The sequence below is a fragment of the Mauremys reevesii genome, unplaced genomic scaffold, assembly GCF_016161935.1.
Source record: "Mauremys reevesii isolate NIE-2019 unplaced genomic scaffold, ASM1616193v1 Contig2, whole genome shotgun sequence".
NCBI lineage: Eukaryota > Metazoa > Chordata > Testudines > Geoemydidae > Mauremys > Mauremys reevesii.
The window spans coordinates 2,564,961-3,718,393 of NW_024100826.1; the positions used below are offsets into that span (position 1 = coordinate 2,564,961).

At 47.5% G+C, this 1,153,433-nt stretch overlaps 7 protein-coding genes, 3 long non-coding RNA genes and 1 pseudogene across 29 annotated transcripts; 4 read left to right on the forward strand and 7 right to left on the reverse strand.

Annotated features, from left to right (window-relative positions):
- Positions 1 to 76,333: 76,333 nt before the first annotated feature.
- LOC120393449 (homeobox protein SIX6-like) lies at positions 76,334 to 90,142 on the forward strand. 2 transcript variants are annotated; one of them, XM_039518009.1, is made up of 4 exons: positions 76,334 to 76,401; positions 86,468 to 87,142; positions 87,563 to 87,726; positions 88,985 to 90,142. In XM_039518009.1, exons 2-4 carry the CDS (start codon positions 86,807 to 86,809, stop codon positions 89,136 to 89,138), a joined length of 654 nt encoding a protein of 217 aa, XP_039373943.1. In that variant the 5' UTR covers positions 76,334 to 76,401; positions 86,468 to 86,806; the 3' UTR covers positions 89,139 to 90,142. The 2 variants fall into 2 exon arrangements, with proteins under 2 accessions (XP_039373943.1, XP_039373942.1); XM_039518008.1 differs by lacking the exon at positions 76,334 to 76,401 and adding an exon at positions 81,277 to 81,668.
- Positions 90,143 to 100,582: 10,440 nt separating this feature from the next.
- On the forward strand, positions 100,583 to 103,507 carry LOC120393438 (sperm acrosome membrane-associated protein 3-like). 2 transcript variants are annotated; one of them, XM_039517994.1, is made up of 5 exons: positions 100,583 to 100,660; positions 100,985 to 101,206; positions 101,932 to 102,090; positions 102,400 to 102,478; positions 103,197 to 103,507. In XM_039517994.1, the coding sequence occupies exons 2-5, from the start codon at positions 101,068 to 101,070 to the stop codon at positions 103,270 to 103,272; spliced, it is 453 nt and encodes a 150-aa protein (XP_039373928.1). In that variant the 5' UTR covers positions 100,583 to 100,660; positions 100,985 to 101,067; the 3' UTR covers positions 103,273 to 103,507. The 2 variants fall into 2 exon arrangements, with proteins under 2 accessions (XP_039373928.1, XP_039373929.1); XM_039517995.1 differs by lacking the exon at positions 102,400 to 102,478 and having other exon boundaries at positions 100,588 to 101,206.
- Positions 103,508 to 117,437: 13,930 nt separating this feature from the next.
- On the reverse strand, positions 117,438 to 388,988 carry LZTR1 (leucine zipper like transcription regulator 1). Of its 9 annotated transcripts, XM_039517965.1 has the most exons (23): positions 388,648 to 388,721; positions 387,983 to 388,045; positions 372,131 to 372,229; positions 370,875 to 370,968; positions 361,880 to 361,936; positions 360,944 to 361,023; positions 350,091 to 350,199; positions 330,448 to 330,531; positions 314,953 to 315,010; positions 276,349 to 276,488; positions 273,862 to 274,063; positions 256,555 to 256,707; positions 237,263 to 237,373; positions 235,898 to 235,990; positions 207,181 to 207,276; positions 193,212 to 193,395; positions 192,313 to 192,482; positions 179,529 to 179,685; positions 169,768 to 169,894; positions 165,373 to 165,522; positions 159,739 to 159,844; positions 153,666 to 153,746; positions 132,310 to 133,775 (listed from the first exon to the last, which is right to left on the reverse strand). In XM_039517965.1, the coding sequence occupies exons 5-23, from the start codon at positions 361,927 to 361,929 to the stop codon at positions 133,659 to 133,661; spliced, it is 2,268 nt and encodes a 755-aa protein (XP_039373899.1). In that variant the 5' UTR covers positions 361,930 to 361,936; positions 370,875 to 370,968; positions 372,131 to 372,229; positions 387,983 to 388,045; positions 388,648 to 388,721; the 3' UTR covers positions 132,310 to 133,658. The 9 variants fall into 9 exon arrangements, 7 of the variants coding, with proteins under 7 accessions (XP_039373896.1, XP_039373899.1, XP_039373900.1 ...); XR_005592029.1 differs by lacking the exons at positions 132,310 to 133,775; positions 370,875 to 370,968; positions 372,131 to 372,229 and adding exons at positions 117,438 to 117,494; positions 118,764 to 118,962 and having other exon boundaries at positions 388,648 to 388,912; XR_005592030.1 differs by lacking the exons at positions 132,310 to 133,775; positions 370,875 to 370,968; positions 372,131 to 372,229 and adding exons at positions 117,879 to 118,209; positions 118,764 to 118,962 and having other exon boundaries at positions 388,648 to 388,912.
- A 12-nt stretch (positions 388,989 to 389,000) lies between these two features.
- LOC120393424 lies at positions 389,001 to 418,506 on the forward strand. 4 transcript variants are annotated; one of them, XR_005592032.1, is made up of 3 exons: positions 389,001 to 389,368; positions 415,037 to 415,176; positions 417,378 to 418,506. It is a non-coding gene; the product is annotated as an uncharacterized LOC120393424 (long non-coding RNA). The 4 variants fall into 4 exon arrangements; XR_005592034.1 differs by having other exon boundaries at positions 389,004 to 389,368; positions 415,074 to 415,176; XR_005592031.1 differs by having other exon boundaries at positions 389,005 to 389,364.
- A 1,119-nt stretch (positions 418,507 to 419,625) lies between these two features.
- IPO9 (importin 9) lies at positions 419,626 to 603,505 on the reverse strand. 3 transcript variants are annotated; one of them, XM_039517959.1, is made up of 25 exons: positions 603,283 to 603,505; positions 576,868 to 576,929; positions 565,530 to 565,622; positions 561,029 to 561,115; positions 559,663 to 559,864; positions 553,804 to 553,892; positions 553,236 to 553,322; positions 551,414 to 551,533; positions 523,308 to 523,408; positions 516,898 to 516,956; positions 515,968 to 516,119; positions 512,489 to 512,587; positions 512,193 to 512,299; positions 500,262 to 500,401; positions 485,617 to 485,776; positions 478,742 to 478,968; positions 469,590 to 469,738; positions 459,863 to 459,991; positions 457,817 to 457,990; positions 456,309 to 456,475; positions 446,376 to 446,509; positions 434,443 to 434,562; positions 428,991 to 429,092; positions 427,477 to 427,553; positions 419,626 to 420,749 (listed from the first exon to the last, which is right to left on the reverse strand). In XM_039517959.1, exons 1-25 carry the CDS (start codon positions 603,413 to 603,415, stop codon positions 420,639 to 420,641), a joined length of 3,081 nt encoding a protein of 1,026 aa, XP_039373893.1. In that variant the 5' UTR covers positions 603,416 to 603,505; the 3' UTR covers positions 419,626 to 420,638. The 3 variants fall into 3 exon arrangements, with proteins under 3 accessions (XP_039373893.1, XP_039373891.1, XP_039373892.1); XM_039517957.1 differs by having other exon boundaries at positions 420,546 to 420,749; positions 457,817 to 458,092; positions 603,283 to 603,504; XM_039517958.1 differs by lacking the exon at positions 565,530 to 565,622 and having other exon boundaries at positions 420,546 to 420,749; positions 457,817 to 458,092; positions 603,283 to 603,503.
- Positions 603,506 to 621,248: 17,743 nt separating this feature from the next.
- Positions 621,249 to 814,104, reverse strand: KDM5B (lysine demethylase 5B). 4 transcript variants are annotated; one of them, XM_039518029.1, is made up of 28 exons: positions 813,877 to 814,104; positions 777,105 to 777,182; positions 770,245 to 770,367; positions 767,480 to 767,650; positions 765,815 to 765,871; positions 753,883 to 754,017; positions 736,133 to 736,220; positions 731,639 to 731,745; positions 729,971 to 730,129; positions 729,195 to 729,314; positions 728,223 to 728,381; positions 721,816 to 721,997; positions 709,191 to 709,353; positions 707,061 to 707,180; positions 703,538 to 703,732; positions 702,978 to 703,159; positions 693,727 to 693,851; positions 693,015 to 693,165; positions 682,938 to 683,052; positions 681,925 to 682,280; positions 679,140 to 679,278; positions 666,603 to 666,782; positions 665,233 to 665,391; positions 646,736 to 647,221; positions 644,035 to 644,146; positions 626,520 to 626,674; positions 625,663 to 625,989; positions 621,249 to 622,124 (listed from the first exon to the last, which is right to left on the reverse strand). In XM_039518029.1, exons 1-28 carry the CDS (start codon positions 813,997 to 813,999, stop codon positions 621,993 to 621,995), a joined length of 4,599 nt encoding a protein of 1,532 aa, XP_039373963.1. In that variant the 5' UTR covers positions 814,000 to 814,104; the 3' UTR covers positions 621,249 to 621,992. The 4 variants fall into 4 exon arrangements, with proteins under 4 accessions (XP_039373963.1, XP_039373962.1, XP_039373965.1 ...); XM_039518028.1 differs by having other exon boundaries at positions 813,862 to 814,103; XM_039518031.1 differs by lacking the exon at positions 729,971 to 730,129 and having other exon boundaries at positions 813,862 to 814,103.
- Positions 814,105 to 862,961: 48,857 nt separating this feature from the next.
- LOC120393414 (tubulin alpha-8 chain) lies at positions 862,962 to 880,693 on the reverse strand. 2 transcript variants are annotated; one of them, XM_039517923.1, is made up of 5 exons: positions 880,578 to 880,693; positions 870,086 to 870,308; positions 866,991 to 867,139; positions 864,607 to 865,287; positions 862,962 to 863,398 (listed from the first exon to the last, which is right to left on the reverse strand). In XM_039517923.1, exons 1-5 carry the CDS (start codon positions 880,578 to 880,580, stop codon positions 863,105 to 863,107), a joined length of 1,350 nt encoding a protein of 449 aa, XP_039373857.1. In that variant the 5' UTR covers positions 880,581 to 880,693; the 3' UTR covers positions 862,962 to 863,104. The 2 variants fall into 2 exon arrangements, with proteins under 2 accessions (XP_039373857.1, XP_039373858.1); XM_039517924.1 differs by lacking the exon at positions 880,578 to 880,693 and adding an exon at positions 868,768 to 868,829 and having other exon boundaries at positions 870,086 to 870,217.
- Positions 880,694 to 947,475: 66,782 nt separating this feature from the next.
- LOC120393457 lies at positions 947,476 to 951,335 on the reverse strand. Its single transcript, XR_005592044.1, has 3 exons — positions 951,270 to 951,335; positions 949,115 to 949,285; positions 947,476 to 947,766 (listed from the first exon to the last, which is right to left on the reverse strand). It is a non-coding gene; the product is annotated as an uncharacterized LOC120393457 (long non-coding RNA).
- A 67,238-nt stretch (positions 951,336 to 1,018,573) lies between these two features.
- On the reverse strand, positions 1,018,574 to 1,068,528 carry LOC120393401 (NACHT, LRR and PYD domains-containing protein 3-like). The gene is given in 7 exon segments (XM_039517897.1): positions 1,018,574 to 1,018,751; positions 1,036,384 to 1,036,554; positions 1,051,036 to 1,051,206; positions 1,057,415 to 1,058,663; positions 1,058,666 to 1,059,130; positions 1,062,032 to 1,062,070; positions 1,068,141 to 1,068,528. Coding segments are annotated over 7 exon segments (2,565 nt in total). The 5' UTR covers positions 1,068,433 to 1,068,528.
- A 22,054-nt stretch (positions 1,068,529 to 1,090,582) lies between these two features.
- On the reverse strand, positions 1,090,583 to 1,097,491 carry LOC120393465. The gene is made up of 4 exons (XR_005592047.1): positions 1,097,096 to 1,097,491; positions 1,094,975 to 1,095,050; positions 1,093,172 to 1,093,334; positions 1,090,583 to 1,090,735 (listed from the first exon to the last, which is right to left on the reverse strand). It is a non-coding gene; the product is annotated as an uncharacterized LOC120393465 (long non-coding RNA).
- Positions 1,097,492 to 1,123,235: 25,744 nt separating this feature from the next.
- Positions 1,123,236 to 1,139,375, forward strand: LOC120393402 (annotated as a pseudogene).
- Positions 1,139,376 to 1,153,433: the final 14,058 nt, after the last annotated feature.

Genomic DNA, 1,153,433 nt, shown 5'->3' on the forward strand with positions numbered 1-1,153,433 from the left:
TGGGGCGATCGGGGAAGGGAACAGTTTGGAGGAGGCTGAAGGGGAGATGGGGGAACGGGACATTTGGGGGGGAACTAAAGCGGGCAATGGGGGCAGTTGGGGGAGGCTAAAGGGGGCAATGGGGTGAAGGAGGCCGGGGCAGAGAGGCAGTTGGGGGGCTGCTCATCCCCACGGGAGGGGAGGAGGAAGAGGAGCTGCCCTTCTTTCTGAAGCTGTTTCCTGTTAGAACTTGCAACTTCACTGTTCCTGAGCAGGGTCCTGTGATGAAAAGGGAACTAGAGAGATTCGTGGTCCTGCTTTCAGCAGGGGGTTAGGCTGGATGATCTCCTGAGGTCTCTTCCAACCCTACTTGTCTATGATTCTGTGTTTCTGTGGAGGACGGGTCCATCAGTGGCTATGGGCCAGGGTGGGCAGGGATGGTGCCCCTAACCTCTGTCTGTCAGAAGCTGGGAATTGGGCGACGGGGGTGGCTCACTCGATGTTCCTGTCTGTTCATTCCCTCTGGGGCACCAGGCACCGGCGGCTGTTGGTCGACAGGACACTGGGCTAGATGGAGCTTTGGTGTGACCCAGTCTGGCTGTTCTTCTCTTCCAATGCTCTTCTCACATGCTCAGTAAGAGCTGCAAGCTGCTGCCCTCACGCACCATCAGAATCTGCTCCCTGCAATCAAAGGCCGGAAAATCCCCCTGAAGGGGGGAAATCGGAGGGGCGGGATGGGCAGAGGGACAAAACTGGGACAGGATCAGGGGTTCAGACAGGGGCTGCCCTGCCAGGTAGGTGCAGAAGGGAAACCCCCCCAGCTAGAGGGAGGCAGAGGGAGTAAACGTCCCCACAGATGGGGTGAGCCGGCAGCAGCTGTTCCAAACTAGGGTGTGGTGGATGGTAGAAGGACTCGTGTTCCTCGCAGGATGGTCCCTCTCAGCCCCCCCCTCCCCATGTCTGTGGTGTTAAAGGCCCCGCGTGGCCCAGTGCCCAGGCACCACAGCAGTGCTCTATCTAAAATGGCGACTGAGCTGCCAAGGGAGCAGGAGCAGCTCCAGGCCCCAGCACGCCAAGCACGTGCTTGGGGAAGCAAGTCAGGGGGATCTCTGCTGGTCCCGCAGCTTCAGTGGACCCTCCACAGGCAAGCCGCTGAAGGCAGCCTGCCTGCCGTGCTTGGGGCGACAAAATCCCTAGAGCCGCCCCTGCAAGGGAGACGTGATTCAGGGAAATAGTTTAAACCACTACCCCCCATCATAAAACAAACTGATGATCATCAGTTCATCCCTTCCCCTCTGAACTGCCCAGTGCCTGGCTCGGAGGTAGAGACAGGAGGAGAGCGACAAGGGTTAGATTTCAGCATCTCCAGGTAGGTCCCACGGCTCCAGTTGCCCCAACAAACACTGCGGAGTTTTAATTTGTAGCTGCAGGCCAGCTTTAGGGCTATTCCACTTCCCCCGAATTGGGACCCACGCCTAAGAGGGCCCCGTACCCAGTAAGAATCCCTTCCCTGGCTAGAGGCGCCTTTTTAATTTTTACTCACCCGGCGGCGCTCTGGGTCTTCAGGGGCATGTCAGCGGCGGGTCCTTCACCCGCTCCGAGTCTTCGGCGGCACTTTGGCGGCGGGTCCTTCAGTGCCGCCGAAGACCTGGAGTGAGTGAAGAACCCACCACCAAAGTGCCACCAAAGACTCGGAGCACCGCCCGGTGAGTACAAGCCCCATGTGTTTTTTGAACGTGTTTTTTTTTTCATTCATCCCTGCCGGGGCCCCATCGAAACTGTTCGAATTGGGCCCCGCACTTCCTAAAGCCGGCCCTGTGTCCTACCCTTCCTCCCCGAGCCAGCTCCAGTCTCCCCAACTCCCTCCAGTCCCTCCTCTCTGCTCAGCCCCTTTCCCCGGCCAGGAGGTCACCTGATCTCTTTGTCTCCAACACCTTCAGTTGGCACCTTTGCAGAGGAGGGGCCCAGGCCAGCCGTTGCTAGGAGACAGACTGTCGGGCATTTATGTGCACTGGCCTCTTGATTTGCTAGATACTTAAGAACTGCATAGGGGACACTGAGGCACCAACACAGCATTCACAGACCCCAGTAGGAACAGTCCACCTTTGTCACAAGGGTTGCGGAGCCCTAGCAAGGGTGATGCCGGGAGAGCAGGACCGCGGGGTTGGGGGAGTCTGTCCGGGGTAGCGGGGCTCTCTCCGGGGTGTCCGGGCACCGGGGCGCCAGAGTTGTGGGGCTCCTGCCGGGAGAGCGGGACCACAGGGTGACGGGATCTGGCTGGGATTTCGGGGCCCTGGGGCTCCAGCGAGGAGAGTGGGCCTGCGGAGTTGCGTGGGTTCTGGCGGGGGAGCGGGACCGCGGGCTTGCGGGGTTCTGGCCGTGGGAGCGGATACGCGGGCCTTGCCGCGCTCAGCTGGGACAGCCGGATCGCTGGGATGCGGAGCTCCGGCCGGGGGATCGGGACCAAGGAGTTGCGGAGCTGCTGCCAGGAGAGCGGGGCTCCATGGTTGCGGGCTCCTGCCAGAAGAGTGGGGGTGCGGGGTTGCCGGGGGATCGCGGTTTTGCGGGGCTCCGGTCCGGCGAGTGGGGCTGCAGGGTTGTGGGGCTCTGAGTGGCGAGAGTGGTTGCTGCACTTGGTCTGGGGAGTGGGACCGCGGGGTTGCAGGGCTCCTGCCGGGAGAACAGGACCCAGTGTTGCGGGGCTCGGTCTGCGTTAGCCGGGCTCTGTCCGAGTTGGCGGGGCTCTTTCCAGCGTGTCGGTGCCCTGGGTCTGGGGAGTTGCGGACTCCAGCCGGGTGAGCGGGACTACGGGGTGGCAGGGATCTGGCCGGGAGAGCGGGGCTGCGGGGTTGCCATGCTCCGGTCGGGGAAATGGAGCCGCGGGACTTGCCGCGCTCGGCCGGGACAGCGGGATCGCGGGGATGCGGAGTTCCGGCCGGAGATGCGGGACCAAGGGGTTGCGGAGATCCGGCCGGGAGAATGGGTATGCTGGGTTGCGGGGCTCCAGCCTGGGTAGCGGGACGCGGTGTTGCGGGGCTCTGGTCGGGAGAGCAGGGCTGCGGACTTACGGGGCTCCTGCCGGGAGAGCGGGGCTGCGGGGTTACGGGGTTCCGGCCAGAGAGGGGGGCTGCGGGGTTGTGAGCCTCTGCACGGGAGTTCTGGGGTTGCGAGGTTCTGGCGGGGACGCGAATCTCCGCCCGGTGGGAGCGGGACGAAGGGGTGGCCGTGCTCCGGTCGGGGAAACGGAGCCGCAGCACTTGCCGCGCATGGCCGGGACAACGGGATCGCGGGGATGCGGAGGTCCGGCCGGGGATGCGGAACCAAGGGGTTGGGGGCTCCGGCCGGGAGCACAGGTCTGCTAGGTTGCGGGGCTCCTGCCGGGAGAGCGGGGCTGCCGGGTTACGGGTTCCAGACCGAAATACATATCAAGGTTTTCAGAAGGTCTCTTTCTTTATGTCTACAATGTATAACTAAACTAATTGCCTCCGAAGAAATGGGTGTTCACCCACGAAAGCTCATGCTGCAAAACGTCTGTGAGTCTATAAGGTGCCACAGGATTCTTTGCTGCTTTTACAGAACCAGACTAACACGGCTACCCCTCTGATATTAAACGTTGTTTGTATGTATAGTAAATAAGGTTTCTTAAATGATGAAGACCCTTCATCTATATTGATATTAAAATGGAGAGCGCCCCCTCCCCATAATCCTCTGCCTCGAATTGGTGGCGAGGACCGGGCAGTGTGAGTGCCACTGAAAATCAGCTTCTGTGCAGCCTTCGACACACGTGCCATAGGTTTTCTAGCCCAGGTTAAGAGGAACATGCATTCCAATTTTACTTCATACAGTTCCAAATTGCATAGTTTACTGCGTTTACAGTCAGGATTTCACTTAGTCTCCACTACCTAGGTGTCTTGAGTTTGAGCTGTAACAGCAATCTATGTGTATGCCTACACAGCTGTAGAGCCATTTTAATCTAGTTATGGCTAAGCTGCTGCTTGTAATATTAGCCTCTCTATCCAGGCCCTTGGAGCTTTGGAAAGAGTTAGTCTCTGGAATGAAGTTTCCTAGGCTCATTCTCGTTCCTGACTTTTTAATGCCTTTATTGGAAAAGTCGTCCGTCTTTTTGAGTTCCCCCTTCCTAGTTTCAAAATACGGCTTATTACATTCTTTCTGTTTCTCGAATTCTTTAAAAACAACTAGAGGTATGGAATCTCAGTCGGGACAGGAGTCTTTGAGCAAATCTGCTGTAGAACTGAAGAGTTAGTCGGCCAGTAATTTGGAAGACACCCACGATCGAATCATAGGGCAGCTGCAGACTAGAGCAATGTCCAGGTACGAGGGGACAATTTGAAATGTACGCTCTTTCAGAAAAGGACCTAGAAATGGTTTCAAAGCCTGCAGATACCATCAGCCACAGGTATTGGCGCAGGGTTTTCGTTTTTGCCGTTCTGGAGACAGAGCTCCTCTGCAACTACCTAAAGTTTAGTGTGTGCAGATGCAATAGCTATCTATCTAGCTAATCACGAACACTAATAAGCATCTTTAATTTTTCTTGTTTAAGCGTTTCCATTTGAGCTCCCAGTGTTCTACTTACAACTTTATTCACTTTTAACAACGTAGCGATCTAATTGTCTATCTAATCACAAACACTAATGAGCAACTTTTATTTTTCTTGTGTACGGTTTACAATTACAAATGGAACTTCCCCTGTTTCACTGACAGCATTTCTCAAGATTTATACAGTTACACTGTCTGTCTCTCGCTCTAGCTCGATCGATGGAGCTAACTAATCACGAACGGTGATAAGAAGCTTTACTTTTTCTCTTTGTAAGAGTCCCTGTTTTCCTGATAGCTTTACTCAAGCGTTATTCAGTTACTCGATCTAGCAATCTAGTTAGCTAGCTATCGGATCAGACAGGCACCTGAATATATAAGACATTATTAAATATAAAAAATGCTCATTAACCTAAGACTTACACGGCTACCCCTCTGATACTTGTCAGTGAAACAGGGGAAGTTCCGCTGGAAATGCGTAAACAAGAAAAATAAAATCTCATTAGTTTTAGTGATTAGATAGCTGTCTAGGTCGCTGGACAGCTAGCTAGATCGCTAGGTAGATCAATGTGAAGAAAAGTTGTAAGTATACCAAGAGGAGTTCACATGGAAATTCTTAAGCCAGAAAAATTAAAGATGCTCATTAGTGTTTATGGATCGCTAGATATGTAGATAGATAAGGTAACTGTAGAACTTTTCAGTAATGTTGTCAGTAAAACTACCGCAGTTCCAATGGCATTGCTTAAACAAGAAAAATTAAAGATGCTTATTAGTGTTCGTGATAGATAGATAGATAGATCCGTGCATCTGAACACCCTAAACTTTAGATAGTTGGCTAATCGCTGTCTCTAGAACGGCCCAAAACCAACCCCCTGAGCCAAATACCTGTGAGCTGTGGGTAGCTGTAGGCTTTGAACCCTTTTCTAGTTCCTCATCTGAAGCAGCGTATATTTCAAATGGACTGGGTCCCCTTGTAGCTAGACATTGCTCTTGTCTGTAGCTGCACTATGATTCGAGCGTCTTTAAAATCAATGGCCCACTACCAGTTTATTTCCACAGCAGATTTGCTCACCTATATCAAAGACTTCTGTCTCGACTTTACGTCCGTGAAGAGTAAACATTAGCAGATTAGGTTGTTTTTAAAGAAGTCAAGTATAGAGAGTACCTGAAAGCCGTAGTTTTCTGCTAGGAAGTGGGAACTCAAAAAGGCAGACGATTATTAGGAGAGAAAAATCTATTAGTTATGTAGCACTGCCAAATTCTCAGCAGTGCATCAGAATTGCAGAAGGAGGACGAGTCCATTAGACTTTCCTCGCTCGCAGAGATAAGGCTCGAAAGGGTCATGTTTTGCTATATTCACGGAAGGAGCTCTAACAAAGGGCTTAACAGTGCAACCGAATGCTATTTTGTGGCTATTTCAAAGAGAAATTCGTACCTATCAGTGAGCTGCAATGACTGGCTCATGTTTAGCAATGTTCACGAAAGGAATCTCTACCAAATGTCCAGCAGGGGATGCTATTGGCTTGTGAAAGACGATTCTCAGAGAAATCGGTGCCTAGCAATGATCCTGAACGAATTTCTCATAATTTCTCATATTTTCTCATATTCTCCTATTTTCCTTTCCTGAAACAGCGTACATTTCAAATGGACTGGGTCCCCTTGTAGCTAGACATTGCTCTTGTCTGTAGCTGCACTATGATTCGAATTTCTCATATTTTCCCTTTTCACACACGCAGATTGGTCTTATGGCCAGCAATGCAACCGAATAGCATTTGTAAAATGGTTCCAGGAGAAAGTGTTGCCTAGCAGTGCTTTGCACTCTTTAGCAATTTTCACGAAAGGAACTCTGCCAAATAGCCACCAGTGCTTTCGAATAGCAATTGGAGGTTGGTTCAAGGGGAAAGTCGTGTCTAGCACTGATGAGGGCTTAATAAGTCTTCATTAGCTCTTTTCACGTGCCTAGCTTACATTTTGACTGAATTTCTGATGTTTAGCTATTTTCACAAACGGATCTCTGCCAAACGGGCAGAAGTGTAATCGAATTGCATTTTTAGGGTGGTTCCAGGAGCAATTCGTGCCTATGAGTGATTTGGAATGAATTGCTCACGTGTAGCTGTTTTCACAGGATGGGAGCAGGAGGAATTCGTGCTTCCCAATAATCAGCAGTGCAAACGAATGCTATTTTCTGGGGTTCAAGCTGGTCTGGGGTCTTCTCCCCGCGTTCTAGTCTGGGGTGGCTGTGATTTGGGCTCTCTTGGTTCAGAGCCCTTTCGTAAAGCAGAGTTGCACTGTTAAGCACTTTGTTAGAGCTCCTTCCGTGAGCGAGGAAAGTCTAATGGAATAGTCTTCCTTCTGCAATTCTGATACACTGCTGAGAATTTGGCAGTTCTACGTTGTGAAAACAGCGAAACATGAGAAATTCACTGCGGATTATTGGGAAGCAAGAATTCCTCCTGCTCCCATCCTAAAATTGCTTTTCGGATGCACAGCTAGCAACTTTACCGAGCTACGCTGTGAAAACAGCTACACATGCACAATTCATTCCAAATCACTCGTAGGCACGAATTGCTCCTGGAACCACCCTAAAAATGCTATTCGATTACACTCCTGCCCGTTTGGCAGCGATCCGTGTGTGAAATAGCTAAACAACAGAAATTCAGTCAAAATGTAAGCTAGGCACTTGAAAAGAGCTAATGAAGAATTATTAAGCCCACATCAGTGCTAGACACGACTTTCCCCTTGAACCAACCTCCAATTGCTATTCGAAAGCACTAGTGGCTATTTGGCAGAGTTCCTTTCGTGAAATTGCTAAAGAGGAGACGTTCAATGCAAAGCACTGCTAGGCAACACTTTCTCCTGGAACCATTTTACAAATGCTATTCGGTTGCATTGCAGGCCATAAAACTAATCTGCGAGTGTGAATATTGAAACATATGAGAAATTCATTCAGGTTCATTGCTAGGCACAGATTTCTCTGAGAATCGTCTTTCACAAGCCAATAGCATCCCCTGCTGGACATTTGGTAGAGATTCCTTTCGTGAACATTGCTAAACATGAGCCAGTCATTGCAGCTCACTGATAGGTAAGACTTTCTCTTTGAAATAGCCACAAAATAGCATTCGGGTGCACTGTTAAGCCCTTTGTTAGAGATCCTTCCGTGAAAATAGCAAAACATGACCCTTTCGAGCCTTATCTCTGCGAGCGAGGAAAGTCTAATGGACTCGTCCTCCTTCTGCAATTCTGATGCACTGCTGAGAATTTGGCAGTGCTACATAACTAATAGATTTTTCTATTTATTTTTCTTGTTCACGCATTTCCAGCGGAACTTCCCCTGTTTCACTGACAAGTATCAGAGGGGTAGCCGTGTAAGTCTTAGGTTAATGCGCCTTTTTATATTTAATAATGTCTTATGTATTCAGGTGCCAGTCTGATCCGATAGCTAGCTAGCTAGATTGCTAGATCGAATAACTAAATAACGCTTGAGTACAGCTATCAGGAAAACAGGGACGCTTACAAAGAGAAAAAGTAAAGCTTCTTATCACTGTTCGTGATTAGTTAGCTCCATCGATCGAGCTAGAGCGAGAGACAGACAGTGTAACTGTATAAATCTTGAGAAATGCTGTCAGTGAAACAGGAGACGTTCCATTTGTAATTGTAAACCGTACACAAGAAAAATAAAAGGTGCTCCTTAGTGTTTGTGATTAGATAGACAAATAGATCGCTAAGTAGCTAGCTAGATCGCTACGTTGTTAAAAGTGAATAAAGTTGTAAGTAGAACAGAGGGAGCGCAAATGGAAACGCTTAAACAAGAAAAATTAAAGATGCTTATTAGTGTTCGTGATTAGCTAGATAGATAGGTATTGCATCTGCACACACTAAACTTTAGGTAGTTGCAGAGGAGCTGTCTCCAGAACGGCAAAAACAAAAACCCTGCGCCAATACCTGTGGCTGATGGTATCTGCAGGCTTTGAAACCATTTCTAGGTCCTTTTCTGAAAGAGCGTACATTTCAAATTGTCCCCTCGTACCTGGACATTGCTCTAGTCTGCAGCTGCCCTATGATTGGAGCGTGGTGTATTTCAAATCACTGGCCGACTAACTCTTCATTTCTACAGCAGATTTGCTCAAAGACTCCTGTCCCGACTGAGATTCCATACCTCAAGTTGTTATTAAAGAATTCGAGAAACAGAAAGAATGTAATAAGCCGTATTTTGAAACTAGGAAGGAGGAACTCAAAAAGACAGACGACTTTTCCAAAAAAGGCATTAAAAAGTCAGGAACGAGAATGAGCCTAGGAAACTTCATTCCAGAGACTAATTCTTTCCAAAGCTCCAAGGGCCTGGATAGAGAGGCTAATATTACAAGCAGCAGCTTAGCCATAGCTAGATTAAAATGGCTCTATAGCTGTGTAGGCATACACATAGATTGCTGTTACAGCTCAAACTCAAGACACCTAGGTAGTGGAGACTAAGTGAAATCCTGACTGTAAACGCAGTAAACTATGCAATTTGGAACTGTATGAAGTAAAATTGGAATGCATGTTCCTCTTAACCTGGGCTAGAAAACCTATGGCACGTGTGCCGAAGGCTGCACAGAAGCTGATTTTCAGTGGCACTCACACTGCCCGGTCCTCGCCACCAATTCGAGGCAGAGGATTATGGGGAGGGGGGCGCTCTCCATTTTAATTTCAATATAGATGAAGCGTCTTCATCATATAAGAAACCTTATTTACTATACATACAAACAAAGTTTAGTATCAGAGGGGTAGCCGTGTTAGTCTGGTTCTGTAAAAGCAGCAAAGAATCCTGTGGCACCTTATAGACTAACAGACATTTTGCAGCATGAGCTTTCGTGGGTGAACACCCACTTCCTCGGATGCAATTAGTTTAGTTATACATTTTAGACATAAAGAAAGAGACCTTCTGAAAACCTTGATATGTATGTCGGTCACGCGAAACCTCAAAAATGAGTGACTAAATGAAGTCTGGGCACACCTCTTCTGAAACGGTGCCGAGCCCTGCTGTAGCCAGTCTTATTGCACGACAGAGAGAGTTTTTCCTAGAAACCAGCAGAGGGTGCTGTTGCCTTGTCAAGGCTCTTTCCTTGAGGCTTTTGAAAAAGCTCCGGTGAAGTAGTTTATTTTTCAAAAGCGCTATGCTAAATGGACTAGAAAAATGCCACGAAATGAGCTGCCCGGGGAGCAGGCGCGTACGGAGGGTCGCGCGCCGGCCGGAGGAGCGTGGATCCAGCTCCCTCGGTGGGTCCGCGGGGTCCAGAACATAGAAAAGACTTTACAAAAGAGGTGATCCATTCTAATTCTCTCCGAAGTAACAGAGCAGGCTATAAACACTACTATAGCGACTCATTGAAATAGTCACTGCCACACATGGACTTCTTGTCCTCAGGCGCTCTCTGAACTCTTCCCGGCTACGTTCTCAGCCATACCCTATTTTGGTGACAAAACGCTCTTAGTTGTCTCTCTTCAGAAGCACATCTATTTCGTGCATCTCCACAATAAATGTCGCAGAGACCCTCTTCTCGGGCTGTCCCACATGAGTAAGACTTCACCATAGGCGACAGGTACAGTATTGTCTCGGTCTCCGGGACCAAGCTCCGCAAGCCCTTTCTCCCTCTCCTCCGGCTGTAGCTCCACATCCCCGCGGCCCTCTCCCCCGGCCAGAACCTCGCAACTTCAGAGCTCCCAGCCGGAGCCCCACAACCCCGCGGTCCCGCTCCCCCGCCCAAGTACAGAAACCCCGCAGCCCCACTCTCTTGTCCCGGAGCCCCGCAACCCTCCACCCCCAGTCGCCGGACCGCAGCCCGGTAAACCTGCAGCCCCGTTCTCTCGGTCAGAGGCTCGCAACCCCGCACTCTGGCCGGAACCCGTAACCCGGCAGCCCCGCTCTCCCGGCAGGAGCCCCGCAACCTAGCAGACCTGTGCTCCCGGCCGGAGCCCCCAACCCCTTGGTTCCGCATCCCCGGCCGGACCTCCGCACCCCGCGATCCCTTTGTCGCGGCCAATCGCGGCAAGTCCTGCGGCTCCGTTTCCCCGACCGGAGCACGGCCACCCCTTCGTCCCGCTCCCACCGGCCGGAGCTCCGCATCCCCGCCAGAACCTCGCAACCCCAGAGCTCCCGGTCAGAGGCTCACAACCCCGCAGCCACCCTCTCTGGCCGGAACCCCGTAACCCCGCAGCCCCACTCTCCCGGCAGGAGCCCCGTAAGTCCGCAGCCCCGCTATCCCGACCAGAGCCCCGCAACACCGCGTCCCACTACCCAGGCCGGATCTCCCCACCCCTTGGTCCCGCATCTCCGGCCTGAACTCCGCATCCCCGCGATCCCGCTGTCCCGGCCGAGCACGGCAAGTCTCGCGGCTCCATTTCCCCGACCGGAGCACCGCAACTTCGCAGCCCCGCTCTCCCGGCCAGAGCCCTGCCACCCCGTAGTCCCGCTCACCAGGCTGGAGTCCGCAACTCCCCAGACCTACTCTCGCCGCCGGAGCCCCGGGGCACCGACACGCTGGACAAAGCCCCGCCCACCCGGACAGAGCCCGGCTAACGCAGACCGAGCCACGCAACACTGGGTCCTGCTCTCCCGGCAGGAGCCCTGCAACCCCGCGGTCCCACTCCCGAGACCAAGTGCAGCAACCACTCTCTCCACTCAGAGCCCCACAACCCTGCAGCCCCACTCGCCGGACCGGAGCCCCGCAAAACCGCGATCCCCCGGCAACCCCGCACCCCCGCTCTGCTGGCTGGAGCCCGCAACCATGGAGCCCCGCTCTCCTGGCAGCAGCCCCACAACTCCTTGGTCCCGCTCCCCGGGCCGGAGGTCCGCATCCCAGCGATCCGGCTGTCCCAGCTGAGCGCGGCAAGTCCCGAGGATCCGCTCCCACGGCCAGAATCCCGCAAGCCCGCGGTCCCGCTCCCCCGCCAGAACCACGCAACTCCGCAGGCCCACTCTCCTCGCTGGAGCCCCAGGGCCCCGACACCCCAGCCAGATCCCGTCACCCTGTGGTCCCGCTCTCCCGTCAGGAGCCCCACAACTCCGGCGCCCCGGTTCCCGGACACCCCGCAGAGAGCCCCGCCACCCCGGACAGAGCCCCCCCCAACCCCGCGGTCCTGCTCTCCCGGCATCACCCCTGCTAGGGCTCCGCAACCCTTGTGACAAAGGTGGACTGTTCCTACTGGGGTCTGTGAATGCTGTGTTGGTGCCTCAGTGTCCCCTATGCAGTTCTTAAGTATCTAGCAAAGCAAGAGGCCAGTGCACCTAAATGCCCGACACTCTGTCTCCTAGCAACGGCTGGCCTGGGCCCCTCCTCTGCAAAGGTGCCAACTGAAGGTGTTGGAGACAAAGAGATCAGGTGACCTCCTGGCCGGGGAAAGGGGCTGAGCAGAGAGGAGGGACTGGAGGGAGTTGGGGAAACTGGAGCTGGCTCGGGGAGGAAGGGTAGGACACAGTGCCGGCTTTAGGAAGTGCGGGGCCTATTTCGAACAGTTTCGATGGGGCCCCGGCAGGGATGACTAAACAAAAAAAAACACGTTAAAAAAAAACACGTTGGGCTTGTACTCACCGGGCGGTGCTCCGAGTCTTTGGTGGCACTTTGGTGGTGGGGTCTTCACTCACTCCAGGTCTTCGGCGGCACTGAAGGACCCGCTGCCAGAGTGCCGCCGAAGACTCGGAGCGGGTGAAGGACCCGCCGCTGACATGCCCCTGAAGACCCAGAGTGCCGCCGGGTGAGTAAAAATTAAAAGGCGCCTCTAGCCAGGGAAGGGATTCTTACTGGGTACGGGGCCCTCTTAGGCGTGGGTCCCAATTCGGGGAAAGCGGAATAGCTCTAAAGCTGGCCTGCAGCTACAAATTAAAACTCCGCAGTGTTTGTTGGGGCAACTGGAGCCGTGGGACCTACCTGGAGATGCTGAAATCTAACCCTTGTCGCTCTCCTCCTGTCTCTACCTCCGAGCCAGGCACTGGGCAGTTCAGAGGGGAAGGGATGAACTGATGATCATCAGTTTGTTTTATGATGGGGGGTAGTGGTTTAAACTATTTCCCTGAATCACGTCTCCCTTGCAGGGGCGGCTCTAGGGATTTTGTCGCCCCAAGCACGGCAGGCAGGCTGCCTTCAGCGGCTTGCCTGTGGAGGGTCCACTGAAGCTGCGGGACCAGCAGAGATCCCCCTGGCTTGCTTCCCCAAGCACGTGCTTGGCGTGCTGGGGCCTGGAGCTGCTCCTGCTCCCTTGGCAGCTCAGTCACCATTTTAGATAGAGCACTGCTGTGGTGCCTGGGCACTGGGCCACGCGGGGCCTTTAACACCACAGACATGGGGAGGGGGGGCTGAGAGGGACCATCCTGCGAGGAACACGAGTCCTTCTACCATCCACCACACCCTAGTTTGGAACAGCTGCTGCCGGCTCACCCCATCTGTGGGGACGTTTACTCCCTCTGCCTCCCTCTAGCTGGGGGGGTTTCCCTTCTGCACCTACCTGGCAGGGCAGCCCCTGTCTGAACCCCTGATCCTGTCCCAGTTTTGTCCCTCTGCCCATCCCGCCCCTCCGATTTCCCCCCTTCAGGGGGATTTTCCGGCCTTTGATTGCAGGGAGCAGATTCTGATGGTGCGTGAGGGCAGAAGCTTGCAGCTCTTACTGAGCATGTGAGAAGAGCATTGGAAGAGAAGAACAGCCAGACTGGGTCACACCAAAGCTCCATCTAGCCCAGTGTCCTGTCGACCAACAGCCGCCAGTGCCTGGTGCCCCAGAGGGAATTAACAGACAGGAACATCGAGTGAGCCACCCCCGTCGCCCAATTCCCAGCTTCTGACAGACAGAGTTTAGGGGCACCATCCCTGCCCACCCTGGCCCATAGCCACTGATGGACCCGTCCTCCACAGAAACACAGACTCATAGACAAGTAGAGTTGGAAGAGACCTCAGGAGATCATCCAGCCTAAACCCCTGCTGAAAGCAGGACCACGAATCTCTCTAGTTCCCTTTTCATCACAGGACCCTGCTCAGGAACAGTGAAGTTGCAAGTTCTAACAGGAAACAGCTTCAGAAAGAAGGGCAGCTCCTCTTCCTCCTCCCCTCCCGTGGGGATGAGCAGCCCCCCAACTGCCTCTCTGCCCCGGCCTCCTTCACCCCATTGCCCCCTTTAGCCTCCCCCAACTGCCCCCATTGCCCGCTTTAGTCCCCCCCAAATGTCCCGTTCCCCCATCTCCCCCTTCAGCCTCCTCCAAACTGTTCCCTTCCCCCGATCGCCCCAGTCACCTCCAGCCCCCAGTTGCCCTCTTCAGCCTCCCCCAACTGCCCCGGCTCCACCACTCTCAGGTTCCCTGCCACAGCCCTCAAATCCATCCCCCCACACCCCCGATTCCCTTCTACACCGCTCAAACCCATCACCCACAGCCCCCCATACCCTGCCAGAGCGCTCAAACCCATCCCCCAGAGCCCCATCACACCCGTCTCGTTCCCTGCCACAGCTCTCAAACCCATCCCCCAACCCACCATTCTCCGCCACAGCTCTCAAAGCCATACCCCGCAGCCCCCCATTCCCAGACCTCAAACCCATCCCCCACAGCCACAACACAACCGCCTCGTTCCCTGCCACAGCACTCAAACCCATACGCCACAGCTCTCCATTCCCTAGGACAGACAGGGCTCTGATCTCGCAATGGGGCTGTGGGGCTCCTGGGGCCCCAAGATGGGCCTAACAGCGGGGATCTGGTTCTCTGTGCCTGCAAGACCTGTGTTGCACTGTGTTCCTGGCATCTGAATAAACCACCTGCTTTACTGGCTGCGCCCGTGTCCCAGTACCCAGTGACCTTCCTTACATCTACGTCCAGGGGAACAAGGCACTCTATCCGGAGGGGCAGCCCCGTGCCCATCCTGTAAACCCAAACTTCGGAGCCTGGAGCATCCAGCCCCCCAAGAGGAACTGACCTGGGGCCCTCCTCCCTCCTTCCCAGGTGGAACGCTGCCAGCCCCCCTTTCCTGGGAATGTTGACCCTCATCCAACTGGGTCTTTGCAGTCAACCCTCTGCGGGTTGGGTCTGCTCAGTCTGTACCTGAGAGTCCTGGTGACTCGCAGGAAGATGGGGGTGCAGGACGCTGACTCCCCCACACTCCGTGACAGCTGGTGGCAGGGGCGGAATGTACTGCACCCCGTGGACGGCGCTTCCTGCAGTAAGTGACTAGGGAGCAGTAAAACGAAGGGGCGATTTCAGGAGGCAATTAACGCCGGGAGTGTGTGACCAGCGCAAAGGACTTTGCAGTAAGAGGGTCCCTGGGGGGATTGCAGGAGCAGTCCCAGGGGCGGAGGACTCTGCAGCATGACCCTGGCAGAGAGGAATGACCTGAAGAAGGGCTGGTGCACGAGGGGTCTCCCTGGAACCGGTGGGAAGCTGAGCGCACACGCCGGCGAGTGGCCAGCAGGAAGATATATGCTAAGCACCTTAAGAAAGACCTGGTGGAACTGTGCAGGCAGAGGGGGCTGTGCATTGGGAGGTCCACCAAAGACCAGCTAATTGCCCAGCCGGAGGAGAAGGATCGCTTGGGTGAACCGAGCCCTGTCCCAGAGGGAAGCCGCCCAACAGATACAGTGTGGGCCGCGGGGCCTGACATGGCTGGGAGGGACCAGACTGCTGCCGAGGACACCCCGAGACCCCGGGAGTGGTCTCGGGGTGTCCTCGGGGAGGTGTCCTAGGGGAGGGGTTGGCGGAAGCCCAGTGAATACTGAGGGCACCCTGAGCCCGGCGGCCAGCAGGGGATCGTCCCGGCAGAGCTCCCGTCCCTGGAACAGATGCGGTTGGAATATGACAGAGGAGTTGAGGAGGCAAGAACTGAAGGAGCGGGAGAACCAGCATAAACACGAGGAGAACCAGCGCCAGCATGAGCTGGAACTGGCCCGGCTGAGGAGCAGCGGGGCCCCGGCTACGGTGAGCGAGGTGGGACCCAAGCCTACAAAAATCTTTGCTAAAGGCTTCCTGGCCCGGCGTAAGGAATGGGAGGACATAGATACCTTCCTGACGGCCTTTGAGAATATCTGTGAGCTGCACAGGGTTGACCCTGCAGACAGGATCCCGTTTCTAACCCCCTTATTGGACTCCACAGCCGTGGAGGTGTACAGCCGAATGAAAGGGGCGGAGTCAGGGGACTATGAACTGTTCAAACAGGCCCTGCTCCACGAGTTTGGGCTGACTCCTGCGATGTACAGGAAGAGGTTCCGGAACAACATAAAACCCGTGAGGTCCCATACCTACAACTGGTCAACCGGGCGAAGGGGTATGCCCACAAGTGAACAGCTGGGGCCCAAACTAAAGAGGACATGCTTGACCTATACATACTGGAGCACCTGTATGAGCAGTGCCCGTCTGACCTGAGGCTGTGGTTGATGGACCAGGAGCCTGAGAACCCGCAGCACGCAGGCCAGCTGGTCGACCAATTAGTGGACAGTCGGGCAGGGAATAGCAGGGAGAAGTCTCGAAGGAGCAGGCCTGCCTCAACGCAGCAAGAAAGTCACCATGGGACCTCCCAGCAGGGGCCTATGGAGAACCCGCACCAAACGGGAACATCCAGCGTCAGGTCCATCCGACCCACTCGAGGGGACCCACGAGACATGGGCTGCTATCAATGTGGCCAACGAGGCCACATATGGGCCCAATACCCCAAGCTCAGGGACAGACCGAGCAGACTCAACCCACAGAGGGTTGACTGGGTAAAGACCCAGTCGGATGAGAGCCAACATTCCCAGGAAAGGGGGGCTGGCAGCGTTCCACCTGGGAGGAGGGAGGAGGGCCCCAGGTCAGCTCCTCTGAGGGTCTGGATGCTCCAGGCTCCGAGTTTTGGGTTTACAGGGTGGGCACGGGGCTGCCCCTCCGGAGAGAGTGCCTTGTTCCCCTGGAGGTAGGTGGGATGAAGGTCACTGGGTACTGGGACACGGGCGCAGAGGTGACGCTGGCCCGGCCCGGGGTGGTGGCCCCAGATTGGATGGTGCCCAACACCTACCTGCCCCTGAGGGGTGTGAGCGGGACCCCATTCAAGGTGCCTGTGGTGAGGGTACACCTGAAGTGGGGGGCCAAGGAGGGCCCCAAGGACGTGGGGGTACACCAACATTTGCCCACAGAGGTGTTAATGGGGGGGAACCTCGAGGACTGGCCAAGTAACACCCGGGGTGCCCTGGTCGTGACCCGGAATCAGAGTCGGTGCAGGACACTGCGTTCTGACAATGGGGATGGTACTCTGCCCAAGGCTCAGGCCCCAACCTGGTGGGGAGGGAACACCCAGAGACACGGCTCAGAGAGGCTGCGGCCTCAGACCCAGCCGGTGTGAGAGAGCAAATCCCCATCCCTGTCCCAGCTGCTGAGTTCCAGGACGAGGTGCAGAAAGATCCCTCCTTGCGGAAAATAAGGGACCTGGCCAACCATGTGGAGAGGTTGCCGGAAAAGGTTCCTGTGGGAGAAGGGGTTCCTGTACCGAGAATGGGCTCACCCAGGGAAAATGGAGTCAGGAGGGATCAGGAGGCAGCTGGCGGTACCTTGGAAGTATCGCCGCCAACTGCTGTGCTGGGCCCATGACATCCTCCTCTCAGGGCACCAGGGAACCTGGCGTACCCAGCAGAGGCTGCTACTGAACTTTTACTGGCCTGGGGTCTTTACCCATCTAGGACCCTTGCCCAGCACAGAGGAGCCTTTCCAGAGGGGGGCAAGGGTCAAAAGGTGGGCTCTGAACCAAGAGAGCCCAAATCACAGCCCCCCAGACTGGAACGCGGGGAGAAGACCCCAGCCCAGCTTGAACCCCAGGGGTATTGGAGTGACGAAAAGCCCTGAGCTGCATAAGCCTTTCCACCTGCCAACTGCGAGTGCCCTTGAGTCCCCCCGACCTAAAGGGGGGCAGGAAACTGGAATGGCCTGGGGTAACTCTTCCCCCATAACTGGGGGGATCCTGGGGCATCCATGGGAATGTAGGTGGGTTCGAACTTCCCCAGGTCACTGGCTGAAGTGACCCCACTCAGTTCGGTCTCGAAGGGGTAGAGATGTGACGAAGGGGGACTGTTCTTACTGGGGGTCTGTGAATGCTGTGTTGGTGCCTCAGTGTCCCCTATGCAGTTCTTAAGTATCTAGCAAAGCAAGAGACCAGTGCACCTAAATGCCTGACACTCTGTCTCCTAGCAACTGATGGCCTGGGCCCCTCCTCTGCAAAGGTGCCAACTGAAGGTGTTGGAGACTGTCCCTGCACCCCTCTTCCTGGGACTCACAGGGACTCTCAGCCAGCCTGTAAAACAGAAGGTTTATTGAACAACAGGAGCACAGGCTACAGCAGAGCTAGTGTTCACAGCCAGGACCTCTCAATCTGGCCCTTCTGGGGTTCAGGGCGCTTGGATCCCAGTGGAGGATTCCCTGAACTCCCACCAGCCAGCCCCAAACCGAAACTGACTCCCCCTCTCCACTCGGCTCTCTCCTTTGTCTAGCTCCCCGGGCAGAGGTGTTGACCTCTCCTCACCCGTGCCTAGCTCAGGTTACAGGCCGAATACCTGTCCCTCACCTAAAGTCCTCCCCGTCTCTCCCAACCCCCACACAGACAGCCCCTACTCCAGCACATCTCTCCCCCCTTCGAGACTGAACTGAGCGGGGTCACTCTGACCAGTGACCCGGGGAAGTTCAGGGCCCCCTCTCCGGGACAGCGCGTCCGCTATCAGGTTGGCACTTCCCTTCACATGGACCACGTCCATGTCATAGTCCTGCAGGAGCAGGCTCCACCTCAGGAGCTTGGCGTTGGCTCCTTTCATCTGGTGCGGCCAGGTCAGGGGAGAGTGGTAGGTGTACACGGTGAAGTGGCGCCCAAAGAGATATGGCTCTAGTTTCTTAAGGGCCCACACCATGGCCAGGCATTCCTTCTCGATGGCCACGTAGTTCTGCTCCCGGGGTAGCAACTTCTTGCTCAGGTACACGAAGGGGTGTCTCTCCCCCTTTTCCTCCTCCTGCATCAACACCTCCCCCAGTCTCGTGTCTGAGGCATCAGTGAACACCATAAAGGGCATGTCAAAATCTGGGTTTGCCAGTATTGGGCCACTAACCAGAGCCTCCTTCAGCGCCCGGAGAGCCTGCTGGCACTCCTCGGTCCAGACCACCTTGTCTGGCTTCCCCTTCTTGCACAGCTCAGTGATGGGGATGGCTATGGCGCTAAAGTGGGGGCACAAACCTTCGATAGTACCCCGCCATCCCAATAAAGGCTTGGACCTGCTTCTTGGTTTGGGGAGCGGGCCAGTCTCTGATCACCTCCACCTTGGCTGGTTCCGGCTCTAGGCAGTCGCTCCCCACCCGATGGCCCAGGTAAGATACTTCTGCCATCCCCAGCCTCTCAGAGTCCGTCCAGCACCTGTTTAACCTGGGACACGTGTTCCTCCCAGGTCTGGCTGAAGACGCAGATGTCGTCAATATATGCCACGGCAAAACTTTCCATCCCCCTCAGTAGCTGATCCACCAGGTGCTGGAAGGTGGCCGGCGCTCCCTTGAGGCCGAAGGGCAGGGTCAGAAACTCGTAGAGCCCCAGAGGGGTGATAAAGGCCGATTTCAGCCTGGCATCTGCGTCCAGCGGCACTTGCCAGTAGCCCTTAGTGAGATCAATGGTGGTGAGGTACCGAGCTCTCCTGGGCATGGGGTAGGCATCCAATACAGTGATGGCATTGAGCTTTCGATAGTCCACAGAGAACCGGATCGACCCGTCCTTCTTGGGAACCAGCACCACTGGCAAGGCCCAAGGCCAGCATGTCCCTGACCTCTCTTTCTAGGTCCTGGGCAGTTTTTCCGGTGACCTGAAAAGGGGGGCATCTTATAGGGGGGTGTGACCCGGTCTCCACCCGGTGGACAGTCAAATTAGTGCATCCAGGCTGCTTGGAAAACAGCTGTCGGTACAGATGCAGCACACCTCTAATCTCAGCCTGCTGGGCCAGGGTCAGCTGATCAGAGAGGGGAATCGCCTCCAGGGGGGAACCAGCTTTTGTCCCCGGGAACAGATCCACTAAAGGTCCTCTCCCTGCTCCTCCCAATGTCCACACACGGCCAACACCATATTTCCCCTGTCATCGTATGGCTTCATCAGATTCACATGGTACACCGGGCGGTGATGAGCCCGGTTAGACAGCTCCACCACATAGTTTACCTCATTTAGTTGCTTGACAACCTTGAAGGGCCCTTCCCAGGCAGCCTGGAGTTTGTTTTTCCTTACGGGGATGAGAACCATCACTTGATCCCCAGTGGCAAAGGCGCGGGCCCACGCCGTGCGGTCGTACCAGACCTTCTGCTTCCTCTGGGCTCGGACCAGATTCTCCATGGGCAGGCCCATGAACTCGGCAAATCTTTCCCATCAGGGGCGGCCTTCCCCTCCCATTCATCTCGCATCAGGTCCAGGGGCCTCCTTACCGGCCTTCCATATAGCAGTTTGAAAGGCGAAAACCCAGTAGATTCCTGGGGTACCTCCATGTATGCAAACAGCAGGTGAGGTAGGTACTTGTCCCAGTCCTGTGGGTGCTGGTTCATAAATGTTTTTAGCATCATCTTTAGCGTCCCCTTGAACCTTTCCACCAGCCCATTGGACTGGGGGTGATACGCTGAGGCCCAGTTGTGCCGGACCCCACATTACTCCCACAGGGACTGGAGCAGGGTCGACATGAAGTTGGAGCCCTGGTCCGTTAAGACTTCCTTGGGGAACCCCACCCGGCTGAAAATGGTCAGCAGCTCCTCTGGCACGGTATCTGCTTCAATAGAGGACAAGGCCACCACCTTGGGGTAGCGAGTGGCGAAATCTACCACCACCAGGAGGTATTTCTTCCCTGACCGGGTTGCCTTGCTGAGAGGTCCATGGCCACCTTCTGGAAAGGTTCTTCTATGATGGGCAAAGGCCTCAGAGCTGCTTTCCCCTTGTCCCGGGCCTTCCCCACCCGCTGGCAGGGGTCACAGGATTGGCAATACTGTCGAACATGGGTAAAGAACCCAGGCTAGTAAAAGTTCTGTAGCAGCCTCTGCCTGGTATGCCGGATTCCCTGGTGCCCGGCGAGGGGGATGTCATGGGCCAGGTACAGTAGCTTGTGGCAAAACTTCTGGGGAAACACCAGCTGCCTCCTGATCCCCCATGACTCCACTTCCCCGGGGGGAGCCCATTCTCGGTACAGGAACCCCTTCTCCCACCGGAACCTCTCCTCATGGTCTGTCCCCCACTGAGGTCAGCCAGGTCCCCTGGCTTCCGCAAGGAGGGATCTTTCTGCAACTTGGCCTGGAACTCAGCAGCTGGGACAGGGATGGGGACCTGCTCTCTCAACCTCTCTGGGCCGTGTCTCTGGGCGTTCCCTCCCCACCAGGTTAGGGTCCTGCGCCTCGGGCAGAGTACCTTCCCCGTTGTCAGAGCGCAGTGTCCTGCGTCGACTCTGACTATGGGTCACGAACCAGGGCACCCCGGGCGTTGCTTGGCCAGCCCTCGAGGTCGCCCCCCATTAACACCTCCGTGGGCAAATGGGGGTGTACCCCCACGTCCTTGGGGCCCTCCTTGGCCCCCCACTTCAGGTGTACCCTTGCCACAGGCACCTTGAATGGGGTGCCGCTCACACCCCTCATGGTCAGGTAGGTGTTGGGCACCATCCAATCTGGGGCCACCACCCCGGGCCGGGCCAGCATCACCTCTGCGCCCGTGTCCCAGTACCCAGTGACCTTCCTCCCATCTACCTCCAGGGAAACAAGGTACTCTTTCCGGAGGGGTAGCCCCGTACACCACACTGTAAACCCAAAACTCGGAGCCTGGAGCATCCAGCCCCTCAGAGGAGCTGACCTGGGGCCCTCCTCCCTCCTTTGCAGGTGGCGTGTGGCCAGCCCCCGCTTTCCTGCGAACGCTGCCCCTCATCCGACTCGGTCTCTACCAAGTTAACCCGGTGTGGGGTCGGTCTGCTCAGTCTGTCTTTGAGCCTGGGGCACTGGGACCAGATGTGGCCCCCTCTGGCCAGATTGATAGCAGCTCATGTCCCGTTGGTCCCCTCGAGTCGGGTGGTTGTCCCTGACGCTGGGCGTTCCCCTTGGGAGGGGGGTTCTCCCTATTCCCCCTTTGGGAGGTCCCAGGATGACTCTCTCGCTGCATCGTGGCGAGCCTGTTCATTTGGGACTCCTCCCTGCCACCCGCGACCGGCTCTTCACAAAGTCATCAGCCAGCCGCCCTGCATGTCGTGGGTTCTCTGGCTTTTGGTCCCTCAACCACAGCCTCAGGTCGGATGGGCACCCCTCATACAGTTGCTCCAGTACCAGCAGTTTAATCACGTCTCCCTTCGTCTGGGCCCCGCGGACAGCTAGTTGCAGATATGAGACCTCCGGGGTTTTATACTGACTCCGGAACCTCTCCCGGTACATCTCAGGAGTCACCCCAAACTCGCGCAGCAGGGCCTGTTTGAACAGTTCATAGTCCCCTGCCTCCGCCTGTGATGGAGTAGGGGCTGTCTGTGTGGGAGATGGGTGTCTGTGTGGGAGATGGGAGAGCCAGGGAGGATTTTAGGTGAGGGACAAGTATTCAGCCTGTAACATGAGCTAGGCAGGGGGGAGGGGAGGTCAACACCGCTGCCCGGGGAGCTAGACAAAGGAAAAGGAGCTGAGTGGAGAGGGTTGGGTCAGTTTTCGGTTTGGGGCTGGGGGGTGGGATTTCAGGGGGATCTTATGCTGGAATCCAAACACCCTGAACCCCCAGAAAGGCCAGATTGAGGGGTCCTGGCTCTGAACACGAGCCCCGCTGTATCCTGTGTTCCTGTTGTCCAATAAACCCTCTCTTTTACTGGCTGGCTGAGAGTCACTGTGAGTCCCAGGAAGAGGGGTGAAGGGTCGGACTCCCCCACACTCCGTGACACCGCCCCTTTCATTCGGCTGTGCACGTCCACGGCTGTGGAGTCCCATAAGGGGGTGAGAAACGGGATCCTGTCTGCAGGGTCAACCCTGTGCAGCTCGCTGGGCCAGGAAGCCCTTAGCAAAGCTTTTTGTAGGCTTGGGTCCTCCCTCACTCACCGTAGCCGGGGCCTCGCTGCTCCTCAGCCGGGCTCAGGTGGATGGATTTGAGCGCTGTGGCAGGGAATGGGGGGCGGTTAAGGGGCTGAGAGGGATGGGTTTCAGGTCCGTGGCAGGGAATGGAGGGCTGTGGGGGATGGCTTTGAGCTCTGGTAGGGTTTGGTGTGCTGTGGGGTATTGGTTTGAGTGCTGTGGCAGGGAATCAGGGGCTATGGTGGTCGGGTTTGAGGGCTGTGGAACGGAATGGGGGTCTGTGGGGGATGGCGTTGAGTGCTTTTGCAGGGAATGGTGTCCTGTGGGGGATGAGTTTGAGGTCTATGGCAGGGAATGGGGGGCTGTGCGGGATGGGTTTGAGCGCAGTGGCAGGGAATGGGCGGCTGTGGGGGTGGGTTTCAGTGCTGTGGCAGGGAATGGGGGGCTGTGCGGGTCGGATTTGAGTGCTCTGGCAGGAATGGGGGACTATTGGGACTGGGTTTGAGGGCTGTGGAACGGAATGGGGGGCTGTGGGGGATGGGTTTCATCGCTGTGGAAGGGAATGGGGGGCTGTGGGGGATGGGTTTGAGCGCTGTGGCAGGGAACAAGGCGGCTGAGATGGGGCTGTGGGGTTCGGGTTTGAGGGCTGTGGCAAGGAATGCGGGGCTGTGGGGGATGGGTTTCGGCGCTGTGGCAGGGAATGTTGGGTTGTGGGGGATGGGATTGAGGGCTGTGGCAGGGAATGGGGGGCTGCGGGGGATGGGTTTTAGCGCTGTGGCAGGAAATGAGGGGCTGTGGGGGATGGGTTTGAGGGCCATAGCAGGGAATGGGGGGGCTGTGCGGGATGCATTTGAGCACTGTGGCAGGGAGCGAGGCGGCTGTGATGTGGCTGTGGGGATTGGTTTCGTGCTGTTGCTGTGAATGGGGCTCTGCGGAATGGCTTTGAGAGCTGTGGCAGAGTATGGGGATGTGGGGGATGGGTTGAGCGCTGTGGCAGAGAACGAAGCCGCTGTGATGGGTCTGTGGGGGATGGGTTTGAGGGCTGTGGCAGAGTATGGGGGATGTGTGGGATGGTTTGAACGCTGTGGCAGGGAATGGGAGCTGTGGGGATGGCTTTCAGCGCTGTGGCAGGAACGAAGTGGCTGTGATGGGGCTGTGGGGATGGGTTTGAGGGCTGGGGCAGGTATGGGGGCCTGTGGGGTATGGGTTTGAGCGCTGTTGCATTGAATGTGGGGCTATGGGGGATGGGTTTGAGCGGTGTGGCAGGGAGCGAGGCGGCTGTGATGGGGCTGTGGGGATGGATTTCAGCGCTGTTGCAGTGAATGGGGGGCTGTGCGGAATGGGTTTGAGCGCTGTGGGAGGGAATGGGGGGCTGTGGGGGATGGGTTTGGGGGCTGTGGAGGGGTCAGTGGCTGTGGTGGAGCACACTGGGTCAGCGCATTCAGCTGTTAACCCAAAGGATGGTGATTTGAGCCCACCCAGGGACAGTACTGACCCTAAACTACCTCCTCGGACCCTCAAAGGAACCCTTTTACCGCTTCAGAGCTGTCCCTGCTGGCCTCAGTGTGTTTAGCTGGTGGCCTGAAGAGTGCACTGGCTGCGACACAAAAATCCATCTCCCAGCAGCCATGCCGGGGGCTCGGGCTTAATCCTCAAGGCCGAGCGCAAAACCCTTCAGCCGGGCATCTTTTGCTCCCTTTCCGCTTCTTCAGCAAGGGAGAAACAGAGGGGACATGCCGGCTCTAAGGGTATGTCTACGGGTAGCGATCGGTTTATCAGGGATCGATAGATCGCTTCCCATCTAGACGCGATCTTTCGATCCCCGAACGCGCTCCCGTCAACTCCAGAACTCCACCAGGGCGAGCGGCGGTAGCGGAGTCGACAGGGGGAGCCTCGGTCATCGACGGGGGAGCCACGCAAGGACGGGAGGTAAGTCGAAATAAGAGACTTCGACTTCAGGCAAGCTATTCCCCTAGCTGAAGTTGTGTATCTTACATCGACCTCCCCCACCCACCCAGTGTAGGCCGGGCCTAGGAGTGCCTCCCTCCCACTTCCCTCTTGGCTGCTGTGAGAAATGTGGGTTGGGGGGTAGCTCCATTTTGTGGACACCCAGCCAGCCAGTTAGCTATATAGTCCCTCTTGGTGGCTGTTCTCTGTTTGGTTTACCTGTAAAGGGTTAAAAAAGCCTCCCTGCATACGTAAAAGAAAGGGAGTGGGCCTCTGATCAAAAGAGCCAATGGGAGGGCTTATTAAAAATGGAAATAAAAACCTACCACTCTGATTTGGGAGCAATTTCCACCCCTTTTGCGTCTGTGCAGGTGAGGTACTGAATTGGGCCCGCTGGTTTTTCTCTCGGACTGACCCACCTTGCCCCATCCCAAGATAATCATGGAAAAACAGTGTCTGGGGAGGCAAAGGGCCTGATTCTGATCTCATGTTTGGTGTAAAACAGGAGTAACTCGATGGATGCCAATGTTGGGACATTAGTGTAAATGAGACCAGCATCTATATCTGTGGTTGCCTGGTAAATTTAATTCCCCATTCAGGGCAATTGCTTCCTCCTCCTATTCGCGTAAGGGATTTGCTCCTTAAAATAGGACAAAAGGAAAGGGGAAAGAAATGGTGACTAACAGAATAAGAAGCTTAAGCCTGCAAAGCAGGAAGGTCACATCTAGCCTGGGATGATAATAGCCAAGGTCAGCGAAGAGCAGGGCGCTTGGTGCCAAGGTCACTCAGAGACAGAAAATGAGAGTGTGACGCACTGGGACTGTTCTTACTTGGGGCGGCCGCATTCCTAGAGACGCCCCTGCTTACTGTGGTCTGTGAATGCTGCGTGGGGGGTGTTGGCCTGGGAGAAAGGTCTGCACTGGGAGATGGGAGACTGGCCTTGAGGAAAGATGCTTGAGCATGTAATGTGAGAACCCAGGAAGGTGTTAGAGGCCAGGTGACACCTCTGCCTGGGAAGCTGAACAAAGGCCTGGCGGAGGAGACACTGGGGAGTGAGGGGGTTTTCAGGAGCTGGCTGGGGAATGGAGGGAAGCACAGACAGGGGTCTGACCCCCCCAAGGCGGCAGTGGTGCTCCTGGGACCCCAAGATGGATCTAATTGGGGAGGATCCTGTTGGCTGTGCCTGCAAAAACCTGTCTTGGACTGTGTTCCTGTCGTCTAAATAAACCTGCTTTACCGGCTGGCTGAGAGTCATGGTGGGGGTGCAGGGCCTTGACTCCCCCACACTCCGTGACAGAGATTGACACTCATCTCTTGCTGTTCTGCTTACATATTACTATCTCTCCTTTCAGTTTCCCCTTTTCTCCACCCCCCACACTGTCTCTTTAAGAAACAGCTCATCTGCATGGGTCAAGTTTCCTCTCATTCAGACTGCTGCAACTCCACTGAGTTAATACTGATCTTCAACAGTGTGAGTGTGGAAAATCATGCCCCAAATCTCCTGCTAGCAAGAAGAGGCAACCCCTCAGCTGGTGCCATAGCTCCATCAGATCTGCCCCCTAATAGCTTTTCTGGAGGAACGGGAAAGGCCGTTCAATATAGAATAGCAGATCCACAGTCATTTTTGTTAAGGTTAGCACTGCTGTCATGGCAGCCACCAGGGAGGGATGGAAAACAACAGAAGCTTCTGTCTCAGATGCTGCAGGCAGGACACAAGGCCAGCTAGCGCTTTCGGCCCCTGGATCCTGACTCATGCAATGGACTTGGGAGAACATCTCACTGTAGCTTTCTCATTCCCAGAGAGATGCTGCTCACGCTGCTTCAGCCTGTGGTGCCGAGTACAGCGTATAACAGAGCTGAGTCATTTTTATGGCCGGCCAGACTTGGAACAGACTAGAGAGAAAGAAAAAAAGATAAGCTAGTATAGAGAAGTGGGGTGAAATGATGTACCAAGACAGAGACAGCAGGAATCTAAAGCGTCAGTGTGACAAAGTGGGGATTTTCCCTTGTTATGGTGTATGTGTGTCTTACTGTTGAGCCTATGCTCTGGAGTGGGACTAGGGATGAGGGTCTCAGCATTGGAGCAGAGGGTAGGGGCGCAGTGGTGTGAGGGCTCCGGCTGGGAGTGCAGTCTCTGGGGTGGGGCTGGGGATAAGGGAGTCAGGGCTGGAGCAGAGGGTTGGGGTGCACAGGGTGAGGGCTCTGGGGTGGGGCTGGGAATGAGGAGATTGGGGAGCAGGTTGCCCCAGGGAGAGAGGACTCCCCCCTCCAGCCCTCTCTCCCCACAGCAGCTCAGGGCCAGGTGAGAGGGCACCTGTCTCCAAGGCGCAGCAGCGCCAGTGGGGCTGGGTTGGGACTGGGGGAGGGGACAGAATTTATTTTTCCAAAGTCAAAAGGAGGAAGGGACGGAGTTATGCTTCAGTTTTTATCTCATAAACTTAAGTCCTGTCTAACCCACAGGACACTATGAGAATAAGACACCATGTCATATGGTGACATCACAAGAGCAGAGGATGTGAGAACTACAGCAACTGAGAGGGCAGGGGATTGTTTCAAATGCTGCATTCGTTGGCTGACATTTAACAGCAACGCTTAGCTAACACCATGGAGAAAGGAATTCTCTGCTAAAGATTCAACTTGCCCCTTTGGCCAACTCCGCCCCTTCCCTGACCGGAGTGTGCTCAGAACAGCCTCCCCCCCCCCCACACAAGCCCACAGCTGGGCACCCAGTACAAAGCCAGGGAGGGGGTTGCTTGGCTTGTTTTACTTTTTACTTTGCAGAAGATTTTTTCAAAAGCATTTTCTGCTCCTGTTCCCCATGGTGAGGAAGCAGATGGTTGTGGTGAAGGGAACCTGAGAGTGGTGGAGCCGGGGCAGTGGGGGGGGGGAGTTGGGGGAGGATGAAGAGGGCAACGGGGGGCTGGAGGTGACTGGGGCGATCGGGGGAAAGGAACAGTTTGGAGGAGGCTGAAGGGGGAGATGGGGGAACGGGACATTTGGGGGGGGCTAAAGCGGGCATTGGGGGCAGTTGGGGAAGGCTGAAGGGGGCGATGGGGGAAGTTGTGGGAGGCTAAAGGGGCAATGGGGTGATGGAGGCTGGGGCAGAGAGGCAGTTGGGGGGCTGCTCATCCCCACGGGAGGGGAGGAGGAAGAGGAGCTGCCCTTCTTTCTGAAGCTGTTTCCTGTTAGAACTTGCAACTTCACTGTTCCTGAGCAGGGTCCTGTGATGAAAAGGGAACTAGAGAGATTCGTGGTCCTGCTTTCAGCAGGGGGTTAGGCTGGATGATCTCCTGAGGTCTCTTCCAACCCTAATTGTCTATGATTCTGTGTTTCTGTGGAGGACAGGTCCATCAGTGGCTATGGGCCAGGGTGGGCAGGGATGGTGCCCCTAACCTCTGTCTGTCAGAAGCTGGGAATTGGGCGACAGGGGGTGGCTCACTCGATGTTCCTGTCTGTTCATTCCCTCTGGGGCACCTGGCACCGGCCGCTGTTGGTCGACAGGACACTGGGCTAGATGGAGCTTTGGTGTGACCCAGTCTGGCTGTTCTTCTCTTCCAATGCTCTTCTCACATGCTCAGTAAGAGCTGCAAGCTGCTGCCCTCACGCACCATCAGAATCTGCTCCCTGCAATCAAAGGCCGGAAAATCCCCCTGAAGGGGGGAAATCGGAGGGGCGGGATGGGCAGAGGGACAAAACTGGGACAGGATCAGGGGTTCAGACAGGGGCTGCCCTGCCAGGTAGGTGCAGAAGGGAAACCCCCCAGCTAGAGGGAGGCAGAGGGAGTAAACGTCCCCACAGATGGGGTGAGCCGGCAGCAGCTGTTCCAAACTAGGGTGTGGTGGATGGTAGAAGGACTCGTGTTCCTCGCAGGATGGTCCCTCTCAGCCCCCCCTCCCCATGGCTGTGGTGTTAAAGGCCCCGCGTGGCCCAGTGCCCAGGCACCACAGCAGTGCTCTATCTAAAATGGTGACTGAGCTGCCAAGGGAGCAGGAGCAGCTCCAGGCCCCAGCACGCCAAGCACGTGCTTGGGGAAGCAAGCCAGGGGGATCTCTGCTGGTCCCGCAGCTTCAGTGGACCCTCCACAGGCAAGCCGCTGAAGGCAGCCTGCCTGCCGTGCTTGGGGCGACAAAATCCCTAGAGCCGCCCCTGCAAGGGAGACGTGATTCAGGGAAATAGTTTAAACCACTACCCCCCATCATAAAACAAACTGATGATCATCAGTTCATCCCTTCCCCTCTGAACTGCCCAGTGCCTGGCTCGGAGGTAGAGACAGGAGGAGAGCGACAAGGGTTAGATTTCAGCATCTCCAGGTAGGTCCCACGGCTCCAGTTGCCCCAACAAACACTGCGGAGTTTTAATTTGTAGCTGCAGGCCAGCTTTAGGGCTATTCCACTTCCCCCGAATTGGGACCCACGCCTAAGAGGGCCCCGTACCCAGTAAGAATCCCTTCCCTGGCTAGAGGCGCCTTTTTAATTTTTACTCACCCGGCGGCGCTCTGGGTCTTCAGGGGCATGTCAGCGGCGGGTCCTTCACCCGCTCCGAGTCTTCGGCGGCACTCTGGCAGCGGGTCCTTCAGTGCCGCCGAAGACCTGGAGTGAGTGAAGACCCCACCACCAAAGTGCCACCAAAGACTCGGAGCACCGCCCGGTGAGTACAAGCCCAACGTGTTTTTTTTTAACGTGTTTTTTTTTGTTTAGTCATCCCTGCCGGGGCCCCATCGAAACTGTTCGAAATAGGCCCCGCACTTCCTAAAGCCGGCACTGTGTCCTACCCTTCCTCCCCGAGCCAGCTCCAGTTTCCCCAACTCCCTCCAGTCCCTCCTCTCTGCTCAGCCCCTTTCCCCGGCCAGGAGGTCACCTGATCTCTTTGTCTCCAACACCTTCAGTTGGCACCTTTGCAGAGGAGGGGCCCAGGCCAGCCGTTGCTAGGAGACAGAGTGTCGGGCATTTAGGTGCACTGGCCTCTTGCTTTGCTAGATACTTAAGAACTGCATAGGGGACACTGAGGCACCAACACAGCATTCACAGACCCCAGTAGGAACAGTCCACCTTTGTCACAAGGGTTGCGGAGCCCTAGCAGGGGTGATGCCGGGAGAGCAGGACCGCGGGGTTGGGGGGGGCTCTGTCCGGGGTGGCGGGGCTCTCTGCGGGGTGTCCGGGAACCGGGGCGCCGGAGTTGTGGGGCTCCTGACGGGAGAGCGGGACCACAGGGTGACGGGATCTGGCTGGGGTGTCGGGGCCCTGGGGCTCCAGCGAGGAGAGTGGGCCTGCGGAGTTGCGTGGTTCTGGCGGGGGAGCGGGACCGCGGGCTTGCGGGATTCTGGCCGTGGGAGCGGATCCTCGGGACTTGCCGCGCTCAGCTGGGACAGCCGGATCGCTGGGATGCGGACCTCCGGCCCGGGGAGCGGGACCAAGGAGTTGTGGGGCTGCTGCCAGGAGAGCGGGGCTCCATGGTTGCGGGCTCCAGCCAGCAGAGCGGGGGTGCGGGGTTGCCGGGGGATCGCGGTTTTGCGGGGCTCCGGTCCGGCGAGTGGGGCTGCAGGATTGTGGGGCTCTGAGTGGAGAGAGTGGTTGCTGCACCGGGCTGCGGTCCGGCGACTGGGGGTGGAGGGTTGCGGGGCTCCGGGACAAGAGAGTGGGGCTGCGGGGTTTCTGTACTTGGGCGGGGGAGCGGGACCGCGGGGTTGTGGGGCTCCGGCTGGGAGCTCTGAAGTTGCGAGGTTCTGGCCGGGGGAGAGGGCCGCGGGGATGTGGAGCTACAGCCGGAGGAGAGGGAGAAAGGGCTTGCGGAGCTTGGTCCCGGAGACCGAGACAATACTGTACCTGTCGCCTATGGTGAAGTCTTACTCATGTGGGACAGCCCGAGAAGAGGGTCTCTGCGACATTTATTGTGGAGATGCACGAAATAGATGTGCTTCTGAAGAGAGACAACTAAGAGCGTTTTGTCACCAAAATAGGGTATGGCTGAGAACGTAGCCGGGAAGAGTTCAGAGAGCGCCTGAGGACAAGAAGTCCATGTGTGGCAGTGACTATTTCAATGAGTCGCTATAGTAGTGTTTATAGCCTGCTCTGTTACTTCGGAGAGAATTAGAATGGATCACCTCTTTTGTAAAGTCTTTTCTATGTTCTGGACCCCGCGGACCCACCGAGGGAGCGGGATCCACGCTCCTCCGGCCGGCGCGCGACCCTCCGTACGCGCCCGCTCCCCGGGCAGCTCATTTCGTGGCATTTTTCTAGTCCATTTAGCATAGCGCTTTTGAAAAATAAACTACTTCACCGGAGCTTTTTCAAAAGCCTCAAGGAAAGAGCCTTGACAAGGCAACAGCACCCTCTGCTGGTTTCTAGGAAAAACTCTCTCTGTCGTGCAATAAGACTGGCTACAGCAGGGCTCGGCACCGTTTCAGAAGAGGTGTGCCCAGACTTCATTTAGTCACTCATTTTTGAGGTTTCGCGTGACCGACATACATATCAAGGTTTTCAGAAGGTCTCTTTCTTTATGTCTAAAATGTATAACTAAACTAATTGCATCCGAGGAAGTGGGTGTTCACCCACGAAAGCTCATGCTGCAAAATGTCTGTTAGTCTATAAGGTGCCACAGGATTCTTTGCTGCTTTTACAGAACCAGACTAACACGGCTACCCCTCTGATACTAAACTTTGTTTGTATGTATAGTAAATAAGGTTTCTTATATGATGAAGACGCTTCATCTATATTGAAATTAAAATGGAGAGCGCCCCCCTCCCCATAATCCTCTGCCTCGAATTGGTGGCGAGGACCGGGCAGTGTGAGTGCCACTGAAAATCAGCTTCTGTGCAGCCTTCGGCACACGTGCCATAGGTTTTCTAGCCCAGGTTAAGAGGAACATGCATTCCAATTTTACTTCATACAGTTCCAAATTGCATAGTTTACTGCGTTTACAGTCAGGATTTCACTTAGTCTCCACTACCTAGGTGTCTTGAGTTTGAGCTGTAACAGCAATCTATGTGTATGCCTACACAGCTATAGAGCCATTTTAATCTAGCTATGGCTAAGCTGCTGCTTGTAATATTAGCCTCTCTATCCAGGCCCTTGGAGCTTTGGAAAGAATTAGTCTCTGGAATGAAGTTTCCTAGGCTCATTCTCGTTCCTGACTTTTTAATGCCTTTTTTGGAAAAGTCGTCTGTCTTTTTGAGTTCCTCCTTCCTAGTTTCAAAATACGGCTTATTACATTCTTTCTGTTTCTCGAATTCTTTAATAACAACTTGAGGTATGGAATCTCAGTCGGGACAGGAGTCTTTGAGCAAATCTGCTGTAGAAATGAAGAGTTAGTCGGCCAGTGATTTGAAATACACCACGCTCCAATCATAGGGCAGCTGCAGACTAGAGCAATGTCCAGGTACGAGGGGACAATTTGAAATGTGCGCTCTTTCAGAAAAGGACCTAGAAATGGTTTCAAAGCCTGCAGATACCATCAGCCACAGGTATTGGCGCAGGGTTTTTGTTTTTGCCGTTCTGGAGACAGCTCCTCTGCAACTACCTAAAGTTTAGTGTGTGCAGATGCAATACCTATCTATCTAGCTAATCACGAACACTAATAAGCATCTTTAATTTTTCTTGTTTAAGCGTTTCCATTTGCGCTCCCTCTGTTCTACTTACAACTTTATTCACTTTTAACAACGTAGCGATCTAGCTAGCTACTTAGCGATCTATTTGTCTATCTAATCACAAACACTAAGGAGCACCTTTTATTTTTCTTGTGTACGGTTTACAATTACAAATGGAACGTCCCCTGTTTCACTGACAGCATTTCTCAAGATTTATACAGTTACACTGTCTGTCTCTCGCTCTAGCTCGATCGATGGAGCTAACTAATCACGAACAGTGATAAGAAGCTTTACTTTTTCTCTTTGTAAGCGTCCCTGTTTTCCTGATAGCTGTACTCAAGCGTTATTTAGTTATTCGATCTAGCAATCTAGCTAGCTAGCTATCGGATCAGACTGGCACCTGAATACATAAGACATTATTAAATATAAAAAGGCTCATTAACCTAAGACTTACACGGCTACCCCTCTGATACTTGTCAGTGAAACAGGGGAAGTTCCGCTGGAAATGCGTGAACAAGAAAAATAAATAGAAAAATCTATTAGTTATGTAGCACTGCCAAATTCTCAGCAGTGCATCAGAATTGCAGAAGGAGGACGAGTCCATTAGACTTTCCTCGCTCGCAGAGATAAGGCTCGAAAGGGTCATGTTTTGCTATTTTCACGGAAGGATCTCTAACAAAGGGCTTAACAGTGCACCCGAATGCTATTTTGTGGCTATTTCAAAGAGAAAGTCTTACCTATCAGTGAGCTGCAATGACTGGCTCATGTTTAGCAATGTTCACGAAAGGAATCTCTACCAAATGTCCAGCAGGGGATGCTATTGGCTTGTGAAAGACGATTCTCAGAGAAATCTGTGCCTAGCAATGAACCTGAATGAATTTCTCATATGTTTCAATATTCACACTCGCAGATTAGTTTTATGGCCTGCAATGCAACCGAATAGCATTTGTAAAATGGTTCCAGGAGAAAGTGTTGCCTAGCAGTGCTTTGCATTGAACGTCTCCTCTTTAGCAATTTCACGAAAGGAACTCTGCCAAATAGCCACTAGTGCTTTCGAATAGCAATTGGAGGTTGGTTCAAGGGGAAGTCGTGTCTAGCACTGATGTGGGCTTAATAATTCTTCATTAGCTCTTTTCAAGTGCCTAGCTTACATTTTGACTGAATTTCTGTTGTTTAGCTATTTCACACACGGATCGCTGCCAAACGGGCAGGAGTGTAATCGAATAGCATTTTTAGGGTGGTTCCAGGAGCAATTCGTGCCTACGAGTGATTTGGAATGAATTGTGCATGTGTAGCTGTTTTCACAGCGTAGCTCGGTAAAGTTGCTAGCTGTGCATCCGAAAAGCAATTTTAGGATGGGAGCAGGAGGAATTCTTGCTTCCCAATAATCCGCAGTGAATTTCTCATGTTTCGCTGTTTTCACAACGTAGAACTGCCAAATTCTCAGCAGTGTATCAGAATTGCAGAAGGAAGACTATTCCATTAGACTTTCCTCGCTCACGGAAGGAGCTCTAACAAAGTGCTTAACAGTGCAACTCTGCTTTACGAAAGGGCTCTGAACCAAGAGAGCCCAAATCACAGCCACCCCAGACTAGAACGCGGGGAGAAGACCCCAGACCAGCTTGAACCCCAGAAAATAGCATTCGTTTGCACTGCTGATTATTGGGAAGCACGAATTCCTCCTGCTCCCATCCTGTGAAAACAGCTACACGTGAGCAATTCATTCCAAATCACTCATAGGCACGAATTGCTCCTGGAACCACCCTAAAAATGCTATTCGATTACACTTCTGCCCGTTTGGCAGAGATCCGTTTGTGAAAATAGCTAAACATCAGAAATTCAGTCAAAATGTAAGCTAGGCACGTGAAAAGAGCTAATGAAGACTTATTAAGCCCACATCAGTGCTAGACACGACTTTCCCCTTGAACCAACCTCCAATTGCTATTCGAAAGCACTGGTGGCTATTTGGCAGAGTTCCTTTCGTGAAAATTGCTAAAGAGTGCAAAGCACTGCTAGGCAACACTTTCTCCTGGAACCATTTTACAAATGCTATTCGGTTGCATTGCTGGCCATAAGACTAATCTGCGTGTGTGAAAAGGGAAAATATGAGAAATTCGAATCATAGTGCAGCTACAGACAAGAGCAATGTCTAGCTACAAGGGGACCCAGTCCATTTGAAATGTACGCTGTTTCAGGAAAGGAAAATAGGAGAATATGAGAAAATATGAGAAATTATGAGAAATTCGTTCAGGATCATTGCTAGGCACCGATTTCTCTGAGAATCGTCTTTCACAAGCCAATAGCATCCCCTGCTGGACATTTGGTAGAGATTCCTTTCGTGAACATTGCTAAACATGAGCCAGTCATTGCAGCTCACTGATAGGTACGAATTTCTCTTTGAAATAGCCACAAAATAGCATTCGGTTGCACTGTTAAGCCCTTTGTTAGAGCTCCTTCCGTGAATATAGCAAAACATGACCCTTTCGAGCCTTATCTCTGCGAGCGAGGAAAGTCTAATGGACTCGTCCTCCTTCTGCAATTCTGATGCACTGCTGAGAATTTGGCAGTGCTACATAACTAATAGATTTTTCTCTCCTAATAATCGTCTGCCTTTTTGAGTTCCCACTTCCTAGCAGAAAACTACGGCTTTCAGGTACTCTCTATACTTGAATTCTTTAAAAACAACCTAATCTGCTAATGTTTACTCTTCACAGACGTAAAGTCGAGACAGAAGTCTTTGATATAGGTGAGCAAATCTGCTGTGGAAATAAACTGGTAATGGGCCATTGATTTTAAAGACGCTCGAATCATAGTGCAGCTACAGACAAGAGCAATGTCTAGCTACAAGGGGACCCAGTCCATTTGAAATGTACGCTGCTTCAGATGAGGAACTAGAAAAGGGTTCAAAGCCTACAGCTACCCACAGCTCACAGGTATTTGGCTCAGGGGGTTGGTTTTGGGCCGCTCTAGAGACAGCGATTAGCCAACTATCTAAAGTTTAGGGTGTTCAGATGCACGGATCTATCTATCTATCTATCACGAACACTAATAAGCATCTTTAATTTTTCTTGTTTAAGCAATGCCATTGGAACTGCGGTAGTTTTACTGACAACATTACTGAAAAGTTCTACAGTTACCTTATCTATCTACATATCTAGCTATCCATAAACACTAATGAGCATCTTTAATTTTTCTGGCTTAAGAATTTCCATGTGAACTCCTCTTGGTATACTTACAACTTTTCTCCACATTGATCTATCTAGCGATCTAGCTAGCTGTCCAGCGACCTAGACAGCTATCTAATCACTAAAACTAATGAGATTTTATTTTTCTTGTTTACGCATTTCCAGCGGAACTTCCCCTGTTTCACTGACAAGTATCAGAGGGGTAGCCGTGTAAGTCTTAGGTTAATGAGCATTTTTTATATTTAATAATGTCTTATATATTCAGGTGCCTGTCTGATCCGATAGCTAGCTAACTAGATTGCTAGATCGAGTAACTGAATAACGCTTGAGTAAAGCTATCAGGAAAACAGGGACTCTTACAAAGAGAAAAAGTAAAGCTTCTTATCACCGTTCGTGATTAGTTAGCTCCATCGATCGAGCTAGAGCGAGAGACAGACAGTGTAACTGTATAAATCTTGAGAAATGCTGTCAGTGAAACAGGGGAAGTTCCATTTGTAATTGTAAACCGTACACAAGAAAATAAAAGTTGCTCATTAGTGTTTGTGATTAGATAGACAATTAGATCGCTACGTTGTTAAAAGTGAATAAAGTTGTAAGTAGAACACTGGGAGCTCAAATGGAAACGCTTAAACAAGAAAAATTAAAGATGCTTATTAGTGTTCGTGATTAGCTAGATAGATAGCTATTGCATCTGCACACACTAAACTTTAGGTAGTTGCAGAGGAGCTCTGTCTCCAGAACGGCAAAAACGAAAACTCTGCGCCAATACCTGTGGCTGATGGTATCTGCAGGCTTTGAAACCATTTCTAGGTCCTTTTCTGAAAGAGCGTACATTTCAAATTGTCCCCTCGTACCTGGACATTGCTCTAGTCTGCAGCTGCCCTATGATTCGATCGTGGGTGTCTTCCAAATTACTGGCCGACTAACTCTTCAGTTCTACAGCAGATTTGCTCAAAGACTCCTGTCCCGACTGAGATTCCATACCTCTAGTTGTTTTTAAAGAATTCGAGAAACAGAAAGAATGTAATAAGCCGTATTTTGAAACTAGGAAGGGGGAACTCAAAAAGACGGACGACTTTTCCAATAAAGGCATTAAAAAGTCAGGAACGAGAATGAGCCTAGGAAACTTCATTCCAGAGACTAACTCTTTCCAAAGCTCCAAGGGCCTGGATAGAGAGGCTAATATTACAAGCAGCAGCTTAGCCATAACTAGATTAAAATGGCTCTATAGCTGTGTAGGCATACACATAGATTGCTGTTACAGCTCAAACTCAAGACACCTAGGTAGTGGAGACTAAGTGAAATCCTGACTGTAAACGCAGTAAACTATGCAATTTGGAACTGTATGAAGTAAAATTGGAATGCATGTTCCTCTTAACCTGGGCTAGAAAACCTATGGCACGTGTGTGGAAGGCTGCACAGAAGCTGATTTTCAGTGGCACTCACACTGCCCGGTCCTCGCCACCAATTCGAGGCAGAGGATTATGGGGAGGGGGCGCTCTCCATTTTAATTTCAATATAGATGAAGGGTCTTCATCATTTAAGAAACCTTATTTACTATACATACAAACAACGTTTAGTATCAGAGGGGTAGCCGTGTTAGTCTGGTTCTGTAAAAGCAGCAAAGAATCCTGTGGCACCTTATAGACTAACAGACGTTTTGCAGCATGAGCTTTCGTGGGTGAACACCCATTTCTTCGGAGGCAATTAGTTTAGTTATACATTTTAGACATAAAGAAAGAGACCTTCTGAAAACCTTGATATGTATTTCGGTCTGGAACCCGAAACCCGGCAGCCCCGCTCTCCCGGCAGGAGCCCCGCAACCTAGCAGACCTGTGCTCCCGGCCGGAGCCCCCAACCCCTTGGTTCCGCATCCCCGGCCGGACCTCCGCACCCCGCGATCCCGTTGTCCCGGCCATGCGCGGCAAGTGCTGCGGCTCCGTTTCCCCGACCGGAGCACGGCCACCCCTTCGTCCCGCTCCCACCGGGCGGAGCTTCGCGTCCCCGCCAGAACCTCGCAACCCCAGAGATCCCGTGCAGAGGCTCACCACCCCGCAGCCCCCCTCTCTGGCCGGAACCCCGTAACCCCGCAACCCCGCTCTCCCGGCAGGAGCCCCGTAAGTCCGCAGCCCTGCTCTCCCGACCAGAGCCCCGCAACACCGCGTCCCGCTACCCAGGCTGGAGCCCCGCAACCCAGCATACCCATTCTCCCTGCCGGATCACCGCAACCCCTTGGTCCCGCATCTCCGGCCGGAACTCCGCATCCCCGCGATCCCGCTGTCCCGGCCGAGCGCGGCAAGTCCCGCGGCTCCATTTCCCCGACCGGAGCATGGCAATCCCGCAGCCCCGCTCTCCCGGCCAGATCCCTGCCACCCCGTAGTCCCGCTCACCCGGCTGGAGTCCGCAACGCCCCAGACCCAGGGCACCGACACGCTGGAAAGAGCCCCGCCAACCCGGACAGAGCCCGGCTAACGCAGACCGAGCCCCGCAACACTGGGTCCTGTTCTCCCGGCAGGAGCCCTGCAACCCCGCGGTCCCACTCCCCAGACCAAGTGCAGCAACCACTCTCTCCACTCAGAGCCCCACAACCCTGCAGCCCCACTCGCCGGACCGGAGCCCCGCAAAACCGCGATCCCCCGGCAACCCCGCACCCCCCCCTCTTCTGGCAGGAGCCCGCAACCATGGAGCCCCGCTCTCCTGGCAGCAGCTCCGCAACTCCTTGGTCCCGATCCCCCGGCCGGAGCTCCGCATCCCAGCGATCCGGCTGTCCCAGCTGAGCGCGGCAAGGCCCGCGTATCCGCTCCCACGGCCAGAATCCCGCAAGCCCGCGGTCCCGCTCCCCCGCCAGAACCCACGCAACTCCGCAGGCCCACTCTCCTCGCTGGAGCCCCAAGGCCCCGAAATCCCAGCCAGATCCCGTCACCCTGTGGTCCCGCTCTCCCGGCAGGAGCCCCACAACTCCGGCGCCCCGGTGCCCGGACACCCCGGAGAGAGCCCCGCTACCCCGGACAGACTCCCCCAACCCCGCGGTCCTGCTCTCCCGGCATCACCCTTGCTAGGGCTCCGCAACCCTTGTGACAAAGGTGGACTGTTCCTACTGGGGTCTGTGAATGCTGTGTTGGTGCCTCAGTGTCCCCTATGCAGTTCTTAAGTATCTAGCAAATCAAGAGGCCAGTGCACATAAATGCCCGACAGTCTGTCTCCTAGCAACGGCTGGCCTGGGCCCCACCTCTGCAAAGGTGCCAAATGAAGGTGTTGGAGACAAAGAGATCAGGTGACCTCCTGGCCGGGGAAAGGGGCTGAGCAGAGAGGAGGGACTGGAGGGAGTTGGGGAGACTGGAGCTGGCTCGGGGAGGAAGGGTAGGACACAGGGCCGGCTTTAGGAAGTGCGGGGCCCAATTCGAACAGTTTCGATGGGGCCCCGGCAGGGATGAATGAAAAAAAAAAGTTAAAAAAAAACACGTTGGGCTTGTACTCACCGGGCGGTGCTCCGAGTCTTTGGTGGCACTTTGGTGGTGGGTTCTTCACTCACTCCAGGTCTTCGGCGGCACTGAAGGACCCGCTGCCAGAGTGCCGCCGAAGACTCGGAGCGGGTGAAGGACCCGCCGCCGACATGCCCCTGAAGACCCAGAGTGCCGCCGGGTGAGTAAAAATTAAAAGGCGCCTCTAGCCAGGGAAGGGATTCTTACTGGGTACAGGGCCCTCTTAGGCATGGGTCCCAATTCGGGGGAATTGGTGGAATAGCCCTAAAGCTGGCCTGCAGCTACAAATTAAAATTCCGCAGTGTTTGTTGGGGCAACTGGAGCCGTGGGACCTCCCTGGAGATGCTGAAATCTAACCCTTGTCTCTCTCCTCCTGTCTCTACCTCCGAGCCAGGCACTGGGCAGTTCAGTGGGGAAGGGAGGAACTGATGATCATCAGTTTGTTTTATGATGGGGGGGAGTGGTTTAAACTATTTCCCTGAATCACGTCTCCCTTGCAGGGCGGCTCTAGGGATTTTGTCGCCCCAAGCACAGCAGGCAGGCTGCCTTCAGCGGCTTGCCTGTGGAGGGTCCACTGAAGCTGCGGGACCAGCAGAGATCCCCCTGGCTTGCTTCCCCAAGCACGTGCTTGGCGTGCTGGGGCCTGGAGCTGCTCCGGCTCCCTTGGCAGCTCAGTCACCATTTTAGATAGAGCACTGCTGTGGTGCCTGGGCATTGGGCCACGCGGGGCCTTTAACACCACAGACATGGGGAGGGGGGGCTGAGAGGGACCATCCTGCGAGGAACACGAGTCCTTCTATCATCCACCACACCCTAGTTTGGAACTGCTGCTGCCGGCTCACCCCATCTGTGGGGAAGTCTATTCCCTCTGCCTCCCTCTAGCTGGGGGGGTTTCCCTTCTGCACCTACCTGGCAGGGCAGCCCCTGTCTGAACCCCTGATCCTGTCCCAGTTTTGTCCCTCTGCCCATCCCACCCCTCCGATTTCCCACCTTCAGGGGGATTTTCCGGCCTTTGATTGCAGGGAGCAGATTCTGATGGTGCGTGAGGGCAGCAGCTTGCAGCTCTTACTGAGCATGTGAGAAGAGCATTGGAAGAGAAGAACAGCCAGACTGGGTCACACCAAAGCTCCATCTAGCCCAGTGTCCTGTCGACCAACAGCGGCCGGTGCCAGGTGCCCCAGAGGGAATGAACAGACAGGAACATCCAGTGAGCCACCCCCTGTCGCCCAATTCCCAGCTTCTGACAGACAGAGGTTAGGGGCACCATCCCTGCCCACCCTGGCCCATAGCCACTGATGGACCTGTCCTCCACAGAAACACAGAATCATAGACAATTAGGGTTGGAAGAGACCTCAGGAGATCATCCAGCCTAACCCCCTGCTGAAAGCAGGACCACGAATCTCTCTAGTTCCCTTTTCATCACAGGACCCTGCTCAGGAACAGTGAAGTTGCAAGTTCTAACAGGAAACAGCTTCAGAAAGAAGGGCAGCTCCTCTTCCTCCTCCCCTCCCGTGGGGATGAGCAGCCCCCCAACTGCCTCTCTGCCCCAGCCTCCTTCACCCCATTGCCCCCTTTAGCCTCCCACAACTTCCCCCATCGCCCCCTTCAGCCTTCCCCAACTGCCCCCATTGCCCGCTTTAGCCCCCCCCAAATGTCCCGTTCCCCCATCTCCCCCTTCAGCCTCCTCCAAACTGTTCCCTTCCCCCGATCGCCCCAGTCACCTCCAGCCCCCCGTTGCCCTCTTCATCCTCCCCCAACTCCCCCCCCCACTGCCCCGGCTCCACCACTCTCAGGTTCCCTTCACCACAACCATCTGCTTCCTCACCATGGGGAACAGGAGCAGAAAATGCTTTTGAAAAAATCTTCTGCAAAGTAAAAAGTAAAACAAGCCAAGCAACCCCCTCCCTGGCTTTGTACTGGGTGCCCAGCTGTGGGCTTGTGTGTGTGTGGGGGGGGGGGAGGCTGTTCTGAGCACACTCCGGTCAGGGAAGGGGCGGAGTTGGCCAAAGGGGCAAGTTGAATCTTTAGCAGATGATTCCTTTCTCCATGGTGTTAGCTAAGCGTTGCTGTTAAATGTCAGCCAACGAATGCAGCATTTGAAACAATCCCCTGCCCTCTCAGTTGCTGTAGTTCTCACATCCTCTGCTCTTGTGATGTCACCACATGACATGGTGTCTTATTCTCATAGTGTCCTGTGGGTTAGACAGGACTTAAGTTTATGAGATAAAAACTGAAGCATAACTCCGTCCCTTCCTCCTTTTGACTTTGGAAAAATAAATTCTGTCCCCTCCCCCAGTCCCAACCCAGCCCCACTGGCGCTGCTGCGCCTTGGAGACAGGTGCCCTCTCACCTGGCCCTGAGCTGCTGTGGGGAGAGAGGGCTGGAGGGGGGAGTCCTCTCTCCCTGGGGCAACCTGCTCCCCAATCTCCTCATTCCCAGCCCCACCCCAGAGCCCTCACCCCCTGCACCCCAACCCTCTGCTCCAGCCCTGACTCCCTTATCCCCAGCCCCACCCCAGAGACTGCACTCCCAGCCGGAGCCCTCACACCACTGCGCCCCTACCCTCTGCTCCAATGCTGAGACCCTCATCCCTAGTCCCACTCCAGAGCGTGCACCCCCAGCCGGATCCTCACCCCCCCTGCACCCCAACCTCACCCCGAGCCCCTCCCACACTCCAAACCCTTCAGCCTCACCCCTGCCACACACCATCCATGTGCAGAATGAATTTTGTAAGGAGCGCAATATGCAGGTGATGTGTCACACCTCACCTCCATATTTGTGCCCAAAACAAAATTCATTCCGCACATGGACATAACAAATTAGAGGAAACACTGCTCTCAGTGTTCAGCCTCTCTCTCACATCTTGAATTTCATACATTGAGTGATCAGAATAAAGTGCCCTCAAGTGAGCTAGAGACCAACAGTGGTTCATAGTAATTATTCAGCAAGTATTTTAGAAGACCTAGAACATTAGAGGAAATCATGACCTGCCAAGAGACAATTAATGGAGAGAAGCAGCCAGATTAATTCTATGATTCTATGATCTTCTTGGATCTGAGCATCCCCTTCCACACTGTGCGCTTCCTGCAGCGAGTCCACCCGGACGGGGCCCTGCACCCCAACTCGGCAGTCAGCAGTGACTCTCAGCCAGCTAGTAAAACAGAAGGTTTATTAGTTGACTGGAATGCAGCGGGTAGAATAGAACTTGTTAGCAGAGAAATCAGTGACTTTCAGCCAAGTCCATCCAGAAGCTCTGGACACACCCTCTACCACACCTCCCAAGCAGACTGCCTAGCTTCCAACAACCCGACCTCCGGCACCCCCCATTGCTCTGCCTCCTTGGCTTTGTCCTGCTTGCCAAGCAAGTTACCTGGGCATCACTTGGGTGTAGTCCCCATCCTGGGTATCAGGTTACAAAGAGCACCAGTCATAGCATATGTGCAGGCAGCTGGAGCAGCCCCACCTGCCCCAGAGGTCTCAACTAAAGTCACACACCCCTATTCCCACCACCGAGGTATTAGTGCAGCATGCAGGGAAACTGAGGCACACACAGTATTCATGCAAAACAGTAAAATTCACATAGGCTCAACAGTAAGACACACATACACCATAACAAGGGAAAATCCCCACTTTGTCACACTGATGCTTTAGATTCCTGCTGTCTCTGTCTTGGTACATCATTTCACCCCACTTCTCTATACTAGCTTATCTTTTTTTCTTTCTCTCTAGTCTGTTCCAAGTCTGGCCGGCCATAAAAATGACTCAGCTCTGTTATACGCTGTACTCGGCACCACAGGCTGAAGCAGCGTGAGCAGCATCTCTCTGGGAATGAGAAAGCTACAGTGAGATGTTCTCCCAAGTCCATTGCATGAGTCAGGATCCAGGGGCCGAAAGCGCTAGCTGGCCTTGTGTCCTGCCTGCAGCATCTGAGACAGAAGCTTCTGTTGTTTTCCATCCCTCCTGGGTGGCTGCCATGACAGCAGTGCTAACCTTAACAAAAATGACTGTGGATCTGCTATTCCATATTGAACGGCCTTTCCCGTTCCTCCAGAAAAGCTATTAGGGGGCAGATCTGATGGAGCTATGGCACCAGCTGAGGGGTTGCCTCTTCTTGCTAGCAGGAGATTTGGGGCATGATTTTCCACACTCACACTGTTGAAGATCAGTATTAACTCAGTGGAGTTGCAGCAGTCTGAATGAGAGGAAACTTGACCCATGCAGATGAGCTGTTTCTTAAAGAGACAGTGTGGGGGGTGGAGAAAAGGGGAAACTGAAAGGAGAGATAGTAATATGTAAGCAGAACAGCAAGAGATGAGTGTCAATCTCTGTCACGGAGTGTGGGGGAGTCAAGGCCCTGCACCCCCACCATGACTCTCAGCCAGCCGGTAAAGCAGGTTTATTTAGACGACAGGAACACAGTCCAAGACAGGTTTTTGCAGGCACAGCCAACAGGATCCTCCCCAATTAGATCCATCTTGGGGTCCCAGGAGCACCACTGCCGCCTTGGGGGGGTCAGACCCCTGTCTGTGCTTCCCTCCATTCCCCAGCCAGCTCCTGAAAACCCCCTCACTCCCCAGTGTCTCCTCCGCCAGGCCTTTGTTCAGCTTCCCAGGCAGAGGTGTCACCTGGCCTCTAACACCTTCCTGGGTTCTCACATTACATGCTCAAGCATCTTTCCTCAAGGCCAGTCTCCCATCTCCCAGTGCAGACCTTTCTCCCAGGCCAACACCCCCCACGCAGCATTCACAGACCACAGTAAGCAGGGGCGTCTCTAGGAATGCGGCCGCCCCAAGTAAGAACAGTCCCAGTGCGTCACACTCTCATTTTCTGTCTCTGAGTGACCTTGGCACCAAGCGCCCTGCTCTTCGCTGACCTTGGCTATTATCGTCCCAGGCTAGATGTGACCTTCCTGCTTTGCAGGCTTAAGCTTCTTATTCTGTTAGTCACCATTTCTTTCCCCTTTCCTTTTGTCCTATTTTAAGGAGCAAATCCCTTACGCGAATAGGAGGAGGAAGCAATTGCCCTGAATGGGGAATTAAATTTACCAGGCAACCACAGATATAGATGCTGGTCTCATTTACACTAATGTCCCAACATTGGCATCCATCGAGTTACTCCTGTTTTACACCAAACATGAGATCAGAATCAGGCCCTTTGCCTCCCCAGACACTGTTTTTCCATGATTATCTTGGGATGGGGCAAGGTGGGTCAGTCCGAGAGAAAAACCAGCGGGCCCAATTCAGTACCTCACCTGCACAGACGCAAAAGGGGTGGAAATTGCTCCCAAATCAGAGTGGTAGGTTTTTATTTCCATTTTTAATAAGCCCTCCCATTGGCTCTTTTGATCAGAGGCCCACTCCCTTTCTTTTACGTATGCAGGGAGGCTTTTTTAACCCTTTACAGGTAAACCAAACAGAGAACAGCCACCAAGAGGGACTATATAGCTAACTGGCTGGCTGGGTGTCCACAAAATGGAGCTACCCCCCAACCCACATTTCTCACAGCAGCCAAGAGGGAAGTGGGAGGGAGGCACTCCTAGGCCCGGCCTACACTGGGTGGGTGGGGGAGGTCGATGTAAGATACACAACTTCAGCTAGGGGAATAGCTTGCCTGAAGTCGAAGTCTCTTATTTCGACTTACCTCCCGTCCTTGCGTGGCTCCCCCGTCGATGACCGAGGCTCCCCCTGTCGACTCCGCTACCGCCGCTCGCCCTGGTGGAGTTCTGGAGTTGACGGGAGCGCGTTCGGGGATCGAAAGATCGCGTCTAGATGGGAAGCGATCTATCGATCCCTGATAAACCGATCGCTACCCGTAGACATACCCTTAGAGCCGGCATGTCCCCTCTGTTTCTCCCTTGCTGAAGAAGCGGAAAGGGAGCAAAAGATGCCCGGCTGAAGGGTTTTGCGCTCGGCCTTGAGGATTAAGCCCGAGCCCCCGGCATGGCTGCTGGGAGATGGATTTTTGTGTCGCAGCCAGTGCACTCTTCAGGCCACCAGCTAAACACACTGAGGCCAGCAGGGACAGCTCTGAAGCGGTAAAAGGGTTCCTTTGAGGGTCCGAGGAGGTAGTTTAGGGTCAGTACTGTCCCTGGGTGGGCTCAAATCACCATCCTTTGGGTTAACAGCTGAATGCGCTGACCCAGTGTGCTCCACCACAGCCACTGACCCCTCCACAGCCCCCAAACCCATTCCCCACAGCCCCCCATTCCCTCCCACAGCGCTCAAACCCATTCCGCACAGCCCCCCATTCACTGCAACAGCGCTGAAATCCATCCCCCACAGCCCCATCACAGCCGCCTCGCTCCCTGCCACACCGCTCAAACCCATCCCCCATAGCCCCACATTCACTGCAACAGCGCTCAAACCCATACCCCACAGTCCCCCATTCCCTGCCACAGCCCTCAAACCCATCCCCCACAGCCCCATCACAGCCACTTCGTTCCCTGCCACAGCGCTGAAAGCCATCCCCCACAGCTCCCATTCCCTGCCACAGCGTTCAAACCATCCCACACATCCCCCATACTCTGCCACAGCCCTCAAACCCATCCCCCACAGACCCATCACAGCGGCTTCGTTCTCTGCCACAGCGCTCAACCCATCCCCCACATCCCCCATACTCTGCCACAGCTCTCAAAGCCATTCCGCAGAGCCCCCCATTCACAGCAACAGCACGGAAACCAATCCCCCACAGCCACATCACAGCCGCCTCGCTCCCTGCCACAGTGCTCAAATGCATCCCGCACAGCCCCCCCATTCCCTGCTATGGCCCTCAAACCCATCCCCCACAGCCCCTCATTTCCTGCCACAGTGCTAAAACCCATCCCCCACAGCCCCCCATTCCCTGCCACAGCCCTCAATCCCATCCCCCACAACCCAACATTCCCTGCCACAGCGCCGAAACCCAGCCCCCACAGCCCCGCATTCCTTGCCACAGCCCTCAAACCCGAACCCCACAGCCCCATCTCAGCCGCCTTGTTCCCTGCCACAGCGCTCAAACCCATCCCCCACAGCCCCCCATTCCCTTCCACAGCGATGAAACCCATCCCCCACAGCCCCCCATTCCGTTCCACAGCCCTCAAACCCATTCCCAATAGTCCCCCATTCCCTGCCAGAGCACTCAAATCCGACCCGCACAGCCCCCCATTCCCTGCCACAGCACTGAAACCCACCCCCACAGCCGTCCATTCCCTGCCACAGACCTGAAACCCATCCCCCACAACCCGCCATTCCCTGCCATAGACCTCAAACTCATCCCCCACAGGACACCATTCCCTGCAAAAGCACTCAACGCCATCCCCCACAGACCCCCATTCCGTTCCACAGCCCTCAAACCCGACCACCATAGCCCCTGATTCCCTGCCACAGCACTCAAACCAATACCCCACAGCACACCAAACCCTACCAGAGCTCAAAGCCATCCCCCACAGCCCTCCATTCCCTGCCACGGACCTGAAACCCATCCCTCTCAGCCCCTTAACCGCCCCCCATTCCCTGCCACAGCGCTCAAATCCATCCACCTGAGCCCGGCTGAGGAGCAGCGAGGCCCCGGCTACGGTGAGTGAGGGAGGACCCAAGCCTACAAAAAGCTTTGCTAAGGGCTTCCTGGCCCAGCGAGCTGCACAGGGTTGACCCTGCAGACAGGATCCCGTTTCTCACCCCCTTATGGGACTCCACAGCCGTGGACGTGCACAGCCGAATGAAAGGGGCGGTGTCACGGAGTGTGGGGGAGTCCGACCCTTCACCCCTCTTCCTGGGACTCACAGTGACTCTCAGCCAGCCAGTAAAAGAGAGGGTTTATTGGACAACAGGAACACAGGATACAGCGGGGCTCGTGTTCAGAGCCAGGACCCCTCAATCTGGCCTTTCTGGGGGTTCAGGGTGTTTGGATTCCAGCATAAGATCCCCCTGAAATCCCACCCCCCAGCCCCAAACCGAAAACTGACCGAACCCTCTCCACTCAGCTCCTTTTCCTTTGTCTAGCTCCCCGGGCAGCGGTGTTGACCTCCCCTCCCCCCTGCCTAGCTCATGTTACAGGCTGAATACTTGTCCCTCACCTAAAATCCTCCCTGGCTCTCCCATCTCCCACACAGACACCCATCTCCCACACAGACAGCCCCTACTCCATCACAGGCGGAGGCAGGGGACTATGAACTGTTCAAACAGGCCCTGCTGCACGAGTTTCGGCTGACTCCCGAGATGTACCGGGAGAGGTTCCGGAGTCAGTATAAAACCCCGGAGGTCTCATATCTGCAACTAGCCGTCCGCGGGGCCCAGATGAAGGGAGACGTGATTAAACTGCTGGTACTGGAGCAACTGTATGAGGGGTGCCCATCCAAAAGCCAGAGAACCCACGACATGCAGGGCGGCTGGCTGATGACTTTGTGAAGAGCCGGTCGCGGGTGGCAGGGAGGAGTCCCAAATGAACAGGCTCGCCACGATGCAGCGAGAGAGTCATCCTGGGACCTCCCAAAGGGGGAATAGGGAGAACCCCCCTCCCAAGGGGAACGCCCAGCGTCAGGGACAACCACCCGACTCGAGGGGACCAACGGGACATGAGCTGCTATCAGTCTAGCCAGAGGGGTCCACATCTGGTCCCAGTGCCCCAGGCTCAAAGACAGACTGAGCAGACCGACCCCACACCGGGTTAACTTGGTAGAGACTGAGTCGGATGAGGGGCAGTGTTCGCAGGAAAGCAGGGGCTGGCCACACGCCACCTGCAAAGGAGGGAGGAGGGCCCCAAGTCAGCTCCTCTGAGGGGCTGGATGCTCCAGGCTCCGAGTTTTGGGTTTACAGTGTGGTGTACGGGGCTACCCTTCCGGAAAGAGTACCTTGTTTCCCTGGAGGTAGATGGGAGGAAGGTCACTGGGTACTGGGACACGGGCACAGAGGTGATGCTGGCCCGGCCCGGGGTGGTGGCCCCAGATCGGATGGTGCCCAACACCTACCTGACCGTGAGGGGTGTGAGCGGCACCCCATTCAAGGTGCCTGTGGCAAGGGTACACCTGAAGTGGGGGGCCAAGGAGGGCCCCAAGGACGTGGGGGTACACCCCCATTTGCCCACGGAGGTGTTAATGGGGGGTGACCTTGAGGGCTGGCCAAGCAACGCCCGGGGTGCCCTGGTTCGTGACCCGTAGTCAGAGTCGACGCAGGACACTGCGCTCTGACAACGGGGAAGGTACTCTGCCCGAGGCGCAGGACCCTAACCTGGTGGGGAGGGAACGCCCAGAGACACGGCCCAGAGAGGTTGAGAGAGCAGGTCCCCATCCCTGTCCCAGCTGCTGAGTTCCAGGCCAAGTTGCAGAAAGATCCCTCCTTGCGGAAGCCAGGGGACCTGGCTGACCTCAGTGGGGGACAGACCATGAGGAGAGGTTGCAAGGAGAGGTTCCGGTGGGAGAAGGGGTTCCTGTACCGAGAATGGGCTCCCCCCGGGGAAGTGGAGTCATGGGGGATCAGGAGGCAGCTGGTGTTTCCCCAGAAGTTTTGCCACAAGCTACTGTACCTGGCCCATGACATCCCCCTCGCCGGGCACCAGGGAATCCGGCATACCAGGCAGAGGCTGCTACAGAACTTTTACTAGCCTGGGTTCTTTACCCATGTTCGACAGTATTGCCAATCCTGTGACCCCTGCCAGCGGGTGGGGAAGGCCCGGGACAAGGGGAAAGCAGCTCTGAGGCCTTTGCCCATCATAGAAGAACCTTTCCAGAAGGTGGCCATGGACCTCTCAGCAAGGCAACCCGGTCAGGGAAGAAATACCTCCTGGTGGTGGTAGATTTCGCCACTCGCTACCCCAAGGTGGTGGCCTTGTCCTCTATTGAAGCAGATACCGTGCCAGAGGAGCTGCTGACCATTTTCAGCCGGGTGGGGTTCCCCAAGGAAGTCTTAACGGACCAGGGCTCCAACTTCATGTCGACCCTGCTCCAGTCCCTGTGGGAGAAATGTGGGGTCCGGCACAACTGGGCCTCAGCGTATCACCCCCAGTCCAATGGGCTGGTGGAAAGGTTCAAGGGGACGCTAAAGATGATGCTAAAAACATTTATGAACCAGCACCCACAGGACTGGGACAAGTACCTACCTCACCTGCTGTTTGCATACATGGAGGTACCCCAGGAATCTACTGGGTTTTCGCCTTTCAAACTGCTATATGGAAGGCCGGTAAGGAGGCCCCTGGACCTGATGCGAGATGAATGGGAGGGGAAGGCCGCCCCTGACGGGAAAGATTTGCCGAGTTCATGGGCCTGCCCATGGAGAATCTGGTCCGAGCCCAGAGGAAGCAGAAGGTCTGGTACGACCGCACGGCGTGGGCCCGCGCCTTTGCCACTGGGGATCAAGTGATGGTTCTCATCCCCGTAAGGAAAAACAAACTCCAGGCTGCCTGGGAAGGGCCCTTCAAGGTTGTCAAGCAACTAAATGAGGTAAACTATGTGGTGGAGCTGTCTAACCGGGCTCATCACCGCCCGGTGTACCATGTGAATCTGATGAAGCCATACGATGACAGGGGAAATATGGTGTTGGCCGTGTGTGGCCATTGGGAGGAGCAGGGAGAGGACCTTTAGTGGATCTGTTCCCGGGGACAAAAGCTGGTTCCCCCCTGGAGGCGATTCCCCTCTCTGATCAGCTGACCCTGGCCCAGCAGGCTGAGATTAGAGGTGTGCTGCATCTGTACCGACAGCTGTTTTCCAAGCAGCCTGGATGCACTAATTTGACTGTCCACCGGGTGGAGACCGGGTCACACCCCCCTATAAGATGCCCCCCTTTTCAGGTCACCGGAAAAACTGCCCAGGACCTAGAAAGAGAGGTCAGGGACATGCTGGCCTTGGGCCTTGCCAGTGGTGCTGGTTCCCAAGAAGGACGGGTCGATCCGGTTCTCTGTGGACTATCGAAAGCTCAATGCCATCACTGTATTGGATGCCTACCCCATGCCCAGGAGAGCTCGGTACCTCACCACCATTGATCTCACTAAGGGCTACTGGCAAGTGCCGCTGGACGCAGATGCCAGGCTGAAATCGGCCTTTATCACCCCTCTGGGGCTCTACGAGTTTCTGACCCTGCCCTTCGGCCTCAAGGGAGCGCCGGCCACCTTCCAGCACCTGGTGGATCAGCTACTGAGGGGGATGGAAAGTTTTGCCGTGGCATATATTGACGACATCTGCGTCTTCAGCCAGACCTGGGAGGAACACGTGTCCCAGGTTAAACAGGTGCTGGACTGACTCTGAGAGGCTGGGGATGGCAGAAGTATCTTACCTGGGCCATCGGGTGGGGAGCGACTGCCTAGAGCCGGAACCAGCCAAGGTGGAGGTGATCAGAGACTGGCCCGCTCCCCAAACCAAGAAGCAGGTCCAAGCCTTTATTGGGATGGCGGGGTACTATCGAAGGTTTGTGCCCCCACTTTAGCACCATAGCCATCCCCATCACTGAGCTGTGCAAGAAGGGGAAGCCAGACAAGGTGGTCTGGACCGAGGAGTGCCAGCAGGCTCTCCGGGCGCTGAAGGAGGCTCTGGTTAGTGGCCCAATACTGGCAAACCCAGATTTTGACATGCCCTTTATGGTGTTCACTGATGCCTCAGACACGAGACTGGGGGAGGTGTTGATGCAGGAGGAGGAAAAGGGAGAGACACCCTTCGTGTACCTGAGCAAGAAGTTGCTACCCCGGGAGCAGAACTACGTGGCCATCGAGAAGGAATGCCTGGCCATGGTGTGGGCCCTTAAGAAACTAGAGCCATATCTCTTTGGGCGCCACTTCACCGTGTACACCTACCACTCTCCCCTGACCTGGCCGCACCAGATGAAAGGAGCCAACGCCAAGCTCCTGAGGTGGAGCCTGCTCCTGCAGGACTATGACATGGACGTGGTCCATGTGAAGGGAAGTGCCAACCTGATAGCGGACGCGCTGTCCCGGAGAGGGGGCCCTGAACTTCCCCGGGTCACTGGTCAGAGTGACCCCGCTCAGTTCAGTCTCGAAGGGGGGAGAGATGTGCTGGAGTAGGGGCTGTCTGTGTGGGGGTTGGGAGAGACGGGGAGGACTTTAGGTGAGGGACAGGTATTCGGCCTGTAACCTGAGCTAGGCACGGGTGAGGAGAGGTCAACACCTCTGCCCGGGGAGCTAGACAAAGGAGAGAGCCGAGTGGAGAGGGGGAGTCAGTTTCGGTTTGGGGCTGGCTGGTGGGAGTTCAGGGAATCCTCCACTGGGATCCAAGCGCCCTGAACCCCAGAAGGGCCAGATTGAGAGGTCCTGGCTGTGAACACTAGCTCTGCTGTAGCCTGTGCTCCTGTTGTTCAATAAACCTTCTGTTTTACAGGCTGGCTGAGAGTCCCTGTGAGTCCCAGGAAGAGGGGTGCAGGGCCGGACTCCCCCACACTCCGTGACAGTCTCCAACACCTTCAGTTGGCACCTTTGCAGAGGAGGGGCCCAGGCCATCAGTTGCTAGGAGACAGAGTGTCAGGCATTTAGGTGCACTGGTCTCTTGCTTTGCTAGATACTTAAGAACTGCATAGGGGACACTGAGGCACCAACACAGCATTCACAGACCCCCAGTAAGAACAGTCCCCCTTCGTCACATCTCTCCCCCCTTCGAGACCGAACTGAGTGGGGTCACTTCAGCCAGTGACCTGGGGAAGTTCGAACCCACCTACATTCCCATGGATGCCCCAGGATCCCCCCAGTTATGGGGGAAGAGTTACCCCAGGCCATTCCAGTTTCCTGCCCCCCTTTAGGTCGGGGGGACTCAAGGGCACTCGCAGTTGCCAGGTGGAAAGGCTTATGCAGCCCAGGGCTTTTCGTCACTCCAATACCCCTGGGGTTCAAGCTGGGCTGGGGTCTTCTCCCCGCGTTCCAGTCTGGGGGGCTGTGATTTGGGCTCTCTTGGTTCAGAGCCCACCTTTTGACCCTTGCCCCCCTCTGGAAAGGCTCCTCTGTGCTGGGCAAGGGTCCTAGATGGGTAAAGACCCCAGGCCAGTAAAAGTTCAGTAGCAGCCTCTGCTGGGTACGCCAGGTTCCCTGGTGCCCTGAGAGGAGGATGTCATGGGCCCAGCACAGCAGTTGGCGGCGATACTTCCAAGGTACCGCCAGCTGCCTCCTGATCCCTCCTGACTCCATTTTCCCTGGGTGAGCCCATTCTCGGTACAGGAACCCCTTCTCCCACAGGAACCTTTTCCGGCAACCTCTCCACATGGTTGGCCAGGTCCCTTATTTTCCGCAAGGAGGGATCTTTCTGCACCTCGGCCTGGAACTCAGCAGCTGGGACAGGGATGGGGATTTGCTCTCTCACACCGGCTGGGTCTGAGGCCGCAGCCTCTCTGAGCCGTGTCTCTGGGTGTTCCCTCCCCACCAGGTTGGGGCCTGAGCCTTGGGCAGAGTACCATCCCCATTGTCAGAACGCAGTGTCCTGCACCGACTCTGATTCCGGGTCACGACCAGGGCACCCCGGGTGTTACTTGGCCAGTCCTCGAGGTTCCCCCCCCATTAACACCTCTGTGGGCAAATGTTGGTGTACCCCCACGTCCTTGGGGCCCTCCTTGGCCCCCCACTTCAGGTGTACCCTCACCACAGGCACCTTGAATGGGGTCCCGCTCACACCCCTCAGGGGCAGGTAGGTGTTGGGCACCATCCAATCTGGGGCCACCACCCCGGGCCGGGCCAGCGTCACCTCTGCGCCCGTGTCCCAGTACCCAGTGACCTTCATCCCACCTACCTCCAGGGGAACAAGGCACTCTCTCCGGAGGGGCAGCCCCGTGCCCACCCTGTAAACCCAAAACTCGGAGCCTGGAGCATCCAGCCCCTCAGAGGAGCTGACCTGGGGCCCTCCTCCCTCCTTCCCAGGTGGAATGCTGCCATCCCCCTTTCCTGGGAATGTTGGCTCTCATCCGACTGGGTCTTTACCCAGTCAACCCTCTGTGGGTTGAGTCTGCTCGGTCTGTCCCTGAGCTTGGGGTATTGGGCCCATATGTGGCCTCGTTGGCCACATTGATAGCAGCCCATGTCTCGTGGGTCCCCTCGAGTGGGTCGGATGGACCTGACGCTGGATGTTCCCGTTTGGTGCGGGTTCTCCATAGGCCCCTGCTGGGAGGTCCCATGGTGACTTTCTTGCTGCGTTGAGGCAGGCCTGCTCCTTCGAGACTTCTCCCTGCTATTCCCTGCCCGACTGTCCACTAATTGGTCGACCAGCTGGCCTGCGTGCTGCGGGTTCTCAGGCTCCTGGTCCATCAACCACAGCCTCAGGTCAGACGGGCACTGCTCATACAGGTGCTCCAGTATGTATAGGTCAAGCATGTCCTCTTTAGTTTGGGCCCCAGCTGTTCACTTGTGGGCATACCCCTTCGCCCGGTTGACCAGTTGTAGGTATGGGACCTCACGGGTTTTATGTTGTTCCGGAACCTCTTCCTGTACATCGCAGGAGTCAGCCCAAACTCGTGGAGCAGGGCCTGTTTGAACAGTTCATAGTCCCCTGACTCCGCCCCTTTCATTCGGCTGTACACCTCCACGGCTGTGGAGTCCAATAAGGGGGTTAGAAACGGGATCCTGTCTGCAGGGTCAACCCTGTGCAGCTCACAGATATTCTCAAAGGCCGTCAGGAAGGTATCTATGTCCTCCCATTCCTTACGCCGGGCCAGGAAGCCTTTAGCAAAGATTTTTGTAGGCTTGGGTCCCACCTCGCTCACCGTAGCCGGGGCCCCGCTGCTCCTCAGCCGGGCCAGTTCCAGCTCATGCTGGCGCTGGTTCTCCTCGTGTTTATGCTGGTTCTCCCGCTCCTTCAGTTCTTGCCTCCTCAACTCCTCTGTCATATTCCAACCGCATCTGTTCCAGGGACGGGGAGCTCTGCCGGGACGATCCCCTGCTGGCCGCCGGGCTCAGGGTGCCCTCAGTATTCACTGGGCTTCCGCCAACCCCTCCCCTAGGACACCTCCCCGAGGACACCCCGAGACCACTCCCGGGGTCTCGGGGTGTCCTCGGCAGCAGTCTGGTCCCTCCCAGCCATGTCAGGCCCCGCGGCCCACACTGTATCTGTTGGGCGGCTTCCCTCTGGGACAGGGCTCGGTTCACCCAAGCGATCCTTCTCCTCCGGCTGGGCAATTAGCTGGTCTTTGGTGGACCTCCCAATGCACAGCCCCCTCTGCCTGCACAGTTCCACCAGGTCTTTCTTAAGGTGCTTAGCATATATCTTCCTGCTGGCCACTCGCCGGCGTGTGCGCTCAGCTTCCCACCGGTTCCAGGGAGACCCCTCGTGCACCAGCCCTTCTTCAGGTCATTCCCTCTCTGCCAGGGTCATGCTGCAGAGTCCTCCGCCCCTGGGACTGCTCCTGCAATCCCCCCAGGGACCCTCTTACTGCAAAGTCCTTTGCGCTGGTCACACACTCCCGGGGTTAATTGCCTCCTGAAATCGCCCCTTCGTTTTACTGCTCCCTAGTCACTTACTGCAGGAAGCGCCGTCCACGGGGTGCAGTACATTCCGCCCCTGCCACCAGCTGTCACGGAGTGTGGGGGAGTCAGCGTCCTGCACCCCCATCTTCCTGCGAGTCACCAGGACTCTCAGGTACAGACCGAGCAGACCCAACCCGCAGAGGGTTGACTGGGTAAAGACCCAGTTGGATGAGGGTCAACATTCCCAGGAAAGGGGGGCTGGCAGCGTTCCACCTGGGAAGGAGGGAGGAGGGCCCCAGGTCAGTTCCTCTTGGGGGGCTGGATGCTCCAGGCTCCGAAGTTTGGGTTTACAGGATGGGCACGGGGCTGCCCCTCCGGATAGAGTGCCTTGTTCCCCTGGACGTAGATGTAAGGAAGGTCACTGGGTACTGGGACACGGGCGCAGCCAGTAAAGCAGGTGGTTTATTCAGATGCCAGGAACACAGTGCAACACAGGTCTTGCAGGCACAGAGAACCAGATCCCCGCTGTTAGGCCCATCTTGGGGTTCAGGAGCCCCACAGCCCCATTGCGAGATCAGAGCCCTGTCTGTCCTAGGGAATGGAGAGCTGTGGCGTATGGGTTTGAGTGCTGTGGCAGGGAACGAGGCGGTTGTGTTGTGGCTGTGGGGGATGGGTTTGAGGTCTGGGAATGGGGGGCTGCGGGGTATGGCTTTGAGAGCTGTGGCGGAGAATGGTGGGTTGGGGGATGGGTTTGAGAGCTGTGGCAGGGAACGAGACGGGTGTGATGGGGCTCTGGGGGATGGGTTTGAGCGCTCTGGCAGGGTATGGGGGGCTGTGGGTGATGGGTTTGAGCGGTGTAGAAGGGAATCGGGGGTGTGGGGGATGGATTTGAGGGCTGTGGCAGGGAACCTGAGAGTGGTGGAGCCGGGGCAGTTGGGGGAGGCTGAAGAGGGCAACTGGGGGCTGGAGGTGACTGGGGCGATCGGGGGAAGGGAACAGTTTGGAGGAGGCTGAAGGGGGAGATGGGGGAACGGGACATTTGGGGGGGACTAAAGCGGGCAATGGGGGCAGTTGGGGGAGGCTAAAGGGGGCAATGGGGTGAAGGAGGCCGGGGCAGAGAGGCAGTTGGGGGGCTGCTCATCCCCACGGGAGGGGAGGAGGAAGAGGAGCTGCCCTTCTTTCTGAAGCTGTTTCCTGTTAGAACTTGCAACTTCACTGTTCCTGAGCAGGGTCCTGTGATGAAAAGGGAACTAGAGAGATTCGTGGTCCTGCTTTCAGCAGGGGGTTAGGCTGGATGATCTCCTGAGGTCTCTTCCAACCCTACTTGTCTATGATTCTGTGTTTCTGTGGAGGACGGGTCCATCAGTGGCTATGGGCCAGGGTGGGCAGGGATGGTGCCCCTAACCTCTGTCTGTCAGAAGCTGGGAATTGGGCGACGGGGGTGGCTCACTCGATGTTCCTGTCTGTTCATTCCCTCTGGGGCACCAGGCACCGGCGGCTGTTGGTCGACAGGACACTGGGCTAGATGGAGCTTTGGTGTGACCCAGTCTGGCTGTTCTTCTCTTCCAATGCTCTTCTCACATGCTCAGTAAGAGCTGCAAGCTGCTGCCCTCACGCACCATCAGAATCTGCTCCCTGCAATCAAAGGCCGGAAAATCCCCCTGAAGGGGGGAAATCGGAGGGGCGGGATGGGCAGAGGGACAAAACTGGGACAGGATCAGGGGTTCAGACAGGGGCTGCCCTGCCAGGTAGGTGCAGAAGGGAAACCCCCCCAGCTAGAGGGAGGCAGAGGGAGTAAACGTCCCCACAGATGGGGTGAGCCGGCAGCAGCTGTTCCAAACTAGGTTGTGGTGGATGGTAGAAGGACTCGTGTTCCTCGCAGGATGGTCCCTCTCAGCCCCCCCCTCCCCATGTCTGTGGTGTTAAAGGCCCCGCGTGGCCCAGTGCCCAGGCACCACAGCAGTGCTCTATCTAAAATGGCGACTGAGCTGCCAAGGGAGCAGGAGCAGCTCCAGGCCCCAGCACGCCAAGCACGTGCTTGGGGAAGCAAGTCAGGGGGATCTCTGCTGGTCCCGCAGCTTCAGTGGACCCTCCACAGGCAAGCCGCTGAAGGCAGCCTGCCTGCCGTGCTTGGGGCGACAAAATCCCTAGAGCCGCCCCTGCAAGGGAGACGTGATTCAGGGAAATAGTTTAAACCACTACCCCCCATCATAAAACAAACTGATGATCATCAGTTCATCCCTTCCCCTCTGAACTGCCCAGTGCCTGGCTCGGAGGTAGAGACAGGAGGAGAGCGACAAGGGTTAGATTTCAGCATCTCCAGGTAGGTCCCACGGCTCCAGTTGCCCCAACAAACACTGCGGAGTTTTAATTTGTAGCTGCAGGCCAGCTTTAGGGCTATTCCACTTCCCCCGAATTGGGACCCACGCCTAAGAGGGCCCCGTACCCAGTAAGAATCCCTTCCCTGGCTAGAGGCGCCTTTTTAATTTTTACTCACCCGGCGGCGCTCTGGGTCTTCAGGGGCATGTCAGCGGCGGGTCCTTCACCCGCTCCGAGTCTTCGGCGGCACTCTGGCAGCGGGTCCTTCAGTGCCGCCGAAGACCTGGAGTGAGTGAAGACCCCACCACCAAAGTGCCACCAAAGACTCGGAGCACCGCCCGGTGAGTACAAGCCCCACGTGTTTTTTTAACGTGTTTTTTTTGTTTAGTCATCCCTGCCGGGGCCCCATCGAAACTGTTCGAAATAGGCCCCGCACTTCCTAAAGCCGGCACTGTGTCCTACCCTTCCTCCCCGAGCCAGCTCCAGTTTCCCCAACTCCCTCCAGTCCCTCCTCTCTGCTCAGCCCCTTTCCCCGGCCAGGAGGTCACCTGATCTCTTTGTCTCCAACACCTTCAGTTGGCACCTTTGCAGAGGAGGGGCCCAGGCCAGCCGTTGCTAGGAGACAGAGTGTCGGGCATTTAGGTGCACTGGCCTCTTGCTTTGCTAGATACTTAAGAACTGCATAGGGGACACTGAGGCACCAACACAGAATTCACAGACCCCAGTAGGAACAGTCCACCTTTGTCACAAGGGTTGCGGAGCCCTAGCAGGGGTGATGCCGGGAGAGCAGGACCGCGGGGTTGGGGGGGCTCTGTCCGGGGTGGCGGGGCTCTCTGCGGGGTGTCCGGGAACCGGGGCGCCGGAGTTGTGGGGCTCCTGACGGGAGAGCGGGACCACAGGGTGACGGGATCTGGCTGGGGTGTCGGGGCCCTGGGGCTCCAGCGAGGAGAGTGGGCCTGCGGAGTTGCGTGGTTCTGGCGGGGGAGCGGCACCCCGGGCTTGCGGGGTTCTGGCCGTGGGAGCGGATCCGCGGAACTTGCCGCGCTCAGCTGGGACAGCCGGATCGCTGGGATGCGGAGCTCCGGCCGGGGGATCGGGACCAAGGATTTGCGGGGCTGCTGCCAGGAGAGCGGGGCTCCATGGTTGCGGGCTCCTGCCAGAAGAGCGGGGGTGCGGGGTTTCCGGGGGATCGCGGTTTTGCGGGGCTCCGGTCTGGCGAGTGGGGCTGCAGGGTTGTGGGGCTCTGAGTGGAGAGAGTGGTTGCTGCACTTGGTCTGGGGAGTGGGACCGCGGGGTTGCAGGGCTCTGCCGGGAGAGGCAGGCCCCAGTTTGGGGGCTCGGTCTGCGTTAGCCGGGGGTCCGGCGACTGGGGGTGGAGGGTTGCAGGCTCCGGGACAAGAGAGTGGGGCTGCGGGGTTTCTGTACTTGGGCGGGGGAGCGGGACCGCGGGGTTGTGGGGCTCCGGCTGGGAGCTCTGAAGTTGCGAGGTTCTGGCCGGGGGAGAGGGCCGCGGGGATGTGGAGCTACAGCCGGAGGAGAGGGAGAAAGGGCTTGCGGAGCTTGGTCCCGGAGACCGAGACAATACTGTACCTGTCGCCTATGGTGAAGTCTTACTCATGTGGGACAGCCCGAGAAGAGGGTCTCTGCGACATTTATTGTGGAGATGCACGAAATAGATGTGCTTCTGAAGAGAGACAACTAAGAGCGTTTTGTCACCAAAATAGGGTATGGCTGAGAACGTAGCCGGGAAGAGTACAGAGAGCGCCTGAGGACAAGAAGTCCATGTGTGGCAGTGACTATTTCAATGAGTCGCTATAGTAGTGTTTATAGCCTGCTCTGTTACTTCGGAGAGAATTAGAATGGATCACCTCTTTTGTAAAGTCTTTTCTATGTTCTGGACCCCGCGGACCCACCGAGGGAGCGGGATCCACGCTCCTCCGGCCGGCGCGCGACCCTCCGTACGCGCCCGCTCCCCGGGCAGCTCATTTCGTGGCATTTTTCTAGTCCATTTAGCATAGCGCTTTTGAAAAATAAACTACTTCACCGGAGCTTTTTCAAAAGCCTCAAGGAAAGAGCCTTGACAAGGCAACAGCACCCTCTGCTGGTTTCTAGGAAAAACTCTCTCTGTCGTGCAATAAGACTGGCTACAGCAGGGCTCGGCACCGTTTCAGAAGAGGTGTGCCCAGACTTCATTTAGTCACACATTTTTTAGGTTTCGCGTGACCGACATACATATCAACGTTTTCAGAAGGTCTCTTTCTTTATGTCTAAAATGTATAACTAAACTAATTGCATCCGAGGAAGTGGGTGTTCACCCACGAAAGCTCATGCTGCAAAATGTCTGTTAGTCTATAAGGTGCCACAGGATTCTTTGCTGCTTTTACAGAACCAGACTAACACGGCTACCCCTCTGATACTAAACTTTGTTTGTATGTATAGTAAATAAGGTTTCTTATATGATGAAGACGCTTCATCTATATTGAAATTAAAATGGAGAGCGCCCCCCTCCCCATAATCCTCTGCCTCGAATTGGTGGCGAGGACCGGGCAGTGTGAGTGCCACTGAAAATCAGCTTCTGTGCAGCCTTCGGCACACGTGCCATAGGTTTTCTAGCCCAGGTTAAGAGGAACATGCATTCCAATTTTACTTCATACAGTTCCAAATTGCATAGTTTACTGCGTTTACAGTCAGGATTTCACTTAGTCTCCACTACCTAGGTGTCTTGAGTTTGAGCTGTAACAGCAATCTATGTGTATGCCTACACAGCTATAGAGCCATTTTAATCTAGCTATGGCTAAGCTGCTGCTTGTAATATTAGCCTCTCTATCCAGGCCCTTGGAGCTTTGGAAAGAATTAGTCTCTGGAATGAAGTTTCCTAGGCTCATTCTCGTTCCTGACTTTTTAATGCCTTTTTTGGAAAAGTCGTCTGTCTTTTTGAGTTCCCCTTCCTAGTTTCAAAATACGGCTTATTACATTCTTTCTGTTTCTCGAAGTCTTTAATAACAACTTGAGGTATGGAATCTCAGTCGGGACAGGAGTCTTTGAGCAAATCTGCTGTAGAAATGAAGAGTTAGTCGGCCAGTGATTTGAAATACACCACGCTCCAATCATAGGGCAGCTGCAGACTAGAGCAATGTCCAGGTACGAGGGGACAATTTGAAATGTACGCTCTTTCAGAAAAGGACCTAGAAATGCAGATACCTTCAGCCACAGGTATTGGCGCAGGCTTTTCGTTTCTGCCGTTCTGGAGACAGAGCTCCTCTGCAACTACCTAAAGTTTAGTGTCTGCAGATGCAATAGCTATCTATCTAGCTATTCACGAACACTAATAAGCATCTTTAATTTTTCTTGTTTAAGCGTTTCCATTTGAGCTCCCTCTGTTCTACTTACAACTTTATTCACTTTTAACAACGTAGCGATCTATCTAGCTGTCTAGCGATCTAATTATCTATCTAATCACAAACACTAATGAGCACCTTTATTTTTCTTGTGTACGGTTTACAATTACAAATGGAACTTCACCTGTGTCACTGACAGCATTTGTCAAGGCTTTGGAAGCAAGTTTTTTGTACTATAGTAATTAAAATTAAAATGTTTATTTTACATAAGAGTTGTCTTTTGAAGGATTTATTTTAAAAAAATGTATGTCTGAAGATCCAAGCATGTAAGGCTAAAGATGAATACTCAAATAATTATTCTAAAAATCTATGCAAGGATTTTTTTAGAGATGTGGTTTTATAATCTTCCGCAGGAGTCAGCGCCTATGCTGAGGGGTGCCCCAAATTTTCAGGTGCCCTGATCAGCCGTGTATACTGCATATGCCTAAGGATGGCCCAGCATGGACAAAGTGAAGAAAGAGCCAGGAACGCAAAAACATGGCTGGGAATGTCAGGAGCAGAAGAAACCAAAATTTCTAAGGATTTATGTGATTGAAGCAGAAAGTTATGCAGTAAGCCATATTCAGGAAGCTTGATTCAGCAAAGCACTTCTCTCCCCAAGTCCGTGGCCGCCGTAGCCCAATCGGGGCTGGGGGAGAGGTATCTCTCACCAGCCACTGCAGCCCTGGAGCTGGAAGCGAGGAGCATCACTCCCTGGCCACCGCAGCCCTGCATGCCCAAACTCCCCACCCCACCTCACCCCACAGCCCCCCACCTATCTCTAGTCCCCCCACAACCTCCTCACCTTCTTACATGTGCATCCTCTCCAGGGTCCAGGAACCTAATTAGTGGAGCAACACCCGCGCGGCTCCACTAATTAGGTGCACGGCCCTTGATGCCCTCTTGTGTGGCCGCCCAGGCACACAACTTTGGCAGTTTGACTGTGTGCTTGATTGTTTGATTGCTTGTTTGACCAGTTTGATTTGGGAGTGCTTTGTTCCAGCTGGGCCTGACTGTTATAAAAAGTCAGTCAGCTGCGAACCAGCTGAGCAGCGAACAGCAGAGGCAAACAGAAGGAGTTTGCCTGGAGAGAGCTCTTAGAAGGAAGAGACCATGGATGCTGAGCGATCTGCCGTTGTGACCTGCACAGGATGTGCCATGTTTGTCTTCCTTCCACAGGATAGAAGCGACTTTGTCTGTACAAAGTGCAAGCTGATCTCCATCTTGGAAGAGAAGATTCAAGGTCTGGAGAAACGAATAACAACCCTGTGTTCCATAAAAGAAAATGAGGATTTCCTGGATAGACGTCAGGATCAGCTTCAGCGGGCACAATGTTCTGAAGATTCAGAGCAGGCTACACAGCGGGGACAGAAGGCCAGCGAGGATAATTGGCGGCATGTGACTTCCAGAAGGGGAAAGAGTACCAGAAACATCCATGTACCAGAAACACAGATGCAGGTGAGCAACCGTTTTCATGTTCTCTCCGCAGGTACTAGTGCAGAGAGTGGAGTGGATGATACACCTGAGGGAACAGAGCAGGAGGAGACTCCACTGATTGGAAGGCATGAGATGCACCGTCTTAGGGATGGGGGTTCCACGACCACCACTCCCAAGAGGAGGAGGAGGAGGGTGGTGGTGGTCGGGGACTCTCTCCTCGGGGGACTGAGTCATCTATCTGCCGCCCTGACCGGGAAAACCGAGAGGTGTGCTGCTTGCCAGGGGCTAGGATTCACGATGTGACGGAGAGACTGCCGAGACTCATCAACCCCTCGGATCGCTACCCCTTCCTGCTTCTCCACGTGGACACCAATGATACTGCCAAGAATGACCTTGAGAGTATCACTGCAGACTACGTGGCTCTGGGAAGGATAAAGGAGTTTGAGGCGCAAGTGGTGTTCTCGTCTATCCTCCCTGTGGCAGGAAAAGGCCAGGGTAGAGACCGTCGAATCGTGGAAATCAACGAATGGCTACGCAGATGGTGTCGGAGAGAAGGCTTTGGATTCTTTGACCATGGGATGGTCTTCCAAGAAGAAGGATTGCTAGGCAGAGACGGGCTCCACCTCATGAAGAGAGGGAAGAGCATCTTTGCAAACAGGCTGGCTAACCTAGTGAGGAGGGCTTTAAACTAGGTTCACCGGGGGAAGGAGACCAAAGCCCCGAGGTAAGTGGGGAAGTGGGATTCCAGGAGGAAGCACAAGCAGGAGACTGCAAGAGGGGAGGACTCCTGTCTCAGACCGAGAAAGCGGGACAATCAGCGAGTTATCTTAAGTGCCTATACACAAATGTAAGAAGCCTGGGGAACAAGCAGGGAGAACTAGAAGTCCTGGCACAGTCAAGGAATTATGATGTAATTGGAATAACAGAGACTTGGTGGGATAACTCACACGATTGGAGTACTGTCATGGACGGATATAAACTGTTCAGGAAGGATAGGCAGGGCAGAAAAGGTGGGGGAGTTGTGCTGTATGTAAGAGAGCAGTATGACTGCTCAGAGCTCCAGTATGAAACTGCAGAAAAACCTGAGAGTCTCTGGATTAAATTTAGAAGTATGAACAACAAAGGTAATGTCGTGGTGGGAGTCTGCTACAGACCACCGGACATGGGGGATGAGGTGGACGAGGCTTTCTTCCAGCAACTAACAGAAGTTGCTAGATCACAGGCCCTGGTTCTCATGGGTGACTTTAATCACCCCGATATCTGCTGGGAGAGCAATACAGCGGTGCACAGACAATCCAGGAAGTTTCTGGAACCTGGGAGGCAGTGACCATGAGATGGTAGAGTTCAGGATCCTGATACAAGGAAGAAAGGAGAGCAGTAGAACAGAGACCCTGGACTTCAGAAAAGCAGACTTCGACTCCTTTCGGGGAACTGATGGGCAAGGTCCCCTGGGAGAATAACATGACGGGGAAAGGAGTCGAGGAAAGCTGGCTGTATTTTAAAGAAATCTTATTGAGGTTGCAGGAACAAACCATCCCGATGTGTAGGAAGAAAAGTAAATATGGCAGGCGACCAGCTTGGCTCAACAGTGAAATCCTTGCTCGTCTTAAACACAAAAAAACAGCTTATAAGAAGTGGAAGATTGGACAAATAACCAGGGAGGAGTATAAAAGTATTGCTCAGGCATGCAGGAGTGTAATTAGGAAGGCCAAATCACACTTGGAGTTGCAGCTAGCCGGAGATGTTAGGAGTAACAAGAAGGGTTTCTTCAGATATGTTGGCAACAAGAAGAAAGTCAAGGAAAGTGTGGGCCCCTTGCTGAATGAGGGAGGGAACCTAGTGACAGAGGATGTGGAGAAAGCTAGTGTACTCAATGCTTTTTTTGCCTCTGTCTTCACAGACAAGGTCAGCTCCCAGACAGCTGCACTCTGCAGCACGGTATGGGGAGGAGGTGAACAGCTCTCTGTGGAGAAAGAAGTAGTTCGGGACTATTTAGAAAAGCTGGACGAGCACAAGTCCATGGGGCCGGATGCACTGCATCCGATGGTGCTAAAGGAGTTGGCCGATGAGATTGCAGAGCCATTGGCCATTATCTTTGAAAAATCATGGCGATCGGGGGATGTCCCGGCTGACTGGAAAAAGGCTAATGTAATGCCCATCTTTAAAAAAGGGAAGAAGGAAGATCCAGGGAACTACAGGCCAGTCAGTCTCATCTCAGTCCCTGGAAAAATCATGGAACAGGTCCTCAAGGAATCAATTCTGAACCACTTAAAGGAGGGGAAAGTGATCAGGAACAGTCAGCATGTATTCACCAAGGGCAAGTCATGCCTGACTAATCTAATTGCCTTCTATGATGAGATAACCGGCTCTGTGGATGAGGGGAAAGCAGTGGATGTGCTATTTCTGGACTTTAGCAAAACTTTTGATACAGTTTCCCACAGTATTCTTGCCAGCAAGTTAACGAAGTCTGGGCTGGATGAATGGACGGTAAGGTGGATAGAAAACTGGCTAGATGGTCGGGCTCAACGGGTAGTGATCAATGGTTCCATGTCTAGTTGGCAGCCAGCAGCGCCTCGCCCTCTCTGGCCCCGCTGCCGCTGCTTCTGGCCGCTCTGCCGCAGTCCCCGGGGGGCTCGGGCTGCCGCACTGGGGGGTGGTCACCCTGTGGCACCTGCAGGTGGCTCCATGTGCCGCACGGGGCGGCCCCCAACCCGAGTGTCCCCCGCTTGGAGCCTGCAAGGCCCAGCCACAAGGTGTGGGTGCTGCTCCCCCTTGGCGCCGCCGGTGCACGACGTGGTGCTGCTGCTGCCATGGCTGGCTCTAGGCTTTTGCTGCTGGAGCAAAAAAAACAGATGGCCAGAATGCTGCCTCTGAAAATGTGCCGCCTCAAGCACGTGCTTGGTTTTCTGGTGACTAGAGCCGGCCCTGGCCATTAGGCTGCAGTGCTGGTCATTACATTCAGTCCGTTTGGCTTGTGAAAATTAACAAAAATAAATGTGTCATTTCTGACCTGTACCAGAAAAAAAAGTTCTATGGCATCTTCATCAAAAAGCTATTAGGATGCGCTCTTGATGGTTTGGAAGAGCTCGGTTAGTAAGAAATACTAAAAATAAGAAAGTCATTCCTGATCAGTGCGTGTGACAAATTTCTCATGGACTCTTCCACCAAAACCCATTAACATTCTCGCCTGGTGATGTGAAAGAACTCATTTAGTGTACCTTACTGAAAATGAGAATTTCAGTCCTGGTCTGTGCTGGTGATAAATTCCAAAAGGAATCTACGTCTGAAACAGGGGCGGCTCTAGAAAGTAGGCTGCCCCAAGCAGCGCGGAGCGCTGCGCTGCCCTTCCCCGGTCCCGCGGCGGGTCCCCTCTTCCCGCGGCTCCGGTTGAGCTCCTGCCGGCATGCCTGCTGCAGGTCCACCGGAGCCCGGGACGAGCGGACCTGCCGCAGGCATGCCGGCGGGAGCTCCACCGGAGCCAAATGCCGCCTCCCCGGGAAACGGCCGCCCCACGCGCCTGCTTGGCGCGCTGGGGTCTAGAGCCGCCCCTGGTCTGAAAGATAATAGGATTGTCACTTGTCGGTTTGGAAGATAGCCGGTCAACAGATAGACCACAAAAAAGAGTAATTCATCTGTAATAGTGATAAATTCTGTGAGGATTCGTCATCTAAAAGACATTAGGATGGACTGTTAATAGTTGCTCAAGGTTCTCCCCTGGCGGTTTGGAAAATATCGGTTTGTGATTAAGACGAAAAAGGAGAAAGTCATTCCTGATATTTGCTAGGGACAAATCTCTCATGGAATGTTCCTTCGAAAGCCATTAGGATTCTCTCCTGGTGTTTTGGTAGAGCTCAGTTCAGATTCCTGACTAGTGCTAATGAAAAGCAATTCATCGCATCTTCTTCTAAAAGCTATTCCAGATCTATACTAGTGACAAATTCCGTAACCTTATTTCATGTGCTCGCTCTGCAGCGTGGCTCCTCCTTTTGACTTTGTTTCCACCTCTCGCCGAGCTTGAGTTCAGCATTATATGGTGGCGTGATCCTGTCTACACTGATTGATCACACAATGCCACATCACCAGACCAGACACTGATCTCACTGACAATGACAGCTGCTCCGCTTCCAGCTGGACGACATCACCATAGCCTGGTATCAACAAGGTTCACTGTTTCATGTCTCTTGCGCGCTTTCCCTCTCACAAGAGGGGTGGGCACTTATGCTTGACTTCTTTCCCCTTGGTACCAAGCACCAGACAAGAGGGAAAACCAAAAGTTATCATCGGAATCTGCAATGTTCTTCTCTAATCTCCCATTACACCTTTATAACTACAATTAAAAAGCACACAGTGAACACTAAATCTGTGGACTTGCTGGCCAGAGAATGTTGTGAAACCCAAGGCTATAATAGGGTTCAAAAAGAACTAGGTACATTCATGGAGGATAGGTCCATCAATGGCTATTAGTCAGGATAGGCAGGGTGGGCGTCCTTATCCTTTGTTTGCCAGAAACTGGGAATGGGCGAACGAGGATAGATCTCTTCTCAGTTACCTGTTCTAGTCATTTCCTCTGTAGCACCTGGCATTAGTCACTGTCGGAAGATAGGATACTGGGCTAGGTGGCCTTTCCTGTGCTCCAGTATTGCCATTCTTACATTCGTCTGTTAAGCAGCCCGTTGCACCTGCACCCATTAGAGTCACTGCGCAGAGGAGACTGGTAATCCCCCAGCTGCTCCCAAAATACGGAAATTCTCCTCCCACATCGAGAACACGGAGGAAAACTTTTATGAGAAACCTAGCCACACCTAAAGGGAAGCAGCCGTTTGTACGCAGCTTCTACCATGCATTTATATTAGGCTTCAGCCATGCCGCTAAAAGTCGTGAAGTGTAGCCGCTGTTTGTCGGCTCCCTTGCTGACAAAAAACTTCCGCTCTCAATGAGCTGCATTTGCATTGTCAGCGGGAGAGCGTTCCTGCCAACAACACGCCATTCACGCTTGCACGTGTAGTGGCAAAACTTTTGTCTTTCGGAAGGCTAACATCTCTGAAAGACAAAAGATTTGTTGTTCGTTGCCCGTATAGACATATCCTTAGAGGCAACTCAGGGTGCAGCTGCCCTACAGCAACAGTAACACCCGGTGGAAGGGTGGGGTTATGCCCAGAGGATTTGCCCCATAGAGCAATAGTGACACTGGGTGGCCACCATCACAGAAGGTTTCCTTAAAAAGGAACTCGGACTCTGGGCAGCTACTCGGGGAATGTCCAAAGCAATTCCCTCATAGAGCAACAGTGACACTGGGTGGCCGGTCAGGGGAATGCATACACCATTTCTTTCGTGGAGCGTGGACCAGGCCACTTGGGGAATACGCACAGCATTTATTAGAAGCAGGGGCGGCTCTAGAAAGTAGGCTGCCCCAAGCAGCCCGGAGCGCTGCGCCGCCCTTCCCCGGTCCCGCGGCGGGTCCCCTCTTCCCGCGGCTCCGGTTGAGCTCCTGCCGGCATGCCTGCGGCAGGTCCACCGGAGCCCGGGACGAGCGGACCTGCCGCAGGCATGCCGGCGGGAGCTCCACCGGAGCCAAATGCCGCCCCCCCGGGAAACGGCCGCCCCACGCGCCTGCTTGGCGCGCTGGGGTCTAGAGCCGCCCCTGATTAGAAGCAACAGTGACACGGGGTGGCTAGTCGGGGAATGCACAAAGCATTTATCTCATGGAGCAACAGTGACACTGGGTGGCCACTTCAGCAACTGCACAAAGCATTTCCTTCATGGAGCAAGTGTGTCTTACCACGGGTGACCACCCAGTGTCACTGTTGCTCCATGAAGGAAATGCTGTGTGCAGTACCCCAGTAGCCAACTGGTGTCCCTCATGGAGCAACAGTGAAACCGGGTGGCCGCTCCAGTAATCCACAAACCAGGTCCCTTATGAAGGAGGACACAGCACTCCTGGCCAGAGACATGAGTAGCTTTTGATAATAGGGACCTTGTCTCCTTCTTAGCCACAGCTAGTCAGGAACCGTTTCTTACAAACACAGACCTAGGTACTGGAGTGTCCCTGCCTGGAGCCAGGTGGGCCGTGACCAGACTCCTCACTGTAGGGGATTTCTTTTATTCCGGACAATTTAGGTTTTGTTGTTCGACCGCAAAAAGACAGGCAACGACCAGCAAAGATCCAACTATTAAGCTTTTTATTGTCTCACGCAATACAACAGAGAGCTGTCCGTCTTCATACAGAACCAGCCCCCGCTCCCGCAGACTCAGACTGCCTTTATTACACACTTTGTCACGTCATTACTGTACTTTTTTAGCGATACTTTTTATTGTACAAAAGAGGAACAAAGAACAACTGTTGTGTCTTGATAAGCTTCATGGTTGATGCGATGAAATGAGGTGGCTTGCTGCATAATGGCATGGATGTCAGTTTCCACTTGTCGATGTTGGTTTACAAACACACAACAACTGGAGATAATTTAGGGCCAATCGATTTTGCATTGCTGTGCGAGATAACTGAGTAACCTCAGTTTTGGAGGGCTGACAGGGCATCTGCAGTGGCATTAGCCAAAACTTCCAAAGCTGCTGATACGTTTACTATACTTTTTTTTAAACCCCTAACCAAGGCAAAAACCAGCGTACAAAAGAACGCTCAGTAAGGGGATTTAAAGGAACACTTTGTTGGTTCCGCCATACAAGGTTGCAATTTTTTTTCTGGGTTAAGGTTTGATATACTGTGACAGCAGGGACAATAGCCCCTAAGGTACATGTGCCACACCAACCTGCTGGAAGGATTTTATAAGATGTATGATTACGTAGCCAATACCAACCAGATCCTGTAGGGACGTGCCAAGAGGAGCTGGAATAAGTTTGACTGGTGACATTACAGTTTGTAAAATTATCCACAAAACTGCTTTTGTCTGAGGAGTGCCGGGTTATGCATTAAGCATAGGAACCCTGGAGTATCATATTAATGAACCAAATCTGGTTCCACGAAACAGACAAGCCGGTGAAAGCACCATCCCGAGACGTGACATTTATTTATGAACTGAGGGAGCTAGGTCCCCCAGCAATGGGACACCTTGACCAGAGTGCCTGGGGGTATGAATACAAAGCCAGCATTGTGTTTGATTTACACTTTGCACTATAACACGTGTTAAATCCAGGAAACTATTACCTGTCCACCCTTGCTCGGAAGTTATAACCACCACAAAAGAAAAACAACAAACAATACACAAATGAGTTTACCAACTCTCCAGGCGACCATTAGTGGCCATCCCTTGGGGAATGGGCACCAGTCTTCTTTTTCTTGAGTTTGAGTCATAGGTTGCTCAAAGGGGTAGCAGTCCATTTGTCCTGGGCAAGGAGGTTGTTTACTTCTGGCTCATCCAGTTCGCGGTGGGGTGAAGGCGCGTGGCTCCCTTGAAGTCCGACGCGGTCTGCTTCTGGGGAACCCTTTACCAAGTCGGGCTCCCTAGCGAGCTCTGTTTGACTCTGGTGTAATGAATTCAAGTGGGAAGTTCTTTGACCCGAAGAGCAGTGGGGCTTACCAGGATAGTCTTGAATGGTCCTAGCTACTGGGGTTGAAGTGGACTTTTTCGATAAGTTTTGAGTCACACCGGGTCACCTGGTGAAACAGAATGAAGAGCTTCCCACAATGGTAAAGCTTGAGACTGTGCTGGTGTAATGTTGTTAAATGTTGCTGCAATGCTTTTACATAAACTTTTGTTTCACAAGTCAGTTCGGTGTCACTAGGTATTGAGCCCAAAGAAGTAAAGGAAGGGGGTACATGTTCAAAAAGTATTTCAAATGGTGCTAGCTTAGTCCTAGAATTCGGGGTAGTCTGGACAATATACAAAGCCAAAGGAAGAACTTTAGTCCATTTCATTTTTAAGTTCCTTACACAACTTAGTTAGGGTGGCTTTTAGAGTTCCATTTATATGCTTTACCTGGCCTGAACTCTGAGGGTGCCAAGGGGCATGAAAAACCCATTTTGTCCCAACCGCTTCAGTGAATTCTTTGCAAATTTTTGCTGTAAAATGCGTTCCCTGGTCAGAATCAATTTTTCCAGGAGGGCCAAATTTTGGCATGCTTTCATTAAGCAGTATTTTGCAAACTGCCTTGGCAGTGGCTGGGGCAGTGGGAAAGGCCTTTACTCATCCTGAAAGTTGATTTACGATTACTAACACTTACAAAAACTTGCCCTCATTCCTGCCTCCCTTTGCCATGCCATCTACATCGGCCCCACTGACAGTCACTGCTCCACTCTCGCACCCACTGCCCTGCATGATTTTTGTCCCCTCCTACTTCTTCATGGCTCCCGAGACCTCGCCTGTGGGGATGCACACCTACCACACCTGCCCACATCATGTGAAGAGAGACGGTACACTGAGAGACAATGATAGGAGAGAGAGAGAGAGGGAGAGAGAAACATGGGAGGAAGGCAAGCAACTCGCTACCTGGAGTCATCCTACTGGACCCAACCTTCTGCTGCCAAGGACACACCGCTCCTGGCCAGAGAAATGAGCAGCCCCTCAAAATGGGGACCTTGTCTCCCTCATTGCCCCAGGTGGTTGAAGGCTGCTATCAAATTCCCCCTCACTCTTCTTTTCTGCAGACTAAATAACCCCAGTTCCCTCAGCCTCTCCTTGTAAGACATGTGCCCCGGCACCCTAATCATGGTTGTTGCCTTCCGCTGGACCTCCTGAGGTCCCTTCCAACCCTGATATTCTATGATTCTTATTTGTACTGTGATAGCACCTCGAGGCATTGGCTCCATTGTGGTCAGCACTCTACAAAGAGCCAGTCCCTACTCTGAAAAGCTTACAGTGTAAGTGTAAGAGCCCATACCACAGGTGGATATGCCAGTCAGATGGGGGCACACCAGGAAATGATACTGATCAGCCATGCTTACAGCACATTGGCTGGCTAAGCAGTGTCACTTTTTGTGTTTTAGGCAGCAAGCCGGGAAAAGTTTGGAGAAGAACAGTGAGGTAGTTTTGCAGATAGTTCCTCTTCTGAGTAAAGTTATATATGTGCTTAGGATCTTTGAGGCTTTGGTCTTTTTCTCCTAGTCGCCTCCACCACCATATGAGGAGAGATTAAAAAGAGTAGGACTGTTCATCTTAGAAATGAGATGATTAAGTGGGGATATGATAGAGGTCTATACAATAACAAATGGTGTGTGCAGAAAGTGAACAAGGAAGAGTTATTTACCCCTTCACATAACAGCAGAACCAGGGGACACCCAATGAAATTAACACGCAGCAGGTTTAAAGCAAACAAAGGAAGCATTTCTTCAGAGTCAACCCGTGGAACTCATTGCCAGCCAATATTGTGAAAGCCAAAAGTGTAACTGGGCTTAAAAAAGCATGAGAGAAGTTAATGGAGAATAGGTCCATCAATGGCTATTAACTAAGATGGTTAAGCACACAACCCCATGCTCTGTGTGTCCCTAAACTGCTGACTGTCGAAAGCGGGGACTGGCTGACTGATAAATTACCCTGTTCTGGTCATTCCCTCCGGAGCTTCGGGCACCGGCCACTGTCAGAAGACAGGGTACTGGCCTAGATGGCCCATTGGTCTGACTCAGCATGGCCATTCTCTTTTTCTGTCCTGAGATTTTTTTTTAAATGTACATTCTATCCGTCTCCCCCACGCTGTGTCTATATCTCTTGAATGGTTGATTGCTATATGATAACTCTAAGTCTGAGGGGACTGGCTGGCTCAAGGAATGGGATATGGAGGCTTTCCTGTCTAGGGGGCCCCAACTCTGATCCGGCCCAGGGGGCTCAGAGGGTCAGGAAATGAAATCTGTGTCCTTTCCCCTCTAGAGGATGCCAGCTCCCATCCAGCCCCGGGGCGGGGACTGGCTGGCTCAGGGGGGTGGGGAATGGTGGGGAATGGGACACGAGGCCTGTCCAATATAGGGGGTGCTGGCTCAGGGGGCTGGGGAATGGGACATGGGGCCTTTTCCCTTCTGACGTTATTGACATGAACTGTGACCGTATAGATCACTGTTGCAACCAAGGTCCTATAGTTGCACATCAAATCTTGTACAAAGGAGATCCAGTAAGGTGCTTATGGAAAGGTTGTGATTTACTGGTTAGGATTATGCAATCTCTATGCGTGTATCATTTTTGTAGTTGAAGTTATTAATATTGGTTATGTACTTGTAGCTCAATGTGTTTTGATTCTAAGTATCCTCAGTGAAGCATTTGGTCAGCTTCTTGAGAAAGGACTATTCTCAGTAAGTGCCCAATCAAGAAACACTTAGCTGACAATGAGCTTTGGGAGATGCCAATCCACATCTGAGTTTCCAGGGAACGTTCCAACTAACATGTAAACAATGGCATCAGCCTGTAAAGAACTGAGTCATGCATGGTCTTGAGACTTGCCTATGTGACTCCAAATTCCATCTTGTTGCTGTGATTTTGCATACGAGAACCAAGGGCTTTCCGCCCGCAAGAGAGAGAATATAAAAGGCCCTGGAAACCCCTCCATTTTTGTCTTCAATCCTGCTTCTAATCTCTGGAGAAACCTTGCTACAAACTGAAGCTCTGAACAAAGGACTGAATGACCAATCCCAGCTGTGGATATACTCCAGAGACTTGATTTAAACCTGCAGTTTAGTCCATCACTGCTACAAGCCTGAACCAAGAACTTTGCCATTACTTACAGTTAACCATTTTAGCTCTCATCTATAGTTACTTCTTTTAGGAATAAACTTTTAGATTCTAATGGCTTGGCAACAGCGTGATTTGTGGATAAGATGTCATTTGTATATTGACCTGGGTCTGGGGCTTGGTCCCTTGGGATTGGGAGAATCTTTTTTCTTTTACTGGGGCATTGGTTTTCATAACCATTCATCCCTGTAGGGAGCCAGGGTGGCTTCCCTCCGAACCTGAGGGTAAAGAGCCACTCTCTCAGCCTGAGGGGGTGGGGCCAGACCAAGCTTACTCCACACACACACACCCCGGAAGGGGAGGGGTGGAACAGGAAGTACAAAGGGTGGGGCCCTTAGCCCAGTCAGGGCAGCACCAGGGAGGGAGGCAGATGCAGACTGCTCCCTTCAGACACTGCTGCTGGTCCCGCAGAGGCCCTGGACCAGGAGAAACCTGACCTGGAGGAAGGACAGGGGCTGCCAGGGCTGCCCACCACCGAGTACCTGGAGGAGCTGGAGGAACCTGAGGGGGAGGGGGAGGGGGAGCTGGAGCTGCCAGCAGCGGAATATCCAGATGAGCTGGAAGGACCGGAGGGACTCGCTCAAGGGACCGGGTTGGAAGGAGCCCAGGGACAGAACTGCACAGTGTGGTGAGTCTATTTGGTCAGCGTGTTGCGGAAGGACCCCCGCTGACCCAGTGGCGAGACCCTCGCCCCACCACTGTCAGGGCCCTGGGTTGGAACGCAGTGTAGTTGGGTGGGCCTGCGTTCCCCTAGCCCGGCCTACCCACCTTGGGTAGCAAAATCCCGATAGCATGCTATAGGCCTTTGCTGGAGCTTCCCTGCCTGAGGGGCACGCTAGAGACTCTTGCCTGCGCCCCTCCCTCCGCTAATTCCCCAGTGACAGAGGTGTGACCCAGGGCAGCCAGTGGGGCAGTAGCTTCCCACCGCCCCCAGCGGCTCGGTGGGCCAACCGACACGGATCACAAGTGGTGGAGAACGTGGGCCGCGACCCTTATCCCTTATTCTGAGTCTTGGCTCTACATTCTGCTGGAAGTGACTTCTCCATCCTCCATTTGGAAACCTCTCAGCACTGGTGCTTGCCAATGATTTGCTCCTGGTAGGTGATATGTGGCATGAACAAGGCTATTGGGACCCCTTGGCCTCTGGAGCCAAATCTGGAAATTCCATATCCCTCCTAACACCTGCCCAGGGTCTGGACACAGGAAGCACCTGCAGACCAAGGAAGAAGATATTCTTTGGGTCATGGTGGACTCTGGCCTGACCTTGCCAGCCAGCCCTGGAAGGGATAGAGCAATATGAAAAGAGGCTCAAACACCAATTAGGCCAACGCAGTGCGATTCCCAGCCTGAATTAGCTGGCAGACCACCCAGACTGTGCCAGCATTGGGGCTCACATCTGCAAACAGCCTGAGCTTCAACGGAACAATTCAGGAATTGCTCTGCTTACCCATAAGCCCCTGTTATTACTTGTTTTCCTCCAGGGAGATGAATCAGGTGATGGTGGTGAGGCTGACTCCATCCATCCCTGCTTGCTGCCTGCAATGACTTACCAGCTCCCCTGCCAGCCCCGGGAGATACGCAGCCAAGAGCAGGGATGGGCAGTAGGGGGTCACTGCAGGAGGCCCCAGAAACAAAACCTCAAAGATTCTCAGTGATGATTGACATGAAAGAGACTGAGACCTGGTGATCCTGTCCCTGGGGATGGGGTGTTTGAGCTGCGAGGTGAGTGGATAATTCCATCCCTAAGGAAGTGGGGGAGGGGTTGGGAGCCCATCTCCAGGAAGGAGGGTGGGGGATGCTGGGCCTGTCCCAAGAAAGTGAATGATAGATGGGTTGTGGAGGTGGGGAGGGTTGGGCTGAAGGGACAGCAATCCCATCCCCAGTATGGGGAAGGGGGATGGGTTGGGGGGGAATCCGATCCCATCCCCAGTAGGAGGGAACAGTGGGGGATGGATGGTGATTCTGTCCCTGGTATGTGGGAGGGATGGTGTGGCTGGGTGGCTGGAATCCCATCCCTGGCAGGGTGTGCATTGGGGGCAGGTAGAGCTGGGCATGGGGATTCCAGGGAATGGGGCAGGGGATGGGCTGGGGAGTGATTCCATTCTAGGGAAGAGGGAGGGCTGTGGGGGAGTGATCCTGCAGAAAGCCATTCACAGGGTCACTAAGATCAGTCACTGGGGCTCCCATGTCCCCTTCCGCCACTCACTGCCCCTCCCAGCTCTGCCATGGCCCCTCTGGGCACCCCAGATCCCCATCAGTGCTGCAGAGGCATTGCAGCAGGTGCCAGTCTATTTCAGGGAGCTCCTGGATTGGCCCAATCCAGCTTATGGCTCCAGGCGGGTGTCTGAGGAGTTAAGCTCCGGATCCCGGGGCTTACTGACAAAGGCAATTAGTCTCTGCTCTTTGTATGCACTAACACAACATGCTACCTCCAAGGCTATTAGCACCAGCAGAAGGCTGCAAAGTCGAGGGTAATTCCAATTGATACATCGAGGACAGTGGCCCTCAGCCTGGCACCTATGCTTGCCCCATCAGAGACACCCCCAATGGCACATCTGGGCCTGACACGGATGGGGCAGGGGGAACTCTGGCATTCCCCACATGGTGGATTGCAAAGCTGATGTGAGAGAGGCACTCTGCAGTTCAAGCAGTGGGAGCCAGGATTCCTGGGTCTATCCCCAGATCTGGGAGGAGAGTGGTGTCTAGTGGCTAGCATGGGGCTAAGAGTCATAGTTATAGGCCAGAAAGGACCAGGGTGATCATCTAAGCTGACCTCTTGTATAACACAACCCTTAATGAATTCCCATTTAAACTATCCAATCTGAATTTTAAAAATTGCCAATGATGGAGAATGCTCCACGACCCATGGTAAATTTTTCTAGCAGATCTGTTCTAGGAATTATTGTGGGGCAGTTCTCTGGTCTATGTTATACAGGAGGTCAGACTAGATGATCACCATGGTCCCTTTTGGCCTCAGAATCTATGAACCTATACATTATGCTGTTAACAAATTTTGCCTTATTTTCACTCTCCATTTGTCTAGATTTAACTTCCAACCACTGGATCTTGTTATACCTCTGTCTGCTAAATTAAAGAGATCACTACCAAATTTCTTTTCCCCATATAGGTAGTTATAGACCCTTAACCTTCTCTTTGTTAAACAATACTGATTTTGCTCCTTGAGACTATCACTATAAGGCATGTTTTCCAATCCTGTAGTCATTCTCATGGCTCTTCTCTGATCTCTCTCCAATTTATCAACATCCTTTTTGAATCATGGACCCCAGAAATGAACACAAGATTCCAGCAGCAGTCATATGGCTTGGCTCAGCCCAGCCAACAGCATCACCATTTTCTAGTGCAGGTGACTGCTGAGGCCTTTCGCTCATTTTGCTAATGTTGACCTGCTGAAATAGCATGTCATGTGCGTCAATGGTAGGAAAAGCGGTGAGTACAGATCAGCATGAGGCAGCACATGGTGAATCTCAGGCTGAACTCCCAGTAACCAACCAGCCAACAACCCCCTGTAATCAATCAACTCACCCCCACAGTAATCAACCAACTCACCTGTGATGAGCAAACAACCGTCTCTCAGCCACTAATAACCAACCAATCTATCCTCCAGTAACCAACCAACTCACTCAAGGTCCATTAATAAACTAACCAACTCAACCCCTGTTAACCAATCAACCAATTCACCCTCCTGTGAACAAATTACCATCTCAAATGCTACTAATCAACCAACCCACCCACACACCAGTAACCAACCAACCAACTCAGCCCACTCTGAATAACCTGCCAACTGAAATGTAATTAACTGAGTGTTTGAGCACTCAAGGCTAGCAATGCCATCAGCTGAATTTCTTCATTTTGAAGACACTTAACCCAAAGACTCCTACTCCTGTGAAATGACCAGAAGTAAATTAATAAAAAAAATACGAATTTCTGAAGTGGAATTCAGGGAGAGGGGGGCAAATGTCCTGACTATTCCATTTGGATTCATTACCTGGTCCCAAGCCAGCCTCAATCCAGTCTAAAACTGCCAGTCCCCATCATCTCTCAAGATACACACACCACTTCCCCATGAGCAGCTAGAATCAGCTGGAGCCCAATTAGCTCAACCTGCTTTCCTACTTCCCCAGGTGCTCACAGGAGAAAACCCCACAAAATTCAGTTACTGCCAAACTCTTAAGACTTTTTAACACAAAAGACCCTCCTAAGGTTCAGCGCAAGCACTAACTAGCCCAAAATTGCTTTACAAACCCCTATAGATTATTTCAAATGCCACAAAAATGCAATGGTTTCTGGGGTGGGTCACAGCAGCTGTTTAGTCAGGGATCCTTTGCCCCATGCTGAGATTCAGCTGTCTCTGGGATGGGGCATGAGGGCTGTTTATACAGACATCCCTCACCTGGCACTGAGATGCAGCCACCTCTGGGGTGGAATGCTAGATCTGTTTGTATGAACTCTTAGTCCTGCTCAGCAGCACCCTCAGGCCATTCCCATACATGGGCCAAGTTCCTGACAAGGTAAGAGGCCACTGTACACTCTCATCAGCTCCTTCAGGCAATCTCAGTGCTGACTGTGACACAGAAGTCCATTGATGATTCACTACTCTATGTCAGCAAGTCCAGTCAGGCCTGGCATACTCACTACACCTAACAGTGCTTTCATAGTATTTATTTGTAAAGAACATCTTGTAAGGTATTGAATAAAAACCCATGACATACTGGTCATTCATGTCATGGTGAAATGTCTGTATTAACACTATATGACCAAACACAGGGAGAAACAGGTTTTGCCCTAGACAGGAGGGAAGGCAGTTATCAACCTGTCTCCAATGTAAATTAAGCATTGTGGAACCAACACAAGGAAGCCGTATTTGCATATTAAGCCAACAGGAAAACAGGTTGAATGGAGGCAAGGCCAGGATTTGAAGACACAGGAGACTAAAACTTGTCTCTGGGGTCAGAACAATGAATTGAGGGGAAATATAAGGGGAGGCAAAAAGACATGTTGCTATCCATCACTGAGGGAACAAAAAAGACAGCTCTTTTTGTATCCATGAAAGTTGTATCCTAGCCCTTGGGGTTGGTGATCCTATTGGGATCCTGGAAGTGGGTGGGCAGAAGCCCGTCCACTGCTAAACAACCGTCCCGCAGCCTATTAGAAGTGAGTTATACTCTTGTTTAATCTTTAACCATATCTGTTTCTACCACCCTTACTCAATATGACTTGAATCTCTATCTTTATTAATAAACGTCTCTTTGTTTTTTCATAAGTAGAGCTCAGTGCCGTAATATTAAGCGAAGTGTGAATTCTTAGTTGAATCAAGTAAGCTGGTGTGTATGCTGTCTCTTTGGAGGCAGCGGACTTAGTATTTATTGAGTGCCCAGTGACAGAAGCTGAATACTACAGAGAAATGCTCTTCAAGGGGGCTCAGGAACTGGGATGCACCAAGTGTTACCTGCTGTGATAAATGAAAAGCTGGGGGGGAGCTCCCTTTTATGGACAGCCAGCCAGCCAGTTAGCTATAAATCCCTCTTGGTAGTTGTTCTCTGCTTACTTTACCTGTAAAGTGTTAAAAAGTCTCCCTTCATAAGTAAACGGAAGGGAGTGGGCACCTGAACAAAAGGGCCAATGGGAAGGCTAGAACTTTTTAAAATTTGGAGAAAAAAAACTTCCCCTTTGTCTGTCTGTGTTGTTCTCCTGGAGAGTAGAGACTGGGTTGGAATTATGCTGTAAAAAGCTTTGGGCCAGGTATGTAAAATCACTGCATCATATCTAGAAACTACTCATTTGAAATCCTAGATATGTAAGTAGATCAGGAAATGTCTAGGAAGATGCAATTAGGTTTAGCTCTTTTATTTCTTTAAAAGAACTGGGCCATGTCTGCTCCAAGAACACCACTTACACACCACAGGAACGGTGGTGTTTCACACTCATGTGGCACTATGTATTCACCTACATGGCATAGGGAAGCACAGAACCTGCCCTGGGGGCTGCAGATCTAAAGATAGGAGGCCCTGCCTGAGTCTTCAACTACCTAAAGCAACAACTGGGAGAAGTGCAAACTGGCTTGTTTCCTCAATGGAACATTAGTTCTTAACCCTAATGATAACAAACTGCTTTGTCACGAGGGTGTAATATGTACTGATGCTAGAGCCCAGTCAATGCTGCAGGCTGGTGCCCAATTCAGCAGAACCCCCATTTTTTCAAATTGATCTTACGTGTCTGTGAACTCCCACCATTTGCTATGGGTCACAGGCCCACTCTGCAAATGGCTCACCCCATAGCTCCCACCATGGCCTTTCAGTCTCTGATGGTCCTGTTTTCAATAAAGAACCCTGGCTGCACCTGGCTTTCCTAGAGTCACTGTGCTCTAAGAGCCAGTTCAGCTAAAGGGCACTAAGGGGGTAGCTGGAGCACCTCATTCCTCACACCACAGGCACATACTTCTGGTTACCGCAGGTTACTAGAAACCCAGCAACTGTAGACCAGGCCCCTTGGCCTAACATGAGAAGTTGTGCTAATGCTATATAACAGGGGTCGGCAACCTTTCGGAAATGGTGTGCCGAGTCTTCATTTATTCACTCTAATTTAAGGTTTTGCATGCCAGTAATATATTTTAACATTTTAGAAGGTCTTTTTCTATAAGTCTATAATATATAACTAAACTATTGTTGTATGTAAAGTAAATAAGGTTTTTAAAATGTTTAAGAAGCTTCATTTAAAATTAAATTAAAAGGCAGAGCCCCCTGGACCGGTGGCCAGGACCCGGGCAGTGTGAGTGCCACTGAAAATCAGCTTGCATGTGGCTTTTGGCACATGTGCCATAGGTTGCCTACCTCTGGCATATAACATGGACTGTTTTGTTAGAACAGAAGCCTGGGAATCACAACTCTGGGGTTCTATCCCCAGCATTGAGAGGGGAGTGGGTTCTATGAGTTAAACAGGGTGGGGAGCTGGTGAATTCCTTTTCTGTTTGGGGGAGAGGTGGGATGGGGCTGCTCTCAGCCAGGCCTGGCAGCTCAGCTGGGTGAACAGGTGTTACTTATTTAACACAGTGCAGGAATGCTAAGTGGTTGATCAGCGAGGCTGTTGTCACCCTAATCCCTTAAGGCTCATCAATTCCTGCTTGGCTGCAAGCAGCTTGTGGCTCTGATCCTGAGAAAGGCTATTTAACACAGCTGCTGTTTTGGCTCTGACTCCTAACAGTACTGGCCAGCAAAGCCACACCACACACACAGCTCTGCCACTCCCCTTATTGCCACAGTTGCCCCCACCCCGCAGCCAGGGAAGTGTCCCTCACAACAAATCCCTCTGGAACTGAGAGAACAAAAAGTGGGGATGTAACCAGGACAGCGCGACATGCTTAAACTGCAGGGCACAGCCCTAGGGGCAGACTGTAAGGCCAGAGGGACTACTGTGATCATCCAGTCTGACCTCCTGCATAGCACAGGCCATGGGACTTCCCTGAATTAATTCCTATTTGAACTACAGCAGATAATTTAAAAAACAGCCAATCTGGACTTAAAAATTGCCAGTGATGGAAATCCACCATGAGCCTAGTTAATTACCTTCACTGTTACAAATTTGTACCTTATTTCTAGTCTGAATTTGTCTAGTTTCAGTTTCATCCGTTGGAGCGGGTTATACCTTTTTCTGCTAGACTGAAGAGACCTAGATAAATTTCTGTTCTCCATGTAGGTACTGTGAGCAAGTCACCCCTAACCTTCTTTCTGTTATGCTCCTTGAGTCCATCACTGTAAGGCATGTTTTCTAATCATTCTCATGGCTCTTCTCCAGTGGTGAGCTAGAGCAGGTTCCCACAGGTTCTCAAGAACCGGTTGCTAAAATTAGACCTTCATGGAGAACCGGTTGTTAAAGGGCCAGGGGATGGGCAAAGAACTCTGGTCCGCAGGCCGGACTATCCTGTTGCTCCCAGGATTCCCAGCTGGGGAGGCTGAGGCTCCCCCGGCCCTTCCCCCGCTTCCCCCCAGCTGCAGCGTGGCCAGCCGCTCAGCTGAGCTCTGGAGTCATCCTGCTGCCACTTTTTGAATGGCCCAGCAAGGTGGGGGGGGGGGCTGCTGCAAGCTCCAGGGCTGGTCAGAGGGGAGGGGAAGGGGCAAGTGGGGCAATTGGCCCAGGCCCTGCAGGGGCCCCCGGCCCAACGAGGATCTCGCCCCTGGCCCCTCCCCCGCTCCCCCCCTTAAATCAGAACTTTTTATAGGGAACCGGTTGTTAAGATTTTGGCAGTTCATCACTGCTCTTCTCTGAACCCTCTCCAGTTTACCAACATCCTTCTGGAATTGTGGGCACCAGAACTGGACACAGGATTCCAGCAACAAACATAAGGACAACCACGGGTCAGACCAATGGTTAATCCTACCCAGTAGTATCCTGCCTTCCAACAGTGGCTGGTGCCAGGTGCTTCAGAGAGAGTGAACAGAACAGGGCAATTTATCGAGTGATCCATCCCTTGTCAACCAGTCTCAGATCCCTGCAGTCAGAGGCTTAGGGATACCCAGAGCATGGGGTTGTGTCCCTGATTATCTTGGCTAATAGCCATTGATGGACCTAGCCTCCATGAACTTTCTAATTTGTTTAACCCAGTTATACTTTTGGCTAGTGGTTGCATCAGTGCCAAACACGAGCAAACATAACATCCATTTTCTTGTTTTGGACTGGGGGTGCAGTGATGGGAAAGGGAGATGTGACTGATTTAGTTGGGGATTGGTCCTGCTTTGAGCAGGGGGGTTGGACTAGATGACCTCCTGAGGTCCCTTCCAACCCTGATATTTTATGATTCTATGAATGGTGGGTTTGTGATTTGTGGTGGGGGCTGGTATTGCAAGGATGAAGGGGACCAGGGACAGGAGTGTGGTGAGGGGGTTGTGTGGTGGGGGGCAGAGTGTAGTGGGGTTATGGGTGCAGGGGTAGATAAGTGTGGCAGAGTGGGGGCTGGGGACAGGGGTATATAAGTGTGGTGGGGTGGTGGCATGGAGTAGATGAGTGTGTCTGTGGAGTAGAGTGGGTGGCAGGGGTAGATAAACATAGTGTGTGTGGGGAGGAGGTGGAGTTGGAGGCTGGGAGTCCATAAGCTGCGAGGTGGAGGATGGGGGATAGATGATCATGGCAAGGGGGGTAGATGAGTGTGGTGGGGGACAGGGGTAAATGAGTGGGATAGATAAGTGTGGTGGGGGTCATGGTGGCTGGGGTAAATAAGCAGGTAGTAGATGAGCATGGTGGGGAAGGGATGGGATGGGATGGGTGCAGAGGATAGATGAGCATGGTGGGGTGGAGGGCAGGGGGGAGCATTTAGGTCACACATACTAATTAGAGAGGAGCAAAAGAAGGTGAGGGCACTGCTCTTCGGATTATCCCTCCCTTCATCGCAGGCCCCACATCCCACTGCCAGATGTGGGTTTCCACCCCCCACCAGCCTCACTCTGCACCCAATGGCCACCCGAAGTGCCTGAAATCTGGCCCTCCCCCCAGGCCAGGGGTGGATTGATCCCGGAGAAACTGAGCTCCCGCCCTGTTCATTCAGCTGCCTCCCCCGCCAGCCCCGCATTCGCACTCGCCTTCCCGTCCTCAGCCAGCCAACGAGACGCCCGGTCTGCGCGAAACTCCCGGGCAGAGCGATTAGCCGCCGCCGCCGCAGGACACAGAGCATAGAAACCTCCGGGCTTCCGCGCATCGCGGAGCATCGCGGGGGCTCGGTGGGGGAGTGCAGAGTTCTCCAGCTTTTACCCCTGAGCTTCCACCTGGAGAAACTCGGCAGCTGCCGCAGGTAACTCCCGGATTTACTGACGCGCTCTTCCAGCTTTTAGTAGTGGGGGTGCTGAAAGCAGCCCCGAGCCCTGTCCGTGTCTTGCCCCCCCTCAGCTGGGGTTGGGCGCACAGTCGTGTCTTCCGGAGGGGAGACCCGGACAGGGGTAAGGGCCGGGGGCCCAGGCGTGGGCCACAGCCGGGACTCCGGGCGCGGAGCCGGGAGCGGAGCCCCTTGTGAAACCTGCGGGGTGCTGCAGCACCCCCAGTTCTCGCGTGTATCCCTCCAGCGGAAGGGAGCCATCGAGTGTGTGTATTCAGGGGCGCAGGTTCATCTCACCCCTTCACTGCTGCCGTCCTCGCCCCCTCCCCAGCTCCATGAGCTCCGTTCCCTGCCAGGTTTTGACCTTCGCAACTCTCAGTTCAGTCTATTTCACATCCGAAGAAGTGAGCTTTAGCTCACGAAAGCTCATGCTAAAATAAATTTGTTAGTCTTTAAGGTGCCACAAATACTCCTGTTTTTTTTGCAGTCTATTTCGGGACATTTTCCTTCAACCCCAATCACTTTTTCAGCTAAAAGATTCTTAAGGGGGAATTTTTGTTCTGAAAGAACCCGACAATTGAACAAATCAACAACTAATGAATTTCCTTCATACTGAGTTATTTGTAAATCTCTGCAGTGGAGCTCAGCCCACCTCTCCGGGTAGCGTAACTCCAGTGCTCAGTAATACTCGAATAACGTCGTCATTATTCCAGCGCTTTGGGGATGGAAGGGATTTTGTCATTCCATGGCTATTACCCCTTCCATGGGTTTGTGATACATTGCGGGAAAGCTGACATGCATGTATTATTTTATTAATGAAATACATCCATGATGTTATTTTTTAATGTAAAGGCATTTATTATTTTTTGATTTGGATGAAAGTTTACAATTCCTAGTGCACTTTGAATCCTCTGAGAAAGTTCAGCTCTCTTTACTAGCAACTGGTGAGCCAGATTTCTAAAATTTATTAGCAAAATGCAAATATTTTATCAGATACGGGAGGGACAGGAATAATCTTAGATTGACAGGGGCCTAGAAAGACAAAGGAAATAGATAGGGGAAAAGACAGAAAGCAGTCAGAGACACAAGACAGTGTCATCCACAATTGGATAAACAAATAGCTTAGATTGGGGATATCCTTTTAAAGTTGCTAACTATTTTATCTTGTGTGAATTTTCCCAGCAAAGATCTTCCTACATCCTTTAAAAAGATGTTATATCTGATCTGAATGTAGAGGGGCTATTGGTTTGATAAAGTCTCCAGCTGATACCAGGGACCCAAACACACCAATCTTTTGCTTTCTTGCTCTCTATCACCATTCTTTTTTCTAATTTTCAGAAACGAGTTTGACAACTGATAGGCCCCCGCATTATTAGTAATAAATCCCATGTTTTTTCTGCAATATAATTAGAATTTTTTTAAGTTAAATATTTGCCAAAGCAATCCATAGCCCTGGATCCATAATAAATAAAGCAATAATAAAGTAACAAATTGCAGCCCAGATTGTTACTTTGTTCTGATCTAAAAGTGCCCCTGATAGACAGATAGATGCTCTCATGTTAGCCACAGTCTGGTCACCCTGCTTGCATCCCATCATGTGTTTGGTCTCTTGCCTTTACTCGTCTTGGGGTGGGAATCTCACAATTCTCCCACACTTAACCTGAGATCTGGGTACAACCCCTGTCTGTGTCAAACCCTTCTTACTGTGCAGGTCCACCTGGCTGTCACCAGTACATCCTCTTAAATCCAGCTACCATATTCAGCATCAGAAACAAAACTTTGGGGAAAATTTAGGAACTCACATATCCAGTCTCTTCTAATCTCAACCAGTGTGCCAGGCTTCCCTTCCGAGCTACAGTTGTTGTTACCCAAGTTAGCTAGATTGAAGCTGGCATGTTAAGCCTACCTGTGCCATAATCACACCTTTCTGGACGTGTAGCCATAACCTCAGTGCGCCTTGCACATTGGTCTCCCATTTCTCAGGGAAGTTGGGTCTTTGGTCTCAATCATCACATTGTTCAGTGCAATCATTGTGCCAAGACTTGCCTTTTCTTTAGGCCTTGTCTGTATGGGGAAATAGGGAGCAGAGCAATGATTCTGGAATTCAGTGACATTTATTCTGGAACAGTATCCACCCAGAGAACTGGCTCGTTCTGCCTGTCCCATTTCCCAGTAGAGACAATCAGACTGGCAGTGGATCAGCTGGACCATCTAGAACAGTAGTTCTCAACCAGGTTACATGCAGTGATGAGCTCCCAAAATCATAAGAACCGGTTACCTACCGGTAACTTCAGTGGTGGCAACGGGGTCTTCACATACTCTGGGTTTTTGGCAGTGGGTCCTTCACCTGGAGCGAGTGAAGGACCCGCTGCTGAAGACCCAGTAGGGAACCATGCAGTGAGTACAAGCCTCACGTGCCTGTCTCCCCCCAACCCATCTGACCCCAAACCACGTCCTGCCCCTGACTGCCCCCCCTCAGAACCCACAACTCATCAACCCCCCAGTCTGTCAGGACTCAGTGGGGGCTGGATAGGGGTCGGGGCAGTCAGGGGATGGGGGGTTGTCCCGGGGTGGTGGCTGGGGAGGTCTTGGAGGGGCAGTCAGGGGACAAGGAACAGGGTGGGTTGGGGATTCTGAGGGGGGCAGTCAGGGGGCAGGAAAGTGGGTGGGGGTCAGATAGGGGGCAGGGCCAGGCTGTTTGGGGAGGCACAGCCTTCCCTTCCCTAAAGCTCATTCAGCAGTTTGAGGCTTGCAGACAGCTATTTAACACAAAGAGCCAAGCTGTTATCTTTTCCCTTAGGGTTACCATCCCTTTCACTTCTCAAATGCCAAATTATAGTCTACATTTCATTTCAGTGCCATAGGGAGATTCACGTCAGGGGAGGGTAGCTTCATTAAAATTAGCCACTTTAGATTAACAGTGATAGAGCCAAGAGAGCCATGGGGGGGATCACATGAGAAGAGCAATATCCTACACCACCTACCTCCTTCCCAATGCTACCAGGGAAGACCCCCCTCCCCTGCATTCCCTGAGGCTCCAGATGGGTTAATTCAGTGGTTCTCAAACTTTTGAATTGGTGACCCCTTTCACATAGCAAACCTCTGAGTGCGACCCCCCCTGCTTATAAATTAAAACCACTTTTTTATATATTTAACACTATTATAAATGCTGGAGGCAAATCAGGGTTTGAGGTGGAGGCTGATAGCTTGCAACCCCCAGTAATAGCCTCGTGACCCCATGAGGGATCCCGACACCCAATTTGAGAACCCCTGAGTTAATTTAATTTTAGCACCCTGTGTCCATTTACATGCATGTGCTATTTTGAGCATTTCAGTTTTCACAACATAGGCTCATCCCAAATTCTGGAACAAGCTCAAATGCTCAGTTCATGGAGTATGTACATAAGTTATACTAAAGATAAACCCACAGTAACTGTCTCCAGTTTGTGAGGGACCCCATGGAGCCAGTCTCTAGGAAACAGATTAAATTCATGGCGGTTAAGTCCATTAATGGCTATTAGCCAGGATGGGTAAGGAATGATGTCCCTAGCCTCTGTTTGTCAGAGAGTGGAGATGGATGGCAGGAGAGAGATCACTTGATCATTACCTGTTAGGTTCACTCCCTCTGGGGCATTTGGCATTGGCCACTGTCGATAGACAGGATACTGGGCTGGATGTACCTTAGGTCTGACCCAGTATGGCCATTCTTATGTTCTAACCTAAATGAACTCAAAGTTATGGAGACAGATATGAGTCAAGGAAGCCAGCAGAGTATCAGAAACCTGGAAAAATCTCTGACTGGATGGGCTCAGGTATTTGGTCACAAGCTGAGGTGGTTCAAAAGTTTTGGATTTTTTTAAGCAGAATTTTTTTATTGTTTCTTTAAACAAACAGAGCAAGCAGCAAATATTTGGCTACACACTTCTGAAACCACAAACCATGTTCAGGTTTTGGTAGACTAATTTCAGCTTTTCAATTAAAAAAAACACAACAAATTTTGAAGGAAAGTGGACATTGTCCGTGATTTTTTTCTGCTTTTTAAAAACCCCTAGTTTTCAATAAAAAAAAAAGTTTTGATGGAAAATATTTGTCCAACCCTTTTAATGAGCTTTAGTGCCTTTTAGCACTAATTGATGCTGAGAACCAGTGATACCTTGTAAAGGTGACTTGAAAAGAAGTTTTCTCAAAACTGGGTTTGTGCCAAGATGCGGAAGGCTTTTAAATGTTTATTTTTCCCAGGGCCGCCAGGGGGTGGGGGTAGGGGAGAAGTGGGGCAATTTGCCCTGGGCCCTGCAGGGGCCCCCACAAGAATATAGTATTCTATAGTATTGCAACTTTTTTTTATGGAAGGAGCCCCCAAAATTGTTTTGCCCCAGGCCCCCTGAATCCTCTGGGCAGCCTTGGGCAGGGGTCTGGTTCCAGCCTCCTTGGGGAGTTAGGGTGGGCATAGATCACATCAACAACTTTCGGGGGCGGCAAGAGTTTGAGTCTCCAGCCTTAAGGGGAGGTGGGGGTCATGTCCCCAGCCTTCTCTCCACAACCAGAAAGGCTAGAGAGTGCCTTTTCCCTCCATGAGGCTGTGATTCTCCCACAGTCCGAGAAGCTGAGACTTTAAGGGAATCAGCAAAGCTGGTGAGTCTGGAGGTCAAACCCCAGGGCTGCCATCTCATCTGACTGAGCCCAGGGAGGGGGAGGCGGGGTGGGACTGATGCAAAACTCTGCCTGGTTATTGAGTAGTGGCACTAACGTCATTTCTATTATTTCTCTCCCCTCCTCAGTTTGTCTAGTTCCCTCTGGCTGCCTCCTATAGGCCTCTCCCAACCCCCTGCCCTGTCCCACACTCCCCCCAATCCTCTGTCCTGTCCCTCTCTGTTCCTCACACCCCAATCCCAGACCCATAGCCCTTTGTCCCATACTTGGATTGCTTGTCCCATTCCTCTCATTCCAGCCCTATACAAACCTGCCTCATCCCCCCTCTATCCCATACTCCCATCCCGATCTCCTGCCCTGTTCCCCCATTCTTGCTCTATACACCCCTGCCTCCTGCCCTTTACCTCCCCATCCCATATTCAACCCTACACCATTCTCCACCCTGGTCCCATCCCCCCACTGGCCCAATGCCACTACCACCACCTCGTCTGTCATTCTTCCCCTCAGGGCAGGTGGCCCGAGTCTGTGAGGCCCTGCAGGAGAATGGGGAGTTTGAGCGTCTGGCACGGTTCCTTTGGGCTTTGCCACCTACCCTTGCCAACAGATGCCACCAGGCCCCTCCATGGGTGCCGGCCTGCCCTGAGCTGGAGCTGCTGGGCCCCCACACCTCAGCCCTGCTGGCACCCTATTGCAGCCAGGCCTCACCTTGTGGGGCCCCAGGGACCTTGGGGGGCCTGGACCAGTACCCATGCAGGAGACTATCCTTCTCAGCCTTCCCCAACAGCAACATCAGCAGCTTCAAGGTGAGCAGGGCATCGGGTGGTAGGATAGGAGAGGAAGAGGGTCATGAGCAGCAGATTGACAGCCCCTTGGTGAGAGAATAGACTGTAGGGGACAATCCCCCATCCCCAGGGAATAGACTGTGGGCGATGATTAAATAGACTGTTGGGGACAACTCTACCCTCCTCACCCCCAAGAGGAATGCTCTGTAGGGCAATCCCACCTCCTCCTCAGGTGGGACAGACTGGAAGAGATGATCCTGTCTCCCACAACCACCACCCAGTGAAAGATTGCAGTGGATGATGCTGTCCACCGGGATGGTGAATGCTTTATATGGGACTGTGTATGGCTGGGAAGGCTTATCAGGGTGGGGTATAAGGGTCTCCCTGCTGACCCCATCCCCATGTTGATATCTGTCCCACTGCCTTTCTTTCTGTCCCCAGGAGAAGACACGGAACCTGCTGCGGGAATGGTACCTGCAGGACCCCTACCCCAACCTCTCCCGCAAGCGCCACCTGGCCCATGCCACTGGCCTTACCCCCACCCAGGTGGGGAACTGGTTCAAGAACCGCCGACAGCGGGATCGTGCTGCCTCAGCCAAGAACAGGTGAGGGGCCTGAACCTCCTCAGGATCCAAGATGGTGCCTGCCCCATTCTGCAGCACACAGGCCAAGTGGGACTGGATGGGATAGGAGACATAAATGGAATATGCAAGAGTGGGGCGGGGGCAGTAAGGGGTCCTGTCCTGAAGAGAGTGGGTTGGGGTGCTCAGTAGAAGGCACCATGCTGCTGGAAGTGAGTGGGCCACTAGAGTGTGCTGTGCTGCAAGGATTATGGTGGAGGCTCAGTATGGGTTGCTGTTCTTCAGAGATTGGGATGGGGCATCAGTAGGGGGCGCCATGGTTCAGGAAGAGGGGCAGGGGCTGAATAGGGGGCATCATGCTGCATGGAGTCAGGTGGCAGGGGTGCAGTAGAACAGGGATTATCAACATTTTTCTTTCTGAGGCCCCTCTCAACATGGTATAAAAACTCCAGGGCCCAATGGGGGGGAGGGTGGAATTGGGGCTCTGGGCCAAGGGTGGGCCCCCAGGCATAGGCATAGTTTGACTTCTGTTGTGGTGGGGGCAGGGGCTGGCGGGGCTTAAGCCAGCTCCCGCACAGTGGGGTCCGGGAAGGCAGCGCCACCTCCACCCTCTGACTCACCACAGCAGGCCACCCAGCCTGTCTGGTTGTGGGTGATGTGGGTTCAGCTCAAAAAGTTTGAAAACTGCTCAGGGTACAGGGATGGGACAGCTCAGGGCTGTGTGTGTGGGTCGGCTCTTACTGGCTGTATGAGCTGAGGAGCCGCTGCAACCTCAGGCACCAGCAGCAGACAGGAGAATGCTGTGGCTGCCTGCTCCATGAAACCAGCCAGAGCAGCAGCTGCCCCTTGCTTATTGGAGAAAATGTTTTCAACCCATTTCCCATGAGGGCTGATCTAGGAGCATCTCATGTCTGGCACATGGGATCAGGACACTTGGGTTCTATTCCTTCCTCTGCCAGAGACCTTGTGCAACTCCCTACATCTCTCAGTGCCTGTTTGTTATCTGTGCAGGGTCCGGAACAATGGGGGCCTGATCTCAGTCAGGGTGTACAATCTAGGTTGAGGGTCTGTGCAGCATCCAGCACAATGAGTCCTTGATCTTGGATAGGGTCTGGACAATATCTGGCACAAAAAGAGGCCCTGATCTTGGACAGGGTCTCTTTGCATGGCCATAGCATGGTACTAATAACTTGCAGGGAGGGTTTGTGCTGGGACAGGGATTACTATAATTGAATGGGGCTTTTAATTCTCTAGTTGCATTATTAATTGCCCCCCAACCCAGACTCCAGAAAGATTCATCATCCCAGCCTCCCAGGGCTGAGAGTCAAGACATCGTAGGCCTGAGTGACACCCCATCTCTGCAGGAGCACAGCAGCGCCCTCAGCAGGCAGACGTATCCCACCTCAACCATCAGTGACAGCAAGAGCAGCCTATGAACAGCAGAGACCTGCACCTGGCCATGGGTGGGCAGTAGTCATTGATTTCCCCACCCCTACCTTACTCCTTGGATGACATGGAAGGATGTGACCTGCAGGGGGATCCAGCCAGAAGCCACAGGACAAGGATTACTTGTGTAAGCAGAGGCTGAATGAGCTCTCCTCTGACATCTAGCAATGAGCCAAGATGAAAAGATTTCAGGAACAGACTGTATTTGCATAAACATACCTACTCTTTCTAGGTGCACAGCATGATGGAGCTGCTTTGCCAAAGCAATCAGTTTTTGCTGGTGTTGGATCACAAATCACTTTTTTGAATATGTTGTTATCCTTATTACCGGTATATGAGTAAATGGCAGCAGAACTGTACTTAGCCTGCCCTGATTGAGAGGCTCACCCTAAACTGAATCTCACTCGCTATACAGGGATGCCAAAGCCTAGGGCAGAAAAGAGAGGGTAAGAGTGAGTGTTCATGTCTCGGGGTGTGGGTTCGCACTAGTGAGTCCTAGGCATTATTTGCTACTCTTCTTTGTAGTGTTTAAAAATAGAGCTGATTAGACTTTTTTGTGTGTGTTCAGTAATCATTAGAGCTGAAATCACTGATAACTAGGTGTTGAGCGTTAGAGCTGGGGTATGGCAGTGGGGCACTGAAAGAAACTGCAAAGCCTGCACTAGAAGCGAGGTTCCTCCCACCTCTTAAAATCACTGAGAGCTGTCTTAAGTGGTAGAACCTCAGAATGTGATATTACAGCAGAGAAATGGCAGTTGAAGTGGGTAGTCCTGGTGCAGTGAACACTAGCAACTATGAGCCACTTGCAATGGTGCACACAAACAGAGGCAGTGCTCAACACTTTTGGGGTGAACTCATGTGAACACACCTCTGAACTATGGGTCTTTGCTGATCAAGGACAGTAACTGTGAATAGAGTGCACTGGGGAAAGTGGTGTGTTTTTACACTGCAAGATGAGAAACTGGAGCAAAGAGCACTACCCAGTGTACTCTGAGCTGAGTGTTTGTTCATGGTCATATGCTTTTGAATTGTGGCATTTTCCCAAATTAATGCTGGGTTCCTTTTCCCGTTTTACTAAAAATTTTCTTTGTTGTATACAGACTCAATGCTTGCGAGTCTGCCTCTTAGAGATGCCTAGGGGTGATGTCTAATTTTCCCAGATTACTGGGTGGGAGTGTGACGGGTTGGATCACAGAAATTCTCTTGGGAGCTGCCACCCAATGTGCTAAGACTACTTTTACCCCTGCCTTCCCTGCCAGCTTGGGGCCCCAGCACCCTGTCTTGCTGAGCCAGACACTTCCATCTGCTTCAACACAGACCCAGGGTCTGAATTACTTGCCCCAAAGCTGCAGGTTTACCTGAAAGCAGCTATCAGAAGCATTCCTGTTTTTAACACTCAGATGCCCAACTTCCAATAGGGTCTAAACCCAAATAAATCCATTTTACCCTGTATAAAGCTTATACAGGGTAAACTCATAAATTGTTCGCCCTCTATAACACTGATAGAGAGAGATGCACAGTTGTTTGCTCCCCCAGGTATTAATACATACTCTGAGTTAATTAATAAGTAAAAAGTGATTTTATTAAATACAGAAAGTAGGATTTAAGTGGTTCCAAGCAGTAACAGACAGAACAAAATAAGTTACCAAGCAAAATAAAATAAAATGCGCAAATCTATGTCTAATCAAACTGAATACAGGTAAGATCCTCACCAGTTCCAGAATGCTTCCTTTTACAGACTATTCTACTTTTAGGGTCCAGCAATCACTCACACCCCTTGCAGTCACTGCCCTTTGTTCCAGTTTTTTCAAGTATCCTGGGGGGTGGAGAGGCTCTCGCTTTAGCCAGCTGAAGACAAAATGGAGGGGTCTTCCAGGGGTTTAAATAGACTTTCTCTTGTGGGTGGAGACCCCCTCCTCCTTCCTATGCAAAGTCCACCTCCAAGATGGAGTTTAGGAGTCACCTGGGCAAGTCACATATCCATGCATGACGCTCAGTTTTACAGGTAGCATCCATTGTTTACATGCTACCTTGAACATCCTCAAGTAGACTTTTTATGTGGATTGGAGCATTCCAAGATCCATTGTCCTTTAAGTGTTTCTTGATTAGGTACTTAATTTCAACATTTCTCCAGCAACTGACCAAATGCTCTACTAAGGTTATTTAGAAATTAAGCCAGTACACAGCCAACATTCATAACATTCACAACTTCAAATACAAAAATGATACATGCATACAAATAGGATTAATACATTCAGTAGATTAACCTTTGTGATATGGCACAGGTAGCATAAAACACATTCTAAGCATATTTCCATAAAGCCTTATGGAAGGTACTGTCATGGGGGGTTCAAGCTATTTGTTTTGTATTATTAAGAGGCACCCCTAGATATTGAACCTAGGCCTTGTTGCTGCTGACTCCACCTGACAGAAGGGTTAATTCTGAGTGAGAAAGATATGATTTTTACCCCCATCTGAGGGGTGGTTGAGGGTAAGGCAGCAGTGCTGAGCTACCGAGCAGGCCTCTCTCCATTGCCCTCTCCCAGCATGCACTGGGTTCCAGAGAAACCTACCCCACAGGGAGTCTGCACTGTCCTGTCCCAGCATGCATTGGGGCTCAGCAGGGGGTGCAGATGTAGAGGCACTGGGGCTCACCAGGACCTGATTCAGGAATCTAACCTGCTATCCCCACAATCTGAACAGCTGGTGCTACAGGGAACTAAGTTAATGGGGAAGGAAAATATTTGTTATGAGAGACCTGGACTTGACATGACCACAGCCATCTTGTGTATGACTTTAGCATAACTTGGTATGCTCAGCCACCATAAGTTGGAAACAAAAACCATAGAGTCAGGACAATTTGGCCTTGTATTGCAGTGTATGTACACCCCGTCATGGGGTGTCAGCTCATGAACTGTCAAACAGAAGGGATATACTGCTGCCTGCTAGATTTTATAATGGTGACTCTGACAACTAAGTGAGTTAGTAGGGTCTAGTAGTTGAAATCCCTTGGATTGCCCTCACTCTTAGGGCAGCATGGGATCCAGACTTCCAAAAAAGATAGGAAACAAAGGGTAGGAATAAATGGTTAGTTTTCAGAATGGAGGGAGGTAAATAGCCAGGTTCCCCTATGGACCTGCACTGCACCAATGCTGTTCGACATATTCAGAAATGCTCTAGAAAAGGGGATAAACAGTGAGATAGTGAAATTTGCGGACAATACAACATTTACTCAAGATAGTTATGTTCAAAGCTGACTGGGAAGAGTTACAGAGGGATCTCACTAAACTCGGCAACAAAATGGCAGATGAAATGCAATGTAAACAAATGCAAAATGATACACATTAGTTGGGATTGTGTTTTCCATACATAAAAATTGATGGGTCTAAATTAGCTGTTATCACTTGGGAAAGAACTTGGAGTCATTGTGCATAGTTCTCTGGAAACATCCACTCAATGTGCTGCAGCAGTCAAACTAGCTAACAGAATGTTAGGCACCATTAGGAAAGGGATAGACAATAAGACAGAAAATATCATAATGCCACTATATAAATCCATGTTACACCCACATCTTGAATCCTGAATGCAGATCTGGTCAACTGTAACAGATCGCTGACTCACCAGCCCGGTGAATCTGGGAATTAGCTCAATTCCAGCGCTCAGAGTTCCCCCTGCTGGCCAGCATCTCTCCTACCTCAGGCCCCATGTCCTTCCCTCCCTTACCTTGGGGTTCTGCCTCACAGCAGTCCCCATGCTCTAGGTCTCCCCAGGCAAAGGGGTTGGACCTGCTGCCTTTCTTGGCCCAGCTGTCTCCCTGCAGCCCCAGTACCTCCTTTGGTCTTCAGCAAGGCCTCAGCCTGGGGACTCGCCAGGCCAGAGCTCCCCAGCTCTGCCTGCCCTTCCCCAGCACCGCTCTGCTATGCTCTGCTTCAGGTATCCTATACTCCCAAGCAGCTAGGTCCTTCCCACTCCAAGGCTGGAGTGAGACTCCCTGTCTCCTGGCTCACAGCCTCTCTTATCAGGGCCACCTGCGGCCAGCTACTCAGCCAGCCTCCCTCAGCTGCTCTTAATCCCTTTTCTTATTGGGTCCCAGTCACAGCCCTCTCTAAGGGCTGCTTTCAATCCCTGCTCTCCTGGAGTGTGGCAGCTGCCCCACTACATCAACCCACAGGAGGAGGATGCTGGATGAGGGGGTGCTCTGTGACTGTGGGGCCTATTTCCGTTCCTCCCTAGTTTCACGTATCCGGGCAGAGTTCCACTGGGCAGTGTCCACTGGCTCCCTTGACAACTTTGAGGAGCAGCGGGCGCTGTCCAGGGTTCTCTGCTCAGTGTCCCCATCCGGTACCCTCGTTTTGAACCTTCACCTCAGTCCCTGTTTTTCTCATTTGTTGTTCCCCATACTCATTTGGTCCCTGGGTCCAGTGGTCCCTCCCGCTAGGCTGGGGGAGGGGCCTTTAGAAGTGGGCAGGCTTGCACCCACCCACCTCCTGGGTTTCCAATAAGACTACATCAACCCATTACAAAAAAGATATTAGAATTGGAAAAAGTGCAGAGAAGGGCAACAAATATAATTAAGGGTATAGAATAGCTTTCATATGAGGAGAGATTAAAAAGGATGGAACTGTTAATCTTAGAAAAGAGATGACTAAGGGGTGGGGGAATGTGATGGAGGCTTATAAAATCAGGAATGACATGGAGAAAGTGAATAGATAAGTGTTATTTACCTCTTCATATCACAAGAACCAGTTTAGCATTAAGAAGTGTGAATGCTATTTTCTAACAGGAGGTGTTATCTCCTGCCCAACAAAAGAAGGCCAACAGACACCAGACAAACCATTGTGGCACATCAGAGGACTTTGTTGATTTCTTCCCCCTCCTCCCCCCACAAAGAGAAGACATGTAACTGAATTCCTCCCAAAGCTGAATTTGTGACTTTGAAGTAGAATAGGGAAGGGAATAAAAAGTTTTAACAAGGAAGAACTATATTTTCCTTGTCCCTCAGAGACCAAGCAGCATAGATTACTAAGCATAAGCAAAAGATCCCCAGTGCTCGACCTGAGTTAGCCCTAAAGGACATATAGAGTTTCTTTTGAAATATGACTGCAACCTGTGTGTGTGTGTATGTTTACCTGCTTTAATCTTGTCAATTTTAACTTTTATTTCCTTTTCCTAGTTAATAGAGCTTTAGTTTATTATAGGATTGGCTACAAGCATTGGCTTTGGTATGAGATCTAAGCTGCAATTGACCTGGGGTAAGTGACTGGTCCTTTGGGACTGTGAGTAACCTGAATATTATTGTGATTTTTGGTATAAGGGACCATCAAAGGCAAGCTTACCTGAGTGTTCAGATATATTGGAGTACCCAAGGGGATGGTCTCTGACACTACGGTTAGACTGCTATAGTATCGAGTTCACTTGATACTTGGTTAATGAAATCTAAGTATAGAACTCACAACCAATTTAGGGTTTGTGCCCTGCTGCTTAACAGTCTGTCCAGAGGTGGGTACTCTTGACCCACGTCAGGACAGCTTGACAGCCACCAATGCCCGAGGACCCTGCAATGGTAGAGAATTGATTAGGTGGGATATGCCCAGACAATCCCAGCAAGGGATCCACACCCTTGTCGGAGAAAAACTCAGTTCTCGCTTTTTCTTTGGGTGCAGCAAAATCAAATACTTTATTATTTCTCTAGTAATTACAATAGAGGGAGGGAGTCGCCCCAGTCCCGGATGGGTCTCTCAACTGGTACAGCAAGCATTTATACCTTTGTTACAAACAATAACTAGCAACAATACAGACAACAATGAGCAACAACTTCATTTTGTTTATACATAAGCCATCCTGTTATCTTATTTTTCTCACTTCCAGGAGACACCAGTCTACATATTTGGTTATCAGTTGCAAGGTCGTAATAACTTTTTACACAGTTCTTTCCCTCTCGCCTCACTCTATCCTCGCTTCTACAAGTCTCACGTCATTAGGGTTACAGCTGGCCTAACTCTTGCTAACTATTAGCTTGACTCTTGCTAACTGACTGACATGCATTAAAATCCCCTTCAAATCCTTGTTAATTCTTTCCCTACTTCCACACCCTCGACCACAGAGAAAGGGGAAAATCATCACAATCCTGTCAATCTGAGTGGGCAGAAATTCCTTCCTAACCCCAAATCTGGCAAGCAGTGTGACCCTAAAAATGTGGCTTTGTGAACAGGGGCCGCTAACAGGGATTTTTGAGAGGTAGTTCTCCAGGTGAAGGAGGAGCAAATATGGAACCTTTCGGGTAAGTGGCTGTCTGTAGTGTGTTTTTGTGTTTGGGGGTTACTTGCTGTGTGCTGAGCTTGTGTTTGTCTGTCGGTCTGTTTGTTTGTCTGCTGTGGCCGGCAGTTGGAAGCTGTGAGCTTCTAAACAAGGTTTGAAATCTAGAAGCCTCTTTTAACTGGCTGAGCCTTAGTCAGGTGGTGGGGCTATCAGGAAGGCCAGGGCTTTATAAAGCCGTGAGCAAGCGACCGGGGCTGCTAACAGGGAGTTTCGAGAAGGAGTTGGGAAGGCGGCGAGGTACACTTGCCATTCTTTAAAACCTTTAAACTACACTATAATCAAAACTTCTTGATTTAAAGACAAACCCTTTCATTAACCTAGGTAGCTGTAGGAGAGAATGCAGGCAGAAGCCCAGCAGCAAAGTGGGGGCTATCCTGTTTATTGCACTCAATGTAGCATGTATGATTCCCTGCCCTGTGGGCGGGTGGCGTATGTGTGCATTGGTGCAAGTTGCTCCTGGCCCTCAGAGACTGCGTACGGGAGGAGCTAAGGGAGGCAGAGAGGAATGTTGATGAGGCTTTCCAGGACACTGTAGATTTTGTCCCACCTCCAGTCAGACAGCTCCTGCGCTGTTGAGAAGGATGAAAGGCTCAGGGAAGGAGAGCAGTCAAGGGGAGCAGTTGGGATCCTCCTTCCAGATGATGTTGGGGTATCCTCTCACACTGAGGTACCTCTCAGGGGAGGGAACTCCAGTCATTAGGAAAAGGCAGGTGTTAGTAACGGGACATTCGATCATTAGAAACATAGATAGTTGGGTTTGTGATGACCGAGAGAACTGCATGGTGACTTGCCTGCCTGGTGCGAAGGTTGCAGAGCTCTAGAGGCATCTAGACTTATGTGTAGTGCTGGGGAGGAGCTGGTGGTCGTGGTACATGTAGATACCAATGACATAGGGAAGGGTAGGAGAGAGGTCCTGGGGGCCAAATTTAGGCTGCTAGGAAAGAGACTGAAATCCCTCTATGGTAGCATTCTCAGAAATGCTTCCAGTTCCACTCACAAGGCCAGGTAGGCAGGCAGAGCTTCAGAGTGTCAATGCATGGATAGGACGATGATGTAGAAAGGAGGGGTTTAGATTTATTAGGACGTAGCAGGGCCCCCTTGATCCTGCCTCTGCTCTGCTCTGCTCCAAAAATCACTCAGAGACCTTCTGGCTCAGCAGTCACCAGTGCAGCTTATTTACACAGTGCAAACCCACCCCCTCTCATCACATATCACTGGGGGTTCCAGCCTCAGAGGCTTCTCTTTCTTGCAGCTAGGAGGGAAGTGCTGTCCCTCTTCTTCCACTCTCTGGCTTCTCTGCCCTTTCTTCCTTCCTCTGAGCCTGTATATTGCAGCCCCAGGCGGGCAGCTGTTCCGCCTCTGCCAATCAGGCTCAGGTTCCTCTAGTTAGCTCCAATTTACCTCCCTTAATTGGAACTGGAGTGACAGAGGGCTGGCTCAGCAGTTCCTGGTCAGCACCCTGTCACACCATCCCTACAGGCAAAGGTCAATGACGCTATTAGTGCTTTGCTGTGTGCGGATCACCACTCTTTTCATACTCTCTGAAGAGTGCTTCTGTCTATGGCTGCTAGCAAGGAGTATAGACTTTGCAATAGTCCTGAGGAATAGGTTTCATGGCAAATTTGACAAGAAAGTGAACAAAGTGGTCATAATTTTCTGGGATTGGGTTGATATGCTGTATCCCATCTTCAACTTCTGTGATATATGCAACCCAGTTTGCTTTGTGGAAATTCCCAACATCAAAGCAATGTGCAGAATAGTGGGACAGTGTTGACTACAAGGCAAGGTTCCAAATGCTGTTTGTAAAGCTGTGATGAAGTGGGAATGTTTAATAATATTGTTATGATGCCTGTGTGTGTCTCATTTTCCCCTGTGTGTGGCATTATTACTTAGGTCGAGGAAAAGTGATGTTTCCTCTCAGGGGTGGTGAAGAGACATAGATATGGATGTCACCTAGCTGTCTGCGCCTCAATCTCCATATCAGTGCAGCATCTGAGAAGACAATGGCAAATTCAATTGCCTGGACACTGATAGCTAGCAATCAATGATCCAGAGACAGATAGATTTCCCCACCTCTCAACAGCCGGACTGAGCCGCATCTCCCCATCTTGGGAACAAAGGACTGGAGAGGTGTGAGGTAGGCGATAAGAGTTGGCTTCTGGAGGGATTTGGACAAAGGAGGTCGGATGGACAGAGAGACAGAGCTTGAACGATGGGGTTCACTACAGCTTGGCTGGGCTTTGCACTAACCAGAGTAGACTATGCTTTAACCTTCATTCCTATGTGCTAACCTAAGGATTGCCTGTGCTGTATTCCAGATGATTAATAAACCTGACTCTTTTGACAAGGCTGTGTGAGTGACACTGCAAACGTTTGGCAAGGTGCCTTAGTCCTTGAAATGTGTAAGTCTTCATCAGGGGTCTGTCGCAGTTGGACTTGCTGAACAGGGCTCATGGAGTGAAGCACAAATGCTGCAGACCCAGAGGTCTGGTCTAAGAAGGCGGTGAAGCTGCGTGGTTTCCCCTGGGGGAAGTGTGAGACCCTTTGGGTGTTTGGCACACTGAATGGGTTCCTCCTAGAGACTGTTCCAAAGTTGGGCCACAGCACTGATTGTGTGGATCCATGACAAAAGTTTTCAGAGGAACACCACTATTGTCGTTCATCAGAAAGGTCTGGATTTGTTCAGTGTTTCTTCTGAGTGATGGAAGTTGGTTCGGGTTGAAAAGATGATGGACTTCTGCAAGCAAAGCTCAGTCTATGAGTTGCTCACCAGCTGCATTATTTCTACTATAGCCCCATTGTCAGTGGTGGCTATTAAGGTCACTAGAGTATGCAGCAGGGTAGGAAAAAGACAGAAGTGAGAGCTTTGGCCATTCATTATTTGGAGGTTTGTTATGGTCAGTTGTCCGACTCTTATTGCAGCAATAGAGACACAATGGTCTTGGATTACTCCAGAACTGAAATGTACTGATGCACAAGATGAAGCCAGTGAACCATTTTAGAACATTGCATGGCAGATGCTGTCATCTCATGCACCTTTGGAAGATGAGTGTCAACACACAATGTGACTGTGGACACCAGTCAGAAAATTAGTGTACCAGCGGGTAGCTTCGGAAGTGGCTTGATGCAAATCTGATATGCCAGTAGCAAACAATCAAAGTGAGCACTGACAGTGATTGTGACTTTGATTGTTTGCTACTGGCATATCAGATTTGCATCATCACTTCCGAAGCTGCCCACTGGCTCACTAATCTGGAGTAGGTTATTTGAATATCACTAATCACCTTTCTTGCCATACAAAAGATGACTACATTCTCAGAGAAGGGTATATGCTTGCTGTGTGAACCACACAGTTGAGCATTCCAAGTTTTTCCTAATATCCAACCTAGACCTCCCTGACTTCAACTTGAGACCATTACTCCTTGTTCTGTCATCTGCCACCACTGAGAACAGCCGAGCTCCATCCTCTATGTAACCTCCCATTCAGGTAGCTGAAGGCTGCTATCAAATCCCCCCTCACTCTTTTTTTCTGCAAGCTAAATAAGCCCAGTTCCCTCAGCCGCTCCTCATAAGTCATGTGCTCCAGCCCCCTAATTATTTCCATTGCCCTCTGCTGGACTCTCTCCAATTTGTACACATCCCTTCTGTAGTGAGGGGACCAAAACTGGACACAGTACTCCAGATGTGGCCAAGGCCATCCCTAGCTTTTTTGGGGGGAAGGGTGGGCTCAGGCCTCCATGGGGAGGGGGGGCTGGCTTGGGGATTGGGGAGAACTGGGGTGAGGCTGGGTCAGAGCAGGGGCCATAGGGAAGAGGCGGGGCTGGGGCTGGGGCTGGAGCAGCATGCAGCTGCGCAGGACACCCTACTTAGCTACATACTTTGCGTATGGGTAAGGACGGCCCTGGATGTGGCCTCATCAGTGCCGAATAGAGGGGAATAATCACTTCCCTCAGTCTGCTAGTAACGCTCCTACTAATGTAGCCCAATATGCCTTCTTGGCAACAAGGGCACACTGTTGACTCATATCCAGCTTCTCATCCACTGTAATTCCCAGGACCTTTTCTGTTGTTTTTCTTTCTGTTTTTTGTACCCTAGATGTGATATGAATTGTCTGTCACCACAAGGAGAAAGATAGACTGTAACCTAGAACTTTTGATGTATCTATACTTGATTGTCTTTAACACAGTAGACTGTCGGAGAAAAACTCAGTTCTCGCTTTTTCTTTGGGTGCAGCAAAATCAAATACTTTATTATTTCTCCAGTAATTACAATGGAGGGAGAGAGTGTCCTAGGACACAGGGTCGCCCCAGTCCCAGACAGGTCTCTCAACAGGTAAACAAACAGCAAGCATTTATACCTTTGTTATAGACAATAACAAGCAATAATACAGACAATAATGCGCAACAGCTGCATTTTGTTTATACATAAGCCATCCTGCTATCTTATTTTTCTCACTCCTAGAAGACACCAGTCTGCATATTTGGTTACAAGTTGCAAGGTCGTAATAACTTTTTACACAGTTTCTTTCCCTCTCGCCTCACACCATCCTCGCTTCTGCAAGTCTCACGTCATTAGGGTTACAGTGTGGCCTGACTCTTGCTAACTGACTGACATGCATTAAGATCCCCTTCAAATCCTTGTTAATTCTTTTCCTACTTCCACAAGACCAACACTCCCCCGCTCCACCCCCAAAGCTGGGGCTAGACCAGGAGTTGGCCACCTTTCAGAAGTGGTGTGCCAAGTCTTCATTTATTCATGCTAATTTAAGGTTTTGCATGCTAGTAATACATTTTAGCATTTCTAGAAGGTCTTTTTCTATAAGTCTATAATCTATAACGAAACTATTGTTGTATGTAAAGTAAATAAGGTTTTTAAAATGTTTAAGAAGCTTCATTTAAAATTAAATTAAAATGCAGAGCCCCCTGGACCGGTGGCCAGGACCCGGGCAGTGTGAGTGCCACTGAAAATCAGTTTGTGTGCCACTTTCGGCACACATTCCATAGGTTGCCTACCCCTGGGCTAGACCATACTTTTATCTTGGAATTCACAGTAAGGGTGACAACAGACCCATACCTCAGACAGGGAAGGTTCTAGAAGCTGTGAAGCCATGACATCACAAGCTCCCATGGGGTTCTGGAACACCAGCCCTGACTTTGGCACTCAGGGACTTTCTGCTACTCTCCACTCCACTCCGGTGAGCAGCTATCTGGATTGGGATCCAAGAAGCCAGGCAGGGGCCAAATCCCACAATTCCTATTCCAACTAGGCCCACAAAGGGGGCAGGACAGCTATCAGCACCCCTGCAGCCCTGACAACACTCCATGATCTCCGGGGCCATCAGCTTCTGCACTGTGCCAGTCCCCTGAGCCCTCTTGGCTGGCCTAGCCATGGCCCCTAGTCTGAGGGCTGCCCAGCAGAGCGGGGAGACAGACTCCATGCTCTCATTACTGCGGTTGCCTTGCTAAGGGTAAGGTCCCACGACAGGCACTAACCCCACTGCTCGCCACCTCCTTCACAGTGCACCTTGTGTAAGCAGCTTGTGCTGGGCCTGGGTCAGACATCACCTAGAGTGCAGCCTCCAGTTCCAGCCACACTGCAGGAATGGCAGCTCTCGTGCTGCTGTCCATCTTGGCCTGTGTCCTTGTGGGGAACATGGGGAAGATCTTCCGGCGCTGCGAGCTAGCCCAGGTGCTGCACCAGGCAGGGATGGATGGGTTCCGAGGCTACAGCCTGGCTGATTGTGAGTGATCCCCATGCCTCCTCATGGGTCTGTACATATATTCCCTTACGCTTCCCCTTGGGGCTCTGTGTGTATCCTCCCAGCCCCACCCATGGGGCCCTGTGCGTATCCCCACCCAACCTCCCCATGGGACTCTATGTGTATCCATCCCCCAGCCACACACCTGTGGGGCTCTTTGCATATCCCTCCCCATGGGGATTTGTGCATATCCCACCCCCTAGGGTGACCAGACAGCAAGTGTGAAAAATTGGGATGGGGTGGGAGGTAACAGATGCCTACATAAGACAAAGCCCCAAATATCAGGACTGTCCCTATAAAATCGGGATATCTAGTCACCTTACTCCCCCCTGCCTCATCTCCCATAGGGCTCTGTGTGTATCCCTCCCCCAGCCCTCCCCATGGGGCTCTGTGCATATCCCTCTCCCAGCCCTCCACATGGGGGTCTGTGCGTATCCCTCCTCCCTGCCCTACCCGTGGGGCTCTGTGAGTATCCCTAGCCCCACCCCTCCATGGGGCTCTGTGCAGCTCCCTCCCCTACCCCCACTCCCCCCCCATGGAGCTGTGTGCATACCCCTCGCCATGGAGCTCTGTGTATATCCCTCCTCCCGCCCTCCCTGTGGGCTCTGTGTGTATCCCTCCCCCTGCCCCACCCCCGTGGGGCTGTGTGCGTATCCCTCCTCCCACCCTCCCTGCGGGGCTCTGTGCATTACTAAATCCTGCACCAGGGCTGTGCATGGCGTTCCATGAAAGTCGGTTCAACACGGACACGGTGGACCACGAAGCTGATGGCAGCACTGACAACGGCATCTTCCAGATCAACAGCCGCCAGTGGTGCGATGACTACAGGAGCTCCACCCGGAACCTCTGTCACATGCACTGCAGTGGTGAGTAACCCTCTCCGGCCCCAGTGCTGACCCTTGGGCCATGGCACAGTGCTAGAGACCTGTGTGGCAGGGAGCAGGGTGGGGGCGATCCCTCCTGGTAGTCAGGGGAACCAGCATCAGGCCCGAGACATTTTGGAATGGAAGGCCACCCTTGCCTTCAGTGGACAGCAGAGGGCAGCATAATGGGGGTCTGGGTTGGTTGGCTTAATGATAGTCTCTCCTGCTAGGAGGACCAGGGCTCCCAGGCTATGGTGTTGAGCTACCAAGGGATATGCCCTATCCTCACTCTCTTCTCCTCCCCCACCCCAGATTTGCTGACCAGTAACATCAACGATGACATCGTGTGTGCCATGCAGATTGTGCAAAAGCCAAGGGGCATGGGGGCCTGGTAAGGGGGAGCTGGTGGAAGGGTGTGGGTGGAGTGCCAGTGTAGCAGTGCGTGGCAAACTATGCAGCACAGTGTAATGTGGCACTATACTGCCAACCCAGCTCTACAGCATGCAACATGGAACTGCACAACACAGAGCTGCACAGCACTACACAAATTGATACATGTACTGCTACAACATGGAACTACATATTGCAACATAATAAATGCAATGAAACACAATGCTATTACAGCAGTATTTAGTGCAACAAGGCGCTACACAATGCAGTACACCAGACAACCCCACAAAACAATGCAGTGTAAAGAAAACATACAATGTAGCTCAGTACTCTTTATACAACTCAACTCTGTGGAGCAACAAGGCTGTTACCATGCTGCCCTGCCCATAGGCCGCTGCATCTCAGCACTGGACAAGTAATCCTTGTGCAGTGCTGCTGTTACCCAAATGCTCCACCCCAGAGGTAACTACTGCTCAGCACCATGTGAGCTATCCCCCCACATTTTCACTGTGTGGTGTAACCTGCTGCCCCACCCTAAAGGCAGCTCTGCATCTCAGCGCTTGGTGAATGAGCCCTGCATAGTGTCTCTGTAGCTGTTACCCAGCTGCCCTGCCCAGAAGCAGCTGCATCTCAGCACTGGATGACCCATCCCCATGCGGCAGCACTTCTCTCAATGCCAGTTGATCTCGCTGACCTTGCTCTCTGTTTATCTTTCTCAGGCTGGCCTGGAGGAAACACTGTGAGGGCCATGACCTCTCACAGTGGGTGGAAGGATGCAATGTGGGAAGTCGATGAAGGAGCGCCTTGGGATGCCCTGGACCTGCTAGATGGGGTGTACTGCAGTCGCATCAGTCTCCTGCAGATTTAGCACCTCATTGAAATCCTCTGTGAGCACCTACTTCTCCTTCTTAACTAGCTCCAAAGTGGGTCATTAACTGTGGGGGAGTGTTGTCCCCTTATTGGGACTGCACCTTAAGGCACTGGGAGCAGGTTTTCCTGAATAAAGCTGTCTGACGGTCTAATGACAAAAGGGTCACAAATTTTATTTAGAGAAGACAGAGAAGGTGGGGGGGGCAGGGGTGCCTGAGAGAGTCAGGACTCCTGGGTTCTATCCCTCGCTCTGGGATGTTAGTGGGGATTCTAGTGATAAGGGGAGGGGGGAGGTCTGAGTGTCAGGGCTCTTGGATTCCATTCCCAACTCTGGGAGGGGCTGGGAGTCAGGATGCCTGGGTTCTATTCCTGATCATGGGAAGGGCTGGAAGTCAGGGATCCTGGATTCTGTTCCCATTTCTGTTCATCCATCTCCCTGGAGCCTGTTTCTATCTATTGTGGCCCCCTTGTCACATTAACTCTGAAGCAGCTACTATCCACAATGAGACCCTGGGGGAAGATGGAGTCATCCTGGCCATCTCAGGGAGGGCAGGCTCATAAGGAACTGTAAAATACAATACACTTCTTGGTTTAGCATGGTGAAGGGCCCCTTTGCCTTTCCTGAGCCTCAACTGCGCCCATGTGACTGCTTCATTGTGTTTACATAAATCCCCAGTTGCTTACTGGGAAATGTTTTCAAATTCCCCAGTTAAGACCACACACATTCCAGTATCAGTCACTAAACTGAGGTCAATTCATCTGTCGGCCTCTATGGAGAGAGGTGTGTACGGGGATAGATAAATATATAGCCAGGTGTTTATGGGGATAGACTGACAGATGCATACGGCAATAGAAGAACAGACAGAGGTGAAGCTGGGTGTGAGAGAAGAAGCCTAGTGGTATTTGAGGTGATCAGAGGGCAGGCCAGAGGAGCTTAGGGTGACCGGATGTCCCGATTTTATAGGGACAGTCCCAATTTTTGGGTCTTTTTCTTATATAGGCTCTTATTACCCCCTACCCCCTGTCTTGATTTTTCACATTTGCTGTCTGGTCACCCTGTGTGGGGCTGTGAGAACTGGCACAGCCTGGCGGCTCCCATATGCTGGTCAGATTTCCCTGTTCCCAGGATCCTAGCCCCACTGCCTGTATGACCAGCATGGGAGCAGGGACCTATGCACTCCTCTGGCTCCAGCTGGGAACCGGCTGAAGGGACAATCCTGAACATGTTCAGTGCTCCCCATCTTCAGAGTGTCCTGCACAACCTAGATAGGTGGTTAAAATGCCAGAACAAACCACTCTTGGATACATTACTGCACAAAGCCCTGTGGCTGGGGTTTGATTAAATAAAAATAAGCAGTGAAGCTGCAGCACTGCCAAATAGTGCAATCCCCTCCTGCTTTGGTATAAATAATTCAGTCAGCACAGAACCCAGCAGTCCTGATTGCCGCACTAAGCACTGGTGAATGGGGAAACGCCACATCTCTTTGCTAGCAGGTTATTTTCCTGCATGTTACAAAGCAGCAACCAGGCAATATACTGGGCCTGAAGCCTTCAGCACCTACGAAACTCCAGCTAGTACAAAATGCTTCAGTGTGTCGCCTCAGAAACAGGCTACCATGAACACATCAAACCCTGTCCTGCACGCCCTACACTAGCTCCCTATAGACCAACTATAGGTTCTCAAACTATAGTACTGGTGACCCCTTTCACATAACAAGCCTCTGAGTGCAACCCCACTTATAAATTAAAAACACTTGTTTATATATTTAACACCATTATAAATGCTGGAGGCAAAGTGGGGTTTGGGGTGGAGGCTGACAGCTCATGACCCCCTATGTAATAACCTCGCGACCAACTGAGGGATCCCGATCCCAAGTTTGAGAACCCCTGCTATAGAATTTAAACAAGTTCAAGGTCTCAGTCCCTGTCTTCAGCATGCCCCATGGCCTTGGCTGAGGGTATTGAAAAGACTGATTAAAGAGACTTTAGGTGAAGAAACTGATTATTTGTGTCATAATTTCCTTGGTGCAATCCCATTCATTTACAAAGAATGGCCACACAGGCCTGTCTCCATGAACACAGCAGAAACAAACAACAGCAGGCAGTTTCCTTATTCTGAAATCAAACGCCATGTCTACACTAGCACTTTTGTCAGTATAACTTACGTAGCTCAGGGTTGTGAAAAAAAACCACCCCGAGCAACACCGACAGAAACACTGGTATGGAGAGTGCTATGGTGGTGGGAGTGCTTCTTTCACTGCCCTAGCTACTGCTGTTTGTTGGAGGTGGTTTAATTATGTTGACAGTACAGATCTCTCCTGGTACAGCTGTGCTGCTGTAAGGTCTTTAGTGTAGACATGGCCTGTCTCTCCACCAAGTACTGCATCCAAAAGAAAGCCCTGCCTCTTGCTTCCTGCCAAGATCATGCTCACAACTAGAGCTGGCTGAAACTTTGGGGTTTCACAAGACAGTTAGGTATTTTGAAATTTGCTTTTGTTCCAATTCTGAATGAAAGCAAATTTTACTGAAATTCCTCACAAACCGAAGGTGATGACAGCCCTTTACACCTTCCCGTGTAGCACCAGCAGTATTCTCAGCTCTGCCAAATGATCAACTTGGTGGAGTTTTAAATGGTGATACACTGAAAGATGACATCACACACATACAATTAAGAAATTACAACCTATATAATTGTAACTGTTTCAATATGTTGTGCCTCTGTCATGACTGGAGCTGGTCTGAAATTATCTGACTAAACAGTTTTGTCAGAAAATGCTGATTCAGTGGAATCAGAACATTCCACCAAATGTTTGCCAGTCTACTTGCCTGCTTTCCTGCCAGCTGAGTTTTCTCACTTTATGTTTCTCCTGCAGCTTTTGTGCTAAATTCAGTTGAGATTTTGGTTGTCAGGATCCAAGAAATATCTGTAGTGGCAAATGTGTTGGCAGTATTTGGAGAAAACTCCAGTATTTTCAGTGTGTTACGGAATGATTCTACGTTTTCCATAATGAAATTACCTTGGTGAGCAGAATCTGGCAGTCATTTCGGTTATTTGCCAGTCTCTTCAGAGTTTCTGCTTTAGAACCAACTCAGCATGATCTAAGACAGTGGTTCTCAACCAGGGGTCTGTGGTGCCCCTGGCGTCCCCTGAAGGGCTGAACCTGGAAGCTGAGGGACTGAAACTTGAGCCCATGGGTGGAGTAGGGGAGGTGTTGAGCCTCCAAACTGCAGTGCCTTATCCAGAGCTGAGCAGTCCTGGGGTCAGCTCCACATCCTTCTACCTCCTTCTCTCCCCCAGCCCCTGACTAGGTCGGAAGTGGGCAGGGGGGCTGGAACAATTTCTATAGTGGGGGTGCTGAGAGCCATTGAACCAAATTGTAAACTATGTATATAATGGAATTCACTTCAACACCTAGTTCCAGCACCCGTGGAGGTGGGAAGTCAAAGCTGGGCACTGTGGGGTAGCTGCTGCTCTGGCTGGTGCCCTGAAGCAGGCAGCAGCGGCGCTCTGGTTGCCTGCTGCTGCCTGGGATTGCAGCTGCTCCTCAGCTACCAGCCCCCTTTGAGTGGTCATGCAGCCAGTAAGAGCTGCCCAGGCTCAGGGGCTGCAGAGCCTTGGGGAGCAGTGATCACAGAGAAGGTCTCTCCCAAGCTACCCCTCTCCCTGAGCTACCCCTCTGCCCACACACAGTCCGTAGCTATCCCCTGCTTGCACACAGCCCCTAGCTATCCCCACCCTGAGCTACCCCCTGCCCACACACAGCCCCTAGCTACTCCCTCCCTGCTCCCTGATCTCTCCCCTGCCTGCACACAGCCCCAGATACACCCTCCCTGCACCCTGAGCTACCCCCTGCCTGCACACAGCCCTTAGCAACCCCCTCCCTGCACCCTGAGCTACCCCTCTGCCCACACACAGCCTGTAGCTACCCCCTGCCTGCACACAGCCCCTAGCTACCCCCTCCCTGCACCCTGAGATACACCTCTGCCCACACACAGCCCATAGCTACCCCTGCCCACACACAGCCCATAGCTATGCCCCCGCACCCTGAGCTACCCCCTGCCTGCACACAGCCCCCAGCTACCTCCCTCCCTGCACCCTGAGCTACCCCCTGCCTGCACACAGCCCCTAGCTACCCCCTGCCTGCACAGCCCTTAGCTACCCCTTCCCTGCACCCTGAGATACACCTCTGCCCACACACAGCCCGTAGCTACCCCCTGCCTGCACACAGCCCCTAGCTATTCCCTCCCTGCAGCCTGAGCTACCCCCTGCCCACACACATCTCCTAGCTACCCCTCACTGCACCCTGAGCTACCCCCCTGCCCGCACACAGCCCATAGCTACCCCTGCCCACACACAGCCCCCAGCTACCTCCCTCCCTGCACCCTGAGCTACCCCCTGCCTGCACACAGCCCCTAGCTACCCCCTCCCTGCCCCCGGAGATACCCCCCTGCCTGAACACAGCCCCTAGCTAATCCCTCCCTGCACCCTGAATTACCCTCTGCCTGCACTGAGTTTCCCTCTGCCCACACACAGCCCCTAGCCTGCACCGAGCTACCCTCTGCCCACACACAGCCCCTAACTACCAGGGGCGGCTCCAGGCCCCAGCACGCCAAGCGCGTGCTTGAGGTGGCATGCCGCGGGGGGCGCTCTGCTAGTCACCGGGAGGGCGGCAGGCGGCTCCGGTGGACCTCCCACAGGCGTCCCTGTGGAGGGTCTGTTGGTCCCGCGGCTTCGGTGGCGCATCCGCAGGCACATCTGTGGGAGGTCCACTGGAGCCGCGGGACTGGCGGGCCGCCGTGCTTGGACGGCGAAATGGCTAACTACCCCCTCCCTGCACTAAGCTACCCCCTGCCTGCACACAGCCCCTAGCTATCCCCTCCCTGCACCCTGAGCTACCCCTTTGCCTGCATATAGCACCCCATCTACCCCTTTCCCTTCATCCTGAGCTACACGTCTCAATGCACACAGCCCCTAGCTCCCCCCGCACGCATCCTGAGCAATTTTCAAACTTTTTGAGCTGAGCCCTGCCCCTTGAGTTATAATTTTTCATTGCTCCACCATGACCCAGACAGGTGAGTTAGGGGGTGGAGGTTGTGCTCCCTCCCTGGATCCTGCCATGCAGAGATGGCCTGAGCCCCACCAGCCTCTGCCCCCTCAAATATAGAAGTTAAACTATGCCTATGCCTGAGGCCCCCTCCTGGCCCAGAGCCCCTAATCCCCTCTCCCCAGACCCTGCAGTTTTTATAGCATGTTTAGGGGATCTTCAGAAAGAAAAAGGTGGAGAACCCCTGATGAAGGAGATGCATTAGCACAGGCTACACATTATTTACATGACAGGCGGAAAAGTACAAGCTCATCCACTGATGTGGCACAACAGGGGTAGGTAAGCAGCAGTTGTCTCTGCATTCTTCTCGCACTGTGTAAAACAAAGCCTTCAACTTGTTTGCATGCTCGAAAATGGCCCCGAATCCAATGATGCAAGATTTCATGTCTTTCATTTCTTCTTGGTGGTGTTGGTCCTGCTTTGAGCAGGGGATTGGACTAGCTGGCCTCCTGAGGTCTCTTCCAACACTAATATTCTATGATTCTGTAGCAGTAGCTGCTGACAGCGCAATATTAATCAGATAAGCAGGACAGGTATTATGTAGCAGCTGCGGTTTCTGATTGAGTTTAATCTCCATGCCCACTTACCTATGTAGGAAGCAGAATCTGTTAGTTGTGGCCACATTTTCCCAAGTTTGTTGGTACATCTTGTAACCCAGTGTGCCCTCACTGGAAATGCCAAGGTCATGGCAACCTGCAAAAGGGAGTGGTTAAATGGTAAAGCAGTCGCATACATACAAAGACTTCAAGATCCATATGTCAGGTTCTTAGCAGTATTGGTAAATTTGCTGTCTTGAAAGTCTCTCTGGAATACATTCACAGCTCGGATCAGTCATTCAGTCCTTTGTTCAGAGCTTCAGTTTGTAGAAAAGTTACTCCAGAGGTAAGACGCAGGACTGAATACAAAATGGATGTGATGCAGCTGCCTTTTACAGTCCTTTTGCCATGGTACTTCCTTTGTTCCAAACACAAACTTCACAGCACTTGAGTTCTCAGTCCATCCTTGCTGAGCCATTTATCCCCTGGCTCCTTTCACAGAATCATACAAGATTAGGGTTGGAAGAGACCTCAGGAGGTCATCTAGTCCAACCCCCTGCTCAAAGCAGGACCAACCTCAACTAAATCATCTCAGCCACAGCTTTGTCAAGCTGGGCCTTAAAAACCTCTAAGGATGGAGAGTCCACCACCTCCCTAGGTAACCTATTCCAGTGCTTCACCATCCTCCTAGTTAAATAGTTTTTCCTAATATCCAACCTAGACCTTCCCCACTGTAACTTGAGACCATTGCTTCGTGTTCTGTCATCTGCAACCACTCTTTGGAACCCCCTTTCAGGTAGTTGAAAGCAGCTATGAAAGCAGCCTCATTCTTCTCTTCTGCAGACTAAACAATCCCAGTTCCCTCAGCCTCTCCTCATAAGTCATGTGCTCCAGCCCCCTAATCATTTTTGTTGCCCTCCACTGGACTTTCTCCAATTTATCCACATCCTTCTTTTAGTGTGGGGCCCAAAACTGGACACAGTACTCCAAATGAGGCCTCACCAATGCCAAATAGAGGGGAATGATCACATCCCTCGATCTGCTGGAAATGCCCCTATTTATACAACCCAAAATGCCATTAGCCTTCTTGGCAACAAGGGCACACTGTTGGCTCATATCCAGCTTCTCGTTCATTGTAACCCCTAGGTCCTTTTCTGCAGAACTGCTGCCTAGCTACACAGTCCCTAGTCTATAGCAATGCATGGGATTCTTCCATCCTAACTGCAGGACTCTGCAAGTACAGTCTGCTCCAGAGGCCCTGTCCCTCAGTGCTTGTGTTCATGTTGATTTCCTTTAGTTTAAGTAACAAAATGAAGAAGTAAGACTAATGTTTGCAATCAAGCAGGCTTATGCTATCAACGCATCCGACGAAGTGGGTATTCACCCACAAAAGCTCATGCTCCAATACGTCTGTTAGTCTATAAGGTGCCACAGAACTCTTTGCTGCTTTTATGCTATCAAGTTAGTGACATACACCTGGGCTGAAAGAGGCAATAAACACAATGAACAGATAACAGGTATAAGGACATGACCCCAGAATGGCATAATCAAATCTGTATCTGTTTGATCAATAATGTAGCGCCTCAGTTTACACATCACTTATCAATCACATATACCAAGGTTCCATCATTGTTAAAACAAGGAGAACAGGAATGGAAGATTTACACACCTGTTCCAGCCTGCTGGCAAACAACAATTCTTGAAATGACTGCATTGTATAATCACTGTTAAAACAACTATAAAGATCATGGAGGGACTTTGTATAAATTATATGAACTTTAAACTGGACATTTCAGCAGCTAGAAAAGTGTTGATGGACAAACTGCTACTTGAGAAGCATAACTAGAAAGTTGGCCAAGGGATGCATTGTAAAGGAGCCCACAAAAAGCAACTTCTGGAGGTAAGTTGCTGAATGAAGCAAACCAGCTGGTCTTCAAGGTCTGTACCAATAGCTGTGGCCTAATCTTAGCTGGTGTGATGGATGTGTTGCACAAAAGAACTGAAAAATTCCAGTACCGGTTGCAAGAACTCAAAAGGTCTCATTCTCTGATTGGAAGGGTGGAAAGGACATAGTAGAGCAGTGACACTGCCTGTCCAACTGCCCCTGTGCTGTTAAGGAGGATGAGGGAGGCATGAGGTAGGACAGGAAAGCATGAAGCTGGAACAGGAAGAAACAATCCCATAGTTGGGACCCTCCTTCCAGATGATGTCATGATATCCTCTCCCACTGAGGATACCCACCTGGGGGAGGGGACCCCAATTATTAGGAAAAGCTGGGTAATAGTACTGGGGGATTTGGTATTAGAACTATATATAGTTGGGTTTGCGATGACTTGGAGAATTGCATGATAAATTGCCTGCCGAGCATGAAGGTAGTGGATCTCAGGAGACATCCAGATAGCCTGGTAGGCAGTGCTGCAGAGGAGTCAGTGGTTGTGGTACATGTAGGTACCAATGATAGAGGGAAAGTTAGGAGCGTGTCTCAAGATGCCAAATTTAGGGTTTAAGAGATTAGGAACTGAAATGAAAAGGACCCTAAGAAAGGTGGCATGGGAAATCAGTTAAGCAGTTACTTAACTAAGGTTTGTTTAATACCCTCTTTTTCTTACACAGAAATCCAGGATGGGGACAAATGCACTGTGGGACAGTCCAGGGTACAGGAGGGGCACCAAGGATAGCACAGGGGACATCCAGGACATTGTTGGAGGCATTTCCTGGGGCACTTGCCATGGTGCCAGATGCAGCACAAGGAGTATCTGGAACAGCATCTAAGATGTCAGTGGGGGTGTCCAGAATGTCTCCTGGGGCACAGGCTGGGACAGTGCCAGTGCAGAGAGGTGGGCATCCAGCATGTCTCCAGGGATGTCCCCTGGGAGATGCAGTATTTTCGCAGGTCCAATGCCAGAGGTATCCATGATGCCACAGGCACCTAGGATGGCACTGAGGTGTCATCAGGGCATGGAGGATGGTGCTGTAAATGTCATCAGTGTCACCTGTGAAGGTGCTGGAGTATCACCAGGGGCACTCAGAACAGCACTAGACCATCTTCATGCTCTGGGGTCATCGCTGGAACAGCACTGGGGTGATGGTAAGGGTTCCCAGAACTGTGCACTTGGGGTACCTGGGAATGATGTACATTGATATGAGTACCCAGGATGGGGTATGGCTGCTGTAATAAATGGTTCCATTAATTAGTGAGACATCAAGTAGTAAGTTTATTAAATCAGGTTGCCCTGATTAAAGAAATGACAGCGCATTACAGGAAAGGGGTAACTCACCACAAGTCATAGAATCATAGAACTTAAGATCAGAAGGGACCATTATGATCATCTAGTCTGACCTCCCGCAAGATGCAGGCCACAAAAGCTGACCCACCCACTCCTGAAATAATTCTCTCCCTTGACTCAGCTGTTGAAGTCCTCAAATCCTGATTTAAAGACTTCAAGTAGCAGATAATCCTCCAGCAAGCAACCCCTGGCCCCATGCTGCGGAGGAAGGCGAAAAAACCTCCAGGGCCACTGCCAATCTACCCTGGAGGAAAATTCCTTCCCGACCCCAAATATGGCGATCAGCTGAACCCCGAGCATGCAGGCAAGACTCTCCAGCCAGCCACTCAGGAAAAAGACTTTCAATATCCCAACATTGACCCTCGGTACTAATTACCAGTGGTCGCACGTTATTGACCTATTGACTAAATCACATTATCCTATCAAACCATTCCCTCCATAAACTTATCAAGCTTAATCTTAAAGCCAGAGAGGTCCTTCGCCCCCACTGTTTCCCTCGGTAGGCTGTTCCAGAATTTCACTCCCCTGATGGTTAGAAACCTTTGTCTAATTGCAAGCCTAAACTTCCAGACTGCCAATTTATATCCATTTGTTCTCGTGTCCACATTAGTACTGAGCTGAAATAATTCCTCTCCCTCCCTGGTATTTATCCCTCTGATATATTTAAAGAGAGCAATCATATCTCCTCTCAACCTTCTTTTGGTTAAGGAAAACAAACCGAGCTCCTCAAGTCTCCTTTCATACGACAGGCTTTCCATTCCTCGGATCATTCTAGTGGCCCTTCTTTGTACCCGTTCCAGTTTGAATTCATCCTTCTTAAACATGGGAGACCAAAACTGCACACAGTACTCCAAATGAGGTCTCACCAATGCCTTGTATAACGGGACTAGCACCTCCTTATCTCTACTAGAAATACCTCGCCTAATGCATCCCAAGACCGCATTAGCTTTTTTAACGGCCACATCACATTGCCGACTCATAGTCATCCTGCGATCAACCAGGACTCCGAGGTCCTTCTCCTCTTCCGTTACTTCCAACTGGTGCGTCCCCAGCTTATAACTAAAATTCCTGTTAGTCATCCCTAAATGCATAACCTTACACTTCTCACTATTGAATTTCATCCTATTACTAATATTCCAGTCATCCAAATCTCCCTGGAGGATATCCCAATCCTTCTCCGAATTGGCAATACCTCCCAACTTCATGTCATCCGCAAACTTTATCAGCCCACTCCTACTTTTGGTTCCGAGGTCAGTGATAAATAGATTGAATAAGATCGGACCCAAAACCGAACCTTGAGGAACTCCACTGGTAACCTCCCTCCAACCCGACAGATCACCTTTCAATACGACCTGCTGCAGTCTCCCCTTTAACCAGTTCCTTATCCACCTCTGGATTTTCATTTCGATCCCCATCTTTTCCAATTTAACCAGTAATTCTTCATGCGGTACCGTATCAAACGCCTTACTGAAATCAAGATATATTAGATCCACCGCATTTCCCTTGTCTAAAAAATCTGTTACTTTCTCAAAGAAGGAGATCAGGTTGGTTTGGCACAATCTACCTTTCGTAAAACCATTTTGTAATTTGTCCCAATTGCCATTGACCTCAAGGTCCGTAACTACTCTCTCCTTTAATATTTTTTCCATGACTTTACATACTACATGGGGGTTTCTTTGCAATCATGAGTGGGCTTGTTTATGAGGGAGGGATAGCTCAGTGGTTTGAGCATTGGCCTGCTAAACCCAGGATTGTGAGTTCAATCCTTGAGAGGGCCACTTAAAGATCTGGGGCAATAATTGGTCCTGCTAGTGAAGGCAGGGGGCTGGACTAGATGACCTTTCAAGGTCCCTTCCAGTTCTAGGAGATTGGTATATCTCCAATTATTACCTATTACAGATGTTAAACTAACAGGCCTGTAGTTACCCAGGTCACTTTTTTTCCCCTTCTTGAAAATAGGAACTATATTAGCTAATCTCCAGTCAAACGGTACAACCCCCGAGTTTAGAGATTCATTAAAAATTATCGCTAACGGGCTTGCAATTTCACTCTCCAATTCCTTTAATATTCTAGGATGAAGATTATCCGGGCCGCCGGATTTACTACCGTTAAGCTGTTCAAGTTTGGCTTCTACCTCGGATACTGTAATTTCCAACCCCGCAACTTCATTCCCATCAGTCACTCTGCCACTATTCCTAAGCCCTTCATTAGCCTCATTAAAGACCGAGGCAAAATATTCGTTTAGATATTGTGCCATGCCTAGCTTATCCTTAATCTCCACTCCGTTTACAGTTTTAAGCGGTCCCACTTCTTCTTTCTTGGTTTTCTTCCTATTTATATGGCTAAAAAACCTTTTACTATTGGTTTTAATTCCCTTCGCAAGGTCCATCTCTACCCGGCTTTTGGCCTTTCTCACTGCATCCCTACACCCTCTGACCTCAATAAGGTAGGTTTCTTTGCTGATCCCTCCCATCTTCCACTCGTACGCTTTCTGGTTTTTCTTAATCACCCCTCTGAGATGCTTGCTCATCCAGCTCGGTCTAAAACTGCTACCGAAGGACCGTTTTCCCTTTCTTGGGATACAGGCCTCTGACAGCTCCTGCAACTTCAACTTGAAATAATCCCAGGCGGCTTCCACCTTTAGATCCCTAAATATGTTAGTCCAATCCACTTCCCTAACTAGTCGCCTTAATTTAGTAAAGTTAGCCCTTTTGAAATCGTAAACCTTAGTCTCAGATGCAATTTTGTTTATCCTTCCATTTATTTTGAACCGAATTACCTCATGATCACTCGAGCCAAGGTTGTCCCCTACAACCATTTCCTCAACAAGGTCCTCACTATTCACCAAAACCAAATCTAAAATGGCATCCCCCCTCGTCGGTTCAGCTACTACTTGATGAAGGAATTCATCAGCTATCACGTCTAGGAAAAGCTGAGCCCTATTATTATTACTAGCATTTGTTCCCCAATCTATATCTGGGAAGTTAAAGTCTCCCATGATCATACAGTTCCTATTAGTATTTACCTCCTTAAAAACATTAAAGAGTTCTCTATCCATATCCAGGCTAGATCCCGGCGGTCTATAGCACACCCCAATCACTATCCCAGGGGAGGCTCTAGTAGTTTTCTTCCCTAATGTGACCATTGCCCAAACAGACTCCGTATTATCCATTCCATTACTAGTTATTTCATTACAGTTTACCTCATTATTGACATACAATGCTACTCCCCCACCTTTACCTTTGTTTCGGTCTTTCCTAAACAGCACATACCCTTCCATACCTGTACTCCAGTCATGACTACCGTTCCACCATGTTTCGGTTATTCCTACGATATCCGGTTTCAATTCTCGGACCAGGAGCTCCAATTCCTCCATTTTGTTACCTAGGCTTCTTGCAGTGGGGAACAAACAGGGCGGGAGGGATAGCTCAGTGGTTTGAGCATTGGCCTGCTAAACCCAGGGTTGTAAGTTCAATCCTTGAGGAGGCCACTTAGGGATCTGGGGCAAAAATTGGCCCTGCTAGTGAAGGCAGGGGGCTGGACTTAATGACCTTTTAAGGTCCCTTCCAGTTCTAGGAGATTGGTATATCTCCAATTATTACCTAACATCCTAATTTTTGCTGTTTGGCTTCTCTCACCTTTGTTACCCAATTTGGTAGGGACACAGTACCACCAGTATGACCTATTGGTCGAGTATCCATCTTCCTTATGTCCAAACCCCTCCCTCTGGCTATATCCGTTCTTATCCTGTTGTCCTCCCTCTCAATGTTTAAATTTGGCAAGGAGAGTGCCTGGACATCTCCCAACCGTCTCCCCCCAATACCTAGTTTAAAGCTCTTTTGATCAGATGAGCCAGCCTCCCTCCTAGAAGTCTATTTCCCTCCCTACTCAGGTGGAGCCCATCCCGTGAGAACAGTTCTCTGTCCCCAAAAGCCTCCCAGCGCCTAGTCTTGGGTCCAGTCCACAGCCCACCTGGTTCCAAAGCTGGGTAACAATTTATAGGTTTTTTTATAACCCCTTGTTTATTTCATATTAAAATTTGCAGCTAGTTATGCAGCTTAACATCAATCATAATTAAATGTCATATTCTGTTATGTCTACCTTTCCATTGTAACAAGTTTAACTTACTTTAGCCTGAGCTGAAAATATGTTTTTAACAGATTATTTCATGTTGTCTTTTGCAGTTGGGTATAGTTTAATACTTAACGTTTTCCACAAGATGATTCCTGTACCCAATAATAAAATTAATTTGCTATTAACAATGTTCTTTTACTTTGGCCTTTTCTTGTGGTTTCTATTACTGCATTATAATTTCGGTTGGTCAAATACAAGATTTCAAGTTCTGTGTGGCTCAAAAGGTTGTCTCTCTCACCAACAGAAGTTGGTCCAATAAAAGATATTACCTCACCCACCTTGTCTCTCTACACTATAACTTGTCATTCAAGGATTCAGAGCTAATTACAGGTACAAACCAATCTCAAACAGGCTGCAAACAGGCCTCAGAAAGTATTCAGGCTTGTCTTCACTACCGTGCTAAATTGGCCACCGCTGCATCTGGTGAAGACGTGCTAAGTCGATAGGAGTGCGCTCTCCCATTGATGTAATTACACCCATTGACATAGCACAGTGCTTTAAGTCGATATAAATTACATTGCTACATTTTTTCACACCCCTGAGTGACATAACTTATGGCGACTTAAGTGGTAGTGTAGACCAGCCTTTGTTCTCTTTTTAGTTCCTTGACATAATTGTGAGGAATGTTGAGAACTTTGGGCAACACTGGCAATGCTTGGGATGGTACAGAGTTGTCACCCGGGGCAGCTGTGATTGAAGGACATAAATCCACACCATGTAGAGGTCAAGCATAGGAGTTTATTACACACAGCACTGGCAGATTGTCACCTGGCTTATTAGGCTCAGAGACACTGTCAATCAATTGATTACAATAGAATATATAGATTTTCCATGGGCGGGGGAAAGTGACGGGGTACGCAGTTCCATACCCTAGGATAGGTTTTGCAGCAAGACAAGATAGCACATTAGCCAATGGTTAAAAGGTTACATAATGTCTCCGCCCATGGTCTCAAGTTAGCAAGCTAACATTTAATTAATACTTTGATAAAATGTTATTAGTATAAAATATATATGTTGAATTCTGATTTGGGGTCCATAGGAATGGAGCAACTCCTTTGATTGTCCAACAGGTACATTCCTAGGGGCTAAAGCAAAGAAACAGTGAAAGTATATGACAATAAAGATTGTCCCCTTTATGTCTTAAGGCAGGGCATTGGTCTCTGGGAAGGGAGGTGGAAGGATGCCATATCTTATACTGACATGTGCCAACTTTTCATAAACTCAAAGTTGGATCTGTGGGAAGAACGTTCCCTACAGAAGAGGCTGGCACAATAGGAACAGGGATCCTTTGTTCAATTTGCAATTCTGAATAAGACACAATTATTTAGTTCTTAGCTCCAAAACCTGGCAATTTGCTGACCAGGCCTATCTTAGCAAGCAAGGCTTTCTGTTTACCCCAACTTTCTCTTAGTTAATCACTATTTGCTAGGCCTCTGGTGTCTTGACCAAACTCTGGACTTTGGGTCTAAAAAAGAGCTGGCACAATCCATATACCAGGTTGTTATATAAAATGCACATGGATTTTAACCCTTCAGTGATGCTGTTAGGGCTCCATGCATTGGCAGTGGGACATAAATCCACACCATGTAGAGGTCAAGCATAGGAGTTTATTACACACAGCGCTGGCTGAGTGTCACCTGGCTTATGGTGCCAGAAGCATTGCTGTGGTTGCCCAGTACATCATCTGCACTGTCTCTGGGGGATTCTGTCATGCTCTGAGGGCCTCACCTGGGGTGCCTGAGCTAGTGCTGGGAGCACTCAGGATGGAACTTGGGGCATTTGAGGTGCTGCTGGGGGTATCTGGAATGGTGAAAGAACCATGGTAAAGGTCTTCAAGTATGCAAAAAGTTGTTATAAAGAGAAGGGTAATAAATTGTTGTTCTTATCCACTGAGGACAGGACAAGTAACAATTGGAGTAAATTGGTTTAGGTTAGACATTAAGAAAAACTTCCTGTCAGGGAACAAATTACCTAGCGAGGTTGTGGAATCTCTGTAATTGGAGATGTTTAAAACCAGGTTAGACGAACACTGGCAGGGATGGTTGATAATACTTAGCTCTGCTTCAGTGCAGGAGACTGAACTGGATGATTTCACGAGGGCCCTTCCAGTCCTACATTATTATGATGAGGATTATGTAATCGGACTGTCATAGTACTGTTCCAGAATTTGTTTTGAATTGACTTTTTAACTTTCTCACAGTACACCAGTAAAACATTGAAAAGTTGATATCTTTCTCTTGTAAATGTGGGGATGGGATGGGTGCCATCTTTAAATGGCAGGAGGGGAGGGGCAGGGAGAGAGGAAGGAAAAGTAAATAAAACATTGTAAGGAAAAAATGAAGGCACACACTTACCCAAGCTCATCTGCACTCTCCTGATGGGACTAGCAATTCTCCTGCAGTTTCAAACAGGTCCTGTTTTATGGCATGGTTGGAGTCTCCTCCTGTGTTTCCCCACTCCTCTTCCCCCTCACTATTCATGGCAGGGGTCTCCATTTCAGGCTCCTCTGATGCCTGCACAGTGGTCTCTGGGGTGCTGGTGGGGTCACTGCAACTATGACATGCAGTTCATTGTAAAAGAAGGTCTGTGGGGCAGCACCACATTTTTTGGTGTTCTCTCTCACCTTGTGGTATCCCTGGTGAAGTTCCTTCACTTTCATGTGGTGCTGCTGCTAATCACTGTCCTAGCCCCTTATGCCTGCAGCTCTTGTGCAAACTGCTCATAAATGTCCACATTACTATGGCTGATCTGTAGCTGTGCTTGCACAACCTCTTCTTCCCACAGTCCCAGAAGATCCAATACTTCTTGCCTGCTCCAGGCAGGAGTGCGTCTACTACCCCCCTGTGTGTGTGGAGCCAGCATGGTTGACTGGATGAAAAACAACAAAGATGAGCTGCTAGATGTGCTTGCCAAGGAGGACAATCAGGAAAAGAAATTTAAAAAATGTGGGGTTTGTAAAAGGTGTGTGTGTGTCTGTATGTCTTCCAGTCTCTGGGCAGTGGAGTTTAGAATTGTAAGCAGAGTGATCAGGATTGTGAGACAGTGGATGGAAGACTGTTGGGGTCAACACAGGCCATGTAATATCTACACTCTGTGTTGACCAAAGTAGGTTGAACATGGCTCTACACTGTTTGGGGAGGTGGTTTTACCGCATTACGTAAGCTGGAGACAAATTTGAGTATAGACACATGCACAAATAGGTTGACTTAACTTATAGTTGCAGAGCAGGCCTGTACTTCCTTGGGGCATAATGGAGCTGATGAAGCAGTGTTATAAGGAAGCCCAAATTAGTATGGAGACCTGGAATCTTGACTTGGCCAGCTGTCACTTGCTCTTTACTAGTGAGAGTGCTTGACATGTGTGCTATCTCCCCTATACCACTGAGTCACAACCAACAGAATTGCTGCGTGCAAATTAGCAGTAGAAGAAGGGTAGTGACTGGATGAGTGACCTGTGATGTCACAATGTCCCCATTTGAGAGTTACCTGAACTGTTGACAAGAGTCTGTCTGTAGTATATATAATCATAACAATTGGATACAATAATCATTAATAATGTAGCTTAATTACAATCTAATCTATGCACAAGATTTCAAATAACTTAAACTATATGCAAAGTGTGAAGGGTCTGTGCCATTTTATTGTTAAGATCATTTGTAAAAGTTCTGTTATTCAATTAATTATACCTTGTAAACTCATTAGGTGAGTTACTTGTAAATGCTCAGAAAAATTATCCTGTACTCCAAAAGCAAGTATTATAAGTTGGAGGGGGGATACTCTGTATTTTTCACAGTAAACAAAGATTAAATCCCTGCTTTAAGTGCAAAATGGAACTAACTCTGAACTATGGTACCTCCAGGGCCGGCTCCAGGCACCAGCTTATCAAGCAGGTGCTTGGGGTGGCAACTCAGGAGTGGGGCGGCACTTCCAGGGATTTGGCAGCAATTCGGTGGAGGGTCCCTCACTCCTGCTGGGAGCGAAGGACCTCCTGCTGAATTGCCGCAGATTGCAATCACAATCGCGCCTTTTTTTTTTTTTTTGGCTGCTTGGGGCAGCAAAACCCCTGGAGCCGGCCCTGGGTACCTCCATAATAAAATAACAGACAAAATGAAAACAACTGAACTTCATGTTTATTAAGGTTGTCATTTCTATGAGGGAAAGATTTGTACTTTAATCAGGACATATTGTAATGACTACATCTTGAAAGAAAAAGTATACAGTGATCATAAGAGGGAACACACAGCTATCACTGGAATGGCCTTCAGAGATCCACTGAATAACACAATCTGATCAGTTTAACATTTCTAGATCGCACAAGAAGTGTGAATGGTGCTGTAACAATAGAACACACACAAGGTCCCTGCCCTGAGAAACATACAGTTCAGGGTCCCAATCCTGCAGTGTACAAGACGTGGGTAGTCTGCTGCACTTGCATAGAGCCCCAATGGCTTCCCCAGGACCTGGTGCAGGTGCCACAGTCCACTTGCACATCATGCATTGCAGGAGCAGAGCCTAGGTTCAATCCAACTGACACAGTGACACTGAGAGGAGAGACTTAAGTAGTTGGCATGGGATTGTTGTTGGGAGATCGCAGACAGGAGTGGCCTGTGAGGTAAGATCTGAAGGGTGATTATAGAGTGAGTGCAATGAGGGAGGACATTTTAGTCACAGGGGCAGAATGGGACACTGCATGGAGGTGGAGGAAGGATGCAAAGGGATGTGTGAATTGCAAGGCTGTGTGGGGAGTGCAGGAAACAAGAGACAGAGCTGGTTAGGGGCTTGAAGACAAGGACTGTGAGTCTGAGGTAGAAGAGAATGCAGAGGGGTTGGATGTGGGGTGAGCAGCAGCAGAGACAGATGTGTTGCACCTACATAATGGACAGACTGGAGGGGAGTCAGAGTCATGTAGGCCACCGTAAGGAGGTGGCAATAGTCTGGTTGGAAGATCACCAAGGAAAGGTTTGGACTGGCGATCTGGAGAAGAAAGGATGGATTCTGGAGATACTATAAAGGCAGAAGCACCAAGACTTAGCAAGAGCTTGAATGGGAATGGTAAAGGAGGGAGAGAGAGGAGGAATAACATTCAGGTGTCAGACCTGGAAGGGAAAAAGCAGATTCCTGACCCTCACTGCCACATTGATTCTGGCACATTCACTGGTCTCCTAGTTTGATATATGCATGTGTTTTAAAACGTGTAAACTGCATCTATCTTCAGCTTTAGGCACCACCACAACCCACAAATTATATACATTAGAGCACAACAAAATTAAAAAAAAGTCAACAGAAATCATTCAAAGCCCTGCCGCAGTTCTGAGCAAAACAAGAAACTTGCACACACATTATTCTCCTACCTCAGCCATGAGAACATTCTGCCCCCTTTACTAATGTTCAAATCTGGGGCTTGTTAGAGAGCCTCTCAGCTAATCTCAGATGTCAGGGTGGTGCATGAAGAAACAGTCGATGTATACAGGAGTTAGAACTAAAACATATAGACTTTATAGATCCAAATCAACATCTTCAGTTGCATCTGGACCAAACTGGCAGCAGGTGGAATATGCTCCATGTGAGCAGCAGGCACCTTCTGCCTTAAATGAAGCGATCTTTGAGTGATCTTCAAGAGTAGACCAGGCCCTGCACATTGCAACATGACAAACCACCTCGGGGACTGCAGCAGGACCCTGACAGACAACCTGTGCAAAGCACCTACAGACCCTGAAGAACCTGTACATAACTGAGCCCAGAAAGGGGAACTGCTGGCTTCAGGGGGAAGGTTACAGCAGCTGGAGGAGAAGCAGCTCAGAGTTTCTCCCTGAAGGAAGCACAGTTGCCAACTTTCACATGGTAAATAAGCACCCCGAATTTCACAAAAAAGCCAAAAATCAAGCGAATCCCATTTCAAAACAAGGCCAAAACAAGCCCTAAGAACCCCAACACTCTATGGGACTAGAAACCCTGGTGTTCAGTCTGGGACTGTGGTGGGCCCTCTGTGAACTCCTGACTCTCGCACCCCTTGCCCCTATTTGCTGGGAGCCTATCAAAAAAAGAAGAAACAAACTACAAGCCAAACAAGCAACAATACAAGCCAAAACTATCCAACAAGAAACTCGTAAGCCAATTAAGACAAAACCAAGCCCAATTTCTTCATTTTTTCACGGCTTTGGCATGTCTGGAAGGAAGGTGCCATTTTTGTCTCTTTTAGAGGGCTTGATCTGCAGCCCTCAGCTTTATGAGAGAAAGACTGACCCCCAATGGTGAGTCACTGAGCCCCAAAAGGGAGGAATAATGAGTTTTAGTACCACTGGGGCGGTACTAAGAGAGGGTTACATAGATCATCTCTGTCCATCCACCCATCAATAGCTCTGTCTTGTCCAGATTGAGACTAAGCCAGCTAGCTTTCATCTAAGCCCACTCTTGGCCAGACAATAGGAAAACAGAGACTACTGCTCCAGATCTGCTGTAAAGACACAGAGCTGAAAAAACTGATATGTTGGCAGCATTGCAACCCAGACTGCTTTACCAGCTCCCTCAAAACTGCACAAGATCCATGAGCACTGTGCAGTGCACAGCATGACATGGCTCTTAAGGTACCAGCATCTGAGACCTTGGAGAGAGAACCAGTCACACCATCAGTTACCCAGAGGTCTGTATAGTCATCTTCAGTGCCTCATGGCCAGTGATATCAAAGGAGCTTGTCCTAAAAGAATCAGCATCAACACCTGGCCTCTCCAATTTGTCCACATCCTTTCCGTAGTGGGGCCCCCAAAACTGGATGCAATACTCCAGATGTGGCCTCATCAGTGCCAAATAGAGGGGAATAGTAACTTCTCTCAATCTGCTGTCAATGCTCCTACTAATGCAGCCCAATATGCCGTTAGTCTTCTTGGCAACAAGGGCACACTGTTGACTCATATTGTGGCAGAGCTCCAACCTTGTCCCCATGGGTCCCGCGCTTCCAGGCAGTTTATGCTAGCCTCAGAGGCTCACTGCGACCCTACACGTAGCCTTTCTCTCTCTAGGGCCAGGGTACAGTCTACTGAGCCCTTTCCATCATAAGCCAGCAAGGAGATTGATGAGAGAACTCCCACAGTCTCTGTTGTCCCTATGGGCTTATTCATGAACAGTTGAGCTTCCTGTCCTGACAGGGGCCTGTCTTCCCCTCCCAGGAGGTGTTTCTGTAGTGGTGGGTTGGGGGGAACCCGGGCTCACCCTCTACTCTGGGTTCCGGCTCAGGGACCCTAATGGCAGCAGCTGTTGGCAGCCGACTTTTCACTGCCAGAGTTGCTACATTTCCCTGGGCCACTTCCCCACAGCTCTCCCGCTTCTCTCTCTTAACACTTTCTTCACCCTTACCTTAGGGCTCCCTTTCCAGTGGTTTGAGGATGTCTTTATTACCCAGCCCTTCAGCTGCACTTCCTCTCCTCTGGCTCCCTTCAGCCTGACTGGAGTGAGCCCTTATCAGGGGGGCCTTAATTAGAGTCAGGAGTTCACATTAGCTTAACAGCCTCACCTGACTCTTTTCAGGCTAATTGGAGTCATGTGTCCACCCTAGCCTGGAGCTGCCCCTGCTCTAGTCAGTCAGGGAACAGAAAACTGCTTATCCAGTGGCCAGTATATCTGCCTTCTACTACTCTGCTGTACCCCACTGGCCTGTTCCAGTTTCTCATCCACTGTAATCCCCAGATACTTTTCTGCAGAACTGCCGCTTAACCAGTTGGTCCCCAGTCTGTAGCAGTGCATGGGATTCTTCTGTCCTTAACTGCAGGACTCCGCACTTTTCCTTGTTGAACCTCATTAGATTTCTTTTGGCAAAATCCTCCAATTTGTCTAGGTCACTCTGGACCGATCCCAAAACTCCAGTGTATCTACCTCTCTCCACAGCTTAATTTCATCCACAAACTTACTGAGGGTGCAATCCATCCCATCATCCAGATCATTAATGAAGATATTGAACAAAACTGGCCCCAGAACCAACTCTGGGGCACTCTGTTTGATACCGGCTGCCAACTAGACATCGAGCTGTTGATCACTACCTGTTAAGTCTGATGATCTAACCAACTTTCTATCTACCTTATAGTCCATTCATCCAATCCATACTTCTTTAACTGGCTGGCAAGAATACTGTGGAAGACCGTATCAAAAGCTTTGCTAAAGTCCACCACTTTCCCCATATCCACAGAGCCAGTTATCTCATCATAGAAGGCAATCAGGTTGGTCAGGCATGACTTGCCCTTGGTGAATCTATGTTGACTGTTCCTGATCACCTTCCTCTCCTCCAAGTACTTTAAAATGGATTCCATCATAATTGAGTATAGTTGACATTTTTTTGAAAAGATCTCTGGTTTTCAGATTAACTTCTATAAATCACAAGCAATGGATGTGTCCAAAAGATCACATCCTTCTTAGTTTCAGCACTTTCCTTTTCAAATATGCAATGAAATGACTTACTTAAATGGATTGCACCCTCAGCAAGTTTGCAGATGACACTAAACTGGGAGGAGTGGTAGATATGCTGGAGGGTACGGATAGGATACAGAGGGACCTAGACAAATTAGACGATTGTGCCAAAAGAAATCTGATCAGATTCAACAAGGACAAGTGCAGAGTTCTGCACTTAGGACAGAAGACTCCCATGCACTGCTACAGACTAGGGACTAGGCAGCAGTTCTGCAGAAAAGGATCTAGGAGTTATGGTGGACAAGAAGCTGGATATGAGTCAACAGTGTGCCCTTGTTGCCAAGAAGGCTAATGCCATTTTGGGCTGTATAAATAGGAGCATTGCCAGTAGATCAAGGGATGTGATCATTCCCCTCTACTCGGCATTGGTGAGGCCTCATCTGGAGTAGTATGTCCAGTTTTGGGCCCCACACTACAAGAAGGATGTGAAAAAATTGGAAAGAGTCCAGCGGAGGGCAACAAAAATGATTAGGGGACTGAAGTACATGACTTATGAGGAGAAGCTGAGGGAACTGAGATTGTTTAGTCTGCAGAAGAGAAGAATGAGGGGGGATTTAATAGCTGCTTTCAACTACCTGAAAGGGGGTTCCCAAGAGGATGGATCTAGACTTTTCTCAGTGGCAGCAGATGACAGAACAAGTTGCAGTGGGGGAGGTTTAGGTTGGATATTAGGAAAAACTTTTTCACTAGGAGGTAGGTGAAGCACTGGAATGGGTTACCTAGGGAGCTGGTGGAATCTCCTTCCTTAGGAGTTTTTAAGGCCCAGCTTGACAAAGCCCTGGCTGGGATGATTTAGTTGGGAACTGGTCCTGCTTTGAGCAGGGGGTTGAACCAGATGACCTCCTGAGGTCTCTTCCAACCCTGATATTCTATGATTCTAAGATTTTTCCTAAACACCCCATAATTGTTTCTATAAAAATGGACAATTTATTTTAAAAAGTTTCTGAGCATGTAGAGATGGCATCTCCTTCCTCTGTTCTTACTTGGGAGAACAGAAGTAGCCAAAATGAATATCTGCCCAAGATTAATTTATATCATTAGCCTATTGTCTTTCAAAGTCTCTCCCATGCTCCTTCCTTGAGTAAATAGGTGTATTGTGGAATTTATATGGAATAATAATAATAAAAAAACCCAGCCTCGTTTGTTATACATGACCCTTAAAAATCCTGGGCAACTGGAGGTATGGAATTGCCAGATCTGTATCTATATTACCTAGCATTTCAAATGCATCCTACTGTAAGTTGGTTCCCCTCCAGTGGCTTGGAATACATACTGGCTTGGTTTGAGATTGAAAAAAGCTTAGCTATGCCATTTGATTCCCTCTCTTTTTTTTTATACCTCAAGAGGCTACCCACACTCTTAAAGAAAAATCCAATCTTGGCATTTATGTGGGGTATACTACAATGTGTTAAGATGATTATAGCATCTGATCTTACTAATTCTCCTCTCATACCACTATGGGGTAATCTATGCCTCAGGATCAAGGCCAGTTCCAGGTTTAAGACAATTTGGATAGAAAAAGGGTTAACAAACATTAAAGATATAACACAAGCCGCTAGACTGGCCTCCTTCAATTAAATGTGTAACAAATACCAGCTACTGCTGTCTCACAGTTCCTTCTTTCAAGGATTATGCTCAAGTATTCATGCACAGATAGGAGACAACTGGTCTGTTTAACTTTTTCTTCTCTAGCAGAACATGTTGAGAAATATGGAAACAACAGTCATTTTGTAGGAATTACTTAAAGGTGGCTTAATGCTTTTCAGCACCCTCTCAATTTCAGTTTAAAAGAAAATGGAAAAAAGAACTTAGCCTTACTGTCTCAACAGAAACCTGGGAGGATGTCTGGCTTAATGTGAAAGACACTTCTAGTTCTTTATCCTTGTGATTCTTCCAGAACAAGATATTAAACAGGTACTATTGGACTCCAGAGCGTTTGTTTAAGACTAGATTGGCAATGGACAATGAGTGTTGGAGATGCAAACAGCCACATGCCAACCTTTTTCACATCCTTTGTATCTGTCAAAAATTCCAGATGTGTTCTGGAATACTATATCCAGTGCCTCTCAAAATCTGTGTGTCACTATTTTCTCTTCTCCAAGCATGTGTATTTTAGGGGTCTGGTGAGTTGGAATTACATTTACAATTAAGAAATGGACTGCAAACTATTCTAGTGGCCAAAAGAGTATTTTGAGAAAATGGAACTCTGCAATTCCTACCTCATACACAGACTGACTGAGTGAGCTCTCCACTACTGCATTAATGGAAAAAATGACTCTGGCTAACGGAAACACATGGAAAAAATACAAGGAGGCCTGGTCACACATTAAACTCTTTAATACAATCACAATTTAGTCTGTATTAATCCCTGATACTTGTAAACTATGTTCTCACTTATTTATCTATTGAGCCACTTTTAATGCCCTGCATGACCTTGATGGGTTCTGTTTTTTTTTTAGGTTTTGCAAATAATGAACTTTGTTATTTATATGCTATTTCCGCTCTGTGCATGCATTTATATTTATATTTTATATATATATATATACATATATATATATATATATATATATATGTATATATATATATGTATATATATATATATATATGTATATATATATATGTATATATATATATATATATATATATATATATATATATAACATGAAAACAATAAAGTTAAAAAAAAAGAAAGGGACAAAGGAAATCTGAGGACTTCCAGTAATACTAAGACAGCTACATCACAGTTTTCTCAATAAACCTTTCTTAAAAAGGCCAGGGCATTAAGTTGTTAGGGAAGATTATTTGGACATGGACTTAACCAGCACTAGACAAATGGGGAGCACAATGGTAATTCCATGCTCACAAATGCAAAGTAATGCACATTGGAAAGAATTATTTAGACTACTCATATACTCACTACTCCTGGGATTTAAATTAATGTAACCAAAAATGTCCCAGGTATCACCATAAACAACTCAATGGCAGTCATGGCTCAATGGCAATAGTGATCAAAAAAGCAAACAAGATGTTTGGATGGATCAGCAATGAGATAGAAAACAGTACTGAAAACATCATAATGCCATTCTATAGATCATTGGTACGCCCGCATCTGGAATGCTGCCTTCAGTACTGATCATCCTATCTCAAAAAGGATACAACCTGCAGAAAACCCAGGGATTCTGTGACAGAAGATAAAATTCTTAGAGGGATGGAAAGATCTTGAAAAGATCAGGACAAGTTACTTTAGAGAAGAGATGTCTCAGAGGGTACATTACAAAGGTACACAGAATGATGAATGTTATAGAGATTTATATTCCTATTTATCCTTTTTCAAATACAAGAACAGGAAGACATTTATGGAACTGAAAACTGATCAAAGGAAATATCCTTGAACACAACACATAATCAATCTTTGGAAATTGCTGCCAAGATATCACTGATATCTACAGCTCAACGGGATTTTTAAAAGAGTTGAGAATTATATGGATAATTAGAATAACCACAGTGAGAGGAGAAAAAAAAGGAGGTAACCCTTCACCAATCTCTGATTGGTGGGAGTTAGGGAGAAACAACTCATAAGGGCTGCTTATCCCACAGCATCCACTATAGAATTCTTGCATCTTCCTCTGAGGCAGAGACAACATACTACTAGACGAGATGCACAACTGGTCTGATCTGGTATGGCAATTCTTACGTTCCTAGCACTCAAATAGGGTATTGCTAATGTTTATTAACAACGGTGCTTCATTTTACCCGAGAGGAGGTTCAAATAAGAGCTCCCAGACCTAACTCACCTAGCAGGTCTAAAATCTCAGTGAGACCGGATTAAACCCAACCTGAAAATTTCACCTTTGTTGCTGTGCTGCCGGAATGTGGGCAGTCTTGTGCACACTGCAGATCAATAGCTCCTCCATGTGAGACAAATTTGACTGTTTGCATGTAAAGGCAGCTGTAGTCAGTGTCAGACTCCCATCCAGAACAGTTCTGCTGACTGATGCTCCAGACTATATGGTTCCATTTTGCTATAAAGTAAGTTTTACTTTGCAATTGAGATAACTAGGTCATACGGTTCATTGTAAAAAAACATGGGTTTGCATGTGCCTCTGAGTTCTGAGAATATAGACTCTATGCAATGCTGACAGCCTTGGGTGTGAACCACAGGTTCCAGCTTTAAATTGCCCTGAGATTCTCAGAAAGTGGAGTCGATAGGGTTAGTGGTAGTGGCACATACGTGCTATTTACTGGTACACTATTTACTGGTCAGTTTAATTTCCAAATGAAATACAGAGCATATACCAGAGGACTGGGTGTACATATTTGGAGAAGTGGTGTTCTCATCTATCCTCCCTGTGGCAGGAAAAGGCCAGGGTAGAGACCGTCGAATCGTGGAAATCAACGAATGGCTACGCAGATGGTGTCGGAGAGAAGGCTTTGGATTCTTTGACAATGGGATGGTCTTCCAAGAAGAAGGATTGCTAGGCAGAGACGGGCTCCACCTCACGAAGAGAGGGAAGAGCATCTTTGCAAGCAGGCTGGCTAACCTAGTGAGGAGGGCTTTAAACTAGGTTCACCGGGGGAAGGAGACCAAAGCCCCGAGGTAAGTGGGGAAGTAGGATATCGGGAGAAAGTTCACGTAGGTGAGTGCAAGAGGGGAGGGCTCCAGCCCCACACTGGGACACCAGGACGATCAGTGAGTTATCTTACATGCCTATACACAAATGCAAGAAGCCTGGGGAACAAGCAGGGAGAACTAGAAGTCCTGGCACAGTCAAGGAATTATGATGTAATTGGAATAACAGAGACTTGGTGGGATAACTCACACGATTGGAGTACTGTCATGGATGGATATAAACTGTTCAGGAAGGATAGGCAGGGCAGAAAAGGTGGGGGAGTTGCATTGTATGTAAGAGAGCAGTATGACTGCTCAGAGCTCCAGTATGAAACTGCAGAAAAACCTGAGAGTCTCTGGATTAAATTTAGAAGTATGAACAACAAGGGTGATGTCATGGTGGGAGTCTGCTACAGACCACCAGACCAGGGGGATGAGGTGGACGAGGCTTTCTTCTGGCAACTAACAGAAGTTACAAGATCGCAGGCTGTGGTTCTCATGGGGGACTTCAATCACTCTGATATCTGCTGGGAGAGGAATATAGCAGTGCACAGGCAATCCAGGAAGTTTCTGGAAAATGTAGGGGACAATTTCCTGGTGCAAGCGCTGGAGGAACCAACTAGGGGAAAAGCTCTTCTTGACCTGCTGCTCACAAACAGGGAAGAAATAGTAGAGGAAGCAATAGTGGATGGGAACCTGGGAGGTAGTGACCATGAGATGGTCGAGTTCAGGATCCTGACACAAGGAAGAAAGGAGAGCAGTAGAACAGAGACCCTGGACTTCAGAAAAGCAGACTTCGACTCCCTCAGGGAACTGATGGGCAAGGTCCCCTGGGAGAATAACATGACGGGGAAAGGAGTCGAGGAAAACTGGCTGTATTTTAAAGAATCCTTATTGAGGTTGCAGGAACAAACCATCCCGATGTGTAGGAAGAAAAGTAAATATGGCAGGCGACCAGCTTGGCTTAACAGTGAAATCCTTGCTCGTCTTAAACACAAAAAAACAGCTTACAAGAAGTGGAAGATTGGACAAATAACCAGGGAGGAGTATAAAAGTATTGCTCAGGCATGCAGGAGTGAAATTAGGAAGGCCAAATCACGCTTGGAGTTGCAGCTAGCCGGAGATGTTAGGAGTAACAAGAAGGGTTTCTTCAGATATGTTAGCAACAAGAAGAAAGTCAAGGAAAGTGTGGGCCCCTTGCTGAATGAGGGAGGGAACCTAGTGACAGAGGATGTGGAGAAAGCTAGTGTACTCAATGCTTTTTTTGCCTCTGTCTTCACAGACAAGGTCAGCTCCCAGACAGCTGCACTCTGCAGCACGGTATGGGGAGGAGGTGACCAGCTCTCTGTGGAGAAAGAAGTAGTTCGGGACTATTTAGAAAAGCTCGACGAGCACAAGTCCATGGGGCCGGATGCGCTGCATCCGAGGGTGCTAAAGGAGTTGGCCGATGAGATTGCAGAGCCATTGGCCATTATCTTTGAAAAATCATGGCGATCGGGGGAGGTCCCGGATGACTGGAAAAAAGCTAATGTAGTGCCCATCTATAAAAAAGGGAAGAAAGAAGATCCAGGGAACTACAGACCAGTCAGTCTCACCTCAGTCCCTGGAAAAATCATGGAACAGGTCCTCAAGGAATCAATTCTGAACCACTTAAAGGAGGGGAAAGTGATCAAGAACAGTCAGCATGGATTCACCAAGGGCAACTCATGCCTGACTAACCTAATTGCCTTCTATGATGAGATAACCGGTTCTGTGGATGAGGGGAAAGCAGTGGATGTGCTATTTCTGGACTTTAGCAAAGCTTTTGATACAGTCTCCCACAGTATTCTTGCCAGCAAGTTAAAGAAGTATGGGCTGGATGAATGGACAGTAAGGTGGATAGAAAACTGGCTAGATGGTAGGGCTCAACGGGTAGTGATCAATGGTTCCATGTCTAGTTGGCAGCCGGTATCAAGTGGAGTGCCCCAAGGGTCGGTGCTGGGGCCGGTTTTGTTCAATATCTTCATTAACGATCTGGAGGATGGTGTGGACTGCACCCTTAGCAAGTTTGCAGATGACACTAAACTGGGAGGAGTGGTTGATACGCTGGAGGGTAGGGATAGGTACAGAGGGACCTAGACAAATTAGAGGATTGGGCCAAAAGAAATATGATGAGGTTCAACAAGGACAAGTGCGGAGTCCTGCACTTAGGACGGAAGAATCCCATGCACTGCTACAGACTAGGGACCGAATGGCTGGGCAGCAGTTCTGCAGAAAAGGACCTAGGGGTTATGGTGGACCAAAAGCTGAATCTGAGTCAACAGTGTGCCCTTGTTGCCAAGAAGGCTAATGGCATTTTGGGTTGTATAAGTAGGGGCATTTCCAGCAGATCGAGGGATGTGATCATTCCCCTCTATTCAGCACTGGTGAGGCCTCATTTGGAGTACTGTGTCCAGTTTTGGGCCCCACACTACAAGAAGGATGTGGATACATTGGAGAGAGTCCAGCGGAGGGCAACAAAAATGATTAGGGGGCTGGAGCACATGACTTATGAGGAGAGGCTGAGAGAACTGGGATTGTTTAGCCTGCAGAAGAGAAGAATGAGGGGGGATTTGATAGCTGCTTTCAACTACCTGAAAGGGGGTTCCAAAGATCTAGATTGTTCTCAGTGGTAGACGATGACAGAACAAGGAGTAATGGTCTCAAGTTGCAGAGGGGGAGGTTTAGGTTGGACATTAGGAAAAACTTTTTCACTAGTAGGGTGGTGAAGAACTGGAATGGGTTACCTAGGGAGGTGGTGGAATCTCCTTCCTTAGAGGTTTTTAAGGTCAGGCTTGACAAAGCCCTGGCTGGGATGATTTAGTTGGGTTAGATCCTGCTTTGAGCAGGGGGTTGGACTAGATGACCTCCTGAGGTCCCTTCCAACCCTGAGATTCTATGATTCTATGAAGGGGTGCATCTACTAGAATTCAGTTCAATGGGCATGTCCTGCTGTCAGGTGTCACTCTGCCTTCTCCAGTCAGATCCACCTGCACATGCAGCTAGCACAAGTCCTTAACTGGGAGGACAATCTATCATTCCATAAAGCATATCCCTTGAATTAACTGAAGGGACAACAGCATGTAACACCCTGCTACTCAGCACCAAGGAGCTGGTGAATAGCAACTGGACATCACAATAACAACCACCTTTTCAGACACACATATGAAATAGTGAAGCTAATGGTACAGCACAGGTGTGTAGCTCTGGTATCTGCTGGAAACAGACTTTTACTGCCGTTAATTAGAAGAGATCCAAGAATCACAGAACTATGATTCATTCACCTTCCTGTAGTGACTACAGCTGATGAAAACACATCAGTTACGGGGGGGGGGGGGGCGGTAGGGAGGGGGAAGGTCACAGGATGTGGCTGGAGCATACCTTCAATTCATAATAAAATAGGGACTTTCCTAACATAGTCACCTTAAAAGGCCACAGTTTGGACACCCTTGTTCCAGTGCTTCCTTTTGCTTCATTTCCCCCAAGCTAAAACAAAGTGATTCCTGCCATGCAGGCAGAAAAGCGTAGCTATTTACTAATACATTATTTCAGGAAGGCTTGACTGGATAGGGTTAATAAATTTTAAAAGTCAGAAGGGGCCATTATGATGATCTTAATCTGGCCTCCTGCAAAACACTGGCCCGAGAATTTCACGCTTCCGGTATCCAGCACAATAAGGTGGTTGAATAAAAGCTTATCTTTTAGAAAGACACCCAATATAGATTTAAAGACTCCAAGTGATGGAAAATATAGAAAGCCTTTGTATTCTGGGCTGTTAAAATTGTGCATTTTATTTCCAATTTAATTATTGCTGACTTCAACTTCCAGCCACTGGATATTTGTGTTTCATAATATTAATGATCCTTTTATCCATTACTGTTTATATTTTACAAAATAAAAGCAATAGGCCAGATTCTGAACTCAGTTACACTAAGGTAAATCTGGAATAAACCCATTGCTCCCAGTTATTTCAATTTTACGTTGGTATGGCTGAGACCAGCTTCTGCCCCAAATACATGCAGATCCACAAGAGAGCAATAGTTCAGATTTTCATGCTCTTCACAGGTCTTCTGCTTTATTGTGTTGATATTCTGAGCAGCTCAGTATAGAGGGATTCAGCTGTAAAGTGCAGCCCTTTGAGGAACAAATGAAAGAGGTCTGGAAGTGTTTTATATGTCTGAACCCAGCTCTGCACATTGCTTGTCTGATATGTGATTGGCTAATGATTCAATGATGTCAAGAAGGAGTGGCTGACTGAGGGATCGCAGATTTGGCAACTTGGAGACCTTCAGGGAAAACAAAAACAAACAGAAAAACACACAAAAAAGGAAAAAATTAAAACCACAGTTTAAATATCACTGTTTAATCCCAACCGACCCATACTAGACATATACAGGTTAGTGAAATCCAGTGATATTCCATTGTGCCTATATTGTTATGTTACTAGTAAAATGACAAGCACACAGAACCAGGCTGCAAAGCTCCATGAAAATAACCATAACTGTGGTTTCTATGTAAAATAATAATTCTCCTTTCTTGTCTTCTGGTTTTAGACCGCTTTTGCAATGGGATGGAATTGAAGGTATGTCAGGAAATCTGACACAAGAATGACAATAATTATTCATAATAATGATTCCATAATTAATATACAGGATGCAAATTAGTGCAGGCTAAAACATACCTTAGGCACCTAAACAGCTTTGAAATTCATGCCCTTTGTATTTCTGCTGACATTCAGATCCACTGGAACTGGCAGCTCAGGATTTGTGCAAATAATCTATCGATTCTGTTCTGCTGTGCCCTGAGAAGTAGCTCAAAGTACTGCTCTATTTAGCGCACATGATATTTTTGCCTGGATATTTCAAGCAGTTAAAGAATGCCATGAGAACCAATAATCAACATATGCATTGAAGGTTTTAGCTAACCAATTGCTCTATAACAATGTTTATTTTCTGACAGCATCAGACTGAATGGAAACGTCACACAAACCCACGTTTTTTCTGAAGAGCCATTTTCTGAGCTTGAGAAACATCCCTATTTTACCTTATATTTTAGCCCAATTGTGATAGAGCATGGCCAGAGGGCATCAGGAGAGGATTAGAAGGGAGCCTTATTCCCTGTAAGGGGAAGAAAGTTTGCTACAGATTAACTAGAGCACCTGACGCCAATTAGACCACCTGAAGCCAATTAGAGCACCTGCAGTCAGTCACATGATAAAAACCCATGCTTCAATCAGACAGTGTGGGAGTAGGAGCAGAAAGGATTGGTGTTGGAGCAGAGAACCATTTGGAGGAGTTGGAGCAGAAAGGATTGGTGTTGGAGCAGAGAACAGTTTGAAGGGAAGCAGAGGACAGTTTGGAGAAGTGCTGCAGTGGGCTAAGAAGTCCTAGACCCTAGGTAAGGTGCACCTGGCTTGTGCAGAGGGAGGGCAGGAAGCCCCCCACAAACTGAAGGGCAGGAGAGGGAAGTAGCCCAGAGGAAGGAACTGTCAGTTCAAGTGGTTCACCACTATCCTCAGGACCCCTGGGCTGGGACCTGGAGTAGAGGGTGGGCCCAGGTCCCTCCCTCTCCACTCCCCTCCTCTAGGACACTAGTGGGGCAATTAATATTCCAATTTAGGGGCAAGAAATGGCACCCTGACCCCCCCCCACAAAGAAGAGAAAGCGCGAGACCCATCATAATAGTGCTGGCAATTTGCCACACATGGTGTAAAGAGTGGGATTTGCACGCTAGGGACTTAAACCAGGGTTAGCTAAAACCCTCCCATCCTTAAGATGGATGACGTGGTCAAGGCTCTAATACAAGCCACCGTGGCCCAGCAGGAGGCTACCTGGGTCCAAGCAACCGCCCAACAGGAGGCGACTCGGATGCAGCAGGAGACTAATCATCTGTTGATGAGTCAGGCTGCCCAGGACCGGACCCTGCTGAAAGACCTGGTGAACCAGATGAAGGCCCTTATGGAACTGAACCGCAACTGTGAAGGGACCCGGACCATACGGGCCAGCCATTGCCTACAGAAAATGACACGGGAGGATGATGTGGAGGCATACCTCCTGGCTTCTGAAAGAGCAGCCCTGCTGGAGGCCTGGCCCCAAGATCAGTGGTCTGGTATCCTCGCCCCATTCCTGTGTGGGGAGGCCCAGAAGGTCTACTACGATACGGCCGCAGAGACTGCGGCAGATTACCCCCAGCTGAAGGCAGAGATCCTGGCCAGATCCGGAGTAACGACGGCATTGCGAGCCCAGAGGACAAGACACCCCAATCACAATTGTTTGACCTGATCCACCTGACCCGGAAATGGCTGCGCCCTGAGGCCCTCATCTCTGAGAAGATGATGGAGGTCCTGGTAATGGACTGGTATATTAGGGGGCTACCACCAGGCCTCCGGGCTTGGGTTGGCCAGAATGACCCCTCCACCTATGATGAGTTGGTCTCCCTCGTGGAAAGACAGCTGGCAGCCCGTGGACTGTTCCAGACCCCAGGTAGGGAGACATGGCAATCCAGGAAGCCAACCCCAAACCCAAGGCCCCGGACTGTTGAGAACTACAGGAGAACCGTAACAGGGAGGAAAGAAACCGAGGAATGGTCTGAGGCCAAGAAGGGACCTGGGGGTTTGGGAAGAGAGGTGGGGGGCCGGCCAAATTGCCCCAGGCAGAGGGTGACAACCGGAATAAGGGGGCGGTGTTATGAGTGTGAGGAACTGGGGCATATAGCAGCCCAATGCCCCAACAGGGAAGAACCTATGCAGTGTAATCTGGGGAATTACGGGGAGCAATGTGGCCTAATCGGCCTGGTAGGGGTCACAATGACCTCACATGGGTATTCAAGATCAGTAAAAATGAATGATATTAAGACCATAGCATTAATAGATTCTGGGAGTGCTGTCATGCTGGTCTCAGGGAAGTTGGTGGGGCGAGACAAATTAACCCGGGCCAAAAACACAGGGGTAACGTGCGTTCATGGCACTATGAATTTCTACCCCACAATCCCGGTACGGATTGAGATCAGAGGAATACTACCAGTGTGACTGCAGGGGTGGTCCCCAAGCTCCCCTACCCTGTCTTAATTGGTAGGGACTTCCCCGGGTTTGAGAGCTTACTTACCCCAATAGAGCCAAGGGAGGGTAGCAACCCCCAGGCTGAGACAGAGGCACCTACAAATAGCCTCACCCCAATGTTTGCCGAATTTGCTCCAGAGTTATTCTCATCCCCCGGGAAAGCCCGAAAGTCTAGGCGGGAAAGGAGGGCAGATAAAAGATTAGGGGCCAGGATTCTAGCAGAGAATCAAAAAACTTCCCTTGTGGGTAGGCGAACCCGTTCAGGAGGCCAGGAGATAATTCAGACCAGGGAGGACTCGGAGGCGGTTCCTAGCCCAAGTAGGAGCAACCCAGGGGGAAGAGTAGAAATAGGCCCCCTAGAATTAGGTCAGATCGGTACTGCACGTGAGAATTTCGGGCAGGACCAGGCCAATGATCCGCTATATACAAATGTGAGGGAGGAGGTAGTGCAAGTAAATGGCGTACCCGCGGAAGGAAAGATCAAAGGCCCAAGGCCATATTATGTGCTCAAACGCGATCTCTTGTACAGGATAGAGCAAATACGAGGGGAAGAAGTAGAGCAACTCTTAGTCCCACGGAAACACACAAGGGCAGTATTAGAGTTAGCTCACACTCATCTATTTGGGGGACATCTAGGAGTAGACAAGACACTGGATAGAGTCCTAAGAAGGTTTTATTGGCCAGGGATACGCGCAGAAGTCCAGCGCTATTGTGCCTCCTGCCCTGAATGCCAGTTGCATAGCCCCTGACCTTACTTGCAGGCCCCATTAGTACCTTTGCCTATTATTGAAGTCCCTTTCGAGAGGATAGCCATGGACATAGTGGGCCCACTGGAAAGATCAGCACGGGGCCACCAAAACGTACTAGTCATCCTTGACTACGCCACGCGATATCCAGAAGCCATTCCTTTAAGAAACCCCACATCCAAGGCAATAGCAAAAGAACTACTACAGGTTTTTGCCAGAGTGGGCATCCCTAAGGAGATCCTGACAGACCAAGGAACCCCTTTCATGTCAAAATTAATGAAGGACTTATGTGCCCTACTCTGCATCCAGGCCATACGGACCTCAGTCTACCATCCACAAACAGATGGACTGGTCGAGCAGTTTAATCGTACCCTTAAAAGTATGATCCGGAAGGTGGTAGCACAGGACGGAAAAGACTGGGATATCCTTCTACCGTATCTAATGTTTGCTATATGGGAAGTCCCCCAGGCGTTCACTGGTTTCTCTCCCTTTGAACTACTATACGGATGCCACCCACGCGGGATATTAGATATCGCCAAGGAAGATTGGGAAGAACAACGCAACCCAGGAAAGAATGTCATTGAGTACGTGACACAGATGAGAGAGCGAATAACTCGAGTAACCCTTATAGTACAAAAACATTTGGAAAAGGCACAAGAGGCCCAGCGGACATATTACAACCGTCGGGCGAAAGTATGGATTTCAGCTGGGGGAACGGGTGATGGTGAAAGCAAACTCCTAGCCAGCTGGCATGGACCATATGAGACAGTGGAAGCCATTGGGGAGGTGGACTATAAGGTCAGACAACCAGACCGCCGAAAGCCAGAGCAAATCTACCACGTCAACTTACTGAAGCCCTGGCATGACCGAGAGACGTGTCTGGTCATTCGAGGAGCTCCACCCCAGACAGACGACCCACAGCGGCAGGTAGCCTCAGAACAACGAACAGAGGTCATTGAGATGATTCACCAGAACCAGGACGTGTTCTGTACACAACTGGGCCATACGACACTGGTCCAACATCATATTGTCACCAGCCCCGGAGTAAGAGTGATGATAAGACTGTACCGAATACCGGAAGCTAAAAGGGAAGAAATTAGGACGGAAGTGAAGAAGATGCTGGAACTCGGGGTTATTGAAGAATCCCACAGTCAGTGGTCCAGCCCTATCGTCCTAGTCCCCAAGCCTGATGGCACCCTGAGGTTTTGCAACAACTTCCAGAAATTGAATGAAGTATCCTAATTCGATGCCTATCCGATACCACGCACTGACGAGCTAGTTGATCAGTTAGGCAAGGCCCGATACCTAACCACTCTGGATCTGACCAAAGGATATTGGCAAATTCCCCTGGCCAAGAAAAAGACTGCTTTCTCTACACCCGATGGCCTGTTTCAATACACTGTCCTCCCTTTCGGACTCCATGGGGCCCCTGCAACATTCCAACGACTTATGGATAAGTTACTGCGACCCCATGCCAAATATGCCGCCGCCTATCTAGACGACATAGTCATCCATAGCCCTGACTGGGAAACGCACCTAGGAAAAGTAGAAGTAGTGCTAGACGCCCTGCAGAAGGCCAGCCTCACTGCTAACCCTCTCAAGTGCGTGATAGGACTAGCTGAGGCCAGATACCCTGGGTATGTAGTAGGGAGAGGTTTGGTGAAACATCAGTGGAACAAAGTGGAGGCAACACAAGGTTGGCCTCGACCAGTCCGCAAAAAGCAAGTCAGAGCATTTCTAGGGATAGTAGGATACTATCGGAGATTCATCCCTCATTTCGCCACAAGAGCAGGGCCACTGACGGATCTGATAAAAGCTCGGGGCCCCAAGATAGTAAAATGGACTGATAAGACAGAAGAAGCATTTGCAGATTTAAGGACAGCCCTATGCTGCCATCCAGTAGTCATAGCCCCAGACTTCGAGAAGGAATTCATCCTACAAACAGACGCCTCAGAGGTAGGGCTAGGAGCCGTCCTTTCACAGATGGTAGGGGAGGAGGAACACCCAATCTTGTACCTCAGCTGGAAACTCCTCCCCAGGGAACAAAAGTACGCTGTCGTTGAAAAGGAATGTCTGGCGGTAAAATGGGCTATGAAGACTCTCTGCTACTATCTGCTGGGGCGGCGGTTTACCCTTGTGACAGACCACGCCCCGCTCCAGTGGATGCACAGAAACAAGGAGAAGAACGCAAAAGTGACTAGGTGGTTCCTATCCCTGCAGCCCTTCCATTTCCGGGTACAGCATAGGGCTGGAAGCCAACATGGCAACGCTGATGGCCTATCACGACAACACTGCCTCTCGTCCCAAGTAGCCCAACCCCATGGTGTTGAGCGGGGGGGGGGGGTAAGGGGGGATATGTGATACAGCATGGCCAAACAATAAATGGAGAATATTTGGATATCTTTTTTTAACTGCTTAATAATACTTCCTCCTATCTTTGTAGGACCAGTGTCTGTAATGAAGAAACAAAAGCATTTTGTGCATCTAGTATAACAGTGAAATGAAGCAGATGAGTCAGGCCACTTCTGGAAATAAATCAGTACACAACATTATATGTCCAAAATAAGGGGCAGTAGACAATGTGCAGGGGATGGAGGGATAGATCCCATTAACATTAGTGGGAATTAGGCACCTGCACTGAGGAGCATATTGCATTGAGATAGGATTAAGACCAAGGGCAAAGACACAGAACTATGTCAGAGTATAAACAAAAAAGAGTTTTATTGGGCATTTGTATAAACCTGACATACACTGGGAGACTAATGTATAACCTTGCCCAAAGTATTACAACAATATAGTCAGCTCTCCAGTTAATATTATTTTTCTCTGATATTCTGAATAGGGAACAGCAATCCTTAACCTGTCAACAGAGCTGAAGGAGACTGTAATGGCTACATGTTCATATCATGCTGGCAAAAAGTTACAAACCAAAATCTCCAAAACACAGCATAAACAACACAGCATTTGGACTTCTTGAAAGCTGCAGGTATTCTCCTTCCCTAGCACTCAGTCTTTCAATGATAATTTGATGAACCTGTCCCTAGAATCAGGCAGTTTTTAATTTACAAAACCAGAATTAAAAGAAAAAAATTAGCAACAATGACAGAAATTTAACAAAATGTCAGAACTCAAACATTTTCTGAAATGATGCATTTTGTTCATTTTTCTGGCCACAGTGCAAAATTAGTTTCAAGTTACTTGTTACTGATCAGGTCTACCACAAGGAAGTCAAGACTGGAGCCCTGCAAATCTGTGGATATCCACTCAAGACCATGACATTGCATTAAAATAAGACATTTTGCACAGCAGTAAACGCAACCAGACAAACACTCTATGACTGCCAGAACCTATCTGTATAATCTCATTTCCAGATGGAAATGCAGAACATGGAATGCTGAATCCATTAGGTTAATTCTAGCATAGACTACGTCTTTCCAGATTCTTCAGTATTTCTGTATTCTTTTCAGAGACCATACATTTTAAATATTACTTGTATGCAGTGGTCAATTGTGTCATTTTGGTCTTTTGTTTTTCCCTGATGCAGTTCAGTTTTTTGAATGGAAAGAATGCAAAGATGATAGAAACAAACCTTTTTTATTTTGGGCCTGACAGTACCTAGGTAGGTGTGCAAGCGAGGTGCACTTAGTGGACAGAAGGGACAGCCCAAGTGTTAGGGTGCCAGACTCATGTTCAGCTCCGTTTGGTTACAGATCCATATGTGACTGTGGGTAAGTCCCTCAGGGCCAGATTTCCAAAGACATTTACGTACCTAAAGATGCATGTAGGCATCTAGGGCTAGATCCACAAAGGGACTTCAGTGCCTAACTGCCATTCTAGGGACTTAAATAAAAAATGTGAGTGCCCTTGAGATTCTTACCCGCTACTCAGCTGCTGCCCAAAGTCCATAGGTACCTATGTTTTTGCTAATAAAATTTCCCATGTGCCTAAGTTTCTGCCAGTGGCATTTTCAAAAGCACCTAAATAGATTTGATGCCATTCACTTCAATGGGAGCTAGATGCCTAACATGCTCAGGCACATCTGAAAATCCCATTCTGTGTTTATCTGCACCTTAGGTACCTAAATACCTTTATATATCTGGTCCTTAGTCTCTCGGGGATAGATTGACAAAGGGACTTTTAGGCACACTGTCTCCCAGTAGAATCCTTAGTCTTAAGTCAGGTGCCCAGGCTCCCTATACAATGCCTGGGGAGCGATACAGCTGAGTGAGGAGCCTTGCTAAGCCAGTAAGCAGAAAAAGCCAAGTGCCTAGCTTTGGGCCTGAGGGGGGCGCCTAGCTGCATTTGGGATTCTCAGCTGTGAACCCTCTCTTGCAGCTACGTGTCTTAGCTAGGCCAGCCCCTTCTCAGGAAAAAGGCGCAAGAGAAACTAACCATAGCTGCCCACTGGCTGTAGCACTCAGCCCTGATGCAGGAGACCAGTTTTCAAACTGCCCTTATGCCTGATTCAGAGCAGGTTTCTGATCTTGATTTTTCCACATGCCAGGTGAGTGATTTTCCCACATGCCAGGTGAGGTTATTCTGGAATGAGTGTGCTACAGCCTCTCCTGTTGGACATGTCCACTTCATATAAATAATGAAATATTCATTGGAACAGGGACTTGTCCTAGGTCAGTGCCTTAGTCACTGAGTTACTGTCAAGCTCTTCCCTGCTCTCTCTGCTCCAATGAATCATTAATTATTTAATACAAAGTAGAACAGCTTTAACAGGAGACACTAAGCAAGCCCCATCCAAGAGCAGGCAATAACTGAATGATTACGACATGTCCCTTGCATGTGTGGGGCCTGGGTACAATTCCGTGATCCCGATCAGGCAGCGCAAGGATTTGAAAACAAGTCTCCTCTATCCCAACCGAGAGCTCCCAACTCTGGGCATTGGGTACATGCCCAGAGAGTTACAAATGTCCTTTGTGCTGCTTAGACATGCTCAGAGTCTGCCTACCAGATTGGGGAACGCCTCATTTGTGAATCCACCAGGGTTTAAGTGTGAGAGAGGGCTCTGAGCAGCTTGGTGATTTCAGTGGTTTTGTGCATGCCTTCTGGCAGAAACTTAAGTGCCTACAGTGTTAGGAAGTAGCTGAGTGGGGTTGATGATCTCACTAGTATGTAAAAGTTGGACATCGCCATCTGCAGTGGGAGTTACATACTTAATTCCCTTTGTGGATCTAGCTCCCTGTGCCCTTGTTTCCCATCTATGAACTGGAGTTTACTGTGCTTCCTTACCTCAGGGGAATGTTGGAAGGATAAATATAGTAAAGACTATAGGAGCTCAGATACTAACATGACAGGAGCCATATAAATGTACCAGATTAGACATGTTGGCAATTTTTCATCTGCAAGAGATGGTGGGAATTACAGCCTATGATGTAGATGATTTGCAATGTCTCATGTGACTGAATAGTCCAATCTGAGATTTGCATAATATTTGGCAGTTATTGCAAATGTCTGTATCTTGGTTGGGATCTGCTTCCTTCCTAAAGGCTCTTTTCTCTTCAAGCTGTAGGAGCCAGCTTCTGTCATGGACTTTGATACCCTGATGGAGACGATGGCGCCACTTGTTACCATCACTTGGCAAGACTTTCCGTTGGTCAGGATCAATTCCAAATTCCTTCATATCTTGCTTGCATGTGTCTTTATAGTGAAGCTTGGGGCATCCTGTTGTTCTTGTTCCCTCCAACAGCTCCCTGTATAGCATGTCCTTGGGTATGCATCTGTTTTCCAACCTACTCAGATGGCCCAACCAGCGCAGTTGTCTTTGCTTGAGCAGGGCTGTTACACTTGGTAACTTTTCCCTTTGAAGAACCTCTGCATTGGAGACTTTATCTTGCCATTTGGTGCTGAGTATGCAGCTCCTGATGAGCATAAGTTGTCCATGTTTCCCCACCATACATGAGAGTGCTGAGGATGCAGGCTTGGTACACTAGCATTTTGGTCTTGACGGCAAGCTTTGAGTTGTTTCATGCTCTTTTAGTTAGTCTGCTAAAGGTGGTGGCTGCCTTTCCAATGCGAACATTTCGTTCTTCATCCAGTGAGAGGTTGGTGGTCACTGAAGAAGCTAAATAGCTGAACTTTTGGACTACTTCTAGCTGATTTGCATTTAAGGTAATTGAAGGATCTTGTGGAACCCCTGTCCTAATACAACCATTTTCTTGATGCTGATAGTGAGAGCAAATGCCTGACAGGCACTTGAACGGAGGTCCATGAGTTCTTATAGTAGATCTTCATTGTGGGCTATGAGGGCATCATCATCAGTGAATAGAAGTTCTTTGATTAGCACCTTTTTGACTTTGGTCTTCGATTTAAGTTGGGACAGGTTGAAGAGTTTGACATCTGATCTTGTGTGGAGATGCACTCTATCTTTCATGTCCTTAAACACACAGTTCAAGAGTACTGAGAAAAAGAGTCCAAAGAATGTAGGGACAAGAACACATCCTTGCTTCACTCCACTTTTCATCTCAAAACTGTCTGAAGTGGACCCATCAAACTGGACAGCTGCTCTCATTTTGTTGTGGAATCAATGTATAAGACTTAACAGGGTTTTCTAGTATTGCAAATAGACCTATTCTGCTGACTGTGTCAAATGCTTTGGTTAGGTCCACAAAGGTTATGTACAATGCTAGGTTTTGCTCTCTGTACTTTTCTTGGAGTTATTGCAGAGAAAATATCTTGTCTATAGTTGATCTCCCAGCCCTGAATCCACACTGTGATTCAGGGTAGACACAATTTGCCAGCTGCTGTAGGCACAGTAAGATGACTTTTGTGAAGGCTTTTCCTGCTACACTTAGTAGCGAGATACCTCTGTAGTTGTTGCATCACCCTTTTTGCCTTTATTTTTATACAAAGTGATGATGTTTGTGTCGCACCTCTCTTGTGGTACCTCACCCTCTTTCCAGCATTTAAGTAGCAGCTGATGAAGATATGGTAATAGGCTGTCTTTCCCATACTTGAGGATTTCCACTGGGATGCCATCTTTTCCAGGAGCCTTGCCACTTGACAGCAAATCAATGGCCCTGCTTAGTTCTTCTACAGTGGGCTCTACATCTAGCTATGGCATGATCTGTATTTGGTACAGTGATTTGCTGGTGATGTTTCTTTCTTGTGCATATAGCTCTGAATAGTGTACAACCCAACGAGACAAGTGCTTGCTTTTATCTGTAATGATTTCACCGCTGTGCAATTTGAGAGGGGCAATCTTGTTGACAGTAGGACCTAGAACTTTCTTCAGGCTGTCATACATGACTTTGAGGTTTCCTGTGTCTGAGGCTGTCTGTATTTCTTCACAGAGCTTGATCCAGTAATGATCTGCACAGTGTCTTCTTGCTTGCTGCACCTCAATTTTTGCATGTTGAAGTCTCACTTTGGTACTCTCTATTGGCTTCCTGTTGTGTTCCAGATAGGCTGTGTTCTTAATGTTGATGAGAGGTAATAATTCCACTTCATTTTCTTCAAACCAGTCCTTTTTTGATGGTCTCTTCCTCACAAATGTAGCTCAAGCTGTTTCATGGATTGTTGTTCTTAAATCTTCCCCAAATTCCTCTGCATTCTCTGGTAATGACTTCCCATGCATGCTAAGTTAAAAAGCATTCACAAACTCCTGGCATTTCCTCTGTTTTTTGGTGTTAATAGCATTAACTTTGGGCTTGCTCTTAGGTTTTGCTCTATGTAGTTTCTTGGCTGCAATCTTCACTTTGCTAATAATCAAGGAGTGGTCAATGTCACAATCAGCGCTGCGGAACGTGTGAGTATTCTGCACAAACGGTAAGTCTTTCCTCCTGACGATAACAAGGTCTAATTGGTGCCAGTGGCCTGATTGCTGATGTCACCATGATGCTTTGTGGCAATCTTTTCCTGTAAAATATGAACTGGAAATGCAGATTTGGTTTTGGGATCAGAATTCAAGAAGTTGTTAGCCGTTCTCATTCATTTTGCCAATGCCAAAATGTCCTAGGCAATCTGGCCATGAGTTGTTGTCTGCACCGACTCTTGCATTAAAGTTACCAAGGAGGAAAAGTTGCTCAGTTGATGGTATTCTTTTGACGACTTGATCCAAACAGTTGTAAAATGTATCCTTCTCCTTGGGGCTAGATTTGAGTGCTGGTGCAAAGGCACTAATGATGTTCACAGAGCCGATGGTCTTCTGAAGTTTAAGTGAGAGGATATGCTCTGACTTCCCAATCGGTGTCTCTAGGAGCTTTACCCGCTTGTTTTTCACAGCAAAACTGACACTGTGAAGACTATTTTCTTTGCTTGCTTTTACCTTGCCAAAATAAGGTGTAATTGGCCTCTTGGACAGAACCAGCATCTGCAAGTCTTGTTTCCTGAAATGCTGCAATGTCAACACTGAGTTTGTACAGTTCACGGTCTAGCAAAGCTGACTTCCGTATGCTGCTTGTGTATTGTAGGTTGTCATTGTCTGTCAATCCCAGACACACAATCCTGACATTCCAGCTTCCAAGCCAGAAAGTTCTTGGTTTCTTATTTTTGCCAGGTGCCAGATTTCCGTCTGCCTTTCAACTTTTGGTCTAGTCCCATGCACCGTGGCAGGTCAGCACCTAACTTTCTGGGGGCTGCCTGGGTTTGTGGTAGGTGGTGGCTGACCAATGGAACCAATGTGATTCTTCCCACAGTCGAAGATGACCCATGGCGCCCTCCTCTATGAGAGCTTATAACCCGTAACTGCTACCTTCCATGCTGTGTCCATGTTGCCAGCAAGGATGGAGTGTCCTCTCCATGTGATGTGGCTACAATAACCTGGGTAGTTGATATGGAGGCGCTGCTTTGCCCATGTGTCAGCATCCCCCTCTTGACTTCACTGGTTTGAACCAAAGGAAGGATGGGAGTCAATACATTTGGAATCAGCTATGCTCCAGGAGTTGCCAGTGCAGAAGAGATCATCCATCTGCCTGCCTTTCAGGGCTTCACTCCTAGATTGGTTATCATCCACAGCTGAAGGGCCCATCTGTCTTGGGTGGGTATCATTGGCAAAAACACTGAGTGAATTTGCTCATCTGCCTTTTGATGGCATTTCCTCCATCAAGGATTCCACTACTCTCCTCAGGAGCTCATCAGCCCAAAGCGGTTGGTGCTTCCTGAGGTTTCTTGGTTTATTAACCACCGCCCAGCACTTGGCGTTGACCAGTACAGGTTGTACTGCTTATGGTCATAGCGGTCAGGGCCGGCTCCAGGCACTAGCGCAGCAAGCAGGTGCTTGGGGCGGCCAACGGAAAGCAGCAGCATATCTGGGTCTTCAGCGGCAATTCAGTGGCGGGTCCCTCAGTCCCTCTTGGAGGGAAGGATCTGCCGCCGAATTGCCACCGAAGAATGAAGTGCCACCGATCGCGGCTTTTTTTTTTTCCCCCATCGCTTGGGGCGGCAAAAACGCTGGATAGCGGTAGCAGGTTTTCAATTCTGACCTGACCTCAGGTCATGAGTCCTACATGAGACACAAGCCCTGCAATTTGCATGTGGTATGTAGCTAAAGTATGCTTACCTAGCCACAGGCAAGTCAAACATGGGGGGAGGGGTGTGTAAGCTTATGCTTGTTTGTATATGGAAAAATACGTATATGTTTAATGCTCATCTAGGTACTGAAAATCAGGCCTTTCTATCTAGTGTTATCAACCACAGCACCCATACTATCCTAGCTGAAAAACCTGCATTCCCGGAACTCTTCCCTCAGACAAAGTTTGGCTAAGGCAATGGCAAGATGCAGTATCTGAGTGGAAATGGGAGTTAAGCATTGTGATGCGGAGCATTGCCATGCCTAACTTTTGGGCACCTAGACAACCACAGGGATTCAGGTGTCGATATGAGACATGGGGAGAGCTAGGTGCCTAAGAGCAGGATCCAAAAGCCAGCAAGGTGATCCAGGAGCTGCTTCAGTTAGCCAATGGGAGATCATGAGGAGAAAGGTGTGTTTTAATCCACGCCCCTCTTACAAAGTTAGGCACTTAAGTCTATACTGCAGGGAGGTGCCTATCTCTGCTAATGATTCACAGGCAGGAACATTCTTCTGGACTCAAGAACCTAAGCTGTTTTTTTTGCAAGAAACACAGGAGGAGGGGCCCACCATGTAACTTTTAGCCCAGTGACTAGCATGCTCATCTGGGATGTGGGAAACACAGGGTCAATTCCCCCTTCATGCAGACGATGATCTCCCACCTCTCAGGTGCAGGCTCTAACTCAGGGGTCGGCAACCTTTCGGAAGTGGTGCTGAGTCTTCATTTATCACTCTGATTTAACATGTATTACGTGTGCCAGTAATACATTTGAATGTTTTTAGAAGGTCTCTTTTTATAAGTCTATAACAGGGGTCGGCAACCTTTCAGGAGTGGTGTGCCGAGTCTTCATTTATTCACTCTAATTTAAGGTTTTGCATGCCGGTAATACATTTTAATGTTTTTTAGAAGGTCTTGCTCTACAAGTCTATATATTATATAACTAAACTAGTGTTGTATTGTAAAATAAACAAGCTTTTCAAAATGTTTAAGAAGCTTCATTTAAAATTAAATTAAAATGTTGATCTTACGCCGCCGGCCCGCTCAGCCCACTGCTGGTCTGGGGTTCTGTTAATCTAGGCCGGCAGTGGGCTGAGTGGGGCCTGCAGCCGGGACTCCAGCTGGGAAGGGTCTGGCAGCCAGAACCCCAGACTGGCAGCGGGCTGTGCGGGGCTAGCAGCAGGGACCCCAGACTGGCAGTGGGCTGAGAGCTCAGGGGTTCCATCCGCCGGCTCCTGCCAGCTGGGATCCCAGCTGCCGGACCCGCTCAGCTCGCTGCCAGTCTGGGGTCCTGGCCCTGCCCACATACAATGGGTACCTACCTTCTCCCTGGTTCTGGCCCATTCTCTTCCTCTCTCTGCACTGAACTGAGGCTGGGAGTGGACCGATCACAGGGCTGGGGGTGAAGGGTCAGGCCAGGAGCTAGAATGAGGGAGGGGGCTCAGGGTTGGGGTGTGGGGGCACTTACCTGGGCAGCTCCCATTTGGTGTGAGGGGTGCAGGAGCTCCCGTTTGGTGCTCAGGGTGGGGATGGGGATGTGCAAGGTGCATGGGATGTGGGGGAGGGGCTGGAGATGTGGGGGGTGCAAGAGTCAGGGCAGAGGGCTAGGCACATGTGAGGGGGGTGCAGGTGTCAGGGTAGGGGGGCTGGGTATGTGTGGGGGTGCCAGAGTCAGGGCTGGGGTCATGCGGGGGGGTGAAGGAGTCAGCAGAGGGCTGGGTGGTACAGGGCTCAGGGCAGGGGTCTGGGTGTGTGTGGGGGTGCAGGGCTCAGGGCAGAGGGCTGGGTGTGTGTGGGGGGGTCAGGGCTCAGGGCAGAGGGCTGGGTGACTGCCCCCCCAGAACCCCCAACCCCCCTCGCTCCTTGTCCTGACTACCCCCTCCTGGGACCCCACCCCCTATCTAAGCCTCTCTGCCCCTTGTCCCCTGACTGCCCCCCTGCCCCAACCCTTATCCACACCCCCGCACCCAGACAGAACCCCCTGGACTCCCATGCCTATCTAACCACTCCCCGCCCCATGACAGGACCCCCAGAACTCTGGACCAATACAACGCCCCCCTGCTCCCTGCTTGCCCAACCCCTCTCCACACCCCTATCTCCTGACAGCCCCCCCAAACTCCCAACCCCCCCAGCTCCTTGTCCCTTGACCATCCCCTCCAGAGACCCCCCCCTCCCTAACTGCCTCCCCAGGACCCTCCTTGCTCCCTGTCTCCTGACTGCCCTGACCCCTATCCACCCCCACCCCTAACAGACCCGGGACTCCCATGCCCCATCCAACCCCCTGCTCCCTGACTGCCCCCTCCAGAGACCCCTGCCCCAACCACCGCCCTGGGATCCCACCCCCATCCAACCCACCCTGCTCCCTGTCCCCTGACTGCTCCCGCCCCTTATCCAACCCCCCCCCGGGCCCCTTACCATGAGGTCCCCCGCTGAGCCGGAGCTCTGCCGCTGCGTGCGCAGCGCTCAGAGGGGTGGGGTGGGGCTGTGCGAGGTGGCGGGGCTCCGGATGAGTGGGGAGCATCTTTCCCTCCCCATAGAGCCAAATGCTGCCCCGCGGGAGTGCACAGCCCCAGCCCCCAGAGCGCTGTATGCGGCGGCATGGCTCATGGGGAACGGGGGGGAAGGCGGGGGAGGGGCCGGCGGCTTGCTGCGCTTGGCCTGGCGCTCCAGCCCGGGAGTGTAGACCCTGCAGCTTGCCGCGTCGGCAGGATTTTTAATGGCACACTGGGGTCCCGGCAGGCCCCAGCATGCCATTAAAAATTGGCTCGCGTGCCATCTTTGGCACGCATGCCATAGGTTGCCGACCCCTGGTCTATAATATATAACTAAACTATTGTTGTATGTAAAGTAAATAAGGTTTTTAAAATATTTAATAATCTTCATTTAAAATTAAATTAAAATGCAGAGCCCCCCCCGGACAGGTGGCCAGGACCTGGGCAGTGTGAGTGCCACTGAAAATCAGCTCGCGTGCCGTCTTCAGCATGCATGCTATAGGTTGCCTACCCCTGCTCTAACTACTGGGCTATGGGACATTTTGATGTGGGCCTTCCTCAGTCTCTCCTGATAAAGCTATTCCACTCTGGATAAACAATTAAAGAATCACTAAAGCATGGGTCACCTCACCAGTGAGTGCCCTCCCACTAAGCTATACTCCCTGGCCAATAACTCTTACATCCAGGTAACTCACAATCCTTTCAGAACTCCTGTATTGCTGCACACTCCCCTCCGGGCTGTGCATCACCCATTAGCAGATGCAGCATACTCCTCCCATTGTGTCCAGCCATCTCTGCTGCCCCTGCTCTTTCCCCTGTGCTCAGACTCAAGATCTAGGTAGGTACTGCATGACTGTGCATGGGCTGGGGCCTTATGCTCCCTTACTCCGCCAGTAGTGCCAACTCTCAGGATGTTATTATAAAGTCTGTAAGGGGTGAAGAGGTGAGGTAACAAGCAGCAAGAATGTGCATTGAAGAATAGCATGCTTGTTATCTCCATGAGTTCTTTACCCAGGAAATGTGACCACTCCTCTGTAGGGAGGACTAGGGTTTGCAGGCTTGTTGGAAATAGTCTGTTTTAACGGAGGGACTCGAAGGAGGAGAAGGTGGAGGTCCTGCAGGTCAGGGAGGGGCCTGTGTGTGTAGGGAGCCACCTGGGGAAAGCCAGGGAGGTGGGAGTGGGAAAGGATGCCAAGGACTTAGTGAATCAGGCAGTTTGAGCACAGTAACGATGGGGAGCAGAAAGATCTGTGGGCATATGTGGGAATCAGGCCTTAACGAGAAGACAAGGAGCTTGGTTTTGCTGTAGAAATGGAGAGGAAAGCCAGCCAAAGGATGAGGAGGGGCTTGATGCAATCAGAATGGCAGGCAAGGAAGGCATTTTGGATGGACGTGGGCGTCAGGCAGGCCAGACAGGATGCTGTTGCAGAAGTTAAGGTGAGAGATGACAACAGCAAGAATGGAACCCTGTGGAATTCAAGGTGAGAATGGAGAGGGATGAGCAGGTTTTAGGCCTGTGAGGCAATCTAGCAGGATTTAGTGATAGCTTCAATTTGGGGTGGAGTGGAGGGACAGAGAAGAAGAATCCAAAGTAATATGAGGGATGAGATACTGCAATAGAAAGAGAAAAGAGAAAGCAACCTTGACAGCAAAGGGAGGAAGGTTTCAGGAGAAAGGGAAGGAGCTCAGTTTTAGTCATGCTGATTTTGCTGACACCTGGAAATTCAGGAAGGCAATCAGAAATAATGGACTGGGTAGAGCTTGGGAGTGGAGAAATGAATTTGTGAATCTTCACCAGAGAGGCAACTGCTAAAGTTGTGTAACCAGATGAAGTTGTACAGAGACAGGGAGCAAGAAGAGAAGAGGAAGGGGCCAAGAATGTAGCTCTGATAGACCCTGAAAGAGAGACAGAGTCCACAAAGTACCTACTGAAAAAGTGGTTGGGGGTGTAAGATGAGAACCAGAAGAGCACCAAGTCCAAGGCATTGTCTACATGGGTAAATTGCATTGGTTTAAGTTAAATTAGTGCAACCCCCTATGTGGACACTCTTGTTCCAGTTTAATAGTGTCTCATTTTGGTTGAACTAAGAGCTTGGCTACACTTGCTAGTTACAGCACAATAAAGGAGCCCCGGGCGCACTAGCTCACTACCCGTTCACACTGGCAAGGCACGTAGAGCACTCTGACTCTACGGCTACAGCGCTGCTGGTACTCCACCTCGGCGAGTGGAATAATGTTTGCTGCGCCCCCGCTGGAGGACCGCGGCACCAGTGTGAACGAGGTGTTGCTTTACTGCGCTCTGATTGACCTCCAGAAATGTCCCATAATTCCCTTAAGTCAAGTGGCCACTCTTGTCATTGTTTTGAACTCGCTGTAGGAATGTGGATATGCCCTTTCAAAGCTCTGTTTCTGACAGCTGGCTGCTTATCTGCTCCGGGACAAAGGAACCATTACTGAGGAATGCTGCTTGCTTTGAGTGAGTAGAGGGGGGGGAGGGGGAGGGGGAGGGAGGTCTGCTGCTGTCTGAACTCACAAGACAGCATGCTGACATGCTCTCAGCCCCCCCAAAACCCACTCGCTCTCCCTCCACATACACACAACACACTCCCTGTCATGCTCCACCCCACCCCACACATTTGAAAAGCATGGTGCAGCCACTTGCATGCTGGGATAGCTATCACAATGCACTGCTCTTTGTGGCGTTGCAAGAACTACTAATGTGGCCATGCCAGTGCGCTTCCAGCTGAGAGTGTAAACACTCAGCAGCATTTTCCCTGCTGCGGTCTCTGAAGGCTGGTTTAACTCCCAGCACTCTACAATTGCAAGTGTAGCCATGCCCTAAGCCTGTTCCTATTCAGTTTATTAGCATAAAAAGTCACTCTTAAACTGAATAGTGTCCATATCAGGTTAACTGAATCTATTGAAATTCATACCATCAGTTAAACTGAGGAAACTTTATCATGTAAACTAGCCCTATAAAGCCAAGGAAGGAGAATCACTAGGAGGAGGGACTGGATCAACTGAGTTAATGGTGGTGTAAGACTAAGGAGGATGAGAGAGGCAGAGTGGTCTTGGGATTTGGCCAGGAAGAGGTCATCAGTGACTTTGTTGAGGGCATCCAGTGGAGGTACAGATGCCAGATTGTAGGGGATTACGAATGAAGATGGAGATGATGAGACAAAAGAAGTAAACTACGTGCTTCAGCAGCAAAAGTAAGGAGTGAGATGGGTCAGCAGTTGGAGAAGAAGTGCAGGAGGGAATCAAGGATGTTTTTTAACAATAAAGAAGATGGTATGTTGGAGACAGAGTGGTTGAGGGGGAGGTGGAAGGATGAGGTCAGTGAGGGAGATCTACCTTTGAGAAAAGAGTAGGTCAAAGGTGCTGGGTGCAGGGTTAGAGAAAGAAAGCAGGAGACATATTGCTGAATTGAAGACTGGGATGTAGGGAGAGATGGTACAGGATGGGAACAAATGAGGGGGAGGGGTAGAAGTGGAAGCTTGTGCTGAATAGCATCTGGTCTCCTTAAAAAAAAAAAAAAAGAGAGACGATCTTCAGTGGAGAAGGGAAGTCAGTGCAAGACTAGAATCAAAGGTAGAGAAGAATTAGTGTGGTTTTCCATTCTAACTCCTTTTTTCATTTGCTCATAACTTTCTAAACTGTTCACCTTTCAGGTCAAGGTCTGCTCTGCCTCTGGGTGGTTGGGGTTCTTTGTTTGGACAGACAATGAATTGGATAACAATATTCCCATCAATAAGGGACCACATATCATATGACACAAACTAACAGGGGGATCTGAATTTCAGTCTTTTGACATTTTATCACTATTTTATACAATAATCCATATTTAAGTTTCACAAATATGGAGGCTGCAGAAGATCCAGCCCAGAACATAATTATATATTTTATGAAATCATGTAATATTACCATTACCACTACCACATAGGCAGTACTTCCTTCACCAGAAAACTGAGCATCACATTTATGATTGCCAGAGAGAGAGAGAAGCTTGTACATTCAATACATGTTAAACATATCTTGTCATACATATCAGAACCCAGCACTGATGTGACACAGAATGGCTAATATCTCAGAAAGAAAAGGATAAGAAAATGGTGGGAGTTCTGAATATCTGCTCTGTTTTGGTACATTTTCATGTCTCCAAAAAGCTGTTCTTTCAGATAAAAAAAGAAAAGAAAAGCAGGTATTGTCCCCAGTATGCCTGTCAGTAACAATGTTCAGTTATAAGCATAGCAAGCTGTCCTGTGGAGCAAGAAGAATTAAATGAAGGACCAGATTAAGCTGCTCTCAGCCATGGTAGTTACAGAGGACAGCAGATTCCCAGAAACCCAGAGAAGATCCAACCAACCTTGGTGAATTGGTGAACAATGATATGTAGGCAGTGCTTCTTCATGTCCAGAGCCTGTGTCTTGTCAGCTGCCTCTAAAATCTAGAGAAGAACAAAGTTAAAACTCTCTTCTCTTTCTTCTTCTGATAAAAGTACAACTCACAGACAGGTGCTGATTTTATGCAGAGAAGATCATTTCCCTATACTTGAGGTTGCCACCAGCTTTCCATTCTGAACTGGATTTTGGATGTTGTGTGTGGTTCTTGTCAGAAGATAATTTTTATGGAAATCTGGAGATGACTCAGGCTATGCATGGAGCCAGATTGTCTCAGGTGCCAGAATGACACTGGTGCAGGCAAAGGGAAAGCTATACCCTAGGCTGTAGGTTGGGAGCAATCAATGTAGGAGGGGGCACTGCTAACTTTATACCAACTGAGGATTCCCTCTATCAGGGAAATTCTTAGTTGTCTGGATTTTGGCTCTTTTGCACCACCTGGGCAGCAAAAAATGAGCAGGACCACAGCAGAGGATCTGGTCCATGATCTTTAGGAAAAAAAAGTTTATTTATGGTTGCCTCTATGCATTCACATTTGTGGGTTTGACACCCCCAATGATCTGCTGATGGAACCTCTACCAAATTGGGTCTGCATGAGCACCACCTACTGACACTGATGTTCAATGTCTAAGCCTATACAAGGAAGTCCCGTACCCAATCACCTTGGCTTCTTCTCCTATACCAAAGTGCCAAAGTATGATGAGAACTCTGAATGGAATGGGGACAGGAAGTGTGAATGCAGAAAGATAACTCTCAAAGAATAACTGTTATCAGTTTCTTCTTCCAGGTCCTCTGTGCATTCCCATTTGCAGGAGATTAGCGAGCAGAACCCCCCAACCGCACTAGACCCTTGCAGATGGAGTTGGCATACAGAATTTGCATTCTGATGGACTTTTGGGGATGCATTGAACAGACTGGTCTCCTTTTGGTAATGGTCTAGAATGAAGGGGAGCACTCTAGAACAATCCTTCAGACATTGCCCAAATGGAGCATATCTTCCACTTTGAACACAGCACATGTGTGTCACACGTTTTCTAGACTGAAGAATCTTTCTCACACTTGCAGAACAAGACAGGTCAGAATTGGTTAAGAATCTGTCAACCCGGCAGTCAGATGCAGGGATACTAGATCTGGATGGAGAATTCTCTTCCAGCCTGAGATAGCAGGTCAGGAGATAGTGGAACGTGACATGGTAGCTCAAGGGAGGATGCAACAGCTTGGCATACCAGCGCTCTGAGACACTCTGGAGCAATGACAAGAGTTTTTACCCGCTCTCAGGGTACGAGGTACTGGCAGAAATGTATAAAGTTCTTGCTCCAATCCAGGAGGAATGTGACCCTGAGAGACTGCTTCTTCCTGACCATTGTTGAATAGAAAAGGTGACCCTTTCTGCCTTGATAGCAAAGTATTTTAGCACAGATGTTTACGTGCAGAAGAGATGGCAAGACAATGATGTTTTCAGAGATCACTCATGTTGGTCTAGTCGCCTTGGCCTGAATGCATGAAAGGAATTAGGTGCCCAAGTCCCTATTTTAGGCACCTAAGTCCCACTTTCAGCACCACGGTGATGCCCAACCCCCTGCAAACCCTGCAAGTTCCCTAGATGCCTATCTTACTGTCTGTGGTCAGACACACTGCTGCGTCACCAGGGGTGTCCAGATGCCTAACTCCTGCTTACGTCCCATGAGACTCAGAAAGAACCAGATAATTTGGCAAAGCTGATACTGCAAGGTTTGCAGAGTTTGACTGGTACTGTGAAATCTGTCCTCTGGCAGCAACATCTTGTCCACAGGTTAGTCTCAGACTATGCCAATAAAAGTGAGGCTCTTACAAGTGCACAATTCAACATGCCCCACTTGATTTTGAGCCCCAAAATCTTGCAGGTCAGGACCAAAGAGCAGAAGAGCTCCTGCCATGATCTGGCTTTGAGAGTTTAGTTGTATAGATATGGCAAAACATATATTCCTCTTTTCCTTGGGTGGGTTGCCACCACATCAGGTGGTCAGTAAACACTCTTAGTGCTGTATTGTAAAAACTTTTCTCCTATGCAAAACTTCATGCATTTCCTATGTGATTGTTTTATGTCTGTGAAAGTAGGTGTCCTTCAAATCAAGAATCATGTATCAGGACTTGTCTGAGCACTAATTTGCAGGAAGCTGGGGTGAAAACAGTGTGCGGCATGCTAGTATGGAGTAAGTATCTGTAGGGATCCTGCTGACACACACTAAAATTTCCCTAATGCACTTTAATCTACTCTTGTTTCAAAGTGGGGTAGATCAAAGTGTACCAGGGAACTTTCAGTGCACAGCAGCAGGGTCCACATGAATACTTAGTGAGTGGTACACTAGTGCAGGGTAGATTTTCACCCCAGCTTGCTGAGAACTCAATGTTCATGTAGATATGCCTTCAGTCTCTTTGGAATAGGGAGGGGGATGACGAACCAGCAGGGGTTTTCAACCTTTTTCTTTCTGAGGCCCCCCCAACATGCTAAAAAAACTCCATGGTCCACCTGTGCCACAATTGTTTTTCTGCATATAAAAGCCAGGACCAGCATTAGGGGGTAGAAAGCATAAGAGGTCCCACAAAGCTTAGTTGCTCAGGCTTCGGCATCAGCCCCAGGCGGTGGGGCTTGGGGCCCTGGATGGTAGAGCTTGGGGCCCCGGACTTCCGTCCCATACAGTGGGGCTTTTTCTTTCTGCCTAGGGCCTCAGCAAGTCAAATGCTGGGCCTGCTTGACGGACCCCCTGAAACCAGTTCGTGGCACCCCAGTGGGCCCCGGACCTTTGGTTGAGAACCACTGCCATAGTGATCATCCTCATTTTGAAGGTTCTGATCTGTCTCTTCAGTCTTCCGAGGTCTTGTATCAGGCAGAGGCCATCCATCTTCCTGGAGATCAAGGAGTACCTCAAGTAGAAACCCAGAACTCCTGGGGGGCCTCTTCTGTGGCTCATTTGGTCAGCGTAGGTTGACTTCCTCCCAGAATGAACTCTTGTGAGAAGGATCTGTGAAGGGGGGCCCGGTGAAGAACTGTATGGAGTAACCTTGATGCGTAGTCTTCAGTACCCAGCAGTCTGATGTGATTTCAGACTTGGCTTTGTAAAATCTCTAAAAGATGTGGAGGTGGTAGATGAAGAGAATGCAAGAAACTGGAATATGGCTCCCAACTGGGGTGTCAAACTTGAGATCTGGAGACCAATGATACAAGCACCACACCACTGTCTTCAGATGTCACTGGTGTGGTGCTCTGCTCTGTTCAATGTTGATAACAGTCGGATGCATGCGTATGTTCCCTCTGAGTGCTGCCCCGGCTCTGCGCTGATAGCTGACACAGCAGACCCTGAGAGAACCTCCAAAGACCAAAGACTCCGATAAGGTACAAAGGCACCCAGCTAGGTTTATTGTCAAACGAAGCATAGTAATAGTTTCCCACAGACTCTACAGGACATACTACGAATATGTGCCCCCTGACAATGGACCAGCTCAGTCAGTGGCGGGACTTACCACAGACCCCTAGACCAGACAAGACAACCCTTCACTCCTGACGTACAGAGGTGCAACCCCTCTATGTGTTAGGGTGCCACCTCTCACTTTGTACATGTTGGTTCAAACAAAACAACTCTATCCTTCATGTTACCCTCCTGCCCTGTCTTTAGGATGGGTCAGCATGTTCCTTGTTATCTATGTGGAATGCGCTAGTACCAGAATGTTCTGGTACCATCCAGGCACATGTTTATATTACTAGTGCTTAGTACCTTTTAGGTATGTGTATATTTGCAACATCAGCCTTCTTCTTGCCAGCTCCTGTGAGCAGGGCCTGCCTCTGGCTCATAGCTTAGCTTTGCTTTATGTTAGCAAAGTCTTGACCATTACTTTAGTTCAAGCCTTAGGTCTCATACCAGGCCTCTGATACCAGGGTTTATGTTTCAGGGCCTCATCTTACCACAAAAGCCTCTAAGGTTTTGTTGATTTTTTCAGTAAAATGGCCTTAACTTTCATATTCTGTATTCACACTTGTGATTCTGGGGTAAGGTCTGAGGAATTAATTCATGAATATCTCTGTGGCTGTGGCTCTGTTGCAAGGGGCAGAGGTGTCACAGGCTGCATGGGGGGGAATGACAGGCCATACTTCTGCTTCAGTGGCAAGATCCTTTGCTGCCTTACTCTGATCTTTAGGAATCAAATCCAGAACAATAGCATCCCAGAGGGTATACTGTTAGTGTCTTGTCGCTGCCTGGTAACTGGCAATACACATGGATCCCAACAAATATGATTTCCTACTGGGCGAGGAAATTCTGTGTCCAGGGAGCAGATTTAGTACCCTTTGGTACCAGTTCAAGTACCACCGAGTAGTGCCCTTAAAGCTTTGTGAAGGGAAGGCCACAGCAACATCTGTGAACTCCTGATATCATGGAAGACAGAATGCTCTCTGGAACTGAAGAGGTGCATGAAGGCTGATGGTGATGGTTCACTCAAAGGGGGCCTGAATGAAGCCAAAGGGAGATCCTGGGCATCACTGATCAGGAATTCCAGAGATGAATCAGGAGAAAGTTCCAAAGCCAAACCGTGCACCAGTGAAGCAAAAATCTTGTATGGGAATTAATTGACTAGCCTTGGGAAAAGTTGACAGATTACCAGGAACATGAACTGGGGAAGTCTGCAGCTGTTGCAGGGCCAGTGACAACTAAAGAGCTGAGACCTTCTTCAAAATCAGCCCTGGGGAATTTCCATGAGATTGGTTATGATGCTTTCTTCTTTCCTTCCTCACTTCCCCAGAACCAGACCTATGCTTTCCTTCCTTTGTTTCTTCTGTGCAGATGGTGTATATCCTTAGGATGGTGCAGCCGGTGCCACAGAAGGATCTTCAATAGCTGAGGATGTTCTCTCAATAAAAGGGTCCAGAAACTAATACCATTTGGGGAGTCAAACTTATCTGCATCATCAGTGTCAATGCAGATGAGAACGCCTGAGAATGCTTCACAGGGGAGGTCAGTGCTGCCTGAGGCACAAACCCGGCACTGGAACCCTTGTTAGAAGCCCAAGTTGAGGCAGGTGAAGAGGCTGGAGCCAGGTTCCAAGTCTTCACTCATTTAATAGTAGTGGGTTTTTGTGCCAAGGAGGGTCATTGTGGGCCCAGATTTTATTGCCTTGACAGCCTGATAGCATGGCCTGTGCTGTCACTGGTTTGAAAGACAGATAGGCCTTTAGACTCAATTGCTGATCATGGCATACTTTGGGGATGAATGTGATGGAGTGTGAGCTTCACCTGAGCACACCAGACATAAAATATACATGTCTGATTTCAGATAGACTGTCAGATAGACTTACAGCCTTTCTAGGGCTCTACTCCTGCCATCTTTGCATGTACCAACACCAGATCAATCTCCTACACTACTCTCTCTTTCTTTTAATTAAAGTGAATAAAAGAAAATTCAGATGGTAAAGATGGTCTACTAAATAATTAGGCAGAAAGTCACAGACAGCAAGGATCCTAATGCTTTGCACAGCAGAGAAGGAAATGAAGACACTGGGGTCTGCACTGCCTTATATAGATTCAGACATTGAGCACTGACATCGCTAGGAGGGCTTATGCAGCCCCACTGGATACAATTGTAGTAGAGGTTCCATGACCTTGAAGCCAGAGGATGTCAGACCTGCAAGTAGGGATGCACAGAAGCCTCTGAAGAACAACACTGGTAATACTTTGTAAACATTTTAATACACTTTCCCCAGTCACATCTGTATAACAGCTTGGCCTAGAAACATCAAATGTTTTATCCCACAACTCATCCCCATACTTTCAAATTTTGAATATTCTTGTTTACAAATTCTGTTTCAATTCCAATGCATTCTAATGCTTTTCCACCCAAAAATTATAGTATCCCTACAATCTTAACTGCAGTTTAGCCAATTATTTTTGTCTGAGAATGTGAATAAATCACAGACCCTTCTGGCTGGTATTGCTGGACCCTTTGAATTTCTTGAATATTTACTGTATTTAAGACTACCGTTGACAAATTAAAATGAATCAGTGATAATTACCTGGAGCACATTTTCCACTGTAACATTCATTTCCAGGTTCTGCTTGCAGTATGCTTGAAGTCTGTTGTTGTAGAAACCATAATAATAAGGGGCAGCGAAGAGATAGCTATAAAGCTAGTCAAGGAGAACAAATTTGGTCATAATTAGGGCTCCGTGTCTGTCACAGGGGTTGCAGAAGTCATGGATTCCGTGACTTCTGCAGCGGCCAGCGTGGCTGACCCCAGGGTCAGGGGCCAGCTGCTCAGATAGAACAAGAAGTAATGGACTTAATCTGCAGCAAGGGAGATTTACATTAAATATTAGGAAACACTTTCTAACTATAAGGGTAGTTCACCCTCTGCAATAGGCTTCCAAGAGAGGTTGTAGAATTCCCATCATTGGTGGTTTTTAGGAACATGTTGGACAAATACCAATCAGTGGTTTCCTTGGTCCTGCCTCAGAGCAGGGATTGGACTTGATGACTTCTCCAAGTCCCCCAGCCCTACATTTCTATGACTCTATGGTGGAAATAAAAGCCCTCAAATCCCTGCACCAGGACAAAACAGCATTTCTCTGGCCTGGTCTACACTATGAGTTTATATCGAATTTAGCAGTGTTAAATCGAATTAACCCTGCACCCATCCACACAATGAAGCCCTGTATATCGATATAAAGGGCTGTTAATACCGATATCTGTACTCCTCCCCGACGAGGGGAGTAGCGCTGAAATCGGTATTGCCATTTCGGATTAGGGTTAATGTGGCTGCAATTCGACAGTATTGGCCTTCAGGAGCTATCCCATAGTGCACCCTTGTGACCACTCTGGACAGCAATCTGAACTCGGATGCACTGGCCAGGTAGACAGGAAAAACCCCGCGAACTTTTGAATTTGATTTCCTGTTTGCCCAGCGTGGAGCGCCAATCAGCACAGGTGACCATGCAGTCCCAGAATCAAAAAAGAGCTCCAGCATGAACCGTACAGGAGATACTGAAGCTGATCTCTGTATGGGGAGATGAATCTGTTCTATCAGAACTCCGTTCCAAAAGACGAAATGCCAAAGCATTTGAAAAAATCTCCAAGGCTATGATAGACAGAGGCCACAGCAGGAACTCAATACAGTGCTGCATGACAAGCATAACGGAAAGCCAAAGAATCAAATGGACGCTCACGGAGGGAGGGAGGGGGGACTAAGGACTAGCTATCCCACAGTTCCCGCAGTCTCCGAAAACCATTTGCATTCTTGGCTGAGCTCCCAATGCCTGAAGTGTCAAATACATTGTCGCGGGTGGTTCAGGGTATATGTCGTCAATCCCCTCCCCTCCCCCCACCGAAAGAAAAGGGAAAAAAATTGTTTCTCACCTTTTTTCAATGTCACCGTATGTCTACTGGATGCTGCTGGCAGACACAGTGCTGCAACGCTACACAGCAGCATCCCCTTGCCTTGCCTTGCGGATGGCAGATGGTACAATAGGATTGGTATCCATTGTCATCATCCCGTGAGTGCTCCTGGCTGGCCTGAGTGAGGTCGGCCGGGGGCGCCTGGGCAAAAATGGGAATGACTCCCGGTCATTCCCTTCTTTAAGCTTTCTCTCCTGGAGATTCAGTCCTGCCTGGAATATCATAGCAGCTGGAGGCTGCCTCGCCCCCGTTTTATCTCAATAAAGTCAGTGTTGTTTCTTATTCATGCATTCTTTATTATTTCATCACACAAATGGGGGGATAACTGCCACGGTAGCCCAGGAGGAGTGTGGGAGGAGGGAAACAGGTGGGGTTGTTGCAGGGGCACCCCCTAGAATGGCATGCAGCTCATCATTTCGGCGGGATGTCTGGGGCTCTGACCCGGAGCGGCTGTTTGCCTCTCTGGTTCTTTAGTAGACTTGCCTGATATTCTAGGCAGGACTGACTCTACCTTTAGACAAAACGTAAAGAAGGGAATGACCTGGGGAGTCATTCCCATTTTTGTCCATGCGCCCCTGGCCAACCTCACCGAGGCCAGCCAGGAGCACCCATGACAGCAGCAGACGGTACAATATGACTGGTAACCGTCATTGCCAACTTGCAAAGCAGCAGATGGTACAATATGACTGGTAACCGTCTCTGCTAACTTGCAAAGGCAAGGGGATACTGCTGTGTAGCACTGCAGTACTGCGTCTGTCAGCAGCATCCAGTAGACATATGATGACAGTGAAAAAAGGCTGAACGGGCTCCATGGTTGCCATGCTATGGCAACTGCCAGGGCAGAGGGGGAGGGATAACTCAGTGGTTTGAGCATTGGCCTGCTATACCAAGGGTTATGAGCTCAATCCTTGAGGAGGCCACTTAGGGATCTGGGGCAAAAATCAGTACTTGGTCCTGCTAGTGAAGGCAGGGGGCTGGACTCAATGACCTTTCAAGGTCCCTTCCAGTTCTAGGAGATAGGTATATCTCCAAATATTATTTTTTAATCCAGGGAAAAGGGTACAAAATGATTGTCTGCCGTTGCTTTCACAGAGGGAAGATTGACTGACGACATTTACCCAGAATCACCCGCAACACTGTTTTTGCCCCATCATGCATTGTGATCTCAACCCAGAATTCCAATGGGCGGGGGAGACTGCGGGAACTATGGGATAGCTATGGGATAGCTACCCACAGTGCAAAGGTCCAGAAATCGACACTAGCCTCGGTACATGGACGCACACTGACGAATTAATGTGCTTAGTGTGGCCGCGTGCACTCGACTTTATACAGTCTGTTTCCAAATACCGGTTTCTGTAAAATTGGAATAATCCCGTAGTGTAGAAATACCCTCCATGTGCTTTGTAGTATGTGATACTGAAGCTGGCATTCTCCAAAGAACCCTTGCAGGCTCTAGGAGTGCATCATCAGTAAGAGGAGCCACTCTCCCAGGAGCAGACAACTGCAGGATATGCAGCAACATAATGGCGTTCTCCTGCAGGAACTATGCCTTAATGCCCAGGGAAGCAGCCATGCACTGCCAAATGTCCTGTTAGGCCTTGAAATCCTCAGGTATTGAAGGCAAGGAAGAGCCAAGCACTGCCAAATTGTTCCTGATGCGGGGAGCAGTGCTGACCCCAAAGTCAGTGGTGGCACTGAAGTAGCTGACAGTTCCAAAGTGAAGGGCAATGAGAGCTGCCACAGTAACATTAGTGGTGTGAATACAATGGTGCCAAGGAGTTTTCCACTGCCAAAGGGGTCTCTTGCACCAAGCCCATACCAGCCCTGCTTCCATAGACTGTGGAAGGGGAACATCGGAGTGTGGTGCCAATGGACCAAAAGGTTCAGCAGCCTGTCCATGCAAGGGGGCTATAAATGACACAGCCCTGGCAAAATCATGGATCAATGGAGGGGTCAGGATGGAAAGGCAAAGGAGGTCTGTTGCCACCTGATATGCTGCTGACATGGAAACAACTGGTCCCGGTGCCAACATCACTCTTGTCAATACTGGATTCAAGAATCAGAGTCGATGGTAGAATCTGACCTCTCTGCACAGTATCAGGAAGTGATTAGAGGCACTCTCATATGCTGGCATTAACACAATGCTGGTCCACACTCTTTTTGGAGGACGCAGAAGAGTTTTCATGAGACCTGGAGTGATCTTATGTGGCCTTTCCCTCAGTGCATTTGATGGGGAACAACTCCTCCATCCCTTTGGAGAGGCACTGGCTCCACAGCATGAAATGGCAGCACTCTCAGAACCTGAGGGTGACACCTCCACTCTGATGAGGTCCTCAGTGCTGAAGCAGGCCACATGGCCTGTTCAAACAGGTGCTGCTTTAGGCAAAGGTCCCTAGTCAGCTGAGTCCCTTTCATGAATGACCTAGAAATTGCACACTGCTCCATGACATAGACATCACAGTAAGCAGTGTGTGGGGATTGTTGTTGGGGAATCACTCCCCCCACATAACAATGTTTAAACCATGGTGAGGGCGTCACCAGGGAATACTTAGAATATGAGGGTTGGAAGGGACCTCAGGAGATCATCTAGTCCAACCCCCTGCTCAAAGCAGAACTAATCCCCAGACAGATTTTTGCCCCAGATCCCTAAATGGTCCCCTCAAGGACTGAACTCACAACCCCGGATTTAGCAGGCCAATGCTCAAACCACTGAGCTATCCCTCCCCTTAACACTATATTTAACTAACACTATGTACTAACTATATATGACTAGAACAAACACTAGAAAAAGATAGTGAGAGATTGCATGATTAAGAACCACACAGAGCTTTGACTCCAGCCACATGAAGTAAGAAGGAAATGAAAGGGGTCAGGGTGGTGGCACCTCATATAGCCAGAGGCTATGGCAAAGAGGTGTGAGCGCTTCCCCTTTACAGACATTGCTAAGCAAAGTTCTCTGGCTCCAGAGCCCTAGGCACGCACACACCTAAGTGGAATACATGGCTGCATCTACTCAAAGCAGCAGGTTAGGCTCTGAATGCCTTGTTAGCTGTGAGGGCAGTGTTAGGATTTAGTCAGCTTTGGGCATGCCCACCAGCAGAAATGCAGGTGCCTTTAGGGATTTAGGTGCCTACATGGCTCAGTGGCAGCTGAACAGTGATTTTGTGAAAGTCAGTGATGTCTAGGAGACAGTTAAGTACCTCAGTGTTTTTGTGCATCTTACCCTAGCTGCCTAAGACACGCCAGTCCTTTCACACAAACAACCCAAAACAGAGTCTGCCCCCTATTACAGCACATAGCCCAATGGTTAGCATACTCACCTAGACTGGAAGAGACCCAGATTCATAACCCTCCTCTAGATTAGGGACTTGAACCCCAGTCTCCTACATTCCAGGTGAATACCTTAAGTGCCAGGCTATTGGATATTTTGGGGTAGGTATTTCTCAAGCTGTCCTGTTGGAGCTGTTCCACTTTGAATAATTAAATATTCATTAGGTGAGGAAAAGAGAGAAATTGACTGCATAGATCAGTGGTCTTGGCACTCACATGGGAAAGCCAGGTTCAAGTCCCTGGCTAGTTATAATTAAAGCTATGATTTTGTCATGATGGTCACAGAAAATGTGAATTTGCATTAAGTCCATCAAATACCATCCAAACCAAATGAAATGTGCTCAAACCAAGTGGTGTTGCAAACTTGTGCATGGGGTCACAGCATCACTCCATCTGCTCCACCATCTCCATCTATAGCAGCATGGACTCTTCAAACCTATGCAACATTGTGACCCCATGTGCTAGGTCGCAATATTTAGAGTGGGTAGCTGGGCCCAGTTCCACAGGACAGGAGTTGCCATTGTGGGGTGAGTGTGGGGTGGGCTCACCTCCCTCCTTCTGTGACATATTGTTGTTTTCAAGCACCTCTGCCATTAAATGTATTTTAAAATGTCCTGAAAAAATCATAACACTAGTTATAGTTTAACTCAGCTGAACTGTTTCATTGTCCAGTAGAAGGGCCTGAGTCTCCACTGCCTCACAATGAAGGCATTTACAGCAGTGCAGAGTAGGTGTAATATGCTACTCTTCTGATCTGGCAGATTTTTTTTCACTCACTTTGCACAGGTGTAAATGATGACACCAGGTGCATGACATGACAGAATCAGGCCCAACATATCAAATTAAAGTATCCATAGCAAAAGAAATCCAGAGTGTCTGTTTCAATTGCATCTACAGACTTTAGACTTCAGTAGATTTAAGGATACAGGGAATCTTCAGGAGGCATGTTCACTTCACCATAGTAAATATATCTCAGCATAGATTCAAATGCTTGTTTACTGGGAACCATTTCACCTATAGAAATATTTACTTGTCCATCTTCTGGCATGAAGGAACGGAACATGGCTTCAAAGTAACTGGAAAAGGAAAGGTGACCAACGTAACACAGGGGGATTTTACATAATCACAAGAAAGGTTCTGCAGATGGTTTCACTCAGTACTGTTCAAAGGGGGCTACAAAACATTGAAGCTTTCACACAAGTTACTTCCTAGCTACTATGGGGAGGGAAAAACTGCCTCTAAATGCCTCCTCAAATATAGTATGCAGTGGTGTTGTAATCATGTTGGTCCCAGGATATTAGAGAGACAAGGTGGGTGAGGTAATATCTTTTATTGGACCAGCTTCTGCTGGTGAAAGAGACAAGCTCTCGAGCTACACAGAGCTCTTCTTCAGGTCTCTTCCCAAAGGGGATTTGCTAGTGTTTCCCTCTATATAGTTCATGAGTGGCTTAAAGAACATTCAAATAATTTAGCTGAGTGTATCTCTGTATGCTGGTGGCTGAGTGATCACAGCACCTGGAGCGGTTTACTGCTTATCACTAGCAAAGTATTGTGAGAGACAGCCCAGGTGGGAGAGCTAAGGGGGAACCCACAGTTCCAGGCTGCACCCCAGAGATCCCGTCACACCCAACCACCTTGTCTCTCAAATGTTGTATTGTCATGTTTCAGATAAATCTGTGTGTGAGGCAACGAAGCATCACAATCCCAACAATGCTATAGGATACTATATAGGAAACAATGCCATGTGGATTTTCTTTATGGCAATTAATTTTCAAAAATATAAAAATTAGGATATAATACACTGTAATAATTCATTTACCTACTTTGCATATGAAGTGCTGGTAAACATCAAACATTATGGGTCTCCTGCTTTTTTAGGGGCTAGACACTAATATAAATGGTTATCTGCCTACTGTACAAGGATATTGTGATGGTTTGTTAGATACTGTTTGTAAAGTACTAAAGTATGTAAATGCTAAGGATTATTACGGCTGGCTTAAAATTTTCCATCAAAACTTTTTTTAATGGAAAATTGGATTTTAACTAAATGAAAATGTTTGCAGAAAGTATTACCAAAAAACTAAACAAAAAAATCAAGGATTTTTCCCACAAAAAGTCAAATTTTTCTGTTAACCCCCTCCATTTTCCAATTAGTTCTAATTATTATTGGATACTGAATGGAAGGAACCCATTTTCACTGGCTATAGGCATTAGTAGGTTTGCCTGTGATAGTATTAGATTGTGCTCATCTACTAACCTTGTTCCATCATTAATAGATAGCTACAAGCTAGATCAGGGGCGGGCAAACTTTTTGGCCTGAGGGCTGCATCGGATTTGGGAAATTGTATGGAGGACCAGTTAAAGGAGGGGAGCATGGCCCGGCCCCCATCCCCTATCTACTCCCCCCTCCGCTTCTCGCCCCCTGACAGCCCACCTCCAGGACTCCTGTCCCATCCAACCCTCCGTTCCCTGATGGCCCCCCAGGACCCCTGCCCCATCCACCCCTGCTCTCTGTCCCCTGAACGCCCCCCGGAACCTCCGCCCTGAATGCCCCCCACTGCCCCATCCAACCTCCCCTCCTTCATGACTGCCCCCTCGGACTCCTGCCCCTTCCAACCACCCCTTTTTGGTGTCCCCTGACTGCTCCCGGAACCCCTGCCCCTGACTGTCCCTGCCGCCCCATCCAACCCCGCCCTTCCTCTCTGACTGCCCCCCGGGGCCCCTGCCCCCAATCAACTCCCCTGTTCCCCGCCCTCTGACCGCCCTGATCCCTATCCACACCCCCGCACCCTGATCACCACCCCAAACTCTCCTGCCCTCTATCCAACCCCTCCTGCTTTCTGCCCCCTTACTGCGCTGCCTGGAGCACCGTTGGCTGGTGGCGCTACAGCTATGCACCATGCAGCACAGAGCACCGAGTCAGGCCAGGCTCTGCAGTGGCGTTGCCCCAGGAGCTTGCAGCCCCACTGCCCAGAGCATTGCACCAGCGGCAGGGCGAGCTGCAGAGGAGGGGGAACAGCAAGGGAGGGGCCGGGGGCTAGCCTCAGGGGCCAGGAGCTCAGGGGCTGGGCAGGAAGGTTCCACGGGCTGGATGTGGCCCGCAGGCCATAGTTTGCCCACCTCTGAGCTAGATCCTACTCTGCTTTCCCTCCTTTTCTACTCTTTCTCTCCATATAACTTAACTTGCATCTACTAGCGTGGCAAAGTGTTTTTCTTCACCCCACCAGCTGTACTCCTCACTCTGGACAATTGATCCTGCTCTCCCTTCCTTTTTTGAATATGTAAGAGTCAGTTTTTTCAGGTGCCTGAATCTGAATGACACGGTCACAATTTCTGGATAAGAGCTGCTGAGTGCACGTTCTTGTCACAGGTTACTGTAGACTCCTAATGGCATTCAGTCTTATATTCTCTTCAACTTGTATACCTGATTAAAGCCCTTCACAATTTTTCCCTTGCAAATTCTTCATGTCACAACCAATCAGGCTTGGCCTGAGATTTCTGCCAATGGCATTCTAGCTGTCTTCCTGTCTAGCTTCCTCTCCTGCTTCATCTGTCCCAGGCCATCTGTAAACCATGCTGAACAGTGAGGATGAAGCTGTATAGGGTCACCCTATCAAACCCTGAACTGAGGAGAGTTAGATGCCTTAAAAAGGGATTCTCAAAAGCCAGCATGCTGAGGGGAAAGTTGTCTAAGCCAGTCAATAGGAAATGCTGAGGAAAGGGGTGCACCCTCCTCTTAAAGGGAGGGAGGTGCCTAACTTTGGTCTGAGGGAGGTACCTCCCTCTAGCTGGGGGTCACAGCCATGAGCCCTCTGGAGTCAGTCACCTAAGCTGGGTCAGCACTTTCTCAACAAAAACTGAGAAGTAGGAGGTGATGACCCTTTACCAACAGTCCCGTGGCTAAAGAAGTCATCCACAATTTGGGAGACTCAGGTTCAAATCCCCACTGTGCTTGATGAGGAGCAGTGTTTTGAACCCAGGTCTCCCACATCCCACACAAGTGCCCTAACCACTGGGTTTGAAGATTCAAAGGTGATTTAATTACCATGTCCCTTGTATTTTCTTCACAGGTACTAAAGGGCTCTTTAATGAGGAAGTCAGAATAAGAACCTGTGGCTGGAAGTTAAAGCCAAATGCAAATTAGAAATAATACACACAGTGAAGGTGATTAGCCATTGGAACAAACTATCAAGGCAGGCGGTGGCTTCTCCATCTCTTTAAATCAAGATTGCACATCTTCTCTGGAAGACATACTTTAGTCAACCACAAGTTACTGGTGCAGTGTAAAAGGGCAAGATTCTATGGCCTGTGATATACATGTCAGACTAAATGATGTAATGGTCCCTTCCGGCCTTGGAATCTACGAACCATTTATCTCACCAACAATCCCCTTATCCTTTTCAATTACTCCCTTTACATGGTTTAGCAGGCCTGCTGATTCTCCATTGGCTTCTTACTTTGATGTACTAATATAGGACTAGATCATGCCTAGCTTTAACATAGCCGTACATAGAGTAGAGTCCCAGCTCTCTTGCTCAGCCAGGTTAAGGCAGTCTAGATTGCAGCTCTATGCACTGCAGAACCCAATGCCATGTACCCAATGCTCCCCCTACGACTGAGTGAAGAGGGTACAGGGAAGGGCAGAACCAATATAGACCTCTCCCCACTACATGCACCAGCCAAGGAAGCTGGTAGGCTGTGCCAGGGAGGAGACGTATGATACACCCTTAAATGGGTAAATTATTTACACCTGCAACCAAGTGGGAACCCAGAGAGACTAATCTACCCCCTAATGTATTGATATTTTTATATGTTTGTTCAATGGATTCTTAAATCTCTACCTCATAGCTTACATACCAAAGTTTAGGCCTCATTCTATTAGCATCGCTTGAGCTGCAGTTCCATTTTTTAGAACATCCTTTTTATTCTTTTTGAACACTTGTTCCTTTCCAGTTAATGACAGTAGTTTTATGCATGAATATTTGCTTCTTTTTAAAATTGTGGTAGGATATAGACCTTCTGTTATTCAACTAAGGTTTTGATTTCCTAACTTTTCCCTGCTGGGATGGCAAATTCATTCACATTTTAGTCTCTGTTGCTTAATGGCTCTATTATGTTTAATTTATAGGGGGAAAATCCTATGTATTACTCAGATCTCAGTGAATAGAAGCCTATTCTCTTGTGAGCTTCAAAACAAGCTGATCCAAGAAGCAGTACTAAGAAATCATGTCTACACATGACATTTGTTACTGCTCTAGTAAAGGACGACTCTTTAAAAAAGTTTCTAAGTTTCAGTAATTGGTTGATCAGAGTGCACACACCTGGAGCGGGCTGCCAGAATTGCCTTATGTGCTGGTCTTGGGTGGCCATCTAACAGGAGGATGATATCACAAAACTCGATCCCAGCTCCTTCTAGATAAGCCTTCATATCCTGAATCAAAGATGTTCCTGACAGAGGCAACATGGTGAAATGATTAAAAAGAAGACATTTCCAGATAATCAGCTGCTATAAAGTTAATACACAGTTGAGCCACATCTACATATAGGTTTTCCCATGGGATCAAGGGAGTTGTTAGTAGGCAGGCACTTCATCACATTCTCAGAGCTATAGGAGGCCCCTTCTTGTATGCCATGGATAGGGCCAGGACGTGATGCCTGGAAATTTGTTCTGTATGTAAGGCTGATACCCTTGGTGAGGTTCTACACTCGCATCCTTTTCCTCACCTCAGGTACATTTGCCTCAGTCCACCTCCTCACCCACCCCCAGCCCCTCTTGTGCCAACATTACTAACCTCACACCCATTCCCTCTCCACTTCTCTTGCTGTCTCTGGAACGCCATGACATATCTACAAAGATCTCAGCCACCCGCGACCTCTTCTTATCTTGCTCCCTCCAGCTCCTGGCTCTTCAAGAGACCTGGATCCCTCTGCAGCTGCCGTCTCTTATAGAGGCCTCTCCTTCTCTCACACCCCTGCCCTGGATCAGACTGTAGTGGGGTACGGACCTTCTCCTGTCCCCTTGCTACTGTTTCCAATACCTCCCTCCTCTCTTCTTTTGAACAGCGCTGCATCTGACTTCTCTCATCTCCTTCTCAATATTGCTGTCACCTACCATCCATCCAGCTCCTCCCCATCAGCATTCCTCTCTGATTTCAACTCCTCACTCTTTCTCTCTCTTCCTCTCCTCACAATCTCCCACACTCAGCATCAGAGACTCCAGCTTCCATGGTAACAACCCATCCAACCCCTTAGCTGCACATTTTCTTTTCCTCTCCTCTTCATTCAATCTGCAGCCCTCGGTCAACTCTCATAGAATTTGGTCTCAACAAGCATTGCTTTCTTTGATCTCTGTTGCTGAGTTCCCTCCCTTTTCAGCATCACCCATTTCCTCTCAACTCCCTCATGCCCTGTCACTTGGTCTTTCTGCAACTTCGTCCTTCAACATCAGTGACTTCTTATCTGCTCTCAGCCTTCTCATCCTTTCTTCCATTGATATAGTTGTTGATTCACTTCCACCTTCCACCTTTGCCTCTTTTGCCTCCCTCTCTCACTGCAAGATCTGCCCTGCCAACCCCCAGCCCTAGCTCACCCCCAGCATGAGGAAGTTACTTACCTTATAGCAACTGGAGGGTCTTCGAGATGTGTGGTCCCTATCTGTATTCCATTAGGGATACGCATGACTCCATGCTCCCAGAGTCAGAGAATTTTGAAAGCAGTGTCCGCTGGCTTGCACATGCACCCTTACTTTCCTTGGGTCTCCACTCAAGGAGATAAAAGATGGAGCACACCAACCACCTCTCCCGTTCCTTCTCTACCATGAATCTAATCAAGGTCCGAAGCAGAGGGGAAGGAGAGTGGGTAGTATGTATGATAGGGATCACAAATCTCAAATAACCTGTAAGGTAAATAACTTCTTCTTCTTCTTCTTCTTCTTCAAGTGCTGGTCCCTATGTGTATTCCATTGTGGGTGACTGACAACTAGTACTCAAGAAAGAAGAGAGTGCAAAGAGGCAGGTGGCAGAGTTCCATGAAGGACCATTGCCCCATAGCATGCCCCATAGCAGAGTCTTCTACTAAAGCATAATGACTCGCGACCATATGGTTGGAAGTCCACGTAGCTGTTTTACAAATGTTAACCAAAGACACTTCCTCAAGCAATGCTATAGACATTGCTTGTGCTCATCCTGTGTCGGGGAAGGAAGGCAAGACAATTGATAGCAGAGTAAGATATAACCTGAGATCCACCCAGAGATCCTCAGAGGAGATAGCTTGACCTTGGACACTTTTCACTGTGACTCAAACATTGGGGGGGGGGGGGAAGAATTGCATCAGGAATGTTGATTGGAAAGTTATCTAGATGTGTCCCTAAAAAGGATAATGTTATTCGGTGGTTGGATCATCAGTTTCCCTGGTATGAACCAGACACTCATGGTGTGTGCAATGAGAACACTGATCCACTAACCCCTGACACCCAGTGGCTGCTAACAGGCACCAGAACTAGAAGTTGAATTCCGACAGAGCAGAGAACTCCAATCCTGGAATCTGCTAGGTTGAATTCTGGGGTCCTGAATGTCCCTGATTGTATTTAAACCCAAGCACAGGAACAAGAAGTTGTCCACGTAACTGGGTTGCCCCTGCTCAGGACTGTTTCCCTTGCACTACCTGCTCCTACTACCTGACTCTGATCTCCTGGTAACCTGATCCTGCCTGCCTCCTTACACCTGACTCTTGATCTGCCCTCTGGCATATCTCAGAATCTAATCTCCTGGTATCTGACCCAGCGTGGCTCCTGACTCCTGGTCTGACCACTAGGTCAGATTTCCCATGTCAGTTTGCATGGACCACTTAAGCCACAGGAGTGGGCTTGGTGCCAGTAAAATGGAGCTGGCTAAACCTCTGGAAGCACTGGGCACTCCCAAGTGGGTCTGCCTGACTTCAGGCTGACAATTAAGCCTTGCAGGCCTAGGTCATTCAGCTGACCTCGGAGAAAAAACGGTCACCTACCTTTCGTAACTGTTGTTCTTCGAGATGTGTTGCTCATGTCGATTCCATTCAAGGTGTGCGCGCACCCATGGGCAGAGTTGTCGGAGATTTCTGCCTTAGCGGTATGCATAGGGCAAGCTGTGGCGCCCCCTGGAGTGGCACCTCCATGCGGTGGTATATCAGGCGCCACCATCCCGGCGCCCTCTCAGTTCCTTCTTGCCAGCAACTCCAACAGAGGGGCAAGAGGGCGGGAAGTGGAATGGACATGTGCAACACATCTTGAAGAACAACAGTTATGAAAGATAGGTAACTGGTTTTTCTTCTTCGAGAGCTTGCTCATGTCAATTCCATTTTAGGTGACTCACAAACAGTATCAATGGAGGTGGGCTCAGAGTTCACAGTTTAGCAGCTTGCAGTACTGCCCTACTGAAACCAGCATTGTCCAACGGCTGCTGGGTCAGCGTGTAGTGGGACATAAAAGTGTGGACAGATGACCATGTGGCCGCTCTACAGATGCCCTGGATAGGCACATGGGCCAGAAAGGCTGCAGAAGAGTGGGTGGTGACGATCGCCAGGGGTGGCACTTTCACTTGGTCATAGCAAAAGTGAATGCAGGCAGTGATCCAAGAAGAAATTCTTTGAGTGGATATCGGGCGACCTTTCACCCTGTCAGCCACTGCGACGAACAATTGCATTGTCTTACGGAATGACTTGGTCCTATCCACATAGAAGACCAGAGCCCTCCTAATGTCCAGGGCATGTAGCCTGCGCTCCTCTTCTGACTTATGCGGCTTTGGAAAGAAGACCGGTAAATAAATGTTCTGGCTCCAATGAAACTGAGAGACTACTTTAGGAAGAAAAGCTGGGTGCAGCATTAGCTGGACCTTGTCCCTGTAGAAGACGGTTTATGGCGGCACCAAGATGAACACCTGAATCTCGGATACACAGCAGGCCGACATCACTGCAACCAGGAACATGACCTTCCAGGAGAGGAGGAGAGAGCAGGAAGCCAAGGGCTCTCTAAGGGAGGACCCATGAGTTGAGACAGCACCAGATTCAAGTCTCATGGAGGGATGGGGTCTCTGACTTGTGGGTAGAGGTGCTCCAGGCCTTAAAGGAATCTGGCCATGATATTCTGAGCAAAAACAGACGTACCCTGTAACAGCAGGTGGAAGGCCGAGATGGCCGCTAGATGGACAAGTCCTGGAGCTTGAGATGCAGGAGGTAGTGCAGAATAAGCTGCAGTGAAGCCCGCTCAGGACGAACACCTTTGTCCGCAATCCAACAGATGAACTGTCTCCACTTGGCCATGTAGGTCGCGCTGGTGGAGGGCTTCCTACTTCCCAACAGAATGTGCAGATCCTCTGCCGAACACTGCTGCTGCTGCACGTTTAACCACGCAGAGGTAGTGCTGCCAGGTTGGGGTGCAGAAGACTGCTGTGGTTCCGGGACAACAGGTCCGACCTGAACGGTAGCTGGAACGGGGTTGCTCCCGAGAGATCCAGAAGGGTGCTGAACCAGTGCTGGCCTGGCTACACCGATGCCATGGGGATGATCCTCACCCTGTCCTGTTTGATCTTCATGAGGACCCTCGGCAGCAACGGTACCAGAGGGAAGGTGTACATCAGGTCTCCTGACCACGGGAGCAGAAAGGTGTCAGACAGGGCTGCTCTGTCCATGCTCCCAATCAAGCAGAAGACGTGGCACTTCCTGTTCTGCGTGGAAGCGAACAAGTCCACCTGGGGAGTTCCCCACCTGTGGAAAATGGAGCTGACCACCTCCGGACGAATTTGTGGCGAGACAAGAATGTCCTGCTGAGGCAATCTGCCAACGAGTTCTTGGACCCCGGAAGGTGAGTGGCTACGAGATGGATATTGTACTGTAGACAGAAGTCCCAGAGCCAGAGGGTTTCCTAGCAAAGGGCTCTGCCCTGCCTGTTGATATAGAAAACTGTAGCCATGTTGTCCATCAGGACCCTGTACCACCCTGTCTTGTATACAAGGTAGAAAGGCCTAGCAGGCCAGTCAGACCGCCCTGAGTTCCCTGACATTGATATGAAGGGAACGATCTTGACTTGACCAACGGCCTTGAGTGTTGAGATTGCCAAGGTGGGCTCCTCAGCCCAGGTCCGAGGTGTCAGAGACAAGGAGCACCAATGAGGATGGGGCCACAAAGGGAGCATCTTCCAACAACAACGTGGGATCCTGCCACCAGACGCCAGGACGCTGTCCGGAATCCTGACCACCCAGTTCATGTTGTGCCGGCTGGGGACATAGACTGATGCCAGCTATGCCTGAAGAGGTCTGAGGCGGAGTCATGCATGCCAGACCATGTAAGTACACACTGCCATGTGGCCCAGCAGCCTAAAGCACATGTGGGTGGTGATGAGTGGGTGGGCCTGCAGGTCCATGATAAGGTCTGACATGGCCTGGAACCGAGTCTCGGGGAGGAAAGCCCTGGCCCAAGTGGAGTCGAGGACTGATTCAATTAAATCTATGCGTTGTACCGGGGTTAAGGTTTACTTTGTCTCATTTATTATAAACCCCAGGTCACGACAGGTGGAACAGACCAGGTCAAGATGTTTCCACACCTGACCCGGAGACCAGCCCTTTATCAACCAGCTGTCGAGGTATGGGTATATTTGGACTTTCCAACGTCTCAGGTAAGCAGCCACTGGCGCTATACATTTTGTGAATACTCTCGGGGCCAACGAAAGACCAAAGGGCATCGCCGTAAACTGGAAATGGCGCCTCTCGCCGAGCTGGAGTACAGGAGTCGACGGGAGAGCACTCAGGGATCGATTTATTGTGTTTAGTCTAGACACGATAAATCGATCCCCGCTGGATCAATAGCTGCCCGCTGATCCGGCCGGTAGTGAAGACATACCCTGAGTCTGTGGGCAAAAGTTCTTACAGATGCAGCACCTGTCCTTGCGATGGCCTTCTCCCAGACACTTAAGACAGCTATCGTGCAGATGGCTGATTGGCATCGGCCTGCTGCATGATGCACATGGCTTAAAGCCGGAGTAGTGGGGCAAAGACCTAACAGGGGACTCTGTTGACTAACTAACACTATCAGCTAGCTAACTATGAAACTATGTACAACCACAACTAGCAAGTCAATGGATACACCGCTATTGTTCTTGAGAAGCAAGACAAGGCACTCCAACCAGCCGTCACGGGTGGTAAGAAGGAACTGAGAGGGTGCAGGGCCAGCGGTGCCTGATATGCTGCTGCATGGGAGAGCCACTCGAGGGGGTACCACAGCCAGCCCTACGGATACCGCTAAGGCAGAAATCTCCAACAACTGTGCATGTGAGCGCACGCACACCAAAAATGGAATTGACATGAGCAAGCGTTCAAAGAAGAACTAGGTATTGCAAGAGCGAGTCACACAGTTGCATGCTGAAAACACTGTACTCCAGACATGGCTCACAGTGCCCTGTTCCCTGATATGTCTGCCAGAACGGTTTGATGGTAACCACCAGTGATTCCATAGTTTTATAAACCAGTGCTGCCTCCTGTGCATAATGCATCCTCAGTCCTACCCTACTGATTGTGTAAAGGTGAGCTTGGTTATCAGCCTGCTGTTTGGGGAAGCCTCTCCCCTCTTGGAGTGTGACATTTTGGTACTGTCAACCTGGGAGGTCTTCCTGCAAGTCAGTTCAGTGCTGTTTGGTGATCTGCACCAAGCTCCAACAGCAGAGGCTGCTCTAAGAAACATCCAACAAAGGCAGGGTACTATAGGCTCATATGCAGTACAATTCTGCCACCTCATGGCTGATACAGATTGGAATGAGGTGGCACAGCTATACCAGTTCTGGTGGGATCCGTGAGAAGAAATTAAAGATGAATTGCCCTGAGTGGAAACTTCCACAAGTCTGGATGCCCTCATGGATCTCACCATCCATACAGACAATTGGTTACAGGAACAAATGGAGGAAATAATGGGGGTCTTGCAACTATCTTATCATTTTCTGTTACTTCTTTATCAATGCTTCCTGCCAAGTTGATGCAGGTGGACATGGGCTATTGACAGCTCACCCCCGCAGAAAAGGAGTGACACTGCCAGCACCATCTCTTCTTCTACTCTGGTGAGTCAGGTCACTCCATCTCTGCCTGCCATGTACGACTCCAAGGTATCAGGAAAAAGAGTTCTCTCACACTTCGGTCTTGACTGGAACACACCCTGAACTCTGTTCCAGGGCTTCCCACTTGCAGGTGCCGGTCCAGTTGCTCATACCCAGGGTGACCCTGTAAACTCCTGTCTCACTAGTCCTCATCGAGTCAGGTGTACCCGACTGCTTCGCAGACACAGGTGAGGCTTGGGTCCTGCATATTCCCCTGCAAAGCAAGATCACTCCCAACCTCATAGAGACTACTGATAGTTCCCCTTAATCTCCTGGTCCAGTAATAGAGGAAAAAACTCCCCTGGAGGCTGTGATTAAGGGGCATCAAGAAATGTTACAATTTGGCATGACCCTTTCTCCACACTTTCCCCGATCCTTGGTATATCCTGGCTGGCTCTCCAAAATCCACTCATGTGGTGGCAAGCACAGGAAGTCTATCTTCCATTGGAGTTTTGTCAGCAGCACTGTTGGGGACCAATAGATCCTGTTGCAGCACCTAAACTCAAAAGGCTCAGGTGGGGGTGGCTATCCAGGCAGAACCCTCTGTTGAAGCTACATTGGAATGTCCCTTGAAATACCAAGACTAGGCTGATGTTTTTGAAAAGAGGAGTGCAGAAACCCTGCCTCCACACCAAGACTATGACTGCCCAATAGAGTGCAACCAGGAGCAAAAATACCACTATCTGGAAGGAGCTCACCACCCAGTCCAGGTATTCACTGATCATAAACATCTGGAGTACCTACATAGGGCAAAAACCTTAAACCAAGAGCAGCTTCGATGGGCCCTATTTTTCTCCCAATTTGATTTCATCATCACGTATCATCCTAGGTCCAAAAATGGCAAGGTGGATGCCCTGTTCTTTCAAACTCTGCTTACCCAAATCCCTCAAATTGTACCCAGTCTTCCATATTTCCCTCTTGAAAGCATCCACAGAAAATCTCTTCCCTGACTGAACACAGCCATCACCCTACTAGTTCCAGTTCAGGGCCACGAGAAGTCTGAGGACTGAGCTATACTGGGCACCAGATTATTGTGGTACCTCATAGACTAGGAAGGCTATGGCCCCAAAGAGCAGTACTGGGAGCCTGTCGGTAACATTCATGCCCCTGAACTTATAAAAGACACACAAATGTCACCCACAAAAGCCTGGCATGACAATGCCCCAGGGCACACCTGAAGAGGGGCAATGTGAGGATTCATGGGATTTGAAATTACATCTGCTGGAGGCCAAGCAGGTGGCCCTTCCACACTGCCAGAAGCCAGCCTTGGCAGTGCCTGAGGCAATAAACATGCATCCCAAGAGACCAGTCACTGTGGGGAGTGCCACCCACGGTAGTGATGACTGGCAGCCCCACCTCATATCTCCCAGACCTACTATTTAAGCCTGAAGGGAATACCAGGAAGTTGTATGTGCACCACGCCAGATCCCTGAACTGCTGCTGAGACAGACCCCTAATCATTCTTGCTTCCTTGCTTCATTCCTGGTTCCTAGCTATTGACTCCAGCTTAACCCTTGGCTACAGCTCCTGGCTATTGACTCCAGCCTGACTCCAGATTGACCCTAGGCTCCAGACCCCAGCTACCAACTCAGCTCCCTCAGGCTTGACCACCTAAAGCTCTAACCACTGGCCTTTACTGCCCATGCCCTGATTCTGGACACAGGCTACCCTGTTACATACGGGCTACTGACACACATGCCATTGGTATAAGGGCCTCAACAGCAGGCTTATTATGCCCTATCACTCTCTTCAATCTGGTAGCAGTGATTAGTGTGCACTGACATTCCTATCCTGAAGCCTGCAGCAGGGCATAGGTCAAACCCATGACTCTTCTTAGCCCCAAAGTAGGGTTCAACCTACCACCGTGCCTCATCAGACCTTCAGCAGGGATTACCCATCCTCCTCTCCCCTCTGACTTGCAGGCTGACTTAGCTCACCCTCCTTTTCACAGTGCTAAGCCCTGGCCTTCCTCCCACCACCCTAATATTCATAGGTGTCAAGATGAGAAACATTCTCCAAGTGATAGTTCGTCAAATAAGCTGAATGGTCTGGTCCACATCATGGAGCATGTTCCTCTAGACAGCCCTTCAGGGACACTTCAGCTAATGGAGTGCAGGGGAATAATGGGGCAAAAAATGTTTTAGCAGAGGGCTCCCAGCTGTGGAACACCATGTCACTAGGGATCAGGAGGAGTCTATCTAGGGACCTGAATGGCTTTCCATTGTAAGTATTTAAAAACAGAAGAAACTATAGCAATATCTCTCTTCTCCCTTCCTTCCTTTCCAGCCCTTATGAGAAATAGCTGGAGTGTGTGCGTACATATGAGCATGGGTGAATTTAAACCTTACTGAGGGAAGGATAATGCAAAGAGATGAATTTGCATTTCTTTCTTAATTCAGTGAGGCCTGTCGTCATTCTTATCTATTGGGGGAATTAGTTCCACAGCCTAGGTCTTGCTCCTGTGACAGTTCTGTTTTCTGCATTCAGGAGCTTCCTACTATTTATTGGTTGATGGTTTCACTGTCCCCACAGAACACACCTTTTGCAGGAGGTTGTGGCTGTGGAAGGGGAGGTGATCTCTCTGGTACCTAGGGACAATCCAATGGAGGACTTTCATTACCTTGTGCTGACCTTAAATGGGCAGCCAGGTTGTATTGCTAAATAGGTGAGACCAGCTGGAGCTTTTTCAGGGCTTATTACCAGAGACAGTGAGTCAAAACAATTGAGCCCAAAGGTCACAAATGAGAATCACTGTGATCAGGTCTGTTTCTGATAGAGTGTCAGCAATCCTGAAGCTTAGTCGGTGCAAATATTGGCATGTCGTTGTATGCACCTAGGAGGCAGTATAGGTGCCACTAGACTGACTGAGCAATCCATGTCCAGCAATCAGCTATTCCTGAGTGTAGAAAAGGCCCAAGTCTCAAAAAAACAAATAGTGTGATTATTAGTTCAGGAAGGAAAATACATTACCAATATCCACAGGCTGATCGGAATGTGTTCGAACAGGAGGCTGCTGTTTTCTTCGTACTATCTCCACTATCAGGGATGAGGAAAGATGCTCAAATTCCTTCATCATTATTACCTGATTAAAATGTGACTCTTTAACCACAAAGTTCAGGCAGTGTTCCTTAAAAAGTGAAAAACAGTCTCATCTGAGGAAACTCTATAATTTTATACAGAATAGAGGAAAAACCATTACAAAGCATCCATTCCAAACTACCCACTGAAGGTTTCCGGTGGTATTAACCACGAGACGAGAACTAGATGGCTTTGCACCAGAATCCTGAAAAATCAGTATCTCGTGATAGCATAATCTTTGTTGTTCTTTCTGATATTAAATACAAAAAGCTTTGTCAATGCAACATTATTTATGCATAAAATTAAGCACTCAAAATGGAATGCCCAAGTTAAGGTTGGGGCAAGTTAAGGTTAAGTATCAGAGGGGTATCCCTGTTAGTCTGGATCTGTAAAAAGCAACGAAGAGTCCTGTGGCACCTTATAGACTAACAGACGTATTGGAGCATAAACTTTCGTGGGTGAATACCCACTTCGTCAGATGAATGTGACAACCTTGAATGCATAACCTTGCCTCCACCCACATAAGTGTATGTGTTATGACACAATGTACTTATACAATCATGTAATCTCTCAAATAATGTTAAATGACATCACACATTTTTATTCTAAACCTTTAGATCAGATGCGTAGCATCTTGTAACATATTCATTCATGTATAAAGAATCATATCATACAGTAAATGTAGTTCTTAAAGATGTGTTGTCTACCTAGATTTCATTTCTGGGGCACATGCACCCTGTATGTGTGAAATTTGATTCTTTTTGGCCAACAGTATCCATTGGGGCTGCGTCTGTGACCTGGATACTCTCATGCCTCACACCTGAGGACATACACTGCAATGATAAACCCACAGAATTAAGTCTCAGAGCCTGGATCAACTGACTCAGGCTTATGGGGACTAAAAGTGGCAGTGCAGACATTCAGGCCCAAGCTAGAGCCCAGGCCTCCCCTCTTACAGAGTCTCAGAGCGTAGGCTCTAGCCCAGGCCCAAACTTCTACGCTGCAATTTTATAGCCCCACAGCCCGAGCCCCTGAGCCTAATTCAGGGATCTTTTATTGCAGTGTAAATGCACCCATAAAGGCCAGAGTAGACCTAACAATCCCGCAGTTCCTTTGTCAATATACAATCCCAGAAGAGTAGGAAATAGTAGATACAGGAAAGGAAGTGGATCGTGTAAGCCATGTGAATAACACACCTGGAAGGTGTGTTACAAGGTAAATAATTGTTCCTTTTTCTTTAAGTGACTGTCCACACAGATTCCACTTCTGATGACTATCAAACAGTGACCTGACAGTGGGTTCTTGGAGTCCTATTTAAATAATGAATGCAAGGCAGTTCTACCAAAGTGGGTGTCTGATCTTGAAGTTTCAACTAAGGAAGAGTGATGGTAAAAGTGTGGACTGATCCCCATGTCGCTGACCTGCAAATTTTGAAAAAGGGATGTTTCGTAGAGAAGCTGAAGAAACTGCCTGAGCTCTGGTGGAATGAGCTCTCATGAGCACGGGTGAATGTGACCCAAGGCACATCTGTATTCACATCCTACGAAGGCTTGCAATAATATTTGTACAAAATATGCCTTGAAAGCTAACACCACTTTGGTCAATAATATAATTGTGAACATAGCCCGAACCCCTCCTGCACCCCACCCCCCAACTCCCTGCGCTGAGCCCCCTGCCTGCACTTCACACCCTTACTGCACCCCAACTCTTCTCCCTGAGCACCCATAGGGAAAAATTAGCTGGTGTTCCGCACCCACCGGCAGCCAAGCTCCCCCCTCCTCACCTCCTTCTCCTCCTTCCTCGAGCGCAACAGTTCCCCGCTCCTCCTTCTCCTTCCCAGTGCTTCCAGCCACCCACTGCCTAACAGCTGTTTGGTGGCACTTAGGACTTTCTGGGAGGGACGGGGAGGAGTGGGGACGCAGCGTGCTTCGGGGAGGAGGCTGAGAAGAGGCAGGGCAGGGGCGGGGACTTGGGGGAAGGGGGTGGAATGGGGGTGGGAATGGGGCAGGGCTGGGGTGGGAAAAGGTGGGGTGGGGCAGGGACTTTGGGGATGGGGTGGAATGGGGGTGGGGCAAGGGCAGTGCAGGGGCGGGAAGAAGCGGGGCCAGGGGGGTCGAGGGGAAGTCGGCACCTATGATTATGAAACATATGTAACGTTATATATGAAATTATAAATGCTCTCTATGTTATTAGAGCATGTTTAAGACCAGATTGCCTAGCCTAGGTAAAGCCGATAAACAAATTTGTCTTAGACAAAGGAATTTGTTTAGTCCTAATTTACATATTAGCACTAAACAAAACCATCAAGCTAAATCAAGTGGGGGTTAACCTGAGACTGAACTCAGGAGACAGAATTAACATAGTTCTTGCATCCCTGAGAGACACAGGAGACTGAATCTCCAGGAGGCCATCCTAACTTTTAGAACAAAAATAATTTTGGGAATATAAGGGACAGAGACTTCATCTTGATCAGGGGTGGGCAAACTACTGCCCGCAGGCTGGATCTGGCCCTCAGAGCTTTGGATCTGGCCAGCGGGATTGCCCCCCGTGGTGCCGCGGGCCCCATGCTGCTCCCAGAAGCAGCTATCACCACGTCCCTGCAACCCCTGGGTGGGGGGGCAGAGGGCTCCGTGCATTGCCCTTGCCTCCAGGCACTGCTCCCTGCAGCTCTGATTGGCAGGGAATGGGGAACCAATGGGAGCTTCGGGGGTGGTACCTGGAGGCATGCAGAGCCCCCCCCCCCCACAGACCGCAGCGCTTCCTGGAGCGGCGTGGGGCCGGGGACAGGGCAGGCATGCAGGTCCTGGCCCCCGTGCATGCCGCTGCCACCCCGGAGCTGCTTTAGGTAAGTGGCATCAGGCCAGAGCCCGAACCCCCAACTCCCTGCACTGAGCCCCCTGCCTGCACCCTGCACACTTACTGCACCCCAACTCCTTGTACTGAGCCCCCTCGTACAGCCCGCACCCCTCCTGCACCCCAACCCCCTGCCCTGAGTGCCCTGCCGCACCCCACACCCCAACCCCCTGCCCTGAGCCCCCTGCCACACCCTGCACCCCTCCTGCACCCCAGCCCCCTGCCCTGAGCCCCCTCATACACCCCACACCCCTCCTCTGCCCCAATCCCTTGCCCTGAGCCCCTTCCTGCACACTGCACCCCCTCCCACACACCCACCCCCTGCCCTGCATACAATTTCCCCACCCAGATGTTGCCCTCAGTCCAAGAAGTTTGCCCACCCTGATCTTGATGCTTCACTTTAAAGACTCAAAGAAACCAAGCAATTTGAGCTGTGAGATGTGTCCTGGCCAGGTCAGCCTGTGAAAAGCTTGAAAGAAGACTGGAGGTGAGAGAGATCATCTTGAATAAAGACTGTACTTTGGTAGATTCAGTTTTAGACTTTTAAATGCATGTTTTCACTTTTATTTGCTTATAACCATCTCTACCTTTATTTCTTTTACTTGGTATCACTTAATCCAGGCTCTTTGGTTAAACTCATTTTGCTTTCATCAGCCCTGGGTAAGTGCAGTGAGTGTGTGCCTCTAGAAAGCTGACAGGCTGGAGTGTTGCACTGTCTCTGGAGAGGCAGGGAACCTAATACTCTTTCTGAGGGCTCAGTGAGAGGGAATGGACCCTGAAGGATGATGACTTTGAGGTGGATTCAGGGTTGGAAGGGTCCTAAACGCAGCCTGCAAGAAGTAACCAAGTTGGGCAAAGCCAGAGTGAGCCTTGTGGGCTGCTGGCTGGCTGTTGGGGTCAGAGCTCTGGACCAAAGCTGCAGAGTCACAAGACACCCAGGGTTAAAAGGCAGATATTGACTGAACCCCTGACTGGCCTGGGTGAACCCCAAAACATCCCAGTGAAATCTACCCCTAGCTACTTCATAACAGGATCTAATATAGTTAGATATCAATTTGGACAACCTTTAGGTGGAAATGGCTTGACCCTTAACCCTATCTGCAAAGACTATACACACTCTGTTGGACCTCGTGAAGGATGTTGTCCTGTCCAGGTAGTATGTTACAGCCCTACTATGTCAAAGGGTGTGCCATTTGGCTTCCCCCCTGGTTTGAGAGTAGAGATTGAGGGAGAAAACTGGGCAGGGAAGCAACTGATTTAAATGAAAATCAGAAACAATATTAGGCAGGAATTTGGGGTGAGGCCTATCTTTATGGAAGATCATGTCAGGTGGACCAGCCATAAGGGCTTGTATGTCCCCTACACTATGAGTTGATGTAAGCAGTCTTCATAGACAGTTGATAAAAAGAGCAGGTTGCTTGTGGCTAAAAAGGAGGTCCCATTAAACGGTTAACACTGTGTTGAGGTCCCAGGAAGGAGGAGGCCCTTGGTCTGGGGGGAAAAATATGAATGAGACCCTTACAGAATCTAGCAACTGTAGGATGGGAAGATACAGTATAACCCTGAACGGAAGATGATGTGCAGCTATTACTGCTAAATGTACTCTTATGGATCTGATGGATGGTCCCAAATGTGTTAGAGCTAGCAGACAGTCCTGAGTAGCAGAAACAGGAACTAACAAGGGAAATGTTCTGGTGCCTAAATAGAAAACCTTTTCCATTTTGCCGCATAATTCAGTATAGTAGAGGTTTTTCTGCTATGTCAGAGGTGGGCAAACTATGGCCTGCAGGACCATCCTGCCTGGCCCCTGAGCTTCTGGTCTGGCAGCTAGCCCCCGGCTCCTCCCCCACTGTCCTCCCTCCTCTGCAGCTATGCCGCCGCGCAGGCAGCACTCTGGCCAGCGGGGCTGCGCACTCATGCCGGGCAGCACAGCAGTATGCGCGGCATGGTAAGGGGACCAGGGCCAGGGGGTTGGATATGGGGCAGCGGGTCCTAGGGGGCAGTCAGGGGACAGGGAACAGGGGGGGATTGGATAGGGAGTGGGGTCCCGTGCGGCCTGTCAGGGGGTGGGGGTGTGGATAGGGTCGGGGCAGTCAGGGGACAGGGAGCGGGGAGGGTTGGATAGGGGGTGGGGTCTGGGGGAGGCAGGGGTCCCGGGAGGGGGCGGTCAGGGCACAAGGAGTGTGGGGGGGTTGGATGGGTGCGGGCTTCTGAGGGGGCAGTCAGGGGCAGAAAGTGGGAGGGGGCACATAGGGGGCGGGGGCCAGGCTGTTTGGGGGGCACAGACTTCCCTACCCGGACCTCCATATAGTTTCGCACCCAGATGTGGCCCTCGGGCCAAAAAGTTTGGCCACCCCTGTGCTCTGTACCAAACTGTTCTGGACTTCATTTGAACAGCTCCTTTCAATGGCAGTTAATCAGCCAACAACCACACTGTCAGATGTAATGATGAAAGAAGTGAAAGATCTCACTTCTGTTTTGCAAAATCATGTGAGATAGACAGAGGCTGTGTTGACAGGTTCATCAGCTCAGAGTATCAGAACTGTCTGGGCCAAGCTGGGTCTAGTATAATAACTGAGGCTGAACCTTGTCTGAGTTTCCTCAGGATCCCTGGTCTTAAATGGATTGGCAGAAGGCATACATGAGCCCCTGTGCCTATGAGACTACAGAAAGCCTGGACTCAAAACCCCTCTGGAGTAGAAGACATGGAATTTCTTGTTCTGATCTGTGGCATACAGGTCTATTTCTGGATATCATATTGCAAGGGACCATTAAAGGTTAATTGGCCTGTTAACAACCCTTCAATCATGGGGGGAATGGCTGGGGGGAAGGCAACTTGTTGGAGGGGTTGTTAGTGGGTTGTTAGTGGGATTGTTGTAATAAGCCATAAATCTAGAGTCCTATTTAGTCCATGATTTTTAGGGTCTAGCAAAGTTATAAATTTAAGCTCCTAGGAGTCTCTTTTGAAGATGTGCAGATTTCCTGAGAAGTCAGATAGAGTGATCATTTTCTGAAAAGTGTTCACCCATGTGGTGTTTTTCTCTTTTATGATTTTTCTGTTAGCTCATTCGAGAGCATAGTGCCTCGTTTCACTCACATAGTTGTTATTGGGGCATTTAGTGAATCGGATGAGGTATGCCACATGTTGCAGGACTCTCAGATCTTTAAAGTTGTGTTGGGGAGGGGGTGTCATTCATTGTAGCCATGGAGATATGTCTACAGGTTTTGCATCTATTGTTCTGACAGGGGTCGGGTAAAGATTTGAGTTGATGTGTTCTGGTCTGTGGGGATCTTGCTTCTAATGATGAGTTTGGAGAAGCTGCGCGGTTGTTTGAAGGCCAGAAGAGGGGTTCAGAAAATATTTCTTTCAGGATGTGGTCCCCATAGAGTATGGGTTTAATGCTATCTCATATGTCCAGTGCGGGATGGTAGGTGACAACTACGGCTGTGTAGTCAGAGGGGGTTTTATTTCTGTTTTGAAGCAGGTTCTCTTGGGGTATTTGGGTAGTCCGTTCCATGATGCAATCTACTTCTCTAGTGGAGTGTCCTTGTTTGGTGAAAGCGGTTTTAAGCGTGTTAAGGTTTTCATCCCACTGTAGCACTTAGTGAAGAGCTTCTCCCATCAATGTAGGTACTCCACCTCCCGAGAGGGGTAGCTATGTTGACAGGAGAAGCCCTCCCATCAACATAGTACTGTTTACACTGGGGGTGAGGTTGGGATAACTACGTTAGGTATAAATTGATAGTGTAGTCCAAGCCTCAGTATCCAGAGTCTCCACAATTCAGGTCAGGAGGTCCAGGAAGGCTTTAGAATCATCTAGCCAGGGTGGGGGCTGGTGTCTCTTCCTTCTCTGGTGGTGAGGAGGATTCCTTGGGGGATGACGGGGCTCACTGTTGTCTCTCTATCATCTCCTGTTCCTGTGGGCCCAGCTCTCATTCCACTGTGGATGGACTAGTCAGCGAAGCCATCAACAAGCATGATCCATTCCTTTTTCTGCATGTAGGAGAGGCTAAACTACTCCTTCACATGTGGGAGGATGGTCCACAGTAAGGTCAATACAGACAAACAAGGTGGCATATTTATGGGTATTGACCAGGTTGGGGCTGGTTGGCCCATGCCACTCCAGAGCTGGTTGAGGTGGTGCTCTGAATTTGGGCTCCCCAATATCCTCCTTGAGGTCACTCTCCAATGGCAGGGAAGAAAGATATCTGTTCAATGTCAGAGAGAAGGGATACATCGGCAACAGTGAGGAGGAATATATCTCCTCACTGAAAGACAGTACTGAAGGACTGAATGGTATAGAATCATAGAATCTCAGGGTTGGAAGGGACCTCAGGAGGTCATCTAGTCCAACCCCCTGCTCAAAGCAGGACCAAACCCAACTAAATCATCCCAGCCAGGGCTTTGTCAAGCCTGACCTTATAAACCTCTAAGGAAGGAGATTCCACTACCTCCCTAGGTAACCCATTCCAGTTCTTCACCACCCTACTAGTGAAAAAGTTTTTCCTAATATCCAACCTAAACCTCCCCCTCTGCAACTTGAGACCATTACTCCTTGTTCTGTCATCTTCTACCACTGAGAACAGTCTAGATCCATCCTCTTTGGAACCCCCTTTCAGGTAGTTGGAAGCAGCTATCAAATCCCCCCTCATTCTTCTCTTCTGCAGACTAAACAATCCCAGTTCCCTCAGCCTCTCCTCATAAGTCATGTGCTCCAGCCCCCTAATCATTTTTGTTGCCCTCCGCTGGACTCTCTCCCATTTGTCCACATCCTTCTTGTAGTGTGGGGCCCAAAATTGGACACAGTACTCCAAATGAGGCTTCACCAGTGCTGAGTAGAGGGGAATGATCACATCCCTCGATCTGCTGGAAATGCCCCTACTTATACAACCCAAAATGCCATTAGCCTTCTTGGCAACAAGGGCACACTGTTGACTCATATTCAGCTTTTCGTCCACCGTAACCCCTAGGTCCTTTTCTGCAGAACTGCTGCCCAGCCATTCGGTCCCTAGTCTGTTGCAGTGCATGGGATTCTTCCATCCTCAGTGCAGGACTCTGCACTTGTCCTTGTTGAACCTCATCATATTTCTTTTGGCCCAATCCTCTAATTTGTCTAGGTCCCTCTGTATCCTATCCCTACCCTCCAGCGTATCAACCACTCCTCCCAGTTTAGTGTCATCTGCAAACTTGCTAAGGGTGCAGTCCACACCATCCTCCAGATCGTTAATGAAGATATTGAATAAAACTGGCCCCAGTACCGACCCTTGGGGCACTCCACTTGATACTGGCTGCCAACTAGACATGGAACCATTGATCACTACCCGTTGAGCCCAACCATCTAGCCAGTTTTCTATCCACCTTACCGTCAATTCATCCAGCCCAGACTTCTTTAACTTGCTGGCAAGAATACTGTGGGAGACTGTATCAAAAGCTTTGCTAAAGTCCAGAAATAGCACATCCACTGCTTTCCCCTCATCCACAGAGCCGGTTATCTCATCATAGTAAGATGAGGCCCTGAAATATAAACTCTTGTGTCAGAGGCCTAGTCTGAGGCCTGAAGCCTGAACCAAAGTACTTCCAGGCACTGCTAAGAAAAAGCTGGGCTGTGAGCCAGAGGCAGGCCTCACTCACAGAAATTGGCGAGAAGAGGGTTGTTAGAAGCAGGTGTGTTCACACATAAGGGCTAATAAGAGGAACTTGTGCCAAGATGGCACCTGGACAGCCTGATACAAGGACACTCCATAGACATAACAAGGAACAGGATGTAGTGTACTTAGATTTCCAGAAAGCCTTTGACAAGGTCCCTCACCAAAGGCTCTTACGTAAATTAAGCTGTCATGGGATAAAAGGAAAGGTCCTTTCATGGATTGAGAACTGGTTAAAAGACAGGGAACAAAGGGTAGGAATTAATGGGAAATTCTCAGAATGGAGAGGGATAACTAGTGGTGTTCCCAAAGGGTCAGTCCTCGGACCAATCCTATTCAACTTATTCATAAATGATCTGGAGAAAGGGGTAAAGAGTGAGGTGGCAAAGTTTGCAGATGATACTAAACTGCTCAAGATAGTTAAGACCTAAGCATACTGTGAAGAACTTCAAAAAGATCTCACAAAACTAAGTGATTGGGCAACAAAATGGCAAATGAAATTTAATGTGGATAAATGTAAAGTAATGCACATTGGAAAAAATAACCCCAACTATACATACAATATGATGGGGGCTAATTTAGCTACAATGAATCAGGAAAAAGATCTTGGAGTCATCGTGGATAGTTCTCTGAAGATGCCCACGCAGTGTGCAGAGGCGGTTAAAAAAGCAACCAGGATGTTAGGAATCGTTAAAAAGGGGATAGAGAATAAGACTGAGAATATATTATTGCCCTTATATAAATCGATGGTACACCCACATCTCGAATACTGCGTACAGATGTGGTTTCCTCATCTCAAAAAAGATATACTGGCATTAGAAAAGGTTCAGAAAAGGGCAACTAAAATGTTTAGGGGTTTGGAGAGGGTCCCATATGAGGAAAGATTAAAGAGGCTAGGACTCTTCAGCTTGGAAAAGAGGAGACTAAGGGGGGATATGATAGAGGTATATAAAATCATGAGTGATGTGGAGAAAGTGGATAAGGAAAAGTTATTTACTTATTCCCATAATATAAGAACTAGGGGTCACCAAATGAAATTAATAGGCAGCAGGTTTAAAACGAAAAAAAGGAAGTTCTTCTTCACGCAGCGCACAGTCAGCTTGTGGAACTCCTTACCTGAGGAGGTTGTGAAGGCTAGGACTATAACAATGTTTAAAAGGGGACTGGATAAATTCATGGTGGCTAAGTCCATAAATGGCTATTAGCCAGGATGGGTAAGAATGGTGTCCCTAGCCTCTGTTTGTCAGAGGATGGAGATGGATGGCAGGAGAGAGATCACTTGATCATTGCCTGTTAGGTTCACTCCCTCTGGGGCACCTGGCATTGGCCACTGTTGGTAGACAGGATACTGGGCTAGATGGATCTTTAGTCTGACCCGGTACGGCCGTTCTTATGTTCTTAACAGACAGGTGCATCTTAAAGACTGGACAGCACGATGGATAGATCTGTATGTCTGGAACAACATGATCAAAAGGGAGACAGCACCCTAATGAGCTAAGAGGCTGTACCTCAATACGTCAGGAGGGATGAGTAATCTGTCCTGTAACTGTATAAAAGTAGGTCCCGGAGCGCCCAGCCTAGGAGGCAGTGGAAAGTCCCGCCACTGACTGAGCTGTGTCCATTGCCAGGGGGCACATATTTGTAGTTTTGCATATTTGCATATTACTGTGCTTCGTTTGACAATAAACCTGGCTCGGGTTCCTTCGTACCTTACTAGAGTCTATGGTCTTTGGGGGTTCTCTCGGGGTTTGCTGTGTCAGCTATCTGCGCAGAGCCGGGGCAGCACACAGAGGGAACATGCACGCAGCCGACTGTTATAATCATCGAACAAGAGCAGAGCACCACACCGGTAGCTACTGACAACAAATGGGGCCAACTGATTAACTTTCTTGGCTTCATCACAGGCATTGGTACTGGGATCGTGGCAGGTCCATTGTTTTGCCCAACTGTTTAAGGGTTTTTTCCTTGGAGAAACATCCCATGTCTTCCCCCTGGGAGTTCCTCTCAGTCTTGGAGCTAGGTGTATGCTTGGACAGGCTACATCAGTGGGCGTCCAGTTTATAAGTGGATGCAGTGCCAGCTTTACTCGCTGAGTTGGGGCAGTCAGTAAGAAAGCCAAAGTTCTCAGCACCAGATTTACCAATGCCAAGTCTGTCAATGCCAAGGTGCATAGCGCCAAGCTCTTAAGAGGCAGTTGACATCCTCAGTGTCAATTCTGCCCGTGTCCTCTTTGCCTTATTTCCACTGCCTGATCCTGGAGTTCGAAGAGTACTCAAGGGATCACTGGTCGATGTTAATTTAACCATCCTCATTCTGGTCATAATCATCACATCTGGGGCCAAAGTGACCTGTATGGACTGCTCAAGTAGATGTAGCTTGAGCCATGCATTCCTAGACTTGCAGGTCCTAGTGGAGAAGTTCTTGCACACAAAGGAATTATTCAGGATGTGACTCTCTCCTAAGCAAGAGAGGCATTGGCTTGTCTGTCCATGATAGGGATTAGTTTATTGCAGGACAGGCAGGGTTTGAACTCTGTCACAAGGCATGGGAGCTGGCAAGAAGCACTTTACTTTGGAGAACACATTTGATTATAAGAATTCTTCACTAAGCACCTTAAAAGATCTGTCTTAAAGTGTCTGAAGAGAGTTGCAGGTCAGAGATTTGCTAAAGCAGTAGGGGGAACTGAGGGGGGTTGTGGCTGCTCCGCCCTTTACGCCATTGTGTGGGAGCTATTCAAAATATTTGATCTTCTGCACATGAGGCCTGTGCACACCTACAGTGGGACTACACTGACACATACTTGAAGAGCTAGTAACAGAGAAAAAGAAATGAGCTTAAGAAACCAGACAAACTTTAGTAAAGAGAGAGAAATTCCTGTGACAAATGTGTGAATTTTCTGTAATATTTCTGTAAACTATATGCATCTCCTCACTGCACTGGAGGCAGAGGGTTAACATGCTTCTCCTGGAACAGAGCAGGACGCATGAGAGGTTTGGATCCTGTAGCTGTCTGGGGTGATAAGAATGAGCCATCATGAGCTGGCTGGAATTGGGACAAAGCAATGAAGGGTCCAGAAAAAAAAATGGGAACCTCAATGACCAAACATGAATCCTTGACAGGAGGCTAGAGCTCAGATGAAGCCCTGGTTCCACCAATATGGACTCTATCATAAGTCTGCCACTCTCATACTAACCCAAGGACTTTCTGTGCTCCAGGCGACAAATAAAAGTTACCTTGCTGGGGAAAGGCTGCCTGGTGTTGCTGCAGTTACTTAAAAGCATTGCACTCTGAAAGGAGAAATATCTCTTGCAGGAGTCTGGCTCAGCTAGACTCCCTGAAGGGAGCCACAGAGAAAGAGAGGTGAAGTCGTGGAAGCCATGGTCCTGCACCTGGAAAACACTGGGGATCCAAGGGGTCCAGCACAGTAAAGGGGTACTCCCAAGAGACTGGTTAAAGGCTAAGACACAGATCAGACTCTGGGAATCCATGACAGCCACCTAAGAACTGTAGAGGGATTTCAGGTAAAGAAATGTCTTTAGGGCAGTAGCTGTTCCAGCTGCTGCATTAGGGCATGTCTACACTACAAAATTAAATCGATGTACAGCCACCACAGTAATTAAAGTGGTGGTTCATGTCCACCTTCTGTCAGCTGTGCGCATTCTCACCAGGAGTGCTTCCACCAATTTAACTGTGTGGGGCACTGAGGGGCACTGACACCTGGAACTCCCCAGGGCTGACAGCCAACAGAAGATGTAAGTAACGCATGTCCACACGGGCACTGTGTCACTCTAATTACATCTACCTACACCTCTCGCAGAGGTGGAGTTATTAGGTCGCTGTAGTGGGTGACTTATATTGGTGGGAGCTACATTTTAGTGTAGACGCTTACAGAGTTAGGTCAACATATGCTGCCCTAGGTCAACCAAACTCTGTAATGTAGACCAAGCCTTAAAGGCATAGGAAGAGGGAGGAAGGGAATCTAATTTAATGCTGGTGCTGAGCCCCAGGTGGAAGTTTAAGTTGCTACCTCCAATTTCAATGTCAACTTCAAAGCCTTAAAACCCACAAAACAACATGATAATATGTTTAGTCCATGAGTCAATGTCTACATTGACTATACTGAGCTTTAATTCTTAATTTTTTATCAGTAACCTTGTTAGTGAAATTCAGTGTTTACCTTTAGTTGATCCAGTTGAAGCTTGTTAGCATTTTCACACACAATGAGCACATTCTGTAGATCTACAGATGCTTCAATATACTGGAGGCAGAGCTGTTCCAGTCGCGAGAGCTTGAAATTCAGAGCTAGTTTGTACACATCCATGATAAGCAGTACATCCTGCACATGACCTGTACATCACAAAGGGAAACAGTGTCATTCCACAGCTCTAGAGAGCTTCTAATATAAGGTTCTTCAGAGATGTCCAGTGAGGTCAGAAATTTACTCAACCCAATTTCTGATGCCATCTCGAGTAATTAGGATAGCAGAACTAAGGGAGATTACCATTATGATCATCTACTCTGATCTCCTGTTTAACACAGTCACAGAGCTTCCCCAGAATAGTTCCTAAGGGAGATTTTTAGGAAACCATCCCATCTTGATTTTAAAATGGTCAGTGATTAATGGTTAATTACTCGGTTAAATATGTATGCCTTATTCCTGTCTGACTTTGTCTAGCTCAACTTGCAGCCATTGCACTGTGTTATACCTTTCTCTGGTAGACTGAAAAGTCCATTATTAAACATTTTTCTCTATGTAATTCTTATAGACTGTAATCAAGGCACTCCTTAACCTTCCCTTTGTTAAGATAAATAGAATGAGCTCCTTGACTCTGACTACATATCATGTTTTCAAATCCTTTAAGAATTCTTGTGGCTCTTCTCTGAACCCTCTTTGATTTTTCAATATCTTTCTTGAGCTGTGGACAACAGAACTGGACACAGAATTCCAGCAGCGGGTGCATCAGTGATAAATATAAAGATTTGCTCACAAATTGCTAATATTCAATTTTCATATTTTTTAAAAAAAGCCCCTGTGGGCCAGGTTTGGTTTGCAGAGTCCTCCTCCTGCTGTCCTACCTTTGCGTGGGTATTTTATTTTATCTGTGTACAGGAACTGCATGAGCACCTCAAAGGGCTGAGCTTCAGCTTCTCGGATTGTCACTTCCAGCAGGGGTTGCAGGCAGCACAGCTTGACATTGCCACAAATCCCCTCGTTCTGGGACAGTGCTTGTCCCTCTTCTTCAATCTCTTGCTTAGATTTCTAATGGGATAGAAAAACAGTAAACAAAGAAGCAAAGGTCTGGGTGTGTCCCTGGGACTGGGGTTGAGAAGGGCTGGTTTGCCAGGAACAAACTGTGTTTGTTGGTGTGCATTTGTGAGACTATGATGTGATACATGGGGGTTTGCATTGTACTTCCTGGAGATGTGCTGTGGAGTTGGGTCCCTTCATGCCCTGAACTGGTTTTGTGACATTTATCTTGAATTTCCCTGCATTTCAAAATAAAGAGAGCCTCAGCCATGGAGCTCAGCAATGAAGTATACCATTTTCCCTCCAAAGAGGTCCATAGGGTGCTGGAAAGTCTCCTCTGCGCTCTGTACACAACTGCATGTACACTGGGCAAAGTGGCTGCAAGGCCTCCAAGTAAACTGCTCTGGTACAGCAGGCCCCCATGACAGACACAGAGACAGCACCACAGCTTTGGATCCTCTGGCACAGGAGGCATCTCAGAGATCAGAGGCAGGGGAAGGCGTGGTTGAGACAGTCCTGCACCCTGATGATTCCCAGCTACCACAATGTCCATTAGGGCTAAGGCAGCAGGGGGTGCAAGTTAGTGCAGCCCTGGGATTGCTTTAACCAGCTTGCCTGGCCAATCTGTCCCTTATCAATCTCAGCATAACAGACATACAAAGCCTACCCTCTCATCCTGGTGCTGACCTGGGAACCCAAAGCGCTACAGACAATCCAGACATTCTCAGACTGATCGTTTCACTTCCCTGCAGAAGCACTGGTCACACCAGAAGTGAGCGCCTGGCTGAAGCTACTGGAAGCTCGTGGAATCTCCTTCACCAGAGGTGTCCAAAAGGAGGCTGGATAGCCATCTGTCTTGGATGGTTTAGACAGAACAAATCCTGCATCTTAGCAATGGGTTGGACTAGATGACCCTTGCGCTCCTTTCTAACCCTATTGTTTTATGATCTATGAAGCTCCTTGTGACAGGGCATACCTATCCCGCACCAGCTCTGTCATAAATATAAAGAAAAGGGTAGCATAAGATCCCTCCTTGGCAGCGCTCCTTTCTAACCCTATTGTTTTATGATCTATGAAGCTCCTTGTGACAGGGCATACCTATCCCGCACCAGCTCTGTCATAAATATAAAGAAAAGGGTAGCATAAGATCCCTCCTTGGCAGCTGTACTGAATCGCTTTACCTGTAAGGGGTTAAGTAGCTCAAATCACCTAGTTGGCACCTGACCAGAAGGACCAATGAGGAAAGACGATATTTTCAAATCTGGAGACGGGGAAAGTGGGGGAGAGAATTTGTTTGTGGCTCTCTTTGTTTGTTCCGTTTCCGGATGGATGGAGAGACCAAGCAGGTACATCTCCTGAAAACAAACCTGGAATGATACGATTTCTGAAATTTTAGATGCAAGTAAGGCAAGGAAATGCGTTAGGTTATCTTTTGTTTTGGCTTGTGAATTTTCCTATGCTACAAAGGTAGTTTTATTTCTGTTTTTGTAACTGTGAAGCTGAGGCCAGAGGGGAGTCCTCTGTGTTTTAGATATTTTTATTACCCAGTAAAGTTACCTTCCATCCTGATTTTGCAGGTGTGATTCTTTTACTTTTTTCTTTATAATAAAGTTCTTTTTTAATAACCTGATTGATTTTAGTGTCCTAAAAAAATAGTTACCTACCTTTTGTAATTGTTGTTCTTCGAGACATGTTGTTCACGTCCATTCCACATTAGGAGTGCACGCACTGCGTGCATGGACCTCAGAAACGTTTCCCTTAGTGGTTCCCATCAGGTCAGCAGGGGCGCCTCTACAGTGGCGCCTCTATGCTGGTGCATATATACCCCTGCCAACCTGACCCCCCTTCAGTTCCTTCTTGCCAGAGACTCCGACAGAGGGGAAGAAGGGTGGGAAGTGTAATGGACATGAACAACACATCTTGAAGAACAACAGTTACGAAAGATAGGCAACCATTTTTTCTTCTTTGAGTGCTTGTTCACGTCCATTCCACATTAGGTGACTCATAAGCTTACCATAGGAGGAGGGTAGGAGTCATGGAGCAATTGATTGAAGAACAGCCCTGCTGGTTGACTGTGTAGTAGGCTGTGAATGTGTGCACTAATGACCAGGTGGCTGCTTTACAGATCTCCTGGATTGGGACGTGAGCCAGGAAAGCTGTTGAGGACGCTTGTGCCCTCGTCGAGTGAGCCGTGATCGCTGGGGCTGGAACCTTGGCGAGTTCGTAGCACGTGCGGATGCAGTCCGCAATCCACGATGATATATGTGGCGCTGAGACCAGAAGCCCTTTCATTCTATCGACTATGGTGACAAACAACTGCGTTGACTTGCGGAAAGGTTTAGTTTCCTCCAAATACAACGCCAGGGCCCTTCGGACATCCAGAGTGTGCAGGCTACGGTGACTCGGGTCCGTGTGTGGTTTAGGAAAGAGTACTGGCAAACAAATGTCCTGTCCCATATGAAATTGTGGGAAATCTTAGGAAGGAATTTAGGGCGTGGCCTGAGATGCACTTTGTCCTTATAAAAAATTGCATAAGGAGGTTCCGAGGTTAGGGCCCTCAACTCGGACACCCTCCTTGCCGACGTAATGGCCACCAGGACCGCCATCTTCCAGGAGAGGTGAAGGAGAGAGCAAGAGACCAGGGGCTTTCCATAAGCTTGGAAAGGACCAGATTAAGGTTCCAGGGAGGGACTGGCAGGCATGAGAGTGCGCTCCTAGAACACTGAGGCCAAATTGTCTGTCAGGATTCACACCACAGGTGTGGCAGGAAAACCCCGCAGGCCAGCCAGACCACTCTGAGCAACTTGACATTTATGTGTAACATTGTTTCCTCCAGGGTCCACATCCCCTGGGTCCGGAGATGTCCGAGGTGCATCCCCCAACTGAGGTCTGAAGCATCCGACATTAGCGCAACAGATGGAGTGGGACTGTCAAACGGGACTCCTTCCAGGACCTTCTTGCAATCAGTCCACCAACACAGCAAGGTGAGAACCACCAGAGGAATGGTTATGGTGTTTTCCAGGTGGCCCCTGGATTGGGAATAGGTCTACGCCAGCCATTGCTGCAGGGGCCGCATGCGGAGCCTGGCATGGTAGACCATGTATGTGCAAGCTGCCATGTGGCCTAGTAGGTACAGGCACACTCTGGCCATTGTCAGGGGAAATACAGACACTTCCACGATGAGGTCCGTCAGGTCCTGAAACCTGTCTAATGGCAGGAACACTGTTGCCCGGGTTGAGTCGAGCACAGCCCGGATGAATTCTATCATTTGAACTGGAAATAACGTGGACTTTTTGTGGCTGACCAGTAGTCCCAAGGAGCAGCACATGGCTTGTAGTGTAGTGACATCGCGTTCAACCTGAGCCTTGGAGCTGCCTTTGACCAACCAGTCATCGAGGTACGTGTAAATCTGGATACCCCGATGCCTGAGGTAGGCCACAACTACCGCCATACACTTGGTGAACACCCCTGGTGCTGTAGCCAGGCCAAATGGAAGGCCGCAAACTGGTAGTGGGCTGAGCCAACCGTAAAACAGAGAAAGCGTCTGTGTCCTGGGATGATCGCTAGGTAAACGTATGAGTCTTTCAGGTCGAGGGTGGCATACCAGTCTCCCAGATCCAGGGAGGGGATAATGGAGGCCAGGGAGAACATGCAAAACTTTAGCTTCCTTAGGTATCTGTTGAGGTCTCGCAGATCCAGGATGGGACGGAGACCACCCTTGGCCTTTGAGATCAGAAAATACTGGGAACAGAAACCTGTGTTCCAGTAAGGAGGCGGGACCTCCTCCACCGCCCCCTGCTGTGAGAGCTTCTGAACATCCTGCTTGAGAAGATTCTCATGAGAAGGGTCCCTGAAAAGGGGTGGGGAGGGGTGGAAATAAATTGGAGGGTGTAGCTGTGAGTCACTGTACTGAGGACCCAGCGGTCCGAAGTTATCACTGACCATGCTGAGAGGAAAGGCGATTGCAAAAAATTGGGAAAATAGGATCCAGGAAACAGACTGGTAGGTTGCCCCTGGGTGCACCCTCAAAACGACTTTTTAGTTCCTTGGTTGGAGCAGGTCAAGTCTGACTAGGCAGAGAGTGGGGGTGGGTGGCTCGTGCACCATCTGTAGCCCTTAGGCTTTTTGTATGGTGGGTGCTGCCGGGGCTGGCTCTCTTGCCCCTGAGGAAGTTGCGGTTTGAACCATTTACCGTATTTTTCTGTGTATAAGACACCCCCATGTATAAGACACCCCCACTTTTCTAACCCAAAATTCAGAAATCAATATTTTAAACATAGAACACATTTTTATTTAGTAATTAGGCAACATTTACATACCAGTACTATGATATTATGCATCACACTTAGCTTTGAGCAAATCACTTTATTCAACCTCTATTGCATCACTGCTTCTTCTTCATCACTATTAGTTTCGAACATATCAGTTTCTTCAACTTCTATTGCATCACTGCTGTCTACTGAGTCACTGTCTATATATATGAGATCATCCTCAGTTCCGTCCATGGCATTGCTGATTCCACATTTCTTGAAGCACTTCACAATCACCTTTTGTTTGACGCCATACCATGAGTTTAGAACCCAATTGCTAACCTCAGTAATGGTTGGTTTTTTCACTCTTCCTGTCGGTGTCAAGTTACCACCTGCTTTTTGAATCCATCTACTCCATTCTTCTCTCATCAGGGCTTTAAATGGCTTGTTGATTGAAACATCTAGTGGCTGTAGCTGACCTGTAAGTCCACCAGGAATAACTGCTAGCTGTGTTCGCAAATCCGATGCAACCCTTTTTGTCTTTTCTGTTAAATGTGCTCGGAACTGATCAAAGACAAGTAGAGCTGGCTTCTTTAAGAGCCCTCCAGGTCTTCTGGACCAAACCTTTGCAAACCAAATGGCCATAATGTCTTCATTCATCCATCCCTTCTCATGAACTTGCACAATAATGTCAGGTGGTATGGTCTCTTTAGGATATGTTTTCCTCTTAAAAATAAGCATAGGAGGCAGTTTAGTACCATCTGCACAGCATGAAAGCACAGCAGTATAGTGTGTCTTTTCATGGCCACTTGTTTTGATTGCCACTGTTTTGATTCCTTTCACATCAACAGTTCTATTGGAAGGCACATCAAAATTGAGAGGCACCTCATCCATGTTTGCAATCTGACTTGGTTCAAAATCATATTTTTTCCGAAGTTGTATGACATAGGACTGAAACTGTTGGATTTTATCCTCATAAACTGGTGGCATTTTCTGTGCTAACTTTGTTCGTGCTCTCACGGCCAACCCTTCTCTCCTCATGAAATTGAAGCACCATTTTGCCTTTCCTGTAAAATCAACAATCTTCATTTCGCTTGCAAACATTCTTGCCTGATATTGAATAAGCTTGGTTGACACACATAAGCCACTCTGGCGCTGCTCCATAATCCAAGTCTTAAGCCTCTGCTCCAAGTTTGGCCATTTTGCTGGTTTTCCTCTTAAGGCCTTCTTCTTTTTTGGCATCTTAAGGAGTTGTTCTTCCTGTTTTCTCCACTGTCTGATCATACACTCAGTGGGAGGAGGTCCAAACTGTCTCTCTGCAGCTCTATTTCCGTGCTCTTTTGCATAACTGATTACATTCAGTTTGAATTTTGTAGAGTAAGACATTCGCTTATTTATTTTTTTATTTTCTGACATCTTTATGGGCTCAGAACGCTCCGACATTACCGGTCTCTGTCACATCTACGCACTGCCTACGCGCTCTCCACCTCCAACGGGATGTGTTCCAATTGGTTTGTTCAGCATCAGCTGACCTCAGTTACATAAGGCTCCTGATTGGAGGAAGCCTGTTTGCAGAGACAAGCTACCAGTTTCCCTCCTGATTGGAGGTTAGTGATTGTCAGGGCCAGCTCCAGGCACCAGCTGAGCAAGCTGGTGCTTGGGGCGGCATATTCTATGGGGTGGCATTCCACCCAATCCTAGGGCAGCACGGCCATTTTTTTTTTTTGGTTTGCCGCTCCGGCCGTGCTGCAGGTGTCCCCCCCTGACTTTGCTGCTCAGGCCCAGGAAGAGGACGCCGAGGTAGGGGAAGAGGGAACGAGGAGGGCCGGGCGCCCCGGCTGGTCTCCGGCCCCGGCCCTGCCCGGCTCCTGCCACGTCCCTCCCCGGCCGCCCAGGTCCGGCCCCGCGTCCCCGGCCGCATTACTCCTGCCCCGGCCCTGCGTCCCCGGCCGCCCGACTCCTGCCCCACGTCCCCGGCCACCCGGCACGGCCGCCCATTCCCGCGTCCCCAGCCGCCCGGCTCCAGCCCCGGCCCCGCGTCCCCGGCCGCCCGGCCCCGTGACTCCTCCTCTGGGTCCCCGGCCCTGCGTCCCCGCGTCCCCGGCGGCCTGGCTCCGGCCCCGGCCCCGCTTCCCCGGCCGCCTGGCTCTGGCCCCAGCCCCAGCCCCAGCCCCAGCCCCGCGTCCCCGGCCGCCTGGCTCCGGCCCCAGCCCCACGTCCCCAGCCACCTGGCCCGGCCCCGGGACTCCTGCCCGCGTCCCGGCTGTCTAGCTCCGGCCCGGCCCCGCGTCCCGGCTGCCCAGCTCCCGGCCCGCGTCCCGGCCGCCCGGCTCCAGCCCCGCCCCGCTTCCGGCCGCCCGGCTCCAGCCCGGCCGCGTCCCGGCCACCCGGCACAGCTGCCCGGCCCCACGTCCCGGTCGCCCGGCTCCGGGTCCCCGGCCCCACGTCCCCGGCCGCCCGGCTCCGCGTCCCCGGCCCCGCTTCCCCGGCCGCCCGGCTCTGGGTCCCTGGCCCCGCGTCCCCGGCTGCCCAACTCCTGCCCCGGGCCCGCGTCCCCGGCTCCGGTAGTGCGGGTCCGGGCACTGCGGCGGCTGTGACCCCACCTACCCGGCTGCCCGGCTCCGGACACTGCCTGGCCCCGTTGCTCCAGCCGCCCGGCTCCTGCTCTTTTGCCACGCGGCCGGGCTCTGGCAGTGCGGGTCCGGGCGTGGGGGCAGCCCCGGCTGCCCGGCTCCAGCTCTGGCTGCGTGGCTCTGGCCGCGGCCCTTCGGCTCCCGCCACATCCTCCGGCTCCGGGCTCCGGCCGCGCAACTCCTGCCCCGGCCCCGCGTCCCGGGCTCCCAGCTCCAGCCGCGGCCGGACTGTAGCGCCGCCAGCCACGTCCAGGCGGTAAGGGGGCAGGGAGGGGGTGTTGGAGAGAGGGCAGGGGAGTTCGGGGGTGGGGGGGTGGATAGGGGTTGGGATTTTGGCAGCTCATCACTGGGTATGGGCAGTTTCGCAACCGCGCGGTTCTCTCCTCAGCTTACTTCCGTGTATAAGACGACCCTCAATTTTTAGTCTAACGATTTTAGGAAAAAGTATAGTCTTATACATGGAAAAATACGGTATGTGCTGGGCCCGGAACGTAGAGCCCCAGGGTTTTTAGGGTGGTTCGGGAGTCCTTCAGCCCATGTAACTTGTTGTCCATCTGCACCACAAACAGGGCCTGGCTTGAATCAACTGCTGAGCCTCAGAGGACAACCTAGAGAGGATCAGGTGACTGAGGCTATGTAAAAAGAGATGGAACCTGAATCTTTCCCTCCACCCAGACCTCCTCCCTTCTCTTTTCCCTCTACTAGCTCCAATACTCAGCCTCACTGTCTTCCTGCTCTGCAGTCCCTATCTCTCTATCCCTCTTTGGATGTACGAACTCTTCCCTCCCTTCTGTGTCTCCTAGGCTCTTTCCCTACTTCCTGCAGCCTCTGCCTGCAGGCCAAGCTTGGGTGCGTCCCTCTTTAACAACTCCTGGTGTGCCTTAGTGTCATCTGGAGGAACTAGGTGAGGGGGCTCCGTGATGGTCTTGTTCGGTGACAACGAGGAAGCGGCCGGTACCACGGGTTCCACAACCACCACTGGTTGCCATTCCCCTTGGTCTACATGGACTTGCGGGGTCTTATCCCCCGGGGCCTCAGGCACCGGAGGGGGTTGGGTCATTGATGCCACAGGCCTGTCTGAGGCTCCTGATGCCGAGCGGGCAGGCTGAGAGGGCTGGGTGAACCCCCATGGGTGCCGGGGGTACCACAGGCCCGTCCATGGGGCCTGGGGCCACGGGGCAGGTTTCACTAGCGATGATGCAGGCAGCACTGAGGGTCTGGGAGGCTGCCCCGCCAATTTGGAGCCTTGCTCCATACCAGAGCCATATGTGGAGCGATTGCTACCCAGTGACCCAGACCCACTGGAGCGGCGACTCTGTGCTTGGTGATAATCACGTTCACATCTAGAGGAGGACCGGTCCATGCAGGACATGCACTTTCGTGGGGATCTTGGTGCCTGGCGGCGCTCATCAGATCCGCCACAAGGAAACTGGCAATCCACGCCTCGTGCTTCGAGACCAGTACCGGGACAGGAACCAGGACCTGCAGATATCATAGGTCAGGCACCTGGGGGATCTCCCCCCATATGGTGACACCTGTCTTGGGGAACGTTGGCAGTGCCCACAGCTGCGGTCTTCCGATTGTTCACGGGATCTGTTACGGCTTTCCAGTGATGCAAAGGGCCAGTCCCAACATTCCTGTTAAGGCGCGCGTACCTCCGTAGGTCTGCGCCAGATAACCGGCGAAGTCCGCCTCAAATCCCTCTGCTGGTGCCCAAGGTCCAGTGACTGTAGCGGGCTCCAAAGCATTTGCCTCCCTAAATCCAAGGCATGATGGCTTCAAGCAGGTGAACGGTGGCGGGATGTCCCCCACGATGGGGAGCAGTACCGCTGAGGCGAGGATGGACAGAAAGGTCCCAAGGCAGGCTTACCCTGAGGTCTGGGCATGCCAGGGCCAGTGTGGGCGGTACCGGGAGCATCAGGATTTCCTGCGCAGCTTGGAGCCCTTCAGACGTCAAAGGCACCTGAAGCTGATGAAGGCTCACCTCTGGCTTCCAGGCAAGGAACGGGGTGGGCTGCATCGCTCGACGTGAGCTGAGGCCTGACTTCCTGACAGGGGTGATGAGCCACCCATTGCGGGTCTTAGCTCGCCCCCAGCCCTGTCTTTCCCCTTGCAGGGAGTAGGAGACAGTTCCCTACCAGCTTTCTTCAACTTCTTGGCTGGGGCCATGGATGGGGATCAGTGCTGGCTCATTGACGGCACCAGTGGGGTACTACACACCAATGCCATGGTGCTGGGTGCCAAGTTTGACCTTTGTTCCAGAGCTGGAGTGAGCGCCGACTCCATCAAGAGTGAGTCTGATCTCAAGCTCTTTCTTGGTCCTAGGTTTAAAGGACTTGCAGATTTGGCACTTATCACTTATGTGTCCTTCACCAAGGTACCTGAGACAGCTACTATGCTGCTCGCTCATGGGCATGGGCCATTTGCAGTGATCGCAGGGCTTATAGCCTGGGGATCGGGGCATGCCCTGTCCCCTGGCTAAGTCCCCAATGGGACTAACAAAACTCTAACTACTGCTGGGCTAACTAACTCAATTACTAATTATGTACACTAACTTTACAAGAACTCTAGTTCATACAAATGAAGACTAAGCAACACTAGTAAGAGCAGCGAACATTTCGTGCACCATTGCCAGCGGCGCCCCTTACACCATGCCATACAGGCGCCAGTCCAAAGAGTGCCAGAGCCTCTCTCCTACAGATACTGCTGAGGGAAAAACTTCCGGCATCAATGCATGTGGCGAGCACACACACCTAATGTGGAATGATATGAGTAAGCACTCAAAGAAGAACTAGCTCTTGTTTTCTCCATACCCTGTCCCTTCTTCATGAGGAGTGTGTCAGATTTACCAGACTTTAAAGCAGAAGCCTTAGCTAATGGGGCTTGTAATGCACTAGATCCCAAGCTAGGAGTGCTTCTAGAGCCAGGCAGGTCATGTAGGGAGGTCTGAAGCCGGTCTCATGGATCTGTCCATTAGAAACAGCTGAAGACAGGTGTCCCTAGATCTCAATGTCCTCTTGGAAGTGGACATACAAACATTCCCAATGATTGTGAAATTCTCTCAAGCAAAACAAACATCTTGTGTGCCCATCATTAACAGGCAGAGCATCCTCGAACAAGGGGAAGTATTTAAATCTGGGGAGCTTACCATTAGCCGTCCCCGTACCAGGGAAGGAAAATACATTTTCCTGGTGAAAGGAAACTTATCAGAATTTCACTAACAGTGCCAACGGGCAAACTACCTAATTAACTATACTAACTTAACTAACTGGGAAATAGCTGGGAAGTGGGAACACATACACACACACTGTAAGAAAGACAGCACTGCCTAATAGAATGGACAATGAGCAGCTCTGCCTTGAAGATGGTGAGAGGAACCAAGTGGTGGTTGCCCTGCTCCACCTTTTTGTGCCCTTGGTGCAGGCTACAAAGTCACCCAGGGTATATGTATTGTGATAGACCCAGGCTAGTTGGGAACCCCAGAGTAGTAGAAGGGAGATATACTGGCCACTGGATAAGCAGTTTTCTGTTCCTTGCGTGACCAGAGCAGGGGCTGCTCCAGGCTAATGAGAACACCTGACTCCAATTAACCTGCTAAGAGTCAGGTGAGGCAGTTAAGCACCTGACTCTAATTAAGGTCCCTCTGATGCTATAAAAGGGATCACTCCAGTCAGGCCAGGGGGAGCCAGAGGAGAGGAAGTGTGTGAGGGGAACTGGGAGTAAGAGGCATACTGCTGGAGGACTGAGAAGTACAAATGTTATCAGACATCAGGAGGAAGGTCTGGTGGTGAGGACAAAGAAGGTGTTGGGAAGAGGCCATGGGGAAGTAGTCCAGGGAGTTGTAGCTGTCAAGCAACTGTACCAGAAGGCACTCTAGACAGCTGCAGTCCACAGGGCCCTGGGCTGGAACCCAGAGTAGAGGGCAGGCCTGGGTTCCCCCCAAACCTCCCAACTCCTGATCAAACACAGGAGGAATTGACCTGAACTGTGGCTTCTACCAGAGGGGAAGGTCTCTGGACTGTTTCCTGACCCACAGGGTAAAACTGTGAGGCGAGCAAATCCACCAATAAGCACAGGACCCATCAAGGTAGAGGAGGAACTTTGTCACAGTATGGTCATAATGGATGCTGCTGGCCAAAAGACTCCAAACTCAGGTGCATGTGCCCCATAAATAGGAATATGGACAAGCATTCAAAAGAGAACTTGTGCTTGAACTAGGGCATCTCTCTTAAAAAAAAGACATCCAATCTAGATTTTAAAACTTCATGTGACAGATACTCTATCACATCTCTAAATAAGTTGTTCCAATGATTGTTTCACCTTACTGATAAACAAGTGCACCTTATTTCCAGTCTGAATTTGTCTAGCATCAGCTTCCAGCTATTGGATCTTGTTTTGTCTTTTTCTGCTAGATTACAGAGCCATCTCCCTGTACAGGGAGATTTCTGATGATACTGTGATCAAGTTGCCTCTTAAAATAATAAATAAAAGATGAATAGATTGAGCTTCTTCAGCCTTTTATGTTGCACAAATCATAGCTGTAGCTCCATTCTGAGTCCTTTTCCCCCTTCCAAGATCCTTTTTGAGTTTTGGACACCAGAACTTGACATTATATTTCAGTAATGATCTCACCAACACAGTACACAGAGATTATAACTCCTCCTTACTCAGTATTTCCTTTGTTTACACATCCAAAGATTGCATTAGCCCTCAGAGCCACAGCATTATGCTGGGAACTCATGTTCAACTGATTATCCACCATGACTCCTAAGTAATTTTCTGAGTTACTGCTTTCCAAAAGACAGGGTCTATAATTGTGTGACCTATTAAAATGCACACTGTTTGACTGTACCCAGTTTACTAAGCAATCCAGGTCTCTCTGTAGAACTGACCTGTCCCTATCATTACCATTTCACCAGTCTGTCTCTTTACTAGCAATTTTATATTTTCATACAGATCATTGATAAAGATATTGAATAGTATTTGCCACAAAAACGATCCCTGAGGGACCACACTAGAAACAACCCTAATGGTGATTCCTCATTAACAACTACTTTGAGATCTATCAGTTAGCCATTTTGTAATCTACTTAACATGTGATACGTTGACTGTGTATCAAGCTTACTCCTACACCTCTTGTGCATATATCTCCCTTCTCCTGCCTCATATACCCTGGGGGACCTTGCCATGGGCAGAGAGGAGAGGACTGCTGCTCCTTGGCATCTCTTTTCCTGCCCCCACTTCATAGTGTAATGGGCAGCCAGCAGGAGTAGAACAGACTAGAATTTGCTACTAGCTGCAGAGTTAGTGCAGCAGGTCAGCTTTCTGCCAGTACTGGGCTTCAGAGGAAAGAACCATACAGAGTGGTCGGAGCTGGTTTGTGGAAACTGTGTGAAAGGGAGTTGGTCCTCCCCAGATATACTTAGTGATGACCTTGCAGACAGGATGATTTTAAATGCCTGGGAGGTGATTAGGTACAAGGTGACTGAGGCTATGTAAAAAGAGATGGAACCTGAATCTCTCCCTCCACCCAGACCTCCTCCCTTCTCTTTTCCCTCTACTAGCTCCAATACTCAGCCTCACTGTCTTCCTGCTCTGCAGTCCCTATCTTTCTATCCCTCTTTGGATGTACGAACTCTCTCCTCCCTTCTGTGTCTCCTAGGCTCTTTCCCTACTTCCTGCAGTCTCTTATCCCAACTCTCCTGGGAACCCTCTTCTCTTCCCTCGAGTAATCCCCACTATTGTGTCTCCCTTTGTTGAAATCCCAACATCACTACCCTGCAGGTCCTCCTCTTCTCTCTGTCTTCCCTGGAGTCACTCCCAACAGTTCTGGGATCCTCAGGGTCTTTCCAACCTCTCACTGGAATCTCTCCCCAAATTACAAGGGGTTACCCTCCTCGTTCCTATGGTATCCCCTCCCAACCCAGGGACCCAGCCTTTGGTCTCCCTTCCTTTTTTCTCCTTCTCCCTTCTGATCTTCCATCTCCTTTGGGCTCTCTTTGACTTTAACCCTAATGAAGTCAATGTATCAACTCTCACCCCCTCATCCATGATCACAGCCTTCCCCTTCTTTCCCCATTACTCTGCTTTCAGCCCACTGCACCCCTATCATCTTTCTTCCCCCACTGCTTGCAGGTCCTTATGCCCCTTGAGCATCAGCTCCTTCTGCTCCCTTACCTCTGCCCTACCTCCCTTTGTCCCCCTCCAGATGCTTCTTTAGCTCCTTTCCCCATGCTCCCCAGACTCCTCCTGCAGTTCTGCCCCTGGTGGACCCCTTCTCTGCATCTGGTTCTCCCTGGTGATGTCTCCAGCAGACAGCAGTGGCAGAAATTGAGTGGAGACTGCTGCCTTGCAAGGGACACAGCCTCACAGCAGCCACTGCTGGCAGGATGGCAGATGTGCCGAGATTTTCCCTCAACACCCTGTTCAGTGCTGGGAGCTCTGGCTGAGACAGTTATAAATAGCAAGTGAGAAGGCAGCATCCCTTAGTTCCTCCTCTTGGCAACAGGCCTGCTCTAAGCCAGCTTTACACCTTCCTTAAGCCTGGGTTGTCTGGGGGCCACTTCGGCTCCTCCCAAGTTAAAGCAGCCCCAGGGATGTTCCAACTTGCACCAGCTAAAAAGCCTGATAGGAACCACTCAGACAGTACAGGATCAGTGGAGTGCATCACACATCAGCCCCTTTCCATCATGCCCATTGCCTGCCTCAACACACCCCCAATGCCCTTTGTTGAGGGAATCCTGCAGACTGGTTAAGCCCAGTCTAAAACTCCTTGCACTGCTCCATTGGCCCTACAAGTCTATATCACAGATAGGAAATCTCAGTCTATTTTCAATTTTTTTTATCATTCTTTGTCTGCTAATTGTTTTCAAATTTGGCCAGTTTAAGTAAGACTATTTCTGTGAAATACTTGCCTGTTTCAATCTCTCCCTTGCCTGTATAATTTTCTTCCTTAGCCACTTACAGCGAGCTGTGACAATGGCTGCATGTCCCCGGACTCGGTCTTCCTTCTGTCAGTAATGAGTGTGAAAGCACAACATGTTATAAGTGGACTCACAAATAGCATAATCCTGGAAGACAGTGGGAGTGGAGGGTCCTTCACTCCTTCCAGGTTTGGGTCCAGGGTATGATAATTTTACTGTAACTATTAGAACATACTGTGATAGCAAACAAAGGGACCATTAGTGTCTACTGTACACACCGTGGGCAAAATTCCACCCTCTCTTCCTACAAAACACTTAGTAAAATTGCTTGAGGAGATTCTTTCATCATAAGCCCCGAGGAGAAGGGTGATAACTATGTTAAGTGACCATGGGATCTGTTGCCTGTAGTTATATGTGATGTTTAGAGTCTTTTTCTTTTCAAAATAAGAGTAACATTTGTTTGCTGCTGCTCTTAATATTTGGACCAATTTAACAGCATTCTGTGAATCCTCTGCAAAGGCTTTTATAGGAATGCAGTTTGTGGCCTTTTCAAGTGCTTTTAGCTTTCTGAAAAAGTTATTCTTGAGCTCAGATTTCTCATGCTTGTTCTCGGCCAAAAAGTGAAGTTTTTTTCTTTCATGTTTGGTCTTTGTTTTAATTATTGGAGAAGAAACAAAATTGCTTTTTCCATCATTAAAAAATCTGAAAAATGTTTTAATTTCAATAATTAAAAAATGGCTTTTAGGAAACTTGAGGCATGATACTGAAAACTGTTGACCATTATCTTTCAGAAGGTATTCACTAGGTTGGAAGTTGGAGTTCTTAAATATCACTTTTCACAATATAGCTACAGTTATCATATCTATCTTAAGTTGTTACATAGCACTTTCTCTCTCAAAATGGCTTAGTGGGATTCCATATTCGTGTCTCAATGACTTACAGATTCTAAGTTTACAGGTTCTCTTCTCCTGACAGTCTGCAAATTTACCGGAATACTGTACACTTACTGAAGCAGAATCACATTATCTTCCCCATTGATGACCCCTTGTGCTCTAGTTTTGTGGGTTGGCTGGCATAGCCACTGTACAGTTATTTCTTTTTCAACAAATATGCTGTGAAAATGCAAATATCTCTTCTGTGCTGGTCACTGTGGCTATGTCTACATTGCACACCACTTTCGGCAGTGTGTAGTGAGGTGAAGAGCAACACTGCATCCATCCTGTGGTGTGTAGCTAAACGTATCAGTGAAAGACTCAGGCAAGGCAGCGGAGAAAGGCTCAGCCTCTTCCCACTACCTCTCCTCTGCCAGAGCCTTTCCCTGCTACTGGAGCCTTTGTCATGGCCAGGTTGTGGGCAGCCAGACCGCAATCATGAGACAGGAGGCAAGAGTTTGCTGGGCCAGGATACTGGGAGGTCAGAAGCAGGAGACAAAATGGAGATCAGAAACCCATGTCAGGAACCAGACTCAGGCTGGGTCAGAATACCCAGGGGATCAGAGGCAGGAGACAAACTTGAGGAAGAGAATCACAAGTCAGATGACAGGACGGATCAGGATGCCAGGAAATCAAACCATGGAAACAGAATCGGATAGCAGGTAGCTGGAATGGGTAGCAGAGCAGGAAGCACAAGGTGCACAGTCCAGAATAGGGTGCATCCCAGTTCTTCAGACAGCTTCCTGTTCCTGCTTCTGGTTTAAGTAGCACCAATCATCCACTCTGGGACTCCACCAATCAGACCTCAAGGGCAGAGCCTCACACTGTGGCTGGGCTTTGAGTCCCAGATAAGCTATTACTAGCCAGCTGCCAGATGGAAGGTTGGAGCATGGCTGCTCCCATGAATCTTGCAGGCCTGGGTTTGAGACCTGCGGGTCATAACAGCCTTTCCCTGTGGCAGGGAAGTGTTGCAGAAACAGAGAGCTGCCAGAGTCCTTCTCTGTGGTGGGGGAAGGGCTCCAGTAGCAGGGAGCTACTGGAGCCTTCCCCTAATGCCTCCCCCTGTTGGAGCCTTTCCCTGCTGCTGGACTCCTAGCAGTGGGACACTACACTGCTAAAAACTGCATTGTAGATGGGGAGACACAGCTTGGGTGAGTAAAGTACCATCTAGGTATGTCTTTACTCTGCACACCAGCTACACTTCTATTTAGACCCATGCTGGGGTGGTGGTGGTGGTGGGGGGGGGGCTACACGGGTATGTGCACTACACGTCACTGAAGGAAAAATGTGGTGTGGATGCACCCTTTCAGAGACAGGTTATCGGATTACATGGACCACCAATCTAATCTAAAATGGCAATTCTTATGTTCCCATGGCCTCATCTCATTCTGAACTAAATACAGAACTCATCTCTTTGACCTGGCTTTCCCTCAGTAAGCATTCTCTCTCCCCGTTTTACACACACACACACACACACACACACACACACACACACACACACACACACACACACACACACACACACACACCAAGCTAATTCTCTAAAGGCTGGAAAGGAAGCCAAAAGATGGACTGATTATTATTTATTTTTTAATACTTGGGTGTAGGCCACAAGGTATAGCTAATATAACATAACTAGAGTACATGGTACAACACTACATTGGCTCCAATCGTTCCTCTCTAGCACAACCCAGAGATGAAATGAGATGAAAACTGCTCCTCTTCCCCAGCAGGGACCCATACCATCTCCCTCTCTCTTCAGAAAGTGAGATATCCTGGGCTCGACTGTCAGCAATATGATAACCCCAACTTTAGATCTACTCTCCACTGAGGAAACCACTGCCACTACTGAGATGTCAGAGTACTTACAAGAGGTCAGCTCTTGGATGAAGAGCAGCTGGATCAAACACAACCCAGGCAAGCCTGAAATGATGCTGGTTAAAAGGGGGAACTGCTTTGAAGAACAAGCCTGGACAATGATCTTTCCCGTCCATTGAAAGCATATGGGGAAAAAGACTGTTGCTTACTTGTACTGTAACTTGTTCTTCAAGATGTGGGCGCAGACATATATTCCACACAGGTGTGCGCACACCCAGTTCACTGAAGCTGGAGAATTTTGCCTAGCAGTATATGGGGGGAAGGGATGTTCATGCCCTGTGGCTCTATCTCCTCCCCTGGCTATATAAGGGCAGCGTCACCCTGACCACCCTCAGTTCCTTTGCACCAAACATCAAAAATAGAGACCCCAATACAGAGGGGATGGAGAGTGGTCCAGGGAATACACGTCTGCTCTGTGATGCTCTGTACTTGGGGGAAGTACCCAGCACCCCCATGTTCATCCTTGTAAAATGATTGTGTGGTATCCAATGCAAAGTTAGTCATGTTGGGTATCTTCAGAAAGCTCATGATGCACTGAGCATTGTTGTTACAGTGATGTTATAGTAAAGTTGTTACAATAATGGTATAGTAATGTTATAGGTTATAATTTCATGTATATAGTTATGAGGCTGAAAATGTGTCTTCATGGCTTAAAATAAGCCCAGGCAAAAATTCTCCAAGAGCAGAGTGGCAGTTAACACCTCATCAGGGCATGTATGGGACAAAACCAGCCCAGCCTCACAGGAACAAAGGATGCAGGTTTAGGCAAAAAAAAAAAGGATCTGTTGGACTCTCGAGTGAGTCACTGCCCTTCCTTTGGTCAGTTTGTGACTGCAATGAGGTAATGCTCACCTGAGTCTGGGGGGGCAAAGCCAAGGGGGAAGAAAGAACATGATAAAAGGGAGAGATGTTTGCCATGCTCCTGCTCTTTCTTCTGCCTCTATCTACAGACATCACCACCAAGTGACTGAAGTGCTGATCAAAGGGGACAGCCTGGCTGAAGGGAAACCAGGAAGCCTGTGGTGAGAAGCATCTATGTTTGTAAAATCACGGAAAGTGTTAAGATCAGCTTAAAATGCGTTTTGCTTTTATTTCATTTGACTAATTGACTAAATTTGACTTGTTATGCTTTGATTTATAATCACTTAAATTCTATCTTTATAGTTAATATAGCTGTTTGTTTATTCTACCTGAAGCAGTGTGTTTGGTTTGAAGCATGTCAGAGAGTCCCCTTGGGATAACAGCCTGGTACACATCAATTTCTTTGTTAAATTGACGAACTCATATAAGCTTGCAGCGTCCAGCGGGCATAACTGGACACTGCAAGATGGAAGTTCCTAGGGTTGTGTCTGTGACCAGAGATATTGGCTACTGTCATTTGGTTGCACAATCCAAGGAGCAGCTTACATGCCAGAGGCTGTGTGAACAGCCCAGGAGTGGGGGTTCTCACAGCAGTGGAAGGTAAGGCTGGCTCCCAGAATCAAGGATTGGAGTGACCTAGCAGATCACTGATCCAGATAACACTAGAGGGGAACATCATACCCACATCTTGAAGAACAACAGTTAAAATACAGGTAAGTACCTATCTTTCCTTCTTTCCTTCTTCAAGAGGCTGCAGATGTGTATTCCACTTAGATGACTCACAAGCAGTATTCGTAGGAAGTGGGGCTTAGAGTCTACTTAAACAATGTCTGCAGGACTGCCTTCCCAAAGTTTGTCTCTGACCTAGACACAATAGTAATCATATAGGGCCTGGTTAAATGTATGTATAAAAGACCAGGTAACAACCCTGCAAATGTCCAATACTGAAAATTGAGGAATGCTAATGATGTTGCTTGGGCCCTCATTGAAAGAGCCTGCAATCTCTGTGGAGGCATGGTCTGAGCTGATGTGCTGATGTAATGCAGGAAGTTATTCATCTGGAAATCATTTGCACCGAGACTGCCTGACCCTTCATTCGATCTGCTAGGAGACAAACAGGCGATGCTCGAAAACGCTTAGTTCTGTCCAGGTCGAACACCCAGCACTGTTTCACATCCAATATGGGAAGTCACTGTTCATTCGCATTCAACTGCAGTTCAGCAAAGAACACTGGTAAATAAACTATCAATGGTTTGAGCACTGGCCTGCTAAACCCAGGGTTATGAGTTCAATCCTTAAGGGGGCCACTTAGGGATCTGGGGCAAAAATCATTACTTGGTCCTGCTAGTGAAGGCAAGGAGCTGAACTCAATGACCTTTCAGGGTCCCTTCCAGTTCTATGAGATAGGTATATTTCCATATATTATTTCAGGTGAAACTGTGAAAACCCTTTTGGCAAGAATTTTGGATATGGCTGTAGAGCCACTTTGTCTTTGAAAACGTGCATGTGCAGAGACTCCGCTATTAAGCCTGTAGCTCACATACCCTTCTTGCAGATGTTATTGTCACAAGGTAGACTATACTGCTAAGTTAGTTGGTTGGGATGAAGAGGAAGAGATATGGGAGGCTGAACCAATACATTGAGTAGGTTGGAGAACCTGAGGCAATGACAATCATTTTGGTCTGATCCAACTTCAGCTTGTGGGATCACTGGGATCAGAGCCTGTAGGATCACTAGGATCACAGCCAATCCTCAACTGAGGTGGAAGGCATCGATTAAGGAGCCTGGACTTAAACCCATTCAAGAGCAAAACTGATGGTACTTCTTGTTGTGTCTCATTGAAAACAAGTTGATAGCCAGGATGCCCCATTCTGTGAAGATGGACCTCAGCACCCTGGATTTCAGAGACCACTCGTGATCCTGGGAGAAATTCCTGCTGAGGTGATTTCCCAAATGATTCTGGACCACAGAATAAGTGAGCTGCTGAGGGAATGATGTTCTCCCTGATGCAGAAATGCCATAAATGTATTGGCTCCTGATGTAGCTGGTTGGAGCAGGCTCCTCCCTACTTGTTCACATAATATATTGCAGTCATATTGTTGGCGACCATATGGATTGCTGTGCCCTAATGTGATCCTATTACAACCACAAGCCTTGAACTTTCAATGCTCCCAAATGCACTCACCAACTTATTGTAGAGGAATCAATGACTACTCTTCTAGCCAGTGGAGAACAAGTAAAGCTAACACCCTGGCACACATTGTTCTGTTCACCTCTGTAATGAGTCTACTATCTCTGGAGACACTTGAACAAGCCTGTCCAATGACTGGCAACTTGGGCAATAGACAAACCTCAACCATGACTGAAAAGGACAAGATGCAGTCTTGCTTCAAACATTTGCATGGGAGAAAGGCCCTCAAACTTGTAGGATCCCAATGAACTGGTTTTTTTAGTTGGATTCAAGGTCAACATTGGTGTGTTCAAAATCAATCCCAATCAATTGAAGTGGTCCAATGTGACCTGAACATGACTGAAGACTTGTTCCTTGGATCTGCCTCTCACCAGCCAATTGCCGAAGTACAATAAGACGTGAACTCCAAAAGACTGCTGTCATTGTCATGCATTTGGTAAAGATGTACGGGGCTGATGACAGGCTAAAGAAGAGAACCATGTACTGACAGTGTTGACCAGTAAAGAGAAATCTGCTGAACTTTTTGTGGCCTGGGAAGATAGCCACTTGAAAATAATCATCCTAGAGATCGGAAGCAGCAAATCACTCATCGCAATTCAGTGGAGGAAGAATAGTAGCAAAGGTAACCACATTAAATTTGATGTATTTGATGTACATGGTGAAATAGCGGAGATTGGACTTGGGGATCAGGAAGTACCAGCAGAAGAAACTCTTTCCAACAAACCTCCTGTAGAGTACCCAGAGCACACAGAGTTTGGACCTACTGCAAAAATAGTGACTCATGAGAGGGGTCCCTGAAAAAGGATGCGGTAGAGAGGTGGGAGGGTGGCGATGGACAGAAATTGCATGGCATCACCTGATCCTACAGTTCTTAGGACCCATCTTTCTAACATTATTGCTTCCCAAACACTGTAGAAGCAAGACAGCCTGTCCTTGAATCGATGGGGATGAGATGTTCACAAGTGATCTGCTGCTCTGTAGCCCATAGAGCTAATGTTAGTATTTATTTTATTTAGCAGTAACACAAGGAACCTATAGGCCTGTCTCTTGTAAAACACTTGCTTCAGCAGTTAGCATAAGATTTGAGGCCTATGAAATTTGGCACAGATAAATGGTCACCCCTAAGTTTTGGAGAACTGGGAATATTTAAGGGAGAAGTTTGTACATAACAATGCCAGGCAGTCACAGGAATATGAACTAATACCGGATTTTGGATATTTTAGGATAGGAACATCTGCAGATGTCTGACCACAGGAGTGCCAAGCAATGAACTGACATCTATGATAATAAGTTGAGATTGTTAATATACTAACATACAGGAGCAGGGCAACCCAACTTTAGTAGGGTGAGGAAATACAAATAATAAAGAGGGGAGAAACCCCTACTGAATATGCATTAGGCATACTGGCATCAGCATAACATATCATAAAAATTGTATTCCAGCCTGTGTGCTTGAGGAGGAAACAGGGCCCAGGGCCAGCTCCAGGGACCAGCGGAGGAAGCACGTGCCTGGGGCAGCACATGCTAAGGGGCGGCATTCCATCCATTCTTGGGGCGGCACAGTCCGGGCGGCCTTTTTTTTTTTTTTTTTTGCTTTGGCAGTTCAGGCACTTGGGGGCAGCAAAAATGGTAAAGCCGGCCCTGGGAGGGAAAGATGTAACCCTTGGGCGGTGCCGGGATGATGGCCACTGGCGATGGTGATGAGGAAGATGATGGTGAGGAAGAAGACAATGGCTAACATTTCAGGTTGTGCTGCAAGGGATGATGTAAGTGTGCGGATGTTTAGATGTACATTCTGTATCTCTACCTACCTTGCTGGGTAAGAGTGTTTGTGACTTGCTAAATGTATTAATAAAACTATTGCAAATACAGAAAGGTTCCTAAAGTGTGACCATGCACACTGGGGTTCCCACTGAACAGTGATTTTAATAATACTGGGCCTGATCTTGGGACAAGAACCTGTCAAACCTCAAAGTGACAACTGGGAATTCTTAAGTAATCAATATAATTAATACACACTCATAGATTAGGTAACAGCCCTTGATAAGCAAGTCAAACAGATTGCCTGCCCAAAGGTAGAGGACAGGCTGGTTGGGTAAAACTAGATCCAGATCTTCTCTTTCTGGAATAATCTTAATGATGTGGCTGATACGGTGTCTGTCTGAAGTGACCTTATGGGCCCTTTAATGCCTGCTGGCTGTCAGGGCCAAGTCACAGGCAGCCTGCGTTCACTGGTCAGCTGCTAAATTGCAGTTAGGAGATGAGTTGGACATGAGCCAGGTCAGAATGCCAGGAAATCAGGGTCAGGAACCAACTTGCAGGCAGATTGCAGGATCAGGGTCAAGCTGGGTCAGAATATCAGAAAGTCGGAGTCAGGCACAAGTTGCAGATGGCAGGCGAATAGCAGAGTTGGGGTTAGAAACATAGAACCATAGGGTTAGAAGGGACCACAAAGATCATCTGTAATCCCTACCAAGATGCAGGATATACGGCGTCTAAACCATCCAAGACAGATGGCTATCCAGCCTCTTTTTGAAAACCTCCAGTGAAGGAGATTCCACAACCTCCCTAGGCAGTCTGTTCCATTGTCCTACTGTTCTTAGAGGTAGGAACAGAGGTGAAAGTAAGCTGGTACGCCCCGGTATGGCACCTCAGCTTCCCCAGGTGGCAATTTAAAGGCCCTGGGGCTCCCAGCAGCAGCTGGAGCCCTTTAAATTGCCACCAGAGCCTCGCTGCCTCTACTGCCCTGGGCCCTTTAAATAGCCGCTGGAGCCCAGCTGCTGCTGCTACCCCAGGGCTCCAGCAGCTATTTAAAGGGCCCGGGATGGTAGAGGCAGGGGAGGTAGCAGCAGCAGCTGGGGCTCCGGCAGCGGTTTAAAGCCCGGGGTGGTAGCAGCGGCCGAGCCCTGGGCCCTTTAAACTGCTGCCGGAGCCCCTTACCGGTACAGGTCGGGCCAGAGCTGGCTTTGACCCCCGCATCCCTGCCCCTTCCGCCCGAGGCCCCGCCCCTTCTGGGGGCCAGAGCCGGCCCCAGCCCAGCCCCTACTTTCACCCTGGGTAGGAAGTTTTCCCTGACATTCAATCTAAATCATAGAATCATAGAATCTCAGGGTTGGAAGGGACCTCAGGAGGTCATCTAGTCCAGCCCCCTGCTCAAAGCAGGACCAAACCCAACTAAATCATCCCAGCCAGGGCTTTGTCAAGCCTGACCTTAAAAACCTCTAAGGAAGGAGATTCCACCACCTCCCTAGGTAACCCATTCCAGTTCTTTACCACCCTACTAGTGAAAAAGTTTTTCCTAATGTCCAACCTAAACCTCCCCCTCTGCAATTTGAGACCATTACTCCTTGTTCTATCATCTTCTACCACTGAGAACAGTCTAGATCCATCCTCTTTGGAACCCCCTTTCAGGTAGTTGAAAGCAGCTATCAAATCCCACCTCATTCTTCTCTTCTGCAGGCTAAACAATCTCAGTTCCCTCAGCCTCTCCTCATAAGTCATGTGCTCCCAGCCCCCTAATCATTTTTGTTGCCCTCCGCTGGACTCTCTCCAATTTATCCACATCCTTCTTGTAGTGTGGGGCCCAAAACTGGACACAGTACTCCAAATGAGGCCTCACCAGTGCTGAATAGAGGGGAATGATCACGTCCCTCGATCTGCTGGCAATGCCCCTACTTATACAACCCAAAATGCCATTAGCCTTCTTGGCAACAAGGGCACACTGTTGACTCATATTCAGCTTTTTGTCCACCATAACCCCTAGGTCCTTTTCTGCAGAACTGCTGCCCAGCCATTCGGTCCCTAGTCTGTAGCAGTGCATGGGATTCTTCCGTCCTAAGTGCAGGACTCTGCACTTGTCCTTGTTGAACCTCATCATATTTCTTTTGGCCCAATCCTCTAATTTGTCTAGGTCCCTCTGTATCCTATCCCTACCCTCCAGTGTATCAACCACTCCTCCCAGTTTAGTGTCATCTGCAAACTTGCTAAGGGTGCAGTCCACACCATCCTCCAGATTGTTAATGAAGATATTGAACAAAACTGGCCCCAGCACCGACCCTTGGGGCACTCCACTTGATACCGGCTGCCAACTAGACATGGAACCATTGATCACTACCCGTTGAGCCCGACCATCTAGCCAGTTTTCTATCCACCTTACCGTCCATTCATCCAGCCCAGACTTCTTTAACTTGCTGGCAAGAATACTGTGGGAGACTGTATCAAAAGCTTTGCTAAAGTCCAGAAATAGCACATCCACTGCTTTCCCCTCATCCACAGAGCCGGTTATCTCATCATAGAAGGCAATTAGGTTAGTCAGGCATGACTTGCCCTTGGTGAATCCATGCTGACTGTTCCTGATCACTTTCCCCTCCTTTAAGTGGTTCAGAATTGATTCCTTGAGGACCTGTTCCATGATTTTTCCAGGGACTGAGGTGAGACTGACTGGCCTGTAGTTCCCTGGATCTTCCTTTTTCCCTTTTTTAAAGATGGGCACTACATTAGCTTTTTTCCAGTCATCCGGGACCTCCCCCGATCGCCATGATTTTTCCGCTATGCTCTAGTTTGAACCCATTGCTTCTTGTCTGCTGTCTATGGCAAGAAAGAATAATTTTTCTCCATCTTTTTAATGGCAGTATTTGAAGACTGGTATGCTGTCCCCCCTCAATCTGCTCTTTTCCAAACTAAACATGCGCCCAGTTCCTTCAGCCTTTGCTGATATGGCTTGCATTTCATTCCTTTGATCATTCTTGTCGATTGCCTCTGGGTCCTTTCCAGTTTCTCTACATCCTTTCTGTGCAGTGGTGAACTACATTGGGCACAGTACTCCAGCTGAGGTCTAATCAGTGCCAAGTAGAGAGGTACTATCACCTCCCAGGACTTGCATGCTATGCCTCTGTTAATGCAACAGTGCATTTACTTTTTTTGCAACAGTATTGTGGTGTATATGTTTTAAAACACTATAGGTCATATGAGCCTAGTATAAATGCTGTATGTTTGACACGAGCACGTGAATTGCGTGCTGGCAGCTAAAGCAAGAATTCAAGGATATGAGTGATCAAGAATTGTCTGTGCGAAAACAAATTTTAAGTCCATGGGGAATATGAAGAATTAGCAGAGAAGGGAATAACACCAGATGTGCAGTTACGCAAGAATTGGGGGAAATGGAACGTCTTAGATTATGGTGGCCTGCCCAGAAATGTTTGCCTGGAGTGACAGGTGAAAAGCTTTATAAACAGAAACAAAGTTGATGACGTGACAAACTGGTCTATAAATAATTGCCTAACATATCTGAAATTTGGAGTCAGACATCGATCCAGAACTCTGAAAAAGAAGAGATTTGTAATGCAGGCTCCCCACACCTTGTGATCGGACTGAATTTTGACTGGCCATTGGGATTTCATTCTGACCTATGTAGAACTCTGGTGTAGTATGAAAGGGGTGTGAATGTGGAGTGAGTGGGGTTTATATTGTAATCAATAAAAATGCATTTAGAGTATTATATATCAACACTGTGTCCGGTATCTGTCTGCTCCCCAATCCCGTAGGGAGACCTCTATCAGACTCTTACAACAGCATTGCATTGTTGACTTATGTTGAGCTTGTGATCCATGATAAATCCCAGATCCTTCCCAGCAGTACTGCTGCCAAGCTAGTTATCTCCCATTCTGTATTTGTGCATTTGATTTTTCTTCCCTAAGTGTAGCACCTTGCATTTGTCTTTGCTGAATTTCATTTAGTTGTCTAGCCCAGTTCTCCAATTTATCAAGATCCCTTTGAATTTTATTCTATCCTCCAAAGTGTTTGCAATCCCCCCACTAGCATTGTGTCATCTGCAAATTTGATTAGTATGCCCTACATCCAGATCATTAATAAAGATGTTAAACAGCAGAGCCAGAACAGATCCCAGTGGAACCTCACTTGAGACCACCTTCTAATCTAACATCATGCCATTAATAGTTTCTCTTTGTTTGCAATTGTTTAACCAATTATGTATCCACTTAATGGTAGCCTGCATTTCTGCGGCTTACCCATCAGAATGTTATGTGGGACTGTATAAAACACCTTGCTGAAGTCCAGGTATATTATGTCCACCGCAATCCCACTATCCACCAAACCAGTTACCTCACCAAAAGAAGAAAATCAAGCTGGTTTGGCATGATTTGTTCTTAATAAATCCAGGCTGGCTGCTAGTGATCACCCTTTCATCCTCCAGGTATTTGTGAACTCAATGTGGGTCAGCTGGGTCAGGATATCAGGAAGTTGGGTCAGATGCCAGGTCACAGACAGCTATCAAATTGCAAAGTTGTGGACAAACCAGGGCGCGAAACTAGAGTTTAGGGTGTACAACAAACAGGGTCTGGAATGGAAACAGACAGGCAGTCTGCATTGTTGCTCAGACAGTTACTCATGATGGGTTCCAAGTTTAAATACTAGCATCAGCCAATGAGTGGGCTGAGGGGCCGCCACACAGGCCCTGCTGGACAGTACTTCCTGCCAAGCCTAACTTCACAGGGTCCTCCAGTGGAAACCTAACCTAAGCTTCAAGTGGTGATGTAGAACCCTTGTGATCATGTGGTCTAGTCCTGCAGGGTTGTACACTGGAAAAAGATTCACTGTCTGTAACTATATAACTGTTACCATGCCTGACAAATCTATGACATAACACATGGTTGTCATAATATTTATCCAAAGAAGGTACCAAATGAAAACTGATGAAATTCTAGTTATTAATATTCTTGTGTGATGTATGTATGGTTAGCATGTAAAGAGTTATGTTGGTGTGCTGGAAATATGTTATTAAAATATGTATAGCCCAAGCAATCCAAGTAGAGCTGATAAGCAGGTTAGTACTACAAAACGAAATGTATATTGGCTGGTCTGCTGGGTTCAAGACAAAGACAATGCATAATACATTTGCATCTGTAGGAAACAAAGTGATCAAGCTAACAGGCGAAGTAGGGTTGCCAATGTCAGGCTTTTGACAAAAAGTCCGGTTACCGTGGGGGGGAGGGGGGCGCAGGGTCATCAACTTGCACCTGCCCCTCCTCAGCTGAGGCCACCTTCTAACTGCAGGCATGCAGGTTCCGAGTCAGGCTGGGGCTATGGGGAAGAGGCGGAGCAGGGGTCCTGTTTTTAGCCAGTAAAAAGTTGGCAACCCTAAGCTGAAGGCAGGCAGGTTTGGGGAAATTTGGCACTGGGAATGTGCTGGGGTCACTTGGCCAATAGTAATCAAGGCTGGTGGAGACCAGATTGCTACTATGGTATAACAAGCAGGCTGCTGGAGTCGAAGTTGCTGAACCAGACACTCAGTGCATGTTTGTAAGCTGGCAGAGAGCATCCAGAGAGGGAGCTACAGCAAGAGAGCACTTTAAGGCATCCAGGATTACAGGGTAGGCAGTGCCACAACCCCTTACCAGTCTGAATTGCATTTCAAAACATGATAGTTTCCATAAAGAGACTTTATCTGATCGTGGGTCAAATTTCATGTTTCAGTTATGCAGTGAATTGTGTAGGATAAAACAACTGAGGGGTGCCCCCTATTACCCAGAAACAAATGGTTTGGTTGAAAGGTTCATTGGGACACTAAAGCCTACGCTGGAAATGTATGCAAACAAGAGGGTAAGTGACTGGGATGAAATGTTACGCTACCTGTTTTTTTGCCTATAGGCAAGTGTGACATGCTGTACCTCAAAGTAGCACCTTGTAATCCCCATATTCATCATTCATATATGATTGTGATAGTCCATAAAAAGCATGCCATATAAGATACCATATGAAACATTATGATCTGCTGAAATTCATTGTTCTGTCAAAATATGTATATCACTATTTTGTATGAAATTATGAGATTTTGCTATATGGTTATTATTGAAATATGTTCTGAGTCTGGGAGTCGCCCCTGCTAGTTCTCCAGTAACAACAAAGGACACACTCAGCCAGGTGTTAAACGACCATTGACCAGCAGCAGAATTGTAAACAAAAGATCTACAACTCAATAAGAGAGAGTTGCGCAAGCATCACACAATGGGGACTGCTCAACTCTGTGACTCAGCAAGGCCCACCAAGATATGCCTGGGCCAGTACCTTTCTAGGGACATGGATTAAGAGTATAAAATAAGGGACAGTGGCATCATGAGACAACCTCTCTCTTCCCCCACCTATGTTGAAGGCAAGAACACTGGAAAGACAAAGACTTGAACTGAGGAGACTGGTCCCAGGCTGAGAAGGAAATTCAGCCTGTTTATTAAAAACTGTAACTTATCTGCAACATCCAGTGGGGTGAGAAAAGCTGTTTGATTCAACTCCTGCTTAGTCTAAAAGTTTAGGATTTAGAACGTGTATTTACTTTTTACTGTCTTTCTATTTTCTTTCTCTAATCTTCATGCTTACCACTTACAATCACTTAAAATCTACCTTTCTGTAGTTAATAAACTTATTTTAATGTTTTATCCTTACCAGTGAGTTTGTCTAAAGTGCTTGGGAAATTTGCTCAGGTTACAAAGGCTGGTACATGTCTACTTTCCTTTGACGAAGTGGCAAACCAATTAATAAGCTTGCACTGTTCAAGAGAAGTATAAGACGGTATATGTCTGAGGTGCAAGTCTGGTGGCTTGGGAGATTTGCTGGTGTTTCCCTGTGTATAGTTCATGAGTGACTTGGAGAGTATTCATGCAATTTAGCCAGGTGTGCATCTGTTTGCTGGTGGCTGAGTGATCAAAGCACCTGTAGAGGTTTGCTGCTTGTCACTGGCAAAGCACTATGAGAGACAGCCCAGGCTGGAGAGTTAAGGGGGCACAGCATAGTTCCAGGTTGTTCCCCTGGGATCCCGTCACTGGTGGAATCCTCAAGATTCTCCTCATTTGATTTCCTGGATGGGAGAAAGGTAAGGGGGACCCTGGTTCTCATCAGAGATTCCTGAGAGGGTGGCACTGAAACAGAGGGGGAATCAGTGACTGAATGTATACAAGTATCAGAGGGGTAGCCGTGTTAGTCTGGATCTGTAAAAGCAGCAAAGAGTCCTGTGGCACCCACGAAAGCTCATGCTCCAATACGTCTGTTAGTCTATAAAGTGCCACAGGACTCTTTGCTGAATGTATACAAAGGTTCAGAAAGGAGAGAAGGGATGTGATAGAAGTGTTTCAAACTAACCTCACTGATAGCCAGGCCACACAGAAGGCATGGTATGACCAGAATGTTTGTTAGTGCTCTTTTGAGGTTGAGGACCTGGTACTAAAGAAACACAAAATGCAAAACTCATGGGAGGGACCTTTTGAGACTGTGGAAAAAGAAAATTTGGTTGTATATCAGATACAGAAACCCCACAGCAAGGGCTGACCTACAGACAGCACATATAAATAGACTTAATGCCTATCACAATAGAGAAGCCACTGAGCATATGGTTTGTTCTGCTGAGAGATGACACTTCATGGGTCTGATGGTAGAATGCTAGGATGACTCATCACAAAGAGTTGAGACAGCCTGAAAGGGCAGAAATTCTAGTTGTACGAAGGTATTTTTTCCAGCATGTCATGAATCACTTATAAGATGATTCATAAGAGCAACACTGCAGGACCCCGATATGAACATACCGAACCCCTGGAAAAATGCAGATGCAAATTCATAAATAAATACAGAATATACTAGATATGGGGATAAATAGAGTATGACAGTTCCTGGACTTCACCTTTTGTGTTGGTTCCTAAGAAAGATAAGACTGGAGGGTTTTGTACTGACTATAGAAAACTTCATGCTGTCACAGACCCTGATGCATATCCTATGCCCAGAACTGATGACTTTGTTAGATACTTTGTGTTATGCAAAATATCTGAGCATGACAGACCTGGTTAACAGGTAGTGACAGATTCCATGGGATAATGAAGCACAGAAAATATCTGCTTTTATTCTAATATTGGATTTTATGAATTCAAAATGTTATCTTTTGGATTGATTAATGCAGGAGCCACTTTTCAGAGGCTCATCAAGCAACTGTTATACAGATTACAAGAACTGCTCAAGTTTATATTGATGATAAAGCAATATTTACCAACAAGAGACATTTGGAGACTGTATTGTCAAAACTCAGAGATGCACGCCTTACTGTAAAGGCATCTAAATATAAAATAGGCGCAGCCAAGTTTCATTATTTGAGACATTGGGTAGAGAGTGGGGAAATCTCTTCTAATCCCTAGAAAGTGGAAGCTATTGTTAATTGGCCTACACCCCAGACCAAAAGCAGGTTCTTTCACAAGCAGGAATCAGAAACAGAGAGGAAAACAAGTCCAATGCTGCCTGGTACGCCAGTGCTGTGGAAACATTTGTGCCAATGTGATTGGTACCAGACTCAATGAGGGTCCCATGGACAGTGCCAGAGCCAATGGTACAGTGCCAAACTGATGATGCCTTGGTACTGGAGAGCAGGTAGGTGGCCCTGCTCCATCTCGCATAACCGAGGGATCATGGTGCCAGTCTGCACTCGTCCTGGAAGAGGAGGATAACTCTACCCAAGGTCTGGAGGTGCTGCATTCCATTTTGAAAGATCTTTTTCTCAGAGGACCCAAGGAAGGAAAGCAATTTCTTCCTCCTGGGCGAGCCATCAGACTCTGGCCAAGCAACATCAGGTCACTCTGGCTCTGAAGTTCTCTGAGCCAGCCAGACATTCTGTGGAGGTCCCTGATGCCAATGCAGACCTCATGACCTGTTCCATAAGGTGCTGCTTGAATCTCAAGTACCTTGACACCTGTGTTCTTTTCTTAAAAGACTTGTAGATTGAGCACTTTTCTTTAACATGCCCTTCTCCTAAGCACAATAGCCACCATGTACGGGGATCGCTATTGGGAACAGCCACCCCACACTAAGGATAGGGTTTAAACCCTGGGGAGGGTATCCCACCAGGATCACTAATTAACCTAACTAACCACTCCTGACTTATATGAACAGTACTAACTACGAACAATTTGCAACAAAATCTCTGAAGACTGAGGTAAGAAACAGTGTGAGGAAGTTATCTTCAGATAAGCTCCGACTCTAGCTGTGGGTGGTGAGAATGAAGGGGGCAGGGGGCAGCATGGCCCTTAAATAGCTCAGGGTAGAGGCTAGAGGCACAGAGAAAGAGGGCCACCCCTACCTTTACCATTAGGCAAAGTTCGCCAGCTTCAGTGCACAGGGCATGCACACACTTGAATCGAATACACTTCTGCAACCACTTGAAGAAGAGTAAGTCACCTAGTTTGTAAACTTTTAACAACATAACTTACAGCAGCTTCACAACTTAATTATTTTTACCATTTTCACTTTCTTTTACAGGTACATTGATGTTTTTTGTACTTCAGCTCAATGCCATGAGAAGATGAGATGTTATTGGTAAACAATTTGAATAAAAGAGTCAATCCGAGTAGAGAGATTTACATATTCACCCTATGGGCATTGAGAAATAACTGTACAAGAAATATGAACATAAGAGTGGACATACTTGGTCAGACCAAAGGACCATCTAGCCCAGTATTCTGTCTTCCAACAGTGGCCAATGCCAGGTGCCCCAGAGGGATTGAACAGAACAGGTAATCATCAAGTGATCCATCCCCTGTCGCCCATTCCCATCTTCTGGCAAACAGAGGCTAGGGACAATATCCCTGCCCATTCTGGCTAATAGCCATTGATGAACCTATCCTCCATGAACTTATCTAGTTATTTTTTAAACCCTGTTATAGTCTTGGCCTTCACAACATCCTCTGGCAAAGAGTTCCACAGACTGACTGTGAATTGAGTGAAAAAAAATCCTTGCTTTTGTTTGTTTTAAACCTGCTGCCTATTAATTTCATTTAGTGAACCCCAGTTCTTGTGTTATGAGAAGGAGTAAATAACACTTCTTTATTTGCTTTCTCCACACCAGTCATGATTTTATAGGTTTCTATCATATCGCCCCTTAGTCGTCTCTTTCCCAAGCTGAAAAGTCCCAGTCTTATTAATCATGTGGAAGCTGTTCCATATCCCTAATCATTTTTGTTGCCCTTTTCTGAACCTTTTCCAATTCCAATATATCTTTTTTGAGATGGAGCAACCTAATCCGCCTGATTAGGGGGCGGAGCTAGGCGGAGGAGGGGGGCCTATAAAAGCGGCCGCCCAGCCAGGCAGCGGCACAGCTGATCGCAGCGGCCCAGGAGCCGGCCAACAGGGCTGCTAACAGGGGAGTTTGAGTGGGAGTTTACAGGGGGAGGCGGAAGGGGTTGGCACCGTGCTTCCTGTGTTCCCCAGGTAGGAACGCCGAGCGAGGCTGAGACAGCAGCAGCCATGAGCCAAGCAGCGGAGGATACACCGAGGATGAGAGCATGCAGCATCTGCGGTATGTACATGGTTCTAGCGGGGGACCCAGAACAGTACTATGTATGCATGAAGTGTGTGACCGTGAGAAGCAGGCCGAGAAAAAGGAGAGCCAGTGAGGGAGAAATAGAGCTAAGGAACAGGTTCGAAGGTCTGGAGAATGAGGAAGGGGTAAAGCAGGTGGTAGCTGACGGTGGGAGGCCAAAGAAAAAGAGAAGAGCGGCTAGTCCGATAGAAAGAGGGGAGGAGTCTATGGAGGCAGCACCAAGTGTGGGCCAAGGGAGGATACAGGATGGCTTAACGGGAACCACAAGGAATAATAGGAATGGAAGGAGCTTGCAACCAGGGGGGACGGAGGATAGGTTAGAGGACCGCACTGTCCCCAGGCAAAGGCAGGTCTACGTGATTGGGGATTCCATACTGAGAAGGTTGGACAGGCCTGTGACCAGGGCCGATCCGGAGAACAGAAGGGTGTGCTGTCTACCGGGCGCTAAAATACGGGATGTGGACCTGAGGTTGAAAAGGATCCTAAGAGGAGCAGGTAAGAACCCATTGATCATCCTTCATGTAGGAACGAATGACACGGCTAGATTCCCGCTAAAGAGGATCAAGGGAGACTATGCCAGGTTGGGTAAGACGTTCAAGGAAATTGAGGCTCAGGTGATCTTCAATGGGATCCTACCTGTCCCTAGGGAAGGGCGCCAAAGGGGTGACAGGATCGTGACGATTAATAGTTGGCTGAGGGAGTGGTGTTACAAGGAGGGATTTGGGATGTATGGGCACTGGGAGGCTTTTGGGGACAGACAACTGTTCTCACGGGATGGGCTCCACCTAAGTAGGGAAGGAAGTAGACTTCTAGGAGGGAGGCTGGCTCATCTGATTAAAAGAGCTTTAAACTAGACACTGGGGGGAGACGGTTGGGAGAGGTCCAGGTGCTCTCCATGCCAAATTTATACATTGGGAGTGAGAACAACAGGATAACAACAGATATAGCCAGAGGGGGACGGTTAGGTGTAAGGAAGAGGGGGGGGACGGATACTAGATCGACAGGTCATACTTGTAGTACTGTGTCCCTACCAAGTTGGGTGAAAAGGGTGAGAGGAGCCAAACAGCAAAAATTAGGATGTTTGTTCACCAATGCGAGAAGCTTAGGTAACAAAATGGAGGAACTGGAGCTCCTGGTCCGGGAATTGAAACCGGATATCGTAGGAATAACCGAAACATGGTGGAATGGTAGCCATGACTGGAGTACAGGTATGGAAGGGTATGTGCTGTTTAGGAAAGACCGATGCAAAGGTAAAGGTGGGGGAGTAGCATTGTATATCAATAATGAGGTGAAATGTAATGAAATAACTAGCAATGCAATGGATAATACGGAGTCTGTTTGGGCAATGGTCACATTGGGGAAGAAAACTACTAGAGCCTCCCTTGGGATAGTGATTGGGGTGTGCTATAGACCGCCGGGATCTAGCCTGGATATGGATAGAGAGCTCTTTAATGTTTTTAAGGAGGTAAATACTAATAGGAACTGTTTGATCATGGGGGACTTTAACTTCCCGGATATAGATTGGGAAACAAATGCTAGTAATAATAATAGGGCTCAGCTTTTCCTAGACGTGATAACTGATGAATTCCTTCATCAAGTAGTTGCTGAACTGACGAGGGGGAATGCCATTTTAGATCTGATTTTGGTGAGTAACGAGGACCTTGTTGAGGAAATAGTTGTAGGGGACAACCTTGGCTCGAGTGATCATGAGCTAATTCGTTTCAAAATAAATGGGAGGATAATCAAAATTGCATCTGAGACTAAGGCCTGTTAGTTTAACATCTGTAGTATGCAAAGTCATGGAAAATTTTTTAAAGGAGAGAGTGGTTACGGACCTTGAGGCCGATGGCAACTGGGACAAATTACAGCATGGATTTACGAAAGGCAGATCGTGCCAAACCAACCTGATCTCCTTCTTTGAGAAAGTAACAGTTTTTTTAGACAAGGGAAATGCGGTGGATCTAATATATCTTGATTTCAGTAAGGCGTTTGATACGGTACCGCATGAGGAATTACTGGTTAAATTGGAAAAGATGGGGATCGAAATGAAAATCCAGAGGTGGATAAGGAGCTGGTTAAAGGGGAGACTGCAGAGGGTCGTATTGAAGGGGGAACTGTCGGGTTGGAGGGGGGTTACCAGTGGAGTTCCTCAAGGTTCGGTTTTGGGTCCGATTTTATTCAATCTATTTATCGCTGACCTGGGAACCAAGAGTAGGAGTGGGCTGATAAAGTTTGCGGATGACACCAAGTTGGGAGGTATTGCAAATTCGGAAAAGGATCGGGATATCCTCCAGGGAGATTTGGATGACCTTGTAAACTGGAGTATTAGTAACAGGATGAAATTCAATAGTGAGAAGTGTAAGGTTATGCATTTAGGGATGACTAACAAGAACTTTAGTTATAAGCTGGGGACGCACCAGTTGGAAGTAACGGAGGAGGAGAAGGACCTAGGAGTCCTGGTTGATCATAGGATGACTATGAGTAGGCAATGTGATGTGGCCGTTAAAAAAGCTAATGCAGTCTTGGGATGCATTAGGCGAGGTATTTCTAGTAGGGATAAGGAAGTGCTAGTCCCGTTATATAAGGCGTTGGTGAGACCTCATTTGGAGTATTGTGTGCAGTTTTGGTCTCCCATGTTTAAGAAGGATGAATTCAAACTGGAACGGGTACAAAGAAGGGCCACTAGAATGATCCGAGGAATGGAAAGCCTGTCGTATGAAAGGAGACTTGAGGAGCTCGGTTTGTTTTCCTTAACCAAAAGAAGGATAAGAGGAGATATGATTGCACTCTTTAAATATATCAGAGGGATAAATACCAGGGAAGGAGAGGAATTATTTCAGCTCAGTGCTAATGTGGACACGAGGACAAACGGATATAAATTGTCAGTCAGGAAATTTAGGCTTGAAATTAGATGAAGGTTTCTAACCATCAGAGGAGTGCAATTCTGGAACAGCCTACCGAGGGAAACAGTGGGGGCGAAGGACCTCCATGACTTTAAGATTAAGCTGGATAAGTTTATGGAGGGGATGGTATGATAGGATAACGGGTTTAGTCAATAGGTCAATAACGTGCCATACTGGTAATTAGTACAAAGGGTCAATGTTGGGATATTGTTAACCTTTTCCAGAGGGTCTGGCTGGAGAGTCTTGCCCGCATGCTCGGGGTTCAGCTGATCGCCATATTTGGGGTCGGGAAGGAATTTTCCTCCAGGGTAGATTGGCAGTGGCCCTGGAGGTTTTTCGCCTTCCTCCGAAGCATGGGGCAGGGGTCGCTTGCTTAAGGAGTGGGTGGATCGGCTTATGTGGCCTGCATCTTGCAGGAGGTCAGACTAGATGATCATAATGGTCCCTTCTGATCTTGAATTCTATGATTCTATGATGTCTGCACACAGTATTCAAGACATGGGTGTACCATGGATTTATATAGAGGCAATATGATATTTTCTATCTTACTATCTATCTCTTTCTTAATTATTCCAAACATTCTGTTTGCTTTTTTGACTGCTGCTGCACATTGAGAGGATGTTTTCAGAGAACTACCCACAATGACTCCAAGATCTCTTTCTTGAGTGGTAGCAGCTAATTTAGACCCCATCATTTTATATGTATACAGTAACTCCTCGCTTAACATTGTAGTTATGTTCCTGAAAAATGCTACTTTAAGTGAAACAATGTTACGCGAATCCAATTTCACCATAAGAATTAATGTAAATAGGGGGTGTTATGTTTCAGGGAACTTTTTTTCACCAGACAAAAGACATTATTTACATATATAGTATAAGTTTTAAACAAACAGTGTAATACTGTACACAGCAATAATGATTGTCAAGCTTGGTCAGAGGGTGGAAGAGGGTGGGATATTTTCCAGGGAATGCCTTGCTGCTAAATGATGAACTAGCACTCGGCTGAGCCCTCAAGGGTTAACACGTCGTTAATATAGCCTCACATGCTACAAGGCAGCATAGACTGAGGCAGGAGGGTGGAAACACAACAGACACACTGCAGTGGCTGGAAACACTTCCCTGCAAAAACTGAATGTGATGATGAACCCACACTATCCCACTGGAGCGCACCATTCCCTCCTCTGGACGATGCATGCACAGCTGCACAGGCACCAATTTTCCAAAGCCAGAGAGTGTCAGAGATGAGCATTGCCCCTTTAAGTACACAGACCCCACTTAAAGTATGCTGCCCTTTTAAGTAGATCAACAAGTTCAGACACAGCAGCAGCTTCTAGCAAGCTCCCTCCGTCCTCAGCCCTGTTGTGTGTCCCCCACTCTGTAGAGATGTGGTACAGGAGCAGAGGGGAGGGGGACACCCTGACATCAGCAACCCTCTTCTCCCCACCCCCAGCACAGCAAGCAGGGGGCTCCTGGGAGCAGCTCCAAGGCAGAGGGCAGGAGCAGCACAGCAGTAGGAGGAGGGACACCTGAACTGCTCAGCAATTGATAGCCTGCTGGGTGCCTGCCCAGTCTCACACCTACTTACAGGGAACTTAGGGGAGCTGATAGGGGGGCTGCCGGCCCACCCTGGTTCCAAGCCCTCATGAGGACAGGCTGCTCTTCCAGAGAATCCTGCAAGCAGTGGACAAAGCAGGAGGCCAAGATGTTAGAAGGGAGCATTGCACAACTTTAAACAAGCATGTTCTCTAATAGATCAGTGATGTAACAACTAAACAACATTAACTGGGATGACGTTAAGTGAGGAGTTACTGTAGTTGGGATTATGTTGTCCAATGTGCATTACTTTGCATTTATCAACATTGAATTTCATCTGCCATTTTATTGTCCAGTTACCCAGTTTTGAGAGATCCTTTTGTAGCTCTTCAAAGTCTGCCTGGGACTTAAGTATCTTGAGCATCATAGAATCATAGAAGATTAGGGTTGGAAGAGACTTCAGGAGGTCATCTAGTCCAAACCCCTGCTCAAAGCAAGACGAACCCCAACTAAATCATCCCAGCCAGAGCTTTGTTAAGCTGGGCCTTAAAAACCTCTAAGGATGCAGATTCCACCACCTCCCTAGATAACCCATTCCAGTGCTTCACCACCCTCCTAGTGAAATAATTTATTCTAATATCCAACCTAGACCTCCCCCACTGCAACTTGAAACCATTGCTCCTTGTTTTGTCATCTGCCACCACTGAGAACAGCCAAGCTCCATAGGTTTTGTATCATCAAGAGTAGTTTTGTATCATCTGCAAATTTTGCCACCTCACTGTTTACCCCTTTTTCCAGATCATTTATGAATGTATTAAATAGGACTGGGCCCAGTACAGAGCCCTGGGGAATACCACTATTTACCTCTCTCCATTCTGAAAACCGACCATTTATTCTTATCCTGTGTTTCCTATCTTTTAACCAGTTACCAATCCATGAGAGGACCTTCTCTCTTATTCCATGACAATTTAATTTGCTTAAGAGCCTTTGGTGAGGGACCTTGTCAAAGGGTTTCTGAAAATCTAAGTACACTATATTCACTGGATCCCCCTTGACCACATGCTTGTTTACTCCCTCAAAGAATCTTAGTAGATTGGTCGGGCATGATTTCCCTTTACAAAAACCATATTGACTTTTCCCCAACAAATTATGTTAATCTATGTGTCTGACAATTTTGTTTTTTACTATAGTTTCAACCAGTTTGCCTAGTACCAACGTCAGGCATACTGGCCTGTAATTGCCAGGATCACCTCTGGAGCCCTGTTTAAAAATTGGCCTCACATTAGCTATCCTCCAGTCATTTGGTACAAAACCTGGTTTAAATAATAGGTTAGAGACTACAGTAGTAGTTCTGCACTTTCATATTCGAGTTCCTTCAGAACTCTTGGGTGAATACCATCTGGTCCTGGTTATTTATTACTGTTTAGTTTACCAATTTGTTCAAAAACCTCCTCTAATGACACCTCAATCTGGGACAGTTACTCAGATTTGTCACCTAAAAAGAATGGCTCAGGTTTGGGAATCTCCCTCACATCCTCAGCTGTGAAGACCTATGCAAAAAATTCATTTAGTTTCTCCGCAATGGCCTTATCGCCCTTGAGTGCTGCTTTAGCATCTCGATCATCCAGTGGCCCCACTGGTTGTTTAGAAGGCTTCCTGTTTCTGACATACTAACAAAAATTTTTGCTATTACTTTTTGAGTCTTTGGCTAGCTGTTCTTCAAATTCTTTTTTGGCCTTCCTAATTATATTTTCACACTTCACTTGACAGACTTTATACTCCTTTCTATTTTCCTCACTAGGATTTAACTTCACTGTTTAAAGGATGCCTTTTTGCCTCTCACTGCTTCTTTTACTTTGTTGTTTAGCCATGGTGGCACTTTTTTGGTTCTCTTACTATGTTTTTTAATTTGGGGTATGCATTTAAGTTGAGCCTCAATTATGGTGTCCTGAAAAAGCTTCTATGCAGCTTGCAGAAATTTCACTTTTTGCGCTGTACTTTTTAATTTCTGTTTAACTAACTTCCTCATTTTTGTGTAGTCCCCCTTTCTGAAATTTAATACTACAGTGTTGGGCGGCTGTGGAGTTTTCCCCACCAAAGGGATGTTAAACTTAATTATATTATGGTCACCAAGTGGTCCACCTATATTTACCTCTTGGACCAGATCCTGTGTTCCACTTAGGAATAAATCAAGAATTGCCTCTCCTCTGGTGGATTCCAGGACTAGATGCTCCAAGAAGCAGTAAGTTAAGTTGTCAAGAAACTTTATCTCTTTATCCTGTCCTGAGGTGACATGTACCCAGTCAATATTGGGATAACTGAAATCCTCTATTAGTACTGAGTTTTTTATTTTAAAAGCTTCTTTAATCTCCCTGAGCATTTCACAGTCACTATCACCATCCTGGTCAGGTCATCGGTAATATATCCCTACTGCTATATTCGTATTATCAGAGCATGGAATTTCTATCCATAGAGATTCTACAGTACAGTTTGGTTCATTTAAGATTTTTACTTCATTTGATTCTATGCTTTCTTTCACATATAGTGCCACTCCCCCACCAGCACGACCTGTTCTGTCCTTGCGATATATTTTGTACTCTGGTATTACTGTGTCCCATTGATTATCCTCATTCCACCAAGTTTCTGTGATGCCTATTATATCAATATCCTCATTTAATATGAAGCACTCTAGTTCACCCATCTTATTATTTAGACCTCTAGCATTTGTATATAAGCACTTTAAAAACTTGGCACCTTTTAGCTGTCTGCTATTACATGATGTAATTAAATGGGACTCTTTTTTATTGGACTGTTTCTCATCAGATCCTACATGTATTTTATCATCTTCCATGCTCTCCTCCTTACTAGGACATAGAGGATCTCCATTAATCGATCCTCCCCTAAGGGATGTCTCTGTCTCAACCACATTCTCCTCTGTACCTCTTTCCCCTAGCCCTTAGTTTAAAAAACTGCTTTATGACCTTTTTAATTTTAAGTGCCAGCAATCTGGTTCCAGTCTGGTTTAGGTGGAGCCCATCCTTCCTGCATAGGCTCCCCCTTTCCCAAAAGTTTCCCCAGTTCCTAATAAATCAAACCCCCTCCTTCCTACACTTCACTGTCTGTCTACCTGGCCCTGCGCGTGGAACTGGAAGCATTTCAGAGAATGTGACCATGGAGGTCTTGGACTTCAATCTCTTACTTAGCAGCCTAAATTTGGCCTCCACGACCTCTTTCCTATCCTCCCCTATGTCATTGGTACCTACATGTACCACAAACATCGGCTTCTCCCCAGCATTACACATAAGTCTATCTAGATGTCTCGAGAGATCTGCAACCTTCGCACCAGGCAGGCAAGTCACCATGCAGTTCTCCCGGTCATCGCATACCCAGCTATCTATGTTTCTAATGATCGAATCGCCTATTACTAATACCTGTGTCTTTCTAATAACTGCAGTTCCTGCTCCCGGAGAAATATCCTCAGTGTGAGAGGATACCACAACATCATCTGGAAGGAGAGTCCCAACAATGTGATCATTTCCCTCTGCTCCAGTTGGATGTTCTCCTTCCCTGAGACTTTCATCCTCCTCAACAGCACAGAGGCTGTCAGACCGGAGTGGGACCATTCCACTGTGTCCTGGAAAGTCTCATCTATGTACCTCTCTGTCTCCCTTAGTCCTGCCCCCTGGTTAAGGGTTGATGGGTGCTAAAGGGTTCAGGGATCAAAGCCTCATTAAGAAGCTCTCAGCCTTACCTAACAGGCCGCAAGGCTCAGCACACGGTCCCCCAAACAAACAAACACACCACACGGTATATTTCAGTCAAGCAGCAAGCACACCACAAACAAAAACACACACACTAGAGACAACAAACTTACCCCAAGGGTCACATAATCGCTCCTCCTTCACCTCGAGAACTCCCTCACAAAACTCCCCTGTTAGCTGCTCCTGTTCACTAGCCAATTATGCAGATACATTCATTCTGGCTAAAACTGGGCTGACAGCTGGCGTTACAATGTTTCACATGCTTTATAGTTAAGAAATAACTGTGCAGTGATTATGCAAATAAGACATAATCACTCAGAGAAATACATCATTTGGAAAAACCTGTACACTTACACATCAGTAACTATATAGCATCTTGGCATTTTGACTGGTTGAGAAAACTATGTCAGTGTAATGGCTGGTACACGTAACAGAAATGAAATATTTCCTCATAGGCAATGTTCCCTCTAATTCTTTCCATCCATGTGCAGAATTAATTTTGTTATGTGTAGCACCAATATGGGGTCATGTGCAGATGTGCGCCACCAATAAAAACAAATAAACTCTGGAAATTTACACCACATGCATCTGACGAAGTGGTTATTCACCCACGAAAGCTCATGCTCCAATATGTCTGTTAGTCTATAAGGTGCCACAGGACTCTTTGTCACTTTTTAAATAATCTAGATATATCACACCAAAATGTGGCATACTGAAAACAACTATATAAATAAAACAAAGTCATGGCCATTAAGTGAAAGTATAAAAAATATGCACCAGAGGCCCAATATAATAACCTACTTCACTGGACCACTAAATCTTCAGGGAAAGCTGCTCTCAAAAAATAAGCATCTACCAATACACTAGCATGTTATGGACTTTTGCAGGTCACAAAACTATCTCTCTTATCTACACACATAGCTTACTCAGCTTTAAGATGCTAAACAAATCTATGAGTCAACAAGAAATAGTCATGCTCTCATCACAAATATTAATACAATATTTACTGATACTGGAAAGGAGAGTAAAAGGCATTCACTCAGACTTATACAATTTCTCTGGGATGTCAGTACTCTGAAGAGCCAGAACTATACCAAATAGCAAAGATCTGGCTTCCAAAGATCTGGTTTCCAATACCTCTCCACACACAAATTCTAAAACTTAATGGAAATCACTTGTCTGGACAAGTGATTTCCATTAAAGTTTTAGAATTTGTTTGGGGAGAGCAGTCTCTGCCCTGCCACTGCAGCCACCGCTGGGGCTGGGAAGGACGGAGTCTCTCTCCTGCCGCAGTAGCCCGAGCTGGGGCTGGGAAAAAGGGCCATCTCTCTGCGGCAGCCACAGCCCCCGAGCTGGGGAGAGGCGCATCTCTCTCCGTCCACCACAGCCCTGCATGCTCCAAACTCCCCCGACCTCATCCCACTGCCCCCACACCTATCCCCCTATTTCCCGCAAGGCCATCACCTCACCTTACATGTGCGCCCTCTCCAGGGTCCAGGCATCTAATTAGTGGAGTCATGCCTGAGCGGCTCCACTAATTAGGTGCGCAGCCCTTGATGCCCTCTTGTGTGGCCACCCAGTGTGTTCCCACCTTAGAGGGAACACAGCTCACAGGACCCTTGAACCCCTATATTGTAGCTGGATTTTAAAAGGATTAGATAATTTTATAATCAATAACATATAGTGATGTGCCAATTACAGCTAATCATCCTAGCACTTGCTTTCACAGGTGTCAGGGAGGAATCTCCCATCAGTGTCCAGCCTGGTTCAAATATCCACATACTTTACGAAAATTCCTTAATTCTCCATGTCTCATTATCAAGCACCGCAAGTGACAAATATAGCTGAAGTACAGAAGTCCCCCTACAGATTCTTGAAAGTGTTACAGAAATAATTGTCTTAGCATACAGCTGTGGGAACACCTAAAGCAGGGGCAGCTCCAGGCACCAGCACGCCAAGCGCGTGCCTGGGGCGGCAAGCCACGGGGGGCGCTCTTCTGGTTGCTGCGAGGGTGGCAGGCAGGTTGCCTTCGGCGGCATGCCTGTGGATGGTCTGCTGGTCCCACGGCTTCGTCGGACCTCCCGCAAGCGTGCCGCCAAATCCGCAGGACCAGGGACCTCCCACAGGCATGCCACCGAAGGTAGCCTGCCTGCCGTGCTTGGGGCGGCAAAATACCTAGAGCCACCCCTGACCTAAAGTGGAAGATGGTTCACCTTCATCTTTATGGCCAGGAATGACAGACTGCTTCTCTAAAACTCAAGTATCATTTTCACTGGAATATATACCTACCTCTCCCAGAACAAACTCCAAGTCGCTGAACTGCCTGTTTTCCCACAGTCTTCCATAATCTTCATGTAAAGTGCATTTTGGGTAACAAGAAAACTGAAATAAAAAAGATTTTAAACCTGTAATGGTTTATATTAGTTTATCATTGGGGCACGCCAATAGCACCATGGCCAAGGTTGCCACTGGATTTCCATGTTGATGACATCTTAACTACAGCTACAAAAACAAACTACAGAATGTCCTGATCAATCATACACACCAATGTACCCTCCTGCATGGTAGTGACTTTGTGAAGGAGGGAGTGGGTGGGGATTTGTTGTAGGAGGCAGGAATTATATGCCCCCAAAACCCACAGGTTTCAAAATTTCAGTGCCAGGAGTATCTCCTGTTTTCAGAACCTCCTTGTAGGGAACATAGACAGTGTCAGTGCCAGTAATCAGTGCCAGTAACCACTCTGGTGCAGAACACTTCTGGAAATGTCCCTACTTTAAAAATCCCAAGAATGAGGGTTTTTTTATAGTAACAAGATGCCGCTCTGCCAACTTGTGCATGCAGACTCCTAGATATACAACATACACATGCTTTTTCTGCCAGGAGGGACCACAATATATCACATACATACTCACGCAGAAGAGAGTAACACTGAGGGAACTGGCTACCTTCTGGGGCTTGCTGGCATGACGGGTAATACCAGGGAACACCAGAAGACAACAGGGAAGCTGGGAGGGCCACATTCCAGAATGGGGAGGCTTCTCTATAGCCCCCTGCAGCCGTGGTGCTGCCTGCCTGCCTTCCTCCATGCTCCCTGTTGTGGCTTTAATTTTAACCCTACCATATAGATGGCTGTGAGGGGTCTAGGAGCATGCTCTGTGCAGTTGGCATGTAGGAATTCCATGGGGATGGAGCATGCTCAGCAGCTGGGCCGAAGCATGCCTAATGCACATGGATGATCAGTGGGGTCAGACTATGCTTAATAGAGGTGGAATGGTTTGGAGATTTTAGCAACAAACCTCTAACAAAGCTGAGCATGTGAAAATAATAATCTTTAGAGGCTTATAACCCAGCCAAACCATCCCCCTGCCAAATTTCAAGTGCCTGCTCCAAAGCATGGAGGTGCTAGAGATCCTAGAAGAAATGGTTATAAAAATGTTTAATATTGAAAAAGTGTTTGAACTGCTTTTGCTGAAACTTTTTTAAAAAATCAGCCTGAGGCAGAGACTAAGCATAGAAAACATCAGCCTGAACAGTTGAAGTTTAGGAACAATTAAGCAACTGAAAACAAGGGCTTATAATGGAAAATAGTAGGCAACCTTAACTATAGGCACTGCTGCCTGCTCCATAACCCTATGAATCAGGTTAACAAATTACCTGGAATCTGTACATTTCGCCACTTCTAATGTTATTGTCCACTGTCCCACCAAAGATGTACATGGCGTCTGAGATGACAGCTGCAGCATGGAAGAGTCTCCCACTTGGCAGCTGGGAAAACAAGCACAAAAAAGCTGAGGACTATTTAAGAGGTACCTTTTCAAACATGAATTTGTCTGGGAAAAAGCAAAAATGAGAAAGGAAAAACAATATAATGTAAATGAATTAGCAACAAGTGGCAGGCCCATCTGACAGATTCTAGGATTGTCTTGTTACTCTACAGTCTCCCTTCCTGCCACTTTTAATGACACACCTTTTGTTAAACTTTTTAAATTATTAGTATTCTACATATGCAGGGATGTATGTATTCTGTAGGTAAGAATACCAAAGTTCTTGCCAAAGAATTGAGCCTCAGAGCTAAGCTTCATTTTAAAAAACAAAGTACATTTCTATCCCTTATAGATACAGATAACTCTTCCAAATGTGAACAAAATATGAACTGTTTATTCTGCAAACTGACAGCTTGAAATAAAGGTGTAAATCAGTGGCTCTCAAACTTTTTTACTGGTGACCCCTTTCACATAGCAAGTCTCTGAGCCCCCCCCCCCCTTATAAATTAAAAAACCTTTTTAATATATTTAACACCATTATAAATGCTGGAGGCAAAGCGAGGTTTAGGATGGAGGTTGACAGCTCACGACCCCCCAAGTAATAACCTTGCAACCCCCTGAGGGGTCTCGACCCCCAGTTTGAGAATCCCTGGTGTAAACTGACCTGTTTATGTCAGTGGGTGTTAACGATGAACCCTAATTGTGACAATTTAAATGCAAACACTAACTCTCTCAAGTTGGTCATTGTAGCAGAATCATTCCACTAATGTGCCTGATCAAGTGATGCTGGATGCAAAGATGGATACTGTAAATAGGAGACAGTGGAGCAGCTGGTTGCTGTGAAGGCGAGTGATGGGAGAAGAAGCCCACCTTCCCCCTTCTCCAAAATGTCCAAGAGAATGACTGTGTCCAAGAGAATGTATCTATTCCTCACTGACTGTTGGTCAAATCACATCCTATAGCTCCTGGGTTTCAACAGCATCCTGCTGCCCCCCAAACTTCTATAATTCATAGGCTTTATGGACAGAAGGGATCACTATGGTCATCTAGTGAGTCTGATCTTCTGTATAGCAAAGCTACAGAATTACATCCAGAGATTCCTGCATTAAGCCCAGAACTTCTGGTTGAACAAATATGTAGCACTGTGAAACAGACATCCAATTTAAAACTTTGAGTGATGGAGAACTTACCACATCCCTCGGTAATTTGTTCCAATGGTTAATTCCCTTCATTTTAAACATTTGCTTCTTGTTTCCAGTTTGAATTAATCTAACTTCAGCTTCTAGACACCAGATCTTGTTATATCTGTTAGATTAAAAAGCCCTCTGCCATCAGAAATCTTCTCCTCATGTAGAGTCTGACAGACTGTGATCAAGTCACCTCTTAGCCTTCTCTTTGATAAACTTAATAGATTGAATTTCTTAAGTCTCTCACTGTAGGTAGGTTTTCCAGACCTCAAATTATATTTGTAGCTCTTTTCTCATCGCTTTCCAATTTCTTAACTTCCTTTTTGAAATGCAGACATCAGAACTGGACACCAGTAATGGCATCATTAATGCTGAGTAAATTAATACCAAAGATAGTTCTACCTCCTCACTTCTGCTTGATATTCCCCTACACATACATCAAAGAACTGAATGAGACCTTTCGCCACAGCACTGTACTGAGAACTCATGTTCAGCTGGTTATTCACCATGATCCTTAAATCCTTTTAAGAGTAATTGCTTTTGAAGATATTGTCTCTCATCCTATAATCGTGACTTACATTCTTTCTTCCTAGACATACAATCTTGCATTTGAATGAATTAAAAAAGTATGTTGATTGTTTGCCTGCTTACCAAGTGTTCCAGAGCACTCTGTATATATGACCTATCCTCAACATTATTTATCACTCCACTAAACACCGTTTTCTGCAAACTTTGCAAGCAGTAATTTTAAATTTTCTTCCAGATCACTGATGAAGATCTATGAAACATACTGATAAAGATAATTGAATAACACTGGTCCAAGACAAATTCTTCTTGGATCCTACTTGAAACACCCTCAATGAACAGATGAGGATTCTCCATTAACAATTTTGAGAACTATCTACAAATCAGTTTTTAATCCATTTAACATCTATTATATTAATTTTACATGGTACTCTTATTTTTCAATCAGTATGTCATGTGGAATTAAGTCAAACATCGTACAGAAGTCCACACACTTACCTGTATATGTTATCAAAACATAACAAGCTTGTTTGATAAGACCCATTTTTCAGGAAACCCTGTTGATTGACTCTATTTAGGTTCCCATCCTTTACTGACTGACTCCTGTGTCAGCTGTTTCATTATGTTGTCTGGATGCAAAGTCAGGCTAACCAGCATATAGTTACCCAGGTCTTTGCATTCACTCTTTTCAAATATAGGCACATTAGCTCCCCCTCCCCTCTCAGTTCTAGAACTTCCCCAGTATTGCAAGATTTATTGCTCAAATTGATTGAATGCAGTAGCAATCTCACTTAGAAGCTGTTTTCTCTTAATTCTCTAGTTTAATTCCTTCCTGCATTGCCAGGTAACAAGGCTAATACTTGAACACTCAATAGCTTTGTGTCCATTGGGGCCAATGCCCAGATCCTCGGCCAATTTACACCAGCTAAGAATGGGACCTCTTTCAATAACTGGGCCTACAAATTTACCTTAATTGTGAGCTCAATTGAGAGAATTGAATGAAAGTTCATAAAATGTTACAGTAGCCTATAACAACAAATGATAATGGGAAAAGGTGCAAAAGAGAGACAGTAAGGCAGAATTAGTCCAAACAAAAAGGCCTCCTGATATAATTCAAGGACTGAGTTAAGAACATGCCTGGTAAACAAGAGATGTTTGGAACCAAAAATCAATGGACCAAAATTGGTGTGTTGGAAATTAGGCCTAAATGATAAACAAAATAATAAGGGGATGGGCTATTCCACTCATCACTCCCTTTTGGGGTCCTTAAAAGAGAAGACTTTTGGGAGGAAAGGGGGGCTATCTAACAACAACTGCTGACTGAGAGATGGGAGGATAGGAAAGGTGTGAGTTTCATCAACATGGCTGTCACGCCCACTATCGCCTGGGACCACTGTGACACTGTTGGGCCTTCATCATCCTACTTCTGAGAGATGTCCTGACCAGGCCAGGCCAGGCAGAGGGAAGCAGATGACATCACCACCTCCACCAGCTCCAGCTAAATCCCTAATGCCATTTGGGATGTGCGACCTTCTCAACATCACCTCTTGTGTGTCCTTTTCTTTCCCCACTTTATTTCTTCTCTTTCCTATCCTTGTCCTTTTGTCTTCTGTCTAATGAGAGGCTGTATACTCTGCAGCACTGCTGTAAGCCTGTGACCAGAAAGAAGCAGATAAAAGCAATGCCCTAAACAGCCTGATGCTGGTACAAGTTGCCAGGTCTTGGAGTGTCCGATCAGACTGTGTGCTGGACCTCTGTTTCTCCAGCACTGGGGTTGTAAATGTGAGTCAACCCAAGACACAGAAGCTACATTTTCTATCTTTCTTGTTCTTTTCTCTCCCCTTTTGTGTGTGTTTGTCTTGTTTTGTCTTCAAGGAAAATGGAATCAGACTTTAAAAACAACACCTCTAGCCCATCTCAATTAACTTTCCTCTTCCCCCCCCCAAAAGAACAGTTATTGTCATCTTTAATATCTCTAAAACAGAGGGTTTGTCCTTCTAAAGACTCTGGAGCTAAAGCGAAAGGGAATAAGGGATATTGATAAAATAAAAGCCTTGCTGACATTGCCCTGTTTATTACAGAATTAAGATAAACTTCACTGAATTAGGTTTAATATCTTTGGAGTACATCGGATTAAAAATGCAATTGTGCTATGTGTTACTGTGGGATTGTAAGTAATGCCTCTAAGGGGAGACAGATGCTAATGTAATTCTTCTGGTTATCAACTCTTCCAAGCTACCCTCAGGAGAGGTTTGCATATACTAGTTCAAACTGAATTCTCCTGGGACAAACAGACAAAGAAAGGAATGTGGATCAACAGCCTGATATTAAAGAGGCTCAGAGCATTCTTTCTGATCTAGGAAATGGGCAGGACCTCTGGTCCACACAAAGCCCCAATCCTTAGGGAACGCTTGGAAGGAGTGTTAAGAGAATGTAAATATAAATAGGGTAAAGAGTAAACAATAATAATCTTGCTTCTGGCCTTGCTTTTAATTTAAACAGGCTGAATAAGCAAGCAAAAAAATGTAAGTAAAGGCACAAGGCTGCACCACCACCACCACCACCATCCCCTCTCCCCCGCAAGCCCCTGCAAGCTAATAGTCTTGCCTTTCAGTAACAAGAGAAGATAAGGGGACAGAATCAAGCAAGGGGTTGCTATGGTAACCAAGCAGCTGGAAGGTGTAAGAAAAAGACACAAAGTCTACAAAAAAGTAACCATGGTCACAAGTAACCCCGCTCCTTACCCCTCCCATCAAGAACAAAAGAGGTGGTCTTAACCCGTAGACAATTGGTACCCTAGATCTTACACCAAAGACCACATCTGTGGCCAATCCTTTAATAAACGATCTGATTTTTTACAGGTTAAAGCAAGCTAACATATACACACAAATGAGTTACCATCTAAATCCTAAGAAGAGCAACAGAGTTGTTTTGATCTGTCAATTCAAAGTGTCTTTCAGAGCAGACTCATGAGGTAACCCTTGGGAACTCTGTCTTCAGTTTGGTTTCTCTGGCCCTGTAAGAGTTCAAACAGCAAATAGATGAAAAATCCCAAACCCAAGACCCCCAAAAACAAAACATGACCATATATTGGAAGGGGTGGTACCAGGGAAGGGGAACTACAAGTATAATTAAGTTTGCCAAAAAGAGGGAGGGAGTGCATCAGTGTGCGGAGCTAGAGGTTAGGAGAAGATGGGGGTTCTATTGGCATATAAGTAGTTGGGGGAGGGGAAAAAACCCTCTATCAGTGTATAGAAATAGCCCAACTGGTGTAAAAGGCTTCAAAATATGCTTGCTTGTTTAGCCCCAATAAACCCATCAAATTGCCTGCAAACTGGACTCTGAACTGTTATTTTCCAGCAAACTGTGTCTGAAAATTAAAAAAAAAAAAAAAAAAGAAAGCTGAACCCCAGCCAAAAAAAGACGGTTACTCACCATAGTAACTGTTGTTCTTCGAGATGTGTTGCTCCTATCCATTCCAGTTAGGTGTGCGCGCCGCGCGTGCACGGCTCTCCGGAACTTTTTTACCCTAGCAACTCCGGCGGGCCGGCTGGGCGCCCCCTGGAGTGGCGCCGCTATGGCGCTGAATATATACCCCAGCCGGCCCGTCCGCTCCTCAGTTCCTTCTTGCCGGCTACTCCGACAGTGGGGAAGGAGGGCGGGTCTGGAATGGATAGGAGCAACACATCTCGAAGAACAACAGTTACTATGGTGAGTAAACGTCTTTTCTTCTTCGAGTGATTGCTCCTATGCATTCCAGTTAGGTGATTCCCAAGCCTTACCTAGGCGGTGGGGTCGGAGTGAGACGTGGCGGAGTGTAATACCGCGGAGCCGAAGGCTGCGTCGTCTCGAGACTGTTGTACCAACGCGTAGTGGGAGGCGAAGGTATGGACCGAAGACCAGGTGGCCGCTCGACAGATGTCCTGGATGGGAACGTGAGCCAGGAAGGCGGCCGATGAGGCGTGCGCCCTCGTCGAGTGCGCGGTGAGGCGGCATGGCGGCACACGCGCAAGCTCGTAGCAGGTCCGGATAGACGCAGTGACCCAGGAGGAAATCCGTTGGGAGGATATCGGCTCGCCTTTCATGCGGTCAGCAACCGCTACGAACAGCTGGGGCGAGCGCCGGAAGGGCTTAGTCCGCTCGATGTAGAAAGCGAGCGCCCTGCGGACGTCGAGGGTGTGCAGCTGTTGCTCCTGAGGCGAGGCATGCGGCTTCGGGAAGAACACCGGGAGGAAGATCTCCTGGTTGAGGTGGAAGGCTGACACCACCTTTGGGAGGAAGGCCGGATGCGGTCGAAGCTGCACCTTGTCCCCGTGGAAGACGGTGTATGGTGGACTAACCATCAGAGCGCGGAGCTCAGAGACTCGCCTCGCTGATGTAATGGCGACGAGGAAGGCCGTCTTCCAGGAGAGGTAGAGCAGGGAGCACGTGGCTAAGGGCTCGAAAGGAGGACCCATCAGCTTGGCCAGCACGAGGTTCAAATCCCAGGTCGGGGCAGGACGCCGCACCGGCGGATACAAGCGGTCCAGGCCTTTAAGGAAGCGGGAAACCATCTGGTTGGAGAAGATGGACCGACCTTCCACGGATGGACGAAAGGCGGACACTGCTGCCAGGTGAACTCTCAAGGAGGAGACCGCAAGACCTTGCTCCTTAAAGTACCAGAGGTAGTCCAGGATGGTAGGGACAGGGACTACGAAGGGATTGAGGCCTCGCTGGTCACACCAGAGCGCGAACCGCTTCCATTTCGCCAGATAGGTGGAGCGAGTGGAAGGCTTTCTGCTCTCTAGCAGGACTTGCTGAACTGCCGCGGAACAGTCCCTCTCTGCGTGGGTCAACCACTCAGGTACCAAGATGTAAGATGGAGGGACTGTAGGCTCGGATGGCGGAGTCTGCTGAAGTCCTGAGTAATGAGGTCCGGCCACAACGGAAGGGGGATGGGATCCCGAACGGAGAGCTCGAGCAGCAGGGAGTACCAATGTTGCCTCGGCCAGGCCGGAGCTACGAGAATGACGGTGGCTCTGTCCCTCCGAAGCTTCTGTAACACTCGATGGACGAGCGGGAACGGAGGGAAGGCATAGAGGAGGTGATCCTTCCAGGAATACAGGAAGGCGTCCGACAGGGATCCCGGTGCGTGACCCCAGAACGAGCAGAACAGGTGGCACTTCCTGTTCGCCTTGGATGCGAATAGGTCTACTCGGGGAAACCCCCACCTGCGGAAGATTGTGTGTGCGACGTCGGGATGGAGAGACCACTCGTGGGAGAAGAAAGACCTGCTGAGATGGTCGGCCAGCATGTTCTGTACTCCCGGAAGAAAGGACGCTTCTAGGTGAATGGAGTGGGTCACGCAGAAGTCCCACAGGAGCATCGCCTCCTTGCAGAGGAGGGAAGAGCGGGCTCCGCCCTGCTTGTTCACGTAGAACATTGCTGATGTATTGTCCGTGAACACTGTCACACAGCGGCCTTGCAGGTGGGTGCAGAAGGTGCGACAGGCCAGACGGATCGCTCGCAGCTCGCGGACATTGATGTGCAGAGCGAGCTCCTGGGGCGACCACAGGCCTTGGGTGTGAAGATCGCCCAGGTGAGCTCCCCAACCGAGCGCTGAGGCATCCGTGGTCAGAGTGGCGGACGGGCGACGAGGATGGAACGGTACTCCCGCACAGACACTCTCCGGGTTTAGCCACCAGTTGAGGGACTCGAGGGTTGGCCTGGAGACTGTGACCACCATATTGATGGGATCTCGATGCGGCCGGTACACCGACGCGAGCCAAGTCCGGAATGGGCGGAGGTGAAGCCGCGCGTGGGCGGTGACGTACGTGCATGATGCCATATGGCCCAGGAGGCGGAGGCAGGAGCGCACCATCGTGGTTGGGAAGGAGACGAGGTCCCGGATGAGGGAGACCATCGTCTGATGTCGAGATCGCGGTAGGCAAGCCCGGGCCAACGAGGAGTCGAGGACTGCTCCAATGAACTCCACCCGCTGCGACGGGATCAAGGTGGACTTCTCGGTGTTGATGAGAAGACCGAGCCGTCGGAAGAGGGACAGTATGTCTGTCAACTGGCCCATCACCAGCTGTCGAGACTGTCCGCGAACCAGCCAGTCGTTGAGATACGGGTAGACATGTATCCGACGACGGCGGAGGGCTGCGGCAACCACCGCCATGCATTTGGTAAATACCCTCGGTGCGGTGGAGAGCCCGAACGGCAACATGGCGAACTGGTAGTGGGCGTTGTTGACCACAAACCGGAGGTAACGTCGATGGGGAGGATAGATCGCGACGTGGAAGTAAGCGTCCTTCATGTCGAGGGCGGCAAACCAGTCTCCCAGATCCAGAGAGGGAATGATGGTCCCCAAGGTGACCATGCGAAACTTGGGCTTGAGCAGGTACTTGTTCAGCTCGCGAAGGTCCAGGATAGGACGTAGCCCCCCTTTCGCTTTGGGGATGAGAAAATAACGGGAGTAGAATCCCCTGCCCCGCCTGTCTTGAGGCACTGCTTCTATGGCACCCACGCTCAACAGAGTCTGAACCTCTTGTAAGAGGACTTGCTCGTGAGAGGGGTCCCTGAAGAGGGACAGGGAGGGTGGGTGGGAAGGCGGGGGTGAAACAAACTGAAGGTGGTATCCCGACTGGACTGTTTGAAGCACCCAGTTGTCCGTTGTTAATTGGGACCACGCGGAAAAGAAATGGGAAAGGCGGTTGTAAAATAAAGGGGAAGGATCTGGTAGGGAGAGTGATGGGCCGTCCTCGAGCGTCCCATCAAAAGGCCTGCTTGGCCCCCTGAGGGGCCTTGGAAGAGGCCTGGCCCTGGCTACGCCTATTGCCGGAAGGACGACGGCGGTTTGTAGCCGGTCGCCGGCTATTATATGGGCGGTAGCGTTGTTGGTTGAAGGACCGGGGGGGTTGCTGCCGGAAGGACCTGCGCTGTGTTGCCGGCGTGTGCATCCCAAGGGTGCGGATGGCAATGCGGCCGTCTTTCAGGGTCTGGATCCGGGAATCAGTCTTCTCGGAGAAGAGACCCTGCGTGTCAAACGGCAGGTCCTGCAGTGTATATTGCACCTCCGGCGGTAGGGTGGAGGACTGCAGCCAGGCAATGCGCCGCATCGTCACGCCGGAGGCTAAGGTCCGAGCTCCGGAGTTTGCAGCGTCGAGGGCGGCCGTGATGGAGGACCTAGATGATCTCCTTCCCTCGTCCAACATCGCCGCGAACTCCTGGCGGGAGGCTGTTGGCAGGAGCTCTGTAAATTTCGCCAGGGACGCCATGATGTCGAAGACGTACCTGGCGAGGAGGACCATCTGGTTGGCGATGCGCATTTGCAGTCCGCCAGCGGAATAGACCTTGCGGCCTAGCAGGTCCATACGTCGCGCGTCCTTCGATTTGGGCGCAGGGGCAGGTTGGCCGTGCCTCTCCCTGTCGTTGACCGACTGCACGACCAACGAGTCCGGGGTCGGGTGAGTATATAGATACTCGTAGCCCGTGGGGGGGACAGAGTATTTGTGCTCAACTCCACGGGCCGTAGGAGGGATGGACGCAGGCGTCTGCCAGAGTGTGGTGGCATTCTTTTGAATCGTCCGCACGAATGGCAATGCCACGCGCACTGGAGCCTCTGCCCCAACGACATTCGTTATGGGGTCCTCGTCCTCCTGGACCTCCGCCACCGGGAAAGCCATAGCCGTCGCCACGCGGCGAAGTAGGTCCTGGTGCGCCTTCAAGTCTATCGGCGGAGGCTCCTTGGTCGACGCTCCGGCCACCGCTTCGTCAGGTGAGGACGAGGAGGATAAGCCCTGGACGACCGCCTCCGACGATGGATCTGCTGACTGCTCGTCAGGAGGGTCGGGCTGCGTGTGCCCCTGGGGTTCAGGCGGTATGGAACCCGCGCCTGGTGGTGAAGGGGCCGGTCGGCTGACGGTCGCCTCTGGTACCCTGCGCCCAGACGCCAGGGCTCTCGGGGGGAATGGCACCCCCTGAGTCTCATACTGGGCCCAGGGAACCCAGAAGCCCCACGGCTGTGCCCCCTGAGGATGGCCCTGTGGGGTAGGTGGCAGGTGGCCGTAGCCGTCTGTCCCGGAAGCGACCGACGCGGGGCGGGATGGCCATGGAGGTGCCGAGGCGCTGACGGAGTGCGCCGCCGAATAAGGCAGTCTGTCTCCGGACGGTAGCGAGGATCGGTGCTGGTCCGCTCGGTACCGGGATGGCGACTGGGAGCGACGTCCGTCGCGGTGCCGGGAGCTCGACCGGTACCGGGAGCTCGACTGGTGCCGGGAGCTCGACCTGGATCCGGATCTGCGGTGCCGGGAGCGGCTGCGCGAGTCGCGGTGCCGGGAACGGTGCCGGGACGGAGACCTCCGCCGGTGCCAACGCGACGGCGATCTGGACCTGGTGCGACGCCGGGAGTGCGACCGGTACCGCGATGATGAGTGGTACCGGGACTGCGACCGACGTCGCGATGGCGATCGGTACCGCGATGGCGAGCGGTGCCGAGATCGCGAGCGACGGGACGGAGACCTGCCATGGGACCGGGAACGTGACCGGGACCGGGACCGTCGTCCGTGCCGTCTGTCCAGAGAGGGCAGCCGGGTCATTCTGGCCGGCTTTCCCGCCGACACGACAGCCCGCACCGGCGGTGCCGGGGGCCGGAGGCTCTATGAGCTGTATAAGCTCACGCGCCGAGGAGAACGTCTCCGGCGTAGATGGCAGCCAGGGCTCAACCACGGTCGGTACCGGGGAGCGTGGCGGCGCCGGACTCGACGGCCCTTGCGGCGCTGGAGTCAATGGCCCGGTGCACGACTTGTGCACGGCCACCGCGGGGGCCGCAGGTGGCGCAATCGTCTTCGCTGAGTCCTCAGCGCGGCCCTTAGCAAGTGCCTTCGCCAGCTTGTGCCTTTTTGAAGGCGAGAGCGAGCGGTGCCGGGTCTTCGGAGCCGCCGTCTGAGGCTGTGGGGCCGCGGTGCCGGAGCGGCTTGATGCCGCCGGTGCGCTCTGCACCGATGAAGCTCTCGGTGCCAGCGCAGACGGTGCCGGGGGCTGGAGGGACGCCTCCATCAGGAGTTGCTTCAAGCGAATGTCCCGCTCCTTCCGAGTTCGCGGCTTGAAGGCGGAACAGAACGAACACTTATCTGTCCGGTGTCCTTCGCCCAGGCAACGGAGGCAGGCATCGTGCGGGTCTCCGACCGGCATAGGCCTCTGGCACGATGCGCAGGGCTTAAAGCCCAGTGCTTTGGGCATGAGCCCGCACCGGGGGAGGCAAAGGGGGGGGGGAAAACCCCTTAACCTTATCTAAACACTAACTATCTAACTAACAGAACTATAAAAACTAATCACTAAACTAACTATGTACAAAACCAGTAGCGAGAGCTAGGGTTGTGGAGGACAGAGAGCACTCCACAGTTCCAACTGGCCGTCACGGGCGGTAAGAAGGAACTGAGGAGCGGACGGGCCGGCTGGGGTATATATTCAGCGCCATAGCGGCGCCACTCCAGGGGGCGCCCAGCCGGCCTGCCGGAGTTGCTAGGGTAAAAAAGTTCTGGAGAGCCGTGCACGCACGGCGCGCACACCTAACTGGAATGCATAGGAGCAATCACTCGAAGAAGAAGGAATTGTTCTGCTGAAGCCCCATGGACTGATGCTAGATCTAAGATGAGGCTATTATGAACTTGTGATCACAAAACGGATTTCTTTTCTTTGGCAATCACTCTGTTATTAGTCTCTGAAAAGAAGGCCAGAGAAGCTTGCTTAGGCAGCCTGTCTTTTGCTGTGTATTCAGGGCAGACCTTGTCTTTCAGGGCAGACCCAGTGAAGGCAGGGAACTGTTCAGCTTGGAAATACCCCTGTCAGAAACAGTGCACTCTCTTTTTAAGAAAGGCACTCAGCCTCTCACCATTCAGACCTCAGACCTCAGAGGTGAAAGTAAGCCGGTACAAGTTGGTACGGACTGCACCGGCTTTCGTTGCGGGGATTTAAAGGGCTCTGGGCTTCCCGCCACAGCTGGAAGCCCAGAGCCCTTTAACCCTCCCCGCCCGTGGCTCCGGCGGCCGGCTGGGGCTGGATTTAAAGGGCTCTGGGCTGCCGCCGTGGCAGTCAGCCCAGAGCTGTTTAAATCCCCTGCCCGTGGCTCCGGTGGCCAGGCTGGGGCTGGATTTAAAGTCAGCCCAGAGCCCTTTAAACCTCCCGCCCGCGGCTCCGGCGGCCGGGCTGGGGCCAGATTTAAAGGGCTCTGGGCTGCCGCGGCAGCGGTCAGCCCAGAGCCCTTTAACCCCCCCGCCACAGCTGAGATTTAAAGGGCTCAGAGCTCCCCGCCGCTGCGGGCAGCCCAGAGCCCTTTGAATCCCAGCCTCGGCTCCGGTGGCCGGGCTGGGGCCAGGATTTAAAGGGCTTGGAGATCCCCTCAGCAGCAGGAGCTCTTGACCCTTTAAATACCTGCCCCAGCCTCGCAAAGCTCAGGGTTCCCCACGGCAGCCGGAGCCCCGGGCCCTTTAATTTGCCCCTGAGCTCTGGGGGCCTCTCAGCTACCTCTGCAGCTGGGAGGCCCTGGTTGATTTAAAGGCCCTGGGTCTCCCAGCCACAGCTGGTGCCCCAGGGCCTTTAAATCTTGAGAGGCCACGCCCCTTCTGGATGAGGCCACGCCCCCCTCAGGACTCCAGCAGTACTGGTAAATCCTGTAAGTCTGTGATGACCGGGAGAACCGTATGGTGACTTGCCTGCCTGGTGCGAAGGTTGCGGATCTCTCGAGGCATCTAGATAGACTTATGTGTAGTGCTGGGGAGGAGCCGGTGGTCGTGGTAAATGTAGGTACCAATGACATAGGGAAGGGTAGGAGAGATGTCCTGGAAGCCAAATTTAGGCTGCTAGGGAAGAGACTGAAATCCAGGACCTCTATGGTGGCATTTTCAGAAATGCTCCCAGTTCCACGCGCAGGGCCAGGTAGGCAGGCAGAGCTTCAGAGTCTCAATGCGTGGATGAGACGATGGTGTAGAGAGGAGGGGTTCACGTTCATTAGGAACTGGGGAAACTTCTGGGATGGGAGGAGCCTATACAGGAGAGATGGGCTCCACCTAAACCAAAGTGGAACCAGACTGCTGGCGCTAAACATTAAAAAGGTTGTAGAGCAGTTTTTAAACTAGGTGATGGGGGAAAGCCGACTGCTGCAGAGAAGCGTGTGGATCGGACACAGACTTCTCTTAGGGGAGAGTCTGATGGTAGAGAATCTCCAGGTTATAGTCAGGAGCAGAGGAATGAGAAATATAATGTAAGGGCCGGATCAGATGATGAACAGTCACATAAAAAAGAATCTGGCACATCAGAAAAGGCAGGCTAATAAACAGGGACAAGTTTTTAAAGTGCTTGTACACAAATGCCAGAAGTCTAAATAATAAGATGGGTGAACTAGAGTGCCTTGTGATAAAGGAGGATATTGATATAATAGGCATCACAGAAACCTGGTGGACTGAGAGCAATCAATGGGACACAATCATTCCGGGTACAAAATATATCGGAAGGACAGAACAGGCCGTGCAGGGGGAGGAGTGGCACTATATGTTAAAGAAAGTGTAGATTCAAATGAAGTAAAAATCTTAAGCGAATCCACAGGTTCCATAGAGTCTCTATGGATAGAAATTTCATGCTCTAGTAAAAATATAACATTAGGGATCTATTATTGACCACCTGACCAGGACAGTAATAGTGATGATGAAATGCTAAGGGAAATTAGAGAGGCTATCAAAATTAAGAACCCAATAATAGTGGGGGATTTCAATTATCCCCATATTGACTGGGAACATTTCACTTCAGGACGAAATGCAGAGATAAAATTTCTCGATACTTTAAATGACTGCTTCATGGAGCAGCTGGTACGGGAACCCACAAGGGGCGAGGCGACTCTAGATTTAATCCTGAGTGGAGCGCAGGAGCTGGTCCAAGAGGTAACTATAGCAGGACCGCTTGGAAATAGTGACCATAATACAATAGCATTCAACATCCCTGTGGTGGGAAGAACATCCCAACTGCCCAACACTGTGGCCTTTAATTTCAAAAGGGGGGAACTATACAAAAATGAGGGGGTTAGTTAGACAAAAGTTAAAAGGTACATTGACTAAAGTGAAATCCCTGCAAGTTGCGTGGGCCCTTTTTAAAGACACCATAATAGAGGCCCAACTTCAATGTATACCCCAAATTAAGAAAAACTGTAAAAGAACTAAAAAAGAGCCACCGTGGCTTAACCACCATGTAAAAGAAGCAGTGAAAGATAAAAGACTTCCTTTAAAAAGTGGAAGTCAAATCCTAGTGAGGCAAATAGAAAGGAGCACAAACGCTGCCAACTTAAGTGCAAGAGTGTAATAAGAAAAGCCAAAGAGGAGTTTGAAGAACGGCTAGCCAAAAACTCCAAAGGTAATAACAAAATGTTTTTTAAGTACATCAGAAGCAGGAAGCCTGCTAAACAACCAGTGGGGCCCCTTGACGATGAAAATACAAAAGGAGCGCTTAAAGATGATAAAGTCATTGCAGAGAAACTAAATGGATTCTTTGCCTCAGTCTTCACGGCTGAGGATGTTAGGGAGATTCCCAAACCTGAGCTGGCTTTTGTAGGTGACAAATCTGAGGAACTGTCACAGATTGAAGTGTCAGTAGAGGAGGTTTTGGAATTAATTGATAAACTCAACATTAACAAGTCACCGGGACCAGATGGCATTCACCCAAGAGTTCTGAAAGAACTCAAATGTGAAGTTGCGGAACTATTAACTAAGGTTTGTAACCTGTCCTTTAAATCGGCTTCGGTATCCAATGACTGGAAGTTAGCTAATGTAACGCCAATATTTTAAAAGGGCTCTAGGGGTGATCCCGGCAATTACAGACCGGTAAGTCTAATGTCGGTACCGGGCAAATTAGTTGAAACAATAGTAAAGAATAAAATTGTCAGACACATAGAAAAACATAAACTCTTGAGCAATAGTCAACATGGTTTCTGTAAAGGGAAATCGTGTCTTACTAATCTATTAGAGTTCTTTGAAGGGGTCAACAAACATGTGGACAAGGGGGATCCGTGGACATAGTGTACTTAGATTTCCAGAAAGCCTTTGACAAGGTCCTCACCAAAGGCTCTTACGTAAATTAAGCTGTCATGGGATAAAAGGAAAGGTCCTTTCATGGATTGAGAACTGGTTAAAGGACAGGGAACAAAGGGTAGGAATTAATGGTAAATTCTCAGAATGGAGAGGGGTAACTAGTGGTGTTCCCCAAGGGTCAGTCCTAGGACCAAGCCTATTCAATTTATTCATAAATGATCTGGAGAAAGGGGTAAACAGTGAGGTGGCAAAGTTTGCAGATGATACTAAACTACTCAAGATAGTTAAGACCAAAGCAGATTGTGAAGAACTTCAAAAAGATCTCACAAAACTAAGTGATTGGGCAACAAAATGGCAAATGAAATTTAATGTGGATAAATGTAAAGTAATGCACATTGGAAAAAATAACCCCAACTATACATACAACATGATGGGGGCTAATTTAGCTACAACGAGTCAGGCAAAAGATCTTGGAGTTATCGTGGATAGTTCTCTGAAGATGTCACGCAGTGTGCAGAGGCGGTCAAAAAAGCAAACAGGATGTTAGGAATCATTAAAAAGGGGATAAAGAATAAGACTGAGAATATATTATTGCCCTTATATAAATCCATGGTACGCCCACATCTCGAATACTGTGTACAGATGTGGTCTCCTCACCTCAAAAAAGATATTCTAGCACTAGAAAAGGTTCAGAAAAGAGCAACTAAAATGATTAGGGGTTTAGAGAAGGTCCCATATGAGGAAAGATTAAAGAGGCTAGGACTCTTCAGTTTGGAAAAGAGAAGACTAAGGGGGGACATGATAGAGGTATATAAAATCATGAGTGATGTTGAGAAAGTGGATAAGGAAAAGTTATTTACTTATTCACATAATACAAGAACTAGGGGTCACCAAATGAAATTAATAGGCAGCAGGTTTAAAACAAATAAAAGGAAGTTCTTCTTCACGCAGCGCACAGTCAACTTGTGGAACTCCTTACCTGAGGAGGTTGTGAAGGCTAGGACTATAACAATGTTTAAAAGGGGACTGGATAAATTCATGGTGGCTAAGTCCATAAATGGCTATTAGCCAGGATGGGTAAGAATGGTGTCCCTAGCCTCTGTTCGTCAGAGGATGGAGATGGATGGCAGGAGAGAGATCATTTGATCATTGCCTGTTAGGTTCACTCCCTCAGGGGCACCTGGCATTGGCCACTGTCGGTAGACAGATACTGGGCTAGATGGACCTTTGGTCTGACCCGGTACGGCCTTTCTTATGTTCTTATGTTCTTAAGTTACTTTCACCCCTGCCTCAGACCACAGCATCTCCGAGTCCTTGTGAGCCAGGCTGTCCCCTCTGTCCTGCTCTATGGAGATAGGGTATGGTGGGAGGGGGGACACCGTGACATCAGCACCCTCCTCCGCCCTGCTTTGCACAGACATCAGGAGGGTCCCGGGAGTAGCTGCAGGACAGAGCAACATGGTGGGAGGGGCACCTGAACACATGCTGCTGGCTGTGCATGCTCTGCTAATCTTGAACCTCTCCTGCACTGCCACCCAAGTGCACAGTTTATAGGGAACACAGGTGCTGGGGCACCTAACTCCCAGAACATCCACAAACAGATCTTTGTCCTCCTGCTGCTACCACCCACCCTTAGAACAAGAAATGATGCACTACCCTGGGAACTGGAAACCATCTGTTCTATATTCACTTCTTCTGTTAATTGATGTTAACTTTGTGCCCTTCACATTGAAAAACAGCTTCATAGTTTACACAAGCTGGGAATAGAACTCTGCTCTCCATTCTCCACCATTTAGCCACCCCTCTTAGAAAGACTCTGCCAGATCCTACCATGAGAATTGAGCTCAGACACTACAGTGATAAGCAGCAGTGTAACCAGGTGCCAGCTCTCGACAAAATTGCAGGCATTAGCTAAGAACTGACAGATTCATAACTGGAGACCAGACCCGTTCACCTGTATGTTAGTTTTTGCTCAAAACAGGTGTTAGTCTTATAAGAATGTATTTTGTGTTTAGACTCTAGGAAATGCTTGTATGTTGCTGCATGCATTAATCTCACTTGCTGTCTGTATTGCATGCTTTAAGAAAATATGTAAGTTTTGCTTTATAACTTTGAAAATGTTTGCTCTGAACTTGTGAACCCAGGCATGGGAATTGTCGCCAATCCATCCAGGAGCACTATAAAAATTTAAGTGAGCCATTATAAGACAAAAGCTTTGTTAACTGCCCTATCTACCCATGGAGAAGTATGTGCAAAAGGCCTGGTCTCATCTATCTGAATTCTGGAAGAGGAAATAAAAATTGTTGATGTGAGTGATGGGGTCAGGGGGGTTAGCTCAGTGGTTTGAGCATTAGCCTGCTAAACCCAGGGTTGTGAGTTCAATCCTTGAGGGAGCCATTTAGGGAACTGGGGTTTAAAAAAAAAAAAAAGCTAGGGATTTGTCCTGCTTTGAGCAGGGGGTTGGACTAGATGATCTTTCCAACCCTGATATTCTATGAAGATTTTTCATCTATTTGCTGTTTGAACTCTTACAGGGCCAGAGAAACCAAACTGAAGACAGAGTTCCCAAGGGTTACCTCATGAGTCTGCTCTGAAAGACACTTTGAATTGACAGATCAAAACAACTCTGTTGCTCTTCTTAGGATTTAGATGGTAACTCATTTGTGTGTATATGTTAGCTTGCTTTAACCTGTAAAAAATCAGATCATTTATTAAAGGATTGGCCACAGATGTGGTCTTTGGTGTAAGATCTAGGGTACCAATTGTCTAGGGTAAGTGACTGGTCTCTTGGGACTGTAAGCAACATGCATATGGTGTGATTTTGGTGTAAATGTTATCACGAAGTCCAGTTTGTCTGGGTGGCAAGACAGCCTGGAGAGTCTAAGGGGACTGCCTATGACTCCATGGTAAGACTGTTATAATGATCGTGGACAGCAGACTCCAGAGAGAATACGGATGAACCCAGGAAGCTGAGTAGCAAATACCGCCTCCTCAGCCACCCCGGAACCTGCATGGGGCATATGAAAAGCTTCTTCAGACAAGAGTGAGACGCTTTTCCCCATAGCAGCTTAGGGTCTGGGAAGAGGAGGCATGGGTGCAGCTGACCTGGAGCTCCTCCAGGCAAGTTTGGGGGAGGCTTGTATGGAAAACCTTAATTCTGACATTGCCAAACTTTTGAGTCTTGATTTTGCAGCTGAGTAAAATCCTATTAGCATAATATTTTGTGTGCAATGGCACAGAAAACACATTTGCCTTGTTGGCAGATGATTTATCAAATCTGTCAGCAGCCTTTGGTACCATTAGCCATGGAATGTTTGGAACGTTGTTGACTTGATCTGACCATGATGGATGGATTCCCATTTGAATGTCTCCATCTTTCCTCTAGGAAAATCCCAGAGGGTAGTTTTCTTGACTGTTCACCCACCTCAATGGCCCTCCTGTGTGGGATATTGCAGGGTTCTATTGTCACTCCTCTCATTCAAAGTGCACAGGAGCAGTGAAGTTGCAGCACCATCAGCATGATGGCACCTGTCAGCTCTAGGTCTCATTTTCACCCAATCTAATCAGTGTGATCTTCCCCACTTAGTGCCTGAGCCTGACCGAGATAGGGATCTAGATGAAACAGTGACTGAAGTTCCATCCAGGCACAGAATGTTGATCTTGGTAGTTCAGGAGAACCCTCTAGAGCAGAGGGCTGCTGTAATCCTTCCTCCATCTGTTGAAGTTGTTTGCCTGCTTAATGTCAATCAGATTTACAATCTGGAGTTCCTTTAGCTCTTGGTTGTGACTTTTGCTCTCAGATGCGGACTTCCACAGTCATCTTTGCCTTTTTATCTCCAGGATGGATTATTGCTATACCCTGCTGTGGCTACCCTGAACATCACCTGCATAATTCAGCTACTGTAGAATGCAGCAATACTTTTAGGTGCTTCTTGTGAACAGAACATGTGCTGTCTAGACTATACTAGTTACCAATTCTCTCCATGATGCTGATCAAGGCACTGATTTGATGTATAAAGCCCTATACAGATTTGGGTTCTGCCTACATTCAATATAGCCTCTCTCTCCATGAGCCATCCACGCAGTTGAGATTACAGTCATGTTGTGACAACTATAAAAATAATGTAAACATTCAAGTATTTAAAGTGGACCAATATAAATCAGGATTAAATTCAATTGAGAGCATCCATGCAGGAGTTTGCACTGGTTTCACTAAACTGATTTAAAACATGTGCAGAGAAAAGCCCTTTAAGCTTCTAAATTAATTGTTTAGAACTGAGAAGCAAAGTAGATCAAGTTAGTTTTCAAGGAAAGAAGGAAAAAGCTGAAAAGAGAAAATGGAAAGGCCTAGTTCTCTCTCTACTGGAGTAGAATTTAGTTTGCAGTATTTTGTTTTTCACATGCACTCTAGTTACCTCAGAGTCTGCTGTGGGCTGTTGTTTAACTGTTGTTATGCCGAAATCTAAACCAAATACATCTCGAGATTTTTTTAAACCACGTTCTTCTGAGGAGAAGGAAGGAGCTTCTTCTGGGGCAGCTACCCTCTCAGCAACTTCTGGATGGGCCACCTGGTTACAAGATTTAAAAATAACAATGTGTAAAAGAATAGATGGGATGCATGAAAAGCTGGACGAAGACCAGGAGTCCTTCTATGGCTGAGGGTCTGAAACGTCAGGCTCATACATACAAAACTTTTAAAATCAGCCCATTGACAACAATATAGTCCTGTTTGTAGCCCTGAGGATTAATCTGTTGGTCTGTATAAAATGTCTTTTTGATAAAAGTGTGTAGGCTGCATAGATTAATAGAATTTGCAATAAGCTGTAATGCAAGATACCTAGAAGCTTCTAGGCCAGACATCCTGGCCTATTTCCTCTGTGATGCTGAAAGCAACCTTTAAGACCCTTACTCAGAAAAGTAATAATAGGAGACAAACCTACGCAAATTGTCTAGGGACTTTTTGAATATCTGCTAACCTTTCACCTAGTTAGGTGCAAAAGGAGAGTATTTCTGCCCACAAAATCTAACAAGTACACCACAAGATACGTAGATAGTTGTCATTTAATACGTACACAAAGGTCAGCCTATGAAAACAGGTACCCTCACCTTTCCATGGGGGAAAGACAAATTTGGGCATAGGAGGAAGGATTTCTCCCTATAAAAAGGGTGGTAATCCTCCATTACCCATCTATTTCCCATCGTCTCACCCCGTCTCCCCTTTGAAGGCTGTCAACTACTGATGGTATTTCTTTTCACAGCTGTAAGTATGAACTTATTTCTGTTTTACTCTAAAGCATCTATACTAAGAAGGGTTTAACTCATAGCCAGTTTCTTTGTAACTTCCTCTAGCAAAGATGTGAAATTCACTCTAGTACTACTGTTGCAAAGTGCATTAAGAACTGTGATATTTTGTAACTTTGTAATCTCATACTGCTTTTAACATTTTACATTTACTTCTTGTTTCATTGATTTTAAATAAAAGGTCTTGTTTGACTAATTCTGTCTCAGTATAGTTTTTCTGTCACATTCCCCAATCTCCTTGTATAAATTCTGTGAAGCCTGATTCAAGACGAACTTTATCTTCTGATCACACATATTGGCGAGCCATATCCATATTATTAATATTTATCAATTATTATTAACATTCTTAATTAATTAGAAAATTAATTATTAAATACAACTAAATTAAGTGGATAAATTCCACTGTCCCTACTAACCCTCCCCAAATCAGGCTACATGTTCCAGGCCTATTAGCTTTTTATCAACAAATAATACTTATTCTTCATTTGCTCTCTGCGATGACAGAGCTACCTCATGATTAGAATTTCAAACATTTAACGCCAGATCCACAAAGGTATTTAGGCTCCTTTCTGCATCTTTAGGCACAATTTAGGCATCACTGTGACATTCTCAAAACACCGTGCAGTTGTCACCAAACACCAAGGTGTCTAACAGCTTGTCTACACTACTGCTAAAGTCAATGCAACTTACTTGCTCAGGCGTGTGAAAAAGCCACCCTCCTGAGTGACGCAAGTTACATCGACTTAAAGTGGTGTCCACACCACGCTATGTCAGCAGGTGATGCTCTCCCACCGACATAGCTTCCGCCTCTTGTTGAGGTGGAGTAATTACATTGCCAGGAGAGGGCTCTCCTGCAGACATAGCGCATCTTCATCAGGCACACTATATCGGCGCAGCTGCATTGATGCAGCAGCGCTGATGTAGCGCTACCAGTAGTGAAGACATGCCCTAAGTTTCTGCCAGGCAGCACTGACAAAGCTCCAGCTGGAGCCCTAGGGGCCCCAAAGTAGGATTCCCAACTAGACAGGGGAGTGTATATCTCCCCAGTGGAGCCCATTCCCATTGGTGTGCTCTGAGCACACCAACAACCTAAGAAAAAGTCAACTAGGTCTGAGCAAGTCAAGAATTTTTCTACAGATGTATGTTTGTGTCTTCCCTGCTGGTTAGGGAGCTGATGCAGGATCTGGGAGACCCAAGTTCAAATCTCTCTTTGCCTCATTTGGAGCAGGTTGCCCACATCAGTGCCTAACCACCATGCTGCTGGATATTCTGAGACAGGTGTCTCTCATTCTCTCCAGTTGGAGCTGCTACACTTTCTGTACATAATTAAATATGCATTGGGACACAGAGAGAAAGACTGTTCCTGGGGCAGGAGCCTTCTTTGTGTTATTGATCCAGTGCCTGGCCTAATGATGTCCTGGTCCATGACCAGGGCTCCTCAGGTGCTACAGTAATGCAATAACAACAACACAGCCTAATGAGTAGGGCACTCACAAAACAAGTGAGCCAGGTTCACCTCCCTACTCTATAAAAGTGGAACAGCATCGATAGGAGTGATTGAGAGAAACCTCCCAAGACTACCCAATAGCCTGGTAGTTATGGCACTCACCAGCTATGTGGGTTTAATCCCGATGCATACAAGACAGAGCAGGGATTTGAACTTCGGCCTCCCACATCCTATGTGCCCTACTAAGCAGGCTATTGGCTAGTCAGGGTACACCTGTGTATGCTCCTTCTCTCTTCTCCTGCCCCTGAAAGAAAGAGCTGTGTTTTGGACGTCAGGACATGGGCTGCCATAGCAGCTGATCTGTTTAGCTGTCTAACTTCAGTAAAGGGCTCACAGTGGAGGGATGGCCCAGATCCTCAAAGATATTTAGATGCCTAACTCCCACTGAAATTAATGAGAGGTAAGCACCTAAACACCTCTGAGGAGTTGGCCTAAAGTGCCTGCCTCTGACCTATCAGTATGGGGCCTAAAAACCCTTGAGGCTCTGGGCCTAAGCCCTGCCCTTCTCCTCTGCATTTCACTCCTGGGTAGCTTAGGCTGCTCCCTGCCTGGTATGCTGGCTTCTGAGGATCCCTATCTTAGGCACATAACTCTCCCTGTCTGTTGTTTGGGGAGCTTGGGAACCTAATTCGAGGCTGAGGACTCCACTAGAGCAGCGATTCTCAAACTACGGGACTGGGCCCCTAGGGAGGCACAGGCATGTGTTAAGGGAGGTGCGAGCTGTGTGCATTTTTTGTTGTTGTTGAAGAGCTCTGGCTGTCAGCCGTGGGTGCCTGGGGCTTGTGTAGAAGGGCTGTGCACACCTGGGAAGTGGGGATCAGGGGCGGCTCCAGGCACCAGCGCTCCAAGCGCGTGCCTGGGGCAGCAAGCCGTGGGGGGCGCTCTGCCGGTCGCCGCTTGGGCGGCAGGCAGGTTGCCTTCGGCGGCATGCCTGCGGAGGGTCCGCTGGTCCCGCGGCTTCCCGTGGGACCAGCGGACCCTCCGTGCTTGGGGCGGCAAAATGTCTAGAGCCACCCCTGGTGGGGATAAAGCAGCAGCTGGAGTCCTGCCACCCGGGCTTGGGTTCTCCTTCTCTCATCTCCAATCTCTCTCCCGGAGGCAGTGGGGCTCCAGCTATCAGCCTCTCAGTGGCGGCAGCAGTGCAGAAGTAAGGCTGTCTCAAGTATTGTCTGCTGATATTGACAAATATCACTTTTCACATTGCCACCCTTACTTCTGTGCTGCTGCTGGTGCAATGCTGCCTTCAGAGCTGGGCGCCCAGCCAGCAGCCACTGCTCTCTGCTCTGCCTTCAGAGCAGGGTGGCGGTATATGTATGGAGGGGTGTGGGGGGGAAGCATGTAAACAACTACAGACACAAAGAAGGGAGGCTCTATCAAATCTATTTAAGAACCACTGCACTAGCCAGCCTAGGGGTTAGGTGTTGTAACTCCTAAGTACCTCTGTGGATCGGAGCCTTAGATTATGTTGCCTTACATCCTCTGCCCATTGTTCTGCATGACCAAACTGAGGGCTTCATTTAAAGTATGCAGCAGTAACCTGGAGAATAAACAGAGTGGGTGGGAAGGTGATATTTGTCAGACATTTTGATTGTTTGGGCCAGATTCTCCCCTGCACCATGATCTGCTTAGTGTTTTTGAGAGTGGGAGCAGGCCATCAAGGAAATGGTAGTAGTATTGTCCTGCTTTGAGCAGGGGATTGGACTAGATGGCCTCCTGAGGTCTCTTCCAATCCTAATATTCTATGATTCCTGATATACACGGTGGCTTGGAGCAGGTGGAAGTGTTCTAACTTTAGTCCCGCTGGTTATGTTTGCAGATGACACTAAACTGGGAGGAGTGGTAGATACGCTGGAAGGTAGCCAGTGCCCAAGCTGGAAGGTAGGGATAGGATACATAGGGACCTAGACAAATTAGAGGATTGGGCCAAAAGAAATCTGATCAGGTTCAACAAGGACAAGTGCAGAGTCCTGCACTTAGGACAGAAGAATCCCATGCACTGCTACAGGCTGGGGACCAAGTGGCTAGGCAGCAGTTCTGCAGAAAAGGACCTAGGGGTTTCCGTGGACGAGAAGTTGGATATGAGTCAACAGTGTGCCCTTGTTGCCAAGAAGGCTAATGCCATTTTGGGCTGTATAAGTAGGGTCATTGCCAGCAGACTGAGGGACATGATCATTCCCCTCTATTCAGCATTGGTGAGGCCTCATCTGGAGTACTGTGTCCAGTTTTGGGCCCCACACTACAAGAAGGATGTGGAAAAATTGGAAAGAGTCCAACGGGACTGGAGCACATGATTTATGAGGAGAGGCTGAGGAAACTGGGATTGTTTAGTCTGCAGAAGAGAAGAATGAGGGGGGATTGGATAGTTGCTTTCACCTCCCTGAAAGGGGGTTCCAAAGAGGATGGATCTAGACTTTCTCAGTGGTACCAGATGACAGAACAAGGAGTAACAGTCTCAAGTTGCAGTGGGGGAGGTTTAGGTTGGATATTAGGAAAAACTTTTTCACTAGGAGGGTGGTGAAGCACTGGAATGGGTTACCTAGGGAAGTGGTGGAATCTCCTTCCTTAGAGGTTTTTAAGGTCAGGCTTGAGGAAGCCCTGGCTGAGATGATTTAGTTGGGGATTGGTCCTGCTTTGAGCAGGGGGTTGGACTAGATGACCTCCTGAGGTCCCTTCCAACCCTGATAGTCTATGTTCCCCCAAGAGAACATTCTGTAGTTGAAAACTGGTGAAGAGCAGCAGACTTCCACCCAATGTGCCCCTAAACCACATCTTATGCCATGGTACGTGGCGGGGTAGTTGATGCAGCAGCTGATTATGCCAGCTTTCTGCCAGATGACAATCACCCTCCTTCACCCCAAGCCAACTCTCAGCTGGCCCCAGCAACGGCCAGATTGCAACTCCTTTGCACTTTTTGCAAAAGCTCTGATTCCAGGAAGAGTATAGGGCTATTTGACTGTCTTCTCATTTCTATTTTTCAGCAACCTTTTAGAGTGAGATTATATTTTCTATGAAGAACTGGTATAAGTTAGACTATTATCTCATGCTTTGCCTGGCTGTTATGTTGGTTTCAATATTTTTATATTATACATATAAGAACATAAGGACAGCCATACTGGGTCAGACCAAAGGATCATCTAGCCCAGCATTCTGTCTTCTGACAGTGGCCAATGCCAGGTGCCCCAGACAGAATGAACAGAACAGGTAATCATCCCTTGTCGTTCACTCCCAGCTTCTGGCAAACAGAGGCTAGGGATACCATCCGTGCCCATTGATGGACCTATCCTCCATTAACTTAACTAGCTCTTTTTGTAGCCCTGTTATAGTCTTGGCCTTCACAACATCCTCTGGCAATGAGTACCACAGGTTGACACTGCATTGTGTGAAAAAATACTTCCTTTTGTTTGTTTTAAACCTGCTGCCTATTAATTTCATTTGGTGACCCCGAATTCGTGTGTTATAAGGAGTAAATAACACGTCCTTACTTACTTTCTCCACTAGATACTGAAATTATTTCATTTAGCAATGAAACTGCCCTCGGTGGACTGTAGCAACTACACTCAGTATCCGACCATAAGAGTTAAGGACAGGAAGAGAAAAATCCTGCACCTCAAAGGAACCAGCCAATGGCAGAATAGAGTTAGTGTTCCTGCATTCTCTTGCCTCATTCAATATAGATCTTACATTAAGTAAGAATAAGAATGGTATACTGCATTCTTTCCTATAAATTACTTCTACGGATGGTAGCCCTGAACCAGATCATTTGAAGCTGTAATCTGGCTAAAACTGGCCATCTAAGAATTCCCTTGCTGACAATGCCAACATACCCAACTCTCATGCCAACTGCCCATCCTAGTGCAGGGTGTATAATATTGCATCTGCACAAGGACACAGAGCTATGTCTGGCCCCCAGCAGAAATCAGAGTAGCCCTTACACTCAGGAACACTTCCCTTGCCCCAAGGGTATTCCTCAGCGGATGTTTCTGCATCCTTTATACCACCATCCCAGTGTCAAGTGCAAGAAGCCTTCTGTCTGCAGGAGATCTCAAACTTACAAAAGCCACTAAAAACCCAGTCACTATGCTGTACTCATTGGGAAAAATGAAGTTTAATTCCCAGAAGTTTCTGGAGAAAATGCAAAGATTTGAAAATGTTCCCAAGGAAAATATGAGACATCAATAACTCATCAAACAAGGGTCCTAATGACATCTCTGGACGTTTTAATTTCTGTTTGACATAATTCAATGGAATATACTGTATGTCAAGAAAAAAACGTGTCAGGTTAATGCTTTAAAAAAAGGTGAAGTATTAACAGTTATCATTGCAAAGATCTAAATCAATTTTGATATTATCTACTGATGAGTAATTTAAAAAAGATGCATTAGGAACAGTGTGCTCTCTTAACATTCTTCATTAAAGCAGTTGCAAGAACAAATTCAGGAAAAATATTAATAACACAACTTATAAGTACAATTATTTTTTCTACCCATGCTTAGGATGCTCATGTATTGCTACCCAAAAGCAGAATTTAAAATGAGGTGGCCAATTCCCCACCCCTTGGAACTGCGGCTTTATAATCTCTGAAAATGCACTGTAAGTGATCACTGCAGTAGAAAGAGAGAGCCTGAGACATGAGGCCAGCTATAAGGGGCCTGGTGTAAGGCCTAAGCCCTGAACTAAAATCAAGCCCTGCTGAGGCAAAGCAAAGTTAGCAACAGTCAAGATATGATCAAAAGTCAGGCCCCGCTTCAGCATACGCCTATTTACAAGTTCACAGAACCTGGCAAAAACAGGACTGGTATTGCAAAAACACAAGCACTCCTAGGCACTAAAAGTAGTCACATAAACACATTCCAGAAGGTTAATGCCAGAACACCCCGATACCAAGATATGGTGTAAGCACATTCACTGAAGATGGTACAGAGACACACTGGTCCCTCTTAAAGATAAGGTCAGGATGACAGCGTAATGGATAGAGATGTTTTGATCGCACCAACATATACATTGTAAAGGGTGGTAACCACATCAGAAGGGCAATACGTAACTTGTTTGTATCAGTGCATAAAGAAGGGGTGTCTTTGTCTGGCCAAGGGGGAGATGGAAAGTCCCGCTGTTCACTGGGCTGGTATACATGTGTTAGTGGTCCTGTAGAGTCTATGGGATACTAGGACCATGCTTCATCAACAATAAACCTGGCCGAGTACCTTCGCTACTGAAATGAGTCTGTGGTCTTCTTGGGCAATTCAATCAAGGTCTGTTGCGTCAGCTATCTGCGCAGTGCTGGCACAGCACACATCAAGAACAAACACGCAGCCAACAACTGACAACAATCATTTTGATCATGTAGTCTGACCTCCTGTTTAACACAAGTCACAGGAATTCCTTGAATTAATTCCTGTTTGAACTAGAGGATATCTTTAAGACAACCCTCCAACCTTGATTTAAAAATGGTCAGTGATGGACAACCAACCGTGAAACCTGGTAAATTGTTCCAATAGTTGATTACTTTCACTGCTAAAAAAAATGTGCTCCTTATTTCCATTCTGAAATTGTCTAGCTTCAACTTTCAGCCACTGGATCTTGTTATACCTTTTGTGTGCTCGGCTGAAGAGTCCATTATTATCAATTTTTGTTTCACATGTAGGTACTTAGAGACCATGATCCAGTCACTCTTAACCTTCTTTTTTGTTAAATTAAACAGAGCAAGCTCCTTGAGGCTCTCGCCATAAGGCATGTTTTCTAATACTTTAATCATTCTTGTGGCTCTTTTCTGACCTCTCTCCAATTTACCAACATCCTTCTTGAACTGTTGACACCAGTACTGAACACAGTATTTCAGCAGTGGTTGCACCAGTGATAAATACAAGGGTAATATATCTTCCCTACTCAATATTCTCCTAGTTTATGTATATGTAATGTTTATTCACATCGGTTCTCTTTGCCACAGAATCACACTGGAACTCATGTTCACTGAACCCAACCTAAACCTAAAGATAAGCCCCCTGATATTCTTGTGCACTTTCCCTACTGTCCTCCACATGCTTAAGGAGGATACAGTCCCTCTCACAGGGATAAGTTGGAGGCATTGCTCAATGGGCGCAAAGTTCGGGCTTTTTGGGGTGTGGTGTGCTGTTGCCATAACAGATTTAATAATTACACTTTGTGGTTTATTAATTTTTGGACCTATATTTTATTGCTTATTAGGCATTATTTTAATATCATGTTTTATTTATATTAATAGGTTTTTAGACTAATTTTTTTAAGATTATAGTTTAATAAGTACAGATTTACAAAAACAAAATAACTATTAAAAATCAACAAAAATTTAAGTTATCTTTACATCAGTCTAAAGTTATTAAAAACCCTAAATTAATTTTAAAAACCATAAAACAAATAACCCTGTAATAATAACACAAACACTAAACAAATGCAATTCCAAATAAAAAATATTTAATTCAAATAAAAATAATCCAACTAGTACAAATACTCTATTATTTAAAAAAGTAAAAATTAAGACAAAAATTTAATTCTCAAACATTTAAATAAAACAGTTATTAAAATAAATGTCTACAACAATTACAAAATAAATAACATTTTTATCAACAAAATATCAGCAAAATCTTAAAAGAATATTTATTACTTTAAAAAAATACAGTACCTTTAAAAACTCCATAACAGCTCAGCAAAAATCTAAATATTAAAATATTAACCCCCCCCCAAAATATTTCTAAATATTATTTAAAAATGTAAACAAATCAAACACAGGCCAAACACATCCTCAATATAAAAAGCATAATTTTAAGATGATTTTTATCAAAAAATAAAATTCTCAAATACAAAGCCCTCTACTTAAACAAATAAACCCTAAAACAAACTCAATAAGTAAAATCCTAAAACAAGATAAAAAGCTATAAAACAACCCAAGTCACAGCACCAGCAAATATTGTATTGATTTTACAGGCCAAAGGAGTTAAGGTTTGGGGGATTGAGGTTTTTGTTTTGTTTTGTTTTTTAAACAGAGACTGTTTTCTTTTTCTTTTCTTTTTTTTTTTTGACAAAGAACTCTCAAAAGCATTTATTTTAAATTTGGAAGATTATAGATTAAACATAAAAAAACAAGAAATTACAATAAGCATTTCAACTGAACCTGAAACTGAGTAATTATGCAAAATAAACAATTAAAATCCATTAAAAAAATGTTGAGGTAAAATATTAGTGTCTTATTTTTACCAACAACCATTCTTTGATGGAAAGAAAAGGGTTAATTTTACTCTCAGTCCTGTTGTGTAAAGGGTATTCACTTCTGTTTTTAACAGACAGACAGACACACAAAGTGGAAAAGAGACAGGATAGAAAAGGTGGAGGTTTTGGTTTATATTTTTGGAGCACTGGACGGCTGGTCAGTCTTGAATAGATGCTTTAGGCTGGCAGGTCAGCCATGACACTTGTTGCGTGGACCCTGGCTCACATTCCACTTAGGGATCATTTTTTTCCGGACAGGGCAGGGCTGGAGAGGCCTTTTATTTTGCTGTGGTGGTGTTTGCAGTACAGTGGGTTTGAGGATTCGATGAAAAAGCTGAATGAGTGAGAGAGAGGATAGGAGGAAACATGGGCGGTGGGTACAATAGGCATGGGGAGGCTAATACTCCCCTAAACCAAGCTCTGGCCCCACCCATGCTTCGCCCTCTCCCCCATGCAGTGCCCAAGCTGGCGGGAGCTCAGCTCTGCTGCCGGCCAGAGGTCAGCGGGCTGGCACTGGGGGCCGGCGCTGGGGGCGACCCAGCACTGAGTCTGGCCGGCAGCCCAGTGCTGGGGCAGACACTGAGGCCGACTGGTGGTCTGGTACTGGGGGCGACCCGGCGCTGGGGGTGGCTTGGCAGCCCGGTGCTGGGGGCCGGCACTGAGGCCAGGCCAGCACTGGGGGCTGATGCTGAGGCCGGCCAGCGGCTTGGCACTGGGGGCAGCTGGTGGCTTGGCACTGGTGCTGTCTGGGGGCCCACGGTGGTTCAGCTGGGGGTCTTCTGGCTGTGGGGGGCGGGGAGAGAGACGGGCACTCAGGGCTCCAGCAGACAGGGGGTAGGGGTGGGGTCTCGGGCACCAGGGGTGGGGTCTTGGGCGCCAGGGGCGGAGCTGCGTAGCTACCCTCCCCGAAGGGGGCCTCACGTGACGCCCATGGAAGGAAATATCATTGGGCAGAAAGTAACATACAAAAAGTGAAAGGAGACAGAATAGGGTCTTATGTGCCTCTGATTGGAGCCCTTGACAATTAGGTAAGAAAGTCCTTCAGTCTTGTCTATTCTTTCTTTCTCGGGGTCAGGGAAGATGAGATGAGCTGGGCTGAGCTGAGATGCCATGATGCTTTTTTTTTAAAGTCTTTTATTTTTTTTTTTTAAAGAAGGAGAGGAAGGTACATGGCATAGTCCACCCCCTCATTATTTTCTTTACTGATTAGGCCTACACCACTACACCAGTTTTGGTCTATTAATCTTTTATTCACATCTCTTAACACAGTCCTTGTGTTATATTAGAACGCCTTTTTGTTTAGACTAATTTAGTCTCTTGTTTGATTTTCCTGCACCTTTTTAAAACATTTGTATTGAAAATAGCTTGACCTATTTTTCATGGTTAATTCCCAAGCAGGCAAAATGTTGTAGGCCAAATTGTCACACCAGACCAATGTCAACTAGTCTCCAGAGTTTCAGTTTTCATTTTTAAAAAGTTAGTCTGTAGCTGCTATTGTTGCAGAAGAAACCTTCAAAATGTAATCCAAGTGTAACTAATACATAGGTGTCTGCCCGAGTTTGCAGAGCCTGAAAAAATAGCTCTGAGGTATGCACCACCCATTCATTTCTTTTCAAATATCAACATTATTAACTACCCGCTCATCAAATCTTGTAAAAAAGGAGAGAAGTATATTTTGAGATCTAAAATATAAGTAGGCCTTTAACATCACAGGATGCAGTTGGAGGGAAGCACAATGAGTTTTGTTTTCCTGAACAGGGTCTCAGCTTTAAGCAGCTTGGGAATACTGTTGTATTACATTTTAGGTGTCATGAATCAGGAATTGGTTCAAACAGGAATTATTTCAGGAAGTTCTATGATCTGTGTTATGCAGAAGTAGGGTGACCAGATGTCCCGTTTTTATAGGAACAGTCCCATTTTTTAAGACTTTTTCTTATATAGATGCCTATTACCCCCCACCCCCCTGTCTCTTTTTTTTCAGTTGCTATCTGGTAACCCTATGTAGAAGGTCTGACTGGATGATCACTACGGTCACTTCTGGCCTTAAAATCTATGAACACTGGCAATAACTTAAGTGAAATGTGAGAACTGGTGTCTTACGTGACAGATTTGTTCAAGGTGAGGACTGTATGAGTGTGTACATAAGATGCTAGATGAAGTATCAATAGTGCTCTACGCTAATGTTTTTACAACAAAGTTTAGTTGTCAAATGCCTCATTGTATACCTGCCGCAATATGTTTTGGCTCATTGTCTACAAAGATATGACCACCTTGTTAGTAAAACCAGTAAGTATTAGTAACAGTAATACTAATTATACTACTTGTAGCAGGGTGGCCCCCTGCTCCTGCCCTGAAGGGGTTAAAAACTGCCCTGGGAAGGGGCTGTGGCTGGAGAAAGCAGCCTTTAGGCTGGGCTGATTGGGGGAAGTGGCTGCAGCTGGGGCCACGCCCCAAACTGAGCAACAGGGCCTTTATAAGAAGGCCAGGGAAGCCAGAAGCCCAAGGTGGTCTCTCTCTGGCTGTAGAGGGAGATGGGCCTGGCTGCAGGGAGCTAGCCGCAAGGTACCTGAGTGGAGCAGGGCTGGGGAAAGGCTGGGGAGCTCTAGCCTGGAAAGCCCCAGGCTGCGGCCTAGCATTGGGCTAATAGGTACTGGGGGTTGCAGAGGGCAGCCCAGGGGTAGGCCAAGGCAGCAGGCCCAAACCCAACCTTGCCAGTGATGAGTAGGCTGATACTGCAGTCTGCCCCAGGGCATGGAGCTAGACAATGACTGACAGTAGCCATATACTGAGGCAAGGTGGGGATAGAGGGTGGGCGTTCCCTGGGGAGGGGAGACCCTGAGAGAAAGGGGTTACTGCCAGGGGGCAGCACCCCATGTAAAAGGGACATGGGGACATGAGAGGGACATGGGGCCAGAGGACAGACGGATCACCGGCCTGCAGAGGGCGCTCTGGAGCTGGAACCGAGCTAATTCCTGAAGTCACCAGCAGGAGGTGCCGCAGCAGTGAGTCCGCCCGTCTACACTACTCAAAATAAAAATTGATGTAGGAATCTCCACTTTAAAAAAATATTAAATCAAATTTTGCAGTTCTCTATATTGCACGCTAACATTAAACCCTTTCTGCTTCACAGATCAACTAATAAAAATGCTACAGAACTGCTATTGCATCAACTGAAACATTACATTCAATTCAAGGCAAAAGCTATAAAGAAAGAGGAACTAATATGTCTAATGACACTGTTCTGAACCCAGGGAATAAATGAAAAGTAACATGCTGGGAGATCACTGCTATTTTCTGTATTCTGAGCACAAAATGATCAAGGGTCACCGAAGCCTCAGTTAAAAAATGTCATGTCAGACCCAATTCCTTTAAATTGTGCAATACAAGGTCATCTTTCACATAGGTGTATCTAAGGGTATGTCTTCACTACTGGCCGGATCGGCAGGCAGCGATTGATCCAGCAGGGATCGATTTATCACATCCAGTCTAGACACGATAAATCAATCACAAACTCACAAACAGGGAAGAAATAGTAGAGGAAGCAATAGTGGATGGGAACCTGGGAGGCAGTGACCATGAGATGGTCGAGTTCAGGATCCTGACACAAGGAAGAAAGGAGAGCAGTAGAACAGAGACCCTGGACTTCAGAAAAGCAGATTTCGACTCCCTCAGGGAACTAATGGGCAAGGTCCCCTGGGAGAATAACATGACGGGGAAAGGAGTCGAAGAAAGCTGGCTGTATTTTAAAGAATCCTTATTGAGGTTGCAGGAACAAACCATCCCGATGTGTAGGAAGAAAAGTAAATATGGCAGGCGACCAGCTTGGCTTAACAGTGAAATCCTTGCTCATCTTAAACACAAAAAAACAGCTTACAAGAAGTGGAAGATTGGACAAATAACCAGGGAGGAGTATAAAAGTGTTGCTCAGGCATGCAGGTGTGAAATTAGGAAGGCCAAATCACACTTGGAGTTGCAGCTAGCTGGAGATGTTAGGAGTAACAAGAAGGGTTTCTTCAGGCATGTTAGCAACAAGAAGAAAGTCAAGGAAAGTGTGGGCCCCTTGCTGAATGAGGGACGGAACCTAGTGACAGAGGATGTGGAGAAAGCTAGTGTACTCAATGCTTTTTTTGCCTCTGTCTTCACAGACAAGGTCAGCTCCCAGACAGCTGCACTCTGCAGCACGGTATGGGGAGGAGGTGACCAGCTCTCTGTGGAGAAAGAAGTAATTCAGGACTATTTAGAAAAGCTGGACGAGCACAAGTCCATGGGGCCGGATGCACTGCATCCGAGGGTGCTAAAGGAGTTGGCCGATGAGATTGCAGAGCCATTGGCCATTATCTTTGAAAAATCATGGCGATCGGGGGAGGTCCCGGATGACTGGAAAAAAGCTAATGTAGTGCCCATCTTTAAAAAAGGGAAGAAGGAAGATCCAGGGAACTACAGGCCAGTCAGTCTCACCTCAGTCCCTGGAAAAATCATGGAACAGGTCCTCAAGGAATCAATTCTGAACCACTTAAAGGAGGGGAAAGTGATCAGGAACAGTCAGCATGGATTCACCAAGGGCAAGTCATGCCTGACTAACCTAATTGCCTTCTATGATGAGATAACCGGCTCTGTGGATGAGGGGAAAGCAGTGGATGTGCTATTTCTGGACTTTAGCAAAGCTTTTGATACAGTCTCTCATGGTATTCTTGCCAGCAAGTTAAAGAAGTATGGGCTTGATGAATGGACGATAAGGTGGATAGAAAACTGGCTAGATAGTTGGGCTCAACGGGTAGTGATCAATGGTTCCATGTCTAGTTGGCAGCCGGTATCAAGTGGAGTGCCCCAAGGGTCGGTGCTGGGGCCGGTTTTGTTCAATATCTTCATTAACGATCTGGAGGATGGTGTGGACTTCACCCTTAGCAAGTTTGCAGATGACACTAAACTGGGAGGAGTGGTTGATATGCTGGAGGGTAGGGATAGGATACAGAGGGACCTAGACAAATTAGAGGATTGGGCCAAAAGAAATATGATGAGGTTCAACAAGGACAAGTGCAGAGTCCTGCACTTAGGACGGAAGAATCCCATGCACTGCTACAGTCTAGGGACCGAATGGCTGGGCAGCAGTTCTGCAGAAAAGGACCTAAGGGTTACGGTGGATGAAAAGCTGAATATGAGTCAACAGTGTGCCCTTGTTGCCAAGAAGGCTAATGGCATTTTGGGTTGTATAAGTAGGGGCATTTCCAGCAGATCGAGGGATGTGATCATTCCCCTCTATTCAGCACTGGTGAGGCCTCATTTGGAGTACTGTGTCCAGTTTTGGGCCCCACACTACAAGAAGGATGTGGATAAATTGGAGAGAGTCCAGCGGAGGGCAACAAAAATGATTAGGGGGCTGGAGCACATGACTTATGAGGAGAGGCTGAGGGAACTGAAATTGTTTAGCCTGCAGAAGAGAAGAATGAGGGGGGATTTGATAGCTGCTTTCAACTACCTGAAAGGGGATTCCAAAGAGGATGGATCTAGACTGTTCTCAGTGGCAGAAGATGACAGAACAAGGAGTAATGGTCTCAAGTTGCAGAGGGGGGAGGTTTAGGTTGGATATTAGGAAAAACTTTTTCACTAGTAGGGTGGTGAAGAACTGGAATGGGTTACCTAGGGAGGTGATGGAATCTCCTTCCTTAGAGGTTTTTAAGGTCAGGCTTGACAAAGCCCTGGCTGGGATGATTTAGTTGGGTTTGGTCCTGCTTTGAGCAGGGGGTTGGACTAGATGACCTCCTGAGGTCCCTTCCAACCCTGAGATTCTATGATTCCCCGAGCGCTCTCCCGTCGACTCTTGTACTCCAGTTCAGCGAGAGGCACAGGCAAAGTCGATGGGGGAGCGGCAGCAGTTGACTCACCGTAGTGAAGACACCACGGTAAGTAGATCTAAGTATGTCAATTTCAGCCGTTAGTCACATAGCTGAAGTTGCGTAACTTAGATTGATCCCCCCCTCCAGTGTAGACCAGGCCTAAGGATGTATTATAGAATGAGAAATAGCATGTAGTTGTATAATTACAATACCATAATGCCTACAAACAAGAGAAAAGTTAATGTGTTTTCAATCTTTACTTTTACGTTTTCTGACTTTGTGTTTAATTGGGCACCTTTAATATTCTGACATTGCTTTTTGTATGAATATAGACAACTCAATAGTTTTACACTAAGCTGGGTGGGAGAGGTAGATATGGTAGACAGTAGGTTTAGGGTCCAGAGTGACCTAGACAAATTGGAGGATTGGGCCAAAAGAAATCTGATGAGGTTCAACAAGGACAAGTGCAAAGTCCTGCACTTAGGATGGAAGAATCCCATGCACCGCTACAGGCTGGGGACCGACTGGCCAAACAGCAGTTCTGCAAAAAAGGACCTGGGGATTATGGTGGAGCTGGATATGAGTCAGCAGTGTGCCCTTGTTGCCAAGAAGGCTAACGGCATATTGGGCTGCATTAGTAGGAGCATTGCCAGTAGATCGAGGGAAGTGATTATTCCCCTCTATTCAGCAATGGTGAGGCCACATCTGGAGTATTGCGTCCAGTTTTGGGCCTCCCACCACAAAGGATGTGGACAAACTGGAGAGAGTCCAGTGGAGGGCAATGATCCGGGGGCTGGGGCACATGATTTAAGATGAGAGGCTGAGGGAACTAGGCTTATTTAGTCTGCAGAAAAGTAAAGGGGGATTTGATAACAGCCTACAACTACCTGAAGGGGGGTTCCAAAGAGGATGGAGCTCAGCTGTTCTCAGTGGTGGCAGATGACAGAACAAGGAGCAATGGTCTCAAGTTGCAGTGAGGGAGGTCTAGATTGGCTATTAGGAAACACTATTTCACTAGGAGGGTGGTGAAGCACTGGAATGGGTTACCTAGGGAAGTGGTGGAATCTCCATCCTTAGGGGTTTTTAAGGCCCAGTTTGACAAAGCCCTGGCTGGGATGATTTAGTTGGGATTGGTTCTGCTTAGAGCAGGGGGTTGGACTAGATGTGCTCATGAGGTCTCTTCCAACACTAATCTTCCATGATTCTACTGCTTAATGAATCCAAATATCTTCAACAGTAGCTAATCTTTCCAAGCTCCCCTATTATTCTCAAATTCACAGCCAGTTCTTCTTTGCTAGTAAGTACTGCACATAGGAACATATAAACAGCAGAATTGCCTTCTAAGAAGAAGTTTATAGGACTTCTCACAGTGGATCAGACTAGTGGTCCATCTAGTCCAGTATCTTCTCTCAGAGGGGCGTACACCAGAGGCTTCAGGAGAACGTGTAAGAAACCCCATTTGCTAATCATGGAATAACATCCCCACAGGGGAAGTTTCTTCCTAACCCTTGTCAGTTAGTGGATGGCTCATGCCATGGAACATGAGGATTTATGATTTTCTATGTCAAGTGTTAGCTCCTATAAACATCTTTTTTGAATCTTTTAAAAAAAGTGCCAGTGAAGAAAGTTTGAGTTTTACAAGTATCAATGATGACAGTGCCTTCAAAGGAAATGTTGTTCACTCTGTACTGACAGTATAACACATTGTTGGGGAAGGAGCTATAAAGGTATAACTCAATATTAATGTTATTAATTTAAATAAAGATTCTCTGTTCTGTACCATGGAAGCAAAAGGTAGATTGAAAGGAGAAAGAGGTGTAATTAAACAGTGCACTCTTTACCTCACTATCTGGACTAGGCTGGATAACTTCCCAGGTCTGAGAGTCCACATCATAGCAGTGTAGTTCATTTGGCAATGTGTTATCTGCAGCACCACCAAACACATAGAGGTGGCGATCAAAGGCAACCATGGTGTGACCATATCTTCGCTGTGGAGGAGGAGGGGAGCCCCGAAGTAAGTGTTCAGTAGGAATTCGTGTCCAACTGAGACACAAGACATGAAACAAAGAGTAAATCTTTTACAACTTCTTTCTTCAAAATTAGTTTTGAAAATTAACTGTCTCAAAATCCCCAAAGGATTCTATCAATTAGAGATGGAAAACACCTATTACAATATACCCTAATCAAACCCTACCCCCACAGTTTAAATAAAATCAGTATTTTGGTAAGGGATCATCGTTTCTTAACATAATATGATGATTATTATTTGCAGCCACCAATTCAGCTTTTTATTACATTTGTAGTCAACCAGAGCCTAACTCTGGCAGATGTCAGGACAAAATACAAGACTTGCACACTTTGTTCAATGTTTGGGTGACTGGTTGGTTTATGTTGTACTGTGTTTCATTACTGTGGTGGTTTTCATAGATTCCTAGATTTTATATCTCATTATGATCATGTAGTCTGACCTCCTGCATAATACAGGCCTGAGAACCTCACCCAATAATTTCTGCATCAGATCCATAACTTCTATTTGAGCGATAGCATTCCTAGCTAGTGTGTCTTCCCTACATGCTCAGGGCCAAACAGGTCATCATGTTTGGGGCTAGGAAGGAACTGTACCCCAGGTGAGATTGGCAGGAACCTTGGGGTTTTTTTGACCTCTGCAGCATGGAATGTGGATTCATTGCAGGGATCATCTGAGCTTATCTCACCTAATCAATTCCCTGCCATTGCAGGGGCTCTGGGCACTGGTGACACCTGGGTATCTCTTGCTCTCTGTCTGTGGCACATAGTAGTTTAGACTCCAGAGGACTGAAATGTTTAAGCCTAATTAAAGTCTTTGGGCTTAATATAGGGGTCTCTAGGTGAAACTGAACAGCGTGTGATATTCAGGAGGTCACAATAGATGATTTAATTATTTTTTCTGGCCTTAAACTCTCCGAAACTATGAAATTAAAACAATATCCAGTCCTTTCTCCCACCAACAAAAAGGCCATCAGTAACTGTGGCAACAGTTGTAGTAGCAGTAGTTAAGCTACAGTAGCTGCTTTTTTGTTCCCCACTTTTATCTCTTTCAGAAGAACAAAGTTTTCAAAACTGAGTAGTGGTTTTGGGTGCCTCAGTTTTTGGGTGCCAAACCTGACCTTTCTGAAAGGGCCAGGTTTTCAGAGGGCAGGTGCTCAGCACTGGCTGATAAACAGAACCCTCAAAGATGTCTCAAGTTGGGAATCCAAAAACTGGGGCACCCAATCGCTAGTCAGATTTCAAAATTATGGCTTGGCCTACTGCCTCTCTATTGTGGTTCCACACCAGTGCTTTTAAAACTTCTTTCATTATACCACACTCAGATTTTTAATATTTAATAATTATCCAACTCCCAACCTAACTAGTTGGACTGGGAGATCAAAAGTTTGAAATAAAAATCTTCCCACAAAAGCTAGACTCCACTGTTTGAAAGTGCATATGTGTGTACATGGGCAGGGATTCAGAGTCAGACTGCTTCCCCCCCAAAGCTGACTAGACATTTGCTTTTCACAGTTATCTCATTTCCTTGAACTGTAGGTTCATGCTGTTCCCCTTATCAGACACATATGGTATGAAATTCCTATGAGGGCTCCACATGGTGACAATGTCTAAGAACACAGACATCTGACGGAGTGGGTATTCACGCACGAAAGCTCATGCTCCAATACATCTGTTAGTCTATAAGGTGCCACAGGACTCTTTCTCGCTAAGAACACAGGAGCTTTCAAGTGCTGAATGAGGAAACCATGTGCACTCTTGATATTTCCCTTTTGTTTGGGGACAAATGTAACAACATCTGAAAAGATTTTCTAAATTGGTAGCTTGAAGTTACATTCCTAAATCCTTATATAGACAATTAAATTATCTGATGTTCAAAGATGCTGAGCATCTACAACTCCCAGTGGGAATTGAGGCTGCTCAGCGCCTCTGAAAATCAGACCCTTTCTAATTAGACACCTAGGTATGGATTGAGGTGCCTATTATTACACACCCAGATCTGAAAATTGTGCCCACTGGCTATTATTTCAAATGAATCAATATGAGTTTCTGTTCTTCTATAGAAAAATTTTTCTCTATCTAGCTAAAGCATATTGTCAAGCTATTGTATTATTGCTGACATATTATCCAAATATCAGCCTAATTAGTCCCCAACTAAAAATCAAAGAAATTAGAAAGAACTGCCTTTCTTAGTTATGAAATATAAACTGTTCCGTCTTCAATATCTTTCATTGTGTACTTTCTTCACCCTGAACAGCAGAATTATTACATGTATTTTACTTGAATCAAATGTTGGAACTTACATTTTTTCCTTGAATTCAAACTGAAAGAGATTATTGGTGATCTTTGCTCCACTCTGGCCAGAAAACACAAACATCTTGTCTTTGCAAACAGCCACAGGAAAATTACAGCAGGAAGGAGGGATCTCACCACTCTGTTCAATCTAAAAAGTAGCAAAATCCACACTAAATTATATATTTTTCAAATTCCATTGTAAGACTGTCTGAACATGCACACTGAAGGATTAACACAACCCTGCTGATCTCCTTTGGTGAAGAGGAACCATGTAGTGTGTGAACATAAATCATGTTTCCAGCTGACGATGACACACACAGATTATAAATTTGGTTGAAGTATGTAGATACGGCCTCATTAACTTAATAGTGTAGTGTTGACTTAAACAAAGCACCTTGCCAAACAATAGTTAAAGATGCTAAAAACAATTCAAGAGATCAAAGAATCATAGAATCTTAGGGTTCAAAGGGACCGTGAGAATTGTCTAGTCTAACCCCCTGCCAAGATGCAGGATTTTTTTGTGTCTAAAGATGTACCCTGAACATGCACTTATTTAAAAAAAACAAAAACCTATTGACATCACAAGTTTAACTTACATCATGATTCTATGATAAAGAATTCTGATACCAGCCTTAACACCCAAACTATGCACAAATACTGCAGAACAGAAACTGTCAGCCCCACAGAGATACCCTGAAGAGGTAATACAATTTTTAAGTGGAACCCTGAGGGTAGTGTCACAAGGGGGAGGCCATGGTAGCTTGGTTCCATCAAAACACAAGCATTCTCCATACTAAATTCAGAAACCTCCAGACTGTTGAAGTTGTGCACATGGTTCCTTGTGAAACCAAGTATTTGTTGTAAGGTTTTATGAGAAGCTGTGGTCTCATTTCCTTAAGCAGATTCAAAGTCACTGACAAAAGTCACACAGGATACCCCACTACCTGGTCTAAAAGAAAGTGGGTCTGAGAAGTAATTAGCTGAAAAGAGCAGAATTGTTCTGCCAAATTGAGCATTAGACCTTGCTAGCAAAACATGACAGTAATGCTGGATAAAAATACAAATAAAATGCCAGAAAAACAACCACACAACTATAAAAGAAACATTTTAAAGATGTGCTACATGGGCTGCTTTACATTTTACTAAATATGTTTTAAGACCTTCAGAAACTCATCAAGTCATGACAGATTTGTATGCAAATCCACTTGAATCTCGGAGAAGAGTGACTCTGCTCTGGGTTTGTCTGCAAACATCACAAAAAATCTAGGGGACTTACAATGGGTTTAGTTATAGTTTAATAACAGTCCCAGCTTATTTAAGATTGAAAATTCTTTGGGACAAGATGGACAAAATGTGGGAGACTAAAAATATCCCCATTTTACAGATGGGAAATCCAGGCACAAAGGTTTGCTCAAGGGTAACACAAAGTCTGTAGGAAAGGTGGGAACTGAACCCACATTTAAGCTCTAGCTCAGGACCTTAACCCTAAAAACTTCCTCACTCTCATATAACAGCATAGTTTCCTCTGGTAAAGAGTGTAGTTTAGGAAAAAATACTAATTAGGTGATGGTGATTGTAAGAGTAATTATTTTATGAATAAGATAAGATTAAAAACAATTAAGATATCAAGTACCCATGTGTATAACAGGACAACTGGCTAGTAAGAGCTCTAGTTCAGAGAGACCACTCCGTTCTCAGGAAAGCATGCAACTTTTTTCAGTTCTTGGGACTAAGATAAGTTTTTTGTTTTTTGTTTTTTTAAATAGTCTATTTTTGCCCCAGCACAAAAGGTGGAGTTCACAGGGGCTCTTTTCCAAGCCTGTGAAAAATTAACAACTAGATGACAGGTTTCAAGCAAATCAGAAGGTGATACTTTCTGTAAGATTTAAACCTCATGCAAGCACAATTGTAGTTGTGACACCATTTGCCAAACGTCAGTTGGGACCTTTACAGGGATGGCTAAGAAAAATGACAACTGTGCACTGTGCACAGAAATATAATAATTCCACCTCCAGATAAGATTCCTTAAAACAAGATGGACAAATGTGAAGAATGCCTGACATTCATTCCTCCACTCCTCTGATAACTTTCTTTACATTAAAAATTGAAGTTCCCATTTAATTAAATTTGAAAACGAATACAATTATTACAATAGTCTGTTATTTATTTTGATACTGAAGACAATTTACACCATACATTAAGCCACAGCTCACTTTGAGGGGAACAGATATGCTCATGAGACAGAGAACCAATGAAGGAGGAAAGAAAGGGTACAACAGTCCAGCCAACAACTATGTCTCCTCCAAGATAACACCTGTCACTTTTGTGGGAAAATCTGCAGGGCACAAACTGGGCTCCTCAGCCACTTAAAAACCACCCTTGGCAGACATCATCCTTGCATCGAGGGATAGCCGAAGAATGTCAATTTATCTTATGCTGTCTCCACATTCCCCAGCTTTCAGTGTGCTGCAGATTTTGTACTTGGCAACACAATTAATAGAAGTTATCAGAAAAATATGGATGTTTTGGCAAGTGAGTAGAGGGAACTGGGGCTTTTAGCATCTGAAGAAATATGTGAGACTGTTTGGAATTATGAGATCAAATTCACACTGTGCCACAGTGACAGACACATTTGTAATTTCTAGATTGGTTATGGTAAAAAACGGTTACTCACCTTTTAGTAACTGTTGTTCTTCGAGATGTGTTGTTCATGTCCATTCTAAGCAAGTGTGTGCACGCCGCATGCAAGCAAGCCGGAAGATTTTCCCCTAGCAGCATCCGTAGGGTTGACCTCAGCGCTCCCTGGAGTGGCGCCTCCATGGCGCCCTATATAGGGGCCCGCCGACCCTCCACCCCCTCAGTTCCTTTTTGCCAACAGTCCAACAGAGGGGCAAGAGGGTGGGTATTGGAACGGACATGAACACATCTCGAAGAACAACAATTACTAAAAGGTGGGTAACCATTTTTTCTTCTTCGAGTGATTGTTCATGTCCATTCCAAGCAGGTGACTCACAAGCCTGAACCTAGGCGGTGGGGTTGGAGTTCACTGCTGATTGAAGCACTGCACGGCCGAAGGCTGCGTCATCTCTGGCCTGGTGCGTGATGGCATAGTGCGACGTAAACGTATGGATGGAGGACCACGTGGTGGCTCTACATATTTCCTGAGTTGGGATCTGGGCCAGGAACGCCACGGAGGAGGCCTGCGCCCTTGTAGAGTGGGCCGTGATCGGAGGAGTAGGGACCTTAGCCCGACGGTAACATTCCCGGATGCAGGCCGCGATCCATGAGGAGATCCGCTGAGACGAGACTGGGAGTTCCCTCATCCTATCTGCCACAGCAACGAAGAGCTGGGTTGATTTCCTAAACGGTTTGGTCCGTTCAATATAGAAAGCTAGGGCCCTGCGGACATCCAGGGAATGCAGTCTATGCTCCGTACCTGAAGACTGTAGTTTTGGATAGAACACCGGGAAAAAAATATCCTGACCCATGTGGAATTGGGAGACTACCTTCGGAAGGAATGCTGGGTGTGGCCTGAGTTGGACCTTGTCTTTATGGAAGACAGTGTATGGAGGCTCGGATGTCAGCGCTCTGAGTTCCGAGATCCTCCCGGCCGAGGTGATAGTGACAAGGAATGCAACCTTGTATGAGAGGTATAGCAGAGAGCACAAAGCCAGGGGCTCGAAGGGAGGCCCTGTGAGGGCAGAAAGGACCCAATTGAGGTTCCAGGCCAGGGCTGGTTGTCGAGTATGTGGAAACAGCCTGTCCAGGCCCTTGAGGAAGCGAACAACCAGTGGGTTCGCGAAAACCGAAGTACCCTGCTCTCCTGGATGGAATGCCAAGATGGCCGCTAAATGAACCCGAACTGAAGAGAGGGAAAGCCCTAGCTGTCTCAGATGAAGCAAGTAGTCCAGGATAAGAGAGATTGGGGCCAGCAATGGTGCCTGTCCCCGCTGTTCGGCCCAGATGGAGAAGCGTTTCCACTTAGCCAGGTAAGTGGCCCTGGTAGACAGTTTTCTGCTACCAAGCAGGACTTGCCTGACCTGTTGAGAGCATTGCATCTCCACAGAGTTCATCCATGGAGCATCCAGGCTGTGAGGTGGAGCGATTCCAGATTCGGGTGGTGGAGGAGGCCCTGATCCTCTGTGATCAGGTCCGGGAGCAGGGGCAGCGTGAGGGGCACTCGAGTGGACATTTGCAGGAGTGACGTGTACTAGTGTGGGCGCGGCCACGCCGGTGCTATCAGGATCACGCAGGCGCGATCCCTGTGGATATTACCAAGGAAAGGGAGGGCTGGGGGCTGACAAAGGGAACTCCCACGCACACTTCTTGCAGGTCGAGCCACCACTGAAGGGAGTCCAGCACCATACAGGGGAGTGTCACCACCGAGTCTAGGGTGTCCCTGGTCGGGCGGTATACGGTCGCCAACCAAGACTGGAGAGGATGCAACCTGAGCCTGGCGTGGCTCACCACATAGGTACACGCCACCATGTGGCCCAGCAACTTGAGGCAGTTTCTTGCTGTGGTGGTCAGGGTGCATTGGAGACCGAGAATGATTTCGGACATGGACCGGAACCTGGACTCTGGTAGGTAAGCCCTGGCGTGGGTCGAGTCCAGAACTGACCCTATAAACTCTATCCTCTGAGTGGGAGACAGTGCGGACTTGGCCTCGTTCAGCAGGAGGCCGCTGTCTGATGAGGAGCACCTGAGCCTCCACCTGTGCCCTGGTACAGCTCTTTATGAGCCAATCGTCCAGGTAGGGTAATATCTGAATCCCCTGCTTGCGCAGGAAGGCTGCCACAACTGCCATGCACTTTGTGAAAACCCTCGGGGCTGCTGACAGGCCGAAAGGCAGCACTGTGGACTGAAGATGGGCGTCGGCTACGACGAACCTGAGGTAACGCCTGTGTTGGGGGATTATGGCAATATGGAAATACGCGTCCTTCAAGTCGAGGGCGGCATACCAGTCCCCTGGATCCATGGAGGGAATGATAGAGGACAGGGAGACCATGCGGAACTTGAGCTTCTTTACGAACTTGTTCAGATGCTGCAAGTCCAGAATAGGTCTGAGGCCTCCTTTCACTTTCGGTATTAGGAAATAATGAGAGTAGAAACCCCTGCCCCTGAATTCCTGAGGAACTTCCTCCACTGCCCCTGCTGCAAGGAGGGACTGCACTTCCTGAGTTAGAAGTTGCTTGTGAGAGGGGTCCCTGAAGAGGGATGGGGAGGGGGGCTGGTGGGGCGGGAGGGAGGAGAACTGGATAGAATATCCCTTCTCTACTGTGCGAAACACCCAACTGTCTGATGTGATTCGGGACCAGGCACAATAGATGGGGGACAGACGTGACCCAAAGGTAGGGATGGGAGGATCCAGAGTTTTGACTACGCACGGGACAGTTGCTGAGCGGTGATCAGCGTCGGGAACATTCCCTCGACCGTGACTGGTACCAAGTTGGGGGCGACTGTGGAGATCCCAGCGGCAGCTTGCCCCAGACCGTGGGGCCAACATTGGCAGTGCCCCTGGTACCGGCATGGACATAACATCCCAGGCCGCTTGCAGGGCCTCTGGTGTGGAGGGCATCCGGACATCCAGGGAAGCCTGCTCTGAATGGGCCTGGCTACTCCACTCAACCTGAGTTGGAGGCCTAGAGGCCAATGGGGACCGAGGACTGCCCAACATGGGTCTAGCCTCTCCCCCAGTCTTGCTCCAATGCTGCGGTGGAAAAGGCCTCTTCTTAGCCTTCTTGGCATGCCCCGCGGACGGGGAGTGGTGCCGACTGATAGATGGCACCGGGGGGGTCGCCATGCACTGACACTGAGGTACCCGGCGCTGACTCGGAGCGGTGCGCCAGAGTTGAGGTCAACGCCAACTCCATCAGGATGGCCCGGAGCCAAACATCTCTCTCTCTCTTGGTCCGAGGCTTGAACGACTTGCAAATCTTGCAGTGATCGCTGAAATGGGTGTCACCTAAACAGCATAAACAGTCCGCATGCAGATCACTCACTGGCAATGGTCGTCTACCAGTGTCGCACGACTTAAAAGCCAGGGCATGCCCCGGCCCAGGCACACTAAACTAAACTAATCAAACTACTTAACTACAGGTACTACTACACTGAACGAACAAGAGTTCTGGAGGAGAGCTGCAGCAAAGCTGGAGCAGAGCAATTCCGAAGCGCCTTCACTGGCGGCAAGAAGGAACTGAAGGTGGGGGGAGCGCACAGCACCCCTTATACCACGACTTGGAGGCACCACTCTAGGAGTGCTAGGGGAAAAGCTTTCAGCACTGGTGCACATGGTGAGCACGCACACCTATTGTGGAATACACATGAGCAATCACTCGAAGAAGAACCTCAGTCCCTGTGGGTGCTCCACTTTAGGTGACTGACAGTGCCCCTCAGATGGAAGGAGGGATTCAGAGTGAATTCTGAATGGACGATAGTACTGTGTGTCCCAGCCAAGTGTCAGATGCTAAGACCTGGTCAATGACATAGTGTTGTATGAATGTGTGGGGCAATGTCCAAGTAGCTCTTGGATATGATGGCTACTTTCATGGAAAGGTGTGGCAGTGAACATGTAGCTAAAGCTTCAAACAGGGCAGCTGTCAGAGATCAAAGCACTAGGGTGAGGTCCCAGGGAGGAGTTGAGGCTATGGGTTCTGGGTAGAGGTTTCCAATGCCATACAGGAATCTTTTAATAGTTGGGTGTGCAAAGACTGAAACGCTATCCACCTTGTGGAGGAAGGTTGTAACTGCTGCCAGGTGTACTTGTAATTAATTCATTGAGAAACTCAATTTCTGGGGGGAGGGATAGCTCAGTGGCTTGAGCATTGGCCTGCTAAACTTAAAGTTGTGAGCTCAATCCTTGAGGGGGCCATTTAGGGACCTGGGACAAAAATCTGTGTGGGGATTGGTCCTGCTTCAAGCAGGGGGTTGGACTATACAACCTCCTGAGGTCCCTTCCAACCCTGGTATTCTATGATTCTTATGGTAAAGTACCAGGACTACAGGCAGGGTAGAATTGGTGGCTTCAATTTGTTTGTTTAGACACCATGTGTGGAATCTCTTCTATTTGTGGAGGTATGACAAGCATGTAGTTGGTAAGAAGTCTTTAACTTCCTCAGAGCAGATCATCTCCTCGACTTGGAACCATTGAGGAGCCAGGCTCTCAGGTGGAGTGTCTCCATAGATTCATGGACTTAAGGTCAGAAGGGACCATTATGGTCATCTAGTCTGACCTCTTGCACAATGCAGGCCACAGAATCTCACCCACCCACTCCTGGAACAAGCCCCTAACCTATGTCTGAGTTATTGAAGTCCTCAAATCATCGTTTAAAGACCTCAAGGTGCAGAGAATCCTCCAGCAAGTGACCCATGCCCCATGCTGCAGAGGAAGGCAAAAACCTCCAGGGCCTCTGCCAATCTTCCCTGGAGGAAAATTCCTTTCCGACCCCAAATATGGAGATCAGTTAAACCCTGAGCATGTGGGCAAGACTCACCAGCCAGCACCCAGGAAAGAATTCTCTGTAGTAACTCAGATCCCAACCCCATCTAACATCCCATCACAGACCATTGGGCATATTTACCTGCTAATAATCAAAGATCAATTAATTACCAAAATTAGGCTATCCCATCATACTATCCCCTCCATAAACTTATCAAGCTTAGTCTTAAAGCCAGATATGTCTTTTGCCCCCACTACTCCCCTTGGAAGGCTGTTCCAGAACTTCACTCCTCTAATGGTTAGAAACCTTCATCTAATTTCAACTCTAAACTTCCTAGTGTCCAGTTTATATCCATTTGTTCTTGTGTCCACATTGGTACTAAGCTTAAATAATTCCTCTCCCTCCCTGATATTTATCCCTCTGATATATTTATAAAAAGCAATCATATCTCCCCTCAACCATCTTTTGGTTAGGCTAAACAAGCCAAGCTCTTTCAGTCTCCTTTCATAAGACAGGTTTTTCCACTCCTCGGATCATCCTAGTAGCCCTTCTCTGTACCTGTTCCAGTTTGAATTCATCCTTCTTAAACATGGGAGACCAGAACTGCACGCAGTATTCCAGATGAGGCCTCACCAGTACCTTGTATAACAGTACTAACACCTCCTTATCTTTACTGGAAATACCTCGCCTGATGCATCCTAAAACCGCATTAGCTTTTTTAACAGCGCTATCACACTGGCGGCTCATAGTCATCCTGTGATCAACCAATACTCCAAGGTCCTTCTCCTCCTCTGTTACTTCCAACTGATGTGTCCCCCATTTATAACCAGAATTCTTGTTATTCATCCCTAAATGCATGACCTTGCACTTTTCACTATTAAATTTCATCCTATTACTATTACTCCAGTTTACAAGTTTCAGAGTAGCAGCCGTGTTAGTCTGTATCCGCAAAAAAAAACAGGAGTACTTGTGGCACCTTAAAGACTAACAAATTTATTTAAGCATGAGCTTTCGTGAGCTACAGCTCACTTCTAAGGTCATCCAGATCTTCCTGTATGATATCCCGGTCCTTCTCTGTGTTAGCAATACCTCCCAGCTTTGTCTCATCTGCAAACTTTATTAGCACATTCCCACTTTTTGTGCCAAAGTCAGTAATAAAAAGATTAAACAAGATTGGTCCCAAAACCGATCCCTGAGGAACTCCACTAGTAACCTCCTTCCAGCCTGACAGTTCACCTTTCAGTATGATCCGTTGTAGTCTCCCCTTTAACCAGTTCCTTATCCACCTTTCAATTTTCATATTGATCCCCATCTTTTCCAATTTAACTAATAATTCCCCATCTGGAACCTTATCAAATGCCTTACTGAAATCGAGGTAAATTAGATCCACGGCATTTCCTTTGTCTAAAAAAATCTGTTACCTTCTCAAGTTGGTTTGGCACGATCTACCTTTTGTAAAACCATGTTGTATTTTGTCCCAATTACTATTGACCTCAATGTCCTTAACTGCTTTCTCCTTCAAAATTTTTTCCAAGACCTTGCATACTACAGATGTCAAACTAACAGGCCTATAGTTACTCGGATCACTTTTTTTTCCCTTTCTTAAAAATAGGAACTATGTTTACCAATTCTCCAGTCGTATAGTACAACCCCTGAGTTTACTGGTTCATTAAAAATTCTTGCTAATGGGCTTGCAATTTCATGTGCCAGTTCCTTTAATATTCTTGGATGAAGATTATCTGAGCCCTCCGATTTCATCCCATTAAGCTGTTCGAGTTTGGCTTCTACCTCGGATGTGGTAATATCTGCCTCCATATCCTCATTCCCATTTGTCATCCTACCATTATCCCTAAGCTCCTCATTAGCCTCATTAAAGACTGAGGCAAAGTATTTCTTTAGATATTGGGCCATCCTTAACCTCCACTCCATACTCAGTGTTTAGCGGTCCCACTTCTTCTTTCTTTGTTTTCTTCTTATTTATATGGCTAGAGAACCTTTTACTATTGGTTTTAATTCCCTTTGCAAGGTCCAACTCTACATGGCTTTTGGCCTTTCTCACTTTATCCCTACATGTTCTGACCTCAATAAAATAGCTTTCCTTGCTAATCCCTCCCATCTTCCACTCCTTGTAGGCTTTCTGCTTTTTCTTAATCACCTCTCTGAGATGCTTGCTCATCCAGCTTGGTCTACAATATCTGCCTATGAATTTTTTCCCCTTTCTTGGGATGCAGGCTTCTGATAGTTTCTGCAACTTTGATTTGAAGTAATTCCGGGCCTCCTCTGCCTTTAGATCCACAAGTTCTTCAGTCCAATCCACTTCCCTAACTAATTTCCTTAATTCTTTAAAGTTAGCCCTTTTGAAATAAAAAATCCTAGTCCCAGATCTATTTTTGTTTATCCTTCCATCTAGTTTGAACTGAATTAGCTCATGATCACTCGAACCAAGGTTGTCCCCTACAACCATTTCTTCTATGAGGTCCTCACTACTCACCAAAACCAAATCTAAAATGGCATCCCCTCTTGTTGGTTCTTCAACTACTTGGTGAAGGAATCCATCAGCTAGCACATCCAGAAAAATCTGAGCCCTATTATTATTACTAGCATTTGTCCTCCAGTCTATATCTGGGAAGTTAAAGTCTTCCATGATCACACAATTCCCATTAGTGTTTACTTGATTAAAAACATTAAAGAGGTCTCTATCCATATCCAAATCAGATCCCGGCGGTCTGTAGCACACCCCAAGCACTATCTCAGGGGAGGCTCTAGTAGCTTTCTTTCCCAATGTGATTTTTGCCCAGACAAACTGTCTTATCCATTCCATCACTTCCTATTTCTTTACACTTTACCTCATCATTGATATACAATGCTATTCCACCACCTTTGCCTTTATTTCTCTTTCCTAAACAGCACATAGCCTTCAATACCTGTACTCCAGTCATGACTACTATTCCACCATGTTTCTGTTATCCCTATAATATCCGGTTTCACTTCCTGCACAAGTAGCTCTAGTTCCTCCATTTTGTTACCTAGGCTCCTCGCATTAGTGTACAAACATCTTAATTTTTGCCATTTGGCTTCACTGACATTCTTTACCCGATTAGGCACAGACATTCTACCACCAGTATCACCTATTAGACTGGTATCTACAATACCCTTCCTCCTTATGTCCATTCTCCTACCCACGGCTGTATCCTTTCTTACTTTGTTTTCTTCCCTCTCAATGTTAAATTCCGGTGTGGAGATTACCTGGACATCTCCCAACCATCTCCCCCAAAGTCCTAGTTTAAAGCTCTCTTAATCAGTTGTGTCAGCCTCCATCCTAGAAGTCTATTTCCCTCCTTACTCAGGTGAAGTCCATCCCTAGAAAACAGTCCTGTATCCATGAATGCTTCCCAGTGGCCATACATCCCAAAGCCCTCCTTATAGCACCACTGTCTGAGCCATCTGTTGATCGCCATAATCTTGTCACACCTTAGTTGCCCTTCTCTAGGAACAGGCAGAATCCCACTGAAGATCACTTGAGCCTCAATTTCCTTAAGCGTCTTCCCCAGTCTTGCATAGTCTCCCTTGATACGTTCCAGCAAGAATCTAGCTGTATCGTTTGTTCCCACAAGAAGGACAATAAGCGGATTCTTTCCCACTCCCATTAGGATCCTTTTCAGCCTCAGGTCCATATCTTAGCACCCGGCAGACAGCACACCCTTCTGTTCTCCGGATCAGCTCTAGTTACAGGCCTGTCTATTCTTCTCAGTAAGGAGTCCCCAATCACGTAGACCTGCCTTTTCCTGGTGACAGTGCGATTCTCCGGTCTATCCCCTGTTCCCTCTGGCTGCAAGTCCTCTCAATTTATATTGTCCCTTGCAATCCTCCACAACCCATCCTGTATCTTCCTGGGGCTCATATTTGGTGTTGTCTCCATTGACTCTTTCTATAGGACTAGCTGCTTTTCTCTTCTTCCTTGCCTTCTCACTTTCAGCGACCACCTGCTGTGCCCCTTCTCCATTTTCCAACTCTGCAAACCTGTTCCTGACCTCTATCTTTCACTGGCCCATCTTTTCCTCTGCCTGGTTCTCTTAGTCACATGCTTCCACCATCCACTTTCCTCACCCAGGAGTCTCCTCTCAGAATTCTTTCGTCCTGCTTCCATCTGCAAGTCTGAGCTTTTCCCTTCAGCCTCCACATGTCTTTGCTCCATCATCCGCTCGAACCCCCTTCTAAACTCAATCAGAGTTTCCACCTGCATCTCCAGTCCTCGGATCTTTTCTTCTATCAGCTCTATCAGGCGGCACTCTATGCAGATGAAACTCTTTTCAGGTACCCCCTCCAGGATCATGTACATACCGCAGCTTCCACATCCAGTCATCCTCACTGTGTCTTTCACTGCTGCCTCTGTATCGGTCATAGCCTTCCCACCTAAAACCTGTTAGTCCAGGAAATACAAACCAAAGCAAATCACCACCACCTACAGCAAAACAAACCCCCAACAGGCACCAGAACACCACCCCAACCCTTCACTAGCCTGTCAATTCCTCTGCCTAGGTCTCTTAGTCTCCCCCGCAACCTCCCCAAGAACTCCCACTGAAACTCCCCTGTTTACAACTCTGTTTGCTGGCTCCTGTGCCGCTGCAGCTGTCTATGCCGCTGCCTGACTGGCTCTGACCCCTAAGCAGAGAAGCCCTGCCCCCTAAGCAGGGCTCAGCTTCTCTCCCAGCACACTGCCCCTACCAGCCTCCACACATATAACTACAAAATACAATACACAAAATACAAAAACCTTCTCCTCCAACACAACTCCCACTGAAACTCCCCTGTTTACAGCTCTGTTTGCTGGCTCCTGTGCCGCTGCAGCTGTCTAGGTTCAAGTGCAGAGTGTGAACTTTGTACTGAGAGAGGTGATTTGGAAAAAGTGGAAGGATTTGTGGAGGGTATACTGACATCTGTTTTAAGTATGGATACCATGTTTGCCTGGGCCACGCTGGGACTACCAGGATGACTTTGGCTTTATAGGTCTTCATTTTGTTTATGACTCTGGGCAGTAGAGGGATGGGTAGGGAAGGCATACAGGAGAGGTCTCCCATCAGATAAAAAATGCTTCTCCTCTGGATTCTGGTCCCAGACCTGCTCTGGAGCAAAACATTGGACATTTGCTGTTCCAGCTCATGGCAAATAGGTCTATTGAGGGGAACCCCCATTGTTGGAGTATGCTCTGGATCACGGAGGTGTTTATTTCCCACTCGTGGTCGTGCAAGAACTTTTGGCTTAGCATGTCCACCGTGATGTTCTGAGATCCTGGTACGTATGTGGCTGATATGTTGATGTTGTGTTGGATATACCATGTCCACAACTTTATGGCATCTGTGCATAGGGACCGTGACCTCACTCCTCCTTGTCTGTTTATATGGAACATGCAGGCCACATTGTCCGTCATGATCTGCATGGTTTCGTTTTCAATTAGAGTCATGAAATGTTCACAGTTCCAAAATGTTGATGTGAACTGTTGATTCTGAAGAAGACCATCTACCCTATACTGTGAGGCTGTCTAAATGGGCACCCCATCCCAGTAGGGAGGCGTCCATTGTAATTATCATTTCAGGGGAAGGCCATAGGAAGGGGACGCCTGCGCACACGTTTTGCAGGTGAGTCCACCATTGTAGAGAGTCCTTGACCTTCACTGGCATGCTTAGGAGTTTGTTCAGTCTGTGTTTGTGTGGGATGTACACTACCCTGAGCCAAGCTTGCAGGCAGTGCATGCATAGTTTGGCATGATTTACGACATATGTGGTCGCTGCCATGTGTCCTAGATGAAGGCAGATCCTGACAGATACCTGTGGACTGTGTATTGTGGTATTGATCAGGTTTGTCAGGGTGAAGAATCTCTGAGGTGGCAGTGATGCTTTCGCTTCTATAAAGTTTAGGTGGATTGGTGTTAGGGTTGACTTTTGACGGTTTATTTGTAAACTGAGATGGGATGAAATTATAAAGAAAAAATGTTTTGTTTTGTTTTTTTTACAGGGAGAAGAAAAATAGAAAGGTCTTAACTAACTAATCTAACTATAGTAATAACACTAATCTAACTATTATATACAAATACTGCTAATGATCACTTCTGAGGTAAATCAAGTGAAGGCACTACTGGAGCTCTGACTCAGACCAAGGGCAGTTGAGAAGGAATCTAATAAACTGCTGCTACAGGCGCGAGATGGGGAGAGTACGTGTGCAACCCAGCCAGCTATTGCTGTCGAAATTCTCCGACTAGAGGTGCATAGGCGTGCAGTCACCTAAAGTGGAGCACTAACAGGGACATCACTCAAAGAAGAAATTGGCCATCTTTGCTAAGGGCAGCCAGTTGCCTCAGTCCCAATGAAAACAATAGGTGATGGCAGCCATTTTGAAGGAGGAAAGTTTTTTACAGAATTCTCTGAAGAATATTATACTCCAGCCTCTGCTAGAAATACTTTCAGTTATGAAGAATAAAAATACTCACTACTCCTAAAAATGTATGCAAGTGTTGCCTATGCACGAGATTTATGTACATTTTAACAATATGGAGAAGTCAGAAGAGTCTGTTCTTTTGTTTCTGAGATCAATTCAGGTTAAAAAAAAAGTCTGATACCAAGTGCTTAATTTCTTACAGGAGCCTTTTTAAAATTAATTTTAACTCAAACTAACAGATTTATTTGTTTCAGAGTGGTAGTCGTGTTAATCTGTATCAGCAAAAACAATGAGGAGTCCTTGTGGCACCTTAGAGACTAACACATTTATCTGGGCACAAGCTTTTGTGGGCTAAAACCCACTTCATCGGATGCACAGAGTGGAAAATATAGTGGGTAGGTATAAATACAGAGCACATGAAAAGATGAGAGTTGCCTTACCAAGTGAGGGGTCAGTGCTAACAAGCCAATAAAATTAAGGTGGAAGTGGGCTATTCTCAACAGTTGACAAGAAGGAGTGAATACCCGGGGAGGAAAAATCACTTTTGTATGCTAATGAGGCTAATGTAAACAAGGTGTCCCATTTCAAACAGTTGACAAGAAGGTGTGCGTATCAGCAGGGGGAAATTAGTTTTTGTAGTGACCCATCCACTCCCAGTCTTTATTCAAGCCTAATTTGATGGTGTCCAGTTTGCAAATAAATTCCAGTTCTGCAGAGTCTTGCTGGAGTCTGTTTTTGAAGTTTTTTTTGTTGAAGAATTGCCACTTTTAAGTCTGTTATTGAGTGTCCAGGGAGACTGAAGTGTTCTCCTATCGGTTTTTGATTGTTATAATTCTTGATGTCTGATTTATGTCCATTTATTCTTTTGTGTAGAGACTGTCCGGTTTGGCCAATGTACATGGCAGAGGGGTGTGGAAGCAGGGAAAGAATTAATAAGGATTTGAAGGGGATCTTAATGCATGTCAGTCAGTTAGCAAGAGTTAGCCCAGCTGTAACCCTAATGACGTGAGACTTCTAGAAGCAAGGATAGTGTGAGGCAGAGGGAAAGAACTGTGTAAAAAGTTATTACGACCTTGCAACTTGATAACCAAATATGCAGGCTGGCGTCTTCTAGGAGTGAGACAAATAAGATAGCAGAAAGGCTTATGTATAAAGAAAATGTATTTGTTGCTTTTTACCGTCTGTATTATTGCTAGAAATTGTCTGTAACAAAGGTATAAAGGCTTGCTGTAATTGTTTACCAGTTGAGAGACCTGTCCGGGACTGGGGCGACCTTGTGTCCTATGGCACTCTTTCCCTCCATTGTAATTACTGGAGAAATAATAAAGTATTTGATTTTGCTGCACCCAAACGAAAAAGCGAGAACTGAGTTTTTCTCCGACAGGGGCATTGCTGGCACATGATGGCATATATCAGGTGAACGAGCCCCTGATGGTGTGGCTGATGTGGTTAGGTCCTATGATGGTGTCCCTTGAATAGATACGCGGACAGATTTGGCAACAGGGTTAGTTGCAGGGATTGGTTCCTGGGTTAGTGTTTTTGTTGTGTGGTGTGTAGTTGCTGGTGAATATTTGCTTCAGGTTGGGGGGATGTCTGTAAGCAAGAATTGGCCTTTATTTGTAAATTCCTGGAAAATGCATTCTATACTGAAAGTATTGTACTATTGGTCTCACCAATGCCGTATTGAGAGGTAAAATCACATTTCTACTCAGTTACCTCCATAACAAAAATACAGAATCAAAGAAATAAATACAGGAAAATAAATACAGGAAAAGATGTAACAGTGTTTGATCATCTAATCCTGTCTCCTTCTGGCCACTTCAGTATTGAAATACATTCTCTGTTTTTTTTCCAGCACATTTTTAAATAGCCAAAGTGAGGAGGCTTCCACCACTTCCCTTGGAGAATATGGAAAGTGTAGGGGACAATTTCCTGGTGCAAGTGCTGGAGGAACCAACTAGGGGAAAAGCTCTTCTTGACCTGCTGCTCACAAACAGGGAAGAAATAGTAGAGGAAGCAATAGTGGATGGGAACCTGGGAGGCAGTGACCATGAGATGGTCGAGTTCAAGATCCTGACACAAGGAAGAAAGGAGAGCAGTAGAACAGAGACCGTGGACTTCAGAAAAGCAGACTTCGACTCCCTCAGGGAACTGATGGGCATTTTGGGTTGTATAAGTAGGGGCATTTCCAGCAGATCGAGGGATGTGATCATTCCCCTCTACTCAGCACTGGTGAGGCCTCATTTGGAGTACTGTGTCCAGTTTTGGGCCCCACACTACAAGAAGGATGTGGATAAATTGGAGAGAGTCCAGCGGAGGGCAACAAAATGATTAGGGGGCTGGAGCACATGACTTATGAAGAGAGGCTGAGGGAACTGGGATTGTTTAGTCTGCAGAAGAGAAGAATGAGGGGGGATTTGATAGCTGCTTTCAACTACCTGAAAGTGGGTTCCAAAGAGGATGGATCTAGACTGTTCTCAGTGGTAGAAGATGACAGAACAAGGAGTAATGGTCTCAAGTTGCAGAGGGGGAGGTTTAGGTTGGATATTAGGAAAAACGTTTTCACTAGTAGGGTGGTGAAGAACTGGAATGGGTTACCTAGGGAGGTGGTGGAATCTCCTTCCTTAGAGGTTTTTAAGGTCAGGCTTGACAAAGCCCTGGCTGGGATGATTTAGTTGGGTTTGGTCTTGCTTTGAGCGGGGGGTTGGACTAGTTGACCTCCTGAGGTCCCTTCCAACCCTGAGATCCTATGATTCTATAATTCTATGAAGCATTCTAACATCTATCATCATAACCTGATTTTCAGCATACATTTTTCTTTGCTTAATTTAATTTCATTGCCCACAATTCTAACTGTTGTATCTTATATCCTTATATCCCTTGGAGAAGCAGTAAATAATTATAAGAAAATGGCAGCTTCCAGCCACTGGACCTTCTTATGCCTTTGTCTGATAAATTAATGAATATTCTACAACTGAAATCTTTCCCTCTTGTACATACTTCTAGACTGTGATTGAGTCACCTTTTAACATTCTCTTAGTATTCTCTCTGTGTTAGAGAATCTATGTGGCCTCCTAGAATATCAGATGCAGTACCGGTCACCCCATCTCAAAAGAGATCTTGCAGAATTACAGGGGGTTCTGATGAGACTGATGAGGGTGATGAGACTAAGTGAGAGATTGAAAAAACTAGTATTGTTTATCTTAGAAAGGAGACAAATAAGATGGAACATGATGGAAATACACAAAATAATGAACGGAATTTCTGTTCTCCCTGTCTCATAACACAGAAAGAAGGGTTTAAGTAAAAGAAAATTAAAAGGTAGCAAATTCATAACCCATAAGAGGAAGAGCTTTTTCACACATCTCATGGAACAAAGCTGCAGAGCAGAACATTGTTGAGGCTAAGAACTTAGCAACATTAAAAAAGGAAAGGGACTTTTATAGGGATAACAGGAATATAATATGAATTAATAATAAGCCATTAATCATACTACATACTAAATGTAAATGCTAGCAAATTTTGGAAATATCGACAGATTTCACGGATTCCAAGTCCAGAAGAGACTACTCTGGTCATATAGTCTGATCACCTGTATAAAACAGATATAGAATTTCCCCAAAATAATCTGACAGCATATCTTTTAGAAAAACATCCAATCTTGATTTAAAAATTGTCAGTGATGGAGAATCCACCATGACCCTTGGTAAATTGCTTCAATTACACTGGTCTACAATTTTTGAGAAGTCGTCTGCTTCAGAGATAAAATGTGCTATTTATTATGTATTTTGATGTGCTGAATTCAAATATGACAATTAAAACAACTGATTGGCTACTGTTTCTAAGATATTTAAGTTTTTACATTTTATGTCTATGTATATTGTGTAGATAGTAGAGTTTTAATCATAAATTGTAAACCTAGGTCTTTTCATGTGTTTATGGTTGCTTTACATGATAATATTTCACCTGTCCTGTTTATGTAACACTTTAAAAATCAGCAAAAGGGTTATCTAACTAAAAATTATTATGAAACAAAAGGCAAAAAACTATTATGTACATAGTTTAGTCCTATTCAGTGTCTACTCGGCGCTTCTTGGCTTGTCTCTTGTATTCATTAAATGGAGCATCTCTTGTCACTGTCCAGCAATAGTCTGCAAGCATTGATGGGCTCCATTTGCCCTGATAGCGTTTCTCCATTGTTGCAATGTCCTGGTGAAATCGCCACAGATTTGTCGCTCACTGCTCCGCAGTTCGGTGGAAAAAAATCTAGATGAGGGTGCAAAAAATGTATCTTTAGTGACATGTTGCAACCAAGGCTTTTGTATGCCTTGAGGAGGTTTTCCACCAACAACCTGTAGTTGTCTGCCTTGTTGTTTCCGAGAAAATTTATTGCCACTAACTGGAAGGCTTTCCATGCCGTCTTTTCCTTGCCACGCAGTGCATGGTCAAATGCATCATCTCGAAGAAGTTCACGAATCTGAGGACCAACAAAGACACCTTCCTTTATCTTAGCTTCACTTAACCTTGGAAATTTTCCACGGAGGTACTTGAAAGCTGCTTGTGTTTTGTCAATGGCCTTGACAAAGTTCTTCATCAGACCCAGCTTGATGTGGAAGGGTGGTAACAAAATCTTCCTTGATTCAACAAGTGGTGGATGCTGAACACTTTTCCTCCCAGGCTCCAATGACTGTTGGAGTGGCCAATCTTTTTTGATGTAGTGGGAATCTCTTGCACGACTATCCCATTAACACAGAAAACAGCAGTACTTTTCTGTATCCAGTCTGCAGACCAAGCAAGAGAGCAACAACCTTCAAATCGCCACAAAGCTGCCACTGATGTTGGTCATAGTTTATGCACCTCAAAAGTTGTTTCATGTTGTCATAGATTTCCTTCATATGGACTGCATGACCAACTGGAATTTATGGCAAAACATTGCCATTATGCAGTAAAACAGCTTTAAGACTCGTCTTCGATGAATCAATGAACAGTCTCCACTCATCTGGATCGTGAACGATGTTGAGGGCTGCCATCACCCCATCGATGTTGTTGCAGGCTACAAGATCACCTTCCATGAAGAAGAATGGGACAAGATCCTTTTGACGGTCACGGAACATGGAAACCCTAACATCACCTGCCAGGAGATTCCACTGCTGTAGTCTGGAGCCCAACAGCTCTGCCTTACTCTTGGGTAGTTCCAAATCCCTGACAAGGTCATTCAGTTCACCTTGTGTTATGAGGTGTGGTTCAGAGGAGGAGGATGGGAGAAAATGTGGGTCCTGTGACATTGATGGTTCAGGACCAGAAGTTTCATCCTCTTCCTCTTCTGACTCAAGTGAGAATGATTCTGGTGCATCAGGAACCGACAGTCCTTCTCCGTGGGGTACTGGGCGTATAGCTGATGGAATGTTTGGATAATGCACAGTCCACTTTTTCTTCTTTGACACATCTTTCCCAACTGGAGGCACCATGCAGAAGTAACAATTGCTGGTATGATCTGTTGGCTCTCTCCAAATCACTGGCACTGCAAAAGGCATAGATTTCCTTTTCCTGTTCAACCACTGGCGAAGATTTATTGCACAAGTGTTGCAGCATATGTGTGGGGCCCACCTCTTGTCCTGATCTCCAATTTTGCAGCCAAAATAAAGGTGATAGGCTTTCTTAACCATAGTGGTTATACTGCGCTTTTGTGATGCAAAAGTCACTTCACCACAAACATAGCAGAAGTTATCTGCACTGTTCACACAAGTACAAGGCATCTCTGCTCACTTTGGCTAAACAGAAATGTGTCCCTTTGCAAAATCAAACACTGACAAATAAGAGAGCACGACACTGTATGATTTCTAGAGCTGATATAGGGCAATTTGTTCAGCAGAGTGATGTAAGCTTCGTTATGATTGCATCATCCATGACTTCTAGGAATAACATGATGCAATTCATATCATGTATGACGCAATACCAGCTTCAGATTGCATCATTCATTGTTTTGCCTAAAAAGCAAGTACTGTCCAAACCCAGTCATAGATTTATTCATAGATCCAGTCAAAGATGTATTTTAGTCATTTCTGGTTTAAATTGAGATCCCTTCCCTTTATAACTCACTTATCCTTCGCTATTCCCAAGTCAAGGGTCGTATATACTGACCCAATAGCATATCTTGAAAACTAGAGCCAATCAACAATTTTAAGCATCATTTTCGTTCTCAGTGACCCAGAATTAGTAAAATTTGACTACATTTATTTCAGAAGCATTTTGGCTGTAGAGCAGTGTTATTAATTACACTATTAAAAATTTACACTGTATTTCCAGATTTATCTAGCTTCAACTTCCAGCCAAAGCATTGTGTTATATCTTCTCTACTAGACTGAAGAGCCCATTATCAAATACTTGTTCTCCATGTAGGTACTTTTAGACTGTAATCAAGTCACTCCTTTGCCTCCTTTTTTTAAATAAAGCTCCTTTTATAATACCACTATACAGCATATTTTCTAATTCTTTAATCATTCTTGTGGCTCTTCTCTGAACTCTCTCCAATTTATCAACATCCATCTTGAATCATGGGCACCGGCACTGGACACTGTACTCCTGCAGTGGTAACACCAGTGCAAATACAGAGGTAAAATAAACTCTTTATTCCTACCAGAGTTCATGTGTCTAAAGATCACACTAGCCCTTTTGGAAGCTCACCTTCAGCGGATTATTTATCATGACCCCTCAGTCTTATTCAGAGTCACTGCTTCCCAGGACAGTCTCCTATCCCGTAAGCATTGCCTACATTCTTTGTTTCTAGATGGATGCATTTACATTTAGCTATATTAAAATGCATATTGTTTGCTTGTCCTCAGTTTACCAAGCAATCCAGATTGCTCTGTATTAGTGACTTGTCCTCTTCATTATTTACCATTCCCCCAATTATGGTGTCATCTGCAAACTTTATCAGTGACAATTTTATATTTTCTTCCAGGTCACTGATAAAAATGTTAAATAGTCTAGGGCAAAGTACTGCTCCCTGCGGGACGCCACTAGAAACACACTTATTGACGATGATTCTCTGTTTACAATTACATTTTGAGACCTATTGGTTAGCCATCTTATAATTCATTTAATGTGTGCCATGTTAATTTTATATCTAATTTTGTCATCAAAATATTGTTCAGTATTAAATCAAAAATATTATTTGATGATTACCTGTTCTATTAATTCCCTCTGAAGCACCTGGCATTGGCCACTATCAGAAGACAGGATACTAGGTTAGATGGACATTTGGTCTCACTCAGTATGGCCATTCTCACGTTCCTATGTTCTAAGTTAAACATCTTATAGAAGTCTAAGTATATTACATCATCACTATTACCTTTATCAACCAAACTTTTAATCGCATCAAAAAAAAATCTAGTGTGACAGGATCTATTTCCCATAAACCCATGTTGATTAGCATTAATTATTTTACTCTTCTTTAATTCTTGATTAATCAAGTCCCATTTCAGCCACTCCATTATCTTTCCTGGCATCTGTGTCAGACTGACAGGCCTATAATTACTTGGGTTAACACCCAGGTTTTCACCCTTTTTAAATACTGGCACAATATTAGCTTTCTCTCAGTCGTCTGGAACTTCCCCAGTGTTCCAAGATTTATTGAAAAACAACATTAGCGGTCCAGCAAACTCCTCAGCCAGCTCCTTTAAAACTCTTGGATGCAAGTTACCTGAATCTGCTGATTTAAAAGTATCTAATTTTAGTAGCTGCTCTTTAACATTCTCCTGAGATGTTAGTGGAATGGAGAAAGTATTATTATATGACATGACTACATCATAGAAGATTAGAGTGGGAAGAGACCTCAGGAGGTCATCTAGTCCAACCCCCTGCTCAAAGCAGGACCAACTCCAACTAAATCATCCCAGCCAGGGCTTTGTCAAGCCAGGCCTTAAAAACCTCTAAGGATTGAGATTCCACCACCTCCCTAGGTAACCCATTCCAGTACTTCACCACCCTCCTAGTGAAATAGTGTTTCCTAATATCCAACATCAACCTCCCGCACTGCAACTTGAGACCATTGCTCCTTGTTCTGTCATCTGCCACCACTGAGAACAGCCTAGCTCCATCCTCTTTGGAACCCCTCTTCAGGTAGTTGAAGGTTGTTTTTTCTCCATGTACAGAACAGAAATAGTTATTGAACACTTCTGCTTTTTCTGCAATATTATTGATAATTCTGTCATTTCCATCTAATAATAGACCAAAACCATGGTTAGGATTCTTTTTGTTCCTTGTAAACTTCTCAGCTTCTTATCTTGTCTTTAACTCTGCTGACCATAGATTTCTCCTTGTGTCCCTTTGCTTCCCTCCTCAATTTTCTATAATGCCTAGCTTCTGATTTATATTCACTATCAATTCCCCCTTTATTCCATTTGGGGATGTGGGTGCTTTTGAGAGAGAGAGAGAGAGAGAGACAGACATGCCTTCACTTCCCCTCTAAACCAAGCCAGCATTTTAACTAATAAGGCCTTCCTTGATACTGAGATTGTGGCTTTTTGGACTTCTAGTAAATTGTTCTTAAACAATTCCCAATTATCAGTCACATTTTAAAATTCTTAAATTCTTCCTGCCAGCTGATCTGGCTCATAATTCTTTTAAGCTTTGTGAAGTTTGCCTTTCAAAACACCAAGTATGTACATTACTGGTCTAGACTTTATTTTGTTTGCACATTATGAATGTGATCAACTATAATATCAAGAAATTCCAAGGATGTCTTAGTACCTGCAGCATGAGACCTCCAGCATATGCCACTGAACTTGAGGATACCCATGATCACACAGCATTTTTCCTACACATTATAGATAGGAGGCAGTAATCCTGTTCTCCAATGTTACTTGGGGGTATGTAGCAGGCACCAACTAATAACCCATCGTGTGCTTTATCTTTTAGGACATTGATCCACAAAGCATTCAAAATGATCTTCTTCTGAGTTATCAGTGACTCAGAAATAGGTAATGCCATTTTTGACAGAGCGCCTCTCCCCTTTTGTCCACTCAATCCTTCTTAAATGGATTATAACCATTGAATTTAGCATTCCAATTGTGCAAATCATCCCAATAACTTTCAGTAATACCCACTAGATTGAATTTATACTCATAAATTCCCTGTTAACCAGGCATGAGCAGCGCGTGAACCGCCGTTCGTTGAGTCTAGCCCCCAGCCCCTTCTCTCCCCCGTTGCTTCCGGCCTCCCACCCCTATGAGAGCCCAGAGGGCCCCCCCACATGGTCGCCCCCTCCCCGCCTCAGCCTCGAGCCGCCCCAATGCCCCAGAGTGCCGGGTGGGCGGTGTGGCCCCCAGTGCACAGTCCTGGTGGCATGGCCCCAGCATCCTCAGCCCCGGGCAGTGCGAGCACCGGCTCCAGCCACTCCAAGTCCCTGGTCACAGGCCAGCCCTAGCCCCAGCCTGCGCCACAGGAGAAGAGCAGGAAGCAGGAGGGATCCTGGGGGCGAAACATAGGCGGGGCCATGCCTGGCTGTTTGGGGAGGCTCAGCCTCCCCTGGCCTGTGATACCCGCTGCCCATGAACCCAGGTTCCTAGTATTGGTGTACAGGCAATTATACAATTTCTTTTCTTCATGCCCTTTGGTTCCTTGATTAATTTGTTCTCAACATCTTGATTCTGTGTTACATAAGAGCTCATATCTTCCCTCTTTTTACCCTCCCCTTCTGCTATACATTTAACACCCTCCTGACTACTCTAACCAGCCTGTCCCCCAAGGAGATTGGTTCCCCTTCTATTGAGGTGGAGGCCATCCAAACAATACATCCCCCTTTCCCCACAGAAGGTGCACCAATGTTTCACAAAACCAAAACCCTCCACACTACAACACTCTCCTAGCCAGCACTCATTTTTATTGTACCATGAGTAGGGCTACGACTTTGTCATGGAGGTCATGGAAGTCACTGAATCCGTAACTTCCAGAGACCTCTGTGACTTGAACCCCCGGTGCCTGGGAGCTGTATCGTCCCAGCTACCGCCACCCCGGCGGCTGGGAACTGCCGGGCCGAGCTCCTAGCTGCAGAGGGTGGCAGGGGTGCCATGCAGCTCTCAGCAGCCGTGGGCAGCAGGGCCACTCTGCAGCTCCCAGCTACTGCGGGTAGCAGGGCCGCTGGGAGCTCCAGGCCACTGCAGGCAGTGGGGCCCCGGGAGCTCCTGGCTGCCATGGGTGGCATGGGTGCTCCGCAGCTCCTGGTCCTGCGGTTGCTCCGGAGCAGGGAGACACTGTGTCCAGCGGGGGTGCTCCAGAGCTTCGAGCCAGAGCCACCAAAGGTGATGGGGGTGCCTCAACCTTGGAGCCACCAATGGTGTGGGAAGCCTGCAGCTCCCTATTTAGTCACACATATTTTTAGTAAAAATCACAGATAGGTTACAGAATCATGCCAGCCGGGGTCCCACCACCAGTCCCACTCAGCGCCTGCTGCTGGCCTGGTGAAGGAACCCCAGGCTGGCAGCGGGCTGAGACCCTGGCTGGCAGGAGCCAGCGGCCGGAACCCCAGAGCGGCGGCGGGCTGAGCCGCTCAATTGCTGCTCTGGGGTTCCCGCTGCTGGCTCCTTGCCAGCCGGGGTCCCCGCCGCAGCCCCACTCACCTTGCTTCCGGTTGGAGTTCCAGCGCAGGCCCCCTGCCAGACAGGGTCCAAGCCTCTGGCCCTGCTCAGCCCTACCAGCCGCTAGCTCCACTCACCTCAGCTGCTGATCTGGGGTTCCAGGCTGGATCGCCAGCCTTGCTCAGCCTGCTTTCCGGCCTGGAGTCCCAGCAGGCCACCCTGGGCTCTACTCCTGGCCTTGGATCACTGCTCTGCAGCCTCCCCGCTGTGGCCCACTGTCCCTAGCCTGGGACAGTGAGGGTTGCACACAAGGCAAGAGGGGGTGCAGCCAGGGCTGGCTCCAGGTTTTTTGCCACCCCAAGCAAAAAATTAAATTAAAAAATAAATTAAAAAAGGAGGGCCAGAGTGCCACTGCCAAAGCAAACAAACAAACAAAAAGCTGGAGCGCCACCCCTTGAAAAGTGCCGCCCCAGGCACATACTTGGAACGCTGGTGCCTAGAGCCGGCCCTGGGTGCAGCTCAGCACCCCCATCTTAAAATTGCTTATGTCAGACCATGCTGTGTTTGACCTTGTGCCTGCCTTCTATTGCCATTTTTTTTCCCACTGAGAGTTGAAGGGAACATTTGATAAAATGGCATCTCTTAAGAAAGCGAAGCTAGATGTCCGATCATTTCAGCCTGCTTGGACAGACACATTAGGATTTATTGAAAAGAAGGACTGTGCTATTTCTGCTTTCTGTTATGAAAGTGTTGTTTGTCGACATCAAGTGTTCGACGACATTTTGAAACGAAGCACAAGAAAACCTTTCTTGACGAAGCAGACAAGACTGAATCGATCAAAAAGGCAGTAGCAGCCTATGAGAAACAAAGCAGTGTTTTTAAAAGCTTAAGTGTAAGTAAAAAGCAAGCTACAGAAGGAAGTTACAAGATTGCACAGTGCATTGAAAAGAACGGAAAGCTGTTTACAGATGGGGAATATATAAAAAGATTTTCTCAGCAGTTCGGAGATTTTGTTCAATGATTTGCCAAATAAAGATACAATCATATCTAGAATAAACCAGAACAGTTGAGAGACGCATAAGTGAAATGGCAGAAAACATTAAGGAAAAGCAGATGACTGTATTGAAAGACATAGCAGTGTTTAGTGTTGCAGTTGATGGGAGCGTGGATATAAACAATGTTCCACGTCTGGCAGTTGTTGCAAGATATTGTGCTTCCGATAAAATCCAAGGGGAACTTTGTTGCCTAAAACCCCTGCATGGCACAACAAAGGGGGAAGATATACTGAAAACTTTTGTAAACCATTTTGAAAAACAAGGAGTTGACATCAGAAAAATATTTTGTGTGACAACAGATGGTGCTCCTGCCATAGTTGGAAAACAGAAGGGATTTGTAAAGTTACTTGAAGATCAAATTCGCCGTCTGACAGTTAAATTTCACTGTATCATCCATCAAGAAAACCTGTGTGCTAAACTTTCTAATTCAGAGCTTAATAATGTGATGAATACAGTGGTGCGAATTGTGAATTTCCTTGTTGCTTGATCTGCTTTGACTCAGACAATTTCAAGCACTGCTAGAAGAGATGGACAGTGCTTATGACATCCCACTTCACAGCAACATTCGGTGGCTAAGTCGTGGCAAGGTTTTGGTGCACTTTGCAAACTGTTTTGATGCAATCAAGGCCTTTTTGTCAGAAAAAGAACAAAATTACCCCAAACTGGATGATGACAAACGGCTGTGTAAGTTCATGTTTCTAACTGATATCACTGCTCACCTAAACAAACTCAACCTCTATCTCCAGGGCAAACAGTTCTGGATCTTTATGAAGCCTGGAAAGCATTTGTTGTGAAACTAGCAGGTTTTTTCCATAGAATCATAGATTATTAGGGTTGGAAGGGACCTTGGGAGATCATCTAGTCCAACTCCCTGCTCAAAGCAGGACCAATCCCCAAATGGCCCCCTCAAAGATTGAACTCACAACCCTGGGTTTAGCAGGCCAATGCTCAAACCACTGAGCTATCCCTTCCAGGGATATTCAAACGTCTACTTTCTGCTACTTCCAACTCATAAAAGAGCTATCGACACGTTGCACTGTCAATGTCGATGACATTGGAAAGTACATGGAATCAGAATTTTCTCACAGATTTCAAGATTTCCAGTGATTTGGCCCAATGCTTTCTTTTCTAATTAAACCTGAAAAGTTCAATGAAAGTGACTTGGATTTGTCTTTATTTCAGTGGATGGGTGTTGAAGATTTCAAAATGCAACTCATTCAGTTAAAAAGCTCAGAATTGTGGACATCAAAGTTTGTGGATCTGCGGAGCGCACTTGAAGCTGCCGAGAGAGATCACGGGGCCTCTATTCTGACCTGCTGGACATCCCTGCCAGTGAAATTTAACTGTTTGAAGAAAATTGCATTTGCAATGCTTTCAGCATTTGGATCCACATACCTGTGTGAACAGGTATTTTCACACATGAAATCTGTCCTCTGTCCCTCTCAGAACTGGTTAACAACTGATCACTCAGAAGCCTGTGTGCAGCTTAAAGTATCCAAATACGTGCCAGACACTGGAAAACTCAGCAAGGGCAAGGATCACACTAAACTGATAAGATCTGCATTTTAATTTAATTTTAAATAAAGCTTCTGAAACATTTTGAAAACCTTGTTTACTTTACATATAACAGTAGCTTGGTTATATAATATATATAAGACTTATAGAGAGACCTTCTAAAAAACGTTAAAATGTATTACTGGCACGTGAAGCCTTAAATTAGAGTGTATAAATGAAGACTCGGCACATCACTTCTGAAAGGTTGCTGACCCTGGTCATGTGCTCCAGCCCCCTAATCATTTTTGTTGCCCTCTGCTGGACTCTTTCCAATTTTTCCACATCTTTCTTGTAGTGTGGGGCCCAAAACTGGCACAGTACTCCAGATGAGGTCTCTCCAATGCCAAAAAGAGGGGAATGATCACATCCCTTGATCTGCTGGCAATGCTCCCACTTATACAGCCCAAAATGCCGTTAGCCTTCTTGGCAACAAGGGCACACTATTGACTCATATCCAGCTTCTTGTCCACTGTAACCCCTAGGTCCTTTTATGCAAGTTCATGGGCAATAAAGAAAAATTAACGGAAGCCTGTGACCTATCTGTGACTTTTACTAAAAATATGCGTGACCAAATCTTAGCTTTACACATGAGTGAAGGAAACCAGAAGATTGCTTCTTCTTCAGCATGCTTCCAAGTTACCTGAACTCATATATTATCTGCCAGATATCCCACAATGCAGTGTCATTAGTGCCAATATGACCCAACACCAATGGATCTTTGCCCATCAACTTCAGAAATCTATTCAATCTTAGAGTGATGTCTCATGTCTTTGCTCCAGGAAGGCAGCATACTGTAGAACGTTCTTTCTATTCATGTAAGCATTGAATCCCCAACAAGGATCATCTGTCTTCCGTGAACAGTTGGAGAACTATTTGTGGACAAGCTTGCTTTTCTTACAGGTCGGGCTGAGCTGCCATCCACAGGGATGTCCCATACATTTCTCCATTCCCTTGGACTATCTGTATCTTGAGAGGTATCTTCCACAATTTCCACACTGAGGACCTGGTATCGACAGCAAACTTCTAGATGTATGGAATTCCTCCGGTGCTCTTTTCTCTGGTAGTTATAGCCTGCTCATCCTCGTCTGTCTCCACCCATGAAGAATGCTGACATGATCTTTTGCCTCTGGTGGTTATGAACTACCAGACCTCTTGTCTAATTTTCTCTCTTTCAAACTTTTTGGTGGCCAGCTCCTTTCTTCTTTGATCCTGGGGTACTAATGTTTCCTGAACCAGGCTGCCTAGAAACTCCTCAGCTTCTCTAATTCTCAGTAGCATCTACTTCCCCCTCCAATCCAAGAATTTTTTCCTCCAGCACAGCCACTAACTTACTCTCCATGCATAGGAAGTCCCTTCTGATGTCAGGAAGAAAAAAAAACATGGCACATCTGTTTCAAATCATGATCACTGTTCCATCGCTCACAATCCTGAAATCACATGTAGAGCTGAACCTTGAAGGAGAGCCTCTCTAAACTGACCTCAAAACTCTTCTGATAGTTGCCTCTGTTTGTGTCTCTCAAGTTCACCTAGCAAATGACTTTTTATACCAAGTCTCTTTGTTTAGCTCAGCTCAGTTCTGCTCCTCACCACCAAGGAGAGATTAACCACTCAGAAAGGTTAAACAGTGAGGCTGAACAAAGCTCCAAGGGTCAGAGCCTCATGGCTTTACCAAGGCACCAACACACAGATCTGTCTCAGCTGCTTATTCAGGGGCAGCTATGCAGCCCATACTCAGAGAGCAGACAGACAACCCACAGACTGACCAAATGCGCCACTCACCAAGTCCCATTACCTCCAAGTATGGAGTCTGCAGCTACACCCTCCAAAACTCTCATCTTAGCAGTATCTGTTAAAACTCATATTTCAGGGCTTAAGCCAATATCTACGTAAAGGGTTTGGAGGAGACATAAGAACTGCAAGCTGGATCAGACCTATAGACTTAAGTATCTGGATATAAAAAGACCTACTCTTAAGTATCTGGATATAAAAAAGACCACAGTAGGCGGATATGAGCTAGTCAGCCCCCCACATTAGGTCTCATCTTGATCTCTAATAGTTGGAGATCTGAATCAAGTTGTCTGGAGTGGCTCACAACCGTGAGTGCCAACCTCAGAGCAGACTGTTAAGAAGCAGGGCACAAGACCCAAATTGTTTGTGTGTTCCATAATTATATTTCACCAACCAAGTATCAAGTGTGAACTCCTCAAGCACTATAACAATCTTAACATGGAGTTACAAACAGTTCCCTTGGTTTACTTCAGTCTATCTTGCCACTGAAGCAAACTTTCCTTTTTGACAGATAGTCCCTGATACCAAAAAGCACAATAATATTCAGGTTACTCCCAGTCTCAAAGGACCAGTCACTTACCCCAGTCAAGTGCATAGTAGACCTCTCACCAAAGACAACACTTGTAGCCAATGCTATAATAAACTAACTAAATATTTATTAATTAGGGGGAAAACCAAAAAAGAGTTATTTACAAGGTTAAAGCAAGTTAACTAACACACACACAACTGAGTTACAGTCTTAGGTTCCAAAAAGTAATAGAAGCTGCTGTAATGTGCAAGCTTTATACATCCTTTAGGACTAACTAACCAAAGCTAAGCAGCTTAGAGATCCTTTGTTTATGCTTAGAAATGTCACCCTCTCCAAATTCCAGGCAGCATAGTGATACAGCTCCTTCTGGTCAAAGATTTTTATTCCCTTCCCCCAGAGTTCAAAGTGTGATGGGATGAGGGTTTGTGCACATCCCCTCTTCATGGGGGGGAGCAACAAATAAAGTATTTTTCCACTGATGTTTCACAATGGTTTATCTGTTGTCTATAGGTCTTCTTTTGCTGGGCAGGAAGTGACACCTCTTATGGTAAACTAGAATTTCACACTCGGTAATGCTGCTCTGCTGACTGGGGGGCTTCCAGTTTCACAGCAAACACTTTTATAGTTACAAAGCACACACTTAAATATTACCTTATAACGTGGGATACAGCTATTATAAGTGAGATTAACACAGGCAGCAACACACTAGCATTTCATAAAGTCCAAACACTAAGCACAGTCTTATAAACTTAGTATCTATTTTAACAATGCTAACACACAGGGGAGCCAGACTGATTTCCAGCTATGCATGTGTCAGTGTCAGTGAGACCTAGGCATGAGCTGCAACCTGGTCTGCCAGCGTCACAATCTTAAACACATGATTTAACATAGCTTCCAAGATATTTTATTAACAAGCTTGGAAGGACTATCTTTTGACAGCACGCATACCAGAGCTGGAGAGAGTATCCAGTAATGCCATCATACGATAGTAATAACACTTCACTTACTTCTAGTCAATACACTCTTCTATTCAACATACCCTTGTTTATACATCAAAATATTGCATGTTGACACATAAGGCCTAAAGCTTAAGCATATATTACAACTACACTAAAGAACTCCCATAAAGCCTTGCAAGTAACGTTAAGAGAGAGAGAGAGAGACAGAGAGAGACACAGTGGAAATTTACTAGTTTGATTGTTTTAAAGTAAAAGACCATAATATACTCTCATAACCTATTTTAAGTTGTTTTTCTACTATGCTAAAAACCACAAGGGATAAGTGTTGTAGGTGAATAGAAGTTCCAACTGCAAAAGGGCAAAATGAAGTAATTAGCAAAAACATGTTTTCAGCTTATATTCAGTTGTATTGGTCAAAGTTGTTTTCATGGAAATATAATGCACAACAGAATGTTTAAACCACAGTTCCTCTTTGCTAGTGATTGGATAATAAGTTACACAGTTAGTTGTAAATTGTAATATAAGAAAAATAAGTAATGTATAAAAAAACCTACAGATTGCAAACCAAATCAGACCAGAGCAAATGGACAGGCTTGGTAACCCCAGTTTGGTAAGTTTTGCCTTTCCGTGTGCCTACTTACACATTTTTAGGTAAGGCAAGTTGACGTCATAAACCAAGTTGAGCTGGCTATTCAACAATTTATCATTCAGTGCATAAACCAAAGCTTAAACAGATTGGCTCTCTTAGGTGCCTCATCAAAATGAGAGGTCATGATAATTATCCACCTGACCACTAACTCATTTTCTGAGTCACTGCTTTCCAAAATATGGGCCCAGCCCCCAATTCCTATAAGAGTGATCTTCATTATTGGTTCCTAGATATACAACCTTGCATTTAGCTGTATAAAAAACACATGTTGTTCAGGTGAATCCAGATTAACCAGGCAATCCAGATCACTCAGTAGAACTGATCTTCTTTACCAGCATTTTTTTATTTTCTTCTGGGACATTCTAATCTATTAGAGTTCTTTGAAGGGGTAAACAAACATGTGGACAAGGGGGATCCAGTGGACATAGTGTACTTAGATTTCCAGAAAGCCTTTGACAAGGTCCCTCACCAAAGGCTCTTATGTAAATTAAGCTGTCATGGGATAAAAGGGAAGGTCCTTTCATGGACTGAGAACTGGTTAAAAGACAGGGAACAAAGGGTAGGAATTAATGGTAAATTCTCAAAATAGAAAGGGGTAACTAGTGGTGTTCCCCAAGGGTCAGTCCTAGGACCAATCCTATTCAACTTATTCATAAATGATCTGGAGAAAGGGGTAAACAGTGAGGTGGCAAAGTTTGCAGATGATATTAAACTGCTCAAGATAGTTAAGACCAAAGCAGACTGTGAAGAACTTCAAAAAGATCTCACAAAACTAAGTGATTGGGCAACAAAATGGCAAATGAAATTTAATGTGGATAAATCTAAAGTAATGCACACTGGAAAAAATAACCCCAACTATACATACAATATGTATGTATAATTTACATACATACAATATGTATGTATAATTTACATACATATGGCTAATTTAGCTACGAGTCAGGAAAAAGATCTTGGAGTCATCGTGGATAGTTCTCTGAAGATGTCCATGCAGTGTGCAGAGGCGGTCAAAAAGCAAACAGGATGTTAGGAACCATTAAAAAGGGGACAGAGAATATATTATTGCCCTTATATAAATCAATGGTACGCCCACATCTTGAATACTGCGTAAAGATGTGGTCTCCTCATCTCAAAAAAGATATACTGGCACTAGAAAAGGTTCAGAAAAGGGCAACTAAAATGTTTAGGGGTTTGGAGAGGGTCCCATATGAAGAAAGATTAAAGAGGCTAGGACTCTTCAGCTTGGAAAAGAGGAGACTAAGGGGGGATATGACAGAGTATATAAAATCATGAGTGATGTGGAGAAAGTGGATAAGGAAAAGTTATTTACTTATTCCCATAATACAAGAATTAGGGGTCACCAAATGAAATTAATAGGCAGCAGGTTTAAAACGAAAAAAAGGAAGTTCTTCTTCATGCAGCGCACAGTCAGCTTGTGGAACTCCTTACCTGAGGAGGTTGTGAAGGCTAGGACTATAACAGCGTTTAAAAGAGAACTGGATAAATTCATGGTGGTTAAGTCCATAAATGGCTATTAGCCAGGAAGGAATGGTGTCCCTAGCCTCTGTTTGTCAGAGGATGGAGATGGATGGCATGAGAGAGATCACTTGATCATTGCCTGTTAGGTTCACTCCCTCTGGGGCACCTGGCATTGGCCACTGTCAGTAGACAGGATACTGGGCTAGATGGACCGTTGATCTGACCCGGTACGGCCGTTCTTATGTTCTTATGTTATGTTCTTATTGTGATTATATGTACAAACTCCACACTGGGCAACAAGGGGTTAAGGGATCATTTTGGGCTCACTCAGCCTTGCCCCAACACACCTACAACAAATGCTCCATCTGCTGGAGGAATTAAAAGGCAGGGAATTAGCTCATTTGGGTGGCAGAGCTGGAGGTCAGCAGACCTGCAGCCCACAGCTCCTGCAGAGCAGAGCAGAGGGAAGCCTAAGTGTCTGACACAGCTGCCCAAAAGGGCCCTCCCTGAGTGAAGAGAGGACCCACCCCATAGACAACCAGCAAGGGAAGTATCCTCTGGACACTGGACTTTGGTAAACCCCTTTACTTATTGTGGTTTGGGTTCCCCCACCATAGGAAAGCCTTGGACTAAGCTGACCCTGAGGGGATGGACAAGAGGAAGAAGCCCAGGGAAGACAGTCTTAAGCAGCCTTGATTGCCAGACTACTGGTAGCCCAAAGGGCTCTGGGTTGGAGCCCAGTGGAGTAGGAGGGCTTGGGCTCCCCTCCCCACAACCCTCTTGGCAGTCAGGAGTGGCAGCCATGACCACTAGGCCATGCTTCCCAAGAGAGGTCCGTTACAAATTGGTGGAGAATGTAGGAAACACCCCACCCCTGAGAGAAGGGGAAACTGACTGACCTCGGCAGCCAAACCACCTGAATGTAGAATACCATGGGCTGGTAGGCCATCAGAGATGGAGTCAGAATGGTTGCTAAAATGGATGACTGAGAACTAGCAGCAGCAGGCAGAGCAACAGCAACAGCTCCTGCAGCAAATGGCTGCCCAGCAACAGCAACTGGTTCAGGACTTAGGGGCCCAGAAACAGGAACAGCAGCAAAGGTTAGTACAAGTTGTGGCGTTAATGAAGCCCCAAGGGTCCCCCGGAACTTCTCCATTGGGGGGCCTGGGACCAAGCCCAGGAACCCCACCAGTACCCATGAAGCTCACAAAGATGGGCCCTGAGGATGATCCCGAGATTTTTCTGATGACATTTGAGCAGGTGGCGACAGCTGTCCAATGGCCCCTGACCAGCACGGCCCGTAAACCAAGGACTGGATGCAGAGACCACCCAAGACTGCCCTTAAGTCAGAGTGGCCATCTTGGACTACCTCAACATTACCAAGGAAACCTTCTGCCAGAGGTTCCACAGGGAGAGGTACCCCCTTGGGGCTCAACCCTGGGTTGTCACCCAGAAACTGCGAGATCTATGTTGGAGGTGACTAAAGCCAGAAGGGCGGCCTGGAGTAGAGGTGGCCGAACTCATCCTGGTGGAGCAGTTTGAACAAATCCTCCCAAACGGGGGCAGGGACTGGGTGCCCAGACATCGACCAGAATCACTTACCTATGCTGTTTGACTGATGGAAAACTATCTGGCAGCTGAGACAGCTCTAACTCCCGCATTTGAGACGTTGCTTGACACCAGAGATACCGCTTGACAGAAGGGGGAAGCCAACCAGGGAAGACAGAAGCTACACAGAGTGCCGCAGCCTATCAGGGGCCCAGCCAGCCCTCAAGCCCGGGGCTGGGAACCCAGGAGAAACCCCAGTCCCTCCAACCTCAGCCCAAACATAAAGCCTGGGGTCCCTAAGGGACTTCCCCACCCAAAAGCCAGGAAGGGTGAGGGGACCAAGCATCTGGGGGAAGACATTCCGAAAGGCCCAGTTCCCAACCAGCAGTCCTGGGGCTAAACATGGGGGCCTGTTTCTCCTGTGGGCATCAGGGACACCATTATCAGGAATGCCCCTATATGGAGTGCAACTCTGGGCAAGTATGGATGCCAGAGAGCTGTGCCTGGAAGCGCACCCCAGCAAAGGTAACAGTTCCTGTACAAATAAATGGGACCGAGGTAGTAGGTCTAGGCCTAAACTCTGTGTGTGAGAAAACTCTGGTCTGGGATGACTTGGTCCCCTACCCTGAAGCCCCCAGGAAGACCATCTCCCTGCAGTGCATTTATGGGGATATTAAACCCTATCCCAGTGCCCTAGGTAGAGGCCACCACAGGGGAGAATACTAAGCTCCCCTCATAGTGGGGCTAGCCCCAACCCTAGCCTACCACGTTATTTTGGGTCAGGATTGGGAACACTTCTCCGACATATTGAGGGGATGTAGACCTACTCCCGGGAACCTGGAGGAAGCGCCCAAGGGAACCAGAGTAGGCAGGGAACCCCAGCACATGACACTGGCTGGAGTAGATTGGGAGCGGGACCCCAGGGCAGGGGGTTCCAGCCAAGAGGAAGTGCTGCCGGAAGATCCTCCTAATGAGGAGACATTACCAACCCCACTCTAGGAAGGGGACTTACTGACCCAAGAGACTGATTTCATGAAGGACCAGAGGGAAGATGAGACCTTGAGTCATGCATATGAACAACTTCCAGTGGTTAAAAGTGAGGTTGTAGATCCCCACCAGGCTGCGCAATACCCTCAAAGTCCATCGGATGGGAAAAATTCGGTCACAACTCCTCATCCCTCAGTCGCATCGATGAGAAGTCATGCGACTGGCCCATGCCATCTTCTCTACAGGTCACCTTGGACAGAAGAAAACTTTGGCCCAGATCTTAGACCGCTTCTTCTGACTTGGCGTACATCAAGAAGTTAAAAACTTCTGCAACTCCTGCCCTGAACATCAGCTAGTTGAGCCAAAAGGTGAGGTAAAAGCCCCTCTCATCCCTCTCTCATCATCGATGTCCCCTTCAAATGCATTGGTATAGACCTTGTCGGCCCCCTAGAAAAAAGTGCCGCCAGATACAAACACCTATTGGTGATAGTCGATTATGCTACTCGCTATCCTGAGGCAATCCCACTACATAACACCAATGCAAAGACTATTGCCATGGAACTACTGAAAGTCTTTGCTCAAGTAAGCATTCCCAAGGAAGTTGTCACCGACCAAAACACAAACTTCATGTCCTGCTTGATGAAACAAGTCTGTGTCAGTTTATCATCTGCAAATGGATGGCCTGGTTGAACACTTAAACTGAACCCTGAAGCAGATGCTAAAAATCTTTATGTCAGAAGACCTGCATCATTGGAATCAACTGATCCCCCCTCCTGTTTGCCATTCAGGAAGTCTCACAAACCCCCTTGGCAGTCAGGAGTTGCATCCGTGACCACTAGGCCATGCTCCCCAAGAAAGGACCATTACAGTAATTGATAAAGACATTGAATAGCATTGGGCCAAGAAGAGATTCTTAGGGAACTCCACTAGAAATGCCAGCACAGAATGGTGATTCTCCATTTATAATTACTTTCTGAGGTCTACCAGTCAGCCAGTACTTAACCCATCTAGTGTGCTTTCTTCATTTTGTGTATTGCTATTTTTTTATATCAGAATATGGAGTAGTCCAAAGTCACTTCCCTTACAGAAATCTAAATATGTCAATAGAATTGCCTTTGCCAATGAAACTTGTAATCTCATAAAAAAATCATGTTTGTTTGACACAACTTAATTTCTATCAAACCATGTGGATTGGCATTAATTACACTGCCATCCTTTAAATCTTTAGTGACTGCATCTTCTATCGGCTTTTCCATTATTTGACCCAGGATCAATGTCAAGCTAAGTGGCCTATAATTACCTAGGCCATCCTCTTTATACCTTTAAATACTAATCCTCTTGAACTTTCCCAGCATTCCAAGGATTTGTTGTCCAGTTCTGGTGTCCTCACTTAATTAAAAAAAAAAAAAAGAGTCTGACAAATTCAGCTGGGGTCAGAAAATACTACAAGAATGAGTAGAGGTCTGGAAAACTGCCTTAGGCCTGGTCTACACTACAGGGTTAGGTCGAATTTAACCGTGTTAGGTCAATTTAAAAATGAATGTGTCCACACAACCAACCCCGTTCCATTGACCTAAAGGGCTCTTAAAATTGACTGCTGTACTCCTTCCCGGCAAGGGGAGTAGCACTAAAATTGACTTTGCTAGATCGAATTTGGGGTAGTGTGGCCGCAAATCGATGGTATTGGCCTCCGGGAGCTATCCCAGAGTGCTCCATTGTGACCGCTCTGGACAGCACTTTGAACTCCAATGCACTAGCCAGGTACACAGGAAAAGCCCCAGGAACTTTTGAATTTCATTTCCTGTTTGGTCAGCGTGGTGAACTCAGCAGCACAGGTGACCCTGCAGTACCCCCAGAATCGTAGAGTGTAGAATGTTTCTACGCTCCCCGTATCTTCTCTGTCCCTGAGGTTATTGCAGATTAGAAGGCGAAAAAAACACACTCGCAATGAGATGTTTTCCGAGCTCATGCAGTCCTCCCACACTGATAGGGCACAGCTAAATGCATGGAGGCATTCAGTGACAGAGGACAGCAAAGAATTACGTGAGTGCGAAGAGCGGAGACAGGACGCGATGCTGAGGCTAATAGGGGAGCGAACAGATATGATCAAGCGTCTGTTGGAGCTGCAGAAAAGCCAGCAAAAGCACAGACCCCCACTGCATCCACTGTATAACCGCCTACCCTCCTCCCCATGTTCAATAGCCTCCTCAGCCAAATGCCCAAGAATGCGCGGGGAAGAAGGAAAGGGAGGCTCTGGGCACCCAGCCACTCCACTCCAGAGGATGGCCCAAGCAACAGAAGGCTGTCATTCAAACAATTTGATTTGTAGTGTGGCTACAATAAGCAATGTGCCCTTGTCCTTCCCTCCTCCCCCACCCCACCCGGGCTACCTTGTCCGTTATCTCTTTTTTTTTAATTAATAAAGAAAGAATGGTTTCAAAACAATGATTACTTTATTCTGAAGGGGGGAGGGTGGTTGGCATACAGGGAATTAAAATCAACAAAGGGGGCAGGTTTGCATCAAAGAGAAACACATGCAACTGTCGCACTGAAGCCTGGCCAGTCATGAAACTGATTTCAAAGCCTCTCTGATGTGTAGTGCGCCTTGCTGTGCTCTTCTAATCACCCTGGTGTCTGGCGTGAAACGATTGTCTGCTGTTGCTTTCACAGAGGGAGGGGCGACTGACGACATGTACCCAAAACCACCTGCGACAATGTTTTTGTCCCATCAGGCATTGGGAGCTTAACCCAGAATTCCAATGGGCAGCGGAGACTGTGGGAACTGTGGGATAGCTACCCACAGTGCACCGCTCCATAAGTCAATGCTAGCCATGGTAGTGAGGACACACTCTGCCGACTTAATGCGCTTAGTGTGGACATACGCAATCGACTATATAAAATTGATTTCTAAAAATCAACTTCTATAGAATCAACATAATTTTGTAGTGTAGACATACCCTTAGAGTTAGATATTACAGAAGCTCAGTGAATTTAGTTTATCCAAGAAAGGATTAAGAGGTGACTTGTTCACAGTCTATAAATATCCACATGGAAAGAAGGGCTGTAATCTAGCAGACAAAAGCATAACAAGATCCAACAGCTGGAAGCTAAATCTAGACAAATTCAGGCTAAAAAGAAGACGTTCATTTTTACTAGTAACAATAATTAACCATTGGAACAATATATCTACAGATGTCATGGATTCTCCATCACCTGAAGTTTTAAAACTAGGACAGGACTGTGTGTCTTATAGCACAGGCCAGAGAATTTCACCAAGTGATTCCTGCATATCTTTGAGAAAATCTGATCTAGGCTCAACCAGAAGTTATGAGCTGGATGCAGGAATCACTTGGTGAAACTCTCTGCTCTGTGCTATACAGATGATCAGACTAGATGTACACAAAGGTTCAAACCAGACCTGGTTTTCCCAACTGAAAGGAAAAACTGAAGCTGAAATCAAATCTGCACACAGCAGAAACAAAGAAATATTCAGTTTCCTGCTAAGTATGTATGAAATTACACTCTGAGGAAACAACAATACAATCTGAAATAGAAAATGTAAAATTATGTAAAAACATCAAGAGGAAGTGCTGTATTGTTGTGATTCAGAGCTTACCTCTTCCCAGCAGGTTAGCTCTCTGTCCTGTAGGCCAATCGTCCACATATCATTTAACCTAGATTATATGAAAACAATATCAAATTTAAGTTTCTTTAGGTTGGTTATTTTTAGTTTGTGAAGTTGTAATGAACAAAGACATCAGTCAGCAGTGACAACACTCTAAACCTCAGACGCATTCCCCGTTCTCAAATCAGCAGGAATTCCTTAGCCTAGAGACTGTTGTTTTAGCCAGTGCCACAAAAGCTACTAATAGACTCAAGATTTTAGCACCTTCCACGATCATCACATGTAAACCCAGAACAGTATTACAGCATCAGTCTTGTTGCTTTTGTGCTACAATGAACAACTTCATAACAGTTTTGCTCAGAGGATTTGGGCTGCTAACCCTGTAAGATTTAACTGAAATCCTCCCTTTTACTGTTCTGCTCCCTCCTTCCTTTCCATCCCCCACTGGCAACTCCAGACCCTGACCACAGGGATTAGTGATGTGGCAGAACTCTACCTCAAGGACATTTTAGATGAAGAACCCACTACCCCATCACTCTATTGGCGTGCCCAAATCTGACTATGCTGCTCTCTATACCAGTAAGCCCCAGCCTCTCAGGAATGTTCCCTTCCCTGATGTTTGTCTGCCTAGGGACTCATGTTCCTCAGTGAGATGGTCACATTAAGATGTTAGAGAGCCCTCATTCCTAGTTCTTCTGCCCAGTAAATCTTCTTGCAGCCATCCTGGAAACTCCTGGGAATAGGTCTCCTACCTATGAATTGAGTAACTCCTCAAAATGATCTGTTCTTCTCACCACCTCACCCAGAAAAAAGGCTCCCATTAGAGTTAAGAAAGCCTCCAGAGACACCTCCTCCTTTACCTGACTCAATTCCTAAGAAGAGACAGTGGCTGCTGAATGGCTTAGTGGCAACGAAAAAATCTGTTCTTATTCTGAGCTGTACCAAATCATTAAGGAAAAACATAGTACCTTTGATTGGGTCCCTAAGGGTATGTCTACACTGCAGTTAATCATTTGTGGCTGGCTTGTGTCAGCTGACTCAGGCTCGCAGGACTGTAAAATTGTGGTGTAGACATTCGGGCTCGGGCTGGAGCCGTTCCCTCTTTGGGGGGACTCGGAGCTTGGGCAAGCCCAAGTCAGCTAACATGGGCAAGCCATAGGGGTTTAACTGCTATGTCTACACTGCAATGTAAGCCCAGGATTATGGGATTCAAGTCAGATGACGCTGGGTTGGAGAATCCAGGGCTTGAACATCTACACTGATTGTTAACCCTACGTTAAGAATTTTCAAACCTGAGCTCAAGCCTAGGGTTCTGGGGTCCACACTACAGCATGCAGACTCAAGTCAAACCAACCATATCCCAGACTTAAAATCACAGAATCATAGAAGATTCCTAGTGCCGTCCCAAAATGTGGCTGCTCTAGCCTTTGACCTTGGTGCACTGTGGGAAAACTTGACTGCCCACCCTGCACATTACAAGAAGTTTGAACAGCTGGTCAACAAATCCTGATGTGGTGTCATTTTGGTCTGTGTGCTCCCAACTGCCGGAGCTAGAAACATGGAGGAGGCACCTTCTGAAGAAATTCTCTTGCTTGCACTTTCATGCCTATGTCAGGAAATGTGCAGCGCTTCCATGAGACACTGGAGGACATTTCAATGGTATTTTCTGACTCACCAGAGGCACCAGACAGAGCTTATGTTGGAGCAAGGAGGACGCAGACATGGCATGATGTTGCTCATGACACTAATTACAGCCACTGATAATCCCTATGTAAATCAGCACTTCTGAAGCAGGGCTATATGCACAGACTACTGGGATCACATTGTCATGCAGACCTGGGATGAGCAGCAGCAGGTCCAGAACTTTTGCACAAAGAAAGCTACATTTCTGGAGCTTTGTGAGCAGCTTGCCCCAACCCTCCAGCATAAAGACACACACATGACAGCAGTCACCTCAGTCCAGAAGTAGATTGCTATACCTATCTGGAAGTTGGCTACCGCAGACTGCTACAGGTCCGTTGCCACCCAGTTTTGGTGTTGGAAAGTCAACTATGAATAAAGTGGTTGCAGAGGTTTCTGAGGCAATCAGGTATGTGGTTTATCCCATGGTGGCAGGCATAAAAGATACTCCTGGCTTTGAGAGAATGGGGCTGGCTTTGAGAGAATGGGGTTTCCAAACTGCACCTGGGCCACTGATGGACTCATGTACTCACAGTTTGCTCTCCTCAAGGAGCACGAGCAGCCCATAAACTGTAATACTCTATAGTTATGCAGGCTCTCGTTGAACACAGATTTATGAATGTCAACGTAGGTTGCACTGGGAAAGTTCATGATGACAGGTTTTTTTGCCAATCGGGGGTCTACATTCATGGACAGGCTGGGACACTATTCCCACCAAATGACAGTATCATAAACGGAGTTACTACTCCCACAGTTATTCTGGAGAGCCCTGCATACCCTCCTTTGCTTTGGCTTATGAACCTGTATCCAGATTTAAGAGATTCTGGCAAAAGACAGTTTAATTACACTCTTAGTGGGTGTAGAATGGTTGTTTTTGGCAGACTGAAATCCCGTCAGAGACGTTTACAGACCCATTTGGATGCCACATCACTGTGGCTTGTTGAAGGCGTAGGTGAGTCATTTACCCCTGAATGGACTTATGACAGTGAGTAGTCACTGAATTGCTACACTCAGCCAGAAAGTGCACCCACTACAGCTAGAGCTGGATGCACCTGGGCAACAGAAGTCCAGGATGCTTTGTACTCTCACTTTTATGGAGGTGCATGGGCCAATGGCAGAGGGGAAATAGTACCTTTTTTGAATATTCCTTGGGGGGGGATGGGGCTCATTGATTTGGGGTCGGGGGGGGGGGTTATTGCCATGCAATGTATTTATGCATGATATAACCACTTGTGAAATGGTGGGAGGGGGGTTCACAGTATGGATTGGTGTAAGGAAGTGATTATAGAATCATAGAATATCAGGGTTGGAAGGGACCTCAGGAGGTCATCTAGTCCAACTCCCTGCTCAAAGCAGGACCAATCCCCAACTAAATCATCCCAGACAGGGCTTTGTCAAGCCTGACCTTAAAAACCTCTAAGGAAGGAGATTCCACCACCTCCCTAGAGAACCCATTCCAGTGCTTCACCACCCTCCTAGTGAAAAAGCTTTTCCTAATATCCAACCTAAACCTCCCCCACTGCAACTTGAGACCATTACTCCTTGTTCTGTCATCTGCTACCACTGAGAACAGTCTAGATCCATCCCCTTTGGAGCCCCCTTTCAGGTAGCCGAAAGCAGCTATCAAATACCTTCTCATTCTTCTCTTCTGCAGACTAAATAATCCCAGTTCACTCAGCCTCTCCAGCCCCCTAATCATTTTTGTTGCCCTCCAGTGGACTCTTTCCAATTTTTCCACATCCTTCTTGTAGTGTGGGGCCCAAAACTGGACAGTACTCCAGATGAGGCCTCACCAATGCCAAATAGAGGGGAATGATCACATCTCTCAACTGATTGAAGTATTGCTTGATGTAGATAACTGTATGGAGGAATAGGGTTTGTATACTAATTCCTAATTATCCCTGATCATGTGTTTACCTCTATTATTTTAAATACACATTGTATGATGTGATGCAGTGACAGCAATAAACTTTCTTGATGACATAAATTTTTTTATTTATAAACATATATTAGAAAAATACAACATTCACGCATTGCCAGGCAGGCCAGCTGCCATTACCAGACCAAAGCACCGGTAAAACAGAACCTTAAAGGAAAAAACAAAAACAAAAAAATAAGTGTGTGAACAATTGGAAACAATGAAACCATATACAAGACAGAAACTCCTTACCGTTGCATGTCCCTTAACTCCCCATTCTCCTTTCCCCAATAACCACACACTTGGCCCGAGGGGAAGAGGGTGGAGGCAACCATGTGAGAGGCAGTCAATATGGAGGGTTCTATGGTGCAAAGTTGCTTTGCCCAGCCACTCATGGGTCCCAATTACATAGGCCACCTAGCCATAGAGTTTTCCAAGCTGTTTCTGGACTGCATCACAGGATACCGTGCAGGCAACTCAGGCCATGGTATGGGTGATGCAGCAGGAGCCTCTACTCTTGTGGCTATTAGTGATTTTAGCCTCTCAAACAGCTTTTCCTGCTGAGCTCTGTCTGCCTCCCTTAGCTACTGTTCCTTTTCCAGGAACTGCAAAGCAAGTCCCTGCTTCCACACTGAAACTCTCTCCTCAAGCTGTGTAGCCAGCATGAGCCTTCCCCATTGCCTCTTGTCATGCCTTGCCTCTAGTCGTAAGTCCCACTGTCTTTGGTACTGGACCTGCTTGTTGGCCCTGTCCAGAACTTCAACCACAAGTTCATCACAGAAACACTTCTTCTTGGAACAGTCTGTGAAGGCACATTAGCCCAGGCTTCTGCTAGTGTGGACAAACTGGGGAGGTATGGCAACCAGTAGAGGTTGGCATACAGCCAACATATAGAGCTCCACAGCCATCCTCCTTACCCTCCATTTCTGGACAAAATTTCAAACCCCACACAAATCTGGCACAAATGATCTTGTCACCTATGGACTACCTGCACCACTATTAACTGAAATGGACTAGATATGTAAATGCAACATATTTCCACCTTCCCCCTCCCCACCCACCCCCCAGCTCACTGTTTCCAGGTGGCTCATTACACCATTGAATGGTTACCGAGTTCTGTACTTACAGGCATGGCAATGTATTATTTTAAGCAAAAATCTGTGCCGTCTCAAATAAAAGTTCACTTTCAAGGTGTTTTTAATGTTTGGATTTCCTGGTCACCAATTTGAATTCCATGTGGTGCAGAGGGGGGCGTAACCAAGCCACTGGTGGGATACAATCTGCCATTAGCAGACACATGCTGCTAGCTGGGCCTTTAACAACTTTTGCATTAGCTCATAAAACAAAAATCCTTCCCATTACTGTATTAAACATTAAAATGGAGTCAGAAACTTACTGGGCTCAGGTACAGCTTCTGTCCTTCCGTGTCTGCTGCAGGCTGCTCCTCACGGGAGTGAGGGAGATATCAAGCAGCTCCTCTGACTACAGCCCCAGGATCTGCTGCTGCTGCTCCAAAGCCTCCTTTGGGACTAGTTTCAGCAACCAAGTCACTTCAACTGTGCTTATTTGGCACCTGCTACTGGCTCTCATCAATCCCACGCTGGATTCTGGGGCCAGAAGAGCCCCATCCCAGCTGCACCATGCAGCACCATTGCCAAACTCATCATAAAACAGGCGTGTCAGCAAGTTGCCCAAGGTGCAGTTTTGGTCCCTGGTCTTCTTGTACTCAGTCCTGAGCCACTTAATCCACTCTTTGCACTGGTCACCAGTCCAGTAAATTTGCAATGCTGCGAGATTCTTCGCTATTTGCTGGTATGCAGGGTCATTCCTAGTAATTTTAGTAAAGTCAACTGTTTTCTGGCCTCACACCAGAGATTTACCAAAATCGGTCTGTGCTCCCATGATCATGAAGCAGCACACTCTGCAGAAGACTTCTGTTCAGTCTCGACTGCAAACATAGAAGGCTCTCTGAAGCTGTGTTTGCAGCTTGGTGTTAAGAAGACAATGGAGGGGTTAAACACTGACTGACCGAGCTGCTGCATTACATCAAGGTGGGCTGCTTCCGTCTTCCTGGAGTTGATGGCCTATGGGACTGTGGGATACTTTTGGCAGATACTCAGGACCTGAGTCAGGCGGGTTTCATCTAGCCTGCAAAGCAACAGGCCTTGAACCCTGGGTCTCAGCTTGATTCTGACCTGAACCATCCAGTCCCACAGGGTCCTAGGACCAAGCCCAAGTCTGTGAGATATGTGTATAGACGGAAGAGGGGGTTGGGCTCATGCCTAAATCTGAGCCTGGGCTTACATTGCAATGTAGATGTATCCTATGTGGCTCTGTTTGCTACAACATCCTGTGCTTCCCTGTTATGACTTCAGGCATAACCATCACGTACATAAATGAAATCACACTGTTTTAAAGCTATATTTGGATTTTTTTTTATTTGGTCATAGAAATGTCATGTTTGATTTGTTTTTAATTAAATCACAAGGGAACTACCCCCACACTAATGAATCCTAGCTTCACTCTATAGCATCCAGGTAAACACAGAAGTTCTCCAAGAGGTCTCGCATTGGACTGCTTCAGTTCACCACTGTCTGCTCTGCACAGGTCTGCTGCAGCCTTAACAACTCCACTCAGTCTGCCACTGTCACGCTATTCTGTCACGCTTCCTTAGAACTGCTTCAGTCTTCTACTGTCTGCTCAGGACAAGATGCTCAAAGCAGTTTAAGTTTCTGGGTTGAGATGTCTCCTCTATTTCCTACATTTGGTTACTGAGGGCCGATTAAGACTCTGAATAACTGCTTCCCCTTAACCACCGCGGGCTCAACTGAGTCCACTATTTTTTAAAATAGGAATACCACAACATCCAGTGCAAACAGATACAGTGTGACAGGATCCCTGGGGTCCAACCTGGAAATAAGGTATCGCTGTGCCCCCTTAATTCTCCAACCTGGGCTGTCTCTCACAATGCTTTGCCAGTGACAAGCAGTAAACTCATCCAGGAGCTGTTATCACTCAGCACAACAGCATGTGGAGCCTCACACCCAGACAGATTGCAAGAATGCTCCCAGAGCCACTCGCAAATCACACAAAGAAAGGCACCAGCCAATTCCCCTCAGCTCCCCAGCCTTACACCCCAGAGCTGTACCGTCTTGCCCTGGTCATAAACCTGGCCAGTGTAAGTTTATTACCCAATCTGTCCCTCCCTTAATGTGGAGAGTTCATGCACTAGCCTTTGTAACCTGAGCTGAGATTTCCCAAGCACTTTACCTAAAACAGTATAAAATCATAGAATTATAGAATATCAGGGTTGGAAGGGACCTCAGGAGGTCATCTAGTCCAACCCCCTGCTCAATCCGCAACTAAATCATCCCAGCCAGGGCTTTGTCAAGCCTGACCTTAAAAACCTCTAAGGAAGGAGATTCCACCACCTCCCTAGGTAACCCATTCCAGTGTTTCACCACCCTCCTAGTGAAAAAGTTTTTTCTAATATCCAACCTAAACCTCCCCCACTGCAACTTGAGACTGTTACTCCTTGTTCTGTCATGTGGTACCAGCCCAAGATCGATAACCGTTCTGTCCGTTCACAAACATGGTAGTCAGGTTTCTCAAGGGCCTACAGAGGGTATACCTCCAGGTCAGGAATCCCATCCCTCCATGGGACCTAAACTTGGCCCAGTCAAAGCTTATGGGAGCCCTGTTCAAACCACTGGCAACCTGCTTGCTACTTACATCTCTCTTGGAAAGTAGCCTTCCTGGTGACCATCACGGCCGGACAAGTTTCAGAGATCTGAGCTCTCACTTTGGAACCACCATACATGGTCTTTTTCAAAGACAAGGTCCAGTAGCGACGGTTGAAGTATAAAACAGATTTATTAACTACAGAAATATAGATTTAAGTGATTATATAAGTGATAGGCATAAAAGGTCAGAGATAGTTACCAAAGAATATAAGAGATAAGTGCACAATCTAAATCTTAAACCTTATTACAGTATTTAGATCAAGCAATTTTCTCACCCACTGGATGTTACAGTTCTTAACACACAGACCTCTCCCTCGACCCTGGACCACTCTTCTGAGTTGAAGTTGTCATCTTGTCAGTGTTCTTGTTGCTTCCAGCATAGGTGGGGGAGGAGAAAGGCAAAAGCATGATGCCATTGTCTCTATTTTATATCTTTAGTCCATGTGCCTAGAAGACACTTGGCCAGAGTCACTGGGTTGAGCAATCCCCCTGGCGTAATCTTGTGCTACTGAGTATGGGGTTGAGCAGTCCCCATTGTGTGGTGCTTGCACAGCTGTCATTGAATTGTAAATCCCTTGATTACAAATCCCCTGCTGATTAATGGTTGTTGAATGCCCTCCTCGGGGGAGGATCACCTCCTTCATATGTCACTAGCAAACATACAGCATATTTCGGTAACAATCATACAGCAAAATCTCAAAAATTCATACACAGTAATGATATACATACTTGGAGAGAACAATAAATTTCAGCAGATTATGACCTTTCATATGGTATCTTACATGGCATGCTTTGTATGGAATATCACAACAATATATGAATGATGAATACGGGGGTTACAGGGTGCTATTTTGAGGTACAGTGTGTCACATATGGACAGGAGTATTTAGTGAAAGCATGAACTGAACTCAGAGCTTTACCCATGCAGGCTTCTCCACTCACAACCCAGGAAATGGCCATGGTCCTGACATAAATGAGATTAGGCAGAGGAGGCTGCTGGACCCAGGAAAACCAGATGCAAAAATCAATAGGAAAGGGCAGGCAAGGAGGCTTTAAGCCCCTCGCAGAGACCATTGAAGAGGATGATGTAGTAAAGGCATTATAAGCTGACAGTGTTTGTCTAAACACCCTACCCTGATAGCAGATTCTGCTGGCAAAGTGGGTTCTACTGCCTCACTAAGACAGGTGACTATTACCCCATCTACATCAAGGAACTGCAAGTGATTGTGCAAGCACCACAGAATGAGGATTGCTCAACTCTGTGACTCAGCAAGGCACACCAGGACATGTTTGGGCTAGTGTCTTCTAGGCACATGGACTAAGGATATAAAATAGGGGACAGTGGCATCATGCTTTTGCCTTTCTCCTCCCCCACCTATGCCGGAGCAACAAGAACACTGAGAAGATGACAACTTTAACAGAGGAGACTGGTCCAGGCCTGTGAATTAAGAACTGTAACCAGAGCCGGCTCTAGACCCCAGCGCAGCAAGCACGCGCGTGGGGCGGCAGGCTGGGCCGGCGGACCTGCCGCAGTCATGCCTGCGGGAGGTCCACCGGAGCTCCGGGACGACTGGACCTGCCGCAGGCACGACTGCGGAGGGGGCGCTCGTCCCGCGGCTCCAGTGGACCTCCCGCAGGCATGACTGCGGACGGTTCGCTGGTCCTGCGGATCAGCTGGACCTCCCGCTGGCATGCCTGCGGCAGCTCCAGCAGAGCCACGGGACCTGCGAACCGTCCGGAGGTCCAGCCGAGCCGCGCGACCAGCGGACCCTCCGCAGTCATGCCCGCGGGAGGTCCGCTGCTCCCGCGGCTCTGGGGCGCCTCCCGGGCATGACTGCTTGGGGCGGTCAAAAACGTAGAGCCGCCCCTGACTGTAACCTACCTGCAACATCCAGTGAGATGAGAAAAGTTGTTTGATTCAAATCTTGCTCAGTCTGAAAGTTTAGGATTTAGAATGCATGTTTACTTTTTCTTTCTTAGGTAACTATCTCTGACCTTAACTCCTACCAATTATAATCACTTAAAATCTACCTTTCTGTAATTAATAAACTTATTTTAATGTTTTATCTTTACCAGTGAGTTTGTCTAAAGTGCTTGGGGAATCTGCTCAGATTACAAATGCTGGTGCAAATGTTCACTTTCCTTTGATGAAGCATCAAACTAATTCATTCTGAGAGAATTCTGTGCCAAAATATTTAAAATTCTGCGCAAAATATTTTAAAATTCTGCAAATTTTGTCAATAAAGAAATGTGGAGGCTCCAGCATGGCAGTGGGGAGCACAGGCCACTGGCAGCACAGATGTGGGAGATCACCCTGCACCCTTCCCCCCCCCCCCCGGGGGACAGATTCGGCAGTGAAGCTGCATTCAACCTTGCCACAGAACAGAAGTTGGGGCTTGCCCCAGAAACACCCTCTTCTCCACAGCAGGTGCACCAAGTTAGCGAGCAAGAGGAACAAAATCTAACACACACACCCAGCCCTGGCCCCCGATCCAAGTCTGGGGCAAGCATGCTCAGCCTGCCAGGATCCAAGTGTAGAGGGGTTAGTATGGGGGGATCCAGATGTGAGATGAGACAGTTCTGTGTGGGGCAATCTGGGTGCAGGACAGCTGGGTGTGGGATCCCGGTGTGGGGAGATCTGGATGAACAGGAGCTCGTTGCGGAGGGTTCTGCAGAGAGGTCCAGGTGAAGGTAGTTGAGGCTCAGCAGGGAGGGGTCTGGGTGTTGGGGGATGGGGCTTGGCTGGGCTGGGGGGCGGGGGTATGGGTGTGTGGAGCTCTGCAGGGGAATCTTGGTGCTGGGGGAGTGGGGCTTGGTAGGGTGGAAGTTTGGGGGCAGCTGATTGGGGCTCACTGGGGTGGTGGTCAGCGTGCAGGGAGCTCTTTGGGGTGGTCCAAGTGCAGGGGGACTTGTAAGAGTCAGGGTTCAAGTGCAGGGGGGCTCAGCAGGGAGTGGTCTGAGTGCAGGGCTGAGGGTCTGGGTCCAGGGGGAGGGGCTCAAGGGGGACCTGGATGTGGGAGAGTGGGCTCGGTGAGGGTTTGGGTGGGGGGGGGGGGGGCTCAGTGGAGATTCGGAGGGGGCCTGAGGCTCAGCAAGAGAGCCCAGGTGGGGGAGGGGTGCTCTGGATGCACAGAGGTTGGATGGACAGGGGAGCAGCTCCCTGTACAATGACCCCCTCCCTCCGTGTCTGAGGAGCGATGGGGACAGGAAGCAGGGGAACGATGAGTGCAGAGCTTCCTGCATTGGAGGAGGTTTCTGGAGGTGGGTTGACCTGGCCTCAGCTGCTCCTTGCAGGGTGTGACAGGGTGCTGACCAGGAAAGGCTAAGCAAGCCCCTCCACTCCAGCTGCAATTAAAGGAGGTGAATTGGAGCTGACTAGAGGAACCTGAGCCTGATTGGCAGAGGCGGAACAGCTGCTAGCCTGGGGTTGTATACAAGCTCAGAGGAAAGAAGAAAGGGTGGAGAAGCCAGAGAGTGGAAGGAGAAGGGTAGCTCTCCCCTCCTGGCTGCAAGAAAGAGAAGCCTCTAAGGCTGGAACCCCCAGTGATATGTGATGAGAAGTGGTGGGTTTGCATCATGTAAACAAACTGCACGGGTGACTGCTCAGCCAGAAGGTCTCTGAGTGATTTTTGGAGCAGAGCAGAAACAGGACCAAGGGGGGGTCCTTCTATGCCCTGTTACACAGGGGAACAGAAAGTCCTCTCCTCCCCCACCGTCAGCCCAGCAGGACTAGCAGCCAAGCCCGGCACAGGGTAGGAGTCATCCCCAGCCCTGCCACCCCCTGGGTGATTTACCTCTCCAATGACTGCTCTGGGCACCAAAAACGACACACCTGCGCTGCTGAGGAGGGGTGTGTGACTGCTCTTGTGGCTTTCCTTTGCTTCCCCATCATTTTCTGCAGCGAAGCAAAGAAATCTGCGTGGGACATGAATTGTGCACACGCACAGTGGTGCTGAATTCCCCCAGGAGTAGCTAATTAAGGAGCTTGCATTGTTCAAGTGAAAGTCTTGAGCAGTGTAAGACTGGAGTGATTGGCTGGTGTTTCCCTCTGTATTAGTTCATGTGTGCCTTAGAGAGCATTCGTGCAACTTAGCTGGGTATCTCTGTATCCTGATGGCTGAGTGATGATAGCACCTGGAGCGGTTTGCTGCTTGTCACTAGCAAAGCATTGTGAGAGACTGTCCAGGCTGGAGAGTTAAGGGGCACAGCTGTCCCACAATTCCAGGTCGTACCCTGGGGATCCCATCACAATAGGACCCTACTAAAAAACATACCCGCTCAATAATGATTTCCCATTTGAGATCTGTCAGTTAACCAGTCTTTAATCCATTTAATGTCTGCTATGTTCAGTTTATATTGTTCTAGTTTCTTAATCAGAATGTCATGTGCTACAAAGTTAAATGCTTTACAGAAGGCTAAGTTATCTGGACCCCTAATTTAAAAATGTTGAACTTTGAGAAATACTATTGAACATCCTCAGTTATTGTTCAGATAGAAAGTATTTCTTCATCAGTAGCAGCCTTTTCCCCAAATTCAGAGCAGAAAAGTTTTGGACACTTCTGCCTTTTCTGCATTATTATTAGGATTGGAAGGATTAAATTTGTATTAGTAAATGTTGGCAAATGTCAATTTCACAGTACAAACACAATCTTACAAAGAAATATTTCCATCAATAATAATCAAAATTTACAGATGGGAAAAGTAAGAAAAACGCTGCATGAGAATTTCATTAGAGTTTGATTTAAGGATATTTACTTTCTATATTTGGACATGCAATGTTGACAATTTGTGTTTTAGCTGTCAAAAAGATTTAATTTTTTGAATCTCAACATCTACTGTTATCAAATAATTACTGTCTGACATGGCCCCTAATTTCCCACAACTGAGAAAATGTAAATCAATACAAATACATTTTAAAATGTTTAAAACTCATAATTTTGTGCAACTGTGAACATTAAAAAAAATTTAGATGCTTAAAAATAAACTAATTATCTGTCAAAATTATTTAAAAAAAATAATTCTGCCAAGGCTAATTATTATTGACAATTCCTAACCTAATTTCCATCTACTAAAGAACCAATACAATTATGAGGCTTCCTTTTGTTCCTAATATATTTTACAAACTCTTTATTGTCCGTAACGCTGATGGCCTTGTGTCCTTTTGCTTTCCTTATCAATTTTCTACAATTCCTAGTTTTTTATTTATATTTATTGTTATCAATTTCCCCTTGTGTGTGCATCTTCTTTTATTTCCCGTCTAAACCGGGCTGTTTTTTAACTAGTGTAGCTGGTGGCATTGAGAGGATCTAGAAAAATGTTCTGAAACAATTCCCAATTATCGTTCACATTTTTCTGTTTAAATTCTCTCCCCTAACTGATTTGCCTCATGATTGTTTTCACCTTTGTGAAACTGGCCCTTTCAAAGCACCAACTGTATATTACTGTTTGCCAGAAGCTGGGAATGGGCAACAGGCGATAAATCACTTGATGTTTACCTGTTCTGTTCATTCCCTCTGAAGCACCTGGCATTGGCCACTGTCAGAAGACAGTATACTGGGCTAGATGGACCTTTGGTCTGACCCAATATGGCCATTCTTATGTTCTGATGGTTTGCACTTTGCACTTAACAAATACAATCAATACTAACTTTCTCCCATCCTTTGTATGTTTTATTTACAAAGTTCTTTGTGGCGAGCAATAGTTGTTACTATGTGTATGTATAACACCCAGCACAATGGGGCCTCAGTCTCCACTGAACCATGTAGGGGCTTCCTGCAGTAACAAATGAGGGCTGCCAAAGCCAGGATTTAGAAGGCACTGCGGATTTCACTGAAGGCTGACCTGACCAAGTGAGCAGAAGGACAGTCCATGCGCCCAGTGGATGATAGGTAAGAAGCAAGTTTTCTCTTTTCTGCAGTTCTAAGGGATGGCAGGGTTGAGAGTAGGCCTTGAAATTTTATAAAGTACCCCCTATCTCAGTGATGGAGAGAACAGAAAAGTCCAAGGTGACTCTGGACCACTGATTCAGGAACAGGGAAGTGGTCCATCCCAGCACTGTGGAGACTGAGAAGGGGGAGAGAGTCAGGCAGGACTCAGTCTGGCCTTGGTTTGGAGGCCAGATTCCTGAAAGGGCTACTGGTGGGACCTTCATGGATTGGCCCAGTAGCTGGCTGGGGATTTCTTGACAGAAAAGTGGAATCTACTACCACAGAATCCAAGATGTCAACAACAGCCTGGTTCCCCTGAGGGAAAGTACCAAGAACCTCAATTTGAAAGTACTAGTTGGCTCCCCAGGACTGGACTGATGAGAAATCATTGCTGAGTTGACCTTGGGCTGAAAAATCCAGAGATCCTGGAACTTGGGGTCTTAGCTTGTGTTTTAGTAAATTTTAAGGAAAGGTGAGGCTGTACCCAGAGCAGCATGTCCCAAGTCCACTGTTTTTCAAATGAAAAGGTGTACCAGGACGAGGTATGTCAGATGTATGAGGAGTCTCTCATTATGTAAATAACTGCAAAAAGATCCTTGGAGATAATGAAAGCAGGGAAACCTCAGAGCACGAGCTCACATAGGAAGCTCTCTGAAGAAAGAAAGAGAGATCTTGAACCTTCAGAGGGGAGAGCAGAAAGACTTCAGACTGAGGCAGTGACCCCAGAAAGAAGGTGCTCTCTCTCAGAAAAGAGGGAGTTCCTTAAGGCAGTGTGTGTGTGTGTGGGGGGGGGAGGGGGTTGTACTTCCTCTTTCTTTCTGCTGTCCAGAACTCGATATAGCAGAAGAGCTCCAAAACATTTCAGGCACTCTGGTCACTAGCAGGGGTCCCACTAAGCCACCAAAGGACTAGTGGGAGCCCAACACTCAAGGCACCTTGCAGTTTGTGCTTAGTTCTAAATCCTGTGACTGAGGCCTAAAGATGGCCTGGACATTTCATCTTCACCAAGACAGAGACAGAGGGTGAGGAGACAGAGTGCTTAAAAGGAGTGGGGCTGAGCAACAAATTTCATACTCCCTTGCTGTGTGACTGACACCAGCAGGGAAGGACCACCTACCATAAAATACCTCTAAAACCTACTAGTTCTGCTCCCTCACTCAGCATTTCATCTGCCTTATAAACAAGCAGCTCCAGAATTTTCAGTTAGGCCCCTACCAATAGTAACAAGTGCCACCAAGGCATAAGACTGAACATACTGTTCCCCCTTTTATCTTGTCAGGGATGCCCCCAGAAAATTCTTGTTCTGTTCAGTGAGTTTTCAACAGCATCAGATGCTCTTGTTGCCTCTTAGCATGGCAAGGAATGTTCCTTTCCCTCACTTCAGGGAATTTCAGCTGTCCCCAAACATTACACTGGGAATATAAAGCCCATCACAGGCATATTGTCAGATAGCAGCTTTTTTTTTTTAAACATATTTATCTATTTGAACAAGGTATTGATGAATAAAAACATGCTTACTCCATTTGAAACAAAAGACCAAACCTGGGGAAGCTCCCATTACTGTTTATCATAGAAGATTAGGGTTGGAAGATACCTCAGGAGGTCATCTAGTCCAACCCCCTGCTCAAAGCAAGACCAACCCCAACTAAATCATCCCAGCCAGGGCTTTGTCAAGCCAGGCCTTAAAAACATCTAAGGATGGAGATTCCACCACTTCCCTAGAGAACCCATTCCAGTGCTTCACCACCCTCCTAATATCCAACCTAGACCTCCCCCACTGCAACTTGAGACCCTTGCTCCTTGCTCTGTCATCTGCCACCACTGAGAACAGCCTAGCTCCATCCTCTTTGGAACCCCCCTTCAGGTAGTTGAAGGCTGCTATCAAATCCCCCCTCACTCTTCTTTTCTGCAGACTAAATAAGCCCAGTTCCCACAGCCTCTCCTCATAAGTCATGTGCCTCAGCCCCCTAATCATTTTCATTGCCTTCCGATGGACTCTCTCCAATATGTTCACATCCTTTCTGTCGTGGGGGGCCAGAAACTGGATGCAATACTCCAGATGTGGCCTCACCAGTGCCGAATAGAGGAAAATAATCACTTCCCTCAATCTGCTGGCAATACTCCCTCACAGTGAGAAATGATGTGTACAGAGATGCAATTGAATGATTGGAAAGATATTACAAAACAAAAGTATTAGGAGAGCGATTTTGCTACATACCGTGCATTTCCATCATATCCTGCGAAGATCCACAGTTTGTCACTATACACTGTTGCACCATGAGCTGACCTTGCAACTGGCAATCTGCAATAAAAGATAATACTTAGCATTTAGCCTGCACAACATGTGGTATTACAGAGTCTGGTTAGTACATATCTGCATTTCAGACCAACTACTACCCTCATAACATAGATGCATGCCCCGCAAGGACTTCCTGAAAGGTGATTTTCAGAATATAGTGAACAGTTACAGCAGAACCTCAGAATTATGAATGCCTCTGGAATGGAGGATGTTTGTAACTATGAACAAAATGTTATGATTCTTGTTTCAAAAGTTTACAACTGAACATTGACTTAATGCAGCTGTGAAACTTTACTATGCAGAAGAAAAATGCTGCTTTTAACCATCTTAATTTAAGTGAATCATAGAATATCAGGGTTGGAAGGGACCTCAGGAGATCCTCTAGTCCAACCCTCTGCTCAGAGCAGGACCAATCTCTAAAAAGATTTTTGCCTCAGATCCCTAAATGCCTGCCTCAAGGATTGAGCTCACAACCCAGGGTTTAGCAGACCAATGCTCAAACCACTGAGCTATCCCCTCCTCCCAAAACAAGCACAGAAACAGTTTCCTTACCTTGTCAAATCTTTTTTTTAACTGTGCCTTTTTAACCTTTCCTCTGTAGTTAAGATTGAGTAGCGCTTTCTGTTTCAAAATCAATTTTTGAAATTGCTGTAAAACCCATGTCCATATTCAGATTGTCTAGAAAATTGCTATGTCTCATTGAGACCCAAGGTAGGGTTAGTGATGCAAATTTCAGGACATTTTGTTAAGGAGTTCCTAAGATCAAGCTTGCCCACAAAGACTTCTCCAACTGTTCACAAAAGATAGACAATAGTTGCTAGGGATTCAATGCTCAGAAGAATTGAAAGAACACTCTACAAATCAAAAGCAGACAACAGAATGCCAGATTGATTTCCTGGAGCCAAGACACAAGACATCACTCAAGATTTGATAAACTTCTGAAGTTGACGGGCAAGGATCCATTGGTGATGGTTCATACTGGCATTAAGGACACTATGTCGCAGGATATCTTGCAGATAATAGATGAGTTCAGAGGACTCGGAAGTGTGCCGAACAAGTATGTCTAAACAGTCTTCTCTGAGAGACTTCCTGCCCCACCAGTGAAGGAAGACAGAAAGCAGAAGATTCTGGAAGTTAGCTCGCTTGTTGAAGGGTGAAGGATTATGGTTTATGGAACACAAGTCTCCTTATTTTGGGAGAGGGGGCTGTGATGTTGCAGTCCATATGATTTTATGAAAATATGCTAATGAGTATGAATATAATGTAACTGGAATATGCTTCATGCAAAAGGTCTCTTGTAAGGTATCATTACAAAGCTTATAATCTACTGAGTGTGATCATCCTATTTGTATAAATGTATCATTCTTGTATCTGAAACTAGAAACACGAAATATAACTGTGAGGGCCTATTGTAATTATGCAAAGTGTGGGCCATTAATGGTGGTTTGGAATCTTGATGGCTCCCATCAACTAGGACAATTTGTTGTAAATGGCTCTGTTTACTTGCAAGCCTTCCTGTGAGTCAGGCCAGGAAGAATGAAGGCTTGGGGTCTCACAGGACATGTGACCATGTGACCTGGTATTAGAATCCATCTTAAACCTGGTGCTTTTCCACTTAGATGGAGGGGTGGAGACGCAGAGAGACAAAAGATTCCCACCTTGTACCAAAGCTATAGAAAGGGGTGGAACAGAACAAACGAGGCTCCAGTCATGAGAAATCCCCTAGCTACCACCTGAGCTAGAACAAGGACTGTACCAGGAGAAAGGATTGGGCCCGGACTAGAAAGGAGTCTAGTCTGTGAAAGAAGCTTATTGGAACATCTCAGAGTGAGATTTATCCGTAATCAGTTTCTTAATGTATTAGGCTTAGACTTGTGTGTTTTTGTTTTATTTTGCTTGGTAACTTATTTTGTTCTGTCTGTTATTACTTGGAACCACTTAAATCCTACTTGTTATACTTAATAAAATCACTTTTATTACAGTAACGCCTCACTTAAAGTCGTCCCAGTTAACATTGTTACATTGCTGATCAATTTGCGAACCTGCTCATTTAATGTTGTGCAATGTTCCCTTATAACATTGTTTGGCAGCTGCCTGCTTTGTCCACTGCTTGCAGAAAGAGCAGCCCGTTGGAGCTAGCTGGTGGAGGCTTGGAACCAGGGTGGACTGACAGCCCGCCTATCAGCTCTCTGCTCCCCTAAGTTCCCTGTGAGGCAGCCACCAGCAGGCTATCAATTGCCAGCAGTTCAGCTGTCCCTCCCCCCATTACCATGTACAGCTCCTGCCCTCTGTCTTGGAGCTGCTCCCAGGACTCTCCTGCTTGCTGTGGGGGCAGGGGGGAGAAGTGGGGGGCTAATGTCAGGGTGTACCCCTCCTCCCTGCTCACCCCATCTCCATAGAGCGGGGGGGGGGACACAACAGGGCTCAGGACAGAGGGAGCTTGCTGGCAGCTGCTGCTGTCTCAACTTGCTGATCTACTTAAAAAGGCAATGTACTTAGAGTGAGGTCAGCATACTTAAAGGGGCAATGCGCATCTCTCTCTCTCTCTCACACATACACACACACAGGGTGTGTCTCTCTGTCTGCCATGCTGTCTTCCCTCCCTCCATTTGTGCTGCCTTGTAGAGTGTGAGGCTACATTAACAACATGTTAACCCTGGAGGGCTCAGCTGCGTGCTATTTCATCATTTAGCAGTAATACATTCCCTGGGAAATATCTCACCCTCTCACTTCATCACCTCAACCAACCTTCACAATCATCATTGCTGTGTGTAGTATTAAATTGTTTGTTTAAAACTTATACTCTGTGTGTGTGTGTGTATATATATATATAGTGACAAAAGTACTGTCCTTGACTCTGTGGGTCCTGTGTTTCCTCGCAGATCTTGCTAGCCTCAGAGGAGCACTGTGACCCTCCACGTAGCCCTTCTCTCTCTAGAGGCAAGGGTCACAGCTTACTGAGCCATTTTCATCATAAGCCAACAAGGCAGGTGAGGAGAAGCAACCCTCCCAAGCGCAGTCCCTGTTATCTCCCAGTCTCAGTGATTAATCAGGGAGCGGGGGGGGAGCCCAGGCCCACCCTCTACTCCAGGCTTCAGCCCAGGGACCCTAAAATTAGCAGCTATTGTAGCTGACTTTTTGGAAATAGGACATGTACAATTCCCTGGGCCACTTCCCCACAGCAGCCCCCACTCAATATCTCCTTCACCGTTACCTCAAGGCCTCCTTCCTTGCACCTGATATGGATTTGTACTGCTTTATTCCTCCAACAGCACAGCTCCCTTTATAGCTCCTAACACCCACACCTCACTGAATAACTGGGAGGCTTTTAACTAGTTCAAACCAGCCTTTGATTGGCTTCAGGTGTCCCAATCAATCTAGCTATCTCCACTGCCTTCTAGAAGGATCTTAATTTGCCCCAGGTATCTTGATTAACCTGGAGCAACTGTCATTTGGTTACCATAGTACCAGGAATTTGTTTAGCCTGGGGCTAACATACCTGTTCCTCACTACTTTACTGTATATATATATATATATATATATATATATATGTCTTTTGTCTGGTGAAAAAAATTTCCCTGGAACCTAACCCCCCCTTGTTTACATTAATTCTTATGGGGAAACTGGATTCGCTTAAAGCCGCATTTTTCAGGAACATAACTACAACGTTAAGTGAGGAGTTACTGTAATTAACCCAGAGCAATTGCAATTAATATCTGGGGGAATAAACAGCTGTGCATATCTCTCTAACAGTGTTATAGAGGGTGGACAATTTATGAGTTTACCCTGTATAAGCTTTATACAGAATAAAATGGATTTATTTGGGGTTCAGATTCTATTGGGAACTGGGTGTCTGGGTGTTAAGAGTCAGGAGCACTTCTTAGTTGTTTTCAGTTAAGTCTGCAGCTTTGGGGACGTGGTTCAGACCTGGGACTGTGTTGGAGCAGACTAGCATGTCTGGAGTCCCAAGCTGGCAGCGAAAACGGGCTCGGAGGTAGTCTCAGCACACCAGGTGACAGTTCCAAGGCAGTCTCTGTGATCGAACCCGTCACAGGGGTGTAGTCAAAGACGATCTGTGCACAGCTGATTGCTTTGAAATGCTGGTAGTGATTTTAAGTGAGTTTTAAGTGTGCTGGCTGGATCGCAGACAAAGTGGTTGCTGGTTTGTTATTTTCTGTTTGCTTATTTCGGGTAAGGTTGCAAATTGCCCAGAAAGGCTAAACACTGGGCACTGGGAAAGTCTCTGTTAACTAAGAAACCCCTGAGCTGAGTGGATCTCAGTTTCAGTGAACGGCAGAGAGGTGCGGCCCAACCTCTGGGTCTGTGCTGAAGTTGACTGAAGTGTCTAACTCAGCAAGACAGGAGTGGAGGGGTGCCTGTTCTGGCAGAAGGGGGTTCTCTGTGGTATCCCAGCTCATCAACTGACAGTCTCAAGGGAAGACAAATGGAAATTGATGCACAATTTGCCAGGAAAAGGCTGCCCTGGAAAAAGAAAAGGCTGCCCACCAGCAAACCCTGGACTTAAAAGACAAAGAAATTGAGGCCCAGAGACAAGCAAATTGAGACCCAGAAGCATGAACTGGTTGTAATGGAGTGGAAGAGGTGCACAGAGACATGTATCCTGGAGGTGAAATTTGGGGTCTTGGTGACTGCTGCAGTGGGAACAGACCCCAAGGCCTCTGCAGTTGGAAGCAAGCCCAACCTGAGTGAAAAAAGGGGGGGAGTATTTTGCTGGCCAGTGAAGGGTCTGTCATAGCTGGTAGCTGTGAGTCCACAGCTGGATCAGGGTCACCTTCCCTTTTGGGGGACACAGGAGTGTCTGCCCCAGAGGGGAGCCCAAAGGGATATTTTAGGTATACTGCCTCTGCCCTGGAGAGCATCCAAGTCTCTGGCAGTAAGTTCAGTAGGAGGATGTGACATTGCTCTCCATATGATTTTATGAAAATATGCTAATGAGTGTGAATATAATGTAACTGGAATATGCTTCATGCAAAAGGTCTCTTGTAAGGTATCATTATAAAGTTTATAATCTACTGAGTGTAGTCATCCTATTTGTATAAATGTATCATTCTTGTATCTGAAACTAGAAATATGAAATATAACTGAGGTCCTATTGTAATTATGCAAAGTGTGGGCCATTAATGGTGGTTTGGAATCTTGATGGCTCCCATCAACTAGGACAATTTGTTGTAAATGGCTGTTTACTTGCAAGCCTTCTTGTGTGTCAGGCCCGAAACAATGAAGGCATTTCTTAAGCTGTTTTCAGTTAAGTGTGTAGCTTTGGAGATGTGGTTCAGACCTGAGTCTGTGTTTGCAGCAGGCTAGGATGTCTGGCTCAACAAGGCAGGGTTCTGAAGTCCCAAGCTGGCATGGAAAACACATCAGGTCTAAACACATCAGGTGACAGTCCCAAGGGGGCCTCTGTGACCGAACCCGTCACAGGGGCCATATTGTTTGCATGGCCTCCACCTCCGTAGAGGAGAAATCAATCTCTTTGAGGATAGGATGGCTAGAGTAGGCAGGAGGGCATTAAACAAAAGGGGAGGGTAAAAAGAGGGGAGATATGACCAATCATTTAGCACAAAATCAGTATGTTGAGAACAAAATGAATCACGAAACCAAGGGCCATGAAGAGAAGAAATTCTTTAATTGCCTATAAACCAATGCTAGGTAACAAACCAGAAGAACTAGAATTGCTAGTTTATGAGCATAAATTCAATCTAGTTGGTATTTCTGAAAACTGCTGGGATGACTCACACAATTAGAATGTTATATTCAGTCGTTATAATTAGACTTGGAAGGATGAAGTCTGTACTGCTAAATGTCAGTAATGGTCAATTTCACAGTACAAACACAACACCACAAAAATATTTCCATCAATAATAATCAAAATTTACATCAGCAAAGTAGGAAAAAAAGCTGCTTGAGAGTTTATTAGTGTTTGAGTGAAGAATATTTACTTTGTATATTTTGGCATGTGATGTTGACAATAAAGTTATAAAACTTTTTAAAGGTTTAACTTTAATTTCAACATCTACTATCATTAAATAATTATTGTCTGACCCTTCCTATGGGGCTACTCCTCCCATAATTTCCCACAACTGTGAAAAGAAATTGATTAAAAAAAAAACTCTAAACCCATAATTTTGCACAACTGGGAACATTTATATTAATAAAAACTGGAAAATTCTATTAATTTCATTAGGTGACCCCTAGTTATTGTGTTATGTGAATGAATAAATAACACTTCCTTATTCACTTATTCACAGTCAAGATTTTATAGACCTCTATCATATTCCCCCCTTAGTCATTTCTTTTCTAAGTTGAAAAGTCCTAGGCTTTTTAATCTCTCCCTACACAGAAGCTGTTCATTACCCCTAAGACTTTTTGTTGCCCTTTATGTACTTTTTCTAATGTATTTTTTTGAGATGGGGTGACCACATCTGCACGCAGTATTCAAGATGTGAGCATGCCATGGATTTATATAGAGGCATTATGATATTTTCTTTCTTATTATCTATCCATTTCCTAATGGTTCCTAACATTTGGTTAGTTTTTTGACTGCCGCTGCACATTGAGTGGATGTTTTCTGAAAACTATCCGCAATGACTTCAAGATTCATTCTTGAGTGTTAACAGCTAGCTTAGACCCCATTATTTTATATATATAGTTGGGACTGTTTTCTAATTTGCATTTATAAACACTGAATTTCATCTGCCATTTTGTCACCCAGTTTTGTGAGACCCTTTTGTAACTCTTCAGTCTCTGCCTGGAACTTAACTGTCTTGAGTAGTTTTGTGTTATCTGCAAAATTTTGCCACCGCACAGTTTACCCCTTTTTCCAGAACATTTATGAATATGTTGAACAGCACTGGTCCCCGTACAGACCCCTGGGGCACACCACTATTTATCTGGTTTCAGAGTAGCAGACATGTTAGTCTGAATCAAAAAAAGGAAAGCAGTACTTGTGGCAACTTAGAGACTAACAAATTTATTTGAGCATAAGCTTTTGTGGGCTAAAACCCACTTTATCGGATGCATGCAGTGGAAAATACAGTAGGAAGATTGTGTGTGTGTGTGTGTGTATACACACACACACACAGAACATGAAACAATGGCTGTTATCATACACACTATAACAAGAGTCATCTGTTAAGGTGAGCTATTACCAGCAGGAGAGAAAAAAAAACTTTTTGTAGCGGTAATCAAAATAGCCCATTTCCAGCAGTTGACAAGAAGGTGTGAGGAGCAGTAGGGGGTGAAATAAACATGGGGAAATAGTTTTACTTTGTGTAATGACCCATCCACTCCCAGTTTTTATTCAAGCCTAATTTAATGGTGTCCAGTTTGCAACTTGATTCCAATTCAGCAGTCTCTCCTTGGAGTTTGGTTTTGAAGTTTTTTGCAACTTTTAGGTCTGTAATCAAGTGACCAGGGAGACTGAAGTGGGAGCAGAGGAAAGGCGTACTTCAGACTCCCGCTCCAGGGGATCGTGAATGCGTCTGCGACTGAGCCTGGACTGTGGTTCTGGAAAGAGCAAAACTGTGGACATTGGCTGTTGTCCTTAGTGGCAAAGAGGTCCATTTGGGGGAACCTCCACTTCTGGAAGACTGATTGCAAGATGTCCAATCTCATCAACCACTTGTGCATGCGGTATGACCTGCTGAGGCTGTCCGCTAGCTTGTTTTGCTCCCCCAGGTGGTATGACGCTACGAGATGGATGGAGCGGGCTATACAAAAGTCCCACAGGAGAAGGACCTCTCAGCAGAAGGGAGAGGAGGGGCTCCACCCTGCTTGTTTATATAGAACATGGTGGTGGTGTTCTCTGTCAGAACTGTCAAGCTGTGACCTTCCAGAATAGTGTAAAAGGTTTGGCAGGCTAGACGAACCGCCCTGAGCTCCTTCACATTGATGTGGAGCAACACCTCGGCCTTGGACCACAAGCCCTGTGTCCTCAGGCCCCCTAAGTGAGCTCCCCAGCTGAGGTCTGACGCGTCTGTCACCAGCGTCAGAGCAGGCTGCAGTGCAGCAAAGGGGATACCCTCGCATACTACCGGCTGACTGAGCCACCAGCGCAGGGAGTCCAACACCTGGGCCAGAACCATCACGACAAGGTCTAGAGGTCTCTGCCTGGGCGATATGATCAGGCAAGCCACGATTATAAAGTCCTGAGCCATAGTGGAGCTACGTGAGTGCACACCGCCATGTGCCCTAGGAGCTGCAGGCAGCATCTGGTTATGGTAGTGGGGAACCTTAGCATTGAGTCTATGACACGCTGGATGGCCAGGAATCTGGATTCCGGGAGGCTTGCTGCACCGAGTCCAGCACTGCCCCAATGAACTCCAGCCTTTGCATTGATATCAGGGAAGACTTGGGCACGCTGACGAGAAGACCCAGCCTGCAAAATGCGTCCAGGGCCACCATCACATGGGATCAGACCTCCTCTTTGGACCGACCCGCAAGGAGCCAATCGTCGAGGTATGGGTATGCCTGTATTCTCCTTTCACAGAAAGGCTGCCACTACTGACATGTATTTTGTGAATATGTGGGGGGCTGCCGCCAGGCCGAACAGGAGGACCGTAAACTGGTAATGGTGCTGGTTTATGGCGAACCGCAGGAACCGCCGGTGAGCGGGGTGAAAGTACATCTCTTTCATGTCGAGGGCAGCATACCAATCCCCCGGATGTAGGGACAGGATAATAGTGCCTAGGGAGACCATGCGGAAGCGGACCTTGACTAAGAACTTGTTGAGCACGCAAAGGTCTAAAATGGGCCGAAGGCCCCCCTTTGCCTTTGAGATGAGAAAATAACGGGAGTAAAACCCCTTCCCTCTTAGTTCCCGAGGGACTTCCTCCACCGCCCCCGCCTCCAGGAGCAACTGTACTTCCTGCATAAGGAGTTGCTCATGAGAAGGGTCCCTGAAGAGGGACGGGGAAGGGGGGTGGGTAGGAGGGAAGGAGGAGAACAGCAGCATGTAACCCACTTGTACCGTGCATAAGAGAGCACTGGCTCTCTCCCAACGGTCCGTTATACAGGACCACGCCTGGTAGCAGTGGGACCAGCCGTCCAAGAAACATGGGGAAGGATCCGGGAGCTGGGTTGGTACGCTGTCCTCGAGCACACCTTCAAAACCCCTGCTGGTTGCCAGGCTGGGGCTTGCCCTGGCCCTGGCCTTGATTAGGCATGTTATTCCGCCTGCGTCTGTTGTCTCTGCCCCTCCTGCAATAAGGTTCCTGCCTAGGCTGAGGCTGGTACTGCATTGCTGTGACGGCTGGGGCTTGAATGGCTTCCTCTGAGTCGCCGGGGTGTGCATTCCTAACGACTTGAGGGTTGCCCGGGAGTCTTTCAGGCTATGCAGCCTGGCATCCGTCAGGTCAGAAAAGAGGCCAGACCCTTTGAAGGGGAGGTCCTGGATGGTATTCTAGACCTCTGGCAGAAGGCCTGAAGCCATGCCGAGCACCTCATCACCACACCTGAGGCTATTGTTCTGGCTGCTGCATCTGCTGATTCCAAAGAGGCCTGTAAAGAGGTCTTGGCAACTGCCTTTCCCTCTTCCACAAGGGCCATGAACTGAGGTTGAGAGCCCTGGGGCAAGGAGTCTTTAAATTTGGAAACTGCTGCCCAGGAATTAAAATTGTGCCTGGTTCGTGATCCGTAATTGGAGGCCCCCAGAGGAGTAGACCTTCCTTCCGAAGAGGTCCAGATGTGTAGCCTCCTTGGCCTTGGGGGCCGGGGCTTGCTGGCCACGACGCTCCCGTTCACTCACGACTGAGATGACCAATGAACAGGGGGCCGGATCACAAAATAGGAAGTCGTATCCCTTGGAAGGGGCGAAGTACTTCCTCTCCACCCCCCTTGTCACCGGTGCACTGGAGGCTGGGATTTGCCAGACCGTCTTGTAGTTAGACTGAATTGTCTTTATGAGTAGGAGCGCAATTCTGGAGGGGCCTTCAAGGCTTAGGATGTCCACCATAGGATCTTCTCCTGCTCCACCACTTCCTCTGCCTGTAGGCCCAAGTTCTGGGCGACCCTGCAGAGCAGCTCCTGATGTGCCCTGTGGTCAATCGGAGGAGGCCCCGACACTGCCGTGCCTGCCACAGCTTCATCTGGGGAGGATGAGGAGGTGAGGGCCTGCTGTGCCTCCTCTACCTGCTCTTCTTGCCCCTCATTATAGACCAGGGCACATATGAGCCCTGCCTGGTTGATTGTCCCTGGGACGGCCCCGGGCTCGGTGCCACTTCCGCTCGCCGGTGTTCCGGAGAAGCGTCTGGCAGCCTGGATACCGTAGCCTCCTTGGGTGTGGAGGGGTGCCTGCGTGGGGACCAGGACCGATGCACCAAATAGCTGGACCTCGAAGCTCTGGAGGAGGTCCCTTGCTGATGATGATAGGCCCACGGTGTCCAAAAGGGCCATTGTCCTGGCAGGCCCCATTGGGGATGACACGTGGTTTAGGGCTCCCTTCCGGCACCCTGCGGGCATAGCTGGAGCGGCCTGAGTCAACCTCGGATTCTGAGGACGCCAACCTCGAAGGCCAAGGCAGTGCTGTGGCACGGTACCATTGGGAGGCTGGAGAGCGGCTGCTCACTGACTGGGACCAGGATCGGTACCAATGCCCTCGGGACCGGGATCGCAATCGCTGCCTTCTGCCCGGGACCAGGGACTGCGGCCTTACGTCCCCTCAGTGCTGGCTTAGTGACAGTGCTGGGGAGCGGTCCACCAGTGGAGCTGGTGCCATATGCTGGCTCGGTTCCGGTGCCATCGAGTCCCGCTGAGTCAAAGGTAACTGCGAGTCCACGGAGACTGAGCTCGACCGGGGCTGGTGCCAAGAGCGGTGCCAGGGTGGTGACCTCAAGCGGCACACCATTGCCAGCTTGCCTCTGGACGGCACCCTTGGTTTGATGGTGCTGTGTGGAAGCAGGGAAAGAATTAATAAGGATTTGAAGGGGATCTTAATACATGGCAGTCAGTTAGCAAGAGTTAGCCCAGCTGTAACCCTAATGACGTGAGACTTCTAGAAGCAAGGATAGTGTGAGACATAGGGAAAGAACTGTGTACAAAGTTATTACGACCTTGTAACTGATAACCAAATATGCAGGCTTGCTTTTCTTAGGAGTGAGACAAACAAGATAGCAGAATGGCTTATGTATAAACAAAATGTAGTTGTTGCTCTCTATTGTCTGTATTATTGCTAGTTATTGTCTGTAACAAAAGTATAAAGGCTTGTTGTAATTGTTTACCAGTTGAGAGACCTGTCCAGGACTGGGGCGACCCTGTGTCCTATGGCACTCTCTCCCTCCATTGTAATTACTGGAGAAATAATAAAGTATTTGATTTTGCTGCACCCAAACGAAAAAGCGAGAACTGAGTTTTTCTCCGACAGCTGGAAGCTTCTCCTTGCCAGGGAGGGGGCTTGCCACCGACAGCTCGATGAGGTCTTTTGTCGCCTCAAAGGTGTCTAGCATGGAGGGCTGTTCTAGGATATCCTCCAGCCCTTCTTCTGCACTCAACCCACATAGCCCGGGGTTTGACGGGCCCTGCGGCACCAGAGCCACAGGTGCCAGTGTATGTCCTGGGGCCGCACTGCCCCTCTGCGCCGCTTTCTTATGCGGGAAGCACCCTCTATAGTCTTTAGGCTGCCCCTTTGACCGTACTGGAGAGGTCGGGCAGTGCCGCATGCTTATGGTGCCCCACCAGCGCCGAATCACAGACTGATGCCGGGGCACTCCGCACCAAGGACCCCAGCACCGAAGCCAGATGGTTCAAGGCCGCAGGTTGCAGCGTGGCCTCCATGAGTAACTGCTTGAGGCAAAAGTTTCTTTCTTTCTTGGTTCTTGGCTTAAAAGCCTTACAGATCTTGCAGCACTCAATCTGGTACGACTCCCCCAAACAGGGGAGACACGAGTCGTGGGGATCACTGATCGGCATAGGTTTGCAGCACGTGGCACAAGCCTTAAACCCTTGGGCCTGTGGCATGCCCCACAGCCCAGGGCTGGTGCTGGAAACAACTTCCAGACACCTAAAACAAAGTAAGCTTAACTATCTACTATTAAGAAGTGCTAACTACTGATAACTACTAACTACTGATAACTGCAACAACTGTGCTAAGGGATCACTCGCAAGGGAGAGAAAGAGTTGTTCCAACACCGCCACGGACGGTAAGAAGGAACTGAAGGGGGGGTCGGGTCGGCAGGGGTATATATGCACCAGCATAGAGGCGCCACTCTAGGGGGCTCCCCTGCTGACCCAACGGGAGCCACTAAGGGAAAAAGTTTCTGACATCCGTGCACACGGCGTGCACACATCTAATGTGGAATGGTCATGAACAAGGACTCGAAGTAGTAGTGTTGGATTTGGTATGTGCCTCACCAAACTGAGATGACCCAATCTTTAGGAACAAATTGATAAATTGAACAGTAATAAGTCACCAGAACCAGATGGTATTCACCCAAGAGTTCTGAAGGAACTCAGATAGGAAATTGCTGAACTACTAACTCTGGTATGTAACCTATCATTTAAATCAGCTTCTGTACCAGCTGACTGGAGCACAGTTTATGTGATGCCAATTTTTAAAAAAGGGTTCAGCTGCAATCCTAGTAATTAGAGGCTGGTACGCCTAACTTCAATACCAAGCAATTTAGTTGAAACTACAGTAACAAACAGAATGAGCAGGCACATCGATGAACACGATATGTTGGGAAGAGTCAACATAGGTTTTATAAAGGGAAATCATGCCTCACTAATCGATACAATTCTTTGGGGGTGTTAACAAGCACATGGACAAGGGTGATCTAGCTGATAAAGTGTACTTGGCCTTTCACAAAACCATTGACAAGGTCCCACACCAAAGGCTCTGAAGCAAACTAAACAACCATGGGAGAAGTGAGAAGGTCCTCTCATGGGTCAGCAACTGGTTCAAAGATAGGAAACTATAGTAGAAATAAACAGTTTTCACAGGGAAGAGAAGTAAATAATGGGATCCCCCAAGGATCTGTACTGAGACCAGTGCTGTTCAATATATTCAAAAATTATCTGGAAAAGGGAGTAAAGAGTGAGGTGATAAAGTTTGTAGATTATTCAAAATTACTTAAGATAATTAAGTCCAAAGTAGTCTGCGAAGAGTTACAAAGGGATCTCACAAGAACTGGACGACTGTGCAACAAAATGGCAGATGAAACTCAGTGTTGATAAGTACAAAGTAATGCACACTGAAAAAAAAATCCCAAACATACATACAAAATGATGGGGTCTAAATTAGCTGCCACCAATCAATAAAGTGCTCTTGGACTCACTGTGGATAGTTCTCTGAAAACTAGGGCTGTCAATTAATCGCAGTTAACTCAAGCGATTAACGCAAAACAAATTAACTAATTTTTTTTTAAAAGTCATGATTAATCACCGTTTTAATTGCACTGTTAAACAATAAGAGACTACCAATTTAAATTTATTATAAATATTTTTGGATGTTGACCATGTGCTTGTTGACACCCTTAAATAATTGTATAGATTAGTGAGGCATGATTTCCCTTTACAAAAGAAATAGTATTTTTCAATTCATTTTCAGACAAGTTCTGTAATGCAATCTCTTTACTGTGAAAGACTGCACTCAAAAACAAAACAATGTAAAACTTTAGAACCTACAAGTCCACTCAGTCCTACTTCTTGTTCAGCCAATCACTAAGACAAACAAATTTACATTTACGGGAGATAATGCTGCCCGCTTCTTATTTACAATGTCACCTGAAAGTGAGAACAGGCATTCGCAAAGCACTGTTGTAGCTAGCTTTGCAAAGGTATTCATGTGCCAGATATACTAAACATTCGTATGCCCTTTCATGCTTCAACTTGTACATTTTTTAACATCTTTTTTACAGTGCAAATATTTGTAATAAAAAAATAATAATATAAAGTGATCATAGTACACAAGTTGTACCACTTTTATTAAAACACAGGAATTAAACTGCCCTTGCTTGTCCACACTGTGCTCCTTGTGACGCTGGAGCACATCCACATTACCAGCTCTGGCAAAGACAGCAGTGCATTGTGATATCTATCCTACTGTGCAACTGGCACAGGGTGCTTTGGGAAGGGTTTGCAATGCCTCATGGGGCAAGCACAGCATCACATGATACAGGTTTCCCAATTCCACTCTTCCATGGGCATCCTACTACTTTGTCAGCTGCTAGTCAACTGAAGGGGGTGGGGGGATGATAGGGAGTGTGTGTGTGGAGGAGGGAGAGAGACTGTGGTTTGGGGTCAGAGAATGCATGAGCATGCTGTCTTCTAAGTTCAGACAGTGGCAGGAAGCAACCACACACACACACACACACACACACACACACACTCTGTTCAGCAGCACAAACATTCCACATTAATGGTTTGCTTTGTGTCCCAGAGCAGATCAGCACAGCATGCAATGGCTATCAGAAACAGTGCTTTGAAAGGGGAGGGCAGCCAAGTTCAAAACAATGAGCAGAGCAATCACTTGAGGCATTATGGGACACTTCCAGAGGCCAATTACAGGGCAGAAAGCAATCAAGTGTCCACACTGGCAATCGAGCACTGGAGCCTCTGCACAAATAGCCTTTACGACTCTCATTGAGGTGTTTTTTTTTGCAACACTGCAACTGAGGAGTTTTTGCGCAAAAAGTGGCTTGGCAGTGTGTACACGTCTGCAGTTTGAATGCAAAAAGCTGCTTTACTGTGCAGAAACTTGCCAATGTAGACAAACCCTGAGTAAGGAGAGTTAGGAGAACAAGCACTCCCCTTAAACACATGCAGTTTGAGTTCCAATCCACTCCTTGGGAGATATGTGCTGTGCACCTTAGGGCTTTCAACTAGCCTTTCCCTCAGTATCTGGGGCACTGTAGCGGGGTGGCTACCCGCTCCTGCCCTTCGGGGCTTTAAAACAGCCCTGGGAAGGGGCTTTTTGGCTGGGCTGATTGGGGAAGTGGCTGCAGCTGGAGGCCACACCCCAAACTGAACAGGGCTTATAAGAAGGCAGGGAAGCCAGGAGCAGTCAGTCTCTCTCTGCTTCCAGAGGGAGAGGGGCCTGGCTGCTTAGAGGTTGAAAAGGTACCTATGGTGAAGCAGGGCTGGGGAAGGGCTGAGGAGCCAGGGAAGCTCCAGCCTGGAAAGCCCCAGGCTGCGGCCTAGGAAAGGGCAAGAGGTACTGGGGGTTGCAAGGGACAACCCAGGAGTAGGTAAAGCAGCAGGTCCAAACCCCTTTTGCCTGTGATGAGTGGGCCGATGCTGCAGTCTGCTCCAGGGTGTGGAGCTAGACCATGACTGTCAGTGGCCACTACTGAGGCAAAGTGGGGATAGCAGGGTGGGGGCTCCCCTGGGAGGAGGAGACCCAGTTATAGTTAAAGGGGCACTGGGTCCAGGGAGGGACACGGGGCCGAGAGCAAAACAGGTGGATCACCAGCCTGCAGGGGGCGCTCCGGACTGGAAGTAGAGCTAATTCCCGGAGTAACCAGTAGGAGGCGCCGAAGGGGTGAATACCACCCTGTTACAGGCACAATGAAGCTCCTTTTGGAAGTGTGAGTGGTGTGTGAAGTTTAGAGATGTTCAGCTCCCCACAAGCCTGATGCCATCTACCCACCTCCCTGGATTTTGCTCTGAGACAGTTTTGGTAGTACTTACTCCATCTAGGATGTGAAATCTGGTATGGTGGTATGGGCCAGGTTGAAGTGGGAGGAACTAGCTGCCACACTGAAAATAACACCAGGTTGGCCAGTGCAAAAGTCTCAGTCAGGATGAAGTGGTTCTGAGCCAGGAAAGACTCACTGAACTCCTGGCAGGCAGCACTAAGCTTGATGGACTGGGTCTGGAATTGAGGATGGGAACAATGTATGCCACAGAAACACAATGCTGAGACTGGAGAGCATTTAAAACCGGCAAGCTCTGTCCAACAGCACTGAGACCCAAAAAGGAGACCCACACTGATATGGACATGAGCCATTTCTAACTCATGCAAGCCTCCTACGTACAGGTGGGTGTGCAGAGTTGTTTTCCCCACAATAGTCCCTGATGTGGGCTAGGGATTCTGCACCTCCTCTCCCCTTGCTGTCTCCAGCTGCTAAATACACTCTTCACAACCCTTTAGCTACAACCTTCCCTCCTGATCACGGCCTTTACAGCATTACTAGGGGCATGGTAGCTCATTAATGGTGAGATGTGCCTAGAAAGACCTCATGAGGTTCTCCTCCCATGTGTTCCTATCAACTATGCCCCCCTCGCTTCCACAGATTTCTCAAAAAGAAGGGAAATTCACAGCCAAAAAACTTCTTTAATGTAGATGTAAGGCTACCTAGTGCTGCCTTGTGCCCTTCCAGAATCTGGAGATGGGCTAAACTGAACATTTCCAAACCAGGACATGCAGAATTAAGACAATGCCTCCCACAGCATTACTTCAACTCTATTTCCTACTGTTCAGAGTTTTACATTTAGCTAACCTCCACATTACAATTTAAGTTTAGCCACAATCCCACATTATAATTACAATGTAATAGTAAACAGGGATCATCACTGAGTGGGTGTTTCTAGTGAGGTCCCACAGGAATTGGTTCATGGCCCTACTCTATTTAACATATTTATTAAGGACCTGGAAGAATAAATAAAATCATCACTGAAAGTTTGCAGATCACTAAGACGGGGGTAATGATAAATAATGAAGAAGGCAAGTCACTGATTCAGAGCAATCTAGATCACTTGGTAAAGTGGACACAACAAAATGCATTTCAATACAGCAAAACATAAAGTTATACCTCTAGGAACAAAGAATGCAGGCCATACTTACAGGATGCAGGACTCTATCTTAGGAAAAAGTGACTCTGAAAAAGCCTTGGGGACTGTGGTAGATAATCAGCTAAAAATGAGCTCCCAATGTCACACTGGCCAAAAGGTCTTGGATGTATCAAACAGCAGATAACTGAGGAGTGGGAAGATTATTTTACCTCTCTTTGGCAATGATGCAACTGCTGCAGAACTGGACACAGGATTCTAGGTGTCCCCAATTCATAAAGGATGTTGATAAATAGCAGAGGGTTCAGAGAAGAGCCACAAGAATGATTAAAGGATTGGAAAACATCCCCTATAGTGATGGACTCAAGGAGCTCAATCTGTTTAGTTTAACAAAGAGAAGATCAAGGGGAGACTTGATTCCAGTTTATAAGTACCTATGCAGAGATTAACAGAAATTTGATAATAGAGGGCTCTCCAACTAGCAGAAAAAAGTATAAGATCCAATTACTAGAAGTTGAAACTAGACAAATTCAGACTGGAAATAAGGTCAAATTTTTAGCCATGGAAACAACTTACACAGGGCTGTGATGGATTCTTCAACGCTGTCAATTTTTAACTCAAGATTGGATGTTTTTCTCAAAAAGATCTACTCTAATTCAACCAGGAATTAATTCAAGGAAATTCTATGACCTATGTTATATGAGAGGGCAGACTAGATGATCACAGCGGTCACTTCAGGCTTTATTATCTATTAAAATGGCGACTATTTTTTCAGGCAGACTAAGATGGTCGTCATTTCATTGCTTACATTCTGATTAAGTGTTCAATGTTATCTGCACAACCAATAGGCCTAGAAATGTAATTTTTTAGAACAAAAGTTGAGATTCTGGAGCACAACTCTGCAGCAAGGATAAAATCCACAGCAAATCCCATAGCTGCAGAATACACAAGGCTTTGATTATAAGGCAAATTTTACAGATGAGTGAGGTACAGATACTGAGGCCTAGATTTTCAAGTCCCCAATAATAAATGATCAGTCTTCACCATGGCCTCAAGGTTCTGTACCAGGCCCAATGTTGTCAAATATGTTAATTAAAGAGTGGTGAGGTAGTGAAATTTGCTGACTCAAATTCAAGTTATTTAGGTTATTCAAGTCCTGAGAAGACAGAGGAATTCAGAGGGACTTAACTGAGCTAGGGGAATGGGCAACATGATGGAAAATGAAGTTCAGGGTCCATAAATGCAAAATAACGCACATTGGAAGGATAAAATGCAACTACTCATACACTTTACAAGTTCTGAATTAACTATAACAACTTATGCAGGCATCACTGTGGAGTTTGCACAAAGACATATGCTCAAAGTGCAACAGTGGTCGAAAAAAGCAAATAAGATGCTAAGAATATGTCTACACTACAAAATTAGGCTGATTTTATTTAAGTCAACATTGAGCCTCCGATTTAAGCAAGTCAATTCTGCATGTCCCCAATATGCACATTGTGTCAGCGGAGCGCATCCTCACTAGCGGGGCCTGCATCAACTCATGGAGCGCTGCACTGTGGGTAACTATCCCACAGTGCATGGAGCCAAGTGGACTGTTGGGTTAGGCTTGCAATTCTTCATGGGACCAAAACATTTGTGCGGGTGGTTATGGGAACATGGCATTAGCCTCCCATGATGCACGTACTGTGACATTCTATACCTTGGGGGAGTGCCCTGTAACCCCCATATTCCTCATCTGTATATAATTGGGATATTGCATATAAAGCAGGTCATGTGAAGTATTGGGGGAAAGGTTATGATCTGCTGAAAGTCATTTCTCTATCCATATACGTATATTATTAATGCATATGAAGTTATGAGAATTGTGTTGCATGGTTGTCACTAAAACATGCTGTAAATTGAGGGATCAACCAGATATTAGCTTCCCAGAGGCAACAGCAAGAAAAGTAACCAACACCCGTGCAGGGTGTGAAACAACCCATCAACATCCATTGTCCAGCAAGGGAGCTACAATTCAATGACTCACCTGCATGAGGCCACACCAGGGGAATTTCTCAACCTTGCCTGGAGACACAGCAATGCCCCCTAGACATGCCTGGACTTGTGTTCCCCAAACAGAACATAGAGGCCCATGCTTCACCTTTTTCCTGCTTCCACCTATGCTGCAAGCAACAAAGACACTCACAGAAGACTCCAACAGAGGAGGCTGGCCCATGTTTCGAGGGTGAAATCTCTATACTATGAACTGCAATAGTCAGTGGGGTGAGAAAAAACTTCTTAATCTAGATGTTGCCCAGTCTAATGGGGTTGAGAGTTTAGACTGCGAGCTTATATTTTATTTTATTTTATTTTGGTGACTAACTCTGACTTTTTGCCGATCACTTACAATAACTTAAAATCTATCTTCAGTGGCTTTGTATGAAGTGTGTGGCAAAACTGCTCAGGGTACAAAGGCTGGTGTATATCCACTTTCCATTGATGAAATGGTAAACCAATTAATAAATTTGCACTGACTCCTGGAAAGATCACACAACAATTCTTTTTTAAAATACAAAACAAAAAACAACCAAACAAACACAAACGTATTTTCCCCCACTGTCATAGAACTGCAAATAGATTAAGGAATTTTTGGCAAAACTTTCCAAGAGCATTTACTCTGGGACATAGTCCCTGCTTGATAACCGCAGCCCAAAAGATGAAAGTTTTTGAGGCTATAATAGAACCTGATGTGCAAACTTAGCAATAGCATTGCCTACCGCTGCCACTACAACTATTTCCTAATTGATGCTCATCTTCCATGACACCCAGCCCCTTACCTTCCTTCTGTCTTCCACTCTGTCCACTGGCCAGTTGCAAACTTATACTCAAAAAGATCATTTTTATTCTTCAAATTGGAATTGGAATATATATCTCCAGTGTAGCCACCTGGATAACAACAATTTCATTAGACAAAGTTTCACATTTGGCACAATGTATACTCAGTTATTATGAACATTAGCAAATAGCTGATTGAAAATGACATAACTCCACTCAACAGTTCATCATATAGAATAATACAGCTGTATTAAGGTTATCTCCTGTATCTTTACATTTAAAAAAAAAATCTTGAGACTTTTTTTTGTAAAGCTCTAGGGATGTTTGGATCTGAACTGCTGCATTTCCTTACAAACCCTGTCTGGAAGTGTCAACATCCTAGACTGTGATCTCCAAGCCCCCAGACAGCCAAGTACATGTCATACATTATAAGTCCAGAAGGGATCATTGTGATCATGTCGTCTGACCTCCTGTATAGCACAGGCCACAGAACATTCTGTCTATCCTCTTCATCTTGGAGACTCTCTCCAGAAGAGTTAGCATTGTCAGCCACTATATCATGATGACTGGAAGGCCCTGGATGTGATGCTGCCCAATTCCTTCTAGAACAGACACGTCTTTTGATAATTCAAGGAATTTTATTATGGTCCTTTATATCTAGACACTGCCTCGGATCTTTTGCCTTCTGCTGGCACAGGTCCTTGTGTTTGATACCTAGTGTGGAGAGTTGCTCACACATCCACTAGTATACTATTTCTGGTGACATTCCTAGCTAGCTCTGCACATACTGCTCACCCCACAAAAATATGAAGGTACGGATGGTAGCACACTGTCATATCGCTTAACAAAAAAGTTTGTCTCTGAAAATAGCTTGCAAGTGAGCTCCACAGGGCTACATGAAGGGCTAGGAGGCTCCTGGACAACTTGACCTATGAACAATGGAATGCAGAAAGGAGATCACACAGGCCACCTCTGTAGTGACTGGTGTTGGTGCCACTAGGCCTAAGTAAACCAAAGTTGTGACTTTGGGCCTGAAGTGAACCAAAGTTCTTACATGCTGTGAACTTTAACCAGCCTAAGATGCTAACAGACTGTAAGCAAAATGTGTAGCTGTCAGCAATCTCCGCTTGCAAATGTAGGAGTTTGAAACAGCAGAAGCGGCGGGGAGGAGGGGGAGAGGGGGAAGGAAAATCTGTATGTGTTTGTTCTGTGAAGGCCAAAAGATAAGCCTGTGGATGAGAACTTTTCTAACACGCTGAAATGTAATGCCTAATGTAGCTGTTGCTGGGAAGGGAGGGGTGAGGGGGAAAACCGAACAAAAGGCTTACACAAACAAGGGGGGTATAAATGTTGGGACCCCGCCTGTGAGCGGGCGTGCAGGATTTGAGAATGCTATTCTCCCTGACACCTTATTTGGGACTCAAATAAACCTGGTTTTGCTTCTCCACCCTGGTGTGATAATTAGTGCGACGCACACCGGGCAACGAACCCTGCTGTTGCTCCGCCTTGGGCTCTTTGAGCTGGCAACAGTTTTGGCGTCCCTGGGTGGGCTCGAGGCAAAATTGTGCCTTGCCCGGACTCCTCCAATGGCCAGTGGACGAAGGTCACAGCCAATGCCCAGCGCGCACCGGTGCCTTTACCGGGGGCCTTGGCAGAGACGCGTCAGGCTGACCTTGGAGGACACAATGGTGCAACGCACTCAGATAGTGGAGAAGCAGTTGCGGGCGACGGTGAGGAACCGGTCCTGTGGTAAGGTAGGAACAGTCCAGTGCTGTTAACCTTTTGTTTGCCTGTTAAGACCTGGGGACGCCCAGTGTCTTCCCATGGTATGGGGCAGGAACAGAGTACAGGCAGTGTATGGTGTACACCCTTAGAATGCATTCTGATGAATTGGAGAGTGTTTGAATCAGATCCAATGACTAAAAGTGAACTGAAAAGATTTTGTACAGTAGACTGGCCTCAGTATCAGCTAGAGAGCCAGGAAAGGTGGCCACCGGAAGGATCACTTAATTACAACATGATCCTTCAATTATTTCTGTTTTGTCAGTGAATGGGTAGCTTCTGAAGCTGTTTGTAAGTAGAGCTCTTGTAAAAATCCCTCATCATATGCCCCAGAGCTGCACTGGGAGGAGAACTGTCCGTGAGAATATCTGTCTCTGCTGGGCTCATGCCATTTGAATTTATTGACTGTGCAGCAAGATAAGATGCATCGTGGCAATAGGAAACAATGGCCTTGGTGTGTGTGTGTGTGTGTGTGTATATCTGTGTGAGTGTTCGTTGCTGGAAGACGCCCAGATTACTCTGTGAAGCGATTGCTAATGATCAGGAGTAGTCTAACGCAAGCCCAGTAACTAGTGGATCTTTAGGAGATCCGACCCACGGTGGGCTGACTCAGCCTGGCATCGTCCGGCGAGGAAGCTGCCTGGGTCTAGGAATGTGTGAACCCATCTTCCCTCCCCCCCCTTCCTTTCCGTGTGGGCTACTGACAGTCTGATCATCTCATTGAATGCAATTAGAGTATACGGCGCTGTGTCTCCCAGAGACTAGCCGGCGCTCTTTGCTGAAAGGGGATGTAGGAAAGTCAGTCATCCTCGTTAGTCTCCCCTGTGTGAATGTTCTGTAGGGAGAGATTCTTAGTTTATGAGCCGCTAGTGCGGACAGGGTACCCTCTCTGTGTGTGCATGTGGAAAGTGGGTAAAGGGACAGTCTAAAAATTCTACCTCACCCCCTAAGGGTACCCCAGCATAGTACATGTACGTACATTATGGTCCTAAAACCTGCAGGTATTTAGAGAATTGGAATCTTCACATGTGTGAAAATCCATCTAAACAGTGCCCATTAGAAGGTATCTTCAATCTAGATAAGATCATATATCTCAGAGGAGCTTTTAATCACAAAGAAAAGCCTCTGACACAGTGTGAGCAATTTGTCTAGGAACGGGTTAATTTGAAACTCGGCTAACCCCAGAGATAAAGAGAGAGAGCTGCTCTGCATACAAGGTCAAGAGCCAGCACACAGACTATGATAAGTAAAATTGCTTTCAGCCCCAGCTGGTTGTGGAAAATAAAGAGAGGCAAACAAAAAGCAGTATAAGTTACAAAACTGAGATTGCATTTGCAAAGCTTAACGGTTCAGTGAGATCCAACAGTTTTTGCAACCCTGAAGCCGGACAGGCAGCTGACCTGAACTGGAATCTCTGAAAGAGACGCCGCAGGAGATTCCAGGGTGTAAAAGAACAGCCATCCCAAGAGTGGAAGCATGTTGGAAATGCTGGACAAGCTGTATACAGGATAATCTCCCGTCCACCTATTTCCCTTCTCTGAACATTATACACAGACATGCCAGTCTGGATATGTGTAAGTATTAAAGTGGCTTAAGGCTTGGGGCATTCATATTTTTCCTGAGTGATGTGGGAGTGTTCCCAATACTCTCCATTGTTGTTTTATTATTTTTAATGAAGCTTTAAAATTTGGATATATGGTGTGATTTCTCTATCTACCCCCCCCCCCTCCCCCCGTCCTGCAATGTCAGTTTGATCACCTGACATAAGGGATAATTGGTAACAGAAATTTGTCACAGTTTGGTGAGCAATAGAGAATTGGGGAGCCCTGTAGAATTTACACCATCTGTTTTACCCTTGTTATTTTATGTTTGCAGTGTTTGGTATTGTTTGGTATTATATGATAAGGATTGTATGGTTAAAGGTGAGCCCTAATAGAATAAGGAGACACTATCTGGTTTTGGTGCACTATCTAGTTTTAGCTCTGTTTTGTTTAACCGGTTACTGTTGGTTTTTCTGCTCTGTTTATTTGGGCGTTGGGGGTGTGGGCGGAACTGAACTTCTCGTTCGTAATTCCTCAGGGTGGAAGCCATGTGTGCGATGAAGCTCTGAGGTTGTATTGAGATCCTTCTGTCCCCCCACCCGTAACGGACAATGTACTAGAAGTGGAAAAATCTGGCTTAGACTGTAATTTTCTCTGCTCTCTGTGTAATTTTCTTTTCTGTTTAAGTGTCAGCAGACAAATGGGTGGGTCTCTGGGTAGACCCCCTTTAGGAGTTTGGATTGTGTGTTAAGTAAATGGCCTTTACCCAATGGCCGTGTATTTTTGCCAGGTGGCAAGCCTTACTAGGGAGGACTTGAGTAGTTTTGGGAGTAAAATGTTTTAGGGAAAAGACCAGAAGGGTGGGGGCTAGCTGTGAAGCCCACCCTCCTAGCTAAACTGGTAATGGAATAAGTTTGTGTCCAGAATAGAGACGATTCAGCGAGAAAAGCAGGATTAGGCCCAGGCAGGCAGGCAACAGAGAGATGGGAAAACAGGTTGGAAACTTTTGAGGGTGTAGTGAGAAGGACTAAGTGAGTATAAGCATAAAAATTTCAAATACTCAGGAGGATATTTGAAATGGTGATTTGAATTGGTAAGTGGCTGCTGAAGGAAAAAGCAAGTGATTTAAGGGAAGAGCATGTGATTTTTAAGGGAAAGTGAAAAGTTAACTCTTTAGTTGCTGGAGGGAACAGCAGTTGTACTTTGTAAAAATGCTAAAGAGAAAAGTTTTTGGTGTCTTTGAAATGTTTGTAAATAAATTCAGGCAAAGAAAATATGGGGTAATTCTCCTGAATTAACCAGAGTATTCGTATATTTTAAGTAATGATTGACTGCCCAGAAGGGGTAGACTTCTGTTTTGTCTTTCAGATAATCAAAGAAAACTAATGCCAGCTGAACAGCATTCAACATATCATGCATTTACTGACAGAGTAACAATTATGTTTTGTGTTCTGTGTTCTGTCTTGTGGTGTCTGTCTCAAGTGGCCAGAATTGTTGTTTAATATTTTTATGGGATGGTCTAATTTAAAATCAAGTGGCAGTGTTAAATTGAAATGCAGATACTTGTTTTGTTCAATTTAGCATACAAAGTGTTTGGATATATCAGGAAAATGTGATATACTAAAGTCTAATACATTTTCCTAAGTAAGAGAAAGAAATTTTATTAGCCAAATCTTTTAATTAAGAATTGTTATTAAAATTTTCATACTAACAGTCTTTAAAATCAAGGACATGGAAAGTTAACCCACTCCCCATATTATACATGGGATCCTTCTGGCTACCTCAGACTTCTAGCTAGAGGGCTGGGGATGGTGGAAAGCTATTGGACTAGAGGTTGTATTAAGTGAACTCATCAAAGTGGGTGTGCTTGTCCTGGCCTGTTGTTCTAAAGCTCTGTAATAAGGTTATTTTAGTAAAAGAGTATATGTGGCATACATTAAATAAGACTAATGTACTGTGTATGTATTTATTGTTAACAAAAGGTGTATAAGTAAAAGTTTCCTTTATAGGTTAAAGAAAAAAATGGGAAAAGGAAAAAGAATGAGTTAACATGCTAAAAATGAACTGGCCAAGATTTGTGCTGAGACAAACTTAAAGTGGCCAGATGCCCTTCCTTTGGCACTAATAAGTATAAGAACCATTACTTGGCTAAAAACCAGAAAAGGGGGGACTTAAATTTGTCCATGCAACTATAAAATTTGTAAAATCTGCAAAGACACTAATGCAATGTGTTAGGTTTGTTTTTTTTTCACAGGTGAAGAAGAAACAACCCAAAGATCCTAGCAGCCCTACCATTCCTAGGAACCAGAAGACTGGGTCTACATAAAGATCCATCAATGAAAGACTGCCTTGGCTCCACGCTGGAAAGGCCCTTTCCAAGTCCTCCTGTCTACCAACACTGCTGTGAAGTGCCAAAGACTGACTGCTTGGATCCAGGATTCTCACTGCAAAAAGACCCCTCCACATCAGGAAAATTTTCCTATTGATGATTAGCCTATTCTTTCTTCTAGTTCTACTGTGCTTCTGGACAGCTTCTGGACAACCTCTCCCTTGTCCACTGAGAGACCAACTGTGCCTTTAGACTTTTCTAGAAAAAGCAAAGCTATTACAGGGTGATATGTGCTGGAAACCTCTCCCCTGTAGGATGCTAAACCACAATTGTTTTGGGAAAGAAGAAGAAACACTCACTCCACTGACATTGCCAAAGTCCAGGAATTCCTGACTAAAAGGACATTGAGAACTGACCCTGGTGAAGAAACAAAGAATTGTACACTGGCAAGGAAGAAATTTATGGGACCCATGATTGGGAATGTGGTATTAATTGACTTTTGGGGTTTAATCTACAGGCTGTGCCCTGTGTTTTGGATAAATCCTTCAGTATGTATTGCCCTCCCTAATTAGATTTTAAATGACATTGCCCTTATCAAGTTTTCAAATCACTTCTACATACCCAGATTGCTCACAAGGGGATGCCATTAGATTAGCACAACAGAAGGCCTGGGTTATTTCCTCTGGAAAGAAAGAGAATTGAGCAGATCCCTGTGGGCTAGGGCCAATATCTAAAAGCAAAGAACATGATCAGAAATTGGGCCAACTAGAAAAGGCTACTAGCCTTATTCTTGAAACTCAGCTATCTTAAGTACAGGCTGGAGTTGGTGAGTTACATGTCATTTCAGCCCTTAGTTCTATGACCCAGAAGTTACTGACAGAGATGGTATTAAATATCACTGAGGCTGGGAAGGTATTGCAGTGGGATCTAGACCAGACTTGGCCCACTGCCCTTACAGATGCATCAGGAGTACCATCTGATCTGTGGTCATGAAGACATACTTGGACACTTTCTGGATGGAAGTGGGGACATTCAGAGTGCTCCTTCCAAGCATATAGACCGGTTAGGGTGGGTGTGGGCTCCCACATACCGAATCCTGCTGGGTCCATGGGGAGCATGCATATGGGACTGAATTATTCACCGAGACATCTGGGAAAATTAAACCACTTGGTATACCTACCTGATTTATAGTCAGTGCCCCAATCCCTTAGTTGTTAAATGAACATTCCACTCTTTTGTCCATGCATTCATTCCTGGGTTGGGGGTAACTAAGCTCAAAAGAGCAGTTGTACATATATCTGTAAAGCTTCATTGTTTTTTTGTTTTTAAAGTTTGAGAAAACTCGCCAAAAGTTTGTTGAGTATTCTCAAAGGGGGGAATTGTTGGTGCCACTAGGCCTAAGTAAACCAAAGTTGTGACTTTGGGCCTGAAGTGAACCAAAGTTCTTACATGCTGTGAACTTTAACCAGCCTAAGATGCTAACAGACTGTAAGCAAAATGTGTAGCTGTCAGCAATCTCCGCTTGCAAATGTAGGAGTTTGAAACAGCAGAAGCGGCGGGGAGGAGGGGGAGAGGGGGAAGGAAAATCTGTATGTGTTTGTTCTGTGAAGGCCAAAAGATAAGCCTGTGGATGAGAACTTTTCTAACACGCTGAAATGTAATGCCTAATGTAGCTGTTGCTGGGAAGGGAGGGGTGAGGGGGAAAACCGAACAAAAGGCTTACACAAACAAGGGGGGTATAAATGTTGGGACCCCGCCTGTGAGCGGGCGTGCAGGATTTGAGAATGCTATTCTCCCTGACACCTTATTTGGGACTCAAATAAACCTGGTTTTGCTTCTCCACCCTGGTGTGATAATTAGTGCGACGCACACCGGGCAACGAACCCTGCTGTTGCTCCACCTTGGGCTCTTTGAGCTGGCAACACTGGTACTCTGCAAAACAGTGATGGGAGGACTATTTGCACCAATTGCATTACCATGGTGGTCAGACATGTCCAAACTGGCACACTACTAGCTGAACTAACACTGATTAGGACTTATCCCCCATGGGGAATCAGGATAACTTAAACCAATGGCTAGCAAACAAATAGTTGCCTTTAGCAAGTTTGTATGTGCGTAAAAGAGCACTTTCCAATAATGGAAGGACACAGCCACAAGTTTCTCTACTGTAGAAAAGGCCTGTACCTCCAACACTACAGTCCCCTAGGCACAACACTAATGGCACAGGCTCAGTGGAGAAAACCTCACCTACTGAATCATCAGCAATACTACAAACCCTTTATCCCATGCAAATCAGTTTTTTGAGGTAAGGTAAGTCACAATACTTTGATCATTCATCAAATCAAAAGAACTGGTGTTTCCTCTCATATTAGAAAAGTGAATTAGCATTGGAAGGAGCCCAAGTAGACCCCTGCTAAGTGCAGCTAAAATCACACTGAAAACAGAGCTCGTGATATTAGGTGGATAGTTAAGGCAACAGGATCTTCATAGTCAATTTTGAGAAGGGCTCATTTTCACAGCTTTACTTGTACTAGAGGATCATTTTTAAGCCCTGGTTTAAAAACTATTTCTGCTAACACAAGTTAAACATTGTTTGCCTGGTCAGTGTGGATCAGGCCCAACTATTCTAAGGCACCATTAACAATTAGGCCTAATAGATTACTGATTAGGCACAACACATTTCATCGGTGTTAGCACAAACCATCTTTAAGAACAGGTTTAAAAACTATTCCCTACCATGGGTAAAACCTTAAACTAGATAAAGCAGGGTGAAGAAAAGGGACAACCCAAAGTCTCCGACAAGTAGGTGATTTCATTATTCAGCTGTCCAGGACGCCTTCTCTTTAATGCATTGGAAGGAAGTCACCTGACACCTGGGCTATGAATGAGAAGCTCCTATTTGTTTAAAGGATAACAATTTAAGTAGCGGGCTTCAGTAGTTGTTTGTTATTTTATACAATAGGCATCCTTCAGCCTCGAGAGACCATGGGTATGTACCCGAGAGGTAAAGAATTTACTCAATTGATTTTATGGCAGCTGTGGCTGTGACTGAAAGGACCCACTTGAGAGAGACAATCTCTGCTGCATCAGACACATTTAAAGGTGGTGTTTTGACACTTTGGGCTCTGGCTTGTGCAAGCTCTTTTCTTCTCTTCTAAGCTGAACTGCTTCCTCTCATAACTCTAGAGGCCTTTGTTAAGCTCTTGTTTCCAAAGGCTGCAGTCTAGAGAATGATCTTCCCAGTTATCCACATCCATTTCTTTTGAGGTCTCGCTTGCACACATCCTTGAAATGCAATTTGGGGCATCCTTTGGGTCCTTTTCCAGACTCCAGTTCACAATAGAGGATATCCTTTGAGATGCGCCCATCATTCATTCGGCACACATGCCCAAGCCAGCGGAGGCATCTTTGTTTGAGGAATGTTTGGTCCTGGGTATACTGGCCCTCTTGAGCACCTCAGCTCAGCAACAGCTCCAGGAGATTCCAAAAGTCCAACAAAGGCAACACATAGGTAAGCTATTGAGCCTCTTTTCCTGATGACAGTATAAGGTCCATGTCTCGCTCCCATACAAAAGTATGCTGATAACACATGCACAATACACACAGATCTTTGTGTTTTCTGTCAGTTTGTTGTTTTGCCATACCCTCTTGCTCAGTAATAGACATTGTTGTGGCTTTTCCAATGTGGAGGTTGAGTTCTGTTTCAAGTGAAAGATTGACTGCAACAGTGGACCCCAGGTATGTGAACTTGTTCATCACTTCAAGTTCATAGTTGTCAAGTATCAGAGGGGTAGCCGTGTTAGTCTGGATCTGTAAAAGCAACAAAGAATCCTGTGGCACCTTATAGACTAACAGACGTTCTGCAGCATGAGCTTTCGTGGGTGAAAATTTCGTATTCACCCACGAAAGCTCATGCTGCAGAACGTCTGTTAGTCTATAAGGTGCCACAAGTTCATAGTTGTTGATCTTGAAGGAGGATGCTTCTTCAACTCCTGGGCACATTATGTTCGTCTTTTTTAGGCTTATGGTAAGCCCAAAGTCTTGACAGGCACTGGAAAAACTGTTCATGAGGTTTTGGAGATGGGATTCTGTGTGGGTTGTCACAGCTGCATCATCAGCGAAGAGGAGGTGTTAGATGAAGGCCCTCCGAGTCTTGGTTTTAGATCTGAGTCTTGCAAGATTGAACAAAAACAACAAGGAGTCCAGTGGCACCTTAAAGACTAACAGATTTATTTGGGCCTTGCACGGAGGCATCTGAAGAAGAGAGTTTTTTACCCATGAAAGCTTATGTCCAAATAAATCTATTAATCTTTAAGGTGCCACCGGACTCCTCGTTGTTTTTATAGATACAGACTAACACGGCTACCCCTCTGAAGATTGAACAGCTTTCCATCAGATCTTGTGTGCAAGTAGATTCCCTCAGTTGAGGAACCAAAAGCTTGTTTCAGTAGTAAGAAGAAGATCCAAAAGAGAGTTGAGACAAGTACACAGCCTTGCTTGACCCTGCTACAAATCTGGAAACCCTCTGAGACTGAGCAGTCATATTGGACTGTACCATACATGTTTTTATGGAAGGACCAAATCATGCTCAAGAGCTTGGGGGGACAGCTAATCTTTTCTAGAAGCAAAAATAGTCCACTTCTAAAGACTATGTAAAGGGGATTTGTTTTCTGCATTTCTCTTGTAGTTGTCTCAGTGAGAAGATTATGTCAAAAGTAGACCTTTCAGCACTGACGCCGCACTGTGATTCAGGATAGATTCTGTCTGCAAGGGTCTGAAGTCTGTTCAGGACAACTCACGCAAAGCCTTTTCCCATGATGCTAAGAAAGGAAATGCCACGATAGTTGTTACAGTCGCTCCTGTCACCCTTGTTTTTAAGAGAGTGATGATGCTGGTGTCTCTCATTTTTTGTGGTACTTCGTCTTCTTTCCAGCAGAGCAACTCGTGAAGGTGTTGCAGTAAGGTAGTTTTTCTGCATTTTATCATCTCTGATGGTATGCAGTTTTTTCTGGGACAAAAGAAAGGAAATTCAAACCTGAAGTCCTGGCTATAAATCAGCCACAGGGAGGGACTGAACTGGAGATCTTTGACTCGTGACTACACACCTCCTAAACTTAACACTCCCTTTTAAAAAGTAGCCTGATAAATTCTCAAAACATTCATCATTCATAGTACACAAAGCCTAAGTTTGTCAATGGCTTACCAAACACAAACATGCTGCTCCCATAGACTACTGCTGAATGGTGATACCGGGGCGCTGGAGGGGTCCCTGTGGTAAAAGCCCTGGGGGATAACACAAACATAGGGTTGACTGCTGCTTCCTTTGTATGTTTCAAATACACAAAGAAATTATTTAAGTTGGGTATGAAGATATTTGTTTTGGGAAGGCAATTAACCAAAGTAGTTATTTCAGTGTTAATAAACGAGCATTTTCATTTATTCTATATTTTCTAATCATGCTGACCATGGTTTTATGGTAAATTAAGTGTTTTATTAAGCTTAATTCTTTTCTAAAATATATCATGCAAAGTTTAAATATGAATGTTGAAATAAATTCTGCAACACTATTATACAGCTATGTGGTAAGATAACACACTGCTCACAGCCCAGACTGGAGTGGGGCAAAATTGGCTTTAACCCTTCCCAATCCTGGGCTGCTCTGGGAGCTGGATGAGTTCTCTCTGTAATGAAGACAGCCTTCAGAGGGTGTCTAAACTACAGCAGCCTCCCTAGGCTGCTCTATAGACAGCAGTGCTGTCCCAAATTCCAGCAGCACCACTGACACAGCCCCTGGCATGCCCCCTACACCAGAAATTGTGAGGGGATTCCAAGAAGTCAGGTTTACAACCATCTTCCACAGTGCTTGCTGTAACTGAAGCTCTTAAAGACTCTTTACACAACTCCCAACTGTTTAACTGGTGTAAAGGGGCTGAAACAGAGGTGAGGATCTTACCCACCGTCAACAAATACATGAGTGAGGTGGAAATTAAAATAATCTTGACACCAGGCAAAAAAAGTAAAAAAATCTCCTGCTTTCAAAGATTTTACTTAAATTAACCCATTTTGGACAGCTGTCAAGTCCAAAAGACTTCTATGGCAGGAATTAAATCAGTAATAAACATGAGAAATATTCTCATACCTGCACCAAGAGCAATCCTTTACGTCAAATCTCAATAGGTCATTCAACATCGTTTTTCTGCAATGGAAAGGGATGGAAAAGATGTAATGAATGTTTAGCTACATATGTAGAACAAAGACAAACTACAACAGCAGTAAAACCTTGTAGGAATAGGAATTGCCAGAGCAGAGCACATCAAGGATCCAGCTAGTTCAGTATGCTGTCTCTCACTTAGCCAGTACCAGATACTCCAGAGGAAGGTGCAAGGAACCCCATTGTTGGCACTTACAGAATACCCTGCCCATAAGGAAGTTCTCTTATCCCTGTCAGCTAACTTGTGGTATCATTCAGAAGAGTTTATAGCCCTTGGAAAAAAACATTTCTTCAGTCCAATACCTCTGTGAATGTTCTTAATACCCATATAAATAGATAATTCTAACATCCTACTAAGTGTTTGGCATCTGGGATGCATTGTGGCAGGAACTTCCACAGCAAGTTATGTGCCAAAAGAAAAGTGTGCCTTTTTATCAGTTTTAGTGTCAACATAAATTCTCAAGACTTTCATCATCTGGCCCTGGGGAGCTCTCACTCCTGCAGCGAAGACATGCAGCAGAGGGTAAGGAAGCGGCCCGTCTAAGGCCAACAAGTTGAACTCTTCTGCTATGTGGCAGCAGCCTCATCATGCTGCCACAGAGAACAATGAATGCCCAAAGCTGCACTGAACTGCCAACGTAACAAACACCCATAAAAGATAGAAAAACTAATAATTGGAGATATACCAATCTCCTAGAATTGGAAGGGACTTTGAAAGGTCATTGAGTCCAGCCCCCTGCCTTCACTAGCAGGACCAATTTTTGCCCCAGATCCCCAAGTGGCCCCCTCAAGGATTGAACTCAAACCCTGGGTTTAGCAGGCCAATGCTCAAACCACTGAGCTATCCCTCCCCACACCTAAGGACCCTGCTCATCATTCTTACATAGAAAGGAATGAATCATGTATATGTGACAGTCTGTATCCTCATGTTCACCCTTTTTACAAAGCTAAAATGGATTTTGTACAAAGCTATCATTTGAAAACTCACAATGTACTGATCATTATTGTCCTGGTAAAATATGCATGGCGACATTGTATGTAAAGTTATAAGATTCTACTATATAACATTGCTGTAACATGCTCCAAATACAGAAAATCAGGCACAAACCAATTCCTCGGAGACAAAAGGCAAACTGATGCCTCAGCCAGGTGTCTAAAAAATCCGATGGACTATCACCACATGAAGGAAAAAGAAGGCATTATTGGACTGGGGAGGGATCCTGGCTGAAAGATTCAGCCATTAAGACTACTAGAACATATAGTGAGAGAGTTTTTTGCTTTAAGTTCACTTAGCCCTTTCTACACTACGAGGTTAGGTCAAATTTAACCGTGTTAGGTCGATTTTACAAGCAATGTGTCTACACACCCAACCCCATTCTATCGACCTAAAGGGCTCTTAAAATCAACTGCTGTACTCCTCCCCGGCAAGGGGAGTAGCGCTAAAATCAACCTTGCTGGGTCGAATTTGGGGTAGCACAGACGCAATTCAACGGTATTGGCCTCTGGGAGTTATCCCAGAGTGCTCCAATGTGACTGCTCTGGACAGCACTTTGAACTCCGATGCACTAGCCAGGTACACAAGAAAAGCCCCGGGAAATTTTGAATTTCATTTCCTGTTTGGTCAGCATGGGGAACTCAGCAGCACAGGTGACCTTGCAGTCCTAGAATCGCAAACAAGCTCCAGCATGGACCAAACGGGAGACACTGGATCTGACTGCTGTATGGGGAGAAGAATCTCTGCAGGCCAAACTCCGATCAAAAAGAAGAAATGCTTATATGCCACAATTGCACAGGGCATAGTGGAGAGAGGCTACAACAGGGACACACAGCAGTGCCATGTGAATGTTAAGGAGCTCAAGCAAGCCTACCAAAAGATAGAGGCGGCAAACAGGCATTCCGGGTCAGAACTTCTATGATCAGTTGAATGGCATTCTGCGGGGGACCCTACCACTACCCCACCACTGTCCATGGACACCTGCAAGGGGGGAGTCTCATGCAACAGAGAGGAGGATTTTGTGGATGAGGAAGAGGAGGAGGAGTATGTGCAAAGAATTAGTTCTCCCCAGCAGAAAGGACCTTTTCATCACCCTGGAGCCAATACCCACCCAACGTGGGTTCCCGGACCCTGAAGCCAGAGAAGGCACCTCTGGTGAGTGCACATTTGTAACTACACTACAGGGGTTAAAAGCAATTGTGTTTAATGCTAATGTTGGGGGTTGTAAGCTCAATCCTTGAGGGGGCACTTAGGGAGCTGGGGCAAAATCAGTATTTGGTCCTGCTAGTGAAGGCAGGGGGCTGGACTTGATGACCTTTCAGGGTCCCCTCCAGCTCTCTCTCTCTCTCTCTCTATATATATATATGGAGATATACCTATTTGCCCTGAAGACTTGGGATGCATTCACAGCCAGTACAACTATTGGAAAAGTCTGTTAACATGTCTGGGGATGGAGCAGGAATCCTCCAGGGACATCTCCATGAAGCTCTCCTGGAGGTACTCTGAAAGCCTTTGCAGAAGGTTTCTGGGGAGGGCTGCCTTATTTTGTCCTCCACAGTAACAAGTAGTCTGGAATCATTGCAGCACAAAGCATGGCAGCAAATAGTCTTGATCTTTGGTCGCATTCAAGCAACATTCAGTCTATATCTTTCTGGGTTAGCCTCAGGAGAGTGATATCATTCATGGTCACCTGGTTGAAATAGGAGAATTTTTGTAAGGGAACAGTAAAAGGACCCCATTCATGCTGGGCTATTTAAGTTTGGCTAAAAGGGATCATCCTTGAGAATAGCCATGCGGTGGGGGGAGGGGTGAAGGGATCATCCCAGAGACTAGCCACACAGTGGGGTGGGGGAGGGGTGTGCAGCACATCCACCCAAAAACCACAGCCCCTCCTTTTAAATGGCAAGCCCAACCAGCATTGCTTGCTATGGGAAAGGAGGGCACTGCAGTTTGAAACCATTCCCATGTTATGAAGGCAGAAGAAGCCAACCCTGTGTACCCTTTGGCTTACCATGGCTGCCTGGAAACCAAATTCTGTTGCCCAGCCATGTCTGATGTGTTACCATTCCGGCAGGCCCTCAATATAAAAGGCAAAATGCAACCTTGTACCTAAAGCACATGTGCTGTCTGCTGTGAATTGCTTCATTCACTGTGAATCTCAGAAATGTATCTTCTTAAATTCAACTTTCCCTTTTTATCCCCTCCCCCACAGGTGCGAATGTTCCTATGCTCTCCCTATCATCTCCATCCCAGAAGTTATCGCAGATTAGAAGGCGGGGAAAAAACGCACTTGTGATGACATGTTTTCCGAGCTCCCACACTGATAAGGCACAGCTGAATGCATGGAGGCATTCAGTGACAGAGGCCAGGAAAGCATTAAGTGAGTGCAGGAGGCAATGCAGAGGCTAATGGGGGAGCAAACAGACATGATGAGGCATCTGGTAGAGCTGCAGGAAAGGCAACAAGAGCACAGACTGCTGCTGCATGTACTGTATAACCGCCTGGCCTCCTCCTCACCCAGATGCCCAAGAATGGGGGGCGGGACAGGACAGACACTGGGCACCCAGCCACTCTACTCCACAGGATGGCCCAAGCAACAAAAGGCTGTCATTCAAACAGTTCTGATTTGTAGTGTGGCTACAATAAGCAACGTGGCCTTGTCCTTCCCTCCTCTCCCACCCCACCCAGGCTACCTTGTCAGTTATCTCACTTTTTTTTAATTAACAAAGAAAGAATGCATGGTTTCAAAACAATAGTGACTTTATTTCCTTTGACAGCTGTGATCGAAGGGGGGTGGGTGGTTGGCTTACAGGGAATTAAAATCAACAAAGGGGGCAGGTTTGCATCAAGGAGAAACACACACAACTGTCACACCATAGCCTGGCCAGTCATGAAACTGGTTTTCAAAGCCTCTCTGATGCACAGTGTGCCTCTCTGATACACAGTGTGCCTAGCTGTGCACTTCTAATTGCCCTGGTGTGTGGCTGCTCAAAATCAGCCGCCAGGTGATTTGCCTCAACCTCCCACCCCACCATAAACGTCTCCCCCTTACTCTCACAGATATTATGGAGCAAGAAGCAATAACAATGGGAATACTGGTTGCGCTGAGGTCAGCAAACCTTGTCAGTAAACAGCACCAGTGAGGTTTTAAACGTCCAAAGGCACATTCTACCACCATTCTGCACTTGCTCAGCCTATAGTTGAACTGCTCCTTACTACTGTCCAGGCTGCCTGTGTATGCCTTCATGAGCCATGGGAGCAAGAGATAGGCTGGGTCTCCAAGGAGTACTATTGGCATTTCAACATCCCCAATGGTCATTTTCTGGTCTGGGAAGTAAGTCCCTTCTTGCAGCTGCTCGAACAGCCCGAAGTCCCTAAAGATGCAAGGGTCATGCACGTTTCCCAGCCATTCCATGTTGATGTTGGTGGAACGTCCCTTGTGACCCACCAGTGCTTACAGCACCATTGAGAAGTACACCTTGCGGTTTGCATACTGGTTGGCAAGGTGATCCAGTGACAAAATAGGGATATGCATTCCGTCTATCGCCCCACCACAGTTAGGGAACCACATTGCAGCAAAGCCATCCACTATGACCTGCACATTTCCCAGAGTCACTACCCTTGTTAGCAGGTCAGTGATTGCACTGGCTACTTGGATCACAGCAGCCCCTACAGTAGATTTGCGCACTCCAAATTGATTCCCGACAGACCAGTAGCAGTCAGGCGTTGCAAGTTTCCACAGGACTATCGCCACTCACTTCTCAACTGTCAGGGCAGCTCTCATCTTGGTATTCCTGCGCTTCAGGGCAGGGAAAAGCAACTCACAGAGTTCCAGGAAAGTGGCCTTACACATGCAAAAGTTTTGCAGCCACTGGGAACCATCCCATACCTGCAACACTATGCGGTCCCACCAGTCTGTGCTTGTTTGCCAGGCCCAGAATCGGCGTTCCACTGTATTAACCTGCCCCACTTGCTACATCCCATGCTTTCAGGAATGTCTGTGTCCATGTCCTCCTCGCTATCGTCCTCATGCACAATCGTCCTCCTAGCCAGTTTCTGCACATAGTCCAGGATAACGCGCGAGGTGTTTACCATGCTCACAACAGCAGTGGTGAGCTGGGCGGGCTCCATGCTTCCCTTGCTATGGCGTCTGCATGGGTAACCCACGAAAAAAGGCACAAAATGACTACCTGCCGTTGCTTTCACGGAGGGAGGGAGGGAGGAAGGAAGGGGAGACGGACGACATGTACCCAAAACCACCTGCAACAATGTTTTTGCCCCATCAGGCATTGGGAGCTTAACCCAGAATACCAATGGGCAGCGGAGACTGTGGGATAGCTACCCACAGTGCACCGCTCCGTGAGTCAATACCGTGAGGATGCACTCCGACGAATTAATGTGCTTAGTGGGGACATACACAATAGACTGTATAAAATGGCTTTCTAAAGATCAACTTCTATAAAATTGACCTAATTTCGTAATGTAGATATATCCTTAGCTTGTTAAGTTAGGTATTAGTTGCATTTTACCTTTTATTTCCTTGTAACCAATTCTGACTTATGTCTCATTACTTGCAATCACTTAAAAATCTATCTTTAAAACAAGTTTAACATCTACAGTGTTATCTAAACCGGTGTGTGTTTGGATTGAAGTGTTGGGGAAACTCCATTTGAGATAAGATTTGTGCATATCATTTTCTATTAATGAAATGACAGACTTACTATGAGTTTGTATTGTCCAGAAGAGACTGGGCAGTACAAGATGCACATTACTTGGGGAAAGTCTGGCACTGGGAGTTTTGCTCTTGTTGCCCTGCTGGTGTAATTCATGGGTGGCTGGCTACAGCACTCATACAGTATAGCTGGGAGCACTTTATATGATGAAGGCTGGGTGAGAGCAGACCAGGGCTGGTTGTTCTCACAGCAAAGCAGTGTAAAAAGTATCACAAATTGGAGAGTTGAGGACACATAACTGTCCATCAGTCCAAATTGTACCCTGGAGAATGTCACAGTATGTTAAAAGTGAAACCCTACCTACAGTTAGATCATTCAGACCATTTACCTGCAGGAGCCTTCCTTATAGCACCCATTCTAGAGTTCTGTCCAGTTCAAGAAATGGTGATGCCCTCGTTTCTCTTTGCAGGAGACTATTCCACAGTCAAATAGATTTCAGTGTTAGGACATTTTTCCTGATATCCAGCATAAGTGTTTCCTTTCCTACTTTACTCTTCAGAGTTATAGTTCCTCCTAGTTACACCTCCCTGTGCATCAAACTAAAAATTCCTCTCCCTTCTTGGTGTCAACATCTTTTAAATATTTGTATTATTTTATCAGCCCCTGCATTAGTTGGCACTTACACAAGCTAGACATATTTAGTTTTGTAAACCTTTCCCTGATCAACAAGGTCTTTTGTTTTTTTGGGTTTACTGGTTTTTAATCAAAAAAAATCCCACTGTGATGAGATCCCGTGACAAGGTCCCCCAGGTGCAACCTGGACTGTGGGAGCGCTGAGCCCTCCAAACCCACCAGCCTGGGCTGTCCCTCACACTGTGATGCTGATGTCAAACTACAAACATCTGACCGGCATTGCAATTACATCACCATCCACACGCAGGGACACACCCAAATGAGTTACATCAATGATCTCCCAGACACACACGAATCATCAATTGAGACGCTCCAGCCTTGCACCCCAGAAATATATCATCTTGCACTGCTCAAGGTTCCCTTGGGCAGTGCAAAGTCATTAATAAGTTTGTCGCTTCTTCATAGGAAAGTGGAAATGCACCAGCCTTTGTAATCTGAGCTGAGACTCCAAGCATTTCAACCAAAAATACATTGTTTTAGTAAAATATAGAACAGATTTATTTAATACAAAAAAATAGATTGAGTGATAAGTAACACACAGAGCTCAAAGCTGGTCAACTTAGAATTTAGACTGCAAATTTATTTCTAACTTAAACAGACGGTAGACAGCTTACAGCCTGGAACCAATCTCCCTAGTTCAAAGTCTGTCTTCCAGATGATTTTCCAGGTGTTGAGATGGGGGAAGAGACCAAGTGATGATGTCACTGCCACACTTGTATACTTTCTTCCATCTGCTAGAAAGCTCCTTGCTGTGATATGGGTTAGGCCACCCCACTGTATACGTGCCTTTTCTGAGAAGCCTCCGGGATAGTGGATTCATCTTGATGAGCCATTGACACCTATCTGGCCATTGATGACTGCTCCTTTGTCCCTACTGAAAGGCTGGTTGTGGGCATTTCCAACCTCACAACATATTTCAGTAACATAAGAACTTAAGAATGGCCCTACTGGGTCAGACCAAAGGTCCATCTAGCCCAGTATCCTGTCTTCCGACAGTGGCCAGGTGTCCTAGGGGGAAATGAACAGAACAGGGAATCATCAAATGATCCATCCCCTGTCGCTCATTCCCAGCTTCTGTCAAACAGAGACTAGGGACACCATTCCTTCCCATCCTGGCTAATAGCCATTGATGGACCTATCCTCCATTAATTTATCTAGGGTTTTTTTTTGTTTGTTTTTGTTTTTGTTTTTTTAAACCCTGTTATGGTCTTGGCCTTCACAACATCCTCTGGCAAGGAGTTCCGGTTGACTGTGCATTGTGTGAAGAAATACTTCCTTTTATTTATTTTAAACATGCTGCATATTAATTTTGTGACTCCTAGTTCTTGTGTTATGAGTAATAGTAAACAACACTTCCTTATCTATTTTCTCTATACCAGTCATGATTTTATAGACATCAATCATATCTCCCCTTAGCCATCTTTTTTCCAAGATGAAAAGTCCCAGTCTTATTAATCTCTCCTCAAACAGAAGCCATTCCATACTCCTAATCATTTTTGTTGCCATTTTCTGAACCTTTTCCAATTCCAATATATCTTTTTTTGAGATGGGGTGACCACATCTACATACAGTATTCAAGATGTGGGCGTATCATGGATTTATATAGAGGCAACATGATGTTTTCTGTCTTATTATCTATCCCTTTCTTAATTATTCCCAGAATTCTGTTCGCTTTTTTGACTGCCTCCGCACATCAAGTAGAGAACTATCCACAATGACTCCAAGATCTCTTTCTTGAGTGGTAACAGCTAATTTAGACCCCATCATTTTATATGTATACTTGGAATTATACTTTCCAGTGGCCCCACTGGTTGTTTAGCAGGCTTCCTGCTTCTGCTGTACTTAAAAAAAAAAGTTGCTATTACTTTTTGGGTCTTTGGCTAACTATTCCTCAAATTGTTTTTTGGCCTTCCTAATTGTAATTTTACACTTCATTTGCCAGTGTTTATGCTCCTTTATATTTTCCTCAGTAGGATTTAACTTTTTAAAGGATGCCTTTTTGCCTCTCACTGCTTCTTTTACTTTGTTGTTTAGCATATAAAGCAATACTTCATAACTTCACATAATGATAGTACATACAATCCAACAGGATACTAATGTTCAGTAGATCAAGACTTTTAAAATGATACATCACAAGGCATATTTTGTACAAAACATATAATCAGATGGCAATGGTGGATATAGGATTCCAGGGTGCTACTATGAGGTACAGAATGTCACACCCATGTTTTACAAAAGCTATTATTCAGTTTTTACTGCTATTAACCTGAATTTTGGCCCACCCAAATACATGAAAATACTGATTACGTTAAGAAAATTCAGTATATTATATTAGACCAATTTATTAACAACATAAACACCTAAGTGTATATACAAGCCTGTCTGTTCAAGTAAGGCAAAGTAGTGGAAGACAAACACATGAGCATGCACATGTATATGTGTACATCAGTACTCAAGTTCTAAAAAATCAAGTGCTAGAATTCTCGGGACTAAGCTCCCTGTTCCCAAAGGAGAGATGGCAGCTCTGTAACCTGTGCAGCCTAAGTAACCAAGCAGTCATCACCTTCCAGAGCAGATCCAGAAGCAGTATTGGTGGAGGATGTAATGCAAATGGATGGCATCCTCTATCTGTTGAGTTTTTTCTGTCCTCCCATTGCCTAAAATTAACGCCCAGAAAACAGTGAAGTTAATTGTTTGTGCCAAATTTCACTCCCCCACACCACCCTTTTTTTTGGGGGGGGGGGGTGGGTAATAAACGCCAATAAATTCCCAGGAAATCTGAAACAAAATAAAAACCAAAAACAAATGGCCTATCTCCAATCCCCTGATCATCCTTGTAGTTTTTTTCTGAATTTCCTCCCATTTGTCAACATTCTTTTGCTAATGGATACACAAAATTAAATGCAGTCATCCAGGTGTATGAAAAGTCATCCAGGCTCTGTGATGTCTTTGCTTATGCAGATCAAAGTTAAGCAAGTCTTCTAGCATCTCATTGCAAATACATGTCTAATTTCCTGTCCGCTATTGCCCTTAGATCTTTCACCATCACTGCTTCCCAAGTTTCTCTCTTCTCTTGACTCTTATGCTTTGAATTATTATTCCCCAGGCATATTGGATAGATTTTTCCAAGATGAATATCATTCTTTGCTCATTTCCTTCCAGTCACTGTGTATTTCATTAACATGCTACTTACTCTCTATCAGATCATTAATAAAGATGCCAAATAAGAGCTCTACTCACTAAGAAAAACCTTTGGGAAGAGGATCTGGGGGGGAAATAATTAGTTTTCCATTGTGGAACTGCATGGGAATTTTTTCATTCTAGGCAAGATTTGTCCTGTTGCAGAAGCTAGAGGTTCAACCCCCAAATCCAGCAGCTCTGGAAGCCATCAATATGGGGCCCTGCTATACCTTGCAGGAGGCCTCAGAGCCATTGCATCAGGTATTATGGTTCTGTTACCCCCACATTTGACCAAAATTCAGAATGGCGTGGGGTTGTTTCGTTTAGGAGGAGAAAATAATGATGGACCCAGGTATCTTTGAAGAAATCATGTTTATTTACAAAGAATGTACAAAGTCCTGTTCCCCTAAACACTGCAGAACTCAAACAGCAGAAGACAAGTTTCTTTGCACACAGTTCCAAGCCCCTTCCTAGCCAACAATCAGTCTGAAAGCACTCTCTCAGCTTTTTCTCAGGGCCCTGCTACTAGTGCTTCTGTGGCTGTGTCTTGTACTTCTTTGCTGCCTTTTCTCTCTGCTTCTCTTTCACAGACACACAAACCTTAATAAAATACTCAGTGAAGCCCCTCCACTCACATACCTGTGTTTTTAGCAGAGACTGCTATTGTTTCAGCTACCTGGTTCCATAAAGGAGTTTAACGGCTTCTTACATGAACATCATCAGATCTCTGAGCAGTCCCTGTGAAGCAGCAAATAGATAATTCTCTTTTGCATTTTTTCAGAGAGATTATGGTCTATTGCGCTGTAGTGTGCTCTTAAGAAATCCTAAACACTTCTGGATTTTAATATTTCTTCTCACTGCACCTTATACATTTGATATCTTAATTCCCCCAGATGGACTTTTCATAAGTCTAATGCCCTTGGACAGCTGTATTCTGTGATTCCATCTTACTACGATGGTAACTCATGGTCCAATCATCCCTATCAGGGGTATCACTACATTTGGCTATCAGGGGTATCACTACATCCGGCCACTAGGCCATACTCTTCTCTCAAAACCAGGAATGGAACCCAAGAAACCTGATTAGAGGTTTGCTATGACCTCATTTAAAGCCCAAACCAAACACAACTAGCCCACAGCCAACCCAAATCTGACACTTCCCTCCAAACCTGGGTCAGCACTGCTGCCTCATCCATGGGGCTCAGACTGATGAGGGCTTCCTGCTCCCTGTGCCCAAGATCTGTCTCTGACCACCTCCTGCTATGGGATCAGCATGGCATGTGCGCCTGCTCCTAAAAACCACTGCCACCTTCCTGCGCTGTCAGGGCCGGCTCTAACATTTTTGGCGCCCCAAGCAAAAACAAGGCGCGCCGCCCGAGTGTCGCGTCGCCCAAGGCCCCGCCCCCCCAAGTGTTGCATCGTGCTGCCCAAGTCCCCGCCCCAGCCGAGCACCGCCCAAGTCCCCGCCCCCCCAACATGGCACCACGCCTCCTAAGCCCCGCCTCCCCCCAGCGCCGCCTGGCCAAACAAAAAAAAAAAACCAAAAACAAACTCCAAGTGCCGCCCCCTCCCAAGGTGCCGCCCCAAGCACGTGCTTGGTAGGCTGGTGCCTGGAGCCGGCCCTGTGCGCTGTGTGTACTGCTGAATGAGATGCACCACAACTCATCAGCACACTCACTCCACAGCACACAGAGCAGTGGCCAGCAGGAGTACAACATGCAGTCATCACTGTGCTGACTCCACAGGCAGGAGGAGGTGTTCAGAGTCTACCTGAGCAAGCCCGAGGGAGTTGGGCTGTTTTCACACTTGACCACGACACTTGTAGTCAGGTTGCAAGATTCTAATCCTGATACCAAGCATTCTAGTGCTAATTCACATAGCAGTATAACCAGTGATAAAGTCTGTGTTATGTCTCCATCTGTGGTCTGCTGTCCATAGAAGAAAACAGCAAACCATTCCCACGATTTTCTCCTACAGCTGAGTGAAAGAGAGGTGTGCTACAGATATAAAGATCATGGGTTCAAAGTCAGCTGATGAGCCAAGGGGGGCTGGAAACTATGTAAGTCAGTGTGAAAGCCCTGCAATGATTGCTGAAATGACTGAGTATTACGAAACACTGTATTTAGGGATCAAACTGAATATTGTGTTAATATTTCCTTTATTAAGGTATTTACAGTCTGTGTATTTTGATTTCAATGCCCGAGTCGGGGCTGACAGCGAGAACTGGAAAGGAGTAACCGGGCCACATGGTGTAGGCAAAATGAACAGCAATGGACTACTCCTTTTGAGCCTTTGTTCTGAAAATGACCTGACCATTACCAACACTCTTTTCCGACAAGCGGACAAATACAAAACGACGTGGATGCACCCTAGGTCCAAACAGTAGCATCTGATAGATTATGCCATTGTCAGAAGGCGAGACATCCGAGACGTACTGATCACCAGAGTAATGCGAGGCGCAGAGTGCTGGACAGATCACAGATTAGTCAGGATGTCTCTTCAACTTCACATCGCTCCCTCTCGGCACAAACGCCCTAAGCATGTGCGACCTGCTTTCAACATAGCCAAACTGAAGGATGCTCAGTGTTTCAACAATTTCCAGAGGAGTCTTGATGACAAACTGACATCCCACGGACAATTGATCGGTACTGTAACCGAAAAGTGGGACCAGTTCAAGCAGATAGTGACTGACACAGCAATAACATCTCTTGGACCAAAGAAAAGAACACATCAGGATTGGTTTGATGAGAACCAAGAAGAAATATGCTCAGCACTGGAAGTAAAGAGAAAAGCCTTTATCGAATTGCAGAATGACCCCTCCTAGTCTCTAAATGGGACCATTTCAAGTACCTTCAGAGCAAAACACAAAAAGATCTCCGTCAGATACAAGACAACTGGTGGGAGAGCAAAGCTAAAGAAATTGAGCGCTATGCTGAGACTCACAACTCAAAGATGTTCTTCAGTGCTATTAAGACTGTCTATGGACCTTCTAAACCAAGGACCACCCCATTGCTCTCATCAGACAACACAACGCTGATTAAAGATAAAGAAGGCATCAACGAAAGATGGCGAGAACACTTTAGCAACCTTCTCAACAGACCATCAACCGTGAATAATAATGTCCTCAATGAAATTCCACAACAACCTGCTCTGACAGATCTTGACTTTCCGCCAACTATAGATGAGATTAATAAAGCTGTTAGCCAGATGAGTTCAGGAAAAGCTCCTGGAAAAGATGGGATACCAGCAGAGATATACAAAGCAGCAGGTCCAGCAGCACTAGCAGCATTCCACAGCGTGATCATCAGCATCTGGGAGGATGAAAACATACCACAGGACCTCCGCGATGCTATTATTGTCTCTCTTTTCAAGAACAAAGGCAGCAAAGCAGAATGTGGAAACTATAGAGGCATATCCCTCCTCTCCGTTGGTGGGAAGATCATCGCCCGCATCATCTTGAACCGCCTAATAGCCAGTATTTCCGAGGCAAATCTACCTGAAAGTCAATGTGGTTTCCGACCTGGCCGGAGCACAGTTGACATGGTGTTTGCTGTCAGACAAATACAAGAGAAGCGCATTGAACAGAATATGCACCTGTATGCTATCTTCATAGATCTGACAAAGGTGTTTAATACCATCAACAGAGAAGCCCTTTGGACCATTCTAACACGACTTGGCTGCCCAAGAAAATTTGTCCAGATTATACGCCTTTTTCATGACAGCATGACAGGCGAAGTATTGTCTGCTGGAGCCACATCAGCCCCCTTCAACATCACCAATGGCGTGAAACAAGGATGTGTTCTCGCTCCTGTCCTATTTAACCTGTTCTTTGCATGCGTCCTTAACCATGCAATGAAAAATCTGGACCGAGGTACATACTTGAAATACTGGCACGATGGTTCACTTTTTGACCTCTGTTGCCTGAATGCAAAGACTAAGACAGTGCAGAAACTCCTTCTTGAGGCACTCTTTGCCGACGACTGTGCCCTCATGGCTCACACTGAAAATGATCTTCAGCACACTGTCAACAAGTTTGCTGAGGCCTCGCAACTCTTCGGACTAACTATCAGTCTCGGAAAGACAGAAGTTCTTCATCAACCTGCACCTGGATCAAATGCTTCTGTCCCGAGTATCTCCATTGACAGCACTCAGCTTAAAGTAGTGGAGAACTTTAAATACCTGGGTAGTGTCATATCTAGTGATGGATCACTGGATAATGAGATCAACGCACGAATATCCAAAGCAAGCCAGGCACTTGGCTGTCTGCATGTCAAAGTTTTAAACCACCACAACATTCGGATGTCAACAAAACTGCTTGTGTACAGAGCTGTTGTTCTCTCATCTCTTTTGTACGGGTGCGAAACATGGACACTATATAGCATCAAGCAGCTCGAAGCATTCCACATGCGCTGCCTCCGCAACATCATGAAGATCTGCTAGCAAGACAAAGTGCCCAATTTCGAGGTCCTCAAGAGAGCCCAGATGACAAGCATCGAAATGATGATCATGAAGTTACAGCTACGTTGGACCGGTCATGTCAGCCGCATGGATTCCAACAGAATCCCCCGCCAGCTTCTGTATGGTGAGCTCTCCCAGGGCATCCGGCATATAGGTCGTCCACGGAAACATTACAAGGACACCATCAAAGCCAATCTGCAGTACAGCAGTATCAAACCTAGGGACCTTGAGGACACCGCCAGCGACAGAACACAGTGGCATGCAACAGTTAGAAATACCTGCATCGCCTTCAAGGAAGACCACTGCCGGCGTCTACAAGAGGCACGCGAACGACGTCACAGAGCATCAGCAGCGCACAATCCACTGACCGCAAACTTCCCATGCACCATCTGCAGCAAAATGTGCACCTCTAGAATTGGCTTGTACAGTCATCAGAGGGCACACCATGAGACCAACAATAGATGATCTGCACAGATTTGTCATCATCGGATCGATGGACTACCAAGATTTTGATTACTGGGAGCTATCCCTTTAAGAACTGGGTGGGTCACTTATTAGAGGGTTTGTCTGAAGAAGCCCGAGAGCAGTGTGTTGGAAATGCTGCTTCTGTGAGCGCCAAAAAGGTCAGAACTTGACTTAATCTTATCTTTCAAGGATTGATAGGGGAACCTACCAACTCAGAACTTTGCTTTATCTTCAGAGCGTTTTGCCCATATGTCCCAGTAGGAATCCAGCTCCACTCAGTAGGGATTAGATTGATTAGGGTTTATATTTATTAAGAACTGGGGAAACTTTTGGGGAAGGGGGAGCCTATACAGGAAGGATGGGCGCCACCTAAACCAAAATGGAATCAGATTGCTGGCTCTTAAAATTAAAAATATCACAGAGCAGTTTTTAAACTAAGGGCTGGGGAAAAGCCAACAGGTGTGAAGGAGCATGTGGTTCAGACAGACATTCCCTGAGGGAGGATCTATTAATGGGGATTCTCTATGTTCTAGTAAAGAGGAGAGGATGGAAGATAAGATACAGGTAAGATTTGATGAGAAACAGTCAAATGAAAAAGAGGCCCATTCAATTACACATGTAATGGCAGACAGCTAAAAAGTGACAATTTTTTAAGTGCTTATATACAAATGCTAGAAGTCTAAATAATAAGATGGGTGAATTAGAGTGCCTTGTATTAAATTAGGATATTGATATAATAGAAACTTGGTGGAATGAGGATAATCAGTGGGACACAGTAATACCAGGGAACAAAATATATCGGCAGGACAGAACAGGTCATGCTGGTTGGGGAGTAGAAAGCGTGGAATCAAATGAAGTAAAAATCTCAAATGAACCAAACTGTTCCACAGAATCTCTATAGATAGTAATTACATCTCAAATAATAACAATATTGCAGTAAGGATATACTACCGACCACCAGACTAGGATGTTAATGGTGACTATAAAAATAAAAAACCCAATAATAATGGGGAATTTCAACTATCCCCATATTGACTGGATACATGTCACCTCAGGATGGGATGCAGAGATAAAGTTTCTTGACACCTTAAATGACTGCTTCTTGGAGCAGCTAATCCTGGAACATTTAATGGCATCCTTTAAAAAGTGGAAGTTAAATCTTAGTGAGGAAAATAGAAAGGAGCATAAACTCTGGCAAGGAAAATGTAAAAACATAATTAGGAAGGCTGAAAAAGAATTTAAAGAACAGCTACCCAAAGACTCAAAAATTAATAGCTAAAAGAATTTTAAGTACATCCGAAGCAGGAAGCCTGCTAAATAACCAGTGGCGCCATTGGATGATCGGGATGCTAAAGGAGCACTCAAAGATAAGGCCATCGCAGAGAAACTAAATTAATTCTTTACATCGGTCTTCATGGAGGAGAATGTGCGGGAGCCATTCTTTCTAGTGACAAATCTGAGGAACTGTCTCAGATTGAGGTGTCAGTAGAGGAAGTTTTGGAACAAATTGATAAACTAAACAGTAATAAATCACTAGGACCAGATGGTATTCACCCCAGAGTTCTTAAGGAACTCAAATGTGAAATTGCAGAACTACTAACTGTAGTCTGTATCCTATCATTTAAATCAAACTTCTGTACCAAATGACTGGAGGATAGCTAATGTGACTCCAATTTTTAAAAAGAGCTCCAGAGGTGATCCTGGCAATTACAGGCCTGTAAACCTGACTTCAGTACCAGGCAAACTGGCTGAAATTATAATAAAGAACAATATCATCAGACACATAGAGGAACATAATTTGTTGAGGAAGTGTCAACATGGTTTTAGTAAAGGGAAATCATGCTTCACCAATCTCCTAGAATTCTTTGAGGGGGTCAACACGCATGTGAACTAAGGGGAATCCAATGGATATAGGGTACTTAGATTTTCAGAAAGCCTTTGACAGGTCCCTCACCAAAGGCTCTTACGCAAAATAAACTGCAAGAGGGAAAGTCTTTCAATGGATCAATAACTGGTTAAAAGATAGGAAACAAAAAGGTAGGTATAAATGGTCAGTTTTCAGAATGGAGAGAGGTAAACAGTGGTGTCCTTCAGGGGTCTGTATTGGGACCAGTACTATTCAACATATTCATAAATGATCTGGAAAAAAAAAAAAGGGTAAACAGTGAGGTGGCAACATTTGCAGATGATGCAAAACTACTCAAGACAGTTAAGTCTAAAGCAGAGTGCAAAGAGCTACAAAGGGATCTCACAAAACTGGGCAACAAAATAGTATATAAAATTCAATATTGATAAATGCAAAGTAATGTACATTAGAAAACATAATCCCAACTGTACATATAAAATGATGGGGTCTAAATTAGCTGTTATCACCCAAGAAAGAGATCTTGGCGTCATCGTTGCTAGTTCTCTGGAAACATCCACTCGATATGCAGCAGCAGTCAAAAAAGCTAACAGAATGTTGGGAATCATTAAAAAAAGGGACAGACAAGACAGAAAATATCATATTGCCTCTATATAAATCCATGGTACACCCACATCTTGAATACTGCATTCAGATGCGGTCACCCCATCTCAGAAAAGATATATTGGAATTGGAAAAGTTTCAGAAAACAGCAACAAAAATTATTAGGAGCATGGAACAGCTTCCATATGAAGAGATAAATTGATTGGGGCTGTTTATTTTAGCAAAGAGAAGACTAAGGAAGGATATGATAGAGGTTTATAAAATCATGACTGGTGTGGAAAAAGTAAATGAGGAAGTGTTATTTACCCCTTCTCATAACACAAGAACTAGAGGTCACCAAATGGAATTAATAGGCAGCAGGTTTAAAACAAACAAAAAGGAAGCATTTCTTCACACAATGCACAGTCAATTTGTGGAACTCTTTGCCAGAAGATGTTGCAAAGGCCAATACTATAACAGGGTTCAAAAATGAACTCGATAAGTTCATGGAAGATAGGTCCTACTAGCCAGGATGGGCAGAGATGGTGTCCCTAGCCTCTGTTTACCAGAAGCTGGGAATAAGTGACAGGGAATGGATCACTTGATGATTCCCTGTTCTGTTCATTCCCTCTGAAGCACCTGGCACTGGCCATTGTCAGAAGACAGGATACTGGGCTAGATGGATCATTGGCCATATTGGGTCAGACCATTCTTATTATAAATTGTTCCCATCTAATAGCTCTTTTGTGGCTCCTGTACAAGATGACTTTGGTGGGTCTCAATTCCAGTTCCCACATCACCAAGCTTTGCACTAATTGCAGACTCAGTAGAGAGGACAAGAAGTGCCTGAAGCAGGGCAGTGTGGGGGAAGCTTGTCCTGTTCCTGCCCGGGATGAACAGAGGGATTCATTTGCCAGCACTGCACAAGCACTAAATCCACAAAGTTTTTTAAAGCTACAGTTTACAGTTCTAAGCAAGTTAGTTGCAAACATGCAAATTAACTCATTAAATAATTCCTATTCTTATTAGGCGTGTTCCTGTGCAAGCAACCTCTGTGCTTCATTTACCCAACCTGTAAAACGGGAAGAAGTGAAGAGAATTACGGCCAATAGGGGAAGGGGTGGGAACAGAACTCAGGATCTTCTGTCTCCAAGCCCAATCTGCATTCAATACCATAGGCCAGTAAGGCCAGAAAAGACAGAGGAGGAGGAGGGAGATCAAAACTAAGTTTCTATGAAATATTTATAGAGCGCCCAGTCTGGAGCAATTCAGGGGCCTTGGCATTTCGCTAGAAACTAGCTTTATGATCACGTGCAGCACATCCAAGTTTACCTCCATAGTTTAAAATTTCACAGTGTTCCAACTACACATGCACTCAGGAAAGCTTTTGATTTACTTCCCATCCTTTTCAGAAATTTAGCAAAACACCTACTGTACACTAGAGACTAGGCACATAATTAAGCCCCTTTGTTTTCAGTTTAAACAGATTTTTACCAAAAAAAATTCCTGGGTTTTACAAGTATTATTCATTTTTTTCTGATTTTCATCCTATTTTTGTATCATTCAAATATATAAAACATAACTTGTTTTATTAGGAAAAATACATAGCATGAGACACATGATCAAAGACAAAGATCTGGCCCGCTCCTTTATTTCATCTGGCCTGTGGCAAGCCAGAAGCCCCAAGCCTCAGCACCCTCCCACCCACGTACGGGGCTGGAGCTGTGAGCATCAGCACACGCCATGCAGGGGGAGGGGGGTGCGCTAAGGTCGCCAGGCCATTAAAAGTGCAGTGCTCTACGCAGCTCCCGGAAACAACCAGCATGTCCCTGTATCCCCTAGGAGCTGGGGCAATCAGGGAAGCTCCCCGCGCTGCCCCAGCCCCCAGCGTCACCTCTGAAGCTACTCTGGGAGCTGCCGGGGTGGCACCTGCGGGTGCAGGCAGCGTGCACTGCGCAGAACCCCTGACCCCTCCACCTAGGGGCCGGAGATGCCAGCCACTTCCAGAAGCAGCTCAGAGCTAGGGCAAGCAGGGAGCTTGCCTTAGCCCCGCTGCACCACCAACCAGGAGCCACCTGAGGTAAGCGATGCCCAGCCAGAGCCCACACCCAGAACCTCCTGCCCCAGCCCTTAGCCCCCTCCCACACACAAACTCCCTCCTGCAGCCTGCATTCCAAACATTCCTCCTGCACCCCAACGGCCTGCCCCAGCCCTGAGCCCCATCCTGCACCTCAAGCCCCTCATCCCCAGCCCCACCCCCGAGCTTGCACCGCCAGCCAGAGCCCTCACCCCCTCCTGCCCCAACCCAGAGCCCCTTCCTGCACCCTGAACCCCTCACTTCTCACCCCACCTCAGAGTCTAGGGGAAGCCCCGAGCCTCCGCACCTCCCCGTGGGGCTGTGTGTGGCCTGTGATTGATTTTTTCTGTGGGTTAATGGCCTCTGATAGAAAAAAAGATTTCCCACCCCTGGTCTAGAAGATACACACAACAAACAGGCACGCATGCAAGCTCTGAAGTGCCTGCGCATCTGAAGGTATTGTTGAATCTCACACTCACCAATACACATTTCAAGCTGTTAGCAGATAACGGTTTAAAGATTTGATGCAGATATTCATTTTCTTCCTGATTTAGTGTATCAGAATACATTTCAGAACAAGGAAATATTCGAAAGTTTTTAAAAAAAAACAGGAGAAAAGGATGAAGTTGAGTGTGTGCGCTGCAAATGGTGTGGACAAATTATTAAATGAAAATACTTACAGGCTAATAGTTCTAAGTTTACAATAGTAAACTGTTTAATCAAATGTAGAGTTTTATTTGGTGATTAGGGATACATTGTTTTCTTAAACTCAGAGGTGGCATTGTGTATAGAGTTCTGTTTTAGTTCTGCAGCAAACCACATGGATGAGCGGAATTCAGAGTATTGATCTACTGAATACTTTTTTCGTCCATCAAAATAAACCGTGATATTTACTCAGAAAAATATTAATAATTTTTTGCACTGATTTTTCATCTGTTTTTGTTGTTGTAGTAATAAACACTGATAAATTCCTGGGAAAAAATAAAATAAAAACTGAAAATGAAGGACCCTACACACAGTATACGTCAAAAGCAAGACCTCGCCATCTTTATGCCATTCCCAGCCCAACCATCCCAACACTCACTGGAACAATTTATAAAATGTGAAAACTGTTTCTCACTCAAAAATGTCCGAGGGGGTTTTGCTTAAACTTTCACCTTTGGATGGACTCCAGGGAAGTTTTAATCCAAAAGGTGAACGCTTTAGAACACTATGAGGATCTGAAAATGGGATTACAATATAAACTGTTTTGTAACTTGCAAATTCTGTTATTGGAAAATTAGTATATCATCATCAGATAATCAAGAATTGTATTGTAATTCACATGCACAAGGAGGTAGGTAGGGTTGCATGCTCAGGCTTACCTTCTATATTTCCTGACTTCTTAGTGCTCAACTATGCAACCTTAGCACTTGTCTACACGGGATGTTACTGCATGTGACACCAGAGTGTCACTCTACAGCACGCTAGCTTGCTGCATAGTAACATCTTGTGTGGACCCTGCCACAGCGTACTAAAAGTTCCATAGTGCTTTGACATACTCCCATTTCAAACAGAACATCAAAGCACACAATAGAACTCTTAGCTCACTATAACACTGTCCACTGCACAATAAATTAGAGTGCTGTGGCTTTACATCCTGATTTTCCACACAGTAACTTCCCATGTAGACAAGCCTTTAGACACTGAATTTTGTAGGTTTTTGTGCTTTGTTTTTAAAAGAGCAAAAGAATGGGAAAATAAATGGAACTTCAGTCTCCCAGCCTACTACTGGCTTGTAAAAAAGCTGCCAATGGAGTTTGCAAATTTCATAACATGAAAAGACTTTGTTTGAAGCCTCCTGAGTGCTGCCACTCTTGACTAAGTGTCCCAGAGCCCCACCATTCTCACCACACCTCTCCATAGCACTCAGGAAAATAAGTCACAATAAAGGGGAAGGGTTGTATGCATTCAGAATTTAGAATGTCATCCCTATTAAACAACTGGATAAAGAACCATTAGCAACTAGCTCAATACTTCCCTGTGAAACAGAATTAGCACTAATGTTGCTCTAATTAAGCAACAGTTCACCATTCACTAAACTAAGTAAATTTTCTGGGAGATGTCGTAATAAAGCAGCCTTCCAGACTTAGGGTGTCCCAGGTTAGAAACAACATACTGTAATATTTTACATTTACACAGTACCTTCCAATCAAAACCACTTTGCATTGTACTGCATGGAACTGTCCAATACATAAGCACCAATGAACTGCAGTAGCTTCTGGAGTGGGAAAGGTAACAGCCAATTGGTATACAAAGATGCCACATAACAGTGTGGAGAAGGGAAATTTTGTGCAATGGCACCAGGGCAGACCATAACTCTTAATGTTAAGGACAATGCACACACCAGACTTCAAGGTTATGGGTTTAGCTATTATTTTAAATCTATGGATGTGATAAATGAAGGTGGGGGGCAGATCCCTTTTGTGGACACCCAGAAGCTATAAAATCCCTCTTCGTAGCTGTTCTCTATTTGCTCTACCTCTAAAAGGGTTAAAACGTCTCATTGCTATGCATAGGTAAAAGGAAGTGAGTGGACACCCGGCCAAAAGAGCCAATGGGAAAGCTAGAACTTTTTTAAATGGAGAAAAAAAACTCTCCTTTTTTCTGTCTGTGGTCGTTCTCCCGGGGAGAGGTGGACAGGGCAAGAGCTATGCTGTAAGAAGCTTGGGCCAGGCATGAAAAATCATCAGCATCATACCTAGAAACTACTAATTTAAAACCACAGATATGTAAGTAGATCAGGAAATGTCTAGAAAGACACTATTAGGTTTATCCCTTTGATTTCTTTATGGCTTGTGGATTCCTCTGTGCTAACCCCAGGTACTTTTGTTTTGCTTGTAACCTTTAAGACTTCAAGAAAGCTACTCTTGGTGCTTAATCCTTGTAGTTGCTCTTAAAATCTAGCAACAGTCTGAGTCACCAGATGTATTTTCTATTTTTTTTTTAAATAAAATTTACCTTTTTTAAGAACAAAATTGGATTTTTGTGTTTTAAGAGGTTTGTGCACGTTTAATTAGCTGGTGGCAACAGCTGATTTCCCCCTTTTTTCTCAGCTCTTTCCGGGGCAGGGAGGGGGGCAGGCTCTGAAAGGGCTTGAGGGCTCTCAAAGGGGTTCTGCACTTGGGTGATGGCAGCATCTACCAATCCAAGGTCAGAGAAAAGCTTTAACCTTGGGAGTTTAATATAAGCCTGGAGTGGCCAGTATTAATTTTTAGAATCCTTGTGGGCCCCCACTTTCTAAACTCGAAGTGCCAGAGTGGGGAATTAGTCCTGACATGGTGGCAGAGCGGTGGGATCATTTTGAACCAGAGGCAGAGAGCTCAGGATTTTAAAAAGGACACATTTTTCCTTTTGGCAGCCTGCAAAGCCAAGGAGGTTTTTTTTTCCCCCTTTCTTTTCTTTTGCACACAAAGGGTTCAGCCTGCAAAGCCAGGGAGTTCAACAAGCAGTTTGTTTTTTTTTTTTTTAACTTTGTGGCAATGAAATAGCTAGGCTAGAGTAGGGCAGCACTGTGCATGAGGTTGTGGTCGGGCACCGAAACCCTAGAGCAGTGGATCTTAACTTTTACTGCAGCCTGCACCCCTTTGGTTCTCAAAAATATGTTCTTGTGCCCCTTATCAAAAATCGTTGAAGTACGTCAGTTCTTTAAACCTAGATATATCATAATTATAGAATGAAAGAGATACAATTTTATATTTATTTTAATTTTGCTGTTAAAATTTAACGCAGTAATTGTTAAAAAAATTTATAATATTAAAAAATACATAGGTTTGATGAAACAAAGTAGTTGTACTTACGTGCCTGTGCTTAGTTTGTGTTTTTGATGATTTACCTTCTAAAAAATCTGGCATGTCTTGCACTTCCAGAAAGGGCATCTCGCACCCCCAGGGAGCGCGTGCACCCCAGGTTAAGAACCACTGCCCTAGAGCACCAGCCTTCCCAAAGCAGCACGCCACAGAGAAGACAGACCCAGATCAAGCCCAGACATCCAGCTCCACAACAGAAATGCAGGGCGGGGATGGGGGACCAGAGATTTCCCCAGAGGGAATGGCTAGCCCTCCTCAACCCGAGATCCAGGTGCCAAGATGGAGGGATTCCCTTAACCCAGACCGAGTTCTAACTGCTGAAGACAGGAATTTCTTCCTACAGATGAAGTACTTGGAGGCGGAAGCAGAGGAGAAGCACTTGGAGGCAGAGGAGAGGAGAGAGTCGAAGCGCTTGGAGGCCGAAATGGAGCTGAAGCGCTTAGAGCTGGAAAGGGCTAAGCTGGGTCAGCCAGGTAGCCCTAACAGTCGTCCTCCAGGTACCGCTCCCCATTCCAAGTAATTCCCCACATACAAGGTAGGCGATGATACAGAGGCCTTCTTAGAAAATTTTGAAAGGGCTTGGCTTGGGCACAACATTCCTGCAGACCAGCATACGGTGGAGCTGAGGCCACAACTCAGTGGACCCTTAGCAGAGGTGTCTGCTAAAATGCCTAAAGAACACATGAACAAGTACGAACTTTTTAAATAAAAGGCCAGAATTAGGATGGGGCTAACACCCAACCATGGGGCTAACACCCAACCAGTGGTTCAGAGCCCTAAGGTGGAAACATACTGTAATATTTTACATTTACACAGTACCTTCCAATCGAAAACACTTTGCATTGTGCTGCATGAAACTGTCCAATACATATGCACCAATGAATTGCAGTAGCTTCTGAGGTATACAAAGATGCCACATAACAGTGTGGAGAAGGGAAATTGTGTGCAATGGCACCAGGGCAGACTCTTAATGTTAAGGACAATGCACACACCAGACTTCAAGTTTAAGGGTTCAGCTATTATTTTAAATCCACAGACAACAGAGCTTCAATATTAAGATTGTCTGTCTGAATACAGCCTCAGTAAACCCCATGGAACCCAATTTCTTTACCTTGAAAATCAAGGTCAGAGTCAACTTTGCTTCGATTTGCACCTGTCTCTTCAGGGAGAGAACATTTCAACTCTGTAGTCTGCACAACTAGAAAATTCTTTCAGCAGCACCCATAAGCAGAAGCAGAGTCTTCCAGACAACCCCTCCCGATAACCACAAAGGGCAGTAACAAAGAAATTAAGGGTAGACATTTTTCTCCCTCTGTGGTGCAGCACTCTGTTCTCTCAACATGCAAGAAGCACAAAAGCTGACATAACACCAGCAAAGTCCTTTGATTGTGACTCGATAATTGTACCGATTGCTGTGTTGGTAGGTACATTATTACAGTACTAGCTCCTCTGTCTTGTAGATTGCACAGCAATAGCCAGAAGGAGAGTGGAGCAGCTTGCGGCGGGAAGTGTAAGACCCCCTGCTGGGGCTGAGCTGTGCTGTCAGTGTGGTGCACCCGGCATGCTCCTCGGAGAGTGGGCTGCAGGTTTTCCAGGGCAGAGGCTCTGCTCCCTGGGGAGAGAAGGGAGGGAGGCCACGGCTGGCAGCTCTGCGGGCTCTCTTGCATGGAGGGGCAGCTAAGCCGCTTTAACCCACCTCCCTGAGCCCCAGCTTTCTATCCTCCTGACCCTGCTTTGGCATGAGGGCCACACACTCTCTGCCTTCACAGTCCTGCCTGTCCCACGCCCCCCTGCTGGAGCAAGAGCCCAGCATTCAACTCCCCAGCCCGGATGCAGGATGGACTCGTGAAGGCAAAGCACGCCACACGCTCCCATTGCCCTGTTGCAAGTGCATTTGGCCCGCTGCTGCTGCATGCCAGGGACTGGAGAGGATAGTGCCCATTTTACCTTGCAGCTCTTTGAATCCTACCCCGCCTGCCGCCCCCCTCCACACCCAAACCTAGTCTGCTTCCCTTCCCCTCCCGAGTCAAACCCGATCCTCCCAGTGACCGAACCCGGTCTGCTTCCCTTCCGCTCCCCAGACAAACCCAATCCCCCAAGGACCTGAACCCAGTCTGCTTCCCTTCCCCTCCCCAGCCAAACCCAATCCTCCCAGTGACCAAACCCGGTCTGCTCCCCTTGCCCACCAAACCCGATACTCCACTGACTTGGTCTGTTTCCCTTCCCCACCAAACCTGATACCCCACTGACACAACCTGGTCTGCTTCCCTTCCACTCCTCAGACAACCCAGTCCCCCACTGACCAGAACCCAGTCTGCTTCCTTCTCCTCCAGGCCAAACTCGAACCGTCACTGACCGAACCCGGTCTGCTTCCCTTCCCCGCGGAAAAATAAATACTAAATGATAACGTGTTACTCTGTGACAGTGTATTGTGTATAATGTATGCGATTTATTTTAAGATCCATGCTATATTGTGCAAAGTGAAAACAATAACAATGTCAGCACTGTCAGGTTATTCATTTATTTTCATTAAATGTGTAGACTAAATAATTAAATTAATAAAATTTCAAGCCAAACGTGTATTAATTCTAACGAACAATGCCACATTATGCAGTATTCATTTTTGAAAGTTTTTAATAAGCGATGCTGGGGTGGGCGCAAAACATCCTTGCACCGGCCCTGCTAATAACCAATAGAATAATAGAATATCAGGGTTGGAAAGGACCTCAGGAAGTGATCTAGTCCAACCCCCTGCTATAGAGTTATAGGTTGTCAATACAAATAGTGTCTCCACACTACAGCATGCTAAGTCTAAAGCTGGGTGGCTGTGTAACATATACCCAGGGCTGGCTTTAGGTCAATTCCCCTGATCCCCCCGAATCGGGCCCCGTGCCCTAAAGAAAAGCACTTAACTTAGGCGCCTTTTTAATTTTTACTCACCCAGTGGCGCTCCAGGTCTTTGACAGCAGGTCCTTCACTCGCTCTGGGTCTTCGGCGTGGAAGACCCGGAGCGAGAACCCGGAGCGCCACCAGGTGAGTCATCCCTGCTGGGGCCCCGTCAAAACTATTCAAATCGGGGCCCACACTTCCTAAAGCCAGCCCTGCATTCACCTAATATTAATGGACATAGCAAAAGACAAGGCTAGTAGGGAAGCTGCCTGGCAACACCACGGGCCAGGCAAGACAGTAGAACTTACCCATTGTCACCACCAAACACGTAGATGGCATCCCGATAGGCAACCACGGTGTGTTTGCTGCGCCTGAGAGAGAGTCTGTCAGACACTGGCAAGGGGAGTCCTGGCCCCGCCCCCAAACCCTGACCCGATCACTAGGTGCCACCCCCTCTCCAGCCCCACCCCACGCACACTCTGACCCACCTCCTCCCCACACAACACCCTGACCCACCCCCTCTCAGCCCCTCGCCAGCCCCACCCCACACACTCTGACCCACCTCCTCGCCACACAACACCCTGACCCACCCCCTCTCAGCCCCTCTCCACCCCACCCCACACACACTCTGACCCACCTCCTCACCACACAACACCCTGACCCACCCCTCTCAGCCCCTCGCCAGCCCCACCCCACACACTCTGACCCACCTCCTCGCCACACAACACCCTGACCCACCCCCTCTCAGCCCCTCTCCACCCCCACCCCACACACACTCTGACCCACCTCCTCGCCACACAACACCCTGACCCACCCCCTCTCAGCCCCTCTCCCCCCCGTGAGCTGCCTACTCGGCATCGCCCCACCCCCGCGCGGCCCCGCCCACTCGGCTCTGCCCTCTCACAGCCCCACCCCCACCTCGGCCACCCACTTAATTCCGTCCCCAAGCTGGCGCGGTTTCTCATCGCCTCACCTGGCCCCTACGAACTCGTCACAGGGCGGCAGGCGGCGCCACCGATGCACTGTCTCGAAAGGCCCGAAGTTGAGGGTCAGGTACTCCACGCTGTCGGAGCAGCTGTGATCGAAATCCACGCTGGGCGCCACCTTGGAGCTCCCGGCCCCTCCGCCCGATGGGGCGCCGGCTGCTGCCATGGCCCAGCCAGTACGGACAGGATAGGCCGCCGCCGCCGCCCAGGCATATGCGCAGGGCACCGGGCGCTGGGCTTGACAGCGGAAGCACCGCCCCCTGAGGCCAATGGCTCCCGGCGTGCCCCGCGCCGTGAGGGGACTACAACTCCCGGCGTACCCCGCGCTGAGCGGGCCTGAGGCTCTCGCTTTGTCTCGTCTTCCCAACTCTGTAGAAAGTTCTTTGGTTGCGCCCGACCGGGCGCGCTCCCGCTTCCCTTGGGACCCAGCGGGCCCAGCCGCCGCGGTGCAAGGAGAGCGGGAGCGGGGGTCGGTCGATGCTCGGCCCCTGAGACTGCCCCACGCCGGTGATGCTGGGCGGGGAAAACCCCAAGCGGGTCACGTGAGGGACCCTCAGGACCTGAGCTCACCTGGAGAGGCCCACACTTGGCTGTTAAGCTCATGGGGCAGGACCCTTGCTCTGGTTGGGCTGGCTCAGTCTGGGGCGCCTCGGGGCTATGGTAACAAAGAACAAGCATGAGGACCAGTCATGGTGGCTAATTAGGTGGGTGAGTAGAGTTTCACTTATTAGGTGGGGGCGATGGGCTCCCAGGTGAACCTAACTGCACAGAGTTAGTGTGGAATGTAAGTGCTGAAGAGGAGAGGTGCGCTGCTCCCAGCTTGTGCCCTTGGGGCAGGGAGTCAGTGTTTTGTTTACAAACAGAAGCAGAGTGATTAAGATAAAGGGCTGATGATTAAATTAAGGAGCTGCAAGTTTAATAGACTCAGGCTATGGCTACACTTAGTGCTGCACAGTGCTGCTGCGGGAGCACTCCCGCAGCAGCACTTTGAAGCGCGAGTGTGGTCGGAGCACCAGCGCTGGGAGAGCTCTCTCCCAGCGCTGTCCGTACTCCACCTCCCTATGGGGATTAACATACAGCGCTGGGGCTCTGATCACACTGGTGCTTTGCAGCGCCACAACTTGCAGCGCTGGAGGGGGTGTTTTTTCACATCCTGCTGCAGCGCTGCAAATCTGCAAGTGTAGCCAAGACCTCATGCTACACTTGAGAATTGCAGCGCTGGTGGAGGCTTTCTAGCGCTGCAACTTAGTAACTGTCCACACCTGCAAGGCACATCCAGTGCTGCAACTCCCTGGCTGCAGCGCAGGCTGTACACCTGGTCTGCTTGGGGGATAACGAGTGCAGCGCTGGTGATGCAGCGCTGCTCATCAGGTGTGGTCACACACCAGCGCTGTTATTGGCCTCCAGGGTATTAGGAGATATCCCAGAATGCTTTTAACTAAATTACTCTCTTTGTTTTGTTATGCTGCCTCTCTTTGTTTTGTTGTGAACTCAGGGCTCCGGGAACTGCTTATCTAAAAAACAAACACAGCTCATGTTTGCTGTGATCAATCTGTAACTGACTGTGAACAATCAAATGAGATAACCCACTACCTTGCTGTGAATGAGGCAGGCAGGGGGATGAGTGTTTGCTTGAGGATAGAAACAGCGTGGGCAAGGGGGAGAAAGGGAGTCCGTTGGAGCAGCTGCTTATCTGGTCTGCAGGCTGTTTGCAGTTAAGAGTAAGGGGTAGGGAAAATTTTCTGATTTTGCAAGGCAGGGAGCTGATACACAGTGTCGGCTCCAAAAATCCACTCTCTCTCTCTTCCCCGGTCCCTGTCACACTCCACCCACCCCCCTCTTTTGAAAAGCACGTTGCTGCCACTTGAACGCTGGGATAGCTGCCCATAATGCATCACTCCCACCAGCGCTGCAAATGCTGCCACACTGCAGCGCTGGTAGCTGTGAGTGTGGCCACACACCAGTGCTTTCCCTACACAGCTGTACGACCAGCGCTGTAACTCCCAGCGCTGCAACTCTCAAGTGTAGCCATACCCATAGACTTTAAGGTCAGAAGGGACCATTATGATCATCTAGTCTGACCTCCTGCACAACGCAGGCTACACAATCTCACCCATCCACTCCTGTAGCAAACCCTTAGCCTATGTCTGAATTATTGAAGTCCTCAAATTGTAGTTTGAAGACCTCAAGCTGCAGAGACTCCTCCAGCAAGTGACCAGTGCCCCATGCTGCAGAGGAAGGTGAAAAACCTTCAGGGCCTCTGCCAATCTGCCCTGGAGGAAAAATCCTTCCCAACCCCAAATATGGCGATCAGTTAAACCCTGAGCATGTGGGCAAGACTCACCAGTCAGCACCCAGGAAAGAATTCTCTGTAGTAACTCAGATCCCACCCCATCTAACATCCCATCACAGACCACTGGGCATACTTACCTGCTGATAATCAAATATCAATTGCCAAATGAATTGCCAAAATTAGGCTATCCCATCATACCATCCCCTCCATAAACTTATCAAGCTTAGTCTTAAAGCCAGATATGTCTTTTGCCCCCACTACTCCCCTTGGAAGGCTGTTCCACAACTTCACTCCTCTAATGGTTAGAAACCTTCATGTAATTTCAAGTCTAAACTTCCTAGTGTCCAGTTTATATCCATTTGTTCTTGTGTCCACATTGGTACTAAGCTTAAATAATTCCTCTCCCTCCCTAATATTTATCCCTCTGATATATTTATAAAGAACAATTATATCCCCCCTCAGCCTTCTTTTGGTTAGGCTAAACAAGCCAAACTCTTTGAGTCTCCTTTCATAAGACAGGTTTTCCACTCCTCGGATCATCCTAGTAGCCCTTCTCTGTACTTGTTCCAGTTTGAATTCATCCTTCTTAAACATAGGAGACCAGAACTGCACACAGTACTCCAGATGAGGCCTCACCAGTGCCTTGTATAATGGTACTAACACCTCCTTATCTTTGCTGGAAATACCTCGCCTGATGCATCCTAAAACTGCATTAGCTTTTTTAACGGACATATCACATTGGTGGCTCATAGTCATCCTATGATCAACCAATACTCCGAGGTCTTTCTCCTCTGTTACTTCTAACTGATGTGTTCCCAATTTATAACTAACATTCTTGTTGTTAATCCCTAAATGCATGACCTTGCACTTTTCACTATTAAATTTCATCCTATTACTATTACTCCAATTTACAAGGTCATCCAGATCTTCCTGTATGATATCCCGGTCCTTCTCTGTGTTAGCAATACCTCCCAGCTTTGTGTCATCTGCAAACTTTATTAGCACATTCCCACTTTTTGTGCCAAGGTCAGTAATAAAGAGATTAAATAAAATTGGTCCCAAAACCGATCCCTGAGGAACTCCACTAGTAACCTCCTTCCAGCCTGACAGTTCATCTTTCAGTACGACCCGTTGTAGTCTCCCCTTTAACCAGTTCCTTATCCACTTTCAATTTTCATATTGATCCCCATCTTTTCCAATTTAACTAGTAATTCCCCATGTGGAACCGTATCAAATGCCTTACTGAAATCAAGGTAAATTAGATCCACTGCGTTTCCTTTGTCTACAAAATCTGTTACCTTCTCAAAGAAGGAGATCAGGTTGGTTTGGCACGATCTACCTTTCGTAAAACCATGCTGTAATTTGTCCCAGTTGCCATCGGCCTCAAGGTCCGTAACCACTCTCTCCTTTAAAAATTTTTCCATGACTTTTCATACTACAGATGTTAAACTAACAGGCCTGTAGTTACCTGGGTCACTTTTTTTCCCCTTCTTGAATATAGGAACTATATTAGCTAATCTCCAGTTAAACGGTACAACCCCCGAGTTTAGAGATTTATTAAAAATCATCGCTAACGGGCTTGCAATTTCACTCGCCAATTCCCTTAATATTCTAGGATGAAGATTATCCGGGCCCCCTGATTTACTTCCGTTAAGCTGTTCAAATTTGGCTTCTACCTCAGATACCGTAATGTCTACCCCCATATCTTTCTTTCCCGTCGGTCCCTCTACCACTATTCCTTAGCCCTTCATTAGCCTCATTAAAGACCGAGGCAAAATATTCGTTTAGATATTGTGCCATGCCAAGATTATCCCTAATCTCCACCCCGTTTAAAGTTTTAAGCGGTCCCACTTCTTCCTTCTTGGTTTTCTTCCTATTTATATGGCTAAAAAACCTTTTGCTATTGGTTTTAATCCCCTTCGCTAGGTCCATCTCCACCCGGCTCTTTGCCTTTCTCACTGCTTCCCTACACCCTCTGACCTCAATAAGGTAGGTTTCTTTGCTGATCCCTCCCATTTTCCAGTCCTTGTACGCTTTCTGTTTTTTCTTAATCACCCCTCTCAGACGCTTGCTCATCCAGCTCGGTCTAAAACTGCTACCTACGAACCGTTTTCCCTTTCTCGGGATACAGGTCTCTGACAGCTCCTGCAACTTCAACCTGAAGTAACCCCAGGCGTCTTCCGCCTTTAGATCCCTAAATATGTTAGTCCAATCCACTTCCCTAACTAGTCGCCTTAATTTAGTAAAGTTAGCCCTTTTGAAATCATAAACCTTAGTCTCAGATGCAATTTTGTTTATCCTTCCATTTATTTTGAAACGAATTAGCTCATGATCACTAGAGCCAAGGTTGTCCCCTACAACTATTTCCTCAACAAGGTCCTCGTTACTCACCAAAATCAGATCTAAAATGGCATCCCCCCTCATCGGTTCAGCAACTACTTGATGAAGGAATTCATCAGCTATCACGTCTAGGAAAAGCTGAGCCCTATTATTATTACTAGCATTTGTTTCCCAATCTATATCCGGGAAGTTAAAGTCTCCCATGATCATATAGTTCCTATTAGTATTTACCTCCTTAAAAACATTAAAGAGCTCTCTATCCATATCCAGGCTAGATCCCGGCGGTCTATAGCACACCCCAATCACTATCCCAGGGGACGCTCTAGTAGTTTTCTTCCCCAATGTCACCATTGCCCAAACAGACTCCGTATTATCCATTGCATTGCTAGTTACCTCATTATTGACATACAATGCTACTCCCCCACCTTTACCTTTGTTTCGGTCTTTCCTAAACAGCACATACCCTTCCATACCTGTACTCCAGTCATGGCTACCGTTCCACCATGTTTCGGTTATTCCTACGATATCCGGTTTCAATTCTCGGACCAGGAGCTCCAGTTCCTCCATTTTGTTACCTAAGCTTCTCGCATTGGTGAACAAACATCCTAATTTTTGCTGTTTGGCTCCTCTCACCCTTTTCACCCAACTTGGTAGGGACACAGTACTACCAGTATGACCTGTCGGTCTAGTATCCGCCCCCCCTTCCTTATACCTAACCCTCCCCCTCTGGCTATATCTGTTGTTATCCTGTTGTTCTCACTCTCAATGTATAAATTTGGCGTGGAGAGTACCTGGACCTCTCCCAACCATCTCCCCCCAATGTCTAGTTTAAAGCTCTTTTAATCAGATGAGCCAGCCTCCCTCCTAGAATTCTACTTCCTTCCCTACTTAGGTGGAGCCCATGCCGTGAGAACAGTTCTCTGTCCCCGAAAGCCTCCCAGTGCCCATACATCCCAAAGCCCTCCTTGTAACACCACTCCCTCAGCCAACTATTTATCGTCACGATCTTGTCACCCCTTTGGCGCCCTTCCCTAGGGACAGGTAGAATCCCACTGAAGATCACCTGACCCTCAATTTCCTTGAGCGTCTTACCCAACCTGGCATAGTCTCCCTTGATCCTCTCTAGCGAGAATCTAGCCGTGTCATTCGTTCCTACATGAAGGATGATCAACGGGTTCTTACCTGCTCCTCTTAGGATCCTTTTCAACCTCAGGTCCACATCCCGTATTTTAGCGCCCGGTAGACAGCACACCCTTCTGTTCTCTGGATCGGCCCTGGTCACAGGCCTGTCCAACCTTCTCAGTATGGAATCCCCAATCAGATAGACCTGCCTTTGCCTGGGGACAGTGCGGTCCTCTAACCTATCCTCCGTCCCCCCTGGTTGCAAGCTCCTTCCATTCCTATCATCCCTTGTGGTTCCCCTTAAGCCATCCTGCATACTCCCTGGGCCCAAACTTGGTGCTGCCTCCATCGACTCCTCCCCTCTTTCTATCGGACTAGCCGGACTCTTCTCTTTTTCCTTGCCCTCCCACCATCAGCTGCCACCTGCTGTACCCCTTCCTCATTCTCCAAACCTTCAAACCTGTTCCTTAGCTCTATTTCTCCTTCACTGGCCCTCCTTTTCCCCTTCCTGCTTCTCACGGTCACATGCTTCCACTGCCCATATTCCTCATCTGGCAGTCCCCCCTCACTGGCCTTAGCCCCTGCTTCCCCCTGTACTCCTGGGCATTCCCCTTCAGCCACTGCTTGCCATTGCTCCATCAGCTGCTCGAACCCCCTTCTATGCTCTACCAGGGTTTCTACCTGCAGCTCTAGACCCTGGATCTTTTCCTCCAGCAGCTCTATTAGGCGGCACTTCATGCACACATAGTACTGTTCTGGGTCCCCCGCTAGGACCATGTACATACCGCAGCTGCTGCATGCTATCATCCTCAGTGTATCCTCTGCTGCTTGGCTCATGGCTGCTGCTGTCTCGGCCTCGCTCGGCGTTCCTACCTGGGGAACACAGGAAACACGGTGCCGCCCCCTTCCGCCTCCCCCTGTAAACTCCCACTCAAACTCCCCTGTTAGCAGCCCTGTTCTCTGGCTGCTCGCAGCTGTGCCGCTGCCTGGCTGGGCGGCCGCTTTTATAGGCCCCTCCTCAGCCTAGCTCCGCCCCCTACTCAGGGCTCGGCTGCCCGCTCGGCAGTCTGCCCTGACTGGCCTCTACAGATAGATACAAGCACTACAAAGACAGATGCAAATCCAAATACCTGCTCCTCCAATGGGAACTCTCCCACTCAAACTCCCCTGTTAGCAACCCTGTTCGCCAGCTCCCGTGCCGCTGCTCCTTAATTTCCTTAATTCTTTAAAGTTAGCCCTTTTGAAATAAAAAACCCTAGTCCCAGATCTATTTTTGTTTATCCTTCCATTTAGTTTGAACTGAATTAGCTCATGATCGCTTGAACCAAGGTTGTCCCCTACAACGATTTCTTCTATGAGGTCCTCACTACTCACCAAAACCAAATCTAAAATGGCATCCCCTCTTGTTGGGTCTTCAACTACTTGGTGAAGAAATCCATCAGCTATCACATCCAGAAAAATCTGAGCCCTATTATTACTACTAGCACTTGTCCTCCAGTCTATATCTGGGAAGTTAAAGTCTTCCATGATCACACAATTCCCATTAGTGTTTACTTCATTAAAAAAATTAAAGAGGTCTCTATCCATATCCAAATCAGATCCCGGCGGTCTGTAGCACACCCCAAGCACTATCTCAGGGGAGGCTCTAGTAGCTTTCTTTCCCAATATGATTTTTGCCCAGACAGACTCTGTCTTATCTATTCCATCACTTCTTATTTCTTTACAGTTAACCTCATCATTGATATACAATGCTACTCCACCACCTTTGCCTTTATTTCTGTCTTTCCTAAACAGCACATAACCTTCAATACCTGTACTCCAGTCATGACTACTATTCCACCATGTTTCTGTTATCCCTATAATATCTGGTTTCACCTACTTCACCAGTAGCTCTAGTTCCTCCATTTTGTTACCTAGGCTCCTCGCATTAGTGTACAGACATCTTAATGTTTGCCTTTTGGCTTCATTGACATTCTTTACCCGGTTAGGCACAGAGATTCTACCACCAGTATCACCAGTTAGACTGGTATCTACACTATACTTCCTCCTTATGTCCATTCTTCTGCCCACGGTTGTATCCTCTCTTACTTTGTTTTCTTCCCTTTCAATGTTAAATTCTGGCGTGGAGATTACCTGGACATCTCCCAACCATCTCCTCTAAATTCCTAGTTTAAAGCTTTCTTAATCAGTTGTGCCAGCCTCCATCCTAGAAGTCTATTTCCCTCCTTACTCAGGTGAAGTCCATCCTGAGAGAACAGTCCTCTATTCATGAATGCTTTCCAGTGGCCGTACATCCCAAAGCCCTCTTTATAGCACCACTGCCTGAGCCATCTGTTGATTGCCATAATCTTGTCACGCCTTTGTTGACCTTCTCTAGGAACAGGCAGAATCCCACTGAAGATCACCTGAGCCTCAATTTCCTTAAGCGTCTTCCCCAGTCTGGCATAGTCTACCTTGATACATTCCAGCGAGAATCTAGCTGTATCGTTCGTTCCTACATGAAGGACAATCAGCGGATTCTTTTCCGCTCCTGTTAGGATCCTTTTCAGGCTCAGGTCCACATCCTGTATCTTAGCACCCAGCAGACAGCACACCCTTCTGTTCTCCGGATCAGCTCTAGTTACAGGCCTGTCTATTCTTCTCAGTAAGGAGTCCCCAATCACGTAGACCTGCCTTTTCCTGTTGACAATGTGGTTCTCCGGTCTATCCCCTGCTCCCACGGGCTGCAGGTCCTCTCAATTTCTATTGTCCCTTGCAATCCTCCGCAACCTATCCCATATCCTCCTGGGGTTCATACTTGGTGTTGTCTCCATTGACTCTTCCCCTCTTCCTATAGGACTAGCTGCTCTTCTCTTCTTCCTTGCCCTCTCACCTTCAGCGACCACCTGCTGTGCCCCTTCTCCATTTTCCAACTCTGCAAACCTGTTCCTGAGCTCTATTTCTCCTTCACTGGCTCGTCTTTTCCTCTGCCTGGTTCTCTTAGTCACATGCTTCTACCGACCACTTTCCTCACCCAGCAGTCTCTCCTCAGAATTCTTTGGTCTTGCTTCCATCTTCAAGTCTGAGCTTATCCCTTCAGCCTCCACATGTCTTTGCTCCATCATCTGCTCGGACCCCCTTCTAAACTCTACCAGAGTTTCTACCTGCATCTCCAGTCCTCGGATCTTTTCTTCCATCAGCTCTCAGGTGGCACTTCATGCAGACAAAACTCTTTTCTGGTACCCCCTCCAGGATCATATACATGCCGCAGCTTCCACATCCAGTCATCCTCATTTTGTCTTTCACTGCTGCCTCTGTGTCAGTCATAGCCTTCCCACCTGCTCCTCCAACAGAACTCCCTCTGAAACTCCCCTGTTTACAGCTCTGTTTGCTGGCTGCTGTGCCACTGCAGCTGTCTATGCCGCTGCATGACTGGCTGGCTACTTTTATAGGTCCCCTAAGCAGACAAGTCATTAGATGAACCTGTAAAACAGGAATCCACCTGGGGGTTGAAGAAAGAACACAGGGGACTCAGGCTACACTGGCGCTTTACAGCGCTGCAACTTTCTAGCTCAGGGGTGTGAAAAAACACTCCCCTGAGCGCAGCAAGTTACAGCGCTGCAAAGCGCCAGTGTAAACACAGCCCAGCACTGTAAGCTAATCCCCCCTGGGCGGTGGAGTATGTGCAGTGCTGGGAGAGCTCTCTCCCAGCGCTGGCGCTGCGACCACACTCACACTTCAAAGTGCTGCCGTGGGAGCGCTCCCACAGCAGCGCTGTGCAGCTCTAAGTGTAGCCATACCCTCAGAAGAAATACCACCAAGTCCTCTGAGCCAAGTTTACATTCAGAAAATAGGAAGATGTGAGGGGTTAGGTGAAAACAAGGGGCCAAAATCCAGGGAAGGGATAGCAGTGAAACTACAGTACCCACCTGGTGAAGTGAAGAAACAGATTGACAAAGCAAGAAGGGTACCCAAAAGTCACCTACTACAAGACAGGCTCAACAAAGAAAGTAACAGAATGCCACTAGCTGTCACTGACAGCCCCCAACTAAAACCTCTCCAGCGCATCATCAAGGATCTACAACCTATCCTGAAGGACGATCCTTCACTCTCACAGACCTTGGGAGACAGGCCAGTCCTCGCTTACAGAGAGCCCCCTAACCTGAAGCAAATCCTCACCAGCAACTGCACACCACACAACAAAAACACTAACCCAGGAACAAACCTCATTGCCAGTTCTGTCCGCATATCTATTCAAGGGAAACCATCATAGGACCTAACCACATCGGCCACACCATCAGGGGCTCGTTCACCTGCATGTCTACCAATGTGATATATGCCATCATGTGCCAGCAATGCCCCTCTGCCACGTACATTGGCCAAACCAGACAGTCTCTACACAAAAGAATAAATGGACACAAATCTGACATCAAGAATTATAACATTCAAAAATCAGTAAGAGAACACTTCAGTCTCCCTGGACACTCAATAACAGACTTAAAAGTGGCAATTCTTCAACAAAAAAAACTTCAAAAACAGACTTCAATGAGAAACTGCAGAATTGGAATTAATTTGCAAACTGGACACCATCAAATTAGGCCTGAATAAAGACTGGGAGTGGATGGGTCACTACAAAAAGTAATTTTCCTCTGCTGATACTCACACCTTCTTGTCAGCTGTTGGAAATGGGCCACCTTGATTGTATTGGCCTTATTAGCACTACAAAAGTAATTTTCCCTCCCTTGGTATTCACCCCATCTTGTCCGCTGTTGAGAATAGGCCACTTCCACCTTAATTGAATTGGCTCATTAGCACTGACCCCCCCACTTGGTAAGGCAACTCCCATCTTTTTATGTGCTGTAATATATATTCTGCTTACTGTAGTTTTCACTCCATGCATCTGATGAAGTGGGTTTTAGCTCACGAAAGTTTATGCCCAAATACATTTGTTAGTCTCTAAGGTGCCAAAAGGATTCCTCGTTGTTCTTGCTGATACAGACTAACACAGCTACCACTCTGAAACCAGTGATATAGAGAAGTTCCCACTCTATCTGTGATACTTTTGACAAGGTCCCTCACTAAAGGCTCTTACGCAGAGTAAGCTGCCATGGGATAAGAGGGAAGGTGCTCTCATGGATTAGTAACTGTTTAAAAGATAGAAACAAAGGATAGATATAAATGGTCAGTTTTTAGAATGGAGAGAGGTAAGTAGTGGTGTCACCCAGGGGTCTGTTCTGGGACCAGTCCTATTCAACATATTCATAAACGATCTGGAAAAAAGGGGTAAACAGTGAGGTGGTAAAATTTGCAGATGATATAAAATTACTAAAGATAAGACCCAGGCAGACTGCAAAGAGCTACAAAAGGATCTCTCAAAACTGGGTGACAGGGCAACAAAATGGCAGATGAAATTTAATGTTGATAAATGCAAAGTAATACACATTGGAAAGCATAATCCCAACTATACATATTGTGACAGACCCAGGTGAGTGGGGTACAGGAGTCTGGTAGAGGGCAAATATACTGGTCACTGGGTGAGTAGTTTTCTGTTCCCTGAGTGACCAGAGCAGGGGCTGCACTAGAGTAATCAGGAACCTGCTAGAACCAATTAAGGCAGACAGGCTGATTAGAACACCTGCAGCCAATCAAGGCAGGCTAATCAGGGCATCTGGGTTTAAAAAGGAGCTCACTCCAGTCAGGGAGGGGGGAGCCAGAGGAGAGGAAGTGTGTGTGTGAGGAGCTGGGAGCAAGAAGTGCAAGGAGCTGAGAGTGAGAGGGTGTGCTGCTGGAGGATTGAGGAGTACAAGCATTATCAGACACCAGGAGGAAGGTCCTGTGGTGAGGATAAAGAAGATGTTTGGAGAAGGCCATGGGGAAGTAGCCCAGGGAGTTGTAGCTGTCATGCAGCTGTTACAGGAGGCACTCTAGACAGCTGCAATCCACAGGGCCCTGGGCTGGAACCCGGAGTAGAGGGTGGGCCCGGGTTCCCCCCAAACCTCCGAGACACAGGAGAAGTTGACCCAGACTGTGGGGAAGATCACTGAGGTGAGCAAATCTGCCAAATAAGCGCAGGTACCACCAAGGTAGAGGAGGAACTTTGTCACAACTGGTGTCAGAAATGGGATCTGGTGTGCACAGCGCGGCAGAAGAAGGAGGGTGATTTAAATTAAAAAAAAAAAAGGAGAGGGTTTATTTTTTTTTTTCACCACAATGGATGACTTAGTGTGGGCATTGATACAAGCTACGGCGGCCCAGCAGGAGGCTACCCATGTCCAGGCAGCCGCCCAACAGGAGGCAGTGCGGCTGCAGCAAGAGACTAATAGCCTGCTGATGGACCAGGCTTCTCAAGACCAAGCTATGTTGCGGGAACTGGTAAACCAGGTAAAGACCCTTACAGAGCTGAACCGCGGCCATGATGGGACGCAGCTCATAGAGGCCAGCCATTGGCTGCAGAAAATGATGCGGGAGGATGATGTAGAGGCATACCTTCTGGCCTTTGAGAGGACAGCCCTACGGGAGGCCTGGCCTCGAGCTCAGTGGTCTGGCATCATGTAATACAGATGCAAGACCGGATAGCCCGGGTCACCCCTATTGTACGGGAACATTTGGAAAAGGCACAGGAGGCCCAGATAACCTATTACAATTACCAGGCAAAAGTCCAACAGTTCCAACCAGGGGATCGGGTGATGGTGTTGGTACCCACGGCAGAAAGCAAGCTTCTGGCCCAATGGCAGGGGCCCTATGAGGTGGTTGAACCCGTGGGGGAAGTAACCTACAAGGTATGGCAGCCAGGATGCCAAAAACAAGAACAGATTTATCACATCAACCTTCTAAAACCCTGGCATGCACAAGAGGCATGCATAACTGTCCAAAAAGACCTAACCCAGGAAAACAAGCCTTCCAAACAGGTGAGAGTATCTCCCGATTTAACACCAGACCAGAAGAATGAGGTGTCTGAGATGATCTTCCGGAACCAAGATGTGTTCTTGACAAAACCGGGTCAAACAACTGAGACATATCACCACATCGTCACAAACCCTGGGGCCAGAATAACAATGAGGCCCTATTGGGTGCCAGCGGCCAAAAGGGAGGAAATAAAAGAAGTAAAAAAAATGCTGGAGTTGGGGATCATCGAAGAATCCCACAGTCAGTGGTCCAGCCCAATCGTGCTGGTGCCCAAACCTGATGGCACCACAAGGTTTTGCAACGACTTCCGGCGACTAAACGAAGTATCCCAGTTCGACGCATACCTCGCAGAGATGAGCTAGTGGACCATCTGGGGAATGCCCAGTACTTGACTACCCTAGACTTGACAAAGGGGTACTGGCAGATTCCCCTTGCAGAAGAAGCAAAGGAAAAGACTGCGTTCTCTACACCAGAGGGTCTTTTTCAATATACTGTCCTCTCTTTTGGACTACATGGGGCCCCAGCTACTTTCCAGTGCCTCATGGACAAGCTATTACGCCCGCATAACAGTTATGTTGCTGCCTACTTGGACGATGTGGTCATTCATACCCCAGACTGGGAAACCCACCTAGAGAAGGTGGAGGCAGTCCTTGATACCTTCAGGCGAGCTGGCCTTACAGCAAACCCTGCAAAGTGCACTGTAGGGTTTACAGAGGCCAAATATCTTGGCTACATTGTGGGAAAAGGTCTGGTAAAACCCCAAGTGAACAAGTTGGAGGCCATCCAAAATTGGCCCTGACCACGTCGCAAGAAACAAGTCCGGGCATTCCTAGGTGTAGTGGGGTATTGCCGACGGTTTATCCCCCACTTTGCCACAAGGGAAAGCCCCCTGACAGACCTAGTGAAAGCCTGTGGACCTGATCTGGTAAGATGGTCTGACGCAGCAGAGGAAGCATTCACAGACCTAAGGATTGCCCTCTGCAGTAACCCCGTACTGATAGCCCCTGATTTCTCCAAGGCATTTATCCTGCAGACAGATGCATCGGAAGTAGGGTTGGGGGCCATTCTATCACAGATGGTCGGGGAGGAGGAACACCCAATTCTCTACCTCAGTAGGAAACTCCTTCAGAGGGAACAAAAATATGCAGTGGTGGAGAGAGAGAGAGTGCCTCGCTGTAAAATGGGCCATTGAAGCATTGCGCTACTACTTGCTCGGGCGCAGATTTGTCCTCGTGACCGACCATGCCCCTCTTCAATGGATGCAGCGGAACAAGGAGAAGAACACAAGGGTGACCAGGTGGTTCTTATCCCTCCAACCTTTTCAGTGCCGTGTGCAACACAGGGCAGGGAGCCATCACGGTAATGCCGATGGCCTGTCACGTGTGCACTGTCTGGCATCCCAAGCTGCCCAACCCCTTGGTGTTGAGCAGGGGGGAGGGATATGTGACAGACCCAGGCGAGTGGGGTACAGGAGTCTGGTAGAGGGCAAATATACTGGTCACTGGGTGAGTAGTTTTCTGTTCCCTGAGTGACCAGAGCAGGGGCTGCACTAGAGTAATTAGGAACCTGCTAGAACCAATTAAGGCAGACAGGCTGATTAGAACACCTGCAGCCAATCAAGGCAGGTTAATCAGGGCACCTGGGTTTAAAAAGGAGCTCACTCCAGTCAGGGAAGGGGGAGCCAGAGGAGAGGAAGTGCGTGTGAGGAACTGGGAGCAAGAGGTGCAAGAGTGAGAGTGAGAGGGTGTGCTGCTGGAGGACTAAGGAGTACAAGCATTATCAGTCACCAGGAGGAAGGTCCTGTGGTGAGGATAAAGAAGGTGTTTGGAGGAGGCCATGGGGAAGTAGCCCAGGGAGTTGTAGCTGTCATGCAGCTATTACAGGAGGCACTCTAGACAGCTGCAATCCACAGGGCCGTGGGCTGGAACCCGGAGTAGAGGGTGGGCCCGGGTTCCCCCCAAACCTCCCAATGCCTGATCAGACACAGGAGAAGTTGACCCAGACTGTGGGGAAGATCACTGAGGTGAGCAAATCTGCCAAATAAGCGCAGGACCCACAAAGGTAGAGGAGGAACTTTGTCACAATATAAATGATGTGGTCTAAATTAGCTGTTACCACTCAAGAAAGAAATCCCAGAGTCATTGTGAATAGTTCTCTGAAAACATCCACTCAATGTGCAGCAGCAGTTAAAAAAGCAAACAGAATGCTGGGAATAATTAAGAAAGGGATAGATAATAAGACAGAAAACATCATGTTGCCTCTGTATAAATCCATGGTACGCCCACATCTTGAATACTGTGTGCAGATGTGATCACCCCATCTCAAAAAAGATATATTGGAATTGGAAAAGGTTCAGAAAAGGGCAACAAAAATGATTAGGGGTATGCAACGGCTTCCGTATGAGGAGTGATTAATAAGACTGGGACTTTTCATCTTGGAAAAGAGACGGCTAAGGGGAGATATGATTGATGTCTATAAACTCTTGACTGGTGTAAAGAAAGTAGATAAGGAAGTGCTGTTTACTACTTCTCATAACACCAAATGAAATTAATAGGCAGCAGGTTTAAAACAAATAAAAGGAAGTATTTCTTCATACAATGCACAGTCAACCTGTGGAACTCCTTGCCAGAGCATGTTCTGATGTCCAAGACCATAACAGGGTTAAAAAAGAACTAGATAAATTTATGGAGGATAGGTCCATCAATAGCTATTAGCCAGGATGGGAAGGAATGGTGTCCCTAGCCTCTGTTTGCCAGAAGCTGGGAACGAGCAACAGGGGATGGATCACTTGATTCTGTTCATTCCCTCTGGGGCACCTGGTCCTGGCCACTGTCAGAAGACAGGATACTGAGCTAGATGGACCTTTGGTTTGACCCAGTAGGGCCATTATTATATGTCCTGATTAGTGTAGAACTGTGATACCACCTTCAGTAAGAAGGCTTGGTGGGGTCACAGCTGGACCTTGTCCTTGTAGAACACTGCATAGGGGGGTTCCCAATGTCAGTGCTCTAATCTCTGAAATCCTTCATGCCAAAGTAATTGCCACTGGGAAGGAGACCTTCCACAAGAGAAGCAGCAGCAAACAAGAATCTAATGGCTTGGGGGGAGGGGAGGGGCATGAGTCTTGGCAGCACCAGGTTCAGATCACAAGGAGGGATAGGGTCACAAACCTGGAGTAAAGACACTCTAGACCTTTCAGGAACCTGATTGTCATCTCATGGGGGAAAAGTGGTTTACCGTGGACCGGAGGGTGGAAGGCCAAGATGGCCACCAGATGAACCTTGATGAGAAGGCCAGACCTTGTTGCTTGAGACAGGTAGTCTAAGATGGACTGTGGTGAGGCCCAGTGAGGAGAAAGATTCTGGTTGGAGGTCCAATGTGCAAAGCACTTCCATTTAGCCAGGGTAGGTTGCCTTGGTGGAGGGCTTTCTACAACCTATTAGGACCTGCTCCAAACATGCACGCTCCTCCGCATTCAGCCACGCAGCAGCCATGCCATCAGGTGCAGAAATGCTAGGTTCGAGTGCAGCAGATGGCCGTGGTTCTGGGAGAGCAAGTCTGTCCGGAGCAGAAGTGATGCTAATGGTGATGCTATAGAAAGTTCTAACAAAGTGCTGAATCAGTGCTGGTGTGGCCGCTCCAGAGCTATCAGGATCACCTTTGCTCTGTCCCACTTGACTTTCAAGAGGACCTTGTGGACCAGTGGTATTGGCAGGAAGCTGTACAGCAAAGCCCCTGACCATGGAGAGAGGAAGCCATCTGACAGGGAACTTTTGGTGAGCCCGCAAATCAAGCAGAGCCGGCAACACTTCCTGTTCTGTCTGGATGCAAACAGGTCCACCTGAGGAGTTCTCCACCTCTGGAAGATGATGTCAACCACCTCTGGAGAAGAGGACAAGGACCTGCTTAGGAGATCTGCTAACATATACCTGGTCCATGGGAGTTGTGAGTCCACGGGATGAATGGCATGCTGCACACTGAAGACCAATAACTGGAAAGCATCTTGGCACAGGGCTGTCGAGTGTGCTCCGTCTTGCTTGTTGATATAGAACATCGCTGTGGTATTGTCCATCACGATTTGGACCACTCTGCCCTTCAGGAAGGGAAGAAATACTTGGGAAACCACTATTAACACTCTCTGTTGCAAGAGAAGGTTGCATTCCAGCGACCATCATGGGCAGTAAGGGCCTGAGAGGGCACAGGGCTGGCGGTGACTAATATATTGGTGCATGAATGTTGGGCTCCAGAGGGTGCCAGAGCCAGCCCTCTAGATACCACTAAGGCAAAAATCTCTGGCAGCCATGCACGTGGATGCGCACACACCTAACATGGAATTGACAGGAGCAAGCACTTGAAGAAGAACTAGGAACTACTGGGAATAGAACCCATCCCTAATGTTGCGGAGGGACCTCCTCTTACAACCCCCCAGGCCAGTAAAGACTGAACCTGCCTGAGGAGCAGTGTCTCATGAGAGGAGTCCACGAAGAAAGCTGGGGTAGGGGTAGGGGTCAGGGAGGAGGAATGGAGAAGAACTGTATGGCATAACCTGATCTGACTGTGCTTAGGACCCAGATGTTCATGGTAATCAAGTCTCAGACGCCATAAAAATTAGTCAGCCTGTTTCCAAACAAGGAAGATGGCGAAGGAGAGAACACCATTGAATCACTGTCCTAGACATGTATCAAAATAGGTGCTTGCTGGATCTCAGGATGGGCGGGGGTGGAATCAGACAGCTGGTTAAATCCAGAACCAGAGAACCTTCTCCTCTGTGATGAGTGGCCTTTCTGGTAGTAATCCTGCTGTCTAACAGGAAGGGAGGACTATTCAAAAAAACACTGTGAGCAGTAGTGCAACTGACCATTATTGTGACTCTGCCAGCTCATGCCAAGGCCCCGGGTCTCACTGACAAATGCATAGCTGGAAACCAGTCTGGCTTACCTGTGGGTTAATATTATTAAAATAGATATTAGTGTTATAAGAATGTGTTTAGGTGCGCACCAAACCATTCTGTCCAGTTCTAAGATGGCCTCATTAATTGGGAGGGCCTCCCTGGTCAGTCCTTGGAGTTGCAAAATGTCCAAGAGCTGGTGTTGAAGGTCCTGGATCTCCTTTAATGGGATCTGTAGATCATTAGTGACCCATTATAACAGCTCCTGATACTGACAGTAATCGTCTGGTGGAAAAGGTGACAAAGGAGTCTGGAGAAGAAGCTGCCCCTGTTGGAACCATCAGTACCAGCAGAACTGGTTCTGGATCTTCCTTCTTATACACCAATGGTTCTGGCTGATGAAAGAGGGAGACGCAGTACAACTCCTGAGGGGTCTGGATGCCTGCCACAGAGGCCCAAAAGGCAAAAAGGAGGGATTCATCAGTTGCAGTGGGCCCCATGGGTATCTGCACCAACAGATCCTGGGGGAGCTGTAAGCGGAGGTTTGGTAATTGTAGCCTCTCAACTGCCTGTCAGGGGCCCTGTGCCTCCACGGAGATACTGGTGCAGCTACCTCCTCTGACTCCAAAGATGGTTCCATTGGTAGTGGCAGTACTATCAGTATTTGGTCGCTCCTCCCCAATGGCTGGAGATGGCACTGCTCCTGAGACATCTCTAACAATTCCTCTGCTAGAATAAAGATGGCCCTTAGGAGGGTAGGTCCAGAAAGGAATGGAGACTGTGGCGTAGGGGAGGAATCTATCCTCTGGTGTTAGAAAGGTCTCCATACAGCCAGCAGAAATACCTGATGGACCCAGCTTTTCTGTTGCAGCCAAATGGTCTCTAGGTTAATGAGGCAGTACTAACAATGATCTCGGACCTGCACTTGTAGATGGGACTGGCAAATGTTCATCTTTTTGCTTCAGTACCACAGCCACTGTTGGAATCAGTAGATCTCTCTTTTTGCATGCGTTGACCTACAATCTGAGGCTTTTCAGCAGCACCAGTTCCATGGATTCTGTACATGACATCTCACCTGACCAGGACCAGCTTGGGGCGGGAACTAATTTCTTCTGGATGGTGCTGTGACAGGCATCCGCAGCATGCAACCTGGAACCGGGGTACTGCTGAGCCCTCTGACATACCAATCCCACCCCCCCACACACACACTGTGCAGCTGTGACAAGCTGTAGACTGCTGCCAGTCCTTCACTCCCCCAGACACTTATACAGGAAGGGTGTGACATTATATGATTAAAATAGGACCATGTTGATCATTGTTGTTACCACTGTTATACAATTGCACCAAATCTTGTATGAAGTATTGCATGTAAGCAGTCAATGGAAAAGTTATGATTTCCTGAATGTGATTATCCTATTTGTATGCATGTATCATTTTGTATCTGAAGTTATGAATATTGACCAATATGCCTGTATTTGAAATGTGTTTGCTCCTGTGGTAACACCCACAAAGTATTTACATCCAGTCTAGCCAGAACATTGTGAAGGGAATGTTTAAATTGATGGCCCATCAATGAACACAATGGGCCATGAAAGAAGCTCATCCTACCTGAGGGACTTTCCTGAGGACATTCTAGGTAGAGTATAAAAACAGCAAGGAGTCCAATGACATCTAGACTGGACTATAAGGTGGATAGAAAGCTGGCTAGATCATCGGGCTCAACGGGTAGTGATCAATGGTTCCATGTCTAGTTGGCAGCCCGTTTCAAGTGGAGTGCCCCAAGGGTCGGTCCTGGGGCCGGTTTTGTTCAATATCTTCATAAATGATCTGGAAGATGGTGTGGACTGCACTCTCAGCAAATTTGCAGATGACACTAAACTTGGAGGAGTGGTAGATACGCTGGAGGGTAGGGATAGGATACAGAGGGACCTAGACAAATTAGAGGACTGGGCCAAAAGAAACCTGATGAGGTTCAACAAGGACAAGTGCAGAGTCCTGCACTTAGGACGGAAGAATCCCATTCACTGTTACAGACTAGGGACCGAATGGCTAGGAAGCAGTTCTGCAGAAAAAGACCTAGGGGTTATAGTGGACGACAAGTTGGTTATGAGTCAACAGTGTGCCCTTGTTGCCAAGAAGGCTAATGGCATTTTGGGCTGTATAAGTAGGGGCATTGCCAGCAGATCAAGGGATGTGATCATTCCCCTCTATTCGACATTGGTGAGGCCTCATCTGGAGTACTGTGTCCAGTTTTGGACCCCACACTACAAGGAGGATGTGGAAAAATTGGAAAGAGTCCAGCGGAGGGCAACAAAAATGATTAGGGGGCTGGAGCACATGACTTATGAGGAGAGGCTGAGGGAACTGGGATTGTTTAGTCTGCAGAAGAGAAGAATGAGGGGGGATTTGATAGCTGCTTTCAACTACCTGAAAGGGGGTTCCAAGGAGGATGGATCTAGACTGTTCTCAGTGGTACCTGATGACAGAACAAGGAGTAATGGTCTCAAGTTGCAGAGGGGGAGGTTTAGGTTGGATATTAGGAAAAACTTTTTCACTAGTAGGGTGGTGAAGAACTGGAATGGGTTACCTAGGGAGGTGGTGGAATCTCCTTCCTTAGAGGTTTTTAAGGTCAGGCTTGACAAAGCCCTGGCTGGGATGATTTAGTTGGGAATTGGTCCTGCTTTGAGCAGGGGGTTGGACTAGATGACCTCCTGAGGTCCCTTCCAACCCTGATATTCTATGATTCTATGATCTTAAAGGCTAACAGATTTATTTGAGCATAAGCTTTTGTGGGTTAAAAAAAACACTTCAGATGCATGGAGTGAAAATTGCAGATACAGGCATACATATATATTAGCACATGAAGAGAAGGGAGTTACCTTACAAGTGAAGAACCAGTAATGACAAGTTCAATTCAGTCAGGGTGGCTGTGGTCCACTCCTAATAATTGATGAGGAGGTGTCAATACCAAGAGAGGGAAAATTGCTTTTGTAGAGAGCCAGCCACGCCCAGTCCCTATTCAAGCCCAAATTGATGGTGTTAAGTTTGCAAATGAATTGTACATAAGAACATAAGAACATAAGAAAGGCCGTACCGGGTCAGACCAAAGGTCCATCTAGCCCAGTATCTGTCTACCGACAGTGGCCAATGCCAGGTGCCCCTGAGGGAGTGAACCTAACAGGCAATGATCAAATGATCTCTCTCCTGCCATCCATCTCCATCCTCTGACGAACAGAGGCTAGGGACACCATTCTTACCCATCCTGGCTAATAGCCATTTATGGACTTAGCCACCATGAATTTATCCAGTCCCCCTTTAAACATTGTTATAGTCCTAGCCTTCACAACCTCCTCAGGTAAGGAGTTCCACAAGTTGACTGTGTGCTGCGTGAAGAAGAACTTCCTTTTATTTGTTTTAAACCTGCTGCCTATTAATTTCATTTGGTGACCCCTAGTTCTTGTATTATGTGAATAAGTAAATAACTTTTCCTTATCCACTTTCTCAACATCACTCATGATTTTATATACCTCTATCATGTCCCCTTAGTCTTCTCTTTTCCAAACTGAAGAGTCCTAGCCTCTTTAATCTTTCCTCATATGGGACCTTCTCTAAACCCCTAATCATTTTAGTTGCTCTTTTCTGAACCTTTTCTAGTGCTAGAATATCTTTTTTGAGGTGAGGAGACCACATCTGTACACAGTATTCGAGATGTGGGCGTACCATGGATTTATATAAGGGCAATAATATATTCTCAGTCTTATTCTCTATCCCCTTTTAATGATTCCTAACCTCCTGTTTGCTTTTTGACCGCCTCTGCACACTGCGTGGACATCTTCAGAGAACTATCCACGATAACTCCAAGATCTTTTTCCTGACTCGTTGTAGCTAAATTAGCCCCCATCATGTTGTATGTATAGTTGGGGTTATTTTTTCCAATGTGCATTACTTTACATTTATCCACATTAAATTTCATTTGCCATTTTGTTGCCCAATCACTTAGTTTTGTGAGATCTTTTTGAAGTTCTTCACAATCTGCTTTGGTCTTAACTATCTTGAGTAGTTTAGTATCATCTGCAAACTTTGCCACCTCACTGTTTACCCCTTTCTCCAGATCATTTATGAATAAATTGAATAGGATTGGTCCTAGGACTGACCCTTCTCCATTCTGAGAATTTACCATTAATTCCTACCCTTTGTTCCCTGTCCTTTAACCAGTTCTCAATCCATGAAAGGACCTTTCCTTTTATCCCATGACAGCTTAATTTACGTAAGAGCCTTTGGTGAGGGACCTTGTCAAAGGCTTTCTGGAAATCTAAGTACACTATGTCCACCGGATCCCCCTTGTCCACATGTTTGTTGACCCCTTCAAAGAACTCTAATAGATTAGTAAGACACGATTTCCCTTTACAGAAACCATGTTGACTATTGCTCAAGAGTTTATGTTTTTCTATGTGTCTGACAATTTTATTCTTTACTATTGTTTCAACTAATTTGCCCGGTACCGACGTTAGACTTACCGGTCTGTAATTGCCGGGATCACCCCTAGAGCCCTTTTAAAATATTGGCGTTACATTAGCTAACTTCCAGTCATTGGATACCGAAGCCGATTTAAAGGACAGGTTACAAACCTTAGTTAATAGTTCCGCAACTTCACATTTGAGTTCTTTCAGAACTCTTGGGTGAATGCCATCTGGTCCCGGTGACTTGTTAATGTTGAGTTTATCAATTAATTCCAAAACCTCCTCTACTGACACTTCAATCTGTGACAGTTCCTCAGATTTGTCACCTACAAAAGCCAGCTCAGGTTTGGGAATCTCCCTAACATCCTCAGCCGTGAAGACTGAGGCAAAGAATCCATTTAGTTTCTCCGCAATGACTTTATCATCTTTAAGCGCTCCTTTTGTATTTTCATCGTCAAGGGGCCCCACTGGTTGTTTAGCAGGCTTCCTGCTTCTGATGTACTTAAAAAACATTTTGTTATTACCTTTGGAGTTTTTGGCTAGCCGTTCTTCAAACTCCTCTTTGGCTTTTCTTATTACACTCTTGCACTTAAGTTGGCAGCGTTTGTGCTCCTTTCTATTTGCCTCACTAGGATTTGACTTCCACTTTTTAAAGGAAGTCTTTTTATCTTTCACTGCTTCTTTTACATGGTGGTTAAGCCACGGTGGCTCTTTTTTAGTTCTTTTACAGTTTTTCTTAATTTGGGGTATACATTGAAGTTGGGCCTCTATTATGGTGTCTTTAAAAAGGGCCCACTTGCAGGGATTTCACTTTAGTCAATGTACCTTTTAACTTTTGTCTAACTAACCCCCTCATTTTTGTATAGTTCCCCCTTTTGAAATTAAAGGCCACAGTGTTGGGCAGTTGGGATGTTCTTCCCATCACAGGGATGTTGAATGCTATTGTATTATGGTCACTATTTCCAAGCGGTCCTGCTATAGTTACCTCTTGGACCAGCTCCTGCGCTCCACTCAGGATTAAATCTAGAGTCGCCGCCCTTGTGGGTTCCTCGTACCAGCTGCTCCATGAAGCAGTCATTTAAAGTATCGAGAAATTTTATCTCTGCATTTCGTCCTGAAGTGAAATGTTCCCAGTCAATATGGGGATAATTGAAATCCCCACTATTATTGGGTTCTTAATTTTGATAGCCTCTCTAATTTCCCTTAGCATTTCATCATCACTATTACTGTCCTGGTCAGGTGGTCGATAATAGATCCCTAATGTTATATTTTTACTAGAGCATGAAATTTCTATCCATAGAGACTCTATGGAACCTGTGGATTCGCTTAAGATTTTTACTTCATTTGAATCTACACTTTCTTTAACATATAGTGCCACTCCTCCCCCTGCACGGCCTGTTCTGTCCTTCCGATATATTTTGTACCCCGGAATGATTGTGTCCCATTGATTGCTCTCAGTCCACCAGGTTTCTGTGATGCCTATTATATCAATATCCTCCTTTATCACAAGGCACTCTAGTTCACCCATCTTATTATTTAGACTTCTGGCATTTGTGTACAAGCACTTTAAAAACTTGTCCCTGTTTATTAGCCTGCCTTTTTCTGATGTGCCAGATTCTTTTTTATGTGACTGTTCATCATCTGATCCGGCCCTTACATTATATTTCTCATTCCTCTGCTCCTGACTATAACCTATAATTGTAGCTCTGCAGTTTCTCTTTGAAGTCTGTTTTTGAAGTTTTTTTGTTGAAGGATGGCTACTTTTAAATCTGTTATTGAATGTCTATGGAGATGGAAGTGTTCCCCTACTGGCTTTTGTATGTCAGCATTCCTGTTGTCTTTGTGTCTATTTATCCTTTTTTGTAGAGACTATCCAGTTTGGCCAATCTACATGGCAGAGGGGCATTGCTGGCACATGATGGCATATATCACATTAGTAGATGTGCAGGTGAATGAGCCTCTGATGGTGTGGCCGGTGCAATTGGGTCCTATGATGGTGTCGCTAAAGTAGATATGGGGACAGAGAAGGCAACAGGGTTTGTTACAGGGATTGGTTCCTGGGTTAGTCTTTCCGTGGTGTGTAGTTGCTGGTAAGTATTTGCTTCAGGTTGGGGGGCTGTCTGTAGGCGAGGACTGGCCTTTCTCCCATAGCCTGTGAGAGTGGGGGATCATTTTCCAGGATAGGTTGCAGATCGCTGATGATGCGCTGGAGAGGTTTTAGCTGGAGGCTGTACGTGATGGCCAGTGGTGTTCTGTTATTTTCCTTGTTGGACCTGTCCCGTAGTAGGTGACTTCTGGTTACCCATCTCGCTCTGTCAATCTGTTTCCTCAATTCCCCCAGTGGGTATTGTAGTGTTAAGAATGCTTGAGAGAGATCTTGTAGTTGTTTGTCTCTGTCTGAGGGATTGGAGCAAATGCAGTTGTATCTTAGGGCTTGACTGTAGACAAATGATTGTGTGATGTGTCCTGGATGGAAGCTGGAGGCATGTAGGTAAGTATAGTGGTCATTAGGTTTCCGGTATAGGGTGGCGTTTATGTGACCGTAGGATGACCAGACGTCCCGATTTTATCGGGACTGTCCCGATATTTGCTTGTTTGTCCCACGTCCTGACCAATGTTAGGTCGGGACACTGGACAAACAAGCAAAGGCTCTGGAGCCCAGAAGGGCTCGCACCCTCCCCCTCCCCGACTCCGCCCCCACCTTCCCCCATTGGATCCTTCCCCAAATCCCTACCCCCATCCCCGCCCCCTCACTGCCCCATTGGCTCCCTCCCCAAATCCCCGCCTCTTGCCAAACACGCCATGCCCAGGAGACACAGGGGAGCACCGGGCCGGGGTGAGTGTGAGTCTGGCCTGGCCCCGAGCAGGCAGGACTCGGGCGCGGTACCTGGAGGGAGAATAGGGGGGCAGCCCGCGGGGCCAGGCGGCTGTTCTCCCCACCTGGGCAGCGGGACTCAGGAGCAGCCACTGCTGCAGCTTCCACTGCCGCAGGGGGAGGAAGTGGGCAAGCACGTGGCACTCGGCGGCTGCGGCTTTGGCGCCCGGGCCCGAACCCCCCAAGCCTGGGCCTGCTGCGGGGACCCAGCAGCGTGCATGCTGCGCCCAGCCCCTGGCCAGTCGCGTCTGGGCTGGCTGACCAGCTGGTGCAATCCTGCGGTGGAGGTATCGGCAGCCCAGCCCCGTTCGTTCCCCTGCAGGACCCAAGTGGGATGGGGGGGCTGGGGCCTGCTGCCCCCACTCCGGGGCCGCCCGTGAGATTGCACCAGCTGGGCAGCCAGTCCAGATGTGACTGGCCAGGGGCTGGGTGCGCGCAGCGTGCGCGCTGGGTCCCCGCAGCAGGTCCGGGCTCAGGGGGTTCGTGGGTGCCAGAGCCGCAGCCACCGAGCTTGGCCAACGGCCGCTTCCTCCCCCTGCGGCAGTGGGAGCTGCAGCAGCGGCTGCTCCCGAGTCCCGCTGCCCAGGTGGGGAGAACAGCCGCCACCTGGCCCCGCAGGCCACCCCTTACTCTCCCTCCAGGTACCGCGCCCGAGTCCTGCCTGCTAAGGGGCCAGGCTGGACTCACACTCACCCCGGCCCCGTGATCCCCTGAGTCTCCCGAGCCTCCCTCCAGCGCTTGCAGAGGGAGGAGGAATCGGGGGTGGGGGGTTTTTTTTTGCTCTGCCGCCATTTTTTCCCCCTCTGCCCCCTCCCCCCCCCACGTCCTGATATTTGACCTGGGTGATCTGGTCACCCTATGTGACCGTCACTTATTTGCACTGTAGTGTCCAGGAAGTGAATCTCTTGTGTGGACTGGTCCAGGCTGAGGTTGATGGTGGGGTGGAAATTGTTGAAATCCAGGTGGAATTCCTCAAGGGCCTTCTTCCCGTGGGTCCATATGATGAAGATGTCATCAATGTAGTGTGAGGAGGGGTGCTAAGGGATGAGAGCTGAGGAAGCATTGTTCTAAGTCAGCAATAAAAATGTTGGCATACTGTGGGGCCACGCGGGTACCCATAGCAGTGCCGTTGACTTGAAGGTATAAGTTGTCCCCAAATCTGAAATGGTTGTGGATGAGGACAAAGTCACAAAGCTCAGCCACCAGGTGTGCCATGGCCTCATCAGGGATACTGTTCCTGACAGCTTGTAGTCCATCCTCATGTGGAATATTGGTGTAGAGTATAGTAATAGATACTAGGTAGAGTATAGGTAATGGCTGCACTGACTCATCAAAGCATGCAAGGGCATGTGACTGGATCATGTGATACTAAACTCCATCTTGTGTGCCTGACTTTCCCACAAACTATGCTGAGGGCTTTGTTTAGGACAATGAAGTTTCTCTCCACATGGCAGAAGCTATAAAAGGCCCTAGAAAAAATTCCATTTTGCCTCTTTCTTGCTCTGATCTCTAGCCTATGGCCTTATAATAATGAGCACATTCTAACCAAGGGACGGAGGACCTGCCAATTATTTGGAAGCAATCAGCGACTTAACAAGCCAGCAGTTTATTCCATTGCTGCTCCAAACCTGATACAAGAAGTCCACAATTGTTGTAAGTATTTGATTCCTTTAACCAATTTTAACTCTCATATTTTCTTCTTTTTATAAATAAACCTTTAGATATTAGATACTAAAGTATTGGCAACAGGATGATTATTGGGTAAGATCTGAGTTATATATATGTATATGTATATATATATATATATATATATATATACCTGGATATATGGCTGGTCCTTTTGGATCAGAACAACCCTTTGATGAAATTGGTTTTAAATAACCACTCATTAAGTCTAGTGTCTGGGTGTTGAATCCAAGACTGGAATATCCAAGGACGCTGCATTTCTGACTACTTGTTAGCCAGTGTGGTGAGACAGAAGTTTACTTTGGTTGCTGGTTTGGCATATCTTATGGAAGAATAACCACCAGTTTTGGGGTGTGTCTTCCCTATTTCTCAGAAGTTTATCATGAATTTGGTATTCTCAGTTGTGACCCACAGAGGCACGGAGACACAGGGACAACTCCAGCTACATGAATGCTTCTCCTCAGCCACTCATGAACTAACACTAGAGAGGCTCCACCCAAACAACCTCCCTCCCCCACCTCCACAGCCTAGGACCCCAGAGCTATTCCATCTTGCCCTGGTCAAAAGCCTGACCACTGCCAGTATAAGATTATTACCCAGTCTGCCTCTCCCTCAATGTGGAGATGACAATACACCAGGTTTTGTTCCTGAGCAGATTCCCCAAGCATTTCAAGCACACTTTTTTAGGTAAAAATATAAAACAAATTAACTACAGCAAGATTAAGTGATTATAAGTAATAGTGTACAGATCAGATTATCTAAAAAATAAAACAAACAATCTAAGCTTTATAAATTAGATAGGATTTGAATCAAGTAGTATCTCATCTTGTTAGCTAGTACAAGTAGGTTACAGTTTTTGCATACACAGGCTGGAATTCTTCTGTTCTGTTTGGGACCCCCTCTCCCATTTCAGTCTTTGTCCCTCAGGTGTTGTGTTGTAGGGGGAGTGAAGCCCAGTTCTTCCATGTGGAGGGAACTTCTTTGTTTCAAGCGAAGCCCCCAGCACAGTTTGTGGAAAATTATAAGCAACAAGATGGAGTCCAGTATTACATGATCTAGTCACATGCCCTTGCAAGCTTCGATGTGTCCTAGCAGCCATTACTCATACCCTGACTGAAGCATCCACAGGAAAGATCATCAGATGAGGACAGGCTTTTCCCATAGCCCATTGTTTTTGCTGATGGACCTTTACCTTAAATAGTTTATTCTCAATGTGCTGGCAAGACTGGATGTAAACTATTTTGTGGGTACAGACACTCCCCGAGTTACGTAAACCTGACATACGCAAAACCAAGCTTACAGAAAGCTAGAAATAGGAGGGTTGTTTTTTTCTTGTGTAATGGTGGGAGATATATTTCCGACTTATGCAAAAATCAAGTTACGCAAGGTGTTCCGGAACAGAATGCTTGCATAAGTCAGGGAGCGTCTGTATTACTCAGGAACAAATACATTTGAAATACAGATGCATAGTCAATATTCATAACTCCACCTACAAAAGTGATACATGCAAATAGGATAATCATATTCAGCAAACCATAACTTTTCCATTGAAACCCCACATAATTATGATGCATTTTCTACAAAATATATGTCATAATCAGGTCACTATGGTGAATATGGGATGGAGAATGTCACAAGTGCTCTGCGAGGATCTCCCCATATTGTCTATGAGAGCATCTTTTACTCTCACAGGGAGCCCTGTGGGAAGAGTCCTTGGGCTTCAGTGTTAGAGACTCTGCTCCAAGACACCTGCTTGGAGGGGCACGGCTGAGTCCAATCTACGTGGCGGGGAGGGGGGCGGGGGAAGAGTCTCTCGGCTCCAGGTCATAGTGGCACCTCATAGCTTCTTTGATGAAGAACTTTTTCAAATGGAGCTCTCGGGCCTTGAGTTCTGGGTGGAAAGGATTGGCAAATACTGCACTTTGCAGAAATATATGCCTCTCCCAGACAGTTTAGGCACTGTTCATGCTCATCCCTGATAGAGAAGGAGTGAGGGCAGGAGATGCAGTTCTTGTATCCTGGGACTCTGGGTATAGTTCCAGAACTGGGGAGGAGTCATTCTGATTGGGGGAGGTGGGGAAGAGAGGAACCATTGTATTTTATATATACTAACTATATAAGTACCAAGCTAATACATAAAATATATTTACACATAATTTACTTTACAGGTCATGCGTGGACTGAAGGAGGACACAATTCTTACTCGGGCCATGCGGCAGTAAAAAGGAACTGGACAGGCATTGACCTACACAGCCTCCTGTACCCTCCATTGGGAGTATGAGGGAAGATACCATGCACATATGGGTCAACAGGCATTGCTTTGAAGAATCTTCATACTTGGGCACATGGCGCACCTGTGTACCCATATGTGGAATACACATAAGGATCATCACTCAGAGAAGAACTGTTTGATCTGATAGCCCAAGAGCAATTGTTATGGGCAGTTACAGATGAGGTGAAGGCAGCCATTTGTGACCAAAAAAAACCTTCCACAGTTTTGGAGGCTGCAGAAATTGCTGATATGTTGAATCAAGGGCTCATGGGGGGCACAAATCCCCAGGGAAGGGAAATCTCCTTGATCCCCATGTTAAGAGGTGGTGGTGTCTGGAAATAAACCTAACCCCAACTATGATAAAAAAAATCCCTTAGGGAGCCCAGATTTTAAAACCCCTACCCTAAGAGAAGGCAGGTAGTCTGCCAGCACTGTGGGGCTCCCAGTCATGGCCCCACTCCCAGCCCCAAGGAGGGGGGGTTGGACAGAGGTAAGATGTTTCAGGAATACTCCAAGACTCCAGTGGGTACTTGAACAAAGGAAGCACTAAGTTACTGAAGGGGCACACCTTCCCAAACTTCAGAGTTTCATGCAATGTCACTGTATCCAGCAGTAGTTCTTATTGGAAGTAAAGAACAAATGGCTCATTCAATAGACATGCTAGACAGCAACAGATGCTAACCAACATAATGAAGGGCACTGAAGGGAGCTCCAGAAGAAGCTGCCCCTAAATTTATTCATAGATGGAGATAGGCCTGGGCAACACCAGATAAATCCTTCAACACAAAATAAGGGAGAGCCACAATATTAGTACCAAATTGTCTCCATGTTTCATGCTCTTGTTTAAACCTATAATTCTTAAATGTGCTTTAAGAAGAATCAAAATATGTTAGGCAAAATTAAGGTGCACACTGCGTAAGATCTGACTCCAGTGGGCCTCCTGCCGAGAGCATATCAACATTCCTGAAGTCCCCACCAACTTAGATCAGTTGGCCAGACTTCAAGTCTGTCCATTTTCCATGCCACAAAACACACTGTTACCTTCGAACGTCTGGTCCTTCACTTACCTAGAAGTGTGCATGATCCTATTTTAGAACTCTGTTTCCAATATATGGGACATCAAACAATTAACATTTGATGGCTCTTTTCTGCATTCTGCAATATGCCCTGTGGTTTAGATCTGCCCTTTGCTCTTTTCTGTTTTGTATTTTCAGCACCACTGTGTAGCAGTGTTCTACAAACATGCACTGTGCAGCACAGGTCTTCTCCAATATTCAGGAGCAAAACTTCATCAGCTATCATGCCAAAGAAGTGCTACAGCATTACGTAGCCTTCCTTTACTCATTTTGGGAGTTAAGCTGATTCGTCAGCACAGCTACCTCAGGATTTCAAGCCATTTATTTTTTGTTAAACTCTGAGAAAGCAAGCTTGGCACACAAGTCAGAGTTTGTAGAAGACATCCTACTGCATCTCACAGCACTCAACCCTTTCAACTCCATTCACATGCAATGACAGATTGTGTGGGCCCTCCTATTTCCATCATTGCTTCAGGAAGTTGGGGGCAGTCATGTTGCCTTTTTAAATGTTATTTTTGAAAAATAAAACTAAGAACCACCAACCCTCAGACCTGGGGCATCAGTTTTCCCTGGGTTACTAAAAAGGAGAGTTAATTTGTTATCTCAGCTGAGGAAGAGAGAAGAACCACATCCTAAGTTAGACCAGCAAGGCTTGAGGTCACACAAGCTTCGTGAGGAGCTGTGGGGAGAAGTACAGTCTTGTATTGGGCTTCTTTGTCTCCCTCCCCCTGCTTTAACAATTTAAAAGACCAACACTGGCACAGGTATAGTGAGCTATTTGGCAAGCTTGCTTGTAAGGAAGGTTTGCAGAGGCGGCACATTACTCCCTGAAGAGAATTACCTGATGGACCCTACAGGAAAAGGGGTTTTAGTGGTTCTCATTCTGCCTAAAAGGAAATGGAAGCTGCAGAGTCAGTTACAGGGTTCCCCTCCTGCTCAGAAGACTACTATGAGATGAGGCCAATAGTCTCTAGGGTACAGTTAAAAGGAGAACTTTTAAAGGGTAAATACATATAAAATGTAATGATTTCCTTCTAGAAATCTGTTTTAAAAGAAAATACCAGTGTATATATTTTAGTAGTTTTATTTTCATTTTCCCCAACAGGGAACAAAAGGCAAAGAGGTGTTGTGAGATACATCACTCTGTACTTATGGATAAATCAGTTTGTAATGTTATTTTACCACCCTATAAAAATACACATACTAATTTGTGGACTCTAGCTTACCGACTTCATACAAGCCTCAGGAGTGTGAAGGAAGCAAAGTATTTAATATAATTGTTTTTATGGAGTAAAGAGAACGTTAAATATACACTTTTTTTTTGGTAAAAAAGTATGGTTGTTTGTGTTCAGTAAAACCAGTCTTCAGTAGCCACATTCCACAAGAATTGAGATTTAAGTGGTAGCTTCCTTTCAGCATGTGCATGTAAAAGCTTTAGCAAAGAACTGATGCAATGTTAGAGACTAGATGGAAGCCCCCACCCACAGTACAAAACAAGATGTTCATTTAGTTTTATTATTTCAGCTTCCCATCCAAACTCTTGTAAACAGATTCCATACCATTTAGGCATCTCTTTGATAAAAGTGTCTATAGTTCTATAAAAAAGTCACATGGCAAGATGAAGATATTTACCCTGTATGTGTTATGCAAGTGCGAAGAGGGACAAAACTTCCAAAGTCTCAAAACACATCCAAGCAACCTACAAAAGACCTGATTCCTTTCTCGTTCTGTCCAACTGTGTTTGTGAAACTCAGTGACGTGCCTCTTCAGAGGCAAATATAAAGTTTATTTTAAAAAATATTTAAGGACACATTATTTTAAGGACCTCCTGGAAAGTTTTTTTGTGAAAAACGAAAGTGTTCCCTTGGTGAGAGCAGAGTGCAAAGCTCAGTCTTCAGAGCTTTCTCAATAATCCTTCCCTTAACAGAGTCATGATAAGACAAGGCTCAATACTTCGTGATGAGGAAGATCACATCTGTAACAACAGGTGAACACTGGAAAAAGTTTCATGTTTAATCACAAAACATGGAATAAGCCAGAAAAACATTGTCCCGATATGATCAATATGGTCTCTGCACGGTTCATATGCCAATGGCCTCAAGCACTCTTCTCTCGTTCTCATTGAGATGGTCTGAGAACATTGCATAGCAAGGCTGCTGTGCAAACTGACACAGGAAATCAGTGAGATAGGCCTAGGAGGAAGACGACAAGGAACCAAGTTAACATCTTTCAATAAATACATCTATCATTGCTTAACTTGGGGAGTTAAAGATTGCATAACATGAGAAAAGACAAAGTGAACGAGCACTAATGCAAAGTGGAGGGGAAGGGGCACTGTGCTCAGCAGACAAGACAGGCCATGCTGCATTAGGCTTCAAAGTACATGTCAAACAAGCAGGCCAAGTGCAGCCTCCAGGCCAAATGTGATTCCAGAGCACTAGCCAAGGTGTAGCCCAGAGACCACAGAGCCAGTCAGATTATTCACTCAAGACTGAGCATTGTGTAGTCTCTGTGGGTAGCTCTGCAGTGGAGATAAGTGCTGCTACAATCTGTTCCCTAGATTCAAAGATAGGTCTTTTCTATCAGATTACCCACTCTATCTCCCAGCCAACCCATGACTATTCTCTTTAGCATAAAGTATTTTGTCACATCTAGTTCTAAAAGTCACAAATGACAAAGCTTCCATCTTTTCCCAACAGACTATTCCACAACTTAATACACCTCAGTCCAGAAGTTTTCCTCTTAAATACTTGCCTAGTTTAATGAAAATTTCAAGTTGTTCTTCATCCCCCACTAGCATCCCAGAAGTGAGGAGAAAGCAGGCTGATGCAGAGGGCTAAGGAATAGGGAGATGGAACATGGTGAAAGGGAGTTACAAGAGGAGACTGAGAATGTAGAAAAAAGCAGAGGGGAAGAGGACAATAGCTGGAAGGGGCAATGCGGTGGATACAGGACCTGCTGGGGGAGGCAGCAGAAGAGGAGGGGGACAGGATAAGGGTAGATAGGAGCACAGAGACCGTGTTGGAGGGGGTGCATGGGCAGAAAAGTACACTCCTCTGTAGAACCTGGAGGAACCTGGGACTCCTCAACCTATACTTTTCTTTGCTCATGGCAAATAGCTGTGAAACCCACTGGCCAAGTGTGTGTCATCCTCCTGTCATGGCAGGTCCACACAGAGGATGGCAGCACACTACTGCTATCAGTTACTCCATTAGCCAGAGTTTCTATGGTATGGATCTAAAGGTCAAAACCCTGCTAATGATCCAAGTCGGGATCAATACAATTCCACATGATGGAATTTGTTTTATCTTTTTCAATTCAGAAATTGCCTCCAAAAATCATTAAAAGGACGTTAAGGTTGAAAAGTCACGTACTCAAAAGTCAGGAAATGCCAGAATTAAGGATTCCCATGCAATCTCAACTCAGTCCCCTTGTGCTTTTGCAGCAATCTCAATGTTAAATTCTCTGACTTTTTTTTTTTTTTTTTTAAAGTTGAAGTGCCCGTGTTGAGAGCTGCACATACTAGAACAGGAGTGGGCAAACTACGGCCCCCTCCCACATTCTGCCATGCCACTGCCATGATCCCCCTCATACAGCCCACACCCCTTCTGCATCCTAACCCCTTGCCCTGAGCCCCTTCCTGAACACCGCACACCCCGCACTCCCTCCCGCACCCCAATCCCCTGCCTCAGCCATACATTCATGGCCCTGCATGCAACTTCCTCACCTAGATGTGGCCCTCGGGCCAAAAAATTTGCCCACCTCCTGTACTAGAACTTTTTTCTTTTAAACTAGGAAATTACACAGAAATGAACCATAAAAAAAAAGAATGTTAAGAGAAAGTCAAGCACTAAATATTCAGGAAATGCCTGAAACTTAGTTGCCTGTATAGCTTTAATTTTGACCCCTTTAATGTATACATTTTGACAAGTTGTTAACACAGTTGTGTAATTTTTTTTTCACGGGAACTCAGCATCATTCAGTGCTGAGGGTGCCCAGAGAATGATGCAGTTGTTCAATATCCTTTCATTCTCTTGGTTCAACATAAAGCCCCACGCCTTATTTATGCCAGAACATCCAAACACTGCACTAATTAAGGAAACCTAGCCTTTTCTGGTAATAAAGATGAAATATCACAGACTCGAATCTCTCCTGTCTTCCACAAGTAGGGCCCTACCAAATTCATGGTCCATTTTGGTAAATTTCAGTCATAGGATTTAAAAAATCATAAATTTCATGATTTTAGCTATTTAAATCTGAGATTTCGTGGTGTTATAATTGTAGGGGTCCTGACCCAAAAAAGAGCGTGTGTGTGTGTGTCACAAAGTTATTGTAGGGGGGATTGCGGTACTGCTACCCTTACTTCTGTGTTGTTATTGTGGCAGCACTGCCTTCAGAGCTGGGCACAGAAAAAGGTGGCTACTGGCTGGGATCCCAGCTCTGAAGGCAAAGCCGCCGCCAGCAGCAGCGCAGAAGTAACTTGGAATGGTATGGTATTGCCACCCTTACTTCTGCGCTGCTGCCTGCAAAGCTGGGCCCTCAGTCAGCAGCCACCACTCTCTGGATGCCCAGCTCTGAAGGCAGCAGCGCAGAAGTAAAGGTGGCATGGTATATGGTATTGTCACCCTTATTTCTGCACTGCTGCTGGCGGGGTGCTGCCTTTAGAGCTGGCCGCCCAGCTCTGAAGGCAGCACAGAAGTAAGGGTGGCAATACCGCAACTCCCCCTAAAATAACCTTGCAACCTCCCTGCAACTCCCTTTTGGGTCAGGATCCCCAGTTTGAGAAACGCTGGTCTCCCCTGTGAAATCTGTATAGTATAGGGTAAAAGCACTCAAAAGACCAGATTTCATGGGGGAGACCAGATTTCATGGTCCATGATGCATTTTTCATGGCTATGAATTTGGTAGGGCCCTATCCATGAGTTTTTGAAGATAACTGCTGATGGATCAGATATCTCCTCAATCAGCTCCTTGAGTATTCTAGGATGAATTTCATCATGTCCTGCTGACTCTAACATAAGAACGGCCACGCTGGGTCAGACCAAAGGTCCATTTAGCCCAGTATTTGGTCTTCTGACAGTGGCCAATACTAGGTGCTTCAGAGGGAATGAACAGAACAGGTAATCATCAAGTGATCTATTCCCTATCACTCATTCCCAGTTTCTGGCAAACAGAGGCTAGGGACAACATCCCTGCCCATCCTGGCTAATAGCCATTGATGGACCTATCCTCCATGAATTTATCTACTTCTTTTTTGAACCCTGTTATAGTCTTGGCCTTCACAACATCCTCCGGCAAAGAGTTTCACAGGTTGATTGTGCGTTGTGTAAAGAAATACTTCCTTTTGTTTGTTTTAAATCTCCTGCCTACTAATTTCATTTGGTGACCCCTACTTCTTGTGTTCTGAGGAGTAAATAACACATCCTTATTTACTTTCTTCACACCATTCATGTTTATAGACCTCTATCATATCCCCCTTAGTGGTCTCTTTTCCAAGCTGAAAAATCAGTTTTATTAATCTCTCCTCATATGGAAACCATTCCATACCCCCAAGCATTTTTGTTGCACTTTTCAATACTTTTTACAATTCCAATATATCTTCTTTGAGATGGGGCAACCACATTTGCAGACAGTATTCAAGATGTGAGTGTACCATGGATTTATATATAGGCAATATGATATTTTCTGTCTTGACTTGGAGACATATAACTAAGTAATTTTTAACTTGTTCTTTTCCTATTTTAGCCTCGAATCCTATCTAATTTTCACTGGTGTTTGATTGGATCACTTCTAATCTTCTTGGTGAAAACCAAAAAGGGCATGAAGCATTTCTGCCATTTCTACATTTTTTGTTATTGTCTTCCCCTCCCCCTCCTCCCTCATTGAGCCTACCCTCTCCGTGGTCTTCCTCTTGCTTCTCATGTATTTGTGGAATGTTTTCTGTTACCCTTTCTTTCTCTAGCTAGTTTAACCTCATTTTGTGCCATGGCCTAATTCTGTCCCTATATATTTGTGTTTTTTTATATTCATCCTAAGTAATTTGACATAGTTTTAACTTTTTGTAGAACTCTAAGTTTCAGATAATTGAAAATCTCCTGGTTAAGCCAGGGTGGTCTCTTGCCATACTTCCCATCTTTCCTATGCAGTGGGATAGTTTGCTTTCGTACCCTTAATCTCTTTGAAAGAGTTGTCAACTCTCTCCCATTGTTTTCCCCCTTAGGCTTGCTTCCCATGGGATCTTACCTACCAGCTCCCTGAGTTTGCAAAAGTATGTATTCTTGAAATCCATTTTCTTTATTCTGCTGTTTTCCCTCCTTCCATTCCTGAACTCTATCATTTCATGATCATTTTCACCCAAGCTGCCTTCCACTTTCAAATTCTGAACCAGTTCCTCCCTATTTGTCAAAATCAAATTGAGATCAGCCTCTCCCCTAGTTGCATTCTCCAGCTTCTGAAATAAAATACTGTCTCCAGTGCATTCCAAGAACTTGTTGGATAATCTGTGCCCTGATGTATTATTTTCCCAAGAGATGTCTAGGTAGTTGAAGTCCCTCATCAATACCAAGTCTTGTACTATGGATGATTTTGTTAGTTATTTTTTAAAAAAGTTGCATGCACCTCTTCTTCTATGCTAGGTGATCTATAGTAGACCTTATCCTTACCCATAGACTTCCAACAAGTCTGTCTGCTATTTCCATCTCAACCTCAAATGTACTTTAAAAATTCTCTGGGTGACTGGGAGGGTGAGTCTATGGGTGCCTTTACTGGGCATAAAGTCTTACACCTCTGTTCCTGGTAAACTGGTTGAAATGATAATTAAAAATAGAATTAAACATTTGGAATATCATGCTATGATAGGGTCTAATCAGCACAGTTTCTGCAAAGGAAGATTGTGCCTCACTAATTTATTAGAATTCTCTAAACATGTCAATAGATTAATGGATAAAAGAGAACTAGTTGACAGGAGGAACAGAGATTTGATAATAGAGGAAGACTCTCCAATCTAGAAGACAAAGGTTTAACTAAATTCAATGGCTGGAAGTTGAAGCTGGACAAATTCAGACTAGAAATAAGGCACAAATCTTTAACAGTGAGGGTAATTATCCACTGAAACAACTTACCCAGGGTTGTGGTCAGAGCTTAATTTGTGCCAGGACTCAGCCATGGCACCTCTTCTGGTGGCGTGCAAGGCATGACCTCACACGTACAATGCTTGCGAGGTCATGCTGTGCGGAAGACACCATCTTTATTGCTTGAGACCAGGGATCTTTTTATTTTTTTTAAAAAACAAATTAAACACTGGTTGTAGTGAATTCTCCATTACTAAAAACTTTTTCAAAAAGCCATACTGTAGTTCAAACAGGAATTAATTCAGGGAAGTCCTGTGGCCTGTGTTATACAAGCCAGACTAGATGATCACAAAGGTCCCTTTGTACTTTAGAATCTATGAATCAGTTTATTTAAACTTTTGACAGGTCTTTGATAAGGTCCATCCTAACAGGCTATTAAAGAATCTAAGCAGTCAGGGCAAGAGTCAATTGTCATGAATCAAATACAAAGGTTAACAGCCGAGTGCCTCAAAGTTCCACAGTAGGCCCAATGTTTAATATATCAAACTAGGAAAGGGGGCAGACACAGTGAGCTGGCAGAATTTTCAGATGACAGTTACTTAGGATAATTAAGTCAGAGAAAGCTGAGGAGCTACAGAGGGACCTAACCAAGCTTCAGAGACACAAACTATGCCAGAATTAATGTTGCACATGCAGCCTTGATTCTAGCATTTGTTTTTTAACTTGAGCACTTGACTTTGCAAACTTAGCAACACTTTTAACATAGGTTTTAAATCCACACTACTGTTTTTTTTTGTTTTTTTTTTAGGATTCTGTTATCCTCCAGACTTTTTGCAAGTTAGTTGCTGACCATTGGAATCTTGGCAAATTGCCAGTACTTAATGTAATACCATACACACCAGCTTTACATTTCATCTATTTGTTCCTCTTCCAAAAATCTTAACCAATTATTGAAAACTCTCAGAATCCACTATCACAGACACTTGGTCCTATATGCTACAAGGTTTATTCACTCGAATCCAATTTCTATCTTTCACATAAAAAAAATACATTTCTAAGTCATAAGTCATTCATGCAGCAGAGATAAGTCATAGAAAGCACCTCTTCTTCCTAGCTTGTTGCTTTGACCAGGTCACCCCTCTGAATCCCTCCACTGACTCCCCCTTCTCTACTGCATCAAATGTAAACTGCTGGTCTTCACTTTCACGGATTTTATCTCCACCCTCCTTATTTCTCAATTGCAATCAAGCTGATTGCTTGCTTCCAGCTGGTTCAGGATGCCAGCCTCCATGGCCCACTGGTTAAATTTGCAAACAAGTGCCTTGGTGTTTTATTCCAGGCTGCCTTCTTACCTGGGAGGCACTCCTCAAAAACATCTGCAAAGCTACCTCAGCCTCCTTCAAATCCCTCCTAAAAACACTCCTTTGCCCTGATGACAAAAAAATTTATGTTATGCTGTTGATGTGCTGAGACCACTGCCCACCGGGCTGACCATTATTTCCTTGTGCTCCCGTCTGTCTGTATCCATCTGTTGTCTCTGGTCTTATACTGGAAAGTCTTTGGGGCAGAGGCTGTCTTTTTGTTCTGTTTGCACAGACTCTAGAACAAAGGGGTTCTGGGTCCCTGCCTAGATGCTATAGTAATACGAATAACAGTAATAATATGCATCCTCTGGCACTTCCAGAGCAATTCCCGTGAACTGAATAAAAATACAGAATGTACTCTCCTTTTAGTGCTCAGGGGGCTCCGTATTTTGTTACAGATACTATATAAGAAAGTAAAATATAATGAATAACTAGAATAAATAGGCAATAGGAATCAGATTGCAAAACTCATTCAAATACATCACCTGTAGATCTATTTGATAAAGGGGGTCCTTTAATGCATCTGGATCATCCTCTTCATCATCATCATAGTAATCCTCATCTGGCAACACAAAAGCACAGGTGTTTATAGTGAAGGACAAGCTGGCTACTATTTCAGGATGCATCTCACTAGGCCCCTAACTCCAGGAGATCCGCAGATTTTAACAGGGAAGTGTCATTTTGGATAAAAATTCCATTTAAAAGAAACTAGCAACTTTTATTTTAAATGGGCTGAGGGCAGTGAAGAATGGCAGGATAAGGAGGGCCAGGTGCCTTTAGTCACTCACAGCTGAGACAAGAGTCCAAGTAGCACAACACAGGTGTCTGTCATTCCTTATATGTACAAACATGTGCACACATTAGTGATCTTCTACTGTGGCATGAAATTAATTGCTCCATACTGAGATATCCTTGGCTTACCACCTCAGTACCAGACACAAATACATCCTTTATTAGCTACATTTCATACATTACAGTCAGACAGGAAACACTTCCATTGAATATTGAGAAAAGGCCCTCTTTCACTGAGACATGGTAAGGTTGAAGAAAGTCTTCCTTGGGCTACAAAAGAATCTGGATAAGTTTCCCTCTCATTAAAGCTACCTACATGAATTTGTCTTGCCATGTTATCTGCGGCAGAGCCAATGCATCATGATAGATTTCAGTCTCCTATGCTTCTGCCAGTGCAGTGAAACAATTCATTTAAGTTGCCTTAGCGGTACCAAGTAAGATTCTCTCTTCAAATTATACATCTACCTTTTCTCCTTAACCCTCCAGATCATATACCCACAGCTTCCTTTCCCTTTATATACCTATCACTTCAGGATCACACACAACTTCTTCCTACAAGAACACAGGACTTAGTTGGGAAATTTGGGTTCTATTCAGTTCTGAGACTCTCATTTTGTGACTTTACCTCTGAGCCTCAGTTTTCCCATTTGTAAATCATATTTATACCAGCCTCATGACAGTGTTGTGAAGCCAAATTAGTACTTGAGACTCACTGAGGCCTGGTCTACACTAGAAAATTAGGTCAGCAAAACTACATTGCTCAGGGATGTGAAAAATCCACACCCGAGTGGTGCAGTTAAGCTGACCAAAGTCCCCGGGTAGACAGCACTATGTTGATGGAAGAATGCTTTTGTTGACCTCGTCACAGCCTCTTGGGGTGGTAGATTACCTATGTTGACGGGAGAATCCCTTCTCTCAGCATAGGTAGTGTCTATGCTAAAGCAGTGCAGTGGCGCAACTATGCTGCTGTAGCATTTTAAGTGTAGACAAACCCTGAGCCTCAAAAAGTGCTCTGTTCGATATCTTCTAGCCTATGAACATACAGTCTCTGTTCCAGGATGTATTTTTTGCTCTTCCCTTTCTCCTGTGTCTTCCATTCCAGGTTATTTCCCTGCCCTCCATACTATATACTGAGCAGCTATCAAGAGAAATGTAACTTTCAGAGCTTCATGTTCTTTTGAACAGTGAATGTAACTGTTCTGCTTACCATATTTGTTTGTGGCAAGAATATCTGATAAAAGTTGTCCAGCTAAACCTTCATCTTCATCCTCTTCATCTTCCCGATCTTCCCACATATCATTGGAGTCATCTGTGGATGGAAAAAAGCATCTTAAAGCCACATAGAAAACACCAGCTCGAGACAGATAAACATTACCCACAGAATATGCAGTCCCTCATAAAACAGTACAGGAGCAGAAATGAATTATGCCCATGCGTACCGATCAGGGAAGCCAGTGTATTGGCATGCTTATATCTTTAAAGTCAATGGATAGAATCCAGACATAAATAGGGCCCTTCCAAATTCTTGGCTGCAAAAAACGTGTCACGGACTGTGAAATCTGGTCTCCACCCATCAAATCTGGTCTTTTGTGTGCTTTTACCTTATACTTCCTGGATTTCACAGGGGAGATAAGTGTTTCTCAAATTGGGGGTCTGACCCAAAAGGGAATTGCGTGTGTGTGTGTGTCGCAAGGTTATTGGAGGGGTGTGTTTGTTTGCGGTATTGCCACCCTTACTTCTGCGCTGCCTTCTGAGCTGGGCGGCTGGAGAATGCTGACTGCTGACTGAGGGCCCAGCTCTGCAGGCAACAGCAGAGAAGTAGAGGTGGCAATACCATACCATGCCATTCTTCTGTGCTGCTGTTGGCGGTGGCTCTGCCTTCAGAGTTGGGATCCTGGCCAGCAGCTACTTCTCTCCAGCTGCACAGCTAGCTCTAAAGGCAGCACTGCTGCCAGCAGCCGCTCAGAAGTAAGGGTAGCAGTACTGCAACCCCCCCCTACAACCTTGTGACCTCCTGCCTGTGATGCTCTGTGCCTCGGGGGGAACACTCTGCACCCCATGTTCATCCTTATAAAATGATTGTGTGGTATCTAATGCAAAATTTGTCATGTCGGGTGTCTTCAGAAGGCTCATTATGCACAGAGCATTGTTGTTACAGTAATGTTATAGGCTGTAATTTCATGTATATAGTTATGAGGCTGAAAATGAGTCCTCATGGCTTAAAACAAGCCCAGGCAAAACTCTCCAGGAGCAGAGGGGCAGTTCACACCTCACCAGGGCACGTGTGGGACAAACCCAGCCGCACAGGAACAAAGGACACTGGCCTAGGCAGCAACAAAGGATCTATTGGACTCTCAAGTGAGTCACCCCCCTTCCCTTGGACAGTTTGGGACTACAATGAGGTAATGCTCACCTGACTCTGAAGGGGGAGGGGGGCAAAGCCAAGAGGGAAGAAAGAATATGATAAAAGGGAGAGACCTTTGCTATGCTCTTCCTCTCTCTTCCACCTCCATCTACAGACATCACCACCAAGCGACTGAAACGCTGATCAAAGGGGAAAGCCTGGCTGAAGGGCGAACAGCCAGCCTGTGGCGAGAAGCATCTAAGTTTGTAAGGGTACTGAACGTGTTAAGATCAGCTTAGAATGCGTTTTGCTTTTATTTCATTTGACCAAATCCGACTTATTATGCTTTGACTTATCACTTAAAATCTATCCTTTGTAGTTAATAAATTTGTTTATTCTACCTGAAGCAGTGCATTTGGTTTGAAGCGTGTCAGAGACTCCCCTTGGGATAAGAAGCCTGGTACATATCAATTTCTTTGTTAAATTGACAAACTTTCATCAGCTTGCAGTGTCCAGCGGGCATAACTGGACACTGCAAGACGGAGGTTCCTAGGGTTGTGTCTGGGACCGGAGATATTGGCTAGCATCATTTGGTTGCACAATCCAAGCAGCCAAAAGTGCTCAGTCACGTTGCTGGGAGCAGCTTACATGCCAGAGGCTGTGTGTGAACAGCCCGGCAGTGGGGATTCTCACAGCAGAGCAGGGTAAGGCTGGCTCCCAGAGTCAAGGATTGGAGACCTAGTAGATCATCGGTCCAGATAATATCAGGGGAACGTCAGGACTCCCCCCCCACCTCAAACTCCTTTTTGGGTCAAGACCCCTGGAATTATCACACTGAAATTTCAGGTTTAAATAGCTCAGATGATTTTTAAATCCTATGACCGTAAAATTGACCAAAATAGGCTATGAAATTAGTAGGGCCCTAATTATAAATATAAACGCCTGCATGAAAGTCAGACCATAGAGAACATAAGAATGGCCATACTGGGTCAGACCAAAGGTCCATTGAGCCCAGTATCCTGTCTACTGACCGTGACCAATGCCAGGTGTCCCAGAGGGAGTGAATCTAACAGGTAATGATCAAGTGATCTCTCTCCTACCATCCATCTCCACCCTCTGACAAACAGAGCTTAGGGACACCATTCCTTACCCATCCTGGCTAATAGCCATTAATGGCCTTAACCACCATGAATTTATCAAGTTCTCTTTTAAATCCTGTTATAGTCCTAGCCTTCACAAACTTTTCAGGCAAGGAGTTCCACAGGTTGACTGTGCACTGTGTGAAGAAAAGCTTCCTTTTGTTTGTTTTAAACCTGCTGCCCATTAATTTCATTTGGTGGCACCTAGTTCTTATATTATGGGAACAAGTAAATAACTTCCTTATTCACTTTCTCCACACCACTCATGATTTTATACACCTCTATCATATCCCCCCTTAATCTCCTCTTTTCCAAGCTGAAAAGTCCTAGCCTCTTTAATCTTTCCTCATATGGAACCTGTTCCAAACCCCTAATCATTTTAGTTGCCCTTCTCTGAACCTTTTCATAGTTTAGAGAGTTAGGGAGGGAAACCTCTACTCCGATGGGGGAGGATAACTGAATCTGCACATAAAAACCCTTTGGAGAGTCCCTAGTAGGGGCATGTGCAGGAATTTACATCTGACCACTTTTGGAGGGGCATGTTAGACACACAAAAATGACCGGCTCGCGTGACCCCAACCCCAAGATTTCTCAGGACGCCCAGCAGTGAGGAGGCAGTAGCTCCCCCCTGGCAGCAGCAGTCTCCATGTCCCTGCAACCAGGGAGGGAGGAAGCCACAGGGTGGCTGTCTGAGCTCCTCCTCTCCCCAACTCTATAGCTGCCACGTCTCCTTCCTTGCTGCTGCTTGCTTTGCAGACTGCCCAGGGAGGTGAGTTGTGGAGTGGCGGCAGAGGCAATGGTAGGACTCCAGCAGCAAGGAAGGAGAAGCAGCAGCTGTAGGGGTGGGGAGAGGAGCAGCTCAGCTGGCAGTCAGCCGCCCTATTGCTTCCTCCTTCCCCAGGTTGCAGGGACATACAGATTATGAGGGGGGCATGCACCTGCTTGTCCCCACTTTGTGCACACCTCTGGTCCCTAGGCATTCCCAGTCAGGTTGGTCCCTAGCATTAATGTCTTTAAATCTGAGGTGCAATCCTCTGAATTAAGGAAATGTGAGAATGCCTCTTTTCCTGTTTCTTTCTAGGGTGGTCCTGTTCAGGGGTCCTCCTTCCTGTTCTTACTCCTACCTTCCCTGATATGAGGAGCAGCAGACAGAAGCAGAAACACAGGTCTGGAGTAATACCCATTAGGAGCATTCAGCACCCATTTGGTACTTTGGTCTAATGTGCTGGCAGCCAGGGAAAAGGGTAAGCACCAGTGTCTTAATGCCGTTCTAAGGTGGATTCTGAGGGTCCAGGCACTGAGGACAAGGGTTCTTTGGAAACCAACACTGGGGAAGCACCGAGTCACCTGTTTTGGCACCAATGTAATGGGCTGTGTAAACTAGCTCCCACTCTGAGACCGATTAGAGCTGAACATGGTTTTGGGAACCAGTGTCTGGTCCAAAGGTTCCCCCCACTCCAGGGAACCAGGTTTAGGGACATGAAATGGGCCACAGAATAACAGACTTTAATGCCAGAAGGGACCTCTTAGGATAATCTAATCTGAACTCCTAAATAACAGAGGCCAGAGAAATTCATCTGGTCATTTCTGCATCCAGCGAATACTTTCTGGCTGAGCGAGACCTCAACAATTTTGGGTGACTCATGGGCAAATTTTGCCACCTCACTGCTCACCCCTTTTTCTAGATCTTTATTAAAAACGAGTCTTAGCACAGAACCTTGAGGCATGCTGCTGTTCACCTTGTGCCATGATGAAAACGGACCATGTGTTACATCAAAAACAATACTTTGTGCCTCGCCCTATAACTACTTTCTTTAGCAACCTTTTAAGACAGACCTTGTCAATATGCTTTTCGAATGTTTAGATTATGTCAAAACGGTTCCTTCTTTATCCACTTGTAGACGTGCAGACTCTCTCCCTGTGGCGCCTCCTGCTGGTGACTCCTGGGAATTAGCTCGTTCCAGCTCTGGAGCGCCCTCTGCAGGCCGGTGATCCACCTGTCCTCTAGCCCCCGTGTCCCTCCCTGGACCTGGTGCCCTTTTACATGGGGTGCTGCCCCCTGGCAGTAACCCCTTTCTCTCAGGGTCTCCCCTCCTGGGAAACCCCCACCCTCTATCCCCACCTCGTCTCAGTATATGGCTACTGCCAGTCATTGTCTAGCCCCTGCCGCCTGGGGGAGACTGCAGTATCAGTATCACTGGCAAGGTTGGGTTTGGACTTGCTGCCTTGACCTACCCCTGGGCTGCCCTCTGCAACCCCCAGTACCTGTTGACCTTGTGCTAGGCCACAGCCTGGGGCTTTCCAGGCTGGAGCTCCCCAGCTCCTCTACCTTTCCCCAGCCCTGCTTCACTCAGGTACCCTGTCTCTAGCTCCCTGCAGCCAGGCCCATCTCTCTCTACAGGCAGAGGGAGACTCTTGTCTGCCCCTGGCTTCTCTGCCTTTATAGGGCCTGCTGAGTCTGTTTGGGGCATGGCTCCAGTTGCAGCCACTTCCCCCAATCAGCCCAGCCTAAAAGCTGCTTTCTCCAGCCACAGCCCCCTCCCAGGGCTGTTTTTAACCCTTCAGGGCAGGAGCGGGGGGTCCACCCCGCTACACCACTACTTTGACACATTCAAAGAATTCTAACAGATTAATGCAGCAAAAGTTTCTTTTGGAGAAACTGTGTGAGTTAGACCCTACCATTCTGTAATCTTCCAGCTCAGTTATTCTATTTTCAACTATCATTTTGACCAATTTACCAGGAACATGTGTGAAGTGGACTGGTCTGTAATTTCATGAATCCCCCTAGAGCTCTTTTTCAATATAGGTACAACATTTGCTAAGGTAATAAAAGGTAATAATTGGAGATATACCAATCTCCTAGAACTGGAAGGGACCTTGAAAGGTCATCGAGCCTTCACTAGCAGGACCAATTTTTGCCCCAGATCCCTAAGTGGCCCCCTCAAGGATTGAACTCACAACCCTGGGTTTAGCAGGCCAATGCTCAAACCACTGAGCTATCCCTCCCCCAATTCTCTAGTATACCTTGCTATACTAGTAGTAATTGCTACCTTCCAATTCTCTAGTATAGTAGAGGCTATTACTATTTTTAATGAGATTGCATATTTTTGCTAGCAGTTCAGCTACTCCATTCATTCTTCACCATCTGAAAGGAGAAAGCCACCCCAGTATCATACCTTGACTCCAGTCTGCAGCTGTCTGGCGAGATGCATTTGCTTCCATTGCGTTAGAAAGTTCATTTATTATTAATTTTAAGATTTTTACTAACAACGGAATGTTTGTCCAGCGTTCGGGATCTGTAAGACCAGAGGAGATACATAGATACATAGATAACTTTGCCGTTTAACAAAGTAAATAACAATCTTCAAAGCCACTAAAACAATCCTGTTTCAATACATGCTGGAAATGTTCACTGAACAGAACTATACTTTTACATGAAAATGTTCTTCTCAGAGAGCTGCATTCAACTACCAGCATTGAGCAGATATTCTGGCATCATTGGACATATATATAAACAAGGCAAGCGTCAAATCCTCTGAACGAAGCAAACACTGAAGTGTAATAGTACATTATGTTAGTTAAGCAAGGACAATCTGTAACTTCAGCTAGTCAATTAGCAACTACACTGGGACTTCAAGGGTCCAAGACAAAACTAAAGATGATTATTGTTCATTAAATGACTGACAGGCCAAAGATTGAAGAACTAGGTTAAAGCGATTAGCCTTTCCAACTTCATTTTTTTCTTTCCCTATGGGCATTACTGGTGGCAAACACAGTTCTCATGTTGCTCATATGTCCATTCTTTTTATATAATCTCAGGTTGTGAATTCAAAAGACATATCAAACAGTCCTTGAAACAGGTTTCTTAAAGGCCACAAGAACTGTGTTCAACATTTATTTTAAAGTGTAAATATTTCCTCAGTGGGAACTATGGCCTAGAAGCCAGGTTATGGAATACAGAGCCTTCCAGATCTAGATTACTAGTTCAAATCCAGTCTAGGTCAGATCACCAATGTAATGAATTATTTATATTGCAGTAATGCTTAGGGACCCCAATCATGTACCAGGGCACCTGTGCAATAGGGACTGTACAGACACAACAAAAGTAGTAACCACAGTAACTCCTCGCTTAACATTGTAGTTATGTTCCTGAAAAATGCTACTTTAAGCAAAACGATGTTAAGCGAATCCAATTTCCCCATAAGAATTAATGTAAATGGGGGTGGGGGTTTAGGTTCCAGGGACTTTTTTTTTTGCCAGACAAAAGACTACATACACACACACACACTCTATAACTTTTAAACAAACAATTTAATACTGTACACAGCAATGATGATTGTGAAGCTTGGTTGAGGTGGTGAATTCAGAGGTTGGAAGAGGGTGGGATATTTCCCAGGGAATGCATTACTGCTAAATGATGAACTAGCACTCGGCTGAGCCTTCAAGAGTTAACACGTTGTTAATGTAGCCTCACACTCTACAAGGCAGCATGAATGGAGAGAGAGGGAGAGAGAGAGAGACGCGCATTGCCCCCACTGAGTATGCTGACCCCACTCTAAGTACACTATCTTTTTAAGTAGATCAGCAAGTTGAGACAGCAGCTGCTGCCAGCAAGCTCCCTCGGTTCTGAGCCCTGTTGTGTCCCCCCGCCCCTGCTTTGTGGAGATGGGGTAATGGAATGGGGGGGCAGGAGCGGGGGGGAGGGGGACACACTGACATTAGCTCACCACTTCCCCCCACCCAACTGCACAGTAAGCAGGAGGCTTCTGGGAGCAGCTCCAAGGCAGAGGGCAGGAGCAGCACACACCAGTGGCTGGGGGGAAAGAGAGCTGAACTGCCCAGCAATTGATAGCCTGCTTGGCAGCTGCTGCACACGGAACTTAGGGGAGTGGAAAGCTGAGAGGGGGGCTGCCGGTCCACCATGGTACAAGCCCCCACCAGCTAGCTCCAACGGGCTGTTCTTTTTGCAAGCAGTGGACAAAGCAGGCGGCTGCCAAACAACGTTATAAGGGAGCATTGCACAACTTTAAACAAGCATGTTCTGTAATTGATCGGCAAAAACAACAATGAAACAATGTTAACTGGGACGACTAAGTGAGAAGTTACTGTATTCCAAAAGCTTAACAATCTAAAGCTTAAAACAAGATTATTATTGAAATTACATTGCCTTGGAGTAGTATCTATATTACTATTGGAAAACTGCTTGACAGTCTATGTAGAATGTCCTACAAGTCCCCTCTTCACAAATAAGGACAAAAACAATATCCTACTTCTAAATGCGGTACATAAAGTCAGGGCTGGGCTGAGCTGCGCTGGCAGGGCAGCGTGTAAGAAGCTTGCACTGCAGCTGCCTGTACAATACAATACTTCAGTCCTCTTTCGCCAATATTAAAATGTTTGATTGTCATCACAATGGCCTGGTCTACACTACGCGTTTAAACCGAATTTAGCAGCGTTAAACCGATTTAACCCTGCACCCGTCCACACAACGAAGCGCTTTATATCGATATAAAGGGCTCTTTAAACCAATTTCTGTACTCCTCCCTGACGAGGGGAGTAGCGCTGAAATCGGTATTGCCATGTCGGATTAGGGTTAGTGTGGCCGCAATTCGACGGTATTGGCCTCCGGGCGGTATCCCACAGTGCACTATTGTGACCGCTCTGGAAAGTGATCTGAACTCGGATGCACTGGCCAGGTAGACAGGAAAAGCCCCATGAACTTTTGAATTTCATTTCCTGTTTGTCCAGCGTGGAGCTCCGATCAGCACGGGTGGTGATGCAGTCCCAAATCCAAAAAGAGCTCCAGCATGGACTGTACGGGAGATACTGGATCTGATCGCTGTATGGGGAGACAAATCTGTTCTATCTGAGCTCCGTTACAGAAGATGAAATGACAAAGCATTTGAAAAAATCTCCAGGCTATGATAGACAGAGTCCACAGCAGGGACTCAGCACAGTGCTGCGTGACAAGCGTAACGGAAAGCCAAAGAATCAAATGGACGCTCATGGAGGGAGGGAGGGGGTACTGAGGACTCCAGCTATCCCACAGTCTCCGAAAAGCATTTGCATTCTTGGCTGAGCTCCCAATGCCTGAAGGGTCAAAAACATTTTCCCGGGTGTTTCAGGGTGTATGTATTCAATTTACACCCTTCCCCCCCAAAAGAAAAGGGAAAAAAATCATTTCTCACCTTTTTTCAATGTCACCCTATGTCTACTGCATGCTGCTGGTAGACGGGGTGCTGCAGCGCTAAACACCAGCATCCCCTTCCTGGTGGCAGACGGTGCAAAATCACTGGTATCCATCGTCATCATCAGCCCGTGAGTGCTCCTCCTGGCTGGCCTCGGTGAGGTCAGCCGGGGGCGCCTGGGTAAAAATGGGAATGACTCCTGGTCATTCCCGGCAGACGGTACAGAAGGCTTGGTAACCGTCCTCATCATAGCAGCTGGAGGCTGAGCTTCATCAGCCCCCCCGCCCCCTTTCACGTCTAAAGAAGATTCTGTACTCCCTGGACTATCATAGCAGCTGGAGGCTGCGCTCCTCTCCCCGCCCCCCACCCTTTAATGTCCTGCCTGGGCTATCATAGCAGCTCGAGGCTGCCTCCCTCTCATTTTATCTCACTAAAAACTCAGTGTTTTTTATTCCTGCATTCTTTACTACTTCAGCACACAAATGGGGGGACATTGCCACGGTAGCCCAGGAGGGTTGGGGGAGGAGGGAAGCAATGGGTGGGGTTGTTGCAGGGGCACCCCCTAGAATGGCATGCAGCTCATCATTTCTGCGGGATCTCTAGGGCTCTGACCCGGAGCAGCTGTGCTCTCTGGTTCTCTAGTACACTTGCCCCATATTCTAGGCAGAACTGACTCTATTTTTAGACAAAACATAAAGAAGGGAATGACCCGGGGAGTCATTCCCATTTTTGTCCATGCGTCCCCGGCCGACCTCAGCGAGGCCAGCCAGGAGCACCCATGACAGCAGCAGACGGTAAAGACGGTTACTCACCGTAGTAGGGTTGGCTTGGTGACCGTGACCACCATGTCAACCAGGGCTCGATGCGGGCGGTACACCGACGCTAGCCAGGACTGGAACGGGCGAAGGTGGAGCCGCGCGTACGCAGTGACATACGTACAGGATGCCACGTCGCCCAGGAGGCGGAGGCAGGATCGCACCGTCGTGGTAGGAAAGATGACAAGGTCTTGAATAATGGAGACCAGTGTCTGGTGCCGAGCGCGCGGTAGGCAGGCCCTGGCCAACTTGGAGTCGAGAACCGCTCCAATGAACTCCACCCGCTGCGACGGAATTAAGGAGGACTTCTCGGCATTGATGAGAAGACCGAGCCGGTGAAATAGAGACAGGATTTCTGTCATCTGGTCCATTACCAGCTGCCGAGACGTTCCGCGAACCAGCCAGTCGTTGAGATACGGGTAGACGTGTATCTGACGACGGCGGAGGGCTGCGGCAACCACTGCCATGCACTTGGTAAACACCCTCGGTGCGGTGGATAGGCCGAATGGCAACACTGCGAACTGGTAGTGTGCGTTGTTCACCACGAAACGCAGGTAACGTCGATGGGGAGGGTAGATCGCGACATGGAAGTACGCGTCCTTCATGTCGAGGGTGGCAAACCAGTCTCCCGGATCCAGAGAGGGAATGATGGTCCCCAGGGTGACCATGCGAAACTTGGGCTTGAGCAGATATTTGTTCAGCTCTCGAAGGTCCAGGATAGGACGTAGCCCTCCTTTCGCTTTGGGGATGAGGAAATAACGGGAATAGAATCCCCTGCCCCGCCTGTCTTGAGGCACTGCCTCTATGGCACCCACGCTCAACAAGAGACTGGACCTCTTGAAAGTGGAGTTGCTCATGAGAGGGGTCCCTGAAGAGGGACAGGGAGGGCGGGTGGGAAGGGGGGGGGCGGCGAAACAAACTGAAGGCGGTATCCCGACTGGACTGTTTGAAGCACCCAGTTGTCCGTTGTTATTTGGGACCACGCCGAAAAGAAATGGGAAAGGCGGTTGTAAAACAAAAGGGTAGGATCCGGTAGGGAGAGTGATCGGCCGTCCCCGGGCGTCCCATCAAAAGGCCTGTTTGGACCCTTGGGGGGCCTTGGAAGGTGCCTGGGCCTGGTTGCGTCTGCTGCCAGATGGTCGACGGCGATTTAGGCCAGGCCGCCTGGTGTTGTAGGGACGGTACCGTGGCTGGGCGAAAGGCCGGGAGGGTTGCTGCCTGAAGGACCTGCGCTGTGTTGCCGGTGTATGCATCCCGAGAGTGCGGATGGCTATGCGACCGTCCTTCAGGGTCTGGATCCGGGAATCAGTTTTTTCGGAGAACAGGCCCTGAGTATCAAAAGGCAGGTCCTGCAGCATGTACTGCACCTCCGGTGGTAGGGTGGAGGACTGCAGCCAGGAGATGCGCCGCATAGTCACTCCTGAGGCCAGGGTCCTTGCTCCCGAGTCCGCGGAGTCAAGAGCGGCCTGGATGGAGGACCTGGAAGATTTTTTCCCTTCGTCCAACAGCGCCGAGAACTCCTGGTGGGAGCAGCTCTGTAAACTTCACCAGGGACACCATGATGTCATAGGCGTACCTGGCGAGGAGAGCCATCTGATTGGCAATCCGAAGTTGCAGACCGCCAGCAGAGTAGACCTTGCGGCCCAACAGATCCATCCGCCTCGCCTCCTTAGACTTCGGCGCTGGGGCGGGCTGACCATGCCTCTCCCTGTCGTTGACCGACTGGACGACCAACGAGTCTGGGGTCGGGTGAGTATACAAATACTCATATCCCGTGGGGGGGACGGAGTACTTTCGCCGACCGCTGGCAGTAGGAGGGACGGACGCCGGTGACTGCCAGATTGTCGTGGCGTTCTTTTGGATTGTACGGATGAACGGTAAGGCCACCCGTACTGGAGCCTCCGCTCCAATGACGTTCGTTACTGGGTCCTCGTCCTCCTTGACCTCCACCACGGGGAGATCGATGGCCTTTGCCACGCGGCGAAGCAGGTCTTGGTGGGCCCTCAAGTCTATTGGTGGCGGATCTGTGGCAGATGCTCCCGCCACCGCCTCGTCTGGAGACGACGAGGAGGATAAGCCCTGGACTACAGCCTCCGTAGATGGATCTTCTAGCGGTTGGTCGGCTGGCTCGGGCTGAAGGTGCCTCTGGGGGTCAGGCGGTATCGAAACCGAACCCGGTGGCGAAGGGGGTGGTCGACTTAAGGTGGCCTCTGGTACTCTGCGCTCGGAGGCAGGGGCCCTTGGGGGGACAGGCACCCCTTGAGTCTCGTATTGGGCCCAGGGGACCCAGAAGCCCCACTGCTGTGCACCCTGAGGTTGACCCTGTAGAGCAGGCGGGAGATGCCCGTTGCTGCCTGCCCCGGACGCGAACGACGCGGGGCGAGATGGCCAAGGGGGTGCAGAGGCGCTGATAGACTGCGCCGTCGAAAGTGGCAGTCTGTCCCCGGACGGTGCCGAGGATCGGTGCCGGTCATCACGGTACCGGGATGGTGACCGAGACCAACGTCCGCCGCGGTGCCGGGAGCTCGACCGGTGCCGGGAGCTCGACCGGGATCTGGACTGGCGGTGTCAGGAGCGGCTGCGAGAGTCACGGTGCCGGCCACGGTGCCGGGAAGTGGACCTCCGTCGGTGCCGACGCGAAGGCAATCGGGACCTGGAGCGACGCCGGGAGTGCGACCGGTACTGTGATGTTGAACGGTACCGGGACTGCGACAGGCGTCGAGATGGAGACCGGTACCGCGATGGCGAGCGGTGCCGGGATCTGGAGCGGCGGGACGGTGACCTTCGACGGGACCGGGAACGAGACCGGGACCGCCGTCTGTGCCGTCCGTCCGGAGAAGGGGGCCGAGTCATCATCGCCGGCTTCCCCGCCGATACAACAGCCCGCACTGGCGGTGCCGGGGGCCGGAGGCTCGGTGCCTCTGTGAGCTCTATGAGCTCTCGCGCCGTTGAGAAAGTCTCAGGCGTGGATGGCAGCTGCAGCTCAACCGCGGTCGGCGCCGGGGAGCATGGCGGTGCCGGACTCGACGGCCCTTGCAGCGCCGGAGGCAACGGCACGGTGCACGTCCTGTGCACGGTCACAGCCGGTACCGTAGGTGGTGGTATTGGCTGGGCTTCTTGACCCTGAGCATGGGTCTTTGCAGCTGCCTTCGCCGGCTTACGCTTCCTGGAAGGCGAGAGGGAGTGGTGCCGGGTCGTCGGTGCCGCTGGCTGAGGTCGGGGAGCCTCGGTGCCGGAGCGGCTCGGGGCCGCCGGTGCGCTACGCGCCGATGAAGCCCTCGGTGCCGGCGCGGTCGGTGCCGGGGGCTGGAGCGATGCCTCTATCAGGAGCTGCTTCAGGCGAATGTCCCGCTCCTTACGCGTCCAGGGCTTAAATGCCGAACAGATAGGGCACTTATCTGTCCTGTGACTCTCCCCGAGGCAACGGAGACAGGAGTTGTGCGGATCCCCGACTGGCATATGCCGCTGGCAAGATGCGCAGGGCTTAAAGCCCGATGCCTTGGGCATGAGCCCGCACCGGTAGAGGAAAAGGGGGGGAAACCCCCCCTTATCCTAATCCTAAAACTAACTAACTGAATAAACTATCTACACTAAGTAATGAAAAAAAAAAAAAAAACCTATGTACAGAAAGAGTAGCGAGAGCTAGGGTTGTGGAGGACAGAGAGCACTCCACAGTTCCAACTGGCCGTCACGGGCGGTAAGAAGGAACTGAGGAGCGGACGGGCCGGCTGGGGTATATAACAGGCGCCATAGCGGCGCCACTCCAGGGGGCGCCAGCCGGCCCGCCGGAGTTGCTAGGGTAAAAATGTTCCGGAGAGCCGTGCACGCACGGCACGCACACCTGACTGGAATGCATAGGAGCAATCACTCGAAGAAGAACAAAAGGATTGATAACCGTCATCGCCAATTTCCAAATGCAAACGGTGCAAAATGACTGATAACCATCATTTCATCGCCAATTTACAATGGCAGATGGTGCAATAGGGATGGTAAACGTCTCTGTTACCTTGCAAAGGCAAATGAATGCTGCTGTGTAGCACTGCAGTACCGCCTCTTTCAGCAGCATCCAGTACACATTCGGTGACAGTGACAAAAGGCAAAACAAGCTCCATGGTTGCCATGCTATGGCGCTGCCAGGCAATCCAGGGAAAAAGGGCGCGAAATGATTGTCTGCCGTTGCTTTCATGGAGGAAGGATTGAGTGACGACATTTACCCAGAATCACCCGTGACACTGTTTTTGCCCCATCATGCATTGGGATGTCAATCCAGAATTCCAATGGGCGGGGGAGACTGCGGAAACTATGGGATAGCTACGGGATAGCTACCCACAGTGCAACGCTCCGGAAATCGACGCTAGCCTCGGTACATGGACGCACACCGCCGAATTAATGTGCTTAGTGTGGCCGCGTGCACTCAATTTTATACAATCTGTTTTAAAAAAACAGTTTCTGTAAAATCGGAATAATCCCGTAGTGTAGATATATCCAATTACTGACTAAATTATAAATTAATAAATTAAGCTAAGATTTTCTAAAGAGACTAGTGATTTTGGGAACTCAACTTGACACACCTCTTAAGGGGATAAGCAGTCAGCACTTCTGAACGTTGGACTCCTATAATACATCTCCAGTGGGGCAGCCACAAACTGAGGCACCCAAAGTCACTAGACGCTTTTGTAAAAGCAGCAAAGAGTCCTGTGGTACCTTATAGACTAACAAACGTATTGGAGCATGAGCTTTTGTGGGTGAATACCCACTTCGTTGCATCCGACGAAGTGGGTATTCACCCACGAAAGCTCATGCTCCAATACGTCTGTTAGTCTATAAGGTGCCACAGGACTCTTTGCTGCTTTTACAGATCCAGACTAACACGCAGGGCCGGCTCCAGACCCCAGCGCGCCAAGTGCGCGCTTGGGGCGGCGTCCCGCGGGAGGGCAGCAGGCGGCTCCAGTGGACCTCCCGCAGGCATGCCTACGGAGGGTCTGCTGGTCCCGCAGCTGCGGTGGACCTCCCGCAGACGTGCCTGCGGAGGGTCCGCTGGTCCCACGGCTGCTGTGGAGCATCCGTAGGCATGCCTGCAGGAGGTCCACCGGAGCCACGGGACCAGCGGACCCTCCGCAGGCACGTCTGTGGGACGTCCACCACAGCTGCGGGACCGGCGACCGCCAAAGCGCCCCCCGCGGCGTGCCGCCGTGCTTGGGGCAGCGGAAATCCTAGAGCTGCCCCTGCTAACACGGTTACCCCTCTGATACTAGACGCTTTTGAAAATTCTTGTTTTCTGTCTGAAGTTGATGAAGGACCTGGAGGACAAAATCTTGTATCAACCAAATCTGAATTCAACTCCACTATCTGCCTAATACCAGTAAAAAGTGTAAGGGCAAATACTGAAGAGCTGCACTCCAGAGAGAGACTTTAACTAATGATGGAACAAATGCATCTCAGTTCTCCATCTGCAAAAACGGAGATAAAGAGTAGGGTAGTGGAAGTAATATTGTATTATCTATTTACATTGTAAGCTATTTGAGGCAGGTGCTGACTCTTATGTGTTTGCACAACTGGGCTCCTATCTCAGTTGGGGTCTCAGGTGCTACTGGTAATATAAATATGTAGCCTATTGCTTCATCTGAACTCTCTTTAGGACATTAGTTTCAGATTAATAAACCTCTTAAATACAACAAACTGAGCAGGACCAAAGTTACATCAAAATTTAACAATTGTGCACATATTGAATTCTTACGTGGCTCACCTTCCTCTTCATGGTTATGCAACATTGATGCATGAAACAAAAACTCTGAAGGCAAAAAAGAAACAAAGATAGTGGAAGGACCCAAAATACTTACTAATTCTGAATCAGGCCCAAAAAATCAAAAAGAACTGGGAAAAGGTTTAAGTAATAATCAGATTTTCAAGAGTTCTGTTTGATTGTTAGATAATTAAAAAAAGGGAGTTCTATTTGGATTAAATATTAGAATAAAGCTAAAGTTTCTGACTTGGATTGTAAAGTGGATAAAACTGAAAGCTTCAAAGAATAATGAGTCAGGGCCTCACTTAAAGAACAGGGTCTAATGAACATTTGTGACATGTGACAGTAACTCAGACATAGCAATGCTGAGAAATTGCTTTAGCCTGGCAGTCTAGAACGATGCTAAGGATCAGCATTTGGGTCCCAAACCCAATCTTTAATTTAGGGACTTAATCCTACTATTATTAAAACCAATCAGGGTTTTGCCACTGACTTCCATGGGAGCAGGAGGCATCATCACATGTCATTCAAATGAGTACCGGGCCAACACACAGCATAGTCACCTTGGAGCGGTAACCCTTGTCACTAAAACACAGGGGCAGAAACGATACAAAAATCAAAGTTATTTTACCAAACAAAAAACTGTTCAAACAATTCCTTTACTTTCCTGTAGCTGAAGCCAGCACTATTGTCATCTCAATCCAATGCTACTTATTTATTAGGTACCGATGTTAATGCCTGTTGCCCAGTGTCTCAATCAGAGTTACACTGTGGGGTTGGCAAAGTGACTGGCAGGCAGAGGGGGAGTGCCTTTGAGTGGGGGAGAAGGTACAATAAAACTTCTCAATAAAACTAGTACACTTGGAGTTAAATATTAAGTTTTAGTGCCCCAGATGAGACATCTCAGAGTGACAAGCCTAGTGAGACTGAGTAAATGTATGTTACACAGAGAATCTCATTTCCTCTCTAAGAAACTAAGATCTTGTGAAACAAAGAAGTGGTGGCAGTTATTCTCTGTGATAAAGTGTTTATCCAGACAAAGTTCCTGTAGCTTTTTTCAGTGACGAGACAGCAAGTGTGTTGCAACTGCTGCTTACATCCTGTATTCTCCAATGCAGCTCCACCTGTTACTTTCTAAGATCTCAATCCTGTCACCTGTGAGCAGATCCTTGGGCCCAGAAATATGAGGTGCAGGACTGAAGTCTTAGCTAGAGAGCTCTGCAGGGCAGGGAACAGTTTTTCACGGGTGTGTAGTGCCCTCCCCCAACTGAGTGCAGGGGCCACTAGGGCCTACCACAATACAATTACTACTACAGATCTCTACAAAGGAAACTCACTAAAAAGCCTAGACCAGTGGTTCTTAGCCCACAGGGCCCAATTAGAACAAAACTGCAGCCCATGTGACATCCTCAGGGCCATAGAGCAGTGGTCTCCAAAGTGGGGTGTGCAAGAGGATCCTTGGGGGTGCGCGGCAGAGGGAGGGAGTCCAAGCGGCTATTTTTTTTTTTTTTGCACTTCGGCAGTTTGGGTGGGAGTCTGAGTTAATTTTTTTTTTGTGGCGCTTCGGTGCGGCAGGGGGTGCGTGCTCAAAAATTTTTTACTGATAGGGGTGCGTGATCAAAAAAGTTTGGAGACCACTGCCATAGAGGTAGTATATATACTGTGTGGATGCAGCCCACACAACACAGAGAGCTGCATATGCAGCCCACAATGGTAAATAGTCTAGGCCAGTGGGTTCCCAACTATCAGGAGAAACACTTATTTTAAATTAAATGTAATGCTGATTAAAGATGCTGGGCTGAACGCACTAGAGACTGAAGTCCTTTAGGGGGAGCATGACCATAGTGCAAGTTTCTACTAAGCTGCCCCCCACTCCCATGAGCCATGCCCCTGATGTAAAGTATCCTCTACCACCTAATGGTGGTAACTTCAGTCTCATTGGGCAAATCAGTCCTTCATTTCCTCTACTGTGATTACCAATATTGTCCACTGAACGCTCATTTCACAGAGGTTACCAAGCACCCCGACGGTATCAGTTTTAGATCCTTCAGCTAGGAATTAATTTGATCTAGTGACATAGCAGTAAAGGGCTCCATACCTCATGAGCCTTTTAATTTCCCCTAATCTTAAATTAGAAGTGTAAGAACAATGTTCCCAAACCCAATCAAGAATTTGGTAAGCAATTAATAGGTATATTAATCTTGCTAACTTTGGGCAAGTTCCAATAAAAAATGTCTGTTTTCTCTATAAAAACATACCCAACAAAACTGCAGGAGACCTAGAAAATCTTGTAGAGGCTTTCCAAATGTGCCACAAGGTAATATTTATAGACCCAACCCTATTAGAGCAATTTGATTACTTACTTTTGGCTGATTTGGATCGTGTGCGTATTCCCTCGTCCATATTGAATATTTCTTCACCCTTCACCCTAATGTCCTGCAGGCGCTTGTCATCACTGTTGATACCATACTGGAGGAGTTTACACAACGCTACAGAACTGAGGAGGAAAAGTGTAGCGCATGAGTCTCCCTCTGTCCTATACATAATCCAAAATTTATGAACCAAATATAACTTTATTTAGTTTACAGGCTTTATCTCAAAGTTCAGTTCACTATAGTTGTATATAAACTCAAAAATGAAAAAATATTCTACGTACACCCGCTTATTCAGCTCATGAAAAGGGCTGAAGTTCCAGTTACAGATATTCAGGGACATGAGCTCCTCCTTTTTGGCTTCTTCCCCTGCTTCATCCATTACAAAGGACTCACATTACCCCTGCTTTGCCCCAATTCCAAGAATCAATCCCCAATCTTAAAAATCATGGCAGGCCAACAACTTGGTCAAGGTGGTATGATGAAGATGCCTCTCAGACAGCAATTTAGGGGTAAAAACGTTGTTTAAGGTTCCCCAATCCTTTTAATAGATATTGTCCCAACCTCTGACCCGTCTACTCATTCAAAAGCCCTATTATACACATTTTGGGCCCACAATGTGTGAGGTGCTTGATAAAAGGACAGGTATCAAAGGGGTAGCCTTGTTAATCTGGATCTGTAAAAGCAGCAAAGAGTTCTGTGGCACCTTAACAGACAGACGTAGCATATTGGGTGAATCCGACGAAGTCGGTATTCACCCACGAAAGCCCATGCTCCAATACGTCTGTTAGTCTATAAGGTGCCACAGAACTCTTTGCTGATAAAAGGACAGTTACCTGTTTCCATAACTGGCGTTCTTCGAGATGTGTTGCTCAGGTGTATTCCACTATAGGTGTGCGTGCTCGCCACGTGCACCGGTGCCGGAAGTTTTTCCCTTAGCAGTATCCGTAGTGGGGGAGCACCGCTCCGACCCCTGGAGTGGCGCCAACATATCACACCATAAAGGGGGCAGTGCGCTCCCTCCACCCTCAGTTCCTTCTTGCCAGACAATTCCGACAGAAGGGAAAGAGGGTGGGACGTGGAATACACCTGAGCAACACATCTCAAAGAACGCCAGTTACGGAAACAGTTAACTGTCCTTTCTTCTTCGAGTGATTGCTCATGTGTATTCCACTATAGGTGACTCCAAGCTATACCTGATGGAGGCGGGTAGGAGTTTAAATGTAAAGTTTTAAGGGTTACCGGGGTGACGCCCTACCAAACCCGGCGTCATCCCTCGTTTGGGAGACGATCACATAGTGCGATGAAAAGGTGTGGACAGAGGACCACGTAGCAGTCCTACAGATGTCCTGGATAGGGACATGAGCCACACAGGCCGCTGACGAGGCTTGTGCTCTGGTGGAATGCGCCTTTACAATAGGAGGTGGGGGAACCCCTGCCAGGTCGTAACAGGTGCAAATGCACGAGGTGATCCAGCGGGAGATGCGCTGGGTGGACACTGGCCGTCCCCTCATGCGCTCGACCGAAGCAATAAAAAGCTGGGGGGGACTTCCTAAATGAGCTGGTTCTGTCCAGGTAGAAGGCCAGCGCTCTGCGCACGTCCAACGTGTGCATGCGGCGTTCCGCATTGGAGGAATGGGGTTTAGGACAGAGGATCAGGAGAAAAATATCCTGATCCATGTGAAAAGCCGAGACTACCTTTGGTAAAAAAGTGGAGTGAGCGTGGAGCTCAACCTTGTCCTTATGGAAGACCGTATACAGCAGAAGTCAGGGCCCTGAGCTCCGAGACGCGGCGGGCTGAGGTGATGGCCACTAGGAATGCCACCTTCCACGACAGATGAGACCACGAGCATGTGGCTAATGCTCAAAGGGAGGCCCTGTGAGGCGGGAGAGCACCAGGTTCAGGTCCCAGAGCAGAACCGGGGGTCTGGCGTATGAACACAGACAGGCCCTGCACTGGGGGATGGAAGGCCAAAATGGCCGCCAGGTGCACCCTGACCAAAGAGGGCGCCAGCCCTTGGGTCCTAAGGGAGAGGAGGTAGTCAAGGACAAGCTGGATAGACGCAGAGGAGGGAGAGGAACCTCTATCCCTCGCCCACCTAGAGAACCTAGACCATTTAGCCAGGTAGGTTAGACGTGTGGAGGGTTTCCTACTTTCCAGGAGGACCTTCCTCACATCCTCAGAACACCTCCCTTCCTCCTCATTTAACCATGGAGCAGGTGTACAACAGGGGCCCCGACCATGGGAGTAGGAACGCATCCGATATCGCCCCCTTGCCTCCTCCCGCTCTGGAGCAGAATCGAAGATGCTGTCGATTCTGGGTGGTGGAGAACAGGTCTACCTGGGGAGCACCCCACTGTAGGAATATCCACCTGGCTACCTCCCCTGTGCAGGGATCACTCGAGCTGCTCCGAGAACACCCTGCTCAGGCGGTCTGCGAGCGTGTTGCTCTTGCCAGGCAGGTACAAAGCCTGAAGAAGTACGTTGTGGGCTATACAAAACTCCCACCAGGAGTTGGGTTTCCTGGCATAAGGCCTGGGAACACGTGCCCCCCCGTTTGTTGATGTAATACATGGCGTCGCGTTGTCCGTAAGGACTCTGACCACCTTCCCTTGTATGTGCTGGCAAAAGGCCATGCACGCCAGGCGTACGGCCCTGAGCTCCCTGACATTTATGTGCAGGGTTAGTTCCTCTGGTGACCACATGCCCTGGGTCCTGATATCGCCCATGTGGGCTCCCCAGCCTAGGTCCTAGGCGTCTGACACTAGGTCTAGTGACAGAGGGGGCTCTCGGAAGGGGATACCCTGGAGCATGTTGCTCGGGAGGGACCACCACTGGAGATCTGACACCACCCCGGGCGGCAGCGTGACCACCTTGTCCAGGCTGTCTCTAACCTGGGAGTACGGGGAGGCCAGCCAGAGCTGAAGGGGCCTCATCCGAAGCCTGGCATGTCGCACCACATAGGTGCATGCTGCCATGTGGCCAAGGATTTGCAGGCACACCCGTGCCGTGGTCACCGGAAAGGCCATGACCGAGGCGATGAGCGCTTTGAGCGTCTTGAATCTGTCCTGTGGAAGGGAGGCTATGGCCACCCAGGAATCCAGCAGCGCCCCTATAAAGCTTATGCACTGAACCGAGATTAAGGTGGATTTCTCATCATTTACCAGTAGGCCGAGAGCTGCACAGGTGTTTAGCAGGACGCGCATGTGCTGCTGCACCAGAGACTGAGACCGACCCTTGAGCAGCCAGTCGTCGAGGTAGGGAAAGATTTGCAGCCTTTTTTCCAGAGGTGGGCAGCCACGACAACCATACACTTTGTAAATACTCTGGGGGCAGTAGAGAGGCCAAAGGGGAGGACTGTAAACTGGAAATGGTCCTGACTCACCATGAAACGGAGGAAACGCCTATGACTCTCAAATATGTGGATGTGAAAATATGCATCCTGGAGGTCCAGCACCGTAAACCAATCCCCCTGGTCTAGGAATGGAATAAGAGGCCAGGGACACCATGCAGAATTTACAACGAATGAGGAACTGGTTGAGATTCCGCAGGTCAAGGATGGGCCGGAGCCCATCCTTCGCTTTCGGGATGAATAAATACCTGGAGTAAAAACCCCTGCCCTGGTATTCCCGAGGTACCCTTTCCACCGCTCCCAAGGAGAAGAGGTGCTCCACCTCCTGACAGAGGAGGAGGGCATGCTCCAGGACCCCGGCCGGCTGCCCGGACGGGGGACAGTTGGGAGGGGTGGAAAAAAATTGCAGCCTGTACCCTTGGGAAATGGTGCTGAGGACCAATGGTCCAATGTTACACAGGCCCATTGCAGTCGGAAGGCCGATAAACGGTGCATAAAAGGCAACTTTATTAACTGGGGGGGGGGAACACTGGCAACAGGCTCGGTGACCCCCCTCAACGAGTCAAAACCGCCGCTTCCCCGGCTGCCTGGCCTTAGAGGTCGCAGGCCGTGGGACCAAACGGGATTGGCATTGGGACCGATGCCTTTGTTCCCTCTGCCGCTTAGGCGGGGGTTCGTATCTGCCCCGAACAAGAGGAGCAGAGGTTTGAGGCCTGGGCTTGTCCTTAGAGGGAGGGACGTACAGACCTAGCATCTGAAGGGTGGTGTGGGAGTCCTTCATCCCGTGCAGACGGGTGTCTGTCTGTTCTGCAAACAGGGCCTTGCCATCAAATGTCAGGTCCTGCATTATAGACTGGGACTCGACCAATAACCCCAAGAGCGAGAGCCACGACACCCGTCGCATGGAGACTGCGGAAGCCATCGTACGAGCGGTTGTGTCCACTGCATCTGAAGCCGTCTGGAGAGCTGCTTTGGCCATGGCCGCACCCTTGTCAATCAAGGCCTTTCCGTCCTTGTCCCAAAGAAGGGGCTCAAACTTAGAGAGGGAACTCCAGAGATTAAACTCAGACCGGCTCAGCAGTGCCTGGTGGTTGGCCACTCTGAACTGGAAACTCGCAGATGAATAAACCTTTTTCCCAAAGGTGTCCAGTCTACGAGCATCCTTGTCTTTTGGTGTAGGCGTGGGCTGGCCATTCTGCTCATGGTGGTGGACCGACTCTACCACCAAGGAGTTAGGAGCTGGGTGGGTGTATAGGTACTCGTGACCCTTTGTGGGGACGAAGTACTTCCTCTCGGCCTTTTTGGAAATTGACGCAAGGGAAGCCGGGGTCTGCCAGAGGCCAGTGGTGATGATGGCTACTCCCCGATGGAATGGGAGCGCCACACGCCCCGGTACCAAGGAGGCGAGGACCTTGAAGAGGTTATCGGAGGGTCCCTCCATCTCCTCGGCCCGGAGCTCGAGATTTGCTGCCACCCTCCTAAGCAGCTCCTGACGTGCCTTGAAATCCTCTTGGGAAGAGGGAGGCGGTACCGCAACTGAATCACCCGCTGCCGAAGAGGTGGATGGTGCAGTGCCTTCAGCTACCGACGGCATCGTGGGCTTGACGTCCGGGTCCGGTGCCGGAGTCGGTGCTGGGGGTTTGGCGCCCAGGGTCAGATCCCGGTGCCGGGGAGGTGACGCAGGGCAGCCATGAGAGGCTCTCGCCATGGAGCGAGGTCTCAGCTGTGCAGGAACCTGAGGCCACAGTGCCCAGTGGCACCATTGTCCTTGCCAGGGAACGGCTTGGAAATGAGTCGCCTCGGGCGCCGGCAGGGTTGGTTGGTGATGCGGTGCGGTGCGGCTTGGGGAGACGGCTGCATGATGATGCCGAAGTCCTGGAGGAACACACAGTGTCATAGGAACGAATGGAGCGGTCTCTGACATGACAGCTCCCGCCCCGAGACTTCGACCTGGAGGAAGTATCTCTGGACTCTCTGCAGCACCTGCAACCACGGCGCCTTGGTGCCAGGGACTCTCGGGACGCACTCTGAGCATGGCCTCTGTAACGGCGGGCGTTTGAGTATGGCGTCGAGATCTGTTCCTCTCGGACTGGCTGGAGGAGGAACGGCGTCGTCTCTTGTCACCTCCTCGACGGCGTCCGAGACTGGAGGAGTGAGATCTGCTCACTGAAGAGCCGGGACTCGGAGTCGAAGTCCGTTGCGGGGCTCTACTCGGCACCTCGACCCGGGAAGGTGCCTCGAACTCCGACACCTCCGGGGAGGGCTGATGGGTGCCCAAGGGCGGCTTTCCATGGGACTGGGGGCCCAACTGAGGCGGCACACCCGGCACCGGAAGCACCAGAATATCATGCGCGGCCTGAGCTGCCTCTGGTATCGATGGCATGCCTACTTTGGGCGAGGCTTGCGCGGACGGGACTGGACTACTCCACTCAGCACGAGTCGGAGGTTTATGTCCCGATGGGGATCGTGGGCTGCCCAACTTGGGTCTGGCCTCACCCCTCTCTTTCTCTCGGCGACGCTGAGTCTTCCCTTGTTTAGGTGGGGAGCAGTGCCAGCTCGTCAACGGCACCTCACTGCGCGCCAGGGACACTGTACCGGGCGCAGAATCAGTACGGCACACCGGAAGCACTTCGCTGCATACCGAAGATGAGGTGCCGGGCGCGGGGTCGGCTCGACACGCCGGTGCTGGGGTCAATGCCGACTCCATGAGGAGAGCTCGGAGTTGGATCTCACGCTCCTTCTTTGTTCACGGCCTGAAGGAGCGGCAGATCTTACACTTCTCACTAATGTGAGCCTTGCCCAGACAGCGAAGACACTGACTGTGTGGATCGCTTCTGGGCATGGAGTTGTGACAGGAGTCGCACGACTTGAAGCCTAGGCCATGGGGCATGCCTCAAGCCAGGCTTCGCAAGAGAAAGTTCAGCAAGGAAGTTTTCCAAAGACTGGATACCACTAAGGCTATAATGCTGCAGCCTAGGCTGGAGCAAGTTCTGACTACCTTCACTGGCGGCAAGAAGGAACTGAGGGTGGAGAGAGCGTGCAGCCCCCTTTATGGCGTGATATGTTGGCGCCACTCCAGGGTCGCAGCGGTGCTCCTCCACTACGGACACTGCTAAGGGAAAAACTTCCGGCACCGGTGCACGTGGCGAGCACGCACATCTATAGTGGAATACACCTGAGCAATCACTCGAAGAAGAATAAGACAGTCCCAGGTCAGAAGTTTACAGTCTATGAACAGTCCTGACGTTATGAGAGAAGACAACAACAAAAGGGAACAGGGTAGGAGGAAGAGAGGCTACAAGGTAGAAGTGGCTGGGGGCTCTGCATACATTTGTTTTCCACAATGTTTTCATGTTCTTCAAAAATTACTACTGTGTTAAAAACTGAAAATAAAAAAAATTGACCCCAACTTCTCAAAGCACTAAGGGTATAGTGCAGGTGTTCTCCACCTTTTTTCCCTACTATGCCACCCCATACTTCTGCGCAGCTGCTGGCAGTGGTGCTGCCTTCAGAGCTAGGTGCCCAGCCAGCAGCCGCTGCTCTCACGACCCTCCTATCACAGTTTTGCAACCCCCTTTCAGGTCAGCACCCCATTTGATAAATGCTGGTATAGTGGGTGTAATAAATTAGCTATACAACTAAAGCTTCAATTTATTCATAACTTCAAGATGGTAACAACCCCATAAAAGTCAAATGCTCACTGACATAAGTGGTTACATCAAATGGGTCAAGCAAATCAAATTTCTTCCTCACATGCCCTGTGTGACAAGAACTTGCATACTTCATCAAAAAGAAAATTCAGTCCACAGGGATCACCCCTCATTTTGCCCTGCACTAGCCAAGGTTGCAGAAGTTTTTGGGGGCCCAGAAAAACTGAAACTGAGGTTCCCCCCCCGGTCCTTCCAAAAAATGACCATTGAGGGGAGGTCTTGGGGGGTGGGTGGGGGCGCTGAAGACTGAGTCTGCAACACTCTCAACCTGCAGCAGCAGCTTGGCTCCTGTCCTGCAAGACTGGGCTCAGGTCCGTACTCCCAGCAAGTGGGGTCATGGCATCATTCAGATTTAGTCCAGCTGCCCCTCCATTGTGACCGAAGGGCCACCGAGCCAGACCTGAGAGGCGCTGCAACCCTGTGTGCCAAGTCGCAACACCACTTGTCTTGGGAGCCTTCTCAAATGGGAGCCCAGACAAGTTGCCCTTCCCCCTTCCCAACACTTTCACCTCCTTCTCCACCACAGCCCCAGTAGTCTCTTGCCTTCTCTCCAACCCTAACCTCTCCACCTGCCCCAGTGATTCTATATCTTTGCCTCTCCTTACTTCTTTGATTAAAATAAGTTTTAAGGGACAGAGGGATCATTATAATCATCTTCTCTGAATTCCTGCATAACAAAAGCCATAGAATTTCAACCAGTGATTGCTACATCAAGCAAAAACTTCTGGCTGAGCTAGAGCAGATCTTTTAGAAAGACACCCAATTTTGATATAAAGATCTAAAGCGATGGAGAATCCACTGCATCGCTAGGTAAGTTGTTCCAATGGTTAGTTACCCTCACTGATAAAAATGCGAACCTTATGTTTAGTTTGATACTACAACTCTACCCCGATATAACGCAACCCGATATAACACGAATTCGGATATAACGCGGTAAAGCAGCACTCGGGGGGGGGGGGGGGGGGGGCGGGCTGCGAGCGCCGGTGGATCAAAGCAAGTTTGATATAACGCAGTTTCACCTATAACGTGGTAAGATTTTTTGGCTCCTGATAACGCTATATCAGGGTAGAGGTGTATCTAGCTTCAGCTTCCAGCCATGGGATATTGTTATGTCTTTGTCTGCTAAACAGCCCTCTCATCAGAAATCTGCTCCCGAAGTAGGTACTTCTAGCCCACGGTTAAACCATTGTTAGCCTTCCCTTTGATAAACCGAATAAACTGAGCTTTAGTCTCTCATTGTAAGGTCAGGCTTGACAAAGCCCTGGCTGGGATGATTTAGTTGGGTTTGGTCCTGCTTGAGCAGGGGGTTGGACTAGATGACCTCCTGAGGTCCCTTCCAACCCTGAGATTCTATGATTCTATATGTGCTGCACTGGGGATAAACTTTATTTTGTCATGTTTATTAACAGTCCCAGGTCATGACAGGAGGGAGGAACAGACCAGATCGAGATGCCTCTGTACCTGATCCTGGGATCATAGAACTGGAAGGGACCTCGAGAGGTCATCTAGTCCAGCCCTCTGCACTTGTGGCAGGACTAATTATCTAGACCATTCCTGACAGGTGTTTGTTTAACCTGCTCTTAAAAATCTCCAATGATGGAGATCCCACAACCTCTCTAGGCACTTTATTCCAGTGCTTAAACACTCTTGACAGTTAGGAAGTTTTTCCTAATGTCCAACCTAAACCTCCCTTGCTGCAATTTAAGCCCATTGCTTCTTGTACTATCCTCAGAGATTAAGAAAAAAAAATTTTCTTCCTCCTCCTTGTAACAACCTTTTATGTACTTGAAAACTGTTATGTCCCCTCTTTGTCTTCTCTTTTCCAGACTAAACAAACCCAATTTTTTCAATCTTCCCTCATAGGTCATGTTTTCTAGACCTTTAATCATTTTTGTTGCTCTTCTCTGGATTCTCTCCAATTTGTTCACATCCTTCCTGAAACATGGTGCCCAGAACTGGACAGAATACTCCAGTTGAGGCCTAATCAGCATGGATTAGAGCAGAAGAATTACTTCTCATGTCTTGCTTACAATACTCCTGCTAATACATCCCAGAATGATGTTCGCTTTTTTTTTGCAACAGTGTTAGACTGTTGATTCATATTTAGTTTGTGATCCACTATGACTCCCAGATCCGTTTCCACAATACTCCTTCCTAGGCAGTCATTTCCCATTTTGTATGTGTGCAACTGACTGCTCCTTCCTAAATGGAGTACTTTGCATTTGTCCTTATTGAATTTCATCCTATTTACTTCAGATCATTTCTCCAGTTTGTCCAGATCATTTTGAATTTTAATTCTATACTCCAAAGCACTTGCAACCACTCCCAGCTTGATATCGTCCGCAAACTTTATAAAAGTGCACCCTCTATGACATTACCTAAATCATTGATGAAGATATGGAACAGACCCAGACCCAGAATTGATCCCCCCACTCATTATGCCCTTTCAGCATGACTGTGAACCACTGATAACTACTCCCTGGGAATGGTTTTCTGATCAGTTTTACCCACCATCTAGACTGCATTTCCCTAGTTTGTTTATGAGAAGGTCATGCGAGACAGGATCAAAAGCTTTGCTAAAGTCAAGATATACCATGTCTACACTCCCCCGCCTGGCTTGTTACCGTGTCAAAAAAAGCTATCCTTTTCCTCCCTCTCCATATACAGAGCTGCCATTTAGTACAATCTGACAGCAAAGGAGGAAGAAATTTCAGTCCAGTATTGGAGCAGAATTGGTTTCTTGTTCCAGGTGGCTTACAATTTACCCCACCACCCTATGCACCTAGCTACAAAATATAAGGGGGCAAGCAGCTAGCATGCTGTAGAGATAGTCTATAACCCAAATGCTTGCACTATCTTACCTGACTTTGCCTTCATATTGTCCGTAGAACAAATGCTGCCGACTCATCCATTCAGCCATTACAAATTCCAAAGCAGGCTTGCCAGTTGGCCCAGGGAGACTACTCAGGAACTCTAACAAGGGCTCCAGCTGGGAGTGAACCAGGTGAGCAAATACCATGATCAAGGACTTAAAAAAAAAAAAAAAAAAAAAAAGTAACACTAGCTGTACATATGTAATAACCCAACAATTAAGTGTTTTCTCTTTACCACCACCCCTAGAGGCTTCATGAGTTTGCTAACACTAAAAAGCTTACAGATCCCTGCAAGCCTGTCCACTAGCCAAGAAAGCAAGCAAATTAGACAAGGAGTGAGTGCTTGCCACCTTATTTAGCCCACAGAATGAGACAGGACAAGCTAAACTTCTCACCTGCATCTGAAACCCACAAGGACAAAAATGACTAAACCAGCAGAGGTGGCACTGGGCTCTCCACCAGAAAAAATAATAATTTACATCATGGTAGCACCTAGAAGATGCAATAAAGATCAGGGCACCATTGTGCTGGATGCTGTACATACAGACAGAGACAGTCCCTGCCCTGAAGGGCTTCCAACCTAAACAGACAAGAAAGACAGAGTGGGAGAAAGGCTCTGTGTATGTCTGTAGGCAAGTGACTTAATGTCTGTGCCTCAACTGGAAAAGGGGTAAGAGCCTATCTCCCAAGTCCTAGCCCAGTGCCTTCACCACAAGACTATCCTCATTCCCCCTTCTCATGAAACCCAACCCAATAGCACTTCTCCAGTGGAGATGAACCACTTGGCTTAGTAACCGCACTGCTCACCTTTCTAAAACTTTCAGGTTTTGGTTACACGGTGTAGCTTTCTAAGGTTCTGACTCAAAGACCAAGCAGTTAAAAATGAACAATATTCTTAAACTTTAATAAGAAAAGCAGGAATCTAAGTTTTTAAAATAGCCTCTGTTTCTGTTTATTAGAATGCAGCTGGGACCTACATTCTTTTTTCTTAGGTGGCCTTGCACTTGGCTGCATTAAAATATATTTGAATGAGCCCCAGTTTACCAGCATTGTTCTGTATAACAAATAAAACAAGACATAGTATTCCAGTAATGGCTTCACTACTGTGTTATACAGTGGTAACATCATCTCTCTACTTCTGCTTGATAATTGCCTATTTACTGTTCTCTAAGAAAACACCACTCAACTTCTAGAAGAGACTAAGTGATATTCCTAGCTCTCAAGTACACCTCAACTGAAATGTCAGTAGGAAGTGCCAAAGTCAGGAGATAGCTAACAATATGTGTGATGAAAGGCTTTAAATTCATATTCCTCTGATCCCTCAGGGCAAGAACTATGTCCACAGGATAACCATTTTTGTAGCATACCTAGAATCTGCAATTGCATAGGCAGTGGATACACAGGCATGTATGTAAACTTGTACTTCAGTGACAGGCAGTGTTTCTCTTCCTGACACTTTGAACCACTGCTTTCAGTGGGCCTCCCAGCCTGCTCACCTGCATTACACTGAGCGTCTCTGCTTGTTGCATTTTGCTAAGGATTGCTCTCAGAATCTGGTCCAGGTTTTCTCCCAGCTCACTTCCTGCTTTGGAAATCAGTGTGGAGACTAGTCTGCCCACAAAAGCAGCTGTGAACTCTGAGGTCCGGGGATCCAGGAGTTGGCTCACCACCTGCATGACATACCACAGCCCATTGTGGCCTTGCTCATCATGCCATTGTGCAATCTGTTCTAGTGCTACTGAGACGTACGCACGCAGACACTCACCACCATTCTGAATACAAGAGAGAGAATTACTGTGTGTTAGAACTGTCAGATTCTCAAAATCAATTGTATATGTTGTGGGCACCCCCAAGTAACCAAAGAGAACACCCATTTCACCACAGCACAAAGAACTTTACACAGGAAGAAAGAATTAGTAGACAAGATGCGTGTGATGGGTAAAATGGTGGAAGTTGTGAGAGACCCAGTGCTCATAAGACCTAGAGTGCAAGTATCTGCAATTCTGTTTCATTAATCTAGTATGCAGATACATTCCAAGAGATTCTGAACAGCTATAGTCCGGGGCAGCTAGAGAGCAGCATGAGGGACAAATATGATCCAGATTTCTACAGTAAAGCTCTCTATTTTCAAAAAAGACTGCAGTGCAGCAATCCAGCACACTGTATTCACCTTATTCTCGCTGGAGCACTGCTCAGTGGGACCTGTTTTCATGGGCCACACCCATGTGAGAAACGGAACCACAACGTTGCTTTTCTCTGTTTGAAGGCCAGGGTGAGTAACTGACCCACCTTGGTCTATTCACAAACATGTTTCAGGAGTTGGAAGGGTCAAAAGGCCTTGCTTCCTATAACCTTGAAAGTCCCAATTCCTTGCTTAGAGCTGCTCTGATGACCTCATCAGCAGGGGCGGCTCTAGACACCAGCGCGCCAAGCAGGCGCTTGGGGTGGCCGTTTCCCGGGGGGGCGGCATTTGGCTCCGGTGGAGCTCCCGCCGGCATGCCTGCGGCAGGTCCACCGGAGCCCGGGACGAGCGGACCTGCCGCAGGCATGACTGCGGCGGGTCCCGTCTTCCCGCGGCTCCGATTGAGCTCCCGCAGGCATGACTGCGGCAGGTCCGCTCGTCCCGGGCTCCGGTGGACCTGCCGCAGGCATGCCGGCAGGAGCTCAACCGGAGCCGCGGGAAGAGGGGACCCGCTGCGGGACCAGGGAAGGGCGGCGCAGCGCTCCGCGCTGCTTGGGGCAGCCCGATTTCTAGAGCCGCCCCTGCTCATCAGGCAGCAGCAGTAGCTACTGATAGAGGACAAAAGCTGCTGGTGCCCCTTTCCTGCTCACCTGCAAAGGCTCTGGGAGTTTGGTGGAGGGGAAAAGGAAGAAAATATGGTGAGGCAGGAACTGGCCAGGACAGGGGAGCAGCAGAAAAGCAACCACTACTCAGAGAGAGTTAGGTGTTCTGAGGAAATCAGAGACCAATGGCAAGCAGTGAAGCCTGCCCTGAACATTTCCACTCCCCCTCCTTCTTTAGCCACTTTCCTTTGATGAATGCTGCCAACTGGGGCAAGAGGGGAATTGGGATCAAATCTGTTTTTCCCCTTGCCTCCTGTTTTCCTCCACTTGAATTAACAGGGGAGACTTGCCTACTCTGAAGCAAGGCCTGGGCTCCCCATGCTGAGGCTGCTTTGACAGAAAGCCTTGGCCAGGCAGGTTAATTACAAGGGGAAAAAAGGACATGTTCCTGGCACGCTCCAGAGTCCTAAAGAGAAAAGACCAAGACTGGTCCTGACCTGTCAGTTAAAAGGAGGGTCAGCAAAACTCACCATAGACACCAAAATGAGGATGGCAACAATTATTTATAAAAGATAGGAATGGCACTCAGGCTTCTGGCAAACTGCCAGTGTGGCTGCTGGTGGGGTCAGACAGAACCCCCAAAAGGCAAAATGACCCCTTAAAGACTAGATAAAGCATGTCAAGTGACTGACTTGTGTCATCCAACACTTTGGACTGACATGACCCTGCAGTCCCTTCCCCTTCCCTATAGACGTTACCTGCATGGTAGCATTGTCATCCGTGTGCAGGCTGCACTGAGCCACCGCAGGGAATGCTTGGCAGATCAAGAGCTGGGAAAGAGGAGGTTTCGTATTCCTCACAACAGTGGTTAATATATCAATAGAAGTCTGAAAGGAGAAAGCACACAAATAGAATCTCTTTTAAAAAGCAGTCACAGCACTGTAACTCAGCATTTGCACAAAGCCTGGGAGGGCAAGGTAAAATGTGAAGGCCTACCTGGTAATGGGGGGAGAGCACACAACAGTGACAGTGCAGATTCTCCTGTGCTGCCTTGCTCACATGGGGGGTGGGGGGGAGGGGGAATTGATTTTGTTTTCTTGAAAGCGGGCTCCTTTTCAAAAGTTGGAGAAATGCTTTGGTTACTAGTGAGTGCAGGAGATGTCACCCATCACACACACTGCAGATTGAACAGGAGTCTTATAAGGATGATTTCCTAAGAACAGAGCCTCATTTCTACCCCCAACCCATGACAAACCCCTGCTGCCAGTCACCAGCACTTGATAGATATGGAGCAGGCAGCTGAATAACAACAGATGGAGCATTCAGCAGCAGCTCTTTCCCTGTATAGGAAACACATTATTTCGGCAGCAGGTAAAGGCCAATGTTCAGCAGCAGGTAGTTTTTAACCTCCCTTTTTCAAATAAGGAAGCTTTTTAGCATCAGTTGTGTGTGTCCAAGTGGCTCTGATCACTCCCATTTCACAGGGCTTCATGGGATGGATTACACTTTGTAAGAAAACAAAGCAGATTTTTCAGCTTTTACCTCTGTAACATGTCTCAGAAAAACTACCACCAGGGAGGTTTGAAGATAGCAGGTAGCCCATAGCAAAGGTACTGTCACAGTCGCCCTTGACAACATGCTGTTCTGCTGGTATACAGCTGCACCTGAAGTTATTTTTAAAAGGCTTGTGTGGTGAAACATTTCAGTTAATCTGATTCACCTAAAGGAACCAAGGGCAAACCAGAAAGGACGTTTATAAATACTGCAGGAGGACTGAATATCTCTTCCTCTCATCAACTATGCACCCTTGAAATGTAAGAGTAGGGATCTTCAGCAAGGTAGCCTCCCTCAACCAGCAGAAATCTCAAAAGGGGATTCAACAAAAATCAGTTATTTTAAAAAGTGTTTCTCAACATGAGAGCAGGCTCTCAAAAGGTTGGGCTAAGCAATATGAAAAGTATGCATGTAGCCATTCCATTTGTATCTATTCAAATCACGTGACACTACCCACAAATGCCCCTGCACTGGCAGTTAGTGCAAAACAACTGACTCCCTTTACCAGTTAATTCAAATTTTAGTTCAATAGTGGCAAGTGTGACAGTGCATATGTAAATTTATCTCTATGATCACACTTTATATCATTCCATTTGATTTTAAAAGGGGTGCATGTTATAATAAAGGGTTAATCAATTGTCAGAATAAGACAGGTCAATAGACTGCTCATGACTAAGGCTACATTTTATTTATGAGTATTTTTAGTAAACGTCACGAACAGGTCACAGGCAGTAAACGAAAACTGACAGACTGTGACCTGTCCATGGCCTCGTCTACACTACGGGGTTAGATCGAATTTAGCTGCATTAGGTTGATTTAAAAATGACTGTATCCACACAACCAACCCCGTTCCGTCGACCTAAAGGGCTCTTAAGATAAACTTCTGTACTCCTCCCTGATGAGGGGAGTAGCGCTAAAAATCAACCTTGCTGGGTCCAATTTGGGATAGTGTGGATGCAAATCAACGGTATTTGCCTCCGGGAGCTATCCCAGAGTGCTCCATTGTGACCACTCTGGACAGCACTTTGAACTCTGATGCACTAGCCAGGTACACAGGAAAAGCCCCGGAAACTTTTGAATTTCATTTCCTGTTTGGTCAGCGTGGCGAACTCAGCGGCACTAGTGACCATGCAGTCCCCCCAAAATCGCAAATGAGCTCCAGCATGGACCGAAAGGGAGACACTGGATCTGATTGCTGTATGAGGAGAGGCATCCGTGCAGGCTGAACTCCGATCAAAAAGAAGAGATGCAAATATATTTGCCAAAATCTCACAGAGCATGTTGGACAGAGGCTACAACAGGGACACACAGCAGTGCCGTGTTAAAGTTAACGAGCTCAGGCAAGCCTACCAAAAGACAAAGGAGGCAAACGGTCGTTCCGGGTCAGAGCCCCATACATGCTGCTTCTATGATCAGCTGCATGGCATTTTAGGTGGGGGGACCCTACCACTATCCCACCACTGTCCGTGGACACCTGCAAGGGGGGAGGATTTTGCGGATGAGGAAGAGGAGGAGGAGAATGCACAGCAGGCAAGCAGTGAATCCGTTCTCCCCGGCAGCCAAGACCTTTTCATCACCCTGGAGCCAATACCCTCCCAAGGTGGGATCCGTGACCCTGAAGCCGGAGAAGGCACCTCTGGTGAGTGCACATTTGTAACTACACTACAGGGGTTAAAAGCAATAGTGTTTAATGTTTGATTTTCCCTGAAGAACTGGGATGCATTCGCGGCCAGTACAGCTACTGGAAAGGTCTGTTCACATGTCTGGGGATGGAGTAGGAATCCTCCAGGGACATCGCCATGAAGCTCTCCTGGAGGTACTCTGAAAGCCTTTGCAGAAGGTTTCTGGGAAGGGCTGCCTTATTTCATCCTCCACAGTAGGACACTTTACCACACCAAGCCAGTAGCAAATATTCTGGAATCATTGCAGCACAAAGCATGGCAGCGAATGGTTCTAGGTTTGATTGCATTCAAGCAACATTCGGTCTATATCTTTCTGTGTTAGCCTCAGTAGAGTGATATCATTCATGGTCACCTGGTTGAAATAGGGGAATTTTTGTAAGGGAACAGTAAAAGGACCTTGTTCATGCTGGGCTGTTTGTGCTTGGCTAACAGTCATCATCCCAGAGAATAGCCACATGGTGGCGTGGGGGTAGGTGTGTGCTGCACATCCACCCGAAAACCGCAGCCCCTCCTTTTAAATGTGAAACCCAACCCATTGCTTGCTCTGGAAAAGGAGGGTGCTGCAGTTTGAAAACATTCCCACATTATGATGGCATAAGAAGCCAACCCCATGTACTAAAAGGCTTACTATGGCTGCCTGGAAACCGAATTCTGTTGCCCAGCCATGTGTGATGTGTTACCATACCAGCAGGCGCTCAATATAAAAGGCAAATGCGACCTTGTACCTAAAGCACATGTGCTGTCTGCTGTGAATTGCTTGATTCACTGGGAAAGAGTCTCCCTTTTGTTCTCAGAAATGTAACATCTTAAATGTTACTCACCGCCCAGGTGCAAATGTTTCTACGCTCGCCCTATCATCTCCATCCCTGAGGTTATTGCAGATTAGAAGGCAAAAAAAAAAACAAATGCACTTGCAATGACATGTTTTCCGAGCTCATGCAGTCCTCCTGCACTGATAGGACACAGCTAAATGCATGGAGGCATTCAGTGGCAGAGGCCAGGAAAGAATTAAGTGAGCGTGAAGAGCGGAGGAAGGATGCAATGCTGAGGCTAATGGGGGAGCAAACAGACATGATGAAGCATCTGTTGGAGCTGCAGGAAAGCCAACAAGAGCACAGACCCCCACTGCATCCACTGTATAACCGCATGCCCTCCTCCCCAAGTTCCATATCTGCCTCACCCAGACGCCCAAGAATGCAGGGGTGGAGGCTCCAGGCACCCAGCCACTCCACTCCAGAGGATGGCCCAAGCAACAGAAGGCTGTCATTCAAACAGTTTGATTTTTAGTGTGGCTACAACAAACAATGTGGCCTTGTCCTTCCCTTCTCCCCCAGCAGACCTGGGCTACCTTGTCAGTTATCTCATTTTTTTTTTTAATTAATAAAGAAAGAATGCGTGGTTTCAAAACAATAGTTACTTTATTTCAAAGGGGAGAAGGTGGCTGGATTACAGGGAATTAAAATCAACAAAAGGGGGCGGGTTTGCATCAAGGAGAAACACACACAACTGTCACATCGAAGCCTGGCCTGTCATGAAACTGGTTTTCAAAGCCCCTCTGATGCGCAGCGCACTTTGCTGTGCTCTTCTAATTGCCCTGGTGTCTGGCTGCTCAAAATTGTTTGCCAGGCAATTTGCCTCAACCTCCCACCCGCCATAAACATCTCCCCCTTACTCACAGATATTATGGAGCACACAGCAAGCAGCAATAACAATGGGAATGTTGGTTGCGCTGAGGTCGGACCTACTTAGCAAACAGTGCCTGCAGATTTAAAATGTCCAAAGGCACATCCTACCACCATTCTGCACTTGCTCAGCCTATAGTTGAACTGCTCCTTACTAAGCAGCAAAGAATCCTGTGGCACCTTATAGACTAACAGACGTTTTGCAGCATGAGCTTTCGTGGGTGAATACCCACTTCTTCGGATGCAAGCAGTGGAAATTTCCAGGGGCAGGTGTATATATAAGCAAGCAAGAAGCAAGCTAGAGATAACAAGGTTAGATCAATCAGGGAGGATGAGGCCCTGTTCCAGCAGTTGAGGTGTGAAAACCAAGGGAGGAGAAACTGGTTCTGTAATTGGCAAGCCATTCACAGTCTTTGTTTAGTCCTGAGCTGATGGTGTTAAATTTGCAGATGAACTGGAGCTCAGCAGTTTCTCTTTGAAGTCTGGTCCTAAAAAGTTTTTTTGCTGTAGGATGGCCACCTTAAAATCTGCTATTGTGTGGCCAGGGAGGTTGAAGTGTTCTCCTACAGGTTTTTGTATATTGCCATTCCTAATGTCTGATTTGTGTCCATTTATCCTTTTCCTTAGAGACTGTCCAGTTTGGCCGATGTACATAGCAGAGGGGCATTGCTGGCATATATTACATTGGTGGACGTGCAGGTGAATGAACCGGTGATGGTGTGGCTGATCTGGTTAGGTCCTGTGATGGTGTTGCTGGTATAGATATGTGGGCAGAGTTGGCATCGAGGTTTGTTGCATGGGTTGGTTCCTGAGCTAGAGTTACTATGGTGCGGTGTGCAGTTGCTGGTGAGAATATGCTTCAGGTTGGCAGGTTGTCGGTGGGCGAGGACTGGCCTGCCACCCAAGGCCTGTGAAAGTGTGGGATCATTGTCCAGGATGGGTTGTAGATCCCTGATGATGCGTTGGAGGGGTTTGAGCTGGGGACTGTATGTGATGGCCAGTGGAGTCCTGTTGGTTTCTTTCTTGGGTTTGTCTTGCAGTAGGAGGCTTCTGGGTACACATCTGGCTCTGTTGATCTGTTTCCTTATTTCCTCGTGTGGGTACTGTAGTCTTGAGAATGCTTGGTGGAGATTTTCTAGGTGTTGGTCTCTGTCTGCGGGGTTAGAGTAGATACGGTTGTACCTCAGTGCTTGGCTGTAGACAATGGATCTTGTGGTGTGCCCGGGATGGAAGCTGGAGGCATGAAGGTAGGCATAGCGGTCGGTAGGTTTTCGGTATAGGGTGGTGTTAATGTGACCACCACTCATTTGCACCGTGGTGTCTCGGAAGTGGACCTCCCGTGTAGATAGGTCCAGGCTGAGGTTGATGGAGGGGTGGAAGCTGTTGAAATCATGGTGGAATTTTTCCAGAGTCTCCTTCCCATGGGTCCAGATGATGAAGATGTCATCAATGTAGCGTAGGTAGAGAAGGGGCGTGAGTGGACAGGAGCTGAGGAAGCGTTGTTCCAGGTCGGCCATAAAAATATTGGCATATTGTGGGGCCATGCGGGTGCCCATAGTGGTGCCACTGATCTGGAGATATATATTGCCATTAAATTTGAAATAGTTGTGTGTGAGGATAAAGGCACAGAGCTCAGCAACCAGTTGTGCTGTGGCATCATCAGGGATACTGTTCCTGACAGCTTGTATTCCATCAGTGTGTGGCATGTTTGTGTAGAGAGCCTCTACATCCATGGTGGCTAGGATGGTGTTTTCTGGAAGGTCACCAATGCATTGTAGTTTCCTCAGGAAATCAGTGGTGTCACAGAGATAGCTGGGAGTGCTGGTAACATAGGGTCTGAGTAGAGAGTCCACATATCCAGACAGTCCTTCAGTGAGAGTTCCAATGCCAGAGATGATGGGGCGTCCAGGATTTCCGGGTTTGTGGATCTTGGGTAGTAGATACAATAACCCTGGTCGGGGTTCTAAGGGTATGTTGATTTGTTCCGGTGTTAGTGTAGGGAGTGTCCTGAGTAGATGGTGCAGTTTCTTAGTGTATTCCTCAGTGGGATCTGAGGGAAGTAGCCTGTAAAATTTGGTATTGGAGAGTTGTCTGGCGGCCTCCTTTTGGTAGTCAGACCTGTTCATGATGACAACAGCACCTCCTTTATCAGCCTCTTTGATTATAATGTCAGGGTGGTTTCTGAGGCTGTGGATGGCATTGCGTTCTGCACGACTTAGGTTGTGAGGCAAGCGATGTTGTTTTTCCACAATTTCTGCCTGTGCACGTCGGCGGAGTTACCCTCCCACCAACAGCACAAGAAGAAGAACTCCACATAGACTCCTCCTGAGGGTCCAAATGACAGTCTGGACCCTCTGGACAGTCTGGACATTGAATGCTTCCGCCGACGTGCACAGGCACAAATTGTGGAAACAAACCTCGATGCCAACTCTGCCCACATATCTATAACAGCAACACCACCACAGGACCTAACCAGATCAGCCACACCATCACCGGTTCATTCACCTGCACGTCCACCAATGTAATATATGCCATCATATGCCAGCAATGCCCCTCTGCTATGTACATCGGCCAAACTGGACAATCTCTAAGGAAAAGGATAAATGGACACAAATCAGACATTAGGAATGGCAATATACAAAAACCTGTAGGAGAACACTTCAACCTCCCTGGCCACACAATAGCAGATTTTAAGGTGGCCATCCTACAGCAAAAAAACTTTAGGACCAGACTTCAAAGAGAAACTGCTGAGCTCCAGTTCATCTGCAAATTTAACGCCATCAGCTCAGGACTAAACAAAGACTGTGAATGGCTTGCCAATTACAGAACCAGTTTCTCCTCCCTTGGTTTTCACACCTCAGCTGCTGGAACAGGGCCTCATCCTCCCTGATTGATCTAACCTCGTTATCTCTAGCTTGCTTCTTGCTTGCTTATATATATACACCTGCCCCTGGAAATTTCCACTGCTTGCATCCGAAGAAGTGGGTATTCACCCACGAAAGCTCATGCTGCAAAACGTCTGTTAGTCTATAAGGTGCCACAGGATTCTTTGCTGCTTCTACAGAACCAGACTAACACGGCTACCCCTCTGATACTTGCTCCTTACTACTGTCCAGGCTGCCTGTGTACGGCTTCATGAGCCATGGGAGCAAGGGGGTAGGCTGGGTCCCCAAGGAGAACTACTGGCATTTCAACATCCAACGGTAATTTTCTGGTCTGGGAAGTAAGTCACTTCTTGCAGCTGCTCAAACAGCCTGTATTTCCTAAATATGCGACTGTCATGCACCTTTCCCAGCCATCCTATGTGATGTCGGTGAAACGTCCCTTGTGATCCACCAGTGCTTGCAGTACCATTGAGAAGTACCCCTTGCGGTTCACATACTGGTTGGCAAGGTGGTTCGGTGCCAAGATTGGGATATGCGTTCCGTCTATTGCCCCACCAGTTAGGGAACCCCATTGCAGCAAAGCCATCCAGTATGACCTGCACATTTCCCAGAGTCACTACCCTTGATAACAGAACATTAGTGATTGCATTGGCTACCTGCATCACAGCAGCCCCCACAGTAGACCTGTCCACTCCAAATTGATTCCCAACTGACCAGTAGCAGTCAGGCATTGCAAGCTTCCACAGGGCTATCGCCACTTGCTTCTCAACTGTCAGGGCAGCTCTCATCTTGGTATTCCTGCGCTTCAGGGTGGGGGAAAGCAACTCACAGAGTTCCGGAAAAGTGGCCTTACACATGCAAAAGTTTTGCAGCCACTGTGAATCATTCCATACCTACAACACTATGCGGTCTCACCAGTCTGTGCTTGTTTGCCTGGCCCAAAATCCTCTTTGTGCTGGCGTCTTTTAGCCCGGTTCTGCATATATTCCAGGATAATGTGTGAGGTGTTTACAATCCTCACAACAGCAGTGGTGATGGTGAGTTGAGCATGCTCCATGCTCGACGGGGTATGGCGTCTGCACAGGTAACCCAGGAAAAAAGGCGCAAAACGATTGTCTGCTGTTGCTTTCACAGAGGGAGGGGCGACTGACAACATGTACCCAAAACCACCTGCGACAATGTTTTTGCCCCATCAGGCATTGGGAGCTTAACCCAGAATTCCAATGGGCAGCAGCAACTGTGGGAACTGTGGGATAGCTACCTACAGTGCACCACTCTAAGTCGATGCTAGCCACGGTAGTGAGGATGCACTCCGCTGACTTAATGCACTTAGTGGGGACATATACAATCGACTGTATAAAATCAATTTCTAAAAATCGACTTCTATAAAATCGACCTAATTTCGTAGTGTTGACATACCCCATGACTCGTACTACATCCCTAACTAAAACTTTGGCCGGGGGGACGGGGGGGGGCGCAGGTGCTCTGCAGGGGCAGTTCGGGAGTACAGTCCGGGAGTACAGTCTGGGATCCCCGCTGGTGCGGGGAAGGGGTGGGCAGCGGCGCATGGCCCAGGACTCCCACTTGTACTGTGGGGGAGGGTTGGTGGGGCTGGCAGGCTTCCTACCCAGCTCCACGTGTCCCTGAAAGCTCTTAGGGGGAGGGAAGGCCAGGGGAGCTCTGCACGCTGTCTCCACCATGTGCTCCGGCTCCACAGCTCCTATTGTCCGGGAACCGCAGCCAATTGGAGCTGCGGGGGCAGCACCTGTGGGCAGGGGCGGCAGCTGTGGGCAGAAGCAGCACGCAGAGCCCCCTGGCCCCGTGGCTAGGAGCTGCAGGCACAAGCTGACTGCTTCTGGGGAGCCTCCCCCGAGGTAAGCGCCATCCTGCACCTCAACCCACCTCAGCCTTGAACCCCCACCCACACCCAAAATGCCCCAGGAGGTGCCTGATCTGCTCAGGCAGCCCCGGAGCCAGCCACACCAGTTGCTGCTGAAGTCATGGAAAGTCACAGAATCAGTGACTTCCATGACCTCCATGACAGACATGCAGCCTTACTCATAACAGCCAGTTATAACAACATAAAACCCACCTTCTACTGATGTGCTTATAACTAGGTATAATATATACTCCTCTTTGATGGATATTATAAATATTTTAATCATGTATTAATGCTTTATAAATGGAATCTCAATATAAAGCATGATCCTATATATTTTACATATGCACAGTTACATGTGTGGTGTTTCATTGTGTACAGAAAGGTGCAAACTCACATGAGAGGATACGTACAGCTTGGGTTCTAACAAGTTGTGCATGTACCATGTCTATGACATGTAATGTGCATTACTGGAGATGCCCTATTGTGAAAAAGCTTACTTCCATAGGTTGCACCATTTCAAATGGTAAGAAAGAGCTAAAGACACTTTGTGAAAACTGGAAGAAGGCTGACAGACAACTGAGAGATAAAAGACTATGATGTGCATTTCTTCCAAACCTGGAGATCTCTTTCCTCACAGAAAGATCTCAGTCACTAAAGACATTGCAATAGTAGTTTATGAGCATCTGTTCTTGCTCTTTTCATACCAAAACAGGTTGATAGAATGGCATAAAGCCAATGATTTTATTAGCTGCACCAAGAACCCAACCTGCAGCTAAACCAGCTTTTGCCATAGTACTTACTGCACAAAGCCCTGCTGGAATCTTATCAGCAGGAGCCTGCATGATGCTGACGAGAGTTGGGATTAGTCTCATCTGCATTGGACCCTGGCAGGCTTCTATTTGTGCTAGCTCCTTAAAGATATCTTGTGCGAGAGAGGCAACAACAGGATCTAGAGTGAGAAAGCACCAGTTATTAAGACAAACTAATGAGTACTGGGGTCTAAAGTTTTGTTGCTATCATTTCAATAAGGTAAGCTTCAAATTTTATGACAGGAGGTTACACGAACAGTCTTTACTGGAGCATCCAGTTTACTTTCAGCTTCAGTAAGCAACTAGAAGTAATTGGAAAAGTCAATCAGTTTGGCTATATGGCATTTACTAAACAATTCTGCGTATGAAGATAGACTTTCAGTATATTTCTGTCTGTAACCAAGGAACCAAGTACCATGCTGCACAACAAATCTGATACAACAGGGAACTGGGAATAATGCAGCATTTCACCCTCACCCCTTTGCCATTCATTGCCCCCCAGACCAGTGCAGTAAGTACATTTAATACAAATAGATTTTAGTATTAAACTCAATTTTATGCCATCCACAAACTTGCAGCCTTCAGTCTGGGACAGCATTTTGCAGTGACAAAGTTTAACTGCACCACAGAAATTGTCAGGGGAAAGCTGGAAGTTTTGACACCTAGGTAGGAAACCCTAGCTTTGGCACCTAGAAATATATGGAAAAATGTTATGGTTTTTGATACACAGGAAGCAGTTTAGGCCTTCAGTATTTGGAACGGGATTCCTTTCAGAAAAGGACAGAGTTAATTTAAAATTTGGTGGTGGTGCATTTGAATTCCTCATTCAGGCACCCAAACAACCCTACCAGCACTCAGTTACCTCAGTGGATAGCTACCCAATATCAACAATAAATAAGCAGAACAAATTGATGTTTCTGTTAAGATATTCTACAGTAAGATAGCTGAAGTTTACATATAGCTATCAAACCTAATGACAAGTTAAACTTCTCTTATACAGTTATACTGATTAAGGGTGTCTGGAGACTCAGGCTGGCATTACGGCATATTTTAAACATTTTTGTTGCAACCATAAGAGCTAGAGATGTAAATTAATAGATTTTAAGGTCAGAAGGGATGATCAAGATCTAGTTTGACCTCCTGTATAACACAGGCCATATAATTTAATTCAGTGATTCCTTCATCAAGTCCATAAATTTGTCATCCAATCTCAATTTGAAGATTCCAGGGGGTGGAAAATCCACTATGTCCCTAGGAAGGTTGTTCTAATAATCACCCTCCCTGAAACAACTGTGTGCTTATTTTCAGTTTGAATTTATCTAGCGTCAGCTTCCATCTACTGGATCTTGTTATGTCTTTGCCAAGTTAAATGCATGTCTGGCAAAATTACATAAAAGAATGCATCCTGCTGCTCAGTTTCTCTATCTCCACATCAAAGAGATACATACCTTGCTCTGGGTCTAGGACTCTGGTTTTGCCAGATTTGTGACTTGACTAAAATAATCAATTTTATATCGTTAATTTTAGTGCAATTTATTTCTTACAATCTTCATTTAGATTTTACACAATGTTGTATAACTGACCTCAAATCACTTCAGCCTGGTGACAGCAGGACTGATCCTAGCCTTATGGAAAAGAGAGGTTTAGGCAGTGTACTTCTTGCCTCACTGTGTTTCCAGCATCTGATGCCTACACCATAGGCCTCCTTTACCCTGGAGACCAATGCTTTTCTGAATGTTGCCAGCTATGTCAAAGCCTTTACAGCAGGGACTCTAAAAGAATGGCAGGCCCATCTCCAGGCCTTCCCGACGCAGTGAGCCCTTCGAGTGGGTGCCTTGGAACAGGCAGCTCATGGCTCCAGTACTGAGCATGATCACAAGAGGCCTTCCTGAGTCCTAAAACCTATTCCCATTGAGAAAGGGAAGTCTGCAGTGCTGTCCATGGTTCCCAAATCTGGTTCCAAGTCAAACCAGACCCATCTGAGACATCCCTCTATGACCTAGGGATGAGCTAATAATCGGGGCCGTGGACCCCCGTTTGAGAAATGCTGCATTAGATGTTAAAAAGATCCTAGGTCCAAACCTAGGAGGGACACTAAGCGCTGCATTAGGGGGGCTGTGTTGGTGAGTATCTAAGTGTCTGTTGTGGGGAGTGTTTGTCAGTTTGACCGAGTGCTTGAGTTTTTGAAAAGTGTGAATTGGAAGTGCTTTGTTCCAGGTGGGCCTTGAGTGGGCCTGACTGTTATAAAGAGGCAGTCAGCTGTGAACCAGCAGAACAGCTAACAGAGGGAGTTTGATGGGCAGTTCGCCTGGGGAGAGCCCATGGAGGCTTTCAACTTGCAGGCTCCTGTGAGGAGTTGCTGCAACAGCTGAGGAAGCTCTTAGAAGGAAGGTAATATGGATGGTGAGCGATCAGTTGTTGTGATCTGCACAGGATGTGCCATGTTTGTCTTTCTTCCACAGGACAGAAGTGACTTTGTCTGTACAAAGTGCAAGCTGGTCTCCATATTGGAAGAGAAGGTTCAAGGTCTGGAGAAACAAGTATCAACCCTGCGTTGCATAAGAGAAAATGAGGATTTCCTGGACAGACATCAGAATATGCTTCTACAGGCACAACATTCTGAAGAATCAAAGCAGGCTGCGCAGCGGGGACAGAAAGATGATGAAGAAGTTTGGTAGCATGTGACCTCCAGAATAAGAAAGAGGAGCGTCCATGTACCAGCAATGCAGATACAGGTGAACAACCATTTTCATGTTCTCTTCACAAGTACTAATGCGGAGAGTGGACTAGATGATGCATCTGAGGGAAGGGAGCAGAAGGAGACTCCACTGATTGGAAAGCATGAGATGCACTGTCATAGGGACGGGGGTTCCACGACCGCCGCTCCCAAGAGAAGGAGGTGGGTGGTGGTGGTCGGGGACTCCCTCCTAAGGGAGTCATCTATATGCTGTCCCGACCGGGAAAACCGAGAAGTGTTCTGCTTGCCAGGAGCTAGGATTCACGATGTGACAGAGAGTCTGCTGAGACTCATCAAGCCCTTGGATCACTACCTCTTCCTGCTTCTCCATGTGGGCACCAATGATACTGCCAAGAATTATCTTGAGCGGATCACTGCAGACTACGTGGCTCTGGGAAGAAGGATAAAGGAGTTTGAGGTGCAAGTGGTGTTCTCGTCTATCCTCCCTGTGGAAGGAAAAGGCCCAGGTAGAGACTGTCAAATTGTGGAAGTCAACAAATGGCTACGCAGGTGGTGTCGGAGAGAAGGCTTTGGATTCTTTGACCATGGGGTGGTGTTCCAAGAAGGAGGAGTGCTAGGCCGAGATGGGCTCCACCTAACGGAGAGGGAGGAGCATCTTCACAAGCAAGCTGGCTAACCTAGTGAGGAGGGCTTTAAACTAGGTTCACCGGGGGGAAGGAGACCAAAGCCCTGAGGTAAGTGGGGAAGTGAAATACCAGAAGGAAGCATGAGCAGGAGAGTGCAAGAGGGGAGGACTCCTACTTCATTCTGAGAAAGCAGGACAATCAGTGAGTTTCGGGGGGAGGGATAGCTCAGTGGTTTGAGCATTGGCCTGCTAAACCCAGGGTTGTGAGTTCAATCCTTGAGGGGGCCACTTAGGGATCTGGGGCAAAAATTGGTCCTGCTAAAGAAGGCAGGGGGCTGGACTCAATGACCTTTCAAGGTCCCTTCCAGTTCTAGGAGATTGGTATATCTCCAATTACCACCTTTTATCTTAAGTGCCTATACACAAATGCAAGAAGCCTGGGAAACAAGCAGGGAGAAATAGAAGTCCTGGCACAGTCAAGGAATTATTATGTGATTGGAATAACAAAGACTTGGTGGGATAACTCACATGACTGGAGTACTGTCATGGATGGATATACACTGTTCAGGAAGGACAGGCAGGGCAGAACAGGTGGGGGAGTTGCATTGTATGTAAGAGAGCAGTGTGACTGCTCAGAGCTCCAGTATGAAACTGCAGAAAAACCTGAGAATCTCTGGATTAAGTTTAGAAGTGTGAGCAACAAGGGTGATGTCGTGGTGGGAGTCTGCTATAGACCACCAGACCAGGGGGATGAGGTGGACGAGGCTTTCTTCTGGCAAGTAACAGAAGTTACAAGATCGCAGGCTGTGGCTCGGAATGGGGGACTTCAATCACTCTGATATCTGCTGGGAGAGGAATATAGCAGTGCACAGACAATCCAGGAAGTTTTTGAAAAGTGTAGGGGACAATTTCCTGGTGCAAGTACTGGAGGAATCAACTAGGAGCAGAGCTCTTCTTGACCTGCTGCTCTCAAACAGGGAAGAATTAGTAGGGGAAGCAAAAGTGGATGCGAACCTGGGAGGCAGTGACCATGAGATGGTCGTGTTCAGGATCCTGAAAGGAGAGCAGCAGAATACGAACCCTGGACTTCAGAAAAGTAGACTTTGACTCCCTCAGGGAACTGATGGGCAGGATCCCCTGGGAGATCAAGATGAGGGGCAAAGGAGTCCAGGAGAGCTGGCTGTATTTTAAAGAATCCTTATTGAGGTTGCAGGAACGAACCGTCCTGATGTGTAGAAAAAATAGTAAATATGGCAGGCGACTAGCTTGGCTTAACATGAAATCCTTGCTGATCTTAAACACAAAAAAGAAGCTTACAAGAAGTGGATGATTGAACAAATGACCAGGGAGGATTATAAAAATATTGCTCAGGCATGCAGGAGTGAAATCAGGAAGGCCAAATCACACTTGGAGTTGCAGCTAGCAAGGGATGTTAAGAGTAACAAGAAGGGTTTCTTCAGGTATGTTTCCAAAAAGAAGAAAGTCAAGGAAAGTGTGGGCCCCTTACTGAATGAGGGAAGCAACCCAGCGACAGAGGATGTGGAAAAAGCTAATATACTCAATGCTTTTTTTGCCTCTGTCTTCATGAACAAGGTCAGCTCCCAGACTACTGCATTGGGCAACACAGTATGGGGAGGAGGTGATCAGCCCTCTGTGGAGAAAGAAGTGGTTCAGGACTATTTAGGAAAGCTGGACAAGTATAAGTCCATGGGGCTGGATGCGCTGCATCTGAGGGTGCTAAAGTTGTTGGCGGATGTGATTGCAGAGCCATTGGCCATTATCTTTGAAAACTCATGGCGTTCAAGGGAGGTCCTGGATGACTGGAAAAAGGCTAATGTAGTGCCCATCTTTAAAAAAGGGAAGGAGGATCCGGTGAACTACACGTCAGTCAGCCTCACCTCCGTCCCTGGAAAAATCATGGAGCAGGTCCTCAAGGAATCATTTCTGAAGCACTTAGAGAGGAGGAAAGTGATCAGGAACAGTCAGCATGGATTCATCAAGGGCAAGTCATGCCTGACTAACATAATTGCCTTCTATGAGGAGATAACTGGCTCTGTGGATGAGGGGAAAGCAGTGACTTTAGAAAAGCTTTTGCTACGGTCTCCCACAGTATTCTTGCCAGCAAGTTAAAGAAGTATGGGCTGGATGAATGGACTATAAGGTGGATAGAAAGCTGGCTAGATCGTCGGGCTCAACGGGTAGTGATCTATGGCTATATGTCTATTTAGCAGCCGGTATCAAGCAGAGTGCCCCAAGGGTAGGTCCTGGGGCCGGTTTTGTTCAATATCTTCATTAATGATCTGGAGGATGGCGTGGACTATACCCTCAGAAAGTTTGCAGAGGACACTAAACTGGGAGGAGTGGTAGATATGCTGGAGGGTAGGGATAGGATACAGACGGACCTAGACAAATTAGAGGATCGGGCCAAAAGAAATCTTATGAGATTCAATAAGGACAAGTGAAGAGTCCTGCACTTAGGAAGGAACAATCCCATGAACTGCTACAGACTAGGGACCGAGTGGCTAAGCAGCAGTTCTGCAGAAAAGGACCTATGGGTTACAGTGGACGAGAAGTTGGATATGAGTCAACAGTGTGCCCTTGTTGCCAAGAAGACTAACGGCATTTTGGGCTGTATAAATAGGGGCATTGCCAGCAGATCGAGGGATGTGATCATTCCCCTCTATTCAACACTGGTGAGGCCTCATCTGGAGTACTGTGCCCAGTTTTGGGCCCCACACTACAAGGAGGATGTGGAAAAATTTGAAAAAGTCCAGTGGAGGACAACAAAAACGATTAAGTCATGATTTATGAGGAGAGGCTGAGGGAACTGAGATTGTTTAGTCTACAGAAGAGAAGAATTAGGGGGTGGATTTGGTAGCTGCTTTCAACTACCTGAAAGGGAGTTCCAAAGAGGATGGAGCTTGGCTGTTTTCAGTGGTGGCAGATGACAGAACAAGGAGTAATGGTCTCAAGATGCAGTGGGGGAGGTTTAGGTTGGATATTAGGAAAATCTTTTTCACTCGGAGAGTGGTGAAGCACTGGAATGGGTTACCTAGGGAGGTGGTGGAATCTCCTTCCTTAGAGGTTTTTAAGGTCAGGCTTGACAAAGCCCTGGCTGGGATGATTTAGTTGGGGTTGTCCTGCTTTGAGCAGGGGGTTGGACTAGATGACCTCCTGAGGTCCCTTCCAACCCTGAGATTCTATGATTCAATTCTATGATTCCAAACCATTGGGATAGTCTCTGATCTTCTGGATAGTTTCTGACTGTGGTCTATAGTCAGCATCAGGGGAATACCATCTCCTCTAACAGGCTGAGAGTGATTAAAGATTATATAGACTTACGCCTTAGTGAGGGCCCACTCCATCATGGCTAATACCACTTCCATGGCTTGTTATCAGAACGTCTTTGTTGTGGAGATTTCTAGAATGGCTACATGGAATTTAATGCACTACTTGCTGTACCTGGCACTCTAGGGCTGGCTCACCATTCTGTGCATTTTGTAAGCATCCCTGCCAAATTAGGAGATATTAAGGAGGTGTGGGTGGTTAACAAGGGGATTTAGCTGGGAGACAAAGACAGAGAAGGAAGGGCAAAGAAACTCAGGATCAAGAAGTGAGATCTCTTTCCTCCTAACCTCCCTTTATCTAAGGGGGCATGTTGAAGGTTGGGAAAAGCTTTATGGTGTTGGGACATGAAGTTCCATATGTGGGCAACTTACCTAAGTGTGTGTGAGGACTGTTTGCAAAAAAAATTCAGGGTGTGGGAGCCCACCCTGTGACAAGTGGAGGCTTATCTAGGATAACAAGGACTGTTTGTGCACTGGCTCTGTTGAAACTCCTGGAAGGTTTTCTGCAACTCCCTTTGTTGCTCAACTACCCAGCGCAGAAGTTCCTCCATACTGTCTAGTCCGCTGTGCCTTCTCATCAGCTTCCCTTTCTGGTCCTTTGCCTACACTGGAATGGGAAATCCTGGATAAGCCCACCACTTGTCACAGGGTGGGCTCCCGCACCCTGAATTTGTCTGTGCAAACAGTATTCACATGCTCTTATGTAAGTTCACCAGTGTACTTTACTCCCAATAGCTTATGCAACTTAATGTCCCATCATCAAAAGGCTTTTCCCAGGCTTCAGCATACATCCTAGGCACAGGGAGGAAGGAGATCTCTCACTTCTCAGATCCTGATCTTCTTTGCCCTTTCTTCCCTCTCCCTATCTCCCATTTAACAATCTCCAACTGATAAGCTGAATCCCCTCATTAATTGCTTAATAATCCAGTCCTAATTATCTCTCAATCTGGCCCACACAAGGACACTTATGAAGTGTACAGAGTGGTGTGCCAGCCCTAGATTACTCTCACTGTCAGTTGCCCCTTTTTAAATTAACAGTTCCTCAGTTCACCTTCCACCTAGACTCCACTGCTTGTTACAATTTCCCAACAAAAATATATACAAAGATCGTGAAATTGTATATTCACACTTCCTGCCTGCCTTTCCCTCTTCCTCAGAATTCTTTATATATCTCTGGATACTGCTGTGGTCATATAAAGGAATGTACTAGCTTCTGCCTCAGTTCTTTTCCCTTGAACCCCAGTCAAACATTCAACATTGAGAGGGCACTTGTGCCTCCACCAAGTGACGCAGCTTGCTAAGGAGTTCTGAGGACAAGGCAGCAGGGGATCCAATTCCCAGAAGTGTATACATGCAGAGGTACCTCTCATAGGACTAGTTATTAAGTAACACCTCTTTAGTCAATTCTGACATCTATTGCACATGCCACACTCTCAGCAGAGGTTGCCTATTTATTCTACTGAATCAAACAGAATTTAGGCAGCCCAGTACTTGGGTAATGGCTTAATACATTCAACAATTCAGATTATGAGAGCAACCTTAGAAAACCTGTCCTGTCCACCTTCATCAATGGACACAGACTTGTCTACACACTAGTGACTGACAGTGCAATGTTAGCAGAAATCTAGCAAGAGGATGGCTTCAGGCAACAAGGTATGCTGTAACAGATAGCTGATCAAGAGTAAACCAATCTGGGATTTTATTGGATAAACTCCATTTAAGGAAACAAAGGGAAAGTTGAATGCCAAATAGTACTGCTTCCTCAGAATGATTTAATACCTCAACTTAGTACTTTAGGGCAAGTAAGAGCTATCCTTTTATATACAAAATGCCCTCTTGTCAACCTGCCCCCTACATTATTCCTGGTGGAAAAAAGTTCTCTTTTCACACACAACTGCATATCATACCAGTTCTTATATTTCACTAATAGTGCAGAAAGCTATTGCAAAGCCCTTATCAAAGAGAAGGTTAAGAGAACTTGATCATGGTCTATAAGCACTTATGTGGGTAGAAGATTTTGATGGCAGAAGGGTCTTTAATGTAGCAGACAAATGCAGAACAAGATCAAATGGCTGGAAGTTGAAACTAGACAAATTTGGGTTAGAAATAAAGTGCAAATTTTTGGAACTACTTGCCAAGGGATGTGATTGATTCTCCATCACTTAAATTTTTATATCAAAATTGGATGTCTTCCTATAGAAAGTGGGTGAACCAGAGCATAAAATATGGGCTAGATACAGGAATCAATGGGCACAATTCTCTGGCCTGTGCTATACAAGATGTCAGACTAGATGATAATTGTCCCATCTGGCCTTAAAATCTAAGAATAATGTATTTCCAAAATGTCATTCTGTACATTTTAAACACACACTTTAAATGTCAATTTTACAGGTAGCTTGCAAGAGATTAATCTTAACCATACTCCATTAGCAGAGACAGAGCAATATTTAAAACACACACTATGGGCACATACCATTACTGTACTTGAGGAAGATTGCTATGGTGAAGGGGCAGATTTTGTTCTCCACATTTGCTGTAAATGCTGGGTCTACTGTACAGACAATGCAGAGTGTTTCCATCACAAGATTGAGGACCTCTGAACTGAACTGAGCTGCCAAGTGGATCAGTCCATCCAGGATACTGGGAAGGAAAGGCTGCAATACATGGGTGCTTTCAGAGATCTTCAGCTGGTCACAGTAACTAGATAAGGAATTCATGGTACAAAATACACAAATATAATATTTACAACAGCACTAGAGGATGTCGGATGCATAGATCAGAGTATCATTTTAGTGGTTGTTCCCTCTTCTCTTTCTCTTTTCATCCCAACTGTATATCTTTTGTTTTAACTACCTGACCCCTATATTTCCTTCTCAAAGTCTCAGTCTCCCACTTTTCAAATTTATACCTTCAGTCTCTTTTCCCTTTCCCTACTTCTTCAGGCTGCTGAAAACTGCAATGGCCTCAGGCCACTGGGCTCCATAACCCACCCCTCCCTTTCAGGAGCTCATCACCATAGAAGGCTATTATAATTTTTTATTTTTTAAAAAGATTAACTTCTCTCTTTATAGCAAAGAGGTGTAAGATACTGGATCAATATCCAGAGTTTCTTTAATTTAGTATGGGTGAATATGAGTGAGAGAGAAAGAAGGGGGGCCTACTGAGCGACTGGTAAGTTGCAATGATCAATTGGCATTTAGTGTTGAATACAATGAACCCAGTGACACTTGGATGCCTTCTGGCAAGTTCCAGGCCCTGGTCCAGCTCCTATGAAAGTTCTATTTCCTGAGTCTACTTGTCTCCCTCTCCTAGGAAAATCCTACAACCCCAAGCCACTTCTGCTCCCTGGATCCCCTTCTAGGGAAAAGGCCTATGGGCTCCAACACTGTTCTGGTACCTACTTCTCCCAGCATGGAAGGAACTTCCTGGCCCTCTGTTCCATAACAAGCTACCTGTACATCCTCTCTGGGTGAGCTAGCTTTCAAATCCAGATAACAGAGAATTTCCTATTACATTGTGTAAGGCTCACATATTAGTCTGTTGGTACCATTTACAGACTTGGATTACTCAGTCTTTATGCAGCCTGATCACAGAACCATACACAAGAAGCATATAGGTATTTGCTCTTCTTAGGTAGTTACTGACAGTATGGCCAGGGCTTCCATCAGTAATGCCTGAAAAGTGATGGGGAAACATCTGAAAATATCTGAATTCCTGGCTTCAAACTTGTGAATTCCAGGTACTTTGGTTCAATACTAAGATGTCCCCCTTAAAAAGATAGAAGGCTCTATTCAATCATGCTTTGAAGTGTTTAACCTCCTTCAATGAACATCAGTAGGGATGCAAGCTCTATCTGTTATATCACCTCACTTCATCAGCCTATTGAAGATGGAAGTTGAATTACTGCAGGATAACGTGTATCTAAAGGAGTTCCCAACAGCTCAGTTACCTTTTCTCCTTGCTCTATCCCCAAACAGCTGGCTCCTAGATCCATGGTTAAGGCTTCAAAAGTTGGTGAGAGAGAGAAGCTTTCACACAGAGCAATTCTTCAGGTCTAGGAAACATACTCAGAGTATCACAGCTAAACACAAGGTGGAACAGATTGTTTGGCATAAGTAGTTAACACATATTTCAAGGAACCAGTCACAGTGCCACCTGAATTTAATGGGCCGCTTCACCTTGAATGGTCCCTTGAAATGTATTAGTTGCTTACACTAAACAATCTGTTCCACCTAGTGCTTAGCTGCGACACTGAGTACATTTCCCAGATCTGAAGAAAAGCTCTGTGCAAGCTCCAAAGCTTGTCTATCACCAACAGAAGTTGGTCTAATAAAATATATTACCTCACCCACCTTGTATCTCTAATCTTCTGCCATCAAATTATTGATCGAAAGCCAAATTTTGAATTAAAAAAAAATCAAATTGCTATTCATATTTTACAACCAATATGGATGGATCCTCTACATTAGTTTAAATCTTTAAAATTTTGTAATTGGCAAACATGCCCTCCTTGCATAGCTGTGGGGAAGACCCTATCAAGAGCAGAACAGTTGCGCTTCTTCTGTGAAGAAGATGGGGATTTTCACACTCTTAAAAGCATCATGAAAATCAGCTCTGCGGGATCTTTCTGTGCCCCAGTACACAGTGGTTTGTGAAATGAACTGGGGCTAGTGCAACTAACAAAGCATAGGTGCAAATAGCACAACTATGATTTGAGTCCTACATCTATAATGTTACTGTCTGCATTTTTGTTTAAGCTTTCAGTGATTGGTATTATACCTTCTAATCAAATCTTCCACTTGCATATCACTAGAAAGGGCATTACATTTGAGATCCAAATTAACTTCCATTCTGCACATGCCATCCCTGGTGTTATTCCTCACATTGTACAGTTATGTGAGTAAAGTGAAAAAAGCAGTTACTAACCTTTCATAACTGTTGTTAGAGAGGTGTTGCTCATATCCATTCCATGTTATGTGTGTGCGCTCACCCCATGCACCAGTGCCGGAAGCTTTTCCCTCAGTGGTTCCCGTAGGGGACCTGCTCTGGCGCCCATATAAGGAACGCTGCCGGCCCTCTCCCTCCCTCCCTTAGTTCCTTCTTGCTGGAACTCCAACAGTGGGGAAAGAGGGAAGGTCATGGAATGGACATAAGCAACACATCTCGAAGAAAAACAGCTACAAAAGGTTAGTAACTATTTTTTCGTCGAGTGCTTGCTCATGTCCATTCCATGTTAGGCAACTCACAAGCAGTATCCCTGGAGGCAGGTAGGAGTTCATGGGCATGTCGATTGCAACACAGCTCTGCCAAAGCCAGCATCATCTCTAGCCCGCTGGATGATGGCATAGTGGGTCATGAAGATGTGCACCGATGACCACGTTGCAGCCCTGCAGATATCCTGGATAGGGACTTGTGCCAGGAAGGCTGCCAAAGACGCCTGAGCTCTGGTCGAATGGGCCATCACTATCTGGGGAGGTTCGATCTGTGCCAGCTCGTAACAAGTGCGAATGCAGGTGGTAATCCAAGATGAAAGTCTTTGAGAGGATACCAGGAGGCCTTTCATTCTGTCAGCCACCTTGACAAAAAGTTTAGTCAATTTACGGAAGGGCATGGTACGCTCTAAGTAGAAAGACGAGCCCATCTGACATCAAGGGTGCGCATGCGCCTCTCTTTGTTAGACGCGTGAGGCTTTGGTCAGAAAACTGGGAGAAATATGTCCTGGTTAATACGGAAAGGCAACACCACCTTTGGTAGGAAAGCCAGGTGGGGATGCAACTGAACCATGGCCTTGCAGAACACAGTGTACGAGGGCTCCGACGTAAGGGACTCGCCTCACTGAAGTGATAGCCACAAGGAAGGAGACTTTCCACAATAGATGTGAAAGAAAGCAGGTGCTAATGGCTCAAAGGAGGGCCAGTGAGCCTAGAAAGGACTAGATTGAGGTCCCATTGGGGGACCATGTCCTGGACCGGTGGAAAGAGTCTCTCCAGGCCCTTAAGGAACCTGGTCGTCATCTCATGTGAGAACACCGATCTGCACTGGAAGGCTGAAATGGCAGCCTGGTGCACCTTGATGGAGAAGGCTGGGTCTTGATGCTTTAAATGAAGCAGGTTTTCTAGAATGGACTGCGAAGATGACAGGGTCAGGGAGATCCCCTGCTCCAACACCCAGCAGGAAAAGAGTTTCCACTTTGTCAGGTAAGTTGCTCTCGTAGAGGGTTTTCTACTTTCCAGCAGTACTTGCTGGACCTGAGCAGAGCAGGCTTGCTCCTCTGGGTTCAACAACACAGCACCCATGTTGTGAGGTGGAGGGAGGCAAGAATTGGGTGCAGTCACCTCCCGTGATCCTGAGAGCAGATCTGGGTGGTTTGGAAGAATTCATGGGGGGCGCTGATGCCAAGTCCATGAACATGCTGAACCAATGTGGGCGGGGTTATGCCGGGGTGTTCATGACGACTCTGGCTTTGTCCCTCTATTTTCAGGAGGGTCTTGCCAATAAGAGAGATTGGCGGGAAGGCGTACATCAGGCCCTCTGCCCAAGACAGGAGAAAGGCATCGCAGAGTGACCCACTGTCGAGCCCTTGGAGTTAGCAGACACTTCCTGTTTCGCCTGGTGGCAAACAGGTCCACCTGGGGAGTTCCTCACCTCTGGAAGATCATTCTGACAACCTCCTTGTGGAGGGACCACTGGTGAGAACAGAATAGCCTGCTGAGGCTATTCGCCAGGGTGTTTCGGACGCCAGGGAAATGTAGTGCCTCGGTGTGTATGGTATGCCGGATGCAAAAATCCCACAGCCAGAGGGCTTCTTGGCAGAGAACCGAGGACTGCATTCTCCCTTGCCTGTTGACATAGAATATGGCGGCTGTTTTGTCAGTCAACACCTGAACTACTTGATGTGATAGCTGTGGAAGGAACACTTTACAAGTCAGTCGGATGGCTCTGAGCTCCCTGACGTTGATGTGCAGTAAGAGCTTGTCCTGGGACCATAACCCCTGGGTCTTCAGTGATCCAAGGTGGGTTCTCGCAGCCTAGGTCAGAGGCATCTGACACTAGCTCCTTTGTGGGTTTCGAGGTTGCAAAGGGTGTTCCTTTGGCATTGTTTACCTGGTTTGACCACCATTTTAGAGCTGTAAGCACTTGCGGTGGAATTGTGAGGACTCTGGGTGGTGCTTGGCTGGGATGTAGACCAATGCTAGTCACATCTGGAGGGACCTGAATTGCAGACGTGCATGGCGAACTACATAAATACATACTGCCATATATCCTATTAGCCTGAGGCATGCTCTAGCCATGGGGATAGGGTGAGAACTGACATCACCTTGAATCTGGGCTCTGGCCGAAAGGCTCTGGCCTATGTAGAGTCTAGGACTGCCCCTATAAACTCTATTCTTTGCACTGGAAGTAGCATCAATTTGTGTGTGTTTATCAACAGACCCAGTGCCTGGTATTTGGCTTGCACCAACCGAATGGTGTGAAGGACCTAAACCTGTGAACAACCCAGTCATTGAGGTATAGATAGATCTGAGTCCTGTCGCAGGTGGCAAGAACACCCTTCAAGTTGAGGGTGGCATACCAATCTCGAGGATGGAGATGATGGAGGCCAGGGAGCCCATGCAAAACTTCAACTTCTTGAGATACTTCCAGAATGGGTCATAGACTACCCTTGGCCTTTGGTATGAGAAAATCCCGGGAATAGACACCTTTCCCCTTTCGATGCACAGGGACATCCTCTATGGCTCTGACTAGCAAGAAGGCTTGCACCTCTTGGGCAAGAAGCTGCTCATGAGAAGGGTCCCGAAGAGGGACAGGGTAGGGGAGTGGGAAGGAGGGGTAGAAATAAACTGCAAGGTATACCCCACCGCCATAGTGATGAGGACCCAACAGTTTGTTATAGCAGCCCAAGCAGGAAGGAAGGGAAAAAGGCAGTTGGAAAACAAAAGAGGTGTAGGATCCTGTCTGCAGACTGGGACATCGCCCTTGGGCGCACCCTCAAAATACCTGCTTGTTACCCTGGGAGTAGTGAGAGGAGGGGTTGGTCCCATGTCCCCAGCTTGGGTGGCCTCCACCGAGACTGGGGGAGGACAGTGTTCCTGGGTACCTTGCTTGGACCCTTCATCAGAACCGGGGGCATGTGGAACACTGTCCATGACCTCTCTGACACTCCTGACACAGATCGCTGTACGAGGATCTCCAGTGCTTGGAGAACCCCCCATGAATTCCAAAACTGCCATGAAGCAGGCCATTGGCCCTAGGGCCATACACCGGCCGGTGGCCCTGGGGGGCCCCCCAGATTTGGTGCACCTGGCCCGAGAGGCCCACTACCACCTCCTACTCTGAACCCAAGGAGGAAAAGTTTTGCGTTGGAGACCACTGTGGTGCCGATGTGGGCTCGAAGTCCTCTTCATGGCTGGTTATTCTGACATCTACAGTGGGGGACCAGTGCTGGGGATCCAGGTCCTGTAACAGTCTACTCAGGGACCAGTTACGGAGCTCGGCAACTTTAATGAGGGTCGCTGATCAGCATGGGCTTTCTACAGTGATCACAAGGCTTGAAGCCTGGAGCATGCTCCATCCCAAGTCCCAAAGTGGACTATCTAATTTATCTACCACTCTAATTCACTAGTCGTTAAGAACAAAGAAACTACTTATCTAAATTATTTACAACAGGAAAGAGAAAAAACCACGGGGTAAGTAAGCACTTGCCAAAGCAAGGAGACCTTCCAGCACAGTCACTGGAGATAAGATGAGTCAACTGAGGGATGGAAGAAACTGGCAGCACCCCTTATACCAGCGCATATGCACGCCACTCCAGAGGGCGCCAGAGCCAGACCCCTATGGATATCACTGAGGGAGAAACTTCCAGAACCAGTGCATGTGGCGAGCACACACACCTAACATGGAATAGACATGAGCAATCACTCAAAGAGGAACAGTGAAATTCCACCTTGAGGAAACATGTTATATTAACCCAAGGTTTATCCTGGGTTCCAGACACACAGAGTCCCAAATTTGCAGCCTGGCGGATCAAAAAACCTACAATGTGCTTTTCGATGGAATGGAATTCTACAGACTCCATCAAATCATAACTTATGTTCAGTTAAAATTCAGTCTCAAATGTTTACTAAAAATAGTGAGATTTACTTCAATTATCTGATGACTGATCTATAAGTAGTTCATGTACAAGATCTGTCATCAGCTACATGCAGAAAAGTGTGCTTCTCTGGAACATGTATCAACTTTACTGTTTTAACACCAACTGTGTCAAGCTCTTCCATCCTCAAATGATTCCTTTCCTCTTGCATTAGCTCACAATCCACCAAGACCCATCATAATGCATGATCTACTTACCCCCAGATAGCTCTGACTGCAGAGATCCGGACTGAAGGAGGTTGGGTCTCATGTAGACCACTGACTGTGGCCTGGAGAAATTGCTGGATTAATTCTGGAGACATAGCAACTGTGAAGCGACTGGCGGCCCAAAGAGCACGACCAAGCAGAAAAGGAGACACTGAAAGAAGACAGATTTCTTAAAATTCACATTTATTCTACAACTATTTCTATTCCCCCCAACAAAATCCCGCCATCTTAAAAAATGCAGTATTTGTTTGATATACTAATAGAGACAGTTTCTCTATATGATAAAGAAGGCTTACAAGCAGGACCACCAAACTTCTTTCCTATGAACTGAATCCAGCCTGCATGACAGAATAGGAAGAAGTAGAGGTTACATACCTGTAACTAGATCCCTATCTGTATTATACATGTGGGTCTGCATGCGCTTCATGCACCTGAGGCTAGAACATATTGAGAGTAGTGTTCATTAGTTCACAACTCCGTGCTCAGCACCAAGGATACAAGAAGAAGTGAGGACCAACAACCTCTCCAGTTCCTTCTCTACTAGAAATCTAATCATGATGCAAAGCAGAGGAGAAGGAGTGTGGTAGTGGAATACAGACAGGGACCCCACATTTTGAAGAACCTCCAACAACAGGAAAGTAATGTCCATTTCTTCGAGTTCTGGTACTTAAGCGTATTCCACACAGGGATGACTGGCAAATAGTACTCAAATAGGAGGTGTGTGCAAGGATGCAGTTGGTACAGATGTCTGTAATGCTGTGATTACAAAGGCTCTATTGGCAGAAGAGGCTTGGTCCAAAGCATAATGCTTTGTGACAGTGTGTATGAATTCCAGGTTGCTGAATTACAAATGTACATCATATGCACTTTTCAAAGAGATGCTACTGAAGTTGCCTACACTCTAGTAAAATAGGCCCTCTCCCCGTCTGGAGAAGGGAGATGCACCAACTGATAGCAAAGGAGGATACAGACAGATATTCACTTAGAGAGTTTCTGAGCAGATATTGTTTGTCCCTGTGCTTGTTCTGCTACAGCAACAAACAGCCTAGGTGATTTTCTGATTGGTTTAGTTTTCTGCAGGTGGAACACCAATGCTTGTCTGATATCTTATATCACTTCCCTGATAACTGTTGGAAGACTAATAAAACAAAACATAGTATGTCCTGCAATGTTCTTAGCGTGTGTAAGGTACAACTTTCTGATTCAGAAAGCTGAGGAAACAACAAGGGAGACCATCCATTTTGGATCTGGTTTTGACCAACAGGGATGAATTCGTTGGGAAGAAGTGATCATGATCCAATAGAATTCAAGATCCTAATAAAAGGAGGACATGAGAAAGCAAAACTAATCTACTACAGTTTCTCAATTTGACCATGTGCTTGATTGTTTGAAAAGTGTAAATTGGGAGTGCTCTGTTCCAGATGGGCCTTGAGTGAGCCCAATTGTTATAAAAAGGCAACCAGTTGCGAGCCAGCTGAGCGGCGAACAGAGGGAGTTTGACTGGGAGTTTGCCTGGGGAGAGCCCAAAGAGGCTTTCATCTTGCAGGCTTCTTTGAGTAATTACTGCAACAGCTGAGAAAGTTCTTAGAAGGAAGGTAATATGGATGGTGAGCGATCAGTTGTTGTGACCTGCACAGGATGTGCCATGTTTGTCTTTCTTCCACAGGACAGAAGTGACTTTGTCTGTACAAAGTGCAAGCAGGTCTCCATATTGGAAGAGAAGGTTCAAGGTCTGGAGAAACAAGCATCAACCCTGCATTGCATAAGAGAAAATGAAGATTTCCTGGACAGATGTCAAAATATGCTTCTACGGGCACAACATTCTGAAGAATCAAAGCAGGCTGCGCAGCGGGGACAGAAAGACAGTGAAGAAAATTGGTAGCACGTGACCTCCAGAAAAAGAAAGGAGCATCCATGTACCAGCAATGCAGATACAGGTGAACAACCATTTTCATGTTCTCTTCACAAGTACTAATGCGGAGAGTGGACTAGATGATACATCTGAGGGAAGGGAGCAGAAGGAGACTCCACCGATTGGAAGGCATGAGATGCACTGACAGAGGGATGGGGGTTCCATGACCGCCACTAGAAGGAGGTGGGTGGTGGTGGTCGGGGACTCCCTCCTCAGAGAGTGCTCTATCTGCGGTCCCGACCGGGAAAACCGAGAAGTGTTCTGCTTGCCAGGAGCTAGGATTCACAATGTGATGGAGAGACTGCTGAGACTCATCAAGCCCTTGGATCGCTACCCCTTCCTGCTTCTCCACGTGGGCACCAATGATATTGCCAAGAATTACCTCGAGCGGCTCACTGCAGACTACATGGCTGTGGGAAGAAGGATAAAGGAGTTTGATGCGCAAGTGGTGTTCTCATCCATCCTCCCTATGGAAGGGAAAGGCCCAGATAGAGACCGTCAAATTGTGAAAGTCAATGAATGGCTACACAGGTGGTGTCGGAGAGAAGGCTTTGGATTCTTTGACCATGGGATGGTGTTCCAAGAAGGAGGAGTGCTAGGCAGAGATGGGCTCCACCTAATGAAGAGAGGGAAGAGCATCTTCACAGGCAGGCTGGCTACCCTAGTGAGGAGGACTTTAAACTAGGTTCACCAGGGGAAGGAGACCAAAGTCTGGGGGAAGTGGAATACCAGGAGGAAGCACGAGCTTCTAGGTTCTACCGTGGAGAGTCATCTCAGTACTCATGAGAAGGGTCCCTGAAGAGGGACGGGGAAGGGGAGGAGGATAGGATATGAATGGGCTAGAATAACCGGACTGAACTATCCTCGAGGACTCAGCGGTCCTGTGTAATTTGCTGACAGGCATGTTGGAAACTCTGGAGGCAGTGGCGAAATGGGCAAATAGGCTGTGGAATCAAGGAGTGGTCGCACAGACCCTGGACCAAATTGTTGTTTATTCCCAAATGGATGGGAAGTGGTTGCTTGAGCTTGATTTTGTCTGCGCTTAGGGGGTCTAGCGCGATTCCTATTTACGTGGTAAGGTTTGTGTTAAGGCCGATAAGACTGTTGTGTATGTAGTCTTAGGTAGGGTTGGTATCGTTGACCCCTGGGAAGAGATGGGTGAATGCCCAGGGTGCGCAGTGTCGCTCTAGAATCTTTCATTGTATGAAGTAGTTCATCAGGTGTTCCCCCCCCCCCCTTCTTCCGCCCTGAGGCTTGCGGTGCCAACGGCTTTGTCGGCACCGGGGCAGAGTGCGTAGCTGGCTCCGCGGCTATTTTTAGCGCTGAGGCTTGTGGTGCCGACGTCCTTGTCGGCACCGGGGCAGAGCGCGCAGCCAGCTCCGCGGCTGTTTTTAGCCCTGAGGCTTGCGGTGCCGACGTCCTTGTCGGCACCGGGGCAGAGCGCACAGCCGGCTTCGCGGCTATTTTTAGCCCTAAGGCTTGGGTGCCGACGTCCTTGTCTGCACCGGGGCAGGGCGCGCAGCCGGCTTCGCGGCTGTTTTTAGTGCTGAGGCGCTTGGTGCCGCGGAATCCTGCTGTGTCCAGGAGGTTGAATTTCCGCCTCTACGGTCTGTGGAAGCCGTTGTTGAGGCGTAATCCAGGGCTGAGGCGCCTACCTTTGGCGCTGTCAGCACAGAGGGTAGGGATCTTGCAGGAGACCCCTTACCCTTGTTAGAGTCTCTCCTATGTGACTGCTCTGCTTCTTGCCTCCGCTCCAGGGAGGGTGAAGCAACGCTCCCCACCGGTTCCGATCTGGCTGGGGAGGATGTGGGAGTGGGTTTAACTTTCCCTATCTCCGAAAGCGGCTGCGGGGATTTTTCCATGAGAAGTATTTCAAGCCGCAGGTCTCTGTCGTGCCGAGGCACTTTGCGGGGATGTAGGCTTCCGCGAGTCACTTCACACAATGTGAGTGCCCATCCAACCTTGGTATGGAGTCCTGCCAGAAAACACACCTCTTGAATCCTGAAGCCCCTGGCATTGTAAATTAGAAATGGCAGGGGAGAGTGTCTCAGTGAGAGACAAGTCTGAAGTGATTTTTTTTTTTTAACTAAGTAACTAACTATGTAACTATACTAAAGGAAGGGAAACAACTGGGAAGTAATTAATAATTATTTCTATGTTCTTTGTTACTGTTTCCTATAGATACCAGGGAAGAGAAGGCAGCACTGCTCCGAGTCCCGTCTTCAGCCGAGGACGGTTGAGAAGGAACTGAGAAGGGTGTGGGGCGCACACACTCAGGAAGATTCCAACTAGACGGGAGATACCATCTGGGTGCGTGCGCCCCAACCAGGCACTGCTACCGAAAATCTCCGATCGACAGCGCCGGGACACACCGTCACCTAGAGTGGAGCACCCACAGGGACAGCACTCGAAGAAGCAGCCCTGGTTCTCATGGGGGACTTCAATCCCGCAATATCTGCTGGGAGAGGAATACAGCAGTGCACAGACAATCCAGGAAGTTTTTGAAAAGTGTAGGGGACAATTTCCTGGTGCAAGTGCTGGAGGAACGAACTAGGGGCAGAGCTCTTCTTGACCTGCTGCTCACAAACAGGGAAGAAGAGGAAGCAAAAATGGATGGGAACCTGGGAGGCAGTGACCATGAGATGGTTGAGTTCAGGATCCTGACACAAGGAAGAAAGGAAAGCAGCAGAATATGGACCCTGGACTTCAGAAAAGCAGATTTTGACTCCCTCAGGGAACTGATGGGCAGGATCCCCTGGGAGAATAACATGAGGGGGAAAGGAGTCCAGGAAAGCTGGCTGTATTTTAAAGAATCCTTATTGAAGTTGCAGAAACAAACCATCCCAATGTGTAGAAAGAATAGTAAATATGGCAGGCGACCAGCTTGGCTTAACAGTGAAATCCTTGCTGATCTTAAACACAAAAAAGAAGCTTACAAGAAGTGGAAGATTGGACAGATGACCAGAGAGGAGTATAAAAATATTGCTCAGGCATGCAGGAGTGAAATCAGGAAGGCCAAATCACACTTGGAGTTGCAGCTAGCAAGGAATGTTAAGAGTAACAGAAGGGTTTCTTCAGGTATGTTAGCAACAAGAAGGTGGTCAAGGAAAGTGTGGGCCCCTTACTGAATGTGGGAGGCATCCTATGGACAGAGGAAAAAGCAAACGTACTCAGTGTTTTTTTGCCTCTATCTTCACGAACAAGGTCAGCTCCCAGACTACTGCACTGGGCAGCACAGTATGGGGAGGAGGTGACCAGCCCTCTGTGGAGAAAGAAGTGGTTCAGGACTATTTAGGAAAGCTGGACGAGCACAAGTCCATGGGGTCAGATTCACTGCATCTGAGGGTGCTAAAGGAGTTGGCAGATGTGATTGCAGAGGCATTGGCCATTATCCTTGAAAACTTGTGGTGATCAGGGGAGGTCCTGGATGACTGGAAAAAGGGAAGGAGGGGGATCTGGGGAACTACAGGCCAGTCAGCCTCACCTCAGTCCCTGGAAAAATCATGGAACAGGTCCTCAAGGAATCAATTTTGAAGCACTTAGAGGAGAGGAAAGTGATCAGGAATAGTCAGCATGGATTCACCAAGGGAAAGTCATACCTGACCAATCTGATTGCCTTCTATGATGAGATAACTGTCTCTGTGGATGAGGGAAAGCAGTGGATGTGATATGATCTGCCACAGTATTCTTGCCAGCAAGTTAAAGAAATATATGGCTGGATGAATGGACTATAAGGTGGCTAAATCGTCGGGCTCAACGGGTAGTGATCAATAACTCCATATCTAGTTGGCAGCCAGTATCAAGTGGAGTGCCCCATGGGTTGGTCCTGGGGCTGGTTTTGTTCAATATCTTCATTAATGATCTGGAGGATGGCATGGACTGCACCCTCAGAAAGTCTGCAGATGACACTAAACTGGTAGGAGTGGTAGATACACTGGAGGGTAGGGATAGCACACAGAGGGACCTAGACAAATTAGAGGATTGGGCCAAAATAAATCTGATGAGGTTCAACAAGGACAAGTGCAGAGTCCTGCACTTAGGAGGGAAGAATCCCATGCACTGCTATAGACTAGGGACCGTGTGGCTCGGCAACAGTTCTGCAGAAAAGGACCTAGGGGTTACAGTGGACGAGAAGCTGGATATGAGTTAACAGTGTGCCCTTATTGCCAAGAAGACCAACAGCATACTGAGCTGTATCAGTAGGAGCACTGTCAGCAGATCGAGGGAAGTGATTATTCCCCTCTATTTGGCACTGGTGAGGCAACACCTGGAGTACTGTATCCAGTTTTGGTCCCCTCACTACGAAAGTGATGTGGACAAATGGGAGAGAGTCCAGCGGAGGGCAACAAAAATGATTAGGGGGCTGGGGTACATGACTTACGAGGAGAGGCTGAGGGAACTGGGATTGTTTAGTCTGCAGAAGAAAAAAGAGTGAGGGGGGATTTGATTGCAGCCTTGAACTACCTGAGGGGGGTTCCAAAGAGGATGGAGCTCGGCTGTTCTCAGTGGTGGCAGATGACAGAACAAGGAGCAATGGTCTCAAGTTGTAGTGTGGGAAGTCTAGGTTGGATATTAGGAAACAGTATTTCACTAGGAGGGTAGTGAAGCACTGGAACGGGTTACCTAGGGAGGTGGTGGAATCTCCATCCATATAGGTTTTAAGGCCCAGCTTGACAAAGCGCTGGCTGGGATGATTTAGTTGGTATTGGTCCTGCTTTGAGCAGGGGATTGGACTAGATGACCTCCTGAGGTTTCTTCCAACCCTAATATTCTATGACTCCATGATTCGAAATACAGAATGCAGGAAAACTAGCTTGACGCAGCAGCAGTGCTGAGAAGGATCCTCAACACAAGTCAACAATGCAATGCTGTTGCAAAAAAAAAGCAAACGTAATTTTAGAGTGCATTAACAGAGGCATAGCATGCAAGTCACAGGAGATGGCAGTACCACTCTACTCAGTGCTGGTTAGGCCTCAGCTGGAGGACTGTGTCCAATTTTGGTCACCACTGTATAGAAAGCATGTAGAGAAACTGGAAAAGGATCCAGAGGAGAGCAACAAAGAGGATCAAAGGGATGGAACGCAAGCCATATGAGGAAAGGCTGAAGGAACTGGGTATGTTTAATTTGGAAAAGAGGAGATTACAGGGGGATATGATAATGGTCTTCAAAATACTTGAAAGGCTGCCATAAAAAAGATGGAGCAAACTTGTTCTCTCTTGCCACAGAGGACAAGAGGCAATAGGTTCAAACTACAGCAGAGCAGATTTAGATTAAATCTCAGGGAAAACTTCCTAACTGTAAGAGCAATAGGATAATGGAACAAACTGCCTAGGGAAGTCGTGGAATCTCCTTTACTGGAGGTTTTCAAAAAGAGGCTGGATTGCCATCTCTCTTGGATGATTTAGACACAACAAATCCTGCACATTGGCAGCAGATTAGACTAGAGGACTCGTGCGGTCTCTTCTAACTCTATGGTTCTATGAAGTCCCCTCCCCTCACTGAAGGGAAGAGGCTTCCTGATAAATACCAGTAAGAAAACTGATTGGTTTATGTGGAACTTGGAAATTACCTTCCAGATAAATTTCAGGTGGAGGCAAAGGATGTCTTCTCTTATGAAATGTAATGTATGGTGCGGCGGCTTGAGGGCTACCCTCCAAGGCCCACCATCCTCCAAGGCCTACATAACAATAACCTTCTTGCATCTGAAGAAGTGGGTATTCACCCACGAAAGCTCATGCTGCAGAACGTCTGTTAGTCTATAAGGTGCCACAGGATTCTTTGTTGCAATAACCAGGAAAGTGGCCTTCATAGACAGCTGGGACATTGAGCTGTGAGCAACAGTTCGAAAGGTGGCCTGGAAAGTGCTGAAAGTATGAGACTGAGATCCCACTGCAGCGTTGGCTTCACTACTGGTGCGGAGTCCTAGTCAGACATTTTAGGAGTGTGGTTGTGACAGAGTAAAAATAGAATACCCATCTACCGGAGGTGGAATACACTGATTGCTTCTAGGTGGACCAGAAGTGAGCTAATAGAAAGACCTGATATCTTGAGTGTGAGGAGATAGTCTAAAATTACAGAAATATCTACTAGCTCTGATAACTGGTCCTGTTCTGCCCAGGTATAGAAAAACCTCCATTTGGCTAGAAAACATTTTATGGTAGAATCTTTCCTGCTGTGATTTAAGAATATTTTGAATGGCCTCCAATCACAAATGCTGTAGACTTGCTGGCCATTTAAATACCAAGTTGTGAGATGAAGAGAGTCCAGGTTGGGATCAATGTTCCCTCTAATTTATTACATCCATGTGTGCAATGAATTTTCTTATGTATACCAATATGAAGGTGATGTCATAGAATCATAGAATATCAGGGTTGGAAGGGACCTCAGGAGGTCATCTAGTCCAACCCCCTGCTCAAAGCAGGACCAATCCCCAGACAGATTTTTGCCCCAGATCCCTAAATGGCCCCCTCAAGGATTGAACTTGCAACCCTAGGTTTAGCAGGCTAATGCTCAAACCAGTGAGCTATCTCTCCCCCCATATGTGTGGTGGAAGTGGGGCCGAGGGGTTCAGGGTGTGGGAGGGGGCTCAGGACCATGAGGGAACTTAGGTTGGGATGTCTAATCCTACCATTCTCCTGAGTTAGCAGATCTGAGGAGGACTGAATGCTAATGAGTTGGCAGTCACTACATAATAGATGAAGCCCTGACATAAATGGGGATTATCACTAAAATATTCATGCTGTGGGATCTGTTTCTATTAGTGGTATTGTCAGTGCTAGTGGAAGGAAGCTCTGGCTTGCGGATGGACTAGGCCAGGGGTTGGCAACCTTTCAGAAGTGCTGTGCCAAGTCTTCATTTATTCACTCTAATTTAAGGTTTCGCATGCCACTAATACATTTTAACGTTTTTAGAAGGTCTCTTTCTATAAGTCTATATTATATAACTAAACTATTGTATGTAAAGTAAACAACGTTTTCAAAACGTTTAAATTAAAATTAAATTAAAATGCTGATCTTAGGCTCCAGCCTGCTCAGCTCGCTGCCAGCCTGGGGTTCTGTTCACCTAGGCCGGCAGTGGGCTGAGCAGGGCCTGCGGCCGGGACCCCAGACCTGGGGGGAGTGGGGGGGTGGTTTCAGGGGTCAGGGCAGAGGGCCGGGGGCGGGGGTCCAGGGTAGAATGCTGGGGAGGGTTCAAGGGTCAGGTCAGAGGGCTGGAGGGTGTGGGGGGTGCAGGGCAGAAGGCTGTGTGTGGGGGGGTTCAAGGGTCAGGTCAGAGGGCTGGGGGTGTGGAGGGGTGCAAGGCAGAAGGCTGGGTGTGTGGGGGGGGGTTCAAGGGTCAGGGCAGAGGGCTGGGGGTGTGGGGGGGTGCAGGGCAGAAGGCTGGGTGTGTGTGAGGGTCAAGGGTCAGGGAAGAGGGCTGGGAGGTGCAGGGCAAAAGGCTGGGTGTGTGGGGGGTCAAGGCAAAGGGCTGGGGTGCTCGGCTCATAGGGGTGCTCCCAGCCCCCTGCCCTGAGTGGCTCATGGCAGGGGGCTGGAAGGGATATGCCTGTTCCACCCCCTTCCCCAAGGCCCCGTGCCTACCTCTCTCTGCCTCCTCTATGGAGCTGCACTTCCCCCTCCCCCTCGCAAGGGCAATCAGCTGATTGGCGCAGGGAAGGAGAGGGGGCGGTGCAGGAAAGCACCACTCTGGGGGAAGAAGTGGCGGAAGGGGAAGCTTGTCTGCCGCAGAACCAAGCTTCTGTCTCCTGCCCCCGCAGGTGAGAGCGGTGGGCGGGGGTGCGGGCTGAGTGAGGCTGGGGGCCGGGACCGCGGCAGCGTGCCACTCAAAATTGGCTCGCGTGCTGTGTTTGGCACATGTGCTGTAGGTTGCCGACCCCTGGACTAGACTAATAAAACACAAACACACATACACACAGAGCTACAACTGCAAGGGTAAAACTAATGCAAGCAGAAAACCAAACAGCAGAGTGGAGGCTATCAAGTTTATTATATTTATGAGGGAGACAGCTGTACCTAGAGGAGACTTTAAGGGATAGAACAGAGTGGTCCCACCCCCCAGTCTGACAGCTGTTAAGGATAATGAAAGTTTCAAGGAAGGAGGACATCAAGCTGGAGTGGAGGGAAACAATCCCATAGTTGGAACCCTCCTTCCAGATGATGTCATTGTATCTTCTCGCACTGAGGATACCCTCCCAGAGGAAGAAACTCCAGTTACTAGAAAGAGCAAGGTAATTCTAATGGGGGATTCAATTATTAGAAATATATGTCAGGAATGTGTACACTTGCTCCAAGGTCCAAGGGGAAGTGAGCAACAAACATACTGAGAGTCTCTGAGTGGGCTAGAAAGGGAAAAGAACAGTAGTGATGTTAGGGTGGAGGTCTATTATAGACACCAAATCAGGAAGAGGAAGTGCATGAGTCATTCTGCAAGCTGGTAACAAGATTAGTTAACACACATAGGCTAGTATTAATGGGGGTGTGATGTACCCCTGGGGTACAACCTAGACTGTGGGAACCTAGACTGCTGAGTCCCCTTAAACTCTTCATCCTAGGCTGTCTCTCACAATGCTATGCTAGTGACAAGCAGCAAACTTCTCCAGCTATCAGGTTGCTGTGATCATTCATCCATCAACAGGTGGAGATACACACCCAGCTGAGTTGCATGAATGGTCTCTAAGCCACTCATGAATTATACCCAGGGAGACTCCAGCCAATTTCTCCCAGCCTTGAACCCCAGTGATGTACTATCTTCCACAGCTCAAGACATTCTCTTGAACAAGGTAAGCTCATAATTAGCTAGCCACTTTATCAAAGGATACTGGACATGCATCTGAGCAGATTCCTCAAGCACCTGATGATTGAAAGAACCACATAGTAAATTGCCTGCTGGGCATGAAGTTTGCAGATCTCATGAGACATCTAGACAGACTTATGTGCAGAGTGCTAGGGAGGAACCGTGGTCTTGGTATATGCAGGTCCCAGTGACAGAAGGAAAGGTAGGGGAAAGGTCCTGAAGGCAAATTTAGGCTGCTAGATAAGAGATTAAAGAACCTCCATGACATAATTCTTTGAAATGCTTCCAGTTCTATGCACAGTGCCAGAAAGGCAGGGACTCAACGCGTAGATGAGGCAATGGTGTAAGGAGGAGAGGTTTAGGTTTATTGGGAAGTGAGGACCATATATTGGAAGGCCCTGAATCTCAGCATTAGTCTCATCAAACCAATCTTGGTGATGGGTGGTGCCACAGGCAACGTCCTGTGGAAGCCAGGTGTTTACCTGCATCTGCCAAGGATCGAAGGGAAGGAGCCTGTGCTCTGGATCTCCTGCTGCACTTGCCAGCAAAATTCAACACAATATAAAAACTGCAGGTCATCCCAAGGTTTTTATTTGGACTTTTTTTTTGCATTTTCTTGATTGCTAACTTGTGAAATATGGTAAAAAAAATCTGTAACAGTCAAGACAATAAGATGGTTAGACATTTGGAGGCAGCAAAGAAGACAGGGACATGGAATCACAGACCCATCTATAACCTTGGATATTAAGGAATGAAGAGGGAAAGCTTGAGGCCACAAGGCCTTGTGCACTGCAACAAGCCTGTAAATAAGGCAGGTTGCTTCATACTAACCAGGAGCGTAAAGTCAGTAGATCAAACTCTGAATGCTCACAAGGAACAGATCAACAGAGTAAAAAGGGAACAGTCACTTTTCAGAACAGCAGCACACTTAAAATGTGATCTGCATGGAAGGGAAGAATTCTTCCTAACCATAGCCCCATCCAAGTTTCCCTTTCCAGCGTGACTGATGTTATGAATCAGACTAATTGAAAAGCAAAATTTCCCTAAAAAAATACTTAAAGAATGCACCCCAGGGAGTCCAGAGCTGTTGGAGGTCCATAAAGACCAGGAATTCTCCCTCTCTGTTTTGCCCCAGATTTGAGGGGTGTGTACACCCCAGAATGTGATCGAGCTAATTGCAACCATATTATGTGCATTGAGCCACCATGAATTAATAAAATAGAACACCACATAGTATAGAGTTAATTTGAAAGCAGGATTTTAGAGGCAAGGTCAAAAGCAGCTGGCAGTTTCTGCTAATCAGAATGAGAGGAAGGGAAAGAAAAGTCAACAGACTGGAAAACTTAGGTGACAAGAACTTTGAATTTGCGCACCTTTGATATAGAAGTATTATAATTAAGATTGTTAGGAATGTTTGTTGGTAAGTAGTTTATTGAAAGTTGGGGAAAGTGATGATTTAGTAGGGGTCATTATGACATATGTGTTTGCAGAAGTTAGTTATAAAAGACTAGCTAATAGAGTGTATTTTGGAGCAGTCCTCTGAAGCCAGCTTGAGAGACATATCCTGACACCTTTTCTCCCCGGCGGGTGAGCAACTGGCCACTCTTAATTACTCAATACTATTCCAGATTTTAGGAAAATATCTGGGATGGTCTACCTATTGCTTATGTCTATGTGCTTAAATCTAATAAACTGCTGTTTTAGATAGACCACGCTGACTTGCATTAATCTTTTATCAGACAGAATTGCTGTGTTTCCATTGATTTATTCCTGACACCACCTGGAGTGAAATAGTTAAGTTACCACTGTGGTGGGTTCTTAAGACCCTGGGTAACACCTGGATCACAACCCCTTCCCTTCCTGCAGTAGCCCTGGAAGTAGATAGGATCTCCACAGTGTCAGGTTGATTAGAGAGGGATGTAAAGAGCATGAATTGTATTGTTTTGTTAGAAAATGGCAAAATCCAATATTTGTCAAAAAAAGGGAAAAACTGATAGGCAAAGAAACATTTCTGGAAAAGAAACAAGGAGAAAAACAGTTAGAAACACTACAGTAGCTGTCAGAGAGTTTCAGTCTTTGTTGCTGAATTAAACAAAATTGAACTTGAAAGCAGAAAGTCCAAAAAGTCTGTCTCCATCCACTATTCTGGGCATCTAAAGACATGTCTACACCCAGAACTGACAACAGTAAAAATGGCTCCCCACCCTGCAAAACCAGAGCCAGAACTGGTGGTACTGTTTTAGTAAATTATTCAGTGCAGAGAAAACTTCAATGTGAATGTCACGGGGGCTCCGGGTGCCTAGCCGGGCCGCCCCTATTGGCCCAGTGAGTGGTTGGTACACTCCATCCCACCATCGTCGGGTTTTCCTGCTAATATAGGGAGTTGCAGCAAGGTGGGCTCCAGTCCCCTGGCAGAGCCACGTAAACAAATAGTCTGTGGCCCCTGGGCTGGGACTGATTTAGTTGGGGATTGTTCCTCCTTTGAGCAGGGGGTTGGACTAGATGACCTCCCGAGGTCCCTTCCAACCCTGATATTCTATGATTCTATGACGCTCACAACTGGAGTCCTGGCCCCCTTGGACAAGAAAGAACAATGATCAGTCTGTAGCTGCTGGGTGGGGCAAATCAAACAAACGGTCTATGGCCCCTAAGTCTTCTGGCTGGGGCAGGTAGTAGCAATTGCGGGAATTGGCCCCCTGGGTAGAGCAGAATAGCAATCAGTCTATGGCCCCTGGGTGGGGCAAAACAAACAGTCTATAACCCCTACGATTCTGGGCTGGGACGTAGAGCAGACGAGCAGTCATGCCTGGTGGCCTGTGAGGGTAGTAGGGGAACCCAAGCCCTGCCCTCTCCACTGGGTTCCAATCCAGGTCCCTATGAAGCTGGGGAACTCCCTGCTAGGTGTTCAGGCATCGGCTTCTACTGACTTCCCTGGGTCACTTCCTAACACAAGCTGTGTCCTGGGCACCTCCTCAGTTGGCAGCAGCTTGGCTTCCCCGGCAGTCTCCACAGTCAGCAAGTCACCTGCAGCATAGTCCGGGTCCTCGGGCTCTACCACTGGAGCGTCACAGGCACCTCTGCAGGAAACTGCAGTACACGTCCTTTCTCCTCCATAGCCAGCCCTGACTGATCTGGGCTGCCTCCTTTTATCTGGCTTTTCCATCTGGAGCATGCGCAGCAGGGGAAAGAGGGCATGGTCTTCTGGGCTCACAATAATTGATCCATCACCATTGACCCAATGCAGGGTTGGTACACCCCGTAACAGTGAAATCATCACTATTGCTTATCTAGTCTCTCAAACAGCTCACTTCTCCGAGAGCCTGGCATATTTAACACAACACACACTTCAAACCAAGTAGGTCAAAATTACAGATTGACCTGTTTTCTTAAACATGAATCACTGGCAGTCCATTTTAACAATTCTTTACGCGTCCATGGGAAAGTTAAGATGGGAAAGTGAGCAGATCCCTGCATAGTACATAATCAGCTCCAACAGAGCCCATTATTGGTTTGAACGGAGACCAAAACAGATTAATTTAAAACTAGATGTTACAGCACCCCGGGATTATTTTAAAGTATTCAAAGGATGCTACTGACTTTTCTAACTCCTTGTGAGCTCCCCAAGATAGTTTCCCTTCTACCCCTGGAGGATCCTACAAGTTCAGAGCCATCCACTTACACAAGAAGTTTCAATTGAAAGTAGACTGGCTTACATTAAGTTTACATTGTGTGTGGAAGGGCATACAAATACAATACCCTCTACCTGTGTAGTTTCCCCCAAATATTTCTGTGCAATATTATTCCACCTTGTCAACCATATCAGTTCCCTCTACATACACTGAGCACCTATATTTGGAAATGCTTTTCAATGGTTCAGGGCTACCAGATGCTCAGCAATTGCCACTACTCAAAGCATTTTTGCTGACATACCTGACAGGTTGAGATCTGCAAGAACAACATTTGACAGGAATCCATGCATATCGAACTGAATTCTACCATTCTTCACACTGTCTGTAATAACAGATTTCACAGAGCCCAGCGCCAACATACAGGCTTCATGTATTTTCCACCTACAAAAGAATTCAGATGTCATTAGTTTTCCCACATTTATTCTGAAATTAATATTTTTATATATATTTATATATGTACACACACACAGACACAGTTGTGAATATAAAAATATATACATAGAGAGAGAGAGAGAAACACCACACAAGCACAGGAAATGATGAAAGTACCATCAAGGTTTTTTTGATCCTAAGCGCTTTCCATCATCTCACTCCTCTCCAAACAAAAATCTGACCCACTTTACCCTAGTCCCATTTAGATCTTGAATTTCTGACCTTGTCTTTTCAATTATAAAAATTCTATATACCAACCACAAAACTTAAAGAAACTGATATGGGACTAACATGCTAACAAACTAGTCGACATGCCAATAGATTTACTGTTGACATAGCATATGATCACATCTCAGCCATAAATTATGGTTAAGATAGGAAGTTGTCTTGTAAGTTTAACCTTAACTATGTCCTTGTATTGGTAGCTACAGAATTTTTGTACAGAATTTTAACCTTAAATTACAGAGCTATCCTCACAACTAATTATTATTTAAACAAAATTTTAGTATGAAAATTTCATTCATAGATTATAAACTCTGTTCATCTCATCTGACTTCTTGGTCAGAATTGTAGGACTAGAGGGATTTCAAGTGGTCATCTAATCCAATCCCCTGCATTCATGGCAGGACTAAGTATTATACAGACCATCCCTGACAAGTGTTTGTCTAACCTGCTCTTAAAAATCTTCAATGATGGAGATTCCACAACCTACCTGGGCAATTTATTCCAGTGCTTAACCACCCTGACAGTTAGGAAGTTTTTCCTAATGTCCAGCCTAAATCGACCTCGCTGCAATTTAAGCCCATTGCTTCTTGTACTATCCTCAGCAGTAAAGGAGAACAATTTTTCTCCCTCCTTGTAACAACTTTGTATGTAGTTGAAAACGTATGTCCCTGCTCAGACTTCTCTTCTCCAGACTAAACAAACCCAATTTTTTTCAATCTTCCCTATTAGGTCATGTTTTCTAGACCTTTAATAATTTTTGTTGCTCTTCTCCAGACTTTTTCCAATTTGTTCACATCATTCCTGAAATGTGGCACCCAGAATTGGACACAATACTCCAGTTGAGGCCTAATCAGTGCGGAATAGGGCAGAAGAATTACTTCTCATGTCTTGCTTACAATACTCCCGCTAATACATCCCGGAATGACATTAGCTTTTTTTTTTTTTTTTTTTTTGAGCAACAGCATTACACTGTTGACTCATATTTAGCTTGTGATCCACTATGACCCCCAGGATCCCTTTCTGCAGTACTCCTTCCTAAGCCATCAATTCTCATTTTGTATGTGTGCAAAAAATGATTACCTATCTTCCATAACTGTTATTCTTCCAGATATGTTGCTCATGTCCATTCCAATTAGTGATTGAAGCACCACTATGCCAAAGGCTGCATCATCTCCAGCCTGCTGAGTAATGGTGTAATGCGAGGTAAAGGTGTGGATTGAGGACCATGTCTTAGCCCTGCAAATTTCCTGTGTTGGAACCTGGGCCAGGAACTTTGCTGACTACTCCTGTGCCCTTGTGGAATGCACTGTCAGCACAGGGGCAGGTATTTTTGCCAGATTGTAGCACGCTTGGATACAGGAAGTAATCCATGATGAGATTCTATGGGAGGAGATTGGAAGGTCCTTCATTCTGTCTTCTACTGTGATGAATAGCTCAATAGATTTTTGAAAAGGCTTCGTCAATTTGATATAGAAGGCTAACGCCAGGCAAACATCCAACAAATGAAGTTTTTCCTCCCTGCTACTTTGCGTGTGGCTTGGGGTAGAACACTGGAAGAAAAATATCCTGATGAACATGAAGCTTGGAGACAACTTTAGGGAGGAAGGCTGGATGCAACCGAAGTTGAACCTTTTTCTTATAGAAACACAGTGTACGGAAGGCTCAGATGTTAGGGCATTAAGCTCAGACACCCTCCTGGCAGAAGTTATTGCTAACAGGAATGCCACTTTATATGAGAGATAGACCAGAGAACACGTTGCAAGCGGTTCGAAGGGTGGCCCCATTAGTCTGGAAAGAACCAGGTTAAGGTCCCAGGCTGGGATTGGTTGTTGTACGTCAAGGTATAGCCTGTCAAGACCTTTAAGAAAGCAACCAACTATCAGGCTGGCAAACACCGACCAGCCTCCCACGCCTGGATGGAAGGAGGGAATGGCAGCCAAGTGGACCTTTATTGATGACATAGAAAGCCCTTGCTGCTTTAGGTGTAGGAGGTAGTCCAATATCACGGGTATTGACGAGAATGTAGGAAATGGGAGATATTGCAAAGACCAAATTGTGAATCTTTTCCATTTTCCTAGTGGCCGGTTTCCTACTGCTAAGGAGGACTTCCCTAACTGGGCCCGAACAAGCCAGCTCCACTGGGTTTAGCCATGGAGCTTCCACGCTGTGAGGTGAAGAGATTCGAGGTTCGGGTGCTGGAGGCGGCAGTGATCCTGAGTTATCAGGTCCAGGAGCAGTAGTAAGGTGATTGGGTTTTCCCCTGACATTTCCAGAAGAGATATGTACCAGTGCTCACAGGGCCAGGCTGGAGCTATCAATATCACCAAAGCTTCGTCCCTTCGAACTTTGAGTAGCACGTTGTGAACAAGTGGCATGGGTGAAAACGCATACAGGAGGTGTTCCTTCCAGGGAAGAAGAAATGCATCTGTGATGGAGCCTGGGCTGTGTTTCAGGAAGGTGCAGAACTGCAGGCACTTCCTGTTATGTCGTGTGGCAAACAAGTCTCTCTGGGGAATTCCCCACTGTTGGAAGATGTTCATGACTGTTAAAGGACCTGCTGAGATAGACCACCAACTTGTTCTGAATGCCGGGGAAATAAAACGCCTCCAGGTATACTGAGTGAGCTATGTGAAAACTCCACAGTTTGAGGGTTTCCTGGCACAGGGGAGAGGAGCATTCTCCCCCTTCTCTTTATGTAAAACATTGCTGTTGCATTGTCTGTCGTGACCGATACCCATCTCCCCTCCAAGTGAACCTGGAATGTCTGGCATGCCAGATGCATGGGTGGCAGGTTTGTAGAAATTTTGGTGGTGCCCAGAACCCGTCCCTGCACAAACTCTGCCCCCCACCTGCCCAAGGCTCTGGGAGGGAGTTTGGGTGGGGGAGGAGGTCTGGGGTGCAGGAGGGGTGCAGGGTGCAGGCACTGGGAGTTTGGGGGAGGGAGGGGGTGCAGGGGTGGGACTGGGTTTGGGGTGGGGCTGGGGATGAGAGGTTTGGGGTATGGGAGGGGGCTCAGGGCAGAGGGGTGGGGTGAGGGCTGTGGCTAGGGATGAGGGGTTCATGATGCAGGAGGGGGCTCAAGGTTTGGGCAGACGGTTAGGGTGCAGGGGGATGAGGGCTCTGGCTGGGGCTGGGGATAAAGTGTTTGGGGTGTTGGAGGGGCTCAGGGCTAGGGTAGAGGATGCGGTGGGGGCGTGAAAGCTCTGGCTGTGGGTGTGGGCTCTGGGGTGGGGCAGGGCTGGGGATGAGTTTGGGGTGCAGGCAGGCTGCTCCGGGACAGGGGCCAGAGAGGAGGACTCCCCCCAGCCCTTTCCCTGACAGCAGCAGCAAGCTCTGGGGGAGGAGTCCCCCTTTCCCGCCCCCCCCAGCAGCACACTCACCCCCACCACTGTCACTGCATGTGCTCCTAGGGCCCCTCTCAGGTCCAGGAATCTCCCTCGCCTCCCCCGTGGTGGGTGCCAGGGGGTGCTGCATGCGCCTCCTCTCCTGCTGTTTCCCCTGATTGTAGCCTCACTGGGGGTGGGAGATGGGGCTGCCTCATGCCCAGCATGGGGCAGGAGCGGTGACTGCAGGCAGTGGGGGCCTGTGCTGGTGGAGGATCTCGCCGAAAAAGGGAAGGGTCTGAGGTAGAAGGGCAGGCTCAGTGTCAGTCTGCCCTGGCAGTCGATATTGGGGGCACTAGGACCCTGCGGCAGCAGTTGCTGCAGGGAGGCAGCACGGAGCTGCATGGAAGAGGCAGGGACGCTCAGCTCCCTCCGGGGCACAGGGACGTGCACGGGGCCAGCAAGGGGGGTGCTGGGGGGCATTCAGGGGAGGGGCGGCAGGTGGGGCTGGGTGGGAGACCCGGCCCCATACATTGGTGGAGCTGGGCCCCTGGGCTCTGAATACTGCTGGTGGTCAGGCACCACGTAGGTATATAACTTGCCGCCCATGGCCAGACTGACTGCCCTCAGCTCTCTGACATTGATATGAAGTAAGAGCTCCGTTTGGGACTAGAGGTCCTGAGCTCCCCTAGGTGCGCTCCCCAACCCATTGCTGACGCCTCTGTCACCAGTGAAAGGGATGGCTGAGGTCTGGAGAAGGGAATACCTGCACAAATTGCTTGTGGGTTAAGCTACCATAGGAGAGACTCGAGAACCAGCCGAGGTAGAGTGGCAACCATGTCTAGACCATCCCAAATTGGTCAACACACCAAGGCTAGCCACGCCTGAAGAGGTCTGAGCCTGAGTCTGGCATGCTGTACTGTCACAGGTTGCCCCCCTCCAGGGTACCACCTAATGTACCGGGGTACCACTGAACCCACCTGTTCCACCAGCCTGGGCTCCCTTACACTGTCCTGCTGAGCCAGGCCCTCAAGTCTCCTCCAGCACACATGCAGGTAGGGACACACCTAGCTGCAGACAGACACAGACATTGAAACCAGCTCTGCATGGGAAGACTCAGCTAGGGAATTGCCCAGCACTTAAGTGCACACCCCCTGTGGAGTGTAAACTCAAAATTTTATTGTCTTGTGCTCCACAGAGAACTGTACAGAGTAAGCAAATAAAATTCACACTCTCCCTCAATGTGGAGGAAGATATGCACAGCTTTTTTCCTCCCCCGTTATGAATTCCAAACTGGTTTCAGAGAAAACAAAAACAAGTTTATTAACTACAAAAGATAGATTTTAAGTTAGTATAAGGGTTAGCAAACAGATCAAAGCAGATGAAACAAACCACACAAGCTAAGCTTAATACTAAAGAAACTGGTTACAGGTAGTAATTTCTCACCCTAAATGTTGTGTAAGAGAGAATGCAGAGTTTCTTGAAGGCAAGCTGCTCTTGCTTGCAGCTTAAAACTCCAGGTATTTCTTTTACAGGCTAGACACCTTCCCAGCCTGGGCTCAGCTCTTTCCCCTTCCCCCATCCCTCTTTGTCTTTGTTTCTTGGATGTTACCAGCAGTCATCCTGGGTGGGGATTCAGTGAAGAACCATTTTGATTAAGTCACTCTCCAGCCTTAAATAGGTTTTCCATATAGCAGAAACCTTTTGTTTTCCAATGTGGTTCCTCCACCCCCCTCAGTGGAAAAATACTGGCATTCTATTATGGAGTCCAGTACCAGGTGACTTTGATCCCATGACTCTGCAGTATCAAAGCAACCATGAGTCAGAGGTTATTTGTAGCATCCCAGGATGGTGGGAGATTACCATGTTCAAAGACCTATTCTTTTTCCTAATGGCCCATTCAGACTGATTGCATTCTGTCTGGTGTGCATTCCCCAGGTGCAAATACTTTTGTAGTACAGATGTATAATCAATATTCCTAACTTTAGATACAAAAATACATGCATACAAATAGGATAATCATATTCAAGAAATGATATCTCACAAGACTCATTTTGCATAAAATACATCTTAGATATGCTATAATCATATAACAACATTTCTATGAAGAATATGGGGTGTAGTGTCACATGCACTACATAGGTACAAGCAGCCATGTGGCCAAAGAGCTTTAGGCAATTCCTTGCTTTGGTGATAGGGAACTGCCTGAAACCTTGTATGTCGCCGCACAGGGTATGGAAATACGGCTTTGGGAGATATGCTCTTGCCTGTGTTGAGTCCAACACTGCCCTTATGAACTCTATCCGCTGAACAGCGGACAGGGTTGACTTCTGTACGTTCAATAGAAGATTGCTCTTATGAGGCTCACATGCACCTCCACTTGAGCTTTGGAGCAACCCCTGACCAGCCAGTCATCGAGGTATGGGAACACTTGCACCTGGCGCTTGCGCAAGAAAGCAGCTACAACTGCCATGCACTTCGTAAATACTCGAGGTGCCACTGACGAGACGAAAGGAAGGACTGTGAACTGATAGTGATTGTGGTTCACCACAAACCTGAGATGCCTTCTGTGGGACGGCGTTATTGAAATATGAAAGTAAGCGTCCTTCAAGTCGAGGGCGACATAATAGTCCCCTGGATACAGGGAAGGGATAATGGAGGCCAAAGAGACCATGCAAAACTTCAGTTTCTTTATGAACTTGTTGAGGTCTAGGATGGGTCTGAGGCCACCTTTGGCTTTCGATATTCAGAAATACTGGGAATAAAAATCCCTGCCCTTCAACTCCTGAGTGACCTCTTCCACCGCTCCCACACTTAGGAGCATGTCCACCTCATACATGAGAAGCGGCTCATGAGAGCGGTCCTGAAGAGGGAAGATGAAGAAGGGTGGAAGGGAGGGAGGGAGCTGAACTGGAAAGAGTATCCCCTTTTCTACGGGGTGGAGCACCCAGAGATCTGATGTAATTCAGGCCCACGCAGGGTAGAAATGGGATAGTCAGCACGGGAAGGTAGGGATAGATAGGTCCAGAGTTTGGACTGGTGCGTTGCCCTCGGGCGCATTTTCCAAAGGTCTGCTTTTGACCTGAGGACTGTTTTGCTTGCCCAGAACCCTAAGCCCTCCTTCTATTATTTCCATTACACCTCCTAGAGAAGTCTTGCCTGCTCTGAAGGTGGAAGAATTGAGACGGCACTGCAGTTTAAAGTGCCTCCGCTGCGTAGATGGAGTGTGAAGCCCCCCAGTAGAGTAAATTTTTCTCCCAAAGACATTCAGCTTTTTTGTATCACTCTTTCTAGGTGATGGGCCCCTGGTGTGCTTGGGGGGCAGTGGTGTATAAAAATGTTGGAATCCCTTAGAGCAGAGGTGGGCAAACTAGAGCCTGCAGGGCTGTCCTGTTCAGCCCTCGAGCCTCTGCCTCAGGAGGCTAGCCCCTGGCCTCTCCCCTGCTGTCCCCCGTCCCCTGCAGCCTCAGCGTGCTTGCTCCACTGCCAGCACAATGCTCTGGGCGGCGGGGCTCTGAGCTCCTGGGGCAGTGCAGCTGCAGAGCCTGGCCTGACCTGGTGCTCTGTGCTGCGAGGTGGCGGCGGCATGGCCCGGCTCCAGCTGGGCGATGCGGCTGTAGCACTGCCAGCCACCGGTGCCCCAGGCAGCGCAGTAAGGGGGCAGAGAGCAGGGGGGTTGGATAGAGGGCAGGCGAGTTCGGGGTGCTGGTCAGGGGGGTGGGGGGTGTGGATAGGGGTCAGGGGAGAATAGGGGGTTGAATGGGGGCAGGGGTCCCGGGGGGGCAGCCAGGAAGGAAGGGGGGTTGGATGGGGCAGCCAGGGGCAGAGGTTCCAGGAGCAGTCAGGGGACAGGGAGAAGGTGTGGTTGGATGGGGCAGGGGTCCTGGGGGGGCAGGGCGGTGTCAGGAATGAGAGGAGGGGTTGGATAGGAGCGATGGGGGTCCGGGGCGGTCAGGGGACAGGGAGCGGGGGGGGGGGGGGGTTGGGGCAGGGGTCCCAGAGGGTCCGTCAGGGAATGGGGGGTTGGACGGGGCAGGAGTCCTGCGGGGATTGGAGGGACAGATAGGAGGTGGGGGCCGGGCCATGACCCCCTCCCCTAACAGGCCCTCTATACAATTTACGAAGCCCGATGCGGCCCTCAGGCCAAAGAATTTGCCCGCCCTGCCTTAGAGGAAATGAAATACTTTCTCTGGGTTCTCTTCGCTGTCGCTGGCAGGGAGGCAGGGGTCTGCCAGTGTCTTGATGGTCTCCTGTATAGTTTTTATGAGTGGGAGGGCAACCCGAGAGGGGCTCAAGGTTGCCAGAAAGTCCACCGTCGGATCCGATGTCTCAGCAACCTCCTCGACCTGGATCCCCAGGTTCTGGGTCACCCTGCTCAGGAGCTGATGGAGGATCCTATTATCCTCTAGTGCAGGAGCCTGGGAGGTTCCAGCCATTGCCTCATCTGGTGAAGATCAGGACGAGGCTCTATCTGGGACCTGCGCTTGTTCCTGACCCTCGGCATTGAGGGGATCATGTGGTGCCAGGTCTTCTGGTATGGTGACTGGACCTGCGCGGAGGAGGATGGAGGAGGCACATGGGATACTGAAGCCACCGACGCAAACCTCCTAGACTGGGGACCCCCAGCTTTGGTGGAATGCTCAGGGAGTCTAAAAAGGCCACTGCGTTTTGCACAGGCCATAGCATTGGGTGGAATTGCTGCCTCTCCCTGTGCGACCTCAATCGTCTGTGCTCCGATCTAAGTCGGCTTCGCCTAGACCTAAAGGATTCAGACTCCAATTGAGAGGACCATGGGGGAGCAGTGCCGACCAGTGCTGGGACCGGTGCGGCTCTCATGCCTGTCCGCTGCTAGAAGATGCCAATGCCCAGCGCCACGGGGATGACGACTGGCGCAGTACAATTGCTGGCTTGCCTTGGGACAGCACCAAAAGTCTCGCGAGTGCCCTGTCTCGCCACGGTGGAGAAGACGGTACCGTGAAGGTAATGAGCTCTCTGGCAGCCTCAAAGGTCTCTGGTATAGATGGCAATTACAACACCTGCTCACGACCATCCCGGAGAGGGGAGTCTCAGGGGCCTGAACTCGACTGGTCCCTTGGTGGGGCAGGAGTTGATGGAGCTTGACTAGGTGGTGCTGCGCTTACATGGCCCAACACGGGTCTCACTATGCCACAGTCTTTCCGTGCTGGTCTGGACGTGGGTGAGTGCCCTGTGTCAGGCATCTTCTTTTTGTGGGGCATCAGAGACTGGGAACTGCCCTGCCCTGCATGGAGCCCCTGTGTGGGGAACTCTGTTGGTGCTGAGGGTCTCTATCTGAGTCCCTCCTCGGTGCCGAAACGTCTCGTGTCGACGCCAGAGCACTATGCACTGATGCTAAGGTGCTCGGCTAACCCTGGGTCCCAGTGGGGACTGAGGGCAGCTTCCATGAGAGCTCAGTGGTTTGAGCATTGGCCTGCTAAACCCAGGGTTGTGAGTTCAATCCTTGAGGGGACCGCTTAGGGATCTGGGGCAAAAATTGGTCCTGCTAGTGAAGGCTCGATGACCTTTCAAGGTCCCTTCCAGTTCTAAGAGATTGGTATATCTCTAATTATTATCTTCAACTATTAATCTCTCTTCCTTTTGGGTCTTGGGGTGAAATCCCCTGCAGATTCTATAACCGTCTTCTTGATGAGCTTTGCCCAGGCACTTTAAGCATGAAGTGTGAGGGTCACTCCTAGGCATAGGTTTGCTACACGCAACGCAGGGTTTAAAACCTGGGGACCAAGGCATGCACTGGTACTAAGGGATGGACGGACAGGAGGGGGTACCCCCAGATGATATCTTATAAAAGACTAACTATATACTAACTACTACTATTACTAATTTAACTATTTACAGGAGAAGTCTGAAGACTGCTAAGGAGGAGAGGTTTGCTGAAGCAAGAGAGAATGAGCATTCCAGCTAAATGTGACAGGCGGTAAGAAGGAACTGAAGTGGCGGCAGGTTGGCAGAGACATATTTGGCGCCAGGGAGGGAAAAACCTTCCAGCTGCCATGCACACGGCATGCACATACCTAATTGGAATTGACATGAGCACTCGAAGAACTGATTGTTCCTTCCTTAGTGGATTACTTTGCATTTGTCCTTATTGAATTTCATTTCCCTCAAACCATTTCTCCAGTTTGTTCAGATCATTTTGAATTTTAATCCTATCCTCCAAAGCACTTGCAACCCCCCTCCCAGCTTGGTACAGTCCACAAACTTTATAAGTGCACTCTCTGTGCCATTATCTAAATCACTGATGAAGATATTGAACAGAACCAGACCCTCCTGTGGGTATTACAGGCCTAAGTTTTTTAAATAATCCTAATATGTGACAGGAGAGTGCATCAACTCCCAGTGAGCCTTATGAAGCTCTTAATGGCCTTCACAACACCAACCACCCCATCGGCTTCAGGAGATTTGCTAGGCCTCCTCGCACCCTCAGAATAGCAAGGGACACCCCCTCCCCCCAAAGATTGAGTCCCCACTGTGAGCCATAGAAGGCTCACGCCCACCCCATTAACCTAAAGACACTCATTAAAAGACTCCTGAACTGCATGAGCCTTAGGATGCTAGTGGGACTTTGCACACACCTCCTGCAAACCATAGTGCATTCTTCAGGGGCCAGCCAAACCACCTCCCCCAACAAGCCTCACTAAGGCAGTTTGCTCTCCAATGAACCCCGAACGGGTTAACACTGGGGCTGATTTTACTGTCACTCATCAGTATGTACCAAGCCTAATAAGGCTCCTAGTACCTTGGGAGTGGTTATGAGGAACCTCAATGAGCCTACGAAGATTTGCAGGAAGTGAGGTTATTTCTCCTCTTAAGGCTCACTGATAAGCCCTTTAATATCTGTAGGAGGGGTAGAATGTCCTGCTGTACTGCCTCCCCATGTCCTCTTCTTCATAGTCTCCATGTTCTCACCCGCATATTCTCTTACTTCATTGTCCCCCTTTTTCACCACCATTTTAGCCCCCTCACCACATTTAGCCCCCTCACCACAAGCACCATTCTTTTGAACCCCACGCCCACACCACCCAAACACCCTCTTCTGGTTTTCCTCTTAAGTCCATAAGAAATGAGCACCTGAGGAGGTCTGCAGGAATGGTGGTACTGATGCTACCAGGGGGTTGCAGGACAGGGGCATTCCCACCCATCTTTAAAAGATTAATCCAACAAATAATGTTAATGCTCACACTACACTTGTGTGTTAGGATACAGCAAAAATCAGAAGAATTCTCTGTGAGGAACTTATCAGCCATCTCCGTGTGATAGGTTTATATTTTGAGTTATCTTTCCCTTCATCAATTTTCTTTTAATTTATAAATATAGTCTTGGGTGTTCTTGGCTTTTTTTTTTCCTTCTTCAAAATGATACTTAGGTTTTCAGTAGTTAGTTGGTGGCTTACTTTAAGCTCAGAGCCAATGAGCTATTTGCATGTTACTATTTAAACTCCCAACTTTTAAAATTAGAATTTTGGACTTTCTGGACTAAGGCGAACCTACCTCAAACTCAGGCTTAATTTACCAATTTTGAGACAAACATTGTTTTGCTGTGGAGATGGGTGGGGAACTAGAGAGGGCAATATCAGGCTTTCCAGAGAAATTCAGCTGAAAATTTATTTACAGAATGGTTACTGCCCCTTTCTAATATCCGCTAAAAAACAACACTGAGTTAACACTATCTACACAACAAAGGATACTTATGTGACAGTAAGTAGGTATCTATTAGACTGAGATGTCTTTTCTTCCCCTTTCCACACCTAACACTGGCCGTTGAAAACAATTCTAAATCAGATGCATTCATGAGGGGATAATGAAAAATCCACACACAAATAGAAACAAGAGGGGATATCTGAATTCAGCAGCATGAAGCCAATGAAGAAGTCCACCCAAATTCATTTTTATAACTCATCTGGAATTGTAACCAGAAATTTTTTTTTAATGGAAAACAATTTCAGTGCTGAAGTGCTGGTAACTGTAGATGTCTTTACATGGGTCAGGAATTTTTTTTCACATTTTTGCTTCTAACACGCAAAACCCACAAGCTCATAGTTTTACCCCAGTTGCATCACCAGAAATTACAATTCATTTGCATTATGTGCCTAATGCTGTGAGATAGTCCACCACTTATTCCGTTATCATTGCTACCCAGATTGCCTGTCTCCTTACCAATGCTCAGCACCACTGTTTTTAGCTTGTTCAGCTTCCTGCAAGTGTCTCGTAGCTGCTGCAGCCAAAGCAGTTGCACTCTCATTCTGGAAATCAGCAGCAACAGCCTGGGTAAAAGAAATAATGACTGTCACTCTGTTTCTTTGTACAAGTGCATTTTAAAGACTCTTTTAGCAGCTGTTATACTTCAAGCTAGCTGGTACAAACTGTATGTAAGGGACAGTGGCAATTTTTGTAACAATCAAGTTGTAATTCAATACCATTTGGGACCTTTAGTCACAGAACACATTTCTTACCAGCAACAAGTCCTGTGCAGCAATCCTTACTGTATAAGAAAAAGTGTCGTCATCTTCATCCTCCACAAATTGCTGTGGATTTGCAGTCCAGACTTTTATCTGAAATAAAAGCAGGGGGAAAATCATAATAGTTCAGTGACATCTGGATGACCTTGAACACTGGAGCGACAAATGGAATAAAATTCAGTAGTACCAAGTGCAGAGTCATGCATTTAGGGTCTAATAAGAATTTCTGTTACAAGCTGGGGTTCATCAGATGCAAGCAACAGAGACCTGGGAGTGTGGGATGATCACAGGATGACTATGAGCCACCAGTTGGTGTGGCCATGAAAAAGGCAAACACGATCCTATGACGTATTAGGTGAGGCATTTCCAGTAGAGACAGAGAAATATTAATGCCATTGTACAAGGCATTAGTAGGACCTCATTTGGAATACTGTGTACAATTCTCATCACCTATGCTCAAGAAAGATTAAACTACACTGGAACAGGTGCAGAGAAGAGCTACTAGTATGATAAGGAGAACGGAAAGCCTATCTTAAGAAGGGAGATTAAAAGAGTTTAGCTTGTTTAGTTTAGCAAAACAAAGACTGGGAGAAGATATGATTGTTCTATAAACACATTAGGGAGTAAACACCAGGAAGGGTGAAGAACTATTGAAACTGAAGGACAAGAACAAATGGATATAAACTGGCCATGAAGGAATTCAGGCTGGAAATTAGAAGGTTTCTAACCATTAGAGGGTGAAGTTCTGGAATTGGCCTCTAATAGGAATCGTGAAGGCAAATCACTTATTTAGCTTTGAGAGAGAGACAGACACATAGAGCTGGACAAATTTATGAGATGGAACTTTTTTAAAGACACCATAATAGAGGCTCAACTTAAATGTATACCCCAAATTAAAAAACATAGTAAGAAAACCTAAAAAGAGCCACCACAGCTAAACAAAGTAAAAGAAGCAGTGAGAGGCAAAAAGGCATCCTTAAAAAAGTTGAATCCTAATGAGGAAAATAGAAAGGTGCATAAACTCTGGCAAATGAAATGCAGGTCCCTCACCAAAGGCTCTTAAGCAAACAGTCATGGGATAAGAGGGAAGGTTCTCTCATGGATTTGTAACTGGTTAAAAGATAGGAAACAAAGCGTAGGAATAAATGGTCAGTTTTCAGAATGGAAAGAGGTAAATAGTGGTGTCACCCAGGGGTCTGTCCTGGGCCCAGTCCTATTTAACACATTCATACATGATCTGGAAAAGGGGGTAAACAGTGAGGTGGCAAAATTTGCAAATGATACAAAACTACTCAAAATAGTTAAATCCCAGGCAGACTGCAAAGAGCTACAAAAGGATCTCTCAAAACTGGGTGACTGGGCAACAAAATGGCATATTGAATTCAATGTTGATAAATGCAAAGTAATGCACATTGGAAAACATAATCCCACGTATATTTTTTATAAAATGATGGGGTCTAAATTAGCTGTTACTACTCAAGAAAGAGAACTTGAAGTCATTGTGGATAGTTCTCTGAAAACATCCACTGAATGTGCAGCGGCCGTCAAAAAAGCAAACAATGTTGGGAATCATTGAGAAAGGGATAGATAAGACGACAGAAAATATCATGTAAAAGCAGCAAAGAGTCCTGTGGCACCTTATAGACTAACAGACGTATTGGAACATGAGCTTTCGTGGGTGAATACCCACTTCGTCGGATGCATCCAATACGTCTGTTAGTCTATAAGGTGCCACAGGACTCTTTGCTGCTTTTACAGATCCAGACTAACACAGCTACCCCTCTGATAGAAAATATCATATTACCTCTATAAATCCATGGTACGCCCACATCTTGAATACGGCATGCAGATGTGGTTGTCCCATCTCTAAAAAGATATATTGGACTTGGAAAAGGTTTAGAAAAGGGCCACAAAAATGATTAGGGGTATGGAACCTATGAGGAGAGATTAAAAAGACTGGGACTTTTCAGCTTGAAAAAGAGACAACTAAGGGGGGGGAGATATGATGGAGGTCTATAAAATCATAACTGGTGTGGAGAAAGTAAATAAGAGTATTATTTACTCCTTCTCATAACACAAGAACTAGGGGTTACCCAATGAAATTAATAGGCAGTAGGTTTAAAACAAACAAAAGGAAGTATTTTTTCACACAACACACAGTCAATCTGTGGAACTCATTGCCAGAAGATGTTGTGAAGGCCAAGACTATAATAGAGTTCAAAAAAGAACTAGATAAATTCATGGAGGATAGGTCCATCAATGGCTATTGGCCAGGATGGGCAGAAGACAGGATACTGGGCTAGATGGATCTTTGGTCTAACTCAGTATGGCCGCCCTTATGTTCTTATGTTTGTGATGGAGGGAGAGGGGGAGAAGGGCTTCAGCAATCACCAGCAGTGGTCAGAAAGGGATTCCCTTCCCCACAGTGTATTCTCGGAGGGTTGTTTTTTTGTTTTATTTAAGTCTGCTTTCTCTGAAGCATCAGGGATGGCCATGAATGGAGACAGGCCACTAGGTGGGGTGAGCCAGGGCTCTGAGATAGCATCAGCAGCCTCTCTCTCTCGGGCGCTTGGCTGGCTGATTCTTGTTCACAGTCTCAGGATCTAACAGATCGCCAGGAAGAAATTTTCCCCCAGGTCAAAATGGCAGTGACCCTGAGGGTTTTTGCGCCCCCCTCCAGTGTCTGGGTATAGGTCACTTGCCAGGATTATCTGGGTCTCTCTCATTTAATCATTACCCTGCCATTATGGGGGCCTCTAGCACTGGGTCACCTTGGTCCCTCCTATTCTCTGCCTGTGGTAGTATAGTGTCTCCGGTGGGACTAATTTACTTTGGATTCATTTCTGTTGGGTTTAGTGTGTGGTGCTGGGTGGTGTTGGTGGCCTGCGATATACAGGAGGTCAGACAAGATGATCTAGTGGTTCCTTCTGTCCTTAAACTCTATGACTAATAAACATAGGAAGTAAACAGAAGACACCTTTTCAGTTATCATGACTAAGGCTGTGACTCATTCACGGAAGTCACGGCTTCTGTGACCGCCATGAATTTTGCAGTGCTGGTGCGGCTGACCCCAGGACCACACCAGCAGCTGGAGAAGCCCCGGGCCAGCCGGTGCTCTGGCAGCCCCAGGCAGCTGGTCCCTTGCACTGCCCTGGAGCAGTGGTCCAGGACTGCCTGGGGGACCCCGGGCTGCCCCCCACAGCGGCAGTCTTCAGGTGCCCCCTCCCAGGAGAGAAGATTTAGTCACAGGCATTTTTAGTAAAAGTCATGGACAGGTCATGGGGCCGTGACTTTTTGTTTATTACCCGTAACCTGTCCATGACTTTTACTAAAAACACCCGTGACTAACAGGTAGCCTTAATCATGACTCCTCCCCACCCAAATCCTTTCTAGTGCTTCATCTGCTAGTTTGAATCTCTCATGTGAACAGGCTTCCATTGTTTGCCTCTTTTACTTTCTACATGTTCACTTACCTGCTCCTCTGTGATCTGCATGTAGAGAATGATGTAATATATCAGCTCTGGCAAAGCTTTCTTCACTGTGCTTTTAAATTTGTGATTTTCCAACAAGGCATGTACAAACTCAAATATGCTGAACACTAGGTTTTCAAAGCCCAACACTTCACCTGAACAAAGAAACAAGGGGAAAGTTTCACAACTGACTGTGTCAAATCATGGACTTGCATAAACGACTGGCAAATATTAATATTACAATCTGTTAACAGGTCAGGCAGGATAATCTCTGGTCTCACTCCTGGGGTAGTGAGAGCTGGGACTACTGCTGAGGCAACACTGTTCCACCTTAGGAGAAGCCTGCTGCCCCTTGCATTTCATAGCACCCTCTTGGAATGATTAAGTGGCAACACTGTCCAGTTTTGACAGAAGTCCTGTGTTCTTAATGGCCAAGGAGATAAAAATTACACATATGGCCAGGGATTTTCTAACAGACAAGGAAATGATTGCATTTTTAAAAGAATGTAACTAGTGTCCCTTTAACAATAGCCTTACTCTTTAATGCTAGCTGGAAAATCAATAAACTACAATCCTTTGGTGTAACTCACAGAATGTCATAAACCTCACTCCACCACCACAGTTGCATATAAGCGAACAGTATATACAGAAACAGGAATACAAATTTGTCTACGTCGTTGTTCTGAAATCAGTATTTGTTTAGATGACTAACAAATTTATTTCAGCATAAGCTTTCGTGATGCATCCAAAGAAGTGAGCTGTAGCTCACGAAAGCTTATGCTGAAATAAATTTGTTAGTCTCTAAGGTGCCACAAGTACTCCTGTTCTTTTTGTGGATACAGACTAACACGGCTGCTACTCTGAAACTTGTTTAGATGAGTTTCCCTACTCTCTCCCTACAGAGAACAGAAGTGTATCATTACTAGCACTTACCATCAGAATCCACAGGGTCCTCTACCTCTTCTGTATAATTCACTTCTGTTCTCACATAGGTATAGCAAGTAGTTAAGTAAATAAGAGCAACCATTTAGCTTAAACATTACTAGAGGATTGCTTCTATTCAGTAACAGACCCACTCAAATTATTAAGTCTTTATATGATTTCCTAAAGCAAATTAGTTTTCACTTTACAGCAAAAAGTCATTATTCTAGTTCAAGTAGAATAATTAAATATGAAATGCATAAAAGAGTAACCTGTATTAATTTTTCCAAGTAGATTTGTTAAAGACAGACAATATAATTATGTTCATTGACAGATTTCAGATGACACCTTTTGATTAATTTAAAAAATCCACTGAGGATAGTGTGTGGATGAGGGAAAGTATGATCTAAAACTTCATTCTCACTAATGAGATTTTAATATAAATGGAACCACAGGGCAGAAAGTTTGGTTTCTAACTGAAAATTTACACCAGCAAAAAAAAAAAAAAAAAAAAAAAGAGAAAGTCTAAGAGAAAGATCTAAGTTACAAGTCAAATTAAGAGTGATCCACAAGAAAAATATTTCTCAGTGATACTGACACTCAAAACATCATTCTGTGAAGCTAAAACCTTCTAGCAATTCTTTTTACTCCTTTTAATCCTCTATGCTCCTAAACGTAGCTGTATATACCAGCTGTATATACCATCCAATATATAGCAGCAAGATTTTAGAAGACAAGATGTTCCGATAAGGAGGAAACACATGTTCCAATATGGTGATTAGCCCGTTACTCAATGAGGGGGAAGACAGTAACAGAAAATGTGGAAATGGTAGAGGTGCTTAATGACTTTGTTTTGGTTTTCACCAATAGGGTTGGTGGCAATTGGACATCTAACAGTGAATGCCAGTGAAAATGAGGTAGGATCAGAGTATAAAATAGGGAAAGAACAAGTCAAAAATTACTTAGACTAGTGAGATGTCTTCAAATCACCAGGGCCTGATGAAATGCATCCTAGACTGCTCAAAGAGCTGACTGAGGAGATATCTGAGCCATTAGCAATTATCTTTGAAAAGTCATAGAAGATGGGAGACATTCCAGAAGACAGGAAAAGGGCAAATATAGTGCCCAACTATAAAAAGGAACATAAGGACAACCCAGGGAATTACAGACCAGTCAGCTTAACTTCTGTAGCCGGAAAGATAATGGAGCAAATAATTAAGAAATCAATTTGCAAACACCTAGAAGATAATGAGGTGATAAGTAACAGTCAGCATGGATTTGTCAAGAACAAATCGTGTCAAACCAACCTGATAGCTTTCTTTGACAGGGTAACAAGCCTTGTGGATAGGGAAAAAGCAGAAGATGTGGTATATCTTGACTTTAGTAAGGCTTTTGATATTGTCTCACATGACCTTCTCATAAACAAACTAGGGAAATACTACCAAGATGGAGCCACTATAAGGTGGGTGCATAACTGGACGGAAAATTGTTCCCAGAGAGTAGCTATCAGTGGTTCACAGTCATGCTGGAAGGGCATAATGAGTGGGGGGGATCAGTTCTTGGTCCAATTCTGTTCAGTATCTTCATCAATGATTTAGATAATGGCATAGAGAGTTCACGTATAAAGTTTGCGGACGATACCAAGATGGGAGTGGTTGCAAGTGCTTTGGAGGATAGAATTAAAATTCAAAATGATCTGGATAAACTGGAGAAATGGTCTGAAGTAAATAGGATGAAATTCAATAAGGACAAATGCAAAGTACTCCACTTGGGAAGAAACAATCAGTTGCACACATACAAAATGGGAAATGACTGCCTAGGAAGGAGTACTGTGGAAACTGATCTGGGGATCATAGTGGATCACGAGCTAAATATGAGTCAACAGTGTAATGCTGTTGCAAAAAAAGGAAACATCATTCTGGGATGTATTAGCAGGAGTATTGTAAGCAAGACACGAGAAGTAATTCTTCTGCTCTACTCTGCGCTGATTAGGACTCAACTAGAGTACTGTGTCTAGTTCTGGGCGCCACATTTCAGGAAAGATGTGGACAAACTGAAGGAAGTCCAGAGAAGAGCAACAAAAATGATTAAAGGTCTAGAAAACATGACATATGAGGAAAGATTGAAAAAACTGGGTTTGTTGAGTCTGGAGAAGAGAAGACTGAGAGGAGACATGATAACCTTTTTCAAGTACATAAAAGGTTGTTACAAGAAGGAGGGAGAAAAACTGTTTTTCTTAACCTCTGAGGATAGGACAAGAAGCAATGGGCTTAAATTGCAGCAAGGCAGGGCCGGTGCAAGGATGTTTTGTGCCCTAAGCAAAACTTCCACCTTGTGCCCCCGCACCCCGGCCCTGAGGTGTCCCTGCCCCCCCTTCCGCCCTGAGGTGCCCCCCTTGTGGCAGCTCCCCACCCTCCGCCCTGAGGCACCACCAGCTCACTCCTGTTCCGAGCACCCCGTCGCTGTTTCACTTCTCCCGCTTCCCAGGCTTGTAGCGCTTAAGCTGATTGGTGCCACAAGCCTGGGAGGCGGGAGAAGTGAAGCAACCATGGCGTGCTCGGGGAGGAGGCGGGGCAGGGGTAAGCTGGGGCGAGGAGTTCCCCTGCATGCCGCCCCCACCCCTACTTACTGCAGGCGGCCCTCCCCGCGCTCCCTAGCCTCAGCTCCCTCCGCCTAAAAGCCGGTGGTGACCAGGGCACCAAAGATCCAGCCACCACGGTCGCTGCCAAAGAAAATGCCGCCCCCCATATCCCAGCACCCTAGGCGACCGCCTAGGTCGCCTAAATGGTTGCACTGGCCCTGCAGCAAAGGCGGTTTAGGTTGGACATTAGGAAAAACTTCCTAACTGTCAGGGTGGTTAAGCACTGGAATAAATTGCCTAGGGAGGTTGTGGAATTGCCATCATTGGGCATTTTAAGAGCAGGTTGGACAAACACCTGTCAGGGATGTATAGATAATACTTAGTTCTGCCTTGAGTGCAGGGGACTGGACTAGAGGATTGCTCAAGGTCCCTTCCAGTTCTATGATTCTATGACAAAAGAAGAGAAAGACCATGCCTGGGCTATTGATATAAAGTGGCCTGGGACTCTGCAATCTCTAGAAGAACCATAGCCTCTCCAGTCAAAAGGGCAAGTGTGGAATTCCTTCACTCACTTCTTTAAATACTACTGAAATATGGTGTCCAGTTCTGATGTTTACACTTAAAAAAAAAAAAAGGTACTGAAATATGGGTTCAGAGAAGAGCTACAAGAAGGTTTCATGGTCTGGAAAACCTGCTTTACTAAAGAAGCTTAATCTGTATAGTTTATCCAAAAGAAGATTAAGATGTCATGTAACTACAGGGAAAAGCTATCAGATAGAGCAGGGGTGGCCAACCTGAGCCCTGAGAAGGAGCAAGAATTTACCAATGTACACTGCCAAAGAGCCTCAGTAATATATCAGCAGCCCCTCCCCATCAGCTACCCTCCCCCACCCCGCTACCAGCAACCCCGCCCACCGGCAGCCCTGGCAATCAGCACCTTCCCTTCCCCGCACCAACTGATCAGTTGTTTTGTGGCATGCAGGAGGCTCGGGGGGAGGGGGGGAGGAGGAGCGAGGGCATGGCAGGCTCAAGGGAGGGGTGGGAAGGGGTGGAGTGGGGGCAAGGCCTGTGGCAGAGCCAGGGGTTGAGCAGTGAGCACCCCCTGGCACATTGGAAAGTTGGCGCCTGTAGCTCCAGCCCTGCAGTTGGTGCCTATATAAGGAGTCGCATATTAACTTCTGAAGAGCCGCATGTGGCTCCGGAGCCACAGGTTGGCCACCCCTGAGATAGAGGACTCCTTAATCTATCAGACAAAGGCATAGCAAGATGTAACTGCTGAAGTCAGAAAAATTCAAATGGGAAATAAGATGCATCTTTAACAGTGAGTGTAACCAGCCTATGTACCAAGAACTTGCCAGCAAGTTAAAGTATGGACTGGATGAATGGACTATAAAGTGGACAGAAAGCTGGCTAGATTGTCGGGCTCAACGGGTAGTGATCAAAGGCTCAATGTCTAGTTGGCAGCCGGTATCAAGCACAGTGGTCAGATCTTTATTAATGATCTGGATGACGGGATGGATTGCACCCTCAGAAAGTTCACAGATGACACTAAGCTGCGGGGAGAAGCAGATATGCTGTAGGGTAGGGATAGGGTCCAGAGTGACCTAGACAAATTGGAGGATTCGACCAGAAGAAATCTGAGGAGGTTCAACAAGGACAAGTGCAGAGTCCTGCACGTAGGACGGAAGAATCCCATGCACCGCTATAGGCTGGGGACCGACTGGCTAAGCAGCAGTTCTGCAGAAAAGGACCTGGGGACTACAGTGGACGAGAAGCTGGATATGAGTCAGCAGTGTGCCCTTGTTGCCAAGAAGGCTAACGGAATATTGGGCTGCATTAGTAGGAGCACTGCCAGCAGACTGAGGGAAGTGATTATTCCCCTCTATTCGGCACTGGTGAGGCCACATCTGGAGTACTGCATTCCGTTTTGGGCCCCCCACTACAGAAAAGATGTGGACAAACTGGCGAGAGTCCAGCGGAGGGCAACGAAAATGATCAGGGGGCTGGGGCACATGACTTACGAGGAGAGGCTGAGGGAACTGGGATTGTTTAGTCTGCAAAAGAGAAGAGTGAGGGGGGATTTGATAGCAGCCTTAACTACCTGAAGGGGGGGTCCAAAAAGGATGGAACTCGGCTGTTCTCAGTGGTGGCAGATGACAGAACAAGAAGCAATGGTCTCAAGTTGTAGTGGGGGTGGTCTAGGTTGGATATTAGGAAACACTATTTCACTAGGAGGGTGTGAAGCACCGGACTGGGTTACCAGACCAGGCGGTGTGGCCGCAGCATGTTCCAGCGGGCTGGGCCAGGTGGCACAGCCTCGCTCTGGCGGGCCGGGCGGCGCGGCCACAGCCTGCTCTGTGGGGCGGGGCTGGGCTGAGCGGCACAGCTGCAGCCTACCAGTCCCGGAGCTGCAGCTGCTTCGGAGACTGGGAGGAGGAGCAGCATGGCCAGAAGTGGAGAGACTCTGCCCTGCCTCTTCCCTTCTGGCTCTGCTCGCTGTACTGCCTCTCCTTGCTTCCTCTGTTGGGGGGAGAGGCTGTGTCCCACCTCTCCCTCACTATACCCATTCATAAGCCGGCCCCCTTTCTCTGGTGCTTCCCTTTTTTACTAAAAAAAATTCAGCTTATGAACAAGTATATACAGTACATGTCTGTCTGGTGATGTTCTCCTCCTAATACAGCATGACAAGAAAATCCTCCAAATATTAATGATCAGCCTGTTGAACTGGAGATATTTATGACGTCATTGGGAGGTGAACTATCTGCTTCAATTACCTTTGGTAAATGAAATAACCAATTATTCATTTTCTGATATAGCTGTAAAACTAATCTGAAAAGTTTTCAAAATAAATCACTGTTTAAAAATGTATAGTGTGTACCTTCTAAAAATGAAACCTACATCTATCTCTGAGTTGTGAAGAATATGTATTTAGGTTATAACAACCAACAAGAATGCACTTTTATGTAGAAAACCATGATTACATAGAGTCTTCCTGACTAGTGATTTAAATCTTGATTTAAATCAAATCCACCCTGCCACAGACTTCCCATGACTCTTCAGGCTTGTTTACACACACTCAGAATTCACACTACTGGGGTGTGATTTGAGGGCACACCGGTGTATTGTGCTTTAAATCCCCATGTAGTACCTGCTGATGTAGTTGTGTTTGAAACAGGATTACATCAATGCACATGAAGAAACATTTAGTACACACCAGCAGGGTCCACACAGGGGAGACAGAGTGCAATACTCTACAAATCATAGCCCCCATAGTGCAAACTCTGAGGCCATGTAGACAAGCCTTTTTTTTTTTTTTAATTAGAATGACCATAATCGACTTGTCACGGTCCCCTCCTCATGCCTACATGAAGGTAGGTCCAATCCCAGTGAGTAACATTAGTATGAATTTCAAGACCAACCAGGTCTGCTGTACAGCAATCCAGCAAAATTGGCACGAGCCAAGTGGCAAGATGTTACATCAGGCACACCTTATGAAATTACTTTGACACCCCGGCTCTAGAAGAAATGCTCTAGTTTAACCACAGGTTAACGGGCAAGATGCAGGAATTACTGAGTGAAATTCTTGGACTATTGATCACAACGGTCCATTTTGGTTTTAAAAATTTATGAATTAGTTGGTAAGACAGTAAGGGCAGTAAGTTATTTGAGGCTTATATAACTAATTGTTTCTTTTGTTTCCTGTCTGTCATGGTAAACCGATTGCTATTCAATTTGCCTACAGCTATGTACAAGATCTGTGTACAATTGCTTTCTTCTTATGAGACGCCTCAAGAGCTCTTTTACTCTATTTTAAACCACACACCATAAGGAAAAAGGATATAAGGCTGCACTTTCTGTAAGTGTATTCCAAACAATCGGCAGGATCTGCTGCATGGAGGAAACCATGTGTTTAGGATAGTTCTTCACTAGGGCTGTCACGGCCTGGAAAACAAAAACATCAATGGAACAATTCATTGATAAATTCATTCACTGTATCAGATTAAAGAAGTTAGAACAAGTCACTTGGCAAAATACTTTCTTCAATAATCTGAGAAATATTGTGCTCACATTTGTTCTTTTGCAAGGACTGAAAGGCTCAGAGAATAGGATATGAATATGATTTTAATAGTATGCTAGTGCTGATATACTGTGGTAAATAAGCACTATAAAAAGCCATTTGATGCAGACAGATTAAAAAATTATCACATTTAGATCACTATTTTAAACATGGTTCAGGCCACTGGTTACCCTCTGATGGCTTTTCCATAACTACCACTGCTAACTCTGCATCCTTGTTGTCAGTGTCAGAGATATAGGGTAACAGGTGTCAGAACCTGAACTCCTGATACCCACAGGGATTGGTCCTCTTTAGGTCTGTAGCCAAGGATAAAACTTATCAGGTATATTCAGGATGTAGAAGTGAAATATAAACATTAATTAATGTTATAATACTGGGCCTACGTGCCTCAGACCAGCAAGATATTTAACTTATCCAAACAAGGCCTCCGATCTAAAGATTAGTTAGCTTCTCACATCAGCCTATGTGTGACAATGTCACAAGATAAGACAGTCACATGAACAGATGTATTAACTGCTGATATTTAGGAAATATATACAGTAATGTACCAGTTAAAGTATTTTGGAGATTTTTGCAAATACAGTAGAACCCGTTTATCCAGTCTAATTGGGACCAGGGCCAGATCAAATAATCAAAAGTGGAGTCCTGGGTGTTCAGTAAATGCAGAAAGCCAGTTAAGGGAGGGTCAAATAAACAGGGTTCTACTGTATGGGCATCAAGTTATGGTGACTGATTAATGTAAACTGTAATGAGTATAAGGGGAACTAACAAGTTAACCTATGAAAAACAGGGCACCCTGAATATAGTGAAGTGTGGAAGTTCAAATAAGGAAATGGGGTTGAAACCTCCACATACATACATATATATATAAAAATAAAAACCCCAGTGGGCATCAGCGTAACACCTTTAAAAGTTGTATCCCAGCCTGCATGCCTTGGAAATGCCACAATGAAATCCACTGGTGACTGTAACAATGAAGATAAGGGAGAAGGCTTCACAGCAGGAAATGTGAGTGATCACAATAGAATCATAGAATCTCAGGGTTGGAAGGGACCTCAGGAGGTCATCTAGTCCAACCCCCTGCTCAAAGCAGGACCAAACCCAACTAAATCATCCCAGCCAGGGCTTTGTCAAGCCTGACCTTAAAAACCTCTAAGGAAGGAGATTCCACTACCTCCCTAGGTAACCCATTCCAGTTCTTCACCACCCTACTAGTGAAAAAGTTTTTCCTAATGTCCAACCTAAATCTACCCCTCTGCAACTTGAGACCATTACTCCTTGTTCTGTCATCTTCTACCACTGAGAACAGTCTAGATCCATCCTCTTTGGAACCCCCTTTCAGGTAGCTGAAAGCAGCTATCAAATCCCCCCTCATTCTTCTCTTCTGCAGACTAAACAATCCCAGTTCCCTCAGCCTCTCCTCATAAGTCATGTGCTCCAGCCTCCTAATCATTTTTGTTGCCCTCTGCTGGACTCTCTCCAATTTATCCACATCCTTCTTGTAGTGTGGGGCCCAAAACTGGACACAGTACTCCAAATGAGGCCTCACCAGCGCTGAGTAGAGGGGAATGATCACATCCCTCGATCTGCTGGAAATGCCCCTACTTATACAACCCAAAATGCCATTAGCCTTCTTGGCAACAAGGGCACACTGTTGACTCATATTCAGCTTTTCGTCCACCATAACCCCGAGGTCCTTTTCTGCACAACTGCTGCCCAGCCATTCGGTTCCTAGTCTGTAGCAGTGCATGGGATTCTTCCGTCCTAAGTGGAGGACTATGCACTTGTCCTTGTTGAACCTCATCATATTTCTTTTGGCCCAATCCTCTAATTTGTCTAGGTCCCGCTGTATCCTATCCCTACCCTCCAGCGTATCAACCACTCCTCCCAGTTTAGTGTCATCTGCAAACTTGCTAAGGGTGCAGTCCACACCATCCTCCAGATCGTTAATTAAGATATTGAATAAAACCGGCCCCAGCACCGACCCTTGGGGCACTCCACTTGATACCGGCTGCCAACTAGACATGGAACCATTGATCACTACCCGTTGAGCCCGACCATCTAGCCAGTTTTCTATCCACCTTACCGTCCATTCATCCAGCCCATACTTCTTTAACTTGCTGGCAAGAATACTGTGGGAAACTGTATTAAAAGCTTTGCTAAAGTCCAGAAATAGCACATCCACTGCTTTCCCCTCATCCACAGAGCCGGTTATCTCATCATAGAAGGCAATTAGGTTAGTCAGGCATGACTTGCCCTTGGTGAATCCATGCTGACTGTTCCTGATCACTTTCCCCTCCTTTAAGTGGTTCAGGATTGATTCCTTGAGCTAAACACTCTGCACTCACTCACTCTATTTGCTCTTGTATTTCAGTGTTTGTGGGAGTGTTTAGCTATTTAGTGGATTTGTTAAAAAGGGAACTTGTGGTAAATTGCAAATTTTCTCATCTACTCCTCAGGTCTCTCATTCTAATGACACTGATAATAATTTTCCTGATGCTGTAACTGCTCAGGAGACCAAACCCTTACTGACCACTGTAGACTAAGATTAATCAAGACAAACTTTGTAATGTTTCCTCAGTTAGGCCAGAGGTCAAGGATGAAGCATTACAAAGTTTGTATTACCTATGTCTAGGTTCCATTACTAAGTTCGTAAATCCACCATGTTCCATTAGTGCAAATCATTTAAACATCAAAGTAGCTTCTTGTCAAGTTTGTATCTCTCCCTGTCTGGTCCATGTCCCTGCCTGTAACCAGTCCCTTGGGAGTGACATCCTCCCCCTTTTAGTGTGCCGAGATCCACACAGTTCCCCAGGGCAGGCCTGCATCCTCCAAGACTCTGAAATTGTGATTTTGGACACGGTCAATCCCACTCTCTCTCCATGGCTCTCTTGACTGAATCCAGCCAAACCAGACCCCTATGGGAGAGCTGTCCTTTATTCCTTCAGTGTGCAATGCTTCCTGTAAGTATTTGCAGTATCAGGCAGCATTTTCAAAACAAGGTAACAATACATTAGTCACCTGGAAAAGAATCTGAAAGTCCTCAGGTTAGCAAAGGAAGGCAACAGTTAAGGCAGTTCAAACTGGACACCACCAAGTAGAACCTACAGTAGAACCTCAGAGTTACAAACACCATAACTGAACAAAAATTATGGTCGTTCTTTCAAAAGTTTACAACTGAACAATGACTTAATACAGCTTTGAAACTTTACTATGCAGAAGAAAAATGCTGCTTTCCCTTTATCATGTTTAACACAGTACTATACTGTATCTACCTTTTTTTCCCCCCTGTCTCTGCTGCTGCCCGATTGTGTACTTCTGGTTCAAATCATGTGTGTGGTTGACTGGGCAGTTCGTAACTCTGCTGTCCATAACTCTGAGGTTCTACTGTATACAACTGTAGAAGCCATCTTGGCACACTCAGGCCTGGTCTACACTGAGTTTATACCGAATTTAGCAGCGTTAAACCGAATTAACCCTGCACACAATGAAGCCCTTTATATCGGCCCTTTATATCTTAATACCGATATCTGTACTCCTCCCCGACGAGGGGAGTAGCGCTGAAATCGGTATTGCCATTTCGGATTAGGGTTAGGAAACTGCAAGAGGGGAGGACTCCTGTCTCAGACCGAGAAAGCGGGACAATCAGCAAATTATCTTAAGTACCTATACACAAATGCAAGAAACCTGGGGAACAAGCAGGGAGAACTAGAAGTCCTGGCACAGTCAAGGAATTATGATGTAATTGGAATAACAGAGACTTGGTGGGATAACTCACATGATTGGAGTACTGTCATGGATGGATATAAACTGTTCAGGAAGGATAGGCAGGGCAGAAAAGGTGGGGGAGTTGCGTTGTATGTAAGAGAGCAGTATGACTGCTCAGAGCTCCAGTATGAAACTGCAGAAAAACCTGAGAGTCTCTGGATTAAATTTAGAAGTATGAACAACAAGGGTAATGTCATGGTGGGAGTCTGCTACAGACCACCGGACCAGGGGGATGAGGTGGACGAGGCTTTCTTCCAGCAACTAACAGAAGTTGCTAGATCACAGGCCCTGGTTCTCATGGGTGACTTTAATCACCCCGATATCTGCTGGGAGAGCAATACAGCGGTGCACAGGCAATCCAGGAAGTTTCTGGAAAGTGTAGGGGACAATTTCCTGGTGCAAGTGCTGGAGGAACCAACTAGGGGAAAAGCTCTTCTTGACCTGCTGCTCACAAACAGGGAAGAAATAGTAGAGGAAGCAATAGTGGATGGGAACCTGGGAGGCAGTGACCATGAGATGGTCGAGTTCAGGATCCTGACACAAGGGAGAAAGGAGAGCAGTAGAACAGAGACTGTGGACTTCAGAAAAGCAGACTTTGACTCCCTCAGGGAACTGATGGGCAAGGTCCTCTGGGAGAATAACATGACGGGGAAAGAAGTCGAGGAAAGCTGGCTGTATTTTAAAGAAACCTTATTGAGGTTGCAGGAACAAACCATCCCGATGTGTAGGAAGAAAAGTAAATATGGCAGGCGACCAGCTTGGCTCAATAGTGAAATCCTTGCTCGTCTTAAACACAAAAAAAACAGCTTACAAGAAGTGGAAGATTGGACAAATAACCAGGGAGGAGTATAAAAGTATTGCTCAGGCATGCAGGAGTGAAATTAGGAAGGCCAAATCACACTTGGAGTTGCAGCTAGCCGGAGATGTTAGGAGTAACAAGAAGGGTTTCTTCAGGTATGTTAGCAACAAGAAGAAAGTCAAGGAAAGTGTGGGCCCCTTGCTGAATGAGGGAGGGAGCCTAGTGACAGAGGAAGTGGAGAAAGCTAGTGTACTCGATGCTTTTTTTGCCTCTGTCTTCACAGACAAAGTCAGCTCCCAGACAGCTGCACTCTGCAGCACGGTATGGGGAGGAGGTGACCAGCTCTCTGTGGGGAAAGAAGTAGTTTGGGACTATTTAGAAAAGCTGGACGAGCACAAGTCCATGGGGCCGGATGGGCTGCATCCGAGGGTGCTAAAGGAGTTGGCCGATGAGATTGCAGAGCCATTGGCCATTATCTTTGAAAAATCATGGTGATCGGGGGAGGTCCCGGATAACTGGAAAAAGGCTAATGTAGTACCCATCTTTAAAAAAGGGAAGAAGGAAGATCCAGGGAACTACAGGCCAGTCAGTCTCACCTCAGTCCCTGGAAAAATCATGGAACAGGTCCTCAAGGAATCAATTCTGAACCACTTAAAGGAGGGGAAAGTGATCAGGAACAGTCAGCATGGATTCACCAAGGGCAAGTCATGCCTGACTAACCTAATTGCCTTCTATGATGAGATAACCGGCTCTGTGGATGAGGGGAAAGCAGTGGATGTGCTATTTCTGGACTTCAGCAAAGCTTTTGATACAGTTTCCCACAGTATTCTTGCCAGCAAGTTAAAGAAGTATGGGCTGGATGAATGGACGGTAAGGTGGCTAGAAAACTGGCTAGACAGTCGGGCTCAACGGGTAGTGATCAATGGTTCCATGTCTAGTTGGCAGCCGGTATCAAGTGGAGTGCCCCAAGGGTCGGTGCTGGGGCCGGTTTTATTCAATATCTTCATTAACGATCTGGAGGATGGTGTGGACTGCACCCTTAGCAAGTTTGCAGATGACACTAAACTGGGAGGAGTGGTTGATATGCTGGAGGGTAGGGATAGGATACAGAGGGACCTAGACAAATTAGAGGATTGGGCCAAAAGAAATATGATGAGGTTCAACAAGGACAAGTGCATAGTCCTCCACTTAGGACGGAAGAATCCCATGCACTGCTACAGACTAGGAACCGAATGGCTGGGCAGCAGTTGTGCAGAAAAGGACCTCGGGGTTACGGTGGACGAAAAGCTGAATATGAGTCAACAGTGTGCCCTTGTTGCCAAGAAGGCTAATGGCATTTTGGGTTGTATAAGTAGGGGCATTTCCAGCAGATCGAGGGATGTGATCATTCCCCTCTACTCAGCACTGGTGAGGCCTCATTTGGAGTACTGTGTCCAGTTTTGGGCCCCACACTACAAGAAGGATGTGGATAAATTGGAGAGAGTCCAGCAGAGGGCAACAAAAATGATTAGGGGGCTGGAGCACATGACTTATGAGGAGAGGCTGAGGGAACTGGGATTGTTTAGCCTGCAGAAGAGAAGAATGAGGGGGGATTTGATAGCTGCTTTCAACTACCTGAAAGGGGGTTCCAAAGAGGATGGATCTAGACTGTTCTCAGTGGTACCTGATGACAGAACAAGGAGTCATGGACTCAAATTGCAGAGGGGGAGGTTTAGGATGGATATTAGGAAAAACTTTTTCACTAGTAGGGTGGTGAAGAACTGGAATGGGTTACCTAGGGAGGTGGTGGAATCTCCTTCCTTAGAGGTTTTTAAGGTCAGGCTTGACAAAGCCCTGGCAGGGATGATTTAGTTGGGTTTGGTCCTGCTTTGAGCAGGGGGTTGGACTAGATGACCTCCTGAGGTCCCTTCCAACTCTGAGATTCTATGGCCGCAATTTGACGGTATTGGCCTCCGGGAGCTATCCCACAGTGCACCATTGTGACCGCTCTGGACATCAATCTGGACTCAGATGCACTGGCCAGGTAGACAGGAAAAGCCCCGTGAACTTTTGAATTTCATTTCCCATTTGCTCAGCGTGGAGAGCTGATCAGCACAGGTAACTATGCAGTCTGAGAATCGAAAAAGAGCTCCAGCATGGATCGCATGGGAGGTACTGGATCTGATCGCTATATGGGGAGAGGATTCCATGCTAACAGAACTCTGTTCCAAAAGACGAAATGAAAAAACATTTGAAAAAATTTCCAAGGCCATGATGGAGAGAGGCCACACCAGGGACTCAGGGAAAGTTAAGGAGCTCAGAAAAGCCTACCAGAAAACCGAAGAAGCAAACAGAAGGTCCGGGGCAGGGCCGCACACATGCCGCTTCTACACTGAGCTGCATGCAATTCTAGAGGGCTCCGCCACCACTACCCCACCCCTGCCCGTGGATTCCGAGGTGGGGGGTAATCTCAGCCATGCCTGAGGATTCTGCAGATGGGGAAAATGACGATGAAGAAGAGGAGGACGAGCTTGCAGAGAGCACACAGCACTCCGTTAGCCCCAACAGCCAGGAGCTTTTTCTGACCCAGATGGAATTACCCTCCCAAGGCATTATCCCAGACCATGAAGCCATGGAAGGGACCTCTGGTGAGTGTACCTTTGTAAATATAAAAAATGGTTTAAAAGCAAGCGTTTTTTAATGATTAATTTGCTCTGAGGACTTGGGATGCATTCGCGGCCAGTACAGTTACTGGAAAAAAGTCTGTTAACATGTCTGGGGATGGAGCGGAAATCCTCCAGGGACATCTCCATGAAGCTCTCCTGGAGGTACTCCAAAAGCCTTTGCAGAAGGTTTCTGGGCAGGGCAGCCTTATTCCGTCCTCCATGGTAGGACACTTGACCACGCCATGCATGTAGCAAGTAATCTGGTATCATTGCATGACAAAGCCTAGCTGAGCATGGTCCCGGTGTTTGCTGGCATTCAAGCAACATCCGTTCTTTATCTCGCTGTGTTATCCTCAGGAGAGTGATATCGTTCATGGTAACCCGGTTGAAATACGGGAATTTAATTAAGGGGACAGAGATGGCCATTCCTACTGGGCTGTTTGCCTGTGGCTGAAAAAAAATCCTTCCCTGCAGTTAGCCAAGTGGGGGGGTTGGGGGGGGGGTGATTGGCGCTGAGCTTTTTCGCGTTTGGCTATCAGGGATCTTCTCTGCTACCAGCCACGCTGGGGCGGGGGCCCCTAGCAGGGATCTTCCATGATATCAGCCACACGGTAGGGGGAGGGGTAAAGCGATCATCCCAGAGAATTGGAGGGGGGGGGGGTTCTGCTGCTGCACATGAACAGGAAAGAAGCAGCACTCAAGGGGCTTTGCTTGGTATTTGGGAAAGGAGGACGCTGAATATATGAAGGCTGCAGAACCCGAAAGACAATGGCTTACCATCGCCGCATGCAAGCCAAATTCTGCTGCCCGGACCTGCGTCTGTGATCTCTAACACCAAAGCTGCAGGCACTCAATATTAAGATGCAAAATGCGACCTTGTACTGAAATCACATGTGCTATGTAAGGTGAATAGTGTTGTTCACCGTGAAAGAGTATAACCATTGTTTTGTAAAATATATCTTTTAAAATACTTCTCTCCCTTTTTCCCCTCCCTCCTGCAGCTGCAAATTTTTCAAGCCTCCCTCCTCCGTCCCGAAGGCTACCTCAGACAAGGCGGCGAACAAAAAAGACACGAGACGAAATGTGCTTGGAAATCGTGGAAGTGACCTGCAATGAAAGAGCTCATCTGAATGAGTGGAAGGACGTGGTATCAAAGTACAGGAAAGATGCCAGTGACCGTGAGGAGAGGAGGGACGACCGTGAGGAGAGGTGGCGGCAGGAAGATCAGCGGTGGCGGGATGCAACGCTGGGGCTGCTGCGTGATCAAACTGACATGTTCCGGTGTCTGTTGGAGCTTCAGGAACGGCAGCAGGATCACAGAGTGCCGCTACAGCCCCTGTATAACCACCCTCTCCACTTACCATGTTCCATAGCCTCCTCACCCAGACGTGTAAGAACGCATGGGGGGAGGCTCCGTGCATCCACCCACTCCACCCCAGTGGACAGCCCAACCAAAAGGTTGTCATTATTTTGAAATTTTTTTAGTGGCCTTTTCCTTCCCTCCTATCCTCCTCCCAAACCGCACCCGGGCTACCTTGTCAGTTCTCTCCCTCTTTTTATAATTAATTAATAAAGAATACATGATTTTTAAACGAGAGTGACTTTATTTCCTTAGAAAGCTAGCTGTAATCGAAGGGGGAGGGTGGGTTGCCTACAGGGAATGAGTCAATCAAGGGGGGAGGGGTTTATCAAGGAGAAACAAACAGTCACACCGTACCCTGGCCAGTGATGAAACTGGTTTTCAAAGCTTCTCTGATGCGCACCGCTTCCTGGTGTGCTCTTCTAATCGCCCTGGTGTCTGGCTGTGCGTAATCAGCGGCCAGGTGATTTGCCTCAGCCTCCCACCCCGCCATAAAGGTCTCCCACTTATTCTCACAGAGATTGTGGAGCACACAGCAAGCAGCAATAACAATGGGGATATTGGTTTGACTGAGGTCTGAGCGAGTCAGTAATGTGCGCCAGCGTCCCTTTAAACGTCCAAATGCACATTCTACCACCATTCTGCACTTGCTCAGCCTACAGTTGAACAGCTCCTGACTACTGTCCAGGCTGCCTGTGTATGGCTTCATGAGCCATGGCATCAAGGGGTAGGCTGGTTCCCCCAGAATAACTATAGGCATTTCAACATCCCAACTGTTATTTTCTGGTCTGGGAAAGTAATTCCCTTGCTGCAGCCGTTTAAACAGTAGTGTTCCTGAAGATGCGAGCGTCATGAACCCTTCCTGGCCATCCCACGTGGATGTTGGTGAAACGTCCCTTGTGATCCACCAGTGCTTGCAGCACCATTGAAAAGTACCCCTTGCGGTTTATGTAGTGGGTGCCCTGGTGCTCTGGTGCCAAGATAGGGATATGGGTTCCATCTATCGCCCCACCACAGTTAGAGAATCTCATTGCAGCAAAGCCATCCACTATGACCTGCACATTTCCCAGAGTCACAACCTTTCATAGCAGCAGCTTAGCGATTGCTTTGGCTACTTGCATCACAGCAGCCCCCACAGTAGATTTGCCCACTCCAAATTGATTCCCAACTGACCGGTAGCTGTCTGGCGTTGCAAGCTTCCAGAGGGCGATCGCCACTCACTTGAGAACTGTGAGGGCTGCTCTCATCTTGGTATTCTGGCATTTCAGGGCAGGGGAAAGCAAATCACAAAGTTCCATGAAAGTGCCCTTACGCATGCGAAAGTTTCGCAGCCGCTGGGAATCATCCCACACCTGCAACACTATGCGGTCCCATCAGTATGTGCTTGTTTCCCAGGCCCAAAATCGACGTTCAACGGCTAGAACCTGCCCCATTACCAGCATGATCTCCAAAGCACTGGGGCCCACAGTTTGAGAGAATTCTGTGTCCATGTCCTCATCACTCTCGTCGCCGCCTCCTCCTCGCCTGGTTTTGCAGGTCCTGGTTCAGCATAGACTGCACGAGAATGCGCAAGGTGTTTAAAACGTCCATGATTGCTGTCTTGAGCTGAGCAGGCTCCATGCTTGCCGTCATATGGTGTCTGCACAGTTCACCCAGGAAAAAAGGCGCAAAACAGTTGTCTGCCGCTGCTTTCACGGAGGGAGAGGTGAGGCTGTACCCAGAACCACCAGCAACAATGTTTTTTGCCCCATCAGTCACTGGGATCTCAACCCAGAATTCCAATGGGCGGAAGAGACTGCGGGAACTATGGGATAGCTACTCACAGCGCAACGCTCTGGAAATCGACGCTAGCCTCGGTACATGGACGGACACCGCCGAATTAATGTGCTTAGTGTGGCTGTGTGCACTCGACTTTATACAATCTGTTTAAAAACGGTTTCTGTAAAATCAGTATAATCTCGTAGTGTAGACATACTCACATTTTCTCTCTCTGTCTCTTTTATCCCAGGTGTGTGAGCATTGTACCTGTGCGCTCCGCTCTTAACAGACCCACTTGACACCCTATTGTTCTGCTCTGCTCTTTTGCTTCTGCTCTGCCTCTCTGCAAACGGGTGGGGAGGGGGATCTCCTTCCTCTTACTCAGAGGTGGGCAAACTACAGCCTGTTGACCAGATGTGGCCCCCAGCCCCTCCCCTGCTATCCTCCCTCCCCTGCAGCCTCAGCTCACGCCGGCAAAATGCTCTGGGCAGTGAGGCTGTGAGCTCTTGCCAGGCAACGCAGCTGCAGAGCCACGGTCTGACATGGTGCTCTCTGCTGCCTGGTAGCATGGCTTGCTCCAGCTGGAAGGCATGGCTGCCTGTTCTGGTGCTCTTGGTGGCACTGCCAGCTCCAGGAAGCCCGGCAGGGAGCAGGGGTGTGTGGATAGAGGGCAGGGGAGTTCAGGGTGATAGGAGACAGGAGTGTGGATAGGGGTCGGGGCACGGGAGGGTTGAATGGGGCGGTGGGGGCAGTCAGGAAGGAGGGGGTTGAATGGGGCGGGGGGCAGTCAGGGGCAGGGGTTATGGGGGTGGTCAGGGGACAGGGAGAAGGGGTGGTTAAATGAGGCAGGGGTCCCAGGGGGCAGCCAGGAATCAGAGGAGGGGTTGGATGGGGCAGCAGGGGGCAGTCGGGGCAGAGGTTCTGGGGGCGGTCAGGGGACAGGGGGATGGATGGGGCAGGAGTGCCAGGGGGGGCCATCAGGGGGCGAGAAGCGGAGTGGGTCGGATAGGGAGTGGGGGCTGGGCCATGACTGGCTGTTTGGGGAGGCACAGCCTCCTCTAACCCTCCCTCCATACAATTTCGGAAACCTGATGTGGCCCCCAGGCCAAGAAGTTTGCCCGCTCCTGCTCTTGCTGATGGTAGCTAGGTGTGAACATCCAGGCCATTTGTACTTCAGATCGTCCACTGACATATGAAGACTTTACTCAGTTTGTTAATGACTCCAACCAGGCTGCTGAGTCAACACATCATCCCTCCCCCTTACAATCAGTGCATAGTAATACAAAGCCAAGATAGAAACTGAGGCATGCATGGGAATCAAAACTATTACTAAAATCCCCACATTCATCACACCTCTCGTCAAGTTTTGTATCTCTCCCTCACCTCTCACTCTGCAAATGTTCCCACTCTTGCTGCTTGTCAGCCTCTAACAAACTTAAGTGTCTTCTTCCATGTGGCCCCTGTAGCCAATTAGTTCATTTTATCATCCATTTATTATTGTGTAATGTGGTGTTATGGTCAATTCATATGCCATTCCATATATAATCAACATATGATAAATAGATTTAAATTGCAGTCGTATAGATGTATTCGATTGACAAGTATTTAGGAGTGATGAGAGTGTATTAGGTATATAAGTAAAGCATGCCTGGAACACAAGGCATATAGACTGAGACCTGTAAGATTTCAGTTTAGCCAGACTAGGCCAAAGGCTTAAGAACACCTGACGTAAGTGGGTGATCTAGGAATAACTCTATGCCAGGATTCAGAGTAGCAGCCGTGTTAGTCTGTATCCGCAAAAAAAACAGGAGTACTTGTGGCACCTTAAAGACTAACAAATTTATTTAAGCATGAGCTTTCGTGAGCTACAGCTCACTTCTTCGGATGCATCCGAAGAAGTGAGCTGTAGCTCACGAAAGCTCATGCTTAAATAAATTTGTTAGTCTTTAAGGTGCCACAAGTACTCCTGTTTTTCTATGCCAGGAAGATCACAAGATTGGTGTAAAAGATGTGACAACAGGTAATGTTACAAAAACTATATTATTGCAATAAACTGAAAGGTACTGTCCAGGATCACAAGACACCTGATTGTAAAATCATGGAATGTCTTGTCCTGACCACAGGGTATATGCTGTGCATAGATGCTAATGAGAATAAGAGGAACTAAGAAACAACCTATGAAAAATGAGGAGTCTGATGGCACCTTAAGGACTAACAGATTTATTTGGGCATAAGCTTTTGTAGGTAAAAAACCAATTCTTCAGATGCATGGAGTGAAAATTACAGGCATAAATATATTGGCACATGAAAAGAAGGGAGTTACCTTACAAGTGGAGAACCAGTGATGACAAGGCCAATTCAGTCAGAGTGGTGATGTGTTGTGGAAATACAGATAAGGAAAAGAGGGTTGAAACCCTCATTCATATGCATAAGGTGTTAGGTCAGAACAAGATAAAAGAGTTCCCTGGTTGGATAAAGTGGGAAGACCCCAACAGGAACCATCCCTCTGTCGATGATCACCTATTGAGAGGTCCAACGGACCCTAGAATATCTTTGAGGCTGTGACATGGGTTTTTGTAACTTATTGCTCTAATAAAACTTGCAGTACAGGTAAGACTTTGTATTTGGCATTGTGTCTGCGGTCACTATCACTGGACTGCGTGTGTTCCTAGAGCAGGGGTTGGCAAACTTTCAGAAGTGGTGTGCCGAATCTTCATTTATTCACTCTAATTTAAGGTTTTGCATGCCAGTAACACATTTTAACGTTTTTAGAAGGTCTCTCTCTATAAGTCTATATTATATAACTAAACTATTGTTGTATGTAAAGTAAATAAGGTTTTTAAAATGTTTAAGAAGCTTAATTTGAAATTAAATTAAAATGCAAAGCCCCCCAGATCAGTGGCCAGGACCTGGGCAGTGTGAGTGCCACTGAAAATCAGCTTGCATGCCATAGGTTGCCTACCCCTGTCCTAGAGTCTCCGAATTTGAAAAAACACTAGAGGTAATTTTCACTCTGTTGAGCTTGAAACTTTAGCAACAAATTTACTAAACTTAACTTAAATAAAAAAAAGCCCATGCATCAACCCATCATACTTGAAATCCTCCATAAGACCCCCCACCCTTCTCACTTTAAGTCTCAAAAACTCACTTCTGTGGTGCTCCCTATAATGAATCTTGCCGATTTTTATGCAAAATCGATTTTTGTTCCTTTCCCCTAAATCCTGTAATATACTGGACAGGGAGCATCCTCAAATGTCTGGAAAGAGCCTAGCTCATAGTGGGCACGATCGTAAGCAAACAGTAGCAGCATAGAGTGCTAAAACCAGATATTCTCAGTAAAGGAGTTCTGGCAGGTACTGGCTAATGTGTTTTATTCCTCAACAGGCATGTCTATAAATTGTAGTGCTGCTGAAATCTTTCCAGAAATATTGGCAACTACCTAATTTTCTACATACAAAAACTGAGAAGGAGAGAGAAGTAGCATCAATCAGTTAACCTGTTCCAGGTAATTGTAAGAAAAACATAAGCATAACTTTCCCTGCCACCTTAATGTGCAATTGGACCATGAATGTCTAAATCTTCTTTTTTAGATTTCATGTAGTAGTAAAGAAATACTACAGTAATACTCTGATGGTACTTTGAAAATGTCACTTAACTGGAGCTTTCATGATGTAAGTTACTGCATACTAAGTACACTGCACCCAAAATCCCTTGTATTATGTTTTGTATGCTTTAAAACCATTTATCAGACTATTTTTGCAAGAAATGTCAGCTAATCTGCAGTGAAATAATTAACAATCATGATATTTAAACTGTCATCCTTAGGTTTCAGAATCAACAACCTGCATAAGATAAATCATTAAGACTCACAGCTATTGATTCAGATGGTCTTTCTGAGTCTGTGGACAACACTGCAACAAATTACATTCACATTTTCAGGTTAATATTCAACCATGAGGGATATAATCAATCTCGTTATATGAAAACTTAGATACTTGAGTAGCCATCTGACAACAAGCCCTATTAATCAATGAACACTGCAATATAATTAGAAATGGTGATGACTAATAGGGCAAAAAAATTAACACCTTAAACTTTTTAAATGTAGCCAGTTCCTTAAATGTTCTACTAGTGATGACCCCTGGCTTTACTGCTCAAGTTTATGGTAAGTGAGAGTGAGAGTGAGTGAGCATGTGTATTGTGCTGGGAGATCATGTTGATTTGTGCTAAGCTATGTCTGGAGGTTGTTCTGGGATGCTACGGATATTTGCAGGTGGCGAATGCAAGGTGTGTGCTGTGAAGAGAGGCTACATGTATTTGGGGTATTTTGTGTCACCTGGGTGTGGCAGTGGGGCCAAGTAATCAAACATTTGTGCAATCTCCCTCATACAACCAAGGGAATATGCAATTTAGCTGTAGAGCAATGGAAGTGATTGGTGGAGTTACCGCTGATATCCCAATGGTCTAGGATTCTTGGCATGGCATAGATACATGCCTTACAGTTGCTGTACATCATACAAGTAATTCATAAAGTCAAAATGTCTGAGAACTTAACATTTTGCTGTAACAGACCATGAATTCCAGTGATGACTGAACATAATGATATTCTGAACAGGAAGTTCTCAAACATGCTTGTAGCTGTTTTCATTGTTTCACACTGGATCAACAGGCATTCTAGGCATCAGAGTGGCATACAGACAGGTGATTACCTATATAATAAGATTTCAGGGTTATCTAGAAGTGAATCTTTTCAAATCTTGAAACTCAAGAATCTGCTTGAAGGGATCCAAAAAAAGCTAGACACACAAAACAATTTCTTAAAGGAGACTTTCTAAAATTATAAATTTACTTATTAAAGACTTACTTGAAAATTCTCCAAAAGTTTTATTTGTAGCCCTCATGGTTCAGCCTGAACAGCTAAGAGCGACTATAAGAGATGGTTGATTTGGAACCCTTTAATCCAACATTAGAAATAGTTGTTGCTATCTCCTTGCTGCGAACTGAGGAGAAGCCAACAGAGGGTGTTTGCCTGGGAGGAATTCCCACAGACTTTTTGCCTTTCAGGTTTCTGTGAGCAGTAAATACAACATCTGAAGAGGCTCTTAGAAGGAAGACAATCTGGATAGTAAGCGATCAGTTGTTGTGACCTGCACAGGATATGCCATATTTGTCTTTCTCCCAGAAGACAGAAGTGACTTCATCTGTATGGAGTGCAAGCTGGTCTCCATATTGAAAGAAAAGGTTAAAGGTCTAGAGACTCAAGTATCAATTCTGTGTTGCATCAGCGAAAATGAAGACTTTCTGGATAGCATGCTGAAGAATCAGAGAGGGCAGTGAAGAATGGTGGCTTTTCTCTGCTTGCTTTACCTGTAAAGGGCTAAAAAAATTCCCCAGGTAAAGGAATGGGAGTGGGCATCTGACCAAAAGAGCCAATGGGCAGGCTAGAACTTTTTTTAAATGGGGAAAAAACTTCCCCTTTGTGTCTGTTGCTCTCTGGACAGCGGAGACACAGAGCAGCAATGCTGTAAGCAGCTTTAAAACCAGGTATGAAAAAGCATCAATTCATACCTCAAACCTACTTATCTGAAACCCCAGATATGTAAGTAAATCAGGGAATGTCTAGAAAGATGCAATTAGGGTAATTTCTTATTGGCTTGTGGACTCCTCTGTGCTAACCCCAAATGCTTTTTGTTTTGCTTGTAACCTTTAAGCTGGACCTCAAGGTTATTCGTGATGTTTAATTTTTGTAAGTGGGTTTTTTTAATCTAGCAAAAGCCTAAGTTCCAAATGTATTTCCTTTCTTTGTTTTTAGTAAAATTTACTTTTTTTAAGAACAGGGTTGGATTTTTGTGTCCCTAAGAGATTTGTGCATATGTTGTTCAATTAGCTGGTGGAAACAGCTGATTTCCGTTGTTTTTTCTCAGCTCTTCTCCAGAGGTGGGATGAAAGGACTTGAGGGTACCTCACAGTAAGGAATTCCCAAGTGTTCCTTCCTGGGTTCTCAAAAGAGGTGTTTTTAGCGGGGAAGGGTTCCGCACTTGGCAGCATCTACCCATCCCAGGTCAGAGAGAAGCTGTAACTTTGGGAGTTTAATACCAGTCTAGAGTGGCCAGTATTAATTTTTAAAATCCTTGTGGGCCCCTACCTTCTGCACTCGAAGTGCCAGAGTGGGGAATCAGCCTTGACAAAGATAAAGGAGTTTGAGGCATAAGTTGTGTTCTTGTCCCTGTTGAAGGACAAGGCCCAGGTAGGGACCATCAGATGGTGGAAGTAAATGCATGGTTGCGCAGGTGGTGTCGGAGAGAGGGCTTTGGATTCTTTGACCATGGAATGCTGTTCCAGGAAGGAGAATTGCTAAGAAGAGATGGGATCCATCTAATGAAGAGAGGGAAGAGCATCTTTGCAAGCAAGCTTGCTAACCTAGTGAGGAGAGCTTTAAACTAGGTTCGCCGGGGGATGGAGACCTAAGCCCTGAGGTAAGTGGGATACCGGGAGGAAACACAAGGAGGAGGGTGCAACCGGGGAGGCCTCCTGATTCATACTGAGAAAGCAGGGCAATCAGCTAGTTTTCTTAGCTGCCTGTACACAAACACAAGAAGCCTGGGAAACAAGCAGGAAGAACTGGAAGTCCTGGCAAAGTCAAGGAACTATGATGTGATTGGAATAAGAGAGACTTGGTGGGGTAACCTACATAACTGGAATACTGTCATGGATGAGTATAAGCTCTTCAGGAAGGACAGGTGGGGGAGAAAAGGTGGATGAGTTGCACTGTATGTAAGAGAGCAGTATGATTGCTCAGAGCTCCAGTATGAAACTAGAGAAGAGCCTGCTGAGACACTCTGGGTTAAGTTTAGAGGCGAGAACAACAAGGGTGATGTCGTGGTGGGTGTCTGCTATAGACCACCACACTCGGAGAATGAGGTAGAAAAAGCTTTCTTTGGACAACTAACAGAAGTTTCCTCATCACAGGCCCTGGTTCTCATGGAGGACTTCAATCACCAGGACATCCGCTGGGAGAGCAATACAGCAGTGCACAGACAACCCAGGAAATTTTTGGAGAGCAATGGGGACAAATTCCTGGTTCAAGTGCTGGAGGAACCAACTAGGGACCATGCTCCTCTTGACCTGCTGCTCACAAACAGGGAGAATTGGTAGGGGAAGTACAAGTGGGTGGCAACCTGGACAACAGTGACCATGAGATGGTCGAGTTCAGGATCCTAACAAAAGGAAGACAGGAAAGCAACAGAATACGGACCCTGGACTTCACAAAAGCAGAATTGGATACTCTCAGGAACTAATGGACAGGATCACCTGGGAGGCTAATATGAGGGGGAAAGGAGTCGAGGAGATCTGGCTGTATTTTAAAGAAGCCTTATTGAGGGTGCAGGAACAAACCATCCCAATGTGCAGAAAGAATAGAAAATATGGCAGGCGACCAGCTTGGCTTAACAGAGGAAATATACGGTGAGTTTAAACACAAAAAGGAAGCTTACAAAAAGTGGAAACTTGGACAGGTGACTTAGGAGGAGTATAACAATATTGCTCGAGCATGCAGGGGTGTAATCAATAAGGCCAAAGCACAACTGGAGTTGCAGCTAGCAAGGGATGTGAAAGGTAACAAGAGGGGGTTCTACATGTATGTTAGCAACAAGAAGGTGGTCAGGGAAAGTGTGGGACCCTTAAGTGAATGGGGGAGAAAACGTAGTGATAGATGTGGAAAAAGCTGAAGTACTCAATGCTTTTTTTGCCTCGGTCTTCACAGACAAGGTCAGCTCCCAGACTGCTGCACTGGTCAGCACAGTATGAGGTGAGCAGCCCTCAATGGTGAAACAACAGGTTAAGGACTACTTAGAAAAGCTGGATATGCACAGGTCCATGGGGGTGGATGCAATGCATCCAAGAACAGGTCCTCAAGGAATCAATTCTGAACCACTTAAAGGAGGGGAAAGTGATCAGGAACAGTCAGCATGGATTCACCAAGGGCAAGTCATGCCTGACTAACCTAATTGCCTTCTATGATGAGATAACCAGCTCTGTGGATGAGGGGAAAGCAGTGGATGTGCTATTTATGGACTTTAGCAAAGCTTTTGATACAGTCTCCCACAGTATTCTTGCCAGCAAGTTAAAGAAGTATGGGCTGGATGAATGGACGGTAAGGTGGATAGAAAACTGGCTAGATGGTCGGGCTCAACGGGTAGTGATCAATGGTTCCATGTCTAGTTGGCAGCCGGTATCAAGTGGGGTGCCCCAAGGGTCGGTGCTGGGGCCGGTTTTATTCAATATCTTCATTAACGATCTGGAGGATGGTGTGGACTGCACCCGTAGCAAGTTTGCAGATGACACTAAACTGGGAGGAGTGGTTGATACGCTGGAGGGTAGGGATAGGATACAGAGGGACCTAGACAAATTAGAGGATTGGGCCAAAAGAAATATGATGAGGTTCAACAGGGACAAGTGCAGAGTCCTGCACTTAGGACGGAAGAATCCCATGCATTGCTACAGACTAGGGACCGAATGGCTGGGCAGCAGTTCTGCAGAAAAGGACCTAGGGGTTACGGTGGACGAAAAGCTGAATATGAGTCAACAGTGTGCCCTTGTTGCCAAGAAGGCTAATGGCATTTTGGGCTGTATAAGTAGGGGAATTTCCAGCAGATCGAGGGAAGTGATCATTCCCCTCCATTCAGCACTGGTGAGGCCTCATCTGGAGTACTGTGTCCAGTTTTGGGCCCCACACTACAAGAAGGATGTGGATACATTGGAGAGAGTCCAGCAGATGGCAACAAAAATGATTAGGGGGCTGGAACACATGACTTATGAGGAGAGGCTGAGGGAACTGGGATTGTTTAGCCTGCAGAAGAGAAGAATGAGGGGGGATTTGATAGCTGCTTTCAACTACCTGAAAGGGGGTTCCAAAGAGGATGGATCTAGACTGTTCTCAGTGGTACCTGATGACAGAACAAGGAGTAATGGTCTCAAGTTGCAGAGGGGGAGGTTTAGGTTGGATATTAGGAAAAACTTTTTCACTAGTAGGGTGGTGAAGCACTGGAATGGGTTACCTAGGGAGGTGGTGGAATCTCCTTCCTTAGAGGTTTTTAAGGTCAGGCTTGACAAAGCCCTGGCTGGGATGATTTAGTTGGGTTTGGTCCTGCTTTGAGCAGGGGGTTGGACTAGATGACCTCCTGAGGTCCCTTCCAACCCTGAGATTCTATGATTCTAAGAATGCTGAGAGAGTTGGATAATGTGATTGCAGAGCCATTGACCATTATCTCTGAAAACTCGTGGCGATTGTAGGAGGTTGTGGATGATTGGAAAAAAGCAAATATAGTGCCCATCTTTAAAAGAGGGAAGAAGGAGAATCTGGGGAGCTGCAGACCGGTCAGCCTCACCTCACTGTCTGGCAAAATCATGGAGCAGGTCCTCAAGCAATCCATTTTGAAGCACTTGAAGGAGACGAAGGTCATCAGGAACAGTCAACATGGATTCACCAAGGGCAAGTCATGACTGACCAACCTGACTGCCTTCTATGATGAGATAACTCGCTCTGTGGCTATGGGGAAAGCGGTGGACTTGACTTTAGCAAAGCTTTTGATACAGTCTCCCACAGTATTCTTGCCAGTTAAAGTAGTACAGATTGGATAAATGGATTATATGGTGGATAGAAAGCTGGCTAGATTGTTGGGCTAAACGGGTAAAGATCAATGGCTCAATGTCTAGTTGGTAGTGAAATGCCCAAGGGGTCGGTCCTGGGGCTGGCTTTGTTCAACGTCTTTATTAATGATATGGATGATGGGATAGATTGCACCCTTAGCAAGTTCGCGGATGACACTAGGCTGTGGGGAGAGGTAGATACACTGGAGTGTAGTGATAAGGTCCAGAGTGACCTAGATAAATTGGAGGATTGGGCCAAAAGAAATCTGATGAGGTTTAACAAGGATAAGTGCAGAGTCCTACACTTAGGACGGAAGAATCCCATCCACTGCTACAGGCTGGGGACCGACTGGCTAAGAGGCAGTTCTGCAGAAAAGGACCCCGGGATTACAGTGATCGAGAAGCTGGATATGAGTCAATAGTGTGCCCTTGTTTCCAAGAAGGCTAACTGCATATTGGGCTGCATTAGTAGCAGCATTGCCAGCAGATGAAGGGAAGTGATTACATCTCACGTATTGCATCCAGTTTCGGGCCCCCCACTACGGAAAAGATGTGGACAAATTGGAGAGAGTCCAGCGGAGGGCAATAAAAATGATTAGGGGGCTGGGGCACATGACTTACGAGGAAAGGCTGAGGGAACTGGGCTTATTTAGTCTGCAGAAAAGAAGAGGGAGGAAACCCTTGCTGGGATGATTTAGTTGGTGTTGGTCCTGCTTTGAGAAGGGGGTTGAACTAGATGACCTCCAACCCTGATATTCTATGATTCTATGATATCATTGCAGTACTCCAAATGAGTGGCTCAGAAAAGCTACAGTCATTTCTTTTGTTCATTTCTGTTCTTAACCTGGTAAATTATTTAACTGTGTCACATGCTGTCACTAACTGCCTGACCAATTTTGATGCAGACTTTTATAAGGTGTCCAGGATAGTGACAGACAGTGCAACATACTGTACTCGTGCATATAATCAGGTTCTGCAGAGGCTGCTTCCTAATTCGGTGAATGTAACACGCAATACACATATTGTAAGTCTGGCTAGCAATCAGTGGCATGTTCATTTTTCTAAGGTGGATACATTCACTGCTGCAATAAAAAAAGATGTTGAAACAGGGCCCAGCTCGCAAACTGCATTTCAAGACTTAGCAGGAAAAACAATTTAATTCTGACCAAGTGCCTCTGTGTCCAGAACCACGATGGAATTGGCGGTTTGAAGTAGTTCTTTACCACACTGACTACTGCAAGTTCACTGAAAGTTAAATGGAGATTTCACCTGACACTCAAGTAATGGACAGGCTTATCTCACTTTTAAATGTCATGACTTTGCCACTTACATGCAGTTCATTGCTTGGAATGCCAAACCATTGATGAAAACCATTAAATCTTTTGAGATGTGTTCTGTTTCTATCCATCAGTTGTATAACACTGTAATGGATTTGACACTCTGGGCAGACTGCAGTGCAAAAGAAAAGCACAGCGAAGATGCAGAGTGGAATGCATTTTTAAAGGGAGTATTTAAGAAAATGGCAGACAAACTGAAGGAATGCCACAACAACCCTGAGGAACATGTTGCCAAACCAGCTTGACAAGGACCAAGGTTCATGCAGCACAGACTGTCATTTATGAAAGCAGTTTGGGTATTTGATGTGAAACAAGTGAATATGTTATCAGAGCAGGTGCTCCCTCTGGAGGAAATCCCTATGTTTGGCCGTGAAGCTAAAGCACAGCTTGCCCCATATACATTTTTTGCAAGTGAATGTGAATTAAATGATCTTGGAGAGTTTCAGGATTCACTTGCAGTTCTACAGCATTTTCCACAGTTAGTCATAGCTTTGCTATCTCTGCTACCAATCTTGCCTAATTCTGTGTATGCAGAATGTTCAGTATCTCGGTATGGACAAATCTTCACAAAACAAACATTGCATGAAGGAGACCACTGTAGCAGGTTGTACTGCACTAATGTTCAATGCCTGTAAAATGTAAAAGGCTAATGTGACTGGACTTAATTTCTACAGCAGTGGTGTTAAGACTCTGTCTTCTGAATTTTATATTGTACCGGTCACTTTTTTGTATGACTGTAATATAGTTGCAGCAAAACATCAGGTTATCAAATAAAAAATGCACAGGCATAACACAATAATTAAGGGTTTATATTGTTCCAGCAAATTTTTCTTAAACAAATAAGTCTACCCTGGCTTTTCTAAATTATCACAATTAATAAAGATCCATTATTACTTGTCCGCTATTTTCCATGTCTTGTCCACAACTCAGCCACAATTGTGAGACAATTGTCCTGCAATTCAAGCACCCATGATCTAATTTTACCCTGTATTTCCCCTGAGACAGTCAGGGCTACTAAAGAACAAAATTGCCTCTTCATTACTGTCATCTCTTGTAGTGTTCTCTTTGGGAAAGTGAAGTTGGAGTAGGAAGGTTTATGCATAGTTTTTGAAATCTGTGACATTTGTGGGAACTCTAATATCCAGTAATGAGTTCCATTGGCAATGGTGTTGAATGACACAAGCAGATCAGAAGATTGCACACAGCTGCACCAAGTTGGTGACAGGGCCAGGAATAGAACACAGAACTTCTGATTCCCATCCCTGTTTCTGTAGCTTAGGATTATTTCGTTTTGAAAGATACAGGAGAGAGGATGGGGTCAATAAAATGAGACCGAGAAGACCTGTCGGAAGTTCCAGGCCTTATAACCTCTAAGGATGGAGATTCCATCACCTCCCTAGGTAACCCATTCCAGTGCTTCACCACCCTCCTAGTGAACAGGTTTTTCCTAATATCCATCCTAAACCTCCCCCACTGCAACTTGAGACTGTTACTCCTTGTTCTGTCATCTGGTACCACTGAGAACAGTTTAGATCAGCGGTTGGCAACCTTTCAGAAGTGGTGTGTCGAGTCTTAATTTATTCACTCTAATTTAAGGTTTTGCATGCCAGTAATACATTTTAATGTTTTTAGAAGGTCTCTTTCTATAAGTCTATAATATATAACAACCATTGTTGTATGTAAAGTAAATAAGGTTTTTAAAATGTTTAAGAAGCTTAATTTAAAATTAAATTAAAATGCAGAGCCCCCCGGACCCATGACCAGGACCCGGGCAGTGTGAGTGCCACTGAAAATCAGCTTGCGTGCCGCCTTTGGCACACATGCCATAGGTTGCCTACCCCGGTCTAGATCCATCCTCTTTGGAACCCCCTTTCTGGTAGTTGAAAGCAGCTATCAAATCCCCCCTCATTCTTCTCTTCTGCAGACTAAACAGTCCCTGTTCCCTCAGCCTCTCCTCATAAGTCATGTGCTCCAGCCCTCTAATAATTTTTGTTGCCCTCCGCTGGACTCTTTCCAATTTTTCCACATCCTTCTTGTAGTGTGGGGCCCAAAACTAGAAACAGTACTCCAGATGAGGCTCACCAATACCGAATAGAGGGGAACGATCACGTCTCTCAATCTGCTGGCAATGCCCAAAATGCTGTTAGCCTTGGCAATAAGGGCACACTGTTGACTCATATCCAGCTTCTCGTCCACTGTAACCCCTAGGTTCTTTTCTGCAGAACTGCTGCCTAGCCCCTCGGTCCCTAGTCTGTAGCAGTGCATAGAATTCTTCCATCCTAAGTGCAGGACTCTGCACTTGTCCTTGTTGAACCTCATCAGATTTATTTTGGCCCAATCCAATTTGTCTAGGTCCCTCTGTATCCTACCCCTACCCTCCCAGGTTAGTGTCATCTGCCAACTTGCTGAGGGTGCAGTCCACGCCATCCTCCAGATCATTAATGAAGATATTGAACAAAACGGGCCCCAAGACTGACCCTTGGGGTACTCTGCTTGATACCGGCTGCCAACTAGACATGGAGCCATTGATCATTACCCGTTGAACCCGACGATTGAGCCCGCTTTCTATCCACCTTACAGTCCATTCATCCAGCCCATACTACTTTATCTTGCCGGCAAGAATACTGTGGGAGACAGTATCAAAAGCTTTTCTAAAGTCAAGGAATAACATGTCCACTGCTTTCCCCTCTTCCACAGAGCCAGTTATCTCATCATAGAAGTCAATTAGGGTAGTCAGGCATAACTTGCCCTTGGTGAATCCATGCTGACTGTTCTGATGCACTTAGAGGAGAGGAAAGTGATCAGGAATTGATTCCTTGAGGACCTGGCTCCATGATTTTTCCAGGGACTGAGGTGAGGCTGACTGGCCTGTAGTTCCCTGGATCCTCCTCCTTCCCTTTTTCAAAGATGGGCATCACATTAGCCTTTTTCTAGTCATCCGGGACCTCCCCTGATCACCATGAGTTTTCAAAGATAATGGCCAATGGCTCTGCAATCACATTCGCTAACTCTTTTAGCACCCTCGGATGCAGCGGATCCGGGCCCATGGACTTGTGCTCATCAAGCTTTTCTAAATAGTCCTGAACCACTATATAATTATATATAAATATAATTAAGTATATCTTTATATATATAATTAAGTATTATCTTTGTCATCTGTTGACTCATCAATACAGAATCAGCTTTTTTCATATGCTCTTTCAGCTCCGTTCTGTGTACTTCAAACACGCTGGGTAAGTAATCTTGGTGAAGCTTGTTAGCAGAAGGAAGGGCACTTGTGTTTGGAATTGGTTTCTGAATACACTCCCTTAACACGAGGTTAATCCAGTTTCTCCATTGGTATATTTGCGCTTGAGAATGCCACGACAAGTTCAAAATATGCCACATTTTGAACATCTCGGTACTGCAATTAAATAGATATGACAGTTGTCTAATGTTTTGCTTTTGATGTTGAATCTGTCTCTGTGTTGCATTTGGTATTATGATACCAATCAGAATTTAAATGATTATTAATACTAGACTTACGTGTATGGTCTAACATGACATTGCAGGCTGTACAAAACAACTTTCCACCATCAGCACACAACCACTTGGGATACTGGTTTGCGCACACACGCACGTATTTAGCAGGATTTGCCATTTGTTTAACCTCGAAGTACTGTAACATGTGCATAAACAACTGTTTGCTTCCTAGCAACATACATGTATCATGAGATTGGATGAGTTTGTTCAATTTTGAATGACAAATTGAACAAATACACTACACACTCATGATAACAAACCCTGGGTTCTAAGCTATTTGTTTGGTGTACCCAGGGATTTGTTATAGCAAAAGGGGGCTGCGGGAGTGCAACAGTTCTTCCGGTCTCGCAGCTGCAGCGGAGGCACAGAACTCTCTGCCACCACCACCAGACCTGGGGCTGGGGGAGCTCTCTGCCCCCTCTCACTCCAGGTGGGACCTAGGGAGGGGTTCGGTATAACCCAAGGTTCGCTATTGTGAAGGGCATTATACCAAGAGTGTACTGTATTGCCAAAGCTACCGTAATTAAGGTGGGAAGTACTAACAGGAAAACAGTGTGTGTTGCAAACCTAAAAATGTATGTGAAATTGTGGACTGTGCAAAGTAAACGAATTAGAATCAAAACTGTGGTGGAAACCTAATATTGTGGGAACAGCAATACTGAAAATTAAATAGGGCCTATTATGATTTAAATAGAGATTAATCACTCCTGGAAGGCACACAAATAATGTATGGCTCCAACTATAAGAATCAGTCTTCCACCTCTGAGTCTATTTCTCATCTGTAATACTGGAAAAGTAGTGTGCTTAACGCACAATCCAAACATCACCTCCACACAGCCATAGGTGCCAAAATCAATAACTGCCCCAAGCCAGCTACCAACACCTCCAGTCCCTCATTCATTTCCCCCAAATTTCTACAGTGCAGCTATGTTGTCAGTACAAAGATCTGTAGGACACCAAAAACAGGAAATGAGAAAAAAGGTAAGAAATTTAATTTACTATCAAAACCAGTACTTCCTTTTTCCCACCCTTCACCTCTTACCAAGTTAAACTGTAAGCTTTTCAAGGCATGGACTCTCTCTAACTATGCATCTGTATAACATCTAGCACAACAGTTCTCCAATTTCAACTAGGGCTTAAAAATGCTACCATAATTCAAACAAAACAATAAACCAGAGAGATTTGCCACAGAACATAGGTCCAGCTTGCTACGGAATACACTGGGCTTTAACAAGTAGCACAGAGGCTTTAGTTAGAACTGAACTGGTGACCACGGGTGCTTTAGGCTACGATTCAGGAAAGCAATCCTACTCACAAAGGCACTTAAGCATGTGCTTAAGTATTTTCCTAAATAGGAATGTTCTAACACTGAGGTGGGCAAACTATGGCCTGCAGGCCACAACAGGGGATGGGGGGGTGGAAAGGGGGTTGGGCGGTCAGGGGATGAGGAACAAGGGGTGGTTGGATGGGTCGGGGGTTCTGAAGGGGGCAGTCGGGGTGGGAAGTGGGAGGGGGAGGATATGTGGCGGGGGCCAGGCTGTTTGGGGAGGCACAGCCTTCCCTACCCAGCCCTCCATATAGTTTCGGAACCCTGATGTGGCCCTCAGGCCAAAAAGTTTGTCCACCCCACTCTAACAAGTATTTTCTTGATTGGAGCCTTACACAAATTAAGAGCAGCTGTATAGAATATTCCGGATTCACAATTGTTGGCACTCCTGAGTGTCACATTTCCTCTGCATTTGCTATATGACAGCTATGACAATGATGTCAATGCACAGGTTCCAGGCATAAGAATGTGGAAATTCTGTAACATTCCTTCACATCTCTGAACACACACTCCCCAGGTTCAGAGACTGAGTAAAAGTCATTGACACTTGTATTTCATTAAGTTCTCCAGGCAGCCTGCTCAGCATTTGCAATATTGTCCAAGAACCCCAGCTCAGAACCTTCTCTCCACTGAGGGAGCTCTGAGTTAGGTTCAGCAGCTCATACTTTTAGCTCTCCAAGCCTTGGCTTCTGTGTTGTTCTCTAGGCAGCACAGCCTACTCTTCTAATTCTCGCCCTGATATAAAGCTACAGCTGGATTCTTACTTTGACGCCCTTATCCAAATCTGCTTGGCTCTATGAAACAGTGCAGAAAGAATGCACTGTAATCCAGTTAGCTCGTTCTTGTGTGGAAACATGGAGTGTCGAAGAGGAACCCCCACCCTAATGTAGGCATTAGTGCAATATAAAGGTTAAATAATAAAAGGTACAGGCAGGTCCTGGCAGGACTGAGACACAAAATGTCCAACACCCAAAACAGCAAAATTGCAACTTCCACAGCATCTTGGAAAGATGCCAGTTTATCCAGACAATGAACCACAGAATCCACAGGGTCCTGACTGAGAAAAGTGAGGCAGGTCAGACTTCTTAAAGGTACTGGATCCAAGCTATCTACAAACTCAGGAAGAAAACACCGTTTCACTGTTCTCTTTGCAACCATAAGGACCAGATTTTTTTTAATTAAAACATTCTGTAGCATAATTCTGCAGCAAGAAATGAATACCACATCCTTGGAACGATGGAACACATAGGGTCCTGGCTGTAACCAAAAAGCTGTCACAATACACTGCATACATTTGTGAAGATACAAAAACATTTGCGAAGATTCAAATCACCTTAATAAAAAACAAACGTTCCCAGTCAGAATTAATACACCACATACCAAACAAACAAAATTAGGCTCCCACCACCTATTTGTCTGCCATGATAGAGACAAGCTACAGACCTCTCTCGCCTGCATGCATGCGCGCGCACACACACCCGAGTCCGCAGCTAACAGAGAGCTGTCTTGGTTCTAATCATATGCAACTACAACTCATTCAGACAAAATGGCTCATGTTAACATTGCAAGATGTTGGAGTCACAGCACTCTGCAACTCAAAATGTGTAATGCCAACAAGGGTGACATTAGCCTTGTTTTTCTGTCTCAATGTTAAGACAACATATATGTGGGTATTAATTATTACTGTATCACACTATGTGCTTACCTTTAAGACCTCCATCTTAAATCCACTGTCAGATGTAGGGCCATCAGGCATCTGTAGGGCCTGAACAAAGGCCTCTGTGAACTGCTGCACTACAGGAAAGATCAGGACTTTGGCTGCACCCTAGTCACAACAAATACAAGTAGTACTGAATTCTATATATTAGTATTATCATAGCACTTGGGCGTCTCAGTCATGGACTAGGACACCATTGTGCTAGGCGCTATACAAACAGAACAAAAGGACAGTCCGCAATAACTGGTAAATTTACATACACTATTAAAAGCTGAAGCTCACAGACAGCAATGGAAATCGTACCGTTATGTCGCCCCAAAACAAAACAGAGGCTGATGACAACTGCTGTGCATTTAGGAGTCACATGCAGCTTCCGGGGGTGTCTCTTCACAATGACTGTCAAACTGACTTGCTTCTCAGTCTGGAAGCCAGCAATAATTGCAAAGGAGAACAAGCTTTTCAAAAACTGTCTTAGTAATAATAACTGGCATGAGAATTGCTGTGTTGATTTCTCTAGGTAATATATAAAAAGCATTTTGGCTGCACTGTAAATGGTGCTAGGTGGAGCAAGATTGAAGTCTCCATTTTGGACAGAGTAAGAAAAATCAGAGACATCAAAGCTTACGCAATAATATAAAGGCACTAGTTGTGACTCCGTAAGTAAGACAGTTAAGTTCTACACTTAAAGCAGTCATCAACATCCTTGTTATTAGTTCCATACTCAAAGAGTAAGTGCTGAAATTTTGGGTGTGATATGCTATACTCTATTCTTCATATATAGAGAGTGAACCCTACCCTACTTTAGGGACAAAACTTAAGTCAACCTTAATTGTGGAGCCAATGTGACAGTCATGGAGTGGCTATGTATTAATCTATTAACTATATGTAATAACCATAGGACTATTTTAAGTGATCTGGTAAGTAAGGTAAAGTTTCTGTATAACTATGGTGGATTGCTGGAATTTCTTGTATGACTGTTTTCAGAGTGGTAGCCGTGTTAGTCTGTATCAGCAAAAAGAATAAAGGAGTACTTGTGGCACCTTAGAGACTAACCAATTTATTTGAACATAAGCTTTCGTGGGCTAAAATCCACTTCATCGGATGCATGCAGTGGAAAACAACAGTAGGAAGATATATATACACAGAGAACATGAAAAAATGGGTGTTGCCATACCAACTATAACTAGACTAATCAATTAAGGTGGGCTATTATCAGCAGGAGAAAAAATCTTTTGTAGTGATCATCAGGATGGCCCATTTCCAACAATTGACAAGAAGGTGTGAGTAACAGTAGGGGGAAAATTAGCATGGGGAAATAGGTCATTACACAAAGTAAAAACTATGTAAAAACTATGGGAGAACAGAATGATTCCACCTGGACCCAGGTGACTGCCCAAGGCCCAAAACCTAAAGAGGGGGTGCACTGGAAGAGATCAAGAGTCAGAGGTACAATTCGCTCAGTAACTGTGACAGCCATGATGAGGACCTCCAGAATGGACCATATAGTGCCTTCTTCCCCAAACTACAGCACTTAATCTGTGTCCTGAAAATATTTTCTCATAAATTCCAAGTAAATCTATTGATCAGTTTAGGAATTAAAATTAAGTGTGAAGAAGCCAGTTGCACTGAGTTTTGCACTTGAAGTAGAGATTTGGCTACTTTGCATTTAAGAGAAATATAACATTCTCCCCAAAATTACAGCAGTATAGAAATAATATTCTAAGTTTCCAAACAGATGTTAATTTTACACCTGCTCAGAATCATTTCCTGCAATATACAATGAACTCATGAACTGAAAAATCAAACTTACCTTCTCCAACTCCTCCATGTTACAGATCATATGGGCACATGTGGTGAAGATCTCTACTGCACGTGACCTCGTGCGAATACCATACACCTTGTAGAAAACATATAATATGTCTCAAGTGTGACAAGAAGAGAAATGCTGGTGATATCAGGGAAGGGAAAGTGAGTTTAATCACTAGCTACCATTAACCATGCTCATATGTTATCCGTAAGACACTTATTTCAGAGATTTCTCTTTCTTCAGCACAGTCTAAATTTGAACAAGTCACCAGCTAATTTCCTAACAATGAACAGTGAACCTGAAAACTCCTAAAAGACACTGTAGTAACCAAAACTGCAGGAAAAGGAGACAAAGATATCAGAATCCAACACAATCTCATTCTCACTTACCTGAAATACCCTCTTAATGCATTCAGAAGATCATCACATTTAATTACTTTCAAACACATGACATCTAGCTACATCTACATTTCTTTATTCCTTCAGAACAGGCACCTCCCTCTCTAATTTTGCAATATGTGGTCATTTACTTAGTACCACTAACAGTGAAGACAAATAGTTCTTTTCCATACCTCCGCCATTGTGAAAATTTTGTACATCTCAGGAAGAATAACAGGAGCGACGAGTGGCATCTGTGTGTCTGTCACTTCGCGGGTAAACTCTAGAAAGAGAAACAAGTAAAGAGGAGGGTCCCCATACATTTGAGCATTATCTTCCAGGTTCACATTCCAATTCAGTTCAGCCTCAACAACAGAAGTGATTTTATTCTTAGTTAAACTTTAATTTACACCAATGTGTAGGGCCCTACCAAATTCACGGCCATGAAAAACATGTCATGGATCATGAAAGCTGGTCTGCCCCTGTGAAATCTGGTCTTGTGTACTTTTACCCTATACTATACAGATTTCAGGAGGGGAGACCAGCATTTCTCAAACTGGGAGGTCCTGGCCCAAAATGGAGTTGCAGGGGGGTGACAAGGTTATTTAAGGGGGGAGTTGTGGTATAGCCACCCTTACTTCTGGGCTGCCTTCAGAACTGGGCAGCCAAAGAGCAGCAGCTGTTGGTTGGGCGCCCAGCTCTGAAGGCAGTGCCCCGCCAGCAGCAATGCAGAAGTAAGGATGGCAATATCATACCATGCCACCCTTATGTCTGTGCTGCTGCCTTCAGAGCTCAGTGGCTAGAGAGTGATGGCTGCTGATCAAGGGCCCAGCTCTGCAGGCAGCAATGCAGAAGTAAGGGTAGTAATACCATGCCATGCCATCCTTACTTCTGCACTGCTGCTGGCAGCAGCTCTGCCTTCAGAGCTGGGCCCTCAATCAGCTGCCACCGCTCTCCAGCTGCCTAACTCTGAAGGCAGCACTTCCGCCAGCAGCAGCGTAGAAGTAAGGGTAGCAGTACCACAACCCACCCCCCAAAAAAAGAAAAAAATAGGTCTGCAACTAGGCTCATTGATTTCAAGAATGTGGAGAAGGCTTGGAATTACTTTAAATCAAAGTTGCAGTTGGAGCCTGCATTCCAAGCGGAGGGGGTGAGAGGGTTGTTGTAGGGACAAGTTGCAGACTAAACTGGATGAACAAGCATTTCAGGCAGGTTATTAAGGGCAAGAAGAAAGTCCACAAGGAATGGAAGAAGGGATGGATCACTAAGGAAAGCTATCTCTTGGGGGTGTTTTTACACTGCAATTAAAAACCCACGCCTGGCTCGTGCCAGCTGACTCAGGCTCACAAGGCTCAGACTAAGGGGCTGTTTAATTACGGCGTAGATGTTTGGGTTCAGATGGGAGCCTGGACTCTAGAACCCTGTGAGGTGGAAGGGTCCCAGAGCTTAGGCTGCAGCCCTGCAAGTCTGAGTGAGCTGGCACAAGCCAGCTGTAGGTTTTTAACGGAAGTATAGACATACCCTTGAGATCAGGGAGCATAAGGAAAAGGTGAGAACTGCCAAAAGGCAAGCAGAGCTAGCCCTTACATAGGAAATTAAAAACAGTAAACGTAAACAGTAAATTTCTGCCACGGCTGTCTTGGGACCAATCTTATTTAACATTTTCATTAATGATCTTGGCAGAAATTTAGACATGAAATTAGGCAACAGTTTCTAACCACCAGAGGAGTGAAGTTCGGGAATAGCCTTCCAATGGAAGTAGTGGGGGAAAAAAAACAAACTTGTTTCAAGACTGAGCTTGATAAATTTATGGAGGAAATGGTATGGTGAGGTAGCCTAAAATGGCATATGGTGACTGCCATTAGGCAATATCTCCACTGGCCAGAGATGGGATACTAGATGGGGAGGGCTCTGACTTAGGGTTTGTCTACACTACCCGCCGGATCAGCGGGTAGTGATCGATCTATCGGGGATCAATTTATCGTATCTAGTGTAGATGCAATAAATCAATCCCTGATCGCTCTGCCGTCGACTCCTGTACTCCACCGCGGCGAGAGGTGGAAGCGGAGTCGACGGGGGAGCGGTGGCTGTCAACCGCACCATGAGGACATGAGGTAAGTCGACTTAAGATACATACGCAACTTCAGCTATGAGAACAGCGTAGCTGAAGTTGACGTATCTTAGGTCGATTTCTCCCCCACCAGTGTAGACCAGGCCTTACTACATAGAATTCTCTCTCAGGTATCTAATTGGTGGGTCTCGCCCACATGTTCAGGGTCTAACTAATCGCCGTATTTGGGGTTGAAAAGTAATTTCCCCCCAAGTCAGATTGTCCGTAACCCTAGGGGTTTTTCACCTTCCTCTGCAGTGTGGGGCAGAAGTCACTTGCTGGTTTGAACTGGAATAAACAATGGATTCTCTGTAACTTCTCTGTAATTTGAGGTCTTTAAATCAAGATTTGAGGACTTCAGTAACTAAGCCAGAAGTTATGGGCCTATTATAGGAGTAAGGTGTGGTTCTATGGCCTGCGATGTGCAGGTGATCAGACTAGATGATCATGATGGCCCCTTCTGGCCTTAAAGTCTATGCGTCTAACGTGAGCTAACACTTTAGACAACAATAGTTTTGATTAATGCTCCCCATTATTTAATACAGTAGCAGCTGGTATCCAAAATTAGTGCTGAGGCTGCAGATAACATTCTGCGCCCTATCCCCTTTTGAAGTAGCTCATATTTTCCAAGTGGAAAATGGATTTCCAGGGGCAGCAGGGGCATGTGCAAACAGGCCTATACTGTCTCTATCTGGAGAGAACCCCATAGAAGCCTGTATTCCATGCTTTGTGCCTTCTCCCTCTCCTGCAAGACCGAAGGTCCCCCAGTGGTAGAAAGATGTACAGCAACCTCCAAAGGATGGAGCTGCTTCAGCCTCATAGACACTCCCCGTGTCAGCAAGAGGTACTACATCCAGCAGTGATCAGCCACATGACAGATAGGACATTACTAGTGAGGCTTCACACCAATGATCAGCCAGCCCTGGATTTATATAATTTGTGCTGTTACATTTTGTAAACAAGCACCTAGATGCCATGGTGCTAGGCACAAGTCATTATAATATTTTAATATCCTAGCAGGCACTAACAGCATCCAATGGAGTTAAGGCTCCTAAATAGTTTCCATTATAACTGCCAGTTTTCATTGGTTTTGAGGGCAATGGGAAGTGGTAGCCATTGAGAGATATTACAATTCTTTATAGAGATTTCCATAAAACAATGTTTGGCAGCCCCTGTTGCAAAAAAACTTTCCAATATGAAAAATAGCAGCAAAAATGACCAATCACCTCAAAATTGTTTTTAAAACTATCCCTTCCACTAGATCAACTCTACAAGTAATGAAACAGAGTGATGGGCAGGGAAACCCTTGGGGCCAGGAGAAAGGGAAAGCTGGGGTGTGTGCACACTTGGGGAAATGTGGGGAAACAGAGAGGGGGAAGTTAGGGTGTGCATACACAGGAGAATTACAGAGGTCAGAAACTGGGGAAAAAACAGCCAGTAGTTTCTGGCCGCATTGAACTGCTCCTGAAGGAAAAAGCCAGAGCGTACTGGTGAATCTGGCACTCAGATTTAAAATAAAATTAAAGTTCATACTACTTATCTTAAAGTCATTAGAAATCTCAGCACTATCTTTGGGTTTCTTGTTTAGTATTCATGTACGACATCTTTAACCATTTAAAAAAAAGAAATTCCTAGATAACTGTTAAACTGGCGTTAAGGTTGAGTACACATCAGTGATTTAAGGTAAAAAATATTATAGGGATATTGTAATTAACCTCAAAGAAATCAAAACATGTTAAAGTACGGAAATGAACTACCTCAAACTTTGCTCTGTAATGGCACTATGAGCAAAAAATGAGGAAGAAATTAGCATTTTAAGAGTCAGTTTAATCTGGAACTACAAACACTATTATGCACTAACCATAATTTTGCCATTATTTCTTGGTGTCACTGCAGGGATTTCTTTCAAGATAAACAACTCTGAATTTCCTATATTGGGAATGCTTGTTTTGGGGGGAAATTACATATCTGAAATATTTTCAACCTTAAATTACTGATGTGTAAACTGGTATCTCCACCTTAACCTAGCTTACCATAGTTTTTATCTGGGATATATTAAAGTATTCATGTAGCAAGAAAAACAGGAATAGTGCATATGTGCCTACCAGCTCTGCTTTTCACTGTACAACCTTAATGCTGAATTAACAGCTTTTGCAATTTAGATTAAATGAATAAAGTTATTGATCCAGCATTATAAAGTGATGAAAAATACAAGGCCACATTCATACTTGCTGCGGGGACCATGGCTTTCCATTTTGCTAACTTTAATTTAAAAATCTCAAATATAAAGTATAGCTTTACTCTGAAAAAGACTACAAAATGTCTCCTTCCCCAATTTGCTTCCTGGATGTATTTAAAATACCTGCTTACTTTTGTGATAAAATTTGTTGCAGCTTTTTACTCCTGTTAGTCTTGGCAGCCCACTCAAAAGAACTAATGGAATCTTCACTTAGTCTTGTATATCAACAAAACGGTTTGCTGAGTTCCAAATCAATTATACCAATTCAACCCAGTAAAAACAATGAGACTGCACTGGGGTTGCTGAAGGGAGATTTTCACCTATAGAATTTTTATTACTGGTAACAACACATATAATAGATAAACAACTGGACTCTTCGAGGTGAATCTGCGGAACTGGCAATTACAAATATCTTTTTGCTTATAAAAATGAGCACATTCAACATGCATGTCTCCAGCATAAACAGAGACCACTTCATAATATCATTTCCACAAAATCACTTTTCAGAGTAGAACTGAATTTTAATGTTGCCTTGACAGTTTTTGCATTTGGTTTTCTTCAACGATACTCAGTTATCTAGTGCTTGAAACTGCATTTCAAATTACAATGCTCCACATATACCCATGCTCATACCTGTTAGAAAAATCTGATACTGATTGTTTTAGAATCATAGAATATAGACTCATAGAATATTGGTGTTGGAAGGGACCTCAGGAGATCATCTAGTCCAACCCCCTGCTCAAAGCAGGGCCAATCCCTAACTATCTTTTTTGCCCCAGATCCCTAAATGGCCCCCTCAAGGACTGAACTCAGAACCCTGGGTTTAGTAGGCCAATGCTCTAAACACTGGATTATCCCTCCCCCCAAGAGTATAACTTTATTTGTAAACAAAATGTATTCAAGCCAAAGGCATAATTCTGTGCAGGAATCCAGGGCTCAATTAAAGTGTAAATAGTGAGATGTGTGAGAAAAGTTTTTAAAAATCCCTTAGTTCATGAATACCATCTTTCTTCAAACAGATTTTAGTATATTTGGAAAGTCTGGTTAAACACAAACCTCATCAGAACAAACAGAAGAAATGTCAGATTAAAGTTGTAGGCACCTGAAAAATAGGATCTTATAATGGAAGTTCCTTCCTAGCTGTATCCTATTAGCACAGCATACTTTCCTCTATGCCGGCAGTTCTCAAACTGTGGGTCGGGACCCCAAAGTGGGTCAGGATCCCATTTTAATGGGGTTGCCAGGGCTGGTTTAGACTTGCTGGGGCCTGGTGCCGAAGCCCAAGACCGAGGGCTTCAGCCCTGGGAGGCAAGGCTCAGGTTATAAGCCCCCTGTCTGGGGCTGAAGCCTTGGGCTTTCCCCCACCCGGGGCAGCAGGGCTTGGACTTTGGCTTTGGCCCCTCCATCCGGGGTAGCAGGGCTCAGGTTTTGATCCCCCCTCCTATGGCCATGTAGTAATTTTCATTGTCAGAAGGGGGTCATGATGCAATGAAGTTTGAGAACTCCTGCTATGCCTTAATGACAGCCCCAGAACAAGGAAGTTTAGCAGTGACTGAGCTGGAGGCTAATTCCTGAAGCATACAGGCACCCCACTTCTATTCCAGTTTCTTTACTTCACTCAGGAAGTGGGAATGTGGCACAATACCACCAAAGTCAAGGAAAAACAGGACAACTGCTCAGGTCTTGCCATGCATATACACATACCTGTAAGTACTCTCATGGCTCCATGCACTGCATTCAGATCACCACTAACCAGCATCTCCATCAACAAGTTGAAAAGCTGGGGCCAAGCCTCAGGCCAGTCCCAGTGGGCTATGGCTGAAACTGCATAGGCAACACTTGATCGCACTTTACTAATAGATTCTCTCAGTCCATTGGGTAACAGCTCCCTTATGGCAACTTTTGCCTGCAGAGAATAATGATATTTAGCAAGAGAGATCATTTATCACACACAACAATACAGTGTTTCAAACAACGCTTATCACATTCTGATATGTATAACAGATTCTTTTGTTGTTAGTATCAGGTTTATGGGAAGTATCTGAGTGTGATTTCAAAACATGCACATTTGGATTCCCTTCAATTTATAAAGGAGACAGAACACAACATGTAGAAATGTATTACTCTTCCCATATAAAACACACCCAAATATAAAAGCTTTCCCAAAAGTAAAGCTGTGATTAAAGTTTAGTTTATTCCTTATACACAGTTTTAGTCTCATAAAATCCTTCAAAGGGAAGGAAAGGCATGAGAGCTCCAAGTAATCCCAAATAAAAAAGGAGCCTAGCCTTTCCTAGGAGTTCTAAATCTAGTGGAGAATATACCCAGGATGTCTGCTCACATTTAACCCAATTCCTAACACCTTTCATTTCTCCAATTAGTATTTCCCTTTCAGTGAGCCCCAATCTAGATGTGCTTGGCTTTGCAACCTTAAACAAAAAACTGTTAAAAGAATGTTATCTCCTAGGGTGTTCGTTTGTTTTTTCAAAGCAAACTAAAAAACAGAACTCCCACATGCAGCATATTGACACAAATAGTTCATCAGATTGAGCTAAGGGAGTAGATGAGAGCAATAGTAGACTGTCATCCTCTATATGGATCAGCACTAGAGGGAGATGAGAATTTACCACTAGGTTTGACAAATATTTGTCAACAGCAGAGGAATGGCAAGATTCAGAAATTGTGGGTTCCATTCCAGTCTCTGGAGGGGAGTGTGCTTTGGTGGGAACAGAGTCTTCTGCCTGCTTCCCCACAAGTCTGTCTCCTTCCCCACCCCTTCCAACCGGTCATCGTTCCATTCAGCCCAGTCCCAGTCTTCTTGCCTAGCCAGTCCCAATCTCCTCTGTGGGGTGCCTTTCTGAGTCAGGCTCTTCCCCCACTTCTTGTTCCGAGTCTTCCTGCCCAGTCAATCCCAGTTCTTCCCCCCCCCCCCCGCACCCAGTTCCTTGTCTGATCTCAGTATGGGTCCCCAAAACAAGCCAACCAGAAACCTCAACTTTCCCCAATGATAAAAACCAGTTACAGCAGACAAGCAACATGCAACCAATTCAGTATTAAACAGGAATCTTACCCTTTCTGTGGTCTCTGGATGCCTAAACTTGTCTGACTGGGAACACCAGTGAGTCTCCACATATTGTTTCAAAATTACAGATGCTAACTGTAAAAGGAGAGAAAGAACATGAAGCAGAACTAAAGGAATGGGTCACATTCAGAATAGTTACAAATGTCCCTCCTCGTCCCTAAAAATGGGGTTGGCCAAAATATGACATTCCCTATGAAAGAAACAGGAAACTTTGTTGCAGAGACAAATGGAGTCTGTAGTTATTTATTGTTCATTGACAGCATGCCTGATGCTATACAGAGTCTAGAGATATTTGATGCCAGCTTCCTATTAAACCCACCCACATCCCAGAACCTGCTCATCACCAAATCAAGCACCATATTAAATGGCTGATTAAAACTATGTCAAGCCTAACTCAGTATTAACAACATTTTAGAGATCTCTGGGAACATGTCTCTCAGACCCCATTGTTTCCACCTAGCTAGAGAAAAGAAATGGTTAGAAGCAGATGGCTTCCTATGCTGTAAATTATAACACTTCAATAATTAAAGAAGTCTGGCACTTGCTATTACCCAGATGGTTACTAACTACCAAGAAATGCCCAAACTAGAGGATCAAGGTCAGTGAGGTAATATCTTTTATTGGACCAACTTCTATTGGTGAGAAAGACAAGCCAAAGAGAGCTCTTCTTCAGGTCTGGGAAAGGTACTCCGAGGGACACAGCTAACTGCAAGATGGAACAGACTGTTTAGAGTAAGTAATTAGCACACACTCTAAGAGACCGTTCAAGATAGAGTGGCCTGTTAAAATCTCTGCAGTCATAGGACAAAATGAGAGGGTTTGTGGGTTAAAGATTGTTGCAATAAGCCATAAATCCAATGTCTGTTCAAGCGATGATTTTTGGTGTCTAGCAGAGTTATGAATTTAAGGACTGATATGAACAGATCTGTGTCTGACCTAAGAACAGCCATACTGAGTCAGACCGAACGTCCATCTAGCCCCAGTATCCTGTCTTCCAACTGGCCAATGCCAGGTGCCCAGAGGGAATGAACAGAACGGGTAATCAAGTGATCAATTCCCCGTCGCCCATTCCCAGCTTCTGGCAAACAGAGAAGGACACATTGATGGACCTATGTTCCATGAATTTATCTAGTTCTTTTTTGAACCCTGTTACAGTCTTGGCCTTCACAACATCCTCTGGCAAAGAGTTCCACAGGTTGACTACGCATTGTGTGAAGAAATGCTTCCTTTTGTTTGTTTTAAGCCTGCTGCCTAGTAATTTCATTTGGTGACCCCTAGTTCTTGTGTTATGAGTAAATAACACTTCCTTATTTACTTTCTCCATACCAGTCATGATTTTATAGACCTCCATCATATTCCCCCCTTAGTAGTCTCTTTTCCAAGCTGAAAAGTCTCAGTTTTATTTATCTTTCCTCATATATAAGCTGTTCTATACCCCTAATCATTTTTGTTGCCCTTTTCCAATTCCAATATATCCTTTTTGAGATGGGGTGACCACATCTGCATGCACTATTCAAGATGTGGGCATACCATGGATTTATATAGAGACAACATTATATTTTCTCTCTTATCTCTCTCTTTCCTAATGATTCCCAACATTCTGTTCACTTTTTTGACTGCTGCTGCACATTGAGTGGATGTTTTCAGAGAACTATCCACAATGATTCCAAGATCTCCTCCTTGAGTAGTAACAGCTAATTTAGACCCCATCATTTTATATGTATAGTTGGGATTATGTTTTTCAATGTGCATTACTTTGCATTTATCAACTCTGAATTTCATCTGCCATTTTCTTGCCCAGTCACCCAATTTTGTGAGGTCCTTTCCTCCTTATAGGAAACCTGCACAACTCTTCCAAAGAGGAGCCTGGGAGCTTAAATTCATAATATGTGCTAACTATTTATGCTAAACAATCTCTTACACCTTGCATTTAGCAGTGACACTCTGCGTACCTTTCCCCAGCCCTGAAGAAGAGCTCTTTGTGGCTCGAAAGCTTATCTCTCTCATCAACAGAAGTTGGTCCAATAAAAGGTATTATCTCACCCACCTTGCCTCTCTAATATCCTGGGACCAACATGGCTACAACAACACTACATAAAAACCAGAGGATGTAATTATAACTAAGCTTCTAGGACATTTTATATTACACAAAAATTTCCTTTTATTCTTGCATATATATACCTGGCCCTGGAAATTTCCACCACTTGCATCCGAAGAAGTGGGTATTCACCCACGAAAGCTCATGCTCTAAAACGTCTGTTAGTCTATAAGGTGCCACAGGATTCTTTGCTGCTTTTATGTTTTTATCTTTGTGTTTGCCAGCCCTCTCCGCCCCCCCCCTTTTTTTTTTTTTAAAAGGACATTGCTGATTTTTACTAAACCAAAAACAGGAAAACACAACTTCAGTTCTATTTGGTATCTAGTAGAATTTAGAAACGAGAATGGTATTGATAAAAATGTAATCAGTTTTTGGATTAAGCTGCTAAAATTTAATACACTTGTTGATAAGCATCACACTAGACAGACTTTCACTCTAGCCTCTGCCTTTGTTAAACGAACAGGGAAAGTGAAGGACAAGGGGTATGTCTACGCTGCAACATGAGCCTGTCCTTGAGCTTGGCTTATGTTGCATCTACACTGCAATTGTGCTAAATGGGGACTCGGACCCAGAGTTTCAGGACCTTGCAGCGCTGGAGAGTCAGAGCATGGGTCAAGCCAGGACACAAGTTCCGAGCCCTATTGCTTTGTAGTATAGATGCAACCCAGCTTGACTCAGGTACTGGGAGTCCACCAGAAGTATCCCACAATTCCATGCGACAACTTCATTAGTCCTCTCTATCCCAACAATCTGCAATCCATTCTATTAAAATGGAAGCCGTTCAACCCTTTGGTGTGCAGCAGCAGATCAGGTCAGCATTAACACATTCTCTTCTAATCACCAATCTGCAAGCACAGTATCAGAGAGCCTCCTGGATTTGCAAGAGGGCAATCCAATCAAGCCTTTTGCAAAGTGAGCTGCTTCATGATTACAGGAGCACAGCCATATTTTGGTGAATCTCTGGTGCAAGGCAAAGTAAATTGTGTATTTCAGGAAAAGCATCAGGAATGACCATGTGTACTAGCAGATAGCTAAAAAGCTGGCACCTCTGCAGATTTTCCAGACAGGTGATCAGTGCAGCAAGCATATTAAGAGGCTGAAGAGCAAGCACCGGAAGACCAGAGATAAGAACTGCACCTCAGCTACTTGCCAACATCATTCCCATTTTATGGGGACTGAGGGGAGTTCTGGATGCTGCACTAAACACAGAGCCAGCAGTGCTTCATGACAACCTGGTCACCCAGGATGGTCCCAGTTGGCCCTTGAATATCTGAGGAGAGCCAGCAGCAGGCTCTCAGTGAGGAGCACAGAGTGACTCTTCTAATGAAACCAGTCCAAGAGCAGGCTGTGGATCAGGATCGACAGCAAAATGCTTGGTTTCTATTCACTGAGCTTACAGAAAACCAGGGGTAGACAGAAGCCGCCACCGAGACCAGTAAATGTAAGACTCAAATTTACAGTTTATTACATTAACGGAAAGGATTTCTGCTGTAAGAAGCAATGCAAAAAATGATAAGCCCCGGCTTCCAGCATGTGGCCACTAATGGCAGATTGTATCACAGCGCCTTGGCATACCCCCATCACGTGGAGTTCAAAAAGGCAACATGGCATTTCAAACATTCATAAACAGCTGTAAACGTTATTTCAACAGTTAAGTCACAAGATGGTTGCTAGGGCCATTCTTGTTTTCCTTTCAGTAATAAGAAATTTGCCATTCTGTAATCACTCATCCTGGGTCTATGGAGCCATCTGTAAACAGTGAACGCAGTGTACATGTTTGGGAAACAGTCTTCTATTTCCAAATTAGTCCATTTCAGTTAGAGGTAACCACGCAGTCTGTGGGTCACAAAATCATTTCTTCAAAGTATGAGTGGGATGTCAGTTATTTCCCAGAACTGTGCCAGGTATGGGGTGTAGGAAAGCTGAACATTTCAGAGTGTTTGTGTGAAGAAATAATAGGGTAAGCCAGGTGTGAGCTGACAGCATCATGTTCATTCCTTCATGGATTCTGACCCACTCCTGGCTGCTGATCACAAAATGTTTGCAGCTAAAGAGGAATTCCAGATAGTTAGTCACATTGCAGGGAAGGGTATATTTTCCAGGCCCCTCTGTATAGCTGACTAGTCCACTCCACTCACAAATGTGCTGTTTGGTCACTAAATGTTTAAATACTTTAGCTGCATACACTGCAGGTTTCCCTCCAGCAGTTTGGAATAACATCTCCCTCTGCCAATAGGGCACCACAAGAATGGTTGTGTCTTCCAAAATATGAAAGGTCTGAAATGAGAGAAAAAGCCTTTTGCAGCTAGGGTGCTATACATCCCCCACCACACGGCAATTAGATATGAAATTTTTATGAAACAGGAAAAAAGGTTATAATTTTTAACTTACCATTGTCTCTGCAGTTCTGTAACAGATTAACAAGGCTGTATCCGGAGACAGTATGAGGACTGAATCATGCCCTTCACAATGCATCAGTTCACTCTAGAAATGTTACATTTTATATCCTTAAGATTCAACAAAAATTGTGCTTCTCCTTTTTTCCATTTAAAAAAATGAACTAATTTAGACAATAACCCTGCTTCTTGTCCTCTATCAGGACCCTCAAGCTATACTGCCTACTGTTCTTCAGGAACTCGATCTCTGGCCCAATATACCTTCTCAGACCATTCCAAAATGAAGCATTTCCGTGACGAAGTTATGGCTGATGTTCTTGACAGGGCAGACCATATAACACCCGGCCTCCAGAATGCTCACCTGTGGAATGTTAGCAATAGCAATCATCTGATCTTAATTGAAAGGGATTCTCAGGCAGCTAGGATCCAAACCATTTAGAATTCCAGAACTTTTTTGGGAGAACAGAGATAGTTGTGAGAGGCACAGAACCTCACATACCTATTGTATTGGTCCCTCAGAATACTTTAGAGATGTGAGCGGGTCACTGTTACAGCATATATTTTATATTAAAAAAATTTATTGAACAAGTTCTAGATTTGCAGCTTTGCAGACAAGTCCTTCCTGCAGTACTGGTATAGCTCAGAAAACAGAGCGCCTATACGCCACCCTCCAGCATGCCACCCTGATCAGAAAGGAACACTCCAAGGATCAAGAAGACTACAGTCTCTAGGCCTATGCTGAGATTGTCAAGTGTGTTAAATGCAATGGTGTTTTGGGGAAATATTAATACTTGTCCACTATGCTCTGGACTAAGGACACCAATCCATTTCACAGATGTCTCTGGAACAGCCATAAGGATGTACTTTTCATCCACTACTGACCTAGGCCAAAGTAGTAGTTAACCATGCACAGGCTAATTAAATTTATTTACTTAAAAGCTAAGTTATCCACAGGACAGTCAACCTACAGAAAACAAGACATTTTGGCTAGAGAATTAGAACTTTTCAATGCACCTGGCTGTTTAACATGTCCATGTAAGTGGACAGCTGCCAAAAATTGAAAGTAATGGTACAAACAGATACAGGATGCAGATACATCCACAATCTGTTTGTGACATACAGCTACCTTTATGTGCTAGTACTTTAAGAGTTCAGTTACTCAGTGCATAGCACAATTTTACCTTAGTACCTATTACAACGGGACTGGGGCCAGGTGCTACCACAATACAAACAAACGAGTTAAACAGAACATTGTCAGCTTGAACCTCTATAAAGTCTAATTCTAAATCTAATCACTTTTCCCCATTTCAGGATTACAAGGGACAAAATTATTCCATTAGATTATTTATGATTATTAGAAATACCAAGGAAGCCACACAAGAAAATGATAAGATTTTGGTGTTTTATTTTGTTGTAAAATGCTTAGAGATTAAAAGGCACTAATACAAAAGAATATTTTGTGGCAGAGGGAAGATTATTTCCATTTCCTTTCTCCTCCCCTGCTACACCTCTCCCAACTACAATTTTCCGGTTTTCTTGCCACCTAGTATTAAAATGGTATTTGTAAAATAAAAACCACTAAAGTAGTAAAATATTTGTATTAGAATTAGCATCACTGTAACCAACAAGAGGCGATGCAATTTTAGACTTGTTTTGGTAAGTAGTGAGCACATCGTAGAAGAGCTGGTCATAAGAAATAACCTTGATTCGAGTGATCACGAGTTGATTTAGTTTAAATTAAATGGAAGGATAATCAAAACCAGGTCAACTCTGATTTTTTATTTCTAAAGGGCAGACTTTGGGAGATTAAGGGAATTAGTTAAAGAAGTCAACTGAACTGAAGAGCTCAAGAACTTAAAAGTGGACGAAGCTTGCACTTTCTTAAAATCAACTATACAAAAAAAAACTATCTGACATTTGCATATCAAATGTGATGCTGTATGGAATCTGAGGGACACTTTATGTTATCATTCATCCCATTATTGTAAAATTGCAAGGAATCTGACCAGATATGTCATGAAAGGTGTCACTAAAAATGTTATGATTTGCAAAATATGATCATTTTGTTTATATGTTAGTATCTTTGTATTATGAGTTACAGATATGTAGGGTACATCCATATTTCCAAACTGGTGCTGTGTCTCTGGGTGACACCCCCAGACAGAATGCCATCAGCAGTAGGCCTGCTTGATGGCCCATCAAGAGACATCAGCTGTACAATAAACCCATTGAAGGGAGCCAAGGATTATACCTTATGACTCAGAAAGGCATGCAGGGACATGCTTATGGAGAGAACTCTAAGGCCTTTCAATGCCATGTGCTATGAGTTTGTGTTTGAGACAAAGGAAGTACCAGACACATGGCAAAAGGGCTATAAAGGGCAGCTGCATCATCTCCATTTTGTCTTCAATCCTGCTTCTTACCTCTGGAGTAACTTTTCTACAAACTGAAGCTCTGAGCAAAGGACTGAATGACTCATCCAAGTTGTGGATGTGTTCCAGAGGGATTTTCAAGCCAGCAAACTCACAAATACTGCTAAGAACCTGATATATGGACTTTGAAGTCTTTGTATGTATGTGACTGCTTTACCATTTAACAACTCTTCTTGTTCTCTCTTTTTTCTTTATACTAAACCTTTAGTTTTAGATGCTAAAGGATTGGCCAGTAGCGTGATATTTTGGGTAACATCCAAACCTATAATGACCTGGTAACGTGGCTAGGGTCAGAAGAACATCTTTTATATGTGAGCAGAGTTTTAAAATAACTTCAATATTTTTGTTCAATATCTTCATTAATGATTTGGAGGATGGTGTGGACTGCACCCTCAGCAACTTTGCAGATGACACTAAACTGGGAGGAGTGGTAGATATGCTGGAGGGTAAGGACAGAATATAGAGGGACCTAGACAAATTAGAGGACTGGGCCAAAAGAAATCTAATGAGGTTCAACAAGGACAAGTGCAGAGTCCTGCACTTAGGAAGGAACAATCCAATGAACTGCTACACACTAGGGACCGAATGGCTAGGAAGCAGTTCTGCAGAAAAGGACCTATGGGTTACAGTGGACGAGAAGTTGGATATGAGTCAACAGTGTGCCCTTGTTGCCAAGAAGGCTAACAGCATTTTGGGCTGTATAAGTAGGGGCATTGCCAGCAGATTGAGGGACGTGATTATTCCCCTCTATTCGACACTGGTGAGGCCTCATCTGGAGTACTGTGTCCAGTTTTGGGCCCCACACTACAAGAAGGATGTGGAAAAATTGGAGAGAGTCCAGCGGAGGGCAACAAAAATGATTAGGGGGCTGGAGCACATGACTTATGAGGAGAGGCTGAGGGAACTGGGATTGTTTAGTCTGCAGAAGAGAAGAATGAGGGGGGATTTGATAGCTGCTTTCAACTACCTGAAAGGGGGTTCTAAAGAGGATGGATCTAGACTGTTCTCAGTGGTACCTGATGACAGAACAAGGAGTAATGGTCTCAAGTTGCAGTGGGGAAGGTTTAGGGTGGATATTAGGAAAAACTTTTTCACCAGGAGGGTGGTGAAGCACTGGAATGGGTTACCTAGGGAGGTGGTGGAATCTCCTTCCTTAGAGGTTTTTAAGGTCAGGCTTAACAAAGGCTGAGATGATTTAGTTGGGGATTGGACTACATGACCTCCTGAGGTCCCTTCCAACCCTGATATTCTATGATTCTCACTGTACTGGACCTAGGTGTTGATTGGGAGCCAGAGAACTGGAATGCAATAAAGGGGGCTGTGAGATTCCTTTTTTTTGTGTGTGCTTCTTGATAACCAGTGTGGGGATCAGAAGCACAGTTTGTGACTGGTTGAAATGTTTAACTTCAGTGTTAACCACCAGTCTTTGGGAGAATCTGCTTTCCCTTTTGCAGCCTGCCCTGACCTTGATATTTTCAGTGGGGGCTGCCCCAGGCACTATGGGTCACACCAAGCAAGGGGGGAAATCTTGCAGGGAAAGGATCCCGACCGAGATGGATGACTAACCTCCACAAAAAGGTTATTAGAAGTAAACAGGGAATGGAAAAAGGAGTTGATCAAAAAAACTACATTGTGGAGATTAGAAAATGCATGTATAAAGTGGGAACTGCTAGCAGTCAAGCAAAATTAGCTTTCAACAAGGAAATAAAAATAAATAAGACTTTTTTAGAATAAGGAAAGATGAGGCTGGGCCACTATGCAGTCTGACTGGGAAGAAGATTATCTTTAATCTAGGTATGACCCAAAAACTAAATTAATACTTTGCCGTAGTTTTCAAAAAGGATGATAATATGGAACTTTAACTGGCACATGAGTTTGCTAGTCTGGTAGCAATGATTTTTAATTAGGCTATTTATTTGACGATAGTACCGTACAACTGGAGACTAGCTAATGTTGTACCTATTTTTAGGGAATAAAAAGTGATCAGGGCAATTGCAGACCTGTTAGTCTGACCTCAGTAGTATGCAAGGCTTTAGAACAAATTGTGAAGAAGGAAATAAATTAACTTAAATAGAGGTAAATGGGGTGTAATGCAACATGGGTTTATCACAGGCAGATCACACCAGGCTAATCTGATTTCCTTCTTTGAGACAATAACTGCTTTTTAGATAAGGGAAATGCAGTAGATCGAATACACTTGGACCTTAGTAAGACATGAGACATAGCACCACATGGAAAATTATTAGTTAAATTAGGTAAAATGGGGATCAGTACAAGCACTGTAAGGCAAATAAGGAATTGGCTTAAGGGCAGAAGGCAGGTTGTGCTGAAAGGTGAAGTATCAGACTGAAGGAAGGCTTCTAGAGAAGTTCGTCAAAGATCAGTCTCGGGACCAATCTTATTCAATACTTTTATTAATGACTTTGGCACAAAAAGTAAGAGTGTGCTAATGAAATTTGAGACACAAGGTTAGTGAGTAATATCTTTTATTGGATCAACTTCTGTTGATGAAAGAGAGAAGCTTTTGAGCTACACAGGTACTTTTCCCAGAACTAAAGACTCTATAAAAGCAGCAAAGAATCCTGTGGCACCTTATAGACTAACAGATGTTTTGCAGCATGAGCTTTCGTGGGTGAATGCCACTTCGTCGGCATTCACCCACGAAAGCTCATGCTGCAAAACATCTGTTAGTCTATAAGGTGCCACAGGATTCTTTGCTGCTTTTACAGAACCAGACTAACACAGCTACCTCTCTGATAAAGACTCTATGTAGCTCAAAACCCTTGTCTCTTTCACCAACAGAAGTTGGTCTAATAACAGATATTACCTCACCCACCTTCTTCCTCTAATATCCTGGGCCCAACACAACGACAAAAAACACTGCAAACTACTAACAAAATCTGCTCATGATACAATGTTGGAGGCATCTTCAATATAGAGGAGGATCAAATATTATACAGGACGCTGTGGATGACCTTGAACACTGAAGTGACAGAAACAGGATGAAATTCAGTAGTACAAAGTCATGCACTTTGGGTCTAAGAAGAAGAATTTCTGCTACAAGCTGGAGGTTCATCAGGTGGAAGTAACAGAGGAAGAGAGACCTGGGAGTGGGAGTCGATCACAGGAAGACTGAGTCACCAATGTGATCCAGCTATGAAAGAGACAAATATGATCCTAGCAAATATTAGGCAAGGCATTTCCAGCAGAGAGAGAGAGAAATATTAATGTCATTGTACAAGGCATTGGTAAGATCTGATTTGGAATACCATGTACAATTCTGATCACTCAGTCAAGAAAGATTAAATTAATCTGGAACTGGTTCAGAGACGAGCTACTAGGATGATTAGGGGACTGGAGGGCCTATCTTATAAGAGGAGACTGGAAGGGCTTGGCTTGTTTAGCCTAGCAAAACAAAGGCTGAGAGGAGATATGACTATTCTCTATAAATACCTTGGGGCCAGGGTAAACATCAGGGAGGGTGAAGAGCTAAGTAAGCTCAAGGACAATGTAGCACAAGAACAAATGGATATAAACTGGCCATGAACAAATTCAGACTGGAAGTTAGAAGATTTCTAACCATCAGAGAGGTGAGGTTCTGTAACTGTTCCCCCCTTCCCCCCCCCAAAAAAAAACAGTTGTGGGGGCAAACAACCAAATTAGTTTTAGAAGAGCTGACAAATTTTTTGAGTGCGCTTGTATGACAGGTTGCTTGTGACAGTAGGTGGCAGGGTTCAACAGCCCTGGAGTTCACTTTTAGTTTGTGTCTTGTTTCTAACAGCTCGTGCTTCATGGTTTCAGCTAGGCACCTGCAGAGTTCACGAAGGATTATCCCCACCCCCATCAATGTATTTTGGGAGTTTTATCACCATCAGGGATGGCTATGACTGGGGATGGGACACCAGGCAGGGTGGGCCAAGGCTTTGAGATAGCACCAAGTAGTCTCTCCCCCAGGTGCTTGGCTAGCTGGTTCTCGCTCACATACTCAGGGTCTGATTGATCACCATTTGTGGGGTTGGGAAGTAATTTTCCCCCAGGTCAGATTGGCAATGACCCTGGGGGGGGGGGGGGGGCTTTCATCTTCCCCTGCAGTATGTCGATGAGGATTTTCTGGATATATCTCATTTAATCATTTCTATGCCATTGCAAAGGCCTCCTATTCTCTGTCTGTAGCACATAACAGTCTAGTCTCCCAGGAAATGTAATATTTTGGTCTAATTCCAGTTGTTGAATTTAATGCAGGGTGCTGGATGCCTATGATATATAGGAGATCAGAACAGATGATCTGGTGGTCCCTTCCAGCCCTAAACCCTGACTCTGAGATATGGCAATTTCCTCCAATATCATTAAAGACCCTTTCTGAATTCAGTTTAAATAGAGTTTGAAGTCCATTGTATTAAAAACACAAAGTTTAAGTATTATTGTGGAATTGTATGTAACTTCTGTAGGGGAGAGATGTGACTAATGCAAACCTTGGGAACGGTCAGAGCTTCAAAGGACCATTTGAAACAATGAGCCAGACAAGAATGAACTTTATGAACCTGTAACCTTGGAAAACCCCTTTGGTGGGTTTTGAAGGATCGATCACCTGCCAAAGCCCTTATTTGAATCGGGGGTGGTCTCTGGTAAGCTTATTAGCATGCATGTAGGGATTTTTTTTAATTGTTTTTATTATGTAATGCTTTCACATTATGAAAAAGCGTGCTTGCTTAGAAAGAGCTGTGTGCTAACTTATACCTATTGGCAATTACACTGTTTTTGGCCTCTGAAGAGCATGCAAAGCAGGACTCTTTAGGCAGGACTCCTTAGACTTGCTGAGGAACTCATTGTAGGAGGGAAATGTACAACCTGGAAAACCCTGGTCAGGAGGGAGAGAAATACAGGACTCCATGCAAGAGACATGACAGCTGAGGAGCTGGGAGCTTAAAGAGGGTGCCCTCAAGGGATTACGGAGGAAGAATACAGGTGTAGCTGACCTGAACTGTGACAATTAATATTGTCCATATTAAACTTTAAAAGGAAATGGGACATTCTTGTCCAGGTATAAAGCTGGCAGAATAGGGATGCTGTAGCTTTGTAGCATATTTTATAGATTTGAGCTACCAAAGTTGCATTCAGAATCTGCAATTCAATTTTATCCCTTGTGATCAGCCATAGCCACTTCAACACACTGTCAATCTTCTAGCAACCTGAGCACTATACATCATCTTAATTACTGAACTGCCTGAATTTGCAATTCTTCAAGGTAGAAGTGTTCAGTAAATATTTCTAGTCTGAAATTGGGAAAAAACTATGTAGCCGTGTAATATGATGCAATACTTTCCATTCTGATAGTAACTCAGGAGGACCTTAATAAGAACATAAGAACGGCCATACTTCATCAGACCAAAGGTCCATCAAGTCCAGTATCCTGTCCACTGACAGCAGCCAATTGCAGGGGTCCCAGAGGGAATGAACAGAACAGGTAATCATCAAGTGATCCAGCCCCTGCTGCCCACTCCCAGCTTCTGGCATACAGAAGCTAGGGACACCATCCCTGCTAATAGCCATTGATGGACCTATCCTCCATGAATTTATCTAGTTGTTTTTTGAACTCTGTTACAGTCTTGGCCTTCACATCATCCTCTGGCAAAGAGTTCCACAGGTTGACTACGCATTGTATGAAGAAATACTTCCTTTTGTTTGTTTTAAACCTGCTGCCTATTAATTTCATTTGGTGACCCCTAGTTCTTGTGTTATGAGAGGAAGTAAATAACACTTCCTTATTTACTTTCTCCACAACAGACATGATTTTATAGACTTCAATCATATCCCCTCTTAGTTGTCTCTTTTCCAAGCTGAAAAGACCCAATCTTATTAATCACTCCTCACAGAGCAGCTACAAAACAGCAGCTACTAAAGTTAGATATTTTTATGTCAGCAGACCGGGAAAACTTGTTTCCAAGAGTTTTACAAGAGCTGCCAGAGAGTTCTGGACTGAAAGTTGATTTTCAATAACTCTTGGAATACCGGGGAAATTCCAGAAGACTGGGAGAAAGCTAATGTCATGTCAATATTTAAAAGAGGTAAATGGGACACCTCTGAGGTAATTACGGGCCTGTCAGCTTGTCATTGATCCTGGGCAAAACAATGAAGCAGCTGATACAGGACTCAATTAATAAAGAATTAAAGGAGGGTAATATAATCAACGCCAATTAATATGGGTTCATGGACAATAGACCTTGTCAAACTAACTTGACTAGATAGATAAGGATTTGGTTTGGTTAATAAAGGTAACAGTATCAGAGGGGTAGCCATGTTAAGTCTGTATCCAGAAAAACAACAAGGAGTCCGGTGGCACCTTAAACACTAACAGAATTATTTGGGCATAAGCTTTCATGGGTAAAAACCCACTTCTTCAGATGCATGATGTGTTGATGTAATATACCTGGACTTCTGTAAGACATTTAACTTAGTACTGCATGACATTTTGACTAAAAAACTAGAATGATACAAAATGAACATGGCACACATTAAATAGATTAAAAACTGGCTAACTAACAGGTCCCAAAACATACTTGTAAACAGGGAATCATTATTAAGCAGGTGTGTTTTTAGTGGGGTCCTGCAGAGATTGGTACTTGTCCCTAATCTACTTATTTTTTAATCAATGACTTGGAAGACAACAAACTAAGCACTGATTAAATTTTCAGGTGACGAAGATTGGGGGAGTGGCAAATAGAGAGGACAGGTCACTGATACAGAGCGATCTGGGTCGCTTGGTAAGCTGGGCCCAAGCAAACAATGTGCGTTTCAATACAGCCAACTGAAAGGTCATACATCTCATAACAAAGAATGTAGGCTGTACTTACAGGATGAGGGATTCTAACCTGGGAAGCAATGATTCTGAAAGACTTGGGAGTCATGATGGATAATCAGCTGAACATGAGCTCCCATTGCAACACTATAGCTGAAAGGACTAATGTGATGCTTAGGATGTAGAAACTGGATTACCTAGTAGCAATAGGGAGATCATACAACTACTATATTTGGCACAGATGTAACTGCTACTGCCATACTTTGTTGATAAATTGGAGGGAGTTCAGAGAAGAGCCACAAGAATGATTACAGAATTGGAATACATCCCTTATAGTCAAAGACTCAAGGAGCTTAATTAATTTTAACAAAAGAAAAAAGTTAAGAGGTCACTTGATCATAGTCTATGAGTACCTACACAAGGAACAAATTTAATAATAGAGGTCTCTTCAACCTACCAGACAAAGGTATATAACAAGATCCCATGGGTGGCAAAAGTGCAAATTTTTAACAATGAGGCTAATTATCTATTGGAACAACTTACCAAGGGTTGTTCTGGCAATTTTTAAATCAAGACTGCATCTTTTTCTAAAACATCTCCTCTAGTTCAATCAGGAATTAATTCAAAGAATTCCTATGGCAGGCAGAAGGGGTCAGAATAAACGATCACAATGGCCCCTTCTGGCCTTATCTATGAACCTGTAGACTAGAGGTTCTCAAACTGTGGTACATGTACCACCTGTAGCATGTAAACTTTATGTTTCATCTATTCACTTAACAATAATTTAAGAAAGCAGTATGGGAAGCAAAGTTTGAGACCTTCTGTTTTAAACCATTACAAAAGCAGATTTTAACTACTTTGCTCTGTGTTTTCTGTGTTGTGGCAACATCCGTGTGTACAATCTATAAGTCCCCTCTCTGCTGTCAGCCTGGTGACAAACTCGATGAAGCATTTAAGGCACTGCTCCCCCTCCTTAGCAGCTTGCCACACACTTTTCCCCAGTGGAAATATTCCAAAGCTACAGAAATAGAGTACATAGTCCTGCATTCCCCAGCTAGCCCCTGGCTGAGCCAATCCACCCTGGGAGGTGCACTGATGTTATCTCATTATGGGAAACATTTAGCAATGTAAGAAATTTGTGCATGCTAGGTCTGATCAGCAGTGCTTGGACAATCTTCCTTTCCTTAGCCTATATGGTTAGAGGCTAAGGGAGAAGGTAAGACAATAGGATGGGCAAGACTTATCTCAGAACCTTATGTCTAAAAGCAGCATTAGCCAATAATATCTGGTTGAGGTGGCAGTACTTAGAGAAAGTGACAACTGAGCACCAGGTAGCTCGGCAGTGTTCAGGAATAGATGCTTCCCCCTCTCAGCCCAGAAGCTGGCTGCCACTCTGGCAGAATGAGCCTTGAGCTTCTTAGGACAGGAAAGATCTGCTAAAGCATAACAATGCTAGGTCTGATCCAGTAACAAGTGACATGAGATGCCATTCCCTCCAACATGGAAATCCTCAAGAAGGATGAAAATGGAACAGGATTTCTAGAAGCCAGCTGTCACAGAAAGATGGTAAGACAATGCTACCCTGCCCACTGATGCCAGCCCGTATACAGATTCTATTCTACAGAGGTACTTATACCATCATCACCACTTTAGTGTCCAAGCACCACATGTACTGAGCTTGAACAGCATTATTATGAGATAATGGTCATATGATTTTTGACAAAAACAAATTTAAAAGAAAATGGAGTAATGCTAATTGGAAAATAATACCTATGACTTCTTGCCTGCACATATAAATAGCAAGAACAGTCTGCTATAGAACAAGTCAGCAAGGGAATGTTTCCCATTCCCATATCCCCACACTAGTTCCCCAGTCCTCAAATCAGTTAACAAAAAAAGCTATTATGTAGTTTTGGTTATTATAAATGTGATTAAGTGCTGAGCACAAAAACATTCTCATTGCTACATGCTCGTATCTATTAGATTTATAGAGAAATAGCATTTATTTTTACTTTTTTAAAAAAAAGAAAATATGAGTGGACAGTTTATAAACCAACAAAAGTTATAATCCAACTCTTCTCTACGGCATGCTTGAGAAGACTCACCTGACGAATGGCCAATACTCCCTGGGGATCTACAGTCAGTTCTGCTAAATGAACGCCAAATTCTGCAAGAAAGAATATCTTAAATGAGACTAAGAATAGAATATCCAAATTGAGACTAAGAATAGAATTAACATTCACATTAAGGGATTTAAGCCAACAGCACAGTACAAATCACGAAAAGGATTTTAGCCTGCATCTTCTGGAAGGCACAATGCTGACAAAGTGAGTTATAAGCATGAAGGAGAAAACAGCCCCATAGAGTAGCTTCTCTGCTGAACTGAAGGCATCCAAATTCTCCCTCTCTCAAACAGAGTTTTTTATAACTGCTTTTTATACTAAGTGAAAGACTGTAAGGACAAAAAAAAGAATTTTGTTACCAATTTAAGTTACTATAGATTTATGCGCAAACAATGACATTTAGTGAGCATTAAGTGAGCACCTGGGAGGGAGGGATAGCTCAGTGGTTTGAGCATTGGCCTGCTAAACCCAGGGTTGTGAGCTCAATCCTTGAGGGGGCCATTTGGGAATTGGTCCTGCTTTGAGCAGGGGGTTGGACTAGATGATCTCTTGAGGACCCTTCCAACCCTAATAATCTATGATTCTATGACCTGCACAGAAGCTATGAAAAAGATTCACAGATGGAGCTATATGTAGTGTCCTACCAAATTCATGGTCCATTTTGGTCATTTTCACAGTCATAGGATTTTAAAAATTGTAAATTTCATGATTTCAGGTATTTTAAGCTGAAATTTCAGGGTGTTGTAATTGTAGGGGTCATGACCCAAAAATGAGATGTGGAGGAATCGCAAGGCTATTGTGTGTGTGGTGGGGGGGCGGGGGGGGCGGGGGGGTACCGCTACCCTTACTTCTGTGCTGCTGACGACTGTGGCACTGCCTTCAGAGCTGGGCAGCTAGAGAGCAGTGACTAATGGCTGGGAGCCCAGGTCTGAAGGCAAACCGCCCCCAGCAGCGCAGAAGAAAGAATGGCATGGGATAGTATTGCCATCCTTACTTCTGCGCTGTTGCCTGCGGAGCTGTGCCCTCAGTCAGCAGCCACCACTCTCCGGCCACCCAGCTCTGAAAGCAGTGCAGAAGTAAGTGTAACCCCCCTCCCCCCCACGCACAACCCCTTTTTGGGTCATGAGCCCCAATCTGAGAAACACTGGTCTCCTCTGTGAAATCTGTATAGTATAGGGTAAAAGTACACAAAAGACCAGATATCACGGGAGGAGACCAGATGTCATAATCTGTGACGCGGCTATGAATTTGGTAGGGCCCTAGCTATATGATAGGTTCCTTAGACTACAGTCCATGAAGAACTTGCTCAAGTGGTTCACAGAGAACAGTCTGATCATTACTCCTGAGGGCATTCTGTGCCAAAAAATTAAAACTTCTGCACAACGATGGGAGATCACCCTGCAGCACCCCCCACTACCTGACTCTGATGCAGCACAAGGCCTAGGCCTGCCCCAGAAACACCCTGGGGCCCTGCCCCTCTATGCCAGGCACACCTGGTGTGGGGCAGGCAGGCAGGCTCAACCAGGCAGGATCCAAGTGTGGAGGGGCTCAGTGGGGGGGGGGGGGGATCTAGGTGTGGGGTGAGAGGATTCTGTGTGGGACAATCTCGGTGCAGGCAGCTCAGTGGGGGGTCTGGATGCACAGAGGCTCATTGGGGGGTGGGGGTTTCCAGGTGCAGTGGCAATGAGACTCTGCAGGGGCTCCCAGGTGAAAGTGGTTGGGGCTCAGCTGAGGGGTCTGAGTGTGAGGAGCTCGGGGGGCGGGGGGTCTAGGGTGACCAGATCACAACATTTAAATATTGGGACACACTGGGGTGCTGTCAGCCCCACCCACAGTCCACCCCCACTCCTCCCAGGCTCTGCCTCCACTCTGCTCCAGGTCCCACCCCCTCCCCACTTGCCACCCCCTCCCCCCACATGCCCTTCCTCCTCCCCCAGCCCCCTGCTGGCTTGCTGCGTCCCTCCTCGGTCCCCCACCCGCCACTCACCTCTTCAGCCCCCCGCCCGCCACTTGCCCCTACGGCGCTAACTTCCCCTCTGCCAGGTGCTCGCCCACCCCCCGCCTCTTCCCAAGCATCCGCCCTCGCTCTGCCCTCATTCCACCCGCTTCCCCCAAATCCCTGCTCCTGCTCTGCCTCTTCTCCGCCTCCTCCCCTGAGCATACCGCATCCCCACTCCTCCCCCCTCCCTCCTGGAAAGCGCTAAGTGCTGCCAAACAATGGTTAAGCAGCGGGAAGTGCTGGGGGGGAGGACGGGAGCAGGGACACGGCACGCTGGGGCGAGAAGGAGGTGAGGAAGGGGGAGCTTGGCTGCGGTTTTTCCCCGTAGGTGCTCCAACCCTGGAACACCCACAGAGGCGGCATCTCCTTCCCGCTCGCCTCCTTACCTGAATATCGGGACAAATGGTGTCCTGATCATACATTGATTGGGACGCGGGGTTAAATATTGGGACAGTCCCTATTTTATTGGGACATCTGGTCACCCTGGGGGGGTCTGGTGCTGAGGGAGTGGGGCTCGGTGGCGTGGGGGTCTGGGTGCAGCTAGTTGGGGTCTGGACGTGGGGGCTCAGGGTGCGGGGTTGAATGCAGAGATCTCAGTGGGGGTGGTCTGGGTACAGGGGGCTCCAGATGTAGGGGTTGAGGTTCAATGGGGTGGGGTTTCGGTATGGAGGGCTAAGGTAGTTCTGGATATACACGGTGAGGCCTGGCAGGGGTGTCTGGGTATGGGAGGTCCAGATGCATGGAGGCTGGGTGATTATAATACTCTGTTTTTCCTTGTTTCCAGATGCTAAAATCTACTAGAAGACAGCTTTTAAAAATACACTATTTTCCTATTACTATACTATATAAGAAATTACTGTAGTTGCCATGAGGACGTCATGGAGTCAGAGACAGGTTGTGCAATCATGAATGGGACGAGAGCCATACATGGTAGATCAGGGGTCGGCAACCTATGGTACGCGTGCCAAAGACAGCACGCGAGCCGATTTTTAATGGCACACTGCAGCTGCCGCTGGCCCCAGCAGCGGGCTGAGCGGGGCCGATGGCCGGGACCCTGGCAGGCAGCAGCGTATCATTAAAAATCCTGCCCAGCCCAGCCCGCTTATCTCCGCCCCCCGCCTACCGCTCTCTCTGGCGGAGGCAGAAGCAAGCTTGGTCCTGCCAGCTGCTGCTGTAGGGCAGGCTTCACCAGCAGCCAAGCTTCCCCCTCCCCCGCCTCTTCCCCCAGCGTGCCGCGTCGTGCCCTGCCTCCAATGGCCCTTGCGAGGGAGGGGAGAAGAGGAGTCCCAACGCCCTCACTGCTCAGATCAGGAAGGAGGCAAAGAAGAGGCAGGAGCGGGGCCTTGGGGAAGGGGTGTGTGGAATCAGGGCGTACTCCTCCAGCCCCAGCCATGAGCCGCTCGGGGCAGGGGGCTGGGAGCACCCCTCCGATTCCAGCCCACCCCCCAAGCCCTGACCCCTGCACCCCCCTCACACCCACGACCCCTGCACACACACCCCACGACCCCAGCCCTGACTCTGGCACCCCCCACACATACCCAGTCCCCCCACACCCTCTGCCCTGACTCCTGCACCCCCTCACACGCCCCCAGCCCTCTGCCCTGACCCCTGCACCCTCCTCACACACACCCTGCCCTGACTCCTGCACTCCCCACACATACCCAGCCCCCCCATACCCCATGCCCTGACTCTTGCACCCCCGACATCTCCACTCCCCACCCTGAGCACCAAACGAGAGCTCCTGCACACACCCGACATTCCCACCTGCACCCCTCGCACCAAATGAAAGCTGCCCAGGTAAGTACTCCACACCCAAGCCCCCTCCCTCATTCTACACCTGGCCAGACCCTGCACTCCAACTCTCATCCTGCTCCTTCACCCCCAGCCCTGTGCTCAGTTCACCCCCACTCTCAGCTCAGTGCAGAGAGAGAGAGGAAGAGAATGGGCCAGAACCAGGGAGAAGGTAGGTACCCACTCTGTGTGGGCAGGGCCGGGACCCCAGACCGGCAGCAGGCTGAGCGGGGCTGGCAGCTGGGACCCTGGCTGGCAGGAACCAGCGGACGGAATGCCAGACCAGCAGTGGGCTGAGCCGCTCAGCCTGCCGCCGGTCTGGGGTCCTGGCCACCGGCCCCTTGCCAGCTGAGGTCCCAGCCGCCGGCCCCGCTCAGCCCGCTGCCAGCCCCTTGCCAGCCAGGGTACGGGCCTGCTGAACAGAACCCCAGGCCGGCAGCGGGCTGAGCAGGCCAGCAGCATAAGATCAGCATTTTAATTTAATTTTAAATGAAGCTTCTTAAACATTTTGAAAACGTTGTTTACTTTACATACAACAGTAGTTTAGTTATATAATTTATAGAGAGAGACCTTCTAAAAAACGTTAAAATGTATTACTGGCACGTGAAACCTTAAATTAAAGTGAATAAATGAAGACTCGGCACACCACTTCTGAAAGGTTGCCGACCCCTATGGCAGATTATCTTGTAAGATATGCTTCACATTTTGAAAAAGTATGACAGTCCCTGAGCCAGTCTATGAAGAGATGGGGAGGATAAGATCCAATTCAATCGATGTGCAGAAAAGCACCATGGGACCAGGAAAAGTTCTGATAGCAGTAAATCTGAATTTCTAGCTAAATATGCTTACTATTTTATATTGGGTGTTTTGTATGACTGCAATTCCAGTTTAAAATTTCTGCCTCTAAAATTCTTAAATAGCAACATGCAAAAAAAAAATTGAGTTTGTGCCTTTTAGCTTCTCTGTGGTGGATAAGACAACAATGAAAGGTATCTTTTTAAAAAGGTGTTCTCAACTTGTGTTTTTCCTTTAGATGTATCAGGAATATCAAGTCTGCTCTTTCTTGTTTTACAGATAGTACTGGAAGCCCTTAATCAATGGGGCAGAGGCATACAATCTTTAACAAAGATATTTACTTCCAACTGTTTCCTTGGAGTTAACTAGCTGTTAAAGAAACAAGTTTTATAACTCTCTATAAAATCTCTTCCTTTCTCAATCAGACTTCACATACTAGGTACCTGATTATATAAAGCCATTATTCGCCACTCATCCAGGGTCTTCCAGAGACAAGGGCTAATTTTTACTGTTAAACAGAAGCAAAAAAATAGCAGCTTTCAGGCCTTTGTTAAGTTACATGGCAACAAAAAACGGAAAAGAGACAAATGCTTTTTTTCCCCCTTTGCAGATCACATTTAGAATCAAGAATGTCAAAGATGTGCAAGACATGAGTATTGGAGCAAAATAATAATACTTCCAGGAGTCAAATCTCAGATTCAATACAGTGAAGGAAGTAATCAAATTTAATATGGTCTAATTTAGTGGGAGCGCTCTGGAGGTGATGGATGGATAATGTTTGGTTTTTTACAGAGAAATCTTGCTAAGTAATGAGTAGCCGCTGAACAGATAAGTGGACCACAGTAAAGCTGCAGTTGTGATACAAAGCCACAGCGCTTTGAAGGGGAAAACGCTGCTTCTCTCCAGCCACTGGCTGCGCGGCTGCCCCTGCTCCTCCTGAGTCCTCCAGCCTGTGCTCACAGGACCGCATTCCAAAAGGAGCTTTAGAGCTGCAGGCCAGGGCCCTGGGGGCCCCCTTAGCCCAGGGCCCTGCAGCCCCTAAAGCCCCCGCGTTCCAAGTGGCCCTGCCTGCCGGGCGGGGGAGGGGCGACGCTTCCATAACTGCGGCCCCCATAATTGCAGCCATGGGGGTGGTGCCGCGCTGCACAGAGCCACCTGCACAGCCCCTGCACCAAACAGGAGCTGCCCCAGGTAAGTGCTCTGCACTTCTTGCTTGCCCCAGCCCTGTGCCTCCTCTCGCACCCCTACCCTGAGCGCCCTCCCACACCCTAACTCCCTCCCAGACCCTGCACCCTCAGCCCTGAGCCTCAGGAGGAGAATGGAGGAGAAAAAAGAATGAAAAATGGGGGGGGGGGGAGAATATAAGAGAGAATGCTCCACCTACAGGGGGCCCCCAAAAATGAAGCTGAGCACAGGGCCCCACTAACTCTAAATGTGCCACTGGTGGGAGGGAGGGGAGGGGAGGAAGCGCCGCATCTGCACTGGGAGGAAGGGGGAGGAGAGGGGACGCAGCGTGCTCCAGGGAGGAGGTGGAGTGGAGGTGGGAAGAGGCGGGCCTGGAGTGGAGCGGGGATGGGAAGAGGCAGGCCTGGAACATCCCCGGCAAAGTCAGCACCTGTTCTTCTTGGGGGAAGCTGTTGCTGCTGCATAGGGTGCTTCCTAGCGTCCTTCCCTGCCTCATTGTCTGCAGTGAGCTGTGCCTGTGTGGGGTAAGCCAGGGGCACCTCCCCACCACAGTACAGTACTGTACAGTATATAATGTCTTTTGTCTGCCCCCAAAAAATTTCCTTGGAACCTAACCCCCCTCATTTACATTAAATCTTATGGGAAAATTGGATTCGTTTAACACCGTTTCACTTAAAGTTGCATTTTTAGGAACATAACTACAATGTTAAGTGAGGAGTTACTGTACATAATTAGTTGCTTCATAGGCTTTTCTGTGGCATTCATCACAACCATATATCAACACACCTCTGTGAGGTAGGTGTTCAAAGGAGGTGCCAAAATTGTCAAAAAAGTGTTAAATATTTTTTGGTACCCAATTTGAAACCCCTTAAGCCTGACTTTTCAGAGTACTTAGCATTTTTATAGCACTTAATAGGTTCGAAGAACAGTTTTCCTTCACTTCAGTTGCAGTTGTTAGAACTCAGTACTTCTGCAAATCAGGTTCCACGCTTCTCAAGTTGGGCATCAAGATGAGGAATATAATTAGTAGCCACCTGTGAAAAGTATGGTTTAAGTGACTTGTCCAACGTCACATACGAACCCTGTGACAGAGGCAGGTATAGAATCCAGTCATCCAAGGTGACACTCAGTTGCCTTAACCATGAGACCAGCTTTTCTGCCGTTCCACGTTTCATTCACTAGATACTTCCTAACTTTGAAGTTCTTGACTTCACAAACTTAATATTATTTTAATGTAGGGTGTTTGTTTTTTTGTTGTTGTTTTTGAAGTACCAGGGGTTTCACAGCTATTTGCTAGACAGCATAGGAAAGTAGAGACTCATGAATTCTGAGGGGCTATTCAAGAACTTGGAAAGATTGTGCTCTAGAATTTACAGGTTCTTCTGCCCCTGTCCCAACCTGCCTTCCCCTTTCTACCTTTGTCTCCTTCTAGTCCTGTTCCTGATTCATAAAACTACATCCTCCTTCTCCAGCTGCTTGGGCACCAGCAGGGGTGACCACTGACAGCACCGGAGAGAGTCTCTGCTCTTTGTTTCAGAGCTGAATACCACAGTAGCCCCCAGGAGCAACTGCAGGGAAAACCTTGCTTAGCCCCTGCAGCTCTGGGCTGGACTCATTCAATATAGATGGAATCTCTGAAGAATTAAACTGTCAGCCTTTAACAAACCTCTACTGAGCATATGCAAACAGCTATTTTCAGAGGGAAATAACTTAACCAAATTTGGGTCAATTTTTATGGTGACAGCAAACGGCACCTCTGATCCTACAGTGCCCTGGTGTTCCAAAGGATGGAGACACTAGAGTTTCTCAATGAAAAGGCCATAAGAATTAACATGGGCAAAACAACAAAACTTGTTTTGAGAAAATGCCTGAACCATTTTTTGCTGAAGTTGTTTAAAAAAATTCAACCTGAGATGCTGATATATTGAGTTGGGGCTTTGGCCAGAGTAGTAACTGGTTTAGATTGGTCTCTGCTTGTGGACAGTCCACGAGCAGTCCTAGGTGAAACTAATCTGGAAGATCCCCCTTGTTTATGCATCCCAGGATTGCATTACTTCTTTTGGCCACTGTGTCACGTGGGAGCTCTTGTTCAGCTGATTATCAGCCATGATCCCCAAATCTTTTTCAGAATCACTGCTTCCCAGGATAGCATCCCTAATCCTGTAAGGGTGGCCTGCATTCTTTTTTCCTAGATGCATACATTTACATTTAACTGTACTAAAATGCATACAGTTTGCTTTCACTCAGTTTACCAAGCGATCCAGGTTACTCTGTATCAGTGACTTTTCTTCATTATTCACCACTCCAATTTTTGTGTCACCTGCAAACTTTATCAATGAGGATTTTAGGTTTTCTACCAGATCATTGATTTAAAAAAAAAAAAAAGTTAAATAGCATAGGGTCAAGAACCAATCCCTGCAGCACCCCACCCGATACACACCTGCTTGATGACAATTCCACATTTACAATTACATTTTGAGATCTGTCCATTAGCCAATTCATAATCCATTTAATATATGCCACGTTCATTTTTACATTGTTCTATTTTTTTTTTAATTCAAAATGTTATAAGGTACTAACTAACGTCAGGGCACCTTTTGGCACCATAAGCTGGCTTTGGAGAGTAATGCCTCTATTCCCCACTTCCACAATCAAGGAGGAGTCAATCCCAAGTAGCCTAGTGGAGTCCAGAAGGGCATCTGAGGTCCCCTCAAAAGGAGAACCACGCAGGACAAACAAGCTCCACCAAGGGGGAAAAATCAAGCACAAGGAGATGAACTCCAGTAAGGCGAAGCAAAGCTCAAGGAACCCAGATGACATGTACAATCATATCTAACAACTGGACAATCCACTGAGTGCTGAATCATGTAGGTGGCGCTTATTTTGTGGGCAGTTTGAAAGCATACCACTACTCCCCCCCCCCCCAAAAAAAAAAAAAAAAACCTGACCCCCTGAAGAGGCTGACTAGAGAAATTACAACTTTGAAGACAAATCGCATAAAGCTATCCCGAGGCCAAACTCAGAGAAGGCTTTAAAAAATAACTTGCAAAGGCAAGATACTTGACCATACTTTGAAGTGGAAAAGCCTACAAGACTTCTACCAAGAACTTGTGAATATTATGGGATTTTTCATGACCAAAGCAGCAGCAAACAACTGCAAGAATTCAAGCTCTCTCATGGCAGGGTGAGAAGATAACAAAGAAACAACTTGTGTTCTGATTGTATCACTTCAAGTCATCAGAAATGTGAGTCATGTTCTGACCTTGACCTTACTAGCCTACATCAGCTTTGTCAAACAGGCCAGACTGTTAAAATGGACCTCTCCTGAGCCAAAATTATTTAAGAAGAGGAAAAGAGGGACCATAGGCTGACCACCAAAGGGCACTCTGTGTTTGGTAACACCTCAAGTCTTGTCAAACACACACCCTGTAACTGTTTCCCTGAAGTCCTATCTAGGAAGACTGTGGGATATCCTGAAAGATCCAGAATAAAGCTATCAGACCATTGTGAATGAACCTACCTTAGCTTACCTGTGTCTGGGAAAACTAGACACATTGCTACTGTTGGGCTGAGTTGGAGAAAGCATGTCTTCACAATAATGCCAACATTAAATTAACACAAGATTTTAATACATCTAGTCCCTTTACCCAAGTGATGACTTGGTTATTTTTAATGCTTCTCAGAAAATACACATCTGAGCTGCAGTCCAGTAAATGACTTAAGTGTAGAGAAAAAAGAATACGTAAAAGAATAAATGGACACAAATCAGATGTCAAGAATAATGACATTCAAAAACCAGTCGGAGAACACTTCAACCTCCCCGCTCACTTAATTTCAGACCTAAAAGTCACAATTCTTCAACAAAAAAACTTCAAAAACAGACTCCAAGGAGAAACTGCAGAATTGGAATTAATTTGCAAACTGGACACCATTAAATTACCCTTGAATAAAGACTGGGAGTGGATGGGTCATTACACAAGTACCAACTATTTCCCCATGCTAATTTTTCCCCTACTGTTAACTCACACCTTCTTGTCAACTGTTGGAAATGGGCCATCCTGATTATCACTACAAAAGGTTTTTTCCCTCCTGATAATAGCCCACCTTAATTGATTAGTCTAGTTAGAGTTGGTATGGCAACACCCATTTTTTCATGTTCTCTGTGTATATCTATCTTCCTACTGTATTTTCCACTGCATGCATCCGATGAAGTGGGTTTTATCCCATGAAAGCTTATGCTCAAATAAATTTGTTAGTCTCTAAGGTGCCACAAGTACTCCTTGCTCCTTTTGCTGAATGTTCAAACAATCCTGAAGTGACATATTTTTGGGGGCGACAAGAAACTGACTGCTTCTCAGAGAAGAAAGGGAGAAACCTGGATTAGTTATTAATCTAAAGATCCTTACTACTGTTTGAACAGTTGGTTAAAAAGGCATAGAAACCTACAGGAACTGGTGAATCTATATAAAAAGATTCCAGGATTATCACTCTAAAACCTCAAATGTTTAAGTCAGCGTGAAGCAATAGAAACAGCTGCAAGCATGGCTGACAGCTCTTTTTCTTCAGAATATCGCCAGATTCAATCATCACAAGTATCTGCAGTCTGTTATTGTTCAATTTGCTGCACATAACCCTCTTTTACTCCAGGTGCCAGACACATCACTTGCCCTCCTCCCATACCAATATGTCACTGTTGAATCCCCCTGCTCCCCAAGAATTTTCTTCCCCACCATCCCCAAATGCTGGTAATTCCTAGTCATTCCAGCTGCTCCCACTCTCACCAGCCCTTTTACCCAGTCTGCCTCTGACCTTTCAGATTATATATATTTATTTATAGACAGAGATATATATAAAAACACAACTAAGACAAAAAGAACAGGAGTACTAGTGGCACCTTAGAGACTAACAAATGTATTTCAGCATGAGCTTTCGTGAGCTACAGCTCACTTCTTCGGATGCACATCACTAAGACAGAAGTTCCAGAGTTTCATACCCTGGAAGTTTACCTGGTTCCCCACCACCCATACCCATGTTTAAAAAAAAAAATGTAAAAAAAGTTATTCCCATATCCCAGATAACAATTTATAGTTGATTTAAAGAACTAGATTCACCAGTTTGCTGCAGCTACTTTGCACTGTTCCAGTCATGCAAGGCAGACACAGAGTAACAGTAAATCTGGCTCTAAAAACTTTTAAAAAATAAAATCAGTATTTTTAATATCTTCAACTCACTGGAGATATCACATGGCAGCAATCTTTGGGACTTCTGTTTGTATGACATTTTAAATAAGTTTTTAATAACCAGGGCAACTTCTAGACAAAAAACTGCTAACCTGGTGTTAATGTTGAGAGTATATATGAACAGTTTAAAGGTGTTTAAAAAAAAAAAAACATTCCAAGAATGTTGTAATTATCCTAGAAACAAGTATTTACCAACCCCAGAAGTCAGAGTTTGGATGTATTTTTTAAAGTTTAACCTTAGGTTAAACAAGTCAACTTCAATTCTGCCCTACAGTGACACTTCGAAAAAACCATATGATTGTGCTTAAGGTATTTTAGTATTTGTGGCCCCAGAGTAAATTAAACTGATTTTTAAAGGTTTTCTCCTATGGCATCACTACAGAACAGAGTTAAGGTTATTTGGGTGTCTTAATTGCTCATCTTCAGGCCTTCATATATTTGGATTTCTTTTAGGTTTAACCCTAACTTTGAATTTCTGTGCCTTATAATCCTTGTTTTGGGACACAATAATAAGATTACTATGATTAATATTGTAATGGTAAAACATACATAATCTCAATTTAACTCCATCTAAACAGTTTTTTGTTTGTTTGGGAAAATATAAAGAGAAGGAACTAGGAATTTTTAAAATGAAGTTACTTAATTTTTTGAGTTTTAAGTCCCCACACTTTACTGTGAAAGATTAACAAACATTAATAATAATAATTTCTCTTTTGTGGCATACAAGCCAAAACCATGTCTGGCAACGAAATCCTAACTTCTTAATATTTAAGCTTTTCAAAAAAAAATTGTATTCTAGCAATGAATACTCTAATTATGATCATATAAAAAAAGGTTTTGATCAACACAGAACGGAACTCCACTTCATAGAAAAAGTGAACCCAACCTTGTAATTATGGAATTGCTACCGATTCTCCCATGAAATATAAAGATCAAATCCTTGTTTTAACTTCGTCAGTTTGTACCCATGAGAGACCACAAGCGTCTCATTTTAAATATCAGGGGGTAGTCGTGTTAGTCTGTATCCACAAAAACAAGGAGTCCGGTGGCACCTTAAAGATGCATCTGAAGAAGTGTTTTTTTACCCTCGAAAGCTTATGCCCAAATAAATCTGTTAGTCTTTAAGGTGCCACCAGACTCCTTGCCATTTTAAATATGTCACAATAGTTATGTAATGACCTTCACAATTCTTGTTGATTCAATCACAAGCATTTGTACCTCCTACCAGACAGTCCCATATCCATCATACCACTCCCCACAAGCCTTTTTATTTTAAATACATACTACATAAAAATGACAAGCAGAATTTGAAGAACGGTATGAATAAGTATGGCTAGCCTATGCCCCTTTCAGGGAATCTTTGATGGGATGTTTGTTTAGTGCTTGAGATATCCTCAGCAGGGGTGAGGCTTCCCACCCAAAGGAAGCTGACATGTGCTAAGGGAGTTCTTAGAAGAATTATGGAGCCATTCAGGCTAGAGGCATACCCTTAGACACCTCAACTGCACGCTGTTTACAAAAGTATTTGTGGAACCAAAAACATGGCTAATAGAAAAAAACTGCATAACTGGCCTTTATCTGAGTGCAGGCTCCATCAGTTAGGCTCAGTGAACATCACATGCCCAGGAGCGAGTCTTGATCCTCCAAGGGCTCTCCTTTGCAGAAGGCCAATGTTTACACTATACTCTTGCATCCGACGAAGTGGGTATTCACCCACGAAAGCTCATGCTCCAAAACATCTGTTAGTCTATAAGGTGCCACAGGATTCTTTGCTGCTTTTACTATACTGGAAGAGATCCAGAAAATCTCAGATGAGAACCAGGAAGAAACTTCTGCTCTTGACTCCAGGTAAATAGGATTGTTTCATGACCACTAACTACTTGTACCCACACAGACTAATAAATAAAATCAAATTTCATGCTTCCAAGCATAACCAAACATCATACAGGAGTCAAAAACAATATTCACTTGTGCCCAGCAGTAGGAAACCTTTTTAGATGTATCAAGGACCTATTTCACCTTCCTCTGAAGGATCAGATATTGAACAGTTCTGAAGGCAGAATGCCAGACTAGATTGAAACTGGTACAGCGAAGCCTATGTAAGAAGTTAATCCTACTACTTACCAAGGTTAATGTAGAAGCCCACATGGAGGGTCACAGATCCCAGATGAGCTGGATGGAAGGCAAAGATCCAAAACTACTAATACAACTGTATAAATAGCAACAAAAATGGGAGGATAAACTGACATGCTCAAAAAAAACCCCAATACATTTAGCAAACCCACCAATCCCTGGTTATCAACACAAAGTTGAAGCTCAATTTATTGTCATCCATGGAAAATAATTGCCAAGAACATTATTCCCAAGTACAAGAAACCCTTCAACACCAAGACAAACCATTTGATAGACACTAAAGGAAACACTTTGGCAATGTTAAGTGTCTTCCACTGAAAAGAACAGGAAAGAGATCAAATTCTCACTATATGGCACAATAAGAAACAGAATATAAAAGGATACATTCTTAACATTCTCCAGAGTGGAGCTTATCATACAAGTAAAGATGTTACCACTGCTTCCAGTGAAGGAGGCCACCATTCCACACAGGAAAGAAAAATAAAATTATGCAGGGCCACTGTTTGCAGCAAAGTTCAAGATATGCTATCATGGCAAAAGCAATGAGTTTTCTAAAATAAGTAAATAGACAGTGTGATGGGTTCTTCCCCCACACGCAACCTGGAACTGGGGCAGTGCTGAGCCCTCTGTCTTACCAATCTGAGTTCCCTCTCACACTGTGGCATTGTGACAAGCGGCAAAGCCTTCCAAGTTTGCCCTCACACAAACATCCACAGGCAGAGGCCACATCCAGCTGTGTCATGAATGCTCTGGCCAGTCACTGCATGAACCAACAATAGAGAGGCTCCAGACAAAATACCCCCAACTCCTCAGCCTAGAACCCCAGAGCTGTATCATCCCTTCCCTGGTCAAAAGCCTGACCAGTATGAATTTATTACCCAATCCACCCCTCCCTCAATGTAGAGAGGACAATGCACCAGCCCCTCAGTTCCTGAGCAAATTTCCCTTTGCACTTGAAACAACACAATGTTTTAGGTAAAAATATGAAACAGATTTATTAACTACAGAAAGGTAGATTTTAAGTGATTATAATTAATAGCAAACAGACCAAAGATGGTTACCTAAGAAATAAAAGCACAATCTAAGTCTTATACACTAGATAGGAATTGAATCAGGTGTCTCACCCTGTTAGATAGTACAAACAGTTTGTAGAGGTTTCATACACAGGTAGGGTTTCCTTCTTTTCTGCCTGGGACCAACACTTCCCCAGTTCCAAGCCTTCGTTCTTCCAGAGGTATTTCCAAGTATTGAGTTGACGGGAAAGTGAGGCCCATTGGCCCCGTTTTATAGTTTCTTTCATATGGTGGGAACACCTTTGTCCCAGCCCAGTTTGTGGAAAAATACAGATACCAAAATGGAGTTCAATATCATGTGATCTAGTCACATGCCCTTGCATACGTCGATGAGTCATGGCAGCCATTATCCATAGGCTGACTGAAACATCCCCAGAACAGTTCATCAGGTGAAGATAAGCTTTGCCCAGGGCCCACTGTTTTGGTGATGGGCCATTCAACCTGAATAGGCCATTCACAGCGTGCTGTCAGACTGTGTGTGTTACCCAGGTGCAAGCACATTTGAAATACATAGTTAATATTCACAACTCCAGATACAAAAATGATACATTCACACAAATAGGATAATCATATTTGGCAAACCATAAATTTTCCATAGACACCTCACATGACATATCTTGTACAGGATGCATCATAATTAAGGCTACGATTTGGTCACAGAGGTCGTGGAAGTCACAGAATCTGACTTCCACAGATCTTCATGACTTCAGCCCGCAGCAGCTGGGAGTGGCAGGGGTCCCCCAGAGCTCCCCAGCTGCTGCCGGTGCAGGGTTTCCCCCACAGTTCCCTACCCGCCACCAATGCAGGGGGAATCCCCCAAAGTTCCCTAGTCTCTGAGGGCAGCAGGGGATCCCAGGCAGCTCCTCAACCACTGCCAGCAGGGGAATCCCCTGGAGCTCCCCAACCCCCACAGGTGATCCGCTCCCCCCCCCCCCCCACACACAGTTCCCTCACCTGGGGAGGAATCCCCCAGAGCTCTCCAGTCCCAGGGCAGTGGGAGTCTCCTGCAGCTCCCCAGCTGCCACAGGTGGGGGTCCCTCCCAGCCATGGGGCAGGGGCCACAGTTCCCAGCCACAGCAGGGCAGGGAGCTGGACCCTCTTCCCTCCCCATTTTTGTCATGCACATTTTTAGTAAGTCAGGGACAGGTCACGGCTTCTGTGAATTTTTGTTATTTGCCCATGACCTGACCATGATTTTACTAACAATGTCCATGACAAATGTTTAGCCTTAATCATAATCATGTCATAATCATATCATAAATCATATTACTATGGTGAATATGGGGTCTGGAGTGTCACAGACAGATCTACCTCTCAGTTTTATACTGCTGTCCATCAAGTGCCTTCCATGCAAATTTGATGGATAGAGTTTTATCAGTCTGCTTTCTACATTCACTGGGAATGCAGTGCAGAACAGGCTTCTCAGAGGGTACATATTTCTGTGCTACTGCCTCCTTTTCCCTAGTCATTATGTGATTAGCAAGGACTATTCAGCTTTAAAGTTGCTATTATAATTTTTCTGCTGCAATACCTGATGGACAAATGCACGGCAGTGGTCTCACCTTAGTCCCTGCTCTGAACCCTAGCCATTTGCTTCGAAACAGTTTCAACCCCATACCAAACCCCCAGCCAGTGCTACAGCTCCATGTAAGAGAGTGGAAGAAGCCAAATGTGTGAAGCCTGAGATTCCACCTCCTTCATGACTGCAGTAACCCAAAGAATGGATGAAATCCAGCCTGCTGAGTGGGGGCATCAGCTCTTCTCCCAATCTTTGGCCAGGTAAGCCAGACAAAGAATAATCCGGATGGATAAAAATCAATGGTGGTTTGTTTGTTTGTTTTAAAACAAAAAATTGGATTTTTTGATAAAATGCTTTTTGATAAAAACCTCTCTGAATATAGTTTTAATTAAGATACATTATAGCTCAAAGATATCTCATCATGGAACAGGGATTATAAATTCTAATTCTACAGCATGAGACCATATATTCATGTAATGTTTAAGAAAAGTTTTGTAAATGAGTTCCAATAATTCATGGATTAGAGACCCAATCTTACGGGGTTCCACAGGCTTCTGTATAGATTATTTAGGTTAATCTTTCTATCTACCCAATGGGACTCAGTGCTCAGTCTAGAAGATACCATCAAAGATGCTTAGTTTTGCAGTTCTCAAACTGTGGATTTGTGTCTCCAGAGATAACATGCTTGTTAACAGCAAAATGTTTTTAAACAAATAAATAAATAAATATAAAAGGTGATAAATAACAGACCTCAACCCTATTGTCCCTCTGCAAATTTGTGTACAGAGTCCATCCCTTACCTCTTTCTAAAAGTACAAAGTTTCAAAAAGTTTAATGAATAGAAGATTGTTGGGGGCAGAATAGATCTGGACAAGGAAAAGAGGGAGATCATAGAATCATAGAATCTCAGGGTTGGAAGGGACCTCAGGAGGTCATCTAATTCAACCCCCTGCTCAAAGCAGGACCAAACCCAACTAAATCATCCCTGCCAGGGCTTTGTCAAGCCTGACCTTAAAAACCTCTAAGGAAGGAGATTCCACCACCTCCCTAGGTAACCCATTCCAGTGCTTCACCACCCTACTAGTGAAAAAGTTTTTCCTAATGTCCAACCTAAACCTCCCCCTCTGCAACTTGAGACCATTACTCCTTGTTCTGTCATCTTCTACCACTGAGAACAGTCTAGATCCATCCTCTTTGGAACCCCCTTTCAGGTAGTTGAAAGCAGCTATCAAATCCCCCCACAATCTTCTCTTCTGCAGGCTAAACAATCCCAGTTCCCTCAGCCTCTCCTCGTAAGTCATGTGCTCCAGCCCCCTAATCATCTTTGTTGCCCTCCGCTGGACTCTCTCCAATTTATTCACAACCTTCTTGTAGTGTGGGGCCCAAAACTAGACACAGTACTCCAAATGAGGCCTCACCAGTGCTGAATAGAGGGGAATGATCACATCCCTCGATCTGCTGGAAATGCCCCTACTTATACAACCCAAAATGCCATTAGCCTTCTTGGCAACAAGGGCACACTGTTGACTCATATTCAGCTTTTCGTCCACTGTATCCCGTAGGTCCTTTTCTGCAGAACTGCTGCCCAGCCATTCGGTTCCTAGTCTATAGCAGTGCATGGGATTCTTCCGTCCTAAATGCAGGACTCTGCACTTGTCCTTGTTGAACCTCATCATATTTCTTTTGGCCCAATCCTCTAATTTGTCTACGTCCCTCTGTATTCTATCCCTACCCTCCAGCGTATCAACCACTCCTCCCAGTTTAGTGTCATCTGCAAACTTGCTAAGGGTGCAGTCCACACCATCCTCCAGATCGTTAATGAAGATATTGAACAAAACCGGCCCCAGCACCGACCCTTGGGGCACTCCACTTGATACCGGCTGCCAACTAGACATGGAACCATTGATCACTACCCGTTGAGCCCGACCATCTAGCCAGTTTTCTATCCACCTTACCGTCCATTCATCCAGCCCAGACTTCTTTAACTTGCTGGCAAGAATACTGTGGGAGACTGTATCAAAAGCTTTGCTAAAGTCCAGAAATAGCACATCCACTGCTTTCCCCTCATCCACAGAGCCGGTTATCTCATCATAGAAGACAATTAGGTTAGTCAGGCATGACTTGCCCTTGGTGAATCCATGCTGACTGTTCCTGATCACTTTCCCCTCCTTTAAGTGGTTCAGAATTGATAAACGTGAGAAGGGAGGGACAGGCAGTAGAAACAAAAGTTAAACTGTTTGAGCAGCATTTTCCAGATGTCTTGAGGTCTTTCTGAGTGTAGCCTTCATTGATTTGAGATCTACCATACCATCCTCTCACTAGAAGGGAAAACCTATAATGGCAGCAGGCCATAAAAGAGACCCAGTTTGGGAATATTTTAATGAAGTTCCTCTACCTGTGGGTAAGACAGGCATTCGTGCAAAATGCCAATAGTGCAACAAAGAAATGCAAGGCCCAAATGTTGACCAAATGAAACATCATGAGAAGCGTTCCTTCTCCGGAGGAAGCTGCATTGAAGATGATGAAAGGAACATGTCTGAACATGCAGGATCTTCGGGCTGGTAAACTTTTTTATTTCATACTTCTTTCTTAAGGACTGCCTGTCCTCCTTCTATACTATTCTTGAATTCTCATGTTTGCGTAAAAAATATAGCTGTTACTCTATGGTACTATCATTTTAGATGCAGTTGTGATATATTTATCCATATAGACACTATGGAATAATTTATTCCATATAGACACTATGGAATAAATTTTTCCTGAATTCAAGGATATATTCATAGGGCTGGTCTACACTATACAACACCACACCATAAGGTAGCTTACATCAACTTAATTATGTCTACACTACAGCCTTCCTCCTGCCGATGTAAGTGCTCTACTACACCAACATCATACGTTCTGAGCCTCTCCTGGTGTTGAAGTTATGTTGGTGTAGTTAAGGTGACACAGTGTATGTGTAGACACAGGAGCCATGAAATTGACAAGAAAGCCAGGCAGCTAGAGCCCATCTGCCCCCCTGGAGAGCTGGACCCCGCTCCCACCAGGGAGCCGGGGACCCTGCTCTAAGAGCAGGGCTGGGGCGAGAAATTGACATGGCTACCCGGTGGGGAGTGGGTGGGGGCTGAGAAGCCCTAGGAGGCTGAGGCTTCCCTCCACCCTCCCACGCTCCCAACTGGGAATGGGGAGGTGAGAAGCCATGGGCAGCTCCCTGCCCTCCCAGTCCTGGTTAGGATGCGCACCACCAACCCAAGGAGGGTAGCGTGGACATGCACCTCCGCAGTAATACTGCAGTGGCTGTGAGTCGACCTTACACAGGTCGACTTACCTTTCTAGTGTAGATATATCCATAGTAACATAGAGCCTACTCTGTACGCACATGTACCAAAGCAGTTCTGTCAGAAAACTGTGGGGCCATGAACACACTAAACTACTGAAGCACAAGTTATGCAACAAAACAATGCCATGCAATCTCTGTACCTGCAACAGATTCTTTGCTTGATATAGATAGGCCCCAAGTTATAGCTTGGGAATGCTAGCAGAGTTCTAAAGCACCAAACAGTAAAGTTCAGATGAACATTACAACCTCAGGAAAAGAAGATACTGAAAGAACATTTACAAGACTCTTGAACACAATACTCTAACCTGGGATATATAATCCAAAGTTCAATTCTTGAAAGGTTTATGCGTATCAGTTATACACTACATTTACAGATGATTATGCAGGTCAGCTCCTGTAACAAGTGATCTGATGTAAAGATAAAGATTCAAATTTAAAAGCAATATAAAGTGTCACAAATAAAGCAGAACTGACAGGGTCTTCTAATATATCCTCCTGTTCCAAAAAAATCCAAAATTGATTACAGTTAAGTTTGCTGAAGTACAAAACCCACCAAGGCAAAAGCAAGGAAATCTCCTGTAAAAGTAACCATATTTTGCACATCTGAACACCCTATAGATCACAATGGCCAATAACTCAGGGACTCCAATGCCACCAGAAACCACCATACATACATAACATAAAAATCTGTGCAGATACCACAGTTCTCTAAATCATAAAAATGCAGAACTATCATGCCAATCTTGATACACAAGGTTATTTCCTGAATTATTATACATGACATTGGCATTAGAATAAGTAACAGGAATATGGTGAACGCATTTTTACCCTCTTATAATTCAAGCTGTGAGATATTTTCTGGAAGAGGTGTAGTATGTGCGCCAGAGCCTGTGGTCACTTCCACAGATTCTGCTCTAAGCACTGCTCTAGCAGAGACTATCTCCAGCAGAAAAAGCCACTTAGAGAGAGAACAAAATACCCTTTCCCCATAATTTATTCATACTACAGAATCATCTAAAGCAGGGGTGGCCAACCTGTGGCTCTGGAGCCACATGCAGCTCTCCAAACGTTAATATGCGGTTTCTTGTATAGGCACCGACTCCGGGGCTGGAGCTTCAGGTGCCAACTTTCCAATGTGCCAGGGGGTGCTCACTGCTCAACCTCTGGCTCTGCAACAGGCCCTGCCCCCACTCCATCCCTTCCAGCCCCCTCCCCCGAGCCTGCCATGCCCTCACTCCTCCCCCTGACCCCACCCAGAGCCTCCTGCACACCATGAAACAGCTGATCGGGAGGCACAGGGAATGAGGGGGAAGGAGGGAGGCTGCTGATGTATTACTGTGGCTCTTTGGCAATGTACATTGGTAAATTCTAGCTCCTTCTCAGGCTCAGGTTGGCCACCCCTGATCTAAAGGCTTCACCTGGTATCAGGGCCACATGGTGCTAGGTATTGTATATACATACTGTGAGGCAGCCCCTGCCATGAGGAGTTTTCAATCTAACTAGATTAAGGGGAAGGATAGCTCAGTGGTTTGAGCATTGGCCTGCTAAACCCAGGGTTGTGAGTTCAGTCCTTGAGGGGGCCAGTTAGGGATCTGGGGCAAAAATCAGTACTTGGTCCTGTTAGTGAAGGCAGGGGGCTGGACTTGATGACCTTTCAAGATCTCTTCCAGTTCTAGGAGATAGGTATATCTCCTATTATTATTAGACAAGGGGAGAAACAGAAATATTACCATCATCTTAAAGATGGGGAAATACAGCAGTGGCACACATCAGATCAGGAGCAGTGGGGTAGTTCTGCTACCTTCTCTGCCTCCTGCCTGACTCTTTCCACCACTGCTATGAAAAGCAGGTAAAAGAGAGGTCTGTGATAGCTGCCCCTGTGCCAAAGAATCTGCTGTTCTTCTGAGAGGCTCATGTCCAGCGAGATCTCTATTGGACCTGGGTTCTGCAGAGGAGGGGAGTCAACTTCCCCTAAGCCATTTATGTGGGGCAGGTATTATTCTGAGAATACTATGAAGGGAAAGTAATACTTTGGGGGAGCTGGAATGGGAGGAATCAAGATGGCTGCCCCAACTCTTGGGTATCTCCCTGTACTACCCACGCTGCAGCCCCTATGCCAGTGGAAACCAACCTCTTTCCCCACAAGCCCTCTCAAGGTCTAGACTAGCTTCAGACTGGCAAATGGACTCAGGAGCAGAACTAGGAGTCCCACTCCAGGTCCATCTACAGCTGTTATCATCAGTCTTCTCCACTCACCTTGCTTCCTGCTTTTCATCTGAAGTAATGGAGTCAGACAGGGAGGAGGTGAATGGCAGCTTCAGGCAGGTTAGAAGCAAAGCTGTCAGCTTGTCTGTCTGATAAAGACCCAGTGCTAGGTAACAGGGACCTTGCTCTGGCTAAAATGACAATCCTTCATTTGGGCTGGAGCAGGACTTTGCAAGGGAGGGGAGCCATGAGGGGTGTTTAACAGGGGATAATGAGGAATAATACTTTGGGAGAAAGAGTGTAAATGTGATGCAGATATGACCACTCCAACCCCATTACATGCACCCTATAGGATTGCTTTCCAAGTCCCACCACTTACTCACTAACTCACCTCTGCCTTCTGTAATTGTCTATAAGCATGCACACACAGAACAGATGCTGGTTCTCTACAGGCTGGTTTTGGAATAAAGCACAGCACAGGAGAGCAAAAGTCACTGCCAAAAGATACTCAAGGTGCCCAAAGTGAAAATAAATGAAGTTCTATTGAATAAGCTGCAAAAGTTCCACTTATCTCATTCCAGCTCTTTTTGGAGCAATGTAATGTTGTTTGAGCCTTAAGAGAAGCATACCATTTTCAGAGGACTAACTGTTGATGTTCTTAATGACAAGTGTCTGAAAATTTAGCTAGAAATGCACAGAATTTCAAAAAAGGAACACTTTAAAAACTTTTTTAAAAGAATGATTACTTTCTTTACAGTAACTGTGGTTCTTTGCGGTGTTTTGTTCATGTGGGTACAGTTAAAGCATGCAAGCCCACCACATGAGACTGGAATCTTTTGACCAGCAGTGTCTTTTGGGGCCCCATCTGCATCTTGCATAGTCTTGTATCCCCCTCCAATCCCAATGGTACATAGGGCAGAGCAGCCCCAAACACCTCAGTTCCATTATTCAAGGTATGTCTACACTACAGCAGCATAGCTATGGCAATGCAGCTGTACCGCTGTAGAGTAGACACTTCCTACATCGACAGAAGGGGTTTTTCCATCAATGAAGTTAATTCACCTCTCCAAGAGGTTGTAGCTAGGTCAAATAAATAATTCTTCCATCGCCCTAGCTACATCTATGATGGGGGTTAGATCAATCTAACTACATTGCACATAGTGTGAAATTTTTCACAGCCCTAAGCAACAAAGCTAGATTGATCTAATTTTTAAAGCGCAGAACAGATCTAATTCAGAATCCCAGCATATCTGAACTCTGAGGAAGTGGCAATGGAGGGAGCACATTGGGATCCATACAGATAAAATATCTTGAAGATATCTTCTTTGAGTCTTTGGCTATGCAGTTCCCTCTTATGACTAATTCGCAATTCCCAGAGAAATCCTACCTAGCTAAATAAGGATTGAAGAACAGGTCTCAGATTCAGCATCTGATCTAGACACCAAATCTAGGTCACAAAGCTTGGTAAAGGTATGGGCTAAGCTTGAAGTGGCTGCCCTGATACAGGAATAGTTGTCAGGTATGCTGAGGAGGTTGCCTGGGCTCTAACTGAGTGCCCTGATGCTTGAAGGAAGGAGCATATATGCTGCTAGTTGATAAATTGTCATCTGCTATGTGCTCCACTTGAGTTTGAGTATGAGTTGGGAAAAACAGGGAGGTTGATAGTTTTGTTTAAAGTAAAATAGGACACCACCTTGGTGAGGAATTCAGTACCACCTTATCCTTGTGGAAGACAATATGGGGGGGGGAGGGGAGAATGGGAGGATGTCTGTCATTAGTGCTTTAGTCTCACTAACTCTCCTGGCTGAGGCAATAGCCACCAGTAACACAGTTTTGAATGTGAGATGGTGAGGAAAGCACTTAGATAAGGGGTGTAAAGATGGATTCCATAAGGTCCATTAGAAATACACAAGTTCTCCATAAACATCTGTAGAGCCAAAAGAGTTCTCACATCATTAGGTACACGGCCCTCTACCACTGGAGCTAAGAGAAGTACTCTGTAAACTGACAGGTAGAGAAGAACCTTTATATTCCTTCAGACAGTCAATAAAGGACAACACGCTCACAGAAACACACACTATGTTACCTTGTGCCCACTAAAATCAATGATTGCCAGTGAAATCAATAGAAGTGGGACTGACCACAAAGGTATCCACAACAGGAACAATTGATAAATCTGGTTAACTACAATCCTACACCATCACCCCCAATACTGCCAGTGCATGAGGTTTCAAGGAGATTAAGTTATACAGAGAATATCAAAGATTAGCAACAAGATATTTATGATAATGAAAGAGAAAAGACAGTAAAGTCAATGTTCTCCTTTGCCTTCAAAGTTAATTGGCAATTTTCCAGGCAAACTCTCTGGTTCCAACATCAGCTTTTCCATAGTTGATTTATGTCAATAGAGCAATGCTTTGGAAAAAGTTATGTTTATACCTGACACTGATTGCACCTATATAAGTATTTAATTCCAGTACTGTTAGGGGGCTTATTCCTTCACCCTCCTACTTCCCTGGTCCTTCTCGCATGAACAGAGAGCAACAATACCCAAAGTCCAAAGGTGCAAACAATTCTATGTTTATTGGGGTGAACTTCCAGCAAGCATGATTCCAGTTTCCTTCCTTAGTGTCCCCCTTCCCAGCTCTGACACCAGAGCCTTGTCCGTGTCCCTGTTTCTGTTCCCATTTCCCCCTTTAGCAAAACATGATCCCAATTCCCCCACCCCCAGTCCCTATTCCCATTCCCCCCCTCACTTCCTGATTGACTGCAGACTATATAGTAAAACTTTAATTCTGCTTAGCTATACCTTAACCAATCATTTTACTGAAATTTAACTAATCAATCCTAACATATTGTAACATGGTTATTTAACCAATTATATTCCACCACCTTCATTGGTTTACATCCAACAAAATTAATTATACAGCAGACAGAAACAATTACAGAATCAGACAGAAACCATGCAAATAAACATACAAAACAATACAGAAGTGAGGATTTTACAACTACATCTATACAGACATAAGGGTTTTCCAGCTGTGTCTATTGATAAGTGAGTTCTTGCCAGACAGGATGCTATCTTCTAGGCAATTCCCTTTCTCTGGAGGTGATAGAAATATCAGGACAGGATTGTATTCCTAATAGCCCAATAGCACCTTATTTCAATGTGACTAGTTTGGAATGTGAGGATGACACCATACACTTCTCAGCTTATGGCTGCCTAACTACATCTTAGCTGAAGGCCTTAGCCTGTCACAGTTAGAGAAGGCCATTACACAGACAGTGATCTTTGATTCTTTCTTTTATACCTCTATAACTAGCTAAGTGATAAGAATACACCTAAATTCTTAAAGTATAGGCCTCTGCAGACTAGCCTGAATATCTATATCCTAACACTCCACCCCCTTTTTTTTTTTTCCTTTTTCTTTTGGGATCCTCCTGCCCAGGTATCCCTGGAAAAGCATAGAACATATGGCGACGCATTTCCTGATAGGGCCAAGCATCAAGGTGGAAGGTGTCGATATTTAATTTGTCCCCCTGCACCTTCTCTCATATGGGCATACCACACCTATTGCAATTAGTGTCCCAGACTTCCCATTATATTGGGCCCGAGAAGGTTGGGTCCGGGTTGTTTTGCACACTGTGGGGTGGGGAGGGCATACTACATTACTTATAGGTTACCTCCATATGCAACGTAACACACGTACAGTAAACAATATACAATGCACAGCAACATCGAGTCCTGACCACTGCAGTATGGTCGAATATCTGAGCCACCACCAAAACACTGCTTCTCCTCCTTCGACAGGGTCAAGATTTTAATGTGTCCAGTTGCTGGCAGTTGCAAATAGTTGCCGCTGCAGGTTTTGCATGCTTCTGTCCACATTATAAGTCCATTGAATGTTTACAGAGAAATGGGTTATTGTGCAAACCAACTTAACCACTTGGTATGGAATCAGGCAGTATGCCCTGGTTTAATTATTCACAGCAATAAGATTTATAGATTAGCTCTGCACTGAAGCCTAAGACCTTGGTACAACAGACAAACACTTTTTATATTAAAGACTAACAGATTTATTTGGGCATAAGCTTTTTTCGGTAAAAACCCACTTCTTCAGATGCATGGGGTGAAAATTACAGAACAGGCCTAAATTGCCAATGGACTTTTTTTTTTTTTTTTTTTTGAGTACAGACTAACAGGGCTACCCCTCTGATACATTTTATATTGTTTTATTTTTAAACATTACATGAAAGTTGCAAGTGGAAAATCCAGTCTAGTAAGAAAAATACAAGGAAAACCATAAGAGCTATACTTTCCTTTTCTTAATTTCATTACTCCTAGTTTACACCCCATCAGACAATGCAAGACCAAGAGTGCTAATTACACCACTTAAATATTTAAACACTTAGACATGTCTCTTTAGTCAAACTCCACACATTTAGCTCTTTTACTATCCCCTCTTAAATTAATACTTCCAGCCAGTTTAACCCTTTGTTATTTTTGAGTCCCAAGCCATACAAAGTTACATAAAAGAAAGAAATATGCACTTGTAGATGAGATTTGGGGGAAAAAAACATAGCTTGAAGCGAACTTCTCGGAGCAACTCAGAGAGAAAGGGAAAAGCAGCAGAGCGCCCCACTTCTCAGCGGCCAGGAGGCTCTGCATAGGGGAAAAGAGATCGGAAACTCCTTTTCCCTCCCGGCAGATGAGGCAGTGGAGCTGCCAGTGCCTCTGACACAGACTAGCCAGGGCTTTATACAAAAGACAGAGGCTCCAGGGAGGGCCAAGGGGAAGCGCTCCATGAAGAGGGAGTAGGGAGCCTGGGCTCTCGACAGAGAGAGTCCCAGGGCTTGGCGTTGGGGCCCCCACCCGCCGGTCACGTCTGCCTAGGTGATGGGCGCATCCCCGACTCGGAGCCGCCTGGGCGAAGAGGGGGGCTCCCGGAGGGACAGCGCTCCGGGCTCTGGGCGTGCGAGGCGCTGCTCGGCCGCGGCCCTGGGGAGCAGGTCGGTGAACAGGGGCCCGGCCCTGGCTGCCCCGCACCGTGCGGAGCCGGTAGCCGCCTGTGGCCGTGCCGAGGGGTCTGTGCTGTAAGGCAAAGGCCCGGACTCACCCTCGGTCACCTCCAGCACCTTCACCTGCTCCTCCGCGGCCGCACGCACGCCCTGCACCGGGCACAGGATGCCGGTCAGCGTCTCCACCAGCGCCTCCTTCAGGCCCTGCGCCACCGGCCCCGCGCCCGCCATCCCGCCACCGCGCCAGCCAGCAGGCTCCACAGTACGGGCCGCCGCGCGCGCCAAACGCACACACGTCACTCAACGACGGCACGCGGCGCCACCCAGGGAAGATGGGAGCTGCACACAGCGCCCCCGCAGGCCGGCGGGGAACTGCGTGTGTGAGGCAGTGGGGCCGGAGCAAGGAGTCCTGGGGTGGGTGCAGTCCGCGCTCGGCCCGCCTGTGCATGATGTGCCCTGTGAGCGCTGCCCGCAGGGGTATCGCCTCAGCTGTGCAACCCTCACTTTCTTAAAACCTTATTTTTCTTACACGTCATATTTTAATATTTTAAAAAACAATAGAACAAATAGAAATTGTACCACGTTGACCCCCCCCCCCACCTAGGTTGTCAGATTTGCCCTTTTGATCCACCCTACAAACTTCTGCCACTGACGCTAAGGGAAGAATTGGTAGCTGTAGTAGACTGTTACCCTCTGTGTGAACTTGCTACTTTTCCAAGAGGGTTTCATGGATAGTTAGCTGACAGCAGTGGAATATTAACCCCCCTACTCCAAATCATAGAGGCACTAGACCTTCTCACTAAAATGGTTGTAAGATTTTTTTTTTAACATGGGCAAAACAATGTATTTTTCCCTAACCTCATTCTCAGAAGCAGATGACCTGGATCCTTCAGAAATTATTATCTTGATGTATACACCTGGCTGGCATAGAAAATTTCAGCCCAATCTGTTAAAATTAGCAAAGTTATTAAAAAATGGAAAAAAGATCTTACAATGTGCAGTGTTGGACAACCTTAACTAACCACAGTGCTACTATAACCCATGTGCCTAATAGGGAGATAGCCCTTTAAGAAACCCATTCGGGGAGGTAGGAGTGAGCTGTGTCTGGGTCATTGTTGCTGGGCAGTTAAGCACTCAACATCCAGAAGCTTATGGAATTGGGTGTGGTAGTTCTGGGTCTGCTCCAATAGGTTCCCTGTTGCTGGAGTCAGACTCCATGAGGGTGAGCAGTCAGGGCAGCTGCTTTGCCGAAGGCCACCTGCCCTGTGTGAGTCTGAAAAACTGAGCCCAGGAGCAAGAAGCAGGCTGGTGTCCCTAACTCTGAAGCATTTTGCAACAGGTTGGTGATATTGTTAACCCAGGAAAGTATGGGCAATGCTAATTATACCAATGGGAAATTGGAAGGGGGAAAATAACTTCTATTTTAATTGTATGCTTTGAATGTTGTTTTGATTTTAGCCAAAATGTTCTAGTTAAATTGTCTTAACTAGTCACCAACTTTTCTTTAAATGTAGTAATGTGGAAGGAGTCATTTCTATTTTGCTATTCTCAGTTTTGTATTTTCTTGTAATAGGGTTTTCTTTAAATCTATACACGTAACTGATTGATTGGTTAATCTGTTATCTGACTGGCTAGCAGTCAGGATTTCAGCAGAGGAAAAGTCTGCATGGATTCCAACTGATGATTCCTACAAGCAAGTGAAGGAAAGATGTTGTTTGAGACTCAGTAGACTATATAGATCTTGGTGATCAAAGACTCTAACTGAGACTTAGGTGAACAAAACCTAAGCTTTTGGGAATTCTTAGTTTCTTCTCACTGTATTTCTTTCTGTGGGGACTGAACCATTCAGATTTTAATTCACTTTCTTTATTTATGTTTATGTATAACTGTGTGAAGGTAATGTCTGTGGATTATAAAATAGCCCATGTCATGCTGTAAAAATTATAAAATCGTATGATAAAGAAATAAATAATAATCTAAAGTTTATTTAATTAAATTCATTTCTTTAGTTCCTTTTGGGACTTGAATGGGGGGAGGTTGACCCTGTGCAATCCTTGCTGAAAATCCTTAGGGTTTGTCTACACTACAGGATTATTCCGATTTTACAGAAACCAGTTTTTGGAAACAGATTGTATAAAGTCGAGTGCACATGGCCACACTAAGCACATTAATTCGGCGGTGTGCATCCATGTACCGAGGGTAGTGTCGATTTCTTGAGGCGTAGCACTGTGGGTAGCTATCCCATAGTTCCCACAGTCTCCCCCCCTCATTGGAATGCTGGGTTGAGATCCCAATGTATGATGGGGCAAAATCAGTGTCGTGGGTGATTCTGGGTAAATGTCATCAGTCAATCCTCCCTCTGTGAAAGCAACAGCAGACAATCATTTCGCACCCTTTTCTCTGGATTGCCCGGGCAGACGCCATAGCACACAACCATGGAGCCCGTTCAGCCTTTTTTCACTGTCACCTTATGTCTACTGGATGTTGCTAACAGATGCAGTACTGCAGCGCTACACAGCAGCATCCCCTTGCCTTTGCAAGTTAGCAAAGATGGTTACTAGCCCTACTGTACCATCTGCTGCTTTGCAAGTTGACAGTGACGGTTACCAGTCACACTGTACCATCTGCTGCTGTCATGGGTGCTCTTGGCCGGCCTTGGTGAGGTTGGTCGGGGGCACCTGGACAAAAATGGGAATGACTCCCCAGGTCATTCTCTTCTTTAAGCTTTGTCTAATGGAGAGTCAGTCATGCCTAGAATATCAGGCAAGCCTACTAAAGAACCAGAGAGGCAAACGGCCGCCTTGGGTCAGAGCCCCAGACATCCCACAGAAATGATGAGCTGCATGCCATTCTAGGAGGTGCCCCTGCAACAATGCCACCTATTGCTTCCCTCCTCCCCCATCCCTCCTGGGCTACCGTGGCAGTTATCCCCTCATTTGTGTGATGAAGTACCGTAATAAAGAATGCATGAATAAGAAACAACACTGACTTCATTGCCTCTGCAAGCAGAGATCACAGGGGGGAGGGGAGGGCAGCCTCCAGCTGCTATGATATTCCAGGCAGGAGTGAATCTCCATTAAACAAAGCTTAAAGAAGAGAATGACCTGGGAGTCATTCCCATTTTTGCCCAGGCGCCCCCAGACGACCTGACTGAGGCCAGCCAGGAGCACTCACGGGATGACGATGACGGCTATCAGTCCTACTGTACCGTCTGCTGTCCGCAAGGGAAGGGAAGGGGATGCTGCTGTGTAACGCTGCAGCACCGCGTCTGCCTGCAGCATCCAGTAGACATACGGTGACATTGAAAAAAGGCGAGAGAGGATTTTTTTCCCTTTGCTTTCACCGGGGGGGGGGGGGGGCGCGACTACATATACCCTGAACCACCCGCGACAATGTTTTTGACCCTTCAGGCTTTGGGAGCTCAGCAAAGAATGCAAATGGTTTTTGGAGAGTGCGGGAGCTATGGCATAGCTACAGTCATCGGTCGCCCCTCCCTCCGTGAGCATCCATTTCATTCTTTGGCTTTCTGGTAAGCTTGTCTCAGCTCCTTAAGTTTCAGCACTGTATTGAGTCCCTGTTGTGGCCTCTGTCCATCAAAGCCTTGGAAATTTTTTCAAATGTTTTGGCATTTCATCTATTGGAACAGAGTTCTGATAGAACAGAGTCATCTCCCCATACAGAGATCAGATTCAGTATCTCCCGTACGGTCCATGCTGGAGCTCTTTTTTGATTCTGGGACAGCATGGTCACCTGTGCTGATCAGCACTCCATGCTGGGCAAACAGGAAATGAAATTCAAAAGTTCGCGGGGCTTTTCCTGTCTACCTAGCCAGTGCATCCAAGTTCAGATTGCTGTCCAGAGCAGTCACAATGGTGCACTGTGGGATAGCTCCCGGAGGCCAATACCGTTGAATTGCGGCCACACTAACCCTAATTCGAAATGGCAATACCGATTTCAGCGGTACTTCTCTCGTCGGGGTGGAGTACAGATATTGATATTAAGAGCCCTTTATATCAAAATAAAGGGCTTCGTTGTGTGGACGGGTGTAGGGTTAACTCGGTTTAACGCTGCTAAATTCAAGATAAATTCGTAGTATAGACCAGGCCTTAGAGACTGAACTCTGGGTCTCCAGCTACTTTCTGTGGGATTTGGGGAGGGGCGGGGTTAGGCACTGGTGATGGAAAATTAAGTGAACTCTAGCCCACCCAAAGGTTACACTACCAACCATGCTACCAACTCTGTCTGTAATACTGTTCCAACTCTAGATATTCTTGCTATTCATATATATGTCTAATACCTTCTTAAATCCTACAAAGCTGTTGGTGTCAATGACATTTTTCACACAGTAATTCCAGAGACTAATTGTGTGTTGTATGAAAAAGGATTATAGTGGAGCAACGGCACCACTCTAGCTATGAATGAGATTAATTTACTGTTTAACAGTTGATTTTTCTAAGTGCTCTAAAACCCTTATGCTTACTCTGCAAGCCCAAAAATTGGCTGTGGCTCATTGGGGCAATGTGTAGGGTTAGTAGTCAAAATTTAGGTCATTTGAGCACTTGAACTATCATGTGACATCAGCTTACTGAGAATTGTTATAACGGTCATAATTGCATAATTTGGACAGTAAGATTGTATTTGTGCTGGCTTTTGCCTAGTTTTCTTGACAGGAGTGTAACATTGCCTTAGTGACCTTGTTATTGTTTGTAACTGCTGTATAGTTCAAAGGGGAAGTTTTGGCCACTGTGCTTAAATTGAAGGACAACAGACACACAAAATGTGCTGCTAAAAGGCATTTAGGGAAAAGGCAAGTAGACAAAAACAGGAAAGTCCCTATGGCCCTATGCAGACAAAAGGGTCAGTGACTTGGTTAAATATGCATAATCAGTGTGTAATCAGTAGTAATAAACCAATTAGAAAAGAGACATAACATGAAAAAAGCAAGGACAGCAAAAGTTGTGCCAATTGAAGTTTATGCATGCTTATTTTATAAGTTGCATAAGATATGTAATATTCATTATAATGGTAATTGCAAAAAGAACTAATGAATACATAATTTGGCAGTGTATAAAATGTGCTTAATTATAAGAGGTAGTTAAGGGAGGGGTTAAGAAGGATTGGACCTGTTTCTTTGACCTTGGGACAGGCCACTGTTGGATAGCCTCCACCTTGGCCTGTAGGGGGTTGATGGTTCCTTGACCCACCTGGTGTCCTAGGTAAGTCACTCTGTTTTGGCCTATTTGACACTGTAGCGAGTCGGTGTGGCTCCCCTCCTGCCCAGCAGAGGACGCTCCCTCCCAGAAGCCCAGCTGGGCTGAGCCACCACTTCCTGTTCCCGCCCCCCGGAAGTCAAGGGGCGGGACAGGACGTAGAAAAGGAGAACGCCAGAGCTCAGTCAGGAGCCAGCCACCGCCGCGAGCAGACGTGCCGGCGGGAGCTCCAGACTGGGAACCCTCCAGGACCCGAGGCGGCGATCCAGACTGGCCCCCACTGCCCCGTGCCCGGTACGATGAGGAACCCGCGGAACTTCCCCTGGATCGGAACCCGGAGCGGCCGCTAGGACTTCCTCCCGCCCGGTACGAGGAGGAGCCACCGCCGCCGCTTCCGCCCTGCTGTTACCTGGAGGAGCCAACGGAGGCAGCCGGGCCGGACTTCCCGCAGGAGTTGCCGGACCTGCCCCCAAGCCCTGGTCCTGCAGACCCCACGCCGATGGACTGGTCCGAGCTCACGGCGACCGAGGAGCAGGTACCCATAGAGGGGGAAATGGACTGTAGCCCGGGGATAGCCGACCCGTCAGGCTATAGGCACCGAGGTGCCCATGTCGGTGTGTTTCGGTCAGGACCCCACTGACCAGCGGCCGTGCTAGCCGCTAATAGGGCCCCGGGCTGGGACACAGTGGAGTGGGTGGGCCTGTGTCCCCCCTGCCACCCCACTCACGGGTGGCAGTCTCCCCCTCACCCCAGCGCAGACAGAATCGCCTGCACTGATCCGAGTGGTTGGTATTGCTCAGTTCCTGCCACCAGGACCTGAGCCCCATTGAACTACTGTAACCCCGCCCCTGCTCCAGAGGGCCTGGGTTTATATTGAACTACTGCTGCCCCCGCCCTGGTTAAGGGCCTGGGCTTAGACTGACTGACTGTGTGCCTTCTGTGCCGCCCCTGCCTGAGGGCCTGCACCTGAGAACCTTCACGAGACTGATTGCTGTGCAGACCTGAGCCTAGGACTGCTATTGTGCTGCCCGCCCTGATCCAGAGGGCCTGGGCTTATATAAACTGCTGTCGCCCAGCCCCCTGATCCAGAGGGCCTGGGCTTATATAAACTGCTGTTGCCCAGCCCCCTGCTCTAGAGGGCCTGGGCTTATATAAACTGCTGTTGCCCAGCCCCCCTGCTCCAGAGGGCCTGGGCTTATATGGACTGCTGTTGCCCAGCCCCCTGCTCCAGAGGGCCTGGGCTTAGATAGAACTGCTATTGGGCTGCCCCGTCCTAATTGAGGGCCTGGGCTTACACTGATAGACTGTGTGCCTTGTGTTCGTCCCCTGCCTGAGGGTCTGAACCTGTGGACTTCTTGAGACTGATTGCTGTTACCCAGCCCCCTGCTCCAGAGGGCCTGGGCGTATTAAGACTGATTGCTGTTACCCAGCCCCCTGCTCCAGAGGGCCTGGGCCGATATTGAACTGCTGATACCCAGCCCCCTTTTGCTCCAGGGGGCCTGGACTTGTATTGAACTGCTATTCAGCCCCGACCCAGAGGGCCCTGAAGGTACTGAGACTGAGTGTTGTTCAGCCCCCTGCTCCAGAGGGCTTGCGATGTGCGATAGTGCTAACCCTGAATTCGTGCCGCCCCACCAGTTAGAGGGGACAAGGAGCGAGTCGGAGTGGCTCCCCTCCCGCCAGCCGGAGAGTTGAGCCCCGACCAACAGCTTACAGACACTTTTTGGCCTTAACAGTTAGTCCTGCCTGCCTGATGCGCTCTAAAACCATTTTCAAATGTTCTAGGTGTTCGGGCCATGAATCAGAAAAAATGGCCACATCATCGAGGTATGCAACTGCACAGTCTCCCAATCCTGCTAGTAGACCATCCACCAGCCTTTGGAAGGTGGCAGGTGCATTCCGCAGTCTGAACGGAAGCACAGTAAACTCATACACCCCTGCATGGGTGATGAAGGCAGATTTTTCCTTGGCAGGTTCATCCAGTGGTACTTGCCAGTACCCCTTGGTTAAGTCAATGGTAGAGATGAACTGGGCACGTCCCAACTTTTCCAATAGCTCATCAGTGCGTGGCATTGGATAGTTGTCTGGACAAGTTACAGCATTTAGCTTACGGTAGTCCACACAAAAGCGTATTTCCCCATCTGGTTTGGGAACCAGAACCACTGGAGACGCCCATGCACTGGTAGAAGGGCGGATGATACCCATCTCCAACATGTTGTCAATCTCCTGTCTAATAGCAACTTTGGCATGAGGTGACACCTGGTAGGGTGGGGTCCTAATCGGGTGAGCATTACCTGTGTCAATGGAGTGGCAGGTTTGCTCAGTCCGTCCTGGGTTGGCTGAGAACAAGGGCGCGAAGTGAGTGCACAGCTCCTTGATCTGTTGCCACTGCAGACGTTGCAGGGTTGTGGAGAGGGTCACCTCTTCCACACCACCATTTCTTTTACCTTCGTAGTAGACACCTTCAGGCCACTCGGTGTCATCTCCTTCCTGAACTGTAAAGTGACAGACCTGTAATTCTCTGGGATAAAAGGGCTTTAGAGAGTTAACATGAAACACTTTAGGCTTTAAAGGGGAATCAGGGAATGTTATGAGGTAGTTAACAGCTCCCAGGCGCTCCTGGACCATGTATGGTCCTTCCCAGGACGCTTCCATCTTATGGGCCTGTTGCGCCTTCAAGACCATGACCTGGTCTCCTACCTTGAAGGACCGCTCTTTGGCATGTCGATCATACCAGACCTTTTGCTCCGCTTGAGCATCTCTTAAGTTCTCTCGAGCAAGGGCCCAAGAGTCTCGGAGGGTGTTTTGAAGGTTGCTTACAAAGTCCAGAATGTTAGTCCCTGGAGGAGGTGTAAACCCCTCCCATTGCTGCTTTACCAGCTGTAATGGCCCCTTAACCTCATGGCCATACACCAGCTCGAATGGTGAGAATCCTAAACTGGGATGTGGAACAGCCCTGTAGGCAAACAGCAACTGTTGTAACACTAGATCCCAATTATTAGAGTGTTCATTGATGAATTTGCGGATCATGGCCCCCAATGTTCCATTAAACCTTTCCACTAGGCCATTAGTTTGGTGGTGGTACGGGGTGGCAACCAAATGATGCACCCCATGAGTTTCCCACAGGTCTTTCATGGTCCCTGATAGGAAATTTGTTCCCGAATCTGTTAAAATCTCGAAGGGCCAACCCACCCTGGTAAAAATGTCAGTTAAGGCCTGGCACACAGTTTGAGCCCTGGTGTTGCCTAGAGCTACTGCTTCCGGCCATCTGGTAGCAAAGTCCACAAAAGTCAGTATGTACTGCTTTCCTCTGGGGGTCTTTTTTGGGAAAGGACCCATAATATCCACAGCTACTCGCTGAAATGGGACCTCAATTATGGGAAGTGGCTGGAGAGGGGTCTTGACCTGGTCTTGAGGTTTTCCTACCTTTTGGCATACCTCACAAGACCGGACATACTTGGCAACGTCCTTGCCCATCCCCTCCCAGTCGAAGGACCTTCCCAACCTGTCTTTGCTTCGGTTCACCCCAGCATGGCCACTGGGATGATCATGGGCTAAGCTTAAGAGCTTTTCCCAGTACTTCGTCGGAACTAGCAACCGTTTTTGAGGATGCCAGCCCTCCTGGTGTCCACCAGAAAGACATTCCTTGTATAAAAGTCCTTGGTCCACAACGAACCGGGATCGGTTAGTGGAGCTGAGAGGCAGTGGGTTGCTGCGTGCCGCCGCCCATGCTTTCTTGAGGCTGTCATCGGCTTCCTGCTCAGTCTGGAACTGTTCCCTTGAGGCGGGAGACACCTGTTCCTCTGGAAGTGATGTAGGTGATGAGATTGTTTCTGTTGACTGTGAACCGCTCTCCGCTGGTCCACGAGGTGTTATTTCAGGCTCCGGCTGAGCCTCTAGGGTAGGGTTGTCTGCTGGTTTTTCCAGTTCCGGCCCTGGGACTGGCTGTATTATGGTTGCTGTAGTTGCTGGTATGGGAGCCGGTTCCACCCTCTCTGGTAACACCGGCGAGGTCTCGGTGGATGGCTGAGGAACAGGGATGGGTGCAGCAGCTCGTCTGGCTTGGCTGCGTGTAACCACTCCCTCTGTTTCTGGCGGCTCAACGTGATGGGCCAAGTGGTTGCCCAGAATCATGGGGACAGAACAATTGTCATAGACAGCAAAAGTCCACGTCCCTGACCAGCCCTTGTACTGGACAGGTAAATGCGCTGAAGGTAATGTCACAGGTTTTGACATGAAGGGGCGAACTGTCACTTTGGTTTTCGGGTTGATGAATTTGGGGTCCACGAAGGTTCGGTGGATAGCTGACATGTGCTGCAGTGTTTCTCCATGCGATAACTTCCTTTCCGTCCACTCTCAAAGTTTCCCTAAAGCATACGGGTATTTGAGAGATATCTAATTCCGGGTTTCCTTGGTGTGCAGGTGCAAGGAGTTGGACCCGGTTCAGGTTCTTTGGGCATTTGGCTTTGATATGCCCCAGTTCATTGCATCCAAAACATCGCCCACTTGATGGGTCACGGGGTTGTGTTGGTTTACTGGAAACTGGTGAGGTAGAAGAAGAGGTAGGGTGTGACTGTGCTTGGGTTGTAGGTGTGGGCTTGATTGGCCCTCGATGGTAAGGTTTAGTCTCGGTGGGTACCTTGTGTGATTCGCTCCCTTTGGCAGTAGCTTTCGTGTTGTCTACTGATGCCATCCATCTGGCTCCAATCTCTCCTGCCTCAGTGAGAGTTTTTGGTTTACCATCTTGGATGTAGCGTCTAATGTTCTCAGGAACACCATCTAGGAACTGCTCCATCAATATCAGGAGGTGTAGGTCGTCTAGCTCCTCAACCTTGGATCCTGATATCCAGGACAAATAGTGTTTTTCCAGGTAAGCAGCGTGCTCTGGAAATGACATCTCTGGTTTCCATTTCTAGGCTCTGGAACGCTGACGGGCGTGATCAGGGGTGATGCCCATTCTGAGTCTGGCCTTGGTTAGGAACAGTGCAAAGTCGTCCATGTGGTCTCTAGGCATTTCAGCTGCCACCAGGGATAATTGTCCGCTGAGCTGTGACCTCAGCTCCAGCATGTATTGTTCTTTAGGAAGATGGTATCCAATACAGGCCCTCTCAAAGTTTTCTAAAAAGGCCTCAACATCATCCCCTGCCTTGTAGGCGGGAAATTTTTTCCGAGTAGTTTGAACAGTAGGTGGATGGGGTGGTGGATTATTCTGCTTAGCCTTTTCTACTTCCAGAGCCTGCATCTGGATTTCCAGATCTTTCTCTCTTAATTCCATTTGTCTGATGTGGTCTGCCTCTCTGGCTCTCTGGTCTGCCTCCATGGCTGCCATCGCCATCTTGTGTTCTCTCTCTTTGGCTTCCAGGATTTGTAATTGCAATCGAGCAAGCTCTAGTTGGTCACTTGTTTCCGTCATGTCTGTGCCTTGGGGTGCTGGCCACACCCCTCCCTGTTTATGATAACTTGAGTAAAGAAAGGGTAATTAATCCTGTGTATAGCAAATTGTGTGTTGCCTCTCTCTATTGTTCTGTACTGAGCAACAGGGAAAATCTAAAAAACTCTCTGTGTCTCTGCGAGAAAAGTCTAGTGAAATCCTCGCAGGGATCAGTGGCTTCCTGCCTTCTGCATTTCAAAAGTCACAGGAAAAAAAAACTGGCTTCAGGATCTCTCTCTCCTCACCAAACCTGTTTTCCCTGTTGGACGGGATGAGCTCCGAGGAGCACCTCCCCCCACCCAAGGAATCCTGATCACACAAAGGAAGGACACACCTCCTTGCAACCAGAGCAAAAAATGTTTCTAGCTCTGAACTGTTAAAAACCTCTGGCTTGAGAATCGTTATCTCCCCAGCAAACCTGTGAGGGGCACTTCCCCCCACCTAAGGAATGCACACACCTCCTTCCAGGCACTGTATTGAAAATGCTTCTACTGTGGTAGAAAGCCTCTAGCAATGGGTTCGACACACCGCTGTGCCACCATGTCCTAGGGTCTCACCCCCACTTTGAGCTTGTGAGTTCAAAGATGGGGACCCACAGGTATTCTCCCCCCACCCTAACCCTTAGGGTAGGTTTCCTTCTCGCTGCCACCACTCGATTAATTCGATGAATCGAGACACCCCTCTGTTCCCCCCTCCTCCTTCCAGAGACTTTCCTGGGGAAGCACAGACCAAATCACAGAGGGAGAAAGATTCCTTTCACTTCCCTCTCCCTTCCCTGCTTTCTCTGCTTGGAGACAACCCTTGTCTCCACAGAGTGGCGCCTAGCTTCTTTCCCCTGAATCCACAGGTAAGGAACTTAAACTCTTTTAGGTTCAGGACTTGGTTATTAAAAGAATAAAAAAAAGAAAAAAAATACACAATCTCTATGAATCCAAGATAGACATTCATAGGGTCTAATCTTATTAATCCCTGGAGAAATTTCTCCCTTTTCCTCAGTACAAACAATACAGGCAAAATTACGAATAATCAATACAAACACAGAATTGCAGACACAGGATTCTTATATGAAATTACCCAGTACTTCTAATACTCACTAGCTGGAATAGAAGAAATTAGTTCAGAAAGATGAGCAGACTTAATTAAGCGTCTGGGCTGGTGTAGTTCCAGACGGCTAAGAACACAGAACTAAGAACACAGAGACCCAAGTTCCCACTCTCTGGGATTTTCAGATTCTCTTCCCTGATTGGTCCTTTGGTCAGGTGTTTCACCAGGTCTGTGTTAACCCTTTACAGGTAGAACTTAACCCTTAACTAACTACTTATGACAGGAGGTTAAATCAATAATTATGGGCAATGCCATCTCAGGTGATGAGATCCCCTGGGGATGGATCTGGGTGCTATTTTGCCAAATTATGTGGGGAGTGTCCATCCTGACATGCTTAATGGTGTTGATACTTTACAGGCGACTCTGAAGTAAGCTGAAGACATTAAAATTGTTATATTTGACCTGTCAGGTTAGGGAACTCTAGGGTCAAGAGGGGGGACTGAAGGGCCATAATCCATTAAATGGATTATGGCCCTTCACATTGGAAATGTTATGATTATGATTATTCTATTTGTATGCATATATCATTTTTGTATCTGAAGTTGGAAATATTATCTATGTGCCTATTACAACTGTCTTTACATCTGGGGAATGCCCACCAGACAAAATGCAATCAGCCTGGATGGGCTATGAGAGGGAACAATAGAACTTTGAAGATGCTAATCTCCCACCTTTCTGGGATGCTGCAAACAACTTTTGACACATGGCTGCTTTGGCACTGCAGGGCCATGTGCTCATACACCACCACCACCTAAGAGGGGGGTCCTTCCTGCTGGCCACTGGACTGTCACCTGGAGCTGCTGCTGCCACCGCATTTGCTGCCTGACAGCTGCTGGAGCCTCAGGGAGGAGGACAAAGAGGATCATTTACCAGTGTGGGAGAGCATAGAAACTCTGCAGACCGCTGTGGAGGGGGCCTTCAAGAACTAAGTAACTTTTGAACTGTGCTCGTGTGGTGGGCGTCTTGACTGTTTGTGTGGGGACACAAGGGATGTGGTGTGGAGCCTGCCTCCTGGTCCATATGTGTCCCCCTCCAGCCCCCACCATCATCGCTGCCCCCTCCACCACCCCCACTGGCTGTTTACCATCTGCCTCATGCTCTTGCCTCTGGGACTCAGCTGCTCATCTGACTTGCCATGCCTTTTCACCACCTTATGGGCCAAAAGCAGCAGCCAGCCCATATTGACTCTGTGCAAGCGCACGTACCCCACCCCCTTGGACTGACCCCCTCCCCCCTGCAGCAAGACCCTAGCTTTGCCCCTTGCTGCCTTTTGTCCCTCCCCTTTAACCCAGCCCCCTTGCTAGCTTCAGTTTGTTTGCTTCAGCCCGTTTCCCTCTGCTGCTTTGTTTGCCCCGCCCCAGGATCTGAAGCTAGCCCCTAGGTCTCCCTGTCCTGCCTCCAACCTGGTTGTTCCCCTCCCCCGCCATGGTCTCCCAAGCCCTGATTAGCCCCTCCCCTCCCCTCATGCACCCATGCCCCCTCTCATGAACTTGTCCCCCTCCCATTTGAGTTTGCCCCTGTTTCACTGCACCTCCTCATGCTGTTATACCCCCATTCCCCTAGTGCAGCTAGAGGAACCAGATTCCCATCCTGAGTCTGTGACTGAACCCCCGCAAGTCCTTGATAGCACCCCCCCATCCAGCCCTCCCCTCCCAGCACCCTCCTCCCCTGCCTGCAGCCAAGTGGGGAGGAGTGGTTGCCCCCTTTCCCTACCCCCACTCCACTCATTATGGTGGGGGACGCGGCGGGTTGAACCCCTCGGACAGACTACCACCCCTCCTCAACCTTCCCCCACATCACCCCTCCTTGCGTCTACCTCAACTGCCGCTGGCGAAGTACCTGCTACCACCCCTGTTGGGGCGCTGGCAGCAACGGGCAATGGGGTGACCTCTTCTGCTGCCACGTCCTTTGCCCTCCATGGCAGAGGCTGCCCCCACTGCCACAGCATCCCTCCACCAGCTCTGTAGGTGCCCCTCCCCTGGCCTCCAACGTGTACACCCAGGTGGCGAAAGCCCCCCCACCTGCCGCAACATCATCTCTCCCGACCACCACCTCTGCTACCATCTATAGGGGTCAGGGCCCCTTCCCCACCTTGACCAGGAAGCACGGTGTCTGTTGCCTCCTGGTGCCCACCTCGCCCCACGCAGAAACCTATATGCAGACGTTGACAAGGGTGGTGGGGCCCACAGCCATTGTGGCAGCCTCCAAAATGTAGGGAAAGGTCGTTGTCTTCCTGGCATCAGAGGCCGCTGCCCCAGAGGGGGTGGAAAAGTGCCTGGCGGTGGGGTGGCGTGTTCATCCCCCTGGAGCTGCTGGAGGACCTGGGCATCCGCATGGTCTTGACTTCTGTACTTCCGTTCCTTCCCAATGCCACCCTGTTACCCACCCTCTCTACCCTGGGGAAACCCATCTCCATTGTTAGCCCTCTCCCAAACCGCTGCTTCTGCTCCTGCCGGATGCTGGACAAGTGGGCCTGTGAAAGATGGACACATGACAGGTAGATGCGGTCCAACTGGGAGTGGCATGACCAATGGGCCTCCACCCGGACAAAGGTAAACGTCATCCAGGTGGTGGTTGTGCCAGAGGTCCACCAAGGAGTGATGGTCGACAATCTCCCGGAGGACGTCTGCGGCGGTGGGGCACTGCTCAGTCCCACTCCTCAAGGGTAGTGTTAAAGTAAAGTCTCCGCCCAGGACCAGGCACTTGTGAGGATCCAAGGAGCCGAGGAAGGCGGACACCTGCTGATAGAAATGCAGCCGCTCCGGGCCCGATATTGGGGCGTAAACGTTGATGAGATTGACCACTAGCCCCTCCATGCAGACCCAGAGGTGCAGCAGGTGGCCCAGCACAGCCTCAGCGACCCCCAGCAACTTGGGCCGTAGATTGAGGGAGAACTGGGTGGCCACCCCAGCTGAATTGGTGGTGAGGTGGCTAAAATAAACCCTGTCCCCCCACTCCAGCCGCCAGTTCTTGGAAGCCCTCCGCCGCATGCCCACCAATAAATCTCCGGGAATGGATGGGCTGACCGTGGAGTTCTACCCCATGTGTTCTGGGATGTCCTCAGGCCAGACCTAGTCACCATCTGGGCCGAGTCCTTGCAGAGCTGGGTCCTCCCTCTTTCATTCAGGCAAGCCATGCTTGCCTTATTGCCGAAGAAGGGGGACCTCTGTGACTTACGTAATTGGCATCCTGTCTCGCTCCTCAGCACAGAAAGTCGTAGCGAAGGCCATCTAGGATCCGTGCTGGCAGACGTAGTCCACCCAGACCAGACCTACACCGTCCTGGGCCGCACCATATTTGATAACCTGTATCTGGTCCAGGACCTCTTGGAGCTTGGGTGTAGGGATGGTCTGTCGTTTGCCCTCCTGTCTCTTGGATCAGGAGAAGGCGTTCGACAGGGTGGACCATGGGTATCTCCTGAGCACTCTGCGAGCGTTTGACTTCAGCCCCTAGTTTGTGGGTCAGTTTCAGGCTAGAAAAAACTGCAGCCTCTGCCCGCTGTCTTGGGCTTGCAGGGCTCGGACTTCACAGCTGTTTCCTGGCTGTGTATACTTCTGTGCTTGGGCTGGAGCCTGAGTTCTGGGACCCTCCCACCCTGCAGGGTCCTAAAGCCCAGGTTCATGCCCGAGCCCAGAAGTCTACACAGCCAGCAAACAGACACACAGCCCATGCCCAAGTCAGCTCATAAGGGCCAGCTGCAGGTTTTGATTTGCTGTGGAGACATACCCATATAGAGGTGCTACTAAACTCCAGATATTTGCAAAGGAAAATGTTCTAGTGGTCTCCACAAGCTGCTATCCAAAATTTCTGCAAGAATCTGGTTTTTTGTGCTTGTTGCTGGGGAAGAGAATTGCTGTATATCCTTTAGAAATGTGTTCCTATCACTTGAACTATTAAAAGCTGTCACATTGCCAGGTTTCCACACTCTTTCAGAATGTGACACTACTGGAAGGTTGGCTCAAAAGGCCAAAATTGTCTTACTGGACAGTATTTGATTAATAGAATCATAAAACCATAGGGTTAAAAGGTACTGCAAGGGTCTAGTCTCATCCCCTGCCAAAATGTAGGATTGGCTGTGTCTAAATCACTCAAGACAGATGGCTATCCAGCCTCTTTTTGAAAACCACCAATGAAGGAGCTTCCACGACTTCTCTAGGCAGTTTGTTCCATTGTCCTACTGTTCTTACAGTTAGGAAGTTTTTCCTGATATTTAATCTAAATCTGCTGTGCTGTAGTTTGTACCCATTGCCTCTTGTCTTACCCTCTCTGGCAAGAGAAGACAGCTTCTCGCCATCTTTTTTTATGGCAGTGTAGTGAGGCGGCCTGGCTCCCAGCTGCACCTGAAAGGGCCGAGCCAGAACAGCCGCCGAAGTGGGCGGAGTCACCGCCACCTGTCTTCCCCCCCCGCCCCCCCCCCGCCCCGGAAGTCAAGGGGCGGGACAGGAAGTATAAAGCCCTGGCCCCAACGCTCAGTTGCGCCCTGGCCGCTGGAGAGGACAGACGCGGGTGCCCGAGCTCCTGCTGAATCGAGCCTGCCCCGAGCCCAGTACCCCGAGGAGGACTGGCCGAGCCTGCCCCGAGCCCGGTACCCAGAGGAGGAGTCGAGCCCTCCCGTGCACCCGTATCCTGAGGAGCCGATGCTGGTGGACCTCCCTGCCGAAGCCATGACAACACAGGTACCAGTGGAGGGGGAGATTGGAAGTGGCCCGGGGATAGCCGACCCCAGTCTGGCTGCGGCAGACTCTGAGCCTATGTCAGTGTGTTGCAGCCAGGGATCCCCACTGACTGCAGCGGATCCACGCCGCTGCTAGGGCCCCGGGCTGGGACGCAGTGGAGTGGGTGGGCCTGCGTCCCCCCTGCCACCCCTCTCATGGGTGGCAGTCTCCCCCTCACCCCCAACGTTCAGGCTTAGAAGCCTGGACTTACCAGTTCCTGCTCAGCCCTGCCTGAGGGTCTGAGCCCTGTACCTGTTGCTGCCCCGCCCTGAGCTAGGGCTTGGGCTTTGACAAACTGAACTGCTGTGTGTTTGCTCAGCCCCTGCCTGAGGGTCTGAGCCCCTGAACTGCTGTGTGTTTGCTCAGCCCCTGCCTGAGGGTCTGAGCACCTGAACTACTGCTTGTTTGCTCAGCCCCTGCCTGAGGGTCTGAGCTCAGGACTACTGTTTGTTGCCCCGCCCGGACCTAGGGCGTGGACTTTAAGACTGAGCTGCTACTCAGCTTCCTGTAGTGGGGCGGCCTGGTTCCCAGGCGCCCCGAAGGCAAAGAGCGACCCCTCACCTGACAAGGGGACCCGTACATGGACCCTTACAGGCAGCCTTTCAAGTATTTAAAGACCACTTAATCTCCTCTTTTCCAAACAAAACATACCCAGTTCCTTCACCCTTTGCTCATATGGCTTGCATCCATTCCTTTGATCACCTTTGTTGCTCACCTCTGGATCGTTTCCAGTTTCTCTACATCCTTTCTATACATTGGTGACCAAAATTGGACACCGTACGCCAACTGAGGCCTAACCAGCGCTGAATAGAGCAGTACTATCACTTCCCGTGACTTGCATGCTATGCCTCTGTTAATGCAACCTAAAATTGCATTTGCTTTTTTCCCCCATCACCTCTTCTCCGCCTGCTCCTGTGCACACACTGCTTGGCTATCTTGTTCTTTTCTCCCCATGGCATTCTTATTCCAATGATGGCTGGCAGCTCTGTCCCCCATTGGCAGTCCTGATAGTAGCAGTCCCTAGATTGACTGACTCTTCCTTGTTGACAGCTGCTTTTATGGGCATCCAGGCTCTTTGCCATTAAAAGCCTTAAAATGAGTGGAAGGATCTGGAAACAAGGAAGTCCCAGCACCATGTGACCACCCAGCTCTCAGTAGATCACAAGTAAGTGCTCTGCTGACCCAGCTTTAGGGGTAACCAATCCTTTTGACAACAGCTAGATGTGATTGGGGGAGATGAGCTGTACCACCTCAGCTTTATGCCAGTTCTCTGATGAGTCAATTGTATCTCATACCCCCACAGCAGCAGCAGCTCCTCCCCCAAACTCTCATGCTAGAGATCCCCCTGGCAGCTTTCTCCTGACCCCTTATCTAATCCAATCTGGTAGAAAATCCTTTTGAATTGAAATATTTTTTTTAAAAAATGTATTTAGTGTGAATAATTTGATCTTGTTTTCTTCTTCCAACACTGAAGACAGGGTAAAAAAAATACCGTGGCTTTTCTAGTTCATTTTCCTTAAAATAAAGAAATAAATAGTGGAATTTTCTTGAGCAAGTGGAGCCCACTAATGTAAAGACCGATCATGAAGGAAAGGGAAACTGCATTTCCAGCTCTCTAAAAACATCACCATTTAATTTTATAACATAACCAGGGGTTTATTCCACAATAGAAACTGCAACATTTGATACAAGCTACCCCAAAAAAGGAGAGAGCCAAAATACAGCAGTGGCAATTACTTTACAGAGCTTTTTCTGTCTTCTACCGCGCTAGTCCATCAGTGACACTAGGACCTAAACATTTGCTTTCTGTACATCAACCAATGCTAAAAGCACCAACACGCTGTTCAGAATTGTAATTCCAGTCACTGCAACCAGACATAGAAGTTATTGCTCAGATAAATAAACCTAGTCTACAAAAAAAATAGTGAAAAAAACTAAAAAGTTTCCAAAAAGAGTTAACAGCGTAAACAAGGGATATCCTCAAAAGAGGATCTATTGGGATTCATGGTGCAGTTTTTCTGCACCTAAACCAAGTTGAATTATGTATGCTGGTATATCCCAGAGAGAGGTAATTGAATGCTGTACAATAAAAGGTGCATGTTTCAGATGCCTTCCAAACTGGAGGAAACCCCTACTAAACAGTGAGCATTTCAAATCTCAACAACCACAAATAGCTCAAGAGAAAATACAAAAGTTTCAAAAATTGTTTGAGTTCTGAAAAATGATCCCATAAGGATAGAAGTAGCACCATTTGCAGCCTGGCTCTTAAACCAGCCCTGTGACTTTATGGAGAAATTCTGATAACCTTCCTTAATGGAGTCCTGACTGACTTCTGGCGAGTTTTACTTTCAATATTCAGAGTCCTTCCCAGTACAGCTGATACAGATGTAGTCTTCCTTCTCTGCCATCTCAGGAGAAATGCCCACACATACCTGATGGAACCACTGATTGCAACTGCCATCACACTGGACCCAATCCACCTAATTGCAAAGAGCAGACAGATTAGTGTTCAGAGAAAGGCAGCAGATAAAGTGCAAACCTTCTGTGGTAAGTTATCTTCAAGCTCTTAGCAATCTACCTATTTGAACCAGCCAACATCCTACCCTGAGGGATTGGCTTAGTGACTGCTAGGGGCACAGTCAGCTTGCACTGTGGTCAGTTTCACAAATGTAACTAAAGCGGTTTGGTCAAGAGCAGTGTCCTCCCTACCACTCGCACACAGTTTAAAACCCTGAGGAGGGGGCTTGAATTGGGTTTTTGTTTTAAAAGTTTTTCTCTCATCACTGTGCGCAACCCTCACAAACAGCAGGGGAGCTAACACAGACACCAAGGGGGCATGAATATACAACTCAGCCCCTGCTGTGCATGTACAATCCTGAGACTGGACACATCAATTGCCTGCTGACACATGGTGCTGTCTATTGCATAGGGGAGTGTCTCTCTATGCTCAGTGAACATGAGGGCAACAATCTCTAATGCCGTAAGATTTTCTCTTGGGATTCTGGTGCTCTCCCAGCCTTCTGTACAGGCAGTGAAGGGTGGAATGCTCTTTGCTGCTAAATTCAAGGATAGCTCCACATGCCCACATCTCTCCCCAGGTCTATGCAGAGCTCCCTCCTTCCAGTCATTCCCAGCCCAGTGAGGGAGGCCTGTGTGAAGCCTCCACCCTCCAGCTTTGCCTCTCATTATGTTTGGCTATGCAGGAGTGAGAGGGAATCTCCCATTGCTCCTGTCTGCCCAAGCCATGAAGCCTTCGTATACCTGTATCTCAGGGGCACTGATGGAGACACAGCTTGCTTGCACCCCCTGCCATCCCTTCACTGCATCACTCTGGCTCAATGCAGACACTCTCCTGGCATCTCCTCCACTCTCCTGCCAGGTTTGGTGCTGGAGTCTGAAAGGATGGTGACTGCTTAGCTCTCCTCTCTGACTTTGGGAACAGTTCCAGGTAGGGAAGAGGAACCATATTAGTTCCCAAGCTCTGTATGGAAGCTGTACTGATGATACTCCAAGAGTGGCTGAGAAAGGGTGTGCACTCCTCCAGAAAAGCAATGCACAGGGATGTCATCATGTAGGGAGTTAGGCACTAGGTGATTTTGAAAATCCCACTAGGTGCTTATTTGCATCTTTAGGCCCTTAAACACCTTTAAAATCTGGCCCAAAATTACCAGAAGAACAGAAGGCGTTCTCTGTCTAAATCACTGTTACTTTCAGAAGCTGATGTTGTAACTTAACAAGAGCTGAGAACAAATATACATAAAGCAATATAAGTTTTAAATCTACTGTGTCCTTCTAATAAGAACAGCATTAATTTGAAACCCAGAAGGATATAGGCCAAGAAGTTGTTAGCTCCACCCTGTGACCTCATCATGAAAATTTCTGTTTGAAAAAAACCCTCATTCCCTGTTACCTGTTACAGGTGTAGGGAGAAGCAATGGCTGAGCTCCATGCATTATTCTTACTGCATCACTAAGGCCTTACCCCAGTGGTTTATTACTGTGGGCCACAAATGTGGCCCACAATGTGTTATGTGGGCCACAGCTTGAGAATCACTGCACCTCCCCCCCCCCCCACCAAACCCTCTACAGTTCCCTATGCCCAGCGCGCCCCCCTGCTCAGAGCCCCCTCCACAGAGTGGGCCAGGACAGGTGCCCTAGGTGGGGGATCCAGACCCTGCGGTGTGAGACTAGGCAGCTGGACCCTGGGACTCCACTGTATGGGCCCAGGTAGCTGGCCTCTGGACCCCCACCCCGAGTGGCCAGGTAGCCAGGACCCCTGTGCCGGGCCAGGAGTAGAGCCCCAGGCAGCTAAAACCTGGCACCCTGCAAAATGGGCGAGGAATAGCTCAGTGGTTTGAGCATTGGCCTGCTAAACCCAAGGTTGTGAGTTCAATCCTTGAGGGGCCATTTAGGGATCTGGGGCAAAAATCTGTCTGAGGATTGGTCCTGCTTTGAGCAGGGGGTTAGACTAGATGACCTCCTGAGGTCCCTTCCAACCCTGATATTCTATGAAACCCCTGGTTCCCAGCACCGCCCACTCCCTCACAGCCAAGGGGCCCCTCCCGCCCCAAACCTGCCCAGAGACCCACTCTCCAGCTCCCTGCTGCACTCACCAGCCCCATCCTGGCAGGAGCCCTCCTGCAGGCTGCCAGATGTTGTGTCTCCTTCAGCCAGCCCCACTCCCTATCAGACCAGGGCAGCAAATCTTGAATTTTTTTAGCACACACCTGGGCTGCAGCTATGTGCTAATTGGGCCACGGGTTGAGAACTGCTGCCTTAGCCACTCTCAGAAATCACACAAATTAAACTAAATTGGGCTATAAACTGATTCAGTTAAATTAGAGCAACCACCTTTGTGTGGGCACACAAATTGGTTTACTAGTGGTATCACAGAGCTTATACCTTTCACAGAGTTCAGCTTACTCCTGAGACAGGACTTCTCTCAACAACAAAGAAATTCTGGAACTTGTAGCCCAGTAACCCTTAGATGCTAAAGCATGTTGGATATAAAAAGACTTGTTTTCCTCAGTCTGGGGGAGGATCAGGGATATGGTAGGACTTGTCGAGTTTCTCTCTGCCACGGAGGAGATGAAGGATGGGCAGGTGTGATCTTTGCAAGGGGAAGTGCTAAAGGAAGAAGCCTACTAAAGAAACCTTAAAAGGCCCATTTGAGACCTTTGCATTAAGAGGGGAGAATCCCTGAGAAAATGAAGGTGCTCCAAGACTTTGAGGGGGTAGTACCCAAGGAATTTAGTATGGTTTGCCTTTTTGGATTCTGTCTACCCTGGAAAGGGGATTTTTTTTGGCTCAGCCAGAACTATCCAGCCAGTGGGGAAAGTGAGGCATGGGCCCAGCCTGACAATGGGCAGGTCAGCTGCACCATAACGTGACTAATCTCAATTTATTTGGTGACAAGCCAAACTACATTAAATTGGCATCAAACATTCTTAAACTGATTTAGGAATGTCCACACAAAGGGGCTTGTGTTTGATTTTGATATTTCAATTGAGAAACTGATTTAGCTCGTGGGAACTGTGTGTGTAGACACAACCTAAGATTTTTAAAAACAGCCTTTCAAGCAGCCTTTAAGGAGAAACAGTAGTAGCTTTTCTATCAAAAAAAAACACAGCAAGATTGTAAGAAATCTGGAATTGTAAGGACCTCCCTCCAAGCTTAATAGGAGATGCAGCAAGCAGCAGCCAGCTGCCAAATGGGACCTTTTAGAGCTACTTCTGTCTACCTGAAAAGTGAGTTATTGGAGACACTGGGAGAAGTTCCTACGAAAATGTGATTCAACTCTAAGTAGTTCCAATAGTTGCCAGGTACTCAAAGAAAAGTGCCTGTAGGGAAGAGACTAAAGGCAAGGATGAGCTCCTCAGGTTTTCCAGGTGCCCAGTGTCTGAAATAGCTCTCACTCTCTTTGTCGATAATGTTGGTCTAACAAAAGGATTAGGGATCAGTTCCGATATCACCTGCTCCCTGCATTCAGTGCCCCACAGCAGGCTTCCCATTCACTGACCTCATCTCCTTCAGGCTGCAGGCAGTTCACCGCAGGGCAGATTGCATCTTCATCCTCCGAGTCCTCCTGCTCAGAGAACGACATATCCAAGGGAAGCAAGTGGCTTTCACTGGAGCGCTGCACCTCAAAGAGCCGTTCTCGCTCTCTCTCCAGTTTGCTATTGCTGAGATCCTTGGAGGGATTCAGTTTCAATTTCTTCTTTTTGGGTGTTCTCAGTTTTTTTACTCTTGCTCTCTTCTCATCACAGAAGCCCTCTCTTTCAAAGCGCCTCTTTAATTTTCTCTCCACAGAACCAACTCCATCTCTCTTCCCCCGGCAGCACTCGTTCTAGTGGGAAGGATATTGAAGCAAAACCCTAAGGACTCTAATCCGTTATTCAGTGATCTATCTTCTCCTCCAACATATCACCCATCCATCACTACACTGAAAGGAGGGCTGCCCTCTATGGCACACTAAACACACTCACCCTGCAGCTATTCTTAAGGGCTGAACATTGGGTCAAAGCAAGAGTTGGAATGAGTGAGTGACTCCCTCCTTTTTTCCTCTCCTCCAAAGCAGCTTTACAAGTTTCCAGTTTCCAAGGAAAAGCCTCCTCTTCCCCACTGGATTCATTAGTATCTGGTTACTATTAGAATCAGAATGGCCATAATTAAGTCATACAAATGACCAGTAAATGCAGTTTCAGGATGCAGGAATGCAACACAAATTATATTCACAGACAGAGAAACCTGCAGAGAGAGTTCCCAACCCTTCCTGAAGACACACACACACTTTTGAAGTTTACGGAGTCCAGCCAGAACCTCTCTGCTTGGGAAGGGCCCCAAACAGAGGGATCTGTGGCGTTGTCAGATACCTGCCTTTTCACTTGTTGGTCCTATTGCTGACCTCTGTTCTGTTTGCAGAACAGGGCTCTGCTTTGTGAATAAGATCTGGTAGAGCTCTTGTATTTCAGGGAGTGAAACCTGTAGCAAATGGGCTTCCATCAGCAGCTCATCCAGCTCTGCGCTAATGGCTACAACAACAAAACAAACATTTTAATTTTCTAATGTCAAGGCTTGTGATAAATACAGAGATTTAGAAAATTCTTTCCCAATAGTCAGGGCCGGATTAACTTTTTGTGGGTCCAGCGCCAAACGTATTTGCGGGCCCCCATTGGGGAAAAAGGGCATGTGATGGGGGGTGATCCACAGAGCGAGGGGCCGGTTGGGGGCAATGAGGTGCAGTGCGGCGGTAGTGGCCCCACTCAGCCCAGCACAAGGGCACTGTTTACAAACCCAAAACTGCTAGTCACACACTGGCCCACCCAGGCCTGTTCTGCCAGTGTGCCCCTCACCCAGAGACTTCCCCCACAGATCTCTATGCCCAGTACCCCCTGCCTAGATACCGCTCCCGGTGACCTCCCACCACAACTGCACAACACCCGGCACACCATACCCCCTGCCCAGCTCCCCTACTGTCCAGCACCCACTTCACAGTCCCGCCATCACAGCTGTACAGTGCCCCATATTCCTGAGAGAATTCTGCATCAAATTCTGTGCATAATATTTTAAAATTATGATTTTTTTTTAAACAAACAAACAAACGTGGAAGCGCCACCATGGCAGTGGGGAGCACAGGCCACTAGCTGCATGGAGGTGGGAGAATACCCTGCATCCTCCCCTGGCCCCCAGGGACAGGGACTTGGCAGTGAGGCTGAACCTGACACTGACATAGAACAAGGGCCATGCCTGCCACAGAAACACCCTGGGGCCCTGCCCCTTTTGCCCCAGGCAGACCAGATGTGGGCAGGGAGGCTCAGCCTGGCAGCAGGATCCAAGTGCAGAGAGACTTAGTGTGGGGGTATCCAGATGGGGGTAAGAGGGTTCTGTGGGGGGCAGTCTGGGTGCAGGCAGCTCAGTGTGGGATCTGGATGCCCAAGGAGGTGACAGGTGCAGGGGCAATGGGAGTCTGCAGGAGGGACTAAGTGAAAGTGGTTGGAGCTCAGTGGGGGGGGGGGAGGGGGGAGAGTCTGGGTGCAGGGGAGGTGGGGTTCATTTAGATGGAGGTCTAGGTGTAGGTGGTTGGGGCTCAGTGGGGAGGGTGTCGGGGGGGCTCATTGGGGAGGTGGAGCTTGTCAGGGTGAGGGTTTGATGGGCCTGCTTAACAGGGGAGTCCCAGCTGCTGCCAAGGGGATCCGCATGCTGGGCCCCCGTTTCCCCTATCCCAGGATCGGCAACCTTTGGCACGCAGCCCACCAGAGTAAGCCCCCTGGTGGCCTGGGCCAGTTTGTTTACTTGCTGCATCCGCAGGTTTGGTTGATCACAGCTCCCACTGGCCGTGGTTCACTGCTCCAGGCCAATGGGGGCTGTGAGAAGCCGTGGCCAGCACGTCCCTCAGCCCACGCTGCTTCCCGCAGCCCCCCATTGGCCTGGAACAGCAAAGCACGGCCAGTGGAACTCGCGATCGGCCAAACCTGTGGATGCAGCAGGTAAACAAACCAGCCCGGCCCGCCAGGGGGCTTACCCTGGTGGGCCGCGGGCCAAAGGCTGCCAATCCCTGCCCTATCCCCTTCTCTTCCCCATTCCCTCTGTCCCCCTGCGGGCACTCACTGTTGTACAAAATGAAGGATGGCTCCCAGCACACAGAAGGGAGCTTAATGAGCACGAGGACCCAGAAGGTGGTGTCCAGCTGCAAAGTCCAAGGAGCTGAGCAGCACCTTCTTTTTTCAGCCAGGAGGCGCAGCTCTGCCTTCACAGAATAGATATGCTCATTCCACCCCCTTCCTCAAGGCTCCTCCCCCGCCTCTTCTCTGGCTCCTCTCCCCAGCGGCGAGCATGGTGCAGTTCTGCTCTTCCCCCTCCCTCCTGCTGGTAAACAGTTGATCGGCAGCACGAAGGGGGAGGGCAGGAATGCAACAAGCTGTGAGAAAAGGCAGGGGAGGGGGAGCTTGGCTGCCCTACTGCAGCAGGAGCCTCAGTGCCAGCAGCACCAAGCTTCTGCCCCCCGCAGGAAGGGGGGGGCGCAGAGAAGAGTGGGCCTGCCCGGGGCCCCCCTGGAGTGTGGGCCTGGCGCCATGGTAAATCCGCTACTGGCAATAGTACATAAATCAATAAAATGGAAAATTTGGGGAAGATTTTTTTATGCTTAACTAACAGTCTTTGTGCAAAACATCTCTAATAAATCTGGTCAGATTCATTGTTGTCATTAGAGATGAAAAGTGAAGTAACTAAAAAAAACAAAGGCCTGTGCAGTAACTTGTGGGCAGTCATATGGTGGTGGAGACTTTTACTGGGAATGGCCCCTGTCAAACTCTCTGGGTCACTATCATAAAAATGACTTATTCAGTGTCTGGGTTATGATTTCTATCTCAGCTGATAGATCCCTGTCCCTCAGCCTGACCTGGCTGCTTCTCACCAATTTGAAGCAACTTGAGGGAGTGAGTTAAAGAATCGTCATTTGAATCAAAGGAGAAAGATTTTCAGAATCACAAAGGAAAAAGGTGAATTGGATACAAAACCATGGAGCGAATCCAAAGTAAAGCCAAGGATGGGCGGGGGAAGTTACTAATACAATACTTTTGTAAATCTCTAACTGAAACTAAAGACTGATACCTAAAACTGGTTCTCACTGTATAATTACTGTTAAGCTTTAATACACAGATCTTTTCCATTGAGGTTTTAAAGCAGTTTAAGGCATAACTCAAAATTATTATGTAAACACTTTAACATTTTTGTACAAGGACTCTATGCAAATCAAATGTGTACTGAATCCATAAATGACTGTGGAATATGTAAATAAATGTACAATTATCACTAGTTAAGTTCCATATTAACAGCACACAAAAGTAAAAACTAAATATAAGGCCAGACCTTGGAATCTGAAGCAGCAAATGTCTGGAGTGAAAGCCAGGAAGCAACAAGGGTGGCTTTTGAGACAAGTGGAAAGATGCCATTTGTACTAGGCCCTATACTGGTTTGGTCCACGTTAGACCATCTATGCTAGGAAACAGATCAGTACGATAATGGAGGTGTCATTTGATTAGTAAAAATCTACAGAAGCACCATTTCAATGGTGTCACCCTCTGCAGCATGGCAGCAGGCACTCACTGCCTGCCTGGCTCCCAGCTCCAGGCCCTCCGATTGATCGAATTTTTGATAATACAATGTTGTTGGAAATGGGTCAAGTTGGGTATCATTCGAAAGACCTTTCTTCCATGGACCACTGGTACAAAACATGACAAACCTAGAACAATTATGTAGATACATATTTGAGAAAAATACACCTCTACCTCAATATAACGCGACCCGATATAACATGAATTCGGATAGAACGCGGTAAAGCAGTGCTCCGGGGGGGCGGGGCTGCGCACTCTGGTGGATCAAAGCAAGTTTGATATAACGCAGTTTCACCTATAACGCAGTAAGATTTTTTGGCTCCCGAGGACAGCATTATATCGAGGTAGAGGTGTATTTAGAAATCAACTTTTTAAAATTATAGTTTAAAACAGGGATGCATTGCTTACATAACAAAAGAGACGACTTTTGGTAAATCTAAGGAAGTCAGCCTGGTCATATAGGACTAAAAACCATGTACTCAAAGTCATCAGTGTCGTCTCTGTCTAGGGAACCACTGCTAAACACATGATCCTCATCCATGCTGCTCTTGCGTATCTCCATACAAGGCAGGTTGCTGGCCCAACATTTGCAGTGTGGTTATCATCTGGTCTTTGCACAAGCAGTTGATTAGCTGAAAGACTGATTTAGAAGTGCATCGTATTTCACATGTAATTTATATGATTAGTCCATCCTCCAAGACCCATCCATGCCCGGTTGGGAAGGGTAGCTTTGGATGCACTAAATCATCCCAGAGCCATTCCATTGCTTGACAATTTGCCCTCTTAATAGCAGGTATAACTGCACCCCATCTTAGTGGCAATTTTTCTCAGTTTGCCTGCTTCTTGGAAAATGTCCACCAACATAGCTCTGCAAGTGTCATAATGCTGGTCTTCAAATTGTAAGCCAAGCACATGAATGCCTCCAGTGCATTTATGACCTCATAAGTGACTGTCTCAGCCATTCCAAGCACCTTCAGAGCAAGCAGAGAATCTTCAGAGACTGAATCAAATACTGTCCACTAAGATAATTTTATCTTTCCAGTCAACCTTCCAGTAGTGCCACATCTTGAGAGGGCGTGGAAGCCTGGCAGTGCAGTGACTTTTAATAGTCTGAGTAATAGGAACACATCTCTAAGGGACATACAGCAATTCTGTTCCCCAACAACAAGCACAAAAAACCAATCTTGTGAAAGTCTTAGGTAGTGCCTCACAGAGAGCACTAGAAAAGACAGTTACTCACCGTTGTAACTGTTGTTCTTCGAGATGTGTTGCTCATATCCATTCCAGTTAGGTGTGCGCGCGCCGCGTGCACGTTCGTCGGAAGACTTTTACCCTAGCAACACTCAGTGGGTCGGCTGGGCGCCCCCTGGAGTGGTGCCACCATGGCCCCGGATATATACCCCAGCCGACCCACCCACTCCTCAGTTCCTTCTTGCTGGCTACTCCGACAGTGGGGAAGGAGGGTGGGCTTGGAATGGATATGAGCAACACATCTCGAAGAACAACAGTTACAACGGTGAGTAACCGTCTTTTCTTCTTCAAGTGATTGCTCATATCCATTCCAGTTAGGTGATTCCCAAGCTTTACCTAGACGGTGGGGTCGGAGAAAGACATGGCGGAATGCAAAACCGCCGAGCCGAAGGCCGCGTCGTCTCTAGATTGCTGGACTAGAGCATAGTGCGCAGCTAACGTGTGGACTGATGACCAGGTCGCCGCACGGCATATCTCCTGGATCGGTACGTGTGCCAGGAACGCAGCTGAGGACGCCTGAGCCCTGGTAGAATGGGCAGTGAGGTGGCCCACGGGGACATGGGCCAAATCATAGCATGTGCAAATGCACACCATTAGCCAAGAGGAGATCCTCTGTGCTGAGACGGGGAGGCCTTTCATACGGTCTGCCACTGACACGAAAAGCTGGGGGGATTTACGGAAGGGCCTTGTACGGTCAATATAAAATGCAAGTGCCCTGCGGACATCTAAGGAGTGTAACCGCTGCTCCCGCGGGGAGGAATGAGGTTTAGGGAAGAAAACTGGGAGGAAGATGTCCTGATTCGTATGAAAGGCTGAAACCACCTTAGGGAGAAAAGCGGGATGTGGCCGCAACTGGACCTTGTCCTTATGAAAGATAGTGTAAGGGGGGTCTACAGTGAGTGCTCTAAGTTCGGAGACCCGCCTGGCCGAAGTAATGGCCACCAGAAAAACTGTCTTCCATGATAGATACAGCAGAGAGCAGGTTGCCAGCGGCTCGAAGGGGGGACCCATAAGCTTGTTTAACACGAGGTTGAGGTCCCAGGTGGGGGCAGGACGACGAACTTGAGGGTAGAAGCGTTCCAGCCCCTTCCTAAACCTGGCGACCACCGGGTGAGAGAACACCGAGTGACCAGCCTCTCCAGGATGGAAAGCAGATATGGCCGCCAAGTGAACTTTCAGGGAGGATACGGCAAGGCCCTGCTGCTTAAGCTGCCAGATGTAGTCCAGAATGACTGGAATGGGGGCCCTTGAAGGAGTAAGAGCCTGCGATGCACACCAGGCTGAGAAATGCTTCCATTTAGCCGAATAAGTGGACCGAGTGGAAGGTTTCCTACTACTGAGCAGGACATGCTGCACAGGGGCGGAACAGCGCAACTCCGATGTGTCTAGCCACGCAGGAGCCACGCCGTGAGGTGAAGGGCCGGAAGGTTCGGGTGTCGGAGACTGCCGTGCTCCTGAGTTACAAGGTCCGGGCAGAGGGGGAGAGTGATCGGTGTGGCTATGGAGAGGCTGAGGAGCGTGGTGTACCAGGGTTGCCTGGGCCACGCTGGGGCAATCAGGATTAGACGTGCCCTGTCCTGCCATAGTTTCAACAGAACCTTGTGCACCAGCGGGAACGGAGGGAATGCATAAAGCAGCTGGTGCTTCCACGGAATGAGGAATGCGTCCAAGATTGAGCCTGGTGAGTGACCCCAGAACGAGCAGAACACTTGGCACTTCCTGTTCGCGCGAGAGGTGAATAGGTCCACGTGGGGAAAGCCCCACTTGTGGAAGATTGCATGGATAATGTCCGGTCTTATGGACCACTTGTGCCACAGGAAGGATCTGCTCAGCCGATCCGCGAGAGTGTTCCGAACTCCCGGGAGAAAGGATACCACCAGGTCTATCGCATGAGCTATGCAAAACTCCCATAAATTGATGGCTTCGAGGCAAAGAGGGGAAGATCGAGTCCCTCCCTGCTTGTTTATGTAATACATGGCCGTCGTGTTGTCCGTAAACACGGAGACACAACGGCCGGACAGAAGCTTGCGGAATGCATAGCATGCCAGGCGAACCGCTCTGAGGTCTCAGACATTTATGTGGAGGGAGAGCTCCTCTGATGACCACAGGCCTTGGGTGAGCAGGCGACCGAGGTGGGCCCCCCAGCCGAGGGATGACGCGTATGTCGTCAAAGACAGGGTGGGCTGCGGTGGGTGGAACGGTAACCCCGCACACACCACGGAGGGGTACAGCCACCAGTCGAGGGAGCGCAGTGTACTCGGCGGGATGGTGACTAACGTGTCCATCACATCCCTGCCCGGACAGTACACCGAATGGAGCCATGTTTGAAGAGGGCGGAGGCGGAGCCTGGCGAATTCGGTGACGTATGTACATGCCGCCATGTGGCCTAGGAGACCGAGGCAAGTGCGGACCGAGGTCGTGGGAAAGGCCTGCAGACTGCGGATGATCGCGGACATTGCGAGGAACCTCGGCCGAGGGAGACAGGCTTTGGCCAGAGTGGAATCCAAGGTAGCTCCTATAAAGTCCAGCCTTTGAGTGGGGACCAGGGTGGACTTGTCCACATTGAGCATTAGGCCGAGATGTGCAAACAGGTCCTTTGTCACTCGTATATGTACCCTCACTTGCTCCTGGGAGGCCCCTTTGATGAGCCAGTCGTCCAGGTATGGGTACACGTGGAGCCCTTGGCGACGGAGGTGGGCGGCGATCACCGCCATACATTTCGTAAATACTCAAGGCGCTGTGGAGAGGCCGAAGGGAAGGACCGCAAATTGGAAATGCCGATGGTCCGCTACAAAGCGGAAGTATCTCCTGTGCAGAGGAAATATGGCTATATGAAAGTAAGCGTCCTTCATGTCGAGGGCAGCATACCAGTCTCCAGGATCCAAGGACGGGATAATGGTCCCTAGGGAGACCATCCGAAATTTTAACTTTATCAGGAATTTGTTGAGGCCGCGAAGGTCTAGGATAGGCCTGAGACCCCCTTTCGACTTGGGGATCAGGAAGTAACGGGAGTAAAACCCTTTGCCCCATTCCTCCCTTGGCACCTCCTCGAGTGCTCCGATGGTGAGAAGCGTCTGGACCTCTTGCAAGAGGAATTGCTCATGAGAGGGGTCCCTGAAGAGGGACTGGGAGGGAGGGTGGTAAAGTGGGGTTGAAGCAAACTGGAGGTGGTATCCTTGCATCACGGTGCGCAGGTCCCAGATGTCCGAGGTCAGGTGGGACCACACAGGGAAAAAATAAGAGAGGCGGTTGGAGAAGGGAGGGAAAGGATCCTGAACGGGACGTGGTATGCTGTCCCTGGGCGCGCCTTCAAAAGGACGACTTCAGGTCTGGTTGCTGTTTGGAGGAGCCGCGGTTTTGGTTGGATTGAGGGCCTGAATAGCGCCTGCGGCCTCCGTGCCCTCCGTGCCCTCGGCGTCTGCCGAAATCTTGTCTCTGCCTAGGGACAGAGTACGGATGGAAGGGCTGAGGGCGGTAAGTGCGCCGCTGGGTCACGGGGGTATGCATGCTCAGGTTACGCATAGTGACCCTACTGTCCTTCAAATTCTGGAGTCTGGTGTCCGTTTTCTCCGAGAATAAACTCTTGCCCTCGAAGGGCAAGTCCTGAATGGTATACTGAAGTTCGGGCGGAAGGTTGGAAGCCTGCAGCCAGGAGATGCGCCTCATGGTAACACCGGCCGCCAAGGTTCTGGCTGCGGAGTCCGCTGCGTCTAGGGAAGCCTGCAAAGAGGTCCTGGCCACCTTTTTCCCTTCCTCAAGGATGGCCTTGAACTCCTGGCGGGAATCTGGGGGAAGCAACTCCCGGAATTTAGCCATCTCCGCCCAGGTGTTATAATCGTAGCGGCTCAGCAGAGCGTGCTGATTCGCTATGCGCAGCTGCAAGGCACCCGCCGAATACACCTTGCGGCCCAGAAGGTCCATCCGCCTGGCTTCCTTGGATTTCGGAGTGGGGGCCTGCTGTCCATGGCACTCCTTATCATTGACGGACTGGACCACCAGGGAGGAGGGAGGAGGATGCATATACAGGTACTCGTACCCTCGGGATGGCACCATATATTTACGCTCGACTCCCTTTGCTGTCAGCAGAATAGAGGCCAGCGATTGCCACAATGTGTCTGCCTTGGCCTGAATCGTCTTAATAAATGGCAGAGCCACTCTGGTGGGCGCGTCAGCCGCAAGGATGCTGATGACAGGATCCTCGACCTCTGGGACCTCCTCCACCTGGAGATTTATGTTGAGGGCAATTCTCCTGAGGAGGTCCTGGTGTGCCGTAAGGTCTATTGGGGGTGGGCTCGAGGACGATGAGCCAGCCACTGCCTCATCCGGCGAAGAGGAGGACGAGACGCCGGGGGCGAGGGCATCCTGTACCTGCTCCTGGTCCTGCTGAGGCTCCTGCTCGAGCTGCGCCGGTGAGGTGGATGCTTAAGCCAACTGGTCATCCGTGCCAGCTGGTGGAGGACGACTAACCGTGGCCTCAGGGGCCCGATGCTCGGAAGAGGTGGCCCGCGAGGGAAGCAGAGGAGCACCTTGGGCCTGATGGTATGCCCATGGTGTCCAAAAGGGCCACTGCTGAGCACCTTGCGCTTGGGAATGGGCTTCCTGAAACAGGCCCTCCGGCACATCTGCTTCATGGTCCTGGGAATAGTAACTTCCCGCTTGGGATGAAGTCGACAGATGCCTGGAAGGCCATGGCGGAGCAGAGAGGCCTTGGGCCGATGTCCCCACCGATCTGGTGCTCTTCCGCATGGGGGACCCGTGCCGTGAAGAACTCCGGTGCCGAGAATGAGACCGGGACCTATGACCGGCCCGGTGCCAGGAGATCGACCGGGACCTGGAGTAGCGGCGTGGGGAGCGGCTCCTGGGGGAGCGGTGCCGTGAGTGGTGCTGGGACCGTGAGCGGTGCCGTGAGTAGTAGGACGGCGACCGGGATGAGGAACGGTACCGCGAGTTCGACCGGCGTTGTGCCGTGGAGCGGCGCCGGGACTGCGAGCGGCGTGAAGAGCGGAACGGCGCCAGGACCTGGAACGTCTGCGGGACCACGATCGAGAGCGGTGCTGGTCAGGAGCGCTGACAGAAGCCAGACAAATCAGGGCCGGCTTCCCAATTGATTGTATCACCCGCACCGGCGGTGCCGGGGGTGGTGGTGGTGCCGGGTCTGACAGCGTGATCAGGTCCTTTGCCACTTCACATACCTCCGGCGTGGATGGTATGACTAGCTCAACCACGGCGGATGCTGGGGAGACAGGTGCCGGACTCGACGGCCCTTGGCGGACTGGAGTCGACGGCGCCAGCTTAGCAGGTGCCGCGGCGGGAGCGGGCGCTGGGCGGTGCAGCTGAGCTGTGCCCTCGTGCCACGCGTCGGACGGTGCCGGAGCGGCAGGGATCTTAGTCTTTTTTGCTCTCGGAGAGAGCGAGCACCTCAGGCTTGACTTGGGAGCCGGGGACGTCCAGTACCGGGAAGGATTGGGCGTACCGGTGCGGCCCGGTGCCGAAGAGGAACTTCTCGAGTCCAATAGGGCCGCACTCGGCGCCGAGGAAGGAGGGGTAAGAGCCACCTCCATAAGGAGCTGTTTAAGCCTAATGTCCCGCTCCTTTTTAGTGTGAGGCTTAAACGACTTGCAAATCGAGCACTTAGCAGACAAGTGCGACTCGCCGAGGCACTTCAAACAGAAGTCGTGCGGATCTCCTGTAGGCATCGGCCAATGGCAAGCCGAGCACGGCTTGAATCCCGGGGAGCCGGGCATGAGCGCCGGTCCCAGTGCGGGAAGGGCCTAAGCCCGAACCCGACTAAACCTACTAAATACTAACTTATCAACGAAGAATTAAGTACACTTATCTAAACTTTAACTAAATCTACAACTATATACAGAAGAGAACAAGAACTGTGAAAATGCTAGGGAGGTGGAGGTCAGCTAAGCCGCACTCCACCATTCCAACGACTGACATGGGCGGTAAGAAGGAACTGAGGAGTGGGTGGGTCGGCTGGGGTATATATCCGGGGCCATGGTGGTGCCACTCCAGGGGGCGCCCAGCCGACCCACTGAGTGTTGCTAGGGTAAAAGTCTTCCGACGAACGTGCACGCGGCATGCGCACACCTAACTGAAATGGATATGAGCAATCACTCGAAGAAGAACATGTGTGTCTTGTACAAAAATCTGGAGTTCAGTAGCACCTCTCTCTGCGGTATTGATGGCATGCAACATAATTTTAACGACAGCCTCCCGATGGGAACTATGAAGGAACTCCACTGAATAGTGTGAGGAAGTAGTTTCATTACATCATGAAATAACAAAATTCTTTGAGCATTTTTTCGCATGCTGGAGTGTTTTTCCTGTAAAATATAGGGTTAACCTGTCCTTCATGAGAGTATGTGACAGTAATTTCTTCATTGTGACATTGGAGATGTTTGTGGAGTCAATGATTTTGTACTGAATAGGTGCAATACCATAAAGTCTCTTCTTTCCGGTAATATTTTTAATTGATTCCTCTGCGTTCATTTCAAACAGGAGGTGGACTTTGTCATAGATTCAGTATTTCCTCTGTGTCTTCATAATAAAGTGTTCAGCCAAGTCTTGGCAGGTGTTAACGGTTTGTTGAGAGCTTGTACCTCGGCCATACTCTCTAACTGCTATGCAGAAAGGCCTTCGCTGCAATAAGGTACCAGTTACATTGTCAGTAAGTGCTGGCTTAGAAAGCCCATGCAAGACATGCATTTGCTTCTGATAGTGCCACATTTTTTGGATCTTTTAAGGATATGCGCTGTGTTTCATTTCTGCAGACAGGATTATAATAATAATAAATAATAATAATAATTAAGGATTGCTAAAACTGAGTCCACATCCCAGGAGCCTTTCTCCTAAACATTTGTTCCTCTTCAATCCCATTCAAAGCACCTACATGGCAATTTATCAATTCCAGCTGAGTCCCATAGTTTGCAGTAGAAAAATAAGGAAGTTTTACATACATTCTTCGTGTGACACTCAATGTGATACACAATATCATATGTGGGGCCATCTTTTGTGTCAATGCACCACTTCCCTTTATTTTCCATTCAACATTCTCACCAAAATTTGACTGCTTCATACAGTTTCTCACCCATCTCATGTGTTGAAACAGTGCTTAATGGGTGCCTTCTGGCTTCCCACAGAAGCAGCAGATGTTCTTATAGACTCATAGACTTTAAGGTCAGAAGGGACCATTATGATCATCTAGTCTGACCTCCTGCACAATGCAGGCCACAGAATCTCACCCACCCACTCCTGGAACAAGCCCCTAACCTGTCTGAGTTACTGAAGTCCTCAAATCATGGTTTAAAGACCTCAAGGTGCAGAGAATTCTCCAGCAAGTGACCTGTGCCCCATGCTGCAGAGAAAGGCAAAAAACCTCCAGGGCCAATCTGCCCTGAAGGAAAATTCCTTCCCGACCCCAAATATGGCAAATCAGTTAAACCCTGAGCATGTGGGCAAGACTTGCCAGCCAGCACTCAGGAAAGAATTCTCTGTAGTAACTCAGATCCCACCCCATCTAACATCCCATCACAGACCATTGGGTATATTTACCTGCTAATAAATCAAAGATCAATTAATTGCCAAAATTAGGCTATCCCATCATACCATCCCCTCCATAAACTTATCAAGCTTAGTCTTGAAGCCAGATATGTCTTTTGCCCTCACTACTCCCCTTGGAAGGCTGTTCCAGAACTTCACTCCTCTAATGGTTAGAAACCTTCATCTAATTTCAAGTCTAAACTTCCTAGTGTCCAGTTTATAGCCATTTGTTTTTGCGTCCACATTGGTACTAAGCTTAAATAATTCCTCTCCCTCCCTGATATTTATCCCTCTGATATATTTATAAAGAGCAATCATATCTCCCCTCAGCCTTCTTTTGGTTAGGCTAAACAAACCAAGCTCTTTGAGTCTCCTTTCATAAGACAGGTTTTCCATTCCTCGGATCATCCTAGTAGCCCTTCTCTGTACCTGTTCCAGTTTGAATTCATCCTTCTTAAACATGGGAGACCAGAACTGCACATAACATTCCAGATGAAGTCTCACTAGTGCCTGTATAACGGTACTAACACCTCCTTATCTCTACTGGAAATACCTCGCCCGATGCATCCCAAGACCGCATTAGCTTTTTTAACGGCCATATCACATTGGTGGCTCATAGTCATCCTGTGATCAACCAATACTCCGAGGTCCTTCTCCTCCTCTGTTACTTCCAGCTGATGTGTCCCCAATTAATAACCAAAGTTCTTGTTATTAATCCCTAAATGCATGACCTTGCACTTTTCACTATTAAATTTCATCCTATTACTATTACTCCAATTTACAAGGTCATCCAGATCTTCCTGTATGACATCCCGGTCCTTCTCTGTGTTAGCAATACCTTCCAGCTTTGTGTCATCTGCAAACTTTATTAGCACATTTCCGCTTTTTGTGCCAAGGTCAGTAATAAAAAGATTAAACAAGATTAGTCCCAAAACCGATCCCTGAGGAACTCCTTCCAGCCTGACAGTTCACCTTTCAGTATGATCCGTTGTAGTCTCCCCTTTAACCAGTTCCTTATCCACCTTTCAATTTTCATATTCATCCCTATCTTTTCCAATTTAACTAATAACTCCCCATGTGGAACCATATCAAATACCTTACTGAAATCAAGGTAAATTAGATCCACTGCATTTCCTTTGTCTAACAAAATCTGTTACCTTCTCAAAAGAAGGAGATCAGGTTGGTTTGGCACGATCTACCTTTTGTAAAACCATGTTGTATTTTGTCCCAATTACCACTGACCTCAATGTCCTTAACTACTTTCTCCTTCAAATTTTTTTCCATATTTTTGCATACTACAGATGTCAAACTAACAGGCCTATAGTTATGCAGATCACTTTTTTTTTCCTTTCTTAAAAATAGGAACTATGTTAGCAATTCTCCAGTCGTACGGTACAACCCCTGAGTTTACTGATTCATTAAAAATCCTTGCCAATGGGCTTGCAATTTCATGTGCCAGTTCCTTTAATATTCTTGGATGAAGATTATCTGGGCCCCCCGATTTAGTCCCATTAAAGCTTCAAGTTTGGCTTCTACCTCGGATGTGGTAATATCTACCTCCATATCCTCATTCCCATTTGTCATCCTACCATTATCCCTAAGCTCCTCATTAACCTCATTAAAGACTGAGGCAAAGTATTTCTTTAGATATTGGGCCATGCCTAGATTATCCTTAACCTCCACTCCATACTCAGTGTTTAGCGGTCCCACTTCTTCTTTCTTTGTTTTCTTCTTATTTATATGGCTAGAGAACCTTTTACTATTGGTTTTAATTCCCTTTGCAAGGTCCAACTCTACATGGCTTTTGGCCTTTCTCACTTTATCCCTACATGTTCTGACCTCAATAAGGTAGCTTTCTTGCTAATCCCTCCCATCTTCCACTCCTTGTAGGCTTTCTGCTTTTTCTTAATCACCTCTCTGAGATGCTTGCTCATACAGCTTGGTCTACTCCTGCCTATACATTTTTTCCCTTTCTTGGGATGCAGGCTTCTGATAGTCTCTGCAACTTTGACTTGAAGTAATTCCAGGCCTCATCTGCCTTTAGATCCACAAGTTCTTCAGTCCAATCCACTTCCCTAACTAATTTCCTTAATTCTTTAAAGTTAGCCCTTTTGAAATAAAAAACGCTAGTCCCAGATCTATTTTTGTTTATCCTTTCATCTAGTTTGAACTGAATTAGCTCATGATCACTCGAACCAAGGTTGTCCCCTACAGCCATTTCTTCTATGAGAACCTCACTACTCACCAAAACCAAATCTAAAATGGCATCCCCTCTTGTTGGTTCTTCAACTACTACCATCAGCTATCACATCCAGGAAAGTCTGAGCCCTATTATTATTACTAGCACTTGTCCTCCAGTCTATATCTGGGAAGTTAAAGTCTCCCATGATCACACAATTCCCATTAGTATTTACTTCATTAAAAACATTAAAGAGGTCTCTATCCATATCTAAATCAGATCCCGGTGGTCTGTAGCACACCCCAAGCCCTATCTCAGGGGAGGCTCTAGTAGCTTTCTTTCCCAATGTGATTTTTGCCCAGACAGACTGTCTTATCCATTCCATCACTTCTTCTTTCTTTACAGTTTACCTCATCATTGATATACAATGCTATTCCACCACCTTTGCCTTTATTTCTGTCTTTCCTAAACAGCACATACCCTTCAATACCTGTACTCCAGTCATGACTACTATTCCACCATGTTTCTGTTATCTCTATAATATCTGGTTTCACTTCCTGCACCAGTAACTCTAGTTCCTGCATTTTGTTGCCTAGGCTCCTCACATTAGTGTACAAACATCTTAATGTTTGCCATTTGGCTTCACTGTCATTCTCCACCCGATTTGGCACAGACATTCTACCACCAGTATCACTTATTAGACTGGTATCTACACTACCCTTCCTCCTTATGTCCATTCTCCTGCCCACAGCTATATCCTTTCTTACTTTGTTTTCTTCCCTCTCAATGTTAAATTCCGGTGTGGAGATTACTTGGACATCTCCCAACCATCTCCTCCAAATTCCTAGTTTAAAGCTCTCTTAAATCAGTTGTGCCAGCCTCCATCCTAGAAGTCTATTTCCCTCCTTACTCAGGTGAAGTCCATCCCTAGAGAACAGTCCTCTGTCCATGAATGCTTCCAAGTGGCCATACATCCCAAAGCTCAACTTACAGCACCACTGCCTGAGCCATCTGTTGATTGCCATCATGTTGTCACACCTTTGTTGCCCTTCTCTAAGAACAGGCAGTATCCCACTGAAGATCACCTGAGCCTCGATTTCCTTAAGCGTCTTCCCCAGCCTGGCATAGTCTCCCTTGATATGTTCCAGCGAGAATCTAGCTGCATCATTCGTTCCCACATGAAGGATAATCAGCGGATTCTTTCCCGTTCCCATTAGAATCCTTTTCAGCCTCAGGTCCACATCCCGTATCCTAGCACCCAGCAGACAGCACACCCTTCTGTTCTCCTGCCTTTTCCTGATGATGGTGCGATTCTCCAGTCTATCCCCTGTTCCCTCTGGCTACAAGTCCTCTCGATTTCTATTGTCCCTTGCAATCCTCCGCAACCCATCCCATATCCTCCTGGGGCTCATACTTGGTGTTGTCGTCTCCATTGACTCTTCCCCTCTTCCTATAGGACTAGCTGCTCTTCTCTCCTTCCTTGCCCTCTCACCTTCAGCAACCACCTGCTCTGCCCCTTCTTCATTTTCCAACTCTGCAAACCTGTTCCTGAGCTCTATTTATCCTTCACTGGCCCGTCTTTTCCTCTGCCTGGTTCTCTTAGTCACATGCTTCCACTATCCACTTTCCTCACCCAGCAGTGTCTCTTCAGAATTCTTTGGTCCTGCTTCCATCTGCAAGCCTGAGCTTTTCCCTTAAGCCTCCTCATGTCTTTGCTCCATCATCTGCTCGAACCCCCTTCTAAACTCAACCAGAGTTTCCACCTGCATCTCCAATCCTCGGATCTTTTCTTCCATCAGCTCTATCAGGTGGCACTTCATGCAGACGAAACTCTTTTCAGGTACCCCCTTCAGGATCATGTACATGCCGCAGCTTCCACATCCGGTCATCCTCATTGTGTCTTTCACCGCTGAGTCTGTATCGGTCATAGCCTTCCCACCTAAAACCTGTTAGTCCAGGAAACACAAACCAAAGCAAACCACCACCACCCACAGCAAAACAAATCCTCAACAGGCACCAGAACACTGGCAAAACACCACCCACTCCCTTCACTAGCCTGTATATTCCTCTGCCTAGGTCTCTTAGTCTCCCCCGCAAACGCCACTGTTTACAGCTCTGTTTGCTGGCTTCTGTGCCACTGCAGCAGATCTAGTGTAAGGTGAACCTTGCCCACAGCAGGCACTTGTCCCAGCATCTTCAACTTTTTCCTGATGCTTGATATACTTCCTTTCCAACCTTCCTAAATTCAGTTTATGCGTGCACGTCTTATAGCATGTAAGATGCCACTAAATGTTGTGTTTAACCAGGTCCTCCGCGGTGGTATTGTCCAAAGATTCAGCTACTAGTCGGTATGCTTCATTTCCCCATTGATGTCTAAAACTATCAAGACCAAACTAAAAACAAGAATTTTGTAATAAATTACTTTGGGATTGTAATTAATTATGTCATGTATGTTAGGTAACAATGCGCATACCATTTGCGGATGGATTCCAGTAATTTCTTGCTGGATGCTGACGTCTTAACCATTGCCTCACTACAACTCTTTTGACATTATAAACAAAGTTGACAATCAATACCACTAAACCGCTTCTTTTTTGCTGATGATGGCGAATGAACTTGAAGCACTCCTATTTATGGTCATCTGGAACATTACAAAATATTAATCAGGTATATGCTGTGCATTAACTGACAGCACAGTACTGTCAGTTGAGGGCCACAATCTAACTTTGAGGGCTATACGTTTGACAAGCCTGTGTTAAATTACAATTTTAAAAATTGATTTTTGAACATTTTTTAATATATATCCACTTAATTGTTATAGGTTTGTCATATCTGGTACCATTGTATTGATGTGAGAAAGGGCTCTCCCAACTCAAGCCATTTCTGCAAACATTGTATTATCAAAATTTCAACCAACTGAAGGACGTGGAGTTTGGAGCCCGGGGATGGCGGGGATGGCAGTGTGGATCCCCCCCCCCCCCCCCGGCATGCCGCAGAAAGTGACACCATTGAAATTATGATTCTGTAGATATTTATCAATAAAATGACACATCACTTACCTTTCTACCATTAACTTGCCCAGGGAATTAACGTGCTCCTAGACTGTGAGGCCTGCCTTAGAAAGGTGAAACCCATTCATCTGGCTTCCCAGCTTGTGGTTCAGCTCAAACTGACTTTATGAACAAATCCCTCTAATCTCCATGACTCAAAAGCAAGGACCAGAGAACAAGGCAGGGCCCCCATTTTTATGCTTCAGATCTCCCAGTCATACACTGAAAAACGTAAGTGAAGCATAACAAACCATGAAAGGGAATGCAGTTCTGTCCTGAAGAAAAGGGAGAATGTAAATACTTGGTTCTGTGATCCCAGTCATGAGGCAGAGAAAAAGACATTGCATCAATTGTCTGAGATACCTAAGGAAAGAGAAACATTTATTAAACACACCTTTTTGTATAACAAATTTTGAATTAAATGTGTCAGACATTGCAACAAAACAAATACTTATTTCTATTTGAAATGTTTTAACTTTTCTATTTGAAAAGATAACTTTTAGTATCGCAACTCATTAATTCTATCAAATTCCTTGCATCCTCCTTCACCTTAAACCTGGAAATTTATTAAAAGCAATGTTATGGCTGGAGTTTTTATATGAAAAGCTGTGAATTATGGATTCCATAGAGACCATGCAAAGTGTCCCCACTGCATTGATCTAGCTTCTTCTACCACTTTATATGATCTCTAATGGAAAAGTGCAGGCATGTACAGTGGAGCCAAGTTATGGTCACCTGGGAATAACAGACTTTCTTGACTTTGGTGTCTGTAAAATCTCAGTCCCAATGCTGCATTAATGTTACTTTTATAGCTAATTTCCTTCGCTTCTTAAAAATGAGAAGGGAATTCTTGCACTGAGATTCTGTACTAGTCACAGGATTAATTGCAAGGACAGTTTAAAGTGTAGATTAACATGCATCAAAACGCAGATTAGGAAAGTAACTCGTAGCTACTAAACAAAGGCTGTCTTCTCTCCTGAACTTTGTGCAAACCTTTCATTGACCTCAGTGGCATTTCGGCTATGAACTGAGACTAGACCACACACTTCAATTAAATCTAGAATTCAACCTTCTCCTCCAAACAAGTCTGACACCCCAGTGTAAACAAATATTCTTTTATAGGAGGACATAGTGTGGTCCAGTGGCTAGGGCATTGGCTTTGGACTCAGTAGACCTAGATTCTATTCATATCTTAATGTCTTCAAATCCAGGTGGGATGCCTTTCTGGAAGATATGCTTTAGTGGACTCAATACAGGGATAACAGGGTGGAAACAGAGTAAGTGCCAGATTTTCAAAGGTACTGAGGTGCCTAAAGATGCAGCTAGGCACCAAATGGGGTTTTCAAAAATGCTCAAGCAGATTAGGTGCCTATCTCAATGGAAACCATTGGGAATTAGATCGGTTTCAGAGTAGCAGCCGTGTTAGTCTGTATCCGCAAAAAAACAGGAGACTAACAAATTTATTTGAGCATAAGCTTTCGTGGGCTACAGCCCACTTCATCGGATGCATAGAATGGAACATAGTAAGGAGATATATATACACATACAGAGAACATGAAAAGGTGGGAGTTGCCCTACCAACTCTAAGAAGCTAATTAATTAAGATGAGCAATTATCAGTAGGAGAAAAAAAACTTTTGTAGTGATAATCAAGATGGCCCATTTCAGACCACCTAATCTATTTAGGCACTTTTAAAAACCCCACTTGATGCCTAACTGCATCTTTAGGCATCTCAACACCTTTGAAAATCTGGCCCTAAACCAATTGCTCATGACTATTTCTTAAGCAAATTTTTTCAAACTAAGCTAAAACTTCCACATTCTTCACTAAAATCATTAGCCAAGATATTCAAACTTGGGTGGTTAAAGTCATGTATTTAAATATGTAAGTTATCTGGTTATCTTCAATGGGAGCTGTGGTTGCTCAGCAATCGTAACAAGTAGGACAATTTTATTTAGGCACCTGAATAAGGACTTGGGTGCTTAATTTTATGGACCCCATTTTAAAATGTGTGGCAAAAGTATCTGATTTACATGACTACCAAAAACAGCTGGAATATTTCTTAAAACATAATTAGGCAGGTCAAAAGTGACCAAATAGACAAATCTGACATCGAACAAGATTGGGCTAACATGAGTAAGACGTTTCAGCCAGTCGAGAGATTTACTTCAAGTTACAGACACCTTAAAAGTGACCTGCAAAGGAGGTTTTGTGGCTTGTTTTTTGATGCACAAAGACCTGAAACTTTTCTTTTAAAGTATTTTGGGGTTTGTTTTTTGCCTTAGAAAAATTAGAAAAATCAAGTCTGGTTTTGCTGAAGGAACTTTTACCCCAGAGGTCCCATAACATCTTTACTGTGATTGTTAACACCCAAATAACAGCAATTCTGCACTTGTGAAAACTATGTCCCCCTCTTTCAGGAAAATGAAATTCATCGTACACCCTGTCACCCCACCATGTGTTGTTAAAGGCCCTTCTCATCTTAACATATACATCTTCTACACCCCCTCAGCTACACCCCTCTCTCCCATTCCACATGCATGCATGCATACACACACACACACACACACAAAATGGTGCTTTAACAGGATAGGTAGGGATACTAAATCTTCAACAGAGACTTAATCCAAAAGGATAGTCATTGAGAAGGATGCAGCATTCTCAGTTCCAGCAGGGGAGGAATGCAGCATTCCAAGTTGCTGGACAACATGGTGAATAATACACGCATACTCCCCAATTAACAAGGAAAACCATTTCCTCAAAGTTGTAGAGGGATCAACACTTGAGAATTAGCCAGCAATACAATAATAATCTGCCATGGTAATACTTTTTTGAAGACACTGCATGAATATATAATTAATCTGTTTCAAGTAGAATCTACAAAATGCAAAGAAATTTGGCAAACTGCTCTTGATGAGCTCAGATCACTCCTAGAGGCAAAGTCAATCTCACCTTGTTTGTCTCTGGCAACTGGTATGCTGTGGCTTGCCATCTATTGTACAATAATCCTGAGCCAATTTTGTCTTGTATAAGTTTTAGATTCCCTGAATATAACATTTGTTGTGCTCTGTGCTGCCAGTTCACAGTTCTCTCTATCATATACCGTAAAGCATCTCCCTCAGGAAGCCTCACACGGATACGCTGCAGGGAAGCCAGTAAAGGGAGGATTTTTTCTAAAGGTGGCTTTTCTGATCTATGGCAGTGAGGACAGAGCCAAACACAAGGTTCCTGAAAAATACTGGGCACTGAAATACAGCTGGTATGAAAGACCGCTCTGCAGAGTTCACATTGTATCATTGGTGCTGCTGGCTCTTTCTGGCAAAGGCAAACTTTCATCTCTGCATCCTCTTCATTAGATAGCACCTTCCCTTCATTTGCTGCTCTCAGAGAACGCAGTGCCTCCATCTCCTTTAAACGGGCTTCCCCAAGTGCGGCCATCTGCAAGGGATTTAAAACAAATGCATTTAATTCCAGGATCAGCAAAAACAGAATCCCCCTCTAAATGTAGGTTAGTCACTGGAGTTCTTTGAGTGATCTCTGAACATTCACACTCTTGAGATGTGCCAATGATGCAGATTAAATCTTCCAGTAACAGTGCCAGTTGGAATGCTCTCATGATCCCTGATCCTAACATTTGGAGGGTGAGGCTTTAAGAGTGGGCTTGGGGCTCTATCTGCCTCAATTCCTTCTACCACCTTCCTTGGGTCCAGAGTTATAGCTAGGATTCCAAGGAACAGGGGAAGCTGGATGGGGAGCATGAATGGGCAGAGTCCATCTCAAAGAACTCTGGTTACAGGTGAGTAACCTTCACTTCTTCTGTCAGTGGCCTATGCACACTCCCACTCTTGGGAGTTTGGCAAACAGTGCTTCTCCTTCCAAATAGTGAGATGAGAAGGCCTAGTTAAACAAAGATTTTAATACTACTTTACCAAACTGAGGATCTGATCTAGATGTCAGATCTAAGGCACAGTGTGTGGTGATGGTCTGAACTGAGCTTCAAGAGGGACCTCTACAGATCACTAATACGGAAGCAGCCATCACTCTAGTTGGGTGCACTCTACACACTTCTGGAAGAGGAGCACTGGCATGTTTATAACACTCTTCAGTAGAGTCTAACCCACTTAGAACGGCATTGGGATGTAACTGCCTGAATTTCACTCTCTTCCCCATAAGAGACAGTCTAGGCAATTTCCTGTATTCCTCAGATCTAATCAAATAGCAGGGTAATGCTCTTGTAACATCCAATGTGTGTAGATTAGCTTCCCCTAAGTGGGGAGTGACGCCTGGGGAAATACACTGGCAAGGATAAGACTGGAATTCTGTTACCACGTTGGAGAAATTTGGGGTGTGTGAAGGAGGACCTTTGTGAAAGACTGTAAGGGAGAGGGAGGTCAGCCTTGAGAGCCTGCAGCAGAAGTGATAGCTACAATAAAGGGAGGTTTCATGAGCTAAGTACTAAACTGAGGTCCTGTGTTGGTGCGGGTTCTCTAACTAGAGGTAGATGTACTTTAAAACCCTCCAAAAACCTTTTTATTACAAAATACAGAGTTTTGCCTAAGCTGTGATGAGATGAGTTGGCTGAGAGATGTACTTTTATTGATGATATGGATAGTCTCAAGGATTTAAAATGAAGTACTCCATTACGGATGAACAGCTGCTGAACCTGTGTTTATTTTATTGCTGGATGCTCACAAAGAAAACCTTTTCTACTTATGATCATAACCCAGGCAAGTCCAATGCTTCCTGAAGTTTAATAGACTCTTCTGTACCTTCTCCAAACAGGGTGGTGCCAGATCTGTCAAAGTCCTATAACCCATGCTGTCAAGTGGCAAGAGTCTAAGTCTGGATGGTAAATCTGATTTCTCTTCTAGGTCAACAGGTCTGGAATTGTGGGGAGACACTTGTGAGAGCTGCAGTAGATCCAAGAACCAATGTTGTGTCACCCACTCTGGGGCAATCAGAACAGAAACACAGAAATGCAGGACTAGAAGGGACTTCAGTGGGTTATCTAGTCCAGTCCTCTGCACAGAGGCAAGACTAAGTATTATCTAGACCATACCAGGCTTGTGTATGTCTAACCTTTACATAACCTCTCATAATGGAGATTCTATAACCTCCCTAGGTAATATGTTCTATGCTTATCTACTCATATAGTTTGGAAGTTATTCTTAATGTCTAACCTAAATCTCCCTTGTGGCAATTTAAGCCCATGACTTCTTGCCTTGTCCTCAGTTGATAAGGAGAACAATTTATCATCCTGCTCTTTATAACAACCTTTTACTCCCCCACCACCCCCACCCAAACTGTTCTTCTCCAGGCTAAACAAACCCAATTTTTTCAGTCTTTCCTTGTCATGTTTTTTAGACCTTTAATAATTTTTGTTGCTTTCTTCTGTGTTTTCTCCAAGTTGTCCACATCTTTCCTAAACTGTGGTGCCCAGGACTGGACACAATACTCCAGTTGAGACTATCAGTGCTGAGAAGAGTGGAAAAACTACTACTTCTGTCTCTCCTTCAGCACTCCTGTTAGTATATCCTAAAATGATGTTTGCCTTTTTTTGCAACTGTATTACAATGTTGACTCATATTTAGTTTATGATCCACTATAACCCTCCAGGTCCTTTTCTGCAGTATGCCTTCTTAGGCAGTCATTTCCCATTTTGTATTTGTGCAATTGATTATTCCATCTTAAGTGCAGTATTTTGCATTTGTCCTTATTGAATTTCATTCTGTTTATTTCAGACTAATTCTCCAGTTTGCCAAGATCATTTTGAATTCAAATTCTGTCCTTCAAAGTACTTGCAAACCCTCCAAGGTTGGAATCATCTGCAAACTTCATAAGTGTACTCTCTATACCATTATCCAAGTAAGTTATGAAGATATTTAATAGAACCAGACCCAAGAAAGATCCTTGTGGGACCCCACTTGACATACCCTTCCAGCTTGACTGTGAGACACTGATGATTACTCTGAGGGTACGTCTACACTACGGGATTATTCCGAATTTACATAAACCGGTTTAGCAAAACAGATTGTATAAAATCGAGTGTGCGCGGCCACACTAAACACATTAAATCGGTGGTGTGCGTCCACGGTCCGAGGCTAGCGTCGATTTCTGGAGCGTTGCACTGTGGGTAGCTATTCCGTAGCTATCCCATAGTTCCCACAGCCTCCCCCGCCCCTTGGAATTTCCGGGTTGAGATCCCAGTGCCTGATGGGGCAAAAATCATTGTCGCGGGTGGTTCTGGGTAAATGTCGTCAGTCACTCCTTCCTCTGGGAAAGCAACGGCAGACAAGCATTTCGTGCCTTTTTTCCCTGGATTGCCCTGGCAGACGCCATAGCATGGCAATCATGGAGCCTGTTTTGCCTTTTGTGACTGTCACCGTATGTGTACTAGATGCCGCTGACAGAGGCGATTCAGCAGCGCTACACAGCAGCATGCATTTGCTTTTGCATGACAGCAGAGATGGTTATCAGCCATACTGTACCATCTACCATGCCATAAACTGGCAATAAGATGATCATGGTTACCAGTCCTTTTGCACTGCACCATCTGCTGCTGTCATAAGTGCGCCTGGCTGAGATCAGCCGGGGGCGCAAAAGCCAAACTTGGGAATGACTCCCTGAGTCAATCCCTCCTTTTTGGTATCTAAAAATAGAATCAGTCCTCCTAGAATATGGGGCAAGTGTACTAGAGAACCAGTGTATCATAGAACCAGAGAGCACAGCTGATCTGTGTCAGATCCCACAGAAATTATGAGCTGTATGCTATTCACAGGGGGTGCTCCTGTAACAACCCCACCTGTTGATTCCATTCTCCCCCAGCCTTCCTGGGCTACCATAGCAGTGTCCCCCTACTTGTGTGATGAAGTAATAAAGAATGCAGGAATAAGACACAGTGACTTGTTAGTGAGAAATGAGTGGAAGGCAGCCTCTAGCTGCTATGATACTCCAGACAGGACATTAAGCAGTGTGGGGGAGAGGAGCCCAGCATCCCGCTGCTAGTCCAGGGACAATTGAATCTCTTCGTTACACATGAAGGGCGGGGGCTGATGGAGCTCAGCCCCCTGTTGCTATGATGAAGATGGTTACCAGCCATACTGCACCATCTACCAGAAAAAATTAGGAGTTTTTTTACACAGGCGCCCATGATTGACCTCACTGGATGCTAGTCGGCATGGTTACCAGTCCTTTTGCACTGGCCCATGTGCCAAAAGGCTGATGATGACGATGGATATCAGCCATATTGTACCATCAGCCACCCATGGCGGGGGGGGGGGGCGGTGAGGATATTGGTGTTGACTGCTGCAGCATCGCGTCTATCTGCAGCATTCAGTAAAGATAGGGTGACATGTAAAAGAGTCAAGAGAGGATTGTTTTCCCTTTCACTTCTGGGGGTGGGTGGGGGGTGGCGTAAATTGCCGAGCTATGCCCTGAACCACCGCGGACAATGTGTTTGACCCTAGAAGCATTTGGAGCTCAGCCAGGAATGCAAATGCTTTTAGGAGACTGCAGGAACTGTGGGATTGCTTGAGTCCTCCAGTCCCCACTCCCTCCCTCCATGAGCGTCCATTTGATTCTTTGGCTTTCCGTTACGCTTGTCACGCAGCAGTGTGCTGAGTCCCTGCTATGGCGTCTGTGTGGAGAATTTTTAAAAATGATTTTGAATTTCGTCTTCTGTAACGGAGCGCTGATAGAACACATTTGCCTGCCCTTACAGCGATCACATCCGCATGGTCCATGCTGGAGCTCTTTTTTTATTTTGATTTTTAACTGCATCGCCACACGTGCTGATCGGAGCTCCACGCTGGGCAAACAGGAAATATTCAAAAGTTCGCGGGGCTTTTCCTGTCTAGCTGGCCACTGCATCCGAGTTCAGATTGCTGTCCAGAGCGGTCAGTGGTGCACTGTGGGATACCACCCGGAGGCCAATACCGTCGATCTGCGGCCACACTAACCCTAATCCGATATGGTAATTCCGATACTAGCGCTACTCCTCTCGTTAGGGAGGAGTACAGAAATCGATTTAAAGAGCCCTTTATATCGATATAAAGGGCCTCTTAGTGTGGACGGGTGTGGTGTTAAATCGTTTTTACGCTCCTTAAACCGGTTTAAACGCGTAGTGTAGACCAGGCCTGAGTATGGTTTTCCAGCGAGTTGTTTGCTGTGATTGACACTGTGAGCCAAAGGCAGATTGGAATGTGAATGTCCCGGAGGCTTAATGCCATGAATCTGAGCCATCACAGTAAACATGGATCAAGTAGGCAGCGATGGTTCCAAGGAAACATCAGATGCCTCATCAGACTTATGAAGATGTTTTGATCATGGAACAGAAGGCCTTGACCCTGGTGCAGGGTGTGTATTCAAAAATAGGATTCTGGTCCTCAATATTACCCTTTGCTGTGACTCTGGCTTCTGAGGGTGAGGCCTTAGAGGAATGTGTTTGTACTTCAGCATATGGCACAGTAATTACTCAAGCTTTAGGGGTATGCTGTTAAGGATCAGTTCTCTAACCAGAGGTTGACACCAGCAAAGCCCAGTGTTTAAGCTCAGTCAGTTCCTGTCTTTGTGGATTCGCAGTGACTGACACTTTAGGTTTGGCTCCAGCCAAGGATGCTGAAACCTGCTTCAGGATTTTGCCAGGCTTTCTAAAGTCTTTGGAGGTTGTAGCAGAGGGTGGTCTCCCAGAACTTACAGATCCCTGCATTTCAGTGCTGAAGCTGTTAATGGCTCCTTCATTTGCATAGCATGAAGGCAATTCTCACGGTCTTTTCTGACCCTGGGAATGAAGGTGCTGCATATGGAAAAACAATGTCAATGATCTTGCCCCAAGCAGGCCAAAGGTGCATCTGGAAGTAGGAAAATCAAGGCAAAAGATGCAACTCTTGAGCCCTGATATCATTGTCTTTGTTTCTGACATATTGGAACCAAGGATCTGCACCAGGGTGCAAAGAACCTTAGTCAAAATATAAGAAAATAAAAATAAATAAAGAACTAACAGCTAATGAAGCAAGAAAGGTGAATCTGGGTTGCGAGTCTGGTGAGGTTCCTGGTCAGTCTGCTATGACTGGAAGGAACTAAGGTGGCTGATGCCCCACATCTCTTTTACTGAGGAACAGTGAAGGGAGGAGAGAGAGGGCATGGGTGCTATACTAGGCACTGCTACTAGAAGGTTCCACTGGTTTAGCTGAACTGTTGGCACATCCCAAGAATGGGAATGTGCAAAAGCCACTCAAAGAATAGCAACTTCTCCAGCAAAGATCTCCACGGTAATCTGACAAAACATTCTTCCAAATTTAATGCTCATAAAAATTGGATACCCTTACAAAATAATATTTACCCCCTACTCCCCAAAACCTTGCCCTGCGTATAAAAAGGATTCCACTCTCACTTCTCTGAAGGTGACTTAAAGCTGAAAACAAGGTTCAAAAGAACCCAAGAGCAGATATGGTATATGGATACTTTTCTCTGAATATACCTCTCTTTACTCTTCTGGTTTGTCTGTATGTAGTCTTAAAACAGAGCATAGTTTGCAGGCACTCAGTGAAGTTTGTGTGCCTGCCTTAACATTTGGTCCCCTTTTCATAGTTCTTTTTGCCTAAACTTGATAAATCTTTAGTTCTACTCATCATTACTATAGCGGTATGGTACAATTTTAATAAAAAATAGCTTTCCTTTCAACTAGAAGCTTCAAATTTCCCACTTTATCATGGAAGCTTACCTATATATTATTTTAAAAGTTAAATTTAAAAACAAAAAGTTACATTGTATCCTGAATATCTGACCCAGTAAGTCAATTGCAAATTAAGAGCCAGGTTCATCATCACACTCCACCTGCTTTGTATTGTTCTAGCAATACAAAGCTACAGTAAGCAGCATAGACTGAACAGAGAGCTTATCTTGGACAGAAAGGATTCTGGAGTTCTAAGTACAGTGAGGTTTTTGCACAGTTACTAATTCTGAGGCATGCCTTTTGGAGCTAATGCCTCTTAGAAAGGTAGGGCTTGATGGATCACACACACACGGTAAGTTAGATGTCACAGGTTTGAAATATGCTGCCATGAGGGCTTGGATAACTGGAGATCGGTGCAGTTTTGGGAGATCAGATAAAACCTGCAACAAGCACTATCTGATCAGTCTGAGGAATCTGGGTATTTGAGGTTGTTCAGTCAAAGAACTAGAACACTGCTGAGGGTTAACACGTATCTTGCTATGATGCATTATTGCAAGGCTGTCCAAACCACCCTGGAGAAGCTCTAGAATAACTGGGATTCTAGCTTCCTTGTGCCAGAAATGAAACTTGACAAGATAAATGAGCAGGTTAGTGAACAGGAGCAGCGAACAAGGGAGTTTTGCAAAGGAGTTTAGAGGGGGAATGGGAGAGTGGGGCGCTAGATATACTTAACATGCTCTAAACGTCTTTAAGCTTAAGGCCAAAAATACCCCCTGATAAAAAAACAAAAACAACAACAACAAAGAATAGTAAATAGAAAGAATAATAGAAAGAATAGTAAATATGGCAGGCAACCAGCTTGTCTTAACAGTGAAATCCTTGCTAATCTTCCACGTAAAAAAGAAGCTTACAAGAAGTGGAAGACTGGACAAATGACCAGGGAGGAGTATAAAAATATTGCTCAGGCATGCAGGAGTGAAATCGGGAAGGCCAAATCACACTGAGTTGCAGCTAGCAAGGAATGTTAAGAGTACGAAGAAGGGTTTCTACAGGTATGTTAGCAACAAGAAGAAAGTCAAGGAAAGTGTGGGCCCCTTAATGAATGAGGGAGGCAACCTAGTGACAGAGGATGTGGAAAAAGCTCATGTACTCAATGATTTTTCCTCTGTCTTCACGAACAAGGTCAGCTCCCAGACTACTGCACTGGGCAGCACAGTATGGGGAGGAGGTGACCAGCCCTCTGTGGAGAAAGAAGTGGTTCAGGACTATTTAGAAAAGCTGGACAAGCACAAGTCCATGGGGCTGGATGCACTGCATCTGAAGGTGCTAAAGGAACTGGTGGATGCAGTGGTGAGCTGCAGCCGGTTCGCACCGGTTCGCTAGAACCAGTTGCTAAAATTAGACGCCGGTGGAGAACCGTCTGTTAAAGAGCCAGGCAGGTAGGAGAACGACTCTGGTCCGCGGGCCGGATGTGGCCCGCGGGACCGTCCTGTCCCCCACCTGAGCTCCAAGGATTCCCTGCTCCCCCCCGCAGAGCCGCAACGTGGTCAGCCACCACCAGCTGGGCAGCTCAGCTGAGCTCCAGCTTCGTCCTGCTGCTTTGAGCGGCCGCCAAGGTAAGGGGGGCTGCAAGCTCCAAGGTTGCCTGGGGGGGGCAATTTGCCCCGGGCCCTGAAGGGGCCCCGGCCCCACAAGGATGTCTCCCCCCAGCCCCTACCCCGCAAAGCCACGGTGTGGCCAGCTGCTGGCAGCTGGGCAGCTCAGCTGAGCTCCAGGGTCCTCCTGCTGCTTTGAGCGGCTGGCAAAGGGGCGGGGGGCGCTGCGAGCTCCAGGGCCGCCCGGTGGGAGAGCAAGTGGAGCAATTTGCCCCAGGGCCAGGCCTTGCAGGGGCCCCCGGCCCCACGAGGATGTCTCCCCTGGGCTCTCCCCCGCTTCCCCCACCCTGCAGCAGAGGGCAACAAAAGTGATTAGGCGGGCTGGAGCACATGATTTATGAGATGAGGCTGAGGGTGCTGGGATTATTTAGTCTGCAGAAGAGAAGAATGAGGGGGGATTTGATAGCTGCTTTCAACTACCTGAAAGGTGGTTTCAAAGACGATGGATCTAGACTATTCTCAGTGGTACCTGATGACAGAATAAGGATTAATGGTCTCAAGTTGCAGTAGGGGAAGTTTAGGCTGGATATTAGGAAAAACTTTTTCACTAGGAGGGTGGTGAGGCACTGGAATGGGTTCTCTAGGGAGGTGGTGGAATCTCCTTCCTTAGAGGTTTTTACGGTCAGGCTTGACAAAGCCCTGGCTGGGATGATTTAGTTGGGGATTGATCCTGCTTTGAGCAGGGGGTTGGACTAGATCTTCTGAGGTCCCTTACAACCCTGATATTCTATGATTATGTTTCCCAAGGTGCATTACTTTGCATTTATCAACATTGAATTTCATCTGCCATTTTGTTGCTCAGTCACCCAGTTTTGAGCGATTCTTTTGTAGCTCTTCGCAGTCTGCCTGGGACTTAACTATCTTGAGTAGTTTTGTATCATCTGCAAATTTTGCCCTCTCTGTTTACCCCTTTTTCCAGGTCATCTATGAATATGTTGAATAGGACTGGTCCCAGTACAAACCCCTGGGAGACACCACTATTTATTTCTCTCCGTTCTGAAAACTGACCCTAACCCTAAATTCCTACCTTTTGTTTCCTATCTTTTAACCAGTTACCAATCCATGATAGGACCTTCCCTCTTATCTCATGACAGCTTACTTTGCTTAAGAGCCTTTGGTGAAGGATCTTCTCAAAGGCTTTCTGAAAATCTAAGTACACTATATCCACTGGTTGTATGAGCACAGCTCAGATTAAAACAGATATTACCAAAATTCACCAGACCCTGTCAGTAATTCACACCCATGGTGTTCTGTATTGAACATCAAGAAGAGCTCTCTGAACCACCAGTCCTACAGAACTGCTCACATTAAGAGTGAAATTCTCATGGTTCTGGTTAAAATATTCCCATCACAGAAAAGCTTTATGAAAATCAAAAACTTCATATCAGCAGTTGATAGTGCCATGCATCCCTGTGGTGAGAGTCCATACGAGGCATTTCTGGAAGTTCCTGTTCAAGACATGGAACTGCTCACCAGAAGTGGTGGAGAATCAGATGTCAGATCCAGACCATATTCTGATGTCCCTTAGCAGATGGATGAGTCCCGAAACTATGCTGAAAGTCAACCCTGTTCTTGTTCCAAACCTTTGGAACACTCACTACAGAAGCAAGCCTCTCAGGCTCTCACAAGAAGTAATGGTCTCAAGTTGCAGTGGGGGAGGTTTAGGTCGAATATTAGGAAAAACTTTTTCACTAGGAGGGTGATGAAGCACTGGAATGGGTTACCTAGGGAGGTGGTGGAATCTCCTTCCTTAAAGGTTTTTAAGGTCGGGCTTGACAAAGCCCTGGCTGGGATGATTTAGTTGGGGATTGGTCCTGCTTTGAGCAGGAGAATGGACTAGATGTCCTCCTGAGATCCCTTCCAACCCTGATATTCTATGATTCTGTATTTCACATTTATGGGTAACATGGCTCCCAGTGCAGCCCATCAGTAGAACTTTCTCCAAGCAGTACCCATTAGAGTGCACGTGACACTCCTTCAGCCTCTCTCCTCATCATTTCCAAATGTTCTGAAGGCAATGCTATATAAGGGGGTGCTGTGCCCTCTAACACCTCAGTTCTTTCCACTGCTAACCCAGAGAAACCATAACAGAACTCTGAGAAAATGGGGAAGGTGGGTGGGAAGTCTAAAGATGCAGAGTCATGTAGAAGAACTCCAGTTACAAGTATGGAACCTTCATTTCTTCTTTGAGTGGTTCTGAAAATTCACGCATATGAATAGTTTGGCAAACAGTTGTGAAAACTCAGGAGAAGGGAATAGAGTCCTAATTAATCAATGATTAAAGCACTGCTCTACCAAATCTAGCATCTACTCTTGAAACAAAATTCAAAACATAATGTTTAGTAAAGGTATGGACTGACTTCCAAATAGCAACCTCATTCCAGAACACAGGGTCCAGGCATAGCAATTGATCATTGATTTCTCCACAGTATTCCCTTTGCTGCCCAGGCAAACCCATCTAATTTCCCCATCATATCCAGACCAAATCCAGACACCTGGTCTGCGAAAATCCACAATCCCCATCCCCTTCCCTAAAAAATGAGAGTAACCATGAAGCTAGAGCTTCAGTCAGTGTTAGAGTTGGGAGTAATAAAGGAGTTGTTTAGTGACTGGAGAAACCCAATAGTTAGAGCCCTGCAAATCTGCAGATATCAGCATCCGTGGATGCGAATATTCACAGACCATGTTTGCAGATCATGGCTCTACCAATGGTGCTAGTCCATAACCCTGATGGGAGCATGTGTTTTTGACTAGATTTCAAGAAAGTCAATGCTGTGTCAAAATTTAATGCATACCCTATGCCACACATTGATAAATTTCTGGATCACCTAGGTGAGGTGGAGTACATTACCACCTTAGATCTGACCAAATCGCCAGATCACCCTCATGCCTGAGTCCGGGGAAAAATTGCATTGGCCACCCATATGTGATGGGGTAGGGAGGCCATATACCAGTAGAGAAGGGGTTAAGGGAAAGCTTATGAGCCCATCTAGCCCAGTCCTGCTATACCTACAGCCAGTGCCAAGCCTGGTTCAGTTCAGGGCTGACTGGCTCTGAAGAAGGATGGAGCTCTGCCAGCAGGGTTGTGGAGAGATGGGCCTGCTAGCTGGAGCATCCACTGGGGAGGAGCAGTTAGACCCCAAGGATTGAGTAAGGGAAAGGTAAAGCGACTGTTTGGAAACTAAGCACAAAGGATAAGGCAGGGATGCTCTATGGGAGGACTGGTGAGGACCCAGTATTAATTTGGGTTTGCTTTTTGTTGGGGTCTCTCTGTCTCCTCACAACCCAATAAAGCCATGGAGTCCAGGACTGATCGCCAATAGTTGGGAAACATATCCCAGAAACATATCTGTAGAAAGAGAGCCAAACTGTCCAAAAGACTGAGGAAAGGCAGATTTAGGTGGCACAAGTTTTGACGGTTCAGGTCTCAACTCTTTTTCTATCCTCCTATAACTGAGGATCCAACCTCTGATCCATTATGGACCTCACTGGAGACAGCAATGACAGTGGAGGATGAACAGACATAAAATGTAAAAACAATCTGTCAGGTGATCCTGTAACAGTCTTCGGAGGAGGCAAAGATGGACCTGGAGACTCTTCCCTTTTGAGGTGAAGGGGATGCAGATCTAGGAGCTGATCATGCCTTTGTCTCTCTCACCCACATCAGTCCCTCACTCAGATCCAAGGAGTTCTCAGAAACAGACCATCAGCCACCACAGTAAAAATCCTTTTCAGGTCCAGGAGGGCCCCACATGGGAATGGATGATGACTTAGAGCCACACCCCTAGAATTTGAAGTGGTACCCAGAACTTACTTAAGTTTCAGATTCAGAACCACAGATGGAAAGCTAACATATGCAACCAAGCAATGCTTATGGTGGCCATCTTCTCCCTCACCTTTTTTTCTTCAGAGCAGACACAGCCAGAACTGTGATGGACTGCAACCCTGTATTCACACTCTACACACCACTGTAATAATCTTCATACAAAATATGCCTTGTAAGGTATCATTTGAAAAATAATACCTTGCTGCTCAATATCATGGTGAAATGTATGTAGCAATATTATATGTAAAGTTATGAACAAAAACTGAAATCATGACTGAAGGATGAGACAAATCTGGGGAGCAGGTAAAACAATTTCTCAAAGATAGAGGAGAGGTTGATGCCTCTAGCCAGGTGCCATCAAAGCTGATGGACAATCCCCTATCTAGTGGCCATTCTTTGGCAAGGAGTGGGGGCAGGAACAAACAGATCTGCATCTTAGCAAACAACAACATGGAACCTCTTTCACCACCAGACTCTTTGGCTCTGTCCTCACAGTGAGAATGAATTTAATCTAGAGGTAATCTTCAGGAAAATGCACTTCAAAGAGTAACTGAACTACAAAAGTGAGAGGCAAAACCACCTCAAGTGGTCTCTATCCATATCTTTCTTGTTCACCTAAGATGACAGAAGAAACAGTCTATGGACTTTGGGGGAAGATCCTAACCTGAAACTAGGTCAGCAATTACTGGCAACCTGTGGTAAGAATTTCACCTTGAACCAAGTCCAGTTTGTTACATTTATAGAGCATTTTATCTTTCTCTCTTGTAACCATTTCTGACTTTAATGCCTTATACATGTACTCACTTAAAATATCTCTCTGTAGTTAAATACACTTCTTTTATCCTTTAATTAAAACTAATCCAGTGTTGCCTTTAAACTGAATTATGTAGGTAACACCACTTATGGTAGCAAAAACTGATCTCCTTAGAGGGGCAACAGACCTAAATATATCTGGACTGTCCAGGAGCGGGCTGGAGAGTGCACAACACATGTTTGGAGGTGGGGTGGGGGGAATCTGGGACAGGAAATGCATTGGAGCCACCCTGCAAATAGTAACCAAGGCTGCTGGAAGCCAGAGCTTGACTGGTGTTTGCTAACAAACTGCTGGCATCAGAGTTGCTGGACCAGGGCTGTGACTATACACAGATACTCAAGGCGTGACATGATGCTGTTTACTTTTTGTGAGGGACCCAGGTTGGGAGCTACAGTAGCAAAGCATTGTGAGGCACCCCAGATTGAAAGGCAGGGGTGAAACAGCCCCTCACAGGTCTGAATTGCACCTCTGAGTGTCATACCAACATCCTAGGGTCCTTAGACACCAGCTGTCTGCTTCGACACCTGGATGGCTTTAGCAAGAGGATCCAATTACAAAGGAATAGGAGCCAGAACCAGCAGAGATCCTGATTGAGATCCTTTAGGCATCTTAGTTTTGCTAGATGAAGCAACTGAAGCCAAAAGAGCTCTCATGTCTTTGGATCAGATGATGTCCTGGTATCCAATGTTTTAGCAGCAAGATTGTCTTTAAGTACGAGCACCTGCAGTCTGCTCTGCCTGTGCTTATGTGCTCTGGCACATAGAACACCCAGGAGAGTGGCCTTCCTGAAGGCACATAAAGCACCTAATGGAGTCATCCAAAGGCAGGAAGAAAGCTGAGCATGAAGCACATCTCTTAAACCCCAGTTTCTGTCATTACAGGAAACCAAACCTATAAACTACACTTAACACTAAAAACAAATCCCGGAAGATTTGAGTGGCAGATCGAGCAGGGACCTCAACCTCCGACCTGGCATGCGCTGACAGGGCTGGACTACTCTGCTCCACACGAGTCAGAGGTCTGGATCTCGAGGGGGATCGCAGGCTGCCCAACTCAGGTCCGGCCTCACCCCTGTCCTTGTCTCGGCACCGCTGGGTCTTGCCTTGATTCTTGGCAGGGGAGTGGTGCCGACTGGTGGATGGAGCTTCGCTCCACACCAAGGATGCGGTGCCCGGTGCCGGATCGGGTCGGCGCGCCGGTGCTAGGGTCAGAGCCGACTCCATAAGCAGAGCCCAGAGTCGGATCTCACGTTCGCGTTTAATCCAGGGCTTGAAGGACTTACAAATTTTACAACGCTCACTTATATGAGTCTCGCCCAGACAGCGAAGACACTCGGAATGTGGATCGCTTCTGGGAGTGGAATTGCGACAGGAGTCACATGACTTGAAGCCTGGGGCTCGGGGCATGCCCCTAGCCAGGCTACTAACTGGAGAAACTAATAACAGTCGAAGATCGTACAACTAAGGAAGACACTACAGCAAAGCTGGAGCATAAGTTCCGACTACCTTCACTGGCAGCAAGAAGGAACTGAGGGTTGGGGGAGTGCGCAGCCCCCTTTATGGCGCAATATAGAGGCGCCACTCCAGAGGTTGCAGCGAGGCTCCCCCACTACGGGTACTGCTAAGGGAAAAATTTCTGGCACCGGTGCACGTGGCAAGCATGCACACCTCCTGTGGAATACACCTGAGCAATCACTAGAAGAACAACAGTAGTTATGGAAAGGCAGGTAACCATTTTTAGTTCAAGTGATTGTACAGGTCCATTCCATATTATATTGCTCACAAGCAGATTAATGTGGAGGCGGGTTCAGAGTCTACCCTATCAGCATTGTAGAACAGCCTGTCTGAAACTGGATTAATGGAAAATGACATAATAAGCAGAAAAAGTGTGCACTGATGACCAGTTTGCTGCTTTGCAAACATTCTGAATGGGTATTTATGCTAGAAAAGCTGCTCAAGCTGCTTCTGCTATAGTCAACTGAGCCAATATTCAAGGGGTGGTGTGATACAGCTAACCAGTAGTACAAAGAAATACAAGAGTCCTCTGAGTGGAAACTGGTTTGCCTTTCACCCCATCTGCAATCGTGACAAATAATTGCATTGAGGATCTTAAAGGTTCTGGTGCGGTCCAAGTAGAAGGCCAGTGCTTTCCTCACATTCACCAATGAAGCTTCTGCTCGCTCATCTGTATGCTTGTGAGGCTTCGGGGAAAATGTTGGCAAATAAAATTATGTTAATAATTTTGGGTGAGGGCAGAGAGAAACTTTATCCTTATGGAAAAACAAGGAGATTCTGGAATCAGGGCTCTTAATTGGCCCACTCTTCTTGCTGAGGTTATCACAACCAGAAATGCCACTTTCACCAAGAGGTGGAAAGCAATCTACTGCTCACTGGAGGGTGGAACACTGAAATCACTGCTAAATGTACTTTGGAACTGTCAGGCCTTGCTGTTTTAGTGCAACAGATAATTCAAAACATGGTTAAGCATGCACTGGAGAGACACTTCTCTTTTCGGACCAGATAGAAAAATATTTCTATTTGGCCAGGTAAGTATGCCTAGTTGAAGGCTCTCTGTTGTTCAGAAGCACCTCCTCAATGTCTTTCAAGAAAGTAATTTCTAGTGGTGTTAGTCACGAAGCATCCACTCTGTCAAGTGGAGGGCCTGTAGGTTGGGATGGAACAGACAGCCATGTTCCTGAGAGATCATGTCTGAATCTAATGGGATTGGTAGAGGAGGCCTTGCTAACATGGTTGAGAAGCAGCATTGTCGAAGCCATGCTGGTTCTATTAATATAAGGCAACCATGACCCCACTTGGCCTCAAATAGGACTCTGGATAGTAATCGTATCGGAGTAAAGGCATACAACTGGGAGTTCATCCATGATAACAGAAAAGCATTCAAAAATCCAGTGCTGTGACCCTCTTGGGAGCAAAACTGATGGCATTTTCTGTTGGCCTTTGTTGCAAACAGGTCCACTTGTGGAGTTCACCAAAGCTGGAAGATGGATCTGGCTATGTCTGGATATAGTGACCATTCATGGTGAGAGGAGAAAGACTTGCTTAAGTGATCTGCCAATGTCTTGTGCTTCCCTGAGAGGTAAGCAGCTTTGAGATAACTGAGTTGGTTATGTAGAACTCCCAAAGTAGAACTGCTTCCTGGCACAGTGGGAAGGAATATACATCTCCCTGTCTGTTTAAAAAACACAGTTCTATATTGGCTTTTAACACCGATTTTTTTTTGCAGAATACAAGCAGTCCTTGGACTTGCGACACAATTGATTTCTGAAAATTGCATTGTAAGTCGAAATGTCGTAACTTAGAACCGCAATCCACTCCATTGCAGGACCGAGCGTCATAAAGTCGAAACCAATTGTTGCAAGTTGAATCAGGGTGTCAATTCTGATGCTGCGGACGTGCTCTCTGGAGCCCAATCACATTGCTGTCTGGGCAAGGGGCTGAACTGCACCTCGGAGCCAGAGAAGTAGTCACCCCCTGCTGTCGAGGCTTGGGTCTAATGGCCCACTGTTGCCACTGGCAACCGGTGCCGGGAGTGGTCCAACTAGTGCCAGGAGTAGGGAGAATCCTCAAGGTCTCAGCGATGGCGACCAATGGCACAACGAAGACCGGTGCTGAGGAGATCGTCTACGCCTAGGCAAGCCCCAGTGTGTAGAAAGAGATTGAGAGCACAATGCCAATGACTTGTGGTGGCAAGCCAGAGACCTGGGCTGACATGGAGACTAAGAATATGGTGACTTACGGCTCTGTCTTGGCTCCGGAGATCAGTAGTGCTCACTTGTCTTGTGCGAGGCCTTATCCGGCGGGTTTGTCCTCGCAGGGAGCCATAGCCTATTCCATTGCTGCACACAGTGCCAGCTGTGGCGGGGGTGCTCTTAAATCTCCAGGCGCTGGGAGCTGAGAGGAGGTCAGCTGCACCTTCAGCTTGGGCCCTTTACTGCTCCCTGGAGTTGGTGGCAGGTCCTTTTGTGGGGACAAATTATGCGGGGCTGAGCCCTTTTGCAGGCCTGAGCCCTTTTGCGGGCCTGGAGTGTCTGTAAGGCCCGAACAGGGTCCTTTGCCCAGAGCCCCCTTGTTGGGCTTGCTTGGTGCCGACTTTTGTTTTTTCCTTCGGCACCAGTGACCAGGGGATTGGTGCCGAGAAGAGCCCGGTGCCGGGGGTGCGCTACACACTGAAGCCAAAGCGCTGTGTGCCGTATCAGACCGTGCCGGCTCCGAAGCTGGGCGTAGGGCAGCCTGCATCAGGAGGGCCCTGAGACATATGTCATGCTCTCTCTGTGTCTGAGAATTAAAGTTCTTACAGATGTGACAGCGCTCCTTTATGTGGGATTCCCCGAGGCATCTTACACAACTCATGTGGATCACTAACAGGCATAGGCCAGAGACTGGGACCCTGCCTGGGACAAAGTCCCCACCCCATCTCCCTGTCCCAAGAGGGAGGGGTCCCTGTGCTTCAATGTAATTTATCTGGAATTCACCCACCCAAGGATAGGCATTGGAGCAAATCCAGATTATGTGAAGAGTCCAATGGGGGCTTGGAAGTTTGAAAGGAAAGCTGAAAGACCTAGTAACTTGGGCTTTGTTCAGTAAATCAAGTGGCATTTTGTACATAGATAGGGATTTCTCACTTACTGCACTCCAATGATGCATGAGAAATGGAGATGTTATGTACTTCTTGGCTGGGCATAGATTACCCAAAGCCTGGCTGAGCTGCTGTGCCCCTACTTTGCAGCCCACAAACCAATTCCTCTTCTGAACCTGAAACAGAGCTTCATAAAAGAAGCAACCGTGAATTTGGAGAGCATCTCTGATATGAACAGGAGTGGGAATCCTTTCGGGAGGAAACTTGCAGCTCTTGGTTGAGCTTTTCCACAGTGGAAGGAGAAATCATAAGGCCCTGATGTGCTGGTCTGACTCAGAGCTTCGTGCCCTGGCACAGGGAAGGTCATCTGGCTAGTAGTAAGCAGAGCAGAGATTGCCCTCAGAAGCTTCTGAAAGGCAACCTCACAAATCTAGCACCTCTTGGACTTTGATAGAAACATGCAGAGCAACTCTGCATGTGTGTGTGCTGGGTCAGGGGTGAGGGAAAGAGTAGGAAGACAAAGCCCTGTAGAGAGACGCTGCACCAGAGGGCTGGAACCTCAGTACCTTGGTGATTCCCAGGCTGGAGAGAGGAGATATAAACTGAATGAGAGTGCTATTGCCCAAATAAAGAAATAAAATCTAAAATATATAAAAACAAACTAGTGAGAAAAAGCCAAATTGACTACTTCTGCCATCGCCAGAGGCAGGACTGAAGAGGGGGCAAGACTAAGCAACACAAGACTCCTCAGAATTCTGCACCCCTCTTGTGGAGAGCTGGGAGAGAAGCTGGGCAGCAGGAAGATACTAGGGATGCAAGTAGGATATAAAATCAAATGGGGAAAAAACCTTAAGATGAGCCTGTATTTCAAAGCTTAATACATACCGCAGAGGCTGTCTCCTTACTCTCACACAGAGCTCTTTCCAGATCACAAAGACTCTCCAGCCTGGTCCCTCTCTTCTTTCCATTTGGCACTGGCTCCTTTAATTTCTTCTGTTTCCTTTTAAAACCCAATGTTCCAATATCACATCTGGGGGACAAGACCTAAGAAACAGCAAAAGCACAACTTTTCTCAGTGCATTTATCCTGGCATAACACATGGCCATGCACTCATAAGTCCATTTAGAACAGAAATACCTAAAACTTTGACTAAGCAAAGGTTATGTTGGGGGAAAAACAGCATCCAGAGGACTGAATCCCATTTACTGAAATGGACGAGACCGCAGCCAAATTCATGGAGGTCCATGGAGACTCTGCTGCAGCACGCATTATTCCCTCTTGACTTTAGCAGTCAGCTCCTGGCCACACTGTAAGACTCCAAGGCTGCCCCTCCAGTTTATAAACTAGGGTCTGGGAAAAGGTTAGGAATGTTTCCAGTTGCTGCAACGGTTTAGATTCATATCCAGGCTAACGAGCAGTGTCACATGAACCTCTCTGCTCACACTGTACTTAAGAATTTGATATGGGAAGTTTGTCTGCACAGTTAGTCTTCGTTTCTAGTTTAGTTAGTTAAGGAAAATATAAAACAAGCCTCATCCAGGCTGAAGAGAAGTATGCAGTAAACTTACAATATGCACAATGCCTCTAAAACCTTTTGCAAAAACATTTAATAAAATATTAATGCCAATTTCAGCTTTTTATGGGATTAATACCTACAGCAGAGAGGTGACTACTTAGACACGAACTCTGCGCATTACACATATTGAATCTATTTCCCCATGTTAAGTATCCTCACACCTGTCTAAAATGGACCATCTTGATTATCACTATAAAAGTTTTTTTTCTCCTGCTGATACCACCTCATCTTTAGTAATTAGCCTGTTACAGTTGGTATGGCTACTTCCACCTTTTCATGTTCTCTGTATGTATATATATATTTCTTACTAGATGTTCCATTCTATGCATCTGATGAAGTGGGCTGTAGCCCATGAAAGCTTATGGACCGAGCAGGAATAAATTTGTTAGTCTCTAAGGCCTGGTCTACGCTGGGAGGGGGTGGGGGGTGGAAATTGACCTAAGATACGCAACTTCAGCTATGAGAACAGCGTAGCTGAAGTCGACGTATCTTAGGTCAACTTACCTTATGTCCTCACGGCATGGGGTTGACTGCTGCCGCTCCCCCGTCAACCCCGCTTCCGCCTCTTGCCGCGGTGGAGTACAGGAGTCGACGGCAGAGCAATCGGGTGTTCCCTAAGGTGGCACAAGTACTCCTGTTCTTTCTGTGCACATGTGTGAATACAGTTTAGAGTTCTTACCTCTAGAAGTGAGTAAGAGGAGTTCTCTGTCAGAAATGTATTGGCTGCACACTCCTTCCAAGCTTGAACATCTGCCACTAAAGACTCTAGCCTTGGCAGGTAGTCTAGATGAACCGGGATAGAGCGACCTCTTGCCACAAGTTCCACAAGCGTGTCTAGCACAGGCACACGTCCTCCAGCCTAATGAATTAGAAATTAAGAGATGCTTGATTTGTACAAGACAAAAACAGAACAAAGACATTTGAATCAACTGGAGTGAGATTTTGTAAAACAGAATCTAGGCACTTTATTCACCTACTGAGAACAGTCATAGTTATGATTTTTTTTCAATTTTAGGCACCAGTTTGTTATCTATGTTTTTAAATGCCCTGATAATAAAGTACATTTTCAAACTGAAAGCATTAAAAAAAAGGACAACTACAAAATAACTCCAGGCCAAAAAGGAGCTTTCAGCTGGGGGAGTCTAGCACCCACACCACCATGCATCCCTCTCTGCTGTAAAGCAAATGAAATTTTGTAGCATGCCCTGAAGGTACATCAAAACCAGTTTATGCACATCATAGCAGAGTAACATTCCAAAGCAGAGCTCCCCTTAAAAGCAGCCCCTGTTCATTTAATTAGAGAGCTACAGATCAAGTAGCTCCATCAATTGGAAGCATGGCAGAATCACATAAAGGAGAGGTGATTTCTGAAACAGGCAGAATTCAAACCATTTAGGACTCTACAGGTTACAAACACCTTAAATTTCATCCAAAACTCAACTGACAAAAGATTGCATAGCACTGATACTATGTACTGCTATAGGAAACAATGTTTGTTGTAAAGTGATTCAATCAAATACATTTTTAGAAATAGAGAAAGAGCTGAAATTAAGGGTGCTGCCACTCAACAGGGCTGTGGAAGTAGAGAAAGAACTGACAGGGATTTCAATGCATGACAGTCTCTGTTAGCAAGAGTTAGGCTAGCTGTAACCCTAATAACGCGAGATTTGTAGAAGCGAGGACTGTGTGAGGCAAGTGGGAAAGAACTGTGTGAGAAATTGTTGCGTAGATAATGAGGAATGTAGACTGACATCTAAATAGAAGTGAAAAAAATAAGATATCAAGATGGCCTATGTATAAACAAATGCAGCTGTTGCTTATTATTGTATGCAACAAAAAGTATAAATGTTTGCTGTAATTGTTTACCTGTAGAGAGACCTGCCTGGGACTGGGACAACCCTGTGTCCTAGAGCACTCCCTCCCTCTATACAATTGTAAAGAGAAAATAAAGTATCTGACTCTGCTGCACCCAACCAAAAAGTGAGAACTAAGTTTTTCTCCGACAATTTAGGGGCTCATCTGGGATGGCAACGCCTTCTGAGACACAGGCAGCTGCTACGGATTGTTCTCCTTCGAACCCCATGGCGCCACAAGAGAGGTCTGAGACCTTTTGAAATCTCTATTGCGGTATCGGAGGAGGACTGTCCGTGGGGCCGTCTGTCCCTGTTGGGCTTACGCCATCTGAATGTATTGACTGTGCAGCAAGATCAGATGCAGAGTGGTGCTGGGGAACTATTTTGCCACCCCCAATAAGGTTAGTTTATGTGGTGCTGGGGAACTGTTAGTTTGGCCGCCCCCAATAAGGTTAATGCATAAGGGAAATGCATTAGGTATGCACCGGTGCTGAGGGGTTTTTACCACCTCAAGTGGGGTTGTTACCGCCTCATGTGTATTGAGTCCGGGCGTAAGGTATAGCTGCACTGTGGTATTTAGAAATAGAGGCCTTGATGTGTGTGTGTGTGTACACACCAGTGTGAATGAAAGTTATCGAAAGACGTCCAGAGTATTCTATGAAGCGAAAGCTCGTGACCAGAAATACTCTAACGCAAACCCGGTAACTAGAGGATCTGTAGAAGATGCGACCCATGGTGGGCTGACTCAGCCTGGCATCGTCCGGCGAGGAAGCTACCTGGGTCTAGGAGCATGTGAACCCATCTTCCCTCCCCCTTTCTTTCCATGTGGGCTACTGACAGTCTGATCATCTCATTGGATGCAATGAGAGTAAGCGGCGCCGTGTCTCTGAGACTAGCTGACACTCTTTGCTGAAGGGAGGAGTAGGAGGGTCGTGGCCATCCTCGTTATCCTCTCCTGTGTGAGCACCCTGTAGGTAGAGACCCTTAGTTTTTGAGCCGCTAGCACGGACAGGGCATCCTCCCTCTGTGTGTGATTGGAAAATGGGTGGGGGACAGTCTAAGCATTCCACCTCACCCCCTAATGGTATCCCAGCATATTACATGTACATACATTATGGTCCTAAAACCTGCAGGTATTTAGAAAATTGGAATCATTACACATGTGCAAATCCATTTAAACAATGCCCACTGGAAGGTACCTTCAATCTAGATAAGATCATACATCTCAGAGGAGCTTTTAAATCACCAAAAAAGCCTCTGACACAGTGTGAGCAATTTGTCTATTGAGGAAAGGAACGGGTTAATTTGAAATTCAGCTTGGACCAGAGCTAAAAGAGAAAGTTGTTCTGCGTTCAAGGTCAAGAATCAACGCAGACCATGCTAAGTACAAAGAAAAACTGCTTTCGGCCCCAGCTGGCTATGAAAAAATATAGAGAGAGGCAAACCAAAGGCAATACAAGTTACAGGACTGAGATTACATTTGCAAAGCTTAACTGTCCAGTGAGATCCAACAGTGTGCCTTTGCGACCCTGGAGCCAGTGTGGCTTGGTGACACTGAAGAAGCCACAGGCAGCCAACTTGGACTGGAATCTCTGAAAGAGATGCTGCAGGAGATCCCAGGGTGTAAAAGAACAGCCCTCCCAAGAGCGAAAGCATGTTGGAAATTCTGGACAAGCTGTATACAGGATAATCTCCCGTTCACTTCTCCCCCTTCTCTGAACGTTACACACAGTCTGGACGTACGTGTGTGAGTATGAAAGTGCATTAATGTTTTTCCTGAATGATGTGGGAGCGTTCCCAACACACTCTGTTGTTTTATTATTTTATTAATGAAGCTTTAAAATTCAGTTATATGGTGTGTTTTCTTTATCTTCCCCCAATGATCCTGTAGAGTCAGCCTGATCAATCTATCCCTCGTGTCAGGTGGTAACAGAAATTTGTCACAGTTTGGTGGGCAATTGAGAAAGAGGGAGCCCTGCAGAATTTACACTATCTATTTGTTTTACCCATGTCATTTTATGTTTGCTTTGCTTGTACTGTTGGTGCTATATGTTGAGGATTGCATGATTAAAGGTGTGCCCACTCTCAGCCACAGAAGTCTGAGAACTGGAGAGAGGTTTGGCATTCCTCTCTCCACCCTGATTGACCGGGAAGGGTGGCTGGTGGGTTTACCACCAGTTGTAGCAGGACTGGGCAATAGAGAAGTTGGAGAAAAGGGAAAAGATGTGTACTTGATCACTAGAATTGAGCAATTAAGAGCATAGATCATGAACCAGGCAGCAACTCAAACCTACGCCCAGGGCAAGTTGTAGGCCTGGAAACAGGACTTCCAGGTAGAAAAGGAAGCACTGGCTAAGCAAGGGGTCCTTCAGGGACTTGTCAAAATTTAACCAATTGTGCTCAGCATATGCCGTAACAGCAGTGTGTTTGCTACAAGAGGAAATTGAATAGTTAAACGCCAATGGGCCTGTAGACGGGTTGGACTCACCGCCTGCAGCGCCTCCTGCTGGTGACTCCGGGAATTAGCTCGTTCCAGCGCTGGAGCGCCCTCTGCAGGCTGGTGATCCGCCTGTCCTCAGGCCCCCGTGTCCCTCCCTGGACCCGGTGCCCTTTTACATGGGGGTGCTGCCCCGTGGCAGTAACCCCTTTCTCTCTGGGTTTCCCCTCCTAAGGGAACCCCCCACCCTCTATCCCCACCTTGCCTCAGTGTATGGCTACTGCCAGTCATTGTCTAGCCCCACATCCTGGAGCAGACTGCAGTATCAGCCTATTCATCACTGGCAAGGAGGGTTTGGACCTGCTGCTTTGGCCTACCCCTGGGCTGCCCTCTGCAACCCCCAGTACCTGTTAGCCCTCTGCTAGGCCACAGCCTGGGGCTTTCCAGGCTGGAGCTCCCCAGCCCCTCAGCCTTTCCCCAGCCCTGCTTCACGCAGGTACCCAGTCTCAAGCTCCCTGCAGCTAGGCCCTTCTCTCACTGAAGGCAGAGAGAGACTGTCTTTGGGCTTCTGGCTTCCCTGGCCTTCTTATCAGGCCCTGTGGCTCAGTTTGGGGCATGGCCCCAGCTGCAGCCACTTCCCAATCAGCCCAGCCTAAAGGCTGTTTTCTGGTGCCTCGGCCCCTTCCCTGGGCTGTTTTTAACCCCTTTAGGGCCGGAGCAGGGATTCACCCTGCTACAGGGCCATGTGTTTTTGCCCAGGTGTCAAGCCTCACGGGGGAGGACTCAGGTAGCCTTGTGAGTAAGAATGTTTAAGGGAAGAGACCAGGAAGGGTGGGGGCTACTTGAGAAGCCCATCTTCCTAGCTAAACTGGTAGTGGAACAAAGCCGGTGCCCATAGAAGGGACGGTTTAGCAAGGAAAGCAGGATTGGGCCCAAGCGGGCAGGTAACAGATAGAGAGATTGGAAAACAGGTTGGAAATTTTGAGGGTGTAGTGGAAGGAAGGAGTAAGTAAGTATAAGCATGGGGATTTCAAATACCCAGGACAATACCTGAAATGGTGATTTGAGTTGATAAAAGTGGCTGTTGGGAGACAAGCAAGTGATTTAAGGAAAGACTGAGAAGTTAACTCTTTAGTTGCTGGAGGGAACAGCAGTTGAACTTTGTAAAAATGCTAAAGAGGAAAGTTCTTGGTGTCTTTGAAATGTTTTGTAAATAAATCCAGGCAAGAAATTATTTCATTGCAATCATTTGGCTATGAACAATTTAGTCGAATTAGCTAAAGAATGTATACAGTGCTATGTAATTGAAACTCTATTAGGCTCGAAGGGGCTACAATAAGTAGTGTTTTCTTTCAGATCACTGTGTGTTTGAAAGCAGGAGTTAGAAGTAAAACGGCAATCAAAATTCTGATGAAGTTAATTGTGTCCCTTTTTAAGTAAGAATCTTTAAGCTGTGGATAGCTTTGGATCCAGAAGCAAGCCAGAAAGCATCTCTATTAATGAAAATTATCTAACTGATAAGGTAGAAGCCACTGAAACCTGGACTGTCTATGAAACAAATACAAGAAAATATGGCGTAATTCCTCTGTTTTGCCTGAAATCAACAAGGATATTTGTATATTTTAAGCAATGACTGACTGCCCAGAAGGGGTAGACCTCTGTTTTTTGTCTTTCAGATAATCAGAGAAAACTGATGCCAGCTAAACAGCATTCAAAGTACCATGCATTTACTGGCACAATAGGAATTATGTTCTGTGTTCTATGTCCTGTCTTGTAGTGTTTGTCTCGTGGCCAGAATTGTTGTGTTTAATATTTTCATCGGATAGTCTACTTTAAAATCAAACAGAAGGGTTAAATTAAAATGCAGATACTTGTTTTATTCTACTTGAAATACAATGTGTTTGGATAAATCAGGAAAATGTGATATACTAAAGTCTAATACATTTGCTTAAGTAAGAAAAAAAAACTTCATTGGCCAGATCTTTTAATTGAAATAAATTGTTGTTAAAATTTGCATACCAACAGTCTTTGGAAGCAAGGACATAAAAAGTTAACCCACTCTCCATATTGTACATGGGATTCTTTTGGCTACCTCAGATTTCTAGCCAGAGGGCTGGGGAGGATGGGAAGCTATTGGACACCAGAGGTTGTACTGAGTGGACTCCTCAAAGTGGGTGTGCTTGTCCTGGCTTGTTGCTCAAAAGCTCTGTAATAAAGTTATTTTACTGGAAGAGTATATATGGCATACATTGAATAATAAGACTAATGTACTGTATAATGGCAATGTGTATGTGTTCATGGCTGGGAAAAAGGTGTATGAGTGAAGAGTGAAAGTTTCCTTTGTAGGTTAAAAGAAGCCAAGAAGGGAAGAAGGAAAAAGAACAGAATGAATTAACTGGAAAAAAAATAGCTAGCAAGCTCAGTCTAAAGATAAGACACTGGCCCCATTCAAGGACACTGCTCACAGCTAAGACTTGGCTGACAACCAAGAAAAGGGGGGGCTTTGTGCCCAAGCAGCTATGAGATCTGCAAAACACTGCCAGGAATTAATGAAATGTGTTAGGTTTCTTTTCTCACAGGTAAAGAAGCGCTAACCAAAGACCCTAGCAGCTCTGCCACTCCTTGGAACCAGAAGACTGGATCTATGTAAAGGTCTATCAGCGAAAGACTGCTCTGGCTGCACACTGGAAGGGCCCTTTCCAAGTCCTGTTAACCACCAACACTGTCGTGAAGTGCCAAGGACTGACTGCCTGGACCCACACTTCTCACTGCAAAAAGACCCCTCCCACCTTGGGAGGATTCTCCTACTGATGATTGGCCTATTTCTCCTTCTAGCTCTGCTGTCCCTTCTGGACAGCAGGGAAAAAAGACAAGGTGAAGTGCTAGTAACCTCTCCCTCGTCCACTGACAGACCTACTGTGCCTTTGGATTTTTCTAGAAGAAGCAAAACCATTACAGGGTGATGTGCTGGTAACCTCTCCCCTGTAGGATGCTGAACCACGATTGCTTCAGGAAAGAAGAAGGAACACTTGCTCCACTGAAATTGCCAAAGTCCAGGAATTCCTGACTAGAAAGGACATTAAGAACTGACCCTGGTGAAGAAACAAAGAATTATACACTGGCAGGAAGAAATTTGTGGAACCCATGCTTGGGAATGTGGTATTGATTGGATTTTGGAGTTTATTCAACAGGCTGCACCCTGTGGTTTGGATAAATCCTTCAGCATCTATTGTCCTCCCTAACTGGATTTTAAATAACGAGTACCAAAGGCATCTTGTTGCCACTGCCCCTGCCATCTCCTCCATTACACTATTACCCCTGTAATACTTCCAAATACAGACAATGCCATATATTTGATAAAACCAATGGCCAAGGCCTTCACACTTTAGTGATTTATTTAAAGAATAATCAAACGAATACCCAAAAAGTTTGTTCTGCCACTGGAAATTTTACCTGTATTGAAATTATTCCAGTAATTAATAATGTAACCTGTACCTTATTGCAATACACCCCCTCCTATGCTATTAATGTTAATGCCTCTTGAAAGTACCTGAGAATAGTTAAAAAACAGATGTGATATACTACTACACCAAAGAGAGATGTATTAGGATATCAATGGACTGTGATTAATACAACACTAGGGACTGTCAAATTTACATTGCCCTTATCCAGTTTCCAGATCACCTCTACATACCCAAATTGCTCACAAGGGGCTGCCATTAGATTAGCACAACAGAGGGCCTGGGTTATTTCCTCTGGAAGAAGAGGGACTTGACCAGATCCCTATGGGATGGGGCCAATAGTGCAGCAGCAGTTTGGAATCTTTTTAAGAACCAAGAATATGATGAGAAATTGGGCCAACTAGAGAAGGCCACTGGCCTTATTTTCTGAGGCACAGCTAACCCAAGTACAGGCTGGAGTTGGTGAGTTACATGTCATTTCCGCCCTTAGTTCTATGACCCAGAAGTTACTGACAGAGATGGTATTGAATATGGATAACCCTAGCACAAGAGAAGCGAGCACTCCGTAAAGCCAGAGCTGCAAATGTTGTAACAGTGGTGCCCACACATGTCTGCCCAACATGTGGCAGAACATACCAGCCATTTGCGGACGCACCGTGGACAGCTCACAACCTGATAGATGTTAAGGTCTTCTTCGAAAACGATGGACGAACATCATCATCATCATTGAATATCACTGAGGCTGGGAAGGCATTGCAGTGGGACCTAGCATGTTCAGAAATTCAAGATTTCCTGAATGACCAGCTAATGGCCATTCAGAGTTATCTTGAGCACCAGGCTTAGCCCACTGCCCTTACAGACACATCAGGAGTACCATCTGATCTGTGGCCATGGAGACATACTTGGACACTTTCTGGGTGGAACTGTGGACATTCACAGTGCTCCTTCCAAACATTTGGACCAGTTAGGGGTGTGTGGGCTCCCACATACTGAATCCTGCCAGGGAGGATGCATGTGGGATTGGATTATTCACCGTGACATCTGAGAGATTAGACCACCTGGTATACTGATTGATAGCCAGTGCCCTTAGAATAACACCTGACATTTGGATAGGAATACGGAGTCAATGGACATTTTGGCTGTTAGAACCCCCACGGCTTCAGTGTATTCGTAAACTGAAGCCAGGGGAAGTTGTTACTGTTCATGACGACGTTTGTTGGGAGGGTAGAGGACAAGGAACTACCCTGACAGGACACCTACTTTTTCAAGCTAATGATAGCTGCATGTATGTTAAAGCCACCACATTGCGAGATATACATGTTAATCTTACCACTGCTGCAGGCAATCATATTATTTACTGGCCTGAAGATAGAATTTTACAAGTAGCCCTTATGTTTCAGGTATCCTTTAATTGGACTAGTTTAGAACCTGATTGGTTTCAAAATTTGGTTTCACTGTTACCAGAGGTTCAAAGAATCTCTGAAGTAAAAGGGAAAATTCATATGCTTCAAAATATATGTCAAGTTGAAAAGAATGTTTCCATACAGCTTATAGAGTGTTTACTTTATCTATTAAGTATGATGTATTGTGCTTTGTGACTAAAACTGTACAACAACCCCATCATATTATTATTATGGGAATCTTATTTTTTGTATTGTTGTTATTTAGTTTAGGATTATGTTGTTGTGGTAAAGGACGTGATAATAGTAATATCTTTCATGTCCAGGCTAATCATACATTGTCATTACATCCAATCAAAACCCCTAAGGTTGAAACATCTGATGTAGAATCTGAAATCCATGGTTTAATGCAAATAGAGGTTTGAAAATATTTGTTGTACTAGAAGTACAAAACGGGGGAGTGTGGAAGTAGAGAAAGAACTGACAGGGATTTCAATGCATGACAGTCTCTGTTAGCAAGAGTTAGGCTAGCTGTAACCCTAATAACACGAGATTTGTAGAAGCGAGGATTGTGTGAGGCGAGTGGGAAAGAACTGTGTGAGAAGTTGTTGCGACCTTGTGTCGATAATGAGGAACGTAGACTGGCGTCTAAATAGAAGTGAGAAAAATAAGATATCAAGATGGCCTATGTATAAACAAAATGCAGCTGTTGCTTATTATTGTATGCAACAAAAAGTATAAATGTTTGCTGTAATTGTTTACCTGTAGAGAGACTTGCCTGGGACTGGGACAACCCTGTGTCCTAGGGCACTCCCTCCCCCTATACAATTGTAAAGAGAAATTAAAGTATCTGACTCTGTTGCACCCAACCAGAAAGTGAGAACTAAGTTTTTCTCCGACAGGGCCTTCTCTTCATACCCTTCAGAGTGTGGAACGTCAAAGCCCCCAACTTAAACATTAGAAAACCAGCAAATGTTCAGTTAAGGTGTCTCCACATATCTCCAAAAAAAGTTAGTGTTGTAAGAATAAACAAAACAAACTTACAAAACCCAGGAAACGCACACTCTTTTAATAGTTTCTGTTAAAAGGTAAATTTTTCAGCCTCTTTAAAATCCCTAAGAAAAGTATAGTGGACTGAAAATTAGTGGTCAGGTCAGGGTAGAGTTCGTAGAGAAAACCTGAAGTCATCTGAAAAAAAAAGTTCCCAAGACAGCACATCCTAAAAACTGAGCTATTTTGAACAGCTGCTAAAGCCCTCTCCCACTTTTTTTTGCTCATACCTATCATTGCACCACCCTATCTCTGAGATCTAGTACATGGTATGAAGAAGGTGGTCCATAATTTAAAACATTAAAAGTGGAATGAAGCAGCACTCTTATTTTGCTAACAGAATACCACACAATTCAAAGGTACAATGGGGAAGAGGAGAGAGCACAGGAGTCTGTGTAGTGTGCCAGTAGTACGTTAATTCCAGTCTGTAATTCTAAAAAACAAGGTCTAATAAATTATTATATTTCACATGTTAGATGTTTTCATTACCATGCACTAAAGCTCAGCGAGGGTTGTCCAGTGATATAGGTTTCTTGTGCTTCCTATCTCTGTTTTATCCTATGTGCAAAAAAATGTTAGAAGGATTTTGTAACTTTGAAAACAGCTCAGTTTTTGAGTTCCTGCATCTTGGTGTACTACTTTATCAGACGATCTTCAATTTTCCCCAAACTCAAGATCATCTTCCAATTTACAGGCTGATGTGACTTTAGATGTAAAATTGTATGGACAATGCAAAATTTGGCTTTTAGCAACAGTTTTGCCACAATTTTAACTACTATATCTAGCTGTTAGGTACTTATCTAACCCGCATTATTGGAGAAGCTGAGCTTCTCAGAATCTTTAATGTAGTTATCCCCACAACACCTTTTGAGGCCGGGAAGTGGTGTTACCTGTATCTTACAGAAGAAGAACAAAGGCCCACAGAGAAATTAAGGCAAAAATTTTCAAAGGGACCTAAGAAAGTTAGGTGTTCAACTCCCAGGGGAAGTCAACAGAATTTGGGCATCTAGATCTCTTGCACCCTTTAAAAAAAAAAAAAAAAATCACGACTTGCCCAGTGACATAGGAAGGTCTGTGGCAGAGTAGGGAACTGAACCCTGGTTTAAGAGCCAGGCTACTGCCTTAACCCCTGAACCATCCTTTCCCTTAAAGAGAACATATCCCTTGTATACACTTTAAAAAGCATGTTGAAAAACTGAAGAGAGTTTCTAAGTATATACACGTGGAAGAAGGTTTCTGATATTAGGAGGCCCTTTAAGTTTAGAAGATGACAGCAATAGCAAGATCCAACACTTGAAATTTGAAGTCAGAAAAATTCAATATGGAAACAAGATACACATTCTTAACACTGAAAATAATAAAAGTTTCCCGTGTGAAGTGGTTAATTCACTGTTGCTTTAGGTCTTTAAACTGAGATTGGTTGTCTAAATGATATGTTTTAGTTTAACCACAGTACATAAAGAAGTACAGTAGGGAAAAATAATTCCCTCTACCACAGGAGTTAAATGGATGAAATTCTATTGTCTGTGTTTTACTGAAGATGAGACTAGATGATCACCATAGTCTCTTCTGGCCTTAAAAATCTATGAATCTACAATAAGCAACTACTACATTCCGCACTAGCTGCAATTTCTGAATAGTCTTAAGGAATAAACAACCAGATCACATGATATTAATCAGTTCACCACTGTGCAAGTTGTTCAGCCACACCATTTAAGCCAAAGACGACAGAATGTAGTTCCAACAGCCATGCTTCTCTTGTGTGGAGCAATTTTTGCCTATTATGATAACGTATCACATAGTAGGATATCGGCTAAGGTGAAAAGCCCAAAATTCTGGTCTGTCAGCACATTGCATACTTTCAACTTGCTTGGGAAGCTCACTATCAGTGTACTCACAAATCAATCAATTCCTTTAAACACAGAGTATAAAGAAATGACAGCCATCGAGTATGGACAAAAAAATCAACAAAGTAAAATATTACTTCTCATAGGACAGAAGTTTCAGCCAATTCCTATCATGACTTCAACAGTGAATGCAAAATAAAATACGTAAGAGGAAAGCCATTTATATATCATTTCTACACTAGGGACATTTACCATAAATGCTCACTGGTAGCACTTCTGGGAGCTCCAGTGCAGACAAGGCTCTCAAGGCCCAGACTCATTCCTATCACAGAGTCCATCAGACTTGTTTTCAGAATGTTTAACTGACACATGTATAAATGGGTCCAGTCAGAGAAGCCTTCTCTATACAAATGGGAATATTAAGAGTGCTAGAAATGAGTAAAGGACTGTAATTTTTTTTTTTTTACCCTCACTTTTTATCTGACATGAACAGCTGCTCATGTTATCTATTATCATCACAGTAATTTCAAAATTAGTTCACGTGAGAATTCTGATGTCACTGGGCATGTAAATATATAATATGCATTATAACTAGGATGTTATCTTAATAATTGGGCCATAAGCAAAAACCTACACAGATACAGTATAACTATGCTGTTTTAAATAGTCATCAATCTCTGAAAATAACAGGCAATCCCTAACATTAAAATAATGACCAGAGTAAGCTAGAAATAGAATAGTCTTAGCAACGTGGCTTTTACCAGCAAGGCTTTTTTGTGGCTAGATAATGGTACAAAAACTATAGTAGTGTTAAAATATTGTGTCATAATTGTTAACTGGTGGCTGTGAGAGACATATATTAGGGAATGTTTTGTACTATTTATCTACCAACAGCTCATTTTATATTCATTGCAGTAAATTAATTCCAGATTCAAGTAATATACATAAGGTCCACTGCTGCCTGAGATACAAGTCAAAATTAAAGCATTCATCAGTCCATAATTTAACCAGTTGTTTTAAGGCAGTAACTGTTACAAAACCAGCATGCTTAATTTCAAAGAAGATTGAAGCACATACTTCTAGCCTATGCAAAAGTCAGTGAAGTGACACACTGCCATCAATCTATGAATATTCCGAAATGAATAACAAACAGGAACAATTTACCTACCTGCAGGGTCTCCACTTCCTGTAGCCAATCTTTGGCCTTCTGTACAGCATCTTTCAGAGCAATACCATTTGGGAGATAGGCAGGAATCTCCTCTATCTCCTTGACTGCTGCCGCAAGACTGCTTACTGATTGTCGTGGTCTATGTAAATGATACACACAGCCTACTCAAAATGTGATACAAAGTAGTTCATTTTAGCTTTGTTATTCAAAGGCTGGTAAGAAATCTCAAACTACAAAACAAATTGAACTGCATGAGGGACGAAACACACACACACACACACACACACACACCCCTCTCTCCCTCTCCCTCTCCAACCTATGCTGTTCAAGGAGCTGTTTCAAAGGGAGGAAGGTATGCCCAAAACTACCGGTGAATTTAGGTCTTGGTAATATAACTAGAGTTTTAACAACAATAATGTATGGCACAATACGTAATTATTGGCTATCGAGTAAGTCATTACCGCAATGACATTTAGGAGTGCTAACATTTTGATTTATAAATAATTCATTTAAAAAACTGGTATTTTTGTAATAGTTAAATTCAAGCTAAAACTAGGCACAATTTAAGAAAAGGACCCCACACCCCACATCCATGCCCCTCCACAAATATCATTCACTACACAAGCGAGAAAGGGCTGTTGGACTTATTCCTCTCACTTTAAAATAAAAAATAAAATAATAATTTTATGCCTGAAAAAGGTGAGCAATATGGATCTCAGACTAGGGAAAAGTAGACAAGAGACCACTAGCCAGTACTTAAATGCCAACTTGGATCATTGTAGCCAGGAATGTAGAGGTGTAAGACTCGAAGTTACCCAGAGTACTGTAAATGAGTTCCTGTCCCAGAGCTGACTTTTTTTTTTTTTTACAAAAGGGACTGAGCAGAGATTTCGGTTCACCATACCCACTAAACTTGAGAGAGACATTTTAAAAGTGTTTTTTTTCCCCTGCATCTAAAAGGTTTTTGCTAGGTATACTGAAGAACTTGAAAAGAAAGCTAAGGAGAGCTTGTTCACCACAGTATTTTTTTTTTAACTGTATAAAATGTAAACATTTCAAATGCATGTCCTTCAGTGCCTGTTAAATCATTTTGGTACATTTCCTGGTACTGAACTATTGAGTATGTACCACGAGGATTTCAGAGAGAGAGAGAAAAAAATGGTTGGTTGTTTAAGACTACTTAAAACGTATCTTGGGGTGATTGCTGCCTTGCACACCCAGCCTGGTTAGTGGGGCCATCTGGCAAAAATTTATATTTAACTCCATTGGTTTTTAATTAGTTGTTCACCTTCAGCTAAAAAGAATGAAGAGAGTAAAGTCACTGTAGCAAACAAAGATGTTAGAACCTTGTTTACTCAAAAAGCTGTTGTTTGATTCTGGAGTGCCCTATGTATTTTGAAAAGAGGTGTCCAAATTGGTTTAAAAGAAAAAGCAGTGTACTACATGCATCCTTTTTCTTCTCATCAGAGTTGCGGTAACCCAAATTTTCCTGATTGGTCTATATTTTATAGTGTTTATACATTTCCATGAGGGAGATTTAACATAAAATTTAAAATTTCATAAGCCTTTGAATGAGAGCCTGAGCATCTGTCAGAAAGTTCCAAAGGCAGGAAATTTTTAGAGATACAGCAGATTTACCCTTAACTCAAGCCTGTCAGCTAATAGTAGGGGCTTCAAGAAAAAAGTATTTATTTGTCATGATGCTATTACATACTGCAATTCATAACTTAGTTTTGTTGCTTACAGGCACAATTTCACCTATAGCTCTGATTTTTTGTGGGATCAAGTCACACTTATTCTGTAGTTTGTGCTTTACCATCACATTTGTCTTAAATAATAAACAATGTGACCAGTACAAGAGTGGTAAGAAATGCTCTAGTGTTTAAATAAATATGAAGCCAAGGATCTGGGAGCCAAATTCTGGTCTCATAGAATCTGTACTTAGCATACAGCTTTTAATTACATCTTAATGAACTTAACAAATGTTATTTCTTCCTTTATATTCATTAGACTATATTGAGGGTGAAATGCCCAGCAGCATCCTTTTGTCACAGTGAGGAAGTATTCCATCTCAATTCCTGCTCTCTCCATCCTTAGGCCTTGTCTACATTGGAGAGTTTTACCATTTATACTTATATAATTACAACTATAGAAGTAAAAACCACCCCACTTGGATACTCTTATTCCAGTATAATAGTGGGGTTTTTTGGTTTAGCTTACATCCTGTCTTAAGTAACGTAAGCTAAATCTAAAAAGCCCCTATTATTCCAGTATAAGAATGTCTACATGAGGGACTGATACCACACTGGTAGAACCACACTGGTTTAAATTCACGTTAGCTTATAAGTCACATCTTAGCTTTATTGTGTAGAAAAGCACTAAGATTTGAAACACTGATGGAGGAGTAAACAATTGATCTGAACCTTCAACTGTTTTTACAGGTCCTTTCCATCTTCCCCTCCCTTCATTTGTCCATGTAATATATATATATATATATATATATATATATATATATATATATATATATATATATATATATATATATATATATATAAGCAGCATGGAATTGTTTGTCTACACATCATCCAATATTACAAAGTTCCATGCAATACCAGATACAAACTAAAAAATGATACATTAGTATATTCATGCACTCATAAAAATGAAGAGAAAAACAAAGGCAAGAAGGTCAGGACCACATGTGAACTGCCTGCTTTTTGGGTTACCAAGTGAAAGATGCAACACTAATTGCACCTATTCCCAAACTCTAAGATTCAGCATCTACCTGGCCTTTATCAGATTTCTGGCCTTGTCATCCCAGTGTTCAGACACAGTAAGAAGTTCTTGCAGTTTAGCCATTGCTTTCTCAACTGCTGAATGAGGAGTCAGTCCAACGCCTGAGTCTATGAGTCGTCTCATATCATCCAGAGTAAGGGAGCTTTGATCCAAGCAAGCTTGCTGTACATCTTCCAGCCAGCGTGCCTGCTCCAGACGGATCCGCAGTTCTGCTAGCTGTGGAAGATCAACATCAAACTCAAAGCTGACATTCAATAGTTCCTGCAGTTCTGCAGCACTGGGCATTTCTTCAGAGAGAAGTTTTTGGCTATGCTGTTGGAAAGCTTCCACACGATTAAGAAGATCCTGAAACACACAACAGTAACTATTAAAACAAAAGGAGAAAACCATTGTCAAAGCTTAAAGCTCCTATACCCAACAGCACTGCAATCTTGGCTGTTCTGTTAGTTAAAGCACTGCTAGTAGAATTTACTGGCAAACATCTCACTAAGGCCACGTCTATATGTACAGTGTTGCAGTAGCACAGGTGCACTAAAACAGCGGCACCACTGCAGCATGTGTGGTGAAGACGCTCTATGCCGTCAGGTGCTCTCCCATCAGCATAAAAAAAACCCACCCCTGTGAGCAGCAGGAGCTATACTGGCAACATAGCTTGTTCACACAAGTGCCCATGCTGGTGAAACTTATGTCAGTCGAGGGGTGGTATATTCACACCCCTGGGTGACATAAGTTATAACAAACTATAGTGTAGGCATAGTGTATGATGCAAGGAATGCACAAGGAAAATTTACCTTGAAATGCTCATTCTCTTAATACCTTGAGATTTAGAATATTTTCATAGTGTATCAGCAACACTAAACAGAACATGATTCCTTCCACTTGTGAATTCCTGTTCTAGACTAGCTGTTCAACTGTATGCAGTCTTAAAATAATAAAGATAGCAATAAAATGTTCTTAAGTGTTTTAGTTCCTCCCCGTCCTCTTTAGAGCTCTCAAAGTTACCTTCAGTAATGGAGTCTGACTGAGGACACAGGGTAGAGCATACAGCTGTCTTACAAACAACCGAAGCTCATTCACAGTCAGCTGATTTGGGGATTTTCCTCCTCCAGAACGATATCTGCAATTACATATAGGCATTTCCAGATTTTCGGATGTCACTAAAACATACTCCAACATTTAAAGTTTTAAGTCTACTCATGAATTTTCAGAAATTTTATCTCATAGATTATACATGAAAAGCATGATCTTCAAAAGCATCTAAGTGACTTAGGACTTGTCTATATGCGAAACTGACTGGAAAAAATGGTTACCTACCTTTTCTTAAACATTGTTCTTCGAGATGTTTTGCTCATGTCCATTCCATTGTAGGTGTGCATGCACCCACATGTGCGATTGGAGACGTTTACGTTAGCAGTATCCATAGGGCTGGCTGTGGCGCCCTCTGGAGTGCCACACTCATTCCATGGTTTATCAGGCGCCGCCGGCCCTCCGCCCTCTCAGTTTCTTCTTCTCGATAACTCCAACAGAGGGGCAGGAGGCCGAGTAATGGAATGGACATGAGCAACACATCTCGAAGAACAGTTTTTTCTTAAGTGCTTGTTAACGTCGATTCAACTGTAGGTGACTTACAAGCAGAATCCTCAGAGGTGGTCTTGGAGTTAGAATCATAGAATATTAGGGTTGGAAGAGACCTCAGGAGGTCATCTAGTCCACTCCCCCGCTCAAAGCAGGACCAACACCAAGTAAATCATCCCAGCCAAGGCTGCGTCAAGCCAGGCCTTAAAAACCTCTAAGGAGGGAGATTCCACCACCTCCCTAGGTAACGACCCTTTGCCACCCTCCTAGTGAAATTGTGTTTCCTAATATGCAATCTAGACATCCCCCACTGCAACTTGAGACCATTGCTTCTTGTTCTATCATCTGCCATCACTGAGAAAAGCCTAGCTCCATCCTCTTTGGAACCCCACTTCAGGTAATTGAAGGCTGCTATCAAATCCCTCCTCACCCCAGTTCCCTCAGCCTCTCCTTGTAAGTCATATGCCCCAGCCCCCTAATCATTTTCGTTGCCCTCCGCTGGACTCTCTCCAATTTGTCCACATCCCTTCTGTAGTGAGGGAATAATCACTTCCCTCAATCTGCTGGCAATTCTCCTACTAATACAGCCCAATATGCCGTTGGCCTTCTTGGCAACAAGGGCACACTACTGACTCATATCCACCCTCTCGTCCACTGTAATCCTCAGGTCCTTTTCTGCAGAACTGCTGCTTAGCCAGTCGGTCCCCAGCCTGTAGTGATGCATGGGATTCTTCCTTCCTAAGTGCAGAACTCTGCACTTTCCTTATTTAACCTCAAATTTCTTTTGGCTCAATCCTCCAATTTGTCTAGGTCACTCTGAACCCTATTCCTACCCTCCAGCTTTATCTACCTCTCCTCCCAATTTAGTGTCATCTGCAAAATTGCTGAGGGTGCAATTTATCGCATCATCCAGATCATTAATAAAGATGTTGAACAAAACCAGTCCCAGGACTGACCCCTGGGGCACTCTGCTTGATACCGGCTGCCAACTAGACATCGAGCCATTGATTCACTACTTGTTGAGCCCAATAATCTAGCCAGCTTTCTATCCACTTTATAGTCCATTCATCCAATCCATACTTTTCTAACTTGCTGGCAAGAATACTGTGGGAGACCGTATCAAAAGCTTTGCTAAAGTCAAGATATATCACATCTACCACTTTCCCCATATCCACAGAGCCAGTTATCTCATCATAGAAGGCAATCAGGTTGGTCAGGCATGACTTGACCTTGGTGAATCCATGTTGACTGTTCCTGATCATCTTCCTCTCCTCCAAGTGCTTCAAAATGGATTCCTTGAGGACCTGCTCCATGATTTTGCCGGGGACTGAAGTGAGGCTGACCCGTCTGTAGTCCGGGTTCTCTTTCTTCCCTTTTTAAAATGTGGGCACTATATCTGCCTTTTTCCAATCATCCAGGTCCTCCCCCGATCGCCACAAATTTTCAAAGATAATGGCCAGTGGCTCTGCAATCACATCAGCCAACTCCCTCAGCATTCTTGGATGCATTAGATCTTGTGCATGTCCAGTTTTTCTAAATAGTCCTTACCTGTTCTTTCACCACTGAGGGCTGCTCACCTCCTCCCCATACTGTGTTGCCCAGTGCAGCAGTCTGGGAGCTGACCTTGTCTGTGAAGACTGAGGCAAAAAAAGCATTGACTACTTCAGCTTTTTCCACATCATCTGTCACTATGTTGCCTCCCCCATTCAGTAAGAGTCCCACACTTTCCCTGATCACCTTCTTGTTGCTAACATACCTTTAGAAACCTTTCTTGTTACCCTTCACATCCCTTGCTAGCTGCAATTCCAATTGTGCCTTGGCCTTCCTGATTACACCCCTGCATCCTCTAGCAATATTTTTATACGCCTTCCTAGTAATCTGTCCAAATTTCCAGTTCTTGTAAGCTTCCTTTTTGAGTTTAAGCTCACCGAAGATTTCACTGTTAAGCCAAGCTGGTTGCCTGCCATATTTGCTATTCTTTCTGCACTTCGGGATGGTTTGTTCCTGCGCCCTCAATAAGGCTTCTTTAAAATAGAGTTCACAGTCTTTCATATTGGAGCACAGCTCTGCCAAAACCAGCATTATCTTGAGCTTTCTGGGTCAGTGCAATAAATTTCTTGGATCGGCACTAGAGCGAAGAAGGCTTCCGAGGACACCTGCACCCTAATCGAGGGAGCTGTCATGATCGCCAGCAGGTGCACCTTTGCCAGCTCATAACAGTACCGGATGGAGGCCGTGGTCCAGGACGAGATTCTCTGGGTAGACACTAGGCAACCCTTCATCCTGTCTGTGTCAGCAACAAATAATCGTGTAGACTTATGGAATGGCTTTGTTCTATCTATAGAAGGCCAAAGCCCTTCTGATGTCCAGGGTATGCAGCCTGCGTTCCTCATCCGTAGGATGAGGCTCTGGACAAAAGGATATATCTTGACCATTATGGAACTGGGAGATGACCTTGGGCAGAAAGACTAGATGCAGACACAGAAGATCGTATAAGGCGGTTCCGACATGCGCGCCCTGATATCGGATACCCTACAGGCCGAAGTTATAGCGACTAAGAAGGAGACCTTCCATGAGAGAAGCGGGAGGGAGCAGGAAGCCAATGGCTCAAACGGGGGCCCCCCCATGAGCCTTGACAGCACAAGATTCAGGTCCCAAGTGAGAACCATTTTTTCACTTACCCGGTGAGGCGGGGGGGTGAGGCCTGAGGCTTCTGGCTCCAAGTGCCCGGCGCATGCCAGGCGTGACCCGCTCCAGGGACAGTGTCAGGTGGGGAGTTTGACCGGGGCGGTACACCTGTCAAACCGTAACGCAGGTGTCCTAAGGCGAGCTCAGGGAGGACAGAAACCTCCTGTGGAGTAGAAGGGCAAAAGCTTGCTTGATCTTGATTTTCAGTATGAATACAGACCATGAAAGCGAGGCCTCACGATCCTTCTGACTTTTTGGGTTTTAAAGCAGGAGGTGTCAGAAAGTTACCACAGGGATAACTGGCTTGTGGCGGCCAAGCATTCATAGTGACGAGTGAGACAGGTTAATTTTACCCTACTGATGATGTGTTGTTGCAACAGTAATCCTGCTCAGTACGAGAGGAACCGCAGATTCAGACATTTGGTGTATGTGCTTGGCTGAGGAGCCAATGGGGCAAAGCTACCATCTGAGGGATTATGACTGAACGCCTCTAAGTCAGAATACCCCCTAAACGATATGGTCATGGGAGAAACCCAGGGTTGTGACTTCAATCCTCGAGGGGGCCATTTAGGGAACTAGGGTAAAAATCTGTCTGGGGATTGGTCCTGCTTTGAGCAGGGGGTTGGACTATATGACCTGCTGATGTCCCTTCCAACCCTGATATTCTATGATTCTATGATATGCGGGTAAAGGCACTCCAGACCTTTCAGGAACCACACCATCATGGGATGGGCGATGACCGACCATCCTTGAAGCAGAGGGCTGAATGCTGAAATGGACACCAGGTGTACCCTGACCAAAGACAGCGACAGGCCCTGGAGCTTATGGTGCAGCAAATAGCCCAGGATGTCTTGCAGCGGGGCCTCTTCCACACAAATGTGACAATCTGAGGCCCAACATGTGAACCACTTTCACTTTGCCATGTAGGCAGCCCTGGTGGAGGGTTTCATGCTGCCCAGCAGGACCTGCTGGACACCAGTGGAAAAACGCCACTCATCCCCATTTAACCACGCAGTAACCAGGCTGTCAAGTGGAGCGCCGGCAGGTTTGAACGCCGCAGATTGCCATGGTTCTACCAAAGAGGCAGCTTCTGAAAGACTCAGCAGCATGCTGAATCAGTGCTGATGAAGCCACACTAGGGCTATGAGGATGACTGTCACTTTGTCTTGCTTCACCTTTAGCAGGACCTTGTGGATTAACGGCACCTACGGTAAGGTGTACATCAGTGCTCCCGACCATGGGATCAGGAAGGCATCCGACAGGGAGCCCTTGTCCCTGCCCTGCAGAGAACAGAACATGTGGCACTTCCTGTTCTGCCAGGACGCGAACAGCTCCACGTGGGGAGTCCCCCACATGCGGAAGATTAGGCTGACCACCTCCAGGTGGAGCAACCATTCGTGGTGTGACAAGAAGGTCCTGATGGGGCGACATGCCAGGATGTTCCTGGTGGGTGGTTACAGATGAATGGTGTACTGCACACAAATGTCCCAGAGGCTGAGCACTTCCCGACAAAGGGTCGAAGACCTGGCACTGCCTGTCTGTTGATGTAACACATTGCGGCAGTATTGTCCATCAAGACCTGCACCATGCCTTGCCCTTCAGGTGGGGCAAGAAAGCCTGACAGGCCAGGCAAACTGCTCTGAGCTCCCAACATCAATATGAAGCGCTAGGACAGCTTGTAACCAGTGGCCCTGGGTGTTGAGCTCGTCCAGATGGTCTCCCCAGCCCATATCGGAGGTGGCCGATACCAGGGTGAGCAACGGAGATGGGAACGTGAAGGGAACTCCTTGCAGCACCGACTTGGGATCCCGCCACCAGCACAGAGACAAGAGGATGTGGCTCGGCACCATGACCACTTGGTCCAGGAGGTGCCAGCTGGGGATGTAGACTGAGGCCAGCCATGCTTGCAGAGATCTCAGATGAAGTTGGGCATGGCTGACCACATACATGCACACGGCCATTGGCCCATCAGTTGCAGGCACTGAAACCGCGCTTCTGGAAGGAAGGGGCCCTGGCTTGCATGGAATTGAAAACCGCTCCGATAAACTCTATGCTTTGGACTGGCATTAACGTGGTCTTCTCTGTGTTTGTTAACAGGCCCAGGTCGCTGCAGGTGGAACTCACCAGACTGAGGCTACTTTGCACCTGCTCCAGAGAGCTGCCCTTGATGAGCCAGTCATCAAGATACGGAAAGATTTGGACCCCTTGACACCTCAGGTAAGCCGCTACCGGTGCCATGCATTTTGTGAACACCCTGGGGGCCGAAGACAGGCCAAAGGGTAGTACCGTGAACTGGAAGTGGCAGCCGGCCACAATGAAACGCAGGAAACGTCTGTGTCCCGGGAATATGGAGACATGAAATTAAGCATCCTTTAAGTCAAGAGTGGCGTACAAGTCCCCTGGATCCAAGGAAGAGATGATGGAGGCCAGGGTGACCATGCGGAACTTCCACTTCTTGAGAGACTTGTTGAGGCCATGCAGGTCCAGAAAGGTTCTGAGGCCCCCTTTGGCCTTCGGGATTAGGAAATAGTGGGAGTAGAATCCTCTTCCTTGCATGTCCCGAGGAACCTCCTCCACAGCTTCCAAGCCCAGGAGCTTCTCGACCTCCTGAACAAGGAGTTGCTCATGAGAAGGGTCCCTGAAGAGAGACGAGGGGAGGAAGGGAGGGACGGCCAAAAATTGCAGGGTATAGCCCCGAGCTACTATGTCCAGGACGCAGCGGTCTGACGTAACTGGCAACCAGGTTGAGCGGTAGGGTAAAAGGCGGTTAAGGAAAAGGCAGGAAGGATCTGGGCAGGTGGCTGGTGCGTTGCTCCCAAGTACACCCTGAAAACGAGCGCTTTTGGCCCCCCGGTGCTTCTCCTGGGCAGGCTTCACAGGAGATTGGGATGATGAAGGGTGGCAGCAGCTAAACTCGACGTCCTTTTTCTTTGCAGGCCCTTGTCGAGGCTGCCACTGTCGAGGTGGCAGAGGAGACCGGAATGGCTGTCTCGACGCCTGAGGAGTGTGCATCCCCAGCGAGAGGAGGGTCGCCTGCATGTCTTTTAGGCCATGCAGTTGAGCATCTGTTTGGTCGGAAAAAGGCCAACACCATGAAACGGGTGGTCCTGAATAGAGGCCTGCATCTCCTGAGACAGTCCGGCAGTCTGAAGCCAGGAACTGTGCCGCACGACCACTGCTAAGGGTACCACCCAGGCAGCTGAATTGGCTGTGTCCCAGACCATTTGGAGGGAGCACAGAGTCGCTGCAGTACCCTCCTTCACCAGAGTTGCAAACTATGGGCTGTCTCCTGAGACATGGAGTCCTTGAACTTGAGGATAGAGTCCCACAAGTTAAAGTTATAGTGACACAAGAGAGCCTGGTGTTCCCCACCTGAAACTAGAGGCTGGCCATAGAATGAAATCTTGCAATCGAACAAATCCAGCCTCTTGGCTTCCTTATTCTTAGGGGTGGAACTAGTGGGCCCGTTTATCCCTCTCGTTGGCTGCATCACCTTCATATTGGTGCACATAACAAAATTCATGTGGTGGGGGTGAGGCCGAGGAGTTCAGTGTGGGAGAGGGCTCATGGCTGGGGCAGGGGGTAGGGGTGCAGGTGTGTGAGGTCCCCGGTTGGGGATGCGGGCTCTGGGGTGGGACCAGAGATGAGGGGCTCAGGATTGGGGCAGAGGGTTGGGGTGCAGGGGGTGAAGGCTCCAGCTGGCAGTGCAGACTCTGGGGTCGAGCTGGGGATGAGGGGCTCAGGGCTGGAGCAGAGAGTGAGGGCTCCGGCTGAGGGTGCGGGCTGGGGATGAAGGGTTTGGGATGCAGGAGGGTGCTCCAGGACTATGGCGATGAGAGAGGACTCCCCCAGCTCTCTCCTCCCACAGCAGCACATGGGCTGTGGGGGACAGGCACCTCTCCTTGCCGCAGCAGCTCCAGGGCTGGGGCCATGGGATAGGTGCTCCCACTCCCCCTCGGCAGGCCTGGGCCGGGGCTAGGTTCAGGCTTCCCCTCCCCGGGCAGGTCCAGGGCTGAGTTGGGGCTGGGGGAGGGGCACCCCGGCTGCAGCAGGTCCGGGCTGGGTTCCCTGAGCACCTACGCAGGGCTAAATAGGCTGCTTACAAGGAACTTAGGTGGGTGTATAAATACTCAAACTCTGACACAGTACTTTGTTCCCACCCTCTTAGAGGTGGGCAGCATGGAGGATGGGGTTTGCCAGATGGTCCTGGCAATTTTCAGGACCCACTCAGTAGTGTGACGTGGGCTGGAATGGACGCTAAGAGCACATTAAACAATGTCTCCATCTGCTCCTCCATCTGCTCTGCCTTGAGGCCCACATTCGATTCCACCCTATGGAGCAGTGCCGGATGATCCCTGAAATTGTCTGGTGGGCTAGCTGTGGAGGGGCCCCCCACCACCTCGTCCGGAGAGGATGATGATGATTGGACCACTGGGGGAGGTCCGGCGGTGTCCTCACCCACTGGGAAGGGCTTGAGGTTGAGAAGGAACTGAGAGGAAAATGCCCTTGCATGCTGAAGAGGTAGAGAACAATTGAATCTGGGAAGAACAGGGCTGATATTGCAAAAAAAAACACATTCTTAAGAGGTGCTAGGCACAGAGCACTCATGCAAACACATTACAGAAGGGTGGGACCAGAACACCTCGATACCAACATATTCCCTAAAGAGAACAGGAACACGCTGACCCATCCTAAATAAGAGGACAGGATGACAATGTGATGGATAGAGATGTTTTGATCGAATCAATATGTACAAGGTAATGGGTGGTAACAACCCACGTTAGGGGGCAGGTAACTAATCACATCAGAGGGGCAATATGTTATTTGTTTGTATTGATGTATAAAATGAAGCCTCAAAGGGAGTGTCTCTGTCTGGCCTAGGGAGGAATGGAAAGTCCCGCTGTTCACTGAGCTCGTCTATTGTCACGGGCATACATTTGTTAGTGTACCTATAACCACTGAACCAGGGCATTAGCAACGTGCTTCACTGGAAATAAATTAAACCACTATTAAACCAAGTCTTGTGGTCTTACTGGGCAGTTCGATGGAAGCCTGCTGTATGGGCTCTGTGGCCAGAGCCAGTGCAGCACGTAGAAATAACATGCATACAGCCAAACATCTAACAACACTGTTGTCTATCTATATCTGAAGAAGTTCCTCACCTTGTGCAATAACAATGGTTCTTCAAGATGTGCCCCCCTATGGGTGCTCCACGGTAGGTGTGTCTCCGTCTCTGCGCTGCTGATCAGTAGCAGTGTCCATTGGGCCCGCACATGCACGGTCTCTCCTCGTGTTGCACCATGAGGCTAGCCAGCACACATGGGCTAATCATCCTCAGTTCCTTCTCTACCAAAGAGTCATAAGCGAGAACTCCGAGGAGGGCAGGTAGTGGAGCAGTTACTATAGGGACACACATCTCAAAGAACCATCATTACTGCACAAGGTGAGTAACTTCTTCAAGTAGTGTCCCTCTGGGGGCTCCATTATAGGTGACTCCCGACCAGTACCACTCTTGGAGGGCTGGGACTTCAGAGTCAGGTTAGTCACAGGTGATAGTACTGTGGTGTCAAAGACGGCATCAGAGGCAGAGTCCCCGGTGATTGCATAATGTTCTGTGAAGGTGTGGACTAATGCCCACAATGACGCTCTGCAGATCTCTGAGATGGGGATGCCCTTAAAGAAGGCAACAGATGAGGAGATCCATCTCACGCAATCTGTATGGATGGAGTCTGGAGGAGTCATGTTATGAATTTGGTAGCACTGCCTGATGCAAATCGAGACCCACTTAGAGAGCCTTTGGGCTGATATCACTAAGCCCTTGGATCTTTCTGCCATAGAGAGGAAGAGTCTAGGGCAGGGGTGGCCAACCTGTGGCTCTGGAGCCAGATGCAGCTCTTCAGAAGTTAGTATGCAGCTCCTCGTATAGGCACTGACTCTGGGGCTGGAGCTACAGGCGCCAACTTTCCACTGTGCCAGGGGGTACTCACTGCTCAACCCCTGGCTCTGCAACAGGCCCTGCCCCCACTCCACCCCTTCCAATCCCCTCCCAAGTTTGCTATGCCCTCATTCCTCCCCCACCAGAGCCTCCTACATGCCACAAAACAGCTGATCAGGAGGTGGGGGAGGGAGAGGGAGGCGCTGATTGTTGGGGCTGCCGGTGGGTGGGAGGGGAACTGTGGCTCTTTGGCAATGTACATTGGTAAATTCTGGCTCCTTCTCAGGCTGGCCACCCCTGGTCTAGGGACTTCCTAAAGGTTTTTGTCCTATCGAGATAGAATGAAAGGGGGCTCTCCTAACATCTAAGGTGTGTAGTATGGCCTCTCTATTGTCTTGGTGAAGCTTGGGGTAGAAGGCAGGAAGGTGGATAGCCCACATGCAATGGCTAGCCTCGAGATGCAGCATGAGGAAAGACAGTGCATGTGCAGGCCCAACAGACACGGCTACCAAAGATCTCGGATCAGCAGCACAAGGATGCAGACACACCTACAGTGGACCACCCATAGGGACACTACTTGAAGAAGAAACAACTTTCTTCTCAGGAAAGAAAAACATTTTAAAGTGCAATGGATCACCAGGAAGAGAAAGGCGAGTGCTATTTTACATAACTTACTTAATGCTGCCTCAAGTTGGAACAGGTGGCCTTTAGAAATTGCAAAGTTCAGGACACTTGACATATCATGTGTCAGGAAGTACCAGACCCCAAAAGTAGGATCTCTTTTCAGGAGACCAAAAGGGTTGCCGTAATTTGGAAACCCATAAAACAAGTGCCTTTTCCAAATTTTCCCCCCAGTAATTTGAAATAAGTGCAACACATACCTTGTTTGTCTTTTGCCATTAAGAAGTTGCTGTGCAACTGAAGCACATTTGTCTGCATCCTGAGTAACTAATCGGAGGTGTCGCAGTAGATCATTATCTGGAAACTTTCTCATTTCTGATTCTTCTATCAAAGCCTTAAAACTGATGAGGCCTTTTAAAAGAGAATATTTTCTTTAATTAAATATATTCCTTTTTAGGATTGATTTTAAGTAATAGAGAAGAATACTGCAGTGCAATAACTGTATGCAACAATGTCTAATAAAAAAAACCCCTGAAGCTTGTACAGAAATTTAAAAAAAAACTGCACTTTCAGATATACAACATCCCCTACCTGCCAAACCCATACAACTCAACCTCCAACAAGCTTCTCTTTGGGGGACTCACACTGTTAGTTGTGAGATGGAGTCATAGACTCATGGAATATCTGCGTTGGAAGGGACCTCAGGAGGTTATCTAGTCCAACCTCTGCTGAAAGCAGGACCAATCCCCAGACAGATTTTTGCCCCAGATCCCTAAATGGCCCCCTCAAGGATTGAACTCACAACCTTGAGTTTAGCAGGCATATAAATATACAGATTTATTTATATGATACATAAATAAGCTTCAAAGACAAAGTTGTTGAGTTTCAGAAGTTAACAGCAGAACAAGAAATATTTTGGAAATTGACAATTTTTAGCATCTGTAGCAAATACAAGATAAGGAAAATACATACTACTTTTATGGTTAATTTTTGCCTCCAAAGCTTCATTTACTTTTGAAGCCCATTCATTGTAGGATTCTGCACGCAATTTCAGTGCATTCATCATTGGATAGAGATCATCTAGTTTATATCGATATCTGCAACAGGCACAGAATTCAATCCCTTCAGTAAGGCATGAATGAACATCAAAATAAGATTGTCTAGTGTCCATATGAACCACCACTGCTTTATCTATAGAAGTTTGTACTTACTATTATTCAGTGCTCACAAGCATATTAGGCACCTCATATAACAAATTCTAGACCAGGTCCCTGCTCTGAAGAGCTCGCAGTCCAACTGAACATAAGACAGTGAAGAGGTAACAAAACAGCAGGGAGGAACAGAGGGTGAAGGACAGCTCAGGAAAGCAACTTGATTATTCAGTTACTCAGCAAACGCTAGAACTGGATCATTTGATGATTACCTGTTTTGTTCATTCCCTCTGGGCAGGGCCGGATTAACTCTCCTGTGGACTCGGGGCTATTCAATTTTGTGGGGCCTGTATACCAGTCTTCTTCCTGGAAGGGAGCTTGGTGCAGGAGGAGGCTGGGGTGCAGGAGAGCACAGGGTTTGGGAGGGAGTTTGGTGCAGAAGGGGGTTCAGGGCTGGTGCAGAGTGTTGGGGTGCAGGAGAGGGTGAGGGTGTGGGCTCTGGGAGGGAGTTTGGTACAGAAGGGGGCTCCAGGCTGGCACAGGGTATTGGGTTCAGGGTCTGTGAGGAAGTTTGGGTGCAAGAGGGAGCCCCAGGCTGCAGAAGAGTGTTGGGGTGCAGGAGAGGGTGAGGGCTCTGGGAGGGAGGCTGGGTGCAGAAGGGGATTCTGACCTGGGGCAAGGGGTTGGGGTGAAGGAGAGAGTGCATGGTCTGGGAGGGGGCTCTGGGCTGGGGCAGATTGGGGTGCAGGAGGCGGTGCGGGGTCTGGGAGGGAGTTGGGGTTCAGGAGAAGGATTCTGACCTGGGGCAGGGGATTGAGGTGGAGGAGGGGGTGCAGGGTCTGGGAGGGAGTTTGGGTGCAGGAGGGAGCTCTGGGCTGCTGCAGAGTGTTGGGGTAAAAGAGAGGGTGAGGGGTGTGGGCTCTGGGAGGGAGGCTGGTGCAGGAGGGGGCTCTGGGCTGGGGCAGGAGTGCAGGAGAGGGTGCGGGGGCAGGGGTGCAGGAGAGGGGGCAGGGTCTGGGAGGGAGTTTGAGTGCAGGAGGGGATTCTGACCTGGGGCAGGGGAGTTGAGGTACAGGTGGGGGACAGACACACGAGGTGTAGGCCCTGGCCAGGATGCGTTTAACACATGCGGCTCCTGGCCGGTGGCGTAGCAGGGCTCAAGCAAATTACCTGCCTGCCATAGCCGTACACCGCTCCCGGAAACGGCCAGCTGCTGACGCGTCTTTGCGTGCCCCTGCCCGCACCCGCAAGTGCCGCTGCCGTAGCACCACTCACTGCGGGGACGGTGCTGGGGGCGGGGCCAGCACGTGGAGCCTCCTCCCCCTCCCTGTCAGGGGCCACTGAGACTTGCCAGCAGCCAGCCACTTCTGGGAGCAGCATGGGGCCAGCGCAGGCAGCCTGAGCACAGGAGATCACTGCCTGTGATTTATTTTTCCAGGGGCCCCAGGCTGCAGCCCCTATCAGAAGAGAGGATATCAGGCTAGATGGATCTTTGGTCTGACCCAGTGTGGCCATTCTTATGTTTCATCTTGCTATAGTAGTTACAAGTCTTCTTCTGGCGTAAATAAACAGAATAAGCACACTAATTTCTCGTAGATGTTACATGGAGTGTAGCTGTAGCAGTGAGAGTCCCAGGATATTAGAGAGACTAGGTGGAGGAGGTAAAAGACGGTTACTCACCGTTGTAACTGTTGTTCTTCGAGAGGTGTTGCTCATATGCATTCCAATTAGGTGTGCGCGCGCCGCATGCACGTTCGTCAGAAGATTTTTACCCTAGCAACACTCGGTGGGTCGGCTGGGCGCCCCCTGGAGTGGCGCCGCTATAGCGCCAGATATATACCCCTGCCGACCCATCCGCCCCTCAGTTCCTTCTTGCTGGCTACTCCGACAGTGGGGAAGGAGGGCGGGTTTGGAATGAATATGAGCAACTTCTCGAACAGGGGCACCTCTACAGTTTTGGCCGCCCCAAGCAGTCATGCGCGGGAGGCGCCCCGGAAGCAGCGGACCTCCCGCAGGCATGACTGCAGAGGGTCCGCTGGTCCCGCGTGGCCCGGCTGGACCCCCCGTGGCTGCGGACGGTTCGCGGATCCCGCGGCTCCGCTTGAGCTGCCGCAGTCATGCCTGCGGGAGGTCCAGCCGAGCCGCGGGACGAGCGCTCCCTCCGCAGTCATGCCTGCGGCAGGTCCGGTCGTCCTGGGGCTCCGGTGGACCTCCCGCAGGCATGACTGCGGAAGGTCCACCGGCGCAGCCTGCCGCCCCCTAGATTTGGCCGCCCTAGGCACCAGCTTGTTTTGCTGGTGCCTAGAGCCGCCCCTGATCTCGAAGAACAACAGTTACAAAGGTGAGTAACCGTCTTTTCTTCTTCGAGTGCTTGCCCATATCGATTCCAATTAGGTGATTCCCAGGCCTTACCTGGGCGGTGGGGTCGGAGTGAGACGTTGCAGAATGCAAAACTGCTGAGCTGAAGGCTGCATCGTCTCTGGACTGTTGGACCAATGTGTAGTATGAGGCAAAGGTGTGAATCGATGACCAGGTAGCCGCCTGACATATTTCCTGGATGGGGACATGAGCCAGGAAGGCGGCAGAAGAGGCCTGCGCCCGCGTAGAATGGGCGGTGAGATGGCTAGCGGGAACGTGAGCCAAGTCGTAGCACGTTCGGATGCAGGATGTCACCCAAGATGAGATCCATTGGGAAGAGACCGGCATGCCTTTCATGCGGTCTGCCACCGCTACAAAGAGCTGGGGTGAACGCCGGAAGGGTTTTGTTCTCTCTATATAAAAAGCGAGTGCCCTACGGACATCCAAAGTATGTAGTTGTTGTTCCCGGCGCGATGAGTGCGGCTTCGGGAAAAAAACTGGGAGGAAGATGTCTTGATTGACATGAAAGGCAGACACCACCTTAGGGAGGAAAGAGGGGTGTGGTCGCAGGTGTACCTTGTCCTTGTGGAAGACCATATACGGGGGATCAGCCGTTAAGGCACGAAGCTCTGAAACTCGCCTTGCCGAGGTGATAGCGACGAGGAAGGCTGTCTTCCAGGAAAGGTACGGCAGGGAGCAGGAGGCCAGAGGCTCGAAGGGGGCCCCCATAAGCTTGGTTAACACCAGGTTTAGATCCCAGGTGGGGGTTGGGCGCCTGACTTGAGGGTACAACCATTCCAATCCCTTAAGGAACCTGGAAACTATGGGGTGAGAAAAAACTGGACGGCCACTCTCACCTGGGTGAAAAGCAGAAATAGCTGCCAGATGTACCTTTACAGAAGAGACCGCCAGGCCCTGCTGTTTCAGGGACCAGAGGTAATCCAGGAGCGCAGGGACAGAAACCTCTCTGGGAATTAAGCTACTCTGAGCACACCAGTGGGAGAAACGGTTCCACTTGGTGAGATAAGTCGTTCTAGTGGAAGGCCTTCTACTTCCCAAGAGTACCTGTTGCACTGAGGCAGAGCAACGCAACTCAGATTGGTTCAACCACGTAGCAGCCATGCTGTGAGATGAAGGGACTGCAGGTCTGGGTGGTGAAGCCTGCCGAAGTCCTGCGTTATGAGGTCCGGCCACAGTGGCAGGGGAATCGGATCCGCCACTGAGAGGTCGAACAACAGGGTGTACCGATGCTGCCTCGGCCACGCTGGAGCAATGAGGATCAGGTTGGCTCTGTCCGTGCGGAGCTTTAGTAGGACTCTGTGAACGAGGGGAAACATCGGGAAGGCATAAAATAGATGCCTTGTCCACAGGAGGAGGAAAGCGTCTGAGAGGGAGCCCAGGGAGCGTCCTTGGTAGGAGCAGAACACCTGGCATTTCCTTTTCTCTCGGGAGGCAAAGAGGTCTATGTGGGGAAAGCCCCACCTCCGGAAAACGGAATGGATGACTTCGGGACGGATCGTCCACTCGTGAGACAGGAAGGACCTGCTGAGGCGATCTGCCAGAGTGTTCTGGACTCCTGGGAGAAAAGACGCTATCAAATTGATAGAGTGGGCTATGCAAAAGTCCCACAGGTGAGTGGCTTCTTGACAAAAGGAGGGAGGAGCGTGCCCCGCCCTGCTTGTTTATGTAAAACATGGTCGTTGTGTTGTCCGTGAACACTGATACACAACGGCCTTGGAGATGGTCCCGAAACACCTGGCATGCTAGACGGACTGCTCTCAGTTCCCTCACGTTGATATGCAAGGCCAGCTCCTGGGGCAACCAGAGGCCTTGAGTGTGAAGGTTCCCGAGCTGGGCACCCCAACCCAGAGATGATGCATCCGTGGTTAGTGCCACCGAGGGTTGAGGTGGGTGGAATGGCATCCCTGCACAGACTTGAGTGGGGTCTAACCACCAAGTGAGGGAGTCGAGAACCATCCTGGGGATAGTGATCACCGAATCTAGATTGTCTCTGTGTGGACGGTATAGTGAAGCAAGCCAGGTTTGGAAGCAGCGGAGTCGTAGCCTCGCGTACTTGGTCACAAAGGTGCAGGATGCCATGTGACCTAATAGGCCGAGGCAGGTGCGCACCGACGTTGTTGGGAAGGATTGAAGGCTTCGAATGATCGAAGACATTGTTTGAAAACGTGGCTGAGGAAGGCAGGCCCTGGCCAGATTGGAGTCCAGAACTGCTCCAATAAAGTCTATTCTCTGCGTTGGAGTCAGAGTAGACTTTTCTACGTTGATCATGAGGCCTAGCCTCCCGAAGAGGTCTTTGACGATGCACAGGTGCTGTGATACTTGCGACTGGGAAGTCCCTCGAATGAGCCAATCGTCGAGATAAGGGTAGACGTGTATTCGACGACAACAGAGGGAGGCAGCTACTACGGCCATACATTTGGTGAAGACTCTTGGGGCCAGAGAAAGACCGAAGGGAAGCACTGTGAACTGGAAGTGCTGTTGGTTGACCACAAAACGGAGATACTGTCTGTGCGGCGGATAAATGGCGATGTGGAAATAGGCGTCCTTCATATCAAGGATGGCATACCAGTCTCCCGGATCCAGGGATGGGATGATGGTCCCCAGGGATACCATGCGGAACTTCAGCTTTATCATGAATTTGTTGAGTTCTCGCAGGTCCAGGATCGGTCGGAGACTGCCCTTTGCCTTGGGGATTAAAAAGTAGCGGGAATAGAATCCCTTGCCCTTCATGTCTTCTGGCACCTCCTCTATGGCTCCCAGATTTAGGAGCGCGTGAACCTCTTGTAAGAGGAATTGCTCGTGAGAGGGGTCCCTGAAGAGGGATGGGTAGGGAGGGTGGAGAAACAAATTGGAGGTGGTATCCCGCTTCCACCGTGCGGAGGACCCAACGATCGGAGGTCAGCTGGGACCAGGCAGGGAGGAAATTGGAGAGGCGGTTGAAGAAGGAGGGAGAAGAATCCGGCAGGGTAACTGGTGGGCCATCCTCGGACGTCCCATCAAAAGTTTTGTTTGGGCCCCGTAGGTGGCTTAGGGGGCGCTTGACTTTGGTTTCCCTGAGGGCCAGACTGTCTCCGCCGATTCCCTCTGCCGCGCCGTCTGGTCGTATCCTGACGCGGCCTAGCCTGGTTGTAAGGGTGGTGTGGTTGGGGCCGGAAGGACCTTCATTGGGTCACCGGTGTGTGCATACCCAACGAGCGCATTATGATTCGATTGTCCTTCAGACTCTGCAACCTGGGGTCAGTTTTGTCTGAAAAAAGGCCCTGGCCCTCAAAAGGTAAATCCTGAATTGTCTGCTGCAATTCTGAGGGAAGGCCTGAAGCCTGTAGCCAGGAGATATGTCTCATCATTACCCCAGACGCGAGTGTTCTGGCTGCCGAGTCCGCTGCATCCAGAGAGGCCTGGAGGGAAGTTCTTGCCACGTTTTTACCCTCTTCAAGTAGGGGCGTAAACTCTGCACGGGACTCTTGGGGAAGGAGCTCCGTGAACTTCCCCACAGATACCCACGTATTAAAATTATAGCAACTTAGGAGGGCTTGTTGATTTGCCACCCTAAGTTGGAGGCCCCCAGCCGAGTAAATTTTACGGCCTAGGAGGTCCATGCGCCTAGCCTCCTTCGCCTTAGGAGCTGGTGCTTGCTGGCCATGACGCTCCCATTCATTCACCGATTGGACAACCAGGGAGCAGGGAGGTGGGTGTAGAGATATTCGTACCCCTTTGAGGGGACCATATATTTCCTCTCTACTCCCCTAGCTGTAGGTGTAATTGAAGCTGGGGATTGCCAAATTGTGTCTGCATTGGCTTGTATAGTGCGGATGAACGGGAGAGCCACTCGAGAGGGTGCATCCGCCGATAAGATGTCCACGACCGGGTCCTCTATTTCAGCAACCTCCTCCAATCGGTAGATTCATGTTCTAGGCTACTCTCCTCAAGAGGTCTTGATGGGCCCTGAGATCGATCTGAGGAGGGCCTGAGGAGGATGTTCCTGCCACGGCCTCATCGGGTGAGGAGGAGGAGGAGAGGCCCAGTACCAACAGGTCCTGAGGTGGGTCGTGGACTGGCGGGGCACCATCTGCATCAGGTGGAACCTCAGTGTCTACAGACTGAAGTGGATCCTCATCCGTGCCCGCAGGGGGAGGACGGCTCACTGTCGCTTCGGGAACCCTGTGCTCTGAGGGGCCTGAGCGCTGAGCCACTGATGGGGCACCTTGGGCCTTGTGGTATGCCCACGGAGTCCAAAAGGCCCAGTGATGAGGACCTTGCTCGTGGCTTTGTGTCTCTGGATAGTGGCTGGGAACATCAGAGACGCGTTCCTGATGGTAGGAAGCACTACCAGCCTGAGACGATACCGACGTGTGCCTCGAAGGCCACGGTGGTGCCGAGAGACCCTGGGGGGGTGCCGCTGTTCTGAGCGCTCAGTCCCAGAGCGGTACCGGTGAGCAGTACCGGGCTTGTCGGTGCTGCGAGCTAGACCGGGACCTTCTACCGTGCCGGTGCCGGGAGGTCGACCGGGATCTCGAGTCCCTGTGCTGGGAGTGATTGTGGGACACACGGTACCGAGATCGGTACCGAGAGTCGGATCAGTGCCAGGAGTATCTATCCGGTGACCGAGATGCTGAACGTCTCCGCGAGTACAACTGGTACCGCGATAGAGAGCGGTGCCGGGACCACGAGCGGTGCCGGGATAGGGAACGGCGTGAGCGTGAGCATCTCTGAGACCGTGACCTGGAATGACGTCTCTCAGGTGGACCGACGGAAGGAGGCCTTATCAGGGCCGGCTTGCCGACAAATTGGATAACCCACACCAGCGGTGCCGGGGGTTGAGGCTGCATCGACTCCGTCATAGCGATGAGCAATCTTGCCATAGAGAAGGTCTCCGGTGTGGAAGGGAGAGCGAGCTCAACCACAGCATGAGCCGGGGAGATATGTGGCACTGGACTCAACGGCCCTTGCGGGACCGGAATCGACCGTGCCGCGCTAGGAGGAGCTGCCAACCGCGGTGCCGGTGTTGATGGTGCCGCAGCGGTTACCGGGGTCCGACGGACGGACTTTGATGCGTGCTCCTTCTGCGAGGATGGGGTAGGAGCACTATGGCGTTTCCCAGTCGGGGAAAGGGAGCGGTGCCGGGGTGTCGGTGCCAGCAGATGTCGGTGCCGGGAGTCCTTCTCGGTACCGGAGTGATCCGGTGCCGAAGGTGCGCTCCTCACCAAGGCAGTCTGTTGGGTGGTTGGTGCCGGTGCCGCAGGACTAAGTGCCGACTCCATGAGGAGCTGCTTTAATTGGAAGTCCCGCTCCTTCTTCGTTCTTGGTTTGAACGACTTGCAAATGCGGCACTTGTCCGTCAGGTGGGATTCTCCTAAGCACTTTAGGCAGGAATCGTGAGGATCCCCTACTGGCATCGGCTTCTGGCACGCCGAGCACGGTTTGAATCCCGGTGCCTTGGGCATGGGCCTGCACTGTGTCGGAGGAAAGGGGCTAATCCCCAATCCCCCGTTCAACTATATACACTAACTATAACTACAAGAACTCGAACTATAATCACGGTAAAGAGTAAATACCTACGAGAAGCTAGGGATGTGGAGGTCAGCAAAGCCGCTCTCCACAGTTCCAACGACCGTCACGGGCAGTAAGAAGGAACTGAGGGGCGGATGGGTCGGCAGGGGTACATATCCGGCGCTATAGTGGCGCCACTCCAGGGGGCGCCCAGCCGACCCAACGAGTGTTGCTAGGGTAAAAATCTTCCGACGAACATGCACGCGGCGCACGCACACCTAATTGGAATTGATATGAGCAAGCACTCGAAGAAGAATATCTTTTATTGGACCATCATCTGTTGATGAGAGAAACAAGCTTTCCAGCCACACAGAGCTCTTCTTCAGGTCTGGGAAAGGTACTCTGAGTGTCACAGCTAAATGCAAAGTGGAACAGATTACTGCACTCTAAAATGAACTTATACAGGAAAATAATAAAAGACAAAAATACCTTACTATCTGTGGGTGAATACTTTTCACAAAGCAATCATTCTATATCTGATCTATCGGTCCTCATCCTCAAAGGAAACCTGAACAACACTTTCAAAAGATGAGTCTGGGAGCTTAAATTCATAACTCTGGTAAACACTAAAAATCATGGACTGATCAGACACCGGATTTAGGGTTTATTGCAACAATCTGTAACCCACCACCCCTTTTTATCTTATGACTGCAGAGATGTTAACAGGCCACTCTACCATGAATGGTCTCTTACAATATGTGCTAACTACTTACACTAAAAAAATCTGTTCCACCTTGCATTTTGCTATGATGCTCTGAATACCTCTCCCAGACTAGAAGAACAGCTCTGTGCAACTTGAAAGCTTGTCTCTCACACCAACAGAAGCTGGTCCAATACAAGATATCACCTCGCCCACCTTGTCTCTCTTGTAGGTGTTATGGCAGAAATATATCTTGTGGGATTTGAAAAAGAAAAGTTAATAGCATTATACACCATCTCAGAAAGGATGTTCCTTGTTTGGGGCACTGTGGAAATAAGTTTGAACATGGTTGTGGCAGAAATATAAATGGCATCGCTAGCAAAGCAGATGAGTGATGTGCCTCCCACCCACACTAGATTCCTCAAAAAACTAAATTTAAGAAAAGCATATCCTAGTCCTCAAAGACCCCCAATGAATAATACTTTTTTCTAGCCAAAACATACCCCAATGTATATTTATAGGTGGGACAGGAGCAGAGATCTTCTACGTGATACAGGCATACCAGTAAGCCAGGTTTACATGAGCAATAGACAGCAGACATGAAGCAAGTGGTTTTACACTTTATGCACTGGCGCTCATCATCTGGCAACATTTCAAAAGCCATCATCTCGGAATCAGTCACTCCCTACAACAGAATACAAACAGAGCAGACTAGCTTAGACTAGAAGATCAAAAGTTAAGTTGATCAAAGATATGATTTATCACGGAAGTTTAGGATTAAGATATTGGACATATGAAAATAATCACATTTTGGTTAATGAGGACTCAACTACTTCAACTAAGTTATTGAAGAAACCAAAAAACCTATTTAAAAAAAAAAAAACCAAACAAACTACGAAGGGCCCGATTCTAATACCCCACTAATGTCAAGTAGTTCTTTCCTCAACTAGTCCCATTGAAATCAAAGGGTTAGGGTAACATTAATACAGGACACCATGGGTGAACTTCACATCATGACTTTAAAGTTACTCCAGTAAGCATAATTTCATTTCCTAAAGCTTACCAGTTTAAGCACAGCTTCCCGTAAAGCCTTTTCATCGTCAATCATAATAGCCATGTCTTTCTGAACAGTAGAAGCTACCACAACATCAAGGACATCTGCTTTGGAAGCCATTTTACATATCATTTCATCATGAGAAAAAACACAGTAGCGGTTTAACAGGCGATAATGTTCCACACACTGGCGACCCAATGGCAGCTGTATCAGAGGCGGGGGGAAGAGGGTGGAGAGGGAGGAGTGTCAGCAAGATTTTTTTTTTTAAATGTTATTTATGAAACCTTTAGAGGCATAATAATGTGAAGGCACAGACTATCTGTGCTATTAACTAATTACTATCTATCCAACCAAATGAATGCCAATAAGAGCGCATTCTAGGAACTATATTAATTTTAACCACATGTTAAAGAGTAAACAAGGTCATGAGCAAGTTCCTATAACTCAGGATACTGACTACTGTGTTTGGACTTAGTAGGAGCATTACCAGCAGATCAAGGGAAGCGATTATTCCCTTCTATTTGGCACTGGTGAGGCCACATCTGGAGTACTGCACCCACTACAGACAGGATGTGGACAAATTGGAGAGAGTCCAGGAGAGGGCAACAAAAATTATTAGAGGGCTGGGGTACATGACTTATGAGGAGAGGCTGAGGGAAATGGGCTTATTTAGTCTGCAGAAGAGAAGAGTGAGGGGGGATTTGATAGCAGCCTTCAGCTACCTACAAGGGAGGGTGGGCGGTTTCCAAAGAGGATGGAGCTCAGCTGTTCTCAGTGGTGGCAGATGTCAGAACAAGGAGCAATGGTCTCAAGTTGCAGTGCGGGAGGTCTAGGTTGGATATTAGGAAAAACTATTTCACTAGGAGGTTGGTGAAGCATTGGAATGGGTTACCTAGGGAGGTGGAGGAATCTCCCTCCTTAGAGGTTTTTAAGGCCCATCTTGACAAAGGCCTGGCTAGGATGATTTAGTTGGGTTTGGTTCTGCTTTGACCAAAGGGTTGGACTAGATGACCTCCTGAGGTCTCTTCCAACCCAAATCTTTTATGATTCCATGACTTGGAAATTTGTTGCACTCAGGGCCAGATTAAGAAAATCCAGGGCCCTAAGCACACTACAACAATCCCCACCCAGAGCAATGAGTCTTGGCATTAACACGCTATGAACAGGAATGGGACAGTTCACCTGTTCCACTGTTTTTTTAGTCTGTCTGCAGACTCAGGCTGACCTCACTGCAGAGGTTACACTCATGTCACATTTTCTAGTTTATCTTTGCAACTATCAGGGCTACAGGTTTTTTTTTTATTTTTATTTTTTTTTAAACATTTACATTCTGATGTATTCACATGACTCCAGGAGCTGGAGCTCTGGATACAGGCCTAAAGTGTCTATACATTATTCCAGCCTCCCTTGTACTATATATAAACAGCATTTTGAAGTCAGAGCAGCAGCATTTCTAAATGGCCCACATGTAAATGACTGAAAATTGTTTCACAGAATGACAAAATTTGTGTTGGAAAAATCCAAACTGAGACTCATCAGAAACAACTGTACTTGAAAAGGGCCAAACAATATTTTAATCACTGGAGATGTTATTTGTTATCATGTTATAGATGTTATAAGGTGGCTGCATTTGGTCCATCTTGGAGGAACCCTGCTCAGTATATTTTGATTAAAAGCAATAAGAAGGACAGAAAATAGCTTTAGCAGCCATAATCTTTGGTTTGTACAGAAGCCTATTATCTGCTGCTGCTCTGAACAGGGATCTTCTGTTTTTCTCATTTAGGAATGGACCACTAAGACTTCCAGTAAATTAACACTGATGTACACTCCAGGCAATGGCTTCTTGGAATAGTTCTGTCTGATTCTCTGAGATGCAATTGCATAAATCTTACAGTACTTAACAGCTGATGTGTGCATGCAAGAAATGCAGTTTTAGTTTTCCTGGTTACTTTTTCCAAGTGAAAGCAATGTGAAAACCTCATGCTAGTGCACAGAATTTCCTGGTGAGATGGAACAAGTGGATCTCTACAGATGGTTAGAGCTGTAATACATGGTCAAGATAAAAATTTGAAAATGCCATAGCAAACCATGTTTTATAACCTACTCTGATTTTGCTCTTATTTAAATAACAGAGGACAGTTCCAATCTTTACCTAACAGAAAATATTATCACAAAAAGGAGGGAGGGATAGCTCAGTGGTTTGAGCAGTGGTCTGCTAAACCCAGAGTTGTGAGTTCAATCCTTGAGGGGGGCCATTTAGGGATCTGAGGCAAAAATCTGTCTGGGTATTGGTCCTGCTTTCAGCAGAGGGTTGGACTAGATGACCTCCTGAGGTCCCTTCCAACCCTGATATTTTATAATTAAATACCGTTAAAGATTTAAAGAGTTTAAATTTGGATTTGACAGTACTGCTTAAAGGGTCCATTCAAAAATCAGTGAAGTGGGGTAATAGTCCAAAAGAGTTCCATTCCACACTGATGTAACCTGAAGATAGTCACATAGAATAATTATTATTAATTATTTGTCTTATCATAGGGCCTATGAGCCTCAGTCATGGAACAGGACCCTACTGTGCTAGGTGCCGTACAAACAAAGAACAAAGACAGTCCCAGCTTCAAGCAGCTTACAATCTAAGTAAACATAATTCACTGTCAAAAAATGGGTAAGACAAACTTGGAGCTGCTGGCCCACAATTTTTGTCTGAGACTGCAGTAAATAATTGTTCCATGATATGCCATAAGAATCTTTTTAAAGGTGTTTGAAGTGAAGTTGGAAGAGTCCCTGTGCTTGATTCTGAATAATAATTTTCCTGTAATTAGCTCAAGAATGGGAATGGGGGTGCAAAAAAGGTATCTTTACGCAACCTTCATGCTCCCTGTATTCTCATGACATGCAGGGCTCTGTCCAGTCCCTAGTACAAGTTAAAACAGCCCTGAGGCTGCTCCGACTCATGCTCTGCTTCCCCAGGACTGTTATGGGCACTGGGAAGCAAAGAATACCCATAAGTTCAGTGCATCCTGGCCATACCTCCATGACCAACATGCCCTGTTTGTTGCAGGCTGAGCGCAGCAGCTGCGCAGTCTTCTGCAATTCTGTAGTGTTTGGGCAGGCCCCTTGCCTAACGGGTATTCTCAAGAGGCTGTTTCCACGGCAGAAATGACCTTAGTGTACCTAAGAATCACAACCCACATTAATTGATGTTCGATTCTTTTAAGGAGTTGGGTGAGGGGAAAGTGTTCAGTCAGTACACTGAACTTGTTTTAAAGCTGATTTAGTATTCTGAAATCACTAAGCTATGTAAAGCTAAAGCATTTTCATTACCTACACAGAAGAATTGCACAAAGTGAAAAATAGCAAAGCACCACTATCCATGCTGTGTTTTCTTTGGTCATTGTGCACTAGGAAAATTCTTTTTTATGCCTTCCACTCAGCTGATTCAAGTGAGATTGTGCATGTACAATAAAATTACCACCACACTACTTAGTAAGCATATACTTTTACTGAAAATCCATACCATGTTCTTAAAACATACCCAATCAACTGTGCAGAAGTTCACAGCTTCAGCAAAATTGAAACCCTGGTTAAAGCCACTGTGATAGGCTCTTGGAAATGTAATTACAAATTCTCCAGCACACTGGTTGGTTCGGTAAACCTAATAAAAACAAGAGGCAAACCAAGTTGATTTCTAACAATGGGTAAGAATTACACAGAGGTACAGTCTAGATTTTCAAAGCCACCAAGGGCATGTGGATGTCCAATGCCCATTTATTTAGCTTAAAGCACTTCAAAAACCTCAGCCAAAGAGTTACAATTTTTATTCAGAAAGCACAGGGACTAACCATGCACTCCATGACACTGCAGGTAAACTCCTAGTGCCAACAATTAGGTTGAAAAATGCTGACAAAACAAATGGTGACAACTCCCAGCGCAGACTGTTACTCAGCCTTACTGGCAGATGGAGCTACCACTCAACCAGTATATGTACTGTCAAGGTGGCAGATATTTCTCTAAAATGTAAGAGCTCATATTTTTTTCAAACAAGAATCAGCAAATTTGGCTTAAAAAAATAAACAAATATTCTAGTGCTTGGTGGCTGATGGATTTTTTTGTTTGGTTTTGAATATACATTTTTCTTTAAAAGGTGGCAAACCCAAGGGTCATTTAGGACAAAATCAAGTTTCCTTTCAGCTCTGAGTAAGGGGCAGTGTGAAGATATGCTGCTACAGGAAGAGCAATGGAAAGGAAGAGAGACTGAATTTGCACAGCAGAGAGGGGAGTATGCTGCATTGACTCATTACAGCAAACTCTCACCCCACAGGCCACTCACCAGAGCTGGCTAAACACAAGGGGAAGGGAGAACAGCCATGGGGTCTGCCTAGTTCCCAATCCCATCCAACCAACTAGATCAAAAGCCCATCCTTTCATACCAGTACATTACACCAGCTCAAGTCCCTGCTGCTCTTCCCAACCCTGGACTCAGAAGCAAGTGGATTTGATGTGGCCACACAGGAGAATGAGGGGAGGCCTTACTTCCACAAGCCCCTCCAGTTGATGCAGCCCTAAACATGGCTAAGTCACAATATAGCCTTTAACAGTAAATCTGCAGCAATCAATTAATGTGACCTCATTGATCATCTTAAATCAGGACAAGATAAACTTGCATATTCCACACATTTTTGTGGTCTCTGAATTTAGCTATCATTGCAATTCTGAGATGCATGTATTGGGTCAGGGAAGTATTTAAAATGAGAGCCATATGTCTCATTTCACAAGTGATATATGAAAGTCACTAGGTTCGTCATAAAGCGGAATTAAGTTTAAGATTAGTGAGCTGCTGAAGTATATACTGAGATGGAGAGGTTTTAAAATGTGCAGGTGGTGGAGGGGAGGAGGTTGGAAGCTACCTGTAATTTCTTGTTTTCTGAAACACCATGAGACGAAGCAAGAATTCCCACAACTTAAAACATCTATGTCTCTGAAATCACACTTTAGGTACTTTAAACTGCCTCACTCCCTCTATGTTTCCACTGGGTTCCAAGGTCAGCTCCTTTCAAAAGCCAGTTAAGTACATCCTTTCAAGGATGGTGCATTTTCTTGAATAGGTAAATAATGACCCAGAATGACAAGAAATATGAGAGAGGAAGGATGTAGATGAGGCACTGCCAAACTATTCAGCACTGCAGGGAAGATCTACAAAGAAATCATGGTTCCCCTCCCTCTGCTGCGAAGTTGTGTTCCAAACACCATCAGAAACTAAATAAGCTTGGAACAAACAGGGGGCAGCCAAGGGTTCTAGTGTCCAACTAAAGGGCACCTGACAAGCCTCCACAAGTACCTCAAAAACTAAACCACCTTATGTGGAACATGGACCCAGGAATGGAAATCCACTGAGACAGATCTCTCTGGAGAAGAGCATGTGAAATAACCATCTTAAGTGAGTCTAAAAAGCAATGACTGCACTGCCCATCCGTTCAAACCAGTCCATTATACCAGCTCAAATAAATGTAATTTGTCCAATACATTATTTCTATACTGTGCAATACAGGCATAAGCTACTGCAACGTTGTGTTAAAAATTGATTTAAATTGTCAACCTTACAGAAGAAGCCAACATAAAAGAAGAGGAGATAAAAGACAATGAGCACAGAACTCCAATGACATACGGGCACTCCGTGGGCCATCAGCGTATTTGGGTTCATAATGGTGACAAGCTGATGCAACAGATCAGGTTGAGACACAAATAACTCGGGAGCCAGCTTCTTCATTACATCTTCCAGCTGCTCAGCCGCATACCCTGGGGCTCCATACCACGTTTTCGGTTCCCCCCTGCAAGTTTAAAAAAAGGGGGTGCTAAATATAAACAAGATTGTACGTTCACATTAACAGGCTCTTGCTTCACATTGTACTGAAAAGACACTAAATAAGCACTATTTAGGAGTGCACTAAGGGTTCTCTACATAGTGGAGTAATGTGCTGTACAGGGGTGTGATTTCTACAGCTCACTAACACGCTGTGCATTAATTTATCCATATAGATCTTACTGGTGCACTTTAAGGTAGCACTGTTTGAAACAATACTGTTCAAGTATACTAGGGAACCTTTAGTCTACACGGACCAATTGATGCACAGCACATTAGTGCACTTTAGAAATCACACCGCCATAGAGTGCATTACCCCATCACATAGACAAATCCAAAGACTCTATCCTAGGGGTGGGCAAACTATAGCCCATGGGCCACATCCAACCCACCAACCATTTTAATCCGACCCTCGACCTCCCACTGGGGAGCAGGGTCTGCGGCTTGCACCTCTCCAGCGCTCCAGCCAGGTAGAGGGTCAGGGCCACTCCATGTGGCTCCCGGAAGTAGTGGCATGTCCCCCCTCTGGCTCCTACACATTGAGGCAACCAGGGGGCTCCGCTCCGTATGCTGCCCCCATCTCAAGTGCCACCCCCCACAGCTCCCATTGGTCGGGAACCACAGCCAATGGGAGCTGCAGGGGTGGTGCCTGCAGAGAGGGCAGCACGCAGCAGAGCCATCCGGCCACACCTCCGCATAGGAGCTGGAGAGGGGGACATGCCGCTGATTCCGGGAGCTGCTTGGGTAAGTGCTGCCCAGAGCCTGCACCTCTGAGCCACCCCTCCCTCACCCAACCCTCTGCCCTGATCCCCCTCACACGCTCTGAATCCATCGGACTCAGCCCAGAGCACCCTCCTGCACTCCAAACCCCTCATCCTCAGCCCTACCCCAGAGCCTGCACCCCCAGCCAGAGTCCTCACACACAACCCAGTACTTCATCTCCCTTGCCCCAGCCCAGAGTTCCCTTCTGCACCCTGAACTCATCTCTGGCCCTACTCCAGAGCCCACACCCCAAGACAGAGCCCTCATCCCCTCCCACACCCCAACCCCAATTTCATGAGCATTCATGGCCTGCCATATAATTTCTATACCCAGATGTGGCCCTTGGGTCAAAAAGTTTGCCCACCCCTGCTCTATCCACTGCCCTAACTCTTAACATTTAATAATATAGTTTCTTTCTTCAGACTTAACTGAAATTGCCTATAAAAGTATATTATGGAACTCCACTTTTATTGCCTCAAGAGCAAATCTGCTCATGTTAGTGTTCTTTCACTGCAATGCAACAAATTCCACCTGGGGCCTGACAACCTCTGGCTGAGGCATAATCACCATAGAAGCAATATGCTGTAATTCCTCACTTAACGTCGTCCCGGTTAATGTTGTTTCATTGTTACATTGCTGATCAATTAGAGAACATGCTCATTTGAAGTTGCGCAATGCTCGCTTAGAACATTGTTTGGCAGCCGCCTGCTTTGTCCACTGCTTGCAAGAAGAGCAGCCCGTTGGAGCTAGCTGGTGGGGGCTTGGAACCAGGGTGGGCCAGCAGCACCCTATCAGCTCCCCTAAGTTCCCTGTGCAGCAGTCGTCCAGCAGGCTATCAACTGCCAGGCAGTTCAGCTGTCCCTCCCTCACTGCCATGTGCTGCTCTTGCCCTCTGCCTTGGAGCTGCTCCCAGGAGCCTCCTGATTGCTGTGCAGAGGGGGTGGGTGTGTGTGTGGGGGGGGAAGTGGGGGGGTGTCCTCCCTCCATTACTGCTGCCTTGAAGAGTGTGAGGCTACATTAACAACGTGTTAACCTTTGAGGCCTCAGCCAAGTGCTAGTTCATCATTTAGCAGTAAGGCATTCCACAGGAAATGTCAAACTTGTGTAAGACTTAGTTCCACATGACATGCTGATTAAAAAATTAACACTGTACAGTATCAGTAACTGACAGATCTCAAAAAGTAGTGGCATCAAATGGGATGTTTCTAGAGAGGCTGTAGGCCCAATGACAGTCAACATTTTCATAAAGGATCTGGAGGTAAATATAAAACCACTGCCAATAAAATCTGCAGGTAACACATACAGGTGGAATGGTAAATGAGGAGATGGTCATGGCAGTTATACATAGCAACCTGGATCACATGGTAAGCTAGGCCCTTTCAAACAAAATGTGTTTTAATATAGCCAAATGCAAAATTATATGTCTGATACAAAATTACTCAATATAGTTAGTTCCAAAGCAGACTGTGAAGAGTTACAAAAGGAGCTCACAAAACTGGATGTCTGGGCAACAAAATGACAGATTAAATTCAATGTTGATAAATGCAAAGTAATGCACATTAGAAAACATAATCCCAAACTATACATATAAAATGATGGGGTCTAAATTAGCTGTTACCACTCAAGAAAGATCTTGGAGTCATTATAGTCAGTTCTCTGAAAACATCTGCTCACTATGCAGCAGCACTCAAATAGGCTAACAGAATTTTAGGAACCATTAGGAAAGGGATAGATAATAAGACAGAAAATATCATAATGCCATTATATAAATCTATGGTACACCCACACCTTGAATACTGCAAGCAATTCTGGTTGCCCCATCTCATAAAAGATAAACCTCTACCCCAATATAACGCTGTCCTCCAAAAAATCTTACTGCGTTATAGGTGAAACCACGTTATATCAAACTTGCTTTGATCCGCCGGAGTGCGCAGCCCTGCCCCCCTGGAATGCTGCTTTACCGCATTATATCTGAATTCATGTTATATCGGGTCATGTTATATCAGGGTAGAGGTGTACATTAGAACTGGGAAAAGTACAGAGAAGGGCAACAAAAATTATTAGGAGGATGGAACAGCTTCCATATAAGGAGATATGTAACAGATTGGGACTGTTCAGCTTGGACAAGCGACTACTGAGGGGATATGATAAAAGCCTATAAAATCATAAATGGTGTGGAGAAAATGAATAAGGAAGTGTCATTTACCCCTTTACATAACACATGAACCAGGGCTCACCCAATGAAATTAATAGGTGTAGTAGGAAAAGAGCCTGAAACTTAAGCCCTTGGATCAGAGGCCTGGTATGAGGCAGGACCTGCTCACGGAATCTGGCAAGAACAGGGATGATATTGCAGAAACACAATAGGCAGTAAATAAACAAAATAAACAAAAGGAAGTACTTCTTCTCACATTGCACAGTCTATCTGTGGAACTTGTTGCCAGGGGATGTTGTGAAGCCCAAAACTGTAACGAAGCACCTGACGCTGTCAGAAGACACGATACTGGGCTAGATGGATCTTTGGTCTGATCCCATATGGCCATTCTTATGTTCTTCTTAGGAACAAGGAAAACAAGCCATGCCTGCAGTCTGGGGGGCTGTGCTGGGAAGTATTTAGGGAGTCACATAGTGGACAAGCAACTTGAGATGAGTTTCCAGTGTGATTGTGTAGCAAAAAGGGCTAATGATCTCCCTGACTGACAGGGGAGTATTGAGTAGGTATCAAGTATCAGGGGGTAGCCGTGATCGTCTGTATCCACAAAAACAATGAGGAGTCTGGTGGCACCTTAACGACTAACAGATTTATTTGGGCATAAGCTTTCATGGGTAAAAAGTGGACTCCTTGTTGTTTGAGTAGGTATGTCTCTATATTGCACAGGTGTGACCAATACTGGAATATTGCGTACAGCTCTAGTTGTCCACATTTTAAAGGATGTTAAAAAAAATGGTAATGAAGATTTTTGCAATAGGAACTTGGTTAATCCTGTTGATGTATGAGGAAGAATGGAATTCAATTCCCTTTCCCATAGCCAAAATGCTAGGAGGAATAAAAGATAAAATGTCACTAATCACAACAAATAAGATTCTGAACACTCAGAGAGAGCAGATATGCTGTTTAAGAAAGTGCCATTTCTAATCTCTTTAACCATACCACACTTTAAGGGATATAAATTGGCTTATGTGAAAACCTGTGGAAGTTTATGATCACTATGGAAACAGACTTGGGGGGGGGGGGGGGGATGGAGGTGTGTCACACTGGGGGTGTAGGCGGTGTGATCTAGTTGTCAGAACAGGAGTCAGCCATACTGCTCTGAGCAGAGCCAGAAGGTGGAACTGGAGTCGTGGTTGGGAGACAAGCCAGTGGTTAGAGCACACTCAAAGTTGTGGTCAGGAGACAAGCAAGTTGGTCAGAGCCAAGGGTTAGGAGAAGAGTCTGGGGCTCGACCAGAAACAGGCATGGGTTTGGAGAACGGATTGGTACAGGAAAATGGTCTGGACCAGCTGCGGGCATGGAATGCATCGAACATCCTCTGTGCTGCTGTTGCTACATGGCTTAAATGATAATCTGCTGGACGTCCAATCAGGGGGCACAGTCACTCTATGAGAGCTTATTGCGCCCAGCTGAGCTCACTGGGTTGCCAGATGGCTGTGCCTGCAGCCAGTTAAGCTCCTGACAGTACCCCTCCCTCATGGGGTCCTCGGTCCTGGGTTGTCAGGGTATCATTGGTGAAATTTCTGAAGGTCAGGAGTGTGAACATTATCTTTCAGCTCCCAAGATCAGCTCTCTGGCCTGTACACTCCTTCCAGTCTATCAGATACTGGAGCTTTAACTGACCAATCTGGAATCAGTTCGTATTCTTCCTCTTCCTGGGGTTGGGTCTACCCGGTCAGGGAAGAGACTGTCGATGAACGTCTTGAGGGAAACACAAAAGATATGGTGAATCTTGAGAGATTCTGGGAGCTGAGGCCACTGTGTTTATTTGTTCAATGATCCAGGTAATGGGGGTCAGTTTACAAGTTCTGGGTCGAGAGCCAAAGCTTATTCCCTACAGCAAGGCTGGGGCAGCTCATCTCTTTTGGTTAGTTTATCATCGATCATGGAATATCAGGACTGGAAGGGACCTCAGGAGGTCATCTAGTCCAACTCCCAGACAGATTTTTGCCCCAGATCCCTAAAATGGCCCCCTCAAGGATTGATCTCTCAACACTGGGTTTAGCAGGCCAATGCTCAAACCACTGAGCTATCCCTCCTCCATCCTTACAAGATCCTTTAGCAGCCAGTAAGTGTTCTTTGAGGTCCTGGTGTATTTGTTTAAGGTGGAGAACCAGGACCATGGTTGCTTGGATGACAGAGCCTTCTGGTAGGTCCAGATGAAACCGGGGTGAAAACTGAAATTCGCAAAGTTGAATGGAAGCATAGGTTAAGTTGTATGCCAACTCATCCAAACACAGTAGTGGAAGCCAATCATCCTGATGGAAATTCAAAAAACAGCAGATATTGCTCCAAGTTCTGACTCTTAGTGATTTGAGCATTGGCCTGCTAAACCCAGGGTTGTGAGTTCAATACTTGAGGGGGCCACTTAGGGATCTGGGGCAAAATGAGTACTTCGTCCTGCTAGTGAAGGCAAGGCGCTGGACTCGATGACCTTTCAGGGTCCCTTCCAGTTCTATGAGATAGATAGATGGCCAAGCTAAAAAAAATCCTATCTGTGGATGGTAGGATGTTGTACTAAGGGGCTTGGTGCAGGGTTGGAGAAATTCCTGCCAGAACAAAGAAATAAATTGAGGACCTCAATCCAAAATTACGCATGTCAGCATGCTGATACCAGAAGACACGCTCCAGGAAGACTGGTGTGGTTTTCACAGGCAGATGAAATAGTGCAGCAGGGAATCAAATGGGCCAGCTTGGTTAGAATCACCACCACAGTCAGGATAACAGTGATCTTGAGAGCATGGTAATTTCTCAATAAAATCCATAGAAAAATTGGACCATCAACATAGATATGTGGGGTGGGGTTGAAGGAGGTCCAATGGACTTACTTGTGGTTTCTTTGTGCAGGTGTAGAGGTCACATGATTGTACATCTGTTTGTAGGGTTGACCACCAGCAGTACCTAGCAATTATGTTCCAGGTTTTACACTGACATAAATGACTCACCATAGGTAAGTCATGCCATAGTCTTAGTGCCTAACGCCAGGAGCTGCCCTCAGGAATGCAGAGGTGATACCCACAATAGATGTGGTCTTGTTGCAGGCAAAACCTTGGATCTGGGGAGGTGCTGGTGATTCCTAGAGACCTGCAGATTGGGACCACAAACAGATCACCTCAGAGCAGAGAATACATAGTGGTCATCAGATGGCCACTGGATGGTCCCATAGACTAAGTGGAGAGTTTAAGGATGGTGCTGAGAGATTTCTGTTCCACTTCATGTTACTCGTCCTTGCAGGACAAGGTGCCTTCTTGTTCTTAGTCCCTAGACATTACACAACTGTAAGGTCAATTAAGAGACGAAAAGGGCCCAGTGAATTTGATATTGGTTGAGTAATTGTGCTGTCTGCAGATATTCCAAATTCTTGTGATCTGTCCCAACCTGGCAGGAGCGCAGGCCCCCTCAAGGAGGTAATGCCATTCTCTGAAGGCAGCTCCTCATCCTGTACATCATAATTTCTCTCTGCAGGAGTCAGTTTCCGAGAGAAAGTAGTGCAGGGAAGGGACATCTGGTGAGGACCTGTGAACTGAAAGAGGACTGCACCTATCATGATGTCCAAGGCATCGGTCCGGACTATGAAGGCCTTTGTGGGGTCTAGATGGGTCAAAAGGAATGTTTTTTTTCCCAAGTGGTCAAAATCCACCTGTGTGTCAGTGGACCACATGAACCCCTTTTTGAGTAGCAACGTTATAGAAGAGACTAGGTTAGAGAAGCCTTTGATGAATCAATGGTAAAAGTTTGCAAACCTAAAGAACCACTGTACCCCATATATATTTGAGGGCACCTTCCACTTGGCAATAGCAGCCATCTTCCGAGGGTCCCTGACAAGTGCCACTAGGGAGATGACAAGGCCCAGAAACACCCTAGTATTCTTGTCAAATTTGTATTTCTCAAGTTTTGCATCAAGTTGATTTTGGCAAAGCTGATCAAGAACAGTGTGCACATGGTGGATATGGAGTTCTTGGATCTCCCAAACTAAATGGAATTTTCCCAGTGCTAGCTCATCTTTGATAGTCACTAAGCCCATGCCTAAAGTGGGGTGTCTGTGGCCAGACATTGAAATTCAGCTAAATACTTAGCAATGGACCGGGGTCCCTGCTTTAGTTCATGGGGAGCAGCTTCTGCAGAATGTTCTTGATTAGAGACATCAAAGATGCCGGCCATTGCCTATACAAAGTTCAAGTGTTCAAAGAGAGGACTAGACCCCTCCAAGAGCCAGGACACCCACTTCAGGGCCTCTCTGATGAGCAGACTAATTACTAATCCCACTCAGAACCGATCCCTAGTGTACACTTGTGGCCATAACACAAACAGAAGATGGCACTGATTAAAGAACCCCCAAATTTGGCACGGTCCCCATCAAACTTCTCGGCTAGGGGCACCTGGGGCTTATGGGATGAAGATGCAAGAATTAGGGGAACAGGAGTCTGGGATTGCACCTGGGACTGAAGGACTGCATTCTGGTAATGTTGCATGGTGACCTGGTTACATAGATCATACAGGACTATGACAACATTAGAGAGGGTGAGTTCGGCTCCTGCTGGGTATCTCCATACTGTGAGGTGATGTCCCATCTTATCTTTTAGCAGGCTGCTCAAACTGTCACACACTGAGGTGTAAGTAGTGCAAACTAATGATCAGAATGGGAGTCAGGTCTAGAGGTTGTAGCAGAACAGGATGAGGGAACTGGAGTCATGGAGTAAGTGGCCACAGGCAGCAGTCAAAGCTGAACCAGTCATGGTCAGGAGACAAGCCAGTGGTCAGAGCCAGGAGGTTTGGAGGAAGGCAGAGACTGGGCCTGGAGCAGGAACAGTTGCAGGTTGGAGCAAGAACAAGTACAGGAAGCAGGTACAGTGCAGGTGCAGGCACAGAATGCATTGAACAGCCACTGTGCTGCTGTTGCTACAAGGCTTGAATGATGATCTGCTGGCTTGTGTCCAATCAGCACAATCAATTAGTGAAAGATATTGGGCTCAGCCGCTCTCATTGGGTGCCAGGTAACTGCACTTGGAGCCAGCTGAGTTTCTGACAAGAGGACCATCTTGTCTTGTGCAGTGAGGCATATAGAGTTACAACCATTAGTGACTGCAACTCGCTGATCCTCCTGGCAGATGTGACAGCTATCAGAATGGCCATTTTGTTAGCCTGGTGTTCCAAGGACTAACCCTGCAGGGGCTCAAAAGGGGGAGGACAGAACTCCATGAGTTTTGTTAATTGCAAAACTCAATTCCTAGAGAGGGACATGGTATGATTTAGGTAGGAATTGGTCCCGCTTTGAGCAGGGGGTTGGACTAGATGACCTTGTGAGGTCGCTTCCAACCCTGATCTTCTATGATTCTATGACAAGCTATGTTATGGAAGGAAAGAGAGTGGTCAGGCCTTTAAGTAACCACAAGGAGGGTGCTTGGGGGTAATACACTAATAGAGCATGTAGGAGAACCTTTATGGATACTGTAAACAGTCCAGAACTCTTTATGTATAGTAAGTAGTTCAAAACTGCACAGATAAAAGAGAAATCCGGTGCAAATCCTCTATCCGTTAGACAGATAGCCCCTTCATTTCTGACCACATCATTTCACAGTGGCAGGCTGGACTAAAGGAGATTCTCTGACAAGGGGATAAAACAGAACTTGTCCCACTTGATCTGACGCCCTAGAGAGTGAAACAAATGTTACATCTGGTCCACCATGTTTTCTGAATTATGCTGCTACTATGGTAAAAATTGGGTAAACACCCAGAAGAAGTGAGCTTTACCTTAATAGCTGCCACCTCCACCATATCCTGAGATCCTGGGATCCACTGTTACACCACTGGGTATGCATTATTCTGGTCCCGACTGACCAGGCCAGAGCAAAGGACCCAGGTGACATTGCCACCTTCACTGGCTTCGGCTGAATGCTGACCACCGCCTGGGATGTGAGACTTTGTCTTCTCCCCACATCATTTATGTTCTCTTCCTATCCCTCTCTTTTTTCCTTCTAATAAAGAGTCTGGCTTAGCCAGCCAAAACTGTATATTTTGCAAAACTGCTGAGAACCTGTGACCAAAGAGGCAGCTAAAAGTGATACACTAAACTGCCCACTGCTGGTACAAGTTTGACAGCTGTTGGAGTGGCTGATAAAACTGTGTGCTATGCCTGTGTTTTTCCAGCAGTGAGGATGCAAGTGAAAGTCAACACCAGAGATAAAAGCTGCATTTTCTAACTTTGCTGTTCTGTTCTCTCTCCGTTTACATGTATTTGTTTTGTTTTGTCTTCTAGGAAAAAGGATTGGACTTTAGCAGCAGCAACAGTTCTAGCCCATCTTCACTTTTTCACTGTTTCCCAAAAAGGACAGTTATGACCATTGTTGTTACCAGCTAAGAAACTGTCAAATCCCTATAAAAAAAAATCACTCTACATCTAAAGAAAAAGGGAATTGGATTATGGTTAAAATAAAAGCCTTATTTAATACTTAATACTTTAACTTTTCCCCTTCTTTTTCTGTATTTTTAATAAAAGATTAAGAGAATGTTTAATGGTGTGTTTGCCATAGAAAATAAGTAGGCTGAGTTAAAACAAAGATCTCTGTGTAAACTCGAAAGTTCTCCCTCACCAACCGAAGTTGGTCCCATAAAAGATATGATCTCACTCACCGTGTCTCTCTAACATCCTGAGACCAACATGGTTACAACAACACTGCATACATATAATATTGGGCCGTTTCAGGTCACAGTGAAACTGTGTTTCAGGTCACACTTTCTCTGAGCCCTATATTCCATCAAAATTAATACAAGAAATCTCCACCCTCTTAGATACTGCAGGTGAAGTAGATGGCATTATTCAGATGTCTCTGGCCGGGTTAAGGAGTCCTTTACTTAGAGTGGGGGGAGGGGGTGATCCTGTCTTTGGCCTTAATCTCGTTTCTAGCTGCAAGGTGTGGGCCATCCTATTGAGCAGCCGCTGAAATTGTAGAAATTTGTCCAGAGGACAAGCCACCAAGGAGTCTATATTTTTATCCGACGAAGTAACTTCAATGATAACACCTCCTACCGGTATCCCTTGAGCATTAGAAGCCATTTCCTCATACCCTGAAGCCTCACCTCCAATGAACTGTGAACAAGGGTGAGGAAGGACAGGTTTCTGGTGCTGGAAGTGGAGGCTGCGTCATGACATGTAGCAAGGGGATTATCTCCTCCCCCAAATTACTCTAAAGTGGATTACACACAGCTAAACACATCAACTATTTAAAATAAAGGCTAGAAAAATGTCTACAGTTGCAGACAGGACACAGAGTGGTTTCTAATGTTCTCCATGGCAAAGCAGAAGGAAGCGAGGCAGTTGGAACTACATTTCTTAATATGGGTTTGGACAGCAAACACTAATGTCAGGATGGGTAACTATTTTGGAAAGCAGTGACTCTCTGAAAAGAGAAATTAATTGTATATTAATTGTATAAATAATTGTAAATTAAAATGAGCTCCTTTTGCAAAGCTGTGGCTAAGAGAGGCTGATACGATTCTTGGATGTACCAACAGAGGAATACTGAGTAGGACTGTGGTATTATCTCTGCATGCAGCACTGGTGAGACCAGGACTGGAATTATATTTCCAGTTATGTCCACATTTTTAAAAAAGGACATTGAAAAACTGGAAAGGGTTCAGGTAAGAGCTAGAAGAAGCAGTCGAGGTGTGGAAAATGTGCCCCACAGCGAGAGACTTAGGACATTCATCTATTTTGTGGCTAAGAAGAATGGCTCCCTTCAACATTGTGTTGATTAAAGAGCTGACTTGATCATAATCAACAACTACTGGCTGGGATGATTTAGTTGGGTTTGGTCCTGCTTTGAGCAGGGGGTTGGACTAGATGACTTCCTGAGGTCCCTTCCAACCCTGAGATTCTATGATTCTACTTATGTGGAGAGAAGATTTCTCATAGCACAAAACTCAATCTATCAGACAAAATAATACAAAGATCTAATAGCTGTAAATTACAGCTAGACATATTTAAACTGGAAATTAGGTACAAGTTTTAACATTGAGGATAAGCAACCTTTGGAACAACTTAGCAAGGGATGTCTTTACATCAAGAGTGGATGTCCTTGAAAGACAGGCTCTAGCTCAGGGGTCGGCAACCTTTCAGAAGTGGTGTGCTGAGTCTTCATTTATTCACTCTAATTTAAGGTTTTGCATGCCGGTAATACATTTTAACATTTTTAGGTCTCTTTCTATAAGTCTATAGTATATAACTAAACTACTGTTGTATGTAAAGTAAACAAGGTTTTCAAAATGTTTAAGCAGTGTCATTTAAAATTAAATTAAAATACTGATCTTACACCACCAGCCTGCTCAGCTCACTGCCAGCCTGGGGTTCTGTTCACCTAGGCCGGGACCCCAGACCTGGGGGGGAGGAGGTTTCAGGGCAGAGGGCTAGGGTGTGTGTGGGGGGGGTGTAGGGCAGAAGGTTGGGTGTGGGGGGACGGTTCAGGGGTCAGGGCAGAGGGATGGGGGCTGTGGGGGTTCAGGGCAGAGGGCTAAGGGTGTGGGGGGGGTTCAGGGCAGAAGGCTGGGTGTGTGGAAGGTTCAGGGCAGAAGGCTGGGTGTGTGTTGGGGTGTGAGGGGTTCAGGGCAGAGGGCTAAGAGGTGTGGGGGGTTCAGGGCAGAGAGATGGGTGTGTGTTGGGGTGGTGGGTGCAGGGCAGAAGGCTGGGTGTGTGTTGGGGTGGGGGGTGCAGGGCAGAAGGCTGGGGAGTGTGGGGGTGCAGGGATCAGGGCTGAGGGTATCGGGGGTGCAGGGATCAGGGCTGAGGGTATCGGGGGTGCAGGGCAGAAGGCTGAGTGTGTGTGTGTGGGGGTCAGGGCAGAGGGCTGGGGTGCTCGGCTTGTAGGGGTGCTCCCAGTCCCCTGCCCTGAGCGGCTCATGGCAGGAGGCTGGAAGGGATATGCCCGGTTCCACCCCCCTCCCCAAGGTTCCATCCCTACCTCTCTCTGCCTTCTCTACGGAGCTGCGTGCAGGCTGCCGCTCTTCCCCCTCCCCCTCACAAGGGCCATCAGCTGATTGGCGCAGGGAAGGGGGGGGGGCAGGAAAGCACCCACGCTGGGAGAAGAAGTGGGGGAGAGGGGAAGCTTGGCTGCCACAGGACAAAGCTTTGCCTCCTTCCCCAGCAGGGGAGAGCTGTGGGCGGGGGGTCTGAGTGGGGCTGGGGCCAGGACCACGGCAAGGAGCTGCGTACCATTCAAAATCAGCTTGCGTGCCATGTTTGGCATGCATGCTGTAGGTTGCTGACCCCTGCTCTAGCTCAACCACAATTTATTGAGTGTGATGCAGGATTTCACTGGGTGAAACTCTATGGTACAGGAGATGAGATTAAATTACCATAAGAGTTCCTTCAGCCTTAAAAATCTATGCACTTACAATGTGGACTTAGTCCCTACAAATCAGTGGGGGCTTTGGGGTTATTTCCCCCTCCTCCCCAAAACTCACCAGTGCAGATAGTTAATGGAATAGCTCCAGTGATCCTCAATATGCCAGCAAAATGAAGAAAAGCACATTCCTACATAAAGCCAGGGCAATTTCATTCCACATATATCTGCAGTGATGTGAGCAAGTACAGACTGCTCCATCACAGGCATGTTGTTCAAATTCCAGCCACTATCAAGATATTCCTAAAAGTGGAACAGAAAAAAAAAAGTCACTGGTCTAAGCCACATCAACTAAACAACAAAAACTGAAGTAACTTACCTGTTCAGTAACTGAAGTTCTTCGAGATGTGTTATCTATATGTGTTCCAAGTCTGATGCATATGCACTGGCGATTGGAAGGCTTTGGCCAGCAATGTCCATTGATTGCACCTGCTCCCTGCATAGCCTCAAGCCCTCCCCTGCTTGAGGATATAAAGGGTGTGGAGCAACCAACTACTCTCAGTTCCTTCACCACTACCCAATCCAAGTATTAGACTCAGCAGTTGTGAGGAAATGAGGGTATGTTATAGAATACATATAGACACACATCCAAAGAAGTCCAGTTACTGAACAGGTAAGTAACTTCCATTTTTTCTTTGAGTGCTTGTCTATGTGTGTTCCATGTCTGGTGTCTCCCAAACAGTATCCATAAAAGAAGGGGTGGGATATAAGCAAGTCTCATTAAACAGGGATTTTAATGCATCCTTGCCAAAAATCAAGCATCTGGACATGCTGCCTCCACAAGAGAGTAAATGTTTTGTGAAGGTACATTTATTACCCCAGGTGGCAGTCCTACAAATAGCAATTAAAGGAACACCTCTAAATGAGGCTGCCTGTGCCTTGGTTGAATGTGCTCTAATGTTCTCAGGGAGCTGTAAATTGACCTGATGCCCTGGTCTAGACTATACCCTGCCATAAGTGCTTGCAAATCAATCACATTATGTGAGAAATGTAATAGCCCTAAAAAATGCTGTTTTCAGGGACAAATGCAACAAGGAACAAAAAACAATGGTTTGAAAATCCTCTTAATACAACAGTGAGATCCCAAAAGGAGTAGGATGCTGCATAAGGGGGAAAATTCTAAGACCTTAAAAATAAAATCACCTAAGGATGAGAAAAAAAGACACTATAATCCTAAACTGGACAATGATGAGCCAAAACAGCTTTCAAATTGACATGCAGAGAATTAACTGAAAGACCTGAAGTTTTCAAAGAAACAGTCATCTTGAATTATGAATTGTCATTTCCATTGGAGAAAGATTGCACTGTGTTCACACACTCAGTCTTCAAGAACAGAAGGGATCATCATGATCATCTAGTCTGACCTGCACATTGTGGCCACAGAACCTCAATCATCCACTACTGTAATAAGCTCATAACCTCTGACTCATCTACTGAAGTCCTCAAATCTTGACTTAAAGACTTCAAGTTACAGAGAATCCACCATTCACTCTAGTGCAAACCAGCAACTGACACATGCCCCACATTGCAGAGGAAAGCAAAAAAACCCCAAGGTCTCTGCCAATCTGACTTGGGGGAAAATTCCTTGGCAATCAGTTATATATAGGCAAGACCCACTACACAGACAGCTGGAAAAGAATTCTCTGTAGTAACTCAGAGTCCTCTTTCTCTAGTTTCCATCTGCAACCGTTGGAGATATTTGCCAATAGCAGTCATGTCTTGGCCATGTGCCATTGTAGGCAATCTCAATCATACTAAATTTACCATGGTCAGTCTTGAAACAAGTTGGTGTTTTTTTGCCCCCACTTCTCCCCTTGGAAGGCTATTCCAGAACTTTACTCCTCTGATGGTTAGAAACCTTTGTCCAATTTCAAACGTAAACTTAATAATGGTCAGTTTATATCCATTTGTCCTTCTGCCAACATTGGCCCTTAACTTAAATAACTCCTCTCCCTCCCTCCCTGGTGTTTATCCCTCATATGTATTTATAGAGGACAATCATAATTCCCCTCATCCTTTGTTTTGTTAGGCTAAACAAGCCAAGCCCCTACGTCTCTTCTCATAAAGTAGTTTCTCCATTCCTCTGATCATTCTAGGAACCCTTCTCTGAACCTGTTCCATTTTGAATTCATCTTTCTTAAACATGGGATACCAGAACTGTACACAGTATTCCAGATGAGGTCTCACCAGTGCCTTGTATAATGGTAATGACACTTCCCTACAGCTACTGGAAATACCTCATCTGATGCATCATAGAATATTAGAGTTGGAAGAGACCTCAAGAGATCATCTAGTCCAATCCCCTGCTCAAACCAGGACCAACACCAAGTAAACCATCCCAGCCAAGGCTTTGTAAAGCTGGGCCTTAAAAACCTCTAAGGATGGAGATTCCACCACCTCCCTAGATAACCCATTCCAGTACTTCACCACTCTCCTAGTGAAAACAAGAAAGAGCCCGGTGCCACCTTAAAGACTAACAGATTTATTTGGGCATAAGCTTTCGTGGATAAAAAACCACTTCTTCAGGATTTTTACCCATGAAAGCTTATGCCCAAATAAATCTGTTAGTCTTTAAGGTACCACTCCTTGTTGTTTTTGTGGATACAGACTAACACAGCTACTCCCGATACTTGTCTCCTAGTGAAATAGTTTTTCCTAATATCCAACCTTGGACCTTCCCCACTGCAACTTGAGATCATTGCTTCTTGTTCTGTCATCTGCTACCACTGAGAACAGCCTAGCTCCATCTTCTTTGGAACTCCCCTTCAGGTAATTGAATGCTGGTATCAAATCCCCCCCTCACTCTTCTCTTCTGCAGACTAAATAAGCCCAGTTCCCTCAACCTCTCCTCATAAGTCATGTGACCCAGTCCCCTAATCATTTTTGTTGCCCTCCGCTGGACTCTCTCTAATTTGTCCACATCCTTTCTGTAGTGGGAGGCCCAAAACCGGACACAATACTCCAGGTGTGGCCTCATCGGTGCCAAATAGAGGGGAATAATCACTTCCCTCAAACTGCTGGCAATGCTCCTACTAATACAATCCGATATGCCATTAGCCTTCTTGGTAACAAAGGCACACTCATATCCAGCTTCTCGTCCTCTGTAATCACCAGATCCTTTTCTGCAGAACTGCTGCTTAGCCAGTCAGTCCCCAGCCTGTAGCCATGCATGGAATTCTTCCTTCCTAAGTGGAGAACTCTGCACTTGTCCTTGTTGAACCTCATCAGATTTCTTTTGGACCAATCCTCCAATTTGTCTAGGTCACTCTGGACCCTTTCCCTACCCTCCATCGTATCTACCTCTCCTCCTCACTTAGTGTCATCTGCAAACTTGCTGAGGGTGCAATTAGTCCCATCATCCGGATCATTAATAAAGATGTTGAACAAAACTGGCCCCAGGACCAACCTCTGAGGCACTCCACTTGATACCTGCTGCCAAACAGACACTGAGCCATTGATCACTACCCGATGAGCGTGACAATCTAGCCAACTTTCTATTCACCTTATAGTCCATTCATCCAATCCATACTTTTTTAACTTGCTGGCAAGAATACTGTGGGAGACTGTATCAAAAGCTTTGCTAAAGTCAAGATACATCACATCCACCGCTTTCCCCATATCCACAGAGCTAGTTATCTCATCATAGAAGGCAATCAGGTTGGTCAGGCATGACTTGCCCTTGGTGAATCCACGTTGACTGTTCCTGACCACCTTCCTCTCCAAGTGATTCAAAATGGATTCCTTGAGGACCTGCTCCATGATTTTTCCAGGAGGGTCTGAGTGAGGCTGACGGGTCCGTAGTTCCCCGGATTGTCCTTCTTCTCTTTTTTAAATATGGACACTATATTTGCCTTTTTTCGAATCGTCCGGGACCTCCCCCGATTGCCAGACATTTTCAAAGATAATGGCCAATGGCTCTGCAATCACATCAGCCAACTCCCCCAGCACCCTTGAATGCATTAGATCTAGACCCATGGACTTGTGCACGTCCAGCTCGGAGGGCTGCTCAACCTACTCCCCATGCTGTGATGCCCAGTGCAGCAGTCTGGGATCTGACCTTGTCTGTGAAGACCGAGGCAAAAAAAGCATTGACTACTTCAGCTTTTTCCACATCATCTGTCACTATGTTGCCTCCCCCATTCAGTAAGGGTCCCACACTTTCCCTAACCACCTTCTTGTTGCTAACATGCCTGTAGAAACCCTTCTTGTTACCCTTCACATCCCTTGCTAGCTGCAACTCCAACTGTGACTTGTCCTTCCTGATTACACGCCTACATGCTCTAGCAATATTTTTATACTCTTCCCGAGTCATCTGACCAAATTTCCACTTCTTGAAAGCTTACTTTTTGAGTTTTAGCTCACCGAAGATTTCACTGTTAAGCCAAGCTGGTCGCCTGCCATATTTGCTATTCTTCTTCTTATACTGGAGCTTAAGAAGGCAGAACAGAGGACAGCACAACTGCTACTGAAGCAACCCAACTGTGCAGTGCCAGAGAATCGGACACCATTGGCTCCAGTGATCTTCAGGGTTCCCTCTTCATGAGGGCCAACAGAGACTCAGGGTCATTTTAGAAGCAGATCTCTTTCAAGAACAAGACAGTGGGGGACTTCTCAGTCTGTTTTTTGGAGCTGTTTTAGTTGTGGCCTGATCCCTAAGCTCCTTTCGGAAACAGTGTTTACTCCCATCTGCCTGAGCAGAGGCTAAGGCCACAGCAGAAGCATCTGTGCTAACAATTGTCCCGAACTGAGAGGATCCTGAGTCCCTTGAGCATCTGAAGCAGGCCTAACTGATTTCTCTAAGAGAAAGTTTTAGTTTTAGCCTGTTTTCTGACTGGCTAAGTGGCAGTTCTGCAGAAAAGGACCTGGGGATTACAGTGAACAAGAAGGTGGATATGAGTCAACAGTGTTCCCTTGTTGCCAAGAAGGCTAATGGCATATTGGGCTGCATTAGTAGGAACATTGCCAGCAGATCGAGGGAAGTGATTATTCCTCTCTATTCAGCACTGGTGAGGCCACATCTGGGAATATTGTGGCCAGTTTTGGGCCCCCCACTACAGAAAGGATGTGGACAAATTAGAGAGAGTCCAGCGGAGGGCAACAAAAATTATTAGGGGGCTGGGGCACATGACTTATGAGGAGAGGTTGAGGGAACTGGGCTTATTTAGTCTGCAGACGAGAAAAGTAAGGGGGGGGTTTGATAGCAGCCTTCAACTACCTGAAGGGGAGTTCCAAAAAGCATGGAGCTAGGCTGTTCTCAGTGGTGGCAGATGACAGAAGAAGGAGAAATGGTCTGAAACAGCAGTGGGGAAGGTCTAAGGTTGGATATTAGGAAAAACTATTTCACTAGGAGTGTGGTGAAGCACTGGAATGGGTTATCTAGGGAGGTGGTGGAATCTCCCTCCTTAGAGGTTTTTAAGGCCCGGCTTGACAAAGCCCTGGCTGCAATTATTTAGTTGGGGTTGGTCCTGCTTTGGGCAGGGGGTTGGACTAGATCACCTCCTGAGATCTCTTCCAATCCTAATCTTCTATGATTCTTTGGCTCAAGCCTGGTGAGGGACTTCCAATCCCAATCCTTACATTTTTCTTAACATTTTCTTCACCCACACAATACAGACTATTAGAGGAAGTTTCATTAAGGCTCATAGCAAATGACAAACAAAGTTTAAAACCCTCAGGAATTTTGAGCAGACACTGGAAAAACAAACAAAACACGATTAAACTAAAAACCTAACCAGTAAATGATAATATAACCTAACTACCACAAACTAATCTATTTACAGATAAACTAATATGTGAGTGGCCAAGATGGGACATGGCCAACCAGCTCTATCTCACAACTTAAAACAGTGAAAGGAACCAAGGCTTGGTTGGATGCTCTGCTCCCTTTCATAGCTTTAAGAGAAGAGGGAGCTTGAGACTATGCAGGGAGTGGCTTTAGCCAGCAGTGTTTGTTGGTTCCAGCATTCCAATCTCTAGCACATGGAGCATATGCATGCTAGACATGGATCACATATAGATAAGCAATCAAAGAAGGCAGCAAAACTTTTCAGAGGGCTACTTCTGATAGAAGAAATTAGTCTTTTTAGATCGAAAAACATACAAATAAGGTCAATAAAATAACAAGAACTTTAACATGCAATGCACTTGCTCCTCTTTAAAGAAAATCTCTGTGCTAGGAATTGCTGCAATAAAATTAGGCTACTCTTTCAAGAAATATAATTTGGAAGCTGTCAACTTCTAAGATGCACGTGTCATTTTAAAAGTCTGCTTATATATAATGTTAGTCCTCCAAGACTGCAATACCATTTCCTTTTTTCAAAATAGTGCCAGTCACACACAGAGCAGGAATACACTGTAATACAGAATTACAATAGGTTTCTTTAAACTGAAAAATCATTCAACACAAGACTTGTATTTTGTAAAACCATGAAATGAAAGTATGCACTCACAGAGCAAATTAAGACTTACCTCTTCTTCTGGCCTAAGTTTAATTTTCCTATCTCTAACTGGAAAGCCACTGCCAAACTCCTTTGAAGCAATATCAGCCCCATATTCCACTGTGACATCCTCTTCAATGGTGCTCACAAGTCGCCAAAACTCTTTTTCAACTAGCTCTGTGGGAACCATCTGGGTATGAAACAAATAGAAAATATAAGCCCGCACAGAAGGTTGCACTTCTCACGGTGCTTATGGATGTACAGTAACCAAAGATAACAAGCTTAAAATATTTTCCCATCATGTCACAGGGACTTTAACTAGAGCCAGCCACATATCTGAGTACCATTGGTTACATCAAGGTGTGCACGCTCTCTCTCTCCTCTCCCACCTCGCCCCCTCAGTTAATAGTTACTTTCTCTACTTCATAGTGGAAAGTATCAGAGGGGTAGCCATGTTAGTCTGGATCTGTAAAAGCAGCAAAGAGTCCTGTGGCACCTTATAGACTAACAGACATATTGGAGCATGAGCTTTCGTGGGTGAATACCCACTTCGTCGGATGCATGCAAGAAAGCTCATGCTCCAATACACCTGTTAGTCTATAAGGTGCCACAGGACTCTTTGCTGCTTTCATAGTGGAAGTTACTTATTAGTGCAATTATGTAAAACTAAACCAACACAGCAAAATTTTAGTATTGTAAGGCTCACAAAACTGCATCAAATGTTGCCTTCTGCCTTCAGTAATGAGTGACATTTGGGGCAGGAGTTTAAGGAGGAATATATTTTTGGATGGCGACGGAAACTGGAAATGTGTGGGACAGAAACCAAAATACTAACAAAGTATAGAAGCCTTTACAGATTAACATAATATTTAAATAAGAGCTTTCCCATTTGGATTTGTTCACATTCAAAACTCCGGATTCTTTGCCACCACAAGTTTAATACTTTAATAAGCAGGAAAACCGAAATCTGTATTAAAGCATCATAGTAAGCACATGAACATACATGTACTGGCATGTTAAAATAGTCTGACTTGAATGCATCGGCCATTTCTCCAAACGTGCGAAGTGTGTAGTCTCTTGCTGCTTGTTCAAAACCAAATGCTTCCTGTGGTTTATTACACTCCTGCAATTAAAATATGGTTATTTCTACCAATGAGTTAAAAATAAGACATTTTGCACTTTCGTGTTTTTCAAACATAGGCCTCAAAAGTACTTTAGAAAGATGGATCAGTATTATCCCCATTTTACAAACAGGGGACAACTGAGGCACTTCGATTAAATGACTCGCCCAGGGTCACACAAGCAGCCACTGGAAGAGTCAGAAATAGAACCCATCATGCCTATCAGCTCTGAGCTTAATCCACCTCACCACAATAATATTTGTTTGTAAATCAGCATGAATCACTGGTGAGATCAGCATAGCTAGATTACAGCAAATTCTACTTCCTCTGCTATAGCAAAGCAGAGAACACCACAAACGTCGTCTAAGTTGAAAACCCCAGTGACATAGTGCTAAGATTTCATTATGTAAAAAGCTATCTAAAATCCAAAGCATCCTTTCTCAGTGGTTTTAATACTACTAAAGTAGATCAAATTTGGGGCCCAGCATATGTTGTAATGTCTAACAATCTGAAATGTACCCAGTCCTGGTTTCAGTTTCATCTTCTACCACCCATTTTACAGGACTATTTTCACCATAATAAATTGCAGTGCTGAATTTCTGATCATTAGAAGCCAGGAGAGAACAAAAACACATTTCAGCCTGATTTCTCAGTTTACCTGAGCCAGACACTGGGGACACCTCCAGTCCCCTTTGGGAACATCATGAAGGGGTGGAATTAAACAAAAAGTATGGTAACTGTCATCACAGCCATCACACAACAGGAGACGGTCTTCATCATTACCACTGCCACATAAGAGACATACATACAAATCCACCTGTAACAAGAAATTACCAAAGTGGGAATTTAAGTGCTTTAAGCAGTTCATGGCAAGAGATCATTTTGGTAACTAAGTCATTTGTCACATTTACCCGTGTTTATTTTTATTTTATTTCCAAAAAAGAACAGAGACAGTGAACATCAACTTTGTTCTCCTTTGTGGTAGAAAGTATCAGAGGGGTAGCCGTGTTAGTCTGTAGCCACAAAAACAACAAGGAGTCCGGACTCCTCATTGTTTCTGTGGTAGAATTTATATAAATCCCTTTGAAATTAAGAAATCGCCACCAAAAGTGTTGAAGCCTGGCCAATCTGTTTTGCTCAATAAAGAGACTCAATTTTATTCTTAGTACTGGAGGGATCTCCTGCTCTTTACTTTCAGACTGGCCTGTGCGCAGACACTTCAACATCCTGAGGCCAACTTCCTGGAGCAGCCACCAGAAAACAGAGGAATTCTGGTTATGGGAGCATCCTCCTTCTTCCTCAGAGTTAGTGGACTGGACCCGAACCCTTCACCAGGAAGGCACCAGCTTTCTAAGCAGAGCCATTTGCTTTTGGACGGGGCAGGCCTTCAGTGCTGTGTCCTGAGAGCTCCACCCACATCATCTAGGAGATCCACAGAAGAGGGAGCAGGTACTCCGAAGATTCGCAGGAGCACCTGAAGGAGAGTAGGGGGGAGTTTTTTGGAGGTAGAGGAAGGAGAGCTATGGAGTCTGGTGAACAGAAGCGGGTACTTAGGTAGTGGTAGGAAAAAAAATGCTACTGTTTAAAGCCTTGCTTAAACAGAGGATGACAGCACTACTGCTGCAAGACAACTGAGGACAGAATAGGACTCCCAGTATCCTTTATTTTGTGCCTCTAGGGTCTGGTGCAATCCTGTCTTCCAGTACTGTGCATTCCTCCCCCTCCCGCCTAGTAAAAGGGTATACATGTGAGAGGATCCAGGCAGTGGGAAGGACTGAAAGGGCCTATATATTGTCTTCTTCACAAGTAAAAGTCTCCCTTTCCTTTGCTTTTTAGGAGAAGCATCTGCTATGTTGAACCAAGTAGAGCATCTGAGTTAGAGTTCAAACAGTGGAGTAAGAGTTGGGTCTGCTAGAAAGCTGGGTGCCAAAACTGTTAGAAAGAAGATGTAATAACTGGTACACCTACCAAGGGAAAGATCAGCAGATCAACCCATATCCAGAGCAAGGAAGCCCTGAGAAGAACCATGTTTCTTTTGACAGTTCTATCATAGCTGCTATTTTAAGGCAGTATTGTGGGGAAAGATAGAAATTATTTCAGTTGAAACAGGGTGAAATGAAATTACTTTATTTCCTGCTTATGACATGAAATCCTGATGGTACCTATGTTCCAGCAGGCATAGACACTCTGTTTGTATTCCTATGACTGGGATGAGAGTAATTCAGGGAACTCCCATTCCCACTACCTATGCTATACTATGCGCCCAGTTCTAACCCAGGACTGTCTGCAATTAGAATTAAGTGCCAGAAGGGCAGGGAGTACTCACTGCATTAGTGCTTTTTTTAGAGCGCCCTTTTGATTTCTCTCTCTCAGAGTCTCTTTGTTCTCTTTTCTCAGCAGGTTCTCGTTTCATTGTGCCAGGCATTTCCTTCTCTGATACAGGAAAAGAAAATTTAGACTATTATTGGGTTTAACAAATATTTCACAGCATAAACAGTATTTGAAGCATGTATCATCATATACATTTGGAGGGGCTCTCTTTATGAGTGAATCTGTTCCTATTGAGATACGGCTACTGCAATGGCTATGCTTGTCCTTTAGGTCTCTGTGCAAAGACTGCCAAAAGGTGCCAGATTTTGTGGGGGTTGTGTAATATGGACACAAAGGACACCAAACATATTTTCATGTAACTTTAGGCAGCACTTGAACTCCTACCTGGAAAGGCTAGTATTATCAGGATAAAACAAGCATGGGATCGTAAACAGATGCAGGCCACTCCAAACACATATGATTTATTTAGAATTGATATTTTAAATAGTTTCAGTGACCCAAATTACTTTAAAAAAAACAACAAATGACATTTCAGGTTCATAGACGTGGTTGGATTATTCTTTAATGGGACATTTCACTGGGACACAAAAGAAACAACAATATAATGTCCTATGATGATTTTCAAACTTTATTTTCTGCCCCGAGAAAATATCACAAAAAACCAAATAGGTACCAAAAGGAGTCTTTTGGGAAAGGAAGCTCTTCATATTGCTTTCTAGCAAACCTACCCCCATCCCCATATATCTGCTCAAGCAGCACAATGACAGGCACTCCTCAGAATAAGGGAAACTGTCACAATGTAGGGTCTTTGGGGGGTATGCAGTAAAAGAGGAACATGCAGTGATCCTCAGGGCTCCAAGTGGAACTCTGAAGGTTATAAGTTAAGGTGCACTATGCTAGGAGAAATCTGCTGTGAAATCTGGTTTGTTCTCTAAATTTGACAGATTATCAGGGTGGACAAAAAAAAGTTGATGAGATATTAAGTTACATTAAGAAATATAAATATTGATCCACGTGTTAACACAAATTACAACTCAATCTCATTGTTCAGAAATATTGTTCATACCTAAGTTTATTTTAAAAAAAAAATCTGCAAAGTCAAACAAGTCTACAATCCGGGTTTGTGAGAGAGAAGCAAGAAATGGGACAAGTCACCTAGGGAATAGTTTTGTTACTTTTTAAATAAACTAAATAGTTTTCAGATTTGTTCTGCTGAACTCAGTCAACAATTTTTATTCTTTATCAGGATATCATGGATCATTTCTTCTATTAACCTGGAATTGTTTATTATAGTGACTTGGAAGCACCACTGCAGATAAAGTTGTGTCATGACATCTGTTTTAAGGTCAGTCTTTCTAAGGCTATGTCTACACTGGCAGAGTTTTTTTTTTTTTTTTTTTTTTTTTAAACCAAAAATTTAGTCAATGAGCAAAAAGCACTAAAAGAAAATCATTGTTGCACGTTCACACTGTCTTCCTCTATCGGCATAGTCCACACTTGGGGCAGTAGCATCAATAGTGAGAGCAATGAACTGTGGGTAGCTATCCCACATTTCAGCTCTCCACCGTCTACTGCTATGTATTGTGGGACGATGGAGTGGATCGCAGCACATCATGGGTCCGGGCTCAATGTCCCATGATACCTTGCTTTCCATCACACCATTCCATGTGCTTCAGTCTTCGGTTCGTGGCATTTTTAAACATCCCTTCTTTTCTGCTTGCCCCACCATCTGTCTGAAAGAATGGAACTGCACTGCTCTCCCATGCTCTGCTAGCGGTCAGTAGCACATCCTGAATGGCAATGCAATGAATTGTGAAGTTCTGAACATAATGGGATGCACAGTTGCCTGATGTGCTGTCTGACATCGATAGGAGCAACATTCGATTATTTTTGGAATTCACGACACAGCTGAACATGGTGTACCCTCGCTTTTCAGCTCAGGAAACTAGCACTGAGTGGTGGGATTGCATCATTATACATGTCTGGGATGACTAGCAGTGGCTGCAAAACTTTTGGATGAGGAAAGCCACCGTCAGGAATAGTATCCCTGATAATGTCACGGCAAACCTGGTGGCTGAACTTTGTCCTCGTCCACAACCATTTCAGATTTGGGGACAATTTATGCCTTCAGGTCAGCGGGCCTGCTATGGCTACCACCCACATGGCCCCACAGTATGCCAACATTTTTATGGCTGACTTAGAATGCTTCCTCAGCTCTCATCCCCTAACGCCCCTGCTCTACTTGCGCTACTTTGATGACATCTTCATCATCTGGAACCATTGGAAGGAGGCCCTTGAGGAATTCCACCAGGATTTCAACAATTTCCACCCCACCATCAACCTCAGCCTGGACAAGTCCACACAAGAGATCCACTTCCTAGACACTACAGTGCTAATAAGCGATGGTCACATAAACACCACCGTATACCAGAAACCTACTGACCACTATACTTACCTACATGCCTCCAGCTTTCATCCAGACCACACCACACGATCCATTGTCTACAGCCAAGCTCTAAGATAAAACCACATTTGCTCCAATCCCTCAGACGGAAACAAACACCTAAAGGACGTCTATCAAGCATTCTTAAAACTACAATACCCACCTGCTGAAGTGAAGAAACAGATTGACAGAGCCAGAAGGGTACCCAGAAGTTACCTAGTACAAGACAGGCCCAACAAAGAAAGTAACAGAACACCACTAGTCGTCACCTACAGCCTGCAACTAAAACCTCTCCAGCGCATCATCAGGGAGCTACAACCTATCCTGAAGGACGATCCCTCACTCTCACAGACCTTGGGAGATAGGCCAGTCCTCGCCTACAGACAGCTCCCCAGCCTGAACGAAACTCACCACACAACAAAAACACTAACCCAGGAACCAAACCCTGCAACAAACCCCAGTGCCAACTCTGTCCGCATATCTATTCAAGGGACACCATCATAGGACCTAATCACACCAGCCACACCATCAGGGCCTCGTTCACCTGCACATCTACCAATGTGATATATGCCATCATGTGCCAGCAATGCCCCTCTGCCACGTGCATTGGCCATCAGTCTCTACGCAAAAGAATAAATGGACACAAATCTGACATCAGGAATTATTAAAAAACCAGTAGGAGAACACTTCAATCTCCCTGACACCCAACAACAGACTTAAAAGTGGCAATTCTTCAACAAAAAAACTTCAAAAACAGACTCCAACATGAAATTGCAGAACTGGAATTAATTTGCAAACTGGACACCATCAAATTAGGCCTGAATAAAAACTGGGAATGGATGGGTCATTACGAAAACTAATTTCCCCCTACTGTTACTCACACCTTCTTGTCAACTGTTTGAAATGGGCCACTCATTACCACTGCAAGAGTGATTTTTCCTCCCTTAGTATTCTACTGTTAATTGAATTGTCTCATTAGACTGACCCCTCACTTGGTAAGGCAACTCCTATCTGTTCATATACTATGTATATATACCTGCCTACTGTATTTTCCACTCCATGCATCTGATGAAGTGGGTTCTAGTCCATGAAAGCTTATGCCCAAATAAATTTGTTAGTCTCTAAGGTGCCACAAGGACTCCTTGTTTTTCTTCCTGGAACTGTGTGCTGAGCTCGCCCCAGCCCTGCAGCGCAGGGACACCCAAATGAGAGCTGCCCACTCGGCGGAGAAGCACATGACAATCACAACGTGGAAGCTGGTGACTCCAGAGTGCTACTGGTTAGTCGCAAATCAGTTTGGAGTCGGGAAGTCGACTGTTGGGGCTGCGTTAACGCAAGTGTGGAGGACTATTAATCGCATCCTGGTGCAAAGGACCATGACTCTTGGCAATGTGCATGAAATAATGGATGCCTTTGCGGAAATGGGTTTCCCTAACTACGGAGGGGTGACAGATGGCACTGGACCACCTTGCGACAGCGTATATCAATAGGAAGTGGTACTTCTCCATGGTGTTGTGGTACTTGTAGATCACCACAGGCATTTCACTGACATCAATGCGGGGTGGTCTGGAAAGCTGCATGACGCACATATTTTTAGGAACACTGGCCTATACAGAAAGTGGTAAGCAGGAGCTTTCTTTCCAGACCAGAAGATTACAGCACGGGATGTTGAAATGCCCATAGTGATTCAGGGTGACCCGGTGTACCCCTTAATGTCATGGCTCATGAAGCCTTACACGGAAAACTTATATAGCAGTAACGTTCAACAACAGGCTGAATAGATGCAGGATGACCGTGGGATGTGCATTTGGCAGATTGAAGGCACACCGGTGATGCCTTTATAGCAGGTTAAATCTCAACAAAGATAATATTCCCATTGTCATAGCCACATGTTGCATGTTGCACAATATTTGTGAAGGTAAGGGTGAAAAGTCTGGTTGGGGTGGATTGCTGAGATAGAATGCCTGGCTGCTGCTTTTGAGCATCCCTCCCGCAAGCAGCAGCATCACATTCATATTTTGTTTCCTCCCCCATTGACCCACTTACCATTTACAAGTGTACATCCCATTCTGCGCCTCAAATTATGAGTTTTGGCTTCTGGGGTTTCATCTGACTCCATTTTAATATTAGTAGCCTTAAAAAATAAATGGTCGTATTTAGTAATTGAACCTCAATTCTTCAGTTCTGAATGTTATATTTGTAACCAAGATACTGTTCATCACAAACTACATTGTTCAGAGGTAAAGAAGACTTACTTACCTATAGCTTAAATAGATCATCAGTAGAGACCCACACTCTCAACATGTACCTGCACACTCAAAAGACCAGAACCTTTTAAAGAACTGACCCTTGGAGACCTCGTGGCCTCTGCTTCAAGCTGTCATGCTCCATGGAAAGGCCACTTGAAGGGCCCTCATCATCAGTTCCTTCCACCTCCTCAACGGCTGTTTAGGTTCTGAATAAGTGGGGATGAAGGGTGTGGAGCATTCATCTAAATCAATAACCTATTTGAAATACTTATGCTACAAGCAAGTAACTCTTCTTAGTCCTTCCAATATTATCACTACCGATCCCCACTCTTAGGAGGATCAAGAAGGCTAACATCTAAAAGACTGTAAGACTGCTCTACTGAAACAGGCCTCCAACCTCACACCACATCAGAAAAACAATGCTGCATGGAAAGGTGGACTGAGCTCCAAGTAAAAGCTCTGCAAATCTCCACAATGAACACATTTCTATGGCAGGCCCTGGAGGTAGCCTTGAACCTGGTAAGAAAACACCCCAAAACCCCAAAAGACTAGTATGACTAGTAAGTCTAAAATCCACTTTTGGATACAAATCTCAATCCACTTGGATAAACACCAAGAGAAGATGGCTAATGGTATTAGGCTCAGAGGACAAGCTACAGTCAGTCTGGGAAGCATTCAGTGATTTTGTCCTATTAAGATAAGAGGTCTTTTAGTATGTAAAAAGTTTGTAACCTGGCTTCCCTTAGAAAAGAGAATATGGCCTAGGGAAAAATGTATCGTGTGAATCAGATGATAGACAAGTCTCAGGGAATAAAAGTTTAGCATGGGGATGCAGTACTACCTTATTCTTACAGGAGATGAGGCATTACAGTTCATCCATCAGTCCTGCTATTGCCAGACATTTTGTGAATACTCTCAGTGCCATGGAATCCAAAGAGCAGAACCCTCTACTGATAATGGCTGAGCATCTCTGTGAATCACAGGTACTTCCTGTGGGGGCCTGGTAGCTATCTATATGCAAGTATGTATCCTGTAAGGTTGGAGACTGAAACAAGATTTGTGCTCAGAGAGAAGGAATAATGGAAGCAAGAGTTACTATCCTAAACCTCAGATGGTCTCCTCAGGTCTAGGGTAGGACAAAGACCCCCTTTCTTCTTCAGAATGATGGGAAGCCTCTGCCCCTGAACTCTACTAAAACATCCCCTATGGCTCAAAGATGACGCAAAGTGGCCAGGCTCTTGTGAGAAGGGTCTCTACATAAGAATGACTATACTGGGTCAGACCAAAGGTGCATCTAGCCCAGTATCCTGTCAAATGATGCATCTCATCTCACATTCCCAGCTTCTGGCAAACAGAAGCAACCCAACAGATTTAGTTGAGGTTGGTCTTGCTTTGAGTAGGGGGTTGGACTAGATAACCCCCTGAGGTCTCTTCCAACCCTAATCTTCTATGATTCTATGACACCATCCTTGCCCGTCCTGGCTAATAGCCACTGATGGACCTATCTGTCATGACCGTATCTATTTCTTTTAACCCTGTTAGTGTCCTGGCCTTTAGAACATCCTCTGGCGAGGAGTTCCACAGATTGACTGTGCATTGTGTGAAGAAATACTTCCTTTTGTTTTAAACTTGCTGCTTATTAATTTCATTTGGTGACCCCCTAGTTCTTGTGTTCTGAGAAGGAGTAAATAACACTTCCTTATTTACTTTCTCCACACTGGTCATAATTTTAGAGACCTCAATCATATCCCCCCTTCATCATCTCTTTTCCAAGCAGAAAAATGCTAATCTTATTAATCTCTCCTCATATGCCCCATATCCCTAACCACTTCTGTCCATCTCTGCATCTTTTCCAATTCCAAGTCCTGAAGAGGGACAAGGAAGGGAGATAGAGGTAGGGTTTAAAGAGCAGAATTGTATGTGTTAGCCATGGATGATGATCTCCAACATCCATTTATCCTATGGTATGGCAGAACATACCCAATGGAACTGAGCAAGGTGGCTTCCGAATGCTATACTCTCTGGACTGGATCTGATGTGGCTCCCAACAGTCCTGTCAAATTTGCTGAAATGTCATATGGATTTTCACTGCCAAGAAAGAGGAAGGCTGGTGCCTTATGTTGTACTTTGGCTTGGCACAGTACTTGTGTTTCCAGGAATAACAGGACAGCATTGTTGCTCGACTGGGGTTGAGGACAATATGGCTTGCACTATGTGTGTAAATCCTGTATGGCGGCTTTTGAGTCTTAATAAGTGCAGAGCATTGTCTATATGCTCTTAATAGCGCTCTCCTCTCAAAGAACAAGTCCTCCCTCATGGCATGTACTCCTCTTGGGCTGACTGGAACCATGTAATGTTTAAGAAAAGTTTTGTAAATGAGTTCCAATAGTTCATGGATTAGGGACCGAATCTTATGGGGTTCCACAGGCTTCTGTATAGATTATTTAGGTTAATCTTTCTATCTACCCAATGGGACTCGGTGCTTAGTCTAGAAGATACCATCAAAGATGCTTAGTTTTGCAGTTCTCAAACTGTGGATTTGTGTCTCCAGAGGTAACATGCTTGTTAACAGCAAAAATGTTTTAAAATAAATAAATATATAGAGGTGATAAATAACAGACCTCAACCCTATTGTGCCTCTGCAAATTTGTGTACACAGAATCAATCTCTTACCTCTCTCTAAAAGTGCAAAGTTTCAAAACGTTCAATGAATAGAAAATTGTTGGGGGAGGACTAGATCTGGACAAGGAGAAGAAGTCTGGAGATAAATGTGAGAAGTGAGGGACATATGCTTGTTTTGTTAAAATATTATGTTTGCTGTTGAAGAAAAAAAAATCCACAATACTTAACGCTGTTGTTTTAGTTAAATAAAACAATTTAAATATCTGTCTGGTGATGTTCTCCTCCTAATACAACATGGCAAGAAAATCCTCCAAATACTAATGATTAACCTGTTGAATTGGAGATAGTTCACCTCCCAATGACTTCATAAATATGTGCTTCAATTACCTTTGGTAAATGAAATAACCAATCATTCATTTTCTAATATAGCTGTAAAACTAATCTGAAAAGTTTTCAAACCTATGAGTTGTCAAGAATATGTATTAAGATTATAACAACCAACAAGAATATACTTTTATGTAGAAAACCATGATTAAATTGATTATTAATTAAATTAAATTAAATTAAATTCCTGGCTAGTAATTTAAATCAAATCCACCCTGGTCAAGGAGTCTCTCATTTATGAGGAAGCCAATCCTAGCTTGGCTAGAGGCTGACAAGATGTCAAAAATCTGGTGGGATTTCTCCTACATGACCAATCTCTCTTTCCAGAATCTCAGCAATCCTCACCAGGTGCTTCTGGAACCACGCAGGAAAGCCAAGGCAAGGAAGCTACCCACTGAATCAGTGGCAGAGCCATAACTCTACCTCAGGACATCCTAGGTATGTCTACACTGCAATTAGACACCTGTGGCTGGCCCATGCCTGCTGACTCAAGCTTGTGGGGCTCAGGCTAAGGGGCTGTTTAATTGCAGCGTAGACCAGTCAGGCTCAGGCTGCAGCCCGAGCTCTGGGACCCTCCCACCTTACAGGCCTCAAGCATAAAACTATCCTCTCTTCTTGCAGTTCCCTGCCTTATTCACAAACCAACTTCTAGCAAGAAGTCTTATTCAGTACATGATCTCAGTTAATCCCCTGATACAGTCCATGTATGTAGCAAAAATTCTGTGTAAAGATAGCTGTATGTGATCATATTATCTATGCATATATACATGGGGGCAGATTTAAGGCTCTACTGGCAACTTGAATTCTGGCCTTCAGTAACTTTTGAGTGCTTCATTTTGAAAGCTAAATATTCTTATAATGTTGGGGTTGTTTTTTTTTATTTAAAGTGGAAGTGAAATTTGTGTCTGCCATATTAAAAATCTGGATTTATTCCCATTGGTTAATCTTTCGGTAGGATACAGTGCCTCTCTCAATAATAACGGTCTCCTGGTTCCCAGCCCAAAGCACCTTATCTACGCCAAAGGATGGAGGAGGGGAAGAAACAGCAGCAAAAGCATCCATTTTTTCTGCATTTCATTTAGGAGGTTTAGTTCTGTGGGCGTAGGTGCTGGAAAGGACAGTTACGTGTTCCGTAACTGGCGTTCTTAGAGATGTGTTGCTCATGTCTATTCCACAGTAGGTGTGCGTGATCGCCACGTGCACCGGTGCCGGAAGTTTTCCCCCTAGCAGTACCCGTAGAGGGAGTGCTGCTGCGACCCCTGGAGTGGCGCCTCTATAGCACGCTATAAGGGAAGCCACGTGCTCCCCCCACCTTCAGTTTCTTCTTGCCAGACCAACTCCGACAGAGGGGAAGGAGGGCAGGATGTGGAATAGACATGAGCAATGCATCTCGAAGAATGCCAGTTACGGAACAGGTAACTGTCCTTTCTTCTTTGAGTGACTGCTCATGTGTATTCCACAGCAGATGATTGCAAGCTATGCCTGATGGAGGTGGGTAGGAGTTCACAGATTCCCTGGCTGAAGCACAGTTCTACCGAAAACTGCATCATCCCTGGAGTATGAGACAATCGCGTAGTGAGAGGTGAACGTGTGCACTGAGGACCAGGTAGCAGCTCTACAAATGTCCTGGATAGGGACATGGGCCACAAAGGCAGCCGACGAGGCCTGAGCCCTTGTCAAGTGCGCCCTCACGATAGGTGGTGAGGGAACCCCTGCTAGGTCGTAGCATGTGTGGATGCACAAATGTAATCCACCAGGAAAGCCTCTGGGTGAAGATCGGTTGACCCCTCATGCGCTCGGCTGAAGCAACAAATAGTTGTGAAGACCTGTGGAACCTGCCCAGAGGAAGGGAGGCTGTGGCTGTGGAGGCATCCAGGAGAGCGCCTATGAATTCTATGTGCTGTACCGGAATTAGTGTCAACTTGGCCTTGTTTACTAGGAGGCCTAGGTTGGCACACGTAGCCAAGAGCAGCCCCACATGGTCCTGTACCTGAGACCACGAGCTGCCCTTGAGCAGCCAGTCATCGAGGTAGGGAAATATCTGGACCCCCTGGCATCTGAGGTTCACTACCGCCATACACTCTGTGAACACCCTGGGCACGGTGGACAGGCCAAATGGGAGGACTGTAAACTGTTAGTGGTCCTGTCCCACCAGGAAACGAAGGAAGCATCTGTGCCCCTCAAATATATGGATATGGAAGTATGCGTCCTGAAGGTCCAGGGCCACATACCAATTGCCAGGGTCTAGAGCGGGTATGATACATGCCAGAGAGACCATGCGGAACCGGCATTCAGCCAGGAACTGATTGCGGTCTCGTAAATCCAGGATAGGCCTGAGCCCCCCTTTCGCCTTTGGGATAAGGAAGTAACAGGAGTAAAACCCCTTTCCCCGAAATTCCCTTGGAACTCTCTCCACAGCTCCCAAGCTGAGGAGCCGACCCACTTCCTGCTCTAGCAGGGATAAATGTAACGGGTCTCCCCTGCCGTCCGGAGAAGGGGGGTGGGAGTGAGACAAATTGTAGCGTGTAGCCCTGGGAAATGGTGTGGGGACCCAACGGTCCGATGTAATTCGGGACCATTCCGCAAGGAACACACACAAGCAGTTGCTGAAGGCAAACTTTATTGGTAGGAGGGTTCCCTCGGGGGTACCCTCCTGCAATCAGTGAAAAGCACCTCTTGCACCTCGAGGGCCCAGGTTGTGGGGCAGAGCAAGACTGCCTTTGAGGTCGCCTCCTTTGGGTCTTGGACCTCTTGTAGGCGGGCTCATATTTTGGCTGGGGAGATGGGGCAGGAGCCTGCGGCTTAGGCTTTTCCTTGCCATCAAACGGAAGATCCTGCATCAGAGACTGCGCTTCCGTGGAGAGCCCGGACAGCAGTAGCCAAGACGCCCTGTGAATGGACACCGCCGAGGCCATAGACTGAGCAGCCATGTCAGCTGCATCCGATGCGGCTTGCAGAGCAGCCTTTGCAGCAGCGGCACCCTCCTCTATAAGCACTTTAAATTCCTTCCTTTCACTGTCTGGAAGGGAGGGTTCGAATTTAGGCAGTGACCCCCACAGGTTAAACTCATAATGGCTGAGGAGGGCTTGGTGGTTGGCCACCCGGAGCTGGAAACTGAACGATGAATAAAGTTTCCTACCAAACGAGTCAAGCCTTCTAGAGTCCTTATTCTTGGGTGTGGGTCCTGGTTGACCATGTCTCTCCCTATGGTTTACAGACTCCACCACTAAGGAGTTGTGGGCTGGATGGGTATAGAGATACTCGTGCCCTTTTGTGGGCACAAAATATTTGCACTCTGCCTTCTTTAATATTGGTGCAAGGGAGGCCGGCGTTTGCCAGAGGGCATTGGAAATCTTAGCCACCCCTTTGTGCAGTGGCAGGGCCACTCTGCCCGGTGCCAAAGGCGAGAGGACACTGAAGAGCGAGTCTGAGGGTCCCCCAATCTCCTCAGCTTGGAGATGGAGGCTCAACACTACTCACTTCAGTAGCTCTTGGTGAGCCCTGAAGTCCTCCTGCGGTGCGGAGGGAGGTGGGGCTGCAACCTTGTCATCCGGCACGAGGGAGGTGGCCAGTATGGAGCTCTGCAATTCGGTCGGTGCCACAGAATCTACCCCTTGGTCAGACTCCGCATGCAGTGCCGAGGATCCGTGGCCCGCCGATCTATCCCTTGGAGGCCTGGATAGTGAGGTGGAGGGAGCCTCCAAAGCCCCTGCTTCCAAACGAGTTCCTGGCTGGGCATGTGCGGGGGGTCAGGGGGTCCACTGGCACCACTGGCCCTGCCATGGGGGCCCTTGCCATTGACTATGCTGCGGCACTGGCGGCACCAGCTGGTCAGGTTGGCTGGGCTGAGATGTAGGGGGCCTCGTGTGGGTCGAGGTCAGGGTTACCAACGACCTATCGGTACCATGGGAGCGGTACGATCGATAGTGCCGAAAACAACGTCTGCCACATGACCGGGACTCTGATGTTGAGAAACAGTGCCGTCTCAAGCTACTTCTCCTCGAGACGCTACAGCACCGAGACCTACCACGACGCGGAGATGGCGACCCCCGCCAGGAGTCATGGGTGTGGTGCCTCGAGGAGAGAGAGCTGGAGCGCAAACAGCGATGGCACCTGTGTTGGGAGTGGCTATGGTACCTCCGACAAGAAGGGAAGTGCCTACAGCGCCTATGCCTGTCCTGTCAGTACTCTCTGCGTGGCATGGAACAGTGCCTGGAACTCCAATCCAACAGCACCCGACCAGACAACCTGGTGGGTGACAAAAGCGGAGGCTGGAGACTGTGTCCTGACAGGACACTGAGCAGCAAGCGTGCCCGAGAGCGGTCTCTTGACCGGGATCTGCGTTGGGTTGGAGTCGACTGTCTAGAGCCCAGCAGTGGCTTGCCTCTAGAGCGGGCCCCGGGTACCTACAGAGTCATAATGTCTCGGGCCGCCTGCAAGGCCTCTGGAGTCGACGCCACTAGGCTGCTCCGCTCAACATGAGTCGGAGCTCTGGAGCCCGGAGGGGGAGGGGGAGAGACTGCGGCTGCCCGACGTGGGTCTAGCCTCTTCCCCCTGCTTTCTCTCAACGCTGCTGAGATGACGGGGCCTTTCTCTGTTTCTTAGACTGAGAGTGGTGCCAGCCACCAGAAAGTGCCGGGGGATCACTGTGCACCGAAGACGAGGTGCCCAGTGCCGAATCTGCTCGGTGCATCGGGGTTGGAGCCAGTGCCGACTCCATGAGAAGGGCCCGAAGTCTAATGCCTCTTTCTTTTTTAGTTCTAGGCTTAAAAGGATCTGCAGATCTTACAGCGGTCACTAATATGGGATTCACCCAAGCAGCGGAGACAGTCAGCATGCGGGTCACTTCTGGGCATCGAACGCCTGCAAGAGTCGCACGATTTAAGCCCTGGGGCCCGGGGCATGCCCCAGCCCAAATGCTAACTAACTGAACTGAAACTTGTTGAACTAACTAACAGGTACCACTAACAATGAACAACGAGTTCTCGGACGAGCTAAAGCGAAGCAAAGCTGGAGCAGTAGTTCCAAAGCACCCTCACTGACGGTAAGAAGGAACTGAGGGTGAGGGGAGCGCACGGCTCCCCTCATAGTATGCTATAGAGGCACCACTCCAGGGGGCACAGCAGCGCTCCCCCTACAGGTACTGCTAGGGGAAAAACTTCCGGCACTGGTGCACGTGGCAAGCACGCACACCTACTGTGGACTACACATGCGCAAGCACTCGAAGAACTAGGAGTGTGGAGGGGGAGAAGGGTGCTGGTGTTCCATCACCCTGTCTGTGGGGCATGCTGAAGGCAGGATGCCAGGGTTGTGCACAGGCAGTGCTAGTGCAATGTTGAGCGTTTTGGTCTCCAAGCCAGACAGAAGCTGTAGTGAGCATAAACAAAGGGGAAATGGTGATTTTGTGTACCTTATAACTTAGCTCAGTCGCAATGGATTTTCATGGGGACAACAAAAAGCATTTCCTGATACTAGGGCTTTTCCTCTGCCAAATTTCAAAGTCCTTCTGCAAACCATGAAGGAATTAGAGCTCTCATCCCCTCCCCCAAAAGTCAAACATTTTTCTAATGGAAAGCGTCAGGCAAATTTAATACATGGATTGCTTCCTCTCCCTCAATAATTAGAATAAGGCTGCTGTTGTAGGAAGGCATATATGAAAAATAAGTAGGTTTAGGACAGCTGCTAATTATATTTAGTCCTGAATAATTACAAGAATTACATTTAGCCCTGAATGTAATTAAGTTAGTATTTCATAGTCCTGGGCCAGCTGCTGTGAAGTTTCTGGCAGAGATTTTCAGAACTGATTGTGATTTTAGGCGCCTCCATTTTTGGATACCCAACTTGAGACATCTTAACATTTTCAGAAACTGGTGCTCAGCACTTTCGGAAAATCAAGTTCTTTAGAATTACCTCAAATTGAGAGCCCCTATATTGAATCACCTGTCAAGTCCTCTACACTTGTAGCAGTGGCAATCCCAGTCACCAGTCTATGATAAAAAACCTAAGTATTAGCAATTATACTCTCCCAACAAACCAAACCCCTTCCAAAGAACAGATTAGTAGATTCCAAAAGAGACAATTGCGATCATCTGGTCTGACCTCCTGTATAAACACAAGCCATAGAACTTCCCCAAAATAATTCTTTTGAACTAGATTAGCATGTAAATTTTAAAATAAATAAATAAATAAATAAATAATCTTGATTTAAAAATCGCCAGTGACGGATAATCTACCATGACCCTTGGTGAATTGTTCCAACAGTTAATTACCCTTACTGTCAAACATTTATGCCCTATTTCCAGTCCGAATTTGTCTACCTTCAACTTGACAGCCATTGAATCTTTATGTACCTCTATCTGCAAAACTGAAGAGCCTATATAAAAAGATTAATTCCCATTTCGGTACTTATAGACTGTGATATAGTCATCTCTTAACATTCTCTTTGTTAAGCTAAAGAGAGTATTTCTAATTTACGCAGTGTGGTTTAAGGACATGAAGTTACTCAGACATATTGGTGTATTACATCGTTACAAGGTGAATTAGCATTAAAGGGGACACAATTAAAAGTATTTTAAAAAACTCCACAAATGTCATTACCTATGTCACACATCCCACCCCTTGGATTTTATGGGTGAGATTTTTGGGATGTATGCACCTAACTCCTTTAAGTGGGTTGAAAATTCCAGCCTTTTTATTATTTATATTATATCAATGTCTAGGAGACCTACTGAAAATTAGGGCCTCAATGTACAAGGCACAGTACAAACACACAATAAGTAATAGTCCCATGCCTTGAAGGAATTACAACCAAAATAATTTAAATATGTTTATTAAAACTGTTTATGATCAGTGTCTGAGTATGGACAATGAAAATGTTTAAGTCGGTTTCACTTGCTTATAGTTTGATATAAGCCGAGCAAACTTTCCATTAGAATTTTAAAGTTCATGGGAAAATTTCCATTAGATTTAGGCTTTGAGAGACTGTTTTCAACAAAACCTAATTTGGGTGCAAATTTCATTAATGTCCCTGCTGTCAATAAATAAGGACAAATTTTTACCCAAAACCTAAAAATTCCAACAGCTATTCATCATCCCCACCCCACACAAATTACTATACAACTGTATTGCAAGTATAGGGGATGGGGATGTAGGCAATGTGACCTAATGGTCACAGCTGGGCTGGGGTCTACATGTCAGGGACAGTAGTCACTGAGCAGGAGTTAGAGAATCACTAGAGCCAGGTTCAGTAAGCAAGAGTTGGGGTCAGAATCAGGCTGAGATCATAGACCAGAGATTAGGAGACAAGGTGAAGTCTGAGTCACAGCAGGCCAAAATCTGTGTGCCTACCCACCACACAACTTCCTGGGTTAATCCCCAGGGTTAAATAGGGCATAGGCCAATCAGAGGGCTGCAGAGTACTGTCACTCTGGCTCCCTTGAGTGGTACTTTCTATGGCACCTACTTTCCACAGTGCACCCCAACTGTAGCTCTGCATGGCCTCCTAGTGCCACTGTAGGAACGTCAGCCAGTGCAGACTCTGCAGACCCAGCTCCTAGTTCACAGACCCTTACAGCAAAAGAAGTGGTAAAAGCCAATTGCTGAAGCTTGTCTCTCTCATCAGAAAAAGTTGGTCCAATAAAAGATATTACCTCACCACCTTGTCTTTCTAATTATCAGCTAAGATATTTTAAAATATGCTGGACAAAAAGCTTGAGAATACAAGCACTAGATCCTCATCTAGGACAATGGAGTAAGTAAATCTAGTTAATATTTTCTGCTCTAATTTCTAGGATTTAACCCCTGTATTTTGTGTAGAAACCCAATTTAGAATTATTTTAAAATCTTTTATATCTTATAAGAACGATTTAGCATAGCCAACTTGCTTTTTCCTTTATTTGGTCTCCTAACACTGAGATCATCATATATTAGCTAAGGCAGTGTAGCAAGGCATCTGCCCCACTCCTGGAGAACAGGTGTTAAAAGCAGCCAAGCTAGGCTGATTGGGGAAGCAACCACAGCTGTGGCCAGCTCAATTAGGGCCCAGCTGGCCCTGATAAGAGGGATGTGGGCCAGAAGCTGGAGGAGTCTCACTCTAGCCCTGGAGTGAGAAGGGCTAGCTTCCTGGGAGCAAGGTACCGGAGGTGGAGCAGTACTGGGGAAGAGCAAAGGGAGCTGGGGAGCTCCAGCCTGGTGAAGGCCCACAGAGGTACTGGAGCTGCAGAGATACAGCCTGGGAATAGGCAAAGGCAGCAGGTCCTAACCCCTTGCCAATGATGAGTGGCCAGTACAGACTGCAGTCTGCCCCAGAGAAAGGGGGTTAGGTGATGACTGGCAGTAGCCACTGAGGCAAGGTGAGTTTAGAGGGTTGGGGACTCCCCTGGGAAGGAAGACCCTGAGCAAGGGGTACTGCTGGGGTAGAACCCTGAGGTAAAGGGCACTGGGGTCCAGGAGGGACACGGGGCCAGCGGCAGGCAAGACACCGGCCTGCAGAGGGCACGCCATATGCTGGAGAAGACCTGTGACATTGCACACTCTATGATTTTATGAAAATATGCTAATGTAACTGGAATATGCTTCATGCAAAAGGTCTTGTAAGGTATCATTACAAAGCTTATAATGTACTGAGTGCTGTCATCCTATTTGTATAAATGTACCACTCTTGTATCTGAAACTAGAAATATGAAATAAAACTCTGAGGGCCTATTGTAATTATGCAAAGTGTAGGCCATTAATGTTGGTTTGGAATCTTGCTGATTCCCATTAACCAGGACAATTATCTGCAGATGGCTCTGTTTTACTTGTAAGGCTCCCTGTATGCCTGTGTGCTGGCAAGTGGATAATGAAGTCTTACAGTGACGTGTGATCAGTGGTTTCCCCAGGAATTGAAATTAGGGGGGGGTGTTCGAATTTATAGGGGGGGTGTCAAGACCAATGAGATATATAAAAGAGAGATGAATAAAGTAAATGTTTTGTTAGGATTATGCAAATTTAACATAAGAATAATGCAAGTTACACCAAAACACATAACAGATCTAGATTTCTAAAAAAAAAATATAATTTAAAAAAATGTATTTAATTTAAATTGACTTTTGAAAAGTAAGCCATCATGGGGTAAGAGGGAAGATCCTCTCATGGATCAGTAACTGGTTAAAAGATGGGAAACAAAGAGTAGGAATAAATTATCAGTTTTCAGAATGGAGAGAGATAAATAGTGGTATCCTTGAGGGGTCAGTACTGGGACCAGTCCTATTCAACATATTCATCTGGAAAAATGGGTAAACAGTGAGGTGGCAAAATTTGCAGATGATACAAAACTATTCAAGATAGTTAAGTCCCAGGCAGACTGCGAAGAGCTACAAAGGGATCTCACAAAACTGGGTGACTGGGCAACAAAATGGCAAATTAAATTCAATGTTGATAAATGCAAAGTAATGCACATTGGAAAACAATCTCAACTATATATACAAAATGAAGGAGTCTGAATTAGCTGTTAACACTCAAGAAAGAGATCTTGGAATCATTGTGGATATTTCTCTGAAAACATCCACTCAGTGATTCTGTTTGCTTTTTTAAAAAGAACAGGAGCACTGTAGATCTCTGAAAACATCCACTCCACGTGCAGCAACAGTCACAAAAGCAAACAATGTTGGGAATCATTATGAAAGGGATAGATAATAAGACAGAAAATATCATATTGCCTCTATATAAATCCATGGTACATGCACACCTTGAATAGTGTGTGTAGATCTGGTCACCCATCCTAAAAATATATATATATTGGAATTGGAAAAGGTACAGAGATGGGCAACTAAAATGATGAGGGGTATGAAACAGGAGGAGAGATTAAAGTGACTGGGAATTTTCATCTTAGAAAAGAGATGACTAATGGGGATATGATAGAGGTCTACAAAATCTTGACTGGTGCGAAGAAAGTGAATAAGGAAATTTTATTTAATCCTTCACATAACACAAGAACTAGCAGTCACCCAATGAAATTAGTAGGCAGCAGATTTAAAAAAAAACAAAAGGAAGTATTTCTTCACACAATATAAAGTCGACCCAGGGAACTCTTTGCCAGGGGATGCTGTGAAGACCAAAACTATAACAGGTTTTTAAAAAGAACTAGATAAATTCCTGGAGAACAGGTCCATCTGTGGCTATTAGCCAGGATGAGAGGGATGCAACGCCATGCTCTGAGTGTCCCTAGCCTGTTTGCCAGAAGCTGGGAGTGGGCGACAGGGGATGGATCACTTGATGATTCCCTGTTCTATTCATTCCCTCTGAAGCACCTGGCCTTGACCATTGTTGTAAGACAGGGTACTGGGCTATCTGGACCACGGGTCTGACCCAGTATGACCATTCTTATGTAAAAATTAATTATAATAAAAATGTTTAGTACAGAAACTCCCCAACATAATGACCTCCCAAGACAGCAACAATGTGAGATAACAACCTTGGCAAATACTGCATTTTAAAAATCTTGGCCTACTGGGAAACATATTTATATAAGTTTCCATTCCCAGTCACAAATCTAGCATTCTGGAGCAAAGTGACTAAAATATAGTCCAACCCATCAAATGTTTATTTAACATGCCCCTCACTTTTCCCTCCACCGCTCCACTCACCGGTGTTGTCCTTGGTCAGTGGAGACTCAGAGTTCAGAGGTGCTTTCATGTGAGTACACCTTCCAGGTGGGGGACAAAAAGGCACAGTTCGCTCTGGCCATGGCTGTTCGTTGTGCCACCGTTCACTCCACCACTCTGTTGCCAATGGCCCTGCACAGTCACCTTCTGCTGTCACCTACCACAGTGACCTCTGCGAGTTGGTCTCTTGAGGTTCCACCAGCTCTCAGTGATTTCAGCTGAGCCCTCAGTGCGGGAACCTCGCTGCTAGTGCAGTCTGGGCTGTCTCTTACACAAAAACACTGTATCCACAGGAACACTGTCCCCACAACAGGACTAAGCACTTAGACCTGATTGTCAGTGATTTCAGCTGCAGTGGTCACTTAACAAAACAAAATTGTTTTGTATCTATGGAGCCTAATCAGCTCTGTCTTTAAACAGTGGAGAGGGACAGGTTCCCCACCCTCTCTCTTGATGCCTTCAAATCATAAGAACATAAGAAAGGCTGTACCGGGTCAGACCAAAGGTCCATCTAGCTCAGTATCTGTCTACCGACAGTGGCCAATGCCAGGTGCCCCAGAGGGAGTGAACATAACAGGCAATGATCAAGTGATCTCTCTCCTGCCATCCATCTCCATCCTCTGACAAACAGAGGCTAGGGACACCATTCTTACCCATCCTAGCTAATAGCCATTTATGGACTTGGCCTCCATGAATTTATCCAGTCCCCTTTTAAACATTGTTATAGTCCTAGCCTTCACAACCTCCTCAGGTAAGGAGTTCCACAAGTTGACTAAGTTCCACATCACAGACTAAGTACAGTTCTACTGCCCTTTATTCATCAATAAGAACAACATTTCATTCCCCCTTCCTCCCACATTCAAGTGGTTTGTAACCCAACCCCAGCCAAAATCTATCACTTGGACAACACAGCTCTGTTTGCTGGATACCTAGGTAGATTAGGTGTGAATGTAAATATAATCTGTCCCTGAAGCCTTAGCCCCCAGCTCATCACTAGCTGTCAGGGAGAACTCATTTAGACTTTGCTTACAAATCATCATTTGAAATTATTAGGTTGGCCAACATCACCGAAATGAATGCACTGACACTGTCATAAAAAACAACAGCTGTATAAGGAAGCAAGGAAGCTAGTCTATGTTCATACTTTTCAAATCTATTATACTTTTTCAGATACACATATTTTATCATACACTGTATAAGCTTTTAAAGTGTGTATTAATGTTTCAGTTTAAATTCAGATTTCCAAACAGTCACTAAATTGGTATGTAACTAGCTCACAAAACTGGGGGGGGTGTTGGGAAAATTCAGGGGGGGTGTACACCCCCCCTGGGGGGGTGTAGGGAAATCACTGAATGTGATCATGTCCCCTGAACTGGAATCCATCTTTAACCTGGTGCTTTTCCACTGAAAAGGTGGAGGTGGGAACCCAGAGAGAGACAAAGGATTCCCGCCTTATGCAAAACATCTATAAATGGGTGGAACAGAACAAAGAGGAGCCATCATGAAGAATCCCCTAGCTACCACCTGAGCTGGAACAATGGCTGTACCAGGGGAAAGGATTGTGCCCAGACTAGGAAGGCGTCCAGTCGGTAAAAGAAACTTATTGAAACATCTCTCAGGGTGAGATTTTATCTGTACTCAATTGTATTACTGTATTAGGCTTAGATTTGCGTGTTTTATTCTGCTTTACTTGGTAATTCACTTTGTTCTGTCTGTTACTACTTGAAACCACTTAATAAGTAAAAAATAAAAGTAGGATTTAACTCAGTATGTACTAATACCCGGGGGGCGGGGGGCAAACAGCTATGCATATCTCTCTATCAGTGTTATAGAGGGCGAACAACTTATGAGTTTACCCTGTATAAGCTTTATACAGGATAAAACAGATTTATTTGGGTTTAGACCCCACTGGGAGTTGGACATCTGCGTGTTAAAGACAAGCACTTCTGTAAGCTGCTTTCAATTTAGCCAACAGCTGTTAGGGGACGTGGTTCAGACCTGGGTCTGGGTTTGAAGCAGGCTAGTGAGTCTGGCTCAAACCAGGCAGGGCACTGAAGTCCTAAGCTGACAGGGCAGGAAAGCAGGGGCAGAAGTAGTCTTGACACATTGGGTGGCAGCTCCCACGGGGGGTTCTGTGATCTAACCTGTCTCAAGAGCTAATCCCCAGATGACCAGCTGGAGGCACCAGGCCAGTGAGTCCTCGACCTTGCTATAGGTAGTAATTCAAACTCTGCACACATCTACAATGTAATCAGATAACTGAGAATATATTCCTCTTCCCCAGAAAAATCTCTCAGGGTATGGCTACACTTACAAATCTGCAGCGCTGGTAGTTGCAGCGCTGGTCGTCCAGCTGTGCAGGGCCAGCGCTGGTGTGTGGCCACACTCACAGCTACCAGCGCTGCAGTGTGGCCACATTTGCAGCGCTGTTGGGAGTGATGCATTATGGGCAGCTATCCCAGCATTCAAGTGGCAACAACGTGCTTTTCAAAAGAGGGAGGTGTGGGGCACTGTGACAGGGACGGGGGGGGAAGAGAGAGTGGATTTTTGGAACTGACACTGTGCAAAATCAGAAAATTTTCCCACCCCCTTACTGTTAACTGCAAACAGCCTGCATCCAACATACTCTCTTTCCCCTCTGCCCCTCCCCGTTTCTCTCAAGCAAAGCAAACACTCAACCCCTGTGAATCACGCAGGGAGGAGGATCTCATTTGATTGTTCACAGATTGATCACAGCAAACAGGAGCTGATAAGCAGCTCCGGTAGCAACGGCGCTCCGGAGGTTCACAACAAAACAAAGAGAGGCTGCATAACAAAACAAAGGGAGTAATTTAGTTAAAAGCATTCTGGGATACACCCTTATACCCTGGAGGCCAAGAACGGCGCTGGTGTGTGGCCACACTTGATGATCAGCGCTGCAGCACCAGCGCTGCAATACTTATTCCCCATGCTGAGTGAGGTGTACGGCCAGCGCTGCAGCCAGGGAGTTGCAGCGCTGGAAGTGCCCTGCAGGTGTGGCCACTTACTAATTGCAGCGCTGGAAAGCCTCCACCAGCGCTGCAACTCGCAAGTGTAGCCATACCCTCAGGCTGGTATTTTCTCTGAGATTTACTTTTTCTGTCAGGTGCTTCTATCCTAGACATTCAACTCATGTTAATTCCTCTGTCATTAATTCTTCCTATTGTCTTTAGACTCCCCTCCCCCCCCCCACTCAATTTCCCAATTCTGCACAGTTCAGAAAGGGCCTACAGTTGTCATCACAGTTTTCTTAGCTCTTAGCTCTTAACTTTTAAAATGTTTTATTTACCAACTGAGGTTTAGTCCTACGTACCTTAGAATTACAGACAAAAAACTACATTCAAAGAAGCTTGCAAAATCAGGCACTCAGAAGTTATTTCCTAACTGTATTAAAGATGCCTGTGCAATCTTAATTTAGTGCTCTTGTGAATATTGTATGCATTTTCAAATAGTCTTTAATTTACATAATCACATGCTACTTTTTCCACAGAACCCCTGCTTCATTAAGTACACAGGATAGACAGGTCCCAAGGAAAGTTGCATCAGTTTAATGCAGGTTTAACTCTTACTGAATTTGGTTTAGCTTGAATTAGTGAATTACCAAATTAAGATAAATCAAGTTAAGCAAGAATCAAGCCAGTTTAACCTAACTGAGAATAAGGCACTCTGATTCTGTAATAAGAGTGATAAACATTGAGGTAATCAGGAATAACTCCCCATGAAAAGGTTTAATAACCTGTTAAATTTATTACTGTGAATAAAAAGCTAAATTAGCTCCCCAAAGTTAATAGTTTGTGCCATTCTGGCTGGAAAACTGCTACTGCATTATTGTTTTCAAACTAAGATAATGCCCAACATTTATCCACTTATGTTTTCTCACCTCTGCTCTCATGCGTTTTGCTCGACGGGCAGGGGGACAAGTTTCAGATGGCTGAACGGACTGTCTCTGGGGAATATCGTGGGGTTTGTATTCCTTGTCCTTCGTATCACTGGTGAGGTCTGGCTTCTGCAAACACTAAAATACAGGCACAATTGTGATTACTTACTTTTCTCTACACCACTAACAGAATTCCACCTCACACAAAATTGTGTAGAACTTTTTCCGGGCTAGAGTGAAAAGAGTACATTACTTTCACTTTGCTGTAGAAACAAAATAATGAACAGTTGTTAGCTGTAACCACTGTAACAGTATCTGCTTAAACATGTAAACCACAATATGATTTGTTATTTCAATACAATGGTGGAAATAAAATGTAAGATTATGAAGGAAGTGTTTTGTTTTTAAAAAAGGGAAATTGGATTAATCTGTTAATATTGTTACTGGTCTGAAATTCTCCAGTGTAACATATTTCCATCAGACAATGTGGCACATTCATCAAAATCTAACATATGTCACAGAGACTATTCAATTTCCATGAGAGTGCAGTGGAAAACTGTCAGATTTCCTGGTATCTTGGCAGGCTGATGGGAAGTTGAGAGCATGAAGCCAATTCATCTGGTGGGCTGCTGTTCAGCAGGGCTTCCAACTCCTCCACAGCTCACCACATGCACCAGGCACCTGCAAGCTCTGAGAGCACTGGCAGCCCAGCCTCCCATGACAGCCAACTGTCCTCATAGACTTTAAGGCAGTGGTGGGGAACCTTTTTTCTGTCTTAGGCCATTGATCCTGGGGGGCAGGGGGGAATCAATTATGGGCCACCACAGCTCCAGCCACACCTCTGCTCTTCCCCCAGCCCAGATTCAGCTGCAGTTCCACTATGCCCCCTCCTCTGCCCTCAGCAAAGCTCTGCTCTCACTCCCTCTCCACCCCGAGGCCAGCTCTGCCTCTAACCTCAGTTGCTCACCCCCACCTCTAGTTCTGCGCCCAGCTCTGCCTTCAGCCCAAGCTCCTATGCTGAGGAAGCCTTGGCTGTGCAGTGATGGGAGGGCACACCATGGACAAATTCCATTACTGGTAAGAGAGGGTGCAACAGGAAAAGTTTGGGCACCAATGAATTAGACCTAACCATGTAGGCAAGACCCAACACACAGACACCTGGGATTAAGGGACATGATCATTCCCCTCTATTCGGCATTGGTGAGGCCTCATCTGGAGTACTGTGTCCAGTTTTGGGCCCCACACTACAAGAAGGATGTGGAAAAATTGGAAAGAATCCAGCGGAAGGCAACAAAAATGATTAGGGGGCTGGAGCACATGACTTATGAGGAGAGGCTGAGGGAACTGGGATTGTTTAGTCTGCAGAAGAGAAGAATGAGGGGGGATTTGATAGCTGCTTTCAACTACCTGAAAAGGGGTTCCAAAGAGGATGGATCTAGACTGTTCTCAGTGGTACCTGATGACAGAACAAGGACTAATGGTCTCAGGTTGCAGTGGGGGAGGTTTAGGTTGGATATTAGGAAGAACTTTTTCACTAGGAGAGTGGTGAAGCACTGGAGTGGGTTATCTAGGGAGGTGGTGGAAATCTCCTTCCTTAAAAACCTCTACGGTCAGGCCTGACAAAGCCCTGGCTGGGATGATTTATTTAGGAATTGGTCCTGCTTTAAGCAGGGGGTTGGACTAGATGACCTCCTGCCCTTCCAACCCTGATATTCTATGATTCCTCCTCTCTTTCAAAATGGCACTCATTCATGCTGTCAGAGAACAAAGGTACCTTGAAAGTAGCCCATTTTTTAAATAAACTTGTACTGGCAATAAAATAAGAATAGCCAGTATATTTTAGCATCAAGGTAGAATTTCAGCATTATAAAACACTAACATATTACAAAAATCAATTACGACCTCACCATTAAAATGAAGTACATAGGAAATTAAAAAGAGAAGATTACTTACCCTGTGCAGTAACTGAGTTTCTTCGAGATGGTTGTCCCTGTGGGTGGCTCCACTTTAGGTGTCTTGGCGCCCTGCGCTTGTAATCAGAGAACTGTTGTAGCAGTGCCACGGTTGGCCATGCACACACGGCACCCATCTGAGCAGTTACCTAGTGTGCGCAACCAACTGACCCCCAGTTCCTTCTCTACCCCAGAGGATCAGCGTGAAACTCCAAAGTAGAGGGGAGATGGGGCGATAGTGGAGCACTCACAAGGACATCTCGAACAACCTCAGTTACTGCACAGGGGGAGTAACCACCTCTTCTTCTTCGAGGAGCATCCCCTGTGGGTGGCTTCACTTTAGGTGACTATGGAGCAGTGCCCCTCAGTGGAGGGGGGGGGGGCGCGCGGGACTTCGGAGTTGTTTTATTGATGGTGGCTAGCACGGAGAGTCCAAGCTGAGTGTCTTCAGCTGATCGTTGCTTGAGAGCATAGTGTTTAGTAAAAGTGTGGGCAGAGGCCCAGGTAGCTGCTTTGCAAATGGGTATATTATTGAGAAATGCTGTTGATGCTGATGACACTCTGTCTGTGACCGTAGTAATCAGAGTGTTTAAGCTGAGGAAGCGCTGTTGGGGTAACCTCACTGTTGCCGTGAGGTAGTCGAGATAGGCCCCTATAAATTCCAAATTGTTGGACAGGAACCAAGCTGAACTTCTGAAGATTTATTTGAAGTCCAAGGTTCATAAAGAGGGCTGTTGTGGTCTGTGTGGCTTCTAGTGCTGCCTACTGTGTTGGTGCTCTTAACAAGCAGTCATCCAGGTATGGGAAAATCATGGTCTCCTAGTCTGCGGAGGTGAGCTGCAGTGATGGCGAGGACCTTGGAAAAGACCCTTGGGGCGACTGACGGTCCAAAGGGTAGCACTTTGTATTGGTAATGTTGATGTCCTAGGGTGAAGCGCAAGAATCTTCTGTGTGCTGGGTGAATGGTGACATGAAAGTAAGCGTCTTGTAGGTCGAGGGACAAGAGCCAATCTCCTTTCTCTAATGCCAGAATTATCGTTGATAGGGTCACCATTTTGAATCAAGTATCAGGGGGTAGCCATATTAGTCTGTATCCATAAAAACAACAAGGAGTCCGGTGGCACCTTAAAGACTAACAGATTTATTTGGACATAAGCTTTCATGGGTAAAAACCCTCTTCTTCAGATGCATGGAGTGAAAATTACAGATGCAGGCATTATATACTGACACATGAAGAGAAGGGAGTTACCTCAAGTGGAGAACCAGTGTTGGCCCTGTCATTTTCACTCCATGCATCTTAAGAAGTGGATTTTTTACCCACAAAAGCTTATACCAAAATAAATCTGTTAGTCTTTAAGGTGCCACCGGACTCCTTGTTGCATTTTGAATTGCTGCATTCTCACAAACTTGTTGAGTTTGCATAAATCCAGAATGAGTCTTCATCTGCCATTCTTTTTCTGAGTGAGGAAATAATGGGAATAAAATCCTCTTCCCCTGTGTAGAGCTGGTACTGGTTCCACGGCCCCACAATTACAGGAGGTGGTTTATTTCCTGTTGTAACAGGGGCTCATAAGAGGAGTCCCTGAAGAGGATAGATAGGTGAGATAGAAATAAATGGGATGGAGTAATCCTGCTGGATAATTTCCAGGATCCATTTGTCTGTAGTGATGTTGTTCCAGACTGGGTAATATGGTGACAGGCGGTCTCCGAATGGCATTACAATGGGGTTGAGATCTGTAAACAGAAAGTATAGAGGTCTCAGGCCCTCGACCAGACCTTCAAAATGATTGCCTGGAGGTGGAAGGCTGGAATGTGGAAGGCTGGTCTTGATTCTGCCTTTGCCTCATCTGCCTCTGTTTGTGGCATTGGCTATAGTGTCTTTGGGGCTGAGTATGGTGCAGCCCAGAGCTTTTGGTTATAAAACCCTGCCTTGCTTTTTCTTGCTTCCAGGGACATAGATGCCTAGAGTCTTTAAGGTGGCCTGGGACTCCTTTAAAGTACGTAGGGACACGTCTGTGGATTCTGCAAACAAATTTCTAACTCTCAAAGGGTAGGCCTTCCACAGTAGCCTGCACCTCCCTAGGGAATCCAGACAGGTGGCGCTAGGATGCCAGACGCATGACCATGGAGTTCACAATGGAGCATGCTGCTGTGTCCGCGGAATCAAGGGAGGCTTGGAGGGCCACCCTTGCAACAAGAGCGCCTTCGGAGATGTTGGATTTCTACACTTGTCTTGTCTTCCAGCAGGTGTTCAATAAAGGATGACATTTTAGAAAACAGATTGTGTGTATATTTTGCCAGCAGTTCAGAGTAATTTGTAATGCAGAATTGTAAGGTGGTGGAAGAATAAGCTTTGTTCCCAAAGAGGTCTAGCCTCTTTCAGTCCTTGTCGCAAGGGGTGGATCTAGACTGTTGTTTGCCCCTTTGATTTACTGCCTCCACCGCCAGGGAATTAGGAGTGGGGTGGGTAAATAGAAATTCAGCCCCTTTTGCCAGCATGTAATATCTTTTATCCAACCTTTTCCAGGAGGGAGGGGCTGTGGCAGGTGTCTGCCAGATGGTTTTCACATGGTCCATTATGGCAGCATATTTTTGCTGATGGGAACGCCTAGAGAATGTCTGTTCACTTATGTTGTGTCTCAAGAAGCTCAGACAAGGAGATGTTGAGGGATTCCGCTACCCTCTTAAAGACGTCTTGAAATGGCTTGAAGTCATCCCCCGAACTGGGGGGTGGTAGCATAATTGTTTCATCTGGGGATGACGATGAAATGTGTGTAGGTGGGAAGGTGTCTCCTCCTGTTCTTCAGTCTCCTCATCCTGGGCCTCTGAAGGAGCTGGGTCTGTTGGTGAGAGAGAGCAGGGTGTTCTGGAGGCCGGTGGGTTAGGAGGCCTAATATTCTGGGCTCTATAGATGGCCCGAGGGTCCTAGTATGGCCAGTTGGGTGGCAGGGCAATAGGAGGTGGCATCCAAAGTTGAGCCTGCCAGCCTTGCATGTCTACCAACGGAGAGAGAAGTGGCGAGGGGTGTACATCCCTGTGTCGTCCTCCCCCTCATCATCATCATTAGAGAGGGGAGACACTGAAGCCCCGAGTGAGGATCTGGCTTGGTGCGGGCCTCGCTGAAGTACCGTTGGTACTGAATAAGGGGGTCCCAGGAGCAGAAGAAACTGTCAGGTCTGCCTGTCTGCCAAAATGCTGTGGTACCAGGAAGCTAGGTGCTGGAGATGGCAGGGCAGTCTGAGAGAAGAAGGTGAGACCTGTCGGTGCCGAGATCTTGCTGAGCTGTGTATGTGCAGCAGGTGGCGCCACTGCACTAGTCAGAATCAGGATGTTCTTCAGCCCCATTGGGGCCATGCTAAGAAGCTTGGCTTTAGGGCACACACCTGACTGAGAGCCTGCCCATACTGGGTCCTTGGGAAGTCTCTGTACAGGACGTTCCCGTTGCCTCTCGGTGCCATCGGTACCGGGGCAGATTTTTTGCAGAGAGACCATTTTCTTTTAGGCATTCTCACTGTGGAGATGAATGAGAGTGGTGTTTGGTCACCTTTTTAGAGACAAGGTTCTTAGAGGCAGTCTTAGTTGTGGTGCCCCTGTCTGCTGCTGGTGACCGTTGGCCTGGACTCTGGGCTGGCCCGAGGGATTTCTCCACCATTAGTAATTTAGGTTGAAGGTCCCTGGCCTTCCATGTCCTGGCAGTCAGTTTTTTACAATGAGGATACTTTTGGGGAATATAGGTCTCTCCAAGGCAGTGGACGCACTGAGCATGGCCGTCAGAAATGGGTATCGAGAGCCTGCAGGTCAGGCAGCATTTAAATGCAGGGGAACCAGGCTTGCCTGAAAGAGGGAAGCTCTGGAGAAAAACGGGGTCAGCCGATTTTTATTTACTCATCATTGACGGTGGTCCGCCAGGTGGCAAAAGAGGAAAAACTACGACTAATAAAAAAAATTATATAGAAGAAAAACCAAAACCTAAAGTTAACTCAAGTTAACTAGGATTTATGGGATAGAAAGAGAAATATTGAGCTATCTACATATTTGGAGAGACGCTGCTGTCACTCTGACTCAAGCCAAAGGCAACAGAGAAGGAACAGGGGGTCAGTTTGCTGCACAGGCTAGGTAACCGCTCGGTGCAGTGCGAGGCGGCCAACCAGGGCACTGCTACTACAAATCTCCAATTACAAGTGCAGGGCACCAAGACACCGTAAGTGGAGCACCCACAGGGACACTCCTTAAAGAAGAATATCTCTTACAAGCAACCCAGTGACTACCCAATCAGAGTACCTGATTTTTAAGAGTAGGCATGTAATGTAGACAGCAAAAGACAGTGCTCTGATTTACAAGTCAATTTTTCCCTAGACCAGGGGTTGGCAACCTTTCAGAAGTGGTGTGCTGAGTCTTCATTTATTCACTCTAGTTTAAGGTTTCGCGTGCCAGTAATGCATTTTAACATTTTTAGAAGGTCTCTTTTTATAAGTCTAATATATAACTAAACTATTGTTGTATGCAAAGTAAATAAGGTTTTTTAAATGTTTAAGAAGCTTCATTTAAAATTAAATTAAAATGCAGAGCCCCCTGGACTGGTGGCCAGGACCCGGGCAGTGTGAGTGCCACTGAAAATCAGCTTGCGTGCCACCTTCGGCACCCGTGCCATAGGTTGCCTACCCCTGCCCTAGACCAAAACAAATCCCTCATGCTCTGCTTGAATAGAAGTAGAGGTGGAGTCATTGGTTCTGGGGTTCTTTTCTTTGGCTTTTGGTACTAGGCAATGGGAACAACTCTTCACCCTTGAGGAGTATTTTGCTGATCTGTACATAAAATGTCCCTTCCATCCTCTGGATTAATCTTCATAAATCTTCCAGGAGACACTCTCCAATTCTTTTCCAGCCATTTCTAGGAAGGGTGGTCTTGTTTGTTCCCTCTCAATAGGAGACCTTGGTATGCCACTCTTAGATGAGTCCAACTGGAACCATCACTGAACAGCCTGGTAGGATACAGGGCAGGACGGGCTTGAGCTGCCTTCTTTAGGACTTTGTCACCCTCAGGAGTGATATCAGCCATAATCACCTCTTCCTTTAACAATTTTAGCTACTTTTTACCCAGCAGCCCCCCACCTTCATGACTATGGACTTACAATGAGAATGTCATGCTACTCACCAAGCCTGGAGCAACAGAGCAGTTCCAAAGAAAGCTGAACCAAAGCTAGTCTGATCACCCCATACTTTTATAAAATATCTTTATGGGGAAATTTTTAGGGAGTTTTGAGGCTTATCTCTTCCTTTCTACTCCCACTAATCTACAATCTCTCTCTACCTTTTTGTTTATCACACTCCTTGGCTGCAGCGTCCTTGAAAGGCACCCCCATTCATACCTGCTAGAAGATTGACCCTGATCAGAAGATGAAAGAAGTGGAAAAAGTGAGGATATGTTTTTGAAGCTTCTCCAGTCTGAAGAGGCTGCTGTCTGGGAGAGTACGGATTGGAGGGACCACAGGGAGATCAGTCAGAAGGATCAGAATTGGAAGGACCAACTATTCAAGGAAAACCAGAGCGGCCAAAAGGTACATCAAGAAGTGCACTAGGAACATGACTCTGCTCAAGCAAACAGATGTTGCAGAATTATCCAAAACATCCAAAGACCATCTCTCCACAGCCTTTGCATCTCATTCACAATTCAATGTCCACAAGACCACACACCCCACCCACACACAAGGCACTAGCACAACCTACAGCCTTTTCTCTACAATTCTTTGATGGTGGAAAACAAGAACTATGACTATGCATACACTGACAAACACCTAGCACTTTGCTTATTTAACACTAGTAATATAGATGTAAAGCTTAATATGGTTATATAATACAGTGGTGAGCTTGAGCCGGTTCGCACGATCCGGTTGTTAAATTTAGCAGCCCTTTTAGAACCGGTTGTTCCAGGACAACCAGTTCTATAAGGGCTGCTAAATTTAACAAAAGCTCCGGCCCAAGCTCTCCTGCTCCGCCCCCTTTCTCCTCCCCCTGCCCTGCTTCCCGCGAATCAGATGTTCGCGGGAAGCCTGAACAAGCAGCAGGCAGGCAGGTAAGCTGGGGAGGGGAAGTGCAGCTCCGCGGCGCGGCCTGGCTCGGCTCCTGCCCCGGGCTCCGCGGCGGGAGCTCCTGCCGCTGGTCCGGGCGACGTGGCGCGGCGGGGGCTCCTGCCGCTGGTCCGGGCGGCGCAGCGGCGGGGCTCCTGCCGCCCGGTCCGGGCGGCGGGGCGCGGCAGGGCCTCCTGCCGGTCTGGGCGGCACAGCGGGGCCTCCTGCCGGTCCGGGGTCCGGGCGGGGCGCAGCGGGGGCTCGGCTCCTGCCGCGGCGTCCGGGCCCCAGCCCCAGCCCAGCCGGGCCCCCATCTCCAGGCAGCAAGGTAAGGGGAGCAGGGAGGGCGTGTTGGATAGAGCCTGGATGGGGTAGGGGTCCTGGGGGGCCATCGAGAAGGAGAGGAGGGGTTGGGTGGGGTGGCAAGGGGCAGTCAGGGGACAGGGAAGGGGGGGATGGGTCAGGGGTCCCGGGGGGTGTGTGTCAAGGAACATGAGGGGTTGGATGGGGCACGACCCCCCCCCCCCCCAGGGGGGAGGAGGGAACCGGTTGTTAATATTTTGGCAGCTCATCACTGGTTATATAGGTGTCAACCCTCAAAGTTTACTGTTGCTAATAAATTTGTTCATTTGCACACAAAATTGTAGTTTTCTGAAAAATCAGAAAATATTTATTGGGTGTCAAACAAATGTTAAAAGACCAAAGCAACACCTACTCTCACCAAATTCATAAGAGGTATTTACAAATCATTTAAAATCCAGATTCAAGGCAAAACACAAAGTACACAAAAGTAGCACACCACAATAATATGGCACACTGTTACAGTGATATTTTAAGGCTTCCCTCAGCCATATAGCTCCTTGATGGAGTTTGGTTACTGCCCTTGTGTCTGGCTGTTCAAAATCAGGAGACAGTCTTTCCATTTCCCTGCTCCATCCTGACAGTAAAGTTTTCCCTTCCATTCGCTTCACAAATATTATGCAATATTATTCTACAACAAGAATAGTTGCCTTACTGAGATCCAACCTTCCCGTGAGACATCTCCAGAGGCCTTTCAACCTAGCAAAAGCACATTCAACAGTCATCCTGCACCTGCTCAGGCACTAGATAACTCTCCTTGCTACTGTATGGGCATCCAGTGTATGGTTTCATAAACGGAATCAAAGGATAGGCTGGCTCCCCCAGAATCACTATTAGCATTTCAACCCCACCCATATGAACGTATCAGTCTGGGAAGTATGTCCATACTTGCCAGGGCCAGCTCCAGCTTTTTTGCCTCCCCAAGCGTCGAAGGGCGGGGGGAGGAAAAGAGAGATAAAGCTGCGATCAGCAGCACTTCGGCGGCAGCTCTACCGCACCGCTTCATTCTTCGGTGGCAATTCGGCGGCGGGTCCTTCGCTCGGAGAGGTACTGAGGGACCCGCAGCTGAACTGCCGCTGAAGACCCGGACGTGCCTCCCCTTTCCACTCTGCCCCAAGCACCTGCTTTCTTTGCGGTGCCTGGAGCCGGCCCTGATGCTTGCATTTTTTGGAAAAGTCCAGTATACCTCAAAATGCAAGTGTCACATACACCCTGTCCATCCAACAGTAATGTCAGTGAAATGTCCCCAGTGATCCATCAGTATTTGCACAGCCATGGAAAAGTACCCTTTCTGCTCATGTACTCAGTGGCAAGGTGGGATGGCCCAGAACTAGAATTTGCATCTCCTCTATCACCCTGCACACACTTTGGTTGGGGAAGGGGAAGGGGAAACCATTGCTTCAAATCCTTCTTCTATTTCTTGCATGTTCCCCAGAGTCACAATACTGTGCAGCACAAAAGGCTTCATGGCCTTGCACACCATGATGATAACTGCCCCCAAAGTAGATTCTACAATTCTGAACTGATTGCCCACAGCCCAAAAGTAGTATGCTACTTTTGTAGATTGCTAGATGCTTTTCCACTGTCAAAGCAGCTCTCATTCTGGTGTCTCTGCACTGGATTGCTGGGACATAGCCTCCCACATCTCAAAGTTTTGCTGCCACTGCTGATTGCCACAGATCTGTATCACAATGTGATGTGTTCCATTGCTCAGTGCTTGTTTCTTGGGCCCAGAAATGCTGATCCACTGTGTGGAGCTGATCAACAAATGTCTGAAGCATCCTGAAGTTTCTATGCACTGTCCACATCATTCACGCATCCACCTCAGTTCATCCTGTCTCATCTTCATCAAAGCACCACTGTTCACTGTTACAGTGGTGGTCACTGAAGTTCTGCAAGTACAGAATAATCACGTCCTGTCTCTAAAACCAGACATGAGAGCTCCGCTTAGCTGTTCTGGATCCATATTTCTAATACTGAGATGGCAAAGAGACCAAAAGCAATACAAGGAACAGTGGGAATTTTTAAAAAGGCATGAACATGATCTAGAAGCAGCTTTAGGGAATAGAGGAAAGGGAATTGTGGGAATTTGACCCTGAGCTCCCATAATTCCCTGAGTGAAGTGCGGGTGTTCCACAATGCATTGCAAAAATATTCTGCAAAGCACAGTGCTGGACAGTGATGTAGAGATATTGGGATGCCTATATATGGTGCACCAGAGCTTCTGCCAATATAACCTCTTGTATGTGATGCCAGCAAAAACAGCCAAGAGTGCATGTACTTTAGCAACATCAGCAACTGCAAGGCAGCAGAAGTTCTGGTGACAAAACATTCTAGGGTAGAGATGGCCTGAGCTGAGTTTTTAATATAAACAAGAGCAAGACCTGGTGTATTTATAATACTTAGACTGCTTGAATCAGAAAATAATCTTAGGAAAAAAATGTGCAGGTTTACTTAAGAGTCTTTAGAATACGTTGCAAGGACTTTTCATTCACTAGCTAGAGTTTGAAGAATCATAAGAATGCTTCACATCTGCTATCCCTTACATGTAAGGCAACTGTCCTTATACACAATTATTCTGGGCAATACAACTGAGACACATCTAGCCCAGTGTTAAATGGGCAATGATGAATAAATTACTTTTTTGGGGCACTTCTTTAAGCATCTATTAATTTGCAGACTATAAAGTCAGCTTTGCCTGTTTTGATCATCCACACACGTCTTCCTTTCTGTCTCCATTTTTAGATTTTTGGATTTACTGAACCATAAATGCTAAGGTTTCAATGAAAAACTACTCGTTAAGCACCAAATTTCCTGTTTCACTACTATATTATGTATGCAGATGGTACAATGTAGGAAGTTCTTCGATAGGACATTTTCCAAAAAGGTAATAAAAATTATATTTAAGGCATAATACTCATCATAAACTCAGGCTGTGCATGGGACTGAACACATTCTAAGCTACACCATACTAGTGAGTGAAAAAATACTGCTCTCTCTATTCTTGGCTTTCACAACATCAATGCACTATAGTAGGTGCCATCAATTACAAAATAGTTTCACAGACTGCACATACCAGTCTTTTATAGATGATCTTGGCTTGCTGCAAACAGAGCTTCTTTTAAAGGCTTATTGAAATATCAAAGAAAAGGAAAACATGTCTAAAACTGACAGCTGTAAAATCCAGTAGCAGTATCCTATCTAAGATACTCATAATAAAAAGGACAGCAATACAAGCAGCATCTGGGAAACCACTGCTTACTGAGAACTTGTGACAGAATGAAAAAAAGATGACCTTTGGTCAGGGATATCAAATATCAACGCAAAGGAGAAATAATTCATTGTAAAATAAAATCTAAGCAGGGTGAAAACTGAGCCCAAAGAAACATTTCTATGGATTCTCAGTTTTTCATCCAGTTCATAGAAAACATACATTAATACCACACATAGAAAGATGGAAGGAAAATATAGTAACAATTTAAATACCGCAACTTTCTTTCTGGGTGGGGGGATAGGGGGGAAGAGAAGGGGTGTTAATAAATGAAGTTAAACATACCTTTTCCAGAACTGCATGATCCACTAAACACATCAGTTTGGAACAAATGTCAGGTGCCTATTGCAAGAGAGAGCTTGGAAAGTTATATTTAAAAGGAAGTGTGACCTCATTAAATGAGATCACAAGCAGCCACTTGAGAATCTTTGCGTTCCTAAAATGGTCCATAACTGAGAAATCATGTGTTTAACATCAGTTCTGTGAAAGACAACGATTCTAAAGGCTTAGATTTTCAGAGCATTTATGGTCATAGCCAACTCTCTATTTTAGGACACTAAATTATATGTTCCCACCTCAAAAAAAATAAGACAACAGGATCAGATGTGACAAAGCAAAATGTCTTCACAAAAGAGAAACCACAATTGCTTTAATGTTCAGAGTGAACAAAAATGGAAAGATGCTAGTTAAACACCTTATTGGAATGCTGTTGCTTTCCACCATGCAGTAAGAATTACTTCAGAGGAAATGTGAAGTGTATTTGATAAGATACTTTTCCTAGATTTGAAGTTTTTCATCCCACAGATTGAAAACAATCTACATTAGCATATATGTCTAAAACCCAGTGGTCAAAATTACAATTTTTTTAAGAGCCTACAGATATTTTTTTAAACTATTCTTCAATGTGATAACCACAAGATATATAAAGAGCCTTACATTCCAGAATCTTCTGATTTGCTCATGTCAAATCGCTATTCTCATTTTGACAGCTCTAACTAACAGGCACTAACATTGCTCTTTACTGTAGACTCAATCTTCACACACTTTTTATTGTGAAACCCACCTACGTTGAAAAGCATGTCAGGGTGGGAGTGGTTAACACGGATTAAAATGGATATCTGCAAGTGCTACCTATGTTGGTTTCCAAGATAAACCAACACTGATCTGAAAGAAGTCTTGTACTTGTATTAGTTTCCATCCTCATTCAACCTCGGTCCCACTTATTAATGGCCAAAAACTAAACATGAAGATTTTAAGTTAGAAAAACTCAGCAACACCACTGGCAGTCTACATTATGATTTCCATAGATGATCAAAACAGCATTCCCATGTCATTCTCTCTCTCTCTCTTCATAGTGGAGATCTTTCACCATATTATGTATTAAAAAAAAAAATGCAAAGTGAGTTGATAGATGGCTATAAAGTTACAAGACTCATTATATTCCATCCATTATCTTTGGATCGCAATTATTCCTGGAGATACTATTAATTTATTCTCTGTCAGATGGATGGACAAATAAGTGGTTTGTGAATATTTTAAAAGTCTGCAATGCACAGACGAGTCACAAAGAGGACATTCCAGAAAGTCTAAATACCTGCTGTAAAAATCAGGCTGTTTAAATACTGTAGAGAGGAGGAAATACAAACTGGTAGTGTCCAAACAGGTTTCATGTCTTCGGGTAAGAGGTTTCTTTGAAGAGTCCTTCACAAAATTCCAGTACTTTACCTTCCATTTGCTAAAGTGCTGTCTGTGGATTACTAACATACTCATCTCACGACCTTAGTATCTAAGTAACAAGATTAAGTCTATGAAATAAATATAAATGCAATCTTTAAAGATTTTAGAAATGCTCCCCAAAAAGGAAACAACCCACTAGTTGTTGGTAAATTTATCCAGGTGTTAGCTAGCCAGGGGGGGACAAACAAACAAACAAACACACACACCACTCACCAGTAGACTAGCTCCAGATTGGAATAAGTTGTAAGGATAAAGAATACGTTCATAATGGGCACGGATGTGTGAACCGACTGCCTTGCCTGGAGCAAAACCCATTCTGATGGCTATTTTCGTCCATTTTCTCTCCTTACAGACTAAGTCAAATCCACCTTCTTCTGCAACTAGCTATAAAGGAAAAATACAATGGTCACATATACAAAAATAAAGTCATTAGTGTATAAAGATCTACTTCCAGTTAAAAAAAAAAAATAAAAGTTACAAAGGGAAAAGTATTTCCTTTTGCAGCTGCTACCATATGCAATAAATACTTTCAATACAGTTTTCACATTAAGAGAACACTGTAGCTTAAATCCTTTACTTAGGGTATGTCTACACTACGGGATTATTCCGATTTTACAGAAACCAGTATTTGGAAACAGATTGTATGAAGTCGAGTGCACGTGGCCACACTAAGCACATTAATTCAGCGGTGTGCATCCATGTACCGAGGCTAGCATCGATTTCCGGAGCGTTGCACTGTGGGTAGCTATCCCATAGTTCCCACAGTCTTCCCCACCCATTGGAATTCTGGGTTGAGATCCCAGTGCATGATGGGGCAAAAACAGTGTCGCGGGTGATTCTGGGTAAATGTCGTCAGTCAATCCTCCCTCCGCGAAAGCAACGGCAGACAATCATTTCGCGCCCTTTTCCCTGGATTGCCCGGGCAGATGCCATAGCACGGCAACCATGGAGTCCGTTCAGACTTTTTTCACTGTCTCCGTATGTCTACTGGATGCTGCTGACAGACGCGGTACTGCAGTGCTACACAGCAGCATTCACTTGCCTTTGCAAGTTAGCAGAGATGGTTACCAGTCATATTGTACCATCTGCTGCTTTGCAAATTGGCAATGACGGTTACCAGTCTGCTGCTGTCATGGTGCTCCTGGCTGGCCTTGGTGAGGTCGGCCGGGGGGTGCATGGACAAAAATGGGAATGACTCCCCAGGTCATTCCCTTCTTTAAGTTTTGTCTAAAGGTAGAGTCAGTCCTGCCTAGAGTATCAGGCAAGTCTACTAAAAAACCAGAGAGGCAAACGGCCGCTCCGGGTCAGAGCCCCAGACATCCTGCTGAAATGATGAGCTGCATGCAATTCTAGGGGGTGCCCCAGCAACAAGCCCACCGGTTGCTTCCCTCCTCCCCTACCGTGGCAGTTATCCCCCCATTTGTGTGACGAAGTAATAAAGAATGCATGAAGAAGAAAGTGACTGTATTGCATCTGCAATCAGAGATAAAGTGTGTGTGTGTGGGGTGGGGGGAGGCATTCTCCAGTGCTATGATATTCCAGGCAAGACTGAATCTCCACTAGACAAAGCTTAAAGAAGGGAAGTCCTGGGAGTCATTCCCATTTTTACCGAAGCCAGCCAGGAGCACTCACAGGATGATGATGATGGATACCAGTCACATTGCACCGTCTGCCATCGGGGAGGGGAGGGGAGGGGATGCTGCTGTTTAGCGCTGCAGCACCGCATCTGCCAGCAGCATCCAGTAGACATACGGTGACATTGAAAAAAGGCGAGAAACCATTTTTCCCCCCTTTTCTTTCACTGGGGGGAGGGGCTGACGACATATACCCTGAACCACCCGCGACAATATTTTTGACCCTTCAGGCTTTGGGAGCTCAGCCAAGAATGCAAATGGTTTTTGGAGACTGTGGGAACTGTGGGATAGCTAGAGTCCCCTCCCTCCGTGAGCATCCATTTGATTCTTTGGCTTTCCATTACGCTTGTCTCAGCTCCTTAAGTTTCACGCAGCACTGTGTTGAGTCCCTGTTGTGGCCTCTCTCTATCATAGCCTTGGAGATTTTTTTCAAATGCTTTGGCATTTCATCTATTGGAACGGAGTTCTGATAGAACAGATTCATCTCCCCATACAGAGATCAGCTTCAGTATCTCCCATACGGTCCATCCTGGAGCTCTTTTTTGATTCTGGGACTGCATGGTCACCCATGCTAATCGGCGCTCCACTCTGGGCAAACAGGAAATGAAATTCAAAAGTTCGCGGGGCTTTTCCTGTCTACTGGCCAGTGCATCCGAGTTCATATTGCTGTCCAGAGCAGTCACAATGGTGCACTGTGGGATAGCGCCCGGAGGCCAATACCGTCGAATTGCGGCCACACTAACCCTAATCCGAAATGGCAATACCGATTTCAGCGGTACTCCTCTCGTCGGGTAGGATTACAGCTATTAAGAGCCCTTTATATCGATATAAAGGGCTTAGTTGTGTGGATGGGTGCAGGGTTAATGCGATTTAATGCTGCTAAATTCGATATAAACTCGTAGTGTAGACCAGGCCTTAGTTAGTCAGAAAACTTTAAGACCTCTGAAAAAGTTTAGAGATTCACAGATTCCAAGGCCAGAAGGGACCAATTGTGATGATCTGAACTCTTGTATAAAACAGGTCACACAACTTCCCCAAAATAATGGTTTACAATATGCACGAGAAAGGAAGATTAGATGCAGGTTTATAGTTCAGACTAGTTGGAGGATTCTCTCAGGCTGCATTTCTAAGGCTCTACTACTGAATCAGCTTTCCAACACTTTTCAGCACAATATAAACCGCTCTTGTCTTGAATCCATTTCACAGAATATGTTTCAAGGCATTAAATCATACATTAAAAACCCTCTATTGAAGTAGCTTACTAAAGGCGACTTGACTTCAGTCTAGGAACAGAAGTAATATGACATCTTTTGCAAGAAAAACTATTTTAAAAAATAGTCTTACCCTATTAAGTTGAAATAAATCCAAGATCTTCCTCTCTACATGTGGAATTTTCAGTGTACATCCTTGGAGCTCCCAAAACTTTGCAATCTGGTCCAGAAAATTCAGCTTCACACGGGTCTGAGCCTAACAGAAGACAATCTGCTTTCAATATGCAGTTCAATTTAGCTTCTACTTCCCAATGTTTTCAAGTTCAGATCTTCGGTTATGTTTCAAAATCCCTCGTTAAATGTATTTGCACCTAGTATAATAAAGCTAGACATGACTGGCTTCCTTTCATTTTTGTTTATTTGGGAAAGATGCTGGATTGACTGCATTGAAATTGAAGTTCTCCAGATATCTAGACGTATAGCCTTGTCAATGTGCTTGAACTCTATCATAGATTGATCACATTTGTTTGGGAAAGGAAACTTCTGTCTCCACTGGGTCTTGGGCATCCTGGTTAATGCCACCAATTGTGATTTCAATTTCAATGTATCCACCATTAGAAGGCAATGACTGGAATCAGTTATTTAAAAAAAAAAAAAAAAAGGACTCGCTATTCAATCTTAAGAGCCAGTGTTACCTCCTCTATATTCCCTGGACTCAATTACCTTTCAGGGTCCCTTCCAGTTCTAAGAGATAGGTATATCTCCATAAAACTAGCAACCAGTAACTTTAAAAAGATAAAAAAATTAAAAAAAAAAAAAATCACACTCTGAATCAGACAGGTAAGTGCCAGATGAATAATAGTCCAAACTCTAATACAACCCTAATGCTATCAAAATACCTTTTTTTATTTTTATCACCACAAAGTGTCTATAAGAACTGAGCTGTGATTCATCTTATATTCAGGGGCGGCTCTAGGCACCAGCAAAGCAAGCACCTGCTTGGGGCAGCCCATTTGCAGGGGCGGCAGAGATCTAGCATGGGAGCTGAGAACCAACAGGGGGCTCTGGGAGCTGTAGTTCCTTGGTTAGCTCCCTGCCTATAGAGCCAGCCCTGGAGCAGGGAAAGAACTACATTTCCCAGCATTCCCTTGGCCACTACCAACTGGAAAGGAAGGAGGGGGACCTCATGCAGCCGTGCTGTGAGTGGAGAGTTGCACTGTGAATGGTAGGGAGACCATATTTTAAACATTCAAAAAACAGGACACTCCACGGGTAGGGAAGCCCCACCCTGCCACCAACCACTCCCTCCGACTGCCCCCCACAGAAACCCCAACCCATCCAGCCCCCCCCCGCTCCCTATCCCCTCATCACCCCCTCCTGGGACCCCACCCCCTATCTAAGCGCCGCTGCTCCTTGTCCCCTGATTGTCCCCTCCCGGGACCCCTGCCCTTAACTGCCCCTTGGGACCCCAGCCCCTAAGCCTCCCTTCTCCTTGTCCCCAACTGCCCCCTCCTGAGACACCCCCAACTTCCCCTAGGACCCCACCCCATACCAGCCCCCTGACAAACCCCTGGGACTCCCATGCCTATCCAACTGCTGCCTGTCCCCTGACTGCCCTCCCGAACTCCTGACCCATCTAACCCTCCCTGCCCCTGACTGCCCCCTCAACCTCTGCCCCATCCAACCCCCTGCTCCCTGTCCTTTGACTGCCCCCGAAACCCCTACCCCTTCTCCAACCCCCAGCCCCTTACCGTGCCACTCAGACCAGCGTATCTGGCTCCACGCAGCGCCAGACACGCTGCTGCATACATGCTACCGTGCTCCCCCGTGGAACCCACAGCCCCCCTCCCACACACACACACCCCCAGCACCTGCCTTCCAGATTTGAACACCTCAAAATTCAGGAGTGCTCAAGCTCAATTTGGGCAGCTGTTACTTCATTTCTCCCAAATCAAATATACTGATCCACTGTAACTTGCTGTAGAAAAAGTAGGATAAAATTGAGCAAGAAATGCTTCCCAGTGGTTATTAGGACTGGAACTGCTATTTTCAACAGCCGTTGCCGTTTTTTGTTTGTTTGTTTAAAAGGAAGACAGTGATATTGCATTGGCAAATTCCCCATAGAAAGGAGGAGTGGAACAAAAGAATAATAAAAGCACCTCAACTTTTCCTCATTTATGGAGGACAATCTTATAATATGCATCCAGATATCCTCCAACCACAAAAGCTGAAAACTGTTCCACTTTACTGCAGCTCTGTAACCATATGGGAACCAATCCTGTCTGTGTTTTGTGAACATCCAAAATTCCTGCTGAATGACCCGCCCTGGGAGCGAGTTATCAGTGACCCAGGGCTGCGGCGGAAGGAGGGTGCAGGTGGGGGGGGGGGAAGCCCAGGGATGGGGCAGCAAGAGGGGGGGCACTGGTGGAAGGGAAGTGTGGAGCCCAGGGCTGGGGCGGCAGGGGTGTGGGGAGGGCACTGGTGGGGAAGGGGGAAGCCCAGCGCTGAGGCGGTGGGGGGGGGGGAGCAGAAAGAGAGCCCAGGGCTGGGGCAGCAGGGGGTTGCAGGGGGGGAGCCCAGGGCTGGGACGGGGGGCAACCAAATTTTTTTTTGCTTGGGGTGGCAAAAAACCTAGAGCCGGCCTTGCTTATATTAGCTGGAATCAAAGCTGTACCTTTGAGCTTAGAAAACATTTGCTGATCTTTTAAACCCTTTGAAACTTAGAATAAGTTGTTGTCCTTACCAATCTGGTCCACTTCCATTTGATAAAAAATTATACCACCCTCAAAGAGAACTTTAACATAACATTTCAGCAGACTTAGGTGTTTAGACACTACACCATCACTAACATCAATGAGACCTGGTACAGAGTTAGTTAAGTATCAGAGGGGTAGCCGTGTTAGTCTGGTTCTGTAAAAGCAGCAAAGAATCCTGTGGCACCTTATAGACTAACAGACGTTTTGCAGCATGAGCTTTCGTGGGTGAATACCCACTTCTTCGGATGCAAGTGGTGGAAATTTCCTGGGGCAGGTATATATAAGCAAGCAAGAAGCAAGCTAGAGATAACGAGGTCAGATCAATCAGGGAAGATGAGGCCCTGTTCTAGCAGTTGAAGTGTGAAAACCAAGGGAGGAGAAACTGGTTCTGTAATTGGCAAGCCATTCACAGTCTTTGTTTAGTCCTGAGCTGATGGTGTCAAATTTCCAGATGAACTGGAGCTCAGCAGTTTCTCTTTGAAGTCTGGTCCTAAAGTTTTTTTGCTGTAGGATGGCCACCTTAAGATCTGCTATAGTGTGGCCAGGGAGGTTGAAGTGTTCTCCTACAGGTTTTTGTATATTGCCATTCCTAATGTCTGATTTGTGTCCATTTGTGTCTATGCCTACCTTCATGCCTCCAGCTTCCATCCCGGACACACCACAAGATCCATTGTCTACAGCCAAGCACTGAGGTACAACCGTATCTGCTCTAACCCCGCAGACAGAGACCAACACCTAGAAAATCTCCACCAAGCATTCTCAAGACTACAGTACCCACACGAGGAAATAAGGAAACAGATCAACAGAGCCAGACGTGTACCCAGAAGCCTCCTACTGGAAGACAAACCCAAGAAAGAAACCAACAGGACTCCACTGGCCATCACATACAGTCCCCAGCTAAAACCCCTACAACGCATCATCAGGGATCTACAACCCATCCTGGACAATGATCCCACACTTTCACAGGCCTTGGGTGGCAGACCAGTCCTCGCCCACAGACAACCTGCCAACCTGAAACATATTCTCACCAGCAACTGCACACCGCACCATAGTAACTCTAGCTCAGGAACCAATCCATGCAACAAACCTCGATGCCAACTCTGCCCACATATCTACACCAGCAACACCATCACAGGACCAAACCAGATCAGCCACAACATCACCGGTTCATTCACCTGCACTTCCACCAATGTAATATATGCCATCATATGCCAGCAATGCCCCTCTGCTATGTACATCGGCCAAACTGGACAGTCTCTAAGGAAAAGGATAAATGTACACAAATCAGACATTAGGAATGGCAATATACAAAAACCTGTAGGAGAACACTTCAACCTCCCTGGCCACACTATAGCAGATCTTAAGGTGGCCATCCTACAGCAAAAAAACTTTAGGACCAGACTTCAAAGAGAAACTGCTGAGCTCCAGTTCATCTGCAAATTTGACACCATCAGCTCAGGACTAAACAAAGACTGTGAATGGCTTGCCAATTACAGAACCAGTTTCTCCTCCCTTGGTTTTCACACTTCAACTGCTAGAACAGGGCCTCATCCTCCCTGATTGATCTGACCTTGTTATCTCTAGCTTGCTTCTTGCTTGCTTATATATACCTGCCCCAGGAAATTTCCACCACTTGCATCCGAAGAAGTGGGTATTCACCCACGAAAGCTCATGCTGCAAAACGTCTGTTAGTCTATAAGGTGCCACAGGATTCTTTGCTGCTTTTACAGAGTTAGTTAACATTCCTTCTGTTAGTTCAGCAGCATAGTATGAAATAGATCTTCTACTCTGGGCTTTTCTGAGACGTGGTAATGCTACTTTAAAGTTGCAATGAACTTCTGAATCTCAGCAGGCATAGTCAACAAGAGGGCAGTTTCATATATGGGGTTCTGTGGGAATCAAATTTCCAAGGCAGCTTTTAAGGATTTTAAATTCATGTCAGTTTTAAAATGCCTTTCGGCACAGGGAATAGGCACAATCCATGCAAAAATAAACATTTTTAAATTTAAAAGAAGCTTTCAAAAATTCAGACTAAGCAACTGGCTTCAGTGTGGTGAATCCAGTGACATAATGCAGGATTTTGCTGTTTGGCCAACAAGTTTGTCATACTTAATGACAGGCTATTACATACAATTCTTGGAGACAAAGTGACAGAAAATGACTAACGGCACGGCTAGAGAGTTTCCCGCCGACATACCACTAACCACACCTGTAATTATGTTCGCTTGGTGGGGTCATCTAGTCACCCCCTGAGCGACATACGTTATGCCAACGTAGGCTATGTCTACACTGAAGTCTAAGAACATCTTCCTGGCTCATCACCAGTGTTCACTCAAATTTTTCCCACACATGTGCAGAATGAATTTTGTTATGTGCACCAATATGGAGGTGATATGTTACATATCACCTCCATATTGGCGAACATAACAAAATTAATGTGGGGTTCGGAGTGTGGGAGGGGGCTCAGGGCTGGGGGAGAGGGTTGGGGTGAGGGGAGAGTGAGGGTTCTGGCTGGGGACGTGGGCTCTGGGGTGGGGCTAGGGATGAGGAGTTTGGGGTGCAGGCTGCCCCAGGGCTACGGTGGGGAGAGAGGACTCCCCCCAGCTCTCTCCCCCCATCTCTCTCCCCCCACAGCAGCACCTGGGCTGGGGGGGGAGAGGCACCTCTCCCCCAGCCACAGCAGGTCCAGGCCAAGGCTGAGTTGGGGCCGGGGAGGGATGCCTCTCCCACAGCCACAACAGGTCCGGGGCTGGGGGAGGGGCATCTCTCCCCACCACAGCCCTGAATGCCTATGTGGTGTTTAATAGGCTGCTGTGCAGTTTAGAGGGAATTAAATTCATCACTAGCTGTCTATTCCCTGCATCTAATCCCTTCACTGCTCCCTTTCTCCACCACAAATTTATTATGCTGACCTTCAAAGCTCTCCATATAAGCCTTCCCTTTTCTGAACTATTATCTTTCCAAGAGGCTGAGTCCTGCCACCTTCCCTCTGCCATCTATGCCAGCCTTGGCCGCCAGCCTTGGCCACCTGCTCAGCCACTTCTCCCACAAGCACCTCTGTGCTGTCCCCCCTGCAGTCCCTTACTCCCAGTGGAAAATTCTAAAGCCACCAGCTTATCCTCCCTCACGTCCCTCCTCAAAGCTCACACACCATAATGCATAAAGAATACTGCCATCTCAAAACAGCAAGGCAGGTGATGAGTTATTACTGCTACTGACCAGCTAAAAGTTGCCCACAGAACTAGTCCATGCTAAATTATATTACTTTTGTTAACATCCTTCCTCACCCATAGCCACTTGTCTCATTTTTATGAATGTAAGACCTTCAGGGCAGGGACTGTTATTTACTATATGTTTGTACAGTGCTTTAGCACAATGGGACCCTGACCTGGTTGAGGTTCCTAGGCTCTTCTGCAATACAAATGTTAAACTAGGGCTGTTGATTAATCGCAGTTAACTCAAAAAAGAATACGTAGAGAGTATGTAAAAGAATAAATGTACACAAATTGAACATCAGTAATTGTAACATACAAAAGCCAGTAGGAGAACACTTCAATCTTCTTGGACATTCTATTACAGATTTAAAAGTAGCCATAGTTGAACAAAAAAAACTTCAGAAACAGATTTCAAAGAGAAACTGCAGAACTAAAATTCATTTGCAAATTTAATACCATTAATTTGGGCCTGAATAGGGACTGGGAGTGGCTGGCTCACTACAGAAGCAGTTTTTCCTCTCCTGGAGTTGACACCTCTTCATCAATTGTTGGGAGTGAACTACATCCACCCTGATTGTATTGGCCCTGTCAACACTGGTTCTCCACTTGTGAGCTAACTCCCTTCTCTTCATGTGTCAATATAATAATGCCTGCATCTGTAATTCTCACTCCATGCATCTGAAGAAGTGGGGTTTTTTACCCACAAAAGCTTATGCCCAAATAAATCTCTTAGTCTTTAAAGTGTCACCGGAGTTCTTGTTGTTTTTGTGGATACAGACTAACATGGCTACCCCCTGATACTATGACTTAAAGTGTCAACTGACATCAGTGGGAGCCACAGTGGGTCAACACCATGGAGTATCCATCCCAGTGTTATTTTTAAAAATATTTGTTTTATTAAATGCAGTTTGGAGCAAAAGCGACCTTTTGCTTCATTGCACATGCTAAAGAATGAACTACTTTGAACATATTTACTACTTCAAGAGGACTCTAATGTTAATGGCATCAGTTTCTGACACTACCTCCAATTCATTCAGCCTCTGGATCCGTGGAGTAAAATGAAGTTTATCGACATCACATGCAAATGGTGGCTGCCAGTCCTGGAGAAAGAGAAAAGCTTCAGTAAACAGAATAGGAAAATTCAATATATTCTTTGCCTTTACAAGCTAGATACACCTAAAGTTAAAACAAAGCCAAACCCAAAGACAGCCACACTTCTCCTCCATTTTCAAATCTGAAGAAATCTAATATTTTCCCCAAATCATCTCACAATACTCAAATACCTCAACAAACACACATTCACTCACTAGAAGTAAAAAAAAAAAAAAAAAAAAAGGCAAACACTTTACAATGGCGTCTTCTAAAAATTAGAAGTTTTTTATTCAGGTTTGATTCTTTTTGCTTTCATTAAGAAATTATGTTAATTGTGTCTTTAAATAGATTGTTTTGACATAGGTCTGAAATAGGTCTTCCATTGATACTCTGAAACTAAAGATGTAACTCACTGTGATACAGCATGGCCAGAGGGCAGCAGGAGAGTGTTAGCAGGGAGCCTTATTCCCTGCAAGGGGTGGAAAGTTTGCTATAGATTAACTAGAGCACCTGAAGCCAATTAGAGTACCAGCAGTGAGTCACATGATATAAACCCCCCTGCTTCAGGTCAGACAGTGTGGGTTGTTGGAGCAGAGAACAGTTTGAAGAGAAGCAGAGAAAAGTTTGGAGGAGTGCTGCGGTGGGCTAAGAAGTACAAGACCCTAGGTAAGGGGCACCGGGCTTGTGCAGAGGGAGGGCAGGAAGCCCCCACAAGCTGAAGGGCAGGAGAGGGAAGTAGCCCAGGGGAAGGAACCGCCAGTTCAAGTGGTTCACCACTATCCTCAGGGCCCCTGGGCTGGGACCTGGAGTAGAGGGCAGGCCCAGGTCCCTCCCTCTCCACTCCCCTCCTCAAAGACACTAGTGGGGCAATTAATATTCTGATTCAGGGGCAAGAAATGGTGCCCTGAACCCCCCCTAAAGAAGAGAAAGCACGAGACCCATCATAATAGTGCCAGCCATTTGCCACATCACAAAGATTAGCCTTTAATCTCAGAGACACAGAGAAACACAAATCAGTCCATCTTCCTACTATGTTTCTGTTTGGTAGCAGAAGGGGAGAAGGGTAATACATGTCCCAGAGTTAGGATGCCCACTGTAACTGCAAGGTCACATTCCAAAATGGGAATCATGCATCAGCTAAAGATCTTATCTGTCAAGCAGAGATAATAGGTGTATTTGGCAGAGCCTACTGTGCCATTTCCTTCATAAAGGAAAAGGCCATCCTGGTGGAGAGAACATAGTTACAACCTCCAGACAGGTTTCAGAGTAGCAGTTCATGAAGTTGATGGATTTCCACTCCATAGGTTCAAATGTTACATATGCTACTTATTTGTTTTTTCCTGTTAGGAATTTTTGCTCTCAACATATAAATTAAACAGGTTCGTTGGCCACAAAACCAACTGCAATGCACAGTATTGAGCGTATTCCTGAAAAGGCAATTAGCTTGAATCAGAGACTTTAAATGCTCAGGAGACACACAAGCACATCAGGTAAATCGTTTATTTGCTTCTCGTACCTCATAGACTTTAAGATCAGAAGGGACCAGCATGATCATCTAGCCTGAGCTCCTGTACATTGCAAGGCCACAAAACCTTACCCACCCACTCCTGTAACAGACCCCTCACCTCAGATTGAGTTACTGAAGTCCTCAAATCATGGTTTAAAAATACTTCAAGTTACAGAGAACCCATCATTTATTCCAGTTTAAACCTGCAAGTGCCCCAGAACCCATGCTTCAGAGGAAGGTTTTAATTTAAATAAAAAAAAATTAAAAAAAAAAAAAAACCACCCACCACCACAAACAGGGTCTCTGCCTGATCTCCTAGCAACAGCACCTATGTGGTCAACCAAAAATAACTACTTCAGGAATACCTTGTTTAAAAATATTCAGAAACAGCTGAAATATATCTAACAACACACACACACACACACACACACCCCACCACCACCACCACTCTTACTTCGACAGGGATCATCTAAAGTTGGTGGTTAGCATTTACGTAAGATGATAAAGCAATAATATCTCTCAGATTGCTGACATTTGTCACATGCAGTGTAGTTATAGCCATGTGTGTCAAATATCCTGGAACTGACAAGGTGGGTGAAGTAATCTCTCTTACTGAACCAATAAAGATATTACCTCACCCACCTCATCACACATATCACAGCCAGTTGGTGTGGCAGTATAAAGTTTATTTAGTAGAGCCAAATTAAGCTTAGTTTAAATCTGATACCAATTTCTTACATATCAAGGTATCTTTTTATCCTCTGTAATTATAGAAGGATAATAATGGTAATAGAACTTCTGATATTGAAGTGACACAGTATCATTTACCAGGGAAGATCATATTTGCCTTTTCTCAATGACTCCCTGTGGATTAGGCAAATTCAAAATCAGTATCATGGGCAGTATGTTTGTTATTTTAGCAGGAACATTTAACATAAAAACTGTTATAGTCTCAAACCCAATCTCCATCGATTTTTTCAAGACTTTTTCACTATTACAATGATGTCACATGCATTAGGGTTTCTTTACTATTATTACTTTTGATGTATACCCTTAATTTGGTGTAATTGTGCAGTATGAGAAGATCATGTCTAACATCACATAGCAAGTCTGTGGCAGAGCCAGAATGCTGAAAAATTGGAGATAGTTCAGGAAGAGCCACAAGAATGATTCATAATGAGGAAAACACACTTACAATGAGGTAACTTGCCAGGGAGCAGATTTCTACTACTACAGGGCTCTTTGTTAGCAGACAAAGAAAGATCCAATGGACTGGAAGCTGAAATCACCGAAGTCCAAAGTGGAACTAAGGTTATGTCTACACTTGCCATTTAAAGCACAAAAAGTCCCTTTTTTGCACTAAAACCCCAGGACCGTCTACACTTGTTAATAACTTTTTGTGGTGAAGCTCAGAAGTTTCACTGCAAAAAGAAAACCACCTTGACGAGAGGTATACAACTCTTTCTACTGCTCTTTTTGCACTGTTGTGAAAGTGAAAGACACGGTCTACCTCTGTAAACACCTTTTGGCCTCCGGAAGATATCCGGGGAAAGTTCAGCACACAGTTCCATGAAGATGGCTCTCCGCATCCGAAAGTTTTGAAGCCACTGGTTGTCATCCCAGACATATATAACAATATGATCCCACCACTCTGAGCTAGTTTTCCTAGCCCAAAAACACCATTCCACACTGCACAGCTCCTCAGTTAATGCCAAAAACAATCAAATGTTACTTATTTCTATTTCAGGCAGCTCATCAGGCATCTCTAACTGCAGCTCTCTTTGCAAATTTAAGAACAGCTGCACTGCTAAGCGCGATGTGCAAGTGACAGCTATCAGAGTAGTGGACAGCAGTGCATGATCCATTCCTGCTTGTAGATGAGGCGGAGAAAGCAGCCAGACAGCAGGAGGGGGGTAAAAAAATGCCACAAAAGAAACAAGGAAGTAATGGGGCTGCTGGGACATGAAGCAGTGCATCACCGGGCACTGAGCAGGGACCCAGAATGTCTTCTGCTCAGCCCCCCCCAAGACTTATCAAGAGAGCTGCACTGTTGGATAGCTGCCCTACAGCGCTTCTCTCATTGGGGATGGAAGTGCTGCTAGTGTAAAAACTGACACCTAACGACTTAAGTGAGTACACAAACCAGCGCTTTTCTTTCCCCGGTTCCCTATCACCAGTGAAACTTACAACACAAAAACTCTGCACCTGTAGACATAACGTAAGATATAAATGGGTAATTTACCATTGAACAAATTCCCAAGGGATGGCAAGATTTGAAATCTTTCTAAAAGATATGATCTAGTTTCATTCCAGAAATCTTTGAACTAGATCACTTAGCTAAATTCTAGTGCCTGTGTTATGCAGGAGGTCAGACTAGATAATCATAATGGACCCTTCTAGCCTTAAAATACATGAAAAATAAATGGAAAATACATGGAAAAAAATGGTAACCTACCTTCCATAACTACTGTTCTCCAAGATGTGTTGCTTATGTCCATTCCAAGTAGGTGTGGGCGCACCGTATGCACAGCCGCCAGAAGGTTTTTCTCCTAGTGGCATCCACTGGGTCAGCTCAGACGGCCCCTGCCAACACCCCACCTTGCCAGCTGGCTCCGACAGAAGGGTAGGCAGGTGGGTCTTGGAATAGACATGAGCAACACATCTCAAACAACAGTTACAGAAGGTAGGCAACTTTTTTCTTCGAGTGCTTGCTCAGGTCGATTCCAACTAGGTGACTCCCAAGCGGTTGAACAGGAGGGGTTGGAGCTCATTGACTCACGGATTGCAGCACCACTCTGCCAAATGCGGCATCTTCTCTAGCTTGCTTTGTAATGGTGTAATGCAAAGTGAAGGTGTGTCCAGACGACCACATTGCTACCCTACAGCTGTCCTGGATCGAAACCTGTGCCAGGAATGCCGCAGAGGATGCCTAAGCCCTTGTGGAATGTGCTGTAAGCATTGGAGCAAGTTCCTTTGCCAAGTCGTAGCACGCGCAGATACAGGACGTAATCCACGATGAGATTCTTTGGAACGAGATCGAGAGGCCCTTCAATCAGTCCGCTATGGCCACTAAGAGCTGAGTTGACCTGCAAAATGGTTTTGTCCTCTCAATGTAAAAGGCCAATGCTCACATCACATCCATGGAATGAAGTCTCCGCTCTTGGTTACTGGCATGCAGTCTTGGGTAAAAGACCGGGAGGAATATGTCCTGGTTCGTGTGAAATAGGAAGACTACCTTCAGAAGGAAGGCTGGGTGAGGACAGAGCTGGAACTTGTCCTTGAAGAAGACCTGGTTACGGAGGATCGGATGTGAAGGCCTTAATCTCAGAAACCCTCCTGGCTGATGTTATGGCTACCAGGAATGCTACCTTCCAGGATAGACAGAGCACCAAACATGTGGCCCCTGTTTGAACGCCTAGCAACATGAGTCTCCATAGTATTAGACTGAAGTCCCAGGGAGGGACTGGTTGTCACATTTGAGGGTACAGCCTGACCAGTCCCTTGAAAAAGCGGCTGATGATTGGATTGGCAAAGATGGATTGGATGGTGACCCAGGGGTGAAACGCCGAAATTGCAGCCAAATGGATCTTGATTGGTGACACTAACAGCCCTTGCTATTTTAGGTACAAGTATTCCAAAATGAAGGGTGCTGATGACTGTGTAGATTAAGTGCCCCTTTGCATCAACTAGATAGAGAATCTTTTCCACTTAATCAGGTACGTGGCCCTCATGGATGGTTTTCTGCTGCCTAGGAGGACCACTCCAATAGGTCCTAATCATGTCAATTCCCAGAGGTTTAGTCATAGAGATTCCATACCATGAGATGGAGAAACTAGAGCTTCGAATGCTGAAGGCAGACATGGTCCTGGGTGATGAGATCTGAGCCAAGGGGCAGACCGATTGGAGCCTCCACTGACAAGTGTAGGAGTGTGGTGTACCAGTACTGACAGAGCCAGGTCAGAACTTCTCTTCTTCCTGACCTTCAGCAACACCTTGTGTAGGAGTGGAATTGACGGGAATGCATAGAAAAGCTGGCCCCTCAATGAGAGGAGGAATGTGTCTGCAACTGAGCCTGGGCAGTGATTCAGGAAGGAGCAAAACTGCAAGCACTTCCTGTTGTGAACAAGTCTACATGGTGAACTCCCCACTGTTGGAAGATGCTGTTCACAATGTTTTCGGCGAATGGACCACTCATGGTTGGAGAAGAACTTTCTGAGGTGGTCCGCCAAGTCATTCTGGGACCTCAGAAGGTAAGAAGCTACAAGATGTATTAAGTGGGCTATGCAGAACTCCCACAGTCCGAGGGATTCCTGACATAGGAGATAGGAGCATGCTCGACCCTGTCTGTTTATATAGAACATTACTGTTGTATTGTCCGTTGTGACCAATACACATCTGCCCTCCAGGTGGGCTTGGAAGGTCGGGCAGGCTCGGCACCCCACTCTCAGCTCTCTGACAGGGATATCTAGTGAAAGCTCCACCTGGGACCAGAGGTCTTCAATCAAGAGTCTCCCCAAATGAGCTCCCCATCCCAGACACATCCGTAACTAGGGACAGTGAGGGTTAAGGTCTGAAAAAGGGCAGTCCTCCACAGACAGCCTGTGTATTCAGCCTCCAAAGAAGGAGCTCAATTACCCAATGAGACTACTATGTCTAAGTGGTTTCAGTTTGGATATACTAAAGCCAGCCAGGTTTCAAGAGGTCTGAGTCACAGTCTTGCATGCTATATGACATACATGCAGGCAGCCATGTGACCCACGAGCTTCAGGCAGTTCTGTGCCTTGGTGATGGGGTAGCTTCTGAGGCCTTTTATGATGGCGCACATAGCCCGGAATCGGGACTCCAAAAGGAACACTCTGGCTTGGCCCGAGTCTAGTACTGCCCCTATGAACCCTATCCTCTGGATGGATGACAGAAGTCAACTTCTGTAGGTTTACCAACAAGCCTAACTTGTCGAATGTTGACTGTATCAAGCCAACATCTGCCTCCACCTGCTCCCTGGTGTGGTCCTTGATCAGCCAGTCCTCTAGGTTCGGGTAAACCTGTTGTCACGAAGTATAGGGGAGTCAGGCCCTGCACCCCCAGGCTCCCTGCCGATTCACCAGGACTCTCAGCCAGCCAGTAAAGCAGAAGGTTTATTTAGACGACAGGAATACAGTCCAACACAGATCTTGCAGGCACAGATAACCGGATCCCCCCCGTTAGGTCCATCTTGGGGCCCCATAACCCCCATCGGGGATCAGAGCCCTCTCTCTCTGCTTCCCCTCTTTTCCCCAGCCCACTCCAGTCTGCCCAACCCCCTCCGGCCCCTCACCTCTGCTCAGCTTCTTTCCCGGGCCAGGAGGTCACCTGACCCCTTTGTCTCCAACACCTTTAGACAGCACCTTTGCAGGGAAGGTGCTCGGGCCATCAGTTGCTAGGAGACAGAGTGTCAGGCATTTGGCTGCATGGACTTTTGCTGCTAGATACTTAGGATCTGTACTCAGCCCCCAGTAAGACCAGTCCCACTTCGTCACACCTCTCCCCCCTTCGAGACCAAACTGAGCGGGGTCACTCCAGCCAGTGACCTGGGGAAGTTCAAACCCACCTACATTCCCACAGAGGCCCCAGGGTCCCCCCCGTTCTGGGGGGAGAGTTACCCCAGGTCATTCCAGTTTCCTGCCCCCCTGTAGGTCGGGGGGACTCGAGGGCACTTGCAGGTTGCAGGGGGGAAGCCTTATGCCGCCCGTGCCCTTTCCCCACCCCAATACCCCTGGGGTGCACGCGGGGCTGGGGCCTTCTCCCCACGTTCCAGTCTGGGGGGCTGTGATTCGGGCTCTCTCAGTTCAGAGCCGCCCTTTTGACCCTGGCCCCCCCTCTGGACAGGCTCCTCAGGGCGGGGCCCGGGTCTTACAGCCATCTTCCCCCTGTCCCGGGCCTTCCTCCCCCTCTGGCAGAAGTCACAGGAGCGGCAGTGCTGCCGGACATGGGCAAAGACCCCAGGCCAGTAAAAGCTCCGTAGCAGCTTCTGCTGGGTACGCCAGGCTCCCTGGTGCCCTGAGGGGGGAATGTCATGGGCCTGGCACAGCAGCTGGTGGCGATACTCCTGGGGTACCACCAGCTGCCTCCTGATCCCCCCTGACTCCATCTTCCCTGGGGGAGTCCATTCTCGGTACAGGAACCCCTTCTCCCACAGGAACCTTTTCCGGCCACCTCGTCCCATGGTCTGTCCCCCCCTATCCTCCGCATGGTCTGTCCCCTATCCAAGGTTGGCCAGGTCCCCTATCCTCTGCAAGGAGGGGTCTTCCCACACCGCGGCCTGGTACTCAGCCGCTGGGGCAGGGACGGGGATCTGCTCTCTCTCACCGGCTGGGTCTGAGGCCCCAGCCTCTCTGAGCCCTGTCCCTGGGCGTTCCCTCCCCACCGGGTCAGGGTCCGGTGCCTCGGGCAGAGTACCTTCCCCGGTGTCAGGGTGCAGAGCCCTAAGTCGACTCTGACTACGGTTCACGGCCAGGGCACCCCGGGTGTTACTTGGCCAGTCCTCGAGATTCCCCCCCCCCCATTAACACCTCCGTGGGCAAATGTGGGTGCACCCCCACGTCCTTGAGGCCCTCCTTGTCCCCCCTCTTCAGGTGCACCCTCGCTACAGGCACCTTGAATGGGGTCCCGATCACACCCCTCAGGGTCAGGTAGGTGTTGGGCACCATCCAATCTGGGTCCACCACCTCGGGCCAGGCCAGCGTCACCTCTGCGCCCGTGTCCCAGTACCCAGTGACCTCCCTCCCGTCTACCTCCAGGGGAACAAGGCACTCGCTCCGGAGGGGCAGCCCCGTGCCCACCCTGTAAACCCAAAACTCAGGGCGGGGAGCATCCAGCCCCTTGGAGGGGTTGACCTGGGGCCCCCCTCCCTCCTTCGCAGGTGGTACGCGGCCAGCCCCCCTTTCCTGCGAATGCTGCCCCTCATCTGGCTGGGTCTCTACCAAGTTGACCCGGTGTGGGGTTGGTCTGCTCAGTTTGTCCCGGAGCTTGGGGCACTGGGCCCGTATGTGGCCTTGTTGGCCACAGTGATAGCAGCCCATGTCTCGTGGGTCCCCTCGAGTGGGACGGCTGGACCTGACACCGGATGTTTCCCTTTGGTGGGGGCTCTCCCTCGGCCCCTTCTGGGAGGTCCCATGGTGACTCTCTCTCTGCGTCGAGGCAGACCTGCTCCTTCGAGACGCCTCCCTATTATCCCTTGCCCGACTGTCCATGTATTGGTCGGCCAGCTGGCCTGCATGCTGCGGGTTCTCCGGCTTCTGGTCCATCAACCACAGCTTCAGGTCCGACGGGCACTGCTCATACAGGTGCTCCAGTACGAATAGGTCAAGCAGGTCCTCTTTAGTTTGGGCCCCAGCCGTCCACTTGCGGGCATATCCCTGCGCCCGGTTGACCAGTTGGAGGTATGTGACCTCCCGGGTCTTATGTTGACTCCGGAACCTCTTCCGGTACATCTCCGGGGTCAGCCCAAACTCGCGGAGCAGGGCCTCTTTGAACAGGTTGTAGTCCCCCGCCTCCGCCCCTCTCATTCGGCTGTACACCTCCATGGCGGTGGAGTCCAGTAAGGGGGTGAGAAACTGGATCCTGTCTGCAGGGTCAACCCGGTGCAGCTCGCAGGCATTCTCAAAGGCCGTCAGGAAGGTGTCTATGTCCTCCCCCTCCTTACGCCGGGCCAGGAAGCTTTTATCAAAGCTCTTTGTAGGCTTGGGTCCCTCCTCGCTCACCGTAGCCCAGGCCTTACTGTTGTTCAGCTGGGCCAGTTCCAGCTCATGTTTACGTTGTTTCTCCTTCTCCTGCTCCTCGTATTCACGCTGCTTCTGCTTCTCCTCCAGCTCACGTTCCCTCTGTCTCTCCTCACGTTCCCTCTGTTCCTTAAATCCTCCAGCTCTCTCAGTTGTATCTCTCTCTCCAAGTCCAGCCGCCTGCGCTCCACGGAGGCCGAGTGTCGCCGGGATGATCCCCGGCTGGGGGGTGAGCTTCGCCGGGCCGATCCCCTGCTGGCCGGGGGGTCACGGTGCCCTCAGTAGCTGGGCTCCTCCCCCCCCTCCCCGTAGGCCTAGGGGTGGGAGGTCTCGGGAAGCCCTCAGCGGCCGGTTGACCACTCCCAGCGCGGACAGACACTGGTGCCTGCGCTGCATCTGCCCGGCTGCTTCCCTCAGAGACAGGGATCGGTTCATTCACACGATCTGCGTCCTCCAGCTGGGCAATCAGCTGGGCCTTGGTGAGCTTCCCACTGTGCAGCCCTCTCCGCTGGCACAGCCCCACCAGGTCACACTTGCGCTGCGTGGCATACATCTTCCTGCTGGCCGCTCGCAGGCCGGGGTGCTTGCCGCTCCCCACAGATTCCAGGGGGACCCCTAGTGTGCCAGTCCTTGAGGTCACCACCTCTCTGCCAGGGTCGAGCTGCAGACTCCTCCGCCCCTGGACCGCTCGCTGCGATCCCCCGGGGGACCCTGTTACTGCAAAGTCCTGCTCTCTGGTCACACTCTCCCAGGGGTTAATCGCCCCTTCGTTTTACTGCGCCCCAGTCACTTACTGCAGGAAGCGCCGTCCACGGGGTGCAGTAGATCCCACCGCTACCACCAGTTGTCACGGAGTATAGGGGAGTCAGGCCCTGCACCCCCGGGCTCCCTGCCGATTCACCAGGACTCTCAGTCAGCCAGTAAAGCAGAAGGTTTATTTAGACGACAGGAATACAGTCCAACACAGGTCTTGCAGGCACAGATAACAGGATCCCCCCCCGTTAGGTCCATCTTGGGGCCCCATAACCCCCATCGGGGATCAGAGCCCTCTCTCTCTGCTTCCCCTCTTTTCCCCAGCCAACTCCAGTCTGCCCAACCCCCTCCGGCCCCTCCCCTCTGCTCAGCTTCTTTCCCGGGCCAGGAGGTCACCTGACCCCTTTGTCTCCAACACCTTTAGCCAGCACCTTTGCAGGGAAGGTGCTCGGGCCATCAGTTGCTAGGAGACAGAGTGTCAGGCATTTGCTGCATGGACTTTTGCTGCTAGATACTTAGGATTTGTACCCAGCCCCCAGTAAGACCAGTCCCACTTCGTCACACCTGTACCTTCCACTTCCTCAGGAATACAGTGACAACTGCCATGCACTTGGTGAACACTCAAGGGGCTGCTGATAGGCCAAAAGGGAGGACCGTAAACTGGCAGTGGATATAATTCACTACGAACCATAGGAATCTTGTGTGTCCTGGGACAAAAACACACATCCTTCAAATCGAGGGCGGCATACCAGTCCCCTGGATCCAGGGAGGGGATAATGGAGGCAAAGGAGATCATGTGGAATCTCAACTTCTTCATGAATCTGTTGAGGTTTCGCAAGTCCATGATGGGTCTGACACTGCTTGGCTTTCAGGGTCAGGGAGTAGAAACCCTTGCCCCTTAGCACTCGAGGGACCTCCTCTACTGCTCCCACTTTTAAGAGTGTCTACAGCTATTGGGTCAGAAGTTTTTCATAAGAAGGGTCCCTGAAGTAGTAAGGAGGAAGACAACTGAACAGTAGGGAGTATCCAATTTGTATCATGTGTAGCAGCCAGCGGTCTGAAGTAATCTTGGCCCATGCACTATAGAAATGGGATAAAACGGTCTTAAAAACACAGGGTTGATGGATCAGTTACTTGAATTGGCACACCGCCCTCGGGCGCACCCTCAAAAGTTCTGCTTCAGCCCAGATGGCTGCTTCACAAGCCCAGGTCCTTGGGTAGGTAAAGGGGAGAAGGACACCATATCCTATAATTCCTGCCATGCTTTCTGCTATAATCTTGCCTAGGTTGAGATTGATAGAAGTGAGGTAGGGGTTGTGTTTTAAGGGTCTCCTCTGAGGAGCCAAGGTATGAAGCAAAAGTGACTTGAAAGTAGCCCTTAAGTCCTTTAGACTGTGGAGTCTCGAGTCAGTCTGCTCAGAGAAAAGGGACAAGCCCTCAAAAGGGAAGGTCCTGTATGGTGCCATGAGGGCTATCAGCTCCCTAGCCACCTCAAATATTTCCAGCGTGGAGGGTAGCTCTAGTATCTCTCCACGGCTCTTACTCAGAAGGGAGTCCAGTGGTACCAAACACAACTGACCTTTCAGGTGGTGTCAGACAGAAGGCTTTGGATTCTTCAACCACGGGATGGTGTTCCAAGGAGGAGTGCTAAGCAGAGACGGGCTCCACCTAACGAAGAGAGGGAAGAGCATCTTCGCAAGCAGGCTGGCTAACCTAGTGAGGAGGGCTTTAAACTAGGTTCACCAGGGGAAGGAGACCAAAGCCCTGAGGTAAGTGGGGAAATGGGATACCGGGAGGAAGCACAAGCAGGAGAGTGCAAGACTGGAGGACTCCTGTCTCAGACTGAGAAAGCAGGACAATCTTAAGTGCCTATACCCAAATGCAAGAAGCCTGGGAAACAAGCAGGGAGAACTGGAAGTCCTAGCACAGTCAAGGAACTATGATGTGATTGGAATAACAGACTTGGCAGGATAACTCAAATGACTGGAGTACTGTCATAGATGGATATAAACTGTTCAGGAAGGACAGGCAGGGCAGGAAACGTAGGGGAATTGCATTGTATGTAAGAGAGCAGTATGACTGCTCAGAGCTCCGGTATGAAACTGCAGAAAAACCCGAGAATCTCTGGATTAAGTTTAGAAGCGTGAGCAACAAGAGTGATGTCGTGGTGGGAGTCTGCTATAGACCATCAGACCAGGGGGATGAGGTGGACGACGAGGCTTTCTTCCAGCAACTAGAAGTTACTAGATTGCAGGTCCTGGTTCTCATGGGAGACTTTAATCACCCTGATGTCTGCTGGGAGAGCAATACAGTGGTGCACAGACAATCCAGGAAGTTTTTGGAACATGTAGGGGACAATTTCCTGGTGCAAGTGCTGGAGGAATCAACTAGGAGCAGAGCTCTTCTTGACCTGCTGCTCATAAACCAGGAAGAATTAGTAAGGGAAGCAAAAGTGGATGCGAATCTGGGAGGCAGTGACCATGAGATGGTTGAGTTCAGGATCCTGACACAAGGAAGAAAGGAGAGCAGCAGAATATGGACCCTGGACTTCAAAAAAGCAGACTGACTCCCTCAGGGAACTGATGGGCAGGATCCCCTGGGAGAATAACATGAAGGGGAAAGGAGTCCAGGAAAGCTGGCTGTATTTTCAAGAATCCTTATTGAGGTTGCAGGAAAAAAACATCTCGATGTGTAGAAAGAATAGTAAATATGGCAGGCGACCAGCTTGGCTTAACAGAGAAATCCTTGCTGATCTTAAACGCAAAAAAGAAGCTTACAAAAAGTGGAAGACTGGACAAATGACCAGAGACTCAGGCATGCAGGAGTGAAATCAGGAAGGCCAAATCACACGGAGTTGCAGCTAGCAAGAGATGTTAAGAGTAACAAGAAGGGTTTCTTCAGGTATGTTAGCAACAAGAAGAAAGTCAAGGAAAGTCTGGGCCCCTTAATGAATGAGGGAGGCAACCTAGTGACAGAGGATGAGGAAAAAGCTCATGTACTCAATGATTTTTTTGCCTCTGTCTTCACAAACAAGGTCAGCTCCCAGACTGCTGCACTGGGCAGCACAGTACAGGGAGAAGATGACCGGCCCTCTGTGGAGAAAGAAGTGGTTTGGGACTATTTAGAAAAACTGGACGAGCACACGTCCATGAGGCCGGATGCGCTGCATTCGAGGGTACTAAAGGAGTTGGCGGATGTGATTGCAGAGCCATTGGCCATTATCTTTGAAAACTCAAGGCGATCAGGGGAGGTCCCGGATGACTGGAAAAAGGCTAATGTAGTGCCCATCTTTTAAAAAAAAGGAAGGAGGAGGATCTGGGGAACTACAGGCCAGTAAGCCTCAGCTCAGTCCTTGGAAAAATCATGGCTCAGGTCCTCAAGGAATCAATTCTGAAACACTTAGAGGAGAGAAAAGTGATCAGGAACAGTCAGCATAGATTCACCAAGGGCAAGTCATGCCTGACTAACCTAATTGCCTTCTATGAGGAAATAACTGGGTCTGTGGATGAGGGGAAAGCAGTGGATGTGTTATCCCTTGACTTTAACAAAGCTTTTGATACCGTCTCCCACAGTATTCTTGCCAGCAAGTTAAAGTAGTATGGTCTGAATGAATGGACTATAAGGTGGATAGAAAGCTGGCTAGATCGTCGGGCTCAACGGGTAGTGATCAATGGCTCCATGTCTAGTTTGCAGCCGGTTTCAAGCAGAGTGCCCCAAGGGTCAGTCCTGGGTCCAGTTTTGTTCAGTATCTTCATTAATGATCTGGGGGACGGCATGGACTGCACTCTCAGCAAGTTTGCAGATGACACTAAACTGGGAGGAGTGGTAAATATGCTGGAGGGTAGGGATAGGATACAGAGGGACCTAGACAAATTAGAGGACTGGGTCAAAAGAAACCTGATGTGGTTCAACAAGGACAAGTGCAGAGTCCTGCACTTAGGACAGAAGAATCTCATTCACTGTTACAGACAAGGGACCGAATGGCTAGGAAGCAGTTCTGCAGAAGATGACCTAGCGGTTACAGTGGACGAGAAGCTGGATATGAGTCAACAGTGTGCCCTTGTTGTCAAGAAGGCTAATGGCATTTTGGGCTGTATAAGTAGGGGCATTGCCAGCAGATCGAGGGATGTGATCATTCCCCTCTATTCAACATTGGTGAGGCCTCATCTGGAGTACTGTGTCCAGTTTTGGGCCCCACACTACAAGAAGGATGTGGAAAAATTGGAAAGAGTCCAGCGGAGGGCAACAAAAATGATTAGGGGGCTGGAGCACATGACTTATGAGGAGAGGCTGAGGGAACTGGGATTGTTTAGTCTGCAGAAGAGAAGAATGAGGGAGGATTTGATAGCTGCTTTCAACTACCTGAAAGGGGGTTCCAAAGAGGATGGATCTACACTGTTCTCAGTGGTACCTGATGATAAAACAAGGAGTAATGGTCTCAAGTTGCAGTGTGGGAGGTTTAGGTTGGATATTAGAAAAAACTTTTTCACTAAGAGGGTGGTGAAGCACTGGAATGGGTTACCTAGGGAGGTGGTGGAATCTCCTTCCTTAGAGGTTTTTAAGGTCAGGCTTGACAAAGCCCTGGCTGGGATGACTTAGTTGGGAGTTGGTCCTGCTTTGAGCAGGGGGTTGGACCAGATGACCTCCTGAGGTCCTTTCCAACCCTGATTTTTCTATGATTCTCTATGATTAAGTTGATACTGATGAATATAAATCAGAAGCTAGGAATTGTAGAAAATTGATAAGAGAAACAAAGGGACAAAGCAAGAAATCTATAGCCACCACAGTTACGGACAGTAAGGAGGAGTTTAAGTATATTAGGAACAAACAGAATTCTAACAATGATATTGGTCCACTACTAAATGGAAATGGTAGAATTATCAATAGTAATGCAGAAGACACAGAAGCATTCAATAAATATTTCTGTTCTGTATTTGGGGAAAAACATATTATGTTATATCATATGATGACGACGGTCTTTCCATTAGTATTTTGGGAGAATGTTAAACAGCAGCTATTGAAGTCAGATAAGATAACTTGCATCTACGTGTTTCAAAAGAGCTGGCTGAGGAGCAGCCCACTGGACCGTTAATGCTGATTTTCAGTAAGTCTTAGAACCCTGGGGAAGTTCCAGAAGACTGGAAGAAAGCTAATGTTGTGCCAATATATAAAAAGGGTAAATGGGATCACCTGAGTAATTATAGGCCCGCCAGTCTGACATCTATCCCAGATAAGATAATGAAGCAGCTAATATGGGACTCAGTTAATCAAGAAATAAAGAAAGATACACTGTCCATAATGCAAGAAGGATGCTGATAAAATGAAGAGGGTTCAGAAACTTAAGGATTAGAAAACATGCCTTACAAGGATAGACTCAAGGAGCTCAATCTGTTTAGATTAACAAAGGTTAAGGGGTGACTTGATCATAGGGTTGACAACTTCTTAATTCCAGAAAACTCAACACCCTTCCCTGAGCCCCCCCATCACTCCATTCCACCCCACCCCACCCCACTCCTTGCTTTCCCCCAGCCTCTCTCAAATTTTCACTGCAAGGCCCAAACTGGTGTATTTATTGTTTTGACAGATATATTATGCTAAGTTCAGGTTTTATTCGTTACAGGATGCTAGACTGCAGCAAAATAGTCAAAAAGGGTAATTTTTAAAAAATGAAATTTCACATAGGTTTTCATGATTCTTTCCCTCCCCTCTTCCCATTTTTCGTAACCAGCTCCATGTTTTTTGTTCACTAAAGTTATGTGTGGAATTAGGACCACATATTATCATAGCTGCAATGGGTCCATTAAAGGCCAACTCCTGAAGCCCAAATACAAATCCATAGAGCACAACGACAGAAATGCACTACTGTCCAGATACCTATATAAATAAATCTGTAGAAACTGACTCCCACACCCACATGCAGATACACATGTGTACACATCCAGCATGCACTAACACATACAGTTCCACATTATTTATTATTACAATTGTTGTTTAGTGCCTAGAGACCCCAACTAAGATCAAGGCTCCAGGGTGGTAGGTGCTGGACATACACATAAAAAGAGTTTATTTAACAGAGTTTATAATGTAGCTAGACAAAGGTGGGGAGAAATGTATGATACATTGGCTCTTCTGCAATTACTGGTCAACAACATTAACTTTTTAAGAAATAATACTTTTTTTTTTTTAAAGAGTTCTTTTCTCTTTTAAAAACTTGTTATGAAATGACCACACACATTTTATGTCTTTTTTTGTGCACAAACTAGCAAAAGGAATAAAAGTCAAAGTTAGGCTGCAAATTTTATTCATGCAGATATACACATATGCAACAATACAAGCACCTCCCTACATAAAGACACACCGTCTCTTACACAAAATGCATGCATGCACACTTGACTACACAGAGACACTTTTTCATATACTTTTCCAGGGGCTGCCTAAATCACCCAGCCGGGAAGGGAGGAGGGTGGGTTGGAGAGGAAAAGATTTGGGGGTGGGAAGGGAGGAGGAGAGAGGATGGGGAGGGAAAGAGGCCAAGGATGAGAGCAGGGGGGGGGGGGTGAGAGGGGGCAGTGAAAGAGAGGAGGGGGCACAGGGGGATACAGGTGGAGACAGAAGGCTACTGGTGCATGGGGGGGGCACTGGGGTGTATAGGGACATAATGGGAGTGCAGCAGTATATGGAGGTGAATGGGGTGCAGGGCTGTGGGGGATGGGCTGTCAGCTCTGGGAGGTGGAGAGGATAGGTGGGAAAGTGCTGTAAGGGGTACAGGGCTATGATGGATAGGTGTGGGGAGCAGGACATGATGGGACAGGGGAGGGATGCAGTGAGAGAGATGGGGGTGTAGCCTCATTCCCAGCACTCGGAGACTGAGATACATATACCTCGAACTCCTGGGTGCTGGCGATGGAGCTGCACATGCCTCAGCTCGAGCCAAGCCACACGAGAAGAGGACCGTCTGCAGGCATGGCCCCCCGCAGCTCCCAGTGTCTTCTGGCCTGCAATCAGATTACCTTGATGGGCCGCACGCGGCCCTCAGGTTGCCCACCACTGGACTAAAATGATCACAATGTTCCTATCTGGTCTTGGAATTTATTAGTCATACCCCTCCGTCACGGGCAATGGGGTAAAATAGGATTGCCTGCACTGGCCTCAACATACTCATAAACACTTGCAGCTCTGCATTAAGATAATGACTATAATCAAATCCCATGCTTCAGGGCGTCAATCTCTGGCAGGGGTTAGAAAGGAATTTTTTCTTCCAATGCACAATTGGCTAGATATATTCTGGGTTCTTTCTACGTGCCTTCCTCTAAAGAATCAGAGATTGGCCACTGCTCTGAGGTGATTCAGATAATCCTCTTACATGTCTGGCTGGTGAGTCTTGCTCATAAGCTCATGGTCAAACTAATTTGGGGTAAGGAAGGCATTTTCCCTAAATCAGACTGGTAGAGACCTTAGGAGCAGGGTTCATCTGTCTTTGCAGCATGAAGTGTGGATTGCCTGCTGAGATCATCTGGGCCTATTTCATCTAGTCAATTCCCTGCCATTGCAGGGACCTCAGGCATTGGAGGCACCTCAGTTTCTCCTGGTCTCTGCCTGTGGCACACTGCAGTTTAGTCTCGAGGACTGAAATGTTTTACTCTAACCCAGATTCAGGAGCTCAATATAGCAGTATCTGGGTGAAATGGAATGACTTGTGATATACAGGAGTCAGACTATGTGATAGAACGGTCTCTTCTGGCCTGAAATGAAGGATCAGAGAAGAGCCATGAGAATGATTATAAGATTGGAAAACATGCCTTATGGTGAAAAACTCAAGAAGCTCAATCTGTTTGTTTTAATAAATGGATTAAGGGATGACATAATCACAGTCTATAAGTGCCTACATGGGGACAAATATTTGATTCAATCTAGCAAACAAAGGTATAACAAGATCCAATGGTGAGAAGCTAGAAAAATTCAACTAGAAACAAGGCTCTGAATGCCCCTCTGCCCAATAGAAATTTAGTTCTATACCTGGTTCTTCATACATGAAGCTGGACAAATCCCCTGACCCATAATTTTCTATAGGTGGCCACTAAATGGGCATTCCTCCTTTTTGGGTATCCAATTTGACATACCTGAGGCCTGATTTCCAGAAATATTCAGACAGAACTGAAGTCAAAGGAATCTGGATGCTTTGCAAGTCTGGAGAAATGAGTCCAGAGTTAGGAGCGAGGAACAGAATCCTAATCCTATCACAGATTCATTATACAACTTTCAACAAAATCACTTTGTCTTTTGGTTTCAGTTTCCCCAATTTGTGAAATGGGGATAACAGTGCATATCTACTCATTTTCCAGGGTGTTGTGAAAATGAAGTGAATGCTACAGCTGTTGAAACAATTCTAATTATTTTGTATACTTTTTCAATCCAATTTAAATTTACTATTTGTCCTGACAAACAAGTAGTATGATCTGAAACAGAATTTACTGAAAATTAAAGTACAAAATTTATTGAAAGTATAATTAAAGGTTATTTATTTTGATACAGAAATCTTATGCTCCTGTGAAGCAGAACCACAAGAGGGAGAGTCTCTCCAGCACAGCTACTCATGTGAATTAAACACTGCTGTTGAAAACAGCAGTTCTATATAACTGCTCAAACCCAATAATTTCCATTAAGAATGTACTCAAAAGTTTCACAAACCTGAGCATTTCCATTCAAGATGCACTTGTGAGCTCCTCAACCCCCATTATTTTGGATTTTCCCATTATTTACTGGGGAAAAAATAATTTGTTTAAATACCTACACTAATGGGATGTTAAGATTATGACTTAAATGCTCTAAACGAATGAATAAGAATTAAGATTCTTAGAGTAATATTTACTTTTCCACATTGCACAGTTCTTTGACTTGTTATTCCTGTTTCACTTTCCAATGTCTAAATCATGAATGTTTAGGTGTATATAATAAATACTGGCTGTGTAATTGTGCTAAATTACTATTAATGCTTAAATTTTCATTTCCTGACTTTTGGACAGTTAAAATGAAAAAAAAAAGTCTGAAATTTTGTAGTTCAATTTAAAATTCTATTTTAAAATGATTTAGAATTGTGTTTTAGGAAGAGAATAAATTTAAGTTGCAGTTACACAATGTATTCTCAGCAACAAGAAGATGCTGAGCACCTTCATCTCCCAAAGACTTCAATCTACCAGCATCTCTCTCAAGGCTTTTAATATAACACTTACCATCAGTGTATCTAACTAAGGGTACTCAGCACCTCTCAAGATCAGGCCTTAAGTACACATGAAAGTAATCAAAAAAGTGTCACCTTTAGCACAGAAAACATAAGTACAGAAAAAGACGGTTACTCACCTTTGTAACTGTTGTTCTTCGAGATGTGTTGCTCATATCCATTCCAATTAGGTGTGCACGTGCCGCATGCACGATCGTCAGAAGATTTTTACCCTAGCAACACTCGTTGGGTCAGCTGAGGCGCCCCCTGGAGTGGCGCCCTTATGGCGCCGGATATATGCCCCTGCCGACCCAGCGTCCCCTCAGTTCCTTCTTGCCGGTTACTCCAACAGTGGGGAAGGAGGGCGGGTTTGGAATGGATATGAGCAACACATCTCGAAGAACAACAGTTACAAAGGTGAGTAACCATCTTTTCTTCTTCGAGTGCTTGCTCATATCAATTCCAATTAGGTGACTCCCGAGCGTTACCTAGGCGGTGGGGTCGGAGTGAGATGTCGCGGAGTGAAGGACCGCTGAACCAAATGCCGCATCATCCCTGGACTGCTCCACTATGGCATAGTGGGAAGCGAAGGTGTGCACGGATGACCAAGTCACTGCCCTACAGATCTCCTGTATGGGCACGTGGGCCAGAAAGGCGGCGGACAAAGCTTGAGCCCGAGTAGAATGGGCAGTGAGACGGGTAGTTGGGATGTGAGCCAAGTCATAGCATGCACGGATACATGACATAACCCATGACGAGATTCGCTGTGGGGAGACCGGGAGGCCCTTCATTCGGTCTGCCACTGCTACGAACAGCTGGGACGTTTTTCTAAAAGGTTTTGTTCGCTCAATGTAAAAGCCGAGAGACCTACGAACATCTAGAAAATGCAGCTGTTGCTCTCATCGCAAAGCATGCGGCTTTGGAAAGAAGACCGGGAGGAAGAGGTGTTGGTTGACGTGGAAGGCAGACACCACCTTAGGGAGGAAGGCAGGGTGTGGTCGCAGCTGTACCTTATCCTTATGGAACACCGTATACGGTGGGTCCGCAGTGAGGGCCTGAAGTTCCGACACGCGCCGTGCCGACATAATAGCGATGAGGAAAGCTGTCTTCCAGGAAAGATACAGAAGGGAGCAGGTGGCCATCGGTTCAAACGGGGCACCCATGAGCCTAGATAGGACCAGATTGAGGTCCCACGTGGGGGCCGGATGATGGACTTGTGGGTACAGACATTCCAAACACTTGAGGAACCTGGTGACCATAGGATTGGAGAAGACTGAGCGCCCGTTCTCGCCAGGGTGGAAGGCTGAAATCGCTGCCAAATGTACCCTGATGGATGAGACAGCTAGGCCTTGCTGTTTCAGGGACCAGAGATATGCTAGGATGGTAGGCACTGGCACCTCCAGAGGGACAGCATTGTTCGCGCTTCCATTTGGCCAGGTATATGGCTCTAGTGGAGGGCTTTCTGCTACCCAAGAGTACTCGCTGCACTGAGCTGGAGCAATGCAGCTCAGATTGAGTTAACCATGTGGCATCCATGCTGTGAGATGGAGGGACTGTAGGTCTGGATGGTGTAGCCTGCCATGTTCCTGAGTTATCAGATCCAGCCACGATGGTAGAGGAATAGGTTTGGTCACTGACAGATCGAGGATTGTGGTGTACCAGTGCTGCCTGGGCCACGCAGGAGCGATCAAGATTAAGCGGGCCTTATCCCTGCATAACTTGAGAAGGACCTTGTGGACCAGTGGGAACAGAGCAAAGATATAGAGCAGGTGGTCTTTCCACGGTATCAGGAAGACGTACGACAGGGAGCCTGGGCAGCGTCCCTGGAGAGAGCAGAACACCTGGCACTTCCAATTCTTGTGAGAGGCGAAGAGGTCTATGTGGAGAAACCCCCACTTCCGGAAAACAGAATGGATAACATCCAGGCGAATCAATCACTCATGAGCTAGGAAGAACCTGCTGAGGCAATCTGCCAAGGTGTTCTGGGCTCCTGGGAGAAACGACGCCACCAGATTGATTGAGTGGGCTATGCAGAATTCCCAGAGATGTATGGCTTCCTGACAGAGGAGGGACGAATGCGCTCCACCTTGCTTGTTGATGTAAAACATGGCCATTGTGTTGTCTGTGAAGACAGTGACACAACGGCCCTGAAGGTGTTCGCGGAATACCTGACACGCGAGGCGTACTGCTCTCAGTTCCCTTATGTTGATGTGTAGGATTATTTCTTGTGTGGACCAAAGACCTTGTGTTCGAAGTCCCGCAAGGTGAGCGCCCCAACAGGCTAGAGAGGGCTGAGGGGCATGGAATGGCATCCCCCCGCAAACCAAGGTGGGGTTTAGCCACCAACCCAGAGAGGCTAAGACCTCCATCGGTACAGTGAGAATTGTGTCCAAGCTATTTCGTCCTGGATGGTACACTGACGAGAGCAAGGTCTGAAGTGGACAGAGGCGTAGTCTGGCATGTCTGGTCACGAAAGTGCACGAGGCCATGTGGCCCAGAAGAGTGAGGCACATGCATGCTGTCGAAGTCGGGAAGTTTTGGAGGCCATGAATCATGGTCATTATGGACTGGAAGTGGGCCTGCGGTAGGCACGCCCTGGCGAGATTCGAGTCCAGGATCGCCCCAATGAAGTCTATTCTCTATGTAGGTTCCAGAGTGGACTTTTCGGTGTTGAGCAGCAGGCCGAGTTGCTTGAACAAGCTCATGACTAAACGAACGTGAGACCGCATCTGCAGCTCGGAGGGACCTCGAATGAGCCAGTCGTCAAGATATGGAAACACTTGTATCCGACGTCGGCAGAGCGAGGCCGCTATGACAGCCATACATTTTGTGAAGATTCTTGGTGCTGTGGACAGGCCAATGGGAAGGACAGTAAATTGAAAATGCTGCTGGTTGACCACAAAGTGAAGGAATCGCCTGTGCGGCAGGTAAATCGCTATGTGGAAGTACACGTCCTTCATGTTGAGGGTGGCGTACCAGTCTCCATGATCCAGGGAAGGGATAATGGTCCCCAGGGAAACCATGTGGAACTTCAACTTTACTATGAATTTGTTGAGTCCGCGCAGGTCCAGGAAAGGCCGCAGACCCCCTTTGCCTTGGGGATTAGGAAGTAACGGGAGTAAAACCCCCTGCCCCTCAAATCCTTTGAGGCCTCTTCCACCTCTCCGATAACTAGGAGTGCCTGTACCTCCTGTATGAGGAGTTGCTCGTGAGAGGGGTCCCTGAAGAGGGAGGGGGAGGGAGTGTGGGAAGGGGAGGGGAAAAACAAACTGAAGATGGTATCCAGCTTCCACCGTGCGTAGGACCCAGTGGTCTGATGTTATGCGGGACCACGCAGGGAGGAAATAGGAGAGGCGGTTGAAGAAAGGCAGGAAACGATCCTGCAAGGAGACTGGTGCTCCGTCCTTGAGCGAACCTTCAAAAGTTTTGTTTGAGCCCCGCCGATGGTTTTGAGGGGCCCTGATTCTGACCTGATCGAGTACCAGACTGTCTCCTCCTATTACCACAGCCACGCCTTCTGGTGAAGTCTTGCCGTGGTCGCGGGTTAGGGTAGGTGGGCTGGGGCTGGAAGGGTCTGCATTGCGTCACCGGGGTATACATGCCCAGTGAGCCCATTATAGCCCGGTTGTCCTTCAAACTCTGAAGCCTGGGATCAGTTTTATCAGAGAACAGCCCTTGGCCATCAAAGGGCAGGTCTTGAATGGTCTGCTGCAGCTCCAGTGGAAGCTCCACTTGTAGCCATGAGATGCAGCACATAGCCACACCTGAGGCTAGAGTTCTAGCCGCCGAGTCCGCCGCATCTAAAGATGCCTGCAGGGATGTCCTCGCCACTTTCTTGACCTCTTCGAGCAAGGCCGCAAACTCCTGTCTGGACTCATGGGGGACCAACTCTTTGAACTTCCCCATCAAGGTCCAGGTGTTATAGTTATAACGGCTCAGGAGGGCCTGCTGGTTAGCTACCCTGAGCTGTAGACCACCAGTGGAATAAATCTAGCATGCAAATAAATCCAAGCGCCTAGCATCCTTGGACTTAGGGGCGGGCGCTTGCTGGCCATGTCTCTCCCTCTCATTCACCGACTGTAACACGAGGGAGCAAGGGTGGGGGTGAACATACAGATATTCATATGCCTTGGAGGGCACCATGTATTTCCTCTCCACCCCTCTGGCTGTGGGAGGAATAGATGCTGGGGACTGCCAGATCGTATCAGCATTAGCCTGGATGGTCCTAATGAAAGGTAGGGCAACACGTGTGGGGGCATTGGCCGATAAAATGTCCACCACCAGATCCTCCACTTCCAACACCTCCTCCACCTGCAGGTTCATGTTCTGTGCCACCGTGCGCAGGAGATCCTGGTGTGCATGAAGATCTACAGGCAGTGGGCCAGAGGAGGACGTGCTTGCCACTGCCTCGTCAGGCGAGGAGGAAGAGGAAACCCCTGGGACAAGCGGATCCTGGGGAAGTTCTGGTTGGGGAGGGTCCTGCTGCCCTAGGTCCACTACGCTGGTGGCATGGGCCTGATCTGGTGGCAGGACAGTCGCCTCCGAGTCTACTGGGGGAGGGCAGCTCACAGTGGCCTCAGGCATCCGATGCTCCGAATGAGTGGATCAAGAAGCACCTGAGGGGACACTTTGGGCTTGGTGGTATGCCCAAGGAGTCCAAAAGGACCATTGTGGGGGTCCCTGATCAGGATCCTGTCCTTCATATTGAGGCTACCACCCTCAGCGTCATGGTCCTGGGTGTGGTAGCCACTCCCTGCCTGGGACAACGACGAATTCAGTCGCGAAGGCCAAGGAGGGGCCGAACGCCCATGTGGCATTGCACCATCCCACTCGGTCAGTTCGCGCCTGGGAGCTGGAGACCAGTGCCAGGATCTTCGGCAGTACCGCGATCAGGACCGACGGTCATAACGGTGCTGGGAGGCCAATCTAGATCTCGACGAGAATAGACGGTCTGGGCGGTGTCAGGATCAGCTACGAGGCGACCAGTGCCGGGACCTGGATGAGTACCGATCGTACGGGGGGGGGGGGACCTGCGTGAGGTGGAGCGGCGCCGCGAGTACGACCGGCACCGAGATGGAGATCGGTGCCAGGACTGTGAGCGGTGCTGGGTCCAGGACCATCGGTGGGATCGGGACCGCGACCTGGACTAGGACCGAGATTGGTGCCAAGCTGTCTCACTCTGCGAGGAGGGTCGCATGAAGGCAGGTTTCCCTATAGATTGAACAGTCCGCACTGGCAGTGCAAGGGGCTGAGGCGGTCCAGGCTCCGTTTGCGCGATCAGGTCGCGAGTGGTGGAGAAGGTCTCCGGAGTGGACGGCAGGCCGAGCTCAACCACGGTGTACACCGGGGAGCTTGTGTGCACCGGACTCAACGGCCCTTGTGGCGCCGGAATCGGCGGTGCCAGAGTTGGAGCCTTAGTGGGACGGTCCGGTCCGGGCTGTTACTCCAATGGGGCCACAGGCGGTGTCTGCAGCTGTATAGAAGTAGCAGGTGGTTTGTGCTGCTTCTTGGGCTGCGGAGACAGCAAATGATGTCGCGACTGTACTGTCTGGTTGGCACGCGGTACTGAAGGCACCAGGCTAAGCGCTGCTTCCATTAGGAGCTGTTTTAAATGAAAGTCACGCTGCTTTTTTGTTCAAGGCTTGAAAGCCTTACAAATGCGACAACTTATCTGGTTGATGGGATTCCCCCAGGCACTTCAAGCAGGAGTCATGGGGGTCTCCCATAGGCATCGGCTTGAGACAGGCCGAGCAAGGTTTGAAACCTGGAGACCTGGGCATGGGCCCTGGTACCGGAGAGGAGGGAAGGGGATGAACTCCGTTTCCTCCAAGTACTAACTAGACTATATACCAGGGGTAGGCAACCTATGGCACACGTGAATTAGAGTGAATGAATGAAGACTCGGCACACCACTTCTAAAAGGTTGCCGACCCCTGCTATATACAAACTCACTAATAAGTACACTATAACTACAAAAAAAAAAAACTATTTACAACTACACTAAACAACTATCTATAATACAACGAGGAAAGCTAGGGATGTGGAGATAAGCTATTCTGCGTTCCACAGTTCCAACGACCGTCACAGGCGGTAAGAAGGAACGGAGGGGGCGCTGGGTAGGCAGGGGCATATATCCGGCGCCATAAGGGTGCCACTCCAGGGGGCGCCTCAGCCGACCCACCAAGTGTTGCTAGGGTAAAAATCTTCCGACGATTGTGCACACAGCGCACACACAGCTAATTGGAATCGATATGAGCAAGCACTTTAAGAACCATCATTAATTGAGATGCTCAAGGCCAGTGCAATCTACAATCCTTGCATGATACAGAGGAACTAGATGCCCTCTGGAAATCCACATTCAACCCAGAAGACTGGGGGCTATAAACCAGATTTACAAAGGTATCCAAGCACCTTAAGAGAAAGAAACACCTACTTCAGTTTACAGAAGTGCCTGAGCAAATTAGATGCCTAACTCCCATTGATTTTTAATGTAAATAAGGTGCTTCTGGAATCCCACTAGGTGCCTACCTGCATCTTCAGGTGACTATATACCTTTGTTGTTTGGCCCGACCATGTTAGTATTACAGCCACAAAAGAATAAACTAAGTTGGAGTACAAATATATATCATCAGCAAAAATTCAAAATTCAATCCTCCCTCAAAGCAGGACCACGCCCCAACTAAATCATCCCAGCCAGGGCTTCATCAAGCCTGACCTTAAAAACCTCTAAGGAAGGAGATTCCACCAACTCCCTAGGTAACCCTCCTAGTGCTTCAACACCCTCCTAGTGAAAAAAGTTTTTCCAAATATCTAACCTAAACCTCCCACACTGCAACTTGAGACCATTACTCCTTGTTCTGTCATCAGGTACCACTGAGAACAGTCTAGATCCATTCTCTTTGGAACCCCCTTTCAGGTAGTTGAAAGCAGCTATCAAATCCCCTCTCATTCTCTTCTCCCAGTTCCCTCAGCCTCTCCTTGTAAGTCATGTGCTCCAGCCACCTAATCATTTCTGTTGCCCTCCACTGGACTCTTTCCAATTTTTCCACATCCTTCTTGTAGTTTGGGGCCCAAAACTGGACACAGTACTCCAGATGAGGCCTCACCAATGCAACATAGAGGGGAATGATCACGTCCCTCAATCTGCTGGCAATGCCCCTCCTTTTACAGCCCAAAATGCCGTTAGCCTTCTTGGCAACAAAGGCACACTATTGACTCGTATCCACTGCAACCCCTAGGTCCTTTTCTGCAGAACTCTTTCCTAGCCACTCGGTTCCTAGTCTGTAGCAGTGCATGGGACTCTGCAGTTGTCCTTGTTGAACCTCATCATATTTCTTTTGGCCCAATCCTCTAATTTGTCTAGGTCCCTCTGTATCCTATCCCTACCCTCCAGCATATCTACCACTTCTCCAAGTTTAGTATCATCTGAAAACCTAACCACATCAGCCACACCATCGGGCTCGTTCACCTGCACATCTACCAATCTGATATCATCATATGCCAGCAATGCCCCTTGTCCAGTTTGGCCAATGTACATGGCAAGTCTCTATGCAAAAGAATAAATAGACACAAATCTGATGTCAGGAGTCATAACATTCAAAAAACCAGTAGGAGAACACTTCAGTCTCCCTGGTCACTTAATAACAGACTTAAAAGTGGCAGTTCTTCAACAAAAAACCTTCAAAAACAGACTCCAATGTGAAACTTGCAGAACTGGAATTCATTTGCCAACTAGATACCATCAGATTAGACCTGAATAAAGGCTGGGAGTGGTTGGGTCATTACAAAACCTAAACCTAATTTCCCCAATACTAATTCCCCCTACTGTTACTCAAACCTTCTTGTCAGTTGTCTGAAATGGGCCAATCTCATTACCAGTTCAAAAGTTATTTTTCCTCCCTTGGTATCCTGCTGTTAATTGATTTGTCTCGTTACACTTCATACTTGGTAAGGCAACTAACTTCTTTTCATGTATTTATACCTGCTCCTGTATTTTCCACTCCATGCATCTGATGAAGTGGGTTCTAGCCTACAAAAGCTTATGCCCAAATAAATTTGTTAGTCTCTAAGGTGCCACAAGGACGCCTCATTGTTTTTGGTGATACAGACCAACATGGCTACCACTTTGAAACCTGTCATCATTTAAAAAGTAGGTTATTGTAAAATTTGGCATTCATGTGGTGGGGTTATAAGCTGGATAATATGAATTTGTTGGTAGAGGCACTTTGTGGTGTTTTGATGTTTAAGAACAGTATCATTGCAGTACAGATTGACTATCTACAGTGATGCAATGCTTTACAAAATATGAGGTCTAAGAAGAGGAAAAGCAGAGAGGTTAATCATGGAGGTGCACTGGTACACAAAGAAGGATTCAATCTTGGTTGGAGGAGTATAAAATAAGGGTCATTGAATGGCAGGATAAGAATCTTAAATTAATGAAAAGAAAGGACCGATTCCAGCAGAAGAACAAGGAAATGATGCAAAAATATGAGGTGCAAAAGGGAACACCAAGAGGTAACATTATACACTAACTATCTTGCAGTTCAGCTCTGACATTAAAAAAGTAACATGTACAAGAGGAGGGGAGTATCTCTGGAGGATCTTAAAGAGAAGCTACTAAAGTTAGACATTTTTAAATCAGCAAGTCCAGATAACTTATATCCAGTAATTTTAAAAGAACTGTCTGAGGAGTTAACTGGACCATTAATGTTGATTTTTAATAAGTCTTGGAGCACTAGGGAAGTTCCGGTAGACTGGAAAAAAGCTAATGTTGGCCAATATTTAGAAAGGGTAAATGATATTACCCAATTATTTATAGGCCTGTTTGACATCAGTCCTGGCAAGATAATGGACCAGCTGATACCGGACTCGATTATAAAGAATTAAAGGAGGGTAATGTAATTAATGGCAATCAAAATTGGTTTATGGAAAATGGATCCTGTCAAACTAACTTGATGTCTTTTTGTGATGAGATTACAAATTTGGTTGATAAAGCTAATAGTGTTGACGTAAACATACTTATAAACTTCTGTAAGGCATTTGACCCGGTACCATACGACGTATTGATTTAAAAAACAAATAACTTAGAATATAAAATTAACTTGGCACACACAAAATGGAATAAAAACTGGCTAACTGTTTGGTCTCAGTATGTAACAATAAATGGGAAATCATCAAGCATGTTTCTAGTGGGGTCCTTCAGGGATTGTTTCTTGGCTCTATGCTATTTAACATGGTTATCAGTGACCTGGAAGAAAACATAAAATCATCGATAAAATTATAGAGGACACAAACATTTGGGGAATGGTAAATAATGAAGGGGACAGGTCACTGATTTAGAGTGACCTAGATCACTTGGTAAACTGGGCATAAGCAAACAATGTGTGCTTTAATACATCTAAATGTAAATGAATCCATCTAGGAACAAAGAACGTAGGCCATATTTACAGGATGGGGGAAGTCTATCCTGGGAAGCACTGACTCCAAAAAAGATTGGGGGTTGTGGTGGATAATCAACTGAATATGAGCTCACAGTGTGGCCAAAAAAGCTAATGCAGTCCCGGGCTGCATAAACAGGGGAATCTGGAATAGGAATAGAGAAGTTATTTTACTTCTGTTTGGCACTGCTACTGGAATAGTGTATCCTTTTCAGTGCTCACAATTGAAGGATGTTGATAAATTATAGATGGTTCAAAGAAGAGCCACAAGAATGATTAAAGGCTTAGAAAACATCCCTTGTAGAGCTAGACTCAAGGAGCTCAATCTATTTAATTTAACAAAGAGAAGGTTAAGAGGTGACTTGATTAGTCTGTAACAGTGGTTTTTAAACCTCTTTTCAACTGTGAACCCCTAAAATATTTCAAATGGAGGTATGGATCCTTTGGAAATCTTAGACATAGTCTGTGGACCTGCAGGGGTCCGTGGACCACAGGTTGAAAACCACTGTTCTATAAGTACCTGTATCGGGAACACATCTTGATAATGGGCTTTTCAGTTTAACAGAGAAAGGTATAACACTGTCTAGTGGCTGGAAATCGAAGCTGGACAAATTCAGACTGGAATTATGGTGTAAATTTTTAATGGTGAGAGTAATTAAGCATTGGAACAGTTTGCCAAGGGTTTGATGGATTCTCTATCAGTGGCAATTTTTAAATCAAAATTGAATGTTTTTCTAAAAGATCTTTAGAAATTATTTTTGGGAGGTTCTGTGGCCTGTTATATAGGAGGTCAGACTAGATGATCAGAATGATTCCTTCTGACCTTGGAATGTATGGATTTAGGGACAATATAGTCTCTGACAAGTGACTTTTGTTTGAGTACTCCTTTGGGTTTCCACTTCCTTGTGGTGGGATGGAAAACCTCAAAAAACGTTTGTGGGGGAGCTGAGGATTAGAGTACAGTCCAATTACTGTTATTGTCCTGATTGATGGTTTTGGGGAGGTGGTTCAGAGGCTAGTTTTCAGAAGTCAGTTTTTGTTGGGCCTTTATTTGTTAAACAACTCTGACTGCAATTGTCAGTCTGCCCTTTGCATTTCCCTCTCATTCCTTATATATTTTGAATCATTTCCTTGTCCTTCTACTGGAATCATTCCTTCCTTTTCATTAATTTAAGATTATTGTCCTACCCTTTGGTGATAATTAATCTTATTTTATACTCCTTCAACCAAGTCTGAATTGTTGTTTGTGTACCAGTGCACCTCCATGAATAATCTCTCTCTGCTTTTCCTCCTCTTAGACATCACATTTTGTAAAGCGTTCCACCACTGTGTGTACTGCAGGAGTTAGTGCTACAGTGAGAAATAAGAAACAATTAAGAAGCATAGCAATTCAAATTCAATTTGAAAGGAGGGGTATGGTTAAATTCTCCTTGTGTTCAGATCCAAGGGGTTGGATCTGTGTTCACCAGGAACTTGATGAAGAAGTCTCTCAAGACTATCCAGGGAAGGGAGTTAGTACTTGGGAGTGATAGCAGCAAAACCAGATCTAAGCTGATAATTCAGTTTAGGGGTTCACGTGCAGGTCCTCATATCTGTACTCTAAAGTCCAGAGTGGGGAAGAAACCTTGACACCCTCCTTAGAGGTTTTTAAGGTCTGGCTTGACGAAGCCCTGGTTAGGATGATTTAGTTGAGGATTGGTCCTGCTTTGAGCAGGGGGTTGGACTAGATGACCTCTTGAGAGCCCTTCCAACCTTGATATTCTATGATGTCCCTTGAATAGATGTGTGGATAGAGTTGGCACCAGAGTTTGTTGCAGGGTTTGGTTCCTGGGTTGGTTTTTTTGTTGTGTGGTGTGTAGTTGCTAGTGAGTATTTGCTTCAGGCTGGAGGGTGTCTGTAAGGGAGGCCTGTCCTGTCCCCCAGGGTCTGTGAGAGTGAGGAATCATCCTTCAGGATAGGTTGTAGATCCTTAATGATGCGCTGGAGAGGTTTTAGTTGGGGGCTGTAGGTGATGACTAGTGGCGTTCTGTTACTTTCTTTGTTGGGTCTGTCTTGTAGTAGGTACTTCTGGGTACCCTTCTGGCTCTATCAGTCTGTTTCTTCACTTCACCAGGTGGGTAGTGTAGTTTTAAGAACCTTGATAAAGATCCTGTAGGTGTTCAATCCCTCAGACAGAGACAGAGCAAATGCAGTTGTATCTTAGAGCTTGGCTCTAGACAATGAGTCATGTGATGTGGTCTGGATGAAAGCTGGAGGCATGTAGGTAAGTATAGCCGTCAGTAGGTTTATGGTATAGGATCGTGTTTATGTGACCATTGCTTATTAGCACTGTAGTGTCTAGGACAGGGGTAGGCAACCAATGGCACGCGTGCCAAAAGGCAGCACGCAAGTTAATTTTCAGTGGCACTCACACTGCCTCGGTCCTGGCCACCGGTCTGGGGGCTCTGCATTTTAATTTAATTTTAATGAAGCTTCTTAAACATTTTAAAAACCTTATTTACTTTACATACAACAATAGTTTAGTCATATATTATGGACTTATAGAAAGACCTTCTAAAAATGTTAAAATGTATTACTGGAACGCAAAACCTTAAATTAGAGTGAATAAATTAAGACTTGGCACACCACTTCTGAAAGGTTGCCGACCCCTGGTCTAGGAAGTGGACCAGTCCAGGCTGAGGTTGATGGTGGAGTGGAAATTGTTTGAAATATTGGTGGAATTTCTCAAGGGCCTCCTTTCCCATGGGTCCAGATAATGAAGATGTCATCAATGTAGCTCAAGTAAAGCAGGGGCGAAAGGGAACGAGGGCTGAGGAAGCGTTGTTCTAAGTCAGCCATAAAAAAGTTGGCATACTGTGGGGCCATGCGGGTAACTTCAAATTTCAAAAACAGACTCCAACGTGAAACTGCAGAACTGGAATTAATCTGCAAACTGGACACCATCAGATTAGGCCTGAATAAAGACTGGGAGTAGTTGGGTCATTACAAAACCTAAACCCAATTTCCCCCAATACTAATTTTCCCCTACCGTTACTCACACCTTCTTACATCAACTGTCTGAAATGGGCCAATCTCATTACCACTTCAAAAGTTATTTTTCCTCCCTTGGTATCCTGCTGTTAATTGATTTGTCTCATTAAACTGACTTCACACTTGGTAAGGCAACTAACCTCTTTTCATATATTTATACCTGCTCCTGTATTTTCCACTCCATGCATCTGATGAAGTGGGTTCTAGCCCACAAAAGCTTATGCCCAAATAAATTTGTTAATCTCTAAGGGTATGTCTACACTACGGGATTATTCTGATTTTATAGAAACCGGTATTTGGAAACAGATTGTATAAAGTCAAGTGCATGTGGCCACACTAAACACACTAATTCGGCGGTGTGTGTCCATGTACCGAGGCTAGCGTCGATTTCTGGAGCGTTGCACTGTGGGTAGCTATCCCACAGTCCCGCAGTCTCCCCCGCCCATTGGAATTCTGGGTTGAGAGCCCAGTGCCTGATGGGGCAAAAAACATTGTCGCTGGTGGTTCTGGGTACAGCCTCACCTCTCCCTCCGTGAAAGCAATGGCAGACAACCGTTTTGCACCTTTTTTCCTGGGTGAACTGTGCAGATGCCATACCACGGCAAGCATGAAGCCTGCTCAGCTCAAGACAGCAATCATGGACATTGTAAACACCTCGCGCATTCTATGCTGAACCAGTACCTGGAAAACCAGGCGAGGCAGCGGCTACGGCAGCGTGGCGATGAGAGTGATGAGGACATGGACACACAATTCTCTCAAACCACGGGCCCTGGCGCTTTGGAGATCATGCTGGTAATGGGGCAGGTTCTAGCCATTGAACGCCGATTTTAGGCCCAGGAAACAAGCACAGACTGGTGGGACCGCATAGTGTTGCGGGTGTGGGACGATTCCAGTGGCTGCGAAACTTTCGCATGCGTAAGGGCACTTTCATGGAACTTTGTGACTTGCTTTCCCCTGCCCTGAAACGCCAGAATACCAAGATGAGAGCAGCCCTCACAGTTGAGAAGTGAGTGGCGATAGCCCTCTGGAAGCTTGCAATGCCAGACAGCTACTGGTCAGTCGGGAATCAATTTGGAGTGGGCAAATCTACTGTGGGGGCTGCTGTGATGCAAGTAGCCAAAGCAATCAATAAGCAAAGAGTAGCATCAACAAAGCCTAACAAATATCCTGGTTTTAAGAGGAAAAACTCTTCCTAATCCTATTACTTCTGAGCCCAGCAGGATCATGCTGACTCTACCGTGGACCGGGAACAGATAGCTTTTCAAATGCTTTGGCACTTTCTCAGGAAGAACTAGGAATAAAGCATTCAGCCAGACTCTATTTTGAGAAAAAGGACTAGAAATAGCATTGAATAGAGACTTTATAGGAATTTAAGCAAGCCTTAAAATAATGTGGGCACATTGTACTACTAGTACTCTGACTGTCTCAAGTATCTAGGATAAACAACAGCTATGGGGGCCAGACTTTCGTGAAGGCACAGCTTCCATTTAGGCATCAAGTGTTCCACACCAGGACCTCCCATTGTTCTCATCCTGGCTCTAAATACGTACATTAAGAACCTAAGAATATACATACTAATGGTCCATCTAGCCCAGTGTTCTGTCTTCTGACAGTGACCAGTACCAAATGCTTTAAAGGAAATGAACAGGAGAATCATCAAGTGGTCAGTCCCAGGATCTGGCAGTCAGAGGATTAGGGGGAGCACGGGGTTGTATCTCTGACTATTTTGGCTAATAGCCATGAACTTATCTAATTCTTTTTTGAACCAAGTTATACTTTTGGCCTAAACAACATCCTCTGGCAATGAGTTCCACAGGTTGACCATGCCTTGTGAAGAAGTACTTCCTTTTGGTTGGTTTAAACCTGCAGCCTATTAATGTCACCAGGTGACCCCTAATTCTTGTGTTATGTGAAGGGGAAAATAACACTTCATTATTCACTTTCTCCACACCATTCATAATTTTATAGGCCTCTACCATATTCCTCTCTCCCCACCCCCCATTGTCTCTTTTCCAAGCTGAATATTCCGGGTCTTTTTAATCTCTCTTCATAGGGAAGCTGTTCCATACCTCTAATCATTTTGTTGCCCTCTCTAATATACCTTTTTTGAGATCAGTATATATGCACACAATAGTCAAGATATAGGCGTACCGTGGATTTATATACAGGCATTATGATACCTATCCTTTTTCTAATGGTTCCTAACATAGTTAGCTTTTTTGAACGCCACTGCATATTGAGTAGATGTTTTCAGAGAACTATCCACAATTAGTCCAAGAGCTCTTTCTTAAGTGGTAACAGCTAATTTACACCACATCATTTTGTATGTATAGTTGGGATAATATTTTCCAATATGCATTACATTGCATATATGAACACTGAATGTCACCTGCCATTTTGTTGCCCGGTCACCCAGTTTTGTGAGATCTCTAACTCTTCACAGTCTTCTTACAAAATTACTCAAGATAGTTAAGTTGTATCATCTACAAATTTTGCTACTTCACTGTTCACCCTTTTTTTTTCAGATCATTTATGAATATGTTGAACATTAGCCATAATATAGATTCCTGGGAGATACCTTTTTTACCTCTCTCAATTCTGAAAAATGGCCATTTACACCTACTCTTTGTTTCTTGTATTTTAACTGGTTACTGATCCACGAGCGGACCTTCCCTCTTATCCAACAACTGCTTAGTTTGCCTAAAAGCCTTTGGTGAGGGACCTTGTCAAATGTTTTCTGAAAATCCAAGTACACTGTATGCATTGGATCACCCTTGTCCATGTTTGCTGATCCCCTCAAAGAACTCCCATCAAAAAGCCAGTGAAATATATAGTCATTCATATAAATCAATATCAGTCAGATTTTGCTTTTTGGTGTGGGTTGGGGGGGGCGGGGAAGGGGAGGGGTTAGATAACTGAAACGTATCTTTCCTTGGCAAGGGGACAAAGGTGCATTTAATTATTTTAGCCTGTAGAGGTCCCATCCATTTCTGACTTCCCCATTAAGGAGCATAGCTTGTAAGAAACCATTTACTATTAATTTTGTTATATACTAGCAAGCAAACGGCATATAAATTAGTTTTGAAGAGTGGTTCTTTGAAAGGGGTATATAAAAAGTCAGTTCTGATCAGTTGCTGAAAACCATAGTTGAACATATCCCATCCAGAGAAAATTATTCTACACAAAAGGAGAGATTCAAAATTGGGGGGATAATGAAGATGGTTTTATAACCTCAATTATGAGCACTTTGCTTCACAGCACACAGGTAACACACATTTTTGCCCTTTTTCCACTAATTAGTGAGTTAAGAAGTGTGTGGGTGTGCATGCAGGCATGCAATTGCATGTTGTGGGAACTCTTCCAACAGACTGTATTATCTGTAGACCTTACTGTATGATGCAGATTATTTTACTCAATCTAATTATGAACATTTATAGTCTCAGTGTGTAAAATACAGCAAGTTACTTCATTTTATTTCAATTCAATATGTTTAAGAATTCCAAGTGTACGATCAAAAAGTTGGACTGAAACATATATAACTCTGGACACTTAATTTCAGAAGTGATACTCAGAGTGCAGAGAAATTAAGTACACAAAAATGTGTCTTTATCCTCACCTCTTACTGGAGAAGATTTAACTCTTTTGATCACTTAAATAAACAGGGTAGCATTCTTCTTATTGTCACATTAACTATTTCAAGATACCTGTACCACCTTATCCTTTAGGATAAGAACACTTTCCTCAAAATAAAGATCATGTACACCCACTTTTATCAAGCTAAATCTTTATTCAACAAGACCTTCCTCAAAAGTAATTCTAGTTCACTGTTTTACATAAAAACAAGGATTATGACTAGAACTACACTTCAAGCTTTTTAATACTATAACCAATACAATTTGGGAAATGTTAACTGTTCAATTAAAGAAATGACATTACAGGCTCATTTTGTGGCATGTTATAGTGCCAGTTTATATGTATATAGTGATAAAGACTTACTACTTTTCCCACTATATATTACATTCTAAAATGGTGGTCATGTCTGGCTATGATTAAAAAAAAAAGATAGAATTTTAAATTGTATGCTGAATACATGTTGTTGAAGTTAAAACAATGGATAACTGTATTAAAAACTAAACCAAACCTCTAGTATAGCCACAGAAATGCCACTCTGGACTTGGAAAAAGGCAAAGAGAGGAAACTACGGCTAGCCCTAGCACACTACAATGCCAACATGGAGGGCAACACCCAACAAGCTGCCTCATTTAGGTTTGTACATAGTGAATGCTCCAGTTCCACTAGAAGCAGCGGTTCAATCGCCAGGAATCTGGCCGAGGTGGAACTTTCGTAGATAAACGCTCGAAGCAGCGGTACAAGTCTCCCCGTCCAAGCCTGGCTACTCACAAAGGGTGAAAGCGGAGCCCTCCCTCCCTGGGACGAGCTCCGCTCTCTCAGCAGTTATGAAAACAAAGGCTCTCGAGTCACTTTCACTGTTCCAGGCGGGAGGCTGAACGGAAAGAGGCTGTCTCGGGCCGCAGGCCAGTTCGCCCGGCCCCGCTCCCTGAGGCACGACTCACCGCTCGGCCCGTCTGCGGGCGGCTCGCTTCAGCTTGGGGTTCGCCTCACGGCCGCTCTCCTGACGCCTGTGCTCCGGGGCCCAACCCCCCACGGGCCGCGGCCCTGCCGTGAGCCGCCAACGGGCCCTGCTGCCACGGGAGGACACGTCTCCGACACGCGTGGGGGCGAGCAGAGCGCGGGCTCCTCAGCGGGACCGGAAAGGGGCCCCCGCACTGTCCGGTCAAGCCTCTCCGCCAGCCGGAGCCCTGCGCTGGGTCCAGCGGGCCGGGCGCCGTGCCTGAAGGTGACTCCCCGGCTCGGCTCGGCTCGGCCCGGCCCGGCTTCCCTCCCTCCCAGACCCCAGGGTCCCGCCGCGGCCCGCGCACAAAGGGTCGCGGCGCCATGCGGCGGCGCCGGGCCCTGGGCACTCACCGGCGGCGGCCGCACCTTGCAGATGCCGGTTTGCTCGGCGATGGGTCGGATCTTGTGGATGAAGGCGAAGGGGTCGGCGAACTCCTCCCAGCTGGGCTCGAACACGGGGCACTCGGGCGGCGGCAAGAACTCGGCCATGGCCGGGCTGGGGCACCGGCAGCTCCTCAGCCAGCTGCCTCCAAACAATCCTCTAACAGACGCTGGTCGCCGAGCGCCGCCAGAACGGGCCGTGCACCTCCGCCGAGTCGAGAAAGAAAAGAGTCCGGCCGGCCGGGCGCCGTGGCGAACCCCCTGCCCCTCCGCCTGGGGGAGAGAGCGTGCCCCAGGGGCCCCCGCGCCCCCATGTGGCGCCCCCATTGTGCCTCGGGCTCCCACCCGCAGGTCATGGGGTGCCTGGTGCTCACAGCCCCCCATCAAGGCCCCTCTCTTACAGAGAGAGGACTCACACGTACACGTGGTCTGTTGTAGACGGGGCTCTGCGGCCCACATTAGAATACAAGCTACTAGGGTTATAAAAATTAGAGGCCCCTCGATTCCCAGTGTTTGATGCAGTATTAAATAATTCCCTAAAAGAGGCCTTGGTCGCTATAACTAGGGGCCCCAGATCATGGTCACTCCGACCCATTTGTTATCCAGCCCTGGGGTTCTTTCCACAACACAGAGTACAGGCCACTTTTCTCTGGGGCTACTCCTAATCCTCATGCAGGGTTTCATTTCTTTTGCTTCCACCTGGAGCTCAGTTTCTCCCAGATATCTGATTTTTTTTTCCTGATATTAGAGAGACAAAGTGGGTGAGGAAGTATCTTTTATTGGACCAACTTTTGTAGGTGAGAGAGACAAACTATCAATATGACAGGCATAGACTCACCCAAACCCAGGAAAGATTAGGAGCCTGCTTCTGATAGTATAAGAGCTGTGTACAGAAGAAAGGGCTAGTCTACACTAGAAGCACTATATTGGCACAGCTGCAGTGTTTCTGGTGAAGATGCTCTATGCCAGCTCCACAAGCAGCAGTAGCTGTTTTGACATAGCACTGTCCATACCAGTGCTTAAGTCAGTGTAACTTACATCACTTGGGGAGCGGGGGATTCACACTCTGAGTGATGTAAATTATACCAAAGTAAGTGATAGTGTAGACTTGGCCTAAGATGTAAGGTAATAATTGGAGATATACCAATCTCCTAGAACTGGAAGGGACCTCCAAAGGTCATTGAGTCCAGCCCCCTGCCTTCAATAGCAGGACCAATTTTTGCCCCAGATCCCTAAGTGGCCCCCTCAAGGGTTGAATTCACAACCCTGGGTTTAGCAGGCCAATGCTCAAACCACTGAGCTATCCCTCCCCCCAATGTAAACTTAAACTGATTTAGTTAAACCAGTACAAACATCAATGTGGATACTCTTACTGGAGTGGCTTTCTTTAGTTTAGTTTACACTGATTAAGAACTTCTAGGTAAACCCAAATAAGCTATTCTTAAACTGAAATAAGTGCCCATGCAGGGACTTGCACCAGTTTAATGAAATCGGTTTAAAAAATGATTTAAGCTAAACTGGTGCAACTTGCCTGTGTAGACAAGGCCACAATTCTAGAGAGAAATGAGACACACTAGTATTTCCTGAAGAAACTTCTGGTAATGAGGCAGGGGTGGCTCTAGGATTTGCGGCGCCCCAAGCAGGGCGGGACGCCGCGGGGGGGCGCTCTGGCGGTTGCGGGTCCCGCGGCTCCGGTGGACCTCCCGCAGACGTGCCTGCAGAGGGTCCGTTGGCCCCACGGCTCTGGTAGACCTCCCGCAGATGTGCCTGCGGAGGGTCCGCTGGCCCCGCGGCTCCGCAGGCACGTCTGCAGGAGGTCCACCGGAGCCGCGGGACCAGTGGACCCTCGGCAGGCATGCCTGCGGGAGGTCCACCGGAGCTGTCTGCTGCCCTCCCGCGGGACGCCGCCCCAAGCCTACCCCTCATGAGCCGGCCCTGTAATGAGGATATTGAACCTTATTGGCATTGCTCTCCGTGCAGGTTTTATAAGGCCAGTTACACTGAAGATACCTGGAAAGATACTGGAGTATATTATTAATCAATTTGTAAGCACCTGAAGGATAATAGGGTTATATGGAATAGCCAGCATGGATTTGTCAAGAACAAATTATGCCAGATCAACCTAATTCCCTTATTTGACAAGGTTATTGGCTTAGTGGATAGGTGGGAAGCAGTAGATGTGATATATCTTGATTTTAGTAACGCTTTTGGCACAGTCTGAAATGAGATTCTCATAAGCAAACTATTGTAATTTTATTAGACCACATTTCCCTAAGGTGGGTGCACAACTGGTTGAAAGACCATATTCAAAGAGTAGTTATGAATGATTCAGTGTCAAACTGGGAAGGAGCATCTAATGCAGGGGTAGGCAACCTATGGCACGGGTGCCGAAGGCGGCACACGAGCTGATTTTCAGTGGCACTCATGCTGCCCAGGTCCTGGCCACCAGAATGGGAGGCTCTGCATTTTAATTTAATTTTAATGAAGCTTCTTAAACATTTTAAAAACCTTATTTACTTTACATAAAACAATAGTTTAGTTATGTATTATAGACTTATAGAAAGAGATCTTCTAAAACGTTAAAATGTATTACTGGCACGTGAAACCTTAAATTAGAGTGAATAAATAAAGACTCGGCACACCACTTCTGAAAGGTTGCCGATCCCTGATCTAATGGGTTACCGCAGGGGTCAGTCCCAGATTTGGTACTATTCAATATTTTCATTAATGACCTGGATAATGGAGTGGAGAGTATGTTTATAAAATCTGCAGATGACACCAAGTTGGCAGAGGCTGCAAACACTTTGGAGGATAGCATTAGAATTTAAAAGCAGCAAAGTGTCTTGTGGCACCTTACAGACTAACAGACGTATTGGAGCATGAGCTTTCATGGGTGAATACCCACTTTGTTGGATGCATGACCAACATGCATGCATGCATCCGACGAAGTGGGTATTCACCCACAAAAGCTCATGCTCCAATACGTCTGTTAGTCTATAAGGTGCCACAGGACTCTTTGCTGCTTTTACAGATCTAGACTAACACGGCTACACCTCTGATACTTGATCAGAATTTAAAACGATCTTGACAAATTGGAGAATAGGTCTGAATTCAACAAGACATGTTCAAGGTACTTCACTTAGGAAAGAAACATCAACTGCACAACTACAAAATGGGGAATAATTGGCCATGTGATGGTACTGCTGAAAAGGATCTGGAGGTAATAGTGGGTCAAAAATTGCATATGAGTCAACAATGTGATGCGGCTTCAAAAAGCATTCTGTGGTGTAGTAACAGGAGTGTTGTATGTAAGACACAGGAGGTAACTGTCCCACTCTACTTGGCACTGCTGAGGTCCCAGCTGGAGTACTGTGTCCAATTCTGGACACTACACTTTAGGAAGATATGAACAAATTGGAGAGAGTCCAGAGGATAGCAACAAATATGATAAAATCTTTAGAACACCTGTCTTATGAGGAAAGATTTAAAAAACTGGACATGTTCAGCCTTGAGGAAAGAAGACTGAGGGAGAACCTGATAGCCTTCAAATACATTTAAGGACTGTTATAAAGTGGCTAACTGTGCTCCATGTCCGCTGAAGGTAGGACAAGAAGTAATGGGATTAATTTGCAGCAAGGGAGAGTTAGGTTAGATATTAGGAAACACTATCTAACTACAAAGGTGGTTAAGCTCTGGAATAGGCTTTGAAGGGAAGTTGTGGAATCTCCATAATTGGAGGTTTTTAAAAAACAGGTTGCAAAAACACCTGTCAGGGATGATTTAAGTTTACTTGGTCTTGCCACAGTGCAGGGGCTACACTTGGTGACTCCTCAAAGTCCCCTCCAGTCTAACGTTTCTATGATTGTATGAAACTTGAAGAAAGATATGGTCCCTGGCCCCAAAGTATGAGTCCTCTAAAACACAGGCATTAGAGCCAATACAAAGCAAAATTTGGTACTGGAATCACAAACTACACTAGACTTGCAAAATGTAGTTTCAGGCATACAATATGTCTGCTCTGGGTGAACTGTTTATTTGTCATTATTGTCCATTGTGTGGTGTGGGCTTGCTCATCTCTCCCCTCCTTCCCCCAGAATATATACAGTTTTTCTTCATCATGTTTTAATGGAATGTCCTCTCAGTTCTGATCATTTGAGGGGGTTTGTTTTCTTGTTTTTTGCACTCCCTGTAATCTGGATAGAGAGCAGAAAGCACCTCTCTGTTTCCGTCTCCTCCCTCAGACTGGTTGCACTCCTCCTCTCTGGGGCTTGCACTGTACTTTGTATTCCATTTTTGATCCCTCATTCTGTTTTTGGTAAGAGTCCCATTTGGTCATTTAGTTTTAAATGACTATAATTGCAACAGACTGCTGCTGAAAGACTTTGCAGAAGAATCTTTAGTCCTGAGAGGCAGCCATCCCCTTGATTTATAAGGACTGTACTCCATTAAGGTATATGAATCTATCACAACATTGGTAGCATTTCTCTCTATTTGAGTGAACAATGGTGGCTGACTTTGTTCATGGCTTTTCTTTGTTTTGGGGGGTGTTTACTTTAGGGACAGTTGCAATTACAGATTCCCTTCACTTGCTAAAGGGGTTCCCTGGGAGTCTCTGTGGATTAGTTCCATCCAGGCAACTGAAGCCACAAGCCACCTTTTCTCCCTTTATGATGTATGTTTACATCTGCGGAGGGATCTGCCACAGCTGACAGCCACCCCTGCATCGGCACTTTTTTTTTTAAAGAGCCTCTCTGTTCCCTGGGATAGGCTAGGGGCTGGGGCAGCGTCACAGGGGGAGCCCCAGTCGGTTTCATTGTCTCTGCAAAGGCTCAAGCCAGTGCAGTGAGGAAAGTGGAAACCGCAGCAAAGTTGAACACGCTTGCTGCATGGCAGAAGGGAAAGCAGCAGCAGTGCTGCTGCCCATGCAGGCACCTATCCTGCATGTAGTAGGAAACCCTGGAACAATAGGGGATGGGGTCTGAACAGGGGACTGCCTGAGCTGCTGCTCAGCTGTGGATGAAGAGGTTGTGAGGCTCTCCAGGTAGGAGAGAAGCTATTGTGCTCTCCTGTAGGGTAGGAAACATTCAGCTAGAAGTTAGAATTTGGTAAGAAAGTGCCACATCCCTGACAGAGCAAAAACAGTAAAGGGATAAGAGCAACATTTCTTTCCGGGCTGGACTCCCACATATAGAGTCTGCGCCTTCCCCCAAGACAAGAAGGGACCCCCGATCCAAAGCAGAACTTTTATCTGCTCCTTCCACCTCCCACAGCAGAAAATGTGATCCTCACTTAATGGGAATACCGTAAAGCTGTGCACAAACATTTGACTTTTGATTCTGCAACATGATGGTGCTAGGGCAGGGGTTCTCAAAATTCATTCTGACAACAAAGTTACTACATGACCCCGGGGGGTGGGGGGGTGGGAGCAGAGCCCAAGCCCTTGCCACCCTGGGTGGCGGGAAGAGAGGGTGGCAGCGCGAGCCCTGCCATTCCACATGGGGCTGGAGCTAGGGCTTCAGCTTCAACCCTGGGTCCCAGCAAATCTAATGCTGGCCCTGGTGACCCCGTTAAAATAGGGTCCCAACCCACTTGGGGTCCTGAACCACAATTTGAGAACCGCTGTGCTAGGGACAAGGCTTCTGGAGCTCCAGCTGTCCAGCAGATTCTCCCCAGGCCACATGCTCAGTCTGCTGCAGAGCCAAGCAAGGAGAGGCCTTTCTGGGAGTAAGGGCGCAAAATCAGACACACACCCAGGCCCTAAAGTAATTGTACATGCAAGGTCATGCCACATGGAAGATGTTGTTTTATACAGAAATGGGGGGAAGTGAGGGGGTCATGCCAGCCTTCCAAGGGCCACAGAATACATCACCCAGAAAACATTTCCAAGGCAACTTAAGTTCCTTCAGCAGCCCGCACAACCCATAGGACCCCCACCCCCAGCATCCCACCCAGCCCATGGGGCCCCCAGCATCCCACCAGGGCCGGCACTTCCATTTAGATGACCTAGGCAGTCGCCTAGGGCACCAGGATTTGGGGGGGGGGCAGCATTTTGCCAGGAGGGTGGCAGGCGGCTCCGGTGGACCTCCCGCAGGCGTGCCTGTGGAGGGTCCGCTGGTCCCACGGCTCCGGTAGAGCATCCACAGGCACGCCTGCGGCAGGTCCACCGGAGCCGCGGGACCGGCGGCAAAATGGGTACAGCCGGCCCTGCGCCTAGGGTGCCAAAAACCCTGGTGCCGCTCCTGCGTCCCACACAGTCCACAGGGCCCTCACCCCCAGCATCACGCACAGCCCATGTGGCCCTCTCCCCCGGCATCCCGCACAGCCCATGTGGCCCCACCCCCAGCGTCCTGCATAGCCCGTGGGGCCCCCAGCATCCCACACAGCCCATGGGGCTCTCACCCCCAGCATCCCACACAGCCCATGGGGTCCCCACAACATGGATGCCCTCAGAACCCCAAGCCCATAGTCCCCTCTTTCCATACAGCCCATCCCCTGTCCTGCAGTGTGGGCTCCCCTCTGCTTGGCCAAAGGGCCCTGACACCCCCAGAACAGGCTCGTCACCCGGGGCAGACAGCGGGGCCTGGGCGCCCCCCCTCCTCCGTCACTCGGGGGCGGATGCAGCGCGTGAACGCTCCTTCTAGGACCCCGGGGAGCGGCAGTCGTTGCACGTAGCACACGTGTACGGCCTCGGTCGGAGGAGGGGCAGCCCGCCCCGCCCACCGCTCCCCGCCGGTACGGAGCTGGACGCTACAGAAGTCGCTGTGCTGCGGGGCATCCGGCGCCGCACCCTCTCTTTTCTGCCTCTGCCCCCTTCCCGTCTCCCCCCACACCGCCTAGTCTCCCCAGTCCCCCCTATTCCTTCTGCCTGCCCCCATTCCCTCCTCCCGCTGCCTGTCTCCTACCCCCGTTCCCTCCTCCCAGTGCCTGCCAGCCCCATTTCTGCTGCCTGCCCCCATCTCCCACATCCCCACTGCCCCCTTTTCAGCTGCCAGCCCCCACATTCCCTGTGCCTGCCCCCTTGTATCCCCCTTTTCCCACTGCCTGGCCTCCCCCCATTTACTCTACCTGTCCCCCCCATTCCTCCCTGCTGCCTGGCCTCCCCACATTCACTTACCTGCTTCCCATGCCCTTCCCACTACCTGCCCTCCACCCATTCCTCCTTCCGTGCTGTCTGTCTGATCCCCCACATTCCCACTGCCTGCCCCCTACCCACATTCCTTCCTGCCTGCCCCTCATTCCTCCTTCCAGCTGCCTGCCTCCTTCCCCCCATCCCCCTGCCTCCCTCCACGCCCCCTCCCACTTCCTGGCCTCTCCAGTCCCCCCCATTCCTTCTGCCTGCACCTCCCCCTTTCCTGCTGACCACTCCCCCTTTCTGCTGCCTGCCCCATTCCCCCTTTCCGCTACCTGCCCCCACATTCCCTGCTGCCTGCCCCATCTCCCACATTCCCCCTGCCCCCCTTTCAGCCACCTGCCCCCTACATCCCACATTCCCTATGCCTGCCCCCCCATTCCCTCTTCCTGCTGCCTACCCCCCATCCCTTCTGCCTACACCTCTGTGATGGGTTTGGTCACAGAGACCCCCTTGGGACTGTCACCTGAGCCCATTTTCCCTACCAGCTTGGGACTTCCAGAACCCTGTCTTGTTGAGCCAGACACGCTAGCCTGCTGCAAACACAGACCTGGAGTTTGGACCACGCCCCCAAAGCTGCAGGCTTTAAATGAAAACAGTTCAGCAAGTTACCTATCTTCAGCAACCAGACACCCAGTTCCCAGTGGGATCCAAACCCTAAATAAATCCGTTTTACTCCGTATAAAGCTTATACAGGGTAAATTCATAAATTGTCCGCCCTCTATAACACTGATAGAGAGACATGCACAACTGTTTGCTCCCCCAGGTATTAATCACTTACTCTGGGTTTATTAATAAACAAAAGTGATTTTATTGAGTATAAAAAGTAGGATTTAAGTGGTTTCAAATAATAACAGACAGAACAAAGTACGTCACAAAGCAAAATAAAACAAAACTCGCAAGTCTAAGCCTATTACATTAAGAAACTGATTATAGGTAGTATCTCACCCTCAAAGATGTTCCAATAAGCTTCTTTCACAGACTAGACTCCTTCCTAGTCTGGACCTAATCCTTTCCCCCAGTACAGTCCTTGTTGGTTCCAGCAGACATCTCAGGTGGCAAGCAGGGGCTTTCTCATGACTGACAGCTTCTTTTGTTCTGCTGCACCCCCTCTTATAGCTTTGGCACAAGACAGGAATCTTTTGTCTCTCTGGATCCCCACCCCTCCTTCTAAATGGAAAAGTCCCAGATTTAAGATGGATTTCACTATCAGGTGACGTGGTCACATGTAAGACCTCTTGTCTCCGTTCTTGGGTTGGCACACAATGTCTGGCCCAGCGAAGCTTGTGCAGGAGGATCATTGCTTCAATGCTGGTGACACTGGCTTCAGCGAGGATGCTGGCGTTAGTGCAGCAATCTTGACGTGAAGGAGCTTCCAGTGGCATCATTGGTGGTACCTCTCCAGACTCTTGCGGTGCTGTCAATAGGTCACCCAGGTTTTGCATCCATAGAGGAGTATACGAACAACAATTGTCTTATAGACCTGAATCTTGGTGTCCTGCCGTAGGTCACAGTCCGTGAAATGCATCAGAGCAATTTCCCAACGGAAGCACTTGCGCACTGGATCCTTTGCTGGATCTCACTGTCAATTTTTGTGTTTTGAGAAAGTTAGCTACCGAGGTAGCAAAAGTGCTTGACTGTCTCCAAAGTCTGTCCCTCAATGGCGATTTGTGGTGAGTCATGTGCAAGGCCTGAAGCAGATTGATAGAGTATTTTAGTCTTCTCAATACTGAGTGAGAGTCCTAGGCTTTGGTAAACTTGCGCAAGGAAATCCAGTATGGACTGAAGGTCATTCTCAATGTGTGTGTGGATGACACAGTCAGCAGCATACTGATGATCAGTAATGGATGCCCTGAAGACTTTGGACTTCGACTTTAGACTTATTATAATATTGGTTTTAACAATATCATAAAGTGTCTCCCATATTTTATACAGTGACAAAAGTTTTTAGGGAAAAATACCAACTTTTTTCAGTGTATTTGAAATTTTCATTTTGAAATTTTGTTGAATTCTAACTTTTGGGTTTTTACTTTATTTGCACTTGAAAAAAAGGGAGAAAAGTAAATACAAAGAAAGTAGGGGAAAACACCTCTATTTTACTTGAAAAATGTGACAAAAGTTTTTTTTTAGTTCAAACTTTTAACTTTCCTCCCACTTTTTCAGTGTGGTAAATGGGGACATTTTTACTTTTTCCCAATGGAAAAGTGTAAAAAAAGATTTTTAAAAATTAAAATGTTAGCAAAAGTAACATTCCTCTTACCCATCTGTCTCCCCTTTTTACTGTTTTCTACCTTTTCCAATTGAAACCCTGAAAGTGGAAAACCCTTTTTTTTAAAAATTGTTTTCAGCAACAGATTTGAAAAGTGACCAGAATGACCTGTTCTTAAAGTTTCAACTGTCTTATAATGATTTTTTTGTGCAGAACTGCAGATAAAATGGAGGGAAGATCAACACACAATTTTTATGACTGGGCTGCTCCTAGGGAAATCTAGTGTCTGGCACCAGGGTCAAGCTCCAATGCCGAAACATTAAAAAGTAATCTGTTTCTATTTGGCTCTATGGAGCAAGCTGCTTGGCTGCTCTGAGTTGTGTGTGACTCACAGCAACTGCACAGGCGAAGTCATGGATCTTTGCTGCATATCATGAATAGACTGCAGTCTTTGAACCATGATGGCACAGGGCCGCCCAGCGGGGGGGGCAAGAGGGGCAATTTGCCCCAGGCCCCAAGCCCCACAGGGGCCCCCACCAGAGTTTTTCGGAGCCCCTGGAGCGGGGTCCTTCACTCGCTCCGGGGGGGGGCGGAAAACTCTCGCGGGGCAGGGCGCAGGAGCTTCTTCTGCTCCCGGTCTTCGTCGGCGGAAGGACCCCCCAGCTGGCGAATTACCGCCGAAGACGGAGCGGGACCCGCTGCCGAAGTGCAGCCCGGTCTTCGGCGGTAATTCGGCGGCGGGGAGCCCTTCCGTTCCGGGACCCGCCGCCTAAGTGCCCCCAAGACCCGCGGCGGCCCCCCCCCTCCGCCGAATTACCGCCGAAGACCGGGCTGCACTTCGGCGGCGGGTCCCGCTTCGGCGGTAATTCCGTGGCGGGCGGGGGGGCCGCCGCGAGTCTTCGCGTCACTTAGGCAGCGGGTTCCGGAATGGAAGGGCCCCCCGCCGCCGAAGACCCCGGGCCCCCGGAATCCTCTGGGCGGCCCTGTGATGGCAAGCCTAGTGGGTCATGTAACAAGGGGTGTGGAGAGCTTTGCAGCAGATGGGTGACCCACTCAATCCCTAAGATGTTTAATGGCCTTTAGCTGACCCACCAGGAGTTCAGCAGCTATTCTCTGGCTACTTGCTAGTGGGCCTTCACCAGTTTGTCAACCCTTACTAAAATTCAAATATTCCTCCAAATCTCACATCACAGCTCCCTCCCCACTTCCAAAACCCATCACCTCACTGCATTGCCTCCCACTGGTATGTGCTGTGCAACATAATGGATCATCCCAGAAGTTTAGTTTTGAAAACTAGTTAATGGGTGGTATTGTCAAAGAATTTGGGTTTCCAAACAAAGTGAGAATAATTTTGGGGTATTGTGCTGGGAACTCATTTTGCACAACCCCAGTTTCTGCCCTATACAGCTACAGGGTTCCTTTGCCTGCCATGACTCAACATCAGCCCTTCTCTCCCTGCTCTTTTGTCACTCTGCCACTGCATGTTCCAGGAAGGGGAGAGCTGTGACCAGGCCTGTACATTCCACATGCTGCCAAGGCCAGTCATCTATGTATTCCTTATGGCCTTCACATCACTCTCATGCTGGTAGAGTGGTTGTGAATAGCCCAGATTGGGAGCTACAACAGCAAAGCATTGTGAGGTACTCAAGGTGATGGGAAAGACCCTCACTCGTCTGGACTGCACCCTGAAATGTGACAGCCAGACAGATATGGATGTCTGTGAGGGCCATTCCTAACAGTGCCATTCCTTTCTGTCTTATGCCCACACTGAAAGCACATGAGCAGCTTAACAGTTAAATTTTTATCACTGAGAGTAATTAACCATTGGAACAACCAAGGGTCATGCTAGATTCTCCATCACTGACAATTTTTAAATCAAGATTGGATGTTTTACTATAAGATCTGCTATAGGAATTATTCTGAGAACGCTCTATGCTTATGTTATAATGGTGGTCAGACTAGATGGCCTTGGAATCTATAACACGGCTTTTAGAAAGAGCTAAAACATTATATCAGTCCTGGCCTTGGACAAAGGTGAGAGATTCAATGTGACCCCAAGCTTAGCCACAGAAGCAAATAAAAGCTACTGAATATGGAAACTGATGATGACTCCAAAAAAGTCCATGGAAAAATTTCATGGAAAAATTCTGACATTTCTGGGAGGAGTGGTAGATATGCTGGAGGGTAAGGATATGATACAGAGGGACCTAGACAAATTAGAGGATTGGGCCAAAATAAACCTGATGAGGTTCAACAAAGACAACTGCAGAGTCCTGCACTTAGGATGGAAGAATCCCATTCAGTGTTACAGACTAGGGACTGAATGGCTAGGAAGCAGTTCTGCAGAAAATGACCTAGGGGTTACAGTGGACGAGAAGCTGGATATGAGTCAACAGTGTGCCCTTGTTGCCAAGAAGGCTAACGGCATTTTGGGCTGTATAAGTAGGGGCATTGCCAGCAGATCGAGGGACCTGATCAGTCCCCTCTATTCGACATTGGTGAGACCTCATCTGGAGTACTCTGTCCAGTTTTGGGCCCCACACTACAAGAAGGATGTGGAGAAATTGGAAAGAGCCAGCGGAGGGCAACAGAAATGATTAGGGGACTGGAGCACATGACTTATGAGGAGAGGCTGAGGGAACTGGGATTGTTTAGTCTGCAGAAGAGAAGAATGAGGGGGGATTTGATAGCTGCTTTCAACTACCTGGAAGGGGTTCCAAGGAGGATGGATCTAGACTATTCTCAGTGGTACCTGATGACAGAACAAGGAGTAATGGTCTCAAGTTGCAATGGGGGAGGTTTAGGATGGATAACTAGGAGGATGGTGAACCACTGGAATGGGTTACCTAGGGAGGTGGTGGAATCTCCTTCCTTAGAGGTTTTTAAGGTCAGGCTTGACAAAGCCCTGGCTGGGATGATTTAGTTGGGGATTGGTACTCCTTCTGAGGTCCCTTCCAACCCTGATATTCTATGATTCTATGATTCTAAGTTTGTTTTCATTCCAAATCAAAACAAAACCAAAAAATGTTGAAATTTCCTGCAAAACAAAATTTTCACCAAATAAATAAATAAATAAAATAATTTCAGGTACATAAAATCATTCCCATTTGATAAAATTGAAATATTTTGTTACCAGTTTGACTTTTTAAAATTTTATATTACAATTTATAAAATAAGACATTTAAAAATCAAAAGTCATTTTGAAACAAAAACATCAAAACATTTTGGTCTTTTTCAACCTTAATGCAATGATTTTTATTAAATTTTAATTCATAATTAAATTTAATCAAAATTGACATGTTCCTGTGGAAAGATTGAATTTCCAAGATATCGAGTTCTCTGATTGTAAAACTTGGTGTGGGAAATGTTTCAACCAGGTCTGCTCAGAATCACAATGAAAAAATCAGTGAAAATGCACAGTGATGCTGTGCTGCAATGTGGGCACTTAGGCCAGGATTATCAGATGGCGTCAGCACCCACCATGGGACAGTTTTCAAAAGAGCCCGCAACAGCTCCTCCTGAGAACAATTGCGGGTGCCGGGCACTCTTGAAAATCTGATTGAGCGCTTTGGAAAATCTAGCTCTAAAGCTAGCTTGGTGAGTAGAGTCATGGGTTTTGTCCATCAAGTCGAGCAGGACATTCACAACCAAATTTTAAAGGAGCCTGCTGTGGAATTTGATAAAGATAGCGTGCTACAGCCACTCACAGGTCTAACCATTAAATTTTAGCTCTTGCAAAACCCTTATGTCATTCAGACACTATTTCTGCTCTGCATTGCCAAACAATGTCCATTCACAAAGCCCAGCATCTCAAGTTTAGATGCTGTGATTGTTGCTGTTGGCACAAGTATCTTTAAGGAAAATGTGTTTTAGGGCTTAGCTACATACAGACTTGCACCAAAATTACTCAGTCAGTTTTAATTCACTTCTTGAGTTATTTTCAGAAAAGAACTCCTCAACAACATATACTAAATTGGTTGTTGTTAAAGGATTAATAAATTCCAAGGCCAGATGGGACTATTTGTGATCATCTGGTTTGAACTCCTTTATTATTCAGTCATTGAATTTTCCCCAGAATAATTCCTAGAGCACATCTTTTAGAAAAATATCCAATCTTGATTTTAAAATTGTCAGTGATGGAGACTCTATCACAACCCTTGGTAAATTGTTCCAGTGGTCCAAACTGGATCCAGACTGCTGGCACTTAACATTAAAAAGGTTGCAGAGCAGTTTTAAAACTAAGAGATGGGGGAAAGCCGATTGCTGCAGCAGAGCACTTGGATCGGACAGAGACTTCTCTTAGAGGAGAGTCTATTGATAGAGATTCTCTAGGTTTTAGTCAGGAGGAGAGGATGAAAGACAATAAAGTATGGGCCAGATCAGATGAGAAACATTCACATAAAAAGAATCTGACACATCAGAAAAGGGCAGACAAATAAACAGTGACAAGTTTTTAAAGTGCTTGTACACAAATGCTAGAAGTCTAAATAATAAGATGGGTGAACTAGAGTGCCTCATGTTAAAGGAGGATATTGATACAATAGGCATCACATAAACCTGGTGGACTGAGGACAATCAGTGGGACACAATCATTCTGGGATACAAAATATATCAGAAGGACAGAACAGGTCATGCTGGGGGGAGACGGGGAGTGGCACTATATGTGAAAGAAAATGTAGAATCAAATGAAATAAAAATCATAAATGAATCCACATTATGGATAGTAATTCCATGCTCTAATAAGAATATAACAGTAGGGATCTATTATCGACCACCTGACCAGGACAGCGATAGTGATGATGAAATGCTAAGGGAGATTAGAGAGGCTATCAAAATAAAGAACTCAATAATAGTGGGGGATTTCAATTATCCCCATATTGACTGGGTACATGTCACCTCAGGACAAAATGCAGAGACAAAATTTCTCAATACTTTAAATGACTGCTTCTTGGAGCAGCTGGTACAGGAACCCACAAGTGAAGCACACGATCTGGTCCAAGAGGTAACGCTAACAGGACCGCTTGGAAATAGTGACCATAATATAATAACTTTTAACATTCCTGTGGTGGGAAGAACACCTGAACAGCCCAACATTTCAGCATTTAATTTCAGAAAGGGGAACTATGCAAAAATGAGGAGGTTAGTTAAACAGAAATTGCTGCTTCTACAGAAATTAAAAAGTACAGTAACTAGAGTGAAATCCCTGCAAGCTGCATGGACACTTTTCAAAGACACCATAATAGAGGCCCAACTTAAATGTATACCCCCAAATTAAAAAACACAGTAAAAGAACTAAAAAAGAGCCACCGTGGCTTAACAACCATGTACAAGAAGCAGTGAGGGCTAAAAAGGCATATTTTAAAAAGTGGAAGTCAAATCCTAGTGAGGTAAATAGAAAAGAGCATAAACACTGCCAAATTAAGTGTAAAAATGTAATAAGAAAAGCCAAAAAGGAGTTTGAAGAACAGGTAGCCAAAAATTCAAAAGGTAATAACAAAATGTTTTTTAAGTACATCAGAAGCAGGAAGCCTGCTAAACAACCAGTGGGGCCCCTGGACAATCGAGATACAAAAGGAGCACTTAAAGACGATAAAGTCATTGTGGAGAAACTAAATGAATTCTTTGCTTCAGTCTTCATGGCTGAGAATGTTAGGGAGATTTCCAAACCTGAGCCTTCCTTTGTAGGTGACAAATCTGAGGAATTGTCATAGATTGAAGTGTCACTAGAGGAAGTTTTGGAATTAATTGATAAACCTAACAGTAACAAGTCACCGGGACCAAATGGCATTCACTGAAGAGTTTTGAAAGAACTCAAATGTGAAATTGCAGGACTATTAACTAGGGTTTGTAACCTGTCCTTTAAATCAGCTTCTGTACCCAATGACTGGAAAATTGCTAATGTAACGCCAATATTTAAAAAGGGCTCTAGAGGTGATCCCAGCAATTACAGATGGTAAGTCTAACGTCAGCACTGGGCAAATTAGTTGAAACAATTGTAAAGAATAAAATTGTCAGACACATAGAAGAACATAAATTGTTGGGCAAAAGTCAACATGGTTTCTGTAAAGGGAAATCATGTCTTACTAATCTATTAGAGTTCTTTGAAGGGGTCAACAAACATGTGGACAAGGGGGATCCAGTGGACATAGTATACTTAGATTTCCAGAAAGCCTTTGACAAGGTCCCTCACCAAAGGCTCTTACGTAAATTAAGTTGGTATGGGATAAGAGGGAAAAGCCTTTCATGGATTGAGAACTGGTTAAAAGACAGGAAACAAAGGGTAGGAATAAATGGTAAATTTTCAGAATGGAGAGGGGTAACTAGTGGTGTTCCCCAAGGGTCAGTCCTAGGACCAATCCTATTCAACTTATTCATAAATGATCTGGAGAAAGGGGTAAAAAGTGAGGTGGCAAAGTTTGCAGATGATACTAAACTGCTCAAGATAGTTAAAACCAAAGCAGACTGTGAAGAACTTCAAAAAGGTCTCACAAAACTAAGTGATCGGGCAACAAAATGGCAAATGAAATTTATTGTGGATAAATGTAAAGTAATGCACATTGGAAAAAATAACCCCAACCTTACATACTATATGATGGGGGCTAATTTAGCTACAACTAATCAGGAAAGAGATCTTGAAGTCATAGTGGATAGTTCTCTGAAGACATCCATGCAGTGTGCAGTGGCAGTCAAAAAGCAAACAGGATGTTAGGAATAATTAAAAAAGGGATAGAGAATAAGATGGAGAATATCTTATTGCCCTTATATAAATCCTTGGTATGCCCACACCTTGAATACTGCGTACAGATGTGGTCTCTTCATCTCAAAAAAGATATACTGGCATTAGAAAAGGTTAAGAGAAGGGCAACTACAATGATTAGGGGTTTGGAACAGGTCCCATATGAGGAGAGATTAAAGAGGCTAGGACTTTTCAGCTTGGAAAAGAGGAGAGTAAGGGGGGATATGATAGAGGTATACAAAATCATGAGTGGTGTTGAGAAAGTGAATAAGGAAAAGTTATTTACTTGTTCCCATAATACAGGGATCGGCAACCTTTCAGAAGTAGTGTGCCGAATCTTCATGTATTCACTCTAATTTAAGGTTTCGCGTGCTGGTAATACATTTTAACTTTTTTAGAAGGTCTCTTTCTATAAGTCTATAATATATAACTAAACTATTGCTGTATGTAAAGAAAATAAGGCTTTTAAAATGTTTAAGAAGCTTCATTTAAAATTAAATTAAAATGCAGAGCCTCCCGGACCAGTGGCCAGGGCCCGGGCAGTGTGAGTGCCACTGAAAATCAGCTCATGTGCTGCCTTCAGCACCCGTGCCATAGGTTGCCAACCCCTGCCATAATATAAGAACTAGGGGCCACCAAATGAAATTAATGGTCAGCAGGTTTAAAACAAATAAAAGGAAGTTCTTCTTCATACAGCGCACAGTCAGCCTGTGGAACTCCTTGCCTGAGGAAGTTGTGAAAGCTAGGACTATAATAGAGTTTAAAAGAGAACTAGATAAATTCATGGAGGTTAAGTCAATTAATGGCTATTAGCCAGGATGGGTAAGGAATGGTGTCCCTAGCCTCTGTTTGTCAGAGGGTGGAGATGGATGGCAGGAGAGAGATCACTTGATCATTACCTGTTAGGTTCACTCCCTCTGAGGCACCTGGCATTGGCCACTGTCGATAGACAGGATACTGGGCTGGATGGACCTTTGGTCTGACCCAGTATGGCCATTCTTATGTTCTTATGTTAATTATTCCCACTGTTAAAAATATACACCTTATTTCCCATCTGAATTTGCTTATGTGACTCTCTGTACCTTGGGTGAACACCCTACATCTAAGTTTGTAAGAGTATTGAAAGTGTTAAGATCAGCTTAGAATGCGTTTTGCTTTTATTTCATTTGATTAAATCTGACTTGTTGTGCTTTGACTTATAATCACTTAAAATGCATCTTTATAGTTAATAAATCTGTTTGTTTATTTTACCTGAAGCAGTGCATTTGGTTTGAAGCATGTCAGAGACACCCCTTGGGATAACAAGCCTGGTACATATCAATTTCGTTGTTAAATTGATGAACTCATATAAGCTTGCAGCGTCCAGTGGGCGTAACTGGACACTGAAAGATGGAGGTTCCTAGGGTTGTGTCTGGGACTGGAGATATTGCCTAGTGTCATTCGGTTGCAAGTATCTGGGAGCAGCTTACATGCCAGAGGCTGTACGTGAACAGCCCAGAAGTGGGGGTTCTCACAACAGAGCTGGGTAAGGCTGGCTCCCAGAGATTGGAGTGACCTAGCAGACACTGATCCAGACAGCACCAGAGGGGAACATCACAGCTTAGTTCAGCATTCCTGACCATCTTGGCTAACAGCCATTGATGGACCTATCCTCCATGAACTTATCTAATTCTTTTTTGAACCCACTTATACTTTTGGCCTGCACAACAACCATAATCTGTGCATGGTGTTGATCCATCATAGGGGTGCATGGTCTGTAAAAAGACAAAAAGTGCACCCACTGGAACAACATCTAATTCCCCTGGGCTGCTTCCTACTCTGTCTTCATCAGCAATGGTCCATGGTTCCCCCAGGTCTTTGAGGTCCTCAGGCAGTGCAGCTCCTGATGGTGCAGCCTCCTCTCTGGGTTCATCAGGCAGCCTGGAGTCTGTCTGGGGCTCTGCATGCCTTGGCTTTGCAGTCGGAGCCTGTAGCAGCTCCCTGGAGAGAGCCTACTGTCTGCATCCTCTCCCGTCATCAACCTGCCCAGACTAAGCTGGGCTGCTTCCTTTTATGTCTTGTCTCCAGGCTGAGCATGCCTAGCAGAGGTGGCTTCCTCAGCCTGCAATGCACAGTTAACCATTCCAGAGCCAGGATGGGGTAGGTACACCCTGTCACTGGGGGTGAGAGAAAAGAAACTCAGTTTCCTTAGTTGATACATAGTATTATTTTTCTGCCCCTTCATGGGCATATGTACACACGGTCGGTGTATGCTATATTGTGGTGTATGCTAGCTGGTTTGATGATAGTATAATTGATTGGCAGAGCAACTCTGCCAGGTGCAGATAAGTAAAGGAAGTCCAAGAGCTTATGTTGTGTGTCTTGGATCTCCTCTAGGGGGCTGTGGAGTGCCCCTGCCACTCTACATAAGAGATCCTGAAATTGTCAGAAGTCATCTGGTGGCAAAAGGGATGCTTAAGCCACTGCTACATCCAGTGAAGAAAATAGAAATCTCTCCTGTTCCAGCAGTACTGTTGGAACCGGGCTGAGGGTCTGCTCTTCCAGCATCAACTCCAACTGTCTACTTGAAGGACCCCGAGATGGAAAGACAGGCAAGGTTTCCCTTGCAGACCAGGTGGGTTCTGAGGAGGGGTATTGGGACCAAGGTATGTCAGATCCAGAGGATGTTGTGGTAGGCCCCATGGCGGTTGCACTGGAGGATATTGCCACAACATAGATGGTCTTCTAGACTACTCATACTGGTGGTAGGGGATGGATGGTTCTTTCCTATCATCCGACTCCTCCAAAGATGAAAACTCAGCCCCTGGTTCCATCGGTAGTAAGGCAGATCCAGCAGAAGTGTGTAGACCATTGCAGCAGGAGGCAAGTCTTGTCTTGAGAGGGAGAAATAGTCTCCCTAGAAATGGAAGATCCCAGCAAGTGTGGCGATCTCAGTTCTTCCAAGGCAAACATGTCCTGGGACTCAGGCGCTTTTCCCGATCTCCCTAGTGTTAAGAGTACCCTCTCCTTACCTGGTACTGGTGTCAGAGTGACGGACTTCCCTGAAGCGAGCGTGTCTCACACTTTATGGGGCACCGATGTCAATGGTTTCTGTGGTTTGGTACTCAGTACTGTCAGATCTGTCTACTTGTGAGACTTCTTCTCAGGTTTGTGTGCTTTAGAGCACGCTCCCTCTTCATGACTGGAACTCATGGAAGAAGCTTCCCCTTTCTTCAGTTTGGAGGAAGACTTAACGCCATGTTTGTGGGCATGCTTCCTTACCTCCCAACTGGGCCCTGGCATGGGGTCCACAGTGGTAGTTTCGCTGATGCCTGATCCAGTCTCAGTAGCTGGAGGTGCGCTCAAGGCTGTTTCAGGCTGATGTACTTGGGGGGTTCCCCGGACTGGGTCTGAATGAAGCCTTGTGTTGACTTCCATGAGGTGTTTCTGGAGGTGGAGAGCCTGGCCTTCTTGGGTACAGCTGGGGAAGGACTGGCAGATATTGCACCTGGTTGCGATGTGGGCTTCTCCCAAGCAGTAGAAGCAGCTTTGATGTTTGTCTCTGACCGCAGGCAAGAGGCACAGATTTTAAACCCTGGAGTATTTTGCATAGTCCAGTACCTATTTGTGGGGGAGTGGGGAGGTGTGTGTGCATGAGGGTTATGGAGAAGCAAACCCTCATACTATCAGTCCTACTACTAAAACTAGCAAAACCTACTAAAACTATTATAACAGAGTTAAAACACTATATATCTAACTACATACCACTATATTATTTTAAACATGTGTCCCAGAGGAGGACACTAATAGTTTTTACCTGGACGATGAGGCGGTAAGAAGGTACCGGAGAGGCAGTGAATCTGCCCTGCCCTTTATCACCTCAGATGAAACCATGAGATGAGCCAGGGTGCATGCACAGACCAGGACACTACTTTCAAATTCTCCGGCTCCAGATGCATGGAGTGCATGTGTAAACTCTCAGTGGAATACAATAGGGATCGCCATTTGAAAAAGAACAAGGCAGGAACCAGGACTCAAGCAAGAAGGTAGGATACAATATAGCAGCCAGGTAAAGCCCCACTGTGCATGTGACTTCTTGTGCCTCTCTTTGGGTTTAAATAGGAAGTCCTGACCAATCAGAGTTCATGGAGTACCTCCAATCAGGCCCAGGGAAGCCCTCCCCAATGTAACTTCAGGTTTCATGGTCCCTCCTGCTCAGCTGGTTAGTAGTGAGAACACTGGGTGGGTGCAGTGAGGGTGCCAGTTGACTGGGAACACTGCAGCTCCACGTTCAAGGTCTCTTGGGTCATGACAGTTAGTTTGGCTGGATCTATTTTCCATAAACCCATGTTGATTTGCATTAATGAATGGATATTTGAATGAATGATTTGCATTAATGAAGTGGAAATTTGGACAGATGATTAGGGAAGGAAGTATAAAAATATTGCTAAAACATGCGGAGGTGTAATCAGGAAGGCCAAGGCACGATTGCAGCTAGCAAGGTATGTGAAGAATAACAAGAAGGGTTTCTATAGGTATGTTAGCAACAAGAAGAAGGTCAGGGAAAGTGTGGGACCCTTACTGAATGGGGAAGGCAACATAGTGACAGATGATGTGGAAAAAGCTGAAGTATTCAATGTTTTTTTTTTGCCTTGGTCTTCACAGAAAAGGTCAGCTCCCAGACTGCTGCACTGGGCAACACAACATGGGGTAGGTGAGCAGCCCTCAGTGGTGATAGAACAGGTTAAGGACTATTTAGAAAAGCTGGACATGCACAAGTCCATGGGTCCAGATCTAATGCATCCAAGGGTGCTGAGGGAGTTGGCTGTGATTGCAGAGCCATTAGCCATTATCTTTGAAAATTCGTGGCGATCGGGGGAGGTCCTGGACGATTGGAAAAAGGCAAATATAGTGTCCATATTTTAAAAAGGGAAGAAAGAGAACCTGGGGAACTACAGACCAGTCAGCCTCACTTCAGTCCCCGGCAAAATCATGAAGCAGGTCCTCAAGGAATCCATTCTGAAGCACTTGGAGGAGAGGAAGGTGATCAGGAACAGTCAACATGGATTCACCAAGGTCAAGTCATGCCTGACCAACCTAATTGCCTTCTATGATGAGATAACTGTAGCACTGTAAACTACAAGGGAATTTGGAGGTGAGGATGAGAAAAGAAATTCAGAGCTTTTGGCTGGAACTTAGTAACATTTTTGCGCTCCTTTGGGGGTAGCTGTGCAATGTGGCTGCACAGGTGCTGGTGCTGGGGGTGTGGCAGAATACCTGACTTGAAGTGGTTTTCATCATATACAGGGTTTACAGTTTGGCTCAGTGGCTCTCAGCACCCCCACTATACAAATTGTTCCAACACCCCTGTATGGCCAAAGTGTGTCATACTGTTCTGGCAGATTAATCAGCAATACTTTTCTTGCTGGCATGGAGATGTGAAGAATATCCAGAAACTTGTGCTGGAAAACTTGGATCTCTTCTAAAGGGATTTGGAGTTCCCCCGTGACTCTCCTTAGCAGCTCCTGGAATTGCCTGAAGTCATCTGGCGAGGAAGAGTGTAATGCAACTACCACATCATCAGAAGAGGAAGAGGGGAACATTGCCAGTTCTGGCAGAACTGCTGGAACTGGGCTAAAAAATTTCTTCTACCATTGGGTCTATATGTCTACTGGAAGGGTCCCTCAAGGGGGGAAGCAGGCAATGGTTCCCTCATGGATTGGGCATGTTCTGAGGGGGGCTATTGTGCCCAGGGTTCCCAATAGGGCCATTAGGTTCGATCTGAAGAGGTTTTGGGGGTCCCTACAGCTTAGGGTACCATTGTCTCTATGGTGGCTGGGGCAATAAGCCAGGAACACAGTCCTCTCTTCTCCAGCTCCAGGCAGAAACTGATTGCTGCTCTTTTCTGCAGCTCCTTTTATATGGCCCTGCTGGGCCCTGACTGGCTGCTCCCTGCAGCCTCTCTCATTGGCTGCTTCCCAGCAACCACTCTAGGCTACTTGGAGGACTTCTCTTCTGATCCTCTCTGGGATACAGTGTGGCAGGACCCGGAGGCCTCCAGGACTCTGGGCCTAGTACACCCCATCACAGCGTAATTAAAAAAGACTTTTTGGGAAAAGATTAAGAAGGAGGTGAACACAATTGCTGTCTGAAAGAAGGGGAAGGAGCTGCCATACTGCTATCTTCTGGGACTCTGGGATCCGACTTAATACTGCCAGACCTTCATTGTCCTAATCCCAAGAGATGTTCTAACCAGACCAGGCCAAATATGATACCACCACCTTTACTGACTTTGGCTAAATCCTAAACACCACCTGGGATGTGAGACTTTGTTTTCACTTCTCCTTCCCTTTCTGTGTGTCGATTTCCTTTCCCACATTATCTCTCCTCTTGCCTATGCCTCTTGATTTTCCTTCTGTTTAATGTTAGTCTGGCTTAGCTGTCCAAGACTGTATATTTTGCTTCATTGCTGTAACCCTATGACCTGAGAGGCAGCTAAAAGCAATGCCCTAAAGAGCCTAATGCTGTACAAGTTCATGATGTCTCAGAGTGGCTGATAAGATCATGTTCCATGACTGTGTTTCTCCAGCAGTGAGGCTTGCAAGTGAGAATCAGCACTGAAGACAGAAGCTGCATTTTCTATCTTTGCTGCTCTTTGTCATCCCTCTTATGTGTATTTGTCTTGTTTTGTTTTGAAGAAGCAGATTTGGACAACAAGAAGTTACTCACCATGTGCAGTAATGATGGTTCTTTGAGATGTGTCCCTCTGTGGGTGCTCCACTGTTGGTGTGCATGTGTCCATGCACTGCCAATCAGAGAACTTTGGTAGTCCATTGGGCTCACACATGGGCTGTCTCTCTTCATGCTGCATCACAAGGCTAGTCAGCATGTGTGAGCTAACCCTCCTCGGTTCCTTCTCTACCATAGTTATTGACAAGAACTCTGAAGTAGAGAGAAGGAGAGCGGGTGGTGGAGCACCCATAGGGACACACCTCTTGAAGGTGAGTAACTTCTTCTTCTTCGAGTAGTGTCCCTATGGGTGTGCCAATATAGGTGGCTCCCAAGCAATGCCCCTTCTGGAGGGCTAGGACTTTGGAGTTGGATCAGTTACAGATGACAGCACTGTGGAGACGAAGATGGCATCGGAGGCAGAGTCCCCAGTGATAGCATAGTGTTCTGAGAAAGTATGGACTGACACCCATGTCGCCGCTCTACAGATCTCTACAGATAGGGACATTCCTGAAGACAGCGATAGATGAGGAGATTGATCTCATGGAGTGTGTACAAATAGAGTCTGGAAGGGTCATGTTGCGAATTTAGTAACACTGTCTGATACAATTTGAGACCTACTTGGAGAGCCTTTGGGCTGATATTGCTAAGCCCTCGGATTTTCCCTCAATGGAGAAGAAAAGCCTAGGGGACTCCCTGAAGGCCTTTGTTCTATCAAGGTAGAAGGCCAGGGGTCTCCTGACATCTAGGGTATGAAGTATAGTCTCCTTGTTGTCTTGGTGTGGCTTGGGGTAGGAGATTTGAAGGTGAATCAACTGATTCAGGTGAAATGGAGAGGTTACCTTCCGGATGAATTTCTGAACAATTTTCTTGTTCAGAAAGAATACCGTGTAGGGGCAGAGTGATTGACCAACTTGACCACTAGGGACTTAGGGGCAGGGTGGGTGTATAGGTATTCATGCCCCTTGGCAGGCACAAAATACTTGCGTTCCGCTCTCTTAGAGATGGGGGGCAATAAGGCCAGGGTTTGCCACAAGGCATTTGAAATTTTCTCCACCACTTCGTGGAGTGGCATGTCCACCCTGCCTGGTATTGAGGTGGACAGACATTAAAGAGGGAGTCTGAGGGCTCCTCCACCTCCTCTGCCTGAAGGTTGAGGTTTGACGCCATCCTTTTCAATAATTCCTGGTGGGCTTTTGCGTCCTCCTGCGGGATGGAGGGAGGAGGGGCCACAATTGCCTCATCTGGGGAGCGGGAGGAGGCAGGTGTGGTACTTTGCGTGTCCACCGGCACTGGAGGATCCACCACCTGGTCACTCACCGGACACGGCGCTGAATATGCACGTCCCACTGACTCCTTCCTTGTAGGCCAGGAGTGGGAGGCCGATGGCCGTTCTGAGGCTCTGGCCACTGAGTGAGCCCACACCGGGGGCTGCTTCGGGAGCCATGGTGTCCACTGGTACCATTCTGCTGGCCATGGGTCCCGGTGCCACTGCACCTGCTGTGGCACTGGCAGAGCAGGCTGTTCAGCCTGGCTGGCCTGACCCATTGATGGACGACTATGAAGGGAGGCCGGGCTGACATATGACCTACCCGTTGTCCCTGGATGGGGAGGAGCGGTGGCGCCAGGAGCGGTGCCGACCACAAGATCCCAACGTGGAGGAACAATACCGCCAGTAGCAGCTGCTCCGCAATCAGCTGTATTGGGCAGATCTGCACTGGCGAGGCATCAACGATTGACGCCTGGGGCTGCAGGAACAGTGCTGTGGCGGGGTCCTGAAGTGAGACGATGAAAGGGAATGGCACTGACATTCGTATCATGACTGGCTATGATAGCCCCTCGGAGACGAGGACCTTCGGTGTCGTCTGCCTCGGTCCCATTGGCATCTGCTCCTCGAGGCAGAGCGGTGCCTGGAGTCTCTGTTGTCGGAAGCCAGCCAGACAACCTGGTGAGGGTCAACCGTGACCTGTGTGAACTACGCACGGGACAGTCGCTGAGTGGCAAACAGCATTGGGAACATTCCCTCGACCCGTGACTGGTACTGAGACGGGGGTGACTGCAGAGATCCCAGCGGCGGCTTGCCCCTGGACCATGGGCCCAACATTGGCGGTGCTCCTGGTACTGGCATGGACATAATGTCCCGGGCCGCATGCAGGCCTCCGGCGTGGAGAGCATCTGGACATTCAGGGAAGCCTGCTCCAAATGGGCCGGGCTACTCCGCTTGACCTGAGATGTAGGCCTACAGGCCGATGTGGACCGAGGACTGCCAACATGGGTCTAGCCTCTCCCTCAGTCTTGCTCCAGTGCCGCAGTGAAGTCCTCTTCTTAGCCATCTTGAAATGCCCCGCGGATGGGGAGCGGTGCCAACTGGTAGATGGCACCGGGGGATTACCACGCACCAACACCGTGGTACTTGGTGCCAACTCGGAGCGGTGTTCCATCAGGATGGCCCAGAGCCTAATGTCTCTCTTTTTTTTAGTCCGAGGCTTGAATGACTTGCAAATCTTGCAGCGATCGCTGAGAAGGGTTTCACCCAAACAGTGTAAACAGTCCATATTCATAGAATATCATAGACTATCATGGTTGGAAGGGACCTCAGGAGGATCACTCCCTGGCATCGGTCGCTTACAAGTGTCACACGACTTAAAACCCGGGGCGTGGGGCATGCCCTGGCCCAGGAGCACTAACTAAACTAACCTAAACCTAATCAAACTACTAGCTACAGGTACCATACACTGAACGAACAAGAGTTCTGGACAAGAGTTCTGGGCAGTTGATTCACCTTCAGCAAAGCTGGAGCAGAGCAGTTCCGAAGCACCTTCACAGGCGGCAAGAAGGAACTGAAAGTGGGGGAGCATGCAGCACCCCTTATACTGTGCCATGGAGGCACCACTCCAGGGGTCTTGGGGCACTCCCCTATGGTTATTGCTAGGGGAAAAACTTCTGACATTGATGCATGTGGTGAGCACACACACCTATTGTGGAGTACACATGTGCAATCACTCAAAGAACCTCTTGTACTTCCCTTGAGCAGGAGCTGTCTAGGTGTTGGAACCAAGCAGGAGCAACATTTTGAGATGGAGAACCCACCAGGCTGAGCTATAGGGTACGCTCTTTGTCCTGTGAGAAGAAGTGCGGAATGGGTGGAAGGGACATTGGCGTCACAAGCTGTGCTAGGTAAGGGTACCAGGCCTGTCTCGGCCAAGTAGGAGCAATCAGAATGACACGAGCTCTGTCCCTTTTTATTTTTAGCAAGACCTTCAGCAATAGAGGAAACAGGAAAGGTGTAAAGAAGGTCTTTGTCCCAGGGGAGGAGAAGAGCATCACCCAGTGAATGCGGTCTCATTGAAATTTCTTGTTCTGGTAAGTAGCAAACAGGTCCGTGGACAGTGTTCCCCATTGTGTGAATAGGTTGTGGAGTACTGATGGGTATATCTCCCACTCATGATTGTGTAGGAATTTGAGACTGAGATTGTCTGCTATAGAGTTCTGTGTGCCCAGGAGGTAAGCCACGGACAGAGTAACATTGTGGGAGATGCACCATTGCCTCTGTGCATAGGAAGGGCGACCTGCCCCTCCCTCCTACCCCCCCGCCCCCCGCCAACTGATGTAGTACATGCAGGCTATATTGTCGGTTAGGATCATTGTGTGTGAGCAAGGAAATGGGAACAGGCATTCTTGACCATGCTCAGCTCAAAGAGATTGATGAGAAGGGATATTTCTGCAGGAGACCATTTGCTTGCATCATGAGGCTGTGTAAATGCATGCCCCACCTATGAGTGATGCTTTGGTGGTAAGGAGCAATGATGGTGACATATGCGAGAAGGGGATCCCTTTGCACACATTGGCTGGGTCCTTCCACCCATCTAAGGAGTTTTTGATCCTGGTGGGTAATGACAGGGGTTTGGCCAACCTGTCTCTGTTTGGTCTGTAAACCACACTGAACCACAGTTGAAGGCATCGCACGTGAAGTCTGGCATGCGGTGTCACCGCTGTGCTTGCTGCCATATGTCCCAAGAGTTGGAGGCAGAGCCTGGTATTTGTGGGCTGCATAGAACAGTGTCTATGAGAGTAACCAGGGATAGGTATCTGTGTTGAGGTAAGAGGGTTTTGGCCTGTAACACATCAAGGTTGGCCCCTATGAATTCCAGGCATTGCACTGAGGTGAGGGTTGACTTCTAGGTGTTGATATATAGACCCAGTTCTGTGAATAAGTGTATCATAGCACCAATGACTTGGTGAGCCTCCTGGCAAGATTGGGCTCTGAGGAGACAATCATCCAGGTATGAGTAAAGCAAGCGTAAATGAGCAGCCACCACTGAGAGAACCTTGAACAATATCAGGGCTGATGATAGCCCAAAGGAGAGCATTCTGCATTGGTAGTGATAATGTCCTAGAGTGAACCTGAGAAATCATCTGTGAGCTGGTAGGATCGAGATGTGAAAGTAGGCATCCTGGAGGTCAAGGGCCCAAAAACAGTCTCCTTGTTCCAGTGCTGGAATGATCATCAATAAGTAGGGCCCCACCAAATTCACAGTCCATTTTGGTCAATTTCACGGTTTTAGGATTTTAAAAATTGTAAATTTTATGATTTCAGCTATTTAAATCTGAAATGTCATGGTGTTGTAATTGTAGAGATCCCAAAAAGGAGTTGTGGTACAGTCACAAAGTCATTGTGTGTGTGTGGGGGGGGGGGGGGTTTGCAGTTCTGCTACCCTTACTTCTCCGCTGTTGCTGGTGGTGGTTGTGCCTTCAGAGTTATCTGGGAAACTCTGTCTACCTTCCCCCCCAGACTATCTCCCTTCCAGTAGCCTTGAGAGACTTCTCCACCAAGATCCTGGTGAACACAGATCCAAACCCCTGGATCTTAAAACAAGGAGAAATTAACCATTCCCCCTCCTTTCCCCCCACCAATTCCTGGTGAGTGCAGATCCAACCCCCTTGGATCTTAAAACAAGGAAAAATTAATCATGTTCTTAAAAAGAAGGCTTTTAATTAAAGAAAGAAAGGTAAAAATCATCTCTGTAAAATCAGGATGGAAAATAACTTTACAGGGTAATCAGATTCATAGAGCCCAGAGGAACCCCCTCTAGCCTTAGGTTTAAAGTTACAGCAAACAGAGGTAAATCCTCTTAGCAAAAAGGAACATTTACAAGTTGAGAAAACAAAGATAAAACTAACACGCCTTGCCTGGCTGTTACTTACAAGTTTGAAATATGAGAGACTGGTTCAAAAAGATTTGGAGAGCATGGATTGATGTCTGGTCCCTCTTAGTCCCAAGAGCGAACAACCCCAAAACAAAGAACACACAAACAAAACCCTTCCCCCCACCAAGATTTGAAAGTATCTTGTCCCCTTATTGGTCCTTTGGGTCAGATGTCAGCCAGGTTACCTGAGCTTCTTAACCCTTTACAGGTAAAAGGATTTTGGTGTCTCTGGCCAGGAGGGATTTTATAGTATTGTACACAGGAGGGCTGTTCCCTTCCCTTTATAGTTATGACAGAAGGACTCTGAACTTTCATATTTTTAAAAAGTTTGATGGTTGCAGAGAAAAACCTTGAAAGTATGACCCAGTGTAACTAATGCAGCACTGCCTGCCTGAGTCTGCAACTGCCTGAAACAATAGCTCTGCTTCATAGATATAAATGGATTGTAATGCCATGACCCACTGCTTGGAGGAGGGCTACCAGCCTGACCACAGTAGAGTGCTGTGTGTGGCAGGAGCAACAGGTTGCACTTACTCACTGAAGCAGACACATCCTGCCTGATGGAAAGCCACCTGGCTGCCACCGTGCTGCTCCTGACAGGAGGGAGTCCCACTGTAACTCCTGAGGGAGAAAGGGGGCCCCATAGTGCTGCCCTTGCCATTCTGAGGGGGGCACTTCAAGTGAGGTTAGGGGTAGATCCTGTGGCAGATTAGCCACTGGGCCAATGAGGCCTGTGCCCAGGACCCTGGCCAATGTGGAGGGGCCCGGAAAAATGGGCACCCCCTGTGTCCCGACCCTACTCCCTGGCAGGAGTGCCGGTCAGGTAGGCGGAGCGGGACAAGCCCCCGTGGCCTGACTCCATTCCCTGGCAGAAGCGTCAGGTGGGGGTTGGGACGGGGCATGCCCCTGCACCCCGATCCCATTTCCCTGGCAGGAGTGCAGGGGATGGGGGGAACTACAGGCAGAAGGGGTGGCTGTCCTGCTGGGTCTGTGCTGCCCTTTACACCAGGCCACTTGCTCTGGCCCAAGGCCCAACAAAACTGTAATCTGCCTCTGAGTAGATCCACAGCACAAGGCTGTGGGGCAAGGCCAGGGTCTCTGTGTCACGGTGTGCCAGGGCACCAGATTGCTTTAATCCAGCACTTTTACATTGTGTTTGGAATGTCCCTGTAATCTTTGATCTTAACCTTTAGTAGCGTAAGGGCTGGATATTGCTTTCAGTGACATCTGGCATCACACTAGTTAAGTCAGTGGTGTTACTCTGGATTCATGCAGGTGTCACTTGGGGCAGAATCAGGTCTGATGTGTTCAGTGTCACATGCAGGGAGCACACTGCTCTGCTCTCATTGTGTTAATGGGCCTGCAAATGAATCGTCAGGAATGGAAGCTGCTTGGTGATAGTGTGGGTGTCACCCAAGTAGGTGCCTTCTCCATTGCAAAGCTCAGCTCTGTAACAGAACAGTGTGCCAAGCGTAACTCATGTCAGGCGTCTCTAGCTCCACTCAGCTCTGTTTCATTTGCCTGGTGACAAATAAAGAGCACTGGCAAGATCAGGTTTAGATGAGCCCTTTGGAGAATCCCCCTTGCCCCCAGGCCTGTGGCAGATCTTGTAGGTCTTTTCACTGAATGGCTGAATAAATTGATTCCAGCTGCTCAGCAGGACTTGAGCTAAAAATGCTCACAATGTTATGTCAGTCTTGGCTTCTGAGCCATCCAGAACTGACCTGCACAGTCCCTGTTCATGAGAGTCAAGGTCTGCTGCAGGCCAGAAAACCTGGCGATTTACAGATGGCTTTAGGTTGGAATGTTTAGAAGGGCTCAGGCCCCACAAATGGCTCCTGTGAGCCAGATTCTCAACTGGCAGGAATGAATCTCCATTGAAGTCAATGCACCTATTTATACCAGGCCCAGTAAGTGTCACTACTCTGAGCTTAGAGAAGCATATGTTGCAGGGGTGGGGTCAGGGGCGGCTCTACAAATCACGCTGCCCCAAGCAGCGCGGAGCGCTGCGCCGCCCTTCCCCAGTCCCGCGGCGGGTCCCCTCTTCCCGCGGCTCCGGCATCCTGGGGAGGGCGGCATTTGGCTCCGGTGGAGCTCCCGCCGGCATGCCTGCGGCAGGTCCACCGGAGCCCGGGAAGAGCGGACCTGCCGCAGTCATGCCTGCGGGAGCTCAACCGGAGCCGCGGGAAGACGGGACCCGCCGCAGGCATGACTGCGGCAGGTCCGCTCGTCCCGGGCTCCGGTGGACCTGCCGCAGGCATGCCGGCGGGAGCTCCACCGGGGCCAAATGACACCCTCCCCAGGATGCCGCCCCAAGCGGGCGCTTGGCCCGCTGGTGCCTAGAGCCGCCCCTGGGTGGGGTACTGAGGCTGTGAGACTTTTTAGGCACGTAGCTTCCCGGGAACAAACAGATAGAGAAAGTAGAACCTGTGTCAGATCAAACCAAACCCGTTTTCCTGGTCAAATCAGCAGCCTGTGCAGGCCTACACAGCTCTTGTTTCATCATCTGGGCTAGAAATGAGTTTCTGCCAGCTCACAACCTACGCAGAGATCCTGACAGCCAGTGTCATTCCTCTTCTCACCACAAAAGGGTCATTTGGGTTGGAAGTTGTATGATTTTGTAATACTGTGACCTGAATTATTAGTGTGTGTGTCCAAGGTGCCCCTAGTTATAAGCAAGGCTGATGCCAGTGTAGGAGTCTATAATGTCCCGGTGATAAGCCAGGCTCTAGTGTGTGGACTTTGTGATTGCTGACTGGTTGGCCCTAGTTTCATGGCTGGACCCCAAAAGTTCTGGTCCATGTCTGGACTGCAGCACTGTGAAGGACAATCATGGAAAATCTCCAGTCCCTGTAGGGGAGAGCCCATGTGTGAGTATAATTTGATCCTGTGTCCTAGGTCTGAGGGCATCTTTCATGTCTGGAACCCCACAGAGACTGTGCTTCAGCACCTGAGAGGAGTATGTTTGGATCTCATCTCTTCCCAGTAAACAGGCCTGCTCTGCATGGACACTAAGATTTTTTTTCAACAGAGGTTGAAAACCACCGTTTGATACTGTGGAGGTCATCAGACTACCCACATGGTGCCTGAGTCTCAGTTCTGTTCCAGCCCCTTCATGCTAGTGGTATAAAGGGCCCACAAAGCCAGTGGCAATGTCTGCTGAGGAAGGATCCTGCTGTAAAGGGCAGCACAGACCCAGCAGGACAGCCCTGGCCCAGGAAGCATGGTAGGGTCATGGCTTAGTGGTGGGGTCATGGCTGAGTGGTGAGGACATGGCGCTGCTAGGATCTGGCTATTCTCGACAGCTAGCAGGCTCCCTTGGGGGCTGGTGCAGCTGAATATAAGTTAAAGCAGTTCTTAGGCTATTATAACTTATGCCAGGGCCAGGCCAAGAATATATTATGGGGGAGCGGGAAGTAGGAGGGACACAATACATAGGCACAGTTTAACTGCTATATTTGGGGGAGGGGGCACGGTGCGCACTGAAGCCAGTTTCCCTGGCTCACTGGCTTTGTCCCCCAATCTGGAGAGGAGGTACCTGGACTGCCAGTGCTGGGAATGGGGAGGCCTGCTTAACAGGGGAGCCTCAAACGCTGTTGCTACCGAGGGGATGCTGCATGATGGGCGCCTGCTTCCCCGCATTCCCCTAGACCTTCTCTTCCCCATCCCATCCCCCTTCCTCCTCCACTGCCTTTTCCTCCACCCTTCCACCCTACTCCCTTCCCCCATTTCCCTTGCCCCACCCAGCCCCCCTGCTCTACCACATCGTGTGCACCCACCGGTATACAGAAAACAGGGCACCCAGCACATGTAGATGGGGATGTCCACTGGCACTAGAACCCAGGAGGTGGGGTCCAGCTGCAGAGTCAGTGAGCCAGAGTGGCCACCCTCCCTCACCTGGACAGCTCGGTGCTTGCAGAAATCATGGAGGGTAGTGGCACATGACCCAATGTGCCCCCCATGCCTCACCTCTGTGGGGGTAATATCCCTTTCTTCCCCCCTCCCCCCAAACTACACCCATGGTCCCAAATGTGTCTTCAAGGCCCTCTCCCTAAATGTCCTGGTTAGTGCAGGAACAAGCCAGGGGCAGCACTGGCTGTTCTAGGCTGGAGCCTATGATTGGCTCCAGCATTAATAGACTAATGGTATGTCTACACTATGAAATTAGGTCGATTTTATAGAAGTCAATTTTTAGAAATCGATTTTATACAGTTGATAGCATACATCCACACTAAGTGCATTAAGTCGGTGGAGTGCATCCTCACTACCGTGGCTAGCATCGACTTACGGAGCGGTGCACTGTGGGTATCTATCCCACAGTTCCCGCAGTCTCTGCCACCCATTGAAATACTAGGTTAAGCTCCCAATGCCTGATGGGGCAAAAACATTGTTGTGGGTGGTTTTGGTTACATGTTGTTATCGCCCCTCCTTCCGTGAAAGCAACGGCAGACAATCGTTTTGTGTCTTTTTTCTTGGGCAGACACCATACCACGGCAAGAATGGAGCCCACTCAGCTCACCATCACTGCTGCTGTTGTGGGCAAGTCTACTGTGGGAGCTGCTGTGATCCAAGTAGCCAATGCAATCACTGACATTCCGTTATCAAGGGTAGTGACTCTGGGAAATGTGCGGGCCTTTTTAGATTTTAGGTGCATCATATTCCTGTCCTTTGTCGCTGATGAAGAAGTCTTGCAGCCATACATTCCAGTCCAGCGACGAACCTGGGGGAGCTGTTCTGGTCTTCCTGGGTGTTGCTGGCAGCAGACTGTGCAGTAGGACTGCTAACTATCCTCATCCACTGCTTCTGCTGCAACTATGCCCTCTTGCTCTCCTGCTTGGGGATCTGTTCATGAAGCCTGGACAGTAGTAAGGAGCAGTTCAACTATAGTCTGAGCAAGTGCAGAATGGTGGTAGAATGTGTCTTTGGACATTTAAAAGCTCACTGGCACTGTTGGTCAGACCTCAGTGCAACCAACATTCCCATTGTTACTGCTGCTTGCTGTGTACTCCATAATATCTGTGAGAGTAAGGGGGAAACGTTTATGGCGGGGTCAGAGGTTGAGGCAAATCGCCTGGCATCCGATTTTGAGCAGCCATACACCAGGGCGATTAGAAGAGTACAGCAAGGTGCACTACACATCAGAGAGGCTTTGAAAACTAGTTTCATGACTGGCCAGGCTTCAGTGTGACACTTGTGTGTGTTTCAGAGTAGCAGCCGTGTTAGTCTGTATCCGCAAAAAAAACAGGAGTACTTGTGGCACCTTAGAGACTAACAAATTTATTTCAGCATGAGCTTTTGTCCGAAGAAGTGAGCTGTAGCTCACAAAAGCTCATGCTGAAATAAATTTGTTAGTCTCTAAGGTGCCACAAGTACTCCTGTTCTTTTTACTTGTGTGTGTGTTTCTCCTTGATGCAAACCCGCCCCCTTTGTTGATTTTAATTCCCTGTAAGCCAACCAGCCTTCCCCCTTCGAAATAAACTAAATATTGTTTTGAAACAATGCATTCTTTCTTTATTAATTAAAAAAAATGAGATAACAGACACGGTAGCCCGGGTGGGGTGGGGGAGGAGGGAAGGACAAGGCCACATTGCTTATTGTAGCCACACTAAAAATCAAACTGTTTGAATGACAGCCTTCTGTTGCTTGGGTCATCCTCTGAGGTGGAGTGGCTGGGTGCCTGGAGCCTTTCCCTCCCCTCCCCGTGTTCTTGGGCATCTGGGTGAGGAGGCTATGGGACATGGAGAGGAGGGCCAATACTGTTGATTTGCATCCACATTACCCCCAATTCGACCCAACAAAGTCGATTTTAATGCTACTCCCCTCACCGGGGAGAAGTACAGAAGTCGATTTTAAGAGCCCTTTAGGTTGACAGACTGGGGTTGGTTGTGTGGACGCGATAGTTCGAACTCCGAGAAGTCGAACTCTACGCGTTGACCCGGCGGATAAGTATAGACCTACCCTGAGATTGTGTTTCATTTCCTAGGTAACCTGTTTTGATCTGCTTGGTATCATTTATTATCACTTAAAAATCTACCTTTCTGTAGTTAATAAACTTGTTTTATGTTTTATCTTAACCATTGTGGTTTTGAGTGAAGTGTTTGGAAATCTTAGCTCTGGTAACAAAGGCTGTTGCATATCTTTCCCACATTGAGGGGAAAGTGGACTAATTTAATGAGCTTGCACTGTACAGACCTCTGTGCAGTGCAAGACAGTATAATTCTGAGTTTATACTCCAGTAGGGGTGCAAGGCTTGGGGAGCTGGGATATTGGCTGGTACCTCTATTGTTGGTCCATGAGTGGCTTAGGTAAAGCACTCAGGTGTGTGGTGCCACCTTGCTATTGTTTTGGGTGATAGTCCCCAGAGGGGCTGGCTGTGAGTCACCAGCAGAGCAGGCAGAGACGCCAACTCAGCTGAATTGTCAGGGGGCACAGAGGTGCCAACGGCTTCCAGGCTTCACACCACGTCACAATCAGCACCCTCTCATTGCCATAAGCAAACCCACTACCTGCCCCCTCCATGATCCCCTAGTCCTGGTAAGCCCTCCAGATGGGGAAAACGAGATTCCCCCAAAATTCTGGTATCCATCAAGTCACTTGTTCCTTGTCAAAAATCTTCTCAGCCATTACACAAATGTCCCATGAGTGGCCCTGCCCATGCGCCGTTTGCCCCCATTTCAGATGCCATGAATATCACAGGAGCATATAATGAAAGGCAGTATGAAGGATCTAACCTAAGACTCAGGAGACTTGTGTGACTGTGGGTAAATCACTTAGTCTCTCTGGGCCTCAGTTCCCTTCTTGCAAAATGAGGATAACAGCACTGCCCCATTATATAGAGATGTGTGAGGATAAACACATTAAAGACTGTGAGGTGCTCAGACACTATGGTCATGAGGCTAGAGAACCTTAGATTGATTCCTCTCCTAAACCAGTCAGAAAGACATGGCAGATTCCACTGGAGAATGGAAGTAGCCACGGTTTATTTTTTCTGTTGGCTTATAGTGAAGGATAAGGATTCAGTTATGATGACTAACACTAATAATTCTGTTTGTTAATTAACAAAATAACTATATAACCCCAGAGAGCCCCCCCCCGACTCTCACTAGGTGCAGGGTTATGACCTTACCTAGTCTGTCATTTCTAAGCTACATGGGCCTGTAACATCACAAGATTCTTTTAAAAGATAATGGGTTTTCCTGAGCAACATTTTTAAAAGCCAATTTAACTCAGAAACTAATTAACAGATCCTCTTGAAAATGTTCAGAAAAACCAAGCTTTATTCAGAGATTATAGTTGGAAAATTTGGGGCAGATACTCTGTTTTTGTTTTAAATCAACAATGAAACACAAATTGAACATCATTCCTGCCTCACTATTCTAGGTACTCAGGCAAACCATCATCCAGTGCAAATGTGTCCAAGCAAAACTCTACTTTTATTATAATGATTACGAGTTTGTGGTAGTAACCATAATTTGTGACGTACTTTTCAGACATACAAGGAACTCACAATCTAACACTGACTAGGCAAATAGCAGTCAGGAAGAGACAAAAACAAGGTTGTTCTACAGAAACCAATAAGTTTGGCTGTTGGCAGCCCAACAAGGTGAATTTTAGGAGGGATAGAAAAGTGAGAGAGGAGAGGGGCCCTGCAGATGAGCTCAGGCAAGCTGGACCATGCATGGCCAATGCGTGAAAGAAGGCACAGAGGAGGTTATTTGAGAGACTGACAAATGGGTGGGCAAGGATGGCAACATTGGCAGAGTGGCATTGGGTGGGGGCAGTTTTATATAGAGCCTGACAGGAGGCGACCAGTAGTTTAAATTTGATGCAACAGCAGAAGGAGCCAGTGGAGGGTGATCAAACCCATCAGCAAGGCAGGTGTGTTCAATACATTATTGAAATAAACCCAAATCAGTATTTCTGAACACTTGGAATGCAGAAAGATTTCAAACTACTTTGTCCCAAATGTAGATTTTCTGACCTGTCTGGGATACTTTTGATATGTGTCCATCTCTGGCGCCTATCACACATTATCTGTGCCAATGTTTAAAAAGGGTAAATGGGATGACCTGGATATTTACAGGCCTGTCAGACTAACATTGATCATGGAAAAGATAATGGTGCAGCTGATACAGGACTTGATTAACAATTAATTAAAGGAGGGTAATATAATTAATTATGACAAACAGATTTTGTCAAACTAACATCATATCTTTTTTTGATGAGATTACAGCTTTGGCTACTAAACATAATCATGTTGATGCAACATACTTAGACTTCTGTATTGTGCACAGGCGCTGGCTTCCTCCAAGCCTTGGGGGCGTTCAACCCTCTGCTCTGCCCCAGGCTCCACAGCAATGTGTTTGACTTGGTATAACATGACATTTTGATTAAAATACTATAACAATATAAAATGAACATGGTGTGACACTGCACCCCATATTTTTCGGTGATATTATGATATGATTATGGCATAATTATAATGCAAGATGGGGCATGTAAGGTGTCATTGAAAGTTATGATTTGCTGAATATGATTAACATATTTGTATGCATGTATCATTTTTGCATCTGAAGTTATGAATAGTGACTATGCATCTGTATTTCACATGTAGTCACACCTGTGTGACACCCACTAGGCAAAATGCTTCCAGTCTAGATAGCCAGCTCTGAAGGGCCTATTCAAGGTAATGGATCATTAGGCAGAACAATAGGCCTTAGGAGAAGCTTATCCCCCACTGGGTGAGCCTTCCTGAGGATGCTCCAGACAGCCTGTAAGTAATGGCTGCTATGACTCAGCAAGTTCTGCAAGGGCATGTGACCAGGCCACATGACTCAAACTGAGTTTGGGACAAAGGGGTCCTGCCATATGCTAAAGCTATATAAAGGCATGGAGTGACATCATCAGTTGTTCTTCATTCCCCCACAATTGAACACCTGTGGCAGAGTGACATCGCACTGGCATGGCACCTCCTGCTGGCTGTCTCGGGAATTAGCTCTTTCCAGCCCAGAGTGCCCTCTGCAGGCTGGGGTCTCGCCTGCTGCTGGCCCTGTGTCCCTCCCAGACCCCTGTACCTTTTGCCCAGGGGGCCGACCCACCACAGTACCCCATTGCTCTGGGTCTCCATGTGCTTGGGAATCTTAGTTCAAAGGGCAGGGTCTGTTGTATTTCCTCTCCGCATTGAGGGAGGGGCAAACTCTTATGAGCTTATGCTGTACAGTTCCTTATACAGCACAAGATGGTATGATTTTGGTTTTATACTCCAGAGGAAGGTGCGTGTCTGGGGAGCTTGGAGTTATCTATTGTTAGTTCATGCAGTGGCTGGTTAGAGACCCTGCATGTAACTGCAGCTGGGTGTGTGAATGCTGGTGGAAGTATAGGACCAGAAGCAGGTTTGCAGCTTGTCACAGCGGCAGTGTGAGAGGGAGCCCAGGCTGGTGAGTCAGAGAACTCAGTGGCATGGGCGGCAGGTTATATATTTGTGTGGGGCCCGGGCCCCAGCAATATTCAGGGCTGGGCGCCCTGCTCCAGCAATAGTTGGAGCTGGGTCTCTTCCCGCCCCCCCCCACCCCGGTCCTGCCTGGATCAGCCCCAGCCACCACAGGTCTCCCCCCGCCGCCGCGACCCTGCCTGGAGCAGGTCCCAGCCCCCGCCTGCCACCCCCCTCCGCGTGTTCCCCCCCCTCCGCCGCGTTGTGTTGCATCCCTGCCTGACAGAACGCAGCGCGCTGCTGCCCCGAGGGCTCCCAGCAGTTTTGCTGTCTGCTGCCGCAGGGTCCTAGTGCCTGCCCCCCGCCAGTACTGGCAAGGCAGGCTGCCCTTACCCTGAGCCTCTCCAACCCCAAACCCTCAGCCCCAGCCAGAGCCCTCATTCCCCCCGCACCCTAATCCTCAGCCCCAGCCCTGAGCACCCCCACATCATGAACCCCTCATCCCCCTGCACCCTAATCCTCAGCCCCAGCCAGAGCCCTCATCCCCCTGCACCCTAATCCTCAGCCCCAGCCCGAGCCCTCATCCCCACACCCTAATCCTCTGCCCCAGCCCTGAGCGCCCCCCCATCATGAACCCCTCATCCCCCCGCACCCGAATCCTCTGCCCCAGCCCTGAGCGCCCCACATCATGAACCCTCATCCACAGCCCTCACCCACAGCCCAACCCTCTTCCCTAGCCCTGAGCCCCCTCCTGCATCATGTACCCCTCATCCTCAGCCCCACAGTCCTCACCCTGCACTCCCTCCTATCCCCAAACTCCCTCCCCCTTCCCACACACCCCTTCCCAACCCCAAACTCCATCCCAAAGCCTGCACCCTTCACCTCCTCCTGCACACCCACCCCCTGCCCCAGCCCAGAGCCTGCACCCAGCACCCTTCCTGCACCCTAATCCCCAGCCCAGGATCTGCACCCCAGACCTCCCCCGCCGAGCCCCCTCCCAGAGCCTTAGGCAGGTGGGGGCGGAGTTGGGGGGGGCGGAGTTGGGGGCGGGTTCTGGGCCCCACCAAAATTTTTACAAACTTGCCACCCATGCTCAGTGGTACCCCAGTTACAGGTGGCACCCTGGGGGGAATCTATCACACATGGCGCACACCACATGGATTAAAAACTGGCTAACTAATAGGTCTCTAAATGTAATTGTAAATGGGGAATAGTCACTGAGTGGGTGTTGCCAACGGGTTCCTTCAGGGATTGGTTCTTGGCCCTATGCTATTTAACATCTCTTTCAATGACCTGGAAAAAAACCTAAAATCCTGACTGAGAAAATGTTTTGCTGATGAAGAGTGGTAAATAATGAAGATGTCAGATCACTGATTCAGAGTGAAAAGGATTACTTGGTAAACTGGGCACGAGCTAACAATTATGTGTTTTATTATGGCTAAGTGTAAATGTATCCATCTAGGAACAAAGAATGTTGGCCACACTTACAGGATGGGGGGCTTGATCCTGGGAAATAGTGACTCTGAAAACGATTTTGGGGTTTTGGTGAATAATCACTTGAATGTGAACTCACAATGTGATGCTGTGGCCAAGAGGGCTAATATAGTTCTTGGATGAATAAATATGGGAATCTCGAGAAATGATAAAGAGGTTATTTTAGCTCCATATTTGGTACTAGTGTAACTGCTTTTCGAATACTGTGTTCAGTTCTCATGTTCACAATTGAAGCATGTTGATAAACAGATCGTTCAGAGAAGAGCCACAAAAATGATTAAAGGATTAGAAAACCTGCCTTATGGTGACAGATTGAGCTTCTTGAATCTATTTACCTTAACAAAGGAGTGACTTGATTACAGTCTGTAAGTATGTACGTGGGAAACAAAAACTTAATAATGGGCTCTTCAGTCCACCAGAGAAAGGGGTAATATGATCCAGAGGCTGGAAACTGAAGCTAGGCAAATTTAACCTGGAAATAAGGCCTACAATTTTTCATAGTGAGAATGATTAACCAGTGGAATAATTTAGCAATGGTCATGGTGGATTCTGCATCTCTGACAACCTTTAAGTCAAGACTGGATGTTTGTGTAAGAGATCAGCTCTAGGAATTACTGTGGGGCAGGTCTCTGGCCTGTGCTATACAGGAGGTCAGACTAGATGAGCACAATGGTTCCTTCTGACTTTGGAATATATGTACCATAAATAAATGGAAGAGATCAACATTCAAAATAAAACATATCATTTGAAGACTTCAAAATTTTAAATATTTTGTTACTCTATAAAGTGCTCATGGCCCTTTAGTGTGCTAAAACTACATATTCATAGTGACTTCCTGCTGTTTTTACATTACAGTAATTTTCCACAGCACTCAAGGGCCTGATCCTTCTAGTCATTTGCCATGTAGTTGCTGTTTCCTCATGCAAGAAGTCCATGTCACGTCAGCAATTTGTGATCAAGTCACTTCAGCAATGTATGTGAGCAACATCCCAATCCCTGTTGTGATGCAAATGCATGGAGCTTCTTCAGGGCCTGAAGTGGCTACAAGATTGGACAAAGAAAATATGGCAAACCAAGCCCTACTGAAAAGAGCAGTGGGTAAGGATTGCTCCTAATTTGTCAGCAGAGGAGGAAAAGCAAGATGAACATCGTCTTAGATGCCTTAGAAAAATATTTTGTGTTGAAAAGGAAAATAATATATGAAAAGTCTATTTTCAGTACATTTGATAAAAATGAAACTGTAAACCAAACTTGCAACCAGGCTGTGCCAGTTAGCCTCATCAAACCAATTTGGTACACTTTCCAACAAACTTATTAGAAATCAAATACTTTTGGGCATCAAAGACAATGAATCCAGAGAACATACGCTGTGGCAATCAGAAGTGGAACTTAACCATGCAGTTGATATCTGCAAGAGCAGTGAACAAGCAAAGGGAGAGCAATAAATTGAAGGAAAAAAAAATCAGAAATAGGGGAAGATAACTCCATTTCCTCTCTCACACCCTCCTCCACACACACACACACACCCCCAAAAAAGGGGGGGGGGGAGAAGACTAAAACAAGAACTGGAGCAGTTGTCTGCAAAGAAGAACAAGCGATGTCTGTGTGGTGGGAGAATCTGTGGAAAAGACCAATATCCAGAACATGGTGCCACATGTGTTTATTGCAAGAAAAAAAAATCATTTTGAAAATGTTTGCAGTGACAGAAATAGTTAAATTTACATTAGAGGGCTAAGTCCAAACCACTAGGTGCCCCTTGTGGCCAGACATGGCATTACAGCTCTCGCACTGGACTTGTGAACATAAAAGGCCATTGTGCCCTTGCCAATGGTCACATCAGTGCACGGGTGGTTTCTCTGCCTGGTAACTTGTCCAGTGACTCAGTCTTTGGTCCACCACTTCTGGAGGTGGCAGTTGTCTAAACCAGTGGTGCCCAATCTTATTACATAGGAGGGCCACATAAATCTAAGCACAGCCTTGCATGGGCCTGTGTGATTCTGTTTCATATGTACTTAGATAAGTTCTTTCTATGTACAGTGCATAAAACGTGTATCAGAATTATAGAAAACAGGGGGGGAAAGTAAAGAACACATAACTAAACTAAAATGATGTAAACATGATGAAAAAATACTAATGAATCACCCGTTAGCATATTCTGTTGTAGCCAGCCATATTTGACCTGTGAGCCATAGGTTGGGCACCCCTGGTCTAAAAGTGTTTTTAATGCATAAGGGGGATCGCAATCAGAGGCTTGCTGTGTGAAAGGGGTCACCACTACAAAAGTCTGAGAACCCCTGCCCTAGGCGGATGCGAGGGGGAGTGAGGAGCAATATCAGGGCTCCCTTCACCCAGGTCACTTTCCCCACCTGGGCTGCATAAGGGGAGAGAAGAAAGCAGCAGCTGCTAATGCTCACCTCACAGCACAGGTGGGGGCAGTGATCTGAATGCACAGAACGCTTGGTGTTGTTCCTTACTCCCCCTCACCCCCTTAAGGGGGCACAGGGGAACCTTGGGGGTGAGCATATCTGTGTGTCACCACTTGCTCCCCTCATGTTCCTCTGCAGGGAGGAATCATAGAAGATTAGGGTTAGAAGAGATCTCAGGAGGTCACGTAGTCCAATCCCCTGCCCCATGTAGGACCAACCCCAACTAAATCATCCCAGCCAGGGCTTTGTCAAAAAAGCCAGGTCTTAAAAACCTCAAAGGACAGAGATTCCACCACCTCCCTAGGTAACCCATTCTAGTGCTTCACCACCCTACAGCTTGATATGTAGAAGTCTGCATCTTTTAAGTCGAGGGCAGTATACCAATCCCTTGGATCCAGTGATGGGATAACTAATCCCAAGATCAGGTGGAACTTCAACCTGAGATATCAGTTGAGTCGATGTAGGTATAAGACCTCCCTTGCCTTTAAGAATCAAAAAAACTGGAGTAAAGCCCCTTTCCCCTTAGATGAATTGGCACCTCCTCCACCACTCCCATGCTGAGGAGGGACTGAATTTCTTGCTCTAGCAGAAGCTTGTGAGAAGGGTCCCTGAAGAGGGATGAGGAAAGCGTGTGGGGAGGGGGGGGGTTTTGAAATAAACTGGAGGGTATAACCAGGCTCCACTGTGTTTAGAACCCAGTGGTCGGAAGTGACCCCTTTCCAGGCCTTGAGAAAATGGGAGAGATAGTTGGAAAAAATAGGGATAACCAAATCCAAATTGTGAGGAATGGGTATTTCGAGGCACCAGCATGGTGCAGGGCCGATTAGGAATGTCCCGCAGAGGAGGAGGAAGGTAGAGGTGGCCTGCACCCAGAGCCCTTGTTCCTGTCTCCCCTGTGGTCAAATTGGTTCTGGTGGGAGTAGAAACAGCCATACTGCTGTGGCCTATATTGCCTCCTAGGCTGAGACTGTGACTGTAAGCCCAGGGACTTCAATGTTGCCCTGGTGTCTTTAAAGCCATGGAGCCTGGCATCTGTTTGCTCTGAAAAGAGCGAAGGACCCTCAAATGAGGGAACTCAGCTGCCTGCAACCATGAGCTCCTACGCATCGTCACAGAAGTGGCCATAGATCTGGCCGCCAAATCCGCAGCGTTAAGGGCCGCTGGCAAGGAGGCTCTGCCCACTGTCTTGCCTTCATCCATGAGGATGGAGTACTCCTGCCGGCTGTCCTGGGGAAGTCTGTCTTTGAATCTGTTCATTGCTTCCCACAAGTTATAATCATAGGCTGCTGGTTCGCTATGCTCAACTGGAGATCCCCTCCCCCCCCAATCGAATAGGCCTTCCTCCCAAGAAGGCCCATTTTCCTGGGCTCCTTTGGTCTGAGGTTAGACCCCATTTGGCCTTGGTAACCACCACAACAAGGGACCCCGGAGCGGGTGAGAGAATAGGAACTCACAGCCTTTTGCAGGCACAAAGTATTTTCTTTGCTGTGGGTGAAATGGAGGCAGGAGTCTGCCAAATGGCCTTGATAGGTCCCAAAATGGCATTGTGTAAGAGCAGGGCCACCTTCGCAAGGGCTGCGGCCAACAGAATGTCCAGGAACCCATGTGCCTGTTCCCTGACTACCTCTGCCTGCAACCCAAGGTTAGAGGCCACCCACTTTAACAAGTTTTGGTGGGCCCTTAAGTTGTTCTGTGGTAGGGAGGACCCCATAAGCACGAGCTTGTCCTCTGAGGATGATGAGGAAGAGGTGTGTGCTGCCATAGCGTCCAGTCCAGCCTCTTCCTGAGGCACACGAACTTGGGTACTGGTACCGGCCACAGTACCAGGGAGTACCCCTGCTGGGATCTGCGCTGGCCTCAGCACCGGACCGGGGGTCAGCTCCAGAGTTTCCTTGTGCGCCCCCGGTGCCACAACAGTCTCCGAGCGCATCAAGTTGGAGTGCTGTGAGTTGCTCCTTTGCCCTGGTGGAAGCCCCTGTGGGTTCCAAAAGGGCCATTGTAGGGGTGCTGCACCCCACAGCCCCATGGGCTGGGTGCTTTGGGTCGTCCCTGCTCCCAGCACTCCCAATGGCAGAATCATCTGTGGGGATTGACGCGGAGCCTCTCTTCAGTGCCAGCATCTTGAATAGTCGGATCCTGGGTCCAAACTTGAAGGTGGCAATGCGGAGATGGAGGATCACACTGACCACAGTGGGACGGATCCTCCCAGTTCTCGAGATTGGTGCCGTGGAGACATCTCTGGCAAGGCCATGTAGGAGGGCTTCCCCCTGGAGGTTGGTCTTGAAACCAGCTTAAAAGTGGTCAACCTCGGTGCTGCTGGGTGCCGCGTCCTGCCTCCCAGCTGGGCTCAGTACTGAAAGTCATCAGATCCTTGGTGGCCACGTAGGCTTCAGGGGTCGAAGGCACCGTAAATTGGTCCATCCAGTGCCAACCAGCTAGTTAGTCGAGCGCTACTGGAGGCTGCGACACTGGTGCCAATGCATCTGCCAGTGCTTGCCACAATGCCAGGGAGGGAGAGCGGTCCAGCACGGGTCTCACTCCATCCCTATCTGCTTGCTTGTCTCCCTTCAGTGCCAGCAAGGGAGTCGTCTCCCGGTGATCTTGGTGTTGCTTCTTCAGTACTGGTGAGGACTGGTGCCGAGAGCTCTTAGCCACTGGCAGAGCACTTTGCACTGACACCAAAGTACTCAACGCCAAGTCCAATTTTGGCTCTGAGGCGGGTCTCAGTGCCACCTCCATAAATAAGACTTCCAGCCTTGCTCCTCTGTCCTTCTGCGTGCAGGGCTTAAATTCTTGGCAGATGTTACAGCATTCTTTCCTATGACCTTCTCCCAATCACTTGAGACAACTCATATGAGGAGTCCCAGTCCTACACTATAACTACTTAAAAACTACTGAACTTACTAAACTATTTACAATGAAAAAACAGTAGAAACCCCTAAAACACTTTGCTCAGGGCAAAGAGGGCAAGTTCCAACAGCCACACAGGCGGTAAGAAGGAACTGAGGAGCACGGGCTCCTGATACCGGCGCTATGAGCACGCAGCACCAGGGGGCACCAGTGCCAAACCAACGGATACCACTAGGGGGAATATCTCCGACAGCCATGCTTGCACACCTAAATCAGAATGGACATGTGCAAGCACTCAAAGAAGAAAGAGTGCTTTTTAAGAAAAAGTTCGCTAGCATGATTTGAAAAATGCCTTCACATTTACATCCTTTGGATATCAAAGGTGTACTCTTAAAAGGTGAGCAAATATTTTAATGAACATATTTTAAAATCCTGGATGTAGAGAGGGTGCATTATATTTAACACGTTAGCTGGCTGTGGTGAACCCTAGGCCCGTGTGAATTTTACTTGCAAAATGAAAATGGGTTTGATTTGGTAAGTGTAGCCATGACATACATGGGATGTGATTGTGATCAGAGGGGGTCAGTGCAGATATTAATGTCCTTTAATTTAGCATGTGCCTCTGTAGATTAGTAATTTGAATTTCTGCAGAAAAGGCCATGGGTGATAAGGCCTGAAATCAGGGGAGAAAGGATTCCTACGTGTGACAAAATGGAAGCATCCATCCATTTCATTGTGGCTATCAGGGACCAAAGCAGCTTCCATTTGTCCGTCTAAATACTTCAAAAAAGATTAAAATCAGATGTTCAATCTGATGACAGTCACAGAACACACAAAATAGGCTGGCTCAGTGAAGTCCATCTCCTGTGCTTTTAGCATACAGCACTACCACCTCATGTTCAGGAGCATAGGAAGGGGCAAGACCATCTTTGCCAGACTAATCAGGTTCCTCTCTAACACTTCATATTATACCCAGAGCAAATCTGAATCCCTGCAGATGAGTCAGTCTTGTTAAAACTCAAATCAGTATTAATGGATTTCTCACTCCAGACCAAATTGCAGTTGCTATTTGCTAGTTGAGTAGAACTGCCCAAACTAAACATTCAATTCAGATTTTGAGGCAACAGGAACAATGCCAATAATTCTAACTACAAGTGAAGCATGAAATACTGTGATGTTCCTCTGTTGGATTTGGGCATGTTTCCTGTACAGAAGGAACTTTACAGAATCCTGATTTATTTGTGTAATACAGCAGAGAGCCCTTGTTGAACCAGGCATACCATGCCAGTCCCATTGCCAGGTACTACAACCTCAGGGTTTACCCCACTTTGGAGGCTGTGACACCCTGGCATCCCCTTATTCTCAATTGTCATATAATTAGAATGTTTTGCACAAAGCATGCCTTGTGAGCTCTGATTCTAAAAGTCTTGATCTGCTAGACATTGGATTGTATGTGCTATCACTGTATGTGAAATTATGAAGTTTGGATAGGTATGTGTTACTGAAACATGTTGTGAGGCTGAAAACACCCACAGTAGCCTTTCAGGTGCAACAGTAAAAAGGCCAAACAATGCTAACGGCTTATTAAGGAAATACACAAAAGCCCAAGGATTACCCCAGGAACTGTGTACAATAGAAACCTCTCAAAGAGATAGCACTACACTGTGGGAACTGTTTGACCCAGGTCACAATAAAAGAGCTTTCCAGCAAGTGGGAGGAAGATATAAAAGGGGGAAAATGACATCATGATGGTATCTAATTCTCCCAACAACGCCACATGTGGAAACACCTGAGGAACAAAGACTGAACTGGGGGAAGTGATGGTCCCAGGCTAAAGGGATTTCTAAACTGTACACAAAAACCTGGGAAACCCAAGCTGCAAAGCAAAGGCAGCTTGTGCCTTAAGAATCTGCCAACCTGTTTATCACTCAGGTTGAGAATTTGCTAATTCATATCCTACCTATCTAGTAAATTAAGCTCAGTTTGCATTTTTATTTACTAGGTAAATTTGCTTTGATCTGTTTGCCATTACTTATAATCACTTAAAATCTATCTTTTGTAGTTAAATTTGTTTCTGCTTTATCTAAACCGGTGAGTTAGAGTGAAGTATGTAGGAATCATAACTCAGGGGCAAAAGGCTGTTGCATATTCCTCTCCACGTTGGAGGGAGGGGACAAATTTTATGAGCTTACACTGTACATTTCCCTGTGCAGCACAAGATGGTTTAATTCTGGGTTTATACTCCAGAGAGAATGTGTGCCTGAGGAGCTAGCAGTAGCCTTCCCATGCAGGGGCTGGTCAGAGAGCCTGCTTATAACTGCAGCTGGGTGTGCCTGTACCTGTATGTATGCTGGTGAAAGTGCAGACTTGAGGGCTCTTCAGCTTGTCACAGCAGTACAGTGTGAGAGGGAGCCCAGGCTAGTGGGTCGGGGGGGTTCAGTGGTACCCTAGGCCCAGGTGGCACCCTCAGGGGAACCCATCACAGAGGCTTCCTTGGATCACAGGAGAATGAGCTTTGTATAGATCTCTTGTCCAGGGAAGTGATTGGTTGTAGTTCAGGCCCAGGCACCACTCAGAAAAGGATGCAACTGAAGTTTGGGTTATTGTGATTTTGTTGCAAGGATCCAAGGAGAAGAATGGTGGGGTCCCCAGCCCAGGGTAACAATGTCTGGTCAGGCACCCGCCCCCACCAGAAAGGAGCCTGTACCCAAGTGGAAGTGATAACAGGAAAGGATTTGAGCTAGGTCTGAGCTAGGTCAGAGCTAGATTCACCCTTGCTGTGGGGGAAATCACTCTTCCCAGACCCACAAGAACCGCTACACATCCCAGGGGTGGAAATCAAATACAGGACAGATTGAGAGTGTTTCCCCTTCCAATGTCCTCCTAAGAGCTGAGAACAACTCTTAACTGCAATCTGAGCATCACAGGAACCCAGCTGAGAGGGGCTGCCTAGCATAGAAAAGAGACACTGTTTCAACACATCCTTAGCCATATCTCCTTCCTGAATGCCCCAACCAGTGAGTCAATACTGGCTATAGGCAGTTCCCCAGCAAAGCAGATGGCAGGCTCCTTGTGCAGCTGCAGCCCCTTGCTGGGCCGCTCTCCCCTGCCAGTGTTTTAGATGTGGCAGCAGAAGCAAGGTGCCTGAGTTCAAGCCTGCTGGGGATCCTGGGTATGTACTATGGCTGCTAGCCTATGCTGATGTCTGTGCTTCCAGATCTACACTACTATTTACCCGTTAAAGGTAGCACATACAGACCTCCCCCTAGACACACACCTATCTTCACCTGCAGAGTAGACATATCCTAAATTACACCAGTGGAAGGCAGCATTATGCCTAGATCCAGGAATAGGGCTCAAGTGTCCTTGCCATGTGACAATTTGAAGAATCAGTCTACTTACACCTTATGAATGTTTTGAGTAGGGCAGTGCTTAATTTGTAATGAGAGAGGTACTAGAGCTGAAGCATTTTTACTTTAATAACTGCCATAGCAAGCCCAGAGATGCCAGGCTCTGAACTGCCAAGCCCAGAGGTCAGGGCTCAGCCCTGGCACAAATTAAGCACTATAGTGTGAGTGTCTACACTGCAGTTAGACATCCACAACTGGCCCATGCCAACTGACTTGGGCTTAGGAGTTGTTTAATTGTGGTGCAACTGTTCCAGAGCTTGGGCTGCAGCCTGAGCCTGGACACTCCCCACCTCACAGGGCCCAGGACCCCAAGCTACAACCAAAGTCCAAAACATCTACATCTCAGTTGATCAGTCCCTTAGCATGAGCCTTGACAGCCTGCAATAGCTAGTACAGGCCAGCCCCACATTTTTAATTGCAGGGTAGACATGCCTGTGTATGTCAGACTGCATCTGCAATTGTGAACGTGGGGCTTGTCTTCCTTGTTATTTTACTTCTGCGCTGCCTTCAGAGCAGGGTGGCTGGAAAGCAGCAGCTGCTAACTGGGAGCCCAGCTGTGAGGGCAGAGCCACCACTCACAGCAGTACAGAAGTAAGGATGGCATAGTATGGTATTGCTATCCTTACTTCTGTGCTGCTGCCTTCAGAGCTGGGCACCCAGCCAACAGCTACTGCTCTCCGGCTGCCCAGCTCTGAAGGCAGTGCAGAAGGATGGAAATACTGCAAAACACCCCCCACCCCCCCAAAATGAATAACTCGCACACCACCCCCTGCAATTTCCTTTTGGGGCAGGACCCACCCATTTGAGAAACACCAGTCTCCCTCATGAAATCTGTATCAGTGGTTCTCAAACTTTTGTACTGATGACCCCTTTCACATAGTAAGCCTCTGAGTGCGACCCCCACCCCTTAAATATATAAAAAATAGTTTTTAATTTATAACTCCATTATAAATGCTGGAGGTAAAGCAGGGTTTGGGATGGAGGCTGACAGCTTGTGACCCCCCCATGTAATAACCTTGTGACCCTCTGAGGGGTCCCGACCCCCAGTTTGAGAACCCCTGATCTACATAGTATAGGGAAAAAAAAAAAACACACCACCAGATTTCACAGTCCATGACACATTTTTCATGGCCGTGAATTTGGTAGGGTGCTCCTATACGGTTTCATTAAGAGACTATTCTGTAAGCTATAAAGCTCCAGTCTATGTGGTTTTTCACTGTGAAGTTTCATCTTAGAGAATATGAATGGAAATGTACAAAAGGCAAATATGGGCCATTTGCCCCTGAACTGGCACCATTTCTAACGAAGGAATGAAAGTTGCTCTGGTAAATTGTATAAGGCACTTAGACTGTCATTTTCATAATTAAAACTTGCTCGTCACTCAGATACAGATATTAATATTTAGAACTTTTGGCTATTCATTTATACATGGTGGAATGAGTCAGTTGTTGCAAAGTTAAAGGATAGCAAATGGTCCTGATTAAAAAGGTTTATTCTAAGCAGTTTGGTATGGAATACTAAAAATCAATGGATTTACATTCATGAGAGGTTTCCCATTTACACTGAGGAAAAAGTAGTAAAATGGGAAAACTTAGCATTTTGCTTCTGTGAAATTTAATATTCCTCGCCTTCATCCTCTCCATCAATTGAGTCTGTGCCCACTTCTTCATAATCCTTCTCAAGTGCAGCCAAGTCTTCCCGAGCCTCTGAGAATTCTCCTTCCTCCATACCTTCTCCCACATACCAGTGAACAAAGGCACGTTTGGCGTACATCAAGTCAAACTTGTGGTCCAGACGGGCCCATGCTTCAGCAATGGCTGTGGTGTTGCTGAGCATGCAGACTGCACGCTGAACTTTGGCTAGATCACCACCAGGAACAACGGTTGGGGGCTGATAATTTATACCAACCTGGAAAAGAGGAGAACACACAAAGTTTTCCTGTAGGGTTTGGTGATGGCTGTGATTAGTTACTGACCACATAGTAAAAAGCAAGACATTAATTTTAATCATAGAATCTCAGGGTTGGAAGGGACCTCAGGAGGTCATCTAGTCCAACCCCCTGCTCAAAGCAGGACCAATCCCCAACTAAATCATCCCAGCAAGGGCTTTGTCAAGCCTGACCTTAAAGAACGCTTTAAGGAGGGAGATTCCGCTACCTCCCTAGGTAACTCATTCCAGTGCTTCACCACCCTCCTAGAGAAAAAGTTTTTCCTAATATAGAACCTAAACCTCCCCCACTGTAACTTGAGACCATTACTCCTTGTTCTATCATCTGGTACCACTGAGAACAGTCTAGATCCATCCTCTTTGGAACCTGCTTTCAGGTAGTTGAAAGCAGCTATAAAATCCCCCCTCATTCTTCTCTTCTGCAGACTAAATCATCCCAGTTCCCTCAGCCTCTCCTCACAAGTCATGTGCTCCAGCCCCCTAATCATTTAGTTGCCCTCCGCTGAACTCTTTCCAATTTTCCACATCCTTCTTGTAGTACGGGGCCCAAAACTGGATACAGTACTCCAGATGAGGCCTCACCAGTGCCGAATGAAGGGAAATGATCACGTCCCTCGATCTGTTGGCAATGCCCCTACTTATACAGCCCAAAATGCCATTAGCCTTCTTGGCAACAAGGGCACACTGACTCTCATCCAGCTTCTCGTCCACCGTAACACCTAGGTGCTTTTCTGCAGAACTGTTGCCTAGCCTTTCCGTTCCTAGTCTGTAGCAGTGCATGGGATTGTTCCTTCCTAAGTGCAGGACTCTGCATTTGTCCTTGTTGAACCTCATCAGGTTCAACAAGGCCCAATCCTCCAATTTGTCTATGGCCTTCTGTATCCTATCCCTATCCTCCAGCGTATCTACCACTCCTCCCAGTTTAGTGTCATCTGCAAAGTTGCTGAGGGTGCAATCCATGCCATCCTCCAGATCATAAATTTTACTTCATATAACTGTCTAAAGAGCTCTGCACACAAACAACTGCAAGCTCTTACCCCTAAGATATTTATAAAGCCCACTAGATACCTACACGGCAGCTTTAAGAATATATTTCAATAAGCCATTGATATACAACAAGGGAGTAAAAAGCCATTGCATAATTATTTAGCAGCTATTAAGAGACTTGCCTTAAAACCAGTAGGACACCAGTCAACAAATTGGATTGTGCGCTTGGTTTTGATAGCAGCAATAGCAGCATTGACATCCTTGGGAACAACATCACCACGGTACAACATACAACAGGCCATATACTTGCCATGGCGAGGATCACACTTCACCATCTGATTGGATGGCTCAAAGCAAGCATTGGTGATCTCAGACACAGAGAGCTGCTCATGGTAGGCTTTCTCTGCTGAAATAATTGGGGAGTAGGTTACCAATGGGAAGTGAATACGGGGGTAAGGCACCAGATTAGTCTGAAATTCGGTCAGATCCACATTTAAGGCACCATCAAATCGGAGGGAGGCAGTAATGGAAGATACTATCTGACCAATGAGGCGATTGAGGTTGGTGTAGGTAGGGCGTTCAATGTCCAGGTTCCTACGGCAAATGTCGTAGATGGCCTCATTATCAACCATAAAGGCACAGTCGGAATGCTCCAGAGTGGTGTGGGTAGTCAAAATGGAGTTGTATGGCTCAACAACTGCTGTGGAGACTTGGGGTGCAGGATAGATTGCAAATTCTAACTTGGATTTTTTTCCATAGTCGACTGAGAGGCGCTCCATCAGCAGTGAAGTAAAGCCTGAGCCAGTGCCTCCCCCAAAACTGTGGAATATCAGAAAGCCCTGCAGACCAGTGCACTGGTCAGCCTGAAAGAAAGAAAAAATATTTTACAATAGAAAAGTCTGAACATTTAGAATACAACACACACACACACACACTCTTTCCAAGGAGCTCACACATCTGCTCAGCTCTTATGAATTCAAAGATGGGTGAAAACCCTTCAAGCTCTGGGGGTGGGGGTGGGGAGGGGGGGAATAAAAAAATTATTGATCCATCAGGGTATTAATCAGGACAATCATCCTCCCCAGAAGCCAAAACCAGACAAACCTGCTTATAGTATTTGTGGACGTCCATTTACTGAGAGTCCTCGTAGTACAGATCTACCTCACTCCACTTTAGTGGCACCATATTTCCCAAGACCCATTTACGCCCTTTTTCATCTCAGTGAGAGATACAGCTGGATTTGTCAGCTTCTTAGTGTCATTTAAGCAAATAGCCATTCACCCTGCATGCCAGCAGTGTCTAGAATCAGCCAAAAAAAATCAATCCACTTTTATATTTACAATTTATAAACAAATGTATTTGATGTTCTGGAGAAGATCTAGAACTGACTACTAGCCTAAGTTGCAGTGTGATTTAAGCCCTGCATATTCCCAGAAAATGTCTTAAGAAGGTTGTTGAATCCAGTGCGGTGAATTGCAACATATTGGACTATTCAAGGAAGCTCTAGTTCAGATCTTTCCCTGAGCTGTTAAAGATTAACACTGCACTTTCACCTCAAGGGTGTGGTGTCACATACTGCTCAGCAGTAACTCCCGGGACCAACTCACAAGTGTTGACAGTTTGCAAGAGAAAAAAAGGGAACAAGACAATTTATTGATCTAGTCTTTTGTGTGCACTCTCACAGACTTGTTTAGAAAGACTTCCCTGGCACTTCATCCCTAATTTAGATTGAATATTTAGAGCAAGGACTCCAGGGGCTCAAAAAGCAGCTGGGCTACTGTAGGGAGAGACTTTCACCACATATGGCATATTACCAAACCAGAAGGAAATTCTATGCACTGGCAAAAGCAGTCTGTATCCATAATACAGACTATGCAAAGCACATACTAACTACCCCTAAAAGAAGCTAGAAAATAAACTTGGACTTCACCTCAGCTACTTCACCACATGGTGTGTAGACTGAGGGAACCTGAGACCTCACAGCATGGTCACAGTTTCTCTCCCACCTTGTATCTTTGGTCATAAGAAAAAAAATTAACAAAACAATGAAGTTGAAGGAAACACATTGGAACATGAAGATCAGACTTCAGCCCACAAAAGCAAGCATTCAGGTGTGGAGGCTAAAACGCTGCAGTGGCTGCAGCTGAGGACTGGTCCTTCTCATTGATAATAGTGCAAACCAGGGTGCTATGTGGATAGGCCTCAGCCTTGGCCTTTGTGAATTTGTCAGACAAACTTGAAACAAACTTTTTGGTTTGATATAAACATGCCTTTTAGGCAAGTTGAGGGTGCTGGTTCAATTGCAGTCCAAGAAGACAGTCACAAGGGAATCTTAGATTTTCCTCTGATTGGAGTAGTCCATTTTCACATGACTGAAGAGAATGGCAGAATTTTACAGCTGCTGGAGACCTCCATAGCTTTTTCATCTATATATGACCCAACAGACTACAGAGCTGAATTCTGAGCCCCCACACATCTGAGCACTTAACTAGATTAATTTCCAAACCATGATGTAGAAAGCTCTTTAAAAAGGTACAATCTTCAGTGCAGAAAAACTGGAACTTACCAGCTTCCTGATACGCTCCAGAACAAGGTCAATTATCTCTTTCCCAACAGTGTAATGACCTCGAGCATAATTATTAGCAGCATCCTCCTTGCCAGAGATCAGTTGTTCAGGGTGGAAAAGCTGCTTGTATGTCCCATTTCGTACTTCGTCTGGAAAGGGAATATTGTGCATGAGTTTACAGTAAGTTAATTTTGGTTTAGACAAAAAGTTTTCAAGCTCACATGCCTAAAATAAGGCATGTGACTGCCCTGTTTGAGCAATTGGTCCTGAATTGGCACACTCAGTTGGGTCCCGCCAGAACCGCATTGTCACACATGCCTAAAGTCTCTGGAAGCTGAGAGTCTTGTGTGCAGGGCAAAGAATGTAGGTGCTGCCATAAAACCCAGCAGCTGAAGGCATGATCTTATGTACATCAGGGTTTGGGACTATAGGTGGGGCTAGAGATCATGCACCATCCAGAACCTGTCAAGTGGTAGTTAGGCAATTACTCCATGCAGAAGCTATATGGTCCCAATGAATTTTATGTGCCACACAGGTGTTAATGGGGATTTATTCTCATTCACTAGCAGGCCTAGATGTGCAAACAGCTGGAGAACAGACAGGATGTTGACCCAGACCTGAGATTTAGTGGCCATGACCAGCCACTTGCTTAAGCATGAGAACATCTGGCCATCTGTCCTTCCAAGGTAGGCCACCCCTGCAAGGCACTTAATAAACATGTGCAGCACCACTGAGAGCCCAAAAGGCAAAACTTGGTAGTGGTAGTGATTGCTGTGCAACACAAACCTTGGGAAATGCTGGTGCACCAGACATATCATGATGTGAAAGTACATATCCCTGAGGTCAAGAGTTCTCCTGATATAGGGATGGGATGATTGATGTGAGGGAGACTATCCTGAACTTTCATTTCTTGACATGTGTTCAGGCACTTGAGGTTGGTATTTGTCTGAGGCTCTCTGTCTTCTTGGGGATGAAGAAGTACCTTAAATAGAACTTCTCTCCTCTCTACTGAGGAAGTACCTCCTCTATAGTGCCCACTGCAAAAAGGGGCTGCATTTCTGTCTAAGTAGGCTCTTTGGAAGGGGTCCCTAAGGAGGGATAGGGAGAGGATAGGAACGGAATGGCATAGCTTCTTTGGACCACCTCCCATACCCAACACTGAGGTGATGGTCCAGGGTTGATGGAAATGAGCCTGATGGTTGCCAAAAGGAAGGGAAGGCAATGATCCTATAATGAATGGTATGCTGTCCTCAGGCAGAGTCAAATCTGCTGCCTGGTCAATGTCAAAGCAGGTTGGTGCAACTGAGAGATACTCACAGGGATAACTACTTTGCAGGATGGGCAGTTAAAACCTAGGGACTTCCTACGGTACCAGCTGGCATGGCTGACCATCGGCAACCTTGGGGGAAGATCTCCTTTGCTACGGCCCCCGCCCCCCCCACAGCATCCCATAGACCTAACCAAACTGACTATGTAACTACAATGCTGAAATGGAAGTTAAATACTGTTGGTGACGATCTCTTCACGTACCACAGGTCACTGAGAAGAAATTGGGTGTTGCAGACTGGTTCAAACCCTTTATACCCTTGCAAGCACATGAGGAAGAACACTTGGACTTCCCCAAAAGACACTGCTGGCTAGAAAATTCTGCGATGTGAGCGCACTGAATGAGCAATCACCAACTGTGGAATATTTATCCAGCCTAACACTTGAAGAACTGGATTGTCCTAGTTGCTGTTCAGTCCTACATGTCAGGAGGTCCTGTGTGTGCGCCTACCTGAGAACATCGTGCCAATCTCACTAGCCAAGGACTAAAAAGCTTCCTTTGGAAGCCATCATCTGGAAAAGAGAAAAAGAAATCTGAACTCATGGTTTACTGACATAAAACTCTCCTTCTGCCAAACCACAAAGTGCAGGCTACGTTCAGCACAGGACTTCCTATCCCATTTGGCTTTAGCAACTCTAAAATGTATGGTAATGAGATACCAGAGTTTAATTAAAACCAGGCAGAAAGTAATATTGGGTTTTATAATTAACTCTAGATGAAGTTGTCTGCTGTTTTTGCATATATTCTGCTTTTAACCCAAAAGTTAAGCCTAAAAAAACCAAACAAACAAAACCCTGACAAAGCAGCATGAGATTTGAAGAGAATTCCCTTACTTATTGGTGCAGATCAGTATAACGATTTACCCAACAGGATTTGTAACCTAGTAAGCTGCTCTTTAAGGGAAAACTATTTTTTCAAAAAAAGGAGAAAAAAAAAAAACAAAACCAGAGGCACCAAATGAAATGGACCTGCTAAGAGATATCTGTGAAGTTCTAGAATGCACTGGTTTAAAGCACATCTTTGCCAGACTTTTTTGCATTAGCACTGCAAGGCATGTACAAGAACCATGGACTGAAGAGTGAAAGTGAAAAACAGGAAGACAGCAAAAAGGGGGGTGGGCCTAGGGCAGTGACAAAGTGCATAAGTAATTTTATAAACAGGCTGGAAGAAGTCAAGAGGGAACAGTAGCTGGAAGATGCCAGCTGAGCTAAAAGGAGGATGCTGACAGCGGAGGAAAGGGGATTGAGAAAGAATTGCAGAAGTGAGACACTAGCAAGTATCATAAGTAGTCAACTCAGCCCTGTTGGTTTCCACAAGTGTGGTTACTGTTATAAGAAAATAAAATGCAAAGCCTTGGAGCATATAGAATATTTTTAATGCACAATAGCAAGGTGCTTAAAGAACTCTCAGGATGTATAGTACCCAGTAAATCAAAAAACCCTGCTGGTGCCTATAGATACTTTGCTGACATATTGTTTCATAGGTTAAAAGTGTTCAATTTAAAAAAAAAAAAAAAGAGACATTAAAGTGCCTTGTCTAGAGACAATGAAAAAGCCGAAAATCTTATGCATTGCTTGGCAGAAGAGTAATAATTACATACTTGGGGTAAGCTTTGTACAGAGAGAATTTAAAGCATTTAGAATATTTAAGGCATCAGAACAGAAAGATGGGAAATGGGACCCTCAGACCAACATTCCAGCCTGTCAGTTGTGCCAGTTCCCATGGCATCTCTCTTACAAATTAATACAACACTGCTGACTGTATTTACCTATCACTGCAGGTTCCAGATCCACAAACACAGCACGGGGGACATGCTTTCCTGCACCAGTCTCGCTGAAGAAGGTATTAAATGAATCATCACCACCACCAATTGTTTTGTCACTTGGCATGGTGCCATTGGGCTGAATGCCATGCTCCAGGCAGTAGAGTTCCCAGCATGCATTGCCAATCTGCACACCAGCTTGGCCAACGTGGACTGAGATGCACTCACGCTGTACAGAGGAAAAAAAAGAAGAAAATTAAGGTTTCTGGCAGGAACAGTGGCTTTCTTGACTAGCAAAATACCCAGCATAGACTGCTTGGAACTACCATACTGCAGAATTATTAAAACTGCACCCATAACATTGGCCTCATTGTATTAGGGTTAGTGACAACTGGAACAGATAACTTAACACAAACCCTTCCTTCAGTCATCTATTTTCATCTAGAAAAACCCTTTGGACATTGTCAAGTAACATTTTATAGGCTCATTCTTCATGTCCTCTCAGAGACCTAAATGTAAAAGTTTCACCTCCTTCCCCAGCAAATTCTGTCCTCTCCCTATTTGAGAAATATTGATTTTTCCATTTTGAGTGTAATTAGAAGGTTAATTGGCCAGCACCAGCCTGTGTGTCATTAGTATTATCCGTGCCAACCCAGCTCCAGAAGTTATCAGGTGCAGCACCACCACCAGAGGGAGCACAATATTTTAAGGAAACTGAGGCTATTTCATTTTTTCCCTTTTAAATTTGTATATATAAGGCCAAAAATTATATAATGCCTTCCCTATCCCATTAGTCTTAAAAGTACATAAAACAGATCCTAACCATCACCCCTTCACCATTTCATTTAGGGTACACTCTGAACAAGTTTAAGTTGTGCATCCTGCAAGGAAAGTAATTGTTTGTAAAATGATTCCCCCTAGTGTTGAATTCATAAAAAAATATGGAACTTTAGGTTCTTACACAAAGCTATAGGTGCATACACTGCTTTGCGTGTATACCTTAGTGTAAGTAGGATTATTTTCTTTTCCTAGTCAGCACTGAAAGATTTCCTACCACTCTCTGAGCAAAGTTCTGCTGCACCCCCACCAGCCAACTCAACTGTTCAACACTCGGACTGTTCCTAGCTAAGTGTAGCTGGTCAGAAGCCAGTATCAAAGTGCCAACACCACTATTAAACTCACAGAATACCGATTCTACCCCAAATTACCAACAACCCCCCCCCCCAACTTTTCAGTGGGCTTTTTAATACGTAAACATATGGCTTGACTGTCCACATTCAACAGGCCTGCTTGTACAAACCAATCCTTGCCACACCCCCTGAAAAGTAGGCAGAGATTTATTAGATGGGTAAGTTGAGGCAGAGGTTCAGCAATCTGATCTCAGCTACACAAGTCAATAACAAAGCTGCAATTGAAACACCAGTGTCTTAGTGGCCCAACTCTGTCCATTTCTGTAGTCTACTAAAGTGCTTTCCAGCCGAGGGCTAAAAACAAAGGCTAAGATTCAAACATAGGTGCCTAGATTTATGCTGCCAAGACAGTTATCTTTACCATAACTGCTGTTCTTTGAGATGTGTTGCTCATCTCTATTTCATATTCAGTGTGCATGCTCGCCACATGCACTGTGCCAGAAGTTTCTCCCTCAGCAGTATCCATAGGGGACTGGCTCTGGTGCCCTCTAGAATGATGCCTATATGGCACATTACAAGGGGCGCCCCCACCCGCCCAGTTCCTTCTCACCGGAAACCCCCAACAGTGGGGAAGGAGGGTGGGTTGTGGAATGGACATGAGCAACACAATCTCTACAGTCTGGTCTACACTAGGCAGGGGCGGTCGATCTAAGGTATGCAACTTCAGCTACGTGAATAGCGTAGCTGAAGTCAAAGTACCTTAGCTCGAATTACTTACCCATCCTCACAGCGCGGGATCGACGTCCGCGGCTCCCCCGTCGACTCCGCTACCACCACTCACTCCGGTGGAGTTCCGGAGTCGACAGGAGCGCGTTCGGGGTTCGATATATATCGCGTCTAGATGAGACGCGATATATCAAACTCCGAGAAATCGATTGCTACCCGCCGATCCGGCGGGTAGTGAAGACGTACCGTAAGAACACCAGTTACAGAAAAGGTAACTCTTCGAGTGCTTGCTCATGTCCATTCCGTATTAGGTGACTCCACAGCAGTACCCCTGGAGGGGCGTCGTTCATGGACATGTAGGTTGCAACACAGCTCTGCCAAACCCAGCGTCACCTCTGGCCTGCTGAGTGATGACACAACGAGCGGTAAACATGTGAACAGAGGACCACGTTGCAGCTCTACAAATGTCCTGGATAAGGATGCGTGCCAAGAAGACCGCTGAAGATGCCTGAGCTCCCGACAAATGGGCTCTGACAATCGGTGGTGGCAGAACCCACGCCAGGTTGTAACAGGTCCTTATGCATGAGGTGATCCAATTCAAAATCCTCTGCAAGGACACCGGGTGACCTTTCATCCGATCCACTGTAGCAATGAAGAGTTAGGTCGATATTCGGAAAGGCTTGGTACATTCTAAGTAGAAAGCCAAAGCTCTCCAGATGTGCAGGGTGTGAAGATGCCTCTCCTCACTGGTCTTGTGCGGTTTGGGACAGGACAAGGAAGATGTCCTGGTCATATGGAAGGTGGAGATCACCTTTGGTAGGAAGACCGGGTGGGGCTGCAACTGAAACTTATCTTTGTAGAAGACCGTGTACAGAGGTTCTGAGATCAAGACATTAATTTCAGAGACCTGTCTTGCTGACATCACTGCCACCAGAAACGTGACCTTCCATGACAGGTGGGAAAGGGAGCAGGAACCCAGTGGCTCACAGGATGGGCTGGTGAGCCTAGAGAGGACCAAGTTAAGATCCCACTGCAGGACAGTCGAGCTCTCAAGAATCTGACTGTCATGTCGTGGGGAAAAACACCATCTGTCCTTAGATCAGGTGAAAAGCAGAATGGCCGCTAGATGAACTCTCATGGAGGGACAGATGCCATGCTTGGACGCCCAGCGGGAAACCCTTGTCCATTTGGCCAGGTACGTCAGTCTGGTTAAGGTCTTCCTACTCCCCAGGAGGGCCTGTTAGACTCCTTCCGAACAAGTCCGTTCCTCCAGGTTCAGCCATGCAGCATCCATACTGAGAGCTGGAGGGGCTCGAGATGGGGGGTAGGAGCCGGCCATGGTCCTGTGATAGCAAGTCCGGGCGGCTGGGCAGGGGCCGCTGACGAGCCCATGAGCATGCCGAACCAATGTTGGTGAGGCCACACCAGGGCGATCACAACAATCTGCACTTTGTCTCTCTTGATCTTGGCCAGGTCTTGCTGATGAGTGGAATTGGATAGAACGTGTACATCAGGCTCCCTGACCATGACAGGAGGAAGGCATGGGAGAGGAGATCTTGCTGAGAGCACAACCAGTGGCATTTCCTGTTCTGTCTGGTAGCGAACAAATCCACTTGGGGAGTTCCCCACCTTTGAAAGATCATGCATGCTACCTCTGAATGGAACGACCACTCATGGTGAGAGGAGAAGTATCTGCTGAGCTGGTCTGCCAGCATATTCTTGACACTGGGAAGGTGGCAAGCTTCTAGGTGGATTTTGTGACTGATGCAGAAGTCCCATAGACGGACTGCCTCTTGACAGAGAGTCAACGAGCACGCTCCACCTTGCCTGTTGATGTAGACCATCGAGGCTGTGTTGTCTGTCAGGACTCTTTCCACCTTGCCCAACAGGTACGGCAGGAAGACTCTGCATGCCAGCTGGACTGCTTGGAGCTCTGGGTAGCAGAGTCAGGCAAGTGATGGGGTTGGCCTGCCCTGGATGATAAGTGGGGGGTCATGGCCCACCAAGGCCCACCCATGGCTACGCCCCGGCACAGTGTCTCTTCTGATTTAAAATTAAAAAAACCAACATGTTGCCATCCCAGCTCTTCATTCATGGCCTGCCATACACTTTCCACACCCAGATGTGGCCCTCAGACCAAAAAGTTTGCCCATCCCAGCTTAAAGCCTGGGGCATGCCTGACCTCCAACCGGGTCCCGTTCAGGACTAACAAAAGAGTTTGAGAACTACTACTATGGGTAACTAAGAAAACTACTAACTACGTATATTCTGTAACTATTTTACAGAATTTCAAAGTTCGCAACAGAGAAGGAATCAATGCTAGCTGAAGCAGCAGAGGTTCCAGCACTGTCACTGGCGGCAAAAAGGAAGTGAGGGGGTTGGGGGGGGGGGGAAGCTGGCAGCACCCTTTATACCATGCCATGTGGGCACTACTCCAGAAGGTGCCAGAGCTGGTCCCCTACTGATGCTGCTGAGGAAAAAACTTCCATCACTGGTGCATGTGGTAAGCACACACACCTAATATGGAATGGACATGAGCAAGCACTTGAAGAAAAATGGTGGCTTCTGGCTGCTCTCTGAACTTAGAGACAGCATGACAACACACTCCCTCCCACCCTATACACTCTCTCACTCCCCCAAAGACACACTGTTGCTGTCTCTCCCACACACACTCTCCCCTCCCACCCCCCATCTTCAGCTGAAAAGCATCTGGAATCCTAATAGGATCCCTAGTAGGATGGAATGATGGGATTGAGAAACCTGCATCATGTGATGCTGTGCCTGTCCCATGTGTAGGGCCCTACCAAATTCACAGCCATGAAAAATGCATCATGGACCACTGAAATCTAGTCGTGTGTGTACTTTTACCCTATACTGTACAGATTTCACAGTGGAGACCAGCATTTTTCAAACTGGGATCCTGACCCAAAAGAGGGCTGCAGGGGCAGGGGATGCAAGATTATTGTAGGGGGCGGTTATTGTATTGCCACCTTTACTTTTGTGCTCCCTTCAGAGCTGGGTGGCCAGAAAGCAGTCGCTGCTGGCCAATGGCCCAGCTCTGAAGGCAGCAGCGCAGAAGTAAGGGTGGCAATACCATACCATGCCATCCTTACTTCTGTGCTGCTGCTAGCAGCAGTGCTGCTTTTGGAGCTGGGCTCCTGGCCAGTAGCTGCAACTCTCTGGCCCCCCAGCTCTGAAGGCAGCGTTGCCACCAGCAGCAGTGCAGAAGTAAGGGTGGCAATACCACAACCCCCCTACAATAATCTTGCAACCCCTCTACAGTCCCCTTTTGGGCCAGGACCTCTACAGTTACAACACTCTGAAATTTCAAATTTAAATATCAGAAATCATGAAATTTACAATTTTAAAAATCATATGACTGTGAAACTGACCAAAATGGACTATGAATTTGGTAGAGCCCTACCCATGAGGCACTGCAAACCCTTCCCAAAGCACCCTGTGGCCAGGTGCACAGTGGGATAGCTACCCACAATGTACTTCTGTGTTGATGCAAGAGCTGATAGTGTGGATGTGATCTGCTGACACAAGGAACAGCATGGAAATGAAACTGTGATTTAATTAAAGTGGTGGCTGTATGTTGACATAACTTGCATCTACACTGCAGAGTTTTGTTGACAAGGCCTCAGGCACCAAAATAAGTGGCCTCAATCTGCTGGATCCTCAGCACTTTAGAACGTGAAATCAGGCCACTTACTGAGGTGCTTAAATATGGACTTGGCAGTGTCCTACTATTAGGTACCCATCACAAACCTCTGTTTTAATATTCACACCCACAGCTTCATTATGTAGAGTTATGGCTGTGGTACTCAGTGCTCCTCCGTTCTCCTCATGCTCCTCCAGAAACAAGCAAGTGTTGGAAAATCAAGATGACAGTTCCCACATAACCTTAATTCTGCTGCCTTTCATCTCAGCTTTAAGGCATCCACCTATGGAGATGACTGTATCTTACTCCTCCCTCAGTCTGTTCTAGCCAGCATCAAGGACTCCCCAGATTAGTGGTCAGAGAACAATGAACAGAGAACAATGAGGCTCACTGGAGTGTACCGAATAGGAGGACTGACTAGAGTTGCAATAGGCAGAGACAATGACAGCTTTGGTTAAGGAAAGGTAAGGTGCTGTTATATTTTGAGTTCCTAGTGCCTAGTACCATCCCCATGGGGATGAATATCTTTGTATCCACAGACGAAAACACTTTACAGAGAGGTCAGTATCATTACTCCCATTTTCCCCGATTGGTAACCATTGGCATAGAGTGAAGTGACTTTCTCAAGGTCACCCAAACTAGTAGCAGAGTTCAGAATAGAACCAAGGGTCTGAGTCCCAGTCCAGGGCCCTATCCACAAGACTACACTGCTACCTACTTCCCCACACAGCCAGTATCACCTTAGGTGGTCCTTCTACAATCAGAACCTTACCAAGCAATTCCATGCTTAACATTGGCATTTCTTATAAGAACTGCTACCCCTTTACTGTAATCATTTCTATTACTTAAGACTTTTTCTTGGACATATTGAGTTAAGCATGCATTTCCTCATTTTTCTGTGTTTGTATTTCAGAATTAAACTCTCCCATTCCAGAAAAGGCACAAGGAACACAGGATAGTGTTGAGCCCTGGCAACCATAACTCCATGTTGATTCACCTGCAAAAATCCTCATCAATTCTTGTTTTTTTGAGAAAGTGGGACAGTTGAAGGGATGGTGGGAAGAAGGGGTGCTATTACTCCGCAGCACTCAGTAAGAAGGGCTATCCCCAAATCAAGGCTTAGTGCAGGGTCTCCTCTTCCTTCCAGGAGCAGACGACAAAGGGAGCTTCATGACCCTTTCCCAAACACTGGGGACTGAGCTCAAGAGTTTGACACCTGCAATCCTGAGGAGGACCATGCCTGGGGTGTGCTCTGGGAAGATCACCATTCTCTGCTCCCCACCCTCAGCAGTATGTGTCTGGGCCATTCACCAAACCAGTTGGTTTTTAGCTCCCCTTCTCTCATCTGAACAATGTGTGCATGCCTCAGAAGGGTCCTTATGGCAGGGAGAATTGCATGGTTCCCATTTCCCCTGCCATTCATAAGGTTCACAGATGGTGTCAAAATAGAACGGCACTGGCCCCTAGATCAGCTCAGTCTCCCCCAGGTGCCCTCCCAAAGCATAGAGTGCAAGTGTGACAACCCAGCACCAAACATTACCTCCTGAACTCTGAACAAGGCAATATAGGTCAATCAGGCCCTGAAAAGCCAAAATAGCCTACAGATGAGAACACTAAGGCACAAAGATTAAGCAAATCGGACGAGGCTATACAGGGAGGCAAAAATAGAACCCAGGTTTCCTGAGTCCTAAGCCAGTGCATTAACCACAGAACCATCTGTCCTCCAATACCTCCTACCCATTGAAAAGGGTTCTCTGCTCAAACCCCAGACAGAGGGGAAAACAAAAAATTGCACAGGGATCAGTAGAGCTTAAAATTCCTGGTCCCTAGCTCATTCCCTTCTCCACAGCACCATCTTTTATTCCTTCTGCAGTCCCTGCTTCACACACAGCCATTGCACTGACACTCCATGGCCTTGTCTACACTACAAAATTAAGACTACTTACTGTGTTCATCTCTGTTGGCGGTGTGCATCCTCCCCAGGAGCACTTCCACCAACGTAACTCTATGGGATATTGTGGGACACTGACAGCTGGAGCCCTCCCTCCCCGCTCCAGGCTCACAGCCAAAAGACAATGTAAGTAACAGTGTCTATATAGGCTGACACTGTGTCTAACTACATTGACCTAAGCACTACACCTCTTTGTGGAGGTGGTGTTATTAGGTCGGCATAATGGGTGACTTACAATGGTCAATGCTGTAGTGTAGACAGACTTAAATTGATGTAGGCTGCCTTACATCAACCTAACTCTGTAGAATAGAATAGAATCATAGAATCTCAGGGTTGGACAGGATCTCAGGAGGTCATCTAGTCCAACCCCCTGCTCAAAGCAGGAAATAATAGGAGCTATACCTATCTCCTAGAACTGGAAGGGACCTCGAAAGGTCATCGAGTCCAGCCCCCCACCTTCACTAGCAGGACCAAGTACTGATTTTTGCCCCAGATCCCTAAGTGGCCCCCTCAAGGATTGAACTCACAACCCTGGGTTTAGCAGGCCAATGCTCAAACCACTGAGCCATACCTCCCGCCCCAAGGGATGGTAGGGCAGACCAAGTCTTTAAGACACAGACTTAAGTCTGAATCCCAGCTCTGCCTGTTCTGACCTTGTGCAACCTCTCATTTTAGCTGCAAACTAATAAGACCAGCAAAGTGCACAGAAATATTAACAGGCATCAGCAGATCAAGAGACCTGCATGGGTTCAAGACGAGCAGCTCTACCAACAGGCATAAGGTACTCATTCATTCGGCCTTCCACTATGAGCCTGCTCTCAGCTGGGATTCCTTCAAGCATACACCGTGTGCAGTACTGCCAACCTCAAGCACAAAAAGAAAATATTTCACGTCAGCCCCAAAAAACTCATGATTTTTAAAACTGTGTAAGAGTTTGTGTCTGTTCATTTGCCTTCTGGTTTGAGCCTTCATGGGTCACATTCTCAAGCATCTTGCCATGCATTAAAAAGAAAAATCTAAGAGCCTCACATGTACTGGAGCTTTAAGATAAACATCAAGTCACAAGTCAGAAATAGCATATATGGCCAACAGCCATCTTCCAGTCCAAGTCCCTGCAAAGCACTGTTCGGCCAAGAACTGCTCACTCCACAAAAATCAAATAAACCAGATAACTTTTTATTTGTGTATTTGTGGAGCTGGACCCTTTGGGCTGGATTTTCAAGAGCTCAGGTCAAGTTTCCAACAGCTCTCATTTGTGACGCTCATGGCTAGATTCTCAGAAGTGCTCAGCGGCCAACATTAAGAGGCCAGATTTTTCAGGTGAGCTCATAGTTAGGTACCCAAACAGGAGTTGAGCACTTCTGAAAGCTCGAACCTAGATCAGTGCCAGGCGGTCTAGGACTAAGATTTGCATGGAACATCCTTAATTTGCTCTCAATCTATGCAGTGTTATAGGAACTGCTTTTGGGGGGCACTTGTATCTCAGAAACTTCTTGGCCGAATTTGCCTCACACTCATCCTTGAGGTGGCACAGCAATTTTCCAAGCACTCCATCTAGGCACATGCATTTTATAGCACAGAATTTTAATGAACTGGAAAAGTTTTCTTCTTCCTAGGACTCACCTATCATACTGATGCTTGAATGTACTAGCTGTGCTCAGGTTAGTCTGTAGAAATACATACTTGGACTAAATGGGGAAAATGCAGATTCCTGTAGCAAGGACACTACTGTCCATTGATTTCACTGCCTGTTATTATGCGATCCATGTAAAGGAACAAACTTCAAGCATCTGCTGAAGTGAAAAGTGTGAGATTCATTTTCAAGAGCAGTAGCCTCAGTGATCTCATATTTGGAATAAAAGCAGCATGGGCTAGACAGTTGAAACATTTGTATAAAACTGCAGTACCTGAATTCTTAGTCTTGGTACAAGTTATTTTTAAGTCTAACTCAGGCCTATTCATTTTATAACTAGCTTGAGAATAGACTTTAACAGCACGAGTACGCCTATCAGGAAAAAATCATCATCATCATCAACTTGGAGTTTTACAGGTTCCCTTAAGACACATGAGCCCTAATACATCCATAAGGTTAAAAATCTAGCATCCAAATTGCCATCTTAGACTTTGTCAAGCCCTTTTGAAGAACTGTATCCTAAGCAAAACACTTTTGTAACGCTGCATTTTGTTACACTGCATGTGCTGTGGCAGAAATAAAGGCCAGAAAGCTCTCTGAAGAAATCTTACAGGAAAGTGCTGAAGCCAACTCAGCATGAAAAGATTTCTATGTAAAAGTGAAGATATAGCCTCAGAAGTCACCCAAAGTTTCAGTGGCACACTGCTGGGAAGGGCAGTTCTGTAATTATCATTTGAAATGCTCTCTAGCCCAATCAGATCTGTGCAGATTAATTATAGTTTTTTAATAAGCCAGCACTTCACCATCTTGTCTGTAGTGAGATGCCGCAGTGGGGATCAGGAAGGGGTGGATGAGAGGCAGCCATGTTCTGTAGAAAGCAACCACCATTTTGAACCACGGTTTCTTTGAAACCTTGTTAGTTCGCACAGGAGAAGGGTTCAGCATATGCAGCCACCATTGAAAGCTCCGTCTGCGTGATGCTGGCAGGAAGGTGCGCTACCAAGAGGAGAAATCAGCTTCCCCACATATACTCCTTGTACTAGCCCTAGGATCAAGGCCCCGCGGTGCGGGGCCCCGTAGCCACTCCATCCCCAAGCGCTCAATCTCAGCCCAGGAACTGCGCGCTCCTCCATACGCGCTTTTCCTCCCCCCGGCGCATCGCTGACTTGCGCCAGCCCCCCCGCGAAGAGGGAGCCCGGTCCCCGACCCAGACGCGCCCCGGGTCCGCGCCCCGCGAGGCGCCCCGGGTCCGCGCCACGCACATGGCAATAGCGCCATGACCCTGCCGTGCGTGGCAGCGCCGGACCCTGGGGAACCTCTGCCAAGCTCCAGGACCCGGCCCCAGCGGCGCTGCCACGCACGGCAGAACCCTGCCGCCCCCGCGCTCCCCTGACCATGTCTCCGGCTGACGGGCGGGGCCTCCGGTGGCGGCAGACGCGCGACGGGTCTGAGTTGCACCACAAAAGCAGTAGCAGCCTCCGCGGGACTCATATTATATAGGGAGCCCCCGGCCCCCATGGCCCCCTCGCTCCCCATTGGCCAGCGCTGGCACCGCGCCTCTCCTCCCCGGAACTCTATTGGGCACCGAGTGCGGAGCTGCCCCTCCCTCGCCTGCCATTGGACAGCGAGTATGAATTTAGGCCTGGCGGAGCCAGCCACTGGGCCGTTCGTACCAGGCCGGGCCTGAGCTCTGCTCCCGCCAAGGAGCTGGGGGCGGTGTGCGCGGTGGTGCTGCTCACAGAGCCCCTTCCCCCATCTGTGCTAGAGGCGGAGCGACGCGGGTCGGGGGTCCCCCCCGCTGAGCTGCCTGCTGCGCTGCCGGCAGCCTCCGGCCTGGACAGAGCGGTGCCCCCGAGCCGGTGTTTGGGGGCATCGGCGCACTCACTCAAAGTGTGGCCAGCTGCGTCCTGTGGCAGCGCAGCCTCACCAGGACACATGCTGACACACCCTCTCCCTGCTCCGGGCACTGTGCTAGCACCAGAGTGTGCAAAAGGGGGAGGTTGCATCCCTGGCACGGCCCCTCTTGGGGAGCGAGCTGGGCCCTAGGCTGAAATCACAGACCAGGGTTGAAAGAAACAACTGACTTCACTAGTTCCACAGTGGTAGCTGTGTTAGTCTGTATCAGCAAAAGGAATGAGTCTTACAGGGTGACCAGATCACAACACTAAAATATTGGGACACATTGGGGTGCCATCAGCCCTGCCCACAGTCCACCCCACTGTTCCCAGGCTCCTCCTTTACTCTGCCCCAGGTCCTGCCCACTCCCAGCTTGCCCCCGCCCCCCAGCAGTGCAGCAATAATTCCAAACAGTAGTTGCTTTAAGTGGTGGTACCATGTGGAAAATAGGTCAGAAAACCAGGACCAGGGATTATTCCAGGACTCTAGTTGTCTGGCCTTTTCTACTGCTTTTTCGATGGCTGCAGCATTCTGCTCTATGGCCCAAGTGGTATCATTTATATACACACAGCATTTTTTCTTGTTCAATGAGTGCACCACAACTTCCCCCGCCCCCTGTTTTGAGCTTCCAGCACAACTATTAATCTTAAACCTTCATTTTCATTCAATTTTGTATTTCTGATTCTAAATCAAATGGCTCAGCCTTTGGGGTTTTGGTTGAAGGTAATGACAATGCATGGTTAAGTATGAACATGAAAGGTGCTATTATTATTACATCCCTTACAACAACAATAACATAATCCTAGGCTAAACAACAACAATAATAATAAAAGCATTAACATCCCCATTGTAATAATATGATGGGGTTGTTGTATAACCTTAGTCACAAAACACAATACATCATACTTAGTACATAAAGTAGACACGCTATAGGTGGTATGAAAAGCATGCTTTTCAATCTGATATATATTTTGGAGCATATGAATTTTCCCTTGTAATTCAGAAATTTTCTGGACCTCTGGTAGGAGTGAAAGCAAATTTTGGAACCGATTAGATACTAAGGCAGTCCAGTTAAAAGGTATCTAAAACTTAAGGGGTGATTGTAAAATTTTATCTGCAGGCCAATAAATATTATTATTGCCCGCAGCAGTGGTGAGATTAAAATGTATGTCTTGCAAAGTGGTGGCCTTAACATACACACAGCTATTATTTCCTTGGAAAAGCAGGTGTCCTGTCAGGGTACTTCCCTGTCCCTTACCTTCCCAACAAACATTGTCATGAACAGTGACAACTTCCTTGGGCTTCAGTTTGCGTACACACTGGAGCTGTGGGGGTTCTAACAGCCAGAGTGTCCATTGACTTCCTATCCCTATCCAAATGTTGGATGTTATTCCAGGAGCACTGATTATAAATCGGTTAGGCATACCAGGTAGTTTAATTTCCCAAATGTCTCAGTGAATTACCCAATCCCACATGCATCCTTCTCACGGACCCGGCAGGATTCGGTATGTGGGAGCCCACACCCCTCCAATGGGTCCATATGCTTGGGAGGAGCATTGCGAATGTCTGCACTTCCACCCAGAAAATCTCCAAGTATGTCTCCAGCGCCATAGATCAGATCAGGGGTCGGCAACCTTTCAGAAGTGGTGTGCTGAGTCTTAATTTATTCACTCTAATTTAAGGTTTCGCATGCCGGCAATACATTTTAACATTTTTAGAAGGTCTCTCTCTATATTATATAAATAAACTATTGTTGTATTTAAAGTAAATAAGGTTTTAAAAATATTTAAGAAGCTTCATTTAAAATAAAATAAAAATGCAGAGCTTATTAGTTTAGTGTGATCCTTTTCCTCGCTGAGTTTTCCAATGTGCGCCACAGCAGGGAGTGTCTGAGGCCAAGAGCAGAGGCCCAGGCTGGCTGCCAGTACCCCAGGCCAACAGTGGGCTGAGCGGGGCCGGAAGTCTGGACACCGGCTGGCAGGGGGGCTGGCGGCCAGAACTCCAGACCGGCAGCGGGCTGAGCCTCTCAGCCTGTCACTGGCCCTGCTCAGTCCACTGCTGGTCTGGGGTTCCAACAGGGGTCCAAATGCTCTGGATCATAGAATCATAGAATCTCAGGGTTGGAAGGGACCTCAGGAGGTCATCTAGTCCAACCCCCTGCTCAGAGCAGGACCAAACCCAACTAAATCATCCCAGCCAGGGCTTTGTCAAGCCTGACCTTAAAAACCTCTAAGGAAGGAGATTCCACCACCTCCCTAGGTAACCCATTCCAGTTCTTCACCACCCTACTAGTGAAAAAGTTTTTCCTAATGTCCAACCTAAACCTCCCCCTCTTCAACTTGAGACCATTACTCCTTGTTCTGTCATCTTCTACCACTGAGAACAGTCTAGATCCATCCTCTTTGGAACCCCCTTTCAGGTAGTTGAAAGCAGCTATCAAATCCCCCCTCATTCTTCTCTTCTGCAGGCTAAACAATCTCAGTTCCCTCAGCCTCTCCTCGTAAGTCATGTGCTCCAGCCCCCTAATAATTTTTTAGTCCGCTGGACTCTTTCCAATTTATCCACATCCTTCTTGTAGTGTGGGGCCCAAAACTGGACACAGTACTCCAAATGAGGCCTCACCAGTGCTGAATAGAGGGGAATGATCACATCCCTCGATCTGCTGGAAATGCCCCTACTTATACAACCCAAAATGTCATTAGCCTTCTTGGCAACAAGGGCACACTGTTGACTCATATTCAGCTTTTCATCCACCGTAACCCCTAGGTCCCTTTCTGCAGAACTGCTGCCCAGCCATTCGGTCCCTAGTCTGTAGCAGTGCATGGGATTCTTCTGTCCTAAGTGCAGGACTCTGCACTTGTCCTTGTTGAACCTCATCATATTTCTTTTGGCCCAATCCTCTAATTTGTCTAGGTCCCTCTGTATCCTATCCCTACCCTCCAGCGTATCAACCACTCCTCCCAGTTTAGTGTCATCTGCAAACTTGCTAAGGGTGCAGTCCACACCATCCTCCAGATCGTTAATGAAGATATTGAACAAAACCGGCCCCAGCACTGACCCTTGGGGCACTCCACTTGATACCGGCTGCCAGCTAGACATGGAACCATTGATCACTACCCGTTGAGCCCGACCATCTAGCCAGTTTTCTATCCACCTTACCGTCCATTCATCCAGCCCAGACTTCTTTAACTTGCTGGCAAGAATACTGTGGGAGACTGTATCAAAAGCTTTGCTAAAGTCCAGAAATAGCACATCCACTGCTTTCCCCTCATCCACAGAGCCGGTTATCTCATCATAGAAGGCAATTAGGTTAGTCAGGCATGACTTGCCCTTGGTGAATCCATGCTGACTGTTCCTGATCACTTTCCCCTCCTTTAAGTGGTTCAGAATTGATTCCTTGAGGACCTGTTCCATGATTTTTCCAGGGACTGAGGTGAGACTGACTGGCCTGTAGTTCCCTGGATCTTCCTTCTTCCCTTTTTTAAAGATGGGCACTACATTAGCTTTTTTCCAGTCATCCGGGACCTCCCCCGATCGCCATGATTTTTCAAAGATAATGGCCAATGGCTCTGCAATCTCATCGGCCAACTCCTTTAGCATGCTCGGATGCAGCGCATCCGGCCCCATGGACTTGTGCTCGTCCAGCTTTTCTAAATAGTCCCAAACTCCAGCTTTTCTAAATAGTCCCGAACTATGGATGAGACTAGCAAGGCCCGCTCTGACCTCTCTTGGCCTGCCTTGACAAGGGAAGGCTTCAATGGGTACAAGAGGGGAGTTGCCTTTTTTCCAGGACCAAGTTTGAAGCGGCACAACTGATGACAGTGCAGGGAGGTGAATTTGATCATGCTAGTGCTCAAGCAAATGTGAGGATCATGGGTGATTAGCCAGGTGATGCTGAGAATAACCATGAAGTGGGGGGAATGGACTAGGCCAACTGTAAAGTCTTCTGGTGGTCCTGGATTATAGTTATTTCTAAAGGAGCTGTTTTTCACGTAACCAGACCAGAAGATAGGAAAGAGCTGTCAACTGCTTGGCCCATGTTGGCATCTGATGTTGCTGTGCAAATTCTAGGTCCATAAAATTACCTGAATCTACTAGGACTTGCAGGTGGACATCCACAATGACTGGATGTCTTAAGTGGAGCGAGATGCAAAGGGGAATAGAATGAAGTGCTGCCACCAACAGTGTTCTCGTGAAGTGGTGCCAGGATTGTGAGCTAGATGAGAATTACACCATTCTCCTCCAAGGCCCTCATTCGGGGTTGGGACCCGCTGTTTCCTGGTTGGGAGATAGGTGAACTCTTCACCGGGCAACCTGAGGCATAATGACTGGCTCTGCCACAATACAGACATAGGCCTGCAAGGCATCATCAGTTCTTTCCAGCACCAGAAAGACAGGGCTAGGTGGTTCTGAGTTGCATGGGCTCTGATTGTTGCGTGAGGTCAGTTGGAGGCTGGTGCTGGGCAAGTGAGGCTGAGGTTGACAGAACAAGGAGTAATGGTCTCAAGTTGCAGTGGGGGAGGTTTAGGTTGGATATTAGGATAACTTTTTCACTAGGAGGATGGTGAAACACTGGAATGGGTTACTTAGGGAGGTGGTGAAATCTCCTTCCTTAGAGGTTTTTAAGGTCAGGCTTGACAAAGCCCTGGCTGGAAAGATTTAGTTGGGGCTTGGTCCTGCTTTGAGCAGGGGATTGGACTAGATGACATCCTGAGGTCTCTTCCAACCCTGATAGTCTATGATTCTAAGGGCTAGTCTACACTTACCAGCCAGGTCGACGCGGTGAGTTCGACTTCTCAGAGTTCGAACTATCGCGTCTAATCTGGATGCGATAGTTCGAACTCCGGAAGCGCCGCGGTCGACTCCGGTACTCCACCACTGCAAAAGGCGGTGGCGGAGTCGACCTTGGAGCTGCGGACTTTGATTCCGCGGCATCTGGACGGGTGAGTAGTTCGAACTAGGGTACTTCGAATTCAGCTACACTATTCACGTAGCTGAACTTGCGTACCCTAGTTCGACCCCCGCCCTTAGTGTAGACCTGCCCTTTCTGTGACCTTGTCTCAGTAGCATTATGGCACCGCTTTCTTTTCCTGATGACATTCTCATAGTCAGCTATTGATTTCAATGCTAAGTTCGATCAGGACACCCAAACCGGCTGGGATTTCTGTTTGTGCTAGTTTGTCCTTAATTTCACCCAGATCACACTGGAAATGATGGTGCTGCATGGTGTTTTTCCATTTTGTGTCAGCTGTGGGGCAGTGGAATTCTATGGCATAGCTGGTGATCAACTGGTGATCAACTGAACCAAGCTGAGCTGGGGAGCAGAGCCCTGCCAGCCAGAGGGGCCAGAAAAGCAGCCCAGGAAGCAGGGCAGAACTGGGAGCAGAGTCACAGAAGCAGCCCACAGAACAGACCTGCGCTGAGGGGAGAGCTGCAGCAACCATAGCCAGTGGGGCCAGAGAAGCAGCCCAGGGAGCTGGAGGCAGAGCAGCAGCAGTGCTGAGGCAGGGGGATGGAGCTGGAGCTGGGGCTGGAGCAGTCTGGAGCCGGGTGCAGTGAGCAGCTGTGGAGAGCGAGGGTGATCCTGGGCAGTGGGCCCAGCACAGGGAGAGGCCTCAGCCAAGAGGCCTTGCAGGCCAGACCTGGAGGGGGATCGTAACCCTGATGGGGCGGGAGCAACGCTGGGAAGAAGGGTCCTGCCACCTAGAGCCTGAGAGCGTGTGGCCACCACCAGACCAAGTATCTGACCCACAGCATCTCTGCAGCACAGGCAGGGCCTGAGAAGGTGGCCTGGGACGTGTGAGGGACAGACTGTGAACTGCCCTTACATTCTAGAGATGCTGGTTGTGATGTCCCCATGCTACAGAGAGGAGTGACGTTTTCCTTTAACCTTTCCCATTTTTTCCTTATTTTTTAAAAATTGATTGCTGTTTAATAAATTGTATTTGCTTTGAACTGTATGTAATGATCAGTGTGTCAGGGAAGCATCCAGTGCAGAGAGATCAGCCTGGAGTGAGGACCATTCCCCTGCTTACACAAAATCCAGGAGGCAAGCAGGAGCCAAGAACCAGGGAGCAGTAGCCCAGGATCAGAACCAGAGTATTAGCCAGGAGCAGGAAACAGGAAAAAGGAACTGGAGGCAGGAGCAAGGGCCAGGAGCGAGCTGAGAACAGCAGCAGGAAATAGGATGTGGGGTGCTATTGAGTAGCCAGAGACTCAGGCCTGCTGCAAGGTTTAAGAATGTGCCTGCTAGTGTCTTTAGGAGGCCAGGTTAATTTGCTGAATCAGCTGAGAGCAATGAGCTGGGTCTGGGTTCAGCTGTGGGTCCCTGACTCACAGCTTTCCAGGATAGAGTCCCCAGTCCTATAAGCATGGCCTACATTCTTTGTTCCTAGATCTGCAACTTTACATATAGCCTTATTAAAACACACATTGTTTTCTTGCACACAACTTACCAAGTGATCCAGATCTCTCTGTATCAGTGACATGTCCTCTTCATTATGTAACACTCCCCCAATCTTTGTGTCATCTGCACACTTTATAAGTGATTATTCCATTTTCTGCCAGATCATTGATAAAATTGTTAAATAGCACAGGGCCAACAACCCATCCCCGCAAGATCCCACTAGAAACACACCTGTTCAATGATGATTCCCATTTACATTTGCCATCTATCACTTAGCAATTTTTTAGTCCATTTAATGTGTGACGTGTTAATTTTGTATCATATTAGGTTTTTAATCAAAGTGTCATGTGGTACCAAGTCAAATGCCTAACAGAAGTCTAAGTATATTACATCAATACTACTACCTTTATCTACCAAACTTGACATCTCATCAGAAAAGGATATCAAGTTAATTTGATCTATTTTCCATAAATCAATATCGATTGGCATTAATTATATTATCCTCCTTTAAGTCTTTATTATCCAAGCCCATATCAGCAGTTCCATTGTTTTGCCCATGATCAATATCAGGCTTACATACTTATAATTACCCAGGTCACCCTGTTTACTCTTCTTAAATATTGGCACAACAATAGCTTTCTTCTAGTCCTGTGGAACTTCCCAAGAGAAACAAAGGGCAGAAAGAGCAGTTTGTCTGAAAGAGTGAAGTTGAATGTGATAAGGTGATGAACAAATACTAAATAACCATAACTTGAAGGTTGGCGCTAGATCCACAAAGGAACTTAGGTGCCTAACAGCCTTTTTACACACCTAAGTTCACTATTTAGACACCACTGATATTCTCAAAACCACCATTAGCTGCCACCTAATCCTGTGAGCACCTAAACTTTCACCAGTCAGCATGCGCAAAGCCACCTAACTGCTGATGCAATCTTACAGATAAGGAACTGCTCACAGCCCTTGCTGAAGTAGGATTCTTACACTGTCTCCTGTTCCACCTATCAAAGAGGCTTGCATCCAGGCTTGGGCCCCACACAGAAAACAGCTGGGTGTAAGCAGGCTGGGAACGTTTCAGTAGGCGTGTCCTAGTCTCGTGGCTAGGTCACTTGTGTGATGTCAGAGACACAAGTTCAAGTCCTTGCTCTGCCTGATCAGGAACAGGGACTTGAACCTGGGTCTTCTACATCCTTGGTTTGTGCCCTAACTACCAGGCTCCTGTTGAAGCTGTTCTACTATATAATTAATTAATGATTGGCCCACAGCATGACTCTATAGCTTGGGGATTACCTGGGCTGTGGGTGGGTTCAAGTGCCTAGTCCAAACCAGGCAGAGCAGGGATTCGAAAACAGGTCTCCCACATCCTGTGCGGATCTCTCTTTGGATTTTAGTGAGAAAGATCTGGTTTTCATATGTAAGGCACAGGATGACCTGGCTTAGGTACCTAACTCCAGGGGTGGGTACATGACTGAGAATTCTGAGCAGTGGGAGGCACCTCCCTTTGACCTGCCAGTCAGGTTCCTAGAGGCCCCATATCAGTGGGAATTAGGTGCTTAAATACCTTGGGAGAGATTTAGACCTCTGCATTTCACTCTTGGGTTATTTAGGCAGCTCCACACTCAGTTTGCTGGTCAGGGCTGAGGATTTCACTAGGACAGGGGTGGGCAAACTTTTTGGCCCGAAGGCCACATCAGAGTTGCACAACTGTATGGAGGGCCGGGTAGCGAAGGCTGTGCCTCCCCAAACAGCCTGGCCCCCATCCTCTATCCACCTCCTCCCACTTCCTGCCCCCTGACTGCCCCCCTCGGAACCTCCAACCCATCCAACCTGCCATGCTCCTTGTCCCCTGACCGCCCCGTCCTGGGACCCCTGCCCCCTATCCAATCCCCCTGCTCCTTGTCCTCTGACTGCCGTCCTGACTCCTATCCACATCCCTGCCCCCTGACAGGCCCCCCGGGACTCCCACTCCCAACCCTCCCTGTTCCTCATCCCCTGACCACCACCCCCAGAACCTCTGCCCCATCCAACTGCCCCTGCCTCCCTGACTGCCCCCCAGGACTCCCTGTCCCCTTACCAGCAGCAGGACCTTGCAGCTGTGACACCTGGCCAAAGCCAGCTGCGCTTCCCACGCTGCCCAGCGGGAGCGGCGGGCCAGAGCGCGGCCCGCGTGGCGTCATGGCTGTGGGGGAGAGGGGGAATGGGGGAGGGGCTGGGGACTATGCTCCCCAGCCAGGAGCTCGGGGGCCTGTCAGGATGGTCCCACGGGCCAGATGTGGCCTGTAAGCCGTAGTTTGCCCACGTCTGCACTAGGAGGTTGTGACACTGCACCCCATATTCTTCACAGTGATATTATGATATGATTATTGCATAATTATGGTGTATTTATTGCAAGATGGGTTGTGTAAGGTGTCACTGAAAAGGTTATGATTTGCTTAATATAATTATCCTATTTGTATGCTTATATCATTTTTGTATCTGAAGTATAAATACTGATTCTGTATCTGTACTTCAAATTTAGTTACACCTGGGTAACACCCACTAGACAAGATGCTTTCAGTTTAGATAGTGGGTGGGGAAGGGCCTATTCAAGGTAATAGGCCATTAGGGGAAAACAATAGGAGAAGCTTAGGAGAAGCTTATCCCCCATTTGGTGAGCCTTCCTGAGAACTGCTACAGACAACCTGGCTGCAGAGGAGAAGCAAACAGAGGGTATTTCCCTGGGAGTTTGCCTGGGGAGAGTTCCCACTGAGTTTTTTGCTTTTCAATGAGCAGTAAATACAACATCTGAAGAGGTTCTTCAGAGGAGAACCCATGTACCCCCAATGCAAATAGAGGTAAGAAACAGTTTTCAGGCTCCCTGCACAGGTATTATGTTATGTTTCATAGAATATCAGGGTTGGAAGGGACCTCAGGAGGTTATCTAGTCTAACCCCCTGCTTAAAGCAGGACCAATCCCCAGACAGATTTTTGCCCCTGATCCCTAAATGGCCCCCCTAAAGGATTGAACTTACAACACTGGGTTGAGTAGGTCAGTAAGCTCAAACCACTGAGCTACCCCTCCCCCTCGCTCGCTTGAGTAGTTTTGTATCATGTGCAAATTTTGCCACCTCACTGTTTACCCCTTTTTCCAGATCGTTTATGAATATGTTAAATAGAACTGGGCCCTGTACAAATCCCTGGAGGACACCTCTATTTACCTTTTTCCATTCTGAAAACTCACCATTTATTCCTACCATTTGTTTCCTATCTTTTAGCTGGTTACCAATCCATGAGAGAACCTTCCCTCTTATCCCATGACTGCTTATTTTGCTTAAGAGCCTTTGGTGAGGGACCTTGTCAAAATCTAAATACACTAGATCTCAAAGAATTCTAGTAGATTGGTGAGGCATGATTTCCCTTTACAAAAACCATATTGACTATTTCCCAACAAATTATGTTCATCTATGTGTCTGACAATTTTGTTATTTACGATAGTTTCAACCAATTTGCCTGGTACTGAAGTGAGGCTTACTGGCCTGTAGTTGCCAGGGTCACCTCTGGAGCCCATTTTAAAAATTGGCGTCACATTAGCTATCCTCCAGTCATTTGGTACAGAAGCTGATTTAAATTATAGGTTACAGATGACAGTTATTAGTCCTGCAGTTTCACATTTGAGTTCCTTCAGAACTCTTGGGTGAATACCATCAGGTCCTAGAGAGTTATTACTGTTTAGTTTATCAATTTGTTCCAAAATCTCCTCTAATGACACCTCAATTTAGGACAGTTCCTCAGATCTGTCACCCAAAAAGAATAGCTCAGGTTTGGGAATCTCCCTTACATCCTCAACAGTGAAGACTGATGCAAAGAATTCATTTAGTTTCTCCATAATGGCCTTATTGTCTTTGAGTGCTCCTTTAGCATCTCGATTGTCCAGTGGCTCCACTGGTTGTTTAGCAGGCTTTCTGCTTCTGATGTATTTAAAAAATTTTTTTGCTATTACTTTTGGAGTCTTTGGCTAGCTGTTCTTCAAATTCTTTTTTGGTTCTCTTACTATGTTTTTTAAATTGGGCTATATATTTAAGTTGAGTCTCTATTATGGTGTCTTTAAAAAGTTTCCACGCAGCTTTCAGGGATTTTACTTTTGGTATTGTACCTTTTAATTTCTGTTTCACTAACCTTCTCGTTTTTGTGTAGTTCCCCTTTCTGAAATTAAATGCTACAGTGTTGGGCACTGTGGAGTTTTCCCTGCCACAGGGATGTTAAATTTAATTATGTTATGGTCACTATTACCAAGTGGTCCAGCTATAGTCACCTCTTGGACCTCATCCTGTGCTCCACTTAGGACTAAATCAAGAATTGCCTCTCTGCTTGTGGGTTCCAAGACTAGCTGCTCCAAGAAGCAGTCATTTAAGGTTTAAAGAAATTTTATCTCAGCATCCCTTCCTGAGGTGATATGTACCCAGTCAATATGGTGATAGTTGAATCCCCCATTATTATTATTGAGTGTTTTATTTTAATAGCCTGAACATTTCAGAGTCACTAACACCATCCTGGTCAGGTAGTCTGTAATATAGCCCTTCTGCTATATTCTTATTTTTCAAGCATGTAATTACTATCCATAGAGATTCTATAGTACAATTTAGTCCATTTAAGATTTTTACTTCATTTGATTCTACGCTTTCTTTCACGTATAGTGCCACTCCTCCACCAGCATGACCTGTTCTGTCCTTCCGATATATTTTGTACCCTGGTATTACTGTGTCCCGTTGATTATCCTCAGTCCACCAGGTTTCTGTGATACCTGTTATAGACAAGGCTTTCTTCGGACAACTAACAGAAGTTTCCAGATCAGAGGCCTCCTTCAATCACCGGGACCTCTGCTGGGAAAGCAATACAGCAGTGCACAGACAATCCAGGAAGATTTTGGAGAGTGTCGGGGACAAGTTCCTGGTGCAAGTGCTGGAGGAACCAACCAGGGGCTGTGCTCCTCTTGACCTGCTGCTCACAAACAGAGAAGAATTGGTAGGGGAAGTAGAAGTGGGTGGCAACCTGGGTAGCAGTGACCATGAGATGGTGGAGTTCAGGATCCTGACAGAAGGAAGAAAGGAGAGCAAGAGAATATGGACCCTGGACTTCAGAAAAGCAGACTTTGATTCCCTCAAAGGAGGAGGAAAGGAGTCCAGGAGAGCTGGCTGTATTTTAAAGAAACCTTATTGAGGGCGCAGGAACAAACCATCTCAATGTGCAGAAAGAATAGCAAATATGGCAGGGGACCAGCTTGGCTTAACAGAGAAATCTTCAGTGAACTTAAACACAAAAAGGAAGCTTACAAGAAGTGGAAACTTGGACAGATGACTCAGGAGGAGTACAAAAATGCAGGTGTGTAATCAGGAAGGCCAAAGCACAACTGGAGTTGCATCTAGCAATGGATGTGAAAGGTAACAAGAAGGGTTTTTACAGATATGTTAGCAACAAGAAGAAGGTTAGGAAAAGTGTGGGACCCTTACTGAAAGGGGGAGGCAACCTAGTGACAGATGATGAGGAAAAAGCTGATGTACTCAATGCTTTTTTTGCCTCGGTCTTCACAAACAAGGTCAGCTCCCAGACTGCTGCACTGGGCAGCACAGTATGGGGAGGAGGTGAGCAGCCCTCAGTGGTGAAAGAACAGGTTAAGGACTATTTAGAAAAGCTGAACATGCACAAGTCCATGGGGTTGGATGCAAGGGTGCTGAGGGAGTTGGCTGATGTGATTGCAGGGCCATTGACCATTATCTTTGAAAACTCGCAGCGATTGGGGGAGGTCCCAGACGATTGGAAAAAGGGAAATATAGTGTCCATCTTTATAAAAGGGAAGAAGGAGAATCTGGGGAGCCCCTCACCTCAGTCCCTGGAAAAATCATAGAACAGGTGCTCAAGGAATCCATTTTGAAGCATCGGGAGGAGAGGAAGGTGATCAGGAACAGTCAACATGGATTCACCAAGGGAAAATCATGCCTGACCAACCTGATTGCCTTCTATGATGAGATAACTGGCTCTGTGGCTATGGAGAAAGCAGTGGATGTGATATACCTTGACCTTAGCAAAGCTTTTGATATGCTCCCCCACAGTATTCTTGCCAGCAAGTTAAAAAAGAATGGATTGGATAAATGGACTATAAGGTGGATAGAAAGTTGGCTAGATCATCGGACTCAACAGGTAGTGATCAACGGCTCGATGTCTAGTTGGCAGCCAGTATCAAGCGGAGTTCCCCAGGGGCAGTCCTGAGGCCAGTTTTGTTCAACATCTTCATTAATGATCTGGATGATGGGATGGATTGCACCCTCAGCAAGTTCGTGGATGACACTAAGCTGCGGGGAGGAGAGGTAGATATGCTGGAGGGTAGGGATAGGGTCCAGAGTGACCTAGACAAATTGGAGGATTGGGCCAAAAGAAATCTGATGAGGTTCAACATAGACAAGTGCAGAGTCCTGCACTTAGGACGGAAGAATCCCATGCACAGGCTGGGAACCAATTGGCTAAGAGGCAGTTCTGCAGAAAAGGACCTGGGGATTACAGTGGACGAGAAGCTGGATATGAGTCAACAGTGTGCCCTTGTTGCCAAGAAGGCTAACGGCATATTGGGCTGCATTAGTAGGAGCATTGCCAGCAGATCGAGGGACGTGATTATTCCCCTCTATTCAGCACTGGTGAGACCACATCTGGAATATTGCATCCAGCTTTGGGCCCCCCACTAAAGAAAGGATGTGGATAAATTGGAGAGAGTCCAACAGAGGGCAATGAAAATGATTAGGGGGCTGGGGCACATGACTTACGAGGAGAGGCTGAGGGAACTGGAGTTATTTAATCTGCAGAGGAGAAGAGTGAGGGGAGATTTGATAGCAGCCTTCAACTACCTGAAGGGGGCCAGGGGGGTTCCAAAGAGGATGGAGCTCAGCTGTTCTCAGTGGTGGCAGATGACAGAACAAGGAATAATGGTCTCAAGTTGCAGTGGGGGAGGTCTAGGTTGGATATTAGGAAAAACTATTTCACTAGAAGGGTTGTGAAGCACTGGAATGGGTTACCTAGGGAGGTGATGAAATCTCCCTCCTTAGAGGTTTTTAAGGCTCGGCTTGACAAAGCCCTGGCTGTGATGATTTAGTTGTGTTGGTCCTGCTTTGAGCCCGGAGTTGGACCAGATGACCAGCTGAGGTCTCTTCCAAGCCTAATCTTCTGTGATTCTATGATTCTTCTATGATTCTATGACTCTACAAGGACATGTTACCAGGCCACAGGATGCTGGACTCCATCTTGGGATGTCAGTATTTTTCCAAAAACTGGTCTGGGAACCAAGCTTTGAAACAAAGGGTTCCCACCATATGCAAAAGCTATATAAGGCAAGGAGTGACATCATCTGAGGTTCTTCACTCCCCACACAAGAAGACTCCTGGAAAAACCTGAGGAAAAAAGACTGATCTGGGGGAAGTGCCGGTCCCAGGCTAAAGGATTTTCTAGCCTGTGAATGAAGACCTGAGAAAACCAAGCTGTAAAGCTAATGCAGCTTATGGCTTAAGAATCTGCAGCCTGCTTGTATAATTTCTCATGGTGAGAATCTGCTAACTCATATCCAATCTATTTAGTATATTAAGCTTAATTTGCATTTTTTGTTTATTTGCTAGGTAATCTGCTTCGATCTGTTTGCTATTCCTTATAACCACTCACAATCTTTTGTAGTTAATACACTTGTTTTTGTTTTAATCTAAACCAGTGAGCTTTGACTGGAGGAAAGCTTGGGGAAAATCTCGGCTTGGTTACCACAAGTGTACTTTGTTCTCTTCACTCTGAGGGGGAGGTGGACCAGGTTAAATTCATATACTGGCCAGATTTGACCAGGACAAGACAATATTGCTCTGGGGTCCTAGACTGAAAAGTTGGTGATTAGAGAACTTGCGTGTAACTGCAGCTGGGTGTGACCCTACTGATCCCTATGAATGCTGGTAAAAGTGCAGGCTGGAGGGCTTTGCAACTTGTCACAGAAGTTCAGTGTGAGAGGGAGCCCAGGCTGTTGGGGCAGGGAGATCAGTGGTACCCCAGTTCCAGGTGACACCCTGGGGAACACCTCTCAGAGGTGACAGGGTGCCTATGTGTAGGCATTGCAGTGCCTAAATACCTTTATGAATTTAGCCCTTAGTTACTATAGAGGGTTGATCTTGATCTTTCTGCAACTCTGCAAGTGACATCAGTGGGCATCTGCTGTCAACTGAGGGGAGTATGGAGCCCTAGCCTGGGGCCATGGGCCATACTTAAATATGGAATCTGACCCACCCCACAGAATGAGTTTGACACCTTAGGTTAGAGAGTGGGGGCTGAAGGAGAGGAAGTTTCTATATGTGAGCACACACCTGTGCAGCCCTGATGGCCTTCATTACAAAGTCAAATTCAATAGGATTTGTGATAGGGTAGATCACTGTAGCTCTGGTGTGTGGTCATTGGTAAAGGCAGCTTTTGAGGAGCTTTTGGTGGAGGGGGAAGGAGTAGCCATGAGTGCATCCCAGAAGACTATATACAAGGCTGAACTCTCCCGAATGATGGGACTCTTTTGGATTAACTCTTCTAGATCTCTGTGTACCTTGAAAGCACATCTCTTTCACAAACAGAAGTTGGTTCAGTAAGAGATATTACCTCACCCACCTTGTCTTTTTAGAAAGTGGAAATTCCCACAGAATAATCAGACTCTAGGAGCTGGGGCTTTAAGACAACACAAAATAACATGAGACTTGCAATAAAATTGCAACACAGACAACACTGAGATCCAATGCGGCCTAACCTGTTGTTCAATGTTATTCTGAAGGATAGTGCTTCCCAAAGTCTGATCTGACTGGTCACATGAAGCTGACTTTCCTTTTTTCCAGCTGAGAAAAGCAGAACAGATGGGGGAGAAGAGGAAATGAAGAGGAAAAGGAGAGTGTGTGGACATTCAAAAATGTCAAAACTCTTAGTGCATTAAAGGGAGCTAAAAATATATCACTATTTTCCTGCCATGACTCTAACATTGAGTGATTGTTATAGCTGTTAAAGGAACATTGTGATCAGTAATGAGAGGGGAGGGATCAACAAGACAATCTCTCGATTACGATGTGGTCCCTCATATGAAAGCATCTGAGAACAACCCATCATCTAAGAATCCAGCCTTGTCTTTCTAATATTCTGAGATCAGCATGGCTACAACAACACAGTAAACAACATTTTTTTTAAAGTAAGTTTCTAACCCTCCTGGGTACAAATAAAAGCCTGAAAGCTTTGACCTAACAGCTCAGAATCCAGATGGCAAATAAAAGTAACCACTTTTATTATTTTGTAAAAATCTCATGTTTTTTAAGCTAATCACACAATTTTGTGGGACCTGACTCACGATTTTTGAATATTTGGGATTGGCTGTACTATTTATGACCATTCCAAGGCCCCTTTTCCTCCTTAGCTAGTTCACTCCTGCATTGCCTGCAGGGGCGGCTCTACAAAGTAGGCTGCCCCAAGCAGCGCGGAGCGCTGCGCCGCCCTTCCCCAGTCCCGTGGCGGGTCCCCTCTTCCCGCGGCTCCGGCATCCTGGGGAGCCCGGGACGAGCGGACCTGCCGCAGTCATGCCTGCGGGAGCTCAACCGGAGCCGCGGGAAGACGGGACCCGCCGCAGGCATGACTGCGGCAGGTCCGCTCGTCCCGGGCTCCGGTGGACCTGCTGCAGGCATGCCGGCGGGAGCTCCACCGGAGCCAAATGACGCCCTCCCCAGGATGCCGCCCCAAGCGGGCGCTTGGCCCGCTGGTGCCTAGAGCCGCCCCTGATTGCCTGTAGGGCAGAATCACATTGTAGAATTCCACTGATCTTCAGGGATGTTATATGGCAGAAGCTAGTCTCAGAAGACATGGCAAGAGCTGGAATATGGAGAAAGAGAAACACAGGGGGAAACATTCACAGCTCATTTGTTCTTTTGAATTGTTTTGTGGGTGCAATACGTTGCTGTATCCTTGGTTTAATTATTAACCAGCAAAACAGGCCCAACTGGGGAATTATAGCACACCCTGGCTCAGCTTAAATACGGTTTAGGTAAACACTCACACAGAGCACCGATTGCCCTGAAATAGCTGCCCTGGTTTGTCTTAACTGCACTTAGCAAATGGATTTTTGATGTGCAATTCTGCTCCAAAAAGTGACATCCCTACTCATCTGTAGTCAGCAGGACTGCTCCAGCTCCCTGGGATATCAGTCAGATCTGCTGACATTAGTGAAAAAAATTGTGTTTTGTTGCTATTTTCCCTAATAATTCTGCAGAACTAATAGTTATGTGACAGGCATCTGGAAACTGAGATCCAATTGCAGGGCCATATTTTGCCTCAGTAATACCTGTATGGTGCCATTAACACAATGGGATTGCATAGATGACACTTGGGCAGAATTTGTCTTGAAGAGTGTTTGGTTTGGATGCACAAAAAGAGGTAGCCATTATGGTGCTCAGCTTAGGTGCTGACTTTTGTTTTTCCTGATGGGTGCTCCACCCCTGCTCAGCGCCAAAGACCTGCTCCCACTTGGCCTCTTCCCCTAAGGCCCTGCCCTCACTTTGCCTCTTCCTGCCCCTGCTCTTCCCCCTCCCCCGAGGCTCCCCTGCCAGCCCACCACTTGCTCCTCTCTGCCTAGGGTTGCCAACTCTCTAATCGCACAAACCCAAACACTCTTGCCCTGGTCTCTGCCCCACCCCTTCCCCAAGGCCCCAATCCTTCTCCGAGGCCCGCCCCCATTCACTCCAGCCCCCCTTCCTCCATCGCTTGCTGTCCCTCACCCTCACTCACTTTCACTGGGCTGGGGTGGGGGGAGTTGAGGTGGGGGAGGGGGTGTGGACTCTGGGCTAGGAGGGTGAGGCCAAGAGGTTCATAGTGTAGGAGGTGGCTCCAGGCTGAGCCTGGGGCAGGGGTGCAGGAAGGCGTGCAGGAGGGGGTGCGGGCTCTGGGAGGGAGTTTGGGTGCTGGGTGTGGGCTTTGGGCAGGGGGGTGAGGTGGGTGACACTTACCTCGGGCAGCTGCTGAAAGCGACTGGCACATCCCTCTGGCAAGTATCAGAGGGGTAGCCGTGTTAGTCTGGATCTGTAAAAGCAGCAAAGAATCCTGTGGCACCTTATAGACTAACAGACGTTTTGCAGCATGAGCTTTCGTGGGTGAATACCCACTTCGTCGGATGCAAGTAGTGGAAATTTCCAGGGGCAGGTATATATATGCAAGCAAGAAGCAAGCTAGAGATAACGAGGTTAGTTCAATCAGGGAGGATGAGGCCCCGTTCCAGCAGTGGAGGTGTGAAAACCAAGGGAGGAGAAACTGGTTCTGTAGTTGGCAAGCCATTCACAGTCTTTGTTTAATCCTGAGTTGATGGTGTCAAATTTGCAGATGAACTGAAGCTCAGCACCTCTGGCAGTGGCTCCTAGGTGGGGAGGGGGAGGTGGGTCTCTGTGCACTGCCCCTGCCCACAGGCACCACCCCCGCAGCTCCCATTGGCCACAGTTCCTGGCCAACGGGAGCTGCGGAGTCAGCGCTCAAGGTGGGGGCAGTATGTGGAGACCCCGCTGCCCCCTCACCCCAGGGGCCACAGGGTCATGCTGGCCGTTTCCGGGAGTGGCGTGAGGAAGGTAGGGAGCCTGCCTTAGCCCCGATGTGCCTAACTTTTAGCACCTAAAATCTCCTGGTTTGGCTGCAGTAGCCTCTGGAAGATAGAGCTTGATTCTGGGAGACTCTTGGCAAAACTGGGAGGGTTGGCAACCCTCTCTCTGCCCCTGGTCCCTCCATCAAGCACTTCCTGCCAGGCTGAACAGCTGATCTGCAGCCAGCCCCAGGGCCATGAAACCACTATGACTGGTGGGTGCTGAGCACCCCCTCCTTTTTTTTCCTCCAATGGGTGGTTGAGTCTGGGAGCACCCATGGAGTCGGCGCCTATGGTGCTCAGCATCACTGCACCTAAGTTTTTGGCACCTAGAAAAATCACTGTGATTCACAAAGCCTGAGTTAGGTGCCTAAGCAGCTATACTATGAATAGGGAGAGAGAGGCACCTTAGACACAGTAGCATAGCCAGGTGGAGAGAACAGGGAGAGTGATCAAAAAAAGGCGCCACCCGCTGCAGCGCTTTTACTCACATGGCGATTCTTTTACTCACCCGGCAGTGCACCGGGTCTTCGGCGGCGGGCCCTTCACTCACTCCAGGTGTCTTCAGCAGCACTGAAGGACCCGCCGCTGAAATGTTGCCAAAGACCCGCAGAGCAAGTGAAGGTCCCACCACCGAAGTGCCGCCAAAGACCCGGAGCGCCGCTGGGTGAGTAAAAGCACAGCAGTGGGTGGCGCCCTTTTTTTTTTTTTTTTTGGATTGCTTCCCCTGTTCCCTCCGGGGGAGTAAAAATTAAAAAGGCACCAAGAAATTGACAAGGCGCCACTTGTGCTCATTGGGGGAGTGGCCACTGCCCTGCTCCCCCCCCCAGCTACACTACTGCTTAGATACTGATTCACAGAAGCCAGCATGCTTGGCAGGGAGCTGCCTAAGCTAGCTACTGGAAGATGCTGACAAAAGGGGTGTGCCCCACCCCTCACAAAAATAGGGACCTGCCTCTTCTAGTGATCCACAACTGGAAACCCTCTTTGGAGTGAGGTACCTATGTAGTGTTTTGCAAGAAGCCAGGGGAAGAAGGACTTCCCTTGTAACTTTTAGCCCAGTTGTTAGAGTACCCTTTGTTCAAGTCCCTCCCTCTGCCTGATGGGAGAATGGATATGAACATGGCTCTGCCACTTCTCAAAAGAGTGCTGTAACCACTGAGCTATGGGATAGTCTGATGTGAGGCTCTTCTATTGAAGCCATTCCACTATGGGTAAATAATGAAAGATTCATTGGAGCAGAAAGACTGGATCCTGGATCTCCCAAAGCCTGGGTGAGTGCTATAGATTCATTCTCATGCTTGTGTGCTTGCTCGCTCTCCCTGGCCCAAATGACGTGTGTGTGTGTGTGTGTGTGTGTGTGTGTGTGTGTGTGTGTGTGTGTGTGTGTGTGTGTGTGTGTGTGTGAGAGAGAGAGAGAGAGAGAACTTGAAAAGTTCACAAAATCTCATTAAAAACTATTTTAAAAGTTATAAAAGTCCAATATATACTGTAGCAGGGTGGACCCTGCTCCGGGGTTTTAAGGGGTTAAAAGTGGCCTGACAGAGCTGGGCTGATTGGGAAAGTGGCTGCAGCTGGAGGCCACGCCCCAAACTGAACAGGGCTTATAAGAAGGCAGGGAAGCCAGGAGCAGTCAGTTCTCTCTCTGCTTCCAGAGGGAGATGGGCCTGGCTGCTTAGAGGTTGAGAGGGTACCTGTGGTGAAGCAGGGCTGGGGAAGGGCTGAGGAGCTGGGGAAGCTCCGGCCTGGAGGGCCCCAGGCTGCGGCCTAGGAAAGGGCAGGAGGTGCTGGGGGTTGCAGGGGACAACCCAGGAGTAGGTAAAGCAGCAGGTCCAAACCCCTTTTGCCTGTGATGAGTGGGCCGACGCTGCAGTCTGCTCCAGGGTGTGGAGCTAGACCATGACTGTCAGTGGCCACTATTGAGGCAAAGTGGGGATAGTAGGGTGGGGGCTCCCCTGGGAGGAGGAGACCCAGTTATAGTTAAAGGGGCACCGGGTCCAGGGAGGGACACGGGGCCGAGAGCGAAACAGGTGGATCACCGGCCTGCAGGGGGCGCTCCGGACTGGAGAAGGAGCTAGTTCCCGGAGTAACCAGTAGGGGGCGCCGCAGGGGTGAGTACCGCCCTGTTACATGTACACAAAAAGATATGAATAAAATAAAGCAAAACATATCTTAAGCCAGGGGTCTCAAACACACGGCCTGCATACGGCCCACGGGGCTATTTCCCGCTGGCCTACCTCCAGGCCAGTGATGGGCAAACTACACCCGTGGGATTGCCCCCTCGAGCCCCACGCCGCTCTGTGAAGCGGCTGGCATCATGTCTCTGCGGCCGGCGCAGGAGGGGAGGGGAGAAGCAGAGGGCTCTGTGTGTTGCCCTGGCTTCTAGGCACTGCCCCCCTGCAGCTCCCATTGGCCAGGAACGGGGAACCGCGGCCAATGGGAGCTTCAGGGGAGGTACCTGGAGATGTGGCAAGCAGCACAGAGCCCTGTGTCCCCCTCCCCCAGGGCTGCAGGGACATGATTCCAGCTACTTCCTGGAGTGGAGCAAGGCCGGAGCCGGCAGCCTGCCCTGGCCCTGGTGTGTGCTGCTGTGTGCCGCTGCCACCCCGGAGCCTGAAGCCCTCCTGCACCCCCCCCCACTCCCTGCCCTGAGCCCCCTGCCTGCACCTCAACCCCCTGCCCTGAGCCCCCTGCTGCACCCCACACCTCAACCCCTGGCCCTGAGCCCCCTGCTGCATCCCACACCCCTTCTGCACCCCAATCCCCTGCCCTAAGCCCCCTGCCTGCACCCCAACCCCCTGCTGCACCCCAATCCCCTGGGCTGAGCCCCCTGCCGCATCCCACACCCCTCCTGCACCCTGAGCCCCCTGCTGCACCCCAACTCCCTGCCCTGAGCCCCCACCACACCCCTCATGCACCCTATGGGTGCAGGGAGTGGGCAGAGTTGGGGTGGGGACTTCAGGGAAGGGGTGGGAAGAGGTGGGGCCTAATGGAAGGGGTGGAGTGGGGGCAGGGCCGGGGGCAGCAAGGGTGTGTGTGTCAGTGATGCGGCCCTCAGGCCAATGAACTAGCCCTCATGTGGCCCTCGTGGTCATTTGAGTTTGAGACCCCTGTTTTAAGCAAACATTAAACATGGATCACTAAAGCATCATCCTCACAACATTCATTTAAAATACTGTTAACACACCAAGTCAACTGAAAAGTGCCCTGATTACACTTTTATAATTTGACTTGTAATCAATCCACAACTGGGCCACAATCAGTGTGCAGAACAATCCTAGCACATCATGCCACTCTACCCTGGCCATTCTGGTGCTATTTAAAAATGGCCAGTTTAGCCTGATCCAACAAAAGGTTAGCTGGGCAGGAAGCTGGCTGAGAGCAAACACTATCTCACTCCAAGAACAAACAGGGGCTTGGAGAAAACAATCCCAAACTTCTGAAAAGCTGCTGCTGCTGCTGCAAAAAAAAGGGTTGAGAGCAATGTAGGAAAAACTGAAACACCATATCTAAAGCCAAAAGCAAGTACACTGCGCAGACACCTTGGGAGTATTACGGTGTACAAAATGATTAGTTGCTATGCAGGACTCTCCACTGCAAGTCATGGGGATGCTTAGGAAGAGTAGGATTGTATGTCTTCCAAGCTGGGGACATAGAGTCACACAGGGACAGAGGCACCCTCCAGGCTGTATCAGAGAGGGTGGCATAATGCTGCACCTTGACACACATACCATGTAGTGGATTAAGATTCACTTACTCAGACGACGGATCTATGACAGGTTCCCCCTGGGGTGCCACCTGGAACTGGGGTACCACTGTGCCCCCCAACTCACCGGCCTGGGCTCCCTCACTGTGCTGCTGTGATCAGCCTGCCAAGCCTTCTCCCAGGCTCCAGCCTTCACTTTTCCAGCACACATACAGGTAGGGACACACCCAGCTGAAGTTACATACAGACACTGATCAGCTCTGCATGGGAAGGTTTCAGCTAAGAAACTTCCCAGCTACTCCGGTAAACCTCTCCCCAGGGTATAAACCCAAAAGTATACCATTGTGCATTGCACAGAGAACTGTACAGAGTAGGCTCATGAAATTCACCCTCCTCAATGTGGAGAGGAATGTACAACAACTTTCTGCCTGGAGTTATGATTTCCACACACACTGGTTTAGACAAAGCAAAAACAAGTTTATTAACTACAAGAGATACATTTTAGGTGATTATAAGGCATAGCAAACAGATCAAAGCAGATTACCTAGCAAATAAACAAAACACGACTAAGCTTAATATACTAAAGGGATTGATATGAAAAGCAAATTCTCACCCTAAGTGATGATACAAGCAGGCTGCAGGTTCTTAAGGGGCAAACTGCGCTGGTTTACAGCTTAGAAACCCCAGTTCCAGTCACAGGCTAAAAATTCCTTTAACCTGGGTCCAGCTTTTCTCAGTCCAGTCTCTCTGTTCCTCAGGTGTTCCCAAGAGTCTCTTTGGGTGTGTAGTCAGTGAAGAACCTTGATGATGTCACTCCCCTGCCTTATATAGCTTTTGCATATGGCAGGAACCCTTTGTTTCAAAGCTTGGTTCCCATGCCAGTCAGTGGAAAAATACTGGTATCCCAAGATGGAGTCCAGCACCAGGTGACCTGATCACATGTGCCTGTAGTGCAATAGCAGCCATGAATCAGAGGCTGGTTTTTTCACACCCCTGAGCAAAGAAAGTTTCAGTAAGTGGCAGTATAGACAAGGCCTGGGAGTCTTTTGCCTAGTGGGCATTCCCCAGGTGTAAACACATTTGTAATACAGATATATAAACATGGATCACTAAAGCATCATCCTCACAACATTCATTTAAAATACTGTTAACACACCAAGTCAACTGAAAAGTGCCCTGATTACACTTTTATAATTTGACTTGTAATCAATCCACAACTGGGCCACAATCAGTGTGCAGAACAATCCTAGCACATCATGCCACTCTACCCTGGCCATTCTGGTGCTATTTAAAAATGGCCAGTTTAGCCTGATCCAACAAAAGGTTAGCTGGGCAGGAAGCTGGCTGAGAGCAAACACTATCTCACTCCAAGAACAAACAGGGGCTTGGAGAAAACAATCCCAAACTTCTGAAAAGCTGCTGCTGCAAAAAAAAGGGTTGAGAGCAATGTAGGAAAAACTGAAACACCATATCTAAAGCCAAAAGCAAGTACACTGCGCAGACACCTTGGGAGTATTACGGTGTACAAAATGATTAGTTGCTATGCAGGACTCTCCACTGCAAGTCATGGGGATGCTTAGGAAGAGTAGGATTGTATGTCTTCCAAGCTGGGGACATAGAGTCACACAGGGACAGAGGCACCCTCCAGGCTGTATCAGAGAGGGTGGCATAATGCTGCACCTTGACACACATACCATGTAGTGGATTAAGATTCACTTACTCAGACGACGGATCTATGACAGGTTCCCCCTGGGGTGCCACCTGGAACTGGGGTACCACTGTGCCCCCCAACTCACCGGCCTGGGCTCCCTCACTGTGCTGCTGTGATCAGCCTGCCAAGCCTTCTCCCAGGCTCCAGCCTTCACTTTTCCAGCACACATACAGGTAGGGACACACCCAGCTGAAGTTACATACAGACACTGATCAGCTCTGCATGGGAAGGTTTCAGCTAAGAAACTTCCCAGCTACTCCGGTAAACCTCTCCCCCGCAGGGTATAAACCCAAAAGTATACCATTGTGCATTGCACAGAGAACTGTACAGAGTAGGCTCATGAAATTCACCCCCTCCCTCAATGTGGAGAGGAATGTACAACAACTTTCTGCCTGGAGTTATGATTTCCACACACACTGGTTTAGACAAAGCAAAAACAAGTTTATTAACTACAAGAGATACATTTTAGGTGATTATAAGGCATAGCAAACAGATCAAAGCAGATTACCTAGCAAATAAACAAAACACGCAAACTAAGCTTAATATACTAAAGGGATTGGATATGAAAAGCAAATTCTCACCCTAAGTGATGATACAAGCAGGCTGCAGGTTCTTAAGGGGCAAACTGCGCTGGTTTACAGCTTAGAAACCCCAGTTCCAGTCACAGGCTAAAAATTCCTTTAACCTGGGTCCAGCTTTTCTCAGTCCAGTCTCTCTGTTCCTCAGGTGTTCCCAAGAGTCTCTTTGGGTGTGTAGTCAGTGAAGAACCTTGATGATGTCACTCCCCTGCCTTATATAGCTTTTGCATATGGTGGAAACCCTTTGTTTCAAAGCTTGGTTCCCATGCCAGTCAGTGGAAAAACACTGGTATCCCAAGATGGAGTCCAGCACCAGGTGACCTGGTCACCTTCCCTGTAGTGTCAAAGCAGCCATGAGTCAGAGGCTGGTTTTTTCACACCCCTGAGCAAAGAAAGTTTCAGTAAGTGGCAGTATAGACAAGGCCTGGGAGTCTTTTGCCTAGTGGGCATTCCCCAGGTGTAAACACATTTGTAATACAGATATATAATCAATATTCCTAACTTCGGATACAAAAATGATACACACATACAAATGGGATAATCATATTCAGTAAATCATAACCTTTTCAATGATCTCACATGACCTATATTGCATAAAATAGATCAGAATTATGCCATAATCATATCATAATAATATCTCTATGAAGAATATGGGGTGCAGTGTTACAGCATCTCACAAATATTAACTAAGGCAAAACACTCAGCAAGTAGTGAACAGTTACTTACAAGTGAGAGGCTCATTAGGCTGATATCACAATTGCCTTCAGGACTGGACAATGCAGCTTCAACTTCTCTTTGTTATAACAAAGTTATTTATAAGTTTGTTATCTTTTCTTATACATGTCTTAATCTCTGATTTCTATGTTAACTCTACTCCCCTGTCAATACAGGCTTAGTGTTCGTTCAAATCAGTCTTTTCTAGCTTTTTAGGGTTTTTTTGGTTCTCACAAACATGATTACTCTGCCATTTCTTACACCTACACAGTTCTATTTATGCTTATGCTGTTAAATGTTATCAGAACAGACTCTTAAAACCCACAGCAGGCTTCTGTCAGGACTAACTATGCCTGTGCTTCCAAAATAATAGCACTGCTTCTGTTGGAAAAAGAACAGTCACCAAACCTAGGGTGACCAGATAGCAACTGTGAAAAAACGGGATGGGGGCGGGGAGTAATAGGTGCCTATATAAGAAAAAGTCCCAAAAAACAGGATTGTCCCTATAAAAACAGGACATCTGGTCACCCTAACCAAACCCTTCCAGGACAACAATCTTCCTGGTTGCACAAGGATCTCATCTACAGAAGGGGAGACAGCTAGTGAGGAGAACACAGGATTCCCCCTGGAAGAACAATCCCTGCAAAAACTTTCTGTAAATTCTGAGCAGCTTGCAGAGGAAGCACCGCCTGGAATTCAGGGAGGACCACATCTAGGATGACCAGACTGCCAGCTTTTTTATTTTTTGCTCTGCCAGCAGACCCCGCCTCCCCACCCCCATGTGTCCCGATATTTTCTTCATCTCATCTGGTCACCCTAACCTCATCCAAAAAACGCACAGACCAGATTCTGGTCTGAACAGCAAGAGCTGTTGCTGACTTCCAGCTTGACTAACTAGGAACAATCAGGTGGGACAGCTTGGTCAACCCCACCTGAGTAAAGGCAGAAAACAGGCTCCTGGAGGAGACAGCTTCAGCAGGGAAGAGTGTGTTAAATAGTGGCTCTTCCAAGAGCCATAAACTGTAAAATGCCTGGTCCAGTCATGCACCTCACAGAAGTTGCCAGGTGTTAAAATTATTATTATAAAATGGAGGCAAATCTAGACTCTAATCGACCAGGTGCCAACAAACATATAGGTGAGAGTCAAAGCCCATCCCCTCAGCACAGTGAAGGAGAGAGAAGGCAAGGGACTTCCAGGCTGATTGAGAGTCAGAGTATAGCAATCTCTGAAAAGACTGGAGGCATAAAGCATTCACCCTGCTGAAATCAATGAGCCCCTGACCCCTTTATGTAATATCAGGAATAGCAAAGCAGGGCATAACCAGTGATAACTATTAAAAAAATAGTTTATGCCTCTGAATCTGGTTCAAAAGGCCTAGGGGAGAGTCCAGACACACTAGCCAGTGCCACAACATTGAGACCACAAGATTGTTGGCAATCAAAACCTGTCCCCGAAAACAGAATCGAAGAAAGAACCAGCACCATTTCTGCAGGTGGCCTTGCATGTTCTCCTCAGCCCACTCCCAGTTCCTTAACATATATTGTTCAGCTCCAAAAAAGATCTCCAACACCTTGGTCCTGGAGACGTGCAATTGCAATTGGTGGCACAACAAAGGGGGACCGCTACACTGCCAAGAGCCCAGTAAGATCAAATTGCTCTTAGCACAGTTAATAGGTGCAGAAGATGCCTGTTCACACCCTTGTAAACAAGTACGAAGTGCCTGCACATCACTGCCAGATATGATAAGAACTGAGATATCATCAGCATAGGCCAACAGACAAACCAGAAAAGCATATGGCATAGAAAGGCAAGTCGGATGGATTCTGAAGAGGTGCAGGAATGGCTCCAAATTAAGAGTATACAGCATCCCAGACAGAGGACTCCCGTAAGGAATGCCTCTGTGAGCTGGGAAGCTGTGGCAAAGACCCCCATTAATCTTTAGGTAGCTAAAAACATTATGGTACAATAAAGAAATATATGAAGAGAACACTGGCCCAATCCCAAAAGTTTCCAATATTTTAAAAAAATAACTATAGTTAACTCTATCCAAGGCCTTCTCCTGGTTCATTGAAACAAGCCCTACATCCAGTTTGTTAACAGTAAAAACATCACAAATTAAAAGCAAATTATCAAAAACACAGAGGCTAGGAATGCAATGTTTGATCAGGCTGTGTCAAGGAGTCCAGACACTCCTTCAGCCAGTTAGCTGAGACCCTGGATAAAATCCTATAATCAGAACACAGAAGGGAACTAGGTCTCCAGTTCATAGAGTCAGACAGATCCCTCTTTTTTGTGCAGCAGGGTGATCACTGCCAAAGGCAGATTAAGATTTATTGAGGCCCTGGACACAAAGAACATTTGGGCCTCCCACATGCCCCTCACCATGGAGGCCCACCCACTGCTCCTCCTCTTTCCTGGGCCGACTCCAGGATTTTTGCTGCCCCAAGCGGGGGAAAAAAAAAAGCCGCAATCATGATCGGCACCTGCTCCACCGCATCACTTTCTTCTTCGGCAGCAATTCAGCAGCCGGTCCTTCCCTCCAAGAGGGACCTGCCGATGAATTGCCGAAGAGCCAGATGTGCTGCCCCTCACTGTTGGCAGCCCCAAGCACCTGCACCTGCCTCTTCCCCCTCCCCCCCCCGCTAGGTCTCATCTCCTGCCCAGGTTGGAAGCTGGGCCATGGTAAGAGCCACCAAGGGAGCCCCGGACCCTCCACCTGCCCTGTGTGGTGCATCCCTGGGGGTGGGGACACGGACCAAGGGCTGCTCTCAGGAACCCTGGCACCCTGCCCAGGGCAGTTGGAGGGTCTAGGGCTCCCTACAGCAGCCCAGGCTTCCTGGGTGGCTCTTACCATGGCCCAGCTCTGGCTTTTGGCCGGATCAGGAGGCAGAGCCCCATGGGGAAGAAGACGAGCAGTGGGTAGGGACAAAGTTCCAGGGGCTCCCCAACTTCTACACAGGTTCTGGAGCTCCTGTGGGGGCCCTCAAATTGGCCGGGGCCCCTGGGCACAAGCCCTGTGGGCCAGTGCATTAATCTGCCACTGATCATTAGAGCAGCCTCTCAGTTGCTGCAGAGTTTCTCCTGGATACACTCCAACACCACTAGAAACAAGACAGAACCACTAAGATGCTAGAAATGCTTGTAAAATGTAGATGGCAACCCAACAATACCTGGGGCTTTGCCTGTACAGAGCTGCTGGACTGCAACAGAGAGTTCCTGCAATTACAGGAGGCATCTAGGCACTGCTGTTCCTCACCAGTGAGATGGGGTAACCTCTGGTGCAGCTCCTCCAATTCCAGCACATCTCAGGCTTCAGGTGAGTAGAGAGTACTGTAAAAAGAAATAGCTGCTTTCTGGATCTCAACAAGGTCAACTATCAAACGACCATCCAGCAGCCAGAGGCAAAAAATCTTCCGATAGTCTGTAGACTTTTTTTGAACCCTAAAAAGAGCCTGGTGGGAGCGCCAGTTTCATGCAGCTGAGTAAAGCAGGCCTGAACCAGGCCTTGCACCTTCTCTTCCAACACGCGCCTGAGGTCCAGTATTTCCCAGTTAAGATTTGGTGAATCTGCACCAGGTTTTCTACATCAAGGGTGCCATGAAGATCCAAAATGTCTTGTTCCAGGACACTCATGGTGTGACGCAAGGACCATGTGGCAGCTTCAAGGTGAGACTTCCTCACCTTACTCAAAAAACTCTGAGACAGACAATCTTTCTCTGATCAACTGAGGTATCTCTAAAGCAGGGCCAGCCTTAAGGAAAATGGCCCCCATGGGCACCCCATTCCCCCATCACCCCTAGCCCCCATGGGCTTTCCACCCCCCATCACCTCTGGGCCCCGCTGCCTTCCCCCTGTGCTTAATTTGTATTGAAAGAGATGCCAGAGCTCAGCCCCAGCACAATTTAAGCTGCCGGCCTGATAGCAGGCGCTGCTGGTCAAGCAGTCAGCTCTGCAGGCAACACCACTGCCAGTATATGGTGTATTGCCACTCTTCTGCACTGCTGCTGTGGTTCATGGTACCTGGTGCTCTGCCTGCAGCTCAAGGCTGGCTTTCCACTGTCACATAGGGGCTGCATCTTGCCCTCTGGCCACTCCTGGCTCACCAGGGGTGCCATTTCAGATTTTGGTGGTGGGGGGCAATTCCAGGAGCTACTTAGGCACCTGAAAACTCTAGGTTTTTTTGCAGATTGTCACAAGATGGCTGATGTTTGTATGGTGGGTCCTGCACTTTTTGGGGGGCGGGGGCTAAGACACCACCCCTTGCCTCTGCTCTTGAGCACCAAGGGCCCCACTAGTGGGGCAAGAAGGTGGTAGAGGAGGGAAGTGGGGGAGGGGTCTGGGTTTGCTCCTCGCTCTGAGTCTCAGCCCCTCGCAATCCCTGTGGGTTTCTTACCCTCTTCCTCCTTGGGTAGGGTTATCCTCGGTCCTTAGACGCCAGGGCAGGGTCTCCCTTACTTCAGTTCTCTGGTCTTTCAAATCTCACAACACACCTCCAAGCTCCAGTCATCTCTCCTTCCTTCTCCTCCCTGACTGCCTGAAGCAGGGGGTTTTATTAGGTTCATGACAGGGCCTTAATTGACTACAGGTGTTCCAAATAACCTGTAGCAACCCTCCCTAGTATACAGGGAACCATGCCTTAATTAGCCTAGGGCTTATATATTTCCCCTCTACCACTCTACCACTGCTCCCTGGCCCTCCTGTATTACAAGTTAATAATTTCTATAAAATCGACCTAATTTCGTAGTGTAGACATACCCTTTGAGTGTAGACCAGGTCTCACCCTCAAATGCAGTACATGTGGGTGGAAAATGGGTATGGCTGCGGAGACAGGGTCTGGTTTGAATATTTGGCAAGCATGGCTTTTCCCCAGCTGATCCGTATGCTGGAGCAGGGTGCTGGCTCAGCCTAATGCTCTTGGGAATAGGCCTGGAGGAGTCCTGGGAATTTGCCAGCTCTCCAGAGAGCTGCAACACCCTCTCATCCCCCTTTATCATTGCCTTCAACTCACATTTCCGGCCCTGCCGCTTGAGCTCTTTTGTTTTGCCTTTTCCGTGATGTGTGGTTGCCAACAACCTCCTATGCAGTTCTGAGGGCTGTCCTGGCTAGAGCTTCTTCAGCTGCTCACCAGCCTGCCCTGGCTCAGTCACCCCATCCTCCAGCTTAGGTGCCTCCCCTCACCCTTCCACCTCAGAGCTGTGCAGTTAGTACTACAGCCCATGTTGCCATAGAATCACAGAATTATAGAATATCAGGGTTGGAAGGGACCTCAGGAGGCCATCTAGTCCAACCCCTTGCTCAAAGCAGGACCAATCCCTAACTAAATCATCCCAGCCAGGGCTTCATCAAGCCTGACCTTAAAAACCTCTAAGGAAGGAGATTCCACCACCTCCCTAGGTAACCCATTCCAGTGCTTCACACCCTCCTAGTGAAAAAGTTTTTCCTAATATCCAGCCTAAACCTCCTCCACTGCAACTTGAAGCCATTACTCCTTGTTCTGTCATCTGGTACCATTGAGAACAGTCTAGATCCATCCTCTTTGGAACCCCCTTTCAGGTATTTGAAAGCAGCTATCAAATGCCCCATCATTCTTCGCTTCTGCAGACTAAACAATCCCAGTTCCCTTGGCCTCTCCTCATAAATCATGTGCTCCAGCCCCCTAATCATTTTTGTTGCCCTCCGCTGGATTCTTTCCAATTTGTCCACATCCTTCTTGTAGCGTGGGGCCCAAAACTGGACACAGTACTCCAGATGAGGCTTCACCAGTGTTGAGGAATGATCACATCCCTCGATCTGTTGGCAATGCCCCTACTTTTACAGCCCAAAATGCCATTAGCCTTCTTGGCAACGAGGGCATACTGTTGACTCCTATCTAGCTTCTGGTCCACTGTCCTTTTCTGCAGAACTGCTGCCTAGCCATTTGTTCTCTAGTCTGTAGCAATGCATGGGATTCTTCCATCCTAAGTTCAGGAATCTGCACTTGTCTTTGTTGAACCTCATCATATTTCTTTTGGCATAGTCATCTAATTTGTCTAGGTCCCTCTGTATCCTATCCCTACCCTCCAGTGTATCTACCTCTCCTCCCAGTTTAGTGTCATTTGCAAACTTGCTGAGGGTGCAGTCCATGCCATCCTCCAGATCATTAATGAAAATATTGAACAAAACCGGCCCCAGGACCAACCAGCTTGATACCGGCTGCCAACTAGACATGGAGCCATTGATCACTACCCATTGAGCCACGGATTTGTGCTCATCCAGGTTTTCTAAATAGTCCTGAACCACTTCTTTCTCCACAGAGGGCTGGTCACCTCCTCCCCATACTGTCTGCCCAGTGCAGTAGTCTGGGAGCTGACCTTGTTTGTGAAGACAGAGGCAAAAAAAAAACATTGAGTACATTAGTTTTTTCCACATCCTCTGTCATTAGGTTGCCTTCCTCAGGGGCCCACAGTTTCCTTGACCACCTTCTTGTTGCTAACATACCTGAAGAAACCCTTCTTGTTACTCTTAACATCTCTTGCTAGCTGCAACTCCAAGTGTGATTTGGCCTTCCTGATTTCACTCCTGCATGCCTGAGCAGTATTTTTATACTCCTTCCTGGTCATTTGTCCAATCTTCCACTTCTTGTAAGCTTCTTTTTTGTGTTTAAGATCAGTAAGGATTTCACTGTCTTGGTAAGCTACACAAGTGTGTGCCTCATAAGCATGTAAATACCTGTACCGCCTCACTCACTATCAATGGCTAAACATTTAAAATGCAAGTACAAAATCACATTTGTGAAAATATGATTATGATATAGATATGACATAACTGAGATGTACTTTACACAACATCTATCTTGTAAGGTTTCATTGGAAAGGTTATGATTTCCTGAATGTGATTATTCAATCTGTATGCCTGTATCATTTCTCAGGGGGTAGCTGTGTTAGTCTGTATCCACAAAAACAGCAAGGAGTCCGGTGGCACCTTAAAGACTAACAGATTTATTTGGGCATAAGGTGCCACCGGACTCCTCGTTGTTTTTGTATCATTTCTTTATCTGAAGTTAGGAATATTGACTATGTATCCATAGGCGGCAGGTTATATATGTTTGCGGTACTCGAGCACCAGGAATATTCAGGGCTGGGGGCCCTGCTCCAGCAATATTTGGAGCTGGGTCTCTTCCCCAGCCCTGCTTGGATCGGGCCCCGGCCCCCGTGCAGGGCCGGCTCCAGACCCCAGCGCGCCAAGTGTGCGCTTGGGGCGGCATTTTCCCGGGAGGGCGGCAGGTGGCTCCGGCGGACCTCCCGCAGGCATGACTGCGGAGGGTCTGCTGGTCCCGCAGCTCTGGTGGACCTCCCGCAGACGTGCCTGCGGAAGGTCCGGTGGTCCCGCGGCTCCGGTGGAGCATCCGCAGGCACGCCTGCGGGAGGTCCACCAGAGCCGCGGGACCAGCGGACCCTCCGCAGGCACGTCTGCAGGAGGTCCCCCGGAGCCGCGGGACCGGCGACCGCCAGAGCGCGCCCCTCGGCACGCCGCCCTGCTTGGGGCGGCGGAATTCCTAGAGCCGCCCCTGCCCCCGTGGGTCTCCCTCCCCGCCCTGCCGTGTCCCTGCCTGACAGAAAGCAGCACGGCGCCTCTCCCCTGCGTGCTTCTGCTGCCGGAGTAGAACGGCTCCCGGCAGAACTAATGTCTGCTGCCCCAGGGTCCTAGCACCTGCCATCCACTAATGGCAAAGGCAGGCTGCTCTTACCCTGCCCTTCCGCCCTAGCCCTGAGCCTCTCCAACGCCCCAAACTCTCATCCTCAGCCAGAGCCCTCATCCCCCGCACCCTAATCCTCTGCCCCAGCCCTGAGCCCCCTCTTGCATCATGAACCCCTCATCCTCAGCCCCAACCCTCATTCCCCCGCACCCTAATCCTCTTCCCCAGACTCGAGCACCCCCCCGCAGCATGAACCCCTCATCCTCAGCCCCAACCCTCATCCCTCCGCACCCTGATCCTCTGCCCCAGCCCTGAGCCCCCCCCACAGCATGAACCCCTCATCCTCAGCCCCACAGCCCTCACCCCTGCACTCCCTCCTATCCCCAAACTCCCTTCCAGAGTGTGCACCCCCTCCCCCTTCCCACACACCCCTTCCCACCCCCAAACTCCCTCCCAGAGCCTGCACCCCTCACCCCTTCCTACACCCCCACCCCAGAGCCTGCACCCAAACTCCATCCCAAAGCCTGCACCCCTCACCCCCTCCTGCACACCCACCCCCTGCCCCAGCCCAGAGTCTGCATCCAGCACCCAAACTCCATCCCAAAGCCTGCATCCTGCACCCCTCCTGCACCCTAATCCCCAGCCCAGGACCTGCACCCCAGACCTCCTCCCCAAACCCCTCCCAAAGCCTTAGGCAGGTGGGGGTGGAGTTTGGGGGGGTGGGTTCTGGGCACCACCAACATTTCTACAAACTTGCCACCCATGTATGTATCTGTATTTCAAATGAGTTACTTTGGGTGTCACCCCCCCAACTAGCCCTTCAGGTAGAACAAGAAAGCCAGACAGTGCTAATGGCCCATTAGCAAAGACAATCACCTGTAAAAGAGTTTAGTCTTCCTGTGGATGCTCGAGGCAGCCTATTAGCAATGGCTGCCACAGTCCTGCAGAGACATGGGTCCGAGTCACCCCTGGACACCCCTCCTCCCCTTTTGGAATGCCAGTGTTTTTCCACTGGAAGACAAAGGGTTCCTGCCTTACACAAGAGCTATATAAGGCAGGGGAGTGACATCACCATGGTTCTCCTCTGCCTCCCCACCCAAAGAGACACTTAAACATACCTGGAAGCAAGAACTGAAGCGGGGAGGGTGCTTCATCACTGGCCAGGGTACGGTGTGACTGCTGTGTTTGTTGATGAACACCCACCCCTCTTGATTGACTCATTACCTGTAAGCAACTCCCCCTCCCCCTTCGAGTACAGCTTACTTATGCAAATAAAGTCACTCTCATTTAAAAATCATGAATTCTTTATTAATTCATTATAAAAAGAGGGAGAGAAGTAAGGGTGTGGTTTGGGAGGAGGATAGGAGGGATGGAGAAGGCCACTTAAAAATTTCACAGTAATGACAGCCTTCTGGTTGGGCTGTCCATGGGGGTGGAGTGGGCGGGTGCACAGAGCCTCCCCCCACGCGTTCTTACACGTGGTTGAGGGTGGTTATACAGGGGCTGCAGCGGCACTCTGTGATCCTGCTCCCGTTCCTGAAGCTCCACCAGATGCCGGAGCATGTCAGTTTGATCACGCAGCAGCCCCAGAGTTGCATCCCGCCACCGCTGATCTTCCTGCCGCCACCTCTGATTTTCCTGCCGATCTTCCTGCCGCCACCTCTCATCTCGGGTGTCCCTCCTGTCCTCATGTTCACTAGCATCTTTCCTGTAATTTGATACCACGTCCTTCCATGTCATTCAGATGAGCTCTTTCCTTGCGTGTAACTTCCATAATATCCAAGAACATTTCATCTCGCGTCTTCTTTTTCCTCCGCCTTATCTGGGCTAGCCTTTGGGATGGAGCAGGGAGGCTTGAAAAATTTGCAGCTGCATGAGGGAGAGAAGTATTTAAAAAGATACATTGTACAGAACAATGGTTATACTCTTTCACAGTGAACAGCACTATTCACCTTACATAGCACATGTGATTTACCTACAAGGTCGTATTTTTCATCTTAATACTGAGTGCCTGCAGCTCTGGGGTTACAGATCTCACAGACACAGGTCCGGGCATCAGAATTCAGCTTGCATGCGGCCATGGTAAGCCACTGTCTTTCGGCTTCTGCAGTGATTTACCCCTCCCCCCAACGCATGGCTAATACCATGCTAGCTCCCTGCTAATCAACACCCTCCCCCCCCCACTGCGTGGCTGGTAGCTTGGGGAAGATCCCTGCTGACCAAACACGAAAAAGATCATCGGCATTTCACTCGTCCCCTCCCTCCGCTTGGCTACGTTCAGGAAAGGATTTTTTTTTAAGCTGCTGCAGTCCACAAACCCGGTAGGAAAATGGCCATCCCCCTTACTTAAATTCCTGATTTTCAACCAGGTTACCCTGAACGATATCACTTTGCTGAGGATAACACAGCGAGATAAAGAACGGATGCGTCTTGAATGCCAGCAATCACCGGGACCATATGCAGCTATGCTTTGCCATGCAATGATACCTGATTACTTGCTACATGCATGGCGTGGTAAAGTGTCCTACCATGGTGGACGGAACAAGGCTGCCTTGCCCAGAAACCTTCTGCAAAGGCTTCTGGAGTACCTCCAGGAGCGCTTCATCGAGATGTCTCTGGAGGATTTCCGCTCAATCCCCAGACATGTTAACAAACTTTTCTAAGTAACTATACTGTCTGCGAATGCATCCCAAGTCCTCAGGGCAAATCAATCATTAAAAAAACGCTTGCTTAAAAAACAATGTTTGATATTTGCAAAGGTACACTCACCAGAGGTCCCTTCCATGGCTTCATTGTCTGGGGTAGTGGCTTGGGAGGGTAATTCCGTCAGGGTGAGAAAAAGCTCCTGGCTGTTGGGGCTCACGGAGTTCTGTGTGCTGTCTGCTAGCTCATCCTCCTCTTCTTCATCGTCATCTTCCCCGTCCACATAATCCTCAGCCATGGCAGAGATTACAACCCCCACCTCGGAATCCACGGACAGGGGTGGGGTACTTGTGGCGCAGCCCCCTAAAATTGCATGCAGCTCAGCGTAGAAGCGGCATGTTTTTGGCCCTGCCCCGGACCTTCCGTTTGCTTCTTTGGTTTTCTGGTAGGCTTGTCTGAGCTCCTTAACTTTCACTCTGCACTGCAGTGAGTCCCTGGTGTGGCCTTTATCCATCATAGCCTTAGAAATTCTTTCAAATACTTTTTCATTTCGTCTTTTGGAACACAGTTCTGTTAGCACTGAATCCTCTCCCCATATAGCGATCAGATCCAGTACCTCCCGTGCAGTCCATGCTGGGGCTCTTTTTCGATTCTCAGGAGACTGCATTGTTACCTGTGCAGATGAGCTGTGCGTGGTCACCTGTGATGATGAGCTCTCCATGCTGGGGAAGCAGGAAATGAATTTCAAAAGTTCGCAGGGCTTTTCCTGTCTACCTGGCCAGTGCATCAGAGTTCAGAATGCTGTCCAGAGCGATCAGTGGTGCACTGTGGGATACCGCCCGGAGGCCAATACCGTCGATTTGCGGCCACACTAACCCTATTCCGATATGTTAATCCTGATATTAGCGCTACTCCTCTCGTCGGGGAGGAGTACAGAAACCGATTTAAAGAGCCATTAAAATCGATATAAGGGGCCTCTTAGTGTGGACGGGTGTGGCATTAAATCGGTTTAACGCTCCTAAAACCGATTTAAACGCGTAGTGTAGACCAGGCCTAAGAGATAAAACTCTCTCCTCAAGGCAGGAGGAAGAAAAACTTTGCCTTATTTCACAAGTGTGTGGGGTCCAGCCCAAAGAAATTCCAGAGGGAGGGGCTGAGGGCAGGCATGTTTGCAGAACACCCTTTCCTTGCCAGAGCCTCAAACACATGCCTGAATTAAAAGCCTTCTCCAAAGAGGCAGAAGAATCTGCATCAGAGTGCCTACCAGGGGGCACAAAGAAATGGGAAAATGCAGTAAACACTAAACAATTTAACTAAACAAGCTAAATTGTGTGAACAAAGCCTGTCCACCGTAACAATTGCTGTTAACCTTATGTCTTTTACTACTTCATCTATGGGTCAAGACAAAGGAGTCAATACTAGTGGTTAACCCTTTAAAGAGGTGGGACATACCTGATTGGTGGAAGAAACTGTTGTACATGCTAGGGATGGTGACAAGACAGCCCCACAAGCATGTTACTCTTCAGCCTATACCTGTAAACAGACTGGAAGCTTGGCACAGCAGCAAAAACCTAACAGGCCCATGCTGCTGTGTAGCAAGGGAAACTGAGGCACACCACCTCATGGCATTAGTGGCTAAATGCCAAGACAGCTCCACTGTAACAGATATTGCTGTCTGCATTCTGTTAGCAATATTACACCCCAATGTGTTTTCAGGCATCCGGGGACCTGGAACCCCCAAACTTGCTAGAACACATATGAATGACATCATATGGTTTAAAGGTACTGAAAGGGAGTGTGACCAAAGACAAACAGGGATTTTACTGCCTCTGCTGTGGACAGTGTCCAAGTCTCTGGCAGTAAATTGAGGAGGAGGATGTGATGGTGCAACCCATAAAACTTCATGGGAATATGCTTATGAATGTATATATGATATAACTGGAATATGTTTTATGCCATATAGGCCATGTAACATAGCTCTTTGTTTTTGAAGATCAGAACTATAATTGGGTTCAAAGAAGAATTAGATAAGTTCATAGAGTATAGGTCCATCAATGGCTATTAGCTAAGGTGGTCAGGTACACAATCCCATGCTGTGGATATCCCTAAGCCTCTGGGTATGTCTACACTAAGGGATTATTCCGATTTTACAGAAACCAGTTTTTTAAAACAGATTGTATAAAGTCGAGTGCATGCGGCCACACTAAGCACATTAATTCGGCGGTGTGCGTCCATGTACCGAGGCTAGTGTCAATTTCCAGAGTAGCTATTTATCTCATAGCTATCCCATAGTTCCCGCAGTCTCCCCCGCCCATTGGAATTCTGGGTTGAGATCACAATGCATGATGGGGCAAAAACTGTGTTGTGGGTGAGTCTGGGTAAATGTTGTCAGTCAATCCTTCCTCCGTGAAAGCAATGGCAGACAATCATTTCGCGTCCTTTTCCCTGGATTGCCCTGGCAGATGCCATAGCACGGCAACCATGGAGCCCATTTAGCCTTTTTTCACTGTATGTCTACTGGATGCTGCTGACATCGGTACTGCAGCGCTAGGCGAGAAAGATTTTTTTCCCTTTTCTTTCACGGGGGCGGGGGTGAAGACATATACCCTAAACCACCCGTGACAATGTTTTTGACCCTTCAGGCTTTGGGAGCTCAGCCAAGATTGCAAATGTTTTTTGGAGAGTGCAGGAACTGTGGGATAGCTACAGTCCTCCCTCCCCGCTCCCTCCCTCCCTGAGCATCCATTTCTTTGGCTTTCTGTTACGCTTGTCTCAGCTCCTTAAGTTTCACGCAGCACTGTGTTGAGTCTCTGTTGAGACCTCTGTCTATCATAGCTTTGGAGATTTTTACAAATGCTTTGACATTTTGTCTTTTGGAACGGCATTCTGATAGAACAGATTCATCTCCCCATACAGAGATCAGATTCAGTATCTCCCGTTACGGTCCATGCTGGAGCTCTTGTTTGATTCTGGGACTGCATGGTCACCTGTGCTGATCGGCGCTCCACGCTAGTCAAACAGGAAATGCAATTCAAAAGTGTGCGAGGCTTTTCCAAGCTACCTGGTCAGTGCATCCGAGTTCAGATTGCTGTCCAGAGCAGTCACAATGGTGCACTGTGGGATAGCGCCCAGAGGCCAATACTGTCGAATTGTGGCCACACTAACCCCTAATCTGAAATGGCAATGGTAATTTCAGTGCAACTCCCCTCATCAGGGAGGATTACAGATATCGATATTAAGAGCCCTTTATATCATTGTGTGGACGGGTGCAGGATTAATGTGATTTAACGCTGCTAAATTTGATATAAACTCTTAGTGTAGACCAGGCCTAGGACTCTCCCTGAAGCTACTTTTCAATTACGGGGGAGAGAACGGGTGTGGTTTCTGTTGCAGTTGTCATGAACAGCTGTTTTGAAAGTGCTTTAAAATTCACTTGTGTAATTAGCTAAGCCTGGAAATTGCTAGGCTAGTAGAAGGTCCAGAGTAGAGTTTGTGGTTCAAATTTGGACTCATTTGGTCAAGAGGTTCCCACATTACATCATTCCCTGTCCACCACATGAGTAACCATCTTTCAAAATGCAATAGTCTTCTAACACTTCTTAGCACAGAGCTAAGGAAAGTCCAGTCCTCCTCCTGCTTGGTTAAGCCCCCCCACACAAATACACACTGTGTGTGTTTGGGGGCATCTTAATTGTTGTGTAATGGGGCCTGCATGCGTGTTGTATCCCTATGAGCAAGGGAGTGGTTGTGAGGTGAGTGTGTTAACTTGTCCCTCCTCAATCATGCACCAGGCTTAACTAGAGCAGCAGCATCTGTCTAGGCACATGGGGTGCCTGTTAGGGCTTTTGAAAATACCAGGTGATCAGCCATGTTGTCCTTAACCATCTCTCTGTCCTGCTCTTTTGTTCTTCCCTCCCAACTTTTTATTCCGGGACCTTTGTTGTCGCCCTCACCGGTTTTTGGAAAAAGCCAGGAGCATCCAGAGAATGGGGGAAAACAACCCCCTCCCCCTTTTAGCCAGCCAAACTGTCATTTTGCCAGCACACGCCTCTGAAAGTGTTGACTAGAATGGATAAGAAACTGGGATCATAACAAAATCTCTGTGAAACATCCCTGAGGACTCCCTCCTCTCCCCCTCCCCCCAGCTCTGGAGAAGGGGAAAATTCTTTTACATTGAGCAGAAATTCTGAAAGTGCAGAATTATTTATTGATATGCGATCTTTATTGAACTCCAGCAAAACTGACGCAAATATACATCCAGGACAAACCTCTGTTGGAGATGGCTACAGAAAAATGCCGACTTAATAGCTGTGGAGTTGTGTAAAATTACAACCCCCTTGTAAATATACACATAATAGTATGAACCATTGTAAGAAAGGACAGTTCCCCTTTGGACCCAAGGATGGTTCTTGAGTCTCCCCCTGCACTGATAGACTGAAAAAGGGAGGTTACCAGATCCCTCCATCTCATAACCCCCCCATCTCTCCCTCCCCTAGGCCCTGATCCCCTTTCTCCATCCTGCCCCCCGACTCCTCCCTGAAAACCTCTACCCCATTGCACAGTGAGAATAGAGCAAACCCACCTCCTACTCCTAAGCCCTAACAATCTCTACTCAGCCTGTGCCGCGGATGTTGACATTTGCTGCTGGAGTCCCTGGGGCTGGCGGGGTTTAATTTTAACAGGGGCAGGTGTTCTCTCTCCCCTGCCCAGCTGCTCCCTCAGCTAGTGGCAGGGCAGCCAGGTCAGAGCTGCATTGGTGCAGTGGCTCCTGCTCACTAGTCCAGTAACTCTATGACCAGGTCAGGTTTTGTGTCTTTCACAGCATCCAGCTCTGCCTGTGTTTCTTCACTTAAATACCCTTTTGTCAAACTGTAGGAAAAACAGGGAAGGAAAAGGACGTATTAACTCTCTCTGCAGACACAACATATGAGCCCACAGCCCCTAGGAAGCCCAGTGCTGCACCCACAGGATCTGTGTCACTGTCAGTCCCCTGCCTGCTGAGCTCTCTGCCAGGAGGTGCCTTTCCCTTGGGGGATGGGGGAAGAGAAGTGCTGGTGCAGTCTGTAGCCTGGCCTGCTCTGCACCCCAAACACACACCCCACTTACCCTGTGAGCTCTGGGCAGGGACGGCAATGTCCTTTCTGCATGTAAAGGGCTGGATTGTGCAGCCCTTGGTCAGGGTTGGGAGCACTGACTGACACGGACAGTCCCATTGATCGCTGTGGGGCACTCAGTGCTCACAGGTAGCAGGGGCTGCAAAATCCAGCTCACAGAATCTCTCCATGGAAGCAGCATGATCTCAGCTCTCATGTGCTCCTCACACCCCCTTCTCACAAGCTTCAGTAAGGGTACGTCTACACTACAAGACTATTTCGAATCAACTTAATTCGAATTTGTGGAATCGACCTTATGAAGTCGAAGTTGTGTATCCACACTAAATACACTAGTTCGACTGTGTGAGTCCACAGTAACGGGGCCAGTGTCGACTTTGGAAGCGGTTTCAGAGTGGCAGCCGTGTTAGTCTGTATCCGCAAAAAAAACAGGAGTACTTGTGGCACCTTAGAGACTAACAAATTTATTTTAGCATGAGCTTTCGTGAGCTAAAGCTCACTTCTTCAGATGCATAGAATGGAACACACAGACAGGGGATATTTATACATACAGAGAACATGAAAAGGTGGAATGCATACCAACAGGCAGTGTCTAATCAATTGAGATGAGCTATCGTTAGCAGGAGGAAAAAAAACTTTTTGAAGTGATAATTAAGATGGCCCATAGAAGGTGTGAGGAGAACTTAACATAGGGAAATAGATTCAATTGGTGTAATGACCCAACCATTCCCAGTCTTTGTTTAGACCACAGTTAATAGTATCTAGTTTGCATATTAATTCAAGTTCAGCAGTCTCTCTTTGGAGTCACTGTGGGAAGCTATCCCACAGTTCCCGCACTCCCCGCTGCCCATTGGAATTCTGGGATTTCCCCCCAATGCATGCTGGGGGGAAAAATGTGTTGAGGGTGGCTTTGGGTAACTGTCATCATTGAACCATCAATCACGCCCTCCCTCCCTCCCTGAAAGCGCCTGCAGGCAATCTGTTCATGCACTTTTCTGCTCAGTGACAGCGCGGGCGCCACAGCACTTTGAGCATGGATCCCGCTGCAGTTATGGCCGTTGTCAACTCCTCGCACCTTATCGTCCACCTCTTCCACAGTCAGCTGCTGAGAAATAGGGCTACTTTTCAATGGTGCTGCGAGCACTGGTGGACCATGGGGGACGTTTTACCAACATCAACGTCTGGTGGCCAGGCAAAGTTCATGACGGGCGTGTTTTCAGGAACTCTGGTCTGTTTAGACGCCTGCAGGAAGGTAGTTTCTTCCCGGACCACAAAATAAGTCTTGGGGATGTGCAGATGCCTATAGTGATCGTCGGGGACCCAGCCTACCCGCTAATGCCCTGGCTCGTGAAGCTCTGTGCAGGCACCTTGCACAGCGACAAGGAACTCTTCAAGTACCAGCGAGCAGTGAGCAGCGTGACCTGTGACTGTTCAGTTTCTTTACATAGAAGCTGAACCTGCCCCTGTTTCTTTACCAAGTGACTGTTGACTAGCATCTGCAGTTACATACCCCGCCCACCCCGCTTCCCCAACTTCCAACACACGTTTAACAATAAAAGACATGTTCCACTGTAACTTTACAAAGGTTTCTTTATTGATGACTTTGCGTTACAGGGTTGAAACTGGGACACGGACTGTGCTGGGTAGGGTGTGCAGTGATGTAAAGACCGCCTGTAAACTCGAGGAATGACAGGCTCCTGCTCCCAGAGCGGTCTGCAGTGCCGGACTGGATGTTTCAACGGAGCCTGCCATCCCTCCTTTTTGGGACTCTGTGTGCGGGGGCTATGTGGCCTTTTGGCGGGGGAGGACGGATACAGATTCCTCTGCTGCGTGGCTCTGTGGTCCAGGACAGGGACCGTTGCATGAGATCTGTAACCCCCCCTCCCCCGCTACAAAGTCACGTACCCCCCCACCCACACAGAACCTGCAAACCACCTCCCATACCGACCAGGGTGCGTACTGACTGCAGTGTGTGTGTGACGTGCTGCTGATCCTGCCCCCATGTCTGTACCCTGGTAAAGGTGATTGTCCTGTCAAATTACCAACCCCCTTCCCCCCCTTCAAACACAGTCTCCTCTAAAAGAACATGACGGAAACAGTAATTAACAGAAAAGTATTTTTTATTATCAACTAGACAGTTAGGGGATGAAACTGGGATGGGGGCTTGGGTGAGGCGGGAAGGAAAGGACTTCTCAAAATTTAGGGTATGAGAGCTTTTGGGTACTTGAGCACTCTGCTGGGGTGCAGTGACAGTTTACACGGCCTCTGGCGCCCCTCCTTCTGGTTATTTTGGGTGAGGGGGGTATGGGACTTTGTGGCGGGGGAGGGCGGTTGCAGATACACTGCAGGGGAGCTCTGTCCTCCTGCCTGAGGTCCTGCAGAACATGCACAAGGTGCAGGAGCATGTCCGTTTGCTCCCTCATTAGTCCACGCAGCGTTTGAGTCGCCTGCTTGTCTTCCTCACGCCACCTCTCCTCCCATTCGCTGTGTGAGCGCTGGTACAGAGAGAGGGTCTCCCTCCACTGGCTCTGCTGGTCTGCCTCGTCTCGGGAGCACCCCATAAGTTCAGCAAACATCTCGTCCCGTGTCTTTTTCTTTCGCCGCCTAATCTTTGCCAGCCTCTGTGAGGGGGATGCTGTGGCAGGTCTGGAGACAGTCGAAGCTGTGTGATGGGAAAAAGGGAGTGAATTCCTTGCAAAGATAAATTTTTGCGAACAATGAACACAGTGTAGTCTGTCTCTGTGAATTCTGGGTTGAGATCCCAGTGCCTGATGGGGCAAAAACCATTTTCGCGGGTGGTTCTGGGTAAATGTCATCAGTCATCCCTTCCTCCGGGAAAGCTACAGACGACAATCATTTCAAGCCCGTTTTCCCTGGATTGCCCTGGCAGACGCCACAGCGTGGAAACCATGGAGCCTGTTTTGCCTTTTGTGCCTGTCACCGTATGTGTACTAGATGCCGCTGACAGAGGCGATTCAGCAGCGCTACACAGCAGCATGCATTTGCTTTTGCATGACAGCAGAGATGGTTATCAGCCATACTGTACCATCTACCATGCCATAAACTGGCAATAAGATGGGCATGGTTACCAGTCCTTTTGCACTGCACCATTTGCTGCTGCATAAGTGCCCCTGGCTGCTCTTAGCCAGGGGCGCAAAAACCAAAATTGGGAATAACTCCCTGAGTCAATCCCTCCTTTTTGGTATCTAAAAATAGAATCAGTCCTGCCTAGAATATGGGCAAGTGTACTAGAGAAGCACTGTATCAGAGAACCAGAGAGCACAGCTGCTCTGTGTCAGATCCTGCATAGATTATGAGCTGTATGCTATTCACAGGGGGTGCTCCTGCAACAACCCCACCTGTTCATTCCATTCTTCCCCAGCCTTCCTGGGCTACCATAGCATTGTCCCCCCACTTGTGTGATGAAGTAATAAAGAATGCAGGAATAAGACACAGTGACTTGTTAGTGAGAAATGAGTGGAAGGCAGCCTCCAGTTGCTATGATAGTCCAGATAGGACATTAAGGAGTGTGGAGGAGAGGAGCCCAGCATCCTGCTGCTAGTCCAGGGGCAATTGAATCTTTTCTTTACACATGAAGGGTGGGGGCTGATGAAGCTCAGCCCCCTGTTGCTATGATGATGATGGTTACCAGCCATACTGCACCATCTACCAGGAAAAATTAGGGCCAGGCGCCCTTGATCGACCTCACGGATGCTAGTACGCATGGTTACCAGTCCTTCTGCACTGCCCCATGTGCCAATAGGCTGATGATGATGATGGATATCAGTCATATTGCACCATCAGCCACCCATGGCGGGGGGGGGAGTGAGGATGTCGGTGTTCAGTGCTGCAGCATCCCGTCTATCTTCAGCATTCAGTAAAGATACGGTGACATGTAAAAGCGTCAACAGAGGATTGTTTTCCCTTTCACTTCTGGGGGGGGGGTGCGTAAATTGCCGAGCTATGCCCTGACCCACCGCGGACACTGTGTTTTACCCTAGAAGCATTTGGATCTCAGCCAAGAATGCAAATGCTTTTCGGAGACAGCAGGAACTGTGGGATACCTTGCGTCCTCAGTCCCCCCTCCCTCCATGAGCGTCCATTTGATTCTTTGGCTTTCCATTACGCTCGTCACGCAGCAGCGTGCTGAGTCTGTGCTATGCCGTCTGTCCGGAGTTTTTTGAAAAATACTTTGGACCAGGCGTAACATTACAGTAATTCCCCTAATTAGATGCAGGAGTCTCCGAGCGAGATCACCCTGAGGACGGTCACTGAAGGAGATAGAGAGCGCATGCTGCGTGAAAGCCAGCACAAACCAGGGCCCTATGCAGCCGTGCTCGGGGAGGCAATGCTCCCTGAGTACCTCATGAAAGCCTGGCGCGAAAAAGTGTGCTACCACGGAGCACCCAATAAGGCAGCTCTCCCCAGGAACCTCCTGCGGAGGCTTTTCGATTACCTCCAGGAGAGCTTCATGGAGATCTCCCAGGAGGATTTCTGTTCTATCCCCATATATAGAGAGACCTCCTTTTCACATACTTCAGATTCCTGTTCTATTAAGAATAAAAGTTTACATGGTTAAAGCACTTACCGACTGCTCCTTCCCCTGATTCAGGGTCCGGGTTAACAGCCGGGGACGGTTGGTAGGGGATCTCCGTGACGGTGATGAAGAGATCCTGGCTGTTGGGGAAACCAGCGTTGTAAGCGCTGTCGCCTGCCTCGTCCTCCACAAACGCTTCCTCATCTTCCCCGTCGGCGAACATCGCCGAGGAACTGGCCGTCGACACTGTCCCATCGTCAGAGTCCATGGTCACTGGTGGGGCAGTGGTGGCAGGCTCCGTAGCGTCCGTTTGCCGCTTTGATTTTTTGGTAGCCTTGTCTGGGGTCCTTGATTTTCACGTGGCGCTGCGTTGCATCCCGGCTGTATCCTCTGTCTCTCATGGCTTTGGAGACCTTCTCATAGGTCTTTGCATTCCATTTTTTGGAGCGCAGCTCCGAAAGCACAGACTCATCGCCCCACACACCGATCAGATCCAAGAGTTCCCGGTCAGTCTATGCTGGGTCCCTCTTTCTATTCAGAGATTACATGAACTCCTCTGCTGGAGAGCTCTGCATCGCTGCCGGTGCTGCTGAGCTCGCCCCGATGTCCAACCACGAAATGAGATTCTAACTGTCCAGACAGGAAAAGGGATCAAATTTTCCTGGGACTTTTCCTGTGTGGCTGGTCAGAGCATCCAAGCTCGGACTGCTGTCCAGAGCGTCAACAGAGTGGTGCACTGTGGGATAGCTCCCGGAGCTAGTAAGTTCGATTTGCATCCACACCTAGCCTAATTCGACATAGCCATGTCGAATTTAGCGCTACTCTCCTCGTCGGGGTGGAGTACCAAATTCGAACTAAAGAGCCCTCTAGGTCGAATTAAATGACTTCCTGGTGTGGACGGGTGCACGGTTAATTCGAATTAACGCTGCTAAATTCGAATTAAAGTCCTAGTGTAGACCAGGCCTAACACTCAGAGGTGAAAGTAAGCCGGTACGGTCCGCATCGGCTTCAGTGGAGGGGATTTAAAGGGCTCTGCGAGGAGCCTCGAGCCTTTTAAATCCTGGTCTGCAGCTCCGGCTTCCGGGCACGGGGCTGGCATTTAAAGGGCCCAGAGCTCCACTGCAGCTGGAGTCTCGGGCCCTTTAGTTCGCCCCAGGGGCCACCAGCCACTTCTGCAGCTGGGAGCCCCATGGGTGATTTAAAAGCTCTGGAACTCCCAGCCACAGCTGGTGCCTCAGGGCCTTTAAATCTTGAGGCCCCGCCTCTTCTGGATGAGCCCCCTCCCCCCAGGACTCCGGCCGTACCGGTAAGTCCTGTGAGTTACTTTCACCCCTGGTAACACTGTTCTTGAAGGAGAGTTTTTAGCAGCTGTTGTGGGGCTGCAGATTTGGCCTGACAATGCTGAAATGCAGGTGGAGCTCAAATTCCACCCTGGCTGCAGGAAGACAGGAACATGTCACTTACTCTTGTATTTACTTTTACAGCCGGTTCAGATGAATTGGGTTTGTCTGTCTGCAGACAGTTTGGGAGAGCAGGAGCCAGTGCTCAGTTCAGAGTTGTGATGCTGATAAACCAAGGACCAGCTCTGGCCAAAGCCATAGACATCAACTAAGAACTGACAAACTCACAGCTGGGAACCAGACCAGCTGACTGGTATTTTAGTATCATTCAAAGGAGATGTTCAATGTATAAGAATGTGTTTAGTATTTAAACTTCATGAAAATCTGGTGGGATGCAGCATGTGTTGTTTTCACTTATCTGTACCCTGTTCTAATGTAATAGCAAACATATGCAGTGTATATGCCTCTGTAAGGAAGTAATTCATCAAACAAGAAAGAAGCTGCTTGTAATGCAAATTAAGAACTCTGACAGAGCCGGATTTACACCTTACGCACCCCTAGGCACAGCATCTTCAGCGCCCCTCTCCCCAGCCAGAGATGCCTCTACAGACCCCCCCACCATAACTGTACAGCACCCTGCACATTACCACCACCCTCCCTTGAAAGGGGGAAGGAGCAGCAGGGCTCTCAGCTCAGCATGGCTCAGGGAAGGATGACCCCAACATCCTGGCAGACACAGACACAGACACTGACTTTATTTCTCCCGGTAGATGCTCCTCCCCGCACCCACTCCAATGGGGCCCACCCTGGCAAGTGATCGGTAGCCAGCCCCAGGGCCAGGAACCTCAATGGCTGGTGGGTGCTGAGCACCACCTATTTTTTTTCTGTGTGTGCTTGAGTCGTGGAGCACCCATGGAGGCAACGCCTATGATGGCAGCTGGGAGCTGCCTCCCACCTGTCAGCACTGCTCCCTGCTTCAGGCAAGCTCTGCAGAGCAGCAAGGAGGAGCCATAGACAGAGCTACCACCACAGGAGGCTACGGGAAGGTTTTGGGGCTGGCTCCCATTCGCAGCCCTGACAGTGAATGATGCCCAGGCACCCTGCACACACAGCCCCAGGGAGTGCAGGGGGGCCAGAGAGCAGAGTGGGGACCAAGCGGCTGCCCTGTAGGGAGGGGGAACAGCCAGGGTGTTAGGGGTCATCCTCCCCCAGCTGGGGTGAGCTGGTTTGAGAGCTAGACAGGACATAGGGACTGTGAGGAGCTTAGTGTGATCTTATTGCTTATTCCAGGGGTGGGGAACCATTTTTGTAAGAGAAGCCATTGACCCACTGAAAAAATAAATAGTGGGCCACACACATTCAACTCACCTGCCCATGGGTGCATGACGGCTTTGGGCTTCTCCCCACAGTGGGATGAGCCAGCGCTTGTAGCTCCAGCCCTGGGGGTGGGGGCGCTGAGATTCAGGGCTTCCCCCCTACAGGGATGTGAGCTGGCGCTCGTGGCTCCAGGCCCACAGGAGGATGCCCAAGCTCGGGGCTTCCCACCTGCAGCAGGATGAGCCAGTGCTCGCAGCGACAGCCCTGCGGGCAGGAAGCCCTGAGCCGTGCTGCCCCCCATGGGGCTCGAGCCACGAGTGCTGGCTTGCCCTGCTGCAGGGGAAAGCCCTGAACATTGGCGTCCTCCCCCACCAGTGGGTGAGCTGATCATGTGTGGCCCATGGACCAGATAAAAATGAGCAAGGGGCCGGATCCAGCCCACAGGCTGTAGGTTCCCCACTCCTGACTTATACCCTGATATGAATATGTTTCAAGTTCTTTACTACGTATATCTGTCACTCGTCAACCCTAACAAGTCGTGTAGGTTCTAAATGTGAGTGTGGCTCATGAGGCATTAACTAGGTCAGTGGTTCTCAGACTATTCACAATCCAGCCCTTGATTTCTCCAAGGAAATAAATGTGTGGGGATGGGGGACACAGTCAAGACAGTGATGGGAAAGCGACAGAAATTCCTCTACATGATGAGTGAGGTGAGATTAAATGCAGTCTCCATCTGAGCAACTAGGGAGAGGCATGAATTTCTGTATACACTGAAGACTGATTTTTAAATCTGATATCGTCTCACACATATTGGCAAAGGAGTAGAAGGGAGTTAGAAAGTCAAAAGACACTAAAAAAACACAATTGGATTTTTTTTTTAAATCTCATGATTTCAGGGGTCTAACTCATGATTTTTGACGTCTTCATGTTGGCAGTGCTGGATTGTTGTTGTTGTTTGTCTTAAGGGAGCTGGCTGTTACTTACTGTAGTTTGCAGTTTGGATGTTTTAGACCCTTACACAGCAGCCGCACTCCAGCATCTCCCAGTTTACCCCACAGGTTCAGCTCTGTCAGCCTCTGGCTGGTTCTGAGAACAAGGGCGAGATCCTTGCAGCCAGCAGATGTGACACCGCAGTACCCCAAGCTGCAGGAGAGAGAAAGGCAGAGAAGGAGGATCATGATATGAATGGGGCTCATCACTGCTGCTCTGACAGGTGACCCCATCCACTAACCCCTCTGTCTGACCAATCAGTATCGAGAATGAGCCAGAAATCCTGCGACAGACTCTGTCCCAAGCCCCACCTCTTCTTCCAGTGAGAAACAAACAGTGGGTGGGACTTTCTGTCTAAACTCCACCCCTTGCCCTTCACCAATCAACAGTGAGAATTGGCTAGACACTTCAAACCTCTGTCACTGAGCAATGAGAAATAAGATTTGGGGTAAGACTCCTTCCTAAGCACCGCCCCTCACCCTTTCCATTGTCCAACCACAATTCAGAAAGGTAAAAAGTCGCCCTTTCAGTCCCACCTATCCAGCTCTCAACTAATCAGGCTGGACTTGCCACTGATCAGCCCCGCAATGGTACAGCCCAATCAGAGCAGCCCCATCGCTACACAGAGGCTGTAGGGAAGCCCCCTCCTCAGGCAGCTGGACCAGGCTCAGAGCAGGAGGAGCTGGGAGATCCTGCCCCTCCGCGCCCCCAGCACTGGCTCTGCTGCTGCCCTGCAGGACATGGACGTCTCCTGTCTCTGACCCCAGCTCTGAGCCTCAGGCCTGGGCAGGGGAGGCAGATGTGAGGCCCAGCACTGGCAGCATCACACCCACCTTCCTCTGAGAGCAGGGATCAAAGCGGGGGAGACAAAGAGAAGAAGATCCCTATGGCAGGGGGTTCCCCAAAGTTTGGGGTTGGAAGAGCCCCTGAAAGGAGGGCAACTATGTGACCTTGTTGGCAGGGCCTGTTCCAGAGTCTCTGTAGGGATTATAAAAGCAGAAGTTCTGCTGGTTTCTGTAATCCCCCTGCAGAGTCTGGGCTCCTGATGGAGCTGCCAGCCAGCTGAATGGGTAACCATGGCAGCAGACTGTCTATGACCATGTGCACTTCAAGGACCACCTGCAAGTATGGCTATCCTTTGTCTTCCTTCGAGGCCTCACAATGAGCCCCCTGCACAGCCAAGCATGATCCCATCCCCACCTGCTAAATCTTGCACATGCTTTGAGACACCTTCCATCAGAGCTGTCACCTGCACGGCCTCCTTCATCACCTCATTTGCCTTAAAATATTGTTACTCTGCCCAATGGGAAGGTGACGGCACCCCTGGTGTGCAACCTGTGACTGTGGGACTGCTGTGTCCCCTTTACTCTCTATTCTGGGTTGTCTCTCACAATGCCATACTGGTGGCAAGCAGCAAACCCCTCCGGGTGCTGTTACCACTCAGTACAACCGCATGTGGAGCCCCGTATCCAGCTAGGTTGCATGAATGCTCCTATAGCCACTCATGATCACAGAGAAAGGGTCCACGAGTCGTACCTTAGGAATATACCATCTTGCACTGCTCAAGACCCTTTCTTGAGAAATGAAAGTTTATTAATTGGAAATTAAATGGAAATTGCACATACACCAGCCTTTGGAACCTGAGCAGATTTACCGAGCGCTTCAGTCAAACTCACTGGTAAGGATAAACATTAAACTAAGTTTATTGATTACAAACGGTCGATTTTAAGTGATTAGAAGTGATAGGCAAAAAGTCAGAATTAGTTACCAAAGAAAACAAAACAAGTGCACAGTCTGAATCTTAAACCTGTAAGACACTAGGCAGTATTTAGAGTAAGCAGTTTTCTCACCCCACTGGATGTTACTGGATGTTACGGTTCATAAGACACCGAGAACTAGTATCTGGGCACTTCCCAAACCCACAGCATATTTTAGTGACAACCATACAACACAATTCTCATAACTTTATATTCATTAGTGATGTACAAATTTAGATGGAACAGTGGGTTTCAGCAGATCATAACCTTTCCCATGATACCTTACATGGCCTGCTTTACATGCAATATCCTGTGATGAGCTCCCAAGGGTCTTCCGTGGCACTTTGGCGGCGGGTTTTTTTTTCACTCAATCCGGGTTTTTGGTGGCATTTCGCCAGCAGGTCCTTCAAATGAAGGTCCCACTGCCAAAGTGCCGCCGAAGACCCAGTAGGGAACCGCCTGGTGAGTACAGTACAAGCCCCATGTGCCCATCTCCACCCCCCCCACCTGACCCCAACCCATGTCCTGCCCCAGATTGCCCCCCTCAGAACCCGCAGGTTTCTCCCCCACAGGGTAGCATCAGCAGCCCGGGCTCGGGGGCTATTTAAAGGGCCAGGGCTCCCTGGCTTCTACCACCCCGGTCCTTTAAATAGCTGCGGGAGCCCTGGGGAAGTGGCAGGGCTTTGGCGACTATTTAAAGAACCAGGATGGCAGAGGCAGCTGGAGTGCCCCCATCCCAGGACTCTGGGGGCTATTTAAAGGGTCGGGGCTCCCCTGCTTCTACTGCCCCAGCCCTTTAAATAGCTGCTGGAGCCCTGAAGTAGTAGCGCGGCTCTGACAGCTATTTAAAGGGCCAGGGCAGTAGAAGCAGCGGGACCCCCAGACTTTTTAAATAGCCCCCAGAGCCCTACAGCACTACCCCAGGGCTCCAGCAGTGGGGCTCTGGTGGCAATTTAAAGGGCCTGGGGCATGTCATTACTTTTATAATTTATGCTCAGGTAAGGGAGAAAATCCCTGCAAACATTCATTTTTAGGAGGGGGTTTGAGAGACTTGACATTTTAGTGAAAGGAGTTCTTGAGATGTTCAAGTTTGGAAACACTGGATTAATGGGATGGGAAGGAGACCAGGAGCTGGAAATATTGGTTCAGGGGCTACATGTTGCAGGGAATGTTTGTATAGAGGGTGGAGGAGAGAGATACCCCAGTCTTCTCTCATGTGCTAAAAGTTATGTAACAACCATGTAATAAAATTGTCAAGGTTTTGGGATTTAAAGCATAGAAGAGATTTCTCTCACTGGCCCTGTTAGCAGCTGCTCATTGTAAACTTTCAAAGTACAACCACTATCCCTTTTCCACTATTACAAAATGTATGGGAGGCAGGGGAGCACTGAGGGATCACAAAGCAACCATGCATCCTAGTGGAAAGACCATTGGACTGGGACTATTCCTAGCTCTGCCACTGGCGCTGAGTGAGCTTGGGTTAGTCATTTCACCTCCCTGCACCTCGATTTCCCATCTGTGAAATGGGGATAAATGATGTCAAGATCTTTGAGTGCTACTGAGGAAAAGCACCATATAAAAGCTAGGTCTTTTGACTATTACCTAGCCACAACAGCATAGCAGCTGCAAACTTAAGTGACAACCACAACTGTCTAAATGATGACTAACTCCTACCAAACATTTATCTGTTTAAAAAACTAGTAATTTAAGTAGCAAGTAACTTAGATAATGCAGAGTTAAGGCTGCCTGGTGATAGCTTGCGCCCTTCCAGAACACTTGAGTTCGGCAAAACTCAAACTTCTGAAAACAAGAAACGCAGAGTTATGGTAAATGCCCCCACAACCTTAACTCTGCCCTCTTTGACCAATGGCTCAATACACTCATAACACACATACTTGCATTCTTCCTTTTTATCATGATGCAGAGGCTCTACCTGCACTTGCCTTACACTGAAACACCTCTGCTTCTGCCAGAATACCACACTTGTAAAGTTTACACATGCATACAGGATACCCCCCAACCTTATACCTTCCCCATACCCATCATTCAATCTACAGACTGGACTCATATTCCCCACCTCACTACTGACAATACCCATGTGTCAAGAAGATCCCAGTGCCCTGCTACTGACACGACCTACTCAGTTCTGTACTGAAATGATGGAACCTCAAGGTACACATACATCTCTTTCCTTTGATAACGCACAAAGGGACTCAGACTTAAATCCCCTCATATCACAATCCCAGCTCTGCCAAGCAACTAGGCAACCTTAACTCTGTGTTAATGAAGAGTTTTGCCATTTCATTTAGACTGCAGGATCTTCAGGGCAGAGACTGTCTATATGTATTGTGCTCCTTCTTCTGAAGCCAGTCTCCAATTCTGACTTCGGTCTTACCCCTCTGTCGAGCAATAGTAAGTGTCTAGGGCTTTGCAGATCAGAGGAGAAATCAGTGACAAGGAGTCTGGGTGCACTCTAAGTGTACCTGTAACTCTCCTGCTGCTCACAAAGCTCCCTCTCTCCCAAAGCTGCCTTTACACAAAACCCTGCATAACCTAAACACTGAATGTTTCCCCAAGACTGAAACTTGCTTATATCCTAAACAAAAAGAACTTGGACACATGTAACAGCTCCACCTGGGGGCACCTTCCATAATATGTCCAGTGCCTAGCACTGTGAGGCTCTGATCTCAGCCAAGGCATTTTACCACTACTGCAATTCATTAATAAATAATTTTATTAAACTTCATATTACACAGGTTTGAAGGAAAGGCACTGTATATCTGGGGTGAAGCTTGGGTTATGAAAAATTAAAAGTCTTGGTTATAAAGTTGACGAGATACATATGGTACATGACATGCATTGTTCCAGATTAATGTGTGAGAGTTTTTAAAAGTGGTAGGGAATAAGTGTTCTCGGGTATGTTGTTTTGGGCCTCGTGATTGAACACATCTTTGAAGTAGGAAAAGAGTGTCTCAGACGGGATAGCGCAGAAGGGGTAGACGTATGTTCTTTTTGTCTTTCAGAAAATCAGAGAAAACTGATGTCAGTTGAAAAGCAATCAACATTCCATGCATTTACTGGCACAATGGGAACTATGTTCTGTGTTCTATGTCCTGTTTTGTGATGTTTGTCCTGTGGCCAGAATTCTTGTGTTTAATATTTTCATAGGACAGTCTAGTTCAAAATCAAATAGAAGGGTTAAATCAAAATGCAGATACTTGTTTTATTCAACTTGAAATACAAAGTTTTTTGATAATATCAGGAAAATGTGATATACTAAAGTCTAATACATTTGCTTAAGTAAGAAAAATAAACTTCATTGGCCAGATCTTTTAATTGAAAAAAATGTTGTTAAAATTTATACACAAACAACCTTTGGAAGCAAGACATGAAAGATTAACCCACTCCCCATATTGCACAGGGGATCCTTCTGGCTACCTCAGATTTCTAGCCAGAGGGCTGGGAAGGGAAGGAAGACACCAGAGGTTGTACCAAGTGGACTCCTCAAAAGTGGCTGTGCTTGTCCTGGCTTGTTGCTCCAAAGCTCTGTAATAAAGTTATTTTACTGGAAGGGTGTTTGTGGCATACATTGAATAATAAGACTAAAGTACTGTATAATGATAATGTGTATGTGCTCATTGTTGGGAAAAGGTGTATGAGTGAAGAGTGGAAGTTTTCTTTGTAGGTTAAAAGAAGCCAAGAAAGGGAGAAGCTCAGTCCAAAGATAAGACACTGGCCCCTTCAAGGACACTGCTCCCAGCTAAGACTTGGCTGACAACCAAGAAAAGGGGAGGAGGGGAGGGGAATGTGCCCAAGCAGCTGTAAAATCTGCAAAACAGTGCCAGGCATTTTACTCACAGATAAAAGAAGCCCTACCCAAAGACCCTAGCTGCCTTGCCATTCATTGAAACCAGGAGACTGAGTCTACGTATGGTCCATCAACGAAAGACCGCACTGACTCCATGCTGGAAAGGCCCTTACCAAGTTTTGCCAACTACCAACATTGCTGTGAAGTGCCAAGGAGCCATGCTTTTTACTGCAAAAAGGCCCCTCCACCTCGAGATGACCCTCCGACTGCTGATCAGCCTGTTCCTCCTTTTGGTATTTCTTTTCCTCCTTCCTGACAGCAGGAGAAAAGGACAAGGTGATGTGCTGGTAACCTCTCCCTTGTCCATTGACAGAGCTAACCTGGATTCAGTATTTGGTACAGAAACCAAAGCACTCTAGGGTGACATGCTTGTAACCTCTTCCCTGTATGATGCTGAGTCATGACTGCTTCTGGAAAGAAGAAGAAAATACTTGCTCCTCTGAAATTGCCAAAGTCCAGGAATTCCTGACTACAAAAGACATTAAGAACTGACCCTGGTGAAGAAACAAAGAATTATACACTGGCAGGAAGAAACTTGTGGGACGCATGTTTGGTAATGTGGTATTGATTGGATTTTGAGGTTTATTCTACAGGCTGCGCCCTGTGTTTTTGGATAAGTACCTTCAGCATGTATTGCCCTGCTTAAGTGAATTTTAAATGACAAATACCAAAGGCACCTTGTTGCCACTGCCATGTCCTCCATTACACTATTACCCCTGTAATACATCCAAATACAGACAATGCCATATATCTGATAAAACCCAATGGCCAAGGCCTTCACACTTTAGTGATTTATTTAAATATTGTTTGAAAAAATATTTTTAAGGTTCAGAATAAGCAAACAATTGAGTGGAAAAGACTGGTCAGAGGAGATAAAAGTATATGACATCACTACAAATGAGCTTCAATAATTTGAAATTAAGGTTTTATAATGGAGTTGATATAATGGCCATTCCAGGGGTCTGTAGTATATCAGGGGAAGGGGTCCTTATTGTTTTGGTTACCCAATTAGTAAATAATTACTCATACTCAGAGAGTTCTTACTCAGACTCATACTCAGAGAGTGTGTTCTGCTACTGGAAATTTTATTTGTACTGAAATGATCCCAGTAACTAATAATTTAACCTGTACCATATTACAGTATATCCCTTCCTATGCTATTAATGTTAATGCCTCTCTAAAGTATCTGAGAATATTTAAATAATAGATGTGGTGTAATGCTGTCCCCAAGACAGATGTACTAGGACATCGAATAACAATAATTACTGCCCCATTAGGGACTGTAAAATTTACCCTGCCCCTATCCAGCTTTCAAATCACTTTCATGTATCCAAATTGCTCAAAGGGGGCTGCTCTTTGGCTAGCAGAGCAAAGGACATGGGTCTCCTCTAGAAAGAAAAGAGATTTAGCTGGACACTTGTGGGATGGTGCAAATAGTGCAGCAGCAATTTGGAATATTCTTAAGGGCCAACAACATGATGAGAAATTAGAGCAACTAGAAAAGGCCACTCATCTTATTACTGGAGCACAGCTGACCCAGGTGCAAGCTGGAGTTGGTGAATTACATGTTATTTCTGCCCTTAGTTCAATGACCCAGGAGCTGTTGACAGAGATGGTAGTAAAAATCACTGAGGCAAAAAAGGAATTGCAGTGGGATCTAGCATGTTTGGAGATTCAGAATTTCCTGAATGACCAGCTGATGGCCATTCGGAGTGATCTCAAGCATCAGCCATGGCCTAGTGCCCTTACAGTGCTTCAGGAGTGCCATCTGATTTGTGACCACGGAGACATACTTGGAGATTTTCAGGATGTACATGCAAGTACTTGTAGTGCTCCTTCCAAGCATACAGGCTGATAGGAGGGGTGTCGGCTCCCATATTCCGAATCCTGCCTGGTCCGTGGGGAGGAGGCATGTGATATTGGATAATTCACCGTGATATCTGGGATATTAGACCACCTGGTAATGCCTAGCCGATTTGTTGTTAGTGCTCCTGGAATAACACGTGATATTTGGATTGGAATAGGGAATCAGTGGATATTTGGTCCTTGGAACCCTCGCAGATTTAGTGTGTAAGGAAACTGAAACAAGGGGAAGTTGTCACAATGTTTAACAGAGTTTGTTGGGAAGATATGGGACAAGGAACTACCCTGATAAGATAGTTACTGTTCCAAGCTAATGATACCTGCGTATATATTAAGGCCACCACTTTGCTAGATATGCATTTTATTCTCACCATGACCACAGGAAATTACATTATTTATTGGCCTGTGAACAAAGCCCTACCACTTTAATACCTGACCAATTTCAGAATTTGTGTTTACTCCTACCAGATGTTAAAAAAATTTCTGATTTACAGGGTCAATTCCATGTGCTTCAAAATATATATCAAATTGAAAAACATGCTTTCCATATAGCCTATAGAGTGTTTACTTTGTGTACTAATTATGAAGTGATGTGCTATCTAATTAAGGCAGTGAAACTACCCCAACATATTATTACAATGGGGACATTAATGCTTGTATTGTTTTTGTTTAGTCTAGGAATGTGTTGTTGTTGTGATAAGTGTAATAACAAAAATGCCTTTCATGTTTATAATAATCATGCATTATCATTATATCCAGCTAAGATGTATAGGACTAGTCCTGATCCTTTTACGCTAGAAACAGAAACACAAGGCATGATGTAACTGGAGGTTTAAGAATGTTGGTTGTGCTAAAGACAAGCACAAAAAGGGGGAAAATGTGGAAACAGGGTTAAAGAATTTAAATATAGGCCTCTCAGTTGTAAGAAACAGAGCAACTGTCATGCTAAGTCTTAGCCAAATATTGTGAGACCTGTAGCAGCAGGGCTCAGGTTAGAAGCAAGTAAGAAACAGTAGAGTCAGTGTGACCCAGCTTTGAGATAGCGATGTTTTCAGAAGAGAGGTGAGAAAATACAGGAATGAGCAGGACATAAACAAACTGCAGATGTTTTTAATTAGCGCATGCCACTAAAATGTATAAATGCTTGTGTGATATTGCTTGTACTTTGAAGAAACTGAGGCAGAGATACTCTCTGTCAGCTGTGTTCTTCCCTTGCAATTGCATGTCCTGAATAAAGCGGTCTCTGATTTCCAACCTGAGAGTGGAGTTTATTTCTTCCACAGGAACAAACACATGGAACATCTGTTTACCAAATCAATACTGCATTTGGTGCTCAACAGGGAGATGCACAGAGCCTGTTCATGGGTAAATTGTGGAAGAGGTTCTATAAAAGGGCCAAATTTGGTAGCTCACTGGCTGAAATGTTTGGTTTCCAGTTGAAGATTTGGTGAAAGACCTCCTCATGCACATTTGTTTCTATTGTAAACTAAAAAAATCCCTGTCACACAAACTTAAATCTTTGTTTTTAGTCTTTACTTGAAAGTGGTTACATAAACAAGCAATTCCTGCAGAAATACGCCTATGGTCATGTTCTGCTTTAGCTCATGCCTCACACCGGATATTGAATGTAAGCAGGGTGCAGAAAAATAGATATTTCTTTTATTAAAAGAATCACAGACATTGTCTGATTTTTTTACTTGTCAGATTAATTTAAATTGGATTTTTTATTTAAATTAAATCTATTTTGCTTTTAAAAATGAATATTTAAAATTAAATAAGAAATTATAACATAATGTGTTAAAGTATAAACTACTATAATCTGTATGTAAATTATTTAAATTAAATAAAAATGATATGCAAGAAGTCTGTGTTTGCTGATAAGCTGGTGGAAGTCACCGGCTGAGCACCTGGAAGCCCTGAGAACACCAGCTCGAGATAGGGATCGGTTTCTGGCTCCCTGCCGCAGAGCTGGAACCTCTGGAAGTCCTGGCTCCCTACCTCTACGGCTCCTGGCTCAGTCACTGTCCCCAAGGCTTCTAGGTTCTCAAGGCTTCTAGATTCATGGCTCACCATGAATCCGCTAGGGCTGATGGGGAGCCAGGAGTCTAGAAGCCCTGGGAGCCATGGCTGAGCTAAGAGTGGTTTTCAACCTTTTTGTCTCAGGACCCATTTGTAAACCTTGATGTCCTGTCACGACATAGTAAGTAGCTTTAGTGCAAAATGTCTGGCTTATGAAATATTTCTAACCCATGATATAGAATATACATGTTAACGTAATACTTGCTAAATACAGCAAAATACTGCACTTAAGTATTTGTTATATAAATCCTAAGTTCTGAGCACTGCAACCTGACAGAATGTGTCAAAGGGTTGTATGGGAGGCCCTGACCTGAGGGTTGCGGAGGGGAATCATGTCCTGGCCCTGGGGAGCAGGTAGAGTTCACCATGCATTTACCCCACATGCATTTACTCCTGCAGCTTCAGTCCTGCAGGGCTGGCTAGGTCCCGGATCTGGGTGTTGCGACCTGGTGCATGAGGTCACAGTGCCACTCACTCAGATTTGAGTGAGCTCCCTGTCATGACAGAAAGGCAGTTGGGCCAAAGCAGTGGTAAAATTTTGACTGTTTTAAGGATATATCAAGTCTTCAGGGACAACTATTTAGAGAGTAACTGATAATCAGTACAATGGGAGGTGGTGTATGAGAGATAGGTCCCCTGCACTTCCCCTTCCTGTGTGTGTGTGTTACTCAGAGAGAGATCACCGAATTGGGCTTTGCCTTGTCTTGAAAGAGAATGGCAACCCCTGCGTTTACAATGGAAGCACAACTCAGAAAACCTCCCCTCTGCAATCAGGAAGCCTGTCAGTCTGGTTGCCTGCATTTGTGTGTATCTATCTTTTTCTGGGACAGAAACTCAAAAAAAGACCTATGTTTTTTATAGTCCCTGTGACCACTGACATTCAGAGAGCCACATGCAATATTATCCCTCAGACCAGAAAAAATAAGACAAAGATAGAAACAGGACCCCGCCCTCTGCAAAAAAACAAACAAACAAACTACCAAGTGTTCCTATATCCGCTAATCTGCAATATTTCAATTGGTCAAAGAGAGACATGCTTTGGTCATCACTTTATTCAGTCTATATCGCTTCTGTATGTCAAATTCACACACACAGACACATCTCATAGCATACTGAGCAGTCAGACAACAAAAAACAGATTAAGTTCAGGAAACCAATCTGCCACTTCTACAGCACGTTTCCCCTTAGTCTTATCCAGAAACCTGTCATAGCATCTGGGGTGTATCCCCCCTTCAGGGAGTTCAGGTCCCAAAGAATCCATGAGTTTTTCATCCCACACTCTGAGCCCTGGTCTACACTAAGGTCGGGGGTCGAAAACTAGGTCGGATGAATTCAGCTACGTGAATAAGCTGCTGAATTCTACTACCACTTCGACTCTCTTACTCAGGCCGCGCGAGCGAACTCTCCGGCGCTCAAGGTCGACTCCTCCTCTCCCTGCGCCGCGGTGGAGGAGAGTTGAGCTAACCGGAGTTCGAAGAACTAGTTCATCAGATCGCGAGACAGATCACTCCGAGCAGTCGAAGAACCAGCTCGCGCCAAGCAGGCGGCAGGTAAGTGGCAAGCCTGAGACTCAGAGTCACTAATGACCTCGAGGAGGGGGAACCTCAGAGAGACCAGAGGGAGTGGGCTGCTGGGACCGAGGGGACAAAACTAATACCTAAGAATTCCCCATGCCTCCAACCAAAGACTCACCCTCAGCAGCACCCACAGCCATGTGCTCCCCGACTGCACTGACTAAACTAATCCACTGGGGCCTTCAGTGGCTGTTTTTTTATCCCAGAGTTTTGCCAACAAGCCAGAATCCACAGCCAAAGCCATGGAAACCACAGCGACAGGCTCAGCCTCCATTTCTCAGACAGGCTCAGGCTGCGAGTCCAGTGAATCAGGAGCCACAGAACCAGTAATACATCTCCCCTGGGGGTAAGGGGTCACTAACCCCCTCCCCTCAAGAACCAACATTCCCAGAGATATCTTGAGCCTGGTGGCACTCAGTCTCTGTCGCAGCCACCCCACCCTGTGCTTTACTCTCAGAACCCCCCACATTCCTAGGCACAGGGTCACCAGGGGCACTGATTAACTCAATGTGTCAGACTCCCACAATGAAAACAGGCCACGTCCTCACTGGCAACAAACATGATGTTGTGTCACTCTCCAATCCGATACTTCATGGACACTTTAAATACTTTGGAAGCACAGCTTAATATTATATAGAGCTGCTGATGAAAGGAGAAGACATGCTGAACTTCTGGGCTTTACAGCCAAATGGAATCCTCCTAATAGAGCTAGTGATCGTACCATAACTCATCAGGTCTCTGGCCAGCTGCTCATTTCCTAAAAATGGAGGGACATTAGAAAGAGCAACTGTAATAGCAGATGTTGAGAGGGGCACAACAGGGATATAAACACCCTAATCCCCTTCCCCTTCACAACCACCTGCTCAAAGAGGCTATGTGTAGCAACAAACAACACAGCCTTGCTCATGTGGGAGACAATACATCATATTCTTAAACCCAGTGACCTTCCCCACAGCTAGAACATGCTCCTCCACAGAGGCAGAGTTTGGAGGCAAAATCCAAACCCCGTAGCCACACATTAAACCCTCACACTCTGCAACAAACTGCAGTCATTGTCCCACTGGGCCCTCAACCGGCCATCCCAGTCCAGAGGGTGCACAAAAGCCTGCTAAGACAAAAGGAATCCTGACATAAACCCAGAACTACCAAAAAATAATGACACACACACAATTTTCTCCCCAAAACACAGACAACAGCAAAGCAGACTCACTCTCAACCTCCATCCTAAACAATCCCACAGTCCTCAGTGAGAGAGATCCTCCTGTACTTCGTGTGTGTTTGTGTGTGAGAGAGAGATAAATGTCCATGCATGTGTGATCCCGGAGCACTGCTCATGTTTGGCCTGGCTACTCCCCATCATGACCACAAATCTCCTCCCTTAAATTAATTTGAAACTATTGGTCACTGTGCTCGTAAGCCTCTTATGGGGTTTTCCAGCTCCTGAAGCTCCAGTCTGAGCCTCTAGGGGGCCCTACCAAAAGCGACTGCAGCTAAAATGGCTACCAGTGCTCTTGGACCCCGTGCTCAGCATGCCTGGAGTCAGGACTAAGAACAGAAGAAACAAGGAGCCCTGGGTGGGCCTAGTTTGAGAGGCTTCTGCACAGGGTGACCCGGACAGTCCGTCCATCAGTCCAGTGACAAGCCAGGGCTGCACATCCCCCAACAGCAAGTTTACAGGGAAAAGGGCAGCCTGACAGAGAGAGAGGGTTTACAATTGGAAGCTGGGAGAGAGACAGCGCAGATCAGGGAGCCCCTGCTAAATTCCCACTACCCCGAAAAGGAGTTTGTATTACTCTGAGACTGTGGCTTCAAGAATATGGCAGCTCCAGCACTGCAGTGACCAGCATCCAGAGAGGGGGGAGAGAGAGAGAGAGAGAGAGATCTTACCCAGCACAGGTTACCAAGAGCCAGCCAAGATCCCAAGGGATTCTAGTGAACATGGACGGAGTCAGGAGAGGAGCCTGCCCTACCAAGGCATGAATTAAAAGGCGACTTTTGTTTTATCAGCCACCACCATAGAGCTGCAACACTCCATCTCAGGACATGTGACCTCAGGAGCACCAACCACCTTGGGAATGTGCTGGTTGGGAGCTGGGATTAGAGGAGTTTGTGAACTTTGAGTGCAGGAAATTGGGTTAATAATGTTTCTAATGATTATTAGATAATCTCAACCTCTTCCTTCCCCAGATACTATTTTCCTGTGAACAATACCGTTCACCTTTCTGTTATAGTTTTTTTTTTTTGGTTTCTCATTCATCTGCTGAGGCTTATTTTATTTACTCTATTGTCCCTTGTATACTGGGCTTTACGCTTCTTTACAGATTGAAGTATTATCATGGCTTTATCAAAGGACAGTCACCCTGTGCACTGGGCATAGTGCAGAGTCTCTTTGAGTGGAGATACCAGGAGCCAAAAAAGAAAAAGAAGCCAGAACCTGATCCGTGCAAGGAATGGAGAGAAAATACCCCAAATATCAGTGATAGCAAGTGTCTGGGAGAGAAAAGAGAGGAGGGGTTACATACTATTATAATAAAAACAAGTTTTAAAACTGAAAGATATATTTAAAAGAAAACCCGAAGAAAAGTTAAAAGAAAGATAATGTAGCTAAAAGTTGTTTTGTTAAGTTTGTCAGAGATCCAAGTGGAGTCTTCCGTGAGCATTTAAAACAACAATAACTTCAGTCACAGCCTGAAGTAAAAGTAGAAAAGGCTTTTCATGCTGGTTCCTATGTTGTTTGAAAGTGACTCACAGAGCCTGAGTCCTCATTTAACAGTTAGGTCCAAAGTTTTCATTTCAAAGCCTGACAAAAAAGATGAGGTGTCAATTTTCATGGAACAGAAATTTAAAAAAAAAATTCAATTTAGAAATGAAGGAACTTTTTGTTTCAGCCCTCTCAACCCAAATGAAATATTTTGCATTAAGCTGCATTTTCCTGTTGTTGTGCATTGCCTCCTGCAATTGTAGTATGCAGCCATTCTCCCCTATGCCCAAGATTCCTGCATTGACAAGGTCTCCCATGATGCAGCCTCAATCCACCCATGATGCATCACATGCATTGATTAGAGGAGAGTCTACACTGCACTGTGGGAGACGTAGACCTCCAGGGAGTCTAGCTCATAGAAGAATGAAGACCTGAGGTATAACTCCCATAAGGCAATGTGCTAATAATGAAATGTTTTGGGTCAGTTCAACAAAAAGTTCTGATTTGGGCTGAACAAACCCAAAATAAACAAAAAAACATTTTGAATTTTCTTATGAAAAATCAAAATATTTATGCAAAATCAAAATATTCTCACACAAAGTTTCTATTTTGTGGAAGCTGAGTTTTCCTTCAGGATATCATTCCAGTGGTAAGTTCTTGACCAGCTCTTGACAATAGTCTCTGCATATGCCATTAGCTGCCAGAGCAAATTCTTCTTTAAGTATTGGAGCATAAAATGTACATGATAAAGTGACAAATTCAGTTATTGCTACAGACCTGCAGGTCTAATGCCTTGGGAAGGAACTGAATACTTGCAGGTGCACTGAGCAGGGGGAACCTGCATTAGATGTTAGTTTATTGGCTAAGAAAAGGAAATGAGAGCAACTGAGAAGTTAAAGCAGGTAAAATATATTAACAGGTGAGTCACAGTTTGTAAATCCAGATTGTGGTCGTGATGTAATAAACTGCCAGTGTCCTAAAAGTCTTTTCAGGGTACCCGGATTGCCTCTAGGGATCTCATTTTTGCATCTGATTTCCTTGTAAGAGTCCAAACACAGTCAGAGATAAAGGATCATTCCCTGAATCCACATTTATAGTTTCTTCTGTCAGAAAATAGCCTGACAGCTTCTACCCACATGGGCTTTTCCTCTGATGACAGGAAGTGCAGAATGCCTTTAGAGTCTCTTATGTACAATGGTCATTATATAGAATGGCCAGTTGCTTTGAAATTAGCATTTCACAAGGCTTTTTTTAAATAAATGAAATATAAAATTCCTTTGACTAAGAAAAACTTCTGAGAGATTTGTTGTACAACACCACCACCAATCGTATTTCTGTGTTCTTTTTATAAGCATGTTAGTGGGAATAATGAACTGATAACTAAGGATTCTGCACATATTTCTGCATGTGTTCTTAGTGTTCGGTAAATGCCTAGTGTATTTACATATATGGTTCTGGGGGAATTAATAAACTGTTGATCAGTTAAGAGCCCCACATGTCCTGATCTGAGAAATACTGTTCAAGGTAAAAGCTGACCTGAAAAGAATGTAGCATTACAATTAGTTTGCAAACGCTCATTGGCTAAACGCATTTCAAATTAGCTAATCTAGTTTGTTAAATTTCAGGTTTAAAATCTAATCAGCCCCCTGGCAATTTTATAAAATAGCCCCACATTGACACTAACAGCTGTGGGCTATGCTTGAATTGTATGGCATTGGGCCAATGTCCTTTGCATGTGCAGCAATTTAATCTCTATTATTAATTAATTTGTAATGGGCTTCTTCTCCCCCGGTGCCTGGGCTGCAGGGGGTTGTGGCGAGAGAAAGAGGCCGAAGGAATGGGAAACTGAAACAAAGTGTTCTTATGGTTACTGGTGTGCCCGTCTCTGCTCCAGGGTAAACAGGCACTGCTGTGTTAAGAGATTTTTTGATTTTAGGTAATGTGGTTTAGCCTCATTCCTTCCAATACCCCTGATGTTACAATATATATTGTACCAGTATGGTTCTCTGGTAGGGGCACTAAGGATTATTCCCCTGGCCGGCCATCTACAATTACTTTGTCATGCTGCTGTGAGGCTGGTCTTTTTTTTGTTTCTTGTCTGAGCCTGTGAAAGGTTGTTTTGGAAATGGGTAATATAAAGCAAAGTCAGGTTGTGAGCAACAGGCAGGCCCTGCTCATAGAATCAGGCAAGCATAGGGCTGATATTGCTAGGCACAGACACTCACACAGGCACATTCCAGAAATGCGGTACCAGAACACCTCGACTCCAGAAAACTCCCCATAGATAACAAGAACATACTGACCCATCCTAAGGATAAAGTCAGGATGACAGCATGACACATAGGGATGTCATGATTGAAGACCATGTACAAGGAAATGGGCGGCACCTTGATATGTCAAAGGGTGGCACCCGATATGTCAGGAGTGAGGTATAACTTGTTTGTAATTGTGTATAAAAATGTATCCCAGAGGGGCTGTCTTTGTCCAGCTTAGGGGGCACTGGAAAATCCCGGCAATGAGTGAGCTTAGTCCATTGTCAGGGGGCACAGATTTGTAGTAAATCCTGTAGTCTACTGGAAACTATTACTGTGCTTCATTTGCCAATAAACCTGGCTGGGTGCCTTCGTACGTTATCTGATTCTGTGGTCATTGTGGGTTCTTTTGGGGTCTGCTGTGCCAGCTATCTATGCAGAGTGAGGGCAGCACACAGAAGGAGTACACGCATTCAGCCGAACGGTTATCAACATCTGACAGAGTGACATCTGACAACAATAGGAAGTCTTGCCAGTTGCAGGAGTTCAAAAGTCAGACTTCATGTTCCCAAAATCATGATTAAAATTAATGCTTTTGTGTTGCTTTTTCTTAGCCTGCTAGTTCCTGAATGTGTAGGTTACACATGGTTCACATTTTTAATCTTTTCTCCACAATCATGAGGGCTGAGAAACATTATAAATAAATTTTAAGCCGAAATTCTAAATTATTCACATCACTCCAGGAGCTAAGGCCCCAAAAATCAAAGTATTGTAATCATCACAATAAAATGGAGGGTGATGCTTTGCAAAGTGGATTGTGTGATATGGCTTCCAGCACTTAAGTTTCATGAACATCAAAAAATCAATAGAGCTAGAATACACCCCAGACACAACAGCCAGCATGTGTCTCTCAATGGGAAGTGGTGTTTAACTAGTGCTTTTGAAGCATATGCCACAATATAGTCATCACCCATGAGGACAACCCCCACCCATGACCAATCAATTGCAATTTTGGGCTCTACTTTAATTACAAGTTAGTTCAGTACTAGTGCCCAGTGACAACATTTTTTTTATAATTCCTTAAAGCTTCTCTCTTATATATATCATCCCTAGGCCATCCTCTAGTGCCCTCAGGAGACATTCTGAGTAGAACACTCATTTGTGAGAAGTTAAGGCTGAATTTGCTGAGACATTTTAACATGCTGTCATAGGATGCACTGTCCCTTTAAGGGAGCTACCAGGTTCAGCTCTGTGATCTTGGTTTCTACCCTGAATGGGAGCTTCTGGTAGCTGTAATCCGGAGGGACGCCCAAGTGGTACTCTGGTTAAATAGCTCTGCCTTAATAACCTTAACCATATAAAAGAGACATGTCCATTAAAAAAAGGCACAATTCTGAAGTCAAGAAACACAAGAATGAATATAGCTCCATGCACAAGAAAGCCTGGTTGTGCAGTTAAAGCCCTGGATGAGAACTCACGAGATCTGTGTTCACTTCCTGGCTCTATCATACACTACCTGTGTGACCTTGGGAAAGTCATTCCATCTTTCTGGGTCTCATTTTTTCATCTAAAAATGGGAATAATATTTCCTTCCACTTGCCTGTGTCCTGGAATGAGATGGCCACACAGCATAAAGGGCTGTCTCCTCTTTCAGGGATCTCAGCCCAACACCAAACTCCCAAGCAGAAACCTGCCTCCAGAATAGACTGTAATCAAGGCACAATGCAGACAGCAAACTCTCTGGCTGCTTGCCTAGTTCCCTCCTTCCCAAAACTGCACAACCCGTGTCACCCCACGACTAAACCTTGCTTACGTGCTAAAAAAGAACTTGGAAGACTATAAGAGAACTGCCTGGTGACACCTAACAATACAACATGTCTAGTGCCTAACACACTGAGGCCCTAATCGTGGCTGGGGCACTTAAGCAACACTGTAATACACTAATTAAATGACAAATCTTGTTTAATTCAGAGTTAAGGCTGCCCAGTGATAGCTTATGCCCTTCTCACACTTCAGAAAACCAGGAAATACAAAGTGAAGGCAAACACCCACACAACCTTAACTCTGCTCCCTTGGAGCTGACAATAGCCACTGGGTTTAAGTGCATGTCCTCCAGATGCATTCACTCCGTTAGTTGTAACTCTACTGAATAGTGGAGGAATAAGTCGAAGCAGCTGGGAAGAGCTGTGATTGTGATACAAGGAGCTCTGCCTCTGAGTCTTCCTCCTGTATATTCTCAAAAGAAAGAGGTGCATGTGAGCCATGAAGTTCCAGGCTGCATCATTCCAGTATAGAACTGTGGAGGTTGTGTCAGTAGCAGGACACTGGGTGGTATGGCAATTGTCAGTAGTGAGGTGGGATAGGAGAGTAGTCTGGGGATTTAATGATGGGTAGGGGAGAATATAGGTTGAGGAGGTAACCTGTGTGCAAGTCTGACAGGATTGTAAAGGGTATGAAGGGGTTGTTAAATTTTACAAGTGTGGCATTGTCTCAGGGGAGTAGGGTCAGTGTTTGAGTGTCAGTCAAGAGCAGGTAGCATCTGTCCATCAAATGAAATGCCTGATTGCATGTGTGTACGTTATGGGCATTCTGAGACATCACTCAGAGAGGGCAGAGTTAAGGTGGTGTGGGCATTTACCTTCATTTAATTTTTCCCACATATTTATATTTCGTTCTCAGATTTCCACCCTGGGTGTGTTTCACCCCTCAAAATTGAAGGCTCAGACTGGTGTTAAATGGCCCATTCATTTAATCAGATGTTCGCGGCTGAAAGAGAAAACCCCATGGGGATGACTATAGTCTGAAAATTAGCTCAGATATATGAACTGCTCCATTCATTTCGGTGGTTGTTCCCTTCCCTCTCCTCAGTGCCACAGAATTTCTGATATGTGCCAAGCGTATCAGTTCTTAGCTCCTCACCCCAGTCTCAGCACTGTGTTTTTGGTGCATGCTCTGAGCATGCCAGTTCTAAGCCAGTTGGCAGAGATTCCCCAGATCTTGGCTCACGTGGGGTAGGAAAATGAGCTCAGACACCCACAACAAGCAATCTCCTGTCACATGGCTCACATGAGGGCAGCAGGGATGGGGGAGGGCATATCGCTGTAGAGGGGCTGGGGAAACCCAGGCTGTGGTTCACACAAACTATTTTCCCCCTGTGTCCATCACACTCTCTCATGTTCCCCTCTCCAGCTCCCATCCGTCTCCTTCCCACTCCTGCTAGACCCCTGTTTCCTGAGCCTCAACCCCTCTTACCACCTACTCTTTCACCTCCAGTCTTCCTCCCCTCCTAATGAGCAGTTGCTTGTGTAGGTATTTTATTTTCAAACAATAGTTTCAGCACCTTCTGCATATTCTGCCCCACTCAGATTCTATTTCCCTTAAATTAAAATCCCCCTGTAACAGAGGTAGATTGGAGCAATATGCCCGCTTCTTTTACTTCAGATTTCTGCCCTGGGTTGGATTTTGACTTGGACTCACAGTGGTATACAGATGCAGTTATCGTAACACATCCCCGGAAATATCCAGGTCCTGTGATGGGTGGTTTTCCAGATAGTGGCCTCTATCTCTACCGGCTGTTACTTACTACAGTCTCTGCAGTTTGCAGTTCGGGTGTTTCACCCCCTTACACAGCAGCCGCACTCCAGCATCTCCCAGATTATTACCACGCAGTTTCAGCTCTGTCAGGCTCTGGCTGGTTCTGAGAACAGGGGCGAGATCCCCACTGCCAGGAGCTGTGATACCGCAGTACCGCAAGCTGCAGGAGAGAGAAAGGCAGAGAAGGAGGATCATGATATGAATGGGGCTTGTCACAGCTGCTTTGACAGGTGGCCCGACCCACTAGCCCCTCTGCCTGAACAATCAGCATCGAGAATGAGCCAGAAATCCTGCGACAGACTCTGTCTCAAGACCCATCACTTATACAGGAAGTTCCACCTATTGTTTTTTTCCACTGGACAACTCCACCCATTGCCCCTTGCCTTTCACCAAGAAACAGTGAGAATAGCCCAGATACCTCAAACCTCTGCCACTGACCAATGTGGAATAAGGTTTGGGGTAAGACTCCTTTCTAAGCACCGCCTCCAAGCCCTTTCCATTGGACAACCAGAATTCAGAAAGAGTAAAAAGTTGCCCTTTAAGTCCTGCCCACTCAGCTCCTGCCCAATCAGGTTAGTCTTGCCACTGATCAGCCCCGCAATGGTGCAACCCAATCAGAGCAGCGCCATCACTACAGGGAGGCTGTAGGGGGAGCCACCTCCCCAGGCAGCTGGACCAGGCTCAGAGCAGGAGGAGCTGGGAGATCCTGCCCCTCCGCGCCCCCAGCACTGGCTCTGCTGTTCCCCTACAGGATGCAGACGTCTCCTGTCTCTGTCCCCAGCTCTGACCATCAGGCATGGTGAGAGGAGGCAGCTGGGAGGCCCAGCACAGGCAGCATCACACCCACCTTCCACTGAGACCAGGGAGCAAAGTGGGGGAGACAAAGAGAAAAATATCCCTATGGCAGGGGGTTACCCAGGGTGTGGGGAGGGAAGAGCCCCTGAAAGGAGGGCGACTGTGTGACCCTGGTGGCAGGGCCTGTTCCAGAGTCTCTGTAGGGATTATAAAAGCAGAAGTTGTGCTGGTTTCTGTAACCCACCTGTAGCGTCTGGGCTCCTGATGGAGCTGCCAGCTAGCTGAATGGGTAACCATGGCAGCAGACTGGCTATGACCATATGCACTTCAAGGAACACCCACAAGTATAGCTGTCCTTTGTCTTCCTTCGAGGCCTCACAATGAGCCCCCTGCACACCCAAGCATGATCCCATCCCCGCTGCTAAATCTTGCACACACCTCGAGACACCCCTTCCATCAAAGCTGTCATCTGCACGGCCTCCTTCATCACCTCATTTGCCTTAAAATATTGGTTACTCTGCCCAATGGGGAGGTGTGATGGGACCCTCAAGATGCAACCTGTGACTGTGGGACCACTGTGTCCCCTTTCTATTCAGGGTTGTTTCTCACAATGCCATACTGGTGGCACGCAGCAAATCCCTTCTGGTGCTGTTACCATTCAGTACAACCACATGTGGAGCCCCATATCCAACTAGATTCCGTGAATGCTTCCAGAGCCACGCATGAATCACAGAGAAAGGCCTCAACCAAATCTCCCCAGCTCCATGAGTCGTACATTAGGAATATACCATCTTGCAGTGCTCAAGACCCTTTCTTGAGAAATGCAAGTTTATTAACTGGAAATTAAATGGAAAGTGGACATACCCCAGCCTTTGTAACCTGAGCAGATTTACCAAGCACTTCAGTCAAACTCACTGGTAAGGATAAACATTAAACTAACTTTATTGATTACAAATGGTAGATTTTAAGTGATAGGTGTAGACGGGTCGAACTCATCCCTGCGGCGCCTCCTGCTGGTGACTCCGGGGAATTAGCTCGTTCCAGCCCTGGAGTACCCTCTGCAGGCCAGTGATCCGCCTGTCCTCTAGCCCCCATGTCCCTCCCTGGACCCAGTGCCCTTTCACATGGGGTGCTGCCCCCAGCAGTAACCCCTTTCTCTTAAGGTCTCCCCTCCTTGGGGAACCCCCACCCTCTATCCCCACCTTGCCTCAGTTTATGGCTACTGCCAGTCATTGTCTAGCCCCACGTCCTGGGGCAGACTGCAGTATCAGCCTACTCATCACTGGCAAGGAGGGTTTGGACCTACTGCCTTGGCCTACCCCTGGGCTGCCCTCTGCATCCCCCAGTACCTGTCAGTCCTCTGCTAGGCCACAGCCTGGGGCTTTCCAGGCTAGAGCTCCCCAGCCCTGCTCCACTCAGGTATCCAGTCTCTAGCTCCATGCAGCCAGGCCCTTCTCTCTCTGAAGGCAGAAAGAGACTGTCTGTGCTTCTGGCTTCCCTGGCCTTCTTATAAGGCCCTGTTGCTCAGTTTGGGGTGTGGCCCCTGCTGCAGCCACTTCCTTAATCAGCCCAGCCTTGAGAGCAGCCGCTCTCAAGCCCTGCCAGGCCGCTTTTAAACCCCTCAGGGCAGGAGCGGGGTCCACCCTGCTACATAGGCAAAAAGTCAGTTAGTTACCAAAGTAAACAAAATAAGTGCACAATCTGAATCTTAAACCTGTAAGACACTAGGTAGTATTTAGAGCAAGCAGTTTTCTCACCCCCACTGGATTTTACGGTTCATAAGACATCCGGAGCTAGTATCTGGGCGCGTCCCAAACCCACAGCATATTTTAGTGACAACCATTCAACACAATTCTCATAACTATATTCATTCGTGATATAGAAAGTCGGATGGAACAGTGGGTTTCAGCAGATCATAACCTTTCCCATGATACCTTACATGGCCTGCCTTATATGCAATATCACAATTACATACGAATGATGAATATGGGGGTTACAGGGAGCTCCCTCAGAGTGTAGAGTGTCACAGGACAGAAACCTCAATATTTGAGAGAGAAAAAAGCCCCTGAATTTGTACAAAGGAGAAGAGCACCCAGAGTCTGTAAGGGTTTGTAGAGACCCCAATGTATTTTGGAGGCAGAAAAAGAGGAGCCTGCAATGGAGGGAGGGGAGAGATTCTAAGATTGGGCTGAAGAGGGGAAGAAAAAATCCAAAGGTGTATGTGGGAATCTGAGAGGATGAAGCCTGATTGGGGGAGGGGTGAACAGAAGAGGGCATCGAAGTTGAAGCAGAAGAGAAGAACCCCACAAGATTTAAATGTAAAAGAGAGAGTGGGAGAGAGAAAGAGAGAGAGAGAGAGAGAACACCTGAGAAGGTGAGGAGAGAGTCTGTTGTTACTGAACTCAGAGGCAAGAATAATCTGATTTTTCTTTCTAACAAAATGTTAAATGTAAAATAAAGGATTTTCAGTTCTGATTAAATCTATAAATCTGAATGCAAACTTAATCCTGGCACTGCTTATGCTCCTCCATACATTCTCTCATTGACTCAAGTTGATGCTGGGTTTGAGAATATAGTTGTGTATGCATCTGTTGGCAAATAATCATATCTATTTAGTGTCTTGTAGTTTTGATGCATGTCTATATTAACAATATGTAACTTGAGACAGTAGAAAGTTATTCCAGTGCAGAACTTCAGATGAACATCATGAATGCTCTTATTAGTCTTATTGCATAGAATTTTGCATTTGAAATCTTTGAAGCCCTTCAAATATACTGGAAATGGCACCTGACATTTCAAAAATATTTGAGAGACTGCCACCCTCCACCTCCAGGCAACCCTACGTGGATTTTGTTTTGCTTCTTTATAGCTTTCAGATGTTTTTTTAAGTCTGCTCTGGTCAGAGCTTTTTGATTTTTTTTGACACATTTCAACCAATCAGAATGTGTATCATGGTCAGAAAATTCATCAGTAGTACTGGCCCTAATTTTGAAATGCCGATTGTTAAAGAGCGCTACTTAAAAAAGCACAACCATATAAAAGAGAGGCCATGTCCAATCCAAAAAGCACATTTCTGAGACAAAAAACACAAGAGTATGAGCACAGCTCTCTGCAGGAGAAAGGAGGCTCTTGTAGTTAAAGCCCTGGATTAGAACTCAGAGATCCGTGGTTCAGCTCCTGGCTCTACCATACACTCCCTCATGTGACTTTGGACAAGTCACTCTATCTTTATGGGCCTCAATTTTCCATCTGGAAAATGGGAATAATTATATTTCCTTCCACCATCCTTTGTCTTTCTGGTCTCTTATAGGAGGGTGATGCTATAGTTAAGGTTTAGACCAGGTTTCTGTTTTAAATTCAACTCTTTTAACCGTTCTAAAATCCACATGGTTACTCAGATTGCCTTGAAAGCTGGTAAGCCTCATGAGTGTCTGGGATTCTGTAAGTGTTCCAAACTTTTAGATGTTTGACAAAGTTGTTCCCAAGATATTATGTCAGGGAAAAAAACAGCTTTTCTTAAAGGTGACAGATTTCAGCAGCATTTTTGTGCTCAGAGGGTACGTCTACGCTGCAGCTAGACACCCACAATTGGCCTGTGCTAGCTGATCTGGGCTCCAAGAATCAGGATATGAGGCTGTTTAATTGCAATGTAGACTTCCAGGCTCTGGCTGCCAACTTAGGCTCTGGGATCCTCTGACCTCAAAAGTCCTAGAGCTCAGGCTCCAGCCAACGCCTGGAAACCTACACTGAAATTAAGCAGCCCTCACAAGCCCAAATCAGCTGACACAGGCCAGCCATGAGTTTTTAATTGTAGTGTGGACACACACACGGACAGCGATTAAACCAGGGCTCAGATCATTGTGCCAGGGTGCCCAGCGCTTGAAGGTTCCTCCAACAGAGAGTGTGGCACCCACCAGCACTCTGGAGAAAATCAAATTAAAACTTTACGTGAAACATATTTTGCTTCTCTACATTACAGTATTAGAAGCATCCCCTTCCAAATGACATTTTAAATGGATTAACCTGATCATGTGTGGACAGAAGAGTTAACAGGATTGTTAGCCTTTGCTATTCTACAGCAACTGGATAGCTCAAAGGAATAATCAGTTGTCCTTTGATCCTAACCCCAAGTCAGTTTGACCTCCCACTTGGGGAGACATTTGGAAAAGGCAGGAGAGCAGATTATTAAAATGTGTGTCTGGGGAGTGTTATTTCTGGGAAATGTAATCAAAGTAGTTTTGTAAAAAAAAATTATGTTAATGCTTGCTGGCAGGGAGGACATTTTAGTGGTGCAGAAATGTGGGAATAAGGTTGAGAGGAATTTGGGGATGCACTGAGGGGAGGGGATAAATGGGGGTGGGTGGCAGAGGAGGTGAGGGGCCTGGAAGACTCAGGTGAGGGGGAAGGACACATGGGGTGAGTGGCAGGGTGTTTAGGGAGAATAAGGGGACAGGTGCCTGTCAGCCCCACATTCTTCCCTTCTGTGTGTGCCAGGATCTGGAGTGTCTGAGCCCCCATCCTACCCCCCACATGTGAATCAGGTTTTGGAGGGGTTGCATTTCTAAGGGTGTCTGAGTCCCGCTCCCTCCCTGTGTGTGCCAGGATCAGGGGAAGCCCTGCCCCTCTGGGTGGGCAGCGTAGAACAAGCATGCTCCGAGCAAGCACCAAGCACCAAGCCCCATTCCCCCCAGCACAAACCGGCAGCCACCAGATGTACACTGGCCCACTTGGCCCTGCGCTGTCCGCACACCCTGTCCCCTGGAGGCGGACCTGAGCTGAATCACACACACCCTGCTGAGCACCCTCCTCACTCAGAGACCCCCCAACAGACCCCTATGCCCAGTGCTGCTCTGCTGAGACTCTCTGCCTCTGCACCGGTCCCAGCTGGCTTGGGTCCAGGGGGTGGGTGAGGCTCCACATGTCCCAGGCAGCAGTGTTCGGAGCCAGAGCTGCACTGGGGAGTGGGGCAGACCCCTGCAACATGACACTCATGAGCTTGTCCTAACTGGGTACATCCACTGGCCCTGTGGCCACCAGCCCTGCCCAGCCCACATGGCAGAGACCAGCTTCTGGCTGGCAAGTGGGACCTGCTCATAGAGCAAGGCCTGGGTGCTGGACTTCTCCAGAACGACGGATCAAACCCAGTAGTGTGGATGGGTTAGACAGGTCCATAATGGGCCACTTCCCAGTGTAGGCCTGGTGCCATTGTAAACGCAGTACTGCACTTGACCCACATCACAAATTGTCTAGCACTGGGGAAGCATGGAGACTTATTGACATGAATGGCACAGTTCATAATTTCAGAGCCATTGTTTCAGGCTGTGTTCATCTCCATGAGGAGAACATCTCATTGAGATTAATGGAGTGCTTAACACTTCTCTAAGTTTGAAACCCACCCTAGGCAGAAATCTCAGAATGAACTTTAAATATTTGGGAAAAACCTGCCTCTCTTGAGGTTTTATTGTTTATTTTTGGGGAAATGTCACCTGAGCACAGCAGAATATTCAGAAGGGGCTTACACTGTTGTTGAAAAGAAAACAAATAACACATGTGACTGCTCACCAGGGAGAGGAGTGATTAAGGGTGCAAGAGCAGGTAGCAATATGGGTAGGGGAGTTTGGGTCTGTAGCAAAGGATGGGGGTATTACGGGGAGGGGAACACCTGGGAATGAGTGGTTGGGGGGAAGATACTTTGGTGAGCTCAGATAAGAGAGAGGGGTAGGGATTAGGGGGAGTGGAGAAGTAGGAGGGGTTGTGTTGGGAATATTTTGCTAGCTCGGCAGATGGTAGTGTGGGAAGCTTGAGATGTTTAAGTTTTTAGGTTGGGTTAATTAACCCTGGTCTACACTAGGCGTTTAAATCGGTTTTAGGAGCGTAAAACCGATTTAACGCCAAAACCGTCCACACTAGGAGGCACCTTATATCGATTTTAATGGCTCTTTAAACCGGTTTCTGTACTCCTCCCTAACGAGAGGAGTAACGCTAGTATCGGTATTAACATATCGGATTAGGGTTAGTGTGGACGCTGATCGACGGTATTGGCCTCCGGGAGCTATCCCACAGTGCACCAGTGACCGCTCTGGACCGCAATCTGAACTCGGATGCAGTGGTCAGGTAAACAGGAAAAGCCCCGCGAACTTTTGAATATTTCCTGTTTGCCCAGCGTGGAGCTCCGATCAGCACGGGTGGCGATGCAGTCTGAAATCAAAATAAAAAAAGAGCTCCCGCATGGACCATGCGGATGTGATCGCTGTAAGGGCAGGCAAATCCGTTCTATCAGCGCTCCGTTACAGAAGATGAAATTCAGAATCCTTTTTTAAAAATCTCCAGACAGACGCCATAGCAGGGACTCAGCGCACTGCAGCGTGACAAGCGTAACGGAAAGCCAAAGAATCAAATGGATGCTCATGGACTGGAGGACTGAAGCTATCCCACAGTTCCTGCAGCCTCCGAAAATTATTTGCATTCTTGGCTGAGCTCCAAATGCTTCTAGGGTCAAACACAGTGTCCGCGGGTCAGGGCATAGCTTGGCAATCTACTCACCCACCCCCCACCCACCCCCAGAAGCGAAAGGTAAAACAATCCTCTGACTCTTTTACATGTCACCCTATCTTTACTGAATGCTGCAGATAGACGCGATAGTGCAGCACTCAACACCAACATCCTTGCTCCCCCCCCCCCTGCCATGGGCAGCTGATGGTACAATACGATGGAAATCCATCCTCATCATCAGCATCAGCTGATCGTACAAAAAGATGGAAATCTATCCTCATCATCAGCCTCAGCTGATGGTACAAAAGGACTGGTAACCGTCCTCGTCATCAGCCTATTGGCCCTAATTTTTTCTGGTGGATGGATGGTGCAATATGGCTGGTAACCATCCTCATCATAGCAACAGGGGGCTGAGCTCCATCAGCCCCCACCCTTCATGTGTAAAGAAAAGATTCAGTTGCCCCTGGACTAGCAGTGGGATGCTGGGCTTCTCTCCTACACACTGCTTAATGTCCTGTCTGGACTATCATAGCAGCTGGAGGCTGCCTTCCACTCATTTCTCACTAACAAGTCAGTGTGTCTTATTCCTGCATTCTTTATTAATTCATCACACAAGTGGGGGGACAATGCTAGGGTAGCCAAGAAAGGCTGGGGGAAGAACGGAATCAACAGGTGGGGTTGTTACAGGAGCACCCCCTGTGAATAGCATACAGATAATAATTTCTGCAGGCTCTGACACAGAGCAGCTGTGCTCTCTGGTTCTATGATACGGTGGTTCTCTAGCACACTTGCCTATATTAGGCAGCACTGATTCTATTTTTAGATACCAAAAAGGAGGGATTGACTCAGGGAGTCATTACCAATTTTTGCTTTTGCGCCCCTGGCTGATCGGCCAGGGGCACTTATGACAGCAGCTAATGGTACAAAACGATGGAAGGTGCAATACGGCTAGTAACCAATCTTGGCTTTTGCGCCCCTGGCTGATTGGCCAGGTGCACTAGCAGCAAATGGTACAAAAGGACTGGTAGCCATGATCATCCTCAGTTCCAATTTATGGAAGGGTTTGGATGGTGCAATATGGCTAGTAACCATCTCTGCTGTCATGCAAAAGCAAAAGCATGCTTCTGTGTAGCGCTGCTGAATCGCCTCTGTGAGCGGCATCTAGTACACATACGGTGAGAGTCACAAACGGCAAAACAAGCTCCATGATTGCCATGCTATGGCATCTGCCAGGGCAATCCAGGGGAAAAAGGCGCGAAATGCTTGTCTGCCGTTGCTTTCCCAGAGGAAGGAGTGACTGACGACATTTACCCAGAACCACCCGCGACAATGATTTTTGCCCCATCAGGCACTGGGATCTCAACCCGGAAGTTCCAAGGGGCGGGGGAGGCTGCGGGAACTATGGGATAGCTAGGGAATAGCTACCCACAGTGCAACGCTCCAGAAATCGACGCTAGCCACGGACCATGGACGCACACCACCGATTTAATGTGCTTAGTATGGCCGCGCTCCACCCGATTTTATAAATTCTGTTTTACAAAACCGGTTTATGCAAATTCGGAATAATCCCGTAGTGTAGACGTACCCTTAGGCTGTGAGTTTTGTTATGAGAAGTTGGCCTTGGCTAACTTCTCTCTAGCAGGTAATAATAGGATAATAAATTAGAAAGCTGTCTAGGATGATGTTACCCTATGAAGTTATAGCAGTGCTTGTGTGTTTTTTGTTAACCAATTAGCAATTGCTTGCTTGCCTGCTTTAAGAGTATAAAGATGTATGCTGGAGAGAAATAAATGACTCTGTTACCAATCATACTGACTGCTGAACATATGTCCACGCCCGCATGAGGTGCACTGAGGTGCAACAAATGGTGACCCCGACGTGATTTGTATCGAATGAAAGTGTCGGTGGCCTGACCCAGGCGGAGAAGCCCTGAGCCCAGAGGCGAACGGCCAGGAGCCTGAGCCCAGAGGCGGGGAGTGCTTATCCGACGTGACTCGTATCGAGTGATGATAGTGTCGGGAGCCTGAGCCCAGAGGCGAACGGCCAGGAGCCTGAGCCCAGAGGCGGGCGGCTGGGCGCCGCGGCGGGAGTGCTTGAGAAGCCCCGGACCCGGCGTGATTCGTCGAATGATGATAGTGTCGGGAGCCTGAGCCCAGAGGCGAACGGCCAGGAGCCTGAGCCCAGAGGCGAGCGGAGGAGCTGCGGCGGGGAGTGCTGGAGAAGCCCCTGGGCGTCCGAAAAGAGAGGCGCACCTGAGCCCTGAGGAGAGCGGCTATAAGCCGCGGAGGAGAAGGGCGGCTATAAGCCGCGGTGGAGAAGGGCAGAGCAGCTAACGTGAGTACCGCTGTATCAGCTGAAGAAAAGATAACACAGAAGCTTTATTTGCACATTATGAACCGACAGGGGGAAAAGATTTCCCCTGCTGCACTGATTCACTTATTAAGAAGAGAGGGAGAGAAGCTCCCCTCTGATATGTTGTCCCGTCTGCTGCGGTGGGGACAGAGAAGGGAACCTTTTGTTAAGCCGAGTACAATTTTTAATAAAACTGTGTGGGAGCGGCTAGGCTCCAAGCTTTGGAAGTCGGTGGCTCAGGGCGATAAGGAAGCCTTTTCCCTGAGTCCAGTATGGAATAAGACAAAGAAGATAGTACAAACTCTCGTGGCCGAGGCAGGAGTGCAGGCGGCCCTTTTTAAGCTTTTCCGCCCAACGCCCGAAATGCCTTCTGTGTTGTCGGTTGGAGCCAGGGAGTTTTTCGGTGGCAAGGACACGGTGATACCTTTGGCTTCCGACCTGGATAATGTTGCCCCTGTTATGGTTCCACTACCCTCCAATACGCCCGAGCCTATGAAAACAGCTTTGCCGTATGCACCCCCTCCCAAGCCATGCCGTGTCCACGGGACCTGGGGGTGTCACGAATGCGGGGAAATAAAGGAGGCTCGGGTGAGACACGTGCCATCACAAGTCTATCCCAATTTGACTACGCCTATTCAGTTTACCCAGTTTAATGTCTTTTATAAGAAAATTGAGCGCCAGGGTCAACAGCTGCAGGCCATTTATAATAAGTTAAATCAAATGCAAGGTCTTCCAGCTGGATCATTGTGGAAAGAGGGGGAGCAGGCAGAGGCTCGTGAGGAGGTGCTCCGCTGGAAGCGAGCCCTGGACGGGAAAGCTTTGGAGTGCATGGCACAGGCAGAGGCTCGTGAGCAGGCAGAGGCACGTGAGGAGGTGCTCCGCTGCAAGCGAGCCCTGGACGGGAAAACTTTGGAGTGCATGGCGCAGGCAGAGGCTCGTGCCATGGCCCCGGAGGTCGTTCGGACCTACAAGCAAGTAAGTTGTTTTGGCAGCAGCCCGGAGAAGGCGTCCCACGCTGGCTGGTCTGAGCCGGGGACAGTGCCGGGAATACCGTTATGCTTCTCCGGTATGAGCAGCAACAGCTGGGTGTTCTGACACAGGATTTACAGTTTAAAAGAAGCCAAGCAGGGAAAGAAAAGGACAAGGTAACGTGCTGGCTAATCTCTCCCTCGTCCGCTGCAGCCCCCACGTCCTGATTATTTCCCCCGTAGAAGCTGAACCACGACGGTGGTGGAAAAGAAGAAAAAACACTCACGTTGTTGATATTGCCAAAGACCAGAAATTCCTGACTAAAAAGACATTGAGAACTGACCCTGGTGAAGAAATAAAGAATTGTACACTGGCAGGAAGAAATTTGGGACTCCTGCTAAAAAATGTGGTATTGATTGGATTTTGGGGTTTATTCTACAGGCTGCGCCCTGTGTTTTGGATAAAATTTTAGCATGTATTGCCCCCCCCCAACTGGATTGTAAATGATATTACCCCCCCCATTACTAACCCCGGTTTTTTTAGAGTTTAATTGTTTTTTGTTTTTAAAGTTTGAGAAAACTCAGCCAAAAGGTTTGTTGAGTATTCTCAAGGGGGGGGGGGAGTTTATGGTGTTATTAGGCATAAATTTAGGTAATTTGGGAGAATGGCTTTGAATTTATGTGACCCAAAGTACCTTTATGTAAAGTGCTTTTGTTAGCCTTATTAGATTTTGTTAATTTTGTGTTATGTGCTGATTATTGGTTGTTGTAGATTGCTTGATACTAGATGTAGCCTATATTTAAAATAGATAGGCTGATTGCAGATGTTGTAATTAAAGTTATATGCATAAAATGTAGCCCCCACGGTGGGAAAGTATAGATAATTGCTCGCAGTAGAGATTAGAAGGGTGGGGGCTAGTTAAGAAGTACACCCTCCTAGCTAAATTGATAGTGAAATAAGTTGGTGTTCATGTAAGGAACGGTTTAGGAAGAGGAAAAAAGGATCGGGCCCAGGCGGGTAGGCAACGGACAGAGAAGCTGAAGAGGAAAAAAGGATCGGGCCCAGGCGGCGGGCAACAGACAACAAGCTTGGAAAACTGGTTGATAACCTTGAGGGTGTAGTTGATAGAAAAGGTAATTAACTACAAGCGAGTAATGTTAGGCAGAGTAAAAAGTTAACTCTGTGGTTGCTAAAGGGAATAATAGCTGAATTTTGTAAAAATGCTGAGAGAGAAAAGTTTTTGGTGTTTTGAAATTTTTGTAAATACATGTAGGCAAAGAAATTAGTTTGTAATTGTTTGGCCATAAATAATTTTGTTGCATTAATTGAAGATTGTATATTGTGCTATGTAATTGTAATTGTATTAGGCTACGGGCATATAAGTGGTGATTTTTTTTGTGTGTTTAAAAGTAGAAGTTAATAGTAAGAACCCTTAAGCTGTGAATAGCTTTGAATTTAGAAGTAAGCCAGGATGCAATTGTATTACTGTAAATGATTTAATTGCTGAAGTGATTCCCCTGTTTTGCCTGAAATTAATAGGGTATTTGTGTATTTTAAGTAATGATTGATTGCCCAGTAGGGGTATATTTGTTTTTGTTTTTTAGATATTTAAGAGAATTGATGTTAGCTGTATAGTATTTAATGTACCATGCATTTATGTACAGAGTTAAATTCATGTTATGTGTTTTATGTTTTGTGTTGTGGTGTTTGTTTGTTTGTTTGTTTTCTGGCCAGAAGTGTTTTTTGCATTTTATGTGGTTTATGTTGTGTTTTTTCTAGGACCCCCCCCTCCCTCAGTGTCAGTTTGATCGCCTGACATCTGAGGGATGATTTGGTAATAGAAGTTTGCCACAAGTTGGTGTGCTATAGAGAAGGGGGGAATCCTGTAGAATTTACACCATTTATTTGTTGTGCTTTGTTTTTGTTTGGTGTTGTTGGGGTTATGTTAAGAATTGCATGGTTATATAGGTTGGTTTTATAAAGTTTTAATTTTGGCTTGTGATAGATTGTGGTGTTATGTTGTTATAAGTTGGAAATGTTTTGCTATTGTTTTTTTTTTGTTTTGATTTTGAGTTAAGGGGGGAGGTGTTGGGAATATGTTGCTAGCTCGGCAGATGGTAGTGTGGGAAGCTTGAGATGTTTAGGTTTTTAGGTTGGGTTAATTAGGCTGTGAGTTTTGTTATGAGAAGTTGGCCTTGGCTAACTTCTCTCTAGCAGGTAATAATAGGATAATAAATTAGAAAGCTGTCTAGGATGATGTTACCCTATGAAGTTATAGCAGTGCTTGTGTGTTTTTTGTTAACCAATTAGCAATTGCTTGCTTGCCTGCTTTAAGAGTATAAAGATGTATGCTGGAGAGAAATAAATGACTCTGTTACCAATCATACTGACTGCTGAACATATGTCCACGCCCGCATGAGGTGCACTGAGGTGCAACAGGCTTGGAGAATGTTGTAGACCAGTTGGCCACCAGTTTACCTTTATTATATTCACTGCTTTGCTTTATATTCTGCTTGATCATATTCACCAGTAATGCAAGGAACCTACAGGCTCGTATTCTGTAAGACACTGGCTTCAGCAGTTTGCATGGGGCTTGAGGCCTGCGACCTCTGGCACAAATAAACTCAGGTAACTCATATATTTTGGGGAACTAGAAATAGAGTGTAGGGGGGAATTTTGTCCATAATGAGATTAGCCAACCACAGAACATGAACTAACACCAGCTTCTGAAAGGTTTTGGATGGAACATCCGACTGCAAGAGTGCCATGGCAATGAACTGACGTATACGATAATGGGGTGAAATCATGAATATATTAACCTGTAGAAGAAGGACACCTGAACATTGGTAACAGGAGGTGGAAATACAAATAAGGAAAAGGGGATAAACCCCTACTGAATAGGCATTAGACATATTAACGTCAGTGTAACATATTATAAAAGTGGCATCCCAGCCTCTGGGCAGTGGAAGAGTGAGAGAACTGTAGCCCTTAGGAAGGGCTAAGCTAACCATGAATACATCCCAAAAAAAAAAATCTCAAAACAAGCACTCAGCATTTTCTGAAAAGTACCCAACTGAAGATGGGCAAGTGGATCAACTCTCCAAACTCAACTACAGCTGCAAAACAAACAGGAAATTATTCAGAAATTAAAGAAATGCCTCTCTCTGCAGAAAGACAAACAGAAGGACCAAATAAATGCAAACAACACATCCAGTATAAGCAAATTGATTACATCAGTTCAGCTCAAGCATATTCAAGGGCTAGGATGATGGCCTCTGGTGAAGATGAGGAAGATGACCGTTATGAGGAAGATAATGGCTAACATTTCAGGTTGTTCTGCAAGGATGGTGTGAGTAGGGATGTTCAGACGTAGCTTCTGTGTTATCTCTATCTACCTTACTGAGTTAGAGTGTGTGCGACTTTGCTAAATGTATTAATAAATTATATATTTGTAAATATAAAAGAGTTCCTATAATGTGAGTGTTGCACCTGCGCACATGAGGGTTCCCAACTAACTAATAATTTTAATAATACTGGGCCTGATCTTGGAACAAGAACTTGTCTACCCTCAAAGTAATAACTGAAAATTCATATTCATAATCGATAGATCAAGGTACAATGTGAGTAGTAGCAGAAGAAGATGGAGGTTTAGGGGTGGGGGGCCTTGTCAGCCCTGTATTCTCCCCTTCTGTGTGTTTGCTGAGATCTATGAGAGCCCTACCGCTTTGCAGGGCTCTGAGCCCCTCTCCCTGCCCACTGTATGTTCTGGGAGCTGGGGTCCCCGCTCCTCTTGGGGGATCTGAACTCCCCTCTCTGAACCTCCCTGGGGGCTGGAATGGGGGTGGGAAAGAAGGTAACAAATTTAATATCTGAAATCCAGACAAAGAATAGTTAAAATACACATCACCCCTGTGTGGGGGTAGAGAGGAGGCTGGCCAGAAGATGTGAGGGGAGTGTCCCGGAGGAGGGGTGGACTGGGTGGACCTGGGACATGGCTGGGGAAGTTTAGCTGAAGCAGGGCCAGGAGTCCCAACTGGAGCTGGGCAGTAGGAGTGAAGGGCCCAGCTCTGTGTGCGGTTTGGACTGTGTAGCCAGGGAAGTGTGCAGCCGTTCAGTAAGCTGCTGCCTGTGATATGCACAGGCAGCAGCATATGGCAGGAGACAGCAAGGAGAAACCTCATACATGTTAATGTCTTCTACAGTACCAACCAATGGCTTAATGCAGTGGTTCCCAAACTGGGGTTTGTGAAACCCTGGAGGTTTACAAAATGTTACAGGGGGCTCTTGGGGATTTGTTTTGCTGTTTTTAAAATTAAATAGGCTGCTAGTGTTGTTTTTAAAGTTATTATGAAGAACAAGTTTAAGCTTCGTTGTATTGTGCGTTGTGTGCCTGGACTGCTGAAGACCTGAATGCTTGTGTAGGAGGAACTCTTTGAGTTGCCTTCTTAAATACCTTCATGCTGCTTCACATCTGATACTCCCTGATGAAACATAGGAGCCTTGTCTTATAACTGGCTTAATCAAAGTGATACAAGCTACAAAAGTGATATCTTGGAAGAGTGTTGCCATTTTCATAATGTAATAAAATACTGTAATGATAAATAATAATTAATAATAAATAGTGTGTAATAAGCATGTCATAAAACTAGATCATTGCTTTTATAATTTATGCTCAGGTAAGGGAGAAAATCCCTGCAAACATTTTAGGAGGGAGTTTGCGAGATTTGACATTTTAGTGAAAGGGTTCACAAGTTGTTAAAGTTTGGGAACCACTGGCTTAATGGGATGGGAAGGAGACTGGGAGCTGGAAATATTGGTTCAGGGGCTACATGTTGTAGGGAATATTTGTGTAGAGGGTGGAGGAAAGAAACACACCAGTCTTCTCTCACATGCTAAAAGCTCTGTAACTACCATGTCATAAAACTGTCAAGGTTTTGGGATTTAAAGCATAGAAGAGATTTCTCTCACTGGCCCTGTTAACAGCTGCTCATTGTAAACATTTCAAAGTACAACCACTATCCTCTTTCCGCTATAACAAAATATATGAGAGGCAGAGGAGCACTGAGGGATCACAAAGCAACCATGCATCGTAGCGGAAAGACTGTTGGACTGGGACTATTCCTAGCTCTGCCGCCGCGTGAGCTTGGGCACCTGTAACAGCACCACCAAGGGGCACCTTCCATAACAACATGTCCTAGCACAGTGAGGCCCTGATCTCAGCCAAGGCATTTTACCACTACTGCAATACACTAATAATTTTATTAAAGTTCACATTACACAGGTTTGAAGGAAAGGCACTGTATATCTGGGGTGAAGCTTGGGTTATGAAAAATTAAAAGCCTTGTTTATAAAGCTGATGAGATACATAGGGTACATAACATGCATTGTTCCAGATTCATGTATGTGAGGAGTTTTTAAAAGTGGTAGGGAATAAGTGTTCTCGGGTACATTGTTTTGGGCCTCGCAATTGAACACATCCTTGAAGCAGGAAAAGAGTCTCTCAGATGGGATAGCGCAGTAGGATGAGAGCCCATCAAGGATCTCTCTCATGGCTTTCAGGCAGTTCGTCCTGTAGAGTTTTTGGATATGGGATGCAGCCAATGGGTCATAGCAGTGGCTGGCATTCCTTCTCCTGCCTTCTCTGGTGGTGGTGTCACGGTTTGGTGCGGGAAACCTGCAAGCAGTCTGCATGCCCTCCTGGGGTTCCCTTCTCCTTGATGCGATTTCCGCAGACAGTTCCACAGTCAGTCTGTCCATAAGGGCGTCAAAGTCCTCGAAGGAGTCCGTTTTCTCCAGCTCCTCCATCCAGGCTTTCTGCCATGGTGTGGCAGCCTTTGCCCATGGCTGCCGCTCCTCCAGCTGCCCTGCCTCCACAGGCTTGGGCTGGGAAGCTGCTGCAGGTACAACCTGCTGCCTCATTACCTCCCAAAGTTAAGAGAGGTGCTTGGGCGGATCTTGAGGCTAAGTGTGGTTGAGGGGGACTTCTCCCAGTGTTTCTGGGGCAGCGCTGGCTCTTTCAGGAGGGAGGGGGGTTCTGGAAGTGCTGATGTTGGATCTCAGAGGGACACAGTCTTGCTTGGAAGAACTGGGACAGGTGCTGGTTCTCCTGCGGGCGGTTTTTAGCTGGGGAGTCCTTGGTGGAACACGGGACCTTCTGCAGATGGGGACTAGCTGGGCAGCCCTGGAGGCAGTGCTGGATCTCCCAGGGGCGAGGTCCTGCTGTGTGGTCTGGGGGCTGTGGGCAGCTCCTCCATCAGCTGTGTCTCACCAGGCAGCCTGCAAGCTGGCTGCTCCGATGGCAGAGTGGTGCAAGGTTACATTCGGGGGAGCGCAGACCTGTCTTGTGTCAGTTTTGAGCTGGATGGTCTGTATGAGGTCACTTAGCCATCTAGTGAGGTTGCTGCCTTGCAAAAGGGCATTGATCCTCCTCGCAGTGGGGTCCAGCACGGGGATTCTGAAGATAGGGCTGATCCTTCTGGCCGGGGCGACCTGTTTGTCGGTCCCTGGGACGGGGACTGTCCTTCCCTCGGTAAGTGGTTGGGATGCCCTTTGTGACTCTGGTGACGCTGGCTGAGGTGCTGAAGCCGGACCTACAACTACAGGTTGTTCCTCCCTGGTCTGGCACCCTGAACCAGGGCATTTTCCAGACCAGAGAAGGTCTATGCTAGCACCTCTTCTGCTGCCGGCTGCAGGGCTCTGCGCCAGCGGCAGGGGCCAACCCGGCATTGATCTGGCGGGGGAGCGCGTGGGGGAAGAGGCTGGGCGGCTGCGGAGACAGGAGTGCAGCCCCATGGGTGGGTGCCAGGGCTGAGGGGACAAAACTAATACCTAAGAATTCCCCATGCCTCCAACCAAAGAATGACCCTCAGCAGGATCCGCAGCCATGTGCTCCCCAACGGCACTCCTGGCCCCACTGCCAGCTGCGGTGATATGCTCCTTTGACTGTTTTAAGGAGAGAGGAAAATCAAGTCTTCGGAGACAACTGTTTATAGAGAGTAACTGACAATCAGTACTATAGGAGGCTGTGTAATTTTTTTATAATCCCTGTGCTCACTGACATTAAGAGAGCCACATACAAAATTATCCTCCAGACCAGTACTCATCAGAAAAAATAAGAAAAAGACAGAAAGAGGGGGAAAAAACAACCAAACTGCAAACAAAACCACCAAGTGTTCTTATATCCATTAATCCACAATATTTCAATTGGTCAAAGACAGACATGCTTTGGTTATCACTTTATTCAGTCTATACTGCCTCTGAATGTCAAATTCAGACACAGAGACACATCTCATAGCATACTGAGCAAAGTCAGGCAACAAAACCAGATTAAGTTCAGGAAACCAATCTGCCACATCTAGACCACGTTTCCCTGTAGTCTCATCCAGAAACCTGCCATAGCATCCGGGGTGTATCCCCCTTCAGGGAGTTCAGGTCCAAAAGAATCTATGAGTTTTTCATCCCATACTCTCATACTCAGAGTCATTACTGACATCAAGGGGCGAGGAGCGGGGAACCTCAGAGAGACTGGGGGGGGGGGGGAGGGTGCCAGGGCTGATACCTAAGAATTCCCCATGCCTCCAACCAAAGAATGACCCTCAGCAGGATCCGCAGCCATGTGCTCCCCAACTGCACTGACCAAACTAATCCACTGGGGCCTTCAATGGCTGTTTTTTATTCTGGAGTTTTGCCAACAAGTCATAATCCACAGCCAAAGCTGTGGAAACCACAGCAACAGGCCCAACCTCCATTTCTCAGACAGGCTCTGGCTGGTAGTCCACTGAATCAGGAGCCACAGAACCAATAATATCATCTCCCCTTGGGTGTAAAGGGGCTACTAACCCCCTCTCCTCCAGAACCAACATTCCCAGAGATATCTGGGGCCTGGTGGCACTCAGTCCCTGCCACAGCCACCCCACCCTGTGCTTTACACTTGGAATGACCCACATTGCGAGGCACATGGCACCAGGGGCAGCCTGCCTCTTCTTTGGGCACTGATTGACTCAATGTGTCAGACCCCCTCAACAAAAATAGGCCACATCCTCAGTGGCAACAAACATGATGTTGGCACCCTCCCCAATCCTATACTTCAGGGACACTTTAAATACTTTGGAAGCGCAGCTTAATATCATATAAAGCTGCTGATGAAAGGACAAGACATGCTGAACTTCTGGGCTTTACAGCCCAAAGGAATACTCCTAATAGGCCTAGTGACTTACCATAATTTGCCAGGCCTCTGGCCGGCTGCTCATTTCCTAAAAATGAAGGGACATTAGAAACAGCAAGTGTAACAGCAGGTGTTGAGAGGGGCACAACAGGGACAAAAACACCCTAATCCCCTCCACAACCACCTGCTCAAGGAGGCTATGTGTAGCAAAAAACAACACAGCCTTGCTCATGTGGGAGGCAATACATCACATTCTTAAACACAATGACCTTCCCCACAGCTAGAACATGCTCCTCCACCAAGTCAAAGTCTGGAGGCAAAATCCAAACCCCATAGCCACACGTTAAACCCTCAGACTCTGAAACAAACTGCAGTCATTGTCCCCCTGGACCCTCGACCAACCATCCCAGTCCAGAGGGTGCACAAAAGCCAGCTAAGACAAAAGAAATCCTGAAATAAACCCACAACTATCAAAAAATAATGAACCATACACAGAAAAAATGTCCCCAAAGCACAGACAACAGCAAAGCACACTCACTCTCAACCTCCATCCTAAATAATTTCACAGTCCTCAGTGAGAGTATTGGTGACATTAGGCATGGCCCTAGGTAACTCAGGAGGGTGGAAAACCACAGTGTCAATGAAGCTTTCCTGTACCAGGCCTGAATGAGCCAAAGTTAATTCTGTGCTTGCCCAAAGTGCTTCCATGTTTAAACTCTAATCGACCTCACAGGCTAGCAACTGAGAATGGAATGTGTAACAGCTGGTTATCAGTGCAACACTGGTACCAGGAGGTAATAATGAGGCCTGCTTGCACCTGGCTAAGGGCGGGCAGGATAACAAATCAAAGAAAGTAAGACAAGATAACGGTTCAAGAAAAAGTCACTAACGAGATGAATTGTTTGCTGCCAAGTATGATTTAACCTGCTTAATGTAATTGCTGCTGCATAGTGTACCTGCTACATGAGAATGTAAGGGGGGAGGGGGGAAGAAAGGGGGAGGAGTGGGGGTAATAGGAATGCTTAGCTGAAGTTATGTATAAAGAGAGAAAAACTGCTCGTATCTGTGTGCTTGATTTGAGACGCCTCTGTCTCCTTGCACCGCTTTGAGATCTCAAATAAACTTTGTCTGCTTCTCCACCTTGGTGTGTTTATTGGAGCGAAGCACACCGGGCAACGAACCTTCCCTGTTGCTGTCCTCGGGGCATTAAGTGCCAGCAACAAGAGAGATCCCCCTGTACTTCCCACTCTGTGCGTGTGTGTGTGTGAGAGAGAGAGAAATCTCCATGCATGTGTGATCCCGGAGCACTGCTCAGGTTTGGCCTGGCTGCTCCCCATCATGACCACAAATCTCCTCCCTTAAATTAATTTGAAACTATTGGTCACTGTGTTCATAAGCCTCATATGGGGTTTTCCAGCTCCTGAAGCTCCAGTGTGAGTCTCTAGGGAGCCCTACTAAAAGTGACTGCAGCTAAAATGGCTACAGTGCTCTTGGACCCCGTGCTTAGCATGCCTGGAGTCAGGGCTAAGAACTGAAGAAACAAGGAGCCCTGGCTGGGCCTAGGTTGAGAGGCTTTTGCACGGGGTGACCTGGAAAGGTTGTCACCAGATTATTATATAATCTTAACACCTTCCTTCCCCAGATCCTATTTTCCTGTGACCAGTACATTTCATATTTCTGTTACAGTGTTATTTTTGGTGTCATTCATTTGCTGAAGCTTATTTCATTTACTATATTGTCCCCTGTATACTGGGCTTTACGCTTCTTTAGAGATTGAAGTATTATCATGGCTTTATCAAAGGACAGCCAGCCTGTGCATTGGACACAGTGCAGAGTCTCTTTGAGTGGAGATACCAGGAGCCAAAAAAGAAAAAGAACCCATAATCTGATCCGTGGAAGGAGTGGAGAGAAAATGCCAGACATATTGGTGATACCAAGTGTCTGGGAGAGAAAAGGGAGGAGGGGTTACATAGTATTACAATAAAAACAAGTTTTAAAACTGAAAGACATGTTTAAAAGAAAACCTGAAGAAAAGTTAAAAGAAAAATAATGTAGCTAAAAGTTGTTTTGTTAAGTTTGCCAGGGATCCAAGTGGAGTCTTCGGTGAGCATTTAAAATAACAATAACTTTAGTCACAGCCTGAAGTAAAGGAAGAAAAGGCTTTTCATGCTGGTTTCTATGTTGTTTGAAAGTGACTCACAGGGACTGAGTCCTCATTTAAGAGTTAGGTCCAAAGTATTTTGAACGTAAAGAATTCAATGATCAAACTCATTCAACAGCAGAGTTGAGCAAAAGTCAAATTTTCCATCCAGTAAAGAAATTTCGATATTTCAACTTTTGTTTTCATTCCAAAGCATGACAAAAAGTTCAGGTGTCAATTTTTATGGAACAGAAATTAAAAAAAAAATTCAATTGAGAAATGAAGGAACTTTTTGTTTCAGCCCTCTCAACCCAAATGAAATATCTTGCATTAAGCTGCATTTTCCTATTGTTGTGCATTGCCTCCTGCAATTGTAGTATTGGAACCTCATGCAGCAATTCTCCCCTGTGCCCAAGGTTCCTGCATGGACTAGGTCTCCCATGATGCAGCCTCAATCCACCCATGATGCATCACATGCATTGATCAGAGGAGAGCCCACACTGCACTGTGGGAGATGTAGACCTCCAGGGAGTCTAGCTCATAGAAGAATGATGACCTGAGGTATAACTCCCATAAGGCAATGTGATAATAGGGACATACAATTTAATGAAATGTTTTGGGTCAGTTCAACAAAAATGTTCTGATTTGGGTTGAACCAAGCCAAAACAAAACAAAAAAATGATTTTGATTTTTCTGATGAAAAATCAAAATATTTATGCAAAATCAGAATATTCTCACACAAAGTTTCTATTTTGTGGAAGCTGCAGTTTCCTTCAGGAAATCATTCCAGTGGTAAGTTCTTGACCAGCTCTTGACAATAGTCTCTGCATATGCCATTAGCTGCCAGCAAATTCTTCTTTAAGTATTAGAGCATAAAATGTACATGATCAAGTAACAAATTCAGTTACTGATACAGACCTGTGGGTCTCACTCCTCAGGAGGGAACAGGACGCTGCAGGTGCTGTGAGTGGGGGGATCTGTAGCTGAGTAGTGGCTCCAACAGCCACGGGGAGGGAAGGAAAATGGATGTGGTGGTGAATACTCTGAGATAGGAAATCACTGACAGATGGCTTTTTCTCATTACTGGTGTGTGGGTGGGAGAGGATCTTTGATAGCAGCTGATGGTTCCTGTCTGCTGCAGGCTGTGTAATGGAGACTGGCACCTCTGATCATCAAGGGGGAAGAGAAGGAAAAGGCTAAACAACACTGATAGTGGGGATAAAAGGATAAAACAAACAGCTCTGAGAGGAGTCCTATCCACCCACAAACTGATGGGAGAGCTCTGAGACCTTGATAGAGGCCTGGTGGGGTAGATGGCGACAGAAGCACCTCAGTCCTCCATGCCATGGATCTGATATTCTTGGGAGAGAAAAGTGGAACCTGAATTAGGTGTTAATTTATTGGCTAAGAAAAGGAAATGAGAGCAACTGAGAAGTTAAAGCAGGTGAAATATATTAACAGGTGAGTCACAGTTTGTAATTCCAGATTGTGGCCGTGATGTAATAAACTGCCAGTGTCCTAAAAGTCTTTTCAGGGTACCCAGATTGTCTCTGGGGATCTCAGCTTTGCATCTGATTTCCTTGTAAACAGTCAGAGATAAAGGATCATTCCCTGAATCCATATTTATAGATTCTTCTGTCAGAAAACAGGCTGACAGCTTCTACTCACGTGGGCTTTTCCTCTGATGACAGTAAGTGAGGAATGCCTTTAAATTCTCTGACCTCTGGTCATTATATAGAATGGCCAGTTGCTTTGAAATTAGCATTTCACAAGGCTTTTTTGAAATAAATGAAATATAAAATCCCTCTAACTAAGAAAAGCTTCTGAGAGATTTGTTGTACATCAACACCACCAATTGGAGATCACCACCAACTGTATTTCTCTGTGTTCTTTTTATTTTATTTTATATACATATATGCCTTAAGACAATTGAATGCTAGAATTACTTAAAGTGGGATAAGCATGTTAGTGGGAATAATGAACTGATAACTAATGATTATAAGTAGATGTAACAAGAAATTTTGGTGATTTGCGTTGTTCTGTGGTATAGTTGCTGGACCCCAGTGCTGGTCTATGTTAACCAATTCCAAGACTGCATGTGTTCTTTGTGTTCAGTACATGCCTAGTATGTTTGTGTATCTATACCTGACTGATAAACTTGTGTATTTACATATGTGGTTCTGGGGGAATTAATAAACTGTTGATCGGTTAATTGCCCCACATGTCCTGATCTGAGAAATACTGTCCAAGGTAAAAGCTGACCTGAAAAGAATGTAGCATTAAAATTAGTCTGCTAATGCTCATTGGCTAAACCCATTTCAAATTGGCAAATCTAGTTTGTTAGATTTCAGCATTAAAATCTAATTGCCCCCCTGGCAATTTCATAAAATAGCCCCACATGGACACTTACAGCTGTGGGTTATGGTTGGTGGTGCTCTAGGGGAAGCAGGCACTGCTGTGTTAAGAGATTTTTGGATTTTAGGTAACGTGGTTTAGCCTCATTCCTTCTAATACCCTTGATGTTACAACATATATTGTACCAGTATGGTTCTATGATGGGGGTATCAGGGATTATTCCCCTGGCCGGCCATCTACAATTACTTTGTCATGCTGTTGTGAGATTGGTCATTTTTTGTTTCTTGTCTGAGCCTGTGAAAGGTTGTTTTGGAAATAGGTAGTATTGGAGCCAAACTCCTCTCCTTGTAGCTCCCTGATTTATAGATGGCCTTAAAAGCACAGCTGCTTTAAGGAGCTCCTTTCAGGGCCTTTCTTTCACATTAATAAGTACTTTTGTAAAGTGATAATTATTTTCTGACATATAGGTGTAGTGGGAAGGTAGCCTGAAATATAGGGCCATGTATCAGAGGCCTGGCATGACTCCTAAGGTCTGTCCTAAAATAATGATCAAAACTTGCTAATATAAAGCAAAGTCAGGCTGTGAGCAACAGGCAGGCCCTGCTCACAGAATTAGGCAAGCATAGGGCTGAAATTGCTAGGCAGAGAGCACTCACACAAACACATTCCAGAAAGGCGGTACCAGAACACCTTGATACCAGCAAACTCCCCATAGATAACAAGAACCTACTGACTCATCCTAAGGATAAGATCAGGATGAGAGCATGACACACAGGGATGTTATGATCGAAGCAACATGTACAAGGAAACGGGCGGCACCTTGATACGTCAAAGGATGGCACCCTGATATGTCAGGACTGAGGTATAACTTGTTTGTAATTGTGTATAAAAATGTATCCCAGAGGGGCTGTCTTTGTCCAGCTTAGGAGGCACTGGAAAATCCTGGCACTGACTGAGCTTAGTCCATTGTCAGGGGGCACATATTTGTAGTAAATCCTGTAGTCTACTGGAAACTATTACTGTGCTTCATTTGCTAATAAACCTGGCTGGGTGCCTTCGTACCTTATCTGATTCTGCGGTCATTGGGGGTTCTCTTGGGGTCTGCTGTGCCAGCTATCTGTGCAGAGCCAGGGCAGCACATAGAGGGAGTACATGCATGAAGCCGAACGGTTGTCAACATTGGTGAAATCTGACAACAATAGGAAGTCTTGCCAGTTGCAAGAGTTCAAAAGTCAGACTTCATGATCCCAAAATCATGATTAAAATTAATGCTTTTGTGTTGCTTTTTCTTAGCCTTCTACTTCCTGAATGTGTAGGTTACACATGGTTCACATTTTAAATCTTTTCTCCACAATCATGAGGGCTGAGAAACATAATAATTAAAAAACTTTAAGCCCAAATTCTAAGTTATTCACATGACTCCAGGAGCTAAGGCCCCAAAAATCAAAGTATTGTAATCATCACAATAAAATGGAGGGTGATGCTTTGCAAAGTGGATTGTGTGATATGGCTTCCAGCACTTAAGTTTCATGAACATATATGGTCAGAAATCAGTAGAGCTAGAATACACCCCAGACACAACAGCCAGCATATGTCTCTCAATGGGAAGTGGTGTGTTTAGCTAGTGCTTTGGAAGCATATGCCACAATATAGTCATCACCCATGAGGACAACCCCCACCCATGACCAATCAATTGCAATTTTGGGCTCTACGTTAATTTCAAGTTAGTTCAGTACTAGTGCCCAGTGATGACATTTTTTTAAAATTCCTTAAAGCTTTTCTCTCATATATGTCATCCCAAGGCCATACTCTAGTGCCCTCAGGAGACATTCTGAGTAGAACACTCATTTGTGAGGAGTTAAGGCTGAATTTGCTGAGACATTTTAACATGCTGTCATAGGATGCACTGTCCCTTTAAGGGAGCTACCAGGTTCAGCTCTGTGATCTTGGTTTCTACCCTGAATGGGGGTTTCTGGTGGCTGGAATCCAGAGAGATGGACAAGTGGTACTCTGTCTCTTTTATATGGTTAAGGTTATTAAAGCAGAGCTATTTAACCAATGTCCATTAAAAAAAGGCACAATTCTGAAGTCAAGAAACACAAGAATGAATATAGCTCCGTGCACAAGAAAGCCTGGTTGTGCAGTTAAAGCCCTGGATGAGAACTCACGAGATCTGTGTTCACTTCCTGGCTCTATCATACACTACCTGTGTGACCTTGGGAAAGTCATTCCATCTTTCTGGATCTCATTTTTTCATCTAAAAATGGGACTAATATTTCCTTCCACTTGCCTTTGTCCTGGAATGAGATGGTCACACAGCATAAAGGGCTGTCTCCTCTTTCAGGGATCTCAGCCCAACACCAAACTCCCAAGCAGAAACCTGCCTCCAGAATAGACTGTAATCAAGGCACAATGCAGACAGCAAACTCTCTGGCTGCTTGCCTAGTTCCCTTCTTCCCAAAACTGCATCTCCACCAAATCTTGCAAAACCCAATAAAACTAACAAAACACATCACCCTAAGACTAAACTTTGATTACATGCTAAAAAAGGTTTTGGAAGACTATAAGAGAATTGCCTGATGATACCTGCCAATACATCATGTCTAGTGCGTAACTCACTGAAGTCTTGATCGTGTCTGGGGCACTTAAGCAATATTGTGATACACTAATTAAATGACAAATCTTGTTTAATTCACAGTTAAGCTTGCCCAATGATATCTTATGCCCTTCTCACACTTCAGAAAACCAGGAAATAAAGACTGAAGGTAAACACCCACACAACCTTAACTCTGCCCCGCTGGAGCTGGCAATAGCCACTGGGTTTAAGTGCATGTCCTCCAGATGCATTCACTCCGTTAGTTGTAACTCTACTGAATAGCAGGGATGGGGGAGGGCATATCGCTGTAGAGGGGCTGGGGAAACCCAGGGTGTGGTTCACACAAACTATTTTCCCCTGTGCCCATCACACACTCTCATGTTCCTCTCTCCAGCTCCCATCCCTCTCCTTCCCACTCCTGGTAGACCCCCGTTTCCTGAGCCTCAACCCCTCTTACCACCTACTCTTTCACCTCCAGTCTTCCTCCCCTCCTAATGAGCAGTTGCTTGTGTAGGTATTTTATTTTCAAACAATAGTTTCAGCACCTTCTGCATATTCTGCCACACTCAGATTCTATTTCCCTTAAATTAAAATCCCTCTGTAACAGAGGCAGATTGGAGCAATACACCTGCTTCTTTTACTTCAGATCTCTGCCCTGGGTTGGATTTGGACTCTCAGTGCCAGGGGTGGTATTGAGATGAAGTTATCGTAACACATTCCCGGAGATACCAGGTCCTGTGATGGGTGGTTTTCCAGATAGTGGCCTCTCTCTCTGCCAGCTGTTACTTACTCCAGTGTCTGCAGTTTGCAGATCGGGTGTTTCAGCCCCTTACACAGCAGCTGCACTCCAGCATCTCCCAGATTATTACCACACAGGATCAGCTCTGTCAGGCTCTGGCTGGTTCTGAGAACAGGGGCAAGATCCATGCAACTAGTGGCTGTGACACCGCATCCCTTCAAGCTGCAGGAGAGAGAAAGGCAAAGAAGGAGGATCATGATGTGAATGGAGTTAGTCACAGCTGCTTTGACAGGTGGTCCAACCCACTAGCCCCTCTGCCTGACCAATCAGTATCGAGAATGAGCCAGAATCCTGCTACAGACTCTGTCCCAAGCCCCACAAGTTGTCCAGTGAGAAACAAATAGTGGATGCGACTTCCTGTATAACTCGACCCCTTGCCCTTTGCTGTTCATCAAGCAACAGCGAGAATGGCCTAGATACCTCAAACCTCTGCCACTGACCAATGAGGAATAAGGTTTGAGTATGACTTCCTTCCTAAGCACCGCCCCTTAGCCCTTTCCATTGGCCAACCACAATTCACAAAGTGTAAAAAGTTGCCCACTCAGCTCCTGACCAATCAGGTTGCCACTGATCAGCTCCAAGATGGTGCAACCCAATCAGAGCAGGCCCATCGCTACAGGGAGGCTGTAGGGGGAGCCCTCTTCCCAGGCACCTGGGCCAGGCTCAGAGCAGGAGGAACTGGGAGATCCTGCCCCTCCACGCCCCTGGCACTGGCTCTGCTGCTGCCCTGCAGGACATGGACGTCTCCGCACCCAGCTCTGGAACTCTGGCTTGGGGAAGGGAGACAGCTGCGAGACTCAGCACAGGCAGAACCACACCCACTTTCTACTGAGACCAGAGATCAAAGCAGGGAGAGACAAAGAGAAGATCCCTATGGCAGGGGGTTACTCAGGGTGCAGGAAGGGAAGTGCCCCTGAAAGGAGGGCAACTGTGTGACCCTATTGGCAGGGCCAGTTCCAGTGTCTCTGTAGGGATTATAAAAGCAGAAATTCTGCAGGTTTTTGTAAGCCCCCTACAGAGTCTGGGCTTCTGATGGAGTTGCCAGCCAGCTGAGTGGGTAACCATGGCAGCAGGTTGGTTATGACCATGTGCACTTTAAGGACCACCTGCAAATATGGCTCTCTTTGTCCTCCTTTGAGGCCTCACAATGAGCCCCCTGCACACCTCCACCTGCTACATCTTGCACACACATCGAGAAACCCCTTCCACCAGAACTGTCAGCTTCATGGCCTCCTTCATCACCTCATTTGCCTTAAAATATTGTTACTCTGCCCAATGGGGAGGAGTGACGGGACCCCCAGGGTGCAACCTGTGACTGTGGGACTGCAGTGTCCCCTTTCTATTCTGGGTTGTCTCTCACAATGCCATACTGGTGGTAAGCAGCAAACCCCTCCAGGTGCTGTTACCACTCAGTACAACCGCATGTGGAGCCCCATATCCAGCTAGATTCCATGAATGCTCCCAGAGCAACTCACGAATCACTGAGAAAGGCCTCAACCAAATCTCCCCAGCTCCCAAGCACTTCAGTCAAACTCACTGGTAAGGATAAACATTAAACTAAGTTTATTGATTACAAAAGGTAGATTTTAAGTGATTACATGTCATAGGCAAAAAGTCAGAATTAGGCCTGGTCTACACTAGGAGTTTATGTCAAATTTAGCAGCATTAATTCGACTTAACTGTGCACCTGTCCACACCAGGAAGCTAATTAGTTCGACCTAGAGGGCTCTTTAGTTCGAATTCTGTACTCCTCCCCGACGAGGGGAGTAGCGCTAAATTCGACATGGCTATGTGTGGACGGAAATCGACCTTAGTAGCTCCGGGAGCTATCCCACAGTGCACCACTCTGTTGACGCTGTGGACAGCAGTCCGAGCTTGGATGTTCTGACCAGCCACACAGGAAATGCCCAGGGAAAATTTGACACGCTCCGGCGCCTTGTGGATGTTTTGCAGGACCGCAGGCAGGAGGACAGAGCCCCCCTGCACTGTATCTGCAACCGCCCTCCCTCGCCACAAAGTCCCAAACCCCCCTCACTCACAGTAACAAGAATGAGGGGCGACAGGGGCCGTGAAAACTGTCACTGCACCCCTGCAGAGTGCACAAATACAAGAAGGCTCTCATTCCCTAAATGTTGAGAAGTCCTTCCCTTCCTGGCTCACTGAAGCCCCAATCCCAGTTTCATCCCCTAACTGTGTAGTTGATTATTAAAAGTAGTTTGCTGTTAATTACTATTTCCGTCAAGTTTTTCTACAGAAGACTGTCTGTGAAGGAGGGAGGGAGGGGAAGGGGGTTGTTAATTGCATAGGACAGTCACCTTTACCAGGGTACAGACACGGGGGCAGGATCAACAGCAGGTCACACACACAGTGCAGTCAGTAGGCACCCTGGTCGGTCTGGGAGGTGTTTTCCATGTTCTGTGTGGGTGGGGGGTAACATAACATAAGAACATAAGAAAGGCCGTACCGGGTCAGACCAAAGGTCCATCTAGCCCAGTATCTGTCTACCGACAGTGGCCAATGCCAGGTGCCCCTGAGGGAGTGAATCTAACAGGCAATGATCAAGTGATCTCTCTCCTGCCATCCATCTCCATCCTCTGACGAACAGAGGCTAGGGACACCATTCTTACCCATCCTGGCTAATAGCCATTTATGGACTTAGCCACCATGAATTTATCCAGTCCCCTTTTAAACATTGTTATAGTCCTAGCCTTCACAACCTCCTCAGGTAAGGAGTTCCACAAGTTGACTGTGCGCTGCGTGAAGAACTTCCTTTTATTTGTTTTAAACCTGCTGCCTATTAATTTCATTTGGTGACCCCTAGTTCTTGTATTATGGGAATAAGTAAATAACTTTTCCTTATCCACTTTCTCAACATCACTCATGATTTTATATACCTCTATCATGTCCCCCCTTAGTCTTCTCTTTTCCAAACTGAAGAGTCCTAGCCTCTTTAATCTTTCCTCATATGGGACCCTCTCTAAACCCCTAATCATTTTAGTTGCTCTTTTCTGAACCTTTTCTAGTGCTAGAATATCTTTTTTGAGGTGAGGAGACCACATCTGTACACAGTATTCGAGGTGTGGGCGTACCATGGATTTATATAAGGGCAATAATATATTCTCAGTCTTATTCTCTATCCCCTTTTTAATGATTCCTAGCATCCTGTTTGCTTTTTTGACTGCCTCTGCACACTGCGTGGACATCTTCAGAGAACTATCCACGATAACTCCAAGATCTTTTTCCTGACTCGTTGTAGCTAAATTAGCCCCCATCATGTTGTATGTATAGTTGGGGTTATTTTTTCCAATGTGCATTACTTTACATTTATCCACATTAAATTTCATTTGCCATTTTGTTGCCCAATCACTTAGTTTTGTGAGATCTTTTGAAGTTCTTCACAATCTGCTTTGGTCTTAACTATCTTGAGTAGTTTAGTATCATCTGCAAACTTTGCCACCTCACTGTTTACCCTTTCTCCAGATCATTTATGAATAAATTGAATAGGATTGGTCCCAGGACTGACCCTTGGGGAACACCACTAGTTACCCCTCTCCATTCTGAGAATTTACCATTAATTCCTACCCTTTGTTCCCTGTCCTTTAACCAGTTCTCAATCCATGAAAGGACCTTTCCTTTTATCCCATGACAGCTTAATTTACGTAAGAGCCTTTGGTGAGGACCTTGTCAAAGGCTTTCTGGAAATCTAAGTACACTATGTCCACCGGATCCCCCTTGTCCACATGTTTGTTGACCCCTTCAAAGAACTCTAATAGATTAGTAAGACACGATTTCCCTTTACAGAAACCATGTTGACTATTGCTCGAGAGTTTATGTTTTTCTATGTGTCTGACAATTTTATTCTTTACTATTGTTTCAACTAATTTGCCCGGTACCGACGTTAGACTTACCGGTCTGTAATTGCCGGGATCACCCCTAGAGCCCTTTTTAAATATTGGCGTTACATTAGCTAACTTCCAGTCATCGGGTACCGAAGCCGATTTAAAGGACAGGTTACAAACCTTAGTTAATAGTTCCGCAACTTCACATTTGAGTTCTTTCAGAACTCTTGGGTGAATGCCATCTGGTCCCGGTGACTTGTTAATGTTGAGTTTATCAATTAATTCCAAAACCTCCTCTAGTGACACTTCAATCTGTGACAGTTCCTCAGATTTGTCACCTACAAAAGCCAGCTCAGGTTTGGGAATCTCCCTAACATCCTCAGCCGTGAAGACTGAAGCAAAGAATCCATTTAGTTTCTCTGCAATGACTTTATCGTCTTTAAGCGCTCCTTTTGAATTTTGATCATCAAGGGGCCCCACTGGTTGTTTAGCAGGCTTCCTGCTTCTGATGTACTTAAAAAACATTTTGTTATTACCTTTGGAGTTTTTGGCTAGCCGTTCTTCAAACTCCTCTTTGGCTTTTCTTATTACACTCTTGCACTTAAGTTGGCAGTGTTTGTGCTCCTTTCTATTTGCCTCACTAGGATTTTACTTCCACTTTTTAAAGGAAGTCTTTTTATCTTTCACTGCTTCTTTTACATGGTTGTTAAGCCACGGTGGCTCTTTTTTAGTTCTTTTACTGTTTTTCTTAATTTGGGGTATACATTGAAGTTGGGCCTCTATTATGGTGTCTTTAAAAAGGGCCCACACAACTTGCAGGGATTTCACTTTAGTCACTGTACCTTTTAACTTTTGTCTAACTAACCCCCTCATTTTTGTATAGTTCCCCCTTTTGAAATTAAAGGCCACAGTGTTGGGCAGTTGAGATGTTCTTCTCACCACAGGGATGTTGAATGCTATTGTATTATGGTCACTATTTCCAAGCGGTCCTGCTATAGTTACCTCTTGGACCAGCTCCTGCGCTCCACTCAGGATTAAATCTAGAGTCGCCTCTCCCTTGTGGGTTCCGTACCAGCTGCTCCATGAAGCAGTCATTTAAAGTATCGAGAAATTTTATCTCTGCATTTCGTCCTGAAGTGAAATGTTCCCAGTCAATATGGGGATAATTGAAATCCCCCACTATTATTGGGTTCTTAATTTTGATAGCCTCTCTAATTTCCCTTAGCATTTCATCATCACTATTACTGTCCTGGTCAGGTGGTCGATAATAGATCCCTACTGTTATATTTTTACTAGAGCATGAAATTTCTATCCATAGAGACTCTATGGAACCTGTGGATTCGCTTAAGATTTTTACTTCATTTGAATCTACACTTTCTTTAACATATAGTGCCACTCCTCCCCCTGCACGGCCTGTTCTGTCCTTCCGATATATTTTGTACCCCGGAATGATTGTGTCCCATTGATTGCTCTCAGTCCACCAGGTTTCTGTGATGCCTATTATATCTATATCCTCCTTTATCACAAGGCACTCTAGTTCACCCATCTTATTATTTGACTTCTGGCATTTGTGTACAAGCACTTTAAAAACTTGTCCCTGTTTATTAGCCTGCCTTTTTCTGATGTGCCACATTCTTTTTTATGTGACTGTTTATCATCTGATCCGGTCCGGTACGTGACTTTGTGGCATGGGAGGACGGTTACAGAACTTATGCAGCGGTCCTTGTCCTGGACCACAGAGCCACGCAGCAGGGGAATCTGTAACCGTCCTCCCCCACCACAAGGTCACGTAGCCCCCGCACACAGAGTCCCGAAAAGGAGGGATGGCAGGCTCCGTTGAAACAACCAGTCCGGCACTGCAGACTGCTCTAGGAGCAGGAGCCTATCATTCCTCGAGTGTAGAAGCGGTGTTAACATCACTGCACACCCTACCCACCACAGTCTGCGTCCCTGTTTCAACCCTTTAACGCGAATTCATTAATAAAGAAAACGTTGTTAATTAACAATGTTCCATTAACTTAATTTTTAAACGTGTGTTGGAAGGGGGGAAACGTGGTGAACGGGGTATGTAACCGCAGAAGAAAGTCAACAGTAACTGAAGCAGGGGCAGGTTCAGCTTCTCTGTAAAGAAACTAAACAGTCACAGGTTACCCTGCTCCCTGAGGAACCTAGCTTTCAAAGCCTCCCGGATGCACAGCGCTTCCCGCTGGGCTCTTCTAATTGCACGGCTGTCTGACTGAGCATAATCAGCAGCCAGGCGATTTGCCTCAACCTCCCATCCCGCCATAAAGGTCTCCCCCTTGCTCTCACAGAGATTGTGGAGCACACAGCAAGCTGCAATAACAATGGGGATATTGGTTTCGCTGAGATCCGAGCGAGTCAGTAAGCTCCTCCATCTCCCCTTGAGACGTCCGAAAGCACGTTGAATGATGACAGTTACCCAAGACCACCCTCGACACATTTCCCCCCCAGCATGCATTGTGGGGAAATCCCAGAATTCAAATGGGCAGCGGGGACTGCGGGAACTGTGGGATAGCTTCCCACAGTGCACCGCTTCCAATGTCAACACTTGCCCCATTAGTGTGGACTCACAAAGTCGAATTAGTGTCCTTAGTGTGGACACACAAATTCGACTTTGTAAGGTCGATTCCACAAATTCGAAATAAGTTAAATCGAACTAATCTGGTAGTGTAAACATACCCTTAGTTACCAAAGAAAACAAAATAAGTGCACCGTCTGAATTTTAAACCTGTAAGACACTAGGCAGTATTTAGATCAAGCAGTTTTCTTACCCCACTGGATGTTATGGTTCATAATACACAGGGAGCTAGTATCTTGGTGCTTCCCACAGCATATTTTAGTGAAAACCAAACAACACAATTCTCATAACTTTATATTCATTAGTGATATACAAATGTAGATAGGACAGTGGGTTTCTGAAGATCACAACCTTTCCCATGATACCTTACATGGCCTGCTTTACTTGCAATATCACAATTATATACAAATGATGAATATGGGGGTTACAGGGTGCTCCTCCAGAGTGTAGAGTGTCACAGGACAGAAACCTCAATATTTGGGAGAGAAAAAAGCCCTGAATTTGTACAAGGGAGAGACGCCCCCATGCCTTGGGGAGCACCCAGAGTCTGTAAGGGTTTGTAGAGACCCCAAAATATTTTGGAGGCAGAAAAAGAGGAGCCTGCAATGGAGGGAGGGGAGAGACTCTAAGATTGGGTTGAAGAGGGAGAAAAAAAACCCAAAGACGTATGTTGGAATCTGAGGGGATGAAGCCTAATTTGGGGAGGAGTGAACAGAAGAGAGCATCAAAGTTGAAGCTGAAGAGAAAAACCCCACAAGATTTAAAGGCTAAAAGAGAGAGAGAGAGAGAGAGAGAGAGGACACCTGAGAAGGTGAGGAGTCTGTTGTTACTCAGCTCAGAGGCAAGAATAAAAGACGGTTACGCACATTTGTAACTGTTGTTCTTCAAGATGTGTTGCTCATATCCATTCGAATTAGGTGTGCGCGCCGCGTGCATGTTCATCGAAAGATTTTTACCCTAGCAACACTCGGTGGGTCAGCTGAGACGCCCCCTGGAGTGGCACCGTTATGGCACTGAATATATGCCCCTGCCAACCCAGCGCCCCCTCAGTTCCTTCTTGCTGGCTACTCTGACAGAGGGGAAGGAGGGCGGGTTTGGAATGGATATGAGCAGCACATCTCGAAGAACAACACTTACAATGGTGACTAAACGACTTTTCTTCTTCAAATGCTTGCTCATATCAATTCCAATCGACTCCTAAGCCTTACCTAGGCGGTGGGGTCGGAGTGAGATGTCGCGGAGTGAAGGACCGCTGAACCAAATGCCGCATCATCCCTGGACTGCTGCACTAATGCATAGTGGGAAGCGAAGGTGTGCATGGATGACCAAGTCACTGGTCTGCAGATCTCCTGGATGGGCCAGAAAGGCAGCAGACGAAGCTTGAGCCCGAATGGAATGGGCGGTGAGGTGGCTAGTTGAAACACGAGCCAAATCATAGCACGCATGGATGCATGACGTGACCCAAGATGAAATTTGCTGCAAGGAGACCGGACGCCATCAGATCGATTGAGTGGGCTATACAAAATTCACAGAGATGTATAGCTTCTTGACAAAGGAGGGAGGACCGTGCCCCACCCTGCTTGTTGATGTAAAACATGGCCATTGTGTTGTCTTTGAAAATTGTGACACAATGGCCCTGCAGGTGTTCGCAGATACCTGAAACGCGAGGCGTACTGCTCTCAGTTCCCTTACGTTGATGTGAAGGGTTACTTCCTGTGCGGACCAAAGACCTTGCATGCGAAGTCCCGCAAGGTGAGCGCCCCAGCCCAGAGATGATGCATCCGTGGTCAGGGCTAGTGAAGGCTATGATGCATGGAATGGCATCCCCCCACATACCAGGGTGGGGTTCAGCCACCAACCCAGAGAGGCTAAGACCTCCATCGGCACAATGAGAATTGTCTCCAAGCTGTCTCGGCCAGGACGGTACACTGAGGAGAGCCAGGTCTGAAGTGGATGGAGGCGTAGTCTGGCATGTCTGGTCACAAAAGTGCACGAGGCCATGTGGCCTAGGAGAGCGAGGCATGTGCGTTTTTTGTCAAGGTCGGGAAGCTTCGGAGGCCCTGAATAATGGCCATCATAGCCTGAAAGCGGGGCTGCGATAAGCACGCCCTGGCAAGATTCAAGTCTAGGATCGCCCCAATGAAGTCTATTCTCTGTATAGGTTCCAGAGTGGACTTTTCGGTGTTGAGCAGCAGGCCAAGTTGCTCAAACAGTGCCATGACAAAATGAACAAGAGATCGCACTTGCGTCTTGGAGGAACCTCGAATGAGCCAGTCGTCGAGATATGGGAAGACTTGTATCCGACGTCGGCGGAGCAAGGCCACTACGACAGCCATACATTTTGTGAAAACTCTTGGTGCTGTGGACAGGCCAAAGGGGAAGACAGTAAATTGGAAATGCTGCTGGCTGACCACAAAGCGAAGGAAACGCCTGTGCGGCGGGTAAATCGCTATGTGCAAGTACGCGTCTTTCATACTGAGGGAGGCGTACCAGTCTCCAGGATCCAAGGAAGGGATGATGGTTCCCAGGGATACCATGTGGAACTTCAACTTTATCATGAATTTGTTGAGTCTGCGCAGTTCCAGGATGGGTCGTAGATCCCCCCTTTGCCTCGGGAATTAGGAAGTAACAGGAGTAAAACCCCCTGCCTCTCAGGTCCTTTGGAAAAGACGGTTACTCACCGTTGTAACTGTTGTTCTTCGAGATGTGTTGCTCCTATCCATTCCAGTTAGGTGTGCGCTCTGCGCGTGCACGGCTCTTCGAAGATTTTTACCCTAGCAACTCCGGCGGGCCGGCTGGGCGCCCCCTGGAGTGGCGCTGCTATAGCGCTAGATATATACCCCAGCCAGCCCGTCCGCTCCTCAGTTCCTTCTTGCCGGCTACTCCGACAGTGGGGAAGGAGGGCGGGTCTGGAATGGATAGGAGCAACACATCTCGAAGAACAACAGTTACAACGGTGAGTAACCGTCTTTTCTTCTTCGAGTGATTGCTCCTATGCATTCCAGTTAGGTGATTCCCAAGCCTTACCTAGGCGGTGGGGTCGGAGTGAGACGTGGCAGAGTGTAAGACTGCTGAGCCGAAGGCTGCATCATCTCGAGATTGTTGCACCAATGCGTAGTGGGAAGCGAAGGTGTGGACAGAAGACCAGGTGGCCGCTCTACAGATGTCCTGGATGGGGACATGGGCCAGGAACGCGGCAGACGAGGCTTGCACTCTCGTAGAGTGAGCGGTGAGGTGGCTAGCTGGCACACGAGCAAGCTCGTAGCATGTCCGGATACATGCAGTCACCCAGGAGGAAATCTTTTGAGAGGAGACAGGCTTGCCTTTCATGCGATCAGCTACTGCAACGAATAGTTAGGGCGAACGCCGGAAGGGTTTCGTCCGCTCGATGTAGAAGGCGAGGGCCCTGCGGACGTCCAGGGTGTGAAGCTGTTGTTCACGACTTGAGGCGTGCGGCTTCGGGAAAAAGACCGGGAGGAAAATGTCCTGGTTTAAGTGGAAGGCCGACACCACCTTAGGGAGGAAGGCCGGGTGTGGCCGAAGCTGAACTTTGTCTGCATGGAAGATGGTATACGGTGGACCAGCCGTTAGGGCATGAAACTCGGAGACTCGCCTCGCTGAGGTTATAGCGACGAGGAAAGACGTTTTCCAGGATAGATGGAGTAGGGAACACGTGGCCAAGGGCTTGAAGGGGGCTCCCATGAGCCTGGCCAAAACTAGGTTCAAATCCCAGGACGGGGTAGGACGTCGTACTGGTGGGAACAAGCGATCTAGGCCCTTAAGGAAGCGGGAAACCATCGGATCAGAAAAGATGGACCGGTGACCGACGGGCGGCCGAAAGGCGGAAATGGCCGCTAGGTGCACTTTCAACTATGAGACCGCGAGACCTTGCTCCTTGAGAAACCAGAGGTAGTCCAGGATCGCAGGAATAGGGACTGCGAAAGGATTGAGACCCTTCTGATCGCACCAGAGTGCGAAACGCTTCCATTTTGCGAGGCAGGTTGAGCGAGTGGAAGGCTTCCTGCTTTCCATGAGGACTTGCTGCACCGCAGCCGAGCAGTCACGCTCCGCATGGGTTAACCACTCAGGTACCAAGCTGTAAGATGGAGACACTGTAGGTCTGGGTGGCGGAGCCTGCCGAAGTCCTGCGTTATCAGGTCCGGCCACAACGGGAGGGGGATGGGATCCCGTACGGAGAGCTCAAGCAGCAGAGTGTACCAGTGCTGTCTCGGCCAGGCTGGAGTGACTAGAATGAGTCGGGCCCTGTCCCTCCGAAGCTTGAGTAGCACCCGATGTATGAGTGGGAACGGAGGGAAGGCATATAGGAGGTGATCCGTCCAGGAGCAGAGGAATGCGTCCGACAGGGAGCCTGGGGAGCAACCTTGGTAAGAACAGAACTGGTGGCACTTCCTGTTCTCTTTGGAGGCAAACAGGTCTATCTGGGGAAACCCCCACCTTCGGAAAATTGTGTGCACCACATCTGGACGAAGGGACCACTCGTGGGAGAGGAACGACCTGCTGAGACGGTTGGCTAGCGTGTTCTGCACTCCTGGAGGAAAGGACGCTACCAGGTGAATCGAGTGGGTTATGCAGAAGTCCCACAGGAGCATCGCTTCCGTGCAAAGCAGGGAGGATCGGGCCCCGCCCTGCTTGTTGACATAAAACATCGCCGTCGTGTTTTCCGTAAACACCGCCACACAGCTCCCTTGAAGATGGGCGTGGAAAGCTTGACAGACGAGGCGGATCGCCCGCAGCTCCCTGACATTGATATGTAGGGAGAGCTCTCGGGGTGACCAGAGACCCTGGGTGTGTAGGTCGCCAAGGTGTGCCCCCCATCCCAACGCCGAGGCATCCGTGGTCAGGGTGACGGACTGGCGAGGAGGGCGGAACGGGACTCCTGCACACACGACCTCTGGGTCCAGCCACCAGCTGAGCGAAGCGAGGGCTGGGTTTGTGACAGTAACTACCATGTCCAGGGGGTCGCGGTGCGGACGGTACACCGACGCAAGCCAAGTTTGAAACGGGCGAAGGCGCAGCCTCGCGTACTTGGTCACGAACGTGCATGATGCCATGTGGCCCAGGAGGCGGAGGCAGGAGCGAACCGTCGTTGTGGGAAAGGATTGCAGGTTCCGGATGAAGGAGACCATTGTCTGGCGCCGAGGTCGAAGGAGGCAGGCCCTGGCCAAATTGGAGTCCAGAACCGCTCTGATGAACTCCACCCTCTGTGATGGGGCTAAAATGGACTTCTCGGCGTTTATGAGAAGGCCCAGGCGCTGGAACAGGGCTAGGATCTCGGTCATTTGACTTGCTACCAGCTGTCGGGATGGCCCGCGGACCAGCCAGTCGTCAAGATACGGGTACACATGCATGCGACGACGGCGGAGGGCTGCGGCAACCACTGCCATGCACTTGGTGAAGACCCTCGGCGCGGTGGAAAGGCCGAAGGGCAGCACCGCAAACTGGTAGTGCGCGTTGTTGATTACGAACCGCAGGTAGCGCCGATGGGGAGGGTAAATCGCGATATGGAAGTACGCGTCCTTCATATCGAGGGCGGCAAACCAGTCTCCCGGATCCAGGGAGGGAATGATGGTCCCCAGGGTTAGCATGCGAAACTTGAGCTTGAGCAGGTATCTGTTGAGCTCTCGGAGGTCTAGTATAGGTCGGAGACCTCCCTTTGCCTTGGGGATTAGAAAATATCGGGAATAAAATCCCCTGCCTTGCATGTCGCTCGGCACCTCCTCTATGGCACCCAAACTCAGCAGAGTCTCGACCTCTTGTGAGAGGAATTGCTCGTGAGAGGGGTCCCTGAAGAGGGACGGGGAGGGTGGCTGGGAGGGAGGGGGCGAAACAAACTGAAGGCGGTAACGATACTGGACCGTACGAAGTACCCAGTTGTCCGACGTTATTTGGGACCACGCCGGGAGGAAGTGGCAAAGACGGTTGCAAAATAACGGGGAAGGATCCGGTAAGGAGACTGATGGGTCGTCCTCGGGCGTCCCATCAAAATGCCTGCTTCGGCCCTTGAGGGGCCTTGGAGGGCGCCTGGGACTGGTTACGCCGGTTACCCGGTGGTCTATGGCGGTTCACCCTGCCTCCGCGCCCAGTACCAGGCCGTGGTCTGGCCTGATTAAATGGCCGGTATGGCTGCTGCCGGAAGGGTAGCCGGTTCTGTATGGTGCGGATAAAAGGTAGGGCCACCCGCAGCGGGGCCTCAGCTCCAAGCACCATGGTTACTGGGTCGTCATTCTCAGCGACCTCTTCAACTGGGAGGTCAATAGCCTGTGCCACCCGTCGAAGGAGGTCCTGGTGGGCCCGCAGGTCAATCGGAGGGGGGTCCGATGTAGATGCCCCCGCCACCGCCTCGTCCGGTGAGGAAGACGAGGACAGGCCCTGAAGCATGGTCTCTGGAGGTGGTTCTTCCAGGGGGTGGGAATCCGCCTGGGCTACAGGATGCTCTGCCGCTACAGGTGGCGGTGGGGCCTCACCCTGTAGTGATGGAGGAGGCCTGCTGAACGTGGCTTCCGGCACCCTGCATTTGGAGCCCCTGGGGCACGAAGGGAGGGGGAGCCCTTGAGCCTCGTGGTAGGCCCAGGGGGGTCCAAAAGCCCCACTGCTGTGGTCCGTGGTCCTGCCCTTGGGGGTCGGCCCGGAGATCTCCACCGCTGTCCGCCTGAGAGGCGACTGAGGGTTGGCGAGAAGGCCATGGGGGGGCAGAGGCGCTCAGGGACTGCACCGTCTATGCCGCCGGTCTGTCCCTGGACGGTGCCGGGGATCGGTGCCGGTCGTCGCGGTGCCGGGAGCAAGAGCGGGACCATCGACCGTGCCGGTGCCGGGAGGTCGACCACGATCTCGACCGATGTGGGTGGGAGCGGCTTCGCGAGTCGCGGTGCCGGGAACGGTACCGGGATCCGGACCTCCTTCGGTACCGACGGTCTGGTGACCGGGAACGTCTCCGGGAGTACGACCGCTACCGCGATGCGGAGCGGTACCGGGACTGCGACCGGCGCTGAGACGGGGAGCGGTACCGAGATGGTGATCGGTGCCGGGATCTGGATCGGCATGACGGCGACCGTCTCCGGGATCGGGATCGGGACCTGGAACCCTGTCTATCCCGTCTGTCAGGGGAAGGTGGCCTCATCATAGCCGGCTTGCCGCTGACTGTACAGCCCACACCGGTGGTGCCGGGGGCCGGAGGCACAGTGCCTCTGTGAGCTCGATGAGCTCTCTCGCCGTCGAGAAAGTCTCAGGTGTCTAATTAAACTAACTATATACACTTATACAAGGAGAAACACTAGGGTTGTGGAGGTGAACGGAGCACTCCACTGTTCCAACGGCGCCCGCCAGAGTTGCTAGGGTAAAAATCTTCCGAAGAGCCGTGATTCTGGGCTCCTTGAGTACCAAATTGTCTCCTGCAGTTACCACGGCCACGCCTTGTAGTGAAGTCCTGCCACGGCCAAGGGTTAGGGTAGGCTGAGGGCGGAAAGGTCTGCGCTGAGTCACCAGGTTATGCATACCCAGTGAGTGCATGATGGCCCGGTTATCCTTCAGGCTCTGAAGCCTGGGGTCCGTTTTATCAGAAAACAGCCCTTGGCCATCAAAGGGCAAGTCCTGGATAGTCTGTTGTAGCTCTGGTGGAAGGCCAGATACCTGGAACCATGAGATGAGGCACATGGCCACGTCCGAGGCTGGAGTTCTGGCCGCCAAGTCCGCCGCATCTAACGATGCCCACAGGGATGTGCTCGCCAGTTTCTTGCCTTCCTCGAGCAAGGCCGCAAACTCCTGCCTGGACTCCTAGGGGACCAACTCTTTGAATTTCCCCATGGAGGTCCAGGTATTATAGTTATAAGGGCTCAGGAGAGCTTCCTGGTTAGCTATCCTGAGCTGTAGGCCACCAGTTGAATAAATCTTGTGCCCGAATAAGTCCACACGCCTGGCCTCCTTGGACTTAGGAGTGGGCGCTTGCTAGCCAGGCCTCTCCTCTCGTTCACAGACTGTACCACCAGACAGCAAGGGTGAGGGTGGACGTAGAGATATTCGTAACCCTTGGATGGTACCATATATTTCCTCTCCACCCCTCTGGCTGTGGAAGGAATAGATGCTGGGGATTGCCAGACTGTATCTGCATTGGCCTGGATGGTCCTGATGAAAGGCAGGGTGACACGTGTGGGTGCATCCACAGATAATATGTTCACAACTGAATCCTCCACTTCCGCCACCTCTTCAACCGGCAGGTTCATATTTTGTGCCACCCTGTGCAGGAGATCTTGGTGAGCCCGAAGATCTATCGGCGGGGGTCCAGAAGAGGATGTGCCCGCTACTGCCTCATGAGGAGGAGGAGGAAACCCCAGGGACCAGTGGATCCTGGGGGAGATCTGGTTGGGGAGGGTCCTGGTGTTCGAGGTCCACTAAGGTGGTGGCCTGAGTCTGGACTGGCAGAATAACAGCCGCATCCGAGTCTGGTGGGAGAGGGCGGCTTACAGTGGCCTCAGGCATCCGACGATCCGAATGGGCTGACCGAAAGGTGCCTGAGGGGGCTCCTTGGGCTTGATGGTATGCCCAAGATGTCCAGAAGGACCAATGTGGTGGTCCTTGTTCAGGGTCCTGACCTTCATATTGTCCTTGGTTAGCGCCCTCGACGTCATGGCCCAGAGTGCGGTAGCCACTCCCCGCCTGGGACAATGACGAATTGTGTCTCGAAGGCCAAGAAGGAAACAAATGCCCATGCGACTCTGCCCCGTCTCGGGCTGTCAGCTCATGGGTTGGGGCTGGAGACTGGTGCTGGGATCTTCGGCGGTACCGCGATCAAGATAAGGACCGACGGTCGTAGTGGTAGGGGAGGCCGACTTAGATCTCAATGAGGATCTGTGGCGTCGAGATCATCTGCGAGGCGACCAGTGCCGGCACTGGTGCCAGGACCCGGATCGGTACCAACCGTACCAGGAGAGAGACGTGCGTGAAGCAGAGCAGCACAGCGAGTACGACCGGCACTGCGGTGGAGAGCGGTGCTGGGACATGCGTGAAGTGGAGCAGCGCTGCGAGTATGACCAGTGCCATGATGGAGAGCAGTGCTGGGACTGCGAGCGGTGCCTGGACCGGTACCGCTGGCGGGATCAGGACCACAACCTGGAGTGAGACCGAGATCAGTGCCTTGCTGTCATGCTTAGCGAGGAAGGTCTTGTCAAGGCAGGTTTGGCCATCGACTGAATAGCCCGCACTGGCGGTGCCGGGGGCTGGGGTGGTCCGGGCTCCATTAGCGCGATCAGGTCGCGTGCAGTAGAGAAGGTCTCCGGAGTGGACGAAAGGCTGAGCTCAACCACAGTGCGCACCAGGGAGCTTGTGAGCACCAAACTCAACAGCCCTTGTGGAGCCGGAATCGACGGTGCTGAAGTCAGCGGCACTGGAGGAGTCTTAGTGGGATGGTCCGGTCTAGGCTGTTGCTCCAATGGCTGCAGAGGTAGTGCTGGAGAAGCAGGTGGCTTATGCTGCTTCTTAGGCTGCGGAGATAGCAAACAGTGCCGCGACTCTACCAGTGCCGGAGATGTCTGGTGCCGGGGTTCTTTGCTGGTGTCAGAGGAGCGCTTCGGACCAATGGGGTCTGTTCTGTGCGTGGTACCAAAGGCACCGCTAAGTGCCGCTTCCATGAGGAGCTGTTTCAAGCGAAAGTCCCGCTCCTTCTTTGTAGGTGGCTTGAAAGCCTTGCAAATGAGGCACTTGTCAGGTTGATGGGATTCCCCCAGGCACTTCAGGCAGGAGTCGTGGGGGTTTCCCATTGGCATCGGCTTGAGACACGCCGAGCAAGGTTTAAAGCCTGGTGACCTGGGCATGGGCCCTGGTACCGGGGAGGAGGGAAGGGGATGAACCCCGGTCCCTCCCAGTAGTATCTACACTATATATATAGAACTCACTATTAACTACCAATTACTAAAACTATTAAAACTATTCACAACTAATTACTATCTACAGAAGAACGAGTAAAGCTAGGGAGGTGGAGAACAGCTATGCTGCGCTCCACAGTTCCAACGACCATCACAGGTGGTAAGAAGGAACTGAGCGGGCATTGGGTTGGCAGGGGCATATATCCGGCACCATAACGGCACCACTCCAGGGGGCACGTCAGCCGACCCACCGAGTGTTGCTAGGGTAAAAATCTTCCAACGAACATGCATGCGGTGCGCACACACCTAACTGGAATCGATATGAGCAAGCACTCGAAGAAGAACCTATTTTCTCATGACCAATACAGTTCACCTTTCTGTTACAGTGTTATTTCTGGTTTCTCATTCATTTGCTGAAGCTTATTTTATTTACTCTATTGTCCCCTGTATACTGGGCTTTACACTTCTTTCCAGTTTGAAGTGTTATCATGGCTTTATCAATGGATAGCCACCCTGGGCACTGGGCACAGTTGAGAGTCTCTTTGAGTGGAGATACCAGGAAATCCTGATTTCCCCAACAGACCCTGTCAGGGCTGGCTCAGTCCTCTGGAGCCCCAGGGTGGAGCATACTTGGTGAAGAAGGGACCTTTGGCTATTCTAGCTGCAAATCTGAAATAAGTCTTCACTGAGTATCAAGACTGAGATTTTTCAGATATGTATAACTTTCAATATTGGGGCGGATTTTCATAGGAACAGAAATAGGCACCTCCCCGGCACAAATTCTTCCCCTTGCCAAATTTCAAGCTCCCCCTAAAGATGGGGGGATAGAGCTTCTCACTGAAAAGTTAATCAGAACTACTTTATGTGATTTCCCTAGCCTATGGATGAAAATGGATGAACCATTTACGCTGAAATATCACAAAAATATCTAGCTTGAAGCAGAAAAATGGCATGGAAAATTTAAATCAAAACAGATAAGATTAGCAAACTTATCAGCAACAGAAAACAGAGTCTACTGGAAGGGTCAGGCTACAATAACAGGCGGCACTTTCAGCTTCACTTCAAATCTATGTAATCTACAAAGCAAAACATAGCTTTTGACATTAGCAAATATAAAATCGATCGAAGGCATGATGCATCCATCGTACATCCTAGTACAGGCTGGGTAGCGCCTTCGTAGCTCTTGTAATGTAATATTCAAAAGGAAGAGAAAGATATACCATGATACAAGAAGAAAAGGTAAAAAACTGACCAGTGAATTCTAGCCCTGGGTGACATATTCAGTGCTTTCTAACATATCAGCAACCACGCTCTGCTATCTTGGGTGCATATTTTTGAAGCACAACTTCTGTGTAAGGCGAACATGCTGAGACATTCGTTGCTTCCCTGAAGGAGTGTATGTATGCCTCCTTTTCATATGTATGCTTTGTCCCTTATTAATAGATTAAGCTATTTCATATGTATGCTTTGTCCCTTATTAATAGATTAAGCTAAGCTTGGTTATTTGGTCTCTTAAATACATGAACCGCAAGTGTTGCCAAGCAATTGGCTAGACTTCAGTGAATACTGTTAGACTGACAAAAGTCACACTGCCTGTGGGGGAGATAAGTACCACATTCAGATGGCAGCAGCTCCTTTTTTAAGCAACAATGACTGATGCAAGGGCCTCTCTATGATCTTCTACAAACTCAACTGGTTTCCCATTTCCTTCCAGAACTCAGAGTCCTCGTATTACTTGTCAAGGCCCTGGATAGGTTATGATCTAATGTGAACATTAGAGAACTCCACATTGCAACTTGCATCAGTGTGACTGAACTAGAAGCTGCAACTATGCAGTGCATCCACACCAGGCATTCTATCTTGGCTGCACACAGTGCACTACATTCACTAAAGTGCACTCTATATGTTGCAGGGCCGGTGAGTTGTTGCACCTACCCTGCATTTCCTCGCGCTGCTTCCTGGAGCAGGTGCACAATGTCTATGGCTTACAGTGTTTGTGTGCACGTAGTCACTCTTTTTGGTTTGCTACATTGCCTGCTATAAATGGTTGGGTCAAACACAAGCATCTGCACATGTGTGGTTAGAAGCAACACCCTGCAATTGCAGATGCCATGACAGAGGGTCAGCAGCAGGGCCGGCTCCAGGGGTTTTGCCGCCCCACGCAGCCAAAAAACAAACAAACAAACAAAAAACAGCCGCGATCGCGATCTGCAGCAATTCAGCAGGAGGTCCTTCAGTCTGAGTGGGAGTGAGGGACACTCCGCTGAATTGCAGCTTAATAGCTGGACATGCCGCTCCTCTCCGGAGTGGCTGCCCCAAGCACCTGCTTGCTAAGCTGGTGCCTGGAGCCGGCCCTGGTCAGCAGCTCCTACTGCCACTCCCCCCAGCCCCTTTCTGTTTCTGGGCCTCGCGGCCCGGAATGGATCATGAAGAACACCAGCAGCTTTGGGTGTTGGTGCTTCTGGTTGTGAGGAGCTGGATTTGTTTTCTTTTAATTCATTTCTTCATTCATGTTTGTTAGTTTTTTAGACAGAGTTTGCTTCTTTGTTTCAATTTTGTTATTCTTCAGATGTTTTGTTTGTTTAGTAGCTAAACTCAGTTTCTCTCTATCCTTTTTTACTATAGGAGCTAGAGAGGAGAGTGCTCTGGGCCCAAAGTAAGAATATCCTTAGGGGTCCTCCACACAGCCCACAGAATGATCACCAAAGTTCTTCCCCATCTCCTATAGTGGAGTCCGTTGGGGTGGAAGGATGGGATCATTCAGTAGGTGATGGAGAACCATGGAAAAGAGGTTTTAGTTGGGGTGGAAGAATGCAGGGGGTAGGATTCATCTAGGTGTTAATTTTTTAACAAATTACCTGGCTCTGAGCTCCCTCTAGGAGTGTGGAAATTGTTGGGGATGCTGCCAACAGGCAGTCATTATGCATTGTGGAGTGTCTGTGTTCATGCACCTGAATCACAGGTTATTCAGTATTGCCATGGTGTAGCATTTTGTGTTTTTGCACAAGAATTACCAATTCACCAATCGTTTTTTTAAGCTAACACATGTTTGAAGTTCTAATGCTGTAACACTGTATTTCTCATTCACTGAGGGGTGAGTGTTTGAGGGCATGCTGAACAGAGACTACTGAGTCTCCCCTCAGCTACTCTGGGGCTGGCATGGAGCAGGGATACCAGTGGCACAGCTTGCTGAAAAATGGAAACAATTCTCTTTGGAATATTTTGCTTAGTACTTCATCCATTTTTGAACCCAAATTATGAATTTTTGCAACTAACTCTAGTGAGTGGCTTGGCAGATGACAGAATCAGCTTTAGTGAGTTTAAGGCCACAAGAGATCATTAGCTCATCTAGTCTGCCCTCCTGCACATCACAGGCTGATACATTTCCTTAAAATCCCCTGTGTTGAGCCCAGTGATTCTGAGTTATGAAAGTGCTTGTGGAAGAATTGGGTAAGGGTAGCGTGGAACTGCAATGCACAGAGACTCATTGCACAAGTGCAGCTCCTTTGCCAGTGTTTGTGCTAAAAAAAGTGCAGAGGGGTGTGTTTGGTAAAAATATGTGATTGTATTTCCTCCGAGCAGGTTAAACACTAGAGGTGATGGGATCCCTTGTGCACTGCTGTGTGCATGTTTGTGTGTGGCTGTGGGGAAAACCTGGTTCATTAGATACGACAGGTAACTATTGATGAGTGTAGATCCAGATTCACGCTTTAGAAGTTTGTTTTGCTTCTAACCAGATGTTTCCATTACCTTCTCTCATTCCTGGATAAATCTTTATTCTTTCTTAAATAAACCTCTTTTTGTTTTTAAGATAAGTATTCACAAGTGCTATGTGGCTTACAGGAGCAGTAGTTAGGGTAACTCTGATAAACAAGGGTGCAGAGATTCTGGTACATCTTTGAGTCAGGGGCTTGGTATCACAGGAGAATGAATCAGAGATTCAGCGATTAGGGAGCCCATTTTGTCAGTCTGCAAAGCAAAGCTGGGGCTGGCATAAACCCAGAGGAGAGTGCTTGAGTGAATGAAAGGCTGGTGGTGCCAGGGAGCTGACATCCAAATACTACTAGTAAGACTCTGTAGGAGGAGGGGGTGGAGTAATGAGGTGACTCTCCCTCACCAAGAAACATCAGAGTGGAGCAGAGAGAAAAAAAAATCTTCTCCTTCCTGCCACCATCTCTCAGTGTGTCAAGCACTTTACACAGAGAACACCTGTGAATACACAGAGGAGGCCAAATGTTACTTACTCCAATTTCTGCAGTTTGCAGTTTGAGTGTTTCAGTCCATCGCACAACAGCCGCACTCCGGCATCTCCCAGTTTATTACCACCCAGGTTGAGCACTGTCAGGCTCTGGTTGGTTCTGAGAGCAGTGGCGAGATCCCTTAAGCCAATGTCTGTGAGACCACAGTCCCACAACCTGCAGGAGAGAGAAACACAGAGACGGGGGATCACAGTCTGAAGGGGGTGCATCTCAGCTGTTCCCAGGCAGCTCCGCCCACCAGCCCCCTCACTGACCAATCCACCTGAAGAATGAAGTAGAAGCCCTGCTACCCCACCTGTCCCAACCCCCACCCTATTGCAATGAGGAACCAGGGTGGGGTAGGACTTCCCACCTCAGTCCCACCCCTTGCACTTCACTCTTGACCAATCAGCACTGTGAATGGTCCAGAAACCCCAATCCTTAAACCTCTGCCATTGACCAATAAGGATGAAGGTTCTGGGTAAGACTTCCTCACACAGCACCGCCCCTCACCCTTTCCACTGGCCAACCAGAATTTAAGGGGCAGCCATCTGGGCACCCTAAGTCCCACCTACCCAGCTCTCAGCCAATCAGATTGGATTTGCCACTGATGAGCCCCGGGATGGTGCGACCCAATCAGAGCAGTGCTACATGGAGGCTGTAGGTGGAGCCCCCTCCCCAGGCAGCTGGGCCAGGCCCTGAGCAGGAACTGGGAGATTCTGTCCCTCTGTGCCCCCAGCACTGGCTCTGCTGCTGCCCTGCAGGACACAGACGTCTCCTGCCTCTGCTCCCGGCTCTGACCCTCAGGCCTGGGGAGGGGAGGCAGCTGAGAGCTCAGCACTGGCAGCGTCACACCCACCTTCCTCTGAGAGCAGGAACCAAAGGCTGGGGGAATATGAAGACAGAGAACAGCCCCACAACCAGGGGGATCTCCAAAGTTTGGGGAAGAAGAGCCCCTGACAGAAGTGTGACCATGTGACCCTGTTGGCAGGGCCTGTTCCAGAAACTCTGGTGGAATTATTGCAACAGAAATTTTCTACTGGATTCTGCACCCCCCCCTGCAGAGTCTGGGCTCCTGGGGGAGCTGCCAGCCAGCGGAGTGTGGAACTATGGCAGGAGCCTGGCTATGAACATGTGCATCTCAATGACCAGCCCCCAGCATGGCTGTCACTTACTGTGATGCCTCCCTCCCTCCAGGGCTCATGGGGAACCCTCTGCACCCCCAACAGCTGCCAAATCTTGAGCAAATATAGAGACACCCCTCCCACCAGAAATATCACCTGCACAACCTCTTCCATCACTACAGTTGCCTTGAAAATATGGTCCCTCTGCCGAATGGAGAGGGGAGTCCCAATGTTTGAGAGCCAAAAAGAGCCCTGCATTTGTATGAGGGAGGGAAGCCCCCACTCCCTGGGAGGCCCCCAGGTTCAGTCATGGTTGGTAGAGCCTCAGAGATATTTTGGAGGCAGGAAGAGAGGCACCCCAATGTGATGAGAGATTCTAAGTTTGTGTTGAACAATGAAAGAAAAAACCTCATGGGTATATGTGGGAAACTACGGAGATAAGCGCTAGTAGGGGGAGGTGGGGAGAGGGTGTTCTTGATTAAGCAACGGAGAAGAGCTCGAAAAGATTTAAAGGTAAAGAAGGAGGGAAGACTAATAAGAAATTGAGAAGCAAAAGACCCCAAAGTGGGGAGGAGACACATGAAAGAAAAAAAGGACACAACTGGGATAAAAAAGGAGAGACACCCCACAAATGAGGAGTGGTGTTGTGGGTTTTTGGAAGGCCGTAGCTGTGTCAACAGTATGGGAGTTTATTCGTTGCCCTTGGCGTTGATTCTGGAGGCAGAGATTCTCTTTGGGAATTTGGTGCTGGGCTCAGATCTCTGGAAGAGGAGCCTCTGCTGTGTGACCCTCTCAGTCCAAAACAGATGAATAAATGTAAATATGGCAAGTTTCACTTAGAGTTTATCCAGGCTCCCTGTCACTGATTTCTCCTCCGATCTGCAAGGTGCTGGACACCTGCCACCACTTGGCTGAGGGTAATGCTGGTGTCAGAACAGCACACTGGTGCTAGAAGAAAGAGCAACATTACACACAGACAGTCCTGCCCTGAGGATCCTACCATCTAAATAGACAAGAAAGGTAAAAGGTAGGGAAAGGAAATATTATTGTTATTTTTCAAATGGAGAATTGAGACCCATAAGAGATTGAATGATTTGTCCAAGGTCACACAGTGTCTTGAGTTAGATCCAGCAATTTAATTACATGACCATCCTTTGTCTTGCACAGAGCTGTGCTTAGTCCGTCATGTTTCTCAGTTTCAGAAGAGCCCCCATATTTTTTAATCAACATGATGTCTTTTTCCACCTTTTTTTCTCATGGTTGAGGTTCTTAAGGAAGAGCTACTTACCAATCAGGTATTGAACACTAGGGCCTGAGCAAATTTTGAGGCTTCTCATTGTGAAACCTATTGTGATTTGGTAAAGTATGTTGGAAAAATTTGAAAAGATCTAACTACTGACTAGACCGTACCCAAGCAAACATCGGAAGAGCTGTTGGAAGGGAATAGAAAATTTCAAAATGGGTTCGCTAGAAGTGAGGGCACTCTAGTGTGTGTGAGTATGGGGACAATGGGGGTGGGGGCGGAGGGAGGTCGGACTGACTCAGATGTTTTTGAAATGTCACGTGCCATTTCCAGTATTTTAGAAATTCACCATACATTTCAAGGGCAAAATTGTGTTCTATCAAAATTACAAGAACTTTAATTGTTTTCATTATGTACTAGGATGGCTTACAAAAATGGCCACAACTAAAAAAAACCCAGTGTTTAATTTTCACCAAAAGTGGCAGAAATCTTCAAAATATGTTTGATAATGTAAGTATGTACTGAAAATTGTACTGTTTTTGAAAGTTCGGGAAATACTTAGATCCAGGTGATATATTGTATACGTTTTCACATACTTTTTTTCCTTTGGTTAAAGCAAAAGTTTGTAATCATAAAACAATATCAGCTTGTACCATGAAATGCAATAAATAAATAAATGGTCATCATTTGTACATTGGACTGATTTGAGAACAGTTTTTCTGTCTGCAATTTTTATAAAGATATGAAGAGAAGAAGACTTCTACCCCCTAGTTATAAAATGTTTTTGTTATTACCTCTTCAGCTCTGTGGCCATCAGGGATAACATGACCCCCTCCTTCTCAGAATTCTGCCCTTCCGCAAAATAGGAATACTAGAAACACTACAGGAAATCTATGTCTTCACATATGACTCTGATCCTTAAGCTTGTAGGCTGATGAAGGACAGTAAAATCACTTAGATTTCATTATTTATAGATGCCCTTGAAAGCACGGCTGCTTTAAGAAGCTCCTTTTTGGGCCTTTCTTTCACATTAATAAGTACTTTTCCAAAGACATAATCATTTTCTCACATCGAGGCAGTATTGCTAATTCCAAATTTTCAAAGTTCATGAGTCAGGCCCCTAAAATCATGATTAAAAATAATGTGTTTGTGGTTTTTTTTCATAGCCTTCTAGTTCCTGTGTGTGTAGGTTACACGTGGGTCACATTTTTTTATCTTCTCTCCACAATCACGAGGGCCCCAAAATATTATTACATAAAAATTTAAGGTAAAATTCTCAAATATTCACATTACTCCAGAAGCTGAGGCTGAATAAAACCCCCACCAAGAATTGTAAACCTCACAATAAAATGGCAAAAATTTGCAAAACTTGGTTCTTTGCACAGTGGATTCTGTAATATGGCCAAATAGTGGATCTGAAAAATTGAAATTGTAATATTTCTTTCCCCTTCCCATTGTCTGTCCTAGAATAAGATGCTCACACAGGATAAAGGACTGTCTCCTCTTTCAGGGATCTCAACCCAACACCAGACTCCCAAGCAGAAACCTGCCTCCAGAATAGACTGTAATCAAAGTGCAATGCAGACAGCAAACTCTCTGGCTGCTTGCACAGCTCCTTCCTTTCCAAAACTGCAAAACCCAATAAAACTAATACAACACATGTTGCCCCAAAACTAAAACCTTGTTTATGTGCTAAAAAAGAACTGGGAAGACTATAACAGAACTGCCTGGCGACACCTGCCAATAAAACATTTCCAGTGCTGAACACACTGGGGCCCTGATTGCAGCTGGGGCACTTAAGCAATACCATGATACACTAATCATTAAATAACAAAAATCTTGTTTAAATCAGAGTTGTGCGGTGACAGCTTATGCCCTTCTCACACTGCAGAAAAACAGGAAATACAGAACAAAGGTAAACAGCCACATTGCCCCCTGGAGCTGGCAGTAGCCACTTGGAATTAAGTGCATGCCCTCCAGATGCAATCACTGTGTTAGGTATAACTGTACTGAATGGTGATGGAATAAGTGGAAGAAGCTTGGAAGAGCTATGACTGTGACATGAGGAGATCTAGGGATTAGCTTGAGCAGCATCATCATAGAGCTGTGACTGCGATATTAGGGGATCTGGTCTGAGTCTCCCTGCTGTGTGTTATCTCAAAAGAAAGAGGAGTATGTGAACCATGAAATTCCAGTCGGCATCATTCCAGTACAGAATTGTGGAGGTTGTGTCAATAGCAGGGCACTGGGTGCTATGGCTACTGTCAGTGGTGACGTGGGATATAAGAGCAGTCTGTGGATGTAATGATGGGTAGGGGAGAGTATAGGTTTAGGTGATAACCTGTGTGCAAGTCTCAAGGGATTATAAAGAGTATGAAGTGGCTATTACATTTTACAAATGTGGTATTCTCTTAGGGGAGTAGGCTCAGTGTTTGAGTGCATGACAAGGCCAGGTAGCTTCTGTCCATCACAATGAAAAGGCAGAGTGCAAGTGTGTGTGTTATGGGCATTCTGAGACATCACTCAGAGAGGACAGAGTTAAAGTTCTGTGAGCATTTACCTTAATTTAATCCTTCTGCCCATATATTTACAGTTCATTCTCAGATTTCTACCCTGGGAGGGGTTTCACACCTCGAAGTTGAAGGCTCAGAGGGGTGGTAAGTGGCCCGTTTTAGTCTCAGCTGAAAAAGAATACCCCATGGAGATGAAGACAGACTGAAAAAATAGCTCTCAGACATGTGAACTGCTCCATTCTTTTCTGTGGGTGTTCTCTTCCCCCTTAGTGCTGGAGAGTTTCAGATGTGTGTCAAACATACCTGTCTCAGGAGTGTTTTCTTGGTGTGTGCTCTGAGCATGCCTGTTCTAAGCTAGAGGGCAGGGCTTCCCAAAATCCTGGCTCACATGCAGGATAGGGAAACAGGCTCAGACACCCACAACAGGCAAGCCCCCTGGCACCTGGCTCACTTGAGGGTGGGGAGGATAAGGGTCAGACTCCCATAAATGGACAGGGGCTCCCAGAGCCAAGCACACACTGGGAGGCAGGGGACAGGAAGTGGGGCTCAAACACCCACAAAGGGACAGTGACTTCCAGATTACATGGAGAGGTTAGGGACAGGGGCTCAGACATCCCAGAAAGGCAAGCTTCTCTCCAGAACCTGGCTCACATGAAGGGGCACTGATGGGGACACACCCCCATAGATGATCAGGCCCCTACCTGGGGCCCTCACACTCACACAGGAACATGGAGAAGAGTTCAGACACTACAAGGGACCCCCAGTTACATAGGGAATAGGGGCTCAGACTCTCCCTTGAAAAGCAAGCTCCTCCCGAACCTGGCTCACATGAGGGGAGCAGGGAAGGGGTAGGTCATGCTTCCTTAGATGGACTGGGGAAATCCAGATTGTGGCACATGCAAACCATTCTCCCCCTGTGCCCCTAGACCCCCATTACCTGAGCCTCAACCCCTTTTCCCACCTACTCTTTCACCCACAGGACCTAATCACATCAGACACACCATCAGGGGCTCGTACACCTGCACATCTACCAACGTGATATATGCCATCATGTGCCAGCAATGCCCCTCTGCCATGTACATTGGCCAAACCGGACAGTCTCTATGCAAAAGAATAAATGGACACAAATCTGACATCAGGAATCATAACATTCAAAAACCAGTGGGAGAACACTTCAACCTTTCTAACCACTCAGTGACAGACTTGAAGGTGGCAATTTTGCAACAAAAAAACTTCAAAAACAGACTCCAAAGAGAGACTGCTGAACTTGAATTAATATGCAAACTAGATACAATTAACTGTGGTTTAAACAAAGACTGGGAATGGTTGGGTCATTACACCAATTGAATCTATTTCCCTATGTTAAGTTCTCCTCACACCTTCTATGGGCCATCTTAATTATCACTTCTAAAAGTTTTTTTCCTCCTGCTAACGATAGCTCATCTCAATTGATTAGACTCTGCCTGTTGGTATGCATACTTCCACCTTTTCATGTTCTCTGTATGTATAAATATCTCCTGTCTGTGTGTTCCATTCTATGCATCCGAAGAAGTGAGCTTTAGCTCACGAAAGCTCATGCTTAAATAAATTTGTTAGTCTTTAAGGTGCCACAAGTACTCCTGTTTTTTTTACTGGCTTATGTGTTTTTTTCAAACAATAGTTTCAGCACCTTCTGAATATTCTGCCATACTAAGATTCTATTTCCCACAAATTATCCCGCCCCCTCCCAATAACAGAAGCAGATTGGCATAATACACCTTCTTTTACTTCAGATTTCTGCCCTAGATGAGATTTGGATTCACAGTGCCAGGGGTGTTACTCAGATGCAATTACCATAACATATCGCTGGAGTCACCCAGGTCCTGTGATGGGTAGTTTTCCAGATAGTAGTCTCTGTCTCTGCACATGCTCAGTGTAATACATTAGGCACATAAATAGGTACACAATTCTTCTGAAGTGCCTATTGGGAGATGAAAACTTTCTCTGAAATAATGTTTTAATTTGATTTCTCCCAAAGGACTTGTGGGTACCAGGCCCTCTGTTGGGGAACCCTGGAGCATTTGAGACCCTGTTGTGATGACTTGAGCTCTAGATTGATCTTTATCTATGAGCATAAATAGGTTGCCAGAATGTGTCAACTTTAAGAAGAGCTGGGGGGAGGGGGCTGTATTGCAGGAACCGCTTGGTCAAATTAGCCCAATGTTGGGTCACTAGCAGAAGCCCTTGCACCCATAAGACATGCCAAATTCAAGGCAATCTGATTAACTGGGTAGATTTTAGACCTCTCAGGCACCTAGCTAACTTGAAAAAGGAGGCTGGTCTGAACCTTAACTATTGCAAAGCTGTCTCTTTACTGTAATAAAAATACAACTATCCTAAATAAAATGTGGAATTTATTCAGCTAGCATCAATACATTGGTGATAATTCACTTGTCAAGAAGAGAAGCTCACTGGAGACACTTTTGGTTGAAACACTGGAACCCAAACAAGAAAGCTGCCCCACACATAACATTGGCTGATGAGCATCATTTGAGCCATCACAGTGTTTGGCCACAAACCATGATTAAGGAACAAGCACATGGAGGTTCTGCTGACCAAATCAGTGCTGTATCTGGTGGTGAACATTGAGATGCAGGCAGCCCGTTAACTGGTAAAGTGGGACAGACTAAATGGAGTGGACAGGCACAGAACACACAAGCAGAATAAACAGTGCAACAGTGACCTTTTGAATGTAATTTTGCTGTTGGGGGAAGGTGGGTGAGTCTTTGCATTTGGGTTTTCCTTAATTCTTTAGGTGGGAGTTGCTAGGTGGGGATTAGCTAAATGGAAGGAAATAGGAAGGGAGGCGGATGAAGAAGGCAGGGGGGAAGGAAGGAAAGAGGTTGAGATGCACTGACTGTGAGGGGATGGGAAAGGACAGCGTTGTAACAAACAGCACAAAGAAGAGAAATGTTGAGAGTGACAACTTGTAGCAGGCAGTCTGACATCAATGTCTACCAGTCTCTGCTGAGGCTGCTTCTCTGTCTGTTCCTACTGGCTGGGAGTCATCTCTGGTCCTGGGCTTGGTTCTGGAGTTTCGTGGAGGATTAAGATGATGGCATTAAACTGGAAGCAGAAGCTGACTGTCAGCCAATGGAGGAATCGGAGCACTGATCTGATGTGGTCATAGTGGCATAAATCACAGAAGAGGTGGAGAGTTCTCTTCTATCGGCTGGTACATGTGCAGTGTTAGACTGAGTGTTAGGTGCAGTGAATTACAGTGATCCAGTCTGGAGAGGAGAAGTAGATTGAACTATTTGGCTAAGTCTTTGTCTGGGCAGAATGTGTGAAGTTTCTGAACAAACTGGTGATTCCTATTCAAACTCTATGACAGTTCGTACCGCTAGATCACCCCTTGGGGTGAGGGTGGGCCCCCTCTCATCCCTAAGGACCCTTTCTGGCTGGAGGTATTGCTATAGCGCTGATTTGGAGTGCAACCCACAAAACAGTCTGGGTTCACCCTGCTGTTCTTCACAAGTTAACAGGTATACAGTCTCTGAGAAGGGGGCTGGGTTCCTAACACCCTCAGTTTCAGAGGACCAGGCTGAGCACCTGGGCTCTAATAAAAAGCAAAGCAGAGTGAAGATAGTTCTTCTGCCTCTCCAGAGGGTTTAGGCATCAGAAAGTCTTCTGCAGCTTCTCTGTGGAGCAGAGGAGCGCTAGTTCTGCTTCTCTCTTAAGTTCAGCCTGTCCTGAGCTTTGATCCTCCCTTTTAAGGAGCCACCCCTCTCCAGGTGCAATAGGTGTCACAGATGTACCAGGCTGGGGCTGAGTGTGCCCAGTGGAAATCATTAACCCCTTTCAGACTGGGATGGGAATCTCTCCCACCACATACCCCACCCCTCAAGATAGCAGTCAGGATTTCCCGATCTGATCCTTATTTCCCCAACAGACCCTGTCAGAGCTGGTTTAGTCCTCTGGAGCCTCAGGTTTGGAGCATACTCGGTGAAGAAGGGACGTTGGAGATTCTAGCTGGAAGGCTGAAACAAGTCTCCACTGAGCATCAACAATGAGATTTTTCAAATGCTTCGAACTTTGAAAATTGGGGCAGAAATAGGCATATCCCTGGCACAAATGCTTCCCTGTGCCAAATTTCAAGTTCCTGATCAAAAGCATAGAGGGAAATAGAGCTTCTCACTGAAAAGTTCACCAGAATTACTCTGGGGAAACAGTGTGCTTCCCTAGCCTGTGGATGAGAATGGATGAACCATAAGGCTGAAATTTCACAACAAATATCCAGCTTGAAGCAGAGACTCAACATGGAAAATTTAAGCCAATATGGTTAAGGTTAGCAAAGTTATAAGCAACAGAAAACAGGGTCTACTGATGGAAGTGTCAGGCTATCAGAACAGCAGGTAGCACTTCCAGCTTCCCTTCAAATATATGTACTCTGCAAAGCAAAACATAGCTTTTGACATTAGCAAATATAAAATCGATCGAAGGCATGATACATCCATTGTACATCGTAGTGCACACTGGGTAGTGCTTTCGTAGCTCTTGTAATATAGTATTCAGAAGAAAGAGAAAGATACATCATGATGCAGGAAGAAAAGGTAAAAACCTGACTGGTGAATTCTAGTCCTGGGTGACATATTCTGTGCTTTCTAACTTGTCAAGAACCATGCTGTGCTATCTTGGGTGCATATTTTGAAGCACAGCTTCTGTGTGAGGTGAACGTGCTGTGACATTAATTGCTTCCCAGAAGGAGTGCATGTAGCCCTCCTTTTCATACTGTACTGCTTTGTCCCTAATTAATAAATTAAGCTAAGCTTGGTTATTTGGTCTCTTAAATACATTTAATATTAAACCACAAGTGTTGCCAAGCAATGGCTAGATCTCTGTGAATATTGTTAGACTGACACAAATGTCCCTGGGGGGGTAGATAAGTAAGACATTAAGGATACGTCCATACTACCCGCCCAGGTTGGCGGGTAGTGTTTGACTTCTCGGAGTTCGCTATATCGCGTCTCATCTAGACGCGATATAGCGAACTCCGAACGTGCTCCCGTCGACTCCGGAACTCCACCACCGCGAATGGCGGTGGCGGAATCGACGGGGGAGCCACGGACTTTGATCCCGCGGCGTGAGGACGGGTGGGTAGTTCGAGTTCAGCTATGCTATTCGCATAGCTGAACTTGCGTACCTTAGTTTGAACCCCCCCCTTAGTGTAGACCAGGCCTCAGATGGCAGCAGTTCCTTTCTAAGCAACAATGACTTATGGGAGCCCCTCTCTCTGATGCTCCACAAAAACAATTGGTTTTCCCTTCCCTTCAAGACTGAATTCAAAGTCCTCGTATTAATTGTCAAGGCCCTAAATAAGTTATGATCTAACGTGTACACTAGAGAACTCCACATTGCAACTTGCAACAGTGTGACTGTACTGGAAGCTGCAATGATGCAGTACATCCACACTAGCCATTCTATCTTGGGTGCACACAATGCACTATGTTCACTAAGAATTCACTCTGTAAATGCTGCAGGGCCTGTGGGTTGTTGCACCTACCCTGCATTTCCTCATTCACGGAGAAGGTGCATAATGTCTATGGTTTAGAGTGTTTGTATGCACTTAGTTTGCTGCATTGCCTGCTTTAAATGGTTGGGTCTTGCACAAGGATCTGCACATGTGTTGTGAGAAGCAACACCCTGCACTTGCAGATGCTATTAGAGAGGGTCAGCAGCTCCTAATGCCACTCCCCACAACTCCCTACAGATTCTGGGCCTGGTGGCCCAGAGTGGATCATGAAACGCACCAGCAGCTTTGGGTGTTTGTGCTATGTGTAGTAAGTGCAGGCCCTGATAAAGGCCCAGTATGAGGCCAGAGGCCTGAACTGAAGTAACGAACAAGACTTTGCTAACATAAAGCAAAGTTAAGCTGTGAGCCAGAGGCCAGCCCGGTTCACAGAAGCTGGCAAGGAAAAGGGCTGATGCTGCAGAAATACATATTCACCTAGCATATCAAAGGATAAACACAGCATTAGAACATATTATACTGAAACATTCCATAGATAACGAAAGGACAGGCCGACCCATCCCAATGACAGGGGCAAAAGGGTAAAATGATGGATAGAGTTGTTTTGTTCGAACCAACATGTACAAGGTAGAAGGCAGTGCCTTAATACGTAGAAAGGTTGTAACCTGCTACGTAGAAAGGTGGCACCTCAATACGTCAGGTGTGATGTGTAACTTGTTTGTATCTGTGTATAAGAATGCATCCTTGGGGCGGTGTCTTTGTCCAGCCTAGGGGGCAGTGGAAATCCCGCCACTGACTGAGCTGAGTCCATTGTAAGGGAGTATATATGTACTGGCTAGCTGTATCGCAGCAGCACCTTGGACTACGTTTGCCGGGGAGCCGGAGGCTGTACTTTTTTCAACAATAAACCTGGCTGACGTGCCTTCGTACCTTACTAGACTTTGTGGTTATTGGAGGTTCTCATCGGGTCTGCTGGGTCAGCTATCTTTGAAGAGCTGGGGCAGCACACAGAGGGAACACACGCACACAGCTGAGTGATATTAACATCGGAGAGAGCAGAGCACCACACCGGTAACGCTCTGACAACACTATGGACAGCGAGGAGCTGGATTTGTTTTCCTTTAATTCATTTCTTCAATCATGTTTTCTAGTTTTTTAGACAGAGTTTGCTTCTTTGTTTAAATTTTGTTATTTTTTCAGATGTTTTGTTTGTTTAGTAGCTAAACTCGGTTTCGCGCTATCCTTTTTTCCTATAGGAGCTAGAGATGAGAGTGCTCTGGGCCCAAAGGAAAAATAACCTTGAAGGTCCTCCATGCAGCCCAGAGAATATCACCAAAGTTCTTCCCCACCTGCTGTAGTGCAGTCCCTTTGGACTGGAAGGATGGGAACATTCAGTGGGTGATAAAGTACCATGGAAAAAGGATTTAGTTGGGATTGGGTAGTGCAGAGGGTAGGGTTCATCTGGGTATAAATTTGTTCACTCATTACCCTGCTCTATGTTCTCTTTAGCATATCTCAGGATTGTGGAAATTGCCTCGGATGCTGTCAACAGGTAGTCATTATGCATTGTGGGGCGTCTGCATTATACATATAAATCGGGGGTTAGTGAGCACTGCCATGGTGTAGCATTTTATGTTTTTGCACAAGAATTCCCAATGCACCAAACAATTTTTTTTACATTGACATGGGTTTGAAGTTCTACTGCTATAACATTGTATTTTTCATTCATTGTGTCTTTGTAAATCTGAGAGGTGGGTGTTTGAGGCCAATTCTCTTTAGAATATTTTGATTAATACATCCTACATTTTTTTAATAAAAAATATGATTTTTTACAACTAACTCCAGTGAGCGGCTTGGCAGGTGACAGAATCAGCTTCATAGAGTTTAAGGCCGCAAGAGACCATTAGCTCATCTAGTCTGCCCTCTTGCACATCACAGGCATTACATTTCCCCTAAAGGGCCTGTGTTGAGCCCAGTGGTTATGCATTATCAAAATGCTCATGGAAGGACGGGCATGGGCAATGTGGAACTTCACTGGGAGAAGACTCATTGCACAACTGCAGCTGCTTTGCCAGTTCTTGTGCTAAAACAGTTCATAGGGATAAGGTGGTGGAAAATATGTGATTGTATTTCCTCTGAGCAGGTTAAACACTAGAGGTGATGGGATCCCTTCTGCACTGCTGTACGCACATTTGTGTGCGGCTGTGCAGAGTTACAGGTATGGTACGGAGTTGTGCTGTTGCTGCCAAGGCTAATGGCCTGCAGCAGACAGTCTCCACTGTGCTCCACAGGGACAATCTCACTGGAGAAGCCCAGGTTCAGATTCTTGGGCATTGGAGCAAAGTGTTCTCAACTGCTAGAACTCAGCAGTAGAAGGCCTTCTGAGAGGGGATCAGGGCCTTCTGAGAGGGGCCTGGCCATAAAGCAAAATGAAAGATCACCTCTTTGCTAAAGCCCTTGCCAGGAACAACACCAGGGTCAGCATGAGATAGAGATGGTGTAATAAGAGGAAAGATAAAGAATAAGAGAAAAGAAAATTGGGTTGGTGTGACACAGAGCGGCCTTGGCAAAGGCCTGGCAAACTCAATACACCACAGGCCTGGCAAACTCAATACACCAAAGACATCTTATAGGATATTTATTCATCAAATATAACATGTAATGTATCTACAGAACACTGTGTTGTCTACCCTGGCCACATCCCAGAACATTCAATGGAAAAACAACGAAGACCATGGCAAATGATCAAAACCACTTGGCAGTGAAAAGGAACAACACAGCAGGCAGGGGATTACCAGCTAGTTCTGCAACTGACTGAGATTTCTGGAGAAAGCTTAGTTCATTAGATAGGACAGGTGACTATTAACAAGTGTAAACCCAAGTTCGTGCTTTAGGATTTTGTTTTGTGTTTCAACCAGTTGTTTCCATCACCTTCTCCATCACCTTCTCTCCTGGATAAATCTTTATTCTTTCTTAAATAAACCTCTTTTTGTTTTTATGATAAGTGTTCACAAGTGCTGTGTGGCTTACAGGAGCAGTGGTTAAGATAACTCTGATAACTGGGGTACACCACATCTTTGGGTGCAGAGATTCTGGTACTTCTGTGAGTAGCCACAGTCAGGGGCTGGATATCACAGGAGAATGAATCAGGATTCAGGATTGGGCTGGCATAAGCCCAGAGGAGAGTGCTTGAGTGAGTAAAAGGCTGCTGATGCCAGGGAGCTGACACCCAACTACTACTAGTAAGACTCCCTCTAGCTGTAGGCAGGGGATAACGAGGTGACTCCATCCCCGAGAAACATCAGAGTGGAGCAGAGGGAAAAAAGTCTTTCCTCCCCTCCACCATCTCTAACTGTGGCAAGCACTTTATACAGGGGACACCTGTAAATACACAGAAGAGGCCAAATGTTACTTACTCCAATTTCTGTAGTTTGCAGTTTGGGTGTTTCAGTCCCTCACACAGCAGCTGCACTCAGGCATCGCCCAGTTTATTATAAAAAAGAACGTGTGGCACCTTAGAGACTGAACCCAGTTTATTATGTATCAGAGGGGTAGCCGTGTTAGTCTGGATCTGTAAAAGCAACAAAGAATCCTGTGGCACCTTATAGACTAACAGACGTTCTGCAGCATGAGCTTTCGTGGGTGAATACCCACTTCTTCAGATGCAAGAGCTTGCATCTTCAGATTGCATTTGCATCTGAAGAAGTGGGTATTCACCCACGAAAGCTCATGCTGCAGAACGTCTGTTAGTCTATAAGGTGCCACAGGATTCCCAGTTTATTATGACTCAGATTCAGCTCTGTCAGGCTCTGGCTGGTGCTGAGAACACTGGCGAGGTCCCTGTAGCTAGCATCTGTGATATTACAACTCCACAATCTGCAGAAGAGAGAAACACAGATAAGAGGAATCACAGTGTGAATGGGGATCGTCACATCTGATCTGACAGGCGGCTCCATCCACCAGCCCCTTTCCCTGGCCAATCCACGTGTGGATTTAGAGGTAAGAAATGAGGGAAGACAAATGAGAAGTTGAGGAGAAAAAGGACCCAAAGTGGGGAGGGTACACATGAAGGTAAAAAAAGACGCCACTGGGATAAAAAAGGAAAGACACCCCACAAATGAGGAGTGGTGTTGTGGATAAGCTTTTGGAAGGCGGTAGCTGTGTGAACAGTATGGGAGTTTATTCGTTGCCCTTGGCGCTGATTCGAGTCCATTCTGGAGGCAGAGATTCTCTTTGGGAATTTGGTGCTGGGCTCAGATCTCTGGAAGAGGAGCCTCTGCTGTGTGACCATCTCAGTACAAAACAGATGAATAAATGTAAATATGACAAATTTCACTTAGAGTTTATCCAGGCTCCCTGTCACTGATTTCTCCTCCGATCTGCAAGGTGCTGGACACCTGCCACCAATTGGCTGAGGGTAATGCTGGTGTCAGAACAGGACACTGGTGCTAGAAGAAGGAGCAACACTACACACAGAAATTCCCTGCCCTGAGGATCCTACAATATAAATAGACCAGACAGGTAAAAGGTAGGGAAAGGAAATATTATTATTGCCATTTTCAAATGGAGAACTGAAACCCATAAGAGACTGAATGACTTGCCCAAGTTCACACAGAGAGTCTGAGTTTAGATCCAGCAATTTAATTACATGACCATCCTTTCTCTTGCATAGAGCTGTGCTTAGTCCCTGGTATTTCTCAGTTTCAGAAGGGCCCCCACATTTTTTTAACCAATTGGGTATTGAACATTAGGGCCTGAGCAAATTTTGAGGCTTCTCACTGTGAAACCTATTGTGATTTGCTAAAGTGTGTTGGAAAAAATTGAAAAGATCTAACTACTGACTAGACCAGACCCAAGCAAACATTTGAAGAGCTGCTGGAAGGGAATAGAAAAATTCAGAACGGGGTTCCCTAGAAGTGAGGGAACTCCAGAGTGTGTATGAATGTGGGGACAATGCGGGGCGTGGTCGGAGTCACTCAGATGTTTTTGAAATGTCATGTGCCATTTCCAGTATTTTAGAAATTTGCAATACATTTCAAGGGCAAAATTGTGTTCTACCAAAATTACAAGAACTTTAATTGTTTTCATTATGTACTAGGATGGCTTATAAAAATGGCCACAACTAAAAAAACCCCAATGTTTAATTTTCACCAAAAGTAGCAGAAATCTTCTAAATATGATTGATAATGTAAGTATGTACTGAAAAATTGTACTGTTTTTGAAAGTTTGGGAAAACTGAGACCCAGGTGATATACTGTATGCATTTTCACACACCTTTTTTCCTTTTTTTAAACCAAAAGTCTGTAATCATACAACAATATGAACTTGTACCATGAAATGCAAAAAAAAAAGTCAGTTTGTGGACTGGACTAATTTGAGAATAGTTTTTCTGTCTGCAATTTTTATGAAGATATGAAGACAAGGAGACTTCTATCCCCTATTTATAAAATGTTTTTTGTTATTACCTCTTTAGCTCTGTGGCCCTCAGTGATAACTGGACCCTCTTCTTCTCAGAATTTGGCCACCCTAGCTATTGAGGAGGGAAACGTAACTCTTGAGAATGCAGCATTCTGTCCAGTACTTACAAATCCATTGGTTGATGCAGCCATCCTTACAAGCTACTTCCTGTGCTGTTCAGTGATCCTGCAGAGCCAGGCAGTCTCACAGAGCTCTGCTACATTCACTGTCTGATCTGCATTGCTTAACGGGAGCCTCACACAACTTAACAACCAGTTCCAACTGGCTCACCACCTGGTATCATCTAGTCTCCCACTTCTGAGCAACTTAATTTGCAACTGAATAACTACATCCAATGTCACCTACCTGTTGGCAATAGGCTCACTAATAGTCTCAACACCACACAGCTCCCAGGAAGCAGCCAGCAAGTTCCCACTCCGGCTCCTACATGCAGGGGCTGCAATGGAGCTCTGCTTTCTACCCCTTGCCCCAAGCACCACCCTGCTGCTCCAATTGGCTGGGAATTGCAGACAATAGGAGCTGCGGGGGTGGGCCTGCGGATGGGCAGCATGGAGAACCACCTGGCCATGTCTCCGTGTAGGAGACGGAAAGGGCATGTGCCGCTGCTTCCGGGAGCTGCTTGAGGTAAGCGCCACCCGGCGCCTGAACCCCTGACCTCCTCCCGGGCCCCGACCTCCTGCCCCAGCCCTGATCCCCCTCCCGCCCTCCAAATCCCTCGATTTCAGTCCAGTGCACCCTCCTGTACCCCAAATCCTTTATCCCCAGCCCCACCCCAAGGCCCGCACCCTCAGCAGAGCCTCCCCGCCCCCATACCCCAATCCCCTGAAACAGCCCTGTTCCCCCTCCCACATTCCAAATCCCTCAGTCCCAGCCTGGAGCACCCTTGTGCACCCCAAAACTCTCATCCCCGGACTCATCCCAGAGTCGCCACCCACAGCCAGAGCTCTCACCCCCTCACAACTCCTTTCCCCAGCCCGGAGCCCCCTCCCACACTCTGAACCCCTCAGCCCCAGCCCGGAGCCTCCTCCTGTACCTGAGAGCCCACACCCGCAGCCTGAGCCCTCACTGCCTCTCATATCCCAACCCACTGACTCAGCCTGGAGCCCCCTCCTGCACTCTGAACCCCTCATCCCCTCAGCACTGCCATGGTGTAGCATTTTATGTTTTTGCACAAGAATTACCAATGCACCAAACAATTTTTTTTAAATTGACACGTTTGAAGTTCTAATGTTATAATATTGTATTTTTCATTCATTGTGTCTTTGTAAATCTGAGAGGTGGGTGCAAGGGCGGCTGTAGGTATTTTGCCGCCCCAAACATGGCAGGCAGGCTCTCTTCGGTGGCTTGCCTGTGGGAGGTCCCCAGTCCCGCGGATTCAGCGGCTCGCCTGTGGGAGGTCCACTGAAGCCGTGGGACCAGCGGACCCTCTGCAGGCAAGCCACTGAAAGCAACCTGCCTGCCACCCTTGCAATAACCAGCAGAGCGCCCCTGTGGCTTGCCGCCCCAGGCACGCGCTTGGCGTGCTGGTACCTGGACTGCCCTGGGTGGGTGTTTGAGGTCAGGGCAAGCAGAGATCACTGCATCTCCCCTCAGCTGCGGTTGGGCTGGCATACGAGTTTCCATTTGCTGAAAAATTGAAATAATTCTCTTTGGAATATTTTACTTAATATGTCATCCATTTTTTAATCAAAATTATGAATTTTTGCAACTAACTCCAGTGAGCGGCTTGGCAGGTGACAGAATCAGCTTCATAGAGCTTAAGGCCACAAGAAACCATTAGCTCATCTAGTCTGCCCCCTTGCACATCACAGGCCATTACATTTCCACTGAAGTCCCGCTGTGTTGAGCCCTGTTATTCTGAGTTATCAAAGTGCTTCTGGAACGCTGGGAAGGGGCAGTGTGCAACTGCACTGGGAGAAGACTCATTGCAAGACTGCTGCTGCTTTGCCAGTGCTTGTGTTAAAACAGTGCAGAGGGTTGTGGTGGTAAAAAACATGTGATTGAATTTCCTCTGAGCAGGTTAAACACCAGAGGTGATGGGATCCCTTGTGCACTGCTGTGCACATGTTCGTGTGCGGCTGTGCAGTGTTACAGGTATGGCAGGGAGCTCAGCTGTTGCTGCCAAGGCCAATGGCCTATAGCAGACTTTCTCAACTGTGCTCCACAGGGACAATCCCACTTGAGATGCCCAGGTTCAGACTCTTGGGCATTGGAGTAGAGTGTTCTCAACAGCAGAACTCAGCTGTAGAAGGCCTTCTGAGAGGGGATCAGACTGACCCCTGGCCTGGCCATGGTCTGAGCAAAATGCAAGAACACCTCTTCGCTAAAGCCCTTACCAGGAACAACACCAGGGTCAGCATGAGATGGAGATGGTGTAATAAGAGGAAAGATAAAGAATAAGAGAAATAAAATTGGGTTGGTGTGACACAGGGAGCCCTTGGCAAAGGATGCCCTGTTCTTTGCAAACAGTTCTCAGCTCAGGCCTGACAAACTCAATACACCAAATATGTCTTATAGGAAATTTATTCATTAAGTATAACATGTAACATATCTACAGAACGCTGTTGTCCATCCTTGCCACCTCCCAGAACATTCAATAGAAAAGCATCAGAGACCATGACAAATGATCAAAGCTACTTGGAGGTGAAAAGGAACAACACAGCAGGCAGGGGATCACCAGCTGGTTCTGCAACTGACTGAACTTTGTGGGGAAAACCTGGTTCATTAGATAGGACAGGTAACTACTGATGAGTGTAGATCCAGATTCTTGCTTTAGGATTTTGATTTGTGTTTCAACCAGTTGTTTCCATCACCTTCTCTCTTTCCTGGATAAATCTTTATTCTTTCTTAAATAAACCTATTTTTGTTTTTATTATAAATGTTTACAACTTCTGTGTGCCTTACAGGAGCAGTGGTTAAGGTAACTCTGATAAACTGGAGTATGCTATATCTTTGCCCTGGTTTACACTACGAGTTTAGGTCAAATTTAGCAGCGTTAGATTGATTTAACCCTGCACCCGTCCACATGACGAAGCCATTTTTGTCTGCTTAAAGAGCTCTTAAAATTGATTTCTATACTTCTCCCCAACAAGAGGATTAGCGCTGAAATTGACATTGCCTGGTTGAATTTGGGGTAGTATGGCTTCAATTTGATGGTATTTGCCGCTGAGAGCTATCCCAGAGTGCTCCATTGTGATCACTCTGGACAGCACTCTCAACTCAGATGCACTGGCCAGGTAGACAGGAAAAGCCCCGGGAACTTCTGAATTTCATTTCCTGTTTGGCTAGCATGGCAAGCTGATCAGCACAGGTGACCGTGCAGAGCTCATCAGCAGAGATGACCCTGGAGTCCCAAAATCGCCAAAGAGCTCCAGCATGGATCAAACAGGAGGTACTGGATCTGATCGCTGTATGGGAAGACGAATCCATGCTATCAGAACTCCTTTCCAAAAGACGAAATGCCAAAATATTTGAAAAAATCTCCAAGGGCATGAAGGACAGAGGATATAACAGGAACCCGCAGCAGTGCCGCATGAAACTTAAGCAGCTCAGGCAAGCCTACCAAAAAACCAAAGAGGCAAACAGCTGCTCTGGGTCAGACTCCCAGACATGCCGCTTCTATGATGAGTTGCATGCAATTCTAGGGGGTGCCCCCACCACTAACCAACCCCTGTGGGTTTAGTTGGGTTTGTGCTGCACGTTAACCCGAAAACTGCAGCCCCTCCTTTTAAATGGCCAACCCGTTTTAAATGGCCAATCCAATAGGTGCTTGGTAAGGGAAATGAGGATGCTGCGGTTTGAAACCATTCCCATATGTTATGATGGCTAAAGAAGCCAAAAGACTGTGGCTTACCATGGTTGCCTGCAAACCAAATTCTGTTGTTCAGCCCTGCGTGTGGAATCCACACAGGAGCGAGACAGGCCACGATGGAGACCAAACTAGAAAGGGAAACCCACCTGGGAACTAAGGAGGCTACAGTGGGCACCCAAACTCTCTGGAGAGTGTCTGGTTGCTCCTCTTGCTGGAGCACCTGCAGCAGGAATGGGATGTCCTGCAGGCCCAGCTGTGGGGAAAACTGGGCTGGTAGAACAGCCCCCAGTGGAGAGGATCTTGAGGTGGGGTGTGTGTAGCTGGGTGGTCACTGGCTCCTGCCCTGAGGGGCTTAGAATAGTCCAGCAGAGGGCTGTGGCTGGAGCAAGCAGCTCCCAGGCTGATTGAGAAAGTAGGCACAGCTGGGAGCCATGCCCCAAACAAACCACAGCCGGCCTTATAAAAAGCCTTTGAGCTAGGAGCACAGACAGTCTCTCTCTGCCTTCAGAGAGAGAAGGGCCTGGCTGCTAGAGTGCCTAGAGTGAAGCAGGGCTGGGGAAAAGCCAGAGGGGCTGGGGAGCTCCAGGCTGGCAACTCCCCAGGCTGCAGGGCCTTGTCCAACGCCCCATAGAGACACTTGGGTTGCAGAGAGAGGCAGCAGGTCCAGACCCAACCTTGCCTATGATGAGTGGCTGACACTGCAGTCTGCCCCAGAGCATGGGGGGTAGTTGGTGACTGGCAGTAGCCTATGACTGAGGTGAGGTAGGGATAGGGGGTGGGGGTTCCCCAGGGAGGGGAGACCCTGAGACTGTTAGGGATATGGGTTTCATCTATCGCCCCACCACAGTTAGAAAATCGCATTGTAGCAAAGCCATCCACAATGACCTGCACAATGATAGCAGCAGCACTTTGATTCCTTTGGCTACTTGGATCACAGCAGCCCCCAGTGTAGATTTGCCCACTCCAACTTGATTCCAGACCAACCGGTAGCTGTATGGCGTTACAAGCTTCCAGAGGGCTATCGCCACTTATTTGTAAATTCTGAGGGCTGCTCTCATCTTGGTATTCTTGCACTTCAGGGCAGGGGAAAGCAAGTCACAAAGTTCCATGAAAGTGTCCTTACACATGCAAAAGTTTCGCAGCCACTGGGAATCGTCCCAGACCTGCAACACTATGTGGTCCCACCAGTCTGTGCTTGTTTCCCAGGCCCAGAATCAGCGTTCCACAGCATGAGCCTGCCCCATTGCCACCAGGATGTCCAAATTGCCGGGGCCCGTGCTTTGAGAGAAGTCTTTGTCCATGCCCTCATCACTCTCGTCACTGCACTGCCATCGCCTCCTTGCCTGCTTTTGCAGGTTCTGGTTCTGTATATACTGCACGATAAAGTGTAAGGTGTTTACAATGCTCATAACAGCCGCGGTGATCTGAGCGGGCTCCATGCTTGCCGTGGTATGGCGTCTGCAGGAGAGCAGGAGAGCAGAGTGGCAGCGGAAGTGATGGTTGGAAGACCAGTTTTGCAGACCTACTGCACTGTCCGCTGCCAGGACACAACAGCCTGTGTCCGTTAGTTGAGCTGAGTGGGCTGCACGATTGCTGTAGTATGGAGAGCCAAGAGCAGGAGAGCACAATTGCAGTGGAAGTGGCGGATGACGATGGTCATATAGAGGACCTCTGAGACCACCAGGAGAGTGGCAGTGGAAGTGGTGGTTGGAAGACTAATTTTTCCAGCCTATTGCAGCATCTGCAGCCAGAGCAGGAGAGCAGAGTGGCAGTGGAAGCAGTCCGTTGATGACGACGGTTAGCAGTCCTACTGCACTGTCTGCTGAAAGCAGTATGATATCCGCATGAAAAAAAGGCACGAAACGATTGCCTGCCATTGCTTTCATGGAGGGAGGGGTGACTGATGACATGTACCCAAAACCACCCGAGACAATGTTTTTGCCCCATCAGGCATTGGGAGCTCAATCCAGAATTCCAATGGGCGGTGGAGACTGTGGGAACTGTGGGATAGCTATCCATAGTGCAACGCTCCAAAAGTCGACACTAGCCTCAGTACTGTGGATGCACTCCGCCAACTTAATGTGCTTAGTGGGGACACACACAATCGACTGTATAAAATCGCTTCCTAAAAAATCGACTTCTATAAGTTCGACCTAATTTCGTAGTGTAGACACACCCTTTGAGTGCAGAGATTCCGGTACTTCTGTGAGTAGCCAGAGTCAGGGGTTGGATATTACAGGACAATGAATCAGGGATTCAGTGATTAGGGTTCCCCTCTTGTCGGGCTGCGAGTTAAAGCTGGGTCTGGCATAAGCCCAGAGGAGAGTGCTTGAGCGAGTGAAAGGCTGGTGGTATCAGGGAGCTGACACCCAGGTACTACTAGTAAGACCCCCCATGGGCTGTAGGCAGGGGGTAATAAGGTGACTCTCCATCCCCGAGAAACATCAAAGTGGAGCAGAGAGAAAAAAAAACTTTTCCTCCCCTCCACCATCTCTCACTGTGTCAAGCACTTTACACAGAGGACATCTGTAAATACACAGAGGAGGCCAAATGTTACTTACTTCAGACTCTCCAGTTTGCAGTTCGGGTGTTTCAGTCCCTCGCACAGCAGCTGCACTCCGGCATCTCCCAGAGAATAATGAGCACCCAGGTCCAGCTCTGTCAGGCTCTGGCTGGTTCTGAAAACAGCAGCAAGATCCCCACAGGCAGCGTCTGTGACACCGCAGCTCCACATTCTGCAGGAGAAACACAGAGAAGGGGGATCACAGTGTGAACAGGGCTCATCACAGCTGTTCTGTTAGGTGGCCCCACCCACCAGCCCCTCTCCCTGACCAATCCACGTGCAGAATGAACTAGAAGGCCTGTTCCCCTGCCTGTCCCAACCCCCACCCTATTTCAATGAGGAATCAGTGTGAGGTTGCAAAGAATCCTGTGCCACAGGATTCTTTGCTGTTTCTACAGAACCAGACTAACACGGCTACCCCTCTGATAGTGTGAGATTGGACTTCCTGCTTGAGCCCCACCCCTTACACTTGACTCTTGACCAGTCAGCACTGTGAAAGGACCAGAACCACCTGATGACACCTGACATTGCAACATGTTCAGTGCTTAACACACTGAGGTCCTGGTCGTGGCTGGGGTAATCAGCAATAAACTAATTAAATGAAAAATCTTGTTTAATTCAGAGTTAAGGTTGCCCGATGATAGCTTATGCCCTTCTCACACTTCAGAAAACCAGGAAATACAGAGTGAAGGCAATAGCCATTGGGAATAAGTGCATGCCCTCCAGATGCATTCGCTGTTTTAGGTGTAACTGTACTGAATAGTGGCGGAATAAGCTGAAGCAGCTGGGAAGAGCTATGATTGTGATATGAGGAGATCTAGGGATTAATCTGAGGAGCATCATAGAGCTGTGACAGGGACATGACAAGACCTGGGTCTGCATCTCCTCATGTGTATTTTGAAAAGAAAGAGGAGCATGTGAACCATGAGGTTTCAGCCGGCATCATTCCAGTGTAGAATTCTGGAGGTTGTGTCAGTGGCAGGGCACTGGGTGCTATGGATATTGCCAGTAGTGAGGTGGAATATGAGAGCAGTCTGTGGATTTAATGATGGGTAGGGGAGAGTATAGTTTTAGGTGTTAACCTGTGAGCAGGTCTGAAGGGATTGTAAAGGGTATGAAGTGGTTGTTAAATTTTACAACTGTGGCATTCTCTCAGGGGAATAGGCTCAGTGTTTGAGTGCAGGACAAGGGCAGGCAGCACCTGTCCATCACAATGAAAAGGCAGAGTGCAAGTGTGTGTGTTATGGGCATTCTGAGACATCACTCAGAGAGGGCAGAGTTAAGGGTCTGTGGGCATTTACCTTAATTTATTTTTTTCCCAGATATTTACAGTGCATTCTCAGAGTTGTACCCAGGGCGAGTTTCACACCTCGAAGTTGAAGGCTCAGAGGGGTGGTAAGCGGCCCATTAATCTCAATGAGATGTTCTCAGCTGAAAGAGAATATCTCATGGAGATTAAGACAGCCTGAAAAAATAGCTCTGAGACACGTGAATTGCTCCATTCATTTATGTGGGTGTTCCCTTCCCCCTCGGTGCTGGAGAGTTTCTGATGTGTGTCAAACGTACTTGTCTCAGGAGTGTTTTCTTGGTGCATACTCCGAGCATGCCTGTTCTAAGTTAGAGGGCAGGGTTTCCTGAGATCCTGGCTCACATGCGGGATAAGGAAACAGGTTCAGATACCCCCACAGGCAAGTCCCCTGGCACCCACCTCATTTGAGGGAGGGGGGCACGGATGAGGGTCAGACTCTCATAGATGGACAGGGGCTCCCAGAGCCAAGCACACACGGGGAGGCAGGGACAGGGAGTGGGGCTCAGACACCACCAAAGGGGAAGTGATTTCCAGATTACATGGAGGGGTTAGGGAGAGGGGCTCAGATACCCCAGAAAGGAAAGTCCCATCCAGAACCTGGCTCACATGAGGGGGCAGTGATGGGGCCTCATACTTACACAGGAGCATGGAGAAGAGTTCAGACATCACCAGGGGAACAAGGGACTCTCAGTCATATAAGGAATAGGGAGAGGGGCTGAGAGCCCCTGGAAAAGCAAACCCCACCCTGAAGCTGGCTCACATGGGGGGAGCAGGGGAGGGGGAGGTCACACCCCTGTACATGGATTGGGGGAAACCCAGATCATGGCACACACAAACCATTCTCCCTCTGTGCCCCTAGACCCCCATTACCTGAGCCTCAACCCCTCTCCCACCTACTCTTTTACGCCAATCACGTCCTCTCCCAGTGAGAATTTGCTTGTGTGGCTTTTTTTCACACAATAGTTTCAGCACCTTCTACTATACTCAGATTCTGTTTCCCCCCAAATTAAAAGTCCCCCTCTAACAGAGGCACATTGCAGCAATATACCTGCTTCTTTTACCTCAGATTTCTGCCTCAGATTGGATTTGAATTGACAGTGCCGGGGTGATACGCTGCTGCAATTACCATAACACATCCACAGAGCCACCCAGGTGCTGGGATAGATGACTTTCCAGATAGTAGCCTCTGTCTCTGCACATGCTCAGTTTAATCCACTAGGAACATAAATAGGTGTGCAAGACTTCTAAAGTGCCTAACTGGAGAGGCAAACTCTTTCTCCAGAAATGTTTCAATTTGATTTCCTCCAAAGTGCTTGTGGGTACCAGGCCCTCTGTTGGGAAACCCTTGACCATTTGAGACCCTGTTGTGGTGAGCTGAGCCCTGGACTGACCTTTATCTATGAGCATAAATAGGTTTCCAGAATTTGTCAACTTTAAGAAAAGCTTGGGAGGGGGGATGCTGTATTGCAGGAACCTCAAGTTTTGGTCACAAACAGAACCCCTTGCACCCATGAGGCACATCAAATTCAAGGCAATCTGAGTGACTGTAGATTTTAGACCTCTCAGGCATCGAGTTTAAACAGGGAGCTGATCTGAACATTAACTATATCAGAGCTGTCACTTTACTGTAGTATAAAATACAACAAACCTAAACAAAACGTGGAATTTATTCAGCTAGCACCTGAGGTCCAGTGTTGGCACAGCGAAGAATAAATTGGCAATAGTGCACTTGGTGACAAGAGAAGCTCATTGGAGACATTTCTGGCTGAAACACTGGAACCCAAACAAGACAGCTTCCCCGCCCGATACACACACATGTGACAGTAGCTGATGAGCATCATTTGGACCATCAAACTGCTGGGCCACAAATCATGATTAAAGGAGAAGCATATGGAGGTTCTGCTGACCAAATCAGTGCTGTACTCTGGTGGTGAACAGTGAGATGCAGGGAGCCCATTAACTGGTAAAGTGGACCTAAAATTGTGGAAGAGTTTCTGTACAAGCACCAAATTTGATAGCTCGATGGCCAGAGTGTTTGGCTTCCAGTCAAAGTTGATGAAACAAGATCCTCTCATGCAAATATTTTATAAAGTAAGCTAAAAAATCCCCCTTTGCACAAACTTAAATATTTGTTTTTAGTCTTGAACTCTGTCAGGGTAACCCCCACCCCAAACTCTAGGTTACACATGAAAGACCCTCTATGCTTATATTCTACCAGCTTAGGTTAAAACTTCTCCAAGGCAAATTCCCTCCCTGTCCTTGGACTGGTATTGCTGCCAACACCAAGTGATTTACACAAAAATTCAGGGAAGGGTCACTTGGAATCCCTATCCCACTAATATATCCCCCAAGGCTCCTTTACCCCCATTTTGGGGGGGGCTTGAGAATAAAATACCAACCAGTTGTTTCAGCAATGTGAGCACAACCAGACCCTTTGTCTTCTGGCTTTTTGCCTCCGCCCCCAAGCAAAAAACAAATAAATAAATAAATAAAAACCTGTGGGGTGGCTGGCGCGGTGAAGCACCAAAAAACCCACCACCAACAATGACCTGCGGGATGGCCGGAGCCAGGGTGCAAACTTTCAGCTAGCAGGACTCCCTGGTTGCAGACATGGGCAGTGGAGTGTGCCTCCGGCTAGCAGGGGGGAGGGGGAGGTAGCGGGGGGGAGAGAGAGAAGGGGGGTGGCCAGGCCTTCCTTCAGCCAGGGCACTCACCACTCGGCTCCTCCCACCATGCTGCCTGCCAGGAAGGCTCCACGCCGCTCCAGTCGGCGGGGAGGGAAGGACACGGGCTGCTGGGCTTCCTGCAGATCTGGCACCGGCTGGGGCAGACAGAGCGCCCAGCCAGCTCCCAGCGGGGCGCTCCCCTCCTCTGTGCCGTCACCCCCTACAGGGCAGCCAGAGCAGCAAACAAGAAAAAAAAAGAAAAAAAATGGTGGCCGTGCCACCCTAGGCTTGGACAGAATGCCGCCCCTTGCACGAGCTTGCTTGGCCGGTGCCTGGAGCTGGCACCAATCAGGTTCTTAAAAGAAAAACATTTTTTTATAAAAAAAAAAGTAAAAGAATCACACCTGAAAAATCAGGATGAAAGGTAACTTTTACAGGGTAACAAAAAGATTTAAAACACAGAGGATTCCCCTCTGCGGTCAGCTTCACAGTTACAAAAACAGGAATTAGACTACCTCTCTACCATAGGGAAATTCACAAGCCAAAACAAGAGATAACCAAACACATTTCCTTGCCCTACTCACAGTTCCTGTGGTTTTAGATGGATTATTCCAGGTATGGTTTTAGGAGACAGTGTACCTGCTGGCATTTCCCGCCGTCCAGAGGGAGAACAACCCACAGAACAACAAAACAAATCCTTCCCCACAGATTTGAAAGCATCTTCTTTAATCATTGTCCTTCTGGTCAGGTGCCAGCTAGGTCATTTGAACTGCTTAACCCCTTACACGTAAGGCAATCCAGTACAGCTGCCAAGGAGGGATTTTATGCTACAGAATGGGCTGGCATACATAAAGGTTGCTACCCTTCCTCCTATATTCATGACATGCCTCCCAAATCACAGACGGTGCTGGAGAGCCTGTTTCACACCGGCTCTGATTTCTTCCTGGAGCTCTAGGAGAAAACAGAATTAATAAGACACACTCACCTTTAATTTTACTACCAATTACATGAAGATTAGACAGTATTGTCCACATTTCAAGGGCTAAAATGACTTAGAATACAGGGACATTTTTACCCAACTGATTCTGGGCAACTTTCATGGGAGAGTGCATCAGCCACTTTGTTAGAAGCTCCTGAAATGTGATGAATTTCAAAATCAAAACCTTGGAGAGCTAAAATCCACTGAAGAAGTTTCTTGTTATTCTCCTTGACTGTATGAAGTCACTTCAGCGCAGCATGACTGATCTACAGGTGGAAATGCTGCCCTCAAACATATGGGCGTATCTTCTCCAGAGCGTACACAATGGCATAACATTCCTTCTAGCAATCTGATTAGGAAACTACTGAATAACTACATCCAGCTTCACCAGTCCATTGCAATATCCAGCTGGGTTTAGGTCTAGACAAAGAACAGAGATGGCTCTGATGAGGTCGAGAGTGCTTCATTCCCAGCTCTCACATCTTTGGTCCTACGCTTTGTGAATGGCAGTGTCCCAGAGAAACCCAGCAATCTGGGGTTAGAGCCGTATTATTAATTATTATTATTGTTGTTTGTATTACGGCAGTAGAACTCATATTTATCCTCCATTGAAGCACAGCACTGTATAACTGACAACTTTAGGAATCTGGTTTGGATTCTGGCGTCAATGATGTGCTGGTTAGTAGCTTCCCAGTTGATGAGTGATTTTTCTGCAGAATCTGTCATAATGAGAGCTACTCCCTCATTGAACCTCAACCCCTGCATCTGGAGCTCCGTGCCCCCAGATCTCTACCTCCATACTCCCACCCCTGCACCCAGACCACTCCCCACTGAACTCCCTGCACCTCCCACCTCTGCTTGTTGTCACTGCACCCTGAGTAAATCAGATGTTTCTTCTCTTGCTTGAAGCACTTCTTATCCACATCTCTCAGTCTGCTCTCACCGATGCCCAGGATTTCAAGTCTATAGTTGTCCATAACTCTCATGATCTGTAAGATCGTTGATGTATGAAATATTGTTCTCACATACCAGTAACCAGCCCTGAAGTGTCTGCTTGCTTTCAGCATCCAACTTTTCAGGGCCTTGGCTTCCAGAGACTGGCTTTTCATTAGATGCCTCCTTGAAGCACAAAGGGGCAGCAGTGTTCATGTTTACAGGAATGGTAGCCTGGTTCTGTTTCTATAACTGGTGAGGTGTTTTTACAAGACTACGTGTTTAGCCTTGCACTCAACACTCCCCGCTTTATCTGGGCTTCGGACTGACACACACAGACACAAGATGCAGCAATGCAGAAGTGTATTAGTAACACAAATACCAGTATAGCATAGGTAGACAGAAAATGCCAGGAAGACCGAGACTTAGCTAATGGTACTGCGTTACTAAGCAAGAGCCCTGAAAATTTACAAAGTCAGAGAACTGGGGAAAAATAGCAGGCTAAGCAGAGTTAATTATGCTAAAGCAAACATCCTTGAACCCCAGATGTCATGCAGCAACAGCACATTAGAATGCAAAATTATAAGACAAATTGTTCTACTTTTTTATCTCAGAAGCACCATATTGACCATCAGATACCTCCAGAAGGAAGTGACATCAAGTATAGGAAAGTATCAGAGGGGTAGCCGGGTTAGCCTCTATCCACAAAAACCACGAGGAGTCCTGATGGCACCTAAAAGACTAACATATTTATTTTGGCATACGTTTTTGTGGGTAAAAACCCACTTTTTCAGATGCATGGAATGAAATTTACATATACAGGCATAAATATACTAGCACATGAAGAGAAGGGAATTATCTTACAAGTGGAGAACCAGTGTTGACAAGGCCAGTTCAGTCAGTGTGGATGAGGTCCACTCACAATAATTGGTGAGGAGGTGTCAATACCAAGAGCGGGAAAATTGCTTTTGTAGTGAGTATGCCACTCCCAGTCCCTATTGAAGCCTAAATTAATGGTGTTAAGTTTGCAAATGAATTGTAGCTTTGCAGTTTCTCTTTGAAGTCTGTTTTTGACATCTTTTTGTTGAAGGACAGCTACTTTTAAATCTGTTATTGACTGTCTAGGAAGATTGAAGTTTTCTCCTACTGTCTTTTGTATGTTACCATTCCTGATGTCTGATTTGTGTCCAGTTATTTTTTTACATAGAGACTGTCCGGTTTGGCCAACGTACATGGCAGAGGGGACATTGCTGGCACATGATGGCATATATCACAATAGTAGATGTGTAGGTGAATAAGCCCCTGATGCTGTGGCTGATGTGGTTTGGCCCTATGATGGTGTCACTAGAGTAGATATGGGGACAGAGTAGGCAATGATGTTCATTACAGGGATTGGTTCCTGGGTTAGTGTTTCTGTGGTGTGGTGTGTAGGTGCTGGTGAGTATGCGCTTCAGGTTGGGGGGCTGTCTGTAAGCGAGGACTGGCCTGCCTCCCAGGGTCTCTGAGAGTGAGGGACTGTTTTCCAAGATAGGTTGTAGATTTTAGATGATGCGCTGGAGAAGTTTTAGCTGGAGGCTGTAGGTAATGGCCAGTGGTGTTCTGTTATTTTTCTTGTTGGGCCTGTCCTGCAGTAGGTGAGTTCTGGGTATCCGTCTTGCTCTGTCAATCTGTTTCCTCACTTTCCCAGGTGGGTATTGTAGTTTTAGAAATGCTTGATAAAGATCTTGTAGGTATTTCTCACTGTCTGATGGTTTGGAGCAAATGCAATTGTAAAGGAATAGTATAGGAAAGGCATTTACTAAACACAGCAATGTATAGAAACCAAAGATATTCAGCACCAGAACAAAACCAAGAATCTTCAATTCAAACATAATCTCGGTGTTAGGATAACTGCTAGAGCTGGAGAGCTACAAAGCTTTACTCAGAAAACTAGATGCCTTTGAAAATAAGTGCCCACCAATGAGCAGCCCATTTTCAATGCAATCTGAGGGCACACTGAACATATTTGGGGCATATACTCCAGAGGCCAACACAGACTCCCACATGAAGTCATCAAATGGAAATCGAATTCTGTGAGAAAACAAGGGTGCCCAAGTGAAACCTTGAGTAGAAGCTTTAGCAGGGAGGGCAGAATAGTCCATCTCAACACCTTAGAGCAAATGGAAGCAGCAGCAAAGGACAGAGGGGAATGGAAGAGACTGGTTTACACCCTGTATTCCAACTTCGGCACAGGAATGATGTAATAATATAATGTACTACAGGCCTGCACAACTCGTAAAGCGGCGAGGGCCACATTCCTCCAAAGAAAACAGCTGAGGGCCAAAACCTCCTGGTCCCGCAGAAACACCCCGCCCCAGGGCCGTCCAGCCCTGCAGAAACAAACCCTCCTTCCCCAGCGCCGCCCCACCAAAACAGCTGTGGGCCAAAAAGGAAGGTTGGGGAGGTGATACTTTATTTTAAATCAACCGGGGGCTCCCAGCTGAAGAGGTGGCTGGGAGCCCTCAGGGTCAAATTAAAGGGCTCGGGGCTCTGGCGGCTGGGGGAACCCGGCAGGGTCGGCTCTAGGTTTTTTGCTGCCCCAAGCAAAAAAAAACTTGGCTGCCCCCCGTCCCAGCCCTGGGCTCCCCCCTGTACCCCCCTGCTGCCCAATCCTGGGCTCTCCCCACTGACCCACACCCCTGCTGCCCCAGCGCTGGGCGTCCCCCCTTCCTCCCCCCCAGTGCCCTCCCCCCACCCTGCTGCTGCCCCAGCCCTGGGCTCCCCCCCACCAGTGCCTCCCCCCCCCCACACCTCCTGCCTCCCCAGCCCTGGGTCACTGGTAACGCTCCCAGGGCAGGTCATTCAGTAGGAATTTTGGATGTGCACAAAATACAGACAGGATTGGTTCCCATATGGTTACAGAGCTACAGTAAACTGGAACAATTTTCAGCTTGTGTGATTGGAAGATATCTGGATGCATATTATAAGACTGTCGTCCATAAATGAGGAAAAGTTGAGGTGCCTTTATTATTCTTTTGTTCCACTCTTTCTTTCTATGGGGAATTTGCCAATGCAATATCACTGTCTTCCTTAAACAAACAAAAAGGCAATGGCTTTTGAAAATAGCAATTCCAGTGCTAATAAGCATTTCTTGCTCAATTTTATCCTGCTTTTTCTACAGCAAGTTACAGTGGATGAGTATATTTGATTTGGGAGAAATGAAGTAACAGCTGCCCAAACTGAGCTTGAGCACTCCTGAATTTGGAGGTGTTCAAATCTGGAAGGCAGGTGCTGCGGGGGGGCCTGTGGGCTCCACGGGGGAGCATGGCAGCAATGTGTCTGGAGCTGCATGGAGCCAGACATGCTGGTCTGAGTGGCACGGTAAGGGGGCTGGGGGTTGGAAAAGGGGTAGGGAGTTCCAGAGGGCAGTCAAGGGACAGGGAGCAGGGGTGGTTGGATGGGGCAGAGGTTCAGGGGGGCAGTCAGGGGACAGGCAACAGTAGGATAGGCATGGGAGTCCCAGGGATTTATCAGGGGACAGGTAGGAGGTGGGGTCCTGGGGGAAAGTTGGGGGGGTCTCAGGAGAGGGCAGTTGGGGACAAGGAGAAGGGAGGCTTAGATAGGGGCTGGGGTCCCAAGGGGCAGTTGGAGCAGGGGTCTTGGGAGGGAGCAATCAGGGGACAAGGAGCAGCGGCATTTAGATAGGGGGCGGGGTTCTGGGGGGCAGTTAGGGGCAGGAGTCCCAGGAGAGGTGTATCAGGGGACAAGGACCAGCGGTGTTAGATAGGGGTGGAGGTCCTGGGGGGCAGTTGGGCAGAGGTCTGGGGAGGGGGCAAACAGCGGCCGCATGCCGGGATTCAAATGGTTCTGGGCTGCCCGCAGCTGCGGGGAGCTCTGAGCCCTTTAAATCCCAGCCGCGGCTGGGAATCTCTGCGCGCAGCCCAGAGACCTCTGACTCCTGGCCGCGGCTGAGATCTCTGACTCCCGGCCGCGGCTGGGATTTAAAGGGCTCTACACTCCCCGCCGCTGCGGGCAGCCCAGAGCCTTTTGATTCCCAGCCGCGGCTGGGATTTAAAGGGCTCTACACTCCCCGCCACTGCGGGCAGCCCAGAGCCTTTTGATTCCAGGCCGTGGCTGAGATTTAAAGGGCTCTGGGCTCCCCATGGCTGTGGGCAACCCAGAGCCTTTTGATTCCTGGCCATTGCTGGGATTTAAAGGGCTCTACGCTCCCCGCCGCTGCGGGCAGCCCAGAGCCTTTTGATTCCCGGCCGCGGCTGCGATTTAAAGGGCTCTGGGCTCCCCACCACTGCGGGCAACCCAGAGCCTTTTGATTCCCGGTCGCAGCTGAGATTTAAAGGGCTCTGGGCTCCCCGCAGGTGCAGGCAACCAAGAGACTTTTGATTCCCAGCCGCGGCTGGGATTTAAAGGGCTCTGGGCTCCCCATGGCTGCGGGGAACCAAGAGACTTTTGATTCCCCACCGCGGCTGGGATTTAAAGGGCTCTGGGCTCCCCGCGGCTGCGGGCAACCCAGAGACTTTTGATTCCCAGCCGCGGCTGGGATTTAAAGGGCTCTGGGCTTCCCACCGCTGCGGGCAGCCCAGAGCCTTCTGACTCCCAGCCGCGGCTGGGATTCAAAGGGCTCTGGGCTGCCCACAGAGCGCCGTGTGCGGGGGATTTAGAATCCCCTCGCGGGCCGCACAGTGAGGCTCCGCGGGCTGTATGTTGTGCAGGCCTGATGTAGTAACTCCAGCAGCGCCTGGGGCTCACCCAAGAGCAGGGCCTCATTGTGTAAAGACTAGTAACTAGTCCCTCCCCTGAAGAGTTTATGATGTAATTAGACAAGACAGACAAAAGGGAGGGGACAGAGATGGAACACACAAGCAGAATGAATACTGCAATGGTGACCTTTTGTTTGTTATTTTGCCCTGGGGGGAGGTTGGTGAGTCTTTGCATTTGGGTTTTCCTTAATGCTTTGGGTGGGAGTTGCTAGCAGGGCCGGCTCCAAGCACCAGCATTCCAAGCAGGTACTTGGGGCGGCAATCTGCAAGTGGCGGCAGTCCCTGTGTTTCTGCCCCCAAGCAGTGCGCCAAATTGCTGCTGCGGACGGTGGGGGCAGTCGGTGTGCCATTAGGGTGGCATGCGTGTTTCCACGGCGGCGGCAATTCAGCCACAGCTTCTATATTTAGCTGTCTGCGGCGGCACAGCTTCTGTCTTCCGGCTGAAGACAGAAGCTGCTGCCGAATTGCCGCCGCTGTGGAAACACGCATGCCACCCTAACGGCACACCGACTGCCCCCACCGTCCGCAGCAGCAATTTGGCGCGCTGCTTGGGGAGGCGAAAACAGTAGAGCCGGCCCTGGTTGCTAGGTGGGGATTAGCTAAATGAAAGGAGATAGGAATGGAGGGGGACAAAGAAGGGAGGGGAGAAGGAAGGAAAGAGAGGAGCATGGAAAGAGGCTGAGGTGCACCGACCATGAGGGGAGGGGAAAGGACAGGGTTACAAGAAACAGCCAATCAGCACAAGGAAGGAATGTCTAGAGTGACAACTTGTAGCAGGCAGTCTGATGACATCATTGTCAATCGTTCTCTGCTGAGGCAGCTTCTCTGTCTGCTCCTACTGGCTGGGAGTCATCTCTGGTCCTGGGCTTGGTTCCGGAGTTTCATGGAAGATTAAGACCATGGCATTAAACTGGCAGGAGAAGCTGACTGGCATCCAATGGAGAGATTGGAGCACTAAACTGATGCGGTCATAGTGACATAAACCACAGAAGAGGTGGAAAGTCCTCTTCTATCATCTGGAACATGTGCAGTGTTAGACTGAGTGTTAGGTGCAGTGAATTACAGTGATCCAGGCTGAAGATGAGAAGTAGATGGAAATATTTGGCTAAGTCCTTGTCTGGGCAGAATGTGTGAAGTTTCTGAGCAAACTGCTGATTCCTATTCAAACTCTATGACAGTTTGTACCTCTAGATCACCCCTGTGGGGCGAGGGTGGGCACCTCTCTCATCCCTAAGGTCCCTTTTCTAGCTGCAGGTGTCGCTATAGCACTGGTTTGGAGTGCAGGGTGTGGACTCCTGGATGTCAGTCTTTGGGAGGCATCTTCTCCTTTAAGGCATGGTCACAGTCCAAGACAGAAAAAAGCAAAGCAAATAATCCTGCAACTCACAAAACAGTCTGGGCTCACCCCACTGTCCTTCGCAAGGTAAAAGGTAAATAGACTCCGAGAAGAGGGCTGGGTTACTAACACTCTGCATGTCAGGGGCCCAGGCTGAGCGCCTGGGCTCTAATGAAAAGCAAAGCAGAGTAAAGATGGTTCCTCTGCCTCTCCAGAGGGTTCAGGCAGCAGAATCTCTTCTGCGGGTTCCCTGACTGCACTGGGCTGTGATCCTCTCTTTCAAGGAGCCACCCATCTCCAGGTGCAATAGGTCTCACAGGTGTGCCAGGTTGGGGATGAATGTGCCCAGATGAGTTCTTTAACCCCTTCCTGACCGGGGAGTGCCACCCCTCAAGACAGAAGTCAGGATCCCCCGATCCAATCCTGATTTTCCCACCAGTCCCAGTCAGAACTGACTCAACCCTCTGGAGCTCCAGAGTGGAGCATGCTCAGTGAAGAAAGACCTTTGAAGATTCTAGCTGTAAATCTGAAATAAGTCTCCACTAAGCATCAAGAGTGATTTTTCAAATGCTTATAACTTTTAAAATTGGGGCAGATTTTAAATTCCTGCGCCAAAGCATAGGGATGAAAATGGATGAGCCATTTAGGCTGAAATTTCACAAAAATATCCAGCTTGAAGCAGACACCCGGCATGGAAAATGTAAGTCAAAACGGTTATGGTTAGCAAAGTTACAAGCAACAGAAAACAGGGTCCACTGATGGAAGTGTCAGGTTATCATAATATATAACTCTATATATTATATGTACTCTACAAGGCAAAACATAGCTTTTGACATTAGCAATATAAAACTGATTGAAGGCATGATACTTCCATTGTACATCCTAGTACAGGCTGGGTAGTGCCTTCATGGCTCTTGTTATGTAGTATTTAAAAGAAAGAGAAAGATACCCCATGATACAGGAAGAAAAGATAAAAAGCTGACTGGTGAATTTTAGTCCCGAGTGACACATTCAGTGCTTTCTAACTTGTCAATATCCATGCTGTGCTATCTTGGGTGCATATTTTTGAAGCATAACTTCTGTGTAAGGTGAACATGCTGAGACATTAGTTTGTTCCCACGAGGAGTGTATGTATGCCTCCTTTTCATATTGTACTGCTTTGTCCCTTATTAATAAACTAAGCTAAGCTTGGTTATTTGGTCTCTTAAATACTTTTTAATATTGAACCACAAGAGTTGCCAAGCAATGGCTAGACCTCAGTGAATATTGTTAGACTGATACAAGTTACTGTGCCTGGGGGCGGAAATAAGTACCACATTCAGGTGACAGCAGTTCCTTTTTTAAGTGACAATGGCTGATGCAAGCCCCTCTCTCTGATGCTCCACCGAATCAGTTGGTTTCCCATTCCCTTTTAGACTAAATTCAAAGTCCTTGTGCTAATTGTCAAGACCCTAAATAGATTATGTTCTAACGTGTACACTAGAGAACTCCACATTGCAACTTGCATCAGTGTGACTGTACTGGAAGCTGCAATGATGCAGTGCATCCACACTAGCCATTCTATCTTGGGTGCACACAATGTACATTCACAAAGAGTGCACTCTGTAAATGCTGCAGGGCCTGTGGGTTGTTGCACCTACCCTGCATTTCCTCATGCTGCTTTCTGGAGCAGCTGCATAATGTCTACGGCTTATAGTATCTGTGTGCACTTCATCACTCTTTTTGGTTTGCTGCATTGCCTGCTTTAAATGGTTGTGTACTGCACAAGGATCTGCACGTTTTGTGAACAGTGACACCCTCACACCTGTAGATGCCATGAAAGAGGGTCAGCAGCTCTTACTGCCACTCCCACAACAACCATACAGTTTCTGGGCCTGGAGGCCCAGAGTGGATCATGAAGAGTATCGACAGCTTTGGGGGTTGGTGCTCACGGCAGTGAGGAGCTGGATTTATTTTCCTCTAATTCATTTCTTCAATCATATTTGTTAGTTTTTTAGACAGAGTTTGCTTGTGTGTTTAAATTTTGTTATTTTTTTCAGCTATTTTGTTTGTTTAGTAGCTAAACTCAGTTTCTCTCTATCCTGTGTTTTCCTTTAGGAGCTAGAGAGGAGAGTGCTCTGGGCCCAAAGGAAGAATATCTTTGGGGGTTCTCCACACAACCCAGTGAACGCGCACCTGTAGTTCTACTCCACCTGCTATAGTGGAGTCCCTTGGGGCTGGAAGGATGGGAGCATTCAGTGGGTGATGGAGAACCACTGAAAAGAGGATTTAGTTGGGTTGGGGGATTGCAGAATGTTAATTCATTACCGTGCTCTGTGTTCTCTTTAGCAAATCTCAGGAGTGTGGAAATTGCCGCTGATGCTCTCAACAGGCAGTCATTATACATTGTGGGATTGTCTATGTTCATGCACATAAATTAGGCACTAGTCAGCACTGCCCTGCTGTAGCATTTTATATTTTTGCACAAGAATTCCCAATGCACCAAGCAATTTTTTGTAAGTTGACACGTTTGAAGTTCTAACATTATAACATTGGATTTCTCATTCATTGTGTCTTTGTAAATCTGAGTAGTGGGTGTTTGAGAACAGGCCAAGCAGAGATTACTGAGTCTCCCTCAGCTGTTGTTGGGCTGGCATACGAGTGGCACAGTTTCCTGATAAATGGAAAAAAAATCTGTTTGGACTATTTTGCTTAGTACTTCGTTCATTTTTTAATCAAAATTATGAGTTTTTGCAACTAACTCCAGTGAGCGGCTTGGCAGGTGACTGTACCCACTTCACAGAGTTTAAGGCCACAAGAGATCATTAACTCATCTAGTCTGCCCTCCTGCACATCACAGACCGTTACATTTCCCCTAAATTCCCCTGTGTTGAGCCCAGTGATTCTGAATTATCAAAATGCTCATGGAAGGACGGGCAGGGGCAGTGTGGAACTTCACTGGGAGAAGACTCATTGCATGACTGCAGCTGCTTTGCCAATGCTTGTGCTAAAACAGTGCAGAGGGATGTGGTGGTTGAAAATATGTGATTGTATTTCCTCTGTGCAGGTTAAACACCAGAGGTGATGGGATCCCTTGTGCACTGCTGTACACACATTTGTGTGCGGCTGTGCAGTGTTACAGGTATGCTACAGAGTTGTGCTGTTGCTGCCAAGGCCAAAGGCCTATAGCAGACAGTCTCAACTGTGCTCCACAGGGACAATACCATTGGAGATGCCCAGGTTCAGACTCCAGGGCATTGGAGCAGAGTTAGCTGGAGCTAGAACTCAGCTGTAGAAGGCCTTCTGAGAGGGGATCATACTGAACCCTGGCCTGGCCATGGTCAGAGCAAAATGCAAGATCACTTCTTCGCTAAAGCCCTTGTCAGAAACAACAAGAGGGTTGATCTTGCATTTTGCTCTGACCATGGCCAGGCCAGGGTTCAGTATGATCCCCTCTCAGAAGGCCTTGTTGTTGTTTCATGTTGGGCATGAGTTGGAGATTGTGTAAAAAGAGAAAATAAATTTGGGTTGGTGTGACACAGAGCACCCTTGGCAAAGAGTCCCCTGTTCTTTGCAAACAGATCTCACCTCAGACCAGACAAACTTACTAAAAAAACCACATCTTACAGGATATTTGTCAAGTTTAACATGTAATGTATCTACAGAAAGTGTGTTGTCTACCCTTGCCACATCCCAGAACATTCAATGGAAAACCATCAGAGACCATGGCAAATGATCAAAACCACTAGGAGGTGAAAAGGAACATCACAGCAGGCAGCGGATCACCCTGGCTATGAATATAGATTTAAGTAGAATCAGGATGAGCTCTACTCTGACATCTGGTGGTGAATTATGGCGAGTGTGGAAAATAATTTCAGGGGCTGATCATGCTTGCATAGGCACACCCACCCCACCTGGCATAGCCCACGGCAGCCTGGGATGGTTGCTTTGGTAGCTTTGGGATCCCCAGTTTCTTTGTTGTTGGGGTGGGAGGAGTGGAGTGTTGTCACCCTGATCGTGTGGATAAGGAACTGTGAAATTGCTTTGTGACAGGGAGTCTCACCATCAATTGAGTGGCACTCGCTAGACAAAGGAGTGGGCTCCTTGTGTGAGCCAGAAGCAGTGATTGTACCTTCTTCTCTCTCCACTGTTGAATACCAGAGCTGATTTTTGATTCTCTTAAGAATCTAAGTTACAGGTTACTGAGCTGAACTCACTTTGGGCTAATGGTGCACCAGCACTGGGGCTCACCCTACTATGAGCTGAACTCACTAAGAGCTAAAATCACTAAAGAGCTGTGCTAACTAGTGGGGGAACCTGAAGCTATATTGCAGAGCAGCTGGTGGAGTTGAGCAGTTTGCGGGGACAGCTGGAGCAGATCACAGAACGGCTGGTGGAGCAGAGCAGCTGGCAGAGTGGAGCAGTTTGTGGGATGGTTGGAGTGGCCCATGGAGCGAGCAGAGCTGAGCAGTTTTCAGGGATGACTGGAGCAGATCACGGGACGGCTGGTGGAGCAGAGCAGCTAGCGGAGCAGAGCGGAGCTGAGCAGCTCGTGGGGTAGCCAGAAGCAGAACCCCACAAAGAGGCAGGGCAGTCAGCCCCTGACCACGTTAGGTGCCCCTTTCTACCCAGGCTGACAGGGGGAAAACCCCTGCAGATAGACTCTTGAACTCTGGGGCTGCACTGACCCAGGACAGAGACTTTTGGGTTGCAGGACTTTTGGGACTGTGGGTGATTTTTGGGTTGCTAGACTCTTGGGACATTTGAGGTATTGGACTTTGGAGTCTTGGGGTGATTTTGGGGTTGCTGGACTCAAAAGCCCAGGGGAAAGGACATGGCCTAGTTGAGGTGTTTTCCCAATTTAATGCTATGTTGTTTATCTCATGTTATTAAACATTTTCTGCTACACTGAGACTCTATGCTTGCGAGAGGGGAAATATTGCCTCTTTGAGGCGCCCAGGGGTGTGTGTAAGATTTTCCCAGGTCACTGGGTGGGGGCTCGAGCTGGTTTGCATTACGTTGTAGGGAAGGGACCCCTATGTATTGAACCCGGCCCTTGCTGCTATCAATTCGGCCTGGCAGAAGGGTTACATAACAAATGATGGTTTTCAGTATAAGAGAGTGTAGGCAAAGGCACTCTGTATTTACTAAGGAAAGCCTTTAGGAGTTCAGGGAGCTGTCCTGAATATTTGGATCCTGGTTCTTATGGAACCAGCTAGTTCTGCAACTGACTGAACTTTGTGGGGAAAACCTAGTTCATTATTTAGGACAGGTAACATCAAGTGTAGATCAAGGTTCATGCTTTAGGACTTTGTTTTGCGTTACAACCAGTTGTTTCCATCACCTTCTCTCTTTCCTGGATAAATCTTTGTTCTTTCTTAAATAAGCCTACATTTGTTTTTATGCTAAGTGTTCACAAGTGCTGTGTGGAGTACAGGAGCAGTGGCTAAGGTAACACTGATAAACTGGAGTACACAGCATCATTGGGTGCACAGATACTGGTAATTCTGTGAGTAGCCAGAGTCAGGGGCTGGATATAATAGGAGGCTGAATTAGGGATTCAGTGATTAAGGTGCCCCTCATGTCAGCCTGGAAGGCAAAGCTGGGGCTGGCATAGCCCAGAGGAGAGTGCTTGAGTGAGTGAAAGGCTGCTGAAGACTGGGAGCTGACACCCAGGTACTACTAGTAAGACCCCCCATTGGCTGTAGGCTGGGAGGTAACGAGGTGACTCTCAGTCCCCGAGAAATATCAGAGTGGAACAGAGAGAAAAAAAAATCTTCTCCTCCTCTCCACCGTCTCTCACTGTGTCAAGCACGTTACACAGAGGAGGCCAAATGTTACTTACAAGAGTCTCTGCAGTTTGCAGTTCGGGTGTTTCAGTCCCTCGCACAGCAGCTTCACACCGGCATCTCCCAGTTTATTACCACCCAGGTTGAGGTCTGTCAGACTCTGGATGGTTCTGAGAACAGCGGCAAGATCCCCGCAGGCAGCGTCTGTGAGACGACATTTCCACAAGCTGCAGGAGACAGAAACACAGAGAAGGGGGATCACAGTGTGAAGGTTCTAACAGGTGGACCTTCCCACCAGCCCCTCTCCCTGGCCAATCCACATGCTCCACCGACTCTCCCAAACCCCACCCTATTGCAATCAGGAACCAGTGCGGGGTGGAACTTCCTACCTAAGCTCCACCCCTTGCACTTCACTCTTGACCAATCAGCACTGTGAATGGCCCAAACACCCTAATCCTTAAACCTCTGCCATTGACCAATGAGGATTAAGGTTTAGGGTAAGATTTCCTCACACAGCACCGTCCTTCACCCTTTCCATTGACCAACCAGAATTCAAGGGGCAGCCGTCTGGGCACCTTAAGTCCCACCTACCCATATTTCAGCCAATCAGATTGGATTTGCCACTGATCAGACCCGCAATGGTGCGACCCAATCAGAGCAGCCCATTGCTACAGGGAGGCTGTAGGTGGAGCCCCCTTCCCAGGCAGCTGGGCCAGGCTCAGAGCAGCAGGAGCTGGGAGATCCTGCCCCTCCACGCCCCCAGCACTAGCTCTGCTGCTGCCCTGCAGGACGCAGACATCTCCTGTCTCTGACCCCAGCTCTGAGTCTCAGGCCTGGGGAGGGGAGGCAGCTGAGAGCCCAGCACTGGCAGCATCACACCCACCTTTCTCTGAGAGCAGAGACCAAAGGCTGGGGGGATTGGAAGACAAAGAAGGGAACAGCCCCACAACCAGGGGGATCCCCAAAGTTTGGGGAAGAAGAGCTCCTGAGAGGAGGGCGACCATGTGACCCTGTTGGCAGGGCCTGCTCCAGAAACACTGGTGGAATGTGAAACTATGGCAGCAGCCTGGCTGTGACCACTATTCCACCTCAGCCACCTTCCCACAAGCCGCAATGCCAGAATGGGTAGAGGTGCTCTGTGGGATACCTGCCCATAATGCACTGCTCCCAATGCCGCTGCAAGTGCTGCAAATGTGGCCACACCACTGTGCTTGCAGCTAACAGTGTGAACACTCGGCAGCGCTTTCCTTGCTGCGGTCTCCGAGGGCTGGTTTAACTCACAGCGCTCTACATCTGCAAGTGTAGCCATGCCCTAAATATTAACCAGAAGTGAATTATTGGAAGTCATTCAGAACAAGCAGATGAACAGTAACTATCTCCACACTGTAAAGCAAATTGTCTTAAGTTGGTTTAATTGGAGTAGGCAAAACTCTGTGGTAGCTGTATTCTGTATTAAAAAATAGAGAAAATAAAGGATATGAAGGGGGCGTGTATAAGTGGGAGATCAGAGCTGGAGGAGACTTGAGAAAAGAGAGAGGGAATCAGAGGGGCCCTCTGGGGTTCTGTGTAAATCCTTCACCTTTATCTCAAACCATCTGATGGTAATTTATCTCTGGGGTGGAGGGCTGAGGTCCCATATATGGAGAATGTACTTCTCTTGGATTGTTTCCCTTTTAGTTCAAGTGTTATTTGGAGAGTACAGGGTCTGAGGAAACCCCTGCCATTTGGGGACAGATTTATATGATATTTTGGTATTTTATTTTTGGAATTAAATGAAAGAGAATGCAGGAGCAGGGAGGGGAAATAATAAATGGGATAGGTGTGGAAGTCTACAAACTGAAATCATGCCATATCAAGGCACACCATTTTACACAATTAGAAATGGGAGAGCCATTTCCCACAACAGAATTCAATGCATCAGACAGCCTCTCTGCGGACAATCCTCAGTTATAAATTTGAGGAAAAGATTAGCTGGATTGCAATCTTTAGTGAAAAGAAAGAGTAAAAACTAAACAAAAACAACCCCCACCACCCAAAATTGTGCCAAGATTACCTGTGTCCACATCTTATAAACTATTGTAATAATCTTTCTCCAAAATATGTCTTGTGAGGTATCATTTGAGAACTCATGGTTTGCTGGTCATTATTGTCCTGGTAAAATGTGTGTGGCAACATCACATGTAAAATTATAAGATTCCACTGTACGGTGTTACTAACACATGTTCCAAACTGAGGTTGGCAAACAGGTCAGCCCCAGACACAGGAATGTGTGCTCTGTAGAATTTGTATTCAGGAAACAGTCATCAAGCAGGAAGGGGAGATAAAGGAGGGTCAAATGGGAGAGGGAAAAGCAGCAGGACACATCCTTCCCCACAGACGTTTTGTCTCCAAATCCCAACTGGAAACGCTTCTCAAAGGGAAGACAGGACTATTAAAAGGAGAGGCAGACATCACAGGGATACACGTCTCTCACTGCCCACTGAATTCATGGCACCTGGAAGACAAAGGAAGTAGCACTGGAATTGGTGGAGGGTTTCTGACCTAACAATTTGGTCAGTGATCTGCTGAAGCATGTGGTGGGAATCTTTGATTTCAATCTAATGTAGCTTGTTAAGTTGGCATTAGTAAATATTTTATATTTATTTTTCTTGTAACCATTTTTTTTACCTTTATGCCTCATTCCTTGTATTCACTTAAAATCTCTTTGTAGTTAATAAACTTGTTTCATTGTTTTATCTAATCCAGTGTGTTTAAATTGTAGTGTTTGAAATCGTAAACTGGCATATTATTTCTATGAAATAAATGACAGACTTTATATAATTTGTACTCTACAGAAGAGGGTTTGGCAGTACAGAACATACATTTTTTGGGGGAATCTGGGACTGGGGGTGTGTTGAGGTCACTCTGATATATAACCAAGACTGGTGAGAAGAAGAGGGTAACCCAAGTGCGGCTGGCAGGCTGCAGTTACACACAGACTCAGGGTGTAAGGTGGGTTTGGGGGGTATGATAGCAAATAAATATATTTGCATATTAACTTAGATAAAAGCATGCAGTGTAGCTAACGTTGCTTACTCGACAACTGGGTTGAGGGGAACAAGTACTGCAATAAATGAGTCTGTTTACTCAGATCTGCTTCTGGGTTCTTCCTTCTCCTTCTTTCCATCTCTAAAAGATTTCCATTTTAACAGAGCACATTTCTGAAACTGAGTGTGACGGTGCACCCCATAAGGCTTTTTGGAAATATGCTTATGAATGTGTATATATAACATAACTGGAATATGTTTCATGCTACATATGCCATGTAACGTATCTCTGTAAAGGTTACACCGTCACACAGAAAAACACAAGAATGATCACAGGTCTCTGCACAAGACAGTCCAGTTGTGTAGTTGAAGCCCTGGATCAGAACTCGGGAGATCTGTGTTCAGTTACTGGCTCTAACATACACTACCTGTGCAAATTCGGGCAAGTCATAACATCTTTTTGGGTCTCTATTTTTCATCTGAAAAATGTGAATTGTAATATTTCCTTCCCCTTCCCTTTGTCTGTCCTGGAATTGGATGGTCACGCAGCCTAAAGGGCTGTCTCCTCTTTCAGGGATCTCATCCCAATACCAAATTCCCAAGGAAAAACCTGCCACCAGAATAGACAGTAATCAGAGCGCAAAGCAGTCAGCAAACTCTCTGGCTGCTTGCACAGCTCCCTCCTTCCCAGGACTGCATCTCCACCAAATCTTGCAAATCCCAATACAACAAGCAAAACACGTATCGCCCCAAGACTAAAATCTTGCTTATGTGCTAAAAAGAACTTGGAAGACTATAACATAACTCCCTGGTGACACCTGCCATTACAACATGTCCAGTGCCTAACACGCTGAGGCCCTGATCATGGCTGAGGCACTTAAACAATACTGTAATACACTAATAATTAAATAATAAAAATCTTGTTTAATTCAGTGTTAAGGTTGCTCAGTGACAGCTTATGCCCTTCTCGCACTTCAGAAAACCAGGAAATACAGAGCGAAGGTAAACACCCATACAACCTTAACTCTGCCCCCTGGAGCTGGCAATAGCCACTGAGAATTAAGGGCATGCCCTCCAGATGCATTCACTGTGTTAGGTGTAACTGTACTGAATGGTGGAGGAATAAATTGTAGCATCTTGGAAGTGCTGTGATTGTGATATGAGGATATCTAGGGATTAGCATGAGGAGTATCATCATAGAGCTGTGACAGTGATATGAGGAGATCTGGGTCTGAGTTGCCTCTGTGTGTATTCTCAAAAGAGGGAGGAGCATGTGAACCATGAAGTTTCAATTTGCATTATTCCAGTATAGAATTGTGTAGGTTGTGTCAGTAGCAGGATACTGGGGTATTATGGCTATTGTCAGTAGTGAGGTGGAATATGAGAGCAGTCTGTGGATTTAATGGTGGGTAGAGGAAAGTAAAAGTTTAGGTGTTAACCTGTGTGCAAGTCTGAAGGGATTGTAAAAGGGTATGAACTGGCTGTTACATTTTACAGATGTGGCATTCTCTCAGGGGAGTAGGCTCTGTGTTTGAGTGTATGACAAGGGCAGGCAGCACCTGTCAAGCACAATGAAAAGGCAGAGTGCAAGTGTGTGTGTTATGGGCATTCTGAGACATCACTCAGAGAGGGCGGAGTTAAGATTGTGTGGGCATTTACCTTAAGCTTTTCCCAGACATTTACAGTGTATTCTCAAATTTCTACCTAAGGCGGGTTTCACACCTCAAAGTTGAAGGCTCAGAGGGGTGGTAAGTGGCCCATTCATCTCATGAGATGTTCTCAGCTGAAAGAGAATACCCCATGGAGGTGAAGACAGACTGAAAAAATAGCTCTGAGACATGTGAACTGCTCCATTCATTTCTGTGAGTGTTTTCTTCCCCCGTTAATGCTGGAGAGTTTCTGATGTGTGTCAAACATACCTGTCTCAGGAGTGTGTTCTTGGTGCATGCTCTGAGCATGCCTGTTCTAAGCTACAGGGCAGGGTTTCCCGAGATCCTGGTTCATATGTGATGTATAGAAACAGGCTCAGACACCCCCAACAGGCAAAGCTCCTGGTACCAGGCTCACTTGAAGGGGGGAAGGGATGAGGGTCAGCCTCCCATGGATGGGCAGTTGCTCCCAGAGCCAAGCACACAGAGGGAAGCGGGGGACAGGGAGCTGGTCTGAACATTAACTACAGCAGAGCTGTTGTTTTAATGTAATAAAAAATACAACTCATCATTCATTCATGCCCGTCACCACAACCGGGGTATGGGCCGCCAACAACAGATCTCCATAGTCTTCTATCCTGGGCCATTTGCTCTAGCTGGTTCCAGGTATAGCCCATTTTTTTGCTATCAACCTGAAGGTCGCGTCGCCAGGTATTTCTTGGGCGGCCTCTTTTCCGCTTGCCTTGGGGGTTCCACTGCAGTGCCTGTCTGGTGATGTTGGTTGGCTGCTTGCGTAGTGTATGTCCTATCCAGCCCCACCTTCTCCTTCTAATTTCTTCCTCTGCTGGGAGTTGATGGGTCCTCTCCAAGAGGTGGATGTTACTGATGGTGTCTGGCCAGCGGATCTGGAGAATCCTTCTGAGGCAGCTATTAATGAAGGTCTGGATCTTTCTGGTGGTTGTTTTGGTTGTCCTCCAGGTTTCAGCTCCATACAGTAAGACTGATTTCACGTTGGAGTTGAACAGTCGAATCTTTATTGCCAAAGACAGCTCTCTGGAGCTCCAGATGTTCTTGAGCTGTAAGAAGGCTGCTCTTGCCTTACCAATCCTTACTTTGATGTCTGCGTCTGTGCCACCCTGCTGGTCGATGATGCTACCTAGGTAGGTGAAGGACTGCACTTCTTCCAGGGGGCTTCCATTCAGTGTGACTGGGTCGTTGCTGATGGAATTGATCCTAAGGATCTTGGTCTTGTCCTTGTGGATGTTGAGGCCAACCTGTGATGACGTGGCTGCCACTACGTTGGTCTTCTCTTGCATCTGCTGTTTACTGTGCGAAAGGAGTGCAAGGTCGTCGGCAAAGTCCAGGTCATCAAGCTGGGTCCACAATGACCATTGGATTCCATTCCTACGCTTGTAAGTGGATGTCTTCATAATCCAATTGATGACGAGAAGAAAGAGAAGTGGTGACAACAAGCATCCTTGTCTGACTCCGGTTCGCACCTGGAAGCTGTTTGTGAGCTGCCCTCCATGGATCACTCTACAGTGTATGCCGTCGTATGAATTCTTGATCAGGTTGACCACCTTTGCTGGGATGCCATAGTGCCGAAGGAGCTTCCAGAGGGTCTCTCGATCCACGCTATCGAATGCTTTCTCATAGTCAACAAAGTTGATGTACAACGAGGAGTTCCACTCCATAGACTGCTCGACTATGATGCGGAGCGTTGCTATCTGGTCCGTGCATGATCTGTTCTGCCGGAAACCTGCCTGTTCATCTCGTAGCTGTGGATCGACGGTATCCTTCATTCTTTCTAAGAGGACTCGGTTGAAGACCTTCCCTGGCACTGACAGGAGTGTGATTCCTCTATAGTTGGCACAGTTGCTGAGGTCTCCTTTCTTGGGGATTTTGATGAGATATCCCTCTTTCCAGTCAGCCGGAATCACTTCTTCTTCCCATATTTTCTCAAAGAGGGGGTACAGCATTTCCACTGAGGCATCCAGGTCTGCTTTCAGGGCCTCTGCTGGGATATCGTCAGGTCCAGCCGCCTTCCTGTTCTTCATCATGGTGATGGCTTTTCTGATCTCGTCTCTGGTTGGTTTATCGCAATTGATTGGGAGGTCCTCGTTGGCTGGGTCGATGTCTGGTGGATTTGATGGTGCTGGTCTGTTCAGGAGTTCCTCAAAGTGCTCCGCCCATCTGTTCATCTGTAGTTCTATTCCTGTTATAGACTTTCCCTGCTTGTCTTTGACGGGACGTTCTGGCTTGCTGAACTTTCCAGACAGTCGCTTGGTAGTATCGTACAGCTGTTTCATGTTACCGCTGTATGCTGCCTGCTCTGCTTCTGCTGCCAGTCCATCCACATAATCTCTCTTGTCCTTCCTAATATTCCTCTTCACTGCTCTGTGGGCTTCAGCATACTCTTTTTGAGCTTTGGCCTTTGCTGCTCTAGTCCTGCTGTTGTTGACTGCTGCCTTCTTCTTCTTTCTGTCTTCTATCTTTGTCAAGGACTCTGCTGTGATCCACTCTTTCTGCTGGTGTTTCTTAATTCCAAGCACTTCCTGGCATGCTGACCTAAGTGTGTCTCTCACTTTCTGCCATCTGTTGAGTACACTGTCTTCCTCTTCCTCAGACCGATCCTGTAGTACTGAAAACTTATTCTTCAGCGTCAATCCAAAATCTTCCTTGGTCTTATGGTCCTTCAGAAGGTTGACGTTGTACTTCGCTCTTCTGTCTGACGCGTCTATCCAGTTCTTCTTCAGCTTCAGCTTCAATCTGGCCACCACTAAGTGATGGTCGGACGCCACGTCTGCTCCTCTTCTAACTCTAACGTCCTGCAAGGATCTTCTGAACTTCTTGCTAATGCAGACATGGTCGATCTGGTTTTCTGTCATGCCTGCTGGCGATACCCAGGTACTCTTGTGGATCCGCTTGTGAGGAAAGATGCTGCCTCCTATGACCAGATTGTTAAGTGCACACAGATCCACAAATCTCTCTCCATTCTCACTCATCTCTCCCAGAGCATGGGTCCCCATGACTTGTTCGTATCCTGTGTTATCAGGTCCAATTTTGGCATTAAAGTCTCCCATAAGGATGGTAATGTCTTTGTCTGAGAGAGTCTCTAATATTTTCTGGAGTCTGTTGTAAAAGTAGTCTTTGTCCTCCTCTTCACTGTCATTGGTTGGAGCGTAGCACTGAACAACATTCATCTTAATCCTCTTCATTTTAGTTCTGAAGGATGCTGTGATGATCCTGGGACCATGTGCCTCCCAACCAATCAGTGCTCTCTGTGCCTGCTTGGACAACATGAAGCCTACTCCCTGTGTGTGGTGTGCGTCGCTCTCTTCATGTCCTGAATACAGCAACAGCTCTCCTGTCAACAGTCGTCTCTGTCCAGCTTGCGTCCATCTTGTCTCGCTAATGCCTAGTAGGGTCAGGTTGTTGCTCCTCATCTCTGCTGCAATCTGCGCCGTCTTTCCTGACTCGTACATGGTCCTCACGTTCCATGTGCCGATGGTAATCCTCCTGGCTGCAAGAAGGGTGATCGGCTTAGTGGCTTCCTCGCGGCTTTCACCACCCAGCGTCATGCATCTTCGAGTTGAAGACCCTTCTTTTTCCAGGCTAAAAGTCTCTGTTAACTCTATTGTTGGCGTTTCTGTAGCAAGCTGATTTTTACAGGGTGGAGTTGCTAGCCCCACGCCCAACCCTCCTCCTTTACCCTGATTTGGGACAGGCAGATAGCCCCAAAGGACCTCTCTGGTGGAGTTAAAAAATACAACTATCTTAAACAAAATGGGGAATTTATTAGGCTAGCACCTGAGGTCCAGTATTTGCACGGGAAAGAATAAATTGGTGATAATTCACTTGGTGACAAGAGAAGCTCATTGGAGACACTTTTGTTTGAAACACTGGAACCCAAACAAGACACCTCCCCTCCACACATACGACAGTGGCTGATGAGCATCATTTGGACCATCGAACTACCATAAACCATGATTAAAGGACAAGCATATGGAGGTTCTGCTGACCAAATTAATGCTGTAACTGGTGGTGAACAGTGACATGCAGTGAGCCCCATAAAGTAGGTCTAAAATTGTGGAAGAGTTTCTGTAAAAGGGCCAAAGATGGTAGCTCAATGGCCAGAGTGTTTGGCTTCCAGTCAGAGTTGGTGAAAAAAGCTAAAAAATCCACTTCGCACAAACTTAAATCTTTGTTTTTAATCTTGACTTCAAAGCAGTAACGTCAACAAGCCAACCCGGCAGAAATAAGCCTACTGTCATGTTCTGCTTTTGCCTTAAACTTGAAATTACAAGTAAGTAGGGTGTAGAAAAAAAAAGTTTATAAAAAAAATCTTTAAGTCAGCTTTCATTGAAAGCAGAGTAGTATATACATTATATAGGTTTATATTTAAAAAGAAAATGTATTTAAAACTAAATTTGAAATTAAGACATCCCACACTAAGGCCTAAATGTACTATAATCTACATACATAATTTACATTACATTACTAAACAAGATCCAAGCAATACGTTTTTGCTGTTGATGTTCTAACAGAAAGTGAAACCACTGAATTGGAGAAGTCACTGGCTAATGATCTGGAAGCCCAGGGTACGCTGCTCTGGCTGGTGCTTGGCTTCAGGCTCTGCCGTAGGGACTGATTTTGCGTGCCAGTCATACATTTTAACATTTTTAGAAGGTCTCTTTCTATAAGTCTATAATATATAACTAAACTATTGTTGTATGTAAAGTAAATAAAGTTTTTAAAATGTTTAAGAAGCTTCGTTTAAAATTAAATTAAAATGCAGAGCTCCCCGGACCAGTGGCCAGGACCCAGGCAGTGTGAGTGCCACTGAAAATCAGCTCGCATGCCACCTTCGGCACGTGTGCCGTAGGTTGCCTACCCCGTTCTATCATCTGGAGGCCTTGCTTGAGGCCTAGCCATGGCTAAAAGTATGAACCATAGTAAGGCTGTGGACCAAAGTAGGCCATGTCAAAATAGTAACACTAGGTATCAGATAACCAAGCAAACCCATTCCTAGTCTGCGAGGATGGAACAGGAACCCAGAGACCCCTCTGAGATAAGGAGAGAATGACAGGATAATGGATGAGAAAGTTTTGTTTGAGCTATCAGGTACAAGGATGATAACTAAGAACATCTGGAGTGTAACATGCAACTTGTTTGTATCAAGGTATCAAAGGAGAAGTCATAAGAGGGGTAGCTTTGCCTAGAGGAGAACATTATGTTGATTGTCATGGGCATACATGTGTCAGTGTATCTGTAACCACTGAGTCGGGGCTCTGAAACTGCGCCTTGTCGACAATGAACCTGACCGAGCTTTTGCCAGAGAACTGAGCCTGTGGTCTTTCTTTATGATTAACACTGAGATCTGCTGAATCAGCAAGCTACAAGCTACGCTGGTGCAGTTAACACTGGAGCTCCACAAATGACACAGGAACAGCACAGACCCACAGCAGCACAGAACACCATCATCTGGTCTCCCTTTCTAGCAACCTGATTAGCTGGGGCACAGCTCTGTATAACTGACATCTTTAGGAATCTGGTTTGGAGTCTGGCATCTGTGATGCGCTGGTTAGTAGGTTCCCAGTTGATTAATGATTTTTCTGCAGAATCTGTCATAATGAGAACTACTCCCTCTGAGTGCTTGTTGTCACTATGCCTTGAGTAAATCATATGTTTCTTCTCTCGCCTGAAGCACTTCTTATCCACTGATGCCCAGGATTTCAAGTCTATACTTGTCCATAACTCTCATGATCTGCAAGATCTTTGATGTGTGAAACATTGTTCTCACATTCCAGCATTATCTTGCTGTCAACGTCCAACTTTACAAGGCCTTGGCTTCCAGAGACTGGCTTTCATCAGGAGCCTTCCTGAAGCACAAAGGGGCAGCAGTGTTCATTTTTACTGGAATGGTAGCCTGGTTCTTTTTCTATAACTGGTGAGCTGTTTTTATGAGTCTATGTGTTTAGCCTTGCACTCAACCCTCCACACTTTATCTGGGATTGGGACTGACAGACCCAGACACAAGATCCAGCAATGCAGAAGTGTATTAGTAACACAAATACCAGTATGGCATAGGTAGACAGCAAGTGCCAAGATGACCAAGACTTAGCCAACGATATTGCACTACTGAGCAAGAGCCCCAAAAAGTTACACATCTTACGGGATATTTATTCATCAAGTATAACATGTAATGTATCTACAGAACGCTGTGTTGTCTACCCTTGCTACATCCCAGAACATTCTATGGAAAAGCATGAAAGAACATGGCAAATGATCAAAACCACTTGGCGGTGAAAAGGAACATCACGAAAGGCAGAGGATTTCCCTGCTATGAATATAACAAATGAAGGTTTTCAGTATAACAGAGTGTAGGAAAAGGCACACTGTATTTAGTAAAGAAAGCCTTGAGGAGTTTGGGGGCTGTCCTGAATATTTGGATCCTGGTTCTTATAAAACCGGTTAGTTCTGCAATTGACTGAACTTTGTGGGGAAAACCTATTGTTAGATAGGAAGGGCAACTACTGACAAAGATAAACCCAGGTTCACACTTTAGGATCTTGTTTTGCTTTACTACCAATTGTTCCCATCACCTTCTGTCTTTCTTGGATAAATCTTTATTCTTTTATAAATAAACCTACTTCTGCTTTTATTGTAAGTGTTCACAAGTGCTGTGTGGAGAACAGGAGCAGTGATTGACAGTAACTCTGATAAATTGGGGTACACTACATCTTTGGGTGTAGAGATTCTGGTACTTCTGTGAGTAACCAGAGTCAGGGGCTGGATATCACAGGAGAATGAATCAGCGATTTAGTGATTAAGGTGCCCCTCTTGTCAGCCTGGAAGGCAAAACTGGGTCTAGCATAAGCCCAAAGGAGAGTGCTTGAGTGAGAGAAAGGCTGGTGGTGCTTGGGAGTTGACAACCAGCTACTACTACTTACTGTAGGCAGAGGGTAATGAGGTGACAGAGTTCGAGAAACATCAGAGTGTAAAAGAGAGGAAAATAATCTTTTACTTCCCTCCACCATCTCTCACTGTGGCAAGCACTTTACACAGAGGATATCTGTACATAGGCGGCAGGTTTGTATAATTTTTGGTGGGGCCCAAAATGGTGGTGCCCCCCCGCTCCCACCCTGTAAGCCGATATAAAATGAAGCTACAACGCGTCAGTGCCACAAGATTACAAGGGTCAATTAAAAGTGGAAAGTCAGAAGCAGCACTTGCCTACTTCAATATACAGTATTATATTTTGTTGCATCTGTTGTGATGAAGTGGGAATGTTCTTAATATTTTCTCTGAATACTGTGTGGGTGCCTCAGTTTCCCCTGCAAGATGCCAACTGAAGGTGTTGGGGACAAAGAGATCAGGTGGCCTCCTTGTCCAGAAGAGACACAGAGGCCAGAGGAGGGAGTGTCAGTTTGGAGCTGGCTGGGGAAATTGGGAGAGACCCAGAACTTGGTTCTGGGCTCCCCACCCCCCAAGATGGACCTGACAGAGGGGTTCTGTTTTCTGTACCAACAAGCTCTGTTTAAACTGTGTTCCCGTCATCTAATAAACCTTCTGTTTTACTGTCTGGCTGAGAGTCACATCTGACTGCGGAGTTGGGGTGCAGCGACCTCTGGTTGCCCCAGGACCAGCCTGGGCAGACTCGCTGTGGAAAGTGCATGACGTGGAAGGGCATGCTGAATGCTCCGAGGTCAGACCCAGGAAGGTGTAAGCTTCTTGCCCTGGAGACAGTATGCTCCAAGAGAGGAGGCTCCCCCAGAGTCCTGACTGGCTTTGTATGGAGATGTTCCAAAGCATCACAGCATTCCCTTCCACACCGTGCACTTCCCAGAAGTCCGCACAGGCACTGACACTCCCTCCTCCGGCCTTTGTCTCTTTTCCAGGCATTAGGAGGCCACCTGATCTCTCTGCTCTCCAACACCTTCAGTTGGCACCTTGCAGGGGAAACTGATTTGGGAGAAATGAAGTAAAAGCTGCCCAAACCGAGCTTGAGCACTCCTGAATTTTGAGGTGTTCAAATCTGGAAGGCAGGTGCTGGGGTGGGAGAGGGCTGTGGGCTCCATGGGGGAGCATGGCAGCAACTGTCTGGAGCTGCATGGAGCCAGATACGCTGGTCTGAGTGGCACAGTAAGCGGTTTGGGGGTTGGAGAAGAGGTAGGGAGTTCCGGGGGGCAGTCAAGGGACAAGGAGCAGGGGGAGTTGGATGGGGCAGAGGTTCGAAGGGGCAGTCAGGGGACAGGCAGCAATTGGATAGGCATGGGAGTCTAAGAGGTTTATCTGGGGCCAGGTAGGGGTGCGGTCCTGGGGAAGTTGGGTGGGGACTCCGGCGGGGGCAGTTGGGGACAAGGAGAAGGGAGGCTTAGATAGGGGCTGAGGTCCCAAGGGGCAGTTAGGAAAGGGGTCTCGGGAGGGGGTAATCGGGGAACAAGGACCATTGGGGCTTAGATAGGGGGTGGAGGTTCTGGGGGGCAGTTGGGGCAGAGTTCTGGGGAGGGGGCAATCAGCGGACAGAGGCTGGGATTCAAAGGGCTCTGGGCTGCTGGCAGCCGCGGGGATCCCAGAGCCCTTTAAATCCCAGCCCCGGCTGGGAGTCAGAGGACTCTGGGCTGCCTGCAACCGCGGGGAGCCCAGAGCCTTTTAAATCCCAGCCGGGGCCAGGAATCAGAGGGCTCTGGGCTGCCCACTGCGGCGGGGAGCCCAGAACCCTTTAAATCTCAGCCGCTGCTGGGATTTAAAGGGCTCTGGGCTGCCTGCAACCGCGGGGAGCCCAGAGCCTTTTAAATCCCAGCCGCGGCCGGGAACCAGAGAGCTCTGGGCTGCCCGCCGCGGCGGGGAGCTCAGAGCCTTTTAAATCCCAGCCGCGGCCGGGAATCAGAGGGCTCTGCGCTGCCCGCTGCGCGGCGGGAGCCCAGAGCCTTTAAATCTCACCCGCGGTTGGGACTTTAAGGTATCCGGGCGGCCTGCAACCGCGGGGAGCCCGCAGCCCTTAAAAACTCAGCTGCGGCAGGGATTTAAAGGGCTCTGGGCTGCCTGCAACCGGGGGGAGCGCAGAGCCTTTTAAATCCCAGCCGCGGCCGGGAATCACAGGGCTCAGGGCTGCCTGCAGCCGCAGGGAGCGCAGAGCCTTTTAAATCCCAGCCGCCGGATCAGAGGGCTCTGGGCTGCCTGCTGCGCGGGAGCGCAGAGCCTTTTAAATCCCAGCTGCCGCCGGGAATCAGAGGGCTCTGGGCTGTCTGCTGCAGCGGGGAGCCCAGAGCCTTTTAAATCCCAGCCGCGGCCGGGAATCAGAGGGCTCTGGGCTGCCTGCAGCCGCAGGGAGCTCAGAGCCTTTTAAATCCCAGCCGCAGCCGGGAATCAGAGGGCTCTGGGCTTCCCGCTGCGGCGGGGAGCCCAGAGCCCTTTAAATCTCAGCTGCGGCTGGGATTTAAAGGGCTCTGGGCTGCCTGCAACCGCGGGGAGCCCAGAGCCTTTTAAATCCCAGCCGCAGCCGTGAATCAGAGGGCTCCGGGCTCCCCGCCGCGGCAGGCAGCCCAGAGCCTTTTAAATCCCAGCCGGGGCCGGGAATCAGAGGGCTCTGGGCTGCCCGCTGCGGCGGGGAGCCCAGAACCCTTTAAATCTCAGCCGCGGCTGGGATTTAAAGGACTCTGGGCTGCCTGCAACCGCGGGGAGCCCAGAGCCCTTTAAATCCCATCCGCGGCCGGGAATCAGAGGGCTCTGGGCGGCCGGCTGCGGCGGGCCGCCCCGAGCCTATAACATCCCAGCCGCGGCGGGGAATCAGAGGGCTCGGGGCTCCCTGCCGCGGCAGGCAGCCCAGAGCCCTCTGTTTCCCTGCCGCGGCTGGGATTTAAAAGGCTCTGGGCTGCCAGCAGCGCACTGCAGGGGAGAAACGTAGCTCCAAATATTGCTGGAGCAGAGCCCCTGTCTGTGAATATTCCTGGGGCTAAAGCCCCAGGAGCCCATATAAGTCGGCGCCCATGTACCTGTAAGTACACAGAGGAGGCCAAATGTTACTTACTCCAGTGTCTGCAGTTTGCAGTTCGGGTGTTTCAGTCCCTCACACAGCAGCCGCACTCCAGCATCTCCCAGTTTATTATCAGGCAGTTTCAGCTCTGTCAGGCTCTGGCTGGTTCTGAGAATAGCGGCGAGAGTCCCGCACCCAGCGTCTGTGAGATGACCCCACTCCAAGCTGCAGGAGAGAAAAACGCAGAGGAGGGGGATTACATTGTTAACAGGGCCCGTTACAACTGTTCTGACAGGCAGTCCCGCCCACCAGCCAAGGTTCTGGGTCAGACTTCCTCACACAGCACCGCCCCTCATGCTTTCCACTGACCAACCAGAATTTAAGGGGCAGCCATCCGGGCACCCTAAGTCCCACCTACCCAGCTCTCATCCAATCAGATTGGACTTGGCACTGATCAGCCCCACAATGGTGTAACCTAATCAATGCAGGCTTCTCCCTGTACACCTGGGCCAGGTTCAGAGCAAGAGGAGCTGGGATATCCTGCCCCTCCACTGCCCCAACACTGGCTCTGCTGCTCCCCTGCAGGACACAGATGTTTCCTGTCTCTGCCTCCAGCTCTGAGCCTCAGGCCCGGGGAGGGGAGGCAGCTGTGAGGCCCAGCACTGGTAGCATCACACCCACCTTTCTATGAGACCAGGGAGCAAAGGCTGGGGGGGATATGAAGACAGAGAACAGCCCCACAACCAGGGGGATCCCTAAAGTTTGGGGAAGAAGAGCCCCTGAGAGGAGGGCAACCATGTGACCTGTTGGCAGGGCCTGTTCCAGAAACTCTGGTGCGGTTATTACAACAGAAATTTTCTACTGGATTCTGCATCCCCCTGCAGAGTCTGGGCTCCTGGGGGAGCTGCCAGCCAGCGGAGTGTGGAACTATGGCAGCAGCCTGGCTATGAACATGTGCATCTCAGTGACCAGCCCCCAGCATGGCTGTCACATACTGTCACTCCACCATCTGCCCTACCTCATGGGGAACCCTCTGCACCACCGACAGCTGCCAAATCTTGCACACATGTAGTGACACCCCTCCTATCTCAACAGTTACCTGCATGGCATCCTCCATCACTACAGTTGCCTTCCAAATATGGTTGCTCCACCAAATGGGGAGGGAAGTCCTAATGTTTGAGAGGGAAAAGGAGCCCTGAATTTGTATGAGGGAGAGAAGCCCCCACTCTCTGGGGGACTCCCAGGTTCATTCATCATGGTAGAGCAATGTGGGAAACTATGGAGATAAGCCCTAGTCTGGGGAGGTGGGGAGAGGGTGTTCTTGATAAAGCAACGTAGAAGAGCTCCACAAACTTTAAAGGTAATAACGGAGGGAAAGCAAATGAGAAGTTGAGGAGAAAAAGCCCCCAAACTGGGGAGAGGACACATGAAGGGAAAGAAGGACACAACTGGGATAAAAAAAGAGAGGCATCTCTCAAATGAAGAGTGGTGCCCAGGGTAAGCTTTGGGAAGGAGGTAGCTGTGCCAACAGTACAGGAGTTTATTCTTTGCTCTGGGTGCTGATTAGAGTCTATTCTGGAGGCAGAGTTTCTCTCTGGGAATTTGGTGCTGGGCTCAGATCTCTGGAAGAGACGCCTCTGCTGTGTGACCCTCTCATTCCAAAACAGGTGAATAAATGTAAATATGACAAGTTTCACTTAGAGTTTACCCAGACTCCCTGTCACCAATTTCTCCTCTGATCTGAAAGGTGCTGGATACCTGCCACCACTTGGCTGAGGGTAATGGTGGTGTCAAAACAGGACACTGGTTCTAGAAGAAGGAGCAACACTACATACAGACAGTCCCTGCCCTGAAGATCCTACAATCTAAATAGACCAGAAAGGTAAAAAGTAGAGAAAGGAAATATTATTATTGTCATTTTTCAAATGGAGAATTGAGACCCATAAGAGATTTAATGACTTCCCCAAGGTCACATAGAGACTCTGAGTTTTGTTCCAGCAATTTAATTACATGAGCATCCTTTCTCTTGCATAGAGCTGTGCTTAGTCCTTCGTGTTTCTCAGTATCAGAAGAGCACCCATATTTTTTAACCAACGTTTTAACCCTAACCCCCCGCCCTATTTTTCTCATGGTTGAGGTATAAAAGAAAGAATCAAAATTACTGTCTGTCTGTGTAAGGGCCTTCTCTTACTGTGACAGTCTAAGGCCTGGTTCTTAGGCTAAGGCCTTTGGCTATGCAGCAGAGACAGCCATAAACTGGGAAGTATATGGTCACATCCTCACGTTCCAAACTAGTCACATTGAAATAAGGTGCTATTGGGCTGTTAGGAATACAATCCTGTCCTGATATTCCTGTCACCTCCAGAGAAAGGGAAGAGCCTAGAAGATGTAAAAGGGAACTTAGTTTGATAGCATCCTGTCTGACAAGAACTTACTTATCAATAGCTGGGATGTGACGCTGTAGCTCACGAAAGCTCATGCTTAAATAAATTTGTTAGTCTTTAAGGTGCCACAAGTACTCCTGTTTTTTTCCCCTAATTTCTGTATTGTTCTATCACTGTCATCTCCACTTGCCTATTGTTTGTCTGTATAATCTCTGGTTCTGTGATTGTTTCTGTCTGCTGTATAATGAATTTTGTTGGGTGTAAACCAATTAAGGTGGTGGGATATAATTGGTTAAATAACCATGCTACAGTATGTTAGGATTGGTTAGTTAAATTTCAGTTATATGATTGGTTAAGGTATAGCTAAGCAGAACTCAAGTTTTACTAGATAGTCTGCAGTCAATCAGGAAGTAAGGGGGGAATGGGAACAGGGACTGGGGGTAGGGGAATTGGAATAGTGTTTTGCTAAGTGGGAATGGGAACAGGGACACAGGCAAGGTTCTGTGGTGTCAGAGCTGGGAAGGGGGACACTGAGGAATGAACTGGAATCATCCTTGCTGGAAGTTCACCCCAATAAACATTGAATTGTTTGCACCTTTGTATTTCGGGTATTGCTGCTTTCTGTTCATGCGAGAAGGACCAGGGAAGTGAGAGGGTGAAGGAATAAGCCCCCTAACACTAATTCCTAAGTTATTATCTGCCAAAAAAAATAAAAAAGAGTTTTCATGTGCCTAAGTAGCCCCTGGAATCATGGTTAAATTAGTCCCCTCCTCCACCAAAGTCAGAAATGGCCCCCTGTTCATTGACTTGGGGCAGCTTTATCACCACAAAATCAGCATGGACGCTACAGAGTCCCCTGTGGCCCAAGCCCATTCTGGAGCTAGTAGACAATCAATGGGTGCCACTTATCCTCTCTGGACCAGTGGCTGCAGAAACCGTTCCTCTCGAGGTTACTATCCAAGGGCATTGAGAGACCCTACACTTCAATGTCATCCATTCCCCACACTCCCCTCTGATCCTGGGAATCTCATAGCTGGCCCTCCTCAACCTCTTTCTCTGTTGGTGTGCACTAAACTCAGCTTTCACTCAGAATTCAGCCAGCAGCACAGCTTAATGGCAGGAAGTGGGCAGTGGACAGTAGTTCCCTGGTGGTCACAAAGTAGGGCATCTGGCCTGGCAGAGCCACCCACTGAACTGGTCCTCAACTTCCATCCAAATACAGTGACTACAATGATGTCTCTGGGGTAAAAATGCAGATGTCTTGCCCCACACAGCAGCCGATTGCCCACTCAAGTTACAGCCAGGGACAAACATTCCATTCAGGCATAAAAATGCCAGGCCTGAGCCTAAACGGGCCACACTGTGCACCCACCTTCAATAGAACCAAGTCAAGAACTTCTAAGTCCACCTCACCTGCTGGGGATCCATCCTCTTTGTTTAAAAAAAAATGGAAGGCTACACCTGTGTGCGACTATTGGGCCCTGAATCAGGTCACCATGAGAAACTGATACCCATTACCACTAATCTCTGAGCTAATGGACCATGTGAGCATGGCTTGAGTATATACAAAACTAGATCTCCAGGGGATATACAAACTATTATGAGTTAGAGCTGGGGATGAATGGAAGACTGCCTTTCAAACTCATTAGGGTCACAACAAGCATCTCATGATGCCCTTTGGTTTGACAAACACACCCGAAATGTTCCAACATTTTATTATTGACATACTTTGGGAGATTCTGGATCAATATGTGGTAGAACTCCTGGATAACATACTTTTTTTTTAAAACAATACCGAATACTGCACCATGTATGTCTGTTCCATCTTGAAGAGGCTATGCGAACATGGCCTCTATGCTAAGCTAGAATAATGTGCCTTGGTCAGTCCTTCATAGAATCCTTAAGGTTCATCCTAAATCCCCCTGGTATCAAAATGGACTCGCACAAGGTAAAGGGAGGCCTCAAGTGTGCAGCACCACAGAAAGAAAGATACAGCATCTTCCGCTTAAGGCAACAAAAACTGTTCTGAAGATGTATACGGGAGAAGCTGTGCCCATGTTGGGCACTACTGATGTTAAGGTGGAGCTCAATGGACAGGTCAGAGGGTATGGCTCTCAACAAGATACCCACACATGGACAGGCCAACTCATAATTGGACTACAAGTTCCTTTGACCCACCAAGATCCCTGGCAAATAAACACAGTCATCTTTCTACTTGACTTAACCTGTTACTTCCGAATACACCTGGTTTTCCATATACTTCTGGGAACTGGGGCAGGATGTTCACACTACTGACCTTGTAAACACCTTCCACAAAAACCACTCTGGAAAACCGAGACCACTACTGCCTGGGGTGGGGCATGCTAGGGGAGTGGGTGATCTGAGGGGACATGGTTCCCAAACCCTAGCCCATGGTTCCCAAGCAGTGTTCAGACCATGGCCACCACCCAGCAGCTCACCAGAGGAGATCTTGACAAACAATTTCACAGAGAGTCACTCAAGTATTTACTAATCAGCAGTTGAATATTGTTGAACAAGAATCCTGGACTCTATCCCTCACTCAGGGTGATGAATGTGGTTTATAGTGGTTAGAGATAGAATAAGCAAAACTGGTCTAGAGAACATGAGAGGCAGTATGCTTCAGTGGATGAAATTGGGGTGTGTTATGTTAGAGAGCTGGAGTCTGTCCTGGCAGTGACCCTGCATAATCTCTCTGCCAATTTCTTCAAACAATGGGGTGTGTTCAGCAGGTCTTTGGGAACTGCCTTCTAAGACTGGGGTTCATAGTGTTGGTCAATGAAAAGGGTAACGAATTGCATGAGAATATAATATAAGCAGCACTGAGAAGAGGTGAGGTTTGAACTCCTGGGATTCTGTTTCCCAGACTTCGGAAGTTTGCCCGATACTATAATGGCATTTGGTGAAAAATTCCCTCAGACTGAGTGTTGCCATTTGGGCAGTGGCAGATGCATTGGCACATTTGGATTGGTGCACAGATTTACTGTTATAATTAAACTGTTATAAAATGCTCCACAGACAAACAGGACCTACATATAACTGATACTAGCGCCCCAAAAATGTTGTTAATGCAGCGTTAAGGTTGCCCAGCTCTGCCTTGTCCCCTTGCAGAATGTGGAGAGTGTCTTAACTTAATCCCCTGTGTGACAGGGTTTGCTCCACAGCAGCCTCATGGCCCGCCAGAGCACTATGCACCCTGCCTCAGGACAAACAATGATCAGCCACTGCCTCTTGTGAGGTCCAGTGCAGTGGTGCTTAAGTCCTCTGGCTAAGCCACTCCCTCCACTGGCCTCATTTCCCCTTCCTTGTTTTCCCTCACCCCCCTTCACTTCCCACCTGCTCTACCGACTCCATCCCAATCTCCCCTCTCCTTTCACCAGCCCAAATAGATATAGGTTGCATATCCATAACTGTCTCCTGACTTCTGGTGATATCTGCCCTAACCTGGGCTCTCCCTCAATCCTCTCCTTCTCTGCCTCCCACACACATACCCCACCACCACATTGGCCCTTCTGCTGCCATCCCGCCTAACCTCATGCCCACCCTTCTGCTTTCCTACCATCACCTCCTCTTCTCTTGCTGCCTTCAGAACACTCACTCCATCTTTAAAAAGATCTCAGCCACCCATAAGCTCTTCATCTCTCATTCACTCTAGCTCCACACTCTAGCACTTCATAGAGTTTTACACTGGAGTGTAAGTGTGATGAAGTTGGGGTACATATTGCTTTTGGTAGTTATTGGGAATGGAGGTGAAAGCCAAATGGAGCACTGAAGCATTACTGACAATGTTTAGGCAACATCAAGGTAGAAATGAGTGCACAAGTCTTTCCCCTTAACTTCATATTTTCCATGCTTTTAAGGTCTGGGAGTGGATGTGGCATGGTCCTTCCCAGTCTTAAATGTTTGTCACTAAATTGAGTCACTTTTATGGTGGGTCATTTGGCCATTTGTGAGCTATGAAAACCCAAGGGGAAAAAAATCAATGTTTAAAAAAATAAGTTAAATATTTTTAGATCTCAGATAACACTCACCGAAGTGGCCACTTGCATAGTCCTGCAGAATCTTCATTCGGGTCTTCAGTTAGAAACCTACACTTCTCTATGTAAACTGACTTCAGATTACAGCAATTCTTTATACAGAATTGAAGAACAATTTGATCCATTTTGGTAAAGGTATGATGAGTAAATTTTAGCTCCGTGAAATGATTCATTGCACTCTGCACAAATTTGGTTTCTTGAATTTCATGCAAACAGTAAAAATAATCCAGATAGAAAATTATCTCCTCCTTATCAGAAAGCAATTTATCATAGTTGAACAATGACAAAAAGGGTTTTTCTTTAACCCACATTAGTAAATTATTTTTAATTTTGGATGAAAATTTGCAGCTAAGATTTTTCTCCATCTCCTCCATTCTCTTTTTATTTAAGAGACCAAACAGGAATTGCACTGTTAACATTAAATAATTCCTAGATTTTCCACACTTTTCAAACAATTTTTCCACAGGTTGTATAGCAGTTTCTGATTTTTTTGCTGTTTCTTCTTTCTCCAACACATAAAACAAAGCTGCAAAAAACTCTTGAAAACTCAGGTGAATGAAGCTGTAAACACGTTCACAGACAATGCCTTTTTGAAACATGTTCTCATTCAGAAAGAGGGAATCAGGTTTATCTAAGCCATGTCTCTTGACATCTTCTTCTTCAAACAGTATTTTCTGCCTCCATAGTCCATCTGCAGCCAAAGAGCAAAGTCCCTTCAAGTTATCTTGTACCTGTTGTTTCTCTGAATTGCTGCTGTGACCCTCTAATAAACTGAAGAGATAGAGCATGTAGATGCCAGTGATTGTATCGGAAGTTTGTGCAAGATCTTCACCTGCTTCCATCTGTTGTTTCAGAACTGTGCAGATGATCCAACACGCAATGGGGACAAAGCACATGGTGAACAGCATTTCATTGTCTTTTACAAAGTTAAAGGCTCTTCTTGCTTGTTCTTCATTCCCAAAGAACTTGTAGAAATATTCTTGTCTCTCATTTTCAGAAAATCCCAAGATCTCTGCATATGCACAACATTCATCTTTCAGAGACTGCCCAAGTTTCTCCAGGGCAGTTGGTCTTGTAGTAATTATTAAGTACAATTTGTGAAGCACTTCTTTCCTGAATAAACTGCTCAGTATGATTTCCACTGGCTGCTTCTTACAAGGATCCGAGCACAGATTACTTGTTGGTTGATTAAAGGAAAATCTCAGTTCATCAAAACCATCAATTATGAACAGGAGTTCATGCATTTAGTTGGTGCATTTTGATCAGGACAATTCTTTAAAATAAAATCTTCAACATTTCCCTGCTCACAGACCAAGTTTATTTCCCTGCAATTTATGTAGAAAACATAATCAAACCTGCTCTGATACAGTTCCTCATTTGCCCAGTCCAACATGATCTTTCTTGCTGTCAGTGTTTTTCCAATCCCTGCAGCTCCCTGGAGCACAACAATTTGTGGTGACTGTCCATCTTTATCAGAGTCAAATAAATTGGCTATGGTGATAGGACTAGCGCACTCAGCCATGATTTCTGCATGTCTCCGTCCCAAGGCCATTATTTCATGTTCTCTCTGCTTTTTGTGACGATGTTCATTTACAATGATGAGCTTTGTGTATCTGCTGTTTAGCTTCACATTCTCACCAAGACGAGAGTTCATGTCTTTTATTGTGGTGTATTTGTTTCGTACATGTTGTCTGTACTTCACTCTGTAAGCTGAGTTAGTGACAAGAAGCATTAGATATTGCAATGTTACAATAAAGCTATTTAAACAATAATACTGGTACTCTAAATTTATAGTGCACCTATCATCATAAAGTGTTCCCACATAAATTAACTATGGGCACAGTCCGTACTCATATCAGTGATCACATTGAAATCAGTGATGTGAGAGAAAAGTGTAGGCTAAGACCTTCTGTTTCCCTGGATTTGAGGGGTTTGTGTACCACAGGATACGATCAAGCCAATTGCAGCCATATTATGTGCATTCAGACACCATGAATTAATGAAATAGAACACCACATAGTTAAGAACATAAGAACATAAGAAAGGCCGTACAGGGTCAGACCAAAGGTCCATCTAGCCCAGTATCTGTCTACCGACAGTGGCCAATGCCAGGTGCCCCTGAGGGAGTGAACCTAACAGTCAATGATCAAGTGATCTCTCTCCTGCCATCCATCTCCATCCTCTGACGAACAGAGGCTAGGGACACCATTCTTACCCATCCTGGCTAATAGCCATTTATGGACTTAGCCACCATGAATTTATCCAGTCCCCTTTTAAACATTGTTATAGTCCTAGCCTTCACAACCTCCTCAGGTAAGGAGTTCCACAAGTTGACTGTGCGCTGCGTGAAGAAGAACTTTCTTTTATTTGTTTTAAACCTGCTGCCTATTAATTTCATTTGGTGACCCCTAGTTCTTGTATTATGGGAATAAGTAAATAACTTTTCCTTATCCACTTTCTCAACATCACTCATGATTTTATATACCTCTATCATGTCCCCCCTTAGTCTCCTCTTTTCCAAACTGAAGAGTCCTAGCCTCTTTAATCTTTCCTCATATGGGACCCTCTCTAAACCCCTAATCATTTTAGTTGCTCTTTTCTGAACCTTTTCTAGTGCTAGAATATCTTTTTTGAGGTGAGGAGACCACATCTGTACACAGTATTCGAGATGTGGGCGTACCATGGATTTATATAAGGGCAATAATATATTCTCAGTCTTATTCTCTATCCCCTTTTTAATGATTCCTAACATCCTGTTTGCTTTTTTGACCGCCTCTGCACACTGCGTGGACATCTTCAGAGAACTATCCACGATAACTCCAAGATCTTTTTCCTGACTCGTTTTAGCTAAATTAGCCCCCATCATGTTGTATGTATAGTTAGGGTTATTTTTTCCAATGTGCATTACTTTACATTTATCCACATTACATTTCATTTGCCATTTTGTTGCCCAATCACTTAGTTTTGTGAGATCTTTTTGAAGTTCTTCACAATCTGCTTTGGTCTTAACTATCTTGAGTAGTTTAGTGTCATCTGCAAACTTTGCCACCTCACTGTTTACCCCTTTCTCCAGATCATTTATGAATAAATTGAATAGGATTGGTCCGAGGACTGACCCTTGGGGAACACCACTAGTTACCCCTCTCCATTCTGAGAATTTACCATTAATTCCTACCCTTTGTTCCCTGTCCTTTAACCAGTTCTCAATCCATGAAAGGACCTTTCCTTTTATCCCATGACAGCTTAATTTACGTAAGAGCCTTTGGTGAGGGACATTGTCAAAGGCTTTCTGGAAATCTAAGTACACTATGTCCACCGGATCCCCCTTGTCCACATGTTTGTTGACCCCTTCAAAGAACTCTAATAGATTAGTAAGACATGATTTCCCTTTACAGAAACCATGTTGACTATTGCTCAAGAGTTTATGTTTTTCTATGTGTCTGACAATTTTATTCTGATTTGGAGACAGGCTTTTACAAGCAAAGTTAAAACTAGCTACAGTTTCTGCTAATCAGAATGGGAGGAGGGTAGAGACAAGTAAATATCTAGGACTGAAAACCTTGGTGGTTGGAAAGACATGAATCTAGAAACCTCTCATATTAGAAGTTTATTGAAAGTTAGGAAAAGTGTTGATTGAGTAGGAGTCATTAAGATCTATGTTTTTGCTGTTATAAAAGGTTAGCTAAAAGAGTGAACTTGGAAGCAATTCTCTGACGTCATCTTGAAAGACGTTTTCCTGACACCCTTTCTCCCCAGTGGGTGAACACTGGGCACTGCGAACCCTGCTGTTAATTACTCAATACCATTCCAGATGTCAGGTAAATATCTGGGATGTTCTAAACCTATTGCTTATGTTTGTGTGCTTAAATCTAATAAATTACTGTTTTAGATGAGGTACATGCAAGTAAGCGTGCTCTATCAGATGGAAGGGCTGTATTCCCGTTGATTTATTCCTTACACTGTCTGGAGTGAAATACCAGTAGTTAAGTTCTCCTGTTGAGGGTGCTGAAAACTCCAGATTAGACTTCTAAACATATAATAAGAAATCACTTCATCAGTTACTGAAATGCAGCCACCTCTAGGGTGAAACCTTTAACAATGCACAATGGCACTCTGTAACAAAGTAGGGCAAGAAGTGATAGAGAATGACAGGTATAATTGAAACAGTAATTGGAATTTAGGTGCAAAGAATATAACTAAATATAACCTAAAACTTGTCCAGGGCCTAGAAGTTTAAAAAAGTGCCACAGCACCTTCAGTGACCACAAATGCTGACCTCTAGTTATTTTGATTCATTTAAAAGATGGCATCCCTAGCAGGAGAGTGTCTTCCAGCATGATGCTGCTGCACTGGTTCAGTACTGCCTCTGAGACAACAGCTCCACCTACTCACCAGCACCATGTTCTGCAGCACCTGATTCTTTCCTGGAGATCTCTCCATTCATTTCCTCATCCCCCATCCTACCCTGCGTAACCTGTGTGATCTAGTGAGGCTGCACTCTGAGGTGTTACTTATTATTTCCACTAGTAAACCGAATGTCTGGCTGACCTAGCCTATTTCTGGTAATCACTAGTAATTATGCAATGCAATTCCTTATTGAATGCCACATACCATTTGCTGATGTTTCAGGTGTTTGCTGAGGACCCAAAGCTGAAAGAGAAATTTCACATGAATGTTAGTGCAACAAAAATCACAGAGTATCACGCAGTTCAGGACATTGAGACAAGTCATTCATTCAGGGTTCTCTGCAGTAATAAGCTCCCTAGTAAACCCACAGCTGAGGCAGGCAAAGAGCATTTCTTTGGAGACACTGGTTCAATGACTGATTCAAAATGTCCACCAGAAGCAATACTCTTATTTTTTTTAAACCACTGGAGTAGCCACTTAATGGTATTTCTACACAACAATGTAAGCCTGGGCTCAAGTCTAACCCCCATTGTGTCCATGCACCAATTGTGCTAACCTAGGGCTCAGATCTAGGGTTCCAGATCCTTGCAGGGCTGGAGGGTCTGAGCCCATGTTAAGCTGGGACCTAGGATCCAAGCCCTATTGCTTTCCTGTGTGCACGTAGCCCTGGCTTGACTTGGGTCCTGGAAGCTCTCTGGGTGTATCCCAGAGATCCTGGTGGCAGAGGAGCAGCGCTGCAGGCAGCCGGCCAAGCAGCCGGAAACACCATTCCTGCCTGGTCAAACACGATCCCTGTTCCTGCTCCTCTCCCAGTGGCAGCAGCTCCTCCTCCTCCTCGCTGCTGCACAGAGTTCCCCCAAGCCAAGGAGCAAAGCTTCCAGGCACGATGCAGCTCCCAGCCACTGGGATGCTGGGAGTCATCCCTCTCCTGGCCATGCTGAGCCGGGATCCCTGCTGCTCCCCTCCCTGCATGGCAGCCGCTTGGTCCCTACTCCACTCTCTGGCCCTTGACCCCAGCCCCTCTGGGGCTGCATATGCAGGGGTGCCTGGGCTGCATGCACTGTGAGAGGAATGAGTGGGGGTCAGCCCCCCAAATTCCCGCACAGTCTCCTTCAGTGGTGGCAGCTCCAGCTCCTCCTTGCTGCATGGCAGTTGCTTGTTCCCACTGTGCTCTCTGGCCCTTGCTCTCGGGCCCTCTGGAGCTGCGTGTGCAGGGGTGCCCCAGCTGAGGCACTGTCAGGGCGGCAAGTGGGAAGTAGCTACACACCTTCCCGACAGCCTCCTTGAATGGTGTGGCACTAACCTCTCAAGAGTGCCCCTTCTGGTCAGGTGTATCTTCAGTCTTAAAATAGCTCCAGCCCTGGTATCAGGCTGTAGCCCCAGGGCTTCTCCCTGGCAGCGATACTTCCTATCTGGGCCCATCTGGCCCCAGCTCTTCAGCCAGGCCACTATGTAGTTCAGGTCCCCTTTTTGGGAGTTATGGCTGTCCAATTATAGGCCACTTTCCTAGTGGCCTATGGGGGGTACTCAAGACCACCCATTACTGCAAGTCCCAGCCTAGGGACTCTAAGAACAGTGGCCACATGCCACTGTGTCCCTCTAACTAAGCTGCTTTCAGTTCCCCACAGCCCCAGCCTTCACCAGTGCTTCACCCTTAGCTCAGGGCTCTTCTATGTTCAGGGCCAGCAGCCAGCCAGGAGCTCTTTCTCACAGTCCCCGCTAGCACTGATCTGTTCATGGTGCTGCAGTTCCCTTTGGCCAACCAGGGACACCATCTGGACTCCTCTGGCTCCAGCAAGTAATTGCCTGTCTCTGGCTTTGCAGCTCCTTTCTATATGGCCTTCCTGTGCCCTAATTGGCTGTGTCCCCTGCAGCCACTCTCGGCTGCTTGGAGGACTCCTCTACTACTCCTTTCCTGGGACAAGAGTGGCAGGATCCTGAGGCCTCCAGCAGGGGGCCGTTGGGCCTAGCCCACCCCATCACACTCATATGGTGGTGGCAGCTTTGGCTCCAGCTCCTCCTTGCTGCTGTGGAGACAGGGCCGGCTCCAGACCCCAGCGCGCCAAGCGCGCGCTTGGGGCGGCATTTTGCCGGAAGGGCGGCAGGCGGCTCCGGTGGACCTCGTGCAGTCATGACTGTGGAGGGTTCGCTGGTCCCGCGGCTTGGGTGGACCTCCCGCAGGCATGCCTGCGGATGCTCCACTGGAGCCGTGGGACCAGCGCACCCTCCGCAGGCATGTCTGCAAGAGGTCCCCCGGAGCCGCGGGTCTGGCGACCGGCAGCGCACCCCCTGCAGCATGCCGCCGTGCTTGGGGCGGCCAAATTCATAGAGCCGCCCCTGTGTGCAGAGCTTGCCAGGAACAAAGCTGAGAAGTGGGAGACGGCTCCCAGCTGCCAGGATGCTCATAGTCATCCCTCTTCTGGCTGTGCTGAGCCAGGAACTCCGCTGCTCCCCTTCCCTGCAGGGCAGCCACTTGGTCCCACTCTACTCTCTGTCCCTTGCTCCCAGGCCCCTACTGCCCTCCCTGGGGCTGCATGTCTAGAGATGCCTGGGCAGCGTGCATTGTGAGGGCATTGAGTGGGAGCAGCCCCAAAATATTCCCAGAGACTCCAGGGATCCTTTATCTCTACCTCCCGGGTGCAGTGGGGGCAGGGATGAAGGATTCTTGTGGGGGTGAGGGGTGGAGCACACTTCACCCCAAACCCTGGGGAAACACTGCAGCACTCTGTAGCCGGCAGCAGCCAGCCTCGGGAGGGGTGGGGGTGTGTTTTTCCTCTGATACTGTCATTTTATGTCAAACTTCAAAACAGTAAAAAAAACCAGCTTAATTGAATAGCCCATTTTTAAAAATTAAGAATTGCAAAGTTGCATTTAATAATTTGGCAGCTCTGGAGACTGACATCCTAATTATCCAAAGAACAGGAGCACATGGGAATTTTCTTGCCAATGTGACAGCCTAGAGGTAGAGAACCCAACTCTCAGAATAGACAGTAGTTCAGTGTAAAGCCCTAACAAACTGCAGTCATTCTACTGAGACAGCCACCAAAGGTGCTAATTATGCAGTGAATGTGCTCATGTGCTCCTTATGAACAGCTGAATCCCATCAACAGCACCATCACAGTTAACAAATAGGGTGGGCATTAGTTTTTCCCCAAATGAAACGTATTCATAAGGCTAGAGTGGTGACACTAGGATAGGGGGCACCAGGCACTCTGGGATCCGGTTACTTTGACTCAGGTCTGTGCACTGCTGTGGGGAGGCTAGAACCCTAAGTTTAAGCACAGGTCAGACAATCCTTAACCTAGGGTTAAAATGCAATGAAAGTGCTCAAACCATTCCCTGACATGGGTCAGCTGATTCAAATCCCACTAACCCTAGACTTACATGTCGATGTACACATAGCCATAGCGTCTTTCTTAATGATATCTGAGCACTAAGATCTGCTAATGAAAAGCCCTATATTGGAGCTGGGTATTATTATAAAAAAACAATCTGAAAGGGTTGAAAGCAAACCTCCAAAGAACAAAACAAAAAATGTTAACAAAGTGGGGGTTTTCTTCTAAAAAAAAAAATTAGAAATTTCAGTACTGCTGCATTCAGTCATCCCCAATTTTGGCAGGGGTCTCACTGCAAGCCCAGATAAGTGGTGTGGAAGCTTTCTCAGTCCTATAATTAAAGGGGCATTAGTTCTGAAGAGATCTTTTCTTGCAACTCTATATCAGAAGCTTGAGTTGAACAAAAAAACACTTTAAATACTCAAGCCTTCTGTATATATAATAAAGCAGGACAGAATTTTTTTAAACAGACCTTTTTTCCCCCACAAGTAAGCAGCTCAAGAGAGTAAACATATTGATACTTCAGCCTTGACAAAAGCTAACAACTATTTCTGAGTATAGCTCAAATGATGAGATCCCAGCTGAGCTGAGGATTTATAGAGACAGAGCTCAAATCCTGCTACTAGCCCAAGTTTGGGGGTAGCATGTCATGGAATTTATTTTTAAAAAACTAGCCCCCCTTCCCTCCCACTGTTGTCACCCTCTTTGCCCTCATGGCACACTCGTGTCTTCATCCCTCCCAGCCTCTCCCTCCAATCTGAAGATAGGAAGTATCAACCTTGCATTTTTTTTAATTTAATTTTTAAGGCCAGGTTCAATGGCATACTCTGGCTGCTCTAACCCAAACTCAGAGCATGGAGTCCAGTTAGACTCGGTTAGCAGATGCTTTGCATCACCAGATTCACACAACACCATGCCAAAAGTTCCCTGCCTCTTTCACCTCCCAACATCCTCTCCATGCATATTCCAAATCCCTCTTTCTCTCTGTCCTCCATAGTCCCTTGCACACACTTGCTCCAGTTTCACCCTCCCTCCTGCTCCCCACATATTCCCTCTTTCTCTCTCTCTCTCACACACTCACTCATTTCCCCCCTCTTGTATCCTTCCACACACAGCTCTGTTTTCCCTTTACTCTCTCCTCTGTTGAGTAAATCTAGTGCAATAAGTAATATTTGAAAATAAATATTCTGGATTATTTTTTTCCTTTTTTCATAACTGAAAGTTTCTTCCAGCAGAGGCTGATGCATAACATTCTTCTCTATGGCTTTGTCTACACTTGAGGCATTAAAGTGTTGCTGTGGCAGTACTGTCAAAAAACCGACTTTCCAATGAGAGTGAGACCAACACCCATATTTGTTAAAAGCAGCTTGAAACTTCAGTCCCACTGGGAACAATGGGAAATAGATGCCTTTCTCAAAATAGCCACCTGACCGTGGGCTTGGACTTCAATCCTGATGGAGATAGCCATTTTGAAAGAGAGCAGTTCTTAGTGGACTTCTCAGTAGTAGAATATTATTGGTTGAGCTTGCGAAGGCCATACACTCACTTCAAAGGCATTTTTCTATTTGTCTGTCTGTGTGCATGCCGTATACCGCAGCCAATCCCAAAATTTCAGAAAATGCTTTTGGCATCAATTGCAGAACCCTATTGATTTCTGGGGAAACTAGGGGAAACACATGAAGTCCCTGCCATCTATTTAGTACTGCAACAGCTTGAAGAATCTCTAAAGTTGTCTCTACAGCAAACAATCAGTTGATGGAACCCTTTAATGCCTTCCAGCATAGCAACACCCTATTTCTTCTCTGCTCATACTCCCTATTGAGTGTAACCTGTTGACACCCTGAATGACCTATTGTGACATTGCATTCCATATTCTTTATGGAGATATGCTTATGAATATGATACAACTGGAATATGCTTTATGTGAGATAGTTCATGTGAGATATCATTGGATAGGTTATGTTTTACTGAATGTGTTTGTCCTACTTGTGTGAATATTTCATTTCTGTATCTAAAGTTAGGAATATTGGCCTGTGTATCTATTTAATATTTCCTGCTTTGGTTCACTTCCACTACTAACACTTCAGGTACAACAGTGGAAAAGCCAGACAGTGCTAATGGCCCATCAGCTAGCACAATGGACTATGAAAAGGCTTGCCTTCCTGTGGGTGCTCCATATTGCTGCTAATGCATGGACTCTGGAATACTACAATCAGGTGGTTTTGTCACCTGATACTGAACATTACCTGTGACTTCTTGTAACTTTCCACTGGAAAGGAAGTGTGTGTGTGTGTGTGGTTCAAGTTTGGGAGACAAAGGATTCCTGCCTTATGCAAATCCTATTTAAGGATGGGGAGTGAAGTAATCTGAGTGTCAGTTCTCCCCTGCTACGCCACTCAAGATGACTGCTGGAAACAACTAAGACTGAACAGGGGGAAATTGGGAAATGGCTTGTCTTTTCCAAATGTATTGCATTTCAGAGCATGCCTACTCTTAAAATGCCACGCTACTGTAGCTCTTTAATGAAGTGCTCTCCCCTCAGCTTAGTTAATCCACCTTCCGGAGCGGCAGTAGCTATGTCGGCTACCACTGCCATAGTGCTGTGTACATGGAGGGTTAGGTTGGTATGACCATGTTGCCAGGAGCGAGATAGTGACGTACCGATTTAAGGCTATAGTGTAGACCAGACCTTATATTTAAATTTAATTTAAAAAAATAAAAATATCAAAATGAAAACATTTCACAATTTTTAAATGAAGCATTTTTTTTAAACATTTCAATTCTTGAACTTCAAAATTTTAAGTTTCTGTCTCAGTTTGTGATGAAACAAAATTTCAAAATCTAATTTTTTTTATGAGATAGACCCATTTCCAACCAGTTTTAATAATTAGATTGTTGCTGTTCCTCCCGCACCCATTTCAGGGAATATTCAAAAGGGGGAAAGATTCAGAAGTTGCAGGAACATTAGGTTTTCTTACCTTTCTTTCTTGCCTCCTTGAGTTTAGCAGCAGAATCTCTGAGATTGATCTTTTCAAGGACCGATATAGCTACATTCACTGCATCATGTTCCTTGTAGTATTCACACAAGAGGTCTACAAGTTTCATCCGAGTGTCAGCTTCCTGCAGCCGACCTTTGGGGATTGGTGCTTTTTTTTCATAGTCAGCATTTTCTAAGCTGAATTTAAATCTTTCAAGATCTCCTTCCTTTTCCCCTGAGAGATTGTCCAGTATATCTAGAAGGATTTCTTTCAGATTTTTGTCTGTAGTCATCGCAGGATATTACCAATAACCTGAAAAATAAGTGGAGAATTAGAAGTCAATTATGTATGAATATCATAGTGTTGCTGAGGTGGTAATTCAGTACGCATACAGCTTTAGGTGTAGTGATGTCCTAATTGGAAAAAGAATCTCTACCTGCACGGAGAAACAAAAAAGTCCAACATCACAAGTTACACTGTAGCCTGTATTTCTCTGCCCTGAATGGCAGTGATCTCCATGTGATCAATAGTGTGACCACGTGAGAAATGACAGTGTGGTGCAGTGTAACATACAGTTCTTAGTGGCATGAGTTTGTGATGGACTTGCCACCCTAAGCTCACACTGCACCCAGGCATCAGCAATCACTGGGTTTGAGGCTGGAGGGCAGCTCGGGTTATGTGTCTCAGTTAAACAAGGGTTATTTTGTTGTTTAGTGTATTGTGTTACTGCTGGGGTTACAGGGTGATTTTTCTCATAGGGCTCTGTTAATGGTCCTTCTTATTAATTATGGTTTTGTCCCTGCCCAGAAAAAGAAATTGATATATATCTGAGTTCAGCATTTATTTTGGTGTAGATTCCTACATCCCTGAAGGCTATGGAAGAGAACCAATGGGTTGTGGCATAATGGGAGGCAAATGGGGGTTTCCATCCCAAGGCACGTGGGTTGGAATTTGGGGACAGCTGACTGAACCAGGGTGCCCCCACCCACCACACTTTGTATCCAGAGATGGTCTGCTTTTCTGCCCACTCTCTCTTTCACTGGCCTTCTCATTCACTTCCAGCTGTAGCAACAGGAGGCAGAAACCACTCAGATCCTAGTGATTCCCTTTGTGAAGGAAGAGAGATTTCACTCAGAGTGCCTAGCGCCAGCATCCCCAGCGGTGACAGCAGAAGCAGAATTGCCAACCTCAAGAGATCAGAAATAATTAGACTTTTAAAAGACATTATGTTATTTGGTCTGTCATTGGATTTCTGAACTCCCCCTGCCCACCCTCAGTGTGTGAGAGATAATTAGTGTTGCCCAGTCTCTCAGGTTGGGGTGAGGGACATGGCTCCAAGAGCTCTTCACCCACCCCTGTCCCTTCCTAGGCCAGATGCTCCCGGGAGGGAGGGGGAAGGAGTAGACGTGCCATCCATCCCACCCCCATTGCTCCCAGCCCTACGCTGCTGTGTTCTTTCTGCTCCCCCTGCTCCTATGAGAATGGCTTCCAGTTACTGAAGGGAGGGGCTGGGAGTGGAGAGACCTCTTCGAAAGCAGCTCTGATTGGCTGACTGCTCCACTTGCTGGCCATCTGGGGCAGAGCAACCAATCGCAGGGGGCTCTCCCCATGGCAGAACTCTGCTGAAGGGGCTGTCACCTGTCCTCCTTGGCAGGCTGGGTCTTCCCTCTTCATGACAAGCAGGGGTATCAGCAGGGGACCCTGCTTTCCCTTGGAAGCTGCTCAGGGGTCCCTCTCCCCCTCAGAAAAGCAAAAGCAGCATCAGAAGAACCCTCCAGTACTTCCCTCAGCTGGCAGGGTATATCCGGTTGGGTGGAGTATCTGGCCCTACCACAGGCTTCTCCTCCTGCCACATCGCAAGTGATTAGTGTACAAATCACTCCTCATACAAATCCAGCATATGAGAGTCCAGCACATTTCTAATTTGCAGTGCTTGTACTCTTATTGTTTGTGCCTCAGAAACTGAGGAAGGAGCTGGTCTCTTCTTACCCTCAGTTCTATCAGATGATGTTTGTCTCTTGCTGGGGCGAGGGGAGTGAGGGTCAGTAGACAACCTCGCCGAGGATGAGGATCTCTCTGGTCCGACGCAGGTCTATCTTCCAGTCTATCTTGCCAACCTGGTCAGCTAAACTTATGTCATCAATGGCTGCTTTACTCCAAAAATCACAAAATGTACAAGTTGTTCCATCCCTGAAGGACCAGTCACTTATCTCAGGGCAAGTCACACCTTAGACCTCACACCAAGGACAACACTGACAGACAATTCTATAGTAAACTAACTACAGATTTAATAACTAAGAAAAGAAATGCCAGAGTTATTTACAGACCATAGCTTATAAGGCTGTTTGTTGGCCTGAGAATGTCCATGCTGAGGTGTGGGCAGGGAGCTGGGACATTGTCTGTTGTTTCTGCTTGGCCAGATGGAATCGCTAGTATAATGGGAAGAGATAAGAGATGGAGCTGAAGTGTTACAAGTTATGGTGGAAGTGCAATATATGACCATAAACAGTTAGGAAGAGCAAAGTCGGGGAGGGGAGGCATAAGAAACACTAAAAGTGAAAGTAAAGCCTGGCCTTGGCCTAAGCACAACTTCACTCCTCACCCCTCCCATGGGATACAAAAGGGATACAGAGACTCATGATCCTCCAAAACAGAACATGACCATAAGTTGTAAGGAGTGGACTAGGGGCATGCACTGCAGATATATATGGGCTTGCTAAGAATGGGGGAGAGATGGCTGCCAAGGTAGGCAAAGTATTCTACACTTTCCAGTTCTTCTTTGTTAATATAGATCTTCCTTGCTGAGTCTGATGATTGACCGGGGACTGGCTGGTGGAGAACTTTTGTTTTGCTGATGTTCGGAGTTAGTCCTAGGCTTTTGTAAGCTTCAGAGAAGCAATTAAGGGCTGTTTGTAGATCCTCCTTGAATGGACGACTACAGTACAGTCATCTGTGTACTGGAGTTTGGTTAGTGTTGCTGATGTTACTTTAGTTCTGGCACGGAGACAAGAGAGGTTGAAGAGGTTGCTATCAGTCTGATATTTGATGCCAATGCCCTGTGGTAGACAGTCTTGTATTAGTATTTTCATAGCTGCTCAGAAAACGGAGTAAAGGGTGGATGTCAGTATACAGCCTTGTTTTATACCAGTTTGGTGACAAAGGGCTCAGAGGTAGAGCCATTGCACTGGATAGAGGCAGTCATCTGACATGGAGGAATCTAATAATGGTGATAAATTTGCTTGGACAGCCAAAATTTGACATGACTTTCCACAGAGACTCACGGTTGACAGAGTCTAAGGTGTCATAGGTCTCATCCCCACTCTGAACTTTAGGGTACAGATGTGGGGACTTGCATGGGTACTTCTAAGCTTAATTACCATCTTAGATCTGGTCTCGCTGCCAACATCCAGAATTTCTGAGTACCTGGATCACTCCCTTTCCCCCAAAAACCTTCCCCTCCCTGGGTAGCCTTGAGGGACTCCTCCACCAATTCCCAGGTGAGTCCAGATCCAATTCCCTTGGATCTCAAAAATAGGGAAAAAATCAATCAGGTTCTTAAAAAGAAGGCTTTTAACTAAAGAAAAGAAAAGTAAAAGAAAGAAAAAAAACCCTCTGGGAGACAGCATACCAGTGCATCTCGCAGACAATAGATTGAAAACACAGGATGTTCCCCTGGGCAGAAATCTTAATACACACAAGAATACCCAATTTGATAATTCCCCCATAATTGCACCAATACAAGTTACAAAAGAAAATAAACATAAACCTATTTATTCCTTTCTAAAACTTACTACTCTGATAAGAGGCTGGTTCCTTGATCTTTTTCACTCCGGCTGAAAACTGAAACTGACTAAACAAAGGAAACTTCCCTCCTGCCTTTTGAAACATCTTGTTCCCCGATTGGTTCCTCTGGTCAGGTGTCAGCTAGGCTAGGTGAACTTCTTAACCCTTTACAGGTAAAAGAGGTATTAACCCTTAACTATCTGTTTATGACAAAGGCTTTGGTCAGATCAATAAAGGCCATGTACAGCTCCTGGTGTTGTTCTTGACATTTTTCCTGGATCTGCCTGACTGCAAAAATCATGTCGGTGATGCCTCGCGATGGTCTGAAGCCACACTGGGACTCTGGAAGTACTTCCTCTGCAAGGGAGAGTAGGCAATTTAGTAAGATTCTAGCAAGAATATTCCCAGCAATGGAGAGGAGGGCAATAGTTGCCATAGTCAACTCAGCCCTGTCTCCCTTTTTGAAAACGGTGATGGTGTCAGCATTATGTAAATCAGCTATGATTTCTTCTGTGCACAGATTTTAAGGAGCAGCAAGTTAAGCTTGTTAGTCAATGTTTCTCCCCCCGCATTCAGTTCTTCAGAAGGTATGCCACGTCCTAGTGCTTTATTGTCCTTCATTTGTTTAATTTCTTTGCAGATCTCATCAGGTGTCTGTGGGTTGGCAAGAGTTTCCCAGATTGGGTGCTGAGGAATTGAGTCCATGGTGTTGTTAGATTTAGAAGCTTTTGCTAGTGTTCTTTCCAGTACTCTGATGGATTAATTATCTTTAAGAAGGGTACTATCATCTTCAGATCTCAGAGGTATGAGGCCACATGAGCGTGGTCCATTCAAGGTCTTTGTCTCACAAAAAAAGCTCCACATATCATGTCTGTCAGCAAATATTTGGATTTCTTTTGCTTTGTCCTCACACCATTTATTTCTTGGATCCTCCTTTGAACTTCAACTTTGAGCTGGTGGAAAGACTCTGCTTCTGACTTGATTGTGGTTGTTTTTTTGCCAGTCACAGAAAGCTTTCCTCTTCTGGTTCAAAAGGGCTGTAATCTCAATGTTGTTATTGTCAAACCAGTCCTGATAGTGATGGGTAGCAGGGCCAATGGATTTCACGCAAGCCTTGTAGATGGTCTATTTTAGGGTTTCTCAGTCTTCTTCAACATTTCTGTTGTCATTTCCAGGTATGCATATGGCCAAATGTTTCACTGAGGAGTATCTGGAAGTTCTCTTGGTGCAATGAGGATTGAAGTCTTTGGATATTGTAGTGCCATCTATGTGATTTGGATTGTTTTCAAAGTTTCAGTGCCATCCTGATGGATATGACTGACCTTGCCAAGCAGTGGTCAGTCCTACAATCATTGGCTTCTCTCATGACATGGGTGATTTGGACATCTCTTAGATTCTGTATTCTGACAATGACATAGTCTGAAGGTGCCACTGTTTTGAGTAGGAATGTTGCCATGTCATTTTGTACTTGTTGTTTTGTCGGAAGATTCTGTCTGTGATCACAAGGTCGTATTCTGCACATTTGCTGAGTAGAAGGATGCCATTCGAATTGGTCTTGCCCACTCCTTCCTTCCCAATGGTACTACTCCATACATTAGAATCTCAGCCAACTCTTGCGTTAAAGGCTCCTAAGAGGATTATCTTATCTGGTTTTGGAATGGATGAAAAATTGTATCAAAGACAGTGTAGAAGGATTCTTTCTGTTCTTCTTCAGCATTAAGTGTTGGTGCATATGCACTGATAATAGTGGCAAATAACTTATTGACCAATTGGATGCAGAGGGTGGTAAGGCTCATTGATGCTGATGGGGAGCTCAGTCACACAGTTGACTAGAAGGTTCTTGATTATGAAGCTGTCACCGTGTATTTGCCTAACACTTGCTGGTTTTCCTTTCGAAAAGAAAATGTAACTATCGCTCTTTTCCCTCAAGTGACCTTCATCTGCATGTCTTGTTTCACTGAGAACGACAATGTCAACGTTGTACCTTGAGAGTTCTCAGGCAACAATTGCTGTTCTGTGTTCTCCAAACAGCATTGCTCTTAGGGTCTTAAGTATATGCAAGTTTCTCCACCACGTCAAGGTGTCAGCCCAAGGAGAAGAATTGTAGTATATAGGAGTAGAGTAATACCCCTGTGATGGTATACCCCATAAGGCTTCATGGGAATATGCTTATGAATGTTTATATGATATAATTCAAATATGTTTTATGCTACACATGCCATGCAACATATTTCTGTAAAGATTATGATCTAGTGAATCTATTAATCCTATTTGTATGCATATATTATTTGTATATTCAAAATGATTAATATTGGTTGTGTACTGGCTTGATTTTTAAATAGCCTTTGTAAAGCATTTGTCCAGCTTCTTGAGAAAGGAATGTGCAAAGTAAAGGCCCAGTCAAGAAGCCCTTAAGGGACAATGAATCTTGGAAGGCTCCAATCCACATAAGAAGTCTACATGAGGACTTTCAAGGTAGCAGGTAAGCAATGGCTGCTGCCTGTAAAAACGGAGTCATGCATGGACATGTGACCTGCCCACGTGACTCCACAACTCCATTGTGGAGCTGGACTTTGCATAGGAGAGAGCAGAGGGTCTCCACCCACAAGACAAAGTCTATTTAAACCCCTGGGATACCCCTCCAGTTTGTCTTCAGCTGGCTAAAGAGAGAGCCTCTCCACCCCCCAGGATACCTGAAAGAAACTGGAACAAAGGACAGTAACTACAAGGGGTGTGAGTGATTGCCTGACCCAAACTGGAAGGAGAGTAGTCTGTAAACGGAAGCTTACTGGGTGAGGTTTTTAATCTGTATGCAGTTTTCTTAGACATAGACTTGCGTGTCCTATTTTATTTTGCTTGGTAATTCACTTTGTTCTGTCTGTTACTACTTGGAACGACTTAAATCCTACTTTCTGTATTTAATAAAATCACTTTTTACTTATTAACTTAGAGTATGTATTAATGCTGGGGGGTGGGGGAAACAGCTGTGCATATCTATCGGTGTTATAGAGGGCAAACAATTTATGAATTTGGCCTGTATAAACTTTATACAGGGTAAAATGGATTTATTTGGGGTTTGAAACCCATTGGGAGTTGGGCACCTGAGTGTTAAAGACAGGAACACATCTGTAAGCTGCTTTCAGTTAAGTCTGAAGCTTTGGGGCACATGGTTCAGACTCTGGGTCTGTGTTTGGAACAAACTGGCGTGTCTGGCTCAGCAAGACAGGGTGCTGGAGTCCCAAGCTGGCAGGGAAAGCAGGGGCAGTAGTAGTCATGGCACATCAGTTGGCAGTTCCTAAGGGGGTTTCTGTGATCCAGCCCATCACAACCCCTTTAAGTAGTTTGTGAGCTGTCTAGTGGTGATCACTGTTCTGTTTTAGAAGCCATCAGAAACTAGTCAGAGGAGCAGTGTGTATTAAACTAGGCCTTGTATGGCTGTATATAGTTAATAAACATGCTTATTTGGGAGCTATTGAAATGGATTATTAAGGGCCCATGGTTTGTCAGGCCTTTTCACCAGTACCAGTGAAAAGTCAAAATCCCTTATCTGCAATACAGAGCAGTTTATTTGAGAAAGAATTATACAAACGGTATACAGTTATACAAAATACATTCCCCCATAGTTAGCCTCTCTCCCACAAACATACACCCGCAGTAACTACGCTGGCCTAATGCAGTATCCTGATTGGCAAACATGGCAGATAGCCACCAGCTTTACAGATGGCTTCTCTTCTCTTCTTTGCTCTTCTCTTCACAGTCACCTGGTTTGTCTCAGATTCCCTCATAGCAAGTCTTTAGCTGCCTTGAGACCCTCTGGTTTCAGATCCTACTTGAACCCACGAAGCAGAGTCTCAGCTACTCTGTCTAACAGCATTATGAGCCTCTAATTAATAGTTCCCCTTCTTCCTTTGTGTAACAAGGTTGCACTCACTGCTGTGGCACCTCCTGCTGATCAGTCTGTAAATTAGCTCATTTCCAGAGCTGGAGCGCCCTCCTCTGGTGGTGTCTCATCTGCCGTTACCTAACCTTTTTGTCTCCACCATGCCAGGGCCTGCATCCATCCCAGACCATGGTGCTCCTTCCTCTGGGTATTGCTCCACAGGATAATCTAGGCAGCACCCATGGAGCAGAGCTTACTGCTCCCCCCGCCTAGGCGCCGGATCTGCTGGCAGCTGGCCACTTCTGACAGGCTGGGCACAACAGGCAAGGAGCCAGGCAGGGAGCCTGCCTGAGTGCCACTGACCCAGAGGCACACCAGGTCAGCCCCCACCCCAACCTCCAGCCCCCCTGTGCACTCCAAACCCCTTATCTCCAGCCCCACCCCAGAGCTCGCATCCCCAGCTGGAGCCCTCATCTCCTCCCGCACATCCTTGCCCCAGCCCAGACTCTCCCACACCCTGAACCCCTCATTCCTGGCCCCACCCTGGACCCCACACTGCCATTTAGAGCCCTCACTCCCTCCCAACCCCTGGGCTAGAGTGTTTGGTTTTTGTGCCAATAGAAAGTTGGCAACCCTCTGACCCATACAAAGCTGTACTGAGTTGAGTCACAGGAACAAAGAGTGTGATGCACTTATGGTGAGACAGGGGGAGGCCAGACAGAATTTGGGAGCCAGCTTCCTTTCTCTGCCTCTGTTTTCTAACTATTTAGACCAGGGGTAGGCATCTTATGGCACACGTGCTGAAGGCGGCACGCGAGCTGATTTTCAGTGGAACTCACGCTGCCCACGTCCTGGCCACCGGTCTTGGGGGCTCTGCATTTTAATTTAATTTTAAATGAAGCTTCTTAAACATTTAAAAAACCTTATTTACTTTACATACAACAATAGTTTAGTTATATATTATAGACTTACAGAAAGAGACCTTCTAAAAATGTTAAAATGTATTACTGGCACGCAAAATCTTAAATCAGAGTGAATAAACGAAGACTTGGCACAGCACTTCTGAAAGGTTGCTGACCTCTGATTTAGACCCACAAATAGAGACAAGATCCCAGCACCCAGAACCAGTGGTGATGGCTCCCTCTCACCCCACCTGCAGAGTCTGCACCGAGTGAGAAAAACTCACCTGTGAAAGGGAAATTCAGAGCAACCCACTCAGAGTGTTAACCCTTCCCTCACCTCAGTGCTGCCCTGTCCTCCGGGGGTTCAGATGAGCCTGGCTGTTACACAGGAGCACAGATCGGGAGGGACACAAGGCACTTCCCCTGCAATTTGTACAACTTGTTTTGTGTTTTAAGGGGTGGCTTCTGCTTTTTTGTGTTTTGGGTTGGGTTCCCCCCGCCCCCTGTCTCACCAGCGAGTTGCGCAATCCTCTTCTCTAGGTGAGAGTACACAACTGAAAAACAAGCTTGAAAGGCTGCTTCCTTCCCATGTTGATTTTCCCTTTCACCTTTTGGGTGGCTCGACTCAGCTGCATGTGTTCTTGGTGCTTGCTGGCTCCCTGCCTTACTTTCAATTCAGCCACCTCAGCACATGGCACTGGGTGTGTGTATGGGGGGGTTAAGAAGGAGGTGAACTGGAGGGCACTACCACTCTTAGCAGCAGCCCACGATTTGCCTGCCTTCAGCTGTGTAAGGCCAGGCACAATTGTAGTCCCTGCAGAGATTGCTCCCTCCAGGTCACCCCATGGAGGGGAGAAGGCAGGAGAGGTGGGGCAGTGACACCAGCCTGCAGAGAGAGACTGGCACACCCAGAGGGGGCAGCAGGTGCTGTGCTCCTTCTGCAAACCCAGAATTCCTCCCTGACCTCGCCTTTGACCTCCCCCAGCACGGGGCTGTACAGACACATGGGGAGGGGAGGTAGCAGCAGAGGTACATGAAGCATCACAGGTACAAAGAGCCACATGGGGATGGCAGATGGGAGGACTGACGGGTAAAAGGTGCACACCACACAGAGGGGGCCGGGGGTTGGGAGTCCTTGGAAGGATTCGGGGGGTCTCACTGGCAAAGTCCAGCCCACACCAGTGGGGGTGCAGTGGGGAGCTAGGAGCTCAGGGAAAGTGGGGATGTGGGTGGTGGGACTTGGGGGGAACCAGGCTGAGGGACCCCTTGATTGGGGCATATAGAGGGGCACTGGAGTGAGAAATTTTCTGGCCAGAGACAAGGGAATCAGGCATTAAACTTGGGAGACCAGATACTGGTGAGAGCCCGTGGGCTGCCTGGGGGACTAGGGAGATGGGGGTAAAGGTGGGAGCCAGGGGCTGGGCACTCACAGGGAAGGATAAGACTTGCACTGAACACATGGAAACCCCTCCTTCTCCAGGGCCAGGCCTCTGGCTGTGCTATCCCGCTCCGGTGTAGTTTGGGGGTTGGTTTGGTGGAGCCATGGAGGCAACTGCTGAGCTGCACCTGGAGGTGATGGGACATGTGCACAAGATGAATGGGGGTGATGTGTATCGGGTGACGTGGGCATGAAACAAGTGGGGCGATGTGTGCGCTGAATGGAGCGTGAATTGGTGTGTGCAGGTGCCACAAATGGCTATAAAACGGCTGGGGTGGGTATGCACAGTGATTGGCTCTGTCTGTGTCTGGGATGTGTGTGTGGGTGTAGGTGTGGTGTCTGGAGAGTTTGTGTGTAATGAGCATGTGGGTGGAAGAACAGGACGGAATGAAAGTGGGTGTGCAATGAATGCTCAGTTGGATGGATGGAAGGAATGCGCCAAGTGGGTGTGAGTAGGGCAAACAGGCAATATATCAATCTATACAGATGTATGCAAATATATGTAAATATTCATTTTTGTTTGTTAATGTTGGCAGGTCAACAGCGTATCTGAGCAACTCAATATTTTTAACATATTTCTTCTCTCAACTCCCCTTTGATGTAGGGCAGTGCTGTTATCCTGTTTTACAGATGGGGAAACTGAGGTACAGGGCAACTAAGTGACTTGCTCAAGATCATACAGGGAGTCTCTCACAGAGAAGATAATTGAAACCAGGCACCCAATGTCCAGGCCAGTGCACTGATCCTGCACCATCCTCCCTTTGTTAAAGCTAATTTAAGTTAAACTTGTGCAACTTCCCCATGGAAATGACCACTGAAATTGCACCATCATGATTCTCCAGGAGGTTTAAGACAAGAAAAATGCAGAAGTGCAAACAGAAGCTCCTTTGGGGAGCAGAAGGAGCCAAAGATCTGGGCCCTACAGTCACTCCCCTCCCGCACATCCCTCTGTTCCTTCCCAGTGTCTGCAGTAGCAGTGGGGACTTGTAATCCCGGAACCTATGGAATGTGAAGAGTAGCACAAAAGGGTGAGAGGGATCTGTTGGCTGCATGTGAAATTGTCCCAAACATTTCCCTACACAAATGCTGAATAAATCTGAATGAATCAACATGTCTCTAAGCAAAAGCTTTCATTCCCTGGCCACAGCCATGGGGAAGTCCTCTGGATCTGCACCACTGCAGAACTCACAGTTTAGCCTGCAAAGACCTTGCCTGCTTTTTACAAGCACTGGCTGGGATTTGAGGGTCCCCACTTTACCATCTGAGAAAACCTGTTCAGCTGCTTTGTGACTCTCCTGTCTCCCCACCTCCTGTTTGCACAAGGCCTCAGTGATTGTCACATGCTGCCTCCAATCAAACGTGGTCTCGGGTGACCCTCCACATTGCACAAAGGCAAAGAGATCCCCATGGCCATGGATTAATTACAAAAAGGCCGTCAGGGACAAGTGCATGAAAAAGGGAACAGAGCTCACTGGGGGGCATCTGGAGATGGACAGCCATGGAGCTGGGCACACACTCTATCCTTTACAAAATGCAGCTCGGGTCTCATCTTCTGTAGTGCCCCATGCTCTTTAGCTGCAGTTTGGAAGAAGAGCCCTCACCTCACCCCTTCTGATTCCATGGAACACAGAGCACCCTGGGGATGTTCTAACAGCCAGAGAATGAACTATCACACCCTCAACTCACTCTGGCTTCTGTTCAGAGTATGAAGAAAAAGCTATCGCCAGACTGAGCACCAAGCCAGCCCAGTCCCATCCCCAGAAAACAATGATGCTGGTAGGATGTGGAGGTTTCTCTGCAGGTTTCCCATGGGCTTTGGATCGGGCCCATAAAACCCACGTCTGCTCCACCAAACTCAATGGACGTTTTGCAGTTTACTCCAATGGCAGCAGTATTGGGCCTACAGAGTGGGGAAAATTCCCTAGTAAGGTTTAATATGCTCTTCACACCAGCTTTGCTCAGACACAGCTGTCTGGACATGGGGCTGTGCAGGGGAGACTCACCCAGAGTGTGTTAGGGGCAAATTCCACCTTGAGTTACCCCCGGTGCAGCCCTTTTGGCCTCTGCAGGAACCACCCTGTGCTACCAGGAAGATCCTGGGTCTTGTCCATGTGTCACTTCCATGGTTCAGTGGAGCAGCATGGACGTAACTGAGGGAAGAATTTGGCCCTTGTGGCCCAGCACCCTATTGGCTCCATCCTAGTTCTGGGAGAGAGGAATTACCATATAAACCAATCCAGGTTTAGCAGGACAAACTACTGCACGGCCTGCTTCCATCGCTATATACACATACAGTGCCAATTCATAACTCCTGAGTAAAGTTGCCCTAAGTATGGAAAGGAGCAAATGTACATTCCCTCAGAGAGCAAAAACACTTTTAACTCAGAAGGAAGATGCACTTCTCATTCCCCAGGAGAGATGAAGAGCATTTGGAAGAAGGCAGGTGACTCCTCTGCACTGTCTTTACTAGTCACTCCTCAGCCAGGCATTACTAATCACTCAGAGCACCTGGTAGCAGACAGAGCCTGTCAAAATCCACCTCCACATGCCTGAGAAGCTCAGATTTTATACCCAATAGCTTCTCCAATATTCCTGGGACTCTCCCTGAAACATTTCACCCTTCTATGACCTCAAGAAGAGATGTCTGTAAACCCAAAAGCTTGTCTCTCTCCACCAGAACTTGGTCCAATAAAAAATATTACTTCACCCACCCTGTATCACCCCTCTATAGTTGTGACACACTGTACCTCAAAATAACACTCTGTAACCCCCATATTCACCACTTGTGTATGGTTATGATATTTTGTACTCAGCTTGTCTTGAGAGGCATCACTTAAAAAGTCATGATTTGCTGAAACTCATTGTCCTGTTTAAATGTGTGTATCATCATGTATATGAAGTTATGCGATTTTGCTACATGTGTGTTACTGAGGCCTGTTCTGAGTCCATGGTCTAACCCCTTAGCAATAACAGAGACCATAAACAAAAGACCTGCATGTCATCCCCAGAGACACATCGGGCTGCATGTATACAGGAGGTGAAAGCAAGATTTTACCATTCGTATGAAGGATATTTGACAGCTCACACAGATAGTGGGGAAAAATCTTGCTGAAAAATCTGGGAGCCCATAGAGAACAGAAAACAAACAAACCTTCTCCCAGCTGCCCAAACTGTCCTTTTCCCTGCACAGGCTTCCAAAAGCATTATAGTAGCTCTTTCCAACTTGCTATTATAAGAAGAAAAGATGCTGGCCTTCTTAAGTAACAAACACTTACTGTGTTGTAGGGTTGCTAGCCTGTCTCCAAGTGCCCTAGCACTTGGAATCTCCATCCTTAGAGGTTTTTAAGGCCCAGCTTGACAAAGCCCTGGCTGGGATGATTTAGTTGGGGATGGTCCTGCTTTGAGCAGTGGGGTGGACTGGATGACCTGCTGAGGTCTCTTCCAACCCTAATCTTCTATGACTCTGTGTGTGCTTCTGATAAGACTCACTGCATAAAGATTCCCTCGTCTCCACCTCTGTACAACACTGTGGGTAACTTGGGTTCCTACTATCATTACAGTGTTGACCATAATGAATAGGAAATGGGAACAAAAACAAATGTCTGGGAACTATCCTTGAGGACTCCCCTAGCCCTGAGGAATGGGAGAATTCTTGTGCATTATGTGGCAAATTTCCTCCTCTCCTCTAGTAGGTCCTGCGCTTATTGGTGGATTTCTTCCCCTCAGGGGTTTTCCCCTTGGATGAAACCCATAGTCTGGATCAACTACTCCTATGTCTGATTAGGAGTAGCGGGGCTAGGGGGGGAACCCGGGCCCGCCCTCTGCTCCAGGTTCCAGCCCAGGGCCCTGTGAATTGCAGCAGTCTCTATAGTGCTACTTGTAACCGCTGCTTGACCGCTACAGCTCCCTGGGCTACTTCCCCATAGCCTCCTTCAAACACCTTCTTTATCCTCACCACAGGATCCTCCTGGTGTCTGATGCTGCTTGATTGTATAGTGTTCTCCTCAATCCTCCAGTAGTATCCCCTCTCAGTTCTTAGTTCCTTGTGTCTCTTGCTCCCAGCTCCTCATGCACACTTCTTTCCTCTGGCTCCTCCCCCTAGACTGGAGTGAGCTCCCCTTTTTATACCAGGTGCCTTGATTAGCCTGTCCTGATTGGAGCACCTGCAGCCAATCAATGTAGCTCTCTCCAGTGCCTTCTAGAAAGTTCTTAATTGGCCCCAGGTGCCTTGATTAGCCTGGAGCAACTGCCATTTTGGTTCCCATGGTACTAGGGATTTGCTTAGCCTGGAGCTAACATACCTGCTCAATACGTTCCTGTAGCCATCCGGCCTTGCTCCATCACAATTAGCACAAACTATGGCAAGAAATACAAACTCTGAAGGGCAACATTAGTTCTTGATTCATGATCTTTATGGCCCTCCAGCAAAACTGACACACAAATGGTACGTCCAGGATAAATGAACTTTTGGAAATGAATGCAGAAAATGCCACTATCATAGCTTTAGAACTGTGTAAAGCTATAAAGCCCCTTGTAAATATACAAATAATAGTGAATGAATCATTGTAGCAGAATGGAAATTCCCCAGTGGCTCCAAGGATGGTTCTTGAGTCTCCCCCCTGCACTGACAGAGACTGAGAAGGGAGGTTACAGACCCCTCTGTCTCATGATCTCACGTCTCTCCCTCCACCGGGCCCTGACCCCCTTCTTCCCTCCTGCTCATTCCCCCCACAAACCAGTGTCGGAGAAAAACTCAGTTCTTGCTTTTTCGTTTGGGTGCAGCAAAATCAAATACTTTATTATTTCTCCAGTAATTACAATGGAGGGAGAGAGTGCCATAGGACACAGGGTCGCCCCAGTCCCGGACAGGTCTCTCAACTGGTAAACAATTACAGCAAGCCTTTATACCTTTGTTGCAAACAATTTCTAGCAATAATACAGACGGTAAAAAGCAACAAATACATTTTGTTTATACATAATCCTTTCTGCTATCTTATTTGTCTCACTCCTAAAAGACGACAGTCTGCATATTTGGTTATCAGTTGCAAGGTCGTAATAACTTTTTACACAGTTCTTGACCTCTGCCTCACACTATCCTGCTTCTATAAATCTCACATCATTAGCTAGCCTAACTCTTGCTAACTGACTGACATGCATTGAAATCCCCTTCAAATCCTTATTAATTCTTTCCCTGCTTCCACACTCCCCCCTTTTGTACTTCTAGTACAACAAATATTTTCAAATCTATTTGCATTAATTCGTGGATTTCAGATTCTACATCAGATGTTTCAACCTTAGGGGTTTTGATTGGATGTAATGACTATGCATGATTAGCATGAACATGAAAGGTATTACTATCATTAAGTTATTTACAACAACAACATAATCCGAAGCTAACTAACAATACTACAAACAATAACATTCCCATAGGAATAATATAATGGGGCTGTTGTACAATTTTTGGTTACAAAGCACAAGACATCATACTTTGTACATAAAGTAGACACTCTAAGCTGTATGAAAGGCATTCTTTTCAGCTTGATATATATTCTGAAGCATGTGAATTTGCCCTTGCAATTCAGAGATTCTTTAAACCTCTGGTAACAATGAAAGCAAATTTTGAAATCGATCAGGCACTTCTCTAGTCCAATTAAAATATACCTGAAATCTAAGAGCTACTTGCAACATTCTATCTGCAGGCCAGTAAATGATACGATTGCCTGCAGCAGTGGTAAGATTTATATGTATATCTTGCAATGTGGTGGCTTTAACGTACACACAGCTATCATTAGCTTGAAAAAGTGGGTGTCCCGTCAGGGTAGTTCCTTGACCTCCACCCTCCCAGCAAATATTGTCATAAAGAGTGACAACTTCCCCTGGCTTCAGTTTATAGCTACACTGAGCTGTGGTGGTTCTAACGGCCAAAATGTCCATTGACTCTCTATTCTTATCCAAAATGTCAGGTGTTATTCTAGGGGTACTGTCTATAAATCAGTTAGGTATACCAGGTGGTCTAATTTCCCAGATGTCTCAGTAAATAATTCAGTCCCACATGCATCCTCCTCATGGACCCGGCAAGATTCGGTATGTAGGAGCCCACACCCCCTTAACCGGTCCATATGCTTGGAAGGAGCACTGTGAACGTCCACATTTCCATCCAGAAAGTGTCCAAGTATGTTTCCATGACCATAGATCAGATGGTTCCTGATGTGTCTGTAAGGGCAGTGGGCCAAGTCTGGTCTAGATCCCACTGCAATGCCTTCCCAGCCTCAGTGATATTCAATACTATCTCTCTCAATAACTTCTGGGTCATAGAACTAAGGGCGGAAATGACATGTAACTCACCAACTCCAGCCTGTACTTAAGATAGCTGAGCTTTAAAAATAAGGCTAGTGGCCTTTTCTAGTTGGCCCAATTTCTTATCATGTTCCTGGCTTTTAAGAATATTCCATATGGCTACTACATTATTGGCCCCAGCCCACAGGGATCTGGTCAATTCCCTTTTTGTCCAGAGGAAATAACCCAGGCTTTTTGTTGTGCTAATCCAATGGCAGCCCCTTGTGAGCAATCTGGGTATGTAGAAGTGATCTGAAAACTGGATAAGGGCAATGTCATTTAAAATCCAATTAGGGAGGGCAATACATACTGAAGGATTTATCCAAAACACAGGGCGCAGCCTGTAGAATAAACCCCAAAATCCAATCAATACCACATTCCCAAGCAAGGGTCCCACAAATTTTTTTTTCCTGCCAGTGTGTAATTATTTGTTTCTTCACCAGGGTCAGTTCTCAATGTCCTTTCTGGTCAGGAATTCCTGGACTTTGGCAATGTCAGTGGAGTGGGTGTTTCTTCTTTCCCAAAGCAGTCGTGGTTCAGCATCCTACAGGGGAGATTACCAGTACATCACCCTGTAATGGTTTTGCTTTTTCTAGAAAAGTTCAAAGGCACAGTAGGTCTGTCAGTGGACAAGGGAGAGGTTACGAGCATGTCACCGTGTCCTTTTTCCTGCTGTCCAGAAGGTACAGCAGGGCTAGAAGAAGGAGTACGCTGATCATCAGTAGGAGTGTCCTCCTGAGGTGGAGGGGTCTTTTGCAGTGCGATGCCTGGGTCCAGGCATGTAGTCCTTGACACTTCACAGCGGTGTTGGTAGTCAGCAGGACTTAAGGGCCTTTCCAGCATGGAGCCAAAGCAGTCTTTCGTTGATGGATCTTTATGTAGACCCAGTCTCCTGGTTCCAACGAGTGGCAAGGTTGCACAGGATCCTTCGGTAGTGCTTCCTTCACCTGTGTATAAAAAGACTTAACATTTAATTAGTGCCTGACAATACTTAAGCATTATGTTATCCATCAAATGAATGTCCATCTGAGCTGGGGTTAGTGGGGGTGCAGTTGGTAGTCGCGTTGGGTGTCCTGTCAAAATCTCATGAGGGCTGAGTCCAGTCTTTCGATTGGGAATGGCTCTCATACTCAGTGCCAAAGGAAGGGCATCTGGCCACTTTAAGTTTGTCTCAGCACAAATCTTGCCAGTTTATTCTTTAAAATCCGGTTCTGGCGTTCCACTGTCCCAGCAGACTGTGGGTGGTGAGGGCAGTGAGCTGCACATAACTCCTTTACAATCTGTCCAGTAAAATGAGTTCCACGATCACTGTTGATACTCACAGGGATGCCAAAACATGTATAAAAATCTTTAAGCAGAAGTTTCACAACAGTCCTGGCATCTGCTTTCCTGCAGGGAAAAGCTTCAACCCAATTGGTAAATACATCAACTAAAACTAATACATATTCATAACCACAACATTCAGATTGATTTTATTCAAATGACTAAATATTTACAAAAGGTCCCCAAGGGGGAGGGTGGGCTGCCCGCTTAGCTTTAACAGCTTTACCAATGTTGTGCTGTTGACAAATCACACAGTGTTGACAGTAGGAATGTGCTACAGAAGGGAAACTCGGTGCACACCAATCTATGTTAACTGCAGCAACCATCCCCCCTTTGTTCACGTGTGCCATTCCATGGCATATGCGAGCAAGATAGGGCAGTAACATCTTCGGTGCCACCAGGCGACCATCCAGGGCACACCAAAGATGATCAGTATGTAAAATGCATCCAGCAGCACTCCAAGAGTGTTTCTCAGTTCTTGATGCAGCCTCCTGGATCTTAGCCAGATCCTCAAGGGAGGCTAGTGAAGGCTGCCCAATTAGGACACAAGTATGTTCAGCCTGAGGTACGGAAAGGGCCGCTGCTTTGGCTGCAGAGTCTTCCAAAGCATTTCCACGGGTAACTTCATCATGAGGGGGGTCTTGTGAGCGGTACATTTAACAACAGCAATAGCTTCCTACCATCCCCAGCCCTCTGGCTAGAAATCTGAGGTAGCCAGAAGATCCTATGTACAATATGGGGAGTGGGTTAACTTTTCATGTCATTGCTTCCAAAGACCGTCGGTATGCAAATTTTAACAACAATTTGTAATTAAAAGATTAGGCCAATGTAGTTTCTCTCTCTTACTTAAGAAAATGTATTAGACTTTTAGTATATCACATTTTTCTGATGTATCCAAACACTTTGTATTCTAAGTTGAACAAAACAAGTATCTGCATTTCAATCCAACACTTCCGCTAGATTTCAAATCAGACCATCCCATGAAAATATTAAACACAACAATTCTGGCCACGAGACAAACACCACAAGACAGAACATAGAACACAAAACATAATTTTTACTCTGTCAGTAAATGCATGGTACGTTGAATGCTGTTCAGCTGGCATTAGTTTTGTTTGATTATCTGAAAGACAAAAACAGAGGTCTACCCCTTCTGGGCAGTCAATTACTTAAAATATACAAATACCCTTGTTGATTTCAGGCAAAAGAGGGGAATTACCCCATATTTCTTGTATGTGTTTCATAGGCAGCCCAGGTTTCAGTGCCTCTACCTTATCAGTTAGATAATTTGCATTAACACAGATGCTTTCTGGCTTGCTTTTTACTTTTTACTTTTGCTTTTAAACACTGAAAGAAAACATCACCACTTACAGTGCCCTTAGAGCCTAATACAATTTTCATTACATAGCACTGTATACATTCAACTAATTTAACAAAATAGTTCATAGCCAAATGATTGCAATCTAATAATTTCTTTGCCTGAATTTACAAACATTTTAAAGACACCAAAAACTTCTCTCTTTAGCATGTTTACAAAGTTCAACTGCTGTTCCCTCCAGCAACTACAGAGTCAACTTTTCACTTTCCTTTAAATTACCTGCTTTGTCTTCCAACAGCCACTTACCAAGTCAAATCACCATTCCAAATATCCTCCTGTTACTACCAGTTTAGCTAGGAGGGTGGGCTTCTCAACTAGCCCCCACCCTTCTGGTCTTTTCCCTAAAACATTTCTACTCACAAGACTACCCGAGTCCTCCCTAGTAAGGCTTGCCACCTGGGCAAAAATACATAGCCATTGGGTAAAGGCCATTTACTCAACACATAATCCAAACCCCTTTAGGGGGTCTACCCAGAGACCCACCCATTTGTCTGCTGACACTTAAACAGAAAAGAAAATTACACAGAAAGCAGAGAAAATTACAGTCTAAGCCAGATTTTTCTACTTCTATTACATTGTCCGTTACAGGGGGTGGGACAGAAGAATTTCAATACAACCTCAGAGCTTCATTGCACACATGGCTTCCACCCTGAGGAATTACGAACGAGAAGTTCAGTTCCGCCCACACACCTAACACCCAAATGAACAGAGCAGAAAAACAGTAACCGGTTAAACAGAACAGAACCAGATAGTGTTTCCTTATTCTATTAGGGCTCACCATTAATCATGCAATTCTTAACATATAAACACCAATAGTACCAAACAAAGCAAACATAAAATAACAAGGGTAAAACAGATAGATGGTGTAAATTCTGCAGGGCTCCCCCATTCTTAATTGCTCACCAAACTGTGACAAATATCTGTTACCAATTTATCCCTCGTGTCAGGTGATCAGGCTGACACTGCAGGAGGTTGGGGAAGAAAACACACCATATAACCAAATTTGAAAGCTTCATTAAAAATAATAAAACAATGGAGAGTGTTGGGAACGCTCCCACATCACTTGGGAAAAATATGAATGCTCCAAGCCTTAAGCCACTTTAATACTCACACATGTCCAGACTGGCCACGTCTGTGTATAACGTTCAGAGAAGGGAAATAGGTGGATGGGAGATTATCCTGTATACAGCCTGTTCAGAATTTCCAACATGCTTCCACTCTTGGGACGGCTGTTCTTTTACACCCTGGAATCTCCTGCGGTGTCTCCTTCAGAGATTCCAGTCCAGGTCAACTGCCTGTGGCTTTTCCCGTGTCACCAAGCCACACCAGCTACAGGGTCGCAGAAGCACACTGCTGGATCTCACTGGAAAGTTAAGCTTTGCAAATGTAATTTCAGTTCTGTAACTTGTATTGCTTTTGGTTTGCCTCTGTCTCTATTTTTCCACAACCAGCTGGGGCTGAAAGCAGTTTTTCTTTGCACTTAGCATAGTCTGTGCTGATTCTTGACCTTGAACACAAAGCAACTTCTCTTTATCTCTGGGCTAAGCTGAATTTCAAATTAACCCGTTCCTAGACAAATTGCTCACACTGTGTCAGAGGCTTTTCTTTGGTGATTAAAAGCTCCTCTGAGATATATGATCTTATCTAGATTGAAGGTACCTTCTAATGGGCATTGTTTAAATGAATTTTCACATGTGTACAGATTCCAATCATTTAAATACCTGCAGGTTTTAGGACCATAATGTACGTACATGTAATATGCTGGGGTACCCTTAGGGGGTAAGGTGGAAAGTTTAGACTGTCCCTTACCCATTTTCCACTTACACACACAGAGAGGGTGCCCTGTCTGCGCTAGCAGCTCAGAAACGAAGGATCTCTCCCTACAGGGTACTCACACGGGAGAGACTAAAGAGGATGACTACGACTCTCCTACACCTCCCTTCAGCAAAGAGCATCAGCTAGTCTCTGGGAGACGGCGCCGCTTACTCTGATTGCATCCAGTGAGATGATCAGACTGTCAGTAGCCCACATGGAAAGGAAAGGGGAGGGAAGATGGGTTCACACACTCCTAGACCCAGGCAGCTTCCTCGTCAGACTATGCCAGGCCAAGTCAGCCCACCGTGGGTCGGATCTCCTAAAGATCCGCTAGTTACTGGGCTTGCATTAGAGTAGTCCTGATCACTAGCTTCCACTTCACAGGGTACTCTGGGCGTCTTCCGATAACAATCACTCACACTGGTGTACACACACACACACACACCCCAAGGCCTTTTTTTTAAACCTTTTTTTAAATCTCTTCTTTACCTTTTTAATTTTTTTTTTAAACCATGATGCATCTTTACCTGGTCCGGACCAATACCATGAGGCGGTATGACAACCCCTCTTGAGGCGGTAAAAACCCCTCAGCACCGGTGCATTCTAATGCATTTACCTATGCATTACCTTGTTGGCCAACTCAGCAGTTCCCAATACTGCTATAAACTAACCTTGTTGGGGCCTTTCCCCAATACCACTCTGCATCTGATCTTGCTGCACAGTCAATAAGTTCAGATGGCGTGAGGCCCAACAGAGACAGACGTCCTCACGGATAGTCCTCCTCCGATACCCCACTAGAGATTTCAAAAGGTCTCATACCTCTCATGTGGCGCCATGGGGTTCGAAGGGGAATGATCCGTAGTAGCTGTCTGTGGGTCCGTGGGCGTTGCCATCCCGGACGAGCCCCCAAATTGTCAGAGAAAAACTCAGTTCTCGCTTTTTTGTTTGGGTGCAGCAAAATCAAATACTTATTATTTCTCCAGTAATTACAATGGAGGGAGAGAGTGCCATAGGACACAGGGTCACCCCAGTCCTGGACAGGTCTCTCAACTGGTAAACAATTACAGCAAGCCTTTATACCTTTTTTACAAACAATTTCTAGCAATAATACAGATGGTAAAAAGCAACAAATACATTTTGTTTATACATAAGCCTTTCTGCTATCTTATTTGTCTCACTCCTAAAAGACGACAGTCTGCATATTTTGTTATCAGTTACAAGGTCGTAATAACTTTTTACACAGTTCTTGTCCTCTGCCTCACACTATCCTGCTTCTATAAATCTCACGTCATTAGGGTCACAGCTAGCCTAACTCTTGCTAACTGACTGACATGCATTAAAATCCCCTTCAAATCTTTATTAATTCTTTCCCTGCTTCCACACCAGCTACCACCTCCAAGGTCAGCCCAGTAGTGGAGCAAACCCAGCTCCTAGTCCTGTGTCTCTCACCCTGAGGCAGGCGGGTTGGCCCTGACAATCACTACCCAGCTCCCCTACCACAGCCGCTCAAATATGTTGACAAAGTCCCTGGTAATGGTGCAGTTGCTCTTAGAAGGGGCAGGTGTTGCCCACCCCACAGCTGCTGTCCTGGCTAGTGGCAGGGCAGCCAGGCTGCAGCCATGTTGGTGCAGGGTTGGCACCCACCAGCTGCATCAAATCTCTATGACCAGATCAGGTTTTATGTTTTTCACAGCATTCAGCTCTGGCCGGGTTTCGTTGTTTACACTGTGATAGTCCAACCTGAAGGGGAAATAAGGAAAGAAAACAAGGTGTTAATTGTCTCTCAGACGTGATGCCTGAGCCCACAGTCCCTCTGAGGCCCAGTGCGCTGCACACCACTGGCTTTAGTATTATTGCTCCTTGTATTGTGGTGGTGCCTAGGAGCCCCTGTCATGGGCCAGGACCCCATTGTGCTGGGTGCTGCACAACCACAGAACACAAAGATGGATCCTGCCCCAAAGAGCTCACAGTCCCAGCTGCCTGCCAGAGTCCCCGGATCTGTGTCACTGTCACTTCTCTGCCTGATGAGCTCACTGCCAGCAGATGCTTTTCACCAAGGAAGAGGAGAAGAAGCGCTGGTGCAGTCTGTAACCTGGCCTGTTCCCCTCACACTCCACTCACCTTGTCAGCTCTGGGCAGGGACAGCAATGTCCTTTCTGCAAGTAAAGGGCTGGATTGTGCAGCCCTTGCTCAGGGCGGTGAGCACTTACTGACACGGACAGTCCCACTGATCGCTGTGGGACTACTCAGCACTCACAGGCAGCAGGGGCTGCAAAATCCTTGGAAGCAACATGATCTCAACTCTCATTGCTGCAGGGGCTCCTTACACCCCCTCCCCACAGGGCTTTGGTAACACAGATCTAGAAGGGGGTGAGGTTTCAGCAGCTGTTGTGGGGCTGCAGACTTGGTTTAACTCCAGAAAACCAAGACCCAGATCTAGCCAAGGCCACAGGCATTAGCTAAGAACCAACAAACTCAGAGCTGGAAACCAAACCCGCTCACCTGTATGTTTATTTTGAAGAAAACTGGTATTAGTCTTATAAGAATGTATTTAGTGTTTAGACCAGGGGTAGGTAACTTATGGCACAGGTGCCAAAGGCAGCATATGAGCTGATTTTCAGTGGCACTCCCACTGCCCAGATCCTGGCTACCGGTCCAGAGGGCTCTGCATTTTAATTTAATTTTAAATGAAGCTTCTTAAACATTTTGAAACTTTATTAACTTTACATACAACAATAGTTTAGTAGTATATTAGAGACTTCTAGAAAGAGACCTAAAAACGTTAAAATGTATTACTGGCAAGCAAAACCTTAAATCAGAGTGACTAAATGAAGACTCGGCACAGCACTTCTGAAAGGTTGCCAACCCCTGGTTTAGACTCTATGAAACGCTTGTCAGTAGCTGCATGCATTGATTCCCTGGCAATGTCTGTATTCCATGCTATAAAGAAATATGTAGCTTTGCTTTATAAATCAGGGGCACCAGAATGGGAGGGGAGGGCCAGACGGCCAGGGCCCCATCACTTTTAAAAGTGGGAGAGCTTTGCCCTCTCACTTTTTACCAGCCTTAAGGGCGAGCAATGGGGAGGAGGGGGCAGAGAGGAGCGTGCAGGGGGCAGGGCCTTGGGGAGAAGAGGAGGCGCAAGGGCGGGGCCTCAAGGGGCAAGGGTGGCATGGGGGCAGGGCCACAGTTCAGGCGCTGGTGACCCCCGCCCACACACTTCTAGGGAGTTTCCAGCATTCTTGTTTTAACTGAAAATCTTTGCTCTGAATTTATGGACCCAGACATGGGAATCGACCCTCTCACCTCCCCTGTCAGGAGGCCTAGCAACAGTAAATGAACCATTGAGGAACATCACAATACAAAGGATTGGTGAATGGCTCTATCACATCTTTGCAATGCTACAGGCAAGGGAGTTCCTCTCATGGACTGGAAGGCCAAATGTAAAAAATAAAACAGGGTCAACAAGAAAATACTTTAGCTAATACTCTTCTTTGTGTCCTTTCACTCTTCCTTTCTTTTTCTCTTTCTGTTTGTCTCTCTTTTAGTCTTTATCCCAGGATTTATTGTGGTAATAGTGGCAAATTAGCTGAGTGAAAGAAGGATCCTTAAAGTTCTCAGTACTCCTTACTGAAGAAAATAACTTCATGTTCTAACATGACAATACCCTGCTTTAGAGTGCACTAAAATACACCATATTATCCAACTTCTAAATAAGTAAACTACATCAGTATAGCAGTGGGAGAAGAATGAGAGCTATTTCTTGGGTTGTGGTGTGATGCTGTATGATTAAAGATGACCATTTATATAATTGATATTACCACTGTTATAAAATCACAACAAATTTTGTATGAAGTGTTTTCACATAAGCTGTAATTGGAAAAGTTACAATCTATCAAGTATGATTACCCTGGTTAAATTGATGCATCATCTTTGTATCTAAAGTTATGAATATTGGCTATGATTTGTCTCTCAAACGTGTTTTGTTCCTAAAACCCCCTAGATAGATTTACATCACAGCGAGACACAGATTTGCTGGACAGCTATGTGTTGATGGCCCACTAAGGACACTCCACTCTCACAATGGGCCATTGAAGAAACCTATCCCACCCAGACAGCTCTTTCTGCAGATGCCTCAGACAGCAAGGTGCCAATGCCTGCCCAACTGCATCTTACCACAATTTCTGCAGTTTGCATTCTGGATGTTTCAGTCCCTCACACAACAGCTACACTCCAGAATGTTCCAGCTTTTCCTCCGTCAGGTCCAGCTCGGTCAGGGTCCAGCTGGTGCTGAGAGCAGAGGACAGCTCCCCACAACACCCAGCTGTGAAATTGCAACCTATAGGTACGGAGAGGAAGCTGTGCTGATCTTTGCTCCCTTCACTGATGTCAGTGTTGTCTATAAGGAGTTTCTTTACTCTGGACATGCACAGATACATCACAATGCTCCCATTGGCATGACAGCCGCTGTGGGGTATTCCTTTCCATGGGCACTTCTTCCCCCAGAAACTAGAACTTCTCTCCCCACCATTCCCCTACAGATACTAGGACCTCTCCCCACTCCCCTCCCTGTCTCTGGCCAAGGGGGGCTACCCCTCTTCATTGCACCCCTGACCCTCCACCCCCAAAATGAGAGAAAGGGAAGATTGGTGCTAGGAAAGCTGCCCTCCTATGCCACCTAGGGCCCTTAATTGCCTTGGCCAGTCCTGAGCCTGGGCCCGGGCCCGGGCCCTTCCTGGGATGAGCCTCTTCCTCTTCTCTCTCCTCTGGCCTGTTCCCTTTCTCCTCCTCCACCACTGCCTCCTCCTGCCCTCCAGCTTCTCCCCCACACACGGTGCAGTTAGGGTCTGACAGGAGGCAAGTCGCAGCTGTTGTCGGGGGGTCTGGTGTGTTGGATTCAACACCGAAGCAACATGCTGCGCGTGGTGCCCTTACGTCCTGTGTGGGCCCTGTTGCCCACATGATCTTTGTACCTAGAGCGTGTTTACATGGTCCAGCAGGGTCCCCATGGAGTAGTTACAGCTCAACACACAGCCAGCGGTTTGGGCAGTGACTCCATCAGTGCCCTGAACTTTGTTCAACATTGCCACAGCTTGTGTCTGATCAGATGCTCACCGTGCAGTCCGGGAACTGCCAGGGCCAGTGCACGGATGTTTTGTGCCCTAGGCTAAACTTCCATCTTGCGCCCTCCCCCGTCCCCCAGCTCCTGCCCTGGGGTGCCCCCCCCGCGGCAACTCCCCTCCACCCTGAGGTGCCCCCTCTGCAGCAGCTTCCCACCCCCCACCCTCTGCCCTGAGGGACCCCCCCGTGCCCCAGCTCACCCCTGCTCCGCCTCCTCCCCGAGCACACGGCGGCTGCTTCACTTTTCCCGCCTCCCAGGTTTGCGGCACCAATCAGCTTAGGCGCCGCAAGCCTGGGAGGTGGGAGAAGTGAAGCAGCCATGGCGTGCTCGGGGAGGAGGCGGAGCAGGGGTGAGTGTGCCGCCCCCCACCCCCTTATTTGCTGCAGGCAGCCCACCCCGCACTCCCCTGCCCCAGCTCCCTCCACCTAAATGCCGGTGATGATTGGGGCGGCCAAAGATCCAGCTACTGCAGTCACTACCAAAGAAAATGCCACCCTCCAAATGCCAGTGCCCTAGGCGATCACCTAGGTTGCCTAAATGGTTGCACCAGCCCTAGGCACTGCCACAGGGGTGGTGTAAAAATGTAAAAATTGGGAGGATTATTAAAAATGAGGGAGAGTTGGCATCTCTGCTTCCACCAAGAGTTCAGCTGAGGTACCGGATGCAGGGCAGACATCTACAAATAGGGCCTCAGTGTCTCCTCTACTCAGTTATGCTCGGCCACACCAGGCTCTCAGGCTTCATCTGCTCTTTCAGCTGGGGGTGCAGGTCCCAGTGGTAGGAGACACACCCAGGCTAGCTCTAATTGAGCCGGCACACAGAAAATAAGGGCAATGACTGCAACTAAAACAGAATACCTCAAATGGTGGAGAATTGGAAAGATGCTCTGAGTGTCCTTGTCAAACATTCATCCCTGGATTGAAAAACTTGTGTCTACAAGACAGGCACAAAAACAGCTCATTAACAGTATATTTGAAACAATGTTTAAAAATAGGTTAACATATTCATATCACATGACTAGTTGAATTGGACTTTATTTTAACAAACAAACAGAATTGGAGTAGTGTTCCTGTGTTGGTAAGCAAGTAATAAATGCCTTACATGCAGATAGTACAAAAAAGAAATGCCTGGCAATGCTGAAAAAACAGCAGGAAATACAAGTGAAACGCTGTTGTTGTTTTTCTCTCAAGCAGTCCATGACTGTTTAGGAAAGTAGCAAGTTGTTCCCTGGTCTCAGAAAAGTGGAGAAACACTGTTATAGATAACCTAAACAGTGTAGAAGTGAGCAGTAGTGGTCTTAACTAAGTCCTATGGAACTGAAGAAAGTATTTATTTACAGTACTTAAAATACACCATATAAGAAATTATTTCTTTAATAGAGCAATATTTTAATAAAAACAAACTCACTTCAAGGACAGGCAAATTAATGACTATTAATACTTTTCACTTTCAAATTAAATCCCTTATTTTTCTTATCTAATCTTGCTAAAGCAAACAATTTCTTCACTACAAGAATGTTGTCTAACCAGTTTGGGTGTTTAACTAGTAGTACCTTAAGTTACAATGTCATTTTAATATCCCATTAAAATTGTTTCAGGAATAGCTTTAATTGTAATCTTTTGGCAATGCTTTGGCAAAAATAAAATTATGCTTGAGGCTCATGACATTCTTTTGTAGCAGTGGTGTTGGTTTACTTGTTGTTTTCTCATTTTGTTGTTGTTGCTGCTTGCCGGCAGATGTGTTAACTTAAAGGTGTGAGATGCAATGATGTGGTTGTGAGTGCTGAAAGAGAGAGATTGGAGTTGAAACAGAGTAAGTGGAATCCTGGCTTCATTGAAGTCAGTGACAAAACTGCCATTGACTTTGGTGGGACCAGGATTTCACCCAGAAAGTCTCAGTTCAGTTCATAGAATTATAGGTACCAAGGCCAGAAGGGACAATTAGATCATCTGAGCTCATATATAACATAAGCCATAGAATTTCACCCACTTCCCCCTGTATTGAGTCCAATAGGTTGTATTTGGCTAAAGCATTTCTTTCAGAAAGGCATCCAGTCTGGATTTGAAAACAGCAAGAAATGGGGAATCCACCACTTCCCTTGGTAGTTTGTTCCTTTCCAGTTTTTCAACATCTTTTTTAAAATGTGGACATCAGAACTGGACACAACATTCCAGTATCAGTTTCACCAATTAACGCATGTAAAAACCCCACTGAGGAAGACTGAAGAGGGGGTGGATTGATATTTATGATTCTTGTTGTCTTTGTTGGTTGCTCCATATTAAGTGGCAGGACAAGTTCAGCAATGAGACTATTCATTGCTGAACCCATCAACCACTTCCATCAGCACTGGTTTGGTTTTGACCGCTTTCTTGGCATGGACACATTACCGGGATGGAAGATTAATTCCACAACATGTTTAGCAAGGAATGCTGCTACATGGTCAGTGGTCACGTGGATGCCAAAAGTTTTGGTGGTACAATAAGGATGTCAATAATGGATGTAGACTGAGAATCCAGCCAGACCATCATAAGGTCCTAGGTAGAGACTGAGCTGCAAGGAGGCAGAGTCCCTTTGGGATTTGCCCTGATAATGATAATCTAGCATTATTTCTTATACAGATGCTGCCTCAAGATTAACTTGCCCCATTACGCTCTTTGGTGTCAGGATCTAATAAGCCACCATTTCTGGTTAGTTAAGGGGATGTCATTTCAGAAAGTGTAACATCAGTTACACATCGCTGAGTGATACTTACTATTTTAAGCAAATACTCATCTTTTTGGTATTTGCTTTAGTGAGTAAATTAAAGTCAACTCTCTGGGTTAGATAAACACAATCATTCCTATTGTAGCTCAAGAACTAGTTTTAAAAAAAATGACTGACCAGACAAAAGTGTAAAACCACTGGATATATTCCCATTGGTGAGAGTTTTTAGGACTGCATGTGAATGCTCAGAGTAATACTGCAAACGGGCTACTCACTGCCGCGGTGCCTCCCGCTGGTTTTTCTGCAGAATTAGCTCTTTTTCAGCCCGGAGCGCCCTCTGCTGGCCAGTGGCCTGCCTGTTCTCTTATCAGCCCTGTGTCCCTCCCAGGACCCTGGTGCCCCTTTAACTGGGTTTCCCCCTCCCCGGGGAACCCCCACCCTGGTTTCCCCGCTTTGCCTCAGAATGGCTACTGCCCAGTCATGGTCTAGCCCCAGCTCCTGGGACAGACTGCAGTATCCACCTTCTCCTCACAAGCAAAGGGGTTTGGACCTGGTGCTCTTCCTACCCCTGGGTCACCCCTTGCAACCCCCAGTACCTGTGGCCTACCGCTAGGCTGCAGCCTGGGGTTTTTCTGGCTCGAGCTCCCCAGCTCCCTAGTCTGTTCGCAGCCCTGCTTCACCCAGGTACTTTAGCTCTGCTCATAAACAGCCAGGCCCATCCCTCTCTGAAGGCAGAGAGAGACTGTCTGGGCTCTGGCTTCCCTGCCTTCTTATAAGCCCCAGGGCTTCAGTTTGGGGCGTGGCCCCAGCTGTGGCCACTTCCTTACTCAGCCCAGCTTCCAGAGCCACCCCTCTCAAGCCCTGGTAGGCAGCTTTTCAAAGCCCCTCCGGGCAGGAACAGGGTCCACCCTGCTCCAAGGAGCACTCTGCCTGCTTGGGCTGCCCTGCTGGCTGGAGTGCCCCCCCTTCTCTGGCTGCCCTGCTGGCTGGAGTGTTCCCCCTTCTCTGGCTGCCTTGCTGGCTGGAGCCCCTTCTCCCTTCCTGGGCTGCTGCTGCTGGCTGGAGTGCTTCTTCCCAGGACTGCTGCTCCTGCTACAACTGCTGCTGAGTGGGTGAGTGAGGGGTGGGGGGGGCCTTGCTGGCCAGCCCCCACTCCCCCACCTCTGGAGGGAGAAGCCAGGACCCCACCACCACCACCACTACAGCTACCACCTGGGGGGGTCCTTCCTGCCTGGCCACCAGGGCTGCTGGAGGAGGAGAGGCTGCTGCTGCTGCTGGAGTTGTGTTTGTCCTGGGGAGCTGCTGGAGCCTGGAGGAGGACTGAGAAGACCACCGGCTGCTGGGAAGTGCACAGGACTCTGGAGACCACTGTGGAGGGGGCCTTAAAAACTGAGTAACTTTTTGACTGTGCTCTAGTGGTGGGGGTTTAGACTGTGTTTGTGGGGACACGGGGGTGTGGCGTGGAGCCTGCCCCCTGGTCCATCTGTGTCCCCCCCCAACCCCCACCACCACCGCTGCCCCCTCCACCACCCCTGCTGGCCCCTTACCATCTGCCTCAGTTCCTGCCTCTGGGACTCAGCTGCTCGCCTGGCCTGCCACGCCCTATTGCCACCGTTTGGGCCTCCAGCGGCAGCCAGCTAGCCATTGACTGTGCACAAGTGCTTGTGGGTGCACGCACCCCCCCTTCCCCTGGACTGACCCCTTCCCCTCTGCAACAGGCCCCCTAGCTTTGCCCCTTGTTGCCTGCCCCGTTTGCCCCTTGTAGCCTTCCCCCCTGCCCCACCCAGCCCAGCTTCAGTTTGTTTGCCAGCCCCGCCCGTCTCCCTTTGCAGCTCTGTTTGTCCTGCCCCGGCCCTGAAGCCAGCCCCTTGGTCCCTCTGGCCCACTCCCAGCCTGGTTGCTCCCCTCCCTCTGCGGTCCCTTGCCCTGATTAGCCCCTCCCCTCGTGCACCCATAGCTCCATCAGTGCGCTTGTGCCTCTCCCCTGTTTGAGTTGCCCATCCTGCACTGCACCCCCCATTGCTCTTGTTTCCCCCGCCCCCTCCCCTAGTGCAGCTAGAGGAGCCGGACTTCAACCCTCTGTCGGTGACTAACCCCCCCCCGAAGTCCTCGATAGTCCCCGTATCTGCCCCCCTCTCTAGTGTTGGCACCCTCCTCCCTGCCCACAGCCTAGCAGGGCGGAGTGGGTGACCTGTTTTCCCGCCCCCTTTCTCTGGTGTTTTGCCCTCCCTCCCCATTCAGCATGGCGGGAGGCGCGGCGGGTGGGATTCCCGGGACGACGTCTGTCCCCCCTCCCTCGCCTGCTCCCCCCAAACGCCTCCCGGTCTCGACCTCACCCGCCGCTGCCGGACCACCTGCCACCGCTCCCGCTGAGGCGCCGGCAGCGGCGACCGACGGGGTGCCTTCTGCTGCTGCCACGTCCCTCGCCCCTTCCGCCTCTGGGGGAGCCCCCCCGGCCGGCGGAAAGGGTCGGGGCAAAAGAAGGAAAGGGCCCTGCTAGAAAGACTAAGCCCTCCATGGCGGAGCCTACCCCCGCTGCCGCGGCCCCGCCACCGGCCGCGGCGTCCCTCCCCGCTGTTCCCTCCACCAGCTCTGCGGGTGTCCCTCCCTTGGCCCCCAGAGCGTACGCCCAGGTGGCGGCGGCCCCCCCGCCCGCCGCTACGTCATCTCCCCCGACCGCCGCCTCCGCTACCATCTACAGCGGCCGGGGCCCCTTCCCCACCTTGACCCGGAAGCACGGCGTCCGTTGCCTCCTGGTGCCCGCCTCGCCCCACGTGGAGACCTACGTGCGGGCGTTGGCGAGGGTGGTGGGGCCCACGGCCATCGTGGCGGCCTCCAAAATGTACGGCAAGGCGGTCTTCTTCCTTGCCTCGGAGGCCGCCGCCCAGGAGGCGGTGGAGAAGGGCCTGGCGGTGGGGGGCGTGTTCGTCCCCCTGGAACCGCTGGAGGACCTGGGTGTCCGAGTGGTCCTGACCTCCGTCCCTCCCTTCCTGCCCAATGTCGCCCTGTTACCCGCCCTCTCTACTTTGGGGAAGCCCATCTCCGTGGTGAGCCCTCTCCCCTTGGGCTGCAAAGACCCCGCCCTCCGTCACGTCCTCTCGTTCCGCCGGCAGGTGCAGCTTCAACTGTCGCCGGCGGCGCGTGGCGGAGAGGCGCTCGAGGGGTCTTTCCTGGTCCCCTATCAGGGGGCCCAGTACCGGGTGCATTACTCCATGGGGGAGGCCCGGTGTTACCTCTGCCAGGCGACGGGGCACGTCCGGAGGGACTGCCCCTTGGCCCGGCACGGGGGAGCGCCCGGGACCCCCGAGCCCCGGCAGGGTGCCGGCCCCATCATCGCCAGCGCCCCTGGCAACCCGGTGCCCAGAGTCGCCCCTCCTCCTCCTCAGCCCATCACCGCTCCCGCTCGGGCCTCAGGGGTACGTCTTCCAGGGCGCCCAGCCGAGCGGGAGAGCCCTGCCTCTGCTGCCTGCACTCTGGCGGGGCCTGTGGAGGAGGGTGCGGCAGGGGTACTGCTGGGCGTGGGAGAGGGCTCTCCCCAGGGAGACTCTTCCCTTTCTCCTGCTGTCCCCCCAGTGCCTCTCCGAGCCCCCGAACTGGCATCCTTGCCCCCCGACCCAACCCCTGTCGACCGGCCCAACGATGATGCCATGGAGGGCTGGACCCGGGTAGAGGGTAAGCGGGGCAAGCGGAAGGCTCGAGCTCCGCCCGTGCCACCTGAGGCGGAAGCCCCCCGTAAGACCAGAAAGGGGGCCGCCGACACCGAGCCTTCCGCCGTGCCCCAGGGGTTGACCCATCTGCCGATGACGGCTAGGGCAGACGTGGCAGCACCGGAAGGTACCACCATCCCTCCTCCGCAGTCCCTTCTTGCGGAGGCCTCCGCTGAAGCCCCTCCTGTTCCCTTGCCCCCCGCAATACCCGAGGTGAGCGTCGCCTCGGGTGCGAGTGGGGAGGACCCCGGGGTGGTGGAAGGTGAGCTCCCCTCCATCTTTGCAGAGATCGAGGCCCTGGGTCTGACCCCGGTCACCCCGGGGGAAGATGACCCTCTGCCAACGGGCCTCGACCTGGCCGACCTCACCCCAGCTCCCCCTTCCCCTTGCTCCACCATCCCTCCTGCTACGTCCGCTCCCGCCTCCGCGGGTCCCCTGGACTCCTCAACCTGCCCGGCTGCGGATGGCTCCCCGCTACTGGCCGCCGAGCCTGTTGAGGTGACGGCCGGTGCCTCGTGGCAGGGAGATGGGCTACCGGGGGTGTCCCTCGGTGGTGTGGGGCAATCGAGTTCCTTCCCGGGTGGGGGCCCCTCTGAGGGTTCTGCATCTCTCTGCGCCGAGGCTGCTCTACCTGCCGTTGAGCCTGAGCCCGGTGTCACTGGGGACCCCCTCCCTACCCCTCCAACTCCCGTACCTGGCCGCGAGGAGCCACTTGCTGATGGTTCAGCTCCTGCGGCCCAGGGCCCCGTCTCTCTCCCTCCCCCCACCCCTGCTCCTGACCCCAGCCCTGCCCCCTCCACCTCCCATGATGTTATTGCCGCCCCTGGGGCTGTCTCCTTCCCTTTCCCAGAGGATGACTCCCAGGGAGCGGCCTTTGAATTCCACAGTCCCGACCCACTAGGGGCTGCAATCTTCCCTCCGCCGCCCCCCACTGAGCCGGGGTCCGTCCCTCGCTTGCCCGTCCCAGTAGGCCACGGGGCTGCGCCAGAGGCCCCATCCCCCCATACGCTGAGAGAGGAGTTGCAGGAGTTCCTGGAGGACGTCCGGGGCTCCCGCAACAAGATCCCGCTTGCTCTCCAGCGCTGGGGGGACTTTCACAAGATCCTCCTGGCCACGAGGGCCCTCATGGGGGAGGGAAAGAGGACCGGGAAGCAGGGTGCCGCGGCTTACCATCGGGTGCGCAAATTCCGTGACTCCTTGCTCACCTTTGGGGTGGGCCACGGTTTGTTGCGCGGCCCAACGGGGGCCGTGAGCGCCCCTGCCAACGAGGATCCCCCCCCAGCCCTCCTCATGGCACTCGTCACCTTCGCCACACTGAACACCCGGGGCTGTAGGGTGGGCTTCCGCAGGAGCCAGGTGCTCTCCTTCCTTCGGGAGGGGGGGTACTCTGTGGTTTTCCTGCAGGAGACCCACACGGATCCGGCCGCCGAAGCTAGCTGGCGGCTGGAGTGGGGGGACGAGGTCTACTTCAGCCATCTCACAACCCGTCGGGCTGGAGTGGCTACCCTGTTCTCCCCCGACCTACGGCCTGAGGTGCTGGGGGTCGCCGAGGCTGTGCCGGGCCGCCTGCTGCACCTCCGGGTCCGCATGGAGGGGCTCGTGGTCAACCTCGTCAATGTCTATGCCCCGACATCGCCCCCGGAGCGGCTGCAGTTCTATCAGCAGGCGTCCGCCTTCCTCGGCTCCTTGGATCCTCGTGAGTGCCTGGTCCTGGGCGGGGACTTCAACACCGTTCTAGAGGAGCGGGACCGCTCGGGGACCGAGCAGAGCCCAGCCGCCGCGGATGTCCTCCGGGAGATTGTCACCCATCACTCCCTGGTGGACGTCTGGCGCGACCACCACCCGGACGATGCCTCCACGTTCACCTATGTCCGGGTGGAAGCCCATCGGTCGTGCCGCTCCCGGTTGGACCGCATCTATTTGTCACGGTTCCATCTCTCACGGGCCCAGTCCTCCAGCATCCGGCCGGCCCCTTTTTCGGACCACCACCTCGCCACCGTGACGGCCTCTCTCTGTGCGGAGAGGCCGGGGCCGGCCTATTGGCACTTTAACAACAGCTTGCTGGAGGATGAGGGCTTCGTAGCGTCCTTCCGGGAGTTCTGGCTGGCCTGGCGAGGGCAGCGGCGTGCCTTTCCCTCGGCGCGGCGGTGGTGGGATGTGGGGAAGGTGCGCGCCCGGCTCTTCTGCCGCGACTACACCCGGGGCGCCAGCCGACGGAGGGATGCGGCGATAGGGCAGTTGGAGCGGGAGGTCTTAGAGCTGGAGGCGTCTGGCCGCCAGCCGAGATCCATCCCTTTGCGGGGCGTGCCGGGAGAAGCGGGAGGAGCTCCGGGTCCTCGAAGACTATCGGGCCCGGGGCGCCTTTGTTCGATCCCGCATCCGCCTCCTTCGGGAGATGGATCGCGGCTCCCGCTTCTTCTACGCCCTGGAGAAAAGGAGGGGGGCCAAGAAGCACGTCACCTGCCTTCTGGCGGAGGACGGCTCCCCCCTCACGGATCCGGCGGAGATGTGCGAGAGGGCCCGGACCTTCTACGCGCGCCTTTTCTCCCCGGATCCGACCGATCCTGCCGCTTGCAGAGTGCTCTGGGACAGGCTCCCGACGGTCAGCGCGGGCGACCGAGACCGGCTAGAGCTGCCTCTCACTCTGGCCGAGTTCTCGGAAGCCCTCCGCCGCATGCCCACCAACAAGTCTCCGGGCATGGACGGGCTGACCGTGGAGTTCTACCGCGTGTTCTGGGACGTCCTCGGCCCGGACCTGGTCAGCGTCTGGGCCGAGTCCTTGCGGAGCGGGGTCCTCCCTCTCTCGTGCAGGCGAGCCGTGCTCGCCTTACTGCCGAAGAAGGGGGACCTCCGCGACTTACGGAATTGGCGTCCCGTCTCGCTCCTCAGCACGGACTACAAGATCGTAGCCAAGGCCATCTCGCTGCGGCTGGGGGCCGTGCTGGAGGACGTGATCCACCCAGACCAGACCTACACCGTCCCGGGCCGTAGCATCTTCGACAACCTGTATCTGGTCCGGGATCTCCTGGAGCTTGGGTGCAGGGATGGTCTGTCGTTCGCCCTCCTGTCCCTGGATCAGGAGAAGGCGTTCGACAGGGTGGACCACGGGTATCTCCTGGGCACTCTGCAGGCGTTAGGCTTCGGACCCCAGTTTGTGGGTTTTCTCCAGGTGCTGTACGCTTCCGCAGAGTGTCTGGTCAGGCTCAACTGGACCCTGACCGAGCCGGTCAGCTTCGGGCGGGGAGTGCGGCAGGGGTGCCCCCTCTCGGGCCAGCTGTACGCCCTGGCAATCGAGCCCTTCCTCTGTCTCCTCCGCAGGAGGTTGACGGGGTTGGTGCTTCGGGAGCTGGAGCTGCGGCTGGTCCTGTTGGCGTACGCCGACGATGTGCTCCTCGTGGTCCAGGACCCGGGCGACTTGGCGCGGGTGGAGGCCTGCCAGGCCGTGTACTCGGCGGCCTCCTCCGCCCGGGTCAACTGGGTCAAGAGCTCTGGCCTGGTGGTCGGGGATGGGTGGCAGGCGAGCTCCCTCCCACCCGCGCTTCAGGCCATCCGGTGGAGCGCGGGCCCGCTGCTCTATCTTGGCGTTTACCTTTCTGCCACGCATCCCTCTCCGCCGGAGAACTGGCAAGGTTTGCAGGGCAGGGTGGCGGAGCGGCTCCGGAAATGGACAGGACTCCTCCGGTGCCTTTCCCTCTGAGGGAGGGCACTGGTGCTCAATCAACTGGTCCTGTCCATGCTCTGGTACCGGCTCAACACCCTGGTCCCGGCCCCGGGGTTCCTGACCGAACTCCGGACGGTGGTTCTGGAGTTCTTTTGGCCAGGACTGCACTGGGTCCCTGCAGGGGTGCTCCACCTGCCCCTGGAGGAGGGAGGGCAGGGCCTGAAGTGCCTGCGCACTCAGGTCCACGTCTTCCGCCTCCAGGCACTGCAGAGGCTCCTTTATGGTGTGGGTAGTCCGGCATTGAGAGCTCTGGCACATGCCTTCCTGCGCCGCTTCCGAGGGCTCCGATACGACTGGCAGCTCCTTTATCTCAACCTGAGGGGCCTTCCGCGAGACCTCTCCGGGCTGCCGGTCTTCTACCAGGACCTCCTCCGGACCTGGAAGCTGTTCTCTGCGACCAGGTCCGTGGCGGCCACCGAGGGGGCAGATCTCCTCGCGGAGCCCCTGCTACACAACCCCCAGCTCCGTGTGCAGGTGGCGGAGTCCCCCGCGGTGCGCCAGAGGTTGGTCCTGGCGGAAGCTACCAGGGTCGGAGACCTCCTGGACTATGACCGGGGAGACTGGCTGGATCCCCTGACGCTCGCTCGGCGGATGGGGCTCTCCAGACCTTGTACTCCCCGGCTCATACTACAGGAGGTGAAGGCCGCTTTGCCGCCCGCTGCTCGGGCCTACCTTGACCGGGTCCTGCGTGAGAGCACGCCCCGCCCACCCCCCACTCCGAGCCCTCCGGACCTCTTCATCGGGCCCCTGCCCCGTGGACCCGACCGGCCCCCCCGCCCCTTCTCCGCCAGCCGGCTGCACGATCTGCAGCCGGTCCGTTTCCAAACCGTGCCACGGAAGAAGCTCTATGCGCTCGTGCTCCACACCCTTCACTTCCTTACCCTCGTGTCCCGCCCCGACACCAAGTGGCGGGACCTCCTGCCACCTGTGGAGGGTGAGGAGCCCCGGTGGGCCAGCCTGTACTCCACCCTGGTCCCGAGGCCCGTCGGCGACATCAGTTGGCGGCTCCTCCACGGGGCCGTGAGCACGGGCGTGTGCCAGCGCGGTTACCCCTGTCCCGGACACCTGCCCCTTCTGCGGCGTGAGAGAGACCCTGGCGCACATTTACATAGAGTGCGCCAGGCTGCAGCCCCTCTACCGGCTCCTCACTAATATCCTCTTGCGTTTCTGGCTGCACTTTTCCCCCCACCTCCTTCTCCATGCACTCCCTATCCGTGGCCCCACGAAGTCGCGGGACCTCCTGGTCAACCTCCTCCTCACCCTGGCAAAAATGGCCATCTACGCGACCAGGGAGAGGCGGTTGGCCGATGGAGACTCCTGCGACTGTGGGGCTTGTTTCCGGTCCCTCGTCCGCTCACGTCTCCGGGCGGAGTTCCTCTGGGAGACGTCCGCTGGCTCCCTTGACGCCTTCGAGGAGCAGTGGGCGCTGTCCGGGGTTCTCTGCTCGGTGTCACCATCAGGCTCCCTTCTTATGACCCTTTGACCACACTCCTGTCCCTGTTCTTTTATTAGTTGTCCCCCGCAATTAGTGGGTTTCTGAGGCTCTGTGGCACCTCCCCTTAGGCTGGGGGGGGGTTCTGTTAGCATGGGGCGGGCTCGCCCGCCCCATTTCCTGGAAACCCAATAGATCCAGGGAGCGCTCTGTCTGCTTGGGCTGCCCTGCTGGCTGGAGTGCTCCCCCTTCTCTGGCTGCCTTGCTGGCTGGAGCTCCTTCTCCCTTCCTGGGCTGCTGCTGGCTGGAGGACTCCTTCCTGGACTGCTACTGCTGCTGCTGAGCAAGTGAGTGAGGGGTGGGGGGGGCCTTGCTGGCCAGCCCCCACTCCTCCACCTCTGGAGGGAGAAGCCAGGACCCCACCACTACAGCTACCACCTGGGGGGGTCCTTCCTGCCTGGCCACCAGGGCTGCTGGAGGAGGAGAGGCTGCTGCTGCTGCTGGAGTTGTGTTTGTCCCGGGGAGCTGCTGGAGCCTGGAGGAGGACTGAGAAGACCACCGGCTGCTGGGAAGTGCACAGGACTCTGAAGACCACTGTGGAGGGGGCCTTAAAAACTGAGTAACTTTTTGACTGTGCTCTAGTGGTGGGGGTTTAGACTGTGTTTGTGGGGACACGGGGGTGTGGCGTGGAGCCTGCCCCCTGGTCCATCTGTGTCCCCCCCCAACCCCCACCACCACCGCTGCCCCCTCCACCACCCCTGCAGTCCCTTACCATCTGCCTCAGTTCCTGCCTCTGGGACTCAGCTGCTCGCCTGGCCTGCCAAGCCCTATTGCCACCGTTGGGCCTCCAGCGGCAGCCAGCTAGCCATTGACTGTGCACAAGTGCTTGTGGGTGCACGCACCCCCCCCCTTTCCCCTGGACTGACCCCTTCCCCTCTGCAACAGGCCCCCTAGCTTTGCCCCTTGTTGCCTGCCCCGTTCGCCCCTAGTAGCCTTCCCCCCCCACCCCCCTGCCCAGCTTCAGTTTGTTTGCCTGCCCCGCCCGTCTCCCTTTGAAGCTTTGTTTGTCCTGCCCCGGCCCTGAAGCCAGCCCCTTGGTCCCTCTGCCCCACTCCCAGCCTGGTTGCTCCCCTCCCTCCGCGGCCCCTCACCCTGATTAGCCCCTCCCCTCGTGCGCCCATAGTCCCATCAGTGCGCTTGTGCCTCTCCCCTGTTTACGTTGCCCCTCCTGCACTGCACCCCCCATTGCTCTTGTTTCCCCCGCCCCCTCCCTTAGTGCAGCTAGAGGAGCCGGATTTTGCTCCTGTGTCGGTGACTAACGCCCCCCCCCGAAGTCCTCGATAGTCCCCGTATCTGCCCCCCTCTCTATTGTTGGCACCTTCCTCCCTGCCCACAGCCTAGCAGGGCGGAGTGGGTGACCTGTTTTCCCCCCCGCCCCCTTTCTCCGGTGTTTTGCCCTCCCTCCCCATTCATCATGGCGGGAGGCGTGGCGGGTGGGATTCCCGGGACGACGTCTGTCCCCCCTCCCTCGCCTGCTCCCCCCAAACGCCTCCCAGTCTCGACCTCACCCACCGCTGCCAGGCCACCTGCCACCGCTCCCGCTGAGGCGCCGGCAGCGGCGACCGACGGGGTGCGTTCTGCTGCTGCCACGTCCCTCGCCCCTTCCGCCTCTGGGGGAGCCACCGGCCGCGGCGTCCCTCCCCGCTGTTCCCTCCACCAGCTCTGCGGGTGTCCCTCCCTCGGCCCCCAGAGCGTACGCCCAGGTGGCGGCGGCCCCCCCGCCCGCCGCTACGTCATCTCCCCCGACCGCCGCCTCCGCTACCATCTACAGCGGCCGGGGCCCCTTCCCCACCTTGACCCGGAAGCACGGCGTCCGTTGCCTCCTGGTGCCCGCCTCGCCCCACGTGGAGACCTATGTGCGGGCGTTGGCGAGGGTGGTGGGGCCCACGGCCATCATGGCGGCCTCCAAAATGTACGGCAAGGCGGTCTTCTTCCTTGCCTCGGAGGCCGCCGCCCAGGAGGCGGTGGAGAAGGGCCTGGCGGTGGGGGGCGTGTTCGTCCCCCTGGAACCGCTGGAGGACCTGGGTGTCCGAGTGGTCCTGACCTCCGTCCCTCCCTTCCTGCCCAATGTCGCCCTGTTACCCGCCCTCTCTACCTTGGGGAAGCCCATCTCCGTGGTGAGCCCTCTCCCCTTGGGCTGCAAAGACCCCGCCCTCCGTCACGTCCTCTCGTTCCGCCGGCAGGTGCAGCTTCAACTGTCGCCGGCGGCGCATGGAGGAGAGGCGCTCGAGGTCTTTCCTGGTCCCCTATCAGGGGCCCAGTACCGGTGCATTACTCCACGGGGAGGCCCGGTGTTACCTCTGCCAGGCGGCGGGCACGTCCGGAGGGACTGCCCCTTGGCCCGGCACGGGGGAGCGCCCGGGACCCCCGAGCCCCGGCAGGGTGCCGGCCCCGTCATCGCCAGCGCCCCTGGCCACCCGGTGCCCAGAGTCGCCCCTCCTCCTCCTCAGCCCATCACCGCTCCCGCTCGGGCCTCAGGGGTACGTCTTCCAGGGCGCCCAGCCGAGCGGGAGAGCCCTGCCTGTGCTGCCTGCACTCTGGCGGGGCCTGTGGAGGAGGGTGCGGCAGGGGTACTGCCGGGCGTGGGAGAGGGCTCTCCCCAGGGGGACTCTTCCCTCTCTCCTGCTGTCCCCCCAGTGCCTCTCAGAGCCCCTGAACTGGCATCCTTGCCCCCCGACCCAACCCCTGTCGACCAGCCCAACGATGATGCCATGGAGGGCTGGACCCGGGTAGAGGGTAAGCGGGGCAAGCGGAAGGCTCGAGCTCCGCCCGTGCCACCTGAGGCGGAAGCCCCCCGTAAGACCAGTAAGGGGGCCGCCGACACCGAGCCTTCCACCGTGCCCCAGGGGTTGACCCATCTGCCGATGACGGCTAGGGCAGACGTGGCAGCACCGGAAGGTACCACCATCCCTTCTCCGCAGTCCCTTCTTGTGGAGGCCTCCGCTGAAGCCCCTCCTGTTCCCTTGCCCCCCGCAATACCCGAGGTGAGCGTCGCCTCGGGTGCGAGTGGGGAGGACCCCGGGGTGGTGGGAGGTGAGCTCCCCTCCATCTTCGCGGAGATCGAGGCCCTGGGTCTGACCCCGGTCACCCCGGGGGAGGAAGACCCTCTGCCCACGGGCCTCGACTTAGCCGACCTCACCCCAGCTTCCCCTTCCCCGTGCTCCACCGACCCTCCCGCTGCGTCCGCTCCCGCCTCTGCGGGTCCCCTGGACTCCTCAGCCTGCCCGGCTGCAGACGGCACCCTGCTGCTGGCTGCTGAGCCTGCTGTAGCAACGGCCGGTGCCTCGTGGCAGGGAGATGGGCTACCGGGGGTGTCCCTCGGTGGTGCGGAGCAATCGAGTCCCTTCCCGGGTGGGGGCCCCTCTGAGGGTTCTGCATCTCTCTGCGCCGAGGCTGCTCTACCTGCCGTTGAGCCTGAGCCCGGTGTCACTGGGGACCCCCTCCCTACCCCTCCAACTCCCGTACCTGGCCGCGAGGAGCCACTTACTGATGGTTCAGCTCCTGCGGCCCAGGGTCCCGTCTCTCTCCCTCCCCCCACCCCTGCTCCTGACCCCAGCCCTGCCCCCTCCACCTCCCATGATGTTATTGCCGCCCCTGGGGCTGTCTCCTTCCCTTTCCCAGAGGATGACTCCCAGGGAGCGGCCTTTGAATTTCACAGTCCCGACCCGCTCGGGGCTGTACTCTTCCCTCCGCCGCCCCCCACTGAGCCAGGGCCCGCCCCTTGCTTGCCCGTCCCGGTGGGCCACGGGGCTGCGCCAGAGGTGCCACCGGTGGACCCCCGGAGGCCAGTGACCCCGCCCCCCCATACGCTGCGAGAGGAATTGCGGGAGTTCTTGGAGGACGTCCGGGGCTCCCGCAACAAGGTCGTGCTTGCTCTCCAGCGCTGGGGGGACTTCCACCGGATCCTCCTGGCCACGCGGGCCCTCATAGGGGAGGGCAAGGGGACCGGGAAGCAGAATGTCGCGGCTTACCACCGGGCGCGCGGCTTCCGTGACTCCCTGCTCGCCTTCGGGGTGGGCCACGGTTTGCTGCGCGGCCCAACGGGGGTCGTGAGCGCCCCTGCTGACGTGGATCCCCCCCAGCCCTCCTCATGGCAGTCATCACCTTTGCCACACTAAACGCCCGGAGCTGTAGGGTGGGTTTCCGCAGGAGCCAGGTGCTCTCCTTCCTTCGGGAGGGGGGGTACTCCGTGGTTTTCCTGCAGGAGACCCACACGGATCCGGCCGCCGAAGCTAACTGGCGGCTGGAGTGGGGGGACGGGGTCTACTTCAGCCATCTCACCACCCATCAGGCTGGAGTGGCTACCCTGTTCTCCCCCGACCTACGGCCAGAGGTGCTGGGGGTCGCCGAGGCTGTGCCGGGCCGCCTGCTGCACCTCCGGGTCCGCATGGCGGGGCTTGTGGTCAACCTCATCAACATCTATGCCCCAGCATTTGCCCCGGAGCGGCTGCAGTTCTATCGGCAGGCGTCCGCCTTCCTCGGCTCCCTGGATCCTCGCGAGTGCCTGGTCCTGGGTGGGGACTTTAACACCGTCCTCGAGGAGCGGGACCGCTCGGGGACCGAGCAGAGCCCGGCTGCCGCGGACGTCCTCAGGGAGATCGTCGCCCATCATTCCCTGGTGGACGTCTGGCGCGACCACCACCCGGACGACGCCTCCACGTACACCTATGTCCGGGTGGGAGCCCATCGGTCGTGCCACTCCCGGTTGGACCGTATCTATCTGTCCCAGTTCCATCTCTCACGGGCCCAGTCCTCCAGCATCCGGCCGGCCCCTTTTTCGGACCACCACCTCGTCACCGTGACGGCCTCTCTATGCGCGGAGAGGCCGGGGCCGGCCTATTGGCACTTCAACAACAGCTTGCTGGAGGATGGGGGCTTCGTGGCATCCTTCCGGGAGTTCTGGCTGGCCTGGCGAGGGCAGCGGCGCGCCTTTCCCTCGGCGCGGCGGTGGTGGGATGTGGGGAAGGTGCGCGCCCAGCTCTTCTGCCGTGACTACACCCGGGGCGCCAGCCGACGGAGGGATGCGGCGATAGGGCAGTTGGAGCGGGAGGTCTTAGAGCTGGAGAGGCGTCTGGCCGCCAGCCCCAAGGATCCATCCCTTTGCGGAGCGTGCCGGGAGAAGCGGGAGGAGCTCCGGGTCCTCGAAGACTATCGGGCCCGGGGCGCCTTTGTTCGATCCCGCATCCGCCTCCTTCGGGAGATGGATCGCGGCTCCCGCTTCTTCTACGCCCTGGAGAAACGGAGGGGGGCCAAGAAGCATGTCACCTGACTCCTGGCGGAGGACGGCTCCCCCCCTCACGGATCCGGCGGAGATGTGCGAGAGGGCCCGGACCTTCTACGCGCGCCTTTTGTCCCCGGATCCGACCGATCCTGCCGCTTGCAAAGTGCTCTGGGACGGACTCCCGATGGTCAGCGCGGGCGACCGGGACCGGCTAGAGCTGCCTCTCACTCTGGCCGAGTTCTCGGAAGCCCTCCGTCGCATGCCCACCAATAAATCCCCGGGCATGGACGGGCTGACCGTGGAGTTCTACCGCGTGTTCTGGGACGTCCTCGGCCCAGACCTAGTCACCGTCTGGGCCGAGTCCTTGCGGAGCGGGGTCCTCCCTCTCTCGTGCAGGCGAGCCGTGCTCGCTTTATTGCCGAAGAGGGGGGACCTCCGCGATTTACGGAATTGGCGTCCCATCTCGCTCCTCAGTACGGACTATAAAATTGTTGCGAAGGCCATTTCGATTCGGCTAGGGTCCGTGCTGGAGGACGTGATCCACCCAGACCAGACCTACACCGTCCCGGGCCGTACCATCTTCGATAACCTGTATCTGGTCCGGGATCTCTTGGAGCTTGGGTGCAGGGATGGTCTGTCGTTCGCCCTCCTGTCCCTGGATCAGGAGAAGGCGTTTGACAGGGTGGACCACGGGTATCTCCTGGGCACTCTGCAGGCGTTAGGCTTCGGACCCCAGTTTGTGGGTTTTCTCCAGGTGCTGTACGCTTCCGCAGAGTGTCTGGTCAGGCTCAACTGGACCCTGACCGAGCCGGTCAGCTTCGGGCGGGGAGTGCGGCAGGGGTGCCCCCTCTCGGGCCAGCTGTACGCCCTGGCGATCGAGCCCTTCCTCTGTCTCCTCTGCAGGAGGTTGACGGGGTTGGTGCTTCGGGAGCCGGAGCTGCGGCTGGTCCTGTCGGCGTACGCCGACGATGTGCTCCTCGTGGTCCAGGACCCGGGCGACTTGGCGCGGGTGGAGGCCTGCCAAGCCGTGTACTCGGCGGCCTCCTCCGCCCAGGTCAACTGGGTCAAGAGCTCTGGCCTGGTGGTCGGGGACGGGTGGCAGGCGAGCTCCCTCCCACCCGCGCTTCAGGCCATCCGGTGGAGCGCGGGTCCGCTGCTCTATCTCGGCGTTTACCTTTCTGCCACGCATCCCTCTCCGCCAGAGAACTGGCAAGGTTTGCAGGGTAGGGTGGCGGAGCGGCTCCGGAAATGGACAGGACTCCTCCGGTGCCTTTCCCTCCGAGGGAGGGCACTGGTGCTCAATCAACTGGTCCTGTCCATGCTCTGGTACTAGCTCAACACCCTGGTCCCGGCCCCGGTGTTCCTGACCGACCTCCGGAGGGTGGTGCTGGAGTTCTTTTGGCCAGGACTGCACTGGGTCCCTGCAGGGGTACTCCACCTGCCCCTGGAGGAGGGAGGGCAGGGCCTGAAGTGCCTGCGCACTCAGGTCCACGTCTTCCGCCTCCAGGCACTGCAGAGGCTCCTTTATGGTGTGGGTAGTCCGGCATGGATAGCCCTGGCGCACACCTTCCTGCGCCGCTTCCGAGGGCTCCGATACGACCGGCAGCTCCTTTACCTCGACCCGAGGGGCCTTCCGCGAGACCTCTCCGGGCTGCCGGTCTTCTACCAGGACCTCCTCCGGACCTGGAAGCTGTTCTCTGCGACCAGGTCCGTGGCGGCCACCGAGGGGGCAGACCTCCTCGCGCAGCCCCTGCTACACAACCCTCAGCTCCGTGTGCAGGTGGCGGAGTCCCCCGCGGTGCGCCAGAGGTTGGTCCTGGCAGATGCCACCAGGGTCGGAGACCTCCTGGACTACGACCGGGGAGACTGGCTGGATCCCCTGATGCTCGCTCGGCGGATGGGGCTCTCCAGACCTTGTACTCCCCGGCGCGTACTACAGGAGGTGAAGGCCGCTTTGCTGCCCGCTGCTCGGGCTTATCTCGACCGGGTCCTGCGTGAGGGCACGCCCCGCCCACCCCCCACCCCGAGCCCTCCGGACCTCTTCATCGGGCCCCTGCCCGTGGACCCGACCGGCCCCCGCCCCTTCTCCGCCAGCCGGCTGCACGATCTGCAGCCGGTCCGTTTCAAACGCGCCAAGGAAACAACTCTACGCGCTCGTGCTCCATACCGTTCACTTCCTCACCCTCGTGTCCCGCCCCGACACCAAGTGGCAGGACCTCTTGCCACCTGTGGAGGGTGAGGAACCCCGGTGGGCCAGCCTGTACTCCACCCTGGTCCCGAGGCCCGCCGGGGATATCAGCTGGCGGCTCCTTCACGGGGCCGTGAGCACGGGTGTGTACTTGGCGCGGTTCACCCCTGTCCCGGACACCTGCCCCTTCTGCGGCGTGAGGGAGACCCTGGCGCATGTTTACCTAGAGTGCGCCAGGTTGCAGCCCCTATACCGGCTCCTCACCGACATTCTGTTACGTTTCTGGCTGCACTTTTCCCCTCACCTCCTTATCCATGCACTCCCTATCCGTGGCCCCACAAAGTCGCGGGACCTCCTGGTCAACCTCCTCCTCGCCCTGGCTAAAAAGGCCATCCACGCGACCAGGGAGAGGAGGCTGGCCGACGGAGACTCCTGCGACTGTGGGGCTTGTTTCCGGTCCCTCATCCGCTCACGTCTCCGGGCGGAGTTCCTCTGGGCGGCGTCCGCTGGCTCCCTTGACGCCTTCGAGGAGCAGTGGGCGCTGTCCGGGGTTCTCTGCTCAGTGTCCCCATCAGGCTCCCTCCTTATGACCCTTTGACCTCACTCCTGTCCCTGTTCTTTTATTAGTTGTCCCCCGCACTTAGTGGGTTTCCGTGGCCCTGTGGATCCTCCCCTTAGGCTGGGGCGGGGGATCCGTTAGCATGGGTCGGGCTTCCGCCCGCCCCCTCTCCCGGATAACCCAATAGTACAAATACAAATTCAAAAAATGAATAGGTTACACTTAGTGGAACCTATTCTGTTTGACTCTGTGTATTTAAAGTACATCTTAATGTACTGGATATATTTTTGGTTTGAAGGATTTTGGTATGAATGTAATGAATTGAAATGCCAGAATAACTCAAACACTGCATATGATCATCCCATGCAAGAGTCTATTTTAATGTTCAGGATATATAATTAAATTTGTTTCCAGAGAACAACATAGAAAATGTCCATTCTCTCTTTTCAGGGAACAAAATCAGGATGAGCCACATCATTCACCTATTTACTTGCTCTGTCACGCATTGAAGGATCCAAACTGTAAATTAAAGAAACTAAAGTAAGAAATTGTTCCTTCCTTTTATAACCTCCCATCTTTACTGCTATTATCCCAGAAATTCTACAGCCATTCAGATCTTCCCCAGGGCTGCCCAGGAATTTGTTTAGCTGTCCAGTCCATGGGGCAGATACTCAGCTGCTGTAAACTGTCCTAGCTCCATTGAAGTCAGGTTACACCAGCTGAGTGTTTTCTGGAACACATGCTGGGCTGACATATGTCAGCCTAGCAGTTCAACAACATTTATCCCAACTCCCATAGCAAGAGGTGAGCAGGAGAGACAGAGTGAAGCAGTGTGGCCAGGGTGTGGCTTGAGGTCAGGAAAGACTCAGGAGTCTGGAGAGAATATTGTGGGTATTTTACTCTTAGGTATTTCTAAGGAGCCTGTCACCGTGGTGTCTGAGCCCTGTATGTGTTTCTTTGTTTAATGTTCATGTATTCTCATCAGATCTTATTTCTCCCTGATTCAAAGGTGACGATTTGCGGGAAGCTGTGGATGGTTTCTCTTTTTCTCTGTCCCACTGTGACAGTTCTCGGGGCATCCAGGACTGAGAGTCACCTTGTTTCCTCTGCCTCCAGAGGGAGTCTTACTTGTAATAGCTGGTCATCAACTTCCTGACACCACCAGCCCTCACTCCCTCAAGTACTCTCCTCTGGGCTTATGCCTGCCCCAGTTTTGCCTTGCAGGTTAACAAGAGGGACACCCCAATTGCTGAGTCCCTTTAAATCATTCCTCTGTTATACCCAGCTCCTGACACTAGCTACTCACAGCACTATCAGATTCTATGCACCCAAAGGTGCCATGTACCCCAGTTTACCGGATTTACCTAAAATCACCACTCCGGTGTAGCATGCAGCACTTGTGAATACTTGTAATAAAACAAATGTAGGTTTATTTTAAAAAAGTATAAAGATTTATCTAGAAATGAGAGACAGTGATGGAAACAACTGGTTACAACAGAAAACAAAATCATAAAATGCGAACCTGGGTCTGTACTTGTCTGTAGTTACCTGTCTCATCTAACGAATTAGGTTTCCCCACAAAGTTCAATCTGTTGCAGAACTAGCTGGTTTCACAAGAACCAGGATCCAAATATTCAGGACAGCCCCCTGCCCTTGCTCCTGAAGGGGTTTCCTCGTGAATGAATACAGAGTGCCTTTCCCTACACTCTGTTATACTGAAAATAGTCTTTTTCTTTATTCATAGCCAGGGCAATTCCCTGCCTGCTGTAAGGTTCCTTTTCATCCCAAAGTGGTTTTGATTATTTGCAATTGTCTTGGATGGTTTTCAATTGACTGTTTTGGGATTTGGCTAGAGTAGACAACTCACACAGCCTTACATTAGCTAGCAGGCTGACTAGGGAGGGATGACAAATCCCTCTTACTTGAATGGGTCATCACCAGGACACATTACTCCGGTGACTAATTTTTATTGTAAGTCCATAAAGCATACTTTCAGTATATATACATTGTTCCATAAGTATTATCCATACATGTCTCTTTCAGTGATTGAGTCTTGACAAGTTATAAGCTTTCTGTAGATACATTACATGTTATACTTGATGGAGAAATATCCTGTATGATGTGTTTGGTGTATTGAGCTTGTCAGGTCTGAGGCAAGAGCTGTTTGCAAAGAAGAGGGGACCCTTTTCCAAGGGCTCTCTGTGTCAGACCCACCCCAGTTTCTTTTCTCTTATTCTCTTTATTCCCTCTTATTACACCCACTCCATCACATGCTGACCCTGGGGTTGTTCCTGGAAAAGGCTTTAGCATAGAGGTGATCTTGTATTTTGCTTTGACCATGGCCAGGCAGCACTCAGCTTGATGCCCACTAAGAAGCAGTTCTACATCTGAGTTGTAGCTGTTGAGAACACTCTGCTCCAATGCCTCAGAGTCTGAACCTGGTCATCTCCAGTTGGATTGTCCTTGTGGAGCACAGTTGTGCTGCTGGGTGCTGGATGGATAAACCAGTCTGTGAGACTATGTGTGCTAGAAAACTTTGGCCTTGGCAGCAACAGCACATCTCCCTACCGTACCAGTAACACTGCACAGCCACACACAGACATGTGCAAGGCAGTGTACCTGGGATCACATCACCTCTGGTATTTAGTCTGCTCAAAGCAAATGCAATCATATGTTGTCCAGCATCTTGTCCCTCCTCATTGTTTCAACACAACCACTGTCAGAGCAGCTGCAGTGGTGCAGTGAGTCTCCTCCCCAGTGCAGTTCCACACTGGCCCTTCTCATCCTTCCATGACCGCGTTGATAACCCAGAATCACTGAGCTCAACACGTGGGTATTTGGGTGAAATGTAATGGCCAGTGACGTGCAGGAGGTCAGACTAGAGGATCTAATGGTCTCTTCTGGCCTTAAACTCTATGAAGCTGATTCTGTCACCTGTCTAGCTGCTCACTGGTCCATTAGAAATTCTTGTGCAAAACATAAAAGTCTAAGTCAGTAGTTAGTCAGCACTGCCATGGTGCATGTGCATGGACACAGACACCCCACAAGGCACAATGCCTGTCTGTTGACAGCATCCTCAGCAATTTCCACACTCCTGAGATCTTCTAAGGAGAACACAGAGCAGGGTAATTGGTTAAAAAATTTAACATCCGGATGAACCCTACCCTCTGCACTCCCACCCACCAACTAAATCCTCTTTTCCATGGTTCTCCAGCATCCACTGATTGCTCCCATCCCTCCAGCCCCAAGGCACTCCGGTGGGGGAGAACTTCAGTAAGCATTCTCCAGGCTTTGGGCCCAGAGCCCTCACATCTCTAGCTCCTAAGGGAAAGCACAGGAGAGAGAGAGAAACTGAGTTCAGCTACAAAGACTCCTGTGGCACCTTATAGACTAACAGAACTGTAGCGGGGTGGACCCTCGCTCCTGCCCTGAAGGGCTTAAAACAGCCCAGGTGAGGGCTGTGACTGGGTCAAGAAGCCTGGGCTATTGGGAAAAGTAGGCTTGGATGTGGCCATGCCCCAATCAGGCCTAGCTGGCCCCTATAAGAGGCTGTGAGCCAGAAGCCCAGGCAGTCTCCCTCTTCCTGTAGAAGGAGAAGGGCCTGGCTGCAGGGAGCTAGAGACAAAGTACCTGAGGGGAGCAGGGCTAGGGAAAGGCAGAGGAGCTGGGGAGCTCCTGCCTGGAAAGCCCCAGGCTGCGGTCTAACATTGGACTAACAGGTACTGGGGGTTGCAGAGGGCAGCCCAGGGGTAGGCCAAGGCAGCAGGTCCAAACTCTCCTTGCCAGTGATGAATAGGCTGATACTGCAGCCTGCCCCAGGGTGTGGGGGCTAGACGATGACTGGCAGTAGCCTTATACTGAGGCGAGATGGGAATAGTGGGTGGGGGTTCCCCGGGGAGGGGAGACCCTAAGACTGAGGGGTTACTGGCAGGGGCAGCACCCCAGGTAAAAGGGCACTGGGTCCAGGGAGGGACACAGGGGCCAGAGGACAGGTGGACCACCAGCCTGCAGAGGGCTCTCCAGAGCTGGAACTGAGCTAATTCCCAGAAGTCACCAGCAGGAGGCGCTGCAGGGGTGAATCCACTCATCTACAAGAAACTATTGGAGCATAAGCTTTCATGGGTGGATGGCCATTTCTTCAGATGCACACCACCACACACAGAGATATGGACACACCCAGCTGCAGTAACACACAGAGATGCTGAGATCAGCTCTGTATGGGAAGGCTTCAGCTAAGGAACTGCCCAGATACTCAGGTGCACATCCCCCTCTGGAGGATAAACCCAAAATTATATTGCCTTATGCTGCACAGAGAACTATACAATGTAAACTCATTAAAATTCTCCCCCTCCCTCAGCGTGGAGGAAGATATGCTCACCTTTTTGCCCCCCTTCCCCGCCCCCCGCCAGTTATGAATTCCACAGACTGTCTTTAGAGAAAATAAAAACAAGTTTATTAACTACAAAAGATAGATTTTAAGTGATTATAAGGATTAGCAAACAGATAAAAGCTGTATCAGAGGGATAGCTGTGTTAGTCTGGATCTGTAAAAGCAGCAAAGAGTCCTGTGGCACCTTATAGACTAACAGACTTATTGGAGCATGAGCTTTCATGGGTGAATACCCACTTCATTGGATGCAACCGACGAAGTGGGTATTCACCCACGAAAGCTCATGCTCCAATGCATCTGTTAGTCTATAAAGTGCCACAGGACTCTTTGCTGCTTTTACAGATAAAAGCAGATTACCTAGCAAAAGAAACAAACACGCAAGATAAGCTTAAATACTAAAGATACTGAGGAGGCTGGTGGCACCTTAATAAGTAGTAATTTCTCAACCAAGATATTGTTTTAGGCAGATTGCAGAGATTCTTGAAGGTCAACTGTACTTGCCTGCAGCTTAAAACCTCAGATATTTCATTCACATGCTACTCCACCTATTAGCCTGGGCTCAGCTTTTCTTCCCCCCACTTCACCCCCCAGTCTTTGTTTAAATGTTTACAGCAGTCATTGTAGGCAAGGAGCCAGTGAAGAACAAACTCCCCTGCCGTAAATAGGTTTTATGTATGGTAGGAATCCTTTGTCTCCCAGTGTGATTCCCACCCTGGGTAAATGGAAAAGTACTAATATTGTCATGGTGTCCAATATCAGGTGACTTGCACACATGACCCTAGTCTGGTTGCAGCACTGCCAGAACCCATGTCAGTATGTTGCGGCCAGGATCCCACTGACTCAGCATTGGGTCTTCTTCTGCTGCTAGGGCCCCGGGCTGAGACATAGTGGAGCAGGAGGGCCTGCATCCCCCCTGCCACCCAACTCATGGGTTGCAGTCTCCCCCTCTCCCGGGTCATTTGGATGCAAGGGCCTGGGCTTATTGTTATATATTATTGTTGCTCAGACTCTGTCTGAGGGCTCTGTGTTGCTTGATAACTTGTCTCTCTCACCAACAGAAGTTGGCCCAATAAAAAAATATTACTTCATCTATCTTGTAGCTCTAAAATGCTGGGACCGACATGGCTACAGCTATACTGCATTGTAGAGAGGTCAGCCAGGGCTCACCTCTCTCCAGGGCGGCGGGGAACCACACCACCAGTCTCACTGGTTGAGAGTTGAGTGGGTGGGACTTAAGGGATGTTGTACCCATCCTGAAATCTGGCTGGTCAGTGGAAAGAGCTGGGCGGTGTTTAGAGAGGAAGTCTTACCACAAATCTTATTCCTCATTTGGTCAATGGCATTGGCAGAGGTTTGGGTTTTGAAACGTCTGGGCCATTCTCAATTGCCCAACACTGGTCTTCCATTGGCCAAGGGGTGGGGCTTGGAACAGGGCCTACGGTAGAACTTATGGCTCAGTCTCAATGCTGATTGGTCAGGGACAGGGGCTGGTAGGTAGGGCCACCTGTCAGATCAGCTATGACAAGTCCTGTTCACACCGTGATTGCTCTTCCCTGTGTTTCTCTCTCCTGCAATTTTCAAGGTTGTTGTCTCACAGATGCTGGCTGTGGGGATTTCTGTTCTCAGAACCAACCAGAGCTTGACAGAGCTGAAGCTGAGTGATAATAATCTGGGAGATGCTGGCATGCAACTGCTGTGTGAGGGACCGAAACAAAACTGCAAATTACAGAGTCTGCAATGTGTAATATTTACCTTCCTCTGTGTGTTTACAGATGTCCTCTATGTAAAGATGTGACAGGGTGTATGGCTGGTGTCTGCTCCCTGCAGCTACATGGAGAAGCTGGGAATTCAGTGTCTCCAGAACCTGTGTCAGTAGTTCACAACATGCCCCAGCCTGCCCTGTTTGTAAAATGAAAACTTTAACTACAGCTGAGCTCACACTGGACAACTAACGCCTCAGCTCTCTGGTGTTTGGGGAACACACACACACACATACACACATTAAAAGTTGGTATCTGTGTATTAAAAAGAGCTCACTCTTACCCTTCAGTTAGCAGTCTATTTTACAGATCATTTTAATAGTTTTGACACCTTGATATTTTCATCTATAACTAATAGAATGATTCTAAACCTCCCCATGTGAGCAGAAATGGTCAACTTGAGTTTACGCTTCAGCCCCAGCCATGGTGGCTTCTCCCTTTGGTGTTCCCAGAGTTGGGGCAAAATGTGCTCCCAGCTGAGAGCCAGCACCAGTTTGAAGAAACACCCTTTGAAGTGCAGCATGTTGGGGATGGGGAGGTGTGTTTACAGTCATAAATAGGGCAGGTGAGAGTAGGTACCAATTGTACTCATTATACAAAAACTGAGGCTTTTCCTTTTTCTTTTTCAATACATTTCTGTTCTTTTCCTTCTTTCTAGGTAGAAGCCCCATCCCAGGCCTCCGAGATTCTGGGGAAGTTATGGGACTTGAGGCCAGATTTTCAAAAGAACTCAGCACCCAGCAGCTCCAATTGTGACATTTCCAATCAGATTTTCAAAACACCTGCACATTGGATCCTGAGCCCTCTTGAAAATCTGCCCCAAAAGCACCAGCAAAATGAACCGCAAAATCAACCTCCTTTTGCACCAGCTGCTGTCTGTCATTGGAGGTTTGGTGTTAATGCCACTAACCCCCAATTCAGGTTCCCCTTTACTCTCCCCAAGAGACCAGATCCATTGCCTGGAGGGCAGAAGTGCTTCTGTCCCCATCTATTCCCAACAGGCTTCATGCAAGACCTTCAAAACTCTGCCTGTTAGTATGTAGATGGACAGGACTCATCTCAGGCCTGTCTGTTTTCTCCTTTAATTCTGATAATCAGTGATGTTTATCCTTCAAAGTATGGGTCTGTGGGTAGGACAGTGGAAGCTCACAAACTGTCTGCATTACCTATTCTTTGTTGAACAAAAACCCATGCTGTGCCAATGACACTCACTGAACTGTCTGCAGCTATAAAAAATAGCCTTGGGAGAGATCTTGCTATAACGATCTGTAGTTTCCGCATCGGAGTGTTCCCTTTTTAAGACTTCTGAAATCATGCTCCACACCTCGTCTCTCTCAGATTTTGGAAAGCACTTCAGATTCTTAAAACTTGGCTGGAGAAATCTCACACTGGTGCCTTCATTACATTTTGTTAAATTTGCTGTGAAAATATTCTTAATGTTAGCATCCGAGACTGCTATAACATGAAATATAGGGCCATTATCTTTGAAAATTCATGGCGATTGTGGGAGGTCCCAGACAATTGGAAAAAGTCAAAGTCAAAAGTCAAATATAGTGCCAATCTTTTAAAAAGGGAAGAAGGAGAATCCGGGGAACTACAGACTGGTCAGCTTCACCTCAGTCCCTGGAAAAATTATAGAGCAGGTCCTCAAGGAATCCATTTTGAAGCATTTGGAGGAGAGGAAGGTGATCAGGAACAGTCAACATGGATTCACTAGGGGCAAGTCATGCCTGACCAACCTGATTGCCTTCAATGATGAGATAATTGGCTCTGTGGATATGGGGAAAGCAGTGGACATAATATACCTTGACTTTAGCAAAGCTTTTGATATGGTCTCCCACACAATTCTTGCCAGCAAGTTAAAAAAGTATGGATTGGATGAATGGACTATAAAGTGGATAGAAGGCTGGCTGGATCATTGGGTTCAATGGGTAGTGATCAACGGCTTGATGTCTAGTTGGCAGCCGGTAGCAAGCGGAGTTCCCCAGGGATCAGTCCTAGGGCTGGTTTTGTTCAACATCATTATTAATGATCTGGATGATGGGATGGATTGCACCCTCATCAAATTCACAGATGACACTAAACTGTGGAGAGGGAGGGAGATATGCTGGAGAGTAGGGATAGAGTCCAGAATGACCTAGACAAATTGAAGGATTGGGCCAAAAGAAATCTGATGAGGTTCATCAAGGATAAGTGAAGAGTCCTGAACTTAGGATGGAAGAATCCCATGCACTGCTACAGGCTGGGGACCGATTGGCTAAGCAACAGTTCTGCAAAAAAGGACCTGGGGATTATAGTGGACAAGAAGCTGGATATGAGTCAACAGTTGTCAAGAAGGCTAACGGCATATTGGGCTGTATTAGTACGACAATTTCCAGGAGATTGAGGGAAGTGATTATTCCTCTCTTCGACACTGGTGAGGCCACATATGGAGCATTGCATCCAGTTTTGATCCCCCCACTACATAAAGCATGTGGACAAATTGGAGAGGGTCCAGTGGAAGGCAACAAAAATGATTAGGGGGCTGGGCCACATGACTTATGAGGAGAGACTGAGGGAACTGGGCTTATATAGTCTAAAGAAGAGAAGAGTGAGGGGGGATTTGATAGCAACCTTCACCTACCTGAAGGGGGGTTCCAAAGAGGAAGGAGTGAGGCTGTTCTCAGTGGTGGAAGATGACAGAACAAGGAGTAATGGTCTCAAATTGCAGTGGGGAAGGTCTAGGTTGGATATTAGGAAACACTATTTCACCAGGAAGGTGGTGAAACACTGAAATGGTTATCTAGGGAGGTGGTAGAATCTCCATCCTTAGAGGTTTTTAAGGCCTGGCTTGAAAAAGCCCTGGCTGGGATTACTTAGTTGTGGTTGGTCCTGCTTTGAGCAGGGGGTTGGACTACATGACCTCCTGAGGTCTTGTCCAACCCTGATCTTCTATGATTCTATCTGAACGACTTGAATCCTGGCACGGGGGTGTTCTAGGTGAATGGACAGAGATCCTCTAAAGACATTTTGTGAGTCACTCTGGACACCATCAGAATTGGCATAATTTTTTGCAGGATTCATGTAACACAGGTTAATTGAGCTTTGAGATCATAATCAAATGCTAATCAAAATTTGATCTAGAGAGTTTTAAGGGTTAAAGATCAGGTACAATCATATGAGAATCTGAACACAAAAGAACTTAAAGCTTTATATAAAGATAGGGGGATAACTATTAAGAAAGACATCTCAGCTCTGGAACTGAGAACTTTGGTCATGGACTGTGACCAAAAAGCACGGTCTCAGTCTCCCCATGTGCCAGATGCAAAAGCGATCCGAAGGCAGGTCCTGGCATCGGAGAAACTACATGAGCATGAATCGAAGATGGTGGAACTCTGAATGAAGGAGAGGAAAGATGCCATGGAAGCTAAGGCTGAGGAGAAAGCCCACCAAAGGCACCTAGCTGATGCTGAGATGGAGAGGGAAGCTCATCTAAGGTGTATGCAGCAACTGGAAGCTGAGAATGAAGCAAACCAGATACAGGTAGAGGCTAACACATTGCAGCTTCAAATCCTGGACAGGCAAATGGATCCGAAGAAGTGAGCTTTAGCTCACGAAAGCTCATGCTGAAATAAATTTGTTAGTCTCTAAGGTGCCACAAGTACTCCTGTTTTTTTTGCGGATACAGACTAACACGGCTGCTACTCTGAAACCAGCAAATGGATGAGCCACCTCAGCCAGGAGCTCTCTTGATACATTCTGACAGGTTGCAATGCTCAGAATCTTGGATTTATACAACAACTACTTAAGTACTGCATATTAATATTTGCTGCATTTAGTATGTATCATGTTAATGTGTATATCTTGGGTAAGAAATATATTCTAAGCCAAACTTTTCTTGAGCTAAAGATATTTACTGGGTTGCAACAGGCCACCAAGGTTTACAAATGGGTCCTGAGACCAAAAAGGTTGAAAACCATTCTTTTAGCTCAGCCATGGCTCCCAGGGCTTCTAGACTCTTGGCTCCCTGTCAGCTCTAGTATGCTGACAGGGAATCAGGAACCTAGAGGCCCTGGGAACAGTGACTGAGCCAGGAGCCTTACAGGTAGGGAGCTGGGGCTTCCAGAGTTTCCAGCTCTGCGGCAGGGAGCCAGAAGCCGATCCCTCTCTCGAGCTGGTGTTCTCAGGGCTTCCAGGTGCTCAGCTGATGATTTACATTAGTTCAGCAGGAAACACGCACTTCTTAAATATCATTTTGTTTAATTTCAGTTATTCAAATAGATTATAGTAGGAGTCCTGCACTTAGGATGGAAGAATCCCATGTACTGCTACAGACTAGGGACTGAGTGGCTAGGCAGCAGTTCTGCAGAAAAGGACCTAGGGGTTACAGTGGATGAGAAGCTGGATTTGAGTCAACAGTGTGCCCTTGTTGCCAAGAAGACTAACAGCATTTCGGGCTATATAAGTAGGAGCATTGCCAGCAGATCGAGGGATGTGATCGTTCCCCTCTATTCAGCAGTGGTGAGGCATCATCTGGAGTACTGAGTCCAGTTTTGGGCCCCACACTACAAGAAGGATGTGGAAAAACTGGAAAGAGTCCAGCGGAGGGCAACAAAAATGATTAGGGGGCTGGAGCACATGAGTTATGAGGAGAGGCTGAGGGAACTGGGATTGTTTAGTCTGTAGAAGAGAAGAATGAGGGGGGATTTGATAGCTGCTTTCAACTACCTGAAAGGGGGTTCCAAAGAGGATGAATCTAGACTGTTCTCAGTGGTAGCAGATGACAGAACAAGGAGTAATGGTATCAAGTTGCAGTGGGGGAGGTTTAGGTTGGATATTAGGAAAAACTATTTCACCAGGAGGGTGGTGAAGCACTGGAATGGGTTACCTAGGGAGGTGGTGGAATCTCCTTCCTTGGAGGTTTTTAAGATCAGGCTTGACAATGCCCTGGCTGGGATGATTTAGTTGGGGATTGGTCCTGCTTTGAGTAGATGACCTCCTGAGGTCCCTTCCAATCCAGATATTCTATGATTCTATAAGTTTGTCTTACTATAGGATGCATAATTTCAAATTTAATTTTAAATGCATTTATTTTTAAAAGCAAAATATTTTTAATTTAAATAAAAATTCAGTTTAAATTAATCTGATTTAAGTTACAAACAGTGTCTTTGATTCTTTTATTAAAAGAAACATCATTTTTTCTCCACCCTGCTTACTCTCAATATCCAGTGTGAGGAATGAGCCAAAGCAGAACATGACAAAAGGTGTATTTCTGCAGATATTACTTATTTATGTTCCCACTTTCAAGTAAGAAAGTAAGAGCATAAGAATGGCCATACTGGATCAGACCAAAGGTCCATCCAGCCCAGTATCCTGTGTGCTGACAGCAGCCAATGCCAGGTGCCCCAGAGGGAGTGAACCTAACAGGTAATGATCAAGTGATCTCTCTCCTGCCGTCTATCACCACCCTCTGACAAATAGAGGCTAGGGACACTATTCCTTACCCATGTAAAAGTAAAGACTAAAAATAAAGATTTAAGTTTGCATGACAGGGATTTTTTAGTTTACAGGTGAAAAAAATTGCATGAGGAGGTATTTCACCAAATCTTTGATTGGAAGCCAAAAACTCTGGCCATTGAGCTACCAAATTTGGCACATTTACAGAAATACTTGAACAACTTACCCATGAACAGGCTCTGTGCATCTCACGGTTGAGCACTAAATACAGTATTGATTTGTTAAACAGATGTTCTGTGTGTTTGTTCTTTAGTCATGGTTCGTGACCCACCAATTTAATAGTCCAGGTGATGCTCATTAGCCACCACTATGCTGGTTGTGGTGATGGTAGTGGGGAGGTGGTCTCCTGTTTGGGTTCCAATGTATCAATGAAAAGTTGCTCCAATGAGGTCCTTTGTTCATCCAGCCAACCATCAACAACTCAGGTGGTGGCAGAATGAATTCCACATAGTTTACAGTAGTTATAGTATTATCTATTAGTGAATTGCAGTAGTGGTAAAATGCCTTGACGGAGATCAGAGTCTCACTGTGCTAGGCACTGGACATGCTGTTATGGCAGATGCCCCCAGATGGTGCTGTTACAGGTGTCCAAGTTCTTTTTGTTTAGGATATAAAAAGCTTTTTATTTGGGGGAGATGTGTAATGTTTACGTTATGCAGGGTTTTCTGTAAAGGCGGCTTTGGAAAAGAGGGAGCTGCGGGAGTAGCAGGAGAGTTACAGGTACACTTTGAGTGCACCCAGATGCCTTGTCACTGATTTCTTCTCTGATCTGCAAGGCCCTGGACACTTACTATTGCTCAGCAGAGGGGTTGTTAAATAACTGTAATCAAGTGAGGGAAGACTGGTGTGTCTCTCCTCCTCCACCCCCTGTACAACCAGTTGCCACAAATGTAGCCCCTGTATGATTGTTTCAGGATCTCCCTCTCTTCCCCACCCCATTTACTGAGTTTTTTGCCTTTCTCTCTCCTGCAGCTTGTGGGGGTGTGGTGTCTCAGACGCTTGCTGTGGGGATCTTGCCGCTGTTCTCAGAACCAGCCAAAGTCAAACAGTGCTGGAACTGGGTGATATCAAACTAAGATATTCAGGAGTCCAGCTGCTGTGTGAGGAACTGAAACATCCAAACTGCAAATTACAGAGGTTGGGGTAGGTGACATTTGGCCTCCTTTATGCATTTACTTTATGTAAATCAGTGGTTCCCAAACTTTTTGGCATCACGCCCCCTTTTTAATTTTCAAGAAACCCTCACCCCCCACACTTCCCCTTTACCACCACCCCTGATTTTTGTCCCCTGACAACCCCCTCCCAGGACCCCCCCCCAACTACCTCCTCCCGGGACCCCACCTCCTATCCAATGCCCCCTGCTCCCTGACCCCTGACTGCCGCTGCTCCGGGACCTCCTGCCTCTTATCCAACTCCCACTTCCCCTTCTCCCTTACCAGGCCACTCAAAGTGGCAGGACTGGCTTATTGGAAAGCCTAGGAGGTGGGTGGGCACAAACCGTGCTGCTGTGGCGTGGCTGCGGAGGAGGGTGGACAGGAGGGGAGGGGCCGGGGACTAGCCTCCCCGGCCGGGAGCTCAAGGGCTGGGTAGTCTCACGCCCTCCTTGGAATTTCTTCACGCCCCCACAGTGGGGTGCACCCCCCCAGTTTGGGAACCAATTATGTAAATGCTCAACAGGGTGTGTAGCTGGTATCTTCCCTCTGCAGATACGTCTCCTTCCCATCCCATTAAGCCATTGGTTGGGACTGTAGAAGCCATTAATGTGTTGGAAGTTTCTCCTTTGCTGTCTCCTGCCCTATGCTGCTGCATGCACATATCACAGGCAGCAGTTTACTGGAGGGCTGCACACTCCCTTTGTTACACAGTCCAAACCGCACACAGAGCTGGGCCCCTCACTCCCACTACCCACCTCTAGCCATGTCCCAGCTCCAAATTCTACACAATTAGAATAATCAGAGCATTCCTGGTGTTCATGTGGAGTTCTGCACTAGGATAACTTGTGGATAATATGTGTCAAATTACATATTAATATAGAAGTGCATCAAAACCATAAGACTCCCAAATATATATGATTATTTGTCAAGAGATGCATACACAACTGTATTCTAAAACCCAGCATCAACTTGAGTTGATGGGGTAATGTGTGGAGAGGCATAAGCAGCTCCATGATTAAGTTTGCATTCAGATTACAGTTAAATCAGGGCTGAAAACCCTTTATTTTACACTTAAAATTTTGTTAAAAAGAAAAATCTGGTTATTCCTGCCGCTAATCTCAGGAATGATGGACTCAAATGCCCTCTACCATTCTCAGTCAGACCTCAGAGACCCATTACCCTAGAGCATCATGTTGTGACATATACAATGTTGCCACATTGCAGTTTTATCACAAATCTCTTGATATTTGATGTTTTTGTAAAGCCCTAGCTCCCAGAGTCATGTGACAAAGTAAGACTTTCCATTAAAAAAAAAAGCTAAGTTTCTACTCTTGTGGTTACAGAGACAGCCTGAGAGTATGAACCCTAAAATCTGAAAAACCAGAAGACACACAAAAGGAATTTAGTGTATCATTTTTTAAAAAAAAATCTCATGATTTTTAAGACAGTCACACGACTTTACTCAGTTTAAGATTCTGAGGCCTGACTCATGATTTTTAACATTTGGCAACATACAGTGAATGTGTATCTAAGCGCTACATTTTGGCATCAAACTTACTATAAAATAATAACAAAAAAAACCTGTGTGCCATTCTGTCTCCCCCTCTTTTTAATTTTATTTATTCTTTTGTTTTACTCTTTGCTCAGATATTTTCTTCTTTCTCCTGTTCTCTTTGCCAGTCTCTTTTTTTCCTTCAGTCTTTTGCATATCTGTGTTTACTCTGCAGTTTAACCCTTTTCTTTTTCCTGACATTCTCCCCCAAAACTCTCCCTCCATCTTTTCCTTTTTCCTCTCTTTCTGGCTTGCCCTAGAAACTTCTTCTATACTTCATTAATTCTTTCTCTTTTGCCCCTCTATCTTTATTAATTCTCCTCTGTCCCCATATTACTTCCCAGGGTGCCCCTCTTTCCTTTAGGGTCTTTCCCCACTTTCAGTGCTCTTCCTTGGAGGTCTCTCTTGATTTCCTTACTCCATTTTAGCCTTATGTCTTCCATTGAAGATATCATGGGGTCTCTTTCTCTTCACCTTCTCAGGTATCTTCTAATATTTTTAGCCTTTCAATCTTGTGGGGTTCTTCTCTTTGACTTCAGCTTGAATGTCCTCTTTTCTTCACCCTCCCCCCCCAAAAAAATTAGGGTTTATCCCTTCAGATTCCCACAAACACTTTCGAGGTTTTTTCCTCCCCCTGTTCAACCCAGCCTTACAATCTCCGCCCACCCCCATTGCAGGCGCCTCTCTTCCTGCCTCCATAATATTTTGGTCTCTACTAACTCTTACAGAATCTGGGGGGTGCTGCAAGGCATGGGGAGGGGTTCTCTCCCTTGTACAAAATTAGGGGCTTTTTTCCTCTCCCATATGTTGGGGTTCCCCTCCCATTTGGCAGAGTAACAATATTTTTAAGGCAGTTGAGGTGCAGGTGACAGTTCTGGTGGGAGAAATGTCTCCACATGTGCAAGATTTAGCAGCTGGTTGGGGAGGGGACCCATACTTGGGTGTGCAGGGGGCTCACTGTGAAGCCTTGAAGGAGGACAAACAGGTGGTCTGGAGGTGCACATGGTCATAGCCAGCCTGCTGCCATGGTTACCCACTCAGCTGTCTGGCAGCTTTATCAGGAGCCCAGACTCTGCAGGGGGATTAGGGAAACCAGCAGAACTTCTGCTCTTATAACCCCACCAGAGACTCTGAAAGAGGTCCTGCCAACAAGGTCACACAGTTACCTTCCTTTCGGGGGCTCTTCCCTCCCCCAGCCCTGGGGAACCCCCTGCCATTCGGGGTCTTCCTCTCTTTGTCTCACCCCCTTTGGTCCCTGATCTCAGAGGAAGACGGGGGTGATGTAGCCAGTGCTGCATCCTGCCGGGGAGCAGCAGAGCGGTTCGCGAGGGGCAGGATTTATAGATTCATAGATTCTAGGACTGGAAGGGACCTCGAGAGGTCATTGAGTCCAGTCCCCTGCCCTCATGGCAGGACCAAATGTCTAGACCATCCCTGATAGACATTTATCTAACCTACTCTTAAATAACTCTAGAGATGGAGATTCCACAACTTCCCTAGGCAGTTTATTCCAACGTTTAACCACCCTGACAGTTAGGAACTTTTTCCTAATGTCCAACCTAAACCTCCCTTGCTGCAGTTTAAGCCCATTGCTTCTTGTTCTATCCTTAGGGGCTAAGATGAACAAGTTTTCTCCCACCTCCTTATGACACCCTTTTAGATACCTGAAAACTGCTATCATGTCCCCTCTCAGTCTTCTCTTTTCCAAACTAAACAAACCCAATTCTTTCTGCCTTCCTTCATAGGTCATGTTCTCTAGACCTCTAATCATTCTTGTTGCTCTTCTCTGGACCCTCTCCAATTTCTCCACATCTTTCTTGAAATGTGGTGCCCAGAACTGGACACAATACTCCAGCTGAGGCCTGTCCAACGCAGAGTAGGGCGGAAGAATGACTTCTCATATCTTGCTCACAACACACCTGTTAATGCATCCCAGAATCATGTTCGGTTTTTTTTTTGTTTGCAACAGCATCACACTGTTGACTCATATTTAGCTTGTGGTCCACTATAACCCCTAGGTCCCTTTCTGCCATACTCCTTCCTAGACTGTCTCTTCTAATTCTGTATGTGTGAAACTGATTGTTCCTTCCTAAGCGAAGCACTTTGCATTTGTCTTTTTTAAACTTCATCCTGTTTACCTCAGACCATTTCTCCAATTTGTCCAGGTCATTTTGAATTTTGACCCTATCCTCCAAAGCAGTTACAATGCCTCCCAGTTTGGTATCATCTGCAAACTTAACAAACGTACTTTCTATGCCAATATTTAAGTTGTTGATGAAGATATTGAACAGAGCCGGTCCCAAAACAGACCCCTGTGGAACCCCACTTGTTATACATTTCCAGCAGGATTGGGAACCATTAGTAACTACTCTCTGAATATGGTTATCCAGCCAGTTATGCACCCACCTTATAGTAGCCCCATCTAAGTTGAATTTGCCTAGTTTATCGATAAGAATATCATGTGAGATCATATCAAATGCCTTACTAATGTCTAGGTATACCACATCCAGCACTTCTCCCCTATCCATAAGACTTGTCATCCTAACAAAGAAAACTATCAGATTAGTTTGATATGATTTGTTCTTTACAAATCCATGCTGGCTATTCCCTATCACCTTACCACCTTCTAAGTGTTTGCAGATGATTTCCTTAGGGCTTGGCTACACTTGAGAGTTGCAGCGCTGGTGAAGGTTTTCCAGCACTGCAATTTAGTAACTGTCCACACCTGCAAGGCACATCCAGCGCTGCAACTTCCTGGCTGCAGCGCTGGCTGTACACCTGGTCTGCTTGGGGAATAACGAGTGCAGCGCTGGTGATGCAGCGCTGCTCGTCAAGTGTGGCCACACACCAGCGCTGTTATTGGCCTCCAGGGTATTAGGAGATATCCCAGAATTCCTGTTCAGCCACTCTGCTCATCAGTTTGCACTCTACTGCCCTGGCCTCAGGTGACCCGCCCTTTAAATGCCCCAGGAATTTAAAAAATCCCCTTCCTGTTTGCTCAGCCAGGTGTGGAGTGCAATCAGTGAATCTTTCCAGGTGACCATGCCTCCGCGCGCCAAACGAGCCCCAGCATGGAGCAATGGCGAGTTGCTGGCCCTCATTAGTGTTTGGGGGGAGGAATCTGTGCAGTCCCAGCTGCGCTCCAGACGTAGGAATTATGATACCTTTGGCCAGGTAGCAAAGGCCATGCTGGAAAGGGGCCATGACCGGGATGCGCTGCAATTCAGGGTTAAAGTAAAGGAGCTGCGGAGTGCCTATTACAAAGCCCGCAAGGGAAACCGCCGCTCCGGCGCTGGCCCCACGACCTGCCGTTTTTACAGGGAGATGGACGCGATACTTGGGGGTGACCCCACTGCCAATCCGACTACCACAATGGACATTTCTGAGCGGGGTGGGGGACAGGAGAGGAGGAGGAGGAGAGAGGCGGGATCCAGGAAACCGAGACTGAAGGTACTGGGGTGGGGGAAGACACCCCAGAGTCCCAGAAGGCATGCAGCCAGGAGCTCTTCTCAAGCCAGGAGGAAGGTAGCGAATCGCAGCAGCCAGTACTTGGTGAAGGACAAGCAGAGGAGCGGGTTACTGGTAAGCGGCTTTTATTTTCAGGATGGAAATATTTCGGAAGAGGAGGGGGGTTAAGGCTGCATGCATGCATGCCTAGATGTGGAATAGCCCATTGATGTGGTATATCACATCGCGGTAATCTGCTGCGGTAATCTCCTCAAAAGTTTCAGCCAGAGTGTGGGCAATGCACCTGCGCAAGTTTATAGGGAGAGCCATTGTGGTCCTTGTCCCAGTCAGGCTAACGCGTCCGTGCCACTGTGCCGCGAGGGGTGGGGGGACCATTGCTGCATACAGACAAGCTGCATAGGGGCCAGGGCGGAATCCACATTGCTGTAGAAGACCTTCCCGCTCTTCCCTGGTGACCCGCAGCAGCGAGATATCTTCCAGGATTAACTCCTGTGGAAAATGTTGGGAGACTGTTCAGTGCAGATGCCCCCTGTAGCTGTTTGCAGTCCCCAACGCACAGAAACCCCTGCACAGCCCTGAAGCAATCAGTCCCCCTTACTCACCATTTCATGGCTCCTGTTGGGTTATGTGTGCTCTGTTTGGTATGGGAAAAGTATGCTAAAGTGAAGACTGTAAACTCGTTCAGTGTGTGGGAATTACTGTCTGGATGAGATTATGAACAATGCTACCCCTGTTAACTGTTGCCATTTTTGCCTTTCCAAAAGCGACCTTGACTGCTGGACTGCCTGTCTCCTTGACTGCACAGAGACTACAAAACCTCAGAAAGAAGCCGCAAAAAACCAAGGAAGACATGCTGAAAGCGGTTATGGATCAGTCTGCTAGAGAGAGTAAAAACCTGCAGGACTGGAGAGAAAGGGAAAGCAGGATCCGCCAGAGAAACGCAGTGGCCAGGAGGAAAAGCACAAAGCAGCTGCTAAGAATCCTGGCACACCAAGCAGACTCTATCCAGTCACTCGTAGCCATGCAGGCAGAGCACTACCGTGCTGCCCCCCTACCCCCCCATCCCAAAGCTTTTTCCCTTGTGCCCCAATGTCAGCTCCAAACCCCCTTCCCCAGCATCCAGGTTCTTACCTCCACCAGCTGCCTCCAACACCTGTACGTTCACCAACCAGCCCTGAGAACTACGACCCTTACCCTCTGCACTCAACCCCCATCACCATGCAGTATATGCACCCTGAAGTGCAGCAGTCATTGCACAGCACTCCAGACAGGACATATTCAAACCTGTGACTGTACAGTTCACCAACCCACCCCCCTGCCCTTTTAGGTTCCCAAAATGTTGTGTGTCTGTCAAGGAAGTTATTTTCTTTTCAATAAAAGAATTCTTGGCTTTGAAAATAGTCTTTATTATTGCAGAAAGTGAAAGATACCTTAGCCCAGTAAAGAAACAGGCACTGCAAATCATTTTAGGGAAAATTGAATCCTACTAACAGTGTAACCACTGCACTTCACTCCCGTGCAAGGCAGTAAACCTTACTGTTGGCTTTCAGCCTCAAATTCCTCCCTGAAGGCATCCCTAATCCTTGTAGCCCTGTGCTTGGCCTCTCTAGTAGCCCTGCTCTCTGGCTGTGCAAATTCAGCCTCCAGGACTTGAACCTCGGTGGTCCATGCCTGACTGAATGTTTCACCCTTCCCTTCACAAATATTATGGAGGGTACAGCATGCGGATATAACTGCGGGGATGCTGCTTTCCCCCAAGTCTAGCTTCCCATATAGAGACCTCCAGCGGGCTTTTAAACGGCCAAAAGCACACTCCACAGTCATTCAGCACCGGCTCAGCCTGTAGTTGAACCGGTCCTTGCTCCTGTCAAGCTTCCCTGTATAGGGTTTCATGAGCCAAGGCAGTAACGGGTAAGCGGGGTCTCCAAGGATCACAATGGGCATTTCGACGTCCCCTACTGTGATCTTCCTGTCTGGGAAAAAAGTCCCTGCCTGCATCTTCCTGAACAGGCCACTGTTCCGAAAGATGCATGCATCAAGCACCTTTCCAGGCCAGCCTGTGTTAATGTCAATGAAACGCCCACGGTGATCCACAAGCGCCTGGAGAACCATAGAGAAATACCCCTTCCAATTAACGTACTCTGATGCTAGGTGGGGGGGTGCCAGAATAGGAATATGCGTCCCATCTATCGCCCCTCCACAGTTAGGGAAACCCATTTGTGCAAAGCCATTCACAATGTCCTGCACGTTCCCCAGAGTAACGGTTCTTCTTAGCAGGATGCGATTAATGGCCCCACAAACTTGCATCAACACGATTCCAACAGTCGACTTTCCCACTCCAAACTGGTTCCCGACTGACCGGTAGCTGTCTGGAGTTGCCAGCTGCCAGATTGCAATAGCCACCCACTTTTCCACCGTCAGGGCAGCTCTCAATCTTGTGTCCTTGCACCGCAGGGTGGGGGCGAGCTCAGCACACAGTCCCATGAAAGTGGCTTTTCTCATCCGAAAGTTCTGCAGCCACTGCTCATCATCCCAGACTTCCATGACGATGTGATCCCACCACTCAGTGCTTGTTTCCCGAGCCCAAAAGCGGCGTTCCACAGTGCTGAGCATTTCCGTGAATGCCACAAGCAATGTAGTGTCACATGCGTCAGGCGACTCGCTATTATCGTCGAACTCCTCACTGTCACTTTGGAGCTGAAGGAATAGCTCAACTGCCAAACGTGATGTGCTGGCGACACTCATCAGCACAGTCCTCAGCAGCTCAGGCTCCATTTCCCACAGAAATCGCGCTTCACAGAGAGAGAGTAAAACACAGCAAGAGACTCACAATGGCGCCAGACGTGGCCGGAAAAACTGTGACTGCTGGGATGTGAAGCGATGCACCACGGGGCGTTGGGACAGGAAGCAGAATGACCCGCACCCTTCCGTCCCCTTCCCACAACCCACAGCGCCAAAATGGGATGAGGTGCTCTGTGGGATAGCTGTCCACAATGCACCTCTCAATACAGTGCTGCAAATGCTGCAAGTGTGGCCACAATGCAGCGCTGTTAGCTGTCAGTGTGGCCACACACCAGCGCTGTCCCTACACAGCTGTACGACCAGTGCTGTAACTCCCAGCGCTGCAACTGTCAAGTGTAGCCAAGTCCTTAGTTACTTGCTCCATTATCTTCCCTGGCACAGAAGTTAAACTAACTGGTCTGTAGTTTCCTGGGTTGTTTTTATTTCCCTTTTTGTAGATGGGCACTATGTTTGCCATTTTCCAGTGTTCTGGAATCTCTGGAAAAATGGGTAAACATTGAGGTGGCAAAATTTGCAGATGATACAAAACTATTCAAGATAGTTTTCCAGAGTAGTGAAAATTTTACTGGTGAAATATTCCCAGTCGACAGCCCGGGAGAGAGAAGATTGTGAAAAAGACTGTACAGTATGGAATGGGCAGCACTGGCTTCCCCAGTGCACCATTCTCTGCTCCCATGGACGGTCTTATGGGTTCGGGGTGGATACACACCGATAATGGAATGAAATCTCTCTTGCATAGTTGAGTTTTCTTCTTAGTTTGATGCGGGAGAAGGAACAGGAACATCTGGACCCACCTAGCTTCCAAGGGAACAATCTATCTTGATGCTGTTTGACCTGCAATTCATTGTGGCCCTTTAGGTGGAGATCAGTGGATATTCTCGAGGAAGCTGCTTTATGACTCTGCTAAAGAACTATCTTCTGAGAAGGACAGGCTGGTCCTCCCACTGTCTCCACTCACTCATGGTAAATTATAGAGATTTGTAGCCATAGGTTGTACAGGATGATAAGATACTGCATGTGAACATGGGAGAGAGAGAGATGTTTTACTTAGTATTCATTAGGCTCCTTTCCTTTGGAGGTGGAAGCTTTTCCAAACTCAGTTGCTGCCTCTGCTTCCCCACTGCAGAACTCCAGTTGTAGGCTGTGCAAGAAACCAGAGCAGGCATGAATGTCTCACCCATCGTTTTAATTCAGCTCTCGCTGCTTAACATTGCTCTTCGTTCATATCTCCTCAGTTAATATAAAGTGAAACATTGTTAACATAATCTTACTGATTTCAACAAAAATGCTGGTTATTGAATGTAATCAGAGTTTATTCCTAGTTTGTGGGATCTTTTTTAACTGACTTATTATAAATCGCATAGCTCCTGGTTTAGTTATGGAAAGGTGCTAGAGTGCTAATATGAGGCTTAAATCTACCACTCCAAGCACCCCCCGCCATAGATCAGATGGCTGTGGGGACACCTGGCCTTTTAGTTTCATAAGAAGAAAGTTATAGTTGCAATTGCTGACTTTACATTGTTTGTGGTTGGCATTTCTAAAATGCTGATTTGGGGGAAAAAACCCAAACATTTGCAATTGTCAATTGCTTTGAAGCAAGCAGCCTTTGGAAATTCCAAAACGCTCACCTCCTTCTTTTTAAAGTAATTCTTTTTCTCTGCCATTGTCATTCAGTTCACTTTCTCGAAATAGCTACAGTATTAGTGGGATTCACCTAGAGATGAGATGTTTTCACTTTACTAGCAATTTTGGCTCTTTCTACCGGAAAAAGATTCTTGAATTAATTTCTTTTCTATCCCACATTACATCACAGTTAGAAGGGAACACGGCATTTGAAAGTGTTCTGGATATTGCGTTGTTACAACAAGGTAAGAGTTGATGATGTTTTAGGATCAGTTCTGAAACCTGTAAATGATAACGGATATTAATATTCCATTTTGTGGAAAAAATCCTTTATTTTTCAATAGTCTGTTTAATATAATGGTTTTTTTTCTTCTTGATGTTTTCTGGAGGTTTTCTATTATGGTGAAACTTGATTAGTCCAAACAGGACAACTGAAACGTGTGTATGTGTGCGCGCGCGCACATGCATTTTAATTTTTCACATTGATAAGGTAAAGAATTGTAGAAATCTAGTACCATAATAACCACCTTACTAGGAAATGGGGCTTCCAGATGAGTGTGACTTTATGCTTCCATTTCCATATGGAAATTTTGATTCCTATCTTTGATGTTTCTTAGTCTCATGGAGAAATGCAAGAACTTTGTTACTGGTGACCTTGTTCATAACCATAGATGGGCAAATCTGAAAAAAAACTAGGAGCTGTAATAAAAAGCAGCCAAAGAAGACCAGTTTGTGCAGAAGATGCATATCTCAGGGAAATGACTGAATATTCATGCAAATATATTGTTTACCGTGTTTTTATTTTTTATTTGCAAGACTTTAACCCAAAATGATCTCAAAGTATTAAAGTGCTCGAATGAAAAGTCCACCAGCTATTTCAGTTTATACCAGCTCAGGAACTGGCTCCACAACTTTACCTTTAAAGAGATTTTGGGTAGGAGCCCATGTAGAGAGATGGTTGGGTGGGTCTGGCTGTATTTTGCATTGACTGAGCTGGCCAGTGGACTGGTCGTGCCATTTTGTTAGAGATATTGTTTCTACTCATCAGTTAAAGGCAGGTTAAGCTGTCACAAACATCATGGGATTTTAGACCCTGCTTTCAACTTCCCGATTTCAGTGCATTCAAAATCTCATACTGAATAGTTCAGTAAAAGAGGATGTGTGTTTTCTTCTTTGAGTTCATGTATTTTTATAATTTGGTGTGAACTTTACTAATCTCTTTGCCTTGAAGATCCTCTCCTTTAGGGAGTGCAGAAGGTTCAAATACACTGAGTATTACCTTCCCTTGCTTCTTGCTCTGCTAGCTGGAAAGATGATTAAATCTGATAGTAACAAATAGCCTGACCCAAAGTGCACTGAAATCAATGGAAAAACTCCACTTGGCGTCAATCTGTTTTGGATCAGACCCCCTACGGTGAGTGGGAACACTACATTCCTTGGAAATAGATGAAAATTGCCCTCCTCCCACAAAAACAAACAAATCTCTTTTGCATTGAACTTTTCCATAGAAATGTCAGCATTTTTACAACAAATAAAATAAAATAACAAAAATCAATACAAATATTGTTATTAGGGAGTCCTAGCAATGTAGGGTGGAAGGGACCTCATGGAGTCAAGTCAGGGTCCCCATGCTGGGGCAAGACCAAGTAACACCAAGTAAACATCCCGATGGGTGTTTCTCTGACCTGTTCTCAAACACCTTCAACACGGAGCAGTCCACATGTTGATCTGTCTAGCTGAAGTTCCTCAGGCTTCCATTCTCCTTTATAGGCCAGACTACATCTCCCAGTTGTTCCATTTCAAAACCAAAATACTTCAGATTTCAGCCAAAATAGACCAGCACCAAAATAGTTTGGATTTGGGGTTTTATTCATAAAAGCTCAACACTTTCCAAGGGGATGGGTGGGAATTTTGACCAGCTCGACATAAAAACCCTCTATTAACAAGGGGTGATGATTTACCAAGGGTCGTGGTGGATATTCAGTTTATGGACAATTTTTAATTCAAGATTGGATTATTTTTTAAAAGATATGCTCTACTTTACAATGAAAACTATTGGAAAAAAATTATGACCTGTGTTATACAAGCAATTGGACTAGATTGGGGCTGTTGAATGTATTGTCTGCGAACACCTTGGGATCCACAGACTGTATCTAAGGGGTCCTCCAAAGGTGGTTGTTACCATAGAACACTGCTTTGCAACCTGTGGGTCGTGGATTCCTAGGGGTCCACAGATTGTCTACGATTTCCACCTCCATTCAAAATTTTGGATTCATCCACAAATGAGAAAAAAATCCACTGGTCTAGATAATGAAAATGGTTCCTTTGGGCTTTGGAAACTCTGACGAAATTGAATTTCCGTTATTTCGGCATCTCTTAAGAGATAACACGAGTCTCCACTGTACATCAGATTTATTGTTGTGGTACCCATTGCTTCTATCCCTTCCTCTGCCTCTTCCTTGACACAGAGCACAGTGATAGGAGAAATGGCTCCCGGAAATTGCACCAGAGTGACTGGCTTCATTTTCCGGGGAATCACTGACAGTCTAAAGCTGCAAAACATCCTCTTTGTGTTCTTCTTTGCCATTTATTTCTGCACGCTGGTGGGGAATGTCTGGATGATTGTGCTGATTAGCGTTGACTCCCAACTCCACAGCTCCATGTACTTTTTCCTCAGTCACTCTTAGATGTTGTCTCCTCCTCTGTGATTGCCCCCAAGGCGATGCTCAGTTCCCTAGTGACGAGTAAATACATTTGTTTCCCTGGGTGTGTGGTTCAGTTTTCCTCTTCTCCTTCTGTGCCAGAAATGAGCTTTGCCTCCTGGCTGTGACGGCCTACGATCACTTTGTGGCCATCTGCAACCCATTGCTTTTTTATGTCATCCTGTCCAAGAGAGTCTGCTTCCAGCTGGTGGCTGGCTCTTCCCTAAGTGCCTGTGTCAACACCACTGTGCATACGTGTACTGTATTCAGTCTGTCCTTCGGCCACTCCAATGTCCTCGATCATTTCTTCTGCGATATTCGCCCACTCCAAGAAATCTCCTGCTCTGACTTTCGCATCAATAAGCGAGTGCATTTCCTCTTTGCAGCCATAGAAATCATAGGCACCATTTTCACCATCCTCATCCCCTTCATTTACATCATCTTTGCCATCCTGAGGATCCGCTCCACGGCAGGAAGGCACAAAGCCTTCTCCACTTGCGCCTGCCACCTGACTGTCGTTTCCTTCTTATATGGGACCCTGATCTTTACATATTTATGACCCTCATCTGGCAGCTCAGTGGAATGGGAGAAAATCTTGGCCATGTCCGATACCCTTGTGATCCCCATGATGAACTCCCTGATCTACAGTTTGAGGAACAAGGGGGTGAAGGACGCCCTGAGGAGGACAATACACCAGAAAATTATTCCTCACTGTATGTAAATATGGGGACTGGTTTTTCTGATCAGTACTGGAGTGCAGATATGAGCTAGTTCTCACTCATTAAGTAATTGTGCAGAAATTTCTGCAAATCATCGTATGATTTACAGGAGAAAACAAAATGGAAATGGAACTTGAGCCCGATAATGAAGGAAGGTACCATGTTCCTTGAAAAACAGTGTCCAGTAACTGTGTTACAGCTTCTCCTTTATGCACTGATATGTGATTTCTTCAATATAGACACCTGCCCCTGCTTGTTCCATTACCTTCTGAACTATGTTGCTTAACTTAGAGCTGATATAAAGAGGAGATGCTCAGACTGTAATTATTTCCGTTTGCCACCACTATTATCTCAGTTCCCACAGCCCCCACCTGAAATCCCTGTACAATTAAATAAAGGGAGGTGCACATGGAGAGGTGTTTTTATAGCTAGATAGTGAGACAGGTGGTTCTGTTTGGGGACAGAGAGGTAGACACTAAACAGATGGATATTTGTCTCTGTGGCTAGATAGACAGAGACATGGTTATGTCTGGGGCTAGACAGACAGAAACACGTCATTAGACACACACAGGAGAAAGGAAGGGTGCCAGAGGTTACTGCACTCGCCTAAGACTTGAGGGGTCTGAGTTTAAATTCCACCCCCGCTGCAGACTTCCTTTGTGATCTTGAGCAAATCACATTGGGATTTATGTGGCCTAAATACTTTTAAAACCCCTGGGTTTAGTCTTCCTTTGCCTCTGTTTGCCACTTGTAATATGGAGGTAAGAGAAGGAGTGTTGTAAGCAGGCTTGCCATCTCCTTATGAACTTGCTGCCGCAATGTACCAGTTCTGTGGGATGCTTTGCTGGGTACAGGTTGTTATCCCACAGTGTTCATCTTAGGCAACTTTTGTGAGCCGCGCCCGGCCTGCTTGATAATACCTGCCAGTCACTTTGCAGACCAGCCATGACCTCTGTCTTTTCACTTAGGGTGACCCCTTCACACACCTCAATGCTCTCGAGTGGGATATCCCTATTGCATTGAGGCCTCAGATCAGGAACAGGGACTGTCTTACAATCCTCTTCACAGAATAGCCTCTTGACAATGGCTTCACTGTTGTGATGCACTTTTAAGCTGTTTATATGCACAGTCCGAAATGCGTCCCTGCTGTGGGGCCTGTGTACATTGCAGGTAACAGCGTGACTACCACCTCAGAAGGCCCCTCCCATCAGTTTTACAATTTGTATTTTTCCATGAGGAATAACACCAGCAGCAGATTCCCTGCATCAAACGATCGCTCACAAGGAGAGCGGAGCCCCGTTTATCCCATCGAGTTGGGACCAGGGCCGGATTGGTTAACCAAAACGTCGGATAATTGGATGAATGGGAACGTGCCAGGCTGCAGCACCATCTAGGGACCATAGGAAAGATCGCCCACTTCTGGACCGATGTGCGCTGGTTGTTGGGTTAATATGGAGAACCGGATACTGGAGGGTCAGATAAACAGGGTTCTACTGTATTGTGATCATCCCATTCTTTCCGAGCTGCTTGGCTTCTAGTGAGGCTTTGCGTCACTATTCCAATCATGGATTTAGGGAAACCTAATTTACGCTCCTCCCTGTGAAAGGGAAAGGAAAAGTGAAGTGCTTCAGTAAGATCAACGTCACCAGAATGAAATGGTTCCATTTTTTGTTTCAAAAGGACATTTGGCTTCATAAGTTTATTTTATTTTGGATGAGATTGTGCCTTTCATGGTTTGTGGCACACAAGCAGACAAGTTAAAGAAAATATAAAATACTCTTGCTGGATGTTCGCAAAGTCTCGCTAATTTGTTTCTTAGGAGCCAGAACAACAACACGTAAGAACCCAAAAGTCAGAGGGAGAGAACGCAGGCTACTGCCTATAACAGAGAGGTACAACTCACAGGGGACCTGCTGACTGGCTGCTGCTATGCCCCGATTGTGTGCTGCCCTACTGAGCTCCCCAGCATGCAAGCACGCCCAGGAACCCTGCCCAACATTTAAAGTCACAGTATTCAATTTTAACACAACCACAAATGCACCAGAGCATCAATATTTTCTGTTTAACGAGGTCTTTCCTTTTTTGGAACCCTTGTTTCTAAACATGCCATGTGGGATTTGAATCAAATTTCAGCAACTACTTAACATGTGGGTGGAATCATCATTAATGTGTATTCTGGGTAGTTATGTTGTTGGCTTCTTTAGGAAATTTGAGGAAACAGGAACACTGGCAAAGCCTCACCCCCCAAACACACATACACACCACACATTTGCTGCCCACTGGTGCTGCCTGAGCAGTAGCCTTGTGACATCAGAGATAACCCACCACTCAGCACTCCCTGCCTCCGGTCCATTTTCATACTTGGGGAGAATGACTAGCACCCTGGCTGCCATGGCAACAGCTCCCTTTGACAGCTGATTGCCCCCTTGTTACCAGAACATCATCACAGACAGGAAGTTTGTAATGAAACAGGGCCAGAGCTGGATGACCAGGACAGCCCCTGCTGTGCTCAGTGGGGTTTGTGCTGCGGTACGGTTCTGTGTTCCTTTGCAAAGGGCAGGTGCTTGCTACTTTCCTCAGTAAGGCCTAGGTGAAAACAAGATGCAAAATTCCAACTCTTTTTCTTGGATATTGTTTCTCTGGTTCTTGCACATTCAGGGTTACAGCTGAGAACTTTCACTGACCCTGCAGTTGCATAAAATGAGTTTTATTTTAATGCAGTTTAATTTAATGACTTTCAATACTCTGATCAGCACAGCACTGAGTGGTGAAACGGGGATTTTCATCAAGATAACAATGGCAATAAAATATAGACTGAACCAACGCATGAGTAAGAACTTCATTGTTTAAACAGCTTGTAGAGGTGTGGACTCATCCCCGCAGCGCCTCCTGCTGGTGACTTCTGCTAATTAGCTCATTCCAGCTCCAGAGCGCTCGCTGCAGGCTGGTGATCTGCCTGTCCTCTGGCCGGTGCCACTTTAGCAGGGGTGCTGCCCCCTGGCAGTAACCCCTCAGTCTCAGGGTCTCCCCTCCTTGGGGAACCTCCAACCCACTATTCCCACCTCGCATCAGTATATGGCTACTGCCAGTCATCATCTAGCCCTGCACCCTGGGGCAGGCTGCAGTATCAGCCACTCAGCACTGGCAAGGAGGGTCTGGACCTACTGTCTTGGCCTACCCCTGGGCTGCCCTCTGCAACCCCCAGGACCTGTTGGCCTTATGCAAGGTCACAGCCTGGGGCTTTCCAGGCTGGAGATCCCCAGCTCCTCTGCCTGTCCCCAGCCCTGCTCCACTCAGGTATCCTGTCTCTAGCTCCCTGCAGCCAGGCCCTTCTCTCTCTACAGACAGAGAAAGACTTATCCTTCCAGCTTCCCCTGCCTTCGTATAAGGCCCTGTTGCTCAGTTTGGGGCATGGCCCCAGCTGCAGCCACTTCCCCCAATCAGCCAGGGTTTTACCTTGCCCAGCCCAGCCCTCTGCAAGGCTTTTCTACCCCCTTCCAGGCTGGAGCGGGGGGTCACCAGGTTACACAGCACAGAGATAAAAGATTTTCTTTCTATTAAAAAAAAAAGGAAATTAACAAACAAAAACCCTTCATTTAACGTTACTGACATTTGCTTTCATCAATAAAATCATTAGGAAATACAAAGTCAAGGCTTTTAAACAGGATGGAAAGGTTACAAAGTGAAGCATTCTCAGGTTAGCAAATGTCCAAAGAAGTGTTGCCCTGGCACCCTCAATTCAGTCCTCTTGTGCATTTGCAGGATGATGTAGACTTTAATGACATGATCCCATAGTATTTTTTCCCACAGGACCCCTTCCTTATTCAGCGCACAGGGTTTTCTGCTATGGGGCTGGGTATTGAAGGAGTCTGTTGCCTGTAGGATCCCTGCCTCATTTCAACGTTGCACAGGCAATGCTCATTCTGGTATTTCCTAACTTGAGAGTGCTTCACTTTGCAGCCTTTTAGGTCTCTGTGCATTTCCTAATGTTTATAGCTTGCTTTACTGAGGAGAACATTCTTCATGACAAAGGGCTTGGTTATTTATCTGGTCAGTGTCACTAGTGTGCGCTTTACAAGACAGAGAAAGTAAGGACACTCCCTGATACAAAGCCCCTATGATCTAAGGAAGACTGACACATACAAAGAAAGCAGGAGATGTAAGAACTAGGACGTTCTTTCTTTCTTCTGATGAATAGACATTTATTTATTATGAATTATTATGATGATTAAAGAAAGGGTGGTGGATTGGGGAACTTGTGTGGTGAGGAGGTTCTATGCAGAAGTTTCCATTGTTTGGCACATGCAGCTGATCTGAAGTGCCGCACAGTGCTAAGTTTTGGGTAGCAAGCACCCTCACAATGGCAAAGAGCCTTTTCAGAACTCTGATGCAATCTTCTCTTGATGCTCATCATCTATGGTGGCCTTTAACCTTAGGCTCATCTCAAGCTCTTTCCACCTATGGAATGCTCTCTGGTGATTTGCTGCCCTCTCATTGCATACCACATTTCTATCCAGATTTTTCCAGTCCTTTGTTCCTGTAGAACACAGTGTGGCTGGAACATTAGACTGGAGGAGTTTGCAACAAAAACAGTATGCAGCATTCTGGGTTTTGAGTACATAAGCCATGGCCTCTCCACCTTGTCACCATTGGGGATTTCACACCAGGAATGTGTTGGATGGAAACTTCTATTTTCATTGTCTTTGGGGAACATGAAGTTTTTCACTTGCTGTGGCCCAGGCAGTACAAGGAAGTCCCTCAGGCTACTGCTCAAGTGGGTCCAGAGTCCTGGATCATCTAGATTTAAGGAACTAAACTCAGCAGCAGCTGTTTCTTGTGCCTCCACCACGCTCTTCTCTGATCTACACTTTTCTTCAGGAATGTGCATGGTTACATCCATTTGAGATGAAGATATGGATGCTGCAGTAGCTGCCAGGTCACCTGCACTCTGACTACCTGGAAGATCAGGCATCTCCTCACCACTCACATCCTCACTGGGGCCGGAAGGCTCACCTTGAACATTTGTGTCTATGTATCTCAGGAGAGTGTCATTCCTGCGTAGACAGAAAAGCTTCCTTTGCTTTCTTTTTCTGAATGCTGCCTCAGAGGGGCCTTTTCTTCTTTCACTCATGACTGCTGTTCTGTGCCAGCTAGAGTGGCAGGGGACAAATAAGCAGGCTGGTAGCAGGGTCTGAATGAGGGAAGATACCAGCATCTTAAGGGCCTACTCGGCTCCTACTACTTCAGTTGACTGCCTGTTCTCCTCAAGCGGGTTCAGGGAAGCAGCAGGAAATAGGAAGCAAAACAGGCTAAAAATCCCCATGGTTCTTTCCCACTAGACAGACATCCAAAAAGAAAAAGGCTTTCAGACAATTATTTCCTTACGCTCTGACGGGGTGAAATTCAGCCCTGTGCAGCCAGCCAGGGCAAGGTCTGTGCATCACAGCGGGGTTAAGTGGCACTTCACTGACCAGGTGCTGGGAGACTTCGGAGGCACAGTTTTCCTCCTGGATTGGAACAGCCGGCTGGAATCCTGTGAGGTATAGAGCAGAGAGAGGTTAGGGCAACAACGTTCACCTCAGAGGCTGAGCTTCTACAGACTTTTGGGATGTTCCCATCTGAGGAGGAGGATTTTGGCCAGCCCAAGCTCAGAGCTTTCAGTCACTTCAACCAGTGATTCTCTGGCACAGTTGATCTAAAGCAGCTGAACTTTTCAGGCCTTGCCCCCATCTCCGACCCCCCTCCCACCTCGCATTGCCCTCTAACAGCCCTCTCCCTTCTCTCGATCACTGCCAAGCCCAAATACAGAGCCTAGCCCACGATCCTCCTCTCTTAGACCCTCTCCTCACACGACCCTCCCCTACCTTTGAGAGGCTGATCCCTGTGCCCTTTACCCAGTTCCTGGAAACATCATGGCTCCTCAGGACAACTGGGCAGTGGGTGGTTCCAACCTCTGTGTGGGGTGCGTGGTTTTCCGTCTAAGCATCACTGAGAGCCAGCACGTCTCGATTTCACAGGATGAGTGAAGTCTAGGAAGCGCTGCACTTCTTGAGGACTTCCAACTTCGCCCCATTTATCAATGGCTTCCACCTTATTTGCATCAATGGTAACATCTTCTGGGGAGAGGATGTACCCCCAAAACTCTGTGGAGAGTTGGCTGGAGGTTCTGCTTTTCCAATTCTGTGTTGAGACCATGCTGCCGAAACCTCTCCAGGTTTGATGTGCTGCGTGTGCTGCTCTGGGTTCTCCAAAAAGAGACGTATTTCACCCGAATAGATGACACTGTCCCCAAATACATCACTGATGAAGTGTTTCAAGGTCAGGGGACCCTTAGTTAGCTCAACTAGCATATCAGACCGTTAAAATGTCCATCGTCTGTTTTGAAATCTGTCTTCAATTTGTCTCTTGCCCAAACGAGGGTTAGATTGGAAATCCTTGCAGATGAAGTTTGATGAAACCCTTTGCAGATTTCCTGTGAGCCAACAATTGTGGGATTCGCAGCAGAGGGTCATGGTTTCAAATGATCACTTTGTTCAGGAGCTGATTGTCTAAAGAGAGGCGTAGCAGAGTCCCACATTTCTTCTTCCCAAAAGGGCCTGCTCTTAGGACCGGTTTTCATGACTGCATGCAGGGAGATCCACTAATTCTGGTCCCAACAATGCATAAATACAGGGAAAAGCAGCTTTCAACCAAGGTGGTAGGTCAATAGGGCAGTCATAGTCCCGGTGCAGAGGTAACGAGTCCACATTTCTTTCCACATTATCCATGTAATCTTGGTATTTATCAGGAATGCCACCATCAATCAAACCCTAACCTCCCTTGACCCTCCCAAGCCCTACCTGTTGACCCCTTAGTCTCTCCCACCTGTCACCAGAAGTCCCGCCCCATGGGGGGGTTAACTCCGGGGTCAAGGTGGCCACATGACTGGAAGCAAGGTGTGTCATGTGATCCCTCTAAGAACTCCTCCCACCACTCCCTACCAATCAGGATGGGTTTCATCCCAGAAGGACCATCCTGAGAGGAGATTTGACCAGTCAGGGTGAGTTCTGAGGTGGGGTGACCCATCCAGAAGTGGGTCGTGTGACCTCTAAGAACTCCTCCGACCGCCATCTACCAGTTAGGATGGGTTTGACCCGATAGGACTGCCCTAAGAGGAGATTTTGACCAATCAGGAGAATTCCGGGCAGGGTGACCCGTCCGAAGTGGGCCGTATGACCCCACTAAGAACTCCTCCCAAGGCCCTCTGCCAATCAGAGTGCAGCACCATTACCCTTAAGTCCCAGCGCCGGACAGATGAGGCCATCTCTTACCAAGGACACATGGTTTAGAAATCGTGGGAAGGCTGCTGAGAGGAAACCTGGACTCCTTCACCATCCCCGTGAGAACTTCAGACTGTCTTCATCCCAAGGGTCTTTGACTATCCACGGAGAAAGCGCTACATCAGCGACAGTGCCGAGGAGGAGGAGGAGGAGGAGTGACTGAGGAGCCTCTGCCCAGCCATTGATGGAGAAACGGAACCAGAACCCCAAACCCAACTGCTTGTGAGACACCCCAATGAACATGGTGACCTCTCTTTGTCCACCCACTTAGAGGTGGAATGCGATTGAGGCTGGGGGGAGTCACCGGTGGACAAGGTGAATGGTAAAGACGTCACACAGGTAAATGAATGATTAAGAAGCAATCGCTTCTTAACGGGTAAGGAACCAGGAGTTGTGTAAATCTAAAAACAAACACTGTGGCGCTTACACTGTTTCTGTTCTGAAAATCTCTCAACAGCTCGACAATGCCTTTCTAGACTGCCTGGAAGCCCTGGACAGCGTTGCATCAAGCAGGGAAGATGAACTGGGCCCACCTCGGTTTTGCTCAATGCCGATACAAATTGTTGAAGAAGACTCTGAGGATGATGGCCATGAGGGTTTCGGAGGAGGCTTGGCATAGAACTAACTGAGCCAGTGCCACGTCGTGAGCGTAAAAAAGTCACGCAGACTATTGTACTCATTGCTGTTTATGCTGCCCTTAAGCACTGCCTGAGGGAAAAGCTTTGTGAAGATTGCGAGGGCCGTGTCATAGATGCGCCAGGCCAACAGCCCCACAACTGAGTGTCTTGGACTTCAGTGGATATAAACCACAAGCTCTGGGGCCTATGTGCTGAGCTGGGTTTGGAAAGCTGATTAAACACCGTGATTGCCAGAGGTTCTGCTGTGCAATGTCTGTGCCTAAGCCAAGAACATTTAGTGCATGGGGGGACCTTGTTCAATGCTGTGCAGTTGAGTGGAGCCCCTGACTGTGTTTTAAAGAAAATAACCTGCTTACAGCTGGAGTGGAAAAATTGGAGGCACCTTCTGGTTCATTTTCTTTAAAACACAGTCAGGGTCTCCACTCACTCACTTGCACAGCATTTCTCCAGTTATGGCAATCATGTGAACAAGGACCCACAAATTGTGGGGGTTTTGCTATAAAACCTGTTGAAAAATCTCTATTCAGGGGTAAGCCAGTTCGCTGGTCCCCACCCCCAGCATGCTCGTAATAAAGGGGCCTCGTGTGATTCTGATCCAAACACAACGCGGGGTCATTTATCCACGGCACGGCGTGATATTGGCCATCTAGTCTGCACAAAAAGTTACAGATTCCTGCTTAAGGAAAAGACTATTTGTAAGGAATCTAAAAGGATTCAGCTAGAGAATGGTGAGGGACAAACATGATAGAAAACTTGGTAGCTGTAAATAATAAAATAAACCCTATTGAAAAGGGCTTTGTGACTATCTGTGTTTCTGTTCAAAGGCCTTTGGCCCTTAAATGAGCTAAAAGTGTTAATGAAGCATCTTGGCTTGGTTTCAAGGAGCTGTATGTCTTTAAATAAAAATCAATTGTTTGTGAGAAGCTAGCGCTTGTGGGTTTTGAGTGTAAAGTGACCCATTTACAGCAAAAAGCTGAAATGTATGTTGTGGGTGGGGAAAATCCTAAGAAATGTGCTTACAGTAAAACAAGCAGGCTGATCAGAGCTGTGTTTGAGTACAATACAGTTGACTTATCCTGTTGAACTGAGTGGGTTTAACCCCCTCACTGAATAGCCAGGGTGATCATGATTACTTACCCTTGTTGCCATAGGGTTAAATTTGATGGGGGTGTGGGGGTGGATGGTGAGTTCTGATTAATATGAAATGAAATAAAACCTCAGGAATTCGCAGATGCTATTGGACAGTTTCAATATAACTGCTGGAGTTGGCAGAACTCAATTAGACAGTTTCAATATGACCCCAGGAGTTGGTGGAACACTATTGGACAGATTAAATATGGCCCTGGAGTTGGTCGAATGCTCTGGGTCATTCTTTCTAGTAAACACCCCCACCCCAAACTTTAAGCATGAAAGAAACGTGTTTAAAAAAAAAACCCAGGCCCCAAGACATTCATTGATATCTGCAAAGGGCCCCCCCGCTTGGAAATGGGGACTGTTCAATACTCTAAGAAGGCCCCGCAGAAACATTTATTTTAACTTACAGAAGAAAGGAAAAAAGAAAAAAAAAGCCCTGTTGTGCAGACAGCTTGGTTCCCCCACCCCAGATCACCACAGGGGGTGCTGCAGGAGGGGTGCCTAAAGTCCTTAAGGATCTATTAGTTCAGAGCCGTGGGGATTAAATTAACCTGCTAGCTACTATGCTGAAGTCTGTTTGAACAATGGGCTAAGATGGTATAAAAACCTCTGGTCTGTTGGAGACTGTCCTTTTCAACAGAAACTTTCTTGGAAGGCTGCTGGACGGCAGACAGAGGTAGGGCTGGCTGGCTTGAACTCTGAAACTATACATTGTATAATGCCACTCTTTGCCCAGGCTGTCTTAGGAAAATCATGGTGCCTATCTTCATTGCAGCGTGATCTGCTTAGCATGGACCCAGAACGTTAAGCTGCAGTTCACCACCAGGCCAAGGTAAAAACCATTTTAACTATAGTTGTGCTTAATACTGTTTTAAAAATCTTTAAGTATTGCACAGTTTGTATAGGGATTTGGTGGTAATAGTAACCAACATTTTTGCTTGTTCTTTAACCTGAAGGCCCAAACACACATGGGGGAACGGGACAAGCATGTGCCTGCAACACTTGATCCCTTAGTGAAAGGGAACTTTTTTGCAACTGACTTTTAAATGCATGGGGGGGGGGTTATTGAAAAGTATATGGAGGCAAACTTGGTTTAGTGTGTTTCTAAAGCTGCTAATTTGTGTGTGAGAGGGGTCTGGGCAAGGCATAGGTGTAGGGTTTTAAAAGTACTTGGTTTGTTTCAAACCAACAGGGTTTTTTCCTGTGCAAAATGTGGTTTAAAATGGATTTTAAAAGCAGTTTGGTTTTTATTCTGCAAAATGAGATGTATTTTAAAAAAATGTTTGAGGTTTTTGTTGTTGTTTGTTTGTTTGTTGTTTTTTGGTTTATGTTTTAAGTGGTAGAAATAAACTCAAAACCGATGTTTCTCGTACAGCCTGAACTGGATGATTTTTTTTAAAGCTGTGACTTTTTAAACAGAAAAACACCCTAATGAATATTTAGTTTTTAAGTTTACAAGACGGTTTCATGTGTTTTATAATAATGCTGTTTGCTCCACAGTACGGTGAAAACATGAGAGATCCTTAGAGCAGAGGGAAAACAAGCTCAGAAGAAAAGGGAACGAGACAGCTGAAAGGGAAAATTCACCAGCATCAGTGACTGATGGATGGAAGAAGCCCAGTAAATATATTGTGCTTATTTGTTGGGTTGTTCTGTGAGGTTTTGTATTTGAAGTGAATACATAGTTGTGGGTGAGAAAGATGGTAAAGTTCAGTTTTGTAAAATGTTTCCCCCCACCCCCCATAGGCATGGGCAACTTTTCTGACAACACTTAGTCCGCGCTACAAGGACACCTCCTCCAGAACCGCCAAAGAACCAGGAATCTGCTTTGAGACTTTTAACAACGCAAAACAGCACAAGAGTGCAGATGAAGCATCCAGGCAGTCCAAATCTCATATACGGCAAACCCAAGGGCAAAACAAGACTCTGGTAAACAACAACCACAACTCCAGTTCCTCAGCGGCCACTGCCACAGCAAACCCTGAGAAAACACCCACATTCACAAACCCGAGCATGCTCGAGGGACTCTGAACGTGCAGAACCATACACATTCACAAACCACACATTCACAAACCCGGAGCATGCGCTCGAGGGACTCTGAATGTGCGCAGAACCATACACATTCACAAACCCGGAGCACGCGCTCTAGGGGTTGTGAATAAAACAGCAAAGGCCTGACAAACCATTCTCCCAAAACCATAAGCTCGTCACCGCTCCCCTATATTCTAGTATTTGGGAACAGTTTGATGGTTCATTCAGAAAACTGATGGACGCTGTGTCCCCAGTGGGCGGGGGGGCTAAAAAACGGCATTCTAAAGAGAGTTGGGAAAAATCTGACGCTTCGCTCAGAACACTGGTGACCTCTGTATCCTCAGGGGGCCTAACGACCGACCACAACTCACTTACTGGATGCTGAAACGAGTCTGTTCTTCAAAGAACTGACTGAGCCGAATACTAAAAGGCTAAACCTTACAGCGCCGAGCTTTAAAGGTGCCTAATGTACGTGAAGCCGAGCGACGCAGAGAAAGTGAAAATCAGTCTGTTTCTACCAAAACAGGGACAGAATGTAACTGCAACCCCCCAGAAACACCAAAGAGCTCAGAGTCTGTTGCTCAGCAGGTGCTGGATAACGTGAAGAAGTGTTCTAAGAAAAATGCATTCGTACTGCTAAAGAAGCTGGGCCAGGCTACAAATCTCTCTTCATGGAACGATAAAGGGGCTTTTGTGTACAAAGGCTCTGTGGTTAATGGTTCTAACATGCTCGACTTAGTCCGGGCCGTGACCCAGACGTGCTCAGTTCCTAGCAGACATGGACCTTAAAGATGGGATGTGTTTAGGAATGTCATGGCGGAACGGAACGTACCACCTTCTGTCATGGGCACTGCGGCCAGGAGAGCTCTATGGAACGTCTCACGACCTTAACCGTCACTTAATCCAGAGGTGAAAGTAAGCTTGTACGGGCCAGTATGGAGTACCAGCCAGAGCCAGTACGCCGTGCCGGACCGCACCAGCTTCCTCGGCGGGGATTTAAAGTGCTCTGAGCTCTGGCAGCTGTAGAGAGTCCAGAGCCGTTTAAATTCCACTTGCAGCTCCAGCAGCTGGGTTGGGGCTGGGATTTAAAGGGCTCACAGCAGGGGGGAAAGTAACTTCCAGGACTTACCGGTACTGCCAGTATCCTGAGGGGGCGTGGCCTCAACCGGAAGAGATTTAAAGATCCTGGGGCATCGGCTGTGGCTGGGAGCCACAGGGTCTTTAAATTAACCCTGGGCTCAGGGGCAAATTAAAGGGCCCAGGGCTCAGGCCGCCGCGGAGCCCCGAGCCCTTTAGATTCCCCCCACAGCTCCGGCAGCCAGATTCAGGTGTGGATTTAAAGGGCCCAGAGCTCCCACGGCTGAGGGGAGCACCGAGCCCTTTAAATCTGGCCCCAGCCCGGCTGCCAGAGCTGCGGGGGGAAATTAAAGGGCTCTGGGCTCCCTGCAGCCGCCAAAGCTCTGAGCCGTTCAAATCCTGCTCAGGAAGCCGGTGCGGTCCGGCATGGCATATTGGCTCTTCCTGGTACGCCGTACTGGTCCGTAATGGCTTATCTTCATCTCTGCTTCAGAGAACCCACGGCTGCGGGGAACCCAGAGCCCTTTAATTTCCCCCTGCAGATCTGGCAGTCTGGTTGGGGACAGGATTTATAGGGCTCGGAGATCCCGCCCCTGCGGGAATCCCAGAGACCTTTAAATACCCCCTGCAGCTCTGGAAGCCAGGCTGGGGCAGCGAATTAAAGGGCTCAGAGCTCCCGTGGCTACAGGGAGCCCAGAGCCTTTTAAATTCCCCCGCAGCTCTGGCAGCCGGGTTCGGGTGTGGATTTAAAGGGCCCGGAGCTCCCACGGCTGCAGGGAGCCAGAGGGTTGCCAGGCTGGGGCTGGGATTTGAAGGGCCCAGAGCTCCTGCCGCTGCAGGGAGCACCGAGCTTTTTAATTCGCAGCCCCAGCCCGGCTGCCAGAGCTGCAGTGGGAGGGGAGGAGGGATTTAAAAGGCTCTGGGCTCCCCACAGCCGCCGGAGCTCTGAGCCTGTTAAATCCCCGCGGAGGAAGCCGGTGCGGTCCGGCTCAGTGTACTGGCTCTTGCCGCTACGCTGTATTGGCCCGTACCGGCTTACTTTCATCTCTGGCTCAGAACTCCTATGGCTGCGGGGAGCCCAGAGCCCTTTAAATTCCCCACACAGCTCCAGGAGCTGGGCTGGGGCCGGGAATTAAAGGGCTCAGAGCTCCAGCAGTTGCTGGGAACCCAGAGCCCATTAAATCCCCCCTGCCCCCGCAGCTCCAGCAGCTGGGCTGGGTCTGGGATTTAATGGGCTCAGCGCTCCCCGTGGCTGCATAGATCCCAGAGCCCTTTAATTCCCCTCCATGCAGCTCCAGCAGCTGGGTTGGGGCTGGGATTTAAAGGGCTCACAGCAGGGGGGAAAGTAACTTCCAGGACTTACCGGTACTGCCGGAAAACTGAGGGGGCGTGGCCTCAACCGGAAGAGGCGGGGCCTCTCATGATTTAAAGGTCCTGGGGCATCGGCTATGGCTGGGAGCCCCAGGGTCTTTAAATTAACCCTGGGCTCAGGGGCAAATTAAAGGGCCAAGGGCTCAGGCCGCCGCGGAGCCCCAAGCCCTTTAGATTCCCCCCGCAGCCGGATTCGGGTGTGGATTTGAAGGGCCCGGAGCTCCCATGGCTGCGGGGAGCACCGAGCCCTTTAAATCTGGCCCCAGCCCGACTGCCGGAGCTGCGGGGAAAAATTAAAGGGCTCTGGGCTCCCTGCAGCCACCAAAGCTCTGAGACGTTCAAATCCCTGCTCTGGAAGCCTGTGCGGTCCGACACAGCATATTGGCTCTTCCTGGTACGCCGTACTGGACCGTAATGGCTTATTTTAATCTCTGCTTCAGAGATTCCATGGCTGCGGGGAGCCCAGAGCCCTTTAATTTTCCCCCGCAGC

Coding starts and splice junctions, on each gene's coding strand:
- LOC120393438 (XM_039517994.1), top strand. CDS start 101,068: ATGGCAGCTCTCGTGCTGCTGTCCATCTTGGCCTGTGTCCTTGTGGGG. Junction 101,207..101,931: donor AGGCTACAGCCTGGCTGATT/GTGAGTGATCCC, acceptor ATCCTGCACCAG/GGCTGTGCATGGCGTTCCAT. Junction 102,479..103,196: donor CCAAGGGGCATGGGGGCCTG/GTAAGGGGGAGC, acceptor TATCTTTCTCAG/GCTGGCCTGGAGGAAACACT.
- KDM5B (XM_039518028.1), bottom strand. CDS start 813,999: ATGGCCGAGTTCTTGCCGCCGCCCGAGTGCCCCGTGTTCGAGCCCAGC. Junction 679,279..681,924: donor AGAAATCTGATAAAGGCCAG/GTAGATGCTGAA, acceptor TCATTTACATAG/ACCACGACAATCAGTAAGCA. Junction 644,147..646,735: donor AGTTGCCAGAGACAAACAAG/GTGAGATTGACT, acceptor CTCTTTCCTTAG/GTATCTCAGACAATTGATGC.
- IPO9 (XM_039517957.1), bottom strand. CDS start 603,415: ATGGCGGGCGCGGGGCCGGTGGCGCAGGGCCTGAAGGAGGCGCTGGTG. Junction 456,476..457,816: donor AGACGCTCAGTGTAATGCAG/GTGAGCAGGCTG, acceptor TTTTTTTTTAAG/TCCTTGATCATGGTATTTGC. Junction 427,554..428,990: donor TCTTGCCACAAACAAATATG/GTAAGCAGAACA, acceptor TTGTGTTGCCAG/ATGAGGATTACTATGATGAT.
- LOC120393449 (XM_039518009.1), top strand. CDS start 86,807: ATGCCACTACCACCACCTCGTCTGTCATTCTTCCCCTCAGGGCAGGTG. Junction 87,143..87,562: donor GCAACATCAGCAGCTTCAAG/GTGAGCAGGGCA, acceptor TTCTGTCCCCAG/GAGAAGACACGGAACCTGCT. Junction 87,727..88,984: donor GCTGCCTCAGCCAAGAACAG/GTGAGGGGCCTG, acceptor CCCCCAACCCAG/ACTCCAGAAAGATTCATCAT.
- LOC120393414 (XM_039517923.1), bottom strand. Junction 867,140..870,085: donor TCTGGAACCTGCAGTGATAG/GTAAATACAGTC, acceptor TTCCCTTTCCAG/ACGAAGTACGAAATGGGACA. Junction 865,288..866,990: donor TGGAGCGTATCAGGAAGCTG/GTAAGTTCCAGT, acceptor TCTTTCTTTCAG/GCTGACCAGTGCACTGGTCT.
- LZTR1 (XM_039517964.1), bottom strand. CDS start 388,826: ATGGCAGCAGCCGGCGCCCCATCGGGCGGAGGGGCCGGGAGCTCCAAG. Junction 179,686..192,312: donor TTCAACTGGATCAACTAAAG/GTAAACACTGAA, acceptor TCACTTTTTAAG/GAACACTGCCTGAACTTTGT. Junction 159,845..165,372: donor ATGCCTCCTGAAGATTCCCT/GTATCCTTAAAT, acceptor CTAGCTTTATAG/CTATCTCTTCGCTGCCCCTT.